General features: G+C 39.3%; 21 protein-coding genes and 2 long non-coding RNA genes across 56 annotated transcripts; 12 read left to right on the forward strand and 11 right to left on the reverse strand.

Moving 5' to 3' along the window:
• Window positions 1–1295: 1295 nt before the first annotated feature.
• Window positions 1296–45183, forward strand: stat4 (signal transducer and activator of transcription 4). Of its 2 annotated transcripts, none has more exons than XM_057852668.1 (23): window positions 1296–1555; window positions 4299–4434; window positions 11925–12023; window positions 12122–12214; window positions 12291–12369; window positions 12457–12542; window positions 14591–14742; window positions 23820–23978; window positions 25674–25766; window positions 25830–25889; window positions 25981–26001; window positions 26289–26379; window positions 30276–30317; window positions 30382–30465; window positions 30530–30628; window positions 30713–30848; window positions 31007–31056; window positions 34781–34875; window positions 35779–35915; window positions 35983–36174; window positions 36291–36336; window positions 44546–44667; window positions 44765–45183. In XM_057852668.1, the coding sequence occupies exons 1-23, from the start codon at window positions 1428–1430 to the stop codon at window positions 44767–44769; spliced, it is 2205 nt and encodes a 734-aa protein (XP_057708651.1). In that variant the 5' UTR covers window positions 1296–1427; the 3' UTR covers window positions 44770–45183. The 2 variants fall into 2 exon arrangements, with proteins under 2 accessions (XP_057708651.1, XP_057708650.1); XM_057852667.1 differs by having other exon boundaries at window positions 26286–26379; window positions 44765–45181.
• Window positions 45184–48474: 3291 nt separating this feature from the next.
• Window positions 48475–51927, reverse strand: LOC130926564 (uncharacterized). Of its 7 annotated transcripts, XR_009066246.1 has the most exons (10): window positions 51789–51882; window positions 51341–51374; window positions 51167–51265; window positions 50996–51102; window positions 49711–49771; window positions 49588–49638; window positions 49319–49387; window positions 49096–49204; window positions 48944–49013; window positions 48479–48809 (listed from the first exon to the last, which is right to left on the reverse strand). It is a non-coding gene; the product is annotated as an uncharacterized LOC130926564 (long non-coding RNA). The 7 variants fall into 7 exon arrangements; XR_009066248.1 differs by lacking the exon at window positions 51789–51882 and having other exon boundaries at window positions 48475–48809; window positions 49584–49638; window positions 51341–51775; XR_009066249.1 differs by lacking the exon at window positions 51789–51882 and having other exon boundaries at window positions 48476–48809; window positions 49096–49198; window positions 49584–49638; window positions 51341–51775.
• Window positions 51928–51958: 31 nt separating this feature from the next.
• LOC130926552 (signal transducer and activator of transcription 1-alpha/beta-like) lies at window positions 51959–104483 on the forward strand. The gene is made up of 23 exons (XM_057851489.1): window positions 51959–52082; window positions 58631–58796; window positions 60903–61047; window positions 62338–62424; window positions 64673–64726; window positions 65930–65984; window positions 66076–66137; window positions 69198–69349; window positions 69701–69847; window positions 71534–71632; window positions 73039–73098; window positions 73183–73212; window positions 73301–73388; window positions 73463–73504; window positions 73631–73702; window positions 75581–75679; window positions 81298–81433; window positions 81511–81637; window positions 84344–84483; window positions 86362–86541; window positions 94776–94830; window positions 94999–95074; window positions 102891–104483. The coding sequence occupies exons 2-23, from the start codon at window positions 58669–58671 to the stop codon at window positions 102978–102980; spliced, it is 2124 nt and encodes a 707-aa protein (XP_057707472.1). The 5' UTR covers window positions 51959–52082; window positions 58631–58668; the 3' UTR covers window positions 102981–104483.
• A 3374-nt stretch (window positions 104484–107857) lies between these two features.
• glsb (glutaminase b) lies at window positions 107858–180432 on the reverse strand. Of its 5 annotated transcripts, XM_057851492.1 has the most exons (18): window positions 180045–180301; window positions 172075–172171; window positions 169645–169766; window positions 169111–169240; window positions 168736–168815; window positions 164294–164457; window positions 163862–163920; window positions 156563–156595; window positions 156422–156480; window positions 156051–156117; window positions 153432–153482; window positions 152873–153049; window positions 149215–149346; window positions 143660–143752; window positions 114667–114728; window positions 114484–114560; window positions 114216–114279; window positions 109805–114126 (listed from the first exon to the last, which is right to left on the reverse strand). In XM_057851492.1, the coding sequence occupies exons 1-18, from the start codon at window positions 180299–180301 to the stop codon at window positions 113979–113981; spliced, it is 1872 nt and encodes a 623-aa protein (XP_057707475.1). In that variant the 3' UTR covers window positions 109805–113978. The 5 variants fall into 5 exon arrangements, with proteins under 5 accessions (XP_057707477.1, XP_057707476.1, XP_057707475.1 ...); XM_057851493.1 differs by lacking the exons at window positions 169111–169240; window positions 172075–172171; window positions 180045–180301 and having other exon boundaries at window positions 107860–114126; XM_057851491.1 differs by lacking the exons at window positions 109805–114126; window positions 114216–114279; window positions 114484–114560; window positions 114667–114728 and adding an exon at window positions 132781–141792 and having other exon boundaries at window positions 180045–180432.
• A 3677-nt stretch (window positions 180433–184109) lies between these two features.
• On the forward strand, window positions 184110–190466 carry fkbp7 (FKBP prolyl isomerase 7). The gene is made up of 4 exons (XM_057851502.1): window positions 184110–184364; window positions 188881–189032; window positions 189409–189536; window positions 189612–190466. The coding sequence occupies exons 1-4, from the start codon at window positions 184162–184164 to the stop codon at window positions 189771–189773; spliced, it is 645 nt and encodes a 214-aa protein (XP_057707485.1). The 5' UTR covers window positions 184110–184161; the 3' UTR covers window positions 189774–190466.
• Window positions 189579–199134, reverse strand: osgepl1 (O-sialoglycoprotein endopeptidase-like 1). 2 transcript variants are annotated; one of them, XR_009066243.1, is made up of 8 exons: window positions 198638–199134; window positions 196784–197171; window positions 196510–196714; window positions 196231–196379; window positions 192180–192310; window positions 192043–192114; window positions 191813–191951; window positions 189579–191778 (listed from the first exon to the last, which is right to left on the reverse strand). XR_009066243.1 is itself a non-coding variant. In XM_057851495.1 (7 exons), the coding sequence occupies exons 1-7, from the start codon at window positions 198841–198843 to the stop codon at window positions 191873–191875; spliced, it is 1230 nt and encodes a 409-aa protein (XP_057707478.1). In that variant the 5' UTR covers window positions 198844–199134; the 3' UTR covers window positions 189579–191872. The 2 variants fall into 2 exon arrangements, 1 of the variants encoding a protein (XP_057707478.1); XM_057851495.1 differs by having other exon boundaries at window positions 189579–191951.
• Window positions 198570–214772, forward strand: adat3 (adenosine deaminase tRNA specific 3). 2 transcript variants are annotated; one of them, XM_057851499.1, is made up of 2 exons: window positions 198570–198613; window positions 203986–214772. In XM_057851499.1, the coding sequence occupies exons 1-2, from the start codon at window positions 198607–198609 to the stop codon at window positions 204975–204977; spliced, it is 999 nt and encodes a 332-aa protein (XP_057707482.1). In that variant the 5' UTR covers window positions 198570–198606; the 3' UTR covers window positions 204978–214772. The 2 variants fall into 2 exon arrangements, with proteins under 2 accessions (XP_057707482.1, XP_057707483.1); XM_057851500.1 differs by lacking the exon at window positions 198570–198613 and adding an exon at window positions 199760–199905.
• Window positions 199816–201090, forward strand: alkbh6 (alkB homolog 6). The gene is made up of 2 exons (XM_057851501.1): window positions 199816–199905; window positions 200108–201090. Exon 2 carries the CDS (start codon window positions 200113–200115, stop codon window positions 200818–200820), a length of 708 nt encoding a protein of 235 aa, XP_057707484.1. The 5' UTR covers window positions 199816–199905; window positions 200108–200112; the 3' UTR covers window positions 200821–201090.
• Window positions 201224–215722, reverse strand: ormdl1 (ORMDL sphingolipid biosynthesis regulator 1). 2 transcript variants are annotated; one of them, XM_057851503.1, is made up of 4 exons: window positions 215286–215722; window positions 213466–213640; window positions 210978–211129; window positions 201224–207702 (listed from the first exon to the last, which is right to left on the reverse strand). In XM_057851503.1, the coding sequence occupies exons 1-4, from the start codon at window positions 215426–215428 to the stop codon at window positions 207567–207569; spliced, it is 606 nt and encodes a 201-aa protein (XP_057707486.1). In that variant the 5' UTR covers window positions 215429–215722; the 3' UTR covers window positions 201224–207566. The 2 variants fall into 2 exon arrangements, with proteins under 2 accessions (XP_057707486.1, XP_057707487.1); XM_057851504.1 differs by having other exon boundaries at window positions 201226–207702; window positions 213466–213645; window positions 215286–215432.
• Window positions 214952–254623, forward strand: pms1 (PMS1 homolog 1, mismatch repair system component). Of its 2 annotated transcripts, XM_057851487.1 has the most exons (13): window positions 214952–215828; window positions 215983–216133; window positions 219507–219689; window positions 220854–220956; window positions 222060–222223; window positions 228950–229066; window positions 238403–238525; window positions 238608–238754; window positions 238826–239535; window positions 244332–244799; window positions 246906–247036; window positions 249955–250115; window positions 254070–254623. In XM_057851487.1, the coding sequence occupies exons 2-13, from the start codon at window positions 216002–216004 to the stop codon at window positions 254268–254270; spliced, it is 2640 nt and encodes an 879-aa protein (XP_057707470.1). In that variant the 5' UTR covers window positions 214952–215828; window positions 215983–216001; the 3' UTR covers window positions 254271–254623. The 2 variants fall into 2 exon arrangements, with proteins under 2 accessions (XP_057707470.1, XP_057707471.1); XM_057851488.1 differs by having other exon boundaries at window positions 214952–216133.
• Window positions 254624–288717: 34094 nt separating this feature from the next.
• On the reverse strand, window positions 288718–308143 carry mstnb (myostatin b). The gene is made up of 3 exons (XM_057851498.1): window positions 307464–308143; window positions 299881–300245; window positions 288718–294783 (listed from the first exon to the last, which is right to left on the reverse strand). The coding sequence occupies exons 1-3, from the start codon at window positions 307840–307842 to the stop codon at window positions 294403–294405; spliced, it is 1125 nt and encodes a 374-aa protein (XP_057707481.1). The 5' UTR covers window positions 307843–308143; the 3' UTR covers window positions 288718–294402.
• A 6173-nt stretch (window positions 308144–314316) lies between these two features.
• On the forward strand, window positions 314317–323972 carry LOC130926562 (small membrane A-kinase anchor protein-like). Its single transcript, XM_057851505.1, has 2 exons — window positions 314317–314466; window positions 322640–323972. Exon 2 carries the CDS (start codon window positions 322773–322775, stop codon window positions 323007–323009), a length of 237 nt encoding a protein of 78 aa, XP_057707488.1. The 5' UTR covers window positions 314317–314466; window positions 322640–322772; the 3' UTR covers window positions 323010–323972.
• A 4939-nt stretch (window positions 323973–328911) lies between these two features.
• Window positions 328912–379070, reverse strand: hibch (3-hydroxyisobutyryl-CoA hydrolase). The gene is made up of 14 exons (XM_057851496.1): window positions 378958–379070; window positions 378712–378754; window positions 374976–375107; window positions 374819–374903; window positions 373299–373379; window positions 373130–373182; window positions 366674–366752; window positions 360439–360584; window positions 360243–360329; window positions 360095–360153; window positions 356864–356945; window positions 347747–347866; window positions 347631–347664; window positions 328912–347555 (listed from the first exon to the last, which is right to left on the reverse strand). The coding sequence occupies exons 1-14, from the start codon at window positions 378987–378989 to the stop codon at window positions 347440–347442; spliced, it is 1149 nt and encodes a 382-aa protein (XP_057707479.1). The 5' UTR covers window positions 378990–379070; the 3' UTR covers window positions 328912–347439.
• Window positions 379071–384045: 4975 nt separating this feature from the next.
• Window positions 384046–389577, reverse strand: LOC130926600 (kininogen-1-like). Its single transcript, XM_057851594.1, has 4 exons — window positions 389531–389577; window positions 389387–389427; window positions 384420–384799; window positions 384046–384338 (listed from the first exon to the last, which is right to left on the reverse strand). The coding sequence occupies exons 2-4, from the start codon at window positions 389403–389405 to the stop codon at window positions 384303–384305; spliced, it is 435 nt and encodes a 144-aa protein (XP_057707577.1). The 5' UTR covers window positions 389406–389427; window positions 389531–389577; the 3' UTR covers window positions 384046–384302.
• An 18197-nt stretch (window positions 389578–407774) lies between these two features.
• LOC130927276 (uncharacterized) lies at window positions 407775–410783 on the reverse strand. Its single transcript, XR_009066382.1, has 4 exons — window positions 410492–410783; window positions 410389–410414; window positions 410152–410300; window positions 407775–408123 (listed from the first exon to the last, which is right to left on the reverse strand). It is a non-coding gene; the product is annotated as an uncharacterized LOC130927276 (long non-coding RNA).
• Window positions 410784–413085: 2302 nt separating this feature from the next.
• Window positions 413086–428452, reverse strand: lss (lanosterol synthase (2,3-oxidosqualene-lanosterol cyclase)). The gene is made up of 22 exons (XM_057852563.1): window positions 428262–428452; window positions 427711–427879; window positions 427469–427607; window positions 427283–427391; window positions 427063–427184; window positions 426531–426627; window positions 426318–426453; window positions 424798–424906; window positions 424566–424684; window positions 424387–424484; window positions 424057–424084; window positions 421243–421299; window positions 419906–419977; window positions 419192–419242; window positions 418969–419118; window positions 418800–418896; window positions 418463–418568; window positions 415770–415835; window positions 415621–415698; window positions 415386–415556; window positions 414309–414387; window positions 413086–414242 (listed from the first exon to the last, which is right to left on the reverse strand). Coding segments are annotated over exons 1-22 (2193 nt in total). The 5' UTR covers window positions 428264–428452; the 3' UTR covers window positions 413086–414104.
• Window positions 428453–429034: 582 nt separating this feature from the next.
• On the forward strand, window positions 429035–432435 carry LOC130927192 (endoribonuclease YbeY-like). 4 transcript variants are annotated; one of them, XM_057852833.1, is made up of 4 exons: window positions 429035–429731; window positions 429985–430116; window positions 430657–430725; window positions 432300–432435. In XM_057852833.1, exons 1-4 carry the CDS (start codon window positions 429522–429524, stop codon window positions 432393–432395), a joined length of 507 nt encoding a protein of 168 aa, XP_057708816.1. In that variant the 5' UTR covers window positions 429035–429521; the 3' UTR covers window positions 432396–432435. The 4 variants fall into 4 exon arrangements, with proteins under 4 accessions (XP_057708816.1, XP_057708817.1, XP_057708815.1 ...); XM_057852834.1 differs by having other exon boundaries at window positions 430661–430725; XM_057852832.1 differs by lacking the exon at window positions 432300–432435 and adding an exon at window positions 431590–432263.
• usp37 (ubiquitin specific peptidase 37) lies at window positions 432239–465613 on the reverse strand. Its single transcript, XM_057852830.1, has 24 exons — window positions 465431–465613; window positions 464632–464845; window positions 457634–457784; window positions 457414–457505; window positions 457152–457267; window positions 456968–457042; window positions 456723–456811; window positions 456522–456618; window positions 453452–453607; window positions 453232–453363; window positions 450399–450522; window positions 450084–450316; window positions 449896–450013; window positions 449738–449817; window positions 447552–447710; window positions 447428–447481; window positions 447212–447353; window positions 441033–441252; window positions 440780–440946; window positions 439012–439072; window positions 438795–438910; window positions 438644–438713; window positions 438432–438570; window positions 432239–435337 (listed from the first exon to the last, which is right to left on the reverse strand). Exons 2-24 carry the CDS (start codon window positions 464803–464805, stop codon window positions 435250–435252), a joined length of 2853 nt encoding a protein of 950 aa, XP_057708813.1. The 5' UTR covers window positions 464806–464845; window positions 465431–465613; the 3' UTR covers window positions 432239–435249.
• A 4568-nt stretch (window positions 465614–470181) lies between these two features.
• cnot9 (CCR4-NOT transcription complex subunit 9) lies at window positions 470182–483299 on the forward strand. Its single transcript, XM_057853535.1, has 8 exons — window positions 470182–470373; window positions 472688–472873; window positions 472937–473052; window positions 476749–476858; window positions 476941–477050; window positions 477127–477225; window positions 477314–477405; window positions 482579–483299. The coding sequence occupies exons 1-8, from the start codon at window positions 470356–470358 to the stop codon at window positions 482745–482747; spliced, it is 900 nt and encodes a 299-aa protein (XP_057709518.1). The 5' UTR covers window positions 470182–470355; the 3' UTR covers window positions 482748–483299.
• A 9042-nt stretch (window positions 483300–492341) lies between these two features.
• plcd4a (phospholipase C, delta 4a) lies at window positions 492342–518881 on the forward strand. 4 transcript variants are annotated; one of them, XM_057851984.1, is made up of 16 exons: window positions 492342–492595; window positions 502210–502277; window positions 502352–502510; window positions 503558–503786; window positions 503914–504043; window positions 504115–504346; window positions 504811–505012; window positions 506259–506403; window positions 506491–506646; window positions 513410–513571; window positions 513715–513871; window positions 513956–514072; window positions 514162–514340; window positions 514404–514536; window positions 514611–514760; window positions 514857–518880. In XM_057851984.1, the coding sequence occupies exons 2-16, from the start codon at window positions 502259–502261 to the stop codon at window positions 514946–514948; spliced, it is 2262 nt and encodes a 753-aa protein (XP_057707967.1). In that variant the 5' UTR covers window positions 492342–492595; window positions 502210–502258; the 3' UTR covers window positions 514949–518880. The 4 variants fall into 4 exon arrangements, with proteins under 4 accessions (XP_057707967.1, XP_057707966.1, XP_057707968.1 ...); XM_057851983.1 differs by having other exon boundaries at window positions 502221–502277; XM_057851985.1 differs by having other exon boundaries at window positions 502224–502277.
• znf142 (zinc finger protein 142) lies at window positions 513842–546000 on the reverse strand. 5 transcript variants are annotated; one of them, XM_057851977.1, is made up of 9 exons: window positions 545547–545803; window positions 540038–540208; window positions 538636–538747; window positions 534790–535038; window positions 532924–533748; window positions 529325–529502; window positions 520535–522938; window positions 518162–518267; window positions 513845–516197 (listed from the first exon to the last, which is right to left on the reverse strand). In XM_057851977.1, the coding sequence occupies exons 1-9, from the start codon at window positions 545676–545678 to the stop codon at window positions 515761–515763; spliced, it is 4614 nt and encodes a 1537-aa protein (XP_057707960.1). In that variant the 5' UTR covers window positions 545679–545803; the 3' UTR covers window positions 513845–515760. The 5 variants fall into 5 exon arrangements, with proteins under 5 accessions (XP_057707963.1, XP_057707960.1, XP_057707962.1 ...); XM_057851979.1 differs by lacking the exon at window positions 545547–545803 and adding an exon at window positions 540657–540715 and having other exon boundaries at window positions 513846–516197; XM_057851978.1 differs by lacking the exon at window positions 545547–545803 and adding an exon at window positions 540464–540712 and having other exon boundaries at window positions 513846–516197.
• Window positions 545512–582680, forward strand: esyt3 (extended synaptotagmin-like protein 3). Its single transcript, XM_057851987.1, has 23 exons — window positions 545512–546047; window positions 548941–548982; window positions 549112–549246; window positions 549334–549410; window positions 549470–549539; window positions 549684–549773; window positions 552336–552391; window positions 552454–552574; window positions 552646–552822; window positions 554787–554869; window positions 556464–556512; window positions 556581–556670; window positions 557706–557768; window positions 561938–561994; window positions 567046–567117; window positions 567364–567450; window positions 567526–567675; window positions 568196–568533; window positions 568689–568787; window positions 573466–573597; window positions 573683–573788; window positions 573849–573898; window positions 579511–582680. Exons 1-23 carry the CDS (start codon window positions 545682–545684, stop codon window positions 579560–579562), a joined length of 2562 nt encoding a protein of 853 aa, XP_057707970.1. The 5' UTR covers window positions 545512–545681; the 3' UTR covers window positions 579563–582680.
• Window positions 582681–583230: 550 nt separating this feature from the next.
• Window positions 583231–925909, forward strand: tns1b (tensin 1b). 9 transcript variants are annotated; one of them, XM_057852347.1, is made up of 33 exons: window positions 583231–583459; window positions 696581–696695; window positions 712744–712781; window positions 770883–770921; window positions 799274–799315; window positions 829579–829628; window positions 836013–836184; window positions 836325–836375; window positions 840721–840843; window positions 844259–844323; window positions 844407–844490; window positions 848052–848164; window positions 848240–848300; window positions 853904–853979; window positions 857412–857541; window positions 860137–860202; window positions 860327–860443; window positions 892133–893563; window positions 897146–897324; window positions 901683–901821; window positions 906123–906218; window positions 907009–907189; window positions 907315–908360; window positions 908600–908686; window positions 908761–908889; window positions 909038–909130; window positions 909300–909377; window positions 909453–909521; window positions 909626–909652; window positions 913886–914057; window positions 914233–914301; window positions 918331–918360; window positions 918444–925909. In XM_057852347.1, the coding sequence occupies exons 1-33, from the start codon at window positions 583340–583342 to the stop codon at window positions 918580–918582; spliced, it is 5427 nt and encodes a 1808-aa protein (XP_057708330.1). In that variant the 5' UTR covers window positions 583231–583339; the 3' UTR covers window positions 918583–925909. The 9 variants fall into 9 exon arrangements, with proteins under 9 accessions (XP_057708330.1, XP_057708329.1, XP_057708333.1 ...); XM_057852346.1 differs by having other exon boundaries at window positions 860137–860200; window positions 860319–860443; XM_057852350.1 differs by having other exon boundaries at window positions 860137–860200; window positions 860319–860443; window positions 901683–901758.
• Window positions 925910–1153433: the final 227524 nt, after the last annotated feature.

A 1153433-nucleotide genomic window follows, 5' to 3' on the forward strand; every position in this document is an offset into this window, starting at 1 on the left:
TACTGAGGACGGAAAGGCATGCGTTACTATGCGTTACTATATTGGTCGAAAAGTCTGAGGGAGACGGACTCACCGAGACAGCAAAGCAGGAGTGGGGAGGACGCAAGAAAGTTGTTACGCCGAGCAAACGCGATGCTAGGTAGCTCCAATAATACATGTTGTAGCCGATAGCCTACAAACTACGCCCGCATGTTATGGTAGATATGGTAGACATGGTAGATATCACATGTACTGTATATAGATATAACTAGATGCAAAATGACAGACATGGCACTAAATGCGTTAGTAGACAGCCGCCATCTTAAAGCAGTAGACTTTTTAGGACGGCTCTGTTGTAGAGAACCTTCCTAGCGAACCTAAGTAACTTTTTATCTAAAATACTTCTAAATCGGCAAAATCTTGACTTGAATCTATCTTTAAATGATGAAACAGTTTTAAAACTTTCATATGTCGAAAGTAGAGAGAGGGGAACTAATGCAATAATGGGAGCAATTTTAACAACTTTTAACAGTTGATTCAGGGTAAAGGGTAAATTAGGGTAAAGAATTGGGCTCGGGCCAATTGTACCAAAAACTTTCACAAAAAACTTCACATAGTGTGGCCAATGTTTTTTTTTTTTTTTTTTTTTTTGAGGGGAAAAAAAAAGTAATTATCACCAATTACTTTGCCAAGTAACTAATTACTCTTACATTCAGGTAATTGAGTTACTAACGCAATTACTTTTTGGGAGAAGTAATTTGTAACTATAATTAAGTACTTTTTTTCAGTAAGATTAACAACACTGTTTATTAGTTTACTACAGGCAGATCTGACACATTCAATATGGCGGACACGTTTACATATCCTCGTACTGAGCCAAATATTTTTTACGGTTGTATTTCGAAGAAGTAACATTAACATAAAGGCCACTTGCAATATAATTTTTTAAAACGCCAGGATTTTATAACCATACATTGAGTTTTTGAAATGCTTTCGAGCTTTTATTTGCCAAAAAGTGAAATGACATTACAGTATTCACAACGGTGGGAACGAGGAAAGAGCGACATCAACGGCACCGGAGGCCACAGCACAAGTAAAGCGTTCTTTAAAACACCTTTTTAAATCTCAGATTTTAACAAATATACACCATTTATAACGTTACTAACGTGTTTAGCTATTTATCTCACTATTAAAAAAAAAAAAAAAAAAAAAAAAAAAAGGCGATACGTCGCTTTGTGGTTGTAATTGATTTCCAAGTAGCGCATCAACGTGACTTCCTGAATTCAACACCACAGAAAGCGAAAGTCACAAGAGAGACGTGTAAACTGCAAGTGCAGAGGGTGAACGACACCGACGGAAGAACACATCAAGTAGTAACGAGCATACAACAACTGCTCGTCTGGATTGATACTTTAAAAAACACTACAGTTTTAATCCAGGTGTGCGGTATGAGCCAGTGGAACCAAATTCAGCAGCTGGAGATGAGACTCCTGGAACAGGTGGACTATTTGTATGATGACAATTTCCCAATGGACATCAGGCAAGGTCTTGCTGGGTGGATCGAGGCTCAGGATTGGTAAATGCAATTGTTTTTTTTTTTTTTTTTTTGTATTTTCTGTAAAACAAAACAGTAGTGTATAATTTGAAAATTGGATTATTTTACTGAGGAAGTAAGTGTTTTGTTCATGAGAGACATTGATATGTTTAAGAAATTTCGGAAGAAAAAGGCATATGTTGGAGCTTTGTTTTAAAAATAAAAATAAATATTGCCTACTTTTCGAGAAAAAAACATATTGTCAAGAAAAAACATATTTAAGACAAACATTGCATATTTAAAAAAATAAAATTGGAGGATTTAAAAATATTTTTTTCTCGAAATAGTTAAAAAGGTCATACTGAAATCACCATGTTATTTTGCGAAAAATTTTTTAAAAATTATATATATAGATTATATATATATTCACTGTTGGCCAAAAGTATTGGCACCTCTGCAATTATGTCAGATAATGCTAAATTTCTCCCAGAAAATGACTGCAATTACAAACGCTTTGGTAGTAATGTCTTCATTTATTTTGCTTGCAATGAAAAAACGCAAAAGAGAATGAAAATAATAAATTAATCATGATCATTTTACACAAAACCCCAAAAATGGGCCAGACAAAAATATTGGCACCCTCAGCCTTGTACTTGGTAGCAGGGCCGGCCCAGGCCATTTGGGGGCCCTAAGCAAAATAATGCAAAGGGGCCCATATTTTTGGCCCGCCATTTCGTCACAGTGTACTGTGAAACCCATACATGCAATCCAACCCATACGTCCATATTTTTGTATATTAATCAGATTTTGTTGCACTGCATACTTCAAACTTCTCACCCCAAATGATTGTCAGTACTTACAGTAGATAGCACCAAACCTTTTTCTAAAAGAGGAAAGAAAGAAGTTAGGGAAGAACTTTAATTTTTTTAAGCTTGTAATCAAGTATCAAAACTCACAAAAGTCAAATAAAGCAAACTGTAGTAAACAAAATAGAATATAAATTAAACAATTACCAGATTGGGGGCCCCCTAGTGGTCAGGGGTCCTAAGCAGCTGCATAGTCTGCGTATAGGCTGGGCCGACCCTGCTTGGTAGCACAACCTTTAGAGATTCTTACGTTGCTCTGCTGGAATTTTAGACCATTCTTCTTTGGCCAACTGCTCCAGGTCTTGGAGATTTGAAGGGGGCCTTCTCCGAACTGCCATTTTCAGATCTGTCCACAGGTGTTCTATGGGATTCAAGTCTGGACTCATTGCTGGCCACTTTAGAAGTCTCCAGTGCTTTCTCTGAAACCATTTTCTAGTGCTTTTTGAAGTGTGTTTTGAGTCATTGTCCTGCTGGAAGACCCGTGACCTCTGAGGGAGACCCATCTTTCTCACACTGGGCCCTACATTATGCTGCAAAGTTTGTTAGTAGTCTACAGACTTCATAATGCCATGCACACAGCCAAGCAGTCCAGTGCCAGAGGCAGCAAAGCAACCCCAAAACATCAGGGAACCTCCACCATGTTTGACTGTGGGGACCAGGTTCTTTTCTTTGAAGGCCTCGTTTTTTTTCCCTGTAAACTGTATGTTGATGCCTTTTCCCAAAAAGCACAACTTTTGTCTCATCTGACAAGAGAACATTCTTCCAAAACGTTTTTTGCCTTCTCAGGTAAGTTTTGGCAAACTCCAGTCCGGCCTTTTTTTGTCTCTGGGTCAGAAGTGGGGTCTTCCTGGGTATCTCAGCATAGAGTCCCTTTTCATTCAGACGCCAACGGATAGTACGGGTTGACACTGTTTTACCTCTGAACTGCAGGACAGTTTGAACTTGTTTGGATGTTAGTCGAGGTTCTTTATCCACCATCCGCACAATCTTTCGTTGAAATCACTCATCAATTTTCCTTTTTTGTCCACATCTAGGGAGGTTAGCCACAGTGCCGTGGGCTTTACACTCATTGATGACACTGCGCACAGTTGACACAGGAACATTCAGGTCTTTGGAGATGAACTTGTAGCCTTGAGATTGCCCACGCCTCTTCACAATTTTGCTTCTCAAGTCCTCAGACAGTTCTTTGGTCTTCTTTCTTTTCTGCATGCTCAATGTGGCACACACAAAGACACAGGACAGAGGTTAAGTCAACTTTAATCCATTTTAACTGGCTGCAAGTGTGATTTAGTTATTGCCACCACCTGTTATGTGCCACAGGTAAGTAACAGGTACAGTTAATTACACATTAGAAAAGCATGACATGATTTTTCAAAGGATCAATTTTAACTGGCTGCAAGTGTGATTTTGTTATTGCCACCACCTGTTATGTGCCACAGGTAAGTAACATGTACTGTTAATTACACATTAGAAAAGCATGACATGATTTTTCAAAGGGTGCCAATACTTTCGTCTGGCCCATTTTTGGAGTTTTGCGTAAAATTATAATGATTTGATTTTTTTTTTCCATTCTCTTTTGTGTTTTTTCATTGCAAGCAAAATAAATGAAGAGATTACTACCAAAGCATTTGTAATTGCAAATCCTTTTCTGGGAGAAATTGAGCATTATCTGACAGAATTGCAGGGGTGCCAATACTTTTGGCCGGCAGTGTAGCTGACTCCTGTGCATCGTTTGCTTGGATAGGCTCCGGCACCCCCGCGAGGATAAGCAGTTCAGAAGATAAAATGAATGAATGTCTTTGCTACTCATATTGATAAATGTATAAAAGCCAAACCCCGTTGAAGAACTTGTAAATTCGCCTTTGGGATTTGAGTGGCGCACATGCACCCTTCTCACAAATGTTTTTTTTATCTGTTAGGGACTCGGCGGCTGGCAACGACTCCTTGGCGGCGGTTCTCTTCACCGACCTGTTGTGCCAACTGGAGGTGGCCCTCTCTCGGGAACTCAATTTTTTGCAGAGACACAACATGAAGCTCATACAGCAGCATTTACAGGTACACATTCTTACAGTGGGGCAATAAGTATTTAGTCAACCACTAATTGTGCAAGTTCTCCCACTTGAAAATATTAGAGAGGCCTGTAATTGTCAACATGGGTAAACCTCAACCATGAGAGACAGAATGTGGAAAGAAAAACAGAAAATCACATTGTCTGATTTTTAAAGAATCAATTTCCAAATTAGAGTGGAAATTAATATTTGGTCACCTACAAACAAGCAATATTTCTGGCTGTCAAAGAGGTCTAACTTCTTCTAATGGGGTCTAACGAGGCTCCACTCGTTACCTGTATTAATGGCACCTGCTTTAACTCATTATCGGTATAAACGACACCTGTCCACATCCTCAGTCAGTCACACTCCTGTCGAAGGCCACCAGAGACAAAATTGTAGACCTGCACCAGGATGGGAAGACTGAATCTGCAATAGGTAAAACGCTTGGTATAAAGAAATCAACTGTGGGAGCAATTATTAGAAAATGGAAGACATACAAGACCACTGATAATCTCCCTCGATCTGGGGCTCCATGCAAGAGCTCACCCCGTGGCGTCAAAATGATAACAAGAACGGTGTGCAAAAATCCCAGAACCACACGGGGGACCTAGTGAATGACCTACAAAGAGCTGGGACCACAGTAACAAAGGCTGCTATCAGTAACAAAATGCGCCCCCAGGGACTCAAATCCTGCACTGCCAGATGTGTCCCCCTGCTGAAGAAAGTACACATCCAGGCCCGTCTGTGGTTCGCTAGACAGCGTTTGGATGATCCAGAAGAGGACTGGGAGAATGTGTTATGGTCAGATGAGACTAAAATAGAACATTTTGGTAGAAACACAGGTTCTCTTGTTTGTAGGAAAAAGAATACTGAATTGCACCATACCCACTGTGAAGCATGGGGGTGGAAACATCATGCCTTGGGGCTGTTTTTCTGCAAAGGGACCAGGACGACTGATCTGTGTAAAGGAAAGAATGAATGGGGCCATGTATCGAGAGATTTTGAGTGAAAATCTCCTTCCATCAGCAAGGGCATTGAAGATGAGACGTGGCTGGGTCTTTCAGCATGACAATGATCCCAAACACACAGCCAGAGCAACAAAGGAGTGGCTTCTTAAGAAGCATTTCAAGGTCCTGGAGTGGCCTAGCCAGTCTCTAGATCTCAACTCCATAGAAAATCTGTGGAGGGAGTTGAAAGTCCATGTTGCCCAACGACAGCCCCAAAACATCACTGCTCTAGAGGAGATCTGCATGAAGGAATGGGCCAAAATACCAGCAACAGTGTGTGAAAAGCTTGTGAAAAGTTACAGAAAACGTTTGGCCTCCGTTATTGCCAACAAAGGGTACATAACAAAGTATTGAGATGAACTTTTGGTATTGACCAAATACTTATTTTCCACCATGATTTGCAAATAATTTTTTTTATAAATCAAAAATTGTGATTTTCTGTGTTTTTTCTCCACATTCTGTCTCTCGTGGTTGAGGTTTAACCATGTTGACAATTACAGGCCTCTCTAATATTTTCAAGTGGGAGAACTTGCACAGTTAGTGGTTGGCTAATTACTTATTTGCCCCATTGTATGTTGTAAGGTGTTTTTACTAGAGTGCAAAGGGAAGTAAAAATGAGTTTCGTTTTTGAATGACAAATTTAGCATTCTATGACTTGTTGTTTTCTGTAACCTGGGAACATAAACTAGGTTAAGAAGTATCAGGAAACAAGGGAGACAAAAGAGATTATATATGAGTGAGTAATATGGTCCTCTGTTAATGCCTACTCCTTCCTTGTTAAATTAGGTTCTCAGAAACAGCAATAATTATATGCTACTTCCCCTTTTTTTTTACGAGCTAGAGTGAAATTATATACATTTAAAATGGTAGAAAGTGGAGGAAAGAAATCCCAATTAAAAATTGCATACAAGTCCCCATTAAACACTGTTTCAATCAGTATTTTCAGTACCTCTTAATGGAGTGTTTTTTAAATTTTTTTCTCAGAAGCTGCAATCATGTCAATGTGCCAGTTTTAATTTTTCAAAAGTGTCATTAACTGGTGAAAAAAAGTCATCCCCATAACCTTGAAAATGTATGGGGTTTTTTTCACCTTAAAATATGCAGAATTTTTTTTCTCAAATATCGTCACTGTCACAAAGATGATTAAAGATGTTTGTAAATATCAAAATTTCAACAAATGTTTCAGTTTTTTTGTGTTTCATGAAAAATGTGACTAAATAACATCAGCATAATTTGCATTTAATTAGGCATCCATGTACTGTACATGAATTTTGAAATTAAATTTCATTAATACTTACAAAAATATACCAAAATATTATTCTGGGAAATATGCAACATTTTCAAGTGTATTTTGCGCCTCCAAAATAAACCCTTTTTCCTTCTAAATACACACACAATTTTATTTTTCTTTAAATGGGTTTAGATAGTTTTTAATATAAAAAAATAGACAATTATATTAAAAATGATAAATTATAGAAATTATATAAAGTATTATTAATTATAAAATATAGAAACATTTTCCAAACAAGCTTTTGCGGCTTGAAAATAAAAAAACCTTTTCTCCAAATATATACTATTTTTGTTTTTTAACTTTAAAATTGTTACCACCACAAAATTGTTAAAAATGATAATGATGATGGCAACAATTCCAACTCTCGCCGAAAAATTTCTATTAAAAAAACTAACCAATCACATGTCTTTTGAAATAACTATTTTTTTACATTAAAAATAATGCATTTTTAATTACTCTTTGTTAGTATTTTTATTCATTTTAAGCATACAAAAAGGTCTTATTTGTGTTCTATTTCTCTTGTGTTATTCTACTTTCTTTAATTTAACTGAATTTGTTTTCACAATGACTAAGACATATTTACCGATGAACAATTTTTCTGTTTCAAAGCGACAAACAGGACAGACATGTTAAAAAATGAAAGGCTTTTAATTTGCAGGTACTCTCCAGTCTTACTCATCTGCTAAAAGTGAGTCAATGTATTCAGATGAAGCTAACCACACAACCTTTATACTTAAATCAGTGACGTGTATACATTCAAACGCAATACTTTCAGGTCTGCAGAAGTAAGAAAACACAATGTTTTCAACTTGACGTGTACTGTGAGTTATTCTCTTATGATGCGTGACTAGCGGTGTGACATTACATCAAAACGGCAATGTATCGCAATACTTTGTATCCCAAAAGGTAATCTACTAGTCCTTCTCAAAAAATTAGCGTATTGTGATAAATTTCATTATTTTCTGTGATGTACTGATGAACATTAGACTTTCATATATTTTAGATTCATTACACACAACTAGGCATGTGCCGGTTACCGGTTTCACGGTTAACCATGGTGTGAAAACGTCGCGGTTCCAAAACCACTAAAATTTTCCGTCAGACCGTAGTACGGTATTCGCTATTTTTCATGTGTCAAAAATGCAACCAGAAGTGGCGTGGCGCGGCAGCGCTCACCCCATCCCGTTAGTGACTGTGTGTGAAAGTGACGCTATCGGCTAGACAGCCAGCGAACCCAAAAACAAATACTTCAAACATAAGGCGTTTTTTTCTTCAATTTATTGACCTCTCAAATCGTGGTAGGTGGAATATACAAAATGAATACATTTAAAATGTTGTACAATTGTATTTTTTCATGAGTGAGTAGCTTCAACAGATTAGCACCATGAAAAAGTTTGCCAGAAACAAAACACATTTTCCTTTCAAATTCGATATACAAACTAACTAAAAGCTTACAAAGACGAATGTTAGCCTAGGATTAGCTGGGAGAGCAACTTCGTCGAGTGTTACAGCCGCAGAGTGAGAAAACAAGCTTGAGTCGCTTGAATGAAGGGGAAAAACAGATAGCTTCAAATATTGTTAATTGCGAAAGATTATCTTGCCCTAAGCACAAATCCACGTTCGCTGGATCAAGGAGAGGTCTTTATGAGTATACTATAATAATAATGCGAGGATTTTTTTTAAAGAATTGTTTTGAATAATGTTGGAAAGGCAAAGTCAGTGTTCTGAATCTGTTTACTTTCCATTCTTTTGCACTAGTAAATGCTACCAGCTTTTAACCTCATTGTTTATTTGTGATTAATTATTGTTATTTACATAAATATTTGTACTTTAATAAAGAATCTAAGTGTTCCTAAATGGTTTTGTGAATTAATACGTGTCAGCGAAAATTTCATTGCTAAATTAGAAAAAAAAAAAAAAAGAAAGAAAATTATTAGATAAGTCGACTAATCGTAAAACTAGTCGGCTGACTAATCAGGAGAAAATTTGTCGTCTAGGACAGCCATAGTGTACCGGAACATATTTCCTCCACACCCTTCTCACCTTTTTGACCCCTGGCCCATGAAGAGGGCCCCTGGATATGTTCGCCTTAGGCCCCAAAATTGCCAAGTCCGCCACTGGGTGCAGTAATGAGCAGACGTGGCATTTGTTAACTTTTTTAATGCCCCGACAACACTCGCGTGCACATACTAGACATCATCAATTGGCAACCTAGATGTACTACGTTAGATCCCCCCAAGTCCCATGCCATTGGCTGCGTGAGTCCAGAGTGATCATGGTACGCGTAGTCCATACAGTGGGGCAAATAAGTATTAGTCAACCACTAATTGTGCAAGTTCTCCCACTTGAAAATATCAGAGAGACCTGTAATTGTCAACATGGTTTAACCTCAACCCTGAGAGACAGAATGCGGGGGGAAAAAAACAGAAAGTCACATTGTTTGATTTTCAAATAATTTATTTGGAAATCATGGTGGAAAATAAGTATTTGGTCAATACCAAAAGTTCATCTCAATACTTTGTTATGCACCCTTTGTTGGCAATAACGGAGGCCAAACGTTTTCTGTAACTCTTCACAAACTTTTCACACACTGTTGCTGGTATTTTGGCCCATTCCTCCATGCAGATCTCCTCTAGAGCAGTGATGTTTTGGTGCTGTCGTTGGGCAACACGGACTTTCAACTACCTCCACAGGATTTCTATGGGGTTGAGATCTGGAGACTGGCTAGGCCACTCCAGGACCTTGAAATGCTTCTTAAAAAGCCACTCCTTTGTTGCCCTGGCTGTGTGTTTGGCATCATTGTCATGCTGAAAGACCCAGCCACGTCTCAACTTCAATGCCCTTGCTGATGGAAGGAGATTTTCACTCAAAATCTCTCGATGCATGGCCCCATTCATTCTTTCCTTTACATAGATCAGTCGTCCGGGTCCCTTTGCAGAAAAACAGCCCCAAAGCATGATGTTTCCACCCCCATGCTTCACGTGGCTATGGTGCAATTCAGTATTCTTTCTCCTCCAAACACAAGAACCTGTGTTTCTACCAAAAAAGTTCTATTTTGGTTTCATCTGACCATAACACATTCTACCAGTCCTCTTCTGTGGATCATCCAAATGCTCCCTAGCAAACCGCAGACGGGCCTGGACGTGTACTGGCTTCAGCAGGGGGACATGTCTGGCAGTGCAGGATTTGTTACTGTGGTCCCAGCTCTCTGTAGGTCATTCACTAGGTCCCGCCGTGTGGTTCTGGGATTTTTGCTCCCCGTTCTTGCTATCATTTTGACGCCATGGGGTGAGGAGGGAGTTGAAAGTCCGTGTTGCCCAACGACAGCCCCAACACATCACTGCTCAAGAGGAGATCTGCATGGAGGAATGGGCCAAAATACCAGCAACAGTGTGTGAAAAGCTTGTGAAGAGTTACAGAAAATGTTTTGCCTCCGTTATTGCCAACAAAGGGTCCATAACAAAGTATTGAGATGAACTTTTGGTATAGAGCAAATACTTATTTTCCACCATGATTTGCAAATAAATTCTTTAAAAATCAAACAATGTGATTTTCTGGGGGGTTTTCCACATTCTGTCTCTCATGGTTGAGGTTTACCCATGTTGACAATTACAGGCCTCCCTAATATTTTCAAGTGGGAGAACTTGTACAATTAGTGGTTGACTAAATACTTATTTGCCCCACTGTATACCACATCGATGAATTAAAAACCGCCATGACTGAATGGAAGTTAAGCAGACCAAATCAATCCATACCAGTGACTATAGAAAATGCTGCAAATATTGTTTATTCAGTACGTAACACAGATGGACTTGGACCACAAATAGGTTTGCTCATGTGGTAAACATAGCTGCTAAGAGAGCTGTAGCAATCAACAGTGTGCCCTGCCTCACTTTACAAACAATAAAGATTAGAGCTGGGAATCTTTGGGCACCTAGCGATTCGATTACGATTCAGAGGCTCCGACTCGATTATAAAACGATTATTGATGCACCCCCTCCTTTTTTTAATTTAATTTTATTTATTTATTTATTTATTTAAACTTTTGTACATTAGTTCCAAAATTGTTCAAAAATCCTCTCAGCCTAAACCAAACTACTATTTCAATATCAAGTTAACATATAACAGTAAACAAATATACAAAAATAACAGTGAATAAAATACTCCAGTCCCCATTCTGTATCAGCAGCTTTAAACTACATTTAATTAATTTAATGTAGTGAATCAACCGTTAAAGTTGTTAAAATTGCTCCCGTTATTCTATAAGTTCCCTTCTGTCTACTTTTGACATGTCAAAGTTTTAAAACTGTTTCATCATTTAAAGATAGATTCAAGACAAGATTTTTCCGATTTAGGAGTATTTTAGATAAAAAGTTAATTAGGTTCGCTACAAAAGAGCCTTCTAGAGAAGTGTACTGCTTTAAGATGGTGGCTGTTTACTAACGCCGGCAAGTCTGTCATTTCGCATCTCTGTTCAATAATACATGTTCTAACACCGCCATCGTCTGTCATTTTGCATCTAGTTCTGCATATATATGATATCTACTGTAGTCGTATGTTTGTAGCAACTAGCAACTAGGCGTTGTTTGTAGCAGCTGTCGGCCGCATTCAGGTATGATTGTTTTTTTATCTAGCGGCATGAGTTGAACATGATATTTACTCTCGATCCGTTCCTCATTGCGTCCCAAAGACCGCGCCTACTGTGTTTTACTTCCGCTTTACCTGGTATAATTCAATAATCGGAATTTGGATGTTTGTGAATCGTTCTTGAATCTTCCACGGCCGAATCGCGAATAATCTAAGATATTGGAAATTTCGCAAGCCTCTAGTAAAGATTGTTCTCAGCACTTTTATACAAAATTTCTTCAGATCAGTAAGAAGTAAGCACACAAATATTATGCACTAAAATGCAAGTTTATATGATGGCATTGTTATTTTTGCTTGTTAGCAAAATAAAAAAACAAAAAAAAAACGTCACGTCAAATGGATTGGTCGTCTACTAGTGATAAACTCGTTCAAATTCAGAGCAGCTTGTTTTTCTGTTCATTAGTTGTTTTGTTGAATATACACGAATGATTTCCTGACTCGTATATCGGTAAGTGTTGTATCGATCTATCGTGAGATCATTATCGTGGGTCTTGTATCGTGAGGTTCTTAGAGGTTCCCAGTTCCCACCCTCCTTATGCGTGACTGCAGGTGAAATATGGCAACAACCCGGCGGCTATGTCTCGAGTGATCTCCAACTGCCTCAAAGAAGAGCGGCGGATCCTTTCAAGTTCTTGCATGCAGGAGCAGGTGTGTTCCTCGAAATTCCATTAAGATGAATAATCATATTGTCCTGTGCCATTACTGAAAACCGGAAATAGCATTTTTCATCCAACATTTTTAACCAGGGTCCCATAGAGAAATCGCTACAAAATCCAGTGGCCCTTGAGAGGCAAAAGAATATGGACCAACGAATCAGGATGATTGCCGCAAGTGTGCAGGTAACTCACTATAAAATCCAATGACACATTAACTCGTATGGCCTACAAACATTTTAAAAACATGAACTGTGAACAGATGATGGACCAAGGAGTAAAATACATCGAAAACATGCAAGATGATTTTGATTTCCGCTACAAGACTCTGAAGTCTCGAGGTTTGGCGGTCACGCAAAAAAACAAAAGAAAACTGAAGAGTGTGACTTTTTACCGCGCACTCACAATGGTGTGTTGACATGTCGCAGATCCATCAGAGAGGAAGTGTGAGCTCATGGAAGAGGAAGTAACGAGACTACAGGAAATACTCAACCGACTTGACTTTAAAAGAAAGGTATCTTGACAAAATGTTGGCAATACAGTGGTATGAAAAAAGTATATGAACCTACATAAAATAATCATCAAATGGTATCTGATCTTTGTCAAAATTACACAGATGAAAAAACAGTGTCTGCTTTAACTAAATCCACCCAAACATTTATAGGTTTTCATATTTTAATGAGGATAGCATCCAAACAATGACAGAAGGGAGGAAAATAAGTAAGAGCTGTCTGAATACCTATGATCAAGGATTGTCGATTTTTATTAGACTGGGAAATGATACAAAACCATCTCTAAAAGTCTGGATGTTCATCAATCAACAGTCAGAGAAGTTGTCTACAAATGGAGAGAGTTTGGCACTGTTGCTTCTCTTCCAAGGAGTGGCCGTCCACCAAAGATGACGCCAAGAGTTTAGGGCGGAATACTCAGAGGGTTAAAAAGAACCCTAGCCTAGAGAGTTTACTAAAGACTTAGAGAAATCACTGGCACAGTCCAATACCTATGTGCACACATCAACTATATGTAAAACTATGGCCAAGAATGGTGTTCCACGGAGGAAGCCCCTGCCGTTTAAAAAACATTGTTGCTCGTTTAATGTTCGCCAAAAGCCACTTGGACACTCCACAGAAGCTTTGGCAAAATATTTTGTGGACTGATGAAACCAAAGTTGAATTGTTTGGGAGTAACACACAACGTGATGTGTGGAGGAAAAATGAAACTGCTTACCAACCTCAACACCTCATCTCCACCGTGAAGCATGGTGGAGGGAGCATAATGATTTGGGGCTGTTTTGCTACCGCAGGGCCTGGACAACTTGCAATCATTAATGGAAGAATGAATTCAAAAGTTTATCAGGATGTTTTGCAGGAAAGCCTGAGGCCGTCTATCATACTGATAAAACTAAAAAGAGGTTGGATCCTGCAAGAAGGCAATGATCCAAAACACAGAAGTAAATCAACTTCAGAATGGTTTCAGAAGAACAAAATACACATTCTAGAGTGGCCAAGTCAAAGTCCAGAATTGAACCCCATTGAGATGCTGTAGCATGACTTAATGACCTAACTCTATGCCAGACATCCCCGGAATCTGACTGAACTACAGCAGTTTTGCCGAGAAGAATGGGCCAAGATTAGTCCTGATCAATGTGCCAGACTGATCTGCAGCTACAGGAAGCGTCTGGTTGAAGTTATTGCTGCCAAAGGGGGGCCACAAAATACTAAATGTGATGGTTCACTTACTTATTTTCCCCCCTTCTGTCCTTGTTGCATATTATCCTTATTAAATATTAAAACCTATACATTTTTGGGAGGTTTTAGTTAAAGCAGACACTGTTTTTTTCATCTGTGTGATTTTGACACAGATCAGATCACATTTGATGGGGATTTTATGCAGAATATGTGAGAAATTCCCAAGGTACAGATACTTTTTCATACCACAGTAAATACATTCTGTAGCCCACATCCTGTTTAATTTCAGGCATGGGTCTTTGAGACCTTTATGGGTGTCTGTTAGATTTGAAGCTAGGTTTATGTACATCTAGCTTGGCTACAAAGAACACGCAGGAAGCTGATGTAGCTTTGGTGGAGGTCGGTTGCTGCTCCCCCCAGTTGCTGTGAAGCAACCTTATTTATTTAGGCGAAAACAATAGGATGGGAGGGGTCAGGAAGGCATCATAGGACATTTAGTAGATCACATGAGGACCACATGGCCCAGAACAAAGGAAAAGCTAACTACACTGGTACCTAACTATAAGGAAAGCATAAATGTTAACTGTATGCACATTAATTCCAACAGTGTCCTTTTATGATTGCAGATCCCACTGAAATTTAAGATGATCAATAAAACTTCATTATCAATGTCTAATTAATGAAAATAGCTTGATTTACCTGAACTAAGCACCTTGAATACCAGTTGTACAATATTACCCCCTTCCCCCGCCCCCGCATGTTTAGTCTCGTCAATGTTTTAAAAAAAAAAAAAAGAGGAAAAAAAACAGTTTCAAAAGATTTCTTAAAAATTATTTAAATCCATGAATTCCTTCCTGTTCAACTCATTTGCTAGGAGATTTTGTCCAAGATGGCCATTGTCATCCAGGAGATTGACGACCTGATGAATTCTCAGCTGGACGCCGAGCTCCGAGACTGGAAGCGCAGACAGCAAATGGTTGCCATTGGGAGTCCACTGATCATCAGCCTGGACCAGCTGCAGAATTGGTAATCCATATCGATGACAATGAAAGGATCGTAGCGGGTTTGTTTAGTGGAGACATTTTGTAGCTAATTTGCTCCTAGGGCATAAAAACAAGTCTAAATTTTCCGGCACAAACTTTCCTGAACTAAAATCAAAATTCACCACCGGACTCAAATTCTATAGAAAATTCATTTTACCTGCTCAAGACAATACTGGAGGCAATTGGGAATGTAATGTAATCAGAATCATTTTTGAGACCTTTGAAATTTTCTTTAAGTTTCTGTCAAAAAAAGGTTTCGGACACCCATCCTGGTACATAATAAATAACGTACACTTCAAGATGATCCCCCTTTGTCTACTCAAGTCTTTTATAATCAATATGCATGCACCATGACATGTGGGTGGATGTTCAATAATAAAGGAAATTGACGTATGTGAGTATAAATGCAGTTTTAATTTAGCCCTGTTTTTTGTAAATAAACATGGCTAAAAGGGGAATTATCTGTATAGTTAATGATAACTTTACTGCATACATTTTTTGGTTTGGCTTGATTTTAATCTGTGCAAAGAAAAACATTTCCAAGAATTTTAGGGGTTAAATTCCAATTCCATTAGATTCTAATTTTTGCAGTGGGCTTTTAAAATATATTTTCAATTATGATCAAAGAATGTGAATGCGAGCTACTGAGAATAAAAGGCTTCATATGCATAAAGCAACATATAAATGTGAGTACATAACACTATTTATTGTATTTAGCCTTAGGCTTTATGATTTAAGCATCTAATGCAGGGGTCACCAAACTTTTTCCTGTGAGGGCCACATAACCCTTCTCTTCTCTGATGAGGGGCCGGGGTCAGTTTGTAACAGAAAAAGTGTGACGAATGCAGGAGTGCCTAAATATAAAAATGTATTGCTACTGCCCGTAGTTAGCTGGGATAGGCTCCAGCACCTCCGCGACCCTCGTGAGGAAAAGCGGCATGGAAAATGAATGAATGAATGAATGTTTTTCAGATAGCCACAATCAAATAACCCTTTCTGGATTCTTCACGGAACCAAAGTAAATAAAATAAAAATGATATAATATAATATAATATAATATAATATAATATAATATAATATAATATAATATAATATAATATAATATAATGTAATTCGGGCTGTCAAACGATTAAAATTTTTAAGCGAGTTAATCACAGCTTAAAAATTAATCGTAATTAATCGCAATTCAAACATCTCTAAAATATGCCTTATTTTTCTGTAAATTATTGTTGGAATGGAAAGATAAGACACAAGACGGATATATACATTCAACATACTGTACATAAGTACTGTATTTGTTTATCATAACAATAAATCAACAAGATGGCATCAACATTAATATTCTGTCAAAGCAATCCATGGATAGAAAGACTTGTAGTTCTTAAAAGATAGATTTTTGTACAAATTATAGAAATTTTATGTTAAAAGCCCTCTTAATGTTTTTGTTTTAATAAAATTGGTAAAATTTTCAATCAAAAAAATTAACTAGTAGCTCACCATTGTTGATGTCAAGAATTACACAATGCTCATGGTGCATAAAATCAGTCGCACCCAAGCGCCAGCAGAGGGAGACAAAAAACACAAGTAACAAGTGGACATGACACTGCTGTCATTTTAATCTGTTTGAGCGGGGCATATGCGTTAATTGCGTCAAATATTTTAACGTGATTAATGAAAAAAATTAATTACCGCCCGTTAACGTGATAACTTTGACAGCCCTTAATATAATATAATATAATATAATATAATATAATATAATCAGGGGTGCACATAATTTTTTTGCCCAGGTTCTCAGAGGAGGACCTGGAGATGTGACTTGGTCCTCATTGAGCTTGAGAGCCGACCCACCTGATGCGATAAATTTATGACAAGCTTTACTTAGAGCCAATTAACTTTGATTAATTATATTAACAGTTAATGCTTGATTAACATCAACTGGCACAACAAAATTGCCATTACTTTGAAGTGAAATGTAAAGAAATAAACATAAAAGCACCAATTCAAAATAAAGGGCATTATGCGGCTCCCACATTAACTCCAAGCCTTTTTAAAAGTGGGATGTCCTCCTCATAAGACCTCATTGAACGTGCATGTTTAGCTTTGTAAAATGCGAGCAAAAACACGTTTGTCAGTGCATGTCGCTGTTCATTACCTTTATTCCGCCCTATTCCGCCACATGTCCATAGGGCGAGTGGGGTCCTGTTTGACATCGATAGTTTGCTTAATTGCCACATGCTCTGTTTTTTTCGTGCTTTTCAAAGTTTGGATGGCTGAAATTCTTTGACCCTATATAAAATGCGTTGCTCTAATCGGCGACATTGGGATTCTCACGGCACATTTTGTACCGCATTTCCGTGCGAGCATCATTCGCTTCTAGCCATGTACCTCCTGTAGCCACTTTTCAGCAAAAGTCCTTTTTTTCGGTAGCTCCGGTGATGTCTCTGTCGTCTGTCTGTCTTTTGACGGGGTGGGGGAACACGGAAGTAATAACTCAGTATGGCCTGCCTCTTCGACATTTTGAGAAGTTATTTTCTCGTGTCCGCCGCAAATAGAGTGGTCAGCCATCGGTACGCAAAAGCGTATGGAAGCCGTTGAGGGCCAGCGCGTTTGTCTACGTCCAGTACGCATGTGCGGACCACTTATGTGCACCCCTGAATATAATATAATATAATATAATATAATGTAATATAATAATACTGTATTAATTAAATAGATAATAACCAAATAACCATTACTCGGTTCTTCACAGAAAAAAGCCAGGAAATAAATAACTCTATTGAGGGGGGGGGGGGGGGGGAATTTTTTTTTTTTTTTACCTTTTTTTTTTTGGGTTCTGGGGGCCGGACCAAATGTGGCTGCGGGCCGTGTCCGGCCCGCGGGCCGTAGTTTGGGGACCCCTGATCTAATGTATCTAATACATCAATCTCATCCCATAATAAGCAATCCAAACGGCAACAAGGGTCGAAAAGGTAATGGATAGCACACAAGTCAGTTAGCCTGCTATGGCCATAATTGTCGCGCTAGCGTTCGACTGCAATGTATGTCTTTTTGTGGCTTTCCGTTAACTTGAGGTGCAGCATCAGCGAGCAACATTAAAGACAACGCTGATTTTAAAGAGATATTATTGCATACTTACCTTGTTTCAAACCAAAAACTCCATGTAGCATTTATCACCGGGTGTCAAGACACAGCTGTGAATGGCCACAGCCGGAATTTGTCTGGATTTTATGGGTGAAACACGGTTATGTAACAAGGGTCGCGACGCGGAAGTCACGGACAAAAAGGAAAATGGTCGAGATTTTCTTTTTCAAATATTTACCCTTTTAAGCTTTTTTTTTTTTGGGTGGGGGGGTCAGTTATTTATCATCTAAAATATTGGGGAAAATGTGACAGTAACATAAAAATACAATTAAGCGATAGTTATAAGGTAGCTATCCGTGACCTATTTCCAGACACTATTTTTTTCACTGTGACATAATTTGTTTAAAAGTTTAAAATATGCGAGTGAATAATTTTTTAAGTTTTTTTTTTTTTCCCCAAGCTAAAAATTATACACATTTCGAATAATAAATATAATTACTTACCTTCTTTTTATGGCTGGGTTGAAACAAAAGCGGTTGCGCGGTGTCTGTAAACGGGGGTCTCCAGGGTAAAACGGACAAATGAAAAATTGTTTGGGGCGTAATGCGCCATAAAACTGCTATAGCAGCATATAGACATATTGTTGTATCAATATTTAAAGAGGGGTACACAAGCAGAAACTGCTTTTTCAGCCTTGTGTGTGATTTCCGACATATGTGTGTGTGTATGTACAGTGGGGAGAACAAGTATTTGATACACTGCCAATGGGTTTTCCCATTGACTGTGTATCAAATACTTGTTCTCCCCACTGTATGTATGTATGTATGTATATATATATAAAACTTAATGATTTGACATTGAGCGTTGCTGTCAGCTATACCCGAAAACGCAGATTTCGAGTATAGTTGACAGTTTTAATTAGTTAATTCGTTTTTATTTGGCCCCGATAGACCACGGAAAACCGGAGCTATGATTGTTTTAATTTCACAGTGGGAAATGTTTTCTCCACTAGAGGGCACTCGTGCTCTTTGGAAGATTGATGTTTCATTTCTATAGATTTTTTTAGTCGGAATTTTATGATTTTTGTGTGTGTATATATATATATATGTGTATGTATATATATATGTATATATATACTGTGTATATATATATACATATATATATATATATATATATATATATATACATATATATATATATATATATATATATATATATATATATATATATATATATATATATATATATATATATATATATATATATAGGGATGGGAGTCGAGAACTGGTTCTTATAGAGAACCGGTTCCGCGTGTATCAATTCCATGGAATCGTTTGGCAGATTATTTAATGATTCTCTTATAGATTCCTAACAGTACAATCAATGTCACGGATTTGACGCACGATACACATCGACAAGCATGCAAATAGCACAACATGAATGCTCACAGTGTAACCACCTAAAAGTAGCAGGAGTTGCCGCCGAGTCATAAAGCAGTGGTATTCATTCACAGGCCAAGTCATTGTTCATGAGACTACTGAAAGAAATGGTGAAAAGTTTTAATGGGTCCATTGTATTCCTCGTCGAATACTCTATAAGATGCATCTAAAATAATCCTAAACGATTTTATCAGCAATTTTAATTACTCCTGTTAGAAAGATTTCATGGGTATGCTGGTTCGTTCCCATAGCAACCAGTCCATTTACTGTTATTGTTCTACGTCATGCGCGCTGTGTATTCTGGGACCGAGAATAGGCGTAAGGTGCGCATTTCGAGCAGAGAACGGCCACCTTTTAGAGGAAGTATTCATTTTTGTGCATCCATGAACGAATGTCAGTATTTCCTCTTCATGCCATAAAGTTCTTATGATAAGAACTTCCGGCTTGTACGCACACTCCCCCCCACCCCCTTTCTGTTCATTACACTGCGAGTCATGTACAGTTGTGGTCAAAAGTTTACATTCACTTGTGAAGAACATAATGTCATGGCTCTCTTGAGTTTCCAGTTATTTCTACAACTCTTGATTTTTCTCTGATAGAGTGATTGGAACAGATACTTCTTTGTCACAAAAAACATTCATGAAGTTTGGTTCTTTTATAACTTTATTATGGGTGAACAGAAAAAAGTGATCAAATCTGCTGGGCAGAGGTTGCGCTAGACTTTTTCGTTGTCTGTCATTTTGACTGACAGTGTCATAAAAATCCGGTCATCATCTATTTTTACCAGTCACTTACATTTTTAAAATGATAATAATGACATATTCTATAGTATTTAGTTTTCATTCATTTTTAATTAATATTCTGTCCGAATAAGCTTAATGTAGTGGAGAAAACTGGATTCTCGCTGATTCAGGTTGATTTTAGCTGTGTTCACATCAGTGTGTTGGCCAAACACCACTTAAGGCCCACTCAAAGTAGAGGCAATCACGGCACTTGGACAGGTGGCTGGATTTCTCCTTTTTCTTTAATGCAAATCCTCTTAAATCAACTTTATACAGTCCATTCATCCCAACTGTCCATGTAGATGTGGAAATGGTTATATTCTTGAGTAGGTGTTTGTGGGTATATATGTGTGTATCTGTGTGTGTGGTTTATCTGTACAAAACACATGAAAAGAAACAATAAATAAATATACATTGCTTAAATTCAACTTAATTACCTTCAAACATGTAGATGGAATATTCGAAGTTAAGCTTGAACTATTTTCTACGCTCCAGCTAAGCACTTCCGGTTTCGGGCACTTAATGTGAAGGCGGATTCACTCTACTTCCGGTGCGCTATGCCGCAACTTGTCGCTATTTTAGAATCGCAGCATAGCAACACGCTAACGGACTACCACGCAAAACAATCGGACGAAGTCTCATAACAACAGCAAAAGGTAATCATAACAAATTGTCTACGTAAATATGAATGCTGCTTGTGATACTCACTTTGCATTTACGCACAGCAATGAACTAACACACAATTAGACGCACGCTCCTGTCGTGCATCCACCCGTGACTTTCTTACTATTGACATCCGCATTTTGGTACGGTGCATGCGCAATCCAACTTTTCACCTGTTTACGTCAACCAAATGTGGGAATCAAATGATGCTGAAGGCATTGAACGAGCAACTGTGAACATCTTAAGCAAACAATCACATAACTTTGTAGCCTTTTCTACACTTAACAAGAGGCAAACAGACAGCGGAGTTCACCAATCAGCGACGGGCAGACGTGCCGCTGGCAAAGCGACAAGGGCAGGACGAGGGACTTGCGTGCGGAAGTAAACATACGAGGAGAACGGAGTTTATTCAACATGGCTAGCGAGAGACAGACTTGTCAATGACTCGTTGTGTTTTAGCTTATTTAAAACTGAATTTACCGCGGATTGGAACATATTCTCGGCCCTCCCGTTCGCCATCCGTGTTGTTCTAGAGACGACTTTCGGCGCGCAAGAGTGACGTTGCTCGTGAAGAACACGTCACGCAAATAAACAAATCTGATTTGTCGATTGATTTTGTACCTTCTCGAGAGGCTGTGTCCCAGACTTTTCTCTCAGTGTTTGAAAAATACAGGGAGAACAGTCTGGCCGTGCAAGGCAAACACTCAGTTGCCTTAACATTTTTCCGAGTAAGGCCAACGACGTCATGCATCAAGAGAGACAATAGCTAATTAATATGCTCACTTGTCACCCTGTGGGTGTGAATTGCAACCTGTCAAAATGACGGATGGACTTCAGTTTTTTCCGTCACCGTTTTAAAAAAACGGTCAACGACGGAAAATATTCGGTTAACGCGACCCCTGCTGCTGGGTCAAAAATATACATACAGCAGCGCTAATATTTGGTAACATGTCCCTTGGCCATTTTCACTTCCATTAGGCGCTTTTGGTAGCCATCCACAAGCTTCTGGCAAGCTTCTGGTTGAATCTTTGACCACTCCTCTTGACAGAATTGGTGCAGTTCAGTTAAATTTGATGGCTTTCTGACATGTACTTGTTTCTTCAGCATTGTCCACAAGTTCTCAATGGGGTTTAACTCAGGACTTTGGGAAGGCCATTCGAAAACCTTAATTCTAGCCTGATTTAGCCATTCCATTTCCACTTTTGATGTGTGTTTGGGGTCATTGTCCTGTTGGAACACCCAACTGCGCCCAAGACCCAGTCTTCGGGCTAATGACGTTAGGTTATCTTGAAGAATTTGAAGGTAATCCTCCTTCTTCCCATTTACTATCTGTAAAGCACCAGTTCCATTGGCAGCAAAACAGCCCCACAGCATAATACTACCACCACCGTGCTTGACGGTAGGCATGGTGTACTTGGGGTTAAAGGCCTCACCTTTTCTCCTCCAAACATATTGCTGGGCATTGTGGCCAAACAGCTCGATTTTTGTTTCGTCTGACCTCAGAACTTTCCTCCAGAAGGTCTTATCTTTGTCCATGTGATCAGCAGCAAACTTCAGTCGAGCCTTAAGGTGCCGCTTTTGGAGCAAGGGCTTCCTTCTTGCACGGCAGCCTCTCAGTCCATGGAGATGCAAAACACGCTTGACTGTGGACACTGACACCTGTGTTCCAGCAGCTTGTAATTCTTGGCAGATCTGCTTTTTGGTGATTCTCGGTTGAATCTTCACCCTCCTGACCAATTTTCTCTCAGCAGCAGGTGATAGCTTGCGTTTTCTTCCTGATCGTGGCAGTGGCAAAACAGTGCCATGCACTTTATACTTACAAACAATTGTTTGCACTGTTGCTCTTGGGACCTGCAGCTGCTTTGAAAAGGCTCCAAGTGACTTTCCTGACTTGTTCAAGTCAATGATTGTTCAAGTCAATAATCACTCACAAGAAATTGCTAATTCGTGTTGCTGTATGTATATTTTTGACCCAGCAGATTTGATTACTTTCTCTGTTAACCCATAATAAAGTCATAAGAGAACCAAACTTCATGAATGTTTTTGTGACAAAGAAGTATCTGTTCCGATCACTCTATCGGACAGAAATCAGAGTTGTAGAAATAACTGGAAACTCAAGAGAACCATGACATTATGTTCTTCATAAGTGCATGTAAACTTTTGACCACAACTGTATGTGTGTTATTAACTGCTTTACAGTCAAATAACTCAAATTGCATTGTTTATTGCATCAGCACTAATTTTCTTTCCTTTCAGAACCACACATACTAGTACGTCCATAAATTCCAATCTTTCACTGACATACAAATACATCAACATCTTTCCACGCATGCTCCCACCTACTCATTGAGTGATTCACATATCAAGTGCCATTGCCTGTATATAAGATAAGATAAGAAGACCTTTATTGATCCCACCATGGGGAAATTCTCGGTGTTACAGCAGCAAAGATATAGGTAGCTCAGAGGACAGCATGATGTGGCCGTTAATGTATAACATTAGCAGTCAACATTCGAAAACACATTAATAGTCTGTACATAGTACAGAGGGAAAAAAATAGGTGGCAGTGCAGCAGTGCAAATATAAAGTACATAGTAAGTACAAGTATATAGTTGTGCATGTTGCCAAGTTGTATTAAAAGTGCCAAAGACCAACTCCACTCTCCGCTCGTGTTCTAACCGACACCCCGAAGCGAATGAACCATAAAACGTATGGAACCTAAAACCTCATACAGTCGATTAGTTCTAATTAGAATCAATAAGAGAATCGATAAAGAATGGAATCGTTAAGCAATATCGATAATTGAATCGGAATCGTAAAATCTTATCAATTCCCATCTCTATATACAGTATATGTTATAGTACAGTTCATATGTATGACGTTTTGATGAGAAAAAAATATGACATTGTAAGCATTTACTCATTACTATTCACCAAATACTTTTTGCTTGGAGTTGGGTATTTTTTGGGGGGATGACTACTATTACTTGAGAAATATTATTTTGAAGTAACGCTACTCTTACTTGAGTAAAACGTTTGGCTACTCTTCCCACCTCTGAATCTTATCTGTAATCTGTTTTTTCCTTTCCTGTTCAGGTTCACTCTGACAGCACAGAGTCTGTTCCAGGTGAAGCGGCAACTGGACAAACTTGCAGAGTTGGTTTTGAAAGTCACTTACGAGAGCGACCCCATCCCCATGCAGAAGCCTCAGATGGAGGAACGCGTTAAATACCTTATCTATCACATAATCAAGAGGTATGGTTCACTTGTACTCCAAAGCAGAAATTGTACTGTATATTTACATACATACAGTGGGGCAAATAAGTATTTAGTCAACCATCAGTTGTGCAAGTTCTCCAACTTGAAAAGATTAGAGAGGCCTGTCTTTGTCAACATGGGTAAACCTCAACCATGAGAGACAGAATGTGGAAAAAAAAAACAGAAAATCACATTGTTTGATCTTTAAAGAATTTATTTCCGAATTAGAGTGGAAAATAAGTATTTGGTCACCCACAAACAAGCAAGATTTCTGGCTGTCAAAGAGGTGTAACTTCTTCTAACGAGGTCTAACGAGGCTCCACTCGTTACCTGGATTAATAGCACCTGTTTTAACTCATCGGTATAAAAGACACCTGTCCACAATCTCAGTCAGTCACACTCTAAACTCCACTATGGCCAAGACCAAAGAGCTGTCGAAGGACACTAGAGAGAAAATTGTAGACCTACACCAGGCTGGGAAGACTGAATCTGCAATAGGTGAAATGCTTGGTGTAAAGAAATCAACTGTGGGAGCAATTATTAGAAAATGGAAGACATACAAGACCACTGATAATCTCCCTCGATCTGGGGCTCCATGCAAGCTCTCACCCCGTGGCGTCAAAATGATAATAAGAACGGTGAGCAAAAATCCCTGAACCACACAGGGGGACCTAATGAATGACCCACTGTGGTCCCAGCTCTCTGTAAAAAAGGCTACTATCAGTAACACAATGCGCCACCAGGGACTCAAATCCTGCACTGCCAGACGTGTCCCCCTGCTGAAGAAAGTACACGTCCAGGCCCGTCTGCGGTTCGCTAGAGAGCATTTGGATGATCCAGAAGAGGACTGGCAGAATGTGTTATTATCAGATGAAACCAGAATAGAAATTTTTGGTAGAAACACAGGTTCTCATGTTTGGAGGAGTAACAAAACTGAATTGCATCCGAAGAACATGAAGCACGGGGGTGGAAACATCATGCTTTGGGGCTATTTTTCTGCAATGGGACCAGGACGACTGATCTGTGTAAAGGAAAGAATAAATGGGGCCATGTATCGAGAGATTTTGAGTGAAAATCTCCTTCCATCAGCAAGGGCATTGAAAATGAGACGTGGCTGGGTCTTTCAGCATGACAATGATCCCAAACACACAGCCAGCGCAACAAAGGAGTGGCTTCGTAAGAAGCATTTCAAGGTCCTGGAGTGGCCTAGCCAGTCTCCAGATCTCAACCCCATAGAAAATCTGTGGAGGGAGTTGAAAGTCCGTGCTGCCCAACAACAGCCCCAATACATTGCTGCTCTAGAGGAGATCTGCACGTAGGAATGGGCCAAAATACCAGCAATGGTGTGTGAAAAGCTTGTGAAGAGTTACAGAGAATGTTTGGCCTCCGTTAATGCCAACAAAGGGTACATAACAAAGTATTGAGATGAACTTTTGGTATTGACCAAATACTTATTTTCCACCATGATTTGCAAATAAATTCTTTAAAAATCAAACAATGTGATTTTCTGTTTTTTTTTTTTTCCACATTCTGTCTCTCATGGTTGATGAGGTTTACCCATGTTGACAATTACAGGCCTCTTTAATATTTTCAAGTGGGAGAACTTGCATGATTAGTGGTTGACTAATAACTTATTTACCCCACTGTACATTTAAATACATATAGTAAGTTGTAAATGAGGTCTGTTGTTAGCTCATTTTTGGTAGAGAAGCAGCCCTGCATGTCAACACATCCTCAGAAACCTCTCGTCATCAAGACCGGAGTCCAATTTAGCACTAAAGTCAGGTAGGTTGCCAGTTTAGTCTAAAAATGATAGCGAGATTTGATTTGACATTTTCCGTCACTCAGGCTCCTGGTTAAACTTCCAGTTGATGACTACCGTCTGAAGGTGAAAACAACATTTGACAAGTAAGGATTCGATGCTATTTTCAACCATTGTAACAGCAAAAAAATTCTGTTACCCCTTCTAATTTTTTTCTCCACATCTCTGTGTGTTTAGGGACCTCCCTCCTGGCAGAGTGTAAGTACAGAAAACCACAACACAGGATGTTCTGCTGTTGTTTGCAGAGTAGAAGGAAGTTAGCGTCATTTGAGAGTCCTTCCAAACTCATTGCACCTGTCAAAAGCAAGACAATGGATGTAATCCTATTTAATTCATTGACTGGCACTGATGCGGAAAGACGTCCAATCTATTTCAAGTGTGAGAGCTAGCAATGAATGATCATGTTTCAGTGCCTTTGCCTTTAATTTAAAAACACATTCAAAAATTAAGGTTTTGTTGTTTTATGCCATTTTTACCCCTAGAAGTCGTCAGTTTTTTATCGTGACCACTACCACCAAAGCCATGGATATTGAGGACTTCACCAGTGGCTGCTTATCAGTGGATTTTAGACATGCGGTACGTGTTGTGGGTAGTAACACGTTACATTTACTCGAGTCATTTTTGAGAAAAATGTCCTTCTAAGAATAGTTTTACTTGAGTAGATTTGTGAAGAAGAAATGCTACTCTTACACCACTACTCTGGGCTACACTAGGGTCGTTACATTTATTCCCCAGATTAGATGTTACATTACTTTATTTTTGCCAGAGATGCCCACAGTGGTTCTACCAGTTTCACCAATGGGACGCCGCAATAGTAATCACATGACTCCATAATACCAATTCGACGTAACAGTACAATCACATGACAGCACACAAACCTATTGTTGGAGGTCTTATGAAAACCAGAGATGATTATTTCAATTTACCAGTAAGAAATATGTTTTTTTCCTCCACTAGAGGACATTCATGCTCTTTGGAAGGGTGATGTATTATTTTTTTAAGTCTGAATTTGATTATTTTTATGATTTTTTTTTTTTGGGGGGGGGGTCTAATATGGTCTAATAATAGGTTATATTACAGTACAATATAGATGACATGCTGACGACAAAAATACACCATTGTAAGCCTGTTGCGATATGCAATAAGTCAATGAATCACACGGTAATAAAAAATGAGGGCGGTAATTTTCCCGGCTGCGATTTATCGCCGCATGTGTGCGTGCATACATTTGTGCGTGCGTGTGCTGCGTGCACTTGGCACATGTCAGTTTAAGGGTGTAACGGTACATGTATTTGTATTGAACCGTTTCGGTACATGGTGCTCGGTTCGGAACGGAGGCGTACCGAACAAGTTTCTGATGTAATGTAACCCTTACATTTCGAGGCTGTGAGTCGATCGGGTTACAGTTTCTTTGTGTAGATTATATTTACTCCGTCTTCTCTACTCTGGTAGCTCGGGGCACGGTTGACTTGTCTTTGTTGATTTACTGCTGTCTTCTCTGTTATAATAATAACCAACAAGGCCCCGCTTTCAATACAAAACCCTCCTACCACAACAAAACAAGTAGGAACTAATATTCACATATAGGAACTACAGTTATACAACATAAAATATACAATATAAATGAATAATACATCACATTTGTAAAATATAAACACATAATAAATAATAGCCCATTTAAGTTAAATAAATTGAAGAAAGCTAAAACACCTGTAATTAAATAATAAGAATAATACACAGATCCTGCTTACACAATAAAATTTATTCATTTCTGTGTGGCGCTTTAACTTGAGAAAATCCACTATTAAAGCTTTTGAAAACCGTTCATAAGAAATAAAAATGATTCATTGAGGCATTTCATTTGAAAAATAGATGTTAAAATCTTTGTCATTGGGATTTCTTTTCTCTTTAGCACAAGACTTCTTTTTTTGTCTTTCTTTCAGAAAAAAAAAGCTGACCAACACGCGGGGTCTGAAGGCATATTGTTGTTGGATTATCTTTAAATACCCGCTACTTTTTTAGCAGAATTCTAGCTTTGTATAGGCTAATGTTCCTATTGTTGAAAGCACAAAGGTGTGTAATAAACAACTAGCACCTTTGTATTTTGCATTTTGTTTTCTTACTGTACCAAAAAATGAACCGAACCGTGACCTCAAAACTGAGGTACGTACCAAACCGAGATGTTTGTGTACCGTTACACCCCTACCAAATACTTATTTTCCACCATGATTTGCAAATAAATTCTTTAAAAATCAAGCAATGTGATTTTCTGTTTTTTTTTTCTTTTCTTCCACATTCTGTCTCTCATGGTTGAGGTTTACCCATGTTGACAATTACAGGCCTCTCTAATATTTTCAAGTGGGAGAACTTGCACAATTAGTGGTTGACTAAATACTTATTTGCCCCACTGTATAAAAATATATTGCCTTTGAATGGGTGATTTATTATGATTTATTATCACTACATTAGTGGTTGAATTGGTGAAAAAAAATGACAGTTATATCGCATATCAGCAATAATTTATGATTCAATATATCACCTACTAAAATTTGTTATCGCGACAGGCCTACACCATTTTTTCAAAAAAATACAGTGCCTTGCAAAAGTATTCGGCCCCCTTGAACCTTGCAACCTTTCGCCACATTTCAGGCTTCAAACATAAAGATATAAAATTTTAATTTTTTGTCAAGAATCAACAACAAGTGGGACACAATCGTGAAGTGGAACAAAATTTATTGGATAATTTAAACTTTTTTAACAAATAAAAAAATGAAAAGTGGGGCATGCAATATTATTCGGCCCCCTTGCGTTAATACTTTGTAGCGCCACCTTTTGCTCCAATTACAGCTGCAAGTCACTTGGGGTATGTTTCTATCAGTTTTGCACATCGAGAGTCTGACATTCTTGCCCATTCTTCCTTGCAACACAGCTCGAGCTCAGTGAGGTTGGATGGAGAGTGTTTTTGAACAGCAGTCTTCAGCTCTTTCCACAGATTCTCGATTGGATTCAGGTCTGGACTTTGACTTGGCCATTCTAACACCTGGATACGTTTATTTTTGAACCATTCCATTGTAGATTTGGCTTTATGTTTTGGATCATTGTCCTGTTGGAAGATAAATCTCCGTCCCAGTCTCAGGTCTTGTGCAGATACCAACAGGTTTTCTTCCAGAATGTTCCTGTGTTTGGCTGCATCCATCTTCCCGTCAATTTTAACCATCTTCCCTGTCCCTGCTGAAGAAAAGCAGGCCCAAACCATGATGCTGCCACCACCATGTTTGACAGTGGGGATGGTGTGTTCAGGGTGATGAGCTGTGTTGCTTTTACGCCAAACATATCGTTTTGCATTGTGGCCAAAAAGTTCAATTTTGGTTTCATCTGACCAGAGCACCTTCTTCCACATGTTTGGTGTGTCTCCCAGGTGGCTTGTGGCAAACTTTAAACGAGACTTTTTATGGATATCTTTGAGAAATGGCTTTCTTCTTGCCACTCTTCCATAAAGGCCAGATTTGTGCAGTGTACGACTGATTGTTGTCCTATGGACAGACTCTCCCACCTCAGCTGTAGATCTCTGCAGTTCATCCAGAGTGATCATGGGCCTCTTGGCTGCATCTCTGATCAGTTTTCTCCTTGTTTGAGAAGAAAGTTTGGAAGGATGGCCGGGTCTTGGTAGATTTGCAGTGGTCTGATGCTCCTTCCATTTCAATATGATGGCTTGCACAGTGCTCCTTGAGATGTTTAAAGCTTGGGAAATCTTTTTGTATCCAAATCCGGCTTTAAACTTCTCCACAACAGTATCTCGGACCTGCCTGGTGTGTTCCTTGGTTTTCATAATGCTCTCTGCACTTTAAACAGAACCCTGAGACTACCACAGAGCAGGTGCATTTATGCGTAGACTTGATTACACACAGGTGGATTCTATTTATCATCATCGGTCATTTAGGACAACATTGGATCATTCAGAGATCCTCAGTGAACTTCTGGAGTGAGTTTGCTGCACTGAAAGTAAAGGGGCCGAATAATATTGCACGCCCCACTTTTCAGTTTTTTATTTGTTAAAAAAGTTTAAATTATCCAATAAATGTTGTTCCACTTCACGATTGTGTCCCACTTGTTGTTGATTCTTGACAAAAAAATTAAATTTCATATCTTTATGTTTGAAGCCTGAAATGTGGCGAAAGGTTGCAAGATTCAAGGGGGCCGAATACTTTTGCAAGGCACTGTATAACACAGCCGCGATGTTACTCATTACTTTAGTATTCTTTACAGCGCGTACTTTTTTTACTTGAACTTGAGTCAATTTTTCGGATGGCTACTTTTACTTTTGTAACGCTACTCTTACTTGATTAAAACGTTCGCTACACTACCCACCTCTGGTTACTTATAAAATAAAATTACATGCAGCTCAGTTGGCTTAAATATGTAGGCTGTATTACTGTGGTTTTTCACTTTTTTTCAATTCTCAATCTCAACAGCTGAAGGAGAAGAAAAGCAATTCTACAAAGACACATAATGAGGTAAAGCCTAATATTTGATTGAATATCTGTTGGTTTGGAACTCACTGTGTTGTCTGTATTTTAGAGTTTGCTATCTGTAACTGAAGAACTTCACTCCCTCAGTTTTGAGGCCCACTTCACAATCCTGGGCCTTGATATTGATTTGGAGGTATGAACCCATTTTTATCAATCCACTGTTAATGGGCAGATTCATAAACTGTGAATGCTTCCAGACATGTTCTCTGCCACTGGTAGTCATTTCGAATGTGAGTCAGATGCCTGGCGCATGGGCCTCTGTTATGTGGTACAACCTTTTGAACGACGAACCCAAGGTCAGCAAATCTTTCCACTTATCGATATCATCTTACCCTATCGTCATAGCCTTATGTTGCTTTTAATTCGCCGCGTTTCCGCAGAACCTGGCCTTCTTCAGCAATCCGGCACGAGCCACGTGGGCTCAGCTCTCCGAGGTTCTCAGCTGGCAGTTCTCCGCCAACTCCAATCTAGGCCTCAACAAGGACCAACTCAATATGTTGGGAGAGAAGCTCCTCGGTATGATTGGCCTTTTTATGTCAAAGCTTACCAAAAGGTTGAAAGATGGAGGTTTTGTCTGTTTGATATGGACTAATTTGTGATTTTACCAAAAGGTTGAAAGATTTTTTTGGGGATACTATGGACTAATTTGTGATTTTTGTTATCAATGTTTACAGGTCAACACTTCTCCAATAGTGATCAAGTCTACTGGTCTAAGTTTTGGAAGGTAAGGTAAACCCTAACCCAGGGGTCGGTAACCTTTCTGGCTGAGAGAGCCATAAACACCACATTTTTTAAAAATGTAATCCAGTGAGAGCCATACAATATGTTTAAAACTAAAAATACGAGTAATGTGTGCATTTTATGTAATTTCAACATTTTTTAAGTACAAGAAGTCTGAATTCTTTTTAATAACATTGTTATGCAGTTGCTAATTAATGATGAATATTTCTTACCATTAATGCGACTTCCGGTGCTGCATGGTGTTGCTGATGGCTTTGTAGTCTGGTTGATACTTGATGAGGTTAAGCCTCATGCAGGCATTGAGAAACTTAGGATATGTCTCTTTTCATGTTCACGAAGAAGCGACATGAATCCTCTGTTTTTTCCAAGCATACACGGAGCACCATCAGTGCACAGCGAAACAAGTTTGTCCATTGGTAGATTTTTTTCTTTAGCGAACTCAATGAAGGACTTGAATAAATCCTCCCCTCATGTTGTTCCTTGCATAGTCAAAACTGCCAGACTTTCTTCATGTAGTGTGTCACCGACAACATACCTTGCGATCACGCTGAACTGTGATAAATTGCTTTCGTCCGTTGACTCATCATCCATTTCGATGCAAATGTAGTATGGCGGGTGTCGAAGTGCCGCTTTATATTTGAGCTTTTCATAGATGCAATTTTATCATTGCACATTAGACACACCGCAGAACCTGCTCTCTCCACAAAGGCAAATTCCTCTGTCCATTCCTGCTGAAAAGTACGATACACCTCGTATTTTTTTTCTTTTTGCCATCTTCTCAAAATGAGTTTTAAAATTAGCGGGGAAAACGAAACAAAAACCGTGGGAAAATTACTACGTACATGCGCACATCGGCCGCTCTTTTTGACAGCAAAATACAGCGGCCCCACTCAATCAGTGTCTGCCTCATCTGCATTGCCAATCCGATTGATAGACAGATAAATAGATAGATAGACGCAACGACATGTATAACGAGGAGTAAAACGAGGCTTTTTTTTTTTATTATTATAATTAAAGATTTGTCTGCGAGCCAGATGCGGCCGTCAAAAGAGCCAGATATGGCTCGCGAGCCATAGGTTCCGGACCCCTGCCCTAACCCCTCCCTGTTCGCTGCTTTCTCTGTACTGAATTTTGCCTCACATATCCTGAAATTTCATAAGTAACAAAAGGCAGTATTTTCCCGTTGAGTCGTGTCGTAACCTGAAAATTCCGTTTGCCGAGACGTTCAAAAGTAGAGGTACCGCTGTACCAGACCCGGTGGCATGGGCGGGCATTAGGGTCCGGCCCCGCCCTGAGAGACTGCTGTGCCCGCCCTAGCTCGATTAGACTGTACTGTGTATTTTTTTTTATCTTCCACAAAATAAAAAAAAAATAAAAAAACACACACGGAGAGGGCAAACCCTCTTTTCAAGCTATCGTGATCTGTCGTCATTTAATTCAACCAATCTGAGCAGCGAATGAAGGCAATTTCTAGCCACTCATACCTGTCAAGTTCTACAGTTTCGGCGTAATTTGTACAAGCGAGCACTGATTTTTAAATGGCTACGTCCATTGGCGGATCTACTATTCAGGCAAAGTAGACGATCGCCTTAGGCCCCCAACCAGTAGGGGGCCCCCAACCAGCTGCCCTTGCCCCAACGAGCAAGGGCTTGGGCCACCGGATCCAGCAGCACCTCCAACTATTTGTCATGTATAATTATGTCAACATACCAAGAAACGGCCCCACAGCATCACTGACCCACCCCCATACTTCACAGTGGGTATGAGGTGCTTTTCAGCATGCGCATCTTTCGTGGCACGCCAGACCCACTCAGAGTGTTTGTTGCCAAAAAGCTCAATCTTGGTCTCATCTGACCAAAGTACACGGTCCCAGTTGAAGCCTGGGACCGTGTGTAAAAGCACACGGTCCCAGTTGAACTACAAGGCTTGGTCTTTTCTTGCTTTTATGGGAAGACACCCGTCTTAATATTGTGAAAGTACAACAGAAATATACACATATTCAATACTCAATATACGACAAACTGCACAATACACTTATATACACAAGTATTATATGTATAGCATAGCACACTAGCTTGAGCTACTAAAGCATTGGCTGACTTCTATAACACAACTTATGAAGTTCTGTACATATGACCCTTCACCACAGAAGTAAACATATTTTGCACATCTACAATGGGAAGAACAAGTATTTGATACACTGCCAATGGGAAAACCCATTGGCAGTGTATCAAATACTTGTTCTCCCCACTGTATATGTAATAGTAAACATTAAATACTTACTGTACATATATTTCCGAGGCGGAAACGTAACAGACAGCATTCACAACTGTCAATGCTACCGCTAGAACAATGTGTACGTGATTGAACCAAATAGAGCTGAAACGAATACTCGAGCAACTCGAGTAACTTGAGTTTAAAAACTGATCCGAGTAATTTTATGCGCCTCGAGGAATCGTTTAATTTTGCCAGCTCTAAGCATCCCGTTTTGCCCGGACTACTTTTAATGCGGGACAATGCGCTGACGTCACGTGCGTAGAGGAGGAAGCAATAAAAAAATAAAAAATAAAAAAAAACGTACCACAGCCAATAGCTGCTACAAACTACGCCGACGTTGCTAAAAACTACGCCCGCGTGATGCTAGTGTGGTAGCAGATAGTGTCCGATGCGTCTCATAGATATCGCATGCATTTAGGACTAGATGCGAAATGATAGACTCGGCCGCATCTGGGCAGCGTTAGTAAACAGCCGCCATCTTTAAGCAGTACTCTTTTCATCGCTAGTAAATATAACGTTACTGTCACTCGATCACGTAACGTTAGCCCCTCGGAGGGCTAGGTTTCTATTGATTATGACCACTGTCGATGCGTGGCTAACGTGTCATACATACAGGCTTTATTTAATCTGTAAAAAAACAGCGCTCCAATACAGCAGGTATCATACATTTATTTTGAACACTGCACAAACTCAAAATCCTATCAGTACTTACAGTTTACACTAACTTAAAACTTAAATAGAACTTTAAAATAGCTTGACACAAATGGAAATTAAATTGAAACACGTGGGAAAAACACGTAGCTTTCAAGTGATGTGTGTTATCAAGCGTAATTACATTTTTAGGTGAGAAATGTTTTTTTTAAATACAATCTAGAAGTTTTTTGAGTGAAAGCAGTGATATTTTTTTTTCTAGTCACATCTTAGATGGAATTGTTGGCTGTTTTGAGCAATGTACATCGAAAATAAAGACATTGATTGACTGAAAATGGTTCAATATTGGATTAAATGTCTTTTTTTCTCATGTATATGTATAATTGCTCTTTACCTAAAAAAAATGTTTTAACCGATTACTCGATTAACCGATAGAATTTTCAGTCGATTTCTCAATTACTAAAATATTCGATAGCTGCAGCCCTAGAACCGAACTACTGTAACAAAAAATAGGTGCATTGAATTATTCTGACCAGCAGGTGGGAGCAATGCCCCGCAAATGGTCAACTGATTTCCCATACTATTGTGTAAAATGCAAAGCCAGAACAGTACATATTATCGGTCCTATTATGAATATTATTGGATTTATCGGAATTACATCATAATTCCTATTATCGGACTGATATCTATCGGACCAATAATTATCGTGCACCAGTAATTTGTATTTGAAAATCCGTGATCTTGACTGTATAATTCAAAGTAAACTTTTTTGTTTTTAGGAGAATATTCCAGGCAAACCTTTCAGTTTCTGGATATGGTTGGACTCCATCCTGGAATTGATCAGAAAGCACTTGCTGCCTGTGTGGAATGAAAAGTAATCCTCTGTTATATAGCTTTCCCCTTTGCTTGGGCTGTTAAGCATGCAAATCAAAATGAGACCAAACAAATTAACTTGCAAATTTGTTTTGAGATGACATAGAAATCAGTTTGAGAGCTTGAATAACAAAATTAGTAACGTATATTTTAGGGCTGTCAAAATTATCGCGTTAACGGGCGGTAATTAATTTTTTAAATTAATCACGTAAAAATATTAGACGCATTTAACGCACATGCCCCGCTCAAACCGATTAAAATGACAGCTTGTGTTTTTTTGGTGTTTTGTCGCCCTCTGCTGGCGCTTGGGAACAACTGATTTTATGGGTTTCAGCACCATGAGTGAGCATTGTGTAATTATTGACATCAACAATGGCGAGCTACTAGTTTATTTTTTGATTGAAAATTTTACAAATTTTATTCAAACGAAAACATTAAGAGGTGTTTTAATATAAAATTTCTATAACTTGTACTCACATTTATCTTTTAATAACTACTAGAGAATGTTAATAATCTTAATGCCATCTTGTTGATTTATTGTTATAATGAACAAATATACAGTACTTATGTACCGTATGTTGAATGTATATATCCGTCTTGTGTCTTTCCATTCCAAAAATAATGTACTGAAAAATATGGCATATTTTATAGATGGTTTGAATTGCGATTAATTACGATTAATTAATTTTCAAGCTGTAATGAACTCGATTAAAAATTTTAATCGTTTGACAGCCCTAGTATATTTCCAAATGTTCTGTTGTGATTGTTCTGATTGGCATTACTAAAATGACTTTTCAAATTTGAGCTTGGATCTTTTCGTGTTTTGATCAATATGGACACCAAAATTTAACTCCAGATGACTCTTCTAAAAAACCATGACTGTTCACTCTCCCTGTCCTTACAGTTACATCATGGGTTTCGTAAGTAAAGAGATGGAGCGCTCTCTGTTGAGAGGGAAAGAGTCTGGCACTTTCCTCCTACGCTTTAGCGAGAGCCATCTCGGAGGAATCACTTTCACATGGGTGCAACACAACGACTATGGTGACCACTCTGAAACATACAAGATTTTTGTTACCTGATGTAACGGTGTTTTTTTTTTGTGGAACAGGGGAGCCGTCGTTCAACTCTGTGGAGCCCTACACCAAAAGCCGGCTGAACGCGGTCCACTTTCCCGATATGATCCGTGACTACAAGGTGATCTCGGACAGGGTGGTCCACGAGAACCCGCTCAAGTTCCTCTATCCTGACATTCCCAAAGATGAAGCCTTTGGACAGCTTTACAACAAACTCCCCAGCAAAGGCACAAGTTCCATTTTATTATTCTCGCTTTGGGACTTTATATATATATATATATGTGTGTGTACTTTTTAATTCAATTTGATTTTTTTTCTTTATTTCATTTTCTTCATTTTCCAGTCAATCCGTACATACCGTCCACCCTGATCCCCTGGTCTGAAATGCGGTAAGTTCATCGTATAGTATAGTGTTAGTTTGTTTAAAATCACTGATATTGTGAGCACCCACTGCGAATGTATCCCATTGTAACATTGGTCTCATGTAGGGCTGCAGCTATCGATTACTAGTGTTGCACCGATACCATTTTTTGGGCCCGATACGGATACCTGGCTGTGCAGTATCGACTGATACCGATACCATTCCGATACCACTCTGTTTGCAAAAAAAAACATAAATATATACAGTGATACCTCAGCTCACGAACGCTTAAGCTCACGAACTTTTCGCCTCAAGAACATTAAATTCGCGAGCATATAGTCTCTGCTGACGAACTAGTTTTCGGCGGACGAACGAAACCCCGCGGTCGAACAGCGCCACGAGAAGCTGACGCACGCCCACGGCGTCCCAGTTCGTCCCCTCCCTTTCGTTGAGTGCGGACGTGGTTTGTGTTTGATAGACATTTTGGACCATATTGAGTGTACTTTTGCTATTATGGGACCGAAAAAGAGTTACCTACAGTCATTATGGAAGGTGACTCGTGTTACCAATTCGCCCTCGACTGGTAATTGGCGGTGCTTTCAGCTTCCCACCGTAGTGAGAAGTGGACCGGCGAGTCACGTTGGCTCGTTGTCGTCGCTTGTCTTCGGTTCGCCCGATTTCCTCTCCAGAAAGGTGGCGGCGTGCATACAAACACCCAGAGGCGTCGGATGGCTTTTTGTGGGCACTTTTATTAACAACCAAAAGCATATGTGGGACACAGCGCTGGAGTCTACGCTAACTGCGCACTTTGCCGGTAACACTCTCCTTCCAAACAGTAACTCCCTCCCTCCCTCCTCCTCCCACTCCATTCCATCAAGCCATCAACTACCATCACAAAGGTAAATAAAACGACTTTATTCTACAGTACAGTTTATTTCTTTAATTATAATACAATAGCACATTTATTATACATAAAATAAGGTATATTTTTGTGTAGTTTTAAGGCTTATTTAGTAGAAAATTATGTTTTATGGGGACCTGGGAACGGATTATTCTCATTTTAATCGTTTCTTATGGGAAATAAATGTTCGGAAGACGAACTTTTCGCCTTACACACACTTTCTGGGAACCAATTATGTTCGTGAGCTGAGGTATCACTGTATATATATTTATATGTGTGTGCGTATAACGGATGCAACGTTACAGTTAAGTCACGGTTCGGTACGATTTTCGATACAATTCAATGCATTTAATGCTCTGAAAGAGAAAATACAACTGTTTTTATTATTTTATTTTTTTAAATTGATTTATTTTTTTGCTAACAAGCAAAAATAACAGTGCCATCATATAAACAAGCATTTTAGTGCATAATATATATGTGCTTACTTCTTACTGATCTGAAGAAAAAATTTGTATATAAGTGCTGAGAACAATTTTTACTGTTTGTAAAGTGGGTCACACTGTTGATTGCTGCAGCTCTCTTAGCAGCTATATTTAAACATCCTATTTGTGGTCCGAGTCCATCTGTAACATATACTGAATTAACAGTATTTGCAGCATTATCTATAGTCACTGGTATGGATTGATTTGGCCTGCTTAACTTCCATTCAGTCATGGCGGTTTCTATTTAATCATTGTAGTCTATGGACTACGCGTCGCTCTGGGCTCACGCAGCTAATGGCATGGGATCTAATGTAGGACATCTAGATTGCTATTTGATGATATCTACTGTGTGCGCGCGAGAGTTGGCATGGGATCTAACATTGGACATCTAGATTGTTATTTGATTATATCTAGTGTGCGCGCTGCGCCGCTTGAGTGTTTTCTGGCCACAGAAGTCACTTCTGCTCATTACTGCACAACACCAACATATTACAATCGACTTTCATAAACAGGACGAGTTTGAAGTACGGCGCTCTTAATTTGCCACTCATTGTTCATCATGAAACCATGAGTTTGCTGAGTCTCCCACGGTCTTAACCTTTCTGATCCCATCGGCGCTAAAACAGCTAGCGTTAGCTTACGCATGCTAATCGTTTATGAATACCATGTTAAATGAGCAGCTCAACATCGCGGATATTCGTTGTAGTGTTCATCCGCAATATTGAAGACGAAGGTGTAACTTTCGTGTGGTAATTTCGAGTCAAAGACATACAAAGGTAATAATTTGGGAAGTTCGCTCATGTGGGGAGGACAGTATATTTGCTTTCAATTGATGCCAGTAAATGGTATCGGCGCCCTAAATGTTGGTACTCGTCGATACCGATACCACCAATTCGGGCCGGATCGGCGCCCCTGCCGATACTGGTATCGGTGCAACTTTATCGATTACTTTAGTAGTCGATTAATCAACGAACTAATTAGTTCAAATAATTGGATAAGGAACTTGAAAAATTAAAATACCTGAGCTGAGCCGCAAATGGTAAAAAAATAAATAAATAAATTAGGATCTAACTTAGCTAATGTTGGTCTTAACAGGGAGCATCTGGATACAGCCACGTGAAATGAGTTATATCATATTCACTGTTGCCACTAAAGGGCAGTGTATCCACCCAAATCAATAAAACTAAATGCAAACACTTTAGGAACAAACCATTACAACGCCACTTTAAATAAGCAAATACTCGAAGCAGCAAAATTTATTTCGAATCGTTTTTCTAATCGAATTACTTGAGTTAATCGATTATTCGTTGCAGCACTAGTCTCATGTGACGTAGGAACAAAGTTTGTCGCAGACAGTCATAGGTGGAGTTTGACTTTTGGGGCCGGGGGGGACAACATGTTGATGACCCCGAAACGCAGTGTCAACAATAAAATTAACTTACAAGAATATTTATAATAATAAGTTGAAAATGTGCGTTTTTTGTGTTTCCCATCATTCTTGAGGGTAATTTTAAATCAGGCTGCTGGCAGGACAGCTATACTTTTCGCCAAGATCATCATTCATTGAATATGGTGCGCCCGCCGATGCCGTGCCAATGTAGTTACCTCAGTCAAAAATTGTATCCCCTGGGCAGAGCCATATGGAAGTAGATTTGAGTCTTTATTATTCGATCCAAAAAAAAAGTTGCTTCAATCAAAATTTATATTTTCAAAAAAAGTCACTTCAATCAAAAAAATGTGTTTGAATGCAAAAATAAATTTGAAACTCAAAGAAATGCATTCGAAAGCTATTTTTCTTAGAATTTTTTGGGGGGATAGGAGTCAAATATTTTATTTATTTATTTTTTTTGATTGAATTAACTTTCTTGATTGAAGTAATGTTGTTTTGCGTTTGGGCCACATTTTAGCAAGGACATTTGTGTGTTTAATATTCAATCAAAAAAATAAGTTGTTTCATACAAAAAAATATATTTTATTTTTTTATTTTTATTTTATAAAAATCACTTCAATAAAAAAAAAAAAGAAAAATTTCAATCATAGAAAAAAAGTTTTTGAATGCGAAAAAATATTTGGGACTCAAAAATTTGCATTTGAACACTTAATTTTTAATTTAAAAAGTTTTATTTGATATCAGCAATAATTTTTGTTTTTGGGCCATATTATGGGTAGGGCATTTGTGTCTAATTCATTCAATTCCCCAAAAAGTATTAAAATATATACAGTATATTTTCAATCAAAGAAAAAAATCATTTGAAAAATAAATTTGCCCTCCCCTATTTTTTTTTTAATAATATGCAAAGCAAATGACCCTCTAAGGTGCTAGTCACATGATCTGTTAAAAAAATATTGACCCATTATTAAAAAAAAAAAATCTTTTTTTTTTTTTTGTTCATTTCATTCATTTTTGTTGTCTTGCTTTACAACTTTTATGTACTGTATATAGACCCTACCCACGTGACGTCACAACTCCTTCCTCCTGACTGGTGCCGCCCAATTGTCCGTCAACACATCATGTTTCCCTGTTACGGCTACGTACATTCCTCCTATTTACGACGTGTTTTTGTGCTCGTTAACATTAATAATCAAAATGGTGAAGGCGTGTGTGGCGGTCGGTTGCAATAACAGAGAAGATAGACGGAGAAGACGGAGAGACTTGAAGTTCTACCGGATTCCGAGAGACCCGGAGAGAAGAGAGCGAGATGGGCTGCTGCAATTCGACGAGAAAACTGGGCTCCAAACGATTACCACAGATTATGTAGTAGTCATTTTATATCTGGTAAGATGCATTTAATATATATTTAGAGGGTTTTGGGCTGACAACCACAATTAAGATCATTGCTAGGCTAATCGCCGACAACATACACGTATGTATGTAGTGAGAGTGCTATCGCTAAACCATATAAACATTAAAAGCCCTAACTCCATTGACAAACGACATGAAATACATTAGACTTGACAGTGGATGTTAGTAATAACAAAAGATTTTGAATTGAAAATTTCGTAACTCACCTTTCCAAGCACAAGATAGATTCCTGCCGAATTTTCGTGGACGAGGACCTGTTTCACCCAACCAGCAACGAAGTATTTATAAGCCTCCAAGCTCTTAAAGTTTTTCAAACTTTCGTGAGAATAGGCTGATTTTGTGTGGACAAGATAGTTGTACAGTTCAGGGTAGCTAGCAGATGTCAGGCAAATACGGCGGAGACAGCGGGTCGAAAAACATCGATTTAGGCATCAAATATGGATCTGGCGAATGGATAAACTGAAGCTTTTCCACATAATGCCTTTTATGCAACGCATCAAGTGAGTTTATGGCATCCGAAAGCACCGGGTCTTCCATGAAATGCATTATAAATTGCTCAATCAATTGAGACCATTGATAATACAGACATAAAATGACGGACAAGTGGGCGGAACCATACAGCGAGCACGTGATTTTGTGACGTCGGTGGGTAGGGTCTATAGGAAAGTCAATTATATGCAATGGCACTTTTCGGCCACTGGGGGGGGCTCCCCCCCTTAAACTCCGCTTATTACGTTTCCACAGTTCAATCTTCGTTTGTCAGAGTCCATATCATGGCGCTACAAACACAGAATTCGCACATCTTTAATTTGGTCGGAGATTTTAAAGCGGAAATGTGGAGTAAGGTTGGCCATTGAATAATATCAATGGCTAAACAGTTATAAGCATAGTTTCGTTATTTTTTTTAACGCAACCCTTCCAGATTCTTTGTTTAACCCATAGCAATGCCCTTGACAACGAAAATGCTTTTCTTCGGCAATCTTCGGAAATCTTCGGAAATTACGTCACACCGGGAAGTGCGAGGGAAATCCGCCATAGAACAGTATTGTTTGTTGCATTGCTTCTTGGTAAGATGCCACGGCAGTGTGTGGCGATGTTTTGTTCTCACTCAAACGAAAAGTTGTATGAGTGGCCAAAGGATAGCAGGGCGCGTAAATGGACATCTTTCGTTCGCACGAAGCGAAGGAATTTCACGCCATCATCGAGTAGTGTCCTCTGCTGCAAACACTTTCAAGATGCCTGCTTCCTTAACCGGTCTGCTTATGATCAAGGATTTGCCAAAAAGTAAGTGTAATTTATGGATAAATGACTGATGACTTTGTCAAAGCAGAGCTGCCAACTGTTGCGGAATGAACAGTATAAGCTAGCGACGTTAGCCGAAAGTTAACTCGTGGCAATCCCCGATGATAGTTGTGGTTGCGTTCGCTAGGTTAAGCGTGTTTAAATTGTGCGTCATCTACGATCTTGTCCGAAAGGGTTAATCCACTGTCAATCAGGAAAGGGGTGTGGATGTGCATATAAGCGGGTCGGCGTCGCGGTAATTCGCGGTCACGTTGCCGTAAGAGACACACACGCCGGTGAGTTTGTGCACATTTATTTGTATTTCTATTATGTATTTCCACCTTTATGCTTCATGCATTGCATTGCATTTGTACGGTTCGGCATTTCTTTAACGGTGATCGCTTGATAGCTTTCTCGTTTGTGTTTTGCGTACGAGAGCCGCTGACAGGTGACAACAACAAGCGTGTTGCTTTTAAAGTCTGGCAGCGAATCAGCGAGCGCGCAGGTCACGCAGTGAATCATGGGAAATGTAGTCTCGGGACAACACTGAAGTGGTGCTTTGTAAACTGTTCGCTTGCGTGAAAAAACTACATTTCCTCACGCCATTAGACGCCACTTCCTCCCGAGAGCCTCGAGCTGTGTTGTACTGTTAGGGCCCAAATACACCAGATGCATGATCGTTGCGGTTCCGGTCCGGCTCAGTGTTGACTGCGTGGCACGCAGTACGTCAAAAACAGGCAAATCATACCGGCTGCTGTCCGCCAACTCCGTTCCCTCTTGAGCGCTCGCGTGATCGCGCGCTATAATGTGCCATTTAAAACAATGAAAAACACACGGAGTCTTTACTCATCAGAGAAGCAGAGAGAGAGAGAGAGAGAGCACATTTTTTCTTAATTTGCATATTGGTATTTTAGTTATGTCTGTCTCTTAATTCCAGATTGACTGCATCATGTTGAGATCAGGGCTCCATGTGTGGGGGGTAGGGGGGCGGGGCCCTATTTTGCCGTTTGTTGTGTCGGTGGGTTTATATCTTTGTGCACATTTAGATTTTATGGCACATTACATCTGATAGAGCTGTGATAAACAACTGTCAAATAATCTGTAATATTTATAAAATGGATAGCGAATTATATACTACATGAACTAAAAAACTGCGTACTTGGAATTGGTGTCTCAACACTGCAGATTCCTGTGCCCAGCGCAAACTGTTGGGTTTACTATGAAAAGTCAAGTAAAATGTAGGAAAGAAAGAGAAACGTCTTGAATAGACCACCAGGTCGAAACTTGAGGGTGTCTCTTTATTCTCTTTCGTACTTTTCCCCCTCGACTCTGTATACAAACCGACATTGTGTGTGCGCCGGGCACGAGAATTTCTGCAGTGGAGCCAATTTCCAGATATGCTGCTTTTTTTTTTTTCTCTCTCAAAGTTGTCAGCACGTGGTGTGTTTGATATCATTGCCAGAAAAACACACATAATAGGACACCTTGCAGCTTCCCTTTTAATGCTGTCCTTATAATAACGATTTGCTGCATCGTATATCACTTTGTGACTTTCCACCTCCATGATGAAACGTTTTTCGTCCATGTTTGCTGGTGTTTAAACCGTGAATAAGCAACTGGGCTGTTACGTCCAGGCCCAGCTCCGCCCATTTTGTCGGATGCGTGTCCGGCAAAAATAGAAAATAGCCTATACCATCCGGTGGGCTGCGGCACACCGGAGATAGTCCGCAGGCAATCCGGAGCACTGACGCGGCTATACGTTGAACAATAGGATATAATGGGAACGGACCAGAACCGCAACGATCATGCATCTGGTGTATTTGGGCCCTTAGCTCCATGTGTTAATAAAAAAACAAAGTTGTCAGCACGTCGTTTGTTCGATACATTTGTAAACAAAAAGCTCATGACAAGACACTATGCACGATCCGTTTAAGAGACGCTGGAGTAGTAGGAGGCGAGGAGGAGATCAGCGAGAAGCAAAACTTCGCTGTCGAATGTGGCGGCAGTCCGCTATTATTTTGTTTTCTTATTGTTGCCACAATAAAGTGGAGAAAGCCATCAACGACTCATCTCCTTCTTTCCCCCCAACGTTTTTATATTATTTTATATGCACGAGAGCTGCCGGATCTGCCAAAATGAACATGAAGTCTGATTATTGTTTTTTTTAACAATGTCATCAGATAGACAAAACATAAAATTACGTGTAAATGCCTGCATCTTCAAATAATAACAGCCTGTATTTTACCAATCTTGTAATCTCGATGGGTCTTGTATCCATTCCATGTCAGGTAGTCTAGGCACATTGTTTGCATCCTGATTAGCGTCTGGCTAATACATGTTAGGTTCAACATAAAATTCCAAGCTCCCCTTCTTCCTCCAACTCTTCAAAAACTTGGATCTCCTCCCTTGTGCTCGATCTATCGCTTATATCGCTGTTTGAATCATTGTTTGAAGGGCTTTGTATGGCGGCCGTATGTATGGAGCTGCCATCGCTGTTCCTGGTGTGGCGTGTCACTTCCGGGTTCGTCCCCTTTCAAGCTCGAACTTCGGAAACGCGATTAATTTGTCAAATATACAACATATAAATTATTTTTTCATGCTTTATTTGTTGGACAATGTTTAATTACTTTAATTGTGACCCTATTTGGCATATTATGAAATTACTTCACATTTCTGCTTTAAGAACCCTCATTTTCAATGCCCAAAATGTGCCAGTTAGTCTCAATTACAACGATAAAATAGTTCTCCCCAATCCTTCTGTCTTCTGCAGTAGCTCAAGTGCGAGCCCCCCATCGCCTACTTGTGATTCGCCCGAGCCCCCAATGACGCCAGGAGCGTTTGACATGCTCAACAAGACTCTATGCTGCGACATGGATGATGTGCTTCCGTGCTGTGAGCTTCAACACACTTAAGTCTCATTTTGTCCAATTGGACGTACTCTTTCCGTTTATTGGTCACGCTAAATGTGATGTTTTTCTTTATTTTTCAGATTAACTCTCTACACTCAGACTAAAAAAGGAGTCAATTTAACAAACAAGATGCCACCCAACTACAACACCAAACAGCAGTCATGTTCTACTTAGTTTTTGTATTCTTGCCTTTTATTTTAACTCTTTGTTGTGTTGAATAAATGCAAAAACAGTGCATACAGAATGTAATCTGGAATAAAAATGTATCATGGTTGAATGAGGCGCGACACAAACACATACCACATTCCAGCAAAGTGACAAAACCAAAAGGCACACCTAGAACAGACTTGAGTAGCTAGAGTTAGCTGACAAGCACTGACGACAAATGAAAATTTAAGACGTTGGCGTTGAATGAACTGAGATACAGGAAGACAAGACGTAGCATGAAATAAATTGAAGGGTTTGAAAATAGGGTTCAGCTTCCAAGGTACCGAATAAAACTATGATTAGGGTTTTAAGCTAGTGTTAAATGCCAAATTGAGGTTTTAAACTGGGGCTACGGTTTCAAAATTGACTAAGGGTTCCAACTAGAGATGTTTACTTTATGGCTAAACTAAAGACTCTGGATGAGTGTAACATATTATTTGTCTGTAACATTAAATACTATTAGAAAACGATTTCATTAAAATATATATATATTAAAAAAAGGCATGGCCGATATTTTTTTGCAGATTCCGATACTTTGAAAACGAAGTGATCGGACCCGATCGATCGGGACATCTCTAGTTGGAACCCTTAGTCATAATACCATGCACACAGTCAAGCAGTCCAGTGCCAGAGGCAGCAAAGCCATTTTTGACTGCGGGGACCGTGTTCATTTCTTTGAAGGCCTCGTTTTTGTTTTTTTCCTGTAAACTCTATGATGATGCCTTTTCCCAAAAAGCTCTACTTTTGTCTCATCTGACCAGAGAACATTCTTCCAAAACGTTTTTGGCTATTTCAGGTAAGTTTTGGCAAACTCCAGCCTGGCTTTTTTGTGTCTCTGGGTCAGAAGTGGGGTGTTCCTGGGTATCCTACCATAGAGTCCCTTTTCATTCAGACGCTAACGGGTAGTACGGGTTGACACTGTTATACCCTCAGACTGCAGGACAACTTGAACTTGATTGGATGTTAGTCGAGGTTGTTTATCCACCATTCGCACAATCTTGAAATCTCTTGTCAATTTTCCTTTTCTGTCCACATCTAGGGAGGTTAGCCACAGTGCCATGGGCTTTACACTTATTGATGACACTGCGCACGGTAGACACAGGAACATTCCGGTCTTTGTAGATGGACTTGTTGCCTTGAGATTGCCCATGCTTTCTCACAATTTTGCTTCTCGTATTCCGGGCATGTCACACTGGCGGGAGGCCCTGGGGAAGACCCAGGACACGCTGGAGAGAGTATGTCTCTTGGCTGGCCTGGGAACACCTTGGGATCCTGCCGGAGGAGCTGGTTGAAGTGGCTGGGGAGAGGGAAGTTTGGGCTTCCCTGCTAAAGCTGCTGCACCCGCGACCCGACCCCGGAGCAAGCGGAAGACAATGGATGGATGGATGGAAGTCCTCAGACATTTCTTTGGTCTTTATTTTCTCCATGCTCAATGTTGTACACACAAGGACTGTTACGTGCCAAAGATGGCTCGCGAAGGGTGTAACATAAAACAAGCCACACAAATGTACGAGTGGACACAAATTTATTTACAGAACAATCAAACTCGCAATTAATATATACAGAATGCCGGCGAAGCGTGACTTCAGGGTAAGCCCAGGCCAAAACAACAAACAAAAGGAGCTACACTTAAACCCCACCCGCTAACTAAACCCTGATCATGTAAAAGGAACAAAGAAAAGACAGCTTCTAACCTATCTTCCTACTCTATACAAAACAGGAGAAAACGGGTTGAACAGAAATGGCGACTTACCCTTACTTGCTTCAGTGCTCTTATTTACAGTGGTGAACAAAAACGATCCAATAACAAATAAACACAAAAGACCTCACCGAAAAAGCGGGAGTGTATCAGACTAGCGATCAAATGCAAACGAGCGTGAATGGCGAGCAAAGAGCTGGCGAGGAGGACCGCGGCAGAATGCTGTCAAATGCGACCTCATAGAACGTTGACAGCGGCAGGTTTGAGAAGCTTGGCGCCTTTTTCCGTGGCCAATCAGCGGCGGTGACGTCGTCGGTCCGTCCTGCGTCGATCAGCTGTCGTCACAGTGGGAGGGGAAGCAGCCAGCTGGAGGAGGCGACGATCAGCTGACTGGAAGAATCTCAGAAAATTAACTATTAGACGGCCAGGGCCGTCACAAGGACACAGGACAGAGGTTGAGTCGACTTTAATCCATTTTAACTTGCTGCACGTGTGATTTAGTTATTGCCACCACCTGCTATGTGCCACAGGTAAGTAACAGGTGCTGTTAATTACACAAATTAGAGAAGCATCATATGATTTTTCAAAGGGTGCCAATACTTTTGTGTGGCCCATTTTTGGAATTTTGGGTAAAATGATAATGATTTAAAAAAAACAAAAAACATTCTCGTTTGAGTTCATTGCAAGCAAAATAAGTGAAGCTACTACTACCACAGCATTAGTAATTCAATCATTTTCTGGGAGAAACTGTGCTTTATCTGACAGAATTGAAGGGGGTGCAAAAAAAAACGTTTATTTTCCAGCATGAAATAAATTTACTGAGTCTCTGCCATTCATGATAAATTAAGCCGTTTTGAAAATTCAACTATATCAAAGTACACGCTCCATTGACTGCAATGTCATGGTCAGCGAATGGCCCCGACGCAAAATGGCCGACAAAAGACGAGACCTGTTCCTTTTGGCTTACAGCGCGCATCTAGGCTCATATATGTGTTCGAAGAAGCCAAAGGGGAGGAGCAAGAGAGTCTGGCTGCAGCCCGCCTCTCTCAGTACCCTGCGCCGCTCGTCTCAGTACCCATCCCGCAGACAGGAAGTGACGCAATATCGCAGCTCTCAGACCGGAAATGACAACATGAAGCTGCGCTGGAGCTCCGAGCTTCCGGTTTTATCGTAATAGTTAGCGTCCATTCGAACGTAAATACTAGTTTACTTTTCTTTTCGCACGTCTTTTATTTTCGGTTTCAGCATCACTCATTATTATTTAAATAATAATTTATTTATATGCTCCTTAAATTGATTTGGTGAAATCGGGAGATTAACTCTTTAAGCGCGGTCAGTTTGTTAAAGCCTGCTGATTTTACCAAAATGAAAAACACGGTTACAGTACATCAAAATTAAAATACACACTACTGCAATAAAGGTTTAATTAGTGACTGAAAGATCGCCTGTGACCTATCACAGTGTGTACTTTAGTTTGTCAATTGTAAAATATACTCCAATTGAGAATTATTACAAAATTGCTGTCATCCTTACATTTTTATGAACGGACACATTAGTATAGCTTCATTACAATTTAATGTATCAAAAACGTAATATTCTCTCAATGTTGCAACCAAACCAATTTTGTCTTTCATTTTGCTACTTAAATTCATTCATGTGGGTGAAGATCCTAATTAACTAAGTCAGAAACTATATTAAACTTTCTGCTCCAGGAAAGCCAACTTTATTTCAAACAGAAATGACAAAAGTTGTCATGTGTTAGTTGTTTTTTTTTCTTTTATCCCAGACAATAGTTGTAGGTTGTTTTAATTACCTGACATTTTTCGGCAAGCACTCCCGCCTTCATCACAGGTAATTAAAACTACCTACAACTAACATCTGAGATAAAAGAAAAAAAAAAAAAAACTAATTCATAAGTGTAGAAAAATGAACTCAATACAACCAGTTCTGATGTGGTAAACTTTATTTTTTTAGTTTTATTATTTTTTATTATTATTGAGAGAATAGATATTTTCTTTAGTCAACAATCTCCTCAAAAAAGGTAAATCCATCTTCCAGATGGTTGAAACAGAACTTGAATGGCTCCAAGACATTGTAGTTCGTGCTCATCCTCTTCCATCTGCAGGATGCTTGGGAACTCCTACTGCATTTATTTTTTTTTTTTCCCCCTAGCCCTGTCCGAGGCTTTTGTGCTGTCTTGCACAATCCTTTTACCAAAACTGTTCATTGGAAAAGAGAAAGAAAAGAGCTATTTGAATATTACATAAGTAAAATAAAAATGATGCTTTGTTAATTTTATACTTGATTTTTCTTTTCAGGCATTGCATTAAACTAGGTATATAAACAATCTTACCATTTTTTCCCGCCATATCTTTTTGGAGTGGGCCAACACTAACTTGAAGGAGCTGTGGTTGCACCTCTTCCTAAAATAAATCAGTGAATAAAGGGGGGCATGTTCAAAAGTGCGTCAGAGTAATGGACACTAAAAAGTCTTTAAAAGCTGACCTCAGCAATTATATTCAAATTTCACTTCTGTAACTGATAGACTGGTGGCACTTCACCCTGCAGTAATGCTTTTGCCTCATCTGTCCAATGGGCAAACTCTTTCCTGTGGCTCACATAAGTTGAAAAAATACAAAAATAAGTATTCCACATTTTCCAACAAAGAATTAAGGTGCTGTGCACCTACTTTCCTATGAATGCCATATCAACAGTTTCAAAGACTTACCATGCACCCAAGTTTGAAATTGTCCGCTATCAATATACACCACCACTTCCTCAGAGTTGGCATATCAGTCTAACAAAAATTAAAAACAAGTGTAAATAAAGAATAACGACAAGGATATTTTGTAGCCCAATTTGAATGATTCGGTGAACTTCATTTTACAATGGTTAAACTCAAAGAGAGCATCCAGAACAGTGCAAAGAGCATACTACAAATGGATAAATGAATACAAATATCACAGAGGACAAAATTGGACAGTTAAACTCACCTACCATCAACATGAAGATGCCACAGTCCTTCCCCTATGGCTGTCCCGGAAAACCCTAACGTAAGAATTTAACCGAGTCACTTCCTTCAAGTTTTGAATCAATGAATATACACACTTTTACAAATACCTCTATTTCACTTCCAATCCTCTCTTTCCATGTCCCCCTGTTGATTGACTGTCAACGTTTTCTGCAATTGAAAATATAGGTTCATATTAAATACAGTAGTTAAACAATTACAAACGTGTTTCCATGCATAAGAACACCAACCAGTCAGGTTTAAATGATTCATGCAAACAAAACAAGGGCGTAGGTTTGCATAGGGACGGTAGGGACATAACACGACCAACTTTTCAGGATGCTAAAGTTGTCCCCACCAACTTTTGAGCAACCTTACTTGCATTATATTCGTCCCTACCAATGTTGAGACCGGGCCAACGCCCTTGAAACAAAACATTCGCAATTTTAGAGTGGCATTTTAGAAATTTGCTTCAAATGATTGGATGAATCATCTGGAGTGCAATTCTGCTTTAACTGAAGGGGCAACATAAAAGGATCGACTGGAACATACCTTCAAAACCAAACAAGGCTATTCTGGATCATCATGGAAACGCCATGCCAATATGAATGGATACTGAATTTCATTAGAGATAACAATAGTTCCCTGATCTCATGATTGGATCTGTTTTTCTTCCCACAAATAATTGGAATTTGGATCATTTAATTTGTTATGATTTGACTGTTCTTTGAAAATGAACCAATGCTCCAAGTTGTAGTTGTTACTAATCAGCCTTACAGGCAAATGCATGTGTGGGTCACATCCTGTAGGCTTTCACCATGTTGCAACAACATAGGGGTCAGCCACAAATATGGTCCTTCCCTGAAAAATACATAATCTATACACACGGACATATGTTATATAAATACAAACGTACGCAGACACCTACATGAGCCCATACAAGCATTCTGTAGGCTACATAGTTAAAATACCCTACACACGCCAAAAAATACTTTTTGATACCTTTGAATGAGCTACTTGTTAGACAAGTTATAAATATGCATTTCATATCTGCAAAAAACAAACACAAAAAGTTACATTTTACTTAATTGTACAAGTGACATTATGTTCTTTAGAGAAACTAAATCCTCAAAATTCACAGTTGATTCCATTTCATTGTTCAGGCCAACGTTCCAAAAGTCAGCACGTGTCAATCAAACTTTCTTTTTTTAGACAATCAACACCATTTCTGGCCTCTTTATATTCAAGATTTGCATAAGCTAATGAGAATGTTGATTGGTTAAATAAACAAAGAGTAAATAATCAATTATGTCCAATTGTTAACTAATATAAGGAATAATAAGCCTATCCAGATTTCCACTGAGCACAACATTTGTCTCAGACATAAAAACATACCAGCCGTTCCTGGGCAGGATGAGTTTGAACCGTCCACGAAGCTCGGCATGGTCTTATATTGTCACCATTGGTCCTGTCTGCACAGTGGGTTTTACAGTGTTCGATGTCTATCAAAAAAAAGTGTTCAGCACAGTCCAAAATCTAAAGTACATTACTACTTATGCTACTTACTTCCATTTGGATCTCTGTGACATCCCTGTATCTGCATGGGAAGACTACCATTTGGGGGTCGTGATTTAGTTTCTTCCCAATGGGGTGGTGATCAAGGAGCTAGTAAAAAAAAAATAATAATAATGAAAAAATATATAGCTAAGCAGAGTAACAATATCAAGAAAAAATTACAACCTTGTCCTATTTGGATCATGTGACAACATTCAAACTACAAAGGACCAGACAAAACAAATGAAGGTAAAACAACAATACCATACAACAACAAAAACAGCGAGCTGCGAATTGCAGGCATGTACATAATGAAAAATAAGAGTGCAATATAATGAAAACTACACAAAGAAGACTGTTCATTGAGGGGAAAAAAATGTAAAAAGCATTAGCAGCATTAGCCAATTCGCTGCTGAATTCATCAGTACGTATTAAACAATATAAGTAGAGCAAAGTCACATGCAGTTAGTAAAGGAAGACATTATTTAAATTACATTAAGAATACTAGATATAAGTACGGTCTTTTCAACTCAGAATAAACACTTCATATTTTCACCGCAAGTGTTGTTTAACTATTTAACATTTTTAAACATGCATACGCTTTTAAAAACTTTTTTTCAATGCGGCCACTTACCGTGTTTTCTTCGCGAGAGGTGAAATAACGTAACTTGTTTTCGTCGCAAGGGTTGACGACATTTCCGGTCTGAGGGGATTGAGAGCTGCGGTATTGCGTCATTTCCTGTCTGCGGGATGGGTACTGAGAAGAGCGGCGCAGGGTACTGAGAGAGGCGGGCTGCAGCCAGACTCCTCTCGAAAGGAAGGAGAGAAGTCGTTTTGAGGGAATCACGTGACTCAGAAGCACCAGCCGCATTCTGGACCTAGACGAAATCCGAACGTCGCCTCGTAGACTGATAACTTTAGAAACGCAGTAAGTATTGTTCACTTTTTTTTTTTTTTTTTTTTTTTTTTACGGAAACACGGAAACTTGGCCTCATCGTTCTTTGAGTAAAACAACGCGCCACTCTCATGAAAATATCGGAAATGAAACGCAGGTTATAAGTAATTTTTCTCTGTTGCTGTCAATTTTGTTACAACAGCAATTGAACAAGAAAAAAAATGTTTGCTAATTTCCTGAAAAATGAAGCAACTGTTTGGATAACTGTTCACATTTAAACAACAGAACTGTGGTGTCTATCGAGTTTAACTCTGTCCGGATACACACCAATTACATATCATTTCCAAATTATTGGCCATGATTATCCTCTTCCACCTTGCCAAAATACCTTCACTGGGCCTTGCCTTTTAAAAGTACATAAACTCAAACTCCACATTATTAACATTGACAATACTAGTAGTCATTAATAATAATAATTAGGGCTGTCCCAAACGACTACTTTCCTCCCGATTAGTCAGCCGACTATTTTTACGATTAGTCGACTAATCTAATATATATATATATATATATATATATATATATATATATATATATATATATATACACATATATATTAGGCCTGAACGATATGGGAAAAAACTATTGCTGCGATTTTTTGGGGGGTTTGCGATATATTGCGATATTAAAAAAAAATGTATATATTAGAGCTGAAACGAGTACTCGAGCAACTCGAGTAACTCGAGTTTAAAAACTCATCCGAGTAATTTTATTCACCTCGAGTAATCGTTTATTTTGACAGCTCTAAGCATCACGTTTTGCTCGGACTACTTTTAATGCGGGACAACGCGCTGTCACGTGCGGAGAGGAAGAAGGAAAAAAAACAAACTTACTGCAGCCGACAGCCGCCACGAACGACGCCGACGTTGCTAAATACTAGCCCGCACGATGCTACGTTGGTACAGGTAGCGTCTGATAAGTCTCATAGAGATCACATGTATGTTGAACTAGATGTGCAATGACCGACTCGGTCGCGTCTGGGCAGCGTTATTAAACAGCCGCCATCTTAAAGCAGTAGAGCGCTAAGCGCTAATAAAGAGCGCTAAGCGCTAATAAATAAGATTAACGTTACTGTCGCTACTAGCTCACGGAACGTTAGCCCTGCGGAGGGCTAGGTTTCAATTAATTATGACCACTGTCGATGCGTGGCTAACGTGTCTTACATACAGGCTTTAACATAACATAGCATTGTGGAGTGATGAGGGTGTAAAATAAAAACTTAATCATGCTAACTATCAATTTTAGCTCAGTAGTCATTGCTGGATAAAACACCAAGTAGCACTGGTCCCTAATGTGCTCCAATACAGCCTGTATCATACATTTATTTTGAACACTGCAAAAACTCAAAATCCTATCAGGACTTACAGTTTAGACTAACTTAAAACTTAACTAGAACTTAAAAATGGCTTGACACAAAGAGAAATTCAATTGAAACACGTGGGGGAAAAATCCTAACTTTTAAGTGATGTGTGTTATCAAGCGTAATGGCATTTTTAGGTAATATATATATATATATATATATATATATATATATATTAATAAGATCTAAAAGTTTTTTGAGTGAAAGCAGTGAATTAGTCTTTTTTTTTTATTCTAGTTACATCTGAGATGCAATTGTTGGCTGTTTTCAACAATATACATCGAAAATAAAGACATTGATTGACTGAAAATGGTTCAAGATTACATAAAATGTCTTGTTTTCTCATGTATATGTATAATTGCTCTTCACCTAAAAATATATTTGTTTTATCCGATGACTCGATTAATCGATAGAATTTTCAGTCGATTACTCGATTACTAAAATATTCGATAGCTGCAGCCCTAAATTGCTCTTCACCTAAAAAAATATATTTGTTTTATCCGATTACTTGATTAATCGATAGAATTTTCAGTCGATTACTCGATAACTAAAATATTCGATAGCTGCAGCCCTAGTATCAGGGGTCGCGTTAACCGGATATTTTCCGTCGTTGACCGGTTTTTTAAAACGGTGATGGAAAAAACTGACGTCGTCCGTCATTTTGACAGGTTGCAATTCACACCCCAGACCACAGGGTGGCAAGTTAGCATATTAATTAGCTATTGTCTCTCTTAATGCATGACGTCGTTGGCTCTTCTGTCAGAATATTGTAGCGTCACCGGGGTCTGGCGGCGGCACCGTGATTGACACATCAACGCGAGGTTCTTATTGGTGCACCCGGTGTGCCAGCGCGTCATCCAATTGATGGACAAGATTGCCGCCCAATCACATGACGCCACAACTCCGCCCCCCTGACTGGAGCCGCCATATTGTGTGTCAGCTGTTCATGTTTACACATTACCGCTACGTACATGCCTCCTATTACGGCGTGTTTTTCTGCTCGTTAATATTAATAATCAAAATGGTGAAGGCGTGTGTGGCGGTTGGTTGCTGTAACAGAAAAGATAGACGCAGAGACTTGAAGTTCTACCGTATTCTGGGAGACCCGGGAGGATGAGAGCGAGATGGACTGCTGTAATTCGACAAGAAATCGGGGCACCAAACGATCACCACAGACTATGTAGTAGTCATTTTATATCTGGTAAGATGCATTTAATATATATTTAGAAGATTTTGAGCTGACAACCACAATTAAGATCATTGTGTGACGTTGGTGATTGGGGTCTATATCGTTGCCTCTTTTTCTTTGGGGGCGGAGTTGTTGGCGGTAAGCAGAGTAAAAAGGGAGAAAAATACCACGACTCCCGTGTCTAATTTTTCGCTGCCAAGCAAGCGTTACAATATTAATTAAAAATGAATGAAAACTAAATACTATTGAATATGTCATCATTATCATTTTAAAAATTTAAGTGACCGGTAAAAATAGACTATGACCGGATTTTTATGACCCTGTCAGTCAAAATGACAGACAACGAAAATGTCTCGCGCAACCTCTGCCTAGTATATATATTTTTTCAAGAAATTTTCACAAGATGACTTAAATAGCTGTTTGGAAAGACTTTAGATGACTCACCATCACTACAGTGTACAGTCATCCCTTGTTTTTCGCGGTAAATGGGGACCAGAACCCGCCGCGATAAGTGAAAAACCGCGAAGTAGCGCCCCCCCCCCCCCCCCCCATTTTTTTATTTTAATTTTTTGTTTGTTTTTTGTGCCCAATGTATTTATTCACATTTAGCATTGGAAAGAGATACATATAAGACATGTTTTTTTCTCACTTTTCCCCCCAAAGTGATTTAAAAAATGTATATAAATAAATGGTTTTTAAGCACTTCAAATGTCATAATTATGATAAGTTTTAAACATAACTGTCCAACCAAATCATTTTTGAACAAGAATAAAGTACTGTCGCAGATAAATGCTTGGCTTTATTAAATGCTTCTGTTTATCTACTTTAGCTGTGACCGTTGAAGTGACATGTAGAAATTTCAAACTCCTCATGATCACTTCTGGCATTTAAATGTCTCCAACGTCCCTACAGTACACACATTCATTCCAATGCGGCTTCCTTGCAACTGTTTAACAAGTTAAACGATGATTGACAGATGCCTGTGTGAAGTCTGCTTCTTTGGCCAGATCAAAGCCATCGTTGTGCCGCAGTGACTGAGAGGATCAAAAGGCTTGGAGAGGGAGGGTAGGAGGCTGTGCGCAGACCAGAAAGTGAGGCGTATGTGGATCAAAAAAAAAGAAAAACTATCGCACGTGCTTGCGATGGGACTATCGCGCACACGTACATCGCGATGGCGATGTTTAAACGATATATCGTTCAGGCTTAATATATATATATATATATATGTATATATATGTATATATTTTTTTTTAACTTCTTTAATGAATTTTTGTTGTTGTTGAAGCTTATTAATTCACAAAAAACATTTTGGAACACCTAAATTCTTTATTAACGTATAAATAAATAACAAATATCAATATTAGAACACAAACAATGAGGTCAAATGCTGCTGGCATTAACTAGTGCGAAAAAAAAAGTAAACGGAAACACTGAGACTTCACCTCTTTAACAGGAGTCAAAACAATTCTTACTCTTTTTGTGGTATGTCATTGTCTATATTGTTCTAAATGTTAAAATGAATTGCAACCATTTTCAGAATACTTTGTGTGAGTTGAGATGCTTTTTCTGGTGTGCATTCCGCATTTTCGGGGAGGGGGGAAAACTGTTCAACTTTTGTTTGTTTTAACCTGAAAATAGATAGGGCACACTGAAATATTACCACAATTATTTTGAATGAGAGGCACACATCCTTACAGTAACAAAAAATAAATATATTGTATTAATCAATTAATTTAAATATAATATACTACTATATATATACACACAAAGATACTTTATAATATAAAGTAATTAACATTAGTGCAGTCATGGATTACAGTAAGCAGGCCAGTGCTGTTTCCATATATATTTTTATTATATTATGTATATACAGGATATATGTATATATTTTCCCCAAGTGGGAGCTTCCATGATCCTAATAAATTTAATAATAATTAAAACAAAACAAAAAATATTATTAGGGGTGTCAAACTATTAAAATTTTTAATCGAGTTAATTACAGCTTAAAAATTAATTAATCGTAATTAATCGCAATTAATCGCAATTCAAACCATCTCTAAAGTATGCCATATTTTTCTGTAAATTATTGTTGGAATGGAAAGATAAGACACAAGATGGATATATATATATATATATACAACATACTGTACATAAGTGCTGTATTTGTTTATTATAACAATAAATCCACAAATGGCATTATTAACATTCTTTCTATTTAAGTGATCCATGGAGAGTAAGACTTGTAGTTCATAGAAGATAGATGTTATAGTTACAAGTTATAGTAATTTTATATTAAAACCCCGCTTCATATTTTCGTTTTAATAAAATTTGTACAATTTTCAATCAAAAGTAGAGTTAATATAATAATAATAAGAATAAAAATAACAATAATAAGAATTGAGTGACCAAACTCTGAGTAATGACAGTTCACTTTGCATTGTTGTTTAGCTGTGTGAGAATAGGGCCTCATTACTACAGACTGAAGTGCTTTTCTTTTTGTGAACATTATTTTTTTGAGAGATAGCAATATTATTTTTGTTGTGCTTTCACTAAATGATACTTCTGTTTGTTGTGAAGTAGTTGCAGAAGCGTATGCCAATAAACGGCGCAGCCCAAAGAACGCCTGTGTCCACTCACCTTTATAACAGATATATCTCTGTGCATATCTTACCCAAAATACAACAAGAGACACATAATTGCCACTAAAAGAAAGCAAACTTACCGAAATATGTGTGGAGTACAAAGCAACAGCATAAACGTCTCACAACTACTAATTCTCCCACTATTAGAAGGAATAACATTAGTATGGAACAGCGCTGCGCTGCCACCAAGCGGCCGGTGGCATTCTCTTCACTCTTAATGTCCTTAAACGGCCTCATTGAAATCTGTATGAGGCAATGCGAGAGCGGCTCATTCAGTGCATGCGTTAATTGCGTCAATTTTAACGTGATTAATTTAAAAAATTAATTAACACCCGTTAACGCGATAATTTTGACAGCCCGAATTATTATATAATATACTGTATATATATCAATTATTTTATTAAATAAAAATGCACGTTGATACGACGCACATAAAGGTAACTTCAATTTTTAAAAAAAATCGTTATAAAGTTGTATTGACTTACAATCCGCTAGCTTGTTGTTTCTTGTTGTCTTCGAAAATTATACTTTGGTGACGGCGCTTCAAGTGTTCGTTCATAGCCGATGTGCTACTGTGGTATGCGAGCTCAGTTTAGCAAAGAGTACACACGTTGGCACCCTCCATATTTTCCTTGAAATAATTCCAGGCTCTGGCTATTCTGGTCTGCTTTATTGGCTTTATGCCACTCTCACGTGTCACCAATTCTGCCCTTTTTGGTAATTGGCGGTGTTTTCAACTCCTCGCCGTATTGAAGAGTGAACTGGCGATTCACTTGGCTCGTTGTTGTCGCTTTGTCTGGGTTCGTTTGATTTCCTCCTCAGGAAGGCGGCGGCGTGCATAAAAACACCGAGAGGCGTCGGATGGCTCTTTATGGATACTTTTATTGACCAAAACAAAAACGTGGGGGAGGCAGCCACTGAACTCCGCGCTACCCGAGCGCTTTCCCAACTCACCGATCTCCCTCCCTCTCTCTCGCTCGCACACTTTCTTCCTCTTTGCTCAATCTGACATTGCCGGTCACATTGAAATAACAGCGGCCCCCTTGGGGGTGCCAGCAACAACCGCTTGCATCGCGAGCGCCCGCCATTCTAAACTTTATCCGCATGTAATTTTTTTTTTTTTAAACCGTCATTACCCGTCGACAGTATGTTTTGCCCGTTGACGCATTTACGTCATCGATGACGTCGACAACATCGACTAGTCGGGACAGCTCTAATAATAATACTTCACAGACTGGATGATTGAACAATCACTGCAGATAGGCACTTATTATAAAGACAAAGTGTCATGATATGTCTCCTAAAAATTCTCCTCATTTACCTGTGATTGCAGTTCTAGGTGTTACTGTGGATAGATGAGTGGGCGTCAAGATGGCTCAGTGGCAGGAGCTCTGCAGGTTGGACGCGGCCTTCCAGGCCGAAGTGAGCCGCTTGTATGAAAAGCGATTCCCCCGGCATATCCGACACCATCTGAGTGTTTGGATCGAGAACCAGGACTGGTAAGTTCTTGACTGACCAATACGGGTGTAACAAAATATCGAAATGGTGATATATCGTGATACTTTGCATACCAAAAGTTATCGATACAGTCATGCCAAGAATGGAGATATTGTTTTAAAGGGTATTGTAATACTAAGGGGCTGTGAGATAGCAATAGAACCAGGCACGTGCAGAGGGGGGGGCGGACGGTGCTTGAGCACCTGCCCCTTTGGCCGCACATGCCCAAAATGCCCCTTTTGACTGGGCTTTTTGGTTTTTTTGCGTATTTGTGTGCTGGCCGACTGTGCAGGCATGCCACCGCGTACTTTACTTGAACACTAAAAACACTTAAAATAAATAAATAAATTAATTTAAAAATTTTTTTAAATTAAACGTCTGCGTGCCGCTAAAATGGCATAACCCCCCTCCTCCCCCCCTCTACCCTGCACGCCCACTCGCTTATCGGCCTGGCTAGTTTTGGGCCACTCGCACGCCATCACACTGTCATTGTCACTGTCGGAATGATAAATTGTACATTGGATTTCAACTATGACTGTAAACTTAAAGTGCCTGTGACACGAAAAAGCATGTTTATTTCATAATACACGCGGTATTTTATGCCCCTGAATGATATGGACCGCTTGGATGTGTGTGGAAGCGATCGCTATATTTATTTAGTTTTTTGAATCCCGCGCCATGAAAATGAGTGATTTCCGGCTTCGGTCTCTCATTGAGGAGGAGGGCGCTGTGACGTGTACGGTAGAAGACGTTCTCTTCACTATACAGTGTACTGTTGTGTATGAGGACGAAGGATTCAGCTGATTTTGCGGATTAGTACTTTTATTTTTTGCATCACGCCAGCCAAACGGCTGCAGAAAAATCATTCTGTATGCGGGAGAGGCGTCTGCGCCTTTTTGGAGTTTCAAAAGGTTCCCATTCACCGTGGATATTTACTGTGGGACCATTGGACTTACAAGGAAGTGAGTAAACATCTTGTTTTATATTATGTCAAATACGAATACAGTGATTACAAAGTAAACACTATAAAATTCCTTTAAATAAAGGACTACTTACGTTTGATCATTGATAGGCATGTAAAAAGCTATCCTCATGCTCATTAGCAGTTAGCTGTTAGCATGTTAGCTGCACAACAACTCCAGCCACCCTCCTCCAGGGAACGAACTGTAAATTGCTCTCCACCGGGCGGTTTGCCGATCCACAAAGAAACTCGACAACCGGGTCGTCATGTCAAATAATCCAGGCTAGTTATGTGTGATTTTCCACTTCGAAGACTTTGAAACGTCCCTCGGTTCGGGTTAGCATGTCGGCTAGCTGTCACTCCTTCTGGTCTGTTTACATTCTCCGAAGCCGGGGAAGGGAAATTACATATGTCCGATTTAGGTGTCATAAAATATCGTTCGGGAGGTGTGACAGTAAAGGTGAAGTCGACTGTTTTGACCATTATGGAGTAATTTTTCCATGTCGTCTTGAATAAATGGATTTTTATTATTTTATATTCCATTTAGCACAAGATTGTTATTTGTCATGACCATGCCATTTATTTAGCAATTGGGGAAAATACTTGGGTAAAAAGAATATCCTGTAAAAATATTGAAGTAAAGAGACAGAAACAATGACATTTTGCCGCTCTCTTTGTCACGTTTTCCTCATTGTGAATAGTTCCCCCTCGACGGGCTGACTGGTCCTGCTCAAGCCATTTATATAGCTATTGGGGAAAAATACTTGGATAAAAAGAATATCCTGTAAAAATATTGGGAGTAGAGAGACTGAAACAATGACATTTTGCGGCTCTCTTCGTCGCGTTTTCCTCGTTCTGAACAATTCCCCCTCAATGAGCTGAATAGTAAAACCGATGAGCCCAGTCTACCGCTGACGTCATCCACCTGTTGGGGACGCTAAAGCCCTATAATGGTAGGCGTGGCTAACCGGCAGATTAAAAGACTAATTTCTCGTCATCTGCGCTTTGCTAAATTGTTGTATATAGTCGAATCGTCTCAAAATATGATTCTAATTCACATAATAATGCCATTTAAGACTTTTTTTCTGGTGTCATATGCTCTTTAAGGCACGTACAAGTTTAAAATGTGCTGTTGTGTCCTTCTCAGGTACTCGGCATCTCTCAACGAGCAAAAAGCAAGGACTTGTTTCAACTCTCTCCTGGTTTACTTGGCGGAAGAGTGGAGGGGCCACATTAGGGATAACAACATTTTGCAGGGACCTGATCTTATAGGAATCAAAGACTACATAATGGTGGGCCAGGCCGTTGGCATCTTTTGTGCTCCATATTGAAAAGTGGCCGCTGTACTTTTAGTACCGTATTTTTTGGACTATAAGTCCCAGTTTTTTTCATAGTTTGGCCAGGGGTGCAACTTATATAAACGAATTATATGTAAAAATATAAACAAATTATTATATAATTTAAACTTTTTAGCATGTTCTTTATGCTATCTGAATAACTCTTAATAGCTTTGGTATGTTAATACACCGGGCATGTTCTCAATTCGTTGTTTATGCGTCATGTAACATTAGCTTACAGTATATTTTTTCAGCCTTTTGTTCTCTATTCTATATGTATTGTATTTGTGTATTTATTTATATACTTATATACAGTGGTACCTCGACATACGATTGCTTCGACCCACAATCTTTTCGACATCCAGCGTAAAAATTGCCTCGCCATTTGTTTCTACATCTGACGACATGCTCGAAATACGACGATTTATGACAGCGCCGCAGTTTCTTTGTTTTCCCGCAAGACGGATTTTCTTGACAGAGAAATCAACATGGGTTCCAAGAATGTTAGTGCAGGTGGTGGAAAAAAAAGGAAAAGAGTGCGGCTTACCATTGAAATGAAGATGGAAATGATAGAAAAATATGAGCGCGGTGTTCGCGTCCGTGAACTGGCTCGACAGTGCGGCCGTAGAATATCTACGATCTCCATGGTCCTGCTCCGACCTATGTTCGCCAGTCTTTATAAGGTGACAATTATTATTGTGGTAACATCGCCAAAAAATTGCCAGCTTCGTCAGGTTTTTAATCATTTATTTCAGAACTTGTGCAACACAACATGCCTACTGTCCGCCGCAGCGGAACAAAGTGAAAGTAAAATGTCCTCTCTCACTCTGTCAAGTCAGCCACAACATTAGAACCCGATTCGTTTTATTATTATTACTATTATTTTATTATTATTCCGATTTTTATACATAATTTATTTGTTTTGCTCTGTGTAATTGCTATTTCCAATAGTACCAGCTGCATTTATTAAATATTTAGTGTAGGTTTTTGGTCTGTGGAACGAATTAATGGAATTATAATGTATTCTTATGAGAAAATCCTGCTCGACATACGACCATTTGGACTTATAAATAAGGTACTGGAACTAATTAACTTTGTATGTAGAGTTACCAATGTATGTTTTTTTCCTCTTCATTGTGCATTTTTTGGCTGGTGCAACTTATACTCGGGTGCCACTTATAGTCCGAAAAAACTATAATGTGTTTTCTATGAGCAAATAACCAATGACCAATTTATTTTATGCAGAATACTTTTGAGAACCAGCCAAAGAACCTAGCTGCTATCCTGTTTGAGTGCCTCGCAGAGGAGAAGAAAATTCTGCATTCAGCACAGGTGAAAGGAATTCTTATCTTCTCATTTACATTAAAATCATATGCAGTGAAGAAAATAAGTATTTGAACATCCTGCTATTTATTCAAATCCTCCCACTTATAGAAATCAATGAGGAGTCTGAAATTTTCATCGTAGGTGCGTGTCCACTGTGACAGAGATAATCTAAAAAGAAAAATACAGGAATTATGCATGGAGCAATTGCCCATGCGTAGGGTGGTAGCATTATGCTTTGGGTTTTTTTTTTCTGTGCATGGGACAGGACAAGTGCACTGTATTGAAGAGTGGATGACTGGGGCCCTGTATTGTGAGATTTTGGGGAACAACCTCATTCCTTCAGTCAGAGCATTGAAGATGGGTCGTGCCTGGGTTTTCCAAAATGACAATGACCCGAAGCACACTGTCAGGAAAACCAAGGAGTGGCTCCTTAAGAAACATAACAAGGTTCTAGCATGGATATTTTTTTTTTCTTCACGGTATAATGGCAACAAGCAGGCAACCCACTAGGGATGTACTGAAAGAAAAATTCTTGGCCAAAACCAAATATTGGAAACACTTGGAAACGCATGGCCAAAAATTACAAACGCATATAATTCATTATTTATTTTTTAATTTTATTATATCCTGATTAATGCCAGTTTGTCTACACCTGAGGCTCGAGAAATCTAATTTGAAAGGTGCCAATTTTGAAACTCCACAGAAGGGTGCGTTGTAGGTGTTTGTCAGATTTTGTACCCCATCAGGAATTGCAACTCACGGCAAGTTTGGGACACTCGAAAATTGGGTCTCACGCCTCTAATTGTTAAGCTGAATGAGATCTCGATGTACATTATTTACAGTGTATCACAAAAGTGAGTACACCCTTCGCATTTCTGCAGAAATTTAAGTATATCTTTTCATGGATAACACTGAGAAAATGACACTTTGACACAATGAAAAGTAGTCTGTGTGCAGCTTATATAATAGAGTTAATTTATTTTACCCTCAAAATAACTCAAAATATAGCAATTAATATCTAAGCCTCTACGACGTGCTGGGGTAGCTAACGAGTGACACGCTGGAAGTTCGGCAGCGGGCCCGGTGACGTCACGCACTGCGACGTAACAAGAATGGCGACCTATCACTTAAAAGAATTTCAACAAACTTTATTAAAATGAAAACATTAAGAGGGGTTTTTATATCAAAGTATTATAACTCATACTAACATTTTTAAGAATTACTTGTCTTAAAGATCAAGGATCCCACAAACAGTTTGGTGAAGACATGTCAACAAAGCACATGGATTACTGAAACCATGTCCTATGGTCTGATGAGACGGGCGAGCTTTCTTGTATACCGTCTTCAGAAGAGGGTTCCTCCTGGGGTGACAGCCATGCACACCAATTTGATGTAGAGTTCGGCGTATGGTCTGAGCACTAACAGGCTGACCCCCCACCTCTTCAATCCCTGCATCAATGCTGACAGCACTCCTGTAACGAGTCACATGACATTTTGGAGGGAAAATGACAGGCAGTACTCAATTTGGACATTTAGGGATGTACGTTTTTTTTTTTTTTTTTTTTTTTTTTTTTTAATTCTTTTTATTGTTTTCCGGTCACAAGTTATTTTGACATACAGTACGTAGTTTCTAATGGGTGTACTCACTTTTGTTGCCAGGGGTTTAGATATTAATGGCTATATTTTGAGTTATTTTGAGGGGAAAATAAATTAACTCTATTATATAAGCTGCAAATAGACTACTTTTCATTGTGTCAAAGTGTCATTTTGTTAGTGTTGTCAAATGAAAAGATACTTAAATATCTGTTGAAATGCGAGGGGTGTACTCACTTTTGTGATACACAGTATGTGGAACTGTTGTTCACAACAACAACAAAAAGCTATTCCTTTTTCGCTGAAACTACTAAAGTTCTTTACAAGGCTATAGGGCGGGGCGATATGGCCTTAAGTACTTATCACTGTAAATTGAGAAGATTTACCTCGATAACGATAAATTCGCACAAGCGGACTGTTATATAATTTGAAAATCTGAATCAATTTAATTTAACATATTTAACAATTGTACATGCAGTGTAAACACAAGTTTATAAAAATATCTTGTAAACAATAAGCATTCAAGTACGAACATTTATATGGGCTTTATAAAGTCTCTCTAGGGATTATTTGTGTCCAAGAAGTCTTACTTACACAATATGTTTCATGTGTTGACATTAAAACACACAAGTAAGAGCAATTTTTTTTTTTTTTTTGTCAGGGAACGAGGCCGATACCACTGGACATTCAAATTACCGAACTGAAGATGTTTCTGGTTTGTATTTGACCTCAACCTCTGAAAACATCACTACACTGTCACTAATAGGGGTGGGAACCTCTGGGTACCGCACGATACGATTTGCGATACAAGACTCGATAACGATGATCTCACGATAGGGCGATACAACAATTTTCAACACATCGGTCAGGAAATCATTCTATGATATCCTATAAAACAACTAATGAGCAGAAAAACAAGATATTTTCTAGGCTTGCAGCTATCAATTATTTTAGTAGTCGATTAATCTATGAACCAATTACTTCGAATAATCAAGTAATCGGATAATGAACATTTCAAGATTGCACTTTCAAAAGGTCATTAAATGCGAATACAAAAAAAAATTCCTGAATTTTTTTCAAACTATGGAAAATTGGACTTTCATTTAAAAAATAAATTAAAATACTTGCTCTTCGCCTCAAACAAAACAAAAACAAACGAGGATTTAAATAGAACAAGTGAACAATTGGCTAACTTGCATAGAAAAAGTCCGCTAGCTAAAATGCAGTATAATGCTAATGTTTTTTTGTTTTGTTTTTTTACAATGCTTACAAGACGTTCAAACACATGTTCCCACAAAAAACAGCTATATACTCAAATATACTTATAAACTAAGTTACGAATGCATAAAAAGGCATTAGTACAAAGAAAAACTTGCCTTATGTTGGTCGTAACAGGGATTCAGCTATGTTAAATGAGTTGTGTTATATTCACTGTTGCCACTAAAGAGAAGTACCGTAACCGCTACTTTTGTCCTTCATTTTGAATCCCGCGGCTTATAGTCCAAAATGTGAAATATGCTTTTTATCTTCTTTATCTTTAAAATCTTTTTCATAATAATATTACCTTATTTTACAGTTTAATGCCCATATTACACAATTTGTGTTTTTTTTTTTCTTTTTTTTTTAATCAAAATGGTATTTATTAAAAAAAATATATATATATATATACGTATTTAGTTTTGACCCTTATTCTCATGGAAGATTTTGGTAGCAACTTGGGTTCCTTTTTTTTTTTTTTTTTTTTTTTTTTTTTTGTTTGTTTTTTTTTTTTAATTTTTTTTACTTTTTTAAAACAATACATCGATTCTTAACAGGAGCACATCGAAAAACTTTTGGGATTCAAAGAAAGATATCTGACCATTTTAATATTTTGTCACACCCCTAGTCACTAATGTCCTCAAATTTAACTCTACTGCAGGAAGTCATCAACGGCATTATGAAAAGGCTGCATGAAAATTCCAATTCTAACCACGGTGTGTTTCATTTTATTTATCTTTTATGTATGCAGCATGCAAGTAGATTTTAGTGTGACTGTCATTTTTTTTTTTGTGTTTATGTCATTAGGGGAACAGCAGCATCCTCAGGATGTGGGGGAACATCCCAATTTTATTGTGCAAACAAAACAGGTAATGTGGATACGCCATCTTGACACTTACATAACCACTGTCATTGACCGGTCAGTGTATACTTATACAGTATATAAATGGAACTTTGTGTTTGTGTGTGTGTGGGTGTGTGCGTGTGTGTGCGTGTGCGTGTGTGTGCGTGTGTGTGTGTGTGTGTGTGTGTGTGTGTGTGTGCTCATTCCCTCTGGACTCTGAAATGAGCAGATTTTGACAAAATGGGACACAGTTGTACTTTGTTTCTGGTTTGATCTCTGTAGGCCTCCATTTAGTGGGAACAATTAATTCGAAACTCCAAAAATATGCATAGAAAATCCCTGATTGTGGAGGCGACTGCGGTGTCTTTTGGACAAAAAAACGCATCTCTTGCGATTGCAATGTCGCAGTTGGCTTTCAAACTTGATGGTTTCATGTACAAATCATCAGCAGATTAATGCTGTGATGATTTGTTGTGGATTTGAGTACTTCACAACAAGACGCTGCATTCCAAAAAATTTACAATTTTCAGGAATACTACTAAGGGATTCTTTTCCGCTGGATATTCATACTGTCGCGACTGTTATTTGTTAGGGGTGTGCCGTCTTAGGCACCCGTCGATTCGATTCGATTACGATTCAGGTTGCTACGATTTGATTATTGAGCGATGATCACGGTGTTGACGACGATCACGGTGAATGGAACAACACTTCTTTATTCAGTGTGCTTCTCATCATATATATCAGAGACATAACAGAGATTCCTTTTTATACTGTAATACCACGCCCACAGGAAGTGCACACTATGGCAACAGCAGAGTGACATAAATATGTCACATCTCCTTCCCCCTTACATAACATGTCCCAGAAATAAACACAAAAATACCACCGGTTTTCCCCTCATTACTTATTACTTATAAATCCAGTCTATCAGGCGGTCAACAAACGAAGTGTCTTTAGAAATAAGACTTCTTTTAACCAATATACAGTACTTTGTTTTCACAGATTTCTGTACTATTTCACATGTTTGTAGTGTTACCGCTGTACTTAATCCTGGTTTTAAACGTTCTGCATCTGGAGTAACTTATGTACACCACCAAACAACGCACAACTTGGCATGTTAGCGAAGTCGCTAATTAGCATCGCGCTCGGCGCTAACTAGTAACGTCTTAAAAACAACAACAATAAAGGCTAACCAGTTCAAGAGGGTTTGTATACTGACCTCTGATAAAGGGACACGGGACTTAGCAAAACATTAGGGACTTTTTCCAATTCACCCGACTTCGACCTACTGCTGGACAACTTAAAGACAAGGAGCAACAAACTATCTCTTCTCCTTTCGCTCTAAAAAATAACTTGCGCACAGAAGCGTGACCGCCGGGTCCCTGCCTGTCTCATACACAAATTTATTTTTCAGTCATTTGAAAAGGAGTAAATCTTTTGCTCAGTAACCGGCAGCATCCATCATAACGTTGTACGAGCATCCGTTAAAGGTGTCTGGGCGGAAGACGTGTCTAAAATTTTGTTCCGCTACGAGCGGCTGTCATAAAGTTATTAGGGCAAATCATCGTTTTTGAACATTTATGAATTGTAATCGAATCGTCATGTGTTGAATCGCGATGCATCTAATAATTGATTTTTTGGCACTCCCTTTTATTTATTGGGATGTCCCGATTGCATATTTTTGCGTCCGAGTCACCTGATTTTGAGAATCTGTCGATACCAAGTCCCGATCCGATACTGGAAAAAAAGTGTTGTTCAAAAAAACAAAAAGACAGTTTTCATTCTAAACATGTTGCTGTCCCACTGAACTATTTTTAAACAAGAATAATTTAGAAAAATGTCTTAATTAAATGCTTTATTGAGGGAGTCCGCCTAAATCCACTCACGCTGCTGAGAAAGCCTCACAACACACTACCGCTAATGTTTAACAAGCTCAACGAGCTCATAAATTCGGCGCCTTTCAAGTTAGCGCTCCCAAGCTTCTCTCGCAAGATCAGAGCTTTCAAAGCTGTCGCTCATCCTTAACTTTAACAAGCAGCTGCTTGGTAAGCAAGAAAAGCAGCAGGAGGGAGATTTAGATGCTGTGCGAGCACGATGCAGAGAAACAAATTTTTTTTTTATTAACATACTAATATTAGGGCTGTCAAAATTATCGCGTTAACAAGCGGTAATTAATTTTTTTAATTAATCCCGTTAAAATATTTGACGCAATTAACGCACAAATGCCCCGCTCAAACAGATTAAAATGACAGCACAGTGAAAAGTGTACTGGTTGTGTTTTTCGGAGTTTTGCCGCCCTTTGCTGGCGCTTGGGTGCGACTGATTTTATAGGTTTCAGCACCCATGAGCATTTTGTAAGTAATTATTGACATTAACAATGGCGGGCTACTAGTTTATTTTTTGATTGAAAATTTCACAAATTTTATTAAAACGAAAACATGAAGAGGGGTTTTAATATAAAATTTGTATAACTTGTACTAACATTTATCTTTTAAGAACTACAAGTCTTTCTGTCCATGGATCGCTCTAACAGAATGTTAATAATGGTAATGCCATATTGTTGATTTATTGTTATAATAAAGAAGTACAGTACTTATGTACCGCATGTTAAATGTATATATCCATCTTGTGTCTTATCTTTCCATTCCAACAATAATTTACAGAAAAATATGGCATATTTTATAGATGGTTTGAATTGCGATTAATTAATTTTTAAGCTGTAATTAACTTGATTAAAAATTGTAATCGTTTGACACCCCTAACTAATATATATATATTTTTTTTTATTAAAAACCCAAACCCAATTCAGATTCTCTGAAAAATGGCGTGATCGGCCTGATCGGATGACCACGTGATCGGATCGGGACGTCTCTAGTTATTTATGATGTATTACACACGCAGTGGTTCATGGGTAGTTATGCCAACCATGACTAAGGGTGGTGGTTGCCGTTGGTATGTTCTGGTGCTTTCTGTTCTGTAAACTGCTCTGTGTTTGAATCTGTCAAATGGCTGATACTAAATGAGTTCATCAATGCCCCAAGATAATTATAAATAAAGATGAAGTCTTTCTGCTGTTAATTTACAGAGTGTCCTCAAGCAAATCCACAGCGTTTTAGAGACTGCAAAGGACGTAGTGGAGAGGCTGACTTTGGTGGAGTTGCCCGAGTGGAAGCGAAGGCAACAGATGGCCTGCATTGGGAAACCTGTTGACACCAGCTTAGACCAACTGCAGAACTGGTAGGAAATAAAGGGGACTCGCGTTGAGTTTTGCTAGATAGTTTTTTGTGTTGACAATTGAAACTTGGTTGCTCAGTAGGGAGAAAAAAATTATGTGAATCCTTTGTAATATCGTACATTTTGGTATGAAGTAATCCGAGAATATGCTGTGATCTTCAACAAAATTACAAAAATAGACAAAAAGGGTGTGCTTGAACTAATACCACATTAAAAACACATTTCTATATTTTCATTGAAAACAAAATATATCACTTTACACTTAACATTGCACACATAACACCTTGCACAATCAAGCACTACCTACGTCATGGTGAATGATTCTACTTACAAAACTGCTTGTCTTTTTTTTAGGTTTACAAATGTGACTGAGGTGCTCCAACAAATCAAGCGGCATCTGTCAAAGCTGCTAAACCCTGAAGTGAACAATAACGGACCCGTTCACCCTGTTGCTGAATTGAATACCTTCACACAGTCTCTGCTCACTCATATTGTTTCCAAGTAAGACAAGGCAGCGCAGCGCAGCGCTTGCTGTATATTTGACATACAGTGGGGCAAATAAGTATTTAGTCAACCACAAATTGTGCAAGTTTTCCCACTTGAAAATATGAGAGAGGCCTGTAATTGTCAACATGGGTAAACCTCAACCATGAGAGACAGAATGTGGGAAAAAAAACAGAAAATCACATTGTTTGATTTTTAAAGAATTTATTTGCAAATCATGGTTGAAAATAAGTATTTGGTCGATACCAAAAGTTCATCTCACTACTTTGTTATGTACCCTTTGTTGGCAACAACGGAGGCCAAACATTTTCTGTAACTCTTTACAAGCTTTTCACACACTGTTGCTGGTATTTTGGCCCATTCCTCCATGCAGATCTCCTCTAGATCAGTGATGTTTTGGGGCTGTCGTTGGGCAACATGGACTTTCAACTCTCTCCACATATTTTCTATGGGGTTGAGATCTGGAGACGGGCTAGGCCACTCCAGGACCTTGAAATGCTTCTTACGAAGCCACTCCTTTGTTGCCCTGGCTGTGTGTTTGGGATCATTGTCATGCTGAAAGACCCAGCCACGTCTCATCTTCAATGCCCTTGCGGATGGAAGGAGATTTTCACTCCAAATCTCTCAATCCATGGCCCCATTCATTCTTTCCTTTACACAGATCAGTCGTCCTGGTCCCTTTGCAGAAAAACAGCCCCAAAGCATGATGTTTCCACCCCCATGCGTCACAGTGGGTATGGTGTTCTTCGGATGCACTTCAGTATTCTTTCTCCTCCAAACACGAGAACCTGTGTTTCTACCAAAAAGTTCTATTTTGGTCTCATCTGACCATAACACATTCTCCCAGTCCTCTTCTGGATCATCCAAATGCTCTCTAGCAAACCGCAGGCGGGCCTGGACGTGTACTGGCTTCAGCAGGGGGACACGTCTGGCAGTGCAGGATTTGAGTCAATAGCGGCGCATTGTGTTACTGATAGTAGCCTTTGTTACTGTGGTCCCAGCTCTCTGTAGGTCATTCACTAGGTCCCCCCCTGTGTGGTTCTGGGATTTTTGCTCACCGTTCTTGTTATCAGTTTGACGCCACGGGGTGAGATCTTGCTTGGAGCCCCAGATCGAGGGAGATTATCAGTGGTCTTGTGTGTCTAATAATTGCTCCCACAATTTATATCTTTACACCAAGCGTTTTACCTATTGCAGATTCAGTCTTCCCAGCCTGGTGCAGGTCTACAATTTTGTCTCTGGTGTCCTTGGACAGGTCTTTGGTCTTGGCCATAGTGGAGTTTGGAGTGTGACTGACTGAGGTTGTGGACAGATCTTTTATACCGATAATGAGTTAAAACAGGTGCCATTAATACAGGTGACGAGTGGAGCCTCGTTAGACCTCGTTAGAAGAAGTTAGATCTCTTTGACAGCCAGAAATCTTGCTTGTTTGTGACCAAATACTTATTTTCCACTCTTAAATTGGAAATAAATTCTTTAAAATCAAACAATGTGATTTTCTGTTTTTTTTCCACATTCTGTCTCTCATGGTTGAGATTTACCCATGTTGACGATTACAGGCCTCTCTAATCTTTTCAAGTAGGAGAACTTGCACAATTGGTAGTTGACTAAATACTTATTTGCCCCACTGTAGGTACATTTTTATGTTCAGTGTATCCCTCAAACAAATGTCTCTCATTTTAGTGCTTTAGTAGTGGAACAACAACCTGTCATGTCCAATATGCCAAGTATAGAGCAACCTTTGATAATTAAGACCAAGGGACGCTTCACTGTGAAACTGAGGTGAGAAAACTTGATGTTTGTAACCTGAAAACATTGAAGTAGCCTCTCCTAAAAGAAGGGTAGACTATTAAGTAGTGCTGCAACGATTAATCGATTAAATCGAGTAATTAAATGTGAAAAAAAGTTTCAAATTCAATTTTGCAGCTCCGATGATTCGTTTAATTAGAGTGGTGTTATTAATTTAAAAAATTACCACCCGTTAACGCGATAATTTTGACAGCCCTAATAAAAATACAAAAGAGAACAACATGCAGAATAAGTGTACAGTACGATAATGTTACATGATGCATGAACAACGAAATGCGAATATACTGTCCTCATCAGGACTCTGCGGCTCGGTCCTGGCTATACAGCGAGCTAAACTCCCAAATGACAATGCTGGACATCTATAATTTGCTAACTTTATTTTGGCCGTCGTTATGACACCCTCATTTGAAGAGTAAAACTATGAATAGAAATAATACAAATCAATTTCTTCCTTGATACCAAACAGGTTCGCAACAACGTAAATAAATGATAATTAGCTGCTATTACAGCAATGACACAAACGTTAGCATGCATTCGCTAGCATTAGCACATCGTTCAAACAACCACACAACTGGCTCTAAGTGTCCAATCGCAGGAGGAAAACACACAACGACAACAGAAAAGATGATACACACAGGTGTTGCCTCTGTAGAGATATTTTACAAGCATAAACAATGAACGTAGGTTCGCAGCCGTGTTTCTCTCTCTCTCTCTCTCTCTCGCCCACTCGTTCAGACGCTGCATAGCTGTCCGTCTTCTTCTGGCGTGTGAGCGCTCTTCTTCACGTAAACAAATGCGAGTGCGCCCCCACTTGGTCGTGAAAGTGCCACAAACTAAAAGAATGCTTTTCAATATAAAAAAAGTCAATAATACAATTGAGCACACATTGCCAAAGGCAGAATGCAAACGTGGCTATAGCAGAGTTATTCAAATAACTACAGCGTAAAGAACATGCTAACAAGTTTACCAAACCAACAGTGTCACTCCAAAACACCAAAATAACATGTGAAATGATATCATAATGTGTTAATAATTTCACACATAAGTCGCTCCTGAGTATAAGTCGCACCCCCAGCCAAACTATGAAAAAAAAACAAAAAAACAACTGCGACTTATAGTTAGAAAAATACCGTACTTAATTTAAGATATTGGTCACAATAGACCAGGGTTCGGCAACCCAAAATGTTGAATGAGCCATATCGGACCAAAAAAACAAAAAATAAGTATAAAGCTGCCAAAAAGTAATTATATGGGGGGGAAAAATCCCAAATGTTACAAATGATACCTTTTTAGAAAGAACAACCTGATATAATATTCGATCGAACGCAAATAAAATTTGCACATAAATAAAATGAATTCCATATTTTTGTTCTTCTAAGGTTCCTGGTCAATCTTCCAGAATTCCAATACCGTCTTAAGGTCAAACCCGTTTTTGACAAGTAAGTCAAACTCTTTTGGAGACTACAAAGAAACCAAATAAAATCTTACCTTCTCTTTTTTTTGTGTGTGTGTCTGACAATAAGGGATGTTGCTGAAAAAAATACACTGAAAGGGTAGGTAAATAATGGAAGGCAGTGTAGCTAACAATTAAATTGTTTTTGATTGATCCTCTGTATTATGTTTTTTCTCCCCATATCGCAGCTTCCGTCGCTTCAATTTCAAAGACGACTTGAGCAAGGTGGTGGATCTGAACACAGCGGGTGATGGTTTGGTGGCTGAATTTGACATGGTATGACATGGATGTTGATTTTTTTTTTTTTTTTTGTTCGTGGAAATGATCAGTGACTCTTTGGTTTCCAACAGATTATTCAGGAAAGCCAAAAGAGAGCTCTGGGATCAAATGAGGTAAGGCAACACACGGCATTCATTGATCATTTAGGAAGCTGTTACACTCTTTCTGCTTTACATTTGAAAGGTTATCGGTTCAAATCTCTCTGCGTGTTCTTATCGTGCATATTTTGTCCTTGTCAGAGTTGTTTGAGTGTCCCAGAAGAACTCCACGTCATAAAATTTGTGACGGAATATCAGCGTGTACAAATCGAGGTGAGTTGAGAAAAAGGAGCCAACAGGTCGCTACCGAAATCTTCCGCCACAATACGGTCGTATCTGTGTTAGCTTATTGGCTGCCATTAACAGTGCTAGGTGTCCAATTCATGAATGGATTGGATATCTACTTCCATCAATGGCACTGAAATCAGAGCATTCAATGCTGAATAAACCAAAAATAACTGGAACTAACCCATAAGTGCCACAAAATTCACAGAAAGTGACCCCTAAGTGTCCCAGGAAATGACCTGAAATAAGTCAAAATTAACTTATTGGCTGCCATGGATCGGACGTCTACTAGTAATGAAGTCATTCCTATTCATTCATTATTTTTTTTAATAAGTTGATTAAAAAATGTAGGTACAGTGGTATGAAAAGGTATTTGGAATTTCTCACATCTCGACTTAAAATCACCATCATATGTAATCTTATCTTTGTCAAAATCACACAGATGAAAAAAGTGTCTGCTTGAACTAAAAACCACCCAAACATTTATAGGTTTTCATATTTTAATGAGGATAGTAAGCAAACAATGAAAGAAGGGGGGAAATAAATAAGTGAACCATCACATTTATTATTTTGTGGCCCCTCAGTCTGGCACATCGATCAGACTAATATTGGCCCATTCTTCTCTAAAAAAAAAAAAAAAAAAAAAAAAAACTGCTGTAGTTCAGTTAGATTCCTCTAATGTATGGCATGAATCACTGTCTTCAAGTGTTGCCACAGCATGGACTTTGATTTGGCCACTCCAGAACGTTTGTTTTGTTCTTCTGAAACCATTCTGAAGTTGATTTAGTTCTGTGTTTCGGATCATTGTCTTGTTGCAGCATCCCTCCTCTTTTTAGCTTCAACTGTCTGACAGATGGCCTCAGGTTTTCCTGCAAAATATCCTGACAAACCTTTGAATTCAATCTTCCATTAATGACTGCAATTGTCCAGGCCCTGAGGTAGCAAAACAGCCCCAAATCATGATGCTCCCTCCACCATGCTTCACGGTGGGGATGAGGGGTTTATGTTGGCGAGCTGTTCCATTTTTCCTCCAAACATGATGTTGTGTGTTACTCCCAAACAATTCCACTTTGGTTTCATCAGTCCAAAAAATATTTTGCTAAAACTTCTGTGGAGTGACCAAGTGCCTTTTTGCGAACATTAAACAAGCAACAATGTTGTTGTTTTTCTCACAGCAGCTCTGTGGAGTCCTCCCATGAACACCATTTTTGGCCATAGTTTTACATATAGTTGATGTGTGCACTTAGATATTGGACTGTGCCAGTGATTTCTGTAAGTCTTTAGCAGACACTCTAGGGTTCTTTTTTACCTCTCTGAGTGTTTTGCGCTCAACTCTTGGCGTCATCTTTGGTGGACGGCCACTCCTTGGGAGAGAAGCAACCGTGCCAAACTCTCTCCATTTGTAGACAACGTCTATGACTGTCGATTGATGAACATCCAGACTTATAGAGATTGTTTTGTATCCTTTCCCAGCTTTATACTAATCAACAATCCTCTATCGCAGGTTTTCAGACAGCTCTTTTGACCGAGCCATGACACCCCCCCCCCCCCCCCCTTCTGTCATTGTTTGCATGCTATCCTCATTAAAATATGGAAACCTATAAATGTTTGGGTGGTTTTAGTTACAGCAGACTGTTTTTTCATCCGTGTGATTTTGACAAAGATCAGCTCACATTTGATGATTTTGTGCAGAAATGTGAGAAATTACAAAAGGCTAAGATACTTTTTCATACCACTGCATGACGTGGCTATCGCTGTCGTGATATAAAATAGCCCATATCGTGATAGAAGATTTTTCCCATATCACACACCACTAGATGAATATTGTTAGCTGCAAATTTTCATGGATTTCCTTTTACGTCGCAGGCCAGTTCTCTACCGGTGGTCGTCATATCTGGTGACTCTCAGTTTGCCAGTGCCTGGGCGTCCGTCTTGTGGTATAACTACTCCAACAGTGGACCAATGGTAACGAGATTGTTTTATTTTCTAGGGTTCGTCAATGAAACTATAACTTTGTGAGAGGAAAAATTGAGGGAGTCTGTATAAAATGGCTTGTTAGTCCTTAAAAAAATGCAAACATCGTAATTTGTGAGTCTGCTAACTTGTGTTGAAGATTTTCGACTGAATTACTGTCAATTCCACACCTGACTGACTTGACCACCTTTAAGTACAGCCAAACAATTCCAAAGTGGTGTTCCCAAAGTCGGGTCTAAAACCAAAAAAGGATTCAACTTCAAAAATCGTGTTGTTACAATTACAGACAATAAATAAAATGCACTTCCCCATTGCGCTTGATAATAGGCTATTTCACTTCCATTTACAGTTATAGACATCCATTTAATCTAGGAAAGCTGGCGTTGAGTTAGGGCTGGGCGATGTGGCCTAAAGTACGTATTAGACATGTGCCGGTTACCGGTTTCACGGTCTACCGTGGTGTGAAAACGTCGCAGTTTCAAAACCACTAAAATTTTCCGTCATACCTTCGTACGGCATTCGCTATTTTTCATGTGCCAAAATGCAGCCGAAGTGACTTGGTGCGGCAGCGCTCTCCCTTCCCCTGTTTGTTGCCGTGAGTGTCAGTGACGCTATTCTGCTAAACAGCCAGCAAACCCAAAAACAAACCCTCCAAACACAAGCCGTACTTTTCTTCAATTTATTGAGCTCTCAAATGGTGGTGAAATATACAAATTAATATATTTAAAACGTTGTACAATTGTATTTTTCAATGTGTGAGTAGGTTCAACAGGATAGCAGTAGCACCATGAAAAAGTTCGCCAAAAACAAAACACACATTTTCCTTTCAAATTCAATATACAAACTAACTAAAACTTACAAAGACTAATGTCCTCACTTTTTTGGGGGGGATGAAACCTTTCCTCAACAATATTTACATTTTAACTAACTTATAAAATTAATTTATACATTTTTAACTAACTTATTAACTTATGAATTATTTGTTCTTTTTAACACAAAGGCATGACATCATGTAGACTAGAGTTGACACAGTGGCTGAAAATGACGAAACTTCACTTGAGCTTCCCCCCCTCAAAAAAAGTCATACAGTATATATTTTTAATTTTATTTAGAAGTGTTTTTACTTTTTTATAGCAATTATTTTGTTCTTGCTCTAATATTGAGCAACTTGAGCTCTGGCTGTGGGTATAGTCTAGGTTCTATTTATTTTAATTTTGTATAAAATGTTTTTTATTTTTGTTAATTTATTTATTTTCACATTATATTCATGTTCCAATTTGCAAATATGTTCTGGAAAAAAAACCTGTTCAATGGAAAAAATTTTTTTTGTTTTGTTTTTTTTTTTTAAACCCATACATCTCAAAATTTTGGAGCTATAATTGCAATACCGTGATACCGTGAAACCGCGGTATTTTTGCTCACTGTTATCGTACCGTCAAAATCTCATACCGGCAGATGCCTAGTACGTATCATGGTAAATTGAGCAGATTTTCCTCGATAACGATAAATGACGATAAATTCGCCCAAGCGGACTGTTATGTAATTAAAAAAATCTGAATTAATGGCGTGAAATACAAATTAACTGTTTCTCGTTGATGTATTTACCAGGTTTCATTTTACCATATTTAAACAATTGTACATGCAGTCTAAACATTAAGTATATAAAAATTTCTTGTGAACCATAAGAATGCAAGTATGAACATTTATAAGGCAAGGCAAAGCAAGGCAAATTTATTTATATAGCACAATTCAACACAAGGCAATTCAAAGTGCTTTACATCACATGAAGACCATAAAAATCACATTTAAATCAACACAACGTAAAAACCAAGACAAAAGATCGCATTTAATCACAGAATAAAAATAAATAAATAAAAATAAAACAAAAATAAAAATAAAGCAAAAACTACTACTAATAATAATCATTGAAATCAGCAATGGAGATAAGCACAACAGCAATAGAAGGCAGGTAGATTGAAATATATAGACAGTTATGGATATGCAGTGCTAAACAAAAGCGTTTTTAGCCCTGATTTAAAGGAGCTAACAGTTTGAGCATACTTCAGACGTTCGGGTAACTTGTTCCAGAGGTGAGGAGCATAATAACTAAATGCTGCCTCACCCTGCTTGGTTCTTGTTCTTGGAACATGCAGAAGACCGGTTCCAGACGACCTTAGGTGTCTAGATGTCTCATAGGAATCTAACAAGTCAAGCATGTATTTTGGTCCAAGGCCATTAAGTGTTTTGTAGACGAGCAGTAGTATTTTATAGTCTATCCTTTGACTCACTGGAAGCCAGTGTAGCGATTTGAAAACCGGTGTAATGTGGTCCAGCTTCCTTGTATTTGTGAGGACTCTGGCTGCAGCATTCTGTACTAGCTGCAGCTTCCTGACTGATTTTTTATCAAGACCTGTAAATATACCGTTGCAGTAGTCCAATCTGCTGAAAATGAATGCATGCATAAGTTTTTCCATGTCTTGTTGAGTCAGAAGCCCCTTAATTCTGGTTATATTTTTTAGGTGGTAATAAGCGGATTTAGTGACGGACTTTAGATGGCTATCAAATTTTAGGTCTGAGTCAATAATTACGCCAAGGTTTCTGACTTGATTTGTAGCTGTAAGTGACATTGTGCTAAGTTGGCTGCTTATCTTTGACCTTTCCTTTTTTGGCCCAAAAATGATCACCTCTGTCTTCTCCACATTTAACTGGACAAAATTCTGGCACATCCATTCATTGATTTGATGAATACATTTACTCAGGGAGACTAAGGGACTATAATCATGTCGGGACACAGAAATGTACAGTTGTGTGTCATCTGCATAGGCGTGATAGGAGATGTCATACTGTTCCATTATCTGAGCTAACGGAAGCATATAGATGTTAAATAAGAGTGGTCCAAGAATTGACCCTTGAGGGACTCCACACGTGAATTTGGTTCGTTCTGACTGATAGTTTCCAATTGACACAAAGAAATCCCTATCATGTAAATAGGATGTGAACCACTGGAGAATAGTGTCAGTAAGCCCTACCCACTGTTCCAATCTGCTGAGTAGTATGTTGTGATCAACCGTGTCAAATGCGGCGCTGAGATCCAATAGTAGCAGAACAGATGATTTCTGCATCGGTATTCCGACGAATATCATTTAGGACTTTGATAAGCACGGTCTCGGTGCTGTGTTGTGGCCGAAATCCAGACTGAAATGAGTTAAAAATATTGTTTTGCATCATAAAACTCTGGATCTGTTCAAACCCTTTCGATAATTTTCCCCAGGAATGTCAGATTTGATATTGGCCTGTAATTACTAATGGTTGAGGCATCCAGATTAGTTTTTTTTAGGAGAGGTTTTATTACTGCAGTTTTTAAAGTCTGAGGAAACTCTCCTGTTTGGATGGAAGTATTTATAATCTGAAGTATGTCTGGGGCTATGCAATGAAAAACAGTTTATAACAGCTTGTATGACTTGAACAATGTGCAACATTGTAAAAGTCAATCCGACAACTGTGCAAACATGTCATTGTCACACAAATGACTTACAATTTGAACAAAACACTTCAAACAGACAACTTATTGTTAATGGCTGCTGTGACATAATTACCCAACACAAGTGTTTACTTCAAGGTTTCAGGTTTTTTCCCCCAGAGCATTTTTTAATACATGCACAAACCTGAAGGCTCTGGAGAAGATCTGCATGGGGGAGTGGGCCAAAATCCCTGCTGCAGTGTGTGCAAACCTTGTCAAGGACTACAGGAAACGTTTGGTATCTGTAATAGCAAACAAAGGTTTCTGTACCAAATATTAAGTTCGATTTTTGTGATGTATCAAATACTTATTTCATGCAATTAAATGCAAATTTATTATTTAAAAATCATACAACGTGATTTTCTGTTTTTTTTTTTTTTTTTTTATTCGATTCCGTCCCTCACAGTTGAAGAGAACTTATGATACAAATTACAGACCTCTACATGCTTTGCAAGTGGGAAAACCAGCAAAATCGGCAGTGTATCAAATACTTGTTCTCCCCACTATATATTGCTCTTTTGCCAATGAAACTTTTAAGATTTTATCATGGTAGTGATGACATGGAATTAAGCAAGCACATACAGAAAATGGCTGTGGCCATTAAACAGTCATATTATAGGCTTCACTGTTGCATTATAATTAGGGCTGTCAAAATTATCGCGTTAACGTGCGGTAATTATTTTTTAAAATCTATCGCGTTAAAATATTTGACACATTTAACGCACATGCCCCGCTCAAACAGATTAAAATGACAGCAAAGTGTCATGTCCACTTGTTACTTGTGTTTTTTGGTGTTTTGTCGCCCTCTGCTGGCGCTTGGGTGCGACTGATTTTATGGGTTTCAGCACCATGAGCATTGTGTAATTAGTGACATCAACAATGGCGAGCTACTAGTTTATTTTTTGATTGAAAATTTTACACATTTTATTAAAACGAAAACATTAAGAGGGGTTTAATACAAAATTTCTATAACTTGTTCTAACATTTATCTTTGAAGAACTACAAGTCTTTCTATCCATGGATTGCTTTAACAGAATGTTAATAATGTTAATGCCATCTTGTTGATTTATTGTTATAACAAACAAATACAGTACTTATGTACAGTATGTTGAATGTATATATCCGTCTTGTGTCTTATCTTTCCATTCCAACAATAATTTACAGAAAAATATGGCATATTTTATAGATGGTTTGAATAGCTATTAATTACAATTAATTAATTTTAATCGAGTTAATCACAGCCTAAAAAAATTTAATCGTTTGACAGCCCTAATTATAATTTATGCTGAATGCTTTACCCTCATAAAAGATATCAAAGAAACCACACACACACACGGATACAAAATAACGCAACATACTAATTGCTAGATGCAGCCCATGCCCAATCCACTAATTAAGTTCAGCCGTTTTGGCAAGGTCAGAGCCGCTATCCGACTCCATCACGTTTGTTTTATAGCGTTAGCCGCTAGCGTTAGCCTGTGGCCTGGCTACCAGTAGAAAGCACCCTCTCCTGAAATCTTGAGAACCAGGGAGGAAGGTAGGTGAAAGTCCATTTGGAGGTCGCCAAGAGTCGACTTAATGTCGGGTGAAAGTTTGGCGAAGCTCCCTTAAGCCCGACTCCGTTATGTTTCCTTGTAGTAATAGCAGCTAGCGTTAGCCTGCCGGGCTTCTGTTTGTTTGAGTTCCTGATAACCACGTGACTTCATACGTAAGCACACTGACTGCTTTCTTAAAGGGAAATTAACATAGCCAAACAACACAGAGTCAAAGCGAGATGAAAAGACTATATTTTCTTGTTTTATTAAATTACCGAATTTACCGACATGGTCAAAATTAAGTCGATCATCGTGAAGAATTTCGGTAACGGTAAATTTCCAATATACCGCCCAGCTCTACGTTGAGTGATCACGTTTTACTACCATTGACTGCGATAGACGTCCAATCCATTTTGACTGGGAGGGATGGCTGCCCTCCCAGTCAGAAGGGATTGGACATGTATCGCTGTCAATGGCAGCCAATGAGTTGAGTCTTCAAAAAATATTGTAATTATTGGTGAAATAGTTTTATTTTTTGTTGTTTTTGTGTTCAGGCGCTGTCATTCTTTTGCAATCCTCCGCCGCTGCCCTGGTGGGAACTCGCCGACATTCTGAGCTGGCAATTTCTGTCTATCGGAAAACGGCCGCTCGACAAAAAACAACTGTCCATGCTCAGAGGCAAATTTGTTGGTAAGATATACTAGTATGTCTATCAATCGATCTTTAATTCAGTCTGAAATGACGGGCTGACAATTCTTTCTCCACAGAGGACGCTGACGGTTTTGTCCACTGGAAGACGTTTTCCCTGAGTCCCCGTAAAACAAGCGTGTGGTTTTGGCTGGCGGGAATCCTGGATTTGATCAAAAAACATTTGTTGGAACTGTGGCGCAATGGGTAAGTCAACAGTTGCACTGGAGTATAACTTGCAGTTTTTTTAATTTATCAGAAACATTTTGCATTAAAACTAAACAATGCAATTTGTGGAGAAATTGCAATGGTAGCTTTGGTGCGATTGTTGGTATATCGGGTCACTTCCTGTTAATTTTGAGGCATCTCAGACTTCTTGTAGATATCAGGTCACTTCCAATTTATTTTGGAATTTTGAGGTCACTTCTTGTTGATTTGAGGGCATGTCGGGTTCACTTCCTGTACATACAGTGGTATGAAAAAGTATCTGAACCTTTTGGAATTTCTCACATTTCTGCAAAAAATCACTATCAAATGTGATCTGATCTTTGTCAAAATCATACAGACGGAAAAAGTGTCTGCTTTAACTAAAACCACCTGAACATTTACAGATTTTCGTATTTTAATGCGGATAGCATGCAAACAATGACAGAAGGGGGAAAAATAAGTACCGCATTTTTCGGACTACAGGTCGCAGTTTTTTTCCCATAGTTTGGCTGGGGGTGCGACTTATACTCAGGAGCGACTTATGTGTGAAATTATTAACGCATTATGATATCATTTCACATGCTATTTTGGTGTTTTGGAGTGACACTGATGGTTTGGTAAACTTGTTAGCATGTTCTTTATGCTATAGTTATCTGAATAACTCTTAATAGCTATGGCCACGTTCGCGTTTTGCCTATGGCAATGTGTGCGCAATTGTATTATTGACTTTTTTATATTGAAATGCATACTTTTTGTTTGTGGCGCTTTTACTCCCACGTGGGGGCGCACTCGCGCTTGTTTACATGAAGAAGAGCGCTCACACGCCAGAAGAAGACGGACAGCAACGCAGCTTTGAGTGAGCGGGCGAGTTAGCGAGAGAGAAACACGGCTGCGAACCTACGTTCATTGTTTATGCTTGTTAAATATCTCTACAGAGGCAACGCCTGTGTTTATCATCTTTTCTGTTGTTTTTGTTGTGTGTTTTCCACCCGCGATCGGACACTTAGAGCCAGTTGTGTGGTTGTTTGAACGATCTGCTATTGCAGGAGTCCCCAAACTTTTTCCTGTGAGGGCCACTTAACTTTATCCTTTTCAGGTGAGGGACCAGGTCAGTTTGTAACAGAAAAAGTGTGACGATTGCAGGAGTGCCTAAATGTAAAAATGTATTGTATTTCAGAAAGCCACAATCAAATAACCATTTGTGGATTCTTCATGGAACAATAGTAAATAAATAAATAAATAAAGTAATAATAATATAATATAATATAATATAATATAATTAGGGCTGTCAAAATTATCGCGTTAATTAATTTTTTTAATTAATCACGTTAAAATATTTGACGCAATTAACGCAGATGCCCCACTCAGACAGATTTAAATGACAGTACAGTGAAACGCTCACTTGTTGTGTTTTATGGAGTTTTGCCGCCCTCTGCTGGCGCTTGGGTGCGACTGATTTTATAGGCTTCAGAACCCATTAGCATTGTGTAAGTAATTATTGACATCAAAAATGGCGGGCTACTAGTTTATTTTTTGATTGAAAATTTTACAAATTTTATTAAAACGAAAACATTAAGAGGGGTTTTAATATAAAATTTCTATAACTTGTACTAACATTTATCTTTTAAGAACTACAAGTCTTTCTATCCATGGATCGCTTTAACAGAATGTTAATAATGTTAATGCCATCTTGTTGATTTATTGTTATAATAAACAAATACAGTCCTTATGTACCGTATGTTGAATGTATATATACATCTTGTCTTATCTTTCCATTCCAACAATTTATTTTACAGATTATATATATATAATTTACAGAAAAATATGGCATATTTTATAGATGGTTTGAATTGTGATTAATTACGATTAATTAATTTTTAAGCTGTAATTAACTCGATTAGAAATTTTAATCGTTTGACAGCCCTAAATATAATATAATAATAGATAATAATAACACTATTAATTAAATAGATCATAACCAAATAACCCTCTCTGGGTTCTTCACAGAAAAAAGCCAGGATATAAATAACACTATTAGGGGGAGAGAAAAAAAATTGTTCAGGGGGCCGGACCAAATGTGGAGGTGGGTGGTATCCGGCCCGTGGGCCGTAGTTTGGGGACCCCTGTGCTAATGCTATCGAATGCATGCTAACCGTTTGTGTCATTGCTGTAATAGCACCTAATTATCATTTATTTACATTGATGATAACATGTTTGGTATCGAGGACGAAATTGATTCAGCAAATTATACGGACGTCCAGCATCGTCATTTGGGAGTTTAGCGCACTGTATAGCCAGGACCGAGCCGTAGCGTCCTGGTGAGGACAGTATATTCGCATTTTGTTGTTCATGCACTGTACACTTATTCAGCATGTTGTTCTCTATTGTATTTTTATATTAAATTGCCTTTCAAGATGACACACCTGTTCTATGTGTTGTATTTTATCAAGTAAATTTCCCCTAAAAATGCAACTTATACTCCGGTGCGACGTATGTTTTTTTTTCTCTTTGTTGGGCATTTTATGGCTGGTGCGACTTATACTCAGGTGAAACTAGTAGTCCGAAAAATACGGTAAGTCAACGTATTTTGTGGCCCCCCCTTTGGCAGCAATAAATTCAACCAGACGCTTTCTGGAGCTGCTGACCAGCCTGGCACATCGTAGATACTGATATAGATACTGTATTTGTCTGTATGTATGTTTGTAGGCTCATCATGGGCTTCGTAAGTCGAAAGGAACTTATGAACCTGTTGAAGGACAAAAAGACGGGCACCTTCTTGCTCCGCTTCAGTGAAACCAACCAAGATGGCGCAATCAGCTTTAGCTGGGTGGAACACAAAAACGGAGGTATGGCAAGGAATGATCATGTTTCAACCAAGGGCGTAGGTTTGGTCTCAACATTGGTAGGGACGATATAACAGCATAACCTGCATGTACACTTCTTGCTGGGGACAGGAAATTTATAATGCATTAATAAATACTAGTGCTGTCAAACGATTAAAATTTTTAATCGAGTTAATCACAGCTTAAAAATTAATTAATCGCAATTCAAACCATCTGTAAAATATGCCATATTTTTCTGTAAATTATGGTTGGAATGGAAAGATAAGACGGCTATATACATTCCACATACTGTACATAAGTACTGTATTTGTTTATAACAACAATAAATCCACAAGATAGCATTAACATTATTAACATTCTTTCTGTTAAAGGGATCCACAGATAGAAAGACTTGTAGTTCTTAAAAGATAAATGTGAGTAGCCTACAAGTTATAGTAATTTTATATTAAACCCCCTCTTAATGTTTTCGTTTCAATAAAATTTGTTAAATTTTCAATCAAAAAACTAGTAACTCGCCATTGTTGACGACGCCGATAGGTGACATCACAGTCGTTCTTCCACAGTGTCTTTAACTACGTAATGTAGCGATAGAAATACACTATAAGGTGTCAAGGGCGAGTTTTAAATTAGAGATATAGCCAAGTTTTTGTAGTGCGTTTTGCCCCTCGACTGACGCCGTAGTTTCTGGGTTCATTGTACCTTACGTTCTTTTAAGTGTTGACTTCACAAAGTACGAGACCTCTGATAGTTTGTATGTTGTGACTAAATATTGCCATCTAGTGTATTTGCTGATCTAAACGAAATGTTTGAATAGAGTTTCACCAAAGTCTTAAAGTTTTATGTGTATTTTGCATAGCTATTTTAATTGGGAATGCCAGTTCTCTTTGCATTGAGCGCTTTTGTGAACTTTTTTTTTTTTGAAAGATCGGAATATTGTTGTGCTTTCAGTAAATGATACTGTAGCAACTTAACTGTTCTGCCCAAATGCATGATGGGAAGTTGGGCAACCATGACTGTTAGTGGTGGCTGCAAATGGTAAATGTTCTGCGTTGTGTTCAATGAAGAAAAAGATCATCTCCTGTCATTCTTCCCCACGCCCCTCGCTACAACAGTTATGATCGTTGTGAAAGAGTTGCCAAAGCTTATGCCAATAACTGGTGTAGCCCCAATGAATGCCTGTGTCCACTCGCTTTTCTCTGCCTCTTAGCTCTCAATGAACAAAAAAAAAAAAAAAAAAGCGCCGCACATGCGTTAAATGCATTAAATATTTTAACGTGATTAACTAAAAGAAATAATTACCGCCCGTTAACGCGTTACATTTGACAGCCCTAATAAATACATACGAGAGGATCCTCCTCTCTAAGCAGCTTCTTACTCGAGTTTTTCAGGTGAGCAAATTCACACAGTTTAATGTTATGCTAACTCTAATACAGGTCGGACTTTCAGTAGCAAAATTAGTGGGGTGTTCCCCCCTCCACAACATTTATGCCTTTTTACATACAGTGGCTGATGCCGGCAAAGAAAACTTTTAATATCCCTTCTCTCTAAAGGGGGTGGAGGAAGCGGCATGTTGTTGAACTGGCACATTCAGCAAATGAAAAGGGGTAAATGTAAGTCTGAACATAACGAAAATATTTCACATAATAATGGTAGGGTCAATTCTGTCCCTAATGCAAATAAGGTTGCTTAAAAGTTGGTGGGGATAATTTGAGCATCTCGAAAAATTGGTCGTGTTATGTCCCTACCGCCCCTAGGCAAACCTACGCCCTTGGTTTCAACGCCGTGTACTCACTGCGATAGACGTTAAATCCATTTGAACTGGAATTCATGCACACATCTCGATACATTCCCACTCCAGTGAGTCATTGTCTGTGTCTTCAGAGGCCGAAGTGCATTCGATTAAGCCCTACAAAAAGGTGGAACTGGAGACAACACCCTTGCCTGATTTGATTTACAACTACGGCATCCAAATTCAGGGCTGCGTAACCAAGAATCCGCTGCTCTATCTCTACCCGGACAAGGACAGAGACACTGCTTTTGGCGCTTACTACACCCCTTCCGGTACGAACCATCAAGTCAATCTGCTCTTGGAGTATATATGTCTACCATAATAGTCATTTATGGGTTGAAACACACTCAATAATCCAAACCAGCCACCACAACCACTCCAATATTATATCTTAACTAGAAAATGAAATTTTTGGGGAAATTACCATGGTAAATTTGTCGGCCACTCCCTTTTGATATGGGTGCATTTCGGGATCACTTCCTGTTTATATTGGGTCACGGGTATTTCGGGGGTCATTTCATGTTGATATCGGGTCCCTTCCTATTAATTTGGGACCATTTCAGGGTGACTTCCTGTCAATGGGGTCAAACAGGGCCATTGGAAATGAATGTAAAATTTCGGCCATCATAAATGAATGGAAGGGTTTTGGCCGATGACTGCCATGGACATCCAAATTTTCCATTCATTTCCAATGGCATTTACATTGCATTGATGCCCATGTACACAGATGCCGATGAGGGCTATGCACGTTAATGTCATTGGCGGCCAATTGTGTCGATTCTATTGATGCCAATGTACTCTGATTCTATTGAAGCACATGAAAGTGGATGCCACTGACATCCATGTACGTCCAAATTTGCCATTCATCGCCATTGGCATTTACTTTGGTTAATGCCATTGACGGTTATGTATGTCGATCGTATTAATTCCAATATACTCGATATACACCATTGACGCATATGTAAGTCAATGCCATTGATGGCCATGTGCGTCCAAATTTCCCATTTATTTCCAATGGCATTTACACAGCATCGACGCCCATGTACACAGATGCCATTGACGGCCATGTTTGTCAATTCTATTGATGCCAATGTACTTGGATACCATTGATGCATAAGTTAGTCGATGCCATTGACGTCCATGTATGTCCAAATTTCCCATTAAAGATCCAATGGCATTTACATTGCATTAACGCCCATGTACGCAGATGCCATTGACGGCCATTTATGTCAATTCTATTGATGCCAATGTATTTGGATTCCATCGACACATATGTAAGTCTTTTGGATGATAATACTTATTAGTCTTAGTCATATTTTAGTCATCTCAAAATGTGTTTGTCTTCGTCTAGTCTTTGTTGACGAAAACTCAAGACTAATTTTGTCTAGTTTTAATCAAGGTTTACTAAAAATGTTTTTGTCAGTAAAATTTAGAATAAGTAAAAGGTTTCCAACAATTCCGATAGAACATCAACAGATGAGCACATATTCTAGCATCTACAAGGACAAAGCCAACTTGGTGGTAATACACACTCAGCAGGAAAACAGTACATTATTTTCACTTATTTACTGTATGTAAAAAAAGTTGTCCGTGAGTTTAACACACTAGAAGTCCCAGAGAATTCTGCTACTCCTAACAGTCCCAAGCAATGGCCAATTTGGCCTCTCCTCCAAAAAAACCCAGAGGTGGCCTAAATGACCCAAGTGCTTTTGAATTAGCAAGTCGTTGTCGGACAGACAACAGCCGTTCATATGGAAATGCAACCACTTGTGTTGGTATGCGGCCCAAATGGAGGGGAACACACAACAGTAGTACTATTCATGTAATATTATGTGTCAGTTCAAGTCAAGCTACATTTATGGGGTTTTGCACATTTTAATAATGTGTATTGTTTTACGATTTTACTGTCGGAAAAAATATCTCTGACGGTGTATTTGTGGGGCCTTTATATGCTAGCAATATTTGTTATAACAGTATATTTGTGATGCCTGCAGAAAATAGAACATTGAATCAGTATCAAATGTAAAACTGAAATAAGAGTCTGACAAAGTTAATTTTTGTCTTTTCTTCCTGGTATTTATTGATGCACAGGATTCAAACAAGAGTAATCATAGCAAATCAAAACTATCAAGTCAAAACGATGAAATACTATAGAAAACACACATAAATGTACCTCTAATACACCCTCTATCCTCTATACTGGACTTGTTGAAAGGTTATCAAGAATTTTTTGTTTTCCTGGGACTACTTGGTATACAATGAGGAGCAATTATTTGCACTCCTTGTGATTTTGCAAGTTCACCCACTTTGAAAAGAGGTGGAGGTCTGAAATTTCAATCATAGATGCATTTCCACTCAGAGACAATCTAAAAAAAATCCAGAAATCACATTGTATGATTTTTAAAATTTATTTGCTATATATTTTTATCTACTGGGGTTCAGTTCATGTATTTGTGCACCTGAGAATCAGCAATAATTATGACACTCAAAGAGTTGTCATTCTACCTTAAAAAAAGTCCACCTTTACCCCACCCCACAGATAAAAAAAATTGATTAGCTCCACAAAGCTGGAAAAGGCTACGGGACAACTGGAAAGCAGCTTGGTGAGAATAAATCAACAGTTGCAGCAATTGTTAGAAAATGGAAAAGGCTAAACATGACTGATAATCTACCTTGGAATGGGGCTCCATGTAAAATCTCTCCTCGTGGGGCATCACTCATGATGGGAAAAGTGAGGGCTCAGCCTGGAACTGCATGGTAGGAGCTGGTCAATGACCTGCAGAGAGCTGGATGCACAGTTTCAAAGGCTGCTGAAGCCAGTACATGTAAAGGCCTGTCTGAAGTTTGCAAGGGACCATCTGAATGATGCAGAGGGGTCATGGGAGAAAATCATGTGGTCAGATGAGACCAAAGTAGAACTTTTTGGTGCTAACTTTACTGTCGTTTGTGAAGGGAAAAAAAGGCAGAGTACAATCCCAAGAACACCATCCCCATTGTGAAGTATGTAGGTGGAAACCTCATGCTTTTCGGCAAAGGGGACAGGACGACTCTATAAATCAGAGGGTGAATGGTGCAATGTATCGTCAGATTTTGGGCCATGACCTCCCTCCCACAGTCAGGGACTTGAAGATAAGTCGTGGCTGGGTCTTCCAACATGACAATGATCCGAATCACACAGCCAAGCTGACCAAGGAGTGGCTGCGTAAAATGCATTTCAAGGTTCTGGAGTGGACTCCAGACATCAATCCAAGAATCCAGAAAATCTTTGGATAGAGCTGAAATTTGGTGTTTCTCAACGACAGCCCCGAAACCTGACTGATCTACAGAAGATTTGTGTGGAGGAATGGGCCAAAATCTCTGTTTTCATATGGGAAAACCTGGTGAAGAACTACAGAAAGCGTCTGACCTCTGTAATTGCAAACAATGGCTGCTGCACTAAATATTAGCAATGATTTTCTCAAGGGTACAAATACTTATGAACCCCAATAAATTACGAATAAATTATTGAAAAAAAAATCATACAATAAGAGTTCCGGATTTTTTAAAGATTATCACGAGAAGTCAATGGGGTTTTGGTGCTCTCTAATATTACCAAGGGTGTCCCATTTTGGCCTACCGAGCCTACCCTACCGCCTACCGCAAGCCGCATCCAATTTCTACCCCTTGGCCCACCCCTTGGCCTTTCAAACGAAGCAATAAGGGGTAGGGCTTGAAACATCAGCCCTACGAATTGGGACACCTCTTTACACTCACGTACGTCATAAGTCCGTTCGGAAAGTTGTTACGTAACCAAAAGCAATGACAAAAAGTGCACTGGAAAACAAAACAAACATTACAAATGAAGAAACACAATGAACAATGAACTAACATTACAATTAGTGGTGTCGATTTTTTATTTATCATACCCCTAATTAGTGCAATTTTATCGTGATTAATCTTTTTTTAACTATTACTTTTCTGACTGAAGAAAACGCATTGAGAGTAGATAATACTGGTCATCAGCTGTTAGAATATTGTTTGGATGTATCAAGCTTGTTTCATTTAATTTAAGCAAAGCAAACAAAACAAACACTGGTAACTAACGGAAGGGTCCATAACACATGCACATAGATGTGGATCACTAGTTCAGTTTAATTTAATTTGGTTTCAAATTCAATGTAATATTTACACCATTGTATGAAACCTGAATGATGGCTTGTTTCTGAACCAAGAGTGGTATTTACTAATCTTGCATATTTTTTTTCCCAGCAATTTCATGTGTGGTGCTCTTCATTTCACCACTGTGTCTTGGTGTGCTTAGTTGTATTATTTCTAAATATCTATGCACATAAATGTATATCCACAGCAAATTGTTAATTGATCTTTTTGAAATTGTTTTTTTTTAACATGTAGAGGGTATTCAAACAAATACATCCGAATGAATTAGAATTATTAAAATACTGTTATTAAAATATTCTCAGAAGTTTAGCAGTTTAGTGTCAAGTAAGAAATAAGTGTCTGAGTAAGTCAGGCTACTTTAGCTGATGCGGGGGTTGGGCGAAAAAGGTTCAAGTCAGGCTACTTTAGCTGAGGAGGGGGTTGGGCGAAACCTTGCTGAGTGAGGCTGCTTTCTCTTTCGCCCAACCCCCTCCTCAGCTAAAGTAGCCTGATTAGTAGACACTTATTTGTTACTTGCCTACTGTAGGTTGATAAATTTGTAGGTAGATTTGTGTATGTCTTAGTCAATCCAAAAAAAAAGGTTCCTTCAATCAAAGTATATATTTTCATTCGAAGAGCACCACACATGAAATATATATTATATATACGGTATATATGTATATATATATATTATATATATATATTTTTTTTAAATGCAATTGCTATGTTATGACAAAATAAACACCTGATCATTTTACCACCTCAGGAAAGGATCGGCATACATATTGTTCCTTTGTTTTTTGGTGAGACTTATTAATTAGGACTCAAAATAAATAATTGAGGAGGGCGTAGGGACCAGCCCTGAGCAGTTGCTTTTGAACACACTGAAACAATGACTGAATGTTGAATTATCAGTCCTACTTATGAAGATGGTATGTCCTGTGTCAGAATTTAAACAAATACATATAAAAACAAATTTCCCATTTATTTTCAATGGCAAGTAATCAAAGTCCCTGTGATTTTTTTTACCATTTATCATGACAGCCCAATGAGATTGTATATCACTAACTCATATATAGGTGAATTTTTAAAAAAAAATGTAAAAAATCTGACCTACGTTTTTTGGGGGAGGAATGAAAAAATCAATTCAATCAGTTAACATAAACATCTTTGATGTGAAATGTTTTCTATTGTATATTTGTAATAACGTGTAGAACATGAAAAGTAACATGAGTTTTTTTGCTGAGTAACAAATTACTCTTACAATGAGGTAACTGAGTTACTTCTCCCAAAAAGTAATTTAGTTAGTAACTTGTAACTAATTACTTTTTTAAGTAAGATCGACAACACTGTGCAGTATATATTCCCTTCATAATAATTAGGACTATTAGGACATTCAGTCATTGTTTCAGTGTGTCAAAGAAACTGTTCAGGGCCGCTCCCTTCCACCTTCTCATGACACAAATTCTGTTTCTGTTTTTCTCAAAGCTTTTTTACACGTTTTCTCATACTAACTTCAGACAAAATGGCCACAATTCATGCTCCATTAGATCCAGTCATTCTAAACTATATGCATGATCTCGCTTTAAACTCAAATTGCAGTTCTAAAACGTTTTTTTTTTGCAAAAACAATGTACACATTTGGGCCATTTTTTTCTGTTTTTCTGTGTGGAGTATAGGAGAAGTAAGTTAAAAGTTTGTAAAAAGCGTAAAACTCCATAAATAAATGTAAATGTAAATTAATAAATGTAGCTTGACTTGAACTGACAAAAACTATCACATTAAGTGTGCAACCGTGGTGTGTTCCCCTCCGTTTGGGCCGCATTCTAACACAATGTATGTCTAGTGGTTGCTTACATATGAATGGTTGCTGTCTGTCGGACAACGACTTGCTAATTCAAAAGCACTTGGGTCATTTGGGCCACCTCTGGGTTTTTTAGGAAGAGAGACCAAATCGGCCATTGCTTGGGAATATTAGGAATATTTGTCTTGAGGAAGGGCCGAGTCGGCCTCTGCTGGGTTTTCTAGTGTTAAGAGGACGCTCGCCGTTAGCATTAGCCTAATGCTAGCGGGAATGCTACTTAGCCGGCTTGGCATGCTAACTAGCCAGTTTAACAGCCTCGTTAACAAGCTTACGTAATAGTATTCAGGGTTTCCCCTATGAATTTTTTAAGCTGTGGTGGTGGGCTGCATCGGAGCCGGAACGCATCACCATGTCGTGCCAAAGCGAAATTGAGTCCTCATGACAAATGGGAATTTTTTTTTTTCCACATTTTTTTCCCAAAGAAAACCCATAACAAAGATCTATTTGAAATATTCCATTCGCCAGGCTAATGTGGTAGCTCTCAGCTACGTTACATGTACGTAAAATGCGTAGCTGATTACAGCTACATTACCCGATGTAATAATACAACTTTTTTTCTCGTAGCAATCGTACGACTTACATCTCGTAGTCCTTCTTTTTCCTTCTATTTGGCCCAAATACATACTACATTACCACAACAATAATAGTCCCTCTGTTAACGGACCCATTTCAAGGAGTAGGGGGAAATTCTAATAGCCTTGTGAAGAGTTTTACTAGTTTTGGTCAGAAGATGAATAGTTTTTTTTGTTGTTCTTGAACTACATTTCGACACAAACGCACATTGAGGTACTATTTAGCTTAGCAAAAAGTGGTATGCGAGTCATTTTTCAAATGTCCCAGAACTCGCAAAACTTTAAAAAAGTGCATATATATCAAGGTTTCGTAAGCCGTGATTACATATATCCATCCGCCAAAACACCCTGATAGCACAGATATAAGTACGCCTGCCCCTCTGCTATTGGATGCGTTTTTGACATTAGCGCGGCGTCGCTGTATTTTTGTCCCCGTCCCTCGGCGCAAATTCATTAAAACTTGCCGTTCCGTCAATGACGGCTGTCCACCGGTTACTTTCGCCGAAAAGTCCAGTATCAGTATCAGTACGTATCAAGGTAAATTGAGCAGATTTACCTCGATAACGATAAATGACGATAAATTTGCCCAATCGGACTGTTATATAATTTTAAATTCTGAATCAATGCATGAAATACAAATGAACCGTTTCTTGTTGATGTGTTTACCAGCTTTCAATTTAACAATTGTATATGCAGTCTAAACATAAACTAACTCGCGCTAGCTTATCCACTCCAGAGCCCTGAAACTAACAAATTACGGACTAACTGAATTTGTTGAAATCAAGTCCATCAACTAACTTAACTCCTGCTAACTCGAAGATTAAGCCTGATGTCAAAAATCCTGAACTTCCGCTTTAAAGCTACAGTATATTGCTCTTATGCCAAGGAAACATTTAAGATTTTATGATGGCAGTAATGACACCGAATAAAATAAGCACATACAGAAAAATAGTTCTGTCCATTAAACGGTCATATTATAGTCTTCACTGTTGGATTATACTTTATGCAGAATGCTTTACAATCATAGCTTTTATGATGGTATCAGACAAATCTCACACAGAGATACAAAATAACGCGACATACTGATTGCTAGGTGCAGTCCGTGCCCAATCCACTCATTAAGTTTAGCCGTTTCGACAAGGTTTGAGCCACTATTCGACTCATCACGTTCATTTGTAGCGTTAGCCGCTAGCGTTAGCCTGTGGCCTAGCTACCAGTGGAAAGCACTGAAAGCACCCTCTCCTAAAATCGTGAGAACCAGGGAGGACAGCGGGTGAAAGCCCGTCTGGAGGCCACCAAGAGTCTTAAAGTCGGGTGAAAGTTCGGCGAAGCGTTAGCGTTAGCCTACCGGGCTTCTGTTTGTTTGAGTTCTTGTTAACCACGTGATCAAACATAAGCACACTGACTGCTTTCTTAAAGGGGAATGAACATAGCCGCACAACACAAAGCGGGATGAAATATTATATTTTCTTGTAATATTAAATTAATAAATTTACCAACATGGTCAAAATTACGTCTTTTATCGCGAAGAATTTCGGTAACGGTAAATTTTCGGTATACCACCCGGCTCTACATACTAGCCTAGACTTTTTTGAGGTGGTTTTGAAAAAGCTCTTGTGTAGTTTCAACAGCAACAACGGCGTCACCGACAGAGCAAAAACCAAAGGGGGTAAGTGAGCGCTGCCGATCCAAGCCATTTCTCACTGCATTTTTGGGACATATAAAATAGCCGTGACGTTTTCATACCACAGTAAACCTTGAAACCGGTAACCGGCTAACTGTTAGTATTTATATACTTGAGGTATTTAAAAATGAATTAATTCAGGGTATGTCCTCAGACCTGTTTCAGGTGGAAACCTCAACCCCAATTTTTGACTCAAAGTTTTACCCTTGATGTGTACCTATTGTATTTAACTGTTTTATCATTTTACAGAGACACAGCAACCTGGAACTGGTTATTTGGGACGAAAACTCATCCCCGTGACAAAGTAAGTTGTACTTTTTTTTTTTTTTGTATTTTTTTTTTGCACCCGTGTGAAAATTGACTGACATGCTTTGGACCTTGCTTTTATGTGAATGGACAGAATATTGGTCACATTTGTGAACTTCAGCAATGTCTTGATTTTGAAAATGGAATTAAGATTTTTTTTTCGCAGTATGCCGACACCTCCTCCTTCTCCACCCCCAGATCGGGCCATGGTAGACGTGCCTCCCTCGATGGACAACATGCCCGTGCGTTTACATTCACAACATCCATTTTTAAAATACGTTGGTACCTCAACATACGAAACTAATTTGTTCCGGAGCGGCTATTTTACATGCTAATCGCCTACTCATTACAAGCACGACTAAAACGCGACAATTAAGGTTGCTGTCATGCCCTCTGGTTGGCCGTCTTTATTTGTAATGCTTTGTCACCCCCTAGTGGCACTTACTTTTACTAGTTTAATAGGTCCCAGCTCTTCTACAGACGTTATCACATGACTACTCAACCTTAAAGCAAACACAAAGAGTGTTAAAAGACGAGCTAACTTCGGCAGCCATTGCTTGCTATTTCATCTCGGTGTTTGTGCCTTGAAAAAGCATCACGTGTAAGTTACACTGCTGGCCAAAAGGAGTGGCACCTCCGCAATTAGTCAAATAATGCTGAATTTCTCCCAGAAAATGATTGCAATTACAAATGCTTTAGTAGAAATATCTTCATGTATTTATTTTCCGATCACGTCATTTTCAAAGTATCGGAATCGGAAAGACAATATCGGCCATGCCTTTTTTTAATATATAAATATATATATATATATATATATATATATATATATATATATATTAAATAAATCAAATCGTTTTCTAATTGTATTTAACGTGACAGACATAATATGTTAAACTCATCCAGAATCTTTAGTTTAGGCTTAAGGTAGGGTTATCAAATTTATCCCGATAACGGCGGTTATTAATTTTTCAAAAAATGTATCACGTTAAAATATTAAACGCAATTAATGCATGCGTTGCATGATCCACTCACGCATTGTCGCGCTCAATCTGTAATGGCGCCGTTTTACCTATATAGAGAGATAAAAGGCAGCGTAAAATGAGTAGAGTGAATTTTGGCAGCCTTTGGGGCCTTTATTCAGGCATGAAAATGGGTCAGGGGTTAAAAAGGTGAGAAGGGTGTGGAGGAAATATATTCCAGTACACTGTATTGTCCACCCCAACAAAATATTGAGCTCTGTCGACCCACACTGTGTTTCAGCAGGGCCATGCAGAGACCGGTGGAGGGGTGGGTGCTCGTAGATCAAAAGGGGCACATGAACAAGTACACCTTAAAACAACATAACTTCAATTTTAACCAGCTTTAGATAATAATTGGCTGCGACTGTGACATACTTTAATTGGGAGGGGGCAACAGTGAATAGAAATCAAAACTGTCATCAACACTTTCTGGCTGTGACTCAGTCAGTCTGCCTCTTTTCTTCCTTCAACCTCTGCATCAAAACTTCCTTCCTCAACTTGTTCATCTGAGAACAGACCACATCAGATGGTCACTGAGCCACCAACAGCACAGTTTTCTTAAAACTATTATTTCATTATTATCCATACTTAACAACTCTAGCACCTAATGATTAATAAAGCAATGACATAAAAATCTTATAGAAAAATAACATGGGGCGCTACTTCGCGGTTTTCACTTATTGCGGCGGGTTCTGGTCCCCATTAACCGCGAAAAACGAGGGATCCCTGTATTTCTGAAAAGCTTTAAGAAGCAGGACTCATTCCCACCACTCGTCGGGCCGCTGTTGTGCCGACACCGGCCGTCAGCTCAAATCCAAGCCGAAAATAACGCAACTCCGGCGGACGACGGGAGCGATGTGAGGCGCCCCCTCCATCCGAGAGAATGCCGCTTAATTTGACTCAACAGTGTGTTTCTTCGTTTATATTACCGCTAAATACACAAGCTTGACGCCAATTTAACGGGAGCTATTTTTTTTCATGGGAGATTTGGCTAGCTCTGGCAGTGTTCAACGCAAGCTGCAACGAATGGCAGTAACTTTTTTATATCGCAAAACGTGAAAACGATTGAAACCATTACTCACCAAATTCAATCTGCTGGCAAATACAGGCAAGTGTGTATGCTGCGCTCTGGTCTGCCCCGATGTGGATAAGGCCTGCTTTTTGTTTTCGCAGCTTTGCAATGCAACCGAAGGCTCTCCGAGTACTCCATGTACACGCGTAAGGAGTGCGCGCGTTTGGAATAATGGAACGCAGCTTGGGTCGATGATTGGTTCTCGTCAGCGAAGCATCTAGAAGGATTTGCTGACTGTGTTCTTAAGTGCTCAGTTTACCTACTAAGTTAATCACATGATGATAATAATAATAATTAAATAAAACCTCCCCCCAAAAAAGAATTTCTCCTCGGATCTACGCAATTCACGTAGGTCGCCCTTTTTGACTTCAAAACGGCGAATTTCGCCGAAAGGTGAGAGATTTTCATGCCTGTTTATTTAATTGGCTAGAGCCTTACAATCCCTCTCCCTACGATTAGAAATATCATGGGAAGCAAGTTAGCAATTGATCTTTTTCTTAACACCTTGTTATTTCCCAACGCAGAGAAGATATATCAATTGGTAGCACTACGCACAGTCATGGTTCCACTTCCCGTCATGCATTTTGGCATGGCTCCAGTACAATTTAGTGAAAGCTCAACAAATACACTAGGTGGCAATATTTAGTCACAATATACACATTCACAAGTCTTTCTATCCGTGGATCCCTCTCACAGAAAGAATGTTAATAATGTAAATGCCATCTTGAGGATTTATTGTCATAATAAACAAATACAGTACTTATGTACTGTACTTGAATGTATATATTCGTCCGAGTTTTATTCATTTTTTTCTTAATGCATTGCCAAAATGTATATGATCGGGAAAAATTATCGGGAATGATTGGAATTGGGAGCAAAAAAAAGCAATCGGATAGGGAAATATCGGGATCAGCAGATACTCAAACTAAAACGATCGGGATCGGATCGGGAGCAAAAAAACATGATCGGAACAACCCTAATTGGCACCCTTTGAAAAATCATGTGATGCTTCTCTGATTTGTGTAATTAACAGCACCTGTTACTTACCTGTGGCACATGGCAGGTGGTGGCTAGGCGTGTGACAAAATATCAAAATGATGATTTATCGTGATACTTTGTATCCCAAAAGGTTATCGGTCTGCTGCTGCCAAGAATCGAGATATCATTTTAAAAAGGTGTCAATGTTTAAAAAAACAAAAACAAAAAAACAAGGAACCAACTATCGATTGTTTTAGTAGTCGATTAATCGATGAACTAGTTAGTTCGAATAACCGAGTAATCGGATAAGGAACATAGAAATACCTGAGCCTGAAATGGTATAAGAAAAATAAATAAATGAGGGTATATGCACAACAAAAGAACAATTGGCTAACTTACATGTCAATAGTCTGCTAGCTTAAATGCTATAAAATGCTTTTTGCAATGCTCTTAACTACGGTTGTTCCGATCATGTTTTTTTGCTCCCGATCTGATCCCGATCGTTTTAATTTGAGTATCTGCCGATCCCGATATTTCCCGATCCGATTGCTTTTTTTTGCTCCCGATTCAATTCCAATCATTCCCGATAATTTTTCCCGATTATATACATTTTGGCAATGCATTAAGAAAAATTTGAATAAAACTCATATTTGTTTATTATGAAAATAAATCCTCAAGATGGCATTTACATTATTAACATTCTTTCTGTGAGAGGGATCCACGGATAGAAAGACTTGTAATTCTTAAAGGATAAATGTGACTTTGTATATTGTGACTAAATATTGCCATCTAGTGTATTTGTTGAGCTTTCAGTAAATTATACTGTAGCCATTTAACTGTTCTGCCCAAATGCATGATGGGAAGTGCAACCATGACTGTGCGTCGTTGTACCTATTGATATATCTTCTCTGCGTTGGGAAATAACATAGAGTGTTAAGAAAAAGATCAACTACTACCTTTCTTCCCCAAATTGCTTCCCATGATAATTCTTATCGTTGGGAGACGGATTGTAAGGCTTTAGCCATTTAAAAAAAAAGGTTCCAAAGGCTGCCAAAATTCACTCTACTCATTTTACGCTGCCTTTTAGCTGTATATACTGTATGGGTAAAACTGCGCCATTATATATTGAACGCGACAATGAGTGATAGGGTCGTGCAGCGCATGCGTTAATTTCGTAAAATATTGTAACGTGATAAATGTAAAAAAATGTAATTCTCACCCCTACCTTAAGCTTAAAGACTCTGAAATAGTGTAACACATTATTTCTGTAACGTTAAATACAATTAGAAAACGATTTAATTAAAAAATATACAGTATATATATTAAAAAAAGGCATGTCCGATATTTTTTTGCCGATTCCGATACTTTGAAAATGACTTGATCGGACCCGATCAATCGGGATGCCGATCGATCGGGACATCTCTAGTTGTTACATTAGTACATTACTGCGAGCGGTAATTATCGATTACATTATGTACTCTAATACTAATCTTTTGTATGATGAATAATTTTTCATAATATGACGCAAAAAAAAAACTTCGAAAAACTTCATTTATGTGCTGAAGCTTTCGTATCTCGAGGTACCACTTTTTACCACTGTAGTAGTAGTTTATATACACAGTGAGGAGCAGAAGTATTTGCACCCCTTGTGATTTTGCAAGTTTACCCACTTCAAAAATGGATAGAGGTCTGAAATGGAAATCATAGATGCATTTCCACTCATAGAGACATAATCTAAAAAAAAAAATCCAGAAATCACATTGTACAATAGAAAATCTTTGGATGGAGCTAAAACTTCGTGTTTCTCAACAACAGCCCAGAAACAGGCAAAATCCCTGTTTACATATGTGAAAGCCTTGTGAAGAACTACAAAAAGCGTCTGACCTCTGTAATTGCAAACAAAGGCTTCTGCACTAAATTTTACTGGTGTCAACAATAATCGATGGGGCGATGCAACCCGATGCGGGGCATGAACGATTCGATTCGATGCGGGCAACAAGCCGAATCGATTAAGCGCATTTTAAAATATATAAGACTAATAGCCTAGATCTTGAGCCCGAACCCGACTCGAATTTCGGGCCGAGTCGGGCCCAAAATTTCAATGATTTGCGTTCGGGTCTGGTCGGAATTCTCGCTCGCTTTTTTTTTTTTTTAATAAATATATATTTGTATCCTAAAACGATGTATGGATGTTAAACTAAGGAATATTAGTGATAAAAATAAATAAATTGGATAAAACAGAGAGAAGGCGCTTTGGTAATCCCAAACATGAGCTGCAGCAGAGCCAGTGCATTGTTTGCGCACATGAACGCCGTGGCCCCGCCCTCCTTTTAATCTTCCCCTCGCGCTTTGGCCTCTCCGCGAGTCTGCAACTGCATCCTCGTATTACTTTTTCGAATTTCGATATAGAGCAGCAAGAGGTGAAAAGCAAACTAAAGACGAGGGGGATTGAAAAGGCAAGAATCCACGAGTGGTGTGTGGAAAGGATTTAAATCGATAGTGGAAGATGCTACAGAAAACCGTGTCGGCCTTGCCGAATGCAACAAATGTGGCGCTTTGCTCTCGTACGAGAGCAGAAAGACTGGCACCTTGACGCTGAGCAGACATTTTAAAAATGCGCGACGTCTGTAAACGGGGGTTTCCAGGGTAAAACGGGCAAATTAAAAATAGTTTGGGGGCTTAATGAGCCATGAATCTGCTATGGCAGCATATAGACATATTGTTCTATCAAACACAACAGTTGTTTTGGCTTAAAATACAACAGTTTCTCTGCGAGAGGAGTGCAAGAGCAGAAACTGCTTTTTCAGTCTTGTCTGTGTTTTCCGACATATACAGTGCCTTGCAAAAGTATTCGGCCCCCTTGAACCTTGCAACCTTTCGCCACATTTCAGGCTTCAAACATAAAGATATAAAATTTTAATTTTTTGTCAAGAATCAACAACAAGTGGGACACAGTCGTGAAGTGGAACAAAATTTATTGGATAATTTAAACTTTTTTAACACATAAAAAACTGAAAAGTGGGGCGTGCAATATTATTCGGCCCCCTTGCGTTAATACTTTGTAGCGCCATCTTTTGCTCCAATTACAGCTGCAAGTCGCTTGGGGTATGTTTCTATCAGTTTTGCACATCGAGAGACTGACATTCTTGCCCATTCTTCCTTGCAAAACAGCTCGAGCTCAGTGAGGTTGGATGGAGAGTGTTTGTGAACGGCAGTCTTCAGCTCTTTCCACAGATTCTCGATTGGATTCAGGTCTGGACTTTGACTTGGCCATTCTAACACCTGGATACGTTTATTTTTTAACCATTCTATTGTAGATTTGGCTTTATGTTTTGGATCATTGTCCTGTTGGAAGATAAATCTCCGTCCCAGTCTCAGGTCTTGTGCAAATACCAACAGGTTTTCTTCCAGAATGTTCCTGTATTTGGCTGCATCCATCTTCCGGTCAATTTTAACCATCTTCCCTGTCCCTGCTGAAGAAAAGCAGGCCCAAACCATGATGCTGCCACCACCATGTTTGACAGTGGGGATGGTGTGTTCAGGGTGATGAGCTGTGTTGCTTTTACGCCAAACATATCGTTTTGCGTTGTGGCCAAAAAGTTCAATTTTGGTTTCATCTGACCAGAGCACCTTCTTCCACATGTTTGAAGTGTCTCCCAGGTGGCTTGTGGCAAACTTTAAACGAGACTTTTTATGGATATCTTTGAGGAATGGCTTTCTTCTTGCCACTCTTCCATAAAGGCCAGATTTGTGCAGTGTACGACTGATTGTTGTCCTATGGACAGACTCTCCCACCTCAGCTGTAGATCTCTGCAGTTCATCCAGAGTGATCATGGGCCTCTTGGCTGCATCTCTGATCAGTTTTCTCCTTGTTTGAGAAGAAAGTTTGGAAGGACGGCCGGGTCTTGGTAGATTTGCAGTGGTCTGATGCTCCTTCCATTTCAATATGATGGCTTGCACAGTGCTTCTTGAGATGTTTAAAGCTTGGGAAATCTTTTTGTATCCAAATCTGGCTTTAAACTTCTCCACAACAGTATCTCGGACCTGCCTGGTGTGTTCCTTGGTTTTCATAATGCTCTCTGCACTTTAAACAGAACCCTGAGACTATCACAGAGCAGGTGCATTTATACGGAGACTTGATTACACACAGGTGGATTCTATTTATCATCATCGGTCATTTAGGACAACATTGGATCATTCAGAGATCTTCACTGAACTTCTGGAGTGAGTTTGCTGCACTGAAAATAAAGGGGACGAATAATATTGCACGCCCCACTTTTCAGTTTTTTATTTGTTAAAAAAGTTTAAATTATCCAATAAATGTTGTTCCACTTCACGATTGTGTCCCACTTGTTGTTGATTCTTGACAAAAAAATTAAATTTCATATCTTTGTTTGAAGCCTGAAATGTGAGGAAAGGTTGCAAGATTCAAAGGGGCCGAATACTTTTGCAAGGCACTGTATATCTGAAAGTATACTATTTTCATTTGACTTCAACCAGGAGTGACACAGGAGCCAATAAAAAGTTGTTTGATGTCTGACCGCTTGTGTTGTTTCATGATTCACGAAAAATATGCTTTGCTTTAGAATTTTAATGCATCCCAGGCTTTAATGCATCGCGATGCATTGCCGAATCGAACCGAATCAAATCGTGACCCTCTGAATCGAATCGAATCGTGGCGTTCCGAATCGAATCGTGAGGGCAGTGCCAATGCACACCTCTACTAAATATTAGCACTGATCTTCTCAGGGGTACACATACTTATGGACCCCAGTGAATTACAAATAAATCATACAATGTGAGTTCCGGATTTTTTTTTCAAGATTATGTCTAAGTGGAAATGCATCTATGATTGAAATTTCAGACCTCTACCTATTTTCTAAGTGGGTGAACTTGCAAAATCACAAGGGGTGCAAATACTGTACTTCTGCTCCTCACTGTATATTGTCACTAGTTCACCAGTCTAGCTTGTTGTTTTTCTTCCTGCAGGGTGCCCATTCCTCACGGATGGAGCTTCTCAATGACATGTTCTTCTCAGTCTTGCCAGAAGAATTTGTTGGCGACTTCATTTCCCCGTGAAAATATTTGAGGCAATGTTTTTACACTGCGTACCTATAGATACTTATTGTTGACCGTCCAAGAATTTGGGCCCGAGCATCAACTGACGCGAGAGCCATATTGTAATGCAAATGTTGATCATTATTATTTCTTCATGGCAAATGAAAATGGTCAATTTGGAGGCGTGAACATGCTCGAAAACTCACCAAAATTTGCACATACACCATACACATACGTAAATTTAGATAATTTTGCAACGTTGCCAAAACACTTAACAAAATTGCTCAGTGGCACCCCGTTGAATTTTTAGAAAAGGCCTCTCCATTTAGGTTTTTTTAACGTACAGCGATGACATTTGGGGAGTCGATACGTTGTGCAAAACTGCTCCAAAAAGTCTCTTGCACCCATATTCCAAACCCAACAGGAAGTCAGGTATTTTGGATTGAATATTAAAAAGCATGAAATTTTAATCGATAAACAGCGGGCACGTTTGAGAACTTGGCGCCTACGCAGTTGATTGGATACTCCTCAAAATTGGTGAGACTGTTCATGAGACATATGAGCTGTTAAGTTATCAAAATGGTGAGTTTTCATTCACGGGCCTGACCAGGGCAAGGTACCAAAGTTGGGCGTTTTTTTGGCAACACGCCAAATTCCGTAAATGACTAATAACTTCCTGATACAAGGTGCATTTTTTTTCATATCTGGCATGCATGAGAGGTATCCTGGCCTGAACATGACTGCATTGAAATATTACCCATTAGGCCTGGCGCCCCCTAGTGGGAACAGGAAACACCCTTTTTTACGAGAAATGCTGCTCCTCCTAAGTAAAAAAAATAGTAGTTCTAAAAACGTTCTAAAGTCACACAGCTTGAGAAATAGTTCTACTGTGACGATTTCTCAATAATATTTCACAGCTGTCTTTCAAGATCTCACCAAGAGACAACTATGAGATTTTGTGTTGATCTCAAATGCGTCTCAATTTGAGCTCCTTACTTGGACTCAGTATCTCAGTCAGTGAAAGATATTGCCTCAGAGCTGCCTCTTTTCTTGATCTCGCCAAGCAACCAAGTATTTTCTCCACAATAGGGCTCTCATGCTATTTGGACAAATGATGCTTCATTTCTGTCATTTTTTTTTTCCTTTCGCTGGAATTCAATGATTCCCCCCCCCCCTTTGGCTTAATGTGGTTATGTAATGTATTATTGTACAGTATAATAATAGTTCATATAGATAACTTTGTGCTGAGAAAACATGTCTTTAAAAAAATAAAAAAATAAAAACATCATAAGCAGTTACTTGCAATGTTACTCATTACTTTTGTATTCTTTTCACCAAACACATTTTTACTTGTACTTGTATTTTTTTGGAAGACTACTTTCACTTTTACCAGAATACCGTATTCCTCGGACTTCTTTTTTCCCTCATTTTGAATCGTGCGGCTTATTTGTTGATTTATTTGGGTTAATAGGTAACACTCTGACAACGGCATCATGAGACTGCCATTAGACCGCCATAATTATGAGATGACACCATCATGGGCATTAATGAATGCGTATGACAGATGTCATTAAGTATCACCCGGTAAATTATGTCATTAACTCCATTTATGTCCAGCTCATATCTTTTAGTACATCCATTGAAAAGTGAGATAATTTGCCGGATGGCTCAAAATGACATCTGTCATAAGCATTCATTAATACTCATGGCAGTGTCATGTCATAAGTATGATGGTTTTTTGGCACCACTGTCAAAAAAAGTGCTACCAAATGCCATAACTAGCAATTAATGAAACAACTGGAAGAGTAACTGAAGAAATCATTAACACAGACTATTATTTTGATTATTTACCTCTGTAGCGCTGCAGTGCTTGCTAGGAGGCATGTTGGATAACAACAGTGTTGACAGAAGGTGGATTTTGCCATGTTTTGCCATTTTTTTCGCCATGTGGCAAAATGGATTTTGCCATGTGTGTTGTTTTGTTTTGTTTTTTGTTTTGTTTTTTGCGACGAGGCAAAATAGATTTAGTCATGTGGAAAAATGCCACATGGCAAAGAAAAAATGCCACATGGCAAAATCAATTTTGCCACATGGCTAAAAAAAAACGCAATGGCAAAAAATGCCACATGGCAATAAATCCATTTTGCCTAATGGCAAAATAAAAATGCCACATGGCAAAATCCATTTTGCTACATGTCAAAAAATGCCACATAGCAAAAAATCCATTTTGCCAAATGCCCAAAAAAAAAAACGCAATGGCAAAAAATGCCACATGGCAATAAATCCATTTTGCCAAATGGCAAAATAAAAATGCCACATGGCAAAATGCATTTTGCTACATGTCAAAAAATGCCACATAGCAAAAAATCCATTTTGCCAAATGCCAAAAAAAAAAAAAACGCCACATAGCAAAAAATGCCACATGGGAATGATATTGACATTCAAAGGACCCCCAAGTCAGGCTATGCCATTGACGGCTTTGCACGTCCAATTTTTCCATTAATTTTAAATGACATAAAAACTAGTGATGCACGATAATACATTTTTCAACCGATATCGATAACCGCTAATTTCCTGCCCCTTCCACCCGATAACGATAATGTCACGCCGATAATTCTATTCAAATATATATGTACAAAAGATCAAATGTTACTGTGCAAAAATGTAATTTAGTGCTATTTTTTTCCACATCAAATGTGAACAAGTAGTAATTTCCAACAACTAAACAATAGCGATGACATTGTGTAATGGTAAGCGTTTGGAAACAATTACTTAGAGAGTAAACACCCAAGTTGCACAAAAATGCCTTTAAAAGTAAGCAATTCCTAACATATATCACATTACTACACTGCAAAAACACCTCCTTAAAACTAGCAGAATTGGACAAAACTGTTGATTGCGCACATTTGGAGGCTAAATCAAGTATATAATTATCGGATTGCATTATCGGTTGAATTTCGTTTAATCTGGATTATCTGTGTGACTTCATAATTGCCATTATCGACCGATAATTATCGGTGGCCGATATTATCGTGCATCTCTAATAAAAACGTGTGGCTGTGATTTTTGACCATACACTTTACATTAGAGCGCATTGACATTCAACTGACACCCAAGTCAGTCTATGCCATTGACGGTTATGCACGTCCGAATTTTCCATTCATTTTAAATGGCAGAAAAATGTGTGGCTGTGATTTTTGACCATGAATGGAAAATTTGAACGTGCATGGCCGTCAATTGCATGGACGTGCATGGCCTGCAAAACTAATCCAAAAAATTGCATTATACCCCCCCAAAAAATGCCACATGGCAAAATCCATTTTGCCACATGGCCCAAAAAAAACTGCAATGGCAAAAAATGCCACATGGCAATAAATCCATTTTGCCAAATGGCAAAAATAATGCCACATGAAAAAATCCATTTTGCTACATGGCAAAAAAATGCCACATGGCAAAAAATCAATTTTGCCAAATGCCCCCAAAAAATGCCACATGGCAAAATCCATTCTCTGCATGGCAAAAAAAGCCACATGGCAAAATCCATTTTGCCACATGGCAATGACATTGACATTCAACGGACACCCAAGTCAGGCAATGCCATTGACGGCTTTGCACGTCCAAATTTTCCATGAATTTTAAATGACATAAAAACATGTGTGGCTGTGATTTTTGACCATACGCTTTACATTAGAGCGCATTGACATTCAACGGACACCCAAGTCAGTCTATGCCATTGACGGTTATGCACGTCCAAATTTTCCATTCATTTTAAATGGCAGAAAAACGTGTGTGGCTGTGATTTTTGACCATAGACTTTACATTAGAGCGCATTGACATTCAACTGACACCCAAGTCAGTCTATGCCACTTGACAGTTATGCGCGTCCAAATTTTCCATTCATTTTAAATGGCAGAAAAACGTGTGGCTGTGATTTTTGACCATGAATGGAAAATTTGAACGTGCATGGCCATCAATTGCATGGACGTGCATGGCCTGCAAAACTACTCCCAAAAAATTGCCTTATCCCCCCCCCCCCCCCCCCCCCCCCAAAAAATGCCACATGGCAAAATCCATTTTGCCACATACCAAAAAAATGCCACATGGCAATGACATCGACATTCAACGGACACCCAAGTCAGACTATGCCATTGATGGTTATGCATGTCCAGATTTTCCATTCATTTTAAATGGCAGAAAAACACGTGTGGCTGTGATTTTTGACCATGAATGGAAAATTTGAACGTGCATGGCCGTCAATTGCATGGACGTGCATGGCCTGCAAAACTACCCCAAAAAATTGCCTTATACCCACCCCCCAAAAAATGCCCCATGGCAAAATCCATTTTGCCACATGGCAATGACATTGACATTCAACGGACACCCAAGTCAGGCAATGCCATTGACTGCTTTGCACGTCCAAATTTTCCATTAATTTTAAATGACATAAAAACATGTGTGGCTGTGATTTTTGACCATACGCTTTACATTAGAGCGCATTGACATTCAACTGACACCCAAGTCAGTCTATGCCATTGACGGTTATGCACGTCCAAATTTTCCATTCATTTTAAATGGCAGAAAAACGTGTGTGGCTGTGATTTTTGACCATAGACTTTACATTAGAGCGCATTGACATTCAACTGACACCCAAGTCAGTCTATGCCACTTGACAGTTATGCGCGTCCAAATTTTCCATTCATTTTAAATGGCAGAAAAACGTGTGGCTGTGATTTTTGACCATGAATGGAAAATTTGAACGTGCATGGCCATCAATTGCATGGACGTGCATGGCCTGCAAAACTACTTAAAAAAAATTGCCTTATCCCCCCCCCCCCCCCCCCCCCCAAAAAAAAATGCCACATGGCAAAATCCTTTTTGCCAAATACCAAAAAAATGCCACATGGCAATGACATCGACATTCAACGGACACCCAAGTCAGACTATGCCATTGATGGTTATGCATGTCCAGATTTTCCATTCATTTTAAATGGCAGAAAAACACGTGTGGCTGTGATTTTTGACCATGAATGGAAAATTTGAACGTGCATGGCCGTCAATTGCATGGACGTGCATGGCCTGCAAAACTACCCCAAAAAATTGCCTTATACCCACCCCCCAAAAAATGCCCCATGGCAAAATCCATTTTGCCACACACCCAAAAAAATACCACATGTGAAAATCTATTTGGCCACATACCAAAAAAATGCCACATGGCAAAATCCATTTAGCTACATAGCAAATACCACTTTTTTTTCTCGCGGTCTCTTTATACTCTAGTGCAGCTTATCTGAACAAAAATTGTGGCGGCTTATAGTCAGGTGCGCCTTATAGTCCGAAAATTCCGGTAATATTATTTTGAAGTAACGCTACTCTTACTTGAGTAAAATATTTGGGTACTCTACCCACCCCTGGCCAGTTTTAGAGATTCAATTAAGACGTCGATTTCCACCGCCACTGTCATTGCTATAAATGTACTTAAAAATAAATCAATGTAGTTGGCTGTGGAAGTTTTTTTTTTCTTCTACAAACGTGCTGGTGCGGACATGATTATTTTTTCCCGACATATTAGGGCAGGATCCTCAGTTTAAAACCAAAAAAAAAAAATTTTTTTTAACTAGATTTGCCAAGTAATCACAGCACACCAGGATTATCAACTGGGACACTTTAGTTATCATAACTTTAGATACAAACTACAAGGATCTATCAATGTGCTCATTGACTGTGAAAATGGAATGTGCCAAGTTGAGACTTCATTGTGCTTGCCGACCTACCTTGTAGCTCTGAATAAACGTTTTCCATTTTAAACGACACTTCCACAAAAACATCATCACTATTCAAGAAAAATAAATCCATCTAACCATCTTTTAGTTGGTGTACATTTTTTAACAAAAACTTGAGTTCTTTCCCAAAACAAATTCATAAATACTTATTTCGGACGGTTACTAGGTTTTTTTTTTTTTTCTTCCCAATTTGTCATTTTGGAAAAGAGCTCTTCAAGTCAAACTGAAAAATATATTTCAAATACATTCTTCTTCGTGTGAGTTGATAAACAGATGCGTTGTACACAGGTCACTCATCAAACAGCAAAATTTCGATCAACTTTTCAACAATTACACAATGGTCAAACAAGAACAAATCCATTTTCACATGGGAACGCACAACACTCCAAAAAAAAAAGCCCACTGAGAACAATAACAAGGAGATAATAGATGACATATTCAGCTTTTAGATATTTCTTGACATATTAAATAATTGGCTGCCATTGATGGCGATATATGTCACGATAATTTGTATCTTTTTATCCTTCTGTAAATTGGAATGACTTTATCTCAAGTAGACGTCAGTGCCAGCCATTGCTAGGCAGTGACTGAATTTTGGGGCATTTCAGGTCATTTCCTGTTATTTGCGGGTTACTGAAAAAGAAGTGACGGTAACACTTTATAATAACTATCCGTTTTACTAGTTAATAGATCATTAGTAAACTGTTGATAAATGATTTATTGTTGATTTATGAAGTATTTGTTGTTGTTCTTAACCTGAAACACAGTTTGTGTAGAAACCTTTCAGGTTTTTGTGTGTAACGTTTGGCATTTCTATCTTTTTGGGTTAACAAATGCCGTTCACTTCAAAAGAAAAGGCATTTTGATAAGGTATTTTGCAGGCAGCGCTCATGTTGCACATTTATGAAAATCTGCCATAGAACCAACAAATATTTGTACTTTTCTTTGAATATTTAACCAATAAAACTTATGACCTTCAACATAAAGTGTACAGTGCGGAGAACAAGTATTTGAAACACTGCCGATTTTGCTGGTTTTCCCACTTGCAAAGCATGTAGAAGTCTGTAATTTGTATCATAAGTTCTCTTCAACTGTGAGGGACGGAATCTAATACAAAAAAAAAAAACAGAAAATAACGTTGTATGATTTTTAAATAATAAATTTGCATTTAATTGCATGAAATAAGTATTTGAAACATCACTAAAATCGAACTTAATATTTGGTACAGAAACCTTTGTTTGCTATTACAGATACCAGGGCCGGCCCAGCCTATACGCAGACTATGCAGCTGCTTAGGGCCCCTGACCACTAGGGGGCCCCCAATCTGGCAATTGTTTAATTCATATTCTATTTTGTTAACTACAGTTTGCTTTATTTGACTTTTGTGAGTTTTGATACTTGATCACAAGCTTAAAAAAAAAAAAAGTTCTTCCTTAACTTCTTTCTTTCCTCTTTTAGAAACAGGTTAGGCACAATCTACTGTAAGTACTGACAATCATTTGGAGTTTGAAGTATGCAGTGCAACAAAATCTGATTAATATACAAAATATGGACGTATGGGTTGGACTGCATGTATGGGTTTCACAGTACACTGTGACGAAATGGTGGGCCAAAAATATGGGCCCCTTTGCATTATTTTGCTTAGGGCCCCCAAATGGCCTGGGCCGGCCCTGACAGATACCAAACGTTTCCTGTAGTCCTTGACAAGGTTTGCACACACTGCAGCAGGGATTTTGATCCACTCCTCCATGCAGATCTTCTCCAGAGCCTTCAGGTTTCGGGGCTGCTGCCGGGCAACACGGACTTTCAGCTCCCTCCATAGATTTTCTATCGGGTTCAGATCCGACTAGGCCACTCCAGGACCTTAAGATGCTTCTTACGGAGCCACTCTTTAATTGCCTTGGCTGTTTGCTTTGGGTCGTTGTCATGCTGGAAGACCCAGCCACGACCCATCTTCAGGACTCTCACTGAAGGAAGGAGGTTGTCAGCCAAGATCTGGCAATACATAGCCCCATCCATCCTCAATACGGCGCATTCGTCCTGTACCCTTGGCAGAGAAGCTGCCCCAAACAATGTTTCCTCCTCCATGTTTCACAGTTGGGATGGTGTTCTTGGGGTTGTACTCATCCTTCTTTTTCCTCCAAACACGACAAGCCGAGTTTAGACCAAAAAGTTCAATTTTGATCTCATCCGACCACATGACCTTCTCCCATTGCTCCTCTGGATCATTCAGATGGTCAGTGGCAAACTTCAGATGTGTCTGGACATGCACTGGCTGCAGCAGCGGGACCGTGCGTGCGCTGTAGGATTTGAATCCATGACGGCGTAATGTGGACCGATTGGTTTTCTTCGCGACTGTGGTTCCAGCTTTCTTCAGGTCATTGACTAGGTCCTGCCGTGTAGTTCTGGGCTGATCCCTCACCTTCCTCATGATCAGTCATGCCTCACGAGGTGAGATCGTGCATGGAGCCCCAGAACGAGGCAGATTGACCGTCAACTTGAACTTCTTCCATTTTCTAATAATCGCTCCAACAGTTGTTACCTCCTCACCAAGCTGCTTGCTTATTTTCCTGTAGCCCATCCCAGCCTTGTGCAGGTATCCCTGATGTCCTTACACAGCTCTTTGGTCTTGGCCATTGTGGAGAGGTTGGAGTTTGTTTGTTTTAGCATGTGAACAGGTGTCTTTTATACAGGTAACAAGTTCAAACAGGTGCAGTTACTTCCGGTAATGAGTGGCGAACAGGAGGGGTTCTTAAAAAAGAACTAAGAGCCAAAATATTTACTAGTTGGTAATGTATCAAATACTTTTTTCATGCAGTTAAATACAAATTTATTATTTAAAAATTATACAACGTGATTTTCTGGATTTTTGTATTAGATTCCGTCCCTCACAGTTGAAGAGAATTTATGATACAAATTACAGACCTCTACATGGCTTGCAAGTGGGAAAACCAGCCAAATCGGCAGTGTATCAAATACTTCTTCTCCCCACTGTATATAGTTTTATTAAGATCCATCAACTAGCATGGGCATTTAGAATGGGGTCAACCATATTAGAACACCCTGTAAATGCTTAACAAACTGTTAACAAATACTTCACAAATCAACAATAAATAATTTCTCAACAGTTTACTAATGAGCTATTAACTAGTAAAATAGATAGTTTTTATAAAGTGTTACCGAAGTGACTCAAGAATGTCCCCAATTGAATAGAAAGTGACTCAAAATCAACAGGAAGTAACATCTAAATGCCCTAAAATGAACAGGAAATGACCTGTAAATACCCACAAAAGACTGGCTGTGAATGCTCTGGTTTCAGTGCCATTGATTGTGCTACAAGACCAAGCCAATCAAAATGAATTGGATGTCTAGCATTGCTATTGGCAGCATGTGAGCTAACGAAAACGCTATTCTAATAGATTTTGGTAGCAATCTATTTTTTTTTTTTTTTACTAATTCAGAGAGTGACACCTTTTTAAAATGATATATTAATTCTTGGCAGGAGCATATCAAACTTGTGGCCTACAAAGTATCGCGACCTTTTTGATATACAGTGGTATGAAAAAGTCCATTTGGAAATGTTTACATTTCTGCATAAAATCGCCATCAAATTTGATCTGATCTTTGTCAAAATCACACAGATGAAAAAACTGTCTGCTTTAACTAAAACCATCCAAACATTTATATATTTTAATGAGGATAGTATGCAAACAATGACAGAAGGGGGAAAAATAAGTAAGTGAACAATTAGATTTAATATTTTTAGCCCCCCCCTTTTGGCAGCAATAACTTCAACCAGACGCTTCCTGTAGCTGCACATCAGTCTGGCACATCATTTAGGACTAATATTGGCCCATTCTTCTCGACAAAACTGCTGTAGCTCAGTCAGATTCCCGGGCTGTTTAGCATGAAGTGCTGTCTTTAGGTCTTGCCACAGCATCTCAATGGAGTTCAAGTCTAGACTTTGACTTGGCCACTCCAGAACGTGTATTTTGTTCTTCTGAAACCATTCTGAAGTTGATTTACTTCTGTGTTTTGGATCATTGTCTTGTAGCTTCAACTGGCTGACAGACCGTCTTAGGTTTTCCTGCAAAACATCCTGAGAAACTTGAATTCATTCCTCCATTATTGATCGCAAGTTGTCCAGGCCCTGAGGCAGCAAAACAGCCCCAAATCATGATGCTCCCTCCACCATGCTTCACGGTGGGGATGAGGTGTTGATGTTGGTGAGCTGTTCCATTTTTCCTCCACACATGACGTATGTTACTAACAATTCAACTTTATTTTCATCAGTCCACAAAATATTTTGCCAAAACTTCTGTGGAGCGTCTAAGAGCTTTTTTGCGAACATTAAACTAGCAACAATTTTTTTCCTGTTTTTTTTAGACAGCAGTGGCTTCCTCCGTGGAGTCTTCCCATGAACACCATTCTTGGTCATAGTTTTACAAATAGTTGATGTTTGCACATCGACATTGGAATGCGCCAGTGATTTCTGCAAGTCTTTAGCGGAAACTCTAAGGTTCATTTTACCTCTCTGAGTATTCTGCGCTGAACTCTTGGCATCATGGTGGACGGCCACTCCTTGGGAACGAAGCAACAGTGCCAAACTCTCTCCATTTGTAGACAACTTCTCTGGCTGTCAATTGAAGAACATCCAGACTTTTAGAGATTGTTTTGTATCCTTCCCCAGCTTTATACAAATCAACAATCCTTGATCGCAGGTCTTCAGACAGCTCTTTTGACCGAGTCATGATGCACATGAGACAATGCTTCTCATTAAGACAATTCTTATCAGGTGTGTGTTTTATAGTGGGCAGGGCAGCTTTAAACCACTCATCAGTTATTGGGCACACACCTGACTTAAATTGTTTGGTAAAAATTGGTTTCAATTAAGTCTCCTAAGGCAGAGTGTTCACTTACTTATTTCCTCCCCTTCTGTCATTGTTTACATGCTTTCCTCAATAAAATATGAATATTATGTTTATAAATGTTTAGGTGGTTTTAGTTAAAGCAGACGCTTTTTTTCATCTGTGTGGTTTTGACAAACATCAAATCACATTTGATGGTGATTTTATGCAGAAATTTGAGAAATTTTAAAAGGTTCAGATACTTTTTCGTACCACTGTAGTGTCACACCCCTAGCTGGCAGCGATCGATTGCTGTCAATGGCACATTGAAACATGATCATTCGCTGCCAGTCCTCCCAGCTCAAAGATACAATAAATCCGAACTGGCGCTCCTAAAGCAAACTGTCCAGACTCTTCTCCACACTCTCTTTGTCGCCGGTGTCGTCAGCCGGCCGTTGTTTATCGGCGTATGGCTGCAGGACGGCGACCAGGTCGTGGTGGCCGAAGTGGACTGCCTCGTCCATAGGTGTGTTTCCCCACCTGCGTGTTATCGGGAAACAAAACAAAACTTTTCTGACAACAAATTTAAAAAAGCTAGCATTTGGCATAGACTTTTGATAACCACGCACCTGTCTTTAGGGACGGGGTTGACCTTACAAGCCTCCAGCAGGAAACGTGCGACCTCCATGTGACCTGCGAGCACAAATCTCGTTATTTGACCGTCACAACATTTTTTGCCATTCTATAGGGTTTAAGTCTGGTGATTGCATTTCACCAGCTAGAGACCGAACTAAGTCATTCTTTATGGCAGGGTTTCCAAACCAGAGCAACAAATGATGAAAATATCATTGAATAGGTCCTGCTCAAGAAGCTTAAGGTTGCGTTTATGTACACTACCTTCAGCCGCTGCCACATGGAGGGCCGTTCTGGAGTCATAGTCTCTCTGCTCCATGTCCATTGACGACAAGGCGAACCTGCACGAACATAGGGATTTTCATTATTTTTGACCTGCTTTGTTTCACTTGACAGTATGACCTCTAACAAGGTTTCAGGCAAGAAGGATAATGCGCTGTGCTTCACCTTCTCAGCGCAGAGACGTCTCCTGTGTAGGCAGCAAACAGCAAGTTAATGACAGACTTGACCTAAAGACATAAAACACACATGCAGTCACAATTGGTCGTTTTCTTCATGTTTGTCTCACAGTTCCTAAAAGGAATATATTGCTTTGATTTGGTAGGAACGCTTCACAATGTTTACCTTAGGTTACAATCCGGTCTCCATCCCAAAAATAATACAGTGATCCCTCATTTTTTGTGGTTAATGGGGACCAGAACTAGGGTTGTTCCGATCATGTTTTTGTGCTCCCGATTTGATCCCGATCTTTTAGGTTTGAGTATCTACCGATCCCGATATTTCCCGATCCGATTGCTTTTTTTTGCTCCCGATTCAATTCCAATCATTCCCGATAATTTTTCCCGATCATATAGATTTTGGCAATGCATTAAGGAAAAAATGAATAAAACTCTTACGAATATATACAGTTGTGGTCAAAAGTTTACATACACTTGTGAAGAACATAATGTCATGGCTCTCTTGAGTTTCCAGATATTTCTACAACTCTGATTTTTCTCTGATAGAGTGATTGGAACAGATACTTCTTTGTCACAAAAAACATTCATGAAGTTTGGTTCTTTTATGACTTTATTATGGGTGAATAGAAAAAAGTGATCAAATCTGCTGGGTCAAAAATATACATACAGCAGCGCTAATATTTGGTAACATGTTCCTTGGCCATTTTCACTTCAATTAGGCGCTTTTGGTAGCCATTCACAAGCTTCTGGCAAGCTTCTGGTTGAATCTTTGACCACTCCTCTTGACAGAATTGGTGCAGTTCAGTTAAATTTGATGGCTTTCTGACGTGGACTTGTTTCTTCAGCATTGTCCACAAGTTCTCAATGGGGTTTAAGTCAGGACTTTGGGAAGGCCATTCGAAAACCTTAATTCTAGCCTGATTTAGCCATTCCATTACCACTTTTGATGTGTGTTTGGGGTCATTGTCCTGTTGGAACACCCAACTGCGCCCAAGACCCAATCTTCGGACGTTAGGTTATCTTGAAGAATTTGAAGGTAATCCTCCTTCTTCGTTATCCCATTTACTCTGTAAAGCACCAGTTCCATTGGAAGCAAAACAGCCCCACAGCATAATACTACCACCACCGTGCTTGACGGTAGGCATGGTGTACTTGGGGTTAAAGGCCTCACCATTTCTCCTCCAAACATATTGCTGGGCATTGTGGCCAAACAGCTTGATTTTTGTTTCATCTGACCACAGAACTTTCCTCCAGAAGGTCTTATCTTTGTCCATGTGATCAGCAGCAAACTTCAGTCGAGCCTTAAGGTGTCGCTTTTGGAGCAAGGGCTTCCTTCTTGCACGACAGCCTCTCAGTCCATGGAGATGCAAAACACGCTTGACTGTGGACACTGACACCTGTGTTCCAGCAGCTTGTAATTCTTGGCAGATCTGCTTTTTGGTGATTCTCGGTTGAATTTTTACCCTCCTGACCAATTTTCTCTCAGCAGCAGGTGATAGGTTGCGTTTTCTTCCTGATCGTGGCAGTGACAAAACAGTGCCATGCACTTTATACTTACAAACACTTGTTTGCACTGTTGCTCTTGGGACCTGCAGCTGCTTTGAAATGGCTCCAAGTGACTTTCCTGACTTGTTCAAGTCAATGATTCGCTTTTTCAGATCCATGTATGTATATTTTTGACCCAGCAGATTTGATCACTTTTTCTGTTAACCCACAATAAAGTCATAAAAGAACCAAACTTCATAAATGTTTTTAGTGACAAAGAAGTATCTGTTCCAATCACTCTATCGGAGAAAAATCAGAGTTGTAGAAATAACTGGAAAGTCGAGAGAGCCATGACATTATGTTCTTCACAAGTGTATGTAAACCTTTGACCACAACTGTACATATAAGACGTTTTTTCAAATTTTTTTCCCCAAAGCATAATTATAAAAAACTAATTATGTACTCTAATTTTCGGACTTTTTCGCTACTTTTTTTCCCTCATTTTGAATCCTGCGTATTTCAGCCCAGTGCGGCTTATTTCTTGATTTATTTGGGTGAATAGGTAACACTTTACTTGACAGCATCATGATAAGACTGCCATAACACCGCTGTAATTATGACATGACATTGTCATGGACATTAATGAATGGTTACGACAGATATCATTTAGAGTCACCTGGAACATTTTGTCACTCCATTTATGTCCAGCTTGAATCTTTTACATCTATTCAAAAGTGAGATAATTTGCTAGAATACACAAAATGACATCTGTCATATGCATTCATTAATGCTCATTGCAGTGTCATGTCATAATTATGATAGTCTTATGGCGCCACTGTCAAATAAATTGTTACCAAATACCATAACTAGCAATTAATGAAACAACTGGGACAGTAACTGAAGAAATAATTAGCATAGAACATGAACTTTGTTTGTTATTTACATCTGCAGCTCTGTAGCATGCTAAGGGTTATGTAGAAGGACAACAGTGTTGACAGCAGATGGAGCAGTGCTGACCAAATGAAGCTTCTTGAAGCAATGAAGCATTGCAGCCAATTGGTTTAAAGCTTCATGGTGGTTCATTTGGTCTTATGATGGTCTTACAATGCTGCTGTCAAATAAAACGCTACCTTTTGGTGAAAATATCCTATTACCGTAATTTTCACATTATAAGGCGCACCTGACTATACTGGACTGTCTCAGGAAATTAGAATACACAATATTCTAATTTTCTGAGACAGTCCTGTATATTGTTCTATGTAAAGGACGTCAGCCAAGGTCGGCCCCCCACATTTTTACCACGCCAAATCTGGTCCCCTTTGCAAAAAGTTTGGACACCCCTGCTTTAAATGGTGGATTAATGTACAGGACTGTCTCAGAAAATTAGAATATTGTGTATTCTAATTTTCTGAGACAGTCAGTAATCCGGTACCCACCAAATTTGGCACGAAAACGGCATTTGTTCATAGATAAGCCGCACTGGACTATAAGCCGCGCTGTCCTCACTGTATTATGGGATATTTACATCAAAAGATATTACATTTTATTTGACAGCGGTATCATACGACTGTCATAAGACCAACTTAGCCATCATTGCTTCAAGAAACTTAATTTGACCATCACTGCTCCCTTAGGGGAGACAGTCAACGTTTGCTGCCACCTGCTGTCAACACTGTTGTTGTCCAACATGCCTCCTAGCATGCATTGCAGCTCTACAGATGTAAAAAATAATCACAATTCATGTTCTGTGCTAATTATTTCTTCAGATACTGTTCCAGTTGTTTCATTTATTGCTCGTTATGGTATTTGGCAAAATTTTAAGCCGTACCATACCTGTCCGACCTCAGTCATGTTACAACTCCCTCCTGTGCCCGTAGATCCTCCTCCTCCATACAACTGTCTGCCCCCCCGTTCGCCTCAGCACCATGCCGCTCGGCTCCCCGGCTTTGGAAGTCACTCCCACCTGACCTCAGGAACACAGATTCCCTCCCTCTTTTTCAATCCAAACTCAAAATTCACCTGTTCAGACAGGCCTAGCCTTAATAACCACTAATTTCTGGTCAGTTTTTTTATTTATTGCTGCCCTTATATCTCTTTTAGTATTTTAAAATTTGCCTTAAACGTTCTATACTTTAATTTTCTCACTTTTAATATTTTAAAATGATTGTACGGCGACCTTGAGTGCCAGAAAGGCGCCTTCAAATAAAATGTATATTGTTATTATTATTATCTATTTGAGAATGGCGCCATATGACTATCATTAGACAATCCTAATTATGACATGACACTGTCATGAGCATTGAAGAATGCTTATAACGTGTCATTTAGTGTTAGCCGGCAAATTATCTCACTTTTGAATGGATGTATGAGGTCCAAAATGGAGTTCTTGACATCATTTTCCGTATGACACCTAATGGACTAAGCATTCAGTATTTCCCATGATAGTGTCATGTCATAATTATGACGGTCTTATGACAGTGTTATGACGCAACTGTCAAATAAAGTTACCTATTAACCCAAATAAATCAACAAATAAGCTGCACTGGACCATAAGCCACAGGATTCAAAATGAAGGAAGAAAAGTAGCTGCTTATTGTCCATTAATTACGGTAAACAGTAAGGACAGCAGCAGCTTATAGTCAAGTGCCGCCTATCTATGAACAAATGCCGTTTTCGTGTCAAATTTGGTGGGCGTCGACTTATAGTCAGTTGTGCCTTATAGACTGAAAATTAATGTGTATATATATTTTAGTAAATGGTTTTCAAGCACTTCAAATGTAAAAATTATAAGTTTTTAAACATGTTACTGTCCCACCGAATTATTTTTAAACAAGAATAAAGTACTGTAGTAGAAAAATGCTTGGCTTTGTTTAATGCTTCATTGAGTGAGTACACACAAACTGCTCCCTTACACAGAATGAGTTGCTACAGCAACTGTTTAACAAGTTAAATGATGATTGACACATTTGAAGTCCACGGCTCTGGCAAGATCAAACCCGAACATTTGTCAACATCGTTGTAAGCTACTCCAGTGCACGGTCTGACGAACAAAGAGCAAGGAGAGGGAGGGAGGGAGCGGGAGTGAAACTACAAGGTTGGCTCGGGACAGCTCATCTATATTTGTTTTTTTTTTCATTGAAAAAATCCGCGATGGACTGAGTTTAAAGCGCAAAGTAGCGAGGTATCACTGTCATTTAAAAAAAAAAAAAGGTTTCATTTTAAAATGGATGGAATTTTAACTAATTTTTAAGAAAATAGCACACTAATATTGAACTTGATAAAAAAAAAAAACAAAAGTAAGAACCAGTGTTGTTAATAACGGCGTTACAATATAACGGCGTTACTAACGGCGTTATTTTTTTCAGTAGTGGGTAATCTAATTAATTACTTTTCTCATCTTGGCAATGCCGTTACCGTTAATGAGGACGGAAAGGCATGCGTTACTATGCGTTACTATATTGGTCGAAAAGTCTGAGGGAGACGGACTCACCGAGACGACAGAGCAGAGCAGGAGCGGGGAGGAGGCAAGAAAGTTGTAACGCCGAGCAAACGCGATGCTAGGTAGCTCCAATAATACATGTTGTAGCCGATAGCTGACAAACTACGCCCGCATGTTATGGTAGATATGGTAGACATAGTAGATATTGCATGTACTGTATATAGATATAACTAGATGCAAAATGGCAGACATGGCACTAAATGCGTTAGTAGACAGCCGCCATCTTAAAGCAGTAGGCTTTTTAGGACGGCTCTGTTGTAGAGAACCTTCCTAGCGAACTTAATTAACTTTTTATCTAAAACACTTCTAAATCGGCAAAATCGTGACTTGAATCTATCTTTAAATGATGAAACAGTTTTAAAACTTTCATATGTCGAAAGCAGAGAGAAGGGAACTAATGCAATAATGGGAGCAATTTTAACAACTTTTAACAGTTGATTCAGGGTAAAGGGTAAATTAGGGTAAAGAATTGGGCTCGGGCCAATTGTACCAAAAATCTCCACAAAAAACTTCACATAGTGTGGCCAATGTTTTTTTTTTTTTTTTTTTTTTTTTTTTTTTTTAGGGAAAAAAAAAAAGTAATTATCACCAATTACTTTGCCAAGTAACTAATTACTCTTACATTCAGGTAATTGAGTTACTAATGCAATTACTTTTTGGGAGAAGTAATTTGTAACTATAATTAATTACTTTTTTTCAGTAAGATTAACAACACTGGTAAGAACACAAACTGAAGTAAAGTTTTTGCATCTTCAGTCAATCAGTAGTCTGCTGCTAAGTCATGTTTGTTCGCCACGGCCATTAGAGGGCAGCATACTACAAGGTTTTATTGGAATATTGCTGCACTACAAACCAGGAAATGTTACAGTAAAATTGTAACATTATAACGTGATGATTTTAACGACATATTTTATTGAATGTTGTGAAGATAAATATTGATACAATACATGACCCGGTCTTAGCTTTCTTGGAATGTGTTCTAAGTTAATGATTATTTGCTAAAAACAATAAACATTTATCAGTTTACATATCTTTGTACTGTATTCACTTATTGTATGAACATAATAATTCAGATTTGGGAATTATTTATTAATATTAATCTTAAACACAATTTCCCAGTTATATTGGAATTGGGATTGTACTTCAAAATTGATGTTTAAAGTTGCACATTTTAACCTAACAAATATCACAATTTATTTCAAAAAGTTTGTTTTCGTGTGGTATTATTACAACACGAAATTTTAAAACATTACCTTATTGCGCAAAGTTTTATTTTTATGCAATTAACCAAATAAATTTTAAGTTTTAACGTGATATATACCGTAATTTTTGCACTATAAGGCACCACCCGCCAAATTTGGCACGAAAACGGTATTTGTTCATGGATAAGCCGCAACTGTCCTCACTGTATTATGGGATATTTACACCAAAAGATATTAACCGGTAACACAATATTTGACAGTGGCATCAAAAGAGCTTTGAACCAATTGGCTGCAAAGCTTCATTGCTGCAAGAGGCTTCATTTGGCCATCACTGCTCCATCTGCTTTCAACACTGTTTTCGTCCAACATGCCTCCTAGCATGCATTGCTGCGCTAAGGATGTAAATAACAATCAAAACTCATGTTCAGTGCTAATTATTTCTTCAGTTACTGCTCCAGTTGTTTCATTAATTGCTAGTTATGGTACTTGGTAACACTTTATTTGACAGTGGCGCCATAAAACTGTCATAAAACCATCATAATTAGGACATGACACTGCCATTAGCATTAATGAATGCTTATTTAATGAACGCTTATGACTGATGTCATTTTGTGTCATCCGGCAAATTATCCCACTTTTAATGGATGTAAAGATACGAGCTGGACATAAATGGACATAATTCATAATGTCATTAATGCCCATGATAGTGTCATGTCATAAATATGACGGTCTTATGGCAGTCTTATGACGGCACTGTCAAATAAAGTGTTACCTATTAACCCAAATGAATCAACAAATAAACCGCACTTGACTATAAAATGCAGGATTTAAAATGAAATCAGCCTATAAGTCCGAAAAGTACGGTACATTTCTCATTTTAACATATTAAATTTCAGGTAATACAGTTCGGATTAGGGCTGCAGCTATCGAATATTTTAGTAGTCGATTAATCGATGGACTAATTAGTTCGAATAATCGAGTAATCAGATAAGGAACATGAAAAATTAAAATACCTGAGTTGAGCCTCTGTTAGGTCCTCTTCCCCTTCCTTTTGAGACATGCCCACCTCCAGCAGGTGTGCATGTTTTTACTTGATTACAGGTCAGACGAGTGGAGCGGCCACACCTGAGGGCAATTAACATCAGCCAGCCTTAAAAGCCAAGCAGACGCTCCACCTCGTCGCCCGATCAACTCGTCTGGTTCCACCGTCAGTTGTTTCTCGCATTGCTTAGATACGTTCCTCTGATCACCGGCTCACGACTTGTTTTTTTCTCTCGCTCCAGGACCTGTTCTCTGCGCGCCCCTTGTCGGATTCCACGCCTGTCTCCCTCCGAGCTCCCTTGCCTCACGCCAGCTCAACTACCCCGAGCCAAGTCACCAGCCCTCGCCACACTTTTGTGATCACTAATAAAAAGAGCACGCATCTCACCCCTGTGTGTCTGCTCCGGGATCCTCTCTTGCTCACGCAACCCTAACAGTTTGATCGGGCCATAATGGATCTCGCAGACAACCTCGCCAGCTCGCCTACATCACTCATTGACCACCACCAGGCCATAGAATCGCTCTTCCATAAGGTAACGGACATCACTCATTCACTCCAAGCCATACAAAAGCAGCTCACACCACTGCCTCAAGCCCGCTTAGCCGAGCCAGCACCACGTTACGCCGCTACTCCTCCGTTCCACATACCCACAAATAACCCGGCGTCATCGTTGACTTTCCGAGAGCCTCACGTGCCCGCACCGGCGCCTTACGACGGCAATCTCGGCACTTGTCGCGCCTTTTTGGTGCAATGTAGCTTAGTTTTTGAGCAACAGCCGTCCACATACCACGAAGACAGAGCAAAAATCGCCTACCTCATTGGCTGTTTGCGGGGCACCGCGTTGGATTGGGCGTGCTCAGTGTGGCAGAGTGGTTCGCCGGTATGTGCCACGTATCCTCGTTTCACGGAGGAAATGAGGAAAATATTCGATCATCCAGTCCGTGGAAAAGAAGCCGCCAAGCGGCTCTTGTCTGCTCACCAGGGGACTCGGAGCGTCGCCGAGTTCGCCGTTGAGTTCCGGACATTAGCGGCTGAAAGCCGCTTTAATGACGAGGCGCTGCAGGAGGTGTTCGTCCGCGGTCTTAATGAACGCCTCAAAGATGAATTGGCCGCCCGTGATGCACAATCTTCCTTGGACGCTGTCATAAAACTTTCCATCAATATTGACAATCGTTTACGCGAACGTCAGAGAGAGCATAGCACACAGTTAACCACCATGCCTCCCCCCTCCACTGTCTTCCGTCGGCCAGCTCCACGTCAACTTCCTCTCCAGGCCACAGGCGCTGCACCCGCGATATCGCCCCCTGCTGTAGACGCCGAGCAACTGCAACTGGGGCGCATCAGGCTGTCTCGGGAGGAGCGCATGCGTAGGTTTGACGCACGCTTGTGTATTTACTGTGGGAAAAGTGGTCATTTTCTGCGTAGCTGCCCAGTGCGTCCAGGTTCACCAGTAGAGACGCTACTTGTAAGCCACATGTCACACAACTCCTCGGGTCGGTTGCAGCTCACAGCTACCCTCTCTTTGCGGGGCCAGTCACGCTCGGTAGATGCCCTAGTTGATTGCGGTTCAGACGAGAACTTTATTGATCAAGAGCTCGTGGCACAATTAGGGCTGATTACGCACCCGCTCCCCGTGCCATTGAGGACCACTGCACTCGACGGGCAGCTCCTCTTCAGTGTGGATCAGAAAACTGAGGCCATCAAGCTGCTCCTGTCAGGCAACCACCAAGAGGTGAGCACTTTCCTAGTCTTTGTGAGTCCCCGCACACCCTTGGTCCTTGGGTTACCTTGGCTCAAGAAACATAATCCCACCATAGACTGGTCCCTTCCCAAGGTAACCGCTTGGAGTCCGTTCTGCCACATTAACTGTCTCAAATCTGCTCTAGTGCCATCCTGTCCCGCTCAGAAGCTGGAGCAACCAGACCTCTCAACTGTCCCGGAATGCTACCACGAGCTCTGGCAGGTTTTTAGTAAGGATCGTGCGATGTCGCTCCCTCCGCATCGTCCGTACGACTGCGCCATCGACCTCCTTCCTGGTGCTGCTCTGCCCAAGGGTCGGCTATTCAACATCTCACAACCGGAGAGGGAGGCGATGGAGAAGTACATCTCCGAATCCCTGGCCACTGGCACCATCCGTCCCTCCTCCTCCCCGGTCGGCGCAGGCTTCTTTTTCATAGGCAAGAAGGATGGTGGCCTGCGGCCCTGCATCGACTACCGAGCCCTAAACGACATCACCATCAAGAATAGGTACCCTCTTCCACTCATGGACTCCGCTTTCACCCCCCTCCATAGTGCTACGATTTTCACAAAGCTCGACCTGCGCAGCGCTTATCACCTCGTCCGCATCAGAGAGGGGGACGAGTGGAAAACTGCATTTAATACGCCCCTGGGGCATTATGAATATTTGGTCATGCCTTTTGGCCTCACTAACGCCCCTGCAGTTTTTCAGAACTTGGTTAATGACGTCCTCCGAGACTTCATCAACAGATTTGTGGTGGTCTACCTTGATGACATCCTGATATTCTCACGCACCCCCTCTGAACACAAAGATCATGTCCATAAAGTTCTCCAACGTCTTCTCGAGAACAGACTCTTTGTAAAGGCTGAGAAATGTGAGTTTCATGTCAACGAGACCACATTTCTTGGCTACATCGTTGGCAAGGGCCAATTGCGAATGGACCCAGCGAAAGTTAAGGCAGTCCTGGAATGGCCACGCCCCTCTGACAGAAAGCAGCTCCAGCGCTTTCTCGGCTTCGCCAATTATTACAGAAGGTTCATCCGAAATTACAGCAGGATTGCAGCTCCCCTCACAGCCCTCACCTCTACCGCCACACAATTCCATTGGTCTGATCCTGCCGGCTCCGCTTTCAGTGACCTCAAGGCCCGTTTCACTTCGGCACCTATATTGGCCCCTCCTAACCCATCGCTTCAGTTCATTGTAGAGGTTGACGCTTCAGAGACGGGCGTGGGGGCAGTGCTGTCACAACGGAGGCCTGCCGATGGTAAGGTTCACCCATGCGCCTTCTTCTCCCGCAAACTGTCTCCTGCAGAGCGCAATTACACCATCGGAGACAGAGAACTCCTGGCAGTCAAGTTGGCCTTGGAGGAATGGCGCCACCATCTGGAGGGAACATCGCAACCCTTCCTTGTGTTAACTGATCACAAGAACCTCGAATACCTGAAGTCAGCCAAGCGACTAAATCCACGACAGGCGAGGTGGGCCATGTTTTTCTCCCGTTTCTACTTTACTCTGTCTTACATCCCAGGTTCAAAAAACACCAAGCCAGATGCCCTTTCACGTCAGTTCCAGGCCAGCGAACCAAGGGAAGAGCCCGCACCCATCCTCCCACAGACCTGTTTCCTTGCTTCGATGGAGTGGGAGATCGAGGGAATGGTGAAGGAAGCCCACGGTGAGCACCCGGACCCCCGAGAGGGCCCTCAGTCTGATCTCTTTGTTCCCGAGTCCCTACGTTCCCAGGTGCTGGAGTGGGCACACTCGTCCCGCCTCTTCTGCCACCCCGGCATCAGACGGACACTCGCCGTGCTGCGCCAGCGGTTTTGGTGGCCATCCATGTCGGAAGACACAAGGTCATTTGTCCTCGCCTGTACAGTTTGCGCCCGCAGCAAAACTTCCACCAAGCCCAGCTCTGGACTCCTCCGCCCCTTACCAATTCCAAGCCGCCCTTGGTCACACATCGCTCTGGATTTTGTCACCGGTCTCCCCCCTTCCAGAGGTAACACAGTCATTCTCACCGTGGTAGACAGATTCTCCAAGGCAGCCCATTTCATCCCCCTTCGCAAGCTTCCCTCGGCCAAGGAAACTTCAGACTTGCTCACTCACCATGTATTCCGCTTACACGGCATCCCAGCAGACATTGTCTCCGACCGAGGACCGCAATTCACATCTCAGGTCTGGAGAGCATTTTGCACTGCACTGGGTATCGGGGTGAGTCTGTCGTCGGGGTACCACCCTCAAACAAACGGGCAATGCGAGCGCACGAACCAGCAGCTCGAAGCGGCCCTCCGCTGTACCACACAGGCCCGTCCTAACACCTGGAGCGACCAGCTTCCGTGGATAGAATATGCGCACAACTCTCTGCCAAACGCCTCCTCCGGTATGTCCCCATTCCTCTGCTCCTTGGGCTACCAACCTCCATTGTTTCCCACGCAGGAACAAGACATTGCGGTTCCGTCGGTCCAGACGCATATCAATCGTTGCTCCAGGGTTTGGGAACAGGCACGCTCCGCGCTCCTACGGGCCTCCGAGAAGTCATGCGCCCAATCTGACCGCCGCCGCACACCTGCGCCGGCCTATACGGTTGGTCAAAGGGTGTGGCTCTCTTCGAAGTCCTTGCCGCTGAAGACTGAGTCGGCGAAGCTCGCCCCCCGGTTCGTAGGCCCCTTTGAGGTCATCAAGGTGGTAAACCCCAACGCAGTGCGTCTTCGGCTCCCTGCTCATTACCGGGTGCACCCCACGTTCCATGTCTCCCACGTCAAGCCGGTTTCCACAAGTCCGTTGGCCCCCCCTGTTCCGCCCCCTCCACCGCCTCTGTCGGTCGACGGGCATCCGGCCTACAGGGTGGAGCGGCTTCTGGATGTTCGCCGCCGTGGCCGGGGGCTCCAGTACCTGGTTGACTGGGAGGGCTATGGCCCGGAGGAGCGGTCCTGGATCCCGGCCCGGTGGGTGTTGTCCCGCGTGCTCATCCGGGATTTCCACCGTGCCCATCCCGGGGCTCTTCGTCGTGCGCCAGGTGGCGCCCGTAGGGGGGGGGGTCCTGTTAGGTCCTCTTCCCCTTCCTTTTGAGACATGCCCACCTCCAGCAGGTGTGCATGTTTTTACTTGATTACAGGTCAGACGAGTGGAGCGGCCACACCTGAGGGCAATTAACATCAGCCAGCCTTAAAAGCCAAGCAGACGCTCCACCTCGTCGCCCGATCAACTCGTCTGGTTCCACCGTCAGTTGTTTCTCGCATTGCTTAGATACGTTCCTCTGATCACCGGCTCACGACTTGTTTTTTTCTCTCGCTCCAGGACCTGTTCTCTGCGCGCCCCTTGTCGGATTCCACGCCTGTCTCCCTCCGAGCTCCCTTGCCTCACGCCAGCTCAACTACCCCGAGCCAAGTCACCAGCCCTCGCCACACTTTTGTGATCACTAATAAAAAGAGCACGCATCTCACCCCTGTGTGTCTGCTCCGGGATCCTCTCTTGCTCACGCAACCCTAACAGCCTCAAACGGTATAATTTTTTTAAAAAAAGAATTAAAAAAAGAGGATCTATGTACAACAAAAGAACAATTGGCTAACTAACTTACATAGAAAAAGTCCGCTATCTTAAATGCTATAAAATGCTAGTTTTTTTTTTTCCCACAGTTCTCATAACAAATGGTTCAGACACATATTCCCACAAAAAAAACGGCTAAATATACCTATCAACTAAATTATGAATGCATTAAAAAAACATGAGCTCAAACAAAAACTTAGCTTACATTGGTCTTGACAGGGAGCAGTTGGATTCATCCATGTGAACAGAGGCAGACCAGAGGGCAGTGTGTCCACACTAATCAATAAAACTAAATGGAAACACTTTCAAAATAAACCATTACAACGCCACTTTAATTAAACGAATACTTGAAGCAACAAAATTTAATTCGAATACTTTTTTCTAATCGAATACTCGAGTTAATCGATTAATCGTTGCAGCACTAGTTCGGATTATTACAATGAAGCTCATGGAATTTCTGTTTGTGGTTCATATATCTATAAATAAATAGATGAAGTAACCATCTATGGAACTAATGTTTCAAAATGTTTCATTGTACAAACAGTGATCCCTTGCTATATTGCGCTTCAAGCTTCACACCCTCAGTTCATCGCAGATTTTTTCAATTAAAAAAAAAAAAAGGTATTTTATTTTCAAATGTAAAGATATACGCATGCATAAATGTACAGTTTAATTATACTTTGGGGAGGAAAACATGTCTTATATGTATCGCATCGGCCATTTACCACGAAAAACAAGGGTTCACTGTATCTATACTGACCTGAACTGAAAGTAATGTCTTCATTTTTATATGACAAATGTGAAACTCAGATGTTATCAAGTTTATAACGTGCAATTTTTTTTTTTTTGCTGACGTGGCAGCAAGACGCATGAACTGTAACTGCACTAGTATTATTTGTTGTGTAATTCTACCTCTAGTCTATAGCGAATTACTTACAAAACAGAGTCCATTTTAATTGAAGAAACTCATAAATGAAAGTATGACTCTCATCTAGTCTTTCTCAATTTGTTGCTTTTTTCCCTCCCAAAACAGCAAAGGAGCAAGCTTTGTTTGTCGTAATTGCAGTTTCTTTCCACTTCCATCTGTCTTGAAATTAAAACTAGCTTTCTTGACCTTATTTTTTTCCTTGAGTATCCCTTGTCCAAAATTAGCATGAATTTTGTTCTTTATTCTCTGTACCTTCTCCAATACTTACAACAACAAAAACCAGCAACAGGAAGACTTTCTTCTTTTACGGAAGCGTATTGCTGCCACACCAAAAAACAAAACAAAAAAAGGCCAGTACCACATTCTTACATGATAGTCATCAAGTTTTCATATGATAGTATGTAAAAACGTGAAAATTATCATGTAAAAAAGTGAAAACTATAATGTAAAACCGTGATGGCTGTCATGTAAAAACGTGAAAACTATCATGTAAAAACGTGATTATATATTAACGCAATAAATATGTAAAAACGTGGAAATTATCAGGTAAAATGTGAAATCTATCAAGTAATATATGTGAGAACTATCATGTAAAAATGAGTCATGTTAAAACGTGATAACTGCCACGTATACACGTGATAAATATGTAAAAACATGAAGATTATGTATGAACTTAAAATAGCATGTAAAAACACGATTTGTAGAAACGTGGAAATTATCAGGTAAAATGTGAAAACTATCATGTAAAAACGTGTTAAATATAATCTAAAAACCCATGATCATGTAACAACTTGATACCTGTCACTCGTTAACATAACTATCATATAAAAATCTAAAAATTAATGTGATAAATATCATGTAAAAACGTGGAAATTATGTAAAAACGTGATAAATATGTAAAACCGTGACATCATGTAAAGAAGTGATAAGCATGTAAAATCGTTATAACTGTCATGTGTAAACATGATAAATATGTAAAAAGGTGACGATTATGTATAGACGTGAAAAAGAGCATGCGAAAATGTGATAAATATCTAAAAATGTAGAAATTATCAGGTACAATGTGAAAACTTTCATGTAAGAACGTGATTAACTGTCATGTAAAAATGTGTTAAATATGTAAAAACGCGAAAACCCATGTAAAAACATAACTATGTTCTAAAAGCCTGAAAATTACGTATGTGGTAAATATCTAAAAACGTGATTAATATGTTACATGATAAGCACGTAAAAACGTGATAACTGCCATTTAAAAACATGAAAATTATGTATAAATATGAAAACTCATGTAAAAACGTGAAAACTATCATGTAAAAGCGTGATAGCAGTCATGTAAAAAAACGTGATAAGTCACATATGAACATGATAAACATGTAAAAACGAAGATTATGTATAAACGTGAGAAATATGTAAAAACGCGATATGTGAAAACGTGGAAATTTTTAGGTAAAATGTGAAAACTATCATGTAAAAACGTGTTAAATATCATCTAAAAACCCATGAATGATCATGTAACAACTTGATACCTGTCACTCGTTAACATAACTATCGTATAAAAATCTAAAAATTACTAGGGCTGTCAAAATTATCGCGTTAACGGGCGTTAATTAATTTTTTAAATTAATCCCGTTAAAATATTTGACGCAATTAACGCACTATGCCCGCTCAGACAGATTTAAATGTCAGTACAGTGAAAGGCCAACTTGTTAATTGTGTTTTATGGAGTTTTTCCGCCCTCTGCTGGCGCTTGGGTGTGACTTGCATATGTTATGTGGCGTAATGTCGCCCTCTGCTGGCGATTCAGTGCAGCGGATTATTTGGGTTTCGGCGCGCTTTTCTGACGTAATTATATGTCGACGTGAACTCACACAAATAGACAGTGCTATTCAGACCAGCTAACGTCCGCATCCAGTATTCAGTGGCAGTTCTCATAGCCCCATCACACTGTTTGTGTCTAATACATGCATCGCTTGTGAGTTATATTCCTCCTTTGTTTATATTCATGAGCATTAGATAGTTATTGATGATGTGTATTTGAATTTGTTCACATATATGGTGAAATGCAGTTACATTGTTAGATGCTTGTGAGCTAATTGGCTAGTGCTACTGCTCAAATGGACACGTGTGTGTACATTTTATGTTATTTTGTGATTTATGCAAGTTATTGACACATTGCCCTGTTATTTTCAGTTTTACAAAAATACAAGAAACGTGCTCCTGTCAAAAAGAGATGACTTCAGTAAAGCCCATGCAACTTTGCCACACCGTCTGATTTCTTTTTGGAACTTATGTTCGCTATCTGTCAATTTGTGTACTCACACACATTGAGGACAGAATAGGGCTACTAGTTTATTTTTTGATTGAAAATTTTACAAATTTTATTAAAACGAAAACATTAAGAGGCGTTTTAATATAACATTTTATCCATGGATCACTTTAACAGAATGTTAATAATGTTAATGCCATCTTGTTGATTTATTGTTGTAATAAACAAATACAGTCCTTATGTACCGTATGTTGAATGTATATATCCATCTTGTCTTATCTTTCCATTCCAACAATAATTTACAGAAAAATATGGCATATTTTATAGATGGTTTGAATTGCGATTAATTGCGATTAATTACGATTAATTAATTTTTAAGCTGTAATTAACTCGATTAAAAATTTTAATCGTTTGACAGCCCTAAAAATTACATGTGATAAATATCATGTAAAAATGTGATAAATATCATGTAAAAATGTGCAAATTATGTAAAAACGTGATATGTAAAACCGTGACATCATGTAAAGATAAGCATGTAAAATTGTTATAACTGTCATGTATAAACATGATAAATATGTAAAAAGGTGACGATTATGCACAGACATGAAAAACAGCATGTAAAAATGTGATAAATATGTAAAAATGTGGAAATTATCAGGTAAAATATGAAAACTTTCATGTAAGAACTTGATCAACTGTCATGTAAAAATGTGTTAAATATCATGTAAAAACGCGAAAACCCATGTAAAAACATAACTATCATGTAACAACTTGATAACTGTCACTTAAAAACATAACTATGTGGTAAAAACCTGAAAATTACGTTTGTGATAAATATCTAAAAACGTGATAAATATGTTACAACATGATAAGCACGTAAAAACGTGATAACTGCCATTTAAAAACATGAAAATTATGTATAAATATGAAAACTCATGTAAAAATGTGAAAACTCATGTGAAAACTGTCATGTAAAAACGTGAAAACTATCATGTAAAAGCGTGATAGCTGTCATGTAAAAAAAGGTGATAAAAGTCACGTATGAACGTGATAAATATGTGAAAACAAAGATTATGTATAAACGTGAGAAATATGTAAAAACGCGATATGTGAAAACGTGGAAATTTTTAGGTAAAATGTGAAAACTGTCATGTAAAAACTAGGGCTGTTAAACGATTAAAATTTTTAATCGAGTTAATTACATCTTAAAAATTAATTAATCGTAATTAATCGAAATTCAAACCATCTATAAAATATGCCATATTTTTCTGTAAATTATTGTTGGAATGAAAAGATAGGACACAAGACGGATATATACATTAAACATACGGTACATAAGTACTGTATTTGTTTATTATAACTAATAAATCAACAAGATGGCAATAACATTATTAACATTATCTTAAAGCGATCCATCGATAGAAAAACTTGTAGTTCTTAAAAGATAAATGTTAGTACAAGTTATTAAATTTTATATTAAAACCCCTCTTAATGTTTTCGTTTTATTAAAATTTGTAAAATTTTCAATCAGAAAATAAACCAGTAGCTCGACATTGTTGATGTCATTACACAATACTCACTCCCCAAACCCATAAAATCATTTGGACCCAAGCGCCAGCAGAGGGCGCAAAACAACAAAAAACAAGTAAAAAGTGGACATTACACTGCTGTCATTTTAATCTGAGCGGGGCATCTGCGTTAATTGCGTCAAATATTTTAACGTGATTAATTAAAAACATTAATTACCGCCCGTTAACACGATAATTTTGACAACCCTAGTAAAAACGTGATAACTCATTATAACTATCATGTAACAACTTGATAACTTACTTAAGAACATAACATGTAAAAATGTGAAAATTATGTATAAATTTGATAAATGTCCTATGAAAATGTGATAAAATATCACATGTAAAAACGTAATAAGCACATAAAAACGTGCTAGTAAGTAAAAATATTAAAATTAGGTATAAACATGAAAACTCATGTAAAAAAGTGAAAACCTGATGTAATGTAAAAACGTGAAAATTATGTAAAACGTGATAACACATGTAAGAATGTGAAAAAATTCTGAGTGTACGGCTACTTATTCTAACACCATCGACGATGCTTAATAACTAAAATCTCGCCATGTCTCAACACAAGAATTAAATAAATCAAATTTTTCAAATCGTTAGCCATTCCGCAGACAACTTACTCTTTCGAAGTTTGATAGTGATATTCTCACATTTTTGCATGGTAATTACATTTTTTTCCATCATGGTATCACGTTTCTACATGATAATTATCACGTTTGTGCCTGGTGGCATGTTTTTACATACTGGTATCCTTTTTTTTTTTTTTAAGTGGCAGTTTTACGTACACTTTAATGACCAATCACACTACCCATCAGTCTAAAAATGAATAGCTAAGAACGTGACTTTATTGTATTTTGACAACGGCACATGTCAGAGAAACAAAACTGGATGGAAACGTTTTGTACAGACAGTTACACTCATGTGGACAGAGAAAAGAAACAAAAAATAATAATGATGAATTTGGAAATGTAGGGTCAACACTTTTATTTTTGAAAAATGTTTTCCACATACCTATTTACAAAAAAAAAACAAAGATTGTCAACCTTACAAAACCTTACATTTCCAATGTCACGCTTAATGCACGTACAAATAATACGTCCAAAGACATAAATCAATAGAAATAATATGTACATTACAACACGGTGATTTTTACATCCTTGTCATACAAAAAGAAAAACGTGCATGCAAACAGTGAGATGACAAGTGAAGAAGCAGAACAATAGAATTCAAAAGCCTCTCGCTGGGTACTTTGATTGGAGATTTCAATGGTAGCAGTAGCAGCCGGTCTGAGCATTGATTTGAAAGTGATTTATAGCCTTTACAGGGTAGTCGTTTCATCGTAAATATTCTCTTATTTATTTATCTAAAAAAAAAAAAAATGTTGACAGTAAATATTCTCTTATCCAGGGGTGTCACTTAGTCAAATAAGTCAACTCCATGGCACTGGAGGATGGACATTCACAGTCAGTCCTTCCGGTATAAGTGAATTGAACATCTGTCATTGTCAATGGCAGGCAATGAGTTCATTTTGCGACACTTCCATGTCATTCTAACTAGGGTTGTTCCGATCATGTTTTTTTGCTCCCGATCCGATCGTTTTAGTTTGAGTATCTGCCGATCCCGATATTTCCCCATCCGATTGCTTTTTTTTGCTCCCGATTCAATTCCAATCATTCCCGATAATTTTTCCCGATCATATACATTTTGGCAATGCATTAAGAAAAAAATGTATAAAACTCGGACGAATATATACATTCAACATACAGTACATAAGTACTGTATTTGTTTATTATGACAATAAATCCTCAAGATGGCATTTACATTATTAACATTCTTTCTGTGAGAGGGATCCACGGATAGAAAGACTTGTAATTCTTAAATGACTTTGTATATTGTGACTAAATATTGCCATCTAGTGTATTTGTTGAGCTTTCAGTAAATGATACTGTAGCCATTTAACTGTTCTGCCCAAATGCATCATGGGAAGTGCAACCATGACTGTGCGTAGTGGTACCAATTGATATATCTTCTCTGCGTTGGGAAATAACAAAAGGTGTTAAGAAAAAGATCAATTACTACCTTTCTTCCCCACATTGCTTCTCACGATATTTCTAATCATAGGGAGAGGGATTGTAAGGCTTTAGCAATTAAAAAAAGGCTCCTAAGGCTGCCAAAAGTCACTCTACTCATTTTACGCTGCCTTTTAGCTCTATATATGGGTAAAACGGCGCCATTACAGATTGAACGCGACATTGCATGAGTGGGTCGTGCAGTGCATGCGTTAATTGCGTTAAATATTTTAACGTGATAATTTTTAAAAAAAATTAATTACCGCCGTTAACGGGATAAATTTGATAACCCTACCTTAAGCCTAAACTAAAGACTCTGGATGAGTGTAACATATTATGTCTGTAACGTTAAATACAATTAGAAAATGATTTAATTTAAAAAAATATATAAATTAAAAAAAGGCATGTCCGATATTTTTTTGCCGGTTCTGATACTTTGAAAATGACGTGATCGGACATCTCTAATTCTAACATACTTACGGGTCACTTCTTGTCAAATTTGGATCATTTTCTGTTGATTTGGTGTCACTTCCAGTTGGTTTTGGGGCATTTTTGGGTCCCTTCCTTCTTAACTCATTAGCTGCCATTGACGGTGCTCGACGTTCAATCCATTTTGACTGGGAGGGAGCGAATAAACTAACGTAACTGTGGAAACGAAAGTGAGCCAAGACAGCCAATGTCAAAATAAAAGCATGTGATTTTGTATGTTCATCATAAATGAGCTACAACATACCGCATTGTGCTGTACATTTGACACCCCTGCTTTTTATCCATTTCATTTTATTGGGACGCCAAGTCATGATTATTTTTCACAATTTCAAACCAACCGATTTTTTTGGATGTATCACAAGCAGCTCGAAAATGATTGGTTGCTTGGAAGCAGCAAAAACAATGCAGACATAGAAGCAAATAAAATAATGTTTTTCCTGATTTCACCTAAAAAAAATAACCAACAAAGCTCTTGTCCACATCAGGCGTATCGATTCAATTGTTCTGCACAAACACTTCCACAAAGCCAACAACGGTCATAAACCAGCAAAAATCTCTTCAGGACGCTAGGAACGAAGCGGTAGCAGCTAACGGCCTTGAACTGAAGTGAAGTTAAAAAACAGAATATGACCTCTGAGGTCACGTTCACTGCATTATTAATGACGCATAAAGTGGTACCTCTACTTACGAACGTCTCTACATACGGAGTTTTCATGTTACGACACGCTTCAACGGGAAAATATTTCCTCTTGTTATGAAAGAAATTTCAGGATACGGGAGGTAAAAATACAGTCTTTCTGGGATTCAGTTAGCTAAGAGGGATGTGTATGTGTGTATCCCAGTGTCCCCTTCATTTGCCATGAGGTGTTCCGACAGCTTTACGTGAGTGTATACTACTGGTGCATGCTAATTATTGGTCCGATAATTATCGGTCCGATAATAGTAATTATGACGTCATCCCGATAAATCCAATAACATTATTAATAGGACCGACAATATGTACTGTTCTGGCTTTACAGTTAACACACTAGTATGGTAAATCAGTTGACCATTTGCGGGGCATTGCTGCCACCTGCTGGTCAGAATAAATCACTGCATCTTTTTTTTTTTTTTTTTTTTTTTTAACAGTAGTTATGTTCATTCACTTACACATTGCGGTGTCTAGCGGTAGCATTGAAAATCGTGAATGCTTTCTGTTACGTTTCCGCCTCGGAAAAAAATGTCTGTATTTTATAAGTATTTTTGTAAGTATTTTATGTTTACTATAACATATGGATGTGCAATATACAGTGCCCTCCATAATTATTGGCACCCCTGAAAAAGATGTGTTTTTCAGCTTCTAATATTTTTTTTTAAATTCAAATAATATGGGACCTTAATGAAAAAAAAGAGAAAAATCTAACCTTCAATAGAAGTGCATTCATTCAGGGGGTAAAAAATCCCACATAAAGAAAAATTATTTGACATCAAATAATGTGTGTCACAATTATTAGCACCCCTGGTGTTAATACTTTGTACAGTACAACCCCCTTTTGCCAACAAAACAAGGTCTGGGGACTGAGATGGCCATGGTCTGGTGAACCATTTCTGTGTAGAATTGGCCATATGTTTAGGGTCATTGTCTTGCTGAAAGACCCAGTGACGACCCATCTTCAGCTTTAAGGCAAAGGGCAACAGATTTTGATTTAAAATGTCCTTAAATTTATTTTCAAACGGCATTAATAAGTCTTAAAAATTGAACTTGCCTTCATCTGTTGTCAACTCCCACAGACTTTGCGCCACACCTTCCCGTAGGGGGCCCGCCCATAGAGCGTTGAGGTTTTCACTATTCACTGTGATAAACTCAAACACACACTGCGTTCTAACAACGGATTTAGGTGGAAACAGGACGAAGATTTGACTGCATACAAGCAGGCAGGAGTGTCTCAAGAGTGATTTGGTCAAGGATTCAAGGTAATTATTATATTTTTCGCACCATGCATGCGCTTTGAAACGTTGTGAATACAGTAAAATGTATGGAAAAAATTAGCCTAACTTTGGCTTAAAATATTTACGCAAAATGAACGATAACTGCCTGTTTTTAGCTTTTAACCAAGAATCTAGACTGTTTTACATTCATATTTATAGAAATTGCGCAATTAGCATTTATTTACATGAATTTTCAACTAAAAAAGTTCTTTGTTTCGTGACCGCCGCCATGCTGTATTAAACAATACTGTAACTTTGGCTTAAAATATTTACGCTTAATGAACGACAACTTCCTGTTTTTTGCTTTTAACCTAGAATCTCAACTGTTTTACGTTCATATCTATGGAAATTGGGCAAATTTAAGCATTTATTTCCAAGAATTTTCAACTTAAAAAGCTCTTTGTTGTGTGACGGCCACCATGTTGGTTTACACAATACCATAACTTTGGCTTAAAATATTTACGTAAAATGAACAATAATGCTTTTAACCAATCATCTAAATCGTTTTACGTTCATATCTGTAGAAATTGCGCGATTTAAGCATTTATTTACAAGAATTTTCGACGAACAGCTGTTTCGTGACGGACGCCATGTTGGATTACACAATACTGTAACTTTGGCTTGAAATATTTTCGTAAAATGAACGACAACTGCCTGTTTTTTGCTTTTAACCAAGAATCTAGACTGTTTTACATTCATATCTATAGAACTTGTGCAATTTAAGCATTTATTTAAAAGACCTTTCCACTTAAAAAGCTCTGTTTCGTGACAGCCACCATGTTGGATTACACAATACTGTAACTTTGGCTTGAGATATTTATTACGTAAAATAAACGATAACTGTCCGTTTTTTGCTTTTAACCAAGAATCTAGAATGTTTTACGTTCATATCTATAGAAACTGCGCGATTTAAGCATTTATTTACAAGAATTTTCCATTTAAAAACCTCTTTGTTTCGTGACGGCTGCCATGTTGGTTTACACAGTACCATAACTTTGGCTTAAAATATTTACGTAAAATGAACGATAACTGCCGGTTGTTCTGCTTTTAACCAAGAATCTAGACTGTTTTACGTTCATATCTATGGAAATTGTGCGATTTAAGCATTTATTTACAAGAATTTTCAACTTAAAAGGCTCTGTTTCGTGACGGCCGCCATGTTGGATTACACAATACTGTAACTTTGGCTTGTAATATTTACGTATAATGAACAACAACTTCCCGTTTTTTGCCTTTAACCAAGAATCTAGACTGTTTTACATTCACATCTATGGAAATTGCGCGATTTAAGCATTTATTCACAAGAATGTGAAACTTAAAAAGCTCTTTGTTTTGTGACTTCCGCCATTTTGAATTTTGTTAAAAAATTTAAGTTGCTATTTCTGGCCAAAACTTACATGATATGTTCAATATTGCTATTGATCCTGAACATATAGGTGATTATCTTTGCATTTGGTGATTTTTGTGCATCTAGCATAAAATCTGAGAATTTTAAAGCCATTTTAAGTTTTGTTATACAGTGGGGAGAACAAGTATTTGATATCAAATACTTGTTCTCCCCACTGTACTTTTATTGCCAAACGTATCACATTTGATACACCTAAAATTTCATGATTTTGAGACTAATTCAGAATTTTGACATTTCTTTAAAAAAGAAATGATGAATGCAAGTCAACACATGCATCTGCAGGTTCCATGAGAAAAAGAAACAGAATTTAGCAAGGGTTATAGATATTAGAGCGCTTATTACACATATTCATTTTGACTTTTCTTTTTACAAATTTGAAAAAAAGGTTCCATTAGGACCTTATTTTTCACATTTTGGAATTCTCTGATAATTGCTTCATGTTGCAGGTATTTAAGGGTTAAATAAAATATAATCAGGATTTTATTATGGAACGACTTCAAATTTTTTGATCCTGCTGCTTGTGAAGAGTCATGTATGCCTGAGGGAGGTGCCTGTTTTTGTTATAGGTCGCTCGTGGCTTTGGTTTTGAAAATATGTAAATTTAAAGTTTTTTAAAATAGGCCCCCTACAGATCGGCTTCGAGCCCCGTATCCCGTCAACTGATAGTGAAGTCTATGGCTGTAGGAAGCCTGTTCGTAAGTAGAGGTACCAATGTAAAGGTATTTCGAGTAGACATATTTCGAGCAACTACAGTGACAGCTAACATAATAACACACTTGAGGAATCGGCTAACGCTAATGTGAGGTAATACTGTAACACGTGAAACAGTCATGTGACTAAAATTGTGAGTTTTCCTTTCAAGAAGCCATATTATCGATATTTTTAAACGCAATTTAAAATAGTGTATAGGTGTTACACTAATATCCCGGAACCACAAGCCATTAAAATGGCATTTTCCATAATATGTGCACTTTGAATACGTTCTCAAAAGTTCAGCAGCTTTAAGAGAACTTTGCCTGAGTTTAAAGAATACCAATATCGAAGCGGTAATACATGCTAAGGTCACTTATTTGAGAGTACAAGTTCTTGTTAAATCACAGTCTGATTGGACTGTGTTTGAAGAAAACACAAACGCCAACATATTCCTATTGAGTCCAACATTCTTAAAGGTTTAGAATGTTGGCCTGAATCCTTGTGTAATGTTTAATTCTTTGGTGCAGTCAAAGTATTTTCATATGTGCAGTTGTTTCAATATATTTAACATACATTTAAAACGATATTTGAAAATATATTGGAGAAAACAATATTTTTTGAATCAAGTCAACTTGACCGGCAATGTGACAGAAGGGTTTAATTGCTCGTTCACTGCCGGTGACGGATGTAGACGTCTAATCAATTTTATGTCTACTGCTATCAATGGCAGTGAACGAGTAAAAAAGAGCAATCCATTTGTTTTTAATAAAGTCCATTCATCTTTTGACTGGAAGTGCAGAGAAGGCATGGCAATACTTTGGAGATTAACAGCCACATTTGATGGGCCGGCTTATAAAATATACAGTTTTTTTTTTTTTTTTTTTTTAAATCTCGTTTTTGGGAGAGAATTCATTTTACGTTAATAGCGTTATTTTATTTTATTTTTTTAAATAACCTTTTTTATGGATATAATTCATGTAGTTATAAATTTAAAACAATTTAACATACATTAAAAACGACCATATACAAAGACGAAGCATGTCACAGACAGAGGTGGGTAGAGTAGCCGAAACTTTTACTCAAGTAAGAGTAGCGTTACTTCAAAAAAATTACTCAGGTACAAGTAAAAAGTATCCAGAGAATAGAATACCGCCAATAACATTGCTACAATAAATTGGTATATGGCAGAAAACACAGACAAGACTGAAAAAGCAGTTTCTGCAGTTGCACTCCTCTTTAAAAGAAACTGCTGTATTTTAGGCCAAAACAACTGTCGTGTTTGATAGAACAATATGTCTATGTGCTGCCATAGCAGATTCATGGCGCATTAAGCCCCCGAACTATTTTTAATTTGCCCGTTTTACCCTGAAACCCCCCGTTTACAGACATCGCGCAACCGCTTTTGTTTCAACCCAGCCATAAAACGAAGGTAATTAGTTTTATTATTCAAAATGTCTGTCATTTTTAACTTTGAATCATTAATTGATGTCCAATATTTCGTTTGAAAAAAACCCCGACTTTTAAAAAATTATTCACTCACATATTTTAAACTTTTAAACAAATTACGTCACAATGAAAAAAATGGTGTCTGTAAAAAAGTCACAGATATTTACCTCATAACTATTGCTGAATTGTATTTTTTTTGTTTCTGTCGCATTTTTTTCCGATATGTTAGATGATGAATAATCGATCCAAACAAAGTTGGAAAAAAACGTTTAAAAAGCTAAATATATGAAAAACAAAATCTCGACCACTCCTTGATGTCTGCGATTTCTGCATCGCGACCCTTGTTATATTACCATGTTTCACCCATAAAGTCCCCCAAAAAATCCAGCTGTGGCCATTCACAACTGTGTCTTGACACTCAGTGATACATGCTACATGGAGTTTTTGGATTGAAACATGGTAAGTACACTATAATATCTCGTTAAAAGACATGGTGTCTGTAATTCTGCTCTCGCATGCTCTCACCTCCAGATAGGGTTTTGCTGTTTAAATTTTTTTTTTTTTTTTTTTTAAATGCCATCCTGTTCAAATTTTTTCTTCCCCCAGAAAATTGATATTTTAAGCTTTCCAATGATGTATCAAACGTGCATATCGGAAAATTTTGAAACTCAAAGATTGCATCGGTAGGTTAATTTTATCAATTGACCTTTTTAATTTATAATTGGACACGCTAACGAACTACCTTCAAGTCAAACTGAATTGCGAGCTGAAGTGCAGCCATCAAGACATGATAGAAATTGCCAAAAGTGCTACATACAATTATAACCAAATTCACTGTTAAATTTTAGTAATCATTATGTAGCTGAAGATATTGATTTTTCTTTGATTGCACCATCTTATATGTTACAATATTACCAATAAGATTATATTATTTTAAAAATTCAGTTATATAGAACGTTGTATGATTAGTCACCAATTTGTAAAGGCATACGTCACTATTTGTAAGATTCACAACGGCCTTGGGTTGACAGGTATGGTAATAAGAGTAGCGCTTCTTCACAAATCTACTCAAGTAAAAGTAAAAACTACTACCCACCTCTGGTCATGGAGCACCTCGCATCCTAACCATTTCTTAGCATTTCATTCACGTTTAGTTGTCATCCCCGATTTTCAATCGTCTAATGAGTTGAATGAAAATATTTTTAAGACTTGAACGAAACTTTAGGGAAAAAAAGAAGGTATACTAAGAAAAAATATGACTTTTCTTTTAAAAATGTCTGCCATATTGCCATCCCTGGTTTCACCAAATATACACGTACACACGCGCACACACACACCCATACTTTTGGTTTAAAATCAGGCAATAGCCTTTGTATAAAAGAGAAAATATATAGAGTACTGTAATAACTTATAGGTAGTACACACCCTAAGGCAGCTAGCGGGTCGGGAGGAAAAATAAAAAGCGCGTAACATATCCCATATGTCCATCACAAATAAAAGACAGCAGTAACCGCTTCACAAGCAATAAATAGTCCTCCAATTGACATAAATATTTGAGGTTGACACAGTCAGTATACTATATGTAAATGTCATATTGTATGTACTCTACGCTTATGTACTATTCGCTGACATTGTCCATCCTATAGACTACTGTGGTGGAGGTATCCTGGTGCGACTCGGTGGGCGAGACTTTTTTCCAAAGGGGGGCTTTCAGAGCGAGCTCCTGTTGGAGACTCTCATAGTCCATTGGTCCGAAGATTTGCTGCTGTGTTAATTCACATGAATAACAAATTAGTGTACCATTAGACAGAAATTGTATATATGAAATGTATGTGCTGCATATGCAGTGCAAGCGGAAGGTTTGCACTGCAACTTTGAGGTTATTGTTTAACACATTTAGGGATTAAATTAATTTTTTGCACTCAAAAAAAAAAAAGTTCAGACCTGAATTGGAAATGCGTCACGTTAAAATGCAAAACTCAGCATGATGTAATGTGAAACTTACCATGTTATAATGTCAAACTTACCATGTTGAACCATAAAGCTTGTAATGTGAAATTTATCTTGTTATATATTAAAAGCGTGAAATTTAGCGTTTTAAAATGTGAAACTTAACTCATCAACAAGTGAAAACTTATATTGTAATGTGAACTTAATCACTTTATAACGTGAAATTCATCACATAATAAAGTGGAATTTATCAGAACATGTTATCATTTTATGATGTGAAACAAAGTGAAATTTATCATGCTGTACCTTACTACGTTATAATTAAGTCATAACATGAAAACAACCATGTTGTTATGCAATGTTTTTTCCTGTTATAATGTGATATTGAACTTTAGTGATTCCAAGCTTTTCTATAAATATTTTTTGGAGGATTTTTTTGGGTCAGTGAATGAAACATTCAATTTAACACAAATGTGAAACTCATCATGCTGCCATTATAAACTTACCATATTATAATGTCAAACATATTTTTTAACCTGAAAAAAACTATCAATAGAAATTTAAAATTTATCATGTTAAACAGTGGAATATGGCTGCAGCTATCAATTATTTTAATAGTCGATTAATCGATGAACTAGTTAGTTCGAATATTCGAGTAATCGGATAATGAACATAAACAATTCAAATACCTGAGCTGAGCCTCAAATGGTATAAAAAAATACATGATCAAAGTACAACAAAAGAACAATTGGCTAACTTACGTAGCAAAAGTCTGTTAGCTTAAATGCTATGAAATGCCAACTTTTTTTTTTTTTACAATGCTCTTAACATATTGTTCAAACACATTTCCCACAAAAAACGGCAAAATTTATCTATAAATTAAATTACGAATGCATAAAAAAAAAAAAAAAAATGAGCTCAAAAAAAAACTTAGGTTATGTTGGTCTTAATGGGGAGCAGCTGTCTTCAGTCATGTGCAATAAGTTATGTCATATTCACTGTTGCCACTAGAGAGCAGTGTATCCACCCAAATCAATAAAATTCAATGCAATCGCTTTCAAAACAAACCACTACGACTCTTTAATTATACGACTATTCCACGCAGCAAAATTCGAGTATTTTTTCAAATCGAATTACTCGAGTTAATCGATTAATCGATGCAGCACTAGAGTGGAATTTATCATGAAATTTATCTTTTTATAATGTGAAACAACAAAATATTTAGTGAACATCTATATTGTAATTTGAAATTGATCACAAAATGTTATCATTTTATAATGTGAAGCATGAGTGCAAAATGTGAAATTGATCATGTTATAACATGAAAACTACCATGTTGAAATGCAATATTTTCCCTGTTATAATGTGACAATAAACTTCACTTTCTGCTACGGCAGAATAACGATTCCATACATAAATGAGAACTTTACTTTTGTCAATGAATTAAAAACAAATAAAGAAATCACTTAAGAGAATGCAATCCATTTTGAACTAAAGCTATACCTGAGCAAAATTACATTTTTTCAAATGTACTTTAAAATATAATGCCTGGCCCACAGTAATTTACTGCCATATTCAAAAATGTTTGTGCGAGTTTTACCCAAGTACGGTATGTCTAAATGTCTAACACCCACTTCAACATACATTCACACACAAACACAGGCGTTGCGTGTCCTTACCCGCTGTTCCCCTCCCTCTCGGCGCGGATCGTGCTTCTTCGCAAAGTGCCTCAAGTTGTCATAATTGTGGAAATTAAAAAGTTCCACCAGATCCTGCAATGCAAATGTGACATTAAAAATTTGGCTACCGTCAACATATATTTGCATAAGGCTATGCTGAGTTGAATATAGGGCTGCAGCTATCGAATATTTTAGTAATCGAGTAATCGACTGAAAATTCTATCGATTAATCGAGTACTCGGATAAAACAAATATATTTTTAGGTGAAGAGCAATTATAAATATACATGAGAAAACAAGACATTTCATCTAATCTTGAACCATTTTCAGTCAATCAATATCTTTATTTTCGATGTATATTGTTGAAAAAAGCCAACAATTGCATCTCAGATGTAACTAGAATTTAAAAAAAAAAAAAGACAAATTCACTGCTTTCACTCAAAAAACTTTTAGATCTTATTGAAAAAAAAAAAATATATATATATATCTTACCTAAAAATTCCGTTACGCTTGATAACACACATCACTTAAAAGTTTTTTCCCACGTGTTTCAATTGAATTTCTCTTCGTGTCAAGCCATTTTTAAGTTCTAGTTAAGTTTTAAGTTAGTCTAAACTGTAAGTCCTGATAGGATTTTGAGTTTTTGCAGTGATCAAAATAAATGTATGATACAGGCTGTATTGGAGCACATTAGGGACCAGTGCTACTTGGTGTTTTATCCAGCAATGACTACTGAGCTAAAATTGATAGTTAGCATGATTAAGTTTTTATTTTACACCCTCATCACTCCACAATGCTATGTTATGTTAAAGCCTGTATGTAAGACACGTTAGCCACGCATCGACAGTGGTCATAATTAATTGAAACCTAGCCCTCCGCAGGGCTAACGTTCCGTGAGCTAGTAGCGACAGTAACGTTAATCTTATTTATTAGCGCTTAGCGCTCTTTATTAGCGCTTAGCACTCTACTGCTTTAAGATGGCAGCTGTTTACTAACGCTGCCCAGACGCGGCCGAGTCTGTCATTTCGCATCTAGTTCAACATACATGTGATCTCTATGAGACGCATCAGACGCTACCTGTACCAACTTAGCATCGTGCGGGCTAGTATTTAGCAGCGTCGGCGTCGTTTGTGCCGGCTGTCGGCTGCAGTAAGTTTTTTTTTTTTCCTCTCCGCACGTGACAGCGCGTTGTTCCGCATTAAAAGTAGTCCGAGCAAAACGTGATGCTTAGAGCTGTCAAGAGCTGTCAAAATAAACGATTACTCGAGGTGAATAAAATTACTCGGATCAGTTTTTAAACTCGAGTTACTCGAGTTGCTCGAGTACTCGTTTCAGCTCTAGTTGAATATAAGTGAACAATCAAGGCTTGGCTCGAAGACACATACGCATCTCACAATGACTCCACAAATCAGATTTTTTTTTCTTCCTACAGTGCTCAAGGGTATGTTGGCACAATTTCAACTACCGTTATGTTTTGGGACTATAGGTCACAGTTTTCTTCACAGTTCACAGTTTGGCTGGGGGTGCGACTAATACACCTACTTGGGTGACTTATATCTGAACGTTATTTTCCAACTAAACTGCAAGAGGGCGCTCAAGGCCTGTGTTTAAACATTTGCGGTAACTTATAAAAAATACAGACAGACACTGATGGTTTGGTAAACTTGTTCTCGATTGTATTTCTAGTTTAAATTTTCAAAAAGACATGTCTGTTCATGGTGTTGGATTTTGTCAAAAAAAATGTCACCCAATAGTGCAACTTTTCCTCCAGTGCGACTTATACAGGTAGTCCCTGAAGGGAATAGTACCGTAATTTCCCGAATATAAGGCGCACCCGTGTATAATGCGCACCCCAAATTTACTTGTAAAATCTAGGGGAAATTATTGTACCCGTTTATAACGCGCACCCTAATTTTAGCACCCATAAATAGAAGAATACAAGAAAACAGAGCTCGTGTACAGATACAGAAATGTCATTTTACTGACTGGTGAAACACAGCACAAGCATAGCATATTGGTAGTTCAAAACATTACCATAAACTGACAATATTCACGGTAATAATATGATTTGACAACGTCTCCAATTTACCAGAATCTAGGAGAAAACAAAACAGATGTGACTTTTCTTTTAAAGGCTGCTGTGTAACTTGCTCGTTTCATCATGAGGAATAAATGTTCTTCCATGGATTAATACGGTAAAATGAAAGTGAGAACGTAAGTCGGAAATCCGAGAGAGCTCATCGCTGTCGACACTGTGACATATTGGTATTCTATGTTATGTTGTTCTATGTTGTGGCAATGTTGGATCCATAGTGCTGTATTGTCATATCTATGTTGTGATTGTCTATGAGCCAGAGGGCTGCTGAGGCTAGACAAAAGAGCGTCGCATTATAGCCGGACTGTTGGCATTTAAGTTCATTGAAAGCAAGAAATAAAACGTTGAACACGGAACTCAAAGTATTTTAGTTTTTTTTTTTCATGACAAGATAAAACAGACAGTAACAATAGGAACTATTGTTATTTGGGTTTGAGTTTCCCGAGGGACAGATATAGCTGACGGACACACAAAGGAAGTCTGTGTTGTTACGTTTGTTATGAACCGAGTTGCGGAGCTGCAATAAACGTTGACTCAAATGAGTTCAAGAAACTAAATTCTGTGCTTTATGAAGAGTGAAAAAAGAAGAATTTAACACGGACAACATCATTCGGCCGATCAGAGTGAAGTATTACCGAAATATAATGGTGACGTTACGTACCGTAATGGTCGGCAACGGATCGCCGCATACATTTCTCCAACATAACTTTGCCGTGTCAATAAAAAAAAAAATCGGTGTATATATATATATATATATATATATATAATATTTCTGTCTCCATCCATGTACCCGTTTATAATGCGCACCATGATTTTACAAGTTGATTTTGGGGAAAAAAAGTGCGCGTTATATTCGGGAAATTACGGTATTCTTTCCCATACTTACTGTTTGACTGTTTGTATTACTCTAACACACCCAATACAAAATAAATAGCATTTATGTCATAGCTTAAGAAAAACAAGCAGAATATATTTGGTATTATGGACTTGGAATGATTTGAAAATGCAGGGCCAAGACAACGGGCAGATAAGGGCATAAGAGATACAGGACGCCTTCTGACCACGGAAGCCCAACACGTGCGTCATGCAGCTGACTGAGCGAGATTGACGGTGACAAGCAGGTGATATGCAAGACATATAAAAGCCCACGTCTGCACAACCAAATCCTGCAATCAGCTCTACTGGACAGTCCAGAACAAATGGCAGGTCATCCTGTTTTGCCACAAGGAACGTCTGACAACAAGAAGAACCTGCGACTGAGAAGTGAACACTCAGCACTCACGTGGTCCTGAGGATGGCAAAATCTTTAACTCTCGTTGCTTTGACAACAGTAACGACCGAATTCTCTAGTCGAATCCACAACAGACAATAATCCTAAACAATGCCCAAACACACCCTTCTTCCGGACCAGAGCCTGCCTCACCAGAGTCTTTAAAAGACTGAGGGGCCGTTTACATGGTGACTCTCCGAGAATACAAATAATTTCAAATTTGCATTTATATGAGTCCGTCTCCATTTGAACAATGTCGAAATTCCGCATGAAAACGATGTACCATTCATGCCAGGCCCTAGGGGGCAGTGCAGATTTACAAGGCGACAGCGAATGATGCACTTTGACCCCAACAAGCTCCTCAGCCCGGAAAAAAATATGCCCGCCCACCCGAAGCAATGACATTTTTCTTTTGTTCAAAAACGCACAAAAATGGAAACATTCAACATATTTAAGTTAAAATTATTATTAAAACAGTAAATTAAAGCCGACATTCCGCCATATTTGCTGTTTTAATGTTTAGTACCACCGCTGCGCACGCCCAATGTGACATGTACGAGTGCTGACGTTATCCGTGCGGTCTCGCACCGCGGGAGCTTTTGATATTCATACGAGCAAGCCCCCCCTCAAACCCCCACAATCTAATTCTTCCACTTTGGAAGCAGGATTCAGAATTTTTCGTCTTCGCCGACACCATATGCACGCGAGGCGAGTCCGCTACCCAGTCATTGCGTCTTTGTGTTGCAAAGTCGCCATCTAAACTGCCGCTGAATGTTTAACTAATCGTCATTTTTCTCTGGAATCTTTTGTTGACTTGTGATATGATGACCCTGGAATCAGCTTTCCTCCTTGTCTGGGTCTATTTGTGGTTTTGCCCTGCCATCTGATTGCTGTCAACTTGGAATAAATTGTCAACTTGTGTTTCAAAGCTTTTTTCTATCTTTTAGAATGGAGTCAGTACAAGGGGTTAAAACTAAGGTGAAGGCGCGAAGTTTGGCCTTTTGGCCAGGTTGTTGCATTAATGCCGGCACGGGTCCCTTGGAATTGCGCTCAGGGGGTTCGGCTGGCGTGATTCCGGCAATCTGGCTTAAAGGTCAGATTCCTGCACCGGTTTACGACGCACCTGACTTACGTGATTCGACTTTACGACGCTGGAGTCCGCCATTTTGTCTCCAGTTGTTTTTTTTTTTTAAGTCACGTAAACGGTATCTTATTTTACTTTATTTTATTAATACGACTGTTCTGCCCTCTGACGAAATGTGTATTTGATTATTATGTTGATTTTTGTTTTGTGATGCAGGAGCAGATAGTACTTCCGCATGCACACGCGAAGAACTTATATGCGCACACGAAGAAGAGTACACGCGCACACACGAGGAAGAGCGCGTTTGCTCCTACGAAGAAGTCGTGCAGCTGAGTGAAAGAGAGAGGAAAGATTACACCTTAGCTCGCTGTCTAGCTAGGACTACGCTCCAACGTCTTGGAAAGGACAGTACAATGACGTAAATTACATGTTTTGGGATAGTTATTTGGAGTTTTAGGGGGTATTTAGGGGTATTTAAAGGGCAGAATTTGGGTTACGTCGCCAGCATAGGGACAGAACTCGTTCGTATGTTTTTTTTCCTCTTCATTGCGCATATTTTGACTGGTGCGACTTATACTCAGGTGCGACTTATAGTCCGAAATATACAGTACTATACAAAGTGCAAAATGTCAGGAAGATTAATTATTTAATTGTTGGTAGTTAATCAACTACATAGTCAAGGTCCTTTAATATTCATTGTGAAAATGTGACTTTAATCCCCCCAAAAATGCTCATAAGATTATTGTAGGTAATTTTAATAGTCACTCAAATAACTGCTTTGCTTTTCTGTTCAATAAGAGCTGCTGCTCTTAGAAAAAAAAAAAAAAAAAAAAAATACAGGTGTCCTTGTTTCTTGTTTGTATTCAATACGAATTACCGTTCGTGTATGCATTCGGTTTAGGTCAAAGTGACACATAGAGTATGTGATCATGCAACACTGCAATTATGAGACAGCGTCAAGTCATATTTCGTGAGTAATTAGTTTTCTGGCAGGTCAACTAACACATGTACACACATGTTTATATTTTCTGAGTTCCGCCCTTAGAATGCTAAGCATGCCTGTGCGAAGCATCTATAATTACACGTTGTGCTTACATGCTTACATACCGTGCAAAACTGAATCCCTCTGACAGAGTTGCCCATCTTGTCTAGGGGTGGCGACCAGCACATAATTCCCATCACGTTGGGCACCACCAGCAGTATCCCACCTGCTACACCCGACTTTGCCGGCAGACCCACCTGCCAATGCAAAATAAACAGGACACACCGATGAAACCAGGAACCAATTTATATTGGTTGAAGGCTAAATGGACGTTAGAAAACGAATTCAAAATACATGCAAAATGTGTCCTGTTTACATAGTGGGGGTAAAGTATCACATGCTGCAACTTGTTTAGATTGCTGCTGGAGGAATGGCTGGAATGACATGAGACATATACTGGGAATTCATTCTGGAGGCCATATAGAAAACGGCCATCCTGGAGAATTTTCTAGAGCATACAAAAAGCTGGTTTTACATGTATTTTAAAAGAATAATTTGATCATTTGCCTTTCATGACTACTTTGAAGAATGTACAGTGGTACCTCGAAATACGAACGCTTCGGTACATGAAAAATTCTTCAGCATACGTAAAATAATACGCACTATATAAGATACGTAATTCCCTTTAAAAATCGTAATCCACGCACCACAATAATCCTGCGACCCTATTGATTAGATTTTTTCCCATAATGCTCGGTAGAGGTTGACCGATATGTCGGGCGGCCGATATATTTTGCCTGGCACGGCCAGACTGTTCTCCCTGTATTTGTCAAACACTGAGAGAATAGTCTGGGACCCAGCCCATTAACGGCCTCTCGAGCAAGTACAAAATCAATCGTCAAATCAGATTTGTTTATTAGCGTGACGTGTTCTTAACGAGCAACGTCACTCTCCCGCGTCGGAAGTCGTCTCCACAACAACAGAGATGGCGAACAGGAGAGCCGAGAAAATGTTCCAATCCACGGTAAAATCAGTTTTAAATGACCAAAAACACATCGACACAAGTCACTGACAACAGTCTGTCTCACGCTAGCCATGTTAAATAAACTCCGCTCTCCTCGTATGTTTACTTCTGCACTCAAGTCCCTCGTCGCGTTTCTAATCTCGCCCGTTGCTGATTGGTCCACTCCGCTGTCTGTTTGCTGTGGCTTGCTCCGCCCTGGATATTTTATCCGCTTAATGGTAGCCAGACTCAATAGCTGGAACAGCAGTGAGTCTGGAGTACCAGGCTACGATATATTAACTTTTTTCCAAAATTCGCCATCGGGCGATTAACAAAAACATAAAACAATAAAAAAGTATTTTGATCAGGCATCTGTGTGGGCAACTGTGGCCGTCGCTGACTGACAGTAAGAGCTTGAAAGGACCTGCAGCAGCTTGAAGGCAGGCTGCTACAGGAAGTTTCGCGCTTGCCTGTTTTGTAAATATTTTATCATCTTGCATGAGAGAATATACAATGTTGCTTTAGCCTTTTAAGGCGTTAACAGAGTGGTCCTTACACTCTAAATGTAAATCGTAGCGTTAGTGCAGCATTCTCGTTAGCATTAGCTTTAGCATGGTGAGCATCCTCTTCTCACTCACTCACTCACTCACTTGTTTACATCTCGGCGTGACATCCTAGTTGGTTTAATTATTTGAAAATAATGCACTGTTCTTGCAGAGTGAGTATAATCATAAAAAGTGCTGCGTTTGTTGGTTTGGTAGCGAAACACTGAATTAATCCTTTTCAATTAATCCTCTTAGGTCACCATTGTAAATTTAAAGCGGCTAAAGCAATTTTATGTATACAGTGTATATATATATATATATATACAGTACTGTGCAAAAGTTTTAGGCAGGAAACCTGCAGGATCAAATACTGGCTTATATGATCGGCTTTGGATATCAGCAATCGGCTGAATTTAAAAAAAAAAAATATCGGTATCAGCATTTGAAAACTCCTTATCGGTCGACTTCTAATGCTCAGTAACATTATTCTGCTCTCCTACTGGCCTGTTGTTGATTACGTTTCAATTTGGCAGTTGGGAGCGTCATGATGTTCGCAGGGTGCGAAAGTGTTGTGGGTGTGGCGGGCTGACGAACTTAAGTCTGCTTTTGTTTTTTTCTCTCAGAAAGAGTGCTTTTGCGTCCACACGAAGTATCTCTTTCGTTTTCGGGCATGGCCTCACATGAAAGGTAGGGCTCCACATTTTCTTTTTTTTTTTTTGCATTATGTTCTATAAAATTTAAAAAGTGGTGTTTTAGTAAGAGCTTGAAAGAAAATAGGCAATTTACATGTAAAACATGGTTCACTATATGAAAAAAAAATCATGATACGAAAGCAACTCCGGAATGAATTAAACAAACTTGTATCTTGGGGTAGAGGTTAGATTTTGTGCCCGAACCCGACCTGACAATTTACGCATTCACGTTCGGGTCAGGTCGGGTCGGGCCGCCATGCCGGACTAATAAATTATTTAAAAAAAAAAAAAAAAAAATGGAGAGCATGCTCTCTGTATTGCGCTTTTGCTTGTGCGTGTGCACGAACGCCGTGGCGCCGGCCGCTTTTTCTTCTTGTCCTCCCGCTGCACGGCCGAGGCGCCGCCCTCTCCTGTTCCCTCTCCTTGTCAGAGAGGCGCGTCCATGTGCACCCCACACACTCAGAAATATGTTTAACAAACTTTCCCAGCGTTATTTCGTTGTGTGAATGCTTTGATAATTCTAAAAAAAATATGTAGATTATTTAAACATTAAGAAAACTTGCGTTTTTTTCTGCCAACTCGAAGAAATGAAAATAAATTGCTGCTGCTGCGTTTTTTCCGCGTCACTCAAAAAAATAAATAAATAAATAAATAAATAAATAACATGGAGAGCATGCTCTCTGTATTGCGCTTTTGCTTGTGCGTGTGCACGAACGCCGTGGCGCCGGCCGCTTTTTCTTCTTGTCCTCCCGCTGCACGGCCGAGGCGCCGCCCTCTCCTGTTCCCTCTCCTTGTCAGAGAGGCGCGTCCATGTGAGAACAATATCCCACACACTCAGAAATATGTTTAACAAACTTTCCCAGCGTTATTTCGTTGTGTGAATGCTTTGATAATTCTAAAAAAAATATGTAGATTATTTAAACATTAAGAAAACTTGCGTTTTTTTCTGCCAACTCGAAGAAATGAAAATAAATTGCTGCTGCTGCGTTTTTTCCGCGTCACTCAAAAAAAAAAAAAAAAAAAAAAAATCGGGTTTTTCGGGCTCGGGCCTGCAAATCTAGTTAAGTGATTGAGCTCGGGCCGGGTCGGGCCTCAATACCAGCGGGCCGTGTCGGGTCGGGCTGGATTTTTTAGGCCCGAACTGGGCTCTATCTTGGGGTACCACTGAACACTTATTTTGTTCATTTTTCAGAAACTAATAGTAATAAATAATAACACATTGGATTTATGTAGCGCTTTTCTGGACACTCAGACGCTTTACATTGCATTATTCTTTCACTCGATAGTGGTAAACTACGATTATAGCAACAGCTGCCCTGGGGCAGTCCGACAAAAGCGAGGCAGCCAATCTGTGCCATTGGTCCTTCTGACCACCAACAACCACTCGTTCTCACACTACTTTCACACAGGCAAGTATGGTGAAGTATATTGCCCATGGACAGAACGACAATGCGCACAGATGGGAGCTGGAATCCAACCCCTCAATCAGTGGACGACTAATGCAAATATATCCACCTGACGTTCAAGAAGCATTTCTACTTACATGGAAGGCGAACTGTCCGGAGAAGTCGTACATGCCGCAGGAATGCATGAGGCTGAGCGTGTTTCTTACGGCCTCGGGACTGAGAACGCGCTCGCCCGAGATGGGACAGATGCCGCCGTTAGCCAGGGTGGCGGCCATGACACTGGCGCTCTCGCAGTTCACTTCAATGGAACACAGCTAAAGGCCAAAATCACACAATCAACACAAATCTACAACATAGACACCCTAAGGTATGAACATTTTTCATCACAATGCTTAGCGCAAAAATATCTGTTACTAGTATTAGCACGATATACAAAATCAGCACTTCTTACAGATTAGAAATAGTAAAAAGTAGTGATTTAACTGAAATTGTCTGAAAGAGGCCAACCTTAAAATGTCAAAAACTTGGCATTCAAAATGTAGTTTTTGTTTTTTATGATTTCTCAATCGTAAAAGTTCATTTCCAATTCCGGATCAATTTAAATAATTTCTAACATTGATCAAGGAAAAAAATTAACTAAAGATTTGCTAAACGAGAACAACTTGTAAGTCAGGCAGTACTGATACAACCAGTCACCTGAAAGTAGAGATCCAGTACAGATGTCATGTCTGTCCCCTCAGGAAAACACTGCAGGGTAAAAATAAAATTTGGCTTAGTGAAATACCATACAGACATGAAACAACAACAAAAAGAAAATGTTAATTAGAACCTCTTGTTTTAATACAAAAAAAATATATCAAAAAGAAAAAAATTGGAGAAATCCTCCGCCCTTGTTATTGTGTTTTTAATCAAATTGCTGTTTATGCATTTCATAGTAATTCACCTGTTAAATTCATTTCATTGTAATAGCAGCATACTTGGGTCAAAATAACCCATTAGCCAAAAGTGTATATAAATCTTCCGCTGAAACATTTTTTTCTTTCATTTCATTTCTATCAATATTTATATTTGATATGGCACTACATGAACTAGCTTTTATATTTACATTAAAATGTGTCAAGTTCACCCATAACAAAACAATAGCCTTTGAAAAGTTATTTCATTCTGTTTGTACAGCTGTGCCTCAATAAATACACTGGAAAACTAATTATTGGTTCAATTGAAAAGATGAAACTTATACAGTACAAGATATTAATTGACAGTCTCAAAAAATATGGATTATCAACTCACTGGCTGCTATTGACAGCGATAGACGTCCAAGCCATTTGGGCATTTACCAGTGATGCTTTCATCAACGGTGACGAAAATATTTCGTCAACGAACAATTTTTTCCATGATGATGACGTCACGATGACGAGCTAAAAACGGTCTTCGGAGACTAAAACATAACGAGATGGATGCCAGGTGTTGTCTGACGAGAGGAGAACGAGAAAAATTGCCATAGTTTCGGTCATAAATTCACAATGTGTGATATTTTCTTATCGTATGTGTACTTAGCACGCATTTCAAGCAGGGCTGAGATCCAAAAGTGGTATTTGACATGTGGCAAATTTGATTTTGCCATGTGGCATTCTTTTTTGCCGTGTGCCAAAATTGATTTTGCCATGTGGCATTTTTTTTGTCATATGTCAAAATGGATTGACGTGGCATTTTTTTCCCCATGTGGCAAATGATTTTGCCATGTGGCATTTTTTGGGGGGGTATATGGCATTTTGTTGGGGTAGTTCTGCGGGTCATGCACCTCTATACAATTGACGGCCATGCACATTCAAATTATCCATTCATGGTCAAAAATCACAGCCACACATGTTTTTCTGCCATTTAAAAATAACGGAAAATTTGGACGTGCAAAGCCATCCGTGGCATAGCCTGACTTGGGTGTCCGTTGAATCTCAATGCTCTATAATGGTAAGTGGATGGACAAAAATCACAGCCACACATGTTTTTCTGCCATTTAAAATGAATGGAAAATTTGGACGTGCATGGCCGTCAATGGCATGGACGTGCATGGCCTGCAAAACTGCCATATACCCCAAAAAATGCCACAAACCAAAATCCATTTTGCCACATGGCAAAAAAAATGCCACATGGCAAAATCAATTTTGCCTCATGGGAAAAAAATGCCATATGCACAATCCATTTTGCCACATGGCAAAAAAATATGCCACATGGCAAAATCAATTTTGCCGCATGGCAAAAAAATAAGCCACATGGCAAATACTACTTTTTGATCTCGTTGTCTCGCCACATTTTAGCAGTGTTTCGTCGTGTCACTCATATGATGTGCTGCGCCTCCCCCGACCCCCCCACCCCACACACAAGCTTAAGCGTGTGCCCATTCCAGGCTCCTTTTGTGAAACACGTGTCAGGTTGTTTTCTTATATTGGCTCTCCCAAGTTGCTTTAGCCTTTGAAGGTCTATGCTGGGTAATCATCACACTCTAAACTTAACTTGTAGCGTTAGCATAGCGTTCGCGTTAGCATTAGCATTTAGCGCTGTGACTCGGTGAGTGCCTTCTAAAACTCTTGGAAAACTTTTTATGTACAGCTCAAGGCGTCCAGGTGAGTTTAATTATTGCAAATAGTGCTGTTTTCATGCTGAGGTGCTGTTTTCCTGCTGAGTGTGTATTATCATCATGAAGATGTTGATGTCCTTGTAGACGCTACATTTATGTGCTTGTCTGTTAATGTTCATTAGAAATTGTTGGTAGCCTTTTATTTATTTATTTATCAATGGACTAAAACTTTTAAGTTTATAGACGAAACATTGAGAATTGTTGACTAACTAGACGAAATTTGTCGGAGTTTCCGTCGACTACAACTAGACGAAGATGAACACATTTTGAAATAACTAAAATATGACTAAAACTAATAAGTATTGTCGTCCAAAAGACTAAGACTAATACAAAAATTAAAAGAGCTGCCAAAAACAACACTGGCATCTACTATGACAAACTAATTTGAATACACATCAGAAGGCTGAAATACATAACAGAATATTGGACGTCTAACATCGTCAATGGCACTGAAAGAGTTAACTAACATTAGCCAAGTAGCATAACGGTCCAAGTTATTTTTTAATCGTCTCATCATGTCAAATGCGGCAGGTAAATGTATATAAGTCTGACTAATATTTTCTTGCGTTTATAACGCATTTTCTATTCTAATTTATTGCAATACACCTCCATAACTAACATTATTTCCTAAAACCTCTTCCTGCACAATCACTGTTACACATTATGGCTTTAGATCAAACCTTTTTTTCCTTCAAGTAGTATCCGATGGCAAAGTTCCTGTCCCCTGACTCTCGCTCAGACTGGAATCTGCCACACAAACACATAACACTGCATTACTTTGACTGTATGTCTACAGTACGTATGGAAAATCCACTGCCCATCCCTCGCGTGGGTCCCGCATGTGTACATTTCCGACTCATGCAATCATGTGACTATCTTGCAACCCGACCCCGAGCCTGCAGTCTACACTACTGCTGCTGCATTGCCAACCATCATGAATCATGCACATGACACGGGTATCCTGTGCAACAAGGACACAATGTACTTACTAGTCCTTCTTATTAATAAAGGGCTGCAATGAAGCAAAAGGTGAAATTTTCAATTAACTTACGTGGCGTTGCTGAAACCAACGTACTCATTTCCCGCCATGTTTTTCAAGAAGTTCATCACCTGAAGGCCAAAGTGGCAAAATGTACACAAGTAAACACATTTGGCTATTTGTAAGATTTGTTAAACATGTGCAAATACTTACATAGTCAAATTTTTCTGCATTGCCTTCCCCTTGCTAAAGGAATAAGAAACAAAAAAGGCAGTTTAATGTAAATATTTCCACCATGTAAGATGATAATACTATGGCAAAGTACTAAAGAATGAGCAGATATGAATAGTTTTGTATAAAAGAAAAAAACAACTGGTGTAAAATCACATAGTAATACTACAAGTTAATGAGAATGGCTACAGATTGCGTTTAGGTTACCAAGAGGGAAATAGTTTGCAGCTGCATGGAGACTTAGTACATGTGTTATATATCAGTTAATGAAGAAAAAAAAATCAAATGATATGTAAAACATGGATGTATGTATACAATATGTGTGGGATTTTGTAAATGGTCTTTAACCCTCCTGTTGTGTTTGTTTCTTGGCTACACCAAAAACATGGCTTACTGGTAATCTATACTGGATGGAACTTTGTGGGTGTGTGTGTTTGGGGTTTTGTCTGTATTCGTTCCCTATGGACTCCAAAACAACTGGGCGGATTTTGACAAAATATTACACAGTTGTACTGTCTGGGAATGTTTGATCTCTGTGGGCCTCCATTTAGTGTGGGCAATTAATTTGAAATTCCAAAAATTAGCATTAAAAATCCCTGATTGCGGAGACAACAGTGCCATTTTTTGGACAAAAGATGCGTCTTCCCATTGCAATGTCGCAGTTGACTTTCGAACTTTACTGTTTGATGTATAAATTAAATGTGCTGTGATGATATGTTGTGGCTTTTGAGTACTTCATAACAAGACGCTGGATTAAAAAAATATCTACGTATATATATGTACAATTTCCGGAATATTACTTAGGGATTCATTTCAGCTGGATATTCATACTGTAGCAATTGATATTTATTATACGTTACCAGTGTTGTTAAAAACGGCATTAAGAGTATAATGGCGTTGCGTTTCGAAAAGCGTTATTTTTTTCGGTCGTGAATAATCTAATTAATTACTTTTCCCATCTTTGCAACGCCGTTAACGTTACTGAGGATGTAAAGGGGCGCGTTGCCGCATTACTACACACACCTCACAACTGCCTGGACAGAGCAGAGCGGGAGGGGGAGGACGTAAGGGGGTCGTGACACCGTTGCAAACACGATGTAGATTGGCTATGAGCACTAGCATAGGATTCACTTAGCATTCAGTTAGCATAATGCTAACAGGCCGTGTCCTCTTAAAACTCTCGGACAACTTTTTCTAACATGCAGTTTGTGGCGTCTAGGTGAATACAATTAATCGAAATTAATGTACTGTTTTCCTGCAGAATGTGTATTATCATAACCAAGTTGGCGTTGTGCTTGTAGATGCTAGCAGTGGGAATCTTTGGGCACCTACTGATTCGATTACAATAACGATTCAGAGGCAACTGTTCGATTATTAATCGATTATTGATGACCCCCCGGCCCAAAAAAAGCTATTAGCCGCTTTTAATGTTTCGTACATTAGTTACAAAAATTGTACAAAAAGCCTCACAGGCTTAAATAAACGACTATTTCAGTATCAAGTTAACGGTTCAAAACAGTAAATAAAATACTCGTATTTCAGTATCAAGTTAACAGTTAAAAACAGTAAATAAAATACTCGAGTCCCCATTCTATATCAGCAACTTTAAACTACATTCAATTAATCTAATGTTGTCAACTGTTAAAGTTGTTAAAATTGATACCGTTATTCCATAATTTCCCTTCAGTCCACTTTCGACATGTGAAAGTTTTAAACAGTTTTAAAGATAGATTTAAGTCAAGATTTTGCCGATTTAGTAGTATTCTAGATAAAAAGTTAATTAGGTTCGCTTGGAAGGTTCGCTAAGACAGAGTTCCAGGGAAGTCTACTGCTTTAAGGTGGCGGCTGTTTACTAGCGCCGACAAGGCTGTCATTTCACATCTAGTTTTCTATACAGGTGCTGGTAACGCTGCTGAGTCAGTCATTTCGCATCTAGTTCTTTATACATATGATATCTACGATAGCATTATGTGGACGTAGTGTGTAGCGGCTATCCGCAGGATGTTTTTCAATGAAAACAACTGGAGCAAAGACAGGAAAGGCAGGAGATTCAGAGCCTCACCTGCATTTTGAAAATATAACGATATATATTAGGGGTGTGATGATACACACAAGTCACGGTTCAGTACGAACCTCGGTACAGGGGTCACAGTTCGGTGCAGGTTAAGTACAATAGGAAAAACAAAAAGGCTTTGTTTCTCACAGCATTTGAAAGTTAAAGTTTGTACTGTTACACTCTTATATAGGTGAAATTTAAAAAAAAAAAAAGTGTGACCTACTTTTTTGGGGGGTGGACTGAAAAAAATCAATTCAATCAGTTAATATAAACTTTGATGAGAAAGATGTTATAGAATGTATATGTAATAACGTGTAGAATATGAAAAGTAACGTCAGTCTTACAATGTAGTAACTGAGTTACTAACTCAATTACTTTTTGGGACAAGTAATTTGTAAAGTAACTAATTATTTTTATATAGTAAGATTTAGAGCACTGTACGTTACGCCCGCAATGGTTCATGGGTAGTTGGGGCAAACATGACTGAGAGTGGTGGTTGCCGTTGTTGTGGTCTGGCGTTTCCTGTTCAATAAAGGTTCCATCTCTTGGGGTCGTGTGGTGTATAGGGCACAAGAGAAGCAAGTATGAAAGATAAAAAGTGCCTTTCTCTCTCATTCTTCTCCATGTCGCTTGCCACACTACTGTGGAAAAGGAATTTTGTATTAACCCCTTTATGGTGTCCTTTTACCATTACTACATTACAGCTGTATCGCTAAGGAATGTATATTTTATCTGCTTTTCGACTGTATTGCATTCACCATACACAAACCCAAGCAACGCCGGGCCATATTGGTAATTAGTCACTAAAAATGGAGTATAAAATCAAAGTATTTGACTAAAAATTGTATGAAACTGCCGTAGATGAACATTTATTTATGCACTCATTTTAACCACTTGTGTCACTGTGATATGCTAAGCTACCGCATTTTTTTTTTTACATGCAGCGGGGTGGCGGGGGTTTAACTGCATCGGCTCATTTTGACAGGAGGGTTAAAAACAACCAGAGCAACTTACTGTGTTCACGTTTCTAAATGAAGTTCAACGCAAAGCATTGAGGGTAAATACCAAGAATTTTTGCAACGCTGGCTACTGTCGTACAGATGTTGGTGTATTTAAACTGAATGTCAACTGACGTGAATGTTTGGTGAATATACTGCGTGTCTGGCCCAGTTTTTTGTATTTTTAACACACACAACCTTTTGGATGTACTGCTTTTAACAACCAAGTGAACACTGCAGAAAGATGGACATGCAAATATTTATTACAAGTTTTATCGTGCTGTAGCACACATGGAACCATTCAAGTTTTTTTTTTTTTTACATTTTACAGATTACACTTGTTTAAAAAGTTGATTTCATAACATATGAAAGACAACTTTAATTTCTACACTTAGCTGTGCAGAAGAAATAGAAAACATACACGGATGGAGAGTCACTACATAGGATTGCTACAGGCTGATTGGAGAAGATAAAAGGAAAAAGGGGATGAGGGCAAGGGGATTGAGGGGCTGGGAAGAAGGGTCAGGGGGAAGTGCGAGGAGAAAGATATGGAAAAGGAAGAAAAAATTACCAACGTCATTTGACCTGCAGCAGCAGTCATTATTTCCCACAGTTCCTAAGTCTGGAAAATATGCAACAACATACAAAAACAGCAACAGTATGTAGCCTTCAAGCACCGCCATGGCAAACATCCCTTATTTTTGCCCAGTGAAATAAAAAGGGGACGTATTATGGAAAATGTACTTTTTTATTTGATTGTTTGGAAAAAGTTGGGTTCCCACAGGTGCCGGTGTTAAATTAAAAATACAAAGTACATATTTTGTGTGTTGCCTTTCATTGAGAATTTAGCTAAAGCTTTAGTTCGTCCTGTCAATGGAGCCACCTTCACGTAGCAATGTCACTCATTCTGTTCTAAATAGCCATAGAGTCAAGGTTTATGATTAGCATATAGCTAGCTTTTAGGAAGTGGGGTAGAAATTCTTGATCTCAGAACTGTGAGGCAGACATGCTAACCACTTATCACCATGCCTCTAATTAGCACAAGTTTATTGTTTTTGTTTTTTTCTAACTTTTAATTATTTGTTTAACATGTTCGTTTTACAGTAAACAATACCTGTGAATGACAAGCCAAAGTAAAGACTTAGTAAAGATTAGCCTTTTACAATATTTACAAATAGTTTGCGACAATGTTTTGTCCAAATTCATTGTACTGTCGACCTGCGGCAATTAGTATATGTGGAAAAATGTCAGCCAGAATTTCAATTGTGTATTAATTGTGTGTATGTTTGGTGATTTTTCCCATGGAGAATATGCGGCCTGACTAAAAGTAGTTTCCAAAACACAATGATACAGAGGCGGATCATTTATGAGGTGTTTTAATTTGTCTTTGAAAAGCATAATATGTCTCCTTTAAAGCTTACAGGGCAAACTGGCCAAGAGCTTATTGTTATCCAATTTAAAAAAAAAAAAGATGTCGAAGCAGGCATAAGATGCAAATGGGGACCGTTTTTCTTGCCAGCTTTACACAACCGACTGCCTAAAAGAGCTGTTGTGGGTGAGGTGTGTTTGTGTGGGCGCTCCTAAATAGGACCACATTCCACTCATCTTTTCTGAACTTTAATACTGCAAGTACCTCAGCCTCATCTAAGCACATACTGTAGAAGCACTGCTATCATTTTACCCCTTTCACACTGCCTGTCAAAGCTGGCCTCTTCCTGTGTCTGGTCCGTGACACAAAGAATAGAACGAATCCAACAAATTTCCCAGTTTTTAAGGAATAGCAGTCCCCCGAAATAGTGGGGAATTATTGCCGTATTTAAGCGACATTGAGGTGTTGCAACATTGGCTGTGTGAAAGGGAATGGTGAAAAGCAGGGATGTAAACAAACACGCTTCTCCAGCCTTGCAATTTGCAATTATTGCTGTCCAATGAACGGACATTGCGACAGTGATGTCCTACTTGGTGAACATGTGAAATTCTCTACGGTTATGAAAGGGGCTATTGTTAAAATACCACATATTTACTAAGTACAGCGAGGATAAGGGGGCAAACCTGCTCTTTTTCAACATATTTTAGGAGCTGGGTCCTTTCTGTTGCAACCACTCTCATCCATCCATTTTCTTACAAGTTAATACATTTCATTACGTACAAAAGGCAACAATAAAGATTACCCCAATTCTGTTGAGAATACTATAAACTAGGGGTGTGCTGCCTAATGCACCCCACGATTCGATTACGATTCAGGGTGCTACGATTCAATCATTGAACGATGATCACGGTTTTGATATTGATCACGATTGTCACAATTATCGATGCCTCATACATTATTAATAAAGTAGCCAGACAAATTTATCTCCATTATTTATTTAAAATATCCTAATGATTGAACAGGAACGATGAAAACATGCCCATACAACAAAAAGCTGCCCTTAAGCTGTTTTTTTTTTTTTTTTTAACAAGAACGTGTAAAAACATTAACCATTTCAAAGGCAGTACTTATTTCTCAACATGCCTATACAACACAGCTGACCTTCACCTTAAGCTGCTCTTTTTTACAAGACGGCGTTAAAACATTAGCTGTTTCAAAGGCAGTACATATTCCTCTCAACAATACAATAAAATTTACACTGGTGGAATGACTTCCACATTTTCAGGAAACAAACAAATTTTCTTTAGGAATCAGACTTCTTTTCACCAAAATACTTTGTTTTCACAGATCTCTGTACTATTTATTTCGCACGTTTGTAGTGTTACTGCTGTACTTAATCCTGGTTTTACACGTTCTGCATCTGGAGCAACATTTGTACAGCACCAAACAACGCACAAATGGACATGGAAATTTAGCGAATTTGCTAATTAGCATAGCGCTTGGCGCTAACTAGTAACATCTCATAAACAACAACAATAAAGGCTAAACAGTACAAGAGAGTTCGTGTACTCACCTCTTATAGACGCACGGGACTAAACAACAAACTAGGCGACATTTTCCAATTAACACAACTTGAACCTACTATTGGACAACTGAAAGGCAAGGAGCAACAAATTATCTCTCTTCCCCTCACACTCTAAAAAATAACTTGCGCACAGAAGAGGACCCAAGGCGCGACTGCCGGGTCCCTGCCTGTCTCATACACAAATTTATTTTCGATTGTTTTGAACAGGAGTAAATCTCTCGCTCAGTAACTTCAGCTGCAGCCATCCTAACCTTGTGCGTCCTTAAGGTGTCCAGGTGGAAGACGTGTTTTGAATTTCGTTCCACTAGCAATGGGTGTCATTAAGTTATTAGGGAAAACCATTGTTTTTTAACATTTATGAATCGTAATCGAATCGTCACGTGTCAAATCTCCATTAATCTGATAATCGATTTATTGGCACAGTGCTACGACTAACCTCATAACTGATGATAATCCGACGCATGTTAACCCTCCTGTTATGTGTTGGGAAAAAAAAAATATAATGTCCACTGCATTTCTGACAATTTCGGGCGGTGAAAAACCGACTAAGGAACGTTACTGTTAAAAATAATCGTAACAGGAGGGTTAAGAAAGCATTGAGTCACTTTTGATGAATGTTATGCCTAAGAGTACGTTATTTTTAAAAGAAAAAAAAAACGTATTTGGAAAGTCAAAAGTTCAGCTCTTGACACTTATTTTAAATTAACGTATTTTCCGCAGGATAAGGCGCACCTAAAAGCCTTCAATTTTCTCAAGAGCACGCCTCATAATCCAATGCGATTTCCCTTCACATTCCTTTTAGCACAGTTCCATCTAGTGGATGCTTAACGCAACCCATACCACTACTACTACTGCGCCTTATAATGCAATGCGTCCTATATATGAAAGTTTTAAAATAGGCCATTCATTGATGAAGCACCTTAAACTCTGATTTGCTTTAAAGTGCGGAAAATACGGTAACTGTTCCCTTCAATACTTTTAACAACCAAAACTTCCACATTACTCTGTGGGCCATTATTCTTCTTGTTTAATTATGGGTACATCTGTTATGTACTGTATTCGTTAAATTCGTTTTTAATGTGTTTATTTGTGTTGTTTGGGCAGTTGTGGGTGTGTGCAAATCAGCAATTAGCTGTAATTTCACTGACAGCAAGCTGATTACAATCTGAAGATATCCGATTGCATACCGTACTTGGAGATACGCTTCAGAGTTCATGTTTTTCAATTTGGCACAAAGTGAAAAAGGAAAGAAAAAGTTGTATATTGCTCTTACCTTTATCAGGGAAGTACAAACAATCGCGCCAGCGTTCACCATCGGATTGTGGGGCTTATCTGCGAAACAACAAGAACTGAGTTAATATGTGGCAAGAGGGCAAACAACCAACTTGCTTTTGAATTGTGAGCGTAAGCCGCGTCAGTAAACAACTTGGCATGCAATGCAAAATAGTCTCGTTTGTTTTGCAGTGAATTCATCCAAAGCTTGACACGAGGTGACAACAGCGTCCAAAACAATGCAGTTGAAGCAAGTTGCGCCAGAATCCGCCTACTTTAAAGGAACGTACCTTAAATACCCCAATGTATTTACTCTCAGGTTCTCAACACAATAACACACCTATGAGCTTCAGGAAAGATCTGTACATTAACTCTGAAACGCATGTGTTTGTGGCTTTTGATTTTATCAATTAAAAGTGTCAACTCTACCCACCGTCTTCATCCAGAAAGAGCTTGTTAAAACGCAGGCCGCTGGGTTCTTTCCCGATGAAACTGTGCACATATTCCGTGCCGTGATCGTGTACGGCGACGGCGTACTTCAGAGGTTTGACGCATGACTGCAGACAGAAGGGGACTTTGGTATCACCCACTGTGTGTCTACAACAGACAAAACGATGAATAGTTAGCTGAATGGGTCCATATTTGTTTACGATTAGTGCTGCAACGATTAATCGATTAACTCAAGTATTCAATTAGAAAAAAAAAATTCGAATTACATTTTGCTGCTTCGAGTATTTGTTTAATTAAAGTGGCGTTGCAATGGTTGGTTTTGAAAGTGTCTGCATTCAGTTTTATTGATTTGGGTGGATACACTGCTCTCTAGTCTGCCTTATTTCACATGGCTGAATCCAGCTGCTCCATGTTAAGACCAACATAAGGCAAGTTTTTGTTTGAGCTGATGTTTTTTTCTAAAGCATTCGTAATTTAGATTATTGGTATATTTAGCCGTTTTTTTTTTGTTTTTTTTTGGTGGGAATATGTGTCAACCATTTGTCATGGGCATTGTGAAAAAAAAAAAAAAAAAAGCGTTAACGTTTTATAGCATTTAAGCTAGTGGACTTTTGCTATGTAAGCCATTGTTCTTTTGTTGTACATAGATCCTTATTTATATATATTTTTTATACCGTTTAAGGCTCAGCTCAGGTATTTTAAGTTGTCATGTTCCTTATCCGATTACTCGATTATTCGAACGAAATAGTTCATCGATAAATCGACTACTAAATAATCGATAGCTGCAGCCCTAGTTTCAACAATTTACATCGAAAATAAAGACGATTGACTGAAAATGGTTCATTATTAGATGAAATGTCGTTTTCTCATGTTGTCAAAATGATCGCGTTAACGGGCGGTAATTAATTTTTTTAATTACCGGTAATCACGTTAAAATATTTGACGCATTTAACGCAGATGCCCCGCTCAGAGAGATTAAAATGACAGCAAAGTGTCATGTCCACTTGTTACTTGTGTTTTTTGGTGTTTTGTCGCCCTCTGCTGGCGCTTGGGTGCAACTGATTTTATGGGTTTCAGTACCATGAGCATTGTGTAATTATTGACATCAACAATGGCGAGCTACTAGTTTATTTTTTTGATTGAAAATTTTACAAATGTTATTAAAACGAAAACATTAAGGGGTATTAATTTAAAATTTCTACAACTTGTATTAACATTTATCTTTTAAGAACTACAAGTCTCTCCATCCATGGATCGCTTTAACAGAATGTTAATAATGTTAATGCCATCTTGTTGATTTATTGTCATAATAAACAAAAACAGTACTTATGTACAGTATGTTGAATGTACGGTATATATCCGTCTTGTGTCTTATCTTTCCATTCCAACAATAATTTACAGAAAAATATGGCATATTTTATAGATGGTTTGAATTGCAATTAATTACGATTAATTTATTTTTAAGCTGTGATTAACTCCATTAAAAATTTTAATCGTTGGGCAGCCCTAGTATATTTATGATTGCTCTCTACCTAAAAAACTGTTTTATCCGATTACTCGATTAATCGATAGAATTTTCAGTCGAATACTCGATTACTAAAATATTCGATAGCTGCAGCCCTATTTACAATACACATAATCAACAAACTAACTGAGATGAAATAAATTGGCCCCTGCATTTGAATTATCAAGTTTTGATATCCATCTACATATTATCAACATGCTCTCATATGTTAGCCAATAATGACTTTTAACCGATATTGTACAACTCTAAAAAAACGTTACTGATATCAAACCGGCACCGATAGATGAGATTGTGGACTTGATCACTGAATGCTTTAATAATGATAAAGGTAAAAATTTCAAGGTTTTCCAAATAAACATTCCGTGAAAAATGAGAACAACTTCGAATAAAATTATGGGAAAAGTACCAAAAATGCACCGTGAGACATACTGTTGAAATAAAAATAGTGCAAAACATCAGTGTTTGGGAGCGAGTGAAAAGTGCCAATAAAATTAGGCGCTGCCATATCACAAATGGCTCACACTGTTTTATTGCAAAATCGAGAATGAAACACCGATGTCAATATTATCCGATATGATTTTAAAATCATTGTTGTTTTCGTCAACGATGACTATAACAAAAATATTCCGTCAACGAACGATTTTTTTCACGATGATGACGAGACAATAACGAGCTAAAAACGTGTTTTGGGAGACAAACATAATGAGACGAATGCCAGTTTTCGTCTGACAAGACGAAACGAAAATGCCCATTCGTTTCCATTACATGTTCACAAAGTGTGACACTTTATGAGTAGTTAGCCTGCATCTAGCAGTGTCTGGCTGTGTCACTCATGTGATGTGATGTGCCCCACCACTCACCAATGCAGTGTCCTCTCCAATCTCGAGGCTTGCCCACACAGTAAGATTTGTTGTTTTATCTTGGTCAGAGAGACTTTGCAATGTTGCTTTAGCCTTTAAAGATCTGTGCTGAGTGATCATCACACACTAAATGTAACTCGTAGCGTTAGCATAACGGCAAGCGTCCTTTAAAAACTCTCAGATAACTTTTTTTTTTTTTTTTTTTTACATACAGTTCGTGACATTAATTTAATATACTGTTGTCCTGCTAAGTGTTATTATCACCGAGTTGGCGTTGTCTTTGTTGATGCTACAATATGTGCTCATTTGTCAATGTTCATTCGAAATAGTTGGAAACCTAGTTTATTTATTTATTTTTGGAGCATTTTTTTATTTTATTTTATTGACGAAAATAGTTTTAGTAGACGTCGACTAAAACTGGACGAAGACAAATCTCATTTTGAGATGACTATAATAGGACTAAGATTGATAATTATTATCGTCCAGAAGACGAAAATGAAAAATAAAAGGGCTCCCAAAATCAACACCGTTTAAAATGCTTTTATCGTCTTATAACTATTCTAGGAAAACACTAATAATCAGCAATAGAGAGTTATTGACAATGACTCCACTCCGACCCCGTGTTTAATGATATATAATCTTTATGACTCCTTCTCTTACACAAACATCTTTCATGTCAGTGGAATTTTGTTCTGTGCTGCTCAGAACATTCTGTTCAAAACAACTATTGCGACACTCGTTAAGGGTGTCAATAATTTCTCCTTTTAATTTGATGACGAGCTTTAAAGCATTGCAATTAAAAACTTACCATTACTAATGCTGTTTGCGATATAATGCAATCATTATGACCTTCCAACTCATTGTCTGCCATTGACGACAACAGACGTCTGTCAATGGCAATTAAAAATGGTCATTCAATGCCAGCCTTCCCAGTTATAGATGCAATTGTTCTATTATTTTTATTTGTATTTATTTTTTTAAATTTCATTATTCTAGGCCAGTGGTTCTTAAACTGGGTTCAATTGAACCCCAGGGGTTCGGTGAGTTAAGTCTTAGGGGTTTGGCGAAGGTTAAGACACACAAGGCCATATTTTATATCGGTCCATTTTCAAAGTGTCGTTTTTGACTAAGTTTTGGACTGGTTTGTCCCCAATTTACAAGCTTATCGTAATTAAATTTCTTTTAACTGCTAGCCCTCTATCTAATGGGAGGAGAAACTGGTTTGCTCAGTGGAAGGTTGACCCGTACTTGGTAGGAGGAAATATAATACCGTATTGGCCCGAATATAAGACAGTGTTTTTTGCATTGAAATAACACTGAAAAAGTGGGGGTCGTCTTATATTCGCGGTCTAGACATTACACCCATTCACGACGCTAGATGGCGCCAGATATCAATGAAGCTATGTTCTGTCATGACAGATCCCAGCTACTCTCAAGTTTAACCAGTTTGCATTATTTTATTGCAATGTTTTTCCTTATTCAGATTTGTTTCAAGACTACAGTTACAGTTAGACTTCACTTTGATGGTTAATGCAGTTATTGCAGTTTTGTTGTTTTATCACAACAGCTTTACAAATTGTCAAAAGTGAAGGAAGTAAAAAGCTTCAAAAAGTACTATTGCTTTGTTTGCTGTCTGTAAAGCTGAATAACCTCACATTTAGTGAGGACAGAACACGTCATATTAATAAAGTTAAAAATAAGATACTGTTAAGTACAATAAGGTATGTTTATGTGACTAAAAAGAAAAATGCACAAAATGGTGGACGAAATACCTGCGCCGTAAAGTCGAAATCGCGCAACTTCTGATGTTCAGTACACTTAAAAACCACTGTTCTAGGCCATGTGACCCCCATTTACTCTATGTATTCTATTCTCTGTTCTATATTGCTTCCCTACACCCTCGCCTCCTTATCTCCTGCAAAGTGTCTGAGCTTCTCATCGCGTTCCTTTTAGCCAAGTTAGGTGTAGATAAACCTAACTTTAGATCTAACACCACTTCAAATGGATTGGAGTTAATACTTAGTTGATCTCCTGTCTCACCTCTGGCCATCCACTGTGCACAGAGAGACAGCCCACATGTCCGGACTGAATTTGGCAAGTTGAGGAATGTAGTCAGCGACCTGTAAGAATTAAAATATATATATATGTTAGGCATCTGAAAAAAGAGCAGCACAGCAACTTTTGGACGCTTGAGAATATGTGGAAAACTGACACTTCCACATGACTCCTCAAGTCAGAACACCAAAACAAGTGCAAGTAAGTTAAAGTTAATGCATGATCATGCGGATGGAGGGAAAAAAAATGTTGCCATTGCCAAGACAAAGAGGACAGAAAAGAGAACCTTCCCTCTCTTGCCTGTTTCTATTTTGCTAATCTATTGTAAATTAATTTTAGAGGTGACATCTATAGACAAACCTGCCCCTCAGAAAGCGTTTTGGCACTCTCGTATAGCTCATCAATGTGGGAGGTGAAGGACTGGAAGTCTGGGATGACGAACTTCTTGCGGAAGGCCTGCGTAAGCAGGACAATGTTGCTCTGGACACACCTGATGAACGAAACCACAAACAAATAGCATGCTAAAACACAGAAACAAAAACATGCAATTGAGGAAGGGGAAAAGTTTGTCAATCGAGTTCGCAACCCCGATGTGAGACAAACTTTGACTAGTTTTGTCGATGAAGCATCTTCATCGACAATATGATGGTTCATCGGTTCACCTGTGACAGCTGCCATGAACCCATATGTAGATGACATCTGTTATGTACCTTTTAGGTTTGCGGCCATAAGCTTTAACGGTCTTAAGGGCTTTCGTGGAACATTATTTAGTTCAAATTGTGATAAACACATAGAATAACTGGATCTCATTAGTTCTAGAAAGATCTCTACAGTTGTTTGGTTTTCCTTTCAACTTGTGAAAAAACAAAACATCTTGGAGTAGACGTGACTCACTTCTTGAACTGGTGCCTATCCAGTGTGACACCATCTGCAGTGTTCTTTAAAGTCTCTTTGAGTGTTTCCATACATTCCTTTAGTCTGGGGTCTCCCGTGCGAAGTCCTGTGGCTTTAAGAGCCTAAACATAGGAGAGAAACGTAAAATTTTCAAAACAATCTGATTAGGTGTTTTATTATTTATTGAGAATCAGTTTGTTCACAGTAGTATGTACAGTCCCTGACAAAAGTCTTGTTGCTTATCCATTTTGTCGAAACACTTGCTAATAACCTGACTTTAATTATTCAATTGGTTTCAGAAATGGCTCATATGAAAGCTAAGACCCTCCCAAATGACGTTGAATGTAAAAAAGATATATTTGTTTCACTGAAAAAAGATTGATCATTTAATGAAGACAGAAAGGTCAAATTTTGGCAAGACAAAATTTTGTCGCCTACAGAAAGTAGTGTGAAAATTGAACAAAAAAAATTCACTTCAAATACAAAAATATGTTACATAACATAAGCGGATTAAGTAAATTTTAATATTTTGTATGACTTACATGGGCTTCGGCAAGGATTCATACAATTTATTGATGAAGTCATCAGGAACATCAAAGAAAGCTGTCTTGCATGCCTCCCAGAGTTCATCAACATTCTTGGGTTTCGTCTTCCATGCTTCCTCTTTCATCCTACCCCAGACATGCTCAATGATGTTCATGTCTGGTGACTGGGCTGGCCATGGCCAGTCCTGGAGGAGCTTGATCTTCTTTGCCTTGAGGAACTTTGAGGTACAGATTGAAGATTGTGATGGAGCACCATCCTGCTGCAGATTTTGTCCCTTTTTATGGGTAGGAATGTAGTAGGCAGCTAAGATTTGTTGATATTTCAGACTTTTGTCTTGCCAAAACTTGACCTTTATGTCTTCATTAAATGATAAATCTTTTTTCAGTGAAACAAATATATTGCTTTACATTCAACATCATTTGGGAGGGTCTTAGCTGTCATATGAGCCATTTCTGAAACCAATTGAATAATTAAAAGTCAGGTTATTAGCAATTGTTTCTACAAAATGGATAAGCGACAAGACTTTTGTCAGGGACTGTAGACGTGAATTGATGCATTTCACTTAAACAACATGAGTGATGTGCCGCCTTCTCATGATATCTTGCTGTCAAGGAACTATGTTGAAGTGTGATGAGGAGTTTCATTTAGAAAAAGGTGGTGCTTCATAAGTGAAGACAATGACAAAAACTTGAATATTGAATATTGAGATTCAATTGCCTATGACAGCAAAACGCATGTTTAGTTCATATTTCACGCGGTATCTTATGCTCCTGAATGAAATGGACCGCTAGGATGTGTGTGGAAGCTATCAATTTATATATTCAATTTTTTTAATCCCGCGCCATGAAATTGAATGACTTCCTGGATTGAGGAAGAATGCGAATGTGATGTCACCCGGGTCAGCATCTCACAAAACAGCATTGCTTTATAATGTGCAGATGGACTGCGGATTTGGGAGATTAATCCGTTTATTTTTCGAATCATGCCAGCCAAATGTGCTGCAGGGTTTTGTTGCTGCACCAGGGAGAGGCGTGTGAGCCTTTTTAAGTTTCAAAAATTCCCGTTCACGGCAAGGATTGCCCAAAACAAGTCTGACAACTGCGGGACCATTGGACTTACGAGGAAGTGAGTAAACAACGTATTTTGTATTATGTCAAATAATGGGATCATGGCACACGTTTTATTACGGAGGTGGTTTGCATTTTGTGGCTGACAACGAACTTTGTCGCACACCCCTATTGGTCCTCTTTGCGTGCCCACTGGGAGAACGCTATACTCCACTTATGCCCGTGTGGTTCTCCATATCGTCCAGGCTTCCAGCCCCCTCTGCTGTCTTCGTGTGGCCGGCAATAGATCACTACCCTCGGGTTGGGCTCCAGCAGCTACACATTCCTCCGACGTCTGCCGGTTTGTCCGGCAGTCATTCTCCAGCTGTTTCCCAAGCAAACGAGCTCTCCTGCCCGCAGCATGGGAACGACGAGCTGTAACTTGCTCGCAGCCGGGGGGGTTTGCCATTCGCTACATTATTTACAGGAATAATTATTAATTATTCTTATTATTCTTATATTATTCAGATGTTTATTTATAACTTATTTGTTTTGCTATGTTTAATTGCCATTTGTAATAGTACCAGCAGTATTTATTTTATGGTTTTTGGGTCTTGGAACGTATTAATGGAATTATAAAGTATTCCTATGGGAAAATCCTGCTCGACATACGACCATTTCGACTTACAAACAAGGTCCTGGAACGAATTAACTTTGTATGTTGAGATACCACTGTAATGCTATTTAAGATATTTTTATGCTGTCATAGGCACTTTAAGTGCTTGTAATTTCGTATAAATGTGACAATCTTTAGGACAGAAGCAATTTTATGACTTACTGTGAGGAATTTATGAGCCGGTACGGTTTCTTGACCTTCTGCGACTGTGTAGAAAAGCAAGTCCTCCAGACTAGGCAGGATGCCGGGATTTCTTCTCCTAAGTTACAGAGACACAGACCACTTTATGACTTAATTTGCAGTGTACACCTCATCTTGTTATCGTTTATCAAGTACATCATGTCATAATAAAAATACAATCTAGCTCGCTGTTGTACAAACAGTGAAAGAAACAAGTCCAAGCAACAATTGGGTCATTTACAATCCTAACACAGTGCTTATCCGTTCTCTACTGATAGCGCTAACCCCATAGCAAACATGTCAGTGACACACATTTTACACAAGACTGGTATTCCAACAAAATAACCGTTGTTTCAGCTACTTGTATACATGACAGCAGAACTCCAAAGATTAAAACAAAAAAGTCTGCTACCCTAAATCAAACAAAAAAAACTTCATAGACTGGCTAATAAAACTAGCATTCATGTGTTTATGTAGGTGTTAAAAGATGGCAGGAGGACAATTCTCATTTTATCGATGCAAAAAAAAATAAATAAATAAGACTCATAAATGTCATAAAGCGCAAAGAAAGAAAATCAATCCTGAATTCCAGAGATTCTCTTGTCCTTAGCACCGCCGAGTTGTTGGACACTCGGATTAATAAAATCAACACTGGTGTCCCGTTCACACGCTGGTCGTGACACAGCAGCATAGTGAGAAATTGAACAAACGCTGTCTCATGAACCATAATCTTAACACCAATTATTTCTTAATGACCATTGGAATTAAGATTTTTAAATTATTCATTCTTATTATTACATTTGACCTTTTACACTTATCAAAGATGCCTTTATTCTTTAATATCAGACTTTAAATAAGTCAAAAGTCAAAGCAGACAGGTATTTTGATAACCATTGATCGACAGCTGACCAAATAGAACGAGATTATCTTCTAAGAAGTGACTAAATTCAATGCAGTCCTTCTTGTCTTAACAGTGTGACAAATTAGCAAGACGACAAGCGTCATAATCACAACCTCACAGCCTTTTCCTCTGAGTATATAAGCACTCAAACCAGCCGTCAAGGTAACATTTTGTACTTGAACGCACAAAGCACTCTTGTGTAGCTAATTCAACTTGAGAGCAATATTTACCTGGCATCTGTCTCTAAAAAACAGTAGCAGGTCAACAAACTTAGCTAATGCACTGGGAAGGCACTCAGCAAACTGCTGCTTGCATTGTAAAAGGATGATACATTTCACAAGACGGTTCTTCTCCACTGACAGTACAGATTTTTTTTTCAAACACCACATCAATTGAACTGTAAGAAATGGGTAAATATTTCAGGTTTTTCAAGCTGAGCATGCAGACAAGGCGTGAAAGTAGAGCCTCTCTGTTGACTGTCTGTTTGGTCACAGAACTATATTTGAATTTGTGTTTCTTTTCAATCATTGCCAGTGCACACATAGTTGAGATTACTACTAACCCACGTTGAATCCCGGTTCGCTAATCACAAATTTGCATTATTTTTGCTCTTTCTATAATATCTTAAATCGCAGTAAGATGGTGCCTAAGCTTTGGCTTTATATTAGAGCTATCCAACATTATCGAGTAGCCGATAATATCCGCCAATAAAAGCATTTTTAAATGATATTGGATAATATCGACATCTTACATTTACACACCCGCCCACCCCACAAACGGCAGTGACGGCAGACGCACACATGAGGAAACAGCCGAGTGAAGAGGTGACAGCCTGCGCGCACATTTGTTGCTTGTGAAGCATCCAGAGGCGACGGCTGTATATAACCACTTTTGTACTGTTTATTGTGCGTTTTCAATTGTGGTCGAATACTTTGGGTGAGTTTACTTTATATGATTGTTTTTGATGATGTGCCGACGCTAACTGATACATGCTAATTGTTTGTTATTACTGTATTAGCAAGTACTTTTAAACACAAACTGATTTAATTTCATTTTATTTTCATTCTGCAAGTGTTGATGTCATGAGCAGCTGAATAAAGTCAGTAAACCACACGGACGTCCAACATCGTCATTCCGGAGCTTAGCTCACTCTCTAGCTAGGACTAAGCTCCAACGTCTTGACGAGTACAGCACACTGACGTTTCAGATAGGTTTTTTAAATTATTATTTTGAGGGTGTTTTGAGGTATTTGAAGCGTTAATTCCGACTTACGCGGAAATCGGGGTCACGTCGCCAGCGCAGGAACGGAACTCGTTCGTAAACCAGGGACTACCTGTATTTGGAAAACCTTCAAGTTTTTACATTTATCATTATTAAAGCATCCAGTGGGGCATTACGATACAATTAGCCATAATACGTATGTTAAGTCCACGACCGCATGTACAGTATCTGTATCCGTTTGACATCATAATTTATTTTTGGGGAGTTGGACAATATCGGGATATCGGTTAAAAAAAAAGTTATTATCAGACAGCTGTACTTAATATGAAAGTACTCATTGGTGTCAAGGAGTTGTGCTGAACTGTTACATTTCGACTGGGGAACTGAAATCTTTATATGTCAAGAGGAGCTAAATTTGCGCTAGGTGCTAAGCAGAAGGAACAGGAAGTCTTTACAGCGTGGCTATGGTTTTGCTAAAATGACACATTTCTCGTTCTTATTATTTTAAAGGGTATTTGGGGATCATAGTTGATAGCACATTTCCAGTTTAACAGATTAATGTGGCCAACTAAATGTGATTTTTGGCATGTGAAGAATGAATGGCATAGTCCTCTTTTAAGATTGTGGTAACACTTTATCATCAAAGATTGAAAGGTTTGAGAGGTAAATTAGATTAATACTTCAGCGGCTGCTACTGTTTATGGAGACAGTTAAAGGATTACTGTATTTTGACCTACATTACCATTGAAAACTCAGCAAGGTTTTGCTTTGTTCTTCCCTCAGAAACAGCAATAAAGCCCGTGGGCCAATTTAGCTGAGGTATGTTCATGCAAAATCATCAAAAATCAGAAAAACAAACATTCTATGGATCACTTTCATACAAAATTCCTCACTCTTAAAATAGGTCAACACAGTCAGCAACACTACAGGATGATTGACCGTTTTTCATCTAATAGCAAAGACTTAGCAGTCTTCAAGTGTGTGACTACTATGAAATGTGCTTCATACTCACAATCCTTTATACAAGTGTGTAATACCAGATTAACTATGATTTTGCATGTTCAGTGAAATATTTAGAGAGTTAACACTAACACTGTGCCACCGTGCTTAATGTCAACAGTGGCTTCTGTTTTTTATTTCTGTCAGTCACGCTTCACATTATCTCAAGCCGGAGGCCTTTTTGTTTTGATTTAAGAACTGCACGTCTTCACCCTCTTTTGTTTGTTTAAAAAAATATACACCACCCATTGTGTTCAAACTAGTGCTGCAATGATTAATCGACTAACTCGAGTATTCGATTAGCAAAAAATATTCAAATAATATTTTTTTGCCTCGAGTATTCGTTTAATTAAAGTGGTGTGTAATGGTTTATTTTGAAAGTGTTTGCATTTAGTTTTATAGATTAGGGTGGATACACTGCCCTCTGGTCTGCCTCTTTTCACATGGCTGAATCCAACTGCTCCATGTTAAGACCAACGTAAGTAAAGTTTTTGTTTGAGCTAATGTTTTTTTAATGGATTCATAATTTAGTTTATATGTATATTTAGCCATTTTTTGTGGGAATATGTGTCTGAACCATTTGTTTAGAGCACTGTATAAAAAACTTTAGCATTTTGTAGCATTTAAGCTAGCGGACTTTTTCTATGTAAGTTAGCCAATTATTCTTTTGTTTTAAATAGATCCTCGTTTTTTAAAATTTATATCGTTTGAGGCTCAGCTCAGGTATTTTAATTTTTCATGTTCCTTATCCGATTACTCGATTATTCGAACTAACTAGTCCATCGATTAATCGACTACTGAAACATTCGATAGCTGCAGCCCTATTTCAAACATAAAACAATTCCGTTAGATAAAAGTGAAATTATCGAATCTGGCAGGTAAATCACATACTCTATAAGGTTTGATTCTGTGCTTGGCTTCAAGTGTTTTTTGTTACCTCGGGTCTAGGAAAGAGCATATTTTTTCATTTGTTAAAACGTTTATATCCTGCTGTTAAAAAAAAGACATTTCTGCCACCCTTAATGTGCAACAGGTCTGTGTCATGGCATACTTTAACTTCCTGCTCTCTTCCCAAATTTGGGAAATCAAAAGGACAGGAAAACTGGATGGCTGCCTGAAAAATGAGTCACTGTTAACACAGTGTAGATTATGCTCTTCCAGCTCCAGGTTAGGTTTCCATTGTCAACTTTTAAATAGCCCTCCTCTGTGATGCGTGTTATCTCTGCTAAGCTAATCTACTACACAAGCTGCAGTCGCAATTAACGTTCAAGATAGCTCACATTAGGTGGGTGTACCTATTTAGCCACTTGGCACCGTGTCCGGTATTAATGGGGAAGTGTTGTGTCCTAAATACCACGTTCGCCAGGAAGCAGTACAGTTTGCTACTCAACAATGTTAAAAACTAGCATGTGAGCTGAAATTTTTTCCCTCCAGTTTGATCGCAAGCAGACTGCAATTGAAGTTCATGAATATCATTATCATTTGGCAATTTTGAAAATGTTCTTTTTATCAATCTTTCTAAAACTATTTCCATATTATACATCGTGTTAGTGTGGTTATGTTGTGCTACGCAGCAACGCAAATGACGGGAATAATTTGCTTGATTGGACCATCACATTTTTCAGGGTTCCGATGAGTTTCACCAAGTGACATTTAAGACTTTTTAGGACCACTTAGAATAGAATTGATTCCAACTGAAGGGAACAATTTATGATTAAAGCAGTTTTTCTTCGCAACTTAGACATTTTTCAGACACAATATCTCAGTCATTGGAGCGCAATTAAAAATTTAAGGAATTTAAGCCATACCATTTAAGACTCTTCCTCGATGTTAGTCACTTTTAGTGCTGCTACGATTAATCGATTTACCTCGAGTATTCGATTAGTTCGATTAGAAAAAAAATATTCAACTTAAATGTTGTTGCTTCGAGTATTCGTTTAATTAAAGTGGTGCTGTAATGGTTTATTTTGAAAGTGTTTGCTTTCAGTTTTATTGATTAGGGTGGATACACTGCCCTCTGGTCTGCCTCTTTTCACATGGCTGAACAAATGAGCCAACTGCTCCCTGTTAAGACCAAATTAAGCTAAGTTTTTTTTGGGCTAATGTTTTTTAATTGCATTCATAATTTAGTTTATAGGTATATTTAACCGTTTTCTGTGGGAATATGTGTCTGAAAAATTTGTTAAGAGCATTGTAAAAAAAACTTTAGCATTTTATAGGATTTAAGCTACCGAACTTTTTCTATGTAAGTTGGCCAATTGTTTTTTTCTTGTACATAGATCCTCATTTAAAAAAATATATATACCGTTTGAGGCTCAGCTCATGTATTTGAATTTTTCATGTTCCTCATCCGATTACTAGATTATTCGAACTAACTAGTCCATCGATTAATCGACTACTAAAATATTCGATAGCTGAAGCCCTAAACTCGAGTAATTCGCTTAGAAAAAAAGCTTCGAATCAAATTTTGCTGCCTCAAGTATTCGTTTAATTCGGGTTGCGTTCTATTTGTTAGTTTTGAAAGTTGCATGTAGTTTTATTGATTTGAGTTGATACACTGCCTTCTAGTGGCAACAGTGAATATTGCATAACTCATTTAATATGGCTGAATCCAGCTGCTCCCTGTTAAGAACAACATATGGTTACGTTTTTGTTTGCGCTAATGTTTGTTTTAATGCATTCGTAATTTAGTTTATAGGTATATTTTGCCGTTTTTTATATGTGTATCAACGATGGCATTCTATAGCATACAAGCTACCGAACTTTTGCTAAGCAAGTTAGCCAACTGTTCTTTTGTTATACTTAGATCATATTTTATTTTTATTTTTTTTAATACCATTTAAGGCTACACTGAGGTATTTTCATTTACTTTTAAATGAAAGAACCATTCCGCATAGTGAGAACAAACACTCGGGAATTTTATTTTGAAAGTGCAATGTTAGCAAGCCTTTTTATATCCCTAAAATTTCTTCTGCAACACATTAAATCTTCCTAATCCGATTACTCGATTATTCAAACTAACCAGTTAATAGATTAATCGACTATTAAAATAATAAATAGCTGCAGCCCTAGTCAATTTTAAGACTTAAAACTTTTAGAGTCCAGCAGGAACACAGTTTTTACAGCACTTTCCCACCTGCACCTCAGGCTCTGCAACACACACCTTTTTTACAACCTTGCAAAATGTTGATATTTCACATACCTCAAGCACAACGTTTGCTGACTAGCATAGAGCTTGGCTTACTTGTTTGGTCAAGGTTGTACTCTTGTAACTCATTTCTGCAAGATGAAAGTATCAAAGGCAGCAATAACTGTACAAAGTGCACAGCTAAAACTCAAGGTATTATAATATACCATGTACAAGTAAGAAAGATATTCTACGAACAACTAATAAACAGAAAAACAAGCTTCTGCTGTGAATTGGAATGAGTTTATCACTTGTAGATAAAGATGCCGATCGATCGGGTCCAATCACGTCATTTACAAAGTATCGGAATCGGCAAAAAAATATCGGATAATATAAATATAAATATAGGAGTATTTTAGATAAAAAGTTAATTAGGTTTGCTATACAACAGAGCCTTCTAGAGAGGTCTACTGCTTTAAGATGGCGGCTGTTTACTTACACCGGAAAGTCTGTCATTTTGCATCTCTGTTCAATAATACATGTTCTAACACTGACGTCGTGTCATTTTGCATCTAGTTCTATATATATATATGATATCTACTATAGTCGTATGTTTGTAGCAACTAGCAACTGGGCGTTGTTTGTAGCGGCTGTCAGCCACAGTCAGGTATGATTGTTTTTTTTATCTAACGGCATGAGTTGAACATGATATTTACTCTCGGTCCGATCCTCATTGCGTCCCAAAGACCGCGCTGACTGTGTTTTACTTCCGCTTTACCTGGTATAATTCAATAATCGGAATTTGGATATTTGTGAATCGTTCTCAAATCTTCCACGGCCAAAAAAAAAACACTGTTCTAGACATTGACACCTTTTTAAAACGATATCTCGAGTCTTGGCAGGAGCATATCGATAACATTTTGGGATACAAACTATCACGATATATCACCATTTCGATATTTTGTCGCACCCCTAATGCCAAGTCAAGCTCCACATTTCTGCTAGTAATGAAAAAAACACTCATTTCTATTTTTGGCAAAACAAGATAATGACCCAAAACAATAAAGAACACGGTTTTGGATGAGCCCCGGTGAATCCCCAGACTTAAACCTAATAGTAACGATGCCTGCATTTGAGCTGTTTTATATTTTTGTTTGATGACCTGTTAATTTATCAAACCTAATTTGAGTTATTACATTACTTAGCTATTACTGTACTGAAGGTGTTTGATTATTAATGATTTTGACGTGTGTTTCTTTGCATATTTCCCTCACCAATACTGTATAAGCAGTCGGATGACCTTGTAATTTGTCATCTAAAATTGGAGATAGACAAGGGAAGGGGCCAATCTGAAGCACCCACAGAGCTCCAAGTTGATATTCTAAGACTGCGTGTTTATACTTTCGCACTCACCAAGATCTATTTGTGCCATTACGACGTCATAGCTAAGTAGCATTGGTGCCACGCACATGTGGAGTTTGTGGTTTCAAGATAACGTATTTGTGCTGGTAATGTTCCTTTCGTTTTATCATTGAATAGATCCCCAGTTTCATTTGGGTGTGTTTTAAAACATACAGTGATAACATAAAAGGTGACGCCATAAACGAAGGCCCAGTAACATCCTGTCATTGAGCTCAAGTAGTCTTCGTCCGCGCACTAGCTAAAGAGCAAAGATAGAGCCTTTTCGGCCGGGAGCCACCTTACTTGTCAGCCGTTTCGCCCTGCCTTTTCGGCTCGTCCAGCTTCAGCTCGCCCCCCGCCTTCACGCAGTACGGCCGGACCTGGGCAAACCCCGCCGGGTACGCCGCCGCCCGGTACCCGAGGCCATTGAGGAGGTTGAGACTTGCTGAGGAAGAGGTGCGCGAGCACCGGCGGCGACTCGTGAGCCAACCGGCGGAGGGAGACTTGAGGTTGGCTTTAAACAACTCCTTGAGCGCTGTGGCGAGCCTAAAATGGAACATCTCAATCCCCGTCGGGTTGATGGAGAAGCGGTGGTTGGATTAGAAGAAGGTTCCGCGGTCGTGCTTTTAAAGAGATGACTCGACACACGTTGAGATGTCTGAGGCGATGACTCATAATACACCGGCGCCGATTAATAAATACTGGAAATAGGGTCCCGCCCTCTCTTCTTTTATTGGTTAAAAGGTAGTGACGTCAGATATGACACTTCCTTACAGTAGCTTACAGTGAACCCCCGCATATTTGCGGGCTTGTCGCTTTAAAAAAAGTACAGTAATCCCTCGTATTTCGCGGTTAATGGGGACCAGACCCGCCGCGATAAGTGAAAAACCGAGAAGTAGCGCATTTTGTGTGTTCAATGTATTTATACTAGGGTTGTAGCTATCGAATATTTTAGTAATCGTGTAATCGACTGAAAATTCCATCGATTAATCGAGTAATCGGATAAAATACATATATTTTTAGGTGAAGAGCAATTATAAATATACATGAGAAAACAAGACATTTCATCTAATATTGAACCATTTTTAGTCAATCAATGTCTTTATTTTCAATGCACATTGTTGAAAACAGCAGACAATTACATCTCAGATGTAGCTAGAATAAAAAAAAAGACTAATTCACTGCTTTCACTCTAAAAACTTTTAGATCTTATATTTTATGTATATATATATTAAGGGTGTCAAACGATTAAAATTTTTAATCGAGTTAATTACAGCTCAAAAATTAATTAATCGTAATTAATCGCAATTAATCGCAATTCAAACCATCTATAAAATATGCCATATTTTTCTGTAAATTATTGTTGGAATGGAAAGATAAGACTGAGATGGATATACTGGACTGTCTCAGAAAATTAGAATACACAATATTCTAATTTTTTGAGACAGTCCTGTGTATATATACAGGACTGTCTCAGGAAATTAGAATACACAATATTCTAATTTCCTGACTGTCTCAGGAAATTCCTGACTGTCTCAGGAAATTAGAATATTGTGTATTCTAATTTCCTGAGACAGTCCTGTATATATACACAGGACTGTCTCAAAAAATTAGAATATTGTGTATTCTAATTTTCTGAGACAGTCCAGTATATACATTCAACATACGGTACATAAGTACTGTATTTCTTTATTATAACAATAAATCAACAAGATTGCATTACCATTATTAACATTCTGTTAAAGTGATCCATGGATAGAAAGACTTGTAGTTCTTAAAAGATAAATGTTAGTTACAAGTTATAGTAATTTTATATTAAAACCCCTCTTCATGTTTTCGTTTTAATAAAATTTGTAAAATTTTCAATCAAAAGTAGAGTTAATATAATAAGAATAAAAATAACAATAAGAATAAAAATAATAAATAAAACATGTAAATATATAAATAAATAAAATATATAAATATTTATAAAAATTTATAGAAAATAAATAAAAGATAATAACTAGTACAAGTTATAGAAATTTTATATTAAAACCCCTCTTCATGTTTTCGTTTTAATAAAATTTGTAAAATTTTCAATCAAAAAATAAACTAGTAGCTCGCCATTGTTGATGTCAATAATTACACAATGCTCATGTGCTTAAACCAGTACTTCTCAAATAGTGGGGCGCGGCGCAGAGCGATGCCAGGGGGGGCGCATGTGTCCTCGGGGAACATGCTTTTTTCTTTTTTTGCCGGACTGGAATAAAGTGTACTTGCACATCCACTCAGTGGGTGGCAGTGGCGCTCTCATTTTCAGAGTGCATGCAGTATTTTTGAACTAAGGAAGAGCACTCAGCACACAGAAAACAGATATGAAGAGCAGTGCGCCGCCGCCGTTTTCGAAAGCCGTTTTCCGACCGAACTCACTCACGCAGCGATCCACTGTCTTGTCCGGTTCTCACGTCGCCGCCCGAGAAGTGCCATTTTCGGCTTGGGATCGTCACGACGACCGCCCTCACCTACAGTTCTACCTCGGCCGCCGAGAATGCGCTTTTTTCGTGCCGTTTGCCTTTTAGCTTTGACTTTTAATATAGTGGGGTGATGAGGAAAGACTACTGTTTACTGTGTCTGAAAATAATTATAGCGGACTGCCAGAAGCCAAATCAATTAAGACGCCACTTAAAGACATTCGACCCCAATCTCATTGATAAGCCGCTTGATTGTTTTTCAGCGAAAACGTGCCGAATATTGCCAACAATAGTCCTGCTTTGTCAGTGTTATATCAGTAAACCAGTGAGCATTGTTAGCATGATCATTGCAAAATGACTCCACGCCATTGCCAAGGAGGTAATACTGAGTGTGAGCAGCAAAAATAAAAACTGTCCTTCTGTCCAAGGACACTCTTTTTTTTCCTTTATTCATTGTTGTTTTTTCGGTCAAATTTTTTGGCATATTGTCCTCATGAGTAAATGTTTCTAATCAATTTGAATTTGTTATTATTTACGGATTTTATTACATTTCATTTTTCTGTATCAAATGGTCAAAAATACCTTGAGTGTATTTTTACAGTTTGAATGTGACTTTTTTTTTTAAATTCAGGCAAATTGATGCACGTCAAGTCTTCTCTGTTACAAACAAAACAATGTTAATAAAGTTATACTTTATTATAAGTTGATCTGTTACTTTTTTTCTTTTTTAAAAAAAAAAGGACGCAATGTTAGGCTGATGCGTATTTATAATAGTAATTTTATAGACAAATAATACTATTTACAGTGGCGGCGGAGAGTTTGGGGGGGCGCGAAACATTTACGTCTTGCTTGGGGGGAAAATAATTGAGAAGCACTGGCTTAAACCCATAAAAGCAGTTGCACCAAAGCGCCAGCAGAGGGCGGCAAAACTCCGAAAAACACAACAAGTACACCTTTCACTTTGCTGTCCTTTTAATATGTTTGAGCGGGGCATTTGTGCGTTAATTGCATCAAATATTTTAACGGGATTAATTTAAAAAAATAATTGCCGCTCGTTAACGCGTTAATTTTGACAGCCCTAATATATATATATATACATATAGTTCTTACCTAAAAATGCCATTACGCTTGATAACACACATCACTTTTTTAAAAAATTCCCACGTGTTTCAATTGAATTTCTATTTGTGTCAAGCTATTTTTAAGTTGTAGTTAAGTTTTAAGTTAGTCTAAACTGTATGTCCTGATAGGATTTTGAGTTTTTGCAGTGTTCAAAATGAATGTATGATACAGGCTGTATTGGAGCACATTAGGGACCAGTGCTACTTGGTGTTTCAGTTTCAGATCAAAGCTACAAACCTGTCAATCATCATTAACTTTAAGTACCAAACGCTAGCTGCACTGGTGACCAAGAAAAACAGTTTGGTCGCACTGCTTTTCATGTGGGAGGCTGTACGAGCATGAAACAGAAAAACATAAATATATTTTTTAAATTAATAACCCGATTCCGATCCTCTGAAAAATAGTGCGATCAGCATGATTTCCCATTGTGTGATCATCTCTAATGAATACAATATGGTCATAGTTAGTCGATCAGTGTTCCCAAACTTAGCTATTCAAGTCTGGTGAAAATTGTTACAGTTTTAATATCTTTTTTATTTATCTATTTATTTATGTATCTTTTTTTTTCTTATGAAAAGAGCACCCTAAATTACAAAATGACAATACCAAATTTTAGACACCATAGACGTGATTGTTTTTAAACTACGGATAATCTCTTTAATGGCTTTCAACATACTTCTATCAACCAACCGCGAAGACAGTCCTCCCTTGCAAACTAAACTCAGGGCTAAAAATCAAGTTAGTTAATTCTCTACCCCGCCCTCTAGTGTCCAAACGGCAGAAGGGAGGTAAAAAAAGTTGCAATTTGCCACGACTGCAGCAGTTTGCCCAGGTTTCGCTCCTCAAACATGTGGAAGTTGGTGAGTTACTACGCTCTGTGCATCTTTGTGTTCTCTCAGCTCCGTTTTGCGAGGGTTTGGGCAGACGATGAAGTCAAGATCGAGGTGGTGTTCCAACCCGAGACGTGCGAAAAAAGGAGCAAGAAAGGAGACCTGATGAACGTCCATTACGACGGATTCCTCGCCAATGATGGATCCCAGTTCTACTGCAGGTCAGTGGGGAAACCTCGTGATGCTTTTTACTTCTAAGGAAGCACGTTTTTAAATACATATTATGCTTCCATGTTCATAAATAAGAATGTCCTTGTGGGGAAAAAATCCCACCCAATCACTATCCACAAACCAACAAATATGTGGGAATTTCATTTCATGAAACAGGTTTTACACTTTTCCAGCATATTAGAGCTTGAAAATATAATTCATCATGTATTGTTTCAGACATTTAAAAAACCTCACTCCCCTTTTCAAGCACAAATGACTGTCTCGAGCCAAAATGTCCAACTTCCTTTTTAATTTCGAGTAGCCTATGAGTTCTTGAGGCATTTTAACATAACCATTCATGAAAACGGTGACCATCTAACATGGTGTGGCTGGATGACATTTGTCTTGAGGGGTGGCCAAAATGGTTTCTCTTGTTGTTCAATTTTTGGGTCCTTGAGATCTTCATGTGTCCTGTTATGATAAAACAATGTCTACAGTTTCCTTTCGATGGTTAAAATTAGTGCCAGGGAGTAATTTTGTTTCTAACCTTCATGGGGAAACTACTGATGGAGTTGGCCTAAAGGAGGTTGCAAAAATTACCAACTTCCTGTTTAGTGCTACACAAGGTTTATGGATAGGTCATTTAAAAAAGTTTAGGGCATGTGACTATTTTTGCTAATAAAAAATAAATTATTATTATTATTATATTGTAGCATCTACAAGGACAACACCCACTTGGTGATGATAATGCATACTCAACAGGAAAACACTCCATTATTTTCAATGAATTGTACCCACCTAAACACCGTGAACTGTATGTAAAAAAAAAAATTGGCCAAGAGTTTAAGACAGTGGTTCTTAACTGGGGTTCAATCGAACCCCAGGGTTTCGGTGAGTAAGCCTCAGGGGTTCAGTGAAGGTTAAGAAACGCAGAGCTCTATTTTGTACGCTGAATAAATCTAGGCAAAGTGGCGTTTTAGACCAAGTTTTGGGCTGGTTTGCCCTCAATTTACAGACTTTATTTCATTTATTTCAACTGCTAACGCTCTATCTAATGGGAGGATAGATCGGTTTGCTCAGTGGAAGGCTGAGTGCCATAAAAATAGTATGTGATGCGAGGATCCAACAACAAAATGAAAACAAAAAAGGAACTGAATTAAAAGTTTCATTTTCCAATGTGAAAATCAACTGAAAAAGGCAAAATTATTTGTAGGAATTTTGAAATCTGAACAAGAATTCACTTCGATGTTAGCTTGCTAAGTTTTGAATTCATAAAAAAATGGGTTTATTTTGAAATTCGGCGAATGCACCTGTGACACACGTGGGGTTCGGTACCTTTAACAAGGTTAAGAACCACTGGTTTAAGATGACGCTCGTCACGCTAAATGCTAATGCTAGTGAGAATGCAAATGCTATGCTAACGCTCTGAGCCACCTAGCATCGCGTTTGCAATGGCGTCACAACCCCCTCCCTCCTCCCGCTCTGCTTTCTCCTCGTCTGTCAGACATCTCGCTTGTCATTCAACCAAATTGTAGTAATGGGCGCTTTCACATCCTCAGTCACAATAAAGGCGTTGCAAAGATGGGAAAAGTAATTAATCAGATTACTCACTAAAGACAAAAATAGCGCCGTTAGTAACGCCGTTATACTGTAACGCAGTTATTGTCAACACTGCTTATAACAACACAAATGTCGGTACCAGGGGTGGAACTTAGGCGGGTGCTGGGAGTGCGACCGCAGCTGGGTCTTCAAATGGGCCCGGTTTGCAGATGTAACGTGGGCGTGGTTGGACAAGGGGAGGGTCAATCAGAAAGACAAGATGATGCGCGGAGCTGTAATATAGTGTTTAACCCTTTCACCCCTAAGCATGCTGCTGAAGGACATGACGCATTTGCGTCTAAACCAATAAATACACTGAATTTAGTTGCTACTGCCACTTCTGGGAGATGACTGGATGAAACTTTACCCATCAAAATCAAATCATGAGGTTTGACACGCCCTCTTTGCTATTTTTGGCTATTTGAAAACCAAACACAACTTCAAAAAGGATAACGTAAAGTGCTCATTTCTCATAAAAAACACATTAACATTAAAAATAACCAATAAAAGCAAGAAATATACCCGACCCAAAAATTGCACTTTGTTCTGGTGTTTGAGTCAAAATCAGTGCAGATTTTTTTTGTTGCCCAGCTGAAAAAATGTGGATCTTGAGGGCATTAAAGCAACACTAGGTAACTTTTCAAGCTTTATAAAATATTATCACAAATGAGATGAAAATATGTCGATTGACAACTAGTTGAATGACACCGCTTTTATATCTTGAGGGGGTCTGTATCTTCTTTCACCGGCAATAATTAACTTTGAGGAGGGTGGCAGGAACCCTGCCACACAAAAAAACTACAAATGTGCCGACTCCTTTATGGCATACATTACTTCCCCCTTTCCCCATTTATTTTAAAGACAGAAGTCGATGCAAACGCTTTCATGCAAATTCTGTTAAGATGGCAGAGCAACAAAAGAGACAAAAAGTTTTATCTGAGGAGGGCAAAAAAATAATATACAGAATAAACATTAGCCCGGTTTTCACTCGCTGGCGTTAGCCACACGATTTCTAACCGTCCTATGCTATTGTTTAGCCACAACTGGATGCATTACTTGTTTATTATTCATCCTTCACACAGCCGCTGAAACAGAAATGTTGTTTAATCCATCTGCAGGCGACCGGGAGATTGATTTTTGATTGATTGATGATTTTACAACACTGCACGGGTGTGCACTGCATGAGAAATGCAGCGCTGGTCCTCATGGGAAACCCAGTTTTCCTTAAGGCAAAACACTACCATGTTTGTCCACCAGTGTCGCTAAAATCAACCAAAATTGAAAAACTACCAAGTGTTGCTTTAAGTTTTAAAGCGATCCAGGGATAGAAAGACTTGTAGTTCTTAAGAGATAAATGTTAGTACAAGATATTATAATTTGATATTAAAACCCCGCTTGGTGTTTTTGTTTTTATACAATTTGTAAAATTATTTTAACTAGTAGGTCGCCTTTGTTGTTGATGTCACAGGGCCACGCTGCCAGAATTCCACCTGTCAAAAAAAAAAAAAAATACATGTCACTCTTTTATTATGTAAGGTAGTGATTTAAATACACCACAAGGTGTCAATGGCGAGTTTTACATTAATTAGGGATCAAGCCAATGAGTGCGTTTTTTCCCTTGACTGACGCTGTAGTTTCTTTAATCCACAGTGGGAGAGAGAAAAGAGAGTCAACACAGGCATTTAGATTCGTAACTCGGACCGCGCCGTTTATTGGCATAAAATTCGGCAACTCTTTCACAATACACAAAAGTATCATATAGTGAAAATCAAACTACAAAACTAATACTCATACCTCTCAAAAAAATTCACAAAGAAGAAAAGTGCTTCAATCTGTATTACTGAGGCCCTATTCTCACACAGTTAACACAACAATGCAAAGAGAACTGGCATTCACAATAAAAATAGATGCGCAAAATACACATAAAACTTACTCAGAATTTGGCCGAACTATATTTAAACATTTTAGCAACTCCTTTAGCTTAACAAATACACTGGATGGCAATATTTAGTCACAATACACAAACTATAATGCTGGGAGCCATTTTCAGGAGTCTTGTGAAGACAACACTTAAATGAATGTGAATCACAATAGACCCAGTCTTAAAAAAAACAGGGAGCTACGGAGTCAGTCAAGGGACAAAACGCACTCATTGGCTTGATGTCGCCATTGACACCTTGTGGTGTAATTAAATCACTACCTTACATAGAGTGTCTGTGAAGCACAGCAGCTTGGCCCTGTGACGTCAACAACAATGGCGAGCAACCAGTTTATTTTCATTTTTTTATTTAAAATTTCACAAAACTTATTAAAACAAAAACATTAAGAGGGGTTTTAATATTAAATTATTATTACTCTTACTAATATTTATCTTTTAAAAACTACATGTCCTTTTATCCGTGGTTCCCTTTAAAATATCTCTTCCAGCCACTTGGCCGGTTGTCTAGAGTGGCCAGCAAAAAAAATTCCAATTGCACCCCACACACGCACCGGACGATCACCTTAAGGCAGGGGTCCCCAACCTATTCCACAAAGGCCCACTGTGGGTGCAGGATTTCATTCCTACCAAACACCATGACAACACTTTTTCCCCAATCTGGTGTTTTACAAGTGCAATCAGTTGATTGCAGTCAGGTGTGGCTTGTTTTAGCAGAAGCCTCATTGGTTCAACTGTCTCTGCTGGATCGGCTGGAACAAAAACCAGGACCCACAGTGGGCCTTGAGGACTGGGTTGGAGACCCCTGCCTTAAGGGGCCTGCGAAAGTATGGAGGGGCCCACGAATAATTGTCCACTAGCTCCCCTCCTTGGGACTGTCCACTCGGGAGGTCCCCTTGACTCCCGTTTATACTCCTTGCACACGGGCCTCGTTCACATTTGTTCCGCCACTGGTTGGTACCCAACATAAAATCTTGACTTCCCAATTTCAGCCGAGACGACAAAGCCGGCCACCCGCAGTGGTTCATCCTAGGCGTGGGACAAGTCATCAAGGGCCTTGATATTGGGATGGTGGACATGTGCGTAGGGGAGAAACGGAAAGTAACCGTTCCGCCCAGCTTGGCCTTTGGAGAGAAAGGCAAAGGTAGCCACTCGGTGGTTTCTGTCACTCATGTGTTTGTTCGTTTCTTCTTTCACGTTGTGTCTTTGCCTTGCAGCTTCACTCTAGCCGAGATGAGGGCCTTGCATCCACTTTCTTGTCCCTCCGTGGCATGACTTTAAGCATGCGTGCAGGTTTTATGGTTCCACATTTTACTTCTACATGACGGTACTTCTGCTCACTTCATTTACTTTGTTGCTTGAATGCGCATGCTGTTTGCATGCCGGTGCGCATGTGATTCTGACAGCTACCAGGAAGAGCAATAATGTTCATGGGCCAATATGGCCCAGTCGTCTTCAGTTACCCAGAAGGAGCATTAAAAATATATTTTTTTATTATGTCCTTTTTCAAACTAATAAAGGTCCAGTCCCACCCAACGCGACAGTGATATTTGAGGTGGAGGCCTTTGCAGTGTCCAGGGGTCCACGCAGCATGGAAGCTTTTGCACAAATAGACATCGATAAAGACCGGATGCTCACAAAGAATGAGGTACTGGAAATGTGAGAGTTGCATCAAAAAAGATCCAAAAAGGATTTTCAAAGCAGCCTTTACTGGTATTTTCAGATTAAAGACTACATAAAGATGGAGTTTGAAAGAGAAGGCAAGCCAAAGGATGAGTCCTACTACGAGAAGGTTATCACCGACATCTTCCGCAAGAGCGACAGCGACAACGACGGGATCCTGAGTGCCAAAGAGTATAACATTTACCAGCACGATGAACTGTAGTTGGTTCTAGTTCAGTGATATTGAATGTGTGGTATCGTTTTCTCTTGTCCGTGACTACAAAAATGTGTTTTGGATCATAAGGCACTGACTTTTTAAAACTCTGAAAAATCTGTATCAATGCAGATGGTGTTTCGTTTTGTTCAACTGTAAAGAATCACGATAATTCTGTCTATTTAACCCTTCTGTTACATTCATTTCTCAGCAACAGCAATAACGTCCCTGGGTCAAATTGACCGAGGTGTGTTGAACTATCCGAGACTGTCAGACATGGAATAAAAATCCCCCAAAACATTGTTTATTAGAGTATATTGTTTTCTCAAGAAGAACAATAACATTCCTGAGTCAATTTTACTAAAGTGGGGGTTGAGATTTGTGTATGATTTTCTAAGACACATAAATATTTAGCATAGACTTCACTATCAGTTGACGGGGAGCGGGGCCGCTCCATAGGGGGCCTATTTTCAAAAACTTAAAATTCAGATATGTTCAAAACCAAATCCGCCATCAACCTTAATTTAAAAACAAGCATCTCCCTTATGCATAAATGAGTCTCCATGAGCAGCGGCATGACAAAATGCAGTCGCTCCCTAATAAAATCCTAATTATTTTTTATATAAGTATAACAAAACTTGAAATGGCTACAAAATTCTCAGATTTTATGCTAGATGCACAAAAATCACCAAATGGAGAGATAATCACCTATATTTTCAGAATGAATAGCATTTAGTGCAGTTTTGCAAGTTTTCAACAGCTCATAAATCACTCAATTTTCACATCAGAAACTTAATACTTGATGAAAGCATGCAGAGTCATCCTAATTTTACTCAACAAAAGCAAACTTTGCATTTTTCTGGATACAATCAACTTATTTAGGTTGAATTCAGATGTCACTATTGCCTCAGCACGTCTTGCCGACTATCTGGCCCTCGTCATTTTTAGATTGAAATGTTACACGTAAAAACTTTTTTTTTTGTATGGACGCAAAAAAAAAAATTCGCCAGAAAATGGGCAGTTGGCCGAAAATGACCTGATTTTTTTAAATGTAATGTTTCGCTATTGTGTATGGATACAAAATCCAAAATGGCGGCATTCAAAAAACAGCTTTTGAAGTTGAGAATTCTAGTAAATAATGTGTAAATCCCGGAATGTCTATAGATATGAACGCAAAACAGTCTAGATTCTTGGTTAAAAGCAAAAAAACGGGCAGTTATCATTCATTTTACGTAAATATTTCAAGCTGTAGTTACGCAATTTTTTTCCAATACATTAAATTTTTTTCACAGTTTCAAAGTGCATGCAAAGCGCCATTTTATAAAATAATTACCTTGAATCCTCGACCAAATCACCCTCGTTACACTCCTGCCAGCTTGTATGCACTAAAACTTTTGTCCTGTTTCCACCTAAATCCAGCGTCAGAACGCAGCGTTTGAGTTTATCGCAGTGAAAGCTTCCACAACGGTCTGCCTGCCCCGGCCCACTACAGGAAGCCTTGGCACAATGTTTGTAGGAGCTGTCTTGTCAACTGATAGTGATGTCTATGAATTTAGACATTCAATGTGAAGCTGTTTTATACTATATACGTTACTGATTAGGGGTGTGGCAATATATCGAAATGGTGATGTATCGGGATACTTTGTATCCCAAGAGGTTATCGATATGCTCCTGCCAAGATTGGATATGTATTGAATTATTGTATAAAAAGGTGTCACTGTTTGGATTAAAAAAAGAACTAAATATTGACAGCATTAGATGTCTAATCCATTTTGACTGGCTGGTTCAAAGATAGATTGGACATCTAGCACCGTCAATGCCACTGAAACAGAGCATTCACAACCAGTCTTCCAGGTTTTTGGGGCATTTATAGGTCACTTTAGGGAATTTACAGCTCACTTCTTATTCATTTGGGGACATTCCCAGGTCACCTTCTGTTCAGTAACCCAAAATCAACAGGAAGTGACCAAAAATCAATATATTGTATATTGTTGAAGGATTTCCTGACCTATGTATCGATAATTGTTGTATTGCCATATGGTACGATAATCCTATCGTATTGTGAGGTACACAGAGGTTCCCACTCCTACTACTGATCTGGCTGATGTTTAAATGTTCATCCGGATTCGCGGGACTGGGATGGCCGCTGCCTTCACTTGTGACGTGAGGTCAACACCAAGTGGTGCCCTGAAAAATAATATTTGAGCTTAGCTTACTATCGCGACTCACTTTGCATTAGAAAAATTTTAATTATTATTCTGTCTATGTGCACAAGTACTTTGGTTCGTAGCTAACGTCCGCGTCGGGAGGCAGGATTCCTTTCCCTTCCCTGAGTCGTTCAACACCATTCCTGACAAAGAAAAAAAAAGGTCAATTAAAAGTGATTCTTTAATCCAAAGAAATTTGATGACACACCACGCAATCATCACGCCGTTGTCAGTGCAGAATTTGGCGGGAGGGCAGACCAGGTGGAGGCCGGTCGCGTCGGTGATGACGCCCAGAGCTCTACGGATGTACTCGTTGCTCGCAACGCCGCCGGACACAATCTGAAACACATAAAGGTCAATTAATTGAGTGCAGATAACTTGAAATGGTTGTCTGTTTTTTCCTGTAACAAATTCAGAATTTACGAAGAAAAGGGAGGTACAAACACTTTTGCACATATGGTGACTGAGTATCTACTGTATATCTACATCTATACTTTGTGTGTTCGTTCTCTATGTACTCAGAAACGGTTGGGCGGATTTTGTTGAAATTTTACACAGTTGTATTTTATGTGTCTGGGAGTGCTCTCAGATGGGTTTGATCTCTGTGAGCCTCCAATTAGTGCGGAAAATTCATTCGAAATTCCAAAAATTGGCATAGAAAATGTGACCTGATTCAGGAGGCAACAATGCCATCTTTTGGGCAAATGACAAGTCTGTTTACGGTTTCATGTACAAATTTAAATGTGCTGTGATGACTCGTTGCTTTGAGTACTCCACAACAAGACGCTGGATTTCCCCCCAAAAATGTTCAATTTTCCGGAATATTAATAAGGGATTTATTTCGGCTGGATATCTCTATTTAGGTGAGTTTGTCTGTGTGGCTGTCTGTGTGTGTTTTGTGGATGGCTGGGCAGATTTTGAAGAGATTTTACAGTTTTACTTTGTGTCTGATTTCTGTAGGCCTCCACTTAGTGCGGAACTTATTCAGAACTCAAAAAATTGGCATAGAAAAAGCCAATTTTTACTTTTTTACATGCAAAAACTTGTAGACACAACTTCTGAGTGAAACCATAACTAAAAGGGGACCTTTCTCTAATAACTCTTGTTAGCGCCAGAATATTATATATACTGCTCACAAAAATTAAAGGAACACTTTGTTCCTTTAATTTATGTGAACAACACGCACAGTCATGTGAAAAAAATAGGACACCCTATTGGAGCCTGTGTATTTTCTAACATATATGGTCATAGGGATATTTAATATCAATTTTAACAATCTTGAGAGATTCAAGTAATAGGACTAAACCATTAAAATTGGAAAAAGTTTTTTTTTTAAATAACTTTCTGTAAAATGTAATTTTAAATAAATGCAATTTCTGTTGAATAAATTAGGACACCCCCATATTCAATCCTACTTAAAATGGCTAAATGATGCACATGATTAGAACATCATTACCCAGTGTTTTGAAGGAGACTTGCCTTATTTAAACTTCATATTTAGTTTGGTGTGCCCCTGACTGTTGAAGTGAGAGAAAACACCATGGTGAGATCAAAGGAGCAGTCAAAGGCCCTCAGAAGGACGATTGTAGAAGCTTATGAGTCTGGTAAGGGATTTCAAAAGATCTCAAAAGAATATAAAATCAGCTATTCCACTGTCTGGAAAATAGTCTACAAGTGGAGGAAATTCAAAACAACTGCCAACATGCCAAGGTCTGGCCGTCCAAGCAAATTCACCCTGAGAGCAGACCACAACATGTTAAAAGAGGTCTCCAAAACCCCGAAAATGTCATTACTGGACCTACAGCAGGTCATTGCTACTGTTGATGTAAAAAGTGCATGCCTCAACCATCAGAAAGAGACTTCACAAGTTTAACCTTCATGGGTGGTGTGCAGGTGGTCATGACAAATAACAGTGTTGTGCTAAATGGATTATGAAATAATAAAAATGCACTTATTCAGGACGACATGGCAAAATTACTCCATAATGGTCAAAACTGTCGACTTCACCTTTACTGCCGCACCTCCCGAACGATATTTCATGACACCTAAATCAGACATATGTCATTTCCCTTCCCTGGCTTCGGAGAATGTAAACAAACCAAGAGGCGTGACAGCTAGCCGACATACTAACCCGAACCGAGTGATGTTTCAAAGTCTTCGAAGCGGAAAATCACATATAACTAGCCCGGATTATTTGACATGACGACTGGGTTGTCGATTGTCTTCGAGGATCGGCAAACCGCCCAGCGGAGAGCAATTCACAGTTCGTTCCCCGGAGGAGGGCAGCTGCAGTTGTTGTGCAGCTAATGTGCACAAGGAGAACTTTTTATATGCCTATCAATGATCAAACGTAAGTAGTCCTTTATTTAAAGAAAGTTTGTAGTGTTTACTTTGTAATCGCTGTATTAATAATTGACATAATACAAAACAAGATGTTTACTCACTTCCTCGTAAGTCCAATGGTCCCACAGTAGTAGGGCTTGGCCAATATCCACGGTGAATGGGAACCTTTTGAAACTCCAAAAAGGCGCACATGCCTCTCCCTCATGAAGCAAGATTTTTCTGCAGCCGTTTGGCTGGCGTGATGCGAAAAATAAACGTATTAATCCGCAAAATCAGCTGAATCCTTAGTCCTCATACACAACAGTACGGCTGTTTAGTGAAGAGGACGCCTTCACCCGTACACGTCACAGCGCCCTCCTCCTCCATGCAAGCCGGAAGTCACTCATTTTCATGGCGCGGGATTAAAAAAACTAAATAAATATAGCAATCGCTTCCACACACATCCAAGCGGTCCATATCATTCAGGAGCATAAAATGCCACGTGTATTATGAAATAAACATGCTTTTTCGTGTCACATGCACTTTAATGCCCATGATAATGTCATAATTATGACAGTCTTATGATGCCGCTGTCACATTGTTACCTATTAATCCAAATAAATCAACAAATAAAACGCACTAGATTACCGTAATTTCTGGACTATTGGGCGCCCCTGATTACAAGCCTCACCCAGTACATTTTTAAAGGAAAAAACCTTTTGTACATACATAAGCCTCTCCTGGCTATAAGCCGCGTGTGCCCACTTAGTAACATGAGATATTGACAAAGAAATACATACAGTTTTCAAAATTTTAATAACACACCTTAACTTTTCATTCCAAACAGCGCCAGCAAACAAGGCAGTTATATAGCAGCGACACGGAAGTTAAATAGCATCAGCACGGCGGTACAGCACAAATTGGGCTGCTTATTAAAAACATAAAAGTCTTTGTTAGCAATCTTCATCTTCCTCCTGTGCACTCAAACCATGGAAGTCTTCACCCTCAGTGTCGGATATGAAGATGCTCAGATACACTTCGCCACGCACCTACTCAGTCTCTCCTTCGCCGTCGCCTTCAATGTCTCCCATAATGAGGCAAATGCACTCCTAAACCCGTGCTGAAGAGGACAGTCTGGCCCCTCGAAACCCGTTGGTGATGGCGGACTTCTTTCACACTGCTTCACGCTGCCAGGCTCCCCCGGCATACCTGTTCAATAGCTGCTCTTCGCATGATGCGAGTCTTGGCAAACGATCTCTCGCCGCGAGTCGTCAAAACTTCCCATACAATTTAATTTTCTCCAGCGTTCTCCATGATGCAGATCTGCCAATTCTACTCATGCACAAAGATGAGGGTCCGCCACCTCTATTCATGCACAACGTACAAAGTTAAACCACCAGTCATAGTGCAAACAAGAGTCTTCCTCGACACTTATATTCCACGTGTCTCACTCCCACATTCCATGGTCGAGTGCCCCGGGCGGCCGTCAGATAAATGCACAAATTGGCCACATCATTGCACACGCCGCAGGATCCAATATGAGGGAAAAAAGTAGCGGCTTATAGTCCGAAAATTACGGTATATATTTTTTTCCCCCAATTAGCAACATGTCGACTTTTTCAGCTCTTTCGGTCAAAAAGGTTTTCCGACCCTTGGTGATGGGTTTAACATCTTCATCTCAGTTGTAAAAAAGTGTGTTTTATCCATGGTTCAAAATAGCTCTTTGACTGTTAAAGGTTGTCGCCCTCTGCGCTAGATTATTCAGCTATTTAAAAAAAAAAAAAATTTTTTTTATCATTGATTGTCAGTCAATTTGACGAAAAATATTTTAAAATACATTATCTTTAAAACTAGTTTTTTTTTTTTTTTTTTTTAAATAGACAAAGGACAATTATTTGTAGCATTAGTCGACTCAAATGACCAACGCACTCACTCACCAGTGTGGGCGCGAGTGACGGCAGCAGCCCGTTGGCCTTACAGAACAAGATGGCGCGATGCATGCGCTTGGCCAGATGGCACGCGACCGTATGCTGCGTCGCGGCTGCAATGTCGTTCACGCAGGACAACAGAGCTCCACGATCGATTCCTGTGGACAAATTACTGTGTTGGTTCTTCAGGATTGTCCCAACCTTTCAAGAGACAATGCTAATTTGTAGTTCTTAATGAACTACTTCAAGTTACTAAATGACTTCCTTTCGAGTTATTTGACTCTGTACCTTCTGCTGCTTCCATTTTTTCTATCGTCATGGTAACTTGATTTCGTAAGCCGGCAAAAGAGAAGCAGCAGTCGTACGTTTGCCCCATTGGCGTTTTGAAAGGAAACCTCGAGCGGTCGCCGTCCTTTGCCAGTAGTTCGATGGCTTGTCCTCCGCTCAAGGTGGAGCAGCGCGGGTGCTTTATGAGTGACAGACGTCTAGCCACCTGAGGCCGACATTAAAACATCATTTGATGAATAATGGTGTCACTGGAAGTGGGTGAAAAAGATCTTACCTTATCAAGAGTGTCACCTGGAGCTTCGTCCAGAGTGCGACCCAACAGAAGGAAATCATCCACGCCGCGAGCGACGGCAAGCAGCGAGTGGCCACCTGACACGAGCAGCACCAGGAAGGGGAAGGAGACGGGCTGGAGCAGGCGGACAGTCAAGGCGTGGGCCTCCATGTGGTGGATGGGGATGAAGGGTGTGTGATGGCGCCTGACGAAATCCAGGCTGAATTTGAGGCCTACGCCCAAGCTCAGAGCCAGGCCTGGCTTCACCGTGGTGGCCACGGCCGATAGCTGGCCCGGGTCGACACCACTGTGGTCCAACGCTTCTTGGACGACACGTTCAATGTGCTCCCTGTGGAGCTGCTGGGCCACAGCGGGGATGATGCCGCCCGTCCTATATTGGGAGTCACAGATCAAAAATAGTATCAATCAGTCTAAACGGCATGTGTTGCCAAAAAGCTCAATCTTGGTCTCATCTGACCATAGCACACGGTCCCAGCTGAGGCCTGGGACCATGTGTATTTTTGTGTGAGACCAAGATTGAGCTTTTTGGCAACAAACAATCCAAGTGGGTCTGGCGTGCCACGAAAAATGCGCATGCTGAAAAGCACCTCATACCCACTTTGAAGTATGGGGCTGGGTCAGTGATGCTGTGGGGGTGTTTCGCTTCCAAAGGCCCTGGGAACCTTGTTAGGGTGCATTGCATCATGAATGCTTTGAAATACCAGGACATTTTAAATCAAAATCTGTTGCCCTCTGCCCGAAAGCTGAAGATGGGTCGTCACTGGGTCTTTCAGCAAGACAATGACCCTAAACATATGGCCAAATCTACACAGAAATGGTTCACCAGACAAAAAAATCAAGCTTGTGAAACATTATAGGAGAAGATTAGGTGCTGTTTTGTTAGCAAAGGGGGTTGCAGAAAGTATTAACACCAGGGGTGCTAATAATTGTGACACACATTATTTGATGTCAAATAATTACTGTATTTCTTCATGTGGGATTTTTCCCCACTGAATAAATGCACTTGTATTGAAGGTTGGATTTTTTTTCCATTAAGGTCCCATATTATTTGAATTTAAAAAAAAATATTAGAAGCTAAAAAACACATCTTAACCAGGGGTGCCAATAATTATGGAGGGCACTGTATATATGGAATTACTCCATTTTGAGGAAAAAAAATATGGAATCATGAGAAACAAAGAAAGAAAGAACAATCAAAACACATCTCTAGTTTTTAGTAGCACCGCCTCTGGCTTTTATGACAGCTTGCAGTCTCTGAGGCATGGACTTGATGAGTATTCTTTATCAATTTTGTGGCAACTCTCTTTGATTGCAGTTGCCAGATCATCCTTACAGGTCGGAGCCTTGCTGTTGACCATTTTTTTCAATTTCCACCACAGGTTACCGGTCGGGTTGAGATCTGGAGTATTTGCAGGCCATGACATTGACTGGATGAGTCTTTCTCCAAGGAATGCTTTAACGGTTTTAACTCTGTGGCATGATGCATTGTCATCTAGGAAAATGACAAGCATATTTTCATATTTGCATCATCCCCTTGTCAAAAGTCAAGAATTTGCATTGGACAAGGTGTCAAGAATCTCCATTGGACAAGGTGATGATGCTGGAACTTGTTTGGTACTGTTCCAGAACCACTTTTTTAAGGTACACTAAAATCTCATTCACTGCCATTGACGGCGATAGACGTCCAATTTATTTTAAAAGGACTTTATTTTAAAAGGACTAAATGCTTGTCGCCGTCAATGTCATCATTACAACATCAACTCTAGGACAGCCAATGACTTCAGTTACCTCTCTTGGGCATTGGAATGACAGGTAAGGAGAAGGTCATGGTCTCACCTAAGGTGCACCTCTTTTTGGGAGTGTAGTGACTCTCCCAGTATAGTGCCTTCCTCGCTGAGCACGGCGGCTCCGGTGTCGTCGCAGCTCGTCTCGATGCCCAAAACCAGTCGGGAGGTTTTCCCCGCGGAAACATCGCCATACCGCCGCCGTTTAAATGGAGACAGCAGTCTCTGGAGGTGCTTGTTAGCTTTGTAAATCAACATGCTAACGAATCTTTGCGGGGACTAAGAATGACTTCATTTCTCATGACAATTAATTATCTAAATATGTATGTTCTTGGAAGGTAAAAAAAAAAAAAAAAAAAAAACAAGACTAATTCTACTCGTAATTATTTTTAATTTATTTTCCAGGCGAAAGTCAACGTGACGCTACTTCCTGTCCATTTCTTCTTCTACGACTTCTGAAGTATCTAATATTTCTTAAATAATAAAATAATTCGAAAAACATTGATTGAAAAAAATGTTATATGCTATAAAAGTTACTATAAACCTTGTTTTGAATTAGTTTGATGACATTATTGTTGGCGGAATAGATATCCCATAGGAAGCTCGATGTGTGTTGCGCGCTGTGAGCCAAAGGGGATAAACGTCGTCACTAGTCAGCCATTTTGGATCGGTGCCGTTCGACAGACATATTGTGTTTACGATGAAATTGCTAATTATTGCTCAATTTTCGTACCAATTATCTAACAACGTGGTTTGTCATGATCAGAGATGCAGTAATTTTACAGCATACTTCAGGATATTTGTTTGCATTTTCTCCAAATACATCCAGAATCATAGCCACGTTAATACGACTTGTTACAAACCAAACAGTTTATAAATCTGTCAAGAATTCTGTGAGTTAGGAGTATTTTTGAAGAGAAAATCACTCCCCTGACGTCCGCTGTAGTAGAGTCCGCCAATGAAGTTTCCCGACGCAAGATGGCTGCCAGTTAATTACGCAGCCTCTATACATCTAGCTTTATGCATGCGTGCGGAACCCATGGCGGAGCCACTTGTTTCGTGCATCCGCAAAACACTACTAAACATTTTAAACCAGATTACTTTTAAGAAGATCAAATGAAATACACAAATCATATACAATAAATATATATGCAATGTTTATTACACAAAAATTTTAGATATGAAGTCGTTACAAAGTAATGGGAACAATTAGGTTATTTCCGTTTAGGGGTGGAGACTTTAGTCAGCTACACTGAGCCGCAACCACGAGAGACGGATGCGGATACTCATTTTGGCTTCTGTGTGGCCGTCCAAAAAGAGGTAAACCTACAAATAATGTGTTTATTATTCTTGTATACTTAGTTAATGTGAGGATATGGTTACAAGTTGTGCGGCATTGTTGCAACGAGGTGGTGAAGTATTTAGTTTGTGCTTCCTGCTCATGTGACAGACTTCCTGCGTGTTTTTTTTTTTTTTTAATTGAGTTTATATCCCAAACATTTCCATGTAATTTTTCCTCAAGGAGACATGGAACACCCGCCATGTATTTCTGAGGAATTGAGGCAATGTGTCGTCTATGGCGCTCACCCTACAGTCTATTACATCCCTGATTTCATTTCTGAAGAGGAGGAGGCCCATCTCCTGCAGCAGATCTATCAGTCCCCCAAACCCAAGTGGACCCAGTTGTCTGGCAGGAGGCTGCAGAACTGGGGAGGTTTACCGCATCCCAAAGGGATGCTAGAGGAGAAGATGCCCGCCTGGCTTAATGCGTACTGCCATAAAGTTTCTTCACATGGGGCGTTTGGTGGAAAAACAGCCAATCATGTCCTGGTGAACGAGTATAAACCAGGTGAGGGGATTATGCCCCACGAGGATGGACCCCTGTACTATCCGACGGTCACTACTATCAACTTGGGCTCGCACACCCTCCTGGACTTCTACACACCCGTGGGACGGTCAGAGGATGATGACATTTCAGCATCGGAGGATGAACGCCATCTTTTCTCTTTGCTCCTGAGGCCGCGCAGCTTGTTGGTATTGCAAGATGATGCGTACCGGAACCTTCTTCACGGCATCAAGGCGCACGATTTGGATGTACTGACTAACAAGGTGTTGAACCTGAATGCTGCCCAGGCACGACCGGGCGAAACGCTGACCCGAGGGACCAGAGTGTCGCTAACCATTCGACACGTGCCCAAAGTCTTTAAAACCAAGTTTCTTCTCGGGAAGAAGTGAATGTGGAAAAATAATTGACAAGTCCAGTGTATACCCACCAACCTTTTGAGTCAAGGGAAGTACTGTATTACATCATGAGAAAAATCTCATGCCGCACAACCAAATAAACTTCTGTTACCTCCTCTAATATTTGAAATAGGGGTTTTAATCTCTTAATGAGATACACAACTTCAATAATACTTCACTGACAAACATTTGCGTCTTTTCTATTAGCAAATACCTTCAAAAAAAAAAAAAAGAAATGAAATGTTTGTTTTGTTCCTAGGGGGCGCTACACACATTTACGCATATATATATATATATTTTTTTTTATTATTATTATTTTTTTTAATACATTTTCTCAAAGTTTTCACCAGTGTTCACCCTGCTGTTGAGTTTGGTGAGTTTTCAAGCATCCCGAGGGGGTCAAAGTAGGGCTCAAAGCGTCAGCGGGACAAACAATGACTCCTAGGGGGCACTACATTGTGTGTTTGGAATTTGTCTTTACACGGTATCAAAGATTGCACCTGTCTTGACCTGCCTGCCGATCTTGGTGCATTTTGAAGCATTCTAAGGGGGTCAAATTGAGCTCAAAGGGGCTGCGGAACAAAGAAAACCACAATAGGTTATCTAAAAAAACATTGTCACATGCATGTCCATACGGTTCAGTTATGGATGTGTTTTAAGGCAAAGTCAAATCAACTTTTATTTGTTTAGACCAAATCACAACAACAGTTATCTCAAGGAGAAAACAAAACATGTTTTAAGGTGCAGTAGCCCTATGCTGGATTTCGACCTACTTAAAGCATTGTAGTTTTTTGTTTTTGTTTTGTTTTTTTGAACGGGAGGGCATTTAAAAAAAAAATAAAACAGCGAAACCCTAAATGGAGGTGAGAGGCATAATTAAAGACACCATTATATTAACAAGATATTATAGCATATTTATCTCTTTTCGATCCAAAAACTCCTTGTCGCATGTATCACTGAGCTGTGAACGGTCACAGCCGGATTTTTGGGGGATTTTATGGGTGAAACATGGTAATATAACAAAGAGTCGCCATGCAGAAATCGCAGACATCAAGGAGTGGTTGAGATTTTCTTTTTCATATATTTACACTTTTAAATTTATCTTAATTTTTTTTCTTTGTTTGGATTGATTATCATCTGAAATATCGGGGAAAATGCGACAGGAACAAAAAAATACAATTAAGTGATAGCTATGAGGTAGATATCCGTGCCTTATCCGTGCAGACACTATTTTTTTCATTGTGATGTAATTTTTTTAAAAGGTTAAAATATGCAAGTGAATAATTATTTAAAGTTTTTTTTAACTAAATATTAGACATCAATTAATGATTCTAAGCTAAAAATGACATTTCGAATTAAAAAAATATAATTACTTACCTTCTTTTCATGGCTGGGTTGAAACAAAAGCGGTTGCGCGGTGTCCGTAAACGGAGGTCTTCAGGGTAAAACGGACAAATTAAAAATAGTTCGGGGGCTTCATACGCCATTAAACTGCTATAGCAGCATATAGACATATTGTCTGATCAAGTACAAGAGTTCTTTTGGCTTAAAATACAGCAGTTTCATTTTAAAGAGGGGTGCAAGAGCAGTTTCCCGCCATATATAACTTTTAGGGCTGTCAAACGATTAAATTTTTTAATCGAGTTAATCACAGATTAAAAATTAATTAATCGTAACTAATCGCAATTCAAACCATCTCTAAAATATGCCATATTTTTCTGTAAATTATTGTTGGAATGGAAAGGTTAGATGGATATATACATACAACATACTGTACATAAGTACTGTATTTGTTTATTATAACAATAAATCCACAAATGGCATTATTAACATTCTTTGTTAAAGTGACCCACGGATAGAAAGACTTGTAGTTCTTAAAAGATAAATGTTAGTTACAAGTTATAGTAATTTTATATTAAAATCCCTCTTCATGTTTTCGTTTTAATAAAATTTGTAAAATTTTCAATCAAAAGTAGAGTTAATATAATAAGAATAAAAATAACAATAAGAATAGAGTGACCATAGTCTGAGTAAGTTTTACGTGTATTTTGCATAGCTATTTTGATATGGAACGCCAGTTCATTTTGCATTGTTGTTTAACTGTGTGAGAATAGGGCATCACTACTATAGACTGCAGTGCTTTTTTTTTTGTGAACATTATTTTTTTGAGAGAGAGGAATATTATTTTTGTTGTGCTTTCAATAAATGATACTTATGTTTGTTGTGAAGGAGTTGCTGAAGCTTATGCCAATAAACGGCGCGGTCCAAAGAACGCTTGTGTCCACTCGCCTTTATAACATATATATCTCTGTACATATCTTACACAAAATACAACAAGAGACACATAATTGCCACTAAAAGAAAGAAAACTTACAGAAATATGTGTGGAGCACAAATAGCACAATGCAACAGCATAAACGTCTCACAACTACTAATTCGCCCACGTTAAGAAGGAATAACATTAGTATGGAACGGCGCTGCCTCCAAGCGGCCGGTGGCATTCTCTTCACTCTTAATGTCCATAAACAGCGTCATTGTAATCTGTTTGAGGCAATGTGTGAGCAGGTCATTCGGTGCATGCGTTAATTGCGTCAAATATTTTAACGTGATTAAACGCGATCATTTTGACAGCCCTAGTAATCTTAATATATTTTGCTTAATGAAAACATAGTAGGGTTAAACTGATTGATCCGGCGAAAACAGCAATCAAACTGAGAATGTAAATAGAAATATTGTATTTGGGTGTAAATAACATGCCGGATAAATATTGTTAAACCACTGAGTAAAATCACACATGAGCAGTTTTTTTTTTTTTTTTTTTTTACATGATTGAATTCAGATTTTATTTTCTTCAATGTGAAGTATTTTGCTTGATTCTGTCACCCTACTGTTTCTCTACCTGTACTGTGACTTGGTGAAAACCTCAATTTCCAAGCAATTTATTAATTCATTCTCAATTCAATAAATTCTCAAGACTAAACGAAAGTAATGATGTGCTTGGTCTCAGTTTATAGTTGCTACGTTAGGCTCAGCGGATCTTGAAGCTCAGTCTCTCTTATGTTCTCGGTCTGCTTTGATGCCGTGTTTATTGGATTCTGGATGTTCCACTTGCAAAGAATACTAACATTGCTCCAATTTGGTCTGTATCCCACACGACAGGAGGACTTTTTAAAACAATGGAACCGGCTGTCAAGCGTAGGAAAGGCGCCGAGTGCGACTCGGACTCCTGGGTGGCGTACCCTGTCCTTTCAGATGAGCAGACGCAAGCCGTAGAGCTGATTGACACCTTTGCCGCGCCTGTGCACGACAAACGAGCAACGTCGCGTTTGGTCAAAGAGCTCAACGACCTCTACCCTTTGACGGGCCTCCAGCATGTTAAAAGAGTCCGGGCGACTAAGGCACAGGAGGGCCGCTCTCACCCTCTCGAGATCCTCTTGTGTCCGGTCAGTGAAGTTTCCGACTTGAACTTGTTCAGCGTTGAATGCGTCGGCTTGGGTAAACCCTTCGTGGTCAAGGTTCCAGCTCGCCCACCTTTGACCCGACCCCAATTTGAGCTGGCCAGCAAGCACTGGCCCACCTCCTTCCACGAGGACAAGTCCGTGACTCACGCCCTTCGAGGAGAATCCTTCAGTTCGGCTCAAAAAGAGCAGATGCACGCATACATGTCGGCGGCCGTGGCCGCTGCCCAAGAAGGGAAAGCTTTGGGGATGGAGCCCGTGGGGGCTGTGATGGTAGACCCGGTCTCAGAGAGGATAGTTGCCGTGGGTCACGACTGCCAAGGGCAACACCCTCTGTACCACGCCGTCATGGTGTGCATTGATTTGGTGGCCAGAGGGCAAGGTGGCGGCTGCTACCAGTTAAATGCATACCCCGCCTGCCGCTCTATTTTAACACCTCTATCGGACACTGCGCAGCAGCCGTACATCTGCACTGGGTATGACCTGTATGTCACAAGAGAACCGTGCGTCATGTGCGCCATGGCACTGGTGCACTCGCGGATCGGCCGCGTGTTTTACGGAGCACCCTTTGCCGATGGAGCCCTTGGGACCAAGTACAAAATCCACACGCAGGAAGGCCTCAATCATCACTTTAAAGTTTACAAAGGAGTTATGAGCCAACAGTGTGAGGAGCTAAACAGCGGATCTCTTTGAAATATATATTTTATGACTTTTATTATACGTTTGAATTAAATTCAGACTGCCTGTTAGTTTATTACTTGGTCTCAAGGTCTGTATATTCAAGATGAGTTTTTCACCTTCAGCAAAGTAGATCTAGGATGTCACCATGTCTGACTCATTTTTGACAATCTTTTTTTTTTTTTTTTTTCATAATTTAAATAAGGGGCTCTGATGTCGCAAAGCCGCCCCAGAACATTTGAGCAGAGGTGGGTAGAGTAGCCAAAAATTTTCTCAAATAAGAGTATCATTACTTCAAAATAATATTACTCAAATAAAAGTAGTCATCTAAAAATGTTGCCTGGTATGCCAGACTCACCGCTGTTCCAGCGATTAAGTCTGGCGACCGTCCGGCGGATCAAATTCCGAGGGCGGAGCAAGCTACATCAAACAGACAGCGGAGTGGACCAATCGGCGACGGGCAGACGTGACGTTGTTAAAGCGACAAGTAATTAGCGTGAGCAGAGAATGAAGAAGTTTATTCAACATGGCTAGCGCGAGCCATTATTATCTCTTTCGGAAGTTTCCGGCGGATTACGGAAAAGCCCGAGATAGCCTCTACCACGACTTTGGAACGCACCGAAACAAATGCAAGGTGATTATGGCTAGATATCGGTAGGGCAAGATGGCAGACGACGATAGTTAAAACCTCTGAAGGAAAACGAACAGTTTTCAATTGCTATTTAACTAAATTTCTTTCTTTAGCTATTTTAACAGAAGTATGTCATATGTGGCGCAGATCATGTAGCAATATGCGCCAATTAGAGCTGGGAATCTTTGAGCACCTAACGATTCGATTACAATTCAGAGGCTCCGATATGATTATAAATCGATTATTGATGCACCACACCACACTTTTAATGTTTTGTACATTAGTTCCAAAATTGTTCAAAAATCCTTTCAGCCTAAACCAAACTATTTTAGTATCAAGTTAACAGTTAAAAACAGTACATAAAATACTCAAGTCCCCATTCTATATCAAAAGCTTTAAACTACATTCAATTAATTTAATGTTGTGAATCAACCGTTAAAGTTGTTAAAATGTTCCCGTTATTCCATAATTTCCCATCTGTCTACCTTCGACATGTCAAAGTTTTAAAACTGTTTCATCATTTAAAGATAGATTCAAGTCAAGATTTTGCCGATTTAGAAGTGTTATAGATAAAATGTTAATTGGGTTCACTACAACAGCCTTCTAGAGAAGTCAACTGCTTAAAGATGGCGGCAAGTCTATCATTTCGCATCTAGTTCTTTTTTATATGTTCCAACGCTGTCGTCGTCTGTCCTTTTACATCTAGTTCTACAATATGTGATATCTACCATAGCCATATGTTGCCGTATGTTAGCGACTAGAAACCGGTCGCTGTTTGTAGTGGCTGTCGGCCGCAGCCAGGTATGATTGTTTTTTGTTTTTTTTCATCTAGTGGCATGAGTTGAACAAGATATTTACTCTCGGTCCGTTACTCATTGCGTCCCGGAGACCGCGGCGTCCCAAAGACCGCGCTGACTGTGTTTTATTTCCGCTTTACCTGGTATAATTCACTAATCGGAATTTGGATGTTTTTGAATCGTTCTCGAATCTTCCACGGCCGAATCGCGAATAATCTATGAATCGGAAATTTCGTACGCCTCTAGCGCCAATCGTTATAGACTTGCGCCGGTGCCGGCGCAGTGGAGTTACAAAGTTGCCCCAGTGGCTGTCAAAATGCGTAAATGGCGCAAGGGCGCGGCCCAGATGCATCCCTGTAGCTTGGTGTTGGTTTCATCCTGGGGCCTAAATTGCAACAGGATAATGACTCAAAACATGTTGGACAATGACAACACAGACACAGAACAATTGTGACGGTAGAAGGGCAAAAACATTTAATAAAGATACTATCAGTGACTTTTCTCAATATTAACACTTCTCTCACTTCCACAAGACCATTTTTACACCAATAAAATATTTAACATTCACAAAAGCACAAATCACTCATCTTGTGATTGACTTATAAAGTATTTATACAATAAGCATCAACAGATTTGTAAATAAGAGAAGAATCCATTAAATTACTCAAGCTGCTGATATCTTTTAGTAAATCAGTGTACCAATGACAGAGACAATTTCCAAAGGAAGTAAACATTTTCTGTTTTGTTTCCGAAAAGATACAATTTGGGCCATTGCTCTGGCAGAAACTAAAACCATCTTAGCCATTAGTGTCACCATGTGAATTCAAGTCAGATAATAAAGAACAAAAACAATCAAGTCTCACTGATACCTGGGCCAGCCCGGGGTCAGACCACACCAAAAACGCATCACAAACTCTCCTGTTATGTACGGCGATAATGCTTCTGGATCAGTTTGACCCAAGTAAATGTTTTCATAAAGGATTTGATGAAACTTTGGAAAAAGTGTAACACCAACCCACGACATTACAGGAGAGTTCCACAGTCACACGAGTTAGAAATGCGCACGGCATCCAGTCTTCAAAAAGGTTCTATAGGTTTCATCTCACTGACACAAATTCCGCCACGTACTGTATTTCACACAACAGAAAATACAAGAACTGGATGAGGAGGGGAGACTCAGTACTTGTTAATTCCGAAGATTCTCACGCCATGCAGTTGCGGTAGCTTGGGGATGAGCACGCTCAAAAGAGACGCCGTGTTTATGAAGAAGTGCGCGGCGTCGTATTTGGTGTAAAAACTGGCCAAGAAATATCTGTGGGGAAAAAAAGAACACATGAGACGTTTATACTCACTGGGTTTAAAAACAGTGTTGTCACTAACGCGTTACGTAGTCTGAGTACTTTCTTTCCGTAATGAGTAATCAAACGCAAAACAGTTATCTGGTCAATTTCCTTAGTGTCTGTGCGTGACTATTTTGTTATTGCCTCATAATGTATGTAGAATGAAGAATATCGTAGTGAAGGAATCTGACCTTCTAGCCAGACCACCGGAATCGAGCCAGCCGAACCGCTGGACCCGCGTTGGCACAGCTCCAACGACCCGGGCCGGCGAGAATCTGACAATCCGGCCAGAAGGCCAAACTCCGTGCGTTCACCTTAGTACCGATTCCATTTTGAAAGGTTTAAAGAAGGCTACTGTATGACCGGTGTCAGAGTTTGGTCCGTATTGCCGGCAGTATGTCGAATTTGTTCCCAGTGAGGGTTGGACTCTGCCAAGGCTGCCCTTTGTCACCGATTGTGTTCATAATTTTTATGGACAGAATTTCTAGGCGCAGCAGAAGCGTTGAGGGGTTCTGGTTTGGTGACCTCAGCATTGCATCTATGCTTTTTGCAGATGATGTGGTGCTTTTGTCTTAATCAGACCATGACCTCTAACTCTCACTGGAGCGGTTCGCAGCTGAGTGTGAAGCGGTTGGGATGAAGATCACCTCCAAATCCAAGACCATGGTCCTCAGTCGGAAAAGGGTGGAGTGCCCTTTCCGGGTCGGGGACGAGATCATGCCCCGAGTGGAGGAGTTCAAGTACCTTGGGGTCTTGTTCACGAGTGAGGGCAGGAGGGAGCGGGAGATCGACAGGCGGATCGGTGCAGCGTCTGCAGTAATGGGGACTCTGCACCGGTCCGTAGTGGTGAAGAAGGAGCTGATCCGAAAGGCAAAGCTCTCGATTTACCAGTCCATCTCCGTTCCTACCCTCACCTATGGTCACGAGCTGTAGGTCATGATCGAAAGAACAAGATCTTGGATATAAGCGGCCGAAATGAGTTTCCTCCGCAGGGTGTCCGGGTTCTCCCTTAGAGATAGGGTGAGAAGTTCGGTCATCCGGGAAGGACTCTGCGTCGAGCAGCTATTCCTCCGCCTTGAGAGGAGCCAGCTGAGGTGGCTTGGACATCTGGTTAGGATGCCTCCTGGACGCCTCCCTGGAGAGGTATTCCGGGCATGTCCCACCGGCGGGAGGCCCTGGGGAAGACCCAGGACACGCTGGAGAGACTATGTCTATCGGCTGGCCTGGGAAAACCTTGGGATCCTGCTGGAGGAGCTGGTTGAAGTGGCTGGGGAGAGGGAAGTCTGGGCTTCCCTGCTAAAACTGCTGCCCCCACGACCCAACCTTGGAGCAAGCGGTGCGGTGCGGTGTGGTAAAGAAGGCTCACCAAAAATAACTTGACAATTTATTCAGGTCGACAGCGATCAAAACGGCAAGGCGAAACAGAAACACTCAGGTGGGAAGGCAAGGTCTTGAGCGCCTTGAAAGGTGGAAAAGCGCTCTACAAGTATAACACCACCACCCTATCACACTTCAACAAAAGGTTCACCAGAAAAATGGCAAAGCTTAGTTAAACATTCAGTATTTTGAAGGCTCTCGCGGGGCGGGCTGTGGGCAGGAAGAAGGGTGTGTTTGGGAATATTGTCTGTTTGTGGATTGGACAGGAGGATTCGGGAGTTAGGGCAACGAGGGTTGTGGATTTTGCCACCTCAGCATCAAAGGGGCTCTTGGAGTCTTATCAGTTGTGTTATCCATTAGCTTTTGGGCGTTCTCCGGTGTTCCTTGTGTTGGGACAGGGCGTCCCGCCATTTGTTCTGGACTGTCCGGGAGAACTGATTGCGAGAGTTGGTGGTGCAGATTTGGGCTTATCAGCGTCAATCTTACTCATGAGGCAAACGTTGGGCTTCCGTGATAAGAGGGCGTTGTGTATCTTTTATGCCCTATATTCTGCTTGTTTTCCTTAAACTATGGTATAAGTGCCATTTATTTTACATTGGGTGTGTTAGAGTAATACAAACAATTAAACAGTAAATACGAGAAACGATACTATTCCCGCATTGATTAGATTGTGTTAGAATATTGCAAACAGATGATGCCTACGGGAAAAGGTACTTCAGTAGTAATGTACGAAGAGCTTTTGAATAGAAAATGTTAGAAAGGTTCCCATTACGTGTTCGTTTCCATGGTAACCGCTCATAGTTCTTCCTGTTTTGGCCTCGAGTCACACACGCTATGTTTTTTGGGGACTGACGTATGCCAGCGCAGGTGCACATTTGAGCTGAGTGCAGCCACCTGTTGAGATGTGCAAGGGATTGTTCATCTGTGTGTGTCCATGAACGAACGTGAATATTTTTACTTCATTCTGGAGAGTTCCAGTGATCGGTTGGAGTCGTTACATACGTGGCCGTTTCGTAGCTTTACTGTTGCAAAGGCGGGTAGTCGTCACTCCTGCTCATCCTCGCAAAGTCGGCGAACATTTTTACATCATATTCATGTTGCGCATTTATGCCGTGAGGTGACGTGTTCGTTTAGCATCTTTGGGATGTGTTGCAAGTCCGATTGCGTGTAAAGTGCTTAGTTACCGACATGTTTTGTGGCCAAACTGACCGCGTGTGGCTACGGCGTACTTCCGAGTTGTGCGCACGCATCCGCGCCCGCCCCGATCTTTGAGTTTATTGCACTATGCAATTCATTTGTGTGTATTTGAATATTGTGCAGTCAATTTGCATCGTTTTATATTGACACTGATATGCTGTTAACCGTAAACAGAAATTCAGAATTTTTGACATAGGCTTAATCTTCGAGTTAGCGGGGTTTAATTAGTCGGTGGAGTGGATTTCAACAAATTCCATACGGTTGGTCAGTTATTTCTTAGTTCCAGAGGCTCCGGAGTGGCTAAGCTAGCGCGAGTCAATGGTGATTGAAATCAACTCAGTTGACTAATTAAACCCCCGCTACCTCGAAGATTAAGCCTTCTGTGGAAAAATTCTGATCTTGCCCTAATTAGCGCAAATGCAATGACATTTTTCTGTTTTCATTCTTATGCTGAGGCAGAACAGAGGAAGAAAAAGTAACCAATAAATTACCATTAAAGTAACTTACAGTACTTTGATATTAGAGTAATGACCAAGGTAACTACATTACTTTTTTTTGCCATAATCGGTATTTAAATTACTTTTTCCAAATAATTTGTGACAACACTGACTAAAACTAACCTTGTGAAAATAAAACAATGACTATAAATTCACACAATAAAGATTTAACTTACAGGATGATGGGGGAAATGGTGAAGAACTTTCTGGAGGACGTGAACTGCACACCGTAATCGAGCTGTTCCCAGTGTGTGAGCAGTCTGGCCTTGCCTTGATCGGGGGTCTCAAAAGGCGTCCCTTTTACCGCGTGCATAAACACATACATTCCCTGTAGATGTTAAAAGACAGTGTGGGTAGAACATCAAGAATAGAGGAGCCATACAAAAAAAAAAAACAAGCATAATTGTGCTACTACAGGCTGAAGGCTGTGACCCAAAGACCGCGCATGCCCTCTCCTGGCTAACTTAACCGACAGGCAACAAATTAACAAAATCGGGCTCAGGGGATCGATGCGTATACATCTAGTGCTGCAACGATTAATTGATTAACTCAAGTAATTTGATTAGAAAAAAGATTCGAATTAAATTTTGCCGCTAGGAGTATTCATTTGATTAAAGTGGCGTTGTAATGGTTTGTTTTGTAAGGGTTTGCATTGAGTTGTACTGATTTGGGTGGATACACTGCCCTCTAGTGGCAACAGTGAAGATGACAACTCGTTTCACGTAGCTGTATGCAGCAGCTCCCTGTTAAGACCAACATAAGCTAAGTTTTTGTTTGAGCTAATGTTTTTTTAATGCATTCGTAATTTAGTTCATAGATTCGACCTAAACCATATTAAATTAGTTTTTGTTATTTTTTAAAGGTGTTTTCATTATTTTGTCCAACCCCTGTACTTATAGCTGCTCTGCCATTGACTATCCTAGCATCCAATTGGCTAAAAGGGACCTCTACTGTATTTGTATGTGTGTATCCGAGCATCCTCTTCATTCGGCCCCCCGGGCTACGAGGTCTTCTGACAGCTTTACGTGAGTGTATTAACTTTTATTCACTATTGACTATGGATTTTTATGTTTTTTAAAAGATTTATGTCTGGATTTTGGGGGGCATTGAACAGATAGGGCATTTAAATGGAAAACGCATCTCTACTTACGAAATTTTTACGAAAACTACTTCCAGAACCAATAGACCCCAATCACATGACGTCACAACTCCACCCCCCTTGATCACCACTTGATCCGCCATATTGTCCGTCAGCTCGTCATGTTTACACATTACCGCTGCGTACATTCCTCTTAATACGGCGCGTTTTTCTGCTCGTTAACATTAATAATCAAAATGGTGAAGGTGTGTGTGGCGGTTGGTTGCAGTAACAGGGAAGATAGACTGAGAGTTCAATCGTATTCTGAGAGACCCGAAGAGGAGAGCGAGATGGACTGCTGCAATTCGACGAGAATACTGGCCACCAAACGATCACCACAGACGATGTAGCAGTCATTTTATATCTGGTAAGATGCATTTAATATATATTTAGAGTTTTGGGCTGACAACCACAATTAAAATCATTGCGAGGCTAATCGCCGAAAACATACAGTTTCAAATTCAAGATGTTTATTTCTTCCACCATCATTATTTTTTGAATAATATTTAGCTGGTACAAAGTGAAAGAAGCTGGAATCGTCTGCGGATCATCAGTTAGACAGGTGTGTCCAAACTTTTTGCAAAAGGGGCCAGATTTGGTGTGGTAAAAATGTGGGGGGCTGATTTACGTAGAACAATATATTTAAACAAATTTTAGCAAGCCCTTCTGTGTGTCACATTTGCTTTATTTTTTTTTTTTTCTAAAATTCATAATTTCAACAATCTCGCCTTTGTGGCGTTCTCTTTCGACCCTCGGGCTCTTGCGAAATACTGCTGCTGTGAAATTAAACTAGCTTCAAGTTGCTTTAATGTCTCGCTGCGTATTTTCCCTGTAATCTTGTCGTACATGTTAGCGTGTCTTGTTTGGTAATATCGCCTCATATCGAACTTTGAAAACGGCGACTGTCTCTTTGCAAATGAGGCAGACACAGTTGTTGCGTATTTTATTGAAGAAATAGTCCCATATTATCCACCTATCCTTGAAGCATCAGCCATCGCAGTCAACTTTTTTTTTTTTATTGTCGCCATTTTAGAAAATTGGAATAATGGGTCACCTGGGGTAATGTTGCTTAGAGTGCTGCTCTTAAAGTTTTTCAAAGTTTCGTGAGAATAGGCTGAGTTTCTGTGGACAAGATAGTTGTAGATATCAGGGTAGCAGATGTCAGGCAGAGACGGCGAAGACAGCGGGTCGAAAAATATCGATTTAGGCATCAAATATGGATCTGGCGAATTGATCGACCGAAGCTTTTCCACATAACGCCTTTTATGCAACACATCCAATGAGTTTACAGCGTCTGAAAGCACCGGGGCTTCCATAAATTGCACGATAAATTGAGACCATTGAGAATACTGACACACAATGACGGACAATATGGCGGCACAATACAGCGACACGTCATTGTGTGACGTTGGTGATTGGGGTCTATTGATTTCATAAGTACAGGTACCGCTGTAATGAACTGTATTACAGCTTTCAACTATTTAGGTTATTTCAAACGTAAAAGCTACTGTGTTCTGTGTACTAACCAAGTTGTGAATGACATTCGTAAGCGTCCACACCACCGGCACACTGAAGAATGGTATGCTCAGGAGCACAATGTGAAGGATTCCCACACCCAGCGCGTAGGTCAGCCAGATGCCTCGACTGTTCATGACCCGGGTGTTAGGGTTCACCTCGCTGTGTGCCACACCCACATTCATTCTGCTCTGGGAGATCAGAATTAAAGGATTTGATTCCAAGACGCAAACGATAATAAGCATTCCCAGACTTGAACTTTCGCCCGCTGGACCCAAATGTGACACCAAGAAAACTACATTATGCAATCTTGTTGAACTTTGTTCGCTGGCTTGCTTTCAGCTTCCACCCTGGATGAATGCTTGCACTGTTACAACACCACAAAGTAGAAAAATGATCTCCTTGTACATTGATAATGTGGAAATCAAAATCACTTTTGTTTGTATCCAATAGTTTTTTTAACCTGTTGTTGTCTTTTATTTGATATTGAGGACTCTTTCATGTCAATTTGGCGTTTAACATCTTTAGTAGACATGTGCCGATTACCGGCTTCAAGGTATATTGTGGTATGAAAACGTCAAGGTTTCAAAACCGCAAAATTTTCAGTCATACCGTCCCTACGATATTAGCTATTTATGTCCGAAAAATGCAGGATGAAATCCCTCACTTACAACTGCAAGGCTCAAACCTCCTCCACCGGTTGTTGCTCAGTGTCAGTCAGCTGTGCTACACGATGGCTGGGGAAGGTGAAACTCCTGAACTTTTTCCCCCCATCGAAGGAAACAATGACTGGTATGGGAATACTTCGGCTACAGAAAAGTCACAGACAGCCGTGGCTTAGAAGAGGAGGGCCAACCGACATGTAAAACATGTTTGCGGCGGGTGGCTGCTGAGGAGGCAATACCTCCAATATGATTTCGCATTGATACAAATTTAAAGATTAGTAAAACTGTCATGAAAGTTTCCCACTAACAAGGAGAGTTATCTCCAGTGTGTTTAGTGTGTCTAGCGGTGGTAAAATATGGTGTTTTTTTCTCTACGGCAACTGTCTGTGTTGTGAAATGGTGTGTGTGTATAATGTAAATATGATACAAGTCATACACACGTGCTTTTTATAGAAAATAATTCAATTATTTTTGTTCTGATGGTAATAATGTTGAGCTGTAGCTGTGGGCTTAGGCTCACTTAAAGGACTGCATTTATTTTAAATTTTATTCAGAATATTTTATTTATTTTAACTTAACATTACGTTCCAATTTGCTAATGTTTTGAAAAATAAAAATCCTGTTCAATGGAAAAAAATTAACCCTGATATCTCAAAGTAACACATTTTTTAGAGCTTTGATTGCAATACCGTGAGACCGTGATATTTTGGCTTAAGGTTATCATACAGTCAGAATTTCGTAACGGCACATGCCTAATATTTAGAGATCAAAAAACACGTAGAGGTTTTATGGCATTTTTTTTTTTTTTAATCCAGATTTGGGGTTAAGAGGGGGCTGGGTGTGAAGCAAAAGAAACTGTTATGCAACACAAACCTGAGCACAACAATTTTTGTCCTCAGATAGGAACTCCACAGGGCAACAGATGTTCGATAAGATAAGTACATATTACATGCATGCACCATGACACTTGTAACTGACAAATTGGGACAAAAAAACTGAAGTTTTAACTCACTATTATGTTCATTTGATAGTAATTGAACACTGTGCTGTCATGTTTGCACAAACCTGTTTGTCACGTAGCAGATGGCGCAGAAAATCCGTGAGAACTGATCTACTTTTGATTCTATTACGTTGAAAGTAAACTCATAAAGGACTTGGAGACTTACTTGTTACAGCAGCGAGTCGTTGAAGTGCCCGGAGAGCCGATCTGCTGCGAAAAGAAAGAGAAAACAGTCCTGTTGTTGATGCGTTTCTCTTTAGCCGACGGGCGCAGTGAGACAAAGCGGAAGTACATGAACGCAAAGTGCATTACGTTATAAACGTCAGCCCCGAAGTATGACTTCCTGTGTGATTTATGAAAGGTTACGTCTCAGACAAGAATGTGCGTTTGTATTGAATTGACAGATACACTGCAGTTAAAAGAAGAAAATGGAGAGTGTGTTTTGTGCATCGTGTAATTTAAGGCTGAGAGAGAAGTTGTATTTGGAAAAAAGTTTTGCCTTACAGGTTAAACTAAGGGAATAGTGATGTTAATAATTCTGGCCCATTTTTCACTCCCAGCCAATCAACGCTTCGTAGACTGGGCGGGAATTACGCCGTTTCCGCAATCTACATTTGTTTACGAAATTGTCACGGGCGAGACGAGGATACAATTTCTGATAGTATTTATTAATTTAGCGCGAAGCTGAAGCATTTGTGCACATAATTTCGTAAGTATGCAGTACTTCATTAGTTGGCATCAAACAAACTACATCGCTAGCGTTGCCATTCAATTATTTAGTGTTGAAATATAGTCAATGACGTCATCCAACTGCGACCCAATTCTACTTAGCTATAGTTAAACAGAGTTTTTCTCGTTTTAAGTGTGATTTTTAGGGTCGGTATGAAGCAGCTACCCGCAGACACTGTGCGGCTGTTGTCCAGCTCACAGGTCATCACTTCGGTGACGAACGTCGTGAAGGAACTGCTGGAGAACTCACTGGATGCTGGAGCACTGGCCATTGACGTCAAACTGGTACTGTTGTTCCTGTGGCACCTCTGAAATGTGAAAGAAAACGCTATCTTTAGGAAACTACTTGTTTTCCATAATGTGTCTTGCGACCGAGATATTATTGTTTTTTTTTTTTTTTTAATGGTTTTCTGTCAATAACCTGAAATATTTCCACCCACATATATCAGTTCAATGATTTAAAGCGGTTTTTCATAAATTTTCTGAGTTTAATCTACATATTTGCTTTTTTCGCCATGCTCCCGCATATTTATTCTTTGTTTTTTTTTTTAAATTCATTGGTCATTATTGGCATTTTCCATAGTTTGTGCAAACTAAATTAACAAGATACCTTCACAAAACCAAAAATTGCTAGCGCAAAACACTCTTTTTTCACTGCTATGTGACCATGGTGCCAAACGTTTTGAAATACGATGTCATCGGAGCCTTCTTTCTAAAACTCACTCCAAAGTAACATTTTCGCTGGAACACAAAACAGAACCCCAAAAAAATCTTAGTACAGTAAGTAACACTAGGTAACTTTTCAGTTTTGGTCGATTATAGCGACGCCGGTGGACAAACGCAGTAGTATTTTGCCTTACCCCGGTAGTACACCAGGCACGTCTACGGCACGACAATGTAGCCTCCGCGTCAACACAGTGAAACACGGCCGTTAAAGTCAATCAGCCAATGGACACTAGCCGCAGTGCGTACACGTCCTAAGACGCGTCCTAGAAGCGGCAAAGTTTATTATTTGACGCGAGACGCGACCCTCCTGCGTCAATACTACTAGGTAGGATCGGGCAGACCAGACGTCACTGGTGTAAAAATATGGTGGATCCGGTCGATTTTCAAAATAATATGCAATAGTAACTAAGGATTTGACAAAATATCTAAATGGTGATATATCGTGATACTTTGTATCCCAAAAGGTTATCAATATGCTTCTGTCAAGAATCGAGATATTGTTTTAAAAAGGCTGCCATTGACGGTGCTAGACGCACAATCCATTTAGACTGGGAACGTTCGTTCATTCAAAACCAGACCATTCACAGTAGTGCTGCAACAATTATTCGATTAACTTGAGTATTCGATTAGAAAAAAATATTAGAATGACATTTTATAGCTTTCAGTATTCGTTAAATTAAAGTGGCGTCGTAATGGTTTGTTTTGTAGGTGTTTGCATTTAGTTTTATTGATTAGGGTGGATACACCGCACTCTGGTCTGCCTCATTTCACATGGCTGAATCCAACTGCTCCCTGTTTAGACCAACGTAAGCCAAGTTTTTTTTGTTTTTTTTAATGCATTCATAATTTAGTTTATTGGAATATTTAGCTGTTTTTTTGTGGGAATATGTGTCTGAACCATTTGTTAAGAGCATTGTAAAAAAAAAAAAAAAAGTTAGCATTTTATAGCATTTAAGCTAGCGGACTTTTGCCACCTAATTTAGCAAATTATTCTTGTTGTACCTTGCTCCTCTTTTTTTTTTTTTTTTTTTTTTTTTTTTTCCAATACCATTTGAGGCTCAGCTCAGGTTCTTACCTGATTACTCAATTATTCGAACTAACTAGTTCATCGATTAATCGACTACTAAAATAATCGATAGCTGCAGCCCTAATTCACAGGTCAATTTACAGGTCACTTGCTTTTCATTTTAGGGCATTTACAGTTCATTTCCTGTTGATTTTGAGTCACTGCCTATTCATTTGGGTGATTCCCAGGACACTTCCTGTTCTGTAACGCAAAATAAACAGCAAGTGACCCATAAAATACCCCAACAGGAAGTAACTGAAAATCAACAGGTAAATGACTTTAAATGGCCCAAAATTACTCATTGGCTGGCTTTGGCTGCCACTGACAGCCATAGACGTTCAATCCGTTTGAAGTGGGAGGGATGGCATTCGTTCATTCGCTGCCACCCTCCCAGTTCCAAAGGATTGGGCGTTTACGTTCTTAGTTTTTGTAGAATATCCTAGAATTATTTCCCGACCAATGTATCAAAAATCGTTGTATCGCTATATCATCAAATCATCGTTATCGTGAGCTTTGTATCACAAATCGTATCGTATTGTGAGGTACCAAGAGGTTCCCACTCCTAATCGTAACCCTTACTTTTCGAGTCCATCTGATCTCTTAAGGCTTTGGGTAGATCAGGTCACAGTTTACTTGTTGTTGTTGATTTACTGCTGTCCTCCCTGCTATAATAATAACCAACACGGCAAGACGGTATCAACTCTGCTTTTAATCTTGGCGCATTGCGCACCAGTACCCCCATGTTCAATACAAAACTTCCTACCACAACAAAACAAGTAGCAACTAATATTCACATAGGAACTAAAAACTATAAACCTATAAAAGATAAAATATAGAATATAAATGGATACTACATCAAATTCGTAAACATAAATACATAATAAAATAAATAATAGCCCATATGAATAAATTAAAACAAGCCAAAACACCTGTAATTAATTAATAATACACAAATTTTGCTTACACAATTTAATTTATTAATTTCTTCATGGCGCTTTAACTTGAGAAAATACATAAATAAAGCTTTTGAAAACAGTTCATAAGGGAAAAAAATGATCATTGAGGCATTCCATTTCGAAAATACATGTTAAAATCTTTGTCATCGGGATTGCTTTTCTTTTAAACACAGGATGTCTTTTTTCTTCTTTCTTTCAGAAAGAAAGCTTACCTATACACAGGGTCTGAAAGGCAAATGGTTGTTGTATTATTATCTTTAAATACCCGCTGCTCTTGATCTTGCAATCCTTGCGTGAACCGATCCAGCCGCTCCACAAACGCTCTGCTCGTAAAACGCGTCCAATGGAAATTGGCTGCGAGCGTCACTGGTACGTTGACGTTCCGCCATCGCTGACTCGCCATAGACGTGCCTGGTGTACTACAGGGGTTAAGGTAGACTGCGTTTCCCACGTGCCAATGTTTATTCTTGAGTGTCCTTTTCCTGGTAGCGTCCCTTTTTTTTGTCTCTTCGGACAAAACTTTTTGTCTCTTTTGTTGCTCTGCCATCTTTGCAGAAAGCGTCACATCGACTTCTGTCTTTATCGCAAATGGGAAAGGGGGAAGTGACGTATGCCGTACAGCAGTCTACACATTTGTGGTTTATTGTGTGGCAGGGTTTTTGCCAACCTCCTTAAAGTTACTTCGTGGCGATGAAAGCGATACAGACCCCCTCGAGATATAAAAGAGGTGTCATCCAACTAGTTGTCAGTCGACATAGCTTCACAAATGTTACTAAAATAGTTTATAAAGGTTGAAAAGCTACCTAGTGTTGCTTTAATGAAGCAATCCTAATATCAAGGTCAATGGTCTGTAGTTGTATGTGCGTTGAAAAATCTAATGAACACGCCCACTTTTGATCTGCAAATGCAGGAGAACTATGGCTTGGACCGGATAGAAGTACGCGACAATGGGCGCGGAATCAAAGCTGCCGACACTCGGGTGATGGCACTGCGCCATTTCACCTCCAAGATCCAAAGCCACGAGGACCTTGAACGCCTCCAGACGTACGGCTTTAGGGGAGAGGCACTCGGCTCCATTTGCGCCATAGCCGAGGTCAGTTCAAGGCACTGGTAATTTACAATTTTCAACTTTAGGTATTGTTGTTATGAATATACAACATGGTGTTATTTCATCTTCGATGAGCCAAAAAGACTTATAACCTATTGACATGACACGGGAAACGGGGGCCGATTTGTAGGGGGCCTATTTTCAAAAACTTCAAATTCAAATATTTACAAAACCAAAGCTGCTACCGACCTAAAATCAAAACAGGCACCTGCCTTAGCCATATATGAGTCTCCATGAGCAGCAGCATCAAAAAATTAAAGTTGTTCCCTTATAAAATCCCGATTAATTATTTTCTATATACTTATAATACAACTTAAAATGGCTATAAAAGTCTCAGATTTTACACTAGATGCACAAATATCACCAAATGCAGAGATAATCACCTATATTTTCAGGATCAATAGCAATATTTAACGTATATAAGTTTTTGACCAAATAGCAACTTAATTTTTTTTTATTTACTGTTTTTCAACAGATAATAAATCACTCAATTTAACATCAGAAACTTAATACTTGAGGAAAACATGCAGAATCAATCATAAATAATATGTAAATAATTAATAAATTCTATATAGAATCACAACTTATTATAGAATAGAATATCCCTTTATTATCATTATACACTATATACTGTTAGTGAAAGAGGCTAGCGGCCACCTGACTTAAACAGAGCTTTTCTGGTAAAAATTCTTGTGAATAAATGCTTAAATCCCCAAATTCTTCATAGATATGGACGTAAAACTGTCTCGATTCTTGGTTAAAAGCAAAGAAACCGTACAGTTAGCGTTTATTTTACGTATATTGACGAAGTACCATGCTACTATGTTCGCGAATGAGGCTAGCGGCCGCCTTAGTTTTCAACAGCTAATAAATCACTCAATTTAACATCAGAAACTTAATACTTGAGGAAAACATGCAGAATCAATCATAAATAATATGTAAATAGATAATTAATAAATTCTATATAGAATCACCAGGCAAAGAATGATGAAGTATCAGGTCAATAGATTTTTGAAGTCTATGATTCATTTTAGATTTACATAAGCCCCAAATTTATAGTTGTAAATAAGACTAAAATGGATTTTTGGTATACATTGCATGTATCTCCGTGTTTTGCTGTTGACTCATATTTTTACTATCCTTCTTCAGGTGATGATCACTACCAAGACCGAGGATGACGACATCAGCACTCAGTATACGCTTAACAACCAAGGGAGTATCGTGTCCCAAAAGCCGACTCACTTGGGCCAAGGCACGACAATCTTTTGTGCTAAGAATTAAATACCATATTGGCCCGAATATAAGACAGCCCTGATTATAAGACGACCCACTCTTTTTCAAGACTCAAGTTTGAAAAAAGACTTTTTGAACACCAAATTAATTTTTATACCGAAAATAATTACAGTAAATCTGAAACAAATGATTTTACCAATATATATGAGAGAAAAAGCATGTTATTTTGCCTCATTCAAATCTTAATGTCTGAGCATTTAAATATGTAAACTAAAGTGCAATCACATTCGTAAATGAATGGCTTCCGGTTTTTGAAATCTAAATAAACCAGTCTATTGTGATAAAACAACAAAATTGCAATAACTGCATTAACCATCAAAGTGAAGTCTAACTGTAACTGTAGTCTTGAAACAACTCTGAATAATGAAAAAGATTGCAATAAAATAATGCAAACTGGTTAAACTTGAGAGTAGCTGAGATCTCTCATGACAGAACATCGCTTCAATGATATCTGGCGCCATCTAGCGCCGTGAATGGGTATAACGTCTAGACTGCGAATATAAGACGACCCCCACTTTTTCAGTCTTATTTCAATGCAAAAAAACACCGTCTTATATTCGGGCCAATACGGTAACTTCATTCATAACGCATTGGTCAACAATTTTCAAAGTGACTTGTTCGACCATTCAGCACAGCCAATCCCATATTTCCAGCCTTTGTAGCGCATTTTGACATTTTTTTGTTCCAAGACAAGTAAACCAGGGAAAACAACATTTTTGGTTTTGATAGCAAAATAATATAGTATAATGCACAGTATTTTGAGGAAAAAACATTGTGACATTAACTCACCAGAAGGGATTATTTGTTTTTATATTTTTGATAATAGTTTGGGGTGGCGTGGCTCAGTGGTAGAGTAGTTGTCCCCCCAACCCAGAGGTTGAGGGTTCGATTCTTCGCCCTGATGAAGTCGTCTAAGTGTTCTTGAGCAAGACCCTGGACCTCACGTTGCTCCTGGTGCTGAGTCACCAGTAGGTGGATGGCGAGATAGTGTAAAGCGCTATATAAGTATAACAACATTTACCATTCAACACTAAGTTAAAATTTTGTTGTTCTATCTTGCAGGCACAACCGTTAGCGTACTAAAACTTTTCAAGAACGTTCCCGTAAGACGACAATACTTCTCATCAGCTAAGAGGTGCAAGGACGAGGTGAAAAAAGTCCAGGACCTGCTGGTAGCTTACGCTATTATAATACCTGATTTAAGACTCACGCTGACTCACAACAAGGCAAGCATAAAGCACTTTCTTCTGTGCCTTTTAACACATACAAAAAAATGTTGGCCAACCCTAGTAATGGTTTTTGTCCAGTTTTTGAAGAACTAATGCATATTTAACATCGCTGTTATGAAGTTTAAAAGTTTAGAAATACCTTTTTCTAGTATTTCCATTTAAAAAAATACATTTTTGGTTTACCAAAGAAACGAACAAATGGAGGCTTAATGGTGAACAGCAATTACGCATGGTGTAATGGAGTGCAACCACAAGATGTCCTCAGTAGCCTTCGCGTTAGGTACTTGGAAATCCCTTTAGTTTAGTTTTGATTGTTTGCACTGAGAAGATGAATACATATTATAATATACAGTATATGCACACAGTTTACTATATTTTGGCCCCCTTACTATTGTTGCAGAATTTCTTCAAATGCCGTTCTATTATCGTAATAGTAAGATGAGTACATCTTTTGTGGGTCCAATTGACTCATTTTAAAAGTTTTTAAGTTTTTTGTGTGTATAAAGTGTTTAGTGAAATTAAGCGTCACCATATGGCGCAAAACACTCAGGTGGCTTGAAGTTCCGCTCTGAGACCCCCAATTTGACCAAATTTCAAAATTGTCCTATATGCATAATACATCATTGGAAAGCTTAAAATCTCTATTTTCTGGTGGAAAACAAATTTTGAGCATGAGGACATTTTAAAAAATAATTAAATAAACCATAAGCCCTAACTCAAGGTGAGAGCATGAGAGAGCATAATTAAAGACACCATGATTTTAACGAGATATTATCACATACTTCCCTTATTTCGATCCAGAAACTCTGTGTAGCATGTATCACCGAGTGTCAAGACACAGCTGTGAATTGCCACAGCCGGACACTTCTTGGGGATTTTATGGGTAAAACACGGTACTATAACGAGGGTCACGATGCAGAAATCGCAGACGTCAAGGTGGTTGAGATTTTCCTTTTCAAATATTTTACCTTTTTCAAATATTTAACCTTTTAAATAGGGTTGTTCCGATCATGTTTTTTTGCTCCCGATCCGATCCCGATCGTTTTAGTTTGAGTATCTGCCGATCCCGATATTTCCCGATCCGATTGCTTTTTTTTTTATTCCTGATTCAATTCCAATCATTCCCGATAATTTTTCCCGATCATATACATTTTGGCAATGCATTAAGAAAAAAATGAATAAAACTCGGACGAATATATACATTCAACATACAGTACGTAAGTACTGTATTTGTTTATTATGACAATTAATCCTCAAGATGGCATTTACATTATTAACATTCTTTCTGTGAGAGGGATCCACGGATAGAAAGACTTGTGACTTTGTATATTGTGACTAAATATTGCCATCTTGTGTATTTGTTGAGCTTTCAGTAAATGATACTGTAGCCATGCCCCAATGCATGATGGGAAGTGGAACCATGACTGTGCGTAGTGCTATCAATTGATATATCTTCTCTGCATTGGGAAATAACTTAAGGTGTTAAGAAAAAGATCATTTGCTACCTTGCTTCCCCACATTGCTTCCCATGATATTTCTAATCGTAGGGAGAGGGATTTAAAGGCTTTAGCCAATTAAAAAAAGGCTCCAAAGGCTGTCAAAATTCACTCTACTCATTTTACACTGCTTTTTCTCTCTATATATAGGTGAAACGGCGCCATTACAGAATGAGTGCGACAATGCGTGGGTGGGTCGTGCAGCGCATGCATTAATTGCGTTAAATATTTTAACGGGATACATTTTTTTAAAAATAAATTACCGCCGTTATTGGGATAAATTTGATAACTCTACCTTAAGCCTAAACTAAAGACTCTGGATGAGTGTAACATATTATGTTTGTAACGTTAAATACAATTAGAAAACGATTAAATTTAAAAATATATATATATATTAAAAAAAAGGCATGGCCGATATTTTTTTGCCGATTCAGATACTTTGAAAATGACGTGATCAGTCCCTGGGCGTTCTCCTGCCTCCGCCTTCCCCTCTCTTCTCTGGCTGGGCGTCCGCCCTGCGCTCCGTCGCGGGTCGCTGGCTGGGCGCCGGTGTATCAGCTGGGTGTCGCCTGCACCGGCGGGGGACCCTGCCTTGCCTGGGGCTTGGTGGGCCGCTGGGGGCCCCGTGGCGTGCCGTGCCGGTTGGGGGGCTGTGGCTCGTGGTCCGGGTGGGCGGGCGGGGGTGGGTGTAGGCGTGGGGTTGGTGATGCGTCCCCTCCTGCCATCCCTGAAGGCCGGTTGATGGGCGCGCGGGTGGCCCGGGGGACCACCCTGGGTCCCGGGGGGGGGTGACGGTGGCTCCTTTGCTGGGCGGTTGGAGGAGGGATGGGCTGCGCGTGGATCCCCCCGCCCCCCCGCCCGCCCTCCCTCCCCGGGCTGGCTGGGTGTGGGCCGTGGCCCTGGGTGGGTGCCCGCGCGGTCTCTCCGCCCGTCTGCGTGGCTGTCGCGCGCCCGGTGGGGCTTGCGTGCTGCTGGATGTGGTAGGGCATGCTCGGGTTGGGGGTTCCGGTGCCGGGATTGGCGATGCGGCGGCGTAGGGTTGGTCGCCAACGGGCTTTCACTCATAAGAGATTCACACGATTACTGGGTTCTAGATCACAGAACTGATTTGTGTACACTCTACCCCTTTCAATCACTTAGTTTATAGTCTTATAGACACCCCCACCCCCATTCTCCTCTTTCACTGCCCAATAGGCCCCCACATGGTGTAAACCGGAAATACATCTCGCTGACGATAGCACCAGCATATTAGTAACTAGTTTAGATGTTCAATGTATTTCTTGTTGTTGTTTGTGTATGTGTTTCTTTTCTTTCTTCTCTTGTATTTCTTTTCTTCTGTCCCCCCATAATCCCTTCCTGTTCGCTGCTTTGTCATAATAAAAAGGTATTTTGAATCATCACAATGGGAGTATGTCAGACTCTCAATGTGAAACATTAAAACTGTTCAGAATCCGGGCACTTAGACTTCCATTCTCTGTGTCAAACAGCTGAACAGGACAGGTTTAAAAAAAAAAAAAAAAAAAAAAAATGAAAATGACGTGATCGGACCCGATCGATCGACATCTCTAATTGGAGGTATTGCCTCCTCAGTCGCTCCTCCACAAACATGTTTTACATGTCGGTTGGCCCTCTTCCTCTAAGACGCAGGCATCTGTAACTTTTCTCTAGCTGAACTGTTCCTATACCGGTGATTTTGTTTTCTTCGATGGGAGAAAAAGTTGAGTTTTACCTCCTCCAGCCATCGTGTAGCACAGCTGACTCACTGACGCTGAGCAAGGACCGGTTGGGAAGGGATGAGCCTTACCGCTGCCAGCAAGAAATTTATCCCTGCAGTTTTGGGACATAAAATATAGCTAATACCTTAGGGACAGTATGACGGAAAATTTTTGCGGTTTTGAAACCTTGACGTTTTCATAACATGATATACCTTGAAACCGGTAATCGGCACATGCCTAATGTCATTGCGCCATCTCGATGCGGGGATTTGCATTATAGTACACAGGCGCTTTTATTTCCAATGCAAAAACTCTAACACACACTGTAGCGGAAATGGAACGCAGTCTTTGTAGGAGCCTAGTAGTAGTATGTAAACTATCCAGCAGTCGTGTGTACTGCCATTGTGCACGCCTTGTATGGAGAAAAGGCGCGAGCATGACAAATTTGGACTGAAACGGCTATTTTTAAATGGGAAAAACAAAATAAAATCATTAGCACCCCCTGCTGTGAGTGACTTCCAGCACCCGTGAATAAATGATTGAAAAGTAATGAATTATAAACTTATGCATAAGCCATAATATGTTAAGTCCACAACCGCATATATTGGTATTGTTTTTTTTTTTTTTTTCTTTTCAGTTTTACAGAACAACTAAAGTGTTTTAAGTCAGCTGCAGTTTTCCTTTCATTTAATCACTTCAACATTTGCATACTATTCTTTACTTTTGTTTGGACCGGTTAGAAAAACACATTTCAGACAATTTCAAGTCGTTTTATAAGATTAGCTCAATCAGCCATACAAGTATTGAGCCACTCGACATTTCCATCTCTCGTACGCTTTCTCACCACTGCTAATCACAGCTGTCAGGTGCTCCAAACACAAATATGACTGACTGCGAACTCACATTTAGCTGATTATGTTGCTTGAGTAAGTTGCTGAACTCAGCGGCAGTTTCTGTTTCAGGCCGCGAAAAGAGTGCAAATGTTTGTATGTAGGCTATGTGGGTCAGGTAGGGGGCACGACACCACTGTACATGACATTCCTAGAAATCAGTTTCAAGGTTGTTAACTGTGAGTAATGCCCCCATTTGGTACATTCAGCTCTCGCTTGCCCCTATCCTTTACAACGAGTTCTGCTATTCGGGCCCGTGTGTCGTGTTTCACAGCTTCTTTACGAGCTGTTTACAGGAGCGATCCGTTTTCATGTGCTAACTGTACGTCAAATAGCTGATGCATGCCTATCATGGAGTGCAGGAGTTGGAAAAGAAATAGAACTACCGTAGTAGTCTTTTTTTTTTTTTTTTTTTTTTAAGTTTATTTTTGTATAGTGTTTGTAATGACTAGTCAGTGCTGAGTTGGCTTTTCATTAAGATGTACCTTGATTTGCAAAAGCCGCAAGTACAGTATAGGTTTTTCAGGTACTTTTGAGGTACTGTTTTTTGATATTTGTTGATTAGTAAGTTCCCCCAGGAATGTCCAATTCCACGATCGGGGAATTTTCAGCTGATTTTATTGCCTTCCGAAGAAATCAAACAGTTCGCGGAATACAGGGCGAAGTGCAGAATTAGGGTTGTCAAAATGATCGCGTTAACAGGCGGTAATTAATTTTTTAAATTAATCACATTAAAATATTTGACGCATTTAACGCACATGCCCCGCTCAAACGGATTAAAATGACAGCACAGTGTAATGTACACTTGTTACTTGTGTTTTTTGGTGTTTTGTCGCCCTCTGCTGGCGCTGGGGTGCGGCTGATTTTATGGGTTTCAGCACCATGGGCATCTTGTAATTATTGACATCAACAATGGCGGGCTACTAGTTTATTTTTTGATTGAAAATTTGCAAATTTTATTAAAACGAAAACATTAAGAGGGGTTTTAATTAGGGCTGTCAAACGATTAACATTTTTAATCGGGTTGATTACAGCTTAAAAATTAATTAATCGTAATTAATCGCAATTAATCGCAATTCAAACCATCTATAAAATATGCCATATTTTTCCGTAAATTATTGTTGGAATGGAAAGATAAGACACAAGATGGGTATATACGTTGAACATACGCTACATAAGGACTGTATTTGTTTAATATAACAATAAATCAACAAGATGGCATTAACATTATTAACATTCTTTTAAAGCGATCCATGGATAGAATGACTTATAGTTCTTAAAAGAAAAATGTTAGTACAAGTTATAGAAATTTTATATTAAAGCCCCTCTTAATGTTTTCGTTTAAAAAAATAAATAAATAAAAAAAAACTAGTAGCCCGCCATTGTTGATGTCAATAATTACTTACACAATGCTCATTCATGGGTGCTGAAGCCTATAAAATCAGTCACACCCAAGCGCCAGCAGAGGGCGGCAAAACTCCATAACAACAAGTGAGCGTTTCACTGTACTGTCATTTAAATCTGTCTGAGGGGGACATCTGCGTTAATAGCGTCCAATATTTTAACGTGATTAATTTAAAAAATTAATTAACGCCTGTTAACGCAATAATTTTGACAGCCCTAGTTTTAATATAAAATTTCTATAACTTGAACTAACATTTATCTTTTAAGAACTACAAGTCTTTCTATCCATGGATCGCTTTAACAGAATGTTAATAATGTTAATGCCATCTTGTTGATTTATTGTTATAATAAACAAATACAGTACTTACATCCCGTATGTTGAATGTACATACGGTACATTCAACTGTATATAAAGTGGGGAGAACAAGTATTTGATACACTGCCAATGGTTTTGCCATTGGCAGTGTATCAAATACTTGTTCTCCCCACTGTATCCGTCTTGTGTCTTATCTTTCCATTCCAACAATAATTTACAGGTAAAATATGGCATATTTTATAAATGGTTTGAATTGCGATTAATTACAATTACTTAATTTTTAAGCTGTAATAAACTTGATTAAACATTTTAATCGTTTGACAGCCCTAAGAATATTAATTTTTTTCCTGTAGTTTTAATCCCGACCCACTGCTGATCCTGCTCCTCATGGAATCTGAAATGACAAGACTGTATACAGGGAGACTGCTTTTTTTTTAACAGTGGCCTTGATTTTAAGTATTTGACATTATTTTTCATATCCTTGGATTCAATTTTACCAGGATTGAACGACAATTTGCATTAAAAGTGCCCAAAACGTCATTTTTTAAATTTAGACTCGTCTCAAGAATTGCATTAAAATGCAGCTGACTGGATCTAATTCTGATAATATTACTTGGTCAATTTGGCCATGTTTAGTCATTCAGAAGTGTCGGGAAAAAAATAACAAATTCTTGTGTAATTGTTAATCTAACTGCTAAGTACATGATTCACTAAACACAAAACCCCTTTAAAATAACCGTCGCCTAACAGGATGTTTAAAGAGTAATATAAATTATAATTACTACAGTTGTTGCAAAGTAAAGTTTGCTGCAGATGTGTTGGCAGAAAAATTGTTCTGGTTGGCGTTTAGAAATTAAGGTGACATTAACTGTGCATGTTGCACGGCTGTCACTTTGTTTCAGGTGGTGATATGGCAGAAGGCCAAGGCAGCTGACCACAGGAGCGCTCTACTTGCTACGTTGGGCTCCAATACCGTTGCCAACCTACTTCCGTGTCACCATCATCAAGAAGAAGCAGAGGTTTGTTCCTAACTAAGAAAGATGTTAGGTAGATCTACAGTCCATTTAAATGACATAGGTAAAAATAATGATAAGTGAAATACCTTGAGTAACGAGAACGAAATTTGCAGACAGATGATGTTTTGTAAATGCCTAAAAAACACACAAATCACATCATAAAGAAATCATGAGGTTGGGTTGGGGATTATACGTTAAGAATGAACGATCACGAAATATGTTAGCTTGATTTTGGTGATCAGCTGTGAGTATATTTCCTTGATCAAACGTGATGGAAATGTGTGTGACAGCAGCCAATCATTTATAGCTTTTATTGATTTGGGTGGATACACTGCTCTCTAGTGGCAACAGTAAATACGACATTTAACATGGCTAAATCCAGCTGCTCCCTGTTAAGACCAACACAAGAATAGTTTTTGTTTGAGCTAATGTTTTTTAATGCATTCATAATTTAATTTATAGGTATATTTAGCTGTTTTTTGTGGGAATATGTGTTTGAATGATTTGTTAAGAGCATTGTAGAAAAAAAACATTTTATAGAATTTTAATATAGCAGACTTCAAGTTAGCCAATTGCTCTCTTGTTGTACATTCATTGATTTTTGTATACACTTTGACTCCAGGATCAGGTATTTTAATTTATTTTTGAATGAAAATGCAATTCTGCATACTTTAAAGTAATACTCAGGAATGTTGTGTTGTATTCGTATTTAATGCTCATTTAAAAGTGCATTCTTAGCAAGCCTTTTTTTTTTTTGTACAGCTCCTACAATACTGTGCTACATTGTTTGCCTGGCACGGCCAGACTATTCTCCCTGTGTTTTTCAAACACTGAGAGTATAGTCTGGGACCCAGCCCATTAACGGCCTCTCAAGCAAGTACAAAATCAATCGACAAATCAGATTCGTTTATTTGCGTGATGCATTCTTAACGAGCAACGTCACTCTTCCGCGTCGGAAGTCGTCTCCACAACAACACAGATGGCGAACAGGAGAGCCGAGAATATATTCCAATCCACGGTAAAATCGATTTTAAATGACCTAAAACACATCGACACAAGTCATTGACAACAGTCTGTCTCGCGCTAGCCATGTTGAATAAACTCCGCTCTCCTCGTATGTTTACTTCCACGCGCAAGTCCCTCATCCCGCCCGTCGCTGATTGGTCCACTCCGCTGTCTGTTTGCTGTGGCTTGCTCCGCCCTGGAAATTTTATCCGCTTAATGGTGGCCAGACTCAATAGCTGGAACAGCGGTGAGTTTGGAGTACCAGGCTACTACATTGTAGCTTTCCTGATGTTTTTAGTAGATACTTTTTATTGGATACCTTTTCTATTACTGATGTCAAGAAACAGGGGGAACTTCGGTTGTTTAGGTGAGAATTGAATAGTTTTGAAATTTGTGCTGCAACGATTAATCAATTCACTCGAGTAATGCGATTAGAAAAAAGCTTTGAATCAAATTTTGCTGCTTTGAGTATTTAATTAGAGTGGCATTATAATGGTTTGTTTGTAAAGTGTTTACATTTAGTTTTATTGATTTGGGTGGATACACTGCCCTGTAGTGGCAACAGTGCATATGACATAACTCATTTAACATGGCTTGATCCAGCTTCTCCCTGTTAAGACCAACATAAGCTATAAGTATTGTTAAGAAAAATAAAATAAATAAATAAATAAATAAAGCATTTTATTGTATTTAGGCTAGCAGATTTTTGCCATATAAGTTAGCCTATTCTTCTTTTGTTGTACTTAGATCCTCATTCATTTATTTTTTTAAATACCGTTTAAGGCTAAGCTTAGGTATTTTAACTTATCTTTAAATTAGGGCTGTCAAATGATTAAAATTTTTAATCGAGTTAATCACAGCTTAAAAATTAATTGTAATTAATCGCAATTCAAACATCTATAAAGTATGCCATATTTTTGTGTAAATTATTGTTGGAATGGAAAGAGAAGACACAAGACGGATATATACATTCAACATATGGGAAATAAGTACTGCATTTGTTTATTATAACAATAAATCAACAAGATGGCATTAACATTAACATTCTGTTAACGCGATCCATGGATAGAAAGACTTGTAGTTCTTAAAAGATACATGTTAGTACAAGTTATAGAAATTTTATATTAAAACCCCTCTTAATGTTTTCGTTTTAATAAAATTTGTAAAATTTTCAATCAAAAAATAAACTAGTAGCTCGCCATTTTTGATGTCAATAATCACACAATGCTCATGGTGCTTAAACCCATAAAATCAGTCACACCAAAGCGCCAGCAGAGGGTGACAAAACATAAAAAAACACAAGTAACAAGTGGACATGATACAGTGCTGTTATTTTAATCTGTTTGAGCGGGGCATGTGCGTTAATTGCGTCAAATATTTTAACGTAATTAATTTAGAAAATTCATTAACGCTTGTTAACGCGATCATTTTGACAGCCCTACTTTAAATAAAAATGCAATTCCGCAGTTTGAAGAAACACTCGGGAATTTTATTTTGTATTCTCATATGATGCTCTTTTGAAAATGCAAATCTAAGCAAGCCTTTTTTTTTTTTTTACATCTCCTAAAATTTATTCCGCGAAGCATTAAATGTTCCTAATCCGATTACTCAATTATTCAAACTAATTAATTGATGTATTAATCGACTACTAAAATAATCGATAGCTGCAGCCCTAGACATAAGCATGAACTAGAGCCGTGTGGTACACCGAAAATTTACCGTTACCGAAATTCTTCACAATGACCAACGTAATTTTGCCCATGTCGGTAAATTCGGTAATGTAATAAAACAAGAAAATATATTCTTTTCATTCCACTTTGACTCTGTGTTGTTCGGTTATGTTCATTCCCGATTAAGAAAGCAGTCAGTGTGCTTACGTATGAAGTCACGTGATTATCAGGAACTCAAACAAACAGAAGTCCGGTAGGCTAACGCTAGCGGCTAACAGCGGCTACAAATGAACGTGATGAAGTCGGAGCATAAATTATAATAAATAAATGATAATCCAACAGTGACCGTTTAATGGCCACTGCTATTTTTCTGTATGTGTTTGCTTTATTCTGTCATTCTGTTATTCTGTCTCATTACTGCCATCATAAAATCTTAAATGTTTCATTGGCATAAGAGCGATATAGCTTTAATGTGTGTCTGTCTGTGTGTGGGGTGCATGTGTGTGCGTGGATGCATTAAAAAAAATGCTCTGGTAAAAAAAAAAAAAAAAACTGAAACCTTGAACTAAACACTTGTGTTGAGTAATTATGTCACAGCAGCCATTAACAATAAGTTGTTTGAAGTGGACTGTTCAAGCTGTAAGGCATTTGTGTTACAATGACATGTTTGCACAGCCGTCGTATTGATTTTTATCATGTACATTGTTCAAGTCATACAAGAAGATGTTATAAATGTTCATACTTCAATTTTTATTGTTTACAAGAAATTTTATATACTTAATGTTTAGACTGTGTGTACAATTTTTACATTTTTTAAATTGAAATCTAGTAAATAAAGCAACGAGAAACAGTTCATTTGTATTTCATGCATTGATTCAGATTTTCAAATTAACGTATTGGCCCGAATATAAGACTGCACTGATTATAAGACGACCCCCTCTTTTTCTAGACTCAAGTTTGAAAAAATACTTTTTGAACACCAAATTAATTTTTATACAGAAAACAATTACAGTACATCTGAAACAAATGATAATAGCAATATATTTGAGAGAAAAAGCATGTTATTTTGCCTCATTCAAATCTTAATATCTGAACATATAAATATGTAAACTAAAGTGCAATCACATTCGTAAATGAATATCTTCTGGTTTTTGAAATGTAAATAAACCAATCTATTGTGATAAAACAACAGAATTGCAATAACTGCATTAACCATCAAAGTGAAGTCTAACTATAACTTTAGTCTTGAAACAAATCTGAATAAGGAAAAACATTGCAATAAAATAATGCAAACTGGTTAAACTTGAGAGCAGCTGAGATCTGTCATGACAGAACATCGCTTCAATGATATCTGGCGCCATCTAGCGTCGTGAATGGGTATAACGTCTAGACCGCGAATATAAGACGACCCCCACTTTTTCCAGTCTTATTTCAATGCAATAAACACTGTCTTATATTCAGGCCAATATGGTATATAACAGTCCGCTTGGGCAAATTTAAGGCCATATCGCCCAGCCCTAGCATGAATATGGAGCGGCCAAACGCTTATCTTTAGACAGCCATGATTAGGAATTATCCTAAAAAATTCTCTGTATCAATGGAAGGAGTTTTAAAAGTCAAAGTCAAGTTTTAAAAATGGTAACAATTAATCAAGAGCTCACGCTATGAAAAAAATAGTCACGCTAATATTTTTTTGCTAGCTCACCGAGACATATCTTGAGGTTCACAACTTGTTAGTGTGAATGTTTTTTAGTCTTTACGTGCCCTGCAATTAGCTGGCTGTCAGTCCATGGTGTACCTCGTCTCTCACTCCAGTTATACTCAAGCACCGAGCAGAATACGGACGGATGTCTCCTTATAATAGAATTCATATTATACTTGACCGTTAGCTAATAGCCAAGTAGAGCTGGCCTCGAGCCAGCAAATGTGGTCAGTTGGTCACGGGCCAACTAGTCCCTTTCTCTTTTCTTTCTAGATCTTTCCTGTTAAAGAGCATGTGATTTTTAATTTTTTTTTTTTTTTTTTTTTGTTAGCTAAGCTTTGTTGTGCTGATTCTAATTGAATTAGTGTTTGAGCGGTAACTTTTCTGCTCTGTCACGGTAGGTGCCATGTGGCTAGGTATGTCACTGTTAATGCACTTTGACAGATATAGAACAGCACCTTTTCACATTGTTTCGGATGCTTTTGTTGATTTGGCACTGCACCGAGTTACGAGAACAACTTACTGGTCTGACTCACCCTTGCAATGAAAAAATATTGGTAATCAAGGGAGCCGGGTTCACCAGTGCCCCGTTCAGGGGAGAATTGGGGCAAAATGTGACACCAGTTTTTTTTATACATTCAGCCCTTCGAAGGTAAGAAATGGCCACTAATGAGCAGAAACAGAGAAACACATGTGCCCCCGAAATGAGAAAAGGTTCGTTTATTGGCGTCTTTTAGCGAGCATTGTAAATAATGAGCCCGAAGCCATGTGTAGGGGAGCAAAAAAGCAAGGCTCTTCGCCACCTGGAATCGATACAACATTAATAGCGCTCGTAATGTCTTACAAGCTTTCTTCTATAATGGACTTTTTAGTAGGATTGTTCAGTTTTATGTCTAATCGTCAAATTTTGCTCGAGAGAACAGCTGCGAGCAAGGTTTTTCGGCATCTCTCAGTCAGGGAGCTTTCTTGCCAATTTCAAAGCTTTTCTAGCATAGCAAAAATTCACATTGAGTTTTTATTGAACTTGTTTTTTTGCGAGTAGTGTTGATTTGTTTTAGGGCTGCAACGATTAATCAAATAACTTGAGTATTTGATTAGAAAATAAGATTCAAATTAAATTTTGCTGCTGTGAGTATTCCTTTAATTAACGTGGTTTTGTAATGGTTTGTTTTGAAAGTGTTTGCATTAAATTTTTTGATTTGGATGGATACACTGCCCTCTAGTCTGCCTCATTTTACATGGCTGAACCCAGCTGCTCCCTGTTAAGACCAACATAGGCTATGTTTTTGTTGTACTAATGTTTTTTTAATGCATTCGTAACTTAGTTTATAGGTATATTTAGCCGTTTTTTGTGCGAATATATGTCTGAACCATTTGTTAAGAGCATTGTAAAAAAATGAATAAATCAAAAAATAACGTTAGCATTTTATAGCATTTAAGATAGAGGACTTTTGCTATGTAAGTTAGCCAATTGTTCTTTTGTTCTACATAGGTCCTCATTTATTTATTTTTTTATACCGTTTGAGGTTCAGCTCAGGTCTTTTAATTTTCTATGTTCCTTATCCGATTATTGAGATTATTCGAGCTAACTAGCTCATCGATTAATCGACTACTAAAATAATCGATAGCGGCAGCCCTAATTTGTTTTGATTGTTATTTTCAGTCGGATTGAAGTTTGGTTAATGGTGAATTGTGCTCAGATCTATTGTGACATTTTGGTGTTTGTAATTTTAGAATTCAGTGGTCTTCATCAACCGTGTCATCCAATACAATATGTAATACTATCTCTCGGTCTGTCCCAAATGACTGCTTTTCTCCCGATTAGCCATAGTCAGGGACTTTTTTAACGATTAGTCGACTATTCTAATAATTTTTTTTAAACTAATCTAGCAATTACAATATTGTTGATGCTTATCAATTTACAAAAACTTTGTGGAACACTTAAATTTTTAATAAAGTACAAATAAACACAAATAACAATAATTAATCACAAATAAACAATGAGGTCAAATGCTGATAGCATTAGCTAGTGCAAAAGAATAAAATGTAAACAGATTCAGAACACTGACTTCACCTTTCCAACATGATTCCAAAAAAAAAACAAAAAAAAAACGACATATTAGAAATATATGTAACATTAATATTATAGTATACTACTATATAAGGGTGTAACGGTACATGTAATAGTATTGAACCGTTTTGGTACGTGGTAGTCGGTTCGGAACGGACGCGTACCGAACGAGTTTCTGACGTAATATAACCCTTACTTTTCGAGGCTGTGAGTCGATCGGGTTACAGTTTCTTTGTGTAGATTATATTTACTCCGTCTTCTCTACTATAATGAGGACCAACACGGTAGGACAGTCCAGAAACGTCAACGGCGCGATAACGTGGCTTCCGCGAGAACGCAGTGAAACGCGGGCGTTAGAGTCAATATGCCAATGCACATTAGTCACAGTGCGGCCGCGTGTTAGATGCGTTCCAGAAGCGTCTCAACGCGACGCACGCGAAAAGAACGGCAGAGTTTATTATTTGACGCGAGACGCGGCCCTCCTGCGTCAATACTACTTGCTAGGATCGGGCCGGAAGTCACTCGTGTAATAATACGGTGGATCCGATCGATTTTCAAACTAATATGCAATCGTAACCTAATTTTTGAGTCCATCAGATCTCTTGAGTGGTAGATCGGGGCACAGTTGACTTGTCTTTGTTGATTTACTGCTGTCTTCTCTGCTATAATAATAACCAACACGGCCCTGTGTTTAATGCAAAACACTCCTACCACAACAAAACAAGTAGGAACTAAAGTTATACAACATAAAATGTACAATATAAATGAATACTACATCACATTTGTAAAATATAAACACATAATAAAATAAATAATAGCCCATTTAAATAAACTACAGTGGTACCTCTACATACGAATTTAATTCGTTCCAGGACCTTGTTTGTAAGTCGAAATGGTCGTATGTCGAGCAGGATTTTCCCATAGGAATACATTATAATTCCATTAATTCGTTCCAAAGCCTAAAAACATACACTAAATTCTTAATAAATACTGCTGGCACTGTTACAAATGGCAATTAAACATAGAAAAATAAATAAATAAATCAGAATAATAGAAGAAGAAGAAGAAGAATTAATAATTATTCCTGAAAATAATGTAACGAATCGGATTCTAATATGGCGGACACTTTTTACTGTCCCTGAACGCACCGCAAAGGTGACGTCTCCAGTGAGATAGGTCGGTGCGGTAGAGATAATACTTTCGTTTTCCTGAGAGCAGTCAACTGCTTAAGACAATGAGCGTTTTGTGTTGGATAAGTTCTTAAATAAATGATAAAAACGTGACAAAGCTGGCGATTTCCTTGGCAATGTTACCACAATAATAATTGTCACCTTAACTTATAAACAGTGGCGAACGGTGGTCATAAGAGGACCATGGAGCTGTATTGTTGAGCCGGTTCAGGGACGCGCACCCCAAGCTCATATTTTTCTATAACTTGCATCTTCATTTCAAAGGTAAGCATCACTTTTTTCCTTGTTTCTCCAACTGTATCAACTTTTTTTGAAAACTGTGTTGATTTCTCACATAAGAAAATCCACCGTGGGTTCGTTTGCAGTGCTGTCATGTCGTATTTCGAGCAACTCGTCGGATGTAGAAACAAATGGCGGCTCAAATTTTACGTCGGATGTCGAAAAGATCGTGTGTCGAAGTGATCGTATGTAGAGGTACCACTGTATATTGAAATGAGCTAAAACACCTGTAATTAAATAATAAGAATAAAACAAATATCCTGCTTACACAATTAAAATTTATTAATTTTTGTGTGGCGCTTTAACTTGAGATAATCCCCCAGTAAAGCTTTTGAAAACCGTTCATAAGAAAAAAAAAAAGTTTCATTGAGGCATTTCATTTGTAAAATACATGTTAAAATCTTTGTCATTGGGATTGCTTTTCTCTTTAGCACAGGACTTCTTTTTTCTTCTTTCTTTCAGAAAGAAAGCTGACCAATACGCGGGGTCTGAAAGGCAAATTGTTGTTGGATTATCTTTAAATACCCGCTACTTTTTGAGCAGAATTCTAGCTTTGTATAGGCTAATGTTCCTATTGTTGAAAGCACAAAAGTGTGTAATAAACAACTAGCACATTTATATTTTGCATTTTGTTTTTTTACTGCACCGAAAATGAACCGAACCGTGACCTTAAAACCGAGGTACGTACCGAAACGAGATTTTTGTGTACCGTTACACCCCTACCACTATATTTATATACATAATAATACATTATAAAATAAAGTAAGTAAGATTAGTGCAGTCCAGTGTTTCCGTTTTTAAAAAAATAAAAAAAAATTGTTGTTTTTTTCCCCAAGTGGGAGAATCCATCATTCTAACAACTACAATCTGCAAGCTGTGCACTGACTACTGAGACTGTGAGACCTACAGCTTTCGAGAGCTGCAGCAGAATAGATGAATAAATGTCATGTGTCACAGGAGTGAAGTACGTGAAAATAAATTTATGATGATACGTTGTCGGTATGACACACATCAAGGCAACTTCAAATACAAAAAATGTCGTTAGTTAGTGTATACGGACTTACGATCTGCCAGCTTGTTGTCTCCTGTCATCTTCCAAAATTTCAACTGGGTGACGGCGCTTCAGTTGTTCATTCACGGCCAACGTGCTGCCGTGGTATGCAACCTTGGCATTGTAGAAACTGCACACAACAGTATATCCTTTTTTTAATTGAAATAAGTCCATGCTTTGTCTACTCTGGTGCACTTTTTTAAAAATTTGTGCCACTTTCCCCGCTTGAATCCCGAGCGTCCGCCATCCTCAACTTTCCGTGTATACATTTTTTTAAATGGGATGGTGTGCTCGTCGACACATTTATGTCATCGATGACACCGACTAGTTGGGACAGCTCTAACTATCTCTTAATTCTTTTTCTACTTAAGATATTTCTAGAGGGTTTTTTCCCAAAGCCAGGAGCTGATGTCTCTTCAACCAGCACTGCTGTTCCAGACAAAACATTCATTTATGTCAACGATCGGCCCGTCCACCATAAGGACATCATTAAAGTAAGATTCTTGTGACAACTTGCTGTGCTATAAGTATTCTTGGTTCTAATAGCTTCCGTCTCAATTTATGATCTGTCATCAGTTACTTCGTCAACACTATGCTGCGCAATATGCCGATGAGTCGGCGCAAAACCGCTACCCTATCCTAATGCTTAAAATTGCTGTTTCGCCCTCTTCGGTGGATGTCAATCTGACACCTGACAAGACCCAGGTTCTTCTCCACAATAAGGTATTTCAGGAAGCTTGATCACAGACAAATTGCAGTGTCCTAATCTCTATGAATATTCTGTTTGCTTTTAGGAAGCTTTGTTTACTGCTTTAGAAGCTCTGCTTGTTTCTCTCTACGGTTATCGGCCTGGTCGCAACTCTCCAACGGAGCAGCTTGGCCGTGAAACATCATTAATGCCATCCTCAAAAACTGGTGCTGTAGAACCAGGGGATGAGATCACGACATTGCAGAACGTTGTGGAAAATCACACACTTAAAAATACGCTTGAACAGTCTAAACAGCCACCAAGCCGACGGACCTCAGACAGTAGCTCTTCATCCTCGGTAGCAGAGGACTGGATCGTCAACCGGATGCCCGGTGGTGATGAAACTAAACGCTCATCAAGTGAACTCCCCAAAGCACTCGAGGATGACGCAGACTTGAGTAGACCTCGTATATCTGCTGAAGAATGGAGCAAAGGCACGGCTTTGACAGACCCGATATCAGGAGAGCCTTTGGAGCCTGTCAGAGTCCATCAAATCTCTGCTCCGATTAGCCCCGTTGTCAACGAGATCGAAGCAAACAAAAAAACATCCAACATCATTACAGAAAAGCGTGTGGCTCTGACAGCCTTTGACCTGATCAGCAACCGGACGTTGAGAGCGCCGCAATCACCGGTCGCCCTTTTTGAGAAGGAGGCCCGCATTGAGGTTCTCAGGGAGAAACCTACTGCCAGCGTACAGGAGATCAGCATTGCTGTAAATGACAGGTGGAAAAATCTAATGGAGGAAGACCGTAAGAAGTAAGTGTCATCAGATGTTTTTTGTTTTTGCAGTTGTTCCGCATGGTAGAAATTGCTCTCATGGAAGTACAATGAAACCTTGTTTTAAAGGGTATTGCAACACCTGGGGAAATGCTAATATTCCATCATTTATCCATAAACGCATGCCTTTTGGATTCATATCATGCCACTTCGTGTAATTACACACATCGCAACACCATGAAAATGATAGAAATTTGGATCGATTATCAAGCTAAAACAACCGGCGCCCGAGATCCCGGAAATCTAGCACATTGTATGCGTGACATCACAACAAGGAAACAACCGGCTCAGTGCTTAGTACTGAATGGCGGCGATGATGGCGGACAATTTTGTTTCTAGCTGCAGCGACGAATCCAACGTAACGAACGTTCTTCTAATGGTGACGAGGAGAGTTATGAACCTTTCTTTGGTGTTTTGGGTTATCAGTTTGAGCCCAAACGAAAGCCAATGCAGCCTAATGAAAGGATCATTGAGCGGAGCAATCACACTGATGAAACACCGGCAACGGATCGTGTGGGAAACACCGAATGGTTTGTTTTGCATTTCTTTTTGTAAAGCTGATACACTGTGACTGCAAAATAAAGTAATGTATAGAACAATTATGATTTAGGATTTAGGTTTTCGCTCTGCCAACAGACACAAATATTAATGGGATTAGAGGATTTGTTGTATATATTTTACGAGCGATAATTTATACATGTGTCCAGTCCTATAACCAATGCGTGATATGTTTTTTATTATAAAAGAGTACTCACTCTGGCCATTTCGAGCTTGGCTGCTCTGCTCCTTTGGTTAGCCTGGGGTGGTGGGGTGGTCTCATCAGAGCCAGTCATCGTTCTCTTTCTCGATATCTCAGGACATTTAGGTGGCTGTGCGTGTATGGTAGGCACTGCATCTGCTTTCAGCAGCAATTTCTTAGCAAAACCTGATTTCATTTGTCCATAGTTCGGATAGCTTTCAGGTGTAAAATGTGCACCACACAAAACCGTGCCGGAGGCTGGGTCTGCAAAATTAGCCCTCTTAGCATGGACGAACTTCACTCATTGTCTGCGTAGTCCAGCTCTTTTTCTCGCGTTCGGGAACTCATGGGCACTACATTGCGACAAATGGCTATTTGTACACCACATAGCATGACAGGTTTGAACCATTTTAGCGATTTTTTGATAAAACACGAACGCAACTCTTTCGTCGTTAAACAACGATGGCACGTGCCTCGACCTTTTGTTTCCTTGCTGGGACGTCTCCGACCCATTCGGCTGTTTCCGGAATACTTTCGGAAATGTTCGTAATTTTTGATCTATTTTCGATAATTGCTCATGAATGTGATTTATTTATTTTTTGTTAACTTTATTAATATTTGTTATCTTGCCACATAATGGTTCTATTGATATCTCACATCCCCTTAGTATTATAATACCCTTTAAAGGACTAAAGAGGGCAGGGTTTGTCAGTGTCATCTGTTAAATTTAAGCTCTATTTTCCCTGGACAAAATGATCTACTGATTTACTGGCAGTCTGTCGCCAACAATGGCACTGAAAATTGAATCAACCACCAATGTCACAATGGTATCACTTGAAATGTTTCTGTGCCCAGTTCTCAGCATTGTTTTTGTTCATCGAAAATCACATCCACGCTTAATTCAAAAGCGCTTAGTGGAGTGACAGAAAGTTGGCTAGTCAAGAACAGATTTGGCAGCACACAGATGGAGGTAATGAGCGTTAGCGTTTGACCCGTGCGCCCCCTGCGAGTCAAAGGATTTACATTAATGAAGGTAAGACAGGGATGGAGTCATTCAGGAAGGAGAGAAAAAAATCAGGAAAACATTGCTAGTCCCAAAATGTCCTATTACTCCACATATTTACCATAGTGAATTGGATTTACCCGTAATTTTCGGATTATAAACCGCTACTTTTTTCCTTCATTTCGAATCCTGCGATTTATAGTCCAGTGCGACTTATTTGTTGATTTATTTGGGTTAAGAGTAGCAGTGCAACGGTTCGCGGTTCAAAACCGAACCGAACGGTTCGCCCTGTTCGGTTCAATACGCCTTTATGAACCGCGCCTTTTTGGTTTTGCAATTACAGTAATTTATTCCGAATGCTTGTGGAATGAATTGGTCAAACTCTGTGTGCCTGTGTGTGACGTGAAGCGCAGCTGTGGAGAAATTCCCGCCCCACGAGTAGATGTCCAATCGCTGTCAAGCACCTGTGTAATAGGAGCCGAGTACGCCCTCTCTCGCTTACGAGCGAAGTGAAAGTGAAACAAGAAAGAAAACAAAAAAAGTTATGGCGAGCGGAGGAGTCGACAGACCGAATTTTGAGGAAGCACCGGCTTCTTTCAAATCTGCGGTGTGGCAACATTTCGGTTTCCCCGTGGACTACAATGCAGACGGAGAGAAAATATTGAAAAAAACATAAAACAATTTGCAAGCATTGCTCAGCGCTTGTTCCCTATGCTAACGACAAGACTTCTAACATGACTCAGCAGTCAGCACTTCAGAACACCGGCATCACCCACAGACATCGTTTTCTCAGAGCAGGACAACCCCGAAGATGACACCAGTGAAAACAAACGGGTCTATAGAAGAGGCGTTCCAAAAGCCTTACAATATCAGGTCAGAAAAACACAAGAAAATAACCCACGCAGTGGGTATTTTCATTGCAAAAGACATGCAACCATATTCCGTGGTTGAAGATGTGGGCTTCGTTAATTTAATTGCAACGCTTGACCCGCGTTATATTGTTCCCTTGCGGACATATTTCGCCCACAACATAATCCCCGACATTTAAGAAATGGCACGCAAAGCCATTGAAGATGATTTCACGAAAGCACATAGTTTCTCCCTGACCGCTGATAGTTGGACGTCCCGTGCTACAGAGTGCTACTACCTAACTGTGACGGTCCACTATAATTCATACCTGTCAAGTTGTACGGTCTCGTTGTAATTTGTACACGTGAGCACTGGTTTTTAAATGTGTACGCCGTCCGTTACGTTCAAAATCTGCACGTTTTTCGTGCATTGCGTTTTTGGTTTTTTTTCTCCATCCGTTCGGATTTGGTCAACGTTTCTGCAACGTTTCTGTTCGTTAATACTTGAATGACACGAGAAAAGTCAGACACGGAGAGGGAAGAGTGTTTGTTGAGACGCTGTAGCAAACGCGATGCTAGGCTAGGTGGCTCCAATTTCCTGACCGTGGCCGACATCATACAATCTATGCCTAGATATCGCATGCATATAGAACTACAAGCAAAATGACACTCGGTAGCGTTAGTAAACAGCCGCCATTTTAGAGCAGTATACGTCTCAGAAAGGCTCTGTTGTAGTAAACCTTCCGAGCGAACCTAAGCAACTTTTTATCCAAAATACTCCTAAATCGGCAAAATCTTGACTTGAGTCTATCTTTAAAGGATGAAACAGTTATAAAATTTTCACATGTCGAAAGTAGACGGAAAGGAACTAAGGCAAAAACGGGAGCAATTTTATCAACTTTATCGGTTGATTCACAACATTAAATGACCTCCAAACATAGCAAAGGTTACTATGTTGTTTTTTTGTTTTTTTTTAATGAAAAAAAACCCGAACGGTATCACCAGTTACTTTGCCAAGTAACTTTTTTACTACTGTGTGTGTATTTCAGTAGTCAGTCACTACACTTGCCAAAGAGCTAAGAGGCATTTTAACAGTCTAAAATGTTTACATTTTAAGTGTTTATTTCATTTTTTTTAAAAGCAAAATAAAGGCAGTTTAAAAAAAAAAAAAAGCAAAACGCAAACCGAACCGAAACCGTGATCCCAAAACCGAGGTTCAAACCGAACCGTGGGCTAACTGAACCGTTGCACCCCTAGTTAAGAGGTAACACTTTATCTAACAGCGGCATTATAAGACCATCATATTTATGACATGACTCTATCATGGGCATTACTGAATGCCTATAACAGATGTTATAAAGTGTCATCCGGCAAATTATGTCACTAACTCCATTTATGTCCAGCTCGGATCTTTTACATCCATTCAAATTGAGATAATCTGCCGGATAACATTAAATGACATCTGTGTATGCATTCATTAATGCTCATAACAGTATCATGTCATAATTATGATTGTCTATTGACAGTCTTATGGCAGCACTGTCAAAAAAAGTGTTACCAAATCCCATAACTAGCAATTACTGAAACAAATGGAACAGTAACTGAAGAAATAATTTGCACAAAACATGAATTTTGATTGTTATTTACATCTGTAGCGCAGCAATGCATGCTAGGAGGCATGTTGGACAACAACAATGTTGACGGTAGGTGGCAGCAGAGGTTGACTGTCTCCCCAAGGGAGCAGTGATGGCCAAATTAAGCTTCTTGAAGCAATGAAGCCTTGCAGCCAATTGGTCCAAAGCTTCATGGTGGTTCATTTGGCCTTATGACAGTTGTATGATGCTGCAGTTGAATAGAGTTTTCCGGTTAATATATTTTGGTGTAAATATCCCATAATACTGTGAGGACAGCTGAAGTTTCTTGTCCAGTGCGGCTTTTGTATGAACAAATGCCGTTTTAGTGTGAAATTTGTATAAAAACTATAGTCAGGTGCGCCTTATAGTGCAAAAATTAGGTATCATTGTATATTAAATTTATTGACTAGATTTTACAGGTTTCATTCTGACGCCGCATTGTCAAAAACGGATTGATTTTATTACTAATGTTTTCACCCAGAATGCCTCTTTTTCTGAAACTTGTGGTCAATTACGTTTCTACATTTTGGATATTTGTATGTATTTTACAGATATGAGGAGAAGGCCAAAAAACAACTGGAACACCACGACCGCACTTGCGCAGCCAAACTGGCGAACAGCGGCGGACCAAAAGAGCGACGGGCCGTCTCTGCAACAGGCCAGAAGCGCAAGGCCCCACCGTTCTCCAACCAGCAATTGCTGGATGAGCTCTTCTCCGCTCACCCCCAGAAGAAGCCCAAGAGCCCACAGCCCAGGCCTTCACGGCCCCTCCCCTGTTGCTTATCGAGCCTTCGCTCACGGCTCCAGCGCCTCTCATCATCCCGTAACACGGCGGCACCGCAGGGCCTCCGTCTTATAAACCGGCTGGCCTCTCAGAGCGTCTGGGTGATTTTATGTGGTCAGAGGCTCATGTTGTTAAACCCCTTTCGGGTACAGGAGACCTTGCTGCTTGAGAAACTCCTACAGAATAATATACTCCCAGCAGTCACTCTGCAGAACCCTATACAAGTAACAGATGGGTAACGTATCACTCGTTTCTCACTTGCACACAGCCTAGCTGGCCACTGATCAACAATGCTTTTAGGACTGAATAACCAATATTAGTGTTACACCTGCATACTGTACATAGAGTACATCAGGGCTGGGCAAATTCACTCTGTTCTTTAATCTGGTCCACTAGTACTTGATGTATTTCCCTCAATTTATCATTTTACAATTCTGTATTTCAATGTTTTGAAAACAAATTTTTCTAACGATAGATAAGCACAGCTATTGATTATAAATCAATAGCAAGTGACTTTAAAATGTTAGCAGATGATATTTTGGACACAAATCCATCCATAAAAGTGACAGAAAAGTAATTAGTCTTCCTTTCTAATCTGTCTTGGCCCCGCCCACTAAAACATCCCAAACACAAGATGATGTCACACCCAGAACGAGTGGAAGATTTTTGCAGTCTGCTAGCATGCTATCCATAGGCTTTCTATTCTCTTGTTTTCGTGTGACCGCTCTATCAGTCAACATGAACTAGCAAGCCCATCACCAGGAAGCGAAACATGATCCTCACTTCCGTCTGCCATGTCACAACCAGAATTGCTGAAAAAAAGGAAAATAAAGAGGAAAATAAGTATTTGAACACCCTGCGATTTTGCATGTTCTCCCACTTAGAAATTATGGGCGGGTTTGAAAATTTCATGGTAGGTGCTTGTCCACTGTGAGAGACAATCTAAAGAAAAAAAAATCCAGAAATCACAGTGTATGATTTTTTTAACAATTTATTTGTATAATACTGCTGCAAATAAGTATTTGAACACCTATTAGCGTGAACTGTGAGTCTCAAAGGCCTGTTAGTCACCTTTAAAAAGTCCAACGAATAAGTGGAGTGGAGGTGGACTTTTTGAGGCAGGTAGCTGCATATAAACACCTGTCCACCCCATACAATCATGAAGACTCCAATCACTAATATGGTCAGTCCACAGAGCTGTCCAAAGTCACCTGAGACAGAATTGTCGACCTCTACAAGGCTGGAAAGGGTTACGGGGCAATTGCCAAGCAGCTTGGTGATATAAGATCCACTGTTGGAGCAATCATTAGAAAATGGAAGAAGCAAAACGTGAATGTCAATCTTGCTTGGACTGGGGCACCATGTAAGATCCACTTCATAGGGTCTCAATGATTCTAAGAATGGTAAGGAATAAGCCAAGAACTACACAGGGAGAGCTGGTCAATGACCTGCATGGAGCTGGGACCACCATTTCCAAGGTTGCTGTTGTTAATACACTAAGACATGATGATTAAAAATCATTCATGGACCGGAAGGTTCCCCTGCTTAAACCAGCACAGGTCCAGGCATGTTTTACGTTTGCCAATGACCATTTGGGTGATCCAGAGGAGTCATGGGTCAAAGTCATGTGGTCATAAGAGATCAAAATGGAACTTTTTGGTCTTAATTCCACTCATGGTGTTTGGAGGAAGAAAATGATGGGTACCATCTCAAGAACACCATCCCTTCTGTGAAGCACGGGGATGGTAGCATCATGCTTTGGGGGTGTTTTTCTGCACATGGGACTGGACAACTGCACTGTATTAAGGACAGGATGACCAGGGCCATGTATTGTGAGATGTGAGATCCAACATGACAGTGGCCTGAAGCCTGGCCTGGCCAGAAAGCCATAATTACCAAGGAGTGGCTTTGTAAAAAGCATATCAAGGTTCTGGAGGGCTCTAGCCAGTCTCAAGACCCAAACCCAATAGAAAATCTTTGGAGGAAGCTCAAACTCTGTGTTTCTCAGTGACAGTCCAGAAACCTGATTGATCTAGAGAAGATCTGAGTGGAGCAGTGGCGCAAAATCGCTGCTGCAGTCTGTGCAAACCTGGTGAAAGGTTACAGGAAATGTTTGACCTCTGTAATTGTAATCAACGGCTACTGTATCAAATCTTAGCATTGATTATAAGAACACTTTTGTTCAATTGGAACCTAAAAGTATAATAATTCATAGCTGCCATTGACTATGAAGCCCACCCCCAGTGGATTGGATATCTATTCCCGTCAGTGGCACTGAAGCATGATCATTTACTGCCAGCCCTCACCGTTTTTTTTATTTGTTTGTTTGCTTCTACTGTAGGAGTTTGGGGGGAAGTGACTACATGGATGCCTTGTGCAAAATGGAGAAACAAAGCCCAGATCTGAATGGGAGGATGATCATATCTGACCCAAGACTTGTCGCTAATGGGTTTAAAGTCAGACTCACTCCAGGTCAGTGTCGTTTTTATCAACGATGACTATAACGAAAATATTAGGGCTATCAAACGATTAAATTTTTTAATCGAGTTAATCACAGCTTAAACATTAATTAATCATAATTAATCGCAATTCAAACCATCTATAAAATATGCCATATTTTTCTGTAAATTATTGTTGGAATGGAAAGATAAGACGGATATATACATTCAACATACTGTACATAAGTACTGTATTTGTTTATTATAACAATAAATCAAGAAGATGGCATTAACATTATTAACATTCTGTTAAAGCGATCCATGGATGGAAAGACTTGTAGTTCTTAAAAGATAAATGTTAGTACAAGTTATAGAAATTTTATATTAAAACCCCTCTTAATGTTTTCGTTTTGATAAAATTTGAAAAATTTTCAATCAAAAAATAAACTAGTAGCCCGCCATTGTTGATGTCAATAATTACTTACACAATGCTCATGGGTGCTGAAGCCTATAAAATCAGTCACACCCAAGCGCCAGCAGAGGGCGGCAAAACTCCATAAAACACAATTAACAAGTGGGCATTTCACTCTACTGTCATTTAAATCTGTCTGAGCGGGACATGTGCGTTAATTGCGTCAAATATTTTAACGTGATTAATTAAAAAATTAATTGCCGCCTATTAACGCGATAATTTTGACAGCCCTAATTAAAACCCCTCTTAATGTTTTCGTTTTAATAAAGTTTGTAAAATTTTCAATCAAAAGACTAGTAGCTCGCCATTGTTGATGTCAATAATCACACAATGCTCATGGTGCTTAAACCCATAAAATCAGTCGTACCCAAGCGCCAGCAGAGGGCGGCAAAACACCAAAAAACAAGTAACAAGTGGAAATGACACTTTGCTGTCATTTTAATCTGTTTGAGCGGTCCATGTGCGTTAAATGCGTCAAATATTTTAACGTGATTAATTAGAAAAATTAATTAATGCCCGTTAGCGCAATAATATTGAAAGCCCTAGAACACAGGTGTCAAACCGGTCCTCAAAGGGCAGCAGTGGGTACTGGATTTCATCCCAACCAAACAAGATGAATACCTTTTCACCAATCTGGTGTTTTACAAGTGTAATAATAATAATAATGATACATTTTATTTATAGATCGCTTTTACCGGTGCTCAAAGGCGCTTTACAGTTGAGGGGGGGGGGGGGGGGGGAGTGTAATCAGTTGACTGCTGTCAGGTGCTGCTTATTTTAGCAGAAACCTCATTGGTTGAACTGTCTGTGCTGGATCTGTTGGAACAAAGACCGGGACCCACTGCGGCCCTTTATGGAATTGGTTTGACCCCTGCCCTAGTATTTTTTTTTTCGACGAACAATTTTTCATGACGATGACGAGACTATAACGAGCTAAAAACGTGTCTTTGGGGACTTAAAACATAACGAGAACAATGCCAGTTTTCGTCTGACGAGATGAGAACGAGACAAAAATGCCCCATAGTTTCCAGTCACATGTTCACAATTTGTGACATTTTTATGTGTAGCAGTTTCTGGTTGTGTCACTCATGTGATGTGCTGTGCACCAGCCCCCGACACACCAGTGTAGTTTCCTGGCTTGCTTGTTTTGAAACACGTGGTAAGATTTGTTTTCTTATCTTGGCAAGAGAGGATATGCAATGTTTCTTTAGCCTTTAAATGTACTTCGTAGCATTAGCATAACAGTCACATTCGCGCTAGAATTATGCTAATGCTAACAGCGAGCGTCCTTTTAAACTCTCGGACAGCTTTTATTTACATACAGTTCGTGGCGTCCTGATGGGTATAAGTAATTGAAAATAATGGACTCTTTTCCTGCTGAGTCTGTATTATGATCATGAAATTGGCGTCCCTGTAGACGCTACAATACCAGTGTATGCTCGTCTGTCAATGTTCCTTTGAAATAGTTAGAAACCTTTTTTTATTTTGGAGTAAAACTTTTTTGAGTTTTACAGACGAAAATATTTTTGAGTAAATATCCACTAAAACTAGACTGAATTAATTTGAATTTACGTCAACAAAAGACAAACACATTTTAAAATGACTAAAATATGACTAGGACTTGTATTATCGTCCAAAAGACTAGACGAAAATTAAAAGGGCTGCCAAAAACAACAGTGCTCGAATTGAACAAAATACCGTACACTGAATTTGTTTGTGTAGATTACACGCTTTAAAATAACATAAGATCCATTATAAACCATTTTTTGCATAGAACAAATTCAAATGTCAATTGTCCATGAAACGCATTCCTGTTATGATGTAATATTACGCGCTACATTAGATTGGCAGCAAAACAAACCCGAACTACTGAGTGTAAATATTTTTCATTGGCGTTTCATAACATAATCGCTGGTAACTGACAGTTTGGCCCGATTTCTTCTTCATTACCGGGATTATTTCTCAGCATCCCGTGAATGTTGCTTGTTTTTGTTGCTTGGCCACATTCAAAGTTGGCGTTCTGCCCAACGCCGTGACCTTTTCGGCAAGTCTTTAGCCCAGCGTGCAGGTGATCAGAATGGTTGCCCTGCGAGAAATTTCAGGAATTTTCATTGCTCACTGCCAGCTCCCAGTGGGGGTTCTGCCAGAGCCTGACACGGGATGCGTGTAAGATCTTGGAATATTTGTCTCATTTTTTTGGAATGCAAACTCAAACATTGACCATGCCATCTAAGTGTCAGAAATATACATTTGGGTGATTTGTGGTATTTCCTCTTTAAATGACAGGCCGTATTTTTTTCCGACTTCCTTTTGGTCTTCTGGGGCTTCTATTAGTCATTTAACACTCCATTTGGCCCTCTGCGGTTTGAATTGGTGAGCGACCAAACTGTAAATCACAATATTTATTTATTTTTATTTCCTGGAGATACAATCTTTATCTGCAAGTATATTAATCCATGCTTTCTGCTTGTCTTGGCCAGGCGGCGCGTCGGCTGAGAGACATCTGGAAGTGACAGCGCTGGCCGACTGTGTGCCTTTCCTCGGTGTAGAGGACCTCGGGGAGATCATGACTGCGGTTCTTCGCAGGAAGGCCAAAACTGTGCAGGAGTGTCGGCCGCTTAAAGTGTCCAACTACCTCCAAGTGAGTGATAAAGCCAGGAAAACTATCCTGAAATAGAGTACAATGAACCCTCGTTCAACATGATAGGCAGGTTCCAGACCTGTCCCCTATAGTTAAAAATATGCAGTATAGGGAATCCATTCTGGGACCACACTTATTACTCAAAGACACTTTCTCCATTGAATTTATGAGAAATGTTATAAATGTGTTTTCTTGACAAAAGAAAAAAAAGCACGCTCTCGTCCATGGCTGACCATAGCCTATAGACCCTACTCACATGACATCACAACCACGCCTCCGCGCCATATTGTCCGTCAGCTCGTCGGGTTTAAGCATTACAGCTGCGTAAATTCCTCCTATTATGGCGTGTTTTTCTGCTCGTTAACATTAATAATCAAAATGGTGAAGGCGTGTGTGGCAGTTGGTTGCAGTAACAGAGAAGATAGACGGACAGACTTGAAGTTCTACCGTATTCCGAGAGACCCGGAGAGGAGAGCGAGATGGACTGCTGCAATTCGACGAGAAAACTGGGCACCAAACGATCACTCCAGATTATGTAGTAGTCATTTTATATCTGGTAAGATGTATTTAATACATATTTAGAGAGTTTTGGGCTGACAACCACAATTAAGATCATTGCGAGGCTAATCGTCGACAACATACAGTTTCAAATTCAAGATGTTTATTTCTTCCGCCATCAAAATTTTTTGAATAATATTTAGCTGATACCAAGTGAAAGAAGCTGGCCTCGTCTCCGGATCATCAGTTAAACAGGTGTGTCCAAACTTATTGCAAAGGGGACCAGGTTCAGATTTGGTGTGGTAAAAATGTGGGGTGCTACCTTGGCTGATTTACGTAGAACAATATATTTAAACACATTTTAGCAAGCCCTTCTGCGTGTCACGTTTGCTTTATTATATTTTTTTAAATTCATAATTTCAACAATCTCGCCTTTGTGGCGTTCTCTTTCGACACGCGGGTTCTTACTGCTGCTGTGAAATTAAACTAGCTTCAAGTTGCTATAATTTCTCGCTGCGTATCTTCCTTGTAATGTTGTTGTACATGTCAGCGTGTCTTGTTTGCTAATATCTAGGGCTGTCAAAATTATCGCGTTAACGGGCGTTAATTAATTTTTTAAATTAATCACGTTAAAATATTTGACGCATTTAACGCACTAGGCCCGCTCAGACAGATTTAAATGTCAGTACAGTGAAAGGCCAACTTGTTAATTGTGTTTTATGGAGTTTTTCCGCCCTCTGCTGGCGCTTGGGTGTGACTTGCATATCTTATGTGGCGTAATGTCGCCCTCTGCTGGCGATTCAGTGCAGCTGATTATTTGGGTTTCGGCGCGCTTTTCTGACGTGATTATATGTCGACGCGAACTCACACTAATAGACAGTGCTATTCAGACCAGCTAACGTCCGCATCCAGTATTCAGTGGCAGTTCTCATAGCCCCATCACACTGTTTGTGTCTAATACATGCATCGCTTGTGAGTTATATTCCTCCTTTGTTTATATTCATGAGCATTAGATAGTTATTGATGATGTGTATTTGAATTTGTTCACATATATGGTGAAATGCAGTTACATTGTTAGATGCTTGTGAGCTAATTGGCTAGTGCTACTGCTCAAATGGACACGTGTGTGTGTGTACATTTTATGTTATTTTGTGATTTATGCAAGTTATTGACACATTGCCTTGTTATTTTCAGTTTTACAAAAACACAAGAAACGTGCTCCTGTCAAAAAGAGATGACTTCAGTAAAGCCCATGCAACTTTGCCACACCGTCTGATTTCTTTTTGGAACTTATGTTCGCTATCTGTCAATTTGTGTACTCACACACATTGACAGAATAGGGCTACTAGTTTATTTTTTGATTGAAAATTTTACAAATTTTATTCAAATGAAAACATTAAGAGGCATTTTAATATAACATTTCTATAACTTGTACTAATATTCATCTTTTAAGAACTACGAGTCTTTCTATCCATGGATCACTTTAACAGAATGTTAATAATGTTAATGCCATCTTGTTGATTTATTTTTATAATAAACAAATACAGTCCTTATGTACCGTATGTTGAATGTATATATCCATCTTGTCTTATCTTTCCATTCCAACAATAATTTACAGAAAAATATGGCATATTTTATAGATGGTTTGAATTGCGATTAATTGCGATTAATTACGATTAATTAATTTTTAAGCTGTAATTAACTCGATTAAAAATTTTAATCGTTTGACAGCCCTACTAATATTGCGTCACATCGAACTCTTTGAAAACAGCGACTGTCTCTTTGCAAATGAGGCAACACAGTTGTTGCGTATTTTATTGAAAAAAATAATCCAATATCCACCTATCCTTGAAGCGTTGGCCATCGCAGTCAACTTTTTTTGTTGTTGTTATGATTCTCGCCATTTTAGAAAATTGGAAGTAAAGGGTCACACGGGGTAATGTTGCTTAGAGTGCTGCTCTTAAAGTTTTTCAAAGTTGCGTGAGAATAGGCTGAGTTTCTGTGGACAAGATAGTTGTAGATATCAGGGTAGCAAATGTCAGGCAGAGACGGCTAAGACAGCGGGTCGAAAAATATCGATTTAGGCATCAAATATGGATCTGGCGAATGGATAGACTGAAGCTTTTCCACATAACGCCTTTTATGCAACGCATCCAATGAGTTTACAGCGTCTGAAAGCACCGGGGCTTCCATGAATTGCACGACAAATTGAAGCCATTGAGAATACGGATAAACAATGACGGACAATATGTCGGCCGGATACAGCTCCACGTCATTCTGTGACGTGGGTGAGTAGGGTCTATATCTAAAAAGCCCTTTCAGTTTTCGTCTTCACCTTTTGGGCGATAATACTGATTAGTCTTAGTTAGTGCTGCAACAATTAATCGATTAACTCGATTAGAAAAAAAGATTCGAATTAAATTTTGCTGCTTCGAGTATTCGTTTAATTAAAGTGGCGTTGTAATGGTTTATTTTGAAAGTGTTTGCATTTAGTTTTATTGATTTGGGTGGATACACTGCCTTTTAGTCTGCCTCATTTCACATAGCTGAATCCAGGTGCTCTCTGTTAAGACCAGCATAAGCTGAGTTTTTGTTTGAGTTAATGATTTAAAAAAAATTTTTTTTTTTTTTAATGCATTCGTAATTTAGTTTCAGGTATATTTAGCCAATTTTTGTGGGAATACGTGTCTGAACCATTTGTTAAGAGCATTATTTAAAAGTTGGCATTTTATACCATTTAAAGTAGCGGACTTTTTCTATGTAATTTAGCCAATTCTTTTTTTGTTGTGCATAGATCCTCATTTATTTTATTTTTTTATTGAGGCTCAGCTCAGGTAATTTAATTTTTCATGTTCCTTATCCGATTACTCGATTATTCGAACTAATGGTTCATCGATTAATCGACTACTAAAATAATCGATAGCTGCAGCCCAGGGGTCGCGTTAACTGAATATTTTCCGTCGTTGACCGGTTTTTTAAAAGTGAGTCCATCCGTCATTTTGACAGGTTGCAATTCACACCCCAGACCACAGGGTGGCGACTGGCGAGTGAGCATATTAATTAGCTATTGTCTCTCTTGATGCATGACATCGTTGGCCTTACTCGGAAAAATGTCAAGGCAACTGAGTGTTTGCCTGGCACGGCCAGACTGTTCTCCCTGTATTTTTCAAACACTGAGAGAAAAGTCTGGGACACAGCCTCTCGAACACACGTTTTTAGCTTGTTGTCACGTCATCACCGTGAAAAAATTGTTCCTCGACAAAATATTTTCATTATAGTCATTGTTGACGAAAACAACACTGCTTCTTGACAAACTTTATCTAAAAATGTTGCTTTGAGTCTGATGGCCAGATGTTGTGCTAAGAAAACAAATATACCATTGTTTAAAAAAAATCTCATGAGTATTGGTTTTACACTGCCTTCTTGTCAAAGTCATTGACCCCATTTCATGTACAGGGAGAAGCCGTTCGACTCGCCCGACAGATGCCTACACATTTATCCAGAGAGGACGTGAAAGACATCCTACGAAGGATGGAACAGCAACTCGGCGAGAACAGCCACACCTGTTTTCACGGACGACCTTTCCTACATCCGCTGTCTGACATCCCTCAGAATGACAACGAGGCAAAAGATCTCTTTAAACCTTTGGCACTATGAAATTGAGCAGTATTTTTATTCTGCCCATTTCAACTCATTGACGGCGATAGACGTCCAATCCATTTAAAATCACTGCCATCTATCCCTTCTAGTTCAGATGTATAGGATGTCTTTTGCACTGAAACATGGTCATTCACTAGTCACATGGTCATTTAAAACATTTTTTTTTAAATACAGAAAATTTAGACTGCTTAAACTCTGATCATGAAGAAGTATGATTAGTACACCCTCAAAATTCTGACAGTCTTAAATGGAAAGTTCAGAATTTTTGACATAAAGCTTAATCTTTGAGTTAGCGGGGGTTTCATTAGTCGGTGGAGTTGATTTCAACAAATTCCGTGCAGTTGGTCAATTATTTGTTGGTTTCAGGTCTCCAGAGTGGCTAAGCTAGCGCAAGTCAATGGTGCCTGCTTAGCATACCAATAAAAAAATGATATTAACATATCTAACATAGCCAAATAAATTCAAAATCATTGTTCGAAATACCTATGCAGCCAAAACAATTTCACACCAAACTGCCGTAATTAATTTCATTCGGCAGGACAATTTTTTTTAGATGCGTAATGCGACCACAATAGAGAGGAGAGCTTCATCCGCTCGTGCTCAGTCTTAATTTGATATCACTCCGCTTTGCTTGCCTAGACAGCCTGTTCCCTACAGAGCTGCTGGATTACAAATGTTGCTGTTTATGCTACAATTGTTGACATGCAATGCTAAGTTTTAATAACTTTATCCTGAAAACATAGCCGACACTATTGATTGCATGGGTCATCGGTGATCCACATGTGTGCATATGTTGTTTTTTATTGGTATGCTAAGCAGGCACCATTGACTTGCGCTAACTTCGCCACTCCAGAGACCTGAAACCAACAAATAACTGACCAACTGCACGGAATTTGTTGAAATCAACTCCACTGACTAATTAAACCCTCGCTAACTCGAAAGATTAAGCCTAATGTAAAAAATTCTGAACTTCCCCTTTAGGTTCATTGTCAATCCAATAACACTCTTTTGGGGTTCAATCGCGTGATTTACATTGAACATTAAATTACTTCTTTGAGTTAAAAATAGTCTCAAGTTGCTTTTGCAGTGTTTTCAGTGGTTTTCGTTTGTTTCCCAAAAATGTAAATTAATCGGTATCAAATGATTGTAATTTGAAAAAGGTAAATCCAGCAATAATATTCTGTGAAACGGCTAACATGAAATTTTAATAGCAATATACAGTTTTTTTGTTGTTGTTGTTTTCACCTCAAAAATTGAATCCTCGTATTTTAAAATGGGTGTGTTTGTTCACTCTAGGGATGTCCCGATCGCATATCTTTGCACCCGAGTCTGAGTCCAAGTCACCTGATTTTGAAAATCTCTTGACACTGACTCCCGATCCGATACCGGAAAAAGTTTTTTTTTTTTTTTTTTTTTTAATAATTTTTTTATATTTTGCTTTGAGGCTCACGCTGTAAAAAACAGCCTCTCTGTTACACAGTGAATGAGTTGCCACAGCACACTATAGACTGTGCACCAAGCTTAACGATGATTAACACATTTGTGCCTTTGATCGTAAAACCACCGGCGTCTCTGGCCAGATCAAAGCTACAAACCTGTCAATCATCGTTACCTTTAAGTACCAAATGCCAGCTGCATTGGTGACCAAGAAAAAGTTTGATCCCACTGCTTATCAGGAGGGAGTGTGAGAGGCTGTATGAGCGGAAAGCAGAATTTTTTTTTTTTTTTTTTTTTTTTTTTTTAATTGAAAACCTGATCCTTTTCACCTGATTCGGATCCTATGAAAATTGGCGCGATCGGCCCGATTTCCGATCACGTGATTGGTTCGGGACATCTCTAGTTCACTCCTATATATCCATTTGAGAGTGTAATTGCCACCAGTAGTTATGGACATGGCAGGCAGAGACTATATTGACTAATGAAACTCATGCTTTAGTAGTGATGGGTAAATGAAATGTAGTTAAAATACCAAAGAATATTGTTACATGCTAAATTTAATAAAGCTATGTTAAGTAGGAAAGATCTTCCAGTTTATATACTGTATGTAATACACACTCACCGGGCACTTTACACCTGTTCTGCCTAATCAACAAATCATGGCGGCACCCTATTATATTAACCTCCCATGTCCAAATATAGGCAAATTATTAATATTTTTTTTACAAATTGATACTGTTGGTCTTTCCTCAAGTCATCTCGTATTTTTCGTCATTCTTGACTAATTCCAGCTTTTCAAGTGTTGTAAAAGAAATTGTAGAAAAAAATGCATGTTCAATAGGGTTTGAATTAATGAATGAATGCTTTATTTGGACATGAGAAAAAAATTTAAAAAAATAGACAAACAAAACAAACGAAAAACAAAATTAAAATATCAGACAGAACCAATGATATTCTCGAGATAACAGTAACAATAGTTAAAACAATAATAATAATGATATTAATAAACAAGATCAGAATGTATTCATTGTGTCCAAAAAGGAGTAGGATGACTCCAAAATGACTCCATTAGCTGAGCTGTTTGAAAATGAACCAAGTCCATGAATTTTAATGTTCCGGAATTTAAAAATAATGAATTTGTATGATCCCAATTACAAATGTAGACCGTTCCTAAATGTTCTGTCGTATTTTCTTGCTGCCTGATGACAATTTGTTGGTTGGAAATTCTTTTTTTTTTTTAAAGAATACAAATAAAGGCTTGTACAAAGTTGTGGGTTATCAATATATTGCAACTGAAGGGTTAAAAGATCGTAAAAACAAATCCTACTAATATTTAGGGCTGTCAAAATTATCGCGTTAACGGGCGGTAATTAATTTTTTTAATTAATCACGTTAAAATATTTGACGCAATTAACGCACATGCCCCGCTCAAACAGATTAAAATGACAGCAGTGTAATGTCCGCTTGTTACTTGTTTTTTGGTGTTTGGCGCCCTCTGCTGTGGGTCCAAATGATTTTATGGACTTCAGCACAATGAGTGAGCATGGTGTAATTATTGACATCAACAATGGCGAGCTACTAGTTTATTTTTTTTATTGAAAATTTTTACAAATTTTAATAAAACGAAAACACTAAGAGGGGTTTTAATATAAAATTTCTATAACTTGTACTAACATTTATCTTTTAAGAACTACAACTCTTTCTATCCATGGATCGCTTTAACAGAATGTTAATAATGTCAGTGCCATCTTGTTGATTTATTGTCTTATTAAACAAATACAGTACTTATGTACCGTATGTGGAATGGATATATCCGTCTTGTGTCTTATCTTTCCATTCCAACAATAATTTACAGAAAAATATGGCATATTTTATAGATGGTTTGAATTGCGATTAATTACCATTAATTAATTTTTAAGCTGTAATTAACTCAGTTAAAAATGTTAATCGTTTGACAGCCCTAGTAATATTTAAGGTAACAGGGTCAAACCAAATGAAATGTACGCCTTCTGCAATCAATGTCACTGAGGTGAGCCCAGTAAACGGGCAATTTTGAATATGCCCCGTACAGAAATAATCCCCACGACCTGAGTAACGAGTGGCTTTTCACTCACTACCCTGTCAAGAACATCGAATCCCCATCAGGGAAAAGTGAAATCAGATCTCTTATCTTAAGATAATATTATAGTTAGGCCAGGGAAAGGTCAAACCTCACCACGTGTCTGGTTTTACGTGAGATGAGCCTCCTTCCATATGGCTTCAGGCAACGGCAGGGCTGCCCGGTCCTGTGTGAAACTCTTGTAAACACGCGCCTGAGTTTCTCGTGTCACCAATGTATGCAGCAGCAGCGGAATCTGCTCCGTTCGCGCTACCCTTATCACCCAAGGGGCATATCAGAGTAATTGGGGAGGATTAAAAGGTCAACTCCTTTTGCCAGCTGTCTTTTTGCGTCACCTGTTTCATCCCTTTTCTTGCAACTGAAACAAGTCATTTAGCAGATTCAGAGAATGCAATAATACAATCTTCTTGACTACGCATGCACTGTATCCAAACGTGTACCGTGCGTATCTTTAAGAGGTTCTCCCGTTACAGCCCAAATGCGCCGAGCTACCTCGTGCTCCTCGGATGGCATACTGAAGATCCTCTTTCGCTAGGAATTTTCACTCCAGTCATCAAATCTAAAATTAAGATGCGTAATCTATATTTAACCCTTTTTGCTGTCTATTTTTGGAGCTTTGGTGGAGCAGTGCCCTAAAAAGAGAGCATTGCTTGGATTCAAGCACCTGTTTGTGTTTAGAAATGTGATGCGATGCTTTGGAACGTGTGAATACACACAGATGCACATGACATAATATTAAGTAACAAAATGATAATAAAAAAAATAATATTATGTTTTACTATTCCTAAGTACAGCTAACTGTTGAAAATAACACCAATTGGCCAGGCAGTCATATACAGTGGTTAACCTTTTGGAATTTGTCACAATTCTGCATAAAATCACCATCAAATGTGATCTGATCTTTGTCAAAATCACACAGATGAAAATACAGTGTCTGCCCTAAAACCACCCAAACATTTATAGGTTTTCATATTTTAATATGAGGACAGCATGCAAACAATGACAGAAGGAAGAAAATAAGTAAGTGAACCCTCTCCCTAAGGAGACTTACAGAGCAATTGAAACTAGTGTTGTATCGGTCGCGAACGATTCGTTCTTTTTGAACGAATTGTTTTGGTGAACGAGACCGAACTAATCATCATCTGCACTGATTCGTTCTATGAAGGTGGTGCTTGTTCGCTGCGTGGGAGGGCGTTGAGCAAGCGGCAGCGTCTCCTGACATCGCACACGACCAATCAGACGCCAGCCTCATCGCGGGCAGGGGAGGGAGCGGAAACAGAATCAGGGCGTTTGTCACTCACGTCCACGTGTGGCCAATAAGCAGCCAGCGTGCAGGCAGGGGGGCAAGACTGAGTTTTGTCACTTCCCGTTCAGTGACTCGGTCCTCCGGTTCCTGACCTAGCTTGCTGCTAACTTGATTTTCCAGTAATGACTATGCGGTGAACGAATCAGAAAATGAAAGGAAATGACTTTGTCGCATATTTGTTAACGTGGAGCCTATCAAATACTGCTCAAACAGACAAAAACACCACACAAATCTAGCGAGCATTGTTTAGAGTAGTACTTTTCTCAACAAACTCGTGACTGCCTATGACGACATACTATCAAATTTACAGTAATTTAAAACACGGGTAGCTACGAGGCAAGCAAAAGCTGAGCTGCGGTCGCGTGACGGCAGTGAAGCGGGCAGAGAACTGTCACTATATGGAGGCTTCATGGCAGCGATATTTACCTCATATGTGCACAGAAAAAAATATTTAGTATGATCACCATAATACTGATTTGCAATGAAACTGTATATACATGTCAATTTTTTCCCGAGTGTTTTATTTTTTTTTCGTGTCAGCGTGTCGGGTGTTGGTTTGTTTGACAAATTATGTCAATCCGTCCATCATGTGCTACCCAAGCGCCCAAAACAACGCACGCAGACACGGGAGATGTCGCAATATGTCTACATTTTTCTTAACAGACTAATGAGAGTAGAAAGGCGACATCGTAAAGCGCTAACAATTATTTCTCGTCAGCATTTGACGATCTGAGATGCGGGGACGACAGGGGAGCTGACCGGATTATTTTATTTATTAATACCAGTGCAAAAAAACAATATGATCACCATAATACTGATTTGCAATGAAACTGTATATACATGTAATTTTTTTCCGAGTGTTTTTTTTTTTTTTTTTTTCGTGTCAGGTGTTGGTTGGTTTGACAAATTATGTCAATCCGTCCATCATGTGCTACTCAAGCGCCCAAAAACAAAGCACGCGGACACGGGAGATGTCGCAATATGTCTACATTTTTCTTAACAGACTAATGAGAGTAGAAAGGCGACATCGTAAAGAGCAAACAATTATTTCTCGTCAGCATTTGACGATCTGAGATGCGGGGACGACAGGGGAGCTGACCGGATTATTTTATTTATTAATACCAGTGCAAAAATTCAACACGATCATCTTAATACTAAAAAACAAAAATACAACAGAGCGAGATGTAAATATGATGTGTTGGTCGTTCCATATTCAGAAATGAAACTTTCGATGTATTTTTATTTTCGTGACAGCAAACATGCTGTATATGTGATTGTATGTGTGATCAAGAACCTGCTAAAGAAAGTCCGTGCGCCCCCGCCCCCTACTCCCCTCACAAAAGGAAAATGTTTAACCGTGTCCTAAATCGAAATGCAAGCACGAGCCATGACTTTGAGCCCATAGAACTAGGACAGACGACGCGGAAGTTCTCCCTCGCTTTTGCAGCAGCAGGAGGGAGACGAGGCTGTCTGTGAAAGCAGAATGATACAGCCTGTCACTCATTTCTGAAACTACGACGAGTGGTCAATGTGGAAGAGAGGGAGAGACCAAGCAATGTCACTTCCCGTTCAGTTATACTGCGAAGCGGTCTTTGGTGATTCGTTCGGCAACGTCACTTCCCGTTCAGTAACCGAACGATTCGTTTGGGCGGGGAGGGAGGTGAGGGGGGCGAACGATTCGTTGAACGATTTGTTTGAACGAATCTTTTTACTGAACGAACCGGAATGGATTCGTTTACTCAAGTGAACGACAAATCTCGTCACTAATTGAAACCAGTTTTACCAAACATGTTAAGTCCGGTGTGTGCCCAATCACTGATAAGTGGTTTAAAGCTGCCCCGCCCACGATAAAACACACACCTTTTTAAGAAATGTCTTGATGAGAAGCATGAATGATTGTCTGATGTGCATCATTTCTCGGTCAAAACAGCTGTCTGAAGATCTGCGATCCAGGATTGTTGATTTGTAAAAAGCTGGGAAAGATACAAAACCATCTCTAAAAGTCTGGATGTTCATCAATTGACAGAGAAGTTGTCTACAAATGGAGTTTGGCACTGTTGCTTCTCTCCCAAGGAGTTGCCTTCCACCAAAGATGACACCAAGAGTTCAGCGCAGAATACTCAGAGAGGTAAAAAAAAGGACACTATAGTGTCTGCTAAAGAATTACAGAAATCACTGCCACAGTCCAATATCTCTGTGCACACATCAACTATATGTAAATGTATGGCCAAGAATGGTGTTAATGGGAGGACTCCACGGAGGAAGCCACTGCTGTCTAAAAAAAACATTGTTGCTCGTTTAATGTTTGCAAAAAGGCACTTGGACGCTCCACAGAAGTTTTGGCAAAATATTTTGTGGACTGATGAAACCAAAGTTGAATTGTTTGGGAGTAACATACAACGTCATGTGTGGAGAATGTGTGAAGCATGGTGGAGGGAGCTGTTTTGCTGACTCAGGGCCTGGACAACTTACAATCATTAATGGAACAATGAATTGAAAATGTATCAAGATGTTTTGCAGGAAAACCTGAGGCCGTCTGTCAGACAGTTGAAGCTAAAAAGAGGATGGATGCTGCAACAAGACAATGTTCCATAACACAGAAATAAATCAACTTCAAAATGGTTTCAGAAGAACAAAATACACATTCTGGAGTGGCCAAGTCAACCCCATTGAGATGATGTGGCATGACCTAAAAACAGTGATTTATGCCAGACATCCCAGGAATCTGACTGAACTACAGCAGTTTTGTAGAGAAGAATGGGCCAAGATTAGTCCTGATTGATGTGCCAGACTGATCTGCAGCTACAGGAAGCGTCTGGTTGAAGTTATTGCTGCCAAAGGGGTGGCCACAAAATATTAAATATGATGGTTCACTTGCTTATTTTTCCCCCTTCTGTCGTTGTTTGCATACAGTCCTAATTAAAATATGAAAACCTACAAATGTTTGGATGGTTCTCGTTAGAGCAGACACTGTTTTTTCATCCGTGTGATTTTGACAAAGATCAGATCACATTTGATGGTGATTTCATGCAAAAATGTGAGAAATTCCAAAAGGTTCAAATACTTTTTCATACCACTGTAGTATGGGTATTTTTTGATACTTAGGGATTGTGAGAAGGTGTACTGTAAAGAGGAACTAAATATTTTTCCAATATTATGAACTGTTTCATGTTTCAGAACTCTGGTTTCCTCCCACATCCCAAAAACAAAAGAACAATTGGCTAATTTGCATAGCAAAGGTCCGCTAGCTTAAATGCTATAAAAAGCTAACATTCTTTTACATTGTTCTTAATAAATCGTTCAAGCTCATATTCCCACCAAAAAATGGCTAATTATATCTCTAAAACTAAATTACGAATGCATAAAAAAACATAAGGTAAGTTTTTTTTTTTTTTTTAGCCAATGTTGGTCTTAATAGGAAGCAGTTGGATTCAGCCATGTTAAATGAGTTATATTCACTGTTGCCACTAAAGGGCAGTGTATCCACCCAAATCCATAAAACTAAATACAAATACTTTCAAGGCAAACCATTTAAACGCCACTCTAATTAAACAAATACTCGGAGTAGCAAAATTTGATTCGAAGAATTTTTTTTCTATTCGAATTACTCGAGTTAATCAATTAATCATTGCAGCACTACTTGGGAGACTGAAACATAACAAGATGGATGCCAGTTGTCGTCTGAAGAGACAAAAACGAGATGAAGATTGTTTCTGTCATAAGTTCGAAATGTGTGATATTTTCTTATCGTATGTGTAGTTAGCACGCATCTTATCTGTTTGGTCGTTTCACTCATGTGACATGCTGCGCCTTCACCCGACCCCCTCCTCCCCACACACAGGCGTGTGCCCATTCCAGGCTCTTTTTGTGAAACACAAGTCTGTTACTGCTTGCTGGTTTTTTTCTTATCTTGGCTATGCAATGTTGCTTATACGTCTGTGTTGAGTGATCATCACACACTAAACTACCTTGTAGCGCTAGCATAGCGTTCACGCTAGCATAGCGTTCGCTTTAGCATTAGCATTTAGCGCGGTAACTTGGTGAGTGTCTTCTTAAACTCTTGGAAAACGTTTTACATACAGTTCGTGGCGTCTAGGTGACTTCCATGCCGGATCAGTCGAGGCTCGGGTTAACAACGACCGCCATCGGTGCTGTTGACCTACAGAGTACCGGTGGAACCTGGACTACAGTCCCTGACAAAAGTCTTGTTGCTTATCCATTTTGTATAAAAAAATATTGCTAATCTGACTTTTAATTATTCAATTGGTTTCAGAAATTGCTCAAATGAAAGCTAAGACCCTCCCAAATGATGGTGAATGTACAACTGTTTCACTATTTTCTGAGTGAATCTCGGATCCATGCAGGCTCCAGTAGGTCTCCTGCAATATTTGCGGCGACTGTGGTGTAATCAAATGGAAGATTCATCTGAAAAACCTTTTGCCACAAAACAGTGAAGTTTGGTGGTGGCAAAATCATTGTCTGGGGTTACATCCAGTATGGGGGTGTGCGAGAGATCTGTAGGTTGGAAGGCAACATAAATAGTCTGAAATATCAACAAATCTTAGCTGCCTCTTACATTTCTAACCATAAAAAGGGACAAATTCTGCAGCAGGATGGTGCTCCATCGCATACTTCAATCTCTACCTTAAAGTTCCTCAAGGCAAAGAAGATCAAGATCCTCCAGGACTGGCCACCCCAGTCACCAGACATGAAAGATTCAGAGGATGAAAGAGGAAGCATGGAAGACGAAACCCAAGAATGTTGATGAACTCTGCGAGGCATGCAAGACTGCTTTCTTTGATGTTCCTGATGACTTCATCAATAAATTGTATGAATCCTTGCCGAACCACATGGATGCAGTCCTTCAAGCCCATGGAAGTCATACAAAATATTATATTTGGATCTCACAGCACCACTACTTAATTCGCATATGTTATGTAACATATTTTAGTATTTGAAGTACATTTTTTGTTCAATTTTCACACTACTTTCTGTAGACGACAAAACTTTTGTCTTGCCAAAATTTGACCTTTATGCCTTCATTAAATAATAAATGTTTTTTTCAGTGAAGCAAATATATTTTTGTACATTCAACATCATTTGGGAGGGTCTTAGCTTTCATATGAGCCATTTCTGAAACCAATTGACAAATTAAAAGTCAGGTTATTAGCAACTGTTTCTACAAGATGGATAAGCTACAAGACTTCTGTCAGGGACTGTAATGTCGGTCAAAGAAGGAGAGGAGGAAGGTGTGATCATAGGAAGAAAGAAAAGAGGAACACCAAGAGTCCAGAATTGAGAGTAGGGACTTTGAATGTTGGAACTATGACAGGAAAAGGTAGAGCTGGTTGACATGATGCAGAGGAGGAAGGTGGACATACCGGTTAGATGGAGGAAACTGATTCACTGTGGCGACCCCTGAAGGGAAAAGCCCACTTTCCCTTGTTGCTTGACAAATTGACTTTTTTGGGCTACGGGTAAACATTTCTTGAACAACATGCACTACCCTCAGGTCCCTGGGAGTTGAAGGGCGACCGCTTCTTGGAGTGTCAGCCACAGATCCTGTGGTGATGAGTTCTTCATGGCATGATCATCCTAACGTCAACTTGAACATGTCTTCCCTTCATGGTTGTCCAAGAATCGTTGCACTTGAACAACAGATCTACCAACTTCATAACGTGCCGCTAACTGAGCACATTCCTATGGGGTAAGACGTCCAGCCATTTTTGTAGGGCTCTGAAATTTCTGATCGTTGATGTTAAATATTTGTTGAGTGACCAACAAATGGCAGAGAGCGGTCAAGGTGTGAGCATTGGCTCGACCGTTGCGTCTCTTGCAAATGCTTTGTGGACAAACTATAGAATGAATGCTTATTTGCGAGATTGAAAATCCATCCATCCTGCTTGACACATACCTGACACTACACCACATCCGCATAGCATATTATCTTGAGACGGAAGAGTTCCATAATCTGCTCTCCCTTGGCCTCTTTTTGAGGAACATTTATTCTTCAAAACTGTCAGGTCTCTTCCCGAAGAAAGGTCACGGCCTTGGACCCGGGTCGGCTCGGGGGGCAAGAGGTTTCTCCGAAGGGTCCTTTTAACCCCTCCGAGGAAACAAACACAGACAGTGATTAATATTGTCAACATATCTGGAGTGGACACCAAATTTGTGTCCAAACTTCCAGTGGCTGTACAAAGTCATAAATCATCCGATGGCTTCCAAAGATGACTGTCAGTGTTCAGGTAGGAATAGTGATTCCTTCTCCCTAAGTGAAAAAGCAAACGGAGAGGAGACGGAAAGGATAAATCACTTGTGGAGGCGAAGACAGGTAGCGTTCAACAGCTGGCCATCTGGCCGTTATCATGTCCTGCATTGGTTTTATTACTTTTCATTGCCTTCCGCAGACCCAGGAGGGATTTTAAACAAACAAGCTATCAGCCTGGCCTCATCCTCTGCTGTTTCTTGTAGAAGTGATTACAATTATTTTTAATGTCAGCCTCACAAATGTGACAAGTATCAATGGCAGTTTGTTTTACAGTATCTGGCCTCGATTCACAAGTGACCGGTCCAGAGTGTACCCAGTCCTTTACCCCAAATCAGCTAGGTTAGACTCCAACTCACCCCTGACTGTAATGAAGAGGCATAGAAAATTGATGGATATTTCATTTTGACCACCATAACTGACAAATCTAATATAAACGCTTCACGGACATGCAAAAGCCCTTCTAAGACATCCCAGAAAACGGTACAACTTTTGCCATTGTCAGGTGCGGGCAGAAAGTAGCGTCGCATATTTGTAGATCAGCAGTGTTTACCAACTAACGTCTACCATGATTACGGAAGATGCTGATACAGTGTATGATAGGAGATTTCATCACTCATGCCCCAGAGGAGTAAATCATCAATTTTGTGACAATACAATACGTTATTTGTTCTTTGGACAACAATACGATATTTGGTGGTATTACAAAGTCTGCCATATTCGAATTGGTTTCAATTCAAGGACATTCAATCAATATTATAAACAGTATATGCAAAAACATTTTTAAAAAACGGCCTTTTAAACCTCGTTAGGTGGTATCTGTGTAATCCTCAAGCTCGGGTCCTCTACCAGAGGCATCGGAGTTTGAGGGTTTTCCTAGCTTTTCCTAGGACTCCGCTCTTCTGGACTGAGTCTGAGTGTTCAGATGTTGTTCCTGGGTTCTGCTAGAGCTATTCTCCCAGCATGGGGTTACTGCTCCGATTGCTTCCCCTCCCACCGGAACCACGCTAGCTGTCACCTTCCACATCCGCTAAAACTTCTCCTTCAGCCCTTGGTACTTCTCCACCTTTTCGTGTTCCTTCTTCCTGATGTTGGCATCAGCTGGTTTTGCCACATCTATCACCGTTAATCTCTCCTGCTCTTTATTCACCATCTGGTTGGTTAGCCTGGAGCTGATTGTCAATCTGGAAGCTGAAGTCTCTCAAAAATCTTGGTTCTCAGCCACCCTCTGTGGCCCATTAGGATCTGGGCACCTCTAATCCATACTGGTTGCAGAGGTTCCGTTAATTGTAGTCGGTTGCTGCTTGTTTTAGCAGAGACCTCATTGGTTAAACGTTCTGTGCTTGATCAGTAGGAACAAAAACTAGGACCCTAGCAGCCCTTGAGGACCGGTTTGGACACCCCTGCTGTATTGACTAATCTGAGCAAAACGACCGGAAGTACCCCGTTTGCCATTACTGAGGTGTGCTGCCCATAGCATACAGCCAACAGCAGCTAACTCTGTTTACATTGACTGATGCTGGGCTGCTATAGGTGTGTAAACACCCTAGTAAGGGAGGCTACCACTAGAAGGCGGTATAAATCACTACTCTGATTAGAAAATACCATCCCAGCCACTTGGTTGCGCCTCTCCATGTACGCTGATCCAGCTAGCATCTTATACCCTGCTATGACGTGATGGACTGTCATCTTTATGCATCTTTATGTGTGTGTGTGTGTGTGTATATACAGTATGTATATATGATTATACACGTATACACCTATGTATGTATTTATGTAACAATCAGTTCCATTTAATTTACAGCAAGAACTAGCACAAAGCAATTTTGATGTTTGATATTTTTTTGCTAAAGACATTTGAATCAACCCTTTTTTTCTTTCTTTTTAAAAAAAATTATTTTAGTCAAAATATGCATATGGAAATGATGACAAATCGATGCTTTTCAATTTGATTGTTTTCTATGTATAAATATATTGAGCATATCAATGAAGCGTTTCACCCCTAATACGAGCATAAACACACTCAGTGCCGTCGATGCTCTGATTCACATTAAAAATGTTATTAGATAATAATTTGTAACAACAGTAAAGCAGGTGTCTTTCTCCTCTGCTGCTCAAAGAGCCACTTTTACCTGTTTTACACAGAAAAGAAACCACTGGAAAGCACAATGAATCTTTAAAATGAACATCGGCCTCCCAACATATGGACCAAGAGCTACAGTGCACTGGTAATTAGCATCTTCCTATGAATGCTTATCCTTTCTTTCTGCGGTCTTCAACGATCGCTGGCCAATTCGTTTCAGTTACAATTAATGGTTACAGTGAGCTGCAGAAGGGGGATGAAAGATTCGCACATGACTAAAGAACAGCAGGCCACTGACCCTTTCATTAGACATCACAGATCATGTTGAAAGTAAACATATGGGGGGGTCACATTCTCTCTTGTCAATATAAAAAAAAAAATTCTTACATTGTGTCTCAAAGCAAGCCAGATGGGGCACAGCCTAGCTTTAAGCTCACCTTGACACCGTCGAGAATGTGGGAAGGGGTTCGCGCAGTACATCTCGCATGAGTGACACCACCCAAACACTGCTACGGTGCAGGCTAATGTACTCCATGTACAATATAAAACATTTCACGCACAGAAACTATGTTGCAATATCATCTCGTTGTCGTCTCACGAACGAAAACTGACATTTTTAATAAGCTTGAGAACGATAAACCGATACGACCAGATATCCGGTTTTACAGGTGAGAGATACAGCTGTATCAATTGTAATGTTACCATTCAACAGTAATTAGTAGGGTTGTTCCAATCATGTTTTTTGCTCCCGATCCGATCCTGATCGTTTTAGTTTGAGTATCTGCCGATTCAGATATTTCCCGATCCGATTGCTTTTTTTTTTGCTCCCGGTTCAATTCCAATCATTCCCGATAATTTTTCCCGATCAGATACATTTTGGCAATGCATTAAGAAAAAATGAATAAAACTCGGACGAATATATACATTCAACGTACAGTACATAAGTACTGTATTTGTTTGTTATGACAATAAATCCTTAAAATGGCATTTACATTATTAACATTCTTTCTGTGAGAGGGATCCACGGATAGAAAGACTTGTGACTTTGTTTATTGTGACTAAATATTGCCATCTAGTGTATTTGTTGAGCTTTCAGTAAATGATACTGTAGCCATGCCCAAATGCATGATGGGAAGTGGAACCATGACTGTGCGTAGTGCTACCAATTGATATATCTTCTCTGTGTTGGCAAAAAAATAAGCTGTTAAGAAAAAGATCAAGTGCTACCTTGCTTCCCCACATTGCTTCCCATGATATTTCTAATCCTAGGGAGAGGGATTGTAAGGCTTTAGCCAATTAAAAAAAGGCTCCAAAGGCTGCCAAATTTCACTCTACTCATTTTACGCTGCCTATTATCTCTTTATATAGGTAAAACGGCACCATTACAGATTGAGCGCGACAATGTGTGAGTGGGTCGTGCAGCGCATGCATTAATTGCGTTAAATATTTTAACGTGATACAGTTTTTAAAGAATTAATTACTGCCGTTATCGGGATAAATTTGATAACCCTACCTTAAGCCTAAACTAAAGACTCTGGATGAGTGTAACATATTATGTCCGTAACGTTAAATACAATTAGAAAACGATTTAATAAAATATATATATATATATATTAGGCCTGTCAAAATTATCGCGTTAACGGGCCTTAATTAATTTTTTAAATTAATCACGTTAAAATATTTGACGCAATTAACGCACCCGCTGGCATATTGCCTCAAACATTACAATGAGGCCGTTTATGGACATTAAGAGTGAAGAGAATGCCACCGGCCGCTTGGGGGCAGCGCCGTTCCATACTCATGTTATGTCTTCTAAACGTGGGAGAATTAGTAGTTGTGAGACGTTTATGCTGTATTCACAATGCAATGCAAATTGCTATTTGTGCTCCACACATATTTTGGTAAGTTTTCTTTCTTTTAGTGGCAATTTTGTGTCTCTTGTTTTATTTTGGGTAAGATATGTACAGATACAGTGGGGAGAACAAGTATTTGATACACTGCCAAAACCCATTGGCAGTGTATCAAATACTTGTTCTCCCCACTGTATATGTTATACAGTAAAGGGAGTGGACACAGGCGCGCCGTTTATTGGCATAAGCTTCTCCTTCACAACAAACATAAGTATCGTTTAGTGAAAGCACAACAAAAATAATACTCCTATCTCTCAAATAGAAAAATAATGTTCTCAAAAAGAAAAGCACTTCAGTCTATAGTAATGAGGCCCTATTCTGACACACAGTTAAACAACAATGCTAAATAAACTGGCATTCCATATCAATTTAGCTATGCAAAATACATGTAAAACTTTTCACTCTATTTTTATTATTGTTATTTTTATTCTTCTTATTATTATATTAACTCTACTTTTGATTGAAAATTTTACAAATTTTATTAAAACGAAAACATGAAGATGGGTTTTAATATAAAATTACTATAACTTGTAACTATAACATTTATCGTTTAAGAACTACAAGTCTTTCTATCCGTGGATCACTTTAACAGAAAGAATGTTAATAATGCCATTTGTGGATTTATTGTTACAATAAACAAATACAGTACTGATGTACAGTATGTTGTATGTATATATCCGTCGTTTGTCTTATCCATTCCATTCCAACAATAATTTACATAAAAATATGGCATATTTTAGAGATGGTTTGAATTGCGATTAATTGCGATGAATTACGATTAATTAATTTTTAAGCTGTAATTAACTCGATTAAAAATTTTAATCGTTTGACAGCCCTAATATATATATATATATATATTAGAGCTGAAACGAATACTCGAGCAACTCGAGTAACTCGAGTTTAAAAACTGATCCGAGTAATTTTATTCACCTCGAGTAATCGTTTATTTTGACAGCTCTAAGCATCACGTTTCGCTCGGACTACTTTTAATGCGGGACAACGCGCCGACGTCACGTGCGTAGAGGAAGAAGCAATAAAAAAATATAAAAAACATTTCCGCAGCTGACAGCCGCTCCAAACTACGCCGACGTTGCTAAAAACTAGCCCGTGTGATGTTAAGTTGGTAGCAGGTAGCATCTGAGGAGTCTCATAGAGATCACATGTATGTTGAACTAGATGCAATGTGATAGACTCGGCCGCGTCTGGGCAGAGGTAATAAACAGCGGCCATCTTAAAGCAGTAGAGCGCTAAGCGCTAATAAAGAGCGCTAAGCGCTAGTAAAGAGCGCTAAGCGCTAGTAAAGAGCGCTAAGCGCTAATAAAGAGCACTAAGCGCTAAAAAATAAGATTAACGTTACTGTCTGAGTCACTAGCTCACGCAACGTTAGCCCTGCGGAGGGCTAGGTTTCTATTAATTATGACCACTTTCGATGCGTGGCTAACGTGTCTTACATACAGGCTTTAACATAACATAGCTTTGTGGAGTGATAAGGGTGTAAAATAAAAACTCAATAATGCTAACTATCAATTTTAGCTTAGTAGTCATTGCTGGATAAAACACCAAGTAGCACTGGTCCCCAGGGCCGGAGTGGGACTCATTTTCGGCCCTGGAATTTCATGCCTCAGACCGGCCCACTCATTTAAAATTATGTCATTATGCATACACGTGTTAAGTTCAGTGTTCTCTAAAGCCGTGTACTGTAATTCTGTGTATTCCAATTCAGTGCAGGTCATGGTTGTTTAACAAGGTGGCTTTATTTTAACAAGTGCAACACAACATATTTTGAACAAATTTAAAAATGGATTTAAAAAAAAACTATATTAAATGATACATTTGAAAAATAAATTAGGCCTGTCAAATGATTAAAATTTTTGATCGAGTTAATTACAGCTTAAAAATTAATCGTAATTAATCGCAATTCAAACCATCTATAAAATATGCCATATTTTTCTGTAAATTATTGTTGGAATGGAAAGATGAGACACAAGATGGATATATACATTCAACATAAGGTACATAAGGACTGTATTTGTTTATTATAACAATAAATCAACAAGATGGCATTAACATTATTAACATTCTGTTAAAGCGATCCATGGATAGAAAGACTTGTAGTTCTTAAAAGATAAATGTTAGTACAAGTTATAGAAATTTTATATTAAAACCCCTCTTAATGTTTTCGTTTTAATAAAATTTGTAAAATTTTCAATCAAAAAATAAACTAGTAGCCCGCCATTGTTGATGTCAATAATTACTTACACAATGCTCATGGGTGCTGAAGCCTATAAAATCAGTCGCACCCAAGCGCCAGCGGAGGGCGGCAAAACTCCATAAAGCACAATTAACAAGTGGGCATGTCATTGTACTGTCATTTAAATCTGTCTGAGCAGGGCATGTGCGTTAATTGCGTCAAATATTTTAACGTGATTCATTAAAAAAATTAATTACCGCCCGTTAACGCGATAATTTTGGCAGCCCCAAAATAAATGAATAAATAAGACCTTTTCTGCAACATCAAATATTAACAAAATGAGTGCTTACAGATAAAACAAACATAGCAACATAACAATATGAAAAATAAAGAATACGTATTGCACATTGTAACAACTTCTAATGATACTATTATCCATTTTCCATTTCCACTTTAAAAACGCCACGTAATTGATTATATTAATTCTAATGTTCACTCGCTGAACGACATGGCAATCCTACCTTCCAGCTCTGCACCTGTGGTGTGTTCATTATGGCTAATGCTTGCTGCTACATATCCCTTGTGAGGTGCTACAAGAAGCCAAAGTTTCCACAATTACATATTGTCGTATCACACGGTGCAAGTTGCATTTTATTCGCCATGTGGCCTTACCACTTTCGTTGTAATCCTCTGTAGTTTGAGGCAGCAAGGTCGTTGCATGGAAAAAAATTAGCTATTTTCGCGCATTTTGCCGATTCTTTCACGAGTGCTTTTCTCTTTTTAATTCTTATTTTTCAGCGCCACCCTTGCTCTTTTTATCCATCCGAGCACCGAGATAGCAGCTAATTTGGCTCAATACAGACTACAATTAGGGGGCGGAGCTGCATGCTGTATTTTTCGTCTGCACACGTGAGGATGAGTCTGGAAAAAAAAATAATACTGTTTTTTTTTTTTTTTTAAGACGGCCCACAGGGACAGCGGTAACAGAATGTAAGTTATACTCAGTGACACTGTCATAAATAAATACCAAACAAAAAATGATAACAGTGTAATTTTTTTTTTTTTTTTAAATAAAACGCGGACCGGCCCATCTGGCCGGCCGGCCCTTCTGGAATCGTCCAGAAGCTCCCGATTAGTCACTCCGGGCCTGCTGGTCCCTAATGTGCTCCAATACAGCCTGTATCATACATTTATCTTGAACACTGCAAAAACACAAAATCCTATCAGGACTTACAGTTTAGACTAACTTAAAACTTAACTAGAACTTAAAAATGGCTTGACACAAATAGAAATTCAATTGAAACACGTGGGAAAAAATCCTAACTTTTAAGTGATGTGTGTTATCAAGCGTAATGGCATTTTTAAGTATAAATATATATATATTTTTTTTTAATAAGATCTAAAGGTTTTTTGAGTGAAAGCAGTGAATTTGTCTTTTTTTTTTAAATTCTAGTTACATCTGAGATGCAATTGTTGGCTGTTTTCAACAATATACATCGAAAATAAAGACATTGATTGACTGAAAATGGTTCAAGATTAGATGAAATGTCTTGTTTTCTCATGTATATTTATAATTGCTCTTCACCTAAAAATATATTTGTTTTATCCGATTACTCGATTAATCGATAGAATTTTCAGTCGATTACTCGATTACTAAAATATTCGATAGCTGCAGCCCTAATATATATATATATATATATTTATATATGTATTAAAAGGCATGGCCAATATTTTTTTCCCGATTCCGATACTTTGAAAATGACGTGATCGGATTCCGATCGATCGGGACATCTCTAGTAATTAGCCATTAAATATTCAATGAACCGATAGTAGAGATAGAATTCGGCTATCTCGAGCACAAGAATTGGCTTCTAATGCTTAGTTCAATGCATTGCTTAATATGATAATAATTTAGCTTTTACCTCACATTCTGCGCTTGAGTCATTCACCACACAGCGCACTTAGATTGTGACCGCCGTCGTGGTTGCCTCAACTTACCATTCATTTCGGCAGAACCGCTAGTAGTCGCCGTCATTACCCGATCGTCACGGGCGTGTCATAACAACGCGAGAGCTATCAAAACCACTGTAACGCACGCTCCGTAGCGTTTTCTTCACAGCCCAAAACAAAACTAGGAGAGGGAACGAAGCAACATGCTAAAACAATGGACAGTTTGCGTACCACGCCAGCGACATGCAACGATTGATTTTCAACACACCCAGGAAAACTAAAGTCGGACTTTGAAGTGACCAAGTCAGCCAAAACTGTTCGCATGGGACAGAGCTAGTGTGAAGTGTGAAGCGGCACAGAGATGGTGAGTTTTGGTGAGTTTTTAACCCTGAAAAATAACCCACTACAATGGTGGAAAGGGCGGCATATTGTTTCCACGAAACGCAGTCACTTAAACATGAACATGTGGATCAGTTGATCTTCCTCAAGAAAAATCTGCCCTTCAAAAAAGATATAGAAAGTGATGAGGAATAAAAAAATGTGGAAGCACAGGCATAAGTGAATGACTTTGCTGTGTATAAAGCTAAAGCAGACATGTCCAAAGTCTGGCCCGGGGGCCAGATGCGGCCCGTGGTCAAGTTTCATCCGGCCCCCAGCCTCGGTCATAAAATCAATTACGTCTGGCCCGCACACAGACTTAATAAATTGGTCAGCAGTGCTGCTACCAGCATATGAAGTAACTTACACACTAAATGCTGCTCCTCATTTACCCACTAAAAGGCAGCAGCACTCTAAGCAACATTACCCCGTGTGACCCTTAACTTCCAATTTTCTAAAATGGGGACAATCAACAATAAAAAGAAAGTTGACTGTGACGGCCGACGCTTCAAGGATAAGTGGAAATTTGACGACTGTTTTTTTTGTTTTTTGTTTTAAGTAAAATACGCAACAACTGTCTGCCTCATTTGCAGAGACAGACGCTGTTTTTAAAGTGTTCAATGTGAGGCGATAATACCAGACACGCTGGCATGTGTGACAAGATTATAGGGAAGATACGCAGCGAGAAATTGAAGCAACTTGAAGATAGTTTAATTTCACAGCAGCAGTATTTTGCAAGAGCCTGAGAGTCGAAAGAGTAAGCCACAAAGGCTCGTTGCCAGATTGTTGAAATTATTAATTAAAAAACAAATGATAAAGCAAATATGACACACAGAATGGCTTGCTAAAATGTACTTAAATATATTGTTCTACGTAAAGGACGTAAGCCAAGGTCGGCCCCCCACATTTTTACCACACTAAATCTGGCCCCCTTTGCAAAAAGTTTGGACACCCCTGGGCTAAAGTAATGATTATAGACCTGTCTGTCTAAAATGCCATGTTTTTATTCCCCCAGTTATACCAGTGGTAAAGCGTTATCATAAATATTATTTATTTATGATAACACTAGCAGGTTTAATTCTTTTTTTTTCTAGAGCTGCTGTATATAATTAATATTTTTTTCTTTGTACGATGTTTACTTTGAAAGTTTGCACTTACGTAAATTACTTACCTATTGTGTTCGAAACACCAGGAAATACATTAATTAAATTACTGCCTTTATTGTTGTCTGTCACTGGAGTTATATTTTATTATCAATCCCATCCAACAAAATGACGGTCATATTGTAGGCTTTTTTTTTTTTTTTCATAAAAAAATAAAACATGATATATTACATGAAATTTTTTTAATTTGATTTTTAATCTTTTTTTATATGTTTAAAATACTGTGCGAAGACACACAACAAATGTTTACTATCGTATCATTTTCACTCTATCGAACAGTATCGTTCTTAAACTGTATCAAATCGTATTTAATCGCTCGGCCTTAAGAATGTATCGTTTTTTAATCGAATCGTAACCTGTGTATCGAGATACATATCGAATCGGCTTCATGCCAGAGATTCCCAACCTTAATTTTTAGTCAACCGAGACACATTTTTAGCTCGTTATCGTCATTAAAAAAAAAAAAAAAGGTTTGTTGGAGAAATATTTTCTTTATTGTAATTGTCGACGAAAACAACAATGGTCACGACTGTTGTACTTTCCTACTTAGCAGCATGTTAGGGCAACCAAAATGATCACAAAAGAGACCAAAAAGTTGATTTGTGAGCCATGATTATTTTGGGAATTACTGTATTCCCAACACGAAATGACTATTGAGTATTCTTAAAACGACATATTGGTTAACATTCCTCAAGAACTCCGAAAAATGAATCCCGTTAGCATCATTTCCAGTTCTGTTAATGTTACACAACAAGAATCACGTCCAATAACAGGGTCTCCAGCTGTCTTGGAGCACTCGGATACCCCCTAACATCCTTCTTCCCTGTTCTCTCACTCTCACTTCCTCACCTGTCAAGAGGTGGAATGTCACTGGCGGATGCAGTCCTCCAGAGGCCCGCCATCAAAACAGATGTAGTGACGCTCAGTCGAAGCCTTGCGGACGACTCGCGAGGAATAAAAAAGCGGCAATAAATGATGAAGGGCACCTCAACCTGACCCGGGACTAAAACGCAATGTCAAACCTGTGTCATTTTGCAAAAAAAAAAAAAAATCTTGTGTTAAAATGACATATTATAAGGAGAAACATCAGTTTGTGCATTTGTGTCTGGAGGAAAAAAAACAGACTGAAATTGTTCCTTGATGGTATTTTTTGCTCATCCAATGTTTTTAACAAATGTATTCATCATCATAAATATTGTAGCTCTCCAGAGACTACAGCAAGAGAGAGACTGAGAGGATGACCGCAAGTCTCAAGCTGTTACGTTTAGGTTTAAACACAAAATGAATTTTAAAACTACAGGAAACTCTCACGAACCTGGGGAGAATATTAAAGATGCACTTTACTTGAATTTTTGGACATTATTTTTTAGAGGTGTGCATCGGCACTGCCCTCACGATTCGATTCGATTACGATTCGGAGGGTCACGTTTCGATTCGGTTCGATTCGGCAATGCATCGCGATGCATTAAAGCCTGGGATGCATTAAAATTCTAAAGCAAAGCATATTTTTCGTGAATCTTGGGGCAACACAAGCGGTCAGACATTAAACAGCTTTTTATTGGCTCTTGTGTCACTCCTGGTTGAAGTCATGTCAAGTCAGTAATGAAAATACTTTCAGATATATATATATATATATATATATGTATATATATATATATGTATATGTATGTCTGAGGTTGCGCTACACTTTTTCGTTGTCTGTCATTTTGACTGACAGTGTCATAAAAATCCGGTCATAATCTATTTTTACCCGTCACTTACATTTTTAAAATGATAATAATGACATATTCAATAGTATTTAGTTTTCATTCATTTTTAATTAATATTCTGTCCGAACAAGCTTAACAAGAGGCAAACAGACAGCGGAGTGCACCAATCAGCGACGGGCAGACGTGCCGTTAGCAAAGCGACGAGGGCAGGACGAGGGACTTGCGCGCGGAACTAAACATACGAGGAGAACGGAGTTTATTCAACATGGCTAGCGCGAGACAGACTGTTGTCAATGTCTCATGTCGATGTGTTTTAGCTCATTAAAAAACTGAATTTACCGCGGATTGGAACATATTCTCGGCTCTCCCGCCATCCGTGTTGTTGTAGAGGCGACTTTCGGCGCGCAAGAGTGACGTTGCTCGTAAAGAACACGTCACGCAAATAAACAAATCTGATTTGTCGATTGATTTTGTACCCACTCTGTGTCCCAGACTTTTCTCTCAGTGTTTGAAAAATACAGGGAGAACAGTCTGGCCGTGCCAGGCAAACACTCAGTTGCTTGACATTTTTCCGAGTAAGGCCAACGACGTCATGCATCAAGCGAGACAATAGCTAATTAATATGCTCACTTGCCACCCTGTGGTCTGGGGTGTGAATTTCAACCTGTCAAAATGACGGATGGACTTCAGTTTTTTCCGTCACCGATTTAAAAAACCGGTCAACGATGGAAAATATTCGGTTAACGCGACCCCTGATGTATGTTTATATGTATATATATATATATGTATATATATATACATATATATATATATTGAAGGGGAAAAGATATCGTCATCGCACACACCATATAATTGTTTGCATTAGTCTAACACATATATAGTCTAACACATACATATGGTACAGGTTCTCGTAGGCACCGTCTAACTGTTTGCATTACTCTAACACACGTAATATAATTAATCAGGAAATAGTATCATTTTCATATTTACGGTAGGACTGCACTACTAATATAAAATAAATAGCACACCATAGTTTAATGAGAAGAAATAGAAGAGATACACAATGCCGTCTTATCACAGAAGCCCAACGCGTGCGTCACGAACAAGATTGACGCACCAACTCTTGCAATCAGCTCTCCCAGCAAACTCCAAGGACAAAGCGCTTTGTCCTAAAACAAGTACAAGCCAGCCCGGACAACAAAGTTGATAGCGGGCGTCCCATCCGCGCACAAACCTAAGCCGCCCAAAACCGGCCACAGAGGGGAAGACCCAAAAGCAACGCCCAGACACACCTTCGGACACACCTTTGACCCAGCCCGCTTCAGCAAAGACTTTAAAAAGACTGGACACTGAGATAACACAGATTTTTGCTGTTCGGAAACATGTAGCCTTGTTTTGGATCCAGAATTGTCCCTCCGTCGTCTGTTTTTGCCTTGTTTTTACCATTGTCGACGAATAAATTGTTAACCTGCTTTCGGCGAGTCTTTTTCAAACTTTTGGAACATGGAGTCAGTACAAAGGGTTAATGTCGGAGAGAGAGCGCGAAGTTCTGCCTTCCCGGTTGGCGCGCGCTGGGGCAGCGTCAGCCGAGCAGCACTTGTTTTGGCTGTCGCTGTTCCCGAGTGCGTCTTGGCCAGGGGGGCAAATTTCAACTATATATATATATATATATATATATATATACTGATCACAGCATTTAATTGGTGCTTTGAATGAGACCAGGGCTTTCTCTTTTTTTTTTTTTTGACAAAGTAGCAGCCTTTCACACAGTGCAACATCTGAACTCCTGTGCAAAATCAGTATTTACAGTCACTGTATTTTAGTCACAACGACCCATCAATAAAAATATTCAAGTAAGTATTAAAGAAAACGACAAAGAAAATATTGTAGTGCAGCAGCGTCTTTATCGCAATATCAATCCAGGGATCAGTTCAGTTGCAAACAAAACATCAACTAAATTGCAATGTAGAACAAAAGTAAAATGTAGGCCTAGCCCACTATATATGTGCAATCAACTTAGAAATGCAATCAGTAACTACCACATAACAATAAAAAGTAATGAATTAAAATGAAGTGCAGCAGCATTTTAGCAGCCATAACAATCTGTTTCAACATGAGGAAATATCAGTTTTTTGCAATCGAGAGAGCAGATGGATAGTAGAGGTTAGATCAGGCCTAAAAAATCCAGCCCGACCCGACACGGCCCGCTGGTATTGAAGCCCGACCCGGCTTGGAGTGACGCGAAAAAAAACGCAGCAGCAGCAATTTATTTTCATTTCTTCGAGTTGGCAGAAAAAACGCACGTTTTCTTAATGTTTAAATAGTCTACATATTTTTATGATCATTATAAAAGCATTTACTCACCGAAATAACGCTGGGAAAGTTTAATATTTAAAAAAAAAAAAAAAACATGCGATTTTGCAGACACACAGAGGAGAAGATTTTAAAGGATCACATTTGTGTTGCCTTTGTGTGCATAAATAAAAGTGTCTTTCGTAACGAATCGCAAGCGCCACACCGGAGGAGAAGAAGAAGCGGGCGGCGCCACTGCGTTCATGTGCGTGCACAAGCAAATGCACAAGACAGAGAGCCTGCTCTCGGTTTTATCCCTTTTTTTTTCATTTTATTTTTTAAAAATCATTTATTAGTCTGGCGCAGCGGCCTGACCCGAACGTAATGCTTAACATTTTGGGCCCGACCCGACCCGTTTGGGTTCAGGCACAAGATCTAACCTCTAAGACAGGGGTGTCCAAACTTTTTGCAAAGGGGGCCAGATTTGGCGTGGTAAAAATGTGGGGGGTTGGCCTTGGCTGACGTCCTTTATGTATAACAATATATTTAAGCAAAATTTAGCAAGCCATTCAGTGTGTCACATTTGCTTTATTACTTTTTTAATGAATAATTTCAACAATCTCGCAACTAGCCTTTGCAGCGTTCTGTTTCGACTCTCGGGCTCTTGCGAAATACTACTGCTGTGAAATTAAACTAGCTTCAAGCTGCTTCAATTTCTCGCTGCATATCTTCTCTGTAATCTTGTCGTACATGTCAGTGTCTTGTTTGGTAATATCGCCTCACAGTTCTGAGATCAAGGGCTCAATCCCGGGCTTCGGCCTTCCTGTGTGGAGTTTGCATGTTCTCCCTGTGCCTGCGTGGGTTTCCTCCGGGAACTCCGGTTTTCTCCCACATCCCAAAAACATGCATGGTAGGCTGATTGAACACTCTAAATTGTTTGTAAGTATGAGTGTGTGTGTGAATGGTTGTATGTCTCCTTGTGCCCTGCGATTGGCAGGCAACCGGTTCAGGGTGTCCCCTGCCTACTGCCCAGAGTTAGCTGGGAAAGGCTCCAGCACCTCCGCGACCCTCGTGAGGAAAAGCGGCATGAATGAATGAATGAATGTCTCTTTGCAAATTAGGCAAGACACAGTTGTTGCGTATTTTAGTGAAGAAATAGTCCAATTTCCACCTATCCTTGAGGCGTCAGCTGTCACAGTCAACCTTTTTTTGTTGATTATCGCCATTTTAAAAAATTGGAAGTAGAGGGTCACACGGAGTAATGTTGCTTAGCCCTTAAATACCTGCAACATGAAGCAATTATCAGAGAATCTCAAAATTTGAAAAATAAGGTCCTAATGAAACTTTTTTTTCAAATTTGTGAAAAGATGTCAAAATGAATATGTGTAATAAGCGCTCTAATATCTATAACCCATGCTAAATCATGTTTTTTTCTTATGGAACCTGCAGATGCATGTGTTGACTTGCATCCATCATTTTTTTTTTCCCAAAAAGAAATGTCAAAATTCTAAATTAGTCTGAAAATCATGAAATTTTAGGTGTATCGAATGTGATACATTTGGCAATAAAGGGTTAAAGTGCTGCTGCCTTTTAGTGGCTAAATGAGGAGCAGCATTTCGTGTGTAAGCTACTTCAAATCCTGGTTGCAGTACTGCTGACCAATTTATTAAGTCTGTGTGCGAGCCAGATGTTATTGATTTAATGACAGAGGCTGGGGGCCGGATGAAATTTGACCACGGGCCGCTTTTGGCCCCCGGCCGGACTTTGGACATGTCTGCGCTAAGAGATAGGACATAACATAACAATGGCTGAAGGGGAGAAAGAGGGAGTGAGAAAGATCATTGATCCACCTAAGACATTGAAAGCAGACATCTGGAGACATTTTAAGTGTATTTTATGTTCGGTGTGAAGAAGAAGAAGAAAGTTAAAGAGAGGCCGCTAAAGAGGCATTAGCGGCCTGTTCTAAACTTCTCCCTCACTGCACTTTGGCTCTCATGGAAAGCACGTTCGCTCATGTGTTCGAAATAAATGATAGCCGACCTGCAAAGTAGCAAGTGAGCTGTAAAAATAGCGAGCTTAGTTTGGTGAAAAACGCAGGAGAGCTAAGTGAAGCTAACGAACAGCTAAGCGATGCTAAACGGAGCTAAGCGAAGCTAAACGGCGCTAAATGAAGCTAAGCGACTGATTCTCGGTCCGTCGTCATGGAACAGTCCGTTGTAGTGCGTGTGTGTGTGGGAGAGATAATATAAATGCAGCATTCAAATGGCTTTCTTTTTTGTTTTGTTATTTGTTTGTTTGGTATGCTGACATAATTAGACATGACAAATAGTTGGGGGTGCTGCTGGCTCCGGTGGCCCAAGCCCTTGCTTGTTGGGGCAAGGGTAGCTGGTTGGGGGCCGAGGGCGATCGCCTACTTCGCCTGAATAGAAGATCCGCCTATGGGGATGCCACAAGCTACCAACACTAGCGTTGCAATTGACTGGTCGATCGCAATCAACGTAATGAGCACCCCTGATTTAGCCTATCAGTGAATTAGGTTCATATTTGTGACAAATGTAGCCCTGACCCCCGTTCACCCGATCTGTTTGGTCTTATTAATGTTCCGTCCCAAGCAAAAAGTGTACATGCAGGTCATGCTGTTCCCTACCAATGTTGAGACCATACCTTCGCCCTTGAATTTAGCCATCAAAACGTATATGAATTGATTCAGATTTTCTACAAAAAAAAGCCTCATCCGTGACCGGGAAAGGGCATTTTCAGGCTTAGAACCAGAGTCTGAGATTTATTACGTACAGTAACAATGTATTTGTACTATCTTACTTCCCACCGCTGCTAACCTTTACATTTCACCAGTCAGCTGCACTCTTGCATCACTGCTAAACAGAGGGAGCCCAAATATGAAAAAACATGTTTGAAAAGAGGGTTTTGTGGCTGATCTCTGCTTCTCTGTATGGCTCGGGTCCAACTCTCAGCGGGGCAAGGAAGTGGCTCTCTAGGGGCGACGCTCCGTTCGCCCTCTACTGGGCGGAAGTCAAGTCTCAAACCCGGCAGAGGTCACGCTGTCACTTCACATCTTCTCATTAGACAGCCATACTTGCAACACGCCGCTGTGCAAAAGAATTAAATAGCTGAGTCAGGGGAAATGAAAGTGTATTTTGCACCGTGGCAGTCATGTACACTTGAGAGAACGTGCGCATGTGTGTGTTGTCATTTTACTCCCTTCTTACTCATACCACGTGTCCGTTATCAGTTTACACCATGTGTTGAAGACATACAGATTCTCAGCTGCTGAGGTATGATGGCGGAGCCGACTTGCCGAGCGTTGCGTCGTTTGTAAATCGATGCAAAAAGACGGGGTGCTAGTCCTATTGATACCTTGGAAGTTAGGAGTGGGAACCTCTTGGTACCTCAAAATACGATTCGATTTGCGATACAAAGCGCACGATAACGATGATCTGACGATATGGCGATACAACGATTATCGATACATTGGTCAGGAAATCATTCTAGGATATTCTACAAACAACTAACGAACAGAAAAACAAGCTTCTGCTGTGAATTGGAATGAGTTTATCACTTGTAGACGTCCAATCCATTTGAACCGGGAGGGATGGCAGCGAATGAACTAATGTTCATTCGCTGCCATCCCTCCCACTTCAAACGGATTGAACGTCTATGGCCGGTATTGGCAGCCAATGCCAGGCAATGGGGTCATTTTGGGCCATTTAAGGTCATTTTCCTGTTGTTTTTCAGTTACTTCCTGTTGATTTTGGGGTATTTAATAGGTCTCTTCCTCTTCAGTTTGAGTTACAGAACAGGAAGTGACCTGGGAATCACCCAAAAGAATAGGCAGTGACTTAAACTCAACAGAAAATGACCTGTAAATGTCCTAAAATGAACAGCAAGTGACCTTTAAATGCCCTGAAAATCGGACAGAATGACTGTGAATGCTCTGGTTTCGAATGAAAGAACATTCCCAATCTAAATAGATTGGGCGTCAAGCACCGTCAATGCAGCCCTAGAGTTAACTGAGACACTTTTATGGTGGTAGATTTTGGTAGCAACTTGTTGGTCCATTTTTATTTTTTTTTAGACATTGACACCTTTTTAAAGCAGAAATGTGAAGTAATTTCATAACATACCAAATAGGGTCACAATTAAAGTAATTAAACATTGTCCAACAAATAAAGCATGGAAAAATAATTTATATGTTGTATATTTGACAAAATAATCGCGTTTCCGAAGTTCGAGCCTGAAAGGGGACGAACCCGGAAGTGATACGTCACACCGGGAACAGCGATGGCAGCTCCATACATACGGCTGCCATACAAAGCCCTTCAAACAGCGATATAAGCGATAGATCGAGCGCAAGGGAGGAGATCCAAGTTTTTGAAGAGTTGGAGGAAGAGGAGGAGCTTGGAATTTTATGTTGGACCTAACATGTATTAGCTAGACGCTAATCAGGATGCAAACAATGTGCCTAGACTACCTGACATGGAATGGAGACCAGACCCATCGAGATTACAAGATTGGTAAGATATAGGCTGTTATTATTTTCATGATTTGAAGATGAGGCATTTGCACATAATTTTATGTTTTTGTCTATCTGATGACATTGTTTAAAAAATAATAATCAGACTTCATGTTCATTTTGGCAGATCCGGCAGCTCTCGTGCATATAAAATAATAGTATAAAAACGTTGGGGGGAAAGAAGGAGATGAGTCGTTGATGGCTTTCTCCACTTTATTGTGGCAACAATAAGAAAACAAAATAATAGCGGACTGCCGCCACATTCGACCGCGAAGTTTTGCTTCTCGCTCATCTCCGCTTCACCTCGTACTACCAGCTACTACTACTTCCAGTCCCAGCGTCTCTTAAACGGATCGTGCATAGTGTCTTGTTATGAGCTTTTTGTTGACAAAGGTATCGAACACACGACGTGCTGACAATTTTGTTTCTTTATTAACACATGGAACTAACAGTACAAACATAGCTTGGGGCTCTCGGCAGGAAGTGGCGTCTAATGGCGTGAGGAAATGTAGTTTTCACACAAGCGAACAGATTACAGAGCACCACTTCAGTGTTGTCCCGAGACTACATTTCCATGATTCACTGCGTGACTTGAGCCGCTCGCTTATTCGCTGCGAGATTGACTCAATGCCAACACGCTAGTTGTAACCTGTCAGCGGCTCTCGTGAAACACAAACTAGAAGGCTATCAAGCGATCACTGTGAAAGAAACGCCAACCCGTACGAATGCAATGCAATGCTTGAAGCATGAAGGTGGAAATACATAATACAAATGCAAATAAATGTGCACAAACTCACCGACGGTGTGTGTCTCTTGCGGCAACGTGACCGTGAATTATCGCGACGCCGACCCGCTTATATGCACATCCACACCCCTTTCCCGATCGACACTGGATTAACCCTTTCGGACAAAATCGTAGATGACGCACAATTTAAACACGCTTAACCTAGCGAACACAACAACAACTATGCCACGACTATTGCCACGAGTTGGCTTTCGGCTAACGTCGCGAGCTTTTACTGTACATTCCACAACAGTTGGCAGCTCGGCTTTGACAAAGTCATCAGTCATCTATCCAAAAATCACACTCACTTTTTGGCAAATCCTTGATCATAAGCAGACCGGTTAAGGAAGCAGGCATCTTCAAAGTGTTTGTAGCAGAGAACACTACTCGATGATGGCGTGAAATTCATTCGCTTCGTGAGAACGAAGGATGTCCATTTACGTGCCCTGCTATCCTTTGGCCACTCAAACAACTTTTCGTTAGAGTGAGAACAAAACATCACCACACACCGCCGTGGCATCTTACCGAGAAGCAATGCAACAAACAATACTGTTCTATGGCGGACTTCCCTCGCACTTCTCAGTGTGACGTAATTTCCGAAGATTTCAGAAGATTGCCGAAGAAAAGCATTTTCGTTGTCAAGGGCGTTGCTATGGGTTAAACAAAGAATCTGGAAGGGTTGCGTTAAAAAAAAAAAGAACGAAAATATGTTTATAATTGTTTAGCCATTGATATTATTCAAAAACATGGTTGGCCAAACTTACTTCACATTTCCGCTTTAAAATGATATCTCGATTCTTGGCAGGAGCATATCGATAACCTTTTGGGATACAAAGTATCACGATTAGGGCTGCAGCTATCGAATATTTTAGAAGTCGATTAATCGATGAACCATGAGTTCGAATAATCGAGTAATCTGATAAGGAACATGAAAAATTAAATTACCTGAGCTGAGCCTTAACCAGTATAATAAATAAATAAATGAGGATCTATGTACAACAAGGAACACTTGGCTAACTTAAATAGCAAAAGTCCGCTAGTTTAAATGCTATAAACGAACTTTTTTACAGTGCTCTTAACAAATGGTTCAGACACATATGCCCACAAAAAATAGGCTAAATATACCTATAAACTAAATGACTAATGCATTTAAAAAAAAAAAAAAAAAAACATTAGCTCAAACAAAAACTTAGCTTATGTTGGTCTTAACAGGGAGCACATGGATTCAGCCATGTGAAATTAGGCAGACTAGAAAACAGTGTATCCACCGAAATCAATAAAACTAAATGCAAACACTTTCAAAATAAATTATTACCATATTGGCCCGACTATAAGACGGTGTTTCTTGCATTGAAATAAGACTGAAAAAGTGGCGGTTGTCTTATATTCAGGGTCTAGACATTATACCCATTCACGACGCTAGATGGCGCCAGATATTGAAGCGAATGCTGAACTTGACTCCCCAGGCCAAAGCGAACCCCTTATGGTTAATGCATTTATTGCAATTTTGTTGTTTTATCACAATAGATTGGTTTATTTACATTTCAAAAACCAGAAGCCATTCATGTACAAATGTGATTGCACTTTAGTTTACATATTTAAATGTTCAGACATTAAGATTTGAATGAGGCAAAATAACATGCTTTTTCCCTTAAATATATTGTTATAATCATTTGTTTCAGATGTACTGTAATTATCTTCTGTATAAAAATTAACTGGTGTACAAAAAGTCTTTTTTCAAACTTGAGTCTTGAAAAAGAAGGGGTCGTCTTATAATCAGGGCCGTCTTATATTCGGGCCAATACGGTAATTCATTAACATTATAATAACATTATTGCGTTGCTAGGGCCTCTTGGGGCTCCATCGAGATATCCCTATGGCCCCCACCCTTGCACGCTGCAAAAATTTGGTTTTCGCGCACATAAATGCACAATAAATAAGTAAACAATGTATCAAATGAAATTGAAACACACAACTAAAATCAACGTACACACTTAAAATTACACGACAATTGCACCCTAACAAGGTTCCCAGGGCCTTTGGAAGCGAAACAGCCCCACAGCATCACTGACCCACCCCCATACTTCACAGTGGGTATGAGGTGCTGTCTACACGCCAACAAGCTGTTTGGGAGGCATGCATGGGGAAAACCTTTCCTCACTCACAATCATAAACGCAAATGTCAAGCGGTATTGGGGCTTCAACTGGGACCGTGTGCTTTGGTCAGATGAAACCAAGATTGAGCTTTTTGGCAACAAACACTCTAAGTGGGTCTGGCGTGCCACGAAAGATGCGCATGCTGAAAAGCACCTCACACCCACTGTGAAGTATGGGGGTGGGTCAGTGATGCTGTGGGGCTGTTTCGCTTCCAAAGGCCCTGGGAACCTTGTTAGGGTGCATGACATCATGAATGCTTTGAAATACCAGGACATTTTAAATCAAAATCTGTTGCCCTCTGCCCGAAAGCTGAAGATGGGTCTACACAGAAATGGATCACCAGACACAAAATCAAGCTCCTCCCATGGCCATCTCAGTCCCCAGACCTTGTTTTGTTGGCAAAAGGGGGTTGTACAAAGTATTAACACCAGGGGTGCTAATAATTTTGACACACATTATTTGATGTCAAAGATTTTTTCCCCACTGAATGAATGCACTTGTATTGAAGGTTGGATTTTTCTCTTTTTTCCATTAAGGTCCCTTATTATTTGAATAAAAAATATATATAAATATTAGAAGCTAAAAAAACACATCTTTTTCAGGGGTGCCAAAAATTATGGAGGGCACTGTACATACAGTGCCTTGCAAAAGTATTCAGCCCCCTTGAATCTTGCAACCTTTCGCCACATTTCAGGCTTCAAACATAAAGATATGAAATTTAATTTTTTTCTCAAGAATCAACAACAAGTGGGACACAATCGTGAAGTGGAACAACATTTATTGGATAATTTAAACTTTTTTAACAAATAAAAAACTGAAAAGTGGGGCGTGCAATATTATTCGGCCCCTTTACTTTCAGTGCAGCAAACTCACTCCAGAAGTTCAGTGAGGATCTCTGAATGATCCAATGTTGTCCTAAATGGCCGATGATGATAAATAGAATCCACCTGTGTGTAATCAAGTCTCCGTATAAATGCACCTGCTCTGTGACAGTCTCAGGGTTCTGTTTAAAGTGCAGAGAGCATTATGAAAACCAAGGAACACACCAGGCAGGTCCGAGATACTGTTGTGGAGAAGTTTAAAGCCGGATTTGGATACAAAAAGATTTCCCAAGCTTTAAACATCTCAAGGAGCACTGTGCAAGCCATCATATTGAAATGGAAGGAGCATCAGACCACTGCAAATCTACCAAGACCCGGCCGTCCTTCCAAACTTTCTTCTCAAACAAGGAGAAAACTGATCAGAGATGCAGCCAAGAGGCCCATGATCACTCTGGATGAACTGCAGAGATCTACAGCTGAGTTGGGAGAGTCTGTCCATAGGACAACAATCAGTCGTACACTGCACAAATCTGGCCTTTATGGAAGAGTGGCAAGAAGAAAGCCATTTCTCAAAGATATCCATAAAAAGTCTCGTTTAAAGTTTGCCACAAGCCACCTGGGAGACACACCAAATATGTGGAAGAAGGTGCTCTGGTCAGATGAAACCAAAATTGAACTTTTTGGCCACAATGCAAAACGATATGTTTGGCGTAAAAGCAACACAGCTCATCACCCTGAACACACAATCCCCACTGTCAAACATGGTGGTGGCAGCATCATGGTTTGGGCCTGCTTTTCTTCAGCAGGGACAGGGAAGATGGTTAAAATTGACGGGAAGATGGATGCAGCCAAATACAGGAACATTCTGGAAGAAAACCTGTTGGTATCTGCACAAGACCTGAGACTGGGACGGAGATTTATCTTCCAACAGGACAATGATCCAAAATATAAAGCCAAATCTACAATGGAATGGTTAAAAAATAAACGTATCCAGGTGTTAGAATGGCCAAGTCAAAGTCCAGACCTGAATCCAATCGAGAATCTGTGGAAAGAGCTGAAGACTGCTGTTCACAAACACTCTCCATCCAACCTCACTGAGCTTGAGCTGTTTTGCAAGGAAGAATGGGCAAGAATGTCAGTCTCTCGATGTGCAAAACTGATAGAAATACTTTTGCAAGGCACTGTATGTGTGCATACACTTTATGTGAATCATTAACATAGTCATACAATATACTTAATAGGGCTGCAAGTAACAATTTTTTTTTAACAATCGAGTAATGTTTTTTTCAATGAATTGTGTTCAACTTTTCTGTTTCTTCAAGAAGATGACAAAAACTTCAAGCTGGGAACTTTATTTGGTAAAATAGGGACAGTATATAGAGTTGCTGCATTACATCTGTTATCCTAAGTTGCAGTTTTATTCATGTGTACCAAAAGCAGTTAAGAAAAAGAATTATACAATAGAAACATATCAAAATCAGTTTTTACAGCTTTAGTAGCCACCAATTATTTCCATTGGCGTGCCATAGTGCAAACTGCATTGTACAGACGATAGGTAACTGTATGATGTCAACATTCATACAATCTTCACAATCAACTTTTGTCTTCAACGCTGCATTCTTTGTGCCTTCAAGTTCTTTTTATCCTGTCCGTGTCATTTGAATGAGCATCTCTTGAATTCTTTTACCATATTTGGAGTCCATCCATTGGATTTTTTTGAATGTGCAGTACTGTGTTCCATATGATTATGCATTGGCAGCCAAGTTATCAACATTTTCATGAGTAAGAAATGCATTTTTTTTTCAACAATGTAATCATTTTTAAAAACAAAACAAAGGTCTTATTTTTAGAATGACCAAAGTTATATTCCCCTCATTAAAAGTTAATATCAGAATGACTTTTCTCGTGAAAAATATACAACTACTTTCAGACAGAGCACTTACGAGTTAAATGCGCGAAAGTGTAAAAGGACTTCACAACTTAATTGTTGTTGTCGTTTTGCCTAATAATTTGGAACACAGTGTATTCTACCTCTGTGTTTTTAATCATATCAAACAACAAAGAATGTTGAGTTAAAAAAAAAAAAAAAAAAAAGCTTATCCTTTCTGTCTACATTCATTTGTTGTCCCTGCATCAATCTGCCATTAAAGGTGCTATGAAATACTACAGCAAATTACTTTTAAATTATAGGAGACCATACCGTGGGGGAAAGAAGTATTTAGTCAACCACCAATTGTGCAAGTTCTCCTACTTGAAAAGATTAGAGAGGCCTGTAATTGTCTACATGGATAAACCTCAACCATGAGAGACAGAATGTGGGAAAAAAAAAAAAACAGAAAATCACATTGTTGGATTTTTAAAGAATTCATTTCCAAATTAGAGAGGTAAATAAGTATTTGGTCACTTACAAACAAGCAAGATTTCTGGCCTGTCAAAGAAGTCTAACTTCTAACGAGGTCTAACGAGGCTCCACTCGTTACCTGTATTAATGGCACCTGTTTTAACTCATTATCACTATAAAAGACACCTGTCCACAACCTCAATCAGTCACACTCCAAACTCCACTCTGGCCAAGACCAAAGAGCTGTCGAAGGACACCAGAGACAAAATTGTACACCTGCACCAGGCCGGAAAAACTGAATCTGCGATAGGTAAAACGCTTGGTGTTAAGAAATCAACTGTGGGAGCAATTATTAGAAAATGAAAGACATACAAGACCACTGATAATCTCCCTCGATCTGGGGCTCCATGCAAGATCTCACCCCGTGGCGTCAAAATGATAACAAGAACGGTGAGCAAAAATCCCAGAACGACACGGAGGGACCTAGTGAATGATCTAAAGAGAGCTGGGACCATAGTAACAAAGGCTTCTATCAGTTACATAATGCGCCGCCAGGGACTCAAATCCTGCACTGCCAGACGTGTCCCCCTGCTGAAGTCAGTACACGTTCAGGCCCGTCTGTGTTTCGCTAGAGAGCATTTGGATGATCCAGAAGAAGACTGGGAATATGTGTTATGGTCAGATGAAAACAAAATAGAACTTTTCAGTAGAAACACAGGTTCTCGTGTTTGGAGGAGAAAGAATTCTGAATTGCATCCGAATAACACCATACCCACTGTGAAGCATGGGGGTGGAAACATCATGCTTTGGGGCTGTTTTTCTGCAAAGGGACCAGGACAAGTGATCTGTGTAAAGGAAAGAATAAATGGTGCCATGTATCGAGAGATTTTGAGTGAAAATCTCCTTCCATCAGCAAGGGCATTGAAGATGAGACTTGGCTGGGTCTTTCAGCATGACAATGATCCCAAACACACAGCCAGGGCAACAAAGGAGTGGCTTCGTAAGAAGCATTTCAAGGTCCTGTAATGGCCTAGCCAGTTTCCAGATTTCAACCCCATAAAAAATCTGTGGAGGGAGTTGAAAGTCCGTGTTGCCCAACGACAGCCCCAAAACATCACTGCTCTAGTGGAGATCTGCATGGAGGAATGGGCCGAAATACCAGCAACAGTGTGTGAAAAGCTTGTGAAGAGTTACAGAAAACGTTTGGCCTCCGTTATTGCCAACAAAGTATTGAGATGAACTTTTGGTATTGACCAAATACTTATTTTCCACCATGATTTGCAAATAAATTCTTTAAAAATCAAACAATGTGATTTTCTGGGTTTTTTTTCCCCACATTCTGTCTCTCATTGTTGAGGTTTACCCATGTTGACAATTACAGGCCTCCCTTATATTTTCAAGTGGGAGAACTTGCACAATTAGTGGTTTACTAAATACTTATTTGCCCCACTGTATATAATACGATATAGGCAGAATTACTAACACAAATCCATCCAAAAAAAGTGACAGAAAAGCCTTAGTAATGAAGTCTTCCTTTCTCAGTTTACTTGGCCCCACCCACTAAAAAATCTCCAAACAAAAGACGTCTCACTCAGAATGAGCTGCAGATTTTCACAGTCTGCTAGCATGCTTTCTATTCTCTTGTTACCGTGTGACCATTCTGTCAACATGTACTAGCTAGCACAGCGCTTGAAAGCAAGACATGATCATCATTTCTGGTTGTCACAACAAAACAGTGGGTGTTCTCTCAAGCATTGTTTTGGGTGAAATAACTTTGAAAAGGTACAAAAAAAAAATTGAGTGCCAAATTTGTTTTCTACATGTAAAATGACATTAGTGTAGTCATTTTCATTTTTTGACATAGTCACGATTTCATAGCACCTTGAAAGCTTTTAAGGCAATGATTCGCAACCTTCACACTCGGGTTGGGCATCGTTTGAATTTGAACGGTTCCGATTCCAGGTTTCGATTCCGGTTCCATACGATTCTTGATTCCGATTCTTTTAACTTTGCTATGAATGTATCGCAGGGCTATTTTTAACATGTATATAAGTATCAGTCCTTCAACTTCAATCTCATGAGGTTTCTTTCCACAGGAGTGCAATTTTACAAACATTTTGGTTAGGGTTGTTCCGATCATGTTTTTTTGCTCCCGATCTGATCCCGATCGTTTTAGTTTGAGTATCTGCCGATCCCGATATTTCCCGATCTGATTGCTTTTTTTTTTGCTCCCGATTCAATTCCAATCATTCCCGATAATTTTTCCCGATCATATACATTTTGGCAATGCATTAAGAAAAAAATGAATAAAACTCGGACGAATATATACATTCAACATACAGTACATAAGTACTGTATTTGTTTATTATGACAATAAATCCTCAAGATGCCATTTACATTATTAACATTCTTTCTGTGAGAGGGATCCACGGATAGAAAGACTTGTAATTCTTAAAGGACAAATGTGACTTTGTATATTGTGACTAAATATTGCCAACTAGTGTATTTGTTGAGCTTTCAGTAAATGATACTGTAGCCATGCCCAAATGCATGATGGGAAGAGGAACCATAACTGTGCGTAATGGTACCAATTGATATATCTTCTCAGCGTTGGGAAATAAAATAGGGTGTTAAGAAAAAGATCAACTACTACCTTTCTTCCCCACATTGCTTCCCACAGTATTTCTGATCGTTGAGAGAGTGATTGTAAGGCTTTAGCCAATTAAAAAAAGGCTTCAAAGGCTGCCAAAATTCTCTTTACTCATTTTACGTTGCCTTTTAGCTCTATGTATACGTAATACGGTGCCATTACAGATTGAACGCGTCAGTGCGTGAGTGGGTAGTGCAGCGCATGCGTTAATTGCGTTAAATATTTCAATGTTATTACCACCGTTGACGCGATAAATTTGACAGCCCCACTTTAAGCCAAAATTAAAGACTTTGGATGATTGTAAGACATTTTGTCTGTAACGTTAAAAACAATTAGAAAACGATTTAATTAAAAAAAAAAAAATATATATATATATATATATATATATATATATATATATATTTTTTTTAAAAGGCATGTCCGATATTTTTTTGCCGATTCCGTTACTTTGAAAATGACGTGATCAGACCGATCGGGATGCCGATGGATCGGGACAGCTCTAATTTTAGTTTATTTTTCAAAAGCTCACGGAGAAAACATTTACATATTCTTTTGCCTATGTTTTAGAGTGTCTTATGCCGCAGGCATTTATTGTATTGCATCGTTTGTTTTAGGTGGTGTTTCTACAAGTTAGTTCAGGGCTGACAGGCGGGGAGTGTTCTGTCCCTTGATCTTAAGTTGACTACTTTTTAAGTTTGATTTCTTTCTAAACGGATATATTGTTCATCTGTCCACAAGATGTCAGTATTGTAACTCCGGACTGTACAGTTTTTCTTGGGTTTTGCTATGTGCGCTTTGCTTCCCCTAGTGGTGACTTTCTGGAAGCAGCAGGCAAAAAGAACATTATTTCAGTTGGAAAAGAATCCTTGAGGTGTACAGACGATACCCTCCTCCTCTGTACTACACATCGTTGGGAACCGTTGATAAAATCTGTAAGTTTGCACGTTTGTGATATCATTTCGGTGTGTTTATTCTGTTACTTTGTTGTCATTTATGTGAAGCGAAGCAACACGTTTTTGTGCTGAGCTAAATTAGCCACTTCGTTTGATTTGCTCATAACGGAGGTAGTCTTCTTTTGGCTTCTTCTTCGTGGTGTTAGGCAATTTTTTTCCGGTCGGCGGTCAGGGCATCGAAACTTGGAATCGAAATTAAAAATTCGAACGGTTTTGGGAGAGCCGGAGTGTTAATCCCATTGATGCTCGATGCCTAACCCTGCTTCACACTATGGAAAATCATCCAATTTCACTGAATATTTTTGGAAAATGACTTATTTCTTATGAATGAAATATCTCTTACCGGTGAAGTACAGTCTAGTAACAGGCATGAAGTATGATATGCAGAATGTACAGAATAAACATGTGCTTCCACCTGTTGCCATTCATTTGACAGAGGAAGTCAAAGCAAGTTCATTTGTGAATAAATTGAGACTAGATCGTTATTTCAGTTATTGGTAAACGCCTGCCTAATGCCCGCGGGTATTTACTGAGAAACAAAAAATACCACAAGATGGCGTTAAAGCCCTGTAAAGATAGGAATCCAGTAATTGGTGTCAAGAAAGTATAAGGACATCTCGACTGAGAGACAAGCGTTTCTAAGTAAGCATTATTATTGCTGTGACCATTGCAGTTTTTATATTTAAAGCCCGATGAATTTGAAAGGATATTGAAGTATTTTAAGATCGTAGTTTGTGGTGCATTTTGGGAAATAAACAATTTAGCTTACCGCAGTTTGCCTAAAGATTTTTGAACGTCTCAATCATCTTCAATTCTGCTTTTTAAAGACTATGTTAGCTTCACCAGCTACATCTTTCGGCAAGATAATTCATGAATAGTATCAGTTTATAAGGATTGAAATTTTGTTTTGCTCATTTTTTGACTGTTGGCGCGCCATGACATTTATCAAAATGTGTTTCGGCTGATGAAGGTTAGGAAACGCTTGTCAATGGCCAACGTTTTCTCCCGGAGGAGAGAAACGAAGCTACAGTGTTGCCACGTGTGAAAGCTTTTGGCTATACAGTTGCCGACTCTCCGCGATCAGGGGGCTCAAGAGCAGCCGCAACGGTCCACCACCATGGACGGAATCTTGCCGTAGATGATCTGTTCTTTGCGGTTAAAGTAGAGCATGTTGATAGGCGACATCTTAGTGGGAGTGCAGCAGGGTCCCGCGTTGCCCCGGGGATTGGCTTTGTTCACCAGGTGGGTGTGCGGGTACTTTTGCAGGTGCATGTACTCGCATTCGCCCGAGCAGTAGTTGGCCTTGTAGCGCTTGGGCGCGATAATCCAGTCCCAACCGAAGTCCTCGAAGTCCACGGTGAGAGGGTAGCGGCAGCAGCGCGACTCCGGCGAATTCTCGTCGCAGTCCAGGCCGGAGTCTCTGCGGGCGCGGCGCGGGGCCTCGCTCAGTTTCACCTCCATGAACGGTTGCTGTGGAGACATTGTTATTTGCGAGGGGAAGGTTTTCCAAGTTGAACAAATCGCGTGTCGAGCGGCGTCCGTCATAATATTATGAAACTTTTTGAGGATTAAAATCAAATTAAGCAACGGTCGGTGGACTAGTAGCTTTGATATGGATAGCCGTGTCGCCAATTAGTCGGATTTGCTCTCACAAAACTTTCAGGAATGTGCCGTTGGCCCACTTGGAACTTTGGACGTATGAAGCTTTTTGGGCATGGCTCCATATGAAGGTGTGCGCTTCAAAATTTAACAAGTTATGATCATTTCTCAGGAATGGTAACCATTTTGTGGAGACAGTGTGACTAATCCAAAAGTGTCCGAAATGAGAAATCAATTGTTCATATCTCAAATGCAGTTGTCCCATATTAATGGGTAGTCAATAATACCTGCCAATAAAAGCATTTTAAAATGATATTGGATAATATCGACATCGGATTTTCATTATCGTTTTTGGACCAATATGCATGTTGCCTTCAAAGTAAATGTGAAGCCTTCTGCCTTTGTACAAGGACTGGTCACCGCTTAGCACAGGAGTTATGCTTGTTGACCATAACATGTGTTCAAACTAAGGCTAGGTTCATACTGCACGTCTTAAAGTGCACGTGACACGAAAAAGCATGTTTATTTCATAATAGACGCGGTATTTTATGCTCCTGAATGATACGGACCGCTTGGATGTGTGTGGAAGCGATCGCTATATATTATTTAGTTTTTTTAATCCCGCGCCATGAAAATGAGTGACTTCCGGCTTCGGTCTTGCATTGAGGAGGAGGGCGCTGTGACGTGTACGGATGAAGGCGTCCTCTTCACTATACAGCCTACTGTTGTGTATGAGGACTAAGGATTCAGCTGATTTTGCGGATTAATACGTTTAGTTTTCGCATCACGGCAGCCAAACAGCTGCAGAAAAATCTTACTGTATGAAGTAGAGGCATGTGCACCTTTTTGGATTTTCAAAAGGTTCCCATTCACCGTGGATATTGGCCAAAACAAGCCCTACAACAGTGGGACCATTGGACTTACGAGGAAGTGAGTAAACATCTTGTTTTGTATTATGTCAAATACGAATACAGCGATTACAAAGTAAACATTACAAACTTTCTTTAAATAAAGGACTACTGACGTTTGATCACTGATAGGCATGTAAAAAGCTCTCCTCATGCACATTAGCTGCACGTTAGCTGCACAACAACTGCAGCAGCCCTCCTCCGGGGAACGAGCTGTACATTGCTCTCCGCCGGGCGCTTTGCCGATCTGCAAAGACAATCGACAACCCAGTTGTCATGTCAAATAATCCGGGCTAGTTCTGTTTGATTTTCCGCTTCGAAGACTTTGAAACATCACTCGGTGCGGGTTAGCATGTCGGCTAGCTGTCACGCCTCTTGGTTTGTTTACATTCTCCGAAGCCGGGGAAGGGAAATGACATATATTCGATTTAGGTGGCATAAAATATCGTTCGAGAGGTGCGACAGTAAAGGTGAAGTCGACAGTTTTGACCATTATGGAGTAATTTTGCCATGTCGTCCTGAATAAGTGCATTTTTTTAATTTCATATTCCATTTAGCACAAGACTGTTATTTGTCATGACCATGCCATTTATTTAGCATTTGGGGAAAATACTTGAATAAAAAGAATATCCTGTAAAAATATTGAAGTAAAGAGACAGAAACAATGACATTTTGCAGCTCTCTTCGTCGCGTTTTCCTCGTTGTGAATACTTCCCCCTTAACGGGCTGACTGGTCCTTCTCAAGCCATTTATTTAGCTATTGGGGAAAAAATACTTGGATAAAAAGAATATCCTGTAAAATATTGGAGTAGAGAGACTGAAACAATGACATTTTGCGGCTCTCTTCGTCGCGTTTTCCTCGTTCTGAATAATTCCCCGTCAATGGGCTGAATAGTAAAACCGATGAGCCCAGTCTCCCGCTGATGTCATCCAACTGTTGGGGATCCTAGAGCCCTATAATGGTAGGCGTGGCTAATCGGCAGATTAAAAGACTAATTTCTCGTCATCTGCGCTTTGCTAAATTGTTGCATATGGTCGAATCGTCTCAAAATATGATTCTAATTCACATAATAATGCTATTTAAGACTTTTTTTTTCTCCTGTCGTTTGCTCTTTAATGCACAATTCCGATTTTTTTGTCATATCTGCTTGCGGACTGATTTACAGTCCAAGATGCGCTGTGCAAACTGACCCACATGCACAGGAGAATCAAAACAAATGCTGGCTCAACGTCATTCTAGGGCACTGGTTCTTAACCTGGGTTCGATCGAACCCCAGGGGTTCGGTGAAGGTAAAGAAATCCAGAGCCCTATTTTCATACACTGATTAAATCTAGGCAAAGTGGCTTTTTAGACCAGGCTCTGAACTGGTTTGCTCCCAATTTACAGGCTTAATCAATTTCTTTTAACTATTAGTCCTCGATCTTGTGGGAGGAGGAACTAATTTGCTCAGTGGAAAGTCAACTCACACTTGGTATGAGGGAATATGACAGACCAATGGGCAGCGTGGTCTCAAATTTTGACCTGTTTATAAAACATAATGTCAAAATGAGAATTTAGAATGGGAATTTGATAAATTATTAGCTTGCTAGCTTAGATGTTTTGGTTTTGAATTTGACAAAAATAACTTTTATCATCTAATTCCGATGGGTTCGGTGAATCCACATGTGAAACTTGTGGGGTTCGGTCCCATTAGCAAGGTTAAGAACCACTGTTCTAGGGTGATCATATTTTTATTTCCAAAAAGAGGACACAAATAACTGACATAAATAATCCCAGTTTAGTTTTATGTTCAAAGATTATATGGATTGCTAGCAGGCACTCCGCGTGCATGAGCACAGATCCCCCCCCCCCCATTTTATTTTTTATGACTGTTGTCAAGCTCGCCTCTTTCCGAAAAGCCGCATTCAAGATAGGCTATTAGGCTAATGTACAACTCCATCGCTAACGTAGCGCCCTGTCCCTCTCGCTTTTTGCTGACGTAATTGCTGCATGAATTGCGATTTGGGGGACTTGACAGTTCAGACCACAGCCGTATTCTGGAAAAACGTGGCCCAGATCGGATTTTAACCACATACAAGAGTGACTTAGATCGGATTTGAAATGGTTCACTTTTATGAATGTCCATCTGTGTTACGTACTGAATTAACAATATTTGCAGCATTATCTACTAGTCCCGCTCAAAAAATTAGCATATAGCGATAAAGTTCATTATTTTCTGTAATGTACTCATAAATAAACATTAGACTTTGATATATTTTAGATTCATTACACACAACTGAAGTAGTTCAAGCCTTTTATTGTTTCAATTTTGATGATTTTGGCAAAAAACTAATAAAGCATATTTCATCCGACCAATACAAAAAGGGTTTTTTAATACAAAAAAATCAACCTTCAATTATTTACATCAGCTATGCACTCAATACTTGGTCGGGAATCCTTTTGCACAAATGACTGCTTCAATGTGGTGTGGCATGGAGGCAATTAGCCTGTGGCACTGCTGAGGTGTTAATGGAGGCCCAGGATGCTTCGATAGCGGCCTTCAGCTCATCGACAGTGTTGGGTCTGGTGTCTCTCAACTTCCTCTTCACAATATCCCACAGATTCTCTATGGGGTTCAGGTCAGGAGAGTTGGCAAGCCAATTGAGCACAGTAATGCCATGGTCAGTAAACCATTTACCAGTGGTTTTGGCACTGTGAGCAGGTGCCAGGTCGTGCTGAAAAATAAAATCTTTATCTCCATAAAGCTTTTCAGCAGATTGAAGCATGAAGTGCTCCAAAATCTCCTGATAGCTAGCTGCATTGACCCTGCCCTTTATTAGACCAACACCAGCAGCTGACATGACACCCCAGACCATCACTGACTGTGGGTACTTGACACTGGACTTCAGGCATTTTGGCATTTCCTTCTCCCCAGTCTTCCTCCAAACTCTGGCACCTTGATTTCCGAATGACATGCAAAATTTGCTTTCATCTGAAAAAAGTACCACTTTACCACAAAGGACCACTGAGCAACAGTCCAGTGCTGCTTCTCTGTAGCCCAGGTCAGGCGCTTCTGACATTTCCAGCACACGCCTGTGAACGGTTGCTCTGGATGTTTCTACTCCAGACTCAGTCCACTGTTTCTGCTGGTCCCTCAAGGTCTGGAATTAGCCCTTCTCCACAATCTTTCTCAGGGTGCGGTCACCTCTTCTGGTTGTGCAGAGTTTCCTGCCACACTTTTTTCTGCCCACAGACTTCCCACTGAGGTGCCTTGATACAGCACTCTGGGAACAGCCTATTCGCTCAGAAATTTCTTTCTGTGTCTTAGCCTCTTGCTTGAGGGTGTCAATGATGGCCTTCTGGACAGCAGTCAGGTTGGCAGTCTTGCCCATGATTGCGGTTTTGAGAAATGAACCAGGCTGGGAGTTTTTAAAAGCTTCAGGAATCTTTCGCAGGGGTTTTGAGTTAATTCGTTGATTCAGATGATTAGGTTAGTAGCTTCTTTAGAGTACCTTTGCATGATATGGTAATTGTTTGAGGTCGGGATTTTTGTTTTTTCTTGACTTTTTTGCCGAAATCATCAATATTAAAACAATAAAAGGCTTGAACTTCATCAGTTGTGTGTAATGAATCTAAAATAAATGAAAGTCTAATGTTTATCAGTACATTACAGAAAATAATGAACTTTATCACAATATGCTAATTTTTTGAGAAGGACTAGTATAGTCACTGGTATGGATTGATTTGGCCTGCTTAACTTCCATTCAGTCATGGTGGTTTTTAATGAATTTCCTTGAAAAACTTTTTTTAACTCAAGTAATTAAAAAAAAAAATTGGTGTTATACTTATATAGCGCTTTTCCACCTTTCAAGGTGCTCTACACTATCTCGCCATCTACCTACTGGTGACACAGCACCAGGAGCAACGTGGGGTTCAGTATCTTGCTCAAGGACACTTAGACCAGTTCATCAGGGTGGAGAATCGAACCCACAACCTCTGGTTTGAGGGACAACTACTCTACCACTGAGCCAATAGAAAAAAATATTTGCGAAAATTAATAAATTGGGCTATGGATCTCACCAGTCCTTCCTCTCCAGGCTCAGCAGAGGTGACGGCCAAGTCGTTGCCCCTGTCGTCGTAGGCGTTGATCTGGATGCCCCAGTTGGTGTCGGGTTGCCGCAGCCACACGCTCAGCACTTGCTTGACGTCGATGCTCTGCCACGAGCCGGCGCCGGCCTTGACATCTAGCTTGAGCGAGCGGATGCGCGTGTGCCGCCCACCGTCCGGCGTCAGGCGCGATATCTGCAGGAAGACGGTGGTGGGCTCCTGGGAGGCCCGCAGGTGGACCCAGAGCTGGGCCCGTAAGATTCGACTGGCTTGGAACTTCTGCGCCAGCGAGAACAGGCAGCATTTGGGCGAACCGTTTGCTTGGACTGCCAGATCGGCTGCAGGGAGAGGCAGGAGCAAACATTAATAAGTTGGAGATCCTCACACGTTCAAGTTGTGGTTGGACAAAAAAACCAAACGAAAAAAAACATTGTTTCTCAACTAGAATACACGTCTGCTGTGCACCAGATAGTATGTGGTGCGCACTAGAAAAAATCTGGGGCACACTACAAACTAGTGACGGGATCTGTCGTTCACTTGAGTAAACGAATCCATTCCGGTTCGTTCAGTAAAACGATTCGTTCAAACGAATCGTTCAACGAATCGTTCGCCCCCCTCATCTCCCTCCCCACCCAAATGAATCGTTCGGTTAGTGAACGGGAAGTGACGTTGCCGAACGAATCCCCAAAGACCGCTTCGCACACTGGCTTCGCAGTATAACTGAACGGGAAGTGACATTGCTTGGTCCCTCCCTCTCTTGCACATTGACCACTCGTCGTAGTTTCAGAAATGAGTGACAGGCGATATCATTCTGCTCTCAGAGACAGCCTCGTCTCCCTCCCGCTGCTGCAAAAGCGAGGGAGAACTTCCGCGTCGTCTGTCCTAGTTCTATGGGCTCAAAGTCATGGCTCGTGCTTGCATTTCGAATTAGGACACGGTTAAACATTTTCCTTTTGAGGGGGAAGTCGGGGTTTGGGGTCGGGGGCGCACGGACTTTCTTTAGCATGATCTTGCTCACATATACAATGCTGCTGCTAACAGCCAACGCGGCATGCCTGCTGTCACGAAAATAAAAATAAATCGAAAGTTTAATTTCTAATTATGGAACGGCCAACACATCATATTAACCTCTCGCTCTGTTGTATTTTTGTTTTTTATTATTAAGATGATCGTTTTGAATTTGTGCACTGGTATTAATAAATAAAATAATCCGGTCAGCTCCCCTGTCGTCCCCGCATCTCAGATCGTCAAATGCTGACGAGAAATAATTGTTTGCTTTATGATTTCGCCTTTCTACTCTCATTAGTCTGTTAAGAAAAATGTAGACATATTGCGACATCTCCCGTGTCCGCGCGCTTTGTTTTGGGGGCGCTTGAGTAGCACATGATGGACGGATTGACATAATTTGTCAAACCAACCGACACCCTCTGACACGAAAAAAAAAAAAAACACTCGGAAAAAATTGACATGTATATACAGTTTCATTGCAAATCAGTATTATGGTGATCATACTAATTTTTTTTTTTTTCTGTGCACATATGAGGTACATATCGCTGCCATGAAGCCTCCATATAGTGACAGTTCTCTGCCCGCTTCACTGCCGTCACGTGACCGCAGCTCAGGTTTTGCTTGCCTCGTAGCTACGCGTGTTTTAAATTACTGTAAATTTGATAGTATATCGTCATAGGCACAGTCCCGAGTCTGTTGAGAACAGTAGAACACTAAACCATGCTCGCTAGATTTGTGTGGTGTTTTTGTCTTTTTGAGCAGCATTTGATAGGCTCCACGTTAACAAATATGTGACAAAGTCGTTTCCTTTCATTTTATGACTCGTTCACCGCATAGTCATTACTGGAAAGTCAAGTTAGCAGCAAGCTAGGTCAGGAACCGGAGGACCGAATCACTGAACGGGAAGTGACAAAACTCAGTCTTTCCCCCCTGCCTGCACGCTGGCTGCTTATTGGCCACACGTGGAAATGAGTGACATACGCCATGATTCTGTTTCCGCTCCCTCCCCTGCCCGCGATGAGGCTGGCGTCTGATTGGTCGTGTGCGATGTCAGAAGACGCTGCCGCTTGCTCAACGCCCTCCCACGCAGCGAACAAGCGCCACCAACTTCATAGAACGAATCAGTGCAGATGGTGATTAGTTCGGTCTCGTTCACCCAAACAATTCGTTCAAAAAGAACGAATCGTTCGCGACCGATACAACACTACTACAAACTATCTGGTGCGCACCAGAAACAATCCACCCGAGAGGCTCCGTAAGAATAAATAATATAGAGCAGAAATATGAGATATAAGTGCTATTTGTGGCCAGTAAACTAAACTACCGTAATTTTCGAACTATAGGGCACGCCTGTCTATATGATTGGGGAATTTTCCTCCTCAAAAACTTCTCTGTCTTGTGGGGTACCGCAAGGCTCTATTTTAGGGCCTGTTCTTTTTGTGCTTTATCTCCTACCTATAGGATCAATTATAAAAAAAAACTAATATCGCTTTTCATTTTTATGCTGATGACCTGCAGCTTTATCTGACCCTGAGACCTAACAAAAAGACTACTCTGGCGCTCCGGCTGACATTTTTAAGACACACGTTAAAAATCTCGGAGTGATATTCGATAGTAGGCTTAACTTTGAAAAACAGATTAGTTCTGTTGTAAGAGCAAGTTTTTTCCAGCTCTGTCTCATAGCCAAAGTGAAGACTTTTCTTAGTCGCCACGACCTTGAAAAAGCAATTCATGCTTTTATAAGCTCAAGGCTGGACTACTGCAATGCACTTTATGTTGGCCTCCCCAAGTCCTCCATTTCTCAGCTGCAACTTGTTCAAAATGCTGCTGCTGGATTTTTAACAGGTACTCCTAGACGTGAGCATATTACCCCTGTGTTATCATCACTCCACTGGTTTCCAGTCCATTTTAGAATTGATTTCAAACTTTTACTGTTTGTTTTTAATTCTATTAATGGCCAGGCTCCACCTTATTTATCGGAAATGTTAACTTTCCGTAACTCTGGCAGGACTCTTCGCTCGACCGGCCAGCTTCTTTTAGATGTTCCGAGGTCAAAACTTAAACAGTGGGGAGACCGGTCCTTTGTGGTTGCTGCCCCCAGGCTGTGGAATAGCCTTCCCCCCGAAATCCGCACCATCACAGATCTAGGTCTTTTTAAGTCTCGGCTAAAAACACACCTTTTTAGACTCGCCTTTTACACAGATTAGGACAGCCTGGTTTTATTTGCTTAAGGGTTTTTTAATGTCTTTGGATTTGATCGGTTTTATTGTTTTATTTGCTGGACTTTTATCGCGATGCGCTGTCTTTGTTTTATTTTTTATTTATTTTTTAATGTCATTGTATAATATTTTCCTGCCTTTTATTTATCTTGAGCCATGTTTTGTTGTAAAGCATTTTGAGGGCCTTTCGGGTTTTGTAAAGTGCAATATAAATAAATTTGACTGATTGATTGATTGATTGATTGATTGATTGATTGATTGATTGATTGATTGATTGATTGATTGATTGATTGATTGATTGATTGATTGATTGATTGATTGATTGATTAGCCACCACCCGCTAAATTTGACACGAAAACGGCATTTGTTCAGAGATAAGCCGCACCGGACTATAAGCCGCGGCAGTCCTCACTGTATTATGAGATATTTACACCAAAAGATATTAACCGGTAACAATTTATTTGGCAGCAGCGTCATAAGACCGTCATAAGACCATTATAATTGTGACATGACACTGTCATGAGCATTAATGAACGCTTATGACTGATGTGATTTTGTGTCATCCAGCAAATTATCTCACTTTTGAATGGATGTAAAACATCCAAGTTTGGATAAATGGAATTAGTGGCAAAGAGAGGCTTCAGAACACAGTCAAGACGGCGCAGAGGATCATTGGCTGTCCTCTCCCCTTCCTAATGGACATCTACTCCTCTCGATGCCTGAGCAGAGCTCTCAACATCGTGAAGGACAGCTCACATCCTGGTTCCCGGCTGTTTGAACTGCTCCCCTCTGGGAGACGCTATAGGTGTTTAAAAGCAAGAACAAACAGACTGAGGAACAGTTTCGTTGCTAAAGCCATCTCCACCCTGAACAGCCATATTTAACACATCACCCAATGTCCAATATTCATTTACATGCAATATACTATGTGCAATACTTACTAAGTGCAATATTCAATGCCTCACTGTCAACTTCTGCAACTTAACTTCTATTCACACATATTCTATGTGCAATACTTATTTACGTGCAATATTAATCTGCAATATTCATTGCCTTCACTGTCAACTGCTGCTACTTCACTTCAAATATTTGCACTGCCTGAACATAGGACTACCTCATACATATTTTATATTTAGTTAGATTTTATACTTTTATTCGTGCAAGCCACTTTCGAGATTTTTTACTTGTCCTGCACTGTAAAGGGAGATGCAACCATATAATGACAATAAAGGGCTATTCTATTCTATTCTATTCTATTCTATTCTATTCATTAATGCCCATGACCTAGGGCATAGGTTCGGTCTCAACATTGGTAGGGGCGGTATTGACTTATACTAACTAGGGTTGTTCCGATCATGTTTTTTTGCTCCAGATCCGATCCCGATCGTTTTAGTTTGAGTATCTGCCGATCCCGATATTTCCCGATCTGATTGTTTTTTTTTTTTGCTCCCGATTCAATTCCAATCATTCCCGATAATTTTTCCCGATCATATACATTTTGGCAATGCATTAGGAAAAAAATGAATAAAACTCGGACGAATATATACATTCAACATACAGTACATAAGTACTGTATTTGTTTATTATGAGAATAAATCCTCAAGATGGCATTTACATTATTAACATTCTTTCTGTGAGAGGGATTCACGGACAGAAAGACTTGTAATTCTTAAAGGATAAATGTGATTTTGTATATTGTGACTAAATGTTGCCATCTAGTGTATTTGTTGAGCTTTCAGTAAATGATACTGTAGCCATTTAACTGTTCTGGCCAAATGCATGATGGGAAGTGCAACCATGACCGTGCGTAGTGGCACCAATTGATATATCTTCTCTGCGTTGGGAAATAACATAGGGTGTTAAGGAAAAGATCAACCACTACTGTTCTTCCCCACATTGCTTCCCACGATATTTCTAATTTTTGAGAGAGGGATTTTAAGGCCTTAGCCAATTAAAAAGAGGCTCCAAAGACTGCCAAAATTCTCTCTGCTCATTTTAAGCTGCCTGTTAGCTCTATATATAGGTAAAACGGCGCCATTATAGATTGAACGCGACAATGCGTGAGTGGGTCGTGCAGTGCATGCGTTAATTGCATTAAATATTTTACCGTGATTAATTTTTTAAAAATTAATTACCGCCGTTTCTGCGATAAATTTGATAGCCCTACTTTAAGCCAAAACTAAAGCCTCTGGATGAATGTAAGACACTTTGTCTGTAACGTTAAATACAATTACAAAACGATTTAATTAAAAATATATATATATTTAAAAAAGGAATGTCCGATATTTTTTTGCCGATTCCGATACTTTTAAAATGACATGATCGGGACATCTTTAACACTAACTGTCCTATGTATTAGTTCATACAGTGATACAGTTCGATTCAAACCTTTGTTTTCAAAAACTACTGTTTTTAAGACCACATAAATAAAATAAAAATGAAAATTGGGGAGAAGGGGGTAATCCTTGGTTCACTACATTTCACACATTTTAATAACGTTAACAGTAGAAAACACATACCGGTGGACATTGCTCTCTAAGCAGCTTCCTACTCGAGTTTTGCAGGTTGCATGTTATGCTCTGATGAATGTCGGACATTCAGTAGCAAAAATTATTGGTGTGTTCCCCATCTTCGCCTTTTTATATTACCTACAGTGGCTGCTGCTGGCCGGAAAAAAAATTCTAATATCGCTCCTCTTTGAAGGGGGCAGACGAGACTTCTGTCGGGGCTGTGAGTCTGTGTGTGTGTGTGTGGGGGGGGGGGGGGGGGGGGGGGCAGGTCAAGTCATCAGCCAATCAAAAGTGTGTTTCAGGGGAAAAAATGGACTGTCACATCGAGTGAGTGAAAAGGGATAAATAAGTCTGAACATAATGAAAAAAAATTCACTTTATAATGGTACGGTCAATTCTATCCTTACAACATATGAGAAGACAATCTAAATTACCTACATAACTGAACTCGTTATATAATGCTAATAATGTTGCTTAAAAGTTGGTGGGGACAATTTGAGCATCCTGAAAAGTTGGTAGTGTTATGTTCCTACAACCCTTATGCAAACATATCCCCTTGCCCATGACAGTGTCATATCATAATTATGACGGTCTTATGACAGTCTATTGACGCCGCTGTCAAATAAAGTGTTATCCATTAACCTAAATAAATCAACAAATAAGTCGCACTGGACTATAAAACCGCAGGATTCAAAATGAGGGGAAAAAGTAGCAGCTTATAGTCAGAAAATTTCTGTAATCTCAGTTCACAAGCAAAAATGTAACTAAAACATTGCAAACTGTAAAGCAACACACAATAGAATCAATTGGCGTATATTCTTTATCCTTTGCAAAGAATGACTAATATTGCGGCATTTTACCAAGTTTTTGGAAGGGATTAATGTAATTTCTAAAGATGTCCCGATCGATCGGCATGGGTCCGATCACGTCATTTTCAAAGTATCGGAATCGTCAAAAAAATATCGGACATGCCTTTTTTAAATATACAGTGGGGAGAACAAGTATTTGATACACTGCCAATGGGTTTCCAGTATAAATCTACTACAAATAAGGGAAATTAGCTGCCAGTGCTTCAAGTAAATTTTACTCAGATTTCTTGAATTAAGAAAAATAGCTAGATGAAAACAAGTTTAACAGACTTATTTTAAGCAATAAATGAGTATATTTAATCTTTATAAAACCTTGTTAGTTAGAAATGTTGTTAATTCAAGAATAGGTAGTGTTCAAAACATTATTTGAAGGCAATAATTTCATGATTTAGGTGGGAAAAAATGGCCAACGTTTAGATATGTAGGCTTAATAAGAACAAATAGTCATATTTACTGGAATAATCTGAAGCAATCATCTGTTAACTAGTCTTTAACACTCAAAACAAGATGGGAGAAAATGGTTTGACTAAAGAAAAAAAAAAATCAGATTAAAACGTTATAAATTTGCAGTGTGAGTTACAACACTACCATGTACTGTTATAACTTTCCAGTCATTTAGAAAAATAAATACATACAAAGTTCCTATAGTTTGTCTAAATACAAAATGGAACTACTTCTCCACTTAAATAAATATGATTTACAGCTATTTGCGGTGTTAAATCTGTCCACTTTATCACTTATTACTGTTCCAAGCAGATTCGACATGCATCCAACACTCATAATTCAGAGTCAAAATGTTTTATATGTCCCTTTTCATACATTTTAAATAACATTTAAACTGGCTTTGCTCAGAAATCCAGTAAAAACCGGTTTCTGTACCAGCAAAATCACAAAATTGTAATTATTCAAACTTGAAATTGGCGTTTAAAGTGTCGAAAGTGCCGCCTTACGTTCGGTTGCCATCAACATGACGGTCTCGGTGACGGCGTGTTCGTCGTCGTCATCCACGACCGCGTCCCGGTTGTCGTCCCCGAGAACGTCGTACTGGTCGAGGAGCTGCTGCAGCGGCGGCGCCCGGGGCAGAAGTTGCTTGACCACGTCTCGGCTGATGTTGGGCGCCTCCTTCATGCGCAGCTTGCTCAGGATTTGCGACTTGATAGCGTTCAGGCGCATACTTTTGATGTGCTGGCGCACGTCGCAGGTGGAGCAGGACTCCGAGGTGTCCTGCGGCCCGGCTGAGACGGACGACTGCGGCTGCTGCTGGTTCTCGCCCAGGGAGGCTGTAGCCAAAAGCATCAGCAAAGTCAAGCCAATGTGATAGAAATGCATGGTGCACCCTTGAAATGAACAAGAGATCCTCGTTTTTGGGTTATGGTCCGAACACTGATTGGCATCACTTGATTAGGGCGCGCGGTTTTATACTCACACTCTCCTTTTTTAAAGTGGTGTCCAAAATCATGATTGGCTGGGCAGGTTAACAATGACTTTGAAGCATGACAACTTTTTTTTTTCTTGTAACTTCCTCTGTCAAACCATAAAGGGAATGGGGGGGCTTTGGGAGGGGATGCATGAGCAGTCTTGTGGATAGATTGACTTTTGGTGCGGCGATTGCGCAACCGGAGAGACCAAACTTGACCTTCTTCGCACAGTATGCGATGCGCATGCGCGTGCTGAAAATGGCAAGATAATGTGGCAATGATATCATTTTGCATAACAATCAACCAGTGCTGAATGAAGTACTCACTTTTTTTTTTAAATGAAGTAAAAATACAGATACAAGGGCAAAAAATTAGTTAACGAAAAGTACAAGTATCTAAGAAAAAAAAAAAACTCAAGTAAAAGTACTTGCTTTAAATTTTACTTTGCAAGTAAAAATGTTTTCTCCCGATGCAAAAATCTAATATACAGTGATCCTTCGCTACTTCACGCTTCAATCTTCATGCCCTCAGTCCATCGCAGATTTTTTTTTTCAATTAGAAAAATGGGAAAAAATAAATACTTTTGGAGCAGTTTTTATGTTGTGACTAGGGGTGTCAAACGATTAAAAATTTTAATCGAGTTAATTACAGCTTAAAAATTAATTAATCGCAATTAATCGCAATTCAAACCATCTATAAAATATGCCATATTTTTCTGTAAATTATTGTTGGTATGGAAAGATAAGACACAAGATGGATAAATACATTCAACATACGGTACATAAGTACTGTATTTCTTTATTATAACAATAAATCAACAAGATGGCATTACCATTATTAACGTTCTGTTAAAGCGATCCATGGATAGAAAGACTTGTAGTTCTTAAAAGATACATTTTAGTACAAGTTATAGAAATTCTATATTAAAACTCCTCTTCATGTTTTCGTTTTAATAAAATTTGTAAAATTTTCAATCAAAAAATAAACTAGAAGCCCGCCATTGTTGATGTCAATAATTACTTACACTATGCTCATGGGTGCTGAAGCCTATCAAATCAGTTGCACCCAAGCGCCAACAGAGGGCGGCAAAACTCCGAATAACACAACAATTACAGCTTTCATTGTGCTGTCATTTTAGTCTGTTTGAGTAGGGCATTTGTGCGTTAATTGCGTCAAATATTTTAACGGGATTAATTTAAAAAATTAATTACCGCTCGTTACCGCGATAATTTTGACAGCCCTAGTTGTGACGTAATGTGGCAATACCGCCACTTTGGGCAATGACGTCATCACAGGTGTGGAACGCTGGCGGATATAGTTTTCAACCGCATAGGCACGCAAACAAAGGCATGCACGTATGGGGCGCCGTTTGTAAAGCAGCACATGCTGAAAATTACGAGAACATTTTGTCACATTTAGCGTCACACAGTGTTTAAAATGGTTTGAAATTTTTAGTCACTTTTTTTTTTTTTTCACATTTACAATGTTATTTATCAACTTAAATATTTATTTTTAAATAAGAAGTTTTGGACCTGATTGTTTAAATCCAGAACTAAATATTTAATTTAAATCTTAAATTTATATCCTAAATGTTAAATCAGGAAACGGTCGGAACTAAATATTTAGCTTAATATGCAAATTCACATTACTGGAGACCGGAAGTAACCCAAACCCTTCCCCAAGAATGTCAAAAAATAAGTGATCAAATACATGCTCTTGTTTTCACATGTCATTGACTAAATATGCATGCATTATGCAAAAAAGAGGACACTTTGCCCGGCCTTGAGATACTTGAATTTTACTCGAAGTTCACTCAAAGATGCCTATATCACTTTAAAGCAGAAATGTGAAGTAATTTCATAACATGCCAAATAAGGTCACAATTAAAGTAATTAAACATTGTCCAACAAGTAAAGCATGAAAAAATAATTTATATGTTGTATATTTGACAAAATAATTGCGTTTCCGAAGTTCGAGCCTGAAAGGGGACGAACCCGGAAGTGATACGTCCTACCAGGAACAGCCATGGCAGCTCCATACATACGGCCGCCATACAAAGCCCTTCAAACAATGATTCAAACGGCGATATAAGCGATAGATCGAGCGCAAGGGAGGAGATCCAAGTTTTTGAAGAGTTGGAGGAAGAAGAACAGCTTGGAATTTTATGTTGGACCTAACATGTATTAGCCAAACGCTAATCAGGATGCAAACAATGTGCCTAGACTACCTGACATGGAATGGATACCCATTGAGATTACAAGATTGGTAAGATATAGGCTGTTATTATTTTCATGATTTGAAGATGCAGGCATTTGCACATAATTTTATGTTTTTGTCTATCTGATGACATTGTTTAAAAAATAATAATCAGACTTCATGTTCATTTTGGCAGATCCGGCAGCTCTCGTGCATATAAAATAATAATATAAAAACGTTGGGGGGAAAGAAGGAGTAGAGTCGTTGATGGCTTTCTCCACTTTATTGTGGCAACAATAAGAAAACAAAATAATAGCGGACTGCCGCCACATTAGACCGCAAAGTTTTGCTTCTCGCTGATCTCCTCCTCGCCTCCTACTACTCCAGCGTCTCTTAAACAGATCGTGCATAGTGTCGTTATGAGCTTTTTGTTTACAAATGTATCGAACACACGACGTGCTGACAACTTTGTTTCTTTATTAACACATGGAGCTAACAGTAAGAACACAGCTCGGGGCTCTCGGCAGGAAGTGGTGTCTAATGGCGTGAGGAAATGTAGTTTTTTCACACAAGCGAACAGATTACAGAGCACCACTTCAGTGTTGTCCCGAAACTACATTTCCCATGATTCACCGCGTGACCTGCGTGCTCGCTGATTCGCTGCCAGACATTAACCCAACACACTTGTTGTCACCTGTCAGCGGCTCTCGTACGTAAAACACAAACTAGAAGGCTATCTAGCGATCACCGTGAAAGAAACGCCGAACCGTACAAATGCAATGCAATGAAGCATGAAGGTGGAAATACATAATACAAATACAAATAAATGTGCACAAACTCACCGGCGGTGTGTGTGTCCTACGGCAACGTGACCGTGAATTATCGCAACGCCGACCCGCTTATATGCACATCCACACCCCTTTCCCGATTGACAGTGGATTAACCCTTTCGGACAAGATCGTAGATGACGCACAATTTAAACACGCTTAACCTAGCGAAAGCAACAACAACTATGATCGGGGATTGCCACGAGTTAACTTTCGGCTAACGTCGCTAGCTTATACTGTTCATTCCACAACAGTTGACAGCTTTGCTTTGACAAAGTCATCAGTCATCTATCCAAAAATCACACTTACTTTTTGGCAAATCCTTGATCATAAGCAGACCGGTTAAGGAAGCAGGCATCTTCGAAGTATTTGCAGCAGAGAACACTATTCGATGATGGCGTGAAATTAATTTGCGTCGTGCAAACGAAAGATGTCTATTTACCTGCTCTGCTATCCTTTGGCCACTCATACAACTTTTCGTTTGAGTGAGAACAAAACATCGCCACACACAGCCGTGGCATCTTACCGAGAAGCAATGCAACAAACAATACTGTTCTATGGCGGACTTCCCTCGCACTTCCCGGTGAGACGTAATTTCCGAAGATTGCCGAAGAAAAGCATTTTCGTTGTCAAGGGCGTTGCTATGGGTTAAACAAAGAATCTGGAAGGGCTGCGTGAAAAAAAAAGAAAGAAAATATGCTTATAATTGTTTAGCCATTGATATTATTCAAAAACATGGTTGGCCAACCTTAGTTCACATTTCCGCTTTAATATATTTAAAGTGTGCCTCCTCCGTCTGGACAGAAAAATTCAGTTTTATTAAAAAAAAAAAACAAACAAAAAAAGTTTTTACTCAACAGGCTTTATTTTTACTAAAAAGTAATCAAACAAAAAAAATATGCAGACCTTTGGAAATATAGTACAGTCAATACAGACACACAGTAGGCTTGTGCCACAAAAACATTTTTATAAATTATTATCACGACAACTGTCGTTGAGAAATTGTTATTCCCACTCAATTTTTATTCTCATTTAATGTTCTAGATTGCACGCAAACAATAACTAAAATAAACTGACAAACCATTCAACCGGCATGTTTCCAAACGCAGCAGTTCAAGACTACGTTTCCCATAATGCCTAGTGTGGCTTAGTTAGCTCACTGATAGCTACCCTATTAGCGAGTACCGGGAGACGAGGCAAAATCAAACTTTGCTTTATAAGTTTAAAATTATCTGTAGCACAACGATGCGAAACCAAACGGGATTTTACAGATCACGCCGGTACAAAACTCCGACAGAAGTCAACAGTTGCCATTATATACGTATTCATCGTAAAAAAATTAACAACTGTGCAGGCGCTCCCACTTAGAATATAATACTAACATTCAACCAAGTACACGAACACAGAACAATTAATACAAGACTAATACAACATATTGTATCTCTTTGTACCCATATATTGTATAATATACAGTATAACATAAGACACATGAGCAACATTAACAGAAGATAAACTTACAGAAAGGTGTACGGAGCACTATAAACGTCTCTTAAAACTACTCCTTATTGTAGTCTGTAACTGCCTGTTTTCTTGCCAAACCGTCAACCCAGTAGATGGCGTTAATGCTCCATAATACAAGGTGTAAACTGTACTCCTTCTCCCGCCACTACTAGTAGGAGCCACGACAATGCAGGCAAGCGCTGCCCCCCAGCGGCCGGAAGGATTCTCTTCAAATTGGTCCCGTGAAAAATCATAAAAACCGGACATTTTCATGAATTTATAAAACCCGGCCGGATGACGAGGACACGAAGTGAAAGGTGGACATCTCCGGGCAAAAGAGTACCTTTGGTCACCCTAGTTTATAACGATGACAGATTTTAATTTCCCGCTTCAGGGCACGTATGTAGTGTAGCTTTGAGTATGCCAAAGCGGGGTCAAACCATTCTCTGCTAAGACAGAGGGGGATCGTTGGGCAAAAAAAGGAAAAAATATATCTTTGAAATATTTAATATGTAAAGTTTTTAAGTAGATATTAAAGATGTCCCGATCATCATTTTCAAAGTATCGGAATCGGCAATAAAATATCGAATATGCCTTTTTAAAAAAAAAAAAATTATTAAATCGTTTTCTAATTGTATTTAATGTTACAGACAAAATGTCTTACATTCATCCAGAGTCTTTAGTTTTGGCTTAAAGTAGGGCTATCAAATTTATCGCGTAAATGGTGGTAATTAATTTTTTAAAAAATTAATCACGTTAAAATATTTAATGCAATTAACGCATGCGCTGCACGACCCACTCACGCATTGTCGCGGTCAATCTATAATGGCGCTGTTTTACCTCTATAAAGAGCTAACAGGGAGCGTAAAATGAGCAGAGAGAATTTTGGCAGTCTTTGGAGCCTCTTTTAATTGGCTAAGGTCTTAAAATCCCTCTCTCAACAATTAGAAATATTGTGGGAAGCAATGTGGGGAAGAACGGTAGTGGTTGATCTTTTCCTTAACACCCTATGTTATTTCCCAACGCAGAGAAGATATATCAATTGGTGCCACTACGCACAGTCACGGTTGCACTTCCCATCATGCATTTGGGCAGAAGCGTTAAATGGCTACAGTATCATTTACTGAAAGCTCAACAAATACACTAGATGGCAATATTTAGTCACAATATACAAAGTCACATTTATCCTTTAAGAATTACAAGTCTTTCTATCCGTGGATCCCTCTCACAGAAAGAATGTTAATAATGTAAATGCCATCTTGAGGATTTATTGTCATAATAAACAAATACAGTACTTATGTACTGTATGTTGAATGTATATATTCATTTTTCTTAATGCATTGCCAAAATGTATATGATCGGGAAAAATTATCGGCAAAGATTGGAATTGAATCGGGAGCAAAAAAAAGCAATCAGATCGGGAAATATCGTGATCAGCAGATACTCAAACTAAAACGATCGGGATCGGATCGGGAGCTAAAAAACATGATCGGAACAACCTTAGTAGATATCAAGTAGAACATAATATTTTATCAAGGATTTAAATAGAAAAAAAATATGTGAATGTTAAGTAAAATAAATTCAGGGGCCCCAGTGTCCTGAGGCCTGGGACAGCATACCCGGTATAAATCCAACTGGACTCAAATTCCTCCACAGACTAAACGGACTTCTTAAAGGCAGCAGTGCTATCTAGTGGGCATTCGCAGAAGTGCAGTGCAACTTGCCGAAGACGCCCTTTCGCTCCGTTTCACTGCACTTCTAAAAACATCCGCCAGAGAGCGCTGACGTCATTAAAAATCCACTGCTCTCTCTCTCTCTCTCTCACGCGCGCATTCACCTACCCCCACTAGCGTGAGATCATTCTGAAAGACGATGGAGGACCTACAACAGTGCAGAATGTTCTTCTCGTCATTCCAGTGAACTTGCTGGAGCCTCGTATTGCGCGGGGGTGAAAAATCATGTCAATTTGAACACCAAGGAGGAGACCGCGATGATTTCACGCTCCCTTCAAAGTATGTCATGTTTTTCTTTGCTCTCATGCTTCTTCACTCGTACGGGGATGTAAACATCTGTCTAGTTGATAAAATTCAGTGGGGTCCTTGGGTTATCTCCATTCCATTTGTGCGTATGTCGGAAAGCGTCGCAGTCTATTCATCAAATGGAAAACCAAGCATCGCGGTTTTTTTAGCAGTTGATGATCATATCGAAAGGTATTGTATATCGGGACAGTCTGAACCTAATATGTAATGCTTAGCAATTAAACCACCCACCCATTCCCTTTTAGTTCAGACTAGTATTAAAGATCTGCAGGGCAGTAGTTTTTAAACGTACTTTGCACCAAGTAATACACACACAAAAATATCTAATTGAACCTCTTGATTACTTTAACTCTTTCAGTGCCATTGATCATGCTAGACTTCAATCATGCTTCTGCTATCAGTTCAAATGAGTTTGTCACTAGCAGAGGGGGGTAGAGTAGCCAAAAATTTTACTCTAGAGTAACTGTACTCAAGTACAAGTAAAAAAAAAAAAGTATCTGGTGAAAAGAATACTCAAGTAATGAGTAACATTGTGAGTAATTGCTTATATTTTTGTTGGATTTTTTATTTATTTATTTTTTAAACAATGGTATTTTTTTTCTGGGCACAAAGTTACACTGCTGGCCAAAAGTACTGGCACCCCTGCAATTCTGTCAAATAATGCTCAATTTCTCCCAGAAAACGATTGCAATTACAAATGCTTTGGTAGTATTATTTCATTTGTTTTGCTTGCAATCAAAAAACACAAAAGAGAATGATAAAAAAAAAAATAATAATAATAATAAATCATTATCATTTCACACGGAACTCCAAAAATGGGCTGGATAAAAGTAGTGGCACCCTTTGAAAAATCATGTGATGCTTCTCTAATTTGTGTAATTAACAGCACCTGTTACTTACCTGTGGCACATAACAGGTGGAGGCAATGACGAAATCACACTTGCAGCCAGTTAAAATGGATTGAAGTTGATTTTGTCCTGTGTCCTTGTGTGTACCACATTGAGCACGGAGAAAAGAAAGAAGACCAAAGAACTGTCTGAGGACTTGAGAAGCAAAATTGTGAGGAAGCATGGGCAATCTCAAGGCTACAAGTTCATGTCCAAAGACCTGAATGTTCCTGTGCGCAGTGTCATCAATAAGTGTAAAGTCCATGACACTGTGGCTAACCTCCTTAGATGTGGACAGAAAAAAATTGACGAGAGATTTCAAGGACAGATTGTGCAGATGGTGGCTTAAGAACCTCGACTAACATCCAAACAAGTTCAAGTGTCAACCCGTACTATCCATCGGCGTCTGAATGAAAAGGGACTCTTATGGTGGGATACCCAGGAAGACCCCATTTCTGACCCAGAGAATAAAAAAGCCAGACTGGAGTTTTCCAAAACCAACCTGAGAAACACCAAAAAGTTTTGGAAGAATGTTCGCTTGTCTGGTGAGAAAAAAAAAAAAAAAAAAAAGAGTTTTTTGGGCAAAGGCATCAACATAGAGTTTACAGGGGGAAAAAAATGAGGCCTTCAAAGAAAAGAACACGGTCCCCACAGTCAAACATGGCGAAGGTTCCCTGATGTTTTGGGGTTGCTTTGCTACCTCTAGCACTGGACTGCTTGACCGTGTGCATGGCATTATAAAGTCTGAAGACTACCAACAAATTTTGCAGCATAATGTAGGGCCCAGTGTGAGAAAGCTGGGTCTCCCTCACAGGTCATGGGTCTTCCAGCAGGACAATGGCCCAAAACACACTTCAAAAAGCACTAGAAAACAGTTTGAGAGAAAGCATTGGAGACTTCTAAAGTGATCAGCAATGAGTCCAGACCTGAATCCCATAGAACACTTGTGGAGAGATCTGAAAATGGCAGTTTGGTGGAGGCAGCGTTCAAATTTCAGAGACCTGGAGCAGATGGCACAAAGAACAATGGTCTAAAATTCCAGCAGAGCATTGCAAGAATCTCATTCATGAATACCGGAAGTGGTTGTTCGCAGTTATTTTGTCTAAAGGTTGTGCTTCCAAGTATTAGGGTGAGGGTGCCAACACTTTTGTCTGGCCTATTGTTGGAGTTTTGCGTAAAATGATAATGATTTAATTTTTTTTTTCTCTTTTGAGTTTTTTCATTGCGAGCAAAATAAATGAAGATATTACTACCAAAGCATTTGTAATTGCAATCATTTTCTGGGAGAAAATTAGCATTATCTGACACAATTGCAGGGTTGCCAATACTTTTGGCCAGCATTGTACAGTACAGGCCAAACGTTTGAACACACCTCATTCAACGCAACACAACTGAAGGTCACAACCCAATTGATAAAGCAATAAATTCCACTAATCAACCCTTAATAGTCATGCCTGTGAAGTCAAGAACCATTTTAGGTGTCTCCCTCTTGAAGCTCATCAAGAAAAAAGGGATGCTACTACAAGATTCTAGAATATTATACATATGTTTCATTATTTCGCTGTATTTTTGCTAAGTACATAAATCCACACATGGTCATTCATAGATGTATTACATTCAATGAGTCATGAAAATAAAGAAAATGCACGAATAAGAAGACCGAACTTTTGACCTGTACTCTACATATATAAAATAAACTGTCAGGTTTGCGGGCAGGCAGGTGGTGTGTGTGGACCCAAATGCAGGGAAAGGGAGGCGAGCCAGATAGACGGTGCAAAAAGTGCTTCAATTACAAACAAAACGACTGGGGAATCCAACAACTCCTAAGTCAGAAAAAAGTCAGGGTACTAACAAAAGACTGGTATCAAAACTTACTTAGGCTGAGGAACACGAGGGCTGTGACATAGGAACGGGCAAGAATTGACGCTGACGTGAACACGCACATTGAAAATGTCGCGACAAGGAGTGAAAAGAAACTGGGAGCTTATACATACACACACACACACAGACAAGGGGTAACGAGACAAGGAACAGATGGGTGGCACAGGAGGATGCAGATTAGAGGATACACTAGGAGCAGGAACAACAGGTGAAATCAATGGGCAATCACAGGGACACACTAGGAGGTAACCAACTCAAAACCTAACAAAAACAATGATTCGTACATGTACAGTGGGGAGAACAAGTATTTGATACACAGTCAATGGGAAAACCCATTGGCAGTGTATAAAATACTTGTTCTCCCCACTGTATTTATGGCGGAAAACACAGACAAGGCCGAAAAAGCAGTTTCTGCTCTCGCACTCTTTAAACTGCTGTATTTTAAGCCAAAAGAACTGTTGTGTCTGATAGAATAATATGTCTATATGCTGCAATATCAGATTCATGGCGCGTTAATTTGTCCGTTTTAGCCTGAAAACCCGTTTACAGATGTCGCGCAACCACTTTCGTTTCAATCCAGCCATAAAAAGAATTATATTTATTATTCAAAATTTGTCATTTTTAGCTTACAATCAATAATTGATGTCTAATATTTCGTAAAAAAAAAAAAAAAAAAAAACTTTAAAAAATGATTTACTCACATATTTTAAAGTTTTAAACAAATTACATCACTTACAAATGAAAAAATTGGCGTCTGTAAAAAGTCACGGATATCCACCTCATAACTATCACTTAATTGTATTTTTTTCGTTACTGTTGCATTTTCCCCAATATTTTAGATGATAAATAATCGATCCAAACAGAAAAATTGGGGGGAAAAAAGTTTAAAACAGTAAGCATATGAAAATGAAAATCTCGATTACTCCTTTACTCCTTGACATCTGCGATTTCTGCATCGCGACCCTTGTTATATTACCACGTTTCACCCATAAAATCCCCCAAAAATCCAGCTGTGGCCATTCACATCTGTGTCTTGACACTCGATGATACATGCTATATGGAGTTTTGGGATCGAAACAAGGTAAGGGCGCGATAATATCTCGTTAAAATTAGGGCTGTCAAATGATTAAAACTTTTAATCGAGTTAATCACAGCTTAAAAATTAATTAATCGTAGTTAATCGCAATTCAAACCATCTATAAAATATGCCATATTTTTCTGTAAATTATTATTGGAATGGAAAGATAAGACACAAGACGGATATATACATTCAACATACTGTACATAAGTACTGTATTTGTTTATTACAACAGTAAATCAACAAGATGGCATTAACACTAACATTCTGTTAAAGCGATCCATGGATAGAAAAACTTGTAGTTCTTAAAAGATAAATGTTAGTACAAGTTATACAAATTTTATATTAAAAGCCCTCTTAATGTTTTCGTTTTGATATAATTTGTAAAATTTTCAACCAAAAAATAAACTAGTAGCTCGACATTGTTGATGTCAATAATTACATTACATTATGGTGCTTAAACCCATAAAATCAGTCGCACCAAAGCGCCAGAAGAGGGAGACAAAAAACACAAGTAACAAGTGGACATGACACTGTTCTGTCATTTTAATCTGTTTGAGCTGGGCATGTGCGTTAATTGCGTCAAATATTCTAACGTGAGTAATTTAAAAAATTAATTACCGCCCGTTAACGCGATAATTTTGACAGCGCTAGTTAAAATCATGGCATCTTTAATTCTGCTCTCGCGTGCTCTCACCACCAGTTAGGGTTTTGCTGTTTATTTTTTTTGTTTTTGAATGGCCTCCTGGTCAAAATTTTTCTTTCCTCAGAAAATCGACATTTTAAGCTTTTCAATTATGTATCACACGCGCTAATCGGAAATTTTTGAAATTCGGCCAAATTAGGGGTCTCAGAGCGGAACTTCAAGTCACCTAAGTGTTTTCCGCCATATGCATATAACTTTTAAATGAAATACTGTAGTTTTTTTTTTTTTTAATTGGAAAAAATCAGTTTGAAATGCAAAGTGGCGTATCACTAAAAATAAAAAAAGGACTACGACTGGCTGACAAACAGTTCAGGGTGTACCATGCCTCCTCCGATAGGCTCCAGCACCCCCATGATCCCCTAAAGAGGAAGCGGTTCAGAAGACAGAGTTGACAGTGAATAATGTCTCGGCAATAACAAATTAAAACTACTCAATTTCAAAGTTAAATACAACGGAAACTTAGGCAGTGGTTAACCTCGAATAGCTTGGATATCAATACTTTATGAAGTTTAAACCTGAATCACGGAGTTTAATATATTCTCTTCCATCCAGCGGGAGTTTTCGACCTTTGTGAATGAATAAGATCATTTAGGCGAGCAGGTGGGGGACAGACGGTGTGCCGTGCCACATAAATAGGCCAAAAAGGATGGAAAGTCGTAAAACGCCAAGTAGCACAAAGGCAGCACGATAGCAGACGTCTTTTAAAGAGACGAAATCACAACCCCCGCCCCGAGCCGACAGCCTTTGGCACCCGGGTCACACAGATGTCAACGCTCATTTCTCTCTGGCGGTAATTATGTAGACAATTCTGCAGCTTTTGCACAAGTCCTGTTCCCATTGGTGGAAATACAAGCTGTGTTTTATTGCCAGTTCAACTAGGAGTCAGTATAGAAATATTTCTTATTTTATGTTGATGTAGCATTTCCAACCACTGGGGAGAAAAAAGACAAGTTCCACAACCTTGAAATTTGTTTTTATGAAAAATGTTTTTTTCCGCATTTTTTCCCGATAATTCTGCTTTATTTTCACAATCAAGTGTCATCTCAACCATTTGGTATCACCTATCGCTGTTAATGGGGACCAGAACAAACAGTGTTAAGTGAAAAACCGCAAAGAAGTGTCACCCCATTTTTAACATAGTTTTTTGTGAATACAGTGGTATCGACACGCGATCGTTTCGATATCTGACGTAAAATTTGACTCGCTGTTTGTTTCTACATCGGATGACATCCTCGAAATACGACGGTTTATGACAGCGCCGCAGTTCCCGTGTTCCTGCAAGACGGACGCACGGCGGATTTTTTTGTGAGAGAAATCAACATGGGTTCCAAGAAAGTTATTGCAGGTGGTGAAAAAAGGAAAACGGTGACGCTTACAAGAAAACCCGCAAACACTTTGCTGAAGACATGTCATCAAAGCACATGGATTACTGGAATCATGTCCGATGGTCTGATGAGACTGCTTTCTTGTCTTCAGAAGAGGCTTCCTCCTGGGGTGACAGCCATGCACACCAATTTGATGTAGAGTGCGGCATATGGTCTGAACACTAACAGGCCGAGCCCCTACCTCTTCAATCTCTGCAGCAATGCTGACAGCACTACTGTAACGAGTCACATGACATTTGGGAAGGAAAATGACAAGCAGTACTCAATTTGGACATTTAGGGATGTACGTAGTTTCCATGTGGTGTACTCACTTTTGTTGCCAGGGGTTTAGATACAGTGGGGCAAATAAGTTTTTAGTCAACCTCTAATTGTGCAAGGTCTCCCACTTGAAAATATTAGAGAGGCCTGTAATTGTCAACATGGGTAAACCTCAACCATGAGAGACAGAATGTGGAGAAGAAAAAAAAAACCAGAAAATAACATTGTTTTATTTTTAAAGAATTTATTTGCAAATTATGGTGGAAAATAAGTATTTGGTCAATACCAAGAGTTCATCTCAATACTTTGTTATGTTATTACACGGACTTTCAACTACCTCCACAGATTTTCTGTGAGGTTGAGATCTGGAGACTGGCTAGGACCTTGAAATGCTTCTTACGAAGCCACTCCTATGTTGCCCTGGCTGTGTGTTTGGGATCATTGTCATGCTGAGAGACCCAGCCACGTCTCATTTTCAATGCCCTTGCTGATGGAAGGAGATTTTCACTCAAAATCTCTCGATACGTGGCCCCATTCATTCTTTCCTTTACACAGATCAGTCGTCCTGGTCCCTTTGCAGAAAAACAGCCCCAAAGCATGATGTTTCCACCCCCATGCTTCACAGTGGGTATGGTGTTCTTCGGATGCAATTCAGTATTCTTTCTTCTCCAAACACGAGAACCTGTGTTTCTACCAAAAAGTTCTAATTTGGTTTCATCTGACCATAACACATTCTCCCAGTCCTCTTTTGGATCATCCAAATGCTCTCTAGCAAACCGCAGACGGGCCTGGACGTGTACTTTCTTCAGCAGGGGGACACGTCTGGCAGTGCAGGATTTGAGTCCCTGGCGGCGCATTGTGTTACTGATAGTAGCCTTTGTTACTGTGGTCCCAGCTCTCTGTAGGTCATTCACTAGGTCCCCCATGCGGTTCTGGGATTTTTGCTCACCGTTCTTGTTATCATTTTGACGCCACGGGGTGAGATCTTGCATGGAGCCCCAGATCGAGGGAGATTATCAGTGGTCTTGTATGTCTTCCATTTTCTAATAATTGCTCCCACAATTGATTTCTTTACACCAAGTAATTTACCTATTGCAGATTCAGTCTTCCCAGCCTGGTGTAGGTCTACAATTTTGTCTCTGGTGTCCTTCGACAGCTCTTTGGTCTTGGCCATAGTGGAGTTTGGAGTGTGACTGACTGAGGTTGTGGACAGGTGTCCTTTATACCGATGAGTTAAAACAGGTGCCATTAATACAGGTAACGAGTGGAGCCTCGTTAGAAGAAGTTAAGACCTCTTTGACAGCCAGAAATCTTGCTTGTCTGTAGGTGACCAAATACTTATTTTCTACTCTAATTTGGAAATAAATTCTTTATAAATCAAACAATGTTTTTTTTTTTCCACATTCTGGAATGTGAACATGGTTGAGGTTTACCCATGTTGGCAATTACAGGCCTCTCTAATCTTTTCAAGTAGGAGAACTTGCCCAATTGGTGGTTGACTAAATACTTATTTGCTCCACTGTATATTTTGAGTTATTTTGAGAGGAAAATAAATTAACTATTATATAAGCTGCACAAAGACTACTTTTCATTGTGTCAAAGTGTCATTTTGTCAGTGTTGTCCCATGAAAAGATACTTAAATATCTGCAAAAAATGCGAGGGGTGTACTCACTTTTGTGATACACTGGAAGCTAGTAGAAAGGGCGACGAGTAGATGAATGTTGGAAGGACGGAAAAAGAATATGAATTAAAAGAAAGAAATGTGGGTGAAGGACAAACAAGGACAACATGAAACAGAAGAGATGAAGGGAGGAGTGTAGAAATTAGAGACATAGAAGGAAAGGAAAAAGAATGGTATGAAAATTGAATTAAAAAAAAAAAAAAAGCTGGTAAAGATGTGTGAATACTTTCTGGCCAAACTATAAATCCTCAATCCTCTTTTCTCTCCAGTGACCAGCTCTCACCACCACAAGAGAACCTGGACCATCTAGACCCGCCTCCACTTTAGCCTAACATCTCCACATGCAGACTTTCGGCCTGGCGGCCGTCCCAACAAATCCCTCCATGCCCCACCCTTCGGACCATGGGCTGCGTCAAATCCAAGAGGAGCGCTTCCTACGCCGACGGTGAATCCGCCAGGTCGCGGGGCGAGAAGGCCCACTTGGTCCACTCGGAGGACGGTTCTCCTCGGGCCGACCCGGCACTGCTGGAGTACGCCCAAAGACTCTCGGAGGAGATAATGGCTCGGGCCGTGCAGCAGTGGGCGGAGGTGGATCGGCGCTACGGCGACATCCCTTACATTGAGTGTGACGTCCCGTGAGGACAGGCAATTTTTCCGGCGTAAAGATTTCAGGTTCTAGCTTGGAATCTCAGCCGTTCTGGCTTTTTCCCCACATTCCAGTCCAAGGTGGACTTTCCCATGATTCACTGCCATTGTTGTGTTTAGATACTTATGAGTGTTTGACTCCAGAATCCTCACAGTATCAAATAAGATCAGTCCATGGTGGAGCCCACTTCGCTCACCTAATTTTTAATTGTAGACTGAATCAGTAAAACACAAAATGTTTCTTTTCGTAAAGTCCCATCTATTTTGCATCGACAGAAATGGACCAAAGTGTTCCGTGGTCCTCTGAACCAGGAAGTAGACTGCTCCGCGAAGGCGTGTGAAGGATTTAGGGCGAAATGCGAGCCATTTGGTTTGTGACCTACTTTCCAGATTGGATTACACTGAACTGATTCTAGAAATTGATGTCGGAGGCCAATCCCGCCCATATTTTTGGATTATGCACATCAAAGCCAGAGGGTCAACGTCCTCATTTGTCCTCCTTAGCACTTCGTGTTGGTTCTTAGTGACTGGAGTTGGCCTTCATTTTACAGTTTTTCCACTCGCCTTAATGTTTTCACTTCTATTGCCGTCAATGGCACTGAAACATGATCATTCACTGCCACGGTCACTAAACAGTGGGGCTAATTTTATACGTTTTAAATGGTGGGAAAAAAAAAACGTTTATCTCTAATTTTAATTCCTTCAAATCGTTCCAGAAATGCTTCGCTTGTCCATGAACTAGGACACCCTTTTTGGGGGACTCTGATCAAGCAAACATGCAGCCAGCCCGGTTTCAAAATGTGGTCAACTGTATAATAAGTCTAACCTAGAAAATACTGCTGTGTGTGTTCCCAAAAAAAAAAAAAAAAAAAAAAATATGCAAACTTATCTCCACAAGTCTCATGGTGTATTGTGGGTCAAATTGATCCCTTTTTTCAAAATAAAAACAGAGAAATAAAATAATAATACTTGTAATTTTCTTTTTTTTTTTTTTACTTGTTTTTTTTTCTCAGTAATTTGAGACATTGTTTTGTTTTTGGGGGGGGGGGGGGGGGTTATGGTTTAAAATCAAACCGACTTGGAAAAATTTGTGACTCGGTGAAACTTAGGGAAAAAAATGTGACTCGGTTACACTTAGGAAAAGATTGGTGACTCGGCGACACTTGGAAAAATTTGGCAAAATTGGTGACTTGGTGACACTTGGAAAAATTGCAACTCGGGGACACTTAGAAAAATGATTTGGTGACACTTAGAAAAAATTGTGACTGTGACACTTAGGGAAAAAAATGTGACTCGGCGACACTTGGAAAAATTTGGCAAAATTGGTGACTCGGTGACAGTTCAGAAAAAATTGTGACTCAGTGAAACTTAGAGGAAAAAAAATGACTCGGGGGCACTTAGGAAAAAATTGGTGACTCGACGACACGAAAAGATTGGTGACTCGGCGACACTTGGAAAAATTGCAACTCAGGGACACTTAGAAAAAAATTGTGACTCGGTGACACTTAGGAAAAAAAATGTGACTCGGCGACACTTGGAAAAATTTGGCAAAATTGGTGACTCGGTGACAGTTCGGAAAAATTTGTGACTCAGTGAAACTTAGAGGAAAAAAAATGACTCGGTGACACTTAAAAGATTGGTGACTCGACGACACGAAAACATTGGTGACTCGGCGACACTTGGAAAAATTTGGTAAAATTGGTGACTTGGCGACACTTGGAAAAATTGCAACTCGGGGACACTTAGAAAAATGATTTGGTGACACTTAGAAAAAAATTGTGACTCTGACACTTAGGAAAAGATTGGTGACTTGGCGACACTTGGAAAAATTTAGCAAAATTGGTGACTCAGCGACACTTGGAAAAATTGCAACTCGGTGACACTTAGAAAAATTGTGACTGTGACACTTGGAAAAAAAAAAAAGTGACTCGGCGACACTTGGAAAAATGTGGCAAAATTGGTGACTCAGTGACAGTTCGGAAAAATTTGTGACTCAGTGAAACTTAGGGAGGGGAAAAAAAAGTGACTCGGTGACACTTAGGAAAAGATTGGTGACTCGGTGACACTTGGAAAAATTGCGACTCGGTGACACTTAGGAGAAAGTTGGTGACTCGGCGACACTTGGAAAAATTGCGACTCGGGGACATTTAGAAAAATGACTCGGTGACACTTCGGAAAAAATTGTGACTCAGCGACACTTGGAAAAGTTTGGCAAAATTGGTAACACTTAGGAAAAATTGGTGACTTAGCGACACTTGGAAATTTTTTTGACTCAATGACACTTGAAAAAATCTGACACTTAGAAAAATATTTGACTTGGTGACACTTAGGAAAAGATTGACTCGGCGACACTTGGAAAAATTTGGCAAAATTGGTGACTTGGCGACACTTGGAAAAATTGCGACTCGGTGACACTTAGAAAAATTACTCAGTGACACTACGGAAAAATTTGTGACTCGGTGAAACTTAGGAAGAATGACTCGGTGACACTGAGAAAAACTTGGAAGAATTTGACTCAGCGACACTTGAAAAAAATAAGTGAATAACACTTGGTTTTCTGGTGATTCTGACACTAACGGAAAAAAATGACTCGGTGACACTAATTAAAAGATTGGTGACTCGGCGACACTTGAAAAAATTTGGCAAAATTGGTAACTCGGCAACACAGGAAAAATTGATGACTCAGCGACACTTGGAACATTTTTTGATTTGGTGACACTTGGAAAAATGTTTGACACTTAGAAAAATATTTGACTTGATGACACTTAGGAAAAGATTGACTCAGCAACACTTGGAAAAATTGCAACTTGGTGACACTTAGAAAAATGACTCGGTGACACCAAGGAAAAATTGGTGACTCGGCGACACTTGGAAAAATGTTTGACACTTAGGAAAAGACTGACTCAGCGACACTTGGAAAAATTGCGACTCGGCGACACTTAGGAGAAAGTTGGTGACTCGGCGACACTTGGAAAAATTGTGACTCGGGGACATTTAGAAAAATGACTCGGTGACACTTCGGAAAAAATTGTGACTCAGCGACACTTGGAAAAGTTTGGCAAAATTGGTAACACTTAGGAAAAATTGGTGACTTAGCGACACTTGGAAAATTTTTTGACTCAATGACACTTGAAAAAATCTTTGACACTTAGAAAAATATTTGACTTGGTGACACTTAGGAAAAGATTGACTCAGCGACACTTGGGAAAATGGGTGACTCGGTGACACTGAAAAAATTGGCAAAATTGGTAACTCGGCGACACTTAGAAAAATGACTTGGTGACACTTGGAAAATTTTGTGACTCGGTGACACTTCGGAAAAAATTGTGACTCAGCGACACTTGGAAAAATTTGGCAAAATTGGTAACTCGGCGACACTTGGAAAAATTTGGCGAAATTGGTAACTTGGCGACACTTAGGAAAAGATTGACTCAGCGACACTTGGGAAAATGGGTGACTCGGTGACACTGAAAAAATTGGCAAAATTGGTAACTCGGCGACACTAAGAAAAATGAATTGGTGACACTTGGAAAATTTGTGACTCGGTGACACTTCGGAAAAAATTGTGACTCAGCGTTACTTGGAAAATTTTGGCAAAATTGGTAACTCGGCGACACTTGGAAAAATTTGGCGAAATTGGTAACTTGGCGACACTTAGGAAAAGATTGACTCAGCGACACTTGGGAAAATGGGTGACTCGGTGACACTGAAAAAATTGGCAAAATTGGTAACTCGGCGACACTAAGAAAAATGACTTGGTGACACTTGGAAAATTTGTGACTCGGTGACACTTCGGAAAAAATTGTGACTCAGCGACACTTGGAAAAATTTGGCAAAATTGGTAACTCGGCGACACTTGGAAAAATTTGGCGAAATTGGTAACTTGGCAACACTTAGGAAAAATTGGTGACCTAGCGACACTTGGAAAAAATTTTGATGCAGTGACACTTGGAAAAATCTTCGACACTTAGAAAAACATTTGACTTGGTGACACTTAGGAAAAGATTGACTCAGCGACACTTGGGAAAATTGGTGGCTCGGTGACACTCGAAAAAATTTGGCAAAATTGGTGACTCAGCGACACTTGGAAATTTTTTTGACTCAGTGACACTTGGAAGAATGTTTGACACCTAGAAAAATATTTGACTTGGTGACACTTCGGAAAACTGACTCAGCGACACTTGGCAAAATTGGTGACTCGGCGACACTTAGGAAAAATTGCGACTCGGCGACATTAAGAAAAATTACTCGGTGAAACTTGGAAAATGTTTGACTCTGACGCTTGGAAAAATGTTTGACACCTGGAAAAATGTTTGACTCGGTGACTTAGGAAAAAATTGTGATTTGGCGACAGTTGGAAAAATTTGGCAAAATTGGTGACACGCCAACATTTGGGAAAATTGGTGACTCGGCGACAATTGGAAAAATTTGGCAAAATTGGTGACTCGGCAACACTTAGGAAAAAATTGTGACTTGATGACACTTAGGAAGCATTTGTGACTCGGCGTCAGTAAAATGTTTGACCCGGTGGCACTCAGTTTAAAGCCCACAAGGTATTTTTTTGAATGGCCTATCAAACTGATAGGAATCAACAGTGTGCTTGTAGCTACGAACACATCGCCAAGAGACAAACAGACCCGTGTGCTAATCTATGCTGACTGGCTAATCCCAAACATATTGCTAGCACACTAAAGATTAAAAGTGCACTCTGCAGGTCTTAAGCGGCATTTGTTTTGCTGCAGGGAAACTTGATGGAAGTTTTAAGTTTATCTCAAGCAAATTTTTAGATTTTTAAAAAATATTTCTAGTGTATCAAAGGGAAAACAATATATCAAAACTATTCAACATTGCCAGTTGCTGTGTGATAAAGGATAAAATTCAAAATCTTTACTGTAGTGATTCTATGAGTCAGTCACTTGTGAGCGTTCCAATTGTACTTGGTTTCGTGTATCACTTTATGACACAAAGAGCCATAAAAAGAACCGCCGGAGAGGCGCCGCTCACACACTAGTGTACAAAAAACACACGACTGAGGAGGCACATCATTGACTTTACAGTACTGGATGTTCTACACGTAAAAATGATTCGAGGAAGTGATGTTTTCGAGGAAAAACGCAATAAATATAATTTATAAGCTTGCATACACCACATGCAAACAAAGCTGATTTAGTTATCAAGTTTTTGTTAATCTGAGTCATCTTGTGAACATTTCTCTGTCCACTGTTGATGTTCTTCAAACACTTGCACAATAAAAATAAACTGGCGAAGATTATGACGTTACATAATAGTTAACGAGGTTGTAAACGCTAATAAAATAAAGTAACTTTCGAGCAGGAAGTTGGGTGCGCCCAGGTCATAAAACAGTTTATGTGTATGAACGTTTATGAGCACTTTCTTTATTTCCTAACCACTCTAGATTAAAAATTCCAAGTGTTCATCTTGGTTAATGGCATTCACACCTGCAATAAAGCCTTGTTAAAATCTATTGAGACTCAGTTCAAACTGAATGGGATCTTGCACAACTTAAACAGTCAAAAGTTACATTAATAAGAATATTCATAAATCAAATACAGTTCTCACACCTGATATGTTGGAACTATTAACATTCCAAGCGGGAAAAGAAAACATTGCTAAATGAAGCTGTACTGCAGTTTGTTTAAATGATGGGAACATAAAGCAGCAACGGCACTACATCACAAGAGACACGTTGTCCATATAAGGATGAGTCATCGCACCAGCAACAGAAAAAAAAAAGAAAAGAACAAGGCATGCTAATTGTTTTCACAATAAAACTTCTGCTTGGCCATGTAAATGTAATTAATGTATACAGGACAATCAATCTTGTGATTGTGCATTTCAAATTTTTGCACGAACTCTCAGCCGGCTCCCTCAATTCAAATGAATTGGACATCTATCGCTGACAATGGCAGCCAATGACACATAGAATACTCAAAAAAATAGGAACCTTTTATGCAGTTCATAGGCAAGGCAAGGCAAGGCAAATTTATTTATATAGCACAATTCAACAAAAGGCAATTCAAAGTGCTTTACATCACATGAAAACCATAAAAATCACATTTAAATCAACACAACGTAAAAACCAAGACAAAAGATCGCATTTAATCACAGAATAAAAATAATAAAAATAAAACGTAGATTAAAAAAAAAAAGAAACTTATGCATACCTTTTAATCATTTAAAGCAACACTAACTTTTCAACCTTTAAGAAATATTTTCATAATATTTGATAATATGTCAACTGATTGAATGACACCTATTTTATATCTTGAGGGGGTCTCGAGTTAAAATAATTTGATACTACAATTTAAGAATCGGAAATTTTGCACACTTCTACAAACTACGTCATCAACCCGAGCGTCCATTGCGGGCATAAATCATGTACTAAATATTTTACATTTTTAAATCAAAGGCAATCTCTAATAACATATGTCTCTAATAACATATTTTAGTAAAAGAAAACTGTATCTTATTAGAGAGCCTACAAGTGATTTAAAGTGCATGTGACACGAAAAAGCATGTTTATTTCATAATACACGCGGTACTTTATGCTCCTGAATGATATGGACCGCTTGGATGTGTGTGGAACCGATCGCTATATTTTAGTTTTTTGAATCCCGCGCCATGAAAATGACTTCCGGCTTTAGTCTTGCATTGAGGAGGAGGGCGCTGTGACGTGTACGGGTGAAGACGTCCTCTTCACTAAACAGCCGTACTGTTGTGTATGAGGACTAAGGATTCAGCTGATTTTGCGGATTAATGAGTTTATTTTTCGCATCACGCCAGCCTAACGGCTGCAGAAAAATCTTGCTTTATGAGGGAGAGGCGTGTGCGCCTTTTTGGAGTTTCAAAATGTTCCCATTCACTGTGGATATTGGCCAAAACAAGCCCTACTACTGTGGGACCATTGGACTTACGAGGAAGTGAGTAAACATCTTGTTTTGTATTATGTCAAATACGAATACAGCGATTACAAAGTAAACACTACAAACTTTCTTTAAATAAAGGACTACTTACGTTTGATCATTGATAGGCATGTAAAAAGCTCTCCTCATGCACATTAGCTGCACGTTAGCTGCACAACAACTGCAGTCGCCCTCCTCCGGGGAACGAACTGTAAATTGCTCTCCGCCGGGCGGTTTGCCGATCCACAAAGACAATCGACAACCCAGTCGTCATGTCAAATAATCCAGGCTAGTTATGTGTGATTTTCCGCTTCGATGACTTTGAAACATCACACGGTTCGGGTTAGCATGTCGGCTAGCTGTCACGCCTCTTGGTTTGTTTACATTCTCCGAAGCCGGGGAAGGGAAATGACATATGTCCGATTTAGGTGTCATAAAATATCGCTCGGGAGGTGCGACAGTAAAGGTGAAGTCAACAGTTTTGACCATTATGGAGTAATTTTGCCATGTCGTCCTGAATAAGTGCATTTTTATGATTTCATATTCCATTTAGCACAAGACTGTTATTTGTCATGACCGTGCCATTTATTTAGCAATTGGGGAAAATACTTGGATAAAAAGAATATCCTGTAAAAATATTGAAGAGACAGAAACAATGACATTTTGCAGCTCTCTTTGTCGCGTTTTCCTCGTTGTGAATAGTTCCCCCTTGACGGGCTGACTGGTCCTTCTCAAGCCATTTATCTAGTTATTGGGGAAAAATACTTGGATAAAAAGAATATCCTGTAAAAATATTGGAGTAGAGAGACTGAAACAATGACGTTTTGCGGCTCTCTTCGTCGCGTTTTCCTCGTTCTGAATAATTCCCCCTCAATGGGCTGAATAGTAAAACCGATGAGCCCAGTCACCCGCTGACGTCATCCACCTGTTGGGGACGCTAGAGCCCTATAATGGTAGGCGTGTCTAACCGGCAGATTAAAAGACTAATTTCTCGTCATCTGCGCTTTGCTAAATTCTTGTATATAGTCGAATCGTCTCAAAATATGATTCTAATTCACATAATAATGCTATTTAAGACTTTTTTTCTCCTGTCGTATGCTCTTTAAGTCCGAGGTTCCCTTTAAGGCAAAACACTACCGCTCTAGTCCACAGGAGTTACTAAAATCGTCCAAACTGAAAAGTTACAAAGGCTAGGTTATTACTACAGGTCTTAATGCACAAATCTGATTTTTTGCCACATCCGTTTTTTTGGCGTACCCATTCAGACTGCCTTTGTCCATTGAGACCGTTCAAGCATCACGCATGCGCACAAATTTTGCTGAGCGCATCTCGGACTGCGAGAGACCCTCATGCGCAGAAGCATAAAAACATTTTTTACATGCTAGCTGTATGTCATTCCAGAGTGATCATATTTTGATTTCCAAAAAGAGGACACAAATAACAAACATGAATAATCCCCGTTAAGTCTTATATTCAAAGTTTATGTAGACTGATAGAACACATACACATGAGCCTTGACGTGTGTGCGTGAAATGACGTAGCTGCGTCAGTTTTCCCCGACTCGGCCATGTGTGCGATAATGAAAATTGCTCATTCGGCGCACAGAATGAAAACCGAAAATTGTAAGGCTTAGTCTTTTCTTCATTTTACTTTTTATGACTGTGGTCAAGCCCGCTTCGTGCTTAAAAGCAGAGTTCAAGCTAGGCGCTAATGCCTACATGGCTTACTGTTTGCTGACGTAATTGCTGCATGAATTCCGATTTGGGAGTCTTGACAGTTCAGACCGCCAGTCACGTTCTGAAAAAATGTTGACCAGATCGGATTTGAACCACATACGAAAGTGAATCAGATCGGATTTGAAATGCTCCACTTCTATGCGACTTGTCCCGTTCAGACCGTCAAGTTAATGCCTGACTTTGGTCGGAAAAACACGAAAAAAATCGGATTCGTGCATTAAGACCTGCAGTATGAACCTAGCCTGAGTGTTGCTTTAAGCCACATAACAGGAGGGTCAAACTGACCTACTGTAAAGTTTAAAACACTGTGGATGGCATGAGTATTATCTCATTTTATGTCCATTTTTTTTCCTTTTGGATTCTTTTGCAGCAGGTCAATTTGACCCATAACAAACAGGAGGGTTAAAACAGGTGACACAAGATGACTCTTTTTGTAAAATTCTTTCCACATCATTTATTGTCAGTCACAGAAATGAGCAGAAAAGATTAAATTGCTTGTTTAATGTTACACTTGAGGGCTTGGGCAGGCACGGTAGCCTATGTGTGTGTGTACACTATTGTATAGAAACAATACAAAAGTCAAATTGTCACAGTTGTTTTCAAAGTTGGCTCATCAATAAGCGTTAGTCATATTTCTGATAGCCTGTTACACAATCCTCAGTACAGTGATTGCGTTATTCATTGTGTATAATGCATTCTTGAGTATAGCGTGCAACACTGAAATCACTTTTTTTCCTTATACACCACTAAATTGCTTGTATCCATGATGATTCAGTAGAAGTGGCTACTTTTACAAACAGTCAATAACTCTGTCAATGATCAGGTATTTGGCAATAACCCAGTTATGCAAGACCATGTAAACACATTCAAAAACACAAAAACGTGTATATTCCATATTATTCTAAATCCAGATTACAACCGTTGGGTTAAAATTCTAATTTATTGCTCTACACAAAACACTTTGGATTAGACATGACCACTTGCCCATACAATTTGGCCCTTGTCGTAGTAGAGATTGCAGTTTATATTTGCTAACAGTTAAATGCGTAAGAAGGCCAAAGTTCGACTTGCTCCTGATTGGACATAACAGCAGAAGGCCAGCTCTGACAAACAAATGAGCTCCCATAGATGGTAAAAAAAAAAACAAAAAAAACAGCATATGGCGGAAAACACAGACAAGGCTGAAAAAGCAGTTTCTGCTCTTGCACCCCTCTTTAAAAATAAACAGCTGTATTTTAAGCCAAAAGAACTGTTGTTTTTGATAGAACAATACAGTGGTACCTCGACATACGATCGCTTCGACACACGATCTTTTCGACATCCGACGTAAAATTTGACGCGCCATTTGTTTCTACATCCGACGATATGCTCGAAATACGACGACACGACAGCAACGCAAACGAACTCACGGCGGATTTTCTTGTGTGAGAAATCAACACAGGTTTCCAAAAAGTTGGTACAGTTGGTGAAACAAGGAAAAAAGTGATGCTTACCTTTGAAATGAAGATGCAAATTATAGAAAAATATGAGCGTGGGGTGCGCATCCGTGAGCTGGCTCAACAATACAGCTCCACGGTCCTCTTCCGACCACCGTTCGCCAGTCTTTATAAGTCAAGGTGACAATTATTATTGTGGTAACGTCGCCAAAGAAATCGCCAGCTTCGTCACGTTTTTATAATTTATTTAAGAACTTATTCAACACAAAACGCCCATTGCCCTCTGCAGTTGACTGTGCTCTCAAGAAAACGAAAGTATTATCTCTACCGCACTGACCTATCTCACTGTGACGTCAGCCCCGCGGTGCATTCAGGTACAGCAAAAAGTGTCCGCCACATTAGAATCCAATTTGTTACATTATTAACGGAATCATTTTTATTTTATTATTATTATTAATATTATTATTATCATTATTATATTATTCTGATTTTTATTAATAACTTATTTATTTTGCTATGTTTAATTGCCATTTATAATAATTGTACCAGCAGTATTTATTATGGATTTAGTGTAGGTTTTTGGGTGTGGAACGAATTAATGGAATTTTAATGTATTCCTATGGGAAAATCCTGCTCGACATACGACCATTTCGACTTAAAAACAAGGTCTTGGAACGAATTAACTTCGTATGTAGAGGTACCACTGTATGTCTATGTGCTGCCATAGCAGATTCATGGCGCATTAACTATTTTTAATTTGTCCGTTTTACCCTGGAAACCCCCGTTTACAGACGTCGCGCAACCGCTTTTGTTTCAACCTAGCCATAAAAAGGCAAGTAATTGTATTTAATATTTGAAATTTCTGTCATTTTTAGCTTAGAATCATTAATTAATGTCTAATATTTAACCTTTAATGCCAGCAAAATGAAGCAATTATCAGAATCCCAAAATTTGAAAAATAAGGTCCTAATGAAACCTTTTCTTCAAATTTATAAAAAGAAAAGTCAAAATAAATATGTGTAATAAGCGCTCAGATATCTATAGACCCTACCCACGTGACGTCACAACTCCGCCCTCCTGACTGGTGCCGCCCAATTGTCCGTCAACACATCGTGTTTACCTGTTACGGCTACGTACATTCCTCCTATTTACGGCGTGTTTTTCTGCTCGTTAACATTAATAATCAAAATGGTGAAGGCGTGTGTGGCGGTCGGTTGCAATAACAGAGAAGATAGACGGAGAAGACGGAGAGACTTGAAGTTCTACCGGATTCCGAGAGACCCGGAGAGGAGAGAGTGAGATGGGCTGCTGCAATTCGACTAGAAAACTGGGCTCCAAAAGATTGCCACAGATTATGTAGTAGTCATTTTATATCTGATAAGATGCATTTAATATATATTTAGAGGGTTTTGGGCTGACAACCACAATTAAGATCATTGCTAGGCTAATCACCGACAACATACACGTATGTATGTAGTGAGAGTGCTATCGCTAAGCCATATAAACATTAAAAGCCCTAGCTCCATTGACAAATGACATGAAATACATTAGACTTGACAGAGGATGTTAGCAAGAACAAAAGATTTTCAATTGAAAATTTCGTAACTCCCCTTTCCAAGCACAAGATAGATTCCTGCCGAATTTTCGTGGACGAGAACCTGTTTCACCCAGCCAGCAACGAAGTATTTATAAGCCTCCAAGCTCTTAAAGTTTTTCAAACTTTCGTGAGAATAGGGTGATTTTGTGTGGACAAGATAGTTGTAAATATCAGGGTCAGGCATAGACGGCGAAGACAGCGGGTCATAAAACATCGATTTAGGCATCAAATATGGATCTGGCGACTGTATAGAACGAAGCTTTTCCACATAACGCCTTTTATGCAACACATCCAGTGAGTTTACGGCATCCGAAAGCACCGGGTCTTCCATGAAATGCATTATGAATTGCTCGATCAATTGAGACCATTGCTAATACAGACACAAAATGACAGACAATGGGGCGGAACAATACACCAATCACGTGATTTTGTGACGTTGGTGGGTAGGGTCTATAACCCTTGCTATATCCTGTTTGTTTTTTTCATGGAACCTGCAGATGCATGTGTTGACTTGCATCCATCATTTTTTTTCCAAAAAGAAATGTCACAACTGAATTAGTCTCAAAATCATGAAATTTTAGGTGTATCCAATGTGATACATACGGCAATATAGGGTTTTAAAAAAAAAATTATTCACTTGCATATTTTAACTTTCAAACAAATTACGTCACAATGAAAAAATTACCGTCTGTAAACAGGTCACGGATATCTACCTCATAACCAGTGTTGTTAATCTTACTGAAAAAAAGTAATTAATTATAGTTACAAATTACTTCTCCCAAAAAGTAATTGCGTTAGTAACTCAATTACCTGAATGTAAGAGTAATTAGTTACTTGGCAAAGTAATTGGTGATAATTACTTTTTTTTTTCCCTCAAAAAAAAAAAAAAAAAAAAAAAAAAATTGGCCACACTATGTGAAGTTTTTTGTGAAGGTTTTTGGTACAATTGGCCCGAGCCCAATTCTTTACCCTAATTTACCCTTTACCCTGAATCAACTGTTAAAAGTTGTTAAAATTGCTCCCATTATTGCATTTGTTCCCTTCTCTCTACTTTTGACATATGAAAGTTTTAAAACTGTTTCATCATTTAACGATAGATTCAAGTCAAGATTTTACCGGTTTAGAAGTATTTTAGATAAAAAGTTACTTAGGTTCGCTAGGAAGGTTCTCTACAACAGAGCCGTCCTAAAAAGTCTACTGCTTTAAGATGGCGGCTGTCTACTAACGCATTTAGTGCCATGCAGTGTTGTTAATTTTACTTTAAAAAAGTAATTAATTACAGTTACAAATTACTTCTCCCAAAAAGTAATTGCGTTAGTAACTCAGTTACCTGAATGTAAGAGTAATTAGTTACTTGGCAAAGTAACTAGTGATATATTTTTTTTTTTCTCAAAAAAAAAAAAAAAAAAAAAAAAAAAAACAGGTCACACAATGTGAAGCTTAAAGGGTTTGGGGGACAATTGGCCCTAGCCCAATTCTTTACCCTCAACTTAACTAGACAAAAGGGTATTGCGATAACTAGCTAGTAACCTTTGCTATGTGTGGAAGTCATTTAAAGTTGTGAATCAATCGTTAAAGTTGTTAAAATTTCTCCCGTTATTGCATTAGTTCCCTTCTGTCTACTTTAAACATGTGTAAGTTTTAAAATTGTTTCATCATTTAAAGATAGATTTAAGTTAAGATTTTGCCGATTTAGGAGCATTTTAGATTTTAAAAAAATTACTGTACTTAGGTTCGCTAGTGTAACATAGTTAAAAATACATCAGTATTTTCAAACAAATGTTATATTAATAGTTGGAGAAATAAAAGTTTATAAGGTTTACATCCATTAACCACCAAGTTATGTGTTTACTATATATTATGAGCAAAAAATCTATTCTGTAAAATTATTTCATGTTTGTAATTTATTTTTTCATTTAAACAGTTTTTGAGATGTTTTGCACAATTATATGTAAAAAGAGATGTATATTTAGATTTAAAAAATGTTGATTGCATGACCGTTTGGGAGTAAGGACTTCCGGGGTTGCGTGAGAGCGAGCGAAGAGAGAGAGAGGAAGAACGTTCGAGAAGGCTGAGGGGAAAGACGTCTGGGAACGGCCGAGTGCAAGAGCTGAGAAATTGTGGACTTTGTTGATTGACTTTTGGCGAAAGTGCTCAAAAAGAGGACTTTGAGGACGTCAACCATCATTGTTGGATGCTTTGAGTGGTCTACTCAAGCGGGACGAGTGGAGCTGGTCGCTAAAAAAGAGGCTAACAGTCGCTCGTCGCTAACACAGAGGCTAACGGCCGCGCGTCGCTAACCGAGAAGCTAGCGACGCCCGTCACTAACAAAGAGACTCGTGGTGAGCCCCAACACTTGGCTAAACGTCTAGCGACCTGCTAAACAAGTGAGCGAAGCGTTTGTGGACGAACCAACTGGGAGAAGGGACACTCGACGCCGAAGCCGACGAGGAGGACGACGCCGACCCGCCGACGGAGAGGGATTCTACGGGCATCGTGAGAGAGTGGAGCATCGCCTGTTCAACGAACATTTGCCTTTCTGAGTGTTTGGAGAAAACGGGATTCATTAAGGTACCCTCAGTTATTTTTGCCTTTGGGTGAAGGAGCCATTTTGTTTAAGGCTACTACGCACGCAAGCAGCGAATCTGGCCAGCCACGTAAGACAAATTTAGTTAATTTTTGCCGGCTTTAGACTTATTAATCTGGGCCCATAGCTTAGCTTGTGTGTGTGGACAATTTGTGTTAAAACTTATTTTTTTTTGGAGAACAAATTTTATTTAACAACTGCCTATATTTTTCATTAAATGTATATAGTTCATACATAACTGGTGTGTTTATTAAGCCATTTGGTAAGAGGTTTGTGAGGGTTGAATTGGAATTTTAAACTGCAATAGTGAGAAACTAGGGAAAAGAAATCGAACACTGATAATTTAATAGAAAATATTTATTTTCAAAATTCACAGTGAATGCCTATATAACAGATAGTAAGAATTAAGATAATTGAATTGTGATTTTTCTAAAAAGGGAAAGAACTCAGGTTAGCCACCTCTCATAATAGTTTGTCACACTAGAGAGGCGCTACATAAAAATGGAGGCACCGCTGGGATAATTTGTATTTTTTGTGCATTCTGTGAAAATTTGTAAGTAAATTGTGTAAATTAGTCAGTGATTCATTTAAACCCAAAATGGAAACTCAAGTGCAGTTAGTACAAAAATTAAAAGATTGGTGCCAAAGTGAGTCTTTAGAGCAGGCTCATGCGGTCTTGGTGCTCATGTTTGAAGATGTGAACACAGAAGCCATTGAAGAAACAATGGAAACGGTGAAGAGTCTTGGACGTGTACGTGTTCGAGCTAGAACGTCAAGCCTACAACAGAAACAATTTCTAGCTTTGTGTGAATGCAAAGAAACTGTCGAACGTAAATCGGTCCCAGTTGATGTTTACCCCATTGATGGTGGAGGACCTTGGACTGTGCTCACAGCTGATCACTTTCCAGTAACTAGTGAAACACACCGGAAAATGACCGAACAAGAGCAAGCAGATAGCAATCCCACAACGAACGCGCATGCACCATCACCCAACACCGAGGAGGCGGCTAAGTCTACAGCAGCCATTCTACAAGCAGTGAGTGAGTTGCTCGGCAAAACTAAACCGTCGAACGATTTAGGAAGCTATCGCCGTTTACGAACATTTTCAGGATTGTTGCCCACTCCGGCTGGAGAGGAACAATTTGAACATTGGTTACGTCAGGCACGACTACTTGTGGAAGAGTGTGAATGCTCTGGCAAAGAAAAAAGGCGAAGATTGATGGAAAGTTTGCGAGGACCAGCCCTTGATATTGTTCAGGCAGCACGCACTGGTGATCCTGAAGTAAGTCCAGAAGACTGTTTAGAAGCACTTGAGCATGCTTTTGGGACAGCAGAATCAGGAGAAGAGCTGTATTTTGCCTTTCGTTTGTTGCAGCAGCAGCCAGCGGAGAAACTCTCAGACTTCCTCAGACGTCTAGAACAGTCGTTGAGTAGGGTGGTCCAAAGAGGTGGTCTTTTGGCTAATTGTGCTGACAAAGTAAGGTTAGAACAGTTGTTGCGGGGTGCAGTTGCCTCAGATATGATGCTGGTTAATCTTCGACTAAGAGAAAGAAAAGCTAAACCCCCATCGTTTCTCCAGTTGCTAAAGGAGATTCGCACAGAAGAAGAATATGAAGCTTCAAGAAGAAAACATTTTCCTGTTGTACAAAGTTCATATGTACAACAAGCTGTTGATGTAAAAACAACTGAAATACAACAATTAAAATCTGAGATAAAGGAATTGAAAGCTTTAGTAGCTGCAGTAGTCTCAAACCCGACTCCCGAAGCCACAAATGCTCCAAAGAGTCCCGTTAATGCAAAAGACAGTGATAGTAACGCTGATCGAGAAGTTGCTGCTTTGAAGAAAGAGTTAAAACGCTTGCAACAAAAAGTCAGCAATAAAGTGTTGGAACCTCAAGTGGCTGTCTCATCAGTGAAAATGTCCCAACCAGCTAGCACCTATCCACAACGCCAGCAACAAAGTTCGGAGGAGCGATTTTGCTATAAATGCGGAGAAGGTGGACACTTTGCTGCCAAGTGCCCAAATTCGGAAAACAAAGCTAAAGTGATAAAGAAGCTCATTCAAGCGCTGAATTTGTCAAAAAACAGTCAAGCATGCAATCAGGCCAAAACAACTCAGGTGAACTGTTCAGTCACACAAAGTGCAATTGATGTGCCAAAAATATCTGGAATTCCTGAGGGGTTGGTTGGACCACCTAGCTTGGTGACATTGAAAGTAAATGGGCACGAAGGTACTGCTTTGATGGATAGTGGTTCCCAGGTGACAATAATATTTGAGTCCTGGTACCAGCAACATTTGGCTGATGTTCCCATTTCTCCAGTTGAAGGACTAGATTTATGGGGATTAAGTCTGACAGATGTTAGCTACCCGTACCGTGGATATGTTGTAGTCGACTTTGAATATCCAGCTGAGGTGTTTGGGACAAGTCAAATAGTCACTGTCTTAGCCCTCATATGTCCCAGTCCAAGAGTGGAAGGACAAGCCTCAATAATTGTTGGCACCAACACAAGCCACGTCAGACGTTTGGCCTACCAGTTTAAAGACAATGCTAATGTCATGAGTGCACTAGGGCTTCGTGTTTCTGTCGGCACAAATAAAAGTACGCCGTCAAGTGTTGAGCTACCAGCTCAAGAAGGCGACGAAGCTGGGCGTGTTCGATGGATGGGACCAGGTCCTTTGTTGTTGTCACCAGATAAAGCGATGCAAATTGTGTGCAAAGTTGACCTAAAGCACCCAGTTGAGCAAGAAATCCTGATGATGGACACGGCACCAGTAACCACATTACCTGCTGACGTGTTTATTCATCCAATGATTGTGCCCAGTGAAGCATTAGAAATCAACAGTTTCCGAATACTGGTAAAAAATGAATCAACACGAGACATTTCTCTTCCAGTGGGAACAGTAGTTGGAAGTATGTTTCACATTGACTCGGTGGAGAACATTCCACCCAAAGAGGAGACTCCCTCAGAGTTTGATGCAAGTCAAATCAACTTCGGGGATTCCACAATATCTGAACAGTGGAAGAACAGACTACGACGAAAGCTTGCCCAGAAGTCTCATGTCTTCTCAGTACAGGAGTGGGATGTGGGATTGGCAAAAGGGACCGAGCACAGCATCCGATTAACAGATTCCAGGCCTTTTCGACAAAGATCTCGTCGATTAGCACCAGCAGATATTGAAGATGTAAGAAAGCATTTGCAAGAACTGCTAAAAGCTGGCATCATCAAAGAGTCTCGCAGCCCCTATGCTTCTCCAATAGTCGTTGTCAGGAAAAAGAATGGGACTGTGAGAATGTGCATTGACTACAGATTATTGAACAGTCGTACAATACCTGATCAATATACGACGCCATGCATTGAAGATGCTTTGAACGCTCTGACAGGAAGTCAGTGGTTCTCCGTGCTTGACCTGCGTTCAGGGTATTACCAGATTCCTATGTCAGAAGAGGACAAGGAAAAAACGGCGTTCATTTGCCCATTAGGATTTTTCCAGTTTGAACGAATGCCCCAAGGCATCACAGGAGCTCCAGCAACATTTCAGAGGTTAATGGAGAAAGCTGTGGGAGACATGAACCTTTTGCAAGTTCTAGTGTACCTTGACGACCTAATTGTTTTCGGTAGAACACTTGAAGAGCACGAAGAAAGGCTTCTCAAGGTCCTAGACAGACTTGGAGAGGTTGGGTTAAAACTTTCAGTCGATAAGTGTCAAATCTGTCTCCCGAGAGTTAAATATCTGGGGCATATAGTGTCAGCCGATGGTGTCACCCCTGACCCAGAAAAGATAGAAGCGGTAACCACCTGGCCCATGCCAACAAATCTGAAGACGCTGCAATCGTTTCTAGGTTTTTGTGGCTACTACAGAAGATTCATCCAACGTTATGCAGAAATAGTCAGGCCACTGACTGAACTCACCAAAGGCTATGCACCTACTCAGAAGAGTAAGAAGAAAGCCCCCGATCCAAACAAAGTCTATCTGAAAGAGTCAGAGCCTTTTGGAGAAAGGTGGAACAAGTCTTGCACTGACGCATTCCACAAAATCATACATTGCCTAACCCATGCACCTGTATTGGCTTTCGCAAATCCACAAAAGCCTTACATTCTGCATGTGGACGCAAGCTTGAAGGGACTTGGGGCAGTACTTTACCAAGAATACCCAGAAGGTCTGCGCCCGGTTGCTTTCGCAAGCAGAAAGTTAAGCGTATCTGAACGAAACTACGCTATTCATCAGTTGGAGTTTTTGTCCCTTAAGTGGGCAGTTGTGGACAAATTCCATGACTATTTGTATGGAGCAAGATTCACGGTACGTACTGATAACAACCCTCTAACGTACGTACTATCAACTGCCAAGCTCAATGCGGTGGGGCACCGTTGGCTCGCTGCCTTGTCCACATATGAGTTTGATGTCCAGTATAGACCAGGCCGACAGAACATCGACGCTGACCTGCTGTCAAGAAACCAAGTCAATTCTGAAGATGACGATTGGGTGACGATACCACAGTCTGGGGTCAAGACTCTTTGTCATCCTGCCTGCAATTCAGAACCCACCTATACTACACCAGTGTATGTCGCTCAGTTAGGTGCATCGTCCAAGTGCATTCCAGACCTGTATGCACATCCCACACAAATTCAGTTGAATTCCCTTGAACAGATGTCAAAGCAAAGTCTGACAAGAGCTCAAGAGGAAGACGAAGCCATCAGAGAAGCTGGAAAGGCCATAAAGCATGGACACTGGCCTGATGCACCCACAAATTCTGAAATAGTTAGACTTCAAAGAGAAGCAGGAAAACTTTCGTTAAAAGATGGATTGTTGTACCGCCTAAGCAAAAAACCTTCTGGAGAAGAGGTCAGTCAACTGGTTCTTCCTAAAATTTTCCGCAAGAATGTTATGCAAGCCATGCATGATGATCTTGGGCACCTTGGACAAGAAAAAACTGTTGATCTGCTCCGGAGTAGATTTTTTTGGCCCAAAATGGCATCGGAAGTGGAAGAGTATATCCGAAATTGTGGCGAGTGTGTCACACACAAGACATCTGCACAAAGATCAGCTCCGTTGCAACAGATCATAAGCCATGGACCCATGGATTTGGTGTGCATGGATTTCCTATCAATGGAACCAGACTCAAAGGGGATCAGTAACGTCCTAGTAGTCACTGACCATTTCACCAGATACGCACAGGCATTTCCGACTAAAAGCCAAAAGGCACAAGTTGTGGCAAAGACACTTGTGGAAAAGTATTTTGTGCACTATGGACTTCCTGCAAGAATCCATTCTGATCAAGGTAGAGACTTCGAAAGTCGTCTGATAAAAGAAATGTTGAACCTGATGGGTATTCGAAAATCAAGAACCACGCCATATCATCCTCAAGGTGACCCACAGCCAGAGAGGTTCAACAGAACTCTGATCTCCATGCTTGGTACGCTTGGTCGAGAGAAAAAACGTAGCTGGAGTCAGCATGTGCCCTATCTCGTCCACGCATACAACAGCACAAAATGTGATTCAACGGGGTACTCGCCTTATCACCTAATGTTTGGTAGGGAAGCGAGACTACCCGTTGATCTCTGTTTTGGTACGTCCCCTGATGGCATAGAGAGCACATGCCACAGTCGCTACGTCGCAAAGCTAAAGGAAGACTTGAAGCAAGCATACAAGTTGGCCTCAGATGCTGCAGACAAAAGACACCAGAGAAACAAAAAACTGTATGACCGGAGAGTAACTTTTCAGTCCATAGAGATGGGCGACAGAGTTCTACTCCAAAATTTGGGCCTGAGAGGAAAACACAAGTTAGAGAGCAAGTGGAATCCTGAACCCTATGTTGTAATAGGAAGGATGCCAAATCTGCCTGTGTTCAAAATCAAACGCGAGGATGGACGGCCAGGGACAAAGACAATCCACAGGGATCATCTTCTGCCTATTGGACAGTTTGTTAGAATGCCATCTGAGTGCCAGGCTGAAGAGCCACCTGCCAGGCCCAAGACCAGATCAAAAAGCTCCAGAAATCATCAGAGAGTTCCAAGTCTAGAGACAAGAGAGCTACAAGAAACCTCAGATTCATCGTCTGATATGGAGTATTTCATTATTCCCCAAACTGCCAAGTCACCTACAGCACACAGAGTGAGGAAAGCTGCTAGATCAGAGAATACAGAGAATGACATTGAATTCGACCATGATCCTATCTTTGAATCCCAACATGACCAAAACTCGGAGTCAGATCTGGATTTAAGTGAAGAGGAGCATCTTGAAGAGGAATCTGTGGAAGAGGATGGATTGGATCCAGAAAGTATAACCCATGAATCTCAAGACAAGATAGATGAGGAATGTGATGACAATTCAGAAGAGGAAAATGAAGTGGAGTTGGAGTCAGATGAAGAAGTTCCCAAGAATGAAGATTCAGAAGGCAGTCTAGCACCCAAGACTCGTTCTAAGCCTGATTCTAAAAGACTCCGTAAACCTACTCTTAGACTTACATATGACGAGCTCGGTAAACCTAGTGAAAAGCCTTTGACTATAGTTCACCGTGGTATTGTCATTAAGATCGGTAAACATTAAATTGTTTCCCAAACCAGTGCCCAAATTTAGTGTCTGGTGAGGACACAGACATTTTAAAAGGGGGAGGGTGTAACATAGTTAAAAATACATCAGTATTTTCAAACAAATGTTATATTAATAGTTGGAGAAATAAAAGTTTATAAGGTTTACATCCATTAACCACCAAGTTATGTGTTTACTATATATTATGAGCAAAAAATCTATTCTGTAAAATTATTTCATGTTTGTAATTTATTTTTTCATTTAAACAGTTTTTGAGATGTTTTGCACAATTATATGTAAAAAGAGATGTATATTTAGATTTAAAAAATGTTGATTGCATGACCGTTTGGGAGTAAGGACTTCCGGGGTTGCGTGAGAGCGAGCGAAGAGAGAGAGAGGAAGAACGTTCGAGAAGGCTGAGGGGAAAGACGTCTGGGAACGGCCGAGTGCAAGAGCTGAGAAATTGTGGACTTTGTTGATTGACTTTTGGCGAAAGTGCTCAAAAAGAGGACTTTGAGGACGTCAACCATCATTGTTGGATGCTTTGAGTGGTCTACTCAAGCGGGACGAGTGGAGCTGGTCGCTAAAAAAGAGGCTAACAGTCGCTCGTCGCTAACACAGAGGCTAACGGCCGCGCGTCGCTAACCGAGAAGCTAGCGACGCCCGTCACTAACAAAGAGACTCGTGGTGAGCCCCAACACTTGGCTAAACGTCTAGCGACCTGCTAAACAAGTGAGCGAAGCGTTTGTGGACGAACCAACTGGGAGAAGGGACACTCGACGCCGAAGCCGACGAGGAGGACGACGCCGACCCGCCGACGGAGAGGGATTCTACGGGCATCGTGAGAGAGTGGAGCATCGCCTGTTCAACGAACATTTGCCTTTCTGAGTGTTTGGAGAAAACGGGATTCATTAAGGTACCCTCAGTTATTTTTGCCTTTGGGTGAAGGAGCCATTTTGTTTAAGGCTACTACGCACGCAAGCAGCGAATCTGGCCAGCCACGTAAGACAAATTTAGTTAATTTTTGCCGGCTTTAGACTTATTAATCTGGGCCCATAGCTTAGCTTGTGTGTGTGGACAATTTGTGTTAAAACTTATTTTTTTTTGGAGAACAAATTTTATTTAACAACTGCCTATATTTTTCATTAAATGTATATAGTTCATACATAACTGGTGTGTTTATTAAGCCATTTGGTAAGAGGTTTGTGAGGGTTGAATTGGAATTTTAAACTGCAATAATGAGAAACTAGGGAAAAGAAATCGAACACTGATAATTTAATAGAAAATATTTATTTTCAAAATTCACAGTGAATGCCTATATAACAGATAGTAAGAATTAAGATAATTGAATTGTGATTTTTCTAAAAAGGGAAAGAACTCAGGTTAGCCACCTCTCATAATAGTTTGTCACACTAGAGAGGCGCTACACTAGGAAGGATCTCTACATCAGGGCCTTCCTGAGAGGTCTACTGCTTTAAGATGGCGGCTGTTTACAAACGCATGTAGTCCTTAAAACATGTTGGCAATGCAGCAGTGTCTGTCATTTGCATCTAGTTCTATAATATTATATCTACCTTGTCATGTGGGTGTAGTTTGTCGGCTATGGCTGCAGTCAGGTATTATTGGAGCCACCTAGCATCGCGGTTGCAACGGCGTCTTCCCCACTCCTGCTCTGCTCTCGTCCCCGTGAGTCCGTTTCTCTCAGACTTTTTTTTATTCAACCAACTTAGTAACGCACGCCTTTCCCGCCTCAGTAACGGTAACGGCGTTGCCAAGATGAGAAAAGTAATTAATTAGATTACTCATTACTGAAAAAAATAACGCCGTTAGTAACGCCGTTATATTGTAACGCCGTTATTAACAACACTGCTCATAACTATCGCTTAATTGTATCTTTTTCGTTACTGTCGCATTTTCTCCAATATTTTAGATGATAAATAATCGATCCAAACAAAGACAAATTGGAAAAAAAAAAAAAAAATGTTTTAAAGGGTCAATATATGAAAATGAAAATCTCGATATCTGCATCGCGACCCTTGTTATATTACCATGTTTCACCCATAAAATCCCACCAAAATCTGGCTGTGGCAATTCACAGTTGTGTCTTGACACTTGGTGACATGGAGTTTTTGGATCGAAAAGAGGTAAGTACGCGATAATATCTCGTTAAAATCATTGGGTCTTTTATTCTGCTCCAGTTAGGGTTTTGCTGTTTATTTATTTTTTTTTTTCAAATGCCCTCCTGTTAAAAATGTTACTTCCCCCCCCCAGAAAATTGAGATTTTAAGCTTTTCAATGATGTATCACACGTGCATATAAGACAATTTTGAAATTTAGCATAATTGGGGGTTTCAGTGCGGAATTTTAAGTCACCTGAGTGTTTTCCACCATATACTTTTCAGAAGTCTCTATAGTTGACTTCCGTATTCTGAGGAGGCACGGGTGAATGTTGGGGGGGGCGCATCTGAAGCCCGCTGTCTCTTTCACTTTCTCTCTCCTTTAGCAAACCAGTTTTCTAACCCATAAATCTGGCCGAGTATACGACAATCGTGCTATTCCTTCTAAAAGGAGTCATTGATGTCCTATGCATGCTCCATTCCCAAAGAATCTTAATCTTTTGAGTAAGCGAAGTAGTTGTTACTGCATAATACATAGTGAAAAACAATACAAACGACTTAAAATAGTCTTCTATTGCCATTAAAAAGTAGCAGGATCGCCAGATTTATATGGTTTAGTTCCAAGTTAGTCGAGTTCAACGGAATGTGAAAAAGGCCACATTCACGTATTTTCGTGATGTGCATCGTACTTCAGGCAGGAAAATGACAATTACAAAACTATGAATGTTAACACAAAATTCTGGGTAAAGTAATGAACCTAAATATTGAGCGCATGTAAAGGTAGCAACTAGAGATAGACCGATTATCGGGGCCGATATTTGACGCATATCGGTATTGGGCTCTTTTTAAAAAAATGTTTAATCCGACTGGTTGATATGAAAAAATCCTTTTATAAGTGGGTTATTTCAGCTCAGATCCAGCCGCACCTCTCTCCAGCACTACGAGTATTTACCCTGTCCTCTGATTGGTTAAATGGTAGTGGTAAATAGAGTTACACTTGCATTGTGCCTTTCCACTCTTTTAAATCCCTCAAAGCACTTCATACCATATCCTCATCTTCAACGTGGGGTTTAGTATCTTGCTCAAGGATACTTAGACGAGTTCATCAGAGCAGAGAATCCAACCCACAACCTCTGAATTGGGGAACGACTACTCTACCACTGAGCCAGGGAACGCCACCCCTTATTATTTTCTAAACATGCTTTAGGCATTTCAATGACGTTCAGTGTTTGCGTTATTCAATTTTTTAACGCCAACTTTTACTGCAAATGAAGAATCGGTTATCGGCCCGTCTAACTACTAATAATCGGTATCAGTCCTGAAAAAACCATTACGGTCAATCACTGGTAGCCACTGATTACTTTCTCTTTTGCGTTACCTTTTTTTGTTATGTTGGGATTTTGCGAGAGGTGATCATTTGCAAGCTTTTGTTCCACGACCGATTTCAAAATCAGAAATCTTGGATGAAATGACAGTACATTTGAAAATGCCAACAGACATTACAAAGAGAGATCCATTTCTCCGAGTGATGAGAAGCATTCTTCGACACTTTGATCAGTTACCTCCTCCAGGGTGCACGGTTTCCATTTAGGACTCTGGTCCTTGTCGACCAGAACTGGTAAAACACGTGCAAAAATGCACTTTAATCATCAATAAGAGAAATGACAACGAGAAGCTATGTCCTACTCACCTGCCCGGACACCCTCGTAGAAGTCACAGCCCCGCTGACAAATGACACAAACAACGTTATGGGCTCACATAAATGTCAGTATAAAATAAAGATTTCCAGAGCAAGCAATTTCCTACCATACACGCCTGACTCAAGCGATACTCCATCACCAACACGTCCCGCAGGCTGAGAGTGGCGCCCAGTTGGAGCTGCTTAAAGGTCATTTTCAGCGACGTGGGCGACATCTTGGACAATGTCTGCAGGAGGGCAGCCGGGAAAAAATAAGCACGGGTCAATATCTTCAAACTACAATGACGCCATTTTTTTGCACATTGAAAGCTAAAAGGCAAAGAAAAGCAAGTGGGCACAGGCGTTCATTGGACTGCGCCGTTTATTGGCAACTCCTTCACAACAAACATAAGTATTATTTAGTGAAAGCACAACAAAAATAATATTTCTATCTCTCAAAAAAATAATGTTCACAAAAAGAAAAGCGCTTCAATTTGTATAGACCCTACCCACGTGACGTCACAACTCCTTCCTCCTGACTGGTGCCGCCCAATTGTCCGTCAACACATCATGTTTACCTGTTACGGCTACGTACATTCCTCCTATTTACGACATACGACCATTTCGACTTAAAAACAAGGTCTTGGAACGAATTAACTTCGTATGTAGAGGTACCACTGTATGTCTATGTGCTGCCATAGCAGATTCATGGCGCATTAACTATTTTTAATTTGTCCATGTTACCCTGGAAACCCCCGTTTACAGACGTCGCGCAACCGCTTTTGTTTCAACCTAGCCATAAAAAGGCAAGTAATTGTATTTAATATTTGAAATTTCTGTCATTTTTAGCTTAGAATCATTAATTAATGTCTAATATTTAACCTTTAATGCCAGCAAAATGAAGCAATTATCAGATAATCCCAAAATTTGAAAAATAAGGTCCTAATGAAACCTTTTCTTCAAATTTATAAAAAGAAAAGTCAAAATAAATATGTGTAATAAGCGCTCAGATATCTATAGACCCTACCCACGTGACGTCACAACTCCGCCCTCCTGACTGGTGCCGCCCAATTGTCCGTCAACACATCGTGTTTACCTGTTACGGCTACGTACATTCCTCCTATTTACGGCGTGTTTTTCTGCTCGTTAACATTAATAATCAAAATGGTGAAGGCGTGTGTGGCGGTCGGTTGCAATAACAGAGAAGATAGACGGAGAAGACGGAGAGACTTGAAGTTCTACCGGATTCCGAGAGACCCGGAGAGAAGAGAGCGAGATGGGCTACTGCAATTCGACGAGAAAACTGGGCTCCAAACGATTACCACAGATTATGTAGTAGTCATTTTATATCTGGTAAGATGCATTTAATATATATTTAGAGGGTTTTGGGCTGACAACCACAATTAAGATCATTGCTAGGCTAATCGCCGACAACATACACGTATGTATGTAGTGAGAGTGCTATCGCTAAACCATATAAACATTAAAAGCCCTAACTCCATTGACAAACGACATGAAATACATTAGACTTGACAGTGGATGTTAGCAATAACAAAAGATTTTGAATTGAAAATTTCATAACTCACCTTTCCAAGCACAAGATAGATTCCTGCCGAATTTTGTGGATGAGGACCTGTTTCACCCAACCAGCAACGAAGTATTTATAAGCCTCCAAGCTCTTAAAGTTTTTCAAACTTTCGTGAGAATAGGCTGATTTTGTGTGGACAAGATAGTTGTACATATCAGGGGAGCTAGCAGATGTCAGGCAAATACGGCGGAGACAGCGGGTCGAAAAACATCGATTTAGGCATCAAATATGGATCTGGCGAATGGATAAACTGAAGCTTTTCCACATAACGCCTTTTAGGCAACACATCAAGTGAGTTTACGGCATCCGAAAGCACCGGGTCTTCCATGAAATGCATTATAAATTGCTCGATCAATTGAGACCATTGATAATACAGACACAAAATGACGGACAAGGGGGCGGAACCATACAGCGAGCACGTGATTTTGTGACGTCGGTGGGTAGGGTCTATTAATGAGGCCCTATTCTCACGCAGTTAAACAACAATGCAAAGAGAACTGGCATTCCCAATCAAAATAGCGATGCAAAATACTAGAGGTGGGAATCTTTGGGGACCTAACGATTCGATTAAGATTATGATTCAGAGGCTCCGATTTGATTATAAATCGATTATTGATACCCCACTCCACTTTTAATGTTTTGTACATTAGTTCCCAAATTGTTCAAAAATCCTCTCAGGCTAAACCAAACTACTAGTTCAGTATCAAGTTTAGGGCTGCAGCTATCGAATATTTTAGTAATCGAGTAATCGACTGAAAATTCTATCGATTAATCGAGTAATCGGATAAAACAAATATATTTTTAGGTGAAGAGCAATTATAGATATACATGAGAAAACAAGACATTTTATCATTTTCAGTCAATCAATGTCTTTATTTTTGATGTATATTGTTGAAAACAGCCAACAATTGCATCTCAGATGTAACTAGAATTAAAAAAAAAAAAAGACTAATTCACTACTTTCACTCAAAAAACCTTTAGATAAAAAAAAAAATATATATATATATATACACATACATATACACACCTAAAATGCCTTTACGCTTGATAACACACATCACTTAAAAGTTAAGATTTTTCCTCACGTTTTTCAATTGAATTTCTATTTGTGCCAAGCCATTTTTAAGTTCTAGTTAAGTTTTAAGTTAGTCTAAACTGTAAGTCCTGATAGGATTTTGAGTTTTTGCACTGTTCAAAATAAATGTATGATACAGGCTGTATTGGAGCACATTAGGGACTAGTGCTACTTGGTGTTTTATCCAGCAATGACTACTGAGCTAAAATTGATAGTTAGCATTATTGAGTTTTTATTTGACACCCTCATCACTCCACAACGCTATGTTATGTTAAAGCCTGTATGTAAGACACGTTAGCCACGCATCGAAAGTGGTTTTAATTGATTGAAACCTAGCCCTCCGCAGGGCTAACGTAAGATGAGCTAGTAGTGACAGTAACGTTAATCTTATATATTAGCGTTTAGCGCTCTTTATTAGCGCTTAGCGCTCTACTGCTTTAAGATGGCGGCTGTTTGCTAACGCTGCCCAGACGCGGCCTAGTCTGTCATTGTGCATCTAGTTCAACATACATGTGATCTCTATGAGACTCGTCAGACGCTAGCTGCAACTAACGTAGCATGTGCGGGCTAGTATTTAGCAACGTCGGCGTCGTTTGTAGCGGTTGTCGGCTGCAGTAAGTTTTTTTTTATGCTTCTTCCTCTACGCACGTGACATCAGCGCGTTGTCCCGCATTAAAAGTAGTCCGAGCAAAACGTGATGCTTAGAGCTGTCAAAATAAACGATTTCTCGAGGTGAATAAAATTACTCGGATCAGTTTTTAAACTCGAGTTACTCGAGTTGCTCGAGTATTCATTTCAGCTCTAATCAAGTTAACAGTTCAAAATAGTAAATGAAATACTCAAGTCTAGAGGTGTGCGAAATTTCCGATTCTTAGATCATTCGCGTTTCGGCCCTGGAAGATTTGAGAACGATTCACAAACATCCAAATTGCGATTATTGAAATATGTCAAGTAAAGCGGAAGTAAAACACACTCAGCGCGCCGCGCGGTCTTCGGGACGCAATGTGGAGCGAAGCGAGAGTAGCTAAACATCATGCTTGTCTTGCTTGTTAATTGTTTCAGTGTGTTTCAGCCACTGGAGGGCAGTAGCGCATTTGGTAAGACCCGCAACCCAATCCAACGGAACGAACAGCCGGGCCGCACGGCCGGGGCGCCGGCGGGAGGACACCCGGGATGCCAGGCGCTGGATGACTGAGCAGAACAACCGGGACCACCAGTGCAGCGGACGATGCCGTTGAGTCCGTGGTGCATGCCGAGCAGAGCCTGCGCCGCCGTGCTCGTCCGCTCGCGTTCCCCGCACCTCCGAAACTCAGCCGGAAACGCGCACGGCTAAACCAGTTCCCCCCCAGGAACACAACATGCCCCACACAAGTTCGCCAGGCGAACTCCGCCACGAGGCAGTGGTCACCACAAAAGAAAGATATTTTAAAAAATCCATCTTGATGAAACAGGTGACGAGGAGGGAAAAGATAGAGAGATAACGCTGTCGCGGCCACAACAGCGTTATCTCTCAGTTCAATAGTTTAGTTATGTGTAAATAAATAGTTACTTTGCTATCAAAAGCTGTATTTGTCTTGTTGTTTATGTTATTTTGTAGAAGGAAAACATTCAGATGTTTGGGATGTCACAAAATCAAAAAAATAGCTGTGTTAAAGTCAAACTTATGTTTGAAATGTATGCTTTTACAAAAAGCTCAATTTCTCGGTTTTTTCATCAGAAATTGGAAAATTGCTCAAACTATGCTATTTTCTAATGCTAATCTCTAAAGAATGAAAAAAGATATGAACTTTTTTTCCTGCTGAAAGAAGAGAGTCTAATCTTTCTTTTGGTGGGTCCCATGTTTATATAGCAATAGAACATAATTTTCTGTGGGCCTTGCAAAATCAGTCAAAATCCAGTAAAATGGCCGGGAGCGAAGGGGGTTGCACTGGTGAAAATGGCTGGGAGTGAATGAGCTAACTGAACATGGGGGGAAAAAAATACTTATAATAGCAAATGAACAGATAGGTTGTTAGATGGACATCTATCGCTATCAATTGCAGCAAATTAGTTAATTTATAAGTCTGTGAAATGAACCGTTTGGATTTTTTTTAACACAAAAATGGGTCAATTTGACCTGCTACATAACAGCAGGGTTTAGCCAAGTGTTGTGCATTATTAATCCCCAGTGTGATGAGGAGGACATCAACAACAAACAGCGGAAGTGTATGTGGGGTGTGGGGCCCTTAATCTTGAGTATTTTTTTTCTTTTATAATCCCTTCTTGGTTTGACCTGATTGGACGATGCAAATGGATATTACAGTAGGTGAAAAAAACAGAATTAGGCAAATGAGTTTTAGGAAAGCTACTTTGCTGTGAAACACAGCTTCTCCCTGCAAGCCCCACACAGGGGGTTGTGATGAAGCCGAGGAGACACAAAACCAAGACTAACCCCATTAAGTGCTTAACTGTGGTTACTGCTAATTACTAATACACTCAAATGGCCTGGCTGTGTTCCAGCGTTCCTAACAGATGTTTACCAGACGGTGAGGAAGCGAGCCGCAAACCGTAAATCTCTGGACACCTCCACCTTGTCGCGGAAACGGGAAACTGCACTAATGTGCATGAAAAACGTCACTGCATGGTAATGAAATAATGGAGCTGCACAGATTTTTTTTAACCTCTTCTAATAAAATTACTTACGTTATCAACTACGCTAAACCAATTTATTACAAGTATGTGAAATGAACCAGTTTGTTCATGTTGATTCTACTTTTTTTAGTACAGTGGTACCTGGACATACGATCGCTTCGACACACGATCTTTTTGACATCCGACGTAAAATTTGAGTCATTTGTAGCCGTTACACTATTATCCGACTCCATCACATTAACTTATAGCATTAGCAGCTAGCGTTAGCGTACCGGGCTTCTGTTTGTTTGATTTCCTGATAGCTACGTGACTTCACACCTAAGCACAGTGGCTTCGTTCTTAAAGGGGAATGAACATAGCCCAACAACACATAGTCAAAGCTGGCTGAAAAGACTTGATTTTTGTCAATTCATTAAAAAAAACAAATTTGCCGACACGGTCAAAATTCCCTGGGTCATCGTGAACCATATCGGTTATGGTAAATTTTCGCTAAACCGCTCAGCTCTAAAGAGTACCCCGATGTCAGGGAAGTTCAAGTTTGAACTCCAAGACTAGTGTTACCTCGATAGCTCGATTCTCGGGTACAGACGCTGAGCCACGCACAAAGCGCCTCTCCGCATGTGGACAAAAGAGAAATGCAGGGCATGCCTCTATTTATGGGTTGACATTAAAGATGTCCCGATCGTCCGATCCCGTCATTTTCAAAGTATCGGAATCGGCAAAAAAATATCGTACATGCCTTTTTTAAATATATATATATATTTTTTAATTAAATCGTTTTTTAATTGTATTTAACGTTTCAGACAAAATGTCTTACATTCATCCAGAGTCTTTAGTTTTGGCTTAAAGTAGGGCTATCAAATTTATCGCGTTAACGGCGGTCATTTTTTTTTTTTAAATTAATCACGTTAAAATATTTCACGCAATTAACGCATGCGCTGCACGACCCACTCACGCATTGTCGCGTTCAATCTATAATGGCGCCGTTTTATCTATACATAGAGCTAAAAGGCAGCGTAAAATGAGTAGAGTGAATTTTGGCAGTCTTTGAAACCTTTTTTTAATTGGCTAAAGCCTTAAAATCCCTCTCTCAACAATTAGAAATATCGTGAGAAGCAATGTGGGGCAGGAAGGTAGTGATTGATCTTTTTCTTAACACCCTATGTTATTTCCCAATGCAGAGAAGATGTATCAATTGGTGCCACTACGCACAGTCATGGTTGCACTTCCCATCATGCATTTGGGCAGAACACTTAAATGGCTACAGTATCATTTACTGAAAGCTCAACAAATACACTAGATGGCAATATTTAGTCACAATAAACAAAGTCACATTTATCCTTTAAGACAGGGGTGGGCAATTAATTCCACAAAGGGCCGCAGTGGGTGCGGGTTTTTGTTCATACCCATCATGAGGACAGCCTTTCACCAATCTGGTTTCTAACAAGTGCAATCAGTTGATTGCAGTCAGGTACTCCTTGTTTCCACTGAAACCTCATTGGTTATACTGTGTGTGCTGAATCAGTTGGAACAAAGACCAGGACCCACTGCGGCCCTCGAGGACCGGTTTGCCCACCCCTGCTTTAAGAATTACAAGTCTTTCTATCCGTGGATCCCTCTCACAGAAAGAATGTTAATAATGTAAATGCCATCTTGAGGATTTATTGTCATAATAAACAAATACGTACTTATGTACTATATGGTGAATGTATATACTCGTCCGAGTTGTATTCATTTTTTTCTTAATGCATTGCGAAAATGTATGTGATCGGGAAAAATTATCGGGAATGATTGGAATTGAATTGGGAGCAAAAAACAGCAATCGGATCGGGAAATAATGGGATCGGATCGGGAGCAAAAAAAACATGATCGGAACAACCCTGGTTGACATCACAGAAACAAAACCGAAACTTACTATAGCATATCCTGGTAAACACACCTCAAGTTACAGAAAAACATCTTTCATAGGGGAAAACCACCTCAAGTTACAACCTTGAACACCGGCTGTGGCTAAAATGAAGTCTGATTAGTACTAACTACCGTAATCAGACTTCTAATCAACTAACTAATCAACTATCTAAGCCACAGTCGCCACACTGTATTCATTCAGGGCATATTGAAAAACATAGGAACATAACAGTCCATATTTGGGCATATTGTGATACCGTCTACATTCGTCAAGGCCATGAGAAGGCACACTCAACAGATTAATATAACAATGATACTTTATACTACAATGTTCTCATGCAAGCACAACAAAAGCATACAAAATATAATGTATAATGGTTGTGTTTTAAGCATGAATAAAACTTTCTCACACCCGACTTACGTGATTTGAACTTTATGACGCCGGATTCTCGTCCACCATTTGTCTCTGGTCGTTTTTTTTTTTTTAAGTCGTGTAAACAGTACCTTATTGTACCTCACAGCATCTTATTTTGTACTTTATCTTATCAATATGACGTATAATACAAGTTTTGGATAGTTATTTTGAGACTTAGGGGGTATTTAGGGATACTTAAAGGGCTAATTCCGACTTACGCGGAAATTTGGGTTATGTTGCCAGGGTAGGAATGGAACTCGTAACCCGGGGACTACCTGTATATTTTGGACTATACTCACTGATTTTCCATAGTTTGGCAGCGATTTATACCCCGGATTTAATTTATATACAGTATATTGAAATATGTTATTTCACAAGTTCGTAATGATCAAAGAGTAAACATCTCCAGAAATGTGTTTTGTAGTGGTGTTGATGCATCATGTAGATGAATTACCATTAATGTTAACATATGTGAACATGCTGTACACCAATTTTTGCCTGTTGTACGCTAGTCTATTATTACAATATACTGTATATGTTAATATATATAGCATTTCATGATGAAATGTTTGTCATTATGTATTTTTTACTGGTGCGACTTACACTCCAGAGTGATTTATTGTCCAGAAAATATGGTGATTACCAATATCTAGTACTGATTCTTGATGACACATTATATCTTGTAAATGATCAAATGAAAAAAAATGATGAAAATCTAACTATATTGCAGATTTTCAAATTTTTTTCTACCATCCATTTACTGTATTGGCCCGAATATAAGACAGTGTTTTTTGCATTGAAATAAGACTGAAAAAGAGGAGGTCGTCTTATATTCTTGGTCTAGACATTATACTCATTCACGACGCTATATGGTGCCAGATATCATTGAAGCGATGTTCTGTCATGACATGATCTCAGCTACTCTCAAGTTTAACCAGTTTGCATTATTTTATTGCAATGTTTTTCCTTATTCAGATTTGTTTCAAGACTACAGTTACAGTTAGACTTCACTTTGATGGTTAATGCAATTAACCAGCAATAGATTGGTTTATTTACATTTCAAAATCCAGAAACCATTCATTTACGAATGTGATTGCACTTTTTTTTTTTTTTTTTTTTTTAACATATTTAAATGTTCAGATATTAAGATTTGAATGAGGCAAAATAACATGCTTTTTCTCTCAAATATATTGTTATAATCATTTGTTTCGGATGTACTGTAATTATTTTCTGTTTAAAAATTAATTTGGTGTTCAAAAAGTATTTTTTCAAACTTGGGTCTTGAAAAAGAGGGGGTCGTCTTATAATCAGGGCCATCTTATATTCGGGCCAATACAGTATTTTGCATGTAATTCCACTGTCGACCACAAAAAGGAAACTAGACTACACACCTGACACTGTAAATTTGACGACAAAAAAACAAACTGAAAAAGGGAAGCATTTCAGCCGACAAACAGCAAACGGAGTTCTTAAATGTCAAAATCCTCCTCCAAAATAACAAGAAACTACAGACTTTTAACCCCAATGAATGTCATTTAGTAGAAAATCTTACAAGACAACAATTCACCACTTCCAGCCATCCGAGCAACATGACAACAGTACAATCAAATTGAAATTCAAGCGTTTACCTCCACTTGCCTCTTTGCAAAGTCAGAGCCGTCTGCCTTCAGATTCTGCATAATGCCTTCCATACTGCTTGAGCTGAATAGCCTATGGGGATGAAAGCAAATGGCATTGACACAGTGGACTCATTTTTGCAATCATTACCACAATTAGGGTTGGGCATCGAATATCGAGGGAACCCGGTTCTCCCGGAACTAGGAGTGGGAACCTCTTGGTACCTCACGATACGATACAAAGCTCACGATAACAATGATCTGATGATATGGCGATACAACGATTATCCATTGGATAGGAAATGATTCTAGGATATTCTACAAACAACTAATAAACAAAAAAACAAGCTTCTGCTGTGAATTGGAATGTGTTTATCACTAGTAGACGTCCAATCCATTTGAACTGGGAGGGTGGCAGCGAATGAATTCGTTCATTCGCTGCCACCCTCCCAGTTCAAACGAATTGAACATCTATGGGCGTCAGTCGCAGCCAATCCCAGGCAATGAGGTAATTTTGGGCCATTAAAGGTCATTTACCTGTTGATTTTCAGTTACAGTCTGTTGATTTTGGGGTATTTTATGGGTCACATCCTGTTTATTTTGAGTGACAGAACAAAAACTGACCTGGGAATCACTCAAATGAATAGGCAGTGACTCGAACTCAACAGGAAATGAGCTGTAAATGTCCTAAAATGAACAGCAAGTGACCTGTAAATGCCCTGAAAATCGGACAGAATGACTGAATGCTCTGGTTTCAAATGAACGAACGTTCCCAGTAGGGGTGGGAACCTCTTGGTAACTCACCATACGATACGATACAAAGCCCACGATAACGATGATCTCACGATATGGTGATACAACAAATACATTGGACAGGAAATCATTCTACAAAACAACTAATAAAAAGAGAAAAAAGTGTATTTTCATCCTCCTGCTGTGGATTGGAATGAGTTTATCACGAGTAGACGTCCAATCCGTTTGAGCTAAGATCCCTTCACTTCAACAATTGGGCAACAATAGTGGTCAAGCAGTAAGCGCCCCAACGATATATCGATTCTTGGCAGGAGTATATCGATAACCTTTTGGGATAAAAAGTATCCCGATATATCACCATTTCGATATATTGTCACACCCTGACCCGGAACCGTTCAAATTTTTCAATTTTGATTCTATGTTTCGATGCCCTACACGCCGAAAAAAAATGCTGCTGAAAACCACGAAGAAGAAGCCACAAGAAGTGTGTTTGTGCTTTGCAACTTGATTACAACAATTTACACACGGTGCGGCTGCGCTCAAAAGTTTGGCTTAACACTAAAAAAAAAAAAAAGAAAAAAAGACCAGTCAGCTCTGTGCAACATTTACAACATAACTATATAAGGCAAAGGTGGCGGCACGACCAATTAAGCACGACCAGCTTCATGGAATACTAGAACCAAGTGCATAGTTAGCCAAGTGCTACGTAGTTGACACGCTGCGCCGTTAGAACCAGGTAAGTAAAACAATACATGACATCTGTCTTCTGCTGTCCCAGCGACCCGATCCCAGATTTAGCAGTAGATGATGGATGGATGGAATAGTATGAGAATAAATCAAATTATTACGTCGGGCTATGGTCGATATTACATGTAAACAGAATTAGATGTGAAATGAAAGACTCGCTGGCGTTAGTAAACAGCCGCCATTTTAAAACGGTGGACGCCTCCGTTAAAATCAACAGTATTAAAAGGATTTTTGTTTTGGAATCTGTTGTGTTGCTTATTTAGAAAGAAACAGCCATATTAAGCATTCGATAACTTTTTTTAATGAGCTCGTAGCAGTGAAAACATTGCATCACATCACAAAGCATCCTAGCCAGACGCTATCATCTCTTCTTCTCCACATTATACGTACACACTCCTACAGCGACACTCACTGGCCTAACTGGTATTGTCACACCATAAACATTGCATGAGTCTGTACACACAGCAGAATCGGTTTTACAAATAAGGAAACCTAATTATTTTTGCCTCATCTATATCAAATTATAATCAATAGAAGATTTATACTCATGCTTCGTCGTAGCTCCCAGCTAAGGTACATGTATGGCAAAAGAATGGAAGTAAATGTTTTTTCCGTGAGCTTTTGAAAAATAAACATCTTTGTGAGAGTGCACTCCTGCGGAAAGAAACCTCATCACATTCGAGTTCAAAGACTGATATTTATATACAAGTTAAAAATAACCCTGTGAGTTCATATTATTCATACATTTAACATTAAGTGTATTCATAATAAATAATAATAAATTTTAGATTTATATAAATAATAATAATACATTTTAATAATTTTTTTTAAAAATCGAGAAGAAGTCAAGACATTAATATAAACTAGTGCTGCAACGATTAATCGATTAACTCAGGTATTCGATTAGAAAAAAATATTCGAATTAAATTTTGCTGCTTCGAGTATTCGTTTAATTAAAGTGGCGTTGTAATGGTTTATTTTGAAAGTTTGCATTTAGCTTTATTGATTTGGGTGGATACACTGCCTCATTTCACATACCTGAATCCAGCTGCTCCCTGTTAAGACCAACCTAAGTTTCTGTTTGCTCTAGTTTTTTTTTTTTTTTTTTTTAAACATTCGTATTTTAGTTTATAGGTATATTTAGCCATTTATTATGGGAATATGTGTCTGAACTACTAAGAGCACTGTAAAAAAAAAATAATAATAATAATTTATAAAAAAATTTATAGCATTTAAGCTAGCGGACTTTTACTATGTAAGTTAGCCAATTGTTCTTTTATTGTACATAGAGCCTTATTTATTTATTTATTTTATACCGTTTGAGGCTCAGCTCAGGTATTTTAATTTTTTATGTTCCTCATCCGATTACTCGATTATTCGAACTAAATAATTCATCGATTAATCGACTACTAAAATAATCGATAGCTGCAGCCCTAATATAAACTAAGACATTTTCAAACTACAGATTATTTTGACCCAACCTTTTTTTTTTTTTTTTTTTTTTTTTGACCCTGCTTCTTAAAAGAATCGGAAACGAGCATCGTTCTAACTGGAATTGAAACATGGAACTGGAATCGTTCAATTATAAACGATGCCCAACCCTAACCACAATATTACCAAACTTCTAACGCACTGACTGGAGTGCATCTGCAAGTACCAAATATCGAAACATGGCTCGTCTCTCGAAGCCATGAAGGAATAATCAAGAGACGTAATCATAGGATGACAGCATTGTCTTCCTACCTTTCAATGTCAGATATGTGTTCCTCCAGGATAAAAGGCTTCTCAAGATCAAGGCTGCTCTGAGAGAACCAAAATGGATAATAAACACCAAAAGCAATGGGAGTTTTAGTGGAGCTCCGTGGCAACCAGTTTAGTTGACGTTCCTTACCTCGTTCTGGAACGAGTTTAACACTCTGGAGATATTGTCAGCAGAGGGTGACCTCAAGTCTATCAATTCTTTTTCCAGGTCTAACATCTACCAGGGAAAAAAAATTAAATCATGAAAACGACCATAGTTCTACCTTTATAGCCATCTATCCAATTTGCAGGAATTCAAAGAGCCACAACACAATTCCTGACCGTACCTTTTTGGACTCAACAAAGTGAGTAGCAATTCCAGCTCTGTGCACGTCACGGCCTTTGAGGCGGAAGCCAGTCAGAGCCAGAAACAGGCCCAACTTTCCCTGAAGCCTCGGGAGAAAGTAACCCCCGCCAACATCGGGGAACAGACCTGGCACCAAGAATAATAAGAAATCCAATTTTTATTGTGTCACTGCAAGAAAGTGAAAACTTGTTTGCATCGTTTCCATTTCCTCAAAGTCTTTCACCAGCCTCTAATCTGTACGGATTTAATTCCGTGTTTTCAATTGAATTGGGCGCTTCTAAACGTGAAACGGAGCTTTGGCGGTCACAGTTTGCGTGGCACGCGGCTCGCTGAACGGCAGCGGGATTACAGACCGGCTGACCTCATTCACGGCCGAAAACGTATTATCATAAAGCGTGATTGCGCGGATGCTTAAATCTGTCGAGGTTGTCACGGGGACATTGAAAGTTCAGTGGGAGAGAAATATCATCTATTAACATTTGATTTATTAACATGATGGACATTATTGATTATCGGCCATTTGAGGTTTGATTTGATTTGCACCACTTTTGACCACATCCTCGACTTATCAGGGGCGGACATCGGTTTTCAAAGTTGGAGAGGACAAGAAACTCTTCAATTTTATGGAATCATTATTGGGGAGGTATGATTAAAGATCAGAGTTACAGTGAGAGTTAAAGACTTATTGAAATCACTGGCACGGTCCAATATCTCTGTGAACGCATCAACTACAGTGGGGCAAATAAGTATTTAGTCAACCACGAATCGTGCAAGTTCTCCCACATGAAAATATTAGAGAGGCCTGTAATTGTCAACATGGTAAAACCTCAACCATGAGAGACAGAATGTGGGGAAAAAAAACAAACAGAAAATCACATTGTTTGATTTTTAAATAATTTATTTGCAAATCATGGTGGGAAATAAGTATTTGGTCAATACCAAAAGTTCATCTCAATACTTTGTTATGTACCCTTTGTTGGCAATAACGGAGGCCAAACGTTTTCTGTAACTCTTCACAAGCTTTTTACACACTGTTGCTGGTATTTTGGCCCATTCCTCCATGCAGATCTCCTCTAGAGCAGTGATGTTTTGGGGCAACACTGTTGTCGTTGGGCAACACGGACTTTCAACTCCCTCCGCAGATTTTCTATGGGGTTGAGACCTGGAGACTGGCTAGGCCACTCCAGGACCTTGAAATGCTTCTTACGAAGCCACTCCTTTGTTGCCCTTGCTGTGTGTTTGGGATCATTGTCATGCTGAAAGACCCAGCCACATCTCATCTTCAATGCCCTTGCTGATGGAAGGAGATTTTCACTCAAAATCTCTCGACACATGGCCCCATTCATTCTTTCCTTTACACAGATCAGTCGTCCTGGTACTTTTGCAGAAAAACAGCCCCGAAGCATGATGTTTCCACCCCCATGCTTCACAGTGGGTATGGTGCAATTCAGTATTCTTTTTCCTCCAAACAAGAGAACCTGTGTTTCTACCAAAAAGTTCTATTTTGGTTTCATCTGACCATAACACATTCTCCCAGTCCTCTTCTGGATCATCCAAATGCTCTCTAGAGAACTGCAGACGGGCCTGGACGTGTATTTTCTTCAGCAGGGGGACACGTCTGGCAGTGCAGGATTTGAGTCCCTGGTGGCGCATTGTGTTACTAATAGTAACCTTTGTTACTGTGGTCCAAGCTCTCTGTCGGTCATTCACTAGGTCCCCTTGTGTGGTTTTGGGATTTTTGCTCCCCGTTCTTGTTATCATTTTGACGCCACTGGGTGAGGAGGTGCTCAGCTCTAGAGGAGATCTGCATGGAGGAATGGGCCAAAATACCAGCAACAGTGTGTGAAAAGCTTGTGAAGAGTTACAGAAAACGTTTGGCCTCCGTTAATGCCAACAAAGGGTACATAACAAAGTATTGAAATGAACTTTTGGTATAGACTAAATACTTATTTTTCACCATGATTTGCAAAGAAATTATTTAAAAATCAAACAATGTGATTTTCTGGTTTTTTTTCCCACATTCTGTCTCTCATGGTTGAGGTTTACCCATGTTGACAATTACAGGCCTCTCTAATATTTTCAAGTGAGAGAACTTGCACAATAAGTGGTTGACTAAATACTTATTTGCCCCACTGTATATGTAAAACTATGGCCAAGATTGGTATTCATGGGAGGACTCCACGGAGGAAGCCACTGCTGTTTAATAAAAAACAACAACATTGTTGCTCATTTAATGTTAGCAAAAAGGCACTAGGACACTCCACACACCCCTTCTGTCATTTTAGCATACTATCCTCATTAAAATATGAAAACCTATAAATGTTTGGGTGGTTTTAGTTAAAAGCCGACACTGTTTTTTCATCTGTACGATTTTGACAAAGATCAGATCACATTTGATGGTGATTTTATGCAGAAATGTGAGAAATTCCAAAAGGTTCAGATACTTTTTCCTCCCACTGTATACAGCATCTTTTGCTGCAATTTGTCGCTTTAATCTTCAAACAGAGATACTAGTATCTTTCTTAGCACTAGATTTAGAATAAAATGATTTAGATCAAATGTTATGTAGCATCATCAGATATCATCATCCGGTCCAGACAGTTGATGTCCTTTTTAATAATAATACGACCAATTTCTAGAGCGCTTTTTGTGCCACACAAAGACGCTTATGACACTTCATGAAGCCATCTTCAACATTGTTCCCACTGGCCTCCTGTAAACCATTGCATCAAGCATGCCCAAATGAATTTTTGAAGTGATTAACAATGGTGGAGCTACTGTGTCCTATGAAGAAAATGTTTTGTTCTTGTTTGAAGAGGTTTTTTTAATTATTTTTTTTTAGCGCTGGTCTTCAACTTTTGATCAGGAGATGAATAGCCTATTTCAGTTTGTTTTCAATAAATCATTTCATCAAAGTGCTTTTTATCACACTTCCCCTTCTTGCCTTTGTGTATTGTAGCTCTACTTAAAATCTCATTGACATCCAAATTTGTAAAATGCCAATTCATGCAATTTTGATCAGGAGTGTATATTGGTTCCTCACGATACAATATGCAATACAAAGCTCACAATGACGATCTCACAATACGGCAAAACAACGATTATCAATACATTGGATAGGATGGTGGCAGCAAATTAACCCCTCCCACTTCATACAGGTGCCTCCCACTTCTATGGCCAACAGTGGTAGCCAATGCTACCGAACGAGGTAATTTTAGGCCATTTCAGGTCATTCGTTACCTGTTTATTTTCAGTCACTTCCTGTTGATTGTGGGGCATTTCAGGGTCACTTCCTGTTGATTTTGGGTTACAGAACAAGAAGTGACCCAGGAATGAACATGCAGTGACTCAAACTTAACAGGAAGTGACTTGTAAATACCCCGAAAATCGGAGAGTGTGACTGTAAATGTTCTGGTTTCGAATGAACGAACGTCTTTCGCCCTTCTCAGTTTAATGGATTGGGCGTCGAGCTCTGTCAATGGCAGCCATAGTTATCAGAGACACTATTACAGTGGAAGATTTTGATACCAACTTTTTTTTTTTTTTAAACTGACCCCTTTTTAAAACGATATCTCAATTCTTGGCATGAGCATTACGATAGCCTTTTAGTATGCGAAGTTTCACGATAGATCACCACTTTGAAATTTTGTCACACCCTTATTTGTGAGTGAATGTCTCACCCAACCCTGCAACGGTGAACTATAGGCACTTAGGCAGACGGTATGGAGTTCAGCCTCTACCGTGTGGAGTGGACTAAATCATTCTAAAAGAAGGGAGGGGGTGAGAAAAAGATTTTAATTTTTAAATAGCACGTGAAAACTGATAGATTTTACTTTGAATTCAGTCTACAGCTTGAAAAATACCGTATTGGCCCGAATATAAGACGGTGTTTTTTTGCACTGGAATAAGACTGAAAAAGTGGGGGTCGTCTTAACCGCGGTCTAGACGTTATACCCATTCTCGACGCTAGATGGCACGCGATATCATTGAAGCAATGTTCTGTCATGCCAGATCTCAGCTACTCTCATGTTTAACCAGTTTGCGTTACAGATCAAGTATTGGAATCGGAAAAAAAAATATCGGACATGCCTTATTTTAAAAAAAAAAAAAATTCATTTTTTTTATTAAATCGTTTTCTTATTGTTTTTAACGTTACAGACAAAATGTCTTACACTCATCCAGAGTCTTTAGTTTTGGCTTAAAGTAGGGCTATCAAATTTATCGCGTTAACTGCGGTAATTAATTTTTTTTTTTAAATAATCACGTTAACATATTTAACGCATGCGCTGCACGACCCACTCACGCATTGTCGCAATTAATCCGTTTTACCTATATATAGAGCTAAAAGGCAGCGTAAAATGAGTAGAGTGAATTTTAGCAGTCTTTGGAGCCTTTTTTTTAATTGGCTATAACCTTACAATCCCTCTCTCAACAATTAGAGATATCGTGGGAAGCAATGTGGGGAAGAAAGGCAGTAGTTGATCTTTTTCTTAACACCCTATGTTATTTCCCAACGCAGAGAAGATATATCAATTGGTGCCGCTATGCACAGTCATGGTTGCACTTCCCATCATGCATTTGGGCAGAACAGTTAAATGGCTACAGTATCATTTAGTGAAAGTTCAACAAATACACTAGATGGCAATATTTAGTCACAATATACAAAGTCACATTTATCCTTTAAGAATTACAAGTCTTTCTATCCGTGGATCCCTCTCACAGAAAGATTGTTAATAATGTAAATGCCATCTTGAGGATTTATTGTCATAATAAACAAATACAGTACTTATATACTGCATGTTGAATGTATATCTTCGAGTTTTATTCATTTTTTTCTTAATGCATTGCCAAAATGTATATGACCGGGAAAAATTATCGGGAATGATTGGAATTGAATCGGGAGCAAAAAAAAAGCAATCGGATCGGGAAATATCGGGATCGGCAGATACTCAAACTAAAACGATCGGGATTGGATCGGGAGCAAAAAAAAAAACATGATCGGAACAACCCTAATTTTATTGCAATGTTTTTCCTTATTCAGATTTGTTTCAAGACTACAGTTACAGTTAGACTTCACTTTGATGGTTAATGCAGTTATTGCAATTTTATTGTTTTATCACAATAGATTGGTTTATTTACATTTCAAAAACCAGAAGCCATTCATTTACGAATGTAAATGTGATTGCACTTTAGTTTACAAATTTAAATGTTCAGATATCAAGATTTGAATGAGGCAAAATAACATGCTTTTTCTCTCAAATATATTGTTATAATCATTTGTTTCAGATATACTGTAATTATTTTCTGTATAAATTAGTGCTGTCAAAATTATCGCATTAACGGGCGGTAATTAATTTTTTTAATTAATCACGTTAAAATATTTGACGCAATTAACGCACATGCCCCGCTCAAACAGATTAAAATGACAGTAGAGTGTAATGTCCGCTTGTTACTTGTTTTTTGGTGTTTGGCGCCCTCTGCTGGTGCTTGGATCCAAGTGATTTTATGGCTTTCAGGATCATGAGTGAGCATGGTGTAATTATTGACATCAACAATGGCGAGCTATTAGTTTATTTTTTTGATTGAAAATTTTACAAATTTTATTAAAACGAAAACATTAAGAGGTGTTTTAATATAAAATTTCTATAACTTGTACTAACATTTATCTTTTAAGAACTACAAGTCTTTCTATCCATGGATCGCTTTAAGAGAATGTTAATAATGTTAATGCCATCTTGTTGATTTATTGTTATAATAAACTAATACAGTACTTATGTACCGTATGTTGAATGTATATATCCGTCTTGTGTCTTATCTTTCCATTCCAACAATAATTTACAGAAAAATATGGCATATTTTAGATATGGTTTGAATTGCGATTAATTATGAGTAATTAATTTTTAAGCTGTAATTAACTCAGTTAAAAAATTTTATTGTTTGACAGCCCTAGTATAAATATTAATTAGGTGTTCAAAAGTCTTTTTTCAAACTTGAGTCTTGAAAAAAGAGGGTCTTATAATCAGGGCCGTCTTATATTCGGGCCAATACGGTATTTATTCTGTACCAAATTATTGGGAGAGGGGACAGCTTAGCTGAAGAGGGGAACGAATCCCATCAGTCCCCTTGGGATATCCGCCCTTAAATGTAATCATTTTCTTCTTTAAGTGATCCTTCACACTCATGTGCTAAGTGCTCCCACCCACATTTCGGCTTACCGATGGCGGTCTCCGGCATGGCGAACATGGTTTTCTCTGTGGCCACTCGAAAACGTCCGTGAACTGAGAGACCGACTCCCTGCAGGTGGAAAATAGTATGGGAAAAATTTTGTTCCAAATCACATTACTTCAGTGATGAAGTCCTGTCGAGTGGTATAATAATCCGTAGCTTATTCAACGTGTATAACTGTCAATGGCAATGAATGAATCTAAAAACACTAAAAGTGTTGCTAAATGAAAGTATTCAGTCACTTTTGTAAGAAACTTGTATCAAACGTGGTTAAACCAGGGGAGTAATATGAATACCCTCCCCTGGGGATGCATTTTTTTTAGCAATCCAAATTAACATGATCTGTTTTAAGCCTTTGCGGAGGATTTAAATCATGCAAAAATAAACGCTTAGCCAGAGAACATCATGCAGAAAACTTACATAAATGTCAGTAATAGGTTAGTTTGGGAAAAAAAGCTGCTGTGGTTTCTAGTTTGTGCTCAACTGAAGCATTTTTTTTGTATAAAAATTGTTTATGGTCTCTTTGTGCTTAGGTGGCTTGCCTTCAGTTACTCCTGCTTCCCCTCATAAAAATAAAGATATATGTGGAGTAAAATGTATTGTTTGCCTTATAACATGAATTGTAAAAAGATATTTTTTAGTGACTAAAAATGCTAATATATTGTAGTATTAGTGCTGCAACTAACGATTATTTTCATAATCGATTAATCGGACATAGTGCTGCAACGTTTTCGATTAGAAAAAAGACATCAAATTTTGCTGCTTCGAGTATTCGTTTAATTAAAGTGGCGCTGTAATGGTTTGTTTTGAAAGTGTTTGCATTTAGTTTTATTAATTTGGGTTGATACGCTGCCCACTAGTGGCAACAGTGAAAATGAAATACAAAGTGTTAGGAAAAAAATATCTGAACCTTTTGGAATTCTTCACAATTCTGGATAAAATCACCATTAAATATGATCTGATCTTTGTCAAAATCACACCGATGAAAAAAACTTTTAACAAAAACCTCCCCAAAATTTTATAGGTTTTCTTATTTTAATGAGGATAGTATGCAAACAATGACAGAAGGGGGGAAAATAAGTAAGTGAACCGTCACATTTAATATTTTGTGCCCCCCCCCCCTTTCGGCAGCAATAACTTCAACCAGACGCTTGCTGTAGCTGCAGATCAGTCTGGCACATTGATCAAGACTAATCTTGGCCCATTCTTCTCTACAAAACTGCTGTAGTTCAGTCAGATTCCTGGGATGTCGGGCATAAATCGCTGTCTTTCGGTCATGTCACAGCATCTCAATGGGGTTCAAGTCTGAACTTTGACTTGACCACTCCAGAACGTGCATTTTGTTCTTCTGAAACCATTCTGAAGTTGATTTACTTCTGTGTTTTGGATCACTGTCTTGTTGCAGCATCCATCCTCTTTTTAGCTTCAAATGTCTGACAGACGGCCTCAGCTTTTCCTGCAAAAGATCCTGATAAACTTTTGAATTCATTCTTACGTTAAAGGTTGTAAATTGTCCAGGCCCTGAGGCAGCAAAACAGCCCCAAATCATGATGCTCCGTCCACCATGCTTCACGGTGGGGATGAGGTGTTGATGTTGGTGAGCTGTTCCATTTTTCTTCCACACTTGACGTCATGTTACTCCCAAACAATTCAAATTTGGTTCCATTAGTCCACAAAATATTTAGCCAAATCTTCTGTGGAGTGTCCAAGTGGCTTTTTGCGAATATTAAACGAGCAACAATGTATTTTTTTTTTTTAAGACAACAATGGCTTCCTCTGTGGAGTCCTCCCATGAACACCATTCTTGGCCATTGTTTTACATATAGTTGATCTGTGCACAGAGATATTGGACTATGCCATTGATTTCTGTAAGTCCTTAGCAGACGCTCTTGAGTATTCTGCGCTGAACTCTTGGTGTCATCTTTGGTGGACGGCCACTCCTTGGGAGAGAACAACAGTGCCAAACTCTCTCCATTTGTAGACAACTTCTCTGACTGCTGATTGATGAATATTCCGACTTTTAGAGACTGTTTGGTACCCTTTCTCAGCTTTATACAAATCAACAATCCTTTATCGCAGGTGTTCAGACAGCTCTTTTGACCGAGCCATGATGCACATCAGACAATGCTTCTCATCAAGACAATTCTTACCTGGTGTGTTTTGTAGTGGGCAGGGCAGCTTTAAACCACTCATCAGTGATTGGGCACACACCTGACTTAAAATGTTTGGTAAAAATTGGTTTCAATTGCTCTTTAAGTCTCTTTAGGCAGAGGGGTCACTTACTTATTTATCCTTTCTTTTGTCAGTTGCCACGTTTACATGGAGCCAAATATTCCAATTACAATCGGTTTAGATGTTCAAATCGAATAAATGTGTTCCATATAAACACCTCATTCGGAATGAACAGGCCCAAACCGAATGGAATTTCATTCCGATTCACAGGGGTGGAATATTCCTTTTCCCAAACCGATTAGAAGTAAAATTATATCATGTAAACAGGGAAGCGGAATGGTGTCTGGTTGCGTTCTTTCTGCACATGCTCCGTACTGATGTGGTGACGTCACTTGGTGACCTAAGTAACATCCAGGCATGAAAATGGGTCAGGGGTTAAAAAGGTGAGAAGGGTGTGGAGGAAATATATTCCAGTACACTGTATTGTACACCCCAACAAAATATTGAGCTCTGTCGACCCACACTGTGTTTCAGCAAGGCCATGCAGAGACCGGTGGAGGGGTGGGTGCTCGTAGATCAAAAGGGGCACATGAACAAGTATTTAATACACCTTAAAACAACATAACTTCAATTTTAACCAGCTTTAGATAATAATTGGCTGCGACTGTGACATACTTTAATTGGGAGGGGGCAACAGTGAATAGAAATCAAAACTGTCATCAACACTTTCTGGCTGTGACTCAGTCAGTCTGCCTCTTTTCTTCCTTCAACCTCTGCATCAAAACTTCCTTCCTCAACTTGTTCATCTGAGAACAAACCACATCAGATGGTCACTGAGCCACCAACAGCACAGTTTTCTTAAAACTATTATTTCATTATTATCCATACTTAACAACTCTAGCACCTAATGATTAATAAAGCAATGACATAAAAATCTTATAGAAAAATAACATTGTAATTGTGTTTATGATTGGATTTAATACCCGACTATCCTTGCAAACTTGTTCTTACCAGGTCTGCTATTCACCCAGCTGATGAGGTATCCACTGCCTTTAGCAGCCTCATCTAACTCCTTTTTTTTTATCCCTCAATCTCCCTTCCCTACGACGCATGTCTATGTAATGAAATATAAATATTTTAAAAAAACAAACAGACTCCCCGGTGGCTTTTAGTTTTAAAGCTTTCTTAATTTCTTTCTCACTCAATAACGATGGAGTTAGATTTGTGTTTTTATTATTCAATCAAAAAACAAAGTTACTTCTATCAAAAACAAAGTTGCTTCAATCAAAATACAGTATATACTTTTAATCCCAAAAAGTAGCTTCAATAAAAAAAAATGTTTTTGATTGCAATAATAAATTTGAGACAAAAAAAGCATTTGAAAACCATTTTTCTTGATTGAAACAAATTTTTCCATTTAAGTAATGTTTTGCGTTTGGGCCACATTTTGGCTAGGAGATATGTGTCTTTATTATTCAATCAAATAAGTTGCTTCAAACAAAAAAATATATATATAAAAAGAAAAACTTTGCACATGTGCCAATCACCGTTTACCAAAGCCTGAGAGGGTTTGAGTAGACTCACTATGAAGCTTTTAATAAAGCCAAGCATTTTCTAACTACTTTATTCTTGTTTAAAAATAATTCGGTGGGGCAGGAACATGTTTAAAACTTATCATAATTCTTACATTTTGAAGTGCTTGAAAACCATTTATAAATGATACTTTGGTGAAAAAACATGTCTTATATATATGTATCTTTTTTTCCAATGTAAAATCTGAATAAATGCATTGAACACGCACAAAAAAATTGGGGGGGGCGCTACTTCGCGGTTTTCACTTATTGCGGCAGGTTCTGGTCCCCATTAACCGCGAAAAACGAGGGATCCCTGTATTTCTGAAAAGCTTTAAGAAGCAGGACTCATTCCCACCACTCGTCGGGCTGCTGTTGTGCCGACACCGGCCGTCAGCTCAAATCCAAGCCGAAAATAACGCGTCTCCGGCGGACGACGGGAGCGATGTGAGGCGCCCCCTCCATCCGAGAGAATGCCGCTTAATTTGACTCAACAGTGTGTTTCTTTGTTTATATTACCGTTAAATACACAAGCTTGACGCCAATTTAACGGGAGCTATTTTTTTTCATGGGAGATTTGGCTAGCTCTAGCAGTGTTCAATGCAAGCTGCAACGAATGGCAGTAACTTTTTTATATCGCAAAACGTGAAAACGATTGAAACCATTACTCACCAAATTCAATCTGCTGGCAAATACAGGCAAGTGTGTATGCTGCGCTCTGGTCTGCCCCGATGTGGATAAGGCCTGCTTTTTGATTTCGCAGCTTTGCAATGCAACCGAAGGCTCTCCGAGCACTCCATGTACACGCGTAAGGAGTGCGCGCGTTTGGAATAATGGAACGCAGCTTGGGCCGATGATTGGTTCTCGTCAGCGAAGCATCTAGAAGGATTTGCTGACTGTGTTCTTAAGTGCTCAGTTTACGTACTAAGTTAATCACATGATGATAATAATAATAATTAAATAAACCCCCCCCCCCACCTCCTCCCAAAAAGAATTTCTCCTCGGATCTACGCAATTCACGTAGGTCGCCCTTTTTGACTTCAAAACGGCGAATTTCGCCGAAAGGTGAGAGATTTTCATGCCTGAACATCACTTGGAACATGGCTTCCAAGCACAGCGCACCTAATTGGAGTCCAGCGGAAAGATTGCATTTAATTCAAACTTTAAAAGAATTTAATATAATTGCTCGCTTAGACGGGCGTAAAAGGAGGAACAGTGAACGATTTTAAAAAGTTCACGAGAGGTTACACGAAGCCAGAATAGACCGGAGCGTTGACCAGATTAGAAACCGGTGGAAAACGCTGACAACCGGCTACTACAAGGCAAAAGAGCAAACAGCAGAAGCGGATACGACCCCACAAACACAACAAGTGGGTTGAAGTTAAAACAGCAGCACTCTGACAATCGATCTCCATGTTTTGCAACGTGACGCTTTGTTTTGATTAATCTGCGCATGTCAGACGGCAGTTGTCAAACGTCCTTTCGGAATAAAGGCAGACACATGTAAACGCTGGATCGGAATAGACGAAGTGACATGTAAACAGCTGATCTGAAATTTCCATTCGGAATGATTTGAATCAGTATGAATAAAAGTCAGCATGTAAACGTGGCTATTGTTTGCATGCTATCCTCATTAAAATATGAAAACCTGTAAATGTTTGGGTGGTTTTCGTTAAAGCAGGCAGAATTTTCATCTGTGTGATTTTGACAAAGACCAGATCACATTTGATGGTGATTTTATGCAGAAACTTGAGAAATTCCAAAAGGTTCAGATACTTTTTTCAATACCGCTGTAGCTCACTGTCTCCCTAGGACTTAGGTCCAACGTCTTGGCGAAGACACTACAATGATACAGTTTTTTTTTTTGTTTTTTTTTTAAAGAGGGTGTTTTGAGGTATTTAAAGGGGTAATTCCGACTTACTCAGAAATTCGGGTTACATCGCCAGCACAGGAACAGAACTCGTTCGTAAACCAGGGACTACATGTCGTTAAACCTCAAGTAGCCTGCTTGATTTGGCACAATAAATACATGTCTTATTCTTCAATAGATTATTAAAACAAATTCTTTAGAGGCAAATTAACAATCACAATAATATGAATATCATGTCATTCAATACCTATTTTGCATCTTTTTCTAATATTGTGCAGCGCTCATATACAAGTACATACAGTATAATGCAACATGACAAAAAGGCTACAAGGCGAGCTAAAAGTGGCAAGTGCATTTATATTTGCATATCTAACCATGTAGCAGGTCAAATTAACTCATGAATATTTCGGTCCATCCACAGAACAAAAACCAATTCCCACGCAGATAAACAGGTTAAAGCCCAGCAGCAAGCCACTCTAATGATTCATGTTAGTTATTTTGGGTGGAGGGTGGCGAATAAGGTCATAATTCAAATTCAAGCTATATCTGACTCCTGCAGGGTGGCAACAATGCTGAGTCATCCAATCAGACAGCACAGAGCACTCTGAGCAGGTAACTCGCAGTCCACTGCTGACACCAGCAGACGGAATTCCATATTGCACCTTGAGGAAGGACATGAACTTTATATCTCAAAATTGGCATTACTTCTGTCTGGTAATGTATACCCTGACCTCAACCCTATTGAGAACCAATAAAATTATATTAAAGATCTGAAATGGCCGTTAAACTCCAAACAAAATGAGATAAATTCTAAATAAATAATTTAGACTTACCCCTCCCATTGTTATTCCATCAATAAAGGCAATAAATGGCTTTTTGCATGTCCCTGAAATGATAATGAATGTGAATCACATTGTAAGAGACTGCAGGGGGTTTAAAAAAATTTTTTTTTTAAAAACACAGGGACAATTCAAATACAAAAAGCTTGCTCACAACTCTTACCTATAGCATTGTTCAGGATGTATTCTTCACGAAAAAACACTTTCGCAAGGGGATCGCCAACTTTCCCCGCTTCAGTAATAGCTGAAAGCAAAATATGAGGCATTAAATATGACATCAATCGATACCTTTCAATGGGAAATGAAATTTGCTTGTGATTTAAGATTGTTTGGAACAGATTTAACACATAAATCAATTAAAAATGAGAGTATTTGGCTGCGTTCAAACTGCATACATATCTGATTCCAATCGGATTTCTCCTCAAATCTGATTTTTAGGACTGACTGTTCAGACTTTTTAGGAAGTGTCCAACTCAGATTTGGAACCGTTTAGAATGTGCCACATTATTAACACACCTGACAGGTTGCTGTGGCAACGAAGGTGCCATTGAGCATAGAGTACTGTCACAGACTTTTTTTACAACATCGGCCGATTAATGAACAAAAATATAGGCCGATAAAGAAAAAAACGGATTTTGATCAGGCGTATGTGTGGGCTACTGTGGCCGCCGCTGATTGTCAGATTTTTTTTTTTTTTTCTAATTTTGCATGAGAGAATATGCAGTGTTGCTTTAGCCTTTTAGCAAGGCCGGCCCAGCCTATACACAGACTATGCAGCTGCTTAGGGCCCCTGACCACTAGGGGGCCCCCCAATCTGGCAACCTCATTTTATACGTTGTTACTAGAGCATCGTCAATAATGTGGCACGCATTGCCGTTTATCTATGCAAACATCCGTTTACTACAGTTTGCTTTATTTGACTTTTGTGAGTTTTGATATTTGATTACAAGCTTAGGAAATAAAAGTTCTTCATTAACTTCTTTCTTTTCCTCTTTTTGAAAAAGGTTTGGCGCCATCTACTGTAAGTACTGACAATCATTTGGGGTGAGAAGCTTAAGGTATGCAGTGCAACAAAATCTGATTAATATACAAAATATGGACGTATGGCTTGGATTGCATGTATGGGTTTCACAGTACACTGTGACGAAATGGTGGGCCAAAAATATGGGCCGCTTGGCATTATTTTGCTTAGGGCCCCCAAATGGCCTGGGCCGGCCCTGCCTTTTAAGGTGTTCTCTGAATGATTATTTCACTCCAAATGTAACTTGTAGCATTAGCATTAGCTTTAGCATGGCCTGCCTAGTTTGTAAATATTGTAAGATTTTTTTTTTATTATGCATGAGAGAATATGCAATGTTGCTTTAGCCTTTTAAGGTGTTAACTGAGTGATCCTTTCACTCTAAATGTAACTTCTAGCGTTAGCATTAACTTTAGCATGGCAAGCATTCTCTTAAACTCTCACTTGTTTACATTTCGACGTGATGTCCTAGTGGGTTTAGTTATTTGAAAATAATGTACTGTTTTGCTGAGTGTGTATAATCATAAAAAGAAGTGCTGCGTTTGTTGGTTTGGAAGAACTAGACCTAAGGATAAGTTTTTTTTTTTATTTTATTTTATTTGCAATCATCTGTTTTTTTATAGAACTAATCTAGCAGTGTCGCACTAGTACTTTTATTTACTAACCTCTGATGTCCCCACCGGCGCAAAAGGCTTTCCCGCCTGCCCCTTTGATGATCACAAGGTCTGTGTCGTCACCACTCTCCCATTGCTTCACAACATATTTTAGAACAATACAGTGTAGAGAAACTTCACAATGTATGAACAGCGATTTAACTCATACCTTGAGCTGAGGGTAGATGGCTCGTATCATCGTCAAATTGAGGGCATTCAGCACTTTTGGTCTGTTCAAGGTGATCACACCAGTCCGGCCCACTTTCTCCAGGAGGACCTCAGGCTCCACGCTACTGGACATCTAGAGCCAAGAAGAACAGACTCCACCATCAATTGAAAAGACAGGTCCCACAGACATTCCGCCATGCCTTCACATAGGGGGCCTACCCAGACAGAGCATTTGACTTTCACTGTGAAAAACTCAAACACATGCTGCGTTCAAACGCCGGATTTAGGGGAAAGCAGGACGAAGGTTTTACTGCATACATGCAGGAGTGTCTCAAGAGTGATTTGGTCGAGGATTCAAGGTAACATGATATTAAATAGCATCATGCATGCACTTTGAAACGTGAAAAAAAAATTGTGCAACTTTGGCTTGAAATAAAATGAACAATAACTGCCCGTTTTTTGCTTTTAACCAATAATCTAGACCAGGGGTGTCCAAACTTTTAGCTACAGTGCCTTGCAAAAGTATTCGGCCCCCTTGAATCTTGCAACCTTTTGCCACATTTTAGGCTTCAAACATAAAGATATGAAATTTAATTTTTTTGTCAAGAATCAACAACAAGTGGGACACAATCGTGAAGTGGAACAACATTTATTGGATAATTTAAACTTTTTTAACAAATAAAAAACTGAAAAGTGGGGCTTGCAATATTATTCGGCCCCTTTACTTTCAGTGCAGCAAACTCACTCCAGAAGTTCAGTGAGGATCTCTGAATGATCCAATGTTGTCCTAAATGACCGATGATGATAAATAGAATCCACCTGTGTGTAATCAAGTCTCCGTATAAATGCACCTGCTCTGTGATAGTCTCAGGGTTCTGTTTAAAGTGCAGAGAGCATTATGAAAACCAAGGAACACACCAGTTCTGTTGTGGAGAAGTTTAAAGCCGGATTTGGATACAAAAAGATTTCCCAAGCTTTAAACATCTCAAGGAGCACTGTGCAAGCCATCATATTGAAATGGAAGGAGCATCAGACCACTGCAAATCTACCAAGACCCGGCCGTCCTTCCAAACTTTCTTCTCAAACAAGGAGAAAAATGATCAGAGATGCAGCCAAGAGGCCCATGATCACTCTATATGAACTGCAGAGATCTACAGCTGAGGTGGGAGAGTCTGTCCATAGGACAACAATCAGTCGTACACTGCACAAATCTGGCCTTTATGGAAGAGTGGCAAGAAGAAAGCCATTTCTCAAAGATATCCATAAAAAGTCTCGTTTAAAGTTTGCCAAAAGCCACCTGGGAGACACACCAAACATGTGGAAGAAGGTGCTCTGGTCAGATGAAACCAAAATTGAACTTTTTGGCTACAATGCAAAACGATATGTTTGGCGTAAAAGCAACACAGCTCATCACCCTGAACACACCATCCCCACTGTCAAACATGGTGGTGGCAGCATCATGGTTTGGGCCTGCTTTTCTTCAGCAGGGACAGGGAAGATGGTTAAAATTGGCGGGAAGATGGATGCAGTCAAATACAGGAATATTCTGGAAGAAAACCTGTTGGTATCTGCACAAGACCTGAGACTGGGACGGAGATTTATCTTCCAACAGGACAATGATCCAAGACATAAAGCCAAATCTACAATGGAATGGTTCAAAAATAAACGTATCCAGGTGTTAGAATGGCCAAGTCAAAGTCCAGACCTGAATCCAATCGAGAATCTGTGGAAAGAGCTGAAGACTGCTGTTCACAAACACTCTCCATCCAACCTCACTGAGCTCGAGCTGTTTTGCAAAGAAGAATGGGCAAGAATGTCAGTCTCTCGATGTGCAAAACTGATAGAAACATACCCCAAGCGACTTGCAGCTGTAATTGGAGCAAAAGGTGACGCTACAAAGTATTAATGCAAGGGGACCGAATAATATTGCACGCGCCACATTTCAGTTTTTTATTTGTTAAAAAAGTTTAAATTATCCAATAAATGTTGTTCCACTTCACGATTGTGTCCCACTTGTTGATTCTTGACAAAAAAATTCAAATTTTATATCTTTGTGTTTGAAGCCTGAAATGTGGCGAAAGGTTGCAAGGTTCAAGGGGGCCGAATACTTTTGCAAGGCACTGTAAGAGGGCCAGATTTGGTGTGGTAAAAATGTGGGGGGCCGACTTTGGCTGACGTCCTTTAAGTAGAACAATATATTTAAGCAAATTTTAGCAAGCCATTCTGTGTGCATCACATTTACTTACTTACTTACTATAATTTTTTTAAATTAATAATTTCAACAATCTCGCAACTAGCCTTTGTGGCGTTCTCTTTCGACTCTCGGGCTCTTGCAAAATACTGCTGCTGTGAAATTAAACTAGCTTCAAGTTGCTTTAATTTCTCGCTGCGTATCTTCCCTGTAATCTTGTCGTACATGTCAGCGTGTCTTGTTTGGTAATATCGCCTCACATTGAACTCTCTAAAAAGAGCGACTGTCTCTTTGCAAATGAGGCAGACACAAATGTTGCGTATTTTAGTGAAAAAAATAGTCCAATTTCCACCTATCCTTAAAGCGTTCGCCGTCGCAGTCAACTTTCTTTTTGTTGTTGTTGATTGTCGCCATTTTAGATAATTGGAAGTCAACGGTCACACGGGGTAATGTTGCTTAGAGTAGTGCTGCCTTTTAGTGGGTAAATGAGGAGCAGCATTTAGTGTGTAAGCTACTTTATTTTTTGGTGGCAGTACTGCTGACCAATTTATTGAGTCCGTGTGCGGGCCAGACGTTATTGATCTTAGGACAGAGGCTGGGGGCCGGATGAAATTTGACCACGGGCCACATTTGGCCCCCGGGCCGCACTTTGGACATGTCTGATCTAGACTGTTTTACGTTCATATCTATAAAAATTCATCGATTTAAGCATTATTTACAAGAATTTTCAACTTAAAAAGCTCTTTGTTTTGTGACGGATGCCACGTTGGAGTTTGTATCTCTACACAATAACGGAATTCAAACCAAATAAGTTGTGATTGTATATAGAAAATGCACATTTTGCTTTTGCTGAGTAAAATTAAGATGATTCTGCATGCTTTCCTCAAGTATTAAGTTTCAGATGTGAAAATTGAGTGATTTATTAAATTTAAAAAATGAAAGTTGCTATTTTGGGCACAAACTTATATGTTAAATATTGCTATTGATCCTGAAAAAAAAGGTGATTATCTCTGCATTTGGTGATTTTTCTGCACCTAGCGTAAAATTTGAGAATTTTATAGCCATTTTTTAGTTTTGTTATACTTGTTAAACTTTTTTTTTTTTCTGGAATTTTATTAGGGAACGCCTTTCAATTTTTTGATGTCGCTGCTCATGGAGACTCATAGGTGCCTGTTTTGGTTTAAAGTCGCTAGCGGCTTTGGTTTTGAAAGTATTTGAATTTTAAGTTTTTGAAAATAGGCCCCCTACGGATCGGCCCCGAGTCCCGTCAACTGATTGTGAAGTCTATAAAGAAGAGATAAAAATAATTTTATATCGGGAATTAAGTTAACTCTGAATTGAGTATAGAGCCTAAGCAGGCATTTAGGGCTGATGTGCCATTAACATGTCTTACTGTGTCCTATGACATAATATTTCGACCACTGTTGTAGGTCTTGGCATGTCATTTAAAACCAGAATGCGTCGTATCTTGGGTCGTAAACCGAGGACCCCAATGAATGTTTGAAACATGCCCTCCTGAAAACCACGAAGCAGTCGTTCGACTCACCATGTGTCCTTGTATTCTATGCAGTCTGCAGATGGCTCTGACTCTGAAAGAAGCATCGACATGAAGGTTATACTCGGTTATATTCGAGTACTTAAACATATTGGCGTTATATTCCAAAATTTTGCATTTTGAGCTAGGCGGTGTTTTACTTTTTTTTGCACCCAAAGATCTTAGAAACAATTAACCTTATACACGCACCTGTATTATGGCAGAAAAACACCTTGTACAACAACAAAAGACAAATACCTGTGTTTGGACGTCACTGTTGTTAATGACATGACTTTTCTATGGTAGCCTATTAGCTTTTAGCGGTTGTTTTCTTCGGACGCGGCGCCTCCTCTGAGTTCACTTCCGGGTGGAGTAACCGCAGCTACTTCTGATTGGTTAATATTTGGGACGTCACATTACGTCACCGAAAAGTGAACGAACAGAGATTATTTTTGAAAAATAAATTGTAAAGATTTTTGTTTTGTGTTGTGAAACTATTAAATTTGATGTCATAAACACTGTTATGAATGTATTTAATATCGGAAACGTGATTTTTTCCCCCCATTTACAAAGCAGATTGAATAGTTTTTTTTTTTTTCTCAAAATCAATTTCTTTAAACTTTTTTTTGTTCTTGACTATGAATGTTATGATATGAGTGAACTCGTATGATTGACTGTTGTTTTGATCTTTTCAAAATTTCAAGAAAATTCTCAAACAACGAAAAAACATGAAAGGAAATTTCTTCAGGCCTCCTCGGCTTTCATTCGTGTATTGACCCACACTGACATCAACTGGAGAGACGGTGGTATGGCAACCAGAAAATAATCCAACAGTGGGTGTAATTTATTCTATTTATTTATTTTTGCTTGCGTCAAATAAACTATTTCGGCATTGACACTGAAAAATGAATGATTAAGACTTATTTATTTATTCATTCACCTTCCATAATGCTTATGACCACAAAGATCGTAGCTCTGCTTATCTTATTTATTATCTATTTCTATGAATAATGTATTATTTATCTTATTTATTATCCACCCTTGTATTAATCTTCAAACTCTTCAGCCTGTTGCCCTCTAGCAGGCGCTACAGAGCCATACCAGTCAAAACAAACGGTTTCTTTCCAGGAGCTGTCACCATACGCAACTCAACTTTGCACTGAAATGTCACTTTCATTGCACTGCTAATGCCACAACATTGTCATATGCCCCTCACTAAGTACCATAATTTTCAGACTACTTTTTCCCCCTCATTTGGAATCCTGCAGTTTATACTCCAGTGCGGCTTACTTGTTTATTCATTTACGTTAATAGGTAACACTTTTTTTGCCGGCGGCGTCATAAAACAGCCAAAAGACCGTCATAACTATGACATGACACTATGATGGGCATTAAAGAATGCTTATGACAGATTTCATTAAGTATCATCCGGCAAATGATGTCACTAACTCAATTTATGTCTCTCATAGATCTTTTACATCCATTCAAAAGTGAGTTAATTTGCCGGATGACACAAAATGGCATCTCTCATAAGCATTCATGAATGCTCATGGTAGTGTCATTTCATAATTATGATCGTCTTATGACAGTTTTATGGACCCGCTGTCAGATAAAGTGTTCCCAAATACCATAACTAGCAATTAATGAAACAACTGAAACAGTAACTGAAGAAATAATTAGCGCAGAACATGAATTATGATTGTTATTTACATCTGTAGTGCAGCAATGCATGCTAGGAGGCATGTTGGTTGACAGCAGGTGGCAGCAGAGGTTTATTGTCACCCCCAAGGAAGCAGCGATGGCCAAATGAAGGTTCTTGAAGCAATGAAGCTTTGCAGCCAATTGGTTCAAAACTTCATGGTGGTTAATTTGGTCTTAGACAGTCTTATGATGCCACTGTCAAATAAAGTTTCATTTTCTTTCAATTTCTTTTGTTGTAAATATCGCATAATACAGTGAGGACAGCTGCGGCTTATGGTCCAGTGCGGCTTATCTGAGAACAAGTGCCATTTTCGCGTCAAATTTGGTGGGTGGCGGCTTATAGTCAGGTGCGCCTTACAGCCCGAAAATTACGGTAATACAGTGCCCTCCATAATTATTGGCACCCCTGGTTAAGATGTATTTTATAGCTTCTAATAATTTAATAATAATAACACGGTCCCAGTTGAAGCCTGGGACCTTCTCGACCGTGTGCTTTGGTCAGATGAGACCAAGATTGAGCTTTTTGGAACCAAACACTCTAAGTGGGTCTGGCGTGCCACGAAAGATGCGCATGCTGAAAAGCACCTCATACCCACTGTGAAGTATGGGGGTGGATCAGTGATGCTGTGGGGCTGTTTCGCTTCCAAAGGCCCTGGGAACCATGTTAGGGTGCATGGCATCATGAATGCTTTGAAATACCAGGACATTTTAAATCAAAATCTGTTGCCCTTTGCCCGAAAGCTGAAGATGGGTTGTCACTGGGTCTTTCAGCAAGACAATGACCCTAAACATATGGCCAAATCTACACAGAAATGGTTCACCAGACACAAAATCAAGCTTGTGAAACATTATAGAAGAAGATTAGGTGCTGTTTTGTTGGCAAAACGGGGTTGTACAAAGTATTAACACCAGGGGTGCTAATAATCGTGACACACATTATTTAATGTCAAATAATTATTTCTTTATGTGGGATTTTTCCCCCACTGAATAAATGCACTTTTATTGAAGGTTGGATTTTTCTCTTTTTTTTCCATTAAGGTCCCATATTATTTGAATTTTAAAAAATTATTAGAAGCTAAAAAACCACATTTTAACCAGGGGTGCACTGTATGTTCTCAGACATGTGTCTCAATCTTGGTACTGCATAAATTGCATATGCAATATTTGCAGTTACATTATAGCATTTTTGCCCTGTTACATAAATATCAAACTGTCATCATTTCATATCAGACATCTGCTTCCTAATCTGAGTAATGTAAATTGTCATATTACCACTGCATTACCACTTGCTTTTAGTTACTTATTCACTTCAATCCCAATTTGTGTACACTGTAACTCTTTTTTTTAATTAGCCTTATTGTTATTTTGTTCTATTCTATTCTATTGTATTCTATTTTATCAGATCATTTGGAAAGTACAGCTTCAGGACACATTTACAAAATGGACGTAAACGTAAGCACAGAGTCTCAAGACAAACAAACCAAAGGATCTAAAGTCTTAAATTTTAATACATAGATTAGCTCCCTTGGCTGTGTGTCAAACCCTCCTTTTTCCATTCTACAACATAACTGATGAGTGTACATGCAATAGGCAGCTCCTCAAAGTGATGACAAGGTGGGGTTCGCGATAGCTATCTTGGATTTATTTATTCAGACTATCAAAACAGGATAAGATATGAAATTGCAGAATTCCAATACTGTTGGAATAAGGTGCGGCTTGCGCAAATAGACACAGGTCAGCCTCTCCCACAGCAAACGCATTAGGTCAGTTTGGCAGCAAGAACAAGCGCATGTCTTCACTCAAGAATGTTGCAAAGTCCATTCAAGTTGATTACAGAAGAAATTTGCCTCAAAAACAAGGAGTTCTTGTTCAAGCCGCACACGGGAATGCAGTAAAGCCTGTATAGTTTTCGTGTGAGTGCAGAAAATTTGGTAAACAAGACATCAGTCGCATTTGACCTGTGTTTATATCAATTGAAATGGGAAAAAATATACTGTACATACTTGTGTTATTTCTGTTTTAACTGTGACTTTTGGGGGATAATCTGGGTCAAATAGATAGATTTTTTTATTGTAGAATTGGTAATAATGATTTTATTTGGTGTGATAAATTCTTTGAGTCAAATAAACTCATGTATTTGTACATTTTTGTTTTATACTAACGATATACGGATATCAAAATGGCCGGAATTCTCACGCAGCGCAGGGAATCTTTCGAATGACCCCCCCAAAATTTTATGTTCGCCCATAAACGCGGGTTTAATTTTTTTTTTTTTCCCAAAAATGTATCCAATACCACAATTTTTCACAAAATTGCATAATTTACACATAAAAAAATCCACGAAAGTTGCATACAGAATTTGTCAAAAACTTAGTTCCCCCAAATTTGCCAAAAACTGTCCCAATCATTTCTAGTGGGACAGTTCTGTACGTCCAAATTTCCCATTCATTTTCAATGGCAGGAAAATATACGTCCCTGTGAATTTTGACCATTTACCATAAAAGCCCATTGACATTCAACTGGTGTCCAATTAAGTCGATGCCATCGACAGCCATGCAAGTCCTCACCATTGACAGCCATGTACGTCCAAATTTCCCATTCATTTTCAACCAGTACCATTACTCTGATATCAACAAGACGTGTCCCCGAAATGTCTTCAAATCACGAGGAAGTGACTTGATATCAACCATACGTGTGCCTGAAATGTCCCATTCATTTCTAATGGGATGCCATTGACAGCAATGTACGTCCAAATTTCCCATTCATTTTAAATGGCAGGAAAACATAGGTCCCTGTGATTTTTTTAGCATTCACCATGACAGCCCAGTGACATTCAACTGGGGCCCATTCAAGTCGATGTCATTGACAGCCATGTATGTCCACGCCATTGACGGTCATGTACGTCCAAATTTCCCATTCATTTTCAATGGCAGAAAAACCTGTGTGGTTGTTATTTTTGATCAAAAACCGACCAGGTCAACAAGACGTGCCCCCAAAACGTAGCCAAATCAACAGGAAGTGACCTGATATCATCCATACTTCTGCCTGAAATGTCCCATTAATTTCTAATGGGATGCCATTGACAGCCATGTACATCCAAATTTCCCATTCATTTTCAATGGCAAGAAAACAGGTCCCTGTGATTTTTTTACCATTTACCATGACAGCCCATTGACATTCAACTGGCGCCCAATTAAGTCGATGCCATTGACAGCCATGCACGTCCACACCATTGACGGCCATGTACGTCCACATTTCCCATTTATTTTCAATGGCAGAAAAACCTGTGTGGTTGTTATTTTTCAGAAAAAAAAGAAAAAAAAAATGAAAATGAAATCTCCCCAAATCAACTTGAGGTGACCTGATAGATCTATATCTACCACAGTAAAGCCCCATAGTAATTTCACCAGAAATTGCAGTTTCTAGTTTATTTTATAATATTTCACTTAATTGAATACTTTATTTACTGTATTACAGCATTCAGTATTAGAGTAATACTGTATATTCACAATGTAATTTAAATATATTTTGTAGAAAAAATGTTAAACCTGCAGTGTGTGATAGTATTTTTTTTCAAAGGGGAGGAAACGTACTTTTTCTTGGTTTATTTCCATTAATCAAATTAAAATATACTGTAAACCCATATTAATATGTATTTTGGTGTTTATTAAAGTATAAATTGACATGGTAAATTCAATACAGTACATCACATTCCAGTTGATTACATTTTTTGGGATGGTAAACTGTACAGCAGGTTCTATAACACGTGAACATTTTTGGGTGTACTGCACGAAAGGAACCAACATAACAGGAGGGTTACTTAAGCGCAGCCTCATTATCTTCAGAAATTTGGGTGGTAAATTATTCCTTCACAAATCTGCTGCCATCTTGGCTGCTTCGGTCTAGTCGGAGTCACTGCTACAAGAACTGCTGGATGACTGAAGTGAACAAGAAGAGTTTGAGAATACAAGAAGGAACATTGTGATTTTTTTTGGGTGAAATGTTGCTGGATCTCTTACCCCGTGACAGTCTTTTTCTTTCTTGTGGCACTTGCCATGCTTGTGCCCGTGCTTGTGTTTGTGCTTGTGCTTGTCCTTGTCCTTTCCATGGCAATGTCCATGTCCATGATCATGCCCGTGTCCATGCCCATGGCCATGTCCATGCCCATGTCCATGTCCATGTCCATGATCATGTCCATGGCCATGCCCATGTCCATGATCATGTCCGTGTCCATGCCCGTGCCCATGATCATGCCCATGACCGTGACCCTGTCCACTGCCAGGTGGGCAGCAGGGCTGAGGAGGGCAGCCGCCTGGCGGATATTGAGGGTAAGCCCCACCAGAAGGATATTGCGGGTATCCCCCAGGCTGATTGGGGTACCCCTGGGGGTACTGGTTCCCTTTACATACAGGGGAAAGAGATTGTTAGAATTAGGGTTGTTCCGATCATGTTTTTTTGCTCCCGATCCGATCCAGATCGTTTTAGTTTGAGTATCTGCCGATTCCGTTATTTTTCCCGATCCGATTGCTTTTTTTTGCTCCCGAGTCAATTCCAATCATTCCCGATAATTTTTCCCGATCATATACATTTTCGCAATGCATTAAGAAAAAAATGAATAAAACTCGGACGAATATATATATATTCAACATACAGTACATAAGTACTGTATTTGTTTACTATGACAATAAATCCCCAAGATGGCATTTACATTATTAACATTCTTTCTGTGAGAGGGATCCACAGATAGAAAGACTTGTGCCTTTGTATATTGTGACTAAATATTGCCATCTAGTGTATTCGTTGAGCTTTCAGTAAATGATACTGCAGCCATGCCCCAATGCATGACGGGAAGTGGAACCATGACTGTGCGTAGTGCTACCAATTCATATATCTTCTCTGCGTTGGGAAATAAAATAAGTTGTTACGAAAAAGATCAAATGCTACCTTGCTTCCCCACATTGCTTCCCATGATATTTCTAATTGTAGGGAGAGGGATTGTAAGGCTATAGCCAATTAAAATAAGCCTCCTAAGGCTGCCTAAATTCACTCTAATTGTTTTACACTGCCTTTTATCTCTCCATATAGGTAAAATAGCGCCATTACAGATTGAGCGTGACAATGCATGAGTGAGTCGTGCAACGCATGCATTAATTGCAACGAGATACATTTAAAAAAAACTTATTACCGCCGTTATTGGGATAAATTTGATAACACTACCTTAAGCCTAAACTGAAGACTCTGGATGAGTGTAACATATTATGTCTGTAACTTTAAATACAATTAGAAAACGATTTAATTTATATATATATATATATATATATATATATATATATATATATATATATATATATATATATATATATATATATTAGGGCTGTCAAACGATTAAAATTTTTAATCGAGTTAATTACAGCTTAAAAATTAATTAATCGTAATTAATCGCAATTAATCGCAATTCAAACCACCATAAAATATGCCATATTTTTCTGTAAATTATATATATTCTGTAAAATAAATTGTTGGAATGGAAAGATAAGACACAAGATGGATATATACAGTGGGGAGAACAAGTATTTGATACACTGCCAATGGGAAAATCCATTGGCAGTGTATCAAATACTTGTTCTCCCCACTGTACATTCAACATACGGTACATAAGGACTGTAGTGGGCATTTCACTCTACTGTCATTTAAGTCTGTCTATGCTGTCCTCACTCCGAAGCGTCTACTTTTTCCAAAGCGAGACAGCTAGTGAACGACGCCTTAATAATCAGACTTCTTCCTTTTTCATCAGATTTATTAATAAAATGGCCTCAAGCCACTGTCCTCTTTAGACCGTAGTGAAACTACAAAAAAAAATACACAAGTATTGCATTAGCAACAACGTTAGCTTAGCACGCTATACAGGTTCACTAAACATACACAAAAAGCGTCTCATACAAAAAATAGAACATTTCGCTTACTAACATTATATGTACATTCTTTACAACAGTACTTCTCAAATAGTGGGGCGCGCCCCCCTGGGGGGGCGCAGAGCGATGCCAGGGGGGGCGCATGTGTCCTCGGGGAACATGCTTTTTTTTTTTTTTTTTTTTTTTTTTTTTTTGCCGGACTGGAATAAAGTGTACTTGCACATCCACTCAGTGGGTGGCAGTGGCGCTCTCATTTTCAGAGCGCGTGCAGTATTTTTGAACTAAGGAAGAGCACTCAGCACACAGAAAACAGATATGAAGAGCAGTGCGCCGCTGCCGTTTTCGAAAGCCGTTTTCCGACCCGACTCACTCACGCAGCGACCCTCTGTCTTGTCCGGTTCTCACGTCGCCGCCCGAGAAGTGCCATTTTCGGCTTGGGATCGTCACGACGACCGCCCTCACCTACGGTTCTACCTCGGCCGCCGAGAATGCGCTTTTTTCGTGCCGTTTGCCTTTTAGCTTTGACTTTTAATACAGTGCGGTGATGAGGAAAGACTACTGTTTACTGTGTCTGAAAATAATTATAGCGGACTGCCAGAAGCCAAATCAATTAAGACGCCACTTAAAGACATTCGACTCCAATCTCGTTGATAAGCCGCTTGATTGTTTTTCAGCGAAAACGTGCCGAATATTGCCAACAATAGTCCTGCTTTGTCAGTGTTATATCAGTAAACCAGTGAGCATTGTTAGCATGCTCATTGCAAAATGACTCCACGCCATTGCAAAGGAGGTAATACTGAGTGCGAGCAGCAATAATAAAAACTGTCCTTCTGTCCAAGGACACTCTTTTTTTCCTTTATTCATTTTTGTTTTTTCGGTCAAATTTTTTGGCATATTGTCCTCATGAGTAAATGTTTCTAATCAATTTGAATTTGTTATTATTTACGGATTTTATTACATTTTATTTTTCTGTATCAAATGGTCAAAAATGTACCTTGAGTGTATTTTTACAGTTTGAATGTGACTTTTTTTTTTTTTTTAATTCAGGCAAATTGATGCACGTCAAGTCTTCTCTGTTACAAACAAAACAATGTTAATAAAGTTATACTTTATTATAAGTTGATCTGTTACTTTTTTTCTTTATTAGAAAAAAAGGACACAATGTTAGGCAGATAAGTATTTATAATAATAACTTTATAGACAAATAATACTATTTACAGTGGCGGCAGAGAGTTTGGGGGGGCGCGAAACATTTACGTCTTGCTTGGGGGGGCGTAACAGAAAATAATTGAGAAGCACTGTTCTAATAACATATCTTAGTAAAATAGAACAATTGTGGATTATTAGAGCCAATAAGTCTTTAAGTCGGATGTTACCTTTAATATGATATCGGATAATATCAACATTGCTTTTTCATTATCGGTTCTGGGCCAATATGCATTTTGCCCTCAAATTGAATTTAGAAGACCTCTGCCTTTGGACAAGTGCTGGTCACAGCTTAGCACAGCAGTTATATTTTTTGACCATTAGATGTCTCCAAACTAAGATGCTTGCTTCAGGAGATCAGGACAGATTGGTTTCAATTTACAATAGAATTATTGTACTTATTTTATTTGAAAAGTTACTATCAATTGGTTTTCATATGCCAACTTTTCACCTCATTCACTCTACTGAAGTTGTGTGCTTTTGTTGTTATTTTGAGGCAGACGCACTGTGTGAGCCGTATGTGATATAGCAGTGCCTTATTGACACTTTGCACTTACATTTGATCAAAAAAACTGATGTTTGCACTGTTTTGATTTCAACAATAAATATAGTATTTCAATACAGGCCGTTTTTCCATATCTTCAGTTGAAGTTGTTCTCTTATTTTTCACAGAATGCTTGTTTGGAAAACCTTGCAGTTGTTATATTTATCATTATTAAAGCATCCAGTGGGGGGATCACAATACGATTAGCCATAATATGTTAAGTCCACGATCACATGTATGGGTATTGGTTTAATATTGGTATTGGATTTTTGGAGTTGGACTATATCTTGATATCGGTTAAAAAGTCATTATAGGACAACTGTAGTTACAAGTAGGGCTGCCAAATTTATCGCGTTAACGGGCGGTAATTAATTTTTTTAATTAATCACGTTAAAATATTTTACGCAATTAACGCACATGCCCTGCTCAAACAGACTAAAATGACAGTACAGTGTAATTCCGCTTGTTACTTGTTTTTTGGTGTTTGGCTCCCTCGGCTGACGCTTGGGTCCAACTGATTTTATGGGTTAGTACCATGAGTGAGCACGGTGTAATTATTGACATCAACAGCTACTAGTTTATTTTTTGATTGAAAATTTTACAAATTTTAAATAAACGAAAACATTAAGAGGGGTTTTAATATAAAATTTCTATAACATGTACTAACATTTATCTTTTAAGAACTTCACGTCTTTCTATCCATGGATCGCTTTAAGAGAATGTTAATAATGTTAATGCCATCTTGTTGATTTATTGTTATAATACACAAATACAGTACTTACGTACCGTATGTTGAATGTATATATCCATGTTGTGTCTTATCTTTCCATTCCAACAATAATTTACAGAAAAAAATGGCATATTTTATAGATGATTTGAATTGCGATTAATTACGATTCATTAATTTTTAAGCTGTACTTAACTCGATTAAAATTTTTAATCGTTTGACAGCCCTAGTTACAAGTCAAATGAATTAATTTTATAGTAGTACAAATATTGTCCAACGGGTCTTTCTGTTATGTCGCAGATCAAATTGACCCATGGTTAAGTAAAAGAAAATACTGTACATTGAATCTTTACTCATTTTGTAGTAACAGAAGTACTGCAATGACTCCTGTTACAAATCCTGATGTTACATTTTACACAAATGCATTTACCCTTCAGTTATCGTGAGGGTCAGATTTACGGACTATTTTTCAACAATACATTTTTTAATGTACACGTAGGCTAATCAAAGCAACTCTAGTTCAATTTGACCCACAACAAAGTACATTTTAAAACAGTTAGACATCAATCTCAGCTTCAGAGTGGTCATGTGTTTTACCTTGGTTGTTTCCGTACATTTCTCAACAACAAGTCAAAGTCCTAGGAATTAAGAAAAAAACACACATACACACAGAAATCTGAATCAGCACAATTTGCCAGTTAATCCTAAATAAGCAACAACAACAAAAAGAGAACAACTTACTGCACGCTGGGAGCGTGGAGCCGCAAATGCAGCTGCCTGTATTTTTGTCCATCCTTTTATAAGCAGCCACTCCTCGGAAAGCCTCCCCCTAATTCACTTGCACTGTTTGTGTGCGTGCATGTGTGTGTGGTGGTGGTTGACATACAATCCAACAATTTTCTAAGAATGTTGCATTATTTACTGTAAACCTATTTAATACAATTGACTGCTCTTCAACTTATATTTGTATTGTTTTGCTTTGCTGTTACATTAGCGACACTTTCAGGAGTTTCATAATATAACTAAAGTCGATGAATGCAAAAAAACAAAAAAAACAAAAAAGCAAGGTGATGTAATACGTTCATTAAAATCACAAGGTGCAAAGGTCCTCCTTTAGTCCTCCCTTGTTACACAGGCGTAATAATATAAAACAAACTAGCAGATAACATACTACAGATAAAGTATTTTTAGTCATTGAGGTGAGAGTGAGATGATCACCAACCAATCGATCATCGATCTTTCATCAATATTTTTATTAGAGATGTCCCGATCCGATATTTGGATCGGATCGGACACCGATATGGGCAAAAAAATGCGCATCGGCATCGGATCGGCTGACACGGAAAAATTCCGATTCAGACTTCCGATCCAGTTTTTTTAAAAGTCCGGTCCAGGTTTTACAGCGCACCGACTTACATAATCCATTCCAGTTTTTGCTTCGGTTTCCCGAAAATCCGGTCCGTATTTTACGGCACACCTTCACCACACTACATTACCGTCTCCCAATTTTCCGAGAGACTTTATCGGTAAAAATGTCAGCTGTGTGGGATCATTTCACCTTAAAGGACGACAAAGACGAAGAGGCAGAGTGCAACATATGCCACAATAAAGTCAAGCGTGGTGATAAAGCTGTAAGAAGTTTTAATACAACCAACCTAATCAGGCATGTAGCGAAATACCACCACAAACAATACAAGGCGTATGTTGAGAAAACCGAAGACAAAAAGAAAGGTCCTATGCAACTAACACTGGCAGAAACTTTTGCTATGCGTGACAAACTGGCACCCGACAGTCCCAAAGCCCAGGGAATAACAAGAGTCATTGCCGAAGAATTCATTCTGGATGACGAGCCATTATCTCTCGTGAGTAAAGACTCACAATCCAACACTTAGAACCACGGTACAACATCCCCAGCCGTCATTACATCCTTGAGTGATTCGGCCGTGGAAGATTTGAGAACGATTCACAAACATCCAAATTCCGATTATTGAAATATGTCAAGTATAGCGGAACTAATACACAGCGCAGTCTTCGGGACGCAATGAGAAACGGACCGCATTGCGTCCCGAGAGTAAACATCATTCTTGTCATAGACGCCGGTAATCCCAATGCTCAACTCACGGCTTTAGCTCAACTCATGCTGCTGGATAAAAAACACAAGAATACCTGACTGCTGCTGACAGCCACTTCAAACTATGTCAACATCATTTTACTGTAGATAATGGATATCATATGTATATAGAACTAGATGCAAGATGACAGACTCGACGGCGTTAACAACATTGAAGTATGGAAAACTAAATGGCCACCATCTTAAAGCAGGAGGCTGCCCTAGTAGGCTGTTTTGAACCTTCCAAGCGAACCTAATTAACTTTTTATGTAAAATACTCCTAAATCGGCATAATCTTGACTTGAATCTATATTCAAAACAGTTTTAAAACTTTCACATGTCGAAAGTAGACAGAAGGGAAATTATGGAATAACGGGAGCAATTTTAACAACTTTAACACTTGATTCGCAAAATTAAATGAATTGAATGTAGTTTAAAGCTGCTGATACAGAATTGGGACTTGAGTATTTTATTTACTGTTTTAAAATGTTAACTTGATACTGAAATAGTCGAGGCTTTTTATACAATTATTGTAACTAATAGCTTGGGGGGGGGGGGGGGGGGGGATTTTCCACAGAGGTTGTTTGTGTGTTTTTGCTTTTGTAAGACAGTTTACAATATTATTTGCACGTTTTACTGACTGACTTTGCCATTTCTGTTTGTTATTTATAATGTTTTGTGTTTGTCACTGAATAAACAGGTCAGTTTCTTGTTACCAACCGTTGCGTGTTATTCAAACTCACCTAATTCAGCTGGCTAGTTGTTATCAAGAGTATTAAAACTCTTTTCAACATGAGTCTGACAACTAAGTAAGGAGGCTAAATAACTTTCAACTTTAACACATGCTCAGATAGGCTGGTATCGGTATCGGCCAGTATTGGTAACGGATCGGAAGTGCAAAACAATATCGGTATCGGATCGGAAGTGCAAGAACCTGGATCGGACATCCCTAATTATTATTTTGCATTTCATCCATTAGATCTCATGGGTGATATCCAGAGGCGTCACTAGGTTTTAAGAACAGGGGGGGGCTTAGCCTCTAGGAGATGCACAGGATGTAAGTGAACATAGCATACAAGTACAAAACTTCAAAAATAGCTTACAAAGACTTATATATTTTTCTGTGTTATTGTTTCAGTCTATTTTTATAATAGAGTAGAACAACAAGAAAAATGGCTACGGTTGCAAGTTACTTGGTAGATGTAAGCATCAAGGAATGCTATCTGTTTTTAAGGGTGGCAAATCAGTCTATCACTCTCACACACACACACACAAACATATACAGTGGGGCAAATAAGTATTTAGTCAACCACTAATTGTGCAAGTTCTCCTACTTGAAAATATTAGAGAGGCCTGTAATTGTCAACATTGTTAAACCTCTACCATGAGAGACAGAATGTGGGGGAAAAAAACAGAAAATCACATTGTTTGATTTTTAAATAATTTATTTGCAAATCATGATGGAAAATAAGTATTTGGTCAATACCAAAAGTTCATCTCAATACTTTGTTATGTACTCTTTGTTGGCAATAACAGAGGCCAAACATTTTATGTAACTCTTCACACACTGTTGCTGGTATTTTGGCCCATTCCTCCATGCAGATCTCCTCTAGAGCAGTGATGTTTTGAGGCTGTCATTGGGCAACACGGACTTTCAACTCCCTCCTCACCCCGTGGCATCAAAATGATAACAAGAACGGTGAGCAAAAATCCCAGAACCACACAGGGGGACCTAGGGAATGACCTACAGAGAGCTGGGACCACAGTAACAAAGCCTACTATCAGTAACACAATGCGCCGCCAGGGACTCAAATCCTGCACTGCCAGATGTGTCCCCATGCTGAAGAAAGTACACATCCAGGCCCGTCTGCGGTTCGCTAGAGAGCATTTGGATGATCCAGAAGAGGACTGGGAGATTGTGTTATGGTCAGATGAAACCAAAATCGAACTTTTTGATAGAAACACAGGTTCTCTTGTTTGGAGGAAAAAGAATACTGAATTCGACCATACCCACTGTGAAGCATGGGGGTGGAAACATCATGCTTTGGGGCTGTTTTTCTACAAAGGGACCAGGAGGACTGATCTGTGTAAAGGAAAGAATGAATGGGGCCATGTATCAAGAGATTTTGAGTTAAAATCTCCTTCCATCAGCAAGGGCATTGAAGATGAGACGTGGCTAGGTCTTTCAGCATGACAATGATCCCAAACACACAGCCAGGGCAACAAAGGAGTGGCTTCTTAAGAAGCATTTCAAGGTCCTGGAGTGGCCTAGCCAGTGTCCAGGTCTCAACCCCATAGAAAATCTGCGGAGGGAGTTGAAAGTCCATGTTGCCCAACGACAGCCCGTCAACTTGAACTTCTATACCAGCAACAGTGTGTGAAAAGCTTGTGAAGAGTTACAGAAAACGTTTGGCCTCCGTTATTGCCAACAAAGGGTACATAAAAAAGTATTGATATGAACTTTTGGTATTGACCAAATAGTTATTTTCCACCATGATTTGCAAATAAATTCTTTAAAAATCAAACAATGTGATTTTCTGGGGGTTTTGTTCCACATTCTGTCTCTCATGGTTGAAGTTTAACCATGTTAACAGTTACAGGCCTCTCTAATATTTTCAAGTGGGAGAACTTGCACAATTAGCGGTTGACTAAATACTTATTTGCCCCACTGTATATGTTTGTGTGTGTGTGAGAGTGAAGGAAGGAGGTTGTCAGCCAAGATCTGGCGATACATAGCCCCATCCATCCTCCCCTCAATACGGTGCAGTCGTCCTGTACCCTTGGCAGAGAAGCAGCCCCAAAAAATGTTGTTTCCTCCTCCATGTTTCACGGTTGGGATGGTGTTCTTGGGGTTGTACTCATTCTTCTTTTTCCTCCAAACACGACAAGCTGAGTTTAGACCAAAAAGTTCAATTTTGGTCTCATCCGACCACATGACCTTCTCCCATTTCTCCTCTGGATCATCCAGATGGTCAGAGGCAAACTTCAGACATGTCTGGACAAGCACTGGCTTCAGCAGCGGGACCTTGCGTGCGCTGTTGGAATTTAATCCATGACGGCGTAATGTGTTTCCGATGGTTTTCTTCGAGACTGCGGTTCCAGCTCTCTTCAGGTCATTGACCAGGTCCTGCCGTGTAGTTCTGGGCTGATCCCTCACCTTCCTCATGATCAGTGATGCCCCACGAGGTGAGATCTTGCATGGAGCCCCAGAACGAGGCAGATTGACTGTCAACTTGAACTTCTTCCATTTTCTAATAATCGCTCCAACGGTTGTTACCTTTTCACCAAGCTGCTTGCTTATTTACCTGTAGCCCATCCCAGCCTTGTGCAGGTCTATTATTTTATCCCTGATGTCCTTACACAGCTCTTTGGTTTTGGCCATTGTGGAGAGGTTGGAGTTTGTTTGTTTGAGCATGTGAACAGGTGTCTTTTATACAGGTAACAAGTTCAAACAGGTGCAGTTACTTCCGGTAATGAGAGGAGAACAGGAGGGGTTCTTAAAAAAGAACTAAGAACCGAAATATTTACTAGTTGGTAATGTGTCAAATACTTATTTCATGCAGTTAAATACAAATATATTATTCACAATGTGATTTTCTGTTTTTTTTGTATTAGATTCCGTCCCTCACAGTTGAAGAGAACTTATAATACAAATTACAGACCTCTACATGGCTTGCAAGTGGGAAAACCAGCAAAATCGGCAGTGTATCAAATACTTGTTCTCCCCACTGTATACGATTACCGGTACTGATTTAAACAAATATTTTGGCAACTTCATATTGTATATATCAGCATTTTTTTTTTCAAACAAAACAACACAAAAATTTTTAGGGGGGCTTCAGCACCCCCTAAAATAGGCCAGCCTAATGACGCCAATGTCTCTAAGGAAAGTATGTTTTATCTGCGATTCGGTTGTATTGCGTTCACGTTACACAAACCCGAGCAACGCCGGGCCATACTGCTATTTATGATATATAAATCATCTTCATTGGGTTTTCTTCGTTTTTTGGATACCTTCGGATGTGAAAACCCGGGTCAAAATGGCCCTGTAAGATTTTGCTTCATGATGAAATGAAATACGACAGAAAGTGACTTTAAAATGATAGAAGACCATATTTTGGAGACAAATCCATACAAGCAAAGTGACAGAAAAGGCTTAGTAATGAAATTAGATCCTAATTAGTTTCCTCTCTTAACTACCTTGGCCCCACCCACTGAAAAAATCTCCAAACTGAAGATGTCACGCCCGGAATGAGCAGCACATTTTTGCGGTCTGCTAGCATGCTATCCATAGGCTTTCTATTCTTTTGTTGCCATGTGACTGTCCTGTCATTCCGTCAACGTGTACTAACTAGCGCAGCACTACAAAACTAGATATGATCAATTCTGGTTGTGATGTCACAACCACAATTGCTGGGGGGGAAAGTGGGCGGTCCCTGATGCATTGTTTTGGGTGGAATAACTATGAAATGGTAAAAAAAAACTGCGAAATTGCTTTTCTACATGCACTCATTTTCAGTTTGAAATAGCACCAACAAATATAAAAGAGGCTTTATTTGACATATGCACTGATACCATTCATCACTGTCATTTCAGAATCACTTTTTAATTGCAGTAAACAACAAAGTTATAGAATTGTTATAATGATTTTTTTCCAAGTACATTTTAAGGTAATCTGCCACTACTGTATCGAACATCCGTGGCTGTGGCGGTATCCGTAATGGCCATATCTGGGGCCGTGGTGCCCGTATCCATAACCATGATGAGGGCCGTACCCGTAGCCGTGCCCGTATCCGTAGCCGTAACCGAACCCGGGTCTAATGCCTCCGTAGGGCCCACAAGCTGCGGCTGGGGGATAACACGGCCGTGGAGGACCACAAGGTCTGTATGGACGTCCGTACGGCATTGTCACTGAGAGAACAAAATATGTTTGTTAGAATCCATCTGTTCATGTTTCAGCATGAAAATGAAAACATCAATTCAGCTGATGAAAATTGAGAAAATTACTTGTTTTCCACTCATGGACTGCCACAATATTGACCCCACATTTCACTATGTAAAGTGTTAGATACAGTGGCGCAAATAAGTACTTGGTAAACCTCAATCATAAGAGACAGAATGTGGAAATAAAAAAAAAAAAAAAAAAAAAAACAGAAAATCACATTGTTTGATTTTTAAAGAATTTATTTCCAAATTAGAGTGGAAAATAAGTATTTGGTCACCTACAAACATGCAAGATTTCTGGCTGTCAAAGGGGTCTAACTTCTTCTAACGAGGTCTAACGAGGCTCCACTCGTTACCTGTATTAATGGCCCCTGTTTTAACTCATTATTGGTATAAAAGACACCTGTCCACAACTTTAGTCAGTCACACTCCAAACTCCACTATGGCCAAGACCATAGAGCTGTTGAAGGACACCAGATACAAAATTGTAGACCTGCACCAGGCTGGGAAGACTGAATCTGCAATAGGTAAAATGCTTGGTGTAAAGAAATTAACTGTGGGTGTCAGGAATACGCGGGCAGGCAGGTGGTGTGGACCCAAATGCAGGGAAACAAAAAGCAGCCAGGCAGGTGGTAGTGATCTCAAAAAACGTTTTAATAATAACTAACAAAAACACAAAGTACAACCAAAAGTATTGGGGATCAAAAAGGCAAGGTTCAAACAAAACTTACTTTATCGAAGGGTTTAGTATACAAGGGCTTGGAAAGGATCTTGACTTTGACACAATGACGCAACAAGGAGTGAAAAGAAACCAGGAGCTTATATACACACACAGACAAGGGGTAACGACACATCGAGGAACAGTTGAGCACACGAGGATACACTAGGAGCAGGTACAACAGGTGAAATCAATGGGCAATCACAAGGACAAGTCACACTAGGAGAAAACAAACACAAAACCTAACAGTGGGAGCAATTATTAGAAAATGGAAGACATACAGACCACTGATAATCTCCCTCGATCTAGGGCTCCATGCAAGATCTCACCCCGTGTCGTCAAAATGATAACATGAACGGTGAGCAGAAATCCCAGACCCACACGGGGGGGACCTAGTGAATGACCTACAGAGAGCTGGGACCACAGTAACAAAGGCTACTATCAGTAACACAACGCACCGCCAGGGACTCAAATCCTGCACTGCCAGATGTGTCCCACTGCTGAAGAAAGTACACGTCCTGCACCGTCTGCGGTTCGCTAGAGAGCATTTGGATGATCCAGAAGAGGACTGGGAGAATGTGTTATGGTCAGTTGAAACCAAAATAGAACTTTTTGGTAGAAACACAGGTTCTCGTGTTTGGAGGAGAAAGAGTACTGAATTGCATCTGAAGAACACCATACCCACTGTGAAGCATTGGGGTGGAAACATCATGCTTTGGGGCTGTTTTTCTGCAAAGGGACAAGGACGACTGATCCGTGTAAAGGAAAGAATGAATGGGGCCATGTATCGAGAGATTTTGAGTGAAAATCTCCTTACATCAGCAAGGGCATTGAAGATGAGACATGGCTGGGTCTTTCAGCATGACAATAATCCCAAACACACAGCCAGGGCAACAAAGGAGTGGCTTCGTAAGAAGCAATGAAGGTCCTGGAGTGGCCTGGCCAGTCTCCAGATCTCAACCCCATAGAAAATCTGTGGAGGGAGTTGAAAGTCCGTGTTGCCCAACGGCAGCCCCAAAACATCACTGCTCTAGAGGAGATCTGCATGGAGGAATGGGCAAACATACCAGCAACAGTGTGTGAAAAGCTTGTGAAGAGTTACAGAAAACGTTTGGCCTCCGTTGTTGCCAACAAAGGGTACATAACAAAGTATTGAGATGAACTTTTGGTATTGACCAAATACTTATTTTCCACCATGATTTGCAAATAAATTCTTTAAAAATCAAACAATGTGATTTTCAGTTTTCTTTCCACATTCTGTCTCTCATGGTTGAGGTTTACCCATGTTGGCAATTACAGGCCTCTCTAATATTTTCAAGTGGGACAACTTGCACAATTAGTGGTTGACTAAATACTTATTTGCCCCACTGTATACCGTGGTATGAAAACGTCACTGTTTCAAAAACACAAAAATTTTCCGTCATATCGTAGTTACGGTATTAGCTATTATTGAGGTCCTAAATATGTAACAACAAATCCGTGGCTGGGAGCAGCAGTGCTCACCCATCCTCTTCCTGTTGTTGCTCTGTCCTGTGTCTGTCAGTGACTCTACACCTGAGCTTTTCCCACCGTAAAAATTGACAAAAGTCGCTAGTATGTGAGTACTCCGGTTCCCGAAAAGAAACCGACAGCCGCGGCTGAAAGGAGGAAAGTCAGTCAACGTGCAGGCAACACCTCCAACATGATTTCACATTCACGTAAACATCATCTGTCACTTCACACCAAAAATTTAATGTAACTAAATGCTGTCATGAACGTTTCCAACCAACAACAAGAGTTCACTCAAGCTGGTTTAGTGTGTCTAGCGTTGTTAAAACAAATACTATAACGTAAGCTTGCTAACGAGGCAGACAACGTGGCTAGGTCGCATGCCAAGACGGCTAAATAGTTTCCTCTCTACCATTTGCCTACTTTTGTTAAGTCTTCCGACATTCTTCTGACATTGTATAGATCTACCAAATTGCATATATGTTGTGAAAAAAAAAAAAATCCTGTTCAATGGGAATTTTTTTAAAATCCATACATCTTAAAATAACATATTTTAGAGCAAGGTTATCATACAATCAAAATCTCATACCAGCACATGCCTAGTTATCAGTAAGGACGTCAAGTGAAAAGCACCTCCTCTTCCCCGCGCTCGGCTCAAGTGGCCCGTGGAAGCTCATTGTACCCGGGCCCTGTTCACATTTGTTCCGCCACTGGTTCGGACCCAGACACTAGTCTTACCAATTGTTACAAAATTAGGTGTACACAGGGCTGTCATATATATATATACAATGCCTTGCAAAAGTAATCGGCCCCCTTGAACCTTGCAACATTTCGCCACATTTCAGGCTTCAAACATAAAGATATGAAATTTAATTTTTTTGTCAAGAATCAACAACAAGTGGGACACAATCGTGAAGTGGAACAACATTTATTGGATAATTTAAACTTTTTTAACAAATAAAAAACTGAAAAGTGGGGCGTGCAATATGATTCGGCCCCTTTACTTTCAGTGCAGCAAACTCACTCCAGAAGTTCAGTGAGGATCTCTGAATGATCCAATGTTGTCCTAAATGACCGATGATGATAAATAGAATCCACCTGTGTGTAATCAAGTCTCCGAATAAATGCACCTGCTCTGTGATAGTCTCAGGGTTCTGTTTAAAGTGCAGAGAGCATTATGAAAACCAAGGAACACACCAGTTCTGTTGTGGAGAAGTTTAAAGCCGGATTTGGATACAAAAAGATTTCCCAAGCTTTAAACATCTCAAGGAGCACTGTGCAAGCCATCATATTGAAATGGAAGGAGCATCAGACCACTGCAAATCTACCAAGACCCGGCCGTCCTTCCAAACTTTCTTCTCAAACAAGGAGAAAACTGATCAGAGATGCAGCCAAAAGGCCCATGATCACTCTGGATGAACTGCAGAGATCTACAGCTGAGGTGGGAGAGTCTGTCCATAGGACAACAATCAGTCGTACACTGCACAAATCTGGCCTTTATGAAAGAGTGGCAAGAAGAAAGCCATTTCTCAAAGATATCCATAAAAAGTCTCGTTTAAAGTTTGCCACAAGCCACCTGGGAGACACACCAAACATGTGGAAGAAGGTGCTCTGGTCAGATGAAACCAAAATTGAACTTTTTGGCCACAATGCAAAACGATATGTTTGGCGTAAAAGCAACACAGCTCATCACCCTGAACACACCATCCCCACTGTCAAACATGGTGGTGGCAGCATCATGGTTTGGGCCTGCTTTTCTTCAGCAGGGACAGGGAAGATGGTTAAAATTGACGGGAAGATGGATGCAGCCAAATACAGGAACATTCTGGAAGAAAACCTGTTGGTATCTGCACAAGACCTGAGACTGGGACGGAGATTTATCTTCCAACAGGACAATGATCCAAAACATAAAGCCAAATCTACAATGGAATGGTTAAAAAATAAATGTATCCAGGTGTTAGAATGGCCAAGTCAAAGTCCAGACCTGAATCCAATCGAGAATCTGTGGAAAGAGCTGAAGACTGCTGTTCACAAACACTCTCCATCCAACCTCACTGAGCTCGAGCTCTTTTGCGAGGAAGAATGGGCAAGAATGTCAGTCTCTCGATGTGCAAAACTGATAGAAACATACCCCAAGCGACTTGCAGCTGTAATTGGAGCAAAAGGTGGCGCTACAAAGTATTAACGCAAGGGGGCCGAATAATATTGCACGCCCCACTTTTCAGTTTTTTATTTGTTAAAAAAGTTTAAATTATCCAATAAATTTTGTTCCACTTCACGATCGTGTCCCACTTGTTGTTGATTCTTGACAAAAAATTAAAATTTTATATCTTTATGTTTGAAGCCTGAAATGTGGCGAAAGGTTGCAAGGTTCAAGGGGGCCGAATACTTTTGCAAGGCACTGTATATATATATATATATATATATATATATATATATATATATATATATATATATATTATATATATATATTAGGGCTGTCAAAATTATCGCGTTAACGCGCGGTAATTAATTTTTTAAATTAATCATGTTAAAATATTTGACGCAATTAACGCACATGTCCCGCTCAGACAGTATTCTGCCTTTTGGTAAGTTTTACAGCAAGGTTTTTTGTGCTGTCTAACAGCGAACTCTTGTGGTCGCTTTGCGACATGGTTTATTGCTTTCTTGCCAGTTCAATATGGCTGCACGACGTCTCGGCCTGACGCCTACGTTGTAATGTTGTGCTTATATGATCCTTGGACAAGATTTGTCCATAAGTATGGTTGTTGTAAAGCAGGGGTGGGCAAACCGGTCCTCGAGGGCCGCAGTGGGTCCTGGTCTTTGTTCCAACTGATTCAGCACACAGTTTAACCAATGAGGTTTCAGTGGAAACAAGAAGCACCTGACTGCAGTCAACTGATTGCACTTGTAAGAAACCAGATTGGTGAAAGGCTGTCTTCATGATGGGTATGAACAAAAACCAGCACCCACTGCGGCCCTTTGTGGAATAGTTTGCCCACCACTGTTGTAAAGAATGTACATATTATGTTAGTAAGCGAAATGTTCTATTTTTTGTATGAGACGCTTTTTGTTTATGTTTAGTGAACCTGTATAGCGTGCTAAGCTAACGTTGTTGCTAATGCAATGCTTGTGTATTTTTTTTTGTAGTTTCACTACGGTCTAAAGAGGACAGTGGTTTGAGGCCATTTTATTAATAAATCTGATGAAAAAGGAAGAAGTCTGATTATTAAGGCGTCGTTCACTAGCTGTCTAGCTTTGGAAAAAGTAGACGCTTCGGAGTGAGGACAGCATAGACAGATTTAAATGACAGTAGGGTGAAATGCCCACTACAGTCCTTATGTACCGTATGTAGAATGTATATATCCATCTTGTGTCTTATCTTTCCATTCCAACAAATTATTTTACAGAATATATATATAATTTACAGAAAAATATGGCATATTTTATAGATGGTTTGAATTGCGATTAATTACGATTAATTAATTTTTAAGCTGTAATTAACTCGATTAAAAATTTTAATCGTTTGACAGCCCTCATATATATATATATATAATATTATATTATATTATATAATATATTATATTATATATATATTATAATTATCTTTATTATTATTCTTTACCTTCACCGAACCCCAGTTAAGAACCACTGTTTAGACATTTAGTTCTGATCATGTTTTCCCAATAACTTCTAGAATGTGCAGATGACTTTGTCAGGTGTCTTAAGTACTTAAGATTTGCTGTGCTTTTCTTTGTTTAGAACCCCCTCAAGCCCTTTGGTTGCTATACAAAACATCTTGAGTGTTTGTTTCCTCCTCACATGGTCACAGTACAGCTGATTTGAAACTCCAAAAACAAGAATTCTAAAGTATTTGCAAAGTCATCGGACAGTCATCTGCACATTCTAAAAGTTCATTTTCTAATACAATTCTATCATATCACAAAAATCTATTATGGATCCGTGCCCAAAATTGAATGGGAAGTCAGCCATTTTCGGTGATAGTAGACAATTTGAACGTGAATTCCCTCAGTAAGAAAAAAATTCAACCCCGACACCAGTTTTACCGATGAGCATGAAACTCGGCGGAGATGTCAATCACAACAGGACGCATGAATAAGTTTCAAGAACCCATGCCCAAAATTTAAAATAAATTCAAAAACAGCTATTTTGCATGAATTCTTGGGCTTGTACTTATAAGCGGATTTTAAGTTGCTTCAAAAGTCAAAGAAAAATAGCTTTCACATCCTTTTTTTGAGTTTCAAATTTATTTTTGCATTCAAACACTTTTTTTTGGTTGAAAATATATGTTTTGATTGAAGCAACTTTTTTTGGATTGAATAATAAGGACACAAATCTACCTCCATATGGCTCCGCCCAGGGGATACAATTTTTGACTGGGGTAACTACATTGGCACGACACCGGTGGGCGTACCATATTCAATGGATGACGAGCTTGCCTAAGCAACCTGATTTAGAATTTCCCTTCAAGAATGATGGGAAACAAAAAACACTCATTGTCAAATTATTATAAATATTCTTGTAGGTGAATTTTATTGCTGACACTACGGGGTCATCAACATGTTGTGCACCCCCTGCCCCAAGTCAAACCCCGCCTATGCTTGTACTTTGTTTAAAGTAATCGATAATGAGGGCCAATCAGAAGCAGGCATTCTCAAAATCAACATGTTTTGATTATTTTGAGAATTTTGCAGGAAAAGGGGCAATGATTGACACTTTATGCAAATTTCAAATCTTGTATGACAATGAAAACTCGCCACTTAGACTGCTTTAAAAACAAGGAAGTATTGCAACAGGAAATACTCTTGTGAGGAATTTCCCGTCTTTGAAACAGGTGCGGTTATGTTAGTTATGTTAGTGAAACTAGTTACACAAGCAGTTCTCTATTTGTAAAAACAAATGATAATTTTTATATTTAAAAAAAAGTTAAAGGAAATAAATACCTTGATTTTTGTTGTGCTGGTCAAAATCTCAGATCCACACTCTGAAATGAGAAAAAACCATTAATGTTGAAAATTACATAGATAAATCAACATGGCAAAGCAGGCTGTGTAAAATTTGACATGAGTGGTAAAAGTTCTCAAGCTTGACAAAACGCTTATTCCTGAAATATAGTTGGTGAATTTACCGTGTGCTGGTATAAAATCCAAAGTTGCTCACCTGCTGACGAGCTGTGCTTTTATAAGAAGTCAAAACAACAATCCACCTCTAGCCGAACCACACCTCCTATAATGGAGGGCAGGGCCTAATTAGACGACAATTTGTTTGTCGGAAAAAATGAATCGTCGTTTTGTGCTTCCTCAATTTCAAAACTGCTGGTGGAAATGTATTGAAATTGGGTTGATAGTGTGCAGTGTACTCTTTGAAAATTCAGCCCCTTAAGCCAGTTTGACTTTGGAATAGAAAATTTGGTAGGCATGACAATTGTGAATAGGCCTATAAAAAAAGTCTCAAGAAGCTTTGCCCAAAAAAACCATAGAAAGTCTTTAACATTGATTTGAAGCAGATTCCAAGCTTGATCATTCTGGGAAAAAAATACTTACGCTTAAAAAAAAAAAATTTAGCCCAAAAAAATGATTTAATGGAGTTACAGTACCGTAAATTTCGGACTGTAAGGCGCACTTGACTATACGCCGCCACCCACCAAATTTGACACAAAAACGGCATTTGTTCATAGATATGCCGCAGTTGCCGTCACTGCATTATGGGATATTTGCACCAAAAGATATTAACCGGTAACACTCAGGCATGAAAATGGGTCAGGGGCTAAAAAGGGGAGAAGGGTGTGGAGGAAATATGTTCCGGTACACTGTACAATTAGGGCTGTCCAAAACGACAAATTTTTTCCCGATTAGTCAGCCGACTATTTCTACGATTAGTCGACTAATCTAATAACCCCCCCCCCCTTTTTTTTTTAATACTAATTTATCAATGAAATTTTTGATGAGGCTTATTAATCCAGAAAAACATTTTCGAACTGTTGGGTCTAAAACTCGTTCTTTAACTTAGTTATTTACCCAAGGCAAGCTGACAAAAGGCAAGGCATGAAGTGAGACAGAGTCAGAGAGTTGATGTTTTTCAACCTGCAGGTTGGGAGAACCAGGAGACAGAGTTCCGCGATCAATGCTGTCTCACCGAAGTCTCTCTCTGAGCTCCCCCGCGCTGCTAACTTTTATTGAGGGCTTGTTGCTGGGAAGGATACAGTTACAACACTGATGTCCAACGTGGCAGTTTCGATCGGGTCAGTTCCTTATTCTAGTCATTGATTGAACAGTCACACTCTTGATTGAATTAACAGTCACACTCTTCAGCGGGCAAGATATCTTTGTTTTGAACACACATTTGCACTCAAAGTACTGTGGCTTGGTGGAAAAGTACTGAGACGTTGTGTGATGAATCAACATATGTGTGTGTATCTATTTATCAGCAGAATGTGAGCAATTGCCGGTAATAAAAATGTAAGCACGTTATTATGGGCTAAAACTGTATTCTTCATAATAGCTTGGGAGTGCGCGTATAATAGCTGTGGGAGAGCAAACTGGCATAATATATTTAGCATACAAAAACAAGCTTATCTTACAGGAACACTTCAATTCTTTATCAAAGTACAAATAAACACATAAATAACAACAATAAATCACAAATAAATGAGGTCAAATGCTGATAGCATTAACGAGTGCAAAAGAATGGAATGTAAACAGATTAAGAACACAGACTTTGCCTTTCCAACATGATTCAAAACCATTCTCAAAAAAGTATCCAACATTAATATTATACTACTATACAGTATATAATAGTATTATAATCATTGCCAATCAGATTTTTCATAAAGGGTGTCATTTTAAAGCTATCCTTAGAATAGAATCTGAATTCCGAAGTATGTGGGATTAACTGCAGAAATCGTTATCTATATGACGAACACGACATACTTTTATTTTGAAATGTTCACCGGGAGTACGTTCGCTAAACCGCTAACCATAAGCTTTACACTCCGCAAAAAAAGTTCTTTTTGTCATTGCATGTGGTGTCACTAATCAATTTTTTTCCCCATTTTTTTTTTTTTGCAAATGCTGTAAACCAGCGATTTTTCATATTTGAAGTGTCACCTTTTAACCGCAAGTTTGCGTTTTGGAGAAGACTGTCAATGTTTAATAGCAGGCTATAAAGTAGGTTGTCTTTTTTTCCCCATTAGCCTCAATGTAGCAATTTTAACGTATACAGTGTTTAATATAGATCTATTTCCTTATTTTGTATGTCTGAACTTTAATTCTACGGCGTGTTGATGAACAATAAAAATCTGTCAAAGGAACTGAAGTCTCATATGCCATCAGCACGCACGCACAAATGTATGCACACATGCGCACGGCGATAAAACACAGCCGTGAAAATTACCGTCCTCATTTTTATTTACTGTGCGATAAATGGACTCATTGCATATCGCGACAGGCTTAGCAACTTCAGTAAAAGATCTCAGAATCTCAGAATATCTCAGAATAATTTATTGTCACTGTTCCAACACAGAAACAACGAAATTAAAAAAAAGATGTCGTGAGTTAAATGGACTTACCATCTGCCAGCTTGTAATTGTCTCCTGTCGTCTTCCAAAATTACAACTGGGTTACGGCGCTTTATGTGTTTATTCACAGCCGACATGCAGCCAAGCTTGGCATTGTACCCTCCTTTGTTTCGTTGTAATAAGTCAATGTTTTGGCCACTATGGTGCGTTTTTTGGTTTTGTACCACTTTCCCCGCTTCCATACCAAGCGTCTGACATTTAAAAAAAAATCCCCACCACTTTAAAAAAAATTCGCCTCGGAGCTACATAATTCACGTACTGTAGTTCACCCTTTTTTTTTTTTTTTTTACTTCAAAATGGCAAATTTTGCCAAAACGTAAGAGATTTTCATGCCTGAACACAATATTTGACAGCTGCATCATACAACCCTCATAAAACCAAATGAACCACCATGAAGCTTTGAACCAATTGGCTGCAAAGCTTCTTGGTAAATAAATAAAACCCTCATAAAACCAAATGAACCACCATGAAGCTTTGAACCAATTGGCTGCAAAGCTTCTTGGTAGTTCATTTGGTTTTATGAGGGTTTTATGATGCAGCTGTCAAATATTGTGTTCAGGCATGAAAATCTCTTACGTTTTGGCAAAATTTGCCATTTTGAAGTAAAAAAAAAAAAAGGGTGAACTACAGTACGTGAATTATGTAGCTCCGAGGCGAATTTTTTTTAAAGTGGTGGCCCAAGAAGCTTTGCAGCCAATTGGTTCAAAGCTTCATGGTGGTTCATTTGGTTTTATGATGTGCTCCAAGAAGCTTCATTTGGCCATCACTGCACCCTTGGGGGGGGAAAGTCAACCTCGCTGTCAACACTGTCGTCGTCCAATATGCCTCTTAACATGCATTGCAGCACTACAGATGTAATTAACAATCAAAATTCATGTTCTGTGCCAATTATTTCTTCAGTTACTGTTCCAGTTGTTTCATTATTTGCTAATTAAAGTATTTGGTAACACTTTATTTGAAAGTGGCGCCATAAGCCTGTCATAAGACTATTATAATTATGACATGACACTGCCATGAGCATTAATCAATGCTTATGACAGATGGCATTTTGTGTCATCCGGCAAATAATCTCACTTTTAGATGGATGTAAAGATCCAAGCTGGACAAATGGAGTTGGAGTGACATTATTCGAAATGTCATTAATGCCCATGATAGTGTCATGTCATAATTATGATGGTCTTGTGGCAGTCTTATGATGCCACTTTCAAAGAAAGTGTTGCCTATTAACCCAAATAAATCAACAAATAAGTCTCACTGGACTATAAACTGCAGGATTCAAAATGAGGGTAAAAAGTAGCAGATTATTATTGTCTGAAAATTACGGTGCATATTTTTAGGTAGACGCAGGGGCGGGACTTAGGGTGCTGGGGGTGTGGCGGCACACGGGCCTGTAGGGCAGTGTTTTTCAAACGAAGTGCCGTGGCACACTAGTGTGGCGTGAGAGATCGTCAGGTGTGCCACGAGAAATGATCCATTATCGTTATTGGTGTTTTTTGTTTTTAAATCGCAGGGCGGAGTTGCAGTAGGAAGGAAGGAGTAGGTAGAAGGTTGCGGTCGTGTGCAGATGAGCGAGGTATTGCTCGTGTCGCGTTCAAGAAGCCATCAGCCACCTTATCCATATGTGACAACCGTCAATCCCCCCATGCTTTATTCCAACACGTGTCTAGGATAGCAAGGTGGCTGATGGCTAGAAATCCGAGCTGTTCTTGAACGAGACACGAGCTATCCAACAGCGCCCGGAAAGTTGGGGCCTATCTTCTCGTAGACCTGGGGCACTCGAGGACATTTGTCCTGGCCGGCCGGCTTTAAATGTTCTTTTCTTAATAAATGTAGTTAGCTCAGGTGATGATTGCTTTCATTTAGTTCCTGAATTGTGTGCGATCTCCTGTTCATTAAGAGAATTAAAGAACCCGTGAAAAGAGAAAATCTACTTTTTTCCAAGGCATGACCGTAAAGACACACGTTTGTGATTTTGGTTTGAATTGGCCATTTTGTGCTAATTCCCCACCCCGCAGTTGAAGTAACTGGTAAATGAGCTTCCAAATTTGAGCTCGTGCTGGAATTGACTTCCATATTTGCCCACATCTGAGACTTAACCGGGTGCGTAATTACAAAACATGATCAGAGCTTTGCTTAAATCAATTTTATTGTAACATCACAAAAAATACAGCCTTGGACAACTTGTTTAACCCTCCTGTTATGTTGATTTTCAGGAAGAGCGACAAAAAAGCCACCGGGTCAATTTGTCAGCAGCATTTTTTTTCTATTGATGAGATATTAGACTACTAACAATTTGGCCAACAATATAAACAGGAATGTTAGCACTTTTAATGAAGCCATTTGATGGTCACATGTGGTTGATTATTGCGCAACGTGGATGCTTGCTGACATTTTCATGGCGCTTCTTCTGTGATCTAGTCAGAGTCGCTGCTGCTGCTACTACTACTGCTGCTGCTGCTGCATGAGCTGCTGGAGTACTGCAGTGGAATAGAAAATACAGAAACTTAACTTTAACCTTAGTACAAGCACAAGCATTTCATGGGTTACTTACCTTGCTGTTAAATGCAGGTTAAATGCATCCGTTAAACCCATACACAATAATTGTAGTTCAACAGTGTGGGAAAAAAAAGACAACTGAAACTTTTAAAAGATTTTTTTTGCATTGTTTTTTGTTGTTTCAAGTAGAATAAATTAAAGAATGTAGTTTGAAAGTTATTAAAAAAAAACGCGTAATTGTCCTTGTTTGACTTAATCTGTGATGCAAAAAATGTAAGGCAGTTAATAAAAAAAAAAAGTGCATATATAAAGATTATATATACACAGTATTGGTTTTTAAGCACTTCAAATGTAATAATTATGATAAGTCTTAAACATGTTACGGTCTCACTGAATTAGTTTTAAAGAAGAATAAAGTAGAAAAATGCTTGTCTTTATTCAATGCTTCATTGAGTGAATCCACTCAAATCTGCCCAAGCTGCTCACTTACAATAAGTTGCCACACCAACTGTTAAACAAGTTAAACAATGATTGACGAATGCAGCGCTTTGAAGCTCCGGCTTCCAAGCATCCGTGGCAAGATCAAACATTAAACGGCTATCAATCATCGTTAACTTTAATTAGCAACTCCAGTGCACTGCCAGACCAACAAAGAGCAGTAGGAGGGAGAGTGTGACTTCGTGATCAGCTCGGGACGCTCATTTGCATTTATTTATTTATTTTTTAATTGAGAAAAAAAAATCTGCGATGGACTGAGGTCATCAAGTTTGAAGCGGTAAGTAGCAAAGGATCACTATGGGGCAGTTTACATGGCGACTCTGCGACACAAAGACGCAATGACTGAGTAGCGGACTCGCCTCGCGTGCATATGGTGTCAGCGAAGACGAAAAATTCTAAATCCTGCCTCCAAAGTGGAAGAATCCGATTGTCGGGGACTGAGGGGGGCTTTCTCGGAATGCATATCAAAGGCTCCCACGTCACGTTTTTGCGCCGTTAACGTTAGCACTCGTACACGTCACATTGGGCGTGCGCAGCGGTGCTACTAAACTTTAAAAACAGCAAATATGGTGGAATGTCGGCTTTAATTTACGGTTTTTATAATATTTTTAAATTAAATATGTTGAATGTTTCAATTTTTTTGCCTTTTTGAACAAAAGAAAAATGCCATTGCTTGGTGGGGTCAAAGTGCATCATTCTCTGTTGCCCTGTAAATCTGCACTCCCCCTAGGGCCTGGCATGAATACTACATCGTTTTCATGTGCAATTGCGACATTGTTCAAATGTAGACGCAAATGCAAATGCAAATTTGGTATTTTTCGTATTCTCAGAGAGTCACCATGTAAACTGCCCCTAAACATAAATTTCCTTGTTGTAGAACAACTGGTCGTCTGGAGGGGCCCACAACAACCAATCACCCCGCCCCACACACACACACACACACACACACACACACACACACACACACACACACACACACACACACACACACACACACACACACACACACACACACACACACACACACACACACACACACAATCGTCTTTAGGAGGGGCCCGCTGATAATTGCCAAATAGCAAGCCCCCCCGCCGAATGGTGCACTCGGGGGTCCCCTTTTTACTCATTCCACCCGGACCCTATTAACATCTGTTCCACCACTGGAACAACCAATTAAAAATGTGGAAAACATCACACTTATTACACAATATTTTCTGGAAAATATACTTGGGGGGGGGGGGGGGGGGGGGGGGGTTTGGGGGCAAATTTCCAAACCTATTTAATATTATTTTTGTAATATGAAATACAATGTATTTAAGTTTTCGGTAAAATGTACTTTAAATATATTTGAAGTCCTTTAGTCTTGAAATACTTTCTGAAAATAACTCGGCTACTGTAAAAAAAATATATATAGTTCTGTTGAAAATATGCCTATTCTTGTTATGTTTTCTCTTTTCAGAATTTTTTCTTTTTTTCACAAACCAACATAACGGAAGGTCAATGAATCTTACCCCGTGACACTCCTTCCCTTTCTTATGACACTTGCGATGTTTGTGTCCTAACTTGTGTCTTCTCTTGCACTTTTTACATCCCTTCCCATGTTCGCATCTCGGACGACGCCTTCGTCCGTGTCCATGTCCATGTCCACCACCTCCACAGCCTCCTCCGGGGAAGAAAACAACAAACAAAAAACACATTGGTAACGCTCTTACCAGGCTGAGAAGAACACATGGTTATGGATAACTCACCACGCTTGATGTGAGGCATGAATTTCCTGAACAAAAATAAAAACATTCAAGTAAACGCTCAAAAAATGTCAGATAAAAAAAAAAATCCATGTACGGTACTTACCGTGTGTGTTCAATGCAACAGTCAGGAGGTATTCACTTGGTGCTGGTCCCCGTCTCTTTTTTATCTGGGGGCACACCTCCAACAACTTGCAGGAGATTGGCAACCCTAATGTATAATCATCATTTTTTTGGAGGACCTATGTGTTTGTTTGGTTTACAATCTGCAGAATCTGAACGATCCCGGTAATGTGCAAGTAGAGCGTTAACAGACGTCAACAATACCTGCATCAGCGCATGTGAAGAATGTGAATAACACTGTAGTTAGCTCATTGACAGTGATAGACATCCAATCCATTTTGAATAACTACAATACTGTTTTAACTTAAGTCATTAATATTAGTGTTTCTCATTAAAACATTTCACTTTTTAGGCGAGTAGATCGTCATGTGATTTGAACTGTACAACTGAACCATTATAAAGTTGATCAGTGAGTTAAAACCTAGATTCAAGTTGTTTAATGAACCATTTTAAAGAATTTACGGTGGTATGAAAAAGTATCAACCTTTTGGAATTTCTCACATTTCTGCATAAAATCATCATATGTGATCTGATCTTTCTCAAAATCACACAGATGAAAAAACTGCTTTAACTAAAACCACCCAAACATTTATAAGTTTTCATGTTTTAATGAGGATAGCATGCAAACAATGACAGAAGAAAGGATGAATAAGTAAGTGACCCCTATGCCTAAGGTGACTTAAAAGAGCAATTAAACCAATTTTTACCAAACATTTTAAGTCAGGTGTGTGCCCAATCACTGATGAGTGGTTTAAAGATGCCCTGCCCACAAAAAATACACACCTGATAAAACATGTCTTGATGAGAAGCATTGTCTGATGTGCATCATGGCTTGGTAAAAAGAGCTGTCTGAAGACCAGCGATTGAGGATCGTTGATTTGTATAAAGTGTGGAAAGGATACAAAACTATCTCTAAAAGTCTTGATGTTCATCAATCGACAGTCAGAGAAGTTCTCTACAAATGGAGAGAGTTTGGTACTGTTGCTTCTCTCCCAAGGAGTGGCCATCCACCAAAAATGACGCCAAAAGTTCAGCGCAGAGTACTCAGTAAGGTAAAAAAGAACCCTAGCGTGTCTGCTAAACACTTACAGAAATCACTGGTACTGTCCAATAGCTCTGTGCACACATCAACTATATGTGAAACTATGGCCAAGAATGGTGTTCATGGGAGGACTCCACGGATGAAGCCACTGCTGTAGTTCAGATTCCTGGGGTGTCTGACATGAATCACTGCCTAGGTCATGCCACAGCATCTCAATGGGGTTCAAGTCTGGACTTTGACTTGGCCACTCCAGAATGTGTATTTTGTTCTTCTGAAACCATTCTGAAGTTGTTGTACTTCTGTGTTTTGGATCAATGTCTTGTTGCAGCATCCATCCACTTTTTAGCTTCAACTGTCTGACAGACGGCCTCAGGTTTTCCTGCAAAACATCCTGATAAACTTTTGAATTCATTCTTCCATTAATGATTGCACGCTGTCCAGGCCCTGAGGTAGCAAAACAGACCCAAATAAAGATGCTCCATCCATCATGCTTCACGGTGTGGATGTTGTTGAGCTGTTCCAATTTTCCTCCACACATGACGTTGTGTGTTACTCCCAAACCATTCAAACTTGTTTCATCAGTCCACAAAATATTTTGCCAAAACCTCTGTGGAGTGTCCAAGTGACTTTTTGCGAACATTAAACGAGCAGTAATGATTTTTTTTTTAAAGACAGCAGTGGCTTCTTCTGTGGTAGTGGTGTCCAAACTATTCCGCATAGCGCCACAGTGGGTGCTGGATTTCATTCCTACATAACAAGACGACATCTTTTTACCAATCTGGTGTCTCATAAGTGGAATCTGTTGATTGCAGTCAGGTGCTACTGGTTTTAGCACAAACTTCATTGGTTAAACTGTCTGTGCTCAATTGGTAGGAACAAAAACCAGGACCCACAGCGGCCCTTGAGGACAGGTTTGGTCACCCATGCTCTGTAGAGTCCTCCCATGAACACCATTCTTGGCCATTGTTTTGCATATATGTAGTTTATGTGTGCACAGATAGATTGGACTGTGCCAGTGATTTCTGTAAGTCTTTAGAAGACACTCTAGGGGTCTTTTTTACCTCTGGGAGTTTTCTGCGCTAAACTCTTGGCGTCATCTTTGGTGGACGGCCAGCAACAGAGCCAAACTCTCTCCATTTATAGACAAATTCTCTGTCAGTCAATTGATGAACACAGTTTTAGAGATGGTTTTGTATCCTTTCCAGCTTTATACAAATCAACAATCCTTGATCGCAGGTCTTCAGACAGCTCTTTTGACCGAGCCATGATGCACATCAGACAATGCTTCTCATCAAGACAATTCTTACCCGGTGTGTGTTTTATAGTGGGCAGGGCAGCTTTAAACCACTCATCAGTGATTAGGCACACACCTGACTCAAAATCTTTGGTAAAAATTGGTTTCAATTGCTCTTTATGTCTCCCTAGGCAGACGGTTCACTTACTTATTTTTCCCTCTTCTGTCAAAGTTTGCATGCTATCCCCATTAAAATACGAAAACCTACTAATGTTTGGGTGGTTTTAGTTAAAGAAGACACTGTATTGGCATCTGTGTGATTTTGACAAAGATCAAATCTCATTTGATGCTGATTTTACGCAGAAATGTGAGAAATTCCAAAAGGTTCAGATACTTTTTCATACCACGTTATGACTTTCATGGCTTAAAATCATTATAAAATGTCACTCAACAATTTAAATGCCCGTTAAAAGGAAATTACCGATATATTCAAATATTCAACCATGTTTATTCGAATTTTCTTTCAGATTCGGACATTAGTCGCCAGTCAAAGTGACCCAACCTTAAAGGTAAAAACAAATGTAAGAGGACAGTTCAAACTTTTTTTTTTCTTTCTGCGAGGAGACAAAAACATCAGGACAGGATTAACCACCTGTACTGGCTTGTTATCATCATTGAAGAGCTTGCATAGCAAACACATTGAGACACTTCTTGGGAAACTGTAAATCTTACACATTGATATGCCACTCAAATTCTTCCCGTCCTTTAACTCCCACACAGTTGTTTTATAGAAAACCACAAGCGTATCAATGCCAGTCAGACTGAGGGGGGGGGAATAAAACTTGTGACAAGAAAACATGCCTCAGTTGCTACTTCAGCCAAAGTTTGTCAAAAGACTTGAAAATACAATTTCTGGAAAAATAGCTGTGTTGGTCAGTAATTATTTGAAGGACTATTGTTTTGTTTTACTTGAGTCATTTCATTCAATTCTTCTTATTATTTTTTTAAATGTAAAATTTTTGGGAAACTACTCACGTCTGCTACAAGCCCAGAATCTCCCGCATATCCTCGCTTGCTGTGCATTACAAGCTCTTCTTAGGGGTGATACAAAAATTAACCAAATTGTAACATCACGATCCTGTAAAATTCAGAAACGGTCCTTCACAAAAGATTATTCAAGCAATCAAAAAAAAAGTCTTACTTCCAAACTATGTCCACTTTAACAGGCACCAAGCAATGTTTAAGGCAAAGTCTACTTTCCCATTCATTGTATAGTTGAAATGTACCAGGTAGATTTATTATGTCTGATGCTCCGGACAGTCAAAGCTTGATCTTTCCGGTCAGAGAACTGTGCGGGTAAAGTGCTGCGAAGCGGCCCAGTGTCCAAATAGGGAAGACGTTCCTGTAAGAGGTGTAGCTGATGGCGCAGCTCTTGTTGAACACCCCGGAAATATTCTCCTAAGTGGAGGGAAAGACGACAAGCTGTTGAGTTGGTAGACATGGGTGACCTGAGGAGAGACTCACCTGCGGCCAGTCTCCATTAGGCAGCTGCTTGTCTATCAACAGCTTGACACCTCTTTCGATTGCTTGCTGGTCAGGGTGCCTGCAGAGAGACATGGCAACACTAGAAACTAAAGATGTCTTGATCCAGTTGCATGACTGGAAATCAGGCCAGACTTTGTCATTTTCAAAAGATTGGAATTCGGCCAAAAAGATGGAGCTTTTATGTATTTATTAGTAGTGGTGTCAACAATAATCGATGCGGCGATGCATCCCGATAATTGGCAGAGAACTTGAATTTTGATTGTTATTTATATCTGTGGCCCTGCAATGCATGCTAGGAGGCATGTTGGACGACAACAGCGTTGACAGCAGGTGGCAGCAGAGGTTGACTGTTGTATCAAGGGAGCAGTGATGGCCGAAAAACTTTTTGAAGCAATGAATCTTTGCAGCCAATTGGTTCAAAGCTTGATGGTGGTTCATTTGGTCTTATGATGCCGTTGTCAAATAAAGGCTTACCGGTTAATATCTTTTCGTGTAAATATCCCATAATACACTGAGGACAGCTGTAGGTTTACAGTCCAGTGCGGCTTTCCTATAAACAAATGCTGTTTTTGTGTCAAATTTGGCAGGTGCGCCTTCTTGTCCAAAAATTTCGGTAAGACAAAATATTCAAACACAATTGGTTTCCAACCTTATTTTTGTGGCACAAACCCACAATGTAACAGGTAACAATGTTTTTTTTTTTTTGTACTGTACTCAAAAATTTGGGTTGCTTACATTTGTGTGTTAAATAGTTGTCATGCATTTTAACAATAACCAGCATGATTAAATATGCAGCACAACCCATTCGAAAGACACATTAATGGAGAGAAGAAAAGCATGATTTGTCTCCAAGAAAAAATATGAAATTTGAACTTAACACAAAGAAAAAAAAAAAAAAAGCTTTTGAATAAAGCCAATAAAAGGTGGAAAACTATGAAGACGGTTTGGCTCACTGACTGAAATCAGACAGAATTCGATATCCTCAAAATGAAAAAAAGTGAAAAGCATTTCACTGACAAAATTTTTCTATGATTACATCTCTTTGTACTACTTTACCTGACTACCATGAGCCCTAAAAGAGCCCAGCAGGTGTTGTGAATCTGCGCCGAGTCGCTCTGAACGTAGCGGCGCTGTTCGCATGACTCAAAGTCCTCCCCCCAGCCACCGTCCTCCATCTGGTGATCCAACAGGAACTGGCAGGCATTCCGCACCTCTGCACACAAGTTCCTAGTGAAGAAGGTACGTTTCAGTCTCTGAATGAGACCAAGAATTTCTTATGCCTTACTCTCACCTCTGATAGCTGTGTCCCATACAAGCAAAGGCTTCCAGGCCAAACCACGTTCCATAGGTGAAACACACTCCCCATGACCTGAGTAAGAATTTAATGACAACAAATGATAATCATGACATTTAAAAATAGGGATGGTGCTCACTGCTAACCCTTCCCAGGATCCATCAGGCTTCTGCACCCTTCGACAGTAATCGAGTCCGTCTGCCAGAGTTTTCCTAGTGTGGAGATACAGAAACAAGCACCATTCACACCTCGTTTAATAGTTCTGTTCCTTACGTAGTTAAAATTTTGGCCAAAGGTTAAATTAGAGGGGAAGTTCAGAACTTTTTACATTAGCCTTAATTTTTTAGTTAGCGGGGGTTTAATTAGTCGGTGGAGTTGGTTTCAACAAAGAATGGCTAAGCTAGCGCAAGTCAATGGTGCTTGCTAGCATGCCAATAATAAAACAACATATGTACGAATGAGAGTCACCGATGACCCATGCAATCAATAGTGTTGGCTATCCCGATAGCAGGTGACTGTGCGCCAGATCCGGCGTCAGCTCGCCATATTCACGTAGGAATCACTCCCGCTGAATGTCAGTGCGCCAGATGCGGACTGGATCGTCAATCTAACAATCCTAATGATAGGTTACGCACTGTTCCGGAGCGGACCATGCAGACCAGACGCGCTCAAAATCTGAAATTTGACGAATGACATGTGACGTCACAACAGTGCGCACCCTGAAGGCGGGCGTCCACGCTGAGACACCAAACAGGAGAACACGCGGGAGTCAGGACACAGCATCTCGGTGGATGGCAAATTTTTATGGTAAGTGCTTTGTTCAAAGTCAATCACGTTTTGAATTCACTGTTTAACTGTTGAACAAGTTATTCAATCGAGCATTAATATAATGGCTGGTGTATTCAACTGATCTGCAAGTTAAGTCATTCAAAATTTCTTGAACAACATATGGCTGGAGAAAGCATTTACTCTGTATTGCTTGTAAATGTTTCAATGTCGGAATACTGTTAGGGCCCCTGCCCACTGAGCCCCTCCGCCTCCCTGTGTTTGTGTAAATCACTGCCTTGGTGGGACCAGGTGCTGCTGATCATCGTCAACAGCTTACTTTAACTGGTCCTTGGCCTCACATCATCGCCATATCAACAACTCAACTACACGAGTTTGTGACTCCAGCTTTCCGCTAATTGTTTCCCCCTTAGATCATGTACTTATTGCCCGCCAGAACGCATGCCTGCCTGATCTATCAGCAAACTGCCCACCGGATTCTTCGGACACTATCTGCCACTCCCTCTAACCGTCAATGAACTGTTGTTACAACTGCCAGTTTGCCTCCCGTCTCTGCGCTTGGGTCCCCAGTAACCCCAGAACCTTAAATACAATATGCTGTTACAGTCTAAAAATTGGTCAACTTTAATGTGGAGTTGCTTGTTCCAGTTTTAAAAAAATTATGAAAACAATGTTGTAATGCTACGGTGCATTAATGTGTTAGCATTAATAAATGGCCTGAAAAAAAGTCATTTTCGCTATTAATAGTCACATTTAATTTGCAATATAAACACATTACAGTATGATACATTGAACAAAATGGACCCAAAATTTTAATACGGAAAACAGATTTGATACAAATCTGGCCCAGTGCTGGCCCAGATTGGGTAACGTGTGCCATATCTGGGCCATACATTAATGTGGTTTCTACTACTTTACACATGTTATGGCCCAAAACAGTTTGCTGATCCGGCAAGTGAATACATACAGAGTTTGGCCCATTGTTCAAAAAGACACTGGGGTGGATCAATTTTATCAAATTGGGCCGAAATTGGCAGGAGATCTGGGCTTCAGTTATATTTTGCTATCTGGGTACGTTTTCAGGATAAATTAATTAAACTTAGCATTGCATGTCAATAATTGTAGTATGAACGGCAACATTTGTAATCCAGCTAGCAGCACTGCAGGGAATAGGCTGTCCAGGCAAGCAGGACAGAGTGATATTTTTCCACAGCTGTTTTTTTTGTGGAAAGTAAGGGACTTTCAATCCATCAAATCAATCACCCTGACGCACTGAACTGTTTACTATTTTACCACGACATGGCTTCTTTTGAACAGTTAGAACTGTTAAGAACGTTTTTTATTTGTATGCTAGCAAGCACCATTAACTCACGACAGCTCTGCCACTCTAGAGCCCTGCAACTAAAAAACTGCACGGTAAGCGGCCTAATGTCAAAAATTCTGAATTTCCCCTTGAGGTTTAAATTGACTGATTTAAGAAAAAAAATGATATATAAAAAAACTTAAAACATAAAAAAGTGGCTGCCATATAGCTACCATATCAGTAAATGTTTGGCCTTTTTTGGCTGGTCCTAATAAAAATGCATCATTAAAACAATTTTAAAATGTTTAAAATGAAAACAAGTGCATTTGGGGACTTACTATTACTATTTGAGACACTACACAAAGTAAAACAAATGAACAAATAAGATCTACATTTTATAGTTACAATAACATAACAAAACAAACTGGTTAAAAAAAAAAAAATAGTACTGATAATCACTTTATTGCAATTTAAATTTGTGCTGTTTAACTGACTCTAAAAAGATAAAATGTCAGTAAATTTGGAGGTTCAATAGAACAACAACAACGAAAAAGTGTTAAACCTTTGTTACATTTGATTCTCAGAAAAACAATTTTCCTTTCAAACACGTTTAATCATTTTAAAGTCTCAAGAATTATTTATTACGCCCCCCCCCCCCCCAATTAACATTTGTTCCATACTGAAAAACACTAAGTAATGTTAACATAAGTTAACATAAAACTTAAGTTATTACTTTTTCGGGGCACGTACCTAATTTCCTCTGTGCGGTGGTCAGGATGGACCATGTGGAAATGTCTGAGTGCCTGCATCACTGCTGACGTACACTCCACATAGGTGTAATCTATCATGATGTCACCTGTTTTTGAAAAAGGAAGATTATTTCACAACATATCTTCTTAAGAGGAAGTCTCTCTATATCTAGCTTGTTGTCCTTTTCTGACATCGGAAAGGCTGAGTCACACATCACAAATGTTGCAAGAAAAATGCCACAATTATATTTGGAATCATGCTTCCAGATGTCACAAAAGGGTGGGTATTTCAGTTCCACTAAAAAATAACAGGTTGATTCTTGAATATTCAGTCTCACCAAACACCTCCGATGGGTTCAGCAGCTCCAGGAGTCTCCCCCCTCTTTTTGTTTCATATGTAGCAAAGCCGCCATCTAAATTTTTCATGCTCAGCAGCTACAGAAAGATTGAAACATAGCTCATTACATGGCTTGATATGCAGAAACAGTGCAGTGAAACAAAACTGACCACATTGACGGCGTCATAAAGGCACTCCAGCGCGACAGGCTCGCCGACAGAAGGGCACAGCTCTTGCAGCAGCATCATGGACTTGAGGCCTTCGGCCGTGCAGTCGGCCACTATCCAGCCACAGTCGCGGGTGCTGAAAGGGAATCCGCCCTGGCCAAAGTGAAAAATATATTATCCCAAAGGCTTGTTTTGAAGTGAAAAGAAATTTCAGGAGATCATGTACCTTGTTCATTTGCCGATAGTACTTTTGGTAATCAGGAGGATTATCTGGGATCTGGTGGAGGGGAAACGGTCAACTTAAAGAGGGCATAGGGGTGAAAAGATTTCCAGTTTTACATTTAAGTATTTCTCTAGGCATCTTTTCCCTCCTGGCTGACATTTCACAGTACAGTGATCCCTCGTTTTTCGTGGTTAATGAGGACCAGAACCCACCGCGATAGGTGAAAAACTGCGAAGTAGCGTCCCCCCTCCCCTAAAAAATGTTTAAGCACTTCAAATGCAATAACTATGATGTTTTAAACATGTTACTGTGCCACCGAATTATTTTCAAACAACAATAAAGTAGAAAAAAAATAAAAACTTCATACACAAGTTGCCACAGCAAGTGTTAAACCAGCTAAACGATGATTGACGCATGCGGCACTTTGAAGCTTTGGCTTCAAAGCATCTGTGGCAAGATCAAACCTTAATGTCTGTCAATGATCATAACTTTAATAAGCAACTCCAGTGCACTGCATGACCAACAAACAGTAGCAGAAGGGAGACAGACTACGTGATCAGCGAATCTGTATTTATTTATTTTGCAATTAGGGGGAAAAAAAATCCGCAATAGACTGAGGGTGCGAAGTTTGAAGCGCAAAGTAGTGAGGGATCACTGTAGTTCTTTTATCAATACATATTCAGGAAAAGCCTGCTAGTTTGACTATATTTTCCTCACCTGTGTTAGTGTGAGAAACTGGTGGGCACGTTTGAGACACTCGGCTAGTTCAGGGGTGTCCTGGGCTCCTGCCTGAAAGGCCATGTTGTGCAAAATATTACAAAAACAAAACAAAATACATGTAAATATTGACCAATTTCTTCACTGAACAGATCTTTTTAACTTCCCTTTATATTGTTTCTCAGGGTTATCATAAAATTTCTCGGTCACTTAGAGCCAACATATGTTTGTATTGTTAAAATAAATGAAAAATACTATTTGTTTTAACTCAACTTGTAAATATGTTGAATGAAACATTAGATGTTGAAATGTATGTGGGTAAGTTGGAATTTTACAAGAATAAAAGCCAGATAAGGTAAAGCTAGGGAGTTCAATCTGGCTCACATGGTTGTTCTGCCTGACAGGCACCTTGTAGCTCATTCATATAATACATATAAAAATCACATGCTTTTATTGTGACATTGGCACCGTAAAACCGTAGATTTGTGTGATTGGGTGCTTGCAGTACTGCACTTAGCTCACTTTCATGTCAGCAGTTACATTCATTTATTCGCCCCCTCCCAGTCAAATTGGACTGGGAGTCTACCACCGTCAATGGCAGCCAAGGAAGTGAACCAAAATAACCCCAAAACCAACAAAAAGTGACACCAAACCAACAGGAAAGTCGCCAAAATTAACAAGAAGCCCAGAAATGCCCAAAAAATCAATAGGAAATGATGCGAAATTTACAAGTGGTGACCCGTATGCATCTTAAAATGACATGGAAGTGACACAAAATGAACTCATTGCCTGCCAATGACAACGATAGACGTTTGGTTCAATGATACTGGAAGGACTGGCTGTGAATAGTCATCTTCCAGTGCCATTGACAAAATGTCAAAAATATTTGGACATCGAGCGCCGTAAATGGCAGTCAGTGAGTTAACTTTGTTGGCCAAAAATAAACTAGTCTGGCCCACATGAAATCTAAATACCATAAATTTGGTCCGCCAAACAAAATAGGTTTGACACTCCTGACTTAGAGAATGAATTTTTAAAAAATCACTATAAAGGTTATAATAATGACAGGATCAATGCAGCGTATTCAATTGAACAAAATAGGGCATTCTCGATAACATCATAAATTCATGATAAACATCAATCTGATGCGCCAAACCCAAACAAGCCCAGGTTGCAAATACTTGTCGGTCGTGCGTCACAACAACAGCACGTGAGGAAACCTGTTTTCTAACTTCCTCATAGGTCGTCTCATACCGAAACAATTAAAGCCTTATTTTACCTGGCAAAACATACTCAATTCAACAATAATAATTCTTCAATTCTCGCTATGCTGTTACCTCCAGGAAAGCCTGAACAGCAAAACAAGTATCCCAGAGCTGAGACCCATTGGTACCCTGTTAAAAAGAAAAACAATACAACATAAAAAAGGCAATCTGACATTTTGTATTATATTGCCCAAGCTCTTGAAAGAGCAGTTGTAGTTCATCTCTGCTGATTGCCAGTGGGTGGCGTTGAAAGCACCGAATGATCCCTACGCACATGTGCAGTTACACTATGCCAGGGGTCGGCAACCCAAAATGTTGAAAGAGCCATATTGGACCAAAAAAACAAATACCGTATTGGCCCGAATATAAGACTGTGTTTTTTGCATTGAAATAAGATTGAAAAAGAGGGGGTCGTCTTATATTCGCGGTCTAGACGTTATGCCCATTCACGACGCTAGATGGTGCCAGATATCATTAAAGCGATGTTCTGTCATGACAGATCTCAGCTACTCTCCCCATTCATGACGCTAGATGGCGCCAGATATCATTGAAGCGATGTTCTGTCATGACAGATCTCAGCTACTCTGAAGTTTAACAAGTTTGCATTCTTTTATTGTAATGTTTTTTCTTATTCAGATTTGTTTCAAGAATACAGTTAGACTTCACTTTGATGGTTAATGCAGTTATTGCAATTTTGTTGTTTTATCACAATAGATTGGTTTATTTACATTTCAAAAACCAGAAGCCCTTCATTTACGAATGTGACTGCACTTTAGTTTACATATTTAAATGTTCAGGTATTAAGATTTGAATGTGGCAAAATAACATGCTTTTTCTCTCAAATATCATTTGTTTCGGATGTACTGCAATTATTCTCTGTATAAAAATTGGGTGTTCAAAAAGTCTTTTTTCAAACTTGAGTCTTGAAAAAGAGGGGGTTGTCTTATAATCAGGGCCGTCTTTTATTCGGGCCAATACGGTATGTCTAGAGCTGCAAAAAATTAAAAGCCCGAAATAAGCCATATAATGAAGGCAACACATACTGTATGTATCTATTAGCTTAACTATCAAAATGACGAAGTTGGCTCAAATACATAATGAGCCTTCATGATTTAATGTTTATTTTCCCTGCAGTGCATCCAGCGCACTGCGTGACGACTCTGTTGTATGATGCCACTTAACTTTATAACAATATCAATGAATTGTTTCATTGCTTTTATGAAACGAAAGAAATGCAATAAAGAAATCCAATTTTTGATGTTATTCTTATTTTAAGGCATCGGAAAAACACCAAACTGGAACGTGCATAACATGCCCCTTATCTGGGCATGCCTTTGATTTTCTGTCTCTGTCTGTCTTATCTCGGTTTTGTTTTTGAAGTCTGCAAATAGGTGTTCTGATATGTTAATGAATGTCACCTTCATGTACTCACAATGTGTGAACGGTTTTCCACGCTTTATTATCTCCCGGGTTGCAACAAAACTTGCAGCAGTAGTGAAGTTTGGCAATGCAATCCACTTCTTAAATCTATTTTTGCACTCCTCCAAGTTCGTAAGGAGTAATGCAATCACACTTTTTCTCTCACTGACAACTTCTCGCCACATAGTAAACATTCAGGCAATCCTTCCACATTGGCAATGAATCCAAATGATCCGGTCCAAAAAATGTTGAATCCTCTGTTCTCTTCAGTTATTTTTCTTTTTCGGATCAATGGCCCATCACACGCCAGTTTGTTTATAACAGGCACCTGCCTGGCATCCCGCCCTGCTGATAGAAACGTGTCGCAGGCCATGACGCAAATCTTCATTGACAGAAATGTTGAAATTTTATATTTATTCTACACATTTTTACAGCACTGGAAAACGTTACAAATGTTTGTGTCATTTTGTCGTCCTACGGAAACCATATCAAAATAAAAAATTAGGGCTGTCAAATGATTAAAAAATTTTAATCGAGTTAATCACAGCTTCAAAATTAATTAATCGTAATTAAAACCATCTATAAAATATGCCATATTTTTATGTAAATTATTGTTGGAATGGAAAGATAAGACAGAAGACGGATATATACATTCAACATACTGTACATAAGTACTGTATTTGTTTATTATAACAATAAATCAACAAGATGGCATTGACATTATTAACATTCTGTTAAAGTGATCCATGGATAGAAAGACTTGTAGTTCTTAAACGATAAATGTTCGTACAAGTTATAGAAATTTTATATTAAAACACCTCTTAATGTTTTCGTTTTAAAACATAAAATTTGTAAAATTTCAAACAAAAAATAAAACTAGTAGCTCGCCATTGTTGATGTCAATAATTACTCAATGCTCATGGTGCTGAAACCCATAAAATCAGTCGCACCCAAGCGCCAGCAGAAGGTGACAAAACACAAGTAACAAATTGACATGACACCGTGCTGTCATTTTAATCTGTTTGAGCGGGGCATGTGCGTTAAATGTGTCATATATTTTAACGTGATTAATTAAAAAATTATTTACCGCCCGTTAACGCGATAATTTTGACAGCCCTATAACAAATATTTCCCTCCCCTATCTTTTTCCATTTTCAAACATTTTTGAAAATGCTCCAGGGAGCCACTAAGGCAGCACGAAAGAGCCGCATGTGGCTCTTAAAACACAGGTTGCCAACCACCAGACTATGCATACCAAAAAAAAGTGTATGCATTCCAAAAAAAAAAAAGTCACATGTTACACCTGGAACAGGAATTAGTTCCGGTGTCATTACAGGTCCAGTCCCTACAAAACATTCTCGCGTGCCTGGCTTTCATAGAACTGTAATTACATTCGTAACTTTCATCATCTTTCAACAAAAGGCATAATTTTTTAGTGCATACTTGACAAGGGCAAATGTTACTCACCTGCATTTTCATGCCATCAAGTCCTAACCTGAAATGAAGAAAACACAGACATTCAGTGAGAGTATTAGTATTATTTTAAACTCTTGATGGTGACATTGTAACCCAAAATTCAAATCTGTTATTAATTTGAACTCTTATACGCATGAAAAAGAAAATCCAAAAGGAAAAACAGTATGTATAATGGTAACAGCATGATTCTAGTTGTATGCTGTTACTCACGCATCGTATGTTATGATCATTGTAAATTGAGGTATCCTTGCACAGGGAAGAAAATGCTACACTTGAGCAGATTTGGATTAATCAGTCGATGAGAGGTTTGAGTAGCCTGACCAGAGATAGTCTGGGATCCTAGACACGTGCTCCCGGAAGGCTGTAGACGAGGGACCGTCCATATACCAGCGGACAAGCATGTTGATTGTCTTTGAGATCTGCAGCACAGAGGCCATATGTCATTATGTAATTTTAGTTTAGAGCAATTTGAAGACACATAGGCAGAACGTCAACACTACCGGTCCAATGCTAATGCATTTGGTGAAGCGGTCATCTGCCTGAATGTGCTCATACAGTTCTTTGATGGCCATTTTTCTCAGCGTGGTACTGTGGTGGGCCTCGTACACATTGAGCAAGGCTGGCGAAAGAGCAGCAAGAGTGAGTCATAGGATGACTGTGACATAACACTTTCAATTGGAAAATAATACTCAGCAAAATAAATAAATAAAAATAAGTGCGTTTGGTACTGACCGTAGGCAACAGTCAGAAGCGTGCTATGAGGCGTATACATGTCACATGCTGCTACATTGTTCCTCTGAGCGGGCCAGTCAATGCTAGCATAGTCTTGGACATAAAGTTCCTGGGTGGGAAAAGTCAAAATGTAAATTTAAACCTGCGATTAGTGAAGAACCCACATTAGACTATGCCTGTGATTATTTGCTTCTGATTGAAGCTCATTTGGTAGCCATGGAATTTGTACAAAATGGTTGACTTCAATTTCAGAATTGATTCTTATGATTTTCGGTGCCTCCCGTTTTGCTAAATGTCAACCCAGTTTCGTATTAATCTGTGAAACTGCTGTCATGTGCTGTTCAGTGTTGTTTTCGTCAACGATAACGAAAATATTTCGTCAGCTAACACGTTTTTCATGACTTTGATGAGACGATAACATGCTAAAAACGTGTTCTGGGAGACTAAAACATAACGAGATGAAAATGCGCAATATTTTCTGTCACATGTTCACAATGTGTGCAGTTTTATATAGAGTTAGCCTGCATCGTACTAGTGTCCCTTGGTTGTGTCACTCATTTGACTTGATGTGCCCCTCCACTCCCAACTCGCCAGTGTTTTCTCCTCTCGAGGCTTGCACACACGCTAAAATTTGTTTTCTTAACTTGGCCAGAGAGAATAGGCAATGTTGCTTTAGCCTTTAAAAGGTCTGGGCTGAGTGATCATCACACAGTAAATGTAACCCATAGCATTAGCATAGAATTCGCATTAGCCTAATGCTATCGGCGAGCATCCTCTTAAATCCTCAGACCTTTTTCTATTTTATTTTTAAACATACAATTTGTGGCGCCCGGGTGGGTATAATTAATTGAAAATAATTTTCTGTTTTCCTGCTGAGTGTGTATTATCACCAAGTTGGCATTGTCCTTGTTGACGCTACGATATGTGCTCGTCTGTCAATGTTCACGCGAAATTGTTGGAAACCTTTACTTATTTATTGATTCTTGGGAGTAAACATGTTTAATTTTACAGAAAAAAAACATTTTTAGTAAATGTCACCAAAAACTAGATGAAGAAAAACACATTTTGAGATAACTAAAATATGACTAGTCTAAGACTAGTCAAGTATTATCGTCCAAAAGACTAAGACAAAATTTAAAAGGGCTGCCAAAAACAACACTGGGGCTGTTTATTTTTCCCCAATTTGGCTGCTTCAAACAGAATTAGTATTCTTCCCATTCAATTTTAAGTGTAGGTTCTTCAAGCTTATTGTGCACCCAGTTATGTTTGACATCCCTAAAAAAATGAATTGTCACTATTATAACACAAGTATTAACCAACATGAAAACTAAAAAGCTTGGAATGGCAGATAAACAAGTGACTCATTCATAGAATATTTTGTTTAAACGTAAAAAAATAAAAAACTTAAAAGAAAATCAACACCACCACCACTAGTATCTAAAGCAGTTCTTGGGACCAGCGTTATTCAAGACGTCTGCGACCAAACATCACCTCCTAGTGGTGAATATAGGTAATGATACCTGTCTGAGGCTGAGGACCAGAGCGTCCTCTTCAGCAACCAATCGGACGGCGTAACAGAAGCTCATGGGAAGATACACCTGGCGACAGTGACACCACAGTGTAGATGGGTGGGCTGGCAGCCAGGTTGGTGACAACCTGTCATGAAATGGAACAGCTGATTAAACATCTAAATAGATGCATTTGTCATGCATTACCACACATTTGTGTCTTACCACATCTCTGGTAAAAGTGTGTTCATTCCTTCCCAGCTGTAGACATTTAAAATAGCCAGCCAGAATTTACCCCAGGAGGGGATGCCCACTGCACCGCCTGTGGATAATGTTCACAATTTGTTTCCCCTCATACACAGTGCACAATGAGAGACTGCATTCAACAGGAATCTCCCATACTTGAAACTATAGCAAAACACAAAATGTTATATTGTGGGCCAAATTAATACTCATGAAAATTTATGATTACCCCGACCACTTTTGAAAAATAAAACTAGGGGAAACCCAATTTACATTGCCTTAATGAATTTTGGATGATAAAACGCAGTTGAAGAACATAGTAATTTTTTGTACAATTGGCTTAAAAAAGGCCATGAGAAAGATTTTACGTTTAACTTTTTAGGTGGGTGTAGTGTTTTTAAATTGAGAATTAGTCAAAGTTATTAGTCAACTAGCAACACACTATAGGAGGATGACTAAAAATATGGGATTTTATTTGACTTTTTTTTTTTTGGCTAATAATCTGATTTTTAACCTTTGCTATGCAGGTTGTTCCTAGCTCGAACCAAGTCAGGATCATCCGAATCGACACCCAGAATCCTTAGCGATGTGTAACTCAGAGCTGTGCCAAACACTGTTGATTTGTCTTCGATATGCCTGCCAAAAGAGAAAAAAACACACGGCACGGTTATCCTTCACACTCTAATAATTGTACAACATACTGCATGAGGAAACCATAAAAGCCTTTTCCTTACAAGCCCCAGCCTCCATCCGGCAGCTGGACAGAGCGCAGGTATCGCACCATCTCCTTTTTCCAGGCCTGCTCCAACGGGATCTTAGCGATATGGCAAGTAATCAGTAGACCTGGAACCATGTCACGCACCATTGTTTATTTTTCTTGACAAAACAAAAGATTAGTCCCTCATTTTATGAAGTCATACCCGGTAAAAGGAAGAGAGGTCCGCCGTAGTCTCCAGCCCAGTGGCCGTCTTCGGCCTGAAGACGACTGTAGAAGTTCATACCTTTCAGGGCAGCGTCAATGGCCGTGCGGGCAGCGGGGGAGTCGCGCACAAACTTAGTCTGTGGGACAAATTGAAAATTATAAGGTTTGTCCTATTTATTCACCATCCTAATCAGTATTTAGCTTTATAGTTGATTATTTCATTTGTCCACTGTCACTCACAGTGTCCAAGCCTAAAGAATGGGCCTCGAGCATGGTCTGCTCCCTTTTGGAGGCGTCCACATCCTGCACGTAAGACCAGGTCTGCCTTCCCTCAACATTAGAAAGCCTCCAAAGTCTGAGGTCTGTGGCCGGCTCTGTCTTGTACGGTCCCCCTCGCCGCCGTAACTCCCTGGGGGCACCAAGACAACATTTTAAGTCAACATACAACATACCTTCACTATCAGAACCTGGAAGCACAAGTGGTGGGACTAAAGTTATAATAGTTCATTTAAAAACTTGATAGGTAAACTTTTACTAAAATCCCAACATGTTAATAGAGTGGTGGCCAGTATGACTTATAAATTGCTTTACCAAAGTATTAACTTTACTCAAATTCCACAAAAACAAACTCAACTCATACTCTGATTTTTTTGCTAGTTTGTTGTTGAACTCATCTGTTAAATTAAATTTTCTGACAGAAAATGAACAAAACAGCCATTTTTACACATTTATCAGTCACAGGAACGACTTGTCACAAATAAAAATTCTTAATTCTTGTAAAAATTACTTACATTTTCTCAGGTATCACCAGCAAACAGCAGTTCTACGGCAAGTGAATGAACTGCTACATGGTATCTCGAAGGTTCCCGCCTCTTATATGCTACTCATGGGACATGCAGTGCATAATATGGCAAAAAGCCTTTGAAATAGCTCAAGGTACACTACAGTTCCCGGCATGCTTAGCGGCACCGTACGAGAAACACTCTGGCATGGAGCGACATGACCAGAGGCCACTTTACCAATCAGAGTGTGAGGAGGCAAGGCGTAGGCGGGGTTCGTTGTAATCTTCTCCAATCAGTGAGACCCTATGGTAATTACTACACGTGCGAGCTTGCTGTTTATGATGCGTTTATTTTTTTAGATAATTTTATTTTTGTATCGGAATGGATGTAGACATGCAGTCTCAAAGATAACGATGTAATTAAAATATATATATATATATATATATATTCAAACTCAAATGCATACATGTGCTTCACTAGTTAACAAAAATGACACAAATGTAATCAACACGGTTACATTATTGCAAATAAAAAGACTAATAAAAAAGTAACATGTTAAAAAAAAGATATATTAAGATGATTTAGGCAGAAAGTGCTCTAGTAGTGACGAAAACAGGAAATCCATTCTACTTAGCTTTTTAATATATCCAAAAGAACACAAAAAAAAAAAAAAAAAAAGGAAGACAATAAAATAAGACGTTATTCAAACAAACTTACGTGTGATAAAACCACACGTTCGACAGTTTCAAATAATTACGGCTGTACTTCCGGTTTCCGGTGTGACAAGCTACTGGCGTTGCGTTCGTCGGTCCTAGTAAATCGTAAAAATGACACTTGAATATGATGCCATCGGATATAAAACCTTTCTAGCAAACGTTGCCGACGCTCTCAATAAAGGAAATTCACGTTGAGAAAACTGATTGACAATTTTTTATAGCCCGCCTCGTTTAGAAAAACGCGGTTCACCCATTTTTGTTTCTTTGAACGCACCAGTGTGTAATCCGCCATCGTAGGGCGTTTCATTGACTGAAACTGTAACAAGTGACAACACGGCAATTTAAGATAATTTGAACGGGATTTCTGTCGGGAGTACATTCTCATTGATTCAGAAATGCGCTACAGGAGTCAGCCGGTCTCGCTAGTTTGTACTTTGAACCACCAACGTGCGTCACCTTGATTTCAGACATGGCCGCTGTCGCGTTATAATAGCAAAAATCACCCTCATGTCCCAGAAAGCAATAGTACAAACACACGAGTATTTATTTTATAATGGGGGTAGTGGTACGGAATCTCCAAAAGGTGGTGCCTCTTCGCCGCGCTCGGCTCCGCAAGGATGTAAACACGCTCAGGCACATTTTGGGCATCCAGAAGTTCGATTTGGGCGTCATTTGTGTGGATAACCGCAGAATGCAGCACATTAATAATATTTACAGGAAGAAAGACGAGCCCACTGATGTCCTGTCGTTTCTATTCCATGAGGTAAATAGATTCATGTAGTAAACCTTGCACTGCTGTTAATTCTGGGTCAATTTGACCCGATACTGTCCTTCCTGATTGTATGTTCTGAACTGGTGACTTGCCCTTAAAATCAATAAAATTTCAAAGGTTTTGAAAACAAGCAAATTTGACCCAATTTGTAACTTGACTTAATAAATCAAAGAATGAATGAATATTTTTTTAGTTAAAATGTGCTATAAAAATGACAATTGAATCTATTGGTTTTGCTTTTCAGGGCCTACGACCCGGTAAGATGCCGTGTCCCCTCCATAGAGACGAACTGAACCTCGGGGACATCTTCCTTGGCGTGGAGTATGTGATGAAACAGTGTCAGGAAGAGTCCATCGATCTGCACGCTGCCCTCACTGTAAGTGGTCCCAAAAATAATTCTCCCATAGAACAGAATTTTTTTTCACAACGTATTTGCAAATTGACAGATGTTTGCAATGGCGAAAGACTTTACAAAAGTAGGCTAATGGTAGAAAGGAAACTAGTAAGCCGTCTTGGCATGATAACTAGCCCTGTTGTCTGTCTCGTATAGTATTTGTTTTACCATCGCGAGACACACTAAACCAGCTTGAGTGAACTCTCCTAGCTGGTGGGAAACATTCATGACAGGGTTTACTTACCTTAAATTTTGTGTAAAGTGACAGCTGATGATCACGTAAATGTGAAATCATGTTGGAGGTGTTGCCTGCACATCGTCTGACTTTCCTCCTCCAAGCCGCGGCTGTCTTTTTCTTTTCGGGAGCCGAAGTACTCCCATACTAGCAACTTTTGTCTATTTTTGCGGGGGTTTATACTACATACTACGGCATGACGGAAAATTTTAGTGGTTTTGTAACCGTGACGTTTTCATACCACGGTATACCTTATGAATTGTGACTGCAATTATTTGTGTTTTAAGGTAGTGGCGGCCCACGGTATCTGCCACCTGCTCGGCTACAGACATGAAACAGAGGAAGAATGGAGCGAGGTAAATTATTTTTATGTTGTGGTTGCGGGTCAAATTCACCCATATTTTCTTTGTTTTTAAAGTCATGTTACAAAAAGCGCTACAGTCGTACCTCTACTTACGAAATTGTTTACTGAAGTAGTTTCGTGAACTGAAAATTCTGTAAGTAGACGTGTTTTCCATGTAAATGCCCTATTCTGCTCCAAGTCCCCCAAAATTCAGACATAAATCTTTTATAAAGCATAAAAATGCATCAAAACATGTAACAAATACATGCTACAATTAGATTATTACACAACAAACATAAAATCAAGAGTTGTGCATAATTTAAAAAAGAATTGAATAAAGAATAAAAGTTATTACACTCATGCAAAGCTGTCGAAACACCTCATGGCCGGATGGGCGAATGAAGAGGATGCTGGGATACACATATATGCCAGAAAGATACTAGGCACTAGCCAATGGCAGAGCACCTAAAGGTATGTTTATATTCAGTGGTATTCAACTCTGTAGCGGCCCATACTATATTTATTTTATATCCTGGATTTTCTTCCATAACAAGTGGCAATATTATCCCGTTGAGGCTTGTCGTAACCTGAAAATTCAGTTTCTAAAGACGTTCGTAAGTAGAGGTAGGTAAGTAGGTATCAGTGTATTTTTTTAAAATTTATTTTCTTTAAAATATCTAAAATAACAGGTCAAATAAACTCATACAGGTTTGTAATTACTGAGACTACTACCTATCAGGAGTGTTAAGTTTGTATTGAGATTGCAGTTTTGTATGTATATTCTACATCGCTTTGATTAGTGGTGGCACATACAATGTTCAGGTTAATATTGCATTAAAGCAACACAAGGTAACTTTTCAATTTTGGTCGATTTCAGCAACTCCGGAGGACAAAAGTAGTAGTGTTTTGCCTCAAGAAAGACTGCATTTCCCATGAGGACCAGCACACACCCGCACAGTGTCGTAAAATCATGATCTCACAGTCGGCTGCAGCAGATGAATTAAAAGCCATTTCTGTTTCGAGCAGCTGTGTGAAGAATAAATAGTAATATGGTAATGAATCCAGTTGTGGCTAAACAATAGCATGTGACAGTTAGCAACAGTGTGACTTAGTGTGGCAAAAACTCATCAGTGTTGACATCCAGGAGGCGAGTGAAAGCCGGGCAGAGGTTTATTCTTGAGTATCCTGGTAGCCTCCCTTTTTTCCCCTCTTAAGACAAAACTTTTTGTCCCTTGTTTCTCTGCCATCTTTGCAGAATTCTCGCAAAAGCGTTCGCATCGACTTCAGTCTTCATAATGAACGGGGAAAGAGGAGAAGTGATTTCTGTGCCGTAAAGCAGTTAGCACATTTGTAGTTTTTTGTGTGGCAGGGTTCCTGCCACCCTCTTTAAAGTTAATTAGTGCTGGCGATACAGACCCCCTCAAGATATAAAAGAGGTGCCATTCAACTAGTCAGTCAACATATCACAAATGTTATGAAAATATTTTATAAAGGTTATCTAGCGTTGCTTAATGGAACACAAAGAATACTTCCTAAACTTTCCACCATGTTGTCTGCTATTGTCATTTTGAGTTGTTGTGCCTCTAGATGCTGCAGAAAGAAAGCTACATTCTAAGGGAGTACACCAGACTGACAGGCCAACATTTGCTTCCAATGATGAAGCCATGCCATCAGGACACGTGACACCAACTTATGACCAATTAAACACTTAAAAAAAAACAAACCCGTATACATTGTCATGTTTTATTCCTAAAGTCTGCTGTAAGAATTTCGATCGGGATGAGCATGTAAGCAAGAATGGAAAAGAGGGGTGTGACAATTTATTGAAAAAGTGATATGTTGCGTTACTTTGTAATTTGTATCCTGAAAGGTTATCAATATGCTCCTGCCAAGAATCGGTGTATTGTTTTTAAAAAGTGGCACTTTAAAACCAAATAAATATATTTAAAAAAGGGGAGGAACCAACAGGTTGCTCCCAAAATCTTCCGGGACAATAGTGTCGATGTTAGCTTACTGGCAGCCATTGACTGTGCTATATCTCCAATAGCGTACCACACGAATGCTATTTTTAGACCGCAAGGCTGAATGACGTCACCATCGAAACCGGAAAAGGGGTCAACATAGAAGCGCCCTGGCATACAACCCATGTTATTACTGCTTGTAATCTTTCAAAAAAGAACATGCCGAGTAAACACTGCTGCTATGGAACATGTTGAAAAGACTCTAGACATTACGACATATGAAGGATGTTTTCATCATATGTTTCCTGAAGCCAAAACCTAAGAGGCAAAAATGTGAACAATGGATCGACTTGTGCGGACGTCCAAAAGACAAGTTTAACACCAACAAGGTGAAGCCATTCAGCCTTATATGCAGTAAACATTTAGTTGGGGGCCATTGTCCTACAAAGGACAAAGAGGTAAGACATTTTGATATTTTTACTTATTTCATAGCGTGAGGTTTGGCCGTGCTGCTTCTGTCTGACAATGAATGACCTGAAAAAAATTTAAATGGTATCCGACTGCCACTGTTGTTACCTTTTTTGTTGTAAAAACTTTAGTAAGGGGAAAGTGTAAATATAGAATTAAGATTTGTTACTAATGAAATAATTATAAGTGTTCATTGGCTGTCACTGACTACCATTTGCGATCGCTACACAAAAATAGCAATGAACGGTCAGACGTAAGACAACCAGAGGATATAATATATAAGAAAGACAGGGCATATGGTGGGAAAGGATAGATTTTTGTAACAGGAGAATGTCATTGTCAGTAGCGTAAGGCAATGCATACAAGAGGGTGGAGGAGGTCGGCTCTGCTCTTTTTCAGCCCTCGACACTCAAGCCATCTCTTTAACTAACATTTGTAAGTTCTTCCACATCTTTACCAGTGAATTTGGCACCAGGGACATCATTTTCGGACAGAATTGGTAGGTTTACCTCAGTGAACATTTTGTTCGTACACCATTTCCATTTATTTACTATTGGGGGCAAACGGCAGGTTGACCCGCCTAGCCACAATCACTAACGTCATGAATATTAATGAGCAAAAGTAACGTGTTGCTTGCCGTATGCCATTCCGGGCTGCTTCCTGTTAATTCCTGTTGATTTGGTCTCACTTCATATTGGTTTTGGGGTATTTTTGGGTCACTTCCTTGTCTGCCACTGACGGCTGTAGACGTTGGACAGTCAAAATGATTAGGACATCTAGTGCCATCAATGGGACAGAAACGAGCATTCACATCTAGTCTTCCCAGTTTTAGGGGCATTTACAGGTCACTTACTGTTCTTTTGAGGGCATTTACAGGTCACTTCCAGTTAATTTTGCGTCACTGCCTATTCATTTGGGGACATACCAGGATCACTTCCGGTTCAGAAACTAAAAATTAGCAGGAAGTAACCCATAAATGCCACCAAATCACAGTAAGTGACCCATAAATGCCTCCAAATCAACTGGAAGTGACAGAAAATTAACTGCCTCAAAATTAACTCATTGGATACCACTGACAGCAATAGACGTCCTATCCGTTTGAAGTGGAAAGTTGGCAGCGAATGAACAATGTTCATTCACTGCCACTATTCCACTTCAAACGGATCGGACGTCTACTCGTGATAAACTCATTCCAATTCACAGCAAAAGGATGAAAATAACTTCTTTTTCTGTTTATTAGTTGTATTGTAGAATATAGTAAAAATTATTTCCTGAAACATGTACCGATAATCGGTACCACAAATCAAATCGTAAGGTGCCCAGACGTTCCCACCCCTAATGGGAAAACAATGCTGCCAATTCCAGGAGGGTGCCAAACAGAATAAATGAGATGGATGTAAAGGTTTGACTTTAATTGGGTATGACAACAGATATCACTTCGCTGATGTTCTGCGCTTTTACTTGTCAATAAACCCCAAGTCTCAATAAATAGAAAAACTCCAACTATAAAAAAATTATTAAACGTTTGACAAAAATATTGAAGGGGCGCAAGGGTAGAGCTTATACATACTTTTATAAAAGATTTCTCAGGAGGCACACGATCAAAACTCAAGACAGGACTTTTTTTTTTGCTGGAACTGAACACGGTTAAAGCACAAAAAAATGCCACACAAAGCTTGAATTGTGCCAAAAAGGATATTGCACCGACTGTATCTGCTCACTACAGCAACCCTCTAACCTCTAAATAATAGCTTATCTTTCAATATAGATCACTTTTAACTTTATAAAGCAAATAGAGGGTTTTGAGAGAAGAACATTTGTGAAATTATGACGCTCCCGTTGCTGAATTCACAAACTTTACATTTACTTAATGTAACCATAGCCGAGAACAAATGTAGACCCAAAAACAAAACAGGCAAATACGCTCCTCGAACATTTTAACTGGGTCTGTAACATAGTTGTGTTTCTGTTACGTGGTGAGGGACAACAAGTGCAAAAAAAAAATAAAAATAATGAAATGGAGGAGGGAAAAAAAGCGCAATCAGTAGTACTTAAGACACCAGTCTAGTTACGTTCAGGCTGTTCTGTGTCCGGAGATGCGCCAAAGCTCATAGGGGCTGCAGGACGTTTCTTGCCAGATCTGACACGCTGTTGCTGGGGGCCTTCTCCATTTCAGACAGCTGCTCAAATACGTCCCTGAGGATACACAGGAGTGCAACAATCAGTCACAACAAAATCCAATGATTCCTGACCACCTGTGTTTAATGACTCAAAGACATTAATTCATGCTCTATTGGATTTAGGAGTCAGCCAAGTTCCCCAACTTGATTTTTTTTTTGTGTTGGAAGTTGCTGCTCTGTTTATTTCTTGCTTTGTTGTTGAGGGACAACATTGCTTATTGTTAATTCAGGGTTTCCCCTATACATCAAAGATTGTGGCGCACCGCCAAACCCAAATACAAGCCACCACGCCTTGCAAATTTGATTTTTTTAAATTTAAAGATACATTAAAATGTGTATAATTTAACAATACGTCCGTGCCAGTTGACCTTTTGCATTGCGTTTCTGCCACATGTCGGTCAGAATAGTTCACTGCATCTATTTTGTGACAGCTTGGCTCACAAGTCATTTACCTCCTCACCCCGTGGCATCAAAATGATAAGAATGGGAAGCAAAAAACCCAGAACCATACGGGGGGACCTAGTGAATGACCTACAGAGAGCTGGGACCACAGGAACAAAGGCTACTATCAGTAACACAATGCGCCGCCAGGGACTCAAATCCTGCACTGCCAGACGTGTCCCCCTGCTGAAGCCAGTACACGTCCAGGCCCGTCTGCGGTTTGCGAGAGAGCATTTGGATGATCCAGAAGAGGACTGGGAGAATGTGTTATGGTCAGATGAAACCAAAATAGAACTTTTTGGTAGAAACACAGGTTCTCGTGTTTGGAGGAAAAAGAATACTGAATTGCACCATACCCACTGCGAAGCATGGGGGTGGAAACAATGCTTTGGGGCTGTTTTTCTGTAAAGGGACCAGGACGACTGATCTGTGTATAGGAAAGAATGAATGGGGCCATGTATCGAGAGATTTTGAGTGAAAATCTCCTTACATCATCGAAGGCATTGAAGATGAGACGTGGCTGGGTCTTTCAGCATGACAATGATCCCAAACACACAGCCAGGGCAACATAGGAGTGGCTTGGTAAGAAGCATTTCAAGGTCCTGGAGTGGCCTAGCCAGTCTCCAGGTCTCAACCCCATAGAAAATCTGTGGAGGGACTTGAAAGTCCGTGTTGCCCAACGACAGCCCCAAAACATCACTGCTCTAGAGGAGATCTACATGGAGGAATGGGCCAAAATACCAGCATCAGTGTGTGAAAAGCTTGTGAAGAGTTACAGAAAACGTTTGGCCTCCGTTATTGCCAACAAAGAGTACATAAAGTATTGAGATGAACTTTTGGTATTGACCAAATACTTATTTTCCACCATGATTTGCAAATAATAAATTATTTAAAAATCAAACAATGCAATTTTCTGTTTTTTTTCCCACATTCTCTCATGGTTGAGGTTTAACCATGTTGACAATTACAGGCCTCTCTAATATTTTCAAGTGGGAGAACTTGCACAATTAGTAGTTGACTAAATACTTATTTGCACCACTGTACCTCTGTGGAGAAAAGGCATATATACAAAACTTCTTAAGGCTTGTTGTTGTATGATAGAAGCAAGCCTATGCTTAAGGCAAGTAGTGATATCTATATAATATTTGTGTATGTAAATGTGTTGTACAGTTTGTAATGTATTGAGTATTGAATATGTGTAGGTTTCTGTGTTATAGTTTCATAATATAAAAACAAATGACTTCAATAAACCACGAGGCTTGGTCTTTTCTTGCCTTTATGTGAAGTACATTCAGTGTTAGTTGGCTGTAGGGCAGTGCACAAGGAAACGCACTGTTTTGGGCAGTACTACATCCAAATGAATATATAAAGCTCATTATTTACGCACTATTTGGCAAAAATTGTCCGAAATAGCACGTCAAATAATCCTTTACACGCTTTATTTTGAAAATCACATCGGCTCTCCTGTTGAAAGCTTGTGCCAGACTACTTGGTGTGGAGTTGGAAATTGGGAGTAAAATCCACAGAAAGGTATATCACGTTAAAGAATGTAATTCTGGTTAAAGCCTGTGAAAACGACCTTAATATTGACACTCACATGACGTTTAAGTTCTTTATGATATGTGTTTGACCCAAATCTTCGCGTACTAGCATAGCATTTGTTCGTTGCCGATATAACTGGTTGTAATTTCAGATGAGTATTTTGAAGTATTATGAAAGGATTTAAGTTGTCAACGGACGAGAGCCCGTTAACAGACGGACTATTATATTTGTGGTAATGTAGTACGTATTAGAGCCAAAAAATAGAAAAGAAGGAGTGAGATGTAAGAAGCTGTAATCAACGATGCCTTTTACGTACATGTACCGTAGCTGAGAGCTATGACCTTAGTCTGGCCAGTAAAATATTTCAAATAGATATTTGTTATGGTTCTTCTTGGAAAAAAAATAAATGTTAAAAATATATATATATATATATATATATATATATATCATTTGTCATGATATGAAGCAATTTCTCCGCGGCAAAACATGTTGGGACTGTCCAACTCCGATGTAGCCCACCACCACCACAGCTTCAAAATATCCTAAGGGAAACCCTGTAGTTGTTTATTTTTATAGGAAACAAATTTTTTAAAAATTCAAATTTAAAACTACACAATTAAGTATTTTTTAAAAACAAATTGGGCTTATTTTGTGGATGGTGCTGCAAGATTAAATGTACAGTACTTTGATTTGAAATTTGAGCTGTCAAGGAAAAGATTGAACTACATGTTACCACTGTATTTATAGTACAACACCCCCCCCCCCACATATAAGTTTATTCAAGGGCTATTAAAAAATGTCTCATGACTGATTGAGACTGCAGAAACTGGATTGAACTGCCATCTCACCCACAGTGATGAAGTTGATCTCCTCTTACGCGACAACTCACTCTTGTCACTGATCAGACAAAGCAAGTGCTTTTGGAAGAGGGTGGCGGAGATCTACTTTTTACTATTCAATATTTAATTGACGAAACGATGTAATACTTTTAACCTCGATAACAATAAAAATACACCCGTAAACAATAGTACTTGTCTGCTTCTGTGTTTGCCGTCACCCACAGCACAAATCACAAAGTTGATTCTCTTGTACCAAATTTCCTGAACGCAAACTCTGGGTTTGCTTACTTGTGCATGTAGAAGAAGATGTATCCGCTACGGTCACGCTCTCGCTGAACGGCTGCCTCCTGCGTGCGCGACACTTCCAGGTCGTTGTACGTCAGCCACGATTGCTTCTTCATGTCGTAGACGTCGCTGATGTAATGTCCTGACCATACCAAATACACTCAGTAAATCTTTGACTGCCATTGATGTTTTCACAACGTCTCTGAGAAATTCACCTGAGGAGGAGCTGCTCCCGATGTGGCTGACAACACTGATGAGTCGAAATGAGTTGGCTAATTCTCCACACTGTGGATGAGAGGTGACCAGGTCGTTAGAAATGACACTCCTACTAATGCTCATGTTGTGCTCTAGCATGGTGTGTGCTACCTCGGCGTTCCTCTTTAGGCTCTCGACCTCCGCTTCCGTGTACTCCATGTCCAGAACCTCTTCGTTGCCGGAATCGTCATCCGAACACATGAGCTCAGGCAAAGAATTGTTGAACTCTGTCACAATGACAACACTGTTACCCTAATATCTGTGTTGTGGGTATATAATTTAAAGAGTACTTCACAGCTCAAGCATAAAATTAATGAACTATTTCCACCTTGCAAGCTGAGCTCTGTGGCCCTCTTCAGATCATCCTCCTCTCTCATCTCTTGGGCTTCCTGTGTGCAAGTGTGACAAGAAGCAAGTTAGCATTATACTTGCGTGAACGCATATTTTTAAAGACCAAATTTGAAGTAAGGTTGGCCAACCATGTTTTTGAATAATATCAATGGCTAAACAATTATAAGCATATTTTCGTTTTTTTTTACGCAACGCTTCCAGATTCTTTGTTTAACCCATAGCAACACCCTTGACAACGAAAATGCTTTGCTTTGACAATCTTCGGAAATTACGTCACACAGAGAACTGCGAGGGAAGTCCACCATACAACAGTATTGTTGCATTGCTTTGTGGAATGAACAGTACAAGGTAGCTACGTTAGCCGAAAGGTAACTCGAGGCAAAACTTACACTTATAAGTTCCTCAAAACTTTTCTTTTATCCCAGGCAATATTAGGTAGTTATTTACCTGACATGTTTTGGGGAATACGTCCGCCTTCGTCAGAGGGTCCGAAGGTGGAAGTGTTCGCCGAAACATATCAGGTAAATAAAAGCTAACGTCGCTAGCTTCTACTGTTCATTCCACAACATGATCGGGGATTCGTCAAAACTTTTCTTTTATCCCAGGCAGTAGTCGGTGGTTTATTTACCTGACATGCTTCAAATCCATCCATCCATCCATTATCTTCCGCTTAGTCCGGGGTCGGGTCGCGGGGGCAGCAGCTTTAGCAGGGAAGCCCAGACTTCCCTCTCCCCAACCACTTCAGCCAGCTCCTCCGGCGGGATTCCAAGGCGTTCCCAGACCAGCCAAGCGACATAGTCTCTCCAGCGTGTCCTGGGTCGACCCCGGGGCCTCCCGCCGGTGGGACATGCCCGGAACACCTCTCCAGGGAGGCGTCCAGGAGGCATTCGAACCAGATGCCCGAGCCACCTCAACTGGCTCCTCTCAACGCGGAGGAGTAGCGGCTCGACACCAAGCCCCTCCCGGATGACCGAGCTTCTCACCCTATCTCTAAGGGAGAGCCCGGACACCCTGCGGAGGAAACTCATTTCGGCCGCTTGTATCCGGGATCTTGTTCTTTCGGTCACGACCCACAGCTCGTGACCATAGGTGAGGGTAGGAACGTAGATCGACCGGTAAATCGAGAGCTTCGCCTTTTGGCTCAGCTCCTTCTTCACCACAACGGCCCGGTGCAGAGTCCGCATCACTGCAGACGCTGCACCGATCCGCGTGTCAATCTCCCGCATGCTTCAAATCATAAAAATAATAACAGCCTGTATCCTACCAATCTTGTAATCTCGATGGGTCTTGTCTCCATTCCATGTCAGGTAATCCAGGCACATTGTTTGCATCCTGATTAGTGTCTGGCTAATACATGTACGGTCCAAAATAAAATTCCAACCTCTTCCTCCAACTCTTCAAAAACTTGGATCTCCTCACTTGCGCTCGATCTATCGCTTATATCACTGTTTGAATCATTGTTTGAAGGGCTTTGTATGGCGGCTGTATGGAGCGCTGCCATCGCTGTTCTCGGTGTGACATATCACTTCCGGGTTCGTCCCCTTTCAGGCTCGAACTTCGGAAACGCAATTATTTTGTCAAATATACAACATATAAATTATTTATTCATGCTTTATTTGTTGGACGATGTTTAATTACTTTAATTGTGACCCTATTGGGCATTTTATGAAATTACTTCACATTTGGTCTTTAAATCACTGCCATTGACGGGGACAGACATCCAATCCATTTTCCAAAAGACTTACATGTTCCTTGAGGCTCTGGGCCAGCGCTTGCTGCAACTCTTGATCCTCCCTTTCCTGATCCAAGTTGTATTGCTGGACCCAATCCATTTCCTGTTGCACCTGCGAGCTCTCCGGGGTTTGGTTCTCCTTGTTCTCGTCCATTGTCAAGTCCAAAGAATCCAACACGTCTAAATGAGTGTAGTCGATATAACTAAATGAACACTCCATGTAACAGTATTTTAACACTGGTAAAACACTTAACAAATTCGCATACCGGCAGGCTGTTTACTGTCCGCATCCATTAAATCTGTGTGATAGGCCAGTTCGTGAGAATCCATGTCTCCGAAGCCCGTGTCCGGGCTGCTCGTGGGTTCTTCGTCCAGGGGAGAGGGAGTGGCGAGACTGGCTTCTTGGCGACTAATCTCCAGCACGGCTTCCAACATTTCCTCATCGTTTATTCCGCTAAAATCTCCGGCATCCACGGCCACTCCCAGCTGAGAAAAATGATAACAGCATTCAGGAAAACAAAAGAAAAACCCAATGTTGTTTTGGTCAACGATAGCGAAAATATTTCATCGACGAGAATTTTTTTTTTTTCACGATGATGATGAGACGATAACGAACCAAAAACAGGTCTTGGGAGACTAAAACTTAAGGAGACGAATGTCAGTTTTCGTCTGATGAGACTAGAACGAGACGAAAATGTGCCATAGTTTCCCTGATATTCCAACAATGTGTGACATTTTCTTATTGTACGAGTAGTTAGCCTGCAACAAACTAGAGGTGGGAATCTTTGGGCAACTAACGATTCGATTACGATTCAGAGCCAACGATTCGATTATAAATCTATTATTGATGCCCCCCCCCCCCCCAGATATTATCTGCTTTTAATGTTTCGTACATTTGTTACAAAATGTACAAAGATCCTCTCAGACTAAAATAAACAACTATTTCAGTATGAAGTTACTAGTTCAAAACAGTAAATAAAATACTCAAGTCCCCATTCTGTATCAGCAGCTTTGAACTACATTCAATTAATTTAATGTTTTGAATCAACCGTTAAAGTTGTTCAAATAGCTTCAGTTATTCCATAATTTCCTTTATGTCTACTTTCGACATATGAACGTTTTAAAACTGTTTCATCATTTAAAGATAGATTCAAGTCAAGATTTTGCCAATTTAGGAGTATTTTAGATAAAAAGTTAGGTTCGCTACAACAGCCTTCCAGGGAAGTCTATTGCTTTAAGATGGCGGCTGTTTACCAACGCCGGCAAGTCTGTCATCTCGCATCTAGTTCTTTATACATGTGATATCTACCGTAGCATTATGTGGACGTAGTTTGTAGCAGCTGTCGGCAACAGTCAGCTATTATTGTTTTTTTATTTAGCGGCATGAGTTGAGCCAGAGCCGTGAGTTGAGCATTGTCATTACACGGGTAATGACAGGATGATGTTTACTCTCAGTCCGTTCCTCATTGCGTCCAGAAGACCGTGCTAACTGTGTTCAGGGTCCCCCCAGGATTGATAAATCTAAATTCAAGACTTTTAAGACCTTTTTTAATGCCATTTCAACTGAAAATTAATACTTTTCTCGCACCCATTATTTAGATAATATTTAATCATATTAAAAAAATAAAGCACTGAACATCAAATTTAACCTCAATTACTAAGTGTGTTTGACAAAAGAATGCACATTTATTGAAGATACAATTAAAACAAAAAGTTTTGTGCCACAAACCGGACCTCTTTATGTCATGACCTACCTTACTTATTAAAATATTGTAATAATAATCGTGCTGTCAAGCGATTAATTTTTTAAAATCGCGACTAATCGCATGCTGTCAATAGTAAACTTGCGATTTTTTAAAAATGCATAAATTATATATTTCAATTTCTAAATACACCTATTAGCACAGGAGTTCATCAAATTTAAGCCTCATTAGAAACAAGAAAAGAGTTTTCCTTTACACTTGTAAAGATTAATCAAATATGAATTTTCCCCAAATAACTTGTAAAAAGGGAGGCACAGAGGAAGAGCATGTCTACTGACAGTTCTGAGATCAAGGGCTCAAACGCAGGTTCTGTGTGAAGTTACCATTTTATTTTTGGGGTACTAGCTATAATTTTATCTTATATTAGACTGACTTTTTAAAGAATGAGGAACCTTTTGCAGGTGTTTTGAATTTCACATGTGGCAAGTGTGTATAAAACTGAAGCTTTTCATCATATTCATTTTTTTTTTGGTTTGTGGTACATGCATATTGACATACTCAATTTTGTTGGTTTAATCTACTAAAATAAAACAACTTTTACTTGATATTCAAAATTTTGGGGGCGTACTGTATATAGTTTAAATAAATAAATGTAATATATCATTACTTAAGAGTGTTTTCATATTATTCATGACATAAAATTACTGCAATTAAATGTGAAATATTGAATGATTGATTGAAAGAATAATTGAACTCACCAAAACGGCTGTCTCCCAATGCACTTATACAGTTCAGACACCTGTGTATTTCAGGGTAGTTCACGCTCATCAGTCCACCTCAGAGTGTAATGTTTTGGGTTAAAATGCCCAACTTATGTTTTGCCTGAGAACGTGGATTCCACCCCAATCCTCCGTCTTTGTGCCCAAAAATAGTGCCTGGAGCCTCCATGGTGGACGTTTTAGTGGTGCTCTCATGAAAAATATTTCATTCTGCATGTTCATTTACGGTTTATCGTTGTACTTTTATCCAAACATGCTCAAAAACAACGATAATGGGTCGCGCCACCAGCCAGACGGGTTCACGCTCGTTATGCTGCCTCAACGTGCCCCATTTCGGCCATTAAAACCCAAAATTAAGTTTTTCCAGAATCAAGTCAACAGGATGATATTATGATACTCTTTCCCAGAGGAAGAGCTGGCGGCATTGGAGAATAAGAGGGGGCTTGTTGCGGGGTATCGAATTTTAAACTAGGGAATGCTAGAAGGGCCAGAATTTATCGCGGCGTGATGCCGTTAGTAAATAGTTTAACTGAAAGCTTCGTTAAAAATGTGTATTACGACCGGCCCTAAAGTCAGGCCGGCCCACCGGGAACTGTCCCGGTTCTCCCGATTAGCCACTCCGGGCCTGGTACTGTGCGATTGCCTGCTGTTATGATGTTGATGCTAACGGCGCGCACTCACGAGGTGCAGTGCATCGTAAAAGTTCTACGCGTCATCTTCGTTATGGATTAAAAAAAAAAAAAAAAAAAAAAAAAACGTCACGGATATAATTTAGGTTGCACTGAGATGTTCTTGAAAATTAAAACCACGGTGAAAAAATTCCAGACTTACGACAGCTAAATTAATACTTTAAATACCTTTAATAATGGAAAACTAAATTCAATGCCTTTTTAATACTTTTAATAACCCGTGGGTACCCTGTGTGTTTTATTTCCGCTTTACTTGGCATATTTCAATAATTGGAATTTGGATGTTTGTGAATCATTCTCAAATCTTCCACGGCCGAATTGCGAATAATCTAAGAATCAGAAATTTAACACACCTGTAATCGTAACAGTGTTTAGTTGTGTCACTCATGTGACCTGATGCACCCCCCTCCCAACTCACCAGTGTCCGATCCAGACTTGCTTGTTTTGAAACACATGGTTTCACACATTTGTTTTCTTATCTTGGCAAAAGAGAATACGTAGTGCTACTTTAGCTGTTAAAGATTTGTGCTGAGTGATCGTCACCTGAGGTGAGTAGTAATGCGTTACATGTACTTCGTTACATTTATTTGAGTAACTTTTTGAGAAAAAATGTACTTCTAAGTAGTTTTACTAAGCCACACTTTTTACTTTTATTTAATTAGATTTGTGAAGGCATAAACGCTATTCTTACTCAGCTTCTTTGGGCTACACAACAGTCGTTACAGTTTCCCTCTCTGTTCTTCATATTAGATTTATTATTATTTTTTTGCTAGCGATGCCAAGAGGAGCTCTACCAATTTCTTCAATGAGACGTCGCAACAATAATCGCATGACTCCATTATACCAATCAGACGCAAGCTTGCCATTCTATGATCACGCCAGCCTGTTCAATCGTGTGGCATTTTTAAAGCACATTAAAAAATGAAGTATTTGACACGGAGCGCTGTCCTCAACATGAACCGAAAGTGCGGAGTTTAACCTCTCTCCCAGTCTTTATTTGGCACCAATTGACCACTGAAAAACGGAGATATTATCTTTTTTAATTTCATAAAAGTAACTATGATGGAGCCATTCACTCTTCAAAACGGGAAATTACTTTCTCCACTAGAGGACACTCTTGCTCTTTGGATGAATAATGCTTCATTTCTGTCATTTTCTTCTCTCGCCAGAATTCAACGTTTTTTTTTTGTATTTCTTTGGCTTAATGTTATGTAATGGGTTAATGTACAGTATCATTGTAAGAACAGTTCATACAGATAACTTTGTACTGAGAAAAAAAAATTGTAAGCAGTTACTCACAATGTTACTCATTACTTGAGTATTCTTTTTTGCCTGGTACACCAGACTCACCGCTGTTCCAGCTATTGAGTCTGGCCACCATTCAGCGGATACAATTTCCAGGGCGGAGCAAGCCACAGCAAACAGACAGCGGAGTGGACCAATCAACGACGGGCAGACGTGACGTTAGTAAAACGACGAGGGCAGGACGAGGGACTTGCGCGCGGAAGTAAACATACGAGGAGAGCGGAGTTTATTCAACATGGTTAGTGCGAGACAGACTGTTGTCAATGACTCGTGTCGATGTGTTTTTGGTCATTTAAAACTGATTTTACCGTGGATTGGAACATTCTTGGCTCTCCTGTTCACCATCTGTGTTGTTGTGGAGACGACTTCCGACGCGCAAGAGTGACGTTGCTCGTTAAGAACACGTCACGCAAATAAACGAATCTGATTTGTCGATTGATTTTGTATCTGCTCAAGAGGCCGTTAATGGGCTGGTTCCCAGACTTTTCTCTAAGTGTTTGAAAAATACAGGGAGAACAGTCTGGCCGTGCCAGGCAATATTCTTTTCACCAAATACTTTTTCACTTGTACCTGAGTACATTTTTTGGAAGACTACTTTTACTTGAGTAATATTATTTTTGAAGTAACGCTACTCTTACTTGAGTATAATTTTTGGCTACTCTACCCCTCTGATCATCACACACTAAATGTAACTCGTAGTGTTAGCGTAACATTAGCATTTAGTGTGGCGAGCATAGTCAAACTCTCGGACAACCCCCGACCCCCACACACAGTTCGTGGCATCCAGGTGGGTATCATTATTCCTGAGTGTGTATTATCATCACCAAGTTGTCGTTGTTCTTGTAGACGCTACAACAGGGGTGGGCAAACCGGTCCTCGAGGGCCGCAGTGGGTCCTGGTCTTTGTTCCAACTGAGCCAACTCAGATAGTTTAACCAATAAGGTTTCAGCAGCAATGAGAAGCACCTGACTGCAATCGACTGATTGCACTTGTAAAACAGCACATTGGTGAAAAGGTGTCCTCTTAATGGGTTGCAACAAAAACCCGCACCCGCTGCGGCCCTTTGTGGGTTAGTTTGCCCACCCCTGCGCTACAATATGTGCTATTAGACGCTAAACTATGTGCTCGTTTGTATTTGTTCTTTCGAAATTGTTGAAAATTTTATTTTACTAAAACTTTTGCATTTTACATCCGAAAACATTTTGAGGAATAGTGGACTAAAATTAGACAAAATTTGTAATCTGCGAAAAATAGACGAAAAAGAGCACACTTCGAAATGACTAAAATATGACTAAGTGTAGGGCTGCAGCTATCGATTATTTAAGTAGTCGATTAATCAATGAACTACTTAGTTCGAATAATCGAGTAATCGGATAAGGAACATGAAATACCTGAGCTGAGCCTCAAACGGTATTAAAAAATAAAAATCAGGATCTATGTACAAGAAAAGAACAATTGGCTAACTTGCTTGCAAAAGTCCGCTAGCTTAAATGCTATAAAATGCCAACTTTAAAAAAAAAAAAATTTATAATGTTCATAACAAATGGTTCAGACACCTATTCCTACAAAAAAAAACGGCTAAATATACCTAGAAACAAAATAACGAATGCATTAAAAAAACAGCTCAAACAAAAAGTAGGCTTATGTTGGTCTTAACATGGAGCAGCTAGATTCAGCCATGTGAAATGAGGCAGACAAGAGGGCGGTGTATCCACCCAAATCAATAAAACTAAATACAAACACTTTCAATTTTTACCATTACAACGCCACTTTAATTAAACGAATACTCGAAGCAGCAAAATCTAATTCGAATCTTTTTTTCTAATCGAATACTCGAGTTATTCGATTAATCGTTGCAGCACTAACTAAGTGTAATAAGTATTTCCGTCTAAAAGACTAAGATGAAAATCAAAAGGGCTGCCAAGAACAACACTGAGCGAAACATTTCTTTTTTGCTTGAGATATTCACCTCTTCTGGCCGTTTGTCATCTTCTGGCAGGCTTGTGCTGATTCGTCTTTTGTGGTTGACCTTTCTGATCAGCTCCTCCTCGCCATCCGAGTCCACTAGCACAGATGTGTTGTTAGAATTGACAAACTTCCCTCCAACTCTCCTGGAACGTAAATACATTCACTTTAAATGACATTTATAGAGGATCTTGATGTATAGAATATGACGAGAATTTACCGGAGTTGTGCCGTGGATGAGCTGAGTGACTGTGAGGTTTTGAGTGCTCTGGACCTTTAAAAACAGAATAAAGTTATTTTTGAGTCAAATAGGAGGAGGGGGGGGATGTATTTGAAGGTCTTACGCCTGGGAACTCCAGCCGAGAGTGACGGGGGGCCGCGTGGAGTCGGTGCAATGTGACAGTAGGGTCAGGTAGCGGGGTATCACCACTTGTTGACCCAGCTTGCTGTTCAGAGACAGGTGGGCATTAAAACTGTACCGTTTTAGGTGGAGGATGAGGACTCTGCAGAGGAAAAATAAAGCAAAGTCAGTTTGTTTTTATGACAAAAGGTCTGCATCTAAACATGTTAAACTATTAAAAGTTCTTGTTTTTTTTGTCTCATGACTGATTGAGACAGCAGTAACTGGATTGAACTGCCATCTCACCCATAGTGATGAATTTGATATCCTCTAACGCGACAACTCACTCTTGTCACTGATCAGACAAAGAAAGTGCTTTTGGAAGAGGGGGGATACTATATTTGCGATCTGACATAGCAAAACGAGTCACACAGAGATTGGGAGATAAAAGACAACATTTTCCAAAGCGACATTTCCTATTAAATGTTCCATAAAACCTATTTTAACGATTCAAAGTTTGATTATCATGAAATAAACACTGCCAAGTACCGTATTTTTCTAACTAAGTCGCACTTGAGTAGAAGTCACACCAGCCAAAAAATGTGCAATAAAGATGGGAAAAAAACAGAGGTCGCACCGGATTATAAAGCACATTTTGGGGTGAAAATTTGATCAAATCCAACACCAAGAAAAGACATGTCATCTTGAAAGGCAATTTAAAATAAAAATAGAATAGAGAACAGGCTGAATAAGTGTACGCTATGATAACGTTACATGAATGAACAACGAACTGAGAACGTGCCCGGTATGTTAACGTAACATAGCTATTAAGACTTATTCATAGTCTATGGACTTATTCAGATAACTATAGCATGAATAACATACACAAGTTTACCAAACCATCAGTGTCACGCTACTAAATTTTTGTTTAGCCCTTCTCAGTTGTTTGTATAAGTTACCGCCAATGTTGAAACATTGGCATTCAGCGTCCTCTTGCGGTTTCGTATGAAAAAACATGTGAAATGATATACCGTAATTTTTGGACTATAAGCCGCAACCTTTTATCCTTCATTTTGAATCATGCGGCTTATTTGTGTTTATAGGTAATACATGCCTCCTAGCATGCATTACAGCGCTACAGCTGTAAATAACAATCAAAATTAATGTTCTTTGCTAATTATTTCTTCAGTTAGTGTTCCAGTTGTTTCATTAATTGCTTGTTATAGTATTTAGTTACACTTTATATGACAGGGGCCTCATAAGACTGTCATAGGACTATTATAATTATGACATGACACTATCATGGGCATTACTGAATGCTTATGACAGATGTCGTTAAGTATCATCCAGCAAAGTATGTTACTAACGCCATTTATGTCCAGTTTGGATCTTTTACATCCACTCAAAAGTGAGAGAATTTGCCGGATAACACTAAATAACATCTGTCATAAGCATTCATTAATGCTCATGACAGTGTCATGTCATAGTTATGACTGTCTAATGACGCCACTGTCAAATAAAGTATTACCAAATACCATAACTAGCAATTAATGAAACAACTGGTACAGTTACTGAATATATAATTAGCACAGAACATGAATTTTGATTGTTATTTACATCTGTAGCACTACAATGCATGCTAGGAGGCATGTTGGACAACAACAGTGTTGACAGCTGAGGTTGACTGTCGTCCCCAAGGGAGCAGTGATGGTCAAATGAAGCTTCCAGAAGCAATGCAGCTTTGCAGACAATTGGTTCAAAGCTTCATGGTGGTTCATTTGGTCTTTTGACAGTCGTATGATGCCTCTGTCAAATATCGCGTTACCGATTGATATCCCATAATAGAGTGAGGACAGCTGCAGCTTATAGTCCAGTGTGGCTTATCTATGAACAAATGCTGCTATCATGTCACATTTGGTGGGTGGCGGCTTATAGTCAGGTGCGCTTCACAGTGCGAAAATTACAGTAATAATGTGTTATTAATTTTACACATAAGTCGCTCCAAAGTATAAGTCGCATCCTAGGCCCAAATATGTAAAAAATTCTGACTAATAGTCAGTCCGAAAAATACGGTAGTCAAAAATTTTATTTTGGAAATATTTACAACACCAAAACTCCAGAAAAGATCTAAAAATCAATATATTATTATAATTACATCAAACACTGCAAGTCTGTGAGCGTGTAATTTACCTGGGTAGTTTGCTGAATTTGTGCGTTACGGTAGCTGCTTTCCCATTACATTTTTCACACGAATATTCAATTTCTTCTAACTGTAGAAGGGAAAAAATATACTCTTATTTAGTAAACTAATAAACGTTAAAGATAGAAATAAGTCAAACTTGACTCACCCTGAAAAAGAGATCGAGGGAATCCTGGATGGATCGCAGCGGTAAGGTGTTCTTTCTGCGAGGAAGGTCGATCGACAGGTCGTTGAACTGCTCACGCTTCATCACCACTTCTCCACAACTAAAAAATTCGAGTTATCTTAATTTTTTCTGCAAAATCCATATGATCAAGCTAAGTGCCGGGGCCTAACCATTTGCAGGTGATGGTGTGCTGCACCTCGAACTCCATGTTTACAGCCACGGGACAAGTGTAGATGCGAGAGGTGTCTGCTTCTTCGCCGAGGTCCGCCTTGGCCCCGTGGCTGCTCTCGCACGTCGCCGACGAAGACGACGATGCGGAGGTTTCACTTGAGCAGCTTTTATTTATTTTCTCCACGTCGTCTTTCAGCTGATCCAGACACTGGCTGAGGAACTCGTGAGCATCCTTGTAAAGTCGGACATGACACAACTTAGTTAAAACGCATTTGATGTGCAAAAATAATTCCTTCTCATGGTCTATATCTTACATTTTGCATATTTCCAGAGAAACGCTCGGCGGTGGAGGAGATGGCACTTTTTACTTTTCTCAACAGGTCCTTTTGCGTTTCAGGGCAGCCCACGTCCTTCTTAGCGAGCAGATGAGCGAAACGCCTGGACATATCATTGCGAGATCACATATTTGAAGTTTAAATTCTCACTGGATGCTAAATTCACATTACAGGTTCAAGTGCACAATTACATGTAATGGTGAATGAATGATCTTGTAAACTGCAAGTGTACAAATAATTTCATTGATTAACTGAAAAGAAAAATGCATTACATATGACGAAATGATGAAAAATATGACTAAATGTGTACCGGTATGTATTTTACTGCATTTTTTGGGACTATGATAACACAGCAGATTAGACTGGCACCATAAATGAACGAGTATATTTTGATACATTAGCCGAAACTAAATATGAACCATATTTCTGCTTCAGTGTTCTGCATTTGTTTTTTTGTCTTTTAACAATGTAATTATTGTTTTATAGAGTCGTCCAAACTGATAAAAGCATTTTAAAATGATAACGGATTATATCGACATCAATTCTTTTTTCAGGGTCCTCCCTGGATTGATAAATCTAAATTCAAGACTCTTAAGACCTTTTTTAATGCCATTTCAACTGAAAATTAATACTTTTCTCGCACCCATTATTTAGATAATATTGAATTATATTAAAAAAATAAAGCACTGAACATCAAATTTAACCTCAATTACCAAGTGTGTTTGACGAAAGAATGCACATTTACTGAAGATACAATTAAAACACATTTAAATATAAGGTATTTCAGAATTTCTTTTCCCAGGATAAAATGGATTTTATACTATTATTGTAAAGCAACTTCAGAAATTACATTTGCAATATAACAGGTTTCCCTTTTAAGAGGACCTAGTCAAGGTGGTAGGTAGGGGATTGTCAAGTTGGCCACCTCAACTGTAAAGTGCTTGCAATTGGCAGTGAAAGTTTAAAAAACAGCCACTAAATGGCAGTAGTTTACCATTAATTACCACAAAATAAAAAAGCTACACATGACCATTTCCCTTGGTAATTGTTTTTTTCTAATCACATGACAAGAAGTATAAAAAACACATGTTAATCCTTTGTTAGCTATTGAAGACATTTCTTTTAATCAGATAGAGAAAATCCATACTCTTATTTAATCAAGAAAAACATTTAAATATACCAGGAGGTGTTTTACCATCACCTACATTATAATTTGCCTATCACCATGCCATGTTATTCAGATCAACGTTAGTACGTTACCCCGCACTCGTTCCAATAATAGACAGTGTCAACCGTGTTGTGTATCTGAGAGTGATGGTGAATCTACGACTCCGGTTTGTCCATGCTAAGGCTAATGCACCTGCCAATACCCGATTGAACATGGCTAACTCTTGAGTTAAAACTGCGAAATTCACATTCATTCGAAAGGCAAACCGTGCAGAAATACATTATTGCATCTAACACATTTTAATTGGAGAAATTGGAAACTTACTTTGAAATGTTAAGCAGGTCCACTGCCTTCGCATGACCCATAAACTGCGACCCAAAGTATCTGGATGCGACTTGGTCACCGATCCAATACCTCACATGCTGGTCCAACTGTTTGGACTTGGTTGTCTTGTTGAGGCTTTCGTCGAACATAACAACTAAGGCATCTGAGCAGTTCCTTGCGTTAGCACACAGTACTGTGCGATTTCCTGCTGTTGATGCTAATGATGCTAACGGCGCGCACGTACGAGGTGCAGCGCATTGTAAAAATTCTACGTGTCATCTTGGATTTAAAAAAAAAAATAAATAAATAAAAAAAAAAAACTTCGTCACGGATATAATTTAGGTTGCACTTAGATGTTCTTGAAAATTAAAACCACTGTGAAAAAATTCCAGACTTACGACAGCTAATTTAATGCTTTTAATACCTTTAATAATTGAAAACTAAAGTCAATGCTTTTTTAATACTTTTAATAACCCGCGGGTACCCTGTTTTTTGTCGGTTTCGGCCCAATATGCATGTTGCCTTCAAAGTGAAAAGTCTACCTTTGTACAAGGACTGGTCACAGCTTCGCCCAGCAGTTATGCTTATTGACCATTAGATGTCTCTAAACTAAGATGCTTGAGATTTGTTCTGTAAGCAGACCATTTGCATTGATGGTGCAAAAATTAAATGAACAATAAATGATTGAAGAAAAAGAAAAAAAGAATATCTTATGTTCACGACCGCATATATCAGTACCGGATTTTTGGAGTTGGAAACTATCGGGATATCGGCTAAAAAGTAATTATCAGACAACCCTATTGTTTTTTTGTTTTTTTTATGAATGCATTTGTTTTATTTCTTTGTTTGATGAATGTGTCTTGAGCACTTCAATGGGGAGGTATAATTCAGTTATACTACAACAAAATAGGTTTGAACACATTAAGCACAACCAGAATTCATATATAACGTGCATGGGATTATGAGGCGTACTGTCAATTTTTGGGAAAAACATAAGATTTTAAGTGCGCCACATAGTCAGAGAAATACAGCATCTTTCTTGAATTTCTCCTACTATTGTTATTTCATGGATATACAACCTAAAATATTTTTTTTTACATGACTTCAATGGGGAAAAAAAAAACAAGTTCATCTCAAACAGACATCTTCCTTTTACAGTCTCATCGAATCACATATAAATTACATAGCCGTATATCACGATGTGTGTTGTGGTACAATTATCCCCCCTTTCAGATTGACCCAAATCCTCTTACATACAGACGAAGCCTGCCTCCTCCGTCAATTTTCACGTAGTGTAATCAGCTGTAGCATAAACCCTACCTGAGCAATGCATTGACGGGCACCTTCTTCCAAGGGATGCTCTGCTTCAGCATGTCATTGGAGAAAGACGGGAGGCTGAAGAGCGACTGGAGAATGGCGTTCATGTAGCAAGTGTTGCCCAAATTTGAAAATCTGCCAATCATTTACACATCGCACGGCACGGTCAGAAAAACATTCCAGCAAAACGTCCAATCCTAATTTACAAGAAATCAGACTTTACCCTTGCAGTGGTGGCTGCGACTGGGCTGGCGTGGAAGGTCGCTGCTTGTTCCAACCGCCATAATCCACAGAGGGTCGTACTTTTTTGAAAGGAGTGGAGTGATTTGGCAGCAGGAGACTGCGCTTGGCTGTAGGGGTAAGGGATGCACTCGAAGGCCTGAGATTTGGAGGCAAATGTCAATGAAATCACACAACACAAAAAAAAAAAAAAAAACTGTTACAGCAGTAAAGTTTTAAGTCAGATTTTACTGTACTTTCCCCCCACCCTTTATCAGGTCCTTTACGAAATAAATTCTTTCAATCCTTTATATGGAATTCATTAATTGCCATGGACAAAGTCAAAGTTTGACTTAGAAACTTTGACTTAATAGTAATAGAGTAGAGCAGGGCGGTAAACCGAATATTTACCGTCACCGAAATTCTTAACGATGACCGACGTAATTTTGACCATGTCGGTAAATTCGGTAAATTAATAAAACAAGAAAATATAGTCTTTTCATCCCGCTTTGATTCTGTTGTTCGTCTATGTTCATTCCCCTTTAAGAAAGCAGTGAATGTGCTGACGTAGGGAGTCACGTGATCATCAGGAAGCCAATCAAACAAAAGCCCGGTAAGCTAACGCTAGCAGCTAACGCTACAAGCAAAACGTGATGGAGTGTGGCTTAAGGGAGGTTCACCAAACTTTCAACCGACATTTAGTAGACTCTTGGTGGCATCCAGACGGGCTTTCACCCGATGTCCTCCTTTGTTCTCACGATTTCCGGAGATGGTGCTTTCAGTGCTTTCTACTGATAGCCAGGCTAACGCTAGCTAGCGGCTAACGCTACAAATGAACGTTATGGAGTCGGATAGAGGCTCTAACCTTGTCGAAACGGCTGAACTTAATGAGTGGATTGGGCACGGACTGCATCTAGCAATTACTATGTGGCGTTATTTTGTATCTGTCTGTGTGCGATTCCTCTGATAGCTTTTGTGATGGTAAAGAATTCCGCATAAAGTACAATCCAACGGCGAAACTTATAATGACCGAGAAATGGCCCCAGCTATTTTTATTGTGCGTGCATTTATTAAAAAATGCACTGGGGGGAAAAAAAAAACCTTAAACCATAAAGTAAACACTTGTATTTAATAATTATATCACAGCAGCCATTAACAATAAGTTGTCTTTTCGAAGTGTACTGTTCAAGCTGCAAGTCATTTGTGTTACAATTACATGTTTGCACAGGCATATTGATTTTGACAATGTACATTGTTCAAGTCATACACGCTGTTATAAATGTTCATACTTGAATTCTTATTGCTTACAATACATTTTTATAAACTTAATGTTTAGACTGCATGTACAATTGTTAAATACAGTATATCAAATTGAATGCTGGTAAATCAACAAGAAATAGTTAATCTGTATTTCATGCATTGATTCAGATTTTCAAATTACCGTATTTTTTGGACTACAAGTCGCTCCTGAGTATAAGTCAGCCATAAAATGCCCAACGAAGAGAAAAAAAACATATACAAGTCGCACCGGAGTATAAGTCGAATTTTGGGGGGAAATTTACTTGATAAAATCCAACACATAGAACAGACATGTCATCTTGAAAGGCAATTTAATATAAAAATACAATAGAGAACAACATGCTAAATAAATATACAGTGTACAGTGCATGAACAACGAAATGTGAATATACTGTCCTACGCTACAGCTCGGTCCTGGCTGTACAGCGAACTCCCAAAAGACAATGCAGGACGTCCGTATAATTTGCTGAATCAATTTGGTCCTCGATAGAAAACAGGTTCGGATCAACGTAAATAAATGATAATTAGGTACTATTAGTAATAAGTAACAGGTTAGCATGCGTTCGCTATCATTAGCACATCGTTCAAACAACCACACAACTGGCTCTAAGTGTCCGATCGCGGGTGGAAAACACACAACAACAACAGAAAAGATGATACACGCAGGCGTTGCCTCTGTAGAGATGATTTTAAAGCATAAACAATGAAAGTAGGCTCGCAGCCGTCTATTCTCTCTCGCTGTAACTCGCCCACTCACTCAGAGCTACGTAGCTGTCCGTCTTCTTCTGGCGTGTGAGCACTCTTCTCCACGTAAACAAGTGCGAGTGCGCCCTCACGTGGGCATGAAAGCGCCACAAACTAAATGCATCCATTTCAAGATAAAAAAGTCAATAATACAATTGAGCATACACTGCCAAAGGCAGAACGCGAACGTGGCCATAGCTATAAAGAGTTATTCAGATAACTATAGCATAAGAACATGCTAACAACTTTACAAAACCATCAGTGTCACTGCAAAACACCAAAATAACATGTGAAATTATATCATAATGTGTTAATAATTCCACACATAAGTCGCTCCTGAGTATAAGTCGCACCCCCAGCCAAAATATGAAAAAAACCGCGACTTATAGTCCGAAAAATACGGTATATAACAGTCCGCTTGGGCGAATTTATCGTCATTTATCGTTATCGAGATAAATCTGCTCAATTTATCGTGATACATGTTTAAGGCCATATCGCCCAGCCCTATAATAGAGACCTGGTCTCCACATAAGTAGACATATTTTGGCTCATGTGTATGTAGGCTAGGGATGCAGCTATCGATTATTTTGGTAGTCGATTAATCGATAAACTAGTTAGTTCGAATAATCAAGTAATCGGATAAGGTTTATAAAAAAATAAAATACCTGACCCTTAAACAGTATACTTGTATAAAAAAAAAAAAAAAACGAGGATCAAAAGTACAACAAAAGAACAATTGGCTAACTTACAGGGCAAATACGCAATAGCTTAAATACTGTAAAATGCTAGCTTTTCTTTTTCTCTTAAAAAATGGTTAAAATACATAATCCCACAAAAAAACGGCAAAATATATAAACTAAATTACGAATGCATTAAAAAAAACATTAGCTCAAACAATAACTGAGCTTATGTTGGTCTTAACAAGGAGCAGCTGTATTCAGCCATGTGAAATGACAGGCTTAGCAACTTCAATAAAACATGTCGTTAAGGTGAAGGTGAGAGATTTTCATGCCTGTATGCGAAAAGCTCACCTTTCTGAAAAAGAGTGGGTCTGACTATAATCCTTGGTCACAGATCGACTGCCGTAGAATGAAGATGGCCCGAGGGGGGTCGGCGAACTGAGAGGAGCTGAGAAGAAGACAAACAAAAAGTAAGGTATGCCCCCCAAAAAAATAAAGATATCACATGACACTGGCCACATTATATCAAGAAAGCTTTCCTAGAAGATTTACCTAAACTCCGGTTGTCCTCTGCCTGCTTTAGCTTATCTTTGCAACTCATTAAAAACTTCCGAGATGGGTCCAAAGTGGCTTTGTTGTTGCTTTAAAAAATTAAAAAACAAAATTGAAAAACTTTTGAGTAGACAAAATGAAAAGTTTAACATTGAAAGACAACTGCAAAATATTATCCATTATGTAAAGGGAGGGTTAGTGAGCATTATGGATCTGAAATAGGAATAAGTGTATGCAACTTTTACCTAGACGAATCATTTTCTTTGGGGTAGTCTTCTGTCAAGTCACTTTCAGGGGTGAGGAGTCGCTTTCTCTTTTCACTACCGAAATAACAGCGGCAAAAAGAAGGTTACAAAATGATTCACGCAAATATTGTGATTACTTATTGTGGAAATAAACATCTCAATGCAAAGCAAATGCCTGTCCTACCGGTTCTCAGAAAGTCCGCTTCTAGTCGGCGTGGAGGCTGCTCTGCTCGGGCTGCGCAGGGGTTTCCGCGGCGTCGAGTCGTCCTGTCCCTCCATACTCTGCCGCCTTGTTAACATCTGTAAAATGTTCGGACACCCAAAATGTTGCCTTATTTGATTTAGCCTTTTTTGCGAGAAGTGCAAGTTGAGGCACAATAAATATATTTTTTATATCTTAATCACGGAGATTCTTAATTTCTAACAAAGTTTAATAGGGCTCTCACCTGTCCTTCCCCAGATGGGTGGTTGTCGTTTTTCACCGAGCGGCGGGTCGGTAAGCTGAAGTTAACACTTCCATGGGACGACTTTAAAACACCTTCAAATGTAAAAACAATTGCAGATTTAGTTGATTTGATAGGACACCAGTGAATTATTTATAGCTAATAATTTCCTTAGACTAATGGCTTTTAAAATGCTCAGGTAATATTGAAATGAGAAATTCACTTGGTTTTCCTTGCTTGAGCTTCTCCAAATAGTCTCGAGTCTTCTGGGCCAAAGTGGGTGCCATCTTGTCAAGCATAATGCTGCTGTTGTCTTTCAAAATCAGGTTGATTCTGTTACAGTTGAATGTGACTTTCTTCACGTTCTGATACAGCTGGGAATGAGAAACGCATGTTATTTTCCTTCATAAGTGTTTTAAATTTCACTGTCGGTCCAAGTCATTATATTCATTGATTCCTTGTTTTTGACACTGTCAAAGCAATCAAATTGTCAACTAAATCTTTCATTCAACACACTATTGACTACTTGTGAACAGTCTTCCATCTGTCCTGGGAGGGGGTGTGACAATATATAAAAAACATGTCTCCCCTAGTCCTGGGTAGACATGTGCCGATTACTAGTTTCAAGGTACTATATGCAAACGTCAAGGTTCCAAAACCGCCAAAAAAAAAAAAATTCCGTCATAGCATCCCTAAGATGTTCGCTATTGTTTATGTCCCAATGCAAATGCAGGGAGAAATCCCTCGCTTGCAAATTCAAGGCTGAGCCCTCCCCCACAGTTGTTACTCAGTGTTAGTGAGTCAGGCTGTGCTACATGATGGCTGGAGGAGGTGAAACTCCTGAAACCCCCCCACCCCCCACCCAATTCGAAGAAAACAAAATAGCTGGTATGGGAATACTTCGGATACAGAAAAGTTACAGAGGAGGGCCAACCGACATTAAAAACATGTTTGCGGAGGGTGGCTGCCAAGGGGGCAATACCTCCAATATGATTTCGCATTTATTCAAAATTAAAGGTTAGTGAACACCAGAGGTTGCGCTAGACATTTTCGTTGTCTGTCATTTTGACTGACAGGGTCATAAAAATCTGGTCATAATCTATTTTTACCCGTCACTCAAATTTTTAAAATGATAATAATGACATATTCAATAGTATTTAGTTTTCATTCATTTTTAATTAATATTCTGTCCGAACAAGCTTAACAGAGAATCCACACCGTGCCATCACACATAAAGCAGATGAATATGTAACTTTTTCTCCGCAGTGACAAAAACAGCTGACTGTGGCCCCAGTAGGTAGGCTACATATGGAACAATGAAATTAACAGTTCACCTGCTGTGGCCTGAACGCAGTCTTAACCTTCCTCCTGGTGCGCATGGACTTGAATTGTGTGCCCGCTTGTGTATAATGAAATGTCTCAACTAGGCATGTGCCGGTATGAGATTTTGATGGTACAATAACCGTGAGCAAAAATGCCGCGGTTTCACGGTATTACGGTATTGCTATTTTGAGATGTATGGGTTAAAAAAATAAATAAATTAATTCCATTGAACAGGAATTTTTTTTTCAGAACATAGTTGCAAATTGGAACATGAATATATTGTTAAAATAAATAAAATATTAATTTAAAAAAATTATATTTTAAATAAAATTAAAATACAATTTATAGACTATACCCACAGCTCAAGTTGCTCAAGATTTTTTAAATTATACTGCATGACTTTGTTTTGAGGGTGGAAAAGCTCAAGTGAAGTTTCGCCATTTTCAGCCACTGTGTCAACTCTAGTCTACATGTCATGCCTTTGTGTTAAAAAGAACAATTATAAATAATTTATAAGTTAATAAGTTAGTTAAAAATGTATAAGTTAGTTAAAATGTCAATATTGTTGTGGAAAGGTTTCATCTAAAAAAAAAAAAAAATTAGGAGTGTGACTTCTCCTTGATCCAGTGAACGTGGATTTGTGCTTAGGGCAAGATCATCTTTCTGCAATTAGCGATCTTTGAGGCTACCATTTTTTCCCCCCTTCATTCAAGCCACTGGTTCAAGCGAATCAAGCTTGTTTTCTCACTCTGCGGCTGTAAAACTCGACGAAGTTGCTCTCCCAGCTAAACCTAGGCTAACATTCGTCTTTGTAAGCTTTTATTTAGTTTGTATATCGAATTTGAAAGGAAAATGTGTGTTTTGTTTTTGGCGAACTTTTTCCATGGTGCTAATCTGTTGAAGCTACTCACACATGGAAAAATACAATTGTACAACGTTTTAAATGTATGCATTTTGTATATTCCACTTACCACGATTTGAGAGCTCAATAAATTGAAATTGAAAGAGTATTTGTTTTTGGGTTCGCTGGCTGTCTAGCCGATAGAGTCACTTTCACACACAGCAACAAACGGGAGGTGGTGAGCGCTGCCGCGCCACGTCCCTTCTGGCTGCAGTTTTGACACATGAAAAATAGCGAATACCGTTCTACGGTCTGACGGAAAATTTTTGTGGTTTTGAAACCGCGACGTTTTCACACCACGGTAAACCGTGAAACCGGTCACCGGCACATGTCTAGTCTCAACTGGGATTGCTGCAGAGGCTATTGTCATGAGGTTTCGGACTTTAGCCTCGGACAGACGACTTCTCATGGCCGTTTTGATGTTGTTCTGGAGGCTGAATCCGTGCTCTGCGGCCACACTCTTTTTTCACCTCTTTTATCATCAACACCATCGTCATTTTGGGGCTTTTTGAAGAAACTTCAGACACTCAGTTGCCTTTATATTTTTCCCGAGTGAGGCCAACAACGTCATGCATCAAGAGAGACAATAGCTAATTAATATGCTCACTCGCCAGCCTGTGGTCTGGGGTGTGAATTGCAACCTGTCAAAATGACAGATGGACTTCAGTTTTTTCCGTCACCGTTTTAAAAAAACGGGCAACGACGGAAAATATTCGGTTAACGTGACCCCTGGTGAACACTGCCATGAACGTTTCCCACCAGCTACAAGAGTTAACTCCAGCATGTTTAGTGTGTATAGCGGTGGTAAAACCTGTTTTTTTTTTCTCTCTGGCAACTGTTTGTGTTGAGAAAGAGAGTGTGTATAATGTAAACATGATACGAGACATACACACATGCTTTTTATGGAAAATAATTAAATTATTTTTGTTCTGATGGTAATTATGTTGAGCTGTGGGGTTAGGCTCACCTAAAGGGCAGCATTTATTTTATTTCGTTTTTTGTTTATTTATTTATTTTGACTTAACATACTTATGTTGCAATTTGCTAATATGTTTTGAAAAATAAAAATCATGTTCAATGGATTTTTTAAAAACCCAAATACAGTGCTACCTCTACATACTAAGTTAATTTGTTCCAGGAACCTGTTTGTAAGTCGAAATGGTCGTATGTCGAGCAGGATATTCCCATAATACATTATACCGTATTGGCCCAAATATAAGATGTTTTTTTGCATTGAAATAAGACTGAAAGAGAGGGGGTCGTCTTATTTTCGTGGTCTAGACTAGGGGTCCCCAACCTTTTTTGCACCACGGACCGGTGTTATTTGGGTCTTTTTTTTTCACGGACCGGTGTTCTGACAAATTTTGCAACCCATCAAAAATTCCTACGATGCGGTTCTGCGCATGCGCGTAGAGTTAAACATAGCCGCAAAATGCGCAAATGCAGCGATTCCAAAGTAAACACTACAAACTTTCTTGAAAGAAAGGAATATTAACTTACGTTTGATCATGGAATGACTTGTAGAAAAATTCTCCTCAGATTCATCCTGCCATGTAAGCTGCATGCAACAGCTGCACACCGCGCTCACCATTAACGACTTCGCCTCGTCGTTAAACATTAATTAAGAAGCCCGCTTCACAAAGATACGATGTTGGAAATTGTAGCAGGGTTTTCAATGCTCTTGGCGCGATGTCAGGATATTCCAGAATGACTTTAATCCAGAACCTCGGTAGAGTTGTTGTCTCGAATTTACGTTTTAATAAGGTCCCCGTCATTTCCGATCTCTCTGTTTATTCGCAAACGGGTCACAAATCCACTCCTTGGCAGTTCGTGGGTCTTCGAGGTTGTAGGCTTGTCAGGTGCCCTTTTCGCCGTAAAAATATCCTTTTCGCCGTAAAAATATCTCCAAAGACGTCTGTTTTCCAGTTATCTTCGCTCGTGTGGGGGCTAATTATTTCCGGGAACAAATGTGCTGCGCCCGCGGCCTAGTAATACATTATTATCGAGGACAAGCGCACATAGATATATTATATACACAAACAAGATGTACTGCTAGCAGTCCAATCAATGGACTTCTATGACAACATTGTAATCTATCCCATAGTATTATATCTATAATAGATAGAGATATTGGTGTGTTAAGCAGGGGCACAGGGTTAATTCGGCGAGAATGCGGTCGTTATTAAATTATTATTTCTGTGCGGCCCGGTAGCAAATGCGCCACGGACCGGTAGCGGTCCGCGGCCTGGCAAATGGGGACCCCTGGTCTAGACATTATACCCATTCACGACGCTAGATGGCGCCAGATATCATTGAAGCGATGTTCTGTCATGACAAATCTCAGCTGCTCTCCCCATTCACGGCGCTAGATGGCGCCAGATATCATTAAAGCGATGTTCTGTCTTGAGAGATCACAGCTACTCTCCCCATTCACGACGCTAGATGGCGCCAGATATCACTGAAGCGATGTTCTGTCATGACAGATCTCAGCTACTCTAAGTTTAACCAGTTTGCATTTTTTATTGCAATGCTTTTCCTTATTCAGATTTGTTTCAAGACTACAGTTACAGTTAGACTTCACTTTGATGGTTAATGCAGTTATTGTAATTTTGTTGTTTTATTCACAATAAATTGGTTTATTTACATTTCAAAAACAAGAAGCCATTCATTTACGAATGCGATTGCACTTTAGTTTACATATTTAAATGTTCAGATATTAAGATTTGAATGAGGCAAAATAACATGCTTTTTCTCTCAAATATATTGTTATAATCATTTGTTTCGGATGTAATCTAATTGTTTTCTGTATAAAAATTAATTCGGTGTTCAAAAAGTCTTTTTTCAAACTTCAGTCTTGAAAAAGAGGGGGTCGTCTTATATTCGGGCCAACACGGTAATTCCATTAATTCGTTACACAGCCTGAAAACCTACACTAAATTCTTAATAAATACTGATGTTATTATTGAAAATATCAATTACAAAGAGCGAAAAAAAGTAATTATGAATAAAAATCAGAGTAATATTATAATAATAGCAATAATTACAATAATGCCTATAATAATGTAACAACCCGTGTTTTAATGTGGCGAATGTGTTTGCGCGGTGTACCTGAACGCATCACGTGGCTGACTTGACAGAGTGACCGTTTTCACTTTCACTTTGTTTACTTGCTGCGGGGGACACTAGGCGTGTTGTGTTGCTCAAGTTGATGGAATAAATTATTAGAAACCGGACGAAGCTGGCAATTTCTTTGGCGATGTTACCACAATAATAATTACCACCTTAACTTAAGACTGGTGGAGGAGGACCGCCGAGATTGACCATCTACGGCTGTATTTTCGAGCCATATCACGGATGCGCACCCCACACCCCATCTTCATGTCAATGATGAGCATCACCTTTATCCTTTTTTTTTCCCACCACCTGCACTAACACTGTTGGAACCCATGTTCATTTCTCTCACAAGAAAATCTGCCGTACGTCCCTCTTGCGGGAAAACAAAGAAACTGCGGTGCGGTCATAGATCGTCGTATTTAGAGCATGCCGTCGGATGTAGAAACAAATGGCGAGTCAAATTTTACTAGGGCTGCAGCTATCGAATAGTTTAGTAATCGAGTAATCGACTGAAAATTCTATCGATTACTCGAATAATCTGATGAAACAAATATATTTTTAGGTGAAGAGCAATTATAAATACACATGAGAAAACAAGACATTTCATCTAATCTTGAACCATTTTCAGTCAATCAATGTCTTTATTTTTTATGTATATTGTTGAAAACAGCAAACAATTGCATCTCAGATGCAACTAGAATTAAAAAAAAAAAGATTAATTCACTGCTTTCACTCAAAAAACCTTTAGATCTTATTTTAAAAAAAAAAATACATTTCTATTTGTGTCAAGCCATTTTTAAGTTCTAGTTAAGTTTTAAGTTTAGACTAAACTGTAAGTCCTGATAGGATTTTGAGTTTTTGCAGTGTTCAAAATAAATGTATGATACAGGCTGTATTGGAGCACATTAGGGACCAGTTCTACTTTGTGTTTTATCCAGCAATGACTACTGAGCTAAAATTGATAGTTAGCATTATTGAGTTTTTATTTTACACCCTCATCACTCTACAACGCTATGTTATGTTAAAGCCTGTATGTAAGACACGTTAGCCACGCATCGACAGTGGTCATAATTAATAGAAACCTAGCCCTCCGCAGGGCTAACGTTACGTGAGCTAGTGACAGTAATGTTAATCTTTATTTATTAGCGCTTAGCGCTCTACTGCTTTAAGATGGCGGCTGTTTACTAACGCTGCCCAGACGCGGCCGAGTCTATCATTTCGCATCTAGTTCAACATAAATGATCTCTATGAGACTCATCAGACGCTACCTGCTACCAACGTAGCATCGTGCGGGCTAGTATTTAGCAATGTCGGCGTCGTTTGTAGCGGCTGTCGGTCGCAGTAAGTTTTTATTTATTTATTTTTTGCTTCTTCCTCTACGCACGTGACATCAGCGCGTTGTCCCGCATTAAAAGTAGTCCGAGCAAAACGTGATGCTTAGAGCTGTCAAAATAAACTATTACTCGAGGTGAATAAAATTACTCGGATCAGTTTTTAAACTCGAGTTACTCGAGTTGCTCGAGTATTCGTTTCAGCTCTAAATTTTACGCCGGATGTCGAAAAGATTATGTGTCAAAGCGATCGTATGTCGAGGTGCAACTGCATCTCAAAGTAATACATTTTAGAGTTGTTAATGCAATACCTTGATATTTTTGCTTGTCATACCGTTAGAATACCATACCGGCACATGCCTACTCCTGGGTGTACTGGGAGAGTCACATTGCCCCTATTCCTCACTGTACAGTAAATCCCAAACATTTTGTTATTTGTTTTAGATTTGGTAACATCAGTCTATGTAGCTACAAGCGCTAGGACAGTCCACAGAAATGCACTATCAGCATCCAGAAAAATGCACACATTTACTCAAGACGTTTCAATCTTACCTGGAATGTTTTAGTCACCCCGCCGCAGCTGAATCTCAAACACAGGCTTATCTTGTTATCCTTTTCCAGTATCTCAAAAGTTCCTTCCTTCCATCGCGAAGTGCCGATTTCTAAGCTCTGGTAGCGGATCTTTACAACGCCACCACTGGAGACTTTAGGCACGCGGGTGGCCATTGCTTAACGATCTCTTCGGATGTTGTGGATCAATGGAAAGCTAAGTGGAGCAAAACATAAAAATACAAAAATTAGCATTTTAAGGCACTTGCTCAACTCGTGCAAAACTAAGCTCCCATACAAAATCAACGGAACGCGAAGTTCAAGTCACAAACTCGCTAGCATAGAAGCTAACAGACCCACTTTGCACAGACAAGCATGCGACACATTTCCTAAATTTATTTTTACAAAACAGAGTTAAATATTAAGATAAATCAACAAATCTGTAATATTTCGACTCTGGAAGTCTAGGTTAATAAATGAGTGACCGCTGCAGGAATCAGGAGCAAAAACACGAACAAACCCCCCCGACGAAGCACTCACTTCGCTGAAGGAAATTTTATTAGAGAAAGCCGTGCACGTATTGCCAAAAGTTATCTTAATGAATAGAAACAGAAATAAGTGACAATTTCAGAGGCGACGTCGTCCTCTCAGCGAGCAGCCGAATGGATGGATGGAGGAAGGCCGTCATTAGCACGTCGCTAGTAAAGCTAATGTGGCTAACAGGCTAATTTGCCTGCTTGTCATTTTGAAGAGGTGAAAACAGTCATCTCGTTTGACGTTACATAGTTTAAAATGTACTCACCAGCTGTTGGTCTACGCCCACCGTGAAACGTACAGTATCCAAATGTCGTTTTTCGCAAGCCCAAAGTTTGTTTCGCCGGCATTCACCACCGGCTCTTGTTGACAGAGGCGAGGACTCGCAGAACGCAGCAGCAGCAACGAAGCCCGATGATGGCGGGAACGTAAAAATGTATCCCGGAAGTTACGCACAAGTGCGTGTTTTGCGCACGTCACTTCGCATCTCGCGGTATTTCACCTACGAGGGTTTGGCCGGAATCGAAACTGGAGCCCGCGTTTTTTTTTTGTGCGACGAAAACGCAAATGCAAATGTTATTGTTTGCATTTGCAGTGCGCTCAAAAATGTGGTTATTTAATCTCTTGGTTTTGTTGTGTTCAGCTGTTTGTAATGTACCGTAGTTACAACCATAGAAATCATATAGAGGCTAGACACCCCGTGGGGTTCTTCACGAAAAGAAATATGGCCGCCATCTTGGTCCGGTCGTACTCATGTGTGATTGATTTTAACTGAGAAACAAAGCAAGGGCGTAGGTTTGGTCTCAACATTTGTAGGGACGATATAACATTATAACCTCAGTGTAGACTTTTTGCTGGGGACGGTGCATTAATAAGACCAAACAGATTAATTAATTAATTGATAGGCTAAATGTATATGGCGGAAAACACTCAGGTGACTTTAAGTTCCGCTCTGAGACCCCCAATTTGGCCAAATTTCAAAACTGTCCGATATGCACGTGTGATACATCATTGGAAAGCTTGAAATCTCAATTTTCTGGGGGAAGAAAATTTTTGAACAGGAGGGCATTTTTAAAAAAAAAAATTTTTTAATGTTTTTTTAAACAGCAAAACCCTATCTGGAGGCGAGAACAGAATTACAGACGCCATGACTTTAACGAGATATTCTCGTGCACTTACGTTGTTTTGATCCAAAAACTCCATGTAGCATGTATCATTGAGTTTCAAGACAGTTGTGAATACCCACAGCTGGATTTTTGGGGGATTTTATGGGTGAAACATGGCAATATAACAAGGGTCGTGATGCAGAAATCCCAGACATCAAGGAGTGGTCAAGATTTTCTTTTTTATATATTTACCCCATGAAACTTTTTTTTTCATTTTTTTTTTTTGTTTGGATCGATTATTTATTTTATTATTATTATTTATTTCGGCCACAACACAGCACCGAGACCGTGCTTATCAAAGTCCTAAATGATATTCGTCAGAATACCGATGCAGGCAAATCATCTGTTCTGTTACGATTGGATCTCAGCGCCGCATTCGACACGGTTGATCACAACATACTACTCAGCAGATTGGAACAGTGGGTTGGGCTTACTGACACTATTCTTCAGTGGTTCACATCCTATTTACATGATAGGGATTTCTTTGTGTCAATCGGAAAGTATCAGTCAGAACGAACCAAATTCACGTGTGGAGTCTCTCAAGGGTCAATTCTTGGACCACTCTTATTTAACATCTATATGCTTCCGTTAGCTCAGATAATGGAACGGTATGACATCTCCTATCACGCCTATGCAGATGACACACAACTGTACATTTCTGTGTCCCCACATGATTATAGTCCCTTAGCCTCCCTGAGTAAATGCATTCATCAAATCAATGAATGGATGTGCCAGAATTTTCTCCAGTTAAATGTGGAGAAGACAGAGGTGATCATTTTTGGGCCAAAAAAGGAAAGGTCAAAGATAAGCAGGCAACTTAGCACAATGTCACAGCTACAAATCAAGTCAGAAACCTTGGCGTAATTATTGACTCAGACCTAAAATTTGATAGCCATCTAAAGTCCGTCACTAAATCCGCTTATTACCACCTAAAAAATATAACCAGAATTAAGGGGCTTCTGACTCAACAAGACATGGAAAAACTTATGCATGCATTCATTTTCAGCAGATTGGACTATTGCAACGGTATATTTACGGGTCTTGATAAAAAATCAGTCAGGAAGCTGCAGCTAGTACAGAATGCTGCAGCCAGAGTCCTCACAAATACAAGGAAGCTGGACCACATTACACCGGTTTTGAAATCTCTACACTGGCTTCCAGTGAGTCAAAGGATAGACTATAAAATACTACTGCTCGTCTACAAAACACTTAATGGCCTTGGACCAAAATACATGCTTGACTTGTTAGATTCCTATGAGACATCTAGACCCCTAAGGTCGTCTGGAACGAAGAACCAAGCAGGGTGAGGCAGCATTTAGTTATTATGCTCCTCATCTCTGGAACAAGTTACCTGAACGTCTGAAGTATGCTCAAACTGTTAGCTCTTTTAAATCAGGGCTAAAAACGCTTTTGTTTAGCACTGCATGTCCATGACTGGCTATATATTTCAATCTACCTGCTTTCTATTCCTCTTGTGCTTATCTCCATTGCTGATTTCAATTATTATTAGTAGTAGTAGTTTTTGTTATATTTTTGTTTTATTTTTATTTATTTATTTTTATTCTATTTGTGATTAAATGCGATCTTTTGTCTTGGTTCTTACGTTGTATTGATTTAAATGTGATTTTTATGATCTTCATGTGATGTAAAGCACTTTGAATTGCCTTGTGTTGAATTGTGCTATATAAATAAATTTGCCTGGCCTTGCCTTGCCATCTAACATATCGGAGAAAATGCGACAGTAACAAAAAAAATTCAATTAACCGATAGTTATGAGGTAGATATCCGTGACTTTTTTACAGACGCCATTTTTTTCATTGTGACATCATTTGTTTAAAAGTTTAAAATATGCGAGTGAATAATTTTTTAAAGTCGTTTTTTTTTTAAAACAAAATATTAGACATCAATTAATGATTCTAAGCTAAAAATGAAAGACATTTTGAATAATAAATAGAATTAATTACCGTAGTTTTATGGCTGGGTTAAAACAAAAGCAGTTGTGCGACGTCTGTAAACGGGGGTTTTCAGGGTAAAACGGACCAATTAAAAATAGTTCAGGGGCTTAATGCACCATGAATCTGCTATGGTAGCATATAGACATATTGTTCTATCAAACACAACAGTTGTTTTGGCTTAAAAGACAGCAGTTTCTTTTAAAGAGGAGTGCAAGAGCAGAAACTGCTTTTTCAGTCTTGTCTGTGTTTTCCGCCATATATAATACAAAGTAAATCTGTATTGACTTATACTAACTTTCATGCTTGTTGGTTCAGGTGACACAAAATTCGATTCAAACCTTTGTTTTCAAAGACTACTGAAGAAACATTTTGAAGTGCAAATCACTTTATAAAAAAAAAAAACAACAAAAATCAGGGAGCTATTCATGTATGGGTCCACTTTTGGAGAAGATTGGAGCACTCCTGGACTCAAACTAAAGCACTGTAATATAAAAGTGATTTGGGAAAAAATAATGAAAAAAATCTGAGATATCCAAAGACCGATCTACATCTGAGGCATACTAGACCACCCCAAGACTCTCATGAAATTCTGATATATGATTTCATTTCACAGATTTTTTTTTCATTTCAGTTCATGTCGGTGTCCCCCTGAAGTGGACTCATTCTTGGATAGCTCCTTGTTATGGTTTTTTTTTTTTTTTTTTAAATAAAGGGACTTGCACTCTAAAGGGACTGCGTTGCATTACAGTAATGCACATAATGCAAACAATGAACCAAATGAGGGATGGCTAGCTTGATTTCGTTGTTCCCTGTGGAGGCCAGCAAGACTGCAGTAGCTTTGCAGGTTTGCAAGTTCACAGAGTTGAATGTTATGCTAACTCTGATGCCGGTCGGACTTTTAGTAGTAAAATTAGTGGTGTTCCCCCCGCCTTCAGAACATTGACGTCTTTTTACATTACTTACAGTGGCTGCTGCAGGGTGGAAAAAAAACTTCTAATATCCCTCCTCTTCGAAGTGCACGGAGGAGGCAGCATTTTGTCGACATGAATCTGTCGGAGCTGTGTGAGTCTCGTCATCAGCCAATCAAACTTGCGTTTGGGGGCGGGGGGGGGGGGGGCGGCACATTCATCAAGTGAAAAGGGATAAATGTAATTCCGAACATAATGAAAATAATTCACTTAATAATTACATATGATATTATTTAACTGAACTCATTATGGAATGCAAATTACGTTGCTTAAAAGTTGGTGTGGACAATTTAAGCATCCTGGAAGTTTGGTAGTGTTATGTCCCTACTGTCCCTATGCAAACTTCCGCCCTTGAAACAAAGATGAAACAAAAACATTGACTTATATTACAACGGACTCAAGAATGCAAGAGTAAGTAATACAAATATTTCCGATATAAAACTGACCAGCTATTTTTTAGACAAGTGACATATATATATATATATGTATATATATATATATATATATATATATATATATATATAGTTTTTTTTTCAAATAAAAAACACCAAATTATTTAGACTAAAATAGTCCTAACGACACCACTGACATTGAAGAGTATAATTTAATTATCTAATTTATTATCATTACAGTAAATATATCCTTGATTAACATTTCCTTCAATTTGTTTGTATAATTTCACATTACTGTATTGTATGTTTTACAAATTAAAATTCAACGCCTAAATTGCAGTAGATCTAAATATTTAAGAACACCCCCCAAAAAGGACCTCCTCATATGACGTTTACAGTGAAAACCTCGCGTAAAAAATAATGATGTATTTAGCGAAGTATTATTGATATAACGCACTGTCTAAATTTCGCTTGTCAAACAGCGATGCAAAGTGAGGCAGAAGACCGCTCCAAGATGGCGGCCGTATTTCTCACCAGCGCCATTAGGCTCTAGTGGTCCAAGATGGATCTAGCCTTAATATGATATCTATGATTACAACAGTGTGAGACATTAGATGCTAGCAACGGCTAACGTAAGCAATTCTACTTTAATCAACTTCAGTCGAACCATTGAAATCCAATTTTTGGAGGATTCCCCACGGACTTTGTGAGAATGTTGGCTACTGGAGCCGTAAGTATTTACTTTGAAGTGTTACTTGATTCTTGCAGAACGATATATTATTATTTTTAATTAATGTAGGCTACATCCATAACAACGTGACCTTACCAACACGGTAGCATCACAAAAACATACAACATTAATGCAGTGCTTTCAACCTTTATTTCTCCGGTGCAAATATTTTAAATTGTAAAAATATCACGCCATACTGACAGTATGCTAACAAACAGGAGAATTTTATCATTCATAAGTAGGTTGGTCACCTCACTATTCAAATGGGTGATTCTAATGAAGCTAAACTACCCTTTGAAGACTTTAGTGATATACCTGTAGTCATGAAAACCCTGAAATAGTTCATTTTTAGTTGAAACATGTCTTTAATGGGTCCCAATCCACAATTTGTTACCAATATAGTATTTTGTATGGTGTTAATTGATTTTAGAGTCGTAAATTCATTCCTGTTATGCGTTCAAGAAAAGCTTTGATAATTTTCACATCAATACAGCCTCATACATATTTAATTCATTTCATAAAAAGAACATTAATTTGTTTAAGACTATATCAATGAGCAGATTATGAGAAGCTAAAATGGTTTCTTGCTTTGTATGGATTTTTAAGGCAAATCTAATGTCCAAGCATGCAGCTTGCATTACTGTTGCACTGAGTTCATAGGCCCGTCATAATGAATGTTTTTAAAAGTTATTCTGATCATAACGCATTACAAAGCAAGATAAAAGATGGCTGCAAGGTAACATTGGCTGTTTTTTATATTGGTAATAGTTTGTTTACAAATGCCTACTTCCCCACCATAGGTGAACATTACCATAATGCGTAATAATAATACGTGTTTTTAGACATCAATCAGATATTTATACTTTTGTCCGGCCCATTTTTGGAGTTTTGTGTAAAAATGATAATTAACTAGAAACTGCAATTTCTGGAGGAATTACTCTGGGTCTTCGCTGTGTGGAGATACAGATCTTAGCACGGGCCAGGACTATCAATGGAATGGAAAAACATGCCCGTCAATGGCATTAAACAAAAAAAAAAAAAACGCCTTAAGAAATGAATGGGAAATTTGGACATCCATGGCTGTCAATGGTGGCACCCTCCATAAGCGTCAATGGAATCGGAGATGTTTGGCGGACATGTCCTATTGATATCTGGTCATTTTCTGTTGATTTGGGGACAGTGTTTTTTTTTTTTTGCCATTGAAAATGAATGGGAAAATATTTTGACATCCATTGCAGTCAATGGCATCGACTTACATAGGTGCCAATAAAATCCAAGTACATTAGCATCAATAGAATGGACAAACATGCCCGTCAATGGTATTAAACAAATTAAATGCCATTAGAAATGAATGGAAAATTTGGACGTCTATGGCCATCAATGGCAGCACCCTTCGTAAGCGTCAACGGAATCAGGGAAGTTTGGGGGACACGTCCTATTGATATCTGGTTGATACCTGTTGATTTGGTGTATTTTTTTTTCCCCATTGAAAATGAATGGGAAAAATTTTGGACCTCCATGGCCGTCAATGGCATCGAGTTACATAGGCGTCAATGGAATCCAAGTACATTAGCATCAATAGATTAGACATGCATGGCCGTCAGTGGCATCAATGCAAAGTAAATTCCATTGGAAATCCCATTAGTAGTGAATGGGAAATTTTCCCATTAGAAGTGAATGGGAAATTTTCCCATTAGAAGTGAAGTGAATGGGAAAGTGTTTGGAAAATTTCTGGGGAACCGTAATTTTTTCCCCAAATTCTGTACACAACTTATATGCTCCTCACCGTCCCGGAATTTTTGTTGTCCAAATTATGTGATTTGGTCAAAAATTGTAGGACTAGATACATTTTTTTCCCCCGAAAAATCAGCGTTTGCGGGCGAACGGAAAATTGTTCGGGGTCGTTTGAAAATTCCCGGCGTCGTGCGAGAATTCCGGTCGTTTCGATCTTTGAACGGTGCCGATCGTCAAATGGTTTGGGCTGTGCGGCGCGCCGAAGAAATCCCATTAAAAAAAACAAAACAAAAAAAAACAATAACACTATATGGGTCAAAGACCCAGATGATGATTTTTTTTTTTTTTTCCCCAGCTTTTGTGTTTTTTCATTGCAACCAAAATGAACGAAGCTATTACTACCAAATCATTTGTAATTGCAATCATTACCTGGAAAAAATGGAGCATTATCTGAGAGAATTTCAGGGGTGCCAATACTTTTGGCCATCAGTGTATTTTTGCACTTTTTCACCACATAACTTGGATTCCTGAATTCACTTTTGTCACACTGACATTTTTTTGGTGGTCTCTCATTTCCGAGGCTGTCACCAATGTCACGGCCTTGGCTCAGGTCGACCGGGAGAAGATTTATCAATGGATCAATGAGTTGTCCAGCCCGGAGACGCGAGAGAATGCCTTGCTGGAGCTCAGCAAGAAACGGGAATCTGTGCCAGACTTGGCACCCATGCTCTGGCACTCCTGTGGCACCATCGCAGCACTTTTGCAGGTATCAATCAATCAGTCTATCAAGCGTTTTCAATCTGTCTCTTATTAATTTTTCTTGTTTTAGGAAATAGTCAACATTTATCCATCTATAAACCCGCCAACGTTGACAGCTCATCAGTCGAACAGAGTGTGCAACGCGTTAGCGCTCCTTCAGTGTGTTGCCTCACACCCGGAAACGAGGTAATTGTGTGCTTATGATTCTTCCATCAAATTAAATTGTTTCTTGGTGGTCTTCTCATACCTGGAAATTTGCTCAACATCTGCTCTTTGCGTTGCAAAAATAAATCATGCACACCCACCAGAAAGTTTGAAAATGTGGAGGTAAATACCGTATTGGCCCGAAAATAAGACGGTGGTTTTTGCATTGAAATAAGACTGAAAAAGAGTGGGCGTCTTATATTCGTGGTCTAGACATTATACACATTTACGACGCTAGATGGCGCCAGATATCATTGAAGCGATCTTCCATCATGACAGATCTCAGCTACTCTCCCCATTCATGATGCTAGATGGCGCCAGATATCATTGAAGCGATGTTCTGTCATGACAGAGCTCAGCTAGTAGTTTAACTATTTTAAGTTTGCATTATTTTATTGCAATGTTTTTCCTTATTCGGATTTGTTTCAAGACTACAGTTACAGTTAGACTTCACTTTGATGGTGATTGCAATTTTGTTGTTTCATCACAATAGATTGGTTTATTTACATTTCAAAAACCGGAAGCCATTCATTTATGAATGTGATTGCACTTTAGTTTACATATTTAAATGTTCAGATATTAAGATTTGAATGAGGTAAAATAACATACTTTTTCTCTCAAATATATTGTTATAATCATTTGTTTCAGATCTACTGTAATTATTTTCTGTATAAAAATTAATTTGGTTTTCAAAAAGTCTTTTTTCAAACTTGAGTCTTGAAAAACAAGGGGTCGTCTTATAAACAGGGCCGTCTTATTTTCGGGCCAATACGGTAATAACTTACCGTAATTTTCGGACTATAAGGCACACCTGACTATAAGCCGCAACCTACCAAATTTGACGGCATTTGTTCATAGATAAGCCCCACTGAACTACAAGTCGCAGCTGTCCTCACTAGATTATGGGATTTTTACACTAAAACTTATGAACGGTAACAATTTATTTGACAGCGGCATCATAAGACCAAATGAACCACTATGAACCATTTGGCTTCCAGGTCACAGTACAATTACAGCTTCAGTTTCTGTCCTAAATAACATTGTCTCCTTTATTGATAATAAACAGTTCTGTGCTGCTCTTGTCATTGATCTTTCAAAAGCATTCGATACCGTTGATCATAAAATTCTACTTCATAAACTGCAGGCCATAGATTTAGACGTTAATGCCCTCAACTGGTTTAAGTCCTACCTTACAGACAGAATACAAACTGTTGCTGCTGACGGTGTTTTATTAAGTCCATTTACTATCAAAAATGGGGTGCCGCAGGGTTCTGTCCTTGGACCACTCCTTTTTACGTTATACATTAATAATATTTTTCTTCATAATCAATATTGTAATGTCCACTTTTTTGCTGATGATTGTATTCTATATGCGCCCGGTTCTTCCCCATGTCTAGCTCTGACTCATTTATAGGCTGCTTTTGATAGCTTACAAATATCTCTTCATAATCACAGATTAGTTTTAAATTCTGAAAAAACTAAATACATGGTTTTCTCCACTTCTTCCACTATTACTGACAATGACTTACCCGGAATCAAATCCCTAAATGGTACTCAAATTACTCTCACCGATTCATACAAATACTTAGGAATTTGGATTGACAGTAATTTATCATTCAAAACTCATATTCATCATCTACTCCGTGAACTTAAATTTAAACTTAGCTTCCTGTGTAGAATCAAAGGCTGTCTGTCAACTTCTAACCGAAAAACCATTGTATTATCTTCTTTTGTTTCTGTACTTGATTATGGGGACATCCTGTACTGTCATGCAGCTCCATCAACTCATCAACAGTTAAACACGGTCTATCACAGTGCACTACGTTTCATCACCAATGACAATTTCTACACTCATCATTGTACCCTTTATCAAAACGTTGGTTGGTCCTCACTACAGTCAAGAAGAAATAGACATATCATGTTATTCATCTATAAGGCTTTACTGTGCAAACTTCCGAATTACCTCACATCTCTCCTGTCATTCAAATCCAGTGACGACAAAACACGATCATCTAACTACTTAACCTTAAGCATTCCATCCACTCGCACTAATGTTGGCAGAACTGGCTTTAGCTACTATGCTCCTCTTAAATGGAATGAATTGCAAACCACTCTTAAACTACAATCATTCATCTTGGTGATTTTAAATCTCTTTTGTCTGACGTTTTTACTCATTATTGTAACTGTTTCGGTTAGTGTATTTTGTGTTGATATTTGTGAATGTTTCTTTGTGCTCAGGCCTCTCTTGTAAAAGAGATATTAATTTCAATGAGACTGCCTGATAAAATAAAGATAAAATAAAAATAAATAAATAAAAAAAATTGGCCAGTATTGCTCCCTTGTGGGAGACATTCAACCTCCTGCTGTCAACACTGTTGTCATACAACATGCCTCCTAGCATGCACTGCAGCAATACAGATATAAATAACAACAAATATTTATGTTCTGTGCTAATTATTTCTTCACTTACTGTTCCAGTTGTTTCATTAATTGCTAGTTAGTGTAGTTAGTGACATAATTTGCCAGATAACTCTGAATGACATCTGTCATAAATAGAGGCGTGCGAAATTTTCGATTCTTAGATTATTCGCGATTCGGCTGTGGAAAATTCGAGAACGATTCACAAATATCCAAATTCCGATTATTGAATTATACCAGGTAAAGCAGAAGTAAAAGACAGTCAGAGCGGTCTTTGGGACGCAGTGAGGAACGGAGTAAATATCATGTTCAACTCATGCAGCTAGATAAAAAAACAATCATACCTGACTGCGGCTGACAGCCGCTACAAACAACGCCCAGTTGCTAGTTGCTACAAACATACGGCTACAGTAGATATCATATATATGTAGAACTACATGCAAAATGACAGACGACGTCGGTGTCAGAACATGTATTATTGAACAGAGATGCGAAATGACAGACTTTCCGGCGTAAGTAAACAGCCGCCATCTTAAAGCAGTAGACCTCTTGAAGGCTCTGTTGTAGCGAACCTAATTAACTTTTTATCTAAAATACACCTAAATTGGCAGAATCTTGTCTTGAATCTATCTTTAAATGATGAAATAATTTTAAAACTTTGACAAAAGTAGACAGAAGGGAAATTATGGAATAACGGGAGCAATTTTAACAACTGTAACAGTTGATTCACAACATTAAATTAATTGAATGTAGTTTAAAGCTGCTGATACAGAATGGGGACTGGAGTTTATTCACTGTTATTTTTGTATATTTGTTTACTGTTGTATGTTAACTTGATACTGAAATAGTAGTTTGGTTTAGCCTGAGAGGATTTTTGAACAATTTTGGAACTAATGTACAAAACATTAAAAAAAAAAAAAAAAGGGAGGGGGGTGCATCAATAATCGTTTTATAATCGAATCGGAGCCTCTGAATCGTAATTGTAATCGAATCGTTAGTTGCCCAAAGATTCCCAGCTCTAGCCATAGCAATTCTATAATGCCAATGATAGTGTCATCTCATAATTATGAGTGTCTTATGATGCCGCTGTCAAATAAAGTGTTTCCTATTAACGCAAATAAATCGACAAATAAGCCGCACTGGACTATAATCTGCAGGATGCAAAATTAGGGAAAAAAGCAGCGTTTTATAGTCCAAAAATTACGGTAATATGCGATAACTTAATTCGAATGTCGCTTTCTATTTTTTGTCCCCCACTAGGTCAGCCTTTCTCGCAGCCCATATCCCCCTCTTTCTGTATCCTTTTCTCCATACGGTCAGCAAAACGCGACCGTTCGAGTACCTGCGACTTACTAGCCTCGGAGTCATAGGTAAATACATTTTTTTTTAAAAACATCTGCCTTATTTATCCTGTCGTGTAGATTTTAAGCAACCTCTTTGTCATCACCGCAGGTGCTCTGGTCAAAACGGACGAGCAGGAAGTGATAAACTTCCTCCTTACGACTGAAATCATCCCGTTGTGTCTCCGTATTATGGAATCAGGGAGTGAACTGTCAAAGACGGTAGTGAAATGTTTTTTCTAAGTGAATGATTCAGTTCAGGGTGTGTTGTAACTCACATGTCCATTTTATCCACCAGGTTGCAACTTTCATCCTGCAGAAGATACTGTTGGACGACACAGGGCTGGCCTACATCTGCCAGACATACGAGCGATTCTCCCATGTGGCCATGATCCTCGTGAGTGCCACTCGCTAACCTCTGAAGTTACCCACGTCTACAGTTATGCCCGTTCCAATTCCCACATTGTTGCACTTTGTTTCTGCAGGGCAAAATGGTTTTGCAGTTGTCCAAAGAGCCTTCCGCACGTCTGCTGAAGCACGTGGTCCGATGCTATCTGCGCCTCTCGGACAATCTAAGGTAGGTCGCGGAGACATTTGCTTTGGATGTTAACACAGGTGAAAAAGCCACATATACCGACTATTGGTTGATGACATTATGTTTAATTTGTCATGCCGTAAACCCATGGTAAGGTTTGTCGCCGCAGATACAGTGCCTATCATCAGTATTCACCTCCTGGATGTTTTGAACAGTGTTCGAAAATTTGAAAGGCCACTGTTGAAGAGAAGTCATATTAAATCTTGACTAGAGTTTGTCAAAAAGAACGTGGAAGACTCCATAGTCAAGCAGAAGAAGATTCGTTGGTGTGATGAGATCAAAATTGAGCTTTTTGATCATCAGACAACACCTTATGTTTGGCAGAAACTAGTGCTGCAACGATTAATCGATTAACTCAAGTCTTCGATTAGGAAAAAAAATTTAAATTTTGCTGCTTCGAGTATTCGTTTAGTTAAAGTGGCATTGTAATGGTTTGTTTTGAAAGTGTTTGCATTTAATTTTATTGATTTGGGTGGATACACTGCCCTCTAGTCTGCTTCATTTCACGTGGCTGAATCCAGCTGCTCCCTGTTTTTTTGTGGTAATACATGTCTGAATCATTTGTTAAGAGCATTGTAAAAAAAAAAAAAAAAACATTAGCCTTTTATAGCATTTAAGCTAACGGACTTTAGCCAATTGTTATTTTGTTGTCCATAGATCCTCATTTATTTATTAATTTTTTTATACTGATTGAGGCTCAGCTCAGGTATTTTAATTTTTTATGTTCCTTATCCGATTAACTTTTTCGATGAGAAAAAAATATTCAAATTAAATTTTGCTGCTTCGAGTATTCGTTTAGTTATAGTGGCATTGTAATGGTTTGTTTTAAAAGTGTTTGCATTTAATTTTATGGATTTGGGTGGATACACTGCCCTCTAGTCTGCTTCATTTCACGTGGCTGAATCCAGCTTTTCCTTGCTAAGATCAACATAAGCTACGTTTTTGTTTCAGCTAATGTTTTTTTAATGCAGTCGTAATTTAGTTTATAGGTATGTTTGGCCTTTTTTTTTTTTGTGGTCATACATGTCTGAACTATTTGTTAGGGGCATTGTTAAAAAACAAACATTAGCATTTTATAGCATTTAAGCTCGCAGACTTTAGCCAATTGCTATTTTGCTGTGCGTAGATCCTCATTTATTTATTTTTTATACTGTTTGAGGCTCAGCTCAGGTATTTTTTTATATTCCATATCCGATTACTCGATTATTCAAACCAACTACTTCATCGATTAATCGACTACTAAAATAATCGATAGCTGCAGCCCTAGCGGAAACCTAACACTGCACATCACTAAAAACACACCATCCCCACTGTGAAGCAGGATGGTGGCTAGGGTTGAGCATCGATGGGATCTCAAGTTTCGATGCCCTGACTGCTGACCGGAAAAAATAGCTGCCGAACGAGTGACTAATTTAGCTTAGCACAAAAACGACAACAAAGTAACAGAATAAACACACCAAAATGATATCAAATCCTCTGTTAAAACGTGCAAACTTAGATTTTGTTTATCAAGGATTCCCAATGATGTGTAGTGTAGAGGAGGTGTGAAGCGTCTGGACACCGCAAGGATTCTTTTTCAACTAATGTTCTTTTTCCCTGCTGCTTCCAGGAAGGCACTGATAGGGGGAGCCAAACGCATATAGCAAAACCAAAGAAAAACTATTGAGTCCGGCGTTACAATAGCGACATTTTGTGGACGGATGAACAATATATAAGTTTAGAAAGAAATCAAACTTAAAAAGTAGTCAACTTCAGATCAAGGGACAGAACACTCCCCGCCTGACATCTGCTCAGCCCTTAACTAACTTGTAGAAATGCCACCTAAAACAAACGATGCAAAACAATGAATGCTTGAAGCACAAGACACTCTAAAACATAGGCAAAAGAATGTGTGTAAATGTTTTTAATTATCTGTAAGCTTTTGAAAAATGAACATCTTTGTGAAAGTGCACTCCTGTGGAAAGAAACTTGATCATATTCAAGTTCAAAGACTGATATTTATATACGAGTTAAAAATAGCCCTGTGAGAAATTCATTGGAAAGTTAATTGAAAGTTCATATAATTTAAAGAGTAATCAAGAAGTTAAGAAATCAATATGAACTATGCAATTTTTTTGACCCTGCCTAAAAGAATCTGAATCAAGAATGGTTTGGAACCAGAATCGAAATGTGGAATCGGAACCGTTCAAATTCAAACGATGCCCAACCCTAGTGGTGGCAGCATCATGCTGAAGGGATGTTTCTCAGCAGCCGGACCTACAAGGCATGAAAAGATAGACGGCAAAATGAATGTTTCAAAATTCACGGTAATCCTGGGGGACATTTTTCTTCAGTCTGCAAGAAAGCTACGGTCTGGTCCATGTATGACCGGTGTCAGCGTTTTGGTCCGTGTAAGTCGGATCCGTAAACCTTTAACACTGCAAATCAATTTACTGGGTTTATTCATGTGACATTCCTGCAGTAGAGACATTGACATAATTTCAGTCGACAGCAGAGGGTAGTATTTGACAAAATTGCTTAAAAGTTGCATGTCTCAATAACCTTGAGACTGCATGTCAAATTGAAACCTTTGAAATTAGACAATGTACAGTGGGGCAAATAAGTATTTAGTCAACCACTAATTGTGCAAGTTCTCCCACTTGAAAATATTAGAGAGGCCTATAATTGTCAACATGGGTAAACCTCAACCATGAGACGGAATGTGGAAAAAAAAAAAAAACAGAAAATCACATTGTTTGATTTTTAAAGAATTTATTTGCAAATAATGGTGGAAAATAAGTATTTGGTCAATACCAAAAGTTCTTCTAAATACTTTGTTATGTATCCTTTGTTGGCAATAACGGAGGCCAAACGTTTTCTGTAACTCTTCACAAGCTTTTCACACACTGTTGCTGGTATTTTGGCCCATTCCTCCATGCAGATCTCCTCTAAAGCAGTGATGTTTTGGGGCTGTCATTGGGCAACACAGACTTTCAACTCCCTCTGCAGATTTTTTTATGGGGTTGAGCTCTGGAGACTGGCTAGGCCACTCCAGGAACTTGAAAGGCTTCTTATGAAGCCACTGCTTTGTTGCCCTGGTTGTGTGTTTGGTATCATTGTCATGCTGAAAGACCCAGCCACATCTCATCTTCAATGCCCTTCCTGATGGAAGGAGATTTTCATTCAAAATCTCTCGATACATGGCCCCATTCATTCTTTCCTTTACACAGATCAGTCGTCCTGGTCCCTTTGCAGAAAAACAGCCCCAAAGCATGATGTTTCCACCCCCATGCTTCACAGTGGGTATGGTGTTCTTCGGATGCAATTGAGTATTCTTTCTCCTCCAAACACGAGAACCTGTGTTTCTACCAAAAAAGTTCTATTTTGGTTTCATCTGACCATAACACATTCTCCCAGTCCTCCTCTGGATCATCCAAATGCTCTCTAGCGAACCGCAGACAGGCCTGGACGTGTACTCTTTTCAGCAGGGGGACACGTCTGGCAGTGCAGGATTGGAGTCCCTGGCGGCGCATTGTGTTACTGATAGTAGCTTTTGTTACTGTGGTCCCAGCTCTCTGTAGGTCATTCACTAAGTTCCCCCCGTGTGGTTCTGGGATTTTTGCTCACGGTTCTTGTTATCATTTTGACGCCACGGGGTGAGATCTTGCATGGAGCCCCAGATCGAGGGAGATTATCAGTGGTCTTGTATAGAGGCGTGCAAAATTTCCGATTCTTAGATTATTCGTGATTCGGCCGTGGAAGATTCGAGAACGATTCACAAGTATCCAAATTCCGATTATTGAATTATACTAGGTAAAGCGGAAGTAAAACACAGTCAGCACGGTCTTTGGGACGCAATGAGGAACGGACCGAGAGTAAATATCATGTTAAACTCATGCCGCTAGATAAAAAAAAAAAACAATCATACCTGACTGCGGCTGACAGCTGCTACAAAGAACGCCCAGTTGCTAGTTGCTACAAACATACGGCTACAGTAGATATCATATATATGTAGAACTAGATGCAAAATGACAGGCGATGTCAGTATTAGAACATGTATTATTGAACAGAGATGCGAAATGACACTTTCCCGCGTAAGTAAACAGCCGCCATCTTAAAGCAGTAGACCTCTCTAGAAGGCTCTGTTGTAGCGAACCTAATTAACTTTTTATCTAAAATACTCCTAAATCGGCAGAATCTTGTCTTGAATCTATCTTTAAATGATGAAATAGTATTAATACTTTGACAAAAGTAGACAGAAGGGAAATTATGGAATAACGGGAGCAATTTTAACAACTAACAGTTGATTCACAACATTAATTTAATTGAATGTAGTTTAAAGCTGCTGATACAGAATGGGGACTGGAGTTTTTTATTTACTGTTGTATATTTGTTTACTGTTATATGTTAACTTGATACTGAAATAGTAGCTTGGTTTAGCCTGAGAGGATTTTTGAACAATTTTGGAACTAATGTACAAAACATTATTAAAAAAAAAAAAAAAGGAGGGGGGGTGCATCAATATTCGTTTTATAATCGAATTGGAGCCTCTGAATCGTTCCCAGCTGTAGTCTTGTATGCCTTCCATTTTCTGATAATTGCTCCCACACTTGATTTCTTTACACCAAGCGTTTTACCTATTGCAGATTCAGTCTTCCCAGCCTGGTGCAGGTCTACAATTTTGTCTCTGGTGCCCCTCGACAGCTCTTTGGTCTTGGCCATAGTGGAGTTTGGAGTGTGACTGACTGAGATTGTGGACAGGTGTCTTTTATACTATGAGTTATAACAGGTGCCATTAATTACAGATAACGAGTGGAGCCTCGTAAGAAGAAGTTAGACCTCTTTGACAGCCAGAAATCTTGCTTTTTTTGTAGGTGACCAAATACTTATTTTCCACTCTAATTTGGAAATAAATTCTTTACAAATCAAACAATGTGATTTTCTGTTTTTTTTTTCCACATTCTGTCTCTCATGATTGAGGTTTACCCATGTTGACAATTACAGGCCTCTCTAATCTTTTCAAGTAGGAGAATTTGCACAATTGGTGGTTGATTAAATACTTATTTGCGCAACCTTATTTAAAATTATTAGTTAATCTATGGGCTTGTACTACCTAATAGGAAGTGCCATTACCTGAACTAACAGCTGTCCTGAATTTTTTTGTTTGTTTGTCCAGAGCCAGAGAAGCTCTGCGGCAGTGTCTACCCGACCAGCTGAAAGACAGCACCTTCGTCCAGGTACTGAAGGAGGACACCACCACAAAGCGCTGGCTGGCCCAGTTGGTGAAGAACCTCCAGGAGGGTCAAGTGACCGACGCCCGTGGCATCCCGTTGGCACCGCAGTGATGTCCTCGAAGTCATTTTGCCTTTTTCCAAATGCGGTGCTAAGACTGTCTGTGTCGTGAAGGGCTCCATTTACATTCGATCCAGTTTGAATTTGATTTGGTCTCATTTGAAAGCCTCTTCGTTTACTCTCAATTTTTTTTCCAAACTGATATTAGTTCACAATGTACTAATTTGTGGCTATGAAATTGTTCTAATATGCAGACATGATACATATTTCATGGCCACAAATTAGGTGCATGTTATAGACACAGTTGAATACTCATAGTCTCTGGAGCCACATGTGTAATTTTGGGGTATTCTGTGTACATTTTTAGCCACGTATGAAATATGTTACGGTTATTTTTTCCCCTGTGTGTATATGTACCATAACACATGGAAAACTGTAAATACCTTCAGTACTGATGTAATTAGCAGATGTCAATTTCAGGCACATCAAAGACTGCCAGCCCTTTGTAAAGGTTTTGGGCTATTTTTTTTTCTGCAGTTTCCAGTACGTAACAGTTAAACAATAAGATTGTTCATTTTGAGATAAATAAAAACTTTTTAAACCTGTTTTTCTCCCCCCCAAATCAAATATATTCTGTGTGAAGACCAGTGTTGTTAATAACGGCGTTACAATATAACGGCGTTATTTTTTTCAGTGGTGAGTAATCTAATTAATTACTTTTCTCAACTTGGCAACGCCGTTACCGTTACTGAGGCGGGAAAGGCGTGCGTTACTATGCGTTACTAAGTTGGTTGAATAAAGTCAGAGACGGACTCACGGAGACGAGAGAGCAGAGCAGGAGTGGGGAAGACGCCATTGCAAACGCGATGCTAGGTGGCTCCAATAATACCTGACTGTAGCCTACAAACTACGCCCACATGATACGGTAGATATCACATATTATAGAACTAGATGCAAATGTTAGACACGGCTGCATTGGCAACATGTTTTAAAGACTACATGCGTTAGTAAACAGCCGCCATCTTTTTTTTTTTTTTAATCTAAAATGGTCCTAAATCGGCAATATCTTTACTTAAATCTATCTGTAAATGATGAAACAGTTTTAAATCTTACACATGTTGAAAGTAGACAGAAGGGAACTAATGCAATAGCGGGAGCTATTTTAACAACTTTTAACGGTTGATTCACAACTTTAAATGACTTCCACACATAGCAAAGGTTACTATCTAGTTATCGCAATAACCTTGTGTCTAGTTAAGTGGAGGGTAAAGAATTGGGCTAGGGCCAATTGTCCCAAAAACCCTTTAAACTTCACATTGTGTGACTTTATTTTATTTTTTTTTTTTTGAAGAAAAAAAAAACAAAACATGAAAATTATCATTAGTTACTTTGCCAAGTAACTAATTACTCTTACATTCAGGTAACTGAGTTACTAACGCAATTACTTTTTGGGAGAAGTAATTTGTAACTGTAATTAATTACCTTTTTAAAGTAAAATTAACAACACTGGTGAAGACAGTCCCACTGTGGGCAGGCAGAATAATGTTTTGACGATTACCAAGATAACGAAGGTGCAAGGGTTCATTGGTTGTTGCGCACAACCTGAATTAACCCCTTCAGACCTAAGCATGCTGCTGAAGGACATGATGCGTTCGCATCTCTAAAGCAATAAATACACTGAATTTAGTTGCTATTGCCACTTCTGGGAGATGATTCCATGAAACTTTACCCATTAAAATAAAATCATGAGGTTTCCTATTTTTGGCACTTTGAAAATGGCTGACCAAACGCAACTTAAAAAAAAAAAGACGTAAAGTGCTCTCATTAAAGACACATTAACATTAAAAATAACCAATAAAAGCATGAAATATTCCCGAATAAATAATTGCACTTTGTTCTGGTGTTTGAGTAAAAAACAGCTGATTTTTTTTTTTTTTTTTTTTTTTTGCCCAGCAGAAAAAAGCAGGTCTGAAGGTGTTAAATTATTCCCATTTAGAAAGTTGATTACATTCAGAGTAGGTATTTGGTGTTCTCACTCAAAACCTTCTTGTGAGAATCAAGTAAATTAGCAAACCATTCTCCCCTTTAGCTTCCATTATCCACCGAGATGCTTGTGAAGGGAAAAATCTGCTCACATGCAAACTTTTCCTGAGTGCTGCGTTCATGCCAAAATCCCTTTTATGAGATGACAGCTATACAGCAAGTCAATAGTGGAGTGCATTAGCCATATTAGACTGAGCACAAGTTTAATGGCATCCGTTTAGCATTTTTTTTTTACACGTCTTAAAGGAGAGTGCATTCTTCACATTTGAAAAACTACCAGTTGGTGCTTGAAGCTCCTCCCCAAATCAAAATGCATATTTAAGGCGACAAATTGCAATGAATAACAACTGCAAAAAAGAAATGCATTTTCTTCGCAGATCAAAGTAGCTTCTGATAGCAAAGCAGCCCCATGTTTCATATAATAGGGGGACATGGCATACGCAGAAAATAAGGGGAGGTGTGGGGAATACCCTGGTGGCCTAAAATGTCATTGCCAATAATTGATATTCCAACATATGAATTTAAAATTAAGACTGCCGGTATAAAGTTGTAAAGCAACAAAACAAAAAATGAATGAAATGAATAAAAAAATATATAATGGGTCAAAATTATTTTTCAAACTGATCATGTGACTAGCACCATAGAGACGGTGATTTGCGCTTTGATCCTAATATCTTCATTTATTTTGCTTGCAATGAAAAAACATCGTAAATCATTATCACTTCACACAAAACTCAACAAAAATGGGCCTCACAAAAGTATTGGCACCCTTTGAAAAACCATGTGATGCTTCTCTAATTTGTGTAATTAACAGCACCTGTTACTTACCTGTGGCACATAACAGGTGGTGGCAAAAACAATTACACTTGCAGACAGTTAAAATGGATTAAAGTTGACTCAACCTCTGTCCTGTGTCCTTGTGTGTACCACATTGAGCATGGAAAAAAGAAAGAAGACAAAAGAACTATCTGAGGACTTGAGAAGCAAAATTGTGAGGAAGCATGGGCAATCTCAAGGCTACAAGTCCATCTCCAAAGACCTGAAAGTTCCTGTGTCTACCGTGCGCAATTGGCTAACCTCCCTAGATGTGGACGGAAAAGAAAAAATTGACAAGAGATTTCAACAAAAGATTGTGCGGATGGTGGATAAAGAACCTCGACCTAACATCCAAACAAGTTAAAGCTGTCCTGCAGTCTGAAGGTACAACAGTGTCAACCCGTACTATCCGTTGGCGTCTGAATGAAACGGGTAGGATACCCAAGAAGACCTCACTTCTGACCCAGAGACATAAAAAAAGCTAGGCTGGAGTTTGGCAAAACTTTCCTGAGAAAGCCAAAAACGTTTTGGAAGAATGTTCTCTGGTCAGATGAGACAAAAGTAGAGCTATTTGGGGAAAAGGTATCAACATAAGAGTTTAAAGGGAAAAAAACGAGGCATTCAAAACAAAAAAATAACATGCTTCCCACAGTCAAACATGGCGGATATTCCCTGATGTCTTGGGGTTGCTTTCCTACCTCTGGCACTGGACTGCTTGACCGTGTGCATGGCATTATGAAGTCTGAAGACTACCAACGGATTTTGCAGCATAATGTTGGGCCCAGTGTGAGAAAGCTGGGTCTCCCTCAGAGGTCATGGGTAATGACCCAAAACACAATTCAAAAAGCACTAGAAAATGGTTTGAGAGAAAGCACTGGAAACTTCTAAAGTGGTCAGCAATGAGTCCAGACCTGAATCCCAAAGAACACCTGTGGAGAGATCTGAAAATGGCAGTTTGGAGAAGGCACCCTTCAAATCTCAGAAACCTGGAGCAGTTGGCCAAAGAAGAATGGTCCAAAATTCCAGCAGAGCATTGTATGAAACTCATTGATGGACAGATAACGGAAGCGGTTGTTCGCAGTTATTTTGTCTGAAGGTTGTGCTACCAAGTATGAGGCTGAGGGTGTGAATACTTTTGTCCGGCCCATTTTTGGAGTTTTGTGTAGAATGATAATGATTTGATTTTTTTTTCATTCTCTTTTTAGTTTTTTCCTTGCAAGCAAAATAGATGGATATTACTACCAAAGCATTTCTAATTGCAATCATTTTCTGGGAGGAAATTGAGCATTATTTGAGCACTAGTGGAAGTTAATTTTATTGCTGACACTGCGTTTCGGGGTCATCAACATTCTTGTTTCCCCCGCCACAAAAGTCAAACTCCGCCTATGGGACAGGGTGCATTTCTGTGACTACTATAGTTTTAACAGGCACTAAAAACTTGTGTACGTTAATCTAATCTTGCACTGAATATCATAAAGCAACCGATTACATAATGCTTTCTCTCAGAACCTTTGAGGCTTGTAAACGTGCAGTACAGAACATGTCAACGTCACTTTTTTCTGATTAACTCATTCGTTTCTATTGACGACAATAGACGGTCATTCCATTTGCAATGATAGGGTGAGCAGTGATCATTAACTGCCAGCCCTGCCTCTTCAAAAAGACAGCCATCCATCAGTGCGACTGAAAAATGATCATTAACTAGCCTCTCGCTACAAATGGATTGAATGTCTACTAGGCCTGCACAATACAGTGAAGAGCTGAAATATTTGCACCTCCTGTGATTTTGCAGGTTCACCCACTTATAAAATAGGTAGAAAAAATCCAGAACTTACATTGTATGATTTTTCAATAATTTATTTGTAATTTACTGAGGTTCATAAGTATTTGTACCCCTGAGAATCAGCAATAATGACACTCATAGTTTTCAGTCTACCTTAAAGAGCATATGACACGAGAAAAAAGTCTTAAATGGCATTATTATGTGAATTAGAATCATATTTTGATATGATTCGACTATATACAACAATTTAGCAAAGCGCAGATGACGAGAAATTAGTCTTTTAATCTGCCGGTTAGGCACGCCTACCATTATAGGGCTTTACCGTCCCCAACAGGTGGATGACGTCAGCGGTAGACTGGGCTCATCGGTTTTACTATTCAGCCCATTGAGGGGGAATTATTCAGAACGAGGAAAACGCGACGAAGAGAGCCGCAAAATGTCATTGTTTCAGTCTCTCTACTCCAATATTTTTACAGGATATTCTTTTTATCCAAGTATTTTTCCCCAATAGCTATATAAATGGCTTGAGAAGGACCAGTCAGCCCCTCGAGGGGGAACTATTCACAACGAGGAAAACGCAACGAAGAGAGCGGCAAAATGTCATTGTTTCTGTCTCTTTACTTCAATATTTTTACAGGATATTCTTTTTATCCAAGTATTTTCCCCAATTGCTAAATAAATGGCATGGTCATGACAAATAACAGTCTTGTGCTGAATGGAATATGAAAAAATAAAAATGCATTTATTCAGGACGACATGGCAAAATTACTCCATAATGGTCAAAACTGTCGACTTCACCTTTACTGTCGCACCTCCCGAACGATATTTTATGACACATAAATCGGACATATGTCATGTCCCTTCCCCGGCTTCGGAGAATGTAAACAAACCAGAAGGCGTGACAGCTAGCCGACATGCTAACCCGAACTGAGTGATGTTTCAAAGTCTTCGAAGCGGAAAATCACACATAACTATCCTGGATTATTTGACATGACGACCCAGTTGTCGATTGTCATTGCGGATCGGCAAACCGCCCGGCGGAGAGCAATTTACAGTTCGTTCCCCGGAGGAGGGTGGCTGAAGTTGTTGTGCAGCTAACGTGCTGCTGCTAATGCATTAGGAGAGCTTTTTACATGCCTATCAATGATCAAACGTAAGTAGTCCTTCATTTAAAGAAAGTTTGTAGTGTTTACTTTGTAATCGCTGTATTCGTATTTGACATAATACAAAACAAGATGTTTACTCACTTCCTCGTAAGTCCAATGGTCCCACAGTAAATATCCACGGTGAATGGGAACCTTGTGAAACTCCAAAAAGGTGCATACGCCTCTCCCTCATACAGAATGATTTTTTTGCAGCCGTTTGGCTGGCGTGATGCGAAAAATAAACGTATTAATCCGCAAAATCAGCTGAATCCTTCTTCCTCATACACAACAGTACACTGTAGCGTGAAGAGGACGTCTTCTACCGTACACTTCACAGCGCCCTCCTACTCAATGCGAGACCGAAGCCGGAAGTCACTCATTTTCATGGCGCGGGATTCAAAAAACTAAATAAAAATAGCGATCGCTTCCACACACACCCAAGCGGCCCATATCATTCAGGGGCATAAAATACCGCGTGTATTATGAAATAAACATGCTTTTTCATGTCACAGGCACTTTAAAAAAGTCCACCTTGACCCCACGAGTAACCACCCACCCACCCACCCACCACCCATTTGAGCTCATTCTTGTCACCTGTGCACCCCATAGTGAGTCATAATCCAACTGCTACCATGGGCAAGATTGGAGAACTTTCAAAAAACACCAGAGAAAAAAATTGCTCACCTCCACAAAGCTGGAAAACGCTATAGGACAATTGAAAAGCAGCTTGGTGAGAATAAATCAACAGTTGCTGCTATTGTTAGAAAATGGACAAGGCTAAACATGACTGATAATCTACCTCGGGACTGGGGCTCCATGAAAAATCTCTCCTCGTGGGGCATCACTCATGATGATAAATTGGTTACATATATATATATATATATATATATATATATATATATATATATATATATATATATATATATATATATATATATATATACACACAGTGGGGAGAACAAGTATTTGATACACTGCCAATGGGAAAACCCATTGGTTACATATATATATATATATATATATATATATATATATAATGCAGACCCATAGAAATGTAGTCCAGTCAATACACATACACACAGTAGGCTATGTGCCAACTTAACATTATTATAAATTACTATCACGACAATTGTCCTTGACAAATTGTTATTCCCATTCAATTGATATTCTCATTCAATGTTCTAGATTGCACACAAACAAAAACCGAAATAAACTGACAAACTATTCAACCAGCATGTTTCCAAACGTAGCAGTTAAAAACTATGTTTCCCATAATGCCTAGCGCGGTTTAGCTTAATGATATCTAGCTGAGGCAAAAATCAAACTTTGCTATAAAAGTTTACAATCATCGGCAGCGCAACGATGCAACACCAAACGGGATTTTACAGTCAAAGCTCTGACAGAAGTCAACAGTTGCCATTATATACGTATTTATCGTAAAAAAAACTTAACAACTGGGCAGGCGTTGTGGCCAAATCGTCTACCCAGTAGATGGTGGTAATGCCTCATGATAGGGGTAAACTGCCAACAAAAACAAGAACTACTTCTTCCCTCCCTACTACTAGGAGCCATGTCATCGCAGGCAGGCGCTGCCACCCAGCGGCCGGAGGGATTCTCTTCAAATTGGTCCCGTGAAAAATCATAAAAACCGGACATTTTTATGAATTTATAAAACCCGCCCGGACCACGAGGATACTACGTGAAAGTAGGACTTGTCCGGGCAAAAGAGGACGTTTGGTCACCCTAGCTAAACAAATGAAACGACCTCCACAACAAGGCAAAACTCTTCCTTTTCTGTAATTATCAGAGAGTACAGAGGGCCTTAAATAACTCGTTGTCAAAAATAACTGGTGACCATTCAGAACTTTACTAACAAAGCCCTGAACATGACTTGTATGGAAGGCACTAGTTCATCACTCTAGTTACCTCATTGCTCATTTTTTTTTAATCGTTAACAAGCGCTTTACAAAGGGGCCTTGGCGACAATTCAGATCCCAACTGACGTTCGCTAACTTTACTAGCAAAGCCCTGTGTGAAAGGCGCTAGTTAGCCCCTCCGCAGTTAGTGCTACCTCGAGTAACTGCGTTCTACAAGGCAGTGAAATATCGAGGACTATCTGAAGTCAGTTATCAAGAAATTTAGCGAATACTTGTGTTATAGACACCATTACAAGCGCAGGAATTGATCAAACGACACGATTGAATGATTTATGAAGACTATTATAGGCCATCACTCAAACTTATAGCTTTAAGAAGTTAACAATTTTTGACATTAATCCCTTACCTTGCCGCAATTTGCAACGGGTCCGGGCGAGAAGCTGGGATGGAGAGGGGTTCCGCCTCCTCATTGCTGATTGGTGATAACTGTGCTCCCGTCTCTCACTATTGTCAGTCATTTGTTGTCACAAGAACAGAGTGGCGGTGATAGGTCTATGTCCTAGCAGGTCATCGGACTACAGTGTAGTTTTGAGCATGGACTACGGTTTTGAAGTTAACGGTTTTACTCACGCGTTGACAGCCCCCCCGCACCATTTTTTTCTCCTCGGATCTACGTGATTCAGAAGAATGACCCATTTTGATTTCAAAACGGCGAAATTTCGCCGAAAGGTGGCAAGTTTGCATGCCTGCACTACGGTGTAATGGTTTAAAATCACACATTGCTCAGAAGGTTCCCCTGTTGAAGCCAGTACATGTGAAGGCCTGTCTGAAGTTTGTCAGGGACCATCTCAATGATGCAGAAGGGTCATAGGAGAAAGTCATGTGGTCAAATGAGACCAAAGTAGAACTTTTTGGTGCAAACTTGTCGTGTGGAGGAAAAATAAGGATGAGTCCAATCCTAAGAACACCATCCCCACTGTGAAGTATGGGGGTGGAAACCTCATGCTTCAGGGCTGCTTTTTGGCAAAGGGGACAGGACGACTGTACTGTGTAAAGCAGAGGATGAATTGTGAAATGTATCGTCAGATTTTGAGCCAGAACCTCCTTCCCTCAATCAGAAACTTGAAGAGGAGTCATGGCTGGATCTTCCAACATGACAATGATCTGAAGCACACAGCCAAGCTGACCAAGGAGTGGCTGCGTGAAAAGGATATCAAGGTTCTGGAGTGACCTAGCCAGTCTCCAGATCTCAACCCCATAGAAAATCTGTGGAGGGAGTTGAAAGTCCGTGTTGCCCAACGACAGCCCCAAAACATCACTGCTCTAGAGGAGATCTGCACGGAGGAATGGGCCAAAATACCAGCAATAGTGTGTGAAAAGCTTGTGAAGAGTTACAAAAAACGTTTGGCCTCCGTTATTGCCAACAAACGGTACATAACAAAGTATTGAGATGAACTTTTGGTATCGACCAAATACTTATTTTCCACCATGATTTGCAAATAAATTCTTTAAAAATCAAACAATGTGATTTCCTGTTTTTTTCCCACATTCTGTCTCTCATGGTTGAGGTTTACCCATGTTGACAATTAAAGGCCTCTCGAAGAGTTCCACAATTAGCGGTTGACTAAATATTTATTAGCCCCACTGTACTTCTCCTCCTCACTGTAAATTTGCGTCTGATGGGGTGCCAACTTCACGGAGGTCTTGCAACAGGATGATAACCTTAAAACGGGGCTGAAAAACCCCAAGAATGATTCAGAATAAAACAAAGTCTGAAAAGGTCTCTTATTAGCCCTGATCCGATTAAAATTTTCAATTTACCCTAATGTGGCTCCTGTGATTTCTGCCACACTTATCATCCAGAACATTTGGCACAGTTTGCCCACAGAAGAGGTAAACACAGCGAAGGGAACGCAGGATGCAGTGAGAAGAGGGAGTGGCTGCAAAAGGAAGGAAGGATCAAGAGGAGGAGCTCCTACAGCAAGTCAGTCTGCGTCTGAGACAGATTTCTGCACGGACACTCCCAGTGCTGAAACGCACCACGGACCCCGTGAGCGTCTGGAATCAAGGCATCCAAGGACGTGTCATTCCAGACTGCCTGGACAATCTCTTGGTCTGCCCACAATGCATCAACCCCATCCCCCGCCTCCCAGGACGTGAGGCTATTAGTGGGGGAGTCGCTGTAAATTGACCGCGACTGGACATCTGACGCATCTCCTGGGAGAGCTGGACTTTTGGTAAATCAAACAATTCATTCTTAGAAAATTAGAAATATATGTATTTTTGTGTGTAGATGGATTTATATTTATATATAGTGGGGGTGGGGGAGGTTTGCGGCGAAGATGATGTCACATATTTATAGTGTCTGGTTCTAATTTACAGTTTGCAGCAATGACTCCGGAAGCGTGCAGAATTTCCCCGTTCACTTGTATGAGGCAAAGGCAAAAATCTCTCCTGTTCATGTTAATTTGACTCAATGCCTGATTGCAACTGGCTTTTTTTTAATTAGATACTGTACGACTGGGGATCTTCAGATCAGTTTGACTAGTGTTCGATTGTCCAAATGTGTCAGAAAAGGAAAAGTAAATGACAACAAACTTACCATTAGACATGTGCCGATTACCGGTTTCAAAACTGCAAAAATTTTCTGTCATACTGTCCCTACGTTATTAGAGATTTTTTGATGCCCCAAAAATTTTGGGAGAAATCCCTTGCTTGCAGCTGCAAGGCTCAACCCTCCCCCACCGGTTGTTGCTCAGTGTCAGTGAGTCAGCTGTGCTACACGATGGCTGGAGGAGGCGAAACTACTGAACTCTTTCCTCCTATCGAAGAAAACAAAATCGCTGGTATGGGAATACTTTGGCTACAGAAAACTTACAGAGGGCCACGGCTTAGAGAAGGAGGGCTAACCGACATGTAAAACATGTTTGCGGAGGGTGGCTGCCGAGGAGGCAATACTTCCAATATGGTTTCGCATTTTTACAAAATTAAAGGTTAGTAAACACTGTCATGAACGTTTCCCACCAGCTACGAGAGTTAACTCCAGCGTGTTTAGTGTGTCTTGCGGTGTTAAAACGAGTTTTTCTCTAGATGGCAACTGTCTGTGTTGAGAGAGTGTATAATGTAAACATGATACGAGTCATACACACGATTTATGGAAAATAAGGTAATAATGTTGAGCTGTGGCTGAGGATTTATACTCACTTAAAGGACTGCATTTATTTTAATTCTATTTACAATATTTCAGTTATTTTTTTCAATTTATTTAACTTAACATTATACATATCTTCCAATTTGCTAATATGTTTTGAAAAATAAAAATCCTGTTCAATGGATTTTTTTTAACCCAGATATCTCAAAGTAACACATTTTCGTGCTGTAATTGCGATACCGTAATATATTTGCTTAAGGTTATCATACCGTCAGAATCTCATACCAGTACATGCCTGCTTACCATTAAAGCTCATTATTACCTCAATTACGAATTCATATTTTATATATCATCTCTCTCTCCAATCAAGCTTCAATGCGGGCAGTTCATTTTTAAAATGAGCAATGCGATGGCTGTTAATATTTTCTTTCGGCATGCTTCATCAATTTAGGCCAGGGGTCGGCAACCCAAAACATGGAAAGAGCCACACTTTTATTAGCCTGAAAATGAAGTCAACACAAACTGTATGTAGCTATATTAGCCTAATATCAAAATGACTCAGTCGCGCTTCAAAATTCGCTCCCTCAGTCTATCACGGATTTTTTTTTTTAAAGATATAAATAAATGCAGTATTTTATAGAGCTGTCCCAATCCAATCACGTAGTATCTCACTCTCGCTCCTGCCACTTTTCTTGGTCAGCCAGTGCACTGGAGTTGCGTGTTAAAGTTTAACGATAATTGACAGACGTTAAGGTTTGATCTTACCAGAGATGCTTAGAAGTCGGAACTTTAAAGCGCCACATGCGTCAATCATCGTTAAACTTGTTAAACAGTTGCTGTGGCAACTCCTTGTGTGCGGTGCTGTTAATCTTACTTTAAAAAAGTAATTAAGTACAGTTACAAATTACTTCTCCCAAAAAGTAATTGAGTTAGTAACTCAGTTACCTGAATGTAGGAGTAATTAGTAACTTGGTCAAAGTAACTTGTGTTACTTTTCATGTTTTTTTTTGTTTGTTTGTTTTTTTAACATTCAAAAAAAAAAAAAAAAAAAAAAAAAAAAAATTCAAAAAAAGTTCAAAGGGTTTTTGGGACACTTGGACCCTAGCCCAATTCTTTACCCTAAACTTATCTAGACATAGGGTTATCGCAGATATTGCGATAACTAGATAGTAACCTTTGCTATCTTTGTATGTCATTTAATGTTGTGAATCAACTGTTAAAGTTGTTAAAATTGCTCCCATTATTTCATTAGTTCACCTCTGTCTACTTTTGACAAGTTTAAAACTGTTTCATCATTTAAAGATAGTTTCAAGATTTTGACAATTTAGGAGTATTTTAGATCAAAAGTTACTTAGGTTGGCTAGGAAGGTTCTCTACAACAGAGCCTTCCTGAGAAGTCTACTGCTTTAAGATGGCTGCGGTTTTCTAACGCCGGAAAGTCTATGATTTCGCATCTCTTTCTTTATACATGTGCTAACGCCACCGTGTCTGTCATTTCGCATCTAGTTCTATATACATTTGATATCTTCCGCAGCATCATGTGGGCGTAGTTTTTAGGCTATCAGCTGCAGTCGGGTATTATTGGCGTTTGCAATGGCGTCACAACTCCCTTTCCTACTCCCCACTCCTGCTCTGCTTTCTCGGTGAGTCCGGGTCTCTCACTTTTCTCACATAATTCAACCAACGTAGTAACGCATAGTAACGCACGCCTTTATATCCTCAGTAATGGTGTTGCAAAGATGAGAAAAGTAATTGGTTCCAGGTAGGGTTGTTCCGATCATGTTTTTTTGCTCCCGATCCGATCCCGATCGTTTTAGTTTGAGTATCTGCCGATCCCGATATTTCCCGATCCGATTGCTTTTTTTTGCTCCCGATTCAATTCCAATCATTCCCGATAATTTTTCCCGATCATATACATTTTGGCAATGCATTAAGCAAAAAAGGAATAAAACTCGGACGAATATATACATTCAACATACAGTACATAAGTACTGTATTTGTTTATTATGACAATAAATCCTCAAGATGGCATTTACATTATTAACATTCTTTCTGTGAGAGGGATCCACGGATAGAAAGACTTGTGACTTTGTATATTGTGACTAAATATTGCCATCTAGTGTATTTGTTGAGCTTTCAGTAAATGACACTTTAGCCATGCCCAAATGCATGATGGGAAGTGCAACCATGACTGTGCGTAGTGCTACCAATTGATATATCTTCTCTGCGTTGGGAAATAATATAGGGTGTTAAGAAAAAGATCAATTGCTACCTTGCTTCCCCACATTGCTCCCCACGATACTTCTTATCGTAGGGAGAGGGATGGTAAGGCTTTAGCCAATTAAAAAAGGCTCCAAAGGCCGCCAAAATTCACTCTACTCATTTAACACTGCCTTATATCTCTCTATATAGTTCAAACGGCGTCATTACAGATTGAGCGCGACAATGCGTGAGTGGGTCGTGCAGCGCATGCATTAATTGCGTTAAATATTTTAACGTGATACATTTTCTAAAAAATTAAGTACCGCCGTTATCGGGATAAATTTGATAACCCTACCTTAAGCCTAGACTAAAGACTCCGGATGAGTGTAACATATTATGTCTGTAACGTTAAATACAATTAGAAAACAATTTAATAAAAAAAAATATATATATTTAAAAAAAGGTTTGGCCGATATTTTTTTGCCGATTCCGATACTTTGAAAATGACGTGATCGGACCGATCGGGACATCTCTACGTTAAGGGTTGATCCTGCCAGAGATGCTTGGAAGTCGAAACTTCAAAGCGCTGCATGCACAGTCATTGTTTAACTTCTTAACAGTTGCTGTGGCAACTCATTGTGTGTTAGTGAGCAGCTTGAGCGGATTTGAGTGGACTCACTCAATGAAGCATTGAATAAAGACAAGCATCTTTCTACTTTATTTTTGTTTGAAAATAATTCGGTGGGACAGCAACATATATTGTTTTTTTTTTAATTATACTTTGGGGAAAAAAGTGAAAAAATATGTTTTATATGCATCTTTTTCCAATGCTAAATCTGAATAAACACATTGAACACACACACCAAACATTTTTTGGGGGGGAGGGGAGCACGACTTTGCGGTTTTTCACTTATCGCGACGTGTTCTGGTTTCCATTAACTGCGAAAAACGAGGGATCACTGTAATTATAGGGCCAACTCTATTTTTCAGGAACAACGCAACATGAAAATAAGACCCACAACAGACCTAATCCATTCAGCAGCTTGATCCTTTTTTGTTTTTAAATGGGTCACTGCGGGTTCCAAATAAAAGCAAAAATGTCACAGCAAACAAGACGACACAAGACGTTTCTGTTCACGGCCGAGTCGTTAATTCCCTAATTCCATCTGGCCAGACATCTCTTTGCGCGTGTGGTCAGTGAACTTCCCCGAGGGCCTCGGCTTAGCGGTGACTCATCTCACTTCGGGAGAGCTGCGATCCGAAATATGCTTCACTCCAAAGGCCCTAAAAATAAAAGTGAACACGAGTGGTGGCTTTGTTTACAGCTCATAGGAGGGGGGAGGGGGACATCAGCATGAACTAATATGACAAAATCATCTTAACGGAAAGTGAATAATTGACCAGCAATAACCTTAACCCTTAAAACTTGTTAGACTGTGGAACAATTTGGACACATTTTTAAAATGTAGGTTAATTTATGAGGTATGTGGTCACTATTGTTGTTATCAGCAATCATACCAGGACAGTAAAATGGTGTGTGAGTGCTTTGTGCTTTTGAAAGCAAAGCCAAATCTGTGTTTTTTCAGGACACAAGTTGAGAGGATATGATATCTTGGGGAGAGTAAACTCAGGATAAGTGATGTTTACTTGATTTGATAAGCACCGTGTAGGGGTCCGTGTTATGAAAGCCTCTTGTTTTGTTATTGTCAGGCGAAAAAATAGGTTATGGATTTATATGTTAATGTTTCCTTATTGTCAGGGGCAGGGGTTAATTTGTGCCGGATCAAGATCCGGCACCTCTTGATTTTGGCCTCCCTGTGTTCCGGGACTTATTTGGGCAGATCCGGCACCTCTCGTGTATAGAAGATAATAATAATATGAAAACGTTTTTTAAAAATGTATTGTAATAGCCCCGAATGGGGGGAAAGAAGGAGAGGAGTCATTGGTGGCTTTCTCCACTTTACTGTGGCAACAATAAGAAAACAATAAACAAAATAACAGCCGACTGCCGCCACATTCGACCGCTAACCTTTTCTTCTCGCCAGTCCCCCCCTCACTTCCTACTACCTCACAGCTCTCCACTCTCAGCATCTCTTAAAGGGACCGTGCATAGTTACGGAAATTACAGTATAAAATAAAATAATATGCATAAATTAGTTTACAGAACAAATGCCAAGAATTGCATGTTGTTGATAAAAATTTACATCATTTGAAAGAGTCGGAGATTTTCGATGCACTGAAAATCTGGACCAACAAATCACGCCCCTGACATAAAAAACTAGGGCTGTCAAAATGATCGCGTTAACGGGCGTTAATTAATTTTTTAAATTAATCACGTTAAAATATTTGACGCAATTAACGCAGATGCCCCGCTCAGACAGATTTAAATGACAGTACAGTGAAACGCTCACTTGTTGTGTTTTATGGAGTTTTGCCGCCCTCTGCTGGCGCTTGGGTGCGACTGATTTTATAGGCTTCAGCACCCACGAGTATTGTGTAAGTAATTTTTGACATCAACAATGGCGGGCTACTAGTTTATTTTTGGATTGAAAATTTTACAAATTTTATTAAAACAAAAACATTAAGGGGGGTTTTAATATAAAAATTTCTATAATTCGTTCTAACATTTTCTTTTAAGAACTACAAGTCCCTCTATCCATGGATCGCTTTAACAGAATGTTATTAATGTTAATGCCATCTTGTTGATTTATTGTTATAATAAACAAATACAGTCCTTACGTACCGTATGTTGAATGTATATATCCGTCTTGTGTCTTATCTTTCCATTCCAACAATAATTTACAGAAAAATATGGCATATTTTATAGATGGTTTGAATTGTGATTAATTGCGATTAATTAATTTTTAAGCTGTAATTAACTCGATTCAAAATTTTAATCGTTTGACAGCCCTAGTTTTAATATAAAATTACAATAACATGTAACTATAACATTTATCTTTTAAGAACTACAAGTCTTTCTATCCGTGGATCACTTTAACAGAAAAATGTTAATAATGCCATTTGTGGATTTATTGTTATAATAAACAAATACAGTACTTATGTACAGTATATTGAATATATAAATCCATCTTGTGTCTTATCTTTCCGTTCCAACAATAATTTACAGAAAAATATGGCATATTTTAGAGATGGTTTGAACTGCAATTAATTACGATTAATTAATTTTTTAAGCTGTGATTAACTCGATTAAAAATTTTAATCATTTGACAGCCCTAAAAAAAACTTTTGAAATTTGCAGCTTCTGGAGAGAAAGCAGCCAGGATCAAACGGTATTTCAACATGCCAAAAAGACAGTTGCATTTACGGTCATTTTTGGGTTTTTTTTTAAAAAAAGGAAGATGGTTCAAAATGAGTCAGGAAAGCAACAACCGGCGATTAGGGCATCTGCAGTGATCATGCTAACCGGGTGCAGCAGGAGCTAGCGCCGCAGCAGCTAGCCAGGTTCACGGACAGCCAGTCAAGCCGGGGCAGGAGGCTGCTACCGTGGCAGCAGCTGGTCAGGTCCAGCGCCACCCGGAGTGGGGGACAGCTACAGCGCCAGCGGTTCGCCAGGTGGGCCACCAACAGCGGAGCAACAGCCCAGTACCCTTATGGGAAATTCGGGTTTGGGCTGCACAATTTTTAAGGCGGTGGGAACTTTGGGGCCAGAGAAGACAGGGGGAATGAAACTCGCAAAAGAATGGGTTTGTGTTATTTATTGTAATCTCTGATTTCTTTTAATGTTTTACAAGTTAGACTGTATGTTACTTTAAGTCCCACCTGTGGCTATGTGGGCAATTGCCTGTGCTGTGCAGAGTAAAAAATTGTAAATTGTTGTCATAACATTTATACCATGGATATTATCCGAAATTGAGGCTTGTAAGTCCCACAGCATGGCAAGTGGGCATTTGTGTGTTGTTTTTAGCGCCATTTTCTGCTTATGTTCCGGGGCCTGTGCCCGTCTCGTCATCCCTGCGCTTCCATATGTACTTTGCGTTCTGGCACCTTATGATTTACAAATTAAGCACTGGTCAGGGGTGAAAGTGGGCCGGAACAAAGATTCGGGGCCGGAACCGTGTTTTGATCCCGAAAATATGACGGCAACTGGCAAAACCACATGTTAAAAAACCTGCCTGGCTGCCACACGCGCATCTCCAGACAGGAACCAATCTAGTAACATCAGATTTACAAAAATGTCTAAAGTGTTTGTGCAGCTTAATCAGTTTCCACTTAAATTTATTATTTATTTATTCCACTGAGTTTTGTCCACCGGCTTTGTCTTCACTCTATCTGATGAGTCGCGTCAGCAAACCACCCTGGACTCCCTGGCAGTCCGTTCAATTGGCTGACAGACTGTCATGTGATCAGCACGGATTGGACAAACCAGAGACGTAACAAGCAAACAAATAGCTTATATTATTTTACTTGCTGTGATGGGGAGTTTCCGAACACCGTCCATGTTGCTGTGCACATTTGGAGTTATGTTCATTTCTGTTGGCTAATTTTTTACTTCCTTATAATTAAAAAAAAACGATGTTTCGTTATTTTGAAATGTAAATATTTTTCTAATAATATACAATAATAAATTATTTTTACATGCCTAATTTAAAGCAACAATAGGCAACTTTTCAACCTTTTTAAAATATTTTCATAACATTTGTGACAATATGTCAACTGATAACTAGTTAGATAACAGCTCTTTTATATCTTGAGGGGGGTCTGTATCACTTTCACCGACACTAACTTTGAGGAGGGTGGCAGGAACAAAAAAAAAAACTACAAATGTGCTGACTGCCTTATGGCATAAGTCACTTCCCCTTTTCCCCATTCATTATAAAGATGGAAGTCGGTGCGAATTCAGTAAAGATGGCAGAGCAACAAAACAGACAAAAAGTTTTGTCCGAGGAGGGAAAAAAAGGAAGGCTACCAGGATATACAGAATAAACACTGGCCCGGCTTTCACTCGCTGGCATGAATCCCTCCCCCCTACCGAACACGGTTGCTAACAGTCTTAATATGCTGTTGTTTAGCCAGAACTGGAATCATTACCTTATTATTTTTCATCCTTCACACAGCCGCTGGAAACAGAAATGTTCATTCAATCTGCAGGCAACCGGGAGATTGATTTTTTTATTGATTGATGATTTTACGACTTTTTGCGGGTGTGCGCTGGTCCTCATGGGAAACGCAGTCTTCCTAAAGGCAAGACCGTACCGTTTTTGTCCACCGGCGTCACTAAAATCAATCAAAACTGGAAAAACTACTTGTGTTTCTTGAAGTCATTTGTACTTATTTTTTGTTAATGTATGCTTTTTTGATTATAATGGTTATAATGATATATGATTTAATGTAACTCAACATTTACACTGTCTTCAACTTTAATGTACATCCTATGTTCTTAAGTTATGTTCTAAAGTAGCTAAAATTTAGGTTTTGTATTTATATATGACTGAATATTAGGAGATGGAGGTTGCGGTTATTGCCGTTTTTGTTTACTTATTTTGCATACTATTGAAAAAAATACAATTTTGAATGACAATCAGTTTCTCGTGTTATACCTTATTAGTAAGTGTAATGCAATAGCCTAATGCAAGTGTAAAACCTTTTTTTTCCTGTGGATTACCATATTGGCCCGAATATAAGACGGCCTTGATTATAAGACGAACCCCTCTTTTTTAAGACTCAAGTTTGAAAAAAGACTTTTTGAACACCAAATTAATTTTTATACAGAAAATAATTACAGTACATCCAACATAAATGATTATAACACTATATTTGAGAGAAAAAGCATGTTATTTTGCCTCATTCAAATCTTAATATCTGAACATTTAAATATGTAAACTAAAACGCAATCACATTCGTAAATGAATGGTTTATTTACATTTCAAAAACCAGAAGCCAATCTATTGTGATAAAATAACAAAATTGCAATAACTGCATTAACCATTAAAGTTAAGTCTAACTGTAACTATTCTTGAAACAAATCTGAATAAGGAAAAACATTGCAATAAAATAATGCAAACTGGTTAAATTTGAGAGTAGCTGAGATCTGTCATGACAGAACATCACTTCAATGATATCTGGCGCCATCTAGCGTCGTGAACGGGTATAATGTCTAGACCACGAATATAAGACGACCCCCTCTTTTTCAGTCTTATTTCAATGCAAAAAAACACCGTCTTATATTCACGCCAATACGATATATCTCTGCTAAAAGCAGTTTTCTTTGCATTTCGGTGGTTTTAGGAAGTTTGACCGAAAAACAAACAAACAAAAAAAATATGGCTCTGTGGCCACCTTCATGCCAGGGAGTTCCGGCAAAATGTTATTGCCACTTTCACCCCTGCTTATTGTTAAGTATCATACAGTATATGAAAAAAAATAAAAAATTGTACAGTTATACATTACACATATATTTATAAGAACTTTCACATGTTCATTAAGTCACTGAATTGCTTCAATATCTTCAAACAACTGAAATACATCCTCTAACATCAGTTTCTTTTTAGCAGCAACTTTTCCATTGGCATGAGTGTGGCCTAACACAATGGAGACTCAAGGTTCACGTGAGTACATATGCATGATCAATATCGCTCCAATTTTAGGATACCACAAGTTATGACACTGTATGGTTCCCCAGGTCTTCAAGATGACCCTGACGTCAGTGTAATGATGGCAGGGTCCACTTTGAGGAAGGTCAAGTCCCGTACATGGAAGAAGCAAAGGCATTTCCGACTCCTGGAGGACGGTCTGAGGATATGGTACAAGTCCGGATGGGTGGGAAAAGGCCACTCCACTTGTAAGTTCTCAACGACGCTCCGAAATACTAACTATTCATTAGGGATGCACCATGCTCAAATCTCATCTAGTGCCTAACTCATAACCCACAGGCAACACAGTACATACAGGTGTGACAGTTTGAGTCACTGCCTATTCATTCTCAGGTCACTTCCTGTTGATTTTGGGTTACAGAACAGGAAGTGAGCCATAAAATGCCTCAAAATCAACAGGAGGTTACTGAAAATCAACAGATAATGATCTGAAATGGCCGAATATTACCTGCCACTGACGGCTATATAAGTGGGAGGGGCCGTTTTAAGTGGGAGGGGTTAATTTGCTGCCACCCTCCTGACCAATGTATCGATAATCGTTGTCTCGCCGTATCGTGAGATCGTTATCGTGAGGAAACAAGAGGTTCACACCCCTACAAAACAGGCACCAATATCTCTCTGCATGCCCCCTAGTGGCTAACTCGTAATCTACAGGCAACAAAGGCACCAACAAGTCTATGTGCTGTATACACATGCCCTCTATAATCTAACTAATAACTTACAGGCAACACAGGCACCAATAAGTCAACAATTAAAAAAACAGCACTCACATACAAAAAAACAATCGAAGGTAAGGCTCTTGAGGATCGATATATACTGGCCCATGCTTCATAGCTACCAATTTTCAAGTTGATCATTTCATAAAAATGACGGACGAGTAGGACTTCAAAGTCCACAAGAAGAACAAGAACTACCTTGAGTGTTGCCTTGACATACCTTCAGCCTGTAAAACTTTATGTATTTCGGGCATCTCAAACATGATGACTCAAACACAGTCAGTAGCACCACATCACCAGTTATGCAGATCAACACAAATTTTGGTGGAGATGTCATGAGAAGACACTTGAAAAATTCTAAAGGGCTCATGCCCTAAATCAAGCAGGAAATCCGTTTAAAGCAGGCATTTTAGGGGAATGCGAGCATTTGTTATTTGATGGACATACTCAAAGATTTACTCAAATGAGCCAGTTTTCTAACAGCCAATGACTACTCCCTACTCTGTGATCTCTTTTCAGTCTCAGTGAGTGAGGTGGAGGCCGTCCGCGAGGGCCACCATTCGGAGGTCTTGCAGAGCATCACAGATGAGTTCTCGGCAGACCTCTGTTTCACCTTGGTGTTTCACGGTCGCCAGGGCAACCTGGACCTTGTAGCCGAGTCCCCAGAGGAGGCTCGAGCCTGGATCAGAGGATTGCGCAAGCTCATTCACAAGGCTCAAACCATGGACGAGAAGCAGAGACTGGATCAGTATCCTTAATATTTTGCCATATACAGTCCCATTTTCTATAGCCAGTTTGACTTTGCGCGAGAGGCAAGGTAAACACAAGACAGATTGTCAGCCAGCTAATACAAGTTTCCCTGAGCTACCTCCAAGGTGGATCCAAGATTGGTTCCACAAGGCCGACAAAAACAAAGACGGAAAGATGAACTTCAAAGAAGTGCGGAAGCTGTTGAAGATGATGAATGTGGAAATGAATGAGGAACACGCATTCTATCTCTTCACGGTACAATTTAGAAATTATTTGTTGGTCCTCAAACATGTTAACAAAAGTAACCTCTTCTGTTTGGTTTCAAGATGGCTGACCAATCACAGAGTGGTTCTCTGGAACTCCAGCAGTTTGTCCTCTTCTACAAGATGCTGACCCAGAGGGATGAAGTGTGGAGAGTGTTCCAGGACTACTCTGGAGATGGAGAGACTTTAATGCTGGAAGAGCTGGAGAACTTCCTGAATGTAGAACAGCAGGAAGGAGAAAGCAGCGCCCGACATGCCAAGGAACTAATGGAGCGTTACGACCCATCGGGAACAGGTCAGCAATGCACCTTTAAGCGCCAAGAAAGAAAGACGTCTCTTAAGAAGATTTCTGATTCGAGATTCTAGGGAATTCCTATTAAATGTAAATAAAATGGAGGTTTCAAAGTTGAGGGGCTCACTCTGTGAAACGCCATACAACTCAAGAAAATTTTATCGGTGAGATGGTTTGGAGTTTGTCAGATGTAGCATTCTGAAGACTTAAATTATGTGTTCACTATGGTGGCTTATTTCTATCATTTCTTGCTCGAATGAGAGGCGAATCATCCTCTAAGAAAACCAGAACAGTCAAGTTATGAACGATGATGAAATGATCTGGATGACTAAGAATATCCACAGACATGTCTCTAATAGGACTTTGTCGAAGTTGAATTTGCCCAAATACCTGGCCATCCAAGATGTGTCCTGGCACTACTTCTTTGGATATGGTTAATTTCTGAATTCTGATCTCACTTTGTGCAGCCAAGAAGCACGGTACCATGTCATTAGATGGGTTCCAGATGTACCTGTGCTCGCCAGAGGGCTCCATTTTCAAGCCAGACAAGCTTGGTCTCTACCAGGACATGAGCCAGCCGCTTAGCCACTACTACATCTCCTCCTCGCACAACACCTACCTGATGGAGGATCAGCTGCGAGGCCAGAGCAGCCTGGAGGCCTACATCCAGTGAGGCCTGCTGGTCATACCACACACAATGATTCACCCAAGACATGAAATAGTACCTTGACCCACAAGTTTCTCACCATAGTTGACCTTATTCTATAATCTGCTTCATAGAATCCCGTTCTTGTCTTCTATCTAGGGTTGTTCCGATCATGTTTTTTTGCTCCCCATTGTTTTAGTTTGAGTATCTGCCGATCCCGATATTTCCCGATTCGATTGTTTTTTTTTGTTGCTCCCAATTCAATTCCAATCATTCCCAATAATTTTTCCCGATCATATACATTTTGGCAATGCATTAAGAAAAAAATGAATAAAACTGGGACGAATATATACATTCAACATACACTACATAAGAACTGTATTTGTTTATTATGACAATAAATCCTCAAGATGGCATTTACATTATTAACATTCTTTCTGTGTGAGGGATCCATGGATAGAAAGACTTGTGACTTTGTATATTGTGACTAAATATTGTCATCTAGTGTATTTGTTGAGCTTTCAGTAAATGATACTGCAGCCATTCAACCCAAATGCATGATGGGAAGTGGAACCATGACTGTGCGTAGTGCTACCAATTGATATATCTTCTCTGTGTTGGGTAATAACATAAGGTGTTAAGAAAAAGATCAATTGCCACCTTGCTGCCCCACATTGCTTCCCATGATATTTCTAATCGTAGGGAGAAGGATTGTAAAGCTTTAGCCAATTAAAAAAAGGCTCCAAAGGCTGCCAAATTTCACTCTACTCATTTTACGCTGCCTTTTATCTCTCTAAATGAATAAAACGGCGCCATTACAGATTGAGCGCGACAATGCGTGAGTGGGTCGTGCAACGCATGCATTAATTGCGTTAAATATTTAACATGATACATTTAAAAAAAATTAATTAACGCTGATATCGGGATAAATTTGATAACCCTACCTTAAGCCTAAACATAAGACTCTGGATGAGTGTAACATATTATGTCTGTAACGTTAAATACACTTAGAAAACGATTTAATCAAAAAATATAAATATACTAAAAAAAGGCATGGCCGATATTTTTTTGCCGATTCCGATACTTTGAAAATGACGTGATCGGACCCGATTGATCGGGATGGCGATCGATCGGGACATCTCTACTTCTATCCATTCATGTACGGGTCCTTTGGACTTTTTCTTGCGGACAGTAATAACAGAACATCCACCCAATTTTGAGTTTCAATAGCAATACAAACTACAACTTCTCATGTATATAATAACACAGGGCTCTGAAGAGAGGCTGTCGCTGCGTGGAGGTGGACTGCTGGGATGGCAGCGATGGGGAGCCAGTGGTGTACCATGGCCACACTTTTACCTCCAAGATCCTCTTCAAGGACATTATTGCAACACTGAAGGAATACGCATTCACGGTGGGAAGGACTAACCACATATACAACCCGTCGGGGCAAAAAAATAGACAACTGTATTTGAAGTGCAGTTTTATTTTTTCTTATTAGACGTCCGACTTCCCAGTCATCTTATCCCTCGAAAATCACTGCAGTGTGGAACAGCAGACGGTTATGGCTCGACATTTGAGCAAGATCTTGGGTGACACACTGCTCAAGAACATTTTGGATGGACACACCACCACTCAGTGCCTCCCTTCACCAATGGTGAGTACAATCGCAGTCATTATTGTTGTCAATCAGTGCAAAGTGTCTGAAAAAAAAAAAAAAAAAGTCCCTACGAATGTCTTATCATAGACTTCATGACTATTGACGGGTCAGAATCGACCTTCACCGTGCAACGCCTTTAAGGAGGGGGCCGCCCTGAAGTTTGCTTCAGTTATTCTAGTCGGTCGCCGAGTAAAAACATGCAGGATTTTAACACACCGGATTTAAAAAGTACGAAAGCTGTATTGCATACAAACAGGAAAAGATTGTCTTAAGAGTGATTTGTTCGAGGATTCAGGCAATTATTATATTTTTCGTACTATGCATGCATTTTGAAACGTTGTGAAAAAAAAAAAATCTATGGGAGAACCGGAACCGCTACAGCATTTGCGTCATTCTTCGACATATTTACATAACATAGATGCGTAGCTGCCTGGCTTTTTGCTCTTTTAACAAAGAATCGAGTCTGTTTTATGTTCATATCTATAAAGAATTTGGGGATTTAAGCATTTATTCACAAGTATTTTCAACAGCAAAAGCTCCGTTTACAAATGGCGGCTGCCGCATTGACTAACAGACTAGCCTTGTACTTTGACATATTTAGGTAAAATAAATGCGTAACTGCCAGTTTTGCGCTTTTAACCCTTTAACACCGAATGTGTCGGCAGCGACGCGTTTATGCATATCGTCTTTGAAGCTTCGTCACGCTGTAATTACGTCACCCACGTGCCGCTGGTTGGTCTCGTTTGAAAGTGCGGAAGTTGATGTCCACACCAGTTTTTATTTGAAGTCAATCGGCCAAGAAAAACAGGAGATAATGTCATTTGAGTTTTATAGTTTTATTGCACTCATAAATATGCGTTAAAACGCTGCATGGACCATGTATCCATCTCCATATTTCCATCATTTCTTGTCCTTTTTCAAAACCGAAAGCAGCACAAAAGACTACATATTCCAAGAGCCGTTGTGATGTCAAGAAGGACGAACCAAATGTGATCATTTTTAATAAATTTCCGAGCGAGGCGCCAACTATTGAAAGGGAGGCATGCGAAGCAAGCAACGGCCGGTTGGTTTGAGCGAGCGACTTTGAAACGTGCAGAATGAATCTAAAACTACATTTCGCGCAAGCTAATGCATTATTTCATTAACTCAAGGAAGAAGATGAGCCGAATTTGTCGTTGTTTTCTTGGGATGAGTCGGCGCAGCTCCGTGACCTGAAGAAGCAGCTTTATTGAGTGCGCAAAAAAAAAAAAAAAACTTTACTGGGTCACATCCCTGAAAAATTTTAATTGAACTGAATACTTTTTTTAGATTTTATATATTTTTTTTCTTCACTATAATCTTTTCCATTTTTATGTAGATGTGTGTTCGAGAAGCTTGATTGCATGTACGTGAAGTATATAATTTTGATAAGGTGATGGGTACAACACCTAACTTCACAAAGAGATATCCTCCAAACCCTTTTTGTGTTAGATCAGGGGTCCCCAAACTTTTTCCTGTGAGGGCCACATAACCCTTCTCTTCTCTGATGAGGGGCCGGGGTCAGTTTGTAACAGAAAAAGTGTGACGATTGCAGGAGTGCCTAAATGTAAAAATGTATTGTTTTTCAGAAAGCCACAATCAAATAACCCTTTCTGGATTCTTCACAAAACCAAAGTAAATAAAATAAAAATGATATAATATAATATAGTATAATATAATATAATATAATTAGGGCTGTCAAACGATTACAATTTTTAAGCGAGTTAATCACAGCTTAAAAATTAATCGTAATTAATCGCAATTCAAACATCTCTAAAATATGCCTTATTTTTCTGTAAATTATTGTTGGAATGGAAAGATAAGACACAAGACGGATATATACATTCAACATACTGTACATAAGTACTGTATTTGTTTATTATAACAATAAATCAACAAGATGGCATTAACATTAATATTCTGTCAAAGCAATCCCTGGATAGAAAGACTTGTAGTTCTTAAAAGATAGATTTTAGTACAAATTATAGAAATTTTATGTTAAAACCCCTCTTAATGTTTTCGTTTTAATAAAATTGGTAAAATTTTCAATCAAAAAAATTAACTAGTAGCTCACCATTGTTGATGTCAAGAATTACACAATGCTCATGGTGCATAAAATCAGTCGCACCCAAGCGCCAGCAGAGGGAGACAAAAAACACAAGTAACAAGTGGACATGACACTGCTGTCATTTTAATCTGTTTGAGCGGGGCATATGCGTTAATTGCGTCAAATATTTTAACGTGATTAATGAAAAAAAATTAATTACCGCCCGTTAACGCGATAACTTTGACAGCCCTTAATATAATATCATATCATATCATATCATATCATATAATCAGGGGTGCACATAATTTTTTTGCCCAGGTTCTCAGAGGAGGACCTGGAGATGTGACTTGGTCCTCATTGAGCTTGAGAGCCGACCCACCTGATGCGATAAATTTATGACAAGCTTTACTTAGAGCCAATTAACTTTGATTAATTATATTAACAGTTAATGCTTGATTAACATCAACTGGCACAACAAAATTGCCATTACTTTGAAGTGAAATGTAAAGAAATAAACATAAAAGCACCAATTCAAAATAAAGGGCATTATGCGGCTCCCACATTAACTCCAAGCCTTTTTAAAAGTGGGATGTCCTCCTCATAAGACCTCATTGAACGTGTATGTTTAGCTTTGTAAAATGCGAGCAAAAACACGTTTGTCAGTGCATGTCGCTGTTCATTACCTTTATTCCGCCGCCACATGTCCATAGGGCGAGTGGGGTCCTGTTTGACATCGATAGTTTGCTTAATTGCCACATGCTCTCTGTTTTTTTCGTGCTTTTCAAAGTTTGGATGGCTGAAATTCTTTGACCCTACATAAAATGCGTTGCTCTAATCGGCGACATTGGGATTCTCACGGCACATTTTGTACCGCATTTCCGTGCGAGCATCATTCGCTTCTAGCCATGGTACCTCCTGTAGCCACTTTTCAGCAAAAGTCCTTTTTTTCGGTAGCTCCGGTGACGTCTCTGTCGTCTGTCTGTCTTTTGACGGGGGTGGGGGAACACGGAAGTAATTACTCAGTGTGGCCTGCCTCATCGACATTTTGAGAAGTTATTTTCTCGTGTCCGCCGCAAATAGAGTGGTCAGCCATCGGTACGCAAAAGCGTATGGAAGCCGTTGAGGGCCAGCGCGTTTGTCTACGTCCAGTACGCATGTGCGGACCACTTATGTGCACCCCTGAATATAATATAATATAATATAATATCATGTAATATAATATAATATAATAATACTGTATTAATTAAATAGATAATAACCAAATAACCATTGCTCAGTTCTTCACAGAAAAAAGCCAGGACATAAATAACTCTATTGAAAAAAAAAAAAAAAAAAAATTTTTTTTTTTTTTTTAACAATTTTTTTTTTTGTTTTGTTCAGGGGGCCGGACCAAATGTGGCTGCGGGCCGTGTCCGGCCCGCGGGCCGTAGTTTGGGGACCCCTGTGTTAGATGATATAATTTTTTCTCTCACTATTTTGCACAGTATATAACCTGTTTTGACCACAGTATGTATAAAGGCCAAAAACACCTATGACCATACTTGCTGTTTGTGTTGGATTGTCAAACATAAAACTATTCAATCTTATTTTTTTCTATTGAATGTTTATCCTAACAAGTTGAATAAATATTATCAAGCTTCAAAACAGTTGGTCGAGCATGTTTGGTTGTCAATGAGACATCAACATTACAAATTTTGAAAAAAGATTTTGGGATTTTTTTGGTCTTTTTGGGTCCAAAATGTGGATTATAATTGGTCAGTGTAGAAAACAACCGTTGAGACATGAAGTTCAAGGTGTCCTGAAAAAAGGGACCCAACTTGGCCATTGTAAACATTTTTTCCTTTGAAATATAAAGGCAACATCAAATGCACGCAAATTCAGCCAAAATAGGCTTAGGTGTTTAAGGGTTAACAAATAATCGAGACTGTTTTACGTTCATATCTATAAAGAATTTGGGGATTTAAGCATTTCCTTCTCAAGAATTTTCAACAGAAAAAGCTCCGTTTACAAATGGAGGCTGCCGCATGCCGCATCTACCAACAGACTACCGTTGTACTTCGACATTGTTACGTAAAATAAATGCGTAACTGCCCGGTTTTTTGCTCTTTTAACAAAGAATTGTGACTGTTTTACATTCATATCTATAAAGAATTCAGGAATTTAAGCATTTATTGACAAGAATTTTTACCCAGGAAAAGCTCTGTTTACAAATGGCGGCCGCCACATTGACTAACAGACTAGCATCATTCTTCAACATATTTACATAAAATAAATGCTAACTACCAGTTTTTTTTTGCTCTTTTAACAAAGAATTGAGACTGTTTTACGTGATTATCTACAGTGTTGTCACAGATTACTTAAAAAAGTAATTTAATTACTGATTACACCTCAAAAAAGTAATCTAGTTACTTTACCGATTATCATCAAAATAACTAAGTTACTTTAAAAGTAACTTATCAGTTACTTTTTACCAATTTTTCTCCTTTTGCTGCCTCAACATAAAAATAACAAAAATTGTCATCGCATGTAATTGAATTTATCACATAAGGCTTAATCTTTGAGTTAGCGGGGGTTTAATTAGTCGATGGAGTTGATTTCAACCACCATTGACTCGCGCTAGCTTAGCCACCCCGGAGCCCTGAAACTAACAAATAACTGACAAACTGCACGGAATTTGTTCAAATCAACTCCAACAACTAAATAAACCCCCGCTAACTCCAAGATAAAGCCTAATGTCAAAAATTCTGAACTTCCCCTTTAAAATAAAGACCTAGCTGTTAAAATATTGTCTATAAAAGTTGTAAAGCAATAAAACAAACAACAAAAAGTATCGAAATGAACAAGAATCCTACAACGTATTTCATAATGGGTCAAAATCATTTTTCGAGCAGATCATGTGACTAGCACCTAAGACACTAGCTTTTGCTTTGCTAAGCCAAAACTACACCTGTGGAGGCAAGATGGGTATTTAGAATTTCTGTAAACCTAAGCTTTCAAACGCAACCAACAACAACTGAGCTTGAACAGTTTTATATATATGTATATATACAGTATTGGCCAAACGTTTGGTGACACCTCAAAGGTGGACACTTTGAACAATGTAGAATATAAAACCTGTTTTCAGTTTTTTCACTTTTTTGCCATTCCACATCTTCGTTCATAGTTTTGATGTATTCAGAGAGGATTTACAATAGTAGGGAAAATATATAAAACGTAAAAAATGTTTAGGTGTGTCCAGGGCTGGCCCAGCCTTTACGCAGACTATGCAGCTGCTTAGGGCCCCTGACCACTAGGGGCCCCCCAATTTGCAATGGTTTAATTTATATTCTATTTTGTTTACTGCAGTTTGCTTTATTTGACTTTTGTGCGTTTTGATACTTGATTACAAGCTTAAAAAAATAAAAGTTCTCCCTTAACTTCTTTCTTTCCTCTTTTAAAAAAAGGTTTGGCGCTATCTACTGTAAGTACTGACAATCATTTGGGGTGAGAAGTTTGAAGTATGCAGTGCAACAAAATCTGATTAATACACAAAATATGGACGTATGGGTTGGATTGCATGTATGGGTTTCACAGTACACTGTGACGAAATGGTGGGCCAAAAATAAGGGCCCCTTTGCATTTTTTTGCTCAGGGCTCCCAAATGGCCTGGGCCGGCCCTGAGTGTATCCAAACTTTGACTTTTGTTTCAGTCATCAACATGCTTTGCCCCCAGACCCACAAAAGTAAAACTCCGCCTATAGTGACAAACGCTGACAATAAAATAGGCATAAACGCTGGTTACAAACTGTAGAAGTGCTGGCTGTCTTGTTACCTCCCGGCTTTTTCGAGTTTTGTCGCGTTGTCCTGTAATTCCAAGTGCTTCCTTGTTGAATTGGGTGGAGAGTTTTTAGCGGCCGACAGTCTTTTTCAGCCAGCGTAAAGTTTGCAACGCACGGAGATATTTTTGTCATCTTTACTGGACAGAAATGTGTAGTAATGGCTGTATTTCCAGTGAGCAAATGCATCCATTTGCGGCATATATCCTGCCTTTCACTGTTAGCCTAGCTGCATCGTCAGAATGCTACAGTATGTTGTTGACCGCCGTGGCAGACAGCCTCAAACAGCATCGTAATACACGTGACCCCCCCCCCCCCCCCCCGTGCTCTTCGTACATGACTAGAGTATTCTTCATTCTACAAACATTATGAGGCAAAAACAAAATAGTAACGCACAGGCACTAGGGAAACTAACTTTAATCGGATTACTGTCTTGGAAAAACGCGATTACTCTACTGAAGAAAGTAATCAGATTACAGTTACTGACAACACTGATTATCTATAAAGAATTGGGGGATTTAAGCATTTATTCAAAATAATTTTCAACGGAAAAAGCTTTGTCTGCGATTCCACTCGGTCAGCTTTGACAACCACGCCAACAATGCAGACCCCCTATTAATCAGCCCCGCACGCCGTCAATAGTTATGAAGTCTATGGTCTTATCAAACCAGAAGAGAGAAATAGCAAAATTTTCCATTGGTTGTAGTGCTCATAAGACTGTTTTGAGACGACTGTCCATTAGCACTTAGCAAACATCAATGTATTTTAACATCAGCAGGAGACCGTAAAGTGCAAAAACACAAGTGGTCCTCTAGAGTGCTCAGATGTATACACATTTCAAAGTCCTGCACTAATGATAGTGTCTTATTGACCTGTGAAGGACCTGAAGCGAAAGGTGTTATTGAAAGCAAAGAAAATAAGCAGTGCAGAGGGCTCCCAGGACGGAACACTCACAGACGATTTTAGCGATGAGGAGGATCTGGTCAATGGTGAAGCTGGAGATAAAGAGCTTCATGCTGAGGCTTTGAACCGCCAAGATAAGGTAAAGTTGTGTCCAAAATATCGGCTTCCACTTGCATTATTTCATCCAGTTCGTTTGTCAGATTAGGCTGTTGTGAAGATTTTTTCGTTGTTTTTGACTAAAAAGTTGGCTCACTGCCCTACTTTTTTCCCCTCTGGGCTCAGAAACCCAAGTCCAAACTCTCCCAGGAGCTATCTGATCTGGTGGTTTACTGCAGGAGCGTACACTTCCGTGGTTTTAAAGGCAACCCTTTACAGAGCAAATGTAACGAGATGTCCTCGTTTTCAGAGTCGAAGGCTAAAAGGCTCGCTAAGGAAGCAGGTAACAGTATTGAATGAACAACAAATGAATTTTTAGTTCATTCATTTTTTATAGATGCACTACACTTGTCATATTCTTCTACAGGAGCAGACTTTGTACAGCATAATGTAAAACAGCTAAGCAGGATTTACCCTAGTGGCCTCAGGACTGACTCCTCAAACTATAACCCTACAGAATTGTGGAATGTGGGATGCCAAATTGGTAAGGAGGAGAGCTTTGATGCCAAATGTGTTCCTACAATCCAGACAGTGAACTTTTGACTGAAGCCATGTTTTACTCTTTGCCCCAAGTGGCTTTAAACTTCCAGACGGCAGGTCTGGAGATGGACCTGAACGACGGGCTCTTTGGACAGAATGGTCGCTGCGGTTACGTGCTGAAACCGAATTTCATGAGGGACAACCGCACAACATTTAATCCGGAGAAACCTGAAGAGCAGCCGGGCTACAATCCTCTGCGTTTATCAATTCAGGTCAACAGAGAACTTTTCTTTAGCTGATTTGAGCTTTTATGGACTTACATGTTTTTCATTTAGGTGATAAGTGGGCAGCAGCTTCCAAAGGTGAACCAGAAAGAGGGTTCCATTGTAGACCCCCTGGTCAGGGCTGAAGTATATGGAGTACAGCAGGACCAGGCTAAGGAGGAGACTAGTCACATAAACAATAATGGTACGAGAAGGTGAATGGATGGTTTAAATTACATTGAAGCTATAGTAGAAGAACTGTGATCTCTCTTCCTGCAGGATTTAACCCTGTGTGGAATCAGACTTTGAATTTTGTCATTCACACTCCCGATCTGGCCATGATTCGCTTTGTGGTGGAAGATTACGACAAGACATCCAGAAATGATTTCATTGGACAATATACGATACCTTTTACGTGCATCCAATCAGGTGAAGTGATACTTTTCATTTAAACAAACAAAAAAAAAAAAGAAAATACTAATTCTCAGGGAGACAATTAACCAGAAAATTTATTTTTTGTTGCAGGATATCGGCACATTCATCTACTTTCAAAAGATGGGACCACCATCCCTCCTGCATCACTTTTTGTCAATATCAGTATCTCTAAACTTACATGAACAACTTAACTCTCCTGTTTGAATAGGATTTTAGTGGGGAAAATTAGAAACCGGGGCTTGTCTAATTATCAGAAAGTAAACAACAACAACAAAAAAATCTATTATACATTGTTTGTATAACACGATTATCCATTACTAACTATTAAAATTCTATAGTGCATTTACCAGGTCATGATTAATAGATAATAATTAACTTTTTTCAATACATTTTATTTTCTTATGTATAGTACACACTAGTGTATTATTCTCCCCCCCATGATTTTGGGACATGAAAGACATTTTCCACAAATACTGCCGAAAGGATTTGACATCTTAGTGAACATTTGGAAACTGGATTATGGTTCTATTTTGTTACATTATACTAGTTGCGAGAAGCCGAGAATCTGTGCAATACTACAATTATTTACGGACAATCAGTACTGGCCTTGTTTGATTATAGGTAAAGGAAACAAAAACGTGATATGCATCCTTCTGATTCATACCTTGACATTCATGTTAATATCTTGCCTTTCAAACCTCTACCATGCGAGCTTGCATGAGTTGGTTTTATTCACTTCCTCAGTGTACACAGGGCTTGTTGTGTACAATTCGGATATTATGCAAATGTTATTCTATGCATCTAAAATAAATGTCAATACAATTTTAAGACAATGTGTGGCTTATTTATTAACAGTAAAAAATGTACTATAAAATCTACATTACTAGTGAGACATGTCAAAGAAGCGATCTATAATATATTAACATTTGTAACATTAGCAACATTCTTCAACTCACAGTTTCTTCGCTCCTCTGTATTATTTTCACGTCTCTTCTCAGACTATATCATTCAGTGTTCCCTGCATAGCAGTCTTCAGGGTGAGGCCACCGATGTCCGAGTCCCTCTCTACCCCTTGCTCCACCGAGGTCCCCGGGTGGTGCCTCTGCAAATGTTTGACCACCTGAAACCTCTGCTTTGCTCTATATGAACAATGGCAACAGCGAAATGGCAGCTGCTCTGTGTGGGTCAGGAAGTGGTGCCTGAGGCCAGCAGGCCAGCGAAAGGCCTTGTGGCACACGCCGCATGCGTACGAACTCTGGTCGCCATGCTGCCGCTGGTGGGTCTTCAAAATAAAGTTGGTCTTGAATGCTTTGCCACATTTCTCACAGACGAAGGCGCGTACATCGCAGTGCTGTGTGGTCTGGTGGGCACGGAGAGCATCCGCTCGGTTAGTACGGTATTCACACTGGTCGCAGGTAAACGGCTTCTCTCCTACACCCAAACGATATGGGGCAATTGGATTTTATTGGTTATCTCAAGGGGTGTAACGGTACACAAAAATCTTAGTTCAGCACGTACCTCGGTTTTGAGCTCACAGTTCAGTTCATTTTCGGTACAGTAAGAAAACAAAATGCAAAATATAAATGTGCTAGTTGTTTATTACACACTTGTGTGCTTTCAACAATAGGAACTAGGGCTGTCAAAATTATCGCGTTAACGGGCGGTAATTAATTTTTAAAATCAATTGCACTAAAATATTTGACGCAATTAACGCACTTGCCCCGCTCAAACAGATTGTGTAAACAGATTGTTATTTGTGGTTTTTGGAGTTTTGTCGCCCTCTGCTGGCGCTTGGGTGCGATTGATTTTATGACCCTGAGAATTGTGTAATTATTGACATCAACAATGGCGACCTACTAGTTTATTTTTTGATTGAAAATTTTACAAATTTTATTAAAACGAAAACATTAAGAGGGGTTTTAATATAAAATTTCTATAACTTGTACTAACATTTATCTTTTAAGAACTACAAGTCTTTCTACCCATGGATCGCTTTAACAGAATGTTAATGTTAATGCCATCTTGTTGATTTATTATAATAAACAAACACAGTACTTATGTACAGTATGTTGAATGTATATATCCGTCTTGTGTCTTATCTTTCCATTCCAACAATAATTTACAGAAAAATATGGCATATTTTAGAGATGGTTTGAATTGCGATTAATTAATTTTTAAGCTGTGATTAACTCGATTAAAAATTGTAATCGTTTGACTGCCCTAATAGGAACATTAGCCTATACAAAGCTAGAATTCTGCTCAAAAAGTAGCGGGTATTTAAAGATAATCCAACAACAATCTGCCTTTCAGACCCCACGTATTGGTCAGCTTTCTTTCTGAAAGAAAGAAGAAAAAAGTCCTGTGCTAAAGAGAAAAGCAATCCCAATGACAAAGCTTTTAACATGTATTTTACAAATGAAATGCCTCAAACTTTTTTTTCTTATGAACAGTTTTCAAATGCTTTATTGGTGGATTTTCTCAAGTTAAAGCGCCACACAGAAATTAATAAATTTAATTGTGTAAGCAGGATGTGTGTATTATTCTTATTATTTAATTACAGGTGTTTTAGCTTATTTTATTTTATTTAAATGGGCTATTATTTATTTTATTACGTGTTTATATTTTATAAATGTGATGTAGTATTCATTTATATTGTATATTTTATGTTGTATAACTTTAGTTCCTATGTGAATATTAGTTCCTACTTGTTTTGTTGTGGTAGGAGGGTTTTCTAGTGAAAACGGGGCCGTGTTGGTTATTATTATAGCAGAGAGGACAGCAGTAAACCCTCCCTACCACTCTGATCTACCACTCAAGAGATCTGATGGACTCAAAAAGTAGGTTACGATTGCATATTAGTTTGAAAATCGACCGGATCCACCGTATTATTACACAGGTGATTTCCGGCCCGATCCGGTAGTAGTATTGACGCAGGAGGGCCGCGTCTCGCGTCAAATAATAAACTCTGCCGTTCTTCTCGCGTGCTTCGCGTTGAGCCGCTTCTAGGACGCATCTAACACGCGGCCGCACTGCGACTGGTGTGCATTGGCTGATTTGACTCCAAACACCCGCGATTCACTGCGTTCTCGCGGCGGCCACGTTGTCGCGCCGTTGACGTTTCTGGACTGTCCTACCGTGTTGGTCCTCATTATAGTAGAGAAGACGGAGTAAATATAATCTACACAGAGAAACTGTAACCCGATCGACTCACAGCCTCGAAAAGTAAGGGTTATATTACCTCAGAAATTCGTTCGGTACACGTCCGTTCCGAACCGACTACTACGTACCGAAACGGTTCAATACTATTACATGTACCGGTACACCCTTAGTTATCTCAGATTGTGTATTTGTGCTTTTATTTAAAAATGATAGAACTTTATCCGCTTGGGTCTCACCAGTATGCTTGGTCATGTGGTACTTCAGTTGAGTGGCCCACTTGCATTTGTAGCCACATTCAGGACAAAGGTACTTTTTCTCATCTTGGTGAACCCTCATATGAAGCTTGAAAATGACAAAACATGATAACATAGCTGAGAATATTTGCAGTGCAGTTGTAGAAATGGACAGGTTTTTTTTTTTAAATAATTGAATTTGATTAACAGGCATGAAAATGGGTCAGTGGTTAAATAGGTGGGAAGAGTGTGGAGGAAATATGTTCCGGTAGGGCTGTCCCAAAACACTAATTTTCTCCTGATTAGCCAGCCGACTATTTTTACGATTAGTCGACTTTTTACTAAATTAGCAATGAAATTTTTGTTGACGCTTATTTATTCATAGAAACCCTTAAATTCTTTATCAAAATATAAATAAACATGTAAATAACAATAATTATTCACACATTAACAATGAAGTCAAATGTTGATAGCATTTACTAATGCAAAAGAATGCAATGTAAACATATTCAGAACACTGACTTTGCCTTTCCAACATTATTCAAAACAATTACAAAAAATATCTAGCATTATTATTATAGTATACTACTATATAAAATAGTATTATAAGAATTATAATATTCATTGCCAATCATATTTTTCAAAAAGGATGTCATTTGAAAGCTAATCTTAGTGTAAAATCTGAATTCTGTAGTATTATACTATTTACAGTGCCCTCCATAATTATTGGCACCCCTGGTTAAGATGTGTTTTTTAGCTTCTAATTTTTTAATTCAAATAATATGGGACCTTAATGGGGAAAAAAAGAGAAAAATCCAACCTTCAATACAAGTGCATTTATTCAGTGGGGAAAAAAACCCACATAAAGAAATAATTATTTGACATCAAATAATGTGTGCCACAATTATTAGCACCCCTGGTGTTAATACTTTGTACAACCCCCTTTTGCCAACAAAACAAGCTCTGGGGACTGAGATGGCCATGGGAGGAGCTTGATTTTGTGTCTGGTGAACCATTTCTGTGCAGATTTGGCCATATGTTTAGGGTCATTGTCTTGCTGAAAGACCAAGTGACGACCCGTCTTCAGCTTTCGGGCAGAGGGTAACAGATTTTGATTTAAAATGTTCTGGTATTTCAAAGCATTCATGATGCCATGCACCCTAACAAGGTTCCCAGGACCTTTGGAAGTGAAACAGCCCCACAGCATCACGGACCCACCCCCATACTTCACAGTGGGTATGAGGTGCTTTTCAGCATGCGCATCTTTCGTGGCACGCCAGACCCACTTAGAGTGTTTGGTTCCAAAAAGCTCAATCTTGGTCTCATCTGACCAAAGCACACGGTCCCAGTTGAAGATTGGGACCGTGTGGGACAAAGTATTAACACCAGGGGTGCTAATAATTGTGACACACATTATTTGATGTCAAATAATTATTTCTTTATGTGGGATTTTTTCCCCACTGAATAAATGCACTTGTAGTGAAGGTTGGATTTTTCTCTTTTTTTTCCATTAAGGTCCCATATTATTTTAATTTAAAAAAAAAAAAATTATAAGAAGCTAAAAAACACATCTTAACCAGGGGTGCCAATAATTATGGAGGGCACTGTACATATTATAGTATCAATTCTGAAGTATAGGGGATTAACTCCAGAAATTGTTATTTATATGAACGTGGCGTGCTTTTATTTTGATATGTTCACTGGAAGTACATTCGCTAAACTGCTAACAGCTTCACACTCCGCAAAAAAGCACTTATCGTCATTGCTTTTGGAGTCACTCCGATTTTTCTTTTCATTTTTTCGTTTGCAAATGCTGTTAACCAGCAACTTTTAATGTTTGAAGTGTCACCTTTTAAACGGAAGTTTGCGTTTTGGACAAGACCGCCAATGTTTTATAGCAGGCTAAACTAGGTTGTGTCCCCCCCCCCCCCCCCCCCCATAAGTCTAAATGTAGCAATGCTAACGTTTACAGTGTTTAATATACATGTTTCCTTATTTTGTATGTCTGAACTGTAATTTTACGGCATGTTGATCACCAATAAACATCTGTAAAATGAACTTGAGTCTCATATGTTCTCTACACGCACGCACAAATGTATGCATGCACGCACGCGGTGATAAAACGCAGCCGTGAAAATGATCGCCCTCATTTTTATTGCCCTTGCGATAAATGGACTCATTGCATATCGCGACAGGCTTAGCAACTTCAATAAAACATGTCGTTAGTTAGTTTGATGGAATTACGACCCCCCCACCCCCTTAAAAATGTTCTCCTTGGATCTACACAATTCACGTAGGTCACCCCTTTTGACTTCAAAACGGCGAATTTCGCTGAAAGGTGAGTGATTTTCATGCCTGGATTAACTTTGAGCTTACCTTCAGCCTTGAGGGATCGACACAGGTGTAGCTACAGTGCTCACACCGGTATGGCTTCTCCCCCGTGTGAATGCGAACATGCCAGGTGATCTTTTGCTTGTTGCCTGTCGAGTACTTGCAATCTGTGCACTTGTACACACGTTTGCCTCCATGCGAGCGCAGGTGCTGTTCCAACACTAGTGCGTGCCGACAAGTAAATGTGCAGCTTCCGCATTGTAACGGTTTATCCAGAGAGGACTCCTCGTGTTCGTCAAGGAGGTGCTGTGAGAGGAGCTGCTTGCTTTTTCCAGTGAAGGAGCAGAGCTGACACTCATGGGTGAGGTGGATTCTCCGATCTACTTTGACCTTGAAAGTTTCACGGTGCTCGCTCTGTTGGTGTTTCCTCAGTATGGTCTCACTGTTGCAAACATAGTTGCATTGCTCGCAGGCAAAACGAGGTCGCAGCTGATGTGCTCGTTTGTGGTGGTTTCTCAGAGCCGCTTTCGAACTGAAGCAAGCTTCGCAATCTGTGCAGTTGTGATGAGAGTCCCCCGTGTGGCACCTGCGAGTGTGTCGCCTCACGTCATCTGCCGTGTAGCCGCAGTAGTCGCAAAAGCCGCATGGCAGAGCCGGTTTTCCATGATGTATGCGCACCTTGTGCTGGCGAAGCTTGGTCGCCGCTCCGAAGGTCTTGTCACAGATGTCGCAGGCATGACGTCCACTTCCTGTGTGAAGGGACTCGTGCTCTTCCAAACGGTAACGCCTGGAGGTAGTGAAAGAACAGTAGCGGCATGTGTGAGGAGAAATAGAGCCATTTTGGTTTTGTGCTTTGCGTCCATCTTGCGCGACAGATTTTTGGTCTAAGTGCGTTGGCTTCGATGCACAAGTAGGGCTCTGGATTACATCGGTCTTCTCCTGGAGGGGTAAAGCGATTCCCGGTCTGCTCTCAGACACATATCCTTTCTCAACTTTTTGTTTTCCACCAACTTTTTGAGCGTTTTTTTCTCGTTTTTGGCAACTGAAAATGTGTCTATCAACTGTTGCGAGCTTCACTGATGAAAAACTACAAAAGTTGCACTTGAATTTCCCGGTATTTGTTAAGTTTCTGGACGACGATTTGTCTCCATCTCGATTTTGATTACTCTCTAGCTCACTGGCTGTTGAGGCACTATCAATCCGGCCATCAAGATGATTTACCTCGGCTGAAATTCCCGTTGGTTGTGAGGGAACTTTCGCAACTTTTTCACAAGTTTCCTGACTTGCAATAGAGTTGTCTTCTATCTGTTTGGCTGCCTTCCCAATAAATGTTTTTGGGCACTTGTTTGCAAGGTGGTCATCAAATCCCCGTCTCTGTTTGAACTGGGTACCACAGGCCTGGCATTTGAGACGCTGTTGCCTACCGTGACACAAAGCCCGACGGTGACGCTGAAGAGTCTTCTCTTTCTTAGTGACATAAGAGCACTGATCACAACGATAAACATCTTGAGATGGGACTGCAAGCAATTGGATCCTGCCATCCAAAACAAGAGCTTCAGCTTGTATTTTTGTAGGATTTATATTGCGATTCTTCTCAGGTGGAGTATCTGGAATTGCAGTGTCAGAGCCACACAAACTATTTTCTCCATCACGAACAGTGGTTACCTCATCTTCTTTTGACGAGATTGTTGACAAAAAGATGGCTTCTTTTTCATTAGCTGAATCGGTGTTACTCGGCATAATGTCAGAAGTTGAGTCTTCGTTTGGCAAAAAAATAGTTTCACAGTCAGGGGTCAATGTTGTTAAAACAAGAGTGCAATATTCTGGGCTGGCTCCAGGTTGAGGACTATGTGATATTCCTTCACTGGTCCCCTCCTTAATCATTAAACTATCAGCATCCAGTGACGGCCCAGCTTGGGAATGAGCTTCACCTGCAATCTCAGCTACTGGAGCATCAGGATTGGACTGTTCCATTGGAATGCATACTTCAGTGGTCATTCCAGAACCCTCATAACTCATCACGGAGTCCCGTAGTACGGTCTTTGAGTTTCTCTCCCTGTCTTTTGCGGCATAATTCTCCAGCCAAGCCTTGTCACCAGGCACATAGCCGTGCGTTTTCTTTTTGTGCAGGAAGAGGCTAATGCTACTGAACGAGAAATAGGGACAAAGAGCGCAGTAGTACTGTTTCAGTCTTGTGTGTTTACAGTTCTCGTGGTTTTGAAGGGCTTGCTTAAAACATGTTGTGTATTCACAGTATTTGCACTTATGCACGGATGCTGAATTTCCTTCAACAGAATGCTTGGCCAACATGTGATTGCGAAGCTCACATTTGCGCTTGCATGCATAGGCACAGATTTCACACATAAGGGATTTGGATTGATGTCTTAGTTTGTGGCTGTTGAGCTGGTCCATGCGATGACAGCGATACGAGCACTGATCACACTCATACCTGGAAGAAAAGGAAGGTACGTTAGCCTGTGCACATTTTCTCAGCACAACACAGCAGTTCTGGTAGTCATGCTTCAATAAGTGAGCAGGTGGACCTTATTACCTTCACGGAATCAGGTTACGGCCGTTTGTGGTTTGTTAATTTTTGTACAATTCACTGTCTTCTTGGGTGTTTTTTGTATAATCAACCCAGACTATATACAGTATACACTCCCCTCGGAAAGTAATGGCCCGGGCCAATTTCTTTATATTTGCTGTAGATTAAAAACAAACAAGATGAATAAGCAATGATGGATCAAAACAGTTTAACCTTTATTTCAAGGTATTTACAACTGGACTGGATACACATCTGACTAAACACATCATAATTTCAGACTTAAATACATGAAAGTAAAAAAGGATTAGAAATTTTTTGCTAACAAGCCTGTGAGCCATTTATAAAACTCTTCTTTTGCAACGCTTTCCTCATGGTTTCACCACAGCGGGTTATTTACTCCTTTGAATCCCGATCTAGAAAAAATCCTCAAAAGGGTTTAATTCCAGATATTTACGTTGCCAGTCTAAAACCCTCCATCTTTGCCTCTGATAAACTCCTTAGTTATTTCGGGTCATTATTTTTCCGGATCTAGCAATGAGTTTGGGTATATATTTAGACTGCTGGAAATTGGTAGATAAATGTTTGATTAAACATCTGAGTTTATTTTGGTGGGTTTAAAAAATGCTTCTATAGACCCTACTCACCAACGTCACAGAATGACGTGTCGCTGTATCCGGCCGCCATATTGTCCGTCATTGTTTATCCGTATTCTCAATGGTTTCAATTTGTCGTGCAATTCATGGAAGCCCCGGTGCTTTCAGACGCTGTAAACTCATTGGATGCGTTGCATAAAAGGCATTATGTGGAAAAGCTTCAGTCTATTCATTCGCCAGATCCATATTTGATGCCTAAATCGATATTTTTCGACCCGCTGCCTTCGCCCTCTCTGCCTGACATCTGCTACCCTGATATCTACAACTATCTTGTCCACACAAAATCACGAAAGTTTGAAAAACTTTAAGAGCAGCACTCTAAGCAACATTACCCCGTGTGACCCTTCCAATTTTCTAAAATGGCGACAATCAATGAAAAAAAAATCCGACGCTTCAAAGATAGGTGGATATTGGACTATTTCTTCAATAAAACACGCAACAACTGTGTCTGCCTCATTTGCAAAGACACAAGTCGCTGTTTTCAAAGAGTTCGATGTAATGATATTACCGAACAAGACACGCTGACATGTACGACAACATTACAGGGAAGATACGCAGCGAGAAATTATAGCAACTTGAAGCTTGTTTAATTTCACAGCAGCAGTATTTCGCAAGAGCCCGAGAGTCGAAAGAGAACGCCACAAAGACGAGACTGTTGAAATTATGAATTTAAAAAAAATAATAAAGCAAATGTGACAAACAGAAGGGCTTGCTAAAATTTGTTTAAATATATTGTTCTATGTAAATCAGCCAAGGTAGCCCCCCGCATTTTTACCACACCAAACCTGGCCCCCTTTGCAAAAGGTTTGGACACACCTGTTTAACTGATGATCCGTAGACGAGGCCAGCTTCTTTCACTTGGTACCAGCTAAATATTATTCAAAATGTAATGATGGCGGAAGAAATAAGCATCTTGAATTTGAAACTGTATGTTGTCGGCGATTAGCCTCGCAATGATCTTAATTGTGGTTGTCAGCCCAAAACCCTCTAAATATATATTAAATTCATTTTACCAGATATAAAATGACTACTACATAATCCGTGGTAATCGTTTGGAGCCCAGTTTTCTCGTCCAATTGCAGCAGTCCATCTCGCTCTCCTCTCCGGGTCTCTCAGAATAGGGTAGAACTTCAAGTCTCTCCGTCTATCTTCTCTGTTATTGCAACCAACCGCCACACACGCCTTCACCATTTTGATTATTAATGTTAACGAGCAGAAAAACACGCCATAATAGGAAGAATTTACGTAGCGGTAATGCGTCAACACGACGAGTTGACGGACAATATGGCGCGGAGGCGTGGTTGTGACGTCATGTGAGTAGGGTCTATAGCAGGGTTCACTAAATCCGGAACTCAGTGCCACTTTTCCTGTCGTGTTTTCCATGTCTCCCTCCTCCAACACACCTGAATCAAAATAATCAGGATCATTATCAGGCTTCTGGAGAGGTTGCTGATGACATAATCATTTGATTCAGGTGTGTTGGAGGAGGGAGACATGGAAAACACGACAGGAAAAGTGGCACCGAGGTCCGGATTTAGTGAACCCTGTTCTATAGTGTGTATCCGAGCCCAGTTGTGAATACGACAGGGCCTCAAAAAGAAACAATTTTCGTATTACAGTCAAACAATAAAAAAACCTTCTCAACAAACTCTTTAATCATCCTAAATATCTCAACAGCAGTGAGTACACAATGTAGCCTAATCAATTACTTGCAGAATCCATATACTGCATCTTATTAAGTCTTACCAGTTACTTACCAGTATGAAATGACACTTCAGTGAAGATAATTGACTGTGCAGTACGATGAAAACGACTACAATGATTTGTAGTGTACTGCACAGAAAAAGTAGAGCATTTAAAGCTCTTCATAAGATACATCTTCATCAGGCGCTTCAGGAGGGAGTAGTGCAAGTAGTTCAGTGTATTCAGGTGGTTCCACCGAAGTTGGCCTGTCTTGATCGACTTGCTGGCACTGTTTCTTCATGGTGGTGAACAGGGTCTTGTATGTTTGCAAAGCACCATCAATAGTATTCTTGAACTGCAAAGCTCGAACCATATCAGGATCCCATGCATCCGCCATTCCCTGGAGGTCCCTTGCTGTTTTTACTATTGCTGACAGCCTTTCATGTGACAATCCTTCATCTGTTTTATCCTCCTGCGATGGATCATCATCTTGTTCTGCCTCCTCATCGGCTGCCTTTGTGGAATCGGCCAGATTGTCATCTGCCATTGCATGAGAGTGGGTCTCGAGGAGATCATTCAAGTCATCCAGCTTCATGTTGTTGAAACTTTCCCCTCCTAAATACTTGGCCAGCTTGACTGCCTTATCCACGGCCAGACCTTGGATTTCTTCAGGAGAGAAGCCTTTGCAATCATGGACGCATTCCGGCCACAGTTTCTTCCAACATGCGATCAGGGTTTCTGGTTTCAACTCCTGCAGACATGCTTGAATGACCTCAAGAGATGTTGCTATGTCAAATTTTTTCCATACCTCTCTAACAGAAACATTCTGCAGTTCGCTGGCGTTGGCAATGTGTTGCAAAGTGTTGAGAGTGTAAAGAGTCTTGAATGTGCGAATGAGCCCTTGATCCAAAGGTTGAGTATTACCTGGCAAGATCTCAATGTGTACTCCGTCGTAGGACAAATCTAGTGGGTGGCCATTGGCATTATCCATCATCAAGCAAATGTGAAAGTCCAATCCCTTTTCTAAAAGGTACGATTTTGCCTGAGGGATGAAGCTTTCAAGGAACCACTCAGCTACAACGGACTTAGTTACGGTCACCTTTGAACGATGCATCCAGAAGACAGGCAGCAGATTTTTGTCCTTACTTTTCAGAGACCGAGGGTTCGCACATTTGTGGATTAATGCTGGTTTCATCAGGAAACCAGCAGCATTGCCACACACTATCACCACCACACGATCATTTTGCCCCTTCAATCCAGGCGGTCGGACTTCCTCCTTCATGCCAAACGTCCTCGCTGGGAGATTCTTCCAGAACAAGCCGGTCTCGTCCATATTGAATACCTGCTCAGGCTTGTAGCCTTTCTCTTCGATGAGTGACTTGAAGGTCTCTGGGTACTTCTCGGCTGCTGCCACTTCTGCTGATGCGGATTCCCAATGCGGTGACACACTTTTCAGTTGGTATCTCTTCCGGAACCGATCAAACCACCCCTTGCTTGCAAGAAACTCGACGGGTTCCTTTGATGGTCCTGGTTGGGAACTGTCGGTGCATTTTTCACTGTCGTGTAGGTCACTTACTCCCGCGAATTCTTGGTACAGTTCTCTAGCTTTCTCCATCATAGTGTTGGTATTCAAAGGAATGTTATTTTCCCGGCATTCGTTTATCCACCGGACCAGCGCCGACTCCATCCTCACTATGTACTTATTACGTGTAGTTACTACCCTCTTCAATGTTTGAGAGCTATTTATAGCCATTGTACTTCGGATGTTGCCCTCTTCCTTCTTTATGGAGCGAATCGTCGACTCGTTCAATCCGTAACAACGTGCAACTGCAGAAAATTTCTTCCCGTCACGGAGCATATTGAGGATCTTTACTTTCTCGTACAGGGTCATAACCTTCCTCTTGCGCTTGAGCTTCGGGCCAAAAAACAGCAAAGGTGCCGAAACTTTGGGTGGCATCGGAGTGCTTGAAAATAAAACGTAAAACACACTTCACCAACGCTGCAATGACATACAGAGAATGATGCAAAAATAAAGAAATTGACCTCGCTTTTCCCACTCTTTTTTGCAAGGGGAGTGTGTTTCATATGTGTACAGATATTCGTCAGTTTACAGTGGAGTTGGTATGTAATATTTAGATATTGTGAAACAGCATAGGAAATTAGAAGCATGTCCTTATTCATCACAAGGAGGTAATGCTCTATTAGTTCCACCAAAATCGACAAATAACCATACTTTGCCAATTTCTACTTTCCTATTAGCCAGGACTTTGGCATTATCTTGTGACCTCTTCGGGTGTTACATAAACAGCACATAAATATGGAAAAAGGTAAACTTTTCAGTGAATAGCTCAAGAAAGGTTCCTCAGCAAATAAGAATAGGTTCACTGTAAATGTAATTCACCGTTCCTTATCTTAAAGGGAACCTCGGAGTTAAAGACTTGTAGGCTGTAATAAGCCACAATAGTTCTCTTTTACTAATATAAGTTAATAGAAACACGTATATTATTGCCATCGATTTAAAATCTATAATATTTAGTACATGTTTTGACCTACTGAGGGGGCCATATTTTACAAGCGCAATGCATGCTGGGTGTGATGACGCGGTTGGGCTGGACTGAGAGAATAACTGGGAGAATAACTGTGTTAGCTAGCAAGCGAAGCTAGTATGATGACTGGTGTGATTTTGTCACATTCTGCAGCTGGTCAGATAGTTTTGTGACAGAGCTGTGGAATGAGTTCCCAACGTCGTACCTGCATCCAATTCCAGCTCATCAGCACTGCAGTGTCTTAAAAACCAATCCTAGGCGACTTGCCGAGATACTGACTTGCTGCCATCGAGTTTGTATTCTTGACCCCTTTGTTGAGTTGCATATTTGCCTTTGTTTTTCCATTTGTCTGAATCTCACCACTGTTTTTCCTTGTTTTTGTTGTTGTTTTTTATTTAAATTGATCCCGACCTACAGTCATAGACCCTTTTAGTGTCTCCCATTTTGCGATCGCGTTTTTTGTGTGTTCAATAAACTCTTCTACTCAATCCCTATGCTAATATTGTCTGCTTGCTTCTGCATCCGAGGACCGTAACTTTCAGGTTTTACCGCACAGGCAACGCATGTGGGTTGTGATTGCTTTATAAGGCAAATCATAACTCTGACATCACGTAGAAGTATAGTCCCGTGGTCCACGCGCTCGTCTGTTCCACGGTAAACACTGGTTCGAATCCCGCCGGGGACCTTCATTTAACTGCTTTTGCTGATTTTTTTGTGAAATATCGACACTGCTGTCCTGCTCATCATTTTACCCCTCAGGTTCAAATTGGAAGGGCAGAACCAACAAAATGTTTATGTAGCAAAAGAGTGACACTGTGGAAGCCTGGCAGTGCCGCCCAGTGACGTCACTACCCAGAGTGCATTGCGTCATCAACAACAATGGCGATTTACTAGTTAAACTAATTTTACAAATTTTATCAAAACAAAAACATGACGAGGGGTTTTAATATCAAATTATTATAACTCATACTAACATGTATCTTTTTCAAGAATTACATGTCTTTCTTTCTATGGTACCCTTTAATATTAACTTTCACATTTGTAATACATGTAAACCCAGTTGAAGAGGTCTAATTTTACCAATCATAAACACAGCAAGTCAAGTAAAAAAAATGCATCGTGCACTAAAAGGCAGTGTAGGACATACAATGGTACCGTGAATTATCAGTTCAATTTGTTATAACTATGCTAGAAACTGAATTTAAGCTCCCGCCCCACCAAATCACCACGATATGAGGTTATTACAACAACTCATTTCCTATGATTTTAAAACCTAATTCAAACCTACAGTTTTGGCTAACGGATGATTACTCCAAAAAACTAAGTCAAGGTACCACTGTATTACAGTAATATACATTAGTTAGCAGTATATAGAAAGAAGATCCACACAGCAACTGCGATACGCTACCTGAGATCTCCTGCATGTTTCCTCATGTGGATGTTCAGATAGTGCTTCCACTTGGTGACGTATCCACATTCTTCACACAAAAAGTTTCTTTCACCCGAGTGTGTGATCATATGTTTGGAGAGGTAAGACTCGTCTCGGCACCGGAAGTCACACAACTGACACTTGTAGGGCTTCTCATCTTGAAAGACAAAGAAAATGTGCACATCCTCATTAGAACACACAACACTAGCAGCACAGGATTTACTCAACCTAAATGCTTTGTTCTAGCTCATGGCTGACACCTTCACCTACTGATGAAGTCCTTTTTTTTTTTTTATACACAGAAATGGTCGTCAACTAACTGTAGGGAACATTTGAACAAACCATTCACACTCTTTTTCACATATACAATTTAAAATCTTCAATGAACTTAAGATGGATCATAGACTTCACTATCAGTTGACGAGACCGCACCTACAGACATTGCGCCACGGCTTCCAGTAGGGGGCCGGGTCAGGCAGAGTGTCATGGGAGCTTTCACTGCGATAAACTCAAACACGCTGTGTTCCAATGCCGGATTTAGGTGGAAACAGGACGAAGGTTTTAGTGCATACAAACAGGCAGGAGTATTTCAAGAGTGATTTGGTCGAGGATTTCAGGTAATTATCATATAAAATAGCACCATGTGTGCACTTTGAAACGTGAAAAAAATGTTATGAATGGGAAAAAAATAGCGTAACTTTAGCTTGAAATATTTACGTAAGATAACTGCCCGTTTTTTTTTTTTTTTGCTTTCAACCAAGAATCTAGACCGTTTTGCGTTCATATCTATAGAAATTCTGGGATTTACGCATTTATTTATAAGAATTTTCAACTTAAAAGGTTCTTTTTTTTGTGATGACCGCCAGGTCGAATTTTGTATCCATAAACAATAGCGTAACTTTACATAAAAATAATCAGTTAATTTTCAGCCAACTGCCGCTTTTTTGCCCCCCCCCCCAAAAAAACCTAGTAATTTAGACATTTCTGCGTCCATACAAAAAAAAAAATATCGGCTTTTACGTGTTTTAATTCATGTAACACTTCACTCTAAAAACAACAGGGGCCAGATTGTCGGCAAGACGTGAAGCAATAGTGACATTGGAATTCAACCTTAGTAAGTTGTGATTGTAAATAGAAAAAGGCAAAATTTGCTTTTGATGAGTAAAATTAAGATGATTCTACATTCTTTCCTCAAGTATTAAGTTTCTGATATGAAAATTGAGTGATTTTTTTTAGCTGTTGAAAACTTATGTCAAAATTGCAATCAATAAATTAAACAAATTAAGTCGCTATTTCCGGCAAAAACGTATGTTATATGTTAAATATTGCTATTGATCCTGAAAATATAAGTAATTATCTCTGCAGTTGGTGTAGGGCTGGATCTAAGTACAACAAAAGAACAACTGGCTTACATGGCAAAAGTCTGCGAGCTTAAATGCTACAAAAAACTTTATGTTTTACAGTGCTCATAACAAATGGTTCAAACACATATTCCCACAATAATCGGCTAGATATACCGATAAACTTACGAATGCATTAAAAAAAAAACATTAGTGCAAACAAAAACTTTGCTTAAGTTCGTCTTAACAGAGAGCAGCTGGATTCAGCCATGTGAAATGAGTTATGTCATATTCACCGTTGCCACTAGAAGGCAAATCAATAAAACTAAATCCAAACACTTTCAAAACAAACCATTAGAACCCCACTTTAATTAAACGAATACTCAAAGCAGCAAAATCTATTTCGAATCTTTTTCCAATCGAATTACTCCAGGTTAATCAATTAATTGTTGCACCAGTAATTTGGCGATTTTTCTGCATCTAGCGTAAAATCTGAGAGTTTCATAGCTATTTTAAGTTTTGTTAGCTTAAAAAAAAAAAAAAAAAAAATGGGATTTTATTAGGGAACAACTTTGATTTTTTTAATGCCGCTGCTCATGGAGACCCATACTTGCTGAAGGGAGGTGCCTGTTTTTGTTTTAGGTCTCTAGCGGCTTTGGTTTTGAAAATATTAGAATTTAAAGTTTTTAAAAATAGGCCCCCTACGGAGCAGCCCCCGCCTAGTTTACAATCAACTGATAATGAAGTCTATGGATTAGAGGTGAAACGAATACTCGAGCAACTCGAGTTTAAAAACTGACCCGAGTAATTTTATTCACCTCGAGGAACCGTTTCATTTTGCCAGCTCTAAGCGTCATGTTTTGCCCGGACTACTTTTAATGCGGGACAACGCGCTGACGTCACATGCGTAGAGGAAGAAGCAATTAAAAGGGAAAAAAAAAAAACCTTACTGCAGCCGACAGCCGCTACAAACTACGCCGACATTGCTAAAAACTACGCCCGCATGATGCTAGAGTGGTAGCAGGTAGTGTCCGATGCGTCTCATGGATATCGCATGCATTTAGAACTAGATGCGAAATGACAGACTCGGCCACGTCTGGGCGGCGTTAGTAAACAGCCGCCATCTTTAAGCAGTAGACGTCTCAGCGCTAATAAATATGACATTACTGTCACTCGCTCACGTAACGTTAGCCCTTGTCGATGCGTGGCTAACGTGTCTTACATACAGGCTTTATTTAATCTGTAAAAACACAGCACTGTAGAGTGATGAGGGTGTAAAATTAAACCATAATAAAGCTAATTGTCAGTTTTAGCTCAGTAGTCATTGCTGAATAAAACACCAAATAGCACTGGTCCCTAATGTGCCCCAATACAGCAGGTATCATACATTTATTTTGAACACTGCAAAAACTCAAAATCCTATCAGTACTTACAGTTTAGACTAACTTAAAACTTAACTAGAATTTAAAAATAGCTTGACACAATGGAAATTCAATTGAAACACGTGGGAAAAAAACCTAGCTTTTAAGTGATGTGTGTTATCAAGCGTAATTACATTTTTAGGAAAGAAATATGTTTTTTTTTTTTATAAAATCTAGAAGTTTTTGAGTGAAAGCAGCGAATTTTTTTTTCTAGTCACATCTGAGATGCAATTGTTGGCTGTTTTCAACAATGTAAATCGAAAATAAAGACATTGATTGACTGAAAATGGTTCAATATCGGATTAGATCAGGGGTGGGCAATTAATTCCACAAAGGGCCGCAGTGGGTGCGGGTTTTTGTTCATACCCATCATGAGGACAGCCTTTCACCAATCTGGTTTCTTACAAGTGCAATCAGTTGATTGCAGTCAGGTGCTCCTTGTTTCCACTGAAACCTCATTGGTTATACTGTGTGTGCTGAATCAGTTGGAACAAAGACCTGGACCCACTGCGGCCCTCGAGGACCGGTTTGCCGACCCCTGGATTAGATGTATTTTTTGCTCATGTATATTTATAATTGCTCTTTACCTAAAAAAAAAATGTATTATCCGATTACTCGATAGAATTTTAAGTCGATTACTCGAATATTAAAATATTTGATAGCTGCAGCCCAACTATGGATAGATTTAACTGGAATAATAGCGAGCTGGAGTGCATTGAAAAATCCCAAACAAGTCCAAGTGAAAAAAACTCTCCACAGGCTCCCTCGACATGTTAACCACTAGTTCACCAAGCCCCTAAAACAGTTCAGTCCTTACCATTGTGCGTCAGCATGTGTCGGGTCAAAGAAGTTTTGTGTGAGGTCATGTAGCTACACAGTGAGCAGCGGTGGGTCTTCTCGTTGGAATGCAAGTGCCAAATATGCCGTTTGAGTTCCACTGGGTTAAATGTAAAATAGTCACAAAACTCACAGCAGAGCTTTTCACTGCCGTTGTGGCCCTGCCGTTGATGCTGAAGGAAGGCAGCTTTGTTGGAACATGAAAAATCGCACTGCGAGCAGTGGTAAGCAAGGTGGGTCTTAAAGTGATCCTCCATGTGCTTCTTACTGGGAAAAACTGCGACACAGGTGTGATGGCGACATCCCACCCCTGCTGTCCCGTGCTCCTCTTCGAAGTGTCGCATGTGAACTCTGCGCAAATGACTCCGGAAAGGACAACCGTCGTGGAAGCACTTCACTGCCGTCTTGTGTGCTCGGACATGGTGAGTCTTCATGTGAGCCTTTAGCGACCCGCTTTGCCCAAAGCTCTTCCCGCAAGTGATACACGGATAGCGGTGGCGCGCCGGATCTTCTTCCATTTCGTCAGCGTGGACCGTGATGAGGTGACGGCGGATGGCATTGTGTTCCACTGCAGAGTACTCGCATAAGTGGCAATGGTGGTCTTTTTTGCCCTCTTCGCGAAGCTGGTGCACACGCAATTTGCTCCTGCTGCTGAAGAAGCGCTCGCAAGTTGGACACTGCAAACCCTGGTCGGGAAAATGCGATAGGAGGTGCTCTTGAAGATGGGAGCGCATCTTGAAACAGCGTTGGCACGTCTGGCAAATATGCTTGTCATACACGTGCTCTGCATCCTCTGCAGAGTAGTCTAAAAGGACACCAAATAAGAAAAAAAAAAAGCTCAAACATTATCGGTATTGTTAATCTTAATTTAAAAAATTAATTAGTTACAAATTACTTCTCCCAAAAAGTAATTGCGTTAGTAACTCAGTTACCTGAATGTAAGTTATTAGTTACTTGGCAAAGTACCTGGTGATAATTTTCATGTTTTTTTTTTCCTCAAAAAACAGGTCACACAATGTGAAGTTTAAAGGGTTTTTGGGACAATTGGCGCTAGCCCAATTCTTTACCCAAAATATAACTATACACAGGGGTATTGCGGATATTGCGATAACTAGCTAGTAACCTTTGCTATGTGTGGAAGTCATTTAATGTTGTGAATCAACCGGTAAAGTTGTTAAAACTGCTCCCGTTATTGCATTAGTTCCCTTCTATTTTCGACATGTGTAAGTTTTAAAACTGTTTCATCATTTAAAGATAGATTTAAGTTAAGTTTTGCCGATTTAGGAGCATTTTAGATAAAAAGTTACTTAGGTTCGCTAGGAAGGTTCTCCACAACAGAGCCTTCCTGAGAAGTCTGTTTACTAACGCATCTAGTTGTTTATTATACATGTTGCGAATGCCGCAGTGTCATTCATTTGCATCTAGTTCTGTATGTATGTGATATGTACCGAAGCATCATGTGGGCGTAGCTTGTAGGCTATCGACTACAGTCAGGTATTATTGGAGCCACCTAGCATGGTAGCATCGCGTTTGCAACAGCGTCACACTCCCTTTCCTCCTCCCCACTCCTGCTCTGCTCTCATCTCCGTGAGTCCGTCTTTTTCAGACTTCTCGCGTGAGTCGACCAACATCGTAACGCATAGTAACGCACGCCTTTCCCGCCTCAGTAACGGTAACGGCGTTGCCGAGATGAGAAAAGTAATTAATTCGATTACTCACTACTGAAGAAAATAACGCTGTTATATTCTAATGCCGTTATTAACAACACTGAATATTATCCCCCATAACAAAAACAATATATATATTTAAAAAAAAAAAAAAAAAACAAAACATTAAATGAGCGTACCTTGAGATGGCAACTGGGATTCTGCTTTTATCTGTATTGTTGGACTGTCTGTTTGTGTCTTTGCTTTTTTGGCATTATATTCTTCATCTTGCTCTCTGTCCTCTTCTTCTACTACTACTACTTCTATTTCTGCTTCGTCCACATCTGTTGTAGCTGATGACCTGTCAGGCAGGTTTGGGTGTCTTTTTCTTTTCGTCTTTTCAGTGGAGACTTGGGGTTGGGGAGCGACGTCTGTACACTCACTGCTACCTGTGAACAGATAATAAACAAACATTAAATTCCCTAAATACTTTCACCGTGGGTTTGTTCAATTCAAAGTTGATTGTCCAAAACAAGCGGGAAAAATGTGTTATAGTCCAATATGACTTAAACTTTTGGCTAACAAAAACATATCCCTTGAAATAATTTTTCCCCTTCTGATTTGTCACACCAGAGTTCATGGTTGTGAAAAAGAGGAACGTTTTGCAGAGTTCCTACAGGTTTCCACAAGTTAAATTTAAGACTTTTAAAGACCTAATTAAGACAATTTTTAAAATAACTTAATATCTATTTTACAGCCGTATCGAACAAGAAAAACCAAATCCATTAATTTGGGTTAATTTATTTCTCGAAAGTGGAAATGTGGAATGTGTGCACTGTGCAGGATGCAAGAATGCAGCGTATTAAATAGGCTACTCACGCGACACAACCACAGAGCCACAGGCCAAGTAAAGGTGTTCTCGTTAGCAATAGCATTTAGCGTGGCGAGCGTCATCTTAAAATATCGGGCAACCACAACACCTCTGCCTTCATGGTTGCTGTGGACCCAAACGATGTGCGTAGATCCACTCTCACAAATCCACTAGTAATCGTAACTGGGCTGGGATGCAGGGGGGCTTCAGCACTAGCAGCTAGCTGGCTAGTGTTAGCAGCTGTCGCTTCGCTTACATTAGCAGCATGCTGGCTGGCTTTAGCTTCTGTTTTTTCAGGCTCGTGAGCAGCTAGCTGGCTTTAATAAGCAGATTGAAAAACGCTAGCAATGGAGGGAGTTTGTTTCTCTCCTCTCATGGAAGTTATGTGCTTGGACAACTTAGCATGGGGCCCTAGCACCTTCATGCCCATTATACCTATTTTTTTGTGCATACGATGCAAAAAGCCTTGAACCTGCTATCCACTGGTTTGAGCCAAAGGCGAAAGGATTTACTCAACCTCGTTTCGTTGAATTTACATTTCCCCATCTCTCTTGTTCTTAAGTAAACCTCTATGTGCTACTTGGACACATAATCAGTAATGAACCGAAGGTCATACGGTGCTTCGGGAAATTGATCATCAGACACCCTCGCTCTGGCGTCCCAGCCGGGGGTGATCAGCCCCCGACTTGTGTCCAAGTGGCCTGCTACTCCAAGGATCCCCCATCCGGATCCATAGCCATCTTGAGGCTTTTTCCGCAACCACACAGATTGATTTGATGGCTCCTCGGCACAGCTGCCCTTTAACTCCAAGGAGTTTGAGGGTTCGAGATAATGACTGGCCAGCAAAACCCAGACACCCCACCTCAACTGGTTGGCAGCGGGCTTTCCAGCCATTGCGCCGGCACTCAGTTACCAACTCCGCATATTTCGCCCTCTTACGTTCATTGGCCTCCTCCAGTCTGTCTTCCCAGGGGACAGTAAGCTCAACTAGGACCACTTGCTTTGTTGCCTCTGATGTTATCACCATGTCTGGGCGGAGTGAAGTGCCCAGGATGTTTTCTGGGAACATGAGTTGTCTCCCCAGGTCGACTTGGGAGTTTCCAATCCTGTGTAGTGGTGAGAAGCCCCCCACAGGTACTTGGCTGGTGTTGCACAGTTTCCCCAGCTCTGACCAAGGTGATGGGAGTGTGCTGTTACCTGCAGTTGGTAATAGCTGTGCTAAGCGTATTGGCCAGGGCCTTGAGAACCTGGTCGTGATGCCAACGGTGCCGCCCTTCCCCCAAGGCCTTTGGGCAGCAACTGAGGATGTGCTTTAGGGTGGCTTTCTTCTGACACAGCTTGCATTCTGCAGTGTTTGCTAATCCCCAGCGCTGCAAGTTAGTTGGGCTTGGGAGAACGTCGTACACTGATTGGATAAGGAATTTGATGTGCTGGGGTTCAAGGCTCTAATATGAAATGGATAGCTAGGTGTAAAAAAACACAACCTACCACATTGTGACACAGGATTCACGTGGGAATCCCGCGGGATGGGATTTTGAGCCGGGTTGCGTTAACAATGATTGGCTCCTCCACCCCGTTTGTTTATTTAGGCTACGTTATTTAACCAAAATGACACTTTTGAGGAGAAATTAAAACATGGAAAAGTTACATATATCATAAATTTTAGGACTCATTTTTCCAAGATTTTTTAAGGTATTACAGCGGTACCTCTACATATGAAATTAATTTGTTCCAGGACATTGTAAGTCGAAATGGTTGTATGTCGAGCAGGATTTTCCTATAAGAATACATTATAATTCCATTAATTTGTTCCATAGCCCAAAAACCTACACTAAATCCTTAAAGACCAAGTGTGAAGTAAGGTTGGCCAACCATATTTTTGAATAATATCAATGACTAAACAATTATAAGCATATTTTCGTTTTTTTTTTTTTTTTTTTAACACAACCCTTCCAGATTCTTTGTTTAACCCATAGCAACGCCCTTGACAACGAAAATGCTTTTCTTTGACAATCTTCGGAAATTACATCACACAGAGAACTGCGAGGGAAGTCTGGAAATCAGAAGAGCGCATTGCTCTTGACTAGACTAGACTAGAACTATTGTTATTTGGATTTGAGTTTCCCGAGGGACAGATATAGTTGACGGACTCAGGAAGTCTGTTGTGTTACGTTTGTTACGGTCCGAGTTGCGGAGCTGCAATAAACGTTGACTCAAATGAGTTCAAGAAACTAAATTCTGTGCTTTATGAAGAGTGAAAAAAGCAGAATTTAACACAGACGAAATCATTCGACCAATCAGAGTGAAGTATTACCGTGTAGCGAGTTCTAACAGAATTCACTGGCAGAACTTATGTTGGCACGTTGTATAGTTCCCGGGGGGAGGTATTTTGTTGAGGGAACAGCCGGAAAGATAGTTATATTCCGCGGGTTGCATGTGAGACAGACATTGCTAGCTCCGTTGTTTGATACTCCGCCTCCTTCCCTAGCTCGCCACAACCGAAACAAAATGGTAACGTCACGAACCGTAATGGTCGGCAACGGATCGCCGCATACGTTTCTTCAACACAACATGGCCGAGTCAATTAAATAAAATCGGTCTTGAATCTTTACATATATACAGTATAATATATTTATATCTCCATCCCTGTACCCGTTTATAATGTGCACCATGATTTTACAAGTTGATTTTGGGGAAAAAAAGTGCGTTATATTCGGGAAATTACGGTATATTTTGCTATCATTCACATCTTCATTTCAATGGTAAGGGTCACATTTTCTTCTTTTTCTCCACCTGCACTAACCTTTTTGGATCCAGTGTTGATTTCTCTCACAAGAAAATCAGCCGTGCGTCCGTCTTCCGGCAAAACAAAGAAACTACGGCGCTGTCAAAAATCGTCGTATTTCGAGCATGTCGTCCGATGTAGAAAAAAATGGCAACTCAAATTTTACGTCGGATGTCGAAAAGATCGCGTGTCGAAGCGATCGTATGTCGAGGTGCCACTGTATTTCCAAATTCATAAATTCAATGCTTTCAAGACTTATTAAGACCCCAAGGGGACCGTCTTTGTCACGTGATGGCAAAGGTGCATAGTTTTTTTTTTTTTTTTTAACTATCACAAAGAAATTGCATTTGAAATGTAACACATTTCTAATATTTAGAAGTTTTCATTGACCTTTGAAGCTGCGTAAGCATCTCTCTGAGACGTTGCAAGTAGGCTGCCCAGCATCAGTGTCCTTCTGCCCTCTTGTTTCTTCATCAAGAGGTTCCTTCATCTCCAACTGTTCCTGAAATGGAAGATTCAACAAAGTGTTGGTTTGCAAATCGCCCAAAAAGTCATACTCAAACAAACTTCATACTCTAAATCAGGGGTGCCCAAGTCCGGTCCTCGAGAGCCCCTATACAGCTTGTTTTCCATGTCTCCCTACCTATCTTTTGATTCGTGTGTGTTAAAAGAGGGAGACATGGAAAACAAGCTGGATAGGTGCTCTTGAGGCCCGGACTTGGGCACCCCTGCTCTAAATAGAGCCCAAACAGCGATTCCCGAAACCTTAACCCTAGGGTGACCAAACGTCCTCTTTTGCCCGGACAAGTCCTACTTTCACGTAGTATCCTCGTGGTCCGGGCGGGTTTTATAAATTCATATAAATGTCCGGTTTTTATGATTTTTCACGGGACAAATTTGAAGAGAATCCCTCCGGCCGCTGGGTGGCAGCGCCTGCCTGCGATGACATGGCTCGTAGTAGTAGGGAGGGAAGGAGTAGTTCTTCTTGTTTTTGTTGCCAGTTTACCCCTATCATGAGGCATTACCGCCATCTACTGGGTTGACGATTTGGCCACAACGCCTGAAGTTTTTTTTAACGATAAATACGTACAGTATATAATGGCAACTGTTGACTTCTGTCAGAGCTTTGACTGTAAAATCCCGTTTGGTGTCGCATTGTTGCGCTGCCGATGATTGTAAACTTTTATAGCAAAGTTTGATTTTTGCCTCAGCTAGCTATCAGTAAGCTAAACCGCGCTAAGCATTATGGGAAACGTAGTTTTGAACTGCTACGTTTGGAAACATGCTGATTGAATAGTTTGTCAGTTTATTTCGGTTTTTGTTTGTGTGTAATCTAGAACATTGAATGAGAATATCAATTGAATGGGAATAACAATTTGTCAAGGACAATTGTCATGATAGTAATTTATAAAAATGTTTAGTTGGCACATCGCCTACTGTGTGTATGTGTATTGACTGGAATACATTTCTATGGGTCTGCATATATATATTTTTTTTTTTGTCTTTTTTTTTTTTTTTTTCGTTTTAAAGTAATTATTATTTTTCTTTTTTTCAAACTGCAATTTTCCATCCAGAGTGAGGGAGCACACTTTAAATATATTAAAGTGATACAGGCATCTTTGAGTGAGTGTAAAATTCAAGTATCTTGAGGCTGGGCTGAGTGTCCTCTTTTTTGGAAATCAAAATATGGTCACCCTACTTAACCCTATTACACCGAACTTCCCCATTTTTATTATACTATCAAAAAAAATGAATAGATGGCAAAAAATAATAAATTTCATTTTTGTCTTACTGTGTGAGACATCCTTATTTTCATCTCCCTCTTCTTTATGTAGCGCACGGTACTCTCGTTGAGCTCATAATGGCGGGCTACTTCGGCATAACTTTTCCCTTCTCTGAGCAAATCCAGGAGTTGTATCTTCTCGTGATGCGGTAGAACCCTCTTCAGACGTGTGGGCGGCATCTAAGGGAGTGCCAGAAACGTTACAAAAACGTGGATACTCTCAAGTACGCGTTTTCCCTTGTTATTTTGGGAGAAAAAAATAGAATTCGCGAATAGCGGGGGGGTCGCTGCAATGCTGCGTCGCACTGACTGTAGGTCTTTCCGGTGAAAAAAACACTTTGTTTTCACATATTGCAGCTTCATAGTTTTTTTTACATAGTTAATTCAACGTAAATAAAGCATTTTAAAAATTAACAGTATACCCTCTTTACTTACAACAACAATAACTTGATTCCAACGACGTCGCTAGCTTTTCTCTTTTGTTAGCTTCTTAAGGGCAGCTTAATGTGGCCCTTCTTTCGGAAAACAACAACGAAGCTAACTCATTTAACGTAAAATATAATCGGTGTAAGTATATTTTGCCCCGCTGAAATAGAAATGAAATGCGAGAATGGATTTGACCAGCAACCTTTTTCAAGTGGAAACATATGAGGAGAGGTTTCCAGTCGGGATGTTGTATAATGAACACAGGAAATTGTTTCCATCTGACCACAGATATCACATACAGAAATAGATGCCAAATGCGCGTTATGAGCCAAATCGTGTGGCCGTTTTCACTTATCGGCCATTTTGTGTCAGTACCACACGCTAGACATAACAAAGTCGATGGAGCGTCTACTTTGAAGTAAAAATACATTTCTCAATTTTCAACCGATTTTCTAATGGCTTGGTTTTTTTCATGAACGTCAGATATCCAGTAAATTATTCAAATTCTTATAAAAAATGTATTCAACATTTATATTGAAACATAGCCACATTAATACGTTTTTTTCATAGATAAAAAGTTCTTATATCCATCAAGACTTTGCTGACCTAAAAGTATTTTACTGGGGAAAATCACTCACCTTAAACAGTTCGCCTAAAAAGAGCAAAAGCCCCTCAGAGAAGTCCACTGCTTTAAAATGGCCGCCTGTTACCAATGCCGCCGATGCTGACCTGCATCTAGTTTTGTATATATGTGATTTATATGATTATGATTGGCTGTCAAGCGAGCGCTGATGAATTTGATTGGCTGCTGCATAGGCGGGATTTATAATAACATATAACGGATAGTTGACACGTGCTCCTTGTACAAAAACAGAAATTATTGCCTACACAAAAAGCAAGTAAGTATATTAATAATAAAACCCTCGAACCGACTTTGGATAAGTGGCTGAAGATGAATGAGTGAATAAAAAAAAATGTTAAAGAAATAACAACAAAAACTTTACAAATATTCATTTCACTCGACTACCAACTGTAGACGAATATTTAACCCTTGTATTGTGTTTGGGTCAAAACGGACCAGTCTTAGTTGAGGTATACAAAAATCACATCGCAGGTCTTGAATTTTTTTTTTTTTTTTTTTTTCACATTTAAACTTTAGTTTTACTCTATAGAAGCAGCAAATGAGCAGATCCTGGATCCCATTTATATACAGCCTGGATTCAACGGCATCACATATATTAGGGCCAATAGCGCCATTTTTCAGAGCATCGGAATTGGGTGAAAAGGATTGGGTTTTTAAATTAAAAACATACGTTCATGGTTTTCTGGTAATATGGTTTTCTGGTAATATTTTCATGGTAATATCGCAATATAATATTGCAATGATAGTTTTTTTCAATATTTTTCAGGCCTGGACTGTACTCATGCAAAATGCAAAGATTAAGTTTTCTAAGGCTGAGTTAAATCACAGATCAAATTAATTAATTTCTAATTCTAAGAAATAAGTATTCTTACCCCCATCCCCCCCCCCCCCCCCACACACACACACACAAAAAATCGTATTGAAACAATTGCCTTGATTGTGTGTGTGTCTTTTTAACTCTTTTTATATGGCGGAAAATATTCAGGTGACTTGAAGTTCCGCTCTGAGACCCCTAATTTGGCCAACTTTCAAATTGTCCGATATGCATGTGTGATACATCATTGGAAAGCTTAAAATCTCTAAAATATCTAAGATCTCTGGGGAAGAAACATTTTGAACAGGAGGGCATTTTAAAAAAAAACAGCGAAACGCTATCTGGAGGTGAGAGCATGAAAGAGCGGAATGAAAGCTGCCATGACTTTAACGAGATATCATCACGTACTTACCTTGTTTCAATCCAAAAACTCCATGTAGCATGTATCACTGAGTGTCAAGACACAGCTGTGAATGGCCACAGCTGGATTTTTGGGGGATTTTTTCTGGGTGAAACATGGTAACAAGAGTCGCGATGCAGAAATCGCAGACATTAAGGAGTGGTCGACATTTTCTTTTTCATATATTTACCCTTTTAAATGTTTTTTTTTTCTTCCAAATTTAGGTTTGGAGCGATTATTTATCATCTAACACAGGGGTTCCCAACCTATTCCACTAAGGCACACTGTGGGTGCAGGATTTCATTCTTACCAAACAAGATGACAACACTTTTTCCCCAATCTGGTGTTTTACAAGTGCAATCAGTTGATTGCAGTCAGGTGTGGCTTGTTTTAGCAGAAGCCTCATTGGTTCAACTGTCTCTGCTGGATCGGCTGGAACAAAAACCAGGACCCACAGTGTGCCTTGAGGACTGGGTTGAAAACCCCTGATCTAACATATCGGAGAAAATGCAACAGTAACAAAAAAAAAATACAACTAAGCGATAGTTATGAGGTAGATATCTGTGACTTTTTTACAGACACCATTTCTTCATTGTGACGTAGTTTGTTTAAAAGTTTGAAATATGCGAGTGAATACATTTTTTAAAGTTTTTTTTTTTTTTAAACAAAATATTAGACATCAATTATTAATTCTAGGCAAGGCAAGGCAAATTCATTTATATGGCACAATTCAACACAAGGCAATTAAAAGTGCTTCCAAGCTAAAAATGACTGACATTTTGAATTATAAATAGAATCAACTACCTTCGTTTTATGGCTGGGTTGAAACAAAAGCGGTTGCGCAATGTCTGTAAATGGGTGTTTCCAGGGTAAAACGGACCAATCAAAAATAGTTTGGGGGCTTAATGCGCCGTGAATCTGCTATGGCAGTATATAGACATATTGTTCTATCAAACATAATCGTTATTTTGGCTTAAAATGCAGCAGTTTATTTTAAAGAAGAATTTTTTCAAGAAAAAAAGGAAAGGTCAAAGATAAGCAGGCACCTTAGCACAATGTCACTTAAAGCTACAAATCAAGTCAGAAATCTTGGCGTAATTATTGACTCAGACTCAACCCGTCACTAAATCTGCTTATTACCCCCTAAAAAATATAGCCAGAATTAAAGGGCTTCTGACTCAACAAGACATGGAAAAACTTATGCATGCATTCATTTTCAGCAGATTAGACTATTGCAACGGTATATTTACAGGTCTTGATAAAAAAAAAAAAAAAAAAAAAAAAAAAAAAAAATTAAATTAGTCAGGAAGCTACACCTAGTACAGAATGCTGCATCCAGAGTCCTCACAAATACAAGGAAACTGGACCACATAACACCGGTTTTGAAATCGTTACACTGGCTTCCAGTGAGTCAAAAGATAGACTATAAAATACTACTGCTCGTCTACAAAACACTTCATGGCCTTGGACCAAAATACATGCTTGATTTGTTAGATTCCTATGAAACATCTAGACCCCTAAGGTCATCTGCACCGGTCTACTGTATGATCCAAGAACAAGAACCAAGCAGGGCGAGGCAGCATTATGCTCCTCACCTCTGGAACAAGTTACCTGAAGGTCTGAAGTATGCTCAAACTGTTAGCTCCTTTAAATCAGGGCTAAAAACACTTTTGTTTAGAACAGCATATCCATAACTGTCTATATATTTCAAGTTATTTGCTTTCTATTCCTCTTGTGCTTTATCTCCATTGCTGATTTCAGTTATTATGAGTAGTCATAATGTTTTTTATTTTTTTTATTCTACTTGTGATTAAATGCGATTTTTATGTATAATTTTATTTCCTGTTTCGATTGTCTGTTTTTATGTTCTATTGATTTAATGTGATTTTTATGATCTTCATGTGATGTAAAGCACTTTGAATTGCCTTGTGTTGAATTGTGCTATATAAATTTGCCTTGCCTCGCCTTGCCTAAAGAGGGGTGCAAGAGCAGAAACTGCTTTTTCAGCCATTTCTATGTTTTCCGCTATATATCTAAATATAGAAAAACAGAATTGGTTTCGGTTTTCGGTATAGGTTTTCTCATTATTGATTTTGGCCAAGAATTCTCATTTCGTTGGATCCTTGAAATATATTTGAAATTTTTAGGCTAGAGTGATCATATTTTGATTTCCAAAAAAGAGGACACTCAGACCTCAAGATACTTGAATTTTACTCGAAGTTCAGTCAAAGATGCCTATATCATTTTAATATATTTAAAGTGTGCCCCCTCACTCTGGATGGAAAAATATAATAATAAATAATGACTAATATATATATATATATATATATATATACATATATATATATATATATAAATAATGCGGACCCATATGTATAATATATAATGCAGACCCATAGAAATGTAGTCCAATCAATACACATACACACAGTAGGCTATGTGCCGACTAAACATTTTTATAAATGACTATCACGGCAATTGTCTTTGACAAATTGTTATTCCCATTCAATTGATATTCTCATTCAGTGTTCTAGATTGCACACAAACAATAACCGAAATAAACTGACAAACTATTCAACCAGCATGTTTCCAAACGTAGAAGTTCAAAACTACGTTTCCCATAATGCCTAGCGTGGCTTAGCTTACTGATGGCTAGCTGAGGCAAAAATCAAACTTTGCTATAAAAGTTTACAATCATCGGCAGCGCAACGATGCAACACCAAACGGGATTTTACAGTCAAAGCTCCGACAGAAGTCAACAGCTGCCATTATATAAGTATTTATCGTAAAAAAAAACTTAACATGGGCAGGCGTTGTGGCAAAATCGTCAACCCAGTAGATGGCGGTAATGCCTCATGTCATGATCGGGGTAAACTGCCAACAAAAACAAGAACTACTCCTTCGCTCCCTACTACTAGGAGCCATGTCATCGCAGGCAGGCGCTGCCACCCAGCGGCCGGAGGGATTCTGTTCAAATTGGTCCCGTGAAAAATCATAAAAACCGGACATTTTTATGAATTTATAAAACCCGCCCGGACGACGAGGATACTACGTGAAAGTGGGACTTGTCCGGACAAAAGAGGACGTTTGGTCAACCTAGTTTAGGCTATAAACTTTTTTTCCCCCCTAAAGTCCCTCTTATGTCGTTATTTTGTGGTGGTTCTCGCTTACCCTAGAGTCAAAGGAGCTAGCTAGGAGCCCCACCCAAAATGTGCTCAGGTGTGTCACCGCCTACCTGTCTCACGGTTCCCCAACACGGAAGTGTCTCGGTCCACTTCCACTCTGCGCCTTCCTCGGTTCTGACGCCCAACAGCGGAGATTTTCGACCTCCCAGAACCTCGGGAGCCCGGCGGGGATTCGAGTCCATCCAATGGCTTCCCCAAGCCTCTCCCCGAGCCCGACGGAGGGACTCGAACTCCGCGACGACATCTCCCTTGGCGGCGTTGAAGTCGGAGAAGGGAGTTCGGAGAAACTGAGTTCGTCCACAGTCAACCGCATGCTGACAGAATTCTTCGTGTACTTCCTCCGTGGCATCGTACTCTTCTTCCCCGTCTACCTGACGGGCTACCTGGGCCTGAGCGTCAGCTGGCTGCTGCTGTGCATGCTCATGATCACCTGGTGGAAGAAGAACCGACAGTGGAAGGACTCTCGGATCGGAACAGCCATCGACTTTGTGGACAACGAGACGCAAGTGGTGAACACGGAGCTTAAGAACTCCTTGCAGATGGCATCATGGGTACGCAATCTCCAGTTAATTAAGGTTTTATGCAAAGTCATTATTAATGGTTTCGTCATATCTAATAAATCAATGTACTGACAGGCAGGAAAGCAAACATGTTTCAAAAAGTGTATTAATTATGTATTTTCTATCCAGTGGAAGTCCATTAAGTATTTCTAACTGACACAGTACGTCACTGACATAGATATGTGACTATAGTAAATATATATTTTAAAAAAAAAAGCCAATTCTATTAACCAACTACCGGTAAATAAAACTGGCTGCTGCACAGTGATTGGGAATCAGATGCCAATATAATCTATTTTCCGACTAATGTCAAATTCTAATTGCAAAGTCATTTTATGTTAAGCAATGTATTTGCATGACATACCTGACTTGGGTTGATCCTCAAAAAAGTGTGCAGGCAGTACTTACGCCAGCCACACCTATTCAGTAGAAACTTGTTGAATATGAACGTGTTTGTTCTAACTTCATTAATATTTTGTGAAAATTAAGTCACTGCAGTTAGTTCAATTGCAAGTGTATGTTGGTATTCACAGCATTCATTCTGCAAGTAACAAACAAAAACATGCTTTTTCTAGTACAGTACTGAATAATCCAAATAATACAAGTAAAAGGTGCAACAATTAATTGATTAATCGACAACTAATCGATTAGCAAATTAATCAACAACTATTTTGATAACCAATTAAGGACCTTCTTCATATTAAACATGTCTAAATTCTTTAAATGATAACATAACTACTCAGTTGTAAATATTATCAAATTTGTTCATTATATTTTTTGTTAAGTCAACGTACCACATGAAAAAATCAGCTTTTACTTTGCAAAAAGACAATTCACATTTTTGCCAATTTTCAGACATCTTATTATCTAAACTAGGTTCTTAATGAGGCTGCAACAACTAATCGATTAAATTGATTAAATCGATTGAAATATTAGTTGCCAATGAATTTGCCAATCGATTATTGCAGGCAGCTATATGAGCAGTCCCGTTCAGGTCCTTGTTTTTGTGTAATGTGAGGCTGCGTGCGTGCGTGCCAGTGTTTAGAGCAAGAGAGAGAGAGAGTTCGCTGCTACACTCAGGTTGGGGTACTGAATCAACTCCACTCGGGGGTCCCGTTTATGCTCATCGCAACTGGGCCCTGTTCATATTTCTTACGCCATGGTCACATAACATGGTAAATTTGATATTTTATTGAATTTTATAAAAATTTATCATAAAAAAACTTCTGATATTGCAATATGAAACTTTGAAACTAGGGCTGTCAAAATTATCGCGTTAACGGGCGGTAATTAATTTTTAAAATTAATCACATTAAAATATTTGATGCATTTAACGCACATGCCCCGCTCAAACAGATTAAAATGACAGGACACTGTCATTTGCACTTGTTACTTGTGTTTTTTGGTGTTTTGTCGCCCTCTGCTGGCGCTTGGGTGCGACAGATTTTATGGGTTTCAGCACCATTGTGTAATTATTGAAATCAACAATGGCGAGCTACTAGTTTATTTTTGATTGAAAATTTTACAAGCTTTATTAAAACGAAAACATTAAGAGGGGTTTGAATATAAAATTTCTAGAACTTGTACTAACATTTATCTTAAAAACTGCAAGTCTTTCTATCCATGGATCGCTTTAACAGAATGTTAATGTTAATGCCATCTTGTTGATTTATTGTTATAATAAACAAATACAGTACTTACAGTTGTGGTCAAAAGTTTACATACACTTGTGAAGAACATAATGTCATGGCTCTCTTGAGTTTCCAGTTATTTCTACAACTCTGATTTTTCTCTGATAGAGTGATTGGAACAGATACTTCTTTATCACAAAAAACATTCATGAAGTTTGGTTCTTTTATGACTTTATTATGGGTGAACAGAATAAAGTGATCAAATCTGCTGGGTCAAAAATATACATACAGCAGCGCTAATATTTGGTAACATGTCCCTTAGTCACTTCAATTAGGCCAAACAACTCGATTTTTGTTTCGTCTGACCACAGAACTTTCCTCCAGAAGGTCTTATCTTTGTCCATGTGATCAGCAGCAAACTTCAGTCGAGCCTTAAGGTGCCGCTTTTGGAGCAAGGGCTTCTTCTTGCACGGCAGCCTCTCAGTCCATGGAGATGCAAAACACGCTTGACTGTGGACACTGACACCTGTGTTCCAGCAGCTTCTAATTCTTGGCAGATCTGCTTTTTGGTGATTCTCGGTTGAATCTTCAACCTCCTGACCAATGTTCTCTCAGCAGCAGGTGATAGCTTGCGTTTTCTTCCTGATCGTGGCAGTGACAAAACAGTGCCATGCACTTTATACTTACAAACAATTGTTTGCACTGTTGCTCTTGGGACCTGCAGCTGCTTTGAAATGGCTCCAAGTGACTTTCCTGACTTGTTCAAGTCAATGATTCGCTTTTTCAGATCCATGTATGTATATTTTTGACCCAGCAGATTTGATCACTTTTTCTGTTCACCCATAATAAAGTCATAAAAGAACCAAACTTCATGAATGTTTTGTGTGACAAAGAAGTATCTGTTCCAAACACTCTATCGGAGAAAAATCAGAGTTGTAGAAATAACTGGAAACTCAAGAGAGCCATGACATTATGTTCTTCACAAGTGTATGTAAACTTTTGACCACAACTGTATGTACAGTATGTTGCATGTATATATCCGTCTTGTGTCTTATCTTTCCATTCCAACAATAATTTACAGAAAAATATGGCATATTTTATAGATGGTCTGAATTGCGATTAATTACGATGAATTAATTTTTAAGCTGTGATTAACTCGATTAAAAATTTTAATCGTTTGACAGCCCTGTTTAAAATGTAAAAATTATGTGATCGATTTTAACTCATGTTTTATATTGTTTTAATATCTAAAGGTCCAATTCAATGACGTGGAGAAAGTGGAATGGGTTAACAAGGTATGTCATCAAAAGCACGCGTCTAGCAGTTTCCTCACTTAGCAAACGGCTCAAAAATTTCTTCATTCGAAGCAATTTTGCCGTCATTCCGTTTTTACATATGTTTCCTGATTTGGTCCTTTGCCAAAGGTGTTGGACCAGGCGTGGCCTTTCTTTGGGATGTTCATGGAAAAGCTTCTCCGGGGAAACATCCAGACAGCCGTCAGGCAGTCCAACTCTGAGCTCAAGACGTTCACTTTCACTAAGATCCACTTTGGACACATAGTGCGTTAATACTTGTCCTCCGTGTGAAAAACTGGATTGACACAACTGTGACTAATCTGATTCATTTTTACCTGCTCCTAATTGTAGCCACTCAGGATCGTCGGAATAAAAGCGTACACTCATGAGGTGGACCACAGGGAGGTGATTCTGGACATGACAATCAAGTTGGTTTGACACATTACTTCTCTTTGTCTGCAACTTTTGTGACACATTTGTTTCGTAGTTATGAAGGTGACGTGGACATTGATGCGGAAATCAAATCAGCCATCACAGCTGGTGTCAAAGGACTGAAAGTGAGCATTGCACTCAATCTGACTCCTGTATTTATTTTATATAGATAAGTGTATCAAATTCAATTCAATAATATATCTGTAATAAGTTTTCATCGATTTGCAAGTACATTATATATGCTAATGCAAATTTATTGAATGTTCTAGTTACGGGGGATGATCCGGGTGATTCTACAACCTCTCATTGGTCAAGTGCCACTCGTTGGAGGAGTCACCTTTTTTTTCATTCGTCGCCCGGTAGGTCCACTAACCCTTTTTCAAATGTGTTCTGATTCACGGTAGTTCCTGGCCAACAACGTCAGTCTCGGAGTTGATTGTACAACGACTGATATTTATAATATTTTGACAGTGGATGTAGTACTCACTTTTTTTTACTTAAGTTAAAGTACAGATACAGGTGCAAAAAATTACTTAATTAAAAGGATAAGTATCGAAGAAAAAAATAGTCGCGTAAAAGTACAAAGTACTTGCTTTAAAATTTACAACTAAAAATTAAAAATATTTATTCCCAATGCAAAAATGTAAAAAAGTGATCCCTTGCTACTTCGAGCTTCAAACTTTGCGCCCTCAGTCCATCGTGGATTTTTTTTCAATTAATTAAAAAAAAAAAAAAAAAAAAATACAGATGAGCTGTCCTGAGCCGAACGCGTAGTCTCACTCTAACTCCCTTCCTGCCTCCTTCTGCCTGCTCTTTGTTGGTCGGGCACTGCACTGGAGTTGGTTATTAAAGTTAACGATGATTGACAGACGTTTAGGTTTGATCTTGCCAGAGACGCGAACTTCAAAGCGCCGCATGCGTCAATCATCATCTAACTTGCTGTGGCAACTCATTGTGTGTAAGTGAGCAGTTTGAGCGGATTTGACTGGACTCACTCAATGAATCATTTAATAAAGCCAAGCATTTTTCTACTTTTTTCTTGTTTAAAAATAATTTGGTGGGCATATAACATATTTAAAACTTATCATAACTACTACATTTGAAGTGCTTAAAATACTTTGGGGGGGGGGGGGGGGGAAAGTGAAAAAAAAAGTCTTATATGTATCTCTTTCCAATGCTAAATCTGAATAAATATATATTGTGGCGCTACTTCGCAGTTTTTCACTTATCGCTGCGGGTCCCCTCATTAACTAAGGAAAAACGAGGGATCACGATTACGAATACTAAATATATATTTATATATTAGGGCTGTCAAAATTATCGCATTGATGGGAGGTAATTAATTTTTAAATCAATTACGTTAAAATATGCTTCGGCATACAGGTGATGAGCATTTTCTTAACACCCTGTATTGAACACAAAGCAGAGAAGATATACCATTTGCAGCCACCACTGACAGTCATGGTTGCACAACTTCCCATTATGCATTTGGGCAGTTAAGAACAGTTAAGTCGCTACAGTATCATTTAGTGAAAGCACAACAAAAATAATATTTATATCTCTCAAAAAATAAATGTTCACAAAAAGAAAAGCGCTCAATGCAAAGAGAACTGGCATTCCCAATCAAAATAGCTACGCAAAATAATACTCAGTTTGGTCAAACTCTATTCAAACATTTCTTTTAGCTCAACAAATACATTCTATGGCAATATTTAGTCACAATATACAAAATATCAAAATTACTACAACTTGTACTCACATTTTTCTTTTAAGAATTACAAGTCTTTATATCCGTGGATCCCTTTCACAGAAAGAATGTTTATAATGTTAACGCCATCTTGTGGATTTATTTTTATAATAAACAAATACAATACTGTAATTATGTACAGTATGTTGAATGTATACATCTGTCTTATCTTTCCATTCCAACAATAATTTCATAAAAATATGGCATATTTTAAAGAGGGTTTGAATTGCGATTAATTACAATTAATTAATTTTTAAGCTGTGATTTGTGCAAAAGTTTTAGGCAGGACACCTGCCTAAAAGTTTTGCACAGTACTGTATATATATTATTTTAATTATTAAATTTATTAGGATCATGGAAGCTTCCACTTGGGGAAAATATATACATACAGTATATCCTGTATATACATAAAATAATAAAAATATACAGTATTTATATACAGTATATATATACACATCCATCCATACATATCTACATAAATACAGAGACCTAAGTCAGTATTCAAAAAAAGAATCAGAAAATTAATTGACTGCTCAGTTTTATTTAAAACTTTGCAGAATGGAAAAAACAAGCAATAAAATTGCTCTGCACTGTAAACAAACTTGACAAGCTCAAAAACTCCAAAATTTAGCTTAATGGCGGATTGCAAGCAACTATCAGGTGCATATCGCCACCTACTGTACAATAGTGAGGTGGTTTTATTGGTCACCTAATTAATCTTGCTTGTACTTGTGTTGCTGCCATCTAGGCCTCAATTAACGGTAGTTGCACGGGTTTTATTGATTGCGCTGGAGGCATGAAAACGAAACTCTCGTAACGCAGGCAATAATTTGGAAGATAATGGAGTACAAGTATAGATACATGAGATACATGCTGTAAAATGTAGTGAAGTAAAAGAAGTACCACTTCATATTTGTACTCAAGTAAAGTACAGATACACAAATATACTTTAGTACATTACATTCCACCACTGTATTTTGATCAAGTTTTGTGTTTACAAGCCGCAAATATTCTTGCTAAAGTTGCTAAAATATTTATTTGGATCATACAAATTTCAATGCGTGTGTCCTAAATAAAATATTGGCATTTGTTTTGTCATGTAAAAGGCAGAGGAAAAAAAAGTTTTTCGTCAAATCAAACAAAAAAACAATCTTTTCATTTCATGATCTTTCAGACCCTTGAAATCAACTGGACTGGCATGACCAACATTTTAGACAGCCCGGCCTTCAGGTGTGTTCTCATTTTAGACTCTTCAGCTTTTGCACCTTAATCAAACTCTCATCTACCTTTAGTTCACTGTCCGAGGACACCATAATGGACATCATCGCCTCCCTCATGGTGTTACCCAACCGCATGTGCTTTCCACTTATCGACCAAGTCAAAGTGGACCAGATGAGATTTCCGCTGCCCCGTGTAAGTCAGGCATTTTTTAAAAAAGAAATGTCTTGCAAAACTTCTTATTTAAAAGCTGTTTTCCCTTTCAGGGAGTGGTGAGAGTATACTTAGTGGAAGCTAGAGACCTTTTGGCGAAGGATACCTACATGCTGGGCATGGTGAAGGGCAAGTCGGACCCTTACGCCACACTCTGCGTTGGGGACCGCAAAGTCAAGAGCAAAACAATCAAAGAGAATTTGAGCCCCACTTGGGCTGAAGTATATGAGGTACAGTACATTAAGATTGTACTAATTGCAGCCAAGAGGGTCTTGCATAGCTTGTCTTTGGGCGCTTTCACACTAGCACTGTTTGGTCCGTTTTAAACGGACCAGAGTTCTTTTTCTCAGTTAGTCTGCATCATTTTGTAAATGTGAACGCACATCTGAACTTCGGACCAAACAACCGAATGATTAGCCATGGCCAAATGTTGTTGTACTTTGCCGAGCAGTTGCATTTGATACACTGAATCGGGTGCGCATGTGGCAAGCGTGTTTTGAATCCTGTCGCTGAATGTACCGTGTGAGAGTGAATGGTCCAGACAGGCGGATCCTCTCGGGGCGGCCGTTTCGTGAGTTCAATGTATTAATTCAGATTTAGCTTTGGAAAGAGATTGCCTGGTGTACCAGACTCACCGCTGTTCCAGCGATTGAGTCTGGCGACCGTCCGGCGGATCAAATTCCAAGGGCGGAGCAAGCCACCGCAAACAGACAGCGGAGTGGACCAATCAGCGACGGGCAGACATGACGTTGTTAAAGCGACAAGTAATTACCGTGAGCGGAGAATGGAGAAGTTTATTCAACATGGCTAGCGCGAGCCATGTTGACTGTTGTCAGTGACTTGTTTCGATGTGTTTTTGGTCATTTAAAACTGGTTTTACCGTGGATTGGAACATATTCTTGGCTCTCCCGTTCGCCATCTGTGTTGTTGGAGAGACGATTTTCGGCGCGCAAGAGTGACGTTATTCGTTAAGAACACGTCCTTTTCTGGGCTGCGGGAGGAGGGCTGGGCTGCGCTTGACCCCCACCCCCCGCCCGCCCTCCCACCCTCCCCGGGCAGGCTGGGTGGGGGCCGTGGCCCTGGGTTGGTGCCCGCGTGGTGTATCCGCTAGTCTGTGTGGCTGTCGCGCGCCTGGTGGGGCTCGTGTGCGGCTGGATGTGATAGGGCGCGCTTGGGTGGGGGGTCCCGGTGCCGGGATTGGAGATGGGGCGGCGTAGGGTTTGTTGCCAACGGGCTTACACTCACAAGGGATTCGCACGATTACTGGGTTCTAGTTCACAGAGCTGATTTGTGTACACTCTACCCCTTTCAGTCATTTAGCTTATAGACTCCCCCACCCCTGACCCCCTCTTTCCCTGGTCAACAGGCCCCCCACATGGTGTCAACCGGAAATACATCTAGCTGACGATAGCACAAACATATTAGTAATTGGTCTAAATGTTCAATGTATTTCTTGTTGTAGTTTGTGTTTTTCTTTCTTCTCTTGTGTTTCTTTTCTTCTGTTCCCGCATAACCCCTTCCTGTTCACTGCTTTGTCATAATAAACTAGGTATGTTGAGTGATCACAATGGGAGTATGTCAGACTCTCAATGTGAAACATTAAAACTGTTCAGACTATCCGGGCACTTAGACTTCCATTCTTTGTGTCAAACAGCTGAACAGAACAGTTAAAAAAAAAAAAAAAAAAAAGAACACGTCACGCAAATAAATGAATCTGATTGGACGGTTGATTTTGTATCTTGCTCGAGAGGCCGTTAATGGGCTGGGTCCCAGACTATTTCTCACAGTGTTTGAAAAATACAGGGAGAATAGTCATATTCTACATATAAGACATGTTATTTTCACTTTCCCCCCCCCAAAGGATAATTAAAAAAACACTTTTATGTATATATATATATATATATATATATATATATATATATATGTATATATATTTATAAATATTTATAAATGGTTTTTAAGCACTTCAAATGGAATAATTATGATTTAAACATTTTACTGTCCCACCAAATTATTTTTGGTTTAGTGTGAAAGCGCCCTTTGAACTTAATGTTTGTAAACCACAAAATGTTGGTGTAAAATGTGTTCCTGCGGTAACAAAAAAAAAAAAGCTTTTATTTCCAAAATATGAATCACATACAGTTGTGGAATCAATTGGACTTTAGCAGAAATACCTTCTGTTTTTTGTATGAAGTTCGTTGTCCATGAGGCACCAGGACAAGAGCTGGAGTTGGAGATTTATGATGAAGATGCAGACAAAGACGACTTCATTGGAAGGTGAGAGGAATAAGATACATAGATAGTAAGGGTGGAACGGTACGTGTATTTGTATTGAACCGTTTTGGTTCTGTGTGCTCGGTTCGGAATGGAGGTGTACCGAACGAGTTTGACGTAATGTAACCCTTACTTTTCGAGGCTGTGAGTCGATCGGGTTACAGTTTCTTTGTGTAGATTATATTTACTCTGTCTTCTTTACTATAATGAGGACCAACATGGTAGGACAGTACAACCCAGAAAACGTCAACGGCGCGACAACGTGTCCGCCGCGAGAACGCAGTGAAACGCGGGCGTAAAGTCAATCAGCCAATGCACACCAGTCGCAGTGCGGCCGCGTGTTAGACGCGTCCCAGAAGCGGCTCAACGCGACGCACGAGAAAAGAACGGCAGAGTTTATTATTTGACGCGAGACGCGGCCATCCTGGGCCAATACTACTAGCTAGGCTCGGGCAGACCTGAAGTGCAAAAATTTGGTGGATCCGGTCGATTTTCAAACTAATATGCAATCGTAACCTACTTTTTGAGTCCATCAGATCTCTTGAGTGGTAGATCGGGGCACAGTTGACTTGTCTTTGTTGATTTACTGCTGTCTTCTCTGCTATAATAATAACCAACACGGCCCCGTGTTCAATACAAAGCCCTTCTACCACAACAAAACAAGTAGGAACTAATATTCACATAGGAACTAAAGTTATACAACATAAAATATAAATGAATACTACATCGCATTTGTAAAATATAAACACATAATAAAATAAATAATAGCCCATTTAAATAAAATAATTTGACACAACAAACACCTGTAATTAAATAATAATAATATACAGATCCTGCTCACACAGTTAAATTTATTAATTTCTGTGTGGCGCTTTAACTTGAGAAAACCCACCAATAAAGCTTTTGAAAACCGTTCATAAGAAAAAAAAAAAAAGATTCATTGAGTCATTTCATTTGTAAAATACATGTTAAAATATTTGTCATTGGGATTGCTTTTCTATTTAGCACAGGACTTTTTTTCTTCTTTCTTTCAGAAAGAAAGTTGACCAATACGCGGGGTTTGAAAGGCAAATTGTTGTTGGATTATCTTTAAATACCCGCTACTTTTTGAGCAGAATTCTAGCTTTGTATAGGCTAATGTTCCTATTGGTAAATGGTGTTATACTTATATAGCGTTTTTCCACCTTTCAAGGCGCTCAAAGCGCTTTACACTATCTCGCCATCTACCTACTGGTGACGCAGCACCAGGAGCAACGTGGGGTTCAGTGTCTTGCTCAAGGAGACTTAGACGAGTTAATCAGGGCGGAGATTTGAACCCACAACCTCTGGGTTGGGGTGGACAACTACTCTACCACTGAGCCACGCCACCCCTATTGTTGAAAGCACAAAGGTGTGTAATAAAGAACTAGCACATTTATAATTTGCATTTTGTTTTCTTACTGTATCGAAAACGAACCGAACCGTTACCTCAAAACCGAGGTACGTACCGAACCGAGATTTTTGTATACCGTTACACCCCTAACAAATAGTACATCACATCCCGCAAGGTCATTCTTTTCTTTTTACTACAAGCTCTACTGCATGTTTTCTATTTAAGGTACCATCTGGATTTGGGAGACGTGAAGAAGGAGAAACAAATAGATAAGGTGAAGTTGCGCAAATGCTTGATTTGATTTGTCATTTGAATAAAGCTGAGTTTTATTTTCTTTGTTAGTGGTTTCCTCTGGATGATGTCGACCATGGAGAAGTTCATCTGAAGCTTCACTGGCTTTCGCTACAAAGTGACTCCACTCTGCTGAAAGAGGTATGAAGCTACAAGAATGTTTTCCAAATATTTTCATGTGAGAGCTGCTTAGTGACTTGGCAACTAGTTTTAAAAAGAAAAAAAAAAAAAGACTACAAATGAACGCTGGTTTCACAAAGCCACCACCGGCTGATTTCACTGCATTCTCTCTCATAAAACATCATGATGAGTACCGTAATTTTCGGACTATGAGCCGCTCCTTTTTCCCTTCATTTTGAACCCTGGGGCTTATAGTCAAGTGCGGCTTATTTGTTGATTTATTTCGGTTAATAGGTAACACTTTATTTGACAGTGGCGTCATAAGACGGTCATAAGATCGTATAATTATGACATGGCAAAATCATGGACATTACTGAATGCTTATGACAGATGTCATCAAGTGTCATCCGGCAAATTATGTCACTAACTCCACTCATGTCCAGCTTGGATCTTTTACATCCCTTCAAAAGTGAGATAATTTGCCGGATAACACTAAATGGCATCTGTTATAAGCATTCATTAATGCTCATGACAGTGTCATGTCATAATTATGATGGTCTAATTGGCGTCACTGTCAAATAAACTGTTACAAAATACCATAACTAGCAATTAATGAAACAACTGGAACAGTAACTGAAGACATAATAAGCACAGAACACGAATTTTGATTGTTATTTACATCTGTAGCGCTGCATTGCATGCTAGGAGGCATGTTGGACAACAACAGTGTTGACAGCAGGTGGCATCAGACCTTGACTGTCGCCCCCAAGGGAGCAGTGATGGCCAAATGAAGCTTCTTGAAGCAATGCATGGTGGTTCATTTGGTTTTATGACAGCCGTATGATGCCGGTGTCAAATAAAGTGCAACTGGTTAATATCTTTTGGTGTAAATATCCCATAATACAGTGAGGAAAGCTGCAGCTAATAGTCCAGTACGGCTTGTGTATGTACAAATGCCGTTTTTTTTGCCATATTTGGTGGGGGGCGGCTTATAGTCAGGTGCGCCTTATAGTGCGAAAATTTCTGTACATCCATTTCTTTCACTGCTGCTTCCAGTCTTCCGAGGGCTATGCCTGCGCCATGCTCGCGGTGTATCTGGACAACGCCTCCAACCTTCCTGTGAGTCACTTTCAGTTTTCCTTTACTAATCATATTGATTCCCACCTACTGGTCTCCTGTGTGAAGTTTCCAGTAAAAAAAAACAAAAACAAAAAAAACCTAAAAATAACCCCCCCCAAAAGCAAGCGATTTTAGTTTATTTTTCTAGTTGTTTTATCAGTGTTCAGGTTTTTTTCTGTTTACAAAAGAAACACTGCTTTTGTATGTAACCCGTGAAGTGAAAGTTTCTGAGGTGTGCGTTTATTTGAAAATACTTAGAAAAGCTATAATTTTTTTTAACACATAGCACACTCGCCAAGTTCATCCTATCTCTGTATGAGCATGTGTTTTTTTTTTTTTGTACAGCCCACATATAGTGTGTAGCCATGTGCCGGTATGAGATTCTGACGGTATAATAACCTTAAGCCAAAATATCACGGTATCACATTACATTACAGCTCTAAAATTTGTTACTTGCAGATATCTGAGTTATAAAAAACAAAACAAAAACAAACCTTTTTTCCATTTAACCGGATTTTTTTTTTTTAAACATTAGCACACTGGAACATAAGTATAATGTTAAAGTAAAATACATAAAAAAAAGAAATAACAAAAAATAACTGAAATAATTTAGGGCTGCAGCTATCGAATATTTTAGTAATCGAGTAATCGACTGAAAATTCTATCGATTAATTGAGTAATCGGATAAAACAAATATATTTTTAGGTGAAGAGCAATTATAAATATACATGAGAAAACAAGACATTTCATCTAATCTTGAACCATTTTCAGTCAATCAATGTCTTTATTTTCGATGTATATTGTTGAAAACAGCCAACAATTGCATCTGAGATGTAACTAGAATAAAAAAAAAAAGACTAATTCACTGCTTTCACTCAAAAAACTTTTAGATCTTATTAAAATTTTTTTTTATACATATCTTACCTAAAAATGCCGTTACGCTTGATAACACACATCACTTAAAAGTTAGTTTTTCCCCACGTGTTTCAATTGAATTTCTATTTGTGTCAAGCCATTTTTAAGTTCTAGTTAAGTTTTAAGTTAGTCTAAACTGTAAGTCCTGATAGGATTTTGAGTTTTTGCAGTGTTCAAAATAAATGTATGATACAGGCTGTATTGGAGCACATTAGGGACCAGTGCTACTTGGTGTTTTATCCAGCAATGACTACTGAGCTAAAATTGATAGTTAGCATTATTGAGTTTTTATTTTACACCCTCATCACTCCACAATGCTATGTTATGTTAAAGCCTGTATGTAAGACACGTTAGCCACGCATCGAAAGTGGTCATAATTAATAGAAACCTAGCCCCCCGCAGGGCTAACGTTACATGAGCTAGTGACAGTAACGTTAATCCTATTTATTAGCGCTTAGCGCTCTTTATTAGCGCGTAACGCTCTACTGCTTTAAGATGGCGGTTGTTTACTAACGCTGCCCAGACGCGGCCGAGTCTGTCATTTCGCATCTAGTTCAACATACATGTGATCTCTATGAGACTCATCAGACGCTACCCGCTACCAACGTAGCATCGTGCGGGCTAGTATTTAGCAACGTCGGCGTCGTTTGTAGCGGCTGTCGGCAGCAAGTAAATGTTTATTTTTTAATTTTTTTATTTATTTTTTTGCTTCTTCCTCTACGCACGTGACATCAGCGCATTGTCCCGCGTTAAAAGTAGTCTGAGCAAAACGTGATGCTTAGAGCTGTCAAAATAAACGATTACTCGAGGTGAATAAAATTACTCGGATCAGTTTTTAAACTCGAGTTACTCGAGTTGCTCGAGCATTCGTTTCAGCTCTATGAACTATTCTAAATAAAGGACTGCATTTATTTTAATTTTAAGTGAACCAAAACCTAAAGCCAGTGTTGTTAATAACGGCGTGAGAGTATAAAGGTGTTACTAACGGCGTTATTTTTTTTAGTAGTGAATAATCTAATTCAGGGGTCCCCAACCTTTTTAGCACCACGGACCAGTGTGATTTGGGTCTTTTTTTCACGGACCGGTGTTCTGTCAAATTTTGCACCCTTTTAAAATTTTGCTCCCAAAGCTTTTGTGGCGGTGAAAAAAGCACTCTTTTATATTCAGTTGGACTCTCAATGTTATCCAACGGTGCTAAAAAAAAACTATTTTCATAATAAACATTCATGTGCAACACGAAAATTGCGTAAATGAATGCTTAACGACACGGCAAAGTCGTTAAGTGAGAGAGCTGCGTGCAGTTGTTGTGTGCAGCTAACATGGCATACGTAAGTTAATATTCCTTTCTTTAAAGAAAGTTTGTCATGTTCACTTTGGAATTGCTGCATTCACGGCCATTTTTAACGTTACGCGAATGAAAAATTTGTCAGAACACCGGCAACGTGAGGCAGAAAAATACAGCAAATAAAAAATAACATTTGTTTTTAGCCCTGTTGTGCTAAGTGCAGGGAAAAAAAATAACTCACCCGCTGAATCAGTGGGAGGCCTGAGCTTGTGTCGTTGAGACGAGATGGTCCTATCAAAGTGTGATGGGAGAGTGAGAGAAGCCCGCTTCACAAAGATACGATGTTGGAAATTGTAGAACGGTTTTCAATGCTCTCCTAGCGATGTCAGGATATTCCGGAATGACTTTAATCCAGAACCTCGGTAGAGTTGTTGTCTTAAATGTACGTTTAAGGTCGCCGTCATTTGTGATCTCTACAAATTGATCCTCTTGTTGCACAGACATGCTCAAATCATTCGATTTATTCACAAACGGGTCACGAATCAAACCAAACCGTGGGCTAACTGAACCATTGCACCCCTAACTGTAGCCAACAGCCTACAATCTACGCCTAGATATCACATGCATTTAGAACTACGTGCGAAATGACAGACTCGGCGGCGTTTGTAAACAGCCGCCATTTTAAAGCAGTAGACTTCTCAGAAAGGCTCTGTTATAGTGAACCTTCCTAGCGAACCTAAGTAACTTTTTATCTAAAATACTCATAAATCGGCAAAATCGTGACTTGAATCTATCTTTAAATGATGAAACATTTCTAAGCTTTCATGTTTAGAAAGTAGACAGAAGGGAACTAATGCAATAACGGGAGCTATTTTAACAACTTTAACGGTTGATTCACAACATTAAATGACTTCCAAACATAGCAGAGGTGACTGTCTTGTTATGGCAATATCCACAATACCCCTGTGTCTAAGTTTGGGGTAAAGAATTGGGCTAGGGCAACTGTCCCAAAAACCCTTTGAAATTCCCATAGTGTGACCTATGTTTTTTTTTTTTTTTTTTTTTTTTTAAATATGAAAAGTAAAACCAGTTACTTTGCCAAGTAACTAATTACTCTTACATTCAGGTAACTGAGTTAACTCAATTAATTTTTGGGAAAAGTAATTTGTAACTGTAATTATTCACTTTTTAAAAGTAAGATTAACAACACAGTTCAACATTATTACCATCAGAACAAAAATACATTTTACATGAAAAGCATGTGCGTATGACTCGTATTGTGTTTACATTATACACACACACTCTCTTTTTCAACACAAACACCACGTTTTACCACCGCTAGACACACTAAACACGCTGGAGTTAACTCTTTTAGCTGGTGGGAAACATTCATGACAGTGTTTACTAACCTTTAATTTTGTATGAATGCGAAATCATATTGGAGGTATTGCCTCCTTGGCAGCCATCCTCCGCAAACATGTTTTGCATGTCAGTTGGGCCTTCTCCTCAAAGCCGCGCCCATCTGTAACTTCTCTGTAGCCGAAGTATTTCCATACCAGCGATTTCGTTTTCTTCGATTGGGGGAAAAAGATCAGGAGTTTCACCTCCCCCAGGCCATCGTGTAGCAGAGATGACTCACTGACACTGAGCAACAACCGGTGGGGGAGGGTTGAGGCTTGGAGCTGCAAGCGAGGGATTTTCTCAGCGTTTTTGGAACATAAAAAAATACCTGATACCTTAGGGACGGTATGATGGAAAATGTTTGCGTTTTCAAAACCGCAGGGGTTTTGAAACCACGGTATACCTTGAAACCGGTAATCAGCACATGTCTAGTTATGTCTAGTCATTTTAGCATTTTCTGTTCTCGAATGTTTTTTTTTTTTTTTTTTTTTCACAGATTCTTTTGAGTTTATATTACTCTGCTGTGAAAATCATGTTTCTAATTAATTCTGTTAATTTAAACCCACAGAAAGATCTAAGTGAGATTGAGCAGCATCAAAAAAAGAAGCATGGGCGAGAAGGTCGGGTAAGTAGCTTTAATGTCCGTTTTAGTGTCAAGTGTTAACATCAATGTGCTCCAGTAGCAGTAGCTGGTATTTCCTGTCTTTCAACTGCATATCTATCTTGTTTACGGATGGTTAGACATCCTGTCTGGTTTTGCTTTACGTTTCTATGATAAACGGGTTGACATCCAGCCAGTACTTATGCTGAAATAATTTAGCTGCTTTATATTTTTCAAGTAAGTGGTTTTTGTTGTTAGTTTTGTTCTTGTTAAACCCCCCACTTCTCCAAAAATCCATAAAAGACAGAATTCTTACTTATGTCAATCATTGTAAATCTCTTGTGCCTTAGTGGCCTCTTCATTGCTACTGCCCCCTGCTGGACATGATCGAAAAGTTGCTTGGTTGCTCTAGTTTAGGGGTCGCGAACCTTTTTGGCTGAGCCATCAACACCATATATTTTTAAATGTAATTTCGTGAGAGCCATACAATATGTTTAAAACTAAAAATACAAGTAATGTGTGCATTTTATGTAATTTCAACACTTTTAAATTACAATAAGTCTCTGAATTCTTTTTTAATAACATTGTTATGCTGTTGCTAATCATTGCTGAGTATTTCTTACCATTACTGCGACTTCTAGTGCTGCATGGTTTTGCTGATGGCTTTGTAGTCATGTTGTTTCTTGGTGGGATAAGCTTCATCCAGGCGTTTAGAAACCTAGGGTGTGTCTCTTGTTGTCCCTTTCATAGTCAAAACCTTGCAATCACCCTGAACTGGGATAAATTGCTTAGTCTGTTGACTCATCCAAAGCAAGAGAAAAAACAGTGCCGCATTTATGTCCTTCATTTGGGTTGCCTCAATTTGATTCGATATCATGATGGTACGATCGTGAACAGTTCTTACCGACTGAGGCAAATCTTAAACCTGTCCGTTGAATTATCTTGTCTTTATCCGAAAAGTAATCAAAAACTCTCCAAAAAGGCAAATTCCTCTGTCCATTCCTGCTGAAAGGTACGATACTCCATCTTCTCAAAAGGGTTTCTAAAATTAGCTTATGCGGAAAACGAAACAGAAAACGACGCAAGTCCTGATCTCACGCACATACACACATCGGCCGTTATTTTCGACAGCAAAATATGGCAACGCCACTTGAACAGTGTCTCTGTCTCATCTACGTTGCCTATGCAATAGATCAGGGGTGTCCAAACTTTTTGCAAAGGGGGCCAGATTTGGTGTGGTAAAAATGTGGGGGGCCGACCTTGGCTGATGTTCTTTACGTAGAACAATATATTTAAGGAAATTTTAGCAAGCCATTCCTTGTGTCACATTTGCTTTATTATTCTTTTTAATTAATAATTTCAACAATCTCGCAACTAGCCTTTGTGGCGTTCTCTTTCGACTCTCGGGCTCTTGTGAAATACTGCTGCTGTAAAATTAAACTAGCTTCAAGTTGCTTCAATTTCTCGCTATGTATCTTCCCTGTAATCTTATTGTACATGTCAGTGTGTCTTGTTTGGTAATATCGCCTCAAATTGAACTCTTTAAAAACAGTGACTGTTTCTGCAAATGAGGCAGACACAGTTGTTGCGTATTTTAGTGAAGAAATAGTCCATTTTCCACCTATCCTTGAAGCGTCGGCCGTCGTGGTCAACTTTTTTGTTGTTGATTGTCGCCATTTTAGAAAATTGGGAATAAAGAGTCACATGGGGTAATGTTGCTTAGAGTGCTGCTGCCTTTTAGTGGGTAAATGAGGAGCAGCATTTAGTGTGTAAGCTACTTCAAATGCTGGTAGAAGTACTTCTGAATAATTTATTAAGTCTGTGTGCGGGCCAGACGTTATTGATTTTATGACAGAGGCTGGGGGCCGGATGAAATTTGACCAAGGGCCGCATTTGGCCCCCGGGCCAGACTTTGGACATGTCTGCAATAGATAGATAGATACAGTACTGGCCAAAAGTATTGGCACCCCTGCAATTCTGTCAGATAATGCTCAATTTCTCCCATAAAATGATTGCAATCACAAATGCTTTGGTAGTAATATCTTCATTTGTTTTGCTTGCAATGAAAAAAAGACACAAAAGAGAATGAAAAAAAATGGAATCATTATCATTTTACACAAAACTCCAAAAATGGGTCGGCCAAAAGTATTGGCACCCTCAGCGGAATACTTAGTAGCACAACCTTTAGACAAAATAACTGCGAACAACCGCTTCTGGTATCCATCAATGAGTTTCTTACATTGCTCTGCTGGAATTTTAGACCATTCTTCTTTGGCCAAATGCTCTAGGTCTCTGAGATTTGAAAGGTGCCTTCTCCAAACTGCCGTTTTCAGATCTCTCCACATGTGTTTTATGGGATTCCGGTCTGGACTCATTGCTAGCCACTTTAGAAGTCTCCGGGGCTTTCTCTCAAACCATTTTCTAGTGCTTTTTGAAGTGTGTTTTGGGTCATTGTCCCGCTGGAGGACCCATGACCTCTGAGGGAGACCCAGCTTTCTCAAACTGGGCCCTACATTATGCTGCAAAATTTGTTGGTAGTCTTCAGACTTCATAATGCTATGCACACGGTCAAGCAGTCCAGTGCCAGAGGTAGCAAAGGAACCCCAAAACATCAGGGAACCTCCGCCATGTTTGACTGTGGGGACCGTGTTTTTTTCTTTGAAGGCCTCGTTTTGTTTCGTGTAAACTCTATGTTGATGCCTTTTCCCAAAAAGCTCTACATTTGTCTCATCTGACCAGAGAACATTCTTCCAAAACGTTTTGGCTTTCTCAGTTAAATTTTGGCAAACTCCAGCCTGGCTTTTTTTATGTCTCTGTGTCAGAAGTGGGGTCTTCCTGGGTATCCTACCGTAGAGTCCCTTTTCATTCAGACGCCGACGGATAGTACGGGTTGACACTGTTGTACCCTCGGACTGCAGGACAGCTTGAACTTTTTTTGATGTTAGTCGAGGTTCTCTATCCACCATCCGCACAATCTTTCGTTAAAATCTCTCATCAATTTTTCTTTTCCGTCCACATCTAGGGAGGTTAGCCACAGAGCCATGGGCTTTACACTTATTGAAGACACTGCACACGGTAGACACAGGAACATTCAGGTCTTTGGAGATGGACTTATACCCTTGGGATTGAACATACTTTCTCACAATTTTGCTTCTCAGGTCCTCTGACAGTTCTTTGGTCTTCTTTCTTTTCTCCATGTTCAATGTGGTACACACACGGACACAGGACAGGGGTTCAGTCAACTTTAATCCATTTTAACTGGCTGCAAGTGTGATTTAGTTATTGCCACCACCTGTTATGTGCCACAGGCACATAACAGGTGCTGTTAATTACACAAATTAGAGAAGCATCATATGATTTTTCAAAGGGTGCCAATACTTTTGTCCGGCCCGTTTTTGGAGTTATGTGTAAATTGCTAATGATTTAAAGTTTTTTACCATTCTCTTTTGTGTTTTTTCATTGCAAGCAAAATAAATGAAGATATTACTTCCATGGCATTTGTAATTGCAATCATTTTCTGGGAGAAATTGAGCATTATCTGATAGAATTGAAGGGGTGCCAATAATTTTGGCCAACACTGTAAATAGTAGATAGCCACAACGACATTTATGTGTTCCACTTTCCCACTTAAATTACTGCAAACCGACTTTCTAGTCACCGGTTGTAGTATATGGAGTACGTGTCCAATGGGCTCACGAAGCCAATGGCATGGCACTTGGGGGCATAAGCGGAGTTTGTGGCCGATTGGTGGCCGAAAAGTGTCACTGTATGTAATTGACTTTCCTATATATATAAAAGTTGTAAAGCAAGAAAACAAACAACAAAAATTAATAAATGAACAAAAAAAAGATATTTTTATAATGGGTCAAAATTATTTTTGAACAGATCATGTGACTAGCACCTTTTGACGGTCATTTGCTTTTCATATTATTTTCAACAACAAAAAAATAGAAGAGGGCAATTTTAATTTTCAAATGATTTTTTCCTCAAACACAAAAAGGATTGCTAAAATCAAAGGTTTTTTTAAAATGAGAAATTAAGTGTTCAAATGCAAATTTTCGAGTCTCAAATATTTTTTCGCATTCAAAATAATTTGATAATATATATATTTTTTTATGTCTGAAATGTTTCTTTTTTTTTTTTTTTTTGATTGAAGTGTTTTTTCTTTTGAAAAAAAATATTTTTTTGTATGAAGCAACTTAATTTTTGATTGAATAATCAATAAACAAATGTCCTAGCCAAAATGTGGTCCAAACACAAAACAACATTACTTCAATAAAAAGAAATTTGCTTCAATCAAAAAAAAAAAAAAAAAAAAAAAAAATTTAAAATAGTTTTCAAATACATTTTTTGGGATTTCAAATTTATTTTTGCATTCAAACACATCTTTTTTTTGACTGAAGTGACTTTTTTTAAATTGAAAATATATATTTTGATTGAGGCAACTTTTTGTTTTGATTGAAACATTTTTTTTGATCGAATAATGAAGACACAAATCTACCTCCATGTGGCTCCACCCAGGGGGGATACAATTTTTGACTGAGGTAACTACATGGGCACGACACTTGGCGGACGTACCATATTGATGATGATCTTGGTGAAAAGTATAGCTGTCCTTCCAGCAGCCTGATTTAGAATTCCCCAAGTATAATGGGAAACAAAAAAATAAAAAAAACGTCAATTTATTATTATAAATATTTTATTGGTGACACTGCATTTCAGGGTCATCAACATGTTGTGCCCCCCCTGCCCCAAAAGTCAAACTCCGCCAATGCTTTGGGGGGATCTAATGTAGCACATCTAGGTTGCTATTTGATGATATCTAGTGCAAAGTGTGTGAGTGTTGTCGGAGAATTAAAAAAACACCAGCATATGACCGGTGACAGTCGCCGTTTTCGAAATTTTATTTTATTTTTTTACTAAAGATTTGTCTGCGAGTCAGATGCAGTCGTCAAAAGAGCCAGATCTGGCTTGCGAGCCATAGGTTCCCGACCCTGCTGTAGTTACACATCTGTTTAACAACAATAATGTGTCCTGTATTATTTTGCATACTTGCTGACAGACTTCATTTTCAGCTCACTAGGAAGTCTGCAGGTCCAAGCTCCTTTGTGGAATTTTCCATCAATGACAATGTGCAGAAAAGCAAGGTAAAAGCTTACAATATGCTAATTGCACTTTAATTATATTTGTTCTTCTCGGAAGTAATTTGCTGCCGTTGACGGCGATAGACGTCCATTTCTGTGATCATTAACTGTCAAGCAATTGTACATCCATCACCGTCAATGGCAGCAAATGACTTTTAAGACAATATTTACTCATTAGATAAAATGTTTGAACTTTTTCTTGAAGACACTAAATTTACAGCAAATTTAAAACTCCAAGTTCCTCCTCAGGTTGCGTTTTCAACCAAAAACCCCGTGTGGGAGGAGGGTTTCACTTTCTTCGTGCATGACGTCAAAACACAGCAGCTCTTTATCCAGGTTGGATGAACAGATGAACTTTAATAGGCTGTGCTTCAAAATAACGAGAAGTATTTTGATGATTTGTTTTTGTAGGTGAAAGAAAACGAGAAGAAGACGCAGCTAGGGGTTCTGCGCTTACCCCTCAGTCGCTTCATCAACGTCTCCAACATGACGCTGGACCAGCGCTTCATGCTCGATCAGTCAGGAGCGAACAGCCAACTTAAACTCAAGGCTACGCTTCGGGTAGAAAGCACAAACTACAGTGGGGCAAAGAAGTATTGTGCAAGTTCTCCCACTTGAAAATATTAGAGAGGCCTGTAATTGTCAACATGGTTAAACCTCAACCATGAGAGACAGAATGTGGGAAAACCCCCCAGAAAATCACATTGTTTGATTTTTAAATAATTTATTTGCAAATCATGGTGGAAAATAAGTATTTGGTCAATACCAAAAGTTCATCTTAATACTTTGTTATGTACCCTTTTGGTATAGACCAAATACTTATTTTCCTCCACTATTTGCAAATAAATTATTTAAAAATCAAACAATGTGATGCTCTGTTTTTTTTCCACATTCTGTCTCTCATGGTTGAGGTTTACCCATGTTGACAGTTACAGGCCTCTCTAATATTTTCCAGTGGGAGAACTTGCACAATTAGTGGTTGACTAAATACTTATTTGCCCCACTGTAAGCACGTTGCATCATTTAGATAATAATAAATAAGCGTTCCTGTTCACACATGATTTAACTCCAATCCCAACAGATTCTTACTCTGGAACAGCCACCTCCCAAAATCATCGTTACCCCTCAAGTGGAGCAACAAATACCGCAGAACAAAGCGAACACTGTCTCTTCACCCGCCGTTCCTTATGACACGAGTCCAGCCGGTCAAGCCTCGCCCGCAGTCAGTCCGGGCAATCCCCGGAAGTTCCCACCTGAAGACTTCTCAACACACCGGCGTGGTTCTTATCTGGCGTCGGAGGCCTTGAGGCAGTCCCCGGCTACCATGAGCATGAGACGTTACGACTCCCACAGCCTCCTGTCAGAAAATACTCTGGCGTCGTCGCGCTTAGATCTGGCTGATGGAGCATCGTATCCAGAGTGAGTTTGTGCTGTGTGTGTTTCAGTTGTAAAGGAAAAACAAACAGTCACAGTCAACAAACGGATCGCACTGACCCATAACAGACAAAAATTCTGTTCAAAAACTTCCACTATTTTCCCCAAATTCCACATTTTCTATGTTTAATGTCACTTAGGGTCCTGCGCAAACATCGTGGTTCTTTAGGGGAGATTAACCTGACAGTGCGCTACGCCACCCTGAGGAAGAAACTCGTCATTATGGTCAACTCCTGCAGGTACTGTATCACAACACAGTTGGACATACAGTGGTACCTCGACATACAGTGGGGCAAATAAGTATTTAGTCAACCACCAATTGTGCAAGTTCTCCTACTTGAAAAGATTAGAGAGGCCTGTAATTGTCAACATGGGTAAACCTCAACCATGAGAGACAGAATGTGGAAAAAAAAAACAGAAAATCACATTGTTTGATTTTTAAAGAATTTATTTGCAAATCATGATGGAAAATAAGTGTTTGGTCAATACCAAAAAGTTCATCTCAATACTTTGTTATGTACCCTTTGTTGGCAGTAACGGGGCCAAACGTTTTCTGTAACTCTTCGCTTTGTGTAAAGAAATCAACTGTGGGAGCAATTATTAGAAAATGGAAGACATACAAGACTACTGATAATCTCCCTCGATCTGGAGCTCCATGCAAGATCTTACCCCGTGGCGTCAAAATGATAACAAGAACGGTGAGCAAAAATCCCAGAACCACACGGGGGGACCTAGTGAATGACCTACAGAGAGCTGGGACCACAGTAACAAAGGCTATCCGTACACAATGCGCCGCCAGAGACTCAAATCCTGCACTGCCAGACGTATCCCCCTGCTGAAGCCAGTACACGTCTAGGCCCGTCTGCGGTTTGCTAGAAAGCATTTGGATGATCCAGAAGAGGACTGGGAGAATGTGTTATGGTCTGATGAAACTAAAATAGAACTTTTTGGTAGAAACACAGTTTCTCATGTTTGGAGAAGAAAGAATATTGAATTGTATCCGAAGAACACCATACACACTGTGAAGCATGGGGGTGGAAACATCATGCTTTGGGGCTTTTATTCTGCGAAGGTACCAAGACGGTTGATCTGTGTAAAGGAAACAATGAATGGGGCCATGTATGGAGAGGTTTTAAGTGAAAATCTCCTTCCATCAGCAAGGGCATTGAAGATGAGACGTGGCTGGGTCTTTCAGCATGACAATGATCCCAAACACACAGCCAGGGCAACAAAGGAGTGGCTTCGTAAGAAGCATTTCAAGGTCCTGGAGTTGCCTAGCCAGTCTCCAGATTTCAACCCCATAGAAAATCTGTGTAGGGAGTTGAAAGTCCGTGTTGCCAAACGACAGCCCAAACCATCACTGCTCTAGAGGAGATCTGCATGGAGGAATGGGCCAAAATACCAGCAACAGTGTGTGAAGAGTTACAGAAAACGTTTGGCCTCCGTTATTGCCAACAAAGGGTTCCTAACAAAGTATTGAGATGAATTTTGGTATAGACCAAATACTTATTTTCCACCATGATTTGCAAATAAATTCTTTAAAAATCAAACAATGTGATTTTCTGTTTTTTTTTCCACATTCTGTCTCTTATGGTAAAGGTTTACCCATGTTGACAATTACAGGCCTCTCTAATATTTTCATGTGGGAGAACTTGCACAATTAGTGGTTGACTAAATACTTATTTGCCCCACTGTACAACCCCTTGCAAAAAGTATGAAATCACCAGTCTCGGACGAGCACTCACTCAGACATTTGATCATGTAGAACAAATTCAGATAAAAAGCTTGAAAAAAGAATGAATTAGTTCAAAAGGGCAACTGTTTAGCATTCAGAAACACTAAAAGAAATGAATAAAAACATTGTGGTGGCAAGTGCAGGGAAATATATGTGCAATCACTCCTTATTGAGGGGAGAAAAAAAAATGGAATCAGGAGAAACAAACAAAGAAATAATAAACAAAACACATCTCGTATTTAGTCGCACCACCTCTGGCTTTTATGACAGCTTGCAGTCTCTGAGGCATGGACTTTATGAGTATTCTTCATCAATTTGGTGCCAACTCTCTTTGATTGGAATTGCCAGATCATCCTTGCAGGTCGGAGCCTTGCTGTGGAGCATTTTTTTCAATTTCCACTACAGGTTTTCAATAGGGTTGAGATCATCACCCTCTTCGAAGACGGTACACAAGAAAGCCCGGCTGTCTCATCAGACCATAGGACATTGTTCCAGTAATCCATGTGCTTTGTTGACATGTTTTCAGCAAACTGTTTGCGAGCTTTCCTGTGTACTGTCTTCAGAAGAGGCTTCCTCCTGGGGTTACAGCCATGCACACCAATTTGATGTACAGTCCCTGACAAAAGTCTTGTCGCTTATCCATTTTGTAGAAACAATTGCTAATAACCTGACTTTTAATTATTCAATTGGTTTTAGAAATGGCTCATGTGAAAGCTAAGACCCTCCCAAATGATGTTGAATGTACAAAAATATATTTGTTTCACTGAAAAAAAAGATTTATCATTTGATGACCTAAAGGTCAAATTTTGGCAAGACAAAAGTTTTGTCGCCTACAGAAAGTAGTGTGAAAATTGAACAAAAAATGTGCTTCAAAAACAAAAATATGTTACATAACATAAGCGAACTAAGTAGTGGTGCTGTGAGATCCAAATTTATTATTTTGTATGACTTCCATGGGCTTCGGCAAGGATTCAAACAATTTATTGGTGAAGTCATCAGGAACATCAAATAAAGCAGTCTTGCATACCTCCCAGAATATATCAACATTCTTGGGTTTCGTCTTCCATGTTTCCTCTTTCATCCTGTTCATGTCTGGTGACTGGGCCGGCCAGTCCTGGAGGATCTTGATCTTCTTTGCCTTGAGGAACTTTGAGTGAGAGATTGAAGTATGCGATGGAGCACCATCCTGCTGCAGAATTTGTCCCTTTTTATGGTTAGGAATGTAAGAGGCAGCTAAGATTTGTTGATATTTCAGACTATTTATGTTGCCTTCCACCCTCCAGATCTCTTGCACATCCCCATACTGGATGTAACCCCAGACCATGATTGTGGTAATGATGTAACCACCAAACTTCACTGTTTTCTGAGTGAATCTCGGGTCCATGCGGGCTCCAGTAGGTCTCCTGCAATATTTGCGGCGACTGTGGTGCAATTCAATGGAAGAGTCATCTGAAAAATCCATCTTTTGCCACAAAACAGTGACGTTTGGTGGTGGCAAAATCATGGTCTGGGGTTACATCCAGTATAGGGGAGTGCGAGAGATCTGCAGGGTGGAAGGCAACATAAATAGTTTGAAATATCAACAAAGCTGCCTCTTACATTCCTAACCTTAAAAAGGGACAAATTCTGCAGCACGATGGTGCTCCATCGCATACTTCAATCTCTACCTCAAAGTTCCTCAAGGCAAAGAAGATCAAGATCCTCCAGGACTGGCCAGCCCAATCACCAGACATGAACAGGATGAAAGAGGAAGCATGGAAGACGAAACCCAAGAATGTTGATAAACTCTGGGAGGCATGCAAGATTGCTTTATTTGATGTTCCTGATGACTTCATCAATAAATTGTTTGAATCCTTGCCGAAGCCCATGGAAGTCATACAAAATAATAAATTTGGATCTCACAGCACCCCTATTTAATTCGCTTATGTTATGTAACATATTTTTGTATTTGAAGTACACTTTTTTGTTCAATTTTCACACTTTCTGTAGGCGACAAAACTTTTGTCTTGCCAAAATTTGACCTTTATGTCTTCATTAAATGATAAATCTTTTTTTCAGTGAAGCAAATATATTTTTGTACATTCAACATCATTTGGGAGGGTCTATGCTTACATATGAGCCATTTCTGAAGCCAATTGAATAATTAAAAGTCAGGTTTTTAGCAATTGTTTCTACAAAATGGATAAGCGACAAGACTTTTGTCAGGGACTGTAGATTGCGGCATATGGCCTGAGCACTAACAGGCTGAAACCCCAACTCTTCAATCTCTGCAGCAATGCTGACAGAACTCCTGTAACGAGTCACGTGACATTTTGAAGGGAAAATGACAAGCAGTACTCAATTTGGACATTTAGGGATGTACGTAGTTTCTAAGGGGGGTACTCACTTTTGTTGCCAGGGGTTTAGATCTTAATGGCTATATTTTGAGTTATTTTGAGGGGAAAATAAACAAACTCTATTATATAAGCTGCATACAGACTACTTTTCATTGTGTCAAAGTGTCATTTTGTCAGTGTTGTCCCATGAAAAGATATACTTACTTAAGATATATCTGCAGAAATGTGAGGGGTGTACTCACTTTTGTAATACACTGTATGTTAGAAGTGGCTTACTTTTAAAGGCATTTTTGTGCAACTTAGTAATTGTTGCCAAAAGTTTACCATTACACAATGTCAGACAATCTATCATTATTTAGATGTTGGAATTTTCTATTTGTTCACATTTGATATTGAAAAAAAGAGCATTAAATTGTAGTTTTGCACAGTAATATTTGCTCTTGTGTATACTGCAAAATTTTACACAAATCTTTTCATAGGATTATTGGCTTGACATTATCTGTTATCGGCTGGAACGAGGAGGAAATTATAATTAGGACCCATTCAACTGGATAGTTTCGGAGATTTTCAGGGCCCTGATTGAGTTTCCATCCACTGCCATTAAATCAATAAAATACAAAACTATTTTAGTTGTGGCGACTCTTAGCCATTTCTTCATGTGGTCCTCCCATGTCGTGATGATGACAGGTGGATGTGGGATTTCCAAATTGTCTTTTTTGAGGGATTTTGATAAGTGATGCCACTCTAGCTCCACTGTTGTTTTGGTTGGAAAAAGTGTAAAACGGAAGTCGCGAGCAGAAATGCGGAAGTACCTCGGAAACCTATCTATAAATGTGCTTTCCACAGGGACATCTTTCCCTGCAGTGAAAATGGAACTGACTCTTATGTGCGGCTGTACTTGCTGCCCGACCAAACGTGGCGACACCGCAAGAGAACGCACGTAAAGAAAAGGACCGTCCATCCCGTCTTTGACGAGAAGTACGCTCTTCAAATTTACTTGCATCCCTGGATTATGGCTAGTTCTGTGTTGTGGATTATGACTGTGCTCCCTCTCCAACTTCAGGTTTGAATTTGACGTATCCCTTGAAGAGGCTCTAACCCGCACATTGGACGTTTCAGTAAAAAACAATAAAATGTTCCACATGCGGGAAAGGAAGGATATTGGAATGGTAAGCGACTAACAGACCTAATGTTAAACACTAAGCAGACTACATGTATTTTGTCTCCAGGTGCTGGTTAGTCTTGCCCAATTGGATCTAGTGAAAGGTGTCAAAGACTGGTATGTGGCGATTTCTTCTGTGTACCTTTGATTTGTGAATTGAGTGGCTGTAATTTACCGTATTTTTCGGACTACAAGGCGCACCTGAGTATAAGTCGCACCAGCCATAAAATGCGCCAACGAAGAGAAAAAAAAAACATTTCAAGTCGCACCGGAGTATAAGTCGCATTTTGGGGGGAAATTCACTTGATAAAATCCAACACATAGAACAGACATGTCATCTTGAAAGGCAATTTAATGTAAAAATCAGGCATGAAAATCTCTAACCTTTCGGCGAAATTCGCCGTTTTGAAGTCAAAAAGGGCGACCTACGTGAATTGCGTAGATCCGAGGAGAAATTCTTTTTGGGAGGAGGAGGGGGCAGGTAGGGAGGTTTTATTTAATTATTATTATTATCATCATGTGATTAACTTAGTACGTAAACTGAGCACTTAAGAACACAGTCAGCAAATCCTTCTAGATGCTTCGCTGACGAGAACCAATCATCGGCCCAAGCTGCGTTCCATTATTCCAAACGCGCGCACTCCTCGTGTACATGGAGTGCTCGGAGAGCCTTCGGTTGCATTGCAAAGCTGCGAAAACAAAAAGCAGGCCTTTTCCACATCGGGGCAGACCAGAACGCAGCATACACACTTGCCTGTATTTGCCAGCAGATTGAATTTGGTGAGTAATGGTTTCAATCGTTTTCACGTTTTGCGATATAAAAAAGTTACTGCCATTCGTTGCAGCTTGCGTTGAACACTGCCAGAGCTAGCCAAATCTCCCATGAAAAAAAATAGCTCCCGTTAAATTGGCGTCAAGCTTGTGTATTTAGCGGTAATATAAACGAAGAAACACACTGTTGAGTCAAATTAAGCGGCATTCTCTCGGATGGAGGGGGCGCCTCATATCGCTCCCGTCGTCCGCCGGAGACGCGTTATTTTCGGCTTTCATTTGAGCTGACGGCCGGTGTCGGCACAACAGCGGCCCGACGAGTGGTGGGAATGAGTCCTGCTTCTTAAAGCTTTTCAGAAATACAGGGATCCCTCGTTTTTTGCGGTTAATGGGGACCAGAACCCGCCGCAAATAGTGAAAACCGCGAAGTACCCCCCCCCCGATTTTTTGGTGCGTGTTCAATGCATTTATTAAGATTTTACATTGCAAAAAAGATACATACAGTGATACCTCGGCTCACGAACGCTTAAGCTCACGGACTTTTCGCCTCAAGAACATTAAATTCGCGAGCATATAGTCTCTGCTGGCGAACTAGTTTTCGGCGGACGAACCAAGCCACGCGGTCGGACAGCGCCACGAGAAGCTGACGCACGCTCACGGCGTCCCAGTTCGTCCCCTCCCTTTCGTTGAGTGCGGACGTGGTTTGTGTTTGATAGACATTTTGGACCATATTGAGTGTACTTTTGCTATTATGGGACCGAAAAAGAGTTACATACAGTCCTTATGGAAGGTGACTCGTGTTACCAATTCGCCCTCGACTGGTAATTGGCGGTGCTTTCAGCTTCCCACCGTCGTGAGAAGTGGACCGGCGAGTCACGTTGGCTCGTTGTCGTCGGTTGTCTTCGGTGCGCCCGATGGCGGCTTGCATACAAACACCCAGAGGTGTCGGATGGCTTTTTGTGGGCACTTTTATTAACAACCAAAAGCATGCGGGGGGCACAGCAGTGGAGTCTACGCTAACTGCGCACTTTGCCGGTAACACTCTCCTTCCAAACAGTAACTCCCTCCCTCCTCCTCCCACTCCTCCCACTCCCATACCATCGCAAAGGTAAATAAAACAACTTTATTATACAGTACAGTTTATTTCTTTAATTATAATACAATAGCACACTTATTATACATAAAATAAGGTATATTTTTGTGTAGTTTTAAGGCTTATTTAGTAGAAAATTATGTTTTATGGGGACCTGGGAACGGATTATTCTCATTTTAATGGTTTCTTATGGGAAATAAATGTTCGGAAGACGAACTTTTCGCCTCACGCACACTTTCTGGGAACCAATTATGTTCGTGAGCTGAGGTATCACTGTATATATAAGACATGTTTTTTCACTTTTTTCACCAAAGTATCATTTATAAATGGTTTTCAAGCACTTCAAAATGTAAGAATTATGATAAGTTTTAAACATGTTACTGCCACACCGAATTATTTTTAAACAAGAATAAAGTAGTTAGAAAATGCTTGGCTTTATTAAAAGCTTCATAGTGAGTCTACTCAAACCCTCTCAGGCTTTGGTAAACGGTGATTGGCACATGTGCAATGTTTTTCTTTTTATATATATTTTTTTGTTTGAAGCAACTTATTTGATTGAATAATAAAGACACAAATGTCCTAGCCAAAATGTGGCCCAAACGCAAAACATTACTTAAATGGAAAAATTTGTTTCAATCAAGAAAAATAGTTTTCAAATGCTTTTTTTGTCTCAAATTTATTATTGCAATCAAAAACTTTTTTTTTTTTAATTGAAGCTACTTTTTGGGATTAAAAGTACATACTGTATTTTGATTGAAGCAACTTTGTTTTTGATAGAAGTAACTTTGTTTTTTGATTGAATAATAAAAACACAAATCTAACTCCATCATTACTGAGTGAGAAAGAAATTAAGAAAGCTTTAAAACTAAAAGCCACCGGGGAGTCTGTTTGTTTTTTTAAATATTTATATTTCATTACATAGACATGCGTCGTAGGGAAGGGAGATTGAGGGATAAAAAAAGGAGTTAGATGAGGCTGCTAAAGGCAGTGGATACCTCATCAGCTGGGTGAATAGCAGACCTGGTAAGAACAAGTTTGCAAGGATAGTCGGGTATTAAATCCAATTATAAACACAATTACAATGTTATTTTTCTATAAGATTTTTATGTCATTGCTTTATTAATCATTAGGTGCTAGAGTTGTTAAGTATGGATAATAATGAAATAATAGTTTTAAGAAAACTGTGCTGTTGGTGGCTCAGTGACCATCTGATGTGGTTTGTTCTCAGATGAACAAGTTGAGGAAGGAAGTTTTGATGCAGACGTTGAAGGAAGAAAAGAGGCAGACTGACTGAGTGACAGCCAGAAAGTGTTGATGACAGTTTTGATTTCTATTCACTGTTGCCCCCTCCCAATTAAAGTATGTCACAGTCGCAGCCAATTATTATCTAAAGCTGGTTAAAATTGAAGTTATGTTGTTTTAAGGTGTATTAAATACTTGTTCATGTGCCCCTTTTGATCTACGAGCACCCACCCCTCCACCGGTCTCTGCATGGCCCTGCTGAAACACAGTGTGGGTCGACAGAGCTCAATATTTTGTTGGGGTGTACAATACAGTGTACTGGAACATATTTCCTCCACATCCTTCTCACCTTTTTAACCCCTGACCCATTTTCATGCCTGAAAAATACAATAGAGAACAACATGCTGAATAAGTGTACAGTGCATGAACAACGAAATGCGAATATACTGTCCTCACCAGGACGCTACAGCTCGGTCCTGGCTATTCAGCGGGCTAAACTCCCAAATGACGATGCTGGACGTTCGTATAATTTGCTGAATCAATTTCGTCCTCGATACCTAACAGGTTCCCATTGACGTAAATAAATGATAATTAGGTGCTTTTACAGCAATGATGTGACACAAAAGGTTAGCATGCGTTCGCTAGCATTAGCGCATCGTTCAAACAACCACACAACTAGCTCTAAGTGTCCGATTGCGGGTGGAAAACACACAACAACAACAGAAAAGATGATACACGCAGGCGTTGCCTCTCTACTGTAGAGATATTTTGCAAGCATAAACAATGAACGTAGGTTCGCAGTTGTTTCTCTCTCGCTAACTCGCCCACTCAATCAGAGCTACGTAGCTGTCGGTCTTCTTCTGGCGTGTGAGCGCTCTTCTTCACGTAAACAAGTGCGAGTGCGCCCATACGTGGGCGTGAAAGCGCCACAAACTAAAAGCATGCATTTCAATATGAAAAAAGTCAATAATACAATTGAACACACATTGCCAAAGGCAGAACGCGAACATGGCCATAGCTGTTAAGTGATTCAGATAACTATAGCATAAAGAACATGCTAACAAGTTTACCAAACCTTCAGTGTCACTCCAAAACACCAAAATAAGATGTGAAATGATATCATGATATGTTAATAATTTCACACATGGCGGCACGGTGGCTGAGTGGTTAGCACGTCTGCCTCACAGTTCTGCGATCAAGGGGTTCAATCCCGGGCTTCGGCCTTCCTGTGTGGAGTTTGCATGTTCTCCCCGTGCCTGCGTGGGTTTCCTCCGGGAACTCCGGTTTCCTCCCACATCCTAAAAACATGCATGGTAGGCTGATTGAACACTCTAAATTGTCCATAGGTATGAGTGTGTGAGTGAATGGTTGTATGTCTCCTTGTGCCCTGCGATTGGCTGGCAACCAGTTCAGGGTGTCCCCTGCCTACTGCCTGCAGTTAGCTGGGATAGGCTCCAGCACCTCCGCAACCCTTGTGAGGAAAAAGCGGCATGGAAAATGAATGAATGAATGAATTTCACACATAAGTCGCTCCTGAGTATAAGTCACACCCCCAGCCAAATTATGAAAAAAGCTGCGACTTTTAGTCCGAAAAATACGGTAAGCAGGATTTTGAATAACCTTTTTAGGGAGGGTTAAACATTACCCCCTAAAATTACCAGTTTTTGTAAGCACAGTATCCAGGCCCGTCTGCGGTTCGCTAGAGAGCATTTGGATGATCCAGATGAGGACTGGGAGAAGGTGTTATGGTCGGATGAAATGGAACTTTCTGGTAGAAACACAGGTTCTCTTGTTTGGAGGAGAAAGAATACTGACTTGTATCCGAAGAACACCATACACACTGTGAAGCATGGGGGTGGAAAAATCATTCTTTGGGGCTGTTATTCTGCTAAGGGACCAAGACGATTGATCTGTGTAAAGGAAAGAATGAATGGGGCCATGTATCGAGAGATTCTTCAGCAGGGGGACACGTCTGGCAGTGCAGGATTTGAGTCCCTGGCGGCGCATTGTGTTACTGATAGTAGCCTTTGTTACTGTGGTCGCAGCTCTCTGTAGGTCATTCACTAGGTCCTCCCGTGTGGTTCTGGGATTTTTGCTCCCAGTTCTTGTTATCATTTTGACGCCACGGGGTGAGGAGGGAGTTGAAAGTCCGTGTTGCCCAACGACAGCCCCAAAACATCACTGCTCTAGAGGAGATCTGCATGGAGGAATGGGCCAAAATACCAGCAACAGTGTGTAAAAAGCTTGTGAAGAGTTACAGAAAACGTTTGGCCTCCGTTATTGCCAACAAATGGTACATAACAAAGTATTGAGATGACCTTCTGGCATAGACCAAATACTTATTCCCAACACTGCAGATGGGCGTAGGGCGAGTGAAGTGATGCCGCACGAAAAAACGCATCCGGTCTGAACGCAGCTTTAGAATTTACACAGCGTTGCTTCCTGGAAAATCTGAAAATTTAAGCCCCTGACACTATTTTCACTGAACCACATGAAATTGGGTGGCGATGTCCATCATACAAAAACGAGAAACACCATCTCAAGGACCAATTTCTGAAATTTAACAGGGAGTCTGTAAGTCTCTTTTCTAAATATTAATACGTCTTCTTTTCCCCCCCATAAGGTATAAACTTTCGTTGCAAGGCCTGAAGCGGGACAGCAGAGGGGAACTTTAAACAGCAATCGTGACTTCTAAAGCAATATCCACTGCGCTACTGCAAGACCTGTGAAGTTGTTACTTTGACTTTATTTGATTAAAAGCACCAACTGGGTTGATGTTACTATTTCAACGCACTGGAATTTAGGTGTCACAAATCAGAGGAATAGTTCTCTCTCTGTCGTACAAGTTTACACATATTTCCTTTTTTATAATGTTTAGTTTCAATGCAGTTGTTTTGCATTGTGGTGTAAATATTTTTCATGAGAGGTTTATTTGTCGTTTGAAAAGGGAAGGTAAAAGAATAAAACCAATTCAGGTTTGTTGCATTACATTGTTACAGTTCACCCCACTTTATTGCAAAAATGTTCTCATCTGTGTTATGGAATGGTGTGAATAGGCTGAAAGTGTGAGGATGTGAAATGCAGGGTTCGTACTAGTCCTTAAAAATGCTTGGATTTACTGTCATGTTTTCTAGGTTTGAAAAATTAGTTGTGCAGGCGGTAGTTAATTTTTAGAATTAATCCTGTTAAAATATTTGACGCATTTAACGCTTATGCTCCGCTTAAAAGGATTTAAATGACAGCACAGTGTCATGTCCATTTGTTACTTGTGTTTTTTGGTGTTTTGTTGCCCTCTGCTGGCGCGTGGGTGCGACTGATTTTATGGGTTTCAGCACCATGAGCATTGTGTAATTATTGACATCAACAATGGCGAGCTACTAGTTCATTTTTTGTTTGAAAATTTTACAAATTTTATTAAAACAAAAACATTAAGAGGGTTTTTATTAATAAAATTTCTATAACTTGTACTAACATTTATCTTTTAAGAACTACAAGTCTTTCTATCCATGGATCACTTTAACAGAATGTTAATAATGTTAATGCTTGTTGATTTATTGTTGTAATAAACAAATACAATACTTATGTACAGTATGTTAAATGTTGACAGCCCCACAGCATCACTGACCCACCCCTATATTTCACAGTGGGTATGAGGTGCAAAGCACACGGTCCCAGTTGAAGCCTGGTACCGTGCGTATTTTTGTGTGAGACCAAGATTGAGCTTTTTGGCAACAAACACTCTAAGTGGGTCTGGCGTGCCACGAAAGATGCGCATGCTGAAAAGCACCTCATACCCACTGTGAAGTATGGGGGTGGGTCAGTGATGCTATGGGGCTGTTTCGCTTCCAAAGGCCCTGGGAACCTTGTTAGGCTGCATGGCATCATGAATGCTTTGAAATACCAGGACATTTTAAATCAAAATCTGTTGCCCTCTGCCCGAAAACTGAAGATGGGTCGTCACTGGGTCTTTCAGCAAGACAATTACCCTAAACATATGGCCAAATCTACACAGAAATGGTTCACCAGACACAAAATCAAGCTCCTCCCATGGCCATCTCAGTTCCCAGACCTTGTTTTGTTGGCAAAAGGGGGCTGTACAAAGTATTAACACCAGGGGTGCTAATAATTGTGACACACATTATTTGATGTCAATTTATTTATTATTATTATTTTTTTATGTGGGATTTTTTCCTCACTGAATGAATGCACTTGTATTGAAGGTTGGATTTTTCTCTTTTTTTTCCATTAAGGTCCCATATTATTTGAATAAAAAAAAAATATTCGAAGCTAAAAAACACATCTTTTTCAGGGGTGCCAACAATTATGGAGGGCACTGTATATCCGTCTTGTGTCTTATCTTTCCATTCCAACAATAACTCACGGAAAAATATGGCATATTTTATAGATGGTTTGAATTGCGATTAATTCCGATTAATTAATTTTTAAGCTGTGATTAACTCGATTAAAAGTTTTAATCGTTTGACAGCCCTAGTTATTATTACACTGAACTAGAACCTATTCCATAAACACAATAAGCCAAAGGGGGAAAAAAATCATTGAATTACATCCATAGCTATAAAGAATTCAGTGATTTAAGCATTTATTCACAAGAATTTCAACGCAAAAAGCTGTTTGTTGTGGTAAGGCGGCGCCACAGTGACTTAATGGAGCAGCACATTCGTCATATTTACGTAAACTAAATGCTAAATTTCCGTTTTTTTTTTTTTTTTTTTGCTTTTAACTAAGAATTGAGACTGTTTTACGTCCATATCTATAAAGAATTGAGGGATTTAAGCATTTATTCACAAGAATTTTCAACGGAAAAAGCTCTTTGTCTGTGTTTCCACTCTGTCAGCTTTGACGGAAATAGGCCCCCTATTAATCGGCTCCGTGCCCCGTGACCCATCAATACCATTATGAAGTCTGTGGTCAAATCTATCCTTTCAACATATGGGAAGACAATCTAAATTGCCTTTATACCTGAAGTCATTAGATAATGCAAAAAAGGTTGCTTAAAAGTTGGTGGGCACATGCTGAGCACAAAAGTGTTATGTCCCTACCATTGGGTGACCAAACGTCCTCTTTTGCCCGGACAAGTCCTACTTTCACGTAGTATCCTCGTGGTCCGGGCGGGTTATATAAATTCATAAAAATGTCCGGTTTTTATGATTTTTCACGGGACCAATTTGCAGAAAATCCCTCCGGCTGCTGGGTGGCAGCGCCTGCCTGCGATGACATGGCTCCTAGTAGTAGGGAGGGAAGGAGTAGTTCTTCTTGTTTTTGTTGGCAGTTTACCCCTATCATGAGGCATTACCGCCATCTACTGTGTCGACGATTTGGCCACAACGCCTAAGTTTTTTAGGATAAATACGTATATAGTGGCAACTGTTGACTTCTGTTGGAGCTTTGACTGTAAAATCCCGTTTGGTGTCGCATCGTTGCGCTGTTGATGATTGTAAACTTTTAAAGCAAAGTTTGATTTTTGCCTCAGCTAGCTATCAGTAAGCTAAACCGCGCTAGGCATTATGGGAAACGTAGTTTTGAACTGCTACGTTTGGAAACATGCTGGTTGAATAGTTTGTCATTTTATTTCGGTTTTTTGTTTGTGTGCAATCTAGAACATTGAATGAGAATATCAATTGGATGGGAATAACAATTTGTCAAGGACAATTGTCGTGATAGTAATTTATAAAAAGGTTTAGTTGGCACATAGCCTACTGTGTGTATGTGTATTGACTGGACTACATTTCTATGGGTCTGCATTATAATTATATATATATATATATATATATATATATATATATATATATATATATATATATATTTTTTTTTTTTTGTTTCAAACTGCATTTTTCCATCCAGAGTGAGGGGGCACACTTTGAATATATTAAAGTGATATAGGCATCTTTGAGTGAACTTTAAGTAAAATTCAAGTATCTTGAGGCCGGGCTGAGTGTCCTCTTTTTTGGAAATCAAAATATGGTCACCCTACCCTACCATCCCTATGTAAACCTACACCCTTGATGTCACAATAGAAAAGCAGTCTGGATCCAGCCATTTGCCTATCACAATGGAAGGAGCCCTAACAAACTGAATGGAGGAATCCAGACGAAATATCAGATGAAATTTTGTCAAATTGCTGTTGGTAAATTTTAATAAAAAGGAAAATCAGTACAGACACTCGTTTCCTGTGTTTAGATCATAATAGAGTACCCATGGTATTTCAGGAATGAGAGTTCCAACATGCGTTCTATCTGAAACCAGCAGAGGGAAGCAGCGACTCCAGAAAATAAATTGGTGAGGGAAAGAAGGGCGGAGAGTGAAACAGACTACCTGTCGACCACCCAAGTTTGAATTTCTCCCCTTTTAGCAAGCTCTGCTCCCCTGCCATGTCAGAACCATCGGGTGAACGCTGAGAGCCCGTCAATGGGATTGGTCGCCTTTCTGCCCGGATGGGATGCACCGTGAGCTTCATCTGCTGTGAAGAAGACTTCCTTCCAATGCACGTTCACCAGCATGAGGAGGAAGAAGAGGAGGACAAGAAGAAGAAAAGGAAAGACGGCAGCTTCAAGGTGAGTCAGGCTGGAACTTAAGTTTTTTTTTGTATTTTAAAATAAATAAATAATAAATAAATCATGCACAGCCTATAACGCTCTTGCTATGCTGGAGATCAAATTGACATGTCAAGTTTATTTTTTAAACGATCATTTAAAAACTGCTATTTTAAGTTTACATATCTATATATTGGAAATGTTTTGGTCTGATTGCACCAATTGCATTTCTCTATTTTACCAAACTTTAACCCAGTGGTTCTTAACCTTGCTAAAGGTACCGAACCTCACGAGTGTCACAGGTGCATTCACCGAACCCTTCGGAATTTCACAATAAAGCCATTTTTTTACGAATTTAAAACCTAGCAAGCTAACATTTAAGTGAATTTTCTGTTTAATTTTCCCCCCAGATTTCTATTTTACTACAAATAATTTTGCCTTTTGCTGTTTAATTTCAACGTTGGTAAATTAAATGAAACCACTTCATTTCACAGTTCCTTTTGCTTTCATATCTACATTCTCATTTTATTGTCGTATTTTTGCATGACGTGCTATTTTCATGTTGTAAAATGGCACAAATGTTTTTTTTTTTTTTAAATCACGCAGTTCACGCTGTCTGTAGGTCTGTTATACTTCGTCATTCCGAGCGCCAGTCAACCTTCCACTGAGCAAACCGATTTCTCCTCCTATTAGACAGAAGTCTAGCAGTTGAAAGAAATGGAATAAAGCCTGTAAATTGAGGGTAAAGCACTCCAAAACTTGGCCTACAATGCCACTTTGCCTAGATTTACTCTGTATACAAAATAAGGCCCTGCTTTTCTTAACTTTCACCCAAGCCCTGTGGCTTACTCACCAAACCACTGAGGTTCAATCGAACCCCAGTTAAGAAACACTGCTTTAACCCAATCAGTACACTAAAAACAAAATGTATCCCAGATAGCAGACCAACATTGAACAAACATTGATTTTTCATTAAAATTATTAGTATGGTTGACATTAGAGCTGGAAATCTTTGGGCACCTAACGATTCGATTACAATTACGATTCAGAGGCTCCGATTAGATTATAAAACGAATATTGATGCACCCCCCTCCCTTTTTTTTTTTTTTTTTTTTTTTTTTAATGTTTTGCACATTAGTTCCAAACTCCAAAGTTGTTCAAAAATCCTCTCAGGCTAAACCAAACTACTATTTCAGTATCAAGTTAGCATATAACAGTAAACAAATAAACAAAAATAACAGTAAATAAAATACTCCAGTCTCCATTCTGTATTAGCAGCATTAAACTACATTCAATTAATTTAATGTTGTGAATAAACTGTTATAGTTGTTAAAATTGCTCCCGTTATTCCATAATTTCCCTTCTGTCTACTTTTGTCAAAGTTTTAAAACTATTTCATCATTTAAAGATAGATTCAAGACAAGATTCTGCCGATTTAGGAGTATTTTAGATAAAAAGTTAATTAGGTTCGCTACAACAGAGCCTTCTAGAGAGTCTACTGCTTTAAGATGGCGGCTGTTTACTAACGACAGAAAGTCTGTCATTTCGCATCTCGGTTCAATAATACATGTTCTAACACCGGCGTCGTCTGTCATTTTGCATCTAGTTCTACATATATATGATATCTACTGTAGCCGTATGTTTGTAGCAACTAGCAACTGGGCGTTGTTTGTGGCGACTGTCGGCCGCAGTCAGGTATGATTGTTTTTTTTTATCTAGTGGCATGAGTTGAACGTGATATTTACTCTCGGTCTGTTCCTCATTGCGTCCCAAAGACCGCGCTGACTGTGTTTTACTTCCGTTTTACCTGGTATAATTCAATAATCGGAATTTGGATGTTTGTGAATTGTTCTCGAATCTTCCACGGCCGAATCGTGAATAATCTAAGAATCGGAAATTTCTCACGCCTCTAGTTGACATCGAAATTTTCGATGTCAAATGACGTTGAAACAATGTTGTTCTATGCTATGCCAGGTGATGGTTGGGTTAACATTAGTGCTGCAATGATTAATCGATTACCTCGAGTATTCGATTAGAAAAAAATATTCGAATAAAAATTTTTCTGCTCCGAGTATTCGTTTAATTAAAGTGGCGTTGTAATGGTTTATTTTGAAAGTATTTGCATTTAGTTTTATTGATTTGGATGGATACACTGCCCTCTACTCTGCCTCATTTCACATGATTGTATCCAGCTGTTCCCTTTTAAGACCAACATGAGCTAAGTTTTTGTTTGAGCTAATGTTTTTTTGTTTTTGTTTTTTTTTATGTTTTCATAATTAAGTTTATATTTAGCCATTTTTGTGGAAATATATGTCTGAACCATTTCTTAAGAGCATTGTAAAAAAAACAAAAAAAAACAACAACAAAAAAAAAGGTAGCATTTTATAGCATTTAAGGTAGCGGAATTTTGCTATGTAAGTTAGCCAGTTGTTCCTTTGTTGTACATAGATCCTCATTTATTTATTTTTTAATACCGGTTGAGGCTCAGCTCAGGTATTTTAATTTTTCATGTTCCTTATCCGATTACTCGATTATTCGAACTAACTAGTTCATCGATTAATCGACTACTAAAATAATCGATAGCTGCAGCCCTAGTTAACAGTTTTATGGTTGATGAACTGATGTTGACAAATACTTGATTTATGATTGACAAGGAAATATGATTAAAAAGTAATTGAATTATGGATGAGCGCGTGTTTTAGTCGAAAACATAACATTGATTCAGTGTTGTTCCAATCTTATTAATAATCAAAATGAGGTTTATGTTTTTTAAGGATTTCAATGTTGAAACAACATTAATTGAGGGTGCAAAAGTGACGTTTATTCAACAATATAAGATCGACAGCGGAATTTTGATCCAACATCTTTTCAACGTCGGTCTGCTATCTGGGATGTCATTTGGAGCAGTTTTAATTCCACTCATTCAATGCCAAGGGCGTGTTTTTACATCTTTTTACAACAAGTTTTATTTTTTTTAAAGATTATTATTTATTCATTAATTATTTTTTTTTTTTACATTAAAAGTTATAGTCATGTTAATTTTACTCTCCTGTGAATTTCAAGTTTGTAGAAAACCTTAGCAGTTATCACTGGTAGTCCTCCCAGGTAAAATGGATTTGAGACTGTAGTCGTCAATAAATTAGTCAAACTCTAAAATAATTAGAATGATAAAAACGATTTGAATGTATCATGTTTTCTTCATTTTTATGGTATACCATTGTAACACACTTCTAGATGCTTGAAATATCACAGGTGAAGCGAACATGATTTGGACGTTGATTCTCTAGTATTACTGGGTAAAGTAGCCAAAAATCTGACTCAAGTAAGAGTTGCGTTACTTCTAAATATTACTCAAGTAAAAGTTAAAGTAGACATCCAAAAATTTACTCAAGTACAAATAAAGTATTTGTTGAAAAGAATACTCAATGAGTAACATTGTAAGCAATTGCTCAAAATGTTTGATTTTTTAAAAGATTTTTATTAACTCATTCACTCCCAGCCATTTTCACTAGAGCAAGGCCCTTCACTCCGTTTTACTGGATTTTGACTGATTTTGCAAGGCCCACAGAAAATTCTGTTCTATTGCTATATAAACATGGAACCCACCCAAAAGAAAGATTAGACTCTCTTCTTTCAGCAGAAAAAAAAGTTAGTTCGTAACTTTTTCCATTCTTTAGAAATCAGCATTAGAAAATAGCTTAGTTTGAGCCACTTTCCAATTTCTGATGAAAAAACGGAGAAAATGAGCTTTTTGTAAACGCATACATTTCAAACATAACTTTGACTTTAACACAGCTATTTTTTGCTTTAGTTACATCCCAAACATCTGAATAATGTTTTCCTTTTACAAAATATATAAAGAACAAGACAAATAGAGCTTTTGATAGCAAAGTAACAATTTATTTACACTTGACTAACTGAGAGATGACGCCGTTGTCGCCACGTCAGCCGGGTAAACTTTTTCTTCATCGTTGCCTATCTCATAAAGATGGATTTTTTTTTAGTCTCTGCGGGGTTTGCTCGGCGAGCCCGCTGCGCTGGTGGTCCTGGTCGTTCTGACCGGTCGTCCAGCCCCTGGTATCCTGGGCATCCTCTCGGTTGTTCTGCTCGGTCGTCCGCCGCCTGGCATCATTCCGCCAGCACTCCGACCATGCGGCCCGGCTGTTCGTTGCTGTTGATTCGGGTTGCGGGTCTTACCAAATACGCTACTGCCCTCCAGTGGCCTGTTTTATTGCTTTAAAATTGATTTTCAGCTTTGTGCTTTGGAGCTCAGTTGAATCAGGACAGAGATTTCTTTTATGAAAAAAAACTTAAAAGACGTAATACGTCTTTGGGACACTGAAACAATTAAAAATAGAACAATATCTATACGTTTTTGGGAGCAAATTAGTTAAATGATGATATATTTTTTTCTCAGCACATCGTCATCTATACAAAGTGTTATTATTATATTGCCAAAAAGATGACACAAAAATCATTGAATTCAGACCAGAATAACACTATGACTCATTACCCATCCAAGAAGCATGAGTGCCCTCCAGTGGAGAAAAAAATCGTTAAATCTGATTCGTATAATGGAGTAAAATGTTTATTGTTGCGACGTCTTATTGGTAAAACAGAGATAGCCACTGTCGGCAGATCTGGCAAAAATAAAGTCAATATGTAGAATAAAGAGGAAAAATATAACGACTCTATTGTAGCCCAAAGTAGGGGAGTAAGACTATTGTTTCTTCTTTTCAAATCTACTCACGTAAAAAGTATTCCGTGGTAAAACTACTCTAAGAAGTACATTTTTCTTACAAGGTTACTCAAATAAATGTAACGGAGTAAATGTAATGCGTTACTTCCCACCTCTGAGTGCAATTTTTTTTTCAATGTAAAGAAAAATGAACGTTCTTTTTCTTCTAACACATTTTTTAAAAACAAATGTGGTTCAAATATACCCTTCTAAAATGAATATGAATAATACAATTAATGCACAAGCAAATTTTGAATGTTCGGCAGGACAGACTGACCCTTGCAAATTTTTTTTTTTTTTTTTGTATACCAAAGAAGAAACCAAACTGGAGGATTATCAGGCCGTACTGTGTATGTCAGAAGGGCCGCCGTCAATGATTTGGGAGCCAAAAAAAATCCGCATTTGGCACCCCACCACTTCAATGCCACAAATACTGCTTTTCTCAGGCCCCTTCACAGTTTGATATTAGCCACTGCTCTGTCCGTCTATCTGTCTGTGTGAGAAGCTGAAGCAAAATCCTTCCTCATAATGACTGCTTAGAGGCCACGACCATGATGATGATGATGAAAAGTCCAAGTTCAGTCATGCTTGAAGTCTTACGTAAAATAATTAAAACACACGCTTCATTGGTGCTGATCTATTCTGCAGTGACTCAACTGAAATCATCAGGGTGGTCCTTTAAAAAAATCACTCACTCATTGACATAATCAGAAAGATGCTTCCTTCCAATTCAACATGCGTGTTAGTGCAATTTGTGTTGATTGGAGTTTGTTGACTCAACCTGGCAGTGGTTCTGGTTCTTAGGGTCAATTTGACCCATGTAATTGTTACGTCACATTTAAAAGCTCGTTTTAGCTCAGAGCTGTCCCCCTTTGTAATTTAATTGTGCTTTTGTTACATTGCAAAATTAAATGTTCAAATGTGTCAATTTGCCTCATTGACATAAAACATCAGGTTTCAGGGTAGGACTGCACGAGATTGGGAAAAAAAGATGACATTGCGACTTTTACTAGTTCCGTTCCTACGCTGGCGACGTAATCCGAATTTCCACGTAACTCGGAATGAATCCATTAAAGCTGTAATGTGAAGTAAGGTTGGCCAACCATGTTTTTGAATAATATCAATGGCTAAACATTTATAAGCATATTTTCGTTATTTTTTTCAACGCAACCCTTCCGGATTCTTTGTTTAACCCATAGCAACGCCATTGACAACGAAAATGCTTTTCTTCGGCAATCATCAGAAATCTTGGGAAATGACGTCACACTGGGAAGTGCGAGGGAAGTCCGCCATAGTCCGCTTCTCGATAAGATGCCACGGCGGTGTGTGGCGATGTTTTGTTCTCACTCAAACGAAAAGTTGTATGAGTGGCCAAAGGATAGCAGGGCACGTAAATGGACATCTTTCGTTCGCACGAAGCCATCATCGAGTAGCGTTCTCTGCTGCAAACACTTCGAAGATGCCTGCTTCCTTAACCGGTCTGCTTATGATCAAGGATTTGCCAAAAAGTAAGTGTGATTTTTGGATTGATGACTGATGACTCTGTCAAAGCAGAGCTGCCAGCTGTTGTGGAATGTACAGTAGACGCTAGCGACGTTAGCCGAAAGCCAACTCGTGGCAATAGTCGTGGCAATAGTCGTGGCATAGTTGTTGTTGTGTTCGCTAGTGTTACGTCCCAAGGACGGCTCGCGGAGGGCGTAACATAAAACGAGCCACACAATTTCACAAGTGGCACAAAATTTACACAACAAACTCGCAATGAATATGTACAAAATGTAGATGAAGCGCGGCTTCAGGGTAAGCCCAAGCCAAAACAACAAACAAAAGGAATCTACACTTGAACCCCACCCGCTAACTAAACCCTGATCATGAAAAAGAACGAAGAAAAGACAGCCACTAACCTAGCTTCTTACGCTAAAAAAAACAGGAGAAAACGGGTTGAACAGAAATGGCGACTTACCCCTTCTTGCTTCAGTGCTCTTATTTACAGTGGTGAACAAAAACGATCCAATAACGAATAAACACAAAAGACCTCACTGAAAAAGCGGGAGTGTATCAGACTAGCGGTCAAATGCAAACGAGCGTGAATGGCGAGCAAACAGCTGGCGAGGAGGGCCGCGGCAGAATGCTGTCAAATGTGAGTGTTGACAGCTCAAGTCCTGCAGTGAATCATGGGAAATGTAGTCTCGGGACAATACTGAAGTGATGCTTTGTAATCTGTTCGCTTGTGTGAAAAAACTACATTTCCTCACGCCATTAGACGCCACTTCCTGCCGATAGCCCCAGCTAGGAAGTAGTAGTAGCTGGTAGTAGGAGGCGAGGCGGAGATGAGCGACAAGCAAAACTTCGCGGTCGAATGTGGCGGCAGTCCGCTATTATTTTGTTTTCTTATTGTTGCCACAATAAAAGGGAGAAAGCCATCAACGACTCATCTCCTTCTTTCCCCCCAACGTTTTTATATTATTATTTTATAAGCACGAGAGCTGCAGGATCTGCCAAAATGAACATGCAGTCTGATTATTATTTTTTTAAACAATGTCATCAGATAGACAAAAACATAAAATTATGTGCAAACGCCTGCATCTTCAAATCATGAAAATAATAACAGCCTATATTTTACCAATCTTGTAATCTCGATGGGTCTTGTCTCCATTCCATGGCAGGTAGTCTAGGCACATTGTTTGCATCCTGATTAGCGTCTGGCTAATACATGTTAGGTCCAACATAAAATTCCAAGCTCCTCTTCTTCCTCCAACTCTTCAAAAACTTGGATCTCATCCCTTGCGCTCGATCTATTGCTTATATCGCTGTTTGAATCATTGTCTGAAGGGCTTTGTATGGCGGCCGTATGGAGCGCTGCCATCGCTGTTCTCGGTGTGACGTATCACTTCCGGGTTCGTCCCCTTTCAGGCTCGAACTTCGGAAACGGGATTATTTTGTCAAATATACAACATATACATTATTTTTTCATGCTTTATTTGTTGGACAATGTTTAATTACTTTAAATGTGACCCTATTTGGCATGTTATGAAATTACTTCACATTAGTTCTTTAAGTACCCCTGCAAAATAACTATCGAAAAAGTCCAAAAGTATTGTATTCTCTTTAATGATGGATACACTGCCCTCTGGTGGCAGCGTTGGGTCTGGCTGGAGAGTATAACTGATGAGCAGACTCGTCTGACATGGATTTATGCTGCGCTCTGGTTTGGACCGTGTAAGGCTGTAAGTTGTTTCAGCTAAAACATGTCCGTGTATGCATTTGTAATTAAGTTTAGAGCTACAGTTTGTGGAGTTATGATTGAGCGATTTACTATGAGAATTGTAAATAAGCTATCATTCATAGCATTTAAGCTAGTGGACTATTTTCAGGCAAATTAGTAGAGGTGGGAATCTCGGGGCACCTAACAATTTGATTACGATTCAGAGGCTACGATTCGATTATTGATGCCCGATGCTATTAGCTGCTTTTAATGTTTTGTACATTAGTTACAAAAATTGTACAAAAATCACCTCAGGCTTAAATAAACTACTATTTCACTGTCAAGTTAAAGATAGATTCAAGTCAAGATTTTGCCGATTTAGGAGTATTTTAGGTAAAATGTTAATTAGGTTCGCTCGGAAGGTTCGCTACAACAGCCTTTCAGAGAAATCTACTGCTTTAAGATGGCGGCTGTTTACTAACGCCAGCAAGCCTGTCATTTCGCATCTAGTTTTTTATACATGTTCTTTATACATGTGCTAACGCCGCCGAGTCCGTCATTTTGCATCTAGTTCTATATACATTTGATATTCACCGTAGCATTATGTGGACGTAGTTTGTACCAACGTGGGCGTTGTTTGAAGCGGCTGTCGGTCGCAGGCAGGTATTATTGTTTTTTTTTATCCAGCGGCATAAATTGTAAGTCCGTTCTTCATTGCGTCCCGAAGACCGCGCTGACTGTGTTTTAGTTCCGCTTTGTTTGGCATACTTCAATAATCGGAATTTGTCTGTTTGTAAATCGTTCTCGAATCTTCCACAACTGAATCGCGAATAATCTAAGAATCGGAAATTAGGCTATTTAATCTACTAAATTTACATATTATCAGACTAGATGGACGATTTAACACCAATTGTTTTGTAATAAGGTACTGCTTACGCGATTAAAAAAAAAAAAAACATGACTGAAGACAAAATGGTGTACAAGACTCTTGCGTTATAAAGTTGAAATTGCGTAAATCGAGTACATCGCACCCCGGGGACTACTTGTATTCATACAATACTTTTTTTTTATCCGGGCTAAGTGATCTGTATAATTATATAAAAGGGATCTAGGAGGCCATGTCTCTGCACACTTGCTGCTTTTATGAAGCAAAACAAAAGTTTGCGTGTTCAAAACAAACAAACAAAAAACTATCGCATGTCCTGCGATGGGACTATTGCACACGCGCACATTTCAATGGCGATGTTCAAACGATATATTGTGCAGGATTATTTCAGGGGTTATTTTACTCAAATTGAAAGCCATGTAGGTCAACTCAGCCAAAGTACATTTTACTTGCTTATTGCAATTTTCAAATAGTGTCAGATTTTTGTCTTGAGTTGAAACCAAATATGAGTTATGAACGCTAAATCATTGCTAGCAAAATACACAATAAGCAGTGGTCTGGAAGATATTTAACACAGACAATTAGCATTACTTATTACTTTTTCTCATGAAAGTTAGCTAGCTTAATGCTGACGTATAATGGGAAATTTTTTTGACTGGCTAACAAAACTACCAATATTAAATTATGTGTAAAACTGATTTGAGCATAAGTGGGTATCAACCATCGGCGGAGTTTGACTTTTGGGGCGGGGGGGGGGGGGGGGGGGGGGGGCACAACATGTTGATGACCCCGAAACGCAGTGTCAGCAATAAAATTAACTTATAATTAAAGATGTCTGATCACATCATTTTCAAAGTATCGGAATCGGCAAAAAAATATCGGACATGCCTTTTTTTTTATCTATTTATATTTTTCAATTGAATTTTGAATTTGAATTGAAGTTTTACATATATATATAGAGCTAAAAGGCAGTGTAAAATGAGTAGAGTGAATTTTGGCAGTGTTTGGTGCCTTTTTTTAAATGGCTAAAGCCTTACAATCCTTCTCTCAACAATTCGAAATATTGCAGGAAGCAATGTGGGGAAGAAAGGTAGTAATTGATCATTTTCTTAACACCCTATGTAATTACCCAATGCAGAGAAGATATATCAATTGGTGCCACTACGCACTGTCATGGTTGCACTTCCCATCATGCATTTGGGCAGAACACTTAAATGGCTACAGTATCATTTACTGAAAGCTCAACAAATACACTAGATGGCAATATTTAGTCACAATATAAAAGTTACATTTATCCTTTAAGAATTACAAGTCTTTCTATCCGCGGATCTCTCTCACAGAAAGAGTGTTAAAAACATAAATGCCATCTTGAGGATTTATTGTCATAATAAACAAATACAGTACTTATGTACTGTATGTTGAATGTATATATTCGTCCGAGTTTTATTCATTTTTTTCTTAATGCATTGCCAAAATGTATATGATCGGGAAAAATTATCGGGAATGATTAGAATTGAATCAGGAGCAAAAAAAAAGCAATCGGATCGGGAAATATCGGGATCGGCAGATACTAAAACGATCGGGATCAGATCGGGAGCAAAAAACATGATGGGAACAACCCTAATAATAATAAGTTCAAAATAAGCGTTTTTTTTGTTCCCCATCATTTTTTTAGGGCAATTCTAAATCATGCTGCTTAGGACTGCTATACTTTTCGCCAATATCGTCATTAATTGAATATGGTACGCCCACCGGTGTTTTGTCAAATTTTACACTTTGTGTTAAAAATGTCCACGAATACAGCGGTTACAAAGTAAACACTAGAAACTTTCTTTAAATAAAGGAATATTTACTTACGTTTGATCATGGACGGACATATAGAAAAGTTCTCCTCGGACACATTCTGCCTTGTTAGCTGCACCCAACAACTGCACACCGCTCTCTCACTGTTTATGTCTTCGCCGTGTTGTTAAAGCGGTAATTTACGCCGTATTCGTGTTGAACATGTAGGTTTAAGATGTTACTTGTTTTTTGTTTTTTTTTTAGCTTTATTTTGATTCATAAATTTTTTTTGGGGTTCATTTAATTTGTTTTTGTTGTTTCTTTCATTGCTTTACAACTTTTAAAGACAATATTTTACCAGAAAATTCTAAATAAAAAAAAATCCTATATAGGAAAGTCAATTACATGCAATGACACCTTTTGGCCACCAGGGGTGCATTACCCCCGCTTATGGTATCAACACATGTTGACAGACAATATAATGATATTCTTATACTGCACATACTGTATATTCTCTATCCTCTGGAAAACAACTAATTACAGCAGCTCAGTTGTTGTTATCACACTATGTTTTTGTAAAATACAAGTCATGGAATGAATGGCTGAAAGGGGGGGGGGTGTTAAAAGGCATGTGGTGAAACTAAAGTTCCTTGTGGTCGCATCACGCATTCCGGTGGATGCTTCGGCCATTGGGGCGAACAGTGCGTCCTCTGTGCCCAGCGTGTGAGGGTGGCCTATCGTTTGACTCCTACCTGCCGACGCGGACTCTCACATCGGGCCGGCAGAACAAGACCCTCTCTGTATGTAGGCTCCTGTGTGTGCTTGACTTGGGAGGGGCTCCCAATTCCTGAGCAAACATGACTCCTGTCATTTTTGTTTTTGTTACTGCTGCTTTTCATTAATTGGCAGCGGATATTTCACTACAGTGCTACCTCTACTTACGAACGTCTCTATTTTCAGGTTACGACACGTTTAAACGGGAAAATATTACCTCTAGCTAAGAAAGAGGTATGAGAGGCAAAAATACTATACAACTCTGTAAAAGAGACATACAGTAGGTACTTCCTGCTTTTTTCTTTTAAATGTTGCGCCATAAGATCCTGCTGCCCTATTGGTCATAATATTTCCCATATTGATCTCTTACTCTTCTATTGGCCTATTGTTGATGACGTTTCAAATTGGGTGTCGCAGTGTAATGACGTGTACAGGCGCAATGGTGTTATTGTTCATACAGCAGGTCGAAGTTAATACACTCATGTAAAGCTGTCGGAACGCAAGAGGCAAATGAAGAGGACGCTGGAATGCACACAGGTACATAAAGTAGAGGTCCTTCTTAGCCAGTTGAATGCCAGGAATGCCAGTCAATAGCCAATAGCAGAGCAGCTATAAGTATGTTCATTAAACTCTGAGAGCTGCGAGTACCAGCCATACTGTATTTTTGCCTTTTGTATCCTGAAATTTCTTTCGTAGCAAGAGGCAGTATTTTCCCGTTGAGGCGTATCATAACCTGAAAGTTCTGAATGTAGAGACGTTCTTAAGTAGAGGTACCACTGTATATGTTTTTTTCTTTGCATTTTGTCCTATTCTCTACTTCATTACAGGTTCTAATGGTTAGGTTAGGCAAGGCAAGGCAAATTTATTTATATAGCACAATTCAACACAAGGCAATTCAAAGTGCTTTACATCACATGAAGACCATAAAAATCACATTTAAATCAACACAATGTAAAAACCAAGACAAACGATTGCATTTAATCACAGATTAAAAAGAAATAAATAAAAATAAAACAAAAATAAAAATAAAACAAAAACTACTACTACTAATAATCATTGAAATCAGCAATAGAGATAAGCACAAGAGGAATAGAAGGCAGGTAGATTGAAATATATAGACAGTTATGGATATGCAGTGCTAAACAAAAGCGTTTTTAGCCCTGATTTAAAGGAGCTAACAGTTTGAGCATACTTCAGACGTTCGGGTAACTTGTTCCAGAGGTGAGGAGCATAATAACTAAATGCTGCCTCACCCTGCTTGGTTCTTGTTCTTGGAACATGCAGAAGACCCGTTCCAGACGACCTTAGGGGTCTAGATGTCTCATAGGAATCTAACAAGTCAAGCATGTATTTTGGTCCAAGGCCATTAAGTGTTTTGTAGACGAGCAGTAGTATTTTATAGTCTATCCTTTGACTCACTGGAAGCCAGTGTAGCGATTTCAAAACCGGTGTAATGTGGTCCAGCTTCCTTGTATTTGTGAGGACTCTGGCTGCAGCATTCTGTACTAGCTGCAGCTTCCTGACTGATTTTTTATCAAGACCTGTAAATATACCGTTGCAGTAGTCCAATCTGCTGAAAATGAATGCATGCATAAGTTTTTCCATGTCTTGTTGAGTCAGAAGCCCCTTAATTCTGGTTATATTTTTTAGGTGGTAATAAGCGGATTTAGTGACGGACTTTAGATGGCTATCAAATTTTAGGTCTGAGTCAATAATTACGCCAATGTTTCTGACTTGATTTGTAGCTGTAAGTGACATTGTGCTAAGTTGGCTGCTTATCTTTGACCTTTCCTTTTTTGGCCCAAAAATGATCACCTCTGTCTTCTCCACATTTAACTGGAGAAAATTTTGGCACATCCATTCATTGATTTGATGAATGCATTTACTCAGGGAGACTAAGGGTCTATAATCATGTGGGGACACAGAAATGTACAGGTTAGGTTAGGTACATGGAATGATTCAAATGTGTTTGGCTGTTGTTGTATTCCGGTTTTACCCCAATTCAAAATTTAATGTGGCGTGTCAGTGGTGCTTGGAACGGAATAGGGCATTTTCATGTAAAACTCGTCTCTATTTATGAAATTTACGGGTAACAAGACTACTTCCAGAACCAATTAATGTCATCAGTAGAGGTACCACTGCATTTGGCTTCTATGTGGCAATATGGATAGGAATTTAATTGATTAAAAAATGCAATGTACTTTCAAAGGAGCCATCCTGTTTCATTGCAGGTCAAGGTTACTCGTTTTAAGAATAAAATAAGTATTCCTTGGGATTATTTTTAATATTCAGAATTTTTTTAATATAGCAGAAATTACTTTTTCCATTTAAAAAAATCTTAAATTATATGTTAATGAGATAACCTCTGGTGTTGGAAAATTAGTAGAGATGCACGATAATATCACCGATAATTATCGGCCGATAATGGCAATTATAACGTCACACAGATAATCCAGATAAAACGAAATTCAACCGATAATGCAATCCGATAATTATATACTTGACTCAGCCTCCAAATGTGCGCAATCAACAGTTTTGTCCAATTCTGCTAGTTTTAAGGAGGTGTTTTTGCAGTGTAGTAATGTTACATATGTTAGGAATGGCTTACTTTTAAAGGCATTTTTGTGCAACTTGGGTGTTTACTCTCTAAGTAATTGTTGCCAAAAGCTTACCATTACACAATGTCATTGCCATTGTTTAGTTGTTGGAATTTACTACTTGTTCACATTTGATGTGGAAAAAAATAGCACTAAATTACATTTTTGCACAGTAACATTTGATCTTTGTATACTTTAAAATTTTACATCCATATTTGAATAGAATTATCAGCGTGACATCATCGGTTATCGGGTGGAAGGGGCATGTAATTATCGGTTATCGATATCGGTTGAAAAAATGTATTATCGTGCATCACTAAAAATTAGTCCTGGGAATTGTATTTTAAGATACTGCAGTACTGGAGACTGGCTTAAAAGCCAAATAATTTTCATTGACTGCACTGTTAAAAGTACAATTTCACCATCACCTTCATCTACACCTAGTTAACGTGTGTTCTCCACTGCAGGAGACACTATCTGTCCAGAACGCTCGCGCTTACTGCCTGGGAAGGCAGATATAATCATTTTCCCGAACAAAAACTGTTTCTGATTTTATACTGTACCCTATGCTAATCTGGACTGGGTTTTACAAGCTGTTTTTTGTTTGTTTGTTTGTTATTCTGCACCAGGTTAGCCCACTATGGGAGTTCCATAACATGTAAAAATGCCTGCTGCATAAGACAACCTAAAACAGAGGCAAAAGAATATGTGTAAATGTTTTCTCCGTGAGCCTTTGAAAATTAAACATCGATGTGAAAGTGCACTCCATTGGAAAAAAACTTCATCATATTCAATTTCAAAGACCGATATGTATATACAAATTAAATATAGCCCTGTGAGAAATTCATAGTTAATTGAAGGTTCATATAATTTAGAAGATAATCGAGAAGTCAAAAAATGAATATAAGCTATGCAATTTTTTTTACCCTGCCTATTAAAAGAATCGGAACCGAAAATCGTTTGGAACCTGAATCAAAACGTGGAATCTGAATCGGAACCGTTCAAATTCAAACGATGCCCAACCCTACTCGTGACTGCCACCTCCGGCCTGAACCGTAACTGTAGCTCGTGCATGGCGTTTCTTTGCCTGGCTGCGCCAGACTATTCTCCCTGTATTTTTCAAACACTGTGACAAGAGTCCTTATTGGCCTCTCGAGCCAGAACAAAATCATCCGTGCAATCAGACCCGTTTATTTGCGTGACGTGTTTTTAAGGAGCAACGTTACTCTTCCGCGTTGGAACACGTCTCCACAGAAACACAGATGGCGAACGGGAGAGCCGAGAATATGTTCCAATCTGCGGTACATTCAGTTTTAAATGACCAAAAACACATCGAGTCGCTAAAACCAACAGTCTATCTCTCGCTAGCAATGTTGGATAAACTTCTCCGTTCTCTTCGTATGTTTATTCCCCCGAGCTAGATTTTCTTGTGCTTTATCAACGGCACATCCGCCCGTCGCTGATTGGTCCACTCCGGTGTCTGTTTGCAGTCTGTCTTTTTGCACGTAGTTCTATATGCATGTGATATCTAGGCGTAGATTGTAGGCTGTTGGCTACAGTTAGGGGTGCAGCGGTTCAATTAGCCTACGGTTCGGTTTGAACCTCGGTTTTGGTATCACGGTTTTGGTTCGGTTTCGGTTTGCGTTTTTTTTTTCATTTTTAAACTGCCTTTATTTTGCTTTTAAGAAAATAAACACTTAAAATGTAAACATTTTTAACTGTTAAAATGCCTCTTAGCTCTTTGGCTAGTGTAGTGACTGACTACTGAAATACACACACAGTAGTAAAAAAGTTACTTGACAAAGTAACTGGTGTTACCTTTCGTGTTTTTTTTTTTTTTCATTTAAAAACAAAAACGAAAAAAACATAGTAACCTTTGCTATGTTTGGAGGTCATTTAATGTTGTGAATCAACCATTAAAGTTGATAAAAAAAACAACTCTGAAAAAAAAAACAACAACTGAGGGTGCACGTACAAGTTCGGACTGCCTTTTTTGAAAAATGTATTTTTTATTTTATTCTTTTAACTTTTTCGAGATTTTTTTTCATTATATGAATAGGGGTTGTCCAGTCTGAGAAGCAAACTCTTGACTTTCTCAACTCCTGTGGCACGAGCGTAACATAATCCCGTCGCTTTGGCCCCCCCGCCCATTTCCTATACTATGATGGCATTATGTCAATTTATGAATGTGCCTTTTATCCGCTTTTGTCTCTATCCTCGCCGATGCGTGTGTGCAGAGCCCCCACATACTTGGCAGGACCGAGTGGACGTCTGCTTTCAGCAATGCCGAGAAGCCACTAAGTCTCACTCCAGGGGTCTCGAGGTCAATTCTTGTCACTTCCGAGCCCATTTGTATTCTTTTGGGATGTTTTGTGGATATTTAGGGGTCCGGGGGTAATTACTGTGGCAGCGGATTGGAAGTTAGGCCATGTTACCCATGTCGCCCAATCATGTTTTCATCGTGGGCGGAATGTTTTCCTTTTGGGACGTAATAAATCCCCCTTTGACATGCTGCATTTACTCTGAATACACACAGGAAGAAAGACCATCGTTTTTTTCCCCTTTTTTTTTTTTTTTTTTAACCCCCCTCCTTGTTTTGCACCAGTGCTCGTAACAAGCTGAGACACATCGTTGTTACCAGTTTGCAGTGAGTGCTTTTTTTTTTTTTTTTTTTTTTTTTTTAAAGGATACTTTTGTAGGTATTTGCACTTGAATGTGGTTTCACAGTGGACTCTTGAAAATGGTTAAGCTCAATTTACACAAATACTTAAAAATAATACTACACGGGCAAAAAAACCTAAAAGATTAATGTAGCTGTCCATACAGTCGTCCCTCAAGATATGAAATTAATTCATTCTGGGGTAACTTTTGGATCATGATTTTTTTGTATAATAAATCATCCAATGCGTTCCAAGCTTTACTAAAACACCAAATTAAATTTTATTATAACAGTAAAGCCAGAATAAAACAAGAGTCAAATATATTTCAGTCATTCAAAATGCCTAACCTAACCTAACCTAACCTAACCTAACCTAACCTAACCTAACCTAACCTAACCTAACCTAACCTAACCTAACCTAACCTAACCTAACCTAACCTAACCTAACCTAACCTAACCTAACCTAACCTAACCTAACCTAACCGTGCATGCAGCTAATATCTATAATGAAGTAGATAATGGATCATAATGCATTTAAAAAAAACAACAACAAAAAAACGAAAATGTGGGACCTTACTATTTGAGTGAGGTGATGTCCGAAAGTGATACCAACAATAGGCTAATAGGAAAGCAGGATCATTGTACTGAGCATTATGGGAAACAGGGTTTCCCTTACATATAAATGATTGTGGCGTGCTGCCACACCAAAATAAAAGCCACCACATCTTGCAAAAGAGATGTTTTTATTTATTTATTTATTTTTTGAGGCCGTTTCAAACTAGCGGCAGCCTACTTATTGTGTACTCCAATGTCAGTAACTACGCGTGGCCCCCTTAAGAGACGATCAGACTGGAGAGCTTTGACGTGGAGGGAAACGAGTTGGAAGAATGGGAGAACGGGCGAGATTGATAGCGTTAGCGGTCGCATGTCGCGGCAGCCCCCTGTTATTTATTATTGTTGCATAAATAAGGTGGGTAAGCCAATACTAACTCCTCTCCTTCTTCCCCCCATCCGGGGCGTTTACAGTATTTTGGATCAGACTTTTCGGCGAAAGTGAGCGGTGGACGGCCGTCTTGGACGGAACGGCAATTTTGATTGAATTTGTGCCGAAAGGCGGGGCCCAAAATAGAGCGCCGCTGCACTAACGTCAACAACGCATCCAATAGCAGAGGGGCAGGCGTACTTATATCTGTCCTATCAGGCTGTTTTAGAGGATGGATATACGCAATCGCGGCTGACGAAATCTTGATAAATGCGCTTTTTTTCAAGTTTCGCGAGCTCTGGGACACTCTAAAAATGACTCTCATACCTCTCCTTGCTAAGCTAAATGGTACCTCAATGTTAAAACAAAAAAACAATTCACCTTCTCACCGAAACTAGTAAAACTCTTTACACAACTACAGTATTACAATTTCCCCCTACTCCTTGAAATGGGTCCGTTAACAGAAGGGCCATTATTGTTGTGGTAATGTAGTACCTATTGGGGCCAAATAAAAGGAAAAAAAAGGAGTACGAGATGTAAGTCGTACTATTGCTACGAGAAAACAAGCCATATTATTACGTAGGGTAATGAAGCTGTAATCAGCGATAATTTTTTTTTCTTCTTAATGTCATTGTATAATACTTTCCTACATTTTATTTATCATGAACTATATTTATCATTGTTGTAAAGCACTTTGAGGACTTTTTGGATTTTCGTAAAGGCCTATAGAAATAAATTTGATTTGATTTAAAGCAATGTTGGGCATATATGGCATGCGTGTGTGCGCACTTCTTTGTTCTTTGTAACTATGCTGTTATTATTAGTGTGTAGAACTAGAGTAGAAACTTAATAACCTTCCAAGTGGGGGTAAAATAAGTGGCACATGCTCCGCGTTCCTGTCGTGATCCCTGCCAGCCGGGTGTGTTCTGCCCTCTGCGCTGTAGGCTGAGGAATGCTTAATTAAATCACACTCGCCAGTCTTGATGTCGGACATGTGTTGCACACGCCTCAAAGCATCATCGGCATGCACGCACGCTCGGTGACATCACAGATATGAACACACACTTGCACTTGGACCCAACTGTTACCTTAAGTTCTCACAAAGTAAATTTGATAATGTAGAATTATTTGTGAGAAAGATGTCACTAAAAATAATTTAGTATTTCAATATTAACTCCTCTATTAACCATTTCAAAAACAAACGTGAAAAGTGAGTCGTTATGTTGCTAACGCTTATGAATTAGTTTGTAGCTTACTTAACACCAGTTTACCAATTGACAAAATAAGAAACTTAAGTAGTGTGATGTTTTTTATGGGGCGTAGTTCAGGGGTCAGCAACCTTTAACACTCAAAGAACCTTTTTGAGCCACGAAAAAGAACAGTGGGAACCAAAGGGTCGTATTCATATTTGAAATAATTGTGTCACCTCAACTGTATATATGTATATGTATTAGGGCTGCAGCTATCGATTATTTTAGTAGCTGATTCTATCAACTAGTTAGTCAGAATAATCGAGAAATCTGATTAGTAACATTTAATTTGTTGCAGAATAAATTTTAGGAGATGTAAAACAGAGGCTTGCTAAGATTGCACTTTCAGAAGAGCATTAAATGCGAATACAAAATCAAATTCTCTTTGCTTTTATTTTCTTCAAACTGTGCAAAACTGCACTTTCATTTAAAATAGAATACCTGAGCTTAGCCTCAAAATTGTATCAAAAATAAAAGAGGATGGAAGTATAAGAAGTGAACAATTGGCTAATTTGCATAGCAAAAGTCCGCCAGCTTAAATGCAGTTTAAAAAAAAAAAAATCCTTATAACAAAGCGTTCAAACATATTTCCCCACAAAAAACGGCTAAATATACCTGTAAATTAAATTACAAATGCAAAAGCTCAAACAAAAACTTACCTGATGTTGGCCTTAACAGAGAGCAAATAAATTCAGACATGTTAAATGAGTTATTTCATATTCACTGTTGCCACTTGAGGGCAGTGTATCCACCCAAATCAATAAAACTAAATGCAAAAACTTTCAAAACAAACTAGGGCTGCAGCTATCGAATATTTTAGTAATCGAGTAATCGACTGAAAATTCTATGGATTAATCGAGTAATCGGATGAAACTTTTTTTTTTTTTTTTTTTTTAAAGTAAAGAGCAGTTATAAATATACATGAGAAAAAAAGACATTTAATCCAACATTGAACCATTTTCAGTCAATCACTGTCTTTATTTTCAATGTACATTGTTGAAAACAGCCAACAATTGCATCTCAGATGTGACTAGAAAAAAAAATCACTGCTTTCACTCAAAAAACTTCTAGATCCTATAAAAAAACAAACAAACATATTTTCTACCCAAAAATGTAATAACCCTTGATAAAACACCTCACTTGAAAGCTGCGTGTTTTTTTCCCACGTGTTTCAATTGAATTTCCATTTGTGTCAAGCTATTTTTAACTTCTAGTTAAGGTTTAAGTTAGTGTAACTGTAAGTACTGATAGGATTTTGAGTTTTTTGCAGTGTTCAAAAATGTATGTAAATGTATGATACCTGCTGTATTGGAGCACATTAGAGACCAGTGCTACGTGGTGTTTTATTCAGCAATGACTACTGAGCTAAAACAGACAGTTAGCTTTATTATGTTTTAATTTTACACCCTCATCACTCTACAGCGCTGTGTTTTTACAGATTAAATAAAGCCTGTATGTAAGACACGTTAGCCACGCATCGACAGTGGTCATAATCAATAGAAACCTAGCCCTCCGAAGGGCTAGCGTTATGTGAGCGAGTGACAGTAACATTATATTTATTAGCGCTGAGAAGTCTACTGCTTAAAGATGGCGGCTGTTTACTAACGCTGCCCAGACGCGGCCGAGTCTGTCATTTCGCATTTAGTCCTAACTGCATGCGATACCTATGAGACGCATCGGACACTACCTGCTACCACACTAGCATCATGCGGGCATAGTTTTTAGCAACGTCGGCGTCGTTTGTAGCGGCTGTCGGCTGCAGCAAGTTTTTTGTTGTTGTCCCGCATTAAGAGTACTCCGGGCAAAACGTGATGCTTCGAGCTGGCAAAATTAAATGATTCCTCGAGGTGAATAAAATTACTCGGATCAGTTTTTAAACTCTAGTTACCCGAGTTGCTCGAGTATTCGTTTCAGCTCTAAAAAACATTACTTTACAGCGCAACTCTAATTCACCGAATACTCGAAGCAGCAAAATTTGATTCGAAGGTGTTTTCTAATCGAATTACTCGAGTTAATCGATTAATCGTTGCAGCACTAATATCTATACATATGTAAAATTCATTGATCAAAGAGCCGCATGCAGCTTGCCGACCCCTGTTTTGTATATAACTGTATTCAACCCTCAGGTTCTGACTTAACTGCTGTATAATTATGCCTCTGTTGTTGTGACATTTTAGATATTTTTTAAACAAAGATTAACTGCAGGTTTGGCTAAATTGCAGCGTCTTTAACGCATCAGACACAAAATCCTTTAAGTTGCTTCCAAGAAGACATTCCCAGGCAGTAGAAAAAATAACCCAGATGACCTCAATTGAGGGAATCTGTCCTTTCTGCAGTTATATTGTATTGTATTGTAACTTGCATAGTATGTCAAGGTTTCTGAAACTTGCCTTTAGGGCCTTTTTGCTATGAACTCCTCATAATTGGTCCCATGTATTTGTATGCAATTGAAAAATAAATATAAGAATAAAATAAAACATATTAATGAATGTATTTAAATTATTCCAGTTTGTGGTTGACCAGCATTCTCGGCACCCTAGTTTGAGAACCTCAGCAACGTGCTATGCTGATTAAAAAAATCTCTCAAATTGCCACAGCAGACTGCTGTTGTGGCAAAACATTTCAGTCAGTGGGAGAGCGTAATAAAAGAATCCAAACAACCAGCAGGGAACGCAATCCATCTTCCAGACAGCTAGCCCAAAAACAATGGCATGTTTTTGTAAAATATTTGAAAATCCAGCTTCAGTACACAGAAATGAACGTTGTTTAATCCTTTAGTTTGGGCGTTAATCAAAAATTATTCAATTTTAAGCCCTTCAATTCATTTTGAAGTATTCAGCACCCCAAAATTGAGCATTATCAAAGTTAAAGCATGAAATCTAACAGCAGGCCACGTGCGGGGGGGGGTCGGAGGGTGCTTGAGCACCTGCCCCTTTGCCCCTACATGCCCAAAGTGCCCCTTTTGACTGGGCTTTTTTTGTGCGTATGTGTGTGCTGGTCGACTGTGCAGGCACGCCACTGACTTCTTTACTTGAACACTGAAAACAGCTTTAAAAAAAAAAAAAAAAAATTAAAAGCGCCCCCCCCCCCCCCCCCCCCCTTCCACCTGCACGCTATTTCTCTGAGACCTGGGTGTGTGGTGAGGAGACTGAGGATATCTGGTGGTTGAAAACAAACGGTGTTACCCTATTGAACTGTGTTTAATCAAATGCTGTAGTGAAAATTCTTACACCAGGTTTATTATAGGGATTTTTAAAAAATAAAATGTAATTTTCTCTTATATAGTTTTCTACTTTAATAATGAATTGACCCCTGCCCCAAGGCTTTTTTTTTTCTCAATAGTGTTATTTATTTCCTGCTTTTTTTCTGTGAAGAACCCAGAGAGTGTTATTTGGTTATTATCTGTTTAATTAATAGTGTTATTAATATTTATTATTTTATTTTATTATATTATATTATTATTTTTATTTTATTTACTTTTGTTCCGTGAAGAATTCGGAGAGGGTTATTTGACTGTGGCTTTCTGAAAAACAGTACATTTTACTAGGGCTGTCAAAATTATCGCGTTAACAGGCAGAAATTAATTTTTTATTTAATCACTTTAAAATATTTGACGCAATTTAACGCACATGCCCGGCTCAAACAGATTAAAATGACAGCACAGTGCAATGTCAACTTGCTACATGTGTTTTTTGGAGTTTTGTCGCCCTCTGCTGGGTGGGTGCGACTGATTTTATGGGCTTAAGCACCCATGAGCATTGTGTAATTATTGACATCAACAGTGGCAGGCTACTAATTTATTTTTTGATTGAAAATTTTACAAATCTTATCAAAACAAAAACCTTAAGAGGGGTTTTAATATAAAATTTCTATAACTTGTACGAACATTTATCTTTTAAGAACTACAATTAGGGTTGTTCCGATCATGTTTTTTTGCTCCCGATCCGATCCCGATCGTTTTAGTTTGAGTATCTGCCGATCTCGATATTTCCTGATCCGATTGCTTTTTTTTTTTTTTTTTTTGCTCCCGACTCAATTCCGATCATTCCCGATAATTTTTCCCGATCATATACATTTTGGCAATGCATTAAGAAAAAAAATGAATAAAACTCGGACGAATATATACATTCAACATACAGTACATAACACTCAAGATGGCATTTACATTATTAACATTCTTTCTGTGAGAGGGATCCACGGATAGAAAGACTTGTAATTCTTAAAAGATAAATGTGACTATGTATATTGTGACTAAATATTGCCATGTAGTGTATTTGTTGAGCTTTCAGTAAATGATACTGTAGCCATGCCCAAATGCATGATGGGAAGTGCAACCATGACTGTGCTTAGTGCTACCAATTGATATATCTTCTCTGCGTTGGGAAAGAATATATTGTGTTAAGAAAATGATCAACTACTACCTTTCTTCCCCACATTACCTCCCACGTTATTTTTAATTGCTGAGAGAGGTATTGTAACTTGTAAGGCTTTAGCCACATAAAAAATGGCTCCAAAGGCTGTTAAAATTCTCTCTATTCATTATACGCTGCCTTTTAGCGCTATCTATAGGTAAAACGGCGTCTTTATAGATTGAACGCGACAATGCGTGAGTGGGTCGTGCAGCGCATGCGTTAATTACTTAACGTGATTAATTTAAAAAAATTAATTATCGCCGTTAATGGGATAAATTTGATAGCCCTACTTTAAGCCAAAACTACTATGGATGAGTGTAAGACATTTTGTCTGTAACGTTAAATACAATTAGAAAACGATTTAAATAAAAAAAAAAAAAAAATATATATATATATATATATATATATATGTTAAAAAAGGCATGTCCGATATTTTTTTGCCGATTCCGATACTTTCAAAATGACGTGATCGGACCCGATCGATCGGCATCCCGATCGATCGTGACATCTTTAACTACAAGTCTTTCTATCCATGGATCGCTTCAACAGAATGTTAAAAATGTTAATGCCATCTTGTTGATTTATTTTTATCATAAACAAATACAGTACTTATGTACTGTATGTTGAATGTATATATCCATCTTGTCTTATTTTTCCATTCCAACAATAATTTACTGAAAAATATGGCATATTTCAGAGATGGTTTGAATTGCGATTAATTACGATTAATTAATTTTTAATCTGTAATTAACTCGATAAAAATTTTTAATTGTTTTAAAGCCCTAATTTTTACATTTAGGCACTCCTGCAATCGTCACACCTTTTCTGTTACAAACTGACCCCGGCCCCCCATTAGAGAAGGGAAAAGTTATGTGGCCCTCACAGGAAAAAGTTTGGGGACCCCTGCTTTAAAGAGACTTATAAGAAAAGCATTTTGAGTCGCTACTCACACCAGCTGTGATAACACATAACATTTTTGCCACACACATAGCCACAATAAAATGTTCCCACAGCAAATAGATGCTAGAATATCAGGGACAATGACAAAGCCATAACCTTGTACGCCCTGAAACTCAGACCACTAATCTTGTGCACGAGAGCTGCTTGACTGGACGCTGAGTTATTGTAAACCCAGATTGTTGATTGTGTTATTGTAAAGTTTGTGGCCATGTGATGTATGTAACTGTACCATGTCTTATTGTGCGTCTTTAGAAAATTAAAATGATAAGCTTATGCTTCCTTCCGTCTGCCTTTGTCTTTTTTCTTCGGTTCTTTCTTCCTTCGGGCAAATCATATCACATTTTGTAATTGTCAATGATTGTCAATGATACCGATGATGATGACAATAAATATTTCATTCATTCATTCATTTCCACCCATGTGTCTATACTCTCAATAGGCAATCATATTTGTCCGTTCCCTTCACAACGTTATCGAGAAAGGTACACATCTTTAAGTTCTTTAATAATGAAATAATAGTTTTGAAAAAACAGTGCTGATGGTGGCTCAGTGAACATCTAATTTGGTTTGTTCTCAGATGAAAAACAAGTTGAGTAAGGAAGTTTTGATATAGAGGTTGAAGGAAGAGGCAAAGACTGATTGAGTCACAGCCAGAAAGTGTTGATGACTGTGTTGATTTCTATTCACTGTTTCCCCCTCCAAATTAAAGTCTGGCACAGTCACAGCCAATTATACTGTAAAGGTAGTTAAACTGGAAGTTATGTTGTTGTAAGGTGTATTAAATTTTGGTTCATGTGCCTCTTTTGATCTATGACCACCTGCCCCATCGGTCTCTGCACGGCCCTTTCTAACAGCAACATGAAAATAACATATTAATGCTGTATATCTACAGTGTATATTTCACAGCTCTAATATGATATTATACAGTACAATGAATAGTGGTGTGCAAAATTTCCGATTCTTAGATTATTCGCGATTCAGCCTTGGAAGATTCGAGAACGATTCACAAACATCCAAATTCCGATTATTGAAATATGCGAAGTAAAGCGGAAGTACACAACACTCGGAACGGAACGGAGCGAGAGTAGCTAAACATCATGCTTCCCATTACCCGGCCCCTCGGGTAATGCCACTGCTCAACTCATGCAACGAGATAAAAAAACACAACAACATACCTGACTGCTGCCGAAAAGCTGTACATCCATATAATGTTACGGTGGATATCATTTATATAGGACTAGATGCATTATAGATTTGGTAGTGTTAGCAGCACATCTACAAAAAGCTAGATGCGGTCGTTATAAACGGCCGCCATCTTAAAGCAGTACACTTCCCTGCAAGGCTGTTGTAGCGAACCTTCCAAGCAAACCTAATTAACTTTTTATCTAAAATACTCCTAAATCGGTAAAATATTGACTTGAATCTATCTTTAAAATAGTTTTAAAACTTTCACATGTCGAAAGTAGACAAAAGGGAAATTATGGAATAACGGGAGCAATTTTAACAAATTTAACGGTTGATTCACAACATTAAATTAATTGAATGTAGTTTAAAGCTGCTGATACAGAATGGGGACTGGAGTTTTTTATTTAATGTTATTTTTTGTATATTTGTTTACTGCTATATGTTAACTTGATACTGAAATAGTAGTGTGGTTTAGCCTGAGAGTATTTTTGAACAATTTTGGAACTAATGTACAAAACATTTTTTAAAAAAAAGAGGAAAAAAAAGGAGGGGGGTGCATCAATAATCGTTTTATAATCGAATCGGAGCCTCTGAATCGTAATCGTAATCGAATCGTTAGGTGCCCAAAGATTCCCAGCTCTAATAATGAATGTGCAATATATTTTTAGTTTGAATTTTAGATGCATTAAAAAGTGTAATGTGTTCAACAGCTGTAATTGCCAGTCTCTTGAACTGAACCTTATTTACTGTAATTACTGTCAACATTATTTAACATATGATTATGAAACAATAGCTTCTCTATCTCATAAAAAGTCAATGACTGCATAATGGCTAAAGCTAAGCCTAAAATTGAGGTATTTTCTCCATTTACCTGCAGAGGCATTAGCCACCTGTGATCAGACCCGAGGGGAGGATTTCCAATGTCGTACTTAGTTTAGTATTCTTTTGGAGTTACTTTTCAAACAATATACTTTTATGACTTCTGAAGGCTCTTCATGCAATGAAACAGGGAAAACAAAACAAACAAAAAAATACTACAATGATTAGTGTTGTTAATAACGCAGTTAGAATATAACACCGTCTGTAATGGTATTATTTTTTTCAATAAGCTTCGAATTAAATTTGGCTGCTTCGAGTATTCATTTAATTAAAGTGGCGTTGTAATGGGTTGTTTTGAAAGTGTTTACATTTATTTTAATTTATTTGGGTGGATTTTAATGCATTCGTAATTTAGTTTATAGACAGGGGTGCACAAAATTTTTTTGCCCAGGTTCTCAGAGGAGGACCTGGAGATGTGACTTGGTCCTCATTGAGCTTGAGAGCCGACCCGCCTGATGCGATAAATTTATGACAAGCTTTACTTAGGGCCAATTAACTTTAATTAATTATATTATCAATTAATGCTTGATTAACATCAACTGGCACAACAAAATTGCCATTACTTTGAAGTGAAATGTAAAGAAATAAAAAGCACCGATTCAAAATAAAGGGCATTATGCGGCTTCCACATTAACTCCAAGCCTTTTTAAAAGGGAGATGTCCTCCTCATAAGACCTCATTAAACGTGCATGTTTAGCTTCGTAAAATGCGAGCAAAAACACGTTTGTCAGTGCATGTCGCTGTTCATTACCTTTATTCCGCCCTATTCCGCCACTTGTCCATAGGGCGAGTGGGGTCCTGTTTGACATTGATAGTTTGCATAATTGCCACATGCTCTGTTTTTTTCGTGCTTTTCAAAGTTTGGATGGCTGAAATTCTTTGACCCTACATAAAATGCGCTGCTCTTATCGGCGACATTGGGATTCTCACGGCACATTTTGTACCGCATTTCTGTGCGAGCATCATTTGCTTCTAGCCATGGTACCTCCTGTAGCCACTTTTCAGCAAAAGTCCTTTTTTTCGGTAGCTCCGGTGATGTCTCTGTCGTCTGTCTGTCTTTTGACGGGGGTGGGGGAACACGGAAGTAATTACTCAGTGTGGCCTGCTTCTTCGACATTTTGAGAAGTTATTTTCTCGTGTCCGCGTATGGAAGCCGGTGAGAGCCAGTGCGTTTGTCTACGTCCAGTACGCATGCGGACCACTTATGTGCACCCCTGTTTATAGATGTATTTAGCAGTTTTTGTGGGAATATGTGTTTGAACAATTTGTTAAGAGCATTGTAATTTTTTTTTTTTTTTTTTTAGCATTTTATAGCATTTAAGCTAGCGAAGATTTGCTATGTTAGCCAATTGTTCCTTTGTTGTTCAAAGACCCTCATTTATTTATTTATTTTTAATACCGTTTGAGGCTAAACTCAGGTATTTTCATCATTCACCACCAAATTCACACTACCAAATCTGAGTGTCAAAAATTGTTATTCGATATTTTCTGCGTCGTATATGGTATACTGGGGGCGAGTTTCAATAAGCTTCGGCTTCTCCCGTCTGCCCTTTTCTTTTCGGGTTGAATTAATTGTAAACACATATAAATGCTGTATGTTTGTTCGGATTCATGCCTGAAGGGAAAATAAATAAATAAATAAAAAATTTTATGTTCGTAATCTGATTACTCGATAATTCGAACTAACTAGTTCATAGATTAATCAACTACTAAAATAATCGATACCTGCAGCCCTAATCTAATTAATTGCTTTTCCCATCTTTGTACTGCCGTTACCGTTACTGAGGATGTGAAGGGGCGCGTTACTACACTTTGGTTGAATGAAACGCGAGTTGTCTAATTTTGTCACAGCTGTCTGGGTAGAGCAGAGCGATAGGGGGCGTAGGGATGGGATGGTGACGCCGTTACAAAAGCGATAATGATTGGCTACGTGGCTCCGTGCGTTAGCATAGCATTTGCATTCTTATTAGCATGAGTATTTAGCGTGGCGAGCGTCATCATAAACTCTCAGGCAACTTTTTTTTTTTTTTTTTTTTTAACATACAATTCGTGGCCTTCCGGGTGGGTACAATTAATTGAAAATAATGTGCTGTTTTCTTGCTGAATGTGCATTATCATCACCAAGTTGGCGTTGTCCTTGTAGACTTGCGACTATAAAAAAAAAAATTGACTAGTCGACCAATCGGGAGAAAAATAATCTTTTTTGGGACAGTCTAATATATATATATATTTAATAGGGCTGTCAAATTTATCGCGTTAAGGGGCGATAATTAATTTTTAAAAATTAATCACGTTAAAATATTTGACGCATTTAACGCACATGCCCAGCTCAAACAGATTACAATGACAGCACAGTGTCGTGTCCACTTGTTACTTGTGTTTTTTTGGTGTTTTGTCGCCCTCTGCTGGCGCTTCGGTGCGACTGATTTTATGGGTTTCAGCACGCTCTGCTGACGTGATTATATGTCGACGCAAACTCATACCATGCATACCTTTACAGACCAGCTAACGTCTGCATCCAGTTTTCAGTGGCAGTTCTCGCAGTCTCATCACACTGTTTGTCTTATACATGCATCGCTTGTGAGTTGCATTCCTTCTTTGTATATATTCATGAGCGTTGTGTAATTATTGGTGATGTACATTTCATTTTGTTTATATATATGGTGCAATGTAGTAACATTATTTGTTGCTTGTGAGCTAATTTGTCTAGTGCTACTGCTCAAATGGACACGTGTGTGTATACTTTGTGTTATTTTGTGACTTGTGCAAGTTATTGACACAATGTTTATTATTTTCAGTTTTACAATAATCAGAAATGTGCTCCTGTCAAGAGAATTGATAACTACAGTAAAGCCCATTCAACTTTGCCTCAACGTCTGATTCCTCTTTGGAGCTTCTGTTGTTCGCTATCTGTCAATTTGTGTACTCCAGACATGTCCAAAGTCCGGCCCGGGGGCCAAATGCGGCCCGTGGTCAAATTTCATCCGGCTCCCAACCTCTGTCATAAAATCAATAACGTCTGGCCCGCACACAGACTTATTAAATTGGTCAGCAGTACTGCTACCAGCATATGAAGTATCTTACACACTCAATGCTGCTCCTCATTTACCCACGAAAAGGCAGCAGCACTCTAAGCAACAATACCCCGTGTGGCCTTTACTCCCAATTTTCTAAAATGGCGACAATCAACAACAACAAAAAAACGTTGACTGCGACGGCCGACGCTTCAAGGATAGGTGGAAATTGGACTGTTTCTTCACTAAAATACGCAACAACTGTCTGCCTCATTTGCAAAAAGACAGTTGCTGTTTTTAAAGAATTCAAGGTGAGCCGATATTACCAAACAAGACACGCTGAAATGTACAAGATTACAGGGAAGATCCGTAGCGAGAAATTGAAGCAACTTGAAGCTAGTTTAATTTCACGGCAGCAGTATTTCGCAAGAGCCCGAGAGTCGAAAGAGAACGCCACAAAGGTTAGTTGCGAGATTGTTGAAATTATTAATTATAAAAATAATAAAGCAAATATGACACACAGAATGGATTGCTAAAATTTGCTTAAATATATTGTTCGACATAAAGGACATCAGCCAAGGTCGGCCCCCCAAATTTTTACCACACCAAATCTGGCCCCCTTTGCAAAAAGTTTGGACACCCCTGGTCTAACCCATAGGCGGAGTTTGACTTTTGGGGCGGGGGGGCACTACATGTTGATGACCCCGAAATGCAGTGTCAACAATAAAATTAACTTACAAGAATATTTTTATAAGAATAAGTTGACAATGAGTGTTTTTTTGTTTCCCATCATTCTTGAAGGGAATTCTAAATCAAGCTGCTTAGGCAATAGTTTTCGCCATGATCGTCATCCATTTAATATGGTACGCCCGCCGGTGTCGTGCCAATGTAGTTACCCCAGTCAAAAATCGTATCCCTCTGGGCGGAACCATATGGAGGTAGATTTGTATTTTTATTATTCAATCCAAAAAAGTTGCTTCAATAAAAAAAAAAAATTGCTTCAATCAAAATATATATTTTCAACCAAAAAAAGTTGCTTCAATTAAAAAAAAAAAATAAAAAAAAATGTGTTTGAATGCAAAAATAAGTTTAAAACTAATAAAACAGTGCATGTGAAAGGTATTTTTCTTTGTTTTTTTAATTGAAGCAACTTTTTGGATTGAAGTAATGTTGATTTGTGTTTAGGCCACATTTTGGCTAGGACATTTTTGTCTTAGTCAATCAAAAAATTAGTTGCTTCAAATATATATATATATTTTCAAAAAGAAAAATCACTTCAATCAAAAAAAAAAAGAAAAATTTCAATTTCAATCATGGAAAAAGTTTTGGGGTAGGACATTTGTGTCTAAATCATTTAATCCCCCCAAAAGGTGCTTCAATCAAAAAAAAAAAAAAAAAAAAAAAAAAAGAAGAAAAAATTCAATCAAAGAAAAAAATGGTTAGAAAAATGAAATTGCCCTCCCCTATTTAAAAAAATTTTTTTTTAGATTATATGCAAAGCAAATGACCGTCTAAATTCCCAGTCACATCATCTGTCCGAAAAATAATTTTGACCTGTTAAATTAGTTTTTTTTTTGTCCATTTCATTAATTGTTGGTAGTTTTATTGCTTTACAACTTTTATTTATTTATTCATATATATATATATATATATATATATATACAGTATATGGGAAAGTCAATTATATGCAATGACACTTTTAGGCCACCAGGGAAGGCCTGCCCCCCCCCCCCTTAAAATCTGCTTATGGTCTAACCCTGAAAAAGTGAGACAAAAGTCAGTCAAAAAGTCAAAATATTTTAATTTTATTTGCAGATCACTGAAGTAAATTGTAACTTTGGGTTGTTCATACACTTTTGAACTTGTACCTTTAGCCAAAATCAAAAACCTGTTTTTAGGGTTAGGTTAAGATGAGTTTGAAACTACGTTTTGGGATACTAGTTCAACTCTTGATACTGAAGAGAGGCCAACAGGGGGCAGACAGTCTTCTTATATGTCTTTTTTTGCACGTCCCGCCTCCTCTTTCTAACATGAGAGTCAGTCCCCGATGACAAGTGTGAGCTAATGCAACAAGGGCCTCCCAGGGCCTTCCATTTTTCCAGCCTTATCACACCAGGCCACGGAGCGCCGCTGGCATAGTGCAGACACTTCAGAGCACTCCCGTTGGCAACGGTCATCAGAGGCTTCTCTCATGGCTTAGCACTTAAAGGAGTGATAACAATCCCTCCGAAAGTCGCCCCCCCATGTTAAAACCTAAGCACACAACAAGCACTTTGATGCAGCCGAGGCAGGCTTTGGTGGGCTTTGTGGAGAATGAAGTCTGTGTTGGTTTCGCCTGCGGCTTCACAATGTTTAGATTACACATGTTACTTTTTCACCGTATGGATAATCATTCTCAATATATGTTTATATGTGCCTCAAGCTATTTTTAAAATATGTATTGCACATGAAAGAACATTAATGACACGACGATTCAAGTTGTGAACAATAATGAATGGGCCCTCAGACCCTCTTTTTATTGCGGTTTGTAGAAATCCTTCAAATGGTGGGAAAAAACTTAAAGCTTAAAATAAGTATGTATCATTTCTTTTTGAACTCTGGGCTTTGGTCCTTGAAAGATTTTCGTGTATTCGTAGACATGTCCACCAAATTTCTGTTTGAGCGGTCAAACTGGTGCCCAGGACTGATCTTTTTTTGTTTTGTTTTTTTAGATTTCAAATAGGACTGCAACTAACGATTATTATTATTATTTTATTATTTTTTTATAATCGATTAATCAGACGATTAATTAAACGATTAATCAATATTAATCGGATAAATGGAGGACTGTTTCCTTCAAAAATAATATTTTATTACAGCTTCCTGACTTTACTGTAGTCTACAACTGTACTGTTTTAAGTACAGTGGGGCAAATAAGTATTTAGTCAACCACCAATTGTGCAAGTTCTCCTACTTGAAAAGATTAGAGAGGCCTGTAATTGTCAACATGGGTAAACCTCAACCATGAGAGACAGAATGTGGAAAAAAAACAGAAAATCACATTGTTTGATTTTTAAAGAATTTATTTCCAAATTAGAGTGGAAAATAAGTATTTGGTCACCTACAAACAAGCAAGATTTCTGGCAGTCAAAGAGGTCTAACTTCTTCTAACGAGGTCATAACGGGGCTCCAATGGTTACCTGTATTAATGTATTAATATAAAAGACACCTGTCCACAACTCAGTCAGTCACACCCCAAACTCCACTATGGCCAAGGCCAAAGAGCTGTCGAAGGACACCAGAGACAAAATTGTAGATCTGCACCAGGCTGGGAAGACTGAATCTGCAATAGTTAAAACGCTTGGTGTAAAGAAATCAACTGTGGGAGCAATTATTAGAAAATGGAAGACATACAAGGCCACTGATAATCTCTCTTGATCTGGGGCTCCATGCCAGATCTCACCCCGTGGCGTCAAAATGATAACAAGAATGGTGAGCAAAAATCCCAGAACCACATGGAGGGACCTAGTGAATGACCTACAGAGAGCTGGGACCACAGCAACAAAGGCTACTATCAGTAACACAATGCGCCGCCAGGAATGCAAATCCTGCACTGCCAGACGTGTCCCCCTGCTGAAGAAAGTACACGTCCAGGCCCGTCTGTGGTTCGCTAGAGAGCATTTGGATGATCCAGAAGAGGACTGGGAGAATGGGTTATAGTCAGATGTAACCAAAATAGAACATTTTGGTAGAAACACAGGTTCTCATGTTTGGAGGAGAAAGAATACTGAATTGCATCCGAAGAACACCATACCCACTGTGAAGCATGGGGGTGGAAACATCATGCTTTGTGGCTGTTTTTCTGCAAAGGGACCAGGACGACTGATCTGTGTAAAGGAAAGAATGAATGGGGCCACATATCGAGATTTTGAGTGAAAATCTCCTTCCATCAGCAAGGGCATTGAAGATGAGACGTAGCCGGATTTTTCAGCATGACAATGATCCCAAACTCACAGCTAGGGCAACAAAGGAGTGGCTTCGTAAGAAGCATTTCAAGGTCCTGGAGTGCCCTAGCCAGTCTCCAGATCTCAACCCCATAGAAAATCTGTGGAGGGAGTTGAAAGTCCGGGTTGCCCAACGACAGCCCCATAACATCACTGCTCTAGAGGAGATATGCATGGAGGAATGGGCCAAAATACCAGCAACAGTGTGTGAAAAGCTTACAGAACACGTTACAGAAGTTACAGAAAACGTTTGGCCTCCGTTATTGCCAACAAAAGGTACATAACAAAGTATTGAGATGAAATTTTGGTATTGACCAAATACCTATTTTCCACAATGATTTGCAAATATTTTTTTTTACAAATCAAACAATGTGATTTTCTGTTATTTTTCTCCACATTCTGTCTCTCATGGTTGAGGTTTACCCATGTTGACAATTACAGGCCTCTCTAATATTTTCAAGTGGGACAACTTGCACATTTAGTGGTTGACTAAATACTTATTTGCCCCACTGTATTTCAAACTTGTTAAAGTTTCTATTTGATTCTTAGTATTAAACATAAAAAGAATTTCTCAGTACACAAATAAGAGAAAAGTCCTATTAAAAAAAAAAAAAATGCTGCTGATTGACATTTATTTTCTGAGCAAAGCGATGGTATAAATTGTGTCAATTACCCATTTATTTTCTTTAAACAAACTAAACAACAAAATCAAATAAGTAGGAGGCAGGCTGTAATGAATCGGTTTTCTTTATCAAACAGTTGTTTATAAATAAAACCCAAATCCAATTTCAAAGCACTCTCTCTTGTATGACTATTTGGTTTCAATGAGAGCTTGTGTTGAAAGAAACTCTAAGCTGTTATATGAAGGGGTTTATGTGTGTGGTTTGTTTACAAAAAGAAATGAGACGTTATCATTTAACAATAACTAAAGTGCTAATATGCTACCCCCGAAAACAATACAAACGGACACTTACGACACTGATTTTCATAATCGCTAACTTCCTTAGCGCTCCGTGCTAACTCGTAACGTACCATCAACAAAGAATACAAACATTACACTTGGCTTCATTTACTTATCTTAGACAGAGGCACACTACACAACACAACAACACAAAAGACAGTCCAACTCTCGATACTTTGCAAAGCTATTGATTCAGCAACCCAACTTGTGTGTAGCAGACTAGCAGTGAACTCTCTTGCTCTAAACACTGGCCTGCAGCCTCACATTGCAGACAAACAAAAGACCCAAACAGGACTGCTCATAGCTGCAGGCAAAAATCGATTATTACATTTGTTGACAACCAAGTTATTAATCGATTTTAATCGATTAATAAATTTAAATTAAGATTAAAGAGCATACGACATGAGAAAAAAAGTCTTAAATAGCATTATTATGTGAATTAGAATCATATTTTGAGGCGATTCGAATATATACAAGAATTTAGCAAAGCGCAGATGACGAGAAATTAGTTTTTTAATCTGCCTGTTAGCCACGCCTACCATTATAGGGCTCTAGCGTCCCCAACAGGTGGATGACGTCAGCGGGAGACTGGGCTCATCGGTTTTACTATTCAGCCCATTAAGGGGGAATTATTCAGAATGAGGAAAACGACGAATAGAGCCGCAAAATGTCATTGTTTCAGTCTCTCTACTCCAATATTTTTACAGGATATTCTTTTTATCCAAGTATTTTTCCCCAATAGCTAAATAAATGGCATGGTCATGACAAATAACAGTCTTGTGCTAAATGGAATATGAAATAATAAAAATGCACTTATTTAGGACGACATGGCAAAATTACTCCACAATGGTCAAAACTGTCGACTTCACCTTTACTGTCGCACCTCCCGAACGATATTTTATGACACCTAAATCGGACATATGCCATTTCCCTTCCCCAGCTTCGGAGAATGTAAACAAACCAAGAGGCGTGACAGCTAGCCAACATGCTAACCCGAACTGAGTGATGTTTCAAAGTCTTCGAAGTGGAAAATCACACATAACTAGCCCGGATCATTTCACATGACGACTGGGTTGTCGATTGGCTTTGCTGATCGGCAAACCGCCCGGCGGAGAGCAATTTACAGTTCGTTCCCCGGAGGAGGGCGGCTGCAGTTGTTGTGCAGCTAACGTGCAGCTAATGTGCATGAGGAGAGCTTTTTACATGTCTATCAATGATCAAACGTAAGTAGTCCTTTATTTAAAGAAAGTTTGTGTGTTTACTTTGTAATCGCTGTATTAATATTTGACATAATACAAAACAAGATCTTTATTCACTTCCTCGTAAGTCCAATAGTCCCACAGTAGTAGGGCTTGGCCAATATCCACGGTGAATGGGAACCTTTTGAAACTCCAAAAAGGCGCACACGCCTCTCCCTTATAAAGCAAGATTTTTCTGCAGCCGTTTGGCTGGCGTGATGCGAAAAATAAACGTATTAATCCGCAAAATCAGCTGAATCCTTAGTCCTCATACACAACAGTACAGCTGTTTAGTGAAGAGGAGGCCTTCACCCGTACACGTCACAGCGCCCTCCTCCACAATGCGAGACCGAACCCGGAAGTTACTCATTTTCATGGCGCGGAATTCAGAAAACGAAATAAATATAGAAATCGCTTCCACACACATCCAAGCGGTCCATATCATTCAGGAGCATAAAATACCGCGTGTATTATGAAATAAACATGCTCTTTCGTATCACATGCACTTTAAATCGTAATAAGATTAAATCGTAAATTGGTGCATCGTTAATTTAAAAAAAGCTTTGTGTTGTTATGTTACCTATCCTTTTCGAGCAGTGGTTCTTAACCTTGCTAAAGGTACCGAAACCCACGAGTCTTACATGTGCATTCACCGAACCCTTCATATTTAATAAAAAAGGATTTTATTTCCAAATTCAAAACCAATACAGCTAAACTAACAAGCTAATATCTAAGCGAATTCCAGTTCAAATTTACTACAAAGAACTTTGCCATTTGCTTTTGATTTTCATATTGGAAAATGAAACCTATCATTTCACATTGTTCCCTTTTTTTTCTTCATGTCTACATTCTTATTTTGTTGTCGCATCCTTGTACCACATGCTATTTTTACGGCATAAAATGACACAAATGCTTTTTTATTGTCTACCCAGCCTTTATGTGTTATACTTACTCATACCCAGTGTGAATCAATCGTCTCCTGAGCAAACCAGTTTCTTCTCCCATTAGATAGAGGGCTATCAGTTGAAAGAAATGGAATAAACCCTGTCAATTGTGACAAAACCAGTCCAAAACTGATATAAAAATAGGGTCCTGTGTGTCTTAACTAGAGCTGCAGCTATCGATTGTTTTACTAGTCAATTAATCAATAAACTAGTTAGTTCGAATAATCGAGTAATCGAATAGGAACATAAAAAATTAAAATAGCTGAGCTGAGCCTCAAACGGTATAAAAAATATATATAAATGAGGATCTATGTACAACATAAGAACAATTAGCCAACTTACTTAGCAAAAGTCCACTAGCTTAAATGCTATAAGATGCTAATGTTTCTTTTCTTTTTCGTTTGGCCTCCGTTATTGCTAACAAAGGGTACATAACAAAGTATTGAGATGAACTTTTGGTATTGACTCAATACTTATTTTCCACCATGATTTGCAAATAAATTCTTTAAAAATCAAACAATGTGATTTTCTGTTTTTTTTTTCTACATTCTGTCTCTCGTGGTTGAGGTTTAACCATGTTGACAATTACAGGCCTCTCTAATATTTTCAAGTGGGAGAACTTGCACAATTAGTGATTGACTAAATACATATTTGCCCCACTGCATATAGAAAATAATTAATCGGGATTTTATAAAGGAACGACTTTGAATTTTTTGATGCCACTGCTCATGGAGACTCATATATGGCTAAGGTCGGTGCCTGTTTTGGTTTTAGGTCGGTAGCAGCTTTGGTTTTGTAAATATTTGAATTTGTTTTTGAAAATAGGCCCCCTACGAATCGGCCCCGTGTCATGTCAATAGATTTTGAAGTCTATGCTTGTAAATTTCAGACGTGGGCGCGTGAGACGTCTTCATGTGTCCTTATAGTACAGACGTGTCCATCAAATGACATGTCATATAAAAAGTTGAACCCTACTGACATAGCGAGTGGCTAAGGTGTGTAAGGAAGAAGAGCAAAGGCCTTCTAAAAATGCTTTGAGGAATGTCGGAGTTAAGTATTGACAGAAAAGACCTAAGTCTGAGTTTGACGAATAATTTCGAATTGATTACCTGGAAAAAAAAGGTTAGTCTTGTTGTAGTAAGATTAGAAGTTGCAGATCATTTCTAATATGCAAGTACAACACATCTGGAGACATTATTTGTCCAACAACTACAGTAGATTCGAAGTTTGAATAAGGGAATAAACAGCCTGATATCCACTTAAAAAACTGACCTTGGCCAAAGGAGTGCAGGCCAAAAGATATTTTATATTTTATTTTTTTTACTTTCCATGTTCTGTTTTCCTGACAGAGGCTTTCCATGGTGTGCATGTACACGTGTGTGTGTGTGTTTCCTTTCCTCTGCCTAACAATGCTGCTCAGGAAGTATGTCAGGATAAGTGCCAGACTACAGGGCTCTCTTTTGTCACTGAAAGTCTCAGAGAGGAGAACACCAACCAGGATAGCTCATCCAGTGAAAGAAAACTTTGGATCTGTAAGCAAAAAAGGGGAAACGTGACTTCAGGTGTGTTCAAAGACGACAATGTCCTTCTTGTTGGTGAGTACTAGTGAAGTCATGATGTCATTCTTACCTGTCGGTGGTTAATGTTCTCTGCTGAAAAAAGCTTTGTTTGTTCTCATGGTTCACCAATTGTTTTGACATTGGCGTAATAAGTGTTCTGTGACGCAGCGTTGGCCACCAATTAGATTTAATCTTCTCCCGAAAAACTGATGGACTCCAAAAAAGGTTTTCTTCTGCTGACTCAAGATTGAACTGACGCTTCTTTGCACCACTAATGAAATGAGCTTTGATTTAATCCCTGATGGCTTTCTGCCATGAACGCGCCTTGGCCAAGCTCTCACTCTGACAAAAAAAAAAAAAAAAAAAATGGATCGATAGTGGGAGGGGCAAGAGACAATGGTAACATTAATCATAGCAGCTGGTAATATGATTAACAATAGTCTGATGTGGCTAATGTTTTGTGTTCAAAATATTCAAAGCAGTGACTTGTGGGGACATTAGGCCTTGCGGGAAACTGTTAGCATGACGTCATCAACACTGGCGCAGAGATAGTATGGAATGAATTGACTGCTCAGCAGAATTTCATCACAGTGTGGACCACTTAAGAGGCAGAGGGGCAGCACCACACCATTGTACTGATTAATAACACCCTACGAGCAAAAAAGCTCGCATCTGGTTAGCATTCACCAGCTGTGACCGGAACACAGTGTTGCTATAAAACCAAGATTAGCTTATTGCTTGATTGCTTACCAATGAACAATAGTCATGGACAGTCTGTTTGTGATAGTCACGTTTTCTGCAAAATCACCTCTGTAACTTAAGTATTTCACAAATGTCTTTAGGTTAGCGCACCATTTAGAGCAGGGGTCCCCAACCTTTATTGCACCACGGACCGGTGTTATTTGGGTCTTTTTTTCACAGACTGGTGTTCTGACAAATTTTGCAACCCATCAAAAATTGCAACGATGCGGTTCTGCGCATGCGCTAATTATTTCGGGAACAAATGTGCTGCGCCCGCGGCCTTGAAATACGTTATTATCGAGGACAAGCGCCCGTAGATATATACACAAAACAAGATGTACTGTAGCAGTCCAATCAATGCATTTCTATGACGACATTCTAATCTATCCTGTGGTATTATACAGTATCTAAAGTAGACAGGGATATTGGTGTGTTAAACATGGGCACAGGGTTAATTTGGCCAGAATTCGGTCATTAATAAATTATTTTTCTGTGCGGCCCGGTAGCAAATGCGCCACGGACCGGTACCGGGCCGCGGCCCGGCAGATGGTGACCCCTGATATAGAGGAAACGAGAGTCTCCACTTTGATTGGCGGGGAATGGAATGAAGCAAATTTTATCGCAACAAAATAATGCTTTCATCCTGTAAAATACAGTGCCTTGCAAAAGTATTCGGCCCCCTTGAATCTTGCAACCTTTCGCCACATTTCAGGCTTCAAACATAAAGATATGAAATTTTTTTGTCAAGAATCAACAACAAGTGGGACACAATCGTGAAGTGGAACAACATGTATTGGATAATTTAAACTTTTTTAACAAATAAAAAACTGAAAAGTGGGGCGTGCAATATTATTCGGCCCCTTTACTTCTAGTGCAGCAAACTCACTCCAGAAGTTCAGTGAGGATTTCTGAATGATCCATTGTTGTCCTAAATGACCGATGATGATAAATAGAATCCACCTGTGTGTAATCAAGTCTCCGTATAAATGCACCTGCTCTGTGATAGTCTCAGGGTTCTGTTTAAAGTGCAGAGAGCATTATGAAAACCAAGGAACACACCAGGCTGGTCCGAGATACTGTTGTGGAGAAGTTTAAAGCCGGATTTGGATACAAAAAGATTTCCCAAGCTTTAAATATCTCAAGGAGCACTGTGCAAGCCATCATATTGAAATGGAAGGAGTATCAGACCACTGCAAATCTACCAAGACCCGGCCGTCCTTCCAAACGTTCTTCTCAAACAAGGAGAAAACTGATCAGAGATGCAGCCAAGAGGCGGGAGGTGAGTGGGTGGGAGAGTCTGTCCATAGGACAACAATCAGTCGTACACTGCACAAATCTGGCCTTTATGGAAGAGTGGCAAGAAGAAAGCCATTCCTCAAAGATATCCATAAAAAGTCTCGTTTAAAGTTTGCCACAAGCCACCTGGGAGACACACCAAACATGTGGAAGAAGGTGCTCTGGTCAGATGAAACCAAAATTGAACTTTTTGGCCACAATGCAAAATGATATGTTTGGCGTAAAAGCAACACAGCTCATCACCCTGAACACACCATCCCCACTGTCAAACATGGTGGTGGCAGCATCATGGTTTGGGCCTGCTTTTCTTCAGCAGGGACAGGGAAGATGGTTAAAATTGACGGGAAGATGGATGTAGCCAAATACAGGAACATTCTGGAAGAAAACCTGTTGGTATCTGCACAAGACCTGAGACTGGGACGGAGATTTATCTTCCAACAGGACAATGATCCAAAACATAAAGCCAAATCTACAATGGAATGGTTCAAAAATAAACGTATCCAGGTGTTAGAATGGCCAAGTCAAAGTCCAGACCTGAATCCAATCGAGAATCTGTGGAAAGAGCTGAAGACTGCTGTTCACAAACACTCTCCATCCAACCTCACTGAGCTCGAGCTGTTTTGCAAGGAAGAATGGGCAAGAATGTCAGTCTCTCGATGTGCAAAACTGATAGAAACATACCCCAAGCGACTTGCAGCTGTAATTGGAGAAAAGGTGGCGCTACAAAGTATTAACGCAAGGGGGCCGAATAAAATTGCACGCCCCACTTTTCAGTTTTTTATTTGTTAAAAAAGTTTAAATTATCCAATAAATTTTGTTCCACTTCACGATTGTGTCCCACTTCTTGTTGATTCTTGACAAAAAAATTAAAATTTTATATCTTTATGTTTGAAGCCTGAAATGTGGCGAAAGGTTGCAAGGTTCAAGGGGGCCGAATACTTTTGCAAGGCACTGTAAGTCTTGTTTCTTGTCAAGGTTTTTATTAAGCAGGTTCAAAATGAACTGCCTCTGCCTGGCTCCCTCTACTGGTGAATTTAGAATCTACAGGCAACAATTATTCTGCAATTAATTAATGTAATTAAACTGCCCTGAGAAAAAAAAACAAAGGATCAATACAGGTAATCCCCTGGTTACGACGTACTCGTACTCGTCTTACGCAATTTCGACTTTACGACGCTGGAGTTTCATCCGCCATTTTGTCTCCAGTCTTCTTTTTCTTTTTTTTTCTTTTTAGTCGCACAAACAGTACCTAATTGTACCTCACAGTATCTTATTTTTTACTTTCCTTTATTAACATGACCGGTTCTATCCTCTCTACACATGAAGCTGTTCAGCTTGACAGACAGCAAACAAAGCAATTGTGCTTTTTGAAGCTTTTTACTTACTTCAGTTTTGACAATCTGTAAAGTTGTAACATATATGTACACTTATGTTCAAAAAGGATTGGTATTCAAACGTCCATCTAGTCTAAACAATATGTAAATTTAGTGGATTAGATTAGGCCAATTTGTCACACAAAAGTCTGCTAGCTTAAATGCTACAAAAGCTAACATATTTACAATTCTCATAGCAAATCGCTCACACATACTGTAACTCAACAAACTGTTGCGCTAAACTTAATTACAAATGCATACACAAACATACAGTGGGCCAAATAAGTATTTAGTCAGCCACTAATTGTGCAAGTTCTCCCACTTGAAAATATTAGCGAGACCTGTAATTGTCAACATGGGTAAACCTCAACCATGAGAGACAGAATGTGGGGGAAAAAAAACAGAAAATCACATTGTTTGATTTTTAAAGAATTTATTTGCAAATAATGATGGAAAATAAGTATTTGGTCAATACCAAAAGTTCATCTCAATACTTTGTTATGTACCCTTTGTTGGCAATAACGGAGGCCAAACGTTTTCTGTAACTCTTCATAAGCTTTTCACACACTGTTGCTGGTATTTTGGCCCATTCCTCCATGCAGATCTCCTCTAGAGCACTGATGTTTTGGGGCTGTCGTTGGGCGACACAGACTTTCAACTCCCTCCACAGATTTTCTATGGGGTTGAGATCTGGAGACTGGCTAGGCCACTCCAGGACCTTGAAATGCTTCTTACGAAGCCACTCCTTTGTTGCCCTGGCTGTGTGTTTGGGATCATTGTCATGCTGAAAGACCCAGCCACGTGTCATCTTCAATGCCCTTGCTGATGGAAGGAGATTTTCACTCAAAATCTCTCGATACGTGGCCCCATTCATTCTTTCCTTTACACAGATCAGTCGTCCTGGTCCTTTTGCAGAAAAACAGCTCCAAAGCATGATGTTTCCACCCCCATGCTTCACAGTGGGTATGGTGTTCTTCAGATGCAATTCAGTATTCTTTCTCCTCCAAACACGAGAACCTGTATTTTTACCAAAAAGTTCTATTTTGGTTTCATCTGACCATAACACATTCTCCCAGTCCTCTTCTAGCGAACCGCAGACGGGCCTGGACGTGTACTGCTTCAGCAGGGGGACACGTCTGGCGGTGCAGGATTTGAGTCCCTGGCGGCGCATTGTGTTACCGATAGTAGCCTTTGTTACTGTGGTCCCAGCTCTCAGTAGGTCATTCACTAGGTCCCCCCGTGTGGTTCTGGGATTTTTGCTCACCGTTCTTGTTATCATTTTGACGCCACGGGGTGAGGAGGGAGTTGAAAGTCCGTGTTGCCCAACGACAGCCCCAAAACATCACTGCTCTAGAGGAGATCTGCATGGAGGAATGGGCCAAAATACCAGCAACAGTGTGTAAAAAGCTTGTGAAGAGTTACAGAAAACGTTTGGCCTCCGTTATTGCCAACATTTTGACGCCACGGTGTGAGATCTTGCATGGAGCCGCAGATCGAGGGAGGTTATCAGCAGTGTTGGGCACGTTATTTTAAAAAAGTAATTAGTTACATTACTCACTACTTCTTCCAAAAAGTAACTGAGTTAGTAACTGAATTACTCTATAGTAAAAGTAACTAGTTAACAGGGAAAGTAACTATTTCCGTTACTTTAAAAAGAACTTGTTGTATATCAAAGAATTTGAAATTTTCTGAGCAGTATTCGAGTCAGTGGAATAGAGAAGAACAGACAGGTAGTTTACTTGTTAGGTGCTTCAGCAGATTTGAATTGCTTACCACAGATGTCGACAAAAACTTTGCCCCGGGACATAAATTACACATTACATGCAGGTTCTTTCCTTTAACTTCGACAAACTTGAAATAGTGTCTATATCTCCACCTCTTAAAGGACAATTTTTCTTCTGACTAATCTGCCATCCCGACCCTGTGCATCTGTTTTGCGTGTGTGTTTGCCGCACGCGCTGTTCCGGTTTGCTTGTGAAATCACCGGCTCTGATTGGCTTATCACGACACATGACTCTAACCCTCAGTCAATCACAATCACTTCCATCGCATCTCTCGAGGGGCTGCATTCAGGTAGGCTAGTTTCCTGACAATTCACGTCACCTTCAAAGCGTCTGCTGTCCTCAAGATGGAAGCAGAATTATTGCTGGCTGACAGTGGGAGATGGGAACAAGGCTAGCATCAGGTGTAGCAAACACAGAAACGTTACCAAACTTTGGAAAGCATTGTCTAATTGAATGAGCAGGGACATACAGCTTGGAGTCAGAAGTACGTGCGCTATTCTCGAACCTGAACGCACCCCAAGTCTTGGGTGACAAATCAACAGAGCAGAGAGTCGACTCGACACAGCTGGTAGTTTCTTCAATTTATTCAGAGTAAGTAACGCACCGCTTTTGACCGTCAGTAACGGTAACGGCGGAAAAAGTAATTAGTTAGATTACCCCGTTACTGAAAAAATAACGACGTTACGTAACGGCGTTATTTATAACGGCGTTACTCCCAACACTGATTACCAGTGGTCTTGTATGTCTTCCATTTTCTAACAATTGCTCCCACAGTTGATTTCTTGGAGTGGAGTTTGGAGTGTGAATGACTGAGGTTGTGGACAGGTGTCTTTAATACCATTAATGAGTTGAAACAGGTGCCATTAATACAGGTAACGAGTGGAGCCGGGTTAGACCTCGTTAGAAGAAGTTTGACAGCCAGAAATCTTGCTTTTTTGTAGGTAACCAAATACTTATTTTCCACTCTAATTTGGAAATAAATTCTTTAAAAATCAAACAATGTGATTTTCTGGGTTTTTTCCCCACATTCTGTCTCTCATGGTTGAGGTTTACCCATGTTGACAATTACAGGCCTCTCTTATCTTTTCAAGTAGAACTTGCACAATTGGTGGTTGACTAAATACTTATTTGCCCTACTGTAACACAAAATTGGTAAAATTGATTAAGAAACCCAATATTGTTTAGAGGGTATTGTTTGTTCTTTTAATGTCAAGGGGAGCTGAAGCCTAATCTCTACAAATATACCCTAGCTTGGTCATCACCTAATCAGATAATAAAATTGGGTAGTGGCGGCCAGTCGGGGACCTGGCAGGCACAGTAATAGTTGGTGTGTCCCACACTTTTCAAATGGCGAGGTTCCCGGGGCGGGGTCATCTGGGTTGTCAGTTGCGGCTCCGGTCCTTTGCCCGCCTTCCTCTCTTTTCTACCCGGGCATCCTCCTTGAAACGTCGGCTGGGTGCTGGTGGGTTGCCAGGGTGTCGCCCCCTCCAGGTGGGGTTTCTCTCTTGCGCCGAGCCCAGTGGGTCGTGGGGGTCCCACAGTGGTTGTGAGGCGAATGCTGGGGGCAGTGGAGCATCCCCTCATCCTTTTCTGGAGGGCAAGCGGACCATCCTGTGTCCCGGGGGATGGCGGTGGCCCTTTGCCATAGCTGTGTGAGGAGGGGCATTTTCAAGATTTCCACTCTGGAAGGGACTTTCAAAGTTTTGTGTTTTCATATCCCAAAATTCCGTCACCGTGTAAACAATAGGGTTCTCTGCAAAAGTTTTTGCGTTGTCACCCCCATTGCCGTTGTCGTGTAAACAGCCCTAACTCTGACAAAAACCTCAAACTCTTACAACCCTGACACTGACACGCACCGGCACTGGGAGAGAAATGAACTACGGAAATTGCATTTATTGACATAACATCATTTGCGTTTTTGTATGAATAAGTAGGCCACATCTGTCTTGTGTCAACAGGAGTCATTAGCCTGAAAAGCCTCCCTCCCTTTTTCATCACTTTAAGTTCCTCCCTCGTCCTATCACTCGCCCCGCCGCCTCCTGCTTTGGTCGTCTGTCTTTCTTTCTTTTTTTTTTCGTCTTCCAATGCTGCAAATGGAAGACCTGCAGCATCTCATGGATGGAAGGATGCTATGGTCAGAAGGATGTACTTTCACTTCATCGAACTCTACATAGACACCAGGACCAAAACAGACATGCATCTGCCATTTCTTTGATTGGCTCATGTAACATCGCCGAAAGGATTGTCTCTGTGACTTGCCTGGTGATTGGTTTTCAAGGGGACAAGCTAAAGGAAGGGATGCAGTCTTACTGTATATAGAGGACGCAAGGAGGATTTCATGAGAATGGGCAGACTAGGCTGGTGTTTCACCACATTCTTCAATTGGGCAAGATTGTTCTTCTGCAGCATCTTTCCATTTTGGAAAAGCAGGAAAAGCCAAAACAAGGTATTGTTAGTTTGACGTACATCAATGGAAAGCTGTAATGAAAGTTTGCTTAAATGTTTGCACAATTGGATCAAGGTTTTATAGTCATGAACATAGGTAGTAATTATAAAGTGTCTTGGTATAGATTAGTGGATGCTACATTTTTCTTTCAGGTGATGACAGAAAGATTTTAAGAAAAGAATGATAATGGTCCGAAACACAATGCCAAAGAAAGGATTCATTCGGGAAAGTAAACAGCCTTTAATGTCAATTTTCCAGATTCAAACCCAATCAAGGATGCATTTTAGCTGCTAAACAGGAAACAACAGTTAAAGCTATTTTTTAGAAAGTATTACTTTTCACCTGCCAACAGCAAATTTATTCTTTAAGATCAGTTTTAGGTAATTTAGGATAAATTTGAATCCAAATGTCACTTTTGTTTGTTCAGTCAGTTATGTTTTTTTTTTTCTTGTTTATCCGAACATGTATTTTCGCTTTATATCTGTGGATTTCCATCTGGGGACGTTTTCCCCGGCGTCTTTTAGTCTTTCCTCGTAAGGGATGAAAAAGTGGAAAAAATCTGATTCAAAATTTGTATTTATATATATGGCGGAAAACACTCAGGTGACTTGAAGTTCCGCTCTGAGAACCCCAATTTAGCCAAATTTCAAAATTGTCCGATATGCATGTGTGATACATCATTGGAAAGCTTAGAATCTCCATTTTCTGGGGGAACAACAATTTTTAACAGGAGGGCATTTATAAAAAAAAATGTTTTCTAAACAGCAAAATCCTATCTGGAGGCGAGAGCAAAATTACAGACGCCATGACTTTAACGAGATTTTATCGCGTGCCTGCCTTGTTTCGATCCAAAAACTCCATGTCGTATGTATCACTGAGTGTCAAAACACAGCTGTGAATGGCCACAGCTGGATTTTTGGAGGATTTTATGGGTGAAACATGGTAATATAACAAGGGTCGCGATGCAGAAATCGTACACATTAAGGAGTGGTCGAAATTTTCTTTTTCATATATTTACCCTTTTAAATGTTTTTTTTCCAATTTTTCTTTGTTTGGATCAATTATTTATCATCTAGCATATCGGGGACAATGCGACAGTAACTAAAAAATACAATTTAGCAATAGTTATGAGGTAGACATCCGTGACTTTTTTACAGACGCCATTTTTTTCATTGTGACGTAATTTGTTTAAAAGTTTAAAATATGCGAGTGAATAATTTTTTTTAAAGTTGTTTTTTTTTAATTTTAAACAAAATATTAGACATCAATTAATGATTCTAAGCTAAAAATGACAGACATTTTGAATAATAAATATAATTACTTACCTTGTTTTCATGGCTGGTTTGAAAAAAAAAAAAAAAACGGTTGCGCGACGTCTTTAATCAGGGGTTACCAGGGTAAAACGGGAAAATTAAAATAGTTCGGGGACTTAATGCGCCATGAATCTGCTATGGCAGCATATAGACATTTTGTTCTATCAAACACAACAGTTGTTTTGGCTTAAAATACAGCAGTTTCTTTTAAAGAGGAGTGCAAGAGCAGAAACTGCTTTTTCAGTCTTGTCTGTTTTCTCCGCCATATATATATATGTATGTATATATTTAAATTCTAAAACCCTGGCCAGAACAAGAGAAATGGGTGTCATTTAAGATTCAGCCATGCAAAATTCTGTTGAAAAAACACAAACCTACTGTATAAACAACTCATCATTTCTTAAAATTAAAATGTTAAAAGTATATGCAATAAAATGTCTTAACTAGGGTCACCAAACGTCCTCTTTTGCCCGGACAAGTCCTACTTTCACGTAGTATCCTCGTCTTCCGGGCGGGTTTTATAAATTCATAAAAGTGTCCGGTTTTTATGATTTTTCACGGGACCAATTTGAAGAGAATCCCTCCGGCCGCTGGGTGGCAGCGCCTGCCTGCGATGACATGGCTCCTAGTAGTAGGGAGGGAAGAAGTAGTTCTTCATGTTTTTGTTGGCAGTTTACCCTTATCAATAGGCATTACCGCCATCTACTGGGTTGATGATTTGGCCACGACGCCTGCCCAATTGTTAATTTTTTTACGATAAATACATATATAATGGCTACTGTTGATTTCTGTCGGAGCTTTGACTGTAAAATCCCGTTTGGTGTCGCATCGTTGCGCTGCCGATGATTGTAAACTTTTGTAGCAAAGTTTGATTTTTGCCTCAGCTAGCTATCAGTAAGCTAAACCACGCTAGGCATTATGGGAAACGTAGTTTTGAACTGCTACGTTTCGGAACATGCTGGTTGAATAGTTTGTCAGTTTATTTCGGTTATTGTTTGTGTGCAATCTTGAACATTGAATGAGAATAACAATTTGTCAAGGGCAATTGTCGTGATGGTAATTTATAAGCCTGTGTGTATGTGTATTGACTGGACTACATTTCCATGGTTCTGCATTATATTATATATATATATATATTATAGGGGTGTCAAACGATTAAAATTTTTAATCGAGTTAATTACAGCTTAAAAATTAATTAATCGTAATTAATCGCAATTAATCGCAATTCAAACCTTCTATAAAATATGCCATATTTTTCTGTAAATCATTGTTGGAACGGAAAGATAAGACACAAGATGGATGTATACATTCAACATACGGTACATAAGTACTGTATTTCTTTATTATAACAATAAATCAACAAGATGGCATTACCATTATTAACATTCTGTTAAAACGATCCATGGATAGAAAGACTTGTAGCTCTTAAATTTTTTTTTTAGTACAAGTTATAGAAATTTTATATTAAAACCCCTCTTCATGTTTTTGTTTTAATAAAATTTGTAAAATTTTCAATCAAAAAAATAAACTAGTAGCCCGCATTTCTTGATGTCAATAATTACTTACACAATGCTCATGGGTGCTGAAGCCTATAAAATCGGTCGCACTCAAGCGCCAGCAGAGGGCGGCAAAACTCTGAAAAACACAACAAGTACACCTTTCACTGTACTGTCATTTTAATCTGTTTGAGCGGGGCATTTGTGCGTCAATTGCGTCAAATATTTTAACGGGATTAATTTAAAAAATAAAATTACCGCTCAACGCGATAATTTTGACAGCCCTAATATATTTGTATTTTTTTTAGTCATTATTTATTTATTTTTTTTCAAACTGCATTTTTCCATCCAGAGTGAGTGGGCACTTTTTAAATACATTAAAGTGACATAGGCATCTTTGAGTGAACTTCGAGTAAAATTCAAGGCCGGGCTGAGTGTCCTATTTTTTGGAAATCAAAATATGGTCACCCTATCTTAACTAATATTTTGTTCAGTAATATTTACAAAAAAACAGAAAAAACATTTTGTTCAACCAATTTTTGAAGGAAAATATTGACATTTCTGCAACAAAATCCTTTTATTTATTTATTTTTTTACGATCACGTTAAGAACCCTTGTCATTCTAATTGATAAATCAAGCATTCCATTTAATCTATCAATACATTTTAAGTATCCAATTAAATTAACACACACGTGGACCGCGTAGCTGCATATTCTCAGTCTGACTTTGGCACATTGCCTGATAGAAGATTGCTGAATAGGCCAATTAATCAAGTAAATGCAGCACATATGGGGACACTCAGTCACACAGCAATCACTTAATGAATTGATGAGCCAATGCAATGTCTTCAAAACAACTTACATGCTGGTTACGTACAATCTTTTATGTCCTATTTTACTGGTGCAGTGGTGCTTCAAAATACCAGCGATTTGAGATTTTTTCTTGAATTTACAAGCAGAGGTTTGCAGAAATTTGGCTGATAGTGATCAATTATTCCAACTGTCATACCAAACAAAATGAATAGGATGTGAATAGGTATGTAGTTAACCTTTACTAGCGTGATGCTAACGCCAAATTGCATTTATGTAAAAATTTTATAATGCTTTCAGCAACAATAAAAACATTCAAAAGTGCAAAAAGCACAGAAACGCGAGCAAACAAACATAACGTCACTTACAGTCATATATTATTTATCTTCTGTGAAGAGGAACTGTTAGTACAGTGGTATGCAGAGTATCTGAGCCTTTTGGAATTCCTCACATTTCTGCATAAACTCATAAATTTACCATCAAATGTGATCTGATATTCGTCAAAATCACACAGATGAAATAACAGTGTTTGCTTTAGCTAAAACATCCCAAACATTTATAGGTTTTCATATTTCAATGAGGATAGTATGCAAAAAACGACAGCAGGAGGATAAAAAAAAAAAAAGTGAATCATCACATTTAATATGTTTGGCAGCAATAACTTAAACAAGACACTTCCTATAGCTGCACATCAGTCTGGCACGTCGATCAGGACTAACCTTGGACAATTCTTCTCTAAAAAACTGCTGTAGTTGAATCAGATTCCTGGGATGTCTAGCATGTCTTTAGGTCATGCCACAGCATCTCAATGGGGTTCAAGTCTGGACTTTGACTTGGCCACTCCAGAACGTGTATTTTGTTCTTCTGAAACCATTCCGAAGTTGATTTACTTCTGTGTTTTGGATCATTGTCTTGTTGCAGCATCCATCCTCTTTTTAGCTTCAACTGTCTGACAGACAGCCTCAGGTTTTCCTGCAAAACCTCCTGATAAACTTTTGAATTCATTCTTCCATTAATGATTGCAAGTTGTCCAGGCCCTGAGGTAGCAAAACAGCCCTAAATCATGATGCTTCCTCCACCATGCTTCACGATGGGGATGAGGTATTGATGTTGGTGAGCTGTACCATTTTTCCTCCACATATGATGTTGTGTGTTACTCCCAAACAATTCAACTTTGGTTTCATCAGTCCACAAAATATTTTGCCAAAACTTCTGTGGAGTGTCCACGTGCCTTTTTGCGAACATTAAACGAGCAACAATGTTTTTTGTAGACTGCAGAGGCTTCCTCCGTGGAGTTCTCCCATGAACACCATTCTTGGCCATAGTTATACATATTGTTGATGTGTGCACAGAGATATTGGACTGTACCAGTGATTTCTGTTACAGACACTCGGGTTCGTTTTTTACCTCTCTGAGTATTCTGCGCTGAACTCTTGGCGTCATCTTTGGTGGACGGCAACTCCTTTGGAGGGAAGCAACAGTGCCAAACTCTCTCCATTTATAGACAACTTCTCTAACTGTCGATTGGTGATCATCCAGACTTTTAGAGATGGTTTTGTTTCCTTTCCCATCTTTATACAAATCAACAATCCTTGATCGTAGGTCTTCAGTCAGCTCTTTTGACTGAGCTATAACGCACATCAGACAATGCTTCTCATCAAGACAATTCTTACCAGGTGTGCGTTTTATAGTGGGCAGGGCAGTTTTAAACTACTCATCAGTGATTGGGCACACACCTGACTTAAATTGTTTGGTAAAAATTGGTTTCAATTGCAGTTTAAGTCTCTGTAATTAGAGGGTTCGCTTACTTATTTTTCCCCCTTCTGTCATTGTTTGCATGCTATCCTCATTGAAATATGAAAACCTATAAATGTTTGGGTGGTTTTTGTTAAAGCAGTTTTTTTCATCTGTGTGATTTTGACAAAGATCGGATCACATTTGATGGTGATTTTATGCAGAAATGTGAGGAATTCCAAAAGGTTCAGATACTTTTTCATACCAATGTATATAGTATAGCATGTAGTATAGATTGGTATTAGTGTCACACTGATGAACTAAGAGGAATTCAGGCTATTACCGGTAGTTATATCGTTACTATGTTTTTGTGAAGTTCCGTATTGTAAATTCCTAATTTTCCTTATGACCTCATCTTGTGCTAGCGTTTGCATTTTCACTTGAAAATGTCTGGTACAGCAAGTCAAGGTGTGTTGTTTTCTGATGGGTGGCGGGTCCCCTCCTCTTAGGACAAGGAAGATGGAAAAACGTGCTCTTACATGTGAGTGCTCAGCAAAGGGAGGTTTGGGCCTCTATTGTTTTCAACAGATGGAAGTCATGGGGGGTGGAAATGGGTGTGTGTGCGTTTCAACATGGTGACTTCCCTTTCATCTGACAGGACACACCTCCTTTGCTGTGTTTGTCCACCCGACATCGACTTTCCACATCACTTCACAACATGGGTATCGTTGGTTCTACCCATTTTTAAATGGCAGTCTAAAACAGAAAGACCAAAGGACAATAAAAACAGCGAATGAACATATTCTTTACCTGGACTGGACCTGATTTTTAATCACACTGCAGTTGTTTGGCCAGCATTCTCAACTGTCTTTCAAGGACAGTGACTTGACTAGAATTGACTGCTAATCTACTTAATAGTGTGGTGTTGCCTTTCGCTTGTGTTGCTGCTTCACAAAAAGCACATTGTCAATGCTAAAGAATTATTGTGATGTAGAAAACTTACGGCACCGGGCAGTTTTAAAGCCCTTTTCAAATTGCTGCTAATTCTTCTTCTCGTGACAATTTAATGGCCGAGAATTCAGCACGTTTCGACAATGCATACATGGACACCAAGTTGGCCATTTCGCTTTCAAGTTGGCGGTTTAGGCAAATTCAGTTGAGTTCATAAGCGGATTTTAAGGGGGGCCGGGGGGGCGTGAAAAGTGTCATTGCATGTAATTGACTTTCCTATATATATAAAAGTTGTAAAGCAATAAAACTGCGACAAAAATAAATGAAATGAACAAAAAAATATATTTAGATAATCGGTCAAAATTATTTTTCGAACAGATCATGTGACTAGCAACGTAGACGGTCATTTGCTTTGCATATAATATTCAAAAAAAAAAAAAAAAAAAAATTAGGGGAGGGCAATTTTATTTTTCAAATGATTTTCTTCTTTGATAGAAATTATTATTATTATTATTACTATTTAAAAAAAATTTTTTTTTTTTAATTGAAGCAACTTTTTGGGGGATTAAATGATTTAGACACAAATGTCCTACCCATAATATGGCCCAAACAAAAAAAGGATTGCTTCAATCAAAGAAAACTTTTTCAATGAAAAATCAAGTGTTCAAATGCAAAATTCTCAATCTCAGACAGTTTTTCTCATTCAAAAACTTTTTCCATGATTGAAATTGTTCTTTTTTTGAATGATTTTTCTTTTTGAATTTTTCTTTTTTTTTTTTTAAGCAATTTATTTTTTCTTTTTTTTGATTGAATAGTAAAGACAAAAATGACTTAGCCAAAATGTGGCCCAAACACAAATCAACATAACTTCAATCAAAAAAAAAAAAAAAAAACCGACTTCAACCCCCCCCCCAAAAAAAATCAAAGAAAAATAGCTTTTATGTGCATTTTTGAGTTTTAAATTTATTTTTGCATTCAAACACTTTTTTTTTTTTTTTTTTGGATTGAAGCGACTTTTTTTTTTTTTTGGAGTTGAAAATATCTATTTTGATTGAAGCAACTTTTTTTTAAATTGAATAACAAGGGCACAAATCTACCTCCGTACGGCTCTGTCCAGGGGATACAATTTTTGGGGTAACTACATTGACACGACACCAGCCGGCGTACCATATTCAATGGATGACGATCTTGGCAAAAAGTATTGCCTAAGCAGCAGTGTTGTTAATAACGGCGTTACAATATAACGGCGTTACTAACGGCGTTATATTTTTCAGTAATGAGTAATCTAATTAATTACTTTTCTCATCAGGGCAACGCCGTTACTGAGGCGGGAAAGGCGTGCGTTACTATGCGTTACTAAGTTGGTTGAATAAAAAAAGTCTGAGAGAAACGGACTCACGGGGACGAGAGTAGAGCAGCAGTGGGGAAGACGCCGTTGCAACCGCGATGCTAGGTGGCTCCAATAATACCTGACTGTAGCCATAGCCGACAAACTACGCCCACATTACACGGTAGATATCATATTATAGAACTAGATGCAAAACAGACACCGCTGCATTGCCAACATGTTTTAAGGACTACATGCGTTAGTAAACAGCCGCCATCTTAAAGCAGTAGACCTCTCAGGAAGTCCCTGATGTAGAGATCCTTCCTAGCGAACCTAAGTAACTTTTTTTTTTTTTAAATCTAAAATGCTTCTAAATCGGCAAAATCTTAACTTAAATCTATCTTTAAATGATGAAACAGTTTTAAAACTTACACGTTTAAAGTAGACAGAAGGGAACTAATGCAATAACGGGAGCAATTTTAACAACTTTAACGGTTGATTCACAACTTTAAATGACTACCACACATAGCAAAGGTTACTAGCTAGTTATCGCAATACCCTTGTGTCTAGTTAAGTGGAGGGTAAAGAATTGGGCTAGGGCCAATTGTCCCCCAAATCCTTTAAACTTCACATTATGTGACCTGTTTTTTGTTGTTGTTTTTTTTGTTTTTTGTTTTTTTTGAGAAAAGAAAAATTATCACTAGTTACTTTGCCAAGTAACTAATTACTCTTACATTCAGGTAACTGAGTTACTAGCGCAATTACTTTTTGGGAGAAGTAATTTGTAACTGTAATTAATTACTTTTTTTAAATAAAATTAACAACACTCCTAAGCAGCCTGGTTTAGAATTCCCCTCAAGAATGATGGAAAACAAAAAACACTCATTGGCAATTTATTATTATAAATATTCTATGAAGTTTAATTTTATTGCTGACTCTGCGTTTCGGGGTCATCAACATGTTGTGCCCCCCTGCCCCAAAAGTCAAACTCCACCTATGGTTGAGTTCCCTGTAAACCTCCCCAGTTCGCTAGAAACTAGTTTCACCAATTGGCAGGTACAGTAAACACAGGTAGCCCCCGGGTTACGGCAAGCGACGTAACCCGAATTCCCACGTAAATCGGAATTAACCCTATAAATACCTCCCAAATCTCAAAATAACTATCCAAAAACTTAGCATTGTACTGTCCTGGCCAAGACGTTGGAGCTAAGTCCTAGCTAGACAGCGAGCTAAGCTCCAAAATGACGATGTCAGATGTCTGTATGGTTTGTTGACTTTATTCAACTACTCATGACACCAACACTTGCAGAAAGTAAGAACATGTTGTCCTCCCCTGTCGTGATGATGGCAGATGGATGCGGTATTTCTTAAATGTCTTTTTTTTAAGAGATTTTGATGAGTAATGTTACTCCAGCTCCACTGACAAAAAACGACCGGAGACAAAATAGCGGACGAGACTGCGTCGTTGTAAAGTCAAAATCACGTAAGTCGGGTACGTCATAACCCGGGGACTACCTGTATGTGGATATTTGTGTCGTAACTGGACCCAACAAAGGTTTCAAAGAGGTTGCATTTATTTAAACAGAATTGCACGAGTAGGTTAATTTTTAAATTGTGAGACAAAATAATGTTAAAGTTAAATGTGTTTTTTCATCTTATGTTCCAACTAGAGCTGAAACGAACACTCGAGCAACTCGAGTAACTTGAGTTTAAAAATTGATCCGAGTAATTTTATTCACCTCGAGTATTCGTTTATTTTGACAGCTCTAAGCATCACGTTTTGCTCGGACTACTTTTAGTGCGAGACAACGCACTGATGTCACGTGCGGAGAGGAAGAAGGGAAGAAAAAAAAAACTTACTGCAGCCAACAGCCGCTACAAACGACGCCGACGTTGCTAAATACTAGCCCGCACGATGCTACGTTGGTTGCAGGTAGCGTCTGATGCGTCTCATAGAGATCGCATGTATGTTGAACTAGATGCGAAATGACAGACTCGGCCGCATCTGGGCAGCGTTAGTAAACAGCCACCATCTTAAAGCAGTAGAGCGCTAAGCGCTAATAAAGAGCGCTAAGCGCTAATAAATAAGATTAACGCTACTGTCACTACTAGCTCACGTAACGTTAGCCCTGTAGAGGGCTAGGTTTCTATTATTTATGACCACTGTCGATCCGTGGCAAACATGTCTTACAATACAGGCTTTAACATAACATTGGTCCCTAATGTGCTCCAATACAGCCTGTATCATACATTTATTTTGAACACTGCCAAAACTCAAAATCCTATCAGGACTTACAGTTTAGACTAACTTAAAACTTAACTAGAACTTAAAAATGGCTTGACACAAATAGAAATTCAATTGAAACACATGGGGAAAAAATCCTAACTTTTAAGTGATGTGTGTTATCAAGCGTAACGGCATTTTTAGGTAAGATATATATAAAAAATTTTTTTAATAAGATCTAAAAGTTTTTTGAGTGAAAGCAGTGAATTAGTCTTTTTTTAAAATTCTAGTTACATCTCAGATGCAATTGTTGGCTGTTTTCAACAATATACATCGAAAATAAAGACATTGATTGACTGAAAATGGTTCAAGATTAGATGAAATGTCTTGTTTTCTCATGTATATTTATCATTTCTCTTCACCTAAAAATATATTTGTTTTATCCGATTCCTCGATTAATCGATAGAATTTTCAGTCGATTACTCGATTACTAAAATATTCGATAGCTGCAGCCCTAGTTCCAACTCATGTATAACCATGAAAAGTATAGACCAATAGAAAACCACTCGTGAAAGTTTTGGGGCGAATTGTAAACATCAGGCAATGAAACACACATTTTCTGGCATTTGGGGTTAAATGGTTAGAGTCTCCCTTGGTGACTTTGCTTCTCTAAGGGTGGTCTGCGGGAAATACCAGGGGATTAATCCTCTCTGCTTGCTGCATGAGTGTGTGTGTGTTTTGCAGGTTGGTGGATATGCGTGTTTATACGGTGTGTGAGAAAACTGTCAAGAAGTGTGCGTCTACAGTATGCTGAAAGTGATTATTGGCAGCTGTTTGTGTATATATGTAATACATTTACGCCTGTAAATGACATGTGTTTATGTTCTCTGCTGTGAGAGACCGTTAAAGAACTGTAGGTTTGGGAATTTATGTATGCATTTGTTGTGAGTGGGGGTTGAAGTTGTGTGGCTCACTACACTATGTTACCTTTTTATGATCAAGAGGTGGTGAATCCACTAAGGTATTGGTGCAATGGCTCTCAATGCCTTGACACTTAATTAAGAAAATGGAATGTCTGTAATTTTAACAAGCTTTCCAAAACTGCAATGATATGTGAAAAGACCTTTTTAAAGGGAACCTCGGACTTAAGGGCTCGTAGACTCTTATCAGCCACAATTGTTCTCTTTTACTAAAATAGGTCATTATCGATTAATCGAGTAATCGGATAAAACAAATATATTTTTAGGTGAAGAGCAATTATAAATATACATGAGAAAACAAGACATTTCATCTAATCTTGAACCATTTTCAGTCAATCAATGTCTATATTTTCGATGTATATTGTTGAAAACAGCCAACAATTGCATCTCAGATGTAGCTAGAATTAAAAAAAAACAAAAAACTAATTCACTGCTTTCACTCAAAAAACTTTTGGATCTTTTTTTTTTTTTTTTAAATCATATATATATATATATATATATATATATATATATATATATATATTTTTTTTTTAACCTAAAAATGCCGTTACGCTTGATAACACACATCACTTAAAAGTTAGGATTTTTTCCCACGTGTTTCAATTGAATTTCTCTTTGTGTCAAGCCATTTTTAAGTTCTAGTTAAGTTTTAAGTTAGTCTAAACTGTGAGTCCTGATAGAATTTTGAGTTTTTGCAGTGTTCAAAATAAATGTATGATACAGGCTGTACTGGAGCACATTAGGGACCATTGCTACTTGGTGTTTTATCCAGCAATGACTACTGAGCTAAAATTGATAGTTAGCATGATAAAGTTTTTATTTTACACCCTCATCACTCCACATTGCTATGTTATGTTAAAGCCTGTATGTAAGACACGTTAGCCACGCATCGACAGTGGTCATAATTAATTGAAACCTAGCCCCCCGCAGGGCTAACTTTACGTGAGCTAGTAGCGACAGTAACGTTAATCTTATTTATTAGCGCTTAGCGGTCTTTACTAGCGCTTAGCGCTGTACTGCTTTAAGATGGCGGCTGTTTAATAACGCTGCCCAGACGCGGCCGAGTCTGTCATTGCGCATCTAGTTCAACATATATGTGATCTTTATGAGACGCATCAGACGCTAGCTGTTACCTACGTAGCATCGTGCGGGCTAGTATTTGGCAACGTCGGCGTCGTTTGTGGCGGCTGTCAGCTGCAGTAAGTTTTTTTTTTTTTCCTTCTTCCTCCCCGCACGTGACAGCGCGTTGTCCCGCATTAAAAGTAGTCCGAGCAAAACGTGATGCTTAGAGCTGTCAAAATAAACGATAATTCGAGGTGAATAAAATTACTCGGATCAGTTTTTAAACTCGAGTTACTCGAGTTGCTCGAGTACTCGTTTCAGCTCTAGATTTATGTTTTCACTTATGGAGGGCGCCATGTTTTATGCGCGCAATGGACGCTCGGGTTGATGACGTAGTTTTTCAACGTCACTAGACGAACACCACCAGTGTTCTGCAATTCCTTCTACGTAGCGAGACATCCAACACATACGCACATCAGTTAAAAGCGGCGAGAACTTACTATTTGTGTTTTTATTGAGTCATTTTTTTACCTTTTCATTGCCTCAGAATACTTTTTGCACGTGTTTCCCTCTCATACTTTTAAGCATTGTGTTTTAATGTGGTAGCTTTAAAGCAGCTTGTTGATCTGTTGACCACATTAGTCACGTAGCATATTTAAACTACCATTATTTGATATTACTATGTTTAAGTATTTTCTTAAGGCATCTTAAGTATGTTCTGTCTGTATGCATCTAAACAAAACAAGCTCAAATTGCACAGTAGTACTTTGGGCGTCAATTTTGCCGGTGTAGCACATTTTGGCAGAACACCGGTTTTGTCATACTCTCATCTCATCCCATCCCGTCTTTCCTGTTCGTTTTGTTTTTGCTGTTCGTTTTGTGAAATATCGACTGTGCTGTCATGCTCAATAATGTTCCTCTTGGGTTCAAATTGAAAGGGTTGTTGATGTCGCTAGAGTCATACTCTGGAAGCCAGGCTGCGTAACCATGTGACATCACCGCCCTGCGACGTCAACAATAATGGCGACTTATTTGGTAAACTAATTTTACAATATTATTAAAACGAAAACATCGACAGGGGATTCAATTCCAAATTATGTTAACTCATAATAACGTTTATCTTTTAAGAACTCCAAGTTTAAACATTAAACATTCTCTTACACGCCATAAAAATGGATGGTGAGTGGTCAACTTTAAAGTAACGATTGTTGCATCGATGCCAATTAACCAGTGATGTCAGTTGGCAGCACAAGGTCAATTTGCGCGCCATCCTTGGTTACTCCGACTCCACCTAGTGACTCGGTGAACTGATCACATTCGGACACTTTGTGGTCCAAATATATCCAGATACATATATACGCAGACAGTCGAACTTGTAGCACTCTGAAGAGAACTTAGGTGTGTCATCTTAGGCACCCCACGATTCGATTCGATCACGATTCAGGGTGCTACGATTCGATTATTGATCACGGTATTGACGATGATCACGGTTATCACGATGATCACGATTTTCAATGCATTGTACATTACTAATTTATGAAGTAGCCAAACAAATTTATGTCCATTATTTATTTAAAATATCCTAATGATTCAACAGGAACGATGGAAACATGCCCATACAACAAAAAGCTGCCCTCAAGCTGCTTCATTATTTATTAATTTTTTTACAAGAAAGTGCACAAACATTAACCATTTTAAAAGCAGTACTTATTTCTCTCAACAATACAATAAAATTTACACAGGTGGAATGAATTCCACATTTTCTGGAAACAAAGTGTCTTTAAAAATGACTTCTTTTAACCAATATACTTTGTTTTCACAGATTTCTGTACTATTTCGCATGTTTGTAGTGTTACCGCTGTACTTAATCATGGTTTTACACGTTCTGAATATGAAATACACGTTAGTGAATTAGCTCATTAGCTTAGCGCTCGGCGCTAACTGTTAAAGGGTATGACAACACCTGGGGAAATGCTAATATTCCATCATTTAGCCATAAACGCATGCCTTTTGGATTCATATCATGCCACTTCGTGTAATTACACACATCGCAACACCAAGAAAATGATAGAAATTTGGATCGATTGTCAAGCTAAAACGACCCGCCCCCGAGATCCCGGAAATCTAGCATATTGTGTGCGTGACGTCACTACAAGGAAACAACCGGCTCGGTGCATAGTACTGAATGGCGGCGATGATGGCGGACAATTTTGTTTCTAGCTGCAGCGACGAATCCGACGTAACGAACGTTCTTCTAATGGTGACAAGGAGAGTTATGAACCTTTCTTTCGTGTTTTGGGTTATCAATTTGAGCCCAAACAGCCTAATGAAAGGATCATTGAGGTGAGCAATCACACTGATGAAACACTGGCAACAACAGATTGTGTGGGAAACACCAAATGGTTTGTTTTGCGTAACTTTTTGTGAAGCTGATACACCGTGACCGCAAAATAAAGTGATGTATAGAATAATTATCATTTATTGTGCTATCATCGGTTTTCGCTCTGCCAACCGACATAAATATGAATTGGATTAGAGGATTTGTTCTATATATTTTACAAGCGATAATTTATACATGTGTCCAGTCCTATATCTAATGCGTGATATGTTTATTATAAAAGAGTACTCACTCTGGCCGTTTTCCTCCTTTGCTTTGCCTGGGGTGGTAGGGGTGGTCTCATCAGAGCCAGTCATTGTCCTCTTTCTTGATATCTCGGGACATTTAGGTTACTGCGCGTGTAGGTGGGCACCGCATCTGCTTTCAGCAGCAATTTCTTAGCAAAACCTGATTTCATTTGTCCATTGTTCATATAGCTTTCAGGTGTAAAATGCGCACCACACAAAACCGTGCCGGAGGCTGGGTCTGCAAAATTAGCCCTCTTTGCACTGACGAACTTTACTCATTGTCTGCATAGTCCAGCTCTTTTTCTCGCGTTCGGGAACTCATGGGTACTGCATTGCGACAGATGGCTATTTGTACACCACATAGCATGACAGGTTTGAACCATTTTAGCGATTTTTTTTGATAAAACACGAACGCAACTCTCTCGTCGATAAACAACGATGGCACCTGCCTCGACCTATAGACCCTACCCACGTAACGTCACAACTCCTTCCTCCTGACTGGTGCCGCCCAATTGTCCGTCAACACATCGTGTTTACCTGTTACGGCTACGTACATTCCTCCTATTTACGACGTGTGTTTCTGCTCGTTAACATTAATAATCAAAATGGTGAAGGCGTGTGTGGCGGTCGGTTGCAATAACAGAGAAGATAGACGGAGAGACTTGAAGTTCTACCGGATTCCGAGAGACCCGGAGAGAAGAGAGCGAGATGGGCTGCTGCAATTCGACGAGAAAACAGGGCTCCAAACGATTACCACAGATTATGTAGTAGTCATTTTATATCTGGTAAGATGCATTTAATATATATTTAGAGGGTTTTGGGCTGACAACCACAATTAAGACCATTGCTAGGCTAATCGCCGACAACATACACGTATGTATGTAGTGAGAGTGCTATCGCTAAACCATATAAACATTAAAAGCCCCAACTCCATTGACAAACGACATGAAATACATTAGACTTGACAGTGGATGTTAGCAATAACAAAAGATTTTGAATTGAAAATTTCGTAACTCACCTTTCCAAGCACAAGATAGATTCCTGCCGAATTTTCGTGGACGAGGATCTGTTTCACCCAGCCAGCAACGAAGTATTTATAAGCCTCCAAGCTCTTAAAGTTTTTCAAACTTTCGTGAGAATAGGCTGATTTTGTGTGGACAAGATAGTTGTACATATCAGGGTAGCTAGCAGTTGTCAGGCAAATACGGCGGAGACAGCGGGTCGAAAAACATCGATTTAGGCATCAAATATGGATCTGGCGAATGGATAAACTGAAGCTTTTCCACATAACGCCTCTTATGCAACGCATCAAGTGAGTTTACGGCATCCGAAAGCACCGGGTCTTCCATGAAATGCATTATAAATTGCTCGATCAATTGAGACCATTGATAATACAGACACAAAATGACGGACAAGGGGGCGGAACCATACAGCGAGCACGTGATTTTGTGACGTCGGTGGGTAGGGTCTATTGTTTCCTTGTTATGACTTTCCGCCCCATTCGTCTGTTTCCGGAATACTTTCGGAAATGTTCGTAATTTTCGATCTATTTTCGATAATTGCTCATGAATGAGATTTATTTTTTTGTTAAATTTATTAATATTTGTTATCTTGCCACATAACGGTTCTATTGATATCTCACAGCCCCCTAGTGTTTTAATACCCTTTAACGTCGCAAAAACAACAACAATAAAGGCTAAACAGTGCAAAAGGGTTCATGTACTCACATCTTATAGACGCACACAGGTCTTAGCAACACACTCAGCACATTTTTCAATTGACATGACTTGAAACTACTGCTGGACATCTGAAAGACAAGGAGCAGCGAACTATCTCTCTTCACCTCTCGCTCTAGAAAATGTCTTGCGCACAGAAGCGCAACCGCCAGGTCCCTGCCACTCCCTGCCTGTCTCATACACAAATTTATTTTCCAGTCTTTTGAAAATGAGTAAATCTCTCGCTCAGTAACCGGCAGCATCCATCATAACGTTGTGTGTGCGTTCGTTACAGGTGTCCGGGCGGCAGACGTGTCTTGAATTTTGTTCCGCTGCGAGCGGCTGTCATAAAGTTATTAGGGAAAATCATCGTTTTTGAACCTTTATGAATCGTAATCGAATCGTCACGTGTCGAATCGCGATGCATCTAATAATCGATTATTTGGAACTACCTTAAAGAGAACTGCAGGGTCGGGACTCGCTTGAATATCTAATACTTTGTCATTGTGCAGCAGCAAAGTCGATGCACCAACTAGTCAGCTAATGCCTACCAAACAATAATATGTATTATACATAATAAGGGTGGGAACCACTTGATACTTCACGATACAATATGATTTGCGATACAAAGCTCACGATGATCTCACGATATGGTGATGCAACGATTATCGATACACCATAATACATCATTCTAGTATATTCTCCTAAACGACTAATGAACATAAAAATAAGCTATCTTCATCCTTCTGCTGTAAGTTTATCTCTAGTCGACGTTCAATCCATTTGAACTGGGAGGATGGCAGCAAATGAACCCCTCCCACTTCAATCAGGCCCCTCCCACTTCTATGGCCAGCAGTGGCAGCCAATACAAGGCAACAAGGTCATTTTGGGCTATTTCAGGTCATTACTGGTCTATTTTCAGTCATTTCCTGCTGATTTTGTGGCATTTTATGGGTCACTTCCTTCCTGTTGGTTTTGGGTTATAGAACAGGAAGCAACCTGGGAATGAATAAACAGACTCAAACTCAACAGGAAGTGACCTGTAAATGCCCTCAAATGAAAAGAAAGTGACCTGTTAATGCTCTGAAAATCGGAAAGACTGACTGCGAATGCACTTATGTCGACTGAACGAACGTTAATTTTCCCCTCCCTGTCTAAATGGATTGGTCGTTTAGTGCCGTCCATGTCAGCCAGTGAGCTAATGTAATTACTATTCTCATGAAAGATTTTGGTAGCAACCTTTTGTATTCTTTTTTTTCTTTTTTAAGGATTGACACCTTTTTAAAATGATATATGACGGAAAACACAGACAAGGCTGAAAAAGCAGTTTCTGCTCTTGCACCCCTCTTTAAAATAAACTGCTGTATTTTAAGCCAAAACAACTGTTGTATTTCATACAACAATATGTCTATATGCTGCCATAGCAGATTCGTGGCGGAAAAAAGCCCCGGAACTATTTTTAATATGTCCATTTTACCCTGGAAACCCTTGTTTACAGACGTCGCGCAACCGCTTTTGTTTCAACCCAGCTATAAAACGAAGGTAATTATTTCAATTTATTATTCAAAATGTCTGTCATTTTTAGCTTCGAATCATTAATTGATGTCTAATATTTTGTAAAAAAAAAAAATCTTGATTACTTGTTGATGTCTGCGATTTCTGCATCGCATTCCTTATTATATTACCATGTTTCACCCATAAAATCGCCACAAAATCCAGCTGTGGCCATTCACAGCTGTGTTTTCACACTCAGTGATACATGCTACATGGAGATTTTGGATCGAAACAAGGTAAGTTCGTGATAATATCTCGTTAAAGTCATGGCGTCTATAATTTTGCTCTTGCGTGCTCTCACCTCCAGATAGGGTTTTACTGTTTAAAAAACATAAAAAAAAAAAAAAAATGCCCTCCTGTTCAATTTTTTTCTCCCCCCCCCCCGAAAATTGAGATTTTAAGCTTTCCAATGATGTATCACACGTGCATATCGGACAATTTTGAAATTTGGCCAAATTGGGGGTCTCAGAGCGGAACTTCAAGTTAAAGTGTTTTCCGCCATATCGATTCTTGGCATGAGCGTATGGATAACCTTTTACAAAGAGAGTCTTCGGAAATACAACCAGGAACTGAAAAATGCTAGACAGTCATATTTTTCAGAGATCATTAGTAGAAACACCAACAATAATCGCACACTATTTTCCGTTGTTGACAAACTGACAAACCCACAAGCATCAATACCTCAGGAATTGGCATCTGAGGTGTCCTGTAATAATTTCGCAGCATTCTTTACACACAAAGTACTAAAGATTAGACAGACTGTGTTCAACTCCAGATTAACAAATGTTACACTAAATGCCTCCCAAAATGTCCCCCACATCAATCTTAGACAGTTTAGCCTCTTGGACTATTGCACTTTAACAGAAATTGTGTCAAAATTAAAGCCCACAACATGCTGCCTTGACATCCTTCCTTCAAACTTTTTCAAAACTGTTTTTCATTGCATAGCCCCAGACATACTTCAGATTATAAATACTTCTCTCCAAACAGGAGAGTTTCCTCAGACTTTAAAAACTGCAGTAATAAAACCTCTCCTAAAAAAGCCTAATCTGGATGCCTCAACCATTAGTAATTACAGGCCAATATCAAATCTGATATTCCTGGGGAAAATTATCGAAAGGGTTGTGTTCGAACAGATCCAGACTTTTATAATGCAAAACAATCTTTTTAACTCATTTCAGTCTCGATTTCAGCCACAACACAGCACCGAGACCGTGCTTATCAAAGTCCTAAATGATATTCGTTGGAATACCGATGCAGGCAAATCACCTGTTCTGCTACTATTGGATCTCAGCGCCGCATTCGACACGGTTGATCACAACATACTACTCAGCAGATTGGAACAGTGGGTAGGGCTTACTGACACTATTCTTCAGTGGTTCACATCCTATTTACATGATAGGGATTTCTTTGTGTCGACCGGAAACTATCAGTCAGAACGAACCAAATTCACGTGTGGAGTCCCTCAAGGGTCAATTCTTGGACCACTCTTATTTAACATCTATATGCTTCCGTTAGCTCAGATAATGGAACAGTATGACATCTCCTATCACGCCTATGCAGATGACACACAACTGTACATTTCTCTGTCCCCACATGATTATAGTCCCTTAGTCTCCCTGAATAAATGAATTCATCAAATCAATGAATGAATGTGCCAGAATTTTCTCTAGTTAAATGTGGAGAAGACAGAGGTGATCATTTTTGGGCCAAAAAAGGAAAGGTCAAAGATAAGCAACCAACTTAGCACAATGTCACTTAGAGCTACAAATCAAGTCAGAAACCTTGGCGTAATTATTGACTCAGACCTAAAATTTGATAGCCATCTAAAGTCCGTCACTAAATCCGCTTATTACCACCTAAAAAATATAACCAGAATTAAGGGGCTTCTGACTCAATAAGACATGGAAAAACTTATGCATGCATTCATTTTCAGCAGATTGGACTATTGCAACGGTATATTTACAGGTCTTGATAAAAAATCAGTCAGGAAGCTGCAGCTAGTACAGAATGCTCACAAATACAAGGAAGCTGGACCACATTACACCGGTTTTGAAATCGCTACACTGGCTTCCAGTGAGTCAAAGGAGGGACTATAAAATACTACTGCTCGTCTACAAAACACTTAATGGCCTTGGACCAAAATACATGCTTGACTTGTTAGATTCCTATGAGACATCTAGACCCCTAAGGTCGTCTGGAACCGGTCTTCTGCATGTTCCAAGAACAAGAACCAAGCAGGGTGAGGCAGCATTTAGTTATTATGCTCCTCACCTCTGGAACAAGTTACCCGAACGTCTGAAGTATGCTCAAACTGTTAGCTCTTTTAAATCAGGGCTAAAAACGCTTTTGTTTACCACTGCATATCCATAACTGTCTATATATTTCAATCTACCTGCTTTGTATTCCTCTTGTGCTTATCTCCATTGCTGATTTCAATTATTATTAGTAGTAGTAGTTTTTTATTTTTATTTTTGTTTTATTTTTATTTATTTATTTTTATTCTGTGATTAAATGCGATCTTTTGTCTTGGTTTTTACATTGTGTTGATTTTAATGTGATTTTTATGATCTTCATGTGATGTAAAGCACTTTGAATTGCCTTGTGTTGAATTGTGCTAAATAAATAAATTTGCCTTGCCTTGCCTTGCCTTTAGCATGCAGAGTATCACGATATATCACCATTTTGATATTTTGTCACACCCCTAGTACATAACACCAGAAATGTTTCATTGGGTTTACGTCTCCACCTTGACCAAAACCCTTTATGATTCTGTTTGTCTAGGCAAGCAACTCTACAGTAGAAATAAAGTCAAAGCTTCTTTCATTTAAACATGACGTATTAGGACCCATTTGCGCGTCTTGATAAAATCTCATCCCTGAGGTCTACATGTCTTTGACTCTTTGATATGCATAGTCAAGTATGAGACCTTGTATAGACAGTTATGTGCCTCGCCAGATCATATCCAATTAATAGATCTCCAGGCAACACTCTGGTATATAAATATGTCCTGTCCTAAAATACTACATCATCCTCTGGTGGATAGACAAACCAGGCAGCATAGGTTTAAATAGTGAAGGCCACTTAATCAGTAAATACGGTATTACCCATAAAAATCTGTAATGGCAAAGATGGGGGAGGTGACGGGAAATGGAGGGGCTAAAGGATCAAGGAATGAATGAAATTAAAATAAGTGCGACTGAGAGGGGTTAAGAAGGGGGGAGAGGTAGCATGAGATAGAAAGAGGAGGGGCAGTAGAGATGGATAATAAGAGTCCCCCCACCCCCTTTGCTCCATGTGGAGAGGTTGGAGCTGCCTGACCCCCTCCCCAGCAAGCCCCCCCTTGTTCCCGAAAAGCTTTGTGAAACTTTGCCCCGGCAGAAGGAAAGAGAGGCAGAGTGACGAGAGAGAGGAGAGGCAGTCAGGATCCAATTAGAGGGCAGAGCTGCACTTACATTGAAGGGGAAGAAGCCAAAGGATCCTGACGTCCCCAAACTAGTATGCGCCCTGCGTGCATCATAATGATCTGGCTCGGACGTCCAGAAGCCCTATAAGCGCCCGTAGCATCCCTACCCGTCTGTGACCATGCCATCGGTGTCCCTCAGCCTGCCGACCGCTTTGGCCGGTCCTGCTCGTACCTGGGTCTGCCTGTCCTGCATGTTCTGGGTGAGATAATGTTCTAATATTAGCTGTCAGTGTTTGTTTGTCTGTGGCAACTTTTTTTTTTTGTTTTTAAATCTTGTGTCATGGTTCCTGGACACAAGACAACTCTCTGGGAATTGTGTTAGCTGGTGTACATGGCTCATGCACACCAAAACATGCCAACTTTCTAGGAATTGTCAACTTTCAAGAAGATACAATTTCTGGGCATGGTTAAAGGTCTGATTTCCTGTACTAGACAGCCTCTCTGGGAATGAACCTTCTCTTGTCTTGTGCACTTGGTCAAATCATTCCCAGAGAAACTGATGCCCCATTCAGAACGTTCAGTTCTTGTCCTTAAAGTGATTTTGCGGCGGAGATGAGAGATTTTTCAATCCAGACCCAGACTAACAAGCCAAAGGATCTTTTGGGTGGTCTGATTGCCGAGGTTGGTCTGTGAATGAAGAACTTTCTGATGCCTAGTGTTGTCTTGTGTAAATGGAACTGGACAATCTCTCTGGAAATGAACTTTCAAATCATTCCTTAAGAACCATATGCCATGTTCAGAAAAATGCAGTGCATAACTTTGAGTATGATTCTCTAGCTCACCTGAGAAGTGTTTCTGCGTCCCTTGACGACACATACTTGTCTCAATCCAGACCCAAACTAACAAGCCAAAGGATCTTTTGGGTGGTCTTATTGTCAAGGTTGAACTGTCTGTGAATGAACCACTTTCTGATGCCTACTGCTGTCTTGAAAATGAAGATGGAACTGGCCAGTCTCTCTGGAAATGAACTTTCAAATCATTCCCTAAGGACCTGATGCCATGTTCACTACAATGCAGGGCTTAACTTTGAGTATGATTTTCTAGCACACCCGAGAGACGTTTCTGCGCCCTTTGAGGACATATACTTGTCTCAATCCAGACCCAGATAAAGTAAGCCAAGAGATCTATTGGGTGGTCTGCTTGTCGGGGGTTGGGTGCAGGGTTAGGTCCCAGGCTGCGGGGGGCCTTGGCACTGTGACACATTGGAATTAGGGAGAGCCGAGAGGATGCTGAGGTTGGGAAAACATACAAGAGACACGTTTTCTACACTGGATTGAATGTGCCTTGGTGTTCCCACTACTTCTGTGTCCCTCTCTGCTCATATCTATCTGGTTGGGACAAGCAGCTATTTTTTGCTTTCGCTTGTGTAATTGAATCTTCCGCGCATTCCCGTGCTCACTGAGGGTTTGTTTGTGCACTTATGGGTCTTCCAAGTTGTGACGTGCAAGGAAAGGTTAAATGTTGGCTTGTCTGAAATACTGTGGCGCCAATTTTTTATTGCAATGCAACTATCTTTGTTTCTTTGGTTTACCAAGAACTTCCAAAGGTCATTATGAACTGTTGCATCAACCATTAAAAATGGTCATTTTTGCCTATGCTGTAGAAAGTCAATATATTTCATCTTTCTGTTATGTTGTGGTGTCAGATCGATGCATTTTATAGGGAACTTCGGATGCGGCGAGAAGTCCAACACATGCGCGCATCGGTTAAAAGCAGCGAGTACTTGGTATTTGTGTTTTTTGTCTTTTATTACCTTTTCTTTGCCTCAAATACCTTTTGCATGTGTTTCTCTCGCATACTTTTAAGCATTGTGTTTTCTTGTGGTAGCTTTAAAGCAGATTATTGATCTGCGTAGTATATTTTACGTAGTATATTTAAACCACACTTATTTTATATTACTACATTTAAGTATTTTTTTACGGCATCTTTAGTATGTTCTGTTTGAATGCATCCAAACAAAAGAAGCTGAAAGCACACGGTGGTACTTGTAGCACGTTTCGCCAGTGTAGCACATTTTGTAGCACATTTTGGCAGAATACCGGTATTTTTTTCCTAATCTCGTCTCGTCTCATCCTGTCTTTCCTGTTAATTTTGCTTTTGCTGCTCACTTTGTGAAATATCGACAGTGTTGTCATGCTCATTAATGTTCACCTCGGGTTCAAATTGATAGGGTTGAACATTACATGTTTATGTCGCTAGAGTCATACTCTTAAAGCCCGGCAGCGTAACCATGTGATGTCACTGCCCTGCGATGTCAACAACAATGGCGACCTAATAGTTTAACTAATTTTACATGATTATGACAACATTAAGAGGGGTTTCAGTATCAAATTATTTTAACCTATAATAAAGTTTGTCACTAATTTTACAAATGATATAAAAAGAAAGCATCTAGAAGGGTTTCAATATCAAATTATTTTATCTCATAATAACGTTAATCTTTTAATAACAACAAGCCTTTCTATCTGTGGATCCCTTTAAATAGAAAATTGCAGATATAAAAACTTTTACATATAACAGTTATTTTTAGGAAAATATTGTCAATTTGAAAAATGTAACGATTCTTGAAAAACATTAACCTGGGTCAATTTTAACTCTCACCACTTAACATAACAAGATGGTCACTGTTTTAAACACAAACATATTAAATCAATATAATAGAAAACTGAGAAACAACAAGCCCAGCAGGACATAATTTTTTTTTTTTTTTTTTAAATGGGTCAATTTGACCCATGACATTACAAGGAGGGATAAAAACACATTGGGTGCTTTTTTATTCATTTCGACCGATATGAAAGAACATTCCTGCTTAAATAACATAAAAGTAAACACCGCTCTCCTCTGGCTCTGAACAGAGAATGAAAGAGGGGAATCCCTGAATAGACCATTGAGATCCATCTTTCTCCATTCTACGCCGGTCCTTTGGGAGATGACTGCACACCAGTTCTTCGCGAGGGGACTGGATAATCTTACAGAGCTCTTCATCAGTTAATTACCGTTCTTTCCGAGGCGAGGTGAAAGCAGGGGGGTTGTAAAAGACCCTCAAAGCGCTCAAACCTCCCCACCGGCATAGCCTTGAGTCACTGATTGACTGCACCCGAGCACTGTATAACAAAGCCAGCTCATGTATTCGTAATGGGCTCAATATGGGTCTGGGCATTAATTGGCAGTTCTGGGACAATGTCATTAATTGCATAGTTGCTTGAAAACAACCATTCCTGAGGGCATTTAATTTAAAACGGAAAAGTTTGCCGTGTAAAAGCATTTTCTGATTCGTGACGGTATTACAAAAAAAAAAAAAAAAAATTCTTCAAAAGAATGATGATGAATCTTCTTCAGATTACAGTGGAGTTCTGTTACAATAGTTGATAATCGTAGTCGATATAGTAGTATAGCTGTTACTTTCGAAGCTATTCTGAGTTATTCCTAGACAACGTGAAAGTATGTTAAAGTGAAAAGTCATTTGGAAAATGTTGCGTTTAATTTACAGTGGTATGAAATAGTATCTGAACCTTTTCGAATTTCTCATATTTCTGCATAAAATCCCCATCAAATGTGATCTGGTAGTTGTCAAAATCACACAGATGAAAAAAACAGTGTCTGCTTTAACTAAAACCACCCAAACATTTATAGGTTTTCATATTTTAATGAGGATAGTATGCAAACAATAAAAATAAGTAATTGAACCATCCCCCTTTTGGCAACGATAACTTCAACCAGACGCTTCCTGTAGCTGCAAATCAGTCTGGCACATAGATCAGGACTAATCATGGTCCATTCTTCTCGACAAAACTGCTGTAATTCAGTCAGATTCCTGGGATGTCTGGCATGAATCGCTGTCTTTAGGTAAATGCCACAGAATCTTAATGGGGTTGAAGTCTGAACTTTAACTTGGCCACTCCAGAACATGTATTTTTTTCTTCTGAAACCATTCTGAAGTTGATTTACTTCTGTGTTTTGGAGCATTGCCTTGTTGCAGCATCCATCCTCTTTTTAGCTTCAGCTGTCTGACAGACAGCCTCAGGTGATCCTGCAAAAAATCCTGATAAACTTTTGAATTCATTCTTCCATTAATGATTACAAGTTGTCCAGGCCGTGAGGTAGCAAAACAGCCCCAAATCATGTTGCTCCCTCGACCATGCTTTACGGTGGGGATGAGATGTTGATGTTTGTGAGCTGTTCCATTTTTGCTCCACACATGACATTGTGTGTTACTCTCAAACAATTCAACTTTGGTTTCATCAGTCCACAAAATATTTTGCCAAAACATCTGTGGAGTATCCAAGTGCCTTTTTGCGAATATTAAACGAGCAACAATGTTATTTGTAGACAGCAGTGGCTTCCTTCGTGGAGTCTTCCCATGAAAACTATTCTTGGCCATAGTTTTACATATAGTTGATGTGTGCACAGAGATATTGGACGGTGCCAGTGATTTCTATAAGTCTTTAGCAGACACTCACGGGTTCTTTTTTACCTCTGAGTATTCTGCGCTGAACTCTTGGCGACATATTTGGTGGACGGCCACTCCTTGGGAGAGAAGCAGCAGTGTCAAACTCTCCAGGTCTTCAGACAGCTCTTTTGAATGAGCCATGATGCACATCAGACAATGCTTCTCATCAAGAGAATTCTTACCAGGTGTGTGTTTTATAGTGGGCAGGGCAGCTTTAAACAACTCATCAGTGATTGGGCACACACCTGACTTAAAACGTTTGGTAAAAATTGGTTTCAATTGCTCTTTAAGTCTCCTTAAGTAGAGGGTTCAGTTATTTATTTTCCCCCCTTCTGTCATTGTTTGCATGCTATCCTCATTAAAATATGAAAACCTATAAATATTTGGGTGGTTTTAGTTAAAGCAGACACTGTATTTTCATCTGTGTGATTTAGACAAAGATTCACATTTGATGGTGATTGGTGATGGTGATACTTTCATACCACTGTACATATTTTAAAAAAATGTAAATGCTTAAATTTTGGCTTTTACCTATTCAGGTATGGTCATGCAGTCCTCTAGAATTTTCAAGCTTGTTAATTTAGCAACATCCAAAAAGCGCTTTGTTCTATCATCAACCAATAGAAAAAAATACTCCCTTCTTCCACCAGGAAAATGAGTTTTTTTCCCCCATTCTTTAGTAGTTTATTTTATGTAATTGTAGCAATTTTTTTGAGAACTCCTAGACTAAATTGGTGCATCACTGCCATCTACTGGTATTTGTGTGACAGAAAAAAATATTGCAAGCGTAATTGACTAGTATGTTCGTCAATTAAAGAGAGCATTCAGATTGTTAAAATGATTTACTAGTACAGGTAGTCCCTGGGTTACGAACGAGTTCCATTCCTACGCTGGCGACGTAACCCGAATTTCCGAGTAAGTCGGACTTAACCCTTTAAATGTCAAAACAACTATCCAAAAAATCCAAAAGTATTGTATTTTTTTAATGATGAGTTGTGGTCAAAAGTTTACATACACTTGTGAAGAACATAATGTCATGGCTCTCTTGAGTTTCCAGTTATTTCTACAACTCTGATTTTTCTCTGATAGAGTGATTGGAACAGATACTTCTTTGTCACAAAAAACATTCATGAAGTTTGGTTCTTTTATGACTTTATTATGGGTGAACAGAAAAAAGTGATCAAATCTGCTGGGTCAAAAATATACATACAGCAGCGCTAATATTTGGTAACATGTCCCTTGGCCATTTTCACTTCAATTAGGCGCTTTTGGTAGCCATCCACAAGCTTCTGGTTGAATCTTTGACCACTCCTCTTGACAGAATTGGTGCAGTTCAGTTAAATTTGATGGCCTTCTGACATGGACTTGTTTCTTCAGCATTGTCCACAAGTTCTCAATGGGGTTTAAGTCAGGACTTTGGGAAGGCCATTCGGAAACCTTAATTCTAGCCTGATTTTGCCATTCCATTACCACTTTTGATGTGTGTTTGGGGTCATTGTCCTGTTGGAACACCCAACTGCGCCCAAGACCCAATCTTCGGGCTGATGACGTTAGGTTATCTTGAAGAATTTGAAGGTAATCCTCCTTCTTCATTATCCCATTTACTCTCTGTAAAGCACCAGTTCCATTGGCAGCAAAACAGCCCCACAGCATAATACTACCACCACCGTGCTTGACGATAGGCATGGTGTACTTGGGGTTAAAGGCCTCACCTTTTCTCCTCCAAACATATTGCTGGGCATTGTGGCCAAACAGTTCGATTTTTGTTTCGTCTGACCACAGAACTTTCCTCCAGAAGGTCTTATCTTTGTCCATGTGATCAGCAGCAAACTTCAGTCGAGCCTTAAGGTGCCGCTTTTGGAGCAAGGGCTTCCTTCTTGCACGGCAGCCTCTTAGTCCATGGAGATGCAAAACACGCTTGACTTTGGACACTGACACCTGTGTTCCAGCAGCTTCTAATTCTTGGCAGATCTGCTTTTTGGTGATTCTCGGTTGAATCTTCACCCTCCTGACCAATTTTCTCTCAGGAGCAGGTGATAGCTTGCGTTTTCTTCCTGATCGTGGCAGTGACAAAACAGTGCCATGCACTTTATACTTACAAACAATTGTTTCCACAGTTGCTCTTGGGACCTGCACCTGCTTTGAAATGGCTCCAAGTGACTTTCCTGACTTGTTCAAGTCAGTGATTTGCTTTTTTAGATCCATGTATGTATATTTTTGACCCAGCAGATTTGATCACTTTTTCTGTTAACCCATAATAAAGTCGTAAAAGAACCAAACTTCATGAATGTTTTTTGTGACAAAGAAGTATCTGTTCCAATCACTCTATCGGAGAAAAATTAGAGTTGTAGAAATAACTGGAAACTCAAGAGAGCCATGACATTATGTTCTTCACAAGTGTATATAAACTTTTGACCACAACTGTGCATTGCCTTCTGGTGGCAGTGTTCCGTCTGTATAGACTGACAGAGGAGTTTACAAACTCGTCTGACATTGGGTAAAGGACATTTGCGCTCTAGTTTGGCCTGCATAAGGCTGTAAGTACTTTCAGCAAATATTTGTTTGCATGCATTTTTAGTTAAGTTTAGAGCAACAGATTGTGGAGTTACGTGTGAGCGATTTGCAATGAGAATTGTAAATACGTTAACATTCATAGCATTTAAGCTAGCGGACTTCTGAGAGGCAAATTAGGCAAATTTAATCCACTAAATTTACATATTGATCAGACTAGATGGATATTTGAACATCAATTGTTTTGTTTTATTGGTAAAATGTTTGTCGTTTTGACCTTAAGTGTACATTTTGTGTTACAGCTTTACAAATTGTCAAAAGTGAAGGAAGTAAAAAGCTTCAAAAAGCAAAAAAATCGGGTTGTTCGCTGCCTGTAAAGCTGAACAACTTGGGCCCCTGTCCACAGGCCATTTTTAATCAATGTTTGAAAATGTTGCTCTTTTCACATGTTTGCTTTGGGTGACTTGCATGAAAAATCCCGAACAACAAAAAGGGAAGTTCAACCACCGCTTGGTTGATTTATGAGAGGTGTTGAGCTTTGTGTAAGCCCCCTCCCAGCCCTTTCGTTCGCCAAGAAACCCCCCCAGCTTTGGGCACGCTTGACTGGGCACATTGGCCTTAAACCTCCCATGGTCTTATAGCGTTTGCGCGATTTGGACCCGGTTCAGTTTTCCCAATTTTTACGCTGCCTGATCCAAGGAGATTGAGTTCAGTTATGTCCACTTAACTGCACACCCACTTTAATTCTTTTCATTCCTTTTTCTTTTGCCAAATTTGATCAGAATCTCACTCAGGGGAGAAGTTAACTTTTGTTTGGCATGTCTTAGGAATTCTCCTGTTATGTTTGGTTCTCTGGTACGCCAAAATTGTTCATGGGTCAATTTAATCTAAGGTCAGAGGTGGGGAGGAACGTGTTACATTTACTATGTTACATTTACTTGAGTAACCTTTTGAGAAAAATGTAGGAGTTTTTCTACGTCATACTTTTGACTTTTTAGTAGGTTTGTGAAGACGAAACACTCCATTAGTTCAGGCTACACTACAGTCGTTCCATTTTTCTTCTTTATCCTACATATTAAATTTTACTTTATAATTGCCGTAGATGCCCACACTTGCTCTATCAGTTTCACCAATGAAACGTCACAACAATAATCACATGACTCCATTATACCAATCGCTCGTAACAATTCAGTCACATGATCACACACGAGCTTGCAGTCGGAAGTCCTACGTTCACGCAGGCCGGTTCAATCACGTGGTGTTTTTAAAGCAACGTAAAAAATAAACTATTTCACTCTAAAGGTGTTTTCCGAAATTTCCGGGTTCGCAGTGAGTCAGCAACAGGCACACTTTTGCGAAATATACGATGTTTATTGTACATGTAATAGTATTGAACCGTTTCGGTACGTGGTGCTCGGTTCGGAACGGACGCGTACCAAACGAGTTTCTGATGTAATGTAACCCTTACTTTTCGAGGCTGTGAATCAATCTGGTTACAGTTTCTTTGTGTTGTTCATATTTACTCCGTCTTCTCTACTATAATGAGGACCAACACGGTAGGACAGTATAACCCAGAAACGTCAACGGCGCGACAACGTGGCCGCCGCGAGAACGCAGTGAAACGCGGGCATTAGTCAATCAGCCAATGCACATCAGTCGTCGTGCGGCCACGTGTCAGAAGCGGCTCAACGCGACGCACGTGAAAAGAAAGGCAGAGTTTATTATTTGACGCGAGACGCGGCCCTCCTGCGTCAATACTACTACCGGTAGCTAGGATCGGGCTGGAAGTCACTTGTGTCAAAATACGGTGGATCCGGTCGATTTTCAAACTAATATGCAATCGTAACATACTTTTTGAGTCCATCAGATCTCTTGAGTGGTAGATCGGGGCACAGTTGACTTGTCTTTGTTGATTTACTGCTGTCTTCTCTGCTATAATAATAATAACCAACACGGCCCTGTGTTCAATACAAAACCCTCCTACTGCAACAAAACAAGTAGGAACTAATATTCACATAGGAACTAAAGTTATACAACATAAAATATACAATATAAGTGAATACTACATCACATTTGTAAAATATAAACACATAATAAAATAAATAATAGCCCATTTAAATAAAATGAAATGAGCTAAAACACCTGTAATTAAATAATAGGAATAATACACAGATCCTGCTTACACATTTAAATTGATTAATTTCTGTGTGGCGCTTTAACTTGAGAAAATCCATTTCATTGAGGCATTTCATTTGTAAAATACATGATAAAATCTTTTGTCATTGGGATTGCTTTTCTCGTTAGCACAGGACTTCTTTTTTCTTCTTTCTTTCAGAAAGAAAGCTGACCAATACGTGGGGTCTGAAAGGCAAATTTTTGTTGGATTATCTTTAAATACCCGCTGCTTTTTGAGCAGAATTCTAGCTTAGTATAGGCTAATGTTCCTATTGTTGAAAGCACAAAAGTGTGTAATAAACAACTAGCACATTTATATTTTGCATTTTGTTTTTGTACTGTACCGAAAATGAACCGAACTGTGACCTCAAAACCGAGGTACGTACCGAACCGAGATTTTTGTGTACCGTTACACCCCTACTTACCATTGAAATGAAGATGGAAATGATAAAAAAATATGAGCGTGGTCCGTGGTGTGCTTGTCCGTGAACTGGCTCGACAATACGGCCGTCGAATGTCTACGATCTCGAAGGTTCTCCTACGACCTCCATTCACAAGTCAAGAAATCGCCAGCTTCGTCAGGTTTTTCATCATTTATTTCAAAACTCGTGCAAAACAACACGCCTACTGTCCGCCGCAGCTGACGCCAACAACAAGTGAAAGTAAAAACTCTAATGCGCCTCTCTCATTCCGTCTGCAGTGCGTTCAGGTACACCACCCAAAACCTATTTGCCACATTTGAACCCGATTCCTTATATTTTATTATTATTAATATTATTATTCCGATTTTTATTTATAATATTTTTGTTTTGCTCTGCGTAACTGCTATTTGCAATTGTACCAGCAGTATTTATTAAGGGTTTAGTGTTGGTTTTCCGGCTGTGGAACGAATTAATGGAATTATAATGTATTCTTATAGGAAAATCCTGCTCGACATTCGATCATTTCGACTTAATTCGTTCGAGAACCTGTTTTTTAACTTCATATGTAGGGTACCACTGTATTGTCTTTTATAATTTGAAAATTGGTTCCAGGTAGGGTTGTTCCGATCATGTTTTTTTGCTCCCGATCCGATCCCGATCGTTTTAGTTTGAGTATCTGCCGATCCCGATATTTCCCCATCCGATTGCTTTTTTTTGCTCCCGATTCAATTCCAATCATTCCCGATAATTTTTCCCGATCATATACATTTTGGCAATGCATTAAGAAAAAAAATGAATAAAACTCGGACGAATATATACATTCAACATACAGTACATAAGTACTGTATTTGTTTATTATGGCAATAAATCCTCAAGATGGCATTTACATTATTAACATTCTTTCTGTGAGAGGGATCCACGGATAGAAAGACTTGTAATTCTTAAAGGATAAATGTGACTTTGTATATTGTGACTAAATATTGCCATCTAGTGTATTTGTTGAGCTTTCAGTAAATGATACTGTAGCCATTTAACTGTTCTGCCCAAATGCATGATGGGAAGTGCAACCATGACTGTGCGTAGTGGCACCAATTGATATATCTTCTCTGCGTTGGGAAGTAACATAGGGTTCTTCCCCACATTGCTTCCCACGATATTTCTAATTGTTGAGAGAGGGATTTTAAGGCTTTAGCCAATTAAAAAGAGGCTCCAAAAACTGCCAAAATTCTCTCTACTCATTTTACGCTGCCTGTAAGCTCTATATGTAGGTAAAATGGCGCCATTATAGATTGAACGCGACAATGCGTGAGTGGGTCGTGCAGCGCATGCGTTAATTGCATTAATTATTTTAACGTGATTAATTTAAAAAAATTAATTACCTCCGTTTACGCAATAAATTTGATAGCCCTACTTTAAGCTAAAACTAAAGACTCTGGATGGATGTAAGACATTTTATCTGTAACGTTAAATACAATTAGAAAACGATTTAATTAAAAAAATTAAAAAAATTTTTTAAAAAGGCATGTCCGATATTTTTTTGCCAATTCCGATACTTTGAAAATGACGTGATCGGACCCGATCTATCGGCATCCCAATCGATCGGGACATCTTTAATTCTTATAGGAAAATCCTGCACGACATACGACCATTTCGACTTAAAAAACAGGTTCTCGAACGAATTAACTTCATATGTAGGGTACCACTGTATTCTCTTTTATAATCTGAAAATTGGTTCCAGGTAGTCAGTAGTTCAATGAGTGTCCCAAAAATTAATAATAATTCTGCGGATATCTGGAAAATCAACTAAAGTACTCAGAGCATTCGTACTTCCATCAAAAGAAAAAGCTAATCGTTTCTCCATCTGTTGTTTTTGTTTCTTCTGCCCCTTTGCAAACAACCTTGGACAAGCTCCAAAACTAACACATCAGGGGTTACAGTGTCACGGCCCCTGACTGAGCGTGAGTATTTGGCCAGTTGGGAAGTAAAGGGGGTTGCTGCTGAACGTATGCCAGGTTTTAAACCACTTGTTGCCGTGACACTTAGGGAAATAATTACACTTTTAGTTTCTTATTGGCAAGAATCAGGATTCAGAGGTGGGCTGTGGTTTACTTTGATGTTGGAACGCTCGACCCGTCAAGCATTTCTTTCTTTGAAATAGATAAAATCAAAATCCAGACAATCAAGAAAAATCTAATGCCGCTGCTACGGGAAAAAGATGGATTTTTCACCCCCATTCTTTACTTACGGATGACTGGGTAATTTCCTCCCTGTGATCCATCTAACAGAGATGAAATGGATGTTGAGAGTGGAGATGTCGAGGGTGAGGCGTGGGGGGCACTAGAGAAGGAGGCGAGGTTGGAATGCCTGGGGTGCATTTTCCCCCCAAATGAATAGCAGGTGACTGTTCATTGTAAAGCCATTCGGACAGTGGGAACCGGAGAGCGGAAGAAAGAGGAGGAAGGGAAAGTTCTTTCGAGGGCCTTTGCCGTGAATTGTTTTCTCATTCCAATTGTTGTTAGAAGTTGCTCACCATTAGGGGACGCTTTCTTCTTTGGCTCAGGAGTGGTTTTCTCCAGATGAAGTTGTGCCTTTACTTTAGAACCCTTTAACAAAAAAAAAAAAAAAAAACTTCGCCGGGAGAATTGAGCTGTGTTGGGAGTGGTGATATACCCGTCTGAAGAATTTGAGTGAAAATAAGAAGACAGGCAAGTAGGTAATCCAGTTGAGTAATCTCAAAATTGGCACTGCGTGAACAACAGAGAAATAAGTAGCTCATTTGTGTCTATCGCAGACAATGGCAAGCAATGAGCTAGAAAAGCACCAAGTGTTATCCGGGCGATACAACTAATTCGGTAGTGCCCCCTTAAATTTAAAAAGCGTATGACAGGAGAAAAAAAGTGATCCCAAACCAACAGGGAGTGACATCAAATCAACAGGAAGTAACCTGGAAATACCTCAAAATTCCAAAGAATAGGCCAATGAACAGGAAGGGGTCCAGAAATACCCTAAAATCAACAGGAAAGGATCCAAAATGTACAGAAATGTACCCACAAGTACCTTAAAATTACAAGCAAGTGAGCCAAAATTATCTCTTTGGCTTCCACTGACAACGATATGTAACAGGTGCATAGAAACCTCCCTTCCAATGTCTTCAAGAGTGCGACGCGGGTACGAATCCTGCCCTGGACGAGGGGGACGGATCAGGTTGTGTGGCGCGGCTCCATGCAAAAAGGTTACATTGGTGCCGTGACCCGGTTTGTCAGTGAAGGTTTCAGGGGTTGAGTCTAACGGGGGCACGCAGGTCCGTTGTGTGCGGTGCATAGAAACCTCCATTCCGATGCCTTTGAGTAGATGCGCTGGCAGCTAAAGTTGCTAGCCTGGGCTTTTGGCTTACGCACGCTCGCTTGCTGGTTGGATGCGTCGTGCGGCGCGGTGCCATGCAGACTGGTTACAGATAGACATCCAATTACTTAAACTGGGTCAGTCAGTGGACTGGATGTCTAGTGCTGTCAATGGCAGCCAGTGAGTTAACTTATCTGGCGAAAAATAAACTAAAAACTAGGGCTGTCAAAATTATCGCGTTAACGGGCGTTAATTAATTTTTTAAATTAATCCCGTTAAAATATTTGACGCAATTAACGCACTATGCCCGCTCAGACAGATTTAAATGTCAGTACAGTGAAAGGCCAACTTGTTAATTGTGTTTTATGGAGTTTTTCCGCCCTCTGCTGGCACTTGGGTGTGACTTGCATATGTTATGTGGCGTAATGTCGCCCTCTGCTGGCGATCTAGTGCAGCGGATTATTTGGGTTTCGGCGTGCTTTTCTGACGTGATTATATGTCGACGTGAACTCACACTAATAGACAGTGCTATTCAGACCAGCTAACGTCCGCATCCAGTATTCAGTGGCAGTTCTCATAGCCCCATCACACTGTTTGTGTCTAATACATGCATCGCTTGTGAGTTATATTCCTCCTTTGTTTATATTCATGAGCATTAGATAGTTATTGATGATGTGTATTTGAATTTGTTCACATATATGGTGAAATGCAGTTACATTGTTAGATGCTTGTGAGCTAATTGGCTAGTGCTACTGCTCAAATGGACACGTGTGTGTACATTTTATGTTATTTTGTGATTTATGCAAGTCATTGACACATTGCCTTGTTATTTTCAGTTTTACAAAAATACAAGAAACGTGCTCCTGTCAAAAAGAGATGACTTCAGTAAAGCCCATGCAACTTTGCCACACCGTCTGATTTCTTTTTGGAACTTATGTTCGCTATCTGTCAATTTGTGTACTCACACACATTGAGGACAGAATAGGGCTACTAGTTTATTTTTTGATTGAAAATTTTACAAATTTTATTAAAACGAAAACATTAAGAGGCGTTTTAATATAACATTTTATCCATGGATCACTTTAACAGAATGTTAATAATGTTAATGCCATCTTGTTGATTAATTGTTATAATAAACAAATGCAGTCCTTATGTACCGTATGTTGAATGTATATATCCATCTTGTCTTATCTTTCCATTCCAACAATAATTTACAGAAAAATATGGCATATTTTATAGATGGTTTGAATTGCGATTAATTGCGATTAATTACGATTAATTAATTTTTAAGCTGTAATTAACTCGATTAAAAATTTTAATGGTTTGACAGCCCTACTAAAAACCACAGGAAGTTCTCCGAAAAATCAACAGGAAATAATGCAAAATTTACTCAAGTTACCTGTAAATAGCTTAAAATTACATGGAAGTCGTTACCTGCCATTGACAATGACATCCAAATTACTTATACTGGAAGGACAGGCTGTGAATGCTCTTCTTCCAGTGCCATTGGCGCCGCTTGACATGCAATTCTCATAGACTTCACTATCAGTTCATGAGACAGCGCCTACAGACATTGCACCACGGCTTCCCGTAGGGGACCGGGCCAGGCTGAGCGTCGCGGCAGCTTTCATTCCGATAAACTCAAACACACACTGCGATCTAACCCCGGATTTAGGTGGAAACAGGACGAACGTTTTAGTGCATACAAGCAGGCAGGAGTGTTTTAAGAGTTATTTGGTCGAGGAATCAAGGTAACTGTTACATAAAATAGAACCATGCATGCACTTTAAAAAATTAAATGAATGAAAAAAATTAGCGTAAATTTATTTTGAAAAATTTATGGGGAATGAATGATAACTGTCAGTTTTTTGTTTTGTTTTTTGTTTTGCTTTCAACCAAAAATCTAGACTGTTTTACATTCATATCCACAGAAATTTCAGGATTTACGCATTTATTTACAAGAATTTTCAACTTAAAAAGCTCTTTGTTTTGTAATGGCTGCCATGTTGGGTTTTGTATCCATACACAATCGCGTAACTTTTCATTCAAATAATCAGGTAGTTTTGGGCCAGCTGCCCGTTTTTTTGGCACAAAACTATTAATTTAGACATTTCTGCGTCTATACAAAACAAATTCGGCTTTTACGTGTTTTATTTTATGTAACATTTCAATCTAAAAACGACGAGGGGCAGATAGCTGGCAAGACGTTCTGAGGTAATGGTAACATTGAAATTCAACCTAAATAAGTTGTGATTGTAGATAGAAAAATGCAAAATTTGCTTTCGTTGAGTAAAATTAAGATGATTCTGCATGCGTTCCTCAGGTATTAAGTTTCTGATGTGAAAATTGAAAGATTTGTTAGCTGTTGAAAACTTATGTCAAAATTGCATTTAAAAAACAAAAAAAACAAAAACGTTGCTAATTTGGGAACAAACTTATATGATGTGTTAAATATTGCTATAGATCCTGAAAATATAGGTGATTATCTATGCATTTGGTGATTTTGTTGTTGTTGTTGTTGTGTGCATCAAGCGTAAAATTTTATAGCCATTTTAAGTTTTCTCATACTCGTGTAGAAAATAATTAATTGGGATTTTATTAGGGAACGACTTTGAATTTTTTGATGCCACTGCTCATGGAGACCCGTATCCAGTGTTGGGAATAACGCCGTTACATAACGGCGTTATTTTTTTTCAGTAACGGGGTAATCTAACTAATTATCTTTTTCCGCCGTTACCGTTACTCAGGGGCGGACTGGTAATCTGTGGGTTCTGGAGGATCACAGAACGGCCGGTGCCCTGGACGGCCGGCGGCCGCAATTCATTATTATTCATCACTGTTTCTATCCCCCCTAGCCTCTGATTATCTACAGTTCGCATCCAATCCGACAGGTGGCAGCAATGCGCCTGGCTGTTAGAAGAAAGAAGAAAGCACTGAGTAGCCTTCATTGGTTCCTTGTGCAAGCAAAATAGCGACGAGCGTTAATGCACAATATGGATGGTGGTGGCAAAAAAAGAAAAAGAGAAGGGTGGCGCGGAGAAGGTTAGGGAGAAAAAAATTAAAGAAACTGGAGAGCGAAGCATTAAAATGTCATAAGTTGACAAATATTTTCGCAAGCAGCAGTCTGGCTGCAACGGCCAGGTCGGGTAAAAGCAGCCCAACCCCCGGCGATGGTGAGAGGGGGAGCGGGAGCCGCTCTGTGACGTGCAACCGGTACAGGGAGAGAGAAAAGAAGAGGAAGGGGGCAATGACAAGCTGGAGGAAGTTCCTCAGTCAAGCGCAGGGCAAGTAAAAAGGGATGAAGAGGCTCACTTGCTCGGTGTACTGGCAATTGTTATCCACCAGGTAGCTACATTTTAAATGAAATAAATGACAATTAAAGGATTAGTGCCAGTGAGTCCATGTACCCGTTTGCAATCATGTCAAGTTAGCTAGTCCTACTATCATTCTCCTCAGAAAAAATATTTTAGATGTAAAACAACGTATGCACACGCAGCAGCAATATTAATTCAGAAGAAATATAACAAAATATTAATAAAATGAATGGTTTCACTTTAAAGTTTAGGTAGTTAAATTGATATGATATATATTTTTAATCATTTATATATCGTTTTGTTTTCTAGTTAATACTTTCCAATAAAGGTTATGTATACAGGATTTGTCTTGAAATGTTTATTGTATTTTCATTTAACTTTATTATTTGTATGGCAAGATTAATTATAGCAGGGGTCTCCAAAACGGTCCTCAAGGACCGCTGTGGCCCTGGTTTTTGTTTCAACCATTGAGTACCAACAGTTTAACCAATAAAGTTTCTGCTAAAACAAGCAGCACCTGACTGCAATCAACTGATTACACTTTAAGACACCAGATTGGTGCATAGGTGTTGTCTTGTTATGTAGGAATTAAATCCTGCGCGCGCTGCGGCCCTATGTGGAATAGTTTGGAGACCACTGAATTATGGCATAAACAATGAAATCATTTTATAGACAGAGATATATAGAGATATATTATAATCCATTGGATACATAAAACTTAAATTATAAGAAATAAATTATTTCATTTGTTTATTCAGGTTGACCATAGAGCTAGACCAGAAAATTAACCCAACTCCAGTTCAGCCTTGCAGTACTTTAAGTGCCCCAAGTCAGAGAGTCACAGGCTAGACACATTTTCTTCATTTTCTCTCAAAGTGCACGAAATTGATGCATTTTACAATAAAATGTTTAAAAAAAATTTTTTTTAATCGCCCCTTGGGGTTGGGGGGCTTGCCCCCGGACCCCCCTAGGGGGTCTGTGTTTCCCTTCGTATAGTGATTCTTGTGGGCTGGACTGAGTCAAAGTCCAGGGCTGCTTTTTAGTCCCAGTCCGCCCCTGCCGTTACTGATGGTCAAAAGCGGTGCTTACTTACTTTGAATAAATTGAAGAAACTACCAGCCGTAGTGAGTCTACTCTGCTCTGTTTATTTGTCATCCAAGACTTGGGGTGCGTTCAGGTTCATGGCAATGAAAATAGTAAACACACATAGCCTACCTTTGCAAGAACGATGGAGTTGCCATTTGATACGGTCATAATGTGCTGGTCCTGCACCCATCCGCAGCAAAACTGTTCGTAGCTTTGTAGCGATTTGTAATTTCGGAATCGCTGATGAGTTTAGTAACATACACCAAACAATAAATACAGGAGAATGTCCATTTCGCGTAATTGTGGAAGCCCGTCGACATCTTTACTCCATTTGTCTTCGGCTTGCTCGTCAGGGTCAACATTGTTCACATCCTTAAGTTGGATCACGTATCTGTTCTACGCCTTAGTAACGAGTTTGTCTCTTTATCCAACTGGCAAGTTAAAGTTTAATGTCCCGCGAGCCAGACCTGCTTCCAATATGGCTGCGTTGTTGTCAAATCTCACGTGATCCCCCATTCTGTGATGTAAACGCTCTAATAGCGCAGGTACTTCAGAGCCGGTGTTTTCACACACAAACCGGAACAGCGCGTGCGGCAAACACACACACGCAAAACAGATGCAGAGGGATATGATGGCAGAGCATTCAGAGGAAAATGTGTCCTTTACGAGGTGAAGATATAAACACTATTATAAGTTGGTCGAAATTAAAGGAAAGAACGTGCATGTAAAGTGTAATTTATGTCCCGGGGCAAAGCTTTTGTCGACATCTGTGGTAAGCAATTCAAACTTGTTTATTTTTGTTGCAGTTCAAGTGTAGGATAAATCTGTTGATTTTGAGGTGAAATAAATATTAAAAGGTTCTATAACACAACTAACTGTCTGTTCATCTCTATTCAACTGACTTGAATACTGCTCAGAAAATTTCAAATTCTTTGACATACAACAACTTCTTTTTAAAGTAACGGAAATTGTTACTCTCCCTGGTAACTAGTTACTTTTACTATAGAGTAATTCAGTTACTAACTCAGTTACTTTTTGGAAGAAGTAGTGAGTAACTATAACTAATTACTTTTTTAAAGTAACGTGCCTAACACTGCTCATATATGCCTAAGGGAGGTGCCTGTTTTGGTTTTAAGTCGCTAGCGCAGTACTTCTCAAATAGCGGGGCGATGCTGGGGGTGGCGCATGTGACCTTGGGGAACATACTTTTTCGCCGTACTAGAATAAAGTGTAATTGCACATCCACTGAGTGGGTGGCAGTGGCGCTCTCATTTTCAGCATAAACGCAGTATTTTTGAACCAAACAAGAGAATACATGCAAAGAGCACTGGAGATATGAAAAGCTAAGATGAAGAAAAATGATGAAGCGTATGTAGAATTTGGCTTTCGGCTTTGACTTTTAGTACAGTGAGAGACGAGGAAAGACCAGTCTGTTTACTTTGTCTAAAATGTTCGCAGCGGACAGCAGGAATTCTTTTTTTTTTCCCAGCTAAAACGTGCCAAATATTGCCAACAATCGTCCCGCTTTGTCAGTGTTACATCAGTAAACCAGCGAGCACGGTCAGCATCACATAAGGAGGCATACCAATTTGCTCAATGCAAAATAACCAAACACCACAGCAAAGGAGCTGATACGGCCCGCAGCAAAAATAAAAACTGTCCCTCCGTCCAATGACACTGTTGTTTTTGTTCTATTATTTTTGTTGTTTTCAGTCTAATAGTTTGGCATATTGTCCTCTCAAGTTAATGTTGCTAATCAATTTGAATGTATGATTATTTATTGATTTTATTTTATTTTTGTCTGTGTGAAATGGTCAAAAAATGTATCTTGACTATTTTTACAGTATGGATGTGTTTTTTTTTTTTTTTTTTTTTTTTCTTGAATATTAAAAAGGACACAATGTTATGCAGAGGTGTACTTATAATAATAAGAATTTTATACACAGATGATACCACAGTGTATTTATAGTGCCGGCAGAGAGTTGGGGGGGGCGCAGAACTTTTATGTCTTCCTGGAGGGGGCGTAACAGAAAATAATTGAGAAGCACTGCGCTAGCGGCTTTGGTTTGAAAATATTTGAATTTTAAGTTTTTGAAAATAGGCCCCCTACGGAGCAGAGCCACCCCCCTTTTCCCGTCAACTGATTGACTGGGAGGGGTGAATGAACTAATATTCAATTCAGTGGCAGTCAAAGAGTTAACATTTTTGGCCAAAAATAAAGTAGTCTGGCCCACTTGAAATCTAATTGCCTTAAATGTGGCCCATGAACAAAAATGAGTTTGAGACCCCTGGGTGACACTTTATCATCTAAATTCTACATTGTATCAAAGTTTGCAGTGTTTGCTGGTTCGCTATTAAAGTTAATGTGATGACCCATTCATCACTGTCAAATATTTGCTTTTCGTCCCGAAATTAGGCAAGCGTCTGTTTCTGCAACCAATGAATAGCCTTCATTGAAGCCCCCCTTAAAAGCAACACACATAAAGCAAAAAAAAAAAAAAAAAAAAACCTCTCGTGTTCAAAGCCCGCCAACGTAAAATCCACGGCTGTCGTCACTCGACAACAAGTGAGAGATGAGCGGAACAGAACAAGGCAACATCGTTGATGGAAGCCCATTTAACAGGGAGGAGAAAAGTGGAGATAAAGCACAAGTTTAGGCCAGTGGGAACTGGGAAGGAACCCAAGAAGGACACATATGGAGAAACGTCACTATCACCCCCACTGATCCCGTTCAAATGTCCACCCATGCATATGGTGTCCCATATGAGAGACGGCGACACGCTAACTCACTGATTAACCCAGTTGACTGGAGACGCGGGGGTTCGAGAACAATGACACTGTCTGATTTGCAGAGGTCGGTCACTGGGCTCATTATTGACTTTATTACCTTGTTCAGACACTCGGAAATATCCCAGACACAGTGGAGGTCGACACTCTCCTCATGTTTATCGTTCTCTTTTCTATCCATCCTTGCCTGTTGTCTGGCTGTCTCTTAGTGAGCTTGTTAACTCATGTCACCGTCAGGAAGTGTTACAGTTGTGTTCAAAAGTTTACATACACTTGTGAAGAACATAATGTCATGGCTCTCTTGAGTTTCCAGTTATTTCTACAACTCTGATTTTTCTCCCATAGTGATTGGAACAGATACTTCTTTGTCACAAAAAACATTCATGAAGTTTGGTTCTTTTATGACTTTATTATGGGTTAACAGAAAAAGTGATCAAATCTGCTGGGTCAAAAATATACATACATGGATCTGAAAAAGCGAATCATTGACTTGAACAAGTCAGGAAAGTCAATTGGAGCCATTTCAAAGCAGCTGCAGGTCCCAAGAGCAACATTGCAAACAATTGCTTGTAAGTATAAAGTGCATGGCACTGTTTTGTCACTGCCACGATCAGGAAGAAAACGCAAGCTATCACCTGCTGCTGAGAGAAAATTGGTCAGGAGGGTGAAGATTCAACCGAGAATCACCAAAAAGCAGATCTGTCAAGAATTAGAAGCTGCTGGCCACAATGCCCAGCAATATGTTTGGAGGAGAAAAGGTGAGGCCTTTAACCCCAAGTACACCATGCCTACCGTCAAGCACGGTTGTGGTAGTATTATGCTGGTGCTTTACAGAGAGTAAATGGGATAATGAAGAAGGAGGATTACCTTCAAATTCTTCAAGATAACCTAACGTCATCAGCCCGAAGATTGGGTCTTGGGCGCAGTTGGGTGTTCCAACAGGACAATGACCCCAAACACACATCAAAAGTGGTAATGGAATGGCTAAATCAGGCTAGAATTAAGGTTTTCGAATGGCCTTCCCAAAGTCCTGACTTAAACCCCATTGAGAACTTGTGGACAATGCTGAAGAAACAAGTCCATGTCAGAAAGCCATCAAATTTAACTGAACTGCACCAATTCTGTCAAGAGGAGTGGTCAAAGATTCAACCAGAAGCTTGCCAGCAGCTTGTGGATGGCTACCAAAAGCGCCTAATTGAAGTGAAAATGGCCAAGGGACATGTTACCAAATATTAGCGCTGCTGTATGTATATTTTTGACCCAGCAGATTTGATCACTTTTTTCTGTTAACCCATAATAAAGTCATAAAAGTTTGTGACAAAGAAGTATCTGTTCCAATCACTCTATCGGAGAAAAATCAGAGTTGTAGAAATAACTGGAAACTCAAGAGAGCCATGACATTATGTTCTTCACAAGTGTATGTAAACTTTTGACCACAACTGTATGTCATTTTCAGAACTAAATTCATAGCGATGGGGGATAATTTAACCTTAGCCTTGCTTTAGAGCGGTATGTTAGCATAAATTGAAAACCTTGGCATGTTAGAATCATCCGTTTTTCAAGGATATATTCTTCTTTTTGCTGATGATCAGTTGTTAATAACCAGTTCTGATACACCTGATTTTCAAGGCATTGAAATAAAACAAATCATACAGACAAGTTTCCCTGAGCTAAACATGGGCGGCACCATCTTGGAAGATTTCTGCTCCGAACTTCCGGTTTAGAAAGAAAAACATGAATCAAGATTGAAGTAAGCACTGCAGTGTCTTGAAAAAGTTAAAACTGCAAAATCGAACCAGAGGAACACACAGAATCTCCAAAAATGGATTCCGCATGACGTAGATGGGACTCCGGGACTTTTTGTAATGTGCGTGAACTCCAGGAAGCGCCTATATGTATGGTTTGAAGTGGAATGTTTTGAACAGCATCCAGCTTCAAAGCGTCAGTGTGGATCTATCTCGCCATAGGCCTTAAATCGAAACCAGCTGCAGACAAGAAGTTAAGGATGTGATTTAAACCTAAGGATATACCTAAAATATTGTATGATTGTTCTTATCACTTCGTAGATCATTCGTGGACAAAATTATAACAATTTGTCGGCCTGTGTTGACGTGAGGTGTAGATTGATACGGCGGCCACTTGAATGACCAACATGAAGTTAAATTACAAATATTCTATTTGTCGAAAGCAGAAGGGCTGACACGGATTTTGTTCTCACGAGGAAATACTACAAGGTATGTACATACAACCCCTAGCAAAAAGTGTGGAATCACCAGTCTCGGACGAGCACTCACTCTTATTATGTAGAACAAACTCAGATAAAAAGCTTGAAAAAATAATGAATTACCGTATTGGCCCGAATATAAGACGACCCCCCTCTTTTTCAAGACTGAAGTTTGAAAAAAGACATTTTGAACATCAAATTAATTTTCATACAGAAAATAATTACAGTACATCCGTAACAAATGATTATAACAATATATTTAAGAAAAAAAGCATGTTATTTTGCCTCATTCAAATCTTAATATCTGAACATTTAAATATGCCAACTAAAGTGCAATGACATTCGTAAATGAATGGCTTCTGGTTGTTGAAATGTAAATAAACCAATCTATTGTGAAATAAAAACAACAAAATTTCAATAACTGCATTAACCATCAAAGTGAAGTCTTACTGTAACTGTAGTCTTGAAACAAATCTGAATAAGAAAAAACATTGCAATAAAATAATGCAAACTGGTTAAACCTGAGAGTAGCTGAGATCTGTCATGACAGAACATCGCTTCAATGATATCTGGCGCCATCTAGTGTCGTGAATGGGTATAATGTCTAGACCGCGAATATAAGACGACCCCCTCTTTTTCAGTCTTATTTCAATGCAAAAAAACACCGTTTAATATTCGGGCCAATACGGTAGTTCAAAGTGCAACTCTTTAGCATTCAGAAACACTAAAAGAAATGAATAAAAAAACATTGTGGTGGTCAGTAAATGTTACTTTTATGGAGCAAGTGCAGGGAAATATATATGGAATCACTCCATTCTGAGGAAAAATATATGGAATCATGAGAAACAAATAAAGAAATAACAATCAAAACACACCTCTATTATTTAGTTGCACCGCCTCTGGCTTTTATGACAGCTTGCAGTCTCTGAGGCATGGACTTGATGAGTATTCTTCATCAATTGGGTGCCAACTCTCTTTGATTTCAGTTGTCAGATCATCCTTGCAGGTCGGAGCCTTGCTGTGGACCATTTTTTTCTATTTTCACCAAAGGGTTTCAATAGGGTTGAGATTTGGGCTATTTGCAGGCCATGACATTGACTGGATAAGTCTTTCTCCAAGGAATGCATTGACAGTTTTAGCTAAGTGTCATGATGCATTGTCATCTTGGAAAATGACAAACATATTTTCAATCTCAAGCTTTCTAAAATTTCAATGTAAACTTGTGCATTTATAGAAGATTTAACCACAGTCATCTCCCCAGTGCCTTTGCCTGACATGCAGCCCCATATCATCAAGGACTGAGGGAATTTTGATGTTTTCTTCAGGCAGTCATCTTTGTAAATCTCACTGGAACAGGACCAAACCAAAGTTCCAGCATCATTACGTGGTGACTGGTGATTCCATACTTTTTGCTAGGGGTTGTACATTTGCCAAATGCAGAAGGGCTGACCCTTTTTGTTGTTACAAGGAAATACTACAAGGAAGTACATATAAACAAAAATAGTATGTTATTATTTTTTATTGCAGATATTGCAATACAACATTTGGACAACATGATTCCATTTCTTGTTTTATTTAAAACGATTGGTGCATGTGCAAAACAGGTCAATAAATCACATCACACATCAACTTGTCTTTCCTTGCCCAACAGCGTTTTCCACCGTTAACAAACGAAAAAACTTGTAACACTTGCATTAATGTGTTGACATAATTGTGCCATCCTACATGTACTGATTAGCAACAGGCTAGCAGCAGATAGCATATGTTGCAGCCACAGAGGTACAGTAAATAATATTAAAGATCATCATAATTGCAATCATTATCGTAATAATAATATCAAAGGCAACAAGTCGTTTCATGCTCAAGATTTTAGCTTTGGTATTTTTTCACCGGACATATGAAAATGCAGGGAAAGGAAGAACATACCTTTCATAACACAGCGGCAACATGGCTATAAAAACACCCGGTCTTTGTTGTGGCACAAGCTTTGTTCCACATCTGCCTTTATGAACATGTTGTCCTCCCCTGTCATGATGATGGCAGATGGATGCGGTATTAGTAAATTGTCTTTTTTAAGTGAGTGAGTAATGTTACTCCAGCTGCACTGTTGTTTTGGATGGAGAAATTGTAAAATGGAAATTGCGAGCAGAAATTCGTAAGTAAAGCGGAAGTACCTCGGAAACTTGTCTATAATCTGAGCGCACATACCTGGAACATCACAACATCGGCAACAGTCAATTGTATTAAAACAACACTTGGTAACTTCTTAGTTTTGGTCTATTTTAGCGACGCCGATGGACAAACACGGTAGTGTTTTGCTTTAACAAGACTGTGTTTCCCATGAGGAGAGGACCAGCGCACACCCGCGCAGTGTCGTAAAATCATCAGTCAATTGAAGGAATCTGACCTTCTAGCCAGACCGCCGGAATCTCGCTAGCCGAACCACAGGACCCATGCTGGCGCAGATCCAACAAACCTGGCCGGCGGGACTCGGGCAATCCGGCCAGAAGGGCAAACTCCGCGCGTTCAACTTAGTCTTAACTAGTGCTGCAACGATTAATCGATTAACTCGAGTATTCGATTAGAAAAAAAAAATTCGAATTCATTTGTGTTGCTTTGAGTAGTCGATTAATTAATTTAATCTAAGTGGCGTTATAATGGTTTATCTTGAAAGTGTTTGCATTCAGTTTTATTGATTAGGGTGGATACACTGCCCTCTGGTCTACCTCATTTTACATGGCTGAATCCAACTGCTCCCTGTTAAGAACAACATAACACAAAACACCAAAAAACACAAGTAACAAGTGGACATTACACTGTGCTGTCATTCTAATCTGTTTGAGCGAGGCATGTGCGTTAAATGCGTCGAATATTTTAACGTGATCAATTTAAAAAATGAATTACCGCCCGTTAACGCGATAATTTTGACAGCCCTAATAAACACGTCTTTGGGACACTGAAACAATTAAAAATAGAACATATTTATACATTTTTGGGAGCATATGAGTTAACAATAAAAAAATCAATCTCCGGTCGCCTGCAGATGGATTAAACAACATTTCTGTTTCCAGCGGCTGTGTGAAGGATGAATAGTAATAAGGTAATGAATCCATTTGTGGCTAAACAATAGCATATGACAGTTAGCAACCGTGTGGCTAACCCCCCCTCAGTCGACATATCACAAATGGTATGAAAATGTAAAGGTTGAGAAGTTACTTAGTGTTGCTTTAAAAGTCTAGCTTTCTTTTGGCGCGACAGATGCTTGTTAATACCAACACACTTTTTTTTGTTCTGTCTGCAAATGATGTAATGAATGCATTAATTGCATTAAAGTGATACCCGGTGTAATCAGCACTAACAGTGTGTGTGTGCTCTTACATCACTATGAGTCACACTTTTGGAATCAGTTGCAGTAAAAGAAGAAAAACAGCCTCCGGGTTGCCTTTGGCAGCTGGAATGTGTGTTTTCAAAGTCCAATATGGAATCGTTTGTCTTTTTAGAGTAATATTAAGATATCATTGTATGAAAAGAAAGTCTGATGTCCATGTTCTGAATGTATTGTTCCGCTTGACATTTTTAGGGTCCTTTTGGAACTGCAATTTGTCATTACTCTTCAGAAGAATGACTTGCCATTTAGGCGTACATCAACATGACTGGAAATTCCAGAATTTGTGTGCATCCTGCTGAAAACTTAGTTTTTTAAACATTTTAAGGGTCCCAAACATGACAAAAAAAATCCTCAATCTGCACCAATTTTACCAATTGACATGTCTATCATACGAGGAACCTCGAAAAGTCATTAGGACCGAGATTTGAAAGGTAACAGGAATAGGGATATGACGAAATATGGAAATGGTGATATATTGAGATACTTTGTTTCCCAGAAGGTTGTCGATATACTCCTGCCGAGAATCGATAGATCTTTTTAAAACCGTATGTCTGTTAAAAAAAATAAAATAAAAGGATCCAATAGACTAGTTTCTTGAGCGAAAATTGGCCGGCACCATTTTTGACATTTTCTGCTATGAAATCCCGTTTTAGACAGAAGACCATGGATTGCAGTTGAAGTAGACACATTTTTAAACTGCCAAATTGTTTTCCGAAATTTCCAGGTTCGCGGTGAATCAGCAACAGGCACACTTTTGCAAAATAGACAATGTTTATTGATTAAAAAATGCAGAATAAATGAGATTTATTGATTACAATCCTACAAGAGCAAGCAAACAAGTATCAACAAATGTCAACGATGACACTGGATTTGAGTTTGTCAACCCCAGAATCTCCGCGTTACCACTACAGCAAAACGAAACGTCCCTTAGCAATGAAAATTGCTTACCGTGACAAATGAGCGGGGAGCCAACACACTCCGGTAAGGCGGCAAAGGAATAAAGCCAGGCGATCTGTACGTCACCCGCTGGCGGACTTCACGGGTCGCCCGGAAATGTCCGGTTTTTGTAGGGACACGCCCCGCGGAGGCGGAGAGGTCAACCTCCGTCCCCGAGCGGCGCGGCCCTGCCCAATGACAAACATTAAAGCTACTTTTGGTTCAGCCCCCTTGAAAAAGGGCTTTTCACATGGGACAAATGAGCTGTGCTGCAACAGATGCAACAAATGGTAAATATTATGGGTGCAAAACAAGTTATCTCGTGAGATTCCCTTCTAGCTATGGGATCCAGGCGTGTAACTATGGGACCCAGGCGTGTAATAAAACAATACTATGGTGCAAAACAAGTTATCTCGTGAGGTTCCCTACTCAAGCGCGTCTCCTAACTATGGGAACAAGGTGAAAAACAATAGAAGTTGTTCACAGAAGCAATCATACATAAAAACAATAGAAGTTGTTACAATCTATGTTACAGAAGCAATCATACATCACAAAGGCATAATGTAATATTTTCCCCCATCACAAATCAAACCAGAGGAACCCACGGAATCTCCGAAAATTGATTCAGCACGACGTAGATTAGACTCCGGGACTTTCTGTGCTGTGCTTGGTTGTGTGAACTCCTGGAAGCGCCTATATATACAGTCCCTGACAAAAGTCTTGTTGCTTATCCATTTTGTAGAAACAATTGCTAATAACCTGACTTTGAATTATTCAATTGGTTTCAGAAATGGCTCATTTGAAAGCTAAGACCCTCCCAAATGATGTTGAATGTACAAAAATATATTTGTTTCACTGAAAAAAAGATTTATCATTTAATGAAGACATAAAGGTCAAATTTTGGCAAGACAAACGTTTTGTCGTCTGCAGAAAGTAGTGTGAAAATTGAACAAAAAATGTACATCAAATACAAAAATACGTTACATAACATAAGCAAATTAAGTGGTGGTGCTGTGAGATCCAAATTTAATATTTTGTATGACTTCCATGGGCTTCGGCAAGGATTCATACAATTTATTGATGAAGTCATCAGGAACATCAAAGAAAGCAGTCTTGCATGCCTCCCAGAGTTCATCAACATTCTTGGGTTTCGTCTTCCATGCTTCCTCTTTCATCCTGCTCATGTCTGGTGACTGGGCTGGCCAGTCCTGGAGGATCTTGATCTTCTTTGTCTTGAGGAACTTTGAGGTAGAGATTGAAGTATGCGATGGAGCACCATCCTGCTGCAGAATTTGTCCCTTTTTATGGTTAGGAAAGTAAGAGGCAGCTAAGATTTGTTGATATTTCAGACTATTTATGTTGCCTTCCACCCTGCAGATCTCTCGCACACCCCCATACTGGATGTAACCCCAGACCATGATTTTGCCACCACCAAACTTCTGTTTTCTGAGTGAATCTCGGATCCATGCGGGCTCCAGTAGGTCTCCTGCAATATTTGCGGCGACTGTGGTGTAATTCAATGGAAGATTCATCTAAAAAATCCACTTTTTGCCACTTTTCCAGCGTCCATCCTTTAGACAGGCTGTGGGCCTTGGCAAATGCCACACGTTTTTTTAATTGTCTCCACTCTGATCTGCAGGGTGGAAGACTGTAGACTGGGAGGGGTGAATGGACGTTCGTTCATTCAAAACCAGAGCATTTGCAGCCTGTCTTTCCGATTTTCGGGGCATTTGCAGGTCACTTTCCGTTCATTTTATTGCATTCCCAGGTCACTTCCTGTTCTGTAACCCATAATCAACAGGAAGTGACCCAGAAATGTCCCAATCCCAACAGGGAGTGACTGAAAATCAAAAGCAAATGACCCTGAAATGCCCCTAAATTAAACCTATTGGTTGCCATTGACCGCCATAGACGTCCATTCCGTTGGAAGTGGGAGGGCGGCAGCTCCCACTTGGTCGATGGATGGGTGACAATTTGCTGTTACTTTGGCAAATATTAACCCCAAATTAAAAAAACAACAACAATCACTTTGTTGGCAAAATGTCAAATATTTCCAAGATCACTATATTAATTCATTCATTCATTTTCCATGCCGTTTTTCCTCACGAGGGTTATACAAATTTTAAGTGAAAGCAAAACCCAACTGAACGTGTGTAGGCATATTTTAACATCTTTTTTCAGCATCAAAACAGCGGAAATGTGTTTGTCTTACTGGCTGCGTAACTGTTTCCATCTCTTTGTGCGTGTGTTTGCGCATTTCCATCTTCTGTTTTAACCCGTGTGTGCTAATGAATGCCAAGCGGCAGATTATGCATGCGTCGCTAGGGGAAGAGTGTCTGTTCCCAGGAGCTGTGGTGCCTGAGAGCTCAGGGGTGGGGGGGTACGTGTGCACCCTGACCCGAGATTCGGGGTCCCGTCTGCCCGCTGAGAAGCTTTTCCATCCTTTGTAGGTCTTTTGAACGCCTCGGATTTGGGGTCCAAAATCCTGACGCTCCTACGACACGTTGAAAAGAAGAATCTGCCAGGGCCAACTTGTTTATGAAGATATCCTAAGAGTTGCTTTAAAAAAGTAATTAATTCTCTGCTGCCCTCCCCCCATGACACCCCCCTAAGCGATTCGCTAGCTACCCCCCAAAACAATAAACAAACTCCTAGAGTGCCAGCTGCATTGCTAATGGTCGGAAACAATTACGAGCTCACAAAAGGAAACATCATGTTATAGTGCCTGGTGCTATATTTACACACTATTTTGAGGTTAAATGTCTGAGGCTGGAAATGTAAGAGGACATATAAACTACCTTTCCCCTTTCACCCTCACATTTAGGAGGAAGACAAATGTGTAAATAGGACTAGTGCTTGACTGGTGGATGCCTGGGTGCCCCTCCGTCCCCCCATAGCATCCCTCCTACTGGGCATACTCACTGTGTGACTGACTGAATAAGGCTTTGGAGATGTCAAGGAGGCGGTTAAATAGACTCAAAGAAATTTAGATTGATAGACATTTTCTGTTTTTCCTTAACTATACATCGCTGGCACTAATAAATGAGCAAAGATGAAGTGTTGCCTTGAAATAAGAGTGACCCAACTTGGGAGGTTTTCCAAAAGTGCCCATCAGATGCAAATTGTAATAAATATGATGTCAATCGTTTGTGCTATGTTTGTGCTGCAAAAACTTTCGTTTGTGCTGCTATTGTTTTTGATGATGTTTAGAATTCTCTTAAAGGTCAATCTGAGGTCAACCAGCGCCCCATTTTGATTAAAAATGGCTAAAAATACTGTCAATTGTTTATGTTTCACTTGTGCTGGTTTGTGCTGTAAAACGTTTTGTTTGTGCTTTTTTTTTAGATAAAATTTCACATGATGACGTCACACAGCCCCTATTTATTGCAAAATGGACCCGAAATGGTGCCATTCGTTTGTGCTGTAATAATTTTTGTTTGTGCTGCTATCATTTTATTGATATTGAGATATTACCGTATTGGCCCGATTATAAGACGTGTCGTCTTATATTCGCGGTCTAGACATTATACCCATTCACAACGCTAGATGGCGCCACATATCATTGAAGCGATGTTCTGTCATGACACATCTCAGCTACTCTCAAGTTTACCCAGTTTGCATTATTTGATTGCAATTTTTTCCCCTATTCAGATTTGTTTCAAGACTACAGTTACAGTTAGACTTCACTTTGACGGTTCATGCAGTTATTGCAATTTTGTTGTTTTATCACAATAGATTGGTTTATTTACATTTCAAAAGCCAGAACCCATTCATGATTGCACTTTAGTTTACATATTTAAATGTTCAGATATTAAGATTTGAATGAGGCAAAATAATTTCTCTCTTCTCTCAAATATATTGCTATAATCATTTGTTTTAGATGTACTGTAATTATTTTCTGTATAAAAATTAATTTGGTGTTCAAAAAGTCTTTTTTCAAACTTCAGTCTTGAAAAAGAGGGGGTCGTCTTATAATCAGGGCCGTCTTATATTCGGGCCAATACGGTAATTTAAATTGATCACGTCAATCGCAGCCCCTCTTTCGCGGCTGACGGAGCGTACCAACTCCCTCAATTCACACAGAGGGTTGTCCCAACAGCTAGTGCAAACGTAGCACAAATGAATGGCACCCCTTCGGGACCATTTTAGAGTAAATGGGGAGATTGAGATATTAATTTCGAGTGATGATGTGACTCGCAGCCAACCAATACATGTACAGTGGGGCAAATAAGTATTTAGTCAACCACTAATTGTGCAAGTTCTCCCACTTAAAAATATTAGAGAGGCCTGTAAAAGTCAACATGGGTAAACCTCAACCATGAGAGACAGAATGTGAAAAAAAAAACAAAAAAATCACATTGTTTGATTTCTAAAGAATTTATTTGCAAATCATGGTGGAAAATAAGTATTTGGTCAATACCAAAAGTTCATCTCAGTACTTTGTTATGTACCCTTTGTTTGCAATAACGGAGGCCAAACGTTTTCTGTAACTCTTTACAAGCTTTTCACACAGTGTTGCTGGTATTTTGGCCAATTCCTCCGTGCAGATCTCCTCTAGAGCAGTGATGTTTTGGGGCTGTCGTTGGGCAACACGGACTTTCAACTTCCTCCACAGATTTTCCATGGAATTGAGATCTGGAGACTGGCTAGGCCACTCCACAACCTTGAAATGCTTCTTACAAAGCCACTCCTTTGTTGCCCTGGCTGTGTGTTTGGGATCATTGTCATGCCCAGCCATGTCTCATCTTCGATGCCATTGCTGATGGAAGGAGATTTTCACTCAAAATCTCTCGATACATGGCCCCATTCATTCTTTCCTTGACACGGATCAGTCGTCCTGGTCCCTTTGCAGAAAAACAGCCCCAAAGCATCATGTTTCCACCCCCATGCTTCACAGTGGGTATGGTGTTCTTCGGATGAAATTCAGTATTCTTTCTCCTCCAAACAGGATAACCTGTGTTTCTACCAAAAAGTTCTATTTTGGTTTCATCTGACCATAACACATTATCCCAGTCCTCTTCTGGATCATCCAAATGCTCTCTAGCGAACCGCAGACGGGCCTGGACGTGTACTTTCTTCAGCAGGGGGACACGTCTGGCAGTGCAGGATTTGAGTCCCTGGTGGCGCATTGTGTTACTGATAGTAGCTTTTGTTACTGTGGTCCCAGCTCTCTGTAGGTCATTCACTAGGTCCCCCCGTGTGGTTCTGGGATTTTTGCTCACTGTTCTTGTTATCATTTTGATGCCACGGGGTGAGAGCTTGCATGGAGCCCGAGATCGAGGGAGATTATCAGTGGTCTTGTATGTCTTCCATTTTCTAATTATTGCTCCCACAGTTGATTTCTTTACACCAAGCATTTTACCTATTGCAGATTCAGTCTTCCCAGCCTGGTGCAGGTCTACAATTTTGTCTCTGGTGTCCTTCGACAGCTCTTTGGTCTTGGCCATAGTGGAGTTTGGAGTGTGACTGACTGAGGTTGTGGACAGGTGTCTTTTATACCGATAATGAGTTAAAACAGTTGCCATTAATACAGGTAACGAGTGGAGCCTCGTTAGACCTCGTTAGAAGAAGTTAGACCTCTTTGACAGCCAGAAATCTTGCTTTTTTTATAGGTGACCAAATACATATTTACCACTCTAATTTGGAAATAAATTCTTTAAAAATCGAACAATGTGATTTTCTGTTTTTTTTCCACATTCTGACTCTCATGGTTGAGGTTTACCCATGTTGACAATTACGGGCCTCTCTAATCTTCTCAAGTAGGAGAACTTGCGCAATTGGTGGTTGACTAAATACTTACTTGCCTCTCAGTACACTCACCCCAAGTATTCGACCACAATTGAAAACGCATAATAAACAGTACAAAAAGGGTTTTATACAGCCGTCACCTGGGGATGCTTCACAAGCAACAAATATGCGTGCAGGCTGTCACCTCTGTCACTTGGCTGCTTTGTGTGTGCGTGTGTGGGGTGGGCGCGTCTGTACATGCGCTTGCGTGCGGAAGTACTTCTTTCTCTATGCTTCCTGCGCCAAAATAAAAGCATTGATCACAAAACAAAAGTCAACATTAAAAAAAATAAAACAAAATAAAATAACGACGAGACTCAAGCGTCGTGAAGTCTAAATTGCGTAAGTCGGGTCCATTGTAACTTGGGGACTACCTGTAGTCAGAAGCAAATTTTCTTGATCCTCAGTGAAGTACAATGAATCTGAGGAGCAGCGACATTGAGCATACCCGTATGTCACAAACTGTCCATATGTGGCTGAGCAGCTCATTGTCCATTGAATGGTTCAAAAGCACATATTTGAGTGCCACATTTCTTGTTTTAAAAAAAAAAGAGAGCAGATCAACATTTGCCTGAAACTAGAAATCACTGAGTGTAAGTCAAGTTCAAGACATTTGTGAGTCAAAATTTCAAACAAGCCCAAGACCGAAACAAGACCGACACTAAGACTAAAACAAACAAAGACTAAGATCAAGTCTGAGACTGAAACAGGACCAAGAATGAGATTGGGACCAAGACCAAGGCAGGAACAACACCTTGACTGAAACAAGACGAAGACCGGTGTTGTGAGTACAACTGTTTCAATTAGGCAAGATTATTTGAGATACGATTGTCTGGAGTTACGATTCTCATCTCATAATTCCAGGTTTTTAACTTGAGCCAAAAAACCTGATGCAATGCCACCCTAAGACCTCCAGCGTCTGGCTGAACAAACCTCCCGGGCAAACCAACACGGGTGCATCCAGCACAGCCACGGCTGCTATTTCAGCCTAACTCGATTAAGCTAATCACGTTATGTAGTGATAGCCAGCAGGGAGGAATGAATGAAGGCTCGGCTTGAGCGCTGTTGCCTAGCGGCTCTCAAATACAAACAAGCGAGCTGTCACACAGAGCTTGAGGAACTCCAGGGGTTGTCGCATCATTCGATGACTTCAACCTCCATGTGAACTCACCGGTCTTTTTTGGCAATCTTTTGTAAATATACATGAGTATTCGCTACTATGTCAGCCTAAAAGGTTGAGAGGCCCGTGAACTGGAAGAAACCCCTTGCAACTTTTTGTGTTTGGATTCTGGATGGTTCAACCTTAGGGACCAGACTTTTATGCAGTTTGGAGGATTCCTTTAGAACAAATGAATATTTTAACCCTGCTGTTTTGTTTATTCCTAAGGAATGGCAATAATGCTACCAGCTCAGTTTGTTCATTTATTCCAAAAGCACCAGAACCCCTGTTGTGAATTTGAGTTTTTAGCCAGATTGCCAGAATCACGCCGGCTAAATCGCCAGAACCATGCTAGCACAATTCCAACGACCCGAGCTGGCCTAACCCCAACAACCCGGCTAAAGGGCCAAACTCTATTTACTCTAACCTTATTTTTAACCCCTTGTACTGACTCTATTTTAAAAGCTGTAAAAGGGCTTTGAAACACAAGTTGAAAATTTATTCCAATTCGACAGCAATCAGACAGCAAGTCAAAAAAAGCAAACAGACCCGGAAGAAGGAAGGCTGGGTCAAAGGTCAACAAAAGTTTCCCGAGAAAAGACTGGTGTGTACTAGTGGTGCTAGGTAAAAAAGTCTTTTGTAGTCTTTTGAAGGCTTTTGTGGGGCTGGCTGTGGTCCGGAAGAAGGGTGTGTTTGGGCATTGTTTAGGGTTATTGTCTGTTGTGGATTGGGCAGGAGTAGAGCTTAAATCTTCAGCCTGAGCCGACCCGGCTCCAAAATGCCAATTATTTACATTCGGGTCAGGTCGGGTCAGATGTCTCTCTTGCTAAGTTTTTTTGTAATAAATATATATATTTATTAGGGCTGTCAAAATAATCGCGTTAACGGGAGATAATTAATTTTTTTAATTAATCACGTTAAAATATGTGGCGCATTTAATGCACATGCCCCGCTCAAACAGATTAAAATGACAGCACAGTGAAATGTCCACTTGTTACTTGTGTTTTTTGGTGTTTTGTCGCCCTCTGCTGCATTGTGTAATTGTTGACATCAACAATGGCAAGCTATTAGTTTATTTTTTGATTGAAAATTTTACACATTTTATTAAAACGAAAACATTAAGAGGGGTTTTAATATTAAATTTCTATAACTTTTACAAATATTTATCTTTTAAGAACTACAAGTCTTTCTATCCATGGGTTGCTTAAACAGAATGTTAATAATGTTAATGCCATCTTGTTGATTTATTGTTGTAATAAACAAATACAGTACTTATGTACCGCATGTTGAATGTATATATCCGTCTTGTGTCTTATCTTTCCATTCCAACAATAATTTACAAAAAAATATGGCATATTTTAGATTGTTTGAATTGCGATTAATTACGATTAATTAATTTTTAAGCTGTAATTAACTCGATTAAAAATTTTAATCGTTTGACAGCCCTAATATGTGTATATTTATACTAAAACTATTTATGGATGTTAAACGAAGGAATACTTGTTATAAAATAAATAATTTGGATAAAACGGAGACGGTGCTGTGCATGCCTGCGCACATGAACGCCGTGGCCCCGCCCTCTTTTTAATCTTCCCCTCCCACCCTGGCACTGTCGCCGAGTCTGCATCCTGGTATTTCCTTTTCGATATGAAGCAGCAAGAAGTGAAAAACAAACTAAAGACGTCGGAATTGAAAAGAAAAACATGCACCGCGGTAGGATTGGAGTATAGAAAGGCTTCAAATTGATTATTGAAGATGCTATATAGAAACCTGTGTCGGTTTCGCTGAATGTAAACGAATGTGACGCTTTGCTCTCATACGAGAAATATAATTAACAAACTTTTCCAGCGATGTTTCGTTGTGTAAATGCATTTATAATGATCATAAAAATATGTAGACTATTTAAATAGAGAAAATCTGCGTTTTTTTTTTTCCTGCCAACTCAAAGAGATTAAAACTAATGTCAAATCCACTACCCGCCTGATAGAACAGACACACAATTTATTGAATATCCATCTTACAGTCTTGTTTAACTGGGAGAATTCGTTACAAAAGACAGGTTACTTTGCTATCATTATGCACAGGCTTCTTCACAAATGTGATCACACAAAACGCAACCATGCATTGCATGCCCGCATTTCCTACTTCTCCTGACTCCTCACAAATCCTCAAAAAACGTAAAGTTTCGGGGGGGGTTTCGGGCCCGTACGTACAAATAAAACGCAAAATTTCAGTGTTTTTTTTTTTCGGGCTCGCGCCTACAAATAAAACATAATTTCGGGTTTTTCGGCTCGGGCCTGCAAATCAAATTAATTAATATTAATATTAAATTATCATAATATTAATATTAATGATTTAATACCCATGGGTCAGGTTGTGTCGGCTGGATTTTTTGGCCCGATCTAACCTTTAGGCAGGAGGGTTCGGGCGTTACTGTTATCAGGGCAACGAGAGTTGAGGATTTTGCCAGCCTCAGTGCCACGTGAGTGCGAAGTGTCAACTTCTTGGTTACGGGTTCCTCTGTTATCAGATGTTCCTTGTGGGAGGAGAGGATGTCCTTTCAATGTTCTGGACTGTCTATTGTTGGTTAGTAGAAGAGCTGATGGTGGGATTTGTTGGTATAGACATGAGCTTGTAGATGTCTTGGCCATCCGTAGTCAGAAGGCATCCTGTAGTTGTTATTGCCCTTATCTGCCCATTGTCTTGGCGCAGCGAATTCCAATCACTCCAAGTCCAACTACTCATAAATCAAATATATTCTACTTGTTTCCTTAAACTATGCTTAAATGCAGTTTATTTCCTATTAGGTGTGTTAGAGTAATACAGTCAAACAGTAAATACGGGAAACGATACTATTCCCTTCACCCCAATACCCCCCAAATTATCCAAATAGACATTTTAATATGATAATTAACATCATAACTAAATATTTGTTATCAGCCATTCTGTGGTGCTCACGAGACAGGAAGTATCAATTCTCACTCATAATGTGGAAGCAGAAGAACAGGCTTCCACCAAATGAAACTTATCACATAACGACAAACTAAATAAACATAACCAGCAATTAATGAAACAAATGGAACAGTAACTGAAGAAATGATTAGCACAGAACATTAACTTTGGAAGTTACTTATATCCTCAGCGCCGTATTGCATGCTGGTGTCAGGGAAGCTGAAGTTTGAACTCCAAGACAAGTGTCAACTCGATAGCTCGATGAGAAATGAATCAGACCCCAACCATGGATTGCTTTGCTTCGAAGGCTTTATGAACAACAGCTCTCGGGTACAGATGCGGAGCCACGCACAAAGCGTCCTCTCCGCATGTGGACCAAAGAGAAATGCAGGGCATGCATCTATTTATGGGTTGACATCATAGAAACAAAACCGAAACTTACTATAGCATATCCGATAAAAACATCTCAAGTTGCAGAAAAACATCTCTAGTCAGGGAAAAAACACCTCAAGTTATGACCTTGAACACCGGCTCTGGCTAAAACGATGATAAGCTCAGTCTGGTAAGTCACGGTCGCCAATTGTATTCATTCAGGGCATATTGGAAAACACAGGAACATAACAGTCCATATTAGGGCATATTGTGATACAGTCTACAATAGTCAAGACTATGGGAAGGCACACTCAAACAGATTAATATTACAATGATGTTCTATGCTACAATGTTCTAATGCAAGCATAACAAAAGCATACAAAATATGATGTATAATGGTTGTGTTTTAAGCATGAAGAAAATTCTCTCACAGCTGGGAAGCATGAGGCACGAGTGACGATATTTTGGAAATTGATAAGAACATAGTTAAGCTAAATGTTACAAGGGCTTAAAACATCCATGCCCATCCCCTCCCCACCCATATGGAAGCCATCATGTAAGGGTGCAGTTGCATTACAAACCTCACAATGTTTTCATTATTTTTATTTTTATTTTTTTTACCTCTTACAGCTCAATTCAACCCGAAACTTAGGTCAAATTATAAACATGGTTGACTGGGGTGTTTTGTTGCAAGCCCAAAAAACAAAAATGGTGTAATGGTAAAAAATCTTCCCATGTGAGTGAATTTGTGACATCACACGTCAAGCAATGTCCAGCATGAACACGTCGTTAGTTAATAGAAGCCACATGGATGCGTGCCCTCGCACTTCCTGCTTTGAAAACATTTCGCGCTTGAATCCATATACTTCCACAGATGTTTGAAATACAATACAGACATCAAGCAATTTTTTTTGGTTAGGACACCAATCTGCTTGATATATCAAAAAAAGTGTCGTAGATTGGTAGTGTTCCAACATGATGTGATCTTATGCTTTTATTTTTTGCATGATTTAAACTTGTGACTCACCTGTTTTGACAAATAGGCAGGGGTGAAAGTGGCTAGAATTTCTTGCCGGAACTCCCCGATGTGAAAGTTGCAACGGAGCCAGAAATTTTGTTGATTTATTTATTTGTTTAATTCTTTTTTTGGGGGTCGAACCTCCTAAAACTACTGAAATGCAGTTATTTCTATAACACATACAAAAACTGGTTTTCATTTGAAAATATATTTTTTCAATGATTTACAGAATAAAAGTTAACAAAAACAGCAATAACCCCAACCTCCATCTCCTAATTTTTATTTTCTCTCATTTCCTCACATACTAAACGCCAAATCTCAATTTTAACTACTTAAGAACATAGGATATATATTAAAATTCAAGTTAATTTAAACATTTCCTTTCTTTTTTTAAATAATTAAGATATAAGTAACATACATTCAGAAAAATGAGTACAAATGACTTATATTATGCAGAATAAAATGGAATATATTTTGAAGATCGCGCAAACATTGACTTTTTTAATTCATAAGGAAATGAATAAGTAGCCTAACATAAATAAACAAATATAAGTCAAAAGTGCACATTGACAGCTAAGATGTTCTGAACCTCCCCATCAGAGCAAATAAAACTAAATATGATAAATAAGCCTCCTCAACTCTTTCCTTGCTCTTAACACTAGAAGTCCCAGAGAATCCTGGTACTCCTACTAGTCCCAAGCAATGGCCGATATGGCCTCTCCCCCGGAAAACCCAGAAATGGCCAAAATGACCCAAGTTCTTAAGAATTGGCAAGTAGTTGTCCGACAGACAACAGCCGTTTATATGGAATGCAACCACTACACATATATTAACTTCAGACACAATGACCACAATTAATGCTCCATGCCCGATTCAGTCCTTCTAAACCAGGGGTTCCCAACCTATTCCACTAAGGCACACTGTGGGTGCAGGATTTCATTCTTACCAAACAAGATGACAACACTTTTTCCCCAATCTGGTGTTTTACAAGTGCAATCAGTTGATTGCAGTCAGGTGTGGCTTGTTTTAGCAGAAGCCTCATTGGTTCAACTGTCTCTGCTGGATCGGCTGGAACAAAAACCAGGACCCACAGTGTGCCTTGAGGACTGGGTTGAAAACCCCTGTTCTAAACTATAGACACAATTCCTGCATTACGTTCAAATTGCAGTTCTAAGACGCTTCCCCCCCCCCCTTCAAAACAATTTTTGCCATTTTTTCTGTCGTTGTGTGTGGAGTATAGGAGAAGTGAGTTAAAAAATGTGTAAAAAGTGTCAAACTTAATAAATAAATGTAATTAAATAAATTAGTGCTGCAACGATTACAGTGCCTTGCAAAAGTATTCGGCCCCCTTGAACCTTGCAACCTTTCGCCACATTTCAGGCTTCAAACATAAAGATATAAAATTTTAATTTTTTGTCAAGAATCAACAACAAGTGGGACACAATCGTGAAGTGGAACAAAATTTATTGGATAATTTAAACTTTTTTAACAAATAAAAAACTGAAAAGTGGGGCGTGCAATATTATTCGGCCCCCTTGCGTTAATACTTTGTAGCGCCACCTTTTGCTCCAATTACAGCTGCAAGTCGCTTGGGGTAGGTTTCTATCAGTTTTGCACATCGAGAGACAGACATTCTTGCCCATTCTTCCTTGCAAAACAGCTCGAGCTCGGTGAGGTTGGATGGAGAGTGTTTGTGAACAGCAGTCTTCAGCTCTTTCCACAGATTCTCGATTGGATTCAGGTCTGGACTTTGACTTGGCCATTCTAACACCTGGATACGTTCATTTTTGAACCATTCCATTGTAGATTTGGCTTTATGTTTTGGATCATTGTCCTGTTGGAAGATAAATCTCCGTCCCAGTCTCAGAGCTTGTGCAGATACCAACAGGTTTTCTTCCAGAATGTTCCTGTATTTGGCTGCATCCATCTTCCCGTCAATTTTAACCATCTTCCCTGTCCCTGCTGAAGAAAAGCAGGCCCAAACCATGATGCTGCCACCACCATGTTTGACAGTGGGGATGGTGTGTTCAGGGTGATCTGTGTTGCTTTTACGCCAAACATATCGTTTTGCATTGTGGCCAAAAAGTTCAATTTTGGTTTCATCTGACCAGAGCACCTTCTTCCACATGTTTGGTGTGTCTCCCAGGTGGCTTGTGGCAAACTTTAAGCGAGACTTTTTATGGATATCTTTGAGAAATGGCTTTCTTCTTGCCACTCTTCCATAAAGGCCAGATTTGTGCAGTGTACGACTGATTGTTGTCCTATGGACAGACTCTCCCACCTCAGCTGTAGATCTCTGCAGTTCATCCAGAGTGATCATGGGCCTCTTGGCTGCATCTCTGATCAGTTTTCTCCTTGTTTGAGAAGAAAGTTTGGAAGGACGGCCGGGTCTTGGTAGATTTGCAGTGGTCTGATGCTCCTTCCATTTCAATATGATGGCTTGCACAGTGCTCCTTGAGATGTTTAAAGCATGGGAAATCTTTTTGTATCCAAATCCGGCTTTAAACTTCTCCACAACAGTATCTCGGACCTGCCTGGTGTGTTCCTTGGTTTTCATAATGCTCTCTGCACTTTAAACAGAACCCTGAGACTATCACAGAGCAGGTGCATTTATACGGAGACTTGATTACACACAGGTGGATTCTATTTATCATCATCGGTCATTTAGGACAACATTGGATCATTCAGAGATCCTCTCTGAACTTCTGGAGTGAGTTTGCTGCACTGAAAATAAAGGGGCCGAATAATATTGCACGCCCCACTTTTCAGTTTTTTATTTGTTAAAAAAGTTTAAATTATCCAATAAATGTTGTTCCACTTCACGATTGTGTCTCACTTGTTGTTGATTCTTGACAAAAAAATTAAATTTCATATCTTTATGTTTGAAGCCTGAAATGTGGCGAAAGGTTGCAAAATTCAAGGGGGCCGAATACTTTTGCAAGGCACTGTAATCGATTAACTCGAGTATTCGATTAGAAAAAAATATTCGACTTAAATTTTGCTGCTTCGAGTATTCGTTTAATTAAAGTGGCGTTTCAATGGTTTATTTTGAAAGTGTTTGCATTTAGTTTTATTGGTTAGGGTGGATACACTGCCCTCTGGTCTGCCTCATTTCACATGGCTGAATCCAACTGCTCCCTGTTAAGACCAACAAAAACCAAGTTTTTGTTTGAGCTAAGGTTTTTTAATGCATTCGTAATTTAGTTTATAGGTATATTTAGCCATTTTTTGTCGGAATAAGTGTCTGAACCATTTGTTAAGAGCATTATGAAAAAAAAAAACTAGCATTTTATAGCATTTAAGCTAGCGGACTTTTGAATTGTAAGTTAGCCACTTGTTCTTTTGTTGTACATAGATCCTCATTTTAAAAAAAATATACCATTTTGAGGCTCAGCGCACGTATTTTAATTTTTCATGTTCCTTATCCGAGTACTTGATTATTTGAACTAAGTAGTTCATCGATTAATTGACTACTAAAATAATCGATAGCTGCAGCCCTAAAATAAATGTAGCTTGACTTGAACTGACACAAATGTTCGGACCGCATACTAACAAATTTACATAGGAATGGTTGCTGTCTGTCGGACAACGACTTGCTAGTTCAAAAGCACTTCTGGGTTTTTTTCGGAGGAGAGGCCAAATCGGCCATTGCTTGGGAATATTAGGAGTATTTGTCTTGGGAAAGGCCGAGTCGGCCTCTGCTGGGTTTTCTAGTGTTAAAGATTTGATCCATTTTTTTGTTGCATTGCCCTTTTTTTGTTGCATCAATTCAACAAACTTTTTTTGTTTTTTGCTGTTCCAGAAAACATGCACATTTGAACCAATCAGAACTAACTATCTCTGCTGATCACATGTCAGTATGTCAGCCAATTGAACGGATAAATGAGTCCGGGCGTTTTGTTTTGCTCCGTGCATTGGCACATTGACGTGACTCATTATTGTCAGACTCCGATAACTGCAGTAGCTGGGGAAACCTCCTTACCGTCCGTGGAATAAAATAAATGATAAATATCGGTGGAAACGGATGATGCTACACGAGCACTTTATTATGCTTGTTGTTAACACTTGTGTATTTAAATCTGATGTTGGTAGATTCTTTTCTTCTTGGAGATAAAATGCATGTGTGGCAGCTTCACATTTTTTTTTTTACATAGCGTTTTGACAGTTGCCGTCATATTTTTGGAATCAAAGCACTGTGTACCGGAACAGCATTCCGGCTCTGAGTCTTATACCGGAACTGTGTTCCTGACAGTTCTGGCCCACTTTCACCCCTGCAAATAGGCACCAGAGTAATTGGATGAGTTGCTCAATATACCATCCAATAAGAATACATTATGTTTATGCAGACAATTAAAAGATAAAGTCGCAAAAACTAATCTTTACAATCACTTAATATAACCCACAACAAGGACTAACAAGCCAAACCATCGACGCAATGTAGGGGACCAGCTGCACAAATAGACTGCAATGATGTCACCTTTCCCTTTGGTCAGGCCTCAGCGGGAAAAGGCAAACACATTAGGGGTTTCTTGAAACGATACCAAAAGAAACAGACAGTTGACCCCCTTGCCCCCCTATCCTATCTCCAAACGATCTACAGTGAGGCAAATAAGTATTTAGTCAACCACCAATTGTGCAAGTTCTCCTACTTGAAAAGATTAGAGAGGCCTGTAATTGTCAACATGGGTAAACCTCAACCATGAGAGACAGAATGAGGAAAAAAAAATAGAAAATCACATTGTTTGATTTTTAAATAATTTATTTCCAAATTAGAGTGGAAAATAAGTATTTTGTCACCTACAAACAAGCAAGATTTCTGGCTGTGAAAGAGGTCTAACTTCTTCTAACGAGCCTCCACTCGTTACCTGTATTAATGGCACCTGTTTTAACTCATTATCGGTAGAAAAGACACCTGTCCACAAGCTCAGTCAGTCATACTCCAAACTTCACTATGGCCAAGACCGAAGAGCTGTCGAAGGACACCAGAGACAAAATTGTAGACCTGCACCAGGCTGGGAAGACTGAATCTGCAATAGGTAAAACGCTTGGTGTAAAGAAATCAACTTTGGGAGCAATTATTGGAAAATGGAAAACATACAAGACCACTGATAATCTCCCTCGATCTGGGGCTCCATGCAAGATCTCACCCCGTGGCGTCAAAATGATAACAAGAACGGTGAGCAAAAATCCCAGAACCACACGGGGGGACCTAGTGAATTACCTACAGAGAGCTGGGACCACCATTTTTCAGAGGATCAGAATCGGGTGAAAATGGTGGAGTTATTAATTTATATATGTTTATAATTTTCTGCTTCATGCTCGTACAGCACCACAGCCTCGATTGAGTGAGTCCACTAAAATCCGCTCAAGCTGCTCACTTACAGTGAGTTGCCATAGCAACTGTTTAACAATTTAAACGATTATTGACGCATGCGGCGCTCGTTTCGGCTTGCAAGCATCTCTGGCAAGATCAAAGCTCAATGTCTGTCAATCATCGTTAACTTTAATAAGCAACTCCAGTGTACTGCCTGACCAAGAAAAGCGGCAGGAGCGAGAGTGAGAGACTACGTGATCGGATCGGGACAGCTTTGTAAAATACTGCATTTATTTATTTTTAATTTTATTAAATTTTATTTCAATTGAAAAAAAACCTGCGATAGACTGAAGGTGGGAAGTTTGAAGCGTGATGTAGCGAGAGATCACTGTATAACAATTTTAATCCTGTAATATTACAACATATCACATAATTCTCGTAATATTACTTTTCTCTTATTATATTAGAAATGTGAATGAAATATTTTGACTATTCTCGTAGTCCTATTTTTTTTTTAAATGCTCTTAACAAATGGTTCAAATATATATACCCACAAAAAACGGCTAAATATACAGTGGGGCAAATAAGTATTTAGTCAACCACCAATTGTGCAAGTTGTCCTACTTGAAAATATTAGAGAAGCCCGTAATTGTCAACATGGGTAAATCTCAACCATGAGAGACAGAATGTGAAATAAAAAAAACAGAAAATCACATTGTTTGATTTTTAAATAATTTATTTCCAAATTAGAGTGGAAAATAAGTATTTTTTCACCTACAAACAAGCAAGATTTATGGCTCTGAAAGAGGTCTAACTTCTTCTAACGAGGTCTAACGAGCCTCCACTCGTTACCTGTATTAATGGCACCTGTTTTAACTCATTATCGGTAGAAAAGACACCTGTCCACAAGCTCAGTCAGTCACACTCCAAACTTCACTATGGCCAAGACCGAAGAGCTGTCGAAGGACACCAGAGTCAAAATTGTAGACCTGCGCAAGGCTGGGAAGACTGAATCTGCAATAGGTAATACGCTTGGTGTAAAGAAATCAACTTTGGGAGCAATTATTGGAAAATGGAAGACATACAAGACCACTGATAATCTCCCTCGATCTGGGGCTCCATGCAAGATCTCACCCCGTGGCGTCAAAATGATAACAAGAACGGTGAGCAAAAATCCCAGAACCACACGGGGGGACCTAGTGAATGTCCTACAGAGAGCTGGGACCACAGTAACAAAGGCTACTATCAGTGACACAATGCGCCGCCAGGGACTCAAATCCTGCACTGAGAGACGTGTCCCCCTGCTGGACAGTTGAGATTTGCAAGGCAGTACTGCATGATGAATCATAGACATGTGCCGGTGACCGGTTTCACGGTTTACCGTGGTGTGAAAACGTCGCGGTTTCAAAACCACTAAAATTTTCCGTCAGACCGTAGAACGGTATTCGCTATTTTTCATGTGTCAAAACTGCAGCCAGAAGTGACGTGGCGCGGCAGCGCTCACCCCCTCCCGTTTGTTGCTGTGTGTGAAAGTGACTCTATCGGCTAGACAGCCAGCGAACCCAAAAACAAATACTCTTTCAATTTCAATTTATTGAGCTCTCAAATCGTGGTAAGTGGAATATACAAAATGCATACATTTAAAATGTTGTACAATTGTATTTTTCCATGTTTGAGTAGCTTCAACAGATTAGCACCATGGAAAAAGTTCGCCAAAAACAAAACACACATTTTCCTTTCAAATTCGATATACAAACTAAATAAAAGCTTACAAAGGCGAATGTTAGCCTAGGTTTAGCTGGGAGAGCAACTTCGTCGAGTTTCACAGCCGCAGAGTGAGAAAACAAGCATGATTCGCTTGAATGAAGGAGGGAAAAAAAAAAAATGGTAGCCTCAAAGATCGCTAATTGCAGAAAGATGATCTTGCCCTAAGCACAAATCCACATTCGCTGGATCAAGGAGAGGTCACACTCCCATTTAAAAAAAAATTTTTTTTTAGATGAAACCTTTCCACAACAATATTGACATTTTAACTAACTTATACATTTTTAACTAACTTATTAACTTATAAATTATTTATGTTCTTTTTAACACAAAGGCATGACATGTAGACTAGAGTTGACACAGTGGCTGAAAATGGCGAAACTTCACTTGAGCTTTTCCACCCTCAAAACAAAGTCATGCAGTGTAATTTAAAAAAAAAATATTTAGAAGTGTTTTTACTTTTTTATACAAATTGTTTTGTTCTAGCTCTAATCTTGAGCAACTTGAGCTGTGGGTATAGTCTATAAATTGTATTTTAATTTTATTTAAAATATTAGTTTTTTTAATTGATATTTTACTTATTTTAACAATATATTCATGTTCCAATTTGCAACTATGTTCTGAAAAAAAAATTCCTGTTCAATGGAATTTTTTATCAATTTTTTTAACCCATACATCTCAAAATAGCTATACCGTAATACCGTGAAACCGCGGTATTTTTGCTCACGGTTATCGTACCGTCAAAATCTCATACAGGCACATGCCTAATGAATCAGGAAGTACCGTCTCGAGTCGCACGGCTAGACTGATGGATTATTATGTGCAGAATTTCTTCTGATGCACTCCCCATTCATCTTCTTTATGGCCATCTGTTTCTTCCTTGACAATCACACCGTGTTTTTTTTTTTTTTTTTGTTCAATTAAAATAAAGTGAATTCTTATTTTTTTCTTTTTTTTCATATTTCTTGTAGCAAATCAGGTCTGAGAAACAGTCTTATCTATGGTGTTGAGACATTGATGTAACGCTCTAGGAGCAGAGGTGGCTTCAGAAGCTTTTAATGGAGATCTATGATTAATGCGTGCAGTCAGGTATTTCATTCTTTCCCCACGTTATGCAATGAACCGTTTGGCCGACACCTGCGGGAACATCTGTCCAAAACAAAAGCCGTCACCTGGATGCCATGAAGGAAAAACATTTTAGCGCTGACATGCCACCTGTTCATTTTTTCTTTTTCACAGCCGGAGGAATTGGAGGCTCTGCATTCCCACACGTTCCGAGAGAAGACTTTCAAGAAGTCCAAGCACTGCTGCGTTTGCAAACAGGTCATCGTCCACGATGGACTCGTCTGTCGAGGTCAGTCATATACATATATATATATATATATATATGTTGTATGTATATATTAGTGAATTCAATGTTAAAGCTTTAACTCTGAAATAGTTCTGCAATGATTAATCGATTAACTCGAGCAATTCAATTAGAAAAAAGCTTGGAATGAAATGTTGCTGCTTCGAGTATTCGTTTAATTAAAGTGGCGTTGTAATGATTTGCTTTAATAGTGTTTGCATCTCTAGTGGCAACAGTGAATGACATAACGCATTTCACATGGCTGAATCCAGTTGCTCCCTGTTAAGACTGACTTACGTTTTTGTTTGAGCTAGTGTTTTTTTAGTTTATAGGTACAGTGGGGCAAATAAGTAGCTAGTCAGCCACTAATTGTGCAAGTTCTTCCACTTGAAAATATTAGAGAGGCCTGTAATTGTGAACAGGGGTATACCTCAACCATGAGAGACATAATGTGGAAAAAAAAAAACCGAGAAAATCACATTGTTTGATTTTTAAAGAATTTATTTGCAAATCATGGTGGATAATAAGTATTTGGTCAATACTAAAAGTTCATTTCAATGCTTTGTTATGTACCCTTTGTTGGAAATAACGGAGGCCAAACATTTTCTGTAACTCTTCACAAGCTTTTCACACACTGTTGCTGGCATTTTGGCCCATTCCTCCATGCAGATCTCCTCTAGAGCAGTGATGTTTTGGGGCTGTCGTTGGGCAACACGGACTTTCAACTCCCTCCACAGATTTTCTATGGGGTTGAGATCTGAAGACTGGCTAGGCCACTCCAGGATCTTGAAATGCTTCTTACGAAGCCACTCCTTTGTTGCCCTGGCTGTGTGTTTGGGATCATTGTTATGCTGAAAGACCCAGTCACGCCTCATCTTCAATGCCCTTGCTGATGGAAGGAGATTTTCACTCAAAATCTCTCGATACATGGCCCCATTCATTCTTTCCTTTACACAGATTAGTGGTCCTGGTCTCTTTGTAGAAAAACAGCACCAAAGCATGATGTTTCCACCTCCAAGCTTCACAGTGGGTATGGTGTTCTTCGGATGCAATTCAGTATTTTTTCTCCTCCAAACACGAGAACCTGTGTTTCTACCCAAAAGTTCTATTTTGGTTTCATCTGACCATAACACATTCTCCCAGGCCTCTTCTGGATCATCCAAATGCTCTCTAGCGAACCGCAGTCGGGCCTGGATGTGTACTTTCTTCAGCAGGGGGACACGTCTGGCAGTGCAGGATTTGAGTCCCTGGCGGCGCATTGTGTTACTGATAGTAGCCTTTGTTACTGTGTTTCCAGCTCTCTGTAGGTCATTCACGAGGTCCCTCCGTGTGGTTCTGGGATTTTGGCTTACCGTTCTTGTTATCATTTTGATGCCACGGGGTGAGCTCTTGCATGGAGCCCCAGATCGAGGGAGATCATCAGTGGTCTTGTATGTCTTCCATTTTCTAATAACTGCTCCCACAGTTGATTTCTTTACACCAAGCGTTTTACCTATTGCAGATTCAGTCTTCCCAGCCTGGTGCAGGTCTACAATTTTGTCTCTGGATTCCTTCGACACCTCTTTGGTCTTGGCCATAGTGGAGTTTGGAGTGTGACTGACTGAGATTTTGGACAGGTGTCTTATATACCGATAATAACCATTAATACAGGTAACGAGTGGAATCTCGTTAGACTTCGTTAGACCTCGTTAGAAGAAGTAAGACCTCTTTGACAGCGAGAAATCTTGCTTGTTTGTAGGTACTCATTTTTTACTCTAATTTGGAAATAAATTCTTTAAAAATCAAACAATGTGATTTTCTGCCCCCCCCCACACACACACACATTCTGTCTGTCATGGTTGAGGTTTACCCATGTTGACAATTACGGGCCTCTCTAATCTTTTTCAATTAGGAGAACTTGCACAATTGGTGGTTGACTAAATACTTATTTACCCCACTGTATGTTTAGCCGTTTTTTTGTGGAAATATGTGTTTGAACCATTTATTAAGAGCATTGTTTAAAAAAAAAAAAAAAAAAAAAAAAAAGGACAAAATATTAAGAGATTAAAGTTGCAATATTACGGAAATTAAGTCATACATTTCTAATATTATAAGAGAAAAGTAATAAATTAATAAATAATAATAAATAAAAAAAATTTTCAATTACAATAACATTTAATAAAATTAAAAATAAATAAATAAATGCAGTATCAGTCCCGATCCAATCACGTAGTCTCGCACTCTCGCTCCTGCTGCTTTTCTTGGTCAGGCAGTACACTGGAGTTGCTTATTAAAGTTAACGATGATTGACAGACATTGACAGAGGTTTGATCTTGCCAGAGATGCTTGCAAGCCGAAACGAGCGCCGCATGCGTCAATAATCGTTTAAATTGTTAAACAGTTGCTGTGGCAACTTACTGTAAGTGAGCAGCTTGAGCGGATTTTAGTGGACTCACTCAGTTGAGGCTGTGGTGCTGTACGAGCATGAAGCAGAAAATTATGAACATTTATAGATTAATAACTCGACCATTTTCACCCGATTCCGATCCTCTGAAAAATGGCGTGATAGGCCCGATTTCCGATCACGTGATCGGATCGGGACATCCCTAGTCAATATATTATTTTTATAACATATGAACAGAAAGTTGTTTGGGGTACGTGGACTTCAATTTTTGGTGCCGTAATGTCAGTGTGAAAACAAAACAATAGTTGGCAATGGGCATAGCGCAAAAAAACGTGGCCGTAGTAGGCCAAAATTTTCAGAAAAAAAGGCTTTTGGGTATTTTATAACCCACAGCCTTCAGCAATAATACTGCATTGGTATTTGAGAAAAAAAAATAATGAAATGAATTATAGTATACTTGAGGATTGAGGTAAATGATATTACACCTAAGAGTTGTTCCAAAATATTTGAAAAGAAACCGTTTTTAACCATTAATTAAATGTGACTCTTTTGTAGTTGAATAAAATTGAAATGCACTTGATTAATGCACTGCAGTCTCTAAAAAATTAACTGAATAAATCTTTTGCGCACCACTAGAGGGAGTCTACATACCATTGGTGGTACTCGTGCCACACTTTGAAAACCACTGCTGTAAGCACATAGTAGTAGAACAGTTTGTCCCGCCGGTGTGCTGCTCTTGTTTACCAACATTGTGCAGTCACATGGTCTTTGGATGACACAAGCGCTTGGACTTCCTCCCACCCGTCGGTTGCCAGGATACTAGGTGTGGGTTACGCTCACAATAGGCGTGTTGACGCAGGTCTGCGGCGCTGTTACAAAACAAGGAACTCCGTAATGGGGTATTTTTGGCAAGCGAGAGGCCTCCGGGGCAGGAAGTGACTTTTTTATTTTCATTGACAGATTTGCGGTGGAAGCACAGGTTCAATTTATAGACGAGCTGAATGAAAAACATAATTGATTTGTGCATGTGTTGTATGTGGATGTGGAAGGTTATCATCACTCTGGTCCTAACTGCTTAGCTCATACAGCTGGTATGCAGGTCCCACTGAGACAAACGCACGCACGCACATACCCCCCCCCCCCCCCCCCCCAAAACACACACACAAGTTGACATTGTTTCATAATAATCAAATATTTGACGTTTTTAAGGTAGGATTTCTAACCACTGTGCTGGAAATAGTTCGATTTTACATATTAATTGGATTGAGGATTATTATTTTCTACTACAAATAATATGTTTGTTCGTTTAGTTCTTGTTGTTCTTCAAATTCCAATAAACTTGTGTATCCACCTGTTGCCACTCATTCAACAGAATAAATTGCATTCTGTTCAAGTTCACAGGCCCAGATTTCAAGCTGATTTACTAAATTTGTGACACAATGGAGACAAGATCTCCAATATATATATATTTTTTAATGTAAATAGTTTTTGTGACACTTATAGGCCTACTTGGTGGCATGCTGTGACATTTTCCTCATGTTAAATACAGTATACGTTTTGGCTCAGTATGGCTTGAAACGATGAAATGCAGAATGTGAGAGTAATTGCACCATCTGTTGGATATAAGAGATAATTACAACATGTTATACCCAGTAGTCAGTGGTCACAATATGAAAACATGTCAATGACAGGCTTGCTATTTTTTAACATTGCAAAAACAAATCCTTCCCAATACAATATATTCTATTGTATTTGATTGTAATGTAATGTGATCATTAATATAATCCTTGTGCGGATAAGTGGTATGAAAATACATGGATATGGACAGGACATGACATGGACATGACTGGACATGGACATGGACATGTACTGGACATGGACATGTACAGGACATAGACATGGACAGGACATGGACAACACATGACATGGACAACACATGACTGGACATGGAAAACACAAGACACGACTGGACATGGACAAAACGTGACATGACTGGATATGGACAAAACATGACATGAACTGGACATGGAAAAAACATGGACATGGACTGGACATGGACATGACTGGACACGGACATGGGCATAACTTGACAAGACTGCACATGGACAGCACATGACATGACTGGACATGGACGTGGACAAAACATGACATGAACTGGACATGGATAAAACATGGACATGGACAAAACATGGACATGACTGGACACGGACATGGACTAAGCATGACATGACTGGACGTGGACCAAACATGGACATGGACTGGACATGGACAAAACAAGACATGAGTGGACATGGACAAAACATGACATGACTGGACAGTGGACATGGACAAAACATGACATGACTGGACATGGACATGGACAAAACATGACTGGACATGACTGGACATGGACAAAACATGACATGACTGGACATGGAAAAAACATGACATGGACATGGAAAAAACATGACATGGACATAACAACGCTTAGAAATGTTTAAGTATTTGTATTTTTACTGTTTTTATTTTTCAATTGAGCGTACATTTAAAAAGTGTATGTCTGTCTATACAGCAGTTTATTTGTGTATGGATAATAAAGTGTGAAAACATATATTAATAAATAAAGAAGCTGACTAAAAGTAACCATCATCTACTTAATCAAAACTATGTTATATTATATTGTCTTATATTGGCGCTCTATTCATTTACTGCATTTTATTGCATCCCTATTCTCAAATGGCTAAAATGTAAGTCTTCTTGAGTGATGTGATCCACAAGACGGCGCTAGAGTCATTTCGTCTGCAATGCAATCCAACCTAAGCATGGAGCTTCCCCCCCATAGTACTTCTTCAGGCAGCTGAGTGTAACCTGCTCTTCTGCATGCCTGAAAATGAAGCAGCTGTTCCACATAAGGACTCCTGCACCATCCTTTGATGAACCTCCCATGATGAGCACATCAGCTGGATGAAGGTTGAGCTTTTTACCCACAAAGGAGCTGCCAAGGATTTTTGCAGCTGTGGGATGGGCGGCAAAATGATATAACCCTTACGTGAGTCAAACCCAAAGCAGTTCAACAAAACAATCAATTATCTTCCAAAAGGCTTCTTTAGATATACACAACTCAATAAAGGGAGATAATATGGAAAATGGAATTGTACTGTCCTCGCCAAGACATTGGAGCTAACTCCTTGCTAGACAGTGAACTAAGATCCAAAATGACGATGTCAGACATCATTTATTCAGCTGCTCATGACATCAACACTTGCAGAATGAAACTAAAATAAAAATGAAATGAAATCAGTTTCATCTTCAATAACAGCAATTCAAATTTGCGTTTATAACTAGCTGCTGATACAGCAATAACAATCCACACAAACGATTTGCGTTTTTCAGCTAGCGTCCGCACATCATCAAAAACAATTACATAAACTCACCCGAAGTACTTGACCACAATTGAAAATGAACAATAAACAGTACGAAAGGTGTTGCTTCTGTGGATGCTTCACAAGCAACAAATGTGCGCGCAGGCTTACAGCTGTAATCTATCCCCTCTCGCTTCCTCACTCAACTGCGCGACTTCTTCCTCATGCATCACACAACGAAAGTCAACATTACTAAAAATTAAACAACAACAACAAAAAAAAACAACTGGAGACAAATTGTCAGACGGGATGCCATCGTCGTAAAGTCGAAATCACTTAACGTCCGTCGTTATGTATTGCTGTTCCAATATGCATGTCAGGACTTTACAGTGAGCAATTTAACCCCTTCTGACCCGCATTTTTTCTGCTGGGCCCAAAAAAATAAAAAATAAAAATCACTGATTTTTTACTCTATTAAAACACCAGAACAAAATGCAATTTTTTTGGTCGGGGATATTTCATGCTTTTATTGGTTATTTTTAATGTTAATGTGTTTTTGATGAGAAATGAGCACTTTACGTTGTCCTTTTTGAAGTTGCGTTTGGTCAGCCATTTTCAAAGAGCCAAAAATAGCAAAGAGGACGAGCCAAACCTCATGAAGTGACTTCGTCCAATCATCTCCCAGAAGTGGCAATAGAAACTAAATTCAGTGTATTTATTGGTTAAGAGACGCAAACTCGTCATGTTCTTCAGCAGCATGCTCAGGTCTGAAGGGGTTAATTTGTGAATATATTGAGACAGAATCATCTACTGTATTAGCCCGAATATAAGACGACCCTGATTATAAGACGACCCCTCTTTTTCAAGACTCAAGATTGAAAAAAGACTTTTTGAACACCAAATTGATTTTCATACACAAAATAATTACATCTGAAACAAATTATAATAACAATATATGAGAGAAAAACATGTTATTTTGCCTCATTCAAATCTTAATATCTGAACGTTTAAAAAAGGAAACTAAAGTGCAATCACATTTGTAAATGAATGGCTTTTAGTTTTTGAAATGTAAATAAACCAATCTATTGTGATTAAACAACAAAATTGCAATAACTGCATTAACCATCAAAGTGAAGTCTAACTTTAACTGTAGTCTTGAAACAAATCTGAATAGGGAAAAACATTGCAATAAAATAATGCAAACTGGTTAAACTTGAGAGTAGCTGAGATCTGTCATGACAGAACATCGCTTCAATGATATCTGGCGCCATCTAGTGTCGTAAATGGGTATAATGTCTAGACTGCAAATATAAGACGGCCCCCACTTTTTCAGTGTTATTTCACTGCAAAAAACACCGTCCTATATTCGGGCCAATACGGTAATTACGATTCATTCCGTGTTCAAAACCTAATTACTGAAATAATTTTACTCCATTCAAATGAATGGAAATGCTTTCAATATGTGTATGCCTACCTCAAATTTTCACTCTCGACTTACGATTTACTCCTTTGCTTATTTTTAATTTGATCTCGTCGAAGGTATCACTGAAAATACATAAGTTTTGTGACATTTCTTTTTCACATGTAAAATATGTACCGTAATTTTCGGACTATAAGCCGCTACTTTTTTCCCTCATTTTGAATCCTGCGGCGTATAGACCAGTGCGGCTTATTTGTTGATTGGCTGCTGATTTATTTGACAGAACCGTCATAACACTCTCATAAGACTGTCATAATTATGACATGACATTGTCATGGGCATAAATGAATGGTTATAACAGATGTCATCCGGCAAATTATCTCACTAACTCCATTTATGTCCAGCTCGAATCTTTTATAGCCATTGAAATTGAGATAATTTTCCGGATGACACAAAATGACATCTGTCATAAGCTTTCATTAATGCTCATGGAAGTGTCATGCCATAATTATGATGGTCTTATGACAGTCTTATGGCACCACTTAATTAATGAAACAACTGGAACAGCTCGAATCTTTTATAGCCATTGAAATTGAGATAATTTTCCGGATGACACAAAATGACATCTGTCATAAGCTTTCATTAATGCTCATGGAAGTGTCATGCCATAATTATGATGGTCTTATGACAGTCTTATGGCACCACTTAATTAATGAAACAACTGGAACAGTAACTGAAGAAATAATTAGCACAGAACATGAATTTTGATTGTTATTTACATCTGTAGCGCTGCAATGCATGCTAGGAGGCATGCTGGACGACAACAGTGTTAATAGCAGGTGGCACCACAGGTTGACTGTCTCCCCCAAGGGAGCAGTGATGGCCAAATGAAGCTTCTTGAAACAATGAAGCTTTGGAGCCAATTGGTTCAAAGCTGGTGGTTCATTTGGTCTTATGACAGTCTTTTGATGGTGCTGTCAATTAAAGTGTTATGGGTTAATATCTTTTGATGCAAATATCCCATCATACAGTGAGGACAGCTGTGGCTTATAGTCCAGTGCGGCTTACTGTATCTTTGAACAAATGCCGTCTCTTGGGTGGCAGCTTATAGTCTGAAAATTACGGTACGTATCTTTGGTTGGCTAAACGTGAAACTGCTGTAAAAAATTAGTGTGTTTATAAGGGCGTCCACTCTGACTGTGTACATGTACTTCTCTTGGTGTTCACGTGTTGGTCGGGCTGAAAAGAAAGACGTAATAGGGATGGAGGGAAAGTGAGAGTGAAGGGGAAGAGGAAATTCTCCGGCCAAGCCCACTGATTGTGTTCAGTGTTGTACAGGGAGGGGTTCAGCCCAGCCCTGTGGGAGTACACACTTGTTACTGAAGGACCAGAGGAAGGAAATCGCCAGATTCTCCATCATATTTTCCTTCCTCTAACCCTCATATGTACTGTTTGTGCATACAAGAGCCATCTACAGTAAAAAGCTGTATTATTGTACAGACTTTTCTTCTCCAGAGTGTTGATTACTGGCCATTGACCGAGGCACTGAGCGACATCAACGTGTGTAATATGTGTGTCTTATCTGGCATACTTTTCAGCCTTGAAGCTATTTGCGCTTCTTCGAGATGTGATGCAACTTGCGTTTGAATAGCAACACATCAACACAAGCTGGGTAAAAAAAGCATGGGGCCGATAAGGAATTGTGGGAAGATGTTGACATTGGCTTGACTTCATCAACCTTTATTGTGCAGGAGAGCCTTGATTTACAAGTCGCTCATCTTACGAGTAGCTTCATTTCTAAGAAACAAGGGAAAGCAAATCTTTACATACAGTAAAACGCAAACAATTTGCTCCTCGCTGTTTCACAGTAAGACAGTTACGATTAAAAATACCGTAATTTTCGGACTATAAGCCGCTACTTTTCCCCCTTCATTTAGAATTCTGCAGTTTATAGTCCAGTGCGGCTTATTTTTTGACTTATTTGTAGGGCTGTCAAATGATTAAAATTTTTTAATCGAGTTAATTACAGCTTAAAAATTAATTAATCGTAATTAATCGCAATTCAAACCATCGATAAAATATGCCATATTTTTCTGTAAATTATAGTTAGAATGGAAAGATAAGTCACAAAACGGATATACAGTATACATTCAAAGGTACATAAATAATGTATTTGTTTATTATGACAATAAATCAACAAGATGGCATTAACATTCTGTTAATGCGATCCATAGATAGAAAGACTTGTATTTCTTAAAAGATAAATGTTAGTACAAGTTTAATAGAAATTTCATACTAAATGTAATTAATGTTTTCGTTTTAATAAAATTTGTAAAATCTTTAATCAAAAAATAAACTAGTAGCCCGCCATTGTTGATTTCAGTAATTACACAATTCTCATGGGTGCTGAAACCCATAAAATCAGTCGCACCCAAGCGCCAGCAGAGGGTGACAAAACACAAAAAAACACAAGTAACAAGTGGCCATTACACTGTGCTGTCATTTTAATCTGTTTGAGCGGGGCATGTGCGTTAAATGCATCAAATATTTTACGTGATTAATTAAAAAAAATCAATTACCGCCCGTTAACGCGATAATTTTGACAGCCCTACTTATTTGGGTTAATAGGTAACACTTTATTTGACAGCGGTGTCATAAGACCTTCATAAGACCGTCATAATTATGACATGACACTGTCATGGGCATTACTGAATGCTTATGACAGATGTCATCCGGCAAAAATATGTCCGGAACTCCATTGATGTCCAGTTCAGATCTTTTACATCCATTCAAAAGTGAGATAATTTGCCAGATAACACTAAATTACATCTTTTATAAGCATTCATTAATGCTCATGACAGTGTCATGTCATAATTATGATTGTTTTATGGTGCCACTATCAAGTAAAGTGTTACCAAATACCATAACTAGCAATTTATGAAACAACTGGAACAGTAACTGAAGAAATGATTAGCACAGAATTTTGATTGTTGTTTACATCTGTAGTGCTGCAATGCATGCTAGGAGGCATGTTGGACAACAACAGTGTTGACAGCAAGTGGCAGCAGAGGTTGACCGTCTCTCCCTCAAGGGAGCAGTGATGGCCAAAGAAAGGTTCTTGAAGCAATGAAGCTTTGCAGCCAGTTGGTTCGAAGCTTCATGGTGGTTCATTTGGTCTTATGACAGTCGTATGGTACCACTGTCAAATAAAGAGTTACCGGTTCATACGTATCTTTTGGTGTAAATATCAAAAGTTGTTTTCGTGCAAACTTGTTGGGTGGCGGTTTATAGTCAGGTGCGCCTTATAATGCGAAAATGACAGTTTTTCTCATTTTTTAAGACACATGTTTATTACTTTTTCATGCACACCTAAAACATGCTTCTTTGTGTATCATCCCCAGAAAAAAAAAATCAGCCAAGACATCAATAGAATTACAAACTTGCATAGTTGTAGGTTCATCCATGGGTGCAATTTCAAGAAGCATTGAAACCAAGACTGTGGCAAACTGGGTTTCAAAGTGGCTGAAAGAAAACTAGAGCCACTTTCAGACTTATATCCCGGAAATTCCCGTGTAAGGGACAAGGAATGTAGCCGTGTCATGACTTAAACTGGAATAAACTGGGTTGTATGTGTGAAAGTGGCTTGATTAATCCCAGGTTGGCATCTCGGCGCTCTCTGTGCGGGGAGGGCGGCTGGTGCGATTTTATAACCCGGACATTACGTCATTTTTGGTCTGCATTGGCTGTCACATTCTGTTGGTCAGATGATGTTTTGTTATAGAGCCGTCTGTGGGAGCGTTCCCGACGCCGTACCTGCAGCCAATTGAAACTCAACAAGACTGTATTTAAGCCCAGGCAATCCAAGAGAAGGGTGCTGAGATAATAACTTGCTGGGCGCCATTCGGCACCTTGTACTCTCAAATTTAATGCATTTTCTAGCTTGTTCGTCTGCTGCCCTTGTTTTGAAATCCTCTACATTTGTATTTAATAAGCCCTTGAACGCATCCCTCCGTTGTTGTCTGCTTTGAGGTACAACCTTGTTTCCGCAGTTGCCGAAGTTAACATCGGCAGCAAAATAAACCACACATTTCCAAAGATGGATGACAGACATCTCTTCCTCGGCTCTATGATCCAGTAGCAATTTTATTTCGATATGTTTTCAGTTTAATTTTGCCATTTCCAATTTGCCATATTGATAATTATGATGTTTGTTTCCTGCTTTTTGTCTCACTGCGAAGAAAGAGAAAATGACGATCGGCCCTCCATGATATTTACGTCATCAGCCTTCGTGTTTTGACCCGGGAATCAAACGCGTGCTTTCACACGTCTCGTCCCGGGAAAGTCCCAGACATAATACTAAGATGCGACCTGTTAAATGTCCGCGTAATCTCCGTGTCAGTCAACCCGGGAAATTGCTTTACAGGGGGGCTACCCGTTTAAATCCCGGGATTTTAACAATGTTCAGGTATGTCTGAAAGGGGCTAAAATCACTGTTTCAGAATGGCTTGTCCTTGTCTAAGGCTTATTAAAAATGGGAAGGGGAAGAAGGTGGGTTAAAAGCACCATGTGCATATACATTCACTGGCCACTTTATTAGGTACACCTGTCCAACTGCTCATTAACACTTAATTTCTAATCAGCCAATCACATGGCGGCAACTCAGTGCATTTAGGCATGTAGACATGGTTTAAGACAATCTCCTGCAGTTCAAACCGAGCATCAGTATGGGGAAGAAAGGTGATTTGAGTGACTTTGAACGTGGCATGGTTGTTGGTGCCAGAAGGGCTGATCTGAGTATTTCAGAAACTGCTGATCTACTGGGATTTTCACGCACAACCATTTCTAGGGTTTACAGAGAATGGTCCGAAAAAGAAAAAATATCCAGTGAGCGGCAGTTCTGTGGGCGGAAATGCCTTGTTGATGCCAGAGGTCAGAGGAGAATGGTTCGAGCTGATTGAAAGGCAACAGTGACTCAAATAACCACCCATTACAACCAAGGTAGGCAGAAGAGCATCTCTGAACGCACAGTACGTCGAACTTTGAGGCAGATGGGCTACAGCAGCAGAAGACCACGCCGGGTGCCACTCCTTTCAGCTAAGAACAGGAAACTGAGGCTACAGTTTGCACAAGCTCATAGAAATTGGACAATAGAAGATTGGAAAAACATTGCCTGGTCTGATGAGTCTCGATTTCTTCTGCGATATTCGGATGGTAGGGTCAGAATTTGGTGTCAACAACATGAAAGCATGGATCCATCCTGCCTTGCATCAACGGTTCAGGCTGGTGGTGGTGGTGTAATGGTGTGGGGAATATTTTCTTGGCACTCTTTGGGCCCCTTGGTACCAATTGAGCATCGTTGGAACGCCACAGCCTACCTAAGTATTGTTGCTGACCATGTCCATCCCTTTATGACCACAATGTACCCAACTTCTGATGGCTACTTTCAGCAGGATAATGTGCCATGTCATAAAGCTGAAATCATCTCAGACTGGTTTCTTGAACATGACAATGAGTTCACTGTACTCAAATGGCCTCCCTAGTCACCAGATCTCAATCCAATAGAGCATCTTTGGGATGTGGTGGAACGGGGATCTGCATCATGGACATGCAGCCGACAATTCTGCACCGTGTGATGCCATCATGTCAATATGGACCAAACTCTCTGAGGAATGCTTCCAGCACCTTGTTGAATCTATGCCACGAAGAATTGAGGCAGTTCTGAAGACAAAAGGGGGTCCAATCCGTTTCTAGCATGGTGTACCTAATAAAGTGACCGGTGAGTATACATAGACATACAGTCCATAACTTTTGTGAACAATCAAGGCAACAGTTCCTGTGGCATTTAAGATGGAAAATCTTGTTTTTAAAAGGAAACTGAAGGTTTTCTCACAAATGGGTTGTGGTGTGTACTCATACAGAAATAATAAGGACCAATCTGGAAAAATCAGCAGCATTAGAAAGTGTATTTTGTTCCAGAATGAATGTGACGTTATGCTGTTTCTTTACACCGCGTGGGCAATGTGGGCCGTGATGTAAAACCTTAAAGACCTTGGGAACTTGAATGTTTTTTTTTTTTTTTTTTGCTAGAATTTCACGGCGCTGCCCGCATTTGATGGCCTGTAATTAACAAGTCAAAATTACTTTCCCCAACACACACACAGACGCATACTTAGTACGAGCGCAAGTCTCTCGAGTGCCTAAATAGGAACCAAATGCAGGATGATGTCATTGGATTTCTTTAACCCCCTGTTATGTTGTGGGTCAAATTGACCCATTTTCAAGTTTGTAGTTTGTCGGTATGAAACTTCTGCTTGGCTTGTAGGAGACAAGTCATACATTTTTCCCACCGTGATTTAAAACAGTTCCCAAATGTCTGTGACATTCTTTCATCACAATACCCTATAAGGACCAAGAATTAAAGCGCAATTTAAGTATACACTCATGTATGTTTTGCATCACCGAACGCCAATACCTCACCATCTATGCTAATCTGGTGTTTCAACAAAACTCTATGAAGCTCTGCTTGCCTTCCACAAACCCGTGAAAGATTTGGGGTGCCTCAAGGATACCTCCTAGGACCCTGATTGTTAATTTTTTTCCATGGTTCCATTTCGTCAGATAACTTGCAACTATAACCTGTACCACAACTTATTTTACTTGAGTAGATTTGTGAAGACAACAAAACAACAATAATCACATTGCTCCAGTATACCAATCAGACTCAAGCTTGCCGTTCTATTATCACGCGGGACTGTTCAGTCACGTGGCGTCTTTAAAGCACCGTAACAAATTAAGCGCCTAACATAGAGTGTGTCAACATGAATCGAAAGTGCAGATTTTAATCTCTCTCCCAGTTTTTATTTGGCGCCGATTGACCACGGACAACTGGAGATATGATTCTTTTAGTTTCATAATAGGAAATATGTTTTCTCCTCTAGAGGGCTCTCATGCTCTCAGCAGGAAAAGCAGTATATTATTTTCAATTAAACCCACTTAGAAGCCACGAACTGTATGTAAAAAAAAAAAAAAAAAAGTTGTCCGAGCGTAGGCGTATGCTAGCCATGCTAAAGTTGATGCTAATGCTAACTCGAATGCTATGCTAATGTAACAAGTTACATTTAGTGTGTGATGATAAATCAGCACAGACCTATAGAGGCTAAAGCATATTCTCTATTGCTAAGATAAGAAAAACAATCTTACCATGTGTTTCCAAACAAGCAAAATGGAACGCCGCATGGCTTGAAACACATCCTAAACTCCGGTTAGGAGAGTGAGACGCAGCACATCTCACATGAGTGACACGACCCAAACACTGCTACGATGCAAGCTGACGTACTCTACGTACAATATGAAAATGTCGGGTTGACTCACACATTGTGAACATATGACAGTGTTGTGACAGTGAAAATGTAACACTATGTCACACTTTTGTCTCGTCAGACGAAAACTGGCATTCTTCTCGTTATGTTCTAGTCTCCGAAGCCACATTTTTAGCTCGTCATCGTCATGAAAAAATTTGTTGACGAAATGTTTTCGTTATCGCCATTGTTGACGAAAACAACACTGCTACAAATAAACTTGAGTTTAAGTTTCAGAACACACAGCACTTCTGTCGAGCATTCCGTAAGCATAATGTACAGACAGAACATATGAACTAATGGCAGCAGATACTGCATTTGATTATGCCGACATTGAAAAATGTGCCTCTAGACGGGAAGAATAACTCATTACATAAGGTGTACAACGTTCCAATAAAAGCATACAATCTCCTCCTTTATTTGGAAAAGCTACGCCTGAGCATACAGGGCCGTGTTTTCACTCTCTGTGTTCTTCGAAAAGGAAACTGACAATTTATGAGGCGCTGGCTCATGTGCTCCTCTATTGACCCTCATTTGTAGACCCTGCATGGGGGGAGTCCAGTGAGGGGGCTTCAAAAGCCTGCAAAGGAAGCCTGCAAATATTGTGTTGACATCCAAGGGGAGGATTGGCTTCTTTCACATTTGATTTTTTTTTTTTTTAGATTACTCAAAACTCCTACACAATGCTGCATCCAATAAACAGTTAGGTTATGATTATTACAACCCTTAGCAATAAGTATGGAATCACCAGTCTCGGACGAGCACTCACTCAGACATTTTATCATGTAGAACAAAAAACAATGAATTAGTTCAAAAGTGCAACTCTTTAGCATTCAGAAACACCAAAAGAAATTAATGAAAAACGTTGTGGTGGTCAGTAAATGTTACTTTTATAGCGCTAGTGCAGGGAAATATATATGGAATCACTCCATTCTGAGGACAAATATATGGAATCATGAGAAACAAACAAAGAAATAACAATCAAAACACATCTCTTGTATTTAGTAGCGCCACCTCTTGCTTTTATGACAGCTTGTATTATCTGAGGCATGGACTTGATGAGTATTCTTCATCAATTTGGTGCCAACTCTCTTTAATTGCAGTTGCCAGATCATCCATGCAGGCCGGAGCCTTGCTGTGGACCATTTTTAAAAATTTCCACCACAACTAACCCTAACCCTATGGCCTTTTCTACGAGACCGACTCCTCCTGTAAGGGAAAAAAACCAAATGACCCCCCCCCCCCCAAAAAAAAAAAAATCACCGAAAAGAAATTGTAGAAATCGACACAGGCCTCCCGAGGGCCCATTGAGTCCTGCTTGCAGGGCTAGTTATTATTTTTTAAGAGCTTTTTTGATAGACTTCCCGAAAATTTGATTTATATTTTTTTTCATTCTTCATTGCGCATGTTTTGGCTGGTGCGACTTACTGTATATTCCGGTGTGACTTAATGTCCGCAAAATATTGGGCTTACTTTTTTAATTTAAATACCAATTTGTAGGCTGTTACCTTAAAGTAGTGAACTCATCCTGTTTTCTTCTATTTTCCTCTAGTGTGCCGAATTCCTTGCCACAAGAAATGCGAAGCAAAGGTAAGAACCACACGCTCACCAATATATCAAGAGAAAAAATACAACCTTTGAGAAAACTTTCATGTGCTCCCTGCTGTGTGTCTTATTGGAGATTTTATGTCTTGCGAAAGCATTTTAAGAATTTCTTAACAAGTGTTCTGTGTAGTAATGTGTTGACATTGGACCAGCTCTTGAAGATTGTCCTCAAGTCTGGGAATAAAAACACCTCTGGGGCTTATCAAGCCTTCGCTTGCCTGATTAATGCCGCTTAGGGAAGAACAGAATGTAGAAGTTATTGGGTGACACACATGTACACCTGCTTTGCTTACAGTAGACATACAGTAGCCTCCGTTTGGTTTCAATTAAGATAGTTGCTTTGCCCAAACCCTGTATTTTACTTACAGGAAATGCCAGAGGTGCATTGCAGACAGTCTGTACTAAATATGATGGGAAGAGGTGGGGGAATGGGGCCTTGGTCATGCTGGAAAGAGCAACAACAGTGGAGTTTTCATTGAATTACTCTAACAGTGAGTTATGAGGAAATCTTAAGTCTAACTTCAAGTTACAGCTAAGTCCTCTGAAATTTGTCGCTCAGCGTAAGCGGTACCAAGTCGATCATTGAGCTAGGAAATCCAACGTGTGTTCTATCGCTTTGTTTTTGCCTTCAAAATTCAGCGTCAGCAGCAGGAAGTCGTTCCTGCGACGACTGCTATTTCCTAGTCTTAATTACACTCAGCTATAAAAATATTCAAACGTCTTTCCAGCTCATCTGTGTTAAAAAAAAAAAAAAAAAATCCATCAAGCTGCATTTTCATGTGATAATGAAATGTACTGACAAGTAGACGACTGAAACACTATATACATGATGCTAGGACAATCAGTTCCACGACCAAGTTCGTAATGTGAAAGTGCTGGTATCGTGAATGGATTTTTGCCATGAAAAAAAAAAAAAACTGAACTCCAATTAATGCATGCAACACTTCCTATCATGAACCCCCATGTGTAATAATAATTCCAGGCATAATTTTTTAGGTCAAATAATTTGAAAAAGAAATGAAAAGTATAGAAAAGAATGTTGTTTATACAGTGGGGCAAATAAGTATTTAGTCAACCACTAACTGAGCAAGTTCTCCCACTTGTAAATATTACAGAGGCCTGTATTTGTCAACATGGGTAAACCTCAACCATGAGAGACAGAATATGGAAAAAAAAACTGAAACTCACATTGTTTGATTTTTAAGGAATTTATTTGCAAATCATGGTGGAAAATAAGTATTTGGTCAATACCAAAGGTTCATCTCAATACTTTGTTATGTACCCTTTTTTGGCGAAAACGGAGGCCAAACTTTTTCTGTAACTCTTAATAAGCTTTTCACACACTGTTGCTGGTATTTTAGCCCATTCCTCCATGCAGATCTCCTCGAGAGCAATGATGTTTTGGGGCTGTCGTTGGGCAACACGGACTTTCAACTCTCTCCACAGCTTTTCTATGGGTTTGAGATCTGTGGCCTATACTACGAACCGAGTTCAACCTCCCCAGAAGTAATCCAGTTTACCATCGGGTAACCGGAGTTGGCAAAACCTGGTTGTCTAGTTTGTGGTCAATCGGTGCTACGACGCTGATTATGAGGTTCATTAGTCGAACCTGTGTCAACCCAGTCAGAGTTACTGCGCGTTCACATAAAAGGGGGCGGTGACCAGAGTCAAACACTACTTGTGACGATGGCACGGGCACCTTACTTCACGGAGGAGGAATGCGCGATGATCATGCGGAATTATGAGGAATTAAAATCCACCCTCACCGTGAAATCCAACACCGCTTTGGCGAGTAGAGCGCAACGGGTCTGTTGACAGCGAATTTACAGAGCGTGTGATTTGTGAATGCGTCAATATGCCAGTTTACTTATGTCCATGAAAATAAATAAAGCCTGCTGTCAGGACAATAAAATAAGATTTGGTACATTAACAGTAAGAAATAATTGTCACGCATCACCACACGAAACAGGATGATTGTATGTTTAGTCCCCTTGACTGTACGAATACGTATGTTCTTTTTTTTAGTTTGGGCCTAAAAAATCCAGCCCGACCCGACCCGAGTCCGATCAATAAACTTGATTTGCAGGCCCGAGCCCGACAACAAAAAAAAATTATGTTATATTTGTGAGGACTCAGGAGAAGAAGGAAATGCGGGGATGCCATGCGTTGTTGCGTAAATAAAAGCCCGTCTTTTGTAACGATTTTTCACAGTTAAACAAGACTGTAAGATGCATATTCAATAAACATTTATATCTTTTATATTTGTGCGTCTGTCCTATCAGTGGATTTGACATTTAATTTAATCTCCTCGAGTTGGCAGAAAAAAACGCAAGTTTTCTCAATGTTTAAATAGTCTACATATTTCTATGATTATTATAAATGCATCAATTTGAAGCGTTTCCATACCCCACTCCGAATCGCACGGCATACAGTGTTCTAACGCAGATATTCAGCATCACCGATGGAATACATATATTGTCCCTGGCGAAAGAGCGCACGGACAGGCACACACAATCTGCGCGGTTGTGAGGGCCTGACTCGGCGGGTTACATTAGTGACGTCTGCCTAGATCAGTTGGCACAGGTAAAGAATTCCCTCAGCTGAAAATCTATATCTTTCATGGAGAACATCTTCCGGGTACGCCAGCGGATTCTGGCGGTCCCGAAATACCCGTGCCCTCCGGAGAGAGCCCCTCACAATCCGCGCGCCAGTGTCGTATGGGTCGTCCAAGTACGCTGTCATTGTCAGGAGGACACGTCCGCGGAGGAGTGCTGTTTAAATAGAGCGTGGTTCATTGGAATCCTGATGTTAAGCAAGATCTAACTCTGACACGACCAGGTTTGGCGTGTGGCGTGTGTTGCCATGGCAACACTTCTCGGTTCCAACATATCCACCTTTCGTAGTCTCGCATAGCCGCGAACTTACGTCGCACGTGATAAAGTTACTCTCGAAGTTACCCTGCTAAACCAGAAAACCGGCTTCGTAGTATAGGCCACTGGAGACTGGCTAGGCCACTCCAGGACCTTGAAATGCTTCTTACGAAGCCACTCCTTTGTTGCCCTGGCTGTGTGTTTGGGATGATTGTCATGCTGAAAGACCCAGCCACGTCTCATCTTCAATGGCCTTGCTGATGGAAGGAGATTTTCACTCAAAATCTTTCGATACATGGCCCCATTCATTCTTTCCTTTACACAGGTCCTGGTCCCTTTGCAGAAAAACAGCCCCAAAGCACGATGTTTCCACCCCCATGCTTCACAGTGGGTATGGTGTTCTTCGGATGCAATTCAGTATTCTTTTTCCTCCAAACACGACAACCTGTGTTTCTACCAAAAAGTTCTATTTTGGTTTCATCTGACCATAACACATTCTCCCAGTCTACTTCTGGATCATCCAAATTCTCTCTAGCGAACCTCAGACGGGCCTGGACGTGTACTTTCTTCAGCAGGGGGACACGTCTGGCAGTGTAGGATTTGAGTCCCTAAAGGCGCATTTTGTTACTGATAGTAGCCTTTGTTACTGTGGTCCCAGCTCTCTGTAGATCATTCACTAGGTCCCTCCGTTTGGTTCTGGGATTCTTGCTCACCGTTCTTGTTGGAGTCTTGGAGTTGAAAGTCCGTGTTGCCCAACGACAGCCCCAAAACATCACTGCTCGAGAGGAGATCTGGAGGAATGGGCCAAAATACCAGCAACAGTGTGTGAAAAGCTTGTGAAGAGTTACAGAAAATGTTTGGCCCCCATTATTGCCGACAAAGGGTACATAACAAAGTAGTGAGATGAACTTTTGGTATTGACCAAATACTTATTTTCCACCATGATTTGCGAATAAATTCTTTAAAAATCAAACAATGTTTTTTTTTTTTTTTTTTTTTTTTTCCCCCCCCACTGTATACCAGGACTTACCTTTGGGATGATGTGGCTCAATGGTAGTGTAGTCGTTCCCCAACCCAGAGGTTGTGGGTTCGATTCTCCACCCTGATGAACTCGTCTAAGTATCCTTGAGCAAGATAGGAAAGGCGCTTTACAAGTGTAACACCATTGTGGGAGTGAGCCCATCAGGAGGAGAGAGAATGAGCAGCCATACATATGTCTACTGTAACCATAGACTTCATTATCAGTTGACGGGACACGGGGTTTAGGCTGATCCGTAGGGGGCCTATTTTCAAAAATTCAAATATTTTCAAAACCAAAGCCATTAACGACCTAAAACCAAAACCGGCACCTCCCTTAGGCATATACTAGTATGAGTGTCCGTGAGCAGCGGCATCGAAAACATCCAAAGTCGTTCCATAATAAAATCCTGATTAATTATTCTTTTTATGTAAGTATAACAAAACTTGGTTACAAAATTCTCAGATTTTACGTTAGATGCACAAAAACCTCCAAATGCAGGGATGATCACCTACATTTCCAAGATCAATATCAATATTTAACATATCATATAAGTTTTTGCCAGAAATAGCAATTTTAATGTCATGTGTAGATACAAAATCCAACATGGCGGCCATCACAAAACAAAGTGCTTTTTAAGTTGAAAATTCTTGTAAATAAATGCTTATCGCGGAATTTCTATAGATATGAACGTAAAACAGTCTTGATTCTTGGTTTAAAGTAAAAAAAACTGGCAGTTGTTGTTCATTTTTCAAGCAAAAGTTACGGTATTGTGAAATCCAACATGGCGGCCGTGACGAAACAAAGAGCTTTTTAAGTTGAAAATTCTTGTAAATAAATGCTTATATCGCGGAATTTCTATAGATATGAACGTAAAACAGTCTTGATTCTTGGTTTAAAGTAAAAAAACTGGCAGTTGTTGTTCATTTTACGTGAATATTTCAAGCAAAAATTACGGTATTGTGAAATCCAACATGGCGGCCGTCACGAAACAAAGAGCTTTTTAAGTTGAAAATTAAAATTGAAAAATAAATAAATGCTTAAATCTAGGGCTGTCAAACGATTAAAATTTTTAATGGAGTTAATCACAGCTTAAAAATTAATTAATCGTAATTAATCGCAATTCAAACCATCTATAAAATATGCCATATTTTTCTGTAAATTATTGTTGGAATGGAAAGATAAGACACAAGACGGATATATACATTCAACATACTGTACATAAGTACTGTATTTGTTTATTATAACAATAAATCAACAAGATGGCATTAACATTAACATTCTGTTAAAGCGATCCATGGATAGAAAGACTTGTAGTTCTTAAAAGATGAATGTTAGTACAGGTTATAGAAATTTTATCTTAAAACCCCTCTTCATGTTTTCGTTTTAATAAAATTTGTAAAAATTTCAATCAAAAAATAAACTAGTAGGTCGCCATTGTTGATGTCCATAATTACACAATTCTCATGGTCATAAAATCAGTCGCACCCAAGCGCCAGCAGAGGGCGACAAAACTCCAAAAAACACAAGTAACAAGTGCACATGACTTTGTGCTGTCATTTTAATCTTTTTGAGCGGGGCATGTGCGTTAATTGCGTCAAATATTTTAACGTGATTAATTTAAAAAATTAATTACCGCCCGTTAACGCGATAATTTTGACAGCCCTACTTAAATTGCGGAATTTCATAGATATGAACATAAAACAGCCTAGATTCTTTGTTAAAAGCAAAAAAAAAAAAAAAAACGGGAAGTTATCATTCATTTTACGTAAATATTTCAAGCCAAAGTAATATACTAATTATACGAATAAACTAATTTTATCTATCGATTTTTTTTTTTTCACGTTTCAAAGTGCATGCATGGTGCTATTTAATATAATAATCATCTTGAATCCTCGACCAAATTGCTCTAGAGACACTTCTGTCTGCTTGCATGCAGTAAAACCTTCGTCCGATTTCCACCTAAATCCGGCCTTTGAACGCAGCGTATGTTCGAGTTTATAGCAGTGAAAGCTGCAGTGCACGACGCTCTGCCTGGCCCGGCCCCCTACGGGAAGGCGTGGCGCAATGTCTGTAGGAGCTGTCTGGTCAATTGATGGTGTAGTAAGCAGCAATGCTGACAGCACTCCTGTAACAAGTCACATGACATTTTGCAGGGAAAATGACAAGCAGTACTCAATTTGGACATTTAAGGATGTACGTAGTTCCCATGCGGTGTACTCAATTTAATTATCCTAATTAAATCTACTGAAATTACATATTGATCAGACTAAATGGACGTTTGAACATCACTTGTTTTGTGTCAAATGTTTTATGTTCGAAAAGACACGCATTTTAACAATAAGTGTACATAATTTTGTTTTAGCTTTACAAATTGTCAAAAGTGAAAGAGGTAAGAAGCTTCAAAAAGCAAAAAATGCCTTGTTTGCTGTCTGTAAAGCTGAACAACCTTACATTTAGTAAGGAACACTTCATATTCATAAAGTAAAGTAAAAAATAAGATACTCTGAGGTAGGCCTGAACGATATTGGAAAAAACTATTTTTGCGATTTTTTTGGGGTTTGCGATATATTGCAATATTATATTGCGATATTTTAAAAAATTACATAATTTTTTAAAAGAAATTTTCACTTGATGACTTGAATAACTGTTTGTAAAGACTTTGGATGACTCACAATCACCACAGTGTACAGTGATCCCTCGTTTTTCGCGGTTAATGGGGACCAGAACCCGCCGCGATAAGTTTTTTGTTGTTGTTTGTTTTTGTTTTTTGTCCTCAATGTATTTATTCAGATTTAGCATTGGAAAGAGATACATATAAGACATGTTTTTTCTCACTTTTTCCCCCAAAGTGATTTAAAAAATGTATATAAAATGGATTTTAAGCACTTCATATGTCAAAACTATGATCAGTTTTAAACATAACTGTCCACCAAATCATTTTTGAACAAGAATAAAGTACTGTAGTAGATAAATGCTTGGCTTTATTAAATGCTTCTGTTTATCTACCTTAGCTGTGACGGTTGGAGTGACATGAGGAAATTTCAAACTCCTCGTGATCACTTCTGGCATTTATATGTCTCCAACGTCTCCACACACACACACATTCATTCCAGCGCGGCTTCCTTGCAGAAACTGTTAAACAAGTTAAACGATTATTGACAGATGCCCGTGTGAAGTCTGCTTCTTTGGCCAGATCAAAGCCATCGTTAACTTTAATAAGCAAGTGCCGCAGTGACTGAGAGGAACAAAGGGCTGGGAGAGGGAGGGTGTGAGGCTGTGCGCAGAGTAGAAAGCAAGGCGTATATGGATTTAAAAAAAAACTATCGCACGTGTTTGCGATGGCGATGTTTAAACGAGATATCGTTCAGGCTTACTGTGAGGTACAATAAGGTATTGTTTATGGGACAAAAAAAAAACGACTGGACACAAAATGGCAAATAATGTAGGCATTAGAGATGTCCCGATCGATCCGATCACGTCATTTTCAAAGTATCGGAATCGGCAAAACAATATCGGCCATGCCTTTATTTAAACATATATTTTTTTTTTAATTAAATCGTTTTCTAATTGTATTTAACGTTACAGACATAATATGTTATACTCATCCAAAGTCTTTAGTTTAGGCTTAAGGTAGGGTTATCAAATTTATCCCGATAATGGCGGTAATTAATTATTTTAAAAATGTATCACGTTAAAATATTTAACGCAATTAATGCATGCACTGCACGACCCACTCACGCATTGTCGCGCCCAATCTGTAATGGCGCCGTTTTACCTATATAGAGAGATAAAAGGCAGCGTAAAATGAGTAGAGTGAATTTTGGCAGCCTTTGGGGCATTTTTTTAATTGGCTAAAGCCTTACAATCCCTCTCCCTACGATTAGAAATATCATGGGAAGTAATGTGGGGAAGCAAGTTAGCATTTGATCTTTTTCTTAACACCTTATTTTATTCCCAACGCAGAGAAGATATAACAATTGGTAGCACCACGCACAGTCATGGTTCCACTTCCCATCATGCATTTGGGCATGGCTACAGTATCATTTACTGAAAGCTCAACAAATACACGAGATGGCAATATTTAGTCACAATATACAAAGTCACAAGTCTTTCTATCCGTGGATCCCTCTCACAGAAAGAATGTTAATAATGTAAATGCCATCTTGAGGATTTATTGTCATAATAAACAAACACAGTACTTTTGTACTGTATGTTGAATGTATATATTCGTCCGAGTTTTATTCATTTTTTTCTTAATGCATTGCCAAAATGTATATGATTGGGAAAAATTATCGGGAATGATTGGAATTGAATCGGGAGCAAAAAAAAGCAATCGGATCGGGAAATATCGGGATCGGCAGATACTCAAACTAAAACGATCGGGATCGGATCGGGAGCAAAAAAACATGATCGGAACAACCCTAGTAGGCATGATTATTTATCATGCTTAGGAAAAAACATATTTGTACAGTGATACTTTTCAAGATGATATGTTTTTTTTTTGTTTTTTTTTTAAGTCCCAGTCAGCGAATTTTTTTTCATGCTAAACCGAATGCGAAAATGCATCAGTTTTTACAAGTCTGCAGATCTTGGACAAAATGTATATATTATAGTGTCCCAAACACCCAACACAGTTCATCGCTGCCTTTAACTAAAATTGTTATTGAAATTTTTGAATGCTCTACAGCAGGGTTCACTAAATCCGGACCTCGGTGCCACTTCCTGTCGTGTTTTCCATGTGTCCCTCCTCGAACACACCTGAATCAAAATAATCAGGATCATTATCAGGCTTCATGAGAGGTTGCTGATGACATAATCATTTGATTCAGGTGTGTTAGGGGGGAGAGACGTGGAAAACACGACAGGAAAAGTGGCACCGAGGTCCGGATTTAATTAACCCTGCGCTACAGAATAGTAAAGTACTTGTGATAGGCTTGTTCTTCCCGAATAAGCTTTGGAGGCGGGGTTTGTAAACCTCTGGAGCTCCGAGGGCATACTTAGAGCGTCTATGTATACAAAAGGCAAACATTCCATCTCCAAAAATCACAGGAGCATTTCCTTTTCCAAACATTTCAGAAGAACATGTCACGGCCTTGACAGGAAACAATTTGCTCACAAAGCGGAGATGACAAACAAGGGAGTGACTACGATGGGGTGTCGATCGCTATCGCAACTCAAAACTGGCTTCTAAGATGCGGGGGTGATTTCTTCTCAATCATTTTTTGACCTTACATGAACCCTATTTATAATAACTGTTAGGGTACACTGCTATTATATCATTGTATCAGTAATTCACAGATCAGCGTAATACATAAGATATCCAAATTTGCTTCATGGGCAGTGACCTTAACTCAGTTCATACATATTGCCCCCTGGTGGCCAAGGTGCGCAAACTTGAAGGAGCAGTTCAATGTCCATTCAACCGAAGCTAAAAAATACACAAAAACAGTTTCATTCTTTGTTTATTTGGATTATTACTTAGTGTTCCTATGAAGCACAAACATACAATTTTCTTATTCAAGGCACAAATATTTTGTTGGGAGTTTTTTTTTTGGGAGGCAGGCCCATAGTTCCCTTGACTAATGTTTAGGCTGCGTTGACCTGCTGTTAAGTGGAAAGCAGGCATGAATCACTTTGGACTGCATGTGTGAAAATGTGTGTAACGTCCGTGTGTTTATTTGCAACTGGATGTGAAAAATGCTTTAAGGCATGTAAGCAAAATTTCACATCTTGATGAAGAGTACAACGAGAAAATATTTCTGCCTCACTGCAATAACATGTAGACGGTTGACTATAGAGAAGAATTCCCTGGAATACTTCTTAATAGTGGTGTAGTTTACATTCGTGACAAACCTTACTTGAAAAATCTTGACGTTTTCAAATATCAATGCAACTGTTTATCCCCCCCCCCCCCCCAAAAAAAGTGATTTTTCCCCCCCCATAATAACATTGTAATTTTTCCTCCCAAAAGCTACTTTCATCTTGAAATATTTTTAATTTTATTTCCTCTTAAACAAATATAACTTATTCTTATTTAACTATGACATCTAAAATTCATCCAGACAAAAATATATCTTAACAATTTAGAGATTACATTTTTAAATCTCAACAAAATACATTTCTTTTGTTGTAAAGAGGTCTCCAGATCCCAAAACATTTTAAAATATAAAGTATGATGTCATTGCTTAAGTTGTCTTTCCAGTGCTTTATGTAGTATTTTAAGAAGGGATTGAGTGTGAGTCCCACCCTGCAGTTTTCATTTCATAAAGGTCTTCTTTCCTCCTGATACAATGATAATCCTCCCAAAATATATTTACAGTGCTGGCCAAAAGTATTAGCACTCCAGCAATTCTGTCAGATAATGCTTAATTTCTCCCAGAAAGTGATTGCAATTACAAATGCTTTGGTAGTGATATCTTCATTTATTTTGCTTGCAATGAAAAAAACACAAAAGAGAATTTAAAAAAATTAAATCATTATCAATTTACACATAACTCCAAAAATGGGCCGGACAAAAGTATTGGCACCCTCAGCCTAATACTTGGTAGCACAACCTTTAGACAAAATAACTGCAAACAGCCGCTTCCGGTATCCATCAATGAGTTTCTCACTATGCTCTGCTGAAATTTTAGACCATTCTTCTTTGGCTAACTGCTCAAGGTCTTTGAGATTTGAAGGGTGCCTTCTCCAAACTGCCATTTTCAGATCTCTCCAAATGTGTTCTATGGGATTCAGGTCTGGACTCATTGCTGGCCACTTTAGAAGTCTTCAGTACTTTCTCTCAAACCATTTTCTAGTGCTTTTTTAAGTGTGTTTTGGGTCATTTTCCTGCTGGAAGACCCATGACCTCTAAAGGAGACCCAGCTTTCTCACACATTACACCTACATTATGCTGCAAAATTTGTTGGTAGTCTTCAGACTTCATAATGCCATGCACACGGTCAACCAGCCCAGTGCCAGAGGCAGCAAAGCAACCCCAAAACATAGGGGAACCTCAGCCATGTTTGACTGTTGGGACCGTGTTATTTTCTCTGAAGGCCTTGTTTTTTCCCCCTGTAAACTCTATGTTGATGCCTTTTCCCAAGAAGCGCTACTTTTGTCTCATCTGACCAGAGAACATTCTTCCAAAATGTTTTTGGCTTTCTCAGGTAAGTTTTGGCAAACTCCAGCCTGGCTTTTTTATGTCTCTGTGTCAGAAGTGGGGTCTTCCTGTGTATCCTCTCGTAGAGTCCGTTTTCATTCAGACGCCGACAGATAGTACGGGTTGATGCTGTTGTACCCTCGGACTCCAGGACAGCTTGAACTTGTTTGGATTTTAGTCGAGGTTCTTTATCCACCATCCGCACAATCTTTTGTTGAAATCTCTCGTCAATTTTTCTTTTCCGACCACATCTAGGCCATTAGCCACAGTGCCATGGGCTTTACTTTTATTGATGACAGTGTGCACGGTAGACACAGGAACATTCAGGTCTTTGGAGATGGACTTGTAGCCTTGACATTGCCCATGCTTCCTCACAATTTTGCCTCTCAAGTCCTCAGACAGTTCTTTGGTCTTCTTTCCTTTCTCCATGCTAAATGTGGTACACACAAGGACAGAGGTTGAGTCAACTTTAATCCATTTTAACTGGCTGGAAGTGTGATTTAGTTATTGCCACCACCTGTTATGTGCTACAGGTAAGTAACAGGTGCTGTTAATTACACAAATTATACAAGCATCACTTGATTTTTGAAAGGAGGCCAATACTTTTGGCCCATTGTTGGAGTTTTGTGTAAAATTATAATGATTTATTGTTTTTTTTTTCATTCTCTTTTGTGTAGTTTTATTGCAAGCAAAATCAAGGAAGATATTACTACCAAAGCATTTGTAATTGCAATCATTTTCTGGGAGAAATTGAGCTTAATCTGACAAAATTGCAGGGGTGCCAATATTTCTAGCTAGCACTGTAGCTACCGATTGTTTTTAGCAAGTTAGCTTGCATCTTGAGACAATCATACTAATGAAAAAGAGAATGTATGTGTGTGTATTTACAGTTGGGGTTTTGTTGCTGTGATACGTGAGTGCATACTAACACTTGGCTGCCATGCAGCCCACGTGCAAATATTGATCAACATACTTAAAGTCAGACCAAAAAAAAGAATGTTTATGTGCCCAATTTTACGTCTCAATTTTAAGCTGTGCAACCCAAATGCCACCCAGAATCTGTCCTTACCTCTGCGGTGGATTGGGTAGCCTGCAGGAGGAGGCTGCGGTTATGTCGTAGTGACTCGCTGCATGGATACTGTAGAGACAACAAACAGGAACACCCAGACGCTAACATGATGTAGTAATCAGGAGTTGCGGGAAAAAATGTCAACACCAGCCAAGAGCGTGTAGCAGACAAGTGGCAGTGGTGTGGCAAGTGTAATGCAAGACTAGGACATTTGGCAGGGATTTCATTCAGGTGCCAATGTTAACTTCTTGGCTGTCAGCTCCTTTCAAAGCAGAGTTTAGTGTGATCTTTAGATTAGATACCATGCCTGTTTGAACATGGAATCCTGGAATCTGATTCAATGTCTTAGGCTATGTTCAAACTGTAGACCAAATCAAGAATGATTTGCCAATAAGTGACACATATGTCACTGTGAACAGCCCAATTCTGTTTTTTCCGAATCCGACCTGTGCTCATTTGTTGGTGAATATAAACGGGACGCGCTGCAGGAAGAACATGAGCGATTCGTGTGCATGCTATCTGTATGTCATCACTGTTTTTCAAAACAAACAGCACACTGGAATGAGTAATGTTGGATGAAAGCGCAAATAACTACTGTGAAATTAAAAAATATTCTCCAAAATGAATAAGTAATTAAAGGTTTCCAACTATTTCGAATGAACATTGACAGACAAGCAAATATTGTAGCGTCTATCATACTTTGACAAGTTGTACGGTTTCGGCGTAATTTGAAGAAGTGAGTACTGATTTTTAAATGTGTACGCCGTACATTCAAAATCTGTACGTTTTCCGTGTATTACGTTTTTTTTCTCCGTTCGGATTTTGTCACCGTCTCGGCAACGAGACAATGTGCCTTACGATGCGTTACTACATTGGTTGAATGACACGAGATAAGTCAGAGACACTGAGAGAGAAGAGTGTTGTGACGCTGTAGCAAACGCGATGCTAGGCTAGGTGGCTCCAATATTTCCTGACTGTAGCCGACAGCCTCCAATCCACGCCTAGATATCAAATGCTTATAGAAGTACATGCGAAATGACAGACGGTGGCGTTAATAAACAGCCGCCATTTTGAAGCAGTAGACTTCTCAGAAAGGCTCTGTTGTAGTGAACCGTCCTACCGTCCGAACTTAAGTAATTTTTTATCTAAAATACTCCTAGACTTGAATCTATCTTTAAATGATGAAAGTTTTAAAACTTTCACATGTCGAAAGTAGACTGAAGGGAAGTAATGCAAAAACGGTAGCAATTTTAAAAACTTTAACGGTTGATTCACAACATTAAACGATTACCAAACATAGCAAAGTTTACAGTTTTTTTTTTTTTTTTAAATGAAAAAAAAAACATGAAAGGTAACACCATTTACTTTGGCAATTAACTAATTACTCTTACCTTCAGGTAACTGAGTTACTAACTTAATTACTTTTTGGGAGAAGTAATTTGTAACTAATTAATTCCTTTTTAAAAGTAAGATTAACAACACTGGTCATAAAGATGAAGTCTGCAGAATGAAAAGTGATGAAAGCGGAGATTTCATTCTGCCAATTTGCTGCCGAACACAATTTGCCTGCAACTATTGCTGATCACTTCTCAGAATTAGCAAAAGAAATGTTCCGTGACTCAAAAATTGCATCGGTAAGTTAATTTTATCAATTGACCTTTTTAATTTATAATTGGACACACTAACAAACTACCTTCAAGTCAAACTGAATTGCAAGCTGAAGTGCCATGAAGTGCAGCCATCAAGACATAATAGAAATTGCCAAAAGTGCTACATACAATTATAACAAAAGTCACTGTTAAATTTTAGAAAACATGATGTAGCTGAAGATATTGATTGTTCTTTGGTTGCACCAGGTTATATGTTACAATATTACCAATAGATTCATATTATTTTAAAAATTGAGTTTTATTTTTGTTTCATATTGCACCAATTTGTAAGGGCATATGTCACTATTTGTAAGATTACCAACGGCCTCCCTATCTACAAGGACAATGGCAACTTGGAGGTAATATATAGTCAGCAGGACGCCACGAACTGTGAGTAAAAAAGTTGTCTGAGAGTTTAAGAAGAAGCTTGCTGTTAGCATTAGCCTATTGGCAACACAAGTGCTAATGCGAATGCTATGCTAACATTATGAGTTACATTTAACATGAGATAATCACTCAGCACAGACTTTCAAAGGGTAAAGCAACATTGCTTACTCTCCCTGGCTAAGAAAACAAATCTTACCGTGTGTGCAAGCTTGCATGGAGACTGGTGACGACACACTGGTGAGTCGGGGGGGGGGTGCCGCACGTCACGAGTGACACAACCAGACACTGCTACGATGCAGGCTAACAACAGGTACACATAAAAGGTCACACGTTGTGACTATGTGACGGAAACTAGTATCTCGTCTTGTCAGACAAAAATCTGCATTCATCTTGTAATGTTTTAGTCTCCAAAACACGGTTTTAGCTCATTATTGTCTTGTTTTTTTTCTCGTCATCGTCATGAAAAAGTGTTATTTACGAAAACAACGCTGTGCTTCAATATATTTGTCAGAGAAGATGCTAAAGATACTGATGATGTCAGTGTAAGCAGACAGTACAACAGTGTATGAATGCATGTCTTCAAGTAGCAACCTTGTACACAGCCTAACTGTGTTCAACGTTATTCAAGAATGTTGTCAACTATTCACTACTCTGACTACAGAAACTCATGTATTACTCCGCGCTGATGCACCATGTTGTAGTTTGACCAGGACGAAGAAACAGCAGAAGAGAAGGGTTACACACAGGAACCAAGTTTTGGTCGTGCTTCCACCTACACACTGGGAATGCATACCACATCAGCAAATTGGGGGTTTCATGCACTTTTGCTCCCACGTAACTCCACAAACTGTAGCTCTAAACTTACAAATACATACACAAACATATTTTAGCTGAAACAACTTACAGCCTTATGTGGGGCAAACCAGAGCCTTTATCCATGTGAGACATCTGAGTGCTCCTGCATGGAAGCATTATTGAACGACAGTCCAGCCAGATCCAAATCTGCGCCAGAGGACAGTGTATACTCCTCCATCAAACAAATACAATACTTTTGGACTTTTTGGATAGTTATTTTGAATTTTTAAAAGTGAATTCCGATTTATGCGAAAATTCGGGTTACGTCGCCGGCTGAGGAATGGAACTCGTTCGTAACCCGGGGTCTACCTGTATATGTATTCAATGAAAGTCATTTTTGTGATACAGTATATCCATTCAAAATTCCTGGACAATAGTTGTTACATTTGGCCCGAACTGTCAGGGTGTTGGTGAAATGTTCCACGTGAGTCTTTGGGTCCGTCATCTGTTCTGCTGTTCCTTGGGAAACCTTAGTCAGACTTCTGAAAGCGGACCTCGCCCTCTCATTCCTTTTCTTTGTCTTATTCTCTGTTTGCCATTTGTATCAAATGTGTCAAATGACAATTGGTAAATTCGAGACTCGTGTTCTCGTCTGGTACAGTCGTGGAAAAAAATAGGACACCCTTTGGTCATATGGATATTTAATATTAATTTTAACAATCTTGAGAGATTCAAGTAATAGAACTAAACAAATATAACTGGACAAAGATTTTTTATAATTAAAAAAAAAAAGAATAAATAAATAAATCCAATTTCTGTTGAGGAATAATTAGGACACCCACACATTCAATCCCACTTAAAATGGCTAAAATCACACACATGTGTATCACATCAGGTGCACATGATTAGAACATCATTACCTAGTATTTTGAAGGACGCTTGCCTTATTTAAACCTCACCTTTAGTTTGGTGTGCCCCTGACTGTTGAAGTGAGAGAAAACACCATGGTGAGATCAAATTAGCTGTCTGAGGCCTTCAGAAAGAAGATTGTAGACGCTTATGAGTCTGGTAAGGGATTTCAAAAGATCTAAAAAGAACATAAAATCAGCCATTCCATTGAGGACTTTCAAAACACCTGCCAAAATCCCCAGATCTGGCCGTCCAAGCAAATTCACCCCGAGAGCAGACCGCAAGATGCTAAAAGACGTGTCAAAAAAACCCTAGAATGTCATCACGGGACCTACAGCAAGCTTTTGCTACTGTTGATGTGAAAGTCATGCCTCTACAATCTGAAAGAGACTTCGCAAGTTTAACCTTCATGGGAGGTGTGCAAGGAGGAAACCTTTGCTCTCCCAGAAGAATATGAAGGCCAGACTGAAGTTTGCCAGAGTGAATGTGGACAAAGACAAGGACTTCTGGAAAAATGTTCTTTGAACAGAAGAATATAAAATTGAATTATTTGGACACCAGAACAGCGGACATCTTTGGCGTGAACCCAATACAGCATTCCAGGAAAAGAACCCTATATCGGCTGTGAAGCATGGAGGTGGAAGTGTCATGGTTTGGGGAAGCTTTGCTGCAGCAGGACCTGGCCAGTTCACGATCATAGAATCCACTATGAATTCTATTGTGTATCAGAGGGTGCTTGAGGAACATGTGAGATCATCTGTGAAAAAAAATTAAAGCTGAAGCGAAATGGGACCCTTCGACATGACAATGAAGCAAAACATACAGTGGGGCAAATAAGTATTTAGTCAGCCACTAATTGTGCAAGTTCTCCCACTTGAAAATATTAGAGAGGCCTATAATTGTCAACATGGGTAAACGTCAACCATGAGAGACAGAATGTGGGAAAAAAAACCAGAAAATCACATTGTTTGATTTTTAATGACTTTATTTGCAAATCATGGTGGAAAATAAGTATTTGGTCAATACTAAAAGTTCATCTCAATACTTTGTTATGTACCCTTTGTTGGCAATAACGGAGGCCGAACGTTTTCTGTAACCCTTCACAAGCTTTTCACACACTGTTGCGGGTATTTTGGCCCATTCCTCCATGCAGATCTCCTCTAGAGCAGTGATGTTTTGGGGCTGTCTTTGGGCAACACGGACTTTCAACTCTCTCCTCACTCCGTGGCGTCAAAATGATAACAAGTGCGGGGAGCAAAAATCCCAGAACCACACGGGGGGACCTAGTGAATGACGTACAGAGAGCTGGGACCACAGTAACAAATGCTACTATCAGTAACACAATGCGCCGCCAGGGACTCAAATCCTGCACTGCCAGACGTGTCCCCCTGCTGAGGAAAGTATATGTCCAGGCCCGTCTGCGGTTCGCTAGAGAGCATTTGGATGATTCAGAAGAGGACTGGGATAATGTGTTATGGTCAGATGTAACCAAAATAGAACTTTTTGTTAGAAACACAGGTTCTCTTGTTTGGAGGAAAAAGAATACTGAATTGCACCATACCCACTGTGAAGCATGGGGGTGGAAACATCATGCTTTGGGGCTGTTTTTATGCAAAGGGACCAGGACGACTGATCTGTGTAAAGGAAAGAATGAATGGGGCCATGTATCGAGAGATTTTGAGTGAAAATCTCCTTCCATCAGCAAGGGCATTGACGATGAGACGTGGCTGGGTCTTTCGGCATGACAATGATCCCAAACACACGGCAAGGGCAACAAAGGAGTGGCTTCGTAAGAAGCATTTCAAGGTCTTGGAATGGCCTAGCCAGTCTCCAGGTCTCAACCCCATAGAAATTCTGCAGAGGGAGTTGAAAGTCTGTGTTGTTCAATGACAGCCCCAAAACATCACTGCTGTAGAGGAGATCTGCATGGAGAAATGGGCCAAAATACCAGCAACAGTGTGTGAAAAGCTTGTGAAGAGTTTCAGAAAACGTTTGGCCTCCGTTATTGCCAACAAAGGGTAGATAACAAAGTATTGAGATGAACTTTTGGTATTGACCAAATACTTATTTTCCACCATGATTTGCAAATAAATTCTTTGAAAATCAAACAATGTGAGTTTCTGGTGTTTTTTCCACATTCTGTCTCTCATGGTTGAGGTTTAACCAAGTTGACAATTACAGGCCTCTCTAATATTTTCAAGTGGGAGAACTTGCACAATTAGTGGTTGACTAAATACTTATTTGCCCTACTGTACCAGTAAATCAAACAAGGACTGGCTGAAAGGGAAGAAATTTGGAGTCCTGGAATGCCCGAGTCAAAACCCCGATCTTAATCCAATGGAGATGCTGTGAGGTGACTTGAAACGGGCTGCACATGCAAGAAACTCCTCAAACATCTCACACTGGGGGAAAACTTTCTTTAGACCGATGTCAAAAACTGGTAGATGACTACAAAAAGCGTCTCACTGAAGTTATTTCAGCCAAAGGGGGTAACACTATATATTATGTGGTAAAGTGTCCTAATTTTTCCCCTCCTTTTCCAGAGATGTAGAAAAACAAGATCAGACATTGATATTTGAACATTTCTTTATAAAGAACTGAATATTTAATTTGGTGTCCTATTTTTTTCACATGACTGTAGGTCATCCTAAAGCCCCAAATAAGGATGCCTAGAGTCTGATTGAGTCATCAAGTCGAGTGGCTTAAACCGAGCCACAAAGCATGGTAATTGACACCTCTTGTAAATATGTTCACAACTGCCATTACTTGTATAGCTGTGCTTTTATTTCACGGCCCACCCCTGAAAACTACGAGAAAGTTTCTAGTAAAAGTCATGAAAAATTATGTGATTTTAAAATGCAGTGTAACTGCTTCTCACAGAATGAGGGTAGTTTTTCAGCAAGTGAAATAAGGATAATATGATCTGCTGGAAAACAAAAAAGTAAATTTATGAATAGAGAAACACGGATAGGCGGGGCTTCATTACACATTGTTGTCTTTTCTCCCCGTTTCTCATGCTTTACAACAGATGTGTGGCATGCAGATGTAATGTTAGGAATAGTGGCTATGGAGTGAGTGGCCCCCATATGAACAAACACAAGGGACTTTCCCCTCCGCCTCCCAGTTCAGGCTGTCCTCTACATAAAAGGCTTATCTCCCATAAACAAGCATGTTTTTTTGGGACCATAAACCATATACCCCCTTTCTGGCGGCCCCTTGCTTCCTTCCTGGATCTTGCCGTTAATGGCGAATTAAACAACACTTGCCGCGTCGACATCTGGTGAACACGATTTAAAAGGGAATGTGTTGCTGGTAGACTTACCATCCTTTTTATCGCTTCAGGATAAGATCAAAGATGGTGATCATTCCGCTCCATGTCGAGGCGTGATAGTTAGCAGGAAAGAATTAAACGCCTTGCATGCTTCTAAACTTCCTTGGGCTGCAGCTTCAGTTTGTGAGGCTGCGGGACTGCCATTAACATTGAATTTTGACAGTATGAAAGCATGACTTCAGGGTAAATGAAAGTTCAGATTGATATTCATTCGCTAAAGCACTGTTCGTAAATACACAACCAGTGTGCACAGTCACAAGTTGAGCACAGAATGTTGCGTTCATAAGTGGATGCTCTGTTTTGTATTAATTACATTTGGCTACTTGGCCAATGATGACCTATTAGCAGATGAAAATGAAAAGGGGGGGAACTGTTTTAAGTTGGTTTGAAAGTTATTTGTCAAATTGTTCACAATATTTGAGTTTAGACAATAGGGCTGCAGCTATCGAATATTTTAGTAATCGAGTAATCGACTGAAAATTTTATCGATTAATCGAGTAATCGGATGAAATATTTTTTTTAGGTAAAGAGCAATTATACATATACATGAGGAAAAAAGACATCTAATCCAATATTGAACCATTTCCAGTCAATCAATGTCTTTATTTTCGATGTACATTGTTGAAAACAGCCAACAATTGCATCTGATGTGACTAGAAAAAAAAATCACTGCTTTCACTCAAAAAACCTTTAGACTTTATTTATAAAAAAACAACAACATATTTCTTACCTAAAAATGTAATTACGCTTGATAACACACATCACTTGAAAGCTAAGTGTTTTTCCCACGTGTTTCAATTTAGTTTTCATTTGTGTCAAGTTATTTTTAAGGTAAGTTTTAAGTTAGTCTAAACTGTAAGTACTGGTAGGATTTTGAGTTTTTGCAGTATTCAAAATAAATGTATGATACCTGCTGTATTGGAGCACATTTATTCAGCAATGACTACTGAGCTAAAACTGACAGTTAGTTTTATTATGTTTAATTTTACACCCTCATCACTCTACGGCGCTGTGTTTTTACAGATTAAATAAAGCCTGTATGTAAGACACGTTAGCCACGCATCGACAGTGGTCATAATCAATAGAAACCTAGCCCTCCGAAGGGCTAACGTTACGTGAGCATGTGACAGTAACGTTGTATTTATTAGCGATGAGAAGTCCACTGCTTAAAGATGGCGGCTGTTTACTAACGCTGCCCAGACGCGGCCGAGTCTGTCATTTCGCATCTAGTCCTAAATGCATGCGATATCTATGAGACGCATCGGACACTACCTGCTACCAAACTAGCATCATGCGGGCGTAGTTTTTAGCAACGTCGGCGTTTGTAGCGGCTGTCTGCTGCGGTAAGTTTTTAAAAAAATTTTTTTATTGCTTCTTCCTCTACGCACGTGACGTCAGCGCGTTGTCCCGCATTAAAAGTAGTCCGGGCAAAACGGGATGCTTAGAGCTGGCAAAATTAAACGATTCCTCGAGGTGAATAAAATTACTCGGATCAGTTTTCAAACTCGAGTTGCTCGAGTATTCGTTTCAGCTCTAGTAGACAATGAAGACTAGTACCTTCAAGATCAAGTCTGGGGTTCCTCAGGGTGGTAACCTAGGTCCTGCTCTTTTTTCCACTTTATACTAATTCTCTACCAACCATTGTGGGACATTGCGATGTGAAACTCTTTGCTGACGATCCAAAATTATCATTAATCATCAAAAAAAGACAAAAGGGTAGAGAGAGAGACAGGACAAGAACAAACAGCAACAAGAAATACATTGAATGCCTACACTAGCTACCAATATGTTGGTGCTATCGTTAGCTAATTGTATTTCCGGTTGACACCATGTGGGGGGCCTGATGACCAAGGAGAAAACGGAGGGCGGAAAGTCAGAAAGATATGTGATTGGAAGGAGTGACATGTACACACATCAGCCATGTGAGGTATAGAACCCAGTATTATGTGAAACACTTGTGAGTGTGGATATGTTGACATTCTCTTCTATGCTGCCTGATCACTAATCCTGGCATCGATAGTTCCATTAATTGAGTGTGTCTAATTGCACCGAGTCATGCATGAATCCCATCAAATATGTGATAATCCTACAGACAGGTAGAAAATTACGCGCAGGAGCCGCTCCAGGGCCATGGCCCTTCCCCAGCCTATTGGTCCGGGGGGGGGACAGCGCTGGCTTACTGTGGCTCCCAGGTCCCCGAATAGGAGCCTTTACCCAGCATCGTGATAGGATTGTGTGGGGAGGGTAGTGCAGTGTATGCATTAAAATAGGAGAGCCTGGCTGAGGGCAGTGGGATCACCGCATTGAAGTTCTTCCCAGCCGCCAGTCCCACCGCTCCTTGCCGAATCTCCCCCGTGGAGTATGTTGTATCTGGTGCATTAAAAGAGGAGCAGGAATGGCGGGGCTCGCCTAAATGTGCGGTTATGTTTAGGACATAATATTTCAAGAGGGTGGTATGAAATTCATTGAGATTTTTTACCTTCTGTTAAAGCTGTTAAAGAAATTAGGGATTTGGACTCTATAAGGTTTAATTCTGGACAACCTCCGATAAACTCATTTGTTTGGCATTGTTTTTAATACATGTCGTCCCCCGGGTTACAACGTACCTGACTTACGTGATTTGGACTTCACGATGCCGCAGTCTTGTCCGCCATTTTTTTCCCACTGACTGTCAGTCATTTTGGATCAAATTAACACTTAATTGGCAGACAACAAAAATGACATTGGGTTTCTCTCCTATTTCATATTCTGCACTTTAACAGGCTTTAAAATGACTCATAATGCATTGTGTGTGTGTGTTTTTTTTTAATTTAATTTTTATAATGGGGCTGTCAAATGTTTAAAATTTTTAATTGAGTTAATCACAGCTTAATAATTAATTAATCATAATTAATCGCAATTCAAACCATCTCTAAAATATGCCATATTTTTCTGTAAATTATTGTTGGAATGGAAAGATAAGACACAAGACGGGTATATACATTCAACATACTGTACATAAGTACTGTATTTGTTTATTATAACAATAAATCAAGTAGATGGGATTAACATTAACATTCTGTTAAAGCGATCCATGGATAGAAAGACTTGTAGTTCTTAAAAGATAAATGTTAGTACAACTTATTGAAATTTTATATTAAAATCCGTCTTAATGTTTTAAAATTCAATCAAAAAATAAACTAGTAGCTTGTCATTGTTGATGTCAATAATTACACAATGCTCATGGTGCTTAAACCCATAACATCAGTTGCACCCAAGTGCCAGCAGAGGGCGACAAAACACCAAAAACACAAGTGGACATGACACTGTGCTGTCATTTTAATCTGTTTGAGCGGGGCATGTGCATTATTTGCGTCAGATATGTCAAATATGCAATCATTTTGACAGCCCTAATTTATAAATTTTAATATAGTTTTTGTTTTATTTAAAAGTAACAATTTACTGCATTTGAATGGGCAATTTATTAGGACGTCACTATATTCGTGTTGAATAGGTTAAAAAACAGGCAATAATATCGCATATCGGCCTACTCATATTTATGAGACAGGCAGGCCTATATATACATTAGTTTTTTTTTTTTTATAATTATACTTTGAGGGAAAAAAAAGTGAAAAAACATGTCTTATATTTGTATCTTTCCAATGCTAAATCTGAATAAATACATGGAACTAGGGCTGTCAAATGATTAAAATTTTTAATCGAGTTAATCACAGCTTAAAAATTAATTAATCGTAATTAATCGTAATTAATCGCAATTCAAACCATCTCTAAAATATGCCATATTTTTCTGTAAATTATTGTTGGAATAGAAAGATAAGACACAAGGCGGATATATACATACAACATACTGTACATAAGTACTGTATTTGTTTATTGTAAACATAAATCCACAAATGGCATTATTAACATTCTTTCTGTTAAAGTGATCCACGGATAGAAAGACATGTAGTTTTTAAAAGATAAATGTTATAGTTACAAGTTATAGTAATTTTATATTAAAACCCCTCTTCATGTTTTCGTTTTAATAAAATTTGTAAAATTTTCAATCAAAAGTAGAGTTAATATAATAATAATAAGAATAAAAATAGCAATAATAACAATAGAGTGACCAAACTCTGAGCAAGTTTTACGTGTATTTTGAATAGCTATTTTGATATGGAATGCAATTTCATTTTGCATTGTTGTTTAACTGTGAGAATAGGGCCTCATTACTATAGACTGAAGTGCTTTTCTTTTTGTGAACATTATTTTTTTGAGAGAGATAGGAATATTATTTTTGTTGTGCTTTCACTAAACGACACTTATGTTTGTTGTGAAGGAGTTGCCGAAGCTTATGCCAATAAATGGCGCGGTCCAAAGAACGCCTGTGTCCACTCGCCTTTATAAAATATATATCTCTGTACATATCTTACCCAAATACAACAAAAGACACATAATTGCCACTAAAAGAAAGAAAACTTACCGAAATATGTGTGGCGCACAAATAGTAATTTGCATTGCATTGTGCGTACAGCATAAACATCTCACAACTACTAATTCTCCCACGTTTGGAAGAAATAACATTAGTATGGAACAGCGCTGCCCCCAAGCGGCCGGTGGCATTCTCTTCACTCTTAATGTCCATAAACGGCCTCATTGTAATCTGTTTGAGGCAATGTGCGAGCGGGTCATTCAGTGCATGCGTTAATTGCGTCAAATATTTTAACGTGATTAATTTCAAAAATTACCGTAATTTCTGGACTATTGGGCGCCCCTGATTACAAGCCTCACCCAGTACATTTTTAAAGGAAAAACCATTTGTACATACATAAGCCTCTCCTGCCTATAAGCAGCGTGTGCCCTCTTAGTAAAATGAGACATTGACAAAGAAATACAGTTTTCAAACGTTTAATAACACACCTTAACTTTTCGTTCCAAACAGCGCCGGCAAACACGGCAGTTATATAGCAGCGGCACGGAAGTTGCATAGCATCAGCATGGCGGTGCAGCACTAATTGTGCTGGTTAATAAAAACATAAAAGTCTTTGTTAGCAATCTTCATCTTCCTCCTGTGTATTCAAACCATGAAAGTCTTCACCCTCAGTGTCGGATATGAAGACGCTCAGATGCACTTCGCAACGCACGCACCTACTCAGTCTGTCCTTCGCGTCGCCTTCAATGTCTCCCATAATGAGGCATATTCACTCCCAGCCTGTGCTGTCCTCCTCGCAGCAGACTGGCCCCTCAAAGCCCGTTGGTGATGGCGGACTCTTTCACAGCCCTTTACGAAGCCAGGCTCCCCCAAAGCTGCTCTTCGCATACGGCGAGTCTTGGCAAACGATCTCTCGCCGCTCGTCATCAAAGCGTCCCATACAACTCGGATGGCCAATTCAATTTCTTCTAGCATTTTCCATGATGCAGGTCTGCCAATTCTGCTCATGCACAAAGACGAGGGTTCGCCACCTCTATTCATGCACAACGCACAAAGTTAAACTACCGGTAGTAGTGCAAACTAGCGTCTTCCTCGACACATATATTCCAAGTGTCTCACTCCCACATTCCATGCTCGAGCGCCCCTGGCGGCCGTCAGAAAAATACACAAATTGGCCGCATCATTGCACACGCTGCAGGACCCAAAATGAGAGAAAAAAGCGGCTTGTAGTCCGGAAATTACGGTAATTAACGCCCGTTAACGCGATAATTTTGACAGCCCTAAGGAACATTTGAAAACAAATATTTTTTTGGGTGGCGGACGCTACTTCGCTTTTTTTCACTTCTCGTGGCGGGTTCTGGTCCCCATTAACTGCGAAAATTGAGGGACCATTGTAGTTGTGTTTATCTGCAAAGTAAATCCCCAAACATTGAAACTAGGAGGTCATGGGGCTAAACACACTAATACAGTATTTGTCAAGTTCTCTGAAACTGACCCTCATCCTGTAGCGAACAACATAATTTACGACTAAGTGCAGGTGAGCGCCAGTATTGGACTGTCTCTTAGACTGTGTCCATGAAGTCAACGGACTCATCAATGACATTGTCCTCTTCATGGCGGTAAAAGTGTGCATGTGTAGAAAAAGAAAGTCAGGTAGATATAGTTATATAGTTATAGAAGGGGTATTTAACCTGGAACTTGAGGCGTTGATAAGAAGGACAGAATGAAGAGTGAAACGTTTCTCCTCCTCCCAAGTCCAAGTCTGACCATGGGAAATTCAGATTGAATCTATTTTTCCCTCAACTCTCTCTCTCACTTTCTTTCTCATGACTTGTACGCCTTGAACAAGAGGGGAGGAGAAAAGCTCAGGCAGCAAACAGAGAGGGAAAAAAGCTGTAACCCTATAAGCCAGACTTTGCCTCTCTTCTCCAGTGCGGTGTGCTGCACTGCGATGTTTCCAGTTGCGGGATGTTAGGATTTGCCTCTGGCTGTACTTCTCGCGCTCTCCTCAAGACCACTCGGACATTTTTGTGCTGACTTTCAAATGGAAAGGAGGATAAGTGAGAGTGTGATAGACTAGACAGACCTATTAGCCTGGAGCTTGAACATACACGCAGCAACTCTCCCTCTCTTTTCTGACACACACTCCCCCCTCACAACCATCCGCGCGCTGCACCAAGGTAAAACTGAGCGGATTTAGCCTAACCGGAGCAGGACAATGCAGCACTAAAAAACAAGAAATTAAGATAAGAGTGCACAAAGTAAAAGCCAGGACAAGCAAGGATGGCTACTGCATTGTTTCAGGTAAGGAGCCCTAAGTTGGATTGAAGGGAAAGCAGTATTGCCTGTTAGATCTTTTTTTTGGTGAACTCCAAATTGCCTCATTGGAAAGCACTACAATGTTTGACGTGTGTTTAACAAGTGTGATCACTTACCATATGTAAGCATTTTTCTACCATTTAGTTCTGCTGTGTAAGCACACAAGCATCAGTTTGTTTGGAATTGGAGTCACGTGAGTACAAGTGTGTGCGTTTGCACGGCATTTGGTTAATTTCTGCTGGTTTACATTTTGGCTATCCATTTAGACTTCATCTGAATTCATACATTATATCGACACGATCAGTATGGTCTCTTTGGTTGATGTTTAGTGGCTCACAGCTGGGGTGGCACCAGTGGCATGTCCTCCTGGAGTGAATTTAAGTCAGTCTTCTGACCTCAAATTGTGGTGAAAAGTAAGGGTTGCATTGCAAGCCATTGGTTGTAGTGGTATTTGGAGTAAAATGCTGACTAAAATACTTATATTCGCTCTCCTTTTCTGGTTGTTTCTTTGGTGCACGGAAAGGTTCATGGGACTCTTTAGTACATCGTTACTCACAATGTTGGTAGGAGTGTTTTATGCATAAGATATTCTTCAATATTTTCAGTGCAATTGGTAAAATTGGCTGTATAGTAAACTAGTGTTTAGCACAATAGTCTGATCTCTCCGCCTTTGCAAGGGTTTTACAAGAACATGTTGAATTCGCTGATGAATATTTATTTGTAGAGCATTTTAGAGTAGAGATGTCCCCGTAGGCGACGTTTGACTTTTGAGGCAGGGGGGGCACAACATGTTTTTTGTTGTTGTTTTTTTTTTTAATTATATGCAAAGCAAATGACCGTCTAAGGTGCTCAAAAATAATTTTGACCCATTATAACAATATGTTTTTGTTCATTTCATTCAATTTTCAATGTTGTTTTCAACTTCTATATATATAGGAAAGTCAATTACATGCAATGACACTTTTCGGACACTGGGGGTGGGGGGGTCTGGCCCCCTGGCCCCCCCATAAAATCCGCTTATGGATGTCCCAGATTTGATAATGTGCTCATTAGGCATGGGCCGGTTACCAGTTTCAAGGTTCAAAACCGCTCATACCGTCCCGACAGTGTTACCGTATTTTTCGAACTATAAGTCGCACCTGAGTATAAGGCTACGTTCATACTACAGGTCTTAATGCACGAATCCGATTTTTTCGCGTTTTTCCGACTCGAGTCAGGCATTAACTTGACGGTCTGAACGTGACAAGTCGCATAGAACTGGACCATTTCAAATCCGATCTGGGTCACTTTCATATGTGGTTCAAATCCGATCTGGCCCACATTTTTCCAGACTGTCGCGGCGGTCTGTACTGTCCACTCTCCCAAATCGGATTTCATGCAGCAATTACGTCATCAAATAGCGAGAGAGACGCTTACCGTAGCGGTGCCGCTGTGCGTTATTAGCGCCTAGCTTGCAGTGAACATGGCTTTTGGGGAAGGGCTGAGCTTGACAACAGTCATAAAAAATAAAAATGGGTTGAGGATAAGCCTGAGAATGCTCAGTTTTCTCTCTGCTCCAAGTGAGCAATATTTCAACATCGCCTACACGGCCGAGGTCGGGGCAAACTGCCCGTATGTGTGTGTGACGTGCACGGACCGTGCGTGCATGCTATCGATCCATATAAACTTTGAATATAAGCCTAAACGGGGATTATTTATGTCTGTTATTTGTGTCCTCCTTTTGAAAAGCAAAATATGATATCCCTGGAATGACGGATGACGTGTGTCATTTGTTTTGATGATTCTGCGCATGCGGGTCGTCTTGCTCAGCGCGTGTCGGACCGCGAATTAGTGCGCATGCGTAATACTTGAATGGTCTCAATGGACAAAGGCAGTCTGAACGGGCACGCCAAAAAAAAAAGATATGACAAAAAATCGGATTCGTGCATTAAGACCTGTAGTATGAACGTAGCCTAAGTCGCACCAGCAATAAAAAGCGAAGAGGAAAAAAACATATAAGTCGCACCGGAGTACAAGTTGCATTTTTGGGGTAACTTTACTTGATAAAATCCAACACATAGAACAGATATGTCATCAATTTGATATAAAAATTAGGGCTGTCAAAATTATCGCGTTAACGGGCGTTCATTAATTTTTTAAATTAATCACGTTAAAATATTTGACGCAATTAACGCAGATGCCCCGCTCAGACAGATTTAAATGACGGTACAGTGAAACGCTCACTTGTTAATTGTGTTTTATGGAGTTTTGCCCCCCTCTGCTGGCGCTTGGGTGCGACTGATTTTATAGGTTTCAGCACCCATGACCATTGTGTAAGTAATTATTGACATCAACAATGGCGGGCTACTAGTTTATTTTTTATTGAAAATTTTACAAATTTCATTGAAACGAAAACATTAAGAGGGGTTTTAATATAAAATTTCTACAAATTGTACTTGTAAGAACTACAAGTCTTTCTATCCATGGATCGCTTTAACAGAATGTTAATAATGTTAATGCCATCTTGTTGATTTATTGTTATAATAAACAAATACAGTCCTTATGTACCGTATGTTGAATGTATATATCCATCTTGTGTCTTGTCTTTCCATTCCAACAATAATTTACAGAAAAATATGGCATATTTTATGATGGTTTGAATTGCGATTAATTGCGATTAATTACGATTAATTAATTTTTAAGCTGTAATTAACTCGATTAAAAATTTTAATCGTTTGACAGCCCTAATAAAAATACAATAGAGAACAAAATGCTGAATAAGTGCACAGTATGATAATGTTACATGATGCATGAACTACGAATTGGGAATATACTGTTCTCACTAGGACGCTGCGGGTCGGTCCTGGCTATACAGCGAGCTAAACTCCCAAATGACGAAGCTGGACGTCCGTATAATTTGCTGACTTTATTTTGGCCGTCATCATGACATCATCATTTGAAGAGTAAAACTAAAAATAGAAATAATACAAATCATTGTCGTCCTCGATACCAAACAGGTTCGCTTCAACGTAAATAAATGATAATTAGCTGCTATTACAGCAATGACACAAACAGTTAGCATGCGTTCACTAGCATTAGCACATCATTCAAACAACCACACAACTGGCTCTAAGTGTCTGATCGCGGGTGAAAAACACACAACAACAACAGAAAAGAAGATACACACAGGCGTTGCCTCTGTAGAGATATTTTACAAGCATAAACAATGAACGTAGGTTCGCAGCCGTGTTTCTCTCTCTCTCGCCCACTCGCTCAGACGCTGCGTAGCTTTCCGTCTTCTTCTGGCCTGTGAGCGCTCTCCTTCGCATAAACAAGTGCGAGTGCGCCCCCACTTGGGCGTGAAAGCGCCACAAACTAAAAGAATGCATTTTTATATTAAAAAGTCAATAATACAATTAACACACATTGCCAAAGGCAGAACGCGAACGCGGCCATAGCTATTAAGAGTTATTCAGATAACTATAGCACAAAGACCATGCTAACAAGTTTACCAAACCGTCAGTGTCACTCCAAAACACCAAAATAACATGTGAAATGATATCATAATGTGTTAATAATTTCACACATAAGTCGCTCCTGAGTATAAGTCGCACCCCCAGCCAAACTATTAAAAAAACTGCGACTTATAGTCCGAAAAATATGGTAGCTATTTTTTATGTCCTAAAAATGCAGGGCTAACCCCTCCCCCTTAAGTTTTTGCTCAGTGTCAGTGAGTCAGCTGTGCTGCATGTTGGCTAGAAGACATGAAACACCTGAACTTTTTCCCCCATCGAAGAAAACGAAGTCACTGGTATGGGAATACTTCAGGTACAGGAAAGTTACAGACAGCCGCGGCCGAGGTGGGCCAACCGACATGTCAAATATGTTTGCTACCAGAGAAGCAGTATCTCCAATATTACTTTGCATTTATACAAAATTACCGTATTTTTCGGACTATAAGTCGCAGTTTCTTTTTTCACAGTTTGGCAGGGGGTACGACTTATACTCAGGAGCGACTTATGTGTGAAATTATTATCACATTATGATATCATTTCACATGTTATTTTGGTGTTTTGAAGTGACACTGATGGTTTGGTAAACATGTTAGCATGTTCTTTATGCTATAGTTATCTGAATAACTCTTAATAGCTATGGCCACGTTCACGTTCTGCCTTTGGCAATGTGTGTTTAATTGTATTATTGACTTTTTTATATTGAAATGTATGCTTTTAGTTTGTGGCGCTTTCACAACCACGTGGGGGCGCGCACTCGCACTTGTTTATGCGAAGAAGAGTACTCAGAATCTCATACTTGCACATAGCTACTGATCAAAAATATGGCCAGTCAGCCATTTTTCTGAGGATAGGAATTGCGGTGAAAAGGATCGGGTTTTTGATTTTAAAAATAATATTTTTTTAAGGGCTAAAAAGTAACAAAATAATCCAGAAATACAATGGCATTGCCAAAAGAAGCAAAAATATATAAGTTTCATACTCCGCAACACTCCCTGAAAAAGGGGAAGAGGAAGTGCTGTAAACAGTACAGTACTGTAACAATTCTGTATTGAATCAGGACTTGGTAGCTCAAAATCAGATGATGGAACTCGAATCTGGGCGCAAAAATATGCGATTGGGACATGCCTTTTTTAGAGTATTTTGATGGATTTTTCAAGAATCACAGAATACTACAATTATATACTCTATTACCAAAATTACTAGATGAAAGAATAAATTCTTCTTTCATAAAGAGAAACATTTTTGGGTATATCTTTCCAGCTTTTGGCTTTCTTGCAGAAAGCTAACAGTGTGTTTACAAAGTAGGCTGATCTCAAACCCATAATGCTGCATCACAGCCATCTGCTGGCTGTTGTGCGTCAGTAAAATTGTTACTAAGCTACAGTATATATTCACTGTGAAGCTGGGTCAGTCTTTCCTTCACACTTCCCTATGAAAAAAACAATTGATTTGTAACATTGTCCTTGGCATTGAACGATTATGTAGGTCCTAATTGAGGAGTTCACTTGTCAAGGAATTAGACAATACAGGTAGTCATCGGGTTACGACGGACCCGATTTACGCGATTTCGACTTTACGATGCCTGAGTCTCGTCGTTTTTTGTTTGTTTTGTGATGCATGCTTTTATTTTGGCGGAGGAAGCATGAAATAGGAAGTGAATGCATGTACAGACGCGCCCGCCCACCTCACACATGCACACACAGAGCAGCCAAGGGACAGAAGTGACAGCCTGCGCGTACATTTGTTGCATGTGAAGCATCCAGAGGCGACGGCTGTATATTACCTCTTTTGTACTGTTTATTGTGCGTTTTCAATTGTGGTCGAATACTTAGGCGAGGGTTTACGTGATTGTTTTTGATGATGTGCGGACGCTAACTGATACATGCCATTTGTTTGTTATTGCAGCTAATTGTAAACACAAATTTGAATTGCTGTTATTGAAGAAGATGCTGATTTAATTTCATTTTATGTTGTTGATGTCATGAGCAGCTGGATAAAGTCAGCAAGCCACATGGATGTCTGACATCGTCATTTCGGAGCTTAGCTCACTGTCTAGCTAGGACTTAGCTCCAACGTCTTGGCGAGGACAGTACAATGATGTATAATACATGTTTTTGGATTTTTTTTTTTTGTTTGTTTTTGAGGTATTTAAAAGGTAATTCCCAATTTACGCGGAAATCTGGGTTACATCGCCAGGGCAGGAACGGAAACTAGGGACTACCTGTACTTCCAACTCGTTTACCAACATCACCCAGGGCAAAACATACATAATTAACATCAATATTTATTTTTCTACTGTACAGTGCTTCGGCAGTATGAATTTGTGGCAAATCTCTTATAAATGAAATGACCCAAACTTTTAACGCATTCTTGTACTTTTCATCCTTTATGCTGCATCTTCACTGCTAGTTTCAGTTACTAAAATCGTGTTCCGCCAAGTGCTGTATGAGCTGTGAAAATGAGCTTCAGGTCCCGTGAGTGTCTGGGACCCTTGGGCAGCCTTACCAAATCTCTTTCGTGATCTCAAACACTTAACCACACCCTTCACGGTAGCTCAGAAGGAAAAAAAACACAGGAATACTTGGAAGCAGAGGGAAACGTGAATACAACACAACTCCATTTTGCCTGGACAACGACATTACACCATGACATCTGGTTGTGCGGGAATGACGTGCATTCACTGGCTGCGAGCCCACGCTTGACTGGATTTCAACGGAGGCATTTTTCATCATTATTAGCTGCCAGGGAAGCGGTGCTCCAGTCAGTCCCATGTTCCTCCTTCAGGGAAGCATGATAGATTTCTAACCACAACTGCACATTTAGCTAGGACGTGGGCATGGAGAGGTTTTGCCGGTTTGGAAATGAGGCATTTTAAAGGGTCTATTAGTTTGAATGTGTGTGTGTGTGTTTCTGTATGTGTGTGGAGGTGGGGATACATTTCAGAAATGGACCAATAAAACTCACAAGAATTATGATGCTTCTCAAGTGATGTAATCCCCACGTGTGTCCGTTTTGTGTATGTTCCTTAAAAAGGGGCTTTGCAGTTTTTCCAAAAATCCCTTTATGTCATATTTGTAATAGCTGTCAGTAGGGGAGGGAACCTCTGGGTAGCTTACGATTCGATTCAATCTGCTTTTTTTCTTCTTTTTTTCAAACCTGTCCTGTTCAGCTGCTTGACACGGAGAATGGAGATTTGAGTGTCCGATTGGTCTAGAAGAGTTTTAATGAATAACATGGGAGTATGATATACTCCCATTGTGATCCTTCAACATACCTCGTTTATTAGGAGAAAGCAGCAAACAGGAAGGGGTTATGGGAGAACAGAAGAAAAGAAGGAGAGAGAGACAAAAGCACAAACAGCAACAATATTGTGATAATGTTCATTATTTTCTGTAATGTATTGATAAACATTACACTTTCATATATTTTAGATTCATTACACACAACTGAAGTAGTTCAAGCCTTTTATTGTTTTAATATTGATGATTTTGGCAAAAAAGTCAAGAAAAAAAAATCCCTATCTCAAAAAATTAGCGTATCATGAAAAGGTACTCTAAAGAAGCCTAATCTAACCTAATCATCTAAATCAACGAATTAACTCAAAACTCCTGCGAAAGATTCCCGATGCTTTTAAAAACTCCCAGCCTGGTTCATTACTCCAAACCGCAATCATGGGCAAGACTGCCGACCTGACTGCTGTCCAGAAGGCCATCATTGACACCCTCAAGCAAGAGGCGAAGACACAGGAAGAAATTTCTGAGCGAATAGGCTGTTCCCTGAGTGCACCTCAGTGGGAAGTCTGTGGGAATGAAAAAGTGTGGCAGGAAACGCTGCACAACCAGAAGAGGTGACCGCACCCTGAGAAAGATTGTGGAGAAGGGCCGATTCCAGACCTTGAGGGACCTGCAGAAACAGTGGACTGAGTCTGGAGTAGAAACATCCAGAGCCACCGTGCACAGTTGTGTGCTGGAAATGGGCTACAGGTGCCGCATTCCCCAGGTCAAGCCGCTTTTGAACCTGAAACAGTGGCAGAAGCGCCTGACCTGGGCTACAGAGAAGCCGCACTGGAGTGTTGCTCAGTGGTCCAAAGTACTTTTTTCAGATGAAAGCAAATTTTGGATGTCATTCGGAAATCAAGGTGCCAGAGTTTGGAGGAAGACTGGAGAGAAGGAAATGCCAAAATGCCTGAAGTCCAGTGTCAAGTACCCACAGTCAGTGATGGTCTGTGGTGCTATGTCAGCTGCTGGTGTTGGTCTTCTGTGTTTTATCAAGGGCAGGATCAATGCAGCTAGCTATCAGGAGATTTTGGAGCTCTTCATGCTTCCATCTGCTGAAAAGCTTTACGGAGATGAAGATTTCATTTTTCAGCACGACCTGGCACTTGCTCACAGTGCCAAAACCACTGGTAAATGGTTTACTGACCATGGCATTACTGTGCTCAATTGGCCTGCCAACTCTCCGGACCTGAACCCCATAGAGAATCTGTGGGATATTGTGAAGAGGAAGTTGAGAGACACCAGAGCCAACACTGTGGATGAGCTTAAGGCCGCTATCGAAGCATCCTGGGCCTCCATAACACCTCAGCAGTGCCACAGGCTGTTTGCCTCCATGCCACGCCGCATTGAAGCAGTTATTTCTGCAAAAGGATTCCCGACCAAGTATTGAGTGCATAGCTGATAAAATTAATTGAAGGTTGACTTTTTTTGTATTAAAAAAACACTTTTTTGTATTGGTCGGATGAAATATGCAATTTTTTTTAGTTTTTTGACTTTTTTGCCAAAATCATCAATATTAAAACAATAAAAGGCTTGAACTACTTCAGTTGTATGTATGAATCTAAAATATATGAAAGTCTAATGTTTGTCAGTGCATTACAGAAAATAATTAACTTTATCACAATATGCTAATTTTTTTAGAAGGACTAGTACATTGAACGCCTACACTAACTATGAATATGTTTGTGCTATTGTCAGCTATTTGTATTTCCGGTTGACACCATGTGGGGGGCTTGATGACCAAGGAAAGGGGGGGGGGGGGTCTGAAAGATAAGTGATTGGGAGGGGTGGAGACAAAAATTAGCCATGTGGTATAAAACCCAGTATTTGTGTGAATCCCTTGTGTATGTTGGCATCCTATTCTATGCTGTGTCATCGCTAATCCTGACACCGAGATTTTCTGCTTGAGTGTGTCTAATTGCACCTAGTCCTGAGTGAATACCATCAGACATGTCATTATAGTCTCGCAGATAAGTGGAGATGCCGCGTGGGTGCCGCCCCAGGGCCATGCCCCTTCCCCGACTAATCAAGCCAGCGCTGCCCATCCCTCTCCCTGCAGCCCAACAAAGGGGCCATCGTCCCCCCCCCTCCCCCCCCGGTATCCAAGATGGTTCCTTGGGCCATCCGCGTCCCCATCAACCGGCCTTCAGGGTTGGGATAAGAGAACGCTTCACCACCCCCCACAATGCTCTACAGGGTGGATGTCTGGGGATTGATTTGGTCATTTGAATACTGTCCATTCATTGTTCTTGCTGTGCTCATTTTCTTGTTGTGTGATTTCCCCGATTAGTTTTAGTTACATTTTCTTTTAAGCAGACAAAAGTGTTTTTCTTGAATTCTGAGTCGCATCGTCCCAGAAGAGGCCAAACCTAAGCCATGACATCACCCCCACTGTGTTTCACAAACGAGCTTCTATTTTGGGATCATGAGCAGATCTTTTCCATCACTTTGGTTCATCTTAGTTTCATCATGCCATAAAAGTTTCTCCTGAAATTTTTGTGGCTTGGTTTTCTTTTCTTTTCAAATTTCAGCCTGGCCTGTTCTACTTGCAAATCATTGGGTTTGCATCTTTGAGTGTCATCTCTTTGTTTTTGTCTAAATCAGCTACAAACATCAGATGGTGATGCCTTCACAGTTGCTTGTTAGTACTCTACACCGGTGTTTTTTCATCATTAGGAGGTTCCAAACATATGTGGGGTTTGACTTTGGTGGCAGCGGGGACAAAACATGTTGATTACCCCGAAACGCGGTGTCAGCAATAAAATTAACTTACAAGATATATACTCGGTTAGTAGCTTAGCCCATGCTCGTTAATACAGGCATCCCAGCTCTGTATGAGTGGGTGTGTGTGAGAATGTGAGCGCTGGCGTTTTTTGTGGAGATGTAGACGCCAATTTTTGCGTTCCACGGAGATATCCAATTTATTGCCAGGTTTTTCCAGTCATTCACACCCCTGCGAAACGAATCCTCACCGTGGTGAGTTTGAAAATGGCGGCAGGCAAAATAGGAGACGGCATCCTTTTTGACTGAATATTCCAGCCAGGAATATTTATAATCATACATTAAAAATGAGCTTTTTTTTCCCCTCATCATTTTTTAGGGGAATTCTAAATCAGGCTGCTAAGGACAGCTATGCATTTGGCCAAGGACGTCGTCCATTGAATATGGTATGGAATGTGGCTCTGTTGCACAATTAGTGTCTTTAGTGGGACAAACTGAAACTCCGCTCACCATTTTGGTGGTGCTCTCCGGCGTTTCATGGTCCACATCTTCAATCCTTGGTTCTCGCTCAGTAGTTGTTGTTGCTTTTGAAAGCTTAGGTTTGGAAAAAAAAAAAAACGTATATCCTAAGGCTGTAACGGTACATGTATTTATATTAAACCGTTTCGGTACGTGGTGCTCGGTTCGGAACGGAGGCATACCGAATGAGTTTCTGACGTAATGTAACCCTTACTTATCGAGGCTGTGAGTCGATCGGGTTACAGTTTCTTTGTGTAGATTATATTTACTCCGTCTTATCTACTATAATGAGGACCAACACAGTAGGACAGTATAACCCAGAAACGTCAACGGTGCGACAACGTGGCCGCCGCGAGAACGCAGTGAAATGCGGGCGTTAAAGTCAATCAGCCAATGCACACCAGTCGCAGTGCGGCCGCGTGTTAAACGCGTCCCAGAAGCGGCTCAACACGACGCACGCGAAAAGAACGGCAGAGTTTATTATTTAGCGGGAGATGCGACCCTCCTGCATCAATACTACTACCGGTAGCTAGGATCGGGCAGACCGGAAGTCACTCGTGTAAAAATACGGTGGATCCGGTCGATTTTCAAACTAACATGCAACCGTAACCCACTTTTTGAGTCCATCAGATCTCTTGAGTGGTAGATCGTGGCACAGTTGACTTGTCTTTGTTGATTTACTGCTGTCTTCTCTGCTATAATAATAATCAACACGGCCCGTGTTCAATACAAAACCCTCCTACCACAACAAAACAAGTAGGAACTAATATTCACATAGGAACTAAAGTTATACAACATAAAATATACAATATAAATGAATACTACATCACATTTGTAAAATATAAACACATATTAAAATAAATAATAGCCCATTTAAATAAAATAAATTGAAATGAGCTAAAACACCTGTTATTAAATAATAAGAATAATACACAGATCCTGCTTACACAATTACATTTATTAATTTCTGTGTGGCGCTTTAACTTGAGAAAATCCACCAATAAAGCATTTGAAAACTGTTCATAAGAAAAAAAAAAGATTCATTGAGGCATTTCATTTGGAAAATACATGTTAAAATCGCTGTCATTTTCTCTGCTTTTCTCTTTAGCACAGGACTTCTTTCTTTCAGAAAGAAAGCTGACCAATATGCGGGGTCTGAAAGGTAAATTGTTGTTGGATTATTATTAGGGTTGTTCCGATCATGTTTTTTTGCTCCCGATCCGATCCCGATCGTTTTAGTTTGAGTATCTGCCGATCCCGATATTTCCCGATCCGATTGCTTTTTTTTTGCTCCCGATTCAATTCCAATCATTCCCGATAATTTTTCCCGATCATATACATTTTGGCAATGCATTAAGAAAAAAATGAATAAAACTCGGACGAATATATACATTCAACATACAGTAAATAAGTACTGTATTTGTTTATTATGACAATAAATCCTCAAGATTGCATTTACAATATTAACATTCTTTCTGTGAGAGGGATCCACGGATAGAAAGACTTGTAATTCTTAAAGGATAAATGTGACTTTGTATATTGTGACTAAATATTGCCATCTAGTGTATTTGTTGAGCTTTCAGTAAATGATACTGTAGCCATGCCCGAATGCATGATGGGAATTGGAACCATGACTGTGCGTAGTGCTACCAATTGATATATCTTCTCTGCGTTGGGAAATAACATAAGGTATTAAGAAAAAGATCAATTGCTACCTTGCTTCCCCACATTGCTTCCCATGATATTTCTAATCGTAGGGAAAGGGATTGTAAGGCTTTAGCCAATTAAAAAAAGTCTTCAAAGGCTGCCAAAATTCAGTCTACTCATTTTACGCTGCCTTTTATCGCTCCATATAGGTAAAACGGCACCATTACAGATTGAGCGCGACGATGCGTGAGTGGGTCGTGCAGTGCATGCATTAATTGCGTTAAATATTTTAATGTGATACATTTAAAAAAAAAAAAATTACCGCCGTTATCGGGATAAATTTGATAACCCTACCTTAAGCCTAAACTAAAGACTGGATGAGTGTAACATATTATGTCTGTAACGTTAAATACAATTAGAAAACGATTTAATTAAAAAAAAAAATATATATATTAAAAAAAACGCATGTCCGATATTTTTTGCCAATTCCGATACTTGAAAAATGACGTGATCGGGCCGATCGATGATGCCGATCAATCGGGACATCTCTAATTATTATCTTTAAATACCTGCTACTTTTTGAGCAGAATTCTAGCTTTGTATAGGCTAATGTTCCAATTGTTGAAAGCATAAAGGTGTGTAATAAACAACTAGCACATTTATATTTTGCATTTTGTTTTCTTACTCTGGCGAAAATTAACCGATCCGTGACCTCAAAAGCGAGGTACGTACCGAACCGAGATTTTTGTGTACCAGTACACCCTTATAAAACACTAATTATTTGAAATAAGCTTCACATGCACTTCACATCAGCATATGTCCAAACAAAAATGATAGACATGATTCTGAGTGACTGCCTCAAGTGTTTGCTGCTACTAATCACTGCAATAAACAATGAAGGCACTGTAACAGACAAGCAGCTAAAACAACAACAGGAAATAACAAAGGGATTCCGAACCGCCAAGCCAAATACTAAAGCAAACGCAAAATACACAATTTAAACGGGCCGTGACAGGAGTGCAGGCTCGCCTCAGCTTGTCCGATTCTTGCTTCTCAAAATCATGACACTCCTTATATAAAAATGGCAGACAAGCATGTCAGTAACCAGTGGCGGACTTGGCAATTTTGGGGCCCAAGGCGAACACATCCAGGGGCCCTCTTCTTGGGTCAGGGGTTAAAAAGGTGAGAAGGGTGTGGAGGAAATATGTCCTAAACGACAAATTTTCTCCTGATTAGTCAGCCGAGTAGTTTTACGAATAATCGACCAATCTAATAATTTTCTTTTTTTTTTACTAATTTAGCAATGAAATTTTAGTTGACGCTTATTAATTCACAAAACTATTTTGGAACACTTAAATTCTTTATTAAAGTACAAATAATCATGCAAATAACAATAATTAATCACAAATAAACAACGAGGTTAAATGCTGATAGCATTTACTAGTGCAAAAGAATGGGAAGTGAACAGATTCAGAACACTGACTTTGCCTTTCCAACATTATTCAAAACAATTCTTAAAAAAAATTCTAGCATTATTATCATAGTATACTACTATATATAATAGTAGTATGACAATTATTCATTGCCAATCATATGTGTCATAAAGAGTGTCATTTGAAAGCTATACTTAGTGTAGAATCTGTATTCTGTAGTATTTACTCAACATATTACAATATTAATTCTGAAGTATGTGGGATTAACTCCAAAAATGGTTATTTATATGACGAACATGACGTGCTTTTATTTTGGAACGTTCACAGGAGGTACGTTCGCTAAACTGCTAACCGAAAGCTTTACACTCTGTAAAAAAACATTCTTCGTCATTGCTTGTGGTGTCACTAATAGATGTAATTTTTTTCGTTAGCAAATGCTGTTAACCAGCCGAACTGTACTGCATTGTTTCGCCACAGGGTGTGCTGTCGTGTATTTTATGTTATGTTATGTTTATGTTGTATGGAAAGTAAACAGATTCAGAACACTGACTTTGCCTTTTCAACATTATTCAAAACAATTCCTAAAAAAAAAAAAAAAAAAGTAGCATCATTATTATTATTATAGTATACTATATATACTATATATATAATAGAAGTATAATAATTCTTCTTTGCCAATCATATTTGTCATAAAGAGTGTCATTTGAAAGCTATTCTTAGTGTAGAATCTGTATTCTGTAGTATTTACTCAACATATTATAATATTATTTCCGAAGTATGTGGGATTAACTCCAGAAATGGTTATTTATATGACGAACATGACGTGCTTTTATTTTTAAATGTTCACCGGCGGTACGTTCGCTAAACCGCTAACCGAAAGCTTTACACTCCGTAAAAAAACATTCTTCGTCATTGCTTGTGGTGTCACTAATAGATTTTATTTTTTTTTCGTTAGCAAATGCTGTTAAGCAGCTCTTGAGTGCTATTGTATGACTTATTGGAACCGTACTGCATTGTTTCGCCACAGGGTGTGCTGTCGTATATTTTATGTTCGGTGTGAAGAAGAAGAAGAAAGTTAAAAGAGGCATTAGCGGCCTGTTCTCAATTTTTCCCTCACTGCACTTTGGCTCTCATGGAAAGCGTGTTCGCTCATGTGTTCGAAATAAACGATAGCCGACGTGCAAAGTAGCAAGTGAGCTGTAAAAATAGTGAGCTTTGTGGCGTGAAAAACGCGGGAGAGCTAAGTGAAGCTAACGAACAGCTAAGCGGAGCTAAGCGATGCTAAACGGAGCTAAATGAAGCTAAACGACTGATAGTGCGTGTGTGGGGGGGAGAGATAATATAAATGCAGCATTCAAATGAGTTTCTTTTTTGTTTTGTTATTTGTTTGTTTGGTATGCTGACATGATTATACATGACGAATAGTTGGGGGTGCTGCTGGCTCCGGTAGCCCAAGCCCTTGCTCGTTTGGGCAAGGGCAGTTGGTTGGGGGGGCCCCCCTACTGGTTGGCGGCCTGAGGCGATCGCCTACTTCGCCTGAATAGTAGATATGTCAATAACCCACAGATATTTGCATTTAGACTTTTATTTAGACTTTTATTTCCATCAAAGGAGCCAAAAGTGTCAGTTTTATTATGCATATTATCAAAGATTTAAAAAACCATGTCATTCAATGGTACGCATGTTGTTAAGAGGCCCTCTTTGGAAAAAGAATTCTCCCATCTAAGGGGTCTCTCTGGACTCAAAATGTTTGAGAACCCCTTATGTAAACGTAGTCACTTGATGACATGCCACTAAACCTCTGGTCTACATGTCTTCATTTCCCATGTCCTTCTTTCCCCTCCTTCACAATCGGCACGTTACTTAGAGCTGATTTGCAGCTGCCTCATGACATCACGTGGAAAAATGTTTTTACTGGCCCAGAGATGCAAAACGGAAGATGTTTGAAAGGCTTCTTCACTTTTTGATGAGGGTTGGAAAGGATGAAATTTCCACTCGTTTAGCTAACACGGTCAAAGCTCTTTCTTTGTGTTGCTTAGTGAGCTTGAAAAAGGGTCTCATTAGGTTGGGGGGAAATTTCAATAAGTTTGACTCCCGTGAAAACATTCAATGTTTGCCGAGAACGGCAAACGTACTGTAGAAAACCACCTCAAAATAGTCTCTTTCAGTAACATCCAAAGTCTGATTCATCGTCGCTAGCTTATTTTCTCGCCTTCTCCAGACCCCCCTCCCCGTCCTTCGCAAGTTGGCTTGCTTCCAAATGTGTAAATCAGCGTGCTGGTAAATACTGTGGGCTGAAAGAAGAGAACGTGACCGCCGCTAACTCTGGAACAAAAAGAGACAAGCGTAGCATTTCCCCTTTCCTCACAGGCGGTCCTGTTGTACAAAGGCAAGGTGGCAATGAACAGCAAACTCCGTCATGCAGAAAAGCAGCATAACACAGGGACATACTTGTATTGTCACATCCCTATTGTATACTGTATGTCGTTATGGTAAGCATAGGCGGATCTACTATTCAGGCGAAGTAGGCGATTGCCTTAGGCCCCCAACCAGTAGGGGGCCCCCAATCAGCTGCCCTTGCCCCAACGAGCAAGAGCTTGGGCCACCGGAGCCAGCAGCACCCCCAAATAGTCGTCATGTCAGCATACCAAACAAACAAATAACAAAACAAAAAAGAAACCCATTTGAATGTTGCATTAATATTATCTCTCCCCCCCACACACGCAATGATGGGGGAAAATATTACATTATGCCTTTGTGATGTATGATTGCTTCTGTGACCTAGATTGTAACAACTTCTATTGTTTTTTTACCTTGAGTTTCATAGTTAGGAGGGAATCTCACGAGATAACTTGTTTTGCGTTTCTTACACGCCTGGGTTCGATAGTTAGGAGGGAATCTCACGAGATAACTTGTTTTGCACTCGTAATATTTACCGTGGGAACACAACATCTGCTACTGGACGGCACAACCTGGGAACCACGCAAAGAAAAGCCCCTTTTTCGAGGGGCTGAACCAAAAGTAGCTTTAATGTTTGTCATTGGACGGGGCCGCGCCGCCTGGGGGCGGAGGTTGGCCCTGTCCGCCCCCATGTGGCGCGTTCCTACAAAAACCGGGCATTTCCGGGCGACCAGTGAAGTCCGCCAGCGGGTCACGTACGGATCGCCTGGCTTTGTTCCTTCGCCGCCTTACCGGAGCGTTGGCTCCTGCTCATTTGTCACGGTAAGCGATTTTCATTGCTAAGGAACACCTGGTTGTGCTGTAACGGTAGCGCGGGGATTCTGGGATTGACAAACTCAAATCTAGCGTCATCGTTGACATTTGTTATGCTTGTTTTTGATACTTGTTTACTTGCTCTTGTGGGATTATAATCAATAAATCTCATTCATTCTGCATTTTCTAATCAATAAACATCGTCTATTGAGCAAAAGTGTGCTGGTTGCTGACTCACTACGAACCCGGAAATTTCGGAAAACACGCACTACAATGGATTGTTCTATGACGACGGACTGAGTGTCAGTCGCTTAGCTCCGTTTAGCATCGCTTAGCTCCGCTTAGCTGTTCGTTAGCTTCACTTAGCTCTTCCGCGTTTTTCACGCCACTAAGCTCGCTATTTTTACTGCACTTGCTACTTTGCACGTCGGCTATCGTTTATTTCGAACACATGAGCGAACGTGCTCTCCATGAGAGCCAAAGTGCAGTGGGGGAGAAGTTGAGAACAGGCCGCTAATGCCTCTTTTAACTTTCTTCTTCTTCTTCACACCGAACATAAAATAAACGACAGCACACCCTGTGGCGAAACAATGCAGTACAGTTCCAATCAGTCATACAGTAACACTCAACAGCTGGTTAAAAGCATTTGCTTACGAAAAAAAAAATCTATTAGTGACAACACAAGCAATGACGAAGAATGTTTTTTACGGAGTGTAAAGCTTTCGGTTAGTGGTTTAGCGGACGTACATCCGGTGAACATTTCAAAATAAAAGCCTGTCATGTTCTTCATATAAATAACGATTTCTGGAGTTAATCCCACATACTTCAGAATTAATATTATAATATGTTGAGTAAATACTACAGAATACAGATTCTACACTAAGAATAGCTTTCAAATGATACCTTTTATGACAAACATGATTGGCAATGAATAATTATTATAATTATTATACTTCTATTATATAGTAGTATACTATAATAATAATGCTAGAATTTTTTTTTTTAAGAATTGTTTTGAATAATGTTGGAAAGGCAAAGTCAGTGTTCTGAATCTGTTTACTTTCCATTCTTTTGCACTAGTAAATGCTATCAGCATTTAACCTCATAATAAAGCATTTAAGTGTTCCAAAATGGTTTTGTGAATTAATAAGCGTCAACAAAAATGTCATTGCTAAATTAGTAAAAAAAAGAAAACTATTAGCTTAGTTGACTAATCGTAAAACTAGTCGGCTGACTAATCAGGAGAAAATTTGTCGTTTAGGACAGCCCTAGTGTGCCGGAACATATTTCCTCCACACCCTTCTCACCTTTTTAACCCCTGACCCATGAAGAGGGCCATTGGATATGTTCGCCTTAGGCCCCAAAATTGCCAAGTCCGCCACTGATGGTACGGCAGATACCTCACAACTTTAGCATCCCATTTTAAGAAACAAGATAGCACGACCTTTGACCAGATTGATTTTCTTATATCTGCTACGAATATAATTCACATATCAACTTAAGACTGTTCTAATCCAAAAAATATTCGGCTGCTGATTAAGGCTGTGCCATCTTAGGCAACCCACGATTCGATTCGATTACGATTCAGGGTGCTACGATTCGATTATTGAACGATGGTAACGGTACTGACGATGCTCACGGTAATCACGATTATCGATGCGTCGTACATTACTAATTAAACAAAACAGAAGGTGCAAAAACATTAGCTGTTTCAAACAGCAGTACTTATTTCTATCAATAATACAATTTACACTGGTGGAATGAATTCCAGATTTTCTGGAAACAAACAAATTGTCTCAGATTTCTGTACTATTTTGCATGTTTGTAGTGTTACCGCTGGTTTTACACGTTTTGCATCTGGAATAACTTTTGTACACCACCAAACAATGAACAACTTGACATGGAAATACTGAAAACAGTCACTGATTAGCATAGCACTCTGCCCTAACTAGTAACATCTCAAAAACAACAACAATAAAGGCTAAACAGTACAAGAGGGTTCGTGTACTCACCTCTGATAGACTGACACGGGACTGAAAGGGGCTAGTAAGACTGTGGGATCGCAGAAGAGGAAAACCATCGTTTCGAGTCAAGAAAAGCATTTAGTAGAGTTCTTTCCTCTTCTTTTAATGAGAAAATTAAGCATATTTCTGACAAAACTTCAAAAATTTAACAATCTACAAGAACTGCTTTGCACTCCGACATTGTATCCAGCCGGATAGTTGCTCCCTGGTCAAGTCTGCAGCTCCCGCCTGTTTCTTCTGATTGGCTCGAACATCAGATGACCGTGGAAGTGGTTGGACAATTGAGCTTAGTCTTAGCCTTTTGGACGAAACTTATTAGTCTTAGTCATATTTTAGTCATTTGAAAATGTGTTCGTCTTCGTTTTAGTTGAAAATTACTCAAAATGTTTTCGTCTGTAAACTTAAAAATAAGTAAAACATTACCCACAACTGGAATAAACATTGACAGAGAGCACATAATTGTAGAGTGTACAAGGATATCTTTGTGATGACAATACACACTCATCAGGAAAACAGTATATTATTTTCAAATAAATAAACTCACCTGGACGCCACGAACTGTATGCAAGTTTCCCCAAGAGTTTAAGACGACACTCACCACACTAAATGCTAATGCGAACGCTATGCTAACGCTAAATTGTAGAGTGTACAAGGATGTCACGGTAACACTTTATAATAACTATCAGTTTTACTAGTTAATAGATCATTAGTAAACTGTTGATAAACGATTTTTTGTTGATTTGTGAAGTATTTGTTAAAAGTTTGTTAAGCATTTACAGGGTGTTCCAATATGGTTGACCCCATTCTAAATGCCCATACTAGTTGATGGATCTTAATAAAGCTATATACACTTTATGTTGAAGGTCATAAGTTTTATTGGTTAAGTATACAAAGAAAAGTACAAATATTTGTTGGTTCTATGGCAGATTTTCATAAATGTCCAACATGAGCGCTGCCTGCAAAATGCCTTATCAAAATGCCTTTTCTTTTGAAGTGAACGGCATTTCTTAACCTGAAAAGATAGAAATGCCAAACGTTACACACAAAAACTTTAAATGTTTCTACACAAACGGTTTCAGGTTAAGAACACCCTGTAAATGCTTAACAAACTGTTAACAAATACTTCACAAATCAACAACAAATCATTTATCAAGAGTTTACTAATGATCTCTTAACTTGTAAAAAAGATAGTTATTATAAAGTGTTACTGTCACCATATTTGTGATGATAATACACACTCAGCAGGAAAACAGTGATTATTTTCAATTAATTAAACTCACCTGGACGCGACGAACTATATGTAAAACGTTTTCCAAGAGTTTAAGACAACACTCACCTTGCAAAATGCTTATGCTAACATTACAAGTTTCATTTAGTGTGTGATAATGACTCAGCACAGACCTTTAATTCATTCACTACCCGCCATTTTTACCGGTGCAACCCCCTTCCCCCCCGGCCGTTTTACTGGATTTTGGCTGATTTTGCAAGGCCCACAGAAAATTCTGTTCTATTGCTACATAAACATGGAACCCACCAAAAGAAATATTAGACTATTTTCTTTCAGCAGGAAAAAAAGTTAGTTCATGTATTTTTCCATTCTTTAGAAATCAGCATTAGAAAATAGCTTAGTTTGAGCAATTTTCCAATTTTTGATGAAAAAACTGAGAAATTGAGCTTTTTGTGAAAGCATACATTTCAAACATAACTTTGACTTTAACACAGCTATTTTTTGCTTTAGTTACATCCCAAACATCTGAATAATGTTTTCCTTTTACAAAATAACATAATACAACAAGACAAATAGAGCTTTTGATAGCAAAGTAACAATTTATTTACACATAACTAACTGAGAGATGACGCTGTTGTGGCTGCGACAGCCGGGGTAAACTTTTCCCTCATCGCCGCCTCTCTCTACTCAGCGAGCAGCACGGACTCAACGGCATCGTCCGCTGCACTGGTGGTCGTAGTTGTTCTGCTCGGTCGTCCAGCGCCTGGCACCCTTGGCGTCCTCCCGGTTGTTCTGCTCGGTCGTCTGCCGTCTGGCATCCTGGACGTCCATTCGGTCGTCTTCCGCTGACGCCCCGGCCGTGCGGCCCTGCCATTTGTTCCGTTGAATCGAGTTGCTGGTCTTACCAAATGCTCTACTGCCCTCCAGTGGCCAGTTTTATTGCTTTAAAATGGATTTTCAGCGTTGTGCTTTGGAGCTAAGTTGAATCAGAACCCAGAGATGTCTCTTGTGAAAAAATAAACGTAAAAGACGTATAAATACGTCTTTGGGACACGGAAACAATTACAAATAGAACATATTTATATGTTTTGGGGAGCAAATAAGTTAAAGGCAAAAGCAACTTGGCACTAGGGATGGGCGATACCAGTGATTTTGGATTCGATCCGATACCAAGTAACACCAAGGCCAAATATTCCGATCCCGATCTGATATCGATAGCGGAAGTTCATATATATACAACCCTGCAGAGTTCTCAGCCATTCTGATCATATCTAATGCACAACTACAGCAAGCACTAAAAAACTATTAAAAGTCTCTTTGTGTCAAATATGCATTGCAATGGAAAAACTGCTGCTTTTAATAACTAGCAAAGCAGTTTCCCTACAAACTCACAAACCAATCTATCAACAACAAAATCTGGTTAGTCAGTCTCACTCTTTAACCATGACCTTTAAATTCATATGCACAGAGCATTTCCCTGCTCCACGTTGTATTTGATCAAATTTTAACCTACCTAAATTAAATATTTTTGATCTAATTAAAGAACGAATTAATAGTAGCATGTAACCACCCTCTAATGGTAGACCATTGAACACAAATCCAATAAACAATAGTCACTTGCAGTTTTTGAATTTTATTTTACTAACACAATTTTTAAACAGATTTTGAAATAATTGAAACAGACCTTTTTACAAAATAAAAATGAATAGCAACAAAACATAAGAAATCAAGCCTTTGTTTTTAACATAAAACAATATGGAAGAATATATTTCACAGAAAAATACATATTAAACAAAATAAATATTAAATGTAAAGTATTTTTAAAAAGTGTGCACAAAAATATTCCCCAAAAAATAGACAAAGAAAATATAATATATTAATTCCAAATATCGATACTTTTGCTTGGGGCATCGATACGTAAAACATAATGCGCTGGATCGAAATATCGATATTTTGGTATCGATCCGCCCATCCCTACTTGGCACATCTAGCCAAGACAGGAAAACAAAACTCGTGTGTGACCAAACACTGCTATGATGCGTGCTAACTACACACATACAATGAGAAATTGTCACACATTGTGAACTTATGACGGACACTATGGCGAAATTTCATCTCGTCCTCGTCTTGTTAGACGAAAACTGGCATTCATCTCGTTATGTTTTAGTCTCCCAAGACACGTTTTAGCTTGTCATCGTCACATCATTGTCATGAAAAAATTGTTTGTTGACGAAATATTTGCGTTATCGTCATCGTTGACGAAAACAACACTGGTATCAAGAAAAATAAAAAATAAAAGACTGGTAAAAGTAGTCTTCAAAGTCAAATTATTGAATCGAAATTAAACCAAATTATGATTTATCCAGTAGATATTATTCCTGGATCACGCCCAAAAACCGAGACGCAGACTGAAAATAATCCAGATCACACAGGCTCCAATGTCTGAAGTCCTTTAAGTTCTTTAAGCTGCTTTATGTGAAATATAAATCAGCAGCACTCAGACAGGAATCAGTGTTTGAGCCAGGTGCTTAGACTCTTGTTCAGTCCTGTCCACGCCGCTGCTCCTCTGTCCAGTCCGCTTGATATATTTTACCTTTTTCCACGAAGCTTTCATCAAGAAAAGAGAAAGCCATAACTCTCACTGAGACTCTGCAATAAATCAATAGTTAAGATGCCTAGATTCCTTTTCTCTTTGATAATAATCCCATACGAACCTGCAGTTTGGCACGCTTCGCCATCGTGGATACAGCGATCCTCCTGTTACTGGTTACACCTCACAAATTGAATTTGCACACTGAATAGCTTTGCGGGGATACAGACCTGGATGAGCATAAAAGCACTCTGAGGGGTTTTTGTTTTTCTATGCCAATGGAGAAGGCTAAGGAAAGTTGGCAACTGGTAAAGATTGCTATTTTCAAATAGACATTTAACTATATCTGTTTGCGCAATAGATTACTGCAAATCATTTGGTCGTTATTGACTTATTGAGACTGACAGCAGTTACATAATGTGACAGAGCACGAACAAGTCTTATTAGCTGAAAAGGAACAGTATGTAAATGAACACCGGCCGACAAGCCAGAGACGTCCGACTCGGACCTTTGTCTGCAGGAAATGGGCCCTCGGTTAATGTCGTTAACACAAGCATCTACGGAATGCAACAACACAATTATCCTTTATTATATTACAGTCATTTGAATACTCTCGATAGCATCAACACAGTGAGCAGAGCTCCTTCCCACGCACCGCAAAGCACAGACAAAGACAGTGTTGGTTTTTCAAAAGTGACTTGCGTACACACTTGTATTGTTTTAGACATTGAATTTTAATTCAATTAAAGCTGACCTTGCGTTCCCTTTTTTTCTTCATGCCACGCTTTGCCTGTGTAAGCGTGGACAAAAATAAAAAAGCTCATCTTGAAAGGTGCTATATGGAGCTACAATGGGGCAAATAACTATTTAGTCAACCACCAATTGTGCAAGTTCTCTTACTTGAAAAGAGTAGAGAGGCCTGTAATTTTCAACATGGGTAAATCTCAACCATGAGAGACAGAATGTGGAAAAAAAAAACAGAAAATCACATTTTTTAATTTTTAAAGAATTTATTTCCAAATTAGAGTGGAGAAGAAGTATTTGGTCACCTACAAACAAGCAAGATTTTTGGCTGTCAAAGAGGTCTAACTTCTTCTAACGAGGTCTAACGAGGCTCCACTCGTTACCTGTATTAATGGCACCTGTTTTAACTCATTATCGGTATAAAAGACACCTGTCCACAACCTCAGTCAGTCACACTCCAAACTCCACTTTGGCCAAGACCAAAGAGCTGTTGAAGGACACCAGAGACAAAATTGTAAACCTGCACCAGGCTGGGAAGACTGAATCTGCAATAGATAGAACGCTTGGTGTAAAGAAATCAACTGTGGGAGCAATTATTAGAAAATGGAAGACATACAAGACCACTGATAATCTCTCTCGATCTGGGGTTCCATGCAAGATCTCACCCCGTGGCGTCAAAATGATAGCAAGAACGGTGAGCAAAAATCCCAGAACCACATGGGGGGACCTAGTGAATGACCTACAGAGAGCTGGGACCACAGTAAAAAGACTACTATGAGTAACACAATGCACCGCCAGGGACTCAAATTCTGCACTGCCAGACGTGTCCCCCTGCTGAAGCCAGTACACGTTCAGGCCCGTCTGCGTTTCGCTAGAGAGCATTTGGATGATCCAGAAGAGGACTGGGAGAATGTGTTATGGTCATATGAAACCAAAATAGAACTTTTTGGTAGAAACACAGGTTATCGTGTTTGGAGGAGAAAGAATACTGAATTGCATCCGAAGAACACCCTACCCACTGTGAAGCATGGGGGTGGAAACATCATGCTTTGGGGCTGTTTTTCTGCAAAGGGACCCGGACGACTGATTTGTGTAAAGGAAATAATGAATGGGGCCATGTATCGAGAGATTTTGAGAGAAAATCTCCTTCCATCAGCAAGGGCATTGAAGATGAGAGGTGACGGGTCTTTCAGCATGACAATGATCCCAAACACACAGCCAGGGCAACAAAGGAGTGGCTTCGTAAGAAGCATTTCAAGGTGCTGGAGTGGCCTAGCCAGTCTCCAGATCTCAACCCCAAAGAAAATCTGTGGAAGGAGTTGAAAGTCCGTGCTGCCAAACGACAGCCCCAAAACATCACTGCTCTAGAGGAGATCTGCATGGAGGAATGGGCCAAAATACCAGCAACAGTGTGTGAAAAGCTTCTAAAGAGTTACAGAAGACGTTTGGCCTCCATTATTGCCAACAAAGGGTACATAACAAAGTATTGAGATGAACTTTTGGTATTGATGATGATTTGCAAATAAATTAAAATTCTTAAAATTCTTTAAAAATCAAACAATGTGATTTTCTGTTTTTTTTTCCACATTCTGTCTCTCATGGTTGAGGTTCACCCACGCTGACAATTACAGGTCTCTCTAGTATTTTCAAGTGAGAACTGGACAATTAGTGGTTGACTAAATACTTATTTGCCGCATATTAGACAGTGTTCGCGGGCATGCTTGTATGAGCACCAACATAGAGCATCAAGCGTTTGGCCCAGTAAATCAGCACCAGGAACGTAAAAACAGTTAATGTGGTTGTTTAATGTTATTCGCAAGTTTTTATTGGGTTAGTAAAGTGTTTTTACCAAGCGGAGATTAGGCAGAGGCACAATGAAACAGTGCTGCTGGCGCAGGGATGCAAGTGGAAGTGCACACTCTCTATTGAATGGAAGAAAACAGGGCAATCTTTGCGAAAATATCAGGGCTCTGTATTCATCAAGGCATTGGTGGAGCATGCATGGAGTAGAACACTACTTTAACTTATTTGTTCCCAAAAACGTATAAATACGTTCTATTTTTAATTGTTTCAGTGTCCCAAAGAAGTATTTATACGTCTTTTACGTTTTTTTTATTTTTATTTTTTTAAATTATTATTTAAATTTAAAAAAAAATTTTTTTTTTTAAAAGAAACATCTCTGGGTTCTGATTCAATTTAGCTCCAAAGCACAAAGCTGAAAATCAATTTTAAAGCAATAAAACTGGCCACTGGATGGCAGTAGCGCATTTAGTAAGACCCGCAACCCGATTAAACAGCAACAAACGGCTGGGCCGCACGGCCCGGGGCGCCGGCGGAAGACGACCGAATGGAGAACAACCTAGAGGACGCCTGGGATCCCAGGCGCTGGACGACCGAGCAGAACGACTGGGACCACCAGTGCAGTGGACGATGCCGTTGAGTCCGTGCTGCTCTATTTTAGCGATTCCGGGGGACAAAAGCGGTACTGTTTTGCCTTAAGGAAGACTGCCTTTCTCATGAGGTCCAGCGCACACCCGCACAGTGCCGTAAAATCTTGATTTCTGGGATGCCTGAAGATGGATAAAACACCATTTCTGTGTCCAGCGGCTGTGTGAAGGTTGAATAGTAATAAGGTAATGAATCCAGTTGTGGCTAAACAATAGCATATGACAGTTAGCAACCGTGTGGCTTAGTGTGGCTATCCACCCCACCAGAACACGACAGTTGGGGCGGGTGCTCACGCCACGGAGTGAAAGCCGGGCTAATGTTTGAGTATCATTTTGTCCATGGTAGCCTCCTATTTTTTTCCCTCCTCAGACAAAACTTTTTGTCTCTTTTGTTGCTCTGCCAACTTTGCAGAATTTGTGCGAAGCGTTCGCATTGACTTCCGTCTTTATAATGAAAGGGGGAAGTGATGTATGCTGTAAAGCAGTCAGCACATTTGTAGTTTCTTTGTGTGGCAAGGTTCCTGCCACCCTGCTCAAACTTAATTAGTGCCGGTGAAAGTGATGCAGACCCCCTCAAGATATAAAAGAGGTGTCATTGAACTAGTTGTCAGTCGACATACCATCACAATTGGCAGAAATCGAAATTTCAGTAGCAAGTTTCAATTGAATTTCCAAAGTTTGATGGAAAAAAAAACAAAAAACAAAAGTTAGCTGTTAAAACTAAACGTGGAACTTAAGAATTTGAGTTAAACCTACTGAAAATCTTTCATTAGCCTTACTAGTAGGAAGTTGTATTCGTTTTTATTTTGTACCTGCTTCTTATAGGGGCTCTGTTGGTCAAATTCTCAATTTGGTAACCTGTCAGAAAATAGGCAAAGGTGTTGATCATTGTTGTCCAAAGTAAAAGCAGACGTTTTTCAAATTTATTTTTCTTAACCACAACTGATAATCAGTTTGCTTTCATGCTTTATTGTTAAGAAGCTAAAATCAGACTCTTTGGACAATTCTAAATGTTTAATATACAATGGGTTGACATCTCAAGATGATTCCAAAACTAAACAAAAATTCACACAGCCAATTGCGTAACCCTTGGAGCAGCAGTCCTATTCCATTGATTTTGCAGATGAATTTTTCAGACGATGTCAAGCCACGAGTTGGCCTGTCATTAGTCCACTAGTAAGATATCAATTGAAGCCTCCTTAAAGGGAACCTCAGACTTACAGACTTGTAGGCTCTAATAAGCCACAATTGTTCTCTTTTACTAAAATATGTTACTAGAAACACATCAAATATTGCCATTGATTTAAAAATCTATAATGTTGAGTACATGTCTTGACCTATGGAGGGCGCCATGTTTTATGTTTTATTTACAATGGATGCTCGGGGTGATGACATAGTTGGCCTGGACTGGCAGAATAGCTGAGCTAGTATGACGACTGGCATGATTTTGTCACATTCAGCTGCTGGTCAGATTGTTTTGTTACATAGCTGTGGGATGAGTTCCCGACGTCGTACATGCATCCAATTCCAGCTCATCAGCAGTGTCTTTAAACCGATCCTTGGCAGGTTGCCGAAATATTGACTTGCTGCCATTTGACACGTGCACATCGGTTAAAAGCGGTGAGTTCCTACTATTTGTGTCTTTATTAAGTGTTTTATCACCTTTTCAAGCAGATTGTCTATCTGTTGATCACATTCGTCACGTAGCGTAATTAAACCACCCTTATTTGATATTACTGCTTTTAAGTATTTTATTAAGTCTTCTTTTGGATGCTCTGCCTGTATGCATCTAAATAAGCTAAAAGCGCATGGTATCACATTTTGGTGGAGCACCGTTTTTCTCCTACTCTCGTTTTGTCTCATCCCGTCTTTCCTCTTCATTTTGCTTTTGCTGCTCATTTTGTGAAATATCAACAGTGCTGTCCTGTTCGTTAATGTTCCTCTTGGGTTCAAATTGAAAGGGCTGAACAGATGACATGTTTATGTCGCTTGTCATACTCTGGAAGCCCGGCAGCGTAGTCCAGTGACGTCACCACCCTGCGACGTCAACAACAATGGCGACCTACTAGTTAAATTAATTTTACAAATTGTATAAAAACTAGAGATGTCCTTATCGATCCGATCACGTCATTTTCAAAGTATCGGAATCTGCAAAAAAAATCGGCCATGCCTTTTTTTAATATATATACTGTATATATTTTAATTAAATCGTTTTCTAATTGTATTTAACGTTACAGACATAATATGTTACACTCATCCAGAGTCTTTAGTTTAGGCTTAAGGTAGGGTTATCAAATTTATCTCGATAACGGCGTCAATTAGTATATCAAAAAATATGTCACGTTAAAATATTTAACGCAATTAATGTATGCGCTGCACGACCCTCTCACTCATTGTCGCGCTCAATCTGTAATGACGCCGTTTTACCTATATAGAGAGATAAAATGCAGCGCTAAATAAGAAGAGTGAATTTTGGCAGCCTTTGGAGCCTTTTTTTAATTGGCTAAAGCCTTGCAATCCCTCTCCCTATTATTAGAAATATCATGGGAAGCAATGTGAGGAAGCAAGGGGGCAATTGATCTTTGTCTTAACACCTTAAGTTATTTCTAGGGGTGTCAAACGATTAAAACTTTTAATCGAGTTAATTACAGCTTAAAAATTAATTAATCGTAATTAATCGCAATTAATCGCAATTCAAACCATCTATAAAATGTGCCATATTTTTCTGTAAATTATTGTTGGAATGGAAAGATAAGACACAAGATGGATATACAGTGCCTTGCAAAAGTATTCGGCCCCCTTGAACCTTGCAACCTTTCGCCACATTTCAGGCTTCAAACATAAAGATATAAAATTTTAATTTTTTGTCAAGAATCAACAACAAGTGGGACACAATCGTGAAGTGGAACAAAATTTATTGGATAATTTAAACTTTTTTAAAAAATAAAAAACTGAAAAGTGGGGCGTGCAATATTATTCGGCCCACTTGCGTTAATACTTTGTAGCGCCACCTTTTGCTCCAATTACAGCTGCAAGTCGCTCGGGGTATGTTTCTATCAGTTTTGCACATCGAGAGACTGACATTGTTGCCCATTCTTCCTTGCAAAACAGCTCGAGCTCAGTGAGGTTGGATGGAGAGTGTTTGTGAACAGCAGTCTTCAGCACTTTCCACAGATTCTCGATTGGATTCAGGTCTGGACTTTGACTTGGCCATTCTAACACCTGGATACGTTTATTTTTGAACCATTCCATTGTAGATTTGGCTTTATGTTTTGGATCATTGTCCTGTTGGAAGATAAATCTCCGTCCCAGTCTCAGGTCTTGTGCAGACACCAACAGGTTTTCTTCCAGAATGTTCCTGTATTTGGCTGCATCCATCTTCCCGTCAATTTTAACCATCTTCCCAGTCCCTGCTGAAGAAAAGCAGGCCCAAACCATGATGCTGCCACCACCATGTTTGACAGTGGGGATGGTGTGTTCTGGGTGATGAGCTGTGTTGATTTTACGCCAAACATATCGTTTTGCATTGTGGCCAAAAAGTTCAATTTTGGTTTCATCTGACCAGAGCACCTTCTTCCACATGTTTGGTGTGTTTCCCAGGTGGCTTGTGGCAAACTTTAAACGAGACTTTTTATGGATATCTTTGAGAAATGGCTTTCTTCTTTCCACTCTTCCATAAAGGCCAGATTTGTGCAGTGTACGACTGATTGTTGTCCTATGGACAGACTCTCCCACCTCAGCTGTAGATCTCTGCAGTTCATTCAGAGTGATCTCGGGCCTCTTGGCTGCATCTCTGATCAGTTTTCTCCTTGTTTGAGAAGAAAGTTTGGAAGGACGGCCGGGTCTTGGTAGATTTGCAGTGGTCTGATGCTCCTTCCATTTCAATATGATGGCTTGCACAGTGCTCCTTGAGATGTTTAAAGCTTGGGAAATCTTTTTGTATCCAAATCCGGCTTTAAACTTCTCCACAACAGTATCTCGGACCTGCCTGGTGTGTTCCTTGGTTTTCATAATGCTCTCTGCACTTTAAATAGAACCCTGAGACTATCACAGAGCAGGTGCATTTATATGGAGACTTGATTACACACATTTGGATTCTGTTTATCATCATCGGTCATTTAGGACAACATTGGATCATTCAGAGATCCTCAATGAACTTCTGGAGTGAGTTTGCTGCACTGAAAGTAAAGGGGCCGAATAATATTGCACGCCCCACTTTTCAGTTTTTTATTTTTTAAAAAAAAGTTTAAAGTATCCAATAAATGTTGTTCCACTTCACGATTGTGTCCCACTTGTTGTTGATTCTTGACAAAAAAATTAAATTTCATATCTTTATGTTTGAAGCCTGAAATGTGGCGAAAGGTTGCAAGATTCAAGGGGGCCGAACACTTTTGCAAGGCACTGTATACATTCAACATACGGTACATAAGTACTGTATTTCTTTATTCTAACAATAAATCAACAAGATGGCATTACCATTATTAACATTCTGTTAAAGCGATCCATGGATCGAAAGACTTGTAGTTCTTAAAAGATAATGTTAGTACAAGTTATAGAAATTTTATATTAAAACCCCTCTTCATGTTTTCATTTGAATAAAATTTGTAAAATTTTCAATCAAAAAATAAACTAGTAGCCCGCCATTGTTGATGTCAATAATTACTTACAAAATGCTCCTGGGTGCTGAAGCCTATAAAATCAGTCGCACCCAAGCGCCAGCAGAGGCCGGCAAAACTCTGAAAAACACAACCAGTACACCTTTCACTGAGCTGTCATTTTAATCTGTTTTAGCGGGGCATTTGTGCGTTAATTGCGTCAAATATTTTAACGGGATTAATTTAAAAAATTAATTACCGCTCGTTAACGCGATAATTTTGACAGCCCTAGTTATTTCCCAATGCAGGCAAGATTTATCAATTGGTAGCACGACGCACAGTCATGGTTCCGCTTCCTATCATGCATTTGGGATGGCCACAGTATCATTTACTGAAAGCTCAACAAATACACTAGATGGCAATATTTAGTCACAATATACAAAGTCGCAAGTCTTTCTATCCGTGGATCCCTCTCACAGAAAGAATGTTAATAATGTAAATGCCACCTTGAGGATTTATTGTCATAATAAACAAATACAGTCCTTATGTACTGTATGTTGAATGTATATATTCGTCTGAGTTTTATTCATTTTTTTCTTAATGCATTTCCAAAATGTATATGATCGGAAAAAATTATCGGGAATGATTGGAATTGAATCGGGAGCAAAAAAAAGCAATCGGATCGGGAAATACCGGGATCGGCAAATACTCAAACTAAAACGATCGGGATCGGATCGGGAGCAAAAAAACATGATCGGAACAACCCTAATGAAAATGAAAAAAATCAATACGGATTTTTAAATCAAATTATTTTAACTCATACTAACGTTTATCTTTGAAAAACTACTAGGCTTTCTATCCGTGGTTCCCTTTAAATCTGAAGCTTACGCGAGTTCCTCACTGTGGCTCTTTAACAAGCTAGAAAGCAAACATTTCACAAAGAGAGAATGTGAGCGATACTGACGTGGGCGACCACCAACTCACATTTTGTAAGACAGCCATGCAAATAAATTAGTAGATAACACTGTTGACCCAGAAAGAATGAACCTTTTAAATCAAATGTTGGCATCTCACGTTGAATACTTCTTATGCAAACATGTGACTGATTCTCAGCTGGAGGCTTGTCAGGTGAAAACATTAAGCAGGCCCAACGAGTCAAGGAGTTCGATGACCACTCAAAGGCTGAGCCCCGTCTTTAAAAGAAGAACAGAATAGTGAACGATAACGGAGCGGTGTAGAAGGAGGGTTCGAGTAACTTGTAGCTGTACTGAGATACTGTATACACACGTCAACCTGACTGATGAAATTCTGGAAAAACAGAGACGCATTCCTTGGAGGTGCCCTCACCATTTATCAAAGCTTTGATACGGTGACATGCGAGGCAAATGACAAACCGCAGACTCACATATTGTTTTAGATATTTCAGAAAGTAAAACAAGTCAATGTTGGACCAAGATGGATACACCAAACCTTGTGCCCATGTAATGAAATAATTTGTCTAAGCAACGGTAAAGATTTCAGTTCGCGAATGCAAGGATTTACTGTTCGGAAATGCAAATTAACACAAATTTGAGAAAAGATGGCAGGGGAAAAGCAAATCTGTGACATAGTACAGATGTTCAGGAAGGAAACATCAGTAGCGGCGTCCCATTTGTCTCGATAGTCATCGCTCGCGTCTCCTGTTGAGGCCATTATCTCCGCGGTCTTCCTGTTCATCAGTTCTGAAGAGTTCTGTCACGATGAAGTCAAAGGATGCTAATCAGATTATCCCGAGACAGATCATGGGTTCTTTTGAAGGAATCCTACCGCTGCTCCAACGTGGACATTTTTTGCTTGATAAGCTCGATGTCAGTTTGAGTCAAAAAGATACAAATTCAGCCCTTGTAGTCGTGTTGTTCAGAAAGTTCTGTTGCCCTGTAATCATACAGTGGTTAGTTCAACTTTTAAACATTGTCATTTCATGATTCACGCAGTGTATTTTAAACAGCAGCATGAATAGCTTTTTTTGAAAGCTACGCCTAAATTATTTTTAGCGGAAGGATATTGTCATGTGAAATCCAGTTGGGGCTCAAGGTATCATTACCCCATGTCAAGAATTTGGGCCTCTAGATGTGAGCTCCACTGCTATGTTCACTCTCTGAGTCAGTCCAGAATCTGTACTTCTTAGAGTTGAGTCTGTTCGAATGTCAAATTTGTCGATAAAAAAAACAAACAAACATTTATCTGTTTTTGATAAAGTCCTCTTTTCTTTTAGGTGTCTTCATCTTGTGTCCCGGCGACGAACTACGAGCTGGTAAGTGAATTTTTTTACAAGTAAACTTAAACCTGTTATTAGTCCACCTCTAAGGTATCAATTGGAGGCTCCTTAAAGGGAACCTCGGACTTGTAGGCTCTAATACGACACAATTGTTCTCTTTTACTAAAATATGTTAGAAACACATAAAATATTGCCATTGATTTACAAAACTATAATATTTAGTACATGTTTTGACTTGCGAAGGGCGCCATATTTTACGCGCCCGATGGACGCTTGGGGTGATGACGTAGTTGGCCTTGACTGGGAGAATAGCTGTGCTAGCTAGCAAGCAAAGCTAGTATGAAGACTGGCATGATTTTGCCACATTCTGCTGCTGTTCAGATTGTTTTGTTAGAAAGCTGTGGGATGAGTTCCCGATGTTGTACTTGCATCCAATTCCGGCTCATCTGCAGTGTCTTTGAACCGATCCTAGGCAGGTTGCCGAAATATTGACTTGGTTCCATTTGACGGTTTGTATTCTCGATGCCTTCGTTGTTTGCCTTCGTTTTTTTTTTGTGGCGAAACGTCCAACACATGTGCACATCGGTTAAAAGCTGCGAGTACTTTTTTTATTGAGTCTTTTATTAGCTTTTTATTATCTCAAAATTAGGGCTGTAAAACGATTAAAATTTTAAATCCAGTTAATCACAGCTTAAAAATTAATCGTAATTAATCGTAATTCAAACCATCTATAAAATATGCCATATTTTTCTGTAAATTATTGTTGGAGTGGAAAGATAAGACACAAGACGGATATATACATTCAACATACTGTACATAAGTACTGTATTTGTTTATTATAACAATAAATCAACAAGATGGCATTAACATTATCATTCTGTTAAAGCGATCCATGGATCGAAAGACTTGTAGTTCTTAAAAGATAAATGTTAGTACAAGATATAGAAATTTTATATCAAAACCCCTCTTAATGTTTTTGTTTTAATAAAATGTGTAAAATTTTCAATCAAAAAATAAACTAGTAGCTCGCCATTGTTGATGTCAACCCATAAAATCAGTCGCACGAAAGCGCCAGCAGAGGGAGACAAAAACACAAGTAACAAGTGGACATGACACTGCTGTCATTTTAATCTGTTTGAACGGGGCATGTGCGTTAATTGCGTCAAATATTTTAACGTGATAATTTAAAAAATTAACGCTCGTTAACGCGATAATTTTGACAGCCTTACTCAAAATACATTTTGCTGGTGTTTCCCTCTCATACTTTCTCGTCACGTAGCGTACTTACCACCCTTTTTTGATATTACTATGTTTAAGTATTTTATTAAGGCACTTTTAGTGGGGGTGGGCCATCTTAGGCACCCCACGAGTCGATTCGATTACGATTCAGTGGGCAACGATTCGATTCTTGAACGATGATCACGATTATTGATGCATCATACATTACTAGTTAATATAACAGTCTAGACAAACAAATTTTTGTCCTTTATTCATTTAAAATATCCTAATGATTCAACAGGAACGATGGAAACATGCCCATACAACAAAAACCTGCCCTTAAGCTGCTTTTTTATTTATTCATTTTTACAACAAAGTGCAAAAACATTAACCATTTTAAAGGGAGTACTTATTTCATTCAACAATACAACAAAATTTACAAAGGTGGAATGAATTCTACATTTTCTGTAAACAAAGTGTATTCAGAAATAAGCCTTCTTTTAACCATATACTTTGTTTTCACAGATTTCTGTACTATTTCGCATGTTTGTAGTGTTACCGCTGTACTTAATCATGGTTTTACACGTTCTGCATATGAAATACACATTAGCGAAGTAGCTAAATTCTCGGCACAAACTATTAACACCTCAAAAACAACAACAATAAAGGCTAAACAGTACAAGAGGGTTCGTGTGCTTTTTCTTGCGCGCTCTTGGTCTCTCGCAGTTTTTTTTTTTTTTTCAGCGTTCCTCCACCGCACCTAGACAAAATAAACAATGAAACCGTTTTTTCCGACTTGTTTATAGCGATTGTGTTCATCCGAGAGCAGACGACTGACAGTATGATACAAAGTGCCTCTGCGGCCATTACTGATTGACAGCTGCTCGTCACGCCTCCCGATGACGTTAGATAATTGATAATGCTCTTTGTGACAGTCCACGATGATCAGGCAGGCTCTGGTCTTGTAATGGTTTAAGTCATCCAGTTCCAAAAACACGCTGCAACATGACGACACAATGTCATGTAATCTAACACTGCGATGGTCGTGTACAAGCAAAAAAAGAAAAAAAAAACTGTAGTCTGGGGAAGGCATTAGCAGCATGAAATTTGCCAAGCAAATGCCGACTAGAAAGTGCGTTAAAATGCACATCAGCAATTTTGTGGTCTATTTTTCCATTTCCCAAAGTCATTTCAAAGATAAACGCTTCCAAGATATTTTGTCGCATTGCTACGAAATTTGACAATTTGAACGTACAATAGCAACATTAAATTTAGCAGGCATGTCTAGCATGAGTAAACCCACTACTTAAAGTCAGTTTTAGGGCTGCAGCTATCGATTATTTTAGTAATTGATAAATCTATCAACGAGTTAGTTCGAAAAATCGAGTAATCGGATTTGGGACATTTAATGCGTTACAGAATAAATTTTAGGAGATGTAAAATAAGGGCTCGCTAAGATTGCATTTCAAAAGAGCATTAAAAAAAATACAAATACAATTCCTGAGTGTTTCTTCAAACTATGCTGAACTGCACTTTCATTGAGAAATAAAATATCTGAACTTAGCCTTGAATTGTATAATTTATAATAGAGAATAATAATTAGAGAATGTTAGTACAACAAAAGAACAATTGGCTAACTTGCGTTGCAAAAGTCTGCTAGCTTGAATGCTATAAAATGGTAACTTTTTTTTCTCTTTTTTTATAATACTCTTTGTTCAAACACATATTCTCACAAAAAATAGCTAACCATACCTATACACTAGATTACGAATGCATAAAAAATATATATTAGCTCAAACAAAAACTTACCCTATGTTGGTCTTAACAGGGAGCTGCTGTATTCAGCTTTGTTAAATGAGTCGCGTCATATTCACTGTTGCCACTAAAGGGCAGTGTATTCAACCAAATCATTAAAACAAAACACTTTCAAAACAAACCATTACAAGGCCACTCTAATTAAACGAATCCTCGATGCAGCAAAATTTGATTCAAATCTTTTTTCTAATCGAATTACCGGAGTTAATCGATTAATCGTTGCAGCACTAGTCAGTTTGGTTCGAAGCTGCCGTTTTAACGCCAATTTGGTTTCCTCGAGATATTCTCTGAATGCTATCACCTATTAACCGTATAAACCAAACAAAGAGAGAACTCAAAATCATTCCAAAAAGGAGTTTTCAATTTTGATGATTCACATTAGAGCTGAAATGATTACTCGAGCAACTCGAGTTACTCGAGTTTAAAAACTGATCCGAGTAATTTTATTCACCTCGAGTAATCTTTTATTTTGACAGCTCTAAGCATCACGTTTTGCTCGGACTACTTTTAATGCGGAACAATGCTCTGATATCACGTGCGTAGAGGAAGCAAAAAAAAAAAAAAAAACTTACTGCAGCCGACAGCCGCTACAAACGACGCCGAGGTTGCTAAATACAAGCCCGCACGATGCTACATTGGTAGCAGGTAGCTTCTGATGAGTCTCATAGAGATCACATGTGTTTAAGTAGATGCGAAATGACAGACTCGGTCGCGTCTGGGCAGCGTTAGCAAACCGCCATCTTAAAGCAGTATAGCGCTAAGCGCTAATAAAGAGCGCTAAGCGCTAATAAATAAGATTAACGTGACTGTCACGAGCTCACGTAACGTTAGCCCTGCGGAGGGCTAGGTTTCTATTAATTATGACCACTTTCGATGCGTGGCTAAAGTGTCTTACATACAGGCTTTAACATAACATTGCGTTGTGGAGTGATGAGGGTGTAAAATAAAAACTCAATAATGCTAACTATCAATTTTAGCTCAGTAGTCATTGCTGGATAAAACACCAAGTAGCACTGGTCCCTAATGTGCTCCAATACAGCCTGTATCATACATTTATTTTAAACACTGCAAAAACTCAAAATCCTATCAGGACTTACAGTTTAGACTAACTTAAAACTTAACTAGAACTTAAAAATGGCTTGACACAAATAGAAATTCAATTGAAGCACGTGAGGGAAAAAATCCTAACTTTTAAGTGATGTGTGTTATCAAGCGTAACGGCATTTTTAGGTATAATATATATATATATTAGGGCTGTCAAACGATTAAAATTTTTAATCGAGTTAATTACAGCTTAAAAATTAATTAATCGTAATTAATCGCAATTCAAACCATCTATAAAATATGCCATATTTTTCTGTAAATTATATATATATTCTGTAAAATAAATTGTTGGAATGGAAAGATAAGACACAAGATGGATATATACAGTGGGGAGAACAAGTATTTGATACACTGCCAATGGGAAAATCCATTGGCAGTGTATCAAATACTTGTTCTCCCCACTGTACATTCAACATACGGTACATAAGGACTGTAGTGGGCATTTCACTCTACTGTCATTTAAATCTGTCTATGCTGTCCTCACTCCGAAGCGTCTACTTTTTCCAAAGCTAGACAGCTAGTGAACGATGCCTTAATAATCAGACTTCTTCCTTTTTCATTTGATTTATTAATAAAAAAGCCTCAAACCATTGTCCTCTTTAGACCGTCATAAAACTACAAAAAAAAAAAAAAGTACACAAGCATTGCATTAGCAACAACGTTAGCTTAGCACGCTATACAGGTTCACTAAACATAAACAAAAAGCGTCTCATACAAAAAATATAACATTTCGCTTACTAACATAATATGTACATTCTTTACAACAACCATACTTAGGGACAAATCTTGTCCAAGGATCATATAAGCACAACATTACAACGTAGGCTTCAGCCCGAGACGTCGTGCAGCCATATGAACTGGCAAGAAAAAAATAAACCATGTCGCAAAGCGACCACAAGAGTTCGCTGTTGTGCTGCTGCACAAAAAGCCTTGCTGTAAAACTTACCAAAAGGCAGAATACTGTCTGAGCGGGACATGCGCGTTAATTGCATCAAATATTTTAATGTGATTAATTTGAAAAATTAATTACCGCGCGTTAACGCGATAATTTTGACAGCCCTAATATATATATGTATATATATATATATATATATATATATATATTTTTTATATCTAAAGGTTTTTTGAGTGAAAGCAGTGAATTAGTGTTTTTTTTAATTCTAGTCACATCTGAAAGGTAATTGTTGGATGTTTTCAACAATATACATCGAAAATTAAGACATTGATTGACTGAAAATGGTTCAAGATTAGATGAAATGTCTTGTTTTCTCATGTATATTTATAATTGCTCACCTAAAAATATATTTGTTTTATCCGATTACTCGATTAATCGATAGAATTTTCAGTCGATTACTCGATTACTAAAATATTCGATAGCAGCAGCCCTAATTCACATTCACAAAAAAACAAACAAACAAAAAAAACCTACCATAACTCAGCACTGTCAAGCACATTAACGGTATGTTAAATTTAGTGGTGTAGCAATGACACAAGGCTCCGAGAAGGTATTTTATATTCTCAAAGCAGACATTTAACCTTTGCCAATATAAATAAAGTACAAATATAAAGCTGTTTTTAGAGATATGAATCCAAAAGTTGTGGTCTGAAATCAACCTAACAGCTTTGGGGGTGAAAAGAGGTGAATCCAACGGGTTCTGGGAATCTGCTGCATCCCGATGACATATTTTGGTCTAACTATGGAAGTGGGATGTAGTGCGAGTATGAAGTGTATTTCATGAGAAGTAAAAACACACTTGCCTCTTTGCCTTTTTTGGTCAACAGGCCCTGCGTGCGGCGGGGATACGGGCTGCTCACCCTCTTACTTGCATGTTTTGTATTTTAATGGTTTTGGATGCTTGACAAACTAAAGCAAATACCCCTCCAGCCTCCGTACATTTCTTTTCTCCCAGGGAAAATGCTTTCTCCGTGTCTTATGTTACATGCAAAGACGCTGATGTAATGATGCGCGAACAAGTTATTTAAAAAAAATAACTGAGTAAGATGCTTTCTGCATTAAGACATTTTTTCAAAGTTTGCAGACTTTGATGACGTGTTAGTTTCTCGTGGAAATTACCCACTTATTACCTCATTAGGTCACAGAATGTCACTTTGCCAGCTCAGTGTTGGTGTTGTGCGTGTTTATCAAAGCAGTGCTACGGCAAAGTCATCCTGTATGTGGTGCCGATTCCCACCCAAGTATTGCATAGCCAAGAACGTCTTAGTTCAGCTTGATTAAGTGCTTCGCTCAGGTAAAGTGAACACTCACTCAAGATGTCAGCAGACGGTTTATTGTGTATATCCAGACATTTCAAGACAAAAATATGCACTGAACCAGAATAAAATAATTTTGTAAAAACAAAAAAATAAAAAATAAATCTTTCCACGGGCATGACACTAGTTGTTGATTTAAAACAAAAGTTTGTGTTGCTATATGTATTTTTTTGTTTTTTTAATTCTTTACTAAGACTAACACGATAATTATTTTTTTTTAATTAATCACGTTAAAATATTTGACGCATTTAACGCACATGCCCCGCTCAAACAGATTAAAATGACAGCACAGTGTCATGTCCACTTGTAACTTATGTTTTTTCGTGTTTTGTCGCCCTCCGCTGGCGCTTGGGTGCGACCGATTTTATGGGTTTCAGCACCATGAATGAGAATTGTGTAATTATTGACATCAACAATGGCGAGCTACTAGTTTATTTTTTGATTGAAAATTTTACAAATTTTATTAAAACGAAAACATTAAGACGGGTTTTAATATAAAATTTCTATAACTTGTACTAACATTTATCTTTTAAGAACTCCCAAGTCTTTCTTTCCATGGATCGCTTTAACAGTTAATAATGTTAATAATGTTAATGCCATCTTGTTGATTTATTGTTATAATAAACAAATACAGTACTCATGTACCGTAAGTTGAATGTATATATCTGTCTTGTGTCTTATCTTTCCATTCCAACAATAATTTCCTGAAAAATATGGCATATTTTATATATGGTTTGAGTTGCGATTAATTACGATTAATTAATTTTTGAGCTGTAATTAACTCGATTAAAAATTTTAATCGTTTGACAGCCCTACTATAGAGTAATTCAGTTACTAACTCAGTTACTTTTTGGAAGAAGTAGTGAGTAACTATAACTAATTACTTTTTTAAAGTAACGTGCCCAACACTGTTCAATATGGACCAATCACTCGAAGGAGCGTTTCTAGTACCTTATTGATTCTGTGCCACAAAGAATTAAGGCCAAAGGTTGTCCAACATCATACTAGAAATTAAGCTTGAGAACGATAAACCGATACGACCGGATATCCGGTTTTACATGCGAGAGATACAGCTGTATCGATAGTAAACTTACCATTCGATAGTAATTAGACATTAAGTATTCAATGAACCGATAGTAGAGATAGAATTCGACTATCGCAAACACAAGAATCGGCTTCTAATGCCTAGTTCAATGCATTGCTTAATATAATAATAATTTAGCTTTTACCTCACATGCTGCGCTTGCGTCATTCACCACACAGCGCACTTAGATTGTGACCTCCGTCGTGGTTGCCTTAACTTCCCATTCATTTCGGCAGAACCGCGAGGAGTCGCCGTCATTACCCGATCGTCACGGGCGTGTCATAACAATGCGAGAGCTAACAAAACCACTGTAACGCACGCTCCGTAGCGTTTTCTTCACAGCCCAAAATGAAACTAGTAGTGGCAACGAAGCAACATGCTAAAACAATGGACAGTTTACGCACCATGCCAGCGACGTGCAGCGATTGATTTTCAACGCACCCCGGAAAACAAAAGTCGGACTTTGAAGTGACGAAGGCAGCTAGATCTGTTCGCATAGGACAGAGCTAGTGTGAAGCGGTATAGAGATCGTTTTGAGTTTTTAACCCTGAAAAATAACCCACTACAATGGTTGAAAAGGCGGCATATTGTTTCCACGAAACGCAGTCTACTTCAACATAATCGTGTGAATCAGTTGATCTTCCTCAAGAAAAATCTGCCCTTCAAAAAAGATGTAGACAGTCATGAGGAATAGAAAAATGTGGAAGCACAGGCATAAGTGAATGACTTTGCTGTGTATAAGGTTAAAGTAATGATTATAGATCTGTCTGTCTAAAATGCCATGTTTTTATTCCCCCTGTTATACCACTGGTAAAGCATAATTTATTATTTATCTATGATAACGCTAGTAGGTTTAATTATTTTTTTCTAGAGCTGCTGCATATAATTAATATTTTTTGCTTGTAAGGTGTTTACGTTGAAAGTCTGCACTTAAATTACCTACCGATTGTGTTCAAAACACCAGGAAATACAGTAATTAAATTACTGCACTTTATTGTTGTCTGTCACTGGAGTTTATGTTATTATCTATCCCATCCAACAAAATGACAGTCAAATAGTAAGCTTTATTTTTTTTCCATATAAAAATTAATCATAACATTGGTATGAAATTTTGTTAATTTAATCTTTAATCTTTTTTTATATGTTTAAAATACTGTACGAACACACACAACAAATGTTTACTATCGTATCGTTTTCAATCTGTATCGAACCGTATCGTTCTTAAACTGTATCGAATCGCTTGGCCTTAAAAATATATCGTTTTTTAATCGAATCGTATCGTTCTTAAACTGTATCGAATCGTATCGAATCGCTCGGCCTTAAAAATGTATCGTTTTTTTAATCGAATCGTAACCTGTGCATCTAGATACATATCGAATAGGCTTCATGCCAGATGCCAGAGATTCCCAACCCTACTAGAAATATGTACCAGTCAGTGCAGGGCCGGCCCAGGCCATTTGGGGGCCCTAAGCAAATTAATGCAAAGGGGCCCATATTTTTGGCCCACCATTTCGTCACGGTGTACTGTGAAACCCATACATGCAATCCAACACATACGTCCATATTTTGTATATAAATCAGATTTTGTTGCACTGCATACTTCAAACTTCTCACCCCAAATGATTGTCAGTACTTACAGTAGATAGCGCCAAACCTTTTTCTAAAAGAGGAAAGAAGTTAAGGAAGAACTTTTATTTTTTTTCAAGCTTGTAATCAAGTATCAAAACTCACAAAAGTCAAATAAAGCGAACTGTAGTAGGGCTGCAGCTATCGAATATTTTAGTAATCGAGTAATCGACTGAAAATTCTATCGATTAATCGAGTAATCGGATAAAACAAATATATTTTCAGGTGAAGAGCAATTATAGATATACATGAGAAAACAAGACATTTGATCATTTTCAGTCAATCAATGTCTTTATTTTTGATGTATATTGTTGAAAACAGCCTACAATTGCGTCTCAGATGTAATTAGAATTTTAAAAAATGACTAATTCACTGCTTTCACTCAAAAAAAAACCTTTAGATCTTATTTTAAAAAAGTATATACATATACATATATATATATATATATATAAACACACCTAAAAATGCCTTTATGCTTGATAACACACATCATTTAAAAGTTAGGATTTTTTCCCACGTTTTTCAATTGAATTTCTATTTGTGTCAACTAGAACTTAAAAATGGCTTAAGTTTTAAGTTAGTCTAAACTGTAAGTCCTGATAGGATTTTGAGTTTTTCACTGTTCAAAATAAATGTATGATACAGGCTGTATTGGAGCACATTAGGGACTAGTGCTACTTGGTGTTTTATCCAGCAATGACTACTGAGCTAAAATTGATAGTTAGCATTATTGAGTTTTTATTTTACACCCTCATCACTCTACAACGCTATGTTATGTTAAAGCCTGTATGTAAGACACGTTAGCCATGCATCGAAAGTGGTCTTAATTAATTGAAACCTAGCCCTCTGCAGGGCTAACGTAAGGTGAGCTAGTAGTGACAGTAACGTTAATCTTATATATCAGCGCTTAGCGCTCTTTATTAGCGCTTAGCGCTGTACTGCTTTAAGATGGCGGCTGTTTGCTAACGCAGCCCAGACGCGGCCTAGTCTATCATTGTGCATCTAGTTCAACATACATGTGATCTCTATGAGACTCATTGGACGCTACCTGCAACTAACGTAGCATGTGTGGGCTAGTATTTAGCAACGTCGGCGTCGTTTGTAGTGGTTGTCGGCTGCAATAAGTTTTTTTTTTTGCTTCTTCCTCTACGCACGTGACATCAGCGCGTTGTCCTGCATTAAAAGTAGTCCGAGCAAAACGTGATGCTTAGAGCTGTCAAAATAAATGATTACTCGAGGTGAATAAAATTACTCGGCTCAGTTTTTAAACTCGAGTTACTCGAGTTGCTCGAGTATTCGTTTCAGCTCTAGTAGTAAACAAATAGAATATAAATTAAACAATCACCAGATTGGGGGCCCCCTAGTGGTCAGGGGCCCTATGCAGCTGGATAGTCTGCGTATAGGCTGGGCCGGCCCTGAGTCAGTGGTGTCCAAACCAGAGGTTGCGCTAGACATTTTCGTTGTCTGTCATTTTGACTGACAGGGTCATAAAAATCCGGCCATAATCTATTTTTACCCGTCACTTAAATTTTTAAAATGATAATGATGACATATTCAATAGTATTTAGTTTTCATTCATTTTTAATTAATATTGTAACGCTTGCTTGGCGGCGAAAAATTAGACACGGAAGTCGTGATATTTTTGGTATTTGGTATTTTACTACATAGTCTGTGGTGATCGTTTGGTGCCCAGATTTCTTGTCGAATTACAGCAGTCCATCTCGCTCTCCACTTCGGGTCTCTCAGAATATGGTAGAACTTCAAGTCTCTCCGTCGATCTTCTCTGTTACTGCAACCAACCGCCACACACGCCTTCACCATTTTGATCATTAATGTTAACGAGCAGTAAAACACGCCGTAATAGGAGGCATGTACGTAGCAGTAATGTGTAAACACGACCAACTAACGGATAATATGGCGGCTCCAGTAGGGGGGCAGAGTTTTGACGTCATGTGATTGGGGTCTATACACAGGCGGCAATCTAGTCCACCAATTGGATGACGCGCTGGCACACCGGGTGCACCAATAAGAACCTCGCGTTGATGTGTCAATCATGGTGCCGCCGCCAGACCCCGGTGACACTACAATATTCTGACGGAATAGCCAACGACGTCATGCATTAAGAGAGAATAGCTAATTAATATGCTCACTCGCCACCCTGTGGTCTGGGGTGGGTGTGAATTGCAACCTGTCAAAATGACGGACGGACTTCAGTTTTTTCTGTCACCGTTTTAAAAAACCAGTCAACGACGGAAAATATTCGGTTAACGCGACCCCTGGTCCAAACTATTCCACATAGGGCCGCAGTGGGAGCGGGTTTTTGTTCAAACCCATCATGAGGACAACCTTTCACCAATCTGGTGTCTCACAAGTGTAATCAGTTGATTGCAGTCAGGTGCTGCTTGTTTTAGCACAAACTTCATTGGTTAAACTTTCTGTGCTCGATTGGTGGGAACAAAAACCAGGACCCACAGCGGCCCTTGAGGACAGGTTTGGACACCCATGGTGTACCTAATCAAGAGTGTATGTCTAAGGTCTCAGATACTATTGCAAACTGCCACAACACATTCATTGCGAATACGTGCCCAAGTCGGTCCCTGATGAGGATAAGCGCTATAGATAATGGCTAGTTAGCGGGTGTGTCTGTGAGTTGACTGTGTTTGCATACAAACATTTCCTTTCTAAAAGTTAAAAACAGTTTTGTTGAATTCCTTAAGATTCCCACTAGACTTCTGGGCCTTTTGGTTACATAACAAGAGGAGTCCATTAGTGGGAGCAAGTACATGAAGGCACTTTAGGGTCACACATTCTGACTCTCAAGTTTTTCCCACAGAGAAGACGGTCCACTATACTTGTCTTTGAGGGTGTGCGTGTATGTTTGTGTGTGGGGGGATGTCCTGAGGGATCCCTGTCATTTTAAATAGCCCCCACCTTCATGCCCCCGGCTTTAACCCGAAGGGGATGGGAACTGGACTCATGCACACTCCAAACATAGTCGTAACTCTCCATACATGCTGTGTTTACATTTCTGAGACATGGTTGTGTGAAAGCAGCAGAAGAAGCAGTGTAGTGGAGTATGAGAGAGGAACAGCTGTGTGTTCATATCACTCTGTATAAACTTGGAAAGTCATTTTACTACCCATAATCATATGTTTTTAAGATGATTGCAAACAATTGTGTGGAGATGGGTTTAAGAATGTTTTATGAACAAGATAAATTGATGCAAAATGGTCATAACATTAGGAATGTTTTTTATTTTGGTTACAACTGTGGGAGAAAAGTCAGATAAATTTTGGATGTCAAACCGCCATTTTATTGTTTTTTTCTTGGACTGTTTTTGGTACGTTTATTTACACTTTTGTCAAATTAACACCGCCTTCATATTTCATTAAAAAACAATATTAAAATTAGGGATGTCCCAATCCAGGTTTTTGCACTTCCGATCCGATACCGATACTGGCCGATACCGGCCTATCTGAGCATGTATTAAAGTTTAAAGTTATTTAGCCTCCTTACTTACTTGTCAGACTCATGTTGAAAAGGGTTTTAGTACTCTTGATAACAATTAGCCAGCTGAATTAGGTAAGTTTGAATAACACACAACGGTTGGTAACAAGAAACTGACCTGTTTATTCAGTGACAAACACAAAACTAGGGCTGTCAAACGATTAAAATTTTTAATCGAGTTAATTACAGCTTAAAAATTAATTAATCGTAATTAATCGCAATTAATCGCAATTCAAACCATCTATAAAATATGCCATATTTTTCTGTAAATTATTTTTGGAATGGAAAGATAAGACACAAGATGGATATATACATTCAACATACTGTACATAAGGACTGTATTTGTTTATTATAACAATAAATCAACAAGATGGCATTACCATTATTAACATTCTGTTAAAGCGATCCATAGATAGAAAGACTTGTAGTTCTTAAAAGAAAAATGTTAGTACAATTTATAGAAAATTTATATTAAAACCCCTCAATGTTTTCGTTTTAATAAAATTTGTAAAATTTTCAATCAAAAAATAAACTAGTAGCCCGCCATTGCTGATGTCAATAATTACTTGCACAATGCTCATGGGTGCTGAAGCCTATAAAATCAGTCGCACCCAAGCACCAGCAGAGGGCGGCACAACTCCATAAAACACAATTAACAAGTGAGCGTTTCACTGCACCGTCATTTAAATCTGTCTGAGCGGGTAATCTGCGTTAATTGCGTCAAATATTTTAACGCGATTAATTTAAAAAAATTAATTAACGCCCGTTAACGTGATAATTTTGACAGCCCTACACAAAACATTATAAATAACAAACAGAAATGGCATAGTCAGTCAGTAAAACGTGCAGATAATATTGTAAACTGTCTTAAAAAATCAAAACACACAAACAACCTCAGTGGAAAATCCCACAAACCCCCCCCAAGCAATTAGATGCTTTTAATGTTTCGTGCATTAGTTACAATAATTGTATAAAAAGCGTCTCTGGTTTAAATAAATGACTATTTCAGTATCAAGTTAACATTTTAAAACGGTAAATAAAATACTCAAGTCCCCATTCTATATCAGCAGCTTTAAACTACATTCAATTCATTTAATTTTGCAAATCAACTGTTAAAGTTGTTAAAATTGCTACCGTTATTCCATTTACCTTCTGTCTACTTTCGACGTGAAAGTTTTAAAACTGTTTTGAAGATAGATTCAAGTCAAGATTTTGCCGATTTAGGAGTATTTTAGATAAAAAGTTAATTAGGTTCGCTTAGAAGGTTCACAAAAGCCTACTAGGGAAGTCTTCTGCTTTAAGATGGCGGCTGTTTACTTATGCATCTAGTTTTCAAGACTTCAATGTTGCTAACGCAGTCGAGTCTGTCGTTTTGCATCTAGTTCTATATACATATGATATCTATTATCTACAGTAAAACGACGTTGACGTAGTTTGTTGCGGCTGTCAGCAGGTATTCTTGTGTTTTTTATCCAGCGGCATGAGTTGAGCTAAAGCCGTGAGTTGAGCATTGGCATTACCCGGGTCTATGACAAGCATGATGTTTACTCTCGGGACGCAATGCAGTCCGTTTCTCATTGCGTCCCGAAGACCGCGCTGTGTATTAGTTCCGCTTTACTTGACATGTTTCAATAATCGGCATTTGGATGTTTGTGAATCGTTCTCAAATCTTCCACGGCCGAATCGCTCAAGGATGTAGTGACGGCTGGGCATGTTGTACCGTGGTTCTAAGTGTTGGATGGTGCGTCTTTACTCACGAGAGATAATGGCTCGTCTTCCAGAATGAATTCTTCGGCAATGACTCTTGTTATTCCTTGGGCTTTGGGACTGTCGAGTGCCAGTTTGTCACGCATAGCCAAAGTTAGTTGCATTGGACCTTTCTTTTTGTCTGCGGTTTTCTGAACATACTCCTTATATTGCTTGTGGTGGTATTTCGCTAAATGCTTGATTAGGTTGGTTGTATTAAAACTTCTTACAGTTTTACCACTACGCTTGACTTTATTGTGGCATATGTTGCATTCTGCCTCTTCGTCTTTGTCGTCCTTTAAGGTGAAATGATCCCACACAGCTGACATTTTTACCGGTAAAGTCTCTCGGTAAATTGAGAGACGGTAATGTAGTTTGTTGAAGGTGTGCCGTAAAATGCGGACCGGATTTTAGGGAAACCGAAGCAAAGACTGGAATGGATTATGTAAATCGGTGCGCTGGAAAACCCGGACCGGACCTTCAAAAAAACTGAATCGGAATTTTTCCGTGTCAGCCGATCCAATACCGATGCACATTTTTTTGCCCATATCGGCGTTCGATACGATCCAAATATCGGATCGGGACATCTCTTATTAAAATATGCGTTCAGGGAGCAAGCTTGGCATGTATTTTTAAAGATAATGCGAGACTATTTGTTTTGGAATCTTCAGTTGAGGTATATTTGCACTTTAAACAGTTAATATAGGAAATTATAAACATTAGATGGTACTCAATTCTAATATTTTTTCATGTACAGGAAAAAAAAGTACAAACATGATGTTTATGAATGATGAAATAAAATAAACGTTGCCTCTACAGTCAGTAACACTCAGGGAGAATGAAGAAGTATTTCCATTTTTTTCCCCCAAAAACATTTCTTAATCTTTCTCTTGCAGTCCATGTGCAAACACCCATTTTGGTTAAAACTCTGTCCAAACAGCTGTGCAAGGCAAATGAAAAGTCACCATAATAAGCCACCAAGCCGGCCCGAAAGAAAAAAAAAAAAGTTCTTCACAGGACTAACGACGAACCTTTGAAACAAGCTGCTATTAAAACAGGTCTTTTCTTTTTACTCTTACAAAAAACGGCATCTTGAACACAACAGCATCGAGATATTGCTCCACCGTTATCGATACACAATGTATTAGTGAGAAAAATCATACATTATTGTGTTATTATAAGCTATTTTCTCTGATGAAGTGTCATGACATCATCACTGCAATGAACTAAGGGGCTCGAGGAAAGGATGAGTATTACCCAACACCCCGCCTTGTACTGACTCATTCGGTTGCCCAGCCAGCCATTCCCACATACTGAAAATATCCAGTTTCACTAAAATGGACCGGAAATGTTTTGATTTTCAAAAAATTGTAAAAGTGATTAGTCCACTGACTCATCTCGTTATGTTTTAGTCTGACAAAACACGTTTGTTACCGTCTCGTCATCGTCATGAAAAAAGTATTCGTGGACGAAAAATTTCCGTTATGGCCATCGTTGACGAAAACAACACTGATTACAACACGATCATGTTACATTTTTTATCATATTACAGTGGTACCTCGACATACGATTGCTTCGACACACGATCTTTTCGACATCCGACGTAAAATTTGACCCGCCATTTGTTTCTACACCCGACGACATGCTCGAGATACGACGACATGACAGCACCGGAGACGGACGCATGGCTGACTTTCTTGTGACAGAAATCAACACAGGTTTTAAAAGGTTGGCACAGGTGGTGAAACAAGGAAAAAGGTGACGCTTACCTTCTAAATGAAGATGCAAATTATAGAGAAATATGAGCGTGGGGTGGGCATCCGTGAACTGGCTCATCAATACATCTCCACGGTCCTCCTCCGACCACCGTTCGCCAGTCTTTATAAGTTTAGTTGACAATTATTATGGTTATCAAGTATTAGTAGTCAAGTATTATGGTTTGTTTAGTTTGAGTATTTGTCCATCCCGATATTTCCCGATCCGATTGCTTTTTTTTGCTCCCGATTCAATTCCAATCATTCCCGATAATTTTTCCCGATCATATACATTTTGGCAATGCATTAAGAAAAAAATGAATAAAACTCGGACGAATATATACATTCAACATACAGTACATAAGTACTGTATTTGTTTATTATGACAATAAATCCTCAAGATGGCATTTATATTATTAACATTCTTTCTTTGAGAGGGATCCACGGATAGAAAGACTTGTGACTTTGTATATTGTGACTAAATATTGCCATCTAGTGTATTTGTTGAGCTTTCAGTAAATTATATTGTAGCCATGCCCAAATGCATGATGGGAAGTGGAACCATGACTGTGCGTAGTGCTACCAATTGATATATCTTCTCTGCGTTGGGAAATAACATAAGGTGTTCAGAAAATGATCAATTGCTACCTTGCTTCCCCACATTGCTTCCCATGATATTTCTAATCGTAGGGAGAGGGATTGTAAGGCTTTAGCCAATTAAAAAAAGGCTCCAAAGGCTGCCAAAATTCACTCTACTCATTTTACGCTGCCTTTTATCTCTCTATATAGGTAAAACGGCGCCATTACAGATTGAGCGCGACAATGCGTGAGTGGGTCGTGCAGTGCATGCATTAATTGCGTTAAATATTTTAACGTGACACATTTAAAAAAAAATTAATTACCGCCGTTATCGGGATAAATTTAATAACCCTACCTTAAGCCCAAACTAAACACTCTGGATGAGTGTAGCATATTATGTTTGTAACGTTAAATACAATTAGAAAACGATTTAATTAAAAAAAAATATATATATATATACTGGACTGTCTCAGAAAATTAGAATACACAATATTCTAATTTTCTGAGACAGTCCTGTACATTAATCCACCATTTAAAGCAGGGGTGTCCAAACTTTTTGCAAAGGGGACCAGATTTGGCGTGGTAAAAATGTGGGGGGCCGACCTTGGCTGACGTCCTTTACATAGAACAATATACAGGACTGTCTCAGAAAATTAGAATATTGTGTATTCTAATTTTCTGAGACAGTCCAGTATATTCAAAAAAGGCATGGTCGATATTTTTTTGCCGATTCCGATACTTTGAAAATGACGTGATCGGACCCGATCGATCGGCATCCCGATCTCGATCGGGACATCTCTAGTTTTTAGTGTAGGTAGTTAGTGGAGGTTTTTGGGTTGTGAAACGAATTGATGGAATTATAATGTATTCCTATGGGAAAATCCTGCTTGACATACGACCATTTCGACTTACAAACAAGTTCCTGGAACGAATTAACTTCATATGTAGAGGTACCACAATATTTATTTATTTGATTATAATAACAGTAATCTGCCCTCCATCTGTTGTTTCCAGGCCCATTATATAACATATCTTTTTGTGAAGTGTGTTACTCGATTTTGTTTTGCTGTCTGTTTATTTATAGTGTAATTACACTGTTCACCACTAGATGGAGGCACATTTCTTTTAGTTTGTTATTGAAAATTTCAATACAGAAGAAGAAGAATCAAAACAAGAAGTATTTCAGTTCCCCCCTAGTTTTTGCATCTTAAGACACCTAAAGCAAACCACGTAACATTATTCTAAACGAGAATACAACATTAGCAAAAAAAAAAAAAAAAAAGCATTAAATAATGTAGTTCTAACTATTTGAAGTGTATGTTTTATCAATAAACAGTTTCATTTATATTGGCATCTGTGGATTTTTTTGTACGGTTCTGCAGTATTTACTCTTGCATTTGTTTTCATAGCAACTGTAGAACTCTGTATTCGTCTTTTTCTGACATTGCATGATGTTTGAGTCCACCCCAAAACACTTCTGTCCACAATGCAACCCGTGTGGTCCCACTTCAATACTTCCCATGTCGTGTGCATTCTTGTAATTAGACCATGAAAAACTAATTAAATCTGTTATTACATCATTGGTCTCACCACATCTTATTTTGAAAATCGCTCTATTGTGTGCAGTAAATGAACTCTTAACACTTACAACAACTGCTGTGTGCTTTCCGGGAGCAATATTTGGTCTCCCTGTCTCACACCCACACGCTTACACCAAAAGTGGTGATTTGAACCACAGCGCCGTCCGCAGTGAGCAGGCTGGGCCAAGCTAAATGGGCTGTGTCTCTAGTCCGTAAGATGAAACGCTATATATTTAGCCCTGGATCCTTTCCCCCGAAAAGGCTCCGCTTTGCCTTTATTTATTCCTGCAACGCAGAGGGGAGGAAACTCCCTATGTCTTGCTGCTTTTTCTCGTGAAGTGGGCTGTAATTTGCCCGGTCAAAGGAGCTACTGTGTTTATGTGAAAGGAAGCACATGGCACGGTGGCGACAGAGATAAAGATGCGGGTGAAAGGCATTCTGTGACGTGATTTACACTCGTAGGAGGAAAACAAGACACAGGACCGCCCATCGTATCATACAGCTCAGCTGGTATTTTGTAAACACAACTACTTTTTTGTTCGAATCAATATTTAGCACGTTTAGCATGTTCCAAATTATTAAGTGAATCATTGCTGTTGGGCACAATCCTCGAATTTGCAAAACCGGAACTTTTCGAGTAAGAAAACATTTGCTTGTGTTACAAAACTCTGTGTTATTAAAGTTGGTTTAGCTTGCGATCATAAACTTACTGTTGTACATTGACTTTCCTAAACTCCTTTTCTAAGGTCCTAGAGCCCTACATAAGTAATCAAAATAACAATGAGCTAGAGCAGGGGTCCCCAACCAGCGGGCTGTGGACCGGTAGCGGTCAGTGGCGCATTTGCTACCGGGCCGCACAGAAATAATAATTTATTAACGACTGCATTCTGGCCAAATTAACTTTGGCATGTGCCCCTTAACACACCAATATCTTACACTAGATATAATACTACAGGATAGAATGTCGTCATAGAAATCCATTGATTGGACTGCTAGCAGTACATCTTGTTTTGTACAGTGAGGCAAAAAAGTATTTAGTCAACCACCAATTGTCCGACTTTAAAAGATTAGAGAGGCCTGTAATTGTCAACATGGGTAAACCTCAACCATGAGAGACAGAATGTGGAGAAAAAAAACAGAAAATCACATTGTTTGATTTTTAAAGAATCTATTTCCAAATTAGAGTGGAAAATAAGTATTTAGTCACCTACAAACAAGCAAGATTTCTGGCTGTCAAATAGGTCTAATTTCTTCTAACGAGGTCTAACAAGGATTCACTTGTTACCTGTATTAATGGCACCTGTTTTAACTCATTATCGGTATGAAAGACACTTGTCCACAACCTCGGTCAGTCACACGCCAAACTCCACTATGGCCAAGACCAAAGAGCTGTCAAAGGACACCAGAGACAAAATTGTAGACCTGCACCAGGCTGGGAAGACTGAATCTGCAAGAGGTAAAACGCTTGGTGTAAAGAAATCAACTGTGGGAGCAATTATTAGAAAATGGAAGACATACAAGACCACTGATAATCTCCCTCGATCTGGGGCTCCATGCAAGATCTCACCCCGTGGTGTCAAAATGATAACAAGAAAGGTGAGCAAACATCCCAGAACCACACGGGGGGACCTAGTGAATGACCTACAGAGAGCTGGGACCACAGTAACAAAGGTTACTATCAGTAACACAACGCGCCGCCAGGACTCATATCCTGCACTGCCAGACGTATCCCCCCGCTGAAGCCAGTACACGTCCGGGCCCATCTGCGGTTCGCCAAAGAGCATTTGGATGATCCAGAAGAGGACTGGGAGAATATGTTATGGTCGAATGAAACCAAAATAGAACATTTTGGTAGAAACACAGGTTCTCGTGTTTGGAGGAGAAAGAATACTTAATTGCATCCAAAGAACACCAGACTCACTGTGAAGCATGGGAGTGGAAATATCATGCTTTGGGGCTCTTTTTCTGCAAAGGGACCAGGATGACTGATCTGTGTAAAGGAAAGAATGAATGGGTCCTTGTATCGAGAGATTTTGAGTGAAAATCTCCTTCCATCAGGATTTTGGTCCAACCGATAACGCGCAGAGAGTTTAACCAATGAACTTCCTGCTGAAACAAGCAGCACCTGACAAAGTTTAACTAATTACACATGTAAAAGATCTAATTGGTGAAAAGGTGTCCTCTTCATTGGTTGGAAAGCAAACTTGCACCTACTTGGCCCTTTCTGGAATATGTTTGACACCTGTGCTTTACACAGATCTGTCGTCCTGGTCCCTTTGCAGAAAAACAGCCCCAAAGCATGATGTTTCCACCCCTATGCTTCACAGTGGTGATGGTGTTCTTCGGATGCAATTCAGTATTCTTTCTCCTCCAAACACGAGAACCTGTGTTTCTACCCAAAAGTTCTATTTTGGTTTCATCTGACCGTAACACATTCTCCCAGCCCTCTTCTGGATCATCCAAATGCTCTCTAGCGAACTGCAGACAGGCCTGGACGTGTACTTTCATCAGCAGGGGTACACGTCTGGCAGTGCAGGATTTGAGTCCCTGGCGGCGCATTGTGTTACTGATAGTAGCCTTTGTTACTGTGGTCCCAGCTCTCTGTAGGTCATTCACTAGGTCCCCCCGTGTGGTTCTGGGATTTTTGCTCACCGTTCTTGTTATCATTTTGACGCCACGGTGCGAGATCTTGCATGGAGCCCCAGATCGAAGGAGATTACCAGTGGTCTTGTACGTCTTCGATTTTCTAATAATTGCTCCCACAGTTGATTTCTTTACACCAAGTGTTTTACCTATTTCAGATTCAGTCTTCCCAGGATGGTGCAGGTCTACACTTTTGTCTCTGGTGTCCTTCGACAGCTCTTTGGTCTAGGCCAGTGGTCTCAAACCGGTCCTCAAAGGGCCGCAGGGGGTACTGGATTTCATTCCAACCAAACGAGACAAATACCTTTTCACCAATCTGGTTTCTTACAAGTGTAATCAGTTGATTGCAATCAGGTGCTGCTTATGTTAGTAGAAACCTCATTGGTTGAACTGTTTGTGCTGGATCTGTTGGAACAAAAACCAGGACCCACTGCGGCCCTTTGTGGAGTCGGTTTGAGACCGCTGGTCTAGGCCATAGTGGAGTTTGGAGTGTAACTGACTGAGGTTGTGGGCAGGTGTCTTTTATACCGATAACGAGTTAAAACAGGTGCCATTAATACAGGTAACGAGTGGAGCCTTGTTAGACCTCGTTAGAAGAAGTTAGACCTCTTTGACAGCCAGAAATCTTGCTTGTTTGTAGGTGACCAAATACTTATTTTCCACTGTAATGTGGAAATAAATTCTTTAAAAATCAAACAATGTGATTTTCTGATTTTTTCCCTACATTCTGTCTCTCATGGTTGAGGTTTACCCATGTTGACAATTACAGGCCTCTCTAATCTTTTCAAGTAGGAGAACCCTCACAATTGGTGGTTGACTAAATACTTGTTTGCCCCACTGTAAGTAATAATTTCAAGAATTTAGACAAGTTTAACGTGAAGAAGATCCTAAACGATTAATCAATTATCAAGACAGTTGTCAATTAATTTGCTAATCGATTAGTTGTCGAGTAATTGTTACACCTCTGCTACAATGCCAAATTTTTCCTCTCCTTATATGGTGGTAGCAAATGATCAGTTAAGACACCCTCCAATGTAACTCACAATCCAAGTCAGATTTACTATACAGCTTTAAAGCCTTAACGTTTTTGTAAACTGTTATTGTTCTGTGATTGTCATGTTGTGTTTGTTGTTTCACAGTGAGGGAAAAAGCTGCGTCTTTACTTACAGTAGCTTCTTTAATGGGAACAAATGTGACGCTCAGCTGACTTGGCTCAAAGTGATGGCGAGGTTCTGACCTCGGAATGTGCCGAGGAACCAGAAAGGCGTAAACACAAGGACGGCCATTTAGTGGTCAGTCGTATGTGCAGGTGGTGCACGTCCCCTGACTGCACAACAATGATTCTTTTATCACTCACGTGGTTATAATTGATTTCTAAATTGATAATCATGTATGAAAAGCATTGTCAGAAGTCACGCACCTACTTTTGTCTGTTAGAGACAACAATGAGTTTATTGGAAGAACGTTGAAAGAATTACGCACAGAATAAATTAGATTTTTTTTTTTTTTTAAGGTATAAATTATTTTATGAGTTAAAGTAAAAAAAATCTTGACTATCAGGAGGTGTAATCCTCAGATGGAGGTCTATACAAAGAGTATGAAGGAGGATGGTGGTACGGTCATGATCTGATGCTGTCATGGCTTGTGGACAGATGACAATCAGCGACGCTACGGTAAATCTGAGCTGCCGGAAAACAATCACGTGAAACAAGACTACTTGTGGTAGAAATCACGAACATTTGAACTCATGTACTGTCATGTGATGACGCTCAAAGTCAAATATTCTTGGGAGAGCTGGTGGAGAATAAGTTAAATAATTACTATGACACTAACCGAACTCATACAGTGGTATGAAAAAGTATCTGAGCCTTTTGGAATTTCTCACATTTCTGCATAAAATTACCATCAAATGTGATCTGATATTTGTCAAAATCACACAGATGAAAAAACTGTCTGCTTTAACTAAAACCACCCAAACATTTATAGGTTTTCATATTTTAATGAAGATAGCCTGCAAACAATGACAGAAATAGGAAACATGCAAACAATGACAGAAATAGGAAAAATAAGTCAGTCAACCATCAAATTTTAATATTTTGTGCCCTCCCACCCCCCCTTTGGCAGCAATAACTTCAACCAGACGCTTCCTGTAGCTGCACATCAGTCTGGCACATTGATTAGGACTAATCTTGGCCTATTCTTGTCTACAAAACTGCTGTAGTTCAGTCAGATTCCTGGGATGTCTGGCATGAATCTCTGTCTTTAGGTCATGCCACAGCATCTCAATAGGGTTCAAGTCTGGACTTTGACTTGGCCACTTTAGAAAGTGTAGTTTGTTCTTCTTAAAACCATTCTGAAGTTGATTTACTTCTGTGTTTTGGATCATTTCTTGTTGCAGCATCCATCCTCTTTTTAGCTTCAAGTGTCTGACAGACGGCCTCAGGTTTTCCTGCAAACTTTCCTGATAAACTTTTGATTTCATTCCTACATTAATGATTACAAGTTGTCCAGGGCCTGAGGAAGCAAAACAGCCCCAAATCATGATGCTCCCTCCACCATGCTTCACGGTAGGGATGAGGTGTTGATGTTGGTGTTGTTGAAATTCGCCTCCCCAGTCAAGCCGCACGGAAACAGCGACAAGTGCCGCTCGGCCAATGCTGCCTCGCATGCGCCAACCGGGAAGGCGGAACTTCGTGCGTTCTCTTCTTATTTTAACCCTTTGTACTGACTCCATGTTTCAAAAGTTTAAAGAAGACTCACAGAAAACAGGTTGACAATTTATTCGTCGACAATGGTCAAAAACAAGGCAAAAACAGACGACGGAGGGAACAATGCTGAATCCAAAGCAAGGCTACATAGCAAATGTTTCCGAGCAGCAAATCTGTCTTATCTCAGTGTCCAGTGTTTTTTTAAGTCCGTGGGCCGGCCAAAGGTGTGTCCGGGCGTTGCTTTGGGATCATCCCTCTCTCGCCGGTTTCGGGCTGTTTAGGTTCGTGCGTGGATGGGATGTGGTTGCCACAGCGACCGACGCTGGTCTTGACGTCACAAGCGCCTGCTTGAACTTTGTTTATCCGGGCTGGCTCTACTTGTTTTAGGACAAAGCGCGCTGGTCTTTGTCCTTGTTCGTTTGTCGGGAGGACTGATTGCCAGAGTTGGTGCGTCAATCTTGCTCGTGGCGCCCACGTTGGGCTTCTGTGATAAGATGGCGTTGTGTATCTATTCTGTTTCTTTAAACTATGGTGTGCTATTTTCTTTTACATTAGGTGTGTTCGAGTAGTGCAGTCCTACAGTGAATATGAGAAATGATACTATTCCCTGATTGATTATATTACGTGTGTTCGAGTAATGCAAACAGTTAGAGCCTACGAGAAACGGTACCATTTTTCCTTTTCCCCCTCATGAGCGCCGATAAGGTGATTCACTTTACTGTGTTCAATGCCACTGAGTGAAGTCTGCCTAAACTATAGTTAAATGAATGTGTTATACTAATGCAAACAATTACATGGTGTGTGCGAGAACGGTACCTTTTCCCTTCAGTGTCATTGTCTGATGTGCATCATGGCTCTGTCAAAAGATTGAAATATGAAAACCTATAAATATGTGGGTGGTTTTAGTTAAAGCAGACAGTTTTTTAATCTATGTGATTTTGACAAAGAACAGATCACATTTGATTGTGATTTTATACAGAAATGTGAGAAATTCCAAAAGGTTCAGATACTTTTTCATTCCATTGTATGGCAAGTTATTATCCGCATACACAGCACGCACACATGCAGACGCAGACACCAAGCATCTGGCTGCAATTGTACGAAGCGGAAATGCACACGTTAGAATAGCTGCTCGCAAGACTATGTTGTGTTTTTCTGGGTAGACGTACAATGGCTCTATTTGTGTCAAAACGCCTGTGGCCGCAAACTTTTGGCTGGGAGCAATTTCACTCGCCGCTTTTAGCGCATCCGTCTGACGCTGCCTTTTTACTTCATCTCAAGGAGCAACAACAACAACAAAATACATGCTCACACACATCCTGTTATCCTCGCCTGTGCTTCACCTGAGAGGAATTAAGCACAAATATTGGTAGTGATTTGGGAAGGTTTCCTCACAAAAATAGGAATCTTTTTCATTCCTATGGCGTAAAGGGGTGCGTATAGTAGTTAAGTGTAATTGGTTTGAGAGTTATTACAGGGTATTCTTCCTTATAAAATGTCCCTGGATGTAAGAAGTTTGACAACCCATGATATGAGCATTGACGCCAGGCTATAGGGGTGAGTTATGCCGAGGTCTTTCTTTCTGGTTAGCGGTCAAGTTTGGGTGTGTAAAATGTGTATTCTCGGGCTTCCTTAGCTATACTATAATTTCGCTCCTGATTTAGTGACCAAAGTCCAACTAAACATTTTTTTAAAGAAACAAGAATGCTGAGCATCATCAAAGTTGGTGCATACCACGTTTTTATGATCTCTACTGTACGAAGGGAGATACAGTACAGTACAGTTTATTGTGTTGGACTGGATGGAGTGTCTAATAGAGGTGTGAAGTTACTAGTGCTGTCAAATTTATCGCGTTAACGGGCGGTAATTAGTTTTTTAGATTAATCACGTTAAAATATTTGACGCAATAAACGCATGCATGGAATGACCCGTTCATGCATTGCCTCAGTTTACAATGACGCCGTTTTAGCAGATTGAGAGCGAAAAGGCAGAGAAATGCGAGTGGACACAGGCGTTCATTGGACCGCTTATTGGCTTACGCTTTGGCAACTCCTTCACAACAAATATAAGTATTGTGGCGAACGACGCGGGGAAGAATGACAGGAGATGATCTTTTTCTTCACACGCTTAATTGAACACAACGCAGAACATACTGTAAACCATTTGTAGCCACCACGGACAGTCATGGTTGCCCAACTTCCTGTCATGCATTTGGGCGGAACAGTTAAGTCGCTGCAGTATCATTCGGTGCAGCACAACAAAAATAACATTTTGTTCCAACCGATACCGTGTAGAGAGTTTAACCAATAAACTTCCTACTGAAACAAGCAGCACCTGACAAAGTTTAACTGATTACACATGTAAAAGATCTGATTGGTGAAAAGGTGTCCTCTTCATTGGTTGGAAAGCAAACCTGCACCCACTTGGCCCTTTCTGGAATCGGTTTGACACCTGTGCTGTATACCATTTGCAGCCACCACTGACAGTCATGGCTGCCCAACTTCCCTATCATGCATTTGGGCGGAACAGTTAAGTCGCTACAGTATAATTAAGTGAAAGTACAACAAAAATAATACTCCAATCCCTCAAAAAAAAATAATGTTCACAAAAAGAAAAGCGCTCAATGCAAAGAGAACTGGCATTCCCAATCAAAATAGCTGTGCAAAACACACATAAAACTTACTCAGACTTTGCCTTGGCTAGATCTCTAATTAAATTTAAAACTCGACATTGACACCTTGTGGTGTATTTCAATCACTACCTTACGTAGTTAAAGACACTGTGGAAGAACGGCAGGGAGCCCATGTGACGTCCCGCTCGTCAACAATGGCGAGCTATTAGTTTATTTTTTTTTATTGAAAATTTTACACATTTCATTAAAACGAAAACATTAAGAGGGGTGTTAATATAAAATTACTATATCTTGTACTGAAATTTATCTTTTAAGAATTAAAAGTCTTTCTATCCGTGGATCCCTTTAACAGAAAGAATTTTAATAATGTTAATGGAATCTTGTGGAATTATTGTTATAGTAAACAAATACAGTACTTATGTACAGTATGTTGAATGTTTATGTCCGTCTTGTGTCTTATCTTTCCATTCCAACAATAATTTACAGAAAAATATGGCATATTTTAGAGATGGTTTGAATTGCGATTAATTAATTAATTGCGATTAACTCGATTAAAAATGTTAATCGTTTGACAGCCCCAAACCTCACGAAACGATATGATTTGCGATACGTGGTTCAGGAAATCATTCTACATTCATTTTACAAAACAACTAATAAACAGAAAAATGAGCTATTTTCATCCTTCTGCTGTGAATTGGAATGAGTTTATTACTAGAAGACGTCCAAATTAGTTTGAACTGGGAGGTTCATTCGCTGCCACCCCTCCGACTTCAAATGGATTGACTGTCTATGGCCGTCCGCGGCAGCCAATGCCATGCAATGAGTTCATTTTGGGGCATTTCACGCAGTGGTGTTACCAGGATGCCAGGTGTGGGTGGGCATTAGTCTTATGGGGGGGGGAAATAAATAAACAAATAAAACAAAACAAAACAAAACAAAAAAAAAGCTACAATGCTCAAGTAGGTTGAAATCCAGCGTAGGGCTACTACACCTTAAAACATGTTTTGTTTTCTCCTTGAGATAACTGTTGTTGTGATTTGGTCTAAACAAATAAAATGTTATTTGATTTTATTTGACTTAGAACACATCCATAACTGAACAATATGGACATGCAGGTGACAATGTTTTTTTTAGGTAACCTATTGTGGTTCTTCGGTTTTAATATTATTATAGTTATTCTTTGTTCCGCAGCCCTTTTGAGCTCAATTTGACCCCCTTAGAATGCTTCAAAATGCACCAAAATCAGCAGGCAGGTCAAGACAGGTGCAATCTTTGAAACCGTGTAAAGACAAATTCCAAATACACTATGTAGCAACCCCTAGCAGTCATTCTTTGTCCGGCCGACGCTTTGAACCCTACTTTGACCCCCTCAGAATGCTTCAAAAACTTTCATAAAATGTAAAGAAAAAAATATGCGAACAAAACCAACATTTCATTTTATTTATTTGTTTATTTTAAGGTGTAAGAGTAGGTAAAAACGCAAAGTTTAAGACTTAGAACACATCAGTACTATATGAATGGGATACCGTACGCGGTGCCCTGTCCCCCGTCCCCCCCGGTAACGCCCCTGATTTCACGTCATTTCCTGTTAATTTTCGGTCAAAGCATCGCGATATATCACCTTTTCGATATATTGTCAGACTCCTAATGTTTAATGCGTTTAGCTATGAGGAGTTCGTGGTAGAAGATCAATTGTATGTCCTTTCTCTTGCCACTAGTAGTCCCTGAATTACCTACCCCTTGGGACAAAGCCATCATATGTCTTATCTTATTTTCACCCTCCTTCTCCTAATCTTGTAGGTTTGCTCCACTCTCTCCATCCATGGCTGTATATGGCATTGAAAAGAGTCAGACTTTCTTGGTCCTGGGTAATGGAAGCAGCCTTGTCTCTTTGAGTAAATATTTGCACAGCAGGGTAATAGATGGGCCCTTATATCCGAGGCGGAGTACCGTCTCGGTTCGAGGCCACATTAGGGCAAAGAATGGTCCGCGGTGCTGTTCAGAGTAACATCAGTTGCGGTGATGAAACATGATGTAACCTGAAGTTTTTCGGGCGGGAAGGTGTTGCAAAGCAATTGGTGACCTCACTTCTTGTCTCACTCTCTGTTTTTTCCTGAACAGGCGCCCACCAGTGACCTGCCTCTCAAACATGTAGATACAATGGTAAGTCAGTTATTTTTAACCATTATGAATGACATCAGATTTGGGTCTGACATGGAGCATTTATCTCTTGTTTTGAAATTATATCCACCGACTGTTTTTAATCATTTTGGGACTAGGTAACCATTTATCTAGGGGCACTTTCATAATCTTAATGCCAGTTAATCCCATTTCCATTGTAGTATTTTTCACATTGGGAGAGAGACCTGTGCTGTTGACAAGCCAGTCTAAAGTCATACTTGCCCTTCAAGCCAAACTGTTGTAACACAAGCAGAATGTGCCTTGGCGTTGTCTTGCTGAAAATGAAAGGATGTCACTTTGATGGCATCTCATGCCTTCACAGATATTCAAGTTACCCATGCCATGGGCACTAACACATCCCCAAACCTTCACAAAAGCTGGCTTTTGAACTCTGCACTGACCACTAGTGTTACCAACTCATCAGTAAGAAAAGTAGCTATTGGCTGTCCTAAAAGTCGCTATATAACGTCATTGCCTAACAGGGACGCTGGAAGTCACTCACAGGTTAGGTTAGCAGCACCCAAGGACTTACAGAGCAATGTTTCTCATTTTAAAATAACATAATCACTTACTAGTACCAGTATACATTAATAACTATTTATTAATGCACTAATGTATATGTGAATTAATGTTAAGTAATGTATTATATACATTATAACTAGGGCTGTCAAAATTATCGTGTTAACGGGCGGTAATTAATTTTCAAAATTAATCACGTTAAAATATTTGACGCAATTAACGCACATGCCCCGCTCAAACAGATTGAAATGACAGTACAGTGTCATGTTCACTTGTTACTTGTTTTTTTTGGAGTTTTGTCGCCCTCTGCTGGCGCTTGGGTGCGACTGATTTTATGGTTTTCAACACCATGAGAATTGGTGGTGCTGAACAATGGCGAGCTACTACTTTATTTTTTGTTTGAAAATGTTACAAATGTTATTAAAACAAAAACATTGAGGGGTTTTAATATAAAATTTCCATAACTTGTACTAACATTTATCTTTTAAGAACTACAAGTCTTTCTATCCATGGATCGCTTTAACAGAATGTTAATGCCATCTTGTTGATTTATTGTTATAATAAACAAATGCAGTACTTATATACAGTATGTTGAATGTATATATCCGTCTTGTGTCTTATCTTTACATTCCAACAATAATTTACAGAAAAATATGGCATATTTTATAGATAGTCTGAATTGCGATAATTGCGATTAATTACGATTAATTAATTTTTAAGCTGTGATTAACTCGATTAAAAATTTTAATCGTTTGACAGCCCTAATTATAACCTAACCTTAAGTATGGTATTATTTCACGTGAACGTACCTCATAAGTATTACTTAACCTTAATCAACCATTACTGTATGTTTTTCGGACCCATATTGTAAAGTGTAGCACATGTGTCCCTTAACTAAAAAATTATAAATGCTTCAGTTAACAAACCCTAATCCTATATAGGCCTATATATTTTTTTAAATTTTACTAAACTATTAGTTACTGTCTGGTTATGCATTAACTAATGGATTAACTATTGCATTAACTCATGTTAATTAATATATTAATAAATGTTAGATAAACAATTATATTAATTAATATAATGTTACTTAAACATTAGTTATTGTCTTAAAATTCATTAACTAATTCATTAACTCATGTTAGTTAATATAATAATAAATGTTAGATAAGGGATTAAATGAATTATTGTCATGGTACTTAAACATGAGTTATTGCCTAAAAATGCATTAACTAATGCATTAACTCATGTTAATTAATATATTCATAAATGTTAGATAAGGGATTAAATGAATTATTGTCATGTTCTTTAAACATGAGTTATTGTATAAAAATGCATTAACTAATGTTAATTAAGGGACCCTTATTGTAAAGTGTTACCTTATTATTTAAAAAAAAAAAATCCCCACAATAAACCTGGTGCAACAACTTTCACTGCAGTATTTATACAGCATTAATAGGGTAACACCATTTGTGTTCAACTACCAGATGTCCACATACTCCTCACCACACACCCGGGTCACAGAGGAACAGTTCGCAGGGGGATGTGAAGAGGGGTTATGTGCCGTCTTAAAAAAAAATGTTTATTTTTTTATTTTTTTAAAGGTGGTTTCGGTGTTCAAGTAAGGTGCTCGTTGGCGTGCCTGCGCAGTCGGCCAGCACACACATAGGCACACAAAAAAAACAGACCAGTCAAAATGGGCACTTTGGACATGTAGGGGCAAAGGGGCAGGTGTTCAATCACCCTCCACCCATCCCTCTGCACGTGCCGGCTCACCGCAGTTGTGCCTAATGAGAATGTGATTTATAAACACAAATATGACATTCGTTTCCAATTAACCTATTCATCTGTAGAATGTTACAAAAAGGGGATCTTCTTCAGTATTCCTCAACTTTCCTAGTTTCTGGAAATGTATACATGCTAGAGGAATGTGTGGTTTCAATCCATTTATTGCAGGAGTTTGGTGTGGTCTGGTACAAATCCCAGATGTTGGTACATTATAGTGTGACTAAAGGAAATGCTAAGTAGTGGAGGCAGAGAAAACAGCCAGCATCCTTTCCCCGCTGCACTCAACAGCTGATTGTGTTCCCACCACTCAGCGAATACATCACACAGTGGGATTAGCAGCTGATTTGTGACCATGAAAATGCGTCTGTTTTCTATTTGTGCCTCATCACCACAAGCAAGTTCACACACACAAGTAGTTTAAAGTTCAGTTAAGTGTCACTTGCTATGCAAAAGATCACAAGTCCATCTAAACCACACATTTGTGGAAAGTTACATGCAGGAAATATTAAATATTGGAATATTAGTAAAACAGAGCTTTTTTATGGGGTTATTCACAAGGACGCACATGTGCAGTACCAAATTTCACAAATTAAAATTGGTTGAGTGTTAGATTTTTAAATGATTCAAGGTGGCGCTAGTAAACTTAAAATGTTTTATGATAAAGTTGTTCTGTACTATTAGCAGTGTTGGGCACGTTACTTTAAAAAAGTAATTAGTTATAGTTACTCACTACTTCTTCCAAAAAGTAACTGAGTTAGTAACTGAATTACTCTATGGTAAAAGTAACTAGTTACCAGGGAAAGTAATTTATTTCCGTTACTTTAAAAAGAAGTTGTTGTATGTCAAAGAATTTGAAATTTTCTGAGCAGTATTCGAGTCACTTGAATAGAGAAGAACAGACAGGTAGTTGCGTTATAGAACCTCGTAATATTTATTGCACCTCACCAGCAACAGATTTATCCTACACTTGAAGTGCAACTAAAATACACAGTAAACAATATAATAAAATAACAATCAGCAGTAAACAATATAAAGTGAGTTTAATCAATTAAATCTAACTCCCACAACCTGAGACAACTGGTCAAGTAGACATAGCCTACTGTACTTCAAGTATTTTGACTTGAAATAGTGTTTATATCTCCACCTCAAAAAGGACAAATTTTCCTCTGAATGATTTGCCATCATATCCCTCTGCATCTGTTTTGCGTGTGTTTGCGCAGTTCCGGTTTGTGTGTGAAAACACCGGCTCTGATTGGCTTACCATGACACATGACTCTAACCCTCAGCCAATCACAATCACTTCCATCGCATCTATCCGGGTGGTGCATTCAGGTAGCCTCGTGCCCCTACTCCTCCCGTCACCCTCAAAGCGTCTGCCATCCTCAAGATGGAAGCAGCATTCTTGCTGGCTGACAGTGGGGGATGGGAACGATGCTAGCATTCAGGTGTAGCAAAAACAGAAACGTTAGCAAGCTTTAGAAAGCATTGTCTAATTGAATAAGCAGGGACAAACAGCCTGGTGTCATAAGAAGTACGTGCTGTAATATTCTGATACAGAATTATCCGGGGCACCCTAAAGTGCACACGGCGCCAATATTGTTTTGCTCACATGATGCGGGAATGAGTTAAAGACACGGCCTGCCGAGAGCCGTATGTTTGTGTTAATGTTGAAGTTATATGTGCTATTAAAGAAACAGAGTGCCAGCACGTCCTGTGTGGTATATCTTTGCTATGAAAAAGCACAAAACAAAACACGTGCGCTATTCTCGAACCTGAACGCACCCCAAGTCTTGGATGACAAATAAACAGAGCAGAGTAGACTCGCTACGGCTGGTAGTTTCTTCAATTTATTCAGAGTAAGTAACGCACCGCTTTTGAACGTCAGTAACGGGAACGGCGTTGTAACAGCGGAAAAAAATCATTAGTTAGGTTACCCCGTTACTGAAAAAAATAACGCCGTTATGTAACGGCGTTATTTATAACGGCGTTATTCCCAACACTGACGCTTACATATTTAGTAGTTTGCATCAAGTTTAGGGGCGGTGAAACAACAATCCCGCTCTTATGTATCACGTCAGGGTCACCAACTGTTGGAATTTAGTCCCCCCGGCCAAAGCTGCACGGGAACGGCGGCAGCCGAACGGAACTGGTGCTCCGCTGTTTGCCGCCCCGGCAAGCCAAACTGGGAGGAAACAAAACTCTGCGCGTTCTCTTCTTATTTTACCCCTTTGTACTGACTCCATGTTTCAAAAGTTTGAAAAAGACTCACCGAAAACAGGTTGACAATTTATTCGTCGACAATGGTCAAAAGCAAGGCAAAAACAGACAACAGAGGGACTATTCTGGATCCAAAGCAAGGCTACATAGACAATGTTTCCGAGCAGCAAATCTGTGTTATCTCAGTGTCCAATGTTTTTAAGTCCGTGATGTAGGAGGTCGGGCCGAAAGTGTGGCTGCGTGTTGTCCCGGGACCATCCCTCTGTGGTCGGTTTTAGGCGGTTAGATCCGTCCGTGGACAGGACGTGGTTGCCACAGCGACCGACGCTGGTCTTGACGTCCCAAGCGCCTGCTATCAACTTTGTTATCCGGGCTGGCTCTACTTGTTGTCGGACAAAGAGCGCTTTGTCCTGGCAGAACTGATTTGCAAGTTTTGGTGCGTCAATCTTGCTCTTGACGCACACGTTGGGCTTCTATGATAAGATGGCGTTGTGTATTTATTCTGCTTTTCATTAAACTATGGTGTGCTATCTATTCTACACTAGGTGTGTCAGAGCAGTACAGTCCCACAGTAAATATGAGAAATTATACTATTCCCTGATTAATTGTATTCCGTGTGTTCGAGTAATGCAAACAGTTAGACGGTGCCTACGAGAAACGGTACCATTTTTCCATTTCCCCCTCAGGAGCCCCGATAAGGTGATTAACTTTACTGTGTCAAGGCCACTGAGTAAAGTCTGCCTAAACTATAGTTAAATGAATGTGTTAGACTAATGCAAACAATTATATGGTGTGTGCGAGAACGGTACATTTACCCTTCACTATTACATATTTAGTAGTTTGCATCAAGTTTAGGGGCGGCGAAACTACAATCCCTCTCTTATGTATGTGATCAAAAATGCACTGTGCAATCACGTTTGCATTTGTTGAAAGTTTACACGCATGATTGCCTATGTGTTTTCATGTATGCCCAGCTGCTCCCGTCGATCCACGAGCATCGCTCGGCCATGTGGTTGCTCTGTGATGTCTGGGGGCTCACTGAGTACGCCTCGTTGCTTTCCAGCATTGCGTCCATTTGTCTTATGACTACCCAAGTGCCTCGCTTCATTGGACCCCCACCCACCTTTTTTTTTCAAGAGGATGTTCCGTTATTAAATTGGACATGTAGGCTCATATTACAGGACAAATAGACAATGACAGTACTGTATGGGATAAGAGGCAATTACATGATAAACATAAGACATATTTTGGAGGGAAATAAATGCAAATAAGAGGATCCGAATCAGGTGAAAAGGATTGGGTTTTTAATTTAAAAAAAAAACCTGTATACTAGGGGTGTCACAAAATATCTAAATGGTGCTATATCGTGATACTTTGTATCCCAAAAGGTTATCGATATGCTCCTGCCAAGAATCGAGATATCATTTTAAAAAGGTGAAAAGAAAAAAAGGAACAAACAAATTGCTACCAAAATCTTCCACCATAATAGTGTCTCAGTTAACTCTAATGCTGCCTTGACGGTGCTCGACGCCCAATCCATTTAGACTGGGAACGTCCGTTCATTCGAAACCAGAGCATTCACAGGCATTCTGTCAGATTTTCAGGTCACTTGGTGTTCATTTTAGGGCATTTACAGGTCATTTCCTGTTGAATTTGAGTCACTGCCTATTCATTTGGGTGACTCATAGGTCACTTCCTGTTCTGTAACTCAAAATAAACAGGAAATGACCCATAAAATACCCCAAAATCAACAGGAAGTAACTGAAAATCAACAGGTAAATGACCTCAAATGGCCCAAAATGACCTCATTGCCTGGCATTGGCTGCTACTGACGGCAACAGACGTTCAATCCGTTTGAAGTGGGAGGGATGGCAGCGAATGAACGAATGTATAATTGTCTGATACATGTGTGTTTGAAAAATTTTGAACAGGAGGGCATTTAAAAAAAAATAAAAAATTAAACAGCGAAACCTTATCTGGAGGTGAGAGCACGAAAGAGCAAAATTAAAGACACCATGACTTTAACGAGATATTATTGTGTACTTACCTTTCGATCCAAAAACTCCATGTAGCATGTATCACTGAGTGTCAAGACACAGCTGTGAATGGCTACAGCTGGATTTTTGGGGGATTTTATAGGTCAAACATGGTAATATAACAAGGGTCGTGCAGAAATGACAGACATCAAGGAGTGGTCGAGATTTTCTTTTTCATATATTTACCCTTTTAAATGTTTTTTTTTTTTTTTCTTTGTTTGGATCGATTATTTTTCATCTAACATATCGGAGAAAATGCAACAGTAACAACAAAAATACAATTAAGCGATAGTTATGAGGTAGATATCCGTGACATTTTACAGACACCATTTTTTTCATTGTGACTTAATTTGTTCAAAAGTTTAAAAAAATTATTCACTCACATATTTTAGTCATTTTTTTTTTGTTTTTTGTTAAATGAAATATTAGACATCAATTAATTATTCTAAACTAAAAATGACAGAAATTTTGAATAATAAATATAATTAATTACCTTCGTTTAATGGCTGGTGAAAATGGCTTACGTCTTGGCCCAAACAAAAATGTTTACTGCATATGAAATATCAACGGCTTCACTTTGCTGGCGTTAAACTGGTCTTTTAGACGTCTGCGCCATAGTAGCTGCAGTATTCACGTTTTTTCCTCCGAGTGTTTGGTTCCGGGAGAGTATGAAGGAAACATCCTTTATATGTCGTAATCAGTGTTGTCAGTAACGCGTTACTGTAATCTGATTACTTTTTTCAGTAACGAGTAATCTAACGCGTTCATTTTTCTACACCATTAATTTGATTCAAGTTAGTTTCCTTAGTGTCTCTGTGTTACTATTTTTTCATTGCCTCATAACGTATGTAGAATGAAGAATATTGTAGTCATGTACGAAGAGCATTTTGATTAGAAAATGCTAAAATAAAAGGTTCCTGGTGCGTGTTTCCATGACAACCTCTTAGCTATTTCCTGTTTTGGTCTCGCGTCATGTGTTGTGGGCTGAGGCGGGTGGACATTCGCGCCGAGTGTTGAGACGTTGCGAGGGAATGTTGATCTGTGGATAATCAATGAATGAAGGTGAGTATTTTTCCTTCATTCTGGAGGGTGCCAGCAAAAGGTTGGACCCCCTACATGTGCGGCCGTTTCGTAGCTTTGCCGTAGCAACGACGGGCAGTCATCGCTCCAAGTTGGCAAGCTTTGTTTACATCATATGCGTGTTGCACATTTATGCCGTGAGGTGATGTGTTCGTTTAGCATCTGTGGGATGTGTTGTATAGTGTTGTATCGGTCGCGAACGATTCGTTCTTTTTGAACGAATTGTTTGGGTGAACGAGACCGAACTAATCACCATCTGCACTGATTCGTTCTATGAAGTTGGTGCTTGTTCACTGCGTGGGAGGGCGTTGAGCAAGCGGCAGCGTCTTCTGACATCGCACACGACCAATCAGACGCCAGCCTCATCGCGGGCAGGGGAGGGACCGGAAACAGAATCAGCGCGTATGTCACTCACTTCCACGTGTGGCCAATAAGCAGCCAGCGTGCAGGCAGGGGGGCAAGACTGAGTTTTGTCACTTCCCGTTCAGTGACTCGGTCCTCCGGCTCCTGACCTAGCTTGCTGCTAACTTGACTTTCCAGTAATGACTATGCGGTGAACGAATCAAATAATGAAAGGAAAGGACTTTGTCACATATTTGTTAACGTGGAGCCTATCAAATGCAGCTCTAAAAGACAAAAACACCACACAAATCTAGCGAGCATGGTTTAGTGTACTACTTTTCTCAACAGACTTGGGACTACCTATTACGACATACTATCAAATTTACAGTAATTTAAAACACGGGTAGCTACGAGGCAAGCAAAAGCTGAGCTGCGGTCGCGTGACGGCAATGAAGGAGGCAAAGAACTGTCACTATATGGAGGCTTCATGGCAGTGATATTTACCTCATATGTGCACAGAAAAAAAAGAATATATAGTATGATCACCATAATACTGATTTGCAATTAAACGGTATATACATGTCCATTTTTTCCAAGTGTTTTAATTTTTTTTTCGTGTCAGATGTTGGTTGGTTTGACAAATTATGTCAATCCGTCCATCATGTGCTACTCAAGCGCCCCAAAACAACGCACATGGACACGGGAGATGTCGCAATATGTCTACATTTTTCTTATCAGACTAATGAGAGTAGAAAGGCGATATCGTAAAGAGCAAACAATTTTCTCGTCAGCATTTGACGATCTGAGATGCGGGGACGACAGGGGAGCTGACCGGATTATTTTATTTATTAATACCAGTGCAAAAATTCAATACGATCACCATAATACTGATTTGCAATGAAACTATATACATGTCAATTTTTTCCGAGTGTTTTTTTTTTTTTTTTTTTCGTGCCAGAGCGTGTCGGTTGGTTTGACAAATTATGTCAATCCGTCCATCATGCGCTACTCAAGCGCCCCAAAACAACGCACACGGACACGGGAGATGTCGCAATATGTCTACATTTTTCTTAACAGACTAATGAGGGTAGAAAGGCGACATCGTAAAGAGCAAGCAATCATTTCTCGTCAGCATTTGACGATCTGAGATGCGGGGACGACAGGGGAGTTGACCGGATTATTTTATTCATTAATACCAGTGCAAAAATTCAATACGATCATCTTAATACTGATTTGCAATTAAACTGGCAAATATCAAAATGTAGTATTGTCTTTATTTCAGAGCAGCACATTCGACAACTAGCTATTTACACTTATATTTTTAACAATAGTGACTAAAAATAATAGTGATGAGCATAAAAACAAAAATACAACAGAGCGAGATGTAAATATGATGTGTTGGTCGTTCCATATTCAGAAATTAAACTTTCGATTTATTTTTATTTTCGTGACAGCAAGCATGCTGCGTTGGCTGGTAGCAAGCAGCATTGTAAATGTGATCAAGAACATGCTAATGAAAGTCCGTTCGCCCCCGACCCCAACCCCCCGCTCCCCCCACAAAAGGAAAATGTTTAACCGTGTCCTCAATCGAAATGCAAGCACGAGCCATGACTTTGAGCCCATAGAACTAGGACAGACGACGCGGAAGTTCTCCCTCGCTTTTGCAGCAGCGGGAGGGCGACGAGGCTGTCTGTGAAAGCAGAATGATATCGCCTGTCACTCATTTCTGAAACTACGACGAGTGGTCAATGTGCAAGTGAGGGAGGGACCAAGCAATGTCACTTCCCGTTCAGTTATACTGCGAAGCGGTCTTTGGTGATTCGTTCGGCAACGTCACTTCCCGTTCACTAACCGAACGATTCATTTGGGCGGGGAGGGAGATGAGGGGGGCGAACGATTCGTTGAACGATTCGTTTGAACGAATCTTTTTACTGAACGATTCGTTGAACGATTCGTTTGAACGAATCTTTTTACTGAACGATCCGGAATGGATTCGTTTACTCAAGTGAACGACAGATCCCGTCACTAGTGTTGTAAGTCCGATTGAGTATAAAGTGCTTAGTTGCCGCCACGTTTTATGGGCAAATTGACCGCGTGTGTGTTGAGAGGAGTACTTCCGGGTTTTTAATTTACACGGCTGCACGCGCATCCGCGCCCGCCACCACCTTTGTGTTTATTGCACTGTACAATCCTTTTGTGTGTTGTTGATTATTGTGCCGTCAGTTTGCATTGTTTTACATTGGCACTGATATGCTGTTAACCATAACCCGAAATTCAGAAGTTTTGACATTAGACTAAATCTTAGAGTTAGCGGGGTTTAATTGGTCGGTGGAGTTGATTTCAACAAATTCCAAGCAGTTTGTCAGATATTTGTTAGTTTCAGGGCTCCGGAGTGGCTAAGCTAGCGAAAAATTCTGATATTCCCCTTTAAATTCAATCATCGGAAAGTAAATTACATGTGATGACATTTTTCTGTTGTCATTCTTATGTTGAGGCGGCAAAGGGAGAAAAATGGGTAAAAAGTAACTGATAGATTACTTTTAAAGTAACTTAGTTACTTTGATAATGAAGTAATCAGTAAAGTAACTAGATTATTTTTTTGAGGCGTAATCAGTAATTAAATTACTTTTTCAAGTAATCTGTGACAACACTGGTCGTAATGTCTAGAGTCGTTTCTACAAGTTCCATAGTAGAAGTGAATAATCGGCATGTCAGTTTTTGAAAGATTACCGGAGAAAGAAGGCTGAAAAATAATGGTTTGCATGCAAGGGCGTGTATATAATGTCCTACTTCCGCTTTGTGATGCGACGTCACGGTCTAAAAATAGCCTGCGTGCAGTACGCTATTAAAAAACTATTATGCTCACATGTGAACGCACAAGCGGAAGTGAAGCATAAAACAACAACTATTTCCTCTTACAAAATAATTGCACTTTCAAAATAAAATGGCTTCATAATTTCTGTACCGGGTTACACGGCCATCACAAAACAAAGAGCTTTTTAAGTTGAAAATTCTTGTACATAAATGCGTAAATCCCGGAATTTCTATAGATATGAACATAAAACAGTCTAGATTATTGGTTAAAAGCAAAACAACAGGCAGTTATCATTCATTTTCCGTAAATATTTCAAGCTAAAGTTACGCTAAGTTTTTCCATTTTTTTGACGTTTCAAAGTGCATGCATGGTGCTATTTTGAATAATGATGGTGGATAATGATGGTGAAGTCTGTGAGCGGGAAGAAAAACTTGTCGATTTAGCATCTCCCATCTGCCTAGAAGATCTTTCCAATGGGGGTGACTTTGGGCAAATTCCCAAATGAGAATTTGGCAAATTGTTAATCCTGGATTTCACCCAAAATGTCTGACAATGAATGAATAGCCTACTGCTGTTGATGTTGACTGTTTTTCTTTATTTTTCCAGATGGTGCTAGTAAAGGGAATTTTTGGCGTGATTTATTTTTTGTCAGTTTTTACGTAACGAGCTGAAAATTGATTAAAAATAACATTTTACAATTGCTTTTAATCCTTGATTGGATTTGTCTATAATTAATTTAAACATTGGCTTTAATAGGTTTACCTAAATCAAGAGGGAGAGTTAAAACTAGGGTTGTTCCGATCATGTTTTTTTTTGCTCCCGAGGTTTGAGTATCTTCCGATCCCGATATTTCCCGATCCGATTGCTTTTTTTTGCTCCCGATTCAATTCCAATCATTCCGGATAATATTTCCCGATCATATACATATTGGCAATGCATTAAGAAAAAAATGAATAAAACTCGGACGAATATATACATTCAACATACAGTACATAAGTACTGTATTTGTTTATTATGACAATAAATCCTCAAGATGGCATTTGCATTATTAACATTCTTTCTGTGAGAGGGATCCACGGATAGAAAGACTTGTGACTTTGTATATTGTGACTAAATATTGCCATCTAGTGTATTTGTTGAGCTTTAAGTAAATGATACTGTACCCATGCCCAAATGCATGATGGGAAGTAGAACCATGACTGTGCGTAGTGCTACCAATTGATATATCTTCTTTGCGTTGGGAAATAACATAAGGTGCTAAGAAAAAGATCATTTGCTACCTTGCTTCCCCACATTGCTTCCCATGATATTTCTAATCGTAGGGAGAGGGATTGTAAGGCTTTAGCCAATTAAAAAAAGGCTCCAAAGGCTGCCAAAATTTACTCTACTCATTTTACGCTGCCTTTTATCTCTCTATATAGGTAAAACGGCGCCATTACAGATTGAGCGCGACAATACGTGGGTGGGTCGTGCAGCGCATGCATTAATTGCGTTAAATATTTTAACCTGATACATTTTTTAAAAAATTAATTACCGCCGTTATCGGTATAAATTTGATAACCCTAACTTAAGCCTAAACTAAAGACTCTGGATGAGTGTAACATATTATGTTTGTAATGTTAAATACAATTAGAAAACGATTTAATTAAAAAATATATATGGCGGAAAACACAGACAAGACTGAAAAAGCAGTTTCTGCTCTTGCACCCCTCTTTAAAATAAACTGCTTTATTTTAAGCCAAAAGAACTTTTGTGTTTGATAGAACAATATGCCTATATGCTGCCATAGCCGATTCATGGTGCATTAAGCCCCCGAACTATTTTTAATTTGTCCGTTTTACACTGAAAACCCCCGTTTACAGACGTCGCGCAACCACTTTTTGCTCAACCCAGCCATAAAAACAAGGGAAATAATTATATTTATTTTTCAAAATGTTTGCCATTTTTATCTTGGAATCATGAATTGATGTCTAATATTTCGTAAAAAAAAAAAAAAAAAAATTAATAACTCGCATATTTTGAACTTTTAAACAAATTATGTCACAATAAAAAAATTGGGGTCTGTAAAAAAGTCTACCTCATAACTAATATCTACCTCATAACTATCGATTAATTGTATTTTTTTGTTACTGTCGCATGTTCCCCAATATGTTAAATGATAAATAATCGATCCAAACAAAGAAAAATTGAAAAAAAAATGTTTAAAAGGGTAAATATATGAAAAAGAACATCTCGACCACTCCTTGATGTCTGCGATTTCTGCATCGCGACCCTTGTTATATTCCCATGTTTCACCCATAAAATCCCCCAAAAATCCAGCTGTGGCCATTTACATCTGTTTCTTGACACTCGATGATACATGCTACATGGGAGTTTTTGGATCAAAACAAGGTAGGAACGCGATAATATCTCGTTAAAATCATGGCGTCTTTAATTCTGCTCTCGCGTGCTGTCGCCTCCAGTTAGGGTTTTGCTGTTTAAAAAACTTTTTTTTTTTTTTTTTTAATGCCCTTGTGTTCAAAACATTTTTTCCCCCAGAAAAATGAGATTTTAAGCTTTCCAATGATGTATCACACCTCCATATAGGACAATTTTGAAATTTGGTCAAATTGGGGGTCTCAGAGCGTAACTTCAAGTCACCTGAATGTTTTCCGCCATATATATTAAAAAAAGGCATGGCCGATATTTTTTTGCTGATTCCGATACTTTGAAAATGACGTGATCGGACCCGATCGAGTTAAAACTATAGCCTTTTTATTTGAATTTTTTTTAAGTAGTGTTACAGTAGTACTATACCACCAACGTAGAATTTGTTCCTCGCTACTAACGAAGTTAATATTGTCTCATTGTATGACTCACTAAATCTCACATGTTGATCCCAAGATACCAACATGATCAGCCGCAGACATTTTGATTCGAGTGTGCACACGGGTGAAGGGGCAGCAAAATCCCAAAGGGGCAGAAGTTGAATATGAGGTGAAAGATAACGAGATGGGAGACTGAATGGGAGGGGGCAGGAAGAGAGGGAGTGAGGGAAAGAGAGAGACAGAGGGGCAAAGTCAGAGGCAGGGAGGAAACCAGAAGGACTTGACGAGGAGCAAACAGAGGCACGACAAAGAAAGAAGCGCGGAGGCTGAAGCATGTGTTGGACGACGGCGGGAAACCAAGAGTAGAGACCCCTTTTATCCCTCTTGAGTATACTCCACACTCTCGAAGAAAAAGTGGGGTCGATTTCACAAAAGGAATCTTAAGTGGCGGAGTAAAGAGATGAACAGAGAAGGTTCTTTGAGGAGACGGCTCTCCTCCCTCAGGGGTGCTTGGCGATGGAGTACGGGCTACTTATTCAGGAAGGTAGGCAGCAGGGGAACACTGGATGAATTTGTTTAAAACTCTCAAGTTTCGCCATGAAAATGCATACCAGTTGCAGATTTTTTTTTGGGGGGGGGGGGGGGGGGGGGGGTTCTTTTTTTTCTTATTGAGATATAAGCAGTGTTAATTTGTTATTTTGTCCAGTTTTTGGAATATTTAATCTGCTGAAGTCATTTTTCGTTATGAAACTTTGCATGGTTTACAATAGTAATGACGTAATTCCTATTATTTGTGGATGATCCTGGGGTCAAATTGACCCAAGTAAGTGAAATAATCACTGTGGTAGTTTTTCATGTTTAAATTTCTACTCAGCTTGTAACGACATTAATAATAAAGTACATGTAATGTTTATTTTCATATCACTAACACATTTGAATGCTCAAATGGGACATTTTTCAGTTCATAAGAACCAAACTTAAATGTAATATTTGATCATACAGTATTTCTTTGGTCAATTTGACCTGTAGCATAACAGGAGTTTATTACCATCTGAGTCAAAGTGACCCATGCATATAAAATATACAAGTAGTTTTTGTTGCATGGAACGTATTTTGCTTGGCCAGTAATGGCATTAATAATAGATTTATTTTTTTTTGTGGTGATATTTGACTATGTAAATTAGAGCTGCAACGATAAATCGATTAACTCGAGTATTCGATTAGAAAAAAATATTCGAATGAAATTTTGCTGCTTCGAGTATTAGTTTAATAAAAGTGACGTAATGATTTATTTTGAAAGTGTTTGCATTTAGTTTTATTGATTTGGGTGGCTACACTGCCTTCTATTCTGCCTCAATTCATATGGCTGAATCCAGGTGCTCCCTGTTAAGACCAACATAAGCTAAATTTTGTTTGAGCTAATGTTTTTTTTAATGGATTCGTAATTTAGTTTAAAGGTATATTTAGCCTATTTTTGAGGGTATATGTGTCTGAACTAATTTTTCATGCTCCTTATGCGATTACTCGATCATTTGAACTAATGGTTTATCGATTAATCGACTACTAAAATAATCGATAGCTGCAGCCCTAATGTAAATATATTCAGGGAATCGATTAATCTATCAGTTGGTTAGTTCGAATAATCGAGTAATCGGATTACAAACATTTAATGCATTGCGGAATACATTTAGGAGATGTAAAAAAAGGAAAAGAGGTTTATGCTTGCAACAACATTTATTTTGACTAGCCAAGTTTGCACTTTCAAAATAGCATTAAATACGAATACAAAATAAATGCACTTTCATTTCAAGTACAAAATGCATTTTAAAATGAATTAAAATATCCGAGCTTAGCCTCAAACTGTGTGAAAAGATTACAAAATGTAGATCTAAGTACAAAAAAAGAATTGACAAACTAGTATAGCAAACGTCCGTTAGCTTAAATGCAATACAATGCTAACTTTTTCTCTTTTAAGAGAGGGAAGTCTGGGCTTCCCTGTTAAAGCTGCTGCCCCCGCGACCCGACCCCGGAACAAGCGGAAGATAATGGATGGATGGATGGATGGCTCTTAACAAATGGTTCAAACACGTATTCCCACAAAAAATGGCTAATTATACCCATGAACTAAATTAAGAATGCATGAAACAAAAATTAGCTCAAACAAAAACTTAGCTTATATTGGTTTTAACAGGGAGCAGCTGGATTCAGCTATGTTAAATGAGTTGAGGATCTAAGTACAAGAAAAGAACAATTGGCTAACTTACATAGCAAAAGTCCGCAAACTTAAATGTTATAAAATGCTAACCTTTTTTATTTTAATTTTAACAATGCTCTTAACAAATGGTTCGAACACACATTCCCACAAAAAATGGCTAATTATACCCATGAACTAAATTATGAATGCATGAAACAAAAATTAGCTCAAACAAAAACTTAGCTTATGTTGGTCTTAACAGGGAGCGGCTGGATTCAGCTATGTTAAATGAGTTATATCATATTCACTGTTGCCACTAGAGGGCATTGTACCTGCCCAAATCAATAAAACTAAATGCCACCACTTTCAGAACAAGCCATTACAATGCCACTCTAAATAAACGAATTCTAGAAGCAGCAAAATTTGATTCAAAGCTTTTTTCTTATCGAATTACTCGAGTTAATCAATAAATCACCGCAGCACTCGTTATGATATATTTTAAAATTTTTAATTTAACAGGATGGTTTGTCACGCTGTGGGTCAATTGACGCATGTAAATAAATGAAAACAAAGATGATTTTTATCACGAGACTTTCTGCCCATCAAGTGTCAAAAATAAACTGAGATATAAGTATTTATTGTAGTTTTTTTTTTCTTTTTTGTTCCTTAGAAATGCACATATAGGATGCTTATGTTGTGGTTGCTTCTTATAATATGCTAACCCCCCCCAACTGTTTTAGGGGGCTGGTACAAACGTCTCTCTCCCTTTTTGGTTACCCCACGCTTTCTCAGAGGGTTAATTTGTATGGCCGACTTGTAAAGTCCATGTTCCCAGATGGTTTTCATCTGGACACAGGCTTTCAAGATCTACCCTGCCCCCTGCCTTTACCTCTAATTCTTTTAACACCACACTTCGTAGTTGGTTCTTTAAGATTTTTTTCCGAACGGTGAAAAAAATGTAAGTTTTATCTACGGATCACCAAGAGTTCAGATGCATAAGTAGTTCTAGCAACCTTTTAAGTGACGAACATATTTTTATGTACAGGTACATCCTTATCGTCATACATTTTGACTCATAGTTTGTGTTCTACTGGTTTTTATGCATCACAGCTTCTGTTTATCTGACTCAGTTTATGAAGAATTAATCGGCCAAAAAACTTTGCATGTATCTATCTGGGTAAAAAAACGGCAGTTCTGATTAAAAGTTGTAGCATATGTATATGCTAGATATGTGCAGGTCGTGTGATATATTGCAGATAAATATCGAAATATTCAGTCAGATTTATTTTAATCAGGATGTTCAAAAAGTCACCTTGTGAAGCCGCTTTGTCGTTTTCATGTTGTTTTTATAAAATAGAAGAAACTTACCAATGTCAAGAGTATTGGCATGTGCCAGTATGCGATTCTGACGGTATAACTTTAAGCAAAAATACCGCGGTTTCATGGTATCACAGTATTGCAACTATAGCTCTAAAATGTGTTATTTTGAAATGTATGTTTTTTTTTTCTTTCCATTGAACAGGATTTAATTTTTCATAACATATTTACAAATTGGAATATCAACATGAATATAATTAAAAAATAAATAAATTAAATAACAACAAAATTAATACTGCATTTTCGGACTATAAGTCGCAGTTTTTTTCATAGTTTGGCTGGGGGTGCGACTTATACTCTAGAGCGACTTATGTGTCAAATTATTAAAACATTATATCATTTCACATGTTATTTTGGTGTTTTGGAGTGACACTAATGATTTGGTAAACTTGTTAGCATGTTCTTTATGCTATAGTTTTCTGAATAACTTTTAATAGCTATATTACGTTAACATACCGGCCACGTTCGCATTTTGTTGTTCATGCATCATGTAACATTATCATACTGTGAACTTATTCAGCATGTTGTTTTCTATTTTATTTTAATTTTAAATTGCCTTTCAAGATGACATATCTGTTTTGTGTGTTGCATTTTATCAAGTAAATTTAGGCCAAAAATGTGACTTATACTCCAGTGTGACTTATATGTTTTTTCCTCTTTGTTGGGCATTTTATGGCTGGTGCGACTTATACTTGGGTGCGACTTGTAGTCCGAAAAATACGGTAATTGAAATATTTTAAATAAAATGAAACAAATAGAACTTATAGACCAAAACCACATCCACAGCTCAGGTTGCTCCACAGGAGAACAAGAACCCTTGGTAATAAAGAACTGGACTTAAACAATATAGAGAGTAAGAGACAGAGCGCGTGTATGACTTGTATCATTATTTACACATTATACACACACACACACGCACACCCAACCTTTCTCAACACAGAAAGTATTGTGAAAGGCTGTATTATGAAAATGTTATTTTGAACAGATGTTTACAAATTGTGGAAGACTTAACAAAAGTAGGCTAATTGGTAGAGAGGAAACTACGCCCACATGATACTACGGTAGATATCACATAATATAGAATTAGATGCAAATGACAGACACGGCGGCATTGGCAATATGTATAAAGAACTAGATGTGTTAGTAAACAGCCGCCATCTTAAAGCAGTAGAGCTCTCATAAAGGCTCTGTTGTAGAGAAACTTTCTAGCGAACCTAAGTGTTTTTATCTAAAATGCTCCTAAATCGGCAAAATCTTGACTTAAATCTATCTTTAAATGATGAAACAGTTTTAAAACTTACACATGTCGAAAGTAGACAGAAGAGAAGTAATGCAATAACGGGAGCAATTTTAACAACTTTAACTCATTCACTCCCAGCCATTTTCACCGGAGCAACCCCCTTCGCTCCCGGCTGTTTTTTGACTGATTTTGCAAGGCCCACAGAAAATTCTGTTTTGTGGCTATATAAACATGGAACCCACCAAAAGAAAGATTAGACTCTTTTCCTTCAGCGGAAAAAAAAGTTCATATCTTTTTCCATTCTTTAGATATCAGCATTAGAAAATAGCTTAGTTTGAGCAATTTTCCAATTTCTGATGAAAAAACAGAAATTGAGCTTTTTGTAAAAGCATACATTTCAAACATAACTTTGACTTTAACACAGCTATTTTTTGCTTTAGTGACACCCCAAACATTTTAATAATATTTTCCTTCTACATAATAACATAAACAACAAGACAAATAGAGCTTTTTACAGCAAAGTAACAATTTATTTACACATAACTAAACTATTGAACTGAGAGATGACGCTGTTGTGGCTGCGGCTGTATCGGCAGACGGGGTAAATTTTCCCCTCATCACTGCCTGTCTGTCTCATCAAGATAGATTTTTTTGAATCTTCCTTTTGTAGTGACCACTACCTCATAACAAAATTCACCTAGGGAACTTGTGTGGGGCATGTGCCTTGTGTTTACATCGTTCTCCACATTTTTCTCACGCTTCTTACTTGTTCCAAATTCCATTTCCTGACTATTTCTCTTCATTCATTTCCTTTCACGGTCCGATATGACTTCTTACCAAATGCGCTACTGCCCTCCAGTGGCCAGTTTTATTGCTTTAAAATGGATTTTGAGCATTGTGCTTTGGAGCGAAATTGCATCAGAACCTAGAGATAAAAAAAAAAAAAAAAAAAAACGTAAAGGACGTATAAATACGTTTTTGGGACACTGAAACAATTAAAAATAGAACGTATTTATACGTTTTTGGGGGCAAATGAGTGAAATGACTTCCACACATAGCAAAGGTTACTATCTAGTTATCCCAATATCCGCAAAACCCCTGTGTCTAGTTAAGGTTAAGGTAAAGAATTGGACTACGGCCAATTGTCCCAATTGTGACCCCCCCCCCCCCCCCCCCCCCCCGAGAAAAAAAAACGTGAAAATGATCACCGGTTACTTTGCCAAAACTAATTACTCTTACATTCAGATAACTGAGTTACTAACGCAATTAGTTTTTGTGAGAAGTAATTTGTAACTCTAATTAATTACTTTTTTAAAGTAAGATTAACAACACTGCTAACTAGCCACATTATCCGCCTTGTTAACAAGCTTACATTATTGTATTTGTTTTACCATCGCTAGACACACTAAACACGCTGGAGTGAACTTTCGTAGCTGGTGGGAAACGTTAATAACAGCGTTTACTTACCTTAAATTTTGTGTAAAGTGACTAATGATGGTCACGTAAATGTGAAATCATGTTGGAGGTCCCGCTGTCCTCTAAGCCACGGGCATCTGTTTCTTTTCTGTAGCCAAAATACTGACATACTAGCGACTTTGTCCTTTTTGAGGAGCGCCGCCGCCCCAAGCCATGGATTTTTCGCTGCATTTTTGGGACATTAAAAGTAGCTAATACTGTGCTACGGAATGATGGAAAATGTTATGCCTAAAAGAGGATGTAGATAATTATTTATAACTTTTTCGCTGCCATTGAGTGCGATGGAAATTTGAAATTGGAGGGCTCGCAGTATTGTGGTTGGAGCGTGTTGTCAAAAATTTATAATATTTGGGAGAATTCATCATGATTTTTTTGTCATAGATTTTTTTATTATTATATTAAGTGTGTGGAATGGCATTTCAACATAAAGCCCTACCTTCATAAATCCTCTAAATGGTGGCTTTTTCTCTCAGTCTATCGTGATCGGACTGTTTTTTGCTCATTCATCACTGTTACCCTCTCGCGACCTTCTGGTCCTTGTTAGAGGCCCTCGTGCCAGACTGAAACGTTTAGGCCAAAGCCCAAGGGAAGCAACTGTTTTGCCTCGTTCTGACTGCGGATTTGTGTGAATTCTGAAGATCGGGCAAACTGTGGAGAAAAAAAAAAAAGCGCCCAGAGCGGTTTAAATTTTTTTGTTGCTAAATGATGTAAGCAAAATACTAGTAACAGTTCCCACAACAACACAGTTCAAGATGGTAATACACAGTAAATATTTTAATCATGCATCCTCCAGATGGACTGAAATAACAAAGCATATACCGTATTTTTCAGACTATAAGTCACAGTTTTTTTCATCCTTTGAGCGTGAATGCGACTTATATTCTGGAGCGACTTATGTGTGAAATTATAAACACATTATTACCGTATTCGCCCGAATATAAGACGGTGTTTTTTGCATTGAAATAAGACTGAAAAAGTGGGGGTCGTCTTATATTCGCGGTCTAGACATTATACCCATTCACGAAGCTAGATGGCGCCAGATATCATTGAAACAATGTTCTGTCATGAGAGATCTCAGCTACTCTCAAGTTTAACCAGTTTGCATTATTCTATTGCAATGTTTTTCCTTATTCAGATTTGTTTCAAGACTACAGTTACAGTTAGACATCACTTTGATGTTAATGCAGTTATTGCAATTTTGTTGTTTTATCACAATAGATTGGTTTATTTACATTTCAAAAACCAGAAGCCATTCATTTACGAATGTGATTGCACTTTAGTTTACATATTTAAATGTTCAGATATTAAGATTTGAATGAGGCAAAATAACATGCTTTTTCTCTCAAATATGTTGTTATAATCCTTTGTTTCAGATGTACTGTAATTATTTTCAGTATAAAAATTAATTTGGTGTTCAAAAAGTCTTTTTTCAAACTTGAGTCTTGAAAAAGAGGGGGTCGTTTTATAATCAGGGCTGTCTTATATTCGGGCCAATACGGTATATCATTTCACATGTTATTTTCACACTAAACGGCAAGAGTGCACTCAAGGCCTGTGTTTAAACTATAGACTTCACTATCAGTTGATGGGAAACGGAGCGCGGGGCCACTGCGTAGGGGGCCTATTTTCAAAAACTTAAAATTTAATCTCCAATAATCTCCAAATGCAGAGATAATGACCTATATTTTCAGGATCAATAGAAATATTTAACATTCATCATATAAGTTTTTGTCCGAAATAGCAACTTTTAAAAATTTTTAATTTAGTGTAATTTTAAGTTTTCAACAGCGAATAAATCACTCAATTTCTTACATTAGAAACTTAATACTTGAGGAAAGCATACAGAATCATCTTAATTTTGCTCACCAAAAGCAAATTTAGCATTTTTCTACATACAACCACAATTTATTTAGGTGGAATTCCGATGTCACTATTGCCACAGCACGTCTTGCCGGCTATCTTGCCCACGTGGTTTTTAGATTTCATGTTGCATGAAATAAAACACTTATAAGCCGACTTTTTTTTTTTTTTTTTTTATGTATGGACGCAGAAAAGTCTAAATTACTAGTTTTTTGCCCTAAAAACGGGCAGTTGGCCAAACATTAACAGATTATTTGAATGTAAAGTTATGTTATTGTCTATGGATACAAAATCCAACATGGCGGCCATCACAAAACAAAGAGCTTTTCACAGTTAAAAATTCTTGTAAATAAATGCGTGAATCTCTGAACTTCTATAGATATGATACGTAAAACAGTCTAAATTCTTGGTTAAAAGCAAAAAAAAAAAAAAAAAAAAAAAAACCCGGCAATTATCATTCATTTTACATGAACATTTCAAGCTAAAGTTACACAAATTTTTTCCATTCATTTTTTTCCCCCCTCAATGATTCAAAATTTTATATAATAATTACCTTGAATCCTCGACCAAATCACTCTTGAGACTCTCCTGCCTGTTTGTATGCACCAAAACGTTCATCCTGTTTCCACCTAAATCCGGCGTTAGAGCGCAGCGTGTGTTTGTGTTTATCGCAGTGAAAGCTGCCCGGATGCTCTGCCTGACACGGCCCCCTACAGGAAGCCGTGGACAATGTCTGTAGGAGCTCTCTTGTCAACTGATAGTGAATTCTGTGGTTTCAACATTGGCGGTAACTTATAAAAACAACAGAGAAGGGCCGAACAAACTGGCACAGAAAAAAAAAATCATATTCTGTAGATATCAAGCTGCAAGTAACAAAATTTGCAGTCAAAAATCAGCATCGAGCAGTAAAAAGAAAGTTTGGTGTTCGCGAAAAACTTGAAATGAGTTTACTCTTACTGAAATGAAGAAAACAAAGGAAGCTAATCGTGGGCTCAGAGCTAGGTGGACCTTACAAGATGACATATCTGTTCTTGGTGTCGGATTTTATCAAATAAATTTCCCCCAAAAATGAGACTTATACCCCGGGGCGACTTATACAGTATATGTTCTTTTCATCTCCATTGCACATTTTTTGGCTGGTGCGACTTATACTCAGGTGCGATTTATAGTACGAAAAATACAGTACAGTAATTTGCATGACAAAGAAAGCCGATGTAGCAGATCAGATATATGAACATGACGTTGTTAAAGTCAAGTCAAGCATGTTCAGTTGTTGTGCCTTTTTATACCAAACCAATGAACCACAACAGAAATCTGTTCTAGTTGGCTACAAATAGTTTTTGCAATAAAAAGGTTTTATAGTAGTGTGATAAAAAGACTGCTTGTAGTATAGGACTGCCTCCTTGTCATAATGGGGGTCAAATTGACCCATTTTCAAAGTCTGTGTAGTGGAGTGTAACATATTAAATCAAAATGGTTCATTTCACATACTGTATTTTCAGCACAGCCGACTGTTTTTTTTTTCCTTTGACACTTTTGGGCAAGTAAACAGTCCTCAGATCTAATTGACCCACTGACATTATTGCATTTTTGGGGAAACAAAAGGAGAGTTAATTCATGGAGAAAGATCATATTAGATTACCGAGTCTTGGCCTATATTTGCACTGTTCTTTCACCATATTTTAGTAAAGAATATGTATCTTGAGATGTCAAATAATCAGATTAGGAAAGAAACAGACACACACAATTGCATTAGTGGCAAAAGTGGCAGTAATTTAATTATCGGCAATTTTGACCGATGTACAGTATTTTATAGAACATAACTCATTACAACTGTTTCTGTACAAGTGGCCTTCAAAATGGAACGCTTACAACTTGGAGCTGATTTACCGTAAGCAGGCTGCAACACATCCCTGCATAGTGAGCGCTGCTCTTGACACTCTGTCTGATCTCAAGCAAAGTGATGGATAACAGCCCATCTTGTATACATGGAACCCAAACACCACAGGGGAGTGAAAAAGTCTGAAAGCCCTTTGACCCCACCCTCCCAATCTTAAACTAGTTTTGAGGAGTGAAGACATGCCAGGCACACAGTGAAACACTTCCAGCTACACTTCCTCTACATGGCTTTTACAGATTAAATTTGTGAGAATTGCCAGTTGTTCAAATTACAGAAGTAGCCATTAGCAAATAAATTCCAGTTTTACAATTGCTGATTCATAGTACAAGATAGCTCAAAAATACAACATTTATATTCAATAAGGCTTCAGTCTGTCTAATACAGGAAACCCTCCAATGCTGCTCAGATTTAATAATAGAAAGTAATTGATCATAAAGTATTGTGGCGCTTACGATATTTGACATAACAAGGTTCCCCCTCATTAAACATAATAAACCAGACTTACTTTTTTTTGTATCTTTGTGAACAGAACCCTCACGCCTGTCATGAATTCACCAACTATGTAAAGTCATGGTGCCACTCGGAAGGCTCTGCTGGCTCAGAGACTTGCGGGTTAATCTTCCGAATGGCACCGTGACTTTACATAGTTGGTGAATTCATGACATGTGTGAGGGTTCTGTGAGTGTGAAAAAAAGGTGGGTTAATAATGAGCATGAGTATTTTTGTGCGTAATGGGGACCAGAATCCACAGCGATAAGTCAATCAATCAATCAAATTTATTTATATAGCCCTTTACAAAACTCGAAAGGTCCCCAAAGTGCTTTACAACAAAGACAAACATGGCACATAGTAAATAAAAGGCAGGAAAGTATTATACAATGACATTAGGAAGAAAAGAAAAGAAAAAAGAAACGAAACAACGCATCACGATTAGTCAGACAGCAAACAAAACAATAAAACAGATAAAATCCGAAAACATTAAAAACCCTAAAGAAATAAAACCAGGCTAAACTAATCTTGGGGAAAGGCGAGTCTAAAAAGGTGTGTCTTTAAACGAGATTTAAAAAGGCCCAAATTTGTAGTGGTGCGGATTTCAGGGGGAAGACTATTCCATAACCTGGGTGCACCAACCGCAAAAGATCGGTCTCCCCACTGTTTGAGTTTGGACCTTGGGACTTGCAAATGAAGTTGGCTGGTAGAGCGAAGACTCCTGCCAGAGTTACGGATGGTTAAAATTTCTGATAAGTAAGAAGGAGCCTGGCCATTGATAGAATTAAAAACAAACAGTAAAAGTTTAAAATCAATTCTAAAATGGACTGGAAGCCAGTGGAGCGATGATAGCACGGGGTAATATGTTCACGTCTAGGTGTATCTGTTAAAAATCGAGCAGCAGCATTTTGAACAAGTTGGAGACGAGAAACCGAGGATTTGGGAAGACCAACATAAAGTGCGTTGCAGTAATCCAGCCTTGAGCTTATAAAAGCGTGAATTGCTTTTTCCAGGTCGTGGCGAGTAAGAAAAGGCTTCACTTTGGCCAAGAGACGGAGCTGGAAAAAACTTGCTCTTACAACAGAACTAATCTGTTTTTCAAAGTTGAGCCTGCAATCGAATATCACTCCGAGATTTTTAACATGTGTTTTAAAAAAGGGAGCCAGAGTGCCAGGGTTGGGCTCAAGGGCATTTAACATAGAAGGTGTGCCAAAAGTAATATATTCAGTTTTGCTTTTGTTAAGATGTAAAAAGTTTTGCGCTAGCCACTGCTTCACATCAGATATGCACTCCATTAATTTAGTGAGAGCAGTTTGTTCGTTGGGTCTCAGGGGGAGATACAGCTGCAGGTCATCAGCATAAAAATGAAAAGAGATATTATGTTTTTTTATAACTGATCCTAAAGGTAGGAGATAGAGTGCAAAGAGAACAGGCCCTAAAATGGAGCCTTGTGGCACCCCACAAGACAGAGAGGTTTGTGAGGAGGAAAAGTCCCCAATCATTACTGAGAAGGTCCTATGTTCCAGGTATGATTTAAACCACTGTAGAGCTTTACCACGGATACCTATAAAGTGTTCTAAACGAGATAGAAGGACTGTGTGGTCGACTGTATCAAATGCTGCTGTGAGATCTAGTAAAACAAGGATTGCTGGGTTTCCATTATCTACAGAAAGGGCAATGATAAGTGAAAAAAAAGCAGTGCACCATTAAAAAAAAAAAAAAAAAAAAAAAAGTTCTATATATTTATTCAGATTTAGCATTAGAAAGAGATTCAAACATATAATATGTGTGCATATATAATATATTCACAAAATGGTTTTTAAGCACTTCAAATGTAATAATTATGTTTTAAATATTTTACGGTCCCACCAAATTATTTTTAAACAAGAATAAAGTAGAAAAATGCTTGTCTTTATAAAATGCTTCATTGAGTGAGTCCACTCAAATCTGCTCTAGCTGCTCACTTACACACAGTGAGTTGCCACAGCAACTGTTTAACAAGTTAAACGATGATTCACGCATGCGACGCTTTGAAATAATCGTCAAACCTTAACCGTCTGTCAGTCATCGTTAACTTTAATAAGTAACTGCAGTGCACTGGCTGTCCAAGACAAGCGGCAGGAGTGAGAGTGAGAGACTACATGATCGGATCGGGACAGCTCTATAAAGTACTACATTTATTTATTGATTTTTTAATTGGGAAAAAAATCTGCGATGGACTGAGGGCGTGAAGTAGCGAGGGATCGCTGTATACTTATAAATGGTCCTCAGCTAACATATTTGTTTCAAATGTCAAAAAGTATGTGCGGCTCCCAGTGTTGTCTTTTCCGTGGAAACCGTGCCGAAATGCTTCTTAGGCTAGGTTAATACCTCAGGCCTTAATGGACAAATTTGATTTTTTTGTGTGTTTTTCCGACTCGAGTGAGGCATTTACTCGATGGTCAGAACAGGACAAGTAGCATAGAAGGGGACTACCGTATTGGCCCATATATAAGACGGTCTTTGTTGCATTGAAATAAGACTAAAAAAGGTGGGTCGTCTTATATTCGCGGTCTAGACATTATACACAATCACAACGCTAGATGGCGCCAGATATCATTGAAGCGCTGTTCTGTCATGATAGATCTCAGCTACTCTCAAGTTTAACCAGTATGCATTATTTTATTGCAGTGTTTTTCCTTATTCAAATTTGTTTCAAGACTACAGTTACAGTTCGACTTCACTTTGATGGTTAATGCAGTTATTGCAATTTTGTTGTTTTATCACAATAGATTGGTTTATTTACATTTCAGAAACCAGAAGCCATTCATTTACGAATGTGATTGCACTTTACATATTTAAATGTTCAGATATTAAGATTTGAATGAGGCAAAATAACATGCTTTTTCTCTCAAATATATTGTTATAATCATTTGTTTCGGATATACTGTAATTATTTTCTGTATAAAAATTAATCTGGTGTTCAAACACTTGAGTCTTGAAAAAGAGGGTGTCGCCTTATAATCAGGGCCGTCTTATATTCGGGCCAATATGGTATTTAGAATGAAGAATATTGTAGTCACGTACGAAAAGCATTTTGAATAGAAAATACCTGTTCGTTTCCATGGTAACCGCTTATAGTTACTTCCTGTTTTGGGACTGAGAAAGGCGTGACAAACGCTGGTGCACATTCAATTTTTCATGACAATGACGAGCTAAAAAGGTGTCTTGGGAGACTAAAACATAACGGGACGAATGCCAGTTTTCGTCTGACGAGACGAGAATGAGATGAAAATGCGCCATAGTTTCGGTCATAAGTTCACAGTGAGTGATCATTTCTTATTTTATGTGTCGTTAGCTTGCATCGTAGCAGTGTTTGGTCGTGTTACTCATGTGACTGTAATTATTTTCTGTATAAAAATTAATTTGGTGTTCAAAAAGTCTTTTTTTCAAACTTGAGTCTTGAAAAAGAGGGGGTTGTCTTATAATCAGGGCCGTCTTATATTCGGGCCAACACGGTAATTCAAATCCGATCTAGGTCACTTTCATATGTGGTTTTAAATCTGATCTGGGCCACATTTTCCAGAATGGTTAGGGTCACTGCGGTCTACACTCTCAAGTCTCCCAAATCACAATTCAAGCGACTGCTAATGGCGTTGTTTTTATTGCTTAGCACCAGGTGAATTAGCAAGATTAAGTAGAGCGGGAAATAAACACAAACATGGAGGGCAGAATAGAGTGCAGTGGAGAGAGAGTGAATTCGGCTACTTCCATAGCTCAAGATTTTCAACATAAATCCTTGGACAGTGACGTCACTGACCTCCATGGTAATTATGCCAGCATATGTTTGTGCTTCTTTCTTGCGACATAGTTTCCTACATCCGCGCATGCGGGTCACCTTACTCCGCGCAATTTTGTGGCTTGTCTGTTATCGGTCTTCTACGCATGCAACAACACTTTTAAGGCCGCGATTAAAAATGGTAGTCTGAATGGGAATGAAAAAAGACCAGATATGACACGGAAAAATCGTATATGTGCAGTAAGACCTGTGGTATGAACCTAGCCTTAGAGCAAGGGTGGGCAAACGATTCCAAAAAGGGCCGCAGTGGGTGCAGATTTTTCTTCATACCCATTAAGAGGACACCTTCTCACCAAACTGGTGTTTTACAAGTTGATTGCAGAAACCTCATTGGTTAAACTGTCTGTGCTGGACCAGGACCCACTGCGGTCCTCGAGGACCGGTTTACCCGTCCCCTTAGAGTATTAGTTTGCCGACTCCTGGTCTAATAAAATCTCCTCCCCTCACTTCAACATACAGTGGGGCAAATAAGTATTTAGTCAACCACCAATTGTGCAAGTTCTCCTACTTGAAAAGATTAGAGAGGCTTGTAATTGTCAACGTGGGTAAATCTCAACCATGACAGACAGAATATGGAGAAAAAAACCCCAGAAAATTTAAAAAACAATTTAAAAATTTAAAAAAAAATTATATCTAAATTAGAGTTCAAAATAAGTATTTGGCCACCTACAAACAAGCAAGATTTCTGGCTGTCAAAGAGGTCTAATCTCTTCTAATGATATCTAACGAGGCTCAACTCATTACCTGTATTAATGGCACGTGTTTTAACTCATTATTGCTATAAAAGACACCTGTCCACAACTTCAGTCAGTCACACTCCAAACTCCACTATGTCCAAGACCAAAGAGCTGTCGAAGGACACCAGAGACAAAATTATAGACCTGCACCAGGCTGGGAAGACTGAATCTGCAATAGGTAAAACGCTTGGTGTAAAGAAATCAACTGAGGGAGCAATTATTAGAAAATGGAAGGCATACAAGACCACTGATAATCTCCCTCGATCTGGGGCTCCATGCAAGATCTCACCCCGTGGCGTCAAAATGAAAGCAAGAACGGTTAGCAAAAATCCCAGAACCACACGGGGGGACCTAGTGAATGACCTACAGAGAGCTGGGACAGCAGTAAGAAAGGCTACTATCAGTAACACAATGCGCTACCAGCGACTCAAATCCTGCACTGCCAGACGTGTCCCGTTCTCAAGAAAGTACACGTCCAGGCCCGTCTGCGGTTTGCTAGAGAGCATTTGGATGATCCAGAAGAGGACTGGGAAAATGTTTTATGGTCAGATGTAACCAAAATCGAACTTTTTGGTAGAAACACAGGTTCTCGTGTTTGGAGGAGAAAGAATACTGAATTGCATCCGAAGAACACCATACCCACTGTGAAGCATGAGGGTGGAAACATTATGCTTTGGGGCTGTTTTTCTGCAAAGGGACCAGGATCACTGATCTGTGTAAAGGAAAGAATGAATGGGGCCACGTATCGAGAGATTCTGAGTGAAAATCTCCTTCCATCAGCAAGGGCATTGAAGATGAGACGTGGCTGGGTCTTTCAGCATGACAATGATCCCAAACACACAGCCAGGGCAGCAAAGGAGTGGCTTCGTAAGAAGCATTTCAAGGTCCTGGAGTGGCCTAGCCAGGCTTCAGATCTCAACCCCATAGAAAATCTGTGGAGGGAGTTGAAAGTCCGTGTTGCCCAACGACTGCCCCAAAACATCACTGCTCTAGAGGAGATCTGCATGGAGCAATGGGCCAAAATACCAGCAACAGTGTGTGAAAAGCTTGTGAAGAGTTACAGAAAATGTTTGGCCTCTGTTATTGCCAACAAAGGGTACATAACAAAGTATTGAGATGAACTTTTGTTATTGACCAAATACTTATTTTCCTCCATGATTTGCAAATAAATTCTTTAAAAATCAAACAATGTGATTTTCTGTTTTTTTTGTTTTTTTTCCCCATGTTCTGTCTCTCATGGTTGAGGTTTACCCATGTTGACAATTACAGGCATCTCTAATATTTTCAAGTGGAAGAACTTGCACAATTAGTGGTTGACTAAATACTTATTTGCCCCACTGTAGTTCTGTTCTGCTCAAAGATGATGCCAAAGCACTGCTTTTGCCCATGTTGCTTCTTCTTCTCCCACATGACAAATTGTGAGGTTCATTGTGGCGACCAGGGAAGCAATTTTTGGTGCTAATACCCCATTTTAAATGGATTGGACTTCTATCGCCGTCAATATATTTATTATCTTTATGTTGTTTTTCCTAGGGCTCAACCAAATCTTCCAAAAGCATGGAATCACGGCGCAGACCCTCCAGGTAATGATGTATTTTCATTCTTTTCAGCCTTTAACATTAGCCCTCATGTTACTTTGCGTGTTATCCATTTTGTTTGTTATTTCCTGTGAATGAAATGAAATGAAATAGTGCATTCATTCTATTTTTTTTAGACACCAAATGTCCGTAAATGGAACATTGACACACTGACTTAACTTGTTAACTAATAAACTTCTGTGTTTAACTTGACTGAACTTTCACAGCTAATCAAAGAGTTGTTTAATGCTTGGGAAAAAAAAAAAAAACACCCTCAAGCCTCTGACACTTCATCATTATAATGACGTGTGGAGTACGTGTGAGTCCATATACTGAATGCGTTTATTATATTCCACCCGGAGCAGGGAATCCATAATGTCAGTCGTATGGCAGCTGTCTCTTATGTAACATCCTTGGCTGAATGAAGATTTTCACAGGCGGGGCCTCGCTAGCTGGTTACTGTCTGACAAACGCCTTTTTATAGTATTCTACTGTTGCACCATTGTGTCTATGGAATTAATGGATATTCCTGAAAGATAGCTGGGACAAAACGGTATTGATGCCACTAAAATGTTAGTGTTAAGTTAAACTGTAAATACTGTGTTGCTGTTATTCAGATAATTTTTTTGTTTTGAAATACTAGCGCTATGATACACACAGCTTTAATATCATAATAGATTATTATTATTATTTAATTTAGGGAAAAGGAGAAGAGTATAAAAGAGTAATAACAATAGTAAGACCTATCAAAATGATGAAATCTGAAGCCCAGGTCAAACATGTGAACGTGAGAACATTTTTCTCAACTCCATCTTTGGCTGTGAAGAAGTTCCAGTAAGCAATCCAAGCATGTCCAGATGTGGAGCACGTTTTGTTGTACAGTAAAACTGGGACGAGCTCTCCCACTTGTTATGAGTAATTTCCTGTGGGCTACTCACAGCTGACAAATGGGGGAAATATGAAGCTGTCTGAGCGAAAAGGGTCTCCTCTAGACGTGCCCCCCACCCACTCACCCCTATTACCATTTCTTGTGAACCTTCATGGTGAGCCATAAAAGTATCGTGTTCCTATAAGGGAAGAGTGTGACATCAAGTTCAGAGATGCGCAAGCCGCTGGTCGCCATTTGACCTTCCTGTGTCGAATGTGTGGCTCAAATTGATCCATTTGAAAAGGGAAGGGAAAGCATGAATATTAATGAAAGAAAAAAGATTGCATCGTGAGAAGCAGATTTATTTTCAGATTTTTGGCCTTTTTATAGGAAAAATGATTGCTCAAATTTGAAAAGAAAATCCTTATCGCTCTTCAGCATGTGGTAGGGTGACTTTTTGTCCTATAAGGCTTGAAAAATGATGTTAAGTGTACTGAATACTGTTTGCTTCGGTGCAATTATGCCTTAAAGACAAAAGTCTACGCTCCCTGGAATCACTGTTATCAATCATATTCTTCTAGTCTTATGTAGTCTTATGTAACTGTTACTGTTATACGCTGCTACAGATAGATTACGACAATAGCTTTTTTTTTTTTCATCGCAAGCACATGTTTTTAAATCACATGTGGTGGATTATTTCTGGTAATTAAGAGGCATATTTTTCAGTCTAGTGGTTGACCAAATTGAGTTAACACTCTTATTATATTGGTTTCGTTGGTACACCTGTTTATTGGTCATTGGGGGGAAAAAAGGAAACACCACAATACTATTACAACGGTAAGTGTTGTTGTGATTAGGGCTGCAGCTATCGATTATTTTAGTAGTTGATTAATTCATAAGGTTTAGGGTTTACTAGTTTTTGAGGTCACAGTTTGGTTCATTATCGGTACAGTAAGAAAACAAAATGCAAAATATAAATGTGGTAGTTGTTTATGACACACCTTTGTGCTTTCAACAATAGGTCATTAGCTAATGCCATTAGTCTATACAAAGCTAGAATTCTGCTCAAAAAGTAGCGGGTATTCAGAGATAATCCAACAAAAATTTGCCTTTTAGACCCCGCGTATTGGTCAGCTTTCTTTCTGAAAGAAAGAAGAAAAAAAAAGTCCTGTGCTAAAGAGAAAAGCACTCCCAATGACAAAGATTTTAACATGTATTTTACAAATGAAATGCTTCAGTTAATCTTTTTATTTTTTATTTATTATTATTATTTTTTAAATGAACTGTTTTCAAAAGCTTTATTGGTGGATTTTCTCAAGTTAAAGCGCCACACAGAAATCAAATTTACTGTAATTTGCCGAATATAACGCACACTTTTCCCCCCAAAAGCAACTTGTAAAATCATGGTGCGCATTATAAACGGGTACATGGATGGAGACAGAAATATATATATATATATGTTACATATATATGGCGGAAAACACTCAGGTGACTAGAAGTTTCGCTCTGAGACCCCCAATTTAGCCAACTTTCAAAATTGTCCGATATGCATGTGTGATACATCATTGGAAAGCTTAAAATCTCAATTTTCTGGGGGAAGAAAAATTTTGAGCAGGAGCGCATTTAAAAAAAAAAAAAAAAAAAAAAAATTTTTTTAAACAGCAAAACCCTATCTAGAGGTGAGAGCACGCGAGAACAGAATTAAAGACGCTATGACTTTAACGAGATATTATCGCGTACCTACTTTGTTTTGATCCAAAAACTCCATGTAGCATGTATCACTGACTGTCAAGACACAGCTGTGAATGGCCACAGCTGGATTTTTTGGGGATTTTATGGGTGAAACATGGTAATATAACAAGGGTCGCAATGCAGAAATCGCAGACATCAAGGAGTGGTCGAAATTTTTCTTTTTCATATATTTACCCTTTTAAACGTTTTTTTCAACTTTTGTTTTTGTTTGGATCAATTATTTATCATCTAACATATCGGAGAAAATGCGATGGGTAACAAAAAAAATACAATTAAGCGATAGTTATGAGGTGGATATCTGTGACTTTTTTACAGACGCCATTTTTTTCATTGTGACATAATTTGTTTAAAAGTTTAAAATATGTGAGTGAATGATTTTTTAAAGTCGTTTTTTTTTTAGACGAAATTTGAGACATCAATGAATGATTCTAAGCTAAAAACGACAGACATTTTGAATAATAAATATAATATATATATATTTATAATATATATATATATAATATAATTAATAATTATATAATAAAAATAATATATATAATATAATATATTATATATATTATTATATAATTATATAATATAATTAAAAATACCTTTGTTTTATGGCTGGGTTGAAACAAAAGCTGTTGCGCGACGTCTGTAAACGGGGGTTTTCAGGGTAAAATGGACAAATTAAAAATAGTTTGGGGGCTTAATGTGCCATGAATCTGCTATGGCAGCATATAGACATATTGTTCTATCAAACACAACAGTTGTTTTAGCTTAAAATACAGCAGTTTCTTTTAAAGAGGAGTGCAAGAGCAGAAACTGCTTTTTCAGTCTTGTCTGTGTATTCCGCCATATATATATATATAAAACCGATTTTTTTTATTGACACGGCCACGTTGTGTTGAAGAAACGTATGCGGCTACCCGATGCCGACTATTACGGTACGTGACGTCACCATTTTGTTTCAGTAATACTCCACTCTAATCTAATGATTTCGTCCGTGTTAAATTCTGCTTTTTTCACTCTTCATAACGCACTGAATTTAGTTTCTTGAACTTATTTGAGTCAACGTTTATTGCAGCTCCGCAACTCGGACCATAACAAACGTAAGCACACAGACTTCCTGTGTCAGTCAACTATACAGTATCTGTCCCTCGGGAAACTCAAACCCAAATAACAATGGTTCCTATTGTTACTGTCGTGTTGACAGCGATGAGCTCTCACGGATTTCCGACTTACGTTCTCATTTTCATTTTACCGTACCAATCGATGGAAGAAACATTTATTCATCATGATGAAACGAGCAAGTTATACAGCAGCCTTTAAATGAAAAGTCACATCTGTTTTGTTTTCTCCGAGATTCTAGTAAGTTGGAGAAGTTGTCAAATCATACTATTACCGTAAATATTGTCAGTTTATGGTAATGTTGTGAACTACCAATGTGCTATGCTTGTGCTCTGTTTCACCAGTCAGTAAAATGACATTTCTGTATCTGTACACGAGCTGTTTTCTTGTATTCTTCTATTTATTGGTGCTAAAATTAGGGTGCGCGTTATAAATGGGTACAATAATTTTCCCTAGATTTTACAAGTAAATTTGGGGTGCGCATTATACACGGGTGCGCCTTATATTCGGGAAATTACGGTATTTAGGCCTGTAACGATAACAAATTTTAGTTGGTGATATATTGTCTCATAAATTATTTGATAGCCCTACTTTAAGCCAAAACTACTCTGGATGAGTGTAAGACATTTTGTCTGTAACGTTAAATACAATTAACAAACGATTTAAATAAATTTAAAAAAAAACAAACAAAAAAAAAAAAAAATATATATATATATATATATATATATGTATATATTAAAAAAAAGGCATGTCCGATATTTTTTTGCCGATTCGGCATCCCGATCGATCGGGACATCTTTACATAGAACAGATATGCCACCTTGAAAGGCAATTTAATATAAAAATACAATAGAGAACAACATGCTGAATAAGTGTACAGTATGATGTTACATGATGCATGAACAACGAAATGTGAATATTAGAGGTGTGCAAAATTTCCGATTCTTAGATTATTCGCGATTCGGCCGTGGAAGATTCGAGAACGATTCACAAACATCCAAATTCCGATTATTGAAATATGCCAAGTAAAGCAGAAGTATGACACACTCAGCGCGCCGCGCGGTCTTCGGTCCGCAATTAGGGACGGAGCGAGAGTAGCTAAACATCATGCTTCTCATTACCCGGCCCCTCGGGTAACGCCAATGCTCAATTCACGGCTCTAGCTCAACTCATGCCACGAGATAAAAAAAACAACACCATACCTGACTGCTGCCGCAAAGCTGCTACAAGCCACATTATGTCACGGTAGATATCATTTATATAGGACTAGATGCGTTATAGCTTCGGTATCGTTACCAGCACATCTACAAAAAACTAGATGCGGGCGTTAGTAACGGCCGCCATCTTAAAGCAGTACACTTCCCTGCAAGGCTGTTGTTGCGAACCTTCCAAGCGAACCTAATTAAGTTTTTATCTAAAATACTCCTAAACCGGTAAAATATTGACTTGAATCTATCTTTAAAATAGTTTTAAAACTTTCACATGTTGAAAGTAGACAAAAGAGAAATTATGGAATAACAGGAGCAATTTTAACAACTTTAACGGTTGATTCACAACATTAAATTAATTGAAAGTAGTTTAAAGCTGCTGATATAGAATGGGGACTGGAGTTTTTTTATTTACTGTTATTTTTGTATATTTGTTTACTGCTATATGTTAACTTGATACTGAAATAGTAGTTTGGTTTAGCCTGAGAGGATTTTTGAACAATTTTGGAACTAATGTACAAAACAAAACAAAAAAAAAACAAAAAAAAGGGAGTGGGGTGCATCAATAATCGTTTTATAATCGAATCGGAGCCTCTGAATCGTAATCGTAATCGAATCGTTAGGTGCCCAAAGATTCCCAGCTCTAGTGAATATACTGTCCTCACCAGGACGCTACGGCTCGGGCCTGGCTATACAGCGAGCTAAACTCCCAAATGGTGATGCCAGACGTTCGTATAATTTGCTGAATCAATTTCGTCCTCGATACCAAACAGGTTCACATCAACGTAAATAAATGATAACTAGGTGCTATTACAGCAATGACACAAATGGTTAGCATGCACTCGCTAACATTAGCACATCCTTCAAACAACCCCACAACTGCCTTTAAGTGTCCGATCACGGGTGGAAAACACACAACAACAACAGAAAAAAATGATACACACAGGCGTTGCCTCTGTAGAGATATTTTACAAGCATAAACAATGAACGTAAGTTCGCAGCCATCTCTCTCTCTCGCCCACTTGCTTTGAGACGCTGCGTAGCTGTCCGTCTTCTTCTGTGAGCCCTCTTCTTCGCGTAAACAAGTGCGAGTGCGCCCCCACTTGGCCGTGAAAGCGCCACAAACTAAAAGCATGCTTTTCAATATATAAAAGTAAATAATACAATTGAACACACATTGCCAAAGGCAGAACGCAAACGTGGCCATAGCTATTAAGAGTTGTTCAGATAACTATAGCATAAAGAAAATGCTAAGTTTACCAAACCATCAGTGTCACTCCAAAAAACTAAAATAACATGTGAGATGATATCATAATGTGTTAATAATTTCACACATAAGTCGCTCCTGAGTATAAGTCGCACCCCCAGCCAAACTATAAAAAAAACTGCCACTTATAGTCCGAAAAATACGGTAATGATAATAATACTAATGTTTTTTGTACCTCCGAACAGGAGTGTGAGTCTGCTGCAGTCTCTGGAAGAGAGCTATGAGTTGGACCTGCTCTACATCACCGAGAGGATCATCTCCGTTTCATTCCCGAGCAGCGCTGAGGAGCCGAGCTACGCCGCTAACTTGCGCGAGGTTGCATCCATGCTGCGCTCAAAGCATGGCCACAACTATCTGGTACAGTACATCTGAGAATGTGGCTTATTTTGGACTTAGTATTGATTATGAATAGGCCTTGCGATTGGCTCGCAAGTCATTCACAGGGTTTATAAGACAATAAAACTGATCAATAATGTCTTATCTTCTCCCACCCTTAGCTCTTTAATCTCAGCGAGAAACGTTATGACATCGGTGAACTACATTCAAAGGTAAACCTAAATCCAAGCACCGGCTTTATTTTGCCTCTTGTTTCCTGATACAGTGGTACTTCTACTTATGAAATTAATTGGTTCTGGAAGTAGTTTCGTAACTTGAAAATTCTTTAAGTAGAGACGCGTTTTCCATGTAAATTCCCAAATCCGTTCTCCCCAAAATTCAGACAAATACAAGTAACAAAAACATTACGATTACATTATTGCGCAATACAGGTACACATAAAATGAGAGTTGTGCGTAATGTAAAAAACAAAGAATTTGATAAAGAATAATAGTTAATACACTCATGTAAAGCTGTTGGAACACCTCATTGCCAGAGGGGCAAATGAAGAGGATGCTGGGATACACATATACGGTGAAGAAAATAAGTATTTGAACACCCTGCTATTTTGCAAGTTCTCCCACTTAGAAATCAAGGAGGGGTCTGATATTTTTATCGTAGGTGCATGTCCACTGTGAGAGAGATAATCCAGTGTTTCCCACAGGATTTTAGGAGACTGTGGTGGGAGGGTCTCTGACCATAGGATTTTTTGAAACTGTGGTGGTGGGCTGCATCGGAGTCGGACAGCCACACCATGTCGTGCCACGGCGATTTTTTTTTTTTTTCATTATTTTTTTTCCCCCAAGAAGAACCATAACAAAGATATATTTGAAATATTTCATTAGCTAGGTTAATGTTATAGCTCTCAGCTACGGTACATGTATGTAAAATGCGTTGCTGATTACAGCTACCGTACCCTATGTAATAATGCGACTTTTTTTCTCGTAGCAATAGTACAACTTACATCTCGTAGTGACTCAGGGTTGGCAACCCAAACTGTTGAAAGAGCCATATTTGACCCCCCCCCAAAAAAAAAAAAAAAAAAAACTGCTACAGTATGTCTGGAGCAGCAAAAAAATAAAAGCCTTGTACAAGCCTTATAATTATCAATACTAGCTATATTAGCCTACTATAAAAATGACTTAGTTGGCTAGAAATACATAATTAGCCTTCATGATTAAATGTTTATTTTCCCTGCAGTGGATCCTATAGCACACCACGTGACTACTCTGTTGTACGATGACACCACAAATTTAACTTCATTACAATATTAATGAATTGAAAGAATGTTTGTATCATGTTTGTCCTCCTAGAAATCCTATTAAAACAAAAAATATATTTCCCTCCCCCATCTTTTTCCATTAAAAAAAAAAAAAAAAAAGCTCCGAAGCAGCACTAAAGAGCCGCATACGGCCCAAGAGCCGCGGGTTTCAGACCGCCGTCGTAGCCCTCCTTTTTCCTTTTTTTTTGACCCTCATAAGTACTACATTACCACAACAATAACAGTCCTTCTGTCAACTGACCCATTTACAGGACTGGGGGAATTCTAATGGCCGTGTAAAGAGTTTTTCTTGATTCGGTGAGAAGGTGAATAGTTTTTTTCCCCGTTGTTCGTGAACTAAATTTCCACACAAACGCACATCGAGGTACCATTAACTTAGCAAGGAGAGGTATGAGAGTCATTTTTCGAGTGTCCCAGAGCTCGCGAAATTGGGGGGGTGCGCATTTATCCAACTCCTGTCTGAAGTTGGCGCGTCGGTGTTGTGCCGAAAAATAGCCACTCTACGCGAAATGTCCCCCCGACGGGAGCGCCCACACGTCACTCGTACAAACAGCCTTTTCTTACCAATCGATGGACATGGAAACGACGTTCTTGTACCGTGAATATGTATCATTTTACTCTGCTTGAACTAATAAATACTTTACTGTGACCAACGCTCTGAAAATAGAGCAAGGCTTTATTTTGGGCCCCGCCTCTCCGCGCAAGTTCAATCAAAGTTTGCTGTCCGTCCAAGACGGCCGTCCACCGCTCACTTTCGCCGAAAAGTCCGATCCAAACTATTGTAATGCCCCGGATATGGGGAAGAAGGAGAGAAGTCTGTATTTGCTTACCCACTTGATTGTGGTAACAATAATAAAGAAAAACAATAACAAAATAACAGCGGGCTGCTAAGACATGCGACCGCTATCTCTCGCTATCTCGCTCGTTCTCCCATTCTTCCTACTCGTTCCCCTTGCGTCTCTTAAATAAATAAATAAATAAAATACTACTCTAAAATGCTGCTCTCGCTCGCGCGGGTGGTAGAGTGGAGTGGGCTACAGCTGTGTAATCGGCTGACTGACGCATCTGATTAGTTTTTTTTTTTTTTCCCCCCCGGCGTTGGGGGGTGGGGGGGTGGGGTGTCAAACGAGACTGTGGCGGACCGCCACAGTCGCGTTCATTGGTGGGAAACACTGTAATCTAAAAAGAAAAATCCTGAAATCACAATGCATGATTTTTTAACAATTTATTCATTTGATACAGCTGCAAATGAGGGTTAGGGTTAGAACACCTATCTATCAGCTAGAATTCTGACCCTGAAATACCTGTTAGTCCGCCTATTAAAAGCCCACCTCCACTCCATGTATTACCTGAATCAGATGCACCTCTTTGAGATCGATAGCTGTATAAAGACTAGGGCTGTCAAAATTATCGCGTTAACGGGCGGTAATTATTTTTTAAATTAATCACGTTAAAATATTTGACGCAATTAACGCACATGCCCCGCTCAAACAGACTAAAATGACAGTACAGTGTAATGTCCGCTTGTTACTTGTTTTTTGGTGTTTGGCTCCCTCTCCTGGCGCTTGGGCCCAACTTAGCACGTTCGGAGCGCCAGCGGAATGATGCCAGGTGGCTGACGACCGAGCAGAACAACCGAGAGGACACCCGGGATGCCAGGCGCTAGACGACCGAGCAGAACAACCGGGACCACCAGTGCAGCGGAAGATGCCGTTGAGTCCGTGCTGCTCGCCAAGCAGACCCTGCAGAGACTCTAAAAATCCAATTTATGAGACAGGCGGCGATGAGGGAAAAGTTTACCCGGCTGTCTCGGCGACAATAGCGTCATCTCTCAGTTAGTTATGTGTAAATAAATTATTACTTTGCTGTCAAAAACTCTATTTGTTATGTTCTTTATGATATTTTGTAAAGGAAAAACATTATTCAGATGTTTGGGATGTAACTAAAGCAGAAAATAGTTGTGTTAAAGTAAAAGTTATGTTTGAAATGTATGCTTTTGCAAAAAGCTCAATTTCTCTGTTTTTTCATCAGAAATTGGAAAATTGCTCAAACTAAGCTATTTTCTAATGCTGATATCTAAAGAATGGATAAAGATATGTTTATTTAGTAATAGAACAGAATTTTCTGTGGGCCTTGCAAAATCAGTCAAAATCCAGTAAAACGGCCGGGAGCGAAGGGGGTTGCTCTGGTGAAAATAGCTGGGAGTGAATGAGTTAAACCAGCACATGTCAATGCCCGTCTAAAGTTTGCTTATGACCATTTGGTTGATGCAGAGGAGTAATGGGAGCAAGTTTTGTGGTCAGATGAGACCGTGTTTGGAGGAAGAAGAATGATGAGTACTATCCCAACAAAACCATCCCTACTGTGAAGCATGGGGGTGCTAGCATCATTCTTTAGGGGTGTTTTTCTGCGCATAGGGCAGGACGATTGCAGTGTATTAATTAAAGAGAGGATGACTGGGGCCCTGTATTGTGAGATTTTCGGGAACGACCTCCTTCCCTCAGTCAGAGCATTGAAGATGGGTCATGGCTGGGTCTTTCAACATGACAGTGACTCGAAGCACACAGCCAGGAAAACCTTGAAAAGGTTCTAGCATAGCCTAGCCAGTCTCCTGATCTAAACCCTATAGAAAACCTTGAGAGGGAGCTCAAACTCTGTGTTTCCCAGAAACCAGACTGATGTAGAGAAGATCTGTGTGGAGGAGCAGACCAAAATCCCTCCTGCAGTGTGTACAAACTGGATGAAAAACTACAAGAAACGTCTGACCTCTGTCATTGCGAACAAAGGCTACTGTACCAAATAATAACATTTGTTTTCTCAGGCATTGAAATACGTATATGCAGCTGTATCACACAAATAAGTCGTTAAAAAAAAAATCATATACTGTGATTTCTCGATTTTTCTTTTTAGATTTTATCTTTCACTGTGCACATGCACCTACGATGAAAATTTCAGATCCCTCCATGATTTCTACGTGGGAGAACTTACAAAATAGCAGGGTGTTGAAATACTTATTTTCTTTACTGTAGTAGAGGTCCGTCTTAACCATGTACGTTACATTCAGTAAATTCTAGGAGCTGCGAGTATCAGCCATACAGTATTTTTGCTTGTATCTAAAAATTTCTTTCATAACAAGAGGCAAAATTTTCCTGTCTAGGCATGTCTCAACCTGAAAATTCTGTATGTAGAGACGTTCGTAAGTAGAGGTACCACTGTACTACAATTGCCTCTTTCAGGTGTTGGACTTTGGCTGGCCGGACCATCATGCGCCAGCTCTGGATAAGATCTGCAGCATCTGCAAGGCCATGGACACGTGGTTGAGTGCAGACAGCCACAATGTAGTGGTGATACACAATAAGGTAAGACTGGTGCGGTTGTGAAAAAGCAGATTCATATGACTGAGTAATGTCCTTAAAGGTGAAAAAAGGGCTTGGAAACTTGGAGTTTGAATTTGAACGGGATTGATTAGAATTTGTTGAGTAATTAGATTTTTTTTAACGTCGTAAAATATGAGATACTGCCCAAAAAAGTCATGAGGCATTTTTGCCTTTCAGAAGTCCTTAGCAACCCTCCTTTTCTGGGGAAAAAAAACTTGCTTCTGATTGCTTATAAAATCATTCGTAAACAAAACCTCATGATGCAAACAGTTAAGTGAATGTTTCTGAGGTGAGTTTATCCAAATCATTTGGAAAATAAAAGTAATGTGTAGGTTTTGAGGTTTTTTCCTGCCGCTCCCCCTAGTTTATTTCTTATGCGAAACTGCAACCGAAGGCAAGAGGCAGACAACTAGAAAAGCATAAAAAGAAAAGCCACTTCAGTTTTCTACTTGACAACTGAGCTGACCAATATTTTCCCGTCCCTGCTCAAGCATAACATTATATTCCTGCGGCAAACCACGCTCATCATGGTACCAACAGGAACCATAAGAACTATTTCTAAAGACAACTACTGGCTCGACATCCTGAATTAGTCTCTGATTGCAATATGTAATTTGTAATATAATCGTTGGCGCTGGGATCCTAAACCATTGCTCCCTTGTTCCAAGAAGCTCAACACAGGGGAGGTCACAAACAAGTCGGTTGCCATGATAACTGGTGTTGTTTTCACAGGAAGTTGAGTGTAACAACTCTGTTGTGGGACTGGAAGTTTTTTATATTCGTCACTAAGAAGGAAGATTTGGGTATAGGCCTACACGTGTTGCCATACAACATGTATCGAATAAATACAATAGTATAACATCTTTTGGGGATCTGAAAAAACGTGTAGTAAACCCAACTTCAATATTCAACTCATGCACACATTGGTTCGAGCATGGAATTCACTATCAGTTGACGGGACATGGGGCTGATCCGTAGGGGGCTTATTTTCAAAAACTTAAAATTCAAATATTTTCAGAACCAAAGCCGCTAGTGACCTAAAACCAAAACGGGCACCTCCCTTAGGCATATAGACCCTACCCACCGACGTCACAAAATCACGTGCTCGCTATATGGTTCCGCCCACTTGTCCGTCATTTTGTGTCTGTATTATCAATGGTCTCAATTGATCGAGCAATTTATAATGCATTTCATGGAAGACCCGGTGCTTTCGGATGCCGTAAACTCACTTGATGCGTTGCATAAAAGGCGTTATGTATAAAAGCTTCAGTTTATCCATTCGCCAGATCCATATTTGATGCCTAAATCGATGTTTTTCGACCCGCTGTCTCCGCCGTATTTGCCTGACATCGGCTAGCTACCCTGAACTGTACAACTATCTTGTCCACACAAAATCAGTCTATTCTCACGAAAGTTTGAAAAACTTTAAGAGCTTGGAGGCTTATAAATACTTCGTTGCTGGTTGGGTGAAACAGGTCCTCGTCCACGAAAATTCGGCAGGAATCTATCTTGTGCTTGGAAAGGTGAGTTACGAAATTTTCAATTCAAAATCTTTTGTTATTGCTAACATCCACTGTCAAGTCTAATGTATTTCATGTCGTTTGTCAATGGAGTTAGGGCTTTTAATGTTTATATGGTTTAGCGATAGCACTCTCACTACATACATACGTGTATGTTGTCGGCGATTAGCCTAGCAATGATCTTAATTGTGGTTGTCAGCCCCAAACCCTCTAAATATATATTAAATGCATCTTACCAGATATAAAATGACTACTACATAATCTGTGGTAATCGTTTGGAGCCCAGTTTTCTCGTCGAATTGCAGCAGCCCATCTCGCTCTCTTCTCTCCGGGTCTCTCGGAATCCGGTAGAACTTCAAGTCTCTCCGTCTATCTTCTCTGTTATTGCAACCGACCGCCACACACGCCTTCACCATTTTGATTATTAATGTTAACGAGCAGAAAAACACGTCGTAAATAGGAGGAATGTACGTAGCCGTAACAGGGAAACATGATGTGTTGACGGACAATTGGGCGGCACCAGTCAGGAGGAAGGAGTTGTGACGTCACGTGGGTAGGGTCTATATGAGTCTCCATGAGTAGCGACATAAAAAATTTCAAAGTCGTTTTCTAATAAAATCCCGATTAATTATTTTTCTATGCAACTATAACATATGTGTGGGTCACTTTACTACGTGAGATTTTGTGACGTGTCTATTATTGGCCTTCGACGCATGCGCGACACTTTTCAGGCGGCGATTGAAAATAGTAGTCTGAATGGAGATGCAAAAAGACCATATATGACAAAAAAAATATTTGTGCGTTTAGACCTGCAGTATGAACCTAGCTAAAATGACTGCATTAGATTGTGGCCTCATTTATACATTTTTATTGGGCTTCCCATTTTCACTCACAAAAACTGCATAAGTTATTAAAGTATTGTTTTGTTATTGAAATTAGGGCTGCAGCACTCGATTATTAATCGATTAATTTATCACTTGGTTAGTTCGAATAATCGAGTAATTGGAGTAGGAACATTTCATGCGTTGCAGAATAAATTTTAGGAGATGAAAAAGGCTTGCTAATATAGCACTTTCAAAAGAACATTTAATGGGAATACAAGATAAAATTCCCAAGTGTTTTATTAAATCTATGCAGAATTGCACTTTCATTTCACAAGAGGAATCAATGCATTTAAAAATAGATTCAAATATCTGAGCTTAGCCTCAAAGGGTATAAAAACAATAACTAAATGAGGATCGAAGTACAATAACAGAACAAATGGCTGACTTGCATTGCAAAAGTCCAATAAATGCCATAAAATGCTAACGTTTTTTTTTTTTTTTTTTTTTAACACGCTTAACAAATTGTTCAAACACATATTCCCACGTAAAAATTCTAAATATACTTCTAGACTAAATTATGAATACGTAAACAAACATATTAGCTCAAACAAAAACTTACAAACTTTTGTTGGTCTGAACAGGGAGCAGCTGGATCCAGGTATGTTGCGTGATTTATGTCATATTCACCATTGCCACTAGAGGGCAGTGTATCCACTCAAATCAGTAAAACTAAATGCAAACACTTTCAAAACAAACCATTACAACGCCACTCTAATTAAACGAATCCTCGAAGCAGAAAACTAATTTGAAGCTTTTTTTCAAATCGAATTACTCAAGTTCATCAAGTATTCGAGTTAATGAAAATAGGTTGATTTACCTTAACTAAATTAAGCACCTTGAACACCACCTTGACAACATTATTCCCCCCCAATGTTTAGTTGCAGCAAACAAAGTGTTTCATTCAGTTTTTTTTCACTTTAATCCATGTGCATATTCAGGGATTTTGATTAAAGTAACAAATCTGGCGATGTCTTTTAACCCTCCTCTTTTCAGGGCAACAGAGGCAGAACCGGAGTGGTGGTGGCTGCCTATATGCATTACAGCAATATATCCGCCAGGTAGGTGTTCACACTTTGGATATGAGTCTCTTGTGGTTTAACCAAAGAAACTATTTTATGTTTATGTCTATATACTAATGTAGTGCTGACCAGGCTCTGGATAGGTTTGCTATGAAGCGCTTCTATGAAGACAAAGTACTTCCTGTGGGTCAGCCCTCTCAAAGAAGGTCAGTGCTCCTCCGCAGGTTGTTTATATAAATTAAGAGATTGACCCTCCTGTGAACTGTCTCAAAGGCTTCTCCGTCCTGAATCCTCTGTTTCGTTTGTTTCTAAGGAACAGCAATGATTCTCAATTTGTCACAGGGTTTTAACCGAATTACCCCATAAAGGTCAGAAAAATAGAAGTTAAATCAAACAATGTGATATTTGGAAAGCAACAAAAAAGGATAAAGGCAAGTATTTATGATCGTGTCATCACATGAGCGTGACTGAAGAACAGACAAAGTGCTGAAGCAGACAGATGAAGATGGTATTGCTATCAACACCAAACTTTGTGGTGGAGTTCATAGATATTAAAGTAATAAAAGAAAGCCTTTCAGGAAGATTTTGAATTTTTATTAAGCCTCTTTTTTATTAGTAGGTCAATGGTACACATGATACTTTTAAAAGTTAAGAGAAATGACCCAGATAGTAACAGAGTAAACTATGAGATCAATTTTAAAGTTTGTTTTTGAAACTTTTGGACAAAGGTGGGTAGAGTAGCCTAAAATCTTTATTCAAGTAAGAGTTGCGTTACTTCAACATGAGTTGACAACATCGCTTCAATGATATCTGGCGCCATCTAGCATCTTGAATGGGGAGAGTAGCTGAGATTCGTCATGACAGAACATCGCTTCAATGATATCTGGCGCCATCTAGCGTCGTGAATGGGTATAATTTAGAGCTGAAACGAATGCTCGAGCAACTCGAGTAACTCGAGGCTAAAAACTGATCCGAGTAATTTTATTCACCTTGAGGAATCATTTAATTTTGCCAGCTCTAAGCATCCCTTTTTGCCCGGACTACTTTTAATGCGGAACAACGCGCTGACGTCACGCGCGTAGAGGAAGAAGCAATAAAAAAAAAAAAAAAAAAAAAAAAAACTTACCGCAGCCGACAGCCGCTACAAACTACGCCGACGTTGCTAAAAACTACGCCCGCATGATGCTAGTTTGGTAGCAGGTAGTGTCCGATGCGGCTCATAGATATCATATGCATTTAGGACTAGATGCGAAATGACAGACTTGGCCTCGTCTGGGCAGCGTTAGTAAACAGCCGCCATCTTTAAGCAGTAGACTTCTCATCGCTAATAAATATAATGTTACTGTCACATGCTCACGTAACGTTAGCCCTTCGAGGGGGCTAGGTTTCTATTGATTATGACCACTGGCGATGCGTGGCTAACGTGTTTTACATACAGGCTTTGTTTAATCTGTAAAAACACAGCGCTGTAGAGTGATGAGGGTGTAAAATTAAAACATAATAAAGCTGTCAGTTTTAGCTCAGTAGTCATTGCTGAATAAATGTGCTCCAATACAGCAGGTATCATACATTTATTTTGAACACTGCAAAAACTCAAAATCCTACCAGTACTTACAGTTTAGACTAATTAAAACTTAACTTAAAAATAGCTTGACACAAATGGAAACTATTGAAACACGTGGGAAAAACACGTAGCTTTCAAGTGATGTGTGTTATCAAGTGTAATTACATTTTTAGGTAAGAAATATGTTTTATATATATGTATATACACATATATATATATATATATATATATATATATATATATATATATATATATATATATATATATATATATATGAGGTCTAGAAGTTTTTTGAGTGAAAGCATTTTTTTCTAGTCACATCTTAGATGCAATTGTTGGCTGTTTTCCACAATGTACATCGAAAATAAAGACATTGATTGACTGAAAATGGTTCAATATTGGATTAAATGTCTTTTTTTCTCATGTATATGTATAATTGCTCTTTACCTAAAATAAATAAATAAATAAATAAATAAATAAAATGTTTTATCCGATTACTCGATTAATCCATAGAATTTTCGGTCGATTACTCGATTACTAAAATATTCGATAGCTGCAGCCCTAGTATAATGTCCAGACCGCGAATATAAGACGACCCCCTCTTTCTCAGTGTTATTTCAATGCAAAAAAACACCGTCTTATATTCGGGTCAATACGGTAATCAGATTGCAATAATACGTTACCGACAACACTGGTTACTACCCACCTCTGCTTTTGGATAATGAAACACCTAAAAATGAATCTGGGAAGACAACTGCTGTACCTGTTAAATGAAGGTAACTGTAAAGGTAATGTTCAAAAAGTATAAAAAGTAGGGTTGTTCCGATCATGTTTTTTTGCTCGCGATCCGATCCCGATCGTTTTAGTTTGAGTATCTGCCGATCCCGATATTTCCTGATCCGATTGCTTTTTTTTTTGCTCCCGATTAAATTCCAAACATTCCTGATAATTTTTCCCGATCATATAAATTTTGGCAATGCATTAAGAACAAAATGGATAAAACTCAGACGAATATATATACATTCAACATACAGTACATAAGTACTGTATTTGTTAATTACAGCTCAAAAATTAATTCATCGTAATTAATCGCAATTCAAACCATATATAATATATGCCATATTTTTCTGTAGATTATTGTTGGAATGGAAAGATAAGACACAAAACGGATATATACATTCAACACACGGTACATAAGTACTGTATTACTTTATTATGACAATAAATCCTCAAGATGGCATTTACATTATTAACATTCTCTCTGTGAGAGGATCCACGGATAGAAAGACTTGTGACTTTGTGTATTGTAACTAAATATTGCCATCTAGTGTATTTGTTGAGCTTTCAGTAAAAGATACTGCAGGCATGCCCCAATGCATGATGGGAAGTGAAACCATTATGGATAGAAACACTTGTGACTTTGTGTATTGTAACTAAATATTGCCATCTAGTGTATTTGTTGAGCTTTCAGTAAATGATACTGCAGGCATGCCCCAATGCATGATGGGAGTGGAACCATGATGGGAAGTAAAACCATGACTGTGTGTTGTGCTATCAATGGATATATATTCTCTGTGTTGGGAAATAACTTAAGGCGTAAAACAAAGATCTATTGCCACCTTGCTTCCCCACATTGCTTCCCATGATATTACTAATCATTGGGAGAGGGATTGTAAGGTATTAGCCAATTGAAGAAAGGCTTCAATGACTGCCAGAGTTCTCTCTACTCATGTTGTGCTGCCTTTTATCTCTCTATAAAGGTAAAACAGTATCATTACAGATTGAGAAGATCGTGCAGCAGAGATTTTATTAGCTTTGAATATTTTAATGTGACACATTTTTTAATAAATTAATTGCCGCCATTAATGGGATATTATGATAACCCTACATTAAGCCTAAACTAAAGACCCTGGATGGGTGTAATGTATTATGTCTGTAACGTTAAATACAATAAGAAAACGATTTAATTAAAATATATAAAAATTTAAAAAAAGGCATGGCCGATATTTCTTTGCCGATTCCGATACTTTGAAAATGACGTGATCGGGACATCTCTAATAAAAAGGTCAAATGTGTAAATGATTTGTAGATTTTGACTACACAACACACAACTTTAAACTTCTACAATGGGTTAATAGATTTTCAATAAATATCACTGTCCAGATTACATTCCGTAATGCTGTATGCATGTGTACTCCTCCAGGTATGTGGAGTACTTCAGCGGTTTGCTCAGCGGACACATCAAGATCAACAACAAACCCCTGTTTCTTCACCATGTCATCATGCATGGAATCCCAAACTTTGAGTCCAAAGGAGGTACTCAACCGCCGTGACCTTGCATGTACAATATCCCCAAAACGGTTTACACACTATGCAAATGTTTTCCATTAGGATGCCGTCCCTTCCTCAAAATATACCAGGCCATGCAGCCCGTCTACACATCTGGCATTTAGTAAGTCTTAATCACACTCCGCATTCACGGGAATCCAGGGACAGTCCGCTTATAAGAGCTCAGTAACAATAATAATGAAAATGCTCATTTTCAGTTATAGCCTATCCCCTGACTCTCATATTCTTGCCTGTAAGACATCACTATTTCCCCGCAAATTATTGTATTTAACTTAGCAGCAGGCTCTTGTTTCCATAGTTTAAATCCTGCAGTCTAACTATTGTCATTTGTTACTGTGGGGGGCAATGGGCTTGGAAAAGATTTTCCTACTAAAACATTCTTATGGTACTCAAGGCTAGATGGGGACCACGATGTAAATTGAGATGAGAGGCTTTTACATTGAGATCATGGTTGTGGAATTCTGGTGGTCATGTAACACAGATGCGGTTTTACTTTAATAGTCAAGTGGGCAAGAAAGTAGCACTATTGACTGGGTTTTGACTGTGGATTTTATTTGGCCACTGGATGGCAGTGGCAAGATACAGATCATTAGGACTTACAGGTTGTGTAAAATGCACAATATAAAAGTACATATACAGTCCCTGACAAAAGTCGTGTAATTTATCCATTTTGTAGAAACAATTGCTAATAACCTGACTTTTAATTATTCAATTGGTTTCAGAAATGGCTTATATGTAAGCTAAGATGCTCTCAAATGATGTTAAATGTACAAAAATAATATTTGTTTCACTGAAAAAAGATTTATCATCTAATGAAGACATAAAGGTCAAATTTTGGCTAGACAAAAGTTTTGTCACCTCCAGAAAGTAGTGTGAAAATTGAGCAAAAAATCTACTTCAAATACAAAAATATGTTACATAACATAAGCTAATTAAGTAGTGGTGCTGTGAGATCCAAATTTAATATTTTGTATGACTTCCATGGACTTCGGCAAGGATTCATACAATTTATTGATGAAGTCATCAGGAACATCAAAGAAAGCAGTCTTGCATGCCTCCCAGAGTTCGTCAACATTCTTGGGTTTCGTCTTCCATGCTTCCTCTTTCATCCTAGGCAGACATGCTCAATGCTGTTCATGTTGAGATATCTGCAGGGTGGAAGGCAACATAAATAGTCTGAACAAATCTTAGCTGCCGCTTACATTCCTAATCATTAAAAGGGACAAATTCTGCAGCAGGATGGTGCTCCATCGCATACTTCAGTCTCTACCTCAAAGTTCCTCAAGGCAAGGAAGATTAAGATCCTTCAGGACTGGCCAGCCCAGTCACCAGATATGAACATCATTGAGCATGTCTGGGGTAGGATGAAAGAGGAAGCATGGAAGACGAAACCCAAGAATGTTGATGAACTCTGGGAGGCATGCAAGACTGCTTTCTTTGATGTTCCTGATGATTTCATCAATAAATTGTATGAATCCTTCCCGAAGTCCATGGAAGTCATACAAAATATTAAATTTGGATCTCACAGCACCACTACTTAATTTGCTTATGTTATGTAACATATTTTTGTATTTGAAGTACATTTTTGGTTCAATTTTCACACTACTTTCTATAGGCGACAAAACTTTTGTCTTGCCAAAATTTGACCTTTATGTCTTCATTAAATGATAAATCTTTTTTTCAGTGAAACAAATATATTTGTGTACATTCAACATCATTTGGGAGGGTCTTGGCTTTCATATGAGCCATTTCTGAAACCAATTGAATAATTAATAGTCAGGTTATTAGCAATTGTTTCTAAAAAATGGTTATGCAACAAAACTTTTGTCAGGGACTTTATTCAGACATTCAAACTGAACTCTTATACCCCTTTCCCACTGGCCAAAAAACCCATGTCAACCCGCTAACAATCGGCTTTTGGTGGCAGTGGGAAAGATGCAGCCTTGACCCGTGTCAATCAACCCGCCGAGCGACCCGGGTTAAAATCACCTCGGCTCTGATCGCCATGCAGTGTGAAAGCAAAACCCCGGGTCAACAGTCAACACCCTAATCTACGTGGTGACGTAGGCTAGTACGTGATGCGTGATAACAAAAACCAAAAACCATGTGCTCTAGCCCGGATCCACATACGGCGAACAGTCGGTGTAGCAGCGTTAGCAATAGCCATAACAGACGAAACAAAGGCTCTTCTCCTCCTGTGACGTACACGACTCCTTTCAATTTCAAACCAAAATTTACGTCGCCTACGTTGCCTCAGTACAAGCACAGTGTTGATCCTTTGCTGCATTTCGACCATTTTGCGGGCAGTAAAACGCATGAAAACAGAGAACACAAACGGAAAGGAGGCTTTCATGTTGCTTTGCATTGTTAACTTCCTTGAACTGAATGAATTCGGTCGCACTTGTCGAAGCGCATCTTAGCGTGGTGACGTCACGCACCTTACGCACGGCTGAGGAGGGGTGGGGGTTAGACGGGTGAAAAAAAAAAAAAAAAAAAAAAGACAAGGCTTTTTTCGTCAATGGGAAAGGTGCCAAATGCCAATTGCTAGTGGGATGCATCGGCTTGGAAAAACGTGCGTTGACCCACTAGTTTCAGTGGGAAAGGGGTATTAGTAAGAGATTGCGTTGTGGTTAAAAAAAATTTAAACAAAAGAAAAACAGTCCAAATTAAAGTTGATTAAAGCTATGAACGGACCCCCATCGACCGTGCTCGTGAGATACATTCAGGTTTTGACCTTATGGTGTTTTATAGCAAGTCATTAGTTATTAGCTCACACGCAATGGTGAAAACTCAATTTCTTAGCAGTGTGAGTCATCCATCTGCGTATTTTACAAGGTTAAAATTGGGTTGCAATCTTTAAACCAAGTTAGTCTATGAAGTACCTTAGCAAATGGCCATAACTTGGCACCAAAATGACTGTGGTCATTTTGTACATGACCTCATGAAACTCTTTGTGGATCTACTCATGTGTCTTTTTTTGTTGAGGCTACTCATGATAGACATGCCTACCAATTTTCATGTCACTAAATGAAATTAACTTCCTAGGTTTTATTAAAAAAAGATGAAGATGACTGTTTCAAAAGGTCAGACCTGAACTGAACATAGTTTTTCATTACAGAAAAGCCCTCAAAATGTCTTTATTTGGCATAAAATAAGATTTGGCCGATATTATCGGGTAACCGATTTTGAAGCATTTAAAAATGATATCGGATAATATCGACATTTGTTTTTCATTATCGGTTTTAGGCCACTATGCATGTTGCTCTCAAAGTACACTGCTGGCAAAAAAGTATTAGCACCCCTGCAATTCTGTCAGAAAATGCTCAGTTTCTCTCAGAAAATGATTGCAATTACAAATGCTTTGGTAGTAATATCTTCATTCATTTTGCTTGCAATGAAAACGCAAAAGAGAATGAGGGGAAAAAATCATTATCATTTTACACAAAACTCCAAAAATGGGCCGTACAAAAGTATTGGCACTTTTTGAAAAATAAAAAATCATGTGATGCTTCTCTAATTTGTGTAATTAACAGCACCTGATAGTTACCTGTGGCACATAACAGGTGGTGGATATAACTAAATCACACTTGCAGCCAGTTAAAATGGATTAAAGTTGACTCAACCTCTGTCCAGTGTCCTTGTGTGTACCACATTGAGCATGGAGAAAAGAAGGAAGACCAAAGAACCGTTTGAGGACTTAAGAAGCAAAATTGTGAGGAAGCATGGGCAATCTGAAGGCTACAAGTCCATCTCCAAAGACCTGAATGTTCCTGTGTCTACCGTGCGCAGTGTCATCAATAAGTGTAAAGCCCACGGCACTGTGGCTAACCTCCCTAGATGTGGACGGAAAGGAAAAATTGACGAGAGATTTCACCGAGAAATTGTGCGGATGATGAATAAAGAACCTCGACTAACATCCAAACAAGTTCAAGGTGTCCTGCAGTCCAAGGGTACAACAGTGTCAACTCGTACCAGCTATCGGTGTTTGAATGAAAAAGGACTCTATGGTAGGATCCCCAGGAAAACCACACTTCGGACACAGAGACATACAAAAGCCAGGTTGGAGTTTGCCAAAATTCACCTGGGAAAGCCAAAAACGAAGAATGTTCTTTGGTCGGATGAGACAAAAGTAGAGCTTTTTGGGAAAAGGCATCAACATAGAGTCTACAGAAAGAAAACAAGGCCTTCAAAGAAAAGAACACACCACACAGTCAAACATGGCCGAGGTTCCCTGATGTTTTGGGGTTCCTTGCTGCTTCTGGCACTGGATCGCTTCACCGTGTACATGACATTATGAAGTCTGAAGACTACCAACAAATTTTGCAGCATAATGTAGGGCCCAGTGTGATAAAGCTGGGTCCCCCCAGAGGTCATGGGTCTTCCAGCAGGACAATGACCCAAACACACTTCAAAAAGCACTATAAAATGGTTTGAGAGAAAGCAGTGGAGACTTCTAAAGTGGCCAGCAATGAGTCCAGACCAGAATCCCATAGGAACACCTGTGGAGAGATCTGAAAATGGCAGTTTGGAGAAGGCACCCTTCAAATCTCAGAGCCCTGGAGCATTGGCCAAAGGAGAATGGTCTAAAATTCCAGCAGAGCATTGTCAGAAACTCATTGATGGATACCGGAAGCGGTTGTTCGCAGTTATTTTGTCTAAAGGTTGTGCTACCAAGTATTAGACTAAGGGTGCCAATACTTTTGTCCGGCCCATTTTTGGAGTTTTGTGTAAAATGATAATTATTTAATTTTTTTCATTCTCTTTTGTTTTTTTTTTTTCCTTGCAAGCAAAGTAAATGAAGAAATTACTACTAAAGCATTTGTAATTGCAATCATTTTCTGGGAGAAATTGAGACAGAACTGCAGGGGTCCCAATATATTTGGCCAGCAGTGTAAATGTAGAACCCTTCTGCCTTTGTACAAGGGCTGGTCACAGTTTAGCACAGCAGTTATGCTTATTGACCATTAGATGTCTCCAAACTAAGATTCTTTGGATTTGTTATGTGAGCATTATCATTATTAAAGCATGCAGTCAGGCATCACAATACAATTCGCCGTATGTTAAGCCCATGAACGCATATACAGTATATCGGTATTAGATTTTTGGAGTTGGACAATATCTGGATATTGGTTAAAAAGTCATTATTGGAAAACTCATAACAACAAGATAGGACACTTCTTTTCGACTCTTCTGTTCCGCTAAATAAACGAAATCACAACAGTGCACACAGTGGCTTATTTTTTGTTTCAGTTACCCTCAGGGGTTTATGACCTAGGAACATTTCTGCCTTAGCAAAGAAACAAACGTAACAGGAAGGTTAGACTCAGAACTCGCCACGCTACTCAACTCGTGTTTTTACAGTAAACGTGTGAAATTAACAGCAGACCGCACCCTTCTACGTTTAAGATCCCCTCTAAGCTCCCACATGGCATTCCTTCTCATTTTTCTTCTTCACATGCTCACTATTAGCACTCTGAGCCTTTGATCCACTGCTCCCAGTTGTCAGACAGCCATGTAGACACTAATGCCCCAAATTAGTCCAACTCTGTGATTACACTACTTTGAAAGCGGCAGCAATTGCAAGCAGATGATGAGCAATCAAGTGTGCATCACTAGAAATAGAATACAATGTATTTTCCAATTAAGTGGTTGTACAAATGGTGATGGAAAATCTTTGAAATGTTCTAACCCCTCCCTCTTTTGTAGCAATGTTCAAGGGGACAGTCAGACAAGTATCTGCATCACCATTGAACCCGGTCTACTTCTGAAAGGAGACATTCTGGTAAGGTAAAGCAGAAGCATGTATGTTAGCATTTTTCTCTTTCAAAAAAATCACAACAAGTGGTGTTTTAGGCAGCCTTTTAAATTTTGGTCTTAGTCTTAGAATTTTGGACGAAAACACAGTCATTTCAAAATGTGTTTGGCTTCCTCAAATTTTGGGCATCAAAAATTCAGACTTTTGTCAAGTTTTAGTCGACAATTTCTCAAAATGTTTTCATCTGTAAAATTCACAGGTTTTAGTCCAAAAATGACTAAATAAATAAGGGTTTCCATCAATACTGAACGAACATTGAAAGAAAAGCACATAATTTCAGAGTCTACAAGGACATCACCATCTTTGTAATGATAAGACACACTCAACATGAAAACAGTACATTATTTCCAATTAATTAAACCCACCTGGACACCACAAACTGTATGAAAAAAATAAAAATGTTGTCAAAGAGTTTAAGATGACGCTCATCACACTAAATGCTAATGCGAATGCTGTGCTAACGCTACAAGTTACATTTAGGCTGGATTCCTAACGCAGGTCCTAATGCACAATTCCAATTTTTTGTTATATGTTTTTTGGCGTGCCCGTTCAGACTGCTTGCAAACTAACTCACAGTACGACACGCTCTGGGCAAACCGACCCACATACGCAGAAGCATCAAACCAAATGACTACACATACCAGCTATACGTCATTCTAGGGTGATCACTTTTTGATTTCCCAAAAGACGACACAAATATCAGACATAAGTTATCCCTGTTTATCCCCAGTCATATATTTAAAGTTTATATGTATTGATAGAACGCATGCACACACATACCTTCAGTTTCCCCAGACTCTCGGCCATGTAAGCAATACTGAAATACAGTACTGTTCATTTGGCGCACAGAAAGAAAACTGAGCATTTTCAGGCTCATTCCCTCCATTTTTATGTTATTTATGACTTGTCAAGCCCGCCTCTTCCCCTAAAAGCCGAGTTCAAGCTAGGCGCTAACGCTAATGTACAGCTCAATGGCTGCCGTCCTCCATGCCTCTCGCTCTTTGCTGACATAATTGCTGCATGAATTCCAATTTGGGAGACTTGACAGTTCAGGTAGCCACCACATTCTGGAAAAATATGGCCCAGATCGGATTTTAACCACATACGAATGTGACCTTTCCTGTCCAGACCGTCAAGTTAATGCCTAACTCGAGTCGGAAAAACAGGAAAATATCGGACTTGTGCATTAAGACCTGTGGTATGAACCTAGCCTTAGTCTGTGATGATCACTCAGCAAAGACTTTTAAAGGCTAAAGCAACATGGCATAGTCTCTCTAGCCAAGATAAGAAAACAAATCTTACCATGTGCTTTTAAAACAAGCAAGTCTGGAGGCTGGAGAGGATACCGGTTAGTAAGTGTGTGTTTAGGGCGGGGTGGGTGGCGCAGCTCGTCACATGAGTGACCAGACCAAACACTGCTACGATGCAGGCTAACTACACATACGATAATAAATGTCACATTTAGTGAACCTATGACTGAAACGATGGCACATTTTCATCTCATTCTCGTCTCATCAGACAAAAACTGGCATTCCACTTGTTATGTTTTCGTCTCCCAAGACAAGTTTTTAGCTTGTCATTGTCAGGAAAAAATTGTTCGTTGACAAAATATTTTCGACGAAAACAACAATGCTGCCAGTGTAGTAGGAAGGAAGTTTAATCAGCAATCCATTAGGGTTAATTCTGGTTAATTTTAAAGCTGATTTAAAAAAAAAAAATTTTTTTAGGGAACCTGGGACTTAGACTTGTAGGCTCTAATAAACCACAATTGTTCTAGTTTAATGAGATATGTCATAAAAATCTATAATATTTAGTACATGTTTTATGTAGCACATTTTGGCAGAAGACCTTTTTTTTTTTTTTACCCTAATCATGTCACGTCTCATCCCGTCTTTCCTGTTCATTTTTCTTTTGCTACTCTTTTGTGAAATGGCGACAGTGCTGCCATGCTCATTAATGTTCCACTCTTGTTCAAATTGAAAGGGGTGAACAGATGACATGTTCATGTCACTAGAGTCATTCTCTGAGAGCCCGGTAGCGTAACCATGTGACGTCACCGCCCTGCGACGTCAACAACAATGGCGACCTACTAGTTAAACTAATTTTACAAATTGTGTAAAAACAGAGGTTTCATTATCAAATTATTTTAATTATAGTAATGTTTATTTTTTTTAAGAACTACAAGTCTTTCTATCTGTGGATCCCTTTAACAAAAGGAAATTGCCGCTGGTGAGACACCGAAGCAGACACAGAGCTCAGTAGTCGTCATTATGACATTACTTCAATGAAAAAAGGCACTACTGACAATTAGGCCTATTAACTGGCTAGCAAGGCGAATAAAAGGTTCTACTGATGATTAGTGAGAAATATAAATGGATAAAGTTCAAAGGAAATGTCTAATAAGCAAAACGCTACAATTAAGTAGGGATAATAGCAGCAGTGTTTAACAAAACAGCAATGAAATAACAAGTACAATAAGGAGGATTACCAGGAAATGTCAGAATTTACTGGGAGTAACGAAGAGGACAAAAAGAAGCGTCGGGAGTTGAAGTCAACAAAAATTAAGGAACAGTCTGGCGTCTTTCTGGTGTGGACAGAGGACAAAGCAAATTTACTCATTTGGATTTAGATGTTTAAAAGTCATTGATAAAAGTTTTAACTAGTTTTAGACTGTAAAGAATCTAATTAGTTGTAATAACAAGTGCTAGCTAGCTAGCTAGCTTTTAGGTGAGTTAAAAAAAAAACAAACAGAAAAAACAGTAAGTTAATATCCTTGAATCAGTTACTATGCCCTAAATAATGATAGAAAATGTTAGGTAAGTAGAGAATGTGTATTTATCTAGGTCAAACTGACTCAGCAACATACTTTTTCAGGGGTAGGAAGACCAAAGCCATGTAAGACTGATGGAGAAACCGTGTACTCATTTCATTGAAATACTATTTTGGAATTTATCTAAATGGAAAATGGTTTTGCGGTCCGTTATGTCTAGATTTAGCTTCCTCGAGAGGCTGTTGTTCCTCCTCCAATTTTACTTGTTAAACTCAGAGTAACAACATTTACAGATGATTTTTTATTGTTTAATAATCCTGTGGAAATCCTGTTGTTGTTTTACAACTCAAAATTGGACTAATGTGTTGAGAGCATGTGGAGTTTATTGTATTTCACATTTGCAGAAAAACATGGGGCTATAAAACATGCAGTAGGGGAGCTGGCCTGCTTTATGTAAAGACCTTTCTTCGCGATCAGTGTCCAAATATGTTGGAAACTATGACACCACAGTAGCATTTTACATTATTTTTACTTGGCTATACTCTTCCCGAAAGGGAAATTGTTATGGAAAAGATGTTGGAGTAGCCCTGGTACTTCCTAAATCTCATCCAATGACTTTCCTTTCTCAGCTCAAGTGCTACCACAAGCGTTATAGGGGTCCCTGCCGGGATGTGATATTCCGGGTGCAGTTCCACACATGCGCCGTTCACGATTTAGGGGTCGTCTTTGGGAAAGACGAGCTCGATGAGACATTCAAAGGTAGGCCAAATCGACCTCAACGAACTCAATGTCATTATTATTGTGACCAAGGTCAAGACTTGCCGGAAACGTTTCTATAAGCATAGACTTCACTATCAGTTCACGGGACACGGGGCTCTGGGCCGATCCTTAGGGGGCCAATTTTTGAAAACTTTAAAATTTGAAAAAAAAAAAAAAAATCAAAACCAAAGCCGCTAGTGACCAAAAACCAAAACAGGCACCTCCCTTAGGTATATATGATTCTCCATGAGCATGGACATCAAAAATTCAAAGTTCACTAATAAAAACAAACAAACAAAAAAATTCATACAAGTATAACAAAACTTAAAATGGCTATAAAATTCTCAAATTTTACGCTAGATGCACAAAAATCACCTATATTTTCAGAATCAATAGCAATATTTTGCATATAATATACGTTTTTGCCCACAACTTAATTAAAAAAAAAAATTTTACTGCAAGTTTGCAGCAGCTAATAAAGCACTCAATATTCACATCAGAAACTTAATACTTGAGGAAAGCGTGCAGAATCATAATTTTACTCAACAAAAGCAAAATTAGCATTTTTCTATATACAGTCACAACTTATTTAGGTTGAATTCCGCTATTGTGTAGCGATACAAACCCCAACATGACGGCCGTCACAAAACAAAGTGCTTTTTAAGTTGAAAATGCTTGTAAATAAATGCTTAAATCACGGAATTTTTATAGATATGAACGTAAAACAGTCTAGATTCTTGGTTAAAAGCAAAAAACAGTCAGTTATTGTTCATTTTACGTAAATATTTCAAGCCAAAGTTACAGTGATGTGTAATCCAACATGGCGGCTGTCAAGAAACAAGGAGCTTTTTAAGTTGAAATTTCTTGTAAATAAACGCTTAAATCACAGAATTTCTATAGATATTGAAGAGAAGTACTGTTCTCGCACACACCATATTATTGTTTGCATTAGTCTAACATATTCATCAAACTATAGTTTAGGCAGACTTAACTCAGTGCCCTTGACACAGTAAAGTTAATCACCTTATCGGGGCTCCTGTGGGGGAAAAGGAAAAATGGTACCATTTCTCGTAGCCACCGTCTAACTGTTTGCATTACTCGAACACACGTAATATAATTAACCAGGGAATAGTATCATTTCTCATATTTACTGTAAGACTGCACCTAATATAAAATGAATAGCACATCATAGTTTAATGAAAAGCAGGATAGATACACAAAGACATCTTATCATAGAAGCCCAACATATGCATCACGAGCAAGATTGACACACCAAAACTTGCAAATCAGTTCTGCAAGGACAAAGCGCTCTTTGTCCTAAAACAAGTAGAGCCAGCCCGGATAACAAAATTGGTAGCGGGCACTTGAGACGTCAAGACCAGCGTCGGTCGCGGTGGCAACCACGTCCCATCTGCGCACGAACCTAAGCCGCCCAAAACCGCCCACAGAGGGGAGGACCCAAAAGCAACGCCCAGCCCACTACACCACGAACTTAAAAAACACTGGACACTGAGATAAGACGGATTTTGCTTCTCGGAAACATATAGCCTTGTTTTGGATCCGGAATTGTCCCTCCGTCGTCTGTTTGTGCCTTGTTTTTGACTATTGTCGACGAATAAATTGTCAACCTGCTTTCGGCGAGTCTTTTTCAAACTTTTGGAACATGGAGTCAGTACAAAGGGTTAACATCAGAGATGAACGCGCGAAATTCCGCCTTCCTGGTTGGCGCGCGCGAAGCAGCATCGGCAGAGCGGCACTTTGTTTGGCTGTCGCTGTTTCCGTGCGACTTGACTGGGGAGGCGAATTTCAACAATATGAACGTAAAACAGTCTCGATTCTTGGTTAAAAGCAAAAAATGTACAGTTATCACTCATTTTACGTAAAGATTTCAAGCCACAGTTACGGTATTGTGTAATCCAACATGGCGGTTGTCACGGAACAAAGAGCTTTTTAAGTTGAAAACACTTGTAAATAAATGCTTAAATCGTGGAATTTCTACAGATATGAATGTAAAACAGTCTAGATTCTTGGTTAAAAGCAAAAAATGGGCAGTTATCATTCATTTTACACAAATATTTCAAGCCAAAGTAATAGTACACTAATTCTATCCATTGATTTTTTTTTCACAACGTTTCAAAGTGCATCTATAGTGCTATTTAATATAGTAATTACCTTGAATCCTCGACCAAATCACTTTTGAGACACTCCTGCCTGCTAGTATGCAGTAAAACCATTGTCCTGTTTCCACCTAAATCCGGCGTTAGAACGCAGCGTGTTTATCACAGTGAAAGCCAATTCAACATTCTGCCTGGGTCGGCCCTGACGGGAAGGCGTGGCGCAATGTCTGTGGGAGCTGTCGTGTCAACTGATGGTGGAGTCTATACTATAAATTATATATTTTAAGTGTCCCCCTTCTACCTTAAACTCAATGTGTTGTGCTCATTGCGCTGTGCTCATTTTGCTTCAATTGCCTGAAATTAAAATAGGAAGTCGATCATATTGGTTTGTAGCTTCAGAATTCCAGCAGCTGTTTTAGGGCTCATGCTTAGCTAGAAAATGAACTGTTTTATCATATTTATCGCTTCCTGTTTTCAGATGAGAGGTTTCCAGAATATGGGAAAGTGGAGTTTATTTTTTCTTTTGGCCCAGAGAAAATGTATGGTAAGAATCAATGTTCTGCTTCATAATTTGGTGTCGCTTTGTATGTTTTCTTTATAATTATGATTGTTTTGAGTGGGAGTGGAGATTCATATGTCTGTTCGGTCTCTTTGTACCTCTGGTCAAGGTATGGATCACCTAGAAAACGGGCCGAGCGTTTCTGTGGACTACAATACGCAAGATCCGTTGATTCGCTGGGATTCTTACGAGAACTTCAACCAGAATAATGAGGACACTACAGAAGGTGAGCAGTGTACTAACTTTACTGTACACTAGTAGAGGCGGGTAGTGTAGCCAAAACTTTTACTCAAGTAAGAGTGGCGTTACTTCAAAATTATATTACTCAAAAGTAAAAGTAGGCATCCAAAAAATGACTCAAGTTAAAGTAGAAAAGTTTGTGGCGAAAAGAACACTCAAGTAATAAGTTAGATTGTGAGTAACTGCTCACAATGTCTGCACAGAAATGAAACATCACCTGCCCAAAAAGCATGACTGCCCTTTCGAGGAAAAAAAACACATTTCCTATCATGATATTAATACAATCCTGGTTTTCCGTGGTCTGTCGGTACCAAATTAAAGGGTTGAAATCTGCTCTTTCGAGTAATGTTCAGGCATGCAAACTTGCCACCTTTCGGCGAAATTTCGCCGTTTTGAAATCAAAATGGGTCATTCTTCTGAATCATTTAGATCCGAGGAGAAAAAAATGGGGCGGGGGGTGGGGGGGGGGGTGCTGTGAACGAGCGAGTGAAACCGTTAACTTCAAAACCGTAGTCCATGCTCAAAACTACACTCTAGTCCGATGACCTAGACCTATCACCACCACTCTCTTCTCGTGACAACAAATGACTGACAATAGTGAGAGACTTGAGCACAGTTATCACCAATCACCAATGAGGAGGCGGAACCCCTCTCCATCCCAGTTTCTCGCCGGGACCTGTTGGAAATTGCGGCAAGGTAAGGGATTAATGTCAAAAAGTGTTAACTTCTTAAAGCTAAAAGTTTGAGTGATGGCCTATAATAGTCTTCATAAATCATTCAATCGTTTCGTTCGATCAGTCCCTGCGCTTGTAATGGTGTCTATAACACAAGTATTCGCTTCATTTCTTGATAACTGACTTCAGATGGTCCTCGATATTTCACCGCCTCGAGGTCGCGCTAACTGCGGAGGGGCTAACTAGCGCCTTTCACACAGGGCTTTGCTAGTCCTTGGAAGGTGGAAAAGCGCTATATAAGTATAACACCATTTACCATTTAAAGTTAGCAAATGTCAGTTGGGATCTGAATTGTCGCCAGTTGGCGTTGTGACGAGTTATTTAAGGCCCCTTTGTAAAGCACTTGTTAACTCTTTCACTCCCAGCCATTTTCACCAGCGCAAGGCCCTTCGCTCCCGGCCGTTTTTTCTGGATTTTGACTGATTTTGCAAGGCCCACAGAAAATTCTGTTCTATTGCTATATAAACTTTGAACCCACCAAAAGAAAGATTAGACTCTCTTCTTTCAGCAGAAAAAAAAGTAAATTCGTATCTTTTTCCATTCTTTAGAAATCAGCATTAGAAAATAGCTTAGTTTGAGCAATTTTCCAATTTCTGATGAAAAAACGGAGAAAATTAGCTTTCTGTAAACGCATACATTTCAAACATAACTTTGACTTTAACAAAGCTATTTTTTGCATTAGTTACATCCCAAACATCTGAATAATGTTTTCCTTTTACAAAATACCATGAACAACCAGACAAATAGAGCTTAAGATAGCATAGTAACAATTTATTGACACACAACGACTGAGAGATGACGGTTTGTCACCGAGATGACGCCGTTGTCGCCACGTCAGCTGTGTAAACTTTTCCCTCATGGTTGTCTGTCTCACAAAGATGGATTATTTTTGCATTTCTGCGGGGTCTGCTTGGCGAGCCGCTCCACGGGGGGTTTCACTCGTTTTGCACGATTGACCAGCGCCTGGCATCCCAGGCGTCCTCTCGTTGTTTTGTCCGGTCGGAGTGCCGCCTGGGCTCAATCCGCCAGCGCTCTGACAATGCTGGCCGGCCGTTCACTGCTGTTGAATCGGCTTGCCTGGTCTTCCAAAATGTGCTACTGGCCTCCAGTGGCCAGTTTTATTGCTTTAAAATTGGTTTGGAGCGTTGTTCTTTGTTTCTCAGGTACAGCGGAAGCTATATATGCTTCTTATAAAAAAACAAACAAACGCAAAAGACGTATAAATACGTTTGTGGGACAGTTGAGCATTTAAAAATAGAATGTATTTATACGGTTCTGGGAGCAAATGAGTTAACGATAAAAATAAAAAAAATCATGAGCAATGAGGTAATTAGAGTGATGAACTAGTGCCTTCCATACAAGTCATGTTCAGGGCATTGTTAGTAAAGTTCTGAATGGTCACCAGTTATTTTTGCAACGAGTTATTTAAGGCCCCTCTATACTCTCCGATAATTACAGAAAGGGAAGAGTTTTGCCTTGTTGTGAAGGTCGTTTCATTCGTTTAGCCATCAAGAGTTTATCAAACTGGAGAGCTCCGCTACAGGTCGCATTTGAAAGTACCCCCATTCCCACGCTGTCCGTACACACCCCCATCATAATACAGCCTACAGGTGTATTTCTGTTTATCCAGTATGATGCCCTATCAATCGAAGTTAAGGACCATGGGACTAATTGCTTTGGTTGAATGTAAATAAAGTTATGATCACTACAATTAATGCTTTTGAAGACTTGTAATTTTTAAAATTCTATCTATCTATCTATCTATCTATCTATCTATCTATCTATCTATCTATCTATCTATCTATCTATCTATCTATCTATCTATCTATCTATCTATCTATCTATCTATCTATCTATCTATCTATCTATCTATCTATCTATCTATCTATCTATCTATCGATAGATTATTGAACGATTTGTTAAAAGCATTGTAGAAAAATGTTAGAATTTTTAGCATTTAAGATAGCGGACTTTTGCTATGCAAGTTAGCCAATTGTTCTTTTGTTGTACTTAGATAGTCATTTATTATTATTATTTTTTTAATACCATTTGGGACTAAGCGCAGGTATTTTAATATATTTTTAAATGAAAGTGCAATTCTGCATAGTCGCATCCATTCACATTTAATGCTTTTTTGAAAGTGCAATCTTAGCAAGCCTTTGTCTTACATCTCCTCAAATTTATTCCGTAATGCATTAAATGTTCTTAATGTGATTACTCGATTATTTAAACTAACTAGTTGTTAGGTTAATCAATTACTAAATTAGAGCTGAAACGAATACTCGAGCAATTCGAGTTTAAAACTGATCCGCGTAATTTTATTCACCTCAAGGAATCATTTAATTTTGCCAGCTCTAAGCATCACGTTTTGCCCTGACTACTTTTAATGCGGGAAAACGTGCTGACGTCACGTGCATAGAGGAAGAAGCAATAAAAAAATACCTTACTGCAGCCAACAGCCGTTACAAACTGCGCCGACGTTGCTAAAAACTACGCCCGCATGTTGCTACGGTGGTAGCAGGTAGTGTCTGATGCGTGTCATAGATATCACATGTACGTAGAACTAGATGCGAAATGACCGACTCGGCGGCCTCAATAAAACAGCTGTCATCTTAAAGCAGCACACTTCTCAGCGCTCATAAATAAGATTAATGTTACTGTCACTCGCTCACGTAACGTTATCCCTGTGGAGGGCTAGGTTTCTATTCATTATGACCACGGTCGATGCGTGGCTAACTCTTATATACAGGCTTTATATAATCTGTGAAAACAGCGCACAAACAATAGAACGATTAGGGTGTAAAATAAAAACATAATAATGCTAACTGTCAATTTTAGCTCAGTAGTCATTGCTGGATAAAACACCAAGTACCACTGGTGCCTAATGTGCTCCAATATAGCACAGCATTTATTTTGAACACTGCAAAAACTCAAAATCCTATCAGGACTTACAGTTTAGACTAACTTAAAACTTAACTAGAACTTATAGCTTGTCACAAGTGGAAATTCAATTGAAACAACACCTAACTTTTAAGTGATGAGTGTTATCAAGCGTAATGACATTTTTAGGTAAGAAATATATACATTTTTTTAAATAAGATTTTTGAGTGAAAGCAGTGAATTAGTCTTTTTTTTTTTTTTTTTTTTAAATCACATTTGAGATGCAATTGTTTGTTGTTTTCAACAATGTACAAAATAAAGACATTGATTGACTGAAAATGGTTCAATATTAGATGAAATGTCTTGATTTCTCATCTATATTTATAATTGCTCTTTACCTAAAAAAAAAAATGTTTTATCCGATTACTCGATAGAATTTTCAGTCGATTACTCGATTACTAAAATATTCGATAGCTGCAACCCTATACTGAAGTAATCCACAGCTGCAGCCTTACTACTCTTAGAGTACATTTTCCTCAAAAGGTTACCCAAGTAAATGTAATGCATAACTACCCACTTCTGTAGACTTGATTACTTTTTTCACTACTTTCATCTCAGACAGATTTCAAACTACTTGTCAGTGTGATAAATGAAGGTAGCAATTAGTGCTGCAACGATTAATCGATTAACTCGAGTATTCGATTAGAAAAAAAATATTCGAATTAAATTCTGTTGCCTCGAGTATTCGTTTAATTAAAGTGGCGTTGTAATGGTTTATTTTGAAAGTGTTTGAATTTAGTTTTATTGATTACGGTGGATACACTGCCCTCTGGACTGCCTCTTTTCACATGGCTGAATCCAACTGCTCCCTGTCAAGACCAACATAAGCAAAGTTTTTGTTTGAGCTAATTTTTTTAATGCATTCATAATTTAGTTTATAGGTATATTAAGCCGTTTTTTGTGGGAATATGTGTCTGAATCATTTGTTAAGAGCATTGTAAAAAAAAAAAAACTAGCATTTTATAGCATTTAAGCTAGCAGACTTTTTCTATGTAAGTTAGCCAATTGCTCTTTTGTTGTACATAGATCCTCATAAAAAAAAAAAAAAAAAAAAAAAAAATATATATATATATATATATATATATATATATATATATATATATATATATATATATATATTATATATTATATATATATACCGTTTGAGCCTCAGCTCAGGTATTTTAATTTTTCATGTTCCTTATCCGATTACTCGGTTATTCGAACTAGTCTATCGACTAATCGACTACTAAAATATTCGATAGCTGCAGCCCTAGTAGCAATATTTATGCTTACAATGACAATAAAGAATCTGAATCTCATAAAATGGTACAGTGAACCACCCATCTACTCGTCTCTATATACTGAAAATAAAACATGAACTCACCATCGAGTACTGGAAGTCATTCAAAACCCCATGCTTTATAAAGTGAAATAATCCTTGGAAGCTGCGGGAACTACAATAACAGTTAATGTTTATTGTCCATAATGTCCATGATGAAGTTGGGTTTTGAAAGGGAGCAGAGGCATTATTATGGCTAATTCATTTGTGGCCACATTTTAACCTCACAGTACCCAAAAGGTCTTGTGGGGCCGAGGTTCTGTTGCCTCTCAAAGCTTTGCGCAGCATTCCTGGTTTGCCACAGGCATGGGCCAATTGATTGAATGTTGGTCACTCTGCGCCCTAAATGCTGCTTTCCTTGTTAGGAGCAACACAACGCCCTTCACGACGGCAGCGAGTGTGTCGCTTTGGTTTCCAGTGCCAAACATTTTAGGAGAGGCAACATGTTTTTGTTTGTTTCTTCTGGCAGTCGGCAGAAATATGCACTGGCTAGAAAAGGAATCCAGTACTCGTGGAATCACTGTGTTCATCATAGTGTTAAATTTATAGGTAAGGTAATTGAGATTCCAAATTTTCATTGCCTACAATGCCCAAAAACTCAAATTTTGGATAATTATTTTTTCATAGTGAAAAAACTGGCCAAGATTTTCCCCTACTCTATATTTTTGTCGTGTAGACAGAATGTCAAAGGTTGCTTGGCAATCACCGCTCATAAATTGCCTATGCCTTATGAGGTGGAAGTTGGAAATAGTCTTTGCTAAAATAGAACTGGTCGCCTCCCATTCTCTTCCCGAGAGGGTTACTGTGTGTAAATGACACTCGAGTTCTTATATAGCAGTGGTCATCAAGCTGTGGTCAATTAGCAATAAATTATGGTACTCTTAAAGTAATACATTTTTAAAAAAAATTAATTAATTACACTATCACAGGATAAAAAAATGTACTTGTGTTATTTTTCTATTTATTATAAAAGAGCCTCAGTAAAAAATGTAATTGCTCAGTGGATGTTGGAATATTTAAGAACCAATGCTATAGCCTATAGACCCCAATCACGTGATCGCTGTATTGTGCCGCCATATTGTCCGTCATTGTGTGTCTGTATGATGATCAACGATCAATGATCGTAGTTTCTAAAGGTGGATTCACTTGCAAATTATGGAAGTCCCGGTGCTTTCAGACGCTGTAAACTCATTGGATGAGTTGCATAAAAGCCGTTATTTGGAAAAGCTTTGGTCGATCCAGTCGCCAGATCCATATTTGATGCCCAAATCGATGTTTCCTCCCGTCCGGTCCCGTCCCGTGCGAAAACCTCCAGTCATACTCCAGTTGATGTTACGATGAGGCATCGGGTACCCAAAATAGACACCGGCCCGAATATAAACCGACATTTGGGCAGCTGAGCGTCACCATTGTCACGATTGTAAAATGAAACTTGATCGGCGGTTCGACAACGGGCCGCTGTGTGGCGAAAAATTGCCGCCCTGCGTGAAATGTCCCCCCTGACGGGAGCGCTTATTTAGAACGCTTTATTGAAGTGAAAATATCAAATGTTTTCATGGACGCATTACAGTAATGGCTTTACGACTGTAAAATCAGTTTTAAATAAATAATCACACAAAATATTTGCACTGTATTTTAGTAACTAATCGTGGACTGGGCCACATAACCATCTTTGAACAGAAATGTATTAGTCTACAGGTTTTCACGACCATATCCCAATGACAATCACACAGGTATGAGATTTATTAGTTTAAACAGAGTGAAATAATACATATTCACAGTACAAAAAGTCGTTTCCGTGTGGGCAGAAATTTCACGCGGGGCGACTATTTTTCGGCACAACAACCGTGGCGACGAGCTTCGTAGTCTCCGTCTGATGATGTCTGCGATCGTGTTGGCATCACGACTATTGATGGTTTCGCCGCTGTCTGACGGCTGTCGGCACAAACGCATCATTGACCGAGATAAACAAACCGTGCTGCTTTCGAGATTCGCCCTTTTAACAATGGGCACACAGCAACTACTAAAATGACCGTTTATCTTCTCTGTTACTGCAACTAACACATGCCTTCACCATTTTGATTCATCAATGTTAACGATTGTCAGGAACGTTTTGGGGTTCGTTTATTAGGCGATGATTCCTTAGACAAGCAGAAAAATACGCAGTAATAGGAATATACGTAGCACTAATATATAAACACGATGAGCTGACAGACAATATGGCGGCTCAAGTCGGGGTGCGGAGTTGTGACGTCACGTGAACTGGGTCTATAGCAGTGTTTTTCAACCGGTGTGCTGTGAGAAATATCCAATGTCGCCTTTTTTTTTTTTTTAAATATTATTTTTATCATTTATAAAATTATTAGGGTGGCCCGGGATGTTATTTTGAAGGACACTCAGCCTTGTTAACAGCACGCGGACGTGACCCAGATGACGGCTCCAGTATGAATCGTGGTTTTAAAAAAAGAAAGAAAAAAAAAGCAAAGATGGACAGCTAAGTGACACGAAATTTCCAATTCTTCGATTATTCGCGATTCAGTCGTGAAAGATTCGAGAACGATTCAACAACATTCAAATTCCGATATACCAAAACAAGCGGAACTACAGTAAAACAAAGTCAGTGCAGTCTTCGGGACGCAGCGAGGAACGGACCGACAACTTATGCCGCTAGATAGAAAAAAACAAAACAAAACAATAAGACCTGATTGCGGCCAACAGCCGCTTCAAACAATGCCCACGTTGCTACAAACTATGTCCACGTAATGCTACAGTAGATATCACATGTATATAGATCTAGATGTGAAATGACGGCCTCAGCGGCGTTAGCACATGTATAGAGAACTAGATGCAAAATGACAGACTTGCCGGTGCTAGTAAAACGGCCGCCATCTTAAAGCAGTACACTTCTATGAAAGGCTGTTGTAGCGAACCTTCCGAGAGAACCTAGGTAACTTTTTATCTAAAATACTCATAAATCGGTAAAATATTGACTTGAATCTATCTTTAAAATAGTTTTAAAACTTTCACATGTCGAAAGTAGACAGAGGAGAAATTATGGAATAACGGGAGCAATTTTAACAACTTGAACGGTTGATTCACAACATTAAATTAATTGAATGTAGTTTAAAACTGCTGATACAGAGTGGGCACTTGAGTATTTTATTTGCTGTTTTAAACTGTTAACTTGATAGTGAAATAATACTTTATTTAAGCCTGTGCCGATCGATCGGGTCCGATCCCGTCATTTTCAAAATATCGGAATCGGCAAAAAAATATCGGCCATGCCTTTTTTTAATATATATTTTTTTTTTTATTAAACCGTTTTCTAATTGTATTTAACGTTACAGACATAATATGTTACACTTATCCAGAGTCTTTAGTTTAGGCTTAAGGTAGGGTTATCAAATTTATCCCAATAACGGCGGTAATTCATTTTTTAAAAAATGTATCACGTTAAAATATTTAACGCAATTAATGCATGTGCTGCACGACCCACTCACGCATTGTCGCGCTCCATCTGTAATGGCGCCGTTTTGCCTATATAGAGAGCTAAAGGGCAGCGTAAAATGAGTAGAGTGAATTTTGGCGGCCTTTGGAGCCTTTTTTTAATTGGCTAAAGCCTGACAATCCCTCTCCCTACGATTAGAAATATCATGGAAAGCAATGTGGGGAAGCAAGGTAGCAATTCATCTTTTTCTTAACACCTTATGTTATTTCCCAACGCAGAGAAGATATATCAATTGGTAGCACTACGCACAGTCATGGTTCCACTTCCCATCATGCATTTGGGCATGGCCTTCAGTATCATTTACTGAAAGCTCAACAAATACACTAGATGGCAATATTTAGTCACAATATACAAAGTCACAAGTCTTTCTATCCGTGGATCCCTCTCACAGAAAGAATGTTAATAATGTAAATGAGTTTTATGCATTTTTTTCTTAATGCATTGCCAAAATGTATATGACCGGGAAAAATTATCGGGAATGATTAGAATTGAATCGGGAGCAAGTAAAAAGCAATCGGATCGGGAAATATCGGGATTGGCGGATACTCAAAGTAAAACAATCGGGATCAGATCGGGAGCAAAAAAAACATGATCGGAACAACCCTAGATTTTTGTACTATTTTTGTAACAAATGTTAGAAACATTAAAAGCAGCTAATCGCTGGGGGGTGCATCAATATTTGATTTATAATCGAATCGTACCCTCTGAATCGTAATATTCATCGAATTGTTAGGTGCCCCAAGATTCCCACCTCTAGTGAAAGCTAAGTTTCATTCGGATTTACTTTCACTGAGGATGAGACGAAATCTACTCTATTATGTTTCACGTTCCATCAAATACCACACTAAGTATAAATATCGAGAAATAATATTATAAATAAATATATTGCACGGAAAGTAATTTTGAAACTTTTTTAGTCTGTGGTGTGCCGCAAGATTTCTTCCAATGTAAAAACGTGCCGCGACTCAGAAAAGGTTGAAAAAAAACTGCTATATAGTAACGTATTGAACAAAATCTTGCACAGTAACCAAAAAGTATTTGAATCCCATCATCAAGAAAAAAATATGCCCTCTAGTATGATACAAGCTAGATCAAATCATCACATTGAACACTGTCATTTATGTAAATCAAGTTTTGTCAATCAAGTTTCAAATATGTGATATTTAAAGTGAGATTTATTTTTTAAATTGTTGATTTCACCATTGGACTGCACCTTCTGTGCGGTTTTTGGTTTCTTAAAATTGCCGTTGACCTTCATCGTGCATTTTTGTTAAAACAGCAACAGCTGCTGCAGCAGAACAATGCCAACATTGGGCTTTTTTCCACAGCATTCCCACAAGAAAAACTTGACGAGTAGTCCAAAAACGTTTTACTATGTGCCATTGTCTGAACCCTGTTGGAATGTTACTTTCCTTTTTAAAAGTCATGCATGGTTGTTTGGTAAGGAGTGAGCAGTGAAATGTAATTAACATACTGTACAATGAAAATCTTCATAATCTTACATTATATGTGTACTGTGTTCTGCATTTGTCCTTTAGATACACTTTACTCCCCCCTCCAAAAAACCCAAAACAAACCCTTTTTAAAAAAAATTCTAAATTGTATTTTTTCTTTTTTTGAATACCGATTTTTCGTGCAGGCATGTAATAATAAGTTTTCAACATTTTGAATCCTGCGGCTTACTGTCAATTTATTTATTGAGTTAATAGGTAACACTTCATTTGACAGCGGCGTCATAAAACTGCCATACGACAGTCATAATTATGACATGACACTATCATGGGCATAAATGAATGGATATAACAGATGCCATCATCTGGCAAATTATGTCACTAACTCCATTTATGTCCAGCTCGGATCATTTGCATCCATTCAAAAGTGAGCTAATTTGCCGGAAGACACGAAAAGACATCAGTCATAAGCATTTTTTAATGCTCATGGTCATGGTAGTGTCATGTCACAATTATGACGGTCTTATGTCTTACAGCGCCACTGTCACTGGGCGCGCTCTGGTGGGGGGGTTCCAGTGCCGGGATTGGCGATGGGGTGGCGTAGGGTCGGTTGCCAACGGACCTGCACTCACAAGGGATTCACACGATTACTGGGTTCTAGATCACAGAACTGATTTGTGAACACTGTACCCCTCCCAATCACTTAGCTTATAGACTTCCCCACCCCCTCCCCTTCTTTCCCTGGTCAACAGCAGTGATGGGCAAATGCAGCTTCCTGAAGCAATGAACCAATTGGCTGCAAAGCTTCATGGTGGTTCATTTGGTCTCATGATCATCCATCCGTCCGTCCGTCCGTCCGTCCGTCCGTCCGTCCGTCCGTCCGTCCATCCATCCATCCATCCATCCTCAGCTTGCTACGGGGTCGGGTCGTGGAGGCAGCAGTTTTAACAGGGAAGCCCAGACTTCCCTCTCCCAGCCACTTCAACCAGCTCCTCTGGCGGGATCCCAAGGGGTTCCCAGGCCAGTCGAGAGACATAGTTTCCCCAGCGTGTCCTGGGTCGTCCCCGGGGCCTCCCGCCAGTGGGACATGCCCGGAACACCTCTCCAAGGAGGCATCCGAACCAGATGTCCTAGCCACCTCAGCTGGCTCCTCTCAACACGGAGGAGTGGCGGCTCGACAGAGTCCCTCCCGGATGACCGAACTTCTCACCCTTTCTCTAAGGGAGAGCCCAGACACCCTGCGGAGGATCTTGTTCTTTCATCACGACCCACAGCTCGTGACCATAGCTGAGGGTAGGAACTTAGATCGACTGGTAAACTGAGAGCTTCGCCTTTCGGCTCAGCTCCTTCTTCACTACTACGGACCAGTGCAGAGTCCGCATTACTGCAGAGGTTGCACCGATCCGCCTGTCGATCTCCCGCTCCCTCCTACCCTCACTCGTGAACAAAACCCAAAGGTACTTGAAGTCCTCCACTTGGGGCGGAATCTTATCCCTGACCCGTATGATGATGTCGTTATGATGCAGTTTTCAAAAAAAGTACCGTATTGGCCTGAATTAAGAAAAGCCCTGATTATAAGACGACCCCCTCTTTTTCAAGACTCAAGTTTGATAAAAGACTTTTTGAACACCAAATTAATTTTTATACAGAAAACAATTACAGTACATCCGAAACAAATGATTACAACAATATATTTGAGAGAAAAAGCATGTTATTTTGCCTCATTCAAATCTTAATATAATATCTGAACATTTAAATATGTATACTAAAGTGCAATAACATTCATAAATGAATGGCTTCTGGTTTTAGAAATGTAAATAAACTAGGGCTGTCAAAATTATCGCGTTCACGAGCGGTAATAAAATTTTTTTAATTAATCCCGTTAAAATATTCGACGCAAATAACGCACAAATGCCCCGCTCAAACAGATTCAAATGAGAGCACAGTGAAAGGTGTACTTGTTGTGTTTTTCGGAGTTTTGCCGCCCTCTGCTGGCGCTTGGGTGCGACTTATTTTATAGGCTTCAGCACCCATGAGCATTGTGTAAGTAATTATTGACATCAACAATGGCGGGCTACTCGTTTATTTTTTGATTGGAAATTTTACAAATTTTATTAAAACGAAAACATGAAGAGGGGTTTTGATATAAAATTTCTGTAACTTGTCTTTTAAGAACTACAAGTCTTTCTATCCATGGATCGCTTTAACAGAATGTTAATGGTAATTCCATCCTGTTGATTTATTGTTATAATAAAGAAATACAGTACTTATGTACCGTATTTTGAATGTATATATCCATCTTGTGTCTTATCTTTCCATTCGAACAATAATTTACAGAAAAATATGGCATATTTTATAGATGGTTTGAATTGCAATTAATTTTTAAGCTGTAATTAACTGGATTAGAAATTTTAATCGTTTGACACCCCTAAAATAAACCAATCTATTGTGATAAAACAACAAAATTACAATAACTGCATTAACCATCAAAGTGAAGTCTACCTGGGAACTGTAGTCTTGAAACAAATCTGAATATGGAAAAACATTGCAATCAAATAATGCAAACTGGTTAAGAGTAGCTGAGATCTGTCATGACAGAACATCGCTTCAATGATATCTGGCGCCATCAAGTGTCGTGAATGGGGAGAGTAGCTGAGATCTGTCATGACAAAACATCGCTTCAATGATATCCGGCGCCATCTAGCGTCGTGAATGGGTATAATGTCTAGACCGCGAACATAAGACGACCCCCTCTTTTTCAGTCTTATCTCAATGCAAAAAAACACCGTCGTATATTCGGGCCAATATGGTATATCTTTTGGTATAAATATCCCATAATGCACTTAGGGCGGCTGCGGCTTGTAGTCCAGTGCGGCTTATCTATGAACAAATACCATTTTTGTGTCAAATTTGGGGGGTGGCGGCTTATGTCAGGCGCGCCTTATAGTCCCAAAATTACGGTAGTTCAAACCTATTGTTTCTGAAGAGTCGGGAATTGGTTTTTTATGTTTGTTTTACTGGTCTCCGTGTTTAGACACTCATCTTAATCTTCTTTCGTCTTCATATGATTCGTTGAAACAGGATACTCCTTCATGGTTGTATTTCCTGTGAAGGAATACCTCAAATTTTTTTGGGCCCCCAGATCGTAAATTTCCTACAAACACTCAACCTGATATCAGATAGCATGAAGTGGAGTTGGTTAAAAAAAGACTGGCACAGTTTATGAGGAGTGAGCATGTAAGCGAGAGGCCATTGGGTGAGCAGTATAAAAGGCGGGATTGGTTTTACTGTTTTTTTTTGTTTTTTTTTTGTGAGAGAACTTCTTAAAAGCACTTTTATGAGTGCATTTGCTTGATTTTAAATTATTATCTGGCCCAAATATAATTTGACCTTTCTTTTTTTTCCAGAATATTCTTTGGAGCAATGCTATAAAACATTCCCTTGTCCCAGTTTGGCAATAGCCACAATACAAAGTTACAATGTTAGGTGAAGATGAAGTTACCGCAGTTATTGTTTACCCAAGGTCCATGAAGAATTTGCTGTGTCAAGAGGCATTCAATCCTGTTAGTGTGTATTTATTAGTGTCTCTATCTCCTGGAAGTGAATGTTTCCTTTTTGATCCAGAAAACATTAGTCAGAGCGACATGTCCTTTCCCACGGTTGTATCTTATCCAGTAAAAGGATCTAAACTGACCAAGACGAAAACTGGCTACCTTTTTGGCGCCTGTACAAGCAGATACCTTACAGTCCATTATTGAGGCCTTTTGAGTCCATTAGTTTCAAGGAGATGGTACCTCAGAGGACAGATATAATCTTTTGTCCATCCATTGATTTAGGCAATTCATCAGTTTTTAGTTGCTGATGTAGAAGCTGGCCACAAAGCCAGATTGTGAAATAAAACTCCTTTTGCTGTACTTGTCACTTCCTTCTCTCTATAAGAATGACAAGTTACCTTTTTGGCGCTTGTAAAAACAGATACAGTGGGGCAAATAGGTATTTAGTCAACCACCAATTGTGCAAGTTCTCCTACTTGAAAAGATTAGAGAGGCCTGTAGTTGTCAACACGGGTAAACATCAACCATGAGAGACAATGTGGAAAAAAAACAGAAAATCACATTGTTTGATTTTTTTAAAGAATTTATTTCCAAATCATGGTGGAAAATAAGTATTTGGTCACCAACTAACAAGCAAGATTTCTGGCTGTCAAAGAGGTCTAACTTCTTCTAACGAGGTCTAACGAGGCTCCACTCATTACCTGTTTAATGGCACCTGTTTTAACTCATTATCGGTTTAAAGACACCTGTCCACAACTTCAGTCAGTCACACTCCAAACTCCACTATGGCCAAGACCAAAGAGCTGTCGAAGGACACCAGAGACAAAATTGTAGACCTGCACCAGGCTGGGAAGACTGAATCTGCAATAGGTAAAACGCTTAGTGTAAAGAAATCAACTGTGGGAGCAATTATTAGAAAATGGAAGACATACAAGACCACTGATAATCTCCCTCGATCTGGGGCTTCATGCAAGATCTCACCCCGTGGCGTCAAAATGATAACAAGAACGGTGAGCAAAAATGTCAGAACCACACGGGGGGACCTAGTTAATGACCTACAGAGAGCTGGGACCACAGTAACAAAGGCTACTATCAGCAACACAATGTGCCGCCCCGGACTCAAATCCTGCACTGCCAGACATGTCTCCCTGCTGAAGAAAGTACACGTCCAGGCCCGTCTGCGGTTCGCTAGAGAGCATATGGATGATGCAGAAGAGGACTGGGAGAATGTGTTATGGTCAGATGAAACCAAAATAGGGGGCCGTTTACATGGTGACTCTCCAAGAATACGAAAAATTTCAAATTTGCATTTGCGTCTCCATTTGAACAATGTCGCGATTCCGCATGAAAACGATGTAGTATTCATACCAGGCCCTAGGGGCAGTGCGGATTTACTGGGCGCCAGAGAATGATGCACTTTGACCCCACCAAGCTCCCTCAGCCCAGAAAAAAAATATCCCCGCCCACTCGAAGGAATGTCATTTTTCTTTTGTTCAAAAAGGCACAAAAATTGAAACATTCAACATATTTAATTTAAAAATATTATTAAAACAGTAAATTAAAGCCGACATTCCGCCAAATTTGCTGTTTTTAATGTTTAGTAGCACCGCTGCGCACGCCCAATGTGACGAGTACGAGTGCTGACGTTGACAGCGCGGTCTCGCGCCGCAGGAGCCTTTGATGTGCATGCCGAGGAAGCCCCCCTCAACCCCCTGCAATCGGATTCTTCCACTTTGGAGGCAGGATTCAGAATTTTTCGTCTTCGCCGAAACCATATGCGTGCGAGGCCAGTCGCCATGTAAACTGCCCCTAGAACTTTTGGGGAGAAACACAGGTTTTCATGTTTTGAGGAGAAAGAATACTGAATTGCATCCGAAGAACACCATACCCACTGTGAAGCATGTGGGTGGAAACATCATGCTTTGGGCTGTATTTCTGCAAAGGGACCAGGACAACTGATCAGTGTAAAGGAAAGAATGAATGGGGACATGTATCGAGAGATTTTGACTGAAAATCTCCTTCCATCAGCAAGGGATTGAAGATGAGACGTGGCTGGGTCTTTCAGCATGACAATGATCCCAAACACGCAGCCAGGGCAACAAAGGAGTGGATTCGCAAGAAGCATTTCAAGGTCTTGGAGTGGCCTAGCCAGTTTCCAGATCTCAACCCCATAGAAAATCTGTGGAGGGAGTTGAAAGTCCGTGTTGGCCAACGACTGCCCCAAAACATCACTGCTCTAGAAGAGATCTGCATGGAGGAATGGGCCAAAATACCAGCAACAGTGTGTGAAAAGCTTGTGAAGAGTTACAGAAAACGTTTGGCCTCCGTTATTGCCAACAAAGGGTACATAACAAAGTAGTGAGATGAACTTTTGGTATTGACCAAATACTTATTTTCCACCATGATTTGCAAATAAATTCTTTAAAAATCAAACAATGTGATTTTCTGTTTTTTTTTCCACATGAGGTTTACCCATGTTGACAATTACAGGCATCTCTAATATTTTCAAGTGGGAGAACTTGCACAATTAGTGGTTGACTAAATACTTATTTGCCCCACTGTACCTTACAGTCTATTATTACTGAAGTCTTTTGGGTGCATTAGCACAGAGTAGATTATTGCTTGAAGGACAGAAATAGGCATCTGTTCAACGTATTGATTCTGGCAATTTAGCCGTTTTGCAACTTACCCCGCAGTGAAAACAAGGTTGTAGTCTCTTCCCTGCCAATGTGTTTTGTGACTAATTTTGAAACTAAACCCCTTTGTTTCTCTCGCTTGATTAGGGCAAATGCTTCACACTGACTGTGTCAGAGTCTGCCTTCTTTATGGTCGTAAGGGCAATAGGGTTGTCAAGCCAACGAGCCTGGCGCTTTGGCGCTGGGTCAGAGTTGGGGCCGCTGCCTTCGTCTTCCACAATGCTCCTTAGATTGTTATATATAGCTGATATTATTTTTTAAGCAGAGCATTACCCTAGATGAGATGCAGAGAGGAAATGTCTGGAACTTTGTGTTGGCAGTAAACTTAGACGCTATCAGATTTTTAGGGAGCTTTAGACTGCTTGGACTCCAAACATTGTCCTTGCTCCTCTGCGTCAGCCAAGACTGTAAAATAAAGGCTTTGAGGAAAAGTTTTACACACACAAGTCACTTGTTCTCTCTGTTGTGATGTGTACCCTTTTTGGGCTGGGCCAGCACTGGTTCTGGCATCAGGACGCCTGCTCGGTGACATTTATAGTAGTGGTCCACTTAGCATGCAATGGAAAACAATGTTCAGTCGTAGATACTTTTTCCAAAGAAATTCACTTTTTTGGTGCTATATAAAGTTGATATAACGAGATCATCTTTTGTGTTTTAGCAGCAATATTGTGGAGGTTTTTAGATGGGTTTAAGTTAGGAATGCATGAGTGGTCTGTGGCTTCCCTGTGGACACAGCTTTACCCCAGCTGTGGGCCAGACACTCTCCACCACTATCAGTCTAGTCTTGTTTTGTTGTTTATCTTCACTCGGCCAGTCTGTCCGCAAATGCCATAAGATTGTTGTATAATGACAGGAGGAACCACAGAAAGCATAATAGAAACTGATGTTTGTCACAAGGAGTGGCACAGGACAAGGACAAGTCAGGGTCTATCTGAGCTAATGTTGGGGGCAAGAGGCGACCAGTGCTAATTGCCAATTGCCCAAAGTCATCTGGGATGAGCGCCATCCTATCTAGCACCCTAATATGGCAAGTCATATAAAAAATAAAAAAAATGGATGGTACTACCGTAATTTCCCGAATATAACGCGCACTTTTTTCCCCCAAAATCAACTTGTAAACTCATGGTGCGCATTATAAATGGGTACATGGATGGAGACAGAAATATATATGTATTACATATATATATAAACCGATTTTTTTTCATTGACACGGCCACGTTGTGTTGAAGAAACGTATGCGGCGACCCGTTGCCGACCATTACGGTACGTGACGTCACCATTTTGTTTTGGTAATACTTCACTCTAATCGGCCGAATGATTTCGTCTGTGTTAAATTCTGCTTTTTTCACTCTTCATAAAGCACAGAATTTAGTTTCTTGAACTCATTTGAGTCGACGTTTATTGCAGCTCCGCAATTCGGACCATAACAAATGTAAGGACACACACTTCCTGTGTCCGTCAACTATATCGGTCCCTTGGGAAACTCAAACCCAAATAACAATAGTTCCTTTTGTTACTGTCGTGTTGACAGCTATGAGCTCTCACGGATTTCCGACTTACGTTCTCGCTTTCATTTTATCGTATCAATCCATGGAAGAAACATTTATTCATCATGAGGAAACGAGCAAGTTATACAGCAGCCTTTAAAAGAAAAGTCACATCTGTTTTGTTTTCTCCTAGATTCTGGTAAGTTGGAGAAGTTGTCAAATCATATTATTACCGTAAATATTGTCAGTTTACGTAATGTTTTGAACTACCAATGTGCTATGCTTGTGCTGTGTTTCACCAGTCAGTAAAATGACATCTCTGTATCTGTAAACAAGCTCTGTTTTCTTGTATTCTTCTATTTATTGGTGCTAAAATTAGGGTGCGCGTTATAAACGGGTACAATAATTTCCCCTAGATTTTACAAGTAAATTTGGGGTGCGCATTATACACGGGTGCGCCTTATATTCGGGAAATTACGGTATTTAGGCCTGTAACGATAACAAATTTTAGTTGGTGATATATTGTCTCATAAATTATTGCCGATATTCGATATTATTGTCAATTTTTAAAAAAACAATTCAACCACGAATGTAGTGACAATACATCCTAATAAATCACCTAATTAAATGCAATAAATCGTAATTCTCAAATAAAACACAAGCTATTTAAAAATAAATAAATAAATAAATACCGTATTACAAAAAACACACACAATGCATAAGGAGCTAGTTAACTCATTCACTCCCAGCCATTTTCACTGGAGCAAGGCCCTTCGGCCGTTTTACTGGATTTTGACTGATTTTGCAAAGCCCACAGAAAAATCTGTTCTATTGCTATATAAACGTGGAACCCACCAAAAGAAAGATTACACTCTTCTTTCAGCAGGAAAAAAAAAAGTTCATATCTTTTTCCATTCTTTAGAAATCAGCATTAGAAAATAGCTTAGTTTGAGCAATTTTCCAATTTCTGATGAAAAAACAGAGAAATTGAGCTTTTTGTGAAAGCATACATTTCAAACATAACTTCGACTTTAACATAGCTATTTTTTGCTTTAGTTACATCCCAAACATCTGAATAATGTTTTCCTTTTACAAAATAACATTAACAACACGACAAATAGAGCTTTTGATAGCAAAGTAACAATTTATTTACACATAATTAACTGAGAGATGACGCTGTTCTGGCCGCGACAGCTGGTTAAACCTTTCCCTCGTCGCCGTCTGTCTCATAAAGATGAATTTTTTTGAGTCTCTGCGGGGTCTGCTCGGCGAGCAGCACGGACTCAATGGCATCTTCCGCTGAACTGGTGGTCCCGGTCCTTCTGCTCGGTCGTCCAGTGCCTGTCATCCCGGGCGTCCTCTCGGTTGTTCTGCTCGGTCGTCCGCCGCCTGGCATCCTTCCGAAGATGCTCCGACCGTGCAGCCCGGCCGTTCGTTGCCGTTGAATCGGGTTGCGGGTCTTACCAAATGTGCTACTGCCCTCCAGTGGCCAGTTTTATTGCTTTAAAATGGATTTTCAGCTTTGTGCTTTGGAGCTCAGTTGAATTAGAACCCAGAGATGTCACTTATGAAAAAAAACGTAATAGGCGTATGAATACGTCTTTGGGACACCGAAACAATTAAAAATAGAATGTATTTATACGTTTTTGGGAGCAAATGAGTTAAGTGCAGAATACAAAATCGGTGAGAAACTCAATGGCATTGTCTGCCAATTAGAGCCTGTTAAATGTGTTTATTTGATCCAAAATGACTGTCATCTTGTCCGCCAAAGTGCATATCTTACCAAATTGAAGCCAAATTATTATTACTATTATTTTGTATGTCTGAATAATTCTACGGTGTGTTGATGACCAAAAAAAACATCTGTGAAAGGAACTGGAGTCTCTTATGCAATCAACACGTACACACGCGGCGATAAATTGCAGCCGGTAAAATTACCACCCTCATTTTCATGTTGACTTATTGCATATGAGTATGATTTTTTTTTTTCCTAAGGTACCACTGTTCCACTTTTATACATATTGGTAAACCTAACCTTTCAAAGCCACATCTTTTTTTAAAACTCAGTTTGTCTGCCAATGATTTTTCCATCAACCTTATTCTGTGCAGAGTCACAGTGGGGTTAGATGTTATCCCAGTTGTCTTTGGACTGGAGAGGCAAGGTAAACCTTCAACAGACTACCTATGACTCACAGGGCAGACACCAAAACAAGCATAAGAAGTGCAAAATTCTATTTATAGCGTGATGGAATATCAATATTTCATCTGAAAGAAGACACCGATCAATATTTAAATAGTTGTAGCAACAAAGTGATTAAAATGAGCCTTTATGCCCGTTCGAGTTATCAAGGCTTTAGATAATAATATGCTTGTTTCAGTAACGTACAACAAATTGGTCAATTTAAAGGGAACCTCTGACTTAAAAAGACTTGGAGGCTCTAATAAGCCAGAATTGTTCTCTTTTACCAAAACTTTATTAGAAACACATGAAATATTGCCATCGAATTAAAAATGGATAATATTTAGTACATGTTTTGACCTATGGAGGGCGCCATGTTTTATGCACACAATGGACGCTCGGGGTTTTGACGTAGTATGTCACTGTCACTAGACGAACACTACCGGTGTTCTGCAATTCCTTCCTACGTGACGAGACGTCCAACATATGCGCACATCGGTTAAAAGCGGCGAGTACTTAACTATTTGTGTTTTTATTGTTATTTTGCTTTTTTCTTTAAAACCTGTCCTGTTCAGCTGTTTGACACGGAGAATGGAAGTCTAAGTGTCCGGTTGGTCTGAAAAGTTTTAATGTTTCACATTGAGAGTATGACTTACTCCCATTGTGATCATTCAACATATCTCGTTTATTATGACAAAGCAGCGAACAGGAAGGGTTTATGGGGAAAAGAAACACAAGAGAAGAAAGAAAAGAAACACAAACAACATCAAGAAATACATTGAACGCCTACACTAACACTTAACATGTTGGCGCTATTGTCAGCTAGATGTATTTCCGGTTGACACCATGTGGGGGGCCTATTGACCAGGGAAAGAAGGGGAGGGGAAGTCTATAAGCTAAGTGATTGGGAGGGGTAGAGTGTACACAAATCAGCTCTGTGAGCTAGAACCCAGTAATCGTGTGAATCTCTTGTGAGTGTAAGCCCGTTGGCAACCGACCCTACGCCGCCCCACCGCCAGTCCCGGCGTGTTTTTATGGAGTCTTTTATTACCTTTTCATTGCCTCAAAATACTTTTTGCATGTGTTTCCCTCTCATACTTTTAAGCATTGTGTTGTTTTGTGTTAGCTTTAAATCAGATTGTTGATCTGTTGACCAGATTAGTCACATAGCGTATTTAAACAACCCTTATTTGATATTACAACTTTTAAGTATTTTGTTAAGGCATCTTTAGTATTTTGTGTCTGTGTGCATCTAAACAAAACAATCTGAACGTGCACGGCAGTACTTTGGGTGTCAAATTCGGCTCTTCTAGATGTTTCGCCGGTGTAGCACATTTTGGCAGAACACCAGTTTTGTCCTACTCTTGTCTCGTCTCATCCCGTCTTTCCTGTTCATTTTGTGAAATATCAACAGTGCTGTCATGCTCATTTATGTTCCTCTCGGGTTCAAATTCAAAGGGCTGAACAGATGACATGTTTATGTCGCTAGAGTCATACTCTGGAGGCCTGGCAGCCTTGCACGTCAACAACAGTGGCGACCTACTAGTTTGATTTTACAAATTGTGTAAAAATGAAAACATCAACAGGTGTTTTAATAATAAATTATTATAACTCATAATAACGTTCATCTTTTAAGAACTACATGTCTTTCTATCTGTGGTTCCCTTTAAGTTTTTACTCACCTCTTGATTATTCAAGATGTCTCCTCCCGCCCTCATTTACGACACTACCCGATTGTAGTTCACATAGGAGAGGTTGAAAAACCATTAAAAAAATTTTTTTTTTAATCTGCATTTACCAACTACACTGTATTTGTGTTTGGTAAAAGAGATTTAAGAATAAAATAGCGTTTTTACAGACGCTAATATAACTTATTATTTTTTTCTGTTTTCTCGTGCCCATTATTAAGTTCGGTAACCTTCGTTCCATTAGAATCTAAGTGCACTCAGAACCATTGATTTACTGATTGGCTACCTTGATGAATATTTCAAGAGCCATTTAGCTTTCTGCCCTGTACTTACATTTCTGAGGAGCCTTTTTGGCTATAAATTTAGTCAGCAAAGCTATGCTGAATTTAGAAGTACTTAACCTCATCATTTAGAAGCATCTCCCATAATGTACTAAATATATCTGTTCAGTCTGCAATCTTAGCATGAGCTAATATCATATTAGTATGTTTCATGTTAGCATAATTACCGTATTTTTCGGATTATAAATTGCAGTTTTCATAGTTTGGCTGGGAGTGCGACTTATACTCTGGAGTGACTTATGTGTGAAGTTATTAACACATTATTATATCATTGTACATGTTATTTTGGTGTTTTGGAGTGACACTGGTGGTTTGGTAAACTTGTTAGCATGTTCTTTATGCTATTATCATACCGGCCACGTTAGCATTTCGTTGTTCATGCAACATGTAACATTATCATACTGTACACTTTTTCAGCATGTTGTTCTCTATGGTATTTTTACCTTAAATTGCCTTTCAAGATGACATATCTGTTCTATGTGTTGGATTTTATCAAGTAAATTTCCCCCAAAATGCGACTTACATTGGTTTCAACTCACTCCACAGATTTTCTATGGTGTTGAGATCTAGAGACAGGCTAGGCCACTCCATGACCTTGAAATGCTTCTTACGAAGCCACTCCATTGTTGCCCTAGCTGTGTGTTTGGGATCATTGTCATTCTAAAAGACCCAGCCACGTCTCATCTTCAATGTCCTTGCTGATGGAAGGAGATTTTCACTCAAAATCTCTCGATACATGGCCCCATTCATTCTTTCCTTTACACAGATCAGTCGTCCTGGTCCCTTTGCAGAAAAACAGCCCCAAAGCATGATGTTTCCACCCCCATGCTTCACAGTGGTGTTCTTCGGATGCAATTCAGTATTCTTTCTCCTCCAAACACGAGAACCTGTGTTTCTACCAAAAAGTTCTATTTTGGTTTCATCTGAACATAACACATTCTCCCAGTCCTCTTCTGGATCATCCAAATGCTCTCTAGCGAGCTGCAGACGGGCCTGGATGTGTACTGGCTTCAGCAGGGGGACATGTCTCGCAGTGCAGGATTTAAGTCCCTGGCGGCGCATTGTGTTACTGATAGTAGCCTTTGTTACTGCGGTCCCAGCTCTCTGTAGGTCATTCACTAGGTCCCCCTGTGTGGTTCTGGGATTTTTGCTCACCGTTCTTGTTATCATTTTGACGCCACGGGGTGAGATCTTGCATGGAGCCCTAGATCGAGGGTGATTATCAGTGGTCTTGTATGTCTTCCATTTTCTAATAATTACTCCCACAGTTGATTTCTTTACACTAAGTGTTTTACCATTTGCAGATTCAGTCTTCCCAGCCTGGTGCAGGTCTACAATTTTGTCTCTGGTGTCCTTCGACAGCTCTTTGGTCCTGGCCATAGTGGAGTTTGCAGTGTGACTGATTGAGGTTGTGGACAGGTGTCTTTTATACCGATAATGAGTTAAAACAGGTGCCATTAATACAGGTAACAAGTGGAGCCTCGTTAGACCTCATTAGAAAAGGTTAGACCTCTTTGACAGCCAGAAATCTTGCTTGTTTGTAGGTGACCAAATACTCATTTTCCAATCAAATTTGGAAATAAATTCTTTAAAAATCAAACAATGTTATTTTCTTCTTTTTTTTTCTACATTCTGTCTCTCATGGTTGCGGTTTACCCATGTTGACAATTATAGGCCTCTGTAATCTTTTCAAGTAGGAGAACTTAACTAAATACTTATTTGCCCCAAAGTATACGCCGGTGCGACTTATAGTCCGAAAAATATGGTAAATGAGGCACCAACAAATAGTGTAGACAGAAACTACAAATGATAAATGACGTCTGCTTGTCTTATTTCCAAGCTGCTACAATACTCTAAAGCGTACAGACTAGAAGTGAAATAACAGATAAGATAGTATTTTTAGTTTTTAAGATAGCAGTTATCTTGCTTTGTGGTTCATTGGGGGTCATTAAACCATTTACCTGCAACAGATACGCTCTAAAATATTATCGGTCATTTCGCCCAAGTTTGTTATTTTGTAATTTTCATATAATCTCACACTTCCCCTTTAAAACTTAACTGTTTCTGGATGAAAATATACAAAGTGTAAGAGCTTGTACTTGGAGAGAATATTACAACCAAATGTCATTATTACTGTTACACTTGTGGTTTGGTATTTGAGCCCCCAACTGCTGAAATACCCACACGCAGATTGTTCTTGGGAGTGTTTGCTGATGTAAGACACGTGCTATTTCCGCTGCTAAAGGTGTTCTGTTGCGGTAGAGTTCATAGTTCAGAGATTAAAAGGTCAAACAGTTGCACCATTTTGCCTCCTCCTACAACCTTAAAATATCTGGCTGCACACTACACCTACAGTATGATATGTAGTGTGTTCTGTTTACCTTTAATCCTTACTCGTGCCTTTGTGCGAGCTTTATCTGTAACTGTCTAGACAAGAGGATATGGGAGCTTCCAGGTGGGATGGCTCATCGCACATTATTCACCAGAATTTTTTCTAAATGTATTTTTTTGTCCGTCTGACAAAGAACAATCGTAACCAAGTGCTTACTGCAGCCAAAGCTGTCACGGTCCACCCTCTCCACTTGTTACATAATTGCTAAACGCTATGGGGTCAGACTGGCAGACATTCCCTTCTTAAACTAGTGGAACAGAGAAAAGAAATGTACCCCCCGGGGAGTGAAAAACTCACTAATACATCACACATCCACGTATCTGCATTCTCTAGGTCACGGGTTCACTGCCTCTGATGGCCTAAGAGCAACAAAGAGGAGCCCACAACAAAAAATAGTCCTTCGAGTGTAAATGCTTAGATTAGATTTCCTCAAATGCAAAGGGGGTGAATACTGTTAACACTCGTGAGTCATGTCATCCTGGAAAGTGAGGACATGCGCTTGATAAGTACTAAGGACTGAACCGGGATCTTGCGTTTCATTAGTGAAAGTGACTGTAATGTGATTCGAAGCTGAACCGTTAACAGTAAACTAATGCGGTTACAAAAAATTGAATTGCAGTTACGTGGAAATTATCTTTGTTGTTCCTCATTAGAACACTAAATAAGCCCACCACTTTTAGATGGTGTGTCATCTTTAAATATGACAAAGGTTTGATTGTTTAGGCATGTGTTGGTCCACACACGCAAAAAGTTCCTGCATGCTAATGTTTGGAGAGCGTGGGTGATGTGCAGCGTTCAGTAATGACCAATCTAACGCGTTCATTTTTCCAAACCAGTAATCTGATTAACTCATTCACTCCCAGCCATTTTCACCAGAGCAAGGCCCTTTGCTCCTGGCTGTTTTACTGGATTTTGACTGATTTTGCAAGGCCCACAGAAAATTCTGTTCTATTGCTATTAGAGGTGGGAATGTTTGGGCACCTAACGATTCGATTACGATTCAGAGGCTACGATTTGATTATAAATCGATTATTGATGACCCCCCCCCCCCCCCCCCCCCCGCTATTAGCTGCTTTTAATGTTTTGTACATTAGTTACAAAAACTGTTTAAAAAAAAAAAAAAAAAAAAAAAAAAGCCTCGCAAGCTTAAATAAACGACTATTTCAGCATCAAGTTAACACTTAAAAACAATAAATAATATACTCAAATCCCCATTCTGTATCAGCAGCTTTAAACTACATTCAATTAATTTAATGTTGTGAATCAACCGTTTAAGTTGTTAAAATTGCTCCCGTTATTCTATAATTTCCCTTTTGTCTACTTTCGACATGTGAAAGTTTTAAAACTATTTTAAAGATAGATTCAAGTCAATATTTTACCGATTTAGGAGTATTTTAGATAAAAAGTTAATTAGGTTCACTTGGAAGCTTCTCTACAACAGCCTTGCAGGGAAGTGTACTGCTTTAAGATGGCGGCTGTTTACTAACGCCGCATCTAGCTTTCTGTACATTGCATCAGGTCCCATATAAATATGATATCTACCGTGCCAGTACGTGGACGTACTTTGTAGCAGCTGTCGGCAGCAGTCAGGTATGTTGTTGTTTTATTTTATCCCGCGGCATGGGTTGAGCTAGAGCCGTGAGTTGAGCATTGGCATTACCCGAGGGGCCGGGTAATGACAAGCATGATGTTTAGCTACTCTCGCTCCGTTCCTCATAGCGTCCTGAAGACCGCGCGGCGCGCTGAGTGTGTTTTACTTCCGCTTTACTTGACATATTTCAATAATCGGAATTTGGATGTTTGTGAATCGTTCTCGAATCTTCCACGGCCGAATCGCGAATAATCTAAGAATCGGAAATTTCGCACACCTCTAATTGCTATATCAACATGGAACCTACCAAAAGAAAGATTAGACTCTCTTCTTTCAGCAGGAAAAAAAAGTAAGTTCATTTCTTTTTCCATTCCTTAGAAATTAGCATTAGAAAATAGCTTAGTTTGAGCAATTTTCTAATTTCTGATGAAAAAAAGAGAAATTGAGCTTTTTGTGAAAGCATACATTTCAAACATAACTTGACTTTAACACAAGTATTTTTTGCTTTAGTTACATCCCAAACATCTGAATAATGTTTTTCTTTTACAAAATATCATAAAGAACAAAACAAAAAGAGCTTTTGATAGCAAAGTAACAATTTATTTACACATAACTGAGAGCTGTTGTCGCCAAGATGACGCTGTTGTCGTTGCAACAGCCGGGTAAACTTTTCCCTCATCGCCGCTTGTCTCATAAAGATGGATTTTTAGAGTCTCTGCGGGGTCTGCTCGGTGAGCAGCACGGACTCAACGGCATCTTCCGCTGCACTGGTGGTCCCGGTCGTTCTGCTTGGTCGTCCAGTGCCTGGCATCCCGGGCGTCCTCTCGGTTGTTCTGCTCGGTCGTCCGCTGCCTGGCATCATTCCGCCGGCGCTCCGACCGTGCGGCCCGGCCGTTCGTTGCCGTTGAGTCGGGTTGCGGGTCTTGCAGGTTGCGGTTCTTACCAATGCACTACTGCCCTCCAGAGGCCAGTTTTATTGCTTTAAAATGGATTTTCAGCTTTGTGCTTTGGAGCTCAGTTGAATCAGGACCCAAAGATGAAAACGTAAAAGACGTATAAATACGTCTTTGGGACACTGACACAATTAAAAATAGAACGTAGTTATACATTTTTGGGAGCAAATGAGTTAGTTTCCTTAGTGTCTGGCGTTACTATTTTGCCTCATAATATATGTAGAATTAAGACTATTATAGCCACGTACGGAGAGCATTTTGAATAGAAAATATTAGAAGGGTTCCCATCTTCTCACTTTGTGTTCATTTCCATGGTAACCGCTCACCGTTACTTCCTGTTTTTGGTTTCGAGTCACATGCGTTTTGGGAATGAAAAAGGCCTGACGATCAAGGGTTGCGCTTTCGAGCCGAGTGCAGCCACCTGTTGAGATGTGTGAGGGAATGTTGATCTGTGTGCGTCTATGAATGAACGTATTTTTCCTTCATTCTGAAGGGTTCCACCGATAGGTTGAAGCCGCTACATGCGGGGCCGTTTCGTATCTTTGCCGTTGCAACGACGGGTTGTTCCATGGTTATTATTTATTTCATAAACAGTGTTATTTATTTCCTGGCTTTTTTCTGTGAAGAACCCAGAGAGGGTTATTTGGTTATTATCGATTTAATTAATAGTGTTATTATTATATTACATTACATTACATTATATTATATCATAATCATTATTTTTATTTTATGTACTTTTGTTCCGCGAAGAATCCAGAAAGGGTTATTTGATTGTGGCTTTCTGAAAAACAATAAAGTTTTACATTTAGGCACTCCTGCAATCGTCACACTTTTTCTGTTACAAACTGACCCCGGCCCCTCATCAGAGAAGGGAGAAGTTATGTGGCCCTCACAGGAAAAAGTTTGGGGACCCCTGATGTAAAGGTTCAAATGTTCTTGTTTTTCAAAATTCCTGACAGTTTTAGATATTGAATATGCCTAGGGTAAAATTGACTCAACATTATTTCTGTTCCTGAGATACAACCTAACAGGACGTCGGACAGTCCATATAATAGTCTCCGAAAGATGGCATTCGCCATGCTTTTGTTGCCAGGATACAAATGGGCTCCACTTTGTGTGCTTAACTTGCAGAAATGTCAGTGTCGACATTAACATGCAGTACAGTAGGTGTTGTGCCATGTGTTGACTAAATTCAATCTAGCGTTTCTGCAAAACCCTTAGAGACATATGTTCTACTCCCAAACAGTCAACGCACTGTGCTTTCTTGGCAACACCCTCCCAACGCGCAGTCAAAAAGCTGCCACGGACCTCCCACAGAAGCACATAGCGGCTCAAGTCAATGAGCAGTGGGCTAGAGTCGTAGCACTCTTGATCCAGACAGACAGAGAGATGGTGAGACAGGAGGAGTGGGAGGGGGAGATAGACCAGTGGTCAGAGCCAACTCCCAAAGACTCTTAAACCGCATTTTCCTCACTGAGGATTCCAGCATAGGACTTTTCCCCACTTTAGTTTGGGGTTGTCATCCAATGCTTCAACAGGTAGGGGAATCTCAATTTGTGCCCTACTGAGAGATTCAGGATAGAAAACTAGATGAGTAGTTGGATCATTTTAACTCTATGAGTCATAGTTGGATTGGGGTACTGAATCACAGGAAGTTAGGGGTAATCTTGCTTCATTAATTCTATGTTTATCCGCTTGACTGATACTTTTAAATGCATTAGGAAGATTGCCTCAAGCCATGATTGGGCCTATTTGATGGATGATAGTTCATAGACACGCTTGTTAGATATGGACATATAGTCATTGAGCTCATTCATATTTTCTTCAAATGCTAAAATGGTGAATTATGTAGTGCCCACAATCATCTATTACAGAGTCTTACTTCCAGTAGCCACATACATGTGCATTACAAGTGCATTTTTTAAACCTTTAACTACACACATATGCATCGTAGGCTGAGTTTGACTTTTGGGGCAAGGGGGCACAACATGTTGATGACCCCAAAACGCAGTGTCAGCAATAAAATTAACTTACAAGAATATTTATAATAGTACGTTGAAAATGAGCGTTTTTTGTTTCCCATCATTCTTGAGGGGATTTCTAAATCAGGCTGCTTAGGACAGCTATAGTTTTTTCCAAGATAGTCATCCATTGAATATGGTACGCCCGCCGGTATCGTGCCAATGTAGTTACCCCAGTCAAAAATTGTATCACCTGGGCGGAGCCATATTGAGGTAGATTTGTGTCTTCTTTATTCGATCCCAAAAAAAGTTGCTTCAATCAATTAAAAAAAAAAAAAAAAAAAAAAAAGTTCAATCAAAATCAAAATATATATTTTCAAAAAAAAAAGTCACTTCAATCAAAAAAAATGTGTTTGAATGCAAAAATAAATTTGAAACTCAAAAAAATGCTTTTGAATGCTATTTTTCTTTGGATTTTTTTTTTTAATGATTGAAATCAATTTTTTTTTGGTTGAAGCAACAACAATGTTGTTTTGTGTTTGGGCCGCATTTTGGCAAAGACATTAGTGTCTATTATTAATCAAAAAATATATATTTTCAAAAGAAAAATCACTTCGATCAAAAAAATCAAAAATTCAATCATAGAAAACAAGTTTTTGAATGCGGAAAAATATTTGACACTCAAATTTTTGCATTTGAACACTTAATTTTTCATTTAAAAAAAACTTTGATTTCAGCAATTCTTGTGTGACATTTGTGTCTATATCATTTAATCCCCCAAAAAGTTGCTTCAATCAACAAAAATATTTTCCATCAAAAAAAAAAAAAATATCATTTCAAAAATAAAATTGCCCTCCCCTATTTTTTTTGGGGGGGGGGGGATAATATGCAAAGCAAATGACCGTCTAAGGTGCTTGTCACATGATCTGTTTGAAAAATCATTTCACCTGTTTTGTTTTATTGCTTTACAACTTATATATATATATATATATGACTCTCAATTACATGCACTGACACTTTTCGGCCACCAGGGGGACCTGGACCCCCCTTAAACTGCGCTTATGATATGCATGATACCTGTGAGGAAAGAATACTAAATGCAATTGTAAAAGTTAAAAGTTCACTCTGTTTTGGGTTTCATACACATCTCTGAGATGGGTCATTATTGTTATGGTTGTAACTAGTTTAACATTTATGTTTTTTTTTTCTTTTCTTTGAAACAAGAGTAAAAGCAAAAAGCTAGGTCCAGCCTCATAAAATAAAATAAGAGCATCAAAATATCAATTAAAACATTTTTGGCCAAATAGTAATTAAAAAGAAGAAATACTGCCGATACAAAAGAAAGTTGTAAAAAAGGCTTTGCAATTGGTCAACTTGAAGCATAACACAACAGAAAAGCTTATAAGATCACACGGTTAGCCCAATATGCTGTTATTTTTCTTGGGTTTCCTGAACACAAACGACAAAATCAAAGTCATCCAATCAGTGATCTTTATCAGATGCTCATTTTCTGCATACACTTACTTCCACCATAAAGCAAAGCCTTTCTAATTGACTTGATGTTAAACTAGGCAGGCTCCTGTAATTAAATGTTTTTTCCACACTGCATGCCACAGAGGTTGTTCATTTCCTTAATAGAACTCCCGGGTTTTTTTGGCTAGAAAGAAATACCAGAAAGGTGTCAAATGACCCCGATACCAAACTGACTACTGGGCTTTGTCAAACAATAGACCACTTAAAGAAGCAATCAAGCAGGCCACCAACCTACACACTCCCGTGGAGTCGCTGCCTAGGTGTGTGTGTGTGTGGGGGGGGGGGGTTCACTCCGGATAGCTGTAATTTGCATCTTCAATATATGAGAGACGGGTGGACTTCTTGGTGGGTCTTGCAAAGAAATTGGCTCACTCTCATGTGGGTGCAAAGAAGGCGCAGAAGGAAAAATTGCTTGGGCAACAACCTCCAACACATAGCCCCAGGAAAAGGGTGAAGTGTCGTATGTTACCACATAAAACATGTTTTTTTAAAAAATCTATTTACTGTCCCTTGTAGTGTAGGCAAACTGCAGCTTTTGGAAGATGTAAAAAGGTTGTCCGCCTGCTTGAGCGGTCCACTGTCCGTCAAGCAACAACCGTTTTGTCCAACTGAACTAGCCTATTCGGAAGGGGGAGAGAAAATGACCTCTAAAGCTGTTCATTGCCTCAGACAACCATCCAATGGCACCTTTCTGTCTCCATATATATACACATACGATATATATGCGACATACTGTAAGTCTGACCACAGTATGGTTCCATGCATGAAGAAAAAAAGACAACCTGACTAGTATGTTCCATTTGGTTTACACAGAAGATAAAACTGGAAGAGTTAAAGGGACAAGTAAACACTTAAAAAGAAAAGTTACATCCTGCCAGTAGTTTGGTCTATTTTGTGGTGGCTTTTTCACCACAACCTGTCTTCTGGGCTTGAAAGTGACAACAGGCCAGCTAGAATAACACCAGTTTACCCTTCCCCCATCAGCTAAGGCACCCCTGCCCTGCAAACACTCAAGATACTAATTGGAGCAATCAAACCCTGTGGTTTTGCGAGTGTGAATGGGAATGACTAATGAGAACCATAATGCTCAAAAAAGATATGCTGATTAGGGTCAGATGATCCTTCTCTGGTTAAAAAAGTGATTTGTATCAACTGATCCACTCTTTGTAGTTCTAGTGTTAAATCAGTAGAATAGGTGGGCATGAGCCATGATTTAATGATAGCTGTTTTGGCAATGATCACATAATTTTCCTATATACTGCTATATATAATTAGGTCTCCAAAAGTCATTCATTTTTCATTGACTGATGATTATCGCTTTTTTTTTTTTTTTTTTTTTTTTGCAGACGTCATCCATACCCAAGGACCTCTGGACGGGAGTCTCTATGCCAAAGTGCGCAAAAAAGAGTCTGTTGATGGAACTGTCACAACCAATGGAATCCCTACTACTGCTATTGAACATGCCCTTCCTGTCATTGACCACGCCTTGTCAGTGAGCAGTGACTCGGGAAACTCCACGGCGTCAATTAAAACAGACAGAACCGATGAAGTGGCAGCAGCCCAGTCAACCGTGAACCTGCCGAGTGTTCCAACTGTTGAGGAGGTACCCCAGGTCCACCAACACGAACAGCAGCCAATCAGCCAGCAGGAGAAACAGGAGCTAGAACAGCTCTTGGGTGGGTTGGAAGGGCCTATGCATCGTCCGGGCTACCGCACCTCCCCGTCCTCTGCTGTTGGAGGGATACTCCACCGGGTGCCTGCTCAAGTCCACGTAAACGGTCACCGTAGCATTGATCGAGAAACGGATATTTTAGATGATGAATTACCGAGCAGTCAAAAAGCCAACAGCGTTGACAGTCTGGGGACATTCTCCTCCACCGATGGCCGAGCCACACCGGCGGATCTCTATTACCAGTCGGAAACCATAAGCAATGGCCAGGATCACATGCCGTACCTGGAGTGCAGTGTTGCAGAAAGTCCAGCGGAAACAATGCAGTCACAAATTTGCATTACAGACAAACCTGTTACAGTGACTCGTAATGATTCAGTCCAAGCTCCTAACTTCATGGCTACTCAGAATCTACACCGTTCTCAGTCGCTTGGTATGGATACACAGTCTATGCCCCCAGCTCCCACCCGGACCACCAGTAGCAGGGATGCCGTCCAACGTGGTCTCAATATTTGGCAACGGTTTGGTGTACCTGAAGAGCCTGTAACTGAAGGACTGACTTTTGGGACACCCCCATCTGCGATAAGCATGCCGGTTCACCAGAGTCTTCCACAGTTCCCTCATCGCCACAGCACTTCACAGGAAGAGATTGAAAAATCAATAGAGACGCTCAATCTTCTCATGTTGGACCTGGAGCCAAGCCGTTCTTTCATACCAAAGTCGCAAAGTGCTCCTCTGAGGGAAACTGGAGTTGTCACCACACAACCGTCCTTTTCTCAGAACCAAAGCAGAGCCATCTATGAGGTGGATTCTCCTCCACTGTCCACCAAGGTCCGCCATCAGTCCTCTGTAAACTCTAGCACAGCAGAGTCTACCCCTGTGTTTGGATTGAAGGCCACAAGTAGCAGTCCTTCGTCACCGGTTTCTACAAGTGGTCAGCCCCAGCTCAAGGCTATCAACTCCTTCCAGACAAAACCTTTGTCGCAGTCCACTGAGGTCCTTGAGCTTCAAAGAAACCCTAGCTCAGGATTAGCATCACCCACTTCAAGGGATTGTGAGCCCGATGAGGTCTTCAACGTTGAAGGACTGGTGGCTCAAAGAGTTGCTGGTAAAAAAAAAACAAAAACAAACTTACTGAATTTTTCCATCACTTCTAGTGTAACGTTTCACAAAGCTTTCTTTCAAAGCAGGTACAAAAACATAATATTGACATGGTCAGTATCATAAATTCAACTGGAAACTCTCGTAATCTCATTTCCCAAAAGGAAGTGCGTGTATCGTTCAGGCTCAGACAGGAACAGGCCAAATGTACAGTACTTCAGATATCCTGAAGGCCAAAGCACATCTGTTCAAACTCAGGAAACTGTTTTGCTGCACACCAATCCCAAGTATTTGCGAGGAATAGGGTACATCTGAATAGCTACTGTAACTGAGCCCCCCTTATTGTTTAATTAGTAGCAATTTTCAAACAACATACCCAAGACAGACAGTTTATAGCACTTTAACATTAATTTACATTAACCTAGAAAATACTGTAAATACCTTATAGGTTATTTTATTTACTTATATTTATTTATTTATGTAGAGGAACAAAATATAAATGCGGGAAAGACTCGAATCTTTGTCATGTTCTATGAATATACAGTGGTATGTCAACATACCATCACTTCGACACACAATCTTTTCAACATCCAACGTAAAATTTGATTCGCCATTTGTTTCTACATCCGAAGACATGCTCGAAATACGATGATTTATGACAGTGCCGCAGTTTCTTTGTTCTAATACAAGACGGAAGCACAGCGGATTTTCTGGTGAAAGAAATCAACATGTAGAATGTTAGTGGTGAAAAAAGGAGACATTTACCATTGAGATGAAGATGGAAATGATAGGAAAAATATGAGCGTGGTGCGCCCGTCTTTGAACTGGTTCGACAATACGGCCGTAGAATGTCTACGATCTTGACCGTCCTCCTCTGACCTCCGTTCGACAGTTTTTATAAGTTAAGGTGACAATTATTATGATTGTAACATCGCTAAAGAAATCGCCAGCTTTATCAAGTTTTTAATCATTTATTTCAGAACTCGTGCAACACAACACGCCTACTGTCCGCCGCAATTGACGCTAGCAACAACAGAACATTAAAAGAGAAAGTAAAATTTAAAACCTAACTGTCACGTCAGCCACACGGTGCATTCAGGTACAACACGCAAAAAACATTCACCACATTATAATCCGATTCGTTACATTATTACAGGTATTATTATTGTTATTACTATTATTATATTATTTTTACAATTTTTATTCATAATTTACAGTGGGGAAAATAATTATTTAGTCAACCACTAATTGTGCAAGTTCTCCCACTTGAAAATATTAGAGAGGCCTGTAATTGTCAACATGGGTAAACCTCAACCATGAGAGAAAGAATGTGGAAAAAAAAATCAGAAAATCACATTGTTTGATTTTTAAAGAATTTATTTGCAAATCATGGTGGAAAATAAGTATTTGGTCAATACCAAAAGTTCATCTCAATACTTTGTTATGTACACTTTGTTGGCAATAATGGAGGCCAAACGTTTTCTGTAACTCTTCACAAGCTTTTCACACACGGACGGACTTTCAACTCCCTCCACAGATTTTCTATGGGGTTGAGATCTGGAGACTGGCTAGGCCACTCTAGGACCTTAAAATGCTTCTTACGAAGCCACTCCTTTGTTGGCCTGGCTGTGTGTTTGGGATCATTGTCATGCTGAAAGACCCAGGCACGTCTCATCTTCAATGCCATTGCTGATGGAAGGAGATTTTCACTCAAAATCTCTCGATACATTGCCCCATTCATTCTTTCCTTTACAAAGATCAGTCATCCTGGTCCCTTTGCAGAAAAACAGCCCCAAAGCATGATGTTTCCGCCCCCTTGCTTCACAGTGGGTATGGTGTTCTTCGGATGCAATTCAGTATTCTTTCTCCTCCAAACAGGAGAACCTGTGTTTCTACCAAAAAGTTCTATTTTGGTTTCATCTGACCATAACACATTCTCCCAGTCCTCTTCTGGATCATCCAAATGCTCTCTAGCGAACCGCAGACGGGCCTGGACGTGTACTTTCTTCAGCAGGGGGACACGTCTGGCAGTGCAGGATTTGAGTCCCTGGCGGCGCATTGTGTCACTGATAGTAGCCTTTGTTACTGTGGTCCCAGCTCTCAGTACGTCATTCACTAGGTCCCCCCGTGTGGTTCTGGGATTTTTGCTCACCGTTCTTGTTATCATTTTGACGCCACGGGGTGAGATCTTGCATGGAGCCCCAGATCAAGGGAGATTATCAGTGGTCTTGTATGTCTTCCATTTTCTAATAATTGCTCCCACAGTTTATTTCTTATCACCAAGTATTTTACCTATTGCAGATTCAGTCTTCCCAGCCTGGTGCAGGTCTACAATTTTGTCTCTGGTGTCCTTTGACAGCTCTTTGGTCTTGGCCATCGTGGAGTTTGGAGTGTGACTGACTGAGATTGTGGACAGGTGTCTTTTATACTGATAATGAGTTAAAACAGGTGCCATTAATACAGGTAATGAGTGGAGCCTCGTTAGACCGCGTTAGAAGAAGTTAGACCTCTTTGACTGCCAGAAATCTTGCTTGTTCGTAGGTGACCAAATTCCTATTTTCCACTCTAATTTGGAAATAGATTCTCAATGGTACCAGCAGTATGTATTAAGCATTTAGTATTAAGTTTTCGGGCTACGGAACGAATTAATGGAATTATAATGTTGTATTATGGGAAAATCCTGCTCGACATTCGACCATTTCGACGTACAATGTCCCGGAACAAATTAATTTCATATGTAGAGGTACCACTGTACTGCGAACAACCTGACACAAAGATCTGGTTACAGTTGAGATGTACTACTTTAACATACTTCGACAGAATCGACACCAAATAATTTTGCATTCGTTTTGTAGTGAAATTGTTAACATTCAGAATACAAAGAACGAGCCAGGTCAGCGCCATTTTTGTTTGCATGTTTCCCTTTCTTGTCCCTGTGAGAGGACATCATCAACTTTTCTTTTTCATCATTTGCTTTCCTTTCATCTGTTTACCCAGAATATTCTGCACGTGCACAAAGGGTCACCAGTATTTCCTCTTCTTCTAAGTCTGAACACAGCCCTTCTCGATTGTTTCTGGGTTTGTTCACTCGTCCTGCTGCCATGACCTTTTGGAGTGACCTTCAAGTTCTAATCCATCAATTTACCCTGGATTGTGATTTTTGTTTGCATGAAAACGTTTTTGTCTCTCAAGTCTAATTTCTGATTGCATGACATATAACTGCTCTTTTAATCCGCCTGTTCTGTTTAAATAGTGCCTGTAAGTGTGAATGTGAATAGCTGTGTGTGGTGTATCTCTTCTTCTCTCGTCATGGTCATCTTACTTTAACAGAAATCCTTTAATAATTGTATGATAAAACCTATAGATGGACTTTACTGTGTTTATTGGTCTTATTTTAAGAATGCTTAAAGTGCTTTACACTATTGTTTGTCACATTATGTGCCTCAGTCAGCCATAAGAATGCATTGAGCGATCCCGAGAATTAACAACTCTCAGTGCATTTACAAGGCGTAAAAAAAGCTTTTGCTTATATTCGTTTTACTTCCTGGCATACAAGTCAAGTCAAATCACATTTATTTAATCTTCACAGGTGTCCACTCCCGTGCAATGTCTCTGGATGAGCCAGCAGTCCTGTCCCGTGGGCGGATCATGAGTGACGGTCCAGAAGATGCTCCTTCCTCTGATGTCTCAGTCCGTTCCCCTGTTCGTTGTGTTTCCCCAGAGTTTGTCAACGCTATTGCCATGAACCCTGGTGGACGACCGAAGGAGGTAGCGAGTCTTTTTGTCTGTTAACATTAATGCGTTGCAGTTGAATTTAGATTTTTAGGGGACCCAGGCCAAGGGAAACGTCCTAAAAAATGAAAATAAACATTGGACAAAAATAACATTACTTTGACCAAGTGGCACAAAATGGTTGTCTGTAAAGCAACACCAGGTAACTTTTCAGTTTTGGTTGATTTTAGCGACCCTGGTGGACAAAATTTGTAGTGTTTTGCAGTAAGGAAAACTGCGTTTCCCAGCACACACCCGCACAGTGTCATAAAATCATGATTTCCCGGTCGCCTGCAGATGGATTAAACCACATTTCTGTTTCCAGCGTCTCCGTGAAGGATGAATAGTGATGAGGTAATGAATCCAGTTGTAGCTAAACAATAGCATATGACGGTTAGCAACTGTGTGGTTTAGTGTGGCAAACTCGTCAGCGCTGACAAGTTCGGTTGAGAGGGGGGTGGGGCATCACACCAGTGAGTGAAAGCCGGCCTGCTGCTTATTTTTTAGTATAATTTTATCCCTGGTAGTCTCCCTTTTTTTCCCTCCTAGGACAAAACTTTTTGTCTCTTTTTTTGCTCTGCCATCTTTGCAGAATTTGCGCGAAAGCCTTCGCATCGACTTCCGTCTTTTTAATGAAAGGGGGAAGTGACGTATGCCATAAAGCAGTCAGCACATTTGTAGTTTTTTGTGTAGCAGGGTTCTTGCCACCCTCCTCAAAGTTAGTGCTGGTGAAAGCAATACAGACCCCCTAAAGATGTAAAAGAGGTGTCATTCAACTAGTTTTCAGTCGACATATCACAAATGTTATGAAAATATTTTATAAAGGTTGAAAAGTTACCTAGTGTTGCTTTAAAGCCTTTTTGACTGAATTTTAAGACCCTAACCGTAAACCCTTGACAAAGTAGACGAAAAGTGATGCTAATTACAAAGATTTTTTTTTTGTTTTGCCTATGCAATGTAATGTGGGTGTTTGTCAACATTTAAAGATTAGAGAGGATTTCTCGTGAAAAAGTTGGTGTATGGGGCCATTCATCCTTTAATTCATTTCTGTTGCCTGAAGCTGTACTACCAGTGTTGTCACATATTACTTGAAAAAGTAATTTAATTACTGATTACGCCTCCAAAAAGTAATCTAGTTACTTTACTGATTACTTTATTATCAAAGTAACTTACTTCATAAGTAATTTATCAGTTACGTTTTACCAGTTTTTCTCCCTTTGCCCCTTCAACAAGAGAATAACAACAGATAAATGTCATGGCATGTAATTGACTTTCCGATAAATGAATTTAAAGGGGAAGATCAGAATTTTTCACATAAGGCTTCATCTTTTAGTCAGCGGAGGTTTAATTATTTGATGGAGTTGATTTCAACAACCATTGACTCGTGCTAAGTTAGACACTTCGAAGCCCTGAAACTAACAAATAACTGACAAACTGCATTGAATTTCTTGAAATCAACTCCACCGACTAATTAAATCCACGAACTCCAAGATTAAGCCTAATGTCAAAAATGTTGAATTTCGGGTTAGGGTTAAGAGCATATCGGTGCCTATATAAAACAATGCAAATTGACTGCACAATAATCAACGACGCACAAATGAATTGCACCGTGCAATAAACACAAAGGTTGGGACGGGCGCGGACACACGCACGCGCACAACCCGGAAGTACGCACACGTGGTCAATTTGGCCACAAAACGTGGCAGCATCTGAGCACTTTACACTCAGTCGGACTTATAATACACCCCAAAGATGCTAAACGAACACTTCACCTCACGGCATAAATGTGCAACACGAATATGATGTAAAAAATGGTCACCGACTTTGCGAGGATGAGCGGGAGCGACAACGACCCCCCGTTACAACGGCAAAGCTACGAAACGGCCGTGCATATACCGGCTCTAAACTGTCGCTGGAACCCTCCAGAATGAAGTCAAAATATTCACGTTCATTCATGGACGCACACAGATCAATATTCCCTCACACATCTCAACAAGTGGCTGTACTCGGCTCGAATGTGCACCCGCACTGGCAAACGTCAGTCCCAAAACACTTACCGCACGTGGCTCGAGACCAAAACAGGAAGACCTATGAGCGGTTACCATGGAAATGAATGCATAGTGTGAACCTTTTTAACATTTTCTATTCAAAATGCTCTTTTTACATGACTACAATATTCTTCATTCTACATACAGTACATTATGAGGCAATAACAAAATAGTAACGCACAGACACTAAGTAAATTATCTTAAATCATATTCCTGGTTTATAAAAACAAATGCGTTAGATTACTCGTGACTAAGGAAAGTATACCTGTCAACCCGAGGCCATTGGCAATTTTACAAATAGTGGTGTATGCCCTTACAAATTGGTGACTAATCTTACAATGTTTTATATAGATTGCAATATGAAACAAAAATAAAACTCAATTTTTAAAATAATATGAATCTATTGGTAATACTGTCGCATATAACCTGGTGCAATCAAAGAACAATCAATATTTTCAGCTACATCATGATTACTAAAATTTAACAGTGACTTTTGTTACATAATTGTTAGGGCTGTCAAAATTATCGCGTTAACGGGCGGTAATTAATTTTTTTATATTAATCACGTTAAAATATTTGACGCAATTAACGCACATGTCCCGCTCAGACAGATTTAAATGACAGTAGAGTGAAATGCCTACTTGTTAATTGTGTTTTATGGAGTTTTGGCGCCCTCTGCTAGCGTTTGGGTGCGACTGATTTTATAGGCTTCAGCACTCATGAGCATTGTGTAAGTAATTATTGACATCAACAATGGCGGGCTACTAGTTAATTTTTTGATTGAAAATTTTACAAATTTTATTAAAACGAAAACATTAAGAGGGGTTTTAATATAAAATTTCTGTAACTTGTACTAACATTTATCTTTTAAGAACTACAAGTCTTTCTATCCATGGATCGCTTTAACAGAATTTTAATAATGTTAATGCCATCTTGTTGATTTATTGTTATAATAAACAAATAGTCCTTATGTACCGTATTTTGAATGTATATATCCATCTTGTGTCTTATCTTTCCATTCTAACAATTTATTTTACAGAATATATATATAATTTACAGAAAAATATGGCATATTTTATAGATGGTTTGAATTACGATTAATTAATTTTTAAGCTGTAATTAACTCGATTAAAAATTGTAATCGTTTGACAGCCCTAATAATTGTATGTAGCACTTTTGGCAATTTCTATCATGTCTTTTGATGGCTGCACTTCAGCTCGCAATTCAGTTTGACTTGAAAAGTAGTTTGTTAGTTTGTCCAATTACAAATTAAAAAGGTCAATTGATAAAATGAACTTACCGATGCAATCTTTGAGTCAGGGAACATTTCTTTTGCCAATTCTGAGAAGTGATCAGCAATAGTTGCGGGCAAATTGTGTTCGGCAACAAATTGGCAGAATAAAATCTCCGCTTACGTCACTTTTCATTCTGCAGACTGCATCTTTATGACCAGCGTTGTTAATCTTACTTTTAAAAAGTAATTAATTACAGTTACAAATTACTTCTCTCAAAAAGTAATTGAGTTAGTAACTCAGTTACCTGAATGTAAGAGTAATTAGTTACTTGGCAAAGTAACGTGTTACTTTTCATCTTTTGGTTTTTTTTCAGTCAAAAAAAAATAATAAAACACTGTAACCTTTGCTATATTTGAAAGTTATTTCATGTTGTGAATCAACCGTTAAAGTTATTAAAATTGCTCCCGTTATTCCATTATTTCCCTTCTGTCTACTTTCGACATGTGAAAGTTTTAAAACTGTTTCATTATTTAAAGATAGATTCAAGTCAAGATTTTGCCAATTTAGGAGTATTTTAGATAAAAAGTTACTTAGGTTCGCCAGGAAGGTTCACTACAACAGAGCCTTTTATATACATGTGATATCTAGTGTAGCATCATGTGGGCGTAGTTTGTAGGCTGTCGGCTAGTCAGGTATTATTGGAACCACCTAGCCTAGCATCGCGTTTGCAACGGCGTCACAACTCCCCCTTTCCCACTCCCGCTCTTCTTTCTCCGTGTCTCTGACTTTTCTCGCGTCATTCAACCAACGTAGTAACGCATAGTAACGCACATTGTCTCATTGCCGAAACGGTGACAAAATCCGAACGGAGAAAAAAAAAAGTATTGCACGAAAAACGATTTTGAACGTACGGCGTACACATTTAAAAATCAGTGCTCACGTGTACAAAGTACGCCGAAACCGTACAAATTGACAGGTATGGGAAAGTAATCAGATTACGGTAACGCGTTCGTGACGGCACTGTGTACTACATATGTCTTTCCGCCTCTCACCCTATTGTTTTACTCCTCAGAGACACATGCACAGCTACCGGGAAGCCTTTGAGGAGATCGAGGGTGGGCCCACCAGCCCAACCCCCACAGTTGGTGGTGAGGTGCTTCCCCAAACCCCTGCCTTCCCCACCTCGCCACAAACCCCTTACTTCAACCTGTGTAAGTTTCCCCTCTGGCTGGCACTGTGGAGCACAGGCGTAGTTCTGTTGAAATTGAGGTTGTATCGAAAATACTTAAAATGCAATTCAAAAAAGGTTTCCCATAGAATTTTAATAGTTTACAACTTACATCTTCATGGTTTACTTTTAGCAATTAACAGCATAATAAATTAAATATTCTTTCTTGTGATTTTGATGTGATGAAAATAGAAGCTTGTGGGAAAATAATGTTTGTCTCATGATGTTCTACCACTGTTTGGCCACTTGCCACTAAATTTAGTTAACTTGTATTGTAAGTTAACTATAGACAGTTTTGCTGTGAATAGCAAAACTGTGAATGTTGCACCGTTAGTTACTAAGGTGCATGTGACACCAGTTTTTTTTTTTTTTTTTCTTTTCGTAATTGATTTAAGTCCACAAATCACATTGCTGAGTGTCCACTTAGACTGGTGAGCACCAAGCCCACAGATACTGTAAGAGGGGAATGTTTTGCTTTGGTAAGTGGGTTTTGCACGTCTCTGTTCCAGAGTTCCACTGTCCCATGTCAATGTCAGCCATGTACGGTTACTCCACCTCCCCTTCCCAGTCTCCGATTCCCGCTTGTGTGATGCTTTAAGCAGGGTACACACATATTTTTACTATCTTGAGATGGTGTCCGGTGTACTTAAAGTAACCAACACTGCAGAAAGATTGACCTGTGAGAAGTAGCAGGGTACCACAGAGCATGCAGACTGATAGAAAATATGTACGTCATTAGAAAAACAAGGAGAAGCTAGGCTAACTGCTAGTCTATTCAGGAACTGGGATTCTGACAAATTGGTGCCAATATTTGTTTTAACTCTCAAAATAAAGTTCTATAGTTTTTTCTCATGTAGAAAACTTAATTTGTAGGGAAACTCATGATTTGAACATAAAATTAGCAAAACATGAAACATAAACACATTGAATTTAGGCTAATAACCTCTTGACGACATGTACAATTTTATTGTTTTAACATATTTATTTTGAATATAAATTGGCAGTGACACAAGATAATATGTACTGTTTTGTTTTTGACCATGAGGGGAAAGGCTCGTTGGTATGTGTGTACTCAGCTTAATATGTACTGTACCTTATCACAGCCTTGCGCTGCTTTGGCATGAGAGCGACACAAGAGCAGCACTGGTAAACATAACAGAATGGTGAAAAGGAATAACACCAAACCACAAACATTGACTTACAAGTTCCAGAAGTCAGAAAACAGTGTTAAAAAGAAGATAATGTTCTCTTTTGCCGCTCTGTGTGCTGTTGTCATATGCATTTGGGTTCTTGTTCCTGTCGTGTTGTACTATAGCCATCACTCAACAACAGCCAGCCATTATTATAGGATATTTTTGAAAATCAGCTAGCTGTAGCATTTGAGGAAAAACTGTGAAAAGAACTTGAAAGGAGTAATGCAGATTGATTTGGCCCTCCTGTTATGTTATTTCTTGGTAACAGGGCAATTTAAAGTTAAATTTATTTCATCCATATTGCTATACAGTCATGTGAAAAAACTGACATTCCAATGTGACACCCAATTAAATATTTAGTTCTTTATGAAGAAACGTTCACATATCAATTTCTGATCTTGTTTTTCTTTATCTCTGGAAAAGAAAGTGATTTAATTGCAAGTAAACAAAAAATGACATTGTTTTACTCATTAAACCAAATATATCAACAAAAATGCATATTGGAACTGAGGAAAAGACACACAACCACCTAACCATAACCAGCCTGTGTTATCCCCTTTGGCTGAAATAACTTCAGTGAGATGCTTTTGTAGCCATTTTCCAGTTGAAAGTTTGCGCCACTCAACGCAGAATACTTTCAACAGTGACTGACTTTTGAATTGAGGGAAAACACTATGGTTAGATCAAAGGAGCTGTCTGAGGCCTTCAGAAAGAAGATTCAGGTCTGGCCGTCCAAGGAAGTTCACCCAGAGAGCAGACCGCAAAATGCTAAGTCTCCAAAAACCCTAAAATGACATCACAGGACCTACAGCAGGCTCTTCCTACTATTGATGTGAAAGTGCATGCCTTTACAATCAGAAGGAGACTTCACAAGTTTAACCTTCATGGGAGGTGTGCAAGGAGGAAACCTTTCCAAGAAGAACATGAAGGCCAGACTGAATTTTACCAGAGTGAATGTAGACAAAGACCAGGACTTCTGGAATAATGTTCTTTGGACAGATGAATTTAAAATTGAATTATTTGGACACCAGAACAGAGGACATGTTTGGAGTAAACCCAACGCAGCATTCCAGGAAAAGAAAGTCATACCAACTGTGAAGCATGGAGGTGGAAGTATCATGGTCTGGGGATGCTTTGCTACAGCATGACCTGGCCAGCTCACCATCATAGAATCCACCATGAATTCTATTGTGTATCAGAGGGTGCTTGAGGAACATGTGAGATCATCCGTGAAAAATTTAAAGCTGAACTAAAACTCGACCCTACAACATGACAATGACCCAAAACATACCAGTAAATCCAAGGACTGGCTGAAAAGGAAGAAACAGAGTCCTGGAATGGCTGAGTCAAAGCCCAGATCTTAATCCCATTGAGATGCTGTGGGGTGACTTGAAACGGGCTGTACATGCAAGAAACCCCTCAAACATCTCACAGGTGAAAGTATTCTGCGTTGAGGAGTAGGGCAAACTTTCTTCAGACCGATGTCAAAGACTAGTAGATGGCTACAAAAAATGTCTGACTGAAGTTATTTCAGCCAAAGGGGGTAACACTAGCTATTAGAGGTGTGCGAAATTTCCGATTCTTAGATTATTCGCGATTCGGCCGTGGAAGATTCGAGAACGATTCACAAACATCCAAATTCCGATTATTGAATTATACCAGGTAAAGCCGAAATAAAACACAGTCAGCACGGTCTTCAGGACGCAATGAGGAACGGACCGAGAGTAAATATCATGTTCAACTCATCCCGCTAGATAAATAAATAAAAAAAAAAAAAACAATAATACCTGACTGTGGCCGTCAGCCGCTACAAACAGCGCCCAGTTGCTACAAACATACGGCAACATACGGCTATGGTAGATATCGCATATATCTAGGACTTGATGTGAAATGACAGACGACGGCCGTGTTAGATCATATACCAAGAACTAGAAGCAAAATGACAGACTTTCCCACGCTAGAAAACAGGCGCCATCTTAAAGCAGTAGACTTCTCTAGAAGCCTCTGTTGTAGCGAACTTAATTACTTTTTATCACAAAAAAAAAAAAAAAAAAAAAAAAAAAAAAAAAAAAAAAAACAAATCGGCAAAATCTTGACTTGAATCTATCTTTAAATGATGAAACAGTTTTAAAACTTTCACGTCGAAAGTAGACAGAAGGGAAGTTATGGAATAACGGAAGCAATTTTAACAACTTTAACGATTGATTCAAAACATTAATTGAATGTAGTTTAAAGCTGCTGATACAGAATGGGGACTTGAGTATTTTATTTACTGTTTTCACGGTTAACTTGATACTGAAATAGTACTTTGTTTACCCTGAGAGGATTTTTGAACAATTTTGGAACTAGTGTACAAAAAATTAAAAGCGGGGCAGGGGTGGTTTGTGGTGCATCAATAATCGATTTATAATCAAATTGGAGCCTCTGAATTTTAATCGAATCGTTAGGTGCCCAAAGATTCCCACCTCTACTAGCTATTAAGTGGTAGGGTGCCCTAACCTTTCCTAAGTTAGAATATGCATTGTTGTTGATATATTTGGTTTAATGAGTAAACCAATGTTAATTTTTGTTGTTTACCACCAATTAAATCACTTTAATTTCCAGAGATAAAGAAAAACAATTGTTCCTCCTAAATAAATATCCCAATAAATCCTCGTTGATACCGATATACAAATATAAGCGTCTTACATACGGTATGTTAGTTACACAAGAATACAAATATTTTTTCATACTGAAAAAAAAAAAACAACTCTTAGTGTATTAGTTTGACCTGTACCATAACTGAAGGGTAGTCAAAATATGACTGTGCTGTAAAGTCATTTTGTGTTCAATTTGATGTGTTGTCACAGTCAGTGCATGTATTGCTCCCTCCATCAAAGCATGAAGCATGAGCACCCCATTATATAAATGTCCAAAATCCTGTAATATTATCTGTTGACTCTTGATGATAGTTTATTGACAGATTTTATAATAAAGCATTACTTGTTCCTCCCCAAAGTAGACAATTTGTGCTGCCACAACAGAGCTTTTTGGATGGACAGATCAAACATGCATCTTGTGGTAATATTTTATTTAATTTTATTCATCTTAGGCCGTTCACCTCCGGGTCTTGCCAAGACTCCACTCTCAGCACTGGGGTTAAAACCCCACAACCCTGCGGAACTCTTGCTCAATCAAACAGGCTCAGGTGGGTTGCAACATGTCCTACGTTATAATCTGAAAATCAAAATTTAATTGTGATGATTGCCAGAATGCAGGGTTGACAACAATAGGGACACTAGAAAATAATCTAAAAGCCTTCACACAGGTTACCGGATTTTAGTTGTTTTATTGTTTAACCAGTAAAACTATGGGGCACGTGGTTAGAACATTTGCCATAAAGTAAGTTTCCTGTTAAAGGAAGGTCTAAATCTTGACTGATACCTTTACTTTGTGGAGTTTGCACCATCTCTGTGTACTCCCTCTTCCTTCATAACATGCATCTTAGACTGAGAACTTAAACGTGCTGTGAATGACTAGTAACCAGTTCAAATTGGATGAATGTGCATTGTCATATTCAAAGAAGAACAAGAAATGTTTCAGAAATGCAGCGAGAATTGGCCCAGGGTAGCTCCTAAAATGCCTGATTTTTGTTTTGAAATTTTTGTTGCTTGTTTCTATTCACGCATTAAAATTAACAGATAATTCCAACACCCTTGCTTGCCTTTGTCTTCTGCGCCTTGACAATTATTTGTTTCTCTGGATTTTCTTCAATAATGCTCCTCAGAGGATGAGTTCATTCAAGATGGGGAAGGTAAGCATCAAAGATGAATGCTTAAGTGATCATCCCACTCCAGCAACAATCCAATCCTGCAATTCCATCTTTGATTAAAAGCTATACTTACCTTGTATCATATTTGTAAACAACATCGTATTCTACAGCGACAACCCTAAATACAAGTCTATTGTTTATTATAAACCCTTTCTGTCACATTCAGCACCCAGAAGCTACGTGGAGTCCGTTGCAAGGTCAGCTGTCCCAGCTGGAGAACAACCCTCACCCCCGCAAAGCCTGAGTCCTGCAGGAGACACGACAGAGCAACAGAAAAGTCCAAGTCCCGTTTCCCATGCCCTGAACTCCCCGTTGTCGAGTAGTAGCCCCATCCAGAGCTCACCAGGGTGAGTAGTGGACATCTACCTTCGCTATTAATCCCAAGATACTCAAAGAATACAGAGAATGTACATCTTTTGTTTGGAGGCATAATGAACCCATTGACTAAATACATGTTTTAATCATTCTCTAGGGATGATCCAGCCTTAGCAGAGAGCAATTTCAGCACTCCGTCCCAACCCACTACTGATTCAAGTTTGCACACTCAGTCAGCAGTGAGCACATATTCCAATCCAACTCTTCCATACCCAGCTTCCACTTCTCCTGCTGCCTCTCATTTCGATTCCATTTCTGCAACATCTTCCTACCTCGGCGTCACAACTCCAACAGTTTCCAGTCTTGGCCATAACACACAGACGAGGAGTCAAGTGACCTCAGATTCTATCCAACCTGCTTATGTGGAACCCTCCAAGACTGTAGTCGGCCATGGAAGCCCCCAACTGCAGCACCGAGCATGTATCATGACCTCCACTGACAGCCCCGTGTTTGAGAAGCACCCAAATGCTTATCAGGAAAGTTCCATCATGGGTCAGAAGGCATCACCGGTAAATGGCTTTGAAACAAATATACTGGGGTTCAGTGGCAGTTCTATCCTAGGACACCATCAGTCACAGGGAAATCAGAGTAGCCAAGTACTCATCCGACAGGCCTCTACGGGACAAGAGTCTAAACGAAGCCCGATCCTAAGCAGGCAGGCGTCCTTCGGACAAACCATGCCAAGCAGTCCCGTGATCAGCAGACACCCTTCTATTTCCCAATCCCGTGGAAGTCCAGTGTTAGGCCGCCACCCATCACTGTCGCAGGTGTCTCAAAGGAGCCCGAGTTTAGACCGACACCCCATGCACAGTGGCTATACCACGCCAGATGAGCGGCACGGTAACCTTTCCAGACAGAGTAGTTCTTCGGGATACCAGGGACCGCCTACACCCTCCTTCCCGGTTTCTCCTGCTGTTTACCAGGATCCAGGAATGGTTGGGACGGGTGTGGGATTTCGACAGGGCAGTGCAACGCCTAGTTTTCAACCTCAGCTTCCAGAAAAGAGGCGCATGTCGAGTGGCGACAGACCAAATGCAATGTCATACAGCTCATTGAACGGAAAGATCATATCACCTGTGAATGGAGGAAGCAATCCCAGCTACTTCCACACGCTGTCGGACTTCTCACGCTTCAACATGCCTGGTAAGGACCATTGCAGAATATCTTCTTGTCCTGTCCTACAGGTCAGCCAGACAACTTATTCTAATAACCATTCTGTGTTGTCAAAAGTGATCGCGGTATTAAATCTCTACACCTCTGTTAACGTAAGGGATGGATGGATTTTGGAAATGATCTAGAACTAGAGAAATGTTTTGTTTGTTTGTGTGCACTTTGCAAGTCATCGACTCTTTGTGTGCCACTGAAATCCTCTGAAATTGCAGATGGCGGTCCTGAAAGTAGACTGAACGTAAAGTTTGTCCAAGATACATCAAAATTCTGGTATAAACCTGAAATATCCAGAGAGCAAGGTAAGCTACAAGCAAGTGTTGACATCCAAAGTGACTGATGAGAGGTGTGTGTGAAACCATCTACTCTATTCTAGCTATCAGCGTGTTGAAAGAACGAGAACCTGGAGCCTTCGTTATCCGGGATAGCCACTCATTCAAGGGGGCTTATGGCTTGGCTATGAAGGTAGCCTCGCCACCACCTACAGTGCATCAAAACAAGAAAGGTAAGAAACAATAGTATGTTGCAAACAAAAGTGGTATTTATTCGAGCTAATCTGATATAAACTGTAGTTTTTAGAAAAGAATTGTCTGATGCCGAAGATTACCTCGTCGTAAACAGATCTATTTTTTGTTGTTGTTTTGTTTTAACAGGGGATATCACCAATGAGTTGGTGAGGCATTTCCTAATAGAGAGCAGTCCTAAAGGAGTGAAACTGAAGGGTTGTCCAAACGAGCCATACTTTGGTTAGTGGAAATTTGCAAGCCCATTTTCTTTTAAGCATACATGGTAATAAAACGCACATACTATAAAGTCAGGGATAGATTTGTGATATGGATTACGGATGAAAAATTATGTGAAATACAGGATGAGTTAAAACATAAACAAATGAAATTACATTTGTCTTCCATTCAGGCTGCCTGTCTGCTTTGGTCTACCAACATGCCATCACACCTCTGGCCCTGCCCTGCAAACTCGTTATTCCTACCACAGGCAAGAAATGTGAAATCATGTTTTTATGTTGTTGAAGTTCAATGCACTGATAAGCTAAACCTTCTCTTACAATAGATCTTCTCGAGGAAGAGCCAGAAGTTGTAAAAACAAATCCACTGACTGACAGACTAAAACAAGGAGCAGGTACATTGCAAATATCCATTTTGACTCTTCTATTATATCTAGTTTGAATGCCGTAATTGTTGACTTTAAATCAGTCTGATAAGTCGCCATCCTTGTTATCCCAGTGCAGAGGGCCCCCGCTGAGTCCCATGGTAAAACCCTGTGCACTTTTAGTGCATTTGGAAACCTCCATCTGAAATGTGCATCCTATATGTCTGCAGTTTGTACATAATATGTGTTGAAACGTCGTCATATGTTTTATGACAAGGGCGTAAGTTTGGTCTCAACAGTGGTAGGGATGATATGACAGCATAACTTGCTTGTACACTTTGGGATGGGACATTAATAAGACCAAACAGATTGGGTGAATGGGATCAGGGCTACATTTCTCAATATATACCTAATTAATTGGTATGCTAAATCAAGGGTGCTTATTACTAGGGCTGCAGCTATCGAATATTTTAGTAATCGAGTAATCGACTGAAAATTCTATCAATTAATCCAGTAATCGGATAAAACATATTTTTTATTTAAAGTAGGCCTGAACGATATATCGTTTAAACATCGCCATCGCGATGTGCGCATGTGCAATAGTCCCATCGCAAGGACGTGCGATAGTTTTTTAATTTCATTTTTTTTAATCCACAAACGTTTGTTTTGAGGAAGGAGAGGGGAAAAAAAGCGCACAGCTTCTCTTTCTCTCCAGCAAGTCATCGGCTCCTCCCCCTCCCCCTGCAACAGCGGAGTGGAAGGAGGAGGGGCCGAACAGCAGAGCGGAGGGAGGAGGGCCCGTTCTCAAAGTGAAAGCAAGCAATCAACACGTTGGAGGAGCAAGGAAGACTGTATCCAAAAGGAGTTTTGGAAGTATTTTGGCAAGAACAAGACTATAAGGGACAAAAAACAGCCCTGTCGACAGTGCCTCGCCATGGTTGCCTCAACAAGAAGTAATCTGTCAAACATGTGGGACCATTTAAAACGCAGGTATCTATGCATTCCTGCTACGAGCTCCCCATCAGAGGCTTTTTAGCACAGGTGGGAACATTGTTACGTGCCAACGTTATTGTCTCAAGCCTGCTATAGTGGATAAACTAATAGTCTTGGCCAAAAACCTATGAGACCCAGTTGAGAATTGCTGAGCAAGGAAGGTGGACGATATGCAGACAAATACATAACACAGCTGAAGGAATGTCTTTTCTTCTTTTAATGTGACAGCTATCAGGAAGGCAGGAAATTTGGGAGTTAAAATGGTTCTGTTATTCATCACAGTTATTTGCAGTTATTCAGTTCAATTATTTACAAGTTCAATTGAGTTTGTTTCTTTTATATTTAAATTTATTGTAAACCGTATTTTTCAAATAACTATATATAGTACAGCTGCACATAAAGTTTTGATACTTAATATTTTTGTTGAAATATTTTTACAACTTTGTTGCCGTTTTGCAGTTTTATATTGTTATATTTTGTGTAAACAACTCAGGGGACTAATGCACTTGCACTTTTATTAGTCAGATTTAATATTTAAGTTCAAATATGTTGACAACTTTGTTGTTTAACTGAGGTTTTTATGTATTGTTATAGTTTGTGAACTCTTTTGTCATATTTAATATTTTTGTTCAAATATGTTGACAACTTTGTTGTTTTACTGAGGTTTTTATTTATTGTTATAGTTTGTGAACAACTCTTTTGTCATATTTAATATTTTTGTTCAAATATGTTGACAACTTTGTTGTTATTTTACAGAAGTTTTTATTTGTTATATTTTGTCAAAAACTAAGGGGACTAATGCACCTGCTCTTTTATTTATCATTTAATGTATTTGCTGCTGTTGAAGTGTAAAATATTGTATTCAATAAATGATCTATTTTGTGCAGACATGACTTCCTGGATACCTTCATACAGAAATCTTCATCATTAACAAATTAAACGGTATTATATGAATACACTGTGGTCACGGTGTGTTATGTAAAGTATTTCCAAACACCTATTCAAGTCATTTAGTGAAAATTTCTTTAAAAAAGATAGATCTTTTTTTTTTTTTAATATCGCAATATAATATCGCAATATATTGCAAACCTAAAAAAAATCGCGACAATAGTTTTTTCCAATATCGTTCAGGCCTAATTTAAAGAGCAATTAATAAATATACATGAGAAAAAGACATTTAATCTAATATTGAACCATTTTCAGTCAATCAGTCTTTATTTTCGATGTACATTGTTGAAAACAGCCAACAATTGCATCTCAGATGTGACTAGAATTTTTTTTTACTGCTTTCACTCAAAAAAACTTCTAGATCTTATAAAAAAAAAAAACCAACATCTCTTACCTAAAAATGTAATTACGCTTGATAACACACATCACTTAAAAGTGTTTTTCCCACGTGTTTCAAGTGAATTTCAATTCGTGTCAAGCTATTTTTAACTTCTAGTTAAGTTTTAAGTTTGTCTAAACTGTAAGTCCTGATAGGATTTTGAGTTTTTGCAGTGTTCAAAATAAATGTATGATACCTGCTGTATTGGAGCACATTAGGGACCAGTTCTACTTGGTGTTTTATCCAGCAATGACTACTGAGCTAAAATTGACAGCATTTTTATTTTACGCCCCCATCACTCTACAGCGCTATGTTTTCACAAATTAAATAAAGCCTGTATGTAAGACACGTTAGCCACGCATCGACAGTGGTCATAATTAATAAAAACGTAGCCCTCCGCAGGGCTAACATTCCGTTATATTTATTAGCGCTGAGAAGTCTACTGCTGTTTACTAACGCCGCCCAGACGCGGCTGAGTCTGTCATTTCGCATCTAGTTCTAAATACATGTGATATCTATGAGACACATCAGACACTACCTGCTACCACCGTAGCATCATACGTGCGGGCATAGTTTTTTGCAACGTCGGTGTAGTTTGGAGCGGCTGTAGTAAGTTTTTTTTAAAAAAATGCTTCTTCCTCTACGCACGTGATGTCAGCGCGTTGTCTTGCATTAAAAGTAGTCCGGGCAAAACGTGATGCTTAGAGCTGGCAAAATTAAACGATTTCTCGAGGTGAATAAAATTACTCTGATCAGTTTTTAAACTCGAGTTGCTCGAGTATTCGTTTCAGCTCTACTTATGACGTTGATCACAACGCTAGTGTGGGTAGCTCGCGGCATCAAACCAATATGTCTAGTTAATTATGTTGAGTTGTGTGAGCAACATATGAGGGAATGCAGCACCCCCTCTCTCTAAGCAGCTTCTTGCTCATATTTTTGTAGTTCTATAGTTTCCAGCAGAGTTCACTACATTTCTCACAGTTTAATTAACGTTAACAGTAATTAACACAAACAGAAGGACACTACTTCTGTCTAAGCAACTTCCTACTTAGTTTTACAGGTTAGCAAGTTCACAATTTATTGTTACGCTAACTCTGATGCAGGTCGGACTTCCAAAATAGCAAAATTAGTGGTGTGTTTCTCACCGCTACAACATTGCCGTCTTTTTAAATTACTTAAAGTGGCTGCTGCTGGCCGAAAAAACTTCTCAAATCCCCTTCTTCGAAGGGGGCGGCATGTTGTTGACATGTATTTCTGTCGGGACTGTGTGAGTGTGAGCGCGTGTCGGGGGTGGGTCAAGTCATCAGCCAATCAAACATGCGTTTGAGATGGGGTGGACCAGCACATTCAGCAAGTGAGAACGTAAATATAAGTTTGAACATAATGGAAATAATTCACTTCATAATGGTAGGGTCAAATTTATCTTTATAACATATAGAAAGACAATCTAAATTACCTATGTAATTAAACTCATAATATAATGCATTTCAGGTTGCTTAAAACTTGGTGGGGACGATTTGAGCATCCTGAAAAGTTGCTAGTGTTATGTCCCTACCGTCCGTATGCAAACCTACGCCCTTGGATTATGATAAATTGCTTTCTTCAAGAGAAGCTTTCAATGTCGTCTCTTAACTTGTATAGCTTGTATAACAGGAGTTCTCGAACTATTTCCGTCCAGGGGCATTTTTTTCCCCCCATGGACCCCCTGAGTAATCCTCATTAAATAATTTGTTTAGCACCAGCCCTTCCCCCTAATTCCAGTCACTCAAGCATTTTGGCTGATCTTCAATTGAGCTACCATTGACAGCAATACGCAATTAAAAAAAAAAAAAAAACTCCCCCCCAAAAAAACTGCCATAAAACTCCAGTTTGAGAACCACTGTTGTAAAACACGCCAGGCTCTCTTTTGTGGAATAATTTGAATGGATTTCCTTCTTCAAAAATGTCTTTGTCCTATGAAGCATGCACATTAATTCACAAGGAAACCAAAAGTTGCATGTTTGGATTATTGGATCGAGTTGAGATTTTCAAAGGATATCTACTCATCAGTCTGGAACATCTCCATAAATCCTAGCGTGCAACGTGCTGTACATAAACTCGGTGGATATGGAGTCGCTGACGGGCCCCCAGGCTATTGCAAAGGCCATATCTGAGACCATGGCATCTGCTGTTTCTCCATCTACTGCCACCGTAGTGCACTTCAAGGTGTCCTCGCAAGGCATCACACTGACAGACAACCAGAGGAAGTAGGTTGAACAGCTGTTTGTTCTATAATCCTTTAATGTATATCTGGATTTAAAAAAATATTTTTACAGCTGCTCACAATGGCCCAAAAAGAAACTGTCAAACAGTTGAATGAGTGCAGTGGATCACCTCCGAATTAGTTTTCTTGCTAATTGACATGTCACTTTTTGTTTTTAGGCTTTTTTTCCGACGCCACTACCCCTGCAACACAGTCACATTCTGTGATATTGACCCTCAGGACAGAAAGTGAGTACAGTTTCTAATTATTTTTTAGTGAGTGACGCCTTTCAACAAGTGCAATGAAAAATGTTACAGCATATCTGCAACGTGTTCCAAATTACCATTAACATTTACACCAACAAACATATTTTCATCTAAACTTTGATTTTTTTTTAGATACACATATAGTACATTTTTAGCAAGGCAAATATATTTTATTTTTTACAAACTACATTAAAATGCAATGTTCTCAGTAGGGTTGAGGTTAGGGAATGATGACCAATCTACCAATATTGTTTATTCATATCCTTACACTGTCATATACAGAATATAGAACCAATACTCAAATACATAGATTAGAGTTGTCCCGATCACATATTTTTGCACCCGAGTTCGGGTCACCTGATTTTGAGGATCTACCAAGTACTGATCCAATACCTCGGCGATTTATTAATTAATTTTATTACAAAACATTTTTTGTGTCTTTTCACAATATCCTTGTCTATTGATGTTGATTATTTTATTGCTTTATAGTCATTAAAAAAATCTTAAACTTTTTCACCCGGTTCCGATCTTCTAAAAATTATGTGCTCGGAGCCTGATTTCCGTTCCCGTGATTGGATTGGGTACATCTCTAATTGCTATACCATTGGATTATTTTGTTGCTTGTAGGCCTTAACTCATTCACTGGCATTGACAGCGATTGACGTTAAATATTTTTGAACAGGGAAGGCTGGCATCGAGTGATCATGTTTCACTGCCACTGACGACAATATGGTCGCTGTCTGCCCCGCTGTCAAATTTGTCTATTGTCGTCAAAGGCAGCTATTAAGTCAACACATGAAAATAAAAATATATAAATTAATTTTTAAGAAACCCGATCTTTTTCACACGATTCCGATCTTCTAAAAATGATGTGCTCGGGCCCGATTTCCGTTCATGTGATCGGATTGGGGGCATCCGTAATTTAGATCTCATGCGTTCCTAAGCAAAATATGGGCGGGGCCATCTTGGAAAATGTCTGCTCCGAACTTCCGGTTTAGAAAGAACAACATGAATGGCGGTTGAAGTAAGCAGTGTGTTGACAAAGTTAAAACTTCAAAATCAAGCCAAAGGAACCCACAGAATTTCCAAAAACGGATTCCGCACGACGTAGATGAAACGTAGTAGATAAGATTGTATGATTGTTCTTATCACTTCGTTGATCATTCGTGGACAAAATTATAACAACCTGTCAGCCTGTGTTGACATGAGGTATAGATTGATACGCCGGCCATTTGATTGACCAAAATTACAAATTATATTATATTTGCCGAATGTAGAAGGGCTGACACGGATTTTGTTGTTACAAGGAAATACTGCAAAGTATGTATATATAAACAAAAATAGTATGTCATTCTTTTTTTATTGCAGGTATTGATCGCAATAAAACATTTGGACAACATGATTCCATTTCTTATTTCATTTAAAATGATTGGTGCAAATGCAAAACAGGTCAATAAATCACAATTTATAAAATTATTAGGGCTGTCAAAATTATCGCGTTAACGGGCGGTAATTCATTTTTTAAATTAATCACGTTAAAATATTTGACGCAATTAACGCACATGCCCCGCTCAGATTAAAATGACAGCAGTGTAATGTCTGCTTGTTACTTGTTACCTGTTTTTTGTTGTTTGGCGCCCTCTGCTGGCGCTTGGGTCCAAATGATTTTATGGGTTTGGAGAGTGAGCATGGTGTAATGACATCAACAATGGCGAGCTACTAGTTTATTTGTTGATTGAAAATTTTACAAATTTTAATAAAACGAAAACATTAAGAGGGGTTTCAATATAAAATTTCTATAATTTGTACTAATATTTAAGAACTACAAGTTTTTCTATCCATGGATCGCTTTAAGAGAATGTTAATAATGTTAATAGCATCTTGTTGATTTATTGTTACAATAAATACAGTACTTATGTACTGTATGTTGAATGTATATATCCGTCTTGTGTCTTATCTTTTCATTCCAACAAAAATTTACAGAAAAATATGGCATATTTTATAGATGGTTTGAATTGCGATTAATTAAGATTAATTATTTTTTAAGCTGTAATTAACTCGATTAAAACATTTTAATCGTTTGACAGCCCTAAAAATTATTAGAAAAAATAGCATACGAGAATATGATATCAGACAGCAGAGCTCCGGAGCGGCTCGAGAGCCTCGCCAAACTTTGACCTGATATTACACGGACCCTCGGTGGCCTACAGACAGGCTTTTTCCCCACTGTCCTCTGTAATTCCAGCTCCAATAGCGTATCTTAAAGTTGCTGCAGTTAAAAAGCTCGTAGTTGGATCTCGGGATCGAGCTGACGGTCTGCCGCGAGGGGAGCCACCGTCTGTCCCATCCTCTCGGTAAAACGCACGTAGTCTTGACATATGTCCATTCACGTACAGTAAGTGTTGATGTGAGGCACATCAACTTGTCTTCCCTTGCTTAACAGCGTTTTCCACCTTACAAAAAACTTGTAACACGAGCATTGATATGTTGCTCCTCTGGGGTTCAGAGGGCAAATTAGGTGAACCAATTCGGCTTGCAGTGTAACTACTGGACTGTCTCAGAAAATTAGAATACACAATATTCTAATTTTCTGAGACAGTCCTGTATATTGTTCTATGTAAAGGACGTCAGCCAAGGTCGGCCCCCCACATTTTTACCACGCCAAATCTGGTCCCCTTTGCAAAAAGTTTGGACACCCCTGCTTTAAATGGTGGATTAATGTACAGGACTGTCTCAGAAAATTAGAATATTGTGTATTCTAATTTTCTGAGACAGTCCAGTATATGTGATGACAGAGTAGAGGACATGAGTTGAGCTACAAGCTGTTTTTACTCCACAGCAGAGGAAAAAGTCGTTTTTTTATTTTTATTTTTATTAAAACAAACATACCGTATATGTACATAACAGAAGATAACAAAAGAAATGGCCATTTAAAAAAAAAAAAAATTCAACCATTCGCATACACGTTTCTGAATATATAAATACACAATAAAACGTATACCTTGCTTTTAAATTCGACATAGGAAGCATATTTATACCTTGGAGATTCTTAATAAATCTGTATGTAACAACCGTTTTTAACATGTACAAACTGCTTTCCGCTAGGGTATGCTACATCATTATCTTCCTATGCTAGGCCGTTAGCTCTGCAGGTTAGCATAGAACACCATCCCGTTTGACTCAAAAACGCTCAACAAACACCGTTTTTTTTTTTTTTTTTTTTGCTTTTCACACCATATATTAGAATCCTAAACCTTTTCTAACAGTGATAATACATGCTAAACAGATGGATGCAAAGTTTTAACCAACCTGTGATGACAGAGTAGAGGACATAAAATGAGCTATAAGCCGTTTTTACTCCACGGCAAAGGAAAAGTAATTTCTTCCTCTGTGGCGCCTCCACTCTTCCCCGTCAGAGCGCAACATGTGCCATCCACTGGCCAACGTAGGAATTACATTTAACTCAAAAGAGCTCATGTTAGAATCAAAATATGTCAAAGTTAAATAATTTAACACGAAGAAAGAAAGAAAAAAACAATTGTAGGGGGTGTTTTACTTTTAAATTTCCAAGCCTCTACAGATACATTGACACAGTTGTGCCATGCTACACCTACTGATTAGCAACAGGCTAGCAGTGGATAAAGTTGTTGTAGTAACATACATTTAGTATTTTTTGACCACCGGACACATGAAAATGCAGGGATAGGAAGAACATACCTTCCATAACACAGCGGAAACATGGCTACAAAAACACCTGGTCTTTGTGGTGGCACGAGCTTGGTTCCACATCTGCCTTCATTAACATGTTGTCCTCCTGTCATGTCCTGTCGTGATGATGGCAGATGGATGCGGTATTTCCAAATTGTCTTTTTTAAGAGATTTCGATGAGTAATGTTACTCCAGCTCCACTGTTGTTTTGGATGGAGAAATTCTAAAACAGAAATTGCTAGCAGACATGCGGAAGTACCTCGGAAACTTGTTTATAACAATTTTTTTGTTGAAATCTTACAGGTGGAACAAGCCAGAGGGAGGCACAGCCAAGTAAGTGACAGACGGATTTTATTTTCTTCCCCACCAACAGTTGTCTTTCATTAACCGGCAATCCTAACAAAATATCTTTCCAGGTTGTTCGGTTTTGTGGCGCGTAAACAGGGAAGCACGACAGACAACGTGAGCCACCTCTTTGCAGAGATGGACCCAGATCAGCCTGCTAGCGCCATCGTCAATTTTGTCACCAGGATGGTTACTTTACAAAAGCGATGAGCGTCTTCAAGCAAACCCTGGCACTTTTTCCTCCCCTCTTCCCCTATCAATGCCTTTGGTTATTTTCATGCCCTTCTTTGAATGATGGACACTCCCATCACTTGGACACTTTGTGTTGCTTCTTGGCATGTAAGCATATTTTTGTGGCTGTGTGTATGTATGAATGAGTGTGTGCATGTTGCTTGTGCCTTTCTTTGCGGACGGACTCCAGAGTGGACCTGAGGAAGTGCAGAAAGGGGGCGTAGCTGGATGGAACAATGAGGCAGGAGGCAAAATGATCTCCCATTTGGATGGCGTGAGTGAGTGCAAAGTGTTTATTTGTAGTTTTGAATTGAGACCCAGACTTGACTTTGCAGAGGGAAAAAACAACTGTGGCAAAACTATATAAAAGTAATAGGATTAGGATAAGATGATAGATAGCAACTTGTGTTTTCCGATGAAAGGCCTTTTCATGCTACACTTTGAAACGCACTGCGCACCGCTAATAAACCCATTTATTTTGTATATGGCGGAAAACACAACAAGACTGAAAAAGCAGTTTCTGCTCTTGCACTTCTCTTTAAAAAAACTGCTGTATTTTAAGCCAAAACAACTGTTGTGTTTGATAGAACAATATGTCTATATGCTGCCATTGCAGATTCATGGCGCATTAAGCCCCCAACTATTTTTAGTTTGCCCGTTTTACCCTGGAAACCCTCGTTTACAGAGGTCGTTCAACCCAGCCATGAAAACAAGGTAATTACCGTATTGGCCCGAATATAAGACGGCCCTGATTATAATACGACGCTCTCTCTTTCAAGACTCAAGTTTGAACACCAAATTAATTTCTATACAGAAAATAATTACAGTACATCCGTAACAAATGATTATAACAATATATTTGAAAGAAAAAGCATGTTATTTTACCTTATTAATATCTGAACATTTAAATGTGTAAACTAAAGTGGCTAAAGTGGCTTCTGGTTTTTGAAATGTAAATAAACCAATCTATTGTGATAAAACAACAAAATTGCAATAACTGGATTGACCATCAAAGTGAAGTCTAACTGTAGTCTTGAAACAAATCTGAATAAGGAAACACAATGCAATAAAATAACGCAAACTGGTTAAACTAAAAAGAGTAGCTGAGAGCTGTCATGACAGAACATCGCTTCAAAGATATCTGGCGCCATATATCGTCGTGAATAGGGTGAGTAGCTGAGATCTGTCATGACAGAACATCGCTTCAATGATATCTGGCGCCATCTAGCATTGAAAATGTGTATAATGTCTAGACCGCGAATATAGGACGACCCCCTCTTTTTCAGTGTTATTTCAATGCAAAAAACACTCTTACAGTCTTATATTGGGGCCAATACGGTAAACTTGTTATTCAAAATGTCATTTTTAGCTTTGAATCATTAATTGATGTCTAATATATTGTTGAAAAAAGAAAAAAGACTTTAAAAAATTATTCACTTGCATATTTTAAACTTTTGAACAAATTACATCACAATGAAAAAAATGGCGTCTGTAAAAAAGTCACGGATATCTACCTCGTAACTATCGCTAAAGTGTATTTTTTTGTTACTGAAAAATGGGGGGGAAAAAAACTTTTAAAAGGGTAAATATATGAAAAAGAAAATCTCGACCACTCCTTGATGTCTGCGATTTCTGCCTCGCGACCCTTGTTATATGACCATGTTTCACCCATAAAATCCCCCAAAAATCCAACTGTGGCCATTCACATCTGTGTCTTGACACTCAGTGGTACATGCGACATGGAGTTTTTGGATTGAAACAAGGTAAGTACGCGATAATATCTCATTAAAATCCTGGCGTCTGTAATTCTGCTCTCGCGTGCTCTCACCTCCAGATAAGGTTTTGCTGTTTAAAATACTTTTTTTTTTTTTTTTTTAAATGCCCTCCTGTCCAAAATTTTTCCTAACCCAAAAAATTGAGATTTTAAGCTTTCCAATGATGTATCACACATGCATATCAGACAATTTTGAAATTTGGCCAAATTTGGGGTCTCAGAGCAGAACTTCAAGTCACCTGAATGTTTTCCGCCACACACTTGGCTTGCGCTAGTGTAAAAAGATATACTATACTATAATAAAGAACCAGGCTAGTGCTTGTCTATGCTACGCTATGCTAAGTGAAAGCGCATTTTGCCATTCTATGTTAATAGCCACAACTTATTTTTCTCCTCCAAAGTCATGACTGGGGCTCTGTGGTTTTGTTTATATACAAGAAGATAAAAAGTCAAGTTGTGTGACCTTGGTGGATTGTAAATCTTCACTTTTTGAGGAGTTAACCAAAGACAGTTTTTGTAAAACATAAACAAAAAAGTCGTCAGGGCTTGCATGGCGGGAGAGACGTTTGAAAGTTTTCTTTTGTAAAAACAAATATGGCTGCTGGTTTGTTTCATTGTGTATGTACTGATACTGTAGGTCAATGATGCAACATTGACGGCTCACGAAAACGACATTACAGGGGTTTTTTCATTATTATTATTATTATTTTTAAACAGCCTGTTATGTGCTGTATGTAAATATTTTGCCTTCATGGGTAGGACTGTTAGATGACTTGGTGCCTGACTTTCTTTTATAAAACGGCTTTTATATGGAAAAAAAAAAGAAACAAGGAAAAACAGAACATTCAACTAGGCTTTCTTAATCCTCCTGTGATCTAATTGCTAGCAAAATCTAGGAGAAAAACTAGTTATTCCGCTGGCCTCGTTTTTCCATTTTGTTTTTAATTTTTTTAATATTTCAAAAAATTAATTAGCATTACGCTATGTGATATTTTTTGATTCATAAACGAGCGGGTCATATTGACCCATTTAGTTTTATCAGTCGGAAACAAACACAGCAGGGGTGGTTAACTATCCTAAACGAATGTGCAAAATTCCAATCTTAAGAATTCTGACCTGTTAATAAAAGTTTTTTCAAGCGCAGCCACTCAAAAATCAAAATACAGGTAGTCCCCGACTTACGCGATTTCAACTTTACGATGCCCCCGTCGCTTCATTTTTTGAAGTATTACGCATGCGCACTAATTCGCAGTCTGAGACGCGCAGAGCAAACTGACCCGAATGCGCAGAAGCATCAAAACAAAGAACCACGCACTGTGCGTGCATGACGTGAGTCAGTTTGCTCCGACTCAGCCATGTAAGCAATACTGAAATATTGCTCATTTGGCGCACAATAAGAAACCAAGCATTATCAGGCTTATCCTTTTCTTCATTTTAGTTTTTTATGACTGTAGTCAAGCCGGCCTCCTGCGTAGTAAAAGCCGAGTTCACGCAAGGCGCTAACGCTAATGAATAGCTACATCGCTGCCGTCTTGCGTGCTGCTCTCGCTGACGTAATTGCTGCAGGAATTCCGATTTGGGAGACCTTACAGTTTAGACCGCCGCCACAGTCTGTAAAAATGTGGCCCAGATCGAATTTAAACCACATACGAAAGTGACCGAGATCGGATTTGAAATGGTCCACTTTTATGCGACTTGTCCTGTTCAGACCGTCAAGTTAATGCCTCACTTGAGTTGGAAAAACACGAAAAAATTGGATGCGTGCATTTAGACCTGCGGTCTGAGGGGCCGTTTATATGGTGGCTCTCCGAGAAGACGAAAAATTTCATGTTTGCATTTATTTGGGCCGTCTCCATTCGAAAAATGTCTCAATTCCGCATGAAAACGATGTAGTATTCATGCCAGGCCCTAGGGGGCAGTGCAGATTTGCAAGGCGACAGCGAATGATGCACTTTGACCCCACCAAAGTTCCTCAGCCCGGGAAAAAATATGCCCGCCCACTCGAAGCGATGGCATTTTCTTTTGTTCAAAAGGGCACAAAAATGGAAACATTCAACATATTTAGATTAAAAATATTATTAAAACAGTAACTTAAAGCCGACAGTCCGCCATATTTGCTGTTTTTAATGTTTAGTAGCACCGCTGCGCACGCCCAATGTGACGTTTACGAGTGCTGACTTTATCGGCGCGGTGTCGCGCCACGGGAGCCTTTGATATGCATGCGGAGCTAGGCCCCCTCAATCCCCCACAATCGAAATCTTCCACTTTGGAAGCAGGATTCAGAATTTTCCGTCTTCGCCGACACCAAATGCACGCGAGGCCACTCCGCAACACAGTCATTGCGTCTTCGTGTCGCAGAGTCGCCATGTAAACTGTCCCTGAACCTAGCCTATGTACGCAGGAAGCGTAGAACAGGAAGCGACTGCATGTACATAGGCGCCGGCCCACCCCACACACACGTCACGCACACACATAGCAGCCGAGTGACAGAGGAGACAGCCTCCGCGCACATTTGTTGCTTGTGAAGCATCCAGAGGCGACGGCTGTATAACCCCTTTTGAGCTGTTCATTGTTCGTTTTCAATTGTGGTCGAATACTTAGGAGGAGTTTATCTGATTGTTTTTGATGATGTGCGAACGCTAACTGATACATGCTAATCATTTTTTTATTGCTTTATCAGAAGCTACGTGTAAACACAAATTTAAATTGCTGTTATTGAAGATGAGACTGATTTTATTTTAGTTTCATTCTGCAAGTGTTGATGTCATGAGCAGCTGAATAAAGTCAGCAAACCACACGGACGTCTGACATCGTCATTTCGGAGTTTAGCTCACTGTCTAGCTAGGATTTAGTCCAAACGTCTTGGCGAGGACAGTCCAATGACGTATAATACATGTTTATGGATATATATTAGGGCTGTCAAATTGCGTTAACGGGTGGTAATTAATTTTTCAAATTACGTTAAAATATTTGACACAGTTAACGCATGTACGGAATGACCTGTTCATGCGTTGCCTCAAACAGCTTACAAAGACGCCGTTTTAGCACATAGCACATAGACCGAAAAGGCAGAGAAATGCAAGTGGACACAGGCGTTCATTAGACTGCCCCTTTTATTGGTTTAAGCTTTAGCAGCCACTACTAACAGTCATGGTTGCCCAACTTCCCATCATGCATTTGGGCGGAGCAAGAGGCGATCTCTTCCTTATCACGCTTAATTGAAAACAACGCAGAACATATTGTATACTATTTGCATCCACTACTGACAGTCATGGTTGCCCAACTTCCCATCATGCATTTGGGCGGAGCAGGAAATGATTTTTTTTTAACACGACTAATTGAACACAACGCAGAACATACTGTATACCATTTGCAGCCACCACTGACAGTCATGGTTGCCCAACTTCCCATCATTCATTTGGGCGGAACAGTTAAGTCGTCACAGTATCATTTAGTGAAAGCACAACAAAAATAATATTCCCATCTTTCAAAAAAAAAAATAATGGTCACAAAAAGAAAAACGCTCAATGCAAAGAGAACTGGCATTCCCAATCAAAATTACAATATTACTATAACTTATACTCAAATTTATCTTATAAGAACTACAAGTCTTTCAATACTATGGATCTCTTTAACAGAAATAATGTTAATAATGTTAATGCCATCGTGTTGATTTATTGTTATAATAAACATGTTGAATGTTTATGTCCTTCTCTTTCCATTCCAACAATAATTTACAGGAAAATATTGCATATTTTAGCGATGGTTTGAATTGCGATTAATTAATTTTTAAGCTGTGATTAACTCGGTTAAAATTTTTTTTATCGTTTTGCAACCCTAATATAATATATATATATATATATATATATATATATTTTTTTTTTTTTTTCTCGAGGGTGTTTTGAGGTATTTGAAAGTTTCAGACTTACGCGGAAATCCGGGTTACATCGCCAGCGCAGGAACGGAAGTCGTTCGTAAACCAGGGACTACCTGTCAGGCAAAAATGCAATTTCTTACCCAGAGTGCAAAAAAAAGTGTATCTTTTGTGCGTAAGCGGCTTTATAGACAAGCACTGTGCCATTACACTGTTTTCTTTTTTGAATTGTTGTTTTATAGTGCTCACCAGCTGGCCAAAACTATACATTCACACGCTACTCAAAAGTAAGCTAAGTAAATATATAAATATACATATACAGATATAAATATATAAGGAACCTTCCGATGAAGATATTTATTTTTTGTTGCTTTTTTTGCTCTCTTGTAGACTTGTATTATGTAAAAAGTTATGCAAATAGATGACAAACCAGAACGGAATGCGTTGTATAGTGCATTCTCATATAGGGTGTAAGTGAGTGTATCACTGATTTATTTTAGTCTTGTTTATCCTCATCAAATAATCCTGTTTGAGATGCTTTGTGAGTCCAAAATTAGAGCTATTGTAAAGAAAAATCTGTTGCCCAAGTCGAGCACTTAACTGTAGGTGGAAATGGTTGAATTTTTTGAGAATATGGACATAAATGCTGTTCTGGTGATTCCCAACCACTTCATGAAATTAAATTTTCACCCATGTATTTTGTCCATCTTTCACTTAAATGGTCCTTCAATTTTATTTAATACAAATAATTTGTTGGTAACAGTGATTTGAAAACCGATTCAATTCTCTTCCACTAGATGGCAGAATAAATTAACCTGAGAATCCACTTATTTGCATTTCATTTAACGGGGCTACATTTCACCAATAGTCAGCACAGTTGTGATTACTCCAGCATAATATATACTTGTTGAGACATTTTTATTTGTTAGGTGATGTCTCATGTCATTGTTGCAAAGTAAAAAATTGTGCCTTGCAATAAATGTTGGGAACCACTAGTCTAGGCAGTCGTTGCCCTCTTGTGGTAGACAGTGATTAGTACAAAAAATGACTTTAAAATTGAATACAGTGTTTGAAATAAGTCTGAAACTAGAGAACGTAAAAGGAAAACAAAACAAATAACACATTCCTTATGTTTGTTTCCTGCATTTGCATTTTGAAATGAAAACTCAATTCAATGCATGTTAGATTCAAGGCTGACACTGAATCATGAATATAAATTTAGGACGTGAAATTCTCCAAAATAAACACATAAATGCATAAATAAAAGGAGAGAGAAAATACAGCAATTAAATTTGACATTTCATACAATGACAGCTGTATTTACTAAAAAAAAAAAAAAAAAAAAAAGCCTGCATGCAAGGTGTTGCTACGAAATTACACTATCATGATGGAAAAAAACATAGAGGAAATGCTTTTAAGTGCATGCTGCAGAAATAAAAGGAGTGGACTGGACTAGACAGAATGTATGCCGTGCCGTTCCTTTGCCCGAATGAAGACCCTCATCCACTCAAACCTTCAAATCTTTCCACATTGGACTGCAGAGAATGTGTTGCTGAGTTACGATGTTTGTATAGATCGTGTTGTCATATTTGGTTTGCTACATTGTAATGTATGGCTTTTACTATTCCTGATGGAGAAAATAAAACCAGTTCTAATGACGATAGTCTTTGTCTATGTTCCTGCTTTTTGTGTTTAAAATGGCTTTTCAAGAAAATGATTAAAATTATTGTTCGCTACACACAGAATGATTAAATATGAATTGTTACATACTTTACTGGTTCATCTCTGCCCTGCCTCTGACAATCAAAATGTTTAAACAAACAAAATGACATGACAGAATACTGATAGACTCCAGCACATGTGCAGGGTATTAAAGATATAATGAGGAAGGGCGGGCAATTAGGGATACTCCCCTTTCATTATGCCAGTACTTCTCAAATAGTGGGGCGGGGGGAGCAAAGCGATGCTGGGGGTGGCACATGTGACCTTGGGGAACATAAAGCTTTTTTACCGTACTACGGTACTAGAGTAAAGTGTAATTGCACATCCACTCAGTGGGTGGCAGTGCTGCTCTCATTTTCAGCGTGTGCGCTATATTTTTGAACCGAACAAGAGCACACAGCAAAGGGCACTGTAGATATGAAAAGCTAAGACAAGGAAATATGTGTATGTATATGTAGCATTTGACTTTTGGCTTTGAGTTTTAGTACAGTGGGAGACGATTAAAGGTCTTTTTGTTGTTTTTTTTTTCAGCGAAAACGTGCCGAATATTGCCAACAATCCTTCTGCTTTGTCAGTGTTACATTAGTAAACCGGCGAGCACTGTCAGCATCATGTAAGGTGGCATACCAAGTTGCTCAGTGCAAGATAACTCCACACCATAAGGAGCTGATACTGCCTCCAGCAAAAATAAAAACTGTCCCTCTGTCCGATGACATTGTCGTTTTTGTTCGATTAATTTGTTTTTTCGGTCTAATTGTTTGGCATATTACACTCGTGAGTTAATGTTGCTAATCAATTTGAATTTATTTTTATTTATTGATTTTAATCCATTTTATTTTTCAGTATCAAACGGTCCAAAAATGTATCTTGAGTATATTTTTACAGTAGGGATGTTTTGTTTTTATTTTTTTTACACTTTTGTAAGTTGATCCATATTACTTTTTTCTTTAATATTAAAAAAAAAAAAAATTATGCAGAGGTGTACTTATAATAATAAGAATTTTATATACCAATGATACTACATATTACTTACTATATATTACTTATATGATACTGTATATTTACAGTGGCGGCTGAGAGTTGGGGGGCGTGGAACGTTTACGTCTTTCTCACGGTGGCATCACAGAAAATAATTGAAAAGCACTGCATTATGCCAATAAGTATTGTATTGTATTGTATTAGCATTAGTAAAATAGCTGCTCCCATGTCAGGCGACCATTTGATGCAATTAATGGCTTTTATTACCGTTTTCACCACTATTACCCAGTAAAAAAAAAAAAATTTTTTTTGTTTATTAAAAAAAAAAAAAAAAAAAACATTCCTTCTGCTGAGAGTCACATGATGATAGGGTTGGGTACTGAAACCCAGTATCAAATTGGTAACAATTACAGAATAACATTTGGTGCCTGAGTCTTTTTTTGGCGCTTTGCTGTTGCTAAATTGATAAGCTTCAGCTCAGTTTGTGGATGTAATCACGTGAGGGCTGGAGGTCATATGATTGTATGCAGCCTTTGCTAATAAGACGAGATAACGTTGACAGCTATTGCATAACTGCAGTTCCTAACATTGCCTCTCTGTGTTATGCCTTGCACAAGCATCGCTTGTGAGTTATAGTCTGCCTTTGTTTCATGTAGCCTGAGTGTTACAATGTTGCCCATTTGTGGTATGGATATTTAGTTAAATAAATTAACAGTTTAATGCCAGTAATGTTGCAGTCAAGATTAACTACATTTTTACATTGCTTGCAAGTTGTGTATGGATAGTTTGCATTATTTGTGTGGCATTCATTTAGGATTGCCAACTCCTTGAAAACAAAATAAATAAGGGGACACATGATAGGTAGCGACCGTCTGCCCATTGACCGTCACCCTTGAATTCTTTTTTTTTTTTTGAATGTGAAAAGGGATTTTTAAATTATTAATTATAATATAATTTCTTTTTCATTTCTAATTATCCTCGTAGTCTTAATCTTTTGGACCAAAATACTTTAGTCTCAGTCATATTTTAGTCATTTCAAAATGTGTTTTCGTCTAGTTTCAGTCAACAAAACTCAGTCAAATTTCGTCTAGTTTTCGTCGACAATTTTCAAGATGTTTTCGTCTAAAAACTTCTAGTTTTAGTCCATGGGTTCCAACAATTTCGAATGAACATGACAGACGAGCACAAGGACATCACCATTTTCATAATGATAATATGCACTCAGCAGGAAAACAGAACTTCATTTGCAATTAAGTAAACTCACCTAGACGCCATGAACTGTATGTAAAATGTTTTCCAAGAGCTTTACTCATTCACTCCCAGCCATTTTCAACGGAGCAACCCCATTCGCTCCCGGCCATTTTACCGGATTTTGACTGATTTTGCAAGGCCCACAGAAAATTCTGTTCTATTGCTATATAAACATGGAACCCACCAAAAGAAAGATTAGACTCTCTTCTTTCCGCAGGAAAAAATGTAAGTTCATATCATTTTCCATTCTTTAGATATCAGCATTAGAAAAAAGCTGTTTGAGCAATTTTCCAATTTCTAATGAAAAAACAGAAAAATTGAGTTTTTGTAAAAGCATACATTTCAAACATAACTGACTTTAACACAACTATTTTTTGCTTTTGTGACATCCCAAACATCTGAATAATGTTTTCCTTCTACAAAATAACATAAACAACAAGACAAATAGAGCGTTTGATAGCAAAGTAACAATTTATTTACACATAACTAAACTATTGACCTGAGAGATGACGCTGTTGTGGCTGCGGCTGTATCGGCAGACGGGGTAAAATTTTCCCTCATGACCGCCTGTCTGTCTCATCAAGATATATTTTATGAATCTTGTATAATAATATATTTGATATGTAATATTTGAATCTTTCTTTTGTAGTGACCACTACCTCATACCAGAATTCACCTAGGGAACTTGTGTGGGGCATGTGCCTTGTGATTACATCGTTCTCCACATTTTTCTCACGCTTCTTACTTCTTCCAACTTCCGTTTCCTGACTATTTCTCTTCATTCATTCATTTCCTTTCACGGTCCGATATGAGTTCTTACCAATTGCGCTACTGCCCTCCAGTGGCCAGTTTTATTGCTTTAAAATGGATTTTGAGCATTGTGCTTTGTAGCGAACTTGCATCAGAACCTAGTTATGTCTCTTGTGTAGGGATGGGAATCAAAATCCGATTCCAATTCAGAACCGGTTCCGAGTGTTTCGAGGCCTCGACATCACAATGAAAAAGCCTTAACAATCCCTTTAACGATTCCTAAAGACGCGTATTGCGTCGTGACGTGTATTGTTGTCCAGACGCATCAAACTAGCATGGCGCCAAGAACCACTCGCTCAGAAGTTTGACTACACCAGGAAAGAGTGTGAAAATGAAAGGTTACGACGGGTAAGCACGAGCATTGCAGCCATAAACATAACAATGACAGCACGTAGGTTCAAACGCTCGAAAGTGTGTCTTCACTTCACGAGGAAAAATTACAACAAAGCGACTTGCAGTCACTGCAAGGTGGAGATAACTGCATCGGGAGGGAATACAACTGCGCTGTCCTCACAGAGAGGCTAAGGCTCAGTCCTGGCGATACAGCTAGCTAAACTCCAAAATGACGATGCAGAAGACGTTGGTATAATTTGCTGACTTTATTCAACCATCACTTGAAGAGTGAAACTAAGAATAGAAATGAAACAAATCAATTTCGTCCCCAATAACAAACAGGTTTGCATCAACGTAAATCAGCGATGATTAGCTGCTAATAACAGTAATAACAAATGGTTAGCATTCGTTCGCTAGCATTAGCACATCGTTCAAACCACTACACAACTGGATTTAAGTGTCCACTGGATTTAAGTGTCCAATCGCGAGTGGAAACACAACAACAACAACACAAAAGATGATACATACAGGCATACATACTCTGTAGATATTAACATTAACAAAGAACGTAGGCTCGTAGAAGTGTTTCCCTCTCTCACTAACTCGCTCACTCGCTTGGATGCGGCATTTCTTCTTCGGGTGTAAGCGCACTCTTCTTTACGTGAGCGCGTTCTTCTTCGCGTGAGGAAGCGCAAGGGCGCCCCCACTTGAGCGTAAAAGCGCCACAAAAACTAAGAGGCATGCATTTCAATGTAATGGTAAATAATACACGTTAACCCAGTAGTCCCCAAACTGCGGCCCGCGGCCCAAATACGGCCCGCCCCCACATTTGGTCCGGCCATTTTGAATTTTTTTTTTTTTTCTCAATCGTGTTATTTATTTCCTGGCCTTTTCCTTGAAGAATTCAGAGAGGGTTATTTGGTTATTATCTATTTAATTAATAGTGTTATTATTATTTATTATTATTATTATATTATATTTTATTTACTTTCATTCCGTGAAGAATCAAGAAAGAGTTATTTGATTGTGGCTTTCTGAAAAACATTAATTTTTTACATTTATGCACTTGTGCAATCGTCACACTTTTTCTGTTACAAACTGACCGGCCCCTCATCAGAGAAGGGAAAAGTTATGTGGCCCTCACAGGAAAAAGTTTGGGGACCCCTGCTTTAACACATATTGCCAAAGGCAGAACAACAACCTATCTGCCAATATATACCAATATTTTTATTTCTATTAGATAAATGTTTCAGTAAAATGTTACACATTCTTGTGTATTTGCCACTTATTGCCACAGTTAACAATGAGGCTTTGGGCCTCTTTTGATCTCGTTGTGAGTTTGTAAGGTTGTGACTTGTGATTAAACAAACTCGATGCCAATCAAAACGTTTGTTCTTCTTTTCCCCCAAATTAGAATCGATAAGAGAATCGAATCGTTAAGCAATACTGATAATGGAATCAGAATCGTAAAAATCCTATCAATTCCCATCCCTACTCTTGTGAAAAAAAAAACGTAAAAGACGTATAAATACGTTTTTGAGACACTGAAACAATTAAAAATAGAACGTATTTATACGTTTTTGGGAGCAAATGAGTTAAGAAGACACCAAGTCATGGCGGTAATTTTGGCATAAAAGAAAAAACAAAAATCCCTATCTCAAAAAAATTGCGTATAATGAAAATGTACTCTAAAGAAGCTACTAACCTAATTATTTGAATCAACGAATTAACTCAATTCAAAACCCCTGCGAAAGATTCCCGAGGCTTTTAAAAACTTCCAGCCTGGTTCATTACTCAAAACCGCAATCATGGGCAAGACTGCCAACCTGACTGCTGTCCAGAAGGCCATCATTGACACCCTCAAGCAAGAGGCGAAGACAAAGAAAGAAATTTCTGAGCAAATAGGCTGTTCCCAGAGTGCTGCATCAAGGCACCTCAGTGGGAAGTCTGTGGGAAGGAAAAAGTGTGGCAGGAAACGCTGCACAACCAGAAGAGGTGACCTCACCCTGAGAAAAATTGTGAAGAAGGGCCGATTCCAGACCTTGGGGGACCTGCAGAAACAGTGGACTGAGTCTGGAGTAGAAACATCCAGAGCCACTGTGCACAGGCGTGTTCTGGAAGCGGCTACAGAGAAGCAGCACTAGGCTGTTGCTCAGTGGTCCAAAGTACATTTTTCAGATGAAAGCAAATTTTGCATGTCATTCAGAAATCAAGGTGCCAGAGTTTGGAGGAAGACTGGGGAGAAGGAAATGCCAAAATGTCTGAAGTCCAGTGTCAAGTACCCACAGTTAGTGATGGTCTGGGGTGCCATGTCAACTGCTGGTGTTGGTTTACTGTGTTTTACCAAGGGCAGGGTCAATGCAGCTAGCTATCAGGAGATTTTGGAGCACTTCATGCTTACATCTGCTGAAAAGATTTAAGGAGATGAAGATTTCATTTTTCAGCACGACCTGAGACCTGCTCACAGTGCCAAAACCACTGGTAAATGGTTTACTGACCATGGCATTACTGTGCTCAATTGGCCTGCCAAATCTCCTGACCTGAACTCCATAGAGAATCTGTGGGACATTTTGAAGAGGAAGTTGAGAGACACCAGACCCAACACTGTGGATGAGCTTAAGGCCGCTATCGAAGCATCCTGATTGGCTCCATGCCACGCCGCATTGAAGCAGTCATTTCTGCAAAAGGATTCCCGACCAGGTATAGAGTGCATAACTGATATAATTAATTGACGGTTGAATTTTTTTGTATTAAAAAACACTTTTTGTATTGGTCGGATGAAATATGCTAATTTTTTTAGATTTGGGATTTTTGGTTTTTCTTGACTTTTTTGCCAAAATCATCAATATTAAAACAATAAAATGCTTGAACTACTTCAGTTGTGTGTAATGAATCTAAAATATAAGAAAGTCTAATGTTTATTAGTATAATACAGAAAATAATGACCTTTATCACAATATGTTAATTTTTTTTAGAAGGACTAGTATATCTTTTTAAATATTATAACATCATGTTACTTCAGGGGTCCCCAACGATATAATTTATTGACGACTGAATTCTGGACGATTGACTTTGGCCTGTGCCGCTTAACACACAATATCCCTGTCTACTCTAGATACACAAATACAGAATAGGAGGTCGTCATAGAAATGCATTGATTGGACTGTTAGCAGTACATCTTGTTTTGTATATCTATGTGCGCCTGGCCTCGATAATAACGTATGACGTAGGGCATGTGCATCACATTTGTTCCTGGAAATAATTAGCCCCCACACTAGAATGACTGAAAAACAGACGTCTTTGGACAGATTTTTTACGGGGAAAAGGGCACCTGACGAGCCAGAAGATGAGCCTACAACCTCGAAGAAAACAAAATCTATGCTACTTTCCAATCACTAAAGACCCACGAACTACGAAGGAGTTGATTCGTGACCCGTATGTGAATAAACCGAGTGATTTGAGCATGTCTGTGCAACAGGAATATATGCTTGTAGTGATCACAAATCACGGCGACCTTAAAGGAATCCTCTATTTTTAAGACAAGTAAATCTTAAAAGATAAATGTTAGTACGAGTTATAATAATTTGATATTAAAACCCCTCTTAATGTTTTTGTTTTAATAAAGTTTGTAAAATTATTTTAAGTGATAGGTCGCCATTCTTGTTACGTCGCAGTGCGTGACGTCACCGGTTCCGTTGCCGAAATTCCAGCGTGTCACTCGTTAGCTTTCCCAACATGTCGTCAGTTCGTCCCTTCCTATTTGAACCAGATCTGAAAATTGAAGAGCAGGACAGCACTGTCGGTCATTCACAAGACGAGCTTCAGGGAAAAATGCGTGCAGCAAATACCTGATAAGACAAAAGTTGGGCAAAACTGGTGATGCGAGAGAGTGCTGCTGGGAACGACAGTGTATGCTGTTTGAAACTCAGTTTTATTAGCAGATATTCAAGGTAAGCATATTGCGTTTTCAAACTTATCCCAATATAATTATGTAGATTGTTAGCATCCAGAGCTGTCATGTGCTTTACATACAGTACAGGCCAAAGAACACACCTTGTGTAATCAATGTCTTGTACATTGTAACACGTGGTAGCTAGGATACGTGTATAAAAGTACCAAAAAGGGGTGAAGCTTCCACTTATGCACATTTATTCACAAAAAATAATATTTCCGCCTTGACCACTCTTCACTCGGGAGCTCAGCAGTACGCAAACACGCATTCCCTGACGAACTCCAACATTGCTGTAAGGTCCACGTCAGAGTCATTGTCGTCACTGTAGCGTGCCATAGTGCTTTAATTATTTAGTATGATTTGGGGAAAACTCCCACGATGAATAGTCAACATAAAAGATAGCAATAGTGATCCAAATCCGCGTTTTTTACTCATTCGAAGATCCAGGAATTAGACCAATCCCATGGCAATGTCGCAGCCGCGATCAGGCCGTCGATTCCACGAAATAGACTTATCCGAAAAGCCGCTGTGGGACCGACGAATCAAAAAAATGGACTGATCCGAAACCAATATTGCAGACGCGGTGGGACCGTCGGATCCAGAAAATAGACGGATCCCTTACTTGACTGAGGATCCAGGAAAAATGTTCGGGCGCCAGTTGTAATGCGTGGTGGGTAGGATACGTGCATACAGGGACCAAGCTTCCACTTATGCACATTTATTCACTAAAAATAATAATTCCACTTTGACCACTCACTTCACTCCCCTTGTTTCCATTTGACTGGAAATTGCATCCAAAAGCAGCACATCGTGGCATTTTACTTCGCGAGTTTAGGCAGCAATAAGCAATTGTTGAACACGCTACACATCTGGAAAGATTCCAATGACGTCATCACTGCGAGCCCGCAAACCATGGCGCCAACTAAAGCCGGAGTTATACTCCCGCGTTGCGGTGACGGCGTAGCGACTACGGCGTCATTCGACATTCGATAGTTCTGCGGTGAGGGAACGCGTTGCTCTGTAATTCACCGCCAAGCCACTAGAGGGATGTGGCGTTATGTTTGTACGGTTTTGGGGCATGCTTGTTTACTTCCGCTAGTCGGAGAAAAATAAACAATGCAATATGGAACTCTTGAAAGTAAATATTCTGCTCATCAACACTGAATAAATATTGAACATACAAATGTTGAGGGGCAGGTGACGCAGAAGACGGTTTCGAGGCGGTCTGGCCGACTTTTGATGCCGCACAGAGTTTTAGACTCAGGTGGAGAGAGCTAGCTGTGGCGGCTAGCTTCAAACTGGCGTCGAGCACTGCGTTCAAGGTCTGCAAAGCCCTCCAGCCCGATTTGTTTGCCGTGTCCTACAACCAGCCAGTGGGAAGCCATAGCAGATTTCTGGCGTCTAGGGAACTTCCCAAACTGCGTTAGGAGGATTGATTTTAAGGTTATCATAAAAAGCACCGAGGCACTCTCAATCAGTGATGATGTATCGTGTGTGTGAACTGTCTGTTATTGAAAATTAAAGATCAAAACAACTCTTGACACCAAATCTGTGCTTTATTCTTTATATACTTGAAGTGTGACACGTAAATAAGTCACTGACTCACAGCAAACATATGTACACAGTAAATGATGAAGTGCACCAACCAAAAATACGACAAAGTGATAAAAAGTTGGCAGTTTTTGGCCGACTGGGTCACCGCTTCGTGTGGCCACTCGATTCCGACCACCCACGTCTCGGTGGTTCTTCCATTTATTTATTTTTTCGATCGCCGACCTTGCCATTTGGCAATCACAATAATAATTTCTTGACGAGACTTGCTCTTCGATGATACTCCCGTCGGCTTGGTCCATTTTTGCGTGTAGAAAACAATGTTTGATTCTATTGTACAATGGCGGTGTTTTCGCGGTAAACCGGAAACAACAGTCTGAGCGGACCAATCACAGTCCGTTTTCGCTACATCATACGCGTCTACGCGACGCGAAGGTTACAAAAATCGAGAGGTGCGCATCAGGCTACGGCGTAGGGTCGTAACTCGATTCTTCCTTGATGGCGTAGGTCTGACGCGGAAGTATAACTCAGGCTTTACGGTCAAAATATGGACTAAATATTATAAAATATTGCCATTGATTTAAAGGGTATGACAACACCTGGGGAAATGCTAATATTCCATCATTTATCCATCAACGCATGCCTTCTGAATTCATATCATGCCACTTCGTGTAATTACACACATTGCAACACCAAGAAAATGATAGAAATTAGGTCGATTGTCAAGCTAAAAGGACCCTCCCCTGAGATGCCGGAAATCTAGTATATTGTGTGCGTGACGTCACTATAGGGAAGTTGTTTCCGGCTCAGTGCTTAGTACTGAATGGCGGCAATGATGGCGGACAATTTTGTTTCTATTTGCAGTGACGAATCCGACGTAGAGCAGGGCGGTAAACCGAAAATTTACCGTCACCGAAATTCTTAACGATGACCGACGTAATTTTGACCATGTCGGTAAATTCGGTAAATTAATAAAACAAGAAAATAGTCTTTTCATCCCGCTTTGATTCTGTGTTGTTCGTCTATGTTCATTCCCCTTTAAGAAAGCAGTGAATGTGCTTACGTAGGGAGTCACGTGATCATCAGGAAGCCAATCAAACAAAAGCCCGGTAAGCTAACGCTAGCAGCTAACGCTACAAGCAAAACGTGATGGAGTGTGGCTTAAGGGAGGTTCACCAAACTTTCAACCGACATTTAGTAGACTCTTGGTGGCATCCAGACGGGCTTTCACCCGCTGTCCTCCTTTGTTCTCACGATTTCCGGAGATGGTGCTTTCAGTGCTTTCTACTGGTAGCCAGGCAAACGCTAGCTAGCGGCTAACGCTACAAATGAACGTTATGGAGTCGGATAGAGGCTCTAACCTTGTCGAAACGGCTGAACTTAATGAGTGGATTGGGCACGGACTGCATCTAGCAATTACTATGTGGCGTTATTTTGTATCTGTCTGTGTGTGTGATTCCTCTGATAGCTTTTGTGATGGTAAAGAATTCTGCATAAAGTACAATCCAACGGCGAAACTTATAATGACCGAGAAATGGCCCCAGCTATTTTTATTGTGCGTGCATTTATGAAAAAATGCACTGGGGGGGGAAAAAAACCTTAAACCATAAAGTAAACACTTGTATTTAATAATTATATCACAGCAGCCATTAACAATAAGTTGTCTTTTTGAAGTGTACTGTTCAAGCTGCAAGTCATTTGTGTTACAATTACATGTTTGCACAGGCATATTGATTTTGACAATGTACATTGTTCAAGTCATACACGCTGTTATAAATGTTCATACTTGAATTCTTATTGCTTACAATACATTTTTATTAGGGCTGTCAAACGATTAAAAATTTTAATCGAGTTAATTACAGCTTAAAAATTAATTAATCGTAATTAATCGCAATTCAAACCATCTATATAATATGCCATATTTTTCTCTAAATTATTGTTGGAATGGAAAGATAAGACGCAAGATGGATATATATTTTCAACATGCGGTACATAAGGACTGTATTTGTTTATTATAACAATAAATCAGTTCTAAATCAGTTATAGAAATTTTATATTAAAACCCCTCTTAATGTTTTCGTTTTAATAAAATTTGTTAAATTTTCAATCAAAAAATAAACTAGTAGCCCGCCATTGTTGATGGCAATAATTACTTACACTATAAAATCAGTCGCACCCAAACGCCAGCAGAGGGCAGCAAAACTCCGCAAAACACAACAGGTGGGCCTTTCACTCTAGTGACATTTAAATATGTCTGAGCTGGGCAAGTGCGTTAATTGCGTCAAATATTTTAACGTGATTAATTAAAAAATTTAATTAACGCCAGTTAACGCGATAATTTTGACAGCCCTAATTTTTATAAATTTAATGTTTAGACTGCATGTACAATTGTTAAATACAGTATATCAAATTGAATGCTGGTAAATAAATCAACAAGAAATAGTTAATCTGTATTTCATGCATTGATTCAGATTTTCAAATTATATAACAGTCCGCTTGGGGGAATTTATCGTCATTTATCGTTATCGAGATAAATCTGCTCAATTTATCGTGATACATGTTTAAGGCCATATCGCCCAGCCCTAATCCGACGTAACGAACATTCTTCTAATGGTGACGAGGAGAGTTATGAACCTTTCTTTGGTGTTTTGGGTTATCAATTTTTAGCCCAAACGAAAGCCAATGCAGCCTAATGAAAGGATTAGGGCTGCAGCTATCGAATATTTTAGTAATCGAGTAATCGACTGAAAATTCTATCGATTAATCGAGTAATCGGATAAAACAAATATATTTTTAGGTGAAGAGCAATTATAGATTTACATGAGAAAACAAGACATTTTATCATTTTCAGTCAATCATTGTCTTTATTTTTTATGTATATTGTTGAAAACAGCGAACAATTGCATCTCAGATGTAACTAGAATTTTAAAAAAAAAAGACTAATTCACTGCTTTCACTCAAAAAACCTTTAGATCTTATTTAATATATATATATATATATGTATATATATATACACACACACACACCTAAAAATGCCTTTACGCTTGATAACACACATCACTTAAAAGTTAGGATTTTCCCCCACGTTTTTCAATTGAATTTCTATTTGTGTCAAGTTCTAGTTAAGGTCCTGATAGGATTTTGAGTTTTTGCACTGTTCAAAATAAATGTATGATACAGGCTGTATTGGAGCACATTAGGGACTAGTGCTACTTGGTGTTTTATCCAGCAATGACTACTGAGCTAAAATTGATAGTTAGCATTATTGAGTTTTTATTTGACACCCTTATCACTCCACAACGCTATGTTATGTTAAAGCCTGTATGTAAGACACGTTAGCCACGCATCAATAGTGGTTTTAATTGATTGAAACCTAGCCCTCCGCAGGGCTAACGTAAGATGAGCTAGTAGTGACAGTAACGTTAACCTTATATATTAGCGCTTAGCGCTCTTTATTAGCGCTTAGCGCTCTACTGCTTTAAGATGGCGGCTGTTTGCTAACGCTGCCCAGACGCGGCCTAGTCTGTCATTGCGCATCTAGTTCAACATACATGTGATCTCTATGAGACTTACCAGACGCTAGCTGCAACTAATGTAGCATGTGCGGGCTAGTATTTAGCAACGTCGGCGTCGTTTGTAGCGGTTGTCGGCTGCAGTAAGTTTTTTTTTTTTTGCTTCTTCCTCTACGCACGTGACATCAGCGTGTTGTCCCGCATTAAAAGTAGTCTGAGCAAAACGTGATGCTTAGAGCTGTCAAAATAAACGATTACTCGAGGTGAATAAAACTACTCGGATCAGTTTTTAAACTCGAGTTACTCGAGTTGCTCGAGTATTCGTTTCAGCTCTAGAAAGGATCATTGAGGGGAGCAATCACACTGATGAAACACCAGCGGCAACAGAATCACCGAATGGTTTGTTTTGCATTTCTTTTTGTGAAGCTGATACACCGTGACCGCAAAATAAAGTAATGTATAGAATAATTATCATTTAGTATGCTATCATCGGTTTCGCTCTGCCAACCGACACAAATATGAATGGGATTAGAGGATTTGTTCTATATATTTTACGAGCGATAATTTATACGTGTGTCCAGTCCTATATCCAATGCGTGATATGTTTTTTATTATAAAAGAGTACTCTGGCCATTTCCCTCCTTTGCTTTGCCTGGGGTGGTGAGGTGGTCTCATCAGAGCCAGTCATCGTCCTCTTTCACCGGGCACCGCATCTGCTTTCGGCAGCAATTTCTTAGCAAAACCTGATTTCATTTACCCATAGTTCGTATAGCTTTCAGGTGTAAAATGCGCACCACACAAAACCGTGCCGGAGGCTGGGTCTGCAAAATTAGCCCTCTTAGCACTGACGAACTTTACTCATTGTCTGTGTAGTCCAGCTCTTTTTCTCGCGTTCGGGAACTCATGGGTACTACATTGCGACAAATGGCTATTTGTAAACCACATAGCACGACAAGTTTGAACCATTTTAGCGATTTTTTGAAAAAACACGAACGCAACTCTCTCGTCGATAAACAACGATGGCACCTGCCTCGACCTTTTGTTTCCTTGTTACGACGTCTCCGCCCCATTCGGCTGTTTCCGGAACACTTTCGGAAATGTTTGTCATTTTCAATCTATTTTCGATAATTGCTCATTAATGTGATTGATTTTTTTTGTTAACTTTATCAATATTTGTTATCTTGGCACTTAACGGTTCTATTGATGTCTCACACCCCCTTTGTGTTTTCATACCCTTTAACATTTTATGTGTTTCTAACAACATATTTTAGTACAAGAGAACAATTGTGGTTTATTAGAGCCTACATGTATTTAAGTTAGAGGATCACTTTAAACGTACATTTGAGACAACAACTCTACCGAGGTTCTGGATTAAAGTCATTTCGGAATATCCTGACATCGCTAGGAGCGCAGTGAAAACTGTGCTACAATTTCCAACATCATATCTTTGTGAAGCTAGCTTCTCTCACTCTCCCATCTCGGGACCTTCTCGTCTCAACAAAACAAGTTCAGGCCTCCCACTGAATCAGCAGGTGAGTTGTATTTTCCCTGCACTTAACACTACTGGGCTAAAAACACATTTTATTTTATATTTGCTGTATTTTTCTGCCGCACATTGCCGGTGTTCTGACAAATTTGGCATGCGTGCAATGTTAAAAATTACCGCGAATGCAGCGATTCCAATGTACACACTACAAACTTTCTTTAAATAAAGGAGTATAAACTTACGTTTGCCATGTTAACTGCACACAAGAACTGCTCGCAGCTGTCTCACTTGACGACTTCGCCGTGTTGTTAAGCATTAATTTACGCCATTTTCGTGTTGCACATGTATGTTTATGATGTAGTTTTTTAGCACCGCTGGATAACATTGAGAGTCCAACTGAATATAAAAGAGGGCTTGTTCACCCCCATAAAAGCTTTGCGAGCAAAATTTGACAGAACACCGGTCCGTGACAAAAAAGACCCAAATCACACCGGTCCGTGGTGCAAAAAAGGTTGGGGACCGTGTGTTACCTGACTTCATAATTTTTCTGTAATAACACACTTCAGCCTCATGATGTCAGTGTTTCCCTTCCATACAAATCACATAAGCACCCTTGCCAAACGTGTCTTAACTCTTGATTTGACCTAACACGTTTTTAAAATCTTGACTGAATTGTCAAGAATTTAGTCTCTCAATACGAATTAATGGTGTTTCTATCGTTTTTTTTCTCCAATACTGTGCCAGAGTGGGAAGTCACCCACGTGGCATGTACTAAAATACTCATACACTTATATTATACGCTTCAAATTTACTTAAAACATCTTTACGTTTACAAGAACAAATAACAGACCCAATCTAGTGAAATCCTGTGTGGAAGTTTCCAGAGGGTTGCAGACCTCTCACATCACTGAATGGAGTTGTGACTTGAAGCGGTGTTCTCCACAGGGGTCCTGATGACTAAAATGTGTGGTGGGGCGGGAGATTAGATGGTCTATTTTGGGGCGGAGAGGGTGCGTGACAAGGGGGTAATCCTTTTAATCTGCGTGTGCTTCTGGTTTCTGTTTTGCCTCCTAGTGTTTCGCTTGCTTTATGGCTGTCATTTTGACACCTTTTTTCATAACAGACATCTGACCTTGTCCTATTGGACGCTGAACGACCTCAGCCTTGGGGGGTAGGGGGCGGCAGGCGTGTCGACTCCATTCACTCTTTGTCTAAACAGCCTTAAGTGGTGATGTAATGTGTAAAGAAATGTCAGATCACCTGCGTTTTGGGTGGAACGTAACCTGACCTCTCCAGGGTGTCATGCTCTAAAATGCCACAAAGTGGCACTAAAGTCCAGGCTAATACGAAAGTCACACCTCAAATTCAAAATTTGACATGCATCGATTGGGAATTACTAGTAGGATTCTAATTTGCCGATGTACGCATCAGTGAATCAGTTAAAATGCTTGCGTTATCAAATAACAAATTAACTGGAGGCTAAACCTTTAACATTCGTTGGAGTAAGATTCTTGACAATATTGGGCATACTTTCACAAAAAAAAAACAAAAAACAAAAACAAAAAACAAAAAAAAACAATGGCTTATGAGCTGATAGTGTGTTTATAAGTGATGCTTTTATTCATTTGGCTGCATTGTTGTCTGCAGCCAACGTTTTTAGACACAATGAACACACCAGTCTTTTCTCCCGCCATAGTCACAGTGAAGCCAAGTGCAACATAGAGTACGATTGGTCATATTTCCTGGTCCTGGCCAAGTGCAACATAGAGTACGATTGGTCATATTTCCTGGTCTTGGCTTGCCGGAGCCTGCCGGATGGTTTGGGCTATTTTCTATTTTTGCCGGCGATGCATCCGTCAAAATTGGCGGAGCCGTGCCTGGAGTCAACAGCCCAGTTGCTCATTCACGGTTTAACCATCATGGAGGTGGAAAGTCACAAAGTGATTTATGACGCACCAGATCATCATTATAAGGAGAAAATTAAAAAGGAAGCTGCATGGTGTCCTATTATATGTGTTTTTCTGGAAATGATATCAAACACACGACGTGCTGACGACTTTGTTTTTTATTAACACACGGCGCTGACAACACTTCCTCAACCTGAGGCTCTCGGCAGGCTGTGTCTCTCTCATTGCTGCGTCACATGAACAAAACAACACCACCGTTGCGTGCGCTTCAGGGTGCCTCGGAAGACATCCAATCAGAATATTGCACATGGAATGCCTTTGCAGAAGCTATGAGGGGAAAAGTTTTCATTTGCCTAAATGCTTAAGTTATTAAGTACAATTTTTTTTTTCTTGAAAAACACATTTGTGTTTTACTGTCTTGTGTTTTATGGTACCACAGAGTAGCTTCCAATTTCGTTGTTTGCTTGGCTTACAATGACAATAAAGGAATTGAATTGAAAATATGCATGGTGTATTGTTTTTAGTTGTGATTTTTTAAAACGTATTTTTTAATTTAAGAGTAAACATTTATCGTGTTTAAATGGGTGTACTTAATCTATTAATATATACTGTATTCTCACTGTGATATTGTAAATTGGTTTGTAAAAAAAAATGAGGGGGGGCTGCACTAATATCGCAATAATTTATGAGCTAAATTATCGCACACTAAAATTTGTTATCGCGACAGGCCTACTCATAACTGGACTCGCCAACAACATGTAAGACTCCGGACTTACTTGTGACTCGGATCATAGAGACTCGTGCAATTGTCTGCTGTCTGGCATCACACTGTGCCCCCATTGGCCTACTTGAGAAGAACTGGTTCGAAATTTGAACACTGGAGATTCTTCTTAATCAAAAGGGGTACCAATTGCTTAAGGCTACGTCGACACTAGGACGGATGATTTTTTTGCCTTGTAATTCGGACAATATTTTATACCTGTCCGCACTAGGCTTAATGTGTGTTTATAATCGCCACGGTCCTGCAAGAGACACCTGCATTTGAACAGACTACACCTGCTCAAAAAGGAGTAGCCTTTAGTTATTGTACAAGCGGGTCACCTCTGAAACGGAAGCTTATCATTTTCGGCATTGTTCGATGTCTTCTCCGGACATATTTATGAGTAAAATTTACAAACTTTTTCAGTTGTAAGAAGAGGAGTAGGAAAGTCGCGTCCGTACCATTCGCATTTTGAACAAAAATAGGGATGGCGCGCTCCATGACGTCACTTCCGTTGGCTTAGATTTTTACACAGGTAGCCTACAGCTACACTAGACTGGGTATCAGCCGTTTAAGAAACTACCGTAATTTTCGGACTATAAGACGCACCTGACTATAAGCCGCCACCCACCAAGTTTGACACGAAAATGGTATTTGTTCATAGATAAGCCGCACTGGACTTTAAGCCGCAGCTGTCCTCAATGTATTAAGGGATATTTACGCCAAAAGATATTAACCGGTAACACTTTATTTGACTGTGGCATCAAACGACTGTCATAAGACCAAATGAACCAATAGCTGCAAAGTTTAATTACAAAAGAAGTTTCATTTGGCCATCATTGCTCCCTTGGGGGAGACAGTCAACCTCTGCTGCCACCTGCTGTCAAGACTGTTGTCATCCAACATGCCTCCTAGCATGCATTGCGGCACTACAGATGTAAAAAAAAAAAACATTCATGTTCTATGCTAATTATTTCTTCAGTTACTCATCCAGTTGATTTATTAATCGCTAGCTCTGATATTCTTTAACACGTTATTTGACAGTGGTGCCATAAAACTGTCATAAGATCAACAAAATTATGACATGACACTGCCATGAGCATTAATGAATGCTTATGACAGATGTCATTTGGGTCATCCAGCAAATTATTTCACTTTTGAATAGACGTAAAAGATCCTAGCTGGACATAAATGTAGTTAGTGACATAATTTGCCGGATAATACTTAATGACATCTGTCATAAGCATTCATTAATGCCCATGCTAGTGTCATGTCACAATTATGACAGTCTTATGACGCCGCTGTCAAACAAAATGTTACCTATTAACCCAAGAAAATCTACAAATAAGCCACACTGGACTATAAGCCGCACATTTCAAAATGAGGGGAAAAAAATAGCGGCTTGTAGTCCAAAAATTACGATATCTGGATCTCTAGCCTCAGTGATAATATATCCAGACCAGAAGTACATTACTGTACCTGACCTGCTGTATTGTATGATAAATTGAACAATTAAGGCCATTATCCGTCCAACTGTAGACGTAGCCTAAGGCTTTTTAAATTATGATAATTTGATCTAAAAATAATCCCCCAAAAAATGACACTAGTCGGAAAGTGTGCCATTTTCAGACCATAGTGCAAAATGTGGGCGCATTTAGGTGAAAAGAATTCTCTTATGAATGGCTAATTGTACTTTTCTGACACCTAGACAAAGCCTATTACTATAGATTGCAGGCATAGACTGATGGACAAAGATACATGTTTATAGCATAGGCGGAGTTTGACTTTTGTGACGGGGGTGGGCGAAAATGTTGATGACCCCGAAACGCAGTGCTCTCCGGCGTTTCATGGTCCACATCTTCAATCGTTGGTTTTTGCTCAGTAGTTGTTGTTGCGTTTGAAAGCTTAGGTTTGAAAAAATTACGTATATCCATCTTGCCTCTTCAGTCCTCAGGTGTTTTGGGCTTAGCAAAGCAAATGAACGTCTCTAATACTGGTGTCAACAATAATCGATGCGGCGATGCATCCCGATGCGGGCCATGGACGATGCGATTCGATGCGGGCAACAAGCCGAATCGATTCAGCACATATTAAAATATATAAATCCGTTCAAAAATCTTCCAGTGATGCAATGGATTTGGTCTCACCATTTGTATTATTATTCTCATGTTTACCTGTAGAGGGAGCTATTGTACAAGCAATGCAGGAGGGATGAGGAACTAAAATTGGCTTCCTCACGGGAGTAACGTCACAGACATGCGCAATTGCGCAGTGGCACTCAAAGCAGAGATAAGACATAATAACAATGGCTAAAGCGGAGAAAGAGGAAGCGCGAAAGATTATTGACGCACCAAAGACATTGAAAGCAGGCATATGGAGACATTTTGGCTTCTATGAGGTTGGTGGGAAACTTGACCAAACTTATGCGGTGTTTAAAAAATGAAAGGCTGCTAGTGTGTGTAAAAAAAAAAAAAAGAAAGAAAGAAAAAGAAAGAAAGCCCTGGTCTCATTCAAAGCACTAATTAAATGCTGTGATGTTTTTTTTATTATTTTTATATATATTACTATTTTCATTTGACTACAACCAGGAATGACACAAGAGCCTATAAAAAGGTGTTTAATGTCTGACCGCTTGTGTTGCCTCATGATTCACGAAAAATATGCTTTGTTTAGCATTTTAATGCATCCCAGGCTTTAATGCATCGTGATGCATTGCCGAATCGAACCGAATCGAATCGTGGCCCTCTTAATCGAATCGAATCGTGGCCCTCCGAATCGTAATCGAATCGAATTGTGAGGGCAGTGCCGATGCACACCTCTAGTCTCTAAGGTACTAGTCACATGATGTGTTTGAAATTTTTTTTTGACCCATTATAGAAATACTTTTTTGTTCATTTCATTCATTTTTGTTGTTTTATTACTTTACAATTTTTATAGCCAACGTTTTACCGGCAAAGTCTTAATTTAAATTCATATATTAGAAAGTTGATTATGGGGCAGTTTACATGGCGACTCTCCGAGAAGACGAAAAATTTCAAATTTGCATTTATATGGTTCCGTCTCCATTCGAACAATGTCACTATTCCGCATGAAAACGATGCAGTATTCATGCCAGGCCCAAGGGGGCAGTGCAGTTTTACAAGGTGACAGCGAATGATGCACTTTGACCTCCTCAGCTCCGAAGACAACCTGCCCGCCCACTCCAAGCAATGGCATTTTCTTGTGTTCAAAAAGGCACAAAAATTGAAACATTCAACATATTTAAATTTAAAAATATTATTAAAACAGTAAATTAAAGCCGACGCTCCGCCATTAGCTGTTTTTAATGGTTAATAGCACCACTGCGCACGCCCAATGTGACGTGTACGAGTGCTGACGTTATCGGCGCGGGTCCCGGGCAGCAGGAGCTTTTGATATGCATGCGGAGCCAGCCCCCTCAAGCCCCAGCAATTCAATTGTTCCACTTTGGAGGCAGGATTCAGAATTTTTCGTCTTCACCGACACCAAATGCACGCGAGGCAATTCCGCTACTTAGTCATTGCGTCTTCGTGTCGCAGAGTCGCCATGTAAACTGCCCCTATATGCAATGACATTTTAAGCCACAAGGGGGGCGATGCCATTCCCCGGCCCCCGTTAATCTCCGCGTATGGTTTATAGTAAATACAATTTTTTTGGGGTGAACTGTTTAAGTGAACTCGGATAATTTCTCACGGCGAATGTGCGGCAGCACAGTGGTTGGGAATCCCTGTTCTAATCATTAAATAGTGCGTAACTACATAGGGGAATCATTGCAGCATTAAAGTAAGCCATCAGAGCCAATACCTCGAGTGCACATGCGGGCCAGTAAAAACTTAAGACATGATTGTGACATCATTCGTCTCGCATCACTTGGTCTCGTCACACCTGGCGTGGAGCCAAATGGTTCTGTCAGCTAACACGGATCAGTGCAGTCTTGCACTCTCCGCAAGTCCGCAGTATGACTGCAAAAAAAATGTTGCAGTTGTTGATCAAAGTAGCCAGTGGCGATTTGGGACAAATGATGTTAATTTACAGACTGGATGCTGATTATTGTATAACAAATGTTGAAAATTGGAAATAAGTATGATGGAGCCGAGTTGCATGAGTCTTTTTTTCTACCGCTAAAACCTTTGGCATTTTCTCACATGCAAACATGTGACCATTTGCAGCAAGAGCAGGGTGTTAGGCGTCCGACTGAATTCATACACACTTTGCCAGATGGAGTACAAATCAGAAGATCAGGTCTAAAACATACTGCTTAGTTCATCCCCTCTTATGCGATTTGAAGGAATGCACAATTAAAACTGCTACAAATGTTCAGTGGTCTGATTTTGCCAATAAAAGTCAAACAAGTTTCTTGCCTCTGCGTCTGGCTCAAATCAACAACACTCAAGTGGCTTAAATGCTCTAACAGAGATATCATTCATTCATTTGCAACCACCAAGTGTTTTCCCAAGAGCCGAGGAAAACGGGGAGTCAGTATATGTGCATACAAAACCTAATGATATACATTTATGCACGTTATTTCTATTATGTTTCTTTTCCCTCTGATGAGAGATGGCATATCATGTGACTGTTGACTCACTGTTTGTCATGATGGCGCCTTGAAGTCTAAATCCATGTAGTGCCATCAACCTATGGACACAATTTGATCATTAACTCATTTGCTCCCAAAAACGTATAAATATTTTTTAATTGTTTCAGTGTCCTAAAGATGTATTTACGTATACGTCTTTTATGATTTTTTTTCACAAGAGGCATCTCTAGGTTCTGATGCAACTTGGCTCCAAAGCACAATGCTGGAAATCAATTTTAAAGCAATATAACTGGCCACTGGAGGGCAGTAGGGCATTGGGTAAGACTGGCAACCCGAATCAACGGAACGAACAGGCGGACAGCATGGCTGGGGCGCCAGAAATAATGACGACCGAATGGACGTCCAGGATGCCAGATGGCGGACGACCGAGCAGAACTACCGGGAGGACGCCCGGGATGCCAGGCACTGGACAACGGGCCACCAGTGCAGCAGACGATGCCGTTGCGTCCGTGCTGCTCGCCGAGCAGAGCCCACGCCACCGTGCTCAGCCGCTCGCGTCCCCCGCACCCTCCAGTGTCCCGCGACTCAGCCGGAAACGCACACGACCAAACCAGTTCCCCCCTTCCCCAGGCGAACTCCGCCACGAGGCAGTGGTCACTACAAAAGAAAGACTAAAAAAAATCCATCTTAATGAGATAGGCGGTGATGATGGAAAAGTTTACCCCGGCTTTCGCGGCCACAACAACGTCATCTCTCAGTTCAAATGTGTAAATAAATTGTTAACTTTGCTATCAAAAGCTCTATTTGTCTTGTCGTTTGTTATTTTGTACAAGGAAAACATTATTCAGATGTTTGGGATGTCACAAAGGCTAAAAATAGCTGTTAAAGTCAAAGTTATGTTTGAAATGTATGCTTTTATAAAAAGCTCAATTTCTGTTTTTTTTTTTTTTTAATCAGAAATTGGAAAATTGCTCAAACTAAGATATTTTCTAATGCTGATTTATAAAGAATGGAAAACGATATGAACGTTTTTTTTGAGAGTCTAATCCTTTTTTTTGGTGGGTTCCATGTTTATATAGCAATAGAACAGAATTTTCTGTGGGCCTTGCAAAATCAGTCAAAATCCAGTAAAACGGCCGGGAGCAAAGGGGGTTGCACCAGTGAAAATGGCTGGGTGTGAATGAGTTACAAGCTTCTAGCATCAATAAAGTTAACCACAGACCCAGTTTTTCACGGTGAATCCTCATAAGAATCACATTTTTATCCTTATCTAGCCATACTACAATCCATTTTCGCTCCTAAGAAACTTGCCGGGTGCAACAATGAGCCGGTGGATGTGGGCATAAACTTTGAAGTGAACACCAGGTGCACCAACTATATGAAGTTAAGCACCAGGCTTAACAAATGATCGGTCAATGCGTCTCCTCACCAAATTCTATCAAAAGCTCCTCAGTGCCTATTAGCAATCCACAAGCCCCGAGGCCCACCCTTCAACCCCCAAGCCAATCAACACATCCCCAAAGCCCCGTAACAGATGGCCGCGAGGGTCTCTGGGGGTCATCTGGAGTGGGTTGGGGGGTTGGCAAAGGTTATGCAAGGGCACAGGGGTGTTTGGGATTGTTGTGACACGGCCCGTCTGCCTGTCAGTGTGCAGGTGGATGAGTAACATGTGCTTATTCGGACCTGAGCACCCATCACTCCCTCCACCGTTCTGTCAAAGTCAGGGGGCTTTGATTGCAGGTCAAGAAGCCCCGGTTGGAGGGATTCCGTTGACATTCTAGAACAGGCCTCCAAAAATCATGTTTGGCTTACTCAGCAACCCCCTCGCACCTGCTTTCGAAAAGTGCAACGTTAAGCCATGTGGGCGGGGTGTCAGGTGGGGGAAATGAGGGTCGGGGGGGGGGGGGGGGGGAGAGTAAACAGAGGGCATAGTGAAGGACTGATAACCCTTGTCAGTGCAGTACCATGATTGATTGATTGATTTCTTTTTTCAGTAGGAGTAGTGATGGAGTTGTAGAGGTAGTGGTACAGGAAGAAGTAGTATTAGTAGCATGTCCTAACTGACCATTCAACGTACGAAAACCAAAAATGCTCACAATATAGAGGAAAAATCAGGTATGCCGTCTCACTAAATTGCAGATAAAATGAAAAAAATGTATCAACTGTCCTTCCAAAGTCTGAAATCCAGAACATCAGCGTAATAACATGAACGTTTGACAACCAGAAGACAAGACAAAAAAACTCTGGAATGCTTTAGAAGCAAGAGTCCACTAGACACTTGAGTCAGTAAATCAATAAAAAAAGAGAAATAGCTTTTTACTGTTCATCCAATGTCACACACCTGTAGATTCAAAGGAATGAGAGAAGAAAACGTCATAGCAGTTTACTCAAAACCGTCAAAGTAAAACAAGTACCGTAATTTTTGGACTATATACGCCGCTACTTTTTTCTCTCATTTTGAATCCTGCGGTTTATAGTCCAATATGGCTTATTTGTTGATTTATTTGGGTTAATAGCTAACACTTTATTTGACAGTAGGGGTGTGACAAAATATCGAGTGATATATCGTGATACTTTGTATCCCAAAAGGTTATCAATATGCTCCTGCCATAAATCGAGATATCGTTTTAAAAAGGTGTCAATGTTTAAAAAAAAAAAACAGGACCCAACAAGTTGCTATCAAAATCTTCCACTATAATAGTGTCTTAGTTAACCCTTTAACACCGAACGTGTCGGATGCGACACGTTTACGCATACCATCTTTGAAGCTTCGTAACGCTGTAACTACGTCACCCACGTGCCCCTCGTTGCTCTCGTTTGAAAGTACGGAAGTTGATGTCCACACCAGTTTTTATTTGAAGTTAATCGACCAAGTAAAGGGGGAGATAATGTCATTTGAGTTTTATAGTTTTATTGCACTCATAAATATGCATTAAAACGCTGCATGGACCATGTGTCTATCTCCATATTTCCATGATTTCTTGTCCTTTTTTCAAAACCAAAAGCAGCACAAAAGACTACATATCCCAAGAGCCGTTGTGATGTCAAGAAGGACGAACCTAATGTGAACATTTTTAATAAATTGACGAGCAAAGCGCCAACTAAGGGAAAGGAGACACGCGTAGCAAGCAACGGCCGATTGGATTGAGCGAGTGACTTTGAAACGCCCAGAATGAATCGAAAACTAAATTTAGCGCAAGCTAATGCATTATTTCATTAACTCAAGGAATAGGATGAGCTGTATTTGTCATTGTTTTCCTCGGATCAGTCGGCGTCTCGGCGAGTAGAAGTGACAGCAGCGCGCAAACGGCGGATGAGTAGGCTGTGTGACGTTATATGTGACGCAGTTCAGTGACATGTTCAAAAACAAACTTTATTGAGTGCGCAAAAAAAACAAACTTTATTGGGTCGCATGCCTAAAAAAATTGAATTGAACTGAACTACTTGTCAATATTTTTTAAAAGACTTTTTTTTCAATGTTATTATTTTTTCTTCACTATGAATCTTTTCAATTTTATATAGATGTGTGTTCGAGAAGCTTGATTGCATGTACATATATACCTTTGATAAGGTGATGGGTACAATACCTTACCTCACAAAGAGATATCCTCCAAACGCTTTTTGTGTTGGATAATATACATAATTTTTTCTCACTATTTTGCACTGTATATAACATGTTTTGACCATAGTATGTGTGAAGGCCAAAAACGCCTATGACCATAGCTGCTGTTTGTGTTGAACTGTCAAACATAAAACTATTCAATCTTATTTTTTTCAATTGCATGTTTATCCTAGCTAGTTAAATAGATACTATCAAGCTTCAAAACAGTTGATCGAGCATGTTTGGTTGTCAGTGGGACTTCAAAATTACAAATTTTGAAAAAACGATTTTGGGATTTTTTTTGTCTTTTTGGGTCCAAAATGTGGATTAAAGTTGGTCAGTGAAGAAAACATCAGTTTGGACATGAAGTTCAAGGTATCCTGAAAAAAGGGACCCAACTTGGCCATTGTGAACCGTGTTTTCTTTGAAATATAAAGGCAACATCAAAAGCATGCAAATTCGGCCAAAATAGGCTTAGGTGTTAAAGGGTTAACTATATGGCTGCCATTGATGGTGCTCGACGCCCAATCCATTTAGACTGGGAGGGTCGAACAAACGTTCATTCATTCGAAACCAGAGCATTCACAGTCACTTTTTCTGATTTTCAGGCCATTTACAGATCAATTTCTGTTCATTTTAGTGCATTTACAGGTCGCTTCCTGTTGAGTTTGAGTCACTAACTATTCGTTTGGGAGATTCCCAGGCCACTTCTTGTTCTGTACCCCAAAATCAACAGGAACTGACTCATAAAATGCCTCAAAATCAACAGGAACTTCAGGAAGTGACTGAAAATCAATAAGGTAATGATCTGAATTGCCCCAAAATTACCTCGTTGCCTAGCATTTGCCACCACGGATGGCCATAGACGTTCAATCCGTTTGAAGTGGGAGGGATGGCAGTGAATGAAAGAATGTAAATTAATTCCAATTCACAACAGAAGCTTGTTTTTCTGTTTATTAGTCGTTTTATAGAATATCTTAGGTTGATTTCCTGGCCAATGTATCGTTGCATCGTCATATCGTGAGATCATCGTTATCGTAAGCTTTGTATCGCAAATCGTATCGTGAGTTACCAAGAGGTTCCCACTCCTATTTGACAGCGGCGTCATAAGACTGCCATAAGACTGTCATAATTATGAAATGACACTATCATAGGCATTTATGAATGCTTATGACGGTTGTCATTTAGTGTCATCCGGCAAATCTTTCACATCCATTCAAAAGTGAGATAATTTGCTGAATGACACAAAATGACATCTGTCATAAGCATTTATAAATGCTCATGGCAGTGTCATGTCATAGTTATGATGGTTTTACACCAGTCTTATTGCGCCACTGCCAAATAAAGTGTTACCAAATACTATAACTATCAATTAATGAAAAAACTAGAATAGTAACTGAAGAAATAAGTAGCACAGAACATGCATTTTGATTGTAATTTACATCTGTAGCACAGCAATGCATGCTAGGAGGCATGTTGGACGACAACAGTGCTGACAACATGTGGCAGCAGAGGTTGACTGTCTCCCCTCAAGGGAGCAATGAATTAATGGGGTTCATTTGGTCTTATGACAGTCTTATGATGCCGCTGTCAAATAAAGTGTTTATATCTTTTGTTGTAAATATCCCATGATACAATGAGGACAGCTGCGGCTTATATTCGAATGTGGGTTTTCTATGACCAAATGCCGTTTTTGTTTCCGATTCGGTGGGTGGCGGCTTATAGTCAAGTGTGCCTTAGAGTCCAAAAATTACGGTAGGTACTGTCCACCCAACACGACGAGGGTAGGAAGTAAAAGAAGATCGGAAATAATTTGTTACTGTGTGTTAAAATGTTGCAAATGTAAATTCTATATATTGTTGTGCCAATTGTCTACTTTAATACCACTACACGATCCCAATTGTTCATGTTATTTTGTAGTTTATTTGTTAAGACAGACGCGAGAGGAACACTGTCCTGTACAGATTTACTTGTGAATGCGACCACCAGGGACATTTGTCATAAATGCCAATGGTAGCAGCCCATCTGAGTCTCTGTGATGTTTGGAACACCAGTGATGGAGAGCTGCAACCCGTCACATTGATATTGTGACCTGTCACAATAACTGTCCATCCAGCGTTCGAACATCACAGAAAGGAGATGACAAACCTAATACAGTGATTAACTCATTTGCTCTCAAGAACGTATAAATACATTCTATTTTTAATTGTTTGAGTGTCCCAAAGACGTATTTATCTGTCTTTTACGTTTTTTTTTTTTTCACAAGAGACATCTCTAGGTTCTGATGCAACTCAGCAGACGACCAAGCAGAACAACCTAGAGGACGCCCGGGATGCCAGGCACTGGACGACTGAACAGAACGACCGGGACCACCAGTGCAGTGGATGATGCCGTTGAGTCCGTGCTCCTTGACGAGCAGATCCCACAGAGACTCAAAAAAATCCATCTTTATGAGACAGGCGGCGATGAGGGAAAAGTTTACCCCGGCTGCTGCGGCCACAACGTCATCTCTCAGTTCAAATGTGTAGATAAATTGTTACTTTGCTATCAAAAGCTCCATTTGTCCATTTGTTTTTTTGTAGAAGGAAAACATTATTCAGATGTTTGGGATGTCATACAAGCTAAAAATAGCTGTGTTAAAGTCAAAGTTATGTTTGAAATGTATGCTTTTACAAAAAGCTCAATTTCTCTGTTTTTTCCATCAAAATTGGAAAATTGCTCAAACTTGGCTATTTTCTAACGCTGATTTCTAAAGAATGGAATGAAAGGTATGAACTAATTTTTTGTTTGAGAGTCTAATCCTTTTTTTTTTGGTGGGTTCCATGTTTATATAGCAATAGAACAGAATTTTCTGTGGGCCTTGCAAAATCAGTCAAAATCCAGTAAAACGGCCGGGAGCGAAAGGGGTTGCTCCGGTGAAAATGGCTGGGAGTGAATGAGTTAAAGAATTAAATTAAAAAAAGTTTCATAATTGTCAATCTAATAAATCAATCAAATCAGTTTAATAAAAATAAAACAATTAACTTCCAACACCTGGATCAATAAGTTGCAGAAAAAAAACCCTTCAATTTCATAACTGTTCATCTGATGACTAACAGTAACAGAATGACAGAAACAAGACCAGACCAAGACCTTCAAACTGTGGTCTTGTACAACTTTGCTAACCCTGGAATACTCAAACTTTTATTTATTTATTTATTTTTTAAAAGGAAAGTACCAAGGCATTCATGTGAGTTTTAACTCGTTAAGCTCCTGTTAGAGTTCCACAAAAAGCTAATCAAGCTCCCGGTGTCCGCACGAAATGGTCTCCGAAAAGCCCATCTGCTCCCCGACCTTGACCCCTGCGTTAAATCACCCCCAGCTGTGTGGACATGAGCGGGTTGACGTACACACTTGTGACACGGGGCGCTGTTACACTACCCTGAGGGGGTTTTGCAACCGATGGGGGAGTGGTTGTGGTGCTGCTGCTGAGAAGACAGAGTGGCGGAGAGGTGGCGACCTTTGAACCTTTCGCCATTTCTGTGGACTTTGTGTGTCACGGGACACAGCTGCAGCCCCCAGCAGCAGTTGTGGCGACTCGTTTTCAGCTCAGGCCTGCAAATCTGCTAAGCGAATGCAGGCGTTGAGTGACGGGGCAGGTGGAATTTGTTGCGTTGCGAAAATCTGCAGCAGTAAATACACGACAAACTTAATTTCATCTCGTGCTCATTTATTTGAAATCCATTGGAACTGCGCACGTAAAGCAAACAAGCCCATGAGGTGGTGACTCTCCCTAAAATCCACTAACAACAGCTCACCTCTTGGGGCACTAAAGCGCCATTAAACTAGTTTGGCAACACTCAAGCAAAGAACAAAGTTTTTTGTGCTTGCATTTATGGTTGACAGAATATATTATTACTGTGTGTTTATTAGACAGTGCAAATTACGGTACATACAATATAAGACGGTGTTTTTTGCATTGAAATAAGACTGAAAAAGCGGGGCTCGTCTTATATTCGCGGTCTAGACATGATACCCATTCACGACGCCAGATATATCATTGAAGCGATGTTCTGTTATGACAGATCTCAGCTACTCTCAAGTTTAACCACTTTGCATTATTTTATTGCAATGTTTTTACTTATTACGATTCGTTTCAAGACTACAGTTGCAGTTAGACTTCACTTTGATGGTTAATGCAGTTATTGCAGTTTTTTTGTTTTATCACAATGAATTGGTCTATTTACATTTCAAAAACCAGAAGTCGTTTACGAATGTGATTGCACTTTAGTTTACATATTTAAATGTTCAGATATTAAGATTTGAATGAGACAAAATAACATGCTTTTTCTCTTAAATATATTTTTATTATCATTTGTTTTGGATGTACTGTAATTATTTTCTGTATAAAAATTAATTTGGTGTTCAAAAAGTCTTGGTAAACGTCAACCATGAGGGACAGAATGTGAAAAAAAATAATAAAACGTGTCAAATTAGAGTGGAGAATAAGTATTTGGTCACTTACAAACAAGCAAGATTTCTGGCTGTCAAAGAGGTCTAACTTCTTCTAACGAGGTCTAACGAAGCTCCACTCGTTACCGGTATTAATGGCACCTGTTTTAACTCATTATCGGTATAAAAGAAACCTGTCCACAACCTCAGTCAGTCACACTCCAAACTCCACTATGGCCAAGACCAAAGAAAGAGCTGTCGAAGAACACCAGAGACAAAATTGAAGACCTGCACCAGGCTGGGAAGACTGAATATGCAATAGGTAAAACGCTTAATGTAAAGAAATCAACTGTGGGAGCAGTTATTAGAAAATGGAAGACATACAAGACCACTGATTATCCCTAGATCTAGGGCTCCATGCAAGATCTCACCCCGTGGCGTCAAAACGATAACAAGAACAGTGAGCAAAAATCCCAGAACCTCACGGAGGGACCTAGTGAATGACCTACAGAGAGCTGGGACCACAGTAACAAAGGCCAATATCAGTAACAAAATGCCCAGCCAGGGACTCAAATCCTGCACTGCCAGACGTGTCCCCCTGCTGAAGCCATTACACGTCCAGGCCCGTCTGTGGTTCGCTAGAGAGCATTTGGATTATCCAAAAGAGGACTGGGAGAATGTGTTATGGTCAGATGAAACCAAAATATAACTTTTTGGTAGAAGCACAGGTTCTCGTGTTTGGAGAAGAAAGAATACTGAATTGTATCCGAAGAACACCATACTCACTGTGAAGCATGGAGGTGGAAACATCATGCTTTGGGGCTGTTTTCCAGCAAAGGGACCAGGACGACTGATCTGTGTAAAGAATGAAGGGGGGCATGTATTTTTTTAATTTTCTCTTCAGGCACGATTCAACCCGAAAAGAAAAGGGCTGACGGGAGAAGCCGAAGCTTATTGAAAACCATCCCGAGTATATCATATAGGACGCTGAAAATATGGTTATTAAAATTTTTTTTTTGTTTCTTTTTTAAATAATAACCATCCCCTCTGATTGTTCATTTTCCTAATAGTCCATTGTCAATCGTGGCATATTTGGGAGGTTTTCTCTTCCAGCTGTTGCCTGAGTTATCAGAGACAGATAACAGAGCTCAGGAAAATGCGTCCTTTGCCTTTGAGTGTCTGAGTGTTTATTTATCGAGAGATTTTGAGTGAAAATCTCCTTCCATCAGCAGGGGCATTGAAGTTGAGACGTGGCTGGGTCTTTCAGCATGACACTGATCCCAAACACACAGCCAGGGCAACAAAGGAGTGGCTTCGTAAGAAGCATTTCAAGATCTCAACCCCAGATCTCAACCCCATAGAAAATCTGTGGAGGGAGTTGAAAGTCCGTGTTGCCCAACGACAGCCCCAAAACATCACTGCTCTAGAGATCTACAAGGAGGAATGGGCCAAAATACCAGCAACAGTGTGTGAAAAACCTGTGAAGAGTTACAGAAAACGTTTGGCCTCCGTTATTGCCAACAAAGGGTACATAACAAAGTATTGAGATGAACTTTTGGTATTGACCAAATACTTATTTTCCACCATTGATTTGCAAATAAATTCTTTAAAAATCAAACAATGTAATTTTCATTTTTTTTTTTTCACATTCTGTTTCTCATGGTTGAGGTTTACCCTTGTTGACAATTACAGGCCTCTCTAATATTTTCAAGTGGGAGAACTTGCATAATTAGTCGTTGACTAAATACTTATTTGCCCCACTGTATATGGAAAAAGTTTTAAAATATGTCATTCATTGAAGGTGCGCCTTATAATCCAGTGCGCCTTATAGTGTTGAAAATACGGTACTCTTCGAAGTACATTTTTAATGCAGTAAATATAACACATTACTAAAGTGTCCAAAATATCACCCATCCTGGAATGAAAGATCCAGTTTTTAATGAGTGTGACCCAAACACGTGGAACTTTGAGTGTGTCGAACCAACCACACCCGTTATTAAAAGATTTGCTCATACTGATGCACACCCTCAAACACGTATTGAGTCGTCTTTTGACAGGTGGCGGGGGCAGTCCACCCTCATCGATGCCTTTTGGGATGGGGAAGTTCTCGAAATTGTGGATGCTTTTTAAGCTCTCCAATTTGTTCCAGTGCACTTTCACTATGGAAAGGCCGCTCGGACACATAAGCCTAACCAACCGCCAGGCTGTGTGTGCGTGTGCTCATGTGTGGCAGATGGACACAGTGCATGCCAAGCACTTCCTGGGGCCTTCGCCATGACCACAGTTGCAGTCATGCATTCGCTTGCAGTCTCCCAAGCACAACAGTCCAGCGTGGAGCACTCTGGCTCTTGGCTGACCTCCGCACCCATCAAAACCGCCCTCGCTCGCTCACCTCATTAGCTTGACAGGAGCAACAAAACAAATTGAGAAGCATCACGGCACTTTCATGGGAACATGGGACATTTGAAAAAAATCGCATAAAACAAAAAACAACTACAGCTACATATTGTACACAAACGCATACACATGTAAACACTTAGAGGTGTCTGGACTTGTGTTTGAACAAACAGATGGACAACCAGAAATGGTCATGTCACTGCCATGGAGGAGAATACGCATCTGACCAGAGGTGGCGCTAGACTTTTTCTTTGTCTGTCATTTTGACTGACAGGGTCATAAAAATCCGGTCATAATCTATTTTTACCCGTCACTTAAATTTTTAAAATGATAATAATGACATATTCGATAGTATTTAGTTTTCATTCATTTTTAATTAATATTCTGTCCGAACAAGCTTAACAGATAATCCACACCGTGCCGTCACACATCAAGCAGATGAATATGTAACTTTTTCTCCGCATTGACAAAAACAGCTGACTGTGGCCCCACTGTGGAACAATGAAATTAACAGTTCACCTGCTGTGGCCAGAACGCAGTCTCATACCTTCCTCCTGGTGCGCATGGACTTGAATTGCGTGCCCGCTTGTGCATAATCAAATGTCTCAAGTGGGATTGCTGCAGAGGTTTTGGACTTTTGCCTCGGACAAACGACTTCTCATGGCCGTTTTGATGTTGTTCTGGAGACTGAATCCGCGCTCTGCGGCCACACTCTTTTTTCACCTCTTTTATCATCACCATCGTCGTTTTGGGGCTTTTTGAAGAAACTTCGGACACTCAGTTGCCTGGACATTTTTCCGAGTAAGGCCAACGACGTCATGCATCGAGAGAGACAATAGCTAATTAATATGCTCACTCGCCACCCTGTGGTCTGGGGTGTGAATTGCAACCTGTCAAAATGACAGATGGACTTCAGTTTTTTCCGTCACCGTTTTAAAAAAACGGTCAACGACGGAAAATATTCAGTTAACGCGACCCCTGCATCTGACACTAAATGACTTGCTAAATTACTGCAAATTTGACAAAACTCTCAATAATCTCAATACTCCGTTGACTGGATTGAATACTGACCATATTTTGCCAACCCCTAATATGACCACATGCAGCTTTTCTAAATTAAGGCCAGTTAAAATAAGCCAATGCTACATTCGGACACCTTTAAATCTCGAAACAAAAATGGACCTGTCAGCAAAATGCCTTTTTTTATTCATGTTAAATGCCAGGCATTGTTCTCGCATGCATGGTTGCCACCTCTGACAGATTTATAAACACATTAAAAACACCTAAATGAACTGTGCATGTTTGCCAAGAGGATTTTTTTTAGTACCATATTTAGTCTCCTCGGCGACATCAATGAAAATGAACTCGAAAAAGATGAAAGCTGATAATGACGCCATGCTCGACGCGCACATAACGATTGGGGGGGGGGGGGGGGGGGTTGGCAAACAAGTGCGTGATTTATGACAAGCAACACTCCACCGAGTATTCTCTGCGAATTGTGATCCCTTCGTGCTGTTCTAGGAATCGTGCATTCTTTGCTTTGTGCTCACAAGTCAACTCGGTCTTGGCTCGATTGAAGGAGCGCACATGGTCGTTTATAGCAGCTGGGAAACAAATACAAAACAGCCACACCTTTTTTACTCAACAGACTTTTTCTCAAGTCGGTCACACTAAAAATGTCAAAAACTCAAAAGTGACGTCGTATTATTAACTCGTACACTCACAGCCATTTTCACCGATGAAATAACCTTCGCTCCCGGCCGTTTTACTGGATTTTGACTGATTTTGCAAGGCCCACAGAAAATTCTGTTCTATTGCTATATAAACATGGAACCCGCAAAAAGAAAGATTAGACTCTCAAAAAAAAGTTCATGGAAATGAAGGGAATAGGTACCGTTCTCGCACACACAATATAGTTGTTTGCATTAGTCTATCACATTCATCTAACTAAAGTTTAGGCTGACTTCACTCCATTCCCTTGGACACAGTAAAGTGAATCACCTTATCGGGCTCATGAGGGAGAATTGAAAAAAATGGTACCGTTTTTCGTAGGCACCGTCTAACTGTTTGCATTTCTCTAACACACGTAATACAATCAATCAGGGAATAGCATCATTTCTCAAATGTACTGTAGAATTGTTTGCACTACTCTAAAACACCTACATAAATAGCACACCATAGTTTAATGAAAAGAAGCAGAATAGATACACAACGGCATCTTATCACAGAAGCCCAACGTGTGCGTCACGAGCAAGATTGACGCACCAACTATCACAATCAGTTCTCCTGGCCACTCCAAGGACAAAGAGCAGGGCGCTCTATCCTACAACAAGTAGCGTCACGACCAGCCAGGATAACAAAGTTGATCGATTTTTTTTTTCTTTTTTATGTCAGAGGCGTGATTTGTTGGTCCAGCTTTTCAGTGCATCAACAAATCTCTGACTCTTTCAAATTACGTTAAATTTTTATAAACAACACGCAATTCTTAGGATTTGTTGTGTAAATTAATTTATGCATATTATTTTATTTTATACTGTAATGTCCGTAACTATGTGTAATTATTCTGATATAATGTTTTCCGAGGCACCCTGAAGTGCACGCAACGTTACTGCTGTTTTGGTTGCGTGATGTGGGAGTGCGATAGAGAAGCACAGCCTGCCGAGAGCCACAAGCTGTGTTCGTACTGTTAGCTCCATGTGTTAATAAAGAAACAAAGTTGTCAGCACGTCGTGTGTTCGATACCTTTGTCAAGAAAAAACTCAAAACAAGACACTATGCATGATCCGTTTAAGAGACGCTGGGAATGGAGAACTGTGAGTAGTAGGAAGCGAGGGGGAGACGAGCGAGAAGCAAAAGTTGGCTGTCGAATGTGGCGGCAGGCTGCTATTATTTTGTTCATTGTTTTCATATTGTTGGCACAATAAAGTGGAGAAAGCCATCAACGACTCCTCTCCTTCTTCCCCCCCAACGTTTTTATATTATTATTATTTTATATAAACGAGAGATGCCGGATCTGCCCAAATAAGTCCCGGAACACAGGGAGGCCAAAATCAAGAGGTGCCGGATCTTGTTCTGGCAAGATCCGGCTCAAAGTAACCCCTGCATATAGTGTATATGACTAATTTCAACCATGTCTCACACTCATTTTGATCAATTTTATGCCTGAAACGCTGAGGGGGAAAAAATCCGTGAAAGTCACTTTTAAAGAACCAGAAATCTTATATTAAATAGCCCAGGTGTTACTAAGTCGCATACAGTAAATGCAAGTCATAAACCTCAACTTTTAATGAGTTGAGTCATATCATTTCTTAGTTTAAACTAGTCATAAGTACAGTCAGACTTATGTCAACAATTTTCAGACTTTCTTGGCTAAACGTTTAGAAAGACTCTTCTTTGAAGTAAACCATGTGACAAACCTCAAAAATGTGTATTCCAAGGTACTGTGCACGCAATCTTAACTGCTTGACCACAGTCTCCACAATTGGACTCTAGGATTTTATTTGGAATACAAAATGAATTTACAACACAAGAAATACAAAGGTCACACCAACTATGGGTGACATGTGATTTAATGCGATGCCGTAGCTACGCCGTCGACGGTATACTCTGCTTGGACCCTACGCCGTAGCCTGACGTGCACCTCCCAAAAATTCTGACAACACACCACGGTGGCACGTTGCTACATGAACAACAAGGACTGTAACTGCGCTTCACAAAACGTCATTTCCATGATTGCTATGCTGTGTGTTTGTCGGTGTGATACGAACAGGGGTGAAAGTGGCTAGAATTTCTTGCCTGATATGAAGGTCGCCGCGGAGCCAGACTTTTTATGTATTAATTAATTTATTTTGGGTGGGTTAAACCGCTTTTTGCACAGTTATTCCTAGAGTTGTGAGAAATTTCCGATTCTTAGATTATTCGCAATTCGGCCGTGGAAGATTCGAGAACGATTCACAAACATCCAAATTCTGATTATTGAAATATGTCAAGGGGAAGTAAAACACACTCAGCGCGCCGCGCGGTCTTCAGGACGCAATGAGGAACGGAGCGAGAGTAGCTAACCATCATGTTTGTCATTAACCGGCCCCTCGGGTAATGCCAATGCTCAACTCACGGCTCTAGCTCAACTCATGCCACGAGATAAAAAAAACAACAACATACCTGACTGCTGCCGAAAGCTGCTACAAAGTACGTCCACAATACATAATTTTAAGGTAGATATCATATTTATATAGGACTAGATGTAGAATAGACTCGGGGGCGATAGCAGCACATGTAGAGAAAGTTAGATGCGGCCGTTAGTAAACGGCCATCTTAAAGCAGTAGTCTTCCCTGCAAGGCTGTTGTAGCGAACCTTCCAAGCGAACCTAATTAACTTTTTATCTAAAATAATCCTAAATCGGTAAAATATTGACTTGAATCAATCTTTAAAATAGTTTTAAGACTTTCACATGTCGAAAGTAGACAAAAGGGAAATTATGGAATAACAGGAGCAATTTTAACGGTTGATTGACATTATTAAATTAATTTAATGTAGTTTAAAGCTGCTGATACAGAATGGGGATTTGAGTATATTATTTATCGTTTTTAACTGTTAACTTGATACTGAAGTAGTTGTTTATTTAAGCCTGCGAGGCTTTTTTTTTTTTTTTTTTTTTTTTTTTAAATACAGTTTTTGTAACTAATGTACAAAACATTAGCAGCTAATAGCGGGGGGTGGGGGGGGGTGTCATCAATAACCGATTTATAATCGAATTGTAGCCTCTGAATCGTTATCGAATCGTTAGGTGCCCAAAGATTCCCACCTCTAGTTATTCATATAACACATAAAAATAACCAATTTTCTTTCAATGATTTGCAACATAAAACCAGCAGTAACCCCAACCTCCGTCTCGTAATTTTTTCCCCCTCATTTCCTCACATCATCACAGTGTTTTGACAGTTGCTGTCATATTTTCGGGATCAAAGCACCGTACACCAGAACAGCATTCCGGCCCCAAATCTTACACCGGAACGGCGTTCCCAACCGTTCCAGCCCACTTTCGTCCCTGGATATAAAAGTTTGAATTTCGTGACGAAGATCGTCAAACCTGCCCACTGCCATCCGAAAATATCGAAAGTGCATCTGTTCGTCCATGCCCCTCAGTGGGTTAACAAGTGTGGCAATTTCACAGTTCTCTGCCTCCTTTCCACCTCTGCAAACGTTTTCTTTGTCTCCTGCGTTCCAACATTTGGAGTAAATGCAGTTTGTTTTCGATTTTAACTCGTTCACTCCCAGCCATTTTTACCGGCGCAAGGCCCTTCGCTCCCGGCCGTTTTACTGGATTTTGACTGATTTTGAAAGGTCCACAGAAAATTCTGTTCTATTAACAACTAACAAGAAAAAAAAATAGTGGTGCTGGGTCTCAGTCAATTGTTCATCAAAGTCAAAATTTGTCCAATATTAGTTGCAATGGCAACTAATTCAATGTCTCAGTTTTTCTATTGCAATAGATTTGTTCCAAATGTTTGTTGGAGTGCACTCTTTTCGAAGAAAAATGTAGGTATCAGTCCGATGACTGATACAATCCTACCATACAGACAGCCAGTCTGTTAGTCCAGAATTTTCAATGTCCTTGGTTCTTCAAATCACGCTGGGTTAGCTCGCCATTGTTGAATCCAATCTGATGATCTTTTTTTTCCAATCAGAAAAAAAACCTGACCTGTATTTAACACAAGTCTTGGGTTACAAACTTTTCAGTTTCAATCTTTCAGCTTCATTTTTGTTGCACAAGTTTTTCAAACAATACTGAGTAATCACTCAATAATAAAACTTATCATTATCAAGCATTTTGTTTGCAATAAATGATACATTTTTCACACTAATATGATAATTAGGCTCTCAAATGCATTTCGTATGCAATACTGTAAATTAAACATTTTTCAAAATACAGAAATGATAATTACGTTTCTTTTCCTTTCAAATGCAAACTATATTTTCCAACACCTCAACAGCAGTATATCTTAATAGAAATATCTCACCGAATAATCTTAACTGACGACGTCTGGTCCTCTTCCTCTCACACAAGGCTTTTGGCCTGCATGAATAAGGCGTTAGCAGTTAGCCATGAATGCAAATTTAGCATTAGCGAATAGGGAATGGGACGTACTACGTCATTGTTTGGACCCGCCTCCATGCTGGCAATATAATTCACTTCCGGGCCGGCAGAGTCAATGCGGATTGTAACGTGTGGTAGTGCTAAGCTAACTCTTTCGGTGTTTTAGAAAGAAAATATGGGTGCTTATTGTTGCGTTACCGGGTGCAACAGCGTCTCCTACGACAAAAAAAGGGGTTAGGAAAAATGGACTCACTTTTCACCGTTTTCCTGCATGGAGGACCAAATATCAGATCACGAAGGTACGACGGATGGCTGGATTGCAGCGGTTCGTCGGAAAAGCATTTCTTATGATCATATTTCTGCTGGAATGAGAGTGTATTCCCCTCATCTCTACTCTTGTAAGTTGAACGATTTATCCGTTTTGGTTTCAATACGTTTTTTGTTTTTTTCTTTACTGTTGTGTAAATCTGCCTCGGTAGCAATGCTAACCTACTCCTCCTCATCACCTACCTGTTGTGTTACTAGGAAAACCTGCATATGAAATGCTGACAACACATCCCGATTGGTCACCATATCTCTTCTTGGGTTATTCTGAGGTCAAGCGCACCACATCGGAGCGTTGAGAGGTTGGAAAGGCGAAGAGTGCACGCTGAAACTTCAGTTTGCTCTGCTCTTACAAACACGATCCCAAGTGTTATGAAAAGTCAATAAAATATGAATACCAAAACATGACTTGAACAACTTCTTGACAAACTGTAACTGCTTGTTGTTTACTTCAGGTCTTCATAATAAACAGGTGTAATAATTACAAAGTCAGGTGACTTAATTTTGTTATTCTATTTGGAATATGCATTGACAATTTTTGGACAGTGTTGTAGACAAGAACTGGGACTGATAAGTTGCAATAGATTTATTTCAAGTAATGCAATTTCTCCAATACGATATTTGAATTGACAGTTTAAAATCTTTAAATTAGTGCAAACAAGGCCCACCCTCTGACGGTGGCAGCAAATATTATATAATTATAAGTAATACACAAATACAAGATCACAATAAACGTGTCTTTGTCAAAGCAGTTTAAAACACTATTTACTGGCCTTGGGTAAATTGCCAGACAGGATAAATATGTGCTTTAAAGTTCTTGCATTTCCATTTTAAGTATTGCAAGTACTAGTCTCCAACACAGTATTTGAACTGACAGTTTAAAATCATTTTAGTACACAATGGCCCACACTCTGGCAGGGGGCAGCAAATATTATAATACATAATACATTATAAAAAGCTATATACTATATAAATACAAGATCACAACAAAACCTGTATTTTTCAAAGCAGTTAAAAAACATCCAGTCGCCTTAGGTAAATAAAGGTGTATAAATATGTACTTTACAGTTCTTGCATTTCTATTTTAGGTATTGCAACTATTCCAACACTATTTGAATTGACAGTCTAAAGTCTACATAAGTGCAAATAAGAATATTATAATTTAAAAATAATAATAGAATATATAAATTCAACATTACAATGAAAGGTGTCTTTGTCAAAGTGGTTAAAAAAAAAACGTCACTGGCCATAGTTAAATAGCCAGGCAGAATAAATATGTGCATTAAAGTTCTTGCATTTTCACAAGTTAAAAGCCCGCAGTTCATCGACGAGAAGGACCCAAATGGCGTCTGCTGCAGGGGCTTGTTTGAGTCCGACACAGGACAAATGGAACCACTCCATTGAACAAATTTTCTTTGTCAAATGATCCAAGAAGAGAGATGGTGACCAATCGGGATGTGTTGTCAGCAGGTTTACCTAGGAACACAACAGGTAGGGGAGTCGTAGTAGGCGAGCATTGCTACCGAGGCAGATTTACACAACGGTGTAAAAAAACAAAAACGTATTGAAACCAAAAGTGGATAAATCGTTCAACTTACAAGAGTAGAGATGACAGGAACACACTCTCATTCCAGCAGAAATATGATCATAAGAAATGCTTTTCCGACGAACCGCTGCAATCCAGCCATCCGTCGTACCTTCGTGATCTGATATTTGGTCCTCCATGCAGGAAAACGGTGAAAAGTGAGTCCATTTTTCCTCACCCCTTTTTTGGTCGTAGGAGACGCTGTTGCACCCGGTAACGCAACAATAAAGCACCCATATTTTCTTTCTAAAACACCGAAAGAGTTAGCTTAGCACTATCACACGTTACAATCCGCATTGACTCTGCCGGCCCGGAAGTGAATTATATTGCCAGCATGGAGGCGGGTCCAAACAATGACGTAGTACGTCCCATTCCCTATTGTGTTTCCACATCTTACCGAGTGGTTTCTGCTCAATATTTTCACCATACGACCGTCTGAATTCGCATTAAGCAACAGACGCCACACAGCAGCAGTTGATGCATCCGTCAATTTGCTTTTCTTTATCTTTTTTATTTCTTTCTGGAGCGAACAAAACTTTTCCCCCTCAGTTAGAAAAGGCCAACGTTCCAAAAAGGAAGTGCGCAAGCGCAGTTGTGAGTCTGATTTCCTTCAAATGTCGCTCATGCCCTCTAGTGTTGTTAATGGGTATAACGCTTCCATATTTTCCTCTGGGCTACATATTGCTATGTAAACATGGAACCCACCAAAAGAAAAGATTAGACTCTCTTCTTTTAGCAGGAAAAAAAAGTAAATTCTAGGGGTGTCAAACGATTAAAAATTTTAATCGATTTAATTACAGCTTAAAAATTAATTAATCGTAATTAATCGCAATTCAAACCATCTATAAAATATGCCATATTTTTCTGTAAATTATTGTTGGAATGGAAAGATGAGACACAAGATGGATATATACATTAAACATACGGTACATAAGTACTGTATTGGTTTATTATACCAATAAATCAACAAGATGGCATTACCATTATTAACATTCTGTTAAAGCGATCCATGGATAGAAAGACTTGTAGTTCTTAAAAGATAAATGTTAGTACAAGTTATAGAAATTTTATATTAAAACCCCTCTTAATGTTTTCGTTTTAATAAAATTTGTAAAATTTTCAATCAAAAAATAAACTAGTAGCCCGCCATTGTTGATGTCAATAATTACTTATACAATGCTCATGGGTGCTGAAACCTATAAAATCAGTCGCACCCAAGCGCCAGCAGAGGGCGACAAAACTCCGAAAAACACAACAAGTACACATTTCACTGTGCTGTCATTTTTATCTGTTTGAGCGGGACATTTGTGCGTTAATTGCGTCAAATATTTTAACGTGATTAATAAAAAAAATTAATTACTGCCCATTAACGCGATAAATTTGACAGCCCTAGTAAATTCATATCTTTTTTCCATTCTTTAGAGTAGTTCATTATTATCATTTTATTACTATCATTTCATATTATCATTAGAAAATCGCTTAGTTTGAGCAATTTTCCAATTTCTGATGAAAAACAGAGAAATTGAGCTTTTTGTGAACGCATACATTTCAAACAAAACTTTTGACTTTAACAGAGCTATTTTTAGCTTTAGTTACATCCCTATCATCAGAATAATGTTTTCCTTTTTCAAAATAACATAAACCACAAGACAAATAGAGCTTTTGATAGCAAAGTAACAATTTATTTACACATAACTAACTGAGAGGTGGCGCTGTTGTTGCCGCAACAGCCGGGTAAACTTTTCCCTCATCGCCGCCTGTCTCATAAAGATGGATTTTTTGAGTCTCTGCGGGGTCTACTCGGCGAGCAGCACGGACTCAACGGCATCTTCTGCTGCACTGGTGGTCCTCGTCGTTCTGCTTGGTCGTCCAGCGCCTGGCATCCCGGGCGTCCTCTCGGTTGTTCTGCTCGGTCGTCCACCCCTTGGCATCCTCTTGCCAGCGCTCCGACTGTGCGGCCCGGCCGTCCGTTGCCGCTGAATCGGGTTGCGGGTCTTACCAAATGCACTCCTGCCCTCCTTTGGCTAGTTTTATTGCTTTGAAATGGTGTTATGATCGTGGGCTGAGAACCCTCAAAACAGGCACGAGAGGGAACGAGGATCTGAGTTCAAATAGTATATTGTTCGCAGGGCTGTGGAGTCTGTGGCTTGAAGATTCCGGGCAAAGGTACCAATAACAAGAGGCGTAGGCGAAATCCAGGAACAAAGCAAATAAGTCGATGATCAGTTGAGTCCACACAGAAATATTCAAAACGCGAGAGGGCACTAACAGTGAACTGAAAGAGACGATCCAGCGACGTGGTGGAGCTCTGGCTGGCTTAAGTAGGCTGGTGATGGTGATTGCTGGCAGCTGCCATCACTCCATCCGTCAGGTGCTGGGCCTGTAATTGGATGACAGACACACCCACACACTTGCCCAGCCTGGGGCCTGACAAATGGATTTTCAGCTTTGTGCTTTGAAGCTCAATTGAATCAGAACCCAGAGATGTCTCTTATGGAAAAAAAAAAAAAAAAAACGTATAAATACGTCTTTGGGACACTGAAACAACAGAACGTATTTATACGTTTTTGGGAGCAAATGAGTTAATGAGCTTCACCTCGAGAAACAGCTGCTCTGTCTCTGACATTAAAGAAACCAAGGAATTCTATGTGAAGCTCCGCGAAAGCCCTCAAAACCACACAAAGATGAGAATACACCCCCCCAGTGACTGGGCGGCGCACTACAGTGCAATGCGTCACTTCTACGCAGAGCTTCAAATGCTCATCAGCGGCGTAGGGTCGACGCCGTAGCTATGCCGTTGACCCGATGCAGAGGCATAAACCTTGCATTCCTCACTACTTTGTTAATATTTTTCTGTAGTGCATTTATTATTCTCGATATCATCAGTTAGAGCAGTGCTTCTCTATTATTTTCTGTTACGCCCCCCCAAGGAAGACGTAAATGTTTCGCGCGCCCCCCAAACTCTGCCGCCACTGTAAATAGTATCATTTGTCTATAATATTACTATTATAAATACGCCTCTGCCTTACATTGTATCCTTTTTTTTCTATTAGAGAAAATAACAGAGATCAACTTATAAAGTATAACTTTATTAACATTGTTTTGTTTGTAACAGAAAAGACTTAAAGCGCATCAATTTGCCTGAATTAAAAAAAAAAAAAAACTAAACTAAAAATACACTCAAGATACATTTTTGACCATTTGATACTGAAAAATAAAATCAGTAAATAATAACAAATTCAAATTGATTAGAAACATTAACTCATGAGGACAATATGCCAAAAAATTTGACCGAAAAAACAAAACTGAATAGAAGAAGAAAAAAAAAGTGTCTTTGGAGAGAAGGACAGTTTTTATTTTCGCTGCTCGCTGCTTCCAGTATCACCTCCAGTTTGCAATGATGTGGGGTTATTTTGCACTGAGCATGCTAACAGTGCTCACTGGTTTACTGATATAACACTGACAAAGCAGGACGATTGTTGGCAATATTCGGCGTGTTTTCGCTGAAAAACAACCAAGCGGCTTATCAATGAGATTGGGGTTTAGTGTCTTTAAGTGGCGTCTTAATTGATTTGGCTTCCGGCTGTCCGCTAGAATCAGTGACGTGCGGTGAGGTTCATGGTTGGTGAGGCACTGACTCCTTTAGTGTCAGATTTCCAAATATATAAACCAAAAAGGGTAGCTTATTCAATTGGCTACTGGTTATTTCATATCTCATCAGCATTCTTCACAAAACAGGCACACACGGTACATATTATCGATACGTAAAAGTAAGAAAATAACATGCATTTGCTCTACACCCTCAATGTGTTGGCCGTCACCATTCTATAATTAATGCAACATAAATGAGAGTAAAGAGTGGTGTACAAAACCACAGAATTCAATTCTGACCTTTAGTGAAATATTCAGTTGTTTTTAAAACTTTTAATTCTGAAACTTTCTATTGTATTTTTCTTGGTCCAAGCTCTTTTTTTTTTTTTTTTTTTTTTTTAATAAGATTGAAATGAAAACTGTTTGTGGTCTTGCGCCTGTCCTTCACCACAAAAACCGGCGTTACTTTGGAAGGGCATAGGTTTTGTCTCAACATTCGTAGGGACGATATAACAGCATAACCTGCATGTAGGTACACTTTTTGCTGGGGGCGGGACATTAATTGGACCAAACAGATTGGATGAAGGGGGCAAAGGGCCACATTTCTAATGTATATGAACCTAATTAATTAATTGGCAAAATGATCAATGCAAAATAAATCCTTATCTACTGATAATAACTTTTACGTGCATTGGTTTAGATGATACACTGTTCAATTCAAACCTTTGTTTTCAAAAAATACTAAAGAAACATTTTGAAAACTTCCTGAATAAATGTCTGGTTTTTATTAGCAAACATAAACATAGTGAAAATAATTCACTTAATAATGGTAGGGTCAATTCTATCCTTACAACATATGGAACTATTGAAAGATCTAAATTCTCTATATAACTGAACATTATATCATGCAAAAAAGGTAAGGTTGCTTAAAAGTTGGTGGGGACAATTTTAGCATGCTGAAAAGTTGGTAGTGTTATGTCCCTACCGTCCCTATGCAAACCTACGCCCTTTTAGTAAAAGTCCTCCTTATTTTCCTTTACTTTAAAAAAAAAAATCTCTCCGCCTCAATGGAGAGGATTGCTTCAATTAGATCGTTCTGTGTTCTATTTGACAAGCCAGAAAACACAGTGGATGTGTCCAAATGTCTAGCTAACCTTTCATCTTTCTCAGCAAAACCATGTAATCGTTCTACATATATGCCACTTTTAGAAGAGCTACACGCTCATCGTTACCACCAAATGTTAACTCCTGTTTAGCTAGGATGCAGGTTGCATTAATGAGGTCTTTCAAACTCTATTCTTTACCTTAGCTTTTGAGGATGCTACCGTTGAGCTTCCGCTGTTCGTCAAAGCCAAATCGATCCTTGAGCTTCCAAAAGTTTTTAAAGCAAACAGGCTTTGAATGTGAGTGGTCGAGCTCTCATGTTTGCTGAGGCTTCGTGGTAGTTTTTTAATGTCACAATATCTCGTGTTAGTCCAGACATTGGCACAAGTTGAGAAGAAAAGGCAGGGAAAGCAGCAAAGGCGATTTTTCGAAGGACAGTCACATAGACAGTCTTTTCGGGTGTACCAGTCCGTTTGAAAAGTGCGAGTTATCCTCTGTCCCGTAGTTTGAAGCAAACCTTTTAGCTCCGGACAACACCGGCGTTGTGTTAACCGCGTCCACTTTTAACGGAAAGTCACGTACGCCCCCTTGCAGTGCGGCAGAGTACTATCTGCCGCAGCCTGTGTCTTTTCACTGCGGTTTTATTTCCCATCAGCAAAACTAAATATGTCGCTAACAAACATTAAACTTTAAGGGTTAAAGACATTAGCCAGACTGAGGAAAATCAGGTCAAATAAACGTATCTGGAAACATTATAATGGCGACATGCAGATGTACGGCAACCAGCACGCTCCAATTCCATGTATCAACCCAGTTTGTTAAGGATTGCGCAATCAGAGGTGAGGCTTTACTCATTGCTGCCGCACCTCTCGTTTCATTTCTTTATTTGAACAGGAAATAGGCAAATTCAGCGATTTTGACTATAAAAAATGTTTGAAATGAGTCATAAATAAAGAGCAATGGACAAATATTAATATAAATTTGATGCTATTATTATTTTTTTGTCATGATGACAGGTGAGGCTCTGCCTCACCTGCCTCCCCTGACCGCACGTCACTGGCTAGAATCATTTTTAGACACAGTAAACAGTGGTCTTTCCTCCTCTACCATTGTATTAAATGTCAAAGCCAAAAGGCAAACGGCCCGAAAAAAGCGCATTCTCGGCGGCCGAGGGAGAGCCGTAGGTAAGGGCGGTCGTCGTGATGATCCCAAGCCGAAAATGGCACTTCTCGGACGGACACGTGAGAACCGGAGAAGACAGTGGGTCGCTGCGTGAGTCCGGCCGGAAAACGGCTTTCAAAAACGGTGCACAGCTCTCCAGCTCTTCATGAGTCTCTTCCGTGGGCTCTTGCTCGCTTCAAAAACACTGCGTGCACTTTGAAAATGAGAGCGCCACTGCCACCCACTGAGTGGATGTGCAAGTACACTTTATTCTAGTATGGCAAAAAAAAAAAAAAAAAAAAGCATGTTCCCCGAGGTCACATGTGCCACCCCTGGCCCTGGGGTCCACTATTTGAGAAGTACTGAGTTAGAGGTACAGGATCTCGGCCTCTCCTTAAAAAAATCTCCAATAGAAAAAAAACCTCAACCACCAAAATGGTTGCTGTGAGCATATTTATAGTATAACTTTTTTTAAATAGATGTCTGTCTCGAGCTACGTCTTTGTACGTGGTTCAAAATCTGCCACTCATGGCAAGCGGTAAAGGAGATCCATCAGGCTTATATAATGCATGACCATGTAAATAGACGAGGCTGCTTTTAAGCATGCCGATGCCGCTTATCCGTACTAAATCATTCCGATGCATGCAATGGGCGTATTACTATAGCTCCAACCGTGGCACATTAATGTATTTTTAGCTTGTGGTCACACTAGCTCTAAGCCATCCATGACTTTTCACCATACTCTTGATAAAAAGATGTGAAATATGAAGTGTCCCTAATGCAAACCATATTCGTCAAGGGTGCCGAAAGTACCCTTTGCTCAGAGCTCCCACTTATTTCACTTTTAACCAGTGAGCTTGTTGACGTGAAGTTTAGGTTCAATCATTGGGGCCAGTGAGTACCTATTAAAGCAACATCTGGGATTGTCGTTACAAACTGTAAGCACTGGCGAAAGGCAACGGGAAGGAAATATGATTGATTGGTGTTGTGATACACGTGGGAATAGTGATGAGCGACCAGTCTCAGCACGAGGAAAGACACATATGGATCTTCCTGGTTTTGTTTTAGACTTCGGACAGACTAATTGAAACATGTTCATCATTTGACTTTTCGTTCGCTTCAGGCTTTTTAGACAGATGGTCCGTGCAAAACGCATTCATAAATACAATTTGGAGTCTGAGACAGCACAACAGCGAAGCAGTTAAGTCAATGGCAATGTTTTAGAAATGTCAGAAACCACAGAGACGACGAAATTGCTTCTTGGATGTGGTTCCCTCTATGATTTTCTTTTGCTTTTCAATTTTTCTTGGACTGTCAGTCTCCTCTGTGTATGTGAGGGAGTACCCTATTCTTACCAGTGGTGGATGAAGTAATCACTTTTCTTTTTTTTAAGTAAAAGTACAGATCAGTGTTGTCACTAACGCGTTACTAATAGGGCTGTCAAATTTATCGTGTTAACGGGCGGTAATTAATTTTTTTAAATTAATCACGTTAAAATATTTAACGCATTTAACGCATGCGCTGAACGACCCTCTCACGCATTGCCGCAAACAGACTACAATGGCACCGTTTTATGTATATTGAGAGAAGAGGCAGAGACAAGTGAATGGAGCGGACACAGGCATTCATTGGGGCCGCGCTATTTATTGGCAAAAGCTTTAGCATCTCTTCCACAGTAATAATAACTATTGTGGCGAGCCACGTGGGGAAGAATGACAGGAGATGATATTTTCTTAACACCCTATATTTTACACAACACAGAGAAAATATACTATTTGCAGCCACCACTGACTGTCATGGTTGCCCAACTTCCCATCATGCATTTGGGCGGAAAAGTTAAGTCGCTACAGTATCATTTACTGAAAGCACAACAAAAATAATATTCCTATCTCTCTCAAAAAAAAAAAAAAAAAGTTCACAAAAAGAAAATTGCTCAATGCAAAGAGAACTGGCATTCCCAATCAAAATAGCTATGCAAAATAATACTCAGACTTTGGTCAAACTTTATTCAAGCATTTCGTTTAGCTCAACAAATACACTAGATGGCAATATTTAGTCCCAATATACAAACTCACATTTATCTTTTAAGAATTACTGTTACGAACGGCAAGCCGTTAATGTGGATCCAAAACACAGACCAGGAGATCAGAGAGCGAATTTAGTATTTAATGAGTACAACAAAGGGAGCACGCTAAGTAACGCGAGTAAGAAAATACAACTGAGAGAGCACACTAAGTAACGCGGGTAAGAAAATACAACTGAGAGAGCACGCTAAGTAACGCGGGTAAGAAAATACAACTGAGAGAGCACCCTAGAAAACGCGAGTAAGAAAATACAACTGAGAGAGCACGCCAAAATGGCGTGAATATAACAGTACAAAATTACGATTACAAAATCCCAATAAAACACAAAAGTAAATGAGATCAAACCAGAACGCGATCGAAGAATGTCGGGAAGCACCAAGGGTGACGATGAGCACACAGCGGTAAGCAAAGCGGTAACAAGCAAATGCAATAGTCCGACACTCGCAGACGGTGACAGGAGTCCTTAAATAATGAGCGCTCCTAATGCGCCACAGGTGTGCGGCCACGGCCCCGCCCATCCAGCTGAATCAGATGCTGGAAAGAGAAAACAACTGAGAAGGCATACAGATATGACAATTACAAGTCTTTCTATCCGTGGATCCCTTTCACAGAAAGAATGTTAATAATGTTAATGCCATCTTGTGGATTTATTTCCATAATAAACAAATACAGTACTTATGTACAGTATGTTGAATGTATCTAGCCGTCTTATCTTTCCATTCCAACAATAATTTACAGAAAAATTTGGCATATCTTAGCGATGGTTTGAATTGCGATTAATGATTATATTATTATATTATAGTATTATCTTATACCAACTTTCATGTGTATTGGTTCAGGTGATGCACCATTCGATTCCAACCATTGCTTTCAAAAACTACCAAAGAAACCTTTTTAAAACCTGCAGAATAAATGTCAGGATTAATAAATAAAAATGGAGCCTTCTTTCAGGTAAAGCACTACTGCTTGTGTCCAAAAGCACAGCCAAACTCAACAAAAAAATGGGCTGCTTTAAGACAACATAAATAAAATAAAAACCAAAATTGGTGTGAAGAAGCTAAACCTCGGTTCACTACATTTCTCACAATTTACATCAAGTTAACAGTAGAAAACACATACAGCAGGACACTTTTCTCTACGCAGCTTCCTACTTGAGTTTCGCAGGTTAGCAAATTCAGTTTAATATTATGCTAAATCTGATGTAGGTTGGACTTTCAGTAGCAAAATTAGTGGTGTGTTCGCCTACTCCCCAACATTGACGTATTTTTACATTACTTACAGTGGCTGCTGCTGGCTGAAAAACCTTCTAATATCCCTCCTCTCGGAAAGGGGCGGAGGAAGCGGCATGTTGTCGACATGTTGCGTTTCTGTCGAGGCTGTGAGTGCGTGTGTTGTTAAGTCATCTGCCAATCAAATGTGTGTTTGATAGATAGAAAATGGAGCTGCACATTCAGCAAGTGAAAAAGGATAAATGTAAGTCTGAACATAATTAAATTATTCACTTAATAATGGTGGGGTCAATTTTATCCTTACAATAATTGGGAAGACGATCTAAATTACCTACATAACTGAAGTCATTAAATCATGCAAATAAGGCTGCTTAAAAGTTGGTGGGGACTATTTGAGCATCCTGAAAAGTTGGTAGTGTTATGTCCCTACCGTCCCTATGCAAACCTACGCCCTTGTATACAATACTTGTACCCAGCTAGTTATTAAAGTTTTTTTGTTTTGTTTTGTTTTGTTTTGTACATATACCGCAATGGTTTTGGTACATTCTTTTTCAAATCACCCTGTATACATACACTTGGGCCCTAAGTGCAAATCCAGGCCTTAATTGCAACTTGCGGGTCCGTTCAGCCAAATTGAGCCTTTTCTTTACATCTGTACACTGTAATTGACTGCTTTCGACTTATCTGACTACAGAGACTGTGGTGACACTTGAAATTAATGACAAGAATCCTCCATGAGAAGATGCAGAACAACCTGAGGTTCCTCTTTAATTTAGTCTGAAGGGCCTACAATTCAGGGGTGTCAAAGTCATTTTAGTACGCCGACCACATTCACCCCAATTTGATCTCAAGGGGGCCGGACCAGCATTTATGTGAGTTGGTAAACTAAACTATAAATACATAGCCATATACGATATATATAATATAAATACATATCTAGGACAAAAAAAAAAAGTGCATATACAGTACTATGCAAAATTTTAGGCAGGACACCTGCCTAAAACTTTTGCACAGTACTGTGTATTTTTATTATATTATGTATATACTGTATGTATATATTTCCCCCAGGTGGAAGCTTCCATGATCCTAATAAATTTAATAATTAAAAAAAAATATATACAGTACTGTGCAAAAGTTTTAGGCAAGTGTCCAGCCTAAAACTTTTGCACAGTACTGTATGTATATATATATACGCAATTAACGCACAAATGTCCCGCTCAAACAGATTAAAATGACAGCACAGTAAAAGGTGTACTTGTTGTGTTTTTCGGAGTTTTGCCGCCCTCTGCTGGCGCTTGGGTGCGACTGTGACTGACTTCAGCGCCCATGAGCATTGTGTAAGTAATTATTGACATCAACGATAACAGGCTACTAGTTTATATTTTGATATATTTTGATTGAAAATTTTACAAATTTTATTAAAACGAAAACATGAAGAGGGGTTTTAATATAACTTTCTATAACATTTATCTTTTAAGAACTACAAGTCTTTCTACCCATAAATCGCTTTAACAGAATGTTAATAATAGTAATGCCATCTTGTTGATTTATTGTTATAATAAAAAAATACAGTACTTATGTACCGTATGTTGAATGTATATATCCATCTTGTGTCTTATCTTTCCAACAATAATTTACAGAAAAATATGGCATATTTTATAGATTGTTTGAATTGCGATTAATTGCGATTAATTACGATTAATTAATTTTTAAGCTGTAATTAACTCGATTAAAAATTTTAATCGTTTGACACCCCTAACACACACACACACATATATACATATATACATATATATATATATATATATATATTTTTTTTTTAATTTCGAGCAATAACAACCCCCAAAAAAACGTATGGAAAAAAAAAATAAAATTAAACAGTAATGATGAATGTAACAAAAATAATAACAATACATACACGTGTAGCTCGAAATATATATATATATATATATATATATATATATATATATATGTATATATAATTTACATGGCGGAAAACACTCAGGTGACTTGAAGTTCTGCTCTGTGACCCCAGTTTGGCCAAATTTCAAAATTGTCCAATATGCATGTGTGATACATCATTGGAAAGCTTAAAATCTTAATTTTCTGGGGGAAGAAACATTTTAGACAGGAGGGCATTTAAAAAAAAAAGTTAAACAGCAAAACGCTATATGGAGGTGAGAGCATAATTAAAGACACCATTACTTTAACGAGATTTTATCGCATACTTACCTTGTTTCGATCCAAAAATTCCATGTAGTATGTAACACTGGGTGTCAAGACACAGCTATTTATGGCCACAGCTGGATTTTGGGGGGATTTTATGGGTGAAACATGGTAATAAAACAAGGGTCGCGATGCAGAAATCGCAGACATCAAGGAGTGGACGAGATTTTGTTTTTCATATATTTACCCATTGAAACTTTTTTTCCCCCAATTTTTCTTTGTTTGGATTGATTATTTATCATCGAACATATCGGGGAAAATGCGACATTAACAAAAAAAAATAACAATTTAGCAATAGTTATGAAGTAGATATTCGTGACTTTTTGCAGACGCCAATTTTTTCATTGTCACGTAATTTGTTTAAAAGTTTAAAATATTCGAGTGAAAATTTTTTTAAAGTCTTTTTTTTTTAAAACAAAGTATTAAACATCAATCAATAATTCTAAGCTAAAAATGGCAGACATTTTGAATTATAAATGTAATTACCTTGTTTTCATGGCTGGGTTGAAACAAAAACGGTTGAGTGACGTCTGTAAACGGGGGTTTCCAGGGTAAAACGGGCAAATTAAAAATATTTTGGGGGCTTAATGCACCATGAATCTGCTATGGCAGCATACTGACATATTGCAGACATATTGTTCTATCAAACACAACAGTTGTTTTGGCTTAAAATAAAGCAGTTTCTTTTAAAGGAGAGTGCAAGAGCAGAAACTGCTTTTTCCGTCTTGTCTGTGTTTTCCGCCATATATATATATATATATATATATATATATATATATATATATATATATATATATATATATATATATATATATATATATATATATATATATATATATATATATATAAAATTTTAAATTATCCCACTTTTTGTGCAAATAATTAAAAACATTTGAAAAACATTCACCCTCTTTTCATCTTGTTGCAAAGCATTTTTCAAATCATCATGTGGTCGCGCAGGTTTGCGCCTTGTACAGAATCGTGCCAGTTGACCACATTTAAGTATCAACGTTAGACCAGGCTCCCCTCCCAGAAGCTCCAAACATCTTTACTGGAAGATCGATCAGGCTTGCAGGGAGGATCATATCTGAAGTTTAACCAAAAAATGACTAAGCGAAGCTGGCTTGGCTCAAGCTGTGCATAGTAGGGGAGGTGATTTGCTACATCTAAACTTAGAACATGGAAAGAACACTAAAAGAAGAACTCCAAAACGGGGCTCGATGACTTCGATGCATCTGTGTCATTTGGTTTGGCCGAGATGGCTTTTTAATGAGGTGTGGAGGTGACAAACTAGGGTGTGTGATTTTAAAGGAAAGTGGAGGAGTTCGAAACTTGAGCTAGGCGGAACTAGAAATTATTATTAAATGATGATTATGGTTCAATTACCAGAAAAAGATAAACTGGGTTTCAGATGTTTTAGACATCAGACTGTTATAAATGTTAGTGTATAGGTTGTTTCTATTTATAAGTATATGGCAATTTCTTGAACATTTTAAACGTCAGCCAGTCGAGGCCTTACCCACGTGACGTCACAACTCCACTCTCCTGAATGGTACCGCCCACTTGTCCGTCAAAACATAGTGTTAACCTGTTACGGCTACGTACATTTCTCCTATTTACGGCGTGTTTTTCTGCTCCTTAACATTAATAATCAAAATGGTGAAGGCGTGTGTGGCTGTTGGTTGCACTAACAGAGAAGATGGAAGGAGAGACTTGAAGTTTTACCGTATTCCGAGGGATCCAAAGAGGAGAGCAAAATGGACGGCTGCAATTCGACGTGAAAACTGGGCACCAAAAAATCACCACAGACTATGTAGTAGTCATTTTATATCCGGTAAGATGCATTTAAGATATACTTAGAGGGTTTTGGGCTGACAAATAACCACAATTAAGATCATTGCGAGGCTAATCGCCGACAACATACGACGTAGTACGACATAGTTTCAAATTCAAGATGTTTGTGACTTCCCTTTCTTCCACCATCGTTATTTTTTGAATAATATTTAGCTGGTACCAAGTGAAAGAAACTGGCCTCGTCTACGGGGCTGACAAATAACCACAATTAAGATCATTGCGAGGCTAATCGCCGACAACATACGACGTAGTACGACATAGTTTCAAATTCAAGATGTTTGTGACTTCCCTTTCTTCCACCATCGTTATTTTTTGAATAATATTTAGCTGGTACCAAGTGAAAGAAACTGGCCTCGTCTACGGGGCTGACAAATAACCACAATTAAGATCATTGCTAGGCTAATCGCCGACAACATACACGTATGTATGTAGTGAGAGTGCTATCGCTAAACCATATAAACATTAAAAGCCTTAACTCCATCGACAAATGACATGAAATACATTAGACTTGACAGTGGATGTTAGCAATAACAAAAGATTTTGAATTGAAAATTTCGTAACTCACCTTTCCAAGCACAAGATAGATTCCTGCCGAATTTTCGTGGACGAGGACATGTTTCACCCAACCAGCAACGAAGTATTTATAAGCCTCCAAGCCCTTAAAGTGTTTTTTAAATTTTCGTGAGAATAGGCTGATTTTGTGGGGACAAGATAATTGTAAATATCAGCGTAGCAGATGTCAGGCAGACAGGGCGAAGACAGTGGGTCGAAAAACATCGATTTGGGCATCAAATATGGATCTGGCGACTGTATAGAACGAAGCTTTTCCACATAACGCCTTTTATGCAACACATCCAGTGAGTTTACGGCATCAGAAAGCACCGGGTCTTCCATGAAATGCATTTTAAATTCCTCGATCAATTGAAACCAATGCTAATACAGAGACAAAATGACGGACAAGTGGGCGGAACCATACAGCGAGCACGTGGTTTTATGACGTCGGTGGGTAGGGTCTATAGGGGAATCATTCATTCATAACTTATCTGTTTCAGAATCAAAACATCTAAAAATGGACAACGCCTTATTTCATTTCTCGATGATTTTATTTGAAAACAAGAAATGAAATAAGTCGTTATGCGTTTGCCGATTTTGGATTCTAAAACAGATATGAAATGAACAAATGATACACTGATACATATGCACTCTTCGGTTGTGAAAATGAAAGTCAGCCTACAGTGGGGCAAATAAGTATTTAGTCAACCACCAATTGTGCAAGTTCTTCTACTTGAAAAGATTAGAGATGCCTGTAATTGTCAACATGGGTAAACCTCAACCATGCGAGACAGAATGTGAAAAAAAACCTGAAAATCACATTGTTTGATTTTTAAAGAATTTATTTCCAAATTAGAGTGGAAAATAAGTATTTGGTCACCTACAAACAAGCAAGATTTCTGGCTGTCAAAGAGGTCTAACTTCTTCTATCGAGGTCTAACGAGGCTCCACTCGTTACCGGTATTAATGGCACCTGTTTTAACTCATTATCGGTATAAAAGACACCTGTCCACAACCCTCAGTCAGTCACACTCCAAACTCCACTATGGCCAAGACCAAAGAGCTGTCGAAGGACACCAAAGACAAAATTGTAGACCTGCACCAGGCTGGGAAGACTGAATCTGCAATAGGTAAAACGCTTAGTGTAAAGAAATCAACTGCGGGAGCAATTATTAGAAAATGGAAGACATACAGGAACACTGATAATCTCCCTCGATCTAGGGCTCCATGCAAGATCTCACCCCGTGGCATCAAATAGATAATAAGAACGGTGAGCAAAAATCCCAGAACCACACGGGGGGACCTAGTGAATGACCTACAGAGAGCTGGGACCACAGTAACAAAGGCTACCATCAGTAACACAATGGGACTCAAATCCTGCACTGCGAGACATGTCCCCCTGCTGAAGCCAGTACACATCCAGGCCCGTCTGCAGCTCGCTAGAGAGCATTTGGATGATCCAGAAGAGGACTGGGAGAATGTGTTATGTTCAGATGAAACCAAAATAGAACTTTTTTGTAGAAACACAGGCTTTCATGTTTGGAGGAGAAAGAATACTGAACTGGATCTGAAGAACACCATACCCACTGTGAAGCATAAGGGTGGAGACATCATGTTTTGGGGCTGTTTTTTCTGCTCAGGGACCAGGACGACTGATCTGTGTAAAGGAAAGAATGAATGGGGCCATGTATCGAGAGATTTTGAGTGAAAATTTCCTTCCATCAGCAAGGGCATTGAAGATGAGACATGGTTGGGCCTTTCAGCATGACAATGACCCCAAACACCCAGCCAGGGCAACAAAGGAGTGGCTTCGTAAGAAGCATTTCAAGGTCCTTGAGTCGCCTGGCCAGCCTCCAGATCTCAACCCCATAGAAAATATGTGGAGGGAGTTGAGAGTCCGTGTTGCCCAACGACAGCCCCAAAACATCACTGCTCTAGAGGAGATCTTCGTGGAGGAATGGGCCAAAATACCAGCAACAGTGTGTGAAAAGCTTGTGAAAAGCTACAGAAAACGTTTGGCCTCCATTATTGTCAACAAAGGGTACATAACAAAGTATTGAGATGAACTTTTGGTATTGACCAAATACTTATTTTCCACAATGATTTGTAAATAAATTCTTTAAAAATCAAACAATTTGATTTTCTGTTTTTTTTCCACATTCTGTCGCTCATGGTTGAGGTTTACCCATGTTGACATTTACAGGCCTCTCTAATATTTTCAAGTGGGAGAACTTGCACAATTAGTGGTTGACTAAATACTTATTTTACCCACTGTATGTTATTCCCCTGGTGAAAGGTAGAGATTAGAGATGCACGATAATATCGGTCACCGATAATTATCGGCCGATAATGGCAATTATGACGTCATACAGATAATCCAGATAAAACGAAATTCAACCGATAATGCAATCCGATAATTATATACTTGATTTAGCCTCCAAATGTGCGCAATCAACAGTTTTGTCCACTTCTGCTAGTTTTAAGGAGGTGTTTTTGCAGTGTAGTTATGTGATATATGTTAGGAATGGCTTACTTTTAAAGGCATTTTTGTGCAACTTGGGTGTTTACTCTCTAAGTAATTGTTGCCAAAAGCTTACCATTACACATCATTGCCATTGTTTAGTTGTTGGAATTTACTACTTGTTCACATTTGATGTGGAAAAAAATAGGACTAAATTACATTTTTGCACAGTAACATTTACTCTTTGTATAGTTTAAAATTTTACACACATATTTGAATAGAATTATCGGCGTGTCATTATCGGTTATCGGGTTGAAGGGGCAGGAAATTATCGGTTATCGATATCGGTTGAAAAATGTATTATCGTGCATCACTTGTAGAGATCCCTCCGTAGTAAATGACTACAGGCCGGTCTCTAAGTGGTGTGTTCATGCTACAGTTAGTCAGTCAACAACTCAAACGCTACCTGTCCAAAAGGGCATGCCACAAGGTTCAATATTAAGGCCACTGCTGTTCACAATCTATGTGAAGAAACTTTGTGATAATTTGTCTGATCCTATATTCCCATTTTTATGTCGATGATACATGGATTTATTGCTCTTCTTTATCAGCTTTCAAAACACTTGAGTTGTTGCAATCAGCCTTTGACGTTAAATTTTGTTTGACGTGGCTCAAGTTAGTACTAAATGCAAATAAATCAAAGCCAGCGCTATTTTTAACTGACAAGCAGCTTCCTTCTCACCTTCCGAGGTTGTCAACTATTCATGGTGTTGAAATTGATATGGCCACATCTCACAAATACTTAGACTTACTAATTGATGAGTATTTTGCCTTTTAACTGCACATCGAAAACGCTTTTTTAAGATCAAATTGGGTTAAATTTTTAGAACCAAAGCAGGCTGTTCTTGGCAAAGTAGATCATTTTTCCTACCATTATAGAACTATGGAGACCTGTTAGCTATAAATGCTCCTGATAAATTCTGAAAGAAATTAGACACTGCATATGGTGTAAGCTTTAGTACTAGTTGGACTACCATTTTCATTGTTGCTAAAGTATATATTCTTTATTTATTCATTTTTATTTTTATATTATTATATATTATATTATATATTATTATTATTATCATATATTATTATATTATTTTATATTTATTTTTATATTTTTTATTTATTATTTTTTATTCATCGATAACAGCAAGCAAGGGGAAAGAAAAGTACTAGCTGATACAGTAAATGTCTCCCACACTTTCATGGCAGGGAGAACTTTACCAGGCCTTCCTCTCTCACCGGCAGGTCTACGAAGCCAACCAGAGCTCGTGTAACTTTACAGGCTGATGACATAAAATTGGCCTGGTCGAACGGATAGTCCCCGGCAGGAGATATACGCTCCACATCCGAGGACAATTCAAAGTAACACGCCAGGAAGGAGCCTATCTCTCGCTTTGAAGAAGAGAAGGTCTCACTGAAACTCTAAGTGATCAAGACGATAATAACCAAACCTTACAACCAAATTGACTTCAATAATGTCAGTGAAGTGCTTCAATAAAGTGTGTTACACAGGAAAACAATTCCCTAAATGCCTTTGGGGGAATGAGGAAATACGGTCACATGTCAACATAAAAAACATGCTTAAGCCTTTTGTGGCTTTTAGGTGCTGACAATAATTGTCACTAAACTATGGAGTCCAGATTGTTTTCAAAATAAGATGAAAGGAAGACAGTTGAAATTGCACCCTCTAAAGTTACACTCTGTTAAAATAATGATAGACTGCTGTACGGTATTTAAAACGTCATTGACAAATGCAGCAATTGCAGTACATACAAAAGTGATTTGTTTAAAAAAAAAAAAAAAAAAAAAAAAAAAAAAAAAAAAGGACTCACTGCGACAAAAACGTGTACAAATCGTCAATAATTTATGCATATTTTTCTGAATATCTGAAAAAAAAAATCAAATTAAAAGTAGACATTCAACCCATATTTAACATTCCATGCACTGTATATACTAAGGCTGTCAAACAATTAAAATTTTTAATCGAGTTAATCACAGCTTAAAAATTAATTAATCGTAATTAATCGCCATTCAAACCATCTATAAAATATGCCATATTTTTCTGTAAATTGTTGTTGGAACGGAAAGATAAGACACAAGACGGATATATACATTCAACATACTGTACATAAGTACTGTATTTGTTTATTATCACAATAAATCAACAAGATGGCATTAACATTATTAACATTCTGTTAAAGCGATCCGTGGATAGAAAGACTTGTAGTTCTTAAAAGATAAATGTTGTTAAAAGTTATAGAAATTTTATATTAAAACCCCTCTTAATGTTTTCGTTTTAATAAAATTTGTAAAAATTTCAATCAAAAAATAAACTAGTAACTCGCCATTGTTGATGTCAATAATTACACAATGCTCATGGTGCTGAAACCCATAAAATCAGCCGCACCCAAGCGCCAGCAGAGGGCAACAAAACTCCAAAAACACAAGTAACAAGTGTACATGACACTTTGCTGTCATTTTAATTTGTTTGAGCGGGGCATGTGTGTTAAATGCGTCAAATATTTTAACGTGATTAATTTTAAAAATTACCACCCGTTAACGCGATAATTTTGACAGTCCTAGTATATACTAATCCAACAAAGCTTAGTATTAACTGTAATACAGGAAGTACCCGGTTTACGAAAGCCCAAATTTCCGCGCAATTCGTAATTAATCTTTTAAGTAGGGCTGTCAAACGATTAAAAATTTTAATCGAGTTAATTACAGCTTAAAAATTAATTAATCGTAATTAATCGCAATTAATCGCAATTCAAACCATCTATAAAATATGCCATATTTTTCTGTAAATTATTGTTGGAATGGAAAGATAAGACAAGATGGATATATACATTCAAAATACGGTACATAAGGACTGTATTTGTTTATTATAACAATAAATCAACAAGATGGCATTAACATGATTAACATTCTGTTAAAGTGATCCATGGATAGAAAGACTTGTAGTTCTTAAAAGATGAATATTAGTACAAGTTATAGAAATGTTATATTAAAACGCCTCTTAATGTTTTAGTTTTAATAAAATTTGTAAAATTTTCAATCAAAAAATAAACTAGTAGCCCTATTCTGTCCTCAATGTGTGTGAGTACACAAATTGACAGATAGCGAACATAAGTTCCAAAAAGAAATCAGACGGTGTGGCAAAGTTGCATGGGCTTTACTGAAGTCATCTCTTTTTGACAAGAGCACGTTTCTTGTATTTTTGTAAAACTGAAATTAACAAGGCAATGTGTCAATAACTTGCATAAATCACAAAATAACATAAAATGTACACACACGTGTCCATTTGAGCAGTAGCACTAGCCAATTAGCTCACATGCATCTAATAATGTAACTGCATTTCACCATATATGTGAACAAATTCAAATACACATCATCAATAACTATCTAATGCTCATGAATATAAGCAAAGGAGGAATATAACTCACAAGCGATGCATGTATTAGACACAAACAGTGTGATGGGGCTATGAGGACTGCCACTGAATACTGGATGCGGACGTTAGCTGGTCTGAATAGCACTGTCTATTAGTGTGAGTTCGCGTCGACATATAATCACGTCAGAAAAGCGCGCCGAAGCCCAAATAATCAGCTGCACTGAATCGCCAGCAGAGGGCGACATTACGCCACATAACATATGCAAGTCACACCCAAGCGCCAGCAGAGGGCGGAAAAACTCCATAAAACACAATTAACAAGTTGGCCTTTCACTGTACTGACATTTAAATCTGTCTGAGCGGGCCTAGTGCGTTAATTGCGTCAAATATTTTAACGGGATTAATTTAAAAAATTAATTAACGCCCGTTAACGCGATAATTTTGACAGCCCTACTTTTAAGTAAAGTTAATCTCAAAATAGCTATCCAAAAACATGTATAATACTTTGTATTAATAAAGTTAAAAATATAATAGACATTTCTTCCCTCCCTTAACATCGATCACACCATAGTTCTTACAACTGACATCTATTTGCAGACACGACGCTCCGCATACGCATAACACGCACTGCGCGTAGGGCACCAACTCTGCCTGAAGGGGCACAAAAAAAAAAAATCAAGTTTGTAAAAAGTCCTAAAAAATAGTAATTGTAATAATAACAATGATATATAGTATTTAAAATAAAACTTATAACTGATAAATGCAAGTAATACAAATATAAGTAACATAGGCTCATTATTTACACACAAAAAGAATCTCCTGTGCGGCCCTCATGGTACCCCAGACTCACCGCTGTTCCAGCTATTGAGTCTGGCCACCATTCAGCGGATACAATTTCCAGGGCGGAGCAAGCCACAGCAAACAGACAGCGGAGTGGACCAATCAGCGACGGGCAGACGTGACGTTAGTAACAACGACGGCAGGACGAGGGACTTGTGCGCAAAAGGAAACATAGGAGGAGAGCGGAGTTTATTTAACATGGCTAGCGCGAGACAGACTGTTGTCAATGACTCGTGTCTCAGTGTTGAAAAATACAGGGAGAACAGTCTGGCCGTGCCAGGCAACGGCCCTCTTGTCAGTCTATCTTTGGTGCCCCCCCCCCCCCCCCCCCAATTCCCTAGTGGTTTGCTCCATTATGCTTCAGTCGCAAATTTGGCAGAAGTTTATTCTTGAAAGGAAATGTCATCGAAAAGACAACAAGAGTCGGGGGCGGAAAAAAGGAAGAGGAAAAAGGAGCGAGATGATGCCCGCGCATCACTTGCAGGTAAGAATGTTGTTGTTGTTTTTTTTTAAAACAATAGTTTATTTATTATCTGATACGTTTACATGACTACAATAATCTGATAACTGGAAATAACCAGGTAATGACAATAATGAGATTTGACGCATTTACGTGCACTTCAGTGATGTGATAATCAGGAAAAACCTGGTTTACATGTTAAGTCAATAGTTCAATTTCTTTCCAAGTACATGACGTAAAACTCTTGGTCTGAGCATAGGCCTTCCTCTATGTCTACCAAAAACCCATGCTTGCTTGAAGTTGTCCCACTGAACCTCTTCAAATGCGAGTGTGGCGATTGCGTTACACAAGTTCGCTAACTGCAGAGTAGGCCCATAGGAAGCGAATCAGTTTGGCGTCCCTAAGGCCTCTCTAGCGACATCCATTTTTCCATTTGTACACATGCTCAGAGATGTAAAATAGCGGTGTTTATCAGATAAAGGATAGCGGATCATGCTCTTTACATGACCACTTGAATAATCTGGTAACTCGAGAAATCGGGTTATGATCGGTTTATTAGTGCGCACCACCCAAAAAAAAAACACTCCAAAACACTGTGGTAGAAATGATGTGACTTGTAAATTCATTGCACAATGAAAATTAAATGGAATGTTACGAGACATACCGGTAGTGGTTTTATGCAACGACTATGTTGATACCGAAATTTTTCCATTAGTAAGAAGCCGTATTCATTTTCGAGAGGTTCAGAGGCCAAGAGCGACATCTACTGGTGAAACTAATTAGAAAAAAAAAAAAAATCTTAAAGCTATGTAGATTTCCCCTTTCATATTCATTGTTTCCACATTACGTCCAGAATGTTTATATAGTGCCCTATCAGTCCATGTCTATAAAGATATAATATTAAAGTTTTCATGAATCTGTGTTTTAAATATCGGCCTGCATAATACTATAATTGATTTAGAAAATGTTTGTACCATGGTTCAAAACAATATTTCACCGTATAATCCATGAATGTTTTGTCTTGTATTGGTATTGGTGGATGGGGGGCACCTTGGGGGGCACCACAAAGCATTCATGCCTAGGGCACCAAAATAGCTAGCGCCGGCCCTGTCTATTTGTCACTGTCAAACTATGAAAACTCATTTAGAAATTACAATCATGACAGAGCATACAATAATGCTATAAAGTAAAATAAGTGAGACGTATTTATTACAAAAACATACTTCAATGGCTGCACAATAATACCAAGGGAAATAAGGTCCAAATCTTGGGCAATTCAACAAGGAAAAACAGCAGCTATTAGTGGCACTGGTCCAGCGATGAAAACGAATGCTGATCAATAAGCTAGCGTGCTAATAGCAAGCTAAAGGCCAAAGTACACCGGATGCATGTGCGGTGCAGATCCGCCAAGTTCTGTTTTGTCTGCGTGCTTTGCAGTACGTCAAAAATAGGACAAAACATACCGGCTGCGCACAATTGCAGTCCTGCAGCTCTGTCACCGTCGTGAGCTCTCGTGTGTTTGTGCACGATATTGTCGCATTAAAAACAACGATAAACACACTCAACAGAGAACCAGAGAGAGAGGTGGACTTGATTTGACTGAACATTTTTTTTTCTTTTTCTTTTTTTGCTTTTACCATGGGTTTGTGACACCCCGATCATGTCAACAACCCATTCTCTATTATTTAAATACCGTTTTGAATTATATAACTTGCATAACTCACATAACCATTTCTGTAATGTACTGATAAACATTAGACTTTCATATATTTTAGATTCATTACACACAACTGAAGTAGTTCAAGCCTTTTATTGTTTTAATATTGATGATTTTGGCAAAAAAGTGAAGAAAAACCAAAAATCCCTATCTAAAAAAATTAGCATATTTCATCCGACCAAAACAAAAAAGGGTTTTTTAATACAAAAAAAGTAAACCTTAAATTAATTATATCAGCTACGCAATCCATACTTGGTCGGGAATCCTTTTGCAGAAATGACTGCTTCAATGCGGCATGGCATGGAGGCAATCAGCTTGTGGCACTGCTGAGGTGTTATGGAGGCCCAGGATGTTTCGATAGTGGTCTTACTGTTGGGTCTGGTGTCTCTCAACTTCCTCTTCACAATATCCCACAGATTCTCAATGGGGTTCAGGTCAGGAGATTTGGCAGGCCAATGGAGCACAGTAATGCCATGGTCAGTAAACCATTTACCAGTGGTTTTGGCACTATGCGCAGGTGCCAGGTCGTGCTGAAAAATAAAATCTTCATCTCCATAAAGCTTTTCAGCAGATGTAAGCATGAAGTGCTCCAAAATCTCCTGATAGCTAGCTGCATTGACCCTACCCTTGATAAAACACAGTAGACCAACACCAGCAGCTGACATGGCACCCCAGACCATCACTAACTGTGGGTACTTGACACTGGATTCAGGCATTTTAGCATTTCCTTCTCCCCAGTCTTCCTCCTAACTGTGGCACCTTGATTTCCGAATGACATGCAAAATTTGCTTTCATCTGAAAAAAGTACTTTGGACCACTGAGCAACAGTCCAGTGCTGCTTCTCTGTAGCCCAGGTCAGGCGCTTCTGCCGCTGTTTCAGGTTCAAAAGTAGCTTGACCTGGGGATTGCGGCACCTGTAGCCCATTTCCAGCACACGCCAGACTCAGTCCACTGTTTCTGCAGGTCCCCCAAGGTCTGGAATCGGCCCTTCTCCACAATCTTTCTCAGGGTGCGGCCACCTCTTCTGGTTGTGCAGTGTTTCCTGCCACACTTTTTCCTTCCCACAGACTTCCCACTGAAGTGCCTTGATACAGCACTCTAGGAACAGCCTATTCGCTCAGAAATTTCCTTCTGTGTCTTAGCTTCTTGCTTGAGAGTGTCAATGATAGCCTACTGGACAGCAGTCAGGTCGGCACTCTTGCCCATGATTGCGGTTTTGAGTAATGAACCAGGCTGGGAGTTTTTAAAAGCCTCAGGAATCTTTTACAGGGGTTTTGAGTTAATTCGTTGATTCAGATGATTAGGTTAGTAGCTTCTTTAGAGAACGTTTTCATGATATGCTAATTTTTTGAGAAAGGGATTTTTGTTTTTTCTTGACTTTTTTGGCCAAAATCATCAATATTAAAACAATAAAAAGCTTGAACGACTTCAGTTGTGTGTAATGAATATAAAATATATGAAAGTTTAATGTTTATCAGTACATTACAGAAAATAATGAACTTTGTCACAATATGCTAATTTTTTTAGAAGGATTACTATATATGCAGTATATATATATATATATATATATATATATATATATATATATATATATATATATATATATATATATATGTGTGTGTGTGTGTGTGTGTGTGTGTGTGTGTACGTTATATATATACTTTTAATGTTATGCTTCAAAGTAGGGTAATTTGACCCATAACATCACCGAAGGTGTAATTACTATTAAGTGTGTGTAATTACTATTAAGTGTTTGTCAAACCAGGTTGCAGAAATTGAGGGAGTTGATTATACTTTCAAATATAATGGATTAATATCGCTGTGAATCCCCCTTAAACCATGTTAACAAATGTGTCTTGGGTCAAATAAATAAAAAAGAGGCAATAAACAAAAGGCACGGACAATTTAACTGCCTCACTTTCACCATAAATTAGAAGCATTTTCAAGGCCAATATAACAAGGTTTACAAAGTATTGTATTACACCATTCTATGAGAACTACATACGTCTGTTGTTCTCAGAGTATTGACCAATATGGGGCAAAGCTTTTACAAAAAGGCATTGGTTGGTCTAATGAGTAATCGAATCTTCATAGCTAAGAGAACAGTAGTTTTGGCAATATACATATTTATATATGGCGGAAAACACAGACAAGGCAGCAGTTTGTGCTCTTGCACACCTCCTTAAAATAAACTTCTGTATTTTAAGCCAAAACAACTGTTGCGTTTGATAGAACAATATGTCTATATGTTGCCATAGCAGATTCATGGCGCATTAAGTCCCCGAACTATTTTTAATTTGTCCGTTTTACCCTGGAAACCCGTTTACAGACGTCGCGCAACCATTTTCGTTTCAACCTAGCCATAAAAAGAAGGTAAGTAATCGTATTTATTACTTGAAAAGTCTGACATTTTTAGCTTAGAATAATTAATTTATGTCTAATATTTAGTTTGGGGGAAAAAAAAAAAAACGACTTGAAAATATTAGTCACGCGCATATTTTAAACTTTTAAACAAATTACGTCACAATGAAAAAAATTGGCGGCTGTAAAAAAGTCACATATATCTACCTCATAACTATCGCTTAATTGTATTTTTTTGTTACTGTCGCAGTTTCCCCAATATTCAAGATGATGAATAATTGATCCATACAAAGAAAAATTGAAAAAAATATATATATATTTAAATGGGTAAATATATGAAAAAACAATCTCGACCACTCCTCGATGTCTGCGATTTCTGCATCGCGACCGTTGTTCTATTACAATGTTTCACCCATAAAATCCCCCAAAAATCCATCTGTGGCCATTCACATCTGTGTCTTGACACTCGGTGATACATGCTACACGGAGTTTTTGGATCGAAACAAGATAAGTACGCGATTATATCTTGTTAAAATCGTGGCGTCTTTAATTCTGCTCTTGCGTGTTCTCATCTCCAGTTTGGGTTTTGCAGTTTAATTTTTTTTTTTTTTTTTTTTTTTAAATGCCCTACTGTTGAAAATTTTTCTTCCCCCAGAAAATTGAGATTTTAAGCTTTCAAATGATGTATCTCACATGCATATCGGACAGTTTTGAAATTTGGCCAAATTGGGGCTCTCAGAGCGGAACTTCAAGTCACCTGAGTGTTTTCCGCCATATATATCCTTAATATGTGGGCTGGTACCAATTGAGGACAATATTATTTTAGTGTACAACCAGAACTGATCAACACAATCATATAAACAGTCTGCTTATACGCTACATGTTTTTTTTTTTTTTTTAAATTTGAAAAGAACATTCACAGGATAAGCCGGAAAAAGTGACCTATTTAATATGTACTTTACACTTTTGTTTTGCAAATTGCTGTTTATATGTTTACAACCCTATGGATGGATTTTGAACAATTTCTCTTAACAATATGGTTGCAGTTCAGCAACATTTCAGGGGTGTCTGGTGTGATTAGCTCTCTTGAGTTCTTGCTAATCAGTCAGGACTATAGTATTCGCCGAAAAGCTGGAAAGGGTTACAAAAGTATCTCTGAAAGTCTTGTTGTTCATAAGTCTAGGGTTAGAAAACGACTATAAATGGAGAAAGTTCTGCTCGTGGCCATCAATTCACTTCTCAAAGGCTTAATTTGAGACGCACGCTAAGATGATGTCATGGCTAGTCTCGACGACAGTCTTTTTAAGGTTCACCAAAGTCACCTGGGGGCAAGAGTGTGAATGGCCATTCATACAGGAGTCACAAGAGATCCAGTGTGAACGGCCATTGATCCCGGGAGTCAGCGAATGTTGAGTAAAGACAGCGTTGTTGTTGATCGGAAGCAGGTGTTGTCGCTGACCTTCTCCGTTGAGGGAGGGATCCTCAGGTTTCACATACATGGCTTCTTTTTGACCCGAACCACCTGTCCTCCGTCTTGGGCCATGTTTACACAAGAGGTTTCACTTGAAAAAGTTGTTTGTGCTTTGTTGGTGACAAACGTATAAATAATTGTCAACTAATTGTAACAGCTAAATTGCTGTTTTTTATGAGACAATCTGAGTTATCACCACCAGACAGCGCTCAAATCTCAAGTTTGCATTCGCAAGTCTGTTGGTGGTTTTATCTCGAAAAGTAGAGTTGTCCGATATTATCGGGTAGCCGATAACAAGTAAGCATTTTAAAATATCGGATAATATCGACACTGATCTTTCATTATCAGTTTTGGGCCAATATCCAATAGGGGTGTGCCATTTTAGGCACCCCACGATTTGATTCGATTACGATTCAGGGTGCCACGATTCGATTATTAAACGATGATCACGGTATTGACAATGATCACGGTTATCGCGATTACCGATGCATCGTACATTGCTAATTAATAAAGTAGCCAAACAAATTTATGTCCATTATTTATTTAAAACATGCCCAAATAACAAAAAGCTGCCCTTTTTCCGCTTTTTTATTTATTTTTTACAAGAAAGTGCAAAAACATTATCCATTTTAAAGGGAGTACACATTTCTCTCAACAACACAATAAAATTTACACAGGTGGAATGAATTCCGCATTTTCTGGAAACAAAGTGTCTTTAGAAATAAAACTTCTTTTAACCAATATACTTTGTTTTCACAATTTTTTCTGTATTATTTCGCATGTTTGTAGGGTTACCGCTGTACTTAATCATGGTTTTACACATTCTGCATATGAAATACTTGTTAGCGAATTAGCTAATCAGCATAGCGCTCAGCGCTAACTATGAACATCTCAAAAACAACATCAATGAAGGCTAAATAGTACAAGAGGGTTCGTGTACTCACCTCTTATAGACGCACATGGGTCTTAGCAACACGCTCAGGACATTTTTCAATTGACATGACTTGAAACTACTGCAGCACAACTGAAAGACAAGAAGCAATGAACTATCTCTCTTCCCCTCTCGCTCTAAAAAATAAGTTGCGAACAGAAGCGCAACCGCCTGTCTCGTATCTGCCTGTCTCATACACAAATTCATTTTCCGATCTTTTGAAAAGCAGTAAATCTCTCGCTCAGTAACCTGCAGCATCCATCATAACGTTATGCGTACGTCCGTTAAAGGTGTCCAGGCGGCAGAGTTGTCTTGAATTTTGTTCCGCTACGAGAGGCTGTCATAAAGTTACAAGGGAAAATCCTCGTTTTTTTTAACCTTTTTGAATCGTAATCGAATCGTCACGTCAAATCGCGTCATGTTGGCTTAATGCCTGCCTGTGTTTATGCTGTTTTGATGACCCCTGCTGGTGCGTAGGTGTAATTAGTTTTTAGAAGTTCCAGCACTTTCTGCTAACGTAATCATATGACGAATAGAGAAAGTTAAATGGACACGCTAACATCTGCAGCCAGTGTACCATAGCAGTTCTTGCCATCTCACAACAATGTTTGTGCCATAGCAAGAATACAGCTTATAAGCGATGCTTGTATGTTATATTCTTCCTTTACATTAATGAGCGTTGTGTAGTATATTGGATATATGTATATTTCGTTTTGTTTGCATTTGCTGTTAAATGTGGTTACATTATTTCATTGCTTGCAAGCTGTACTACCAGTTTACTATTCAAATTGACACGTGGTGTGTACTTTGCTTTATTCTTGACTTTATTTCATATTATTGACACGGTGTTTTGGTGTTTTAAGTTTTACAAAAAAGTATCTATGCCATGATCCCATTTATGCTATGATGATGACGCCTATGTCAAGGGAAAGATGACAACAGTAAAACCAATTCAACTTTACTCCAGCGTCTGACTTCTCTTTGGAGCTTGACTTGTTCGCTAACTACCCACACGCCAGTGTTGTTTTTGGCATCCCTTTTCATTTTCATTTTAGTCTTTTGGAAGATAACACTTATTGGTCTAAATCATATTTTAGTCATCTCAAAATTTGTTTGTCTACATCTAGTTTTTGTTGATGAAAACTCAAGACTAATTTCGTTTAGTTTTAGTTGACGTTTCCTAAAAATGTTTACGTCTGTAAAATGTTTATGTCTGTAAAATAAAAACAATAACGTTTTCAACTAATTCGAATGAACATTGACAAACCAGCACCTATTGTAGCGTCAATCTACAAGGACAACACCAACTTGGTGATAATACGCACTCATCAGCAAAACAGTACATTATTTTCAAATAATTATTACAGTATTATTATGGATATATATTATAAGAGTATGCTCGCCGTTAGCATTAGCTGAACGCTCCGAGTTACATTTAGTGTGTAATGATTACTCAGCACAGACCTTTAAAGGCTAAAGGCTTACCATGTGTGCAAGCCTGCATGGAGCCTGGAGGCGACAGACTGGTGAGTTGGGTGGTGGTGGTGTTGGGGGTGGGGGGGTGGGGGGGCGCAGCACGTCAACCAGACACTGCCGCGATGCAAGCTAACTACACATAAAATGTCACACATTGTGAACATGTGACGGGACTATTGCAGATTTTCGTCTCGTTCTCGTCAGATGAAAACTGGCATTCGTCTCGTTATGTTTAAGTCTCCCAAAACATATTTTAGCTCGTTATCGTTTCGTCATTGTTAACGAAAACAACACTGCCACACACACATTGAGGACAAAAAAAGTGCCTTATTGGCACTTTGTACTTACACTTGATCCAAAAACTGATGTTTGCACTATTTTGAGTTCAACAATAAATATAGTGGTGCATTATTGACATTTTTCCCTATAACTTCAGTTGTTCTCTTATTTTTCACAGAATGTTTATTTAGAAAACCTTCAAGTTTTTACATTAGCGTCCAGAGGGGCCTCACAATACAATTTCCCATAATATGTTAAGTCCACGACCGCATCAATCAGTATCAGTTTGGATTTTTAGAGTTGGAAAAATATCGGGATATCGGTTGAAAAGTCATTATCGGACAACTCTACTCCTATTTTACTTGTATCTCAACTATGTTATAAAATGTAGTTTGCGAAATAAAATATTTAATGATTGCTGCAGTAATGTACTGTAGAACTGCTCCATGTTTCACACTATTCAATTTAAGTTTGAGTAAGAATTGGGATTTTTCCACTGCATAAACTGCCAATTTCTGTGATGTTATTATCTCGTGAGTTGAATAAATACAAAGCGAAAAACATATTCGCAAGTGTCTTTCAAAGGTAAACCAGCTGCAGAAAGATGCTCTGCTCAATGACCCTTTGTGCAGCCAACACATTGGCACACTGTCCAGCACACACCTACAGTTCCTACCCACACCCCGAAAATATGACTAAGTGGGAAAGCACATCATAGCATTTAGTGTGTGCTTTTTAATGTTATTCCAATGGAAGAGGAAGTTTTGTTCAAGAGGAAAATAACCAACCGCCGCACCTGCACTCTCAACCTATGAGAATTTGCTCTGGAAGACCTCACAGGCCGACGGCAATTATTGCAAAATTGCTCTTATTTTCTGGAAGTCTTCACGATTTCCAGTGAACTTGTAATTCATTAGTTCATGTGTGGTTGCATCCTTTGAGCCAGCAGAGGAAATTGGCGACGCCCAGTCTCTATTTTAAGCTGCGACTATTCTTGGTATGATTTGAAACATGCTTTCTTGACTCGGCCAGATATTTCACAAAACTGTAAGTCTGACACCTGTGACCAAGTAACGTAAAACCCGTTAAAGAAAACAATAAATGAATCCCACATCAACACAATTGTTACTTGACTAACCTGTCTGTAGCACTGGGGGGTGGGATATTACATTTGTAGCAAATCTATTTATAGACTGGTTAAATACAAGCCAGGTGTTCTCCACAGCCACTGGCAATCTTGTCTCATGAGCAACACGCCCAGAATAAAACAAACCAAAACATAGACACCTAAGCCAGCTGGGAAAAGCCATGCATGCAGCCTGAACAGTATAGAGATTTAACAACTCAAACTCTTGAAAATAATGCAAATAAAAGATGACTAGTTTACAGAACAGTCAACCGAAGTGAAATCAGCATCATTATAGACACTGTCAGTAATTAACATTTATGCCGCACCACAAACTAACTGGCAACCTGTGCTACACGAGATTCACGGTAATACCTTGTCAAACGCATAGTGGTATCCAATTGGCCGTTCTCTAGCATAGAAATTTCACAGCGATAAAACTGCCAACCCACAAAACTTTGCCTACTTCCAGTTTTTACTTGGTTCAAAAACATGTTTTGGTTGATCACAATCTCTTTCCCTTGCCGGTTGTTTTGCAGCCATGAAAGAGAGGAATGAGACGAAAGTAAATTGGAAAAACATGGATTTGATGGTTGGAATATACGACTGAATTTTTAGTGAGGTGTCAGAGGTAGGACCGGAAAAAATTCTACTCTATGGTTTGGCCACTTGAGAAAAGGTAACTTTGACAAAGTCAAACGCAGAATTAAAATTTTAGTAGAAAGGGCTTAATTGGCACAATAGAACTCGGACAGAAAAATAATAGCACAACAACAATACTAGTTAGGTAACTTGGCACGCCAGATGGATGGATGGATTTTTCCATCCATCCATCCATCCATCCATCCATCCATCCATCCATCCATCCATCCATCCATCCATCCATCCATCCATCCATCCATCCATCCATCCATCCATCCATCCATCCATCCATCCATCCATCCATCCATCCATCCATCCATCCATCCATCCATCTTCTCTGACACCAATTGCTCTCATGTCTTCTCGTACTATCAACCTACATACAGTAGGTCTTCTTCTAGCTCCCTTGCCTCATTATCACTCTTCCAAAGGTATCTGAACCATCCAGCTCTAGCCACCAACGTTGCAATAATTTAGAGAAAAAAAAAAACACTGGTGTACTAGGTAATTTAGACCAGAGGTCCCCAACCTTTTTTGCACCATGGACCGGTGTTATTTGGGTCTTTTTTTCACGGACCGGTGTTCTGACAAATTTTGCAACCCATCAAAAATTGCAACGATGCGGTTCTGCGCATGCGCGTAACGTTAAACATGGCCGCCAATGCAGCAATTGCAAAGTAAACACTACAAACTTTCTTTAAAGAAAGGAATATTAACTTACGTTTGATCATGGAAGGACATGTAGAAAAGTTCTCCTCAGATACATCCTGCCATGTTAGCTGCACACAACAGCTGCACACGACTTCACCTTGTCATCAAGCATTAATTAAGAAGCCTGCTTCACAAAGATACGATGTTGGAAATTGTAGCAAGGTTTTCAATGCTCTCGTAGCGATGTCAAGATATTCCGGAATGACTTTAATCCAGAACCTCGGTAGAGTTGTTGTCTCAAATGTACGTTTGAGGTCAGCGTCCTTTGGGATCTCTACAGGCTGATCCTCCTGTTGCACAGACATGCTTGAATCACTTGGTTTATTCACAAACTGGTCACGAATCCACTCCTTCGCAGTTCGTGGGTCTTCGAGGTTGTAGGCTCATCTTCTGGCTCGTCAGGTGCCCTTTTCGTTGTAAACAATATCTCCAAGACGTCTGTTTTCCAGTCATCTTTGCTCGTGTGGGGGCTAATTATTTCCGGGAACAAATGTGCTGCGCCCGCGGCCTAGTAATACGTAATTATCGAGGAGAAGCGCACATAGATATATTTTATATACACAAAACAAGATGTACTGCTAGCAGTCCAATCAATGGATTTTTATGACGACATTCTAATCCAGAGGTGGGCAAACCGGTCCTCGAGGGCCGCAGTGGGTCCTGGTCTTTGTTCCAACTGACCCAGCACAGATAGTTTAACCAATGCAATTTCAGCAGAAATGCGAAGCACCTGACTGCAATCGACTGATTGCACTTGTAAAACAGCAGATTGGTGAAAAGGTGTCCTCTTAATGGGTTGCAACCAAAACCCGCACCCACTGCTGCCCTTTGTGGAATAGTTTGCCCACCCCTGTTCTAATCTATCGAGTAGTTTTATATCTAGAGTAGACAGGGCTATTGGTTTGTTAAGCAGGGGCACAGGGTTAATTCCGCCAGAATGCGGTCGTTAATAAATTATTTCTGTGCAGCCCGGTAGCAAATACATGTCCGTGGCCCGGCAGATGGGGACCCCTGATCTAGACTGTCCCTACAAACTGTAAAAATTACACAGCAGCAGTTGAAACATTTGGAAAACTGTTAAGAAGCCTAAAACAACAATTCCCATCCATCCATCCATCCATCCATCCATCCATCCATCCATCCATCCATCCATCCATCCATCCATCCATCCATCCATCCATCCATCCATCCATCCATCCATCCATCCATCCATCCATCCATCCATCCATCCATCCATCGCTTAATCTGGGGTCGGGTTGCAAGGGCAACAGCTTTAGCCGGGAACCCCAGACTTCCCACTCCCCAGCCACTTCAACCAGTACCTCCGGCGGGATCTCAAAGCGTTCCCAGGCCAGCCGAGAGACAGTGCTCCTCTCAACACGGAGGAGTAGCGGCTCGATACTGAGTCCGTCCCGGATGACTGAGCTTCTCATAGGCCGTCAGGTCACCTACCCTTTCGTTCAGTTTCGCTCCACTACCAGGGGCACTAAATATTATTCGCCTCATAAAATAAATTTATTAGTTCTAAGTAAGAATCCGTGGAGTTCACCCTCTGAAAACGTGCCGATTTTTTGTTCACGGTGGTGAAACCCCGGGAGTATTTTGCGTTGAGGCGCATTGATCTCTGGTGTGGGCGTAGTGCCATTAGGTCGGGAGTGGCGTGATTTTGGTCACATGAGCCAATCAGGTAGCCGCTTTCTCCTCACCATAACAACCAGATATCAACAATGGCGACTACAACATCGGAGAGTGAAGAAGAGCGAATGGAGAAAAAAGTTAAAAAGAGAGTGCATAAAGTGGGAAATAAACGATGCTACATGCATCTTTTTTTCCGTGAAGAATGAGGACGTTTTGGCCTTCACTTATCAACGGTGGAACACGTAGAGAACCTGCTTAAAAAGTGGCTTTGTCTTCACGGTGCTAACAAGTATCTTGCAGAAATATACCAACATTGCGTGAATATGGATTTTGAAAATATTCCTGGCGACGCTGGATTCCACACTACATGCTACCGGCGTTTTACTGATAAACAGAAATTGTTGAGGGCGAGCCATTCTGACGCCCCTGCGAGTACTAGCGAAGTTGCAGAAGCGTCTGAAACTCCCAGAAAAAAACTTTGTTCCCGTTCAGGTTTGCCCATCGCTTCTGCTGGCCCTGTCCTTCCCGCCATCTGCATCATTTGTAAAAAAAAAAAAAAAAAAAAAGTTTCAAAGAATGCTCGTTTGGGATCGGAAGGCAAACAGCAGAGGGATCATATCGAGCATCACACACACCCGCCACCGATATTTATTAATGGACTGAAAATAATTTGTTGTTAATTTTTAAGGCTATAGACCCTACCCACCGACGTCACAAAATCACGTGATCGCTGTATTGTTCCGCCCCCTTGTCCGTCATTTTGTGTCTGTATTATCAATGGTCTCAATTGATCGAGCAATTTATAATGCATTTCATGGAAGACCCGGTGCTTTCGGATGCCGTAAACTCACTTGATGCGTTGCATAAAAGGCGTTATGTGGAAAAGCTTCAGTTTATCCATTCGCCAGATCCATATTTGATGCCTAAATCGATGTTTTTCGACCCGCTGTCTCCACCGTATTTGCCTGACATCTGCTAGCTACCCTGATATGTACAACTATCTTGTCCACACAAAATCAGCCTATTCTCACGAAAGTTTGAAAAACTTTAAGAGCTTGGAGGCTTATAAATACTTCGTTGCTGGTTGGGTGAAACAGGTCCTCGTCCACGAAAATTCGGCAGGAATCTATCTTGTGCTTGGAAAGGTGAGTTAGGAAATTTTCAATTCAAAATCTTTTGTTCTTGCTAACATCCACTGTCAAGTCTAATGTATTTCATGTCATTTGTCAATGGAGCTAGGGCTTTTAATGTTTATATGGTTTAGCGATAGCACTCTCACTACATACATACGTGTATGTTGTCGGCGATTAGCCTAGCAATGATCTTAATTGTGGTTGTCAGCCCCAAACCCTCTAAATATATATTAAATGCATCTTACCAGATATAAAATGACTACTACATAATCTGTGGTAATTGTTTGGAGCCCAGTTTTCTCGTCGAATTGCAGCAGCCCATCTCGCTCTCTCTTCTCCGGGTCTCTCGGAATCCGGTAGAACTTCAAGTCTCTCCGTTTATCTTCTCTGTTATTGCAACCGACCGCCACACACGCCTTCACCATTTTGATTATTAATGTTAACGAGCAGAAAAACACGCCGTAAATAGGAGGAATGTACGTAGCCGTAACAGGGAAACACGATGTGTTGACGGACAATTGGGCGGCACCAGTCAGGACGGCGGAGTTGTGACGTCACGTGGGTAGGGTCTATAGTTTAGTAAAAACGCGAGCTGCTGAATGATTTATCGAGTGAATCCAGCAGTGGTTACCGAACTCGAGTTAGCTGTGTCCCTCACAGTGATAGATCACAGCTACACCCCCCCCAACAACCTCAACAAACCCTTTACTTTTAAATCTGTGATGTGCATATACTGTGAAAAGCGGTGATGTGACAATAATACTTATTCTTTTTTGTGTACAGGCCGGTTGCTGCAGGCAGCAGAGATGAAGACTTTTCAATCCTTCTCCATATCAAGGACAAAGACTGTGTTGCAATGGAGGTGCGATACCATAAATTCTGTTACCGAGATTACACCAGGTTCCTAACCAAGTCAATAGCAACAGAAACTGCAACGAGGGATGAAGAAATGTGAGTTATTACATTGCACTATTCCATTGACACTTTGCTAAAAAGATACACATTTCAAAGGTAAAGCATTGGTCAACAACATGTCACTTGTATTCTGCTTGCCTTTAGCCAAAGCATTGAAAGCGTTACTCTTTGCACATCCTAAGTGTGTGTGTGTGTGTGTGTTTCAGACAACCCTATGCTGAGAGCTACAACCTCTTGTGAACAAGTGATCCGTCAAAGGATTATCGTTGACAAAGAAGTGCTCTGAATGGACAAGCTAAGAAGGTTGTTCGTGAACACCGTGAAGAACCATGAGGATTTTGATGCTTCAAACTACAGGTAATTTATAAATCTTCATACTAAAAAATATTTTTTTATATTTAGTCTCTAAAAAAAGGCTTTGGGAGAATGTTTAATTTTGTTCTCTTTGGTGTATTTGTGTGAATGAGAAATATAAGCGCAAGAGTGAATGTGGGTGTGTGTGATGTGAATATGTGTCTTGTGCTCATCTTCCCCTTTAACTTTGTTTCAGGTAGGTTTTGCTGAAAAAAAGATTGAAGCGTGATTTCCCCCAGTTGGTTTTTCACGCCCCTTTCCAGCGCAACATGTCTGAAATGTTTTTTTTTTTTTTTTTCGAGACATTATCAACAACAGACAAACTTTCAGACAGAATACCTCAGTCATCGGGTACATCAGCTACCGAATCTACTTAGGTAAGCCAAGAAAGTGACACTGAACAAATGGCTAGCACAACATCTGGTTGGAAAACCAGCTCTTGGCCCCAGTGTTTGTTCTGCCCTCATTGGCATCCATACATTCACAGGTTGTGACTCGACGGGTGTCTTTCATGGCAAGGGCAAAACAAAGACATTTTCTCTTGCTTGTCAGCAAGAAGAATACCTGACTGCATTTATAGATCTGGGTAGTAGTTTTAACCTTGACCAGTCTACATTTGAGGCATTGAGCAAATATGTGTGCCATCTGTATGGCCAGCCAAAAATGTCAACGATGCAAGATACAAGGCATTCTGTATGGCATCGTCAGCTTTACCAGAACTGTCCATTCCTCCAACAAGTGATGCTCTTTTCCAACACAGCAAAAGGGCAAACTACCAAGCAGCAGTAATGCGAATGGATGACTAGAAATCCTGCCCCAGACAGTGTGCTACAGGTAGTCCACTGTGGTTGCAAGATAAGCAAGTGTGAGACTGAAAGATGTTCATGCTTGTCTGCAAAAATGTCTTGTACAGATTTATGCCACTGCCAGAACTGTGAAAATATTTCAAAGGAAACAGAAAGAGGCACATGGGATAATGACACTGATGATAGTGATATTGATGAATAAGCACCCACCATGTAAAATCTATCCTATGTTTTGATTCATTATCAAGATGGTACTCTCCATTTTAACACTTTTAAAACAAAAAAAATTCTGTATTCCCTTTTGCCAAAACATAGACCTTTGTTCAATTTGACTGCCAAAAAAGATGGATGTTCCAATGAAGTGCCATGGTTTTATTGTGAATGCACATTTGATATATATATATATATATATATATATATATATATATATATATATATATTTGGGTGAGTGAGGCAAGGGTGTGTGTGTGTGTGTGTGTGTGGGGGGGGGGGGGGGTACCGTAATTTCCCGAATATAACGCGCACTTTTTTCCCAAAAATCAACTTGTAAACTCATGGTGCGTATTATAAACGGGTACATGGATGGAGACAGAAATATATATGTATTACATATACAGTGATACCTCAGCTCACGAACATAATTGGTTCCCAGAAAGTGTGTGCAAGGCGAAAAGTTCGTCTTCCGAACATTTATTTCCCATAAGAAACCATTAAAATGAGAATAATCCGTTCCCAGGTCCCCATAAAACATAATTTTCTACTAAATAAGCCTTAAAACTACACAAAAATATACCTTATTTTATGTATAATAAATGTGCTATTGTATTATAATTAAAGAAATAAACTGTACTGTATAATAAAGTCGTTTTATTTACCTTTGTGATGGTAGTTGATGGCTTGATGGAATGGAGTGGGAGGAGGAGGGAGGGAGGGAGTTACTGTTTGGAAGGAGAGTGTTACCGGCAAAGTGCGCAGTTAGCGTAGACTCCACTGCTGTGCCCCCCACATGCTTTTGGTTGTTAATAAAAGTGCCCACAAAAAGCCATCCGACGCCTCTGGGTGTTTGTATGCACGCCGCCACCTTTCTGGAGAGGAAATCGGGCGAACCGAAGACAACCGACGACAACGAGCCAACGTGACTCGCCGGTCCACTTCTCACTACGGTGGGAAGCTGAAAGCACCGCCAATTACCAGTCGAGGGCGAATTGGTAACACGAGTCACCTTCCATAAGGACTGTAGGTAACTCTTTTTCGGTCCCATAATAGCAAAAGTACACTCAATATGGTCCAAAATGTCTATCAAACACAAACCACGTCCGCACTCAACGAAAGTGAGGGAACGAACTGGGACGCCGTGAGCGTGCGTCAGCTTCTCGTGGTGCTTTTTGACCGCGTGAATTGGTTCGTCCGCCGAAAACTAGTTCGTCAGCAGAGACTATATGCTCGCGAATTTAATGTTCTTGAGGCGAAAAGTTCGTGAGCTTAAGCGTTCGTGAGCTGAGGTATCACCGATTTTTTTTCATTGACACGGCCACGTTGTGTTGAAGAAACGTATGCGGCGACCCGTTGCCGACCATTACGGTACGTGACGTCACCGTTTTGTTTCGGTAATACTTCACTCTAATCGGCCGAATGATTTCGTCTGTGTTAAATTCTGCTTTTTTCACTCTTCATAAAGCACAGAATTTAGTTTCTTGAACTCATTTGAGTCGACGTTTATTGCAGCTCCGCAATTCGGACCATAACAAATGTAAGGACACACACTTCCTGTGTCCGTCAACTATATCGGTCCCTCGGGAAACTCAAACCCAAATAACAATAGTTCCTTTTGTTACTGTCGTGTTGACAGCGATGAGCTCTCACGGATTTCCGACTTACGTTCTCACTTTCATTTTACCGTATCAATCCATGGAAGAAACATTTATTCATCATGAGGAAACGAGCAAGTTATACAGCAGTCTTTAAAAGAAAAGTCACATCTGTTTTGTTTTCTCCTAGATTCTGGTAAGTTGGAGAAGTTGTCAAATCATATTATTACCGTAAATGTTGTCAGTTTACGGTAATGTTTTGAACTACCAATGTGCTATGCTTGTGCTGTGTTTCACCAGTCAGTAAAATGACATCTCTGTATCTGTACACAAGCTCTGTTTTCTTCTAAAATTAGGGTGCGCGTTATAAACGGGTACAATAATTTTCCCTAGATTTTACAAGTAAATTTGGGGTGCGCATTATACACGGGTGCGCCTTATATTCGGGAAATTACGGTAAATTACATGCTGTGACATAATCTGACACTTTAATAAATACTCTTTGTTACAATTATCTGGGCTCTTAATGCATCTATTTTGATCCAGTGAATTTTGCCTTGTTCCAATTTTGAGGTGCATGGTAGTATTTTCAGCGATTTTTGGCCAATGTGTGCTGCTTCTTGTGTACCTTTCATTACATAGTAGGTTGTGAATTGTTTTCATATATAAAACATAAGCTTTTAGATAAATGTAACATATGTGCTTCATGTGCTGGTGTAACCTCTAGTTGAAGTGATGTTTTTTTGCACAGATTTGCTACATTTAATGATCTAAATTCACATATGAGTATACTAAGCCACCAATACTTGTTTCTGATATTAGGTACATGTATGTATGACATTTGAGAACGATTTTGTGTTGCCAAATGTAATATAAGACGTTTTACAACCAGAAATGGCAGCACCAGATTTTCGTTTTTTTTGTTATTTCCCTATACAGTGATACCTCAGCTCACGAACGCTTAAGCTCACGAACTTTTCGCCTCAAGAACATTAAATTCGCGAGCATATAGTCTCTGCTGACGAACTAGTTTTCGGCGGACGAACCAAACCACGCGGTCGAACAGCGCCACGAGAAGCTGACGCACACTCACGGCGTCCCAGTTCGTCCCCTCCCTTTCGTTGAGTGCGGACGTGGTTTGTGTTTGATAGACATTTTGGACCATATTGAGTGTACTTTTGCTATTATGGGACCAAAAAAGACCCCACCACAGGCTAAGAAGACATTAAAGAAAATTACGATCGAGCAGAAGAAGGAGATCATTGAAAAACACGAACGAGGTGTGCGTTTGTGTGACTTAGCGTACTGGTACTGGGACGCTAAGTCTACCATTGCTACATCCTTAAGAACAAGGAAGCTATTAAGGGTGCGTGTGTGGCACACCGGAGGTTGAGTTACCTACAGTCCTTATGGAAGGTGACTCTCCTTCCAAACAGTAACTCATTCCCTCCCTCCTCCTCCCACTCCATTCCATCAAGCCATCAACTACCATCACAAAGGTAAATAAAACGACTTCATTATACAGTACAGTTTATTTCTTTAATTACAATACAATAGCACATTTATTATACATAAAATAAGGTATATTTTTGTGTAGTTTTAAGGCTTATTTAGTAGAAAATTATGTTTTATGGGGACCTGGGAACGGATTATTCTCATTTTAATGGTTTCTTATGGGAAATAAATGTTCGGAAGACGAACTTTTCGCCTTACACACACTTTCTGGGAACCAATTATGTTCGTGAGCTGAGGTATCACTGTATATATATTCCTGGCTTTTGACAAAATTGGTGCAGGGAAACGTTGGGTGAACTTTTAACCCAAAGTTCAGAAGGGTTATCTATCAAAAAATGCATTGAACAAGTAGTGCCCAGACAGTGGAACGAAACTCATTTTCTAGGCACTTTTTCAGGGTCCACCCCAAGGCCTATCACACTATCTCTAAGGGAGAGCCCGGACACCCTGTGGAGAAAACTAATTTCAGCCGCTTGTATCCTGGATCTTGTTCTTTCAGCCACGACCCACAGCTCACGACCATAGATGAGGGTAAGAACGTAGATCGACTGGTAACCCTGCATTGAATCCCTCCATAGTATTCAAGCAGATATTCGCTTCCTGGTCACATCTGCTGTTCCCTCCTCTTTCGCCTGATTGGCTCGCTTCAGAAGACGACCAATCCACATTAAGCCACAGCATGATGTAGTGCAGAAACAGTTTCCTGTCAAAAAAGCTTTTCGTGACGTTCTTTGCTCTTCTTTTACTGAGGAAATTAAGTGTATTTCCGACGAAAATTCAGAAATTTTTGCACTCTTCAATCTTTGCACTCATCGTCAGATTACTGTGAAGTGGTTAGAGTTGTTAGACTCTTGAGGTTGACAAGATGGTATCGTATGATGAATGAACAATGTGACAAAATGACAGAAAAAAAAATCATTTTTGACTTGCTGTGTGACAATTCCTATTTTCTTTCATTTCTATGTTATTCTATCTCATAAACATGCTACTGTTCAAGAACAACCTTCAAATTGTTGCAGAAATGAACAGACCCTGATTTTGCCTTTGAATATGTTTCTTATGCTGAAATCATAACCTGACACAGACCGTTCTCAAACAGGATTGGTTGGCATCTACAACAGACAGCTGGAACTGCGACTGGTAAATGCCGTCCAAAGGGCCCACACCATGTTTACCGTTGTGCATAAGCCTCTGCACGGAACAGCATGGGTGGCCCTTTTATGGAGCTGCCTTCAGGCTGAGTGGACATTTGCCAGAATCCAGGAAATTATTCACCTGTCTGCCTTTAACCAACTGATCATGAGTCACGGATTTACTGTACGCTTTGCACGAACTGTGTCCTTTCTCCACAGTGGCAGCTTTTATTGGGGATGTCTGGCCAACATTCCAAAATGTTATCCATCCATTTGCTATACCGCTTCTGCTCGTTAGGGCTGTGCTTCCCAGAGTTTTCTCCTGCTTCTGTTTTTCCGTCCAGATTGGATTGTAGTTCCTTTCACATCCAAGCCAATCTTCTCTGACACCAATTGCTCTCATGTCTTCTCGTACTATCAACCTACATACAGTAGGTCTTCCTCTTGCTCCCTTGCCTCATTATCACTCTTCTAAAGGTATCTGAACCATCCAAGTCTAGCCATCAACTTTGCAATAATTTAGAGAAAAAAACCCACTGGTGTACTAGGTAATTTAGACTGACCCTACAGACTGTAAAAATTACACAGCAGCAGTTGAAACATTTGGAAAACTGTTAAGAAGCTTATAACAACAATTTCCATCTATCTGTCCATTATCTACTGCTTAATCCAGGGTCGGGTCGTGGGGGCAGCAGCTTTAGAAAGGAAAGCCTTGACTTCCCGCTCCCCAGCCATTTCAACCAGCTCCTCCGGCGGGATTCCAAGGCGTTCCCAATCCAACCGAGAGACAGTACCTGCAGTACCTGCATCGATCCGCCTGTCGATCTCCCGCTTTCTCCCACCCTCACTCGTGAACAAGACCCCAAGATACTTAAACTTCTCCACTTGGGGCAGTATATCATCCCCGACCTGGAGCGGGCATGCCACCTTTTCCGAATGAGGACCATAGTCTCGGATTTGGAGGCGCTGATTTTCATTCCAACCGCTTCACACTCGGCTGGAAAACCGCTCCAGTGAGAGTTGGAGGTCACGGCTCAATGAAGCCAACAGCACCACGCCATCTGCAAAAAAGCAGAGATGCAATGCCGAGGTCACCAAACCGAACCGCCACAACGCTTCGACTGCGCCTAGAAATTCTGCCCATAAAAGTTATGAACACAATTGGTGACAAGGCAACCTTGCAGAGTCCAACCCTCACTGGGAACGAATCTGACTTACTGCCGGCATTGCAAAATAGGGATGTCCCGATCCAGGATTTTGCACTTCCGATCCGATACCGATACTTGCCGATACCGATATCGACCTATCTGAGCATGTGTTAAAGTTTAAAGTTATTCAGCCTCCTTACTTAGTTGTCGGACTCATGTTGTAAAAGGTTTTAGTACTCTTGATAACAACTAGCCAGCTGAATAAGGTGAGTTTGAATAACACACAACGGTTGGTAACAAGAAATTGACCTGTTTATTCAGTGACAAACACAAAACATTATAAATAACAAACAGAAATGGCATAGTCAGTCAGTAACCCGTGCAAATAATATTGTAAACTGGCTTAAAAAAGCAAAACACACCAACAACCTCAGTGGAAAATTTCACAAATCCCCCAAGCTATTAGATGCTTTTAATGTTTCGTGCATTAGTTACAAAAATTGTATAAAAAGCCTCTCAGGTTTAAATAAACGACTATTTCAGTATCAAGTTAACATTTTAAAACAGTAAATAAAATACTCAAGTCCCCATTCTGTATCAGCAGCTTTAACCTACATTCAATTCATTTAATTTTGCGAATCTACTGTTAAAGTTGATAAAATTGCTCCCGTTATTCCATAATTTCCCTTCTGTCTACTTTCGACATGTGAAAGTTTTAAAACTGTTTTCAAGATGGATTCAAGTCAAGATTTTGCCGATTTAGGAGTATTTTAGATAAAAAGTTAATTAGGTTCGCTTGGAAGGTTCACAACAGCCTAATAGGGAAGTCTTCTGCTTTAAGATGGCGGCTGTTTACTAACGCATCTGGTTTTCAATGCTTCAATGTTGCTAACGCAGTCGAGTCTGTCGTTTTGCATCTAGTTCTATATACATATGATATCTATTATCTCCAGTAAAACAACGTTGATGTAGTTTGTAGCGACTGTCAGCAGCAGTCAGGTATTCTTGTGTTTTTTTATCCAGCAGCATGAGTTGAGCTAAAGCCGTGAGTTGAGCATTGGCATTACCCGGGTCCATGACAAGCATTATGTTTACTTTCGGGACGCAATGCGGTCAGTTTCTCATTGCGTCCCGAAGACCGCGCTGTGTATTAGTTTCGCTTTACTTGACATATTTCAATAATCGGAATTTGGATGTTTGTGAATCGTTCTCGAATCTTCCGCGGTCGAATCGCTCAAGGATGTAATGACAGCTGGGCATGTTGTACCGTGGTTCTAAGTGTTGGATGGTGTGTCTTTACTCACGAGAGATAATGGCTCGTCATCCAGAATGAATTCTTCGGCAATGACTCTTGTTATTCCCTGGGCTTGGGGACTGTTTGTCACGCATAGCAAAAGTTTCTGCCAGTGTTAGTTGCGTAGGACCTTTCTTTTTGTCTTCGGTTTTCTTAACATATGCCTCATATTGTTTGTGGTCGTATTTCGCTAAATGCTTGATTAGGTTGGTTGTATTAAAACTTCTTACAGCTTTACCACTACGCTTGACTTTATTGTGGCATACGTTGCACTCTGCCTCTTCGTCTTTGTCGTCCTTTAAGGTGAAATGATCCCACACAGCTGACATTTATACCGATAAAGTCTCTCGGTAAATTGGGAGACGGTAATGTAAATGTAGTGTGTTGAAGGTGTGCCGTAAAATGCGGACCGGATTTTAGGGAAACCGAAGCAAAAACTGGAATGGATTATGTAAATCAGTGGCTGGAAAACCCGGACCAGACTTCAAAAAAAAAAAAAAAAAAAACTGGATCGGAAGTCTGGATCGGAATCTTTCCGTGTTGGCCGATCCGATACCGATGCGCATTTTTTTGCCCATATCAGCGTCCGATGCGATCCAAATATCGGATTGGGACATCTCTATTGCAGAATACTCTGGCACCGGTCGTACAGGGACCGAAATGCCTTACCAGGGGGCTCTGTACCCTGTACTTCCAAAGCACGCCCCACAGGATTCCATGAGGGACTTGGTTGAACCCCATCTCCAAATCCACAAAACACATGTAGACCAGTTGGGCGAACTCCAATGCACCCTCGAGGACCATGCAGAGGATGTAGAGTTGGTCCACTAGCAACAATTTGTGACATCAAAACCTCTCGAGACGGTAGGAGTGAAGTTACCACAAATAGGATACAAACCACTCATGAGCAAGAAGAATAGTAAGCCCAGGATGGGATTTGTCCAAAAGTCCAGAAATGCACCACATAAATTCCAGTTTTAATGAACTAGTGAGACACACATGATCCTTTAACAAAGTGTGGAAAAGTTCAGTCAAGGAGCTCAACCAGCATCTGTGATCAGATCATTGTTAAACAAAACAATACTAGAAAACCCTCAGACCTCCGTTGTTAAGCAGGTGACCCAAGATTTTAAAAATTGATAGAGCCCAACATAAGAATAAATGATCTTTTAATACCCCATTTGAAATGCCTTTTCCATCTGACATAACTTGCAGCTGAACAATTTCCTTTCAGCGTGACTTTAAGGCTCAATTATTGGAACTTTCCTTTATCCTTGCTAGAACAAGTCTTTTGGGACTCTCCAGCTGGTCCAGAATTCTGTTGCTGATGTGCAGACAGAAAATAGTAAAAAAGATGAATTTCGTTCACGCCATTTTCTTTTAAATCTGATCTCACTCTAAATTCTTCAAACAGGGACATGCAATAAATTGATTTCTAAAAATGAGGTCAATGCAGCACACTCTTATTGTTCATGTTTTAGTATAATTTATATAATAGTTTATACATAAAGACTGATGAAACTGGTGATTTTTTTTTTAACCCTTAGTGTCAGGCTGAGATGACGAGGTGGACTCAGTTGCAGAGTTTCGGGTAAAAAAACTTTTATTTTGAAAACAGGTTCTTCCACTGACATGCGGGATAAGAAAAATAGAAACAGAAAGCGCTCCAACGGAGGAATGAGTCAGGATGACTAGAAACAAAAAAGCACTCCAAAAGGGAGGAAAGTTAACAACATAAAATGCTCCAAAAGAGGACAAAGTCAGGATTACTATGATCAAAATTTACTAACACAAAGCACTCCAAATGGAGGATAAATATACAGGGGTACTATGAAAGCTATGACAAAAGGCTGCTGTGACTTACTTGAATAGAAAGACACTTCTGCACAGGACCAGGGAAACTAAGGCAATATATACACAAGAGGTAATGGGGAACAGGTGGAAACGATAGGTGATTAGGTGACCAGAGGAAGGGCAAGTACGCAGACACGAGGAGGGTGAAGCCTTCAAAATAAAACAGGAAATGACATGACATTACACTTAGATGCTTAAGTGGGTCGAAAATGACCCGGTGAGGTTGTTTTCTTGAAATATCTTCAGAATGAAAAATTGTTATCAATTCATATTTCAGCTATTCCTCAACAACATGTTCTTGATATAATGCCATTCAAACTTTTGATGAACTTTTTATACATTTGAAGAAATTGTCATTTTTGTATTACTACTCTAAGCTTCCACAAGTGGGTCAAAAATCACCCACATGCATTTTTTATGGAATCCAATGGGAATCTTTCATTCTTATCAACTTTGGCTGTCAGGAATAAATTTACTGTGGACCACACAGACTAGGTATGTAAAAAGTGACATCCCTTAAGAAGATTATTTTACACAGAAAGAGAGGTGATACGTGTACTGTAAGTATTATGTCCATATAGTATTTTGTGTGTGTGTCTTCCATGACTCTAATATTATTTATCAACAAATTAACCTACTTCATAACTAGCTAGCTAACTAAGGCTAGGTTCATACGGCAGGTCCTAATGCACAATGCCGATTTTTTTTGTCATGTATGTTTTTTTGGCGTACCCGTTCAGACTGCCTTTGTCCATTGAGCCTGTTCAAGTATCACACATGCGCTCTAATTTGCAGTCCGAGATGTGCTGAGCAAACCAGCCCGCATGCGCAGGAGCATAGAGAAAACCGAGCATTGTCAGGCTTACTCTGAACCCATTTTATTTTTTTATGACTGTTGACAACCCTGCTCCTTCCCCAAAAGCCGCGTTCAAGCTAGGCGCTAACGCTAATGCACAGCTGCACCGCTACCATAGCACCCTGTCTCTCTCGCTCTTTGCTGATGTTAATTGCTGCATGAATTCCAATTTGGGGGACTTGACAGTTCGGACCGCAGCCACATTCTGGAAAAATCTGGCCCGGATGGGATTTTAACCACATACGAAAGTGACCTGGATCGAATGTGAAAATGGTCCACTTTTATGCGACTTTTCCCGTTCAGTCGGGTCGGAAAAACACAAAAAAATCGGATTTGTGCTAGATTTACAGCTGAAATGGTCCTAAAGATGTTGGCTGATGGAGAGGCAGTGACGGAGTTGGACTCAAGTGTCCGAAATTTCTGATGATGAGGACCCAGACTATTGTCCAGGTGGCAGTGGCAGTTGTCCACCTTGAAATCCTACTGAACAGGATCAATCTGACTCATAAGATTCCACTTATCTGTCCTCTGAAGAAGAAAGTGTCCAAATCATGGCCAAAAGAATGAGTTGGTAGGGTTCTTACTAGAGAGAATGACCTCCCACCAGGGGCAGAACATAAGAGCCAGTATATCCTTAGAAATCGGTCAGTGCCTCCACAAGGGCTTAGCACCGCTGTCATACCAAAAAGATGCATGGGAGCTCTTCATCACTGATGATAAAATACAAGGAAGGATAAAGTCTATTGCTGTTCTTTTTTTTTTTCCCCCCAAATTTTAATTGAACCATAAAGATATTTCAAGCATGAAATCATTCTTGTGTGGCCCTAAATATCATACTAATTAATATACAAGTGATTATTGTTCACCAAAATGGCATAAAAACACATTGGTTCTAATATGGGTCATTTTTGACCCACTTATGGAAGAGTGTAGGGTCCAGTAACTTGTGCATCTAAGGGTTAAGACCCACAGAATATTGTTGCCTTGCAAGCAACATCCGGATTCAGTGATTCATCATACAGTAACGTCTTGCAAACCTCAACTGTCCAAACACTTTCCCGGCTCCGGCGCTTCTCGACGACACCGTGTCCGTTCCTGGCCTTCTTGGTGACGCCACATCCACCCTTGCTCTTCCTTACGACGTCGATCCTGTGCCAGCGTCTCTGGCCACCGCTGACGTTGCTTCTGTGCCAGCGTCTTTGAACGTCACCGCTGCTACCGTCGCTCCAGTGCCAGCGCCTCCGAAAGTCTCCAGTGTCGCTCCTCTGACAGCACCTGCGATCACTACATCCTCTACAGAATTCACCAATGGAACTATGCTGGGGCATGTTGTGTTCCGGGGGGCAACGTTGTGACGCGGGGGTTTCCGGGTCAGACAGACTAGAGAGACGAGCGGCTGCCACGTGATACACCGACTCACATCATCCGCTACAATTTATTATATTAGATTAATTAATATGTAGGTTTTGTAGGTTGTAGTCAATTTCCCAAGTTTTGTCTGAAATACACATAATGTCATCATTAAAAGAGAATCAATATCAGAATGGTGAGCAAAAAACATTACTAAAAGATCTTTTTGATGGGAAGCAATGTTTTTGTAAGTGTGACGAGAAGAGCCATCGCCTAATCATTAGTTGTGTATTTTTTTTAAAGGTTCCTACCGTGAAACAGTTCTCGATTGGATCTTTCACAGATTAATATGTGGACTAGGGCTGCAGCTATCGATTATTTTAGTAGCCGATTAATCGATGAACTAGTTAGTTCGAATAATCAAGTAATCGGATAGGGAACATGAAAAATTAAAATACCTGAGCTGGGCCTCAAACGGTATAAAAACATTTTTTTAAATGAAGATATATGTACAACAAAAGAACAATTGGCCAACTTACATAGGAAAAGTCCGCTAGCTTAAATGCTATAAAATGCTAACTTTTCTTTTTTTTTTTTTAACAATGTTCTTAACAAATGGTTCAGATACACATTCCCACAAAAAAAACTAAGCTAAATATACCGATACACTAAATTACGTATGCATTGTAGAAAACATTAGCTCAAACAAAAAATAGTTTATGTTGGTCTTAACAAGGAGCAGCTGGATTCAGCCATGAAATGGGGCAGACTAGAGGGCAGAGTATCCACCCAAATCAATGAAACTAAATGCAAACACTTTCAAAATAAACCATTACAATGCCACTTTAATTAAACGAATACTCGAAGCAGCAAAATTTAATTCGAATCTTTTTTTCTAATCGAATACTCGAGTTAATCGATTAATCGGTGCAGCACTAATGTGGACTATATTAGTAGCAGATATATTGAACAAACAACCTTGCATGCCATGGTAAGCTATTGCGTTCTATGATTATAAATGCACCAAATCTGTCAAATGAAAACAAACGCTTCTTTTACCTAGAAAAAAAGTTAGATTCTACCTTTTTTCTTTTATCTCTCATACTGAGTTGGGTGATTATCTAAGCTTGAAATCCAGAGAACATCAGACCCTCCACGACCTCTGAAAGTTGAAAGACTCGATCGACAAAGACACGCATTAATGGCCTAGAGTGTTTAGATTCTAAGTCCTTGTTCTGACTGGCAGACAAAATTAGATTTTTAGCCCATCCAGATTTAAACTCTTTTGTAGTATGAAATCTAATTTTTGCGAGACAGATTGAAACCACATATGGAAGGCAGGCCGTGTCTACAAGTTGCAGGTTATCTCGCAAAAAGAACAACTTTTTCCACGGTTTGGCCTATCATCCGCATACAGATGCACATTTCAGGCATTATAGAGGGTTTTTAGAAAACTCCGACCAAAGTGAAGATTTGGGAATTCCGAGTTTGATGCGTCGTAAGTGTACATTAATAACAGGAGGTTTGCATTTTTTTTTTCACCGCCTGCGACAAAAAATGTTCAAACGTCATATGTGCGACCCGTGTTTAAATTCAGGGACTGCGCTTACGCTCACGGAGGATTGGGAATCTTACAACATCACATACTGTATACCGTATTGACCCGAATATAAGACGGTGTTTTTTGCATTGAAATAAGACTGAAAAAGTGGGAGTTGTCTTATATTCGGGGTCTAGACATTATACCTATTCACGACGCAAGATGGCGCCAGATATCATTGAAGCGAATGCTGAACCGGAGGAGTAATGTTCTGTCATGACAGATCTCAGCTACTCTCAAGTTTAACCAGTTTGCATTATTTGATTGCAAGGCTTTTCTTTATTTAGATTTGTTTCAAGACTACAGTTACAGTTAGACCTCACTTTGATGGTTAATGCAGTTATTGCAATTTTGTTGTTTTATCACAATAGATTGGTTTATTTTCATTCCAAAGACCAGAAGCCATTCATTTACGATTGTGATTGCACTTTAGTTTACATATTTACATGTTCAGATACTAAGGTTTGAATGAGGCAAAATAACATGCTTTTTCTCTCAAATATATTGCTATAATCATTTGTTTCGGAAGTACTGTAATTATTTTCTGTATAAAAATTAATTTGGTGTTCAAAAAGTCTTTGTTCAAACTTGAGTCTTGAAAAAGGGGGTGGTCTTATAATCAGGGCCGTCTTATATTCCGGCCAATACGGTACTTCACATATGTTTTAAAGACATATATAATGCACATATACAGTGGGGGATATATGTATTTAGTCAATCACCAATTGTGCAAGTTCTCCTACTTAAAAAGATTAGAGAGGCCTGTAATTGTCAACATGGGTAAACCTCAACCATGAGAGACAGAATGTGGAAAAAAACAACAGAAAATGACATTGTTTGATTTTTAAAGAATTTATTTTCAAATTAGAGTGGAAAATAAGTATTTGGTCACCTACAAACAAGCAAGATTTCTGGCTGTCAATGAGGTCTAACTTCTTCTAACAAGGTCTAACGAGGCTCCACTCGTTACCTGTATTAATGGCCCCTGTTTTAACTCATTATCGGTATAAAAGACACCTGTCCACAACCCTCAGTCAGTCACACTCCAAACTCTATGGCCAAGACCAAAGAGCTGTCGAAGGACACCAGAGACAAAATTGTAGACCTGCACCAGGCTGGGAAGACTGAATCTGCAATAGGTAAAACACTTGGTGTAAAGAAATCAACTGTGGGAGCAATTATGAGAAAATGGAAAACATACAAGACCACTGATAATCTCCCCCGATCTGGGGCTCCAAGCAATCTCTCACGCCGTGGCGTCAATTGATAACAAGAACGGTGAGCAAAAATCCCAGAACCGCACATGGGGACCTAGTGAACGACCTACAGAGAACTGGGACCACAGTAACAAAGCCTACTATCAGTAACACAATGCGCCGCCAGGGACTCAAATCCTGCAATGCCAGACGTGTCCCCCTGCTGAAGCCGGTACACGTCTAGGCCCGTCTGCGGTTCGCTAGAGCATTTGGATGATCCAGAAGTGGACTGGGAGAATGTGTTATGGTCAGATGAAACCAAAATAGACCTTTTTGGTAGAAACACATGTTCTCGTGTTTGTAGTAGAAAGAATACTGAATTGCATCCGAAGCCATACCCACTGTGTAGCAAGGGGGTGGAAACATCATGCTTCGGGACTGTTTTTCTGCAAAGGGACCAGGACGACTGATCCGTGTAAAGGAAAGAATGAATTGGGCCATGTATCGAGAGATTTTGAGTGAAAATCTCCATCCATCCACAAGGGCACTGAAGACGAGACGTGGCTTGGTCTTTCAGCATGACAAAGATCCCAAACACTCAGCCAGGGCAACAAAGGAATGGCTTCATAAGAAGCATTTCAAGGTCCTGGAGTGGCCTAGCCAGTCTCCAGATCTCAACCCCATAGAAAATCTGTGGAGGGAGTTGAAAGTCCATGTTGCGCAACGACAGCCCCAAAACATCACTGCTCTAGAGGAGATCTGCATGGAGGAATGGGCCAAAAAACCAGCAACAGTGTGTGAAAAGCTTGTGAAGCGTTACAGAAAACATTTGGGATCTGTTATTGCCAACAAAGGGTACATAACAAAGTATTGAGATGAACTTTTGGTATTGACTAAATAACCTAATTTTCGCACTATAAGGCGCACCTGACTATAAGCCGCAGCCCACCAAATTTGGCACAAAAATGGCATTTGTTCATAGATAAGCCACATTGGACTATAAGCCGCAGCTGTCCTCACTATATCATGGGATATTTACACCAAAAGATATTAACCGGTACAACCTTATTTGACAGCGGCATCATAGAACCGACTGTCATAAGACCAAATGAACCATCATTAAACTTTGAACCAGTTACTGCAAAGCTTTATTGCTTCAAGAAGCTTCATTTGGCCATCACTGCTCCCTTGGGAGAGACAGTCAACCTCTGCTGCCACCTGCTATTGACTGTTGTCATCCAACATGCCTCTTAGCATGCACTGCAGTGCTACAAATGTAAATAACAATCAAAAATCATGTTCTGTGCTAAATATTTCTTCAGTTACTGTTCCAGTTGTATCATCAATTGGTAGTTTCGGTATTTACTGAAACTTTATTTGACAGTGGTGCCATAAGACTGTCATTACACAATAATAATTATGACATGTCTCTGTCCTGAGCATTCATGAATGCTTATAACAGATGTCATTAAGTGTTATCCGGCAAATGATCTCACTCTTGAATGGATGCAAAAGATCCAAGATGGACAAAAATTGAGTTAGTGACATAATTTGCCAAATAACACTTAATGACATAAGCATTCAGTAATGTCCATGATAGTGTCATTTCATAATTTTGATGATCTTATGACAGTCTTATGACACAGCTGCCAAACAAAGTGTTACCTAAAAAAAATCAACAAATAAGCCGCACTATAAGCCACAGGTATCAAAATGAAGGAAAAAGGTAGCGGCTTATAGTCTGAAAATTACGGTACTTATTTTCCACCATGATTTGCAAATAAATTCTTTAAAAAATCAAACAATGTGATTTTCTGTTTTTTTCTTCACATTCTGTCTCTCATGGTTGAGGTTTACCCATGTTGATAATTACAGGCTTCTGTAATATTTTCAAATGGGAGAACTTGCACAATTAATGGTTGACTCAATACTTAATTGCCCCACTGTATAAACACATAAGCGACCGTGATAGCAACCCATGCTAACATGCTAACAGTTCACAAACATCTCACAAGGCAAGGGCTAAACAGACAAAACATGATCGATGAACCATTTTACTTTTTGTCATTCACTCTCCGCTTGTATGCACCTCAGGAAATATGTAAAAAAAAAAAAAAAAAAAAGTACTTATGCGGTTGGGTGTGGATGACATTTTTCCTACAAATGAGGTGGTGTAGACGTTGAGTTTTTTTCTTGATGGGTGGCGCATAATACTCATTTAAAAAAAAAAAACTGCTATTTGTGGACAGTTCAGACAAGATTTGACTGTCCGTGACGTAAGCCTGAACGATATATCGTTTAAACATCGCCATCGCGATGTGCACGTGCGCGATAGTCCCATCGCAAGCACGTGCGATAGTTTTTTTTGTTGTTGTTTTTTTTTTAATCCATATACGCCTTGCTTTCTACTCTATGCACAGGCACACACCCTCCCTCTCCCAGCCTTTTGTTCCTCTCAGTCACTGCGGCACTTGCTTATTAAAGTTAACGATGGCTTTGATCTGGCCAAAGAAGCAGACTTCACACGGGCATCTGTCAATCATCGTTTAACTTGTTAAACAGTTTCTGCAAGGAAGCCACTCTGGAATGAATGTGTGTGTGTGTGGAGACGTTGGAGACATATAGGGGCCGTTTACATGGTGACTCTCCGAGAATACGAAAAATGTCAAATTTGCATTTGCATTTGCATCTCCATTTGAACAATGTTGCGATTCCGCAAGAAAACGATGTAGTATTCATGCCAGGCCCTAGGGGGCAGTGCAGATTTACTGGGCGACAGAGAATGATGTGCTTTGACCCCACCAAGCTCCCTCAGCCCGGAAAAAAAAATATGCCCGCCCACTCGAAGCAATGTCATTTTTCTTTTGCTCAAAAAGGCACAAAAAATGAAATGTTCAACATGTTTAATTTAAAAATATTATTAAAACAGTAAATTAAAGCCGACATTCCGCCATATTTGCTGTTTTTAATGTTTAGTAGCACCGCTGCGCATGCCCAATGTGACGTGTACGAGTGCTGACGTTAACGACGCGGTCTCGCGCCGCAGGAGCCTTTGATATGCATGCCGAGGAAGCCCCCCTCACCCCCCGCTATCGGATTCTTCCACTTTGGAGGTAGGATTCAGAATTTTTCGTCTTCGCCGACACAATATGCACGCGAGGCGAGTCCGCAACTCAGTCATTGTGTCTTTGTGTCGCAGAGTCGCCATGTAAACTGCCCCATAAATGCCAGAAGTGATCATGAGGAGTTTGAAATTTCTACATGTCACTCCAATGGTCACAGCTAAGGTAGATAAACAGAAGCATTTAATAAAGCCACGCATTTATCTACTACAGTACTTTATTCTTGTTCAAAAATGATTTGGTTGGACAGTTATGTTTAAAACTGATCATAATTTTGACATACGAAGTGCTTAAAACCATTTTATATACATTTTTTAAATCACTTTGGGGGAAAAACTGAGAAAAAAACATGTCATATATGTATCTCTTTCCAATGCTAAATCTGAATAAATACATTGAGCACAAAAAACACACACACACAAAAAAAAAAAAAAAATTGGTGGGGTTCGCTACTTTGCGGTTTTTCACTTATTGCGGCGGGTTCTGGTCCCCATTAACCGCGAAAAACGAGGGATCACTGTACATCAGGGGTGTCCAAACTTTTTGCAAAGGGGGCCAGATTTGGTGTGGTAAAAATGTGGGGGGCGACCTTGGCTGATGTCCTTTACGTACAACAATATATCTAAGCAAATTTTAGCAAGCCATTCAGTGTGTCACATTTGCTTAATTATTTTTTTCTCTTTCGACTCCCGGGCTCTTGCGAAATACTGCTGCTGTGACATTAAACTAGCTTCAAGTTGCTTCAATTTCTCGCTGCGTATCTTCCCTGTAATCTTGTCATACATGTCAGCGTGTCTTGTTTGGTAATATCGCCTCACATTGAAATCTTTAAAAACGGCGACGTCTCTTTGCAAATGAGGCAGACACAATTTTTGCGTATTTTAGTGAAGAAATAGTCTAATTTTCACCTATCCTTGAAGCGTCGGCCGTCACAGTCAACTTTCATTTTGTTGTTGATTGTCACCATTTTAGAAAATGGAAGTAATGGGTCACACAGAGTAATGTTGCTTAGCCCTTAAATACATCCAACATGAAGCAATTATCAGAGAATCCCTAAATTTGAAAAATAAAGTCCTAATGAAACTTTTTTTCAAATTTGTAAAAAAAGTCAAAATGAATATGTGTAATAAGCGCTCTATATCTATAACCCATGCTAATTCATGTGTTTTTTTTCTCATGGAACCCGCAGATGCATTTGTTGACTAGCATCCATCACTTTTTTTCTTAAAAAGAAATGTCAAAATTCTAAATTAGTCGCAAAATCATGACATTTTAGTTGTATCAAATCAGGGGTCGCATTAACCGAATACTTTCCGTCGTTGACCGTTTTTTTAAAACAGTGACGGAAAAAACTGAAGTCCAGCCGTCATTTTGACAGGTTGCAATTCACACCCCAGACCACAGGGTGGCGAGTGAGCATATTAATTAGCTATTGTCTCTCTTGATGCATGACGTCGTTGGCCTTACTCGGAAAAATGTCAAGGCAACTGAGTGTTTGCCTGGCACGGCCAGACTGTTCTCCCTGTATTTTTCAAACACTGAGAGAAAAGTCTGGGACACAGCCTCTCGAGTAGGTACAAAATCAATCAACAAATCAGATTTGTTTATTTGCGTGACGTGTTCTTCACGAGCAATGTCACTCTTGCGCGCTGAAAGTCGTCTCTACAACAACACGGATGGCGGGAGAGCCGAGAATATGTTCCAATCCGCGGTAAATTCAGTTTTAAATGAGCTAAAACACATCGACACGAGACATTGACAACAGTCTGTCTCGCGCTAGCCATGTTGAATAAACTCCGTTCTCCTCGTATGTTTACTTCCGCGCGCAAGTCCCTCGTCCTGCCCTCGTCGCTTTGCTAACGGCACGTCTGCCCGTCGCTGATTGGTGCACTCCGCTGTCTGTCTGCCTCTTGTTAAGCTTGTTCGGACAGAATATTAATTAAAAATGAATGAAAACTAAATACTATTGAATATGTCATTATTATCATTTTAAAAATGTAAGTGACGGGTAAAAATAGATTATGACCGGATTTTTATGACACTGTCAGTCAAAATGACAGACAACGAAAAAGTCTAGCGCAACCTCTGTATCAAATGTGATACATTTGGCAATAAAGGGTTGAAGTGCTGCTGCCTTTTAGTGGGTAAATGAGGGGCAGCATTTTGTGTGTAAGCTACTTCATATGCTGGTTGCAGTACTGCTGACCAATTCATTAAGTCTGTGTTCGAGCCAGACGTTATTGATTTTATGGCAGAGGCTGGGGGCCGGATGAAATTTGACCACGGGCCGGACTTCGGACATGTCTGCTGTACACTGTGGTGAAGGTGAGTCATCCAAAGTCTTTCCAAACAGCTATTCAAGTCATCAAGTGAAAATTTCATTAAAAAAAAATATGTATAAATTTTTTTTTAATATCGCAATTAGGGCTGTCAAACTATTAAAATTTTTAATCGAGTTATTTACAGCTTAAAAATTAATTAATCGTAATTAATCGCAATTAATCGCAATTCAAACCATCTATAAAATATGCCATATTTTTCTGTAAATTATTGTTGGAATGGAAAGATAAGGCACAAGATGGATATATACATTCAACATACGGTACATAAGGACTGTATTTGTTTATTATAACAATAAATCAACAAGATGGCATTAACATTATTAACATTCTGTTAAAGCGATCCATGGATAGAAAGACTCGTAGTTCTTAAAAAAAAAAAAAATGTTAGTACAAGTTATAGAAATTTTATATTAAAACCCCTCTTAATGTTTTCGTTTTAATAAAATGTGTAGAATTTTCAATCAAAAAATAAACCAGTAGCCCGCCATTGATGTCAATAATTACACTATGCTGATGGGAGCTGAAGCCTATAAAATCAGTCGCACCCAAGCGCCAGCAGATGGCGGCAAAACTCCATAGACACAACAAGTGAGCGTTTCACTGCACTGTCATTTAAATCTGTCTGAGTGGGCCATCTGCGTTAATTGCGTCAAATATTTTAACGTGATTAATTAAAAAAAATTTAATTAACGCCCGTTAACGCGATAATTTTGACAGCCCTAATCGCAATATAATATCGCAATATATCACAAACCCCCCAAAAAATCACAGCAATAGTTTTTTCCAATATCGTTCAGGGTAACTTTATGCTGAAGGACACCTTCGTTGCCACAGCAACCTGTCAGGTGTGTCAACAATCTGAACAGGCCCAGATCTGATCTGAACACTTGCTAAAAATAGTGCGAGCAGTCAGCCCTAAAAATTTGATTTGAGGAGGAATCCAATTGGAATCAGATATGCCTGCAGTCTGAACGCAGCCCAATTGATGAGAATACTTGTCAAAGGCGCTCAACGAGTTAAAATCTACTTGGCTACTCGCAGATATTTTATTTGGTTTTAACTTAGTGTCCTTTTACAGTCGTAAATCCAAACCTGAGTAAAATCAGATTTAACTGCTACCTCCTATGCTCTGGTATGTTTTTTTCCAAAGACCTAAAGCCTTTGCATCCATCCATTTCATGAGTGACTGTTCCGTGAAATTCGGCGTGTGCTTTTAAATGGTTCTCATTCAGCATGCCCTTTCTCTTTCATGTCCTGCTGCTGTATGTGTGGCACTTGCCATTACTGCGGTTTTTTTTTTCCAAGATAACAACTGTCAAGCAGGTCTAATTATATTGGGAGTGGAGACAGTGGGGGTTGTCCAAATGCTTGTCCACATGCTGGTGGTGGGAAGAAAGAATGACTGCTGTGATTAATGGTACAGTAATGGAAAAGTGAGTTCTGACCATGCCAAAAATGTTTAATGAATTGGAACTGCGAAAGGGAAAGTGAGGTGGGAATGCTGAGGGTGGGGGAAAAAAAAAAGTGAAAACAAATGAAAGATGAAAGATGGTCTTTCTGGTGATCAAATAAAAAGGACGGACAGGCAGAACCTTGAAAATACATTTTAAAATTGTTGCTCAGATAGCCCGGGATGGTTTATTTGTTTTGCAGAAAAACTGGAAGGTTTTTAAAAAAAATATGTGTATGTGAAACTGACATGAAAGAATTTAATTGGCAACATTTGTCTTGTCAAGGTCTCGAACTCGACAGAGACATATTACAGACATGCATATGTTGATCCAACTTTATGTTACAGAGCTCAGTATGTTGTCCTAAATCTTTCTTCTTGTCAAAACAGATGCAAGGGAAACAGTTGGCTCGCGCAACATAATGTATGAATGATGTATGTTGTACGGTCAACCGTTCCATTGCTTTCAATTTATATGTTGGCGCTTGTGCATAGGAGACATCATATATTTTTCACCCTTTTAAAAACCAGTTGCCTTGATAACATCTGTCCAGACATACTGTGTCATATTACACTCCTATCCCCCTTCAACCCATTTACAGTGGGGCAAATAAGTATTTAGTCAACCACTAATTGTGCAAGTTCTCCCACTTGAAAATTTTAGAGAGGCCTGTAATTGTCAACACGAGTAAACCTCAACCATGAGAGACAGAATGTGGAGAAAAAAAAAACCGAAAATCACATTGTTTGATTTTTAAAGAATTTATTTGCGAATCATGGTGGAAAATAAGTATTTGGTCAATACCAAAAGTTCATCTCAGTACTTTGTTATGTACCCTTTGTTGGCAATAACGGAGGCCAAACGTTTTCTGTAACTCTTCACAAGCTTTTCACACACTGTTGCTGGTATGTTGGTCCATTCCTCCATGCAGATCTCCTCTAGAGCAGTGATGTTTTGGGGCTGTCGTTGGGCAACACGGACTTTCAACTCCCTCCACACATTTTCTATGGGGTTGAGATCTGGACCACTCCAGGACCTTGAAATGCTTCTTACGAAGCCACTCCTTTGTTGCCCTGGCGGTGTGTTTGGGATCATTGTCATGCTGAAAGACCCAGCCACGTCTCATCTTCAATGCCCTTGAGATTTTCACTCAAAATCTCTCGATACATGGCCCCATTCATTCTTTCCTTTACACAGATCAGTCGTCCTGGTCCCTTTGCAGAAAAACAGCCCCAAAGCATGATGTTTCCACCCCCATGCTTCACAGTGGGTATGGTGTTCTTTTCAATTCAGTATTCTTTCTCCTCCAAACACGAGAACCTGTGTTTCTACCAAAAAGTTCTCTTTTGGTTTCATCTGACCATAACATATTCTCCTAGTCCACATCCGGATCATCCAAATGCTCTCTAGCGAACTGCAGACGGGCCTGGACGTGTACTTTCTTCAGCAGGGGGACACGTCTGGTAGTGCAGGATTTGAGTCCCTGGCGGCGCATTGTGTTACTGATAGTAGCCTTTGTTACTGTGGTCCCAGCTCTCTGTAGGTCATTCACTAGGTTCCCCCCGTGCGGTTCTGGAATTTTTGCTCACAGTTCTTGTTATCATTTTGACGCCACGGGGTGAGATCTTGCATGGAGCCCTAGATCAAGGGAGATTATCAGTGGTCTTGTATGTCTTCCATTTTCTAATAATTGCTCCCACCGTTGATGTCCTTACACCAAGTGTTTTACCTATTGCAGATTCAGTCTTCCCAGCCTGGTGCAGGTCTACAATTATGTCTCTGGTGTCCTTCGACAGCTCTTTGGTCTTGGCCATAGTGGAGTTTGGAGTGTGACTGACTGAAGTTGTGGACAGGTGTCTTTTATACCGATAATGAGTTAAAACAGGTGCCATTATTACAGGTAACGAGTGGAGCCCCATTAGACCTCATTAGAAGAGGTTAGACTTATTTGGCAGCCACAAATCTTGCTTGTTTGTAGGTGACCAAATACGTATTTTCCACTCTAATTTGGAAATAAATTCTTTAAAACTCAAACAATGTGATTTTCTGTTTTTTTTCCCACATTCTGTCCCTCATGGTTGAGGTTTTACCCATGTTGACAATTACAGGCCACTCTAATCTTTTTAAGTAGGAGAACTTGCACAATTGGTGGTTGACTAAATAATTATTTGCCCCACTGTATTTAGTCTTATTACAACAATTTATTTGAGGTGGGGCTTTAATTTTTATTCAGGGACAATGAATTTCTTCAATTAACTCGAACAATGTCGCAATTCCGCATGAAAACGATATAGTATTCATGCCAGGCCCTAGGGGGCAGTGCAGATTTACAAGGCGACAGCGAATGATGCAGTTTGACCCCACCAAAGTTCCTCAGCCCGGAAAAAAACTATGCCCCCCCACTCGAAGCAATGGCATTTTTCTTTTGCTCAAAAAGGCGCATAAATGGAAACATTCAACATATCTAATTTAAAATTATCATTAAAACTGTAAATTAAAGCCGACATTCTGCCATATTTGCTGTTTTCATGTTTAGTAGCACCGCTGCGCACGCCCAATGTGACGTGTACGAGTGCTGACATTATCGGCGAGGTCTTGCGCCGCGGGAGCCTTTGATATACATGCGGAGGAGACCCCCCTCGATCCCCCTCAATCGAATTCTTCCACTTTGGAGGTAGGATTCAGAATTTTTCGTCTTCGCCAACACCATATGCACGCGAGGCCACTCCGCAACACAGTCATTGTGTCTTCGTGTCGCAGAGTTGCCATGTAAACTGCCCCTGAATCTCAGTGTAAACACAAGGGGTGCCTATTTGAAGTTCAGGGCTTATTCCTTCCAATGAAGGTGACTCCACTACAATTCCACTCCTGCCAAGACGCGTGCGACCTATGCTGATCTTTCCTGGGAGCGCAAGGTGAAATTTAGAAGAGGCAGCTCACGAACAAGACCTCGGTTGTGTAATTTCACACTTGCCGGATGGCCACTCTCCCTCTCGAATTCTTGGCACGGCATCAACACAATGCACATGACCACACCTCACCTTTGAAAGATCAACACAATTGGAAACCTATCGCAACATGAGATATAGTGGAAAATGACACCTGCTCTGGCCTTTGCTTTGCTTACACGGACTAGATGGGATAGTAGGGAAAAAAAGGTTTTAGTGGAGAAGCAGGAGGGGGCTCAGCGCACAAGAGCGGAAGAAAGCATGTGGTGGAAATGACTTTTCAACATAGCGCAGGTGTTCGACCTCGACGGAGGTCTGTACTCTACCGAGTGACCTGTTACGCCTCAGCTGAAAACGAGTCCTTTTAGGCCAGCCGCACACCAACATACTGAACAAATGACAATTTTTCCGTAATACGGTATGTCCACTTCAATTGTGAAAGTTTCAACATTCCCACATGTTTGTTGCATAGAGAACTCAAGGAATTGTGACTTAAGTGTGGCATATTATGAAACCACTTTTCTAGCCCCTTAACTCCCATCCCCATGGCTACCGACCATGTGGTCAGCTCCTGGCTCACCGTTACATCATCTACAACTCAATAATTTACATCCACCGTCTCAAGACTGCTATGCTGGGACACGAAGCCCCAGAATTCAAAATGCAAGTTTTTTTTCATCCACGTTAAATTATTGGGTTGTCCGATAATGACTTTTAAACTGATATCCTGATTCCAAAAATACGATACTGATATCAAACTTATACCGTTATGCGGTCGTGGACTGAACATGTTATGGCTAATTGTACCATATTGGCCCGAATATAAGACGGCCCTGATTATAAGATGACCCCCTCTTTTTCAAGACTCAAGTTTGAAAAAAAACTTTTTGAACACCTAATTTTTATACAGAAAATTATTACAGTACATCTGAAACAAATGATTATAATATTTAGGGCTGTCAAACGATTAAAATTTCTAATCGAGTTAATTAGAGCTTAAAAATTAATTAATCGTAATTAATCGCAATTCAAACCATCAATAAAATATGCCATATTTTTCTGTAAATTATTGTTGGAATGGAAAGATAAGACACAAGACGGATATATACATTCAACATATGGTCCATAAGTACTGTATTTGTTTATTATAACAATAAATCAACAAGATGGCATTAACATTATTAACATTCTGTTAAAGCGATCCATGGATAGAAAGACTTGTAGCTCTTAAAAGATAAATGTTAGTACAAGTTATAGAAATTTTATATTAAAATTAGGGCTGTCAAACGATTAAAATTTTTAATCGATTTAATTACAGCTTAAAAATTAATCAATCGTAATTAATTGCAATTAATCACAATTCAAACCATCTATGTAATATGCCATATTTTTTTTGTAAATTATTGTTGGAATGGAAAGATAAGACACAAGATGGATATATACATTTAACATCCGGTACATAAGGACTGCATTTGTTTATTATAACAATAAATCAACAAGACGGCATTAACATTATTAACATTCTGTTAAAGCGATCCATGGATAGAAAGACTTGTAGTTCTTAAAAGATAAATGTTGTTAAAAGTTATAGAAATTTTATATTAAAACCCCTCTTAATGTTTTCGTTTTAATAAAATTTGTAAAAATTTCAATCAAAAAATAAACTAGTAACTCGCCATTGTTGATGTCAATAATAACACAATGCTCATGGTGCTGAAACGCATAAAATCAGCCGCACCCAAGCGCCAGTCCTAGTATATACTAATACAAGTAATACTAGTACAAGTTATAGATATTTTATATTAAAACCCCTCTTAATGTTTTCGTTTTAATAAAATTTGTAAAATTTTCAATCAAAAAGTAAACTAGTAGCCCGCCATTGTTGATGTCAATAATTACTTACACAATGCCCCTGGGTGCTGAAGCCTATAAAATCAGTTGCACCCAAGCACCAGCAGAGGGCGACAAAACTCCAAAAAACACAAGTAACAAGTGGAGATTACACTGTACTGTCATTTTAATCTGTTTGAGCGGGGCATGTGCATTAATTGCGTCAAATGTTTTAATGTGATTAATTTAAAAAATTAATTACCGCCCGTTAACGCGATAATTTTGACAGCCTTAATAATAATATATTTGAGAGCACACATTCAAATCTTAATATCTGAACATTTAAATATGTAAACTAAAGTGCAATCACATTCGTAAATTAATGGCTTCTGGTTTTTTTTTAAATGTAAATAAACCGAATGGCTTCTGGTTTTTGAAATGTAAATTAACCAATTTATTGTGACAAAACAACAAAATTGCAATAACTGCATTAACCATCAAAGTGAAGTACAACTGTAACTGTAGTCTTGAATCTGAATAAGGAAAAACAATAAAAGCAATAAAATAATGCAAACTTGTTAAACTTGAGAGTAGCTGAGATCTGTCATGACAGAACATCGCTTCAATGATATCTGGCGCCCACGAGTGTCGTGAATGGGTATAATGTCTAGACCGCGAATATAAGACAATGCAAAAAACACAGTCTTATATTCGGGCCAATACGGTATATTGGTGCCCCACAGGATGCTTTAATAATGATAAATATAACAACTTCAGTGTTTTCCCAAATAAGCATTATGTGAAAAATAGGAGAACAAATATATTGAAGTTGTGGAAAAAGTGCCTATATTGCACCACTATACTTACAGTTGAAATCAAAATAGTGAAAACATCAGTTTTTTGGATTAAGTTGCGAGTGACATCTTTTAGGATAAAAGCTGCCATTCAGCCTTGCTTTTGCCATGAATTGTGATCAGTATTTTAATATTTTAACTAGTGCTGTCAAATTTATCGCGTTAACTGGCGGTTAGGTTAGTTAAAATATTTGACACATTTAACGCATGTGCGGAATGACCCGCTCATGCATTGCCTCAAACAGATTACAATGACACCGTTTTTTGCACATTGAGAGCTAAGAGGCAGAAAAGGCGAGTGGACACAGGAGTTCATTGGACCGTGCCATTTATTGGCATAAGCTTCGGCAACTCTTTCATAACAAACATAAGTATCATTTAGTGAAAGCACAACAAAAATAATATTCCTATCTCTCTCTCTCCAAAAAAAAGTTTATTCCCAATCAAAATAGCTACGCAAAATACATATAAAACTTACTCAGATTTTGGTCTAACTCTATTCAAACATTTCGTTTAGCTCAACAAATACACTGGATGGCAATATTTAGTCACAATATACAAGGTCTTGTACGTTGTAAAGCCAGCACTCAAATGACCGTGTACAATGCATGGACCAGTAAACAGGGAACTACGACTTCAGTCGAGGGACAAAACACTCTCACTGCCGTGATTCCTAAATAATTTAAAACTTGCCATTGACACCTTGTGGTGTATTTCAATCACTACCTTACATAGTTAAAGACACTGTGGAAAAATGGCAGGGAGCCAATGTGACATCACCGCTCCGCGACGTCAACAATGGCGAGCTACTAGTTTTTTTGACTGAAAATTTTACACATTTTATCAAAACGAAAACGTTAAGAGGGGTTTTAATTTAAAATTACTATAAATTGTACTAACATTTATCTTTTAAGAACTATAAGTCTTTCTATCCGTCAATTCTTTTAACAGAAAGAATGTTAATAATGTTAATGCCATCTTGTGGATTTATTGTTATAATAAACAAATACAGTACTTATGTATGTATGTTGAATGTATATATCTGTCTTGTTCCTTATCTTTCCATTCCAACAATAATTTACAGAAAAATATGACATATTTTACGGATGGTTTAAATTGCAATTAATTACGATTAATTAATTTTTAAGCTATGATTAACTTGATTAAAAATTTTAATCGTTTGACAGCCCTAATTTTAACCCTTCAAGCAACATAAATTTGAATTCAAACACAACACAACCTGGTTCATACCTGACGAGTTGAAGGCTCTGCACAGAAACGAGACGCATGGAGTTCATCCGGCACGCTTTTCACAATGTATACTCTGTGCTGCTCTGTGTAGCTCAGTGCAATGGTGAAAACTTGGCAACTTTTTTGCTGAATCTGGCAACTTTCCAAAGCCTTTTGGCGACTTTCTTTTTGGTTAAAAGCAACTACACTGGTACCTCGACATACGATCCCTTCGACATCTAACCTAAAATTTGACTCGTCATTTGTCTCGATATATATGACGGTTTACAAAAGCGTCGCAATTTCATTGTCTTCCCCCAATAAGGCAACACAGTGGATTTTCTTATGAGAGAAATAAACATGGGTCCCAAGAAGGTTAGTGCAGGTGGTGAAAAAAGGAAAAAGGTGACGGTTACCAGTGAAATTACGATGGAAATGCTGGAATTTCTACCATCTTGACGGCCCTCCTCCAACCTCCCTTATAAGTTAAGATGACAATTTTTATTGTTTTAACAATAGAAAGGAAGTTGCCAGCTTCGTCTGGTTTTTAATCATTTATTTCAGAACTTGCGCAACGCAACACGGCTACTGTCCGCCGTAGCCGACATCAACAACAACAGAACATGAAAAGTGAAACTAAAAACTAGGGTTGTTCCGATCATGTTTTTTTGCTCCCGATCCGATCGTTTTAGTTTGAGTATCTGCCGATATTTCCCGATCCGATTGCTTTTTTTTTGTTGTTGCTCCCAATTCAATTCCAATCATTCCCGATAATTTTTCCCGATCATATACATTTTGGCAATGCATTAAGAAAAAAAAAGAATAAAACTTGGACGAATATATACATTCAACATACAGTACATAAGTACTGCATTTGTTTTTTATGACAATAAATCCTAAAATGGCATTTACATTATTAATATTCTTTCTGTGAGAGGGATCCACGGCTAGAAAGACTTGTAATTCTTAAAGGATAAATGTGACTTTGTATATTTTGACTGAATATTGCCATCTAGTGTATTTGTTGAGCTTTCAGTAAATGATACTTACTGTAGCCATTTAACTGTTCTGCCCAAATGCATGATGGGAAGTGCAACCATGACCGTGTGTAGTGGCACCAATTGATATATCTTCTCTGCGTTGGGAAATAACATAGGGTGTTAAGAAAAAGATCAATTACTCCATTTCTTCCCCACATTGTTTCTCGCGATATTTCTAATTGTTTGAGAGAGATTGTAAAGCTTTAGCCAATTAAAATAAGGCTCCAAAGACTGCCAAAATTCACTCTACTCATTTTACGCTGCCTTTTAGCACTACATACGGGTAAATCGGCGCCATTATAGATTGAACGCGACAATGCATGAGTTGGTCGTGCAGCGCATGCGTTAATTGCGTTAAATATTTTAACGTGATTAATTTTTTAAAAATTAATTACCACCGTTGACACGATAAATTTGATAGCCCTACTTTCAGCCAAAACTAAAGACTCTGGATGAGTGTAAGACATTATTCTCTGTAACGTTAAATACAATTAGAAAACGATTCAATTAAAAAATATATATATTAAAAAAAGGCATGTCCGATATTTTTTTTGCCGGTTCCGATACTTTGAAAATGACGTGATCGGACCCGATCGATCGGGACATCTTTACTAAAAACTCTAACACACCTCTCATACTCGTCAGTCTGTTCCGAAACAGCATGCAAAACACAACCGCATATTAGAACACGATTCGTAAGATTATTATTTTATTATTGTTATTCCAATATATGCATTTCTAATTAATTTGTTTTGCTATGTGTAATTGCTATTTTTAATATTACCTGCGGTATTTATGAATGACTTAAGGCCGAGTTATGCTTCCGCGTCAGACCTGCGCCGTCAAGGAAGACCCGATTTACGACCATGCGCCGTAGCCTGACGTGTTCCCATTGAATTTTCTAACCTAGCGGCACGTTGACGCATATGACGTGGCGAAAATGGACTGTGATTGGTCCGCTCAGACTGTTGTTTCCGGTTCAGCGCGAAGTCATCGCCATTTGTCAAACGGGTTTTTTCTACACGCGAAAATAGACAAAGCCGGCGAGAGTATCAACGAAGAGCAAGTACGACAACTTCTACAATGTCTCGGCAAGACATTATGAAGATTGCCAAATGGCAAACAATTCGTGGGAGGAGATTGCTTAAAATATGGGGCTGGAGGTCAGCCAGCGATTGAATAAAAAATGGAACCACCAAGACAAGTATGTGTGTGTTCGGAATCAGAAGGCCACATGAAGCGGTGACCCAGTCGGCCAAAAACTGCCAGCTTTTTAATCACTTTATGTCGTATTTTTGGACTTCATCATTTATTGTGTACATGTGTTTGCTTTGAGTCTGTGACTTATTTACGTGTTACACTTCAAGTAAATGAAGAATAAAGCACAGGTTTGGTGTAAAAAGAGTTGTTTTGTTGTTTAATTTTCAACAACAGACAGTTCACACACGATACATAACCACTGATTGAGAGTGCCTCGGTGCTTTTATGATAATGTTAACATCAAGGCTTCCAACGCAGTTTGGGAATTTCCATAGCTGCCAGAAATCTGCTATGGCTTCCCACTGGCTGACCGTAGGACACGACAAACAAATAGGACTGGGGGGCTTTGTAGACCTCGGACGAAACGAGTTTTGGCTTAAACTAGGGCTATCATGTCGCGTTCAGTCCATAATGGCACCGTTCTACGTATTCATAGAATTAAAAGGCAACGTTAATGGAGTAGAGAAAATTTTAGCAGCCTTTAAGCTTTTTTTTAATTGGCTAAAGCCTTACAATCCCTCTCGCAACAATTAGAAATATCGTGGGAAGCAATGTGGGGAAGAAAGGTAGAAGTTGATCTTTTTCTTAACACCCTATTTTATTTCCCAACGCAGAGAAGATATATCAATTGGTACCACGACGCACAGTCATGGTTGCACTTCCCATCATGCATTTGGGCAGAAGTTAAATGGCTACAGTATCATTTACTGAAAGCTCAACAAATACATTAGATGGCAATATTTAGTCAGAATATACAAGGTCACATTTATCCTTTAAGAATTACAAGTCTTTCTATCCGTGGATCCCTCTCACAGAAAGAATGTTAATAATGTAAATGCCATCTTGAGGATTTATTGTCATAATAAACAAATACAGTACTTATGTACTGTATGTTGAATGTATATATTCGTCCGAGTTTTATTCTTTTTTTTTTTAATGCATTGCCAAAATGTATATGATCGGGAAAAATTATCGGGAATGATTGGAATTGAATCGGGAGCAAAAAAAATGGATCGGGAAATATCGGGATCGGCAGATACTCAAACTAAAACGATCGGGATCGGATCGGGAGCAAAAAAACGTGATCGGAACAACCCTAGTTTTTAGTTTCACTTTTCATGTTCTGTTGTTGTTGTTGATGTCGGCTACGGCGGACATTAGCCGTGTTGCGTTGCGCAAGTTCTGAAATAAATGATTAAAACCAGACAAAGCTGGCGACTTCCTTTCTATATTTAAAACAATAACAATTGTCATCTTAACTTATAAGGGAGTTTGGAGGAGGACCGTCGAGATGGTAGACATTCCAACATTTCCATCCTAATTTCAATGCTAACCGTCACCTTTTTCCTTTTTTTACCACATGCACTAACCTTCTTGGGACCCATGTTTATTTCTCTCTTTGGAATTGAATCGGGAGCAAAAAAAAAAAGCAATCGGATCGGGAAATATCGGGATCGGCAGATACTCAAACTAAAACGATCGGGATCGGATCGGGAGCAAAAAAACATGATCGGAACAACCCTAACAGTTTCCCTTTTGTCTACTTTCGACATGTGAAAGTTTTAAAACTATTTTAAAAATAGATTCAAGTCAATATTTTACCGATTTAGGAGTATTTTAGATAAAAAGTTAATTAGGTTTGCTTGGAAGGTTCGCTGCAACAACCTTGCAGGGAAGTCTGCTTTAAGATGGCGGCCGTTTACTAACGCCCGCATCTAGCTTTTTGTACATGTGCTGCTAACGCCACCGAGTCTATGTTGCATCTAGCCCTATATAAATATGTTATCTACCGTACCATTATGTGGACGTACTTTGTAGCAGCTGTCGGCAGCTGTCAGGTATGTTGTTGTTTTTTTATCTCGCGGCATGAGTTGAGCTAGAGCCGTGAGTTGAGCATTGGCATTACCCGAGGGGCCGTGTAATGACAAGCATGATGTTTAGCTACTCTCGCTCAGTTCCTCATTGCGTCCCGAAGACCGCGAGGCGCGGAGTGTGTTTTGCTTCCGCTTTACTTGACATATTTCAATAATCGGAATTTGGATGTTTGTGAATTGTTCTCGAATCTTCTACGGCCGAATCGCGAATAATCTAAGAATCGGAAATTTCGCACACCTCTAACACCTACCATATTTATAAAAGCTTCATTTAAAATAGAATTTCCATTCATTTCAAGATGATTTACGTTGAGTGTTTAGGGTCATCATCTTTTTTGATTCAATGATTTTGGTGAGGTCACCTGACATTAACCGATACCTTCAGTGTTCAGTAGCTTTTCCACAAACATACCATACAACAAATGGCATTAACCTGCTTTGGGCTATATGGCCTGTGGTCAGGCTGCCATGGCTTTAGATAATACCTAAAAGCAAAGGCCTATTATGGGATACAAGTCCCTGTAGACAACACTTTTGTGTTTAAGTGGTTTTCTTTCTGGGGCAAGCCATCCATTACTCATGCTATACTGCACAGTCTATGCGCGCCCCTTATTTTCCTAACTGTCATCCTCTTTTGCTCTATAAATCCCAGGGAGATGTTTTGACTGTTCAAATCTGTAAACATTTCTCTTGAGGTTACATAGTCAATCAGAAGGACCAATCTTTTAAAAGATCTTTTAGATCATGTTACTTCTTAAGACAGCATTGATCCTGGCCTTTCTTTTGTAGGCTCTGAAAACATCTGTACATGAAAGAATAAGCCTCATATGTCCACGCACACAGCGATATCATGCCTAATTTAAGTTGGTAATGAAGCCAAGTTGAAGAACTTCCTACCATTTGCTGAAGCTTTTGTAACCCACTCTCAAATGCAGGATCAGGCACAGGGAAAAATGGAAAATGGTTACACCCCAAAGGCAAGATTGTCAACTTAAAGGACATTAAGAACATTATAAACTGGAATAATATGATCATTTTGAAAGAAGGACATTACTGTACATGAGCTCCACCTTATCAAAACAGATTGCCTAATTGAGACATTCAAACAAACTGTCTTCCCTTGAAAGGAAAATTACATGTATAAATAATTTATTGACATATATTAGCATGTACCTTTCTCTAGATAATGACATACAATGTACAGAATGTAAATTACCTCATGTGATCATTATTCTGACATACATAAAATGGCTTAAAGCTGGTTATCGTGTAAGAGTAATCCAGTAAAAATGTAAGTCCCATCCCATGCAAATGACAATGTTGGACAAAGGCTGCGTTCAGACCAGGCATATCGGATTCGGCCCCTGGTGGCCGAAAAGTGACATTGCATGTAATTGACTTCCCTACACAGTATGTGATTTTAAAATTAAAATTTTCCGGTAAAATATTGGCTATAAAAGTTGTACAGCAAAAAAACAACAAAAATGAATGAAATGAACAAAAAAAAAATCTTTTTAATGGGTCAAAATGATTTTTCAAACAGATGATGTGACTAGCACCTTTGTCGGTCATTTGCTTTGCTTAGCCAAAACCACCCGAGGACTGAAGAGGCAAGATGGATATACGTAATTTTTTTCAAACCTAAGCTTTCAAAAGCGACAACTACTCAGCAAGAACCAAGGATTGAAAATGTGGACCATGAAACGCGAGAGACCACCGACAAAATGGTGAGCGGAGTTTCAAATTGCCCCACCAAAGACGCTAATTGTACCACAGAGCCACCACCGGTGTCTTGCCAATGTAGTTATCCCTGTCAACAATTGTGTCCCCTGGCTGCGGGAGAGCACACACACACATTAGTTATGAGTTATGTCGACTTAAACAATGAATTGAAACCAGAAAAGAACCACAGTTATACAGTGCCCTCCATAATTATTGGCACCCCTGAAAAAGATGTGTTTTTTAGCTTCTAATATATATTATTTTTATTCAAATAATATGGGACCTTAATGGAAAAAAAGAGAAAAATCCAACCTTCAATACAAGTGCATTCATTCAGTGGGGAAAAAAATCCCACATAAAGAAAAAAATGTTTGACATCAAATAATGTGTGTCCAATGTTCCCTCTAATTTTTCATGTGTCTGAGCAAACACAAATCTCCCTGAGCACACTGCGGCCCACGGTGAGCAACATCAGATGTGTACCGTATTTTTTGGACTATAAGTCGCACCAGCCAAAAAATGCGCAATGAAAAGGTAAAAACATGTCGCACCGGCGTATAAGTTGCATTTTTGGGGGACATTTATTTGGCATAATCCACCACCAAGAACAGACATGTCATTTTGAAAGGCAATTTAGAATAAAAATACAATAGAGAACAACAGGCTGAATAAGTGCTAGGTATGATAACATTACATGTCTCATAAACAACGAACTGAGAACATGCCTGGCATAATCAATGTAACATAGGTATTTAGAGTTATTCAGATAACTATAGCATAAAGAACATGCTAACTAGCAACAATGATATAATAATGTGTGAATAAGTTCACATATAAGTCGCTTCAGAAAATAAGACGCACCCTCTGCCAAACTAAGAAAAAAGCTGCGATTGATATTCCGAAAAATACGGTACATAGCAGCCACACACCAGTATCACGCCTTTTCAGGCCTATTAGCATTTCTACTGCCCGTAAATTATCTAGTACTAAGAGCATTTAATGATTAATATCCATAGTTAAAACATCTTAATAAATGTCACTAGAATACACACCAATCTGACTTAAATTGTACCTTATTTTTCACGTCTTAATATATAGGACTTGCATTTGGTGTACTGATATGTCAGTGCTCTCATCTACTATCAGTGTATGCCAGGGTGCATTTTTAACACTGCACATAGTCTCGTTCTCCACTATCTCATTGATTGAGTTTACAAATTCAAAGGCATAGTTTTTACTTCGCCAGCTTTCTGGTATACTCACATACTTTGCCATGTGATTGCGGATTTGTTGAACTGACACCATTGACGCATTCATTTCGATGGCAAGTAAAATATTGTCAATGAGAACTTCAACTTGCTCTGGGTCCGATTTTGTTTTGTGGGACAGCTCGTTTCTCTTCTGTCGGTCTTTTGCATTCTCCCGCAATAATGTACCAATCCCCTGTCGCATCTTGAGTCTTTGTAATTTTCAACAGCTTTCAAATGACTTTTCTGCTGAATATGACGCTTGAGGTAGTCCAACTTCCATTCAGTCCACATTTTCCCTCTGAAAACTCACTTGGTACTTTGGCTTCAGTTTCTCCACTTGTTTGTCTATTTGCACATGCTCCGACAGCCACTCAATCTTATATGAACCGCATTTCTTTTTTACTTTGTCTTGGTGAGTGGATGTGTCGCTGCCCGTTCGTTTTGCCATGATAAGGGGTTGACCTTTGCGTCTCTCAACTCCGCCACACTCACGCAGTGTTGTCAGCTTGCTAACCTACACCGTGCGTGTAGGCTGGGCAATACACAAGCAATGTCAATGCTATGATTGGCTGCGTAGCGGAAGTGAACCTTATCGTATCATTTGCTGGACACCTGTCACTCACCGAGTTACAACGCAATTAATATGTTTCCGTTGATTTTTTTTTTTGTGCGCAGCATTGAATTTCTTGTGCGCAGAGTAGGTGCCAGCAGTGCGCGATTGTGCACGCGTGCAGCTTAGAGGGAACATTGTGTGTGTCACAATTATTAGCACCCCTGGTGTTAATACTTTGTACAAGCCCCTTTTGCCAGCAAAACAAGATCTGGGGACTGAGATGGCCATGGGAGGAGCTTGATTTTGTGTCTGGTGAACCATTTCTGTGTAGATTTGGCCATATGTTTAGGGTCGTTGTCTTGCTGAAAGACCCAGTGACGACCCATCTTCAGCAGAGGGCAACAGATTTTCATTTAAAATGTCCTGGTATTTCAAAGCATTCATGATGCCATGCACCCTAACAAGGTTCCCAGGGCCTTTGGAAGCAAAACAGCCCCACAGCATCACTGACCCACCCCCATACTTCACAGTGGGTATGAGGTGCTTTTCAGCATGCACATCTTTCGTGGCATGCCAGACCCACTTAGAGTGTTTGTTGTCAAAAAGCTCTATCTTGGTCTCACACAAAAATACACACGGTCCCAGGCTTCAACTGAGACCAAAGCACACGTTCCCAGTTGAAGCCTGGGACCATGTGTATTTTTGTGTGCATGTTGTCGATGCCGACCAAAAATATCAATGTCCGGGTTATAAAATCCCGTCCCACGCCCCCCTCCCACAGAGAGCACCGGGTAGCCAACACGGGACAAGTCTGAAAGTGTCCAACACAGGTAATTCCCGGTACATGACCCCATGTCTGAAAGCCATGACACGGGTAAATCTCGCGTCACATTACACGGAAATTTAGCGAGATATAAGTCTGAAATCCAGTTTCAATCTGAATGAGCTCAAAATTGTATTTTGACTGCCAGTCTCAACAAGGCTAAAACGATCCTCGTTTGTCCATCACAAAAAAAAAAAAGACTTAAAATACTGTAATTGTCAAGTCCCATTTGCAGTAACTGCTTATTCCTCTTGTCAAAAGCATTTTTGATACTCTACTTGGTGTATATTTAGGTTTCAATTTTCTTTCTAGAATATTTACAATTTAAACCAAAGGTTTTACTGTACTGGGAAATGATCTCTCCTTCTTCGAGTTCATCTTCAGTGCCCCCCTTATCCAAACACAACATTTTAGAAGAAGGCCCATGATGTACAGTAAATCACATCTTTGGAAAATGGTTGCTACAGGCAAAGAATAGTTAAGCTATAAAAACCACAATGTTTCACAATGGAAACTGACAAGCAATGCTTTAGCACTGCATGAACGGTAGTTTATGACTCTCCTCACAGTGTGATTGAACCTTGGCATCTGTTACGCCACAGACCGCCTGAAAACCCGCAGAGCATCCAACGCTCAAATATTCAATCGGTCACTCCCTAAGACACCAGGAAAGGCAAACATGGATTGTGTTTTTCCTGAATCAGCAGATTCTTTGTGATAAAACAGCCGAAAGTCGCTTTGCCTACGACTTTTAACAGTAGAAAAAACGTTGGCATCAGTTTCTAATAATTAAAACATATATTTAAACAAACTTTTGAGTGAAACTTGTATTTCACTCTAAATCAACAGATCACAAAAGAAAATCACTGTTTAATAAACAAGCTAAGTTCGCAGGCCTAGGCCTAGACAGTCGCCTAGGGAAGTGGTCCCCAACCTTTTTTTGCACCACGGACCGGTGTAATGTGGACCTTTTTTTTCACGGACCGGCTCTTTTGCTAGCTTTTAGTCACATATTATGTAGAACGGACTTGGTTGTAGGCATGTGCCGTTATTATTTTTTTTTAACCCATACCTCTCAAAATAACACATTTTGGAGCTATAATTGCAATACCGTGATACCGTATAACCGCTGTATTTTTGCTCACGGTTATCGTGCCGTCAAAATCTCATACCGGCACATGCCTACTTGGTTGTAGTCTCCTTTTCTGGCTCAGCAGGTGGCCTTTTCCCCTTAAAAAAGCTGTCCAAAAGACATCGCCGCCTGCAGCACAAAGGTGACAGCAGTGAACGTTACTGTTTACATTGACTCACGCTGGGCTGTGCAAACACCCCAGTAATGGCGGCCAACCGCTAGATGGCAACGTACACAAATCTCTACTCGGATTAGTTAACAGCGTAAACAGGCACATTAATGTATCAAGAGGCACGGGCTAGATTGTGGTCGTTAACAAATGATTTATTATTTCTCTGCGGCCTGGTAGCAAATATGCCACGTATTTTTGTCTCACACAAAAATACACGCGGTCCCAGTTATGAGACCAAGATTGAGCTTTTTGGCAACAAACACTCTAAGGCTACATTCATAGTACAGGTATTAATGCATGAATCCGATTTTTTGCCACATCTGTTTTTTTGGCGTGCCCGTTCAGACTGCCTTTGTCCATTGGGACCGTTCAAGTATCACGCATGCGCACTAATTCGCAGTCCGACACGCGCTGAGCAAGACGACCCACATGCGCAGAAGCATCAAAACAAAGGACCACACATGCTGGCTGTCATCCGTCATTCCAGGGATATCATATTTTGCTTTTTAAAAAGAGGACACAAATAACAGACATAAATAATCCCGGTCTAGGCTTATATTCAAAGTATATGGATCGATAGCATGCACGCGCTGTCCGTGCATGTCACACACACATACGGGCAGTTTGCCCCGACTCTTGGCCATGTAAGCAATGTTGAAATATTGCTCATATAAAGCAGAGAGAAAACCGATCATTCTCAGGCTTATCCTCAACCCATTTTTATTTATTTTTTGACTGTTGTCAAGTCCGACCCTTCCTAAAAAGCCGTGTTCAAGGCAAGCTAGGCGCTAATAATGCACAGCTGCACCTCTACCTTGGCGCCTCTCTCGCTTTTTGATGACGTAATTGCTGCATGAATTCCGATTTGAGAGACTGGACAGTACAGACCGCCGCGACAGTCTGGAAAAATGTGGCCCAGATCGGATTTCAACCACATACGAAAGTGACCCAGATCGGATTTGAAATGGTCCAGTTCAATGTGACTTGTCACGTTCAGACCGTCAAGTTAATGCCTCACTCGAGTCGGAACAACACGAAAAAATCGGATTCGTGGATTAAGACCTGTAGTAGGAACGTAGCCTAAGTGGGTCTGGCGTGCCACGAAAGATGTCCATGCTGAAAAGCACCTCATACCCACTGTGAAGTATGGGGGTGGGTCAGTGATGCTGTGGGGCTGTTTCGCTTCCAAAGGCCCTGGGAACCTTGTTAGGGTGCATGGCATCATGAATGCTTTGAAATACCAGGACATTTTGAATCAAAATCTGTTGCCCTCTGCCCGAAAGCTGAAGATGGGTCGTCACTGGGTCTTTCAGCAAGACAATGACCCTAAACATATGGCCAAATCTACACAGAAATAGTTCACCAGACACAAAATCAAGCTCCTCCCATGGCGATCTTTGTACCCAGACCTTGTTTTGTTGGCAAAAGGGGGTTGTACAAAGTATTAACACCAGGGGTGCTAATAATTGTGACACACATTATTTGATGTCAAATAATTTTTTTCTTTATGTGAGATTTTTTCCCCACTGAATGAATGCACTTGTATTGAAGGTTGGATTTTTCTCTTTTTTTCCATTAAGGTCCCATATTATTTGAATTTAAAAAAATATATATATATTAGAAGCTAAAAAACACATCTTTTTCAGGGGTGCCAATAATTATGGAGGGCACTGTATACACCCTTTAAATTGTGGAAATACAATATTTAAAAAATACAAAGGGGGTCCTAGCTACACTTTCGCCAAGGGCACCAATTCACCAACCTGTCAGTTGGTTAAATAGGAGAGCAGTCAGCATAGGGGACCATATCTAAAAACATGAGGTCAAAAACCAAACAAGGTTGAGCATGACAATGAGTGCAACAAACTGGCATTGACTGAAACAAGAAGCTAATTGAAATAGGTCATCAAGATAATTAGTTGTAGGTAAGGAAATCACAGTCAGGAGCACAATAGAGATTCATTGATTGATTCATTTCAACAATGGTTGTTAATAATTTTGCAATCATGTAATTCGCTCTTTAAAATATACAAGATGGGGTTGTTGAACAAAAGAAACCTTGTGACGCCACATAACTTGACTTTAACAACCCTTAAACGTGTGATTTATGTGTCTAATACCACCTCACAAACTTAAATGAAATGTTATTATCCGTACAAAAAATCTAGCCCTCTTACTGTGCGTTGGCAGATTTCCCCACCATGTTCGAATTTTTAACTGTAAATTTCCCTTAACATCTGGACACATTTGACGGCCTTGCCAGCTTTTGTTTTAACGAAGCCAGCGCGTTACTCATGTTGAGTCGTATAGCAACAAACGGACATTGGTCTTTTGAAAGTAATCCTCAAAAACAATCAAAGATGTGAAACACGTTTTAGTGAAATGAGTAAGAGGGGTTACAGCAACGAAAGGCAATCACAAAATAATCACAACAAGAATGGACATTTGATAAAAACCACTGAACCATCACAGCCTTAAGACAAACAAGATTATCATTCTCTATTCTATTATGATACAATGATTTACTTCCTCCACACCTACCCTGATGATCATTCCTTGTTTTCTCTAAAGTAAAAGTTAATGTAAAGGAACTTTCTAGTCACTATGAGGGCAGTGACATCATGTACAATCTTCCTAAAATGATTCAAATTTGAATATTAAAGACAAATGATCAAGGGAAAATGACTTTTGAACTGCTTACATACAAGTAGTACTGCAACGATTAATCGATTAACTCGAGGATTCGATAAGAAAAAAAATATTCAAATTAAATTTTGTTGCTTCGAGTTGTCGTTTAATTAAAGTGGTGTTGTAATGGTTTATTTAGAAAGTGTTTACATTTAGTTTTATTGATTAGGGTGGATACACTGTCCTCTGGTCTGCCTCATTTCACATGGATGAATCCAACCGCTCCCTGTTAAGACCAATGTAAGCCAAGTTTTTGTTTGGGCTAATGTTTTTTAATGCATTCGTGATTTAGTTATTAGGTATATTTAGTCGTTTTTAGTGGGAATAACCATTTGTTAAGAGCATAGTAAAAAAAATGTTAGCATTTTATAGCATTTAAGCTATGGGACTTTTGCTATGTAAGTTAGCCAATTATTCTTTTGTTGTACATAGATCCTCATTTATTTGTTTTTTTATACCGTTTGAGGCTCACCCCAGGTATTTAAAATTTTCATGTTCTTTATCCGATTACTTGATTATTCGAACTAACTAGCTCATCGATCAATCGACTACTAAAATAATCAATAGCTGCAGCCCTACATACAAGTACTTGTATCTAGGGGTGTCCAAACAGGTCCTCAAGGGCAGCTCTTTGAGCAGCGTTTGTTCTAACCCAGGGATTGGCAACCAGAGGATGCATAGCCGCATGTGATTCTTTGATCTCTCTGATGCGGCTCAGTTTTTAAAAATTAAAAAGAGTACTTGATTAAAATATATTAGCACTTAGAACATTTAACAAAGAAATGTAACTTCCTTATAGTATACGCACTAAGGCAGGCTTTTTATTTTATTTATAAATGTATTAACTAATTTGCTCCCAAAAACGTATAAATACGTTCTATTTTTAATTGTTTCAGTGTCCCAAGACATATATATACATCAGCGAACGATGCCATTGAGTCCGTACTGCTCACCGAGCAGACCCCGCAGAGACTCATAAAACCCATCTTTATGAGACAGGCAGGGATGAGGGAAAAGTTTACCTGGCTGTGGTGGCCACAACAGCGTCATCTCTCAGTAATGTGTAAATAAATTGTTACTTTGCTATCAAAAGCTCTATTGGTCTTGCTGTTTGTGTTATTTTTTAAAAGGGAAAACATTATTCAGAATTTTGGGATGTAACTAAAGCAAAAATTACCAGTGTTAAAGTCAAAGTTATGTTTGAAATGTATGCTTTCACAAAAAGCTCAATTTGTTTGTTTTTTCATCAGAAATTTGAAAATTTCTCAAACTAAGCTATTTTCTAATGCTGATTTCTAAAGAATGGAAAAAGATATGAACTTACTTTTTTCCTGCTGAAAGAACAAAGTCTAATCTTTCTTTTGGTGGGTTCCATGTTTATATAGCAATAGAACAGAATTTTCTGTGGGCCTTGCAAAATCAGTCAAAATCCAGTAAAACTGCCAGGAGCGAAGGGGGTAGCACCGGTGAAAATGGCTGGGAGTGAATTAGTTAATAGAACACTAAAATGGGTCATGAATTCACCAACTATTTACAGCCACTGTTTCACTCTGCAGTTTTATTCACAAGTCTTTGCGCCATTTACACAAATGGCGTCAAAAAGCAAGCGGGGAAGACAGGCAGTGGTCCAAGACCTCTGCGAAGTTGGCCCTCCATCATACTCAAACTTATATAAAAAATGTCGTTCATGCTACGTTTGTGCTGTAAAAAAAAATATATCATTATCTTATTTTTAACTTTATGAACTTGATGTATTCTGTCCTCACTAAACATGGAAGTTGTAAAGTTGTAGCACACATAGGTATACTTATGATAAATTTTACATTTTAACAATAAAACACCTGACACAAAACAATTGGTGTTCAAACGACCATCTTGTCTGATCAAAATGTAAATTTAAATTTTCACACTATAAGACGCACCTGACTATAAGCCGCCACCCACCAAATTTGACACGAAAACGACATTTGTTCATAGATAAGCCGCACTGGACCATTAGCCGCAGCTGTCGTCACTGTATTATGGGATATTTACACAAAAAGAAAAAAAAGATATTAACCGGAAACACTTTATTTGACCGCGGTATCATACGACTCTCATAAGACCAAATGAACCACCATGAAGCTTTGAACCAATTACCTGCAAAGCCTCATTGCTTCAAGAACATTCATTTGACCATCACTGCTCCTTTGGGTGAGACAGTCAACCTCTGCTGCTGCCTGCTGTCAACACTGCCCAACATGCCTCCTAGCATGCATTGCAGCGCTACAGATGTGAATAACAATCAAAATTCATGATTTGTGCTGATTATTGCTTCAGTTACTGTTCCAGTTGTTTAATTAATTGCTAGTTATGGTATTTGGTAACACATAATTTGACAGTGTCACCATAAGACTCATTATACAATCATAATTATGACATAAGACTGTCATGAGCATCAATGAATGCTTATAATAGATGTCATTTAGTGTTGTCCGGGAAGTTATCTCACTTTTGAATGGATGTAAAAGATCCGAGCTGGACATAAATGGAGTTAGTGACATAATTTGCCAGATGACACTTAATGACATCTGTCATAAGCATTCAGTAATGCCCATGATAGTGTCATCTCATAATTACGACGGTCTTATGACGCCGCTGTCAAATAAAGTGTTACCTTTTAACCCAAATAAATCAACAAATAAAATGCACTGAATTATAAACCGCAGGATTCAAAATGAAGGAAAAAAGCAGCGGCTTATACACCGAAAATTACGGTAATTTGCCTAGCAAAAGTCCGCAAGTTTAAATGCTACAAATGCTAATGTATTTACAATTTTCATAGCAAATCGCTCACCCATTATGCCACAAACTGTAGCTCTAAACTTAATTAGAAATACATACACAAACATATATTAGCTTAAAAACTTACAGCCATAGTGGGCTAAACAAGAGGGCAGCTGTCCTATATCAAAGTCAGACGAGTCACATACTCAGTCATAGAAAGCAAGGCGACAGTCCAGCCACACTCAACGCTGCCACCAGAGGGCAGTGTATCCTCCATCATTAAACAAAATAAAATACCTTTGGACTTTTTGGATACCGTATTTTTCGGACTATAGGTTGCAGTTTTTTCATAGTTTGGCTGAGGGTGCAACTTATACTCAGGAGCGACTTATGTGTGAAATTATTAACACATTATGATATCATTTCACATGTTATTTTGGAGTGACACTGATGGTTTGGTAAACTTGTTAGCATGTTCTTTATGCTATAGATACCTGAATAACTCTTAATAGCTATGGCCGCGTTCACGTTCTGCCTTAGGCAATGTGCGTTTAATTGTAATATTGACTTTTTTATATTGAAATGCATGCTTTTAGTTTGTGGCGCTTTCACGTCCAAGTGGGGGCGCACTCGCATTTGTTTACGCAAAGAAGAGCGCTCACACACCAGAAGAAGACGGACAGCTACGCAGCGTCTCTGAGCGAGTGGGCGGGAGAGAGAGAGAGAGAGACATGGCTGCGAACCTACGTTGATTGTTCATGCTTGTAAAATATCTCTACGGGGCAACGCCTGTGTGTATCGTTTTTTCTGTTGTTGTTGTGTGTTTTCCACCCGCGATCGGACACTTAGAGCCAGTTGTGTGGTTGTTTGAACGATGTGCTAATGCTAGCGAACGCATGCTAACCGTTTGTGTCATTGCTGTAATAGCACCTAATTATCATTTATTTACGTTGATGTGAACCTGTTTGTTATCGAGGACGAAATTGATTCAGCAAATTATACGGACGTCCAGAATCGTCATTTGGGAGTTTAGCTCACTGTATAGCCAGGACCAAGCTGTCGCGTCCTGGTGAGGACAGTATATTCGCATTTCGTTGTTCATGCATCATGTAACATCATACTGTACACTTATTCGGCATGTGTTTCTCTATTGTATTTTTATATTAAATTGCCTTTTAAGATGACATATATGTTCTATGTGTTGGAGTTTATCAAGTAAATTTCCCCCAAAAATGCGACTTATACTCCGGTGCTACTTATATATATTTTTTTCCTCTTCGCTGGGCATTTTATGGCTGGTGCGACTTATATTCAGGTGCGACTTATAGTCCGAAAGGTAGGGTAGTTATTTTTTGAAAGGGTTGATTCCGACTTCGAGTTAAGTCGCCAGCATAGGAACTAGAGATGTCCCGATCGATCGGCACTTCATTTTCAAAGTATCTGAATCGGCAATAAAATATCGGACATGCCTTTTTTTAAAATATATTTTTTAATTAAATCGTTTTCTAATTGTATTTAACGTTACAGAAATAATGTGTTACACTCTTCCAGAGTCTTTAGTTTAAGCTTAAAGTAGGGTTATCAAATTTATTGCGTTAACGGCGAGAATTAATATTTTTTACATTTATCACGTTACAATATTTAACGCAATTCACGCATGCGCTGCACGACCCACTCACACATTGTCGCATTCAATCCATAAAGGCGCCATTTTACCCATACAGTATATATAGCTAAAAGGCAGCGTAAAATGAGTAGAGTGAATTTTGGCAGCCTTTGGAGCCTTTTTTAAATGGCTAAAGCCTTACAATTCCTCTCCCAACAATTAGAATAATCGTGGTAAGCAATGTGGGGAAGAAAGGTAGTAGTTGATCTTTTTCTTAACACCCTATCTTATTTCCCAACGCAGAGAAGATATATCAATTGGTACCACGACGCACAGTCATGGTTGCACTTCCCATCATACATTTGGGCAGAAGTTAAATGGCTACAGTATCATTTACTGAAAGCTCAACAAATACACTAGATGGCAATATTTAGTCACAACATACAAAGTCACATTTATCCTTTAAGAATTACAAGTCATTCTATCCGTGGATACCTCTCACAGAAAGAATGTTAAAAATGTAAATGCCATCTTGAGGATTTATTGTCATAATAAACAAATACAGTACTTATGTACTGTATGTTAAATGTATATATTCGTCCGGGTTTTATTCATTTTTTTCTTAATGCATTGCCAAAATGTATATGATCGGGAAAAATTATCGGGAATGATTGGAATTGAATCGGGAGCAAAAAAAAAAAAAAGCAATTGGATCGGGAAATATCGGGATCGGCAGATACTCAAACTAAAACGATCGGGATCGGATCGGGAGCAAAAAAAACATGATCGGAACAACGCTAATAGGAACTTATTCGTAACCCGGGGGGCTCCCTGTAAGCCCTGGTGGTTTTTACTGTAAATAGATAAATCCTGATATTTCTCCTATTCTCCTGAGCATGGAGGAGATACCAGGAGGCAGGCCAGTACACCACAAGGGCAAAAAAACAAAAAACAAAAAAAAAAACAGCAGCAAGAGTTCTGAGTCGTTATTTTCCTGAAGAATCATGATTTATGAACCTGAGGATGACCTGGGCCATAAAATGAATCATCAAGTGAAGAAAATTCACTGCCATTGGACAAGATGATGGCTCTTGGACCTGCTGGGTAACTAAACACGGGACACCTCCCGGAATATATCCTGTAAGCATATCCGACAGAGGAGTTAGCAAGAGCAGCTGCTTTTAATTCTACCATGAATGGGTCTGGGAAACCACAACTGATCAATAGACTAGAATAAGAAAGACACACCCATACAGCAGAGAGTCCATACACTCTGTCAACATCAGCCAAATGGGTGGGGTAGCCGCTCTTTACTGCCCCCTTCTTGCTTTCAATCTGTCAGCTGCATAAAGTCTTAAATGATTTTTTACTAAAAACTTTCAATATGTCAGATTTCATTACACTAGTCTGTGATAATGGCAAGCTTTCCACTCCGAGTTGAAGGTTTATCTTCAAAATAAATGCATGGAATTTTATACGGCAGTGCCCATGATAGTATTTCAAAGAAGGTCCACCCACACTTCAAGAAATTAGGTGTGACTGGTATTTCAAGATCTTAATAGACTCCTAATGTAAATATTTAAGTTAAGTAATAAAAGCTGAAAACTGTGAGTATGGTGCCACTTTCTACAAGTATGTAAACATGTCTAATATCTTAGGCTAAAATACCATGTTGTCTTCCTTTCTGCATGTCAGACAGCTGCAGGCGTGGCACTGCTCATAGTCATATAAGGTGATTGGAGTTGTTAAAGGTCTGAGGAAACCGTTTCAAAAGTCTTCAGAAGCACATTTGTGAAAAGCTTCATGAACACAACCCCCAAATAATAAGCAGTATGGTTCTGTCCTGGAAAATATACAAAAACTAGCAGTTGCCGGTTTGTGTACAACCAATTCACAGGTAAAACATACTTAGAGATGCAGCTGTAATGTAGTAATGGTAAAAGGACACCATAAAGCGGTTAATGTGTACTTTTCCATCACTGTGTACAGTATTGTGGGGAGAGACGTGGAGAAAAATTAAACAATTTTTATGTTTCACACATGCTGCTCTTGTTCCCCATACTCATCTCCAAGAGACAGCACTTTTATTGAATAGAACACAACAGAACATAACAACGGCAAACACCACTCTCAGTCAGGTTTTTCACAACTATCCATGAACCATTGCAGGCGTAACGCATATAAATAACAGTCGCTACCGTGTGAATACCTAGCAGAAGTGAATCCCTTAGAAATAATTCGGAAAATTTTACATTTAAAGAAAAAATCTAGCATCTTGTTGAAGAGTACACAAAGCCACAACGTATCTTCACAGCACATTTAACCCTTAGATGCACAAGTTACTGGACCTTACACTCTTCCATAAGTGGGTCAAAAATGACCCATAATAGAACCAATGTGTTTTTATGCCATTATGGTGAAGAATAATCACTTATTATTTAGTATGATATTTAGGGCCACACAAGAATGATTTAATGCTTGAAATATCTTTATGATTCAATTAACATTTTTTGAAAAAAAAAAAAAAAAAAAAACAGAACAGCAATAAACTTCATCCTTCCTTGTATTTTATCATCAATGATGAAGAGCTCCTTTTTGGTGAGACAGCAGTGCTAAGCCCTTGTGGAGGCACTGACCGATTTCTAAGGATATTGTGGCTCTATGTTCTGCCCTGGGTGGGAGGTATTGCTCTCTAGTAAGAGCCCTACCAACTCATTCTGTTGGCCATGATTTGGACACTTTCTTCTTCAGAGGACACACAGGTGGAATCTTATGAGTCAGATTGATCCTGTTCAGTTGGATTTCCAGGTGGACAACTGCCACTGCCACCTGGACAATAGTCTGGGTCCTCATCATAAAATTTCGGACACTTGAGTCCAACCCCGTCACTGCTTCTCCATCATCCTACATCTGTAGGACCATTTCAGCTGTAAATCCAGCACCAATCCGATTTTTTGGTGTTTTTCCGACTCGACTGAACGGGAAAAGACGCATAAAAGTGGACCATTTTCAAATTCGATCCATGTCACTTTCGTATTTGGTCAAAATCCGATCCGGGCCACATTTTTCCAGAATGTGGCTGCGGTCCGAACTGTTAAGTCCCCCAAATTGGAAGTCATGCAGCAATTAACATCAGCAAAGGGTGCAAAGAGACAGGGTGCTACGGTAGCGGTGCAGCTGTGCATTAGCGTTAGCGCCTAGCTTGAACGCGGCTTTTGGGGAAGGAGCGGGCTTGACAAGAGTCATAAAAAAATAAAATGGCTTGAGAATAAGCCTGACAATGCTCGGTTTTCTCTCTGCTCCAATGCTCCTGCGCATGCGGGCCAGTTTGCTCAGCACATCTCGGACTGCGAATTAGAGTGCATGTGTGATACTTGAACAGGCTCAATGGACAAAGGCAGTCGGAACGGATACGCCAAAAAACATATGACAAAAAATCGGAATTGTGCACAAGGACCAGCGGTATGAACCTAGCCTTAGTTAGCTAGCTAGTTATGAAGTAGGTTAATTTGTTGATACATTATAATATAGAGTCATGAAAAACACGCACACAAAATACTATATGGACATAATACAGTATACGTATCAGCTCTTGCTGTGTAAAATAATCTTAAGGGATGTCACTTTTTACATACCTAGTCTGTGTGGTCCACGGTAAATTTATTCCTAACAGCCAAAGTTGATAAGAATGAAAGATTCCCATTGGATTCCATAGAGAATGCATGTGGGTCATTTTTGACCCACTTGTGGGACCTTAGGGTAGTAATACAAAAATGATAATTTCTTCAAATGTATAAAAAGTTCATCAAAAATGTGAATGGCATTATATCAAAAACATGTTTTTTGAGGAATACCTGGAATATGAATTGATAACAATTTTTCATTGCGAAGATATTTCAAGAAAACAACCTCACCGGGTCATTTTTGACCCTCTTATCCATCTAAGGGTTAAGTTTGTACACGAAACCGTAAGGTTTGAAAGCCAACAACGACATTGCAATCGCAAGAGACTAGGGCTGCAGCTATCGAATATTTTAGTAGTTGATTAATCGATGGACTAGTCAGTTCGAATAATCGAGTAATCGGATAAGGAACATGAAAAATTAAAACACCTGAACTAAGCCTCAAACGGTGTAAAAAATGTTTAAAAAATGAGGATCTATGTGCGACAAAATAAAAATTGGCTAACCTACATAGAAAAAGTCCGCTAGCTTAAATGCTATAAAATGCTAGTTTTTTACAGTGCTCTTAACAAATGTTTCAGACACATATTCTCGCAAAAAACAACTGAATATACCTATAAACTAAAGTATGAATGCATTTAAAAAACATTAGCTCAAACAAAAACTAAGCTTACGTTGGTCTTAACAGGGAGCAGTTGGATTCAGCCTTGTGAATAGAGGCAGACCAGAGGGCAGTGTATCCACCCAAATCAATTCATCAATCACCATTACAACGCCACTTTAATCAAACGAATACTCGAAGCAACCAAATTTAATTCGAATATTTTTTTCTAATCGAATACTCGAGTTAATCGATTAATTGTTGCAGCACTACAAGAGACATATCTTTTGCCCAAAAGATGGCGCTGACGCCTCCACTATCAGGGAGTTTGTATCGTAATTTTTGGGCTTTCGAATTAAATTTTGGCACTAAATAGAGACCTACAGAACTCAAACTCATCTAAGAATACTTCCAGATACTAAACGTACAACTGTGTAGAATTTCGTCAAAATCCGCCAAGCCATTTCGGAGTCCATAGTAATATATAAATTTTAGATAGATTTAGATTCTTTTTACTGGATTGAGCAATTTAAATGAGCTTTGTGATTCAAGTTATGGTTCAAGACACCACCCAATGCCAGATGGGGCAACACACCCGCAGAACATAGACAAGTAAACTTGACAGCTTGGACTATGGAGTTAAACCTTTAACTTTGACAGCACTTGGTGCTAAGTGTGTTGCTCAGTGCCAGAAATGAAATGTGAATTTTAAGAATCATATACTCACTTGGAATTACAGCCACAGATTGTCCTTCAAAAACACTCAACTGTACTTTTATACATGCATATACTGGCAGAGGAGGACCGACTAGGTTGTTATGACATGATTTTGCCAATGTTAAAAGAAACTGCAGGCTTTTATTTCACAATCATTTTCATAAATATTATAAGCGATGATGAGTGTGGAAGTGGTGGGTGTAAAATAAAAACTCTGACGAGGAAATCCTGGCTGTATGCGTTTAGCGGTGCTTGGGAAAAAAAATGGTGTGATTATCACATTTTCCCTTTGACGAGTCCATCTTCCTTTCCACAGCAGGACACGCATAAGCCTTCCCAACAGCTGGGCTTGTAACCCAACATGACACCTGCATGATTAGCAACAGCTGCAGAAGTAAAATGCGTTTGGCGGAGGAGGTCCGGGGACGGGCTGCGTTGGCCTGGGGTGGTTGTGCGGGAAAAGGATAGGAGGAAACAGAAGTTGGACGGTAGGAAGGGAGGGTTGTGTTCAAGTGTAGGCTGCTGTGACGTCAAGATGAAAAAGATAAGAGAATTCAGTCAGTCACTTTAACTCATGTTGAATATTGACTTTTTGACCAGTTTAAACTGTATTCTGCCGAGTCAAGAACATCTAAAGATATATTTTTAAAAAAGTGTTTGGTTACAGCTGAGCTGGGATAATCTCCTAACCTTAATACCACCTTCCCTTAACCTTAGTGGAAAAGGTCATCAGGTCAAGACGAGCTGAAAAGGTGGTTCCTTTCATGCAGCGGAAAAGACAGCAATGTTCAAAACAAATTTGAGTCCACATTTCTTAACTGACGTCATCCCTTGACAGCTATTATAACTAGAGATGTCCCGATCGATCGTCATCCCGATCAATCGGGTCCGATTTTCAAAGTATCAGAATCGGCAAAAAAAATATCGGCCATGCCTTTTTTTAATATATATATATATTTTTTATTAAATTGTTTTCTAATTGTATTTAACGTTACAGACATAATATGTTACACTCATCCAGAGTCTTTAGTTTAGGCTTAAGGTAGGGTTATCAAATTTATCCCGGTAATGGCGGTAATTAATTTTTTAAAAAATGGATCACGTAAAAATATTTAACGCAAATAATGCATGCGCTGCACAACCCACTCACGCATTATCGCGCTCCATCTGTAATGGCGCCGTTTTACCTATATAGAGAGATAAAAGGCAGCGTAAAATGAGTGGAGTGAATTTTGGCAGCCTTTGGAGCCTTTCTTTAATTGGCTAAAAGCCTTACAACCCCTCTCCCTACGATTAGAAATATCATGGGAACCAATGTGGGGAAGCAAGGTAAGAATTGATCTTTTTCTTAACACCTTATGTTATTTCCCAACGCAGAGAAGATATATCAATTAGTAGCACTACGCACAGTCATGGTTCCACTTCCCATCATGCATTTGGCCATGGCTACAGTATCATTTACTGAAAGCTCAACAAATACACTAGATGGCAATATTTAGTCACAATATACAAAGTCACAAGTCTTTCTATCTGTGGATCCCTCTCACAGAAAGAATGTTAGAAATGTAAATGCCTTCTTGAGGATTTATTGTCATAATAAACAAATAAAGTACTTATGTACTGTATGTTGAATGTATATATTCGTCTGAGTTTTATTTAGTTTTTTCTTAATGCATTGCCAAAATGTATATGATTGGGAAAAATTACGAATGATTGGAATTGAATCGGGAGCAAAAAAAAGCAATCGGATTGGGAAATGCTGGCAATGACAATCAGCCATCTTCATAAGCCAGTGGACGCCACCACCTCGTCGCCCGATCGACTAGTCTGTTTACCACGTCAGTTGCATCTCGCGTACTTAATTATTTATCTGATCCCCGGCTCACGACTTTTATCTTCTCGCCCCAGGTCCTGACTTTGCGCGCCCCTGCCGGATTCCACGCCTGCCTTCCTGCCGAGCTTCCACACCCCATGTCGGCTCAGCTACCCCGAGCAGAACGATCTACGCCCGCCACATTATTGTTTGTGCTCGCCAATAAAATATTTCTCGCCACAACCCCTGCTTGTCTGCATTTGGATCCCCTCTCGTCGCGCACCCTGACAATACTCAGGAGCGCCTTATGTGTGAAATTATTAACACATTATGATATGTACTGGACGTGTACTGGCTTCAGCAGGGGGACACGTCTGGCAGGACAGGATTTGAGTTCCTGGCGGCGCATTGTGTTACTGATATTAACCTTTGTTTCTGTGGTCCCAGCTCTCTTTAGGTCATTCACTAGGTCCCCCTCATGTGGTTCTGGGATTTTTGCTCAGCGTTCTTGTTATCATTTTGATGCCGCGGGGTGAGATCTTGCATGGAGCCCCAGATCGAGGGAGATTATCAGTGATCTTGTATGTCTTCCATTTTCTAATAATTGCTCCCACAGTTGATTTCTTTACACCAAGCATTTTACCTATTGCAGATTCAGTCTTCCCAGCCTGGTGCAGGTCTACAATTTTGTCTCTGATGTCCTTCGACAGCTCTTTGGTCTTGGCCATAGTGGAGTTTGGAGTGTGACTGACTGAGGTTGTGGGCAGGTGTCTTTTATACAGATAATGAGTTAAAACAGGTGCCATTAATACAGGTAACGAGTGGAGCCTCGTTAGAAGAGGTTAGACCTCTATGACAGCCAGAAATCTTGCTTGTTTGTAGGTGACCAAATACTAATTTTCCACTCTATTTTGGAAATAAATTCTTTAAAAATCAAACAATGTGATTTTCAGTTTTTTTCCCCACATTCTGTCTCTCATGATTGAGGTTTACCCATGTTGACAATTACAGGCCTCTCTAATCTTTTCATTTAGGAGAACTGACTAAATACTTATTTGCCCCACTGTATAGGTTCCTGGGCAAAACAATCAGTATGGGCTCTTAAGGCGACTCCAGGGAACTGTCGTAGTCGCATTCTCTTTTTTTTTCATGTTTTAAAATAACGAAGCAAAAAAAAAAAAAGAACATGCAACCTACTCAGGAACACAGAGGACAATATCTGAAGCTCAAGCTGAGAACTGTAAGGCCGACGTGCTAACCACTAATTTACCGGCTGCTGTCCGGTAACATGCTTAAAACCAAGAAAAAAACATGTCATCTCCTGGTAAACTGGAAATACGAAACTCTTGAACCCGAGTAGCCCAACAAGAGTAATTGCTTCTGCTATTCTCATATTTTTTTCCCTGCACAACACGTCATGTTTAGAACTGATTTTAAGGCTGTGTTTTTCTTGTGACCTCTCACAAACTCCTTCCTCGCAGCGCATAATAAACTCCACAGGCCTTTGCTTTCAAGTTCTTGACGTAACATAGCGAGGGTTTTTAATGATACTTTTTTTGGCTCTCCAACTAATGGCCGCGCTCTCACCTCACGTCGGCTTTTTCAGCCATCTTGGTTTGATTGCACTTCCTTTTGCCGGGCTCTGAAATGCACCGCGGTTATGAGGATATTCATCACTCTTACCTCAATGGCTGCGCTTTAACGTTTTCCAAGGGGGGAAATTGTTCTCTTGCTTGTAAAGCAAAGTCAGAGAGCATTACCATCTGTACACACATCTGTCCATCCAGGAAACGCGACCTTTTCTTCTGTTGCCTTTCTCAAAGGTTTCCTTTTCTCTTGTGTTGGGGAGTACTGTTTTCCTATTTGTTGTCCTTTTTTATGTCTGTCAGCAACCAAACCGGTAGGAGACCTTAAAGCCATGGTGTTCTTGTTTGTTTTATTCATTTCTTGAGATTTATAACCTGATTTCTATGTTGATCCAGTGAGTTGTGTTTTCTTTTAAACCTCCAAACCAAAATATTTAATTGATTTAGCCAACCAACAACACAGATTCCTATTTTCCAGGAAGACTAAATTCCTCAGAAAAAAGGAAAGGAGGGCACTTACATACTTCTGAATATTTTTATATTTTTGCTTTTTTATTCAATGACCCGTTTTTCACGATGGCGTTTTGTGAGCAGAAGACATAACAGAGGTATGGGACACATACGTTATCACAGTCAATCATCTTACATAAACCAGACACATATGCTGAGCAAAACATTTTTCTTTGGTGAAATATAAAAGAACTTTTCATAACTTAATCTGCCATCTGGCTGAATATTTCTTATATATACACATCTTATTGGACATAGGACACTTTTTTACAAAAAACTTAATAGCTACATACAGTGCCCTCCATAATTATTGGCAGCCCTGAAAAAGATGTGTTTTTTAGCTTCTAATATATATATATATATATTTAATTCAAATAATATGGGACCTTAATGGAAAAAAAAAGAGAAAAATCCAACCTTCAACACAAGTGCATTCATTCAGTGGGGAAAAAAAATCCCACATAAAGAAAAAATTATTTGACATCAAATAACATCAAATAACATGAGTCACAATTATTAGCACCCCTGGTGTTAATACTTTGTACAACCCCATTTTGCCAACAAAACAAGGTCTGGGGACTGAGATGGCCATGGGAGGAGCTTGATTTTGTGTCTGGTGAACCATTTCTGTGTAGATTTGGCCATATGTTTAGGGTCATTGTCTTGCTGAAAGACCTAGTGACGACCCATCTTCAGCTTTCGGGCAGAGGGCAACAGATTTTGATTTAAAATGTCCTGGTATTTCAAAGCATTCATGATGTCATTCACCCTAACAAGGTTCCCAGGACCTTTGGAAGCGAAACAGCCCCACAGCATCACTGACCCACCCCCATACTTCACAGTGGGTATGAGGTGCTTTTCAGCATGCGCATCTTTCGTGGCACGCCAGACCCACTTAGAGTGTTTGTTGCCAAAAAGCTCAATCTTGGTCTCACACAAAAGTACACACGGTCCCAGGTTTCAACCGGGACCGTGTGCTTTGGTCAGATGAGACCAAGATTGAGCTTTTTGGCAACAAACACTCTAAGTGGGTCAGCGCATGCCGAAAAGCACCTCATACCCACTGTGAAGTATAGGGGTGGGTCAGTGATGCTGGGGGGCTGTTTCGCTTCCAAAGGCCCTGGGAACCTTGTTAGGGTGCATGGCATCATGAATGCTTTGATAGGACATTTTAAAGCAAAATCTGTTGCCCTCTGCCCGAAAGCTGAAGATGGGTCGTCACTGGGTCTTTCAGCAAGACAATGACCCTAAACATAGAGCCAAATCTATACAGAAATGGTTCACCAGACACAAAATCAAGCTCCTCCCATGGCCATCTCAGTCCCCAGACCTTGTTTTGTTGGCATAAGGGGGTTGTACAAAGTATTAACACCAGGGGTGCTAATAATTGTGACACACGTTATTTGATGTCAAATATTTTTTCTTTATGTTGGATTTTTTCCCCACTGAATGAATGCACTTATATTAAAGGTTGGATTGTTCTCTTTTTTTCTATTAAGGTCCCATATTTTTCGAATTTAAAAAAATATATATTAGAAGCTAAAAAACACATCTTTTTCGGGGCTGCCAATAATTATGGAGGGCACTGTACCTAGTCTCCCTTTTTACAACTTACTCAACGCTTGCCGTTTTCCCAAAAAGACAATTCAGGCACTTTAACCAATCTTTAGGTGGCAACAGGATAATGTGAAAGATGGATCTCTCCCATCTATAACTCTGTAAAACAAAGTTAGAAGAAGAAAAAGAAAATGTGGAGGTATTTTCTTTCATAACCTTGACACTGAAAGAGTAGCTATCGTTAGTACAGAGAGTCCCTGAGCAGTGTTGTCACAGATTATTTGAAAAAGTAATTTAATTCCTGATTACGCCTCATAAAAGTAATCTACTTTTCTGACTACTTCATTATCAAAGTCACTAAGTTACTTTAAAAGTAATCTATCAGTTACTTTTACCCATTTTTCTCCCATTGCCGCCTCAACATAAGAATGACAACAAAAAAATGTCATCACATGTAATTGACTTTCCGATGATTGAATTTAAAGGGGAATATCAGAATTTTGTGCTAGCTTAGCCACTCCGGAGCCCTGAAACTAACAAATATCTGACAAACTGCTTGGAATTTGTTGAAATCAACTCCACCGACCAACTAAACCACGCTAACTCTAAGATCAAGCCTACTGTCAAAACTTCAGAATTTCGGGTTATGGTTAACAGCATATCAGTGCCAATGTAAAACAATGCAAACTGACGGCACAATAATCAACAACACACAAGTGGATTGTACAGTGCAATAAACACACAGGTGGTGGCGGGCGCGGATGCGCGTGCAGCCGTGCACATTAACAACCCGGAAGTACTCCTCTCAACACACACGCGGTCAATTTGGCCACAAAACGTGGCGGCAACTAAACACTTTACACTGAATCGGACTTACAACACATTCCACAGATGCTCAACGAACACATCACCTCATGGCATAAATGTGCCACACGCATATGATGTAAACAAAGTTTGCCAACTTGGAGCGATGACTGCCCGTCATTGCTACGGCAAAGCTACGAAACGGCCGTGCATGTAGGGGGCCCAACCATTTACTGACACCCTCCAGAATGAAGGAAAAATACTCACCTTCATTCATGGATATCCACAGATCAATATTTCCTCGCAACGTCTCAATACTCGGCTCGAATTTCCACCCGCCTGGCCCACGCCTTTCTCACAACACATGTGACGCGAGACCAAAACAGGAAATAGCTAAGAGGTTGTCATGGAAACACGTACCGTGAACCTTTTATTTTAGCATTTTCTATTCAAAATGCTCTTCGTACACGACAACAGCGTTAACGCGTTACTGACAACGCTGTCCCTGAGTTATGACCAAGTTCAGTTCCTACGCTAGCGCCTTCCCCAAGTGGAGGAGATCAAGTATCTGGGGGTCTTGTTCATGAACGAGGGTAGGAGGGAGCAGGAGATCGACAGGCGGATCGGTGCACCGTGTACAGTGATGCAGACTCTGCATCGGTCCGTAGTGGTGAAGAAGGAGCTGAGCTGAAAGGTAAAGCTTTTGATTTACCAAACGGTCTAAGTTCCTACCCTCATTTATGGTCACGAGCTGTGGGTCATGACCGAAAGTACAAGATCCCGGATACAAGTCGCCGAAATAAGTTTCCTCCGCAGGGTGTCCGGGCTCTCCCTTAGAGATAGGGTGAGACGCTCGGTCATCCGGGAAGGACTTGGTGTCGAGCCGCTAGTCCTCCGTGTTGAGAAGAGCCAGTTGAGTTGGCTCGGGCATCTGGTTTGGATGCCTCCTGGACGCCTCCCTGGAGAGGTGCTCCAGATATGTCCAACCGGCGGAGGCCCTGGGGACGACCCAGGACACCCTGGAGCGACCATTTCTCTCGGCTGGCCTGGGAACACCTTGGGATCCCGCCGGGGGAGCTGGTTGAAGTGGCTGGGGAGAGGGAAGTCTGGGCTTCCCTGCTAAAGCTGCTGTGCCTGCAACCCGACCCCGGATTAAGTGGCAGATGAAGGAACGATGGATGGAGCTTTATTTCCATGGTAATTGCTTTTCCTTTGGTAGGGTCTGAAAGAACCAGCTTTCTTCTTTGGGGTCATAACGTGAAAACAGGAGTGCGAAGAAGGCAAAGATGCTCCCGGCGCACAAACACAGACAAAAACTATGCACTAGCTAAACAGAAACATATGTACTAGGGACTAAATGGTGGAAAGGCTTCGTAAAGTCAAAATGACATAGGTCGAGGATATCGTACACAGAGGACTTTCTGTAATTCTTTAGTTTTTCGAAGTACCCAATGTACCTTAAGAGTGTCAGGGAAAACATATGTACTGTAACAACACCAACAAAGCCAGTATCGTTTCATTGCCAAAAAATGTCAATTTTTTGAAGATACAGGAAGTATGACAGCATAAGTGATGACATACACCACCAAAGCCCGTCTGTTTACCGACCCAGCCTGCCTCACTGTTTATTTATCTACCAACTTATCGGTTCATCTTTGCCCCGATTCAATCCTGTGAAATTTGTAATCAAAAGACCCGAGTGAGCAATGCACCTTCCGAATGCAGGTGTTTCAAAGAAATGGAGGTAACGACTCTGTAAACCAGAGGGGTGAGTCTCCCTTTCATCACCTTGAAAGTTTAATTCTTGTAGGCGTATGCAGGGTTAAAACTTTTAAACCAGCGTTGTTCTGAAACAGTCAGCATGGGGGTGAGATGAAAGCCCAAGTGACGAGAAGGGCACGGTGGCAAGACTGTGTCCTGTTTTTCCTGCATTGGTCCTATCTGAAAGTAAACACAGCTGCTGTTAAGGAACTCATGCGTAGCCAATATAAAAGCCAGGTATGTGAGATCAACTTTGACCCTGGAATGGTGCTACTCATGGAGATAAATCCATTGCCATTGTCACAACCCAATGAGACAGATTTTTTCTTTACACAAACTCGCCATAATATACAGTTGTTATTGTTGTTTGCTATGACTTATCTTTCAAACACCGAAATCAGACTCTCGGAGCATTTAGCAATGCTACTGAGTGAACAAAGCATGTCCGTTTTTGTCCAGGGGGTAAAAAATGATGCGCAAGAGACGGCAGAGAAGATGGGAATGAAGCAAAAGTAGGGCCATGAAATTTTTAAGACAAAACCCCCCCACAGACAGTTTTTGCTTTATCGTCGAGCTTGTCATGGATGAATGCCTCGAATCAGGTAACTTTTCAACAAGATAGGTAGATGATCTCATCCCGGAAAAAGAATGACTCACCCTTACTTCCAGAAAAGGCATGGCATTAACCTATCTTGTTTGTGCGCTCATCGCAGGCGGCATTTGATGGAGAAAGAGAAGAAAACAAAACTAAAACTAGGCCTGCAAGCAGGACTGAACGGGCCCTCGAAGCTTGGCGCAACTCTGACGTCACGCAAACTCGGACAGCGCGCAGGTCAAGGTTGTGGCAGATTGTCCCCCTCTCGTAATCTCATGAGAATCTAACTTGCTCGAAACTCGCCTCAATTCAAGGGGGCGCCACTGAGCCATTTTGATACGGTTTTTCGTAATGTCGCAAGATTAGCGAAATTTACGCAAAGTCGCATGTACGTGCAAAATTTGGTCAGTTTTCGTGGTTGTTCAGGCCTCCATATACAAACTGTACTATAAATAGATAAAAATCTCACATTCGATCCAAAATACCCGATTTCCTGTTAGATTTGGAATATGGGTGCAAGAGACTTTTTGGAGCAGTTTTGCATAAGGTATCGACTCCCCAAATATTATTGCTCTATGTTGAAAAAACCTAATAGGAGAGGCCTTTTTTAAAACTCTTTTCTATCACCACTAGTTGGCGCTGTAGGGTTGATGCAAGTGACCCCTACAGGACCCGTCAGAGTATGACTCTCAACAAGCACGGGAAGTTTGGCGCAGATATGTTGTATATCTGCCGAGTTATGACTGTTCAAAATTCTTGGCGAGACAAAATGTTGACGTTCATTTTCACTTTCCTGTTGAACCCTTCTGCTTCAACCAAACCTCAATATTTTTCATCAGGCACCCGAACACATGTTTTAAGGCTTCCCTGATGCAGGTTTGAGGTCAATAGATTTTTTTCCCTTGGAGGAGGAGCCTGTCTCGTAAAAAAAGGCATTTCTTGTACCCACTAGGGGGCGCTAGGCCTAATGGGTAATATTTCAATGCACTCTTGTTAAGGGTGGGATAAAGCACATACATGCCAGATATGAAAAAGATTGAACGTTGTGTCAAGGAACTATTAGTCATTTACTGAATTTGTCATTTTGCCGAAAAAATGGCCGACTTTGGCACCACGCCCAGGTCAGACCCGTGAATTAAAACGCACCATTTTAAAAACTTAAGATCTCATATGTCTCCTGAACAGTCTCACCAATTTTGAAGATGATCCAACCAACTCCCTCGGCGAAAAGGTCTCAAATGTGCACCCTGTAAATCGATAAAAATTTCACATTCGATCCAAAATAGACGATTTCCTATTGAGTTTGGAATATTTTGGACAGTTTCGGACAAGGTATAGACTCCCCAAATATCATCGCTCTACGCTGACAAACCCTAATGTTATAGGCCAATTTAAAAATTTTAAGGGGGCGCCACTGAGCCATTTTGTTGCATTTTTTTGCAACGTTGCAAAATTATCGAAATTTTATTTTTTTTCCGCACGTATGTACAAATTTTGGTGAGTTTTTGAGCATATTCAAGCCTCCAAATTGGCAGTTTTCGTTTGCCGAGAAAAAAAAAAAAAAAAAAAAAAAAAAAAAAAAACTGTAATAATTAGAGATGTCCCGATCGATCGGGATAACAATCATGTCATTTTCAATGTCATTTTCAAAGTATTGGAATCGGCAAAAAAATATCGGCCATGCCTTTTTTTTTTAATATGTATATATTATATATATATATATATATATATATATATTTTAATTAAATCTTTTCTAATTGTATTTGACGTTACAGACATAATATGTTATACTCATCCATAGTCTTTAGTTTAGGCTTAAGGTAGGGTTATCAAATTTATCCCGATAACGGCGGTAATAATTTTTAAAAAAATGTACCACGTTAAAATATTTAACGCAATTAATACATGCTTTGCACGACCCACTCACGCATTGTCGCACTCAATCTGTAATGGCGCCATTTAACTGTATAGAGAGATAAAAGGCAGCGTAAAATGAGTGAAATTTAGCAGCCTTTGGAGGCTTATTTTAATTGGCTATAGCGTTACAACCCCTCTCCCTATGATTAGAAAGATCATGGGAAGCAATGTGGGGAAGCAAGGTAAGAATTGATCTTTTTCTTAACATCTTATTTCCCAACGCAGAGAAGATATATCAATTGGTAGCACTACGCAGTCATGGTTCCACTTCCCATCATGCATTTGGGCTGAATGGCTGCAGTATCATTTACTGAAAGCTAAACAAATACACTAGATGGCAATATTTAGTCACAATATACAAAGTCACAAGTCTTTCTGTCCGTGGATCCCTCTCACAGAAAGAATGTTAAAAATGTAAATGACATCTTAATTTATTTATTTATTGTCATAATAAACAAATACAGTACTTATGTACTGTATGTTGAATGTATATATTCGTCCGAGTTTTATTCATTTTTTTTCTTCATGCATTGCCAAATTGTATATGATCGGGAATGATTGGAATTGAATTGGGAGCAAAAAAAAAAAAGCAATCGGATCAGGAAATATCGGGATTGGCAGATACTCAAACTAAAACGATCGGGATCGGATCGTGAGCAAAAAAAACATGATCGGAACAACCCTAGTAATAATCCTTTGCAGAACAATAGGGCCTTCGCACTCTTAGTGCTCGGGCCCTAATGAAAACAGGTGACGTATCGAACAGTGCCGAAAAAGGATCGGTGGGCACGCTGCTAGAATATAGATTAATGAAACATATCAGAGTTCAGTATTAGGGAAGCATAGAGTACTGAGGGTTGATAGGATACAGGCATCGTGGGAAAACCCAATGAAGACAACTGTGTGAAGTTCAAAAAACACTGGGGCAGTGCACAGCTTGAGCTAGTGTATCAAAACATAGCACGGATAGCATATCAGCCAAAACAAATCCAATGGAAAATCCTTCAAACAGCATCTGAACAAATGATTAATAACCGTTTCCTCCCGAAATTTCTGCAATCATCAGTTCATCTGAAGTTTCAAACGGCAAATGCTAACAGTTAGGTTTCAAGGGTTAGTGATAATATAAGGGGATACACAATAAGCTAACCGCAACTCTATCTTTTCAGAAAGTTGGCCGGATTTTTGGTTACGGTTTAGGAGTCTGGGGTTTGGATATTTCAGAATATTCCCTTTTCTCCCTGTTCAAATTACATTATTCTGAAACTCAATAATCACTGGAAAGACTGATGTTTGAAAGAAAATAACTTTGACATAACTTTGGAATCTTCCCTTTCAGAAGGTCGGCCTGATTTGTGTTGTTGGTAGGGGTTCGAGCTAGGGGTTATGGTCAGGGTTAATTTAGGTTTAGCTACTGTTCGTATTTCGTTGTTCTGAATCTTAATCTTCTCTCAAAAACAGATGTTTTGAAGAAAATTGGACAAGACTGGAAATTCATGTCAACCTTCTTAGAAAGTTCACCATACTTGTGGCTCTGGCTCCTGTTCCTATTGCTTTGTTATGAAACGAGATCTACTCTTGATAGAGACAACTTTGGAATCCGTGTCTTCTTAGAAAGCTGGTCAATTTGGGTTTAGGGGTTTGGGTTGAATGTTTAGGGTTGAGGTTTAGAATCAACTTTGTCACTGGATGCTCCCTTTTCGCCTCTGTTAATATTTACTTGTTCTGAAACGTGATCTTCTCTTGAAAGACAGATGTTTGAAAGGAAATTAACAACACGGAAAATAAATGTCTACTGCCACAGAAATCTGGTCTCATTTGGCTCTGATACTGCATCCAGTGGTATTTTGTATGTAGGGGAAAAACTCAGTTGGATTGGAGGCAAAAAGACAAGGCAAGGGAGGTCTTTGTAATTCAACTCTTCAGAACCATACACCAATTTGAGGTAATCCACATCATTTGTGTGGATTTGGTCATAGCTAAGATTCAGTTTTGTTTACAACCTTGACAGCTCACGATCAGGCAGATGTACAGCACTGGACTGAAGCCCAGCCAGAGATGTACGATGCCACGTACATCTTCTGCATCCAGTGTGTTTGGTCCTCTTGTGAAATCTTGTTCAGAAAATGATATCATGAGTCCCATCTTTGCAACATTAGAGACATGAGCTGTGCTGTTCCTTTTTCCATGCTTGACAACAAACTGTTTCCCTTCCCGGTCATGACAACCTGCCCTGTGTGTCCACAACTCTTTGTGTCAACTTGAAAAAAACCAATTGGATTTCTAGTTGATTGTCAACAAACCATTTTTTTTTAATAATCTCGATAAGATTCAAAGGAGGACAGCAAAAAATCTCCAAAAATACAATGCAGCTGGACAATTTGGGTGATTTTATTGTTCTAGTAGCAATTTTTTACTCGAAGTCTTGGCTTTCCTGTCCTGATAAATTGACCATCTTTTGGTGAAAAATTGGTGAAAATGAGTCTTAAAAGGTGCCTGAACCAGACCTACTGAAAAGTTACAACACCAGCAAAGTTTTGGGGAAAAATATTTACAACCAGTTTGACTAATAGGCATGAATTTGTCACCGTAACATTAATATTTTCCAATGAAGATTTTTAAATGATAGTATTTAGGGAGAACAGTTATGTTTAACTCATTCACTCCCAGCCATTTTCACCAGAGCAAGGCCCTTCGCTCCCCACCGTTTAAAAAAAAAAAAATTTTTTTAAACCTGTCCTGTTCAGCTATTTGACACGGAAAATGGAAGTCTAAGTGCTCGGGTAGTCTGAACAGATTTAATGTTTCACATTGAGAGTCTGACATACTCCCTTTGTGATCATTCAACATACCTCATTTATTATGACAAAACAGCGAACAGGAAGGGGTTATGGAGGAACAGAAGAAACACAAGAGAAGAAAGAGACGAAACACAAACAACATGAAATACATTGAACGCCTAACTACACTAACTACTATTATGTTGGTGCTATCGTCAGCTAAATGTATTTCCGGTTGACACCATGTGGGGGGCCTGTTGACCAGGGAAAGAGGGGGAAGAAGGTGGGGGAGTCTATAAGCTAAGTGATAGAAAGGGGTAGAGTGTACACAAGTCATCTCTGTGATCTAGAACCTAGTAATCGTGTGAATGCCTTGTGAGTGTTAGCCCGTTGGCGACCGACCCTACGCCGCCCCATCGCCAATCCCGGCACCGGGACCCCCCACCTGAGCGCACCCAATAACATCCAGCCGCACGCGTGCCCCAGCCACGCAGACGAGCGGAGACGCCACGTGGGCGCCGACACAGGGCCACGGCCCCCACCCAGCCAGCCCGGAGAGGGAGGGTGGGGGAGCCGCGAAGCCCATCCCTCCTCCCGCAGCTAAGCAAAGGAGCCCTCACCGCCCCCCTCCCGGAAATCCAGGGTGGTCCCCGTCCGCCTACACGGGCCCCGAGCTGCCGCCACAGCCCCCCAGCTGACACGCCACGCCTCGGGGCCCCCAGCGGCCCACCAAGCACAGGGCAGCGCAGGGTCCCCCGCCGTAGCAGGCAACATCCAGCCAATACACCGCCGCCCAGCCAGCGATCCGCGGCGGAGCACTGGGCGGATACGCAGTTAGAGAAGAGAGGGGAAGGCGGAGGCAGAAGAACGCCGAGGAGCCGCCATGGGGCGACGCGAGACTGGAGCCCCGACCTCCCCCCACTCCCGCGGCCGGCAGCCCAGGCAGAGAGGAGGCCACGCCTCGGGAGCCATGCCATAGAAAAACGTGTGGGACCCACCTACCATCCTGTTACTGTGGCTGCCAGGTTATGGCTCCCCGCCGTTTTACTGGATTTTGACTGATTTTGCAAGGCCCACAGAAAATCTTGTTCTATTGCTATATGAACATGGAACCCACCAAAAGAAAGATTAGATTCTCTTCTTTCAGCAGCAAAAAAATAAGTTCATATCTTTTTCCATTCTTAAGAAATTAGCATTAGAAAATAGCTTAGTTTGAGCAATTTTCCAATTTCTGATGAAAAAACAAGAGAAACTGAGCTTTTTGTGGAAGCATACATTTCAAAAATAACTGACTTTAACAAAGCTATTTTTTGCTTAAGTTACATCCAAACATCTGAGTAACGTTTTCTTTTTACAAAATATCATAAAGAACAAGACAAATAGAGCTTTTGATAGCAAAGTAACAATTTATTTGCACATAACTGAGGGATGACGCTGTTGTCGCCGCGACGGCCGGGTAAACTTTCCCCTCATCGTTGCCTGTCTCATAAAGATGAATTTTTTTTGAGTCTCTGTGGGGTCTGCTCGGCGAGCCCGATGCACTGGTGGTCCCGGTCGTTCTGCTCGGTCGTCCGCCGCCTGGCATCATTCCGCCATCGCTCCGACCGTGCTGACTGGCCGTTCGTTGCTGTTGAATCGGGTTGCGGGTCTTACCAAATGCGCTACTGCCCTCCAGTGGCCAGTTTTATTGCTTTAAAATGGATTTTCAGCTTTGTGCTTTGGAGCTCAGTTGAATCAGGACCCAGAGATGTATTTAATGGTTTTATGGAGAGAAAAAAAAAACGTTGAAACAATTCAAATTAAAACGTATTTATACGTTTTGGGGAGCAAATGAGTTAATTGGTGTTAGAATTATGTTGAGGGTCTTGGTCCCCACTGTATTATTTGAGAACATTTCTAGAACCCCAACTGGGCTACTAATGCCTTTGCTGATTTATTCCGCTATAACGCCAAATGACCTCCTCAGAAAGAGTTGAAATGAGCTGACATGCGTCCAAGCTCACTGTGGGGAGAAAATGTAGATGAGCAAAGTAAAAGGGAAACAGAGCCATCGCCCACTCTCAGGCTTCCACTGAGATCCCAGAGCTGTTGTCGAATGTCCAGATTTTCCATTGAACTTCAGAACAAGTGTTAGCTGTTTACTTTACAGTGTTCAAAGGTCAAATTGTGAGCACATTCTCTACATCTTGAAAATCTTCAAGAGAGCTCATTAGTACATATATTGAAATTGACGTTGTAAAGGGTTTGGCTATTGAGTTTCAGTGGACTCCTTTGTACTTGTTGTATCCTGTTTATTTTACATTTAAGCACCTATTTGTTGAGAATTGAACTGTGACTCAGTTGATCATGGTTTACTTTTCAGGTTTTGTTCAGCCTTGAAAAAGGCTCGGTGTCAGCCTGCGGACCTCCACTGTGTACTGTTGTGGATAAAACAATTGTTGTTTAGTGGTTTCTTCTGCAAGATACACTGAACTCATCTCCATGGGATGGTTGGATACAATTCCACATGGACGTTTAATGGAAATTGATTTTGGCATAGCTTTGAAAGACTTCTTACAGTGGTGCGTCATGAACACATGTTCATGTTCAGTCTGAGAACATGCTCCTCATGTAATAACCCTGGCAAAGAACTAGCATCTGGATTTCAGACAGGACAATGATATACTATATTTTGTTTGTTTGTATGACCTAATGAATAACATTCAATTAGTCACCCCAAACTCGGCCTTCCTTTGGCACGGATATTACGAGTCAGTATTCTCTACAACAGGGGTCCCCAACCTTTTTTGCACCACGGACCGGTGTTGTTTGGGTCTTTTTTTCATGCACTTCTGACAAATTTTGCAACCCATCAAAAATTGCAACGATGCGGTTCTGCGCATGTGCGTAACGTTAAACATAGCCGCAAAATGTGCAAATGCAGCGATTCCAAAGTAAACACTACAAACTTTCTTGAAAGAAAGGAGTATTAACTTACGTTTGATCATGGAAGGACTTGTAGAAAAGTTCCCCTCAGATACATCCTGCCATGTAAGCTGCACACAACAACTTCACACCGCTCTCACCATTAACGACTTCGCCTTGTCGTTAAACATTAATTAAGAAGCCCGCTTCACAAAGATACGATGTTGGAAATTGCAGCAAGGTTTTCAATGCTCTTGTAGCGATGTCAGGATATTCCAGAATGACTTTAATCCAGAACCTCGGTAGAGTTGTTGTCTCAAATGTACGTTTAATAAGGTCGCCGTCAGTTGCGATCTCTACAAGTTGATCTTACTGTTGCACAGACATGCTCGAATCACTCGGTTTATTCACAAACGGGTCACGAATCCACTCCTTCGCAGTTCGTGGGTCTTCGAGGTTGTAGGCTCATCTTCTGGCTCGTCAGGTGCCCTTTTCGCCATAAAAAATATCTCCCAAGACGTCTGTTTTCCAGTCATCTTCGCTCCTGTGGGGGCTAATTATTTCCGGGATCAAATGTGCTGCGCCCGCAGCCTAGCAATACGTTATTATCGAGGACAAGCACACATAGATATGTTATATACACAAACAAGATGTACTGCTAGCAGTCCAATCAATGGATTTCTATGACTACATTCTAATCTATCCTGTAGTATTATATCTAGAGTAGACAGGAAAGCAGGGTAACAGGGTTAATTCTGCCAGAATGCAGTCGTTATTAAATTATTATTTCTGTGCGGCCCGGTAGATGGGGACCCCTGCTCTACAAGACATCACCTTAAATTTGGCAGTTTCTGGATTTTCCTTTCCAAGAATTGTTCGCAGATTGTACGTTAGGTGTTGACAACAAATAGGTCAGGTCAATAAATTCTGAGGTGAAGTTCAACTTATATCCAGCAGGGGTGTAACGGTACACAAAAATCTCAGTTCGGTACGTACCTCGGTTTTGAGGTCACGGTTCGGTTCATTTTCGGTACAGTAAGAAAACAAAATGCAAAATATAAATGTGCTAGTTTATTTAACACTTTTGTGCTTTCAACAATAGGAACATTAGCGTATACAAAGCTAGAATTCTGCTCAAAAAATAGAAATACAATATTCTGAAATGTAGATATTTTGAAAAAATAAAAATAAATAACATTGGCTTAGACTTTTTCTTTAAACAAATATCTGATGTGCAAAATTGAACAGTTGCAACACTGAACAGTTTCAAGTTTCTCATATTAACTTTATGATCACAGCCTCGAAAAGCAAGGGTTACATTTAGGGCTGTCAAACGATTAAAATTTTTAATCGAGTTAATCACAGCTTAAAAATTAATTACCGTAATTTCCCAAATATAACGCACACTTTTTTTCCCCAAAATCAACTTGTCAACAATGTCCTGGTATTTCAAAGCATTCATGATGCCATGCACCCTAACAAGGTTCCCAGGGCCTTTGGAAGCGAAACAGCCCCACAGCATCACTGACCCACCCCCATACTTCACAGTGGGTATGAGGTGCTTTTCAGCTTGCGCATCTTTCGTGGCACGCCAGACCCACTTAGAGTGAATTGTTGCCAAAAAACTCAATCTTGGTCTCATCTGACCAAAGCACACGGTCCCAGTTGAAGCCTCTGGGAACCTTGTTAGGGTGCATGGCATCATGAATGCTTTGAAATACCAGGACATTTTAAATCAAAATCTGTTGCCCTCTGCCCGAAAGCTGAAAATGGGTCGTCACTGGGTCTTTCAGCAAGACAATGACCCTAAACATATGGCCAAATCTACACAGAAATGGTTCACCAGACACAAAATCAAGCTCCTCCCATGGCCATCTCAGTCCCCAGACCTTGTTTTGTTGGCAAAAGGGGGTTGTACAAAGTATTAACACCAGGGGTGCTAATAATTGTGACACACATTATTTAATGTCAAATAATTTTTTCTAGGGTTGTTGCGATCATGTTTTTTTGCTCCCGATCCGATCCCGATCGTTTTAGTTTGAGTATCTGCCGATCCCGATATTTCCTGATCCGATTGCTTTTTTCTGCTCCCGATTCAATTCCAATCATTCCCGATAATTCTTCCCGATCATATACATTTTGGCAATGCATTAAGAAAAAAATGAATAAAACTCGGACGAATATATACATTCAACATACAGTACATAAGTACTGTATTTGTTTATTATGACAATAAATCCTCAAGATGGCATTTACATTATTAACATTCTTTCTGTGAGAGGGATCCACGGATAGAAAGACTTGTGACTTTGTATATTGTGACTAAATATTGCCATCTAGTGTATTTGTTGAGCTTTCAGTAAATGATACTGCAGCCATTCAACCCGAATGCATGATGGGAAGTGGACCCATGACTGTGCCGTAGTCCTACCAATTGATATATCTTCTCTGCGTTGGGAAATAACAATAGGTTTTAAGAAAAAGATCAATTGCTACCTTGCTTCCCCACATTGCTTTACATGATATTTCTAATCGTAGGGAGAGGGATTGTACGGCTTTAGCCTATTAAAAAAAGGCTTCAAAGGCTGCCAAAATTCACTCTACTCATTTTATGCTGCCTTTTATCTCTCTAAATGGGTAAAATGGCGCCATTACAGCATTAGAGCGTGACAATGCGTGAGTGGGTCGTGCAACGCATGCATTAATTGCGTTAAATATTTAACGTGATACATTTTTTGAAAAATTAATTACCGCTGTCATTGGTACCTTAAGCCTAAACTGAAGACTCTGGATGAGTGTAACATATTATGTCTGTAACGTTAAATACATTTAGAAAACAATTTAATTGAAAAATATATATATTAAAAAAAGGCATGGCCGATATTTTTTTGCCGATACCGATACTTTGAAAATGACGTGATCTGACCCACATCTCTAGTCTTTTGTGTTCATTCGTTATTGGATCGTTTTTGTTCACCACTGTAAATAAGAGCACCACAGCAGTAGGCGTAAACGGCCGTTTTCGTTCAACTCGTTTTCTCCTGTTTTGTTTAGTGTAGAAGCCAGGGTAGTGGCTGTCTTTTTGTTATTTCCTTTTTACGATCAGGGTTTACTTAGCGGGTGGGGTTTAAGTGTAGTTTCATTTTGTTTGTTGTTTTGGCCTGGGCTTACGCTGAAGCCAGCTTCTTCCGGATTTTGTGTATTTTATTCATTGTGAGTTCGACTTGTGTGAATAAATTTGTGTCCACATGCAACTTGTGTGTGTGGCTCGTTTTATGTTACACTCTTAGCGAGCCGTCCGTGGGACGTAACAGTGGAATTATGGGATGCATGAGCGGGTCATTTCGCGCTTGTGTTAAATGTGTCAAATATTTTAACCTGATTAATTCAAAAAATTAATTACCGCCAGTTAACGCACTAAATTTGACAGCACTAGTAACATTACGTCAGAAACTAATTCGGTACGCCTCCGTTCCGAACCGAGCACCCCGTACCGAAACGGTTCAATATAAAAAATGTACTGTTACACTCCTAATATCCAGTCTTGGCATTTCAAGAGGAAGAAACTGTTTGATCCGTTTTGCGGCAACCAAGGTTCTCCCTGAGAAGGAGAACGTGACTCGCTTCCCACCTAAGTCATTCAATCTGATTTGGGGTAATGCTGGTTTCAGGAGAGAAGTGGATATTTAAAGGGAGTTCCTCTGTTTTTCAGGGGATTAATGGTTTCACAGTATTAAATGAGGCCCATACTGTATGCGGTGTCAGTTTTGACAAATTACACTCTGGATTTTTCAGATGCTTTTTTTTCAAGGAACTGACTAAGTGCTTAATCACTATCTCCCAAGTCACCCACAGATTAGACAGTGATATAGGAAACTCGGGATTCGGCAACTGAAATACCTCGTATATTCAGATTATACATAATTATGTGAAGGAATAAGCATTCATCAATTGTCAGTCATTACAGTCACATATTACATGTTATTGATCAGCAATGTCAAACTTGTTAGTTTAGTCTAGAGCCGAAACGAATACTCGAGCAACTCGAGTAACTCGAGTTTAAAAACTGATCCCAGTAATTTAATTCACCTTGAGTAATTGTTTATTTTGACAGCTCTAAGCATCACGTTTTGCTCGGACTACTTTTAATGCGGGACAACGCGCTGATGTTACGTGCGTAGAGGAAGAAGCAAAAAAAAAAAAAAAAAAAAAAAAAAAAAAAAAAAAACTTACTGCAGCCGACAGCCGCTACAAACAACGCCGACATTACTAAGTACTAGCCCGCACGATGCTACGTTGGTAGCAGGTAGCGTCTGATGCGTCTCATAGAGATCACATGTATGTTGAACTAGATGCGAAATGACAGCCTCGGCCGCGTCTGGGCAGCGTTAGTAAACAGCCGCCATCTTAAAGCAGTAGAGCACGAAGAGCTAATAAAGACCGCTAAGCGCTAATAAATAAATAAACGTTAATGTCACCAGCTCACGTAACGTTAGCCCTGCGGAGGGCTAGGTTTCTATTAATTATGACCACTGTCGATGCGTGGCTAATGTGTCTTACATACAGGCTATAACATAACATAGCGTTGTGGAGTGATGAGTGTGTAAAATAAAAACTTAATAATGCTAACTATCAATTTTAGCTCAGTAGTCATTGCTGGATAAAAAACCAAGTAGCACTGGTCTCTAATGTGCTCCAATACAGTCTGTATCATACATTTATTTTGAACACTGCAAAAACTCAAAATTCTTTTAGGACTTACAGTTTAGACTAACTTGAAACTTAACTAGAACTTAAAAATGGCTTGACACAAATAGAAATTCAATTGAAACACGTGGGAAAAAATCCTAACTTTTAAGTGATGTGTATTATCAAGTGTAACGGCATTTTTAGGTAAGATATATATATATATATATATATACACATATATTTTAATAAGATCTAAAAGTTTTTTGAGTGAAAGCAGTGAATTAGTCTTTTTTTTTATTCTAGTTACATCTGAGATGCAATTGTTGGCTGTTTTCAACAACATACATCGAAAATAAAGACATTGATTGACTGAAAATGGTTCAAGATTAGATGAAATGTCTTGTTTTCTCATGTATATTTATAATTGCTCTTCACCCAAAAATATATTTGTTTTATCCGATTACTCGATTAATCGATAGAATTTTCAGTCGATTACTCAATTACTAAAATATTCGATAGCTGCAGCCCTAGTTTAGTCTCAGCAGGAATTCTTGGAAAACTTGGAATTCTGAAACCACTTGTGCATCACAATAGCAAGTGCTTGATTGATAACTAGTATTGTATACTCAATACCGGTGTTGGTTGAAGACTACATTTTGAAGGTCGTGTTCTGGTCTTACGGAGCCCCCTGGGTGCCAGGATAGAAAAAATAAAAAAATCATAGCTAATCTGTACCCACAGTTTACTAATCTGTACCCACAGATTAGTAAACTGTACCCACAGATTACTAATCTGTACCCACAGTTTACTAAACTGTACCCACAGTTTACTAAACTGTACGCACAGATTACTAATCTGTACCCACAGTTTACTAAACTGTACCCACAGATTACTAAACTGTGCCCACAGTTTGCTAATCTGTACCCACAGTTTAGCAATGACCCGGAAACAATAGTCACCAATGTTTGGCGGGGACTCTGAGTCCAAACGGCGAGGGACCGACCGAGCAAGCATCTGCACCATTTGCCCTCGGCGAACAAAGGGGTTTTAAAAGGTTGCACGTTTTCTTTGGTAGCCGTCTTTCAGGTGTCATCAATCAATATGGCATGTTGTGTTTGCACATTTTCTGTGCTGCTGTCATGTCCATGCGTGCTTAATTCAAGTAGTGTTCATTTGTCAGTTAGCTACTTTTAGTAGCCGCATTAGCAGCGACCGGATAAAAGTAGCCTTAAGTGTTGCTATTCACCAGCCATGCTTTTAAAGATTGTTTTTAATATTCTCTCGCTGCAGTCACACTATCAACCATATTGATTGATGACACCTGAAAGACGGCAAACAAAGAAAACATGCAATAGTTACCTTTTAAAACCCCTTATTTCGCCGAGGGAAAATGGTGCAGATGCTTGCTCGGTCGGTCCCTCGGCGTTTGGACTCGGAGTCCCCGCCAAACATTGGTGACTACTGTTTCCGGGTCATTGCTAAACTGTGGGTACAGATTAGTAAACTGTAGGCACAGTTTAGTAATCTGTGGGTACAGTTTAGTAATCTGTGGGTACAGATTGCTAAACTGTGGGTACAGTTTAGTAATCTGTGGGTACAGATTAGTAAACTGTGGGTACAGATTACTAAACTGTACCCACAGATTACTAAACTGTGGGTACAGATTAGCTATGATTTTTTACTTTTTGTATCCTGGCACCCGGGGGGCTCTGTATGGTCTTGGACTCTATTCCAAAAGACTCTGTTTTTTTTTTGTTTTTTTTTCGGTCTTGACTCCCAAAAGTCTTGATTTCTGTTTACTGGCAAGTCTAAATTCAGTCTTGGTTTTGAGCACAACACTGTGGATAATTTCTTTTGAAATTCAGGAGCCAAGCAAAATATTGGCAACTAGATTCGGTATTCGCTCTAAAATGCTTTTCCTGTTTGGGCTCACAGGTAAACTGAAGCCTAATCCAAGCTGATCCTGGGAGCGAACCCTGTCCAAAAGCTGAACTACACACATCAAATAATAATGACTTTAATGTGAAGACAAAAAAAAAAAAAAAAAAAAAAAACAGCATACCACAAAGACCATTTCTGGTTTGCCAGTGTCACATGAAGTCTACACCTGCTGCCAGTACTTCTAACTTTGAATCAACCGTTAAGTATCATTTGATGATCTGTCAACGTGCCACGTTCAAATACTTCAAAAGCGTTATGGGTTGCCTTTAACGTAAAAGTCTTTTTGGGGAACCCTCTAAAACATGCATGCTTAAAAGTATGACATCAAAAAGCCACAAGGCAATACAAGCGTTTTTTTCTTGCAATTCAACCAGTGTTCTCTGCTCCGGTTACAGGGCAAGAGCCAACTATCTGTGCAGATTTGTTTGAGTTGGAGAGCTGGTGTGGAGGCTGGGTGATTTCAAAAGGAAGGGGATGTGAAGAAGAGAAAAAAAAAAAGAAAACAGGCATTAAGGGTGGAGGAAAAACTGTCGTTTAGCGGAAACAGTCTTTGAACTTTAGAGCTGTGGTACTGAGTTACACCCCCGTCTATATAGTTCATGGTTTGAATGGAATTTGGGTATGCATATTAGCGAACAAGAGAGCACACATGAAAACGCCACTACATGCAACATCACTATAAATCTGAAAATCTGTCTTTTATACTCTGCAATTGTAAAACTCTTAGAGCTAACGGCAATACTTTTTGCATGAATATACAGTTAATGTATTACAAAAGAAAGTTATGATGTCATCTTCCAGATGACTTTCATCATGGTAGCCCTATTTATTCTTTAAATTGCTCAGTTCACAACACTCTGAATTAAATTGCTTCTTTCACTTGCATAAAAAAAAAAAAAAAAACTCAACACAACCAGGTTTATTCGACCGAGAAATCAGAGGTTGGTCAAACTTTCTAAAGAGAAATATTCAGTCAGATTAAAAAGTTCTACCAAGGTGTCAAACTGAACAAACCTTCAATCACCTAAATGGAGGTTCAATGTGTATCCATTATTCGCAATATTCAGAAGATTCAAATACGACTAGGGAGCTAAGTGTTGCATTGTAACCGTAAATGAATAGCTCAGATAATGCAGTTTGCAATATTTTTTTTACTTTGGTGCAACAACAATAACAACAATACAATACAAAACTATAGAACACAATACAAAAATAAAATTGGGCCCAAATATAAAAAAGCAAATTATTATCCTTTGTTCAAAAGGTCTCGTCACCACTTGTTTTTTTCCTTAAACCTGTATAGACAAGTTTCCTGAGTGAAACATGGGTGGTGCCATCTTGGAAAAGGTCTGCTCTGAACTTCCAATTTAGAATGAACAACATGAATTGCGGTTGAAGTAAGCAGTGTGTTGACAACGTTAAAACTGCAAAATCAAAACAGAGGAATCTCCCAAAATAGATTCAGCACGACGTAGATAAGACTCCGAGACTTTTTGTGCTGTGCGTGGAAGCGCCGGTATACTGCATATGGTTTGAAGTGGAATGTTTTGATCAGCGACCAGCTACAATGCCCCAGTGTGGATCTACCTTGCCATACCCCTTGAATCGAAACCAGCTGCAGACAAGAAATTAAGGATGTGCTTTAAACCTAAGGATATGCTAAAAGATTGTATGATTGTTCTCATCACTTCGTTGATCATTCATGAACAAAATTCAACCTGCCTTCAGGCAGGGTCGAGCCTAAAATGCCAATAATTACATTCGGGTCGGGCTTCTAACTTTTTTGTAATAAATATATATTTATATATGTAAACTAAAACGATGTATGGATGTTAAGCTAAGGAATACTTGTTAAAAAAATAAATAATTTGGATGAAACAGAGAAGGCGCTGGATGGGAATTTGGATGGGAATTGCGAACACGAGCCGCGCAGAGCCTCTCCTTGTCAGAGAGGCACACCTATTGTACATTTTTCTTCTCTACCGTGTTTTCGGATGGCAGGCATATGTGTAGGCGTCAAGCTGTCACCAGCTCCCGGTCAGTTTGAGAACATATTCTTGTCCGTGACAACTTCCGGTAACTAAAAACAAATATACAGACCATTTTTTGATTTTTGCCTCGTGCTAAATTCTATTTTGGTTTAATATAAAAATCAAACTGTTTGGGACTTTTCCTTACTCATTCCAGATAAGAAACAAGAAAATCAAGCTGTATTTCAATTTTGATTTTTCCGTTTCCTTTTCTTAAATGGTTCTTTATTTTCAAATATATATATTTTTTTCAAATCAGAGTTTTATTTTATAATATCGAAAGAGAGGGATTATTTAATTTATTGCCATTTTATTTCATTCTAAATTTAATTAAACCTTTATTTGTGGCTGGGTTACAAGTGTAACACTGGTTCTTTTTAAAGATACACGATAATATCGGTCACCGATAATTATCGGCCGATAATGGCAATTATGACGTCACACAGATAATCCAGATAATAAAAAAATTCAACCGATAATGCAATCCGATAATTATATACTTGATTTTGCCTCCAAATGTGCGCAACCGAAGAATTCAGCACGCCGCCTCCTCAACCCCTCCCCTCTCTGAAGCCCCTGAGGGAGGAGGGGTTGAGGAGGCGGAGTTACACGACAAGAAGTAGTTGAATATTATGGCGGCTGTTACTTAAAAAACGACGCTCTCGCCATCTGCGAAACATGTACCGTAGAAGTTCCACGAGGTAGAAAGAAAGCGTCCTCATTTCAAAACCACTAACCCAGCAGCCATTTAAAACTGCATCACAAAGATTTTTGGAACGAATACGAGGCTGCTGCTAGCGGGAATGCTAAAACTATTGTAAACACTAAGTTAAACTACATTGCTTGTGACGATACAGAGTCGGGCTGTTTGGGAATGCAGCCCAAGGCGGGTGGTAAATTCGCATCTAAAACTAAACACCGGCACGACTAGAGACCGATAGTCGGCAAGTACCCGTCTTCCGACGGAGCCCGCCGCTCTGGCCGGTCCGGCAGGCCACCGCCGGAGGGGCGGGCCGAGCCGAGCCGAGCCGAGCCCGGTTCCCCGGCTTCGGGACCTCCGACGAACACCCCGGTTTCTCGAGCATTCCCCCACGGCGTGCGAGCAGAGCCAGGACCCGAATACGCCACGGCGAACCGGCTGGGGCGGGCGGATTATCCGGTACGAACGTAGCTGCCGCCGCCGCCGCCACCGAGACGAGACATGTTTTTTTTTTTTTTACCTAAATGACCCGAGAACCAAAGCCCTGGATAAAAAAAAATAATGCAGTTTATAATACCACCATTCTTCATGAAAAAGTGATGTCCAGTAAGCAAGTTTATCATGACGGCACAGTGGTTAGATGATAATTTAAACATGGAGAAAACGAAGTCAGCCAGTCAATAATGCATTCAGTATGTAAAATGACGAGCGGTCAGATGACTTTGTAACGTTGCCTTTATTTTCGGCTTAACAAAACTCAGGCACAAAACAACATGCACGCGGATGTGAGCCCCAACTCCGTCCAAATAGTACTGCCGTGTATCAGTTTAGCTGCTTTAAAGCAAATGTCGTGAAAGCCGCAAATGTAAACAAAGCGCTGCAGAATGGGTACATGACATCTCGCTCTTTTGAGGTAATCATTTTCACAGTGCAAAGCATATAACATTAGCAATCACTTTTCAAATGATTTAACTTATTTCTCTGATTAATTACAGTCACAGTAGATAATCGAATTCTTAAATCAATATTTTGTAGCCAAAAATATTATTCAAAATCTTTCCTTCTTCCAAGTTTTTGTTTTTTTTAGGATTAAGTATAATAATGTATTGCTTAAAACAAGGCTGTTAAGATTATTTTAAGCTAGCTATTTTTCTTCCAGGAAATCTGAGAGAAATACACTTGAAGCGATGGCAGATAATTTCACTTATTGCCAATAGATTTACACTTAAAACTGACTAGTTTTAAGGAGGTGTGTTTTGCAGTGTATTAATGTTATATATGTTAGGAATGGCTTACTTTTAAAGGCATTTTGTGCAAATTAGGTATTTATTCTTTAAGTAATTGTTGCCAAAATGTTACCATTACACAATGTCAGACAGTCTGTCATTATTTAGATGTTTGAATTGACGACTTGTTCATATTTTATGTTGAAAAATAGAGCAATAAATTATATTTTTGCACAGTAATATTTTCTTCTGTGTATACAGTGATACCTCAGCTGACGAACGCTTAAGCTCACGAACTTTTCCCCTCAAGAACATTAAATTCGCGAGCATATAGTCTCTGCTGACGAACTAGTTTTCGGCGGACGAACCAAACCACGCGGTCGAACAGCGCCACGAGAAGCTGACGCAAGCTCACGGCGTCACAGTTCGTCCCCTCCCTTTCTTTGAGTGCGGACGTGGTTTGTGTTTGATAGACATTTTGGACCATATTGAGTGTACTTTTGCTATTATGGGACCGAAAAAGACCCCACCACAGGCTAGTTTTAAGCCTAAGAAGACATTAAAGAAAATAAGGTATATTTTTGTGTAGTTTTAAGGCTTATTTAGTAGAAAATTATGTTTTATGGGGACCTGGGAACGGATTATTCTCATTTTAATGGTTTCTTATGGGAAATAAATGTTGGGAAGACGAACTTTTCGCCTTACACACACTTTCTGGGAACCAATTATGTTCGTGAGCTGAGGTATCACTGTACTTTTAAATTTTACATAAAGCTTTTAATAGAATTATCGGCTTGACATTATCGGTTATCGGTTGGAATGAGGAGGAAATTATCGGTTATCGGTATTGGTTGAAAAATGTATTATCGTGCATCACTAGTTCTTTTGCGCCAAAGTACTTTTATTTTTGTAAAATTGTTTAGGAGTGACACTTGTGCTATTGGGGACAAGATATAAAGATCGATCAATACTTTTTTCATCCCGTGAAGATGACTGATAAAGCACCAAAATTTTTATTGTAGACCATATTTTTTGTATTGTAGAGCTACATTTCTACCAAGAAAGTTTCTGGTTGGAGGATGAACCATATCCTGAAATGCTTGACAGATTGGTGAAAGACTGAACAAAGAAAAACTAAATACAATGACAAAGCTGTCCACTACTGAATTAAATTGCCTATGACAGCAAAAAGCATGTTTTTTTTTTCATATTTTCCGCTGTATTTTATGCTCCTGAATGAAATGGACCGCTTGGATGCGTGTGGAAGCAATCGCTAGTTTTTTGAATCCCGCGCCATGACAATGAGTGACTTCCGGCTGCAGTCTTGAGTTGAGAAAGGGCGCTGTGACATGTATGGTAGAAGGAGTCCTCTCACTATACAGCCGTACTGTTGTATGAGAAGGACTAAGGATGCAGCTGATTTTGCGGATTAATTCGTCTATTTTTCGCATCACGCCAGCCAAACGGCTGCAGAAAAATTTTGCTGCACCAGGGAGAGGCGTGAGCCTTTTTGGGGTTTCAAAAGGTTCCCATTCACCGGTGAATATTGGCCAAAACAAGCCCTACTACTGTTGGACCATTGGACATACGGGGAAGTGAGTAAACATCGTGTTTTGTATTATGTCAAATGCTGGGATCATTTTAATACGTAGGTGGCTTGTATTTTGTGGCTGACATACTCCTTCTCCACTCGGCCGATGACACCGGCGGCTTGTCGCATATCCCCCTGCCGGGAGAGCACTAGACTCGGTTTATTGCCCTCTTCATGTGGCCGGCGTTCTGTCAAATTTCACACCCGATCAGAAATTGCAACTTTGTGTTAAAAATAGCCACGAATACAGCGATTACAAAGTAAACACTACAAACTTTCTTTAAATAAAGGACTACTTACTTACGTTTCATCATGGATGGGGAGGTAGAAAAGATCTCCAAAGACACATTCTGTCTGTCATGTTAGCCGCACAACAGTTGACCATGTGGCAGCTACGCGTTCCTCCGACGTCGGCTGGTTTGTCCAGCGGTACTCTCCAGCTACTTCCCCAGCGAGCTCTCCTGTCCGTAGTAGCAGGGGAACGAGCTCTAACTTGTTCTCTGCCAGGCGGGTTGCCGATCGGCGAAGACAATCGACAACCCTGCGGCAGTGTGACATGATCTGGTCTAGTTTTGTGTGATTTTTCGCTTGGAAAAGCGAAAATAAGATTTTGAGACGTCACTCGGTTCGTGTTAGCATGTCGGCTATCTGTCACGCCTTGGTTTGTTTACATTCTCCGAAGCCGGGGGGGTAGGGAAATGTCAAAAGCCTGACTAACTATGGCGGCATAATATAGCGTTCGGGAGGTTTGACAGTAAAGGCGAAGTCGACAATTTTGACCATTATGGAGTAATTTTGCCATGTTGTACTGAATAAATGCATTTTTATTATTTCATATTCCATTTAGCACAAGATTGTTATTTGTCATGACCATACCATTTATTTAGCAACTGGGAAAAACACTTCGATAAAAAGAATATCCTTTAAAAATATTGGAGTAGAGAGACTGAAACAAAGACATTTTGCGGCTCTCTTCGTCGCATTTTCCTCTTTATGAATAATTCCCCTTCAATGGGTTGCATACTAAATCATAGTGGTGTCAACAATAATCGATGCGGCGATGCATCCCGATGCGGGGCATGGACGATTCAATTCGATGCGGGCAACAAGCCGAATCGATTCAGCGCATTTTAAAATATATAAGTACGTTAAAAAATCTTCCCTGCGCAATTCCGGTGATGCAACAGATTTGGTTTTCCCATTTGAATTATTACTCTCATGTTTAATTTTTTACACACGCATTACTCTGGTCAAGTTTCCCACCAACCTCGTAGAAGCCAAAATGTCTCCAGATGTCTGCTTTCAATGTCGTAGGTGCATCAATGCAATCAATCTTTCTCGCTCCCTCTTTCTCCGCTTCAGCCATTGTTATGTTATGTCCTATCTCTTAGAGGTTAGATCTTGTGCCCGAACCCGGTCGGGTCCAAAATGTTAAGCATTCACGTTCGGGTCGGGTCGTTGCACCTAATAAATTATCAAAAAAAAAAAGGGCATTTGCTTGTGCACGCACATGAATGCCGTGGCGCCGCCCGCTTTTTCTTCTCCTCCCGCTGTGGCGCTTGCGATTAGCTACGAAAGACACTTTTATTTATGCAAACAAAGGAAACACAAATGTGATCCTTTTGAATCTTCTCCTCTGTGTGTCGGCAAAACCGCATGTTTTTTGTTTGTTTTTTTTAATACTAAACTTTCCTGACGTTATTTCGTTGTGTAAATGCTTTTATAATGATCATAAAAATATGTAGACTATTTAAACATTAAGAAAACTTGCGTTTTTTTCTGCCAACTGAGAATTCGTTACGAAGGACACTTTTATTTATGCACACAAAGGCAACAGAAATGTGATCCTTTTGAATCTTCTCCTCGGTGTGTCTACAAAACCGTTTTTTTTTTTTTTAAATTAAACTTTCCCAGCGTTATTTCATTGTGAAAATGCCTTTATAATGATCATAAAAATATGTAGACTATTTAAACATTAAGAAAACTTGTGTTTTTTTTCTGCCAACTCGAAGAAATGAAAATAAATTGCTGCTGCTGCATTTTTTTCCCGCGTCACTCCAACAAATACAAAAAAAAAAAAAAAAAAAAAAAACGGGTTTTTCGGGCTCGGGCCGGGCTTCAATACCAGCGGGCTGTGTCGGGTCTGGCTGGATTTTTTAGGCCCGATCTAACCTCTATTGCACATATACAGTATAGTGGGCTAGGCCTACATTTTACTTTTGTTCTACATTGCAATTTAGTTGATGTTTTGTTTGCAAATGAACTGATCCCTGGATTGTTATTGCGATTAAGATGCTGCTGCACTACAATATTTTCTTTGTGGTTTTCTTTAATATTTACTTGAATATTTTTATTGATGGGTCGTTGTGACTAAAATACAGTGACTGTTATTACTGATTTGCACAGGAGTTCAGATGTTGCACTGTGTGAAAGGCTGCTACTGTGTGCAAAAAAAGAGAAAGCCCTGGTCTCATTCAAAGCACTAATTAAATGCTGTGATGTTTTTTTTTTTTTTAAATATATATATATATATATATATATATATATATATATATATATATATATACGTATATATGAAAGTATTTTCATTTGACTTCAACCAGGAGTGACACAAGAACCAATAAAAAGTTGTTTAATGTCTGACCGCTTGTGTTACCTCATGATTCACGAAAAATATGCTTTGCTTTAGAATTTTAATGCATCCCAGGCTTTAATGCATCGCGATGCATTGCCGAATCGAACCGAATCGAATCGTGACCCTCTGAATCGAATCATGGCCCTCCAAATCGTAATAGAATTGAATCGTGAGGACAGTGCCGATGCACACCTCTACTAAATCAGATGAAACCATTCTCGCGCTGACGTCATCCACCTGTTGGGGACACTAGAGCCCTATAATGGTAGGCGTGGCTAGACGGCGGATTAAAACACTAATATCTGGTCATCTGCGCTTTGCCAAATTGTTGTATATAGTCGAATCGTCTCAAAATATAATTCTAATTCACATAATAATGCTATTTAAGACTTTTTTTTATCCTGTCGTACGCACTTTAAGGGCTATGGAAAGAGCCTATTGGCTGGGATACAGAGAGGTCCCAACAAAACCAGCATTGGTGAACAAGCAGACTGCAGGGCAGAAAGGAAAGAACTCTCCAGGGCATGGTTGGGATGTCAGACCCAAATGGTTTGACAAGAAAACTCTAGGGGACAGCTGGGGTACATGTCTGGGCTATCCGCCGGCCCAGCTGAGTCATTGGGAATGGCCTGGAGGATGGGCAGAACGCCAGGCAGTGAGGGTCATTCAGGCCACTATGGGGAAACAGGCAGGATGCCAGGCCCTGAAGAGATCATCTGGAGCACTCCTGGGGATGGTCAGGTCAGCGGGGACGAAGTGCTGCTCAGCAACTGGCATCAAGCCTGGACCAGAGCGTAGGGCTTATACACAATTGCTGGCTGGGCCCAGCGTGCTGATGGGAATGTACCTTGTGGGCACGGAAGTTTGTTACGTCTATGGGATTATTTAGAGAAGTAAGACGAAGCATCATTCACTCATTTAATGGAGCGCTTAGACAATGTGAGTCTTTCACATGCTTTTTGCAAAGTGTCCAAATGAGATGTGATGCCTTCATGAGGCAATGTGCGTATTCTCTCACCCACCCATTCAAAAAGTAAAATATAATGTATTAATAAATCACCTCAGAAACTTTCACTTCAAAATTTGGTTCTTTAAGTTGTGTCAGAGCATGATTTTGTAAGCAGACCTATCACAAGAAGTGAGAAAAAATTGATTAAAAAAACAAAACTCTGGCCTTGCAAGCAAGACGGTTCTGCCTAATTTTTAAATTCACCATGCTGTACCATCTCAGGGTCTCCCCAGGATTGATAAATCTAAATTCAAGACTTTTAAGACCTTTTTTAATGCCATTTCAACTGAAAATTAATACTTCTCTCGCACCCATTTTTAGATCATATTGAATCATATTAAATAAATAAAGCACTGAACATCAAATTTAACCTCAATTACTAAGTGTGTTTGACAAAAGAATGCACATATAATGAAGATATAATTAAAACGCATTTAACCCTTTAAGGTCTGGGCCTATTTTGTCTGATTTTGCATGCCTTTGAAGTTGCCTTTATATTTCAAAGAAAGAATTGTTTACGATGGCCTGGTTTAGTCCCTTTTTTTGTGACACCTTGAACTTCATGTCCAAACTGTTGTTTCCTTCACTGACCAATTATAAATCATCATTTTGGCCCCAAAAAGACCAAAAATTCCAAAATTGTTTTGTCAAAATTTTTAATATTGATGTCCAATTGACAACCAAACATGCGTAACAAACCGTTTTGAAACTTTGTAATATTTATTCAACATGTTAGGATGAACATTCAACCCAAAAAATTTAGAATAAATAGTCTTATATTTGACAATTATACATAAACAACAGGTATAGCCATAGGTGTTTTTTGCCTTTATACATGCTCTAGTCAAAACAGGTTATATACAGCAGACCAAACATTGAAGAACAGTGGAAAAATATATACCATCTAACACAAAAAGTGTTTAGAGGCCATCTCTTTATGAGTTTAGGTATTGCGACCCATCACCTGATGAAAACTATGTACACACAATCAAGCTTCTTGAACACACATTTATATACACAAATTGAGAAGACTGATTGTGGGGAAAAAAAAATATATATATAACATTGGAAAAAAAGTATTTTCAAAAATATTTACAATAAACAAGTTAAATTTTTTTCAGGCATGCCACTCCGAAAAGCAGTTTCGTCCTGGAATTAGACACAGGGCTACATCACACAGCCCACACTTCCATGGGGTGTCGGTCCTCTTTCCACCCTTCCACCCTTCCATTTTCATTTCACTTTACTTTCATTGTCACTATAAATGTACATGAAAAAAAGTCAGTATTTATGAAAATAACAAAGTATAAAATAAAAATATATCCAGCAATAAATAATAATGGAAATCTATATGTATGACAATAGAAAGAATACCATAGCTGAATATGTGCTACATCCCTAATCTTCATATAGAAAGAAGAACACCACAAATTATAAATTCCTGCCTGGGATACACACAGTGCACGTACGACTTTGATCTGATATGCACATTTTATTATTATATACACAAACACACACTTATATTGCATCAAAATTAACTTTGTCTTGCAATATCAAAAACTTTCAAAAGAAACTTTTTCGGCATTAAAAAAAAAAAAAAAAAAGTGAGTTGGCTTACCTCTGCTCGTCGATGGCGTCACCCACGTGTTCAAATCTGTCACTATCTTCACTCGAGGACTCTTCCGAAGAAGACGATGATGACGAATTTGGAACATCCTCTTCCTCAAGTTGATCAAAAAGCACAATTGCTTGCGCTAAATTTAGTTTTCCGTTCATTCTCAGTCACACAAAGTCACTGCTCGATCCAAACGGCCGTCGCTCGCCACCTCGCTGCTTCAGAACACTCCTCCCTCTCGTTCGGTGGAACCTCGCACGGCAGTTATATTTATTTTAAAAAAACGCATTTTGTGCTTCCACTGTGACTTCGAAAGGGTTCGTTTGATTTGTGTTTTTTTCATGGAGCTTCCGTTTTGAAAAAGGACAAGAAATGATGGAAATATAGACATAAACAAATGATCCATGCAGCGTTTTAATGTTTTTTTGAGAGGACAATAAAACTATAAAACTTAAATGACAATATCTCACGTTTTAGTTGGTCGATTGGCTTCAAATAATAACGAGAGTAAACCGCAACTTCGGCACTTTAAAACAAGACTAACCAACGGCATGTGGGTGACGTGATTAAAACGTGAGGGTGCTTCAAAGACGACGTGCGCTGAGGACGCGCCGGCGCGTCCTTCGACTCTCAAGGGTTAAAGTAACATGATAAAGTCTGTCAGAATTTTTTAAACACACACACACGCACACAATAATTATGGACAAAAAGAGGAGGAGGACAGGACTCAGACCAGCCATCTTCTGTAACAGGCTAGCCGCTAGTGCACCTGCCAAGACCCCAGTGAACATGGCTAACTCTCGAGTTAAAACGGCGAAATTCACATTCATTCGAAAGGCAAACCGAAATGTTTAAGCATGTCCACTGCCTTCGCATGACCCATAAACTGCAACCTAAAGTATCTGGATGTAACTTGAGCCCCTAACACGTACTCCAAAACAACGGGAATATCGTGGGACTTAACCGTGCAGCAGTTGTGTGTGAAAACAATTTCCCGTGTCGACTGACATGGGAAGCAGTGTGCGTGAAAGCAGGCGTTAAATTCCCGGGTCACAGCAGATGGCTGATGACTTAAATATCATAGCGGCGGCCGATGTAACTTCCTCCCTCTTCGCAGTAAGAGGAAAAGCGGTAAACAAGCATCGCAATTAAAAACATAGCAAGCTGGAAACAACTAAATTAAACTGAAAACATGACCAAAATTAAAATGTCAATTATTACGTCGGGCCGGGCCAGGGTTCTTTCTCGCTAACTTTTGAAATAACTATATATTAACGATGTATGAATGATAAACTAAGGAATACTTGTTATAAAATAAATAATTTGGATAAAAAAAAGAAGGCACTGTATGGTCATTGCTGAGCCAGAGCGTGCCTATACGCCCTTTTTTATCATCCCCTCTGCGAGTCTGCAAAACCGCATCGGTTTATTTATATTTAACAAACTTTTCCAGCGTTATTTCGTTGTGTAGATAAATTTATAATTATCATAAAAATATGTAGTCTATTTAAACATTAAGAAAATGTGCGTTTTTTTTTCTGCCAACTGAGAATTCGTTATAAAAGACAGGCTTTTATGCAGACATCGTCACAAATGTTATCACACAAAACGCGGGTCGGACTTTAATACCCGCGGACCAGTTTGGGTCGGGTTGGACTTTTTAGGCCCGATTTTACCGCTATCTTAAAGTCTTGATGAGCTTAAATTGGCTGCAGTTACGAAGTCGGGAATGCTCCCTCCGGAAAAAAACACGATTTGAGCAACATTATGTTCAACAAACTTTTCCAGCGTTATTTCATTGTGTAAATAAATTTATAATGATCATAAAAATATGTAGTCTATTTAAACATTAAGAAAATGTGCGTTTTTTTTCTGCCAACTGAGAATTCGTTATAAAAGACAGGCTTTTATGCAGACATCGTCACAAATGTTATCACACAAAACGCGGGTCGGGCTTTAATACCCGCGGACCAGTTCGAGTCGGGCTGGACTTTTTAGGCCCGATTTTACCTCTATCTTAAAGCAGGCATGAAAATGGGTCAGGGGTTAAAAAGGTGAGAAGGGTGTGGAGGAAATACGTTCCGGTACACTGTACAACCCAACAAAATATTGAGCTCTGTCGACCCACACATTGTTTCAGCAGGGCCGTGCAGAGACCGGTGGAAGGGCGGGTGCTCGTAGATCAAAAGGGGCACATGAACAAGTACTTAATACACCTTAAAACAACATAACTTCAATTTTAACCCTTTAGATAATAATTGGCTGCAACTGTGACATACTTTAATTGGGAAGGGTCAACAGTGAATAGATATCTACACTGTCATCAACACTTTTTGGCTGTGACTCAGTCAGTCTGCCTCTTTTCTTCCTTCAACCTCTGCATCAAAACTTCCTTCCTCAACTTGTTCATCTGAGAACAAACCACATCAGATGGTCACTGAGCCACCAACCGCAGTTTTCTCATAACTATTGTTTCATTATTATCCATACTTAACAACTCTAGCACCTAATAATTAATAAAGCAATTGCATAAAATCTTATAGAAAAATAACATTGTAATTGTGTTTATAATTTATTTTATACCCGACTATCCTCGCAAACTTATTCTTACCAAGTGTGCTATTCACCCAGCTGATGAGGTATCCACTGCCTTTAGCAGCTTCATCCAACTCTTTTTTTTTTTTTTATCCCTCAATCTCCTTTCCTTCCAAGTCATAACTATATAATGAAATATAAATCTTAAATATATATTTAAAAAAAAAAAAAAATCAGACTCCCGGTGGCTTTTATTTTTAAAGCTTTCTTAATTTCTTTCTCTCTCTCAACAACTATGGAGGTGGATTTGTGTCTTTATTATTCAATCAAAAAAAAAAAAAAAAAAAAGTTGCCTCAATCAAAAACAATGTTGTTTCAATCAAAACATATATTTTTAATCCCAAAAAAGTCACTTCAATAAAAAAAAAATTGTTTTTAATTGCAAAAATAAATTTGAGACAAAAAATGCATTTGAAAACTATTTCTCTTGATTGAAACATCTTTTTCCATTGAAGTAATGTTGTTTTGCGTTTGGGCTACATTTTGGCAAGGACATTTGTGTCTTTATTATTATTCAATCAAAAAATAAGTTGCTTCAAATAAAAAAAAAAAAAACTCCCTTAAAAAAAAAAAAAAAAAAAATCAATCATAGAAAAAGTTTGCACCTGTCAATCATCGTTTAACAAAGTGAGCAGCCTCAGAGGGTTTTGGTAGACTCACTATGAGGCATTTAATAAAGCCAAGCATTTTCTTACTACTTTATTCTTGTTTAAAAATTATTCAGTGGGGCAGGAACATGTTTAAAACTTGTAATTCTTACATTTTGAAGTGCTTAAAAACCATTTATAAATGATACTTTGGGGGGAAAAAAGTGAAAAAACATGTCTTATATATGTATCTTTTTTCCCATTGAACACGCACAAAAAAATTGAGGGGGGGGGGCGCTACTTCGCGGTTTTCACTTATTGCAGCGGGTTCTGGTTCCCATTAACCGCGAAAAACGAGGCATCACTGTATTTCTGAAAAGCTTTAAGAAGCAAGAATCATTCCCACCACTCGTTGGGCCGGTGTCGGCACAACACCGGCCCTCAGCTCAAGTCCCAGCCGAAAATAACGCGTCTCAGGCGGACGACGGGAGCGATGCGAGGCGCCCCCCTCCATCCGAGAGCATGGCGCTTAATTTGACTCAACAGTGCGTTTCTTCATTTATACTACCGCTAAATACACAAGCTGGACGCCAATTTAAGGGGAGCTATTTTTTCACAGGAGATTTGGCTAGCTCTGGCAGTGTTCAACCCAAGCTGCAACGAATGGCAGTAACTTTATTATATCGCAAAATATGAAATAGATTGAAACCATTACTCACCAAATTCAATCTGCTGGCAAATACAGGCAAGTGTTTATGCTGCGCTCTGGTCTGCCCCGGTGTGGATAAGGCCTGCTTTTTGTTTTCGCAGCTTTGCAATGCAACCAAAGGCTCTCCAAGCACTCCATGTACACGTAAAGAGTGCGCGCGATTGGAATAATGGAACGCAGTTTGGGCCGATGATTGGTTCTCGTCAGCGAAACATCTAGAATTGCCAATTGTCCAAGTGTCACTTTTTTAAAGGACCGATTTATCCCGACACCCCACTCCCAAAAATAATTTCTCCTTGGATCTACGCAATTCACATAGGTCACCCTTTTAGACTTCAAAACGGTGAATTTCGCTGAAAGGTGAGAGATTTTCATGCCTGTTAAAGTCTTGATGAGCTTAAATTGGCTGCAGTTACGAAGTCGGGAATGCTCCCTCCGGAAAAAAAACACTATTTGAGCAACATTATGTTTAACAAACTTTTCCAGCGTTATTTCATTGTGTAAATGCATTTATAATATTCATAAAAATATGTAGACTATTTAAACATTAAGAAAATGTGCGTTTTTTTTTTTTTTTTGCCAACTGAAAATTCGTTACAAAAGACAGTTAAGACATCGGGAACGCTCCCTCTGGAACAAAACGCAATATGACCAACATTGTGACAGCCGATGCCGACCAAAAATGACGTAATATCCGAAACAGATCACCAATGGACTCATTTGAAGTATATGAATGGTGGTCTGTTTTGGTGTTCGGAATCCACAATACTTCTGCCTGCAGGGTTTTCGTTCCACCGACAAACGGACGCATTCCCGATGCAGAGGTGGATGGATTCTCCGTTTTGCCGGTTGTGGTGGTTTGGCACGCACGAGTTGCATTTCGATTTGTAGTGCAGTGCATCGGAAAAATTCTATGCGTCATCTTCGTTATGGATTTAAAAAAAAAAAAAGAAAAAAAAACTTATACGGATATAATTTAGGTTGCACTGAGATGTTCTTGAAAATTAATACCACGGTGAAAAAAATTCCAGACTTACAAAAGCTAATTTAATACTTGTAATACCTTTAATAATGGAAAACTAAATTCAATGCTTTTTTAATACTTTTAATAACCCGTGGATACCCTGCATCTTGACAACCTGTGTCTAACCACTTTGCGGCAGTCTGAGCCAATCAGGGGGAAGAGGCGGGAGCTGCAGATGTAAACAGGAGGCGACTATCTGGTCAAATACAATGGCGGAGTGCAAAGTGCTTCTTGTAGGTAGTTCAATTTCTAAGGTTTTGTCTTAATTTAGTCAGTAAAAGAAGAGCTAAGGACATCACTAAAAGCTTTTTTGTTTTTGCGCTTCACCTTGATCAATACCTCATACTGGGGCCTAATGTGGATTGGTCGGTGTTGAGTGTGACGAGAAGTGCCAGCATCCAGTCAGCAGCCGTAGATGTTTTTTTTTTTAAGGTTTTTTTAACCGTGATCCCAAAACCGAGGTTCAAACCGAACCGTGGGCTAACCAAAACCGTTGTACCCCTACTGTATATGGAACAAGCAATCTGGTGTGTCAGGTTATCACTTACTGCTGTCACAGCAGAGGGCTGTAGTTTACAAAAACGGTGGCAATATAAGACAAATAAAAATCAGTTTATTTGTTATTTGAATAAGTCATTATAAATCAAAATACAGTTTTTTTTTACTACTTGCAGCCCGTGAAATGGATAATTGGAAGGAAAAATGCGTATTTAGATCCCTTTTAATAAGCTAGACCTACAAATAGTCTTGGAACATCAACATAAACACCATAGAAAAAAGCTAGGCTTTTAACAAAGTATGAAACAACCTTAACATTATGATCATCATTCACAAGAACGAAAAACCCAATCCTGAGTCAATATCTATCGTCTTCATTTATTTTAATGTACTTTAGCAGCACACTCTGAAATTACACGACTTTAAATCCTCCAGCAATCATTTAATGTGCTAAATGGTCCAATTTGTCAAATCACTGCAGAAACCTAGTCTGTACACGCATAATATAACAATTAGGCACATAACTCTTGGCGTATTCATTCTTCAGTTTCTAAATTTAAAAATGTGAGTGTATTTTGGTATATACCGTTCCCTGCAGTTGTCGGCTTGTAAAAGTGTTGGCTGCCACCGCAAAACCCATGCAAATGAATCAACTTTTATGGCCTTTCAAGCTCAGGCAAGCAGGCCTCTACATTTTATTTCTCTCTTTTCAAGGCTGTTTTCAAATCAACGCTGTCAGCGCTGACTTACATTTAAAAAAAAAAAATTGTGTTAGCAACTGGGTGCATGTGAAAGAGACCGCGCAAGCTTTGCCTGACACATGGGATGGCTGGTTCAATCAGAGGCCATTTCTCCTAAGGTCTGGCGGCGAGGTCGTACTTGGAGATGAGAGTGCAGGGTAAGAATCGACTCGTTGGATAAAAGTGGGAGATGAAACTAGTGGAACATATGGTGCACATAGCAGCTTCGCAGTTTGTGACGATCTCGACATACAAGTTACCAAGGTTACAACCCATAGGGAAAAACGTTTGCATGAAGAATCATCATCATGAGGCTCAGAAATGTACAAAAATGAAAAAGTATTGTGGTGGGTGCCACAAGGAGACTAAGGAACTAGAAAGTGAAGGGAAACGGTATTTTTGCTAACATGCTAATCGATAATTGTAGAAACGCCTGCTTCTATTGTTTCAGTACAAAATAAAATCAAAATATTAAAACCAGAGTGCAGCCAACAATTAAAATATACAGCTAAACACTGAGTGCATGAGAGAGAATGTTCATGCGGGCACTTTATGCAGCAAATAAATGACCAAGTGGTAAGAACAGGCCAGTATGCGGATGGTTGACGATTAGAGGTGTGCAAAATTTCCGATTCTTAGATTATTCGCGATTCAGCCGTGGAAGATTCGAGAACGATTCACAAACATCCAAATTCCGATTATTGAAATATGCGAAGTAAAGCGGAAGTACACAACACTCAGCGCGCCGCGCGGTCTTCGGGACGGAACGGAGCGAGAGTAGCTAAACATCATGCTTCCCATTACCCGGCCCCTCGGGTAATGCCAATGCTCAACTCATGGCTCTAGCTCAACTCATGCAACGAGATAAAAAAACACAACAACATACCTGACTGCTGCCGAAAAGCTGCTACAAGTACATCCATATAATGTTACGGTGGATATCATTTATATAGGACTAGATGCATTCAGATTTGGTAGTGTTAGCAGCACATCTACAAAAAGCTAGATGCGGGCATTATAAACGGCCGCCATCTTAAAGCAGTACACTTCCCTGCAAGGCTGTTGTAGCGAACCTTCCAAGCAAACCTAATTAACTTTTTATCTAAAATACTCCTAAATCAGTAAAATATTGACTTGAATCTATCTTTAAAATAGTTTTAAAACTTTCACATGTCGAAAGTAGACAAAAGGGAAATTATGGAATAACGGGAGCAATTTTAACAAATTTAACGGTTGATTCACAACATTAAATTAATTGAATGTAGTTTAAAGCTGCTGATACAGAATGGGGACTGGAGTTTTTTATTTAATGTTATTTTTGTATATTTGTTTACTGCTATATGTTAACTTGATACTGAAATAGTAGTGTGGTTTAGCCTGAGAGTATTTTTGAACAATTTTGGAACTAATGTACAAAACATAAAAAAAAAAGAGAGGAAAAAAAAAGAGAAAATAAAAAGGAGGGGGGTGCATCAATAATCGTTTTATAATCGAATCGGAGCCTCTGAATCGTAATCGTAATCGAATCGTTAGGTGCCCAGAGATTCCCAGCTCTATTGACGATCCACATTACATCCTTGCCACATGATAACGGACGGTTGGATAGCTCTAAGCTGACGTTGCACGTCAAGTCAGCCCACTTAAGGCTGACGCTGACAGAAGATAATCAGCGTCGCCCTGATAATAGTGTTCACAAATTCTTTTGCCCAATTCAAGACTGGCGACAACCCTGGGCACCACCCCAACAGCCCCTCCTATCTGCCTCCCGAACTTTCAAAAAGACTGAACATTTCCGTCTCAGGTTGTCACTTTCCACGATGCCGAGTGCCATGCTGTTAGAATTAGAGCTGTCCCGACTAGTCGACATAGTCGACGTTATCGATGACGTAAATGCGTCGACGAGCACAACATCCCGTCGACGGTTAATGAAGGGTTAAAAAAATATATACGTGGAAAGTTCAGAATGTCGGATGCTCGGTATGCAAGCGGAGAGAGTGGCACAAAGCCAAAAAAGCGCACCAGAGTGGCCAAAACATTGACTTATTTCAACGAAACAAAGGAGGGTACACTGTTGTGTCCTGTCTCTTCAATGCCAAGCCTGCATACCAGGCTGCACCTGGGCTGTGAATGAACACCTTAAGCTCCGTCAACCAGTTGTAATTTTGTAAGGCAACAGGAGACAACAAGCTGGCAGATCGTAAATCCATCTACAGTGGGGCAAATAAGTATTTGGTCAACCACTAATTGTGCAAGTTCTCCCTCTTGAAAATATTAGAGAGGGCTGTAATTGTCAACATGGGTAAACCTCAACCATGAGAGACAGAATGTGCAAAAAAAAAGAAGAAAAAACCCAGAAAATCACATTGTTTGATTTTTAAAGAATTTATTTGAAAATCATGGTGGAAAATAAGTATTTGGTCTATACCAAAAGTTAATCTCAATACTTTGTCATGTACCCTTTGTTTGCAATAACGGAGGCCAAACGTTTTCTGTAACTCTTCACAAGGTTTTCACACACTGTTGCTGGTATTTTGGCCCATTCCTTCATGCAGATCTCAAGAGCAGTGATGTTTTGGGGCTGTCGTTGGGCAACACAGACTTTCAACTCCCTCCTCACCCCATGGCGTCAAAATGATATCAAGAACATGGAGCAAAAATCCCAGAACCACATGGGGGGGCCTAGTGAATGACCTACAGAGAGCTGGGCCCACAGTACCAAAGGCTACTATCAGTAACACAATGTGCCGCCAGGGACTCAAATCCTACACTGCCAGACGTTTCCCCCTGCTGAAGTAAGTACACATTCTGGCCCGTCTGCGGTTCGCTAGAGAGCATTTGGACGATCCAGAAAAGGACTGGAAGAATATGTTATGGTCAGATGAAACCAAAATAGAACTTTTTGTTAGAAACACAGGTTGTTTGGAGGAAAAAGAATATCGAATTGCACCATACCCACTGTGAAGCAGGTGGAAACATCATGCTTTGAGGCTGTTTTTCTGCAAAGGGACCTGGACGACTGATCTGTGTAAAGGAAAGAATGAATGGGGCCATGTATGGAGAGATTTTGAGTGAAAATCTCTTTCCATCAGCAAGGGCATTGAAGATGAGACGTGGCTGGGTCTTTCAGCATGACAATGATCCCAAACACACAGCCAGGGCAACAAAGGAGTGGCTTCTGAAGAAGCATTTCAAGGTCTTGGAGTGGCCTAGCCAGTCTCCAGGTCTCAACCCCATAGAAAATCTGCGGGGGGAGTTGAAAGTCCGTGTTGCCCAACGACAGCCCCAAAACATCACTGCTCTAGAGGAGATTTGCATGGAGGAATGGGCCAAAATACCAGAAACAGTGTGAGAAATGCTTGTGAAGAGTTAGAAAACGTTTGTCCTCCGTTATTGCCAACAAAGGGTACAGAACAAAGTATTGAGATGAACTTTTGGTATTGACCAAATACTTATTTTCCACCATGATTTGCAAATAAATTACTTAAAAATCAAATAATGTGATTTTCTGTTTTTTTCCCACATTCTGTCTCTCATGGTTGAGGTTTAACCATGTTGACAATTACAGGCCTCTCTAATACTTTCAAGTGGGAGAACTTGCACAATTAGTGGTTGACTTAATACTTATTTGCCCCACTGTAACTAACTAACTAACTAACTAACGAACGACATGTTTTATTGAAGTTGCTGAGGCTGTCGCGATATGCAATGAGTCCATTTATCGCATGGTAAGTAAAAATGAGGGCGGTAATTTTCACAGCTGCGTTTTATCGCCGCGTGCATACGTGCGTGTATACATTTGTGCGTGCGTGTTGATGGCATATGAGACTCCAGTTCCTTTCACAGATGTTTACTGGTTATCAACAACCGTAAAATAAGGAAACACATCTATATTAAAAAATGTCAATGTTGGTATTGCTACATTGAGGCTAATGGGGAAAAATACAACCTACTTTAGCCTCTTAAAAAACATTGGCAGTCTTCTCCAAAACGCAAACTTGCAGTTAAAAGGTGACACTTCAAACATGAAAAATCACTGGTCAACATCATTTGCAAACGACAAAATGAAAGTAAAAAAAATCTATGACTGACACCACATGCAATGACGAAAGGTGTTTTTTTTTGCGGAGTTAAAAGCTTACAGTTAGCTGTTTAGCGAATGTACTTCCGTTACCATTTCAAGATAAAAGCATGTCATGTTTGTCGTATATATAACGATTTTTGGAGTTAATCCCACATACATCAGAATTCAGATTGTACACTAAGAATAGCTTTAAAATGAAACCCTTTATGAAAAATCTGATTGGCAATGAATACTTATTATAATACTATTATAGTATAGTAGTATACTATAATATTAATACTAGATATTTTTTAAGAAATGTTTTGAATCATGTTGGAAAGGCAAAGTCAGTGTTCTGAATCTGTTTACATTCCATTCTTTTGCATGTGATTAAAATGGGTTATTATTTTAAGCTAGTTAAGTAATCAAATGTGATTACGTAACATACTAGAAAATGCCATTTTTGTAGAAATTGCGATTGTAGCTTTGCTGTGATGGTTGCTATAACTATATATCATTTTTGGGTCACTTCCTATTGATAATGGGCCAATTCCAGTTGATTTGGAAAACGGTTGGTACTTTTAATTATGATGGCTCTTACCAAATCAGTGTTTAATCTACCTATGTCAAGTTGAATTTTTTTACTTAATTCATAATTTCAAAACTGCTCTATATGAAATAAATGATTACATAATGGCTTACTGAATGTTTTATTTCAGAAACACTCACACTCATCATGGAAACCACACGCTACGTTGTTCCACGTTTCTCCGGTAGGTTTGAACATCGTGCATTTATATTTAGCCTTAGGAAAACAGAACACGGCACACACTTCAACAGGTTTCACTCAAATGTACTAATAACCAGTGTTCTGGTTTCTCTTGTTGAATTTATCGGAACATTTTTGAGCTCTTGGTGTGAAGTAAAGTACAATATTCCAGTAAGGAAGAAGGCAAAGTATAAACATAATGTGGCTGCCACAGAATGATTCAGAGGATATTTTAAGGTTCTGAGTAAAGATCATAGGAAGTGTCAAACAGTGACTGGAATGCCAATTGATATATTTGGTTTATCGTGTTTTTGGAATAAAAGCGTTAAAATACCGGCTAACTAATCACCTGATACATGCTGCATGTGCAAATCTGTTTGCTTCAGTGCACTTTGTCGGGGTATCTCAGGATTCAGAGTTCACTGTAACCTCAGCATGAATCTTCAGGGTTGTAAATTTGTGCTGTAAGTATCTATTTTTGGTATGTAGAAGCATAATTGATTAGTGGTTAGTGTTGTCACCTCAATCTTCCAAATGAACTGAGGTCATTCAGAATGTGGTTTTATTCTCGGTTGTAATGGTTTTATATTAAGGGTGGAACGGTACATGTAGTATTTGTATTGAACCGTTTTGGTACGTGGTGCTTGGTTCGGAACGGAGGCGTACCGAACGAGTTTCTGACGTAATGTAGCCCTTACTTTTCGAGGCTGTGTGTCGATCGGGTTACAGTTTGTTTGTGTAGATTATATTTACTCCGTCTTTTCTACTATAATGAGGACCAACACGGTAGGACAGTATAACCCAGAAACGTCAACGATGCTACAACGTGGCCGCGTTAAAGTCAGCCAATGCACACCAGTCGCAGTGCGGCCGCGTGTTGGACGCGTCCCAGAAGCGGCTCAACACAACGCACGCAAAAAGAACGGCAGACTTTATTATTTGACGCGAGACGCGACCCTCCTGCGTCAATACTACTACCGGTAGCTAGGATCGGGCAGACCGGAAGTCACTCGTGTACAAATACGGTGGATCCGGTCGATTTTCAAACTAATATGCAATCGTAACCCACTTTTTGAGTCGATCAGATCTCTTGAGTGGTAGATCGGAGCACAGTTGACTTGTCTTGGTTGATTTACTGCTGTCTTCTCTGCTATAATAATAACCAACACGGACTCCTACCACAACAAAACAAGTAGGAACTAATATTCACATAGGAACTAAAGTTATACAACATAAAATATACAATATAAATGAATACTACATCACATTTGTAAAATATAAACACATAATAAAATAAATAATAGCCCATTTAAATAAAATAAATTGAAATGAGCTAAAACACCTTTAATTAAATAATAAGAATAATACACAGATCCAGCTTACACAATTAAATTTGTTAATTTCTGTGTGGCGCTTTAACTTGAGAAAATCCACCAATAAAGCTTTTGAAAACCGTTCATAAGGGAAAAAAATGATTCATTGAGGCATTTCATTTGTAAAATACAAGTTAAAATCTTTGTCATCGGGATTGCTTTTCTCTTTAGCACAGGACTTCTTTTTTCTCCTTTCTTTCAGAAAGAAAGCTGACAAATACGCGGGGACTGAAAGGTGAATTGTTGTTGGATTATCTTTAAATACCAGCTACTTTTTGAGCAGAATTCTAGCTTTGTATAGGCTAATGTTCCTATTGTTGAAAGCACAAAGGTGTGTAATAAACTAGTAGCATATTTATATTTTGCATTTTTTTTTTTTTTACTGTACCGAAAATTAACCGAACCGTGACCTCAAAACCGAGGTAATATATATATATATATATATATACAGTGCCTTGCAAAAGTATTGGGCCCCCTTGAATCTTGCAACCTTTCGCCACATTTCAGGGTCCAAACATAAAGATATGAAATTTAATTTTTTTGTCAAGAATCAACAACAAGTGGGACACAATCGTGAAGTAGAACAACATTTATTGGATAATTTAAACTTTTTTAACAAATAAAAAACTGAAAAGTGGGGCGTGCAATATTATTCGGCCCCTTTACTTTCAGTGCAGCAAACTCACTCCAGAAGTTCAGTGAGGATCTCTGAATGATCCAATGTTGTCCTAAATGACCGATGATGATAAATAGAATCCACCTGTGTGTAATCGAGTCTCCCTATAAATGCACCTGCTTTGTGATAGTCTCAGGGTTCTGTTTAAAGTGCAGAGAGCATTATGAAAACCAAGGAACACACCAGGCAGGTCCGAGATACTGTTGTGGAGAACTTTAAAGCCGGATTTGGATACAAAAAGATTTCCCAAGCTTTAAACATCTCAAGGAGCACTGTGCAAGCCATCATATTGAACTGGAAGGAGCATCAGACCACTGCAAATCTACCAAGACCCGGCCGCCTTCCAAACTTTCTTCTCAAACAAGGAGAAAAATGATCAGAGATGCAGCCAAGAGGCCCATGATCACTCTGGATGAACTGCAGAGATCTACAGCTGAGGTTGGAGAGTCTGTCCATAGGACAACAATCAGTCGTACACTACACAAATCTGGCCTTTATGGAAGAGTGGCAAGAAGAAAGCCATTTCTCAAAGATATCCATAAAAAGTCTCGTTTAAAGTTTGCCACAAGCCACCTGGGAGACACACCAAACATGTGGAAGAAGGTGCTCTGGTCAGATGAAACCAAAATTGAACTTTTTGGCCACAATGCAAAACGATATGTTTGGCGTAAAAGCAACACAGCTCATCACCCTGAACACACCATCCCTACTGTCAAACATGGTGGTGGCAGCATCATGGTTTGGGCCTGCTTTTCTTCAGCAGGGACAGGGAAGATGGTTAAAATTGACGGGAAGATGGATGCAGCCAAATACAGGAACATTCTGGAAGAAAACCTGTTGGTATCTGCACAAGACCTGAGACTGGGACGGAGATTTATCTTCCAACAGGACAATGATCCAAAACATAAAGCCAAATCTACAATGGAATGGTTAAAAAATAAACGTATCCAGGTGTTAGAATGGCCAAGTCAAAGTCCAGACCTGAATCCAATCGAGAATCTGTGGAAAGAGCTGAAGACTGCTGTTCACAAACAGTCTCCATCCAACCTCACTGAGCTCGAGCTGTTTTGCAAGGAAGAATGGGCAAGAATGTCAGTCTCTCGATGTGCAAAACTGATAGAAACATACCCCAAGCGACTTGCAGCTGTAATTGGAGCAAAAGGTGGAGCTACAAAGTATTAACGCAAGGGGGCCGAATAATATTGCACGTCCCACTTTTCAGTTTTTTATTTGTTAAAAAAGTTTAAATTATCCAATAAATTTTGTTCCACTTCACGATTGTGTCCCACTTGTTGTTGATTCTTGACAAAAAATTTAAATTTTATATCTTTATGTTTGAAGCCTGAAATGTGGCAAAAGGTTGCAAGGTTCAAGGGGGCCGAATACTTTTGCAAGGCACTGTATATATTATATATACATATATATAATAATTATAATATATATATATAAATAAATGAAAAATCGTACAGTGTGAGTTCCGGATTTTTTTCCTAAATTTAGATTATGTCTCTATTAGGGCTGTCAAACGATTAAAATTTTTAATCGAGTTAATTACAGCTTAAAAATTAATTAATCGTAATTAATCGCAATTAAACGCAATTCAAACCATCTATAAAATATGCCATATTTTTCTGTGAATTATATATATATTCTGTAAAATAAATTGTTGGAATGGAAAGATAAGACACTAGATGGATATATACATTCAACATACGGTACATAAGGACTGTAGTAGGCATTTCACTCTACTGTCATTTAAATCTGTCTATGCTGTCCTCACTCCGAAGCGTCTACTTTTTCCAAAGCTAGACAGCTAGTGAACGACGCCTTAATAATCAGACTTCTTCCTTTTTCATCTGATTTATTAATAAAATGGCCTCAAACCATTGTCCTCTTTAGACCGTCTTAAAACAACCAAAAAAAAGTACACAAGCATTGCATTAGCAACAACGTTAGCTTAGCACGCTATACAGGTTAACTAAACATAAACAAAAAGCTTCTCATACAAAAAATATAACATTTCGCTTACTAACATAATATGTACATTCTTTACAACAACCATACTTACGGACAAATCTTGTCCAAGGATCATATAAGCACAACAGAGACGTCGTGCAGCCATATTGAACTGGCAAGAAATCAATAAACCATGTCGCAAAGCGACCACAAGAGTTCGCTGTTAGCACAAAACGCCTTGCTGTAAAGCTTACCAAAAGGCAGAATACTGTCTGAGCGGGACATGTGTGTTAATTGCGTCAAATATTTTAACGTGATTAATTTAAAAAATTAATTACCGCGCGTTAACGCGTTAATTTTGACAGCCCTAGTCTCTATAAGTGGAAATTCATCTATGATTGAAATTTCAGACCTCCACCTATTTCTAAGTGGGTGAACTTACAAAATCACAAGGGGTGCAAATACTTCTGCTCGTCACTGTATACCAGTATATAGGTGAGACTGCCAGTCATCATAATGAAAATTATATCAGAGAAAAAGACTGAGAAACTGTAGACTCAATAATTCTGAGAGACTCGGTGTTGTTGGGGAGTTTGACACTGGCAAAAAAAAGCCTTGAAAGTGGTACTTAAGAGTTGAAGTTGAGCTAACATGGTCTTATGTTGATAGACTCCTTTATTTGATGGGACATGACAGAACCTGAGATGTCCATAAAACCTCCCTTTCAGCTCTGCTCGGTACCCGTCTTTAGTCGCTCCAGAAAGCAGCGACTGTTTTAAATAAATGTCACCATCCATTGTGCGTGATGATCAAGTTAACTAGGCAGAACATTCCGCCACAGTGGAGGCTGCTTTCCTCACTTCATCACAGGAGTTTATACTGTCACTGGAACCGAATTATCTGGTTTTAATCAAACTCTTTGTTTGAGAAATAAGTGCCTTAATCTTCTACTGTGTATTTCGTCCTTTGACTTTGTGGTTAAAGTAAAGATACAGCCTGAACTGCTGCTACTCTTGAGTCCTGTCAGCACAGCCGTGCAATTTGTCCAGTCGAAAATGAATGAAACCAAATCGTGGATCGAGAAGAAAGTCTATTTAGGGGCTACATGCTGTGATAAAGTTCTAGCAAAATCACCGAGTTCATAATAACTACGTCCAAATCTGCAGTGAAGAAATAAGTATTTGAACACCCTGCTATTTTGCAAGTTTTCCCAATTAGAAATCATGCAGGGTTCTGAAATTTTCATCGTAGGTGTATAGTGTATCACAAAAGTGAGTAAACCCTTCGCATTTCTGCAGATATTTAAGTATATCTTTTCATGGGACAACACAGACAAAATGAGTTTGACACAATGAAAAGTAGTCTGTGTGCAACTTATGTAATCGAGTTCATTTATTTTCCCCTCAAAATAACTCAAAATGTAGCCATTAATATCTAAACCCCTTTTCAAACTTATCCCAATATAATTATGTAGATTGTTGGCATCCAGAGCTGTCGTGTGCTTACAGTACAGGCCAAAGAGCACACCTTGTGTAATCCATGTCTTCTACATTGTAATGCGTGGTAGCTAGGATACGTGTGTAAAAGTACCAAAAAGGGGAGAAGCTTCCACTTATGCACATTTATTCACAAAAAATAATATTTCCACCTTGACCACTCTTCACTCGGGAGCTCAGCAGTACGCAAACACGCATTCCCTGACAAAGTCCCAACATTGTTGTAAGCTCCACGTCAGAGTCACTGTTGTCACTGTAGCGTGCCATAGTGCTTTAATTATTTAGTATGATTTGGGGAAAACTCCCACGAAGAATAGTCAACAAAAAAGATAGCAATAGTAATCCAAATCCGCGTTTTTTACTCACTCGAAGATCCAGGAATTAGACCGATACCATGGCAATGTCGCAGCCGCGATTAGGCCGTCGATTCCACAAAATAGTCTGATCCGAAAAGCCGCTGTGGGACCGACAAATCAAAAAAATTTCAGATCCGAAACCAATATTGTAGATACGGTGGGACCGTTGGATCCAGAAAATAGACGGATCCCTTACTTGACTGAGGATCCAGGAAAAATGTTCGGGCGCTAGTTATAACGCGTGGTGGGTAGGATACGTGCATACAGGGACCAAAAAGGGGGAGAAGCTTCCACTTATGCACATTTATTCACTAAAAATAATAATTCCACCTTGACCACTCACTTCACTCCCCTTGTTTCCATTTGACTGGAAATTGCATCCAAAAGCAGCACATCGTGGCATTTTACTTAGCGAGTTTAGGCAGCAATAAGCAATTGTTGAACACGAAAGATACCAATGACGTCATCACTGCGATCCCGCAAACCATGGCGCCAACTAACGGTCAAAATATGGACTAAATATTATAAAATATTGCCATTGATTTAACATTTTATGTGTTTCTAACAACATATTTTAGTACAAGAGAACAATTGTGGTTTATTAGAGCCTACATGTATTTAAGTTAGAGGATCACTTTAAGACAGGCCTTAGTATGTGCTGGTTTAAACAGGGGACCCTTCCATGCCATGCAGGATTTCAAACCATGATGGCTAATGTACAGTATTCCCCAACAGTAACCTCGTAAACGGTGGTCCCAGCTCTTTTCAGGTGATTGACCAACTCCTGTCGTGTAGTTCCGGGCTGATTCCTCACCTTTCTTAGGCTCATTGAGACCCCACGTGGTGATATCTTACATTCTTACATGGTGCCCCTCTCCGATTGAGATTGACCGTCATGTTTAGCTTCTTGCATTTTCTAATGATTGCTCCAAATGTGGACCTTTTTTCACCAAGCTGCTTGGCAATTGCTCTGTAGCCCTTTCCAGCCTTGTTGAGGCGAAAAGTTTTGTCTCTGGTGTCTTTAGACAGCTCTTTGGTCTTGACCATGTTACGTTTGAGTCTTAATAATTGTATGGGGTGGACAGGTGTCTTTATGCCGCCATTGACCTTAAACAAGTGCATCTGATTCAGGATAATACATGGAGTGGAGGTGAACTTGTAATAGGTGGACGAACACGTCTTTCAGTGTCAAAATTCTAGCTGATAGACAGGTGTTCCAAAACTTATTTGCAGCTTTATCACACAAAATAAATTGTTAAAAAATCATGCATTGTGATTTCTGGATTTTTCTTTATCAATTTTCTATTTCACAGTGGATATGCACCTACCATGAAAATTTCAGACTCCTCTATGATTTCTAAGTGGGAGAACTTGCAAAATAGCAGGGTGTTCAAATATTTTTTTTCTTCACTGTATATCACATTTCTACAAAATATAAACAATTTGTTACTAGCAGCTGACATTTTCAATGTTTACACAAAAGCAATGAACAAAAAAGCTACATGAAATTGTAATCACAAGTGTGGTTAACGACACGTACGCTCAATTTCATAGGTTTGGCATGACATGCATTCCTGTTATCAGTTCCAAGCTGAGAGATGGAAATTGATATTTTAGCCCTTTTGGGGGAAAAAATGTGAATATGGCTTGCTGGTGTTAAATTGAGGTCAGTTGTGTCTCTTAGAGGACAAAGAAGATATCTTATTTGGAATTTTCCTTTCCTCCGGAGATGGTATTCGGCCAAGAGCAACTTGTCAGTGTTAAGTCAATGTCTAATGAATTTCAGAAATTGAAAGTGATTACACAAACTAAATAAAATCATTTGATTACAGCTCTGAAACACCCAAAAAATCTTACTCACACGGTTTCACGCTAAGTTGTCTCTTGGGTCTTGGACTTTTGTTTTGAGCTTGGTGAAACTAAATATCAAACGATAAACATCACTACAACATCAGCCACAATGGAAAAAAAAAAAAAAAAAAAAAAAAAAGGATTCCATGAGTCAGCTCCTCAGAAATGTTGGCGTAATACTTCGTTTCCTGCAAGCAAGATGTGAACATGTGCACAATTCGCACTCTGGTACAGGTCAACCCGGCAATCGTCTTTGATAATAGACACTCCAGCACCTAGTGGAGTTTTAATCGACCCTGACCAGAGAAAGTTTTATAATTAATTAGAAATGGAATTGATAGTGCAGAATGTTTCCCATGAGGTTGCCTCTTAAATCCAGCACAGAGCTCCCACGGTGCCTCTTCCAAAAAAGCCAAGTACTGAATGACAGAATCAAATTAAAAGGGCAAGGTGGAGGGAAACCACCATGAGGCATCACTCAATATTATTTTCAATGTTTTCTAAACAACTGTCAGACACACTGAGTGAAATTCAACATGGTAAAGAACGTCCATTTGAGGCTTGGACAGGCAGACTGGAGTCAAGAGAAGCAATTTTTTTTATTGTTCTGCTCAGTCGCAGGTTATTGAGGGGGTTTTCCCACTCATGTTTGTACGGCATCCTTCCTGGGTAATCAGTAGAACATTTCCTAGAAACAGCAATTGCGAAAATGGTCCTGGGTCATGTTGACCTGGTACATGGTGAGTCATCCAAACTTGTCGGAAATGATATGATTTTCATTGTACGCTACTTCTTTTATTATTTGGACGAGGCTGTGCCTTTTTGTTTAATTCTGAAATTATATTTTAGGGAAACTCAATTGTTTTTTTATGAACCTATGGAACTTCACCATTTAAAGTGCGTATGACAGGATAAAAAAAAAAGTCTCAAATAGCATTATTATGTGAATTAGAATCATATTTTGAGATGATTTCACTATAGACAACAATTTGGCAAAGCACAGATGACGAGAAATAGTGCTAAATAGAATATGAAATAATAAAAATGCATTTATTCAGTACATGGCAAAATTACTCCATAATGATCAAACTGTCGACTTCACCTTTACTGTTGTACCTCCTGAAAGATATTGTATGCCACCGTAGTTAGTCAGGCTTTTGTCATTTCCATGCTCTGGCTTCGGAGAATGTAAACAAACCAAGAGGCGTGACAGCTAGATGACATGCTAACCCGAACCGAGTCACGTCTCAAAGTCTTATTTTTGCTTTTCGAAGTGAAAAATTACACAAAACCACGGCGGCGGGGTTGTCGATTGGCTTTGCCGATCGGCAACCTGCCTGGCGCCGAGCAAGTTACAGGTCGTTCCCTTGCTATGGACAGGAGAGCTCGCCGGGAAAGCAGCTGAAGAGTACTGCCGGACAAACCGGCCGACATAAGAGGAGCGCATAGCTGCCACATGGTCAACAAGAATGTGGCGTAAAATAATGCTTTACTACATGGCGAAGACTTAAACAGAGAGCGGCGTGCAGTTTTTTGCAGCTAACATGGCAGGATGTTTCTGAGGAGAACTTTTCCACATGTCAGTTCATGATCAAACGTAGGTAAATAGTCCTTTATTTAAAGAAAGTTTGTAGTGTTTATTTTGTAATCACTGTATTAGCGACCATTTTTAACACAAAGTTGCAATTTCTGATGGGGTAGAAAATTTGACAGAACACCGGGCACACGAAGGGGGGGGGGGGGGGGGGGGGGTGCAAACAAGCTGCCGGTCGTCGGCCGAGTGGCATTCTGGACAATTAACCACAAAATGCAAGCCACCTCCGTATTAAAACATGTGCCATGATCCCAGTATTTGACATAATACAAAATACAATGTTTACTCGCGTTCTCGTTAGTCCAATAGTCCCACAGTTGTAGGGCTTGTTTTGGCTAATATCCGCGGTGAACGGGAACCTTTTGAAACCCAAAAAGGCTCATACGCCTCTCTCTGGTGCAGCAACATTTTTCTGCAGCGGTTTGGCTGGCGTGATGCGAAAAATAAACGAATTAATGTGCAAAATCAGTTGAATCCGCAGTCCATCTGCATGCTATAAAGCAATGCTGTATTGTGAGATGATGACCCGGGTGACGTCACATTCGCATTCATCCTAAACCTGAGACTGAAGCCGGAAGTCACTCAATATATAAAACGATGACTTCCACACACATCCAAGCTGTCCATTTCATTCAGGAGCATAAAACACCGCGTGAAATATGAAATAAACACGCTATTTGGTGTCACAAGCACTTTAATTATACATATTAACGGGATTTGGACTGCCGTACTTGAAACTTTTCTTAGGAATACATTATCAACAAAACAAGAGACATTGATTTGCAGACTCTGAAAGCCGTCATCGCTGGTGATGCTGCAATTTTATGAGCTGTGGCAGTAAATACTCTGCACTGAAAATCCATAACGTCACCAGTCAAGGTCTGCGGCACGTTTTGAACAAAGGCAGATGTTGTGGACGTATTCTTACAATACCGATATCAGCGGTTTGAAAGCGCGATGCTCGTCGACTTGCCGCTGTGCCGTTAAAGTTGATGTCGGGCCGCCATCCAAAACTGTCACGAGGGGCCCCACTTGAAGAACATCTAAAGAAACTTTCCTGACTGTCCACATGGGTTTGATAAAGCAGACACGTCATTGGTGGTAAATTATACTGATGTTACGCCTACACTGAGGCTGCACATGGCGGCAAGTTGGAATCTGTGTATGTGTTGAGCCTCAACAATATATACTGCATTTGATATGTATATCAAAGTGTAAAGTAGTCATCAGTGTTGAAATCTGATTACTTTCTTTCAGTAACAAGTAATCTAACGCATTCATTTTCCAAACCATTAATCTGACTAAAGTTAGTTACCTTAGTGTATGTGCCTTACTATATTGTGATTGCCTCATAATATATGTAGAATGAAGAATATTGTAGTCATGTATGAAGAGCATTTTGAATAGAAAGGTTCCCGCTAAGTGTTCGTTTCCATGGTAACCACTCACATGTACTTCCTGTTTTGGTCTCGAGTCACACGCGCTAAGAGTTTCGGGACTGAGAAAGGTGTCTGCCAGTGCGGGTGCACATTCGAGCCGAGTGCAGCCCCCTGTCGAGATGTGTGGGGGAATGTTGATCTGTGTACGTCCATGAATGAACGTGAGAATTTTTTCTTCATTCTGGAGGGTTCCAGCGATATGTTGCACCCCCTACATCCACGGCCGTTTCGTAGCTTTGCCGTTGCAACGGCGGGTACTCATCGCTCCAAGTTAGCAAGCATCGTTTACATCATATTCGTGTTGCACATTTATGCCGTGAGGTGACGTGTTCGTTTAGTATCTTTGGGATTTGTTGGAAGTCCGATTGAGTTTAAAGTGCTTAGTTGCCGCCACATTTTGTGGGGAAATTGACTGCGTGTGTGTACGGCGTACTTCCGGGTTGTGCGGGCCCCCACCTTTGTGTTTATTGCACTGTGTAATTTATTTGTGTGTTGTTGATTATTGTGCAGTCAATTTGCATTGTTTTACATTGGTATTGATATGCTGTTAACGCTAAACCAAATTTCAGAATTGTTGACATTAGACCCAATCTTCGAGTCAGCGGGGCCCAACTTGTCGGTGGCGTTGATTTCAACAAATTCCATGCAGTTTGTCAGTTATTTGTTAGTTTCAGGCACTGGAGTGGCTAAGATAGGACAGGTGGTTGAAATCCACTCCATAAACCAACTAACCCTCCGCCAACCAGAAGGTCAAACTTTATGTGAAAACTCTGATCTTCCCCTTTAAATTCAATTATGATCAATTATATGCGATGACATTTTTCTGTTGTCATTCTTATGTTGAGGAGGGAAAGGGAGAAAATTTGGTAAAAAGTATGTGATAAATTACTTTTAACTCATTCACTCCCAGCCATTTTCACCGGAGCAAGGCCCTTCGCTCCTGGCCGTTTTACCGGATTTTGACTGATTTTGCAAGACCCACAGAAAATTCTGTTCTATATAAACATGAAACCCACCAAAAGAAAGATTAGACTCCCTTCTTTCAGCAGGAAAAGAAGTACGTTCATATCTTTTTCCATTCTTTAGAAATCAGCATTAGAAAACAGCTTAGTTTGAACAATTGTCCAATTTCTGATGAAAAAACAGAAAAATTTAGCTTTTTGTGAAAGCATGCATTTCAAACATAACTTTGACTTTAACACAGCTATTTTTTGCTCTAGTTACATCCCAAACATCTGAATAATTATTTTCTTTTACAAAATAACATAAACAACAAGACAAATAGAGCTTTTGATGGCAAATTAACAATTTATTTACACATAACTGAGATGACGCTGTTGTGGCCGCAACAGCCGGGTTAACTTTTCCCTCATCGGCGCCTGTCTCATAAAGATGGATTTTTTTTAGTCTCTGCGGGGTCTGCTCGGCGAGCAGCACGGAATCAAAGACATTGTCCGCCGCACTGGTGGTCCCGGTCGTTCTGTTCAGTCGTCTGCCGCCTGGCATCCTTCTGTCGGCGCCACAGCCGTGTGGCCCGGCCGTTCACTGCCTATGAATCGGGTAGCGGGTCTTACCAAATGTGCTATTGCCCTCTAGTGGCCAGTTTTACTGCCTTAAAATGGATTTTCAGTTTTGTGCTTTGGAGCTCAGTTTAATCAGAACCCAGAGATGTCTCTTATGAAAAAAAAAAACGTAAAAGACGTATAAATATGTCTTTGGGACACTGAAACAATTACAAATAGAACGTATTTTTACGTTTTTGGGAGCAAATGAGTAAAAGTAACTTAGTTACGTTGAAAATAAAGTAATCAGTAAAGTAACTACATTACTTTTTTGAGCTGTAATCAGTAAATTACTTTTTGAAGTAATCTGTGACAACACTGTCTGTCATACATTACACTGTTCAAGTATAAGGCGCTTAAACCTTTCCGTCTTTCAATGTTTGTAGCATTTCTCACTCTCTAATCTTAATGTTCAACTAAAAAGTTGCGCAGATCTCAAATCCTTAGCAATGCAATGCCGTCATCTAAGGTTGCTTGTTTGTCAAGTATTTGGAAGCTTGAGTTTTATAGAAAACATGGAGAAGAACCTCTGGCATGCCTGCCCGTTTTTGATGGATGCAATCGTCAACAACAGTTCAAGGTTTAATTCCAATTGACAAACATGGCAATAAATGAGTTCAAACGTATGGCACACGCTGGTGTAAATGTTTGTGTTTTGTGTGGATTTTAAAGATTTGTGTTATGGATTTATAGATTGAGAATTGAAACTTTCGTCCTATGATATCGTTGGACTTAGGACTTAACTGGCAAGTGGCTACATACATTCAAATAATTAACACATGGCATTTGGTTTGACCATACGGGACCCGGAGATGTCCAAATTATTTATGGTAGCAAACACATTGAATTTTATTTCAGTTTTTAATGTTACTCTACTTTTCATTTGATACCCACCATCTGCGCTGCTCTCTGGCAGGACAATGCCTGCACAGTACCTGCCTGATGGAAGCGTGCCCCATTTTCATAGCTTTCCATTCTGGATTTATGGACCGAGTCAAGTTGACTTTCAGACTACCAAAGCCTCGGAATTTCTCTGCCAAGTTGGCCTTGAAGACCGGTCATTTAAGGGCAACAGAGGCAACTACCCTTGTCCTGAGAAAGGAAGTCGAATTTGACTATAAATGCCATTGCGTGTAGTGGCTCTCTACGGGACAGTTTGGCATGGCGTGTGCTCAGGATGAGGATTCCATTCGTCATTTTCCCCAAAATAGAACTTTTGGGACCTCTAAGACTCGTTCTAGTTTAAAACGACTTGGTCGAAGGTGTAAAATCTTTACACGCTCCCATTGTTTTTTTGTTTGTATGTATGTTTTGGGATTAGTCCATCATTGTGACTAGGGATGGGAATTGATAGGATTTTTACGATTCCGATTCCATTATCGATATTGGTTAACGATTCGATTCTTTATCAATTCTCTTATCGATTCAAATTTGGGAAGAAGAAGAACAAACATTTTGATTGGCATCGAGTTTTAATCAGAAGTCACAACCTTACAAACAAAAGAGGCCCAAAGCCTCAATGTTAACTGTGGCAATAGGTGGCAAATACACAAGAATGTGTAACATTTTACTGGAACTTTTTTCTAATAGAAATAAAAAATATTGGTATATATTGGCATATAGGTTGTTGTTCTGACTTTGGCAATATGTGTTAAACTCTGATGAGGGGCCGGGGTCAGTTTGTAACAGAAAAAGTGTGACGATTGCAGGAGTGCCTAAATGTAAAAATGTATTGTTTTTCAGAAAGCCACAATCAAATAACCCTTTCTGGATTCTTCACGGAACAAAAGTAAATAAAATAAAAATAATATAATAATAATAATAAATAATAATAACACTATTAATTAAATAGATGATAACCAAATAAGCCTCTCTGAGTTCTTCACATAAAAAGGCCAGGAAATAAATAACACTATTGAGAAAAAAAAATTCAAAAAACTCCTGGTATTGTTCAGGGGACAGGACCAAATGTGGAGGCGGACCACTGGGTTAAAGTGTATTATTTACCATTATATTGAAATGTATGCCTTTTAGTTTTTATGGCGCTTTCACGCTCAAGTGGGGGCGCCCTTGCATTTCCTCACGCGAAGAAGAACACGCTCACGTGAAGAAGAGTGCGCTTACACGTGAAGAAGAAATGCCGCACCCAAGCGAGTGAGCGAGTTAGTGAGAGAGGGAAACACTGCTACGAGCCTACGTTCTTTGTTTTTGTTCATGTTTGTAAAATATCTACAGAGGCAACGCCTGTATGTATCATCTTTTGTGTTGTTGTTGTGTGTTTCCACTCGCGATCGGACACTTAAATCCAGTTGTGTAGTGGTTTGAACGATATGCTAATGCTAGCGAACGCATGCTAACCGTTTATTATTACTGTATTAGCAGCTATATTGGGGACGAAATTGATTTGTTTAATTTCTGTTTTTAGTTTCACTCTTCAAATGATGGTTGAATAAAGTCAGCAAATTATACCAACGTCTTCTGCATCGTCATTTGGGAGTTTAGCTAGCTGTATAGCCAGGACTGAGCCTTAGCCTCTCTGTAAGGACAGTGCAGTCGTATTCCCTCCCGATACAGTTATCTCGACCTTGCAATGACTGCAAGTCTCTTTGTTGTAATTTTTCCTCGTGAAGTGAAGACACACTTTCGAGCGCTTGAACCTACGTGCTGTCATTGTTATGTTTACGGCTGCAATGCTCGTGCTAAACCATCGTAAACTTTCATTTTCACCCTCTTTCCTGGTGAAGTGTAGCCAAACTTCTGAGCGAGTGGTTCTTGGCGCCATGCTAGTTTGATGCGTCTGGACAACAAGACACGCACATCACGACGCAATACGCGTCTTTAGGAATCGTTAAAGGGATCATTAAGGCTTTTTCATTGTGATGTCGAGGCCTCGAAACACTAGGAACCGGTTCGGAATTGGAATCGGATTTCGATTCCCATCCCTAATTTTGACATTTTGATTAATGCAATGGACTGAACTTTGAGTTGTGAGACTGACTTCAAAACTTTGAAATCACAGGTTTTTACAAGATTTCATTCAAAAAACAGAGCAGTTTGGTGATCTGTTGGTCTCAATTGTCGTTCGTAATTTGGTCGTGAGCAGGTAAGCCCTTGAAGAAAAAAGTGTGGCAAGCAGTTCTCATCCTTGACAGACAGAGATAATGGCTGGCCAAATTGTTCCCAGGCGCTGTCTTCAGTGTGCCCCACTGGGTTTTCAGGATCCGGGGTAGTACAATAATCCGATTTTTCCTTCCTTTATCTCTCAGACTGCATAGAAGAAGCGAAGGGGCTTAGAAATGCCATGTCTACTTGTCACGACCCCTTTGTCTACCCTCCGCCCATCTGTGGACCCGGGCCTCAGACGCCTTCCCTTTTTCAAGAGCTCACTGTCACAGCCTCAAATAAACCTGCAAGAGGTGCCAACCCTGTTTTCCATTTTCCTGTCTTTTTCCCCTCTCTTTCTTTCCCGGTGTTTATCCGACTCTCGTTCTCCCAAAATGAGGAGTCTCTCATGGTTAAGTGGTCGAGTTCATGCCGAGGTTCATGGAAATTCACCAGATTTCTTACAAACTGCCGGGGTGAGAAAAAGCTTGGGCTCGATCACCGGGTTGTGAGTCACGCCAGGCTCCCCTGTGTCAGGAATGAGTATACAATGCGTAATAAGCACTTCTGCTGCGTGCTAAGTTGGTCTGGTCATGACATCTTGAAGCTGAGGGCTGTGCCAACTCTCCCGCTACAAAGACAAATTGTGCATGCGGAATTGCCTGGAGAGAATCCGAAAACGCTCCCCACACCCCCGCCTGCCTTACCGCCAGGCTCTCTGTAGAGACTCAGGGTTCGGGATATGTAGTGCCATAATTTAGTTCCTACACTCATTTCAGGTGAAATCCTGATGAACATTTTCTGAGAAAATTTTCTTGGTAATTGAACAGTAGTTATATTAAATTGTATTGTTGGGACAAGATAATCAGGTAATCCCAGCTTCTGGATCAAAGTCAAAGCATAACGAGAGCCTTGACCATTCCAAGAGCTTGAGCACAAGTAAAAATTTCCAATGGTGCGCTCTTTATCTGGCAGTGTTCTGTCACAGCAACTGAAACTTCACATATGCAAAGCAGTTCAGTATTTAGTCTATTCGCTTCACTATGACGCAATGGTGAAGACTGACGGATGTAAAGGATCACTGCAATTCACAGTACAATGGGCCACATTAATCCTCAATTCAACCTGTGTTCCTACACGGTTAGACATTTTTATAGCCAAACTTTGGACCCTCTCCACTTGAATGTTCTATGTTTGTACCCTTACAGCCAGTATCCTTAAGGGTGCTGCAGAACCCTCAGTTGCTCTTATTGCAGCGTCATCAGTGTGTCAATGATACACTAACCTGCTTTCCATTTACTTCCACAGTCGCATATTCCAAGTGCCATTGCGAACAAGCTCTGGGTACTCTATGGTTTGGAGAAAAAAAATCTGTATATTATAAATGACTTACTTGAATGTCCTTAAAATTGTTGATAAATAGTGCTTTCACACTAGCACTGTTAGGTCAGTTTTAAACGGACTGGAGTTTTTTTTCTCAGATAGTCCGCTTCGTTTTGTAAATGTGAATGCGCACCTGAACTAGGGGTGTGACAAAATATCGAAATGGTGATATATCGTAATACCGTATTGGCCCGAATATAAGACAGTGTTTTTTGTATTGAAATAAGACTGCAAAAGCGGAGGTCATCTTATATTCGGGGTCTAGACATTATACCCATTCACGACGCTAGATGGCGCCAGATATCATTGAAGCGAATGCTGAATTTGACTCCCAAGGCCAAAGCAACCCTTTATGGTTAATGAAGTTATTGCAATTTTGTTGTTTCATCACAATAGATTGGTTTATTTTAGTGCTGTCAAAAAAATAAAAAATTCTAATCGAGTTAATCACAGCTTAAAAATTAATCGTAATTACTCGCAAACAAACAGTCGAATTGGATACACAGAATCAGGTTCTAATGTGGCAATTGTGTTTGCAAGCTCTTGCTGAACGTACCGTGTGAAAGTGACTAGCCGAGAAGGGCGGATCCTCTCGGGGCGGCCTTTTGGTGAGTTTCACTCTCTCTCTTGGCTGTGGTGACAATTTTCCAGAAAGTCATGAAAGAGCGTGATCACGTACCTGGGTGACTTGGGGTCCCTTTCGTGGTTATTTTCCCTAGTCATTTTGATATACTCTAGCTTGCTCGGCATTGAGTTGGGACTTGCTATGCTGAGCTACATGACCTTTTTTCTTTTAAATTAAGACCAATGCATACAAATGTCTTCTTCACAAAACAGTCAGTTGACAGAAAAATTGACACATACAGAAGCACGGTTATATTATCATTGCAAAATAAAATAAAAAAACAACTACTGTATACAGTTTAACATGTAAAAATAATGCTATGCTACATTTAGTGGAGCTGTGACGCTTTACGCTCCCTCCCCACCCAGGAGGAAGGTATTTCCTCTTCCAAAGTTGTCCAATAAATAAGTGCGCCTTTCGTCCACGTCATGCTACCTGGAAAGTTTGGTTTGCGCAGTGTCAATGCTGGACTTTTTCAAACTCATTTGTGCATGTTGCTGAGAGGTAGCTCTTCAACCGGACCGTGGTCCTCTTGGTCTTGTGTGATAGTGCCCATACATTGACTCCATAATGTATTGACGGTACACACCGTTAAATAGGGGGCCTGCATTGTTGGCGAGGCCGTCAAAGCTGACCGAGTTGAATCAGAGACAAATAGCTTTTTTCGTTGAAAATTCTTGTGAATAAATGCTTAAATCCCTGAATTTTTTATAAACATGGACGTAAAATAGTCTCGATTCTTGGTTAAAAGCAAAAAAACACGCAGTTAGAATTGATTTTACGTAAATATGTCAAAGTACAATGCTAGTCTATTAGTAAATGTAGCTAGGGGCCGCCTTATGTAAACAGAGCTTTTCCGGTGAAAAGTCTTGTGAATGATTGCTTAAATGCCTGAATTCTTTATGGATATGGACGTAAAAAAGTCTCGATTCTTGGTTAAAAGCAAAAAAAAAAAAAAAACATGCAGTTAGCATTGATTTTACGAAAATATGTCAAAGTACAATGCTAGTCGTTTGTAAATGTAGCTAGGGACCGCCTTATGTAAACAGAGCTTTTCCGGTGAAAAGACTTACGAATACATGCTTAAAATCCCCAATTTTTTATAGATATGGATGTAAAACAGTCTCGATTCTTGGTTAAAAGCAAGAAGGAAAAAAAAAAAAAATTATGTAAATATGTCGAAGTACAATGCTAGTATGTTAGTGAATGTAGCTAGCGGCCGCATTATGTAAACAGAGCTTTTCTGGTGAAAATTCTTTTGAATAAATGCTTAAATTCCCGAATTCTTCATAGATATGGATACAAAACAGTCTCGATTCTTGGTTAATAGGAAAATAAAACCGTGCAGTTAGCATTTATTTTACGTAAATATTGCAAACTATGATACCAGTGCAGTAGCGGCTAATTTCTCCCATTGATTGTTTTCACGTTTCAAAACGCATGCATGGTACGAAAAATATAATACTATACTATACTATAAAACAAATCACCCCTGAGACAATCCTTCCTTTTTGTATGCGGTACAGCTTTCTACTTTTTCAACAGAAATCCGGCATTAGATCGCTGCGTGCGTGTTTGTGAATAGCTCCTCTTGATGTGGGCAGCCCCCTACTCGATTGTGAGATGCAGTGTATGACCGATCTGCCTCATCAATACCATTATGAAGTCTATGGCCCATAGAAACCGTTACTTTATTCATTTAGCATTTAAATCTACAGTACAGGCCAAAAGTTTGCACACACCTTCTCATTGGTGTGTTGTTATTTTCATGACTATTTACATTGTAAATTCTAAGTGAAGGTAATAAAACTATGAATGAACATGTGTGGAATTATGTACATATCAAAAAAAGGTGAAATAACCAAAAAAAAAAAAAAAAGAAGAAGGTTTTTTTAAAGACGGCCCACAGGTACACCGGTAACAGCATGTAAGTAATACACACTGTCATTAACAAATACCAAACAAAAAATTTTAATAGCATTAAAAAATGTGTAAATCCTGGACCGCTCCGGGCCTGTTTGGGACCTTCATTTGTCTTGCATTTAATGAGGTGTGTCCAAAATTTTGGCCTGTACTGTATTTCAATTGACTAGTATATAAATGACAGCCTGTTTTGCCTCATTTAATTTAGTGAGTTCTTTTTTGGCAATATCACCCAGAAAACACTTCATCTCCGGCTGCGCTTGCCAATCTGGATCTGAACATCACAAAACCAATGTTCTTTACATTACACTATTGGAAGGGTGCTAAATAACATAAACCAGCTCCGGGTGGCAACACTGGGTGGTCGAATAGATTGATTGAAAATGTGAGTACTTGAAGAGTCTGAAGCAGATTTATACTTTCTTTCCAAGTGTTTAATTTCATTCACTCTCAGATGGGCAAATGTTTTCACTTTTGTATGACTGGTCTCCCTTTCATATACCAAAAATAATATTTTATAAAAATACATAAATATTCACAGCATTTGCCCAAGTAATGTGATAGCATTTTCATTCATATGGAAGTACAGAATAAACATGTGCTGTATATTACTTGCTTAATTCATTATTAAATGTTGTGTATACAACAATACAGTTTTGATCGTGATTTAAAAATGTAAATGTTGCAAAGCAGCTCTTGACAGGTCTCGACAGAAAATCTGGAGTCTGGCCTCACTGCCAAAACAAAATAAAAAACAGACACGTTCAAAATGTGGTCTCAAGTTTGGGACTGGTCTTTAGTGTTACAACACAAGTAGCTAATTACCATAATTTTCGAAATATAAGCGCCTACTGTCCCGCCTTGAACTGTCCAGGTTATTCTCCTGCGCGGCTAAATTAAGGATTGTTTACATGCTAATGGCCTGCATGTCTTTTGGTGTAAATATCCCACAATACAATTTGGAAACCTGTTGCATACATACAGTGCCTTGCAAAAGTATTCGGCCCCCTTGAATCTTGCAACCTTTCACCACATTTCAGGCTTCAAACATAAAGATATGAAATTTAATTTTTTTGTCAACAATCAAAAACAAGTGGGACACAATCGTGAAGTGGAACAACATTTATTGGATAATTTAAACTTTTTTAACAAATAAAAAACTGAAAAGTGGGGCGTGCAATATTATTCGGCCCCTTTACTTTCAGTGCAGCAAACTCACTCCAGAAGTTCAGTGAGGATCTCTGAATGATCCAATGTTGTCCTAAATGACCGATGATGATAAATAGAATCCAAATGTGTGTAATCAAGTCTCCGTATAAATGCACCTGCTCTGTGATAGTCTCAGGGTTCTGTTTAAAGTGCAGAGAGCATTATGAAAACCAAGGAACACACCAGGCAGGTCCGAGATACTGTTGTGGAGAAGTTTAAAGCCGGATTTGGATACAAAAAGATTTCCCAAGCTTTAAACATCTCAAGGAGCACTGTGCAAGCCATCATATTGAAATGGAAGGAGCATCAGACCACTGCAAATCTACCAAGACCCGGCCGTCCTTCCAAACTTTCTTCTCAAACAAGGAGAAAACTGATCAGAGATGCAGCCAAGAGGCCCATGATCACTCTGGATGAACTGCAGAGATCTACAGCTGAGGTTGGAGAGTCTGTCCATAGGACAACAATCAGTCGTACACTGCACAAATCTGGCCTTTATGGAAGAGTGGCAAGAAGAAAGCCATTTCTCAAAGATATCCATAAAAAGTCTCCTTTAAAGTTTGCCACAAGCCACACCAAACATGTGGAAGAAGGTGCTCTGGTCAGATGAAACCAAAATTGAACTTTTTGGCCACAATGCAAAACGATATGTTTGGCGTAAAAGCAACACAGCTCATCACCCTGAACACACCCTCCCCACTGTCAAACATGGTGGTGGCAGCATCATGGTTTGGGCCTGCTTTTCTTCAGCAGGGACAGGGAAGATGGTTAAAATTGACGGGAAGATGGATGCAGCCAAATACAGGAACATTCTGGAAGAAAACCTGTTGGTATCCGCACAAGACCTGAGACTGGGACGGAGATTTATCTTCCAACAGGACAATGATCCAAAACATAAAGCCAAATCTACAATGGAATGGTTCAAAAATAAACGTATCCAGGTGTTTGATTGGCCAAGTCAAAGTCCAGACCTGAATCCAATCGAGAATCTGTGGAAAGAGCTGAAGACTGCTGTTCACAAACACTCTCCATCCAACCTCACTGAGCTCGAGCTGTTTTGCAAGGAAGAATGGGCAAGAATGTCTGTCTCTCAATGTGCAAAACTGATAGAAACATACCCCAAGCGACTTGCAGCTGTAATTGGAGCAAAAGGTGGCGCTACAAAGTATTAACGCAAGGGGGCCGAATAATATTGCACGCCCCACTTTTCAGTTTTTTATTTGTTAAAAAAGTTTAAATTATCCAATAAATTTTGTTCCACTTCACAATTGTGTCCCACTTGTTGTTGATTCTTGACAAAAAAATTAAAATTTTATATCTTTATGTTTGAAGCCTGAAATGTGGCGAAAGGTTGCAAGGTTCAAGGGGGCCGAATACTTTTGCAATGCACTGTACAAACTAGTTGAAATTAAGACTGCAAGTGAAGCTCGGTTTCCCTCAAAATGTCAAAAAAATATTTGATCAAATGTACTGTTTTGTGTACCGTATTTTTTGGACTACAAGTCGCTCCTGAGTATAAGTCGATCCAGCCATAAAATTCCCAACGAAGAGAAAAAAAACATATACAAGTCGCACCGGAGTATAAGTTGAATTTTGGGGGGAAATTTATTTGATAAAATCCAACACATAGAACAGACATGTCATCTTGAAAGGCAATTTAATATAAAAATACAATAGAGAACAACATGCTAAATAAATGTACAGTGTACAGTGCATGAACAACGAAATGTGAATATACTGTCCTACGCTACGGCTCGGTCCTGGCTATACAGCGAACTCCCAAAAGACAATGCTGGACGTCCGTATAATTTGCTGAATCAATTTGGTCCTCGATAGAAAACAGGTTCGCATCAACGTAAATAAACGATAATTAGGTACTATTAGTAATAAGTAACAGGTTAGCATGCGTTCGCTATCATTAGCACATCATTCAAACAACCACACAACTGGCTCTAAGTGTCCGATCGCGGGTGGAAAACACACAACAACAACAGAAAAGATGATACACGCAGGCGTTGCCTCTGTAGAGATCATTTAAAAGCATAAACAATGAAAGTAGGTTCGCAGCCGTCTATTCTCTCTCGCTAACTCGCCCACTCACTCACTCAGAGCTACGTAGCTGTCCGTCTTCTTCTGGCGTGTGAGCACTCTTCTTTACGTAAACTAGTGCGAGTGCGCCCTCACGTGGGCGTGAAAGCGCCACAAACTAAATGCATCCATTTCAAGATAAAAAGTCAATAATATAATTGAACATACACTGCCAAAGGCAGAACGCGAACGTGGCCATAGCTATAAAGAGTTGTTCAGATAACTATAGCATAAGAACATGCTAACAACTTAACAAAACCATCAGTGTCACTGCAAAACACCAAAATAACATGTGAAATTATATCATAATGTGTTAATAATTCCACACATAAGTCGCTCCTGAGTATAATGTCGCACCCCCAGCCAAAATATGAAGAAAAAACGCGACTTATAGTCCGAAAAATACGGTACGTCATTGACTAATTATGCGTTACAACATGCTCAAATTTTGCTCTCAGAGTTAGCTTGTTATCACTGGTTACGATTAGACATGTGCCGATTACCGGTATCAAGTTATACTGTGGTATGAAAACATCAAGGTTTAAAAACCGCAATTTTTTTCTATCATACCGTCCCTACAGTATTACCGTAATTTCCCGAATATAAGGCGCACCCGTGTATAATGCACACCCCAAATTTACTTGTAAAATCTAGGGAAAATTATTGTACCCGTTTATAACGCGCACCCTAATTTTAGCACCAATAAATAGAAGAATACAAGAAAACAGAGCTCGTGTACAGATACAGAGATATCATTTTACTGACTGGTGAAACACAGCACAAGCATAGCACATTGGTAGTTCAAAACATTACCGTAAACTGACAATAATTACGGTAATAATATGATTTGACAACTTCTCCAACTTACCAGAATCTAGGTGAAAAGAAAACAGATGTGACTTTTCTTTTAAAGGCTGCTGTATAACTTGCTCGTTTCCTCATGATGAATAAATGTTTCTTCCATGGATTGATACGGTAAAATGAAAGTGAGAACGTAAGTCGGAAATCCGAGAGCGCTCATCGTTGTCAACACGACAGTAACAAAAGGCACTATTGTTATTTGGGTTTGAGTTTCCCGAGGGACCGATATAGTTGACGGACACAGGATTACATTTGTTATGGTCCGAATTGCGGAGCTGCAATAAACGTCGACTCAAATGAGTTCAAGAAACTAAATTCTGTGCTTTATGAAGAGTGAAAAAAGCAGAATTTAACACAGACGAAATCATTCGGCCGATTAGAGTGAAGTATTACCGAAACAAAATGGTGACGTCACGTACCGTAATGGTCAGCAACGGGTCGCCGCATACGTTTCTTCAACACAACGTGGCCGTGTCAATGAAAAAAAATCGGTTTATATATATATGTAATACATATATATTTCTGTCTCCATCCATGTATCCGTTTAAAATGCGCACCATGAGTTTACAAGTTGATTTTGGGGGAAAAAAGTGCGCGTTATATTCGGGAAATTACGGTAGCTATTTTCATGTCCCAAAAATGCAGAGAGAAACCCCTCGCTTGCAGCTGCAAGGCTCAATCCTCCCCCACCGGTTGTTGCTCAGTGTCATTGAGTCAGCTGTGCTACATGATGGCTGGAGGAGGTGAAACTCCTGAACTTTTCCCCCTTTGAAGAAAACCAAATCGCTGGTATGGGAATACTTCGCCTACAGAAAAGTTGCAGATGGCCGCGGCTTAGAGGAGGAGGGCAAAGTGACGTATAAAACGTGTTTGCGGAGGGTGGATGCCAATATGATTTAGCATTTATACAAAACTAAAAGCTAGTACCGGTAAACACTGTCATGAATATTTCCCACCCGTTACGAGAGTTAACTTCAGCGTGTTTAGTGTGTCTAGAGATGGTAAAACGTGTTTTTTTCTCTCTGGTAACTGTCTGTGTTGAGAGAGAGTGTGTGTATAATGTAAACATGATACAAGTCATAAACGCGTGCTTTTTATGGAAAATACTTCAATTATTTTTGTTCTGATGGTAATAATGTCAAGCTGTGGCTGTGGAATTAGGCTCACCTAAAGGGCGGCATTTATTTTAATTTTATTTAGAATATTTTATTTATTTTAACATTATACTTATGTTCCAATTTGCGAATATGTTTTGAAAAAGAAAAATCCTGTTCGATGGAAGAACGTTTAAAATTTTTTTTTTTTTAATCCAGTTATCTTAAAGTAACACATTTTAAAGCTGTAGTTACAATACCCTGATACTGGGATATTTTGTCTTAAGCTTATCATAACGTCAGAATCTCATACAGGCGCATGCCTAGTTACGATGTTGAGAGTGCATTTTTTTCACTACAGTGAAACGAGACAAGTCTTTGGCTAGGAGCTGGGTTCATCAAGCCCATCGGATGCGCCTCTGAGGGTCTATGGGCAGTGGGCGGAGCTCAGCTGGCCCGAACGCTGACTTCTCTGCGTGATGATTGGATAATCTGTCTAAGCCCTTTTTGATTGATGGTTAAATGAGTGAATCGGTGATCATTTTAACATCCACGGGAGGCATTTTTCAATTTTCATTCCGTTGTTTTGATTTGAACCAGAGACTTTCATAATCATCCTAGTGACACTTGCTTTATTAAAAATTACTAGCGAAAAATTGTTCTTATTTCTGGTGTTTTTTTCTATTGTAGCTGCTTCTGTTTGGAGACTTGACTTCCGGCACGCGTTTCTTTCCCTACCGAACCTGGGGTGCCGCGGAGACCCTCCATCGTCACAAACCACACACAAGCGGACGCACTTTGAGCTTCCCCTCGTTGAAAGACCAGCATTCGCACCCGATACGAGCAACTAGTGTTCTTGTGAAATTTGGCGAATGCTATTTATAGTCAGGTGTGCCTTATTACTGTCTGAGAAGTATGGTATTTATAACAAAGATACATATATTGTAATCTAGTGTAATGATTTTGTTGAAATACTGTCACCTTCTTGAGTCAAATTTCATTGGGGCATGGGCAGCATCGCTTAGGTTGTCCTAACGAAAATAAATAAATTAGAAATATGTGGAAAGACTTAAGGCATATTTATGCTGTGTTCAGGTCACGGCGGAGCAATGGCATTGACCCTACGCAGTCAACACGTATTCGAAGTTCCGCGTCAAGGGAACACGTTGCGCTGTAATTCACCGCCATGCCACTAGAGGGGTGTGGCTTTGTCTTTGTACGGTTTCGGGGGACTCTTGTCAAATTCCTCTAGTTTTCCTCAAGTCATTGACAGCAATGGCAACGGAGATGGAACGTGTATTTGCAGCTGCAGCTAATCAATATTGAGCAACAAATGTTGTTGATACAAATGTTGAAGCGGAGGGGACACAGAAGATGTTTGCGAAAGTTTTAAAACAGCGGTGTTGTGCTGAACCGGAAACAACGTTCTGAGCGGACCAATCACAGTCCTTCAACGCTCACGTTACGCGCGTTGACGTATAGTCAGGACTTTCTGGAGGTTGAAGGAATAGTATCTTTTCTCGTATTTACTGTTTGTATTACTCTAACGTACCCAATATACAGTAAATAGCATTTACTGTATGTCATAGTTTAAGGAAAACACGCAGAATATATTTGACATAGGGCATAAGATATACATGACACCTTCTGACCACGGAAGCCCAACGCGTGCGTCATGCAGCTGACTGAGCAAGATTGACGCTGACTACCAGGTGATAGGCAAGACATCTACAAGCCCACGTCTGCAATTCCAAATCCCGCAATAAGCTCTTCAGGACAGTCCAGAACAAATGGCGGGACGTCCTGTATGACCACAACTAGTGTTGCACCGACACCATTTTTTTGGCCCCCCGGTACCGATACCTGGCTGTGCAGTATCGGCCGATACCGATACCATACCGATACCACCGCATTTATATATATATATATATATATATATTTTTTTTTTTCCTTAATTTTTTTTTTTTTCCCAAAGAGCTACATAATTGGATGTGAAATCATTGCTATCAAGGCTTTGTCAGGCTGTTGCGTACCTTTGCAAAATAGGAAAAAGTACACTAAACCCTAGTAGACAATAGTTGAATAAACCTTTGGCTCTCAAAGGCCAAAATAGTGCTAAATTTGTGAAATTAATAAAACATGTATAATACTGGCCCAACAGTAAGAAAGTAAAAATACATTCATAATAATAAACTCTGAATGAACTGAATAAACGTTTTTAAACCTCTCAAAGTCCAAACAGTGCAACTTTCATGAAATTATTGTCACATTCTGCTGCTGGTTAGATTGTGTTTTGTTGCTGGGATGGTAGTGGGGGCGTTCCTGACATCACACTTGAATCCAATGCAGGCTCATCAACGCAGCATTTAAGCACGGGTGATCTCAGAGAAGGCTGCCGAGATATTTGCCTTGCTGATCGCTGTTTGACATCTGGCACAATAATCTCGCTACATTTGCTTGTTACGCCCCTGCATTGGGTTTTTCTGTTAGTGTGCTGCTCTCGTTTGTAACCGCTGCCTATCGTCTTAGTTAACCTTCTAGTTAACCTTCGAGTTTGTCCGTCGACCTGCTGTCACGGACTCCTTTTGTTATTTCTACTATCCCGCGATCGCGTGTTATTTTTTGTTTGCAATCATTAAACCCTTTTATGTATCCCCTGCTTGTTGTCTGCTTCGAGGTTCAACCTTGTTTCCGCATTTGCGGACGCTAACAATTATAAGTAATAATAATTGACCACAGCATCCCGTCTCTCCTTTTTTTCGGGAGGTGGGAGTCCCTTATTTCTATTTCTGAAAGGTGGCAACCCTACTTTGGAAACACTTCCCAAATTACTGCGGCATTTCTTTCAGTAAAAGACAATAAAAGTAAAGTAGATGAAGTGAACTGACCAGAAATTGTTGCTCCGGTCCAGCGGATTTCTTCCTCTGGATAGCAGTCCTGCTCTTGCAGGCTCAAACTCATTGTGTTCGTTCACGTTTCGTCTTCAAATGTTTTATCAAGTTCGAGGTATTGAAACTGGCCGATTTAACTCCTCATCTCCAAACTTTCAGGCCGCAAATCTTGCACGATTTTAATCGATGGGATTTCTATTTGGAAATATTTCCCGACCGCCGCAATATTTCCTGGTTTGTTTTTCGTCCATATGAAAAAGCCCCCTTTTGATTGGTCAGGAGTGGCTATTGGCCTGCTCTCATTGGTCTGGAGCAGGCCAATAGCGATAGCCGCTTGATGTTCACGTGTCATCACACAACACAGAGACAGAGTGTAGTGAGCGCCAGGAGGAGAAAAAGGCTGTGGTCAAATGTCATAATAATGGACCGGTAAATGGTGTCGGCGCCGTCTTTGTTTAACTCGCCGATACCGATACCACCATTTCGGGCCGGATCAGGGCCCCCTGCCGATACTAGTATCGGTATCGGTGCATATTTAACCACAACACCCGATAACAACAAGAACTCCAAGTTTGATAACTCAGCGCCTCTCAGATGGTGAGGTGCGCCGAACCTCCCACCTCAGTTGCCTCATTAACCATGACCCAGCAACAGTGACACATGAACTTGACCGCCCAAATCTGCAACAGAAGAAGACCCAAACACACCCCTCTTTCTGCCCACGGCCTGCCCCGTGAGAAGCTTCAAAAAGACTGAATGCTGAACTAACCATTGTCATTTTTTCTCGTGAATCTTTAGTTGACTTGTGATATGGCAACCCTGGAGCCAGTCTGCCTCCTCGCATGGGTCTGTTGCTGTTTCGCTGTCAACCTGAATAAATTGTTAACTTGTGTTGCGAAGCCTTTTCCAGCTTTAAAAATGGAATCAGTACAAGGAGTAAAGACTAAGGTGAACGTGCGGAATTTGGCCTTTTGGCCGGATTGTCAGTGTTTCGTCGGCCCGGATCGTTGGAGCTGTGCCAGCGCGGGTCCAGCGGTTCGGCTGGCGTGATTCCGCCAATATGGCTAAAAGGTAAGATTCCTTCAAGGTGCAAATCAGGCTACGGCCTAGGGTCGTAAATCAGGTCTGCGTTAACGGCGTAGGTCAAAATATTTCATTGAGGAAAATAAACATCAGTCACACCAGCATGTAGATGCTCCAACATGCAGCATTTTTATGTAACCAAAATCTACCATTTAACTCATTTGCTCCCCAAAACGTATAAATATGTTCTATTTTTGTTTCAGTGTCCCAAAGACGTATTTATTCGTCTTTTACGTTTTTTTCCACGAATCTCTGGGTTCTGATTCAACTGAGCTCCAAAGCACAAAGCTAAAATTCCATTTTAAAGCAATAAAACTGGCCACTGGAGAGCAGTAGCGTATTTGGTAAGACCCGCAACCCGATTCAACGGCAACGAACGGACGGGCCACACGGCTGGGGCGCTGGTGGAAGGATGCCAGGCGGCGGACGACCGAGCAGAACAACCGGGACCACCAGTGCAGCGGACGATGTCGTTCAGTCCGTGCTGTTCGCCGAGTAGACCCCGCAGAGACTCAAAAAAGTCCATCTTTATGAGACAGGCGGCGATGAGGGAAAAGTTAACCAAACTGTCGCAGCCACAACAGCGTCATCTCAGTTAGTTATGTGTAAATAAATTGTTACTTTGCTAAAAAGCTCTGTTTGTCTTGTTTATGTTATTTTGTAAAAGGAAAACATTATTCAGATGTTTGGGATGTAACTAAAGCAACAAATAGCTGTGTTAAAGTCAAAGTTATGTTTGAAATGTATGCTTTCACTAAAAGCTCAATTTCTCTGTTTTTTCATCAGAAATTGGAAAATTGCTCAAACTAAGCTATTTTCTAATGCTGATTTCTAAAGAATGGAAAAAGATAGGAACTTTGCTGAAAAAAGAGAGTCTAATCTTTCTTTAGGTGGGTTCCATGTTTATACAGCAATAGAACAGAATTTTCAGTGGGCCTTGCAAAATCAGTCAAAATCCAGTAAAACGGTCGGGAGCGAAGGGCCTTTGCTCCGGTGAAAATGGCTGGGAGTGAATGAGTTTAAGATTGAGATCCCAGATGATTTTCAAATTGTTAAAAGATTGGAAAAGTGGTCTTGTTCAGATGAATCCAAATGTCCAGTAACCCCCGCTTACATTGCAGTCACCCTGGCTGATTTCCAAATAGGACTGCAGCCAGATATGAATTTTAGGCTAATCTAATTCCATGTGTTTTTAGTCTGCTTACACAGCCATGACGCATATCCAAACGGCGCCACTTGGGAGAATAAAATTGGAATTGGATCACTTAAACCATGTAGTGAATATCCGTCCTTGTCATCCAGTACTTTGACCTGGACAAAAATAAGAACAAGGAGGGTTGTAAACGTAAGGTAAATGCGATGTGGCAGATATGGCGATCGTGAGACATGATTAAACTGTTGATGGTTTCCAAGTCGCTGGAGAGATGTGGCATATTACACCAGAGCCTATAAAGTTACCCATGTCTTTTCACTTATCTGTCTCCTTGCTACTGTGGTAGAGGTACCTGTTTGTTTTTGAGACTACGTCGCCCATATCGCTGTCTTCCTACCCATACAGGTACGCCTGCGGGAGAGAGAATGGAGCTCTTTGACAGGAGGTAGAAGGGGGAAGCGGTGGAGTTACGTTGCAGCCACCATCTACTCCCCCATGCCCTTGCTCATTCTGTAATGAAATGGTCTGTGTCATGTAGGCCTTGTCGAAACAATTGGCCTATTCAACCGAGAGTGGAGACTCTGTCAGGGCCCATCTGAATACGATATCAACGATTTCTCAGCAGCATTTTTTTCCCTCCCTTGGTTTGACTCCGTCCAGTACAGTTATTACAAATTCTTTTCATCCTAATCAGTCTTATTTTGACTGGAGTTGCCGGGATATTTGACTTCATAAAAACACATTAGACAAAAAAAAAACATAGCAATTAAGATTGAGGTTTTTGGGGTCATTCATCCATGTGATTGCCGGGGACCAGCCCAAGGTGTAGCATACCTCTCGTCCGAAGTTAGTTGGTATTGACTTTGGCACACCTTTGGCCAAATTGAGGACATGGGCGATTACAAACTTTCACTGGGGAAAACTCTTGATTCTATTAAAGTCAAAAAAAATGTACAGGTTTTTATTCTCTTTACGAAGAGAAGATGATGACACAATTCAGGAAGAAAAAGAAAATACAAAGTGTACATTTGTTGAAGAAAGAAAAGAGAAAAGTTGGCAGGCCAGGGCAATTGTCCCCAGGAACCCCACGAGGGGCTCCCAGAAGATCTGCCTGACCTTCAAGTTCATACAGTTTGTATTAGTCTATTTCTCAATCCTGACAGCAGGTGACAGTGTGCCGGGTTCGGCGTCAGCTCACCAGGTCCGCATAGCAATCACGCCCGCTGAACGTCAGTGTAGAGCAGGGCGGTAAACCGAAAATTTACCATCACCGAAATTCTTCACGATGACCGACGTAATTTTGACCATGTCGGTAAATTCGGTAATTTAATAAAACAAGAACCCTCGTGAGGAAGAAGCGGCATGGAAAATGAATGAATGAATGAATATAGTCTTTTCATCCTGCTTTGGCTCTGAGTTGTTCGGCTATGTTCATTCCCCTTTAAGAAAGCAGACAGTGTGCTTACGTATGGAGTCACGTGGTTTTCAGGAAGCCAAACAAACAGAAGCCTGGTAGGCTAATGCTAGCGGCTAACGCTACAAGTAAACGGGATGGAGTCGGGCTTAAGTTAGCTTCCCCAAACTTTCACCCGACATTAAGTAAACTCTTGGCGGGTTCCAGACGGGCTTTCACCCGCTGTCCTCCCTGGTTCTCACGATTTCAGGAGAGGATGCTTTCAGTGCTTTCTTCTGGTAGCCAAGCCACAGGCTAACGCTAGCGGCTAACAGCGGCTACAAATGAATGTGGAAGAGTCGGATAGCGGCTCTAACCTTGTCGAAGCGGCTGAAATTAATGAGTGGACTGGGCACGGACTTCATGTTGCAATCATTATGTCGCGTTATTTGGCATCTCTGTGATTTTTCTGAAAGTTTTCATGATGGTAAAGCACTCAGCATAAAGTATAATCCAACAGTGAAGCCTATATATAACATGACAGTTTAATGGCCACAGCCATTTTTCTGTATGTGTTTGCTTTATTCTGCCATCATAAAACCTTAAATGTTTCATTGGCATCAGAACAATACAGCTTTAATCTGGTTGAGTCTGTGTGGGGGGTGCACGTATTAAAAAATGTTTCGAAAAAAAAAAAAAAAAACTGAAACCTTGACGTAAACACTTGTGTTGAATAACTATGTCACAGCAGCCATTACCAATAAGTTGTCTGAAGTGTACTGTTAAAGCTGCAAGTCATTTTTGTCAGAATGACATGTTTGCACAGTCGTCATATTGATTTTTATAATGCTGTACATTTTTCAAGTCATACAAGCTGTTATAAATGTTCACGCTAGAATTCTTGAAGATTTTTTTTAACACTTAATGTTTAGACTGCATGTGCAATTGTTAAATTGAAAGCTGGTAAATAAATTTAACGAGAAACAGTTAATTTGTATTCCATGCATTGATTCAAATTTTCAAATTATATAACAGTCCGCTTGGGCGAATTTATCATCATGTATCGTTATCGAGGTAAATCTGCTCAATTTATCGTGATACGTACTTAAGGCCATATCGCCCGGCCCTACGTCAGTGTGCCAGATGTGACGAGGATCACCAATCTGATAGTCGAAACCCGATAGCAAGTGACTGTGCACCGGATCCAGCGTCAGCTCGCCAGGTTCATATAGCAATCACGTCTTCTCATTGCCTCAGTGCGCCAGATGAGTCCGAGATCATCAATCTGACAGTCCAAATAATAGATTACACACTGGTCCGGGGCAGACCGCGCAAACCAGACATGTTATAAATCTGAAATTTAACTCATTCACTCCCAGCCATTTTCACTGGTGCAACCCCCTTCGCTCCCGGCCGTTTTACTGGATTTTGACTGATTTTGCAAGGCCCACAGAAAATTCTGTTCTATTGCTATATAAACATGGAACCCACCAAAAGAAAGATTAGACTGTCTTCTTTCACCAGGAAAAAAAGTTAGTTCATATCTTTTTCCATTCTTTAGAAATCAGCATTAGAAAATAGCTTAGAGCAATTTTCCAATTTCTGATGAAAAAAAAGAGAAATTGAGCTTTTTTGTGAAAGCATAAATTTCAAACATAACTTTGACTTTAACACAGCTAGCTTTGCTTTAGTTACATCCCAAACATCTGCATAATGTTTTCCTTTTACAAAATAACATAAACAACAAGACAAATAGAGCTATTGATGGCAAAGTAACAATTTATTTACACATAACTAACTGAGAGATGACGCTGTTGTGGCCGCGACAGCCGGGGGAACTTTTCCCTCATCGCCGCCTGTCTCTGCTCGGCGAGCAGCACGGACTCAACTGTATTGTCCTCTGCACTGGTGGTCCAGGTTGTTCTGCCTGGTCTTCCAGCACCAGGCATCCCGGGCGTCCTCCTGGTTGTTCTGCACGGTTGTCCGCCACCTGGCATCCTGGACGTCCCGGCCGTGCAGCCCAGCCGTTCGTTCCGTTGAATTGGGTTGCGGGTCTTACTAAATGCGCTACTGCCCTCCAGTGGCCAGTTTTATTGCTTTAAAATGGATTTTCAGCATTGTGCTTTGGAGCTAAGTTGAATAAGAACCCAGAGATGTCTCTTGTGAAAAAAAAAACGTAAAAGACGTATAAATACATCTTTGGGGAACAAACAATTAAAAATAGAACATATTTATATGTTTTTGAGAGAAAATGAGTTAACGGTCGACGTGTGACATCACAACAGCGCGCACCCTGAATGCAGGCATCAACTGTGACACTAAACAGGAATGAGAGTCAGAGGCTGGGACATCTCTATAAAATGCTGTTTAATTATTTATTTATTTTCAATTTTAAAAAATCCGCGATGGACTGAGAATGTGATGTTTGAAGTGCGAAGTAGTGAGGGATCACTGTATTTTAAAAACTCATAGTCTAATTGACTTGAATGTTACCCAAATGGGTGGCTTTTATTTATTTACATTGCATCCATTGTTAAAAAACATTTTTAAAAAAAATTCTGCCTTTCTTGTACTGAGAATTAACACTTAACACTTCAACAAATTGAGCAGAACCGAAATCACATTTTAGTGTACCATCACACCTCTAGTATTTTAACAATATACACAATATCCTCTCACCAGAACGGCATGTTATTCGTGCCGCTCGTAATGTTACCGGCTGTTTGCATGGCGACCGTGATCCTTGTGTCATATGTCCAAGATGGCAGCTGTACTGGTCACATTTACAACATTCGCATACTTCTGCTAACTATCACAACACTTACGCCGTGAAATCCAAACACTAACTATCTGTTCAAGAGAAAATGTTTTAACGCTGAAGACAAGCTTAATTATAGAAGTATTTCCTGCTTACTTGAGACCTCTAATATTCGAACAGAGGTTTCATTCTGTTAAGCAGCTAAATAAAAAGCATTTAGGAATACAATTTTTCAGAAATAACAATACGTCAGGCTTGCTGCTAATAATTTTTTAGCCCTGTCATTGGATGACACAATAATGGCAAGCATATTTCAACTAACAACCATAGCACCCATTGTATGTATAAACTACGGTGACCATATTTTGATTTCCAAAAAAAGAGAACACTCAGCCTGGCCTCAAGATACTTAAATTATACTTGAAGTTCACTCAAAGATGACTTATTAATTTAATATTTTTAAAGTGTGCCTCCTTTGACTAGAAAATCCAGTTTTATAACAAAGTAATAGCCATATAACCAAAGACACAAATTCAAATCCTCAGAGGTTACTCAACAAGTTGTATTAATCCCAAAATAATAGAACAATAATATTAAAAAAATGATTAAAAAAAAAATAAAAAAATAAATAATCTGTATTCGCGAGTCATCCTTGAAAAAACAATAATAGCTGTCTTTTCAATTCTTACTGTACAAATACATAATGTGAAATAATGTTCTAAATACTACCTCTTATGTAGAAAATCCAGCTTTAAAGCAACCATTATACCGTGGTATGAATACATCAAAGTTTAAAAAAACGCAAAAACTTTCCGTCATACTGTCTCTACGCTATTAGCTATTTTTTATGTCCCAAAAATGCATGAGGAAGTCCCCCTGCTTGCAGCTGCACGGCTCAACCCTCCCCCACCGGTTGTTGCTCAGTGTCAGTGAGTCAGCTGTGCTAAAAGATGGCTGGAGGAGGAGAAACTCCTGAACTTTTTCCCCCATGGAGGAAAACGAGCTCGCTGGTATACGAATACTTCCGTTACAGAAAAGTAACAGATGGCCGCAGCTTAGAGGAGGAGGGCAAACCAACATGTAGAACATGTTTGCGGAGGGTGGCTGCCGAGGAGGGCTTATGTCATTTCCCTTCCCTAGCTTTGGAGGACGTAAACAAACAGAGGCCGACATGCGAACCAAGTGATGCTTCAAAGTCTTCGAACCGGAAAATCACACATAACTAGCCCGGACCATTTCACATGGTTGTTGTCTTCGCCGATCGCCAACACGCCCGGCGGAGAGCAATTTACAGCTCGTTCCCCTGCTACTACGGACAGGAGACCTCGCCAGGGAAGCAGCTGGACAATGACCACTGAACAAACCGGCCGACGTCGGAGGAGCGTGTAGCTGCCAAACGGTCAACACGAATATGGCAAAATAATGCTTTACTACACGGCGAAGTCGTAAACAGCGAGACTCAGTGGAGGAGGGCGGCTGCAGTTGTTGTGCAGCTAATATGTGCAGCTAATGTGTATGAGGAGAGCTTTTTACATGATCATCCATGATCGAACGTAAGTAGTCCTTTATTTAAAGAAAGTTTGTAGCGTTTACTTTGTAATCAGTGTATTCGCGGCTATTTTTAACACAAGGTTGCAATTTCTGATCGGTCGTAAAATTTGACAGAACACCGGGCACATAAAGAGGGCAGTAAGTCGAGTATAGTGCTCTCCCAGTAGGGGGATGTGCGACAAGCAAATATGATTTCACATTTATACAAAATTAAAGGTTAGTAAAAACTGTCATGAATGTTTCCCACCAGCTACGAGAGTTAACTCCAGCGTGTTTAGTGTGTCTAGCAGTGCTAAAAAGTTGTATTTTTTTTTCTTTCTGGCAACTGTCTGTGTTGAGAAAGAGAGTGTGTGTATAATTTAAACATGATACGAGTCATATACACATGCTTTTAATGGAAAATAATTCAATTATTTTTGTTCTGGTGGAAATAATGTTGAGCTGTGGCTGTGGGCTTAGGCTCACCTAAAGGACTGCATTTATTTTAATTTTATTTACAATATTTTGTTATTTTTAAAAATGTATTTAACATTATACTTATGTTCCAATTTGCTAATGTTTTGACGAATTAAAATTCTTTTCAATGGAAAAATGTATTTTTTCTTTTTTTTTTTTTTTAAACACAGATATCTCAAAGTAACACATTTTAGAGCTGTAATTTCCATACAGTGAAATTTTGGCTTAAGCTTATCATTATGTCAGAATCTCATACCGGCACATGCTGTTGTCATATTTTTTTTCACCCTTGTGGAGTGGTATCTGTGTCATCCTCAAGCATGGGTCCTCAAGAGGCCTGGGCGCTTGAGGGTTCTGCTCAGTATCTTAGCTTTTCCTAGGACTGCTCACTTCTGGACTGAGGCTTCAGATGTTGTTCCTGAGATCTGCTGGAGCTACTCTCCCAATTTGTGGGTTACTGCCCTGAGTGCTCACACGACCACGGGAACCAAGCGAGCCTTCAACTTTCAAATTCGCTCCATATGCGCATTCAGCCTTTAGTACTTCTCCACTTCATACTGTGTAACACTTTGTTATATCTCTATTTCTGAAGGAGTAGCATGCTGGATGAAGATTCATGGCCACTTTCAAGCGATAGAAGAAGCCTGCTTACCTTGTTAAATCTCCCACAACGCCATTGGTTCTCTTGGTAATGAAATCCATACTTGCCACTGACCCAATAGTACAAGAGATAGGGTTTCAAGTCCATCACTTTCACAAGACTGGACAAACCTCCCCCCCAATGTGCTGAAATTTGAAAGTACATCACCATACCAAGAACAGTTTTAAATTGTGAGAAATGGATTAATGAATAAAGTTTTATTTTTTTGGCTCTTAATCACAAAAGAGTCAAATAAAAAGTCTCCTTCAAAAGCAAAGATTCAGTCTGACTAACCCTTTCTGTTCCTCCCTGTACTGAATGTGTTATTGCAGCATTGGATACAAGGAATACATTGTGTTATTTCACTAAAGTGATCCACAAATAAACTGCTAAACCACCATCTAATCCGCAAGTCAACGCTGGTATTGTTTTACGTGCTGCAGTCAGTGTAATGTGAAACTTGGATTGCCATAAGCTTGACATAGCCATTTAACACAATTAAACACATGAGGAGTTAAGGCGAGCTGCGACGGTGCAATGTGATACCAAATTGCGCTTGAAGAGGTCAGTCAGTCATTATCAAGAGCAATGTAACTCCATCCCTATGAACAAACCACTACAAACCCATCAAGATTTTATCTCACGTTACAGACTGAAGTGAACAGTTGACAAACTAATGATGATATCAACATGCCATCCCACAAAAGTAGAGCAGAAAAACATCATTAGTTACCGCAAAGCTCAGAAGATTATCGAACCGTCGGCAAAACGTACAAATTTCCACAGAGCACAAGTGCAAGTGCTTGAACAAATTAGGGCCTAAAGATTTTTTTCAGAATTACTCACAAAGGTTTCTATGGCTAAATCCTTGTGGTAAATCCAGTTGACAGGACGTGATTTGGTAAGGCATGCACCTATCTATGTTACTGTTATTACCTGCTATTACCTGATTCGATACCCACTTATCACTAGGAAAACATGTCTGCTGCGTGGGACTACAGGTAGTCCCCGGGTTACGAACGGGTTCCGTTTCCATGCTGGTGACGTAACCTGAATTGCCGCGTAAATCGAAATTAATCCTTTAATTACCCGTAAAGCTCAGTATTCTGTTTAACTCATTTGCTCCAAAAATGTATAAATACGTTCTATTTTTAATTGTTTCAGTGTCCCAAAGACGCCCCTCCCCCCCCAAAAAAAAGACATCTCTGGGTCGCAGTTCGAATAAGCTCCAAAGCACAAAGCTGAAAATCCATTTTAAAGCAATAAAACTGGCCACTGGAGGGCAGTAGCGCATTTGGTAAGACCCGCAACCCGATTCAACGGCAACAAACAGCCAAGCCGCACAGCCAGGCGCCGGCGGAAGACGACCGAATGGATGCCAGGCGCTGGACGACCTGGCAGAACGACCGGTACCACTAGTGCAGCGGGCAATGCCTTTGAGTCCGTGCTGCTCGCGAGCACATCCAGCAGAGACTCAAAAAAATTCATCTTTATGAGACAGATGGCGATGAGGGAAAAGTTTAACCGGCTGTCATGGTCAGAACAGCATCATCTTTCAGTTAGTTAATAATAAATTGTTACTTTGCTATCAAAAGCTCTATTTCTCTTGTTGTTTATGTAAAAGGAAAACATCATTCAGATGTTTGGGATGTAACTAAAGCAAAATATAGCTGTGTATAAGTCAAAGTTATGTTTGAAATGTATGCTTTCACAAAAAGCTCCATTTCTCCGTTTTTTCATCAGAAATTCGAAAATTGCTCAAACTAAGCTATTTTCTAATGCTGATTTCTAAACAATGGAAAAATACATGAACTTTATTTCCTGCTGAAAGAAGAGAGTCTAATCTTTCTTTTGGTGGGTTCCATGTTTATATAGCAAGAGAACAGAATTTTCTGTGGGCCTTGCAAAATCAGCCAAGATCCAGTAAAACAGCCGGGAGCGAAGGGGGTTACTCCGGTGAAAATGGCTGGGAGTGAATGTGTTAATTATGGAGGATACACTGCCCTCTGTTGGCAGCGTTGGGTCTGGCTGGACTATCACCTTGTATGACTGAGGACATCTGACATGGATAAACGATAGCTGCGCTCTGGTTTGGCTTACATAAGGCTGTAAGTTGTTTCAGCTAATATATGTTTGTGTATGCATTTGTAATTACGTTTAGAGAAACAGTTTGTGGAGTTATGTGTGAGATTTTTGCTATGAGAATTGTAAATATGTTAGCATTTGTAGCATTTAAACTAGCGGACTTTTGTTAGGCAAATTAGGCTAATTTAATCTCCTAAATTTACATATTGATTAGACTAGATGGACGTTTGAAGACCAAATTGTTTTGTGTCAGGTCTTTTATTGTTAAAATGTGTGTCGTTTTGAACATAAGTGTACCTATGTGTGTTACAGCTTTACAAATTCTCAAAAGTGAAGGAAGTAAAAAGCTTCAAAGGCCTTGTTTACTGTCTGAAAAGCTGAACAACTTCACCTTTAGTGACGACAGAACCAGTCATATTAATAAAGTTAAGTAAAAAATAAGATACTTTGAGGTACCAAAAGGTACTATTTATGCGACTAGAACAAAAAGACGACTGGAGACAAAATGTCGGACGAGAATCCGGCGTCGTAAAGTCGAAACCACATAAGTCGAGTACATCGTAACCCGGGGACTACCTATACTTCCCTTTAGAAATCAATAATAAATAAGCAGCATCGTGTCACATTTTGTAAAGATAGCATTTTTCAAGCACTTAACAGCTGCACTTTAATGCAAAAAAAATAAAAATGATGTTTCATTTACATCGGAGTCACCCAACCAATTTTAGCACCAGCATTATTTTCTTAAGCTATTGTCTATTTTTTTTCTTCCTTTGCACACCATATTTTTATTGTGTTTTTGTTGTTGTTTTTTTTTCAATTTACTTAGGATTTATGCATTTTTTAAAATGTGTTTTTATTACCTGGTTGGGAGAACAAGTCTGTTCCAATACAGTTTATTTTGTAAACCAAAATAATGATATACACAATACTTGGTCTAAAAATATAAATATCATACAGGTATCAGCAAAACATGAAAAAAAAAAAAAAAAAAAATGAACGAAAGTTAAAAAGTTAAATGATGTTTCATTTACAGCGGAGTCATCCAACAAATCAAACACCAGCATTATTTTCGTGGGCCATTATTATTATTATTTTTTTTATTCTTTTGTAAACTCGAGTTTTATTGTGGTTCATTTTTTTAATTACTTAGGATTTATGCATTTTTTAAAAATGTGTTTTTATCACCTGGTTGAAAGAACAAGTGTATTCCAATACAGTTTATTTTGAAAACCAAAATAATGATATATATATATATATATATATATATATATATATATATATATAAACGACCCAAAGTTAAAAAACACGTAAATATGTATCGGGACATCCCTAGTCATAAAAGGTAATCTCATCAGTTGAACTGCATGTTAGGGCACAAACCAACAAAATATGATGTCAGATGATTTGCCTCCAGGGGCACCGGCAGTTGCTCAGCTAGACGCCTCATTGACACACAAACATTTGAAAACTAAAAGGACCAATAAGCCACCCACTTTTCACAACACTCAAATAAACTGCACACGAATATCTAACATTTTGCACAGCGGCAGCTCAACAGCAACAACAAAAATAATATGGGTACAATGCAAAATATTCGAAGTTCTCCACGGACTAAATCTGCAGCTAATTTTCCTTGCTGAATACTATTATAAACTATCATAATCATCTTCATTTTCGACCTCGAAATGAATTTTAGAAAATTTCACTGTTTTTGCGAAGAAAAAAATCGCTAACCTGTTTTTGGGCCAGGCTTACGCCTACTCTGTCTACAGTTAACTTTTCCATTCCAATAGCGCCTTGTCCAGCGTGACCTGGAAGCAAGCAAGGTGTCAGGTGGTGACCATGTTTTTAACAAAAAACTTTTTCAACATATATATTTAATTCCCAATGTTAAATACGCTATTGTTTCAATATGTTTTATTTAGGGCTGTCAAATTTATCGCGTTAACGGGCGGTAATTTTTTTGTTTAATTAATCACGTTAAAATATTTCACACAATTAACGCATGCACAGAATTACCCGTTCATGCATTGCCTGAAACAGTTTACATTGACGCCGTTTTGGCACATTGAGAGCGAAAAGGCAGAGAAATGCGAGTGGACACAGGCGTTCATTGGACCGCGCCTTTTATTGGCTTAAGCTTTGGCAGCCACTACTAATAGTCATGGTTGCCCAACTACCCATCATGCATTTAGGCAGAGCAAGAGACGATCTTTTTCTTAACACGCCTAATTGAACACAACGCAGAACATACTGTGTACCATTTGCAGCCACCACTGACAGTCATGGTTGCCCAACTTCCCATCATGCATTTGGGCGGAGCAGGAGACGATCTTTTTCTTAACACGCCTAATTGAACACAACGCAGAACATACTGTATACCATTTGCAGCCACTACTGACAGTCATGGTTGCCCAACTTCCCATCATGCATTTGGGCGGAGCAGGAGACGATCTTTTTCTTAACACGCCTAATTGAAAATAACGCAGAACATACTGTATACCATTTGCAGCCACTACTGACAGTCATGGTTGTCCAACTTCTTTGAGTATAAATTGTACTCACATCTTTTAAGTACTACAAGTCTTTCTATCCGTGGAAAGAATGTTAATAATGTTAATGCCATCTTGTGGATTCATTGTTATAATAAACAAATACAGTACTTATAAGATGGACATAAACATTCAACATACGGTACATGTCTTATCTTTCCATTCCAACAGTAATTTACAGAAAAATATGGCATATCTTAGAGATGGTTTGAATTGTGATTCATTACGATTAATTAATTTTAAAGCTGTGATTAGCTCGATTAAAAATTTTAATCGTTTGACAGCCCTAGTTTTATTTGTTGATTTATTTTTAACAACAACAACTAAAGATTCTCCCAAAACACTTTTTCCCCTCAACACCAGGGGGTGCTGAAGCACTCTCAGCACCCCACTTCCCACGCCACTGATTGCCTCTAGACAAAAATTAACACAGGTAAACATTTATGTCCCTTATTAATGAAAGCACTATCCACAAATTGTAGAGTACGTGAATGTATCTACTTAAAATGCATTCATACATTTTTTAATTGATATCTACTTGACTATTTATATAATGAAAATTGTATGAGGAACACTTCTTTTAAGACCTGTTCTATAAAAACTGGGGAAAAAAGACCCAACCATGTCAGTCACCCCAATAATTTGTGCATGTAAACGTATTTAGTGAGAACGTGTTATGCATACACAGACAGGCAGACACTAACATGCGTACTCAAATAAAAACGTACGGGGGAGACTCGTAGCTTGTAAAAACACACAGACCGAAATAGTGCATTTGTTGCACTTGTCAAACAGCACCTGCAGCATTCTTTTGTGTTTAACAAGCAAGACTGAAAGAGTGTGAGAGAGGCAAAAAGAAAAGTGGTGTCAATATTAGACAAGCATTGACAGGATGCTTTCATAGCCAAGGGGTGAGCATTGAAACGTTCTTGGGTCGAGATGGTGATTGTCAAAATATTTGTGAGATTGCTGTACTCCAGAACAATGTATTTACAGTATGGCATTTGCAGTATATTTGAAGTGCCTGCGACATCACAAAATGTTTTTTAAATAGCATTATTATGTGAATTACAATCATATTTTCAGATGATTCGACTATATACAACAATTTGGCAAAGCGCAGATGATGAGAAATTAATCTTTTAACTTGCCATTTCGTCCTGCCTGTCATTATAGTGCTCTAGCGTCCCCAGCTGGAGGATGACATCGGCAGGGTCACGATTTCATTTGATTTAGAATTCAGCCCATTGAGGGGGAATTATTCAGAACTAGGAAATGCGACGAAGAGAGCAGAAAAATGTCAGTGTTTCAATCTCCAGTACTCCAATATTTTTACAGGATATTTTTTAATCTAAGTATTTTTCCGCAATTGCTAAATACATGGTATGGTCATGACGAATAACAGTCTTGAGCTAAATGGAATATGAAATATAAAAAATTCATTTATTCAGTACAACATGATAAAATATTCCATAATGGTCAAAACTATCGACTTCTTGTACCTCCCAAACAATAATTTATGCCAACAGAGTTAGTCCGGCTTTGGTCATTCCCCTGCCCCGGCTTTGGAGAATGTCAACAAACCAGGAGGCGTGACAGTTAGCCAACATGCTAACCCGAACCGAGCCGCGTTTCAAAGTCTTATTCTCGCCTTTCAAAAATGAAAAATCACACAAAACTACCCCGGGTCATGTCACACTGCGGCAGGGTTGTCGATTGTCTTCACTGATCGACAACTCCCCCTGTGGTGAGAAAGTTACAGCTCGTCATTCCCCTGCTGCAGGCAGAAGAGCTCCTTTGCCGGGGAGGCAGCTGGAGAATGACCGCCGGACAAACCAGTCGACGTCGGAGGAGCACGTAGCTGCCCGAGCCCAACCCGAGGATAGTGATCTATTCCACAAAGAGGGCAAAATGGTGGTAGAAATCTGGACGATATGGAGAACAGCATGAGCATAAGCTGAGTATAGCACTCTCCTGGCGGGCACGTGAAGAGGACCGAGTGGGGTGTGCGACCAGCTGCCGGTCGTCGGCCGAGTGGTATTCTCAGTGGACAAGGAGCATTGTCAGCCACAAAATGCAAGCCACCTCCAAACGTTTGCCATGAACCCAGTGTTTGACATAATAGAAAAGACAATGTTTACTCACTTCCTCGTAAGTCCAATGGTCTCAGAGTTGTCGGACTTGTTTTGTCCAATCTCGGGGAGCGGGTTTTTGACACCCAAAAAGGCTAACAAGCTTCTCCCTGGTGCAGGAACAAAACCCTGCAGCACATTTGGCTGGCGTGATGCGAAAGATAAACTAATTAATCTATAAAATCCACTGAATCTGCAGTCCATCTGCATTCTATAAAGCAATGCTTTATTGTGAGATGCTGACCTGGGTGACGTCACATTTGCTTTCCTCCTCAAAACAGGAAGTTATTCATTTTCATGGTGTGGGATTTGAAAAAAATCAATAAATAAAACAATGGCTTCCACACACATCCAAGCTGTCCATTTAATTCAGGAGCATAAAATACCACGTGAAATATGAAGTAAACATGCTTTTTGCTGTCATAGGCACTTTGAAGTATATAAAGCACAGTGTAGAGTATATTTTGGTGACACGAGTCTAAAACTTTAGAGGTTTTGATTCTGATTTGTGTTCCAGACATGTAAAGGCATCTAAAAAAAAAAAAGGCTCAGGATTCGACTGGTGAACTCAGGGATCTAGGGCTGCAGCTATTGATTATTTTAGTAGTCAATTGATGAACTGGTTAGTTCGAATAATCGAGTAATCGAAAAAGGAATATGAAAAATTAAAATACCTGAGCTGGGCCTCAAATGGTATTAAAAATAAATAAATGAGGATCTATGTACAAAAAAAGACCAATTGGCTAACTTAAACGGCAAAAGTCCGCTAGCTTAAATGCTATAAAATACTAAGGTTTTTTTTCCCCAGTGCTCTTAACAAATGGTTCAGACTCATATTCCCACAAAAAACGGCTAAATATACATATAAACTAAATTACAAATGCATTAAAAAAAACATTAGTCCAAAGAAAAACTTGGCTTACGTTGGTCTTAACAGGGAGCAGTTGGATTCAGCCATGTGAAATGAGGCAGACCAGAGGGCAATGTATCCACCCTAATCAATAAACTAAATGCAAACACTTCCAAAATAAAACATTACAACGCCACTTTAATCAAATGAATACTCGAGGCAACAAAATTTAATTTGAATATTTATTTCTAATCGAATACTCGAGTTAATCGATTAATCGTTGCAGCACTACAGGGATCACCTCAGGTCATCAGGTCAAAAGGGGCGAACCCAAGCAATTACTAGGGTCTATCTATTTTCTAAAGCGCTTGTGTTCATTCGGGTTGCTGGTGTGTTAAAATCTATTTTAGCTGACTTCAGGCAAGAGGTGGGGTACTACCCCTAGACAGTCACAGTCAGATTCACATCTTTCAAGATTCAAAAGAAAACACTACAGAGCTGAGATTCTAACTCTGAACATTATACCCATGAGGCAGATGTGCAAACCTCTAGGCCATTGCCAACAATTGTACATCCAAATCATCAAAAGAATGGCTTTACCAGCAGGGGAAAAGCTTTCAGAGTTCCAACTGAAGGACATAAATTACATTTTCAGACATCATCTCCGGGCCATAAAGCTTCAGTAGAAAACATCTGAAAAGATCAGGACACTTATGAATTAAGGTAGAGAGGACTTATATACTCTTGGGACTCATTTTACACTCAATCCCAGTCATAAAGCTCCAGAAACAAACCCCCTCATAAGATAATGTTGCATAGAATCAAGCTTAAGAGGCCCCAGATGGTCATCTCTGAGATTTTGAATGACGGAGTCTTAGGACAATAAAGCAAGGAAGCAAAAGTCCCGATTTTTAAACCGACGTGGTCGACAGCTCGAAGGACAATATCCTTCACTTTCATCTATGCAATTCCAGTTGTGTTCATCGATCATAGAAAGCAGAAAGAACATTAAAATCCAGAATTTTAGATCCATTTTCTGCCCTGTTTTTTTTTGAAGTGCTGTAAACTTCACTCCAATTTGTCTTGGTCTTCAAACTACCGTATTGGCCCGAATATAAGACGGCCCTGATTATAAGACGACCCCCTCTTTTTCAAGATTCAAGTTGGAAAAAAGACTTTTTGAACACCAAATTAATTTTTATACAGAAAAAAATTACAGTACGTCCGAAACAAATGATTATAACAATTAGAGATGTCCCGATCGATCGGGTCCGATCACGTCATTTTCTAAGTATCGGAATCGGCTAAAAAATATCGGCCATGCCTTTTTTAAATATATATATATATATATATATATATATTTTTTTTTTAATTAAATCGTTTTCTAATTGTATTTAACGTTACAGACATAATATGTTACACTCATCCAGAGTCTTTAGTTAAGGCTTAAGGTAGGGTTATCAAATTTATCCCGATAACGGCGGTAATTAAATTTTTTTTAAAAATGTATCACGTTAAAATATTTAACGCAATTAATGCATGCGTTGCACGACCCACTTCCGCATTGTTGCGCTCAATCTGTAATGGCGCCGTTTTACTTATATAGAGACATAAAAGGCAGCATAAAATGAGTAGAGTGAATTTTGGCAGCCTTTGGAGCCTTTTTTTAATTGGCTAAAGCCTTACAATCCCTCTCCCTTCGATCAGAAATATCAAGGGAAGCAATGTGGGGAAGCAATGTAGCAATTGATCTTTTTCTTAACACGTATGTTATTTCCCAACGCAGAGAAGATATCTCAATTGATAGCACTATGCACAGTCATGGTTCCACTTCCCATCCTGCATTTGGGCATGGCTACAGTATCATTTACTGAAAGCGCAACAAATACACTAGATGGCAATATTTAGTCACAATATACAAAGTCACAAGTCTTCTATCCGTGGATCCCTCTCACAGAAAGAATGTTAATAATGTAAATGCCATCTTGAGGATTTATTGTCATAATAAATAAATACAGTACTTATGTACTGTATGTTGAATGTATATATTTGTCCGAGTTTTATTCATTTTTTTCTTAATGCATTGCCAAAATGTATATGATCGGGAAAAATTATCGGGAATGATTGGAATTGAATCGGCAGCAAAAAAAAAAGCAATCCAATCTGGAAATATCGGGATCGGCAGATACTCAAACTAAAACGATCGGGATCGGATCGGGAGCAAAAAAACATGATCGGAACAACCCTAATAAACAATATATTTGAGAAAAGGCATTTTATTTTACCTCATTCAAATCTTAATATCTGAACATTTAACAATGTAAACCAAAGTGCAATCACATTTGTAAATGAATGGCTTCTGGTTTTTGAAATGTAAACAAACCAATCTATTGTGATAAAACAACAAAATTGCAATAACTGCATTAACCATCAAAGTGAAGTCTAACTGTAACTGTAGTCTTGAACAAATCTGAATTAGGAAAAACATTGCAATAAAATAATGCAAACTGGTTAAACTTGAGAGTAGCTGAGATCTGTCATGACAAAACATCGCTTCAATGATATCTGGCGTCATCTAGCGTCGTGAATGGGAAGAGTAGCTGAGATCTGTCATGACAGAACATCGCTTCAATGATATCGGGCACCATCTAGCGTCGTGAATGTCTAATGTCTAGACCGCGAATATAAGACGACCCCCTCTTTTTCAGTCTTAGTTCAATGCAAAAAAAACGTCTTATGTTCGGGCCAATACAGTAATAATGTTCATTAGTTTTCACAGTTTATGACAACTGCAAATAATGATTGCACTCATCTGCAAACACCTGTTGATAGAGCTGAAGGACATCTAAATAATATTAAAAAAATATATATATATAGCCACTATTCATCCCCTTTTTTTAACGATGCACTGATTTTGTAGGTTGTCAAATGAAAACATATTGTTGTAGAGAATAATGCAAACCCATCGTATGGAGGTAACAAGGCTCCGACAGAAAATTGTGTCTTAGCGAGAGAATGCACAGGTTCAAACTCCTCTTTGGACAGATGCCAAGAACACATCCATCTTAAAAAGAGGCATGGCTTCTGCCTCTTGGCACGTCTGTTATAGCTGGTGACTGACATCTTTAACAACGCGAACTGAGCCAAGTAACAGCCCAAGGCGCAATAGTCATGTACTTAGTTGGGTCTCCTTTTTATTTATTCAGCAGCAGTAACACTACACACTTGAGAAAAGTTCTTTATATGGCTTTTTTGCCTTTTCCCGCATCCCACGCCTCATTTTTATTGTCTCCTTTTACATTTTATGCGAGCGTAGAATCGTCGTTTGAGAGGCTAAAATACGAGCGTCGCTGACATTGGCCAACTGAGAGACTTTCTTTTAGCGGCTCAGACTTCACTATCAGTTGACGGGGGCTCCGTAGGGGGCTTATTTTCAAAAACTTAAAATATTTTCTAAACCAAAGCCACTAGCGACCTAAAACCAAAAAAGGCATCTCCCTTAGGCATATAGACCCTACCCACGTGACGTCACAACTCCGTCCTCCTGACTGGTACCGCCCAATTGTCCGTCAACACATCGTGTTTACCTGTTACGGCTACGTACATTCCTCCTATTTACGGCGTGTTTTTCTGCTCGTTAACATTAATAATCAAAATGGTGAAGGCGTGTGTGGCGGTCGGTTGCAATAACAGAGAAGATAGACGGAGAGAGAAGTTCTACCGGATTCCGAGAGACCCGGAGAGGAGAGAGCGAGATGTGCTGCTGCAATTCGACGAGAAAACTGGGCTCCAAACGATTACCACAGATTATGTAGTAGTCATTTTATATCTGGTAAGATGCATTTAATATATATTTAGAGGGTTTTGGGCTGACAACCACAATTAAGATCATTGCTAGGCTAATCGCCGACAACATACACGTATGTATGTAGTGAGAGTGCTATCGCTAAACCATATAAACATTAAAAGCCCTAGCTCCGTTGACAAATGACATGAAATACATTAGACTTGACAGTGGATGTTAGCAAGAACAAAAGATTTTGAATTGAAAATTTCGTAACTCACCTTTCCAAGCACAAGATAGATTCCTGCCGAATTTTCGTGGACGAGGACCTGTTTCACCCAACCAGCAACGAAGTATTTATAAGCCTCCAAGCTCTTAAAGTTTTTCAAACTTCCGTGAGAATAGGCTGATTTTGTGTGGACAAGATAGTTGTACTTATCAGGGTAGCTAGCAGATGTCAGGCAAATACAGCGGAGACAGCGGGTCGAAAAACATCGATTTAGGCATCAAATATGGATCTGGCGAATGGATAAACTGAAGCTTTTCCACATAACGCCTTTTATGCAACGCATCAAGTGAGTTTACGGCATCCGAAAGCACCGGGTCTTCCATGAAATGCATTATAAGTTGCTCAATCAATTGAGACCATTGATAATACAGACACAAAATGACGGACAAGGGGGCGGAACAATACAGCGATCACGTGATTTTGTGACGTCAGTGGGTAGGGTCTATAGTTTCCATGAGCAGTGGCTTCAAAAAATTCAAAGTCGTTTCCTAATAAAATCCTGATCAACCATTTTTTCTGTAAGTAAAACAAAACTTAACATTTTACGCTAGATGCACAAAAATCACCAAATGCAGAGATAATCACCTATATTTTCATGATCAATACCAATATTTAACCTATCATATAGTTTTTGCCGGAAATAGCGACTTACATTTTTTTTATTCGTACCATTTTGACATAAGCGTTCAACAGCTAATAAATCCTTCAATTTTCACAACAGAAAAGCAATGCCTGAGGAAAACAAGCAGAATCATCTTAATTTTACTCAACAAAAGCAAATTTTGCATTTTTTTGATGTCACTATTGCTTCAGCATGCATTGTCGGCTCATTTTCAACGTTTTATTGTAATTATTAATGGCTGGAATATTTAGTCAAAAAGGATGCGGCGTCTACTTCTCCACTAGGTAAGACAGAAAAACGCGCACGCTCACACACGCACGCACACACACACACACACACACACACACATACAGTTGGGATCCCTGTATGTATACAAGCATGGGATAAGCAACTATCCGAGCATATATCTTGTAAGTTATTGCTGACACTGCGTTTCGGGGTTATCAACATGATTTGTCCCCCCTGCCACAAAAGTCAAACTCCACCTATGTCAAAACTACACCAGGTATTGTAGCAAATATACAAAAACCATAATCCTTTTCATTAATTTCCCCTTAGCAGGTCATCCAAAGCAGCAGCCAGCGTAACAACTGAAGAATGACAATTAGTAAACAAGTTGCCGGTAGCATAGCATGAGACATGTCCATCATCGATTCAATAACTGTCCCACCATGTTGACAATGTGCCCTGTGAAATTCAAGACCTGAGGCAAAAGCTGTCACGCCGTTGTGTAGTCTGTCATTACCTACTATCTATTTGACATAGCCGTTTGTCCACAGGTGGAATTTAAACAATCATACATTTCTAATTTCTTTTTAAAAGTCACGATGTGACTGAAGCATGCGGCTCAAGTGACTGCTAATCTACCGTACAAAAGCTATTGTAGACAACATGCACTTTGAAAGCGAGATGAAAAACATTAAAATATTAGTTAGTTATTCAGTTACATCATACTGACTGTTTATGTTACAGGCCAAAGTCACCCATTAAAACAATATCTACAATATTTCCCGGTCTACATTGCAACCATGTATTCTCTGCAGAGTTGTGGCTCTGAGCCAGCACCCAAGCGGTTAACCTGAGATAGTTTCACTTAAAAAGTGACAGACAAATCCCTTTCTTGCAATGCCCCCAGGCACCTTGCATTCCTCGAAGCCCACCGCAAGAGAGACCAAACAATAAGTGGCATGTCTCCACGCTTCTGCTGCTTTCGGCTGAGTACACCGCTATTGGAGGATACTAATAGAAATACTTGTGGTTGATGGATGATGTTCACTTCATCCCCTTTTATTTTTCCACGTCATGCATGTATTCAACTGTCTGCTAGAGGTACAAGTACATTCCAGAAAAGATACCAGCGAGAGACACCAAGGAGATGCATTAGGTTGAGTAAATATTGCGTTTGTCTTGATTATCCATGTTCCCCCTTTCTTTTTGCCCATTGAAGCATTGTCTCATCATGCTCATCATCAATCATAAGACTTTAATTCTCATTGCTCTTCATTTTGAGTACAGTAGGGCAAATAAGTATTTAGTCAACCACTAATTGTGCAAGTTCTCCCACTTGAAAATATAAGAGAGGCCTGTAATCGTCAACATGGGTGAACCTCAACCATGAGAGACAGAATGTGGAAAAAAAAAAACAACTGAAAATCACATTGTTTGATTTTGGAAGAATTTATTTGCAAATCATGGTGGAAAATAAGTATTTGTTCAATGCCAAAAGTTCATCTCAATACTTTGTTATGTACCCTTTGTTGGCAATAACGGAGGCCAAACGCTTTCTGTAACTCTTCACAAGCTTTTCACACACTGTTGCTGGTATTTTGGCCCATTCCTCCATGCAGATCTCGTCTAGAGCAGTGAGGTTTTGGGGCTGTTGTTGGGCAACACGGACTTTTAACTCCCTCCACAGATTTTCTATGCGGTTGAGATCTGGAGACTGGCTAGGCCACTCCAGGACCTTGAAATGCTTCTTACGAAGCCACTCCTTTGTTGACCTGGCTGTGTGTTTGGGATCGTCATGCTGAAAGACCCAGCCACGTCTCATCTTCAATGCCCTTGCTAATGGAAGGAGATTTTCACTCAAAATCTTTCGATACATGGCCCCAATCATTCTTTCCTTTACACAGATCAGTTGTCCTGGTCCCTTTGCAGAAAAACAGCCCCAAATCATGATGTTTCCACCCCCATGCTTCACAGTGGGTATGGTGTTCTTCGGATGCAATTCACTATTCTTTTTCCTCCAAACACGAGAACCTGTGTTTCTACCAAAACGTTTTATTTTGGTTTCATCTGACCATAACACATTCTCCCAGTCCTCTTCTGCATTATCCAAATGCTCTCTAGCGAACCGAAGACGGGCCTGGATGCGTAGTTTCTTCAGCAGGGGGACACGTCCGGCAGTGCAGGATTTGAGACCCTGGCAGCGCATTGTGTTACTGATAGTAGCCTTTGTTACTGTGGTCCCAGCTCTCTGTAGGTCATTCACTAGGTCCCCCCGTGTGGTTCTGGGATTTTGCTCACCGTTCTTGTTATCATTTTGATGCCACGGGTGAGCTCTTGCATGGAGCCCCAGATCGAGGGAGATTATCAGTGGTCTTGTATGTCTTCCATTTTCTAATTGCTCTCATAGTTGATTTCTTTACACCAAGCGTTTTACCTATTGCAGATTCAGTCTTCCCAGCCTGGTGCAGGTCTACAATTTTGTCTCTGGTGTCCTTTGACAGCTCTTTGGTCTTGGCCATAGTGGAGTTTGGAGTGTGACTGACTGAGGTTGTGGACAGGTGTCTTTTATACCGATAATTAGTTAAAACAGATGCCATTAATACAGGTAACGAGTGGAGCCTCGTTAGACCTCGTTAGAAGAAGTTAGACCTCTTTGACAGCCAGAAATCTTGCTTGTTTGTAGGTGACCAAATACTTATTTTCCACTCTAATTTGGAAATAAATTCTTTAAAAATCAAACAAAGTGATTTTCTGTTTTTTCCACATTCTGTCTCTCATGGTTGAGGTTTACCCATGTTGACAATTTTCAAGTAGGAGAACTTGCACAAGTGGTGGTTGACTAAATACTTATTTGCCCCACTGTATCATCTGAGCACATGGGACACAGAGCTTGCTAGTCTTTGGTGATGCAAAGGGAGTAAAAAAAAGTCATCAGAGGTTAGAGCATTTTCTTTTCAGGTAGCTGTACTTTGAAAAATGCTTGAAACAAACCTAATGTGTATCCAGTCTCTTGCCACGCATCACTCCATGACATCTGGATTCAAGGCCTATCCACCTGCCATTTCTCTTCTTTACTTCCCGCTCTCCTACCGCGCATGATTCTGCATTGACCGATTGAGACAGGTCCTAAGAAGTATTGCTTCCCCAGAGGCATCTGCCTGCGGCGTGTCATTTCATTAATGTTCATTCACTTTTGGTAAATGGGTTTTCTGAAGTTTTTGCTTGCCTTGGAGTAACCCGGTTGGAATCCATCCTATTCTGGCTACATAAAAGTCAACCATGACAATTCCAGTTTTCATTAAATAATTCATCAATCTGGAGGGGGTTTGGTCAGACAATTTTGGTGTACTGAATCACTTCACTGCCCCAGTGCCCTTACCTCAACCCCATCAAACCAGGCCATCTGGTCCAACATCATTGTCTGTCCTCACAAATGTTCATTCGGATGAATAAACACAATCATCCAAAATCTTTCCAGGAGAGTGAAAGTTGTTCTAGATTCAAAGGGAGAACCGAATAGAAGGATTGGACCATATTAAAAAAATTGACCGATTAATCCTGTACTTAAATCTAAATGTACTTTTACTGTATAGTTCTGTATGTAAACTTCAGTTCCATTTAATGCAATACCTGAAAGTCTGTCCTTACCTTAGTGGTAGCTGCCCAACAAATATATTTTTCGGCCATAGCAAACTCCCACACCCAGGTTTTTGTTTTAGCAACCAATGTTAGCCTTTCATAACACCTTGCTCCAGCCAAGCTCAATAGTTCTCTTTTGTCTGCTTAATGGCATCCTTCCCCATAGCTTGTTTTTGTTTCCTTCTGTAACCTTGCTACCACACACATCCAGACTGATTTGATCAAGTGGCTAAATGTTTCTGTGATGCTGTTTTCAGCACAATAAAGTACACGTATTGTCTTCTTTTCTTTTCAGCTTTTCCCTTCAGGAGTCTCCATATCCCCCAACATGTGCTGTCTTTCTGATATGTTCATTCCTGATCCTGGTCACTCCCAAAGAGAACCTCAGCATCTTCATCTCTGCAGCTTCCAGCTCTGCCTCCTGTCTTTTCCTCAATGTAGTGGTCTCCAGATCAAACAACAGGCCACCCTTTCATTTCAGCTGAAACCCTTTTTAAAGTCCACTGAGGCTTATACGGTGTATGAATACATGTACCGTAGTTTTTGGACTACGTATAAAGCACACCTGACTATAAGCCTTGACCCACCAAATTTGACACGAAAACGGCATTTGTTCATAGAAAAGCAGCACTGGACCATAAGCCGCAGTCCTCACTGTATTATAGGATATTTACATCAAAAGACATCAACTGGTAACACTATATTTGACAGCGGCATTAAAAGACTGTCATAAGGTCAAATGAACCACCATGAAGCTTTGAACCCATTGGCTAAAAAGCTTCATTGCTTCAAACAGCTTCATTTGGCCATCACTGCTCCCTTGTGGGACACAGGCAACCTCTGTTGCCACCTGCTGTCAACACTTTGTCATCCAAAATGCCTCCTAACATGCATTGCAGCGCTACAGGTGTAAATAACAAACAAAATTCATATTGTGTGCTAATTACATCTTCAGTTACTGTTCCAGTTGTTTCATTAATTGCTAATTATGGTGTTTGGTAACACTTTATTTGACAGTGGTGCCATAAGACTGTCATAAGACCATTATAATTATGACATGACATTTTGAAGGCTATCGGCTACAGTCAGGTATCATTGGAGCCAAATACCATTGCGTTTGCAAAGGCCTCCCCACTCCTGCTCTGCTTTCTCATCTCTATGAGTCCATCTCTCTCAGACATTTTTTGCGTCATTCAACCAACATAGTAACGCATAGTAACGCACGCCTTTCCCGCCTCAGTAACGTTAACGCCGTTGCCAATAGAGCTGGGAATCTTTGGGCACCTAACGATTCGATTACGATTACTATTCAGAGGCTCCGATTTGATTATAAAACGATTATTGATGCACCCCCCTCCTTTTTTTTTTTTCTTTTTCTTCTTTTTTTGTTTTGTACATTAGTTCCAAAATTGTTCAAAAATCCTCTCAGGCTAAACTAAACTACTATTTCAGTATCAAGTTAACATATAACAGTAAACAAATATATGAAAATAACAGTAAATAAAAAACTCCAGTCCCCATTCTGTATCAGCGGCTTTAAACTACATTCAATTAATTTAATGTCGTGAATCAACTGTTACAGTTGTTAAAATTGCTCCCGTTATTCCATAATTTTCCTTCTGTCTACTTTTGTCAAAGTTCGAACACTATTTCATCATTTAAAGATAGATTCAAGACAAGATTCTGCCGATTTAGGAGTATCTTAGATAAAAAGTTAATTAGGTTTGCTACAACAGGGCCTTCTAGAGAGGTCTACTGCTTTAAGATGGCGGCTGTTTACTTACGCCGGAAAGTCTGTAATTTCGCATCTCTGTTCAATAATACATGTTCTAACACCGACGTCGTCTGTCATTTTGCATCTAGTTCTACATATATAGATATCTACTAGAGGTGGGAATCTTTGGGCACCTAACAATTCGATTACGAATACGATTCAGAGGCTACAATTCGATTATAAATCGATTATTGATGACACCCCCCCCCCCCCCCCCGCAATTAGCTGCTAATGTTTTGTACATTAGTTACAAAAAAAAAAAAAAGCCTCGTAGGCTTAAATAAACGACTATTTCAGTATCAAGTCAACAGTTAATAACAATAAATAATATACTCAAATCCCCATTCTGTATCAGCAGCTTTAAGCTACACTCAATTTAATGTTGTCAATCAACCGTTAAAGTTGTTAAAATTGCTCCTGTTATTCCATAATTTCCCTTTTGTCAACTTTCGACATGTGAAAGTTTTAACACTATTTTAAAGATAGATTCAAGTCAATATTTTACCGATTTAGGAGTATTTTAGATAAAAAGTTAATTAGGTTTGCATGGAAAGTTCGCTACAACAGCCTTGCAGGGAAGTCTACTGCTTTAAGATGGCGGCCATTTACTAACGCTCGCATCTAGCTTTCTCTACATGTGCTGCTATCGCCACCGAGTCTATTCTACATCTAGTCCTATATGAATATGATATCTACCTTAACATTATGTATTGTGGACGTACCTTGTAGCAGCTTTCGGCAGCAGTCAGGGATGTTTTTTTTTTTTATCTCGCGGCATGAGTTGAGCTAGAGCCGTGAGTTGAGCATTGGCATTACCCAAGGGGCCGGTGTTGCGCCGAAAAATGTCCCCCCCGTGTGAAATGTCCCCCCTGACGGGAGCGGTTATTTATGAGGCTTTATTGAGGTGAAAAGGTCAAATGTTTTCATGGACGCATTACAGTAATGGATTTACAACTGTGATAATCACACAGGTATGACGTTTATTAGTTCAAGCAAAGCAAAATAATGCATATTCACAGTACAAGATTCATTAGTTCAAGCAGAGTAAAATAATACATATTCACAATACAATATTTATTAGTTCAAGCAGAGGAAAATAATACATATTCACGGTAAAAAAAAGTCGTTTCCGTGTCCATCGATTGGTAAGAAAAAGCTGTTTGTACGAGTGACGTGTGGGCGGTTCCGTCAGAGGGGACATTTCACGCGGGGCGGCTATTTTTCGGCACAACACCTGTTAATGACAAGCATGATGTTTAGCTACTCTCGCTCCGTTCCTCATTGTGTCCCGAAGACCGCGCGGCGCGCTGAGTGTTTTACTTCCGCTTTACTTGACATATTTCAATAATCGGAATTTGGATTTTTGTGAATCGTTCTCGAATCTTCCACAGCTGAATCGCGAATAATCTAAGAATTGGAAATTTCGCACACCTCTAACATCTACTGTAGACATATGTTTGCATCAACTAGCAACTGGGCGTTGTTTGTAGCGGCTGTCAGCCGCAGTCAGGTATGATTGTTTTTTTCTTTAGCGGCATGAGTTGAACATGATATTCACTCTCGGTCCTTTCCTCATTGCGTACCAAAGACCGCACTGACTGTGTTTTACTTCCGCTTTACATGGTATAATTCAATAATCGGAATTTGGATATTTGTGAATCGTTCTCGAATCTTCCACGGCCGAACCGCAAATAATCTAAGAATTGGAAATTTCGCACGCCTCTAGTTGCCAGAATGAGAAAAGTAAGTAATTAGATCACTCACTACTGAAAAAAATAAAGCCATTAGTAACGCCATTATATTCTAACGCCGTTATTAACAACACTGGTGATATTTATAGCTGAAAGATGAAAACAGCTTGTTTTTCAGTTTATTAGTTGTAATGTAGAGTATCGTAAAATGATTTCCTGACCCATGTATTGATAATTGTTTGATCGCCATATTGTATCGTATCATGAGTTACCAAGAGGTACCCATCCCTTATTGTAATTTTTAAAAAAACATATGTTTTTTTTTTTTAAATAAGGCAAAAGGATGATGGTGGGAAATTGCACCGCATACGACTAATTCCTTCAACATATCATGTCCCAATCAAACAATGAGTGCAACAATTATGACACACGATACTGCTTGACAGGCAGATGGAAAATCCAACTAACACCCAGAAACAATCACATAACCTCTTTGGCCAAGGTGGGATAGCTCATTGACTCACTGTCATAGGCCAGAGGCATTCTCTTTTTGGCAGCGCTCTGTAGGACTTTTCTCATAATAGACTCTCGTGCCAGCCAATAACCACAGAGTTCTATATTTAGCTCCTGGCAGCACACCTTCAAGCCAACGTTAACAGGAACGAATGATCCAATAAAATTGCACGCAGGACAAGATGGAACATAAAATCGCATGTTGAGAGTTGGGAACGGCTTTCTCCTTGGAGGGTAAAAATAATGCATGAGTCAAAAAGAAACATTTGCATCAACCACACATCAAGTACATGCTGTCTTTTTTAATTGCACTCAATAGACAGAAGTACAGTTAAATTTCAAAATAAATACATTCTCAAGTGACCAAGATACAGTATGACCGCAAAGTATCAGAGTGACATAATGCTGATAACTTCATACTGTAATTTTATTTATTCATTTTATAAATGTCATGTTACTGATCGCTCCGGATAGTGAAATCTTTCTTAAGGTTAGGCTGATGATATGATGACATCCTTGGGTCTGTTATATTCCCGCAAGTTGTAATGTGCAACATCACGAGCCGTACGTACTCTGCTGATGACATCTGTCAAAAATGCTGAGCAAGGATGTAGAAATCTGGTACAG

Source organism: Corythoichthys intestinalis, chromosome 12, assembly GCF_030265065.1.
Source record: "Corythoichthys intestinalis isolate RoL2023-P3 chromosome 12, ASM3026506v1, whole genome shotgun sequence".
Classification (NCBI taxonomy): Eukaryota; Metazoa; Chordata; class Actinopteri; order Syngnathiformes; family Syngnathidae; genus Corythoichthys; species Corythoichthys intestinalis.

Bases quoted from the DNA above. Each gene is read 5' to 3' on its own strand.
- stat4 (XM_057852667.1), top strand. From the start codon at position 1,428: ATGAGCCAGTGGAACCAAATTCAGCAGCTGGAGATGAGACTCCTGGAA. The intron at 30,466-30,529 runs GTATGAACCCAT...GAATGCTTCCAG, and splicing joins GCCTTGATATTGATTTGGAG to ACATGTTCTCTGCCACTGGT. The intron at 34,876-35,778 runs GTAATCCTCTGT...CTGTCCTTACAG, and splicing joins CTGCCTGTGTGGAATGAAAA to TTACATCATGGGTTTCGTAA.
- LOC130926552 (XM_057851489.1), top strand. From the start codon at position 58,669: ATGGCTCAGTGGCAGGAGCTCTGCAGGTTGGACGCGGCCTTCCAGGCC. The intron at 61,048-62,337 runs GTGGGCCAGGCC...TATTTTATGCAG, and splicing joins GAATCAAAGACTACATAATG to AATACTTTTGAGAACCAGCC. The intron at 95,075-102,890 runs GTGCGTTTACAT...TTCTTCCTGCAG, and splicing joins CCTCGATGGACAACATGCCC to GGTGCCCATTCCTCACGGAT.
- glsb (XM_057851492.1), bottom strand. From the start codon at position 180,301: ATGTTCCATTTTAGGCTCGCCACAGCGCTCAAGGAGTTGTTTAAAGCC. The intron at 172,172-180,044 runs GTAAGGTGGCTC...TCTGTAACTTAG, and splicing joins CAGGGCGAAACGGCTGACAA to GAGAAGAAATCCCGGCATCC. The intron at 153,483-156,050 runs GTTTGATCTAAA...TTTACCCTGCAG, and splicing joins ACTACTTGAAGGAAAAAAAG to TGTTTTCCTGAGGGGACAGA.
- fkbp7 (XM_057851502.1), top strand. From the start codon at position 184,162: ATGTGGAAGTTGGTGAGTTACTACGCTCTGTGCATCTTTGTGTTCTCT. The intron at 184,365-188,880 runs GTCAGTGGGGAA...TCCCAATTTCAG, and splicing joins GGATCCCAGTTCTACTGCAG to CCGAGACGACAAAGCCGGCC. The intron at 189,033-189,408 runs GTAGCCACTCGG...AAACTAATAAAG, and splicing joins CTTTGGAGAGAAAGGCAAAG to GTCCAGTCCCACCCAACGCG.
- osgepl1 (XM_057851495.1), bottom strand. From the start codon at position 198,843: ATGTTGATTTACAAAGCTAACAAGCACCTCCAGAGACTGCTGTCTCCA. The intron at 196,715-196,783 runs GTAAGATCTTTT...TGTCGGCCTCAG, and splicing joins CAGGTGACACTCTTGATAAG to GTGGCTAGACGTCTGTCACT. The intron at 196,380-196,509 runs GTACAGAGTCAA...ATTTGTCCACAG, and splicing joins AAAAATGGAAGCAGCAGAAG to GAATCGATCGTGGAGCTCTG.
- alkbh6 (XM_057851501.1), top strand. From the start codon at position 200,113: ATGGAACACCCGCCATGTATTTCTGAGGAATTGAGGCAATGTGTCGTC.
- ormdl1 (XM_057851503.1), bottom strand. From the start codon at position 215,428: ATGCACTTTGCGTTCATGTACTTCCGCTTTGTCTCACTGCGCCCGTCG. The intron at 213,641-215,285 runs GTAAGTCTCCAA...CTCCCAGAGCAG, and splicing joins ACGACTCGCTGCTGTAACAA to AATGAATGTGGGTGTGGCAC. The intron at 207,703-210,977 runs GTAAGTTAAATC...TTTTCCCCACAG, and splicing joins ACCATTTCCCCCATCATCCT to ATATTTCTTGGCCAGTTTTT.
- pms1 (XM_057851488.1), top strand. From the start codon at position 216,002: ATGAAGCAGCTACCCGCAGACACTGTGCGGCTGTTGTCCAGCTCACAG. The intron at 219,690-220,853 runs GTCAGTTCAAGG...ATCCTTCTTCAG, and splicing joins CCATTTGCGCCATAGCCGAG to GTGATGATCACTACCAAGAC. The intron at 220,957-222,059 runs GCACGACAATCT...TCTATCTTGCAG, and splicing joins GCCGACTCACTTGGGCCAAG to GCACAACCGTTAGCGTACTA.
- mstnb (XM_057851498.1), bottom strand. From the start codon at position 307,842: ATGCATTTCTATCACATTGGCTTGACTTTGCTGATGCTTTTGGCTACA. The intron at 300,246-307,463 runs GTAAGGCGGCAC...CTCTCCCTGCAG, and splicing joins CATGTTGATGGCAACCGAAC to CCGATCTGGCAGTCCAAGCA. The intron at 294,784-299,880 runs GTGAGATCCATA...ATGTCTCCACAG, and splicing joins AGCCTGGAGAGGAAGGACTG to CAACCGTTCATGGAGGTGAA.
- LOC130926562 (XM_057851505.1), top strand. From the start codon at position 322,773: ATGGGCTGCGTCAAATCCAAGAGGAGCGCTTCCTACGCCGACGGTGAA.
- hibch (XM_057851496.1), bottom strand. From the start codon at position 378,989: ATGTCATTAACAACAGTGACGTCCAAACACAG. The intron at 360,330-360,438 runs GTACGGTCAGGA...TTTCCCTGGTAG, and splicing joins ACTTTGTTGAGTCCAAAAAG to ATGTTAGACCTGGAAAAAGA. The intron at 347,556-347,630 runs GTGAGTAGGACA...GTGTTTTACCAG, and splicing joins CTACGAGGGTGTCCGGGCAG to TTCTGGTCGACAAGGACCAG.
- LOC130926600 (XM_057851594.1), bottom strand. The intron at 384,339-384,419 runs GTAAGAGATCCA...TGTTCACTTCAG, and splicing joins AAGAAAAAGACTGTCACGGG to TCATCCAGCAGTTCTTGTAG.
- lss (XM_057852563.1), bottom strand. The intron at 427,392-427,468 runs GTATGACTTCAT...ACATGGTTCCAG, and splicing joins ACCTCTCTTCCTTTTACCGG to GTCTACTGATTACTTGCCAT. The intron at 426,628-427,062 runs GTTAAAAATCAG...CATTATCCACAG, and splicing joins GAACAACCTGCATAGCAAAG to GCGGTGCAGTGGGCATCCCC.
- LOC130927192 (XM_057852832.1), top strand. From the start codon at position 429,522: ATGGGGGTAGTGGTACGGAATCTCCAAAAGGTGGTGCCTCTTCGCCGC. The intron at 430,117-430,656 runs GTAAGTGGTCCC...TTGTGTTTTAAG, and splicing joins ATCTGCACGCTGCCCTCACT to GTAGTGGCGGCCCACGGTAT. The intron at 430,726-431,589 runs GTAAATTATTTT...GGTCGATTTCAG, and splicing joins CAGAGGAAGAATGGAGCGAG to CAACTCCGGAGGACAAAAGT.
- usp37 (XM_057852830.1), bottom strand. From the start codon at position 464,805: ATGGCCACCCGCGTGCCTAAAGTCTCCAGTGGTGGCGTTGTAAAGATC. The intron at 453,364-453,451 runs GTAAAGTCTGAT...AATGATTGGCAG, and splicing joins TCGCAGCCACCACTGCAAGG to ATTTTCAAATTTGGGCAACA. The intron at 438,714-438,794 runs GTAGCACACACC...TCTCATCCACAG, and splicing joins GCCTAAAGAGGAACGCCGAG to TGTGGAGAATTAGCCAACTC.
- cnot9 (XM_057853535.1), top strand. The intron at 477,051-477,126 runs GTAGTGAAATGT...TTTATCCACCAG, and splicing joins GGAGTGAACTGTCAAAGACG to GTTGCAACTTTCATCCTGCA. The intron at 477,226-477,313 runs GTGAGTGCCACT...TTGTTTCTGCAG, and splicing joins CCCATGTGGCCATGATCCTC to GGCAAAATGGTTTTGCAGTT.
- plcd4a (XM_057851982.1), top strand. From the start codon at position 502,330: ATGACACTGTATGGTTCCCCAGGTCTTCAAGATGACCCTGACGTCAGT. The intron at 505,013-506,258 runs GTGAGGCCTGCT...ATAATAACACAG, and splicing joins AGCCTGGAGGCCTACATCCA to GGCTCTGAAGAGAGGCTGTC. The intron at 514,073-514,161 runs GTAAGGAGGAGA...CTTTGCCCCAAG, and splicing joins GAATGTGGGATGCCAAATTG to TGGCTTTAAACTTCCAGACG.
- znf142 (XM_057851977.1), bottom strand. From the start codon at position 545,678: ATGGACTCGAATCCCCGCCGGGCTCCCGAGGTTCTGGGAGGTCGAAAA. The intron at 540,209-545,546 runs GTAGGCGGTGAC...GCACTCCCTTAG, and splicing joins GTTGGGGAACCGTGAGACAG to ATGCCGCCCACACGTCTGAA. The intron at 533,749-534,789 runs GTACGCTCATTT...GTGTCCTTTTAG, and splicing joins ATCCCAGTTGCCATCTCAAG to ACTACTCTGCAGAGGATGCA.
- esyt3 (XM_057851987.1), top strand. From the start codon at position 545,682: ATGGCTTCCCCAAGCCTCTCCCCGAGCCCGACGGAGGGACTCGAACTC. The intron at 549,247-549,333 runs GTGCGTTAATAC...TCCTAATTGTAG, and splicing joins AGATCCACTTTGGACACATA to CCACTCAGGATCGTCGGAAT. The intron at 556,513-556,580 runs GTGAAGTTGCGC...TTTCTTTGTTAG, and splicing joins AGGAGAAACAAATAGATAAG to TGGTTTCCTCTGGATGATGT.
- tns1b (XM_057852346.1), top strand. From the start codon at position 583,340: ATGGGATGCACCGTGAGCTTCATCTGCTGTGAAGAAGACTTCCTTCCA. The intron at 844,324-844,406 runs GTAGGTGTTCAC...ATACTAATGTAG, and splicing joins TACAGCAATATATCCGCCAG to TGCTGACCAGGCTCTGGATA. The intron at 860,201-860,318 runs TGGTAAGAATCA...TCTTTGTACCTC, and splicing joins TTTGGCCCAGAGAAAATGTA to TGGTCAAGGTATGGATCACC.